The sequence below is a fragment of the Mesoplodon mirus genome (genome assembly GCF_964341445.2).
Source record: "Mesoplodon mirus genome assembly, chromosome: 2".
Classification (NCBI taxonomy): domain Eukaryota; kingdom Metazoa; phylum Chordata; class Mammalia; order Artiodactyla; family Ziphiidae; genus Mesoplodon; species Mesoplodon mirus.
This window is the reverse complement of record NC_138977.1, coordinates 64,145,793-65,299,225: the sequence shown is the minus strand read 5'-3', so window position 1 is coordinate 65,299,225 and position 1,153,433 is coordinate 64,145,793. Positions and strand designations below refer to the sequence as shown.

At 45.7% G+C, this 1,153,433-nt stretch overlaps 5 protein-coding genes across 22 annotated transcripts in view; 4 read left to right on the top strand and 1 right to left on the bottom strand.

Moving 5' to 3' along the window:
• RPS24 (ribosomal protein S24) overlaps window positions 1–13,522 on the bottom strand; it is a gene marked incomplete at its 3' end in the record, with an annotated part of 502,092 nt that extends 488,570 nt beyond the window's left edge. For 4 of the 11 annotated variants that reach the window (XM_082611014.1, XM_082611023.1, XM_082611020.1 and 1 more), the window contains exons 1-4: window positions 13,432–13,520; window positions 11,587–11,652; window positions 11,288–11,497; window positions 9,859–9,969 (exon numbers count right to left, since the gene is read on the bottom strand). In XM_082611014.1, coding sequence (XP_082467140.1) covers window positions 9,859–9,969; window positions 11,288–11,497; window positions 11,587–11,652; window positions 13,432–13,434 — 390 coding nt within the window. In that variant the 5' untranslated portion in view covers window positions 13,435–13,520. Of the gene's footprint in view, window positions 1–6,980; window positions 7,068–7,422; window positions 7,445–9,194; window positions 9,213–9,320; window positions 9,484–9,675; window positions 9,733–9,852; window positions 9,970–11,287; window positions 11,498–11,586; window positions 11,653–13,431 lie in introns of those variants that run through there. The other 7 variants (XM_082611016.1, XM_082611019.1, XM_082611022.1 and 4 more) reach the window with 7 other exon arrangements.
• On the top strand, window positions 2,953–4,122 carry LOC309797241 (survival motor neuron protein-like; the record flags this gene model as incomplete). Its single annotated transcript, XM_082610800.1, has 2 exons — window positions 2,953–3,759; window positions 3,802–4,122. The coding sequence occupies one exon, from the start codon at window positions 2,953–2,955 to the stop codon at window positions 3,754–3,756; it is 804 nt and encodes a 267-aa protein (XP_082466926.1). The 3' UTR covers window positions 3,757–3,759; window positions 3,802–4,122.
• Window positions 13,523–15,537: 2,015 nt separating the features above from the next.
• Window positions 15,538–68,829, top strand: POLR3A (RNA polymerase III subunit A). The gene is made up of 31 exons (XM_082629384.1): window positions 15,538–15,724; window positions 18,640–18,775; window positions 19,043–19,180; window positions 21,121–21,292; window positions 21,427–21,581; window positions 26,246–26,485; window positions 26,580–26,742; window positions 26,919–27,055; window positions 28,387–28,490; window positions 29,309–29,450; window positions 31,919–32,059; window positions 32,897–32,966; window positions 33,366–33,493; window positions 33,705–33,843; window positions 35,885–36,049; window positions 38,769–38,941; window positions 46,671–46,782; window positions 47,776–47,894; window positions 49,438–49,575; window positions 51,381–51,551; window positions 52,681–52,794; window positions 57,401–57,487; window positions 57,575–57,657; window positions 58,616–58,786; window positions 59,893–59,986; window positions 60,181–60,273; window positions 60,922–61,086; window positions 61,592–61,756; window positions 61,933–62,064; window positions 63,724–63,856; window positions 65,731–68,829. Exons 1-31 carry the CDS (start codon window positions 15,681–15,683, stop codon window positions 65,877–65,879), a joined length of 4,173 nt encoding a protein of 1,390 aa, XP_082485510.1. The 5' UTR covers window positions 15,538–15,680; the 3' UTR covers window positions 65,880–68,829.
• Window positions 68,830–102,107: 33,278 nt separating this feature from the next.
• Window positions 102,108–224,303, top strand: DLG5 (discs large MAGUK scaffold protein 5). Of its 3 annotated transcripts, XM_082634676.1 has the most exons (32): window positions 102,108–102,550; window positions 149,943–150,011; window positions 162,227–162,389; window positions 164,198–164,341; window positions 164,982–165,165; window positions 182,512–182,771; window positions 183,992–184,304; window positions 188,258–188,442; window positions 190,127–190,252; window positions 192,625–192,757; window positions 193,209–193,336; window positions 194,323–194,498; window positions 194,849–194,952; window positions 196,599–196,691; window positions 198,069–199,088; window positions 200,365–200,488; window positions 200,818–200,962; window positions 202,280–202,392; window positions 203,044–203,133; window positions 203,375–203,525; window positions 206,415–206,577; window positions 206,691–206,824; window positions 207,519–207,665; window positions 209,053–209,236; window positions 209,815–209,963; window positions 210,836–211,006; window positions 211,922–212,118; window positions 218,322–218,465; window positions 218,728–218,855; window positions 220,159–220,268; window positions 220,982–221,091; window positions 222,569–224,303. In XM_082634676.1, the coding sequence occupies exons 1-32, from the start codon at window positions 102,247–102,249 to the stop codon at window positions 222,670–222,672; spliced, it is 5,766 nt and encodes a 1,921-aa protein (XP_082490802.1). In that variant the 5' UTR covers window positions 102,108–102,246; the 3' UTR covers window positions 222,673–224,303. The 3 variants fall into 3 exon arrangements, with proteins under 3 accessions (XP_082490802.1, XP_082490803.1, XP_082490804.1); XM_082634677.1 differs by lacking the exon at window positions 207,519–207,665; XM_082634678.1 differs by lacking the exons at window positions 102,108–102,550; window positions 149,943–150,011 and adding an exon at window positions 161,158–161,260.
• A 109,195-nt stretch (window positions 224,304–333,498) lies between these two features.
• KCNMA1 (potassium calcium-activated channel subfamily M alpha 1) lies at window positions 333,499–1,096,636 on the top strand. Of its 6 annotated transcripts, XM_082611010.1 has the most exons (30): window positions 333,499–334,052; window positions 560,104–560,265; window positions 715,107–715,168; window positions 781,458–781,551; window positions 782,401–782,512; window positions 855,423–855,498; window positions 863,286–863,361; window positions 865,376–865,546; window positions 867,143–867,234; window positions 886,036–886,146; window positions 888,681–888,786; window positions 890,517–890,599; window positions 894,533–894,602; window positions 901,303–901,458; window positions 931,574–931,683; window positions 943,761–943,829; window positions 953,010–953,096; window positions 959,644–959,720; window positions 970,091–970,264; window positions 1,000,656–1,000,749; window positions 1,020,991–1,021,114; window positions 1,025,138–1,025,362; window positions 1,028,908–1,029,100; window positions 1,059,565–1,059,678; window positions 1,064,846–1,064,976; window positions 1,081,794–1,081,988; window positions 1,084,330–1,084,448; window positions 1,086,377–1,086,601; window positions 1,088,869–1,088,897; window positions 1,095,919–1,096,636. In XM_082611010.1, exons 1-30 carry the CDS (start codon window positions 333,681–333,683, stop codon window positions 1,096,071–1,096,073), a joined length of 3,864 nt encoding a protein of 1,287 aa, XP_082467136.1. In that variant the 5' UTR covers window positions 333,499–333,680; the 3' UTR covers window positions 1,096,074–1,096,636. The 6 variants fall into 6 exon arrangements, with proteins under 6 accessions (XP_082467136.1, XP_082467135.1, XP_082467134.1 ...); XM_082611009.1 differs by lacking the exon at window positions 970,091–970,264; XM_082611008.1 differs by lacking the exons at window positions 970,091–970,264; window positions 1,088,869–1,088,897 and having other exon boundaries at window positions 1,095,922–1,096,038.
• Window positions 1,096,637–1,153,433: the final 56,797 nt, after the last annotated feature.

Here is a 1,153,433-nt window from a genome sequence, read left to right as displayed (position 1 = left end):
CAGCCTCTTCAATAAGTGGTGCTGGGAAAACTGGACAGCTACATCTAAAAGAATGAAATTAGAACACTCCCTAACACCATACACAAAAATAAACTCAAAATGGATTAAAGGCCTAAATATAAGGCCAGACACTATAAAACTCTTAGAGGAAAACACAGGCAGAACACTCTATGACATAAATCACAGCAAGATCCTTTTTGACCCACCTCCTACAGAAATAGAAATAAAAATAAACAAATGGGAACTAATGAAACTTAAAAGCTTTTACACAGCAAAAGAAACCATAAACAAGACGAAAAGACAGCCCTCAGAATGGGAAAAAATATTTCCAAACAAAGCAACAAACAAAGGATTAATCTCCAAAATATATAAACAGTTCATGCAGCTCAGTATCAAAACCAACCAAATCCAAAAATGGGCAGAAGACCTAAACATACATTTCTCCAAAGAAGATATACAGATTGCCAACAAACACATGAAAAGGATGCTCAACATCACTAATCATTAGAGAAATGCAAATCAAACCAACAATGAGGGGCTTCCCTGGTGGTGCAGTGGTTAAGAATCCACCTGCCAATGCAGGTGACATGGGTTCAAGCCCTGGTCCGGGAAGATCCCACATGCCGCAGAGCAGCTAAGCCTGAGCGCTACAACTACTGAGCCTGTGCTCTAGAGCCCGCAAGCCACAACTACTGAGCCCATGTGCCACAACTACCGAAGCCCACGCACCTAGAGCCTGTGCTCCATAACGAGAAGCCACGCAATGGGAAGACCGTGCACCGCAACAGAGTAGCCCCCCACTCACTGCAACTAGAGAAAGCCTGCATGCAGCAATGAAAATCCAATGCAGCCAAAAATAAATAAATTTATTAAAAAAAAAAAACTACAATGAGGATCACCTCACACCGGTTGGAATCAATGATATGATTAATACTTTTTCTTATAATCTTTAGGAAAATTTGAAACAATTTAGTCCTCAGAGTTACAGATTATCCCTCATTCTTTCTGTGTCCTGTTACAAAGAAGTACAGTTCTATATTTCAGTAAGAATTCTGAGATCCCAAGTAATATTATTTCAAAAAAAAATCTACAAACAATAAGTGCTGGAGAGGGTGTGGAGAAAAGGGAACCCTCTTGTCCTGTTGGTGGGAATGTAAATTGATACAGCCACTATGGAGAACAGTACGGAGGTTTGTTATAAAACTGAAAATAGAACTACCATATGACCCAGCAATCCCACTACTGGGTATACACCCTGAGAAAACCGTAATTCAAAAAGAGTCATAGGGGCTTCCCTGGTGGTGCGGTGGTTGAGGGTCCACCTGCGGATGCAGGGGACACGGGTTCGTGCCCCGGTCCGGGAAGATCCTACATCCTGCGGAGCGGCTAGGCCCGTGAGCCATTGCCGCTGAGCCTGCGCATCCGGAGCCTGTGCTCCGCAACGGGAGAGGCCACAACAGTGAGAGGCCCGCATACCGCCAAAAAAAAAAAAAGTCATGTACCACAATGTTCACTGCAGCTCTATTTACAATAGCCAGGACATGGAAGCAACCTAAGTGTCCATCGACAGATGAATGGATAAAGATGTGGCACATATATACAATATTACTCAGCCATAAAAAGAAACAAAATTGAGTTATTTGTAGTGAGGTGGATGGACCTAGAGTCTGTCATACAGAGTGCAGTCAGTCAGAAAGAGAAAAACAAATACCGTATGCTAACACATGTATACGGAATCTTAAAGAAAAGAAATAAAGGTTCTGAAGAACCTAGGGGCAGGAAAGGAATAAAGACACAGACATAGAGAATGGACTTTAGGACACGGGGAGGGGGAAGGGTAAGCTGGGACAAAGTGAGAGAGTGGCATGGACATATATACACTACCAAATGTAAAATCGATAGCTAGTGAGAAGCAGCTGTATCGCACAGGGAGAACAGCTCGCACAGGGAGAACAGCTCGGTGCTTTGTGACCACCTAGAGGGGTGGGATAGGGAGGGTGGGAGGGAGACGCGAAAGGGAGGGGATATGGGGACGTATGTATACATATAGCTGATTCACTTTGTTATACAGCAGAAACTAACACACCATTGCAAAGCAATTATACTCCAATAAAGATGTGAAAAAATCAATCAATCAATCGTCACACCTCTGTGCTCTTGCAGCCAACCTGAAACCTATTTTTGAAATAGAATTTCTCTTACCAGAAATGCTTTGGGCAACACTCTGCTAGAAGCCACCAGTCACCACAGCGCCTTGCACCTCACTGAGGATGACAAAGCCTACCTGCACTCTGCTCCCGCACTCTCCCACCTCATCCCCACTCTTCCCCTGCAGGATAACTGGTGCATCTCCATGTGATCTTTCTCTACTTTCATAGCCCCAGTGAGACACCTGCTCCCGTGTGCCCAGATCAGATCACATTTTACCCGTTAGTGTTACTCTTGGAAGACTTTCTCACCTCTGGATTTCCACCACCTAACTTAACATAATTACAGTCTGCTGCTTCATGGTAAGGAGCAGAAACCAGGCCATGAGACCCCGGACAAGGTGCTTAAGCCCCTCTGAGCACTGGGGGCAGGGACAGCTTCTTCACCCATCTCCCCAGCTACCAGATCAGGGACTAGCGCACACAGCAGGTTCAGTAAATGGGGAATTCAGATGGTCATCTATGACTTGTTCAGTAACACTACTTACAAGTAGTTAGACAAATACAGATCGTAGTAGGTATAGTCTTGCACGCCATTATACACCCTGTGGAAGCAAGCTGCTCAATTAACATTTGTTTAACAATGGGTAAATGCACAAAGACTGCAGTCAAACAACTGCATTCTAATCCCACCCCACTTAGTTAAGTTGCTTAACTGCTCTAAACCCTCTCCAACATGGGTCCAATGAGACCTGCCTCTCAGGATTATTGTACAGATTAAAGGAAGTAACTGTTGAGATTAGCCATGGCGATGGGTGGCGGCGGCGGCGGCAGCAGCAGCGGCGGCGTCCCAGAGCCGGCAGACTCGGTGCTGTTCCGGCGCGGCACAGGCCAGCACGCTCTAAAGAACGGTGACAGTTCCGAAGTTTCAGAAAAACCAAAAGGCACACCTAAAAGGAAACCTGCTAAGAAGAATAAAAGCCAAAGAAAGAATACCACAACTCCCTTGAAGCAGTGGAAAGTTGGTGACAGATGTGCTGCCGTTTGGTCAGAAGATGGCTGTGTTTACCCAGCTACCATTGCTTCGATTGACTTTAAGAGAGAAACCTGTGTTGTCATTTACACTGGATATGGAAACAGAGAGGAGCAAAATCTGTCTGATCTACTTTCCACAACCTCTGAAGTAGCTAATAATATAGAACAGGATGCTCAGGAGAATGAAAATGAAAGTCAAATTTCAACAGATGAAAGTGAGAACTCCTCCAGGTCTCCTGTAAATAAACCAAATAACATCAAGTCAAAAGCTGCTCCATGGAACTCTTTTCTCCCTCCACCACCCCATATGCCAGGATCAGGTCTGGGACCAGGAAAGCCAGGTCTAAAATTCAGTGGCCCACCACCGCCACCCTTCCCGTCATGCTGGCTGCCTCCATTTCCTTCTGGACCACCAATAATTCCGCCACCACCTCCTATATGTCCAGATTCTCTGGATGATGCTGATGCTTTGGGAAGTATGTTAATCTCTTGGTACATGAGTGGTTATCATACTGGTTACTATATGGGTTTCAAACAAAGTCAAAAAGAAAGAACGTGCTCACATTTCAATTAAGGAGTAATTCGTATAGTGTTTTATAATAGACTTTTTATCTTTCAGATTCAGGTGCAGCTCTCTCCCAAGGAGGATGGTATATTGATGTGCCCTGGTCGATGTGAACAGAAGTTTCATCATTTTCTTCATGAACACTTGGATGGGTGCATGTCATCTTCATTTCCCCTTGTTGCATGTGACTCATGCTTAAATAACCAGTTAGCTATTTTGAGGGAGTAATCAGTTTGAATAACTGAACAATGGAAATATGAGTGATTAAAAGAAATTCAAGGTCACACACAGTGCAGAAAGTCAATCTGTCAAAATCACAGCTGAACCCATTTGTATATTGTAACTTTTTTAGTAAGTATGTTAAGATTTTTATCAATGCCTTTAAAAATAAATAACTTTTTTTTTTTAAAAAAAAAAAAAAAAAAAAAAAAAAAAAGGAAGTAACTGTTTATACAGTAACTGCCTCGGCTACAAGAGTATGGTGTATTTGTCAAGATGCTACCTTTAAGGAGAGCCCAGAATAATCAACTTGCCATTCAACCTCTTCTTTGGAGGGAAGAGAGCAGAGCAGTTCAACGCTGGCTGACTACCTGGGCACGTGCAGCTCCAAGTGGAACCAAGGGGTGCAGTTCTAAACTTCTCGCCAGACTCGTCCTTGCTATCCTCATGAAGCAACAGCCTCCACAAGTGCCAAGCTGAGGGAAGGGATGTGCCCTCCCTGACTGTTGATGAGTAAAGTCAACTTTGCATTTTCACAGAGGCTCTTTCAAAGCCTGTTGACAGCAGTATGGTCTGGTTAATGTCAGGGCCGACAAAGTGCTGAATCTCCAATCCTAGAGTTCCACAGCACAACTGTGCACAACTGAACGCTAGTCCTTGCTAGTCCTTGTCACACAGTTGCTCAGCACTTCAGGTTCCAAACTATTCTCACAGATGCTTTATCCTCTGAGGCTCAAAATAGCCTTGTGAGTCACGTCAGCAGAGAAGGTACCCTTGGGGGCCCCAATTTAAAGAGAAGTTAACCCAATCAGGGTACCAAGCAACTTGCCCAGACACCCAGCTGGACTAGTAGTTAGTTAAGCAGCATGCAAGGGGACACAAGACCAGAGAGCAGGTGGACAAGGGTGCAGGATAGCTTGCAGGAGCAGAGGCCGCGGGGGATGACAGAACACCTACCCTGAGGCACACAGCCCACCCTCTAACCTTGCCAACTGTTACCATGCAGGAAGGTGGGCCTGCTGTTGATTCTTCTGATAACTCAAGAGGCTAGGAATCTGGATCTCCATGTACGGTTTGTGCTATTTTGAAATGCTTTGCCTGTCCAACAAAGCTTACTGACAAGACTGCCAGTTCGTGAAGTTTGTAATATCCTAGCCCAGGCAGTTCCCCTAGAAAAACAGGCTCAACCAGAGTTAATCCCGATTCCATTCAGAGAGACTACTGGCTGAATGATTGCAAACTTTGCCCTCCCCGAGCATATCCCAATGGAAAGGCCTACGCACCTTGTGACTAGGTTGCCAAACTTCACCTCATCAGGCTCCCTGCAGCTATGCCCTGTCTTCACACCAACCCCTAGTACCTCACTCTGAAAACCACCTCCTACCCTTTGGTTCTTGCTCCATTGCTTCTTCTAGCCCTGCTCCTGAACTCTGTGACCACAGGCCCCTGGGGTCACCCCCCACCCCCACCCACCATTGCTCGGCTTCATCTCCTGCCCTGTCCAGAGCCATCCCAAATATAACCTCTCCCAGCATCTTCTGCTTCTTGCCCCTACATGCTGCTCACCAGCCCATCTCTGCGCCTACACCCTAGATCAGTCCTGGGGAACTGCATCTCCACCAGGCATGGATGATCTCTGGCCTCCACGCACTGCGCATTTAAAAATGCCACTCACCTCAAATCCCTCAGGGATTCCACACCACCCATTAGCCATTTTGGTGAAAACAGAAGTGTGCAGACCTAAATCCCCCACTCCTCCAAACTCTTCCTATACAAGGAGACCATCTGATCTTATTTCCTGGTCCTATTAAGGGAGCACAAAGCAGATTCCCTAGCAAGGGAACCCACAAGGCCATGGTTACCACAAACCCAAGTATGCAGCCTCAGCAGAGCCACAAATGGAACTACACCCACCCCGCCGCCCTCTGCACCCTGGGCCAGCAGGTTCTGGCCCCTCACTTACCTGGTCACATCCCTGCCCTCCCAGGCTATAGCTCCTTCTTCAAGTCAAGGCCTCTCACCATGCTCTCTCCAAAATATTCAACCACTCCTTCCTGCAACCCTCACATACCTTCTGCTATCATGATTCTTGCTTTTTCCTGGTTCCCCTTTCAACCCAACCAGCCAAGCAGTCCTCTACTGCTTCCTGAGTTTTCTCTGAAGCTTTTCATCCACTGACATAGTTCTTAATAGCATTTATAAGCTTGACTCCTACATGGACCCACTTAAGGTAGAAACCAATCACACACCCACCTCAGGGAAGAATGACATCCAAAACCCATGAACCATTAATGCCTCTTCTGTCCCCTCCCAAACACCCAAGGTCTCCTACTCATGTTTCCTATCCTCTTAAATGGCACCCCAACCCCCCAGCAACCTTAAACAACTCCCTCCTCAAATCCCCCAACCCCACACAACTGACCAATAACCCACATTTCAGGTTCTCAACCTTGACGCCTAAAAAAGCCAGTGTGAGAATAAGCATCTGGCAAAGAAAAAGTAGCACTAGATAACCCTCAATGCTTCATAAAACCCATGCACAATCAGATTTACCAAGCAATTACACATTACACACCAATATTCACCCCGCAATAGACAAATAACAATTTTGACAGATCCTGTTTACTTCAGGATAAATGATGAGAATGCAATCTAGTAACTTAATTTCTATCAAGGCCAGCAAATTTTTTTCCGTAACAAAGACTAAGTGGGGTTCTAGTAAGACCAAAAAGGAATTCAGGTTTCAAGAGTCTCTTTCAGAGACTGACCAACTATAATACCAAGTATTAACATGAGCACACCAGACTGGCCCTACATGCTCTCACGTTGCCAATACTCTACACCCTGACATCTTTGTGCCATTAAAGGGAAGGACAAACACCACCCCAACACAGCATGTTTTCACTGAATGCTTAATGGAACATGTGAACTTGGGCAGCACTCTAAATCTGTTAAACAGCAAACCAATTTTACAGCCCTCCCAGTAAACTTCAAATATATTCCAAACAACCAGATATGTAAAAAGTCTTAGTTTATTAACTCTCTCATGAAAAATCTGCACAATCACCACAGATACAGTCACTGCAGAGTCTTTATTCCTTCTGTGAATTAAAGAAAAAGAAAAATTTAGTTAGCAACTGCCTTTAAAAATTAAAGTTCAAAGTCTTCAACAAACCCCAAAATTAATGACACTCATGCAGAACGAACATTAGTAACCTAGACCATATTAAGTTTGTGTGATCTTAAAACAATGTAAGCATCAAGATATAAAACTCACAAACATTCAAGTTAGGGATGAGACAAAAAACAAGTTTTGACAACAAAACCATGTCACTGCTAGTTTTTAAGAGGCACAACTCTTGAGAGCATTTGTAAATATACTTCTAAATCATTTCACATGCTCTATTTTTAATGACCAAGGAGGCTAGCGATCTAAACGAAAAGCTTGAATTATACCTGTTGTCCAATCTCCAGCTCACTGAATCAGTGGCAGGGAAGGGGGAAAGGAGGGAAGAGGGAAAAGAAACATTTCATTAATAGTCCCTTTTCAAACTCCTAAATAATCTGCATGCAATCAGATACCTGAATGACTATTTTGTTCTTTGCAACTGTATAAAGAGCACTCCCTAGACACACTCACTGATTTTATTCCACCCAATTTTGAGAACAGCCTGCCTGATCACTATGGTTCGTAGGCTGCCACTGCCTACTTACAAATGAAGGCGCCTCTGCTTTGCTCAGCAACACCGTGCTGGGCCCACTAGCACCATCAACAGACCTGAGAATCATCACAGACTGAAGCCTAATTTAACCACAAGGCGAGAGCTCTGAATGATCAAGCAAGTCTTTTAAAACCTGTCTCAGTTCAGTACTTTAAAAGCCACCATCCACAATCAACACAAGTAGTGTGAATTAGTATTTAAGAAGGCAGAACTCAGCTGATGTAAAAAAAAAAAAACATTCAATTGCTCTTCAAACAGGAGACTATTCCTTAATTTAAAACAACTCTATTATACCCGAAAGGTGCAACTCCAATGTCTGAACTCCAACATCTAAGTTCAAAGGACATTACTATGCCTTTTTTTATTTGAGCCAAAGAATACACATGCTCATTTATGCATTCCTTTTCCAGCCGCTTTTCAGAGCAGAGCTAGTGAAATGCACTAGTGCAACCTGAAGCAGGAAGTGATAGCTCAGGTCCCCACAGGGCTAAACTCTGCACATCACCGCTGAGCACTAACACACGGGACTCAAAGGCTGAATGAAGAAAACAATGTGTAAAAAAGTTCCTCAGACCTAGATCAGAACACAAATATTGACTGTTTTCCAACTTCTGGAACTCCTGTCAACAAGTATACTAAGCCTCACAAACAGGGAGCGGTGCTTCTAACTAAGCAGTAAGCAGTTCCTCTGGCAGAGTCCATTACAACTCCGTGGCACCCGGAAGTCAATGTGATTACAGCCCGGAGCAGGCACACCACGTTACTGCCTGGTCTGGCGGGGAGTCACGGTGAGAGGAAGCATGTCCAGCGGTGACCACCACTAGTCCCTTACTAGTCCCAACCCACTCTCAGCCCACTTTACATGTTACTGGTTTAGGCTGCTCAGATGTACAAAAGTATTTAAGTACCTGTGGGAAAAGCATATTTATCAAAGGCTTTGATGTGAATATTCAATTATCTTGGAAAATTTCCAATTAAAAAAAAAGGGCATCAAGTGGAAAGCTGGAGATCAACTAATAAAAAGCAATGGGACAGTAAAGGAGACAGTAAAAGGCAGCTTTCGGTGTGTGCTCCCCGGACAGAGGCTTTGCCAGATTTTCTGGACCAGTTTATCACCAAAGCTGCCAGAGAATCAACCAATCTCCAGAGTCCCCAAGGGAAAGACTGCTCATGACTGGATGAGAGAACCCTTCCCAAGCCCTGTGTTAAGTAAAGCCATTTCCTGGGTATGTGGCGCTCTGGAACACAGCATTTCCCAAGTGCCAGTTAAAAGCGGCTACCTTCCTCCACTGGGGCACTTCACAACTTAACATGCATTTTTGAGTTTCCAAAATAAACGTCATTTAAAGTTTTTCTCCTTTGCCCATAATATACTATTTTAAACCATAGCAGTGGTGTTATAATAGACTATACTACAAAACTCTCTTCCAAAAGCCAACATGCAAAGCATCAAAGCAATCTTAGTGAAGGTGATGCATCCCCACACCGTGCTCACAATCTCAGTACCTGCTAGACACTTCATTTCTGATGAACAAGAATTCCAAGAAAGTAGAGGGAAAAGGCAAAAAAAAAAAAAAAAAAGTTCACAGAACACTTGATTATTTGTTAATTTAACAACCCAACACCTTAATTCCATTCAACTATTTACAATTAGCTAGCAAAGCTGGTAAAAAGCTCATCATTAAAATCACTTAAGTCCTGACTAACTGGAGAGGAAAGCAATGGAGAACTGTGCTACCTCTCCAGCATGCCAGGAAAACACGGGCCACATTGATTCAGCTGCTTCTTCAATCAGCTGTCAATTTTAAGAAAACAAGTCTTGGGAAACTAGATCTGCTCCCCCTTTAACAATCTTTGTAATTAGCAGTAAAATGAAAACTTTCCTGATAGGACTTGCAAGGCACCCACCAGGATCACTCTACCGACCACTGAACCGATGTGGCCCCATGCTGTGCTAATCTGTGAGCTGACAAGGGGTGGGCAAAGCTACTCTACTGAGCTGTTAAGATACTACGTTACGTGGCTTCTCAAAACAGGTTACCTTCTGTAATCCAGAAGAAGTGGGAAAAGAAGAAACATTAAGAAAGGTTATTAAGAAAACAAAACCCCACCTTTCTACAAACTAAAAACCTGGAATTGACATTTCTGTATTTCCCTTGATAAACTATACCTTTTTGCCAGCACCAACATTGGCCTTTGCAGTCCCCCTGACTTTCTTCATTCTGTTCTTGCGTTCCTTTCGCTGTTTTCTCGAGGTCTTTTTCTTCTCATATAGGCCATGCTGAAAAAGAAATATATATACATATAAATGTAAGTGACTTGCAAACATCAACTTATTGTTACATACTAATCCAGGAGGGAAAGTGACCAGGCTGGAGCTCAAGAAATACAGCTTCAGAAGTCAAAACTCTTCAAGTACATTTAACAATACTTGTTTGTGTTAGAACAGAAACAGTCATCTAATTGAGAGATAGCACGAATAGAAAACAGCACAGGAAAAGTGTGCACTCAACGCTCCGTGCATGCTGTTATGATTCTGAGCCTACAGTTCGCTAGGTCTCCACATTTTCAGGGTCTCTTCCATTTCAACTCCCTGTTTACTACTCATAGCTGACAGAGGAATCTTTCCCAAGAACTCTACACCCCCCAACGGAGACCGCATCCAGCTACCTATCTTCACTCTGCCCACTTCTGCATTTGCTCTTCCTGCTGCCTACGGGAATGCTCCCCAATCTTTACAAGGATCTCGGCTTCACTTCACCTCAGCCAGGTCTCCCAGACCACCCAATTAAAAGAGTGCAGCATCTATCTACCACATACCTATTCAATGGAAAGATTTCACCTAACAGCAAGGAGGAAAAAAAGTTAAAAGGGGGCAGGCACAAGAACTATTTCAAAGTAACAATCCATTTGCTCATTCACAATTTAGTATGTAAGCTAGGGAGTTTGCCCGGTCTACTGCTGTACAGTTGTGTCCTGAACAACTGCACAAATATGGGTGCCAACCCTCAACACAGTTGAATATCTGAGTATACCTTATAGCTGGCCCTCCACATCCACACTTCCCTTCGCATCTGTGTAGTCAACCAACCTCGGATCGCTGTAATACAGATTTTACTACTGAAAAAAATCTGCGCTAAGTGGACCTTCATAATTCTAACCCGTGTTGTTCAACGGTCAACTGTAGGTCACTGTGTAGTGCTTGGTACTCAGGCAGTGATCCAAAAGCTTTCATGGTTCCTGGCAACCTATGAAGTTAAGCCCAAACTCGGATGTTTGGCAATAAAGATTTCACTTAATTTGATGCCAACCTACCTTTCTAAACTCATCCCCCTACCTACTTCCAGTTCCTACCTCCAGGAGCATTGCTTTACCTGCTCTTCTAGACACAGATCAAATGTCACCTCCTCAAATCCTGCAGACCCCATTCTGAACTGTACTCTGTGTATTTATCAAAGAATCTTTTCTCTCAACCCCTTAAGAGTTCTTTAGTATGTTGTCCCCCTGCAGACTGCTTGCTTTTGCTCATTCCACTGCACCCACAACACAATGTTACTGAAAAATGTCTTTAGCAGCTGTTGAACAGAGAGGACACCTACTCTTGCAAGCCTGTGTTTGGGCTCATTCTTCTTTGCGTAATCCAAGGAATCGTAAATCATGCCAAAGCCAGTTGTCTTGCCACCACCAAAATGGGTTCGGAATCCGAACACAAAGATGACATCTGGTGTGGTCTTGTACATTTTGGCTAGTTTTTCCCGAATTTCTGTCTTAGGTACTGTTGCCTTCCCAGGATGAAGGACATCGATGACCTAAAAAGATTACCAAGTTTAGTGTTTATTATAATGAAATACATCTTCAAAACTGAATAACAACCAACCTTTGACGTACCCTTCCTTACCATTTGTTTCCGCTGAAGTAGTCGGTTGGTCATGAACTTCCTTGTCCGGATAGTTACCGTGTCGTTCTGAAAACATAACAACACTCATTAGTAAAACTAGTCAACCTTTTCTTGACCCGCTGTGATTTTCCAAGAGCTAGAATTGCAATGTCCAAATCAGTAGACCCTGTGGCTCTCCATCTGTGGATAATTAATTAAAAATAAACAACATTTAAAACGCAATTCCTCAGCTGCAGGAACCACATTCAATACTCAGGAGTCACATGGATTAGTGGCAAGAAAGCTTCAATAAAAGAAAAAAAGAGGGCTTCCCTGGTGGCGCAGTGGTTGAGAGTCCGCCTGCCGATGCAGGGGACACGGGTTCGTGCCCCGATCCCGGAAGATCCCACATGCCGCGGAGCGGCTGGGCCCGCGAGCCATGGCCGCGGAGCCTGTGTGTCCGGAGCCTGTGCTCCGCAACGGGAGAGGCCACAGCAGTGAGAGGCCCGCGTACAGCAAAAAAAAAAAAAATAAATAAATAAAAAAAAAAGAAAAAAAGAAAAAAATGCACAAATTCCCATCTCCTCCTAACCCACTTAGCACAGTGCCTAACTCACAGGTCACCCCATCACAAAAACAGCATCAAGAAAACACGCTCAACAGCCACATTCTGAATCTGTCAAGATTTTAAATCTGGAAACGCCTTACTTCACTTCATTACAGAAATCACTCTGCAGCAAGGTTTCTCAAACCTCTGATATTTTGGTCCAGCTACTTCTGTGCTGTGGGGACTGTCCAGTGCATTTTAGACTGTTTAGCAGCATCTTTGACCTCTAACCACTTGATGCCGGTAGCACCCGCGCTTCCCAGTTGTAACCAAGAATGTATCCAGGTTTTGTCAACTGTCCCCTCAGAAGCAAAAATCACCCCCAGTTAAAGCCTACCTCTCTGGAGTAAAGCTGTGATTCTATAAATGTTATTGTCACGGCACCCTGTTTATTGCATCCTGCACAGATGTGACAAGCATTGCACCACCTCCTTGTAAACTATCCTTTTTGAATGACCAACGCTACACCCCACAAAAAAACTGTACCCTTCTGAATGGCGCCGTTGCTCTTTTACACTGAGTGACTACCATGGAATGTAGGCATTCAGCGTGCTTACACTGACTAAAAATTTCACCAAAGGAAAAGAAGAGCTCTCATAGTAGACTGATTGCTAATTTTCGACTGCAGTCTGAAAAACCATACCACACTAAGTTCACTTCAACAATATTCAATTTTTGAAAGTAAGGGTGAAGGGAAAAACAGCTCGCAGATAAAGTGGGGTTAAAAACAGGTGAACCTTCTAATGAACTAATCATGACAGGGCAAACCTCAAAGTGGCTCCTCTTCCCGGGGCCTGTTTCCCCCCTGTGAAACAAGACGATCCATTCGGCTGACAATATTCTAGCTTACACGTGGGAACGGTTTCAGTCGTCGCAACACGCCCGGGCGCTGCCGACACCCTCTTCTCCTCCTGGGCTGCCTTCACCGGCGAACCGCCTACCCCAAATTAAGCGTTCAAGTGCGATGTGTCTCTCCTCACCCTACCCCACCCCACCCACTAGACTCCACGAAGCCGACAAACACAGCAGCCGCTCCCGCAGTCCCCATTCCGTGGACTCCGAAGCCCGGCATGTCTGGGTCGACAGCGCAGCCCGGACTCCCCGCCGGCGGCTCCCCGGCCCTCGGCAACCGGCCTCCGTCAGACACGGCCAAGGAAGAGCAATCGGGCTTCGGGCGGCCGTAGTGCTAACGGCGGGACCAGGGGACGGAGGATGGCTCAGATATACAACGGATGATCCCTGGATCCGCGGAGACTCACCATAATGGCGGCTAATCTTCAAGCAGCCAGGAAGGAAAAGAGAACTATTTTCCGCCGGCCAATCATATCAACGCTCACGGAAGGACCCCGGGAGACGCCGGCGTGGGGGCGTGGCCAGACCGCGAGGCCGACCGCGCTAATGCCTGATTGAAAGTGTTTAAGACCTGGTCTCTTCGCTCTTTCGCCACACCCCCGGAACGTGAACGGCCAATCCGGAGGGGGAACAGTTTGGGCCGACCAGGTTTACGCAAGCACGTGTTCCACTTCAATTCATTATCTTGAACTGTCACTACTTAAAATTCCGGTAAACCGGATTAAAGTTAAATCCCCTCCACCCGCGTTAGAGGTTGGTAAAGCTCGAAGGCATCCTTGGAGGTCCTCTCGACCAGCCTCCTCATTTTACTGATAGGGAAACTGCAGAAACCCGGACTCAAACTTTTATTTCAAGTACGCAAAACTGTCCGTTTTAATTTATTGCTATTTAATTTATTTATTTTTTCTGAGCTTAGAGAATCTGATTTTCTAATTAAAAATTAAAAATTCTTTTATTTGTCTTCTTCTGAAAAATCTTAATCCCTACAAAAGTGAGCTTTTTTTTTTTTTTCTGTACGCGGGTCTCTCACTGTTGTGGCCTCTCCCGTTGCGGAGCACAGGCTCCGGACGCGCAGGCCCAGCGGCCGTGGCTCACGGGCCCAGCTGCTCCGCGGCATGTGGGATCCTCCCGGACTGGGGTACGAGCCCACGTCCCCTGCATCGGCAGGCGGAGTCTCAACCACCGCGCCACCAGGGAAGCCCCAAAAGTGATCTTTTAATAAGTATCTGCTTGATACAGAAATTTGTTAGTTTACAGTGAGACATACGTGTAACAATAAAGAACATAAGCATACAGGTTCAGAGACCGACAAATCAGGTTGCAGGCTTTTGAGAGCAGCTTTGCTATATTCTTCAGAATAATAAGAATAGTTAATATTCATTGAATGACTGCTATGTGTCTGTTACTTTCTGATTACTTTTACCTTTATTTTGCCATTTAACCTTCCCACCAACTCTAAGAATTAGGGTACATATTACTTATCCCTTTTATAGATGGGGAAACTATGACAGCACGAGGTTAAGGAACTTTCCCAAGGTCGCTCAACTTTTAAGCAGTAGTGCCTAAACACCCATGCATACTGTGGTTCCAGAACCTTTGTTTTTAACTTCTAGATAATGAAAATCACTCACCAAATCTTCAAAGACATATTGATTAACTGCTGAAATAGGAAAATCTGGTTTGCTTTGCTTTCTGTCTGTGACATATGTGTTTTACTAGTGGGGATCCATAAAGTCTGAAGACAGCATCCCTTAAAATTCAAAAGTGTTGAACCACTTTATTGGGTTCTGTTTAGAGTTCCTCACAAATAGTAAAGAAGTAAGTTTCAGGTTCTCTAGCACTGAGTCCTATGGTGGAATGGTTTTCTCTCTAGTATCATGCGCTAAGATGTCACACTAGGATCACCTCCCACAGGGTGTGAGGTGTGAGATAAGAAATTTATTTCCTCAGTACATGAATAATCACTTCCTATTCTCCCTTCATCTTGTTTCCCTAGCTCAGCATGGCTCACTTTTCACACTAAACTCACAGATTTTCATCTTCTGTTTTTGTAATCAATAAGTTTAATTCTTCTTCTTTTTCAAAATAACTTTGTGAACTGGAGTTGCATGCATGGCCGTGTTTTCTGCCCTGTTTACTTCCTTTGTTGATAATCTAGATGAAGTCCTCTGTTCCTTGGGCAAGTTCATTTTAGCCTCTACCTTTCCTTAAATAATTAGAGGCTCTTAATTAAGATGGTATTGATGTTGGTAAGATGATTTTCCATTGTATGCAATTTTTGGCTCTCTGGTTTTCTAAAAGTTTTGAGGCAGGGGGTTGTAGTTTCTTTGCAGGTGTTAGGTGACAAGAAGAAATGGACCGGAAACTGGACTTTGAAAATACCATGCAGGTTTCGGTACAGTTTCAAGGAGGTGCCGCCAGATGGCAGTGTAGAGAGAAGGCGAAAAGCGGCGTGTTCGAAGCCTCTCTTAACAGACAGAAGCGCCGGCGAGTAGCGGAAGTGGAGGCGGGCACGTGGGGCGAGCTACGGTGGCCGAAAAAGTGCCGGGGATGTGTTAGCAACCAGTCAAGAATTAGTCCCGGGGGCGTGCGGTGAGCGTCGTATTTCTAATCTAGCTCAGCGAGTCTCGAGGAGGGAGCCCCGGCAGCCGTCACCATGGTGAAGGAGCAGTTCCGGGAGACGGATGTGGCCAAGAAAATGTAAGATGGAGCAAAACTCCCCAAAGGGCAGAGAAATTAGGAGCAGAGGGGTCCGAGGTCAGGGAAGGGTCAGAGGTGAGGTCGGTTGGAAGGGAAGGGCCAGGAATCAGTGGGAGGTGTGGGCACAGCTCAGGAGTATCGGGTTAGATTAATGGATATTGATCGGGCAGAGGGCTTTCAGGACCTGGGGAACCCAGGCCAGGGGTGGTTCCTTGGGCGGAGAAGGGGGGATGTGGTGGGAACCTGAGGGATGTGGTGGGAACTTTGGCGATCCGTGCACCATGGGCCGAAGCTCGAATTCTCCTGAGGTGAGACGGTGACCACTTTCAGCGAATCTTTGGTCATTGCAATGAATGGGAGCAACCTGGGGCGGGGACTCATTTTGCTGCAGAGCACATGACACGGAGGTAGTATTTGCTGACCAAAAGAATGGAGTTGCCAGCTGGAGAGCTGTACCACAGGCAGATGGATAGCAGTCTCAGAAATGAGGCTGTTATTCTGGACCTTCTTTAGAGCTAATTTAGTAGGCCACAGCCTCTCCTTAGACCTTCCAGTAGAGAAACAAATCTGGCCCCGATGATAGACATGATGATACGACATGAGTAAGACTTTACTGCCTAGTCTAGCTGGAGAAGGTAGACAAGTCAACGTTGGATAGGACAAGTGCGAGGACAAGGGTAGGCATAGGGGGTTCTGACAGCACAGGTGGGCAAGGGGTTCAGGCAGAACAGCCTTCTTCCAGGAGCTTACAGGAGGGAGAAAGTATAGTGATGAGAAGGAAGCAGATTTGAAGCTTTGTTTCAGAGCCATCTTGCAGGCAGTGAGGAATCTTTTTTTTTTTCTTTAATTGAAGTATAGTTGATTTACAATGTTGTGTTAGTTTCGGGTGTACAGCACAGTGATTCAATTATATATATATATTCTGTTTTAGATTCTTTTCCCTTATTGGCTATTACAAAATGTTGAGTATAGTTCCCTGTGCTATACAGTAGGTTCTTGTTGGTTATCTATTTTATATATAGTATGTGTATACTTTAATCTCAAACTCCTAATTTATCCCTCCCCTGCTTTCCCTTTGGGAACCATAAGTTTGTTTTCCATGTCTGTGGGTCTATTTCTGTTTTGTTTTTCTGTTTTTTTTGTTTTGTTTTTTTGTTTTAATTTATTTTTGGCTGCATTGGGTCTTTGTTGCTGCACGCGGGCTTTCTCTAGTTGCGTCCAGCAGGGGCTACTCTTTGTTGCGGTGCGCAGGCTTCTCATTGCTGTGGCTTCTCTTGTTGCGGAGCATGGGCTCGAGGCGCACAAGCTTCAGTAGTTGCAGCACGCGGGCTCAGTAGTTGTGGCTCATGAGCTCTAGAGCACAGGCTCAGTTGTTGTGGCTCACGGACTCTAGGCGCAAGGGCTTCTGTAGTTGTGTCTCGCGGGCTCTGGAGCACAGGGTCAGTAGTTGTGGCTCACGGGCTTAGTTGCTCCACGGCATGTGGGATCTTCCCAGACCAGGGCTCGAACCTGTGTCCCCTGAATTGGCAGGCGGATTCTTAACCAATGCCCCACCAGGGGAGTCCTATTTCTATTTGGTAAATAAGTTTATTTGTATCTTTTTTTTCCCCCACATATGAGCAATATCATGTGATATTTGTCTTTCTCTGGCTTACTTCACTTAGGATAATCTCTAGATCCATCCATGTTGCTGCAAATGGCATTCTTTCTTTCTTTTTTATGGCTAATATTTCACTGTGTGGGTGTGTTTGTATATATATATATATATATATATATATATATGCATATATTTATATATATCTACAGCACATCTTCATCCATTCATCTGTTGATGGACATTTAGGTTGCTTCTATGTCTTGGCTATTGTAAATAGTGCTGCAATGAACATTGGGGTGCATGTATCCTTTTGAATTATGGATTTCTCCAGATATATGCCCAGGAGTGGGATGGCAGGAACATATGTAGCTCTATTTTTAGTTTTTTAAGGAACCTCCATACTGTTCTCTATAGTGGCTGTACCAATTTACATTCCCACCAACAGTGTAGGAGGGTTCCTTTTTCTCCACACCCTCTCGGGCATTTATTATTTGTAGACTTTTTGATGATGGCCATTCTCTCAGTTTGAGGGGTGTGAAATTGACAGGATTGCTAGGGATAGGTAAGGGAGAAATGAGATTGACACACAGAATTTCTTGCTTGGGCAGTCTTACAGCTGGGGCTCCCTCTTATTCAGAATTCAGTGGAAATGTCAATTTTCCAGACTTTCTGACCACACGACATAGTATCCTCAGACTCTCCTCTACCGCTTCACGTCATTTTCCTTCCCTGCATCTATTCACTTTTGTGTATCTATTTGTTTATTCTCTGTCTTACCCTCCCTGAAATTGAGCCCCATGTTGGCAGGGAATTCCCTGTCTTATCTAATCTGTATCCTCAGCCCCTCAGGATGGTGCCTGGCACATCATACGTAAACCCCCAGTTTTTTTTGGAAAATGAACAAGGAACAGATTTGGGAGAGAAAGTTCTGGGTTTTGTTTTAGATGTGCTGAGTTTGAGGTGCCTGTTAACTGTCCAGAAGGAGTATCTGTATGGTCTCCAGCTGAGCAGAGGTAGCTGGCCTGCAGATAGAGATTAGACAGACACCACTCAGAAAGAATGTGTAGAATGAAAAAAGTTTGAGGGTTGTAACCCTAGGTAGGGAGAGATGCCAATATTTAAGAGAAGGCGGTAGAAGAGACCACAGAAGAAACTTAAGAGGGAACGAGTCAGCAGGATGAAGTGATATTTAATAATGAGAGAGCAGAGCCTATAGGGAGTTGGAAGGATAAGGTTGCTTATGGTGGGTCATATGCATAAATGCTATTTTTGGTAAGTGGTTTTGATGTAACTGTTCCCCTATCTCTTTCCATTCCAGAAGCCACATCTGTTTTGGAATGAAGTCAGCTGAGGAGATGCGCCAGCAGGCTCACATCCAGGTTGTGAGTAAGAACCTGTATAGCCAGGACAACAACCATGCCCCACTGCTATATGGGGTGCTTGACCACAGGATGGTAAGACCCCTGCCCTTCCTGGTTCCATGTGTTTTGACTTGCTGATGAAACTGGTGACTTACCAAAGAGGAAGAAGCAAGGGCTTCCTTCCACCTCCCCCATTCCCCTGCGCCTCTCAGGGACTCCAGCCTCCTTTGGTCAGGCGGATGTGAATACCCTGCAGTTTCCCAGGTGATTCTGACTCTGAGTCCCCTGGTCACCTGTGAGGACTGGTCCCACTTTCCTGTCCACTGGTCTCCATTGATTATGGTGTGCTTTTATCCACAGGGTACGAGTGAGAAGGACCGTCCTTGTGAAACCTGTGGGAAGAACTTGGCTGACTGTCTGGGCCACTACGGGTACATTGACTTGGAATTGCCATGTTTTCATGTGGGGTACTTCCGAGCAGTCATAGGCATCTTACAGGTAAGCATGTATGTGTTCATCTCCAAAGTATAAACCTGGGAGTTACTGATCTAGGGACATTAGAGTGAGCTTGGGAATGATGAGTGGTGGGAGATACATGTAGAGAACATTTTTATACTAAACACAATATTTCATCTTACAGTAAGTTAAATTGCTTAAAGATTCTTTTTCCTTGGTTTTCCTTGAGTAGGTGGTAGATATGCATTGTAAAAAATATTAGTAATTCAAGCAGTACAGAACAGCATGAAAAAGAAAAAATAGTTAACAAAAACGCCACGAGCTGGCTATGACTATGGCCAGCATTCTGGTGAACATGGGCTGCCTTTGCGTGTCTTCATGTAGATCTGTACATTGTAGTTAAGTGTCCTGGGCAAGGGGTGGTGGTGACTTTTTTAAAAAAGAAGAGACTTAGAAAAAAATCTATTACTGGCCAAAGCTCAGGAGATCATATCAAAAAAGTTTGTTTTAAAGGAATTGAAAGTTCCCAGGCTCCAAAAGTTGTAAGATGTTCTACTCATGGTCCCCCAGGACCAGAAGGCAACCATATTTCAGATGTACCACTTCTAGATAGTCCCAGTCCCTGGCCATGTTCTTCATTGCCTGCTCCTTCCATGGTAGCCCCAGTCACTTTTGCATCTATTGTAGAAGAAGAGCTACAGCAGGAAGCAGCTCTTATCAGAAGTCGAAAAAAACCTTGGCTTTGATTCAGATTGAGGAGCGGAGCGTGCAGTACAAGATTTATTAGCTTTCTATGAAGCATTTGGCAACCCTGATGAGTTTGTCATTGTTGAAAGGACACTGCAGGGACCACTGGCAGTACCTATGTGGGATAAGCATGGGTGCTAGTTCAGCATAGAGTTGAGATACAATTTTCATAAGTTGTGATTGTTATAAATAAATGCTATGGGAAAAGAGTTCTTACAAATTTGGTAACAGATCATTCTAGATAGAATAAGAAAGGATTTAATTTCTTTACTGAATTTTAAGCATATACTGTTTGTACGATTAAAAAGAAATTCCTCAGAATTGTGATTTTAGTAACCTTTTATGTAAAAATGTGTGAGAGGAAAAACTTACTAGGTTAAGTTTAAATAAAACTATTTCTTCTGAATAGTCGTAAAAGGAAAACATGAGTGATTGAAGTGTAAAATTTAAGAGTGATGCATTAAAAATAACTTTCCATTTGAGAATTTGGGATAAATAATTTAGAAGATTTTTGCCAAATATCTCTTTTTTTTTAGTATGACATTCATGAACTTAAGGTAGGAGCATCAGCCATTACTTTTGATCCATTAATGGCCAAAATTTTGTGTTTGCTCTAGTAGTTATGCCTCCATCTTGTGTCTTTTTTCATCAGGCTTTGAATGTTCTGGCCTGATTTTTAAAGCTTGAGCTGCTTGAATGCCATATTATTTCGGTTTGAAAGCACATTCTCCATTTTGCATTGAACTGTGGAGTATGGTGGAAAGGAAATAAGAATACTATTCTGAGCAGCTTAGTCTAGGATAATAGTTCCTTATAAGATTTGGAGTCATTGTGGGGATTGTTTTTGGATGGGGAGAGGAGACCTTATAAAAGCCTTACTGTGAGAGAATCCATTTCTGAAAGTGTTAAAATTTTCTAAGATAAATGCTTAATTATAAAAAAAATAATAGGGGCTTCCCTGGTGGCGCAGTGGTTGAGAGTCCGCCTGCCGATGCAGGGGACACAGGTTCGTGCCCCGGTCCGGGAAGATCCCACATGCCGCGGAGCGGCTAGGCCCGTGAGCCATGGCTGCTGAGCCTGCGCATCTGGAGCCTGTGCTCAACAGCGGCGGGAGAGGCCACAGCGGTGAGAGGCCCGCGTACTGAAAAAAAAAAAAAGAATAATAATAATAATAAAAAGAAAAGACTTTGTCATCCTCTCTTATCCTTTTACCTGTTTTGTTTAATTTTTAAAAGATGATCTGTAAAACCTGCTGCCACATCATGCTGTCCCAGGAGGAGAAGAAGCAGTTTCTGGATTATCTCAAGAGGCCCGGCCTGACTTACCTCCAGAAGCGAGGGCTGAAGAAGAAAATCTCTGATAAATGCCGGAAGAAGAACACGTGCCATCATTGTGGCGCCTTTAATGGTGAGTGGAATGCACCTCTCATCTTTCATTGTGGTGGCAGTTTCTGTAACTGCATTTCCTAGACCGCAACCTCAGGCCAGCCTAACCAAGAGCCTGATTTTTCCAACCATGGTAAAATAAATTAACTCTTACAGGTACTGTAAAGAAATGCGGGTTACTGAAGATAATCCATGAGAAATACAAGACCAACAAGAAAGTGGTGGATCCTATCGTGTCAAATTTCCTTCAGTCCTTCGAAACCGCCATCGAGCATAACAAAGAAGTAGAGCCTCTACTGGGGAGGGCACAGGTGAGCCTGGAATGCAAGCCTGCCTCCCTCTGCATTGAATGTCCTCTCTCTCCCCCTCTGGGTACACAGCTTCCTCCAGAATGAGAGGTCCCCTGGAGCTAGATCTCCGGGAGTACTCCACATGACAGGCATTCATCTGGCACTAAGTTCAATGTGCACCAGCCTCGTAACTAACACGTTTTTAATTGTACAGGTAACACGTGTTACATTTTCATTGTAGAAGACTAAAATTATAGCTGTGTAGGGCATACACTGAGCGATCCTGTTTCTCACATGCATAATGACATAGAAGAATTTGTAGGTACTTTACCTGGCACAAATTTAATTAGTAGAATTTTATGAAGTGTCTTGTTCTGAATTTGATTAGCACTTAAGTCACTTGGTACCTTCTAGAATTGTTAGTATACCAAACTAAGAAATTAGTTGAGTGGCTGCTGAGTACCAAACTGTCAGACCTGCGGGGGAGCATCAGGAACTGCAAGGCAGTGGGTCTGTGCTCACGGATCCCACGGTTTAGATGTGTCGTAGGTCACTAATCTGTGAAAACATAGCTAATACCATGGGGCACAGTGCCAACTGTCACAGGAATGGCAAGGACAGTGAGTTCAGTGGGAAATCTGGAGGAATATGTCACTTCGGACTTGGTTAGGGAGGACTGTGAAGAAAGGTGTGGTTTGTTCTGGTCCTTAAACTTGAGTAGGGTTTAGAGAGTCAAGGGCAACGAGCTCAGCACGTGCAGGTGGCAGCGCTCAGGCTTGTTCTGAAGCTGAGGTTCTGTTTGAAAGTCCTGACGGCGCTAATAAAAGCACCTTGCATGTAGTGACTGCTTTTGCCTTCCAACACTGTTCGAAGTTCTGTGGATTGCCTTGTATTTAATCCTCACAGCAGCCATGCAGCAGAGTCGCCCAAGATAACAGTAAGCGGTGGGGGGAGAGTCCTAGCCAAGGCCATTGGCGCATAGCCTGTGCTGTAGGAAGGACGAACAGCTGAGTCTGCTTTCCAGAGAGCATCCCACTCTGGGGAATGTGGAGCCACTGAGGTTTTGAGCAGGGAAGGGACATGAATAAATAACGAAATTTTAGAAGAGCCTGATTGCTCATTAGAAGACACCATTACAAAAATGAAAAAGCAGGTCACAGAGTGCGAGCAAATAGTCACACTTCATTTGTCTGATAAAGGACTCTCATGTCCAGAATATAGGACACAGTTCTTATAAATCAGTAAGGGGGGGAACCCGAATTTTTTTTTTTAATTTTATTTATTTATTTTTGGCTGCACCACACGGCATACAGGATCTTAGTTCCCTGACCAGGGATCGAACCCATTCCTCCTGCAGTGGAAGGGCAGAGTCTTAACCACTGGACCGCCAGGGAAGTCCCAGAAAACCCCGATTTTTGAAAGCAGAAGCAAGACTTGAATTGGCACTTCACAAGAGGTTATATTCAAATGGCCAATCAATAGATGAAAAGTTCAATGTTATCAATCATCAAGGAAATACTAATTAAAACTACACACACACATACCCTCTCAGAAAAATTAAAATGTAAAACAACTAAAAACCGAGTGCTGGCAAGGATCTGAAGCAGCTGGCCCTCCTACATTGATGGTGGCCGTGTGAAACGTTTCCACCACTCCAAACAACAGTTTGACAATTCCTTATAAAATAAGACCCACACTCACCCTGTGATCCAGCAGCTTTACTCTTAGGTGTAATACCAAGAGAGATGGGTGCATATGTCCACAGAAATATTTGTACAAGTATGTTCATTACAGCTTTATTAATAAAAGCCGGAATTAGAAACAGCCCAGATGCCTGTCAACAGGAGAATGTAGAAATTGTCACAGATCTACACAATGGGATAGTATCTCGAAATGAAAGAAATGAGCTGACACACACAGCCTGGCTGAATCTCAGGATCCTGCTGAGAGGAGGCAGCTTTATACAAGAGAGTACAAAGCGTATGATTCCATTTAGACCAAGTCCAAGAACAGGCAAGACTGATCTGGGGTGAGGGCTTAGTACTGACTGGGAAAGGGGGTATCGGTATTTTCTGGAGAGAGGGACATATTCTTTATTTGATTTGAATGGTGGTATATGTGTACCAGTGTATACATGTAAAAATTTATCAATCTCTTTAAGATTTGTGCAATTTTCTGTATTTAAATTATGCCTTGATTTGGGGGATGGGGATGCAAAAAGAAAACAGATCCTGATCCTGGGTAGGTAGTGATAGTGGAGCCAGGGGCAGAGTCATCGTATGCAGTCAGAATGGACAGGAATTGATGACCAGCCACTGTAGCGCTGGGAGTGAGAGGGTGGTCAGAGGCAAGCGGGTGCCCATGCACAAGCATCTGGAAACACGGTAGTTCTCCTGGAAATGGGGGAGGGCATCAGCAGTGCATTCCAGTGAAGATGTCTTCAAGGCAGTTAGAACTAGGCTCCTGCAGAGGAAGTGAAGGTGCATGCAGGCTGAGAAAGTGGATCTTGTCCTTCTACTGTCATGAGTGTAGAAGAATTCTACCTTCCAGGCTGATGGCGGTGTAGAAAACAGTCAGAAGCCTGGCTGGCAGCCTTGTCAGTGAGCCTGAGGGGTGCCCCAGCTCTCTGGGGTGTGGCCTTACTTGCATCCTCCCCTGCTGCTCCGAGATCAACCTGCCTGACATCCACTACCACTTTCCCCTGCCAGCTCTCTGCCTGGAGCCCTGCGGCCACTGTCCTTACTTGCTGGGAACCGCTTCTCTGCTCAACACACTCTGCAATAGAATTATCTTCTGGGGCCTGGGAGGCATCTTGTTTGGAAAAGTCTCCAAGTGACTAGGCCTAAATGGCTGGACCCAGGAGGTGACCCCCTCGCACTTAGCAGTCACTTGTCTTGCACATCTAGCTTGCCTCTCAGGGTGTCCCCCACTGCCACCATCTCCCTGTCCACCCCAGCCCACCTGACCCAGGCGACACCCTAGACGTGGTTTAGGGTGGTGGTTAAGAGCTTTGGCTTTGGGGTCAGACAGACCTGAGATTAGAGCCCAGCTCTGCCGCTTATTTATTCTGTGACCTTAGACATGCGACCCAACCTGGACTTGACAAAAACTCCGGACTCTATCCCCAGAAGACTAACATATATCCATTCCCAATTTTAATACAAATCCAGGGGGTGGTGGACCTGCAGATAAGAGTCTCTCCATAGATGGCATCGTCCCTGCAGACTGAGCGTTGGCTGCCCTGGCTGATGTCCTTCTGGCTGTGTCACCTCACCAGCACCCGAGGCAGCCACGCTGCATTGCTAGAGAACTCAAGCTGTTAGGGTATTCCGCCATGTACACAGCTGAGCCCTGCTCTCCTGTCCATCAGTCCCTGACTTCTGTTTCCTGGCACGTAACAATAAGTCAGCAGCCTCTTCCACGTGCCTCTTGGGATGCAGTTGTTCTATCACTCTTGAGTAACTGCTCTTGCTGAGAACTGGTTTCCAGGCTCCTGCCAGTCCTCCTGCCTTCCTTGCCCTCCTGGATGGCCTCCAGCTCCAAGATGTTCTCATCTAGGACTGACTGTGGTACTGCGGGTGACATCTGGCCTTCATGCCGTTCTAGAATTCTATTCGTTTTAGACTTCCTCCCTGATTGCTTCTGGTAGCAGCGAGGTGCCCATCACTGGGAGACAGGGATGCTGAGGAGGACATTCTTCTCTGGACAGGGACCCAGACCAGAAAACCTCTGGAGGGATTCCTAGAAGAACCCAGCTGCACTGCCATCTCCTCCAGGGCGGGACCACAGAAACTTTTCATTGGCAGCGTTCTAAGAGCAGTAGCCGGCTGTTCAAATGTTTCTTTCTTAACTTTGTTCCCCTTCTCATTAAGTTATTGCATAGCAAATGCTGCTTATAACATATAGTCTCAGTCACAATCTTTGATCCCAAGAAAATTTAATAACCAGCAACAACACAATCTGACCATTCTTAGCTGTGATGTTTGAGTATCTATGATAATTTACATAGTTCTTATGAGTAAGTTGTTAGAGCCTAGCACTTCTATTAAGTGAAGTTAATACAAAGACAATATAAGTTCACTACAGAAAGTTTAAATGTAAAAAAAGAAGCAAAAAGATGATAATTCCACTCATCTAAAGACAGCCCTGTTCACACCTTGGTAAACTCTTCCATTTCCTCTTTTCTGTATAGATGTATGTTTTCCCCCAAATTAGATCACATCATAAACATACTTATCTCATTTACCAGTATTTTGTGAACACCTTTCATGGCAGTAGCCACATTTCCGTAGCTTCTTTTTTGTTTGTTTTTAATAGCTTCATAGTTTTCCAGGTATGGATGTACCATGATTTTATTGACTCAGTCACCTGTCAGGCTGTTTCCAGCTTTTCACCATTAAGAACAGCTTTAGTGAACATCCTTGTAGCTGAATCTTTGTGTTAATTTCTAAAATCATGCCCTTTGGAATAATTACGAGGAGTGGAATTGTTGGCTTAAATTATTGGAATAAAAGGCATGAACATTTTTAGGGCCCTTGCAACGTAGCATGTTATCAGAAGTCTCTGTCATCACTTGTGTGTATTATCATTTAAGTGGCAGATAGGTTAGAGGACATGCAGAAGTAAACCTTTGCCTAAGCTGTGGAAAACCAACATGTATCTCCTTCCTTCCCTCCTTTCCACAGGAAAACTTGAATCCCTTAATAGTTCTGAATTTATTTAAACGAATCCCAGCTGAAGATGTCCCTCTACTTCTGATGAATCCAGAAGCTGGAAAGCCCTCTGATTTGATTCTCACACGACTTTTAGTGCCCCCTCTGTGTATTAGACCCTCTGTCGTGAGTGATTTGAAGTCTGGCACCAATGAAGATGATCTGACGATGAAATTGACAGAAATCATTTTCCTAAATGATGTCATTAAAAAGGTCAGTGCTTCCCATTAGCATGAAAACGGAAGTGTCTGATGGAGAAAGTCAAATGGACCAGGCTTATTTCTGTTTACCCTCTGCTTATTCTTAGCATCGGATATCAGGAGCTAAGACCCAGATGATCATGGAAGACTGGGATTTCCTGCAGCTGCAGTGCGCCCTCTACATTAACAGTGAGCTCTCAGGCATCCCCCTCAACATGGCGCCCAAGAAGTGGACCAGAGGGTTCGTCCAGCGCCTGAAGGGAAAACAGGGTACGTGTCCAAAGATGTGTGCAGGAGACGGGCTACTGCCTTTGTTTCATTTTGGGGAACGTATGTCCAGCTTATCTAGTTGGAGGTCACAGGCTGTCCTTGGGCTTTCTGGTCACATTGCCCCCAGCAGCACACGTTGTACCTTGGAGGCCTGTGATATATTTTTATTTATTTAGGTCGATTTAGAGGCAATCTCTCAGGAAAAAGAGTGGATTTTTCTGGCAGAACAGTCATCTCACCTGACCCCAACCTCCGAATTGATGAGGTAGCTGTGCCAGTTCATGTGGCCAAAATTCTAACTTTTCCCGAGAAGGTAAGTACATTGAGTTGCTCAATATTTTGTGTGAATCCAGGCTTTTGTGTCACGTTCTGAGATTCCAAACAACAGACAGTGGAAAATCCCCAGTAACCCACCCGACCCACAGTTTGGCATGTGTGTTTATCTTTCCAGTTTGCTTCATACATATGTCACCATGTGTAATATCTACAACATGTACAGCCGCAGTTGTGTCTGCCTTTATGTATATATACTCAGATATACATTGAACAGACAAGTCTGCAAACGTTTTTTTTCCAAATAATACCATCTTTGACATCTGTCTTAGTTCATACCTCACGTGTTAAAGTAACTTATGATAAACACAACACCAGTTAATTTTCTTGGGATAGTTATTATTTTTAAAACATTAGAATCAGTGAATCAAAGACTTTGAATATTTTAAGGCTATTCATGCATAACCAGAAAGGCTGTACTGCTTTACACTCAATTCATATTTGTCATGAGTGTAAACTGGTATTTACAGTATTTTTTGTGTGTGTGTGTGGTACGCAGGCCTCTCACTGTTGTGGCCTCTCCCGTTGCGGAGCCCAGGCTCCGGATGCGCAGGCTCAGCGGCCATGGCTCACGGGCCCAGCCGCTCCGCGGCATGTGGGATCCTCCCGGACCGGGGCATGAACCCGCGTCCCCTGCATCGGCAGGCGGACTCTGAACCACTGCGCCACCAGGGAAGCCCTACAGTATTTTTTTTTTTAACCGAGGTGTAGTTAATCGAAACGCCTGATAACAGGAGGATATTGATTGGCCTTGGCTTTGCCCTTGAGAGTCATAATTAGCCCAAAGCACAGAGGCTTCTGGTTAAGCTTGTGTAGAAAGTGTCCTCGGTTGAGTTCATAATGATCCAGAGTTTCCTTCTCTGAAGTGGTGTCCCATGAGACTGTTGTCCAAGAGGTTACAGGACGTGGCAGTACAGACCAGGGCCTATGGTGCTGGTGTCACGACTTTTAAACCTTAGAAGCCCATGGAAAATCATCGCAGATGAAGTTGCCACCTGTTTTTAGGATTACAGAGTGCTGGAAGGTCCCTATAGATCATTCCCGTCCACTTGTTGAACCACTAGGGAAACCAAAGGCCAGTAAAGGCCTTGGCCCTGTCACCCAACAAGTGAGTGACCAAGTTCAGACTTGAACCTGGTGCCATCCCGTTGTTGTCCTTACACTCAAGACCCTGGCAGCAGGGTGCCTGCAGGTGCCTCTCTGTCTCCTAGGACAAGGTAAGGAAAGTAAAGCCTGAGATCCAGTTCAGTATAGTGTGCTAGCTTATAGAATTAACAGTGTCTCCTTCTGCTTTATGTTGTGATCCTCCAGGTGAACAAGGCAAACATCAACTTTTTGAGGAAGCTGGTTCGAAATGGCCCTGAAGTTCACCCAGGAGCCAATTTCATTCAGCAGAGACACACGCAGATGAAAAGGTAATGCATTCCCGATCTGGTTGGATGTAACTGTCTTCTCATGACCAAGTTTACTGTCACCATACTTAGCAAAGAATGCACTCCAAAGTACAATTGTTGGGTTATTGTAGCACGTGGAAAATATCTATTTAAATTGAAGTGAGCCTAGGTACATTGCTCGTTTGCTCTGCTTGGCTTGTTGAGTGTACGTACAATGTTCATTTATTCCATAGCATTTAATGTTATTGGATCTAGAAAGACAGAATGCATTGGGATATGAAAGCAGATCATTTTCTATGTCACCTGGGCGCTCTGGGGTTACCTCAGTGCGCTCCTGACCCAGGAGACATGCATTTTGCCAGTTCTGGCTTTTTACAGCGAGATGAGCTGATCACCAGTGCCTTTTTATCTCATGAGATTCAAACATATCACCAGGGCCGTGTGGGAGAAGCTGGTTTATTACTCTATTTCTGTGATTCCAAGACATGCTTTTATCGTATCTTGACATTTCTAAAATTAAGATAGGTCTCACAAGCAGTTTGTTGTAGTTTAGGGAATTCCCCGCGGGTCCAGTGGTTAGGGCTTGGTGCTTTCACTACTGGGGGCCAGGGTTTGATCCCTGGTCAGGGAACTAAGATCCCACAAGCCATGCGGCTCAGCCAAAAAATCAAATAAACTAAAATGTGGTTGTTGTTGTTGTCGTTTAATTAATGGCGTATGGAGGCACCTTAAATACAATGAAACGGGATCATTTTAGAGACTGAATCCTGATATGAAGAGGGAGAAACTTGCTGAGGAAACTTTGTTCTCACAGATTATGTCTATTATTGTATGTTAAGGTTTTTGAAATACGGAAACAGAGAAAAGATGGCTCAGGAGCTCAAGTATGGGGACATTGTGGAGAGACACCTCATAGATGGAGACGTGGTTCTGTTCAATCGGCAGCCTTCGCTGCACAAATTGAGCATTATGGCACATCTGGTGAGCGTGAGACTGGTTTTTATTTCTGTTGGGTGGAACTTTGCTGTGTGTGCCACGCTAAATTCCAGACTTCTAAAATTTAAATTGCCAGTAATCTCAGATTTTCATAACTTTCGGTTTTCCTCTTCTCTCATTTTTTAGTTTGAGTGAAACTCTTAAATTTCAAACTTCCCTTCAATGTTTTTAATATTTGTAACGTACTATTCATACAACAGTAAAACAGGAACTAATTGAAAATTAGTGTGAAACTGACTACCATGATTTCACTTGCAAACAACATATATACATATATGTGTGTGCACAACGTTATGTAAAATAGATATGGCAGAAAATTGACTTGATTTAAAATAGCATATTAACTAAGGAACTAAAATGCTTACAGGATTTCTCTTTGCAGTACTCCAACTAAGACCTTGAACCATATTTTTTGGGGTGGTTTACTTTTTGCAACAGCAGCAGTTCCTTTTTTGGAGATTTAAAATGGAAACAAGATGCAACTTTAATTTGTTAAATATTCATAAATTCTCCTGTCTGCAAAGCCATTAAATCCCTGAGCATTTGCAAACAGTGTTTAAACAGGCTCCTAAGGTAGTGTTTTTCTAGATTCCTTTTTTTAGTAGTTTGTGAAAACATTACATCCATCTTTTTGCTCAGTGGTGGAAATACCAAAGATGCAGTTTATGATTATGGAATTATGATTATGGAGATCTAGGAGGCAAACAGAAGCCTTCCTTTTCTGGAAACTTTTGCTTGACTTTGGGGCATTTTAACATAGAAATATTTTTGTTTGAAAATTTTCAAATATATACAAAAATAGAAAGAGTACTATGATGAACTCACAGTCCCATCCTCTATAGTCAGTAATTTTCAGGATTTCGCCACACTAGTTTTCTCTCTCTTTTTTCTTTGTGAACCCAGATGCCATGTGTTTTTTCCATGTGTATTCAGTTTACTTCTGCAAGACACACGTAATTATAGTGCCAGCGTCACACCTCACAAAATGAAGTCATTCCTTGGTGTTGTCTAGTACCCTGTCCATAGTCAGATTTCCCCAAGTGTCTCAAAATCTTTTTGCAATTTTGCAATTTTCAATTAGTTTGTTCAAATCAAGATGCAAAGTCTACACATTATGTTTAGTTGATACATGTCTGAAGCCTCTATTGATCTGGTAATGTCCCACCTCCTTCTTTTAATTTCAGTGTCATTGTTGAAAAAAACCAGGTCATTTGTCCTGAAGAATGTCGCATGTTCTCTGTTTGTCTGCCTGTGTGTGGTGTAAGGGTTCCTTCGTGCTTCATTTTATTCCTGTAAACTGGAAATTAGCTCTCAAAGGATGATCAGATTCAGGTTCAACTTTTTGGCCAAAATAACTCATAGGTGGTGCTGGCTACTTCCTCTTGCCATATTTCAGGAGGCACACGTCTGGCTGGCCCACTTTAGTTATGCTGAAAAGGTTAGGGATTCAGATGCTTCAGCCTGGTGCCTCTCTTGAAATGTCCCTTATTAGCCTTTTCTCTAATGATCTCTTCCATTTATGATCATTATTTCATTGGGTCACAAAATGGTGATTTTCTAATTTAACATTCCTTTCACATTTAATACCTACCACTCTTGTAATTAATAATTTTCCCTTGTTAATTAGGGCTATTTACTTACCCCAAAAATAGAATTCATAAAAGAAAGGCAGAATAAGCATCTAATTCTTTTTCCTTTTTTGTCAGTTTAGGGCATAAAACTTCGGTGCTCAGTTTCTTCCCACTTGGTTGTTTTGGGGTTTTTGTTTGTTTGGGCTTTCCTTTTTTTCACTGTCATCATGAGTTTTTATTTAGTCAGTGTGTTTTGTTCAATTTCTGCCATTAACCTTTTAACAGCAAAGTGTGACATCATTGGCCAGTGGGAACCCCTTTCTCATGGCTTCTGTGTTGATGTTTGCCTCATAGTATTAAAGCAAATTCATTGTGTTTTGATCTAATAAAGCTACTTGAATGAGACCACAAGTGACATGTTACTTGCCAGAACATACTAGAAATTTACTTCCTTAAAGTAAAGTGTCCAGTTCTCCAGGAAGCCATTTTTTTATGTTGAAACTAAGAAGCTTTTATTTTTATTTTTTTATTTTATTTGAATTTTATTTTATTTATTTTTTATACAGCAGGTTCTTATTAATTATCCATTTTATACATATTAGTGTATACATGTCAATCCCAATATCCCAATTCATCACACCACCACCACCCACCCCCACCGCTTTCTCCCCTTGGTGTCCATACAGTGTCCATAAGTCAGAAAGAGAAAAACAAATATCGTATATTAACACATATATGTGGAACCTACAAAAATGGTACAGATGAACCGGTTTGCAGGGCAGAAATAGAGACACAGCTGTAGAGAACAAACGTATGGGCACCAAGAAGGTTTTAGTTAAATTACTTAAGTCCTTCTCCTGGTTTGTTTTTTGTATTCCACAGGCCAGGGTCAAACCCCACCGCACCTTCAGATTTAATGAGTGTGTCTGTACACCCTACAACGCGGATTTTGATGGTGATGAAATGAACCTTCATCTTCCTCAAACAGAAGAAGCTAAAGCAGAAGCCCTTGTTCTCATGGGGGTATGTAGGGTGGTGCAGCCCAGCTTCTGAGGAAAAGCGCCTTAAAAGGAGGGAAAGGGGAGCCTGTCCTGTTTGCAAACACCCTGCAGTATATAAGAGAGTTAGTTTCTCTGATAGGTGGGGAGTTGAGTGGAGTGGGTGTCTTCTGACCTGTAATGTGGGTTCCTAGGAGAGTAGATATACATGAGCACCAGTTGTGAAAGGGTAAGACAAGGGTATAGCAGAAACTTGACTATTGGCTATCATGGTCAGTTACACCTCAGTTAAAAGATTTGAGCAAATGCACTTTGATGCACAGAACCTTCTTTAAATTGGTTAATAATGCACTGAACAAGTAGCACCCATTTTTGCCACTGTGGGCACTCATTACATTTTAATTAAAATCCTGTTGTTCAAACTTAATGTCTGACGCAAGAGAAATTTGACAATTCTGCCATCATTGTAGAGTATGGAATTGACCGACTTCAGACATAACACAGCACTACTCATCATTCATTCACAGAAGTAAATTTTCTTTGGAGGAGAGCATTTGTTAATTACAATAACATCTTATGCCCAAAGTGTTCCTTATAGAAACTCAAAACTACTTCATGCAGTATTTGAGTGCAGGAACCTCTGAGGTCAGTCTCGCTGGTAATTTTTCTCTCCCCTTGACAGATTAAGGGATGGAAGTTAGTGACAAAGCTGCAGTTAAGGACCCTAGCTTGCAGTGCTCAGCCTCATCTTCCTGCTACTCTTCATTTATTCATAACAATTCAGAGTCTTTGTGGTGCAGGTCTTTGGGGCTGCATCATGCATCCAAGGATGGCTAACTTACTGTGTTCCTTTTTCCTTCAGACTAAAGCAAATCTTGTAACCCCAAGGAATGGAGAACCACTAATTGCTGCTATTCAGGATTTTCTGACAGGTGGGTTTGTGGAATTCACTTGAAAGGAGACTTTGGAACACGAGGATTCTCATTCACTGTGTTCATGTGTCCACTTGAAAAGCTGTTTAATTGCCTGTGTTTAACTCTGTTGTTTGTTTACTAAGTGTGATTGTGAACCTACTTGAGATATTTTGCATTGGTTGGTTATTCAGTGAACTCCTGCCATACACAAGACATTTTTATCTTCTAAGTGCTGGGGCCATGGCGGCGAGTAAAACAAAGTTGCTTTCCCTGTGGAGGTTGTATTCTAGTTGGAGGAGAAAGCCAAGAAGCAGCTGGGTTTTACTTTAACCTCACTCTGTTAGTAATGGTCCACGTTTATTTTAAAATTGAAACCTTATGATTTTTCTCACAATTTCATTGCTTTTCTTTCCTCAGGTGCCTATCTCCTCACTCTTAAGGACACTTTCTTTGACCGAGCCAAGGCTTGCCAGATCATTGCTTCAATATTGGTGGGCAAGGATGAGAAAATTAAAGTTCGGCTCCCACCCCCTACAATATTAAAGGTTTGTGCAGGAGCTGTGTGTGTACGCACACAGGTGTGTGTGTGTGTGTGTGTGTGTGTGTGTGTGTGTGACTGGACGCACCAGTGGCCTTAGTGTACGCACGCTGCTGCCCGGTTGGTGTGTGACCACTGTACCATCTTGCCTCATTTGCATGAAGGGTGGTTGAGACCAGGCTCAGCCCTCCGATGGTCTGGCTTCTTTCCTCCTTCAGCCTGTCACCCTGTGGACGGGAAAGCAGATCTTCAGCGTCATCCTCAGACCCAGCGATGACAATCCAGTGAGGGCCAACCTCCGAACCAAGGGCAAGCAGTACTGTGGCAAAGGAGAAGACCTCTGTGTCAATGATTCCTGTGAGTTAAAGCAATGGGGTGGGGCTGGGGGTCAGGAAAGCAAGTGGCCAACAGTTACCTTCGCTTAGCCAGCAAATCCCAAGTTTCTCTATAGCCTTAGGCAGGAAGTTTGTTCTTCAGGGAAATGCAGGCGGTGTTTCTCTAAAAGGTAGAGATCGTGTAGACACATGACCAACCCAATGATTAGAATGTTCTTCTTGTATTTTGTCTCGGTTGAGACTCTTTTCTACCAATTAATGCAAATTCTTTTTTCTTCCTTTTTTTTTTTTTTTTGGCCGTACAAAGGTCTCGTTATTTAAGGCATTTAATTTACTATTTTATATCCAAAAACATGTTTATTGTCTAAAAGTGTGACTAAAAAGTATAACTGAAGAGGCTAATTTTTTTTTTTTTTTTTTTTTTTTTTGTGGTACGCAGGCCTCTCACTGTTGTGGCCTCTCCTGTTGCGGAGCACAGGCTCCGGACGCGCAGGCCCAGCGGCCATGGCTCACGGGCCCAGCCGCTCCGTGGCATGTGGGATCCTCCCGGACCGGGGCACAAACCCGCGTCCCCTGCATTGGCAGGCGGACTCTCAACCACTGCACCACCAGGGAAGCCCCCGAGGCTCATTTTTTTTTTTTTTTTTTTTTTTTTTTTTTTTTTTTTTTTTTTTTTCCGTACGCGGGCCTCTCACTGTTGTGGCCTCTCCCGTTGCGGAGCACAGGCTCCGGATGCGCAGGCTCAGCGGCCATGGCTCACGGGCCCAGCCGCTCCGCGGCATATGGGATCCTCCCAGACCGGGGCACGAACCCGTATCCCCTGCATCGGCAGGCGGACTCTCAACCACTGCGCCACCAGGGAGGCCCGAGGCTCATTTTTTTAACCTGCCTCACCTGGTCAATGGATGTTTTGATAACGTGAAGATCAGATGTAACAGTGAGAGGATTTATTTATTTATTTACTTATTTATTTTTTAATATCTTTATTGGAGTATAATTGCTTTACAATGTGTTAGTTTCTACTGTACAACAAAGTGAATCAGCTGAATGTATACATATATCCCCATATCCCCTCCCTCTTGAGCCTCCCTCCCATCCTCCCTACCCCACCCCTCTAGGTGGTCACAAAGCACCGAGCTGATCTCCCTGTGCTATGCGGCTGCTTCCCACTAGCTATCCATTTCACATTTGGTAGTGTATATATGTCAGTGCTACTCTCACAGTGAGAGGATTTAAATGCGAGCCATCTGAGTCCCCTAGACTGATTCAGCCCAAAGTGTGGTCCACACACCAATGCCGTTCAGGCAGCATTTACTTTCTGGGTCCCAGGCTGCTAACAGGCAGTTCCCCAGCAGGCTGCATTGAGTAGCACTGATTTAGAATGGGTTTTGCTAGCAAGGCCTAGTGACGAGAAGTGGATCTGCAGAGCTCTGTACTAAAGAACTGAACCGCAAAGCCTCTCTGAAGGTCAAGGGTTTTCTGCTGTCTCATGATGAAGAATAAATGTTTTGAAGAGCACTGATTTTTTTCCCCCAGGTTTATAACCATTCTTTTGAAAATATCCTCTCTGGTCTTTAACGTATTTTGGCTTCTTGTTTTAGATTGTGTTTTGTTTGTTTCTAGATACAAATTTCATTTTGTTGTTTAGGCTTTTCATGCTGGTGCCACTGTTAGTCTTCAGTGTCTTAGGTAAATAACAAAGTGCTTTATAAACAACACTTCCTTGTACATGATTGAATTGATGCTCAGAACATCCCCACGACATCAAGACGGCAAGAGCTTGATCCTGTCATCCACAGTTCACGGATAAAGACAATGAGTGTCAACTAGTACCTTTCAGAGTTAGGACTATAGGGTAACTAACTAGACCTTTCATGCTTTTCAGAAGTTCCTAGATTTCTCTTTTTTTCCCCCTCAAAACAAAGTTTTTTTAAGAGCATATCTATTTGTTCTGCTTTAACTTTTAATACGAGAACAAATTTTCTCAACTGCCTCAAATTCATTTTGGAATGAGGCAACGTAATAATTGTCTGTGTAAGTCCATAATCATTGTTTCCTTCCAGACGTCACTATCCAGAACAGCGAGCTGATGACTGGCAGCATGGACAAAGGAACGCTGGGATCAGGATCCAAGAACAATATTTTTTACATTTTGCTGCGAGACTGGGGGCAGAATGAAGCTGCCGATGCGATGTCACGGCTCGCCAGGCTGGCCCCCGTCTACCTGTGTGAGTATCTCAGCATCCTCGTTTTATTGCTAGAAGTTATTGGTGTTTCAGGGGTTTCTTTTATTGTCTCATCCCCCTGCCCCCACACACATAAACACACACAAAGAGAAGGATACTTACTCCAGGCTAAACTGTTTATGCTTTTCTTAATGAAATTAACTTGATACCGACTAGTTTGGCTACAGATTTGAATTTGCTTTTCAGTTCTCTTCTCAAAAGCTACGGTAGCTCCCTAATGCCCATCAGATAGGATTGTTACCTAAATGGCCCTTCACGGGCTGCTTCCAAGGTACCTGTGCAAGACTATCACCCTCTGGGTCTTCCACGGTTCGGCCCTACAGGGTTACTCAGTATTTCTCTACCATCCTTGCACTATTCTATTACCTCTGCTTGCTGATGCTTTGAACATACCACAGGCCAGGAGATTTTTTGTATGCCCAAAAACATCTTTAGTCTACTCGTATACTTGACTCTTTGGCTGGGTTTAGAATCCTAGACTGAAGATTATTTTCCCTGAGAATTTTGACGGGATTGCTCTACTCTGTTCTAGCTTGAAGGGTTGCTGTAAAGTGTACTTCCGTTCTTATTCCCCAATTTTTGTATGCGAATTGTGGTTGTTTTTTTTAATTGAAGCAATAGTGGATTTACAACGTTGTGCCAGTTTCTGCTGTACAACACAGTGACTCAGTTCTACACATACATCTATTTTGTTAACATTCTTTTTCATTATGATTTATCACAGGATATTAAATATAGTTCCCTGTGCTAGACACATTAGGACCTTGTTGTTTATCCTGAATTGTCTTTTTATTCTGGAAGCTTTGAGACTCCTCTTTGTTTCTGGCATTGTGAAAGTTCACAATGACACAACCTTGCGATGGGTCTGTTATCACTCATTGCACTGAGCACTGTATAAGCTCTCTTAATCTGCAACTTGTGTCCTTCAGTTCTGGATATTTTCTTGTACTTTTTCTGATCATTTTCTCCCTTTTACTTTCTCTGTTCTTTCTTTTTTGAATTTCTGTTCATTGTCTAGTAGAGTTCTTGGACTGATTCTCTGATTTTCCCTGTTGTCCATTTCTTTGTTTCTGGATTCAATTTTATTGTAACAACTGTTGATTTTTAAAAGTTTTTTCACTATCATATATTTAATTTCCAACCCAACCATTGTTCTTATTTGCCAGTAGTTCTTTGGGGTTTTTTTGTTTTTTGGTTTTTTTTTTGGCTGCATTGGGTCTTCATTGCTGCACATGGACTTTCTCTAGTTGTGGCGAGCAGGGGCTCCTCTTCGTTGCGGTGAACGGGCTTCTCATTGCAGTGGCTTCTCTTGTAGTGGAGCACGGGCTCTAGGCTCATGGGCTTCAGTAGTTGTGGCACGGGGGCTCAGTAGTTGTGGCTCACAGGCTCCAGAGCACAGGCTCAGTAGTTTTGGCACACAGGCTTAGTTGCTCTGCAGCACGTGGGATCTTCCGGACCAGGGCTTGGACCTGTGTCCCCTGCATTGGCAGACAGATTCTTAACCACTGCGCCACCAGGGAAGTCCCTTGCTGGTAGTTCTTTTCTTTTTCTTTCCTTCTTTTAATTTTTTTTTTTTTAAGGCTTCCTATTCTCGATCCCCAAGTACACCTTCTCTATCACTCTGTCTCCCACAGGCGTAAGGATCTGGGGCCTATTTCTTGTAGGCAGACCTCAGAAACATTGCAGGTTCAGTTCGAGACCACCACGATAAAGCATATATACCACAATGAAGCAAGTCACATGAACTGTTTGGTTTCCCAGTAGTTACAAAAGTTGTTTACACTATACTATAGTCTGTTAAGTGTGCAATAGTACTGTGTCTTAAAAAACAATGTACATACCTTAATTACAGATACTTTATTGCTAAAAAATGCTAATCATTTGAGCCTTCAATGAGTCATAGTAGTCACAGTACAGATCACCGTAAAAAATATAATAATGAAAAAGTTTGAAATATTATGAGCATTACCGAAATTTGACACAGAGACACAAAGTAAGCAGATGCTGTTGGAAAAATTGTGCTTTTAGACTTGTTCAACACAAGGTTGCCACAAACCTTCAATTTTTTAAAAACCACAATATCTGTGAAGCACAATAAAACAAGATATGCCTGTACAAACTTTCCACTGGGTTTCCCTGTTTCCAGCACCTATATTACCTCCCACAGAACCTGAGGATTTTCTTTCTGAGACTTTCCAGACTTGTGGCCCTCGTTTCTGCAGCCACTTTCACACATCCCCTTCCCCACCCTACTAAGCCAGTAGCCTCTCGTAGGCAGATATTAGGGTTAGGATTACTGTATAGTTCCATCAAAGGTGGAGTTTACATTTGTTTCTTAGTCTCTGTATTTCGGAATAATAATTTCTAATAAAGGGAGTCAGGGCAGAGAGGTCTCTGCAATGCTGAGAACCAGCAGTCAGATGGCCCACTTTCCGTAGCTGGCTTTCTCAGGCACTCTTTACTATTTAGTGGCTGTCTGCTTTATAGTGTAGTTAGTTGGGACATCACTGTAGGTTGTGAGGTCTCAGAGGAGTTAGTGAGTCTTAGTCGTTGTTGCATAACTACCTAGAGGCTGATACAGGAACATTTTGTTTAATTGGGTTGTAACAAGTTCTCTGAAGGTATAAACTTGTTTCTGTGCATCAGGTTGACTAACATCCATGGCTCTCTCTTCCTGCTCTCCCGGGCAACTATTCTGCAGCTAACCGTGGATTCTCAATTGGGATTGGTGACGTCACACCTGGCCAAGGACTGCTGAAGGCCAAGTATGAGTTGCTGAATGCTGGCTACAAAAAATGTGATGAGTACATTGAAGCCCTGAACACAGGCAAGCTGCAGCAGCAGCCTGGCTGCACTGCTGAGGAGACCCTGGAGGTGAGTCTGGCTGTTCGGGTCAGTTTAGCCACTTCATCACTGGGTGGCGCTGTAGGTCCTGAAGAGAAGGAGCAGAGGTGAGTGGGAAGGAAAGGCAGTGGCTTTAGCCCATCTCCGTGCTGCGCAGCTTGTGTGTGTTCTAAAGCGGGGAGGGCCTCCCGTTAGATCCATTACATCTCTTCCAGCTTTCATGTTCTAGGTGGTGAAAACACGGGCATCTGTTCATTTGGCCACATGGGGCTGCTCTTGTTCCAGCATCGCGCTTGGGCCCCTTCTGTACCCAGTACTTCAGTGCCTCTGCCCTTCCTATTTCCAGCATCCTGTGGCTAGAGACTGACACCACAGCTCTTTGAATGGGTGGTCTTTGAAAGAGACGTGGATAATTCCTGTCTGAGAGTCACATACCAGTCTGCTGCCCTCTCACATTTGGAGCTAGGTTAGCTGAGAACTGGAGCAGCACATGTCAGAGTCAGAGTTGCCTGAGAGTCCTGCATATTCTCTGAAGCAGCCTGACTCAGCAGTCTGCCTGCACCAGGGTTTTGCCTGGCTCTCTTCTGCCTCCCCAGTAGCCTGGGGCTCAGAGCTTTAACTCACCTAAGCAGAGAAGAAAGGTTTTTTGAACAGTAAGAAATTTTCTGATGAAATTAACTTTTTAAAGCAGACAGAAAGCAGTGTTGTGTGAGGTGTTCACAGTTAACTCATTCTTTTTGTTTTTTTTTTACATTTTTATTAGAGTATAGTTGATTTACAATGTTGTATCAGTTTCAGGTGTACAGCAAAGTGAATCAGTTATATATGTATATATATATCTCCACTCTTCTTTAGATTATTCTCCCATATAGGCCACTACAGAGTATTGAGTAGTTCCCTGTGCTATACAGTAGATCTTTATTAGTTATCTATTTTATACATACATTTAGCTCATTCTTTTTTTTCCTTTTAAATTTGTTTTATTAGTTAACTGTTTTATACAAATTAGTGTATACATGTCAATCCCAATCTCCCAATTCATCCCACCTCCACCGCTCCCCACACTGCTTTCCCCCCTTGGTGTCCATATGTTTGTTCTCTACATCTGTGTCTCTATTTCTGTCTTGCAAACTGGTTCATCTGTACCATCTTTCTAGATTCCACATATATGCATTAACATACGATATTTTTCTCTTTCTGACTTATTTCACACTGTATTACAGTCTCTAGCTCCATCCACGTCTCTACAAATGACCCAATTTCTTTCCTTTTTATGGCTGAATAATATTCCATTGTATATATATACCACATTTTTTTAACGTCTTTATTAGAGTATAATTGCTTTACAATGGGGTGTTAGTTTCTGCTTTATAACAAAGTGAATCAGCTATATGTATACATATATCCCCATATCCCCTCCCTCTGGCATCTCTCTCCTACCCTCCCTGTCCCACCCCTCTAGGTGGTCACAAAGCCCCAAGCTGATCTCCCTGTGCTATGTGGCTGCTTTCCACTAGCTATCGGTTTTACATTTCCTAGTGTATATATATATACATGCCACTCTCTCACTTTGTCCCAGCTTACCCTTCCCCCTCCCCGTGTCCTCAAGTCCATTCTCGAGTAGGTCTGCGTCTTTATTCCCGTCCTGCCCCTAGGTTCTTCATGACCATTTTTTTTTTTAGATTCCATATATATGTATTAGCATACGATATTTGTTTTTCTCTTTCTGACTTACTTCACTCTGTATGACAGTCTCTAGGTCCATCCACGTCTCTACAAATGACCAAATTTCTTTCCTTTTTATGGCTGAGTAATATTCCATTCTATATACGTACCATATCTTCTTTATCCATTCATCTGTCAGTGGACATTTGGGTTGCTTCCATGACCTGGCTAAGTAGTGCTGCAATGAACATTGGGGTGCATGTGTCTTTTTGAATTATGGTTTTCTCAGGGTATATGCCCAGTAGTGGGATTGCTGGGTCATATGGTAATTCTATTTTTAGTTTTTTGAGGAACCTCCATACTGTTCTCCATAGTGGCTGTATCAATTTACATTCCCACCAACAGTGCAAGAGGGTTCCCTTTTCTCCACACCCTCTCCAGCATTTGTTGTTTGTAGATTTTCTGATGATGCCCATTCTAACCTGTATGAGGTAATACCTCATTGTAGTTTTGATTTGCATTTCTCTAATAATTAGTGATGTTGAGCAGCTTTTCATGTGCCTCTTGGCCATCTGTATGTCTTCTTTGGAGAAATGTCTATTTAGGTCTTCTGCCCATTTTTTGATTGGGTTGTTTGTTTTTTTAATATTGAGCTGCATGAGCTGCTTATATATTTTGGAGATTAATTCTTTGTCAGCTGCTTTGTTTGCAAATATTTTCTCCCATTCTGAGGGTTGTCTTTTAGTCTTGTTTATGGTTTCCTTCTCTGTGCACAAGCTTTTAAGTTTCATTAGGTCCCATTTGTTTGTTTTTGTTTTTATTTCCATTACTCTAGGGGTGGGTCAAAAAAGATCTTGCTGTGATTTATGTCATAGAGTGTTCTTCCTATGTGTTCCTCTAAGAGTTTTATAGTGTCCGCTCTTACATTTAGGTCTTTAATCCATTCTGAGTTTATTTTTGTGTATGGTGTAGGGAGTGTTCCTTTATTTTTTTTTAATTTATATATTTTATTTATGTATTTTTGTCTGCATTGGGTCCTTGTTTCTGCGCGCACACTTTCTTGAGTTGCATCGAGCAGGGACTACTCTTCGTTGCGGTGCATGAGCTTCTTATTGCAGTGGCTTCTCTTGTTGTGGAGCATGGGCTCTAGGCACACGGGCTTCAGTAGTTGTGGCAAAGTAGTTGTGGCTCAGTAGTTGTGGCTCGCGGGCTCTAGAGCGCAGGCTCGGTAGTTGTGGCACATGGACTTAGTTGCTCCGCGGCATGTGGGATCTTCCTGGATCAGATATTAACCCCGTGTCCCCTGCATTGGCAGGCAGATTCTTAACCACTGTGCCACCAGAGAAGTCCTAGGGAGTGTTCTAATTTCATTCTTTTACATGTAGCTGTCCAGTTTTCCCAGCACCACTTATTGAAGAGACTGTCTTTTCTCCATTGTATATCCTTGCCTCCTTTGCCATAGATTAGTTGACCATAGGTGCGTGGGTTTATCTCTAGGCTTTCTATCCTGTTCCATTGATCTATATTTCTGTTTTTGTGCCAGTACCATATCGTCTTGATTACTGTAACTTTGTAGGATAGTCTGAAGCCAGAGAGTCGGATTCCTCCAGCTCTGTTTTTTTTCCCTCAAGATTGCCTTGGCTCTTCAGGATCTTTTGTATCTCCATGCAAATTTTAAGATTTTTTGTTCTAGTTCTGTAAAAAATGCCATTGGTAATTTGATAGGGATTGCATTGACTCTGTGGATTGCTTTGGGTAATATAGTCATTTTCACAATATTGATTCTTCCAATCCAGGAACATGGTATATTTCTCCATCTGTTTGTGTCATCTTTGATTTCTTTCATCAGTGTCTTATAGTTTTCTGAGTACAGGTCTTTTACCTCCTTAGATAGGTTTATTCCTAGGTATTTTATTCTTTTTGTTGCAATGGTGAATGGGATTGTTTTCCTTAATTTCTCTTTCTGATCTTTTGTTGTTAGTGTATAGGAATGCAAGAGATTTCTATGCATTAACTTTGTATCCTGCAACTTTACCAAATTCATTGATTAGCTCTTAGTAGTTTTCTGCTTGGCATCTTTAGGATTCTCTATGTATAGTATCATGTCATCTGCAAACAGTGACAGTTTTATTTTTTCTTTTCCAATTTGTATTCCTTTTATTTCTTTTTCTACTCTGATTGCTGTGGCTAGGACTTCCAAAACTATGTTGACTAATAGTGGCGAGAGTGGACATCCTTGTCTTGTTCCTGATCTTAGAGGAAATGCTGTCAGTTTTTCGCCATTGAGAATGATGTCTGCTGTGGGTTTGTCACACATGGCCTTTATTATGTTAAGGTAGGTTCCCTCTATGCCCTGGAGAGTTTTTATCATAAATGGGTGTTAAATTTTGTCAAAAGCTTTTTCTGCATCTATTGAGATGATTATATGGTTTTTATCCTTCAATTTGTTAATATGGTGTATCACATTGATTGATTTGCATATATTGAAGAATCCTTGTATCCCTGGGGTAAATCCCACTTGATCATGGTGTATGATCCTTTTAATGTGTTGTTGGATTCTGTTTGCTAGTATTTTGTTGAGGATTTTTGCATCTATATTTATCAGTGATATTAGTCTGTAATTTTCTTTTTTTGTACCATCTTTGTCTGGTTTTGGTATCAGGGTGATGGTGGCCTCATAGAATGAGTTTGGGAGTGTTCCTTCCTCTGCAATTTTTTGGAAGAGTTTGAGAAGGATGGGTGTTAGCTCTTCTCTAAATGTTTGATAGAATTCACCTGTGAAGCCATCTGGTCCTGGACTTTGTTTCTTGGAAAATTTTTAATCACAGTTTCAATTTCATTACTTGTGATTGGTCTGTTCATATTTTCTATTCTTCCCGGCTTGGTCTTGGAAGGTTATACCTTTCTTAGAATTTGTCCATTTCTTCCAGGTTGTCCATTTTATTGGCATAGAGTTGCTTGTAGTAGTCTCTTAGGATGCTTTGTATTTCTGCGGTGTCTGTTGTAACTTCTCCTTTTTCATTTCAAATGTTATTGATTTGAGTCCTCTCCCTCTTTTTCTTGATGAGTCTGGCTAAAGGTTTATCAATTTTATCTTCTCAAAGAACAAGCTTTTAGTTTTACTGATCTTTGCTATTGTTTTCTTTGTTTCTATTTCATTTATTTCTGCTCTGATCTTTATGATTCTTTTCCTTCTGCTAACTTTGGGTTTTGTTTGTTCTTCTTTCTCTATTTCCTTTAGGTGTAAAGTTAGATTGTTTGTTTGAGATTCTTGTTTCTTGAGGTAGGATTGTATTGCTATAAACTTCACTCTTAGAACTGCTTTTGCTGCATCCCATAGGTTTTGGGTTGTCGTGTTTTCCCTGTCATTTGTCTCTAGATGTTTTCTGAATTCCTCTTTGATTTTTTCAGTGATCTCTTGGTCATTTAGTAGCATATTGTTTAGCCTCCATGTGTTTGTGTTTTTTATGTTTTTTTCCCTGTAATTTATTTCTAATCTCATAGCATTGTGGTCGGAAAAGATGCTTGATATGATTTCAATTTTCTTAATCTTGCCGAGGCTTGATTTGTGACCCAAGATGTGATCTATCCTGGAGAATGTTCTTTGTGCACTTGAGAAGAAATTGTAATCTGCTGTTTTCAGATGGAATGTCCTATAAATATCAATTAAATCTGTCTGGTCTCTTGTATCATTTAAAGCTTGTGTTTCCTTATTAATTTTCTGTCCATTGGTGTGAGGTGTTAAAGTCCCCCACTATTATTGTGTTACTGTCAACTTCCTCTTTGATAGCTGTTAGCATTTGCCTTATGTGTTGAGGTGTTCCTCTGTTGGGTGTGTGTATGTTTATAATTGTTATATCTTCTTTTTGGATTGATCCCTTGATCATTATGTAGTGTCCTTCCTTGTCTCTTGTAACATTCTTTATTTTAAAGTCTATTTTATCTGATATGAGTATTGCTACTCCAGCTTTCTTTTGATTTCCATTTGCATGGAATATCTTTTTCCATCCCCTCACTTTCAGTGAGTTTTTGTGTCCATTCAGCGAGCCTGTGTCTTTTGGTTGGAGCATTTAATCCATTCACATTTAAGGTAATTATCAATATGTATGTTCCCATTACTGTTTTCTTAATTGTTTTGGGTTTGTTTTTGTAGGTCCTTTTCTTCTCTTGTGTTTCCCACTTAGAGAAGTTCCTTTAGCATTTGTTGTAGAACTGGTTGGTGGTGCTGAATTCTCTTAGCTTTTGCTTGTCTATAAAGCTTTTTTTTTTTTTTTTTTTTTTGTGGTACGCGGGCCTCTCACTGCTGTGGCCTCTCCCTCTGTGGAGCACAGGCTCCGGACACGCAGACTCAGTGGCCATGGCTCACGGGCCCAGCCACTCCACGGCATGTGGGATCTTCCCAGACCGGGGCACGAACCCGTGTCCTCTGCATCGGCAGGCGGACTCTCAACCACTGCGCCACCAGGGAAGCCCCTGTAAAGCTTTTGATTTCTCAGTTGAATCTGAATGAGATCCTTGCTGGGTAGAGTAATCTTGGTTGTAGGTTCTTCCTTTCATCACTTTAAGTATATCATGCCACTCCCTTCTGGCTTGTAGAGTTTCTGCTGAGAAACCAGCTGTTAACCTTATGGGAGTTCCCTTGTATATTTGTCATTTTTCCCTTGTTGCTTTCAATAATTTTTCTTTGTCTTTAATTTTTGTCAGTTTGATTCCTATGTGTCTCAGCGTGTTTCTCCTTGGGTTTATCCTGCCTGGGACTCTCTGTGCTTCCTGGACTTGGATGGCTATTTCCTTTCCCATGTTAGGGAATTTTTCAACTGTAATCTCTTCAAATATTTTCTCGGGTCCTTTCTTTCTCTCTTCTCCTTCTGGGACCCCTATAATGTGAATGTTGGTGCATTTAATGTTGTCCCAGAGGTCTCCTAGGCTGTCTTCATTTCTTTTCAATCTTTATTCTGCTCCTCGGCAATTATTTCCACCATTTTGTCTTTCAGTTCATTTATTCATTCTTCTGCCTCAGTTATTCTGCTATTGATTTCTTCTAGTGTATTTCTCATTTTGGTTATTGTATTGTTCACCTCTGTTTGTTTGCTCTTTAATTCTTCCAGGTGTTTGTTCTTTAATTCTTCTAGGTCTTTTTTAAACATTTGTTGCATCTTCTCGATCTTTGCCTCCATTCTTTTTCTGAGGTCCTGGATCATCTTCACTATCATTATTCTGAATTCTTTTTCTGATAGGTTGCCTATCTCCACTTCATTTAGTTGTTTTTCTGGGGTTTTATCTTGTTCCATCTGGTACATAGTCCTCTGCCTTTTCATTTTGTCTATCTTTCTGTGAATGTGCTTTTTGTTCCACAGGCTGCAGGATTCTAGTTCTTCTTGCTTCTGCTGTCTGCCCTCTGGTGGATGGCATTTAGCTCATTCTTAATCTCACTAACTCTTAAAGAAAAACAGAGAGAGAGAGAAATGAGTGTTTCTCACATAGAAAATTACTTGAGGCCTCAGCTGCACTCATTTTTAATGGAAACATGACTCCTAACTGCTTCAGCATTGTAAGTTGTGAGTTGAGAGATGACAATCTGGATGAGCTCATGGACTAGAATATTCCTATAGAGTCACCCCACAACATGCTTAACTGGTGGTAATTCAAATGTGTTCTTAGCAGAGAGACAAATTTTACAAATAGCACAAGCAACTCTCTTTTACTACATATTACATAATTTGTTATAAAGTATAAGATATTATACTTGTTTAGACACAGTATACACATGCATGAGTATGTACAGTAACATATATATGGATACATTGCCATATAGGGTACTGTACACAAAGCCAAGCAACCACATTGTACTTTATTGGCTGTTTAAAGAATTTCCCAAGGTTTTGTTACTGATCGTTTTTTCCTTACACACCAATTATGGCAGCCTGTGGAAGATGTCAGTCTGTAGAGACAGGGCATCTTGGTCTTCTAAGGCTCTGAAACCTTTTATCTGCTGGGGGTCTGACATCTTGCTGAAATTCTTCACATTTCCTTAAACGTCTTATTGAACTTCGGTAATCACAGAGCCACCACGCATCTCCCTTTCTCCTGTCAGGCTTTGATCCTGAAGGAGCTGTCTGTGATCCGTGACCATGCGGGCAGCGCCTGCCTCCGGGAGCTGGATAAGAGCAACAGCCCCCTCACCATGGCTCTGTGCGGCTCTAAAGGTGAGTGCCCCCCTCCGGCCGCTGCTGTCACTGCGCTGCATGTGGGCTGGCTGGTTGTGTTCTAGGAAATGCGAGTCAGAACTTCAGGCCTGGCAGTTCCCTGGGGGTCCAGTGGTTAGAACTCTAGTCTTTCACTGCCAGGGCCCGGGTTCAATCCCTGGTCAGGGAACTAAGATCCCACAAGCTGCGCTTCAAAAAAAACAAACTTCAGGTCTTTTGTTCATAAAGGCCTGAAGTTTTTTAAATAATACATAGAGAAAGAGACTTAATTATTTGCATTTTTAGAAGACTAACTCCTTTGGAGAAACATTGGTCATGTGTGTGGGTTTCTGAGTTTGAGGGTGCTTTGAGTAAACTTGATGTTCTTTTTTAAAGAAAAGAAAGAAAACCTGTGGATTTTTAAAATAATGTGTTGGATGATAATTAAAAACACTTAAATGTCATAGTTAGCCATAACCTAAAAGCATTAGGTTTCATGATACTGCACTCAAATTCAGAACCTCCTGCTTTTCCTGTTTCTGTAAATTTTTGACAGAATAAAGTCCAGTCTCTTTAATCTTGCTGCCTTTCACCCCATATTCTCCTACTCCCTGCTCCTGGTACATACCCCACACTCCTATCCTGTGTCTTTGCTTCCCACTCTCCCACCCACTTTGGAATTCCTCCCCCACGTCTTCTATGTCTAAGTCATAATGTCCTCCAGATGTCCAGCTGGTTGCCGCTGCCTTCTGGAAGACTCCCCTGGAAGTCTTTCCTACGACCCCAAAGTGCTCGTTCGCCCCTGAGCAGCTCTAGCCCTGCTCAGCTTTTCTTGTGTTACCGACAGCTCTACCCTGTGTTGCTCTAGTTCTGACTTTTACTGTCCCTAGACTGTGAACTTGTTGAGGATAGGGGGCTGTGCCACATATTCCTGTTTTATCCCACAGATCTGCTTGCGCTTCATTTAATGTCATTTTGGTAAATGAATGTTACATTCCTGACCTGCTTCCCCAGGTTCCTTCATTAACATATCACAGATGATTGCCTGTGTGGGACAGCAAGCCATCAGTGGCTCTCGAGTGCCAGATGGCTTTGAAAACAGGTCCTTGCCTCACTTTGAAAAACACTCAAAGGTAAGCAGTAGCGGATGAGGCAGAACTTTGAAGGACAACTTTCAGCAGTGCAGAAGAGAGTCACGGAAGCTCTGGGGCTGCCAACCAAGGGGCTCCTGGAGCTGGTGTGTAAGGGTGGCAGCCTCTCGGGGTTATTCCCTCTGCAACCCAAACTTGAGTCCTGTAGAAGGAGCCTTGTTAAACGCGAGCTGTATAACTTGAGTTTGGACCAAGAGGGTGGATTTCAGATTCCCATCCAACTTACCTTAAGTGTTCAAAATGTGTAGTTATCATACATGTGCATTCAATCTGTATGCTTACTTGGGGGGCACTTACATAAAAGTGTAAGGATTTTTAAACAGTGAACATATAAAACGACCAGGAAATTCCAAGTTTTCCTCTCTGGAATTCTTAAACTCTGCTTGTAAATGACTTCTGGTTTCCATTGGTCCTCGTGGTCTGGACACTAGTGTCAGCAGAGCACAACTTAGAGCAGATTTGGTCACTTAGTAAATTCTGGATGGAGTCAGCTGTTATTCGCACTGAAGCAGAGATGCCCCAGCTATACCTGCCCAGTGGAACTGTAGGATTTCTGTCCAGCCCCTCCTGGGGAGATAGGACTACTGTACTGAGAATGGACAGATATTCTCTGTATCAGGCAGCCTCAGGAACAACTCAGTTTCTCTGCCCAAGACCAGAAATCACTAGAGGTCAGGCAGCCAGCTGGTCACTGGAGTGGTACCTGACTATGCTTATCTGGCTCAGAGTCAAAGCCTGACCAATTTAGAAGAGATACCAGGGATATCCAGTGCTAGACTTCGGAGTAGATGGTGCCTGCCTAGAAATGCCAGCTGCCCCTTAAATGAAATAGGGAAGCCGGAGGTTAGCCTGTTCATCTGAGTTGTCCTCCAAGGAACACAGACCTATCCAGATCAAAGGCCATTTGGAATTTCATATGGTGTTTTATATATGTTTGTTTCTTTTACAGGTTTTTTTTTGAGATACATTTCATTTATCATAATATTCACCCATTTAAAGTGTAGAGTTCAGCAGCTTATTATGTTCACAGAGTTGTATGATCATCATCACAGTCTAATTTTAGAATATTTTCAACAGCCCAAAATTGAATCCCCATTAACATTAGCAGCACACGGTTATGTTTTGGAGGTGGACAGGTCTGGCCCACAGGAAGGGTGTCTTGGGAGGAGTCGTTTTCCAGGTGAGGGGCAAGCTGTCACAGTCAGCAGGGTGCCCTCTGAACCGAGGTTGGTAGCTGCCTCCCTGGTCTAGGGGTAGCAGCCCAAGCTTTGGTTTCTCTCTCACGAGCCACCTGGCTGCCAGTGGCACCAGCACCAACCCTGGCTGGGGCCTCACCATCCTTGTCTCTGGTAAGGATGGTCTAGGCTAAATTGTTTGTCCTTTAGGAAAGGGCATAAAACATGAGAGTGCATTGGGTGGGTATTTATAGTCTGAAGTTGAGGCATTTTCTGATTTGAATGGGCTTTGGAATTGTGGACCTTGAACTTTTTTATTAGATTTTTCTTTTTTTCCTACCTCTCTTTAGCTCCCAGCTGCCAAAGGCTTTGTGGCTAACAGCTTTTATTCAGGTTTGACACCAACTGAGTTTTTCTTCCACACGATGGCTGGCCGGGAAGGTCTGGTTGACACAGCTGTGAAGACAGCTGAAACAGGATACATGCAGGTAACCTGAAGAAATGTAGGCCATTAGCAATGAAGCAGGATAGGGTCTGCAGATCTTGACTGCTGAGTGTTTGCTTATTTTGTACCTGAGCTCTAATTTATCCAGTCTTGGTATTTAAAAGGAAAAATTGAGAGATGTAGGGTACCCTAGAAATAAACAACATACAAAGGTAGTATGTTCCAAATCACAAGTGTCCTTCGAATGATGAAGACCAGGCCAGAACCACATGTACCAAAGCATTGCTGGAGGAGAGCATGGACCCAAGTGCATCCCAGGGCACATCATCGAACCGCACTGAGCCTCTGATTCCTAATACACGGAGGCGGGGTGACAGTACCTACCTCATGATTACGAATTGAGAGGGCTCTGCTTCTCACTGTGCAACTATTCATATAACCCATTGTCAATATCACTCCAAGGGACTCCAAGAACCTATTCCAGTGCCCACAGGAGGGCTTGGACACACTTGGAGGGCTGGCTTTTTCTCCATTGTATGTACAGGTGTAAGATAGTAGTCTCCGGGGACAGGGCTGAGCTAGACACTCCTCTATGCCTGTGCTTCTCAGACTGCCGCAGAAGTACCCCTGATGGCAGAGGAGTGAAAACACATCCTACCTTGTTCTTCCATAAGACCACAAGGAAAGAATTTCTCGCCAGTGTCTAATCTCATTTCTACTCTGTACTCCATAATCTATGTTTGTTTGTTTTTAGTTTTTTGATGTATTTATCTACTTACAACACATGATGAAGTTAACAATCCAAGTTGCTAGGCCATGAACTGCTGTGGCTTTATGTCCCTTTTCTCCCCAACCGTGGATTGAGAAGCACGGCCCTTTGCATACTGGGAAACCAGGACTGATAAACCAGAGATGCGAATGAGTGAGCCAGAGCACACAAGGCTGATGAGGGCGAAGTGGACCCGAGTCAGTACACACCTATTTCCATAACCTTGTCTGGACCTCCTGTAGCATTGCTGATAACTGCTTCCCTTTTAATCATCTTTTGATGGGAAATTGCCCTTTAGCTTTGGAGTGTGCTGCTTTTGTCAGAAACCTAACAGCCTGTGAAATGCTTTTACCACTCTTGCCCAAATGTCTGTTGACTTTATTTTTTGTCTTTACCTTTTTTGAAGTGGAGAGTATGGCTTTCCCAGAGCAATGTGTTAGCCTAGAACAAATTAGTTGTGACATGAGGGATTTTTGTTTTGAAGTTGCCTGGAGGAAGATTTCTTTCTTTTTAACTCCCTGAGCCCCCATCACATTGCTGGCTGGAGTGTTCTGCTGGTGGGAGGTTCTCCATAAGCAGACTTGAGAAATCGCTGCTGCCTGGTTCAAAAGCAGTGCCATTCCTGTTCTCTCTTCCCCCTCTGTCCCAGAAGGTGGCCTGCACCTGATCCTCTGTAATTCATATTGAAGTCCACGGGGGTCCTGGATTAAGTTGTGTTTAGAAATGCAAAGCAATTGCATTAATTTATACCTTAGGGAGACAGGGAAGGCAAAGCAGCCTAGGAAAACAGTGTTTGCAGAGTCCTTCGGGGGTGATGGGGTTTAAATTGCATGTATTCTAAAACACTGAAGTCCTGGAGGCTGGAGCATATTCTAAATCCCACTGCACAGGCTAGTGAGGCCCTTGTGGGCCTGTTCTTGCAGTCGGGACTCTTTTTAAGGGATTTCTAATAAAATGTTTTTATGTGATTAAAGCGCTGGTAACCTTGAAACTCAGAGTTGCAAATCTCAACCTCTGTATGCGTGACTAGTCTTCTCAAAGCAGCTGAGCTTTTGTCTCCTCTCCTCCTTTTACTTTAGAGGAGGCTCGTAAAGTCCCTTGAAGATCTTTGCTCACAGTATGATTTGACAGTCCGAAGCTCTACCGGCGATATCATCCAGTTCATTTACGGGGGAGATGGCTTAGATCCTGCAGCCATGGAGGGAAAAGATGAACCCTTGGAGTTTAAAAGAGTTCTGGACAACATCAAAGTAAGATTTAGCATTATATCTGTCAGGGTTTTCAAGGCCAGTTCTTTAGAATGGAGGTGCCCTTTGGCATAGCACACAGTTAATGCTATCATATCTACCCAACCACTGAGTTAATATTTTTCTTTTTGTGTTCCTTTGCATAATTTCCCCCAAGTATTAAAGGAAAAATAGTTTCTCAATTTCAAAGTCTAATTATTGGTAGTAATCAAATGCCAATAGAAGAGGGCTTTGTCTTCTTGTCTGTATCTAGTAAAGTGTAATAGGGACGGTGTTAAAGCCATGGGTGTGGAGAAGCAGGCACGTTTCACACACTTTAACTGGGGGTATAATTTAGAACAATCTTTTTGAGCGATAGCTGGACAACACTGATCTGAATTTAAATGTGGGTGCCTTTGACCAACATTTAAATTCCACTTATAGGAATTTGCCCTACAAAAATGATCTAAATGTGCCAAGAATGTTCTTCCAGAATTGTTTATAGCAGACACAGACCATCAGTGGAGGACAGGTCAGATACAGACTGGTGCGTCCATGAGGGTGATGTGCAACCATTAAAACTTTAGGAGAAACCCCATGAGCTTGGAGGTGGGGGAATATTTTCACTCTTGAAATTTTGGGCTCTTTTTTTTTTTTTTTTTTTTTTCCGGTATGTGGGCCTCTCACTGTTGTGGCCTCTCCCGTTGCGGAGCACAGGCTCCGGAGGCGCAGGCTCAGCGGCCATGGCTCACGGGCCCAGCCGCCCCACGGCATGTGGGATCCTCCCGGACCGGGGCACGATCCCGTGTCCCCTGCATCAGCAGGTGTACTCAACCACTGCGCCACCAGGGAAGCCCTGGGCTCTTTTTAAAAAACAACAATTTGTGATTATAGTGCAAATCTGGGGTGGGGTGAAGGTTGGGGAGAAATGGCATGATACCCACTGAATAGCCCACAAGCCTTTGTGTAAGATGGAGTATCAGTTTATCCCGTTTTCACCTTCATATTAAAGGTAGAGTCTACAATTTGTTTCGAAAGAAAAAAACATCACAGGTTGCTAAAAGCTCACTCTGAGTGAGGTTGTTCTGTCTCTTGTAAATCCCTTCCTCCAGTACTGCCCCCCACATCACTCTGTTTCCTTCTGATACCCAAGGCCGTCTTCCCGTGCCAGAGCGAGCCTGCTCTCAGTAAGAATGAGCTGCTCCTGGCCGCTGAGTCCATCACGAAGAAGAATGAGTTTCTCTGCTGCCAGGACAGCTTCCTGCAGGTGAGCTCCGCGGGGGCCATGCACCCGGCTCTGCTGTCACCAAGGAATTGTTCACCAAGTGCCAGCAGTGCACTTTATAAGCTGGGGGGGTGTTTATGTAAGAGTGTTTCTTGTTGAAAAATTTAAGACTGGCCCAGGCAGAGTCTCAGCAGTCAACATAAAGAATTTATCTCATGTCTTTCTTAGTTTGTCTTTTGCGCAAGTGTTTCCCTGGTAGAAGGAAAATGCTTTAGTTAGAGAACTGACTTTTTTTTAACCCTGTCCCTGTCAACCCCCTACAACCCACTTTTTCATCCTGTGGGCCATCTCCTTCCTTGGTTGTTCTGAATCCCAATCATTTGTAATAGTAGTAGCATTGTTTTAATGCCATTTATTGTGTCTTATACAATAAATGATGTCATAGCATTTACTTAATACCATTATCATTTTAAATTGTTTTTTTTCTTACTGTAACATGGGTTAGAAATGCACAGAGTCAGCCTTCCATTTTCTTCCAGGGACCTGTTACCTTGACATCCTCATAAGGTTTTTTTGGTTCATTTTTATTTCACTGACCTGCTCCTTCCTGTTTATAATCATGGTTATGATCAAAAGCAGCGTGGCCAAAACAAAAAGCAAAAGGATACAGGAATCAGTACCTGGTTCCCTTTGTGTACTGATTGGTGATTCATACATAGCACAAATGTATCCCTTGAAGTATATCAAAAATAAAAATAGTAAAAAACATAAATAAGAATGTTTTAGTTAAAAGCGCTTCACTCTGTTCTTCCCCATGACAAGATGTGAAAGGTGAAAAAGAGACTCTTCCAGATCTTAAGATATTTAAAATTAAGAGTCTGGCTAGGCTGAGTGCCTTTGTTTTGGTTTTGTTTTTTCACCGCTTTTCTTTTTCTTTTTTTTTTTTTCTTAAGTAACAAATGAGAAGTGTGATTTGATCTTTCTTCGCGATTATATTTACTTTTTTATGTTTCTGTTTCTCCTTGAAGACCTTAACTGAGACAGGCTATGAGAAATATAACAAGGTAACGTGCTTACGCGCTGTGGCTGCCGAGCGTGGAGGAGTAGTTCTGCTGCACCCCAGCTGTCTGCCAGGCCCGGGGACCACAGATTTCTGTCCCGGTTCTGGCAAACAGGGCTTCCCTGTTCATCACTTTGGACTGGTGTTTTCTTGTCTTAGACGCGGTTTGACGGTAACCCCCTGACCAGCAGCATTTGTGGGTTCAGTGAGCACTTGTTCAGCCGTCCCCTCATGCTGTACGCCCCACAGATCACAGGGACACAGAGGTGACTGAACATGTCCTCGCCCTCCCGTGGCTCACAATCTGGGCTCAGATTTGCCAAGAGGGTCCGAAATCCACTGGCCAGAGCAGATTTTTCTGAGCTGCTGAAATGTTGTCCAGCCATGGCCCATGTCAGAGCCGAGGAGACAGAGGCAGCTCCTGGGTGGTGCTGAGCCCTGGCCCTGCCAGAGGCCGACAGCTGTGCTCACAGGCGCACTGTGGACTGAGTGTGAGAGTTAGCTGCTGGTCAGTTGTGTGATTAACTGCCTGCCAGCTGCCGTGTTCTGAGTTCCCTTAGTATGCATGGGTTGGTCCAGCTGAATTCTTAGTAGCTTATTTCAGTTTCCATTTCCAAAAAAGTGAGCTTTTTTCCTTTTAACCTAACTTCCAGAATATCTGCCCTAACTCTTGTGTAAGGGAAGTCATTCCTTTCAGCAAAGCCACCAGAAGCATGTCCACGTGGGTGGCAGCTGAAAACTGTCCTTTCCAGCACCTGAGCTGGGGAATGGTTTGAGGTGTGTGCTCTTGACTGCTCATGTGTGTGGAGTTTCTCAGATGAAAATGCCCTGGTCTGCTTGGCCTTGGGCTCTGGCAATCGAACAGCAACATCTGGTTAGCCTGTGCCTTGAACACCTGGCAATCGAATGGCAACATCTGGTTCAAGAAGGCTTTCGGAAGTTCGCCCTAAAGGACACAACCACAGCTAGACAAGTAGGCTCAGGGAGGATGTCACCCATGTAAAGGAGGCTCTTAAAACTGAATAATACAGGGGAAAAATTAAGTGGAAGTGGGTATTATCGCTTCTGAAGATTCACAGTTTTAGGCAGAGCCACACCAGGAGAGATTGTCCCACTGCCCTCTCCAGTTCTAATTTCCACCCGTGGTTTGTAATAACTAACTGTATCTGAAAACGTGGCCTCAAACCTGTAATTAATCAGTAAGCCTGGAGAGTTTCTCTTTAAAGAGTCTCTTGAGAATTTTCAAGTTCTTGTAAATTAGTAAAAGTCCTTTCTTAAATAAAAGTCTTTTCTGCCTAGAATGATGGCTGAGCGGCATGGTAACCCTCCACGTATTTCCACGCTTTGTCAGTGAAGAGAGTTGACCAACAAGGACAGTCATGGGAAACCTGTGTTCATGAGCAAGGGGCGGCCAAGGTGTGGTGGATTCCACCCACGTAGCCCCCTGATCACCTGGGCTCCTAGGAGACAGACTGAAATGCCCCATGGGCAAAGATGACATTGCAGAAAACCCCTGCCCTGAGAGCAGACTGTGGAGAAGGCATTTGACTTTGTAGAGGGGCCTCTTGTCTTGGCCAAGCCCCTGACCTTATTCAGCCCGAGTGGCCTCTGCTCTGGAGCAATGGGGCCAGTGCTCTGCCGCCCCACAGGGAGAGCTTGCCAGGCTGGGCAGCAGCCGACTAAGAAGAGCTTGTGGACATGGACCATGTGGGCCTCAGAAGTTTTAGTGGTTTGCTTTCAGAAAAGATGGTAACTAGAAATTGCTCGTTAGTCTAGGGGAGGCTAAAGAGATTTATTTTTGCAGTGTTAGGATAAAACCTGGCTAGTTAAGTGTTAAGCTGTCTGTAGGTGCCTTATGGCAGCAGTCCCCAACCTTTTCAGCACCAGGGAGCAGTTTCGTGGAAGACAGGTTTTCCGTGGACGGGGGTGGGGAGGTTCAGGCAGTAATGCGAGCGATGGGGAGCGGCAGATGAAGCTTCGCTCGCTCGCCTGCCCGCCCGCCGCTCACCTCCTGCTGTGCGGCCCGGTTCCTAACAGGCCGCGGACTGGCAGCGGTCCGTGGCCCAAGGGTCGGGGACCCCTGCATTAGAGGATTTTGTTTTTGCAAAAGTGGGCTTCTGTTCAGTCTGCTTTTTGAAACATTTGTTTCAGACAAAACTTGTGATGTTTTCAACTATGTGGTATAGATTGAGCAGACTCTGGGCAGCCATGCTGGTCTTCCTGGGAGACAAGGAAGGGTGGATAGACTGCACTTGCCCTCAGCCGGCCTCGGAATCAAGAATCAAGACCTCGTGAGGCTTTGCAGCCACTACAGCATGCGTCCAGTCCTCAGGCCCGCCCACTGGTCCGTCCGGGTGTGTGGATCTGCCCTCAGCCTACCGCGCGGAGCAGCTGGATGCCTGTAGTTGGCCAGAGTGCCCTCACAATTTGTCCAAAACCAACTGAGGGGAATTATATTCCCCTGAGGGCTGCTGAGGGGAAGTGCAGTCTATCCACCCTTTCCCATATTCTCACAAACTCCCCTGGATCGAACCAGGGCGGCTGGTGAGCAGCCTCTGAAGGACACTGCCGCTGCACGGGGTGTGCCATTAGCTCCCCTGAGAAGTGCCCTGAGAGTCAGTCCCACGCTGCTGACCCCCTGGCAGCGGGACGGATGGGTGTGGTTCATCAAAGCGTACCATAACCTCCATGAGAACTCCCCGAGAGGAGATGCTAGCTGATCCTGGTTCTAGGAGTGACCTTGAGGCTGGGTTCATTTCACAGACACACTATAAACTGTAAAGCAGATGGGTCTTCACCTTAGAGCAGTTTCCAGAAAACTTAGGCCTGTCATCTCTAGCCGTGCCCTATGGATCCTCCACGTGATGTACTTTTCACCTTTTTCTTGCTCCATTTTGTCATCGTCCGGGGGTGTAGAGTGCTGTTCTTAAATACAATGGGAACAGCAGATTTGCCGACGTTTCATTTCCAGCTTTGAGAGTGGTTTCCTGGAGACCTTACAAAGTTCTGACTGTGTCGGGGAAGGGAGCATGATGGGGGACCAATGCAGAGCTGGGGGTCAGAGACAAAGCTGGGACTTGGGAGTGTTTCCTTTGAAATGAAGGCAAGTGTTTGAAATGTACAGTGTCTACAAAACCATACTTTGTAGTATTTAAATTGACCAGAACAACTGCAGAAGAAACCTCAAAAAGTTATCAATCTAGAGACTAAAAGTACAAGTGGTTCAATTGTACTTACTCTGGGCTGCGCGAATGTGGGCAGCAGGGTGTGCCAGGGGAGAGAAGAGAAGGTGGCAAGTGGGAAAGGCTATCCTGCCTTCACTCTATACATATGAAGCATCATCAGAGTAAAAAGGCCTTAGAAACACTAAACCAATGAACGATGTGTCCGGGGTGTGGATGGTGTGTCGTGTTCCTTGGAAAAACATTTTGTAATAGAACCTGTATCCATTTCGTACCCTTTACAGTGTCATATTTAGCTGCCACTAAAATAGGACGGACTTGTCACGTTACTGAAGTTTACAAAACGAATCATGTCATCCAAATTGCTGAGAAATATGTATCTGATGTTTGTTGTGTAATCTTTCAGGAGATAAAAAAATTCGTTAAGGAGGTTTCTGAGAAGATCAAGAAAACCCGAGATAAATATGGCATCAACGATAACGGCACAACAGAGGTAACGGCCCTCCCAGATGTGTCAGGACATGGAGGTATTTTCCATTGCTGCCAGCCCCTGACTCATACTTGGCTTTTTTCCTTCCAGCCCCGGGTGCTGTACCAGTTGGACCGGATCACCCCCACCCAAATAGAAAAGTTTCTGGAGACGTGTAGGGACAAGTACATGAGGTAAGGATGCTAACTGTCTTAGACTGCCAGGCAGTCACGTGGGTCTCTTGTATGCTTCCTGTTTCCCCAGGAAACAAAATCCTGCACCCACACCGCTTACTGACTGCCAGCATTGAGCAGGTCCTGTCACCACTTCCCTAGGGACTCCAGTGGGTAGACAGGCTGGGTGCTCCAAGATGTGGAAAAATTGCAAAGAAATTTCCGACTGCCCTCTCCCCACAGAGAAACTACCGATATATTTGGCAATTGCCAGCTGCTCTGTCCACCTTCAGTACCAGTTGTTAGCAGAGCTCTCAGATCTTCTCCAGTCATCCCACGCTGACCACCGGTAGCCCCTCAGTATTCACTGTCATCATCGGACCCCTCTGAGCACCACGTCCCCTCATCTGCACCTGTAACTGATTTGTGCCAGGCTCTTCCTCTATCACAAGCCTAGCCTGGGTCCTTGCCAATTCCTTCCTGGCCCTGATGGCATCTGTATTTTTTCTGTTGAAAGGAGATAATCAGAAGCCTCCCCAGCAGTTTTTGGTTTTGTCTTTTTTGGCCCCCCTTTCTTTTTCCCCCTTGCATCGTGAGGCTTGCAGGATCTTACTTCCAGTTCCCCAACCAGGGATTGAACCTGGGCCCACCCGAGCCCTGGCAGTGAAAGTTTGGAGTCCTAACCACTGGACTGCCAGGGAATTCCCTGGTTTTTTCTTTTTTTTTTTTTTTTTTTTTTTGGTTTTTTCTTTTTAATTGAAGTATAGTTGATCTACAACACTGTGCAAGTTCCAGGTGCACAACATAGCGATTCGATATTTCTGTATATTGCAAAAGGATCACCACGATAAGCCTCGTTACCATCTGCCACCATACAAAGATATTACATCATTATTGTCTGTATTTCCCACGCTGTACATTTCATCCCCGTCTCCTTAGCAATTTTACTGGATTTTTCATCCCTACCTTGTCCTTTCAGGGCACAGATGGAGCCAGGTTCTGCCGTGGGCGCACTCTGTGCCCAGAGCATTGGCGAGCCGGGCACCCAGATGACCCTGAAGACTTTCCACTTCGCGGGTGTGGCCTCCATGAACATCACCCTGGGTGTGCCCCGCATCAAAGAGATCATCAACGCTTCCAAGGCCATCAGGTGCCCACCTCCGTGTCCCTCTTGTTCTCACACTCACCTGTCATGATCCTTGAGAAACAGTGTTTCTCTTGGGTGTGTGCGTGTGTGTGTGTGTGTGTGAGAGAGAGAGAGAGAGAGAGAGAGATGCTAGCAGGCAGTTTCTCAAACTCCGGAGTGATGCATGCTTGTGTTAATCATATCTTGCCTTTTACAAAACCCAAACTGGAAAAAAATAAGTCCAAACTGGATAGAGTCAAAATTGATGCAATGGTAATTTATGGCCACAAGTCACATGAAAGAGAGAAACCTAAAAAAAATGCCTGGAAAACTTGGAACCATGTGTCAGTGTAGATTTCATCCTTTTGATGTCATTATTCCCAGCCTCACTAGGCCTGACTAACGTGTCTACCACTTGAGCTATGGTCATATTCTGTGACACACTCCCAGTCCGCCCACACCCCCGCCCCGGTGATTTCATGATAGGATTTGTGGGTGATGTGAGACTAGGAAAGATAGAAATACCTTATAGTGCATTCAGTGACAAAATCATGTTTCACCTCTGATCCGAGTCTAACGAAATGACAGTATAACATTAAATGAAAGAAAGCTGTACTTGGTTCTAGAACAGCACCTGTAGACGTCCAGGGTGGCAGGAGTTCTGCCTGCCTCCTCTAGGTGGGTCAGATCTCCCAGGAATGTGCGTTCGGGGGATGCTGTCCAGGACAGCGAGGATGGACGCTCCTAGCTGGTGGTTGGAGGAGCTGGAGGTGTCCTGAAGAGGAGATTGTAGGGGTGGCACTGGAAGTGGAGGAAGCTGCAGTACACGAAGGGTCAGTTTACTCAGGGAACAGAGCCGAAATAACTACTCATTAGGCCCAAAGAGGAAAAGGTAGGTTCGCTTGGCCAGGAAGAATGTTCTGAAAGTCACTCAGTGACTGATCGAGTGGGCTGCCTCGTGAGCACGTGTATGTGAAGCCCTCAGTGGCGTGCCTGACTCCAGTAAATGCTCAGTACATTGCGGTTGCCGTTAACATTACAACTGCAAGTGGTACCCGGGCTTAACAAAGCGGTGTTCTTCAAACAGCCCCATTCCTTGTGCTGTCATCATTTGCCCTTACTTCCCATAGCACTCCAATCATCACAGCACAGCTGGACAAGGACGACGATGCAGATTACGCTCGCCTCGTGAAAGGGAGAATTGAGAAAACCCTCTTGGGAGAGGTAAGAAGAAATCCCTCTTAACAATAAGAAAACTAAACCAGCAGCGTTGCCAGTAAGCGTAAGAACCACTTGCAGTGGATTTACTAGTCAGTGTGTCCACACTGCTCTGTATCCTTAAAAAAATAGAGTGAGCCTTGGATGCTCTGAGGGAAGGGAAAGTGACTGATGAACATTCTGATCTTTTGACACCACAGATTTCAGAGTATATTGAAGAAGTGTTTCTTCCGGACGATTGCTTTATTCTCGTCAAGCTCTCCCTGGAACGGATCAGACTTCTGAGGCTGGAAGTGAGTCACGTAATTAAATGCGTGGCGGAAGTCATCCTCTTTTAGCCCCAAGATAGGCGCTGATAAACTAGGTCAAGAGCTATGCAAGGCACAGGAAACCCTGCAGAGGCTTTCACTCAGTGTCTGTTCCGTGAGTCTGTTGTACCTTCACATTTTCTCTCTACGCCTGACCCCAGCACAGAGATTGCCACTCAGGGACACACAGGAAATTAGTGGAGGTTTTGTGCAGGCCATAATACCCATTTGCTGTGATAACAGCATTACAGCATCTGGAAGGACCGTAGTGCCGGCTGTGTCTTACTCACCTGCGGGCCCCCAGCACAGTACCTGGCTGGCTCAGGAGATGTTTTTGGATGAGTGGATTGACCTGGCTTAATTATCATTGGTGTTTATGTGCAGGTAGCAATGGCAAAAAAAGGGTTGGGGGGGGGGGATCTACTCTTTAATGAATAAGGCAGAGGTATACATTACGGCACATAAATACACAGTATATCTCCGGTATTAAAATATCGTGGTGTGGAGAGAGATCGGGGGAAAAGTGACTGAAAAGGCTTCTTAGAGGGGCAACGATGCAAAAAGACCAAGAAACACTGGAACTGCAGCCTCCAAACTCTGCTAGTAATGTCCTGGGTGTGCGGCCCCTCACAGGTGAACGCTGAGACGGTGAGGTATTCCATCTGCATGTCCAAGCTCCGCGTGAAGCCTGGCGACGTGGCCGTGCATGGTGAGGCTGTGGTGTGTGTCACCCCCCGAGAGAACAGCAAGAGCTCCATGTACTACGTGCTGCAGTTTCTGAAAGAGGATCTCCCCAAGGTGAGACACAGGTCACCTCTCCAGGACCGCGTCTGGCCTAATACCTGGAGATGCATAAAGGGAGGGACCGCGCTTACCTCTAACCTGAAGAGTCGGGTGTCAGGAAGCCACAAGGGCGTTGTCACTGCTGAGACCGAGGGTGGCGCCCTGTTTCTTCGTTTCTTCGCTACACCCCTAAGGAGTCAGGCAGGTTCCGGTTTCCTTCTTAGCACTGCCTCACCAACTCTGCCTGTTCTGGGTTTCTCTTTGTTCTTTCATAAAACTGGTGGTGGAAGGGGGCATGGTCCCCTGAGCTTCTGCTTCCCCCCAACCACTAGAGCAGCACACAGGCACTCCCAAGTTTGGCATGTTGCTGACAATCACCTCTGAAAATGGGGTGATCAAGGTCACAAACCCAGGCCATGACGTTCCCAGTTCTCACAGCCACTGTGGTTTCCCAGGCTCCTGGGTGGGTGGGGGCCGCAGGCACTGCGGGGTCTGGAGCCTTATCTGTCTGTGAGTCCAGGTGGTGGTGCAGGGCATCCCGGAGGTGTCCCGAGCTGTCATCCACATCGACGAGCAGAGCGGAAAGGAGAAGTACAAGCTCCTGGTGGAGGGTGATAACCTGCGGGCAGTCATGGCCACCCACGGTGTGAAGGGCACCCGAACTACCTCTAACAACACGTATGAGGTACTGCTTACGGCCAGGGGCACCTTGCAGTCATCCCGTCTCCCTCCTGGCACGCTCCTCCGACCCTGCCGTTTGCTCTTGGTCTGCACTCCCATCTCTGGGGAAGGGCACAGGGTGCCAGGAGCTGCAGGGTAGAGGAGGACGTGGCTGCCTCTGCTCATCCTGGCCCTCCGCAGGTGGAGAAAACCCTGGGCATCGAAGCTGCCCGGACGACTATCATCAACGAAATCCAGTACACGATGGTCAACCACGGCATGAGCATCGACCGGCGGCATGTGATGCTGCTCTCTGACCTCATGACCTACAAGGTTCGTGGGGGCCTGGCAGCCAGGCGTCGCAAACCCAGTTTCGGGAGCACAAAGCTTGTAGGACACGTAGCGTGCCCAACTGTGATGACCACCGTTACCCCAAGACCGAGGTACAGTGGTCAGGATTGGGCATACTGTTAAAATTCCAGCGTGAAAATTTCAACCTCGTGGCAGGAGACAGAACATGGTTTTTGTCCTTTTTAGAAATTTTATCCTAAAAGAAAACTAGCCATTGCCAAAAGCCCAAGGATTCCATGGCAAACTGAGGTTTATTCCCTGTTAAACCCATTCATCACACTTCTTCTGTAGCCATTTCCAGGTTAAAGAACAAGTTACCATAACCTGAGGGGGGAACTGAGGTTGGTATTTCTGGCCGTGCTGGGTCTTCGTTGCTGCGCGCGTCTTTCTCTAGTTGCGGCGAGTGCGGGCTACTCTTCATTGTGGTACGCGAGCTTCTCATTGCGGTGGCTTCTCTTGTTGGGGAGCACGGGCTCTAGGCTTGCGGGCTTCAGTAGTTGTGGCACGCGGGCTCAGTAGTTGTGGCTCACGGGCTCTAGAGCACAGGCTCAGTAGTTGTGGCGCACGGGCGTAGTTGCTCCGCGGCATATGGGATCTTCCCGGACCAGGGCTTGAACCCATGTCCCCTGCATTGGCAAGCGGATTCTTAACCACTGCACCACCAGGGAGGTCCCGAGCATGTCATTTTTATTCTGACTTTTTTCTAACATTATAAATGTTTTCCATGTTGTTACATAGTTTTATAAATACACTTTTTTAATGATGGCACAACATACCTTTAGATGAAAGCACCTAAATTTACATAACTCTTTTTCTACCTTGAGGCTTTTAAATTATTTGAGTTTTGAGTTCTTTGAACCATAAGAAACATCTTCAGAAGCACCTAACTTTTCTTTTTTCTTTTTTCTTTTTTCTTTTGGCTATACGCGGGCCTCTCACTGTTGTGACCTCTCCCGTTGCGGAGCACAGGCTCCAGACGCACAGGCTCAGCGGCCATGGCTCACGGGCCCAGCCGCTCCGCGGCATACGGGATCTTCCCGGACTGGGGCATGAACCCGTGTCCCCTTCATCGGCAGGCGGACTCTCAACCACTGCGCCACCAGGGAAGCCCAGAAGTACTCTAACTTTTAAAAGTTAGATTCTTAATTCTACTTTTCAGGGATTTTTTTTTTTGACCATGCTGTGCAGCTTGCAGGATCTTAGTTCCCCAACCAGGGATTGAACCCAGACCCTCAGCAGTGAAAGCGCAGAGTCCTAACCACTGGACCTCCAGGGAATTCCCTACTTTTCAGTTCTTTTTTTAATTAATTTTTATTGGAGTATAGTTGATTTACAATGTTTGTTAGTTTCTGCTGTACAGCAAAGTGAGTCAGTTATACATATACATATATCCACTCTTTACTTCTCAGTTCTTAATTCTTTGTTCCAATGGCACCCGGCTGTGAGTGTAAGGATCTGTGTTGTCAGTGGCTGATGGCCTCAGAGGGACACAGGTGGGACAGATAGCTGTTAGGATTCTGTTTAAACCTGAGATTCTGACTTGCGGCTCTGCTGATTTTTGCTGCTTCTGTTGAGGGAAGGCGGGGCATGCGTTTTGTAAGTGGCATGAGTACCACTCTGGCTCTCTCTCCCGTGGCGCAGGGTGAAGTCCTGGGCATTACTAGGTTTGGCCTGGCCAAGATGAAGGAGAGCGTGCTGATGCTGGCCTCCTTTGAGAAGACAGCCGACCACCTCTTTGACGCCGCCTACTTCGGGCAGAAGGACTCCGTGTGTGGTAGGTTTGGTGTTCGTAGCAGCCTCCCCAGAGGCCTTTGTTGATGCAGCTTAGACCATGGCCGGGGCTTCTCAGGAGGTGGAGAAACTGAGCAGGCAGAGCTTTTACTTAAGAATAAAGTCACAGATCATGGAATTGGAACTGACCTATCTTTTATCTCCAAAGCCTGACTGTGGCAGCCTGCATCCCACACATTTGTAGAAGGCTTCTCTGTCAGTACAGAGAAAAGATCGCCGCTGGGCATGTAGGGATTTTCTAGTCCTCAGAATTACAGTCGGCCACTCCGATCCTGCGCCAGGCACCCACTGTCCTGACTTCCTGAGCAAGGCAGCCAGCACGCCTGTGCTGGGCACCTCGTATGGTGTCTCAGCACATCAGTGAGGCGCAGGTATCGAACCCTTTCTCGGTGAGAAGACCGAGGGAACTGACTCGCCTGTGGTGAGTGTCTTGCCCTGCGCTAGCCTCCTCTCCCACCACACAGCGCCTCTCTGACGGGCCTGGGGGAGAGGGAGCCCAAGGGGCGGCTGTCACAGCACATCCCTGCCCACCCGGAGTGCCCACTTTGCTCTAGCCTTTCTCGTGCCGCAGCAAGACCCTGTGTCCTGAGGTGGGAGTTTGTGAGGGCCTGGGGCTCCAGCAGCGACGCCAGGCCTGGCCTTCGTCCCCGCCACCAGAGCTCTGCTTCCTAGTGGCCATTTCCCCCTCTCACCTCCTTGTGTGGATTGGCCACCCAAGACGACGGTCAGGTGGGGCCCCAGTCAGTATATGCCTATTTTTTGCTCCTGAGATTAACTCTTTCTTTCCCAAGGGGCACAGGTTGCAAATAGAGGGAAAGAGAAATTACATAATTCTTTAAGATAATGAAAGGTAAAAGGAAAGAAAAGGGAGCAGAGATTGGGGCAGGAGAAGGGCAAGGCCAAGGCAAAAATAAGAGCGAGTCTGCTTGACAGCAGGGCTGAGACCCAGCTCCCCAGCTCTACCACCAGGATGCTGAGCCTGGTCTTTGCTGCTGGCCTGCTGTGGCCCCGCCCACCGCCCCTTCTCCACCACTGACCCCTCTGGGCACCTAGTGTGGTCACCCTACCCCAGCTTTGAAATCTCCTGGTCCTTTAAATGTTGTAACTCAGTGTCAGCCCTTACTACGTGTTGGTTTTTAGTTTGGTTGTTTGCCTCTCTGGTGCCCTGATAGCACAAAGCCCAGAACATAGCAGGTACACACTTGCTTGTTGTAAAACCAGAAGCCTGACGCAGAGCCCAACACTTAGATCTTAAAAATCTGAAAAGGAGCTTGGAGAATCTGCACTGTCGCCTTACTCCTGTCACTCTACGAGGGCCCTGCCTTCCGAGTGTCTCTTTTTCAGTCTGTGGACTCCGAGATTGGGGTTCTGTTAAGCCGCCCTGACCCCTGGGCGCAGGGAACAAGTCTCTGCTGCTGTCTCCAGGGGGATTGGCATCTGCTTACTATGATCCCATTTGCTTGTCTCCTGGGCCCTAAGTTAAGGAAGTGCTGGGTGGCAAACTTGGGGTTTCCCGAGTGTCATTCAGTATATCCCTGCTGTCTGAGTATAGTGCTCATGAAGGTGAGGCCCACACGGTGCCTTTGGCTCAGATGGAGAGACCTCTGAGCCAGCAGCGGTGCTGTGAGCGGGCACTGCCCTTCGCTGGACTTCCCCCAACCCGTCCAGGAGCGCCATGCCGTGCCTTCGGCATCTATAGATGAGGCGTGAAGCGAGCAGCCCGGATTCAATCCATCGATGTGTAGTGGGGCTGGGACTCCAAGCCCAGTTTCTGACTCCCAAGTCAGTAGTCTCTCTGTCCTGAAAACCTACCCGTGTGTCGAGAAGCCCTCTAACATCCTTTCTGGTTGGTTTCAGGGGTGTCTGAATGCATCATCATGGGGATCCCCATGAACATTGGAACCGGGCTCTTCAAGCTGCTCCACAAGGCTGACAGGGACCCAAGCCCTCCCAGGAGGCCCCTGATCTTCGACACAAACGAATTCCACATCCCCCTTGTCACATAGTCCAGGGAAGAGGGGACCGTTCCTGACCTCGGCTCCTTGTCGTCTGGAAAGGGGCTGGAGGCCAGCAGCTGACTCGTGAGCTTTGTGCTCCCCAGGACCGAGGCCCTGCCATCCCCACTATGCTGGCAGTCAGAGAAGGCCCCCGGCATCCTCGGAGCAACTCAGCCAGTGACCCAGACCCCAGCCCAGTGCTTGCTGGGGAGAACCGGGATTTGTCTGTTTGTTTGAAACCTAATTAATCTAGGGACAGCTCAGCACCTCCTGCCCACTCCACCTCCCTGGACTTGAGGAGCCCCCAGCCCAGAATCTTTGCTCGTTCCCACCTCACCTGTCCCTCTGTCCACTCAGAGAGGTGTCCCACCCTGACCGGGAGCCAGGTCTAAGCCCCAGGACCAGGGCACATTCTCAGTTCTTCCGTTCCCCAGTCATGCTGCAATCTCCAAGTGTGACATACTAATGTAAATATTGTTACTATTATTTATTTGTCCACTTTGAAGAATTTGGAGTTTTTATTATTTTGGTTTTCCTTTTGAAACCAAGAAGCTATAGAAACCAAGAAAGCCAGCTTTGAAGTGTCACTGGAAAAACTGGTTAAGCAAATGGGACCGTGTAGGATTTGTAACTGAGCTGGAACTGTCGTGAGGCCACGCTGCTCTGAAACGTCTTTTGCAGACCTCCCAGCTACCCTCTTTTTGTCGACTTCCGACCCCCATAGTTGGGGCTCAACCTCATGACAAGATGCAAACCCATCCTTCATGGCCTGGAGACGCCTCGCTGGAGCGTGGGGCCTGCTGAGGTGGGGACTGTCGTGTACGCAGAGATGAGGAGTGAGGCTGGTCCAGGCCCACACACCACCTGGGCGGCATCCACACCCTCCTGCGGAATCTGCATGTGTGCCCTGCCACCTGCGGCCGAAGAGCACGCGGGGCAATTGCAGAGCTGGGGGCCTAGAAAGTGTCCCAGGGGAGTGGCGGGAGAGGGTCCCAGAGGGTGCAAGCAGACACCAGCTCTCGGGGCTGAAGTGGTCACCCAGACAGGAAGGGCGAAGGCCTGCACAGGGGTGGGTGCCAGCTAGGGTTGGGAATGCGCCCCAGGTGGCACATCAGGCTCCTCAAAGAGGACATCTGTGACAATAGAAAGCACACGTCGGGCTATGAGGAGAGAACCAACAGGGCATCCTGGGAAAACCTATGTTTAACTGCCTGCTTGGGCTTCTGCCAGTGACTGCACCATCACTGGTGGGTTTTTCAAGGCTTATGAGGGGGTTTTGTGCAACATAGGAAAGAAATGTGTGTAACTTGTCTTCAGAGAGCACAGGGGTTTGCTTCTGGAGACGGTGGTTCTTTGTGCTGAATTTGCTCCTGGGGATTGGCCCAGGGCCACAGAGAAGGAACTGCGGCAGCTGCAGATCTACTCCCTCTGGAGAACGTTCCATGGATCCTGTCCTCCTTCTTTCCCTGCCCAGAGCCAAGTTTATTCGCTCTGGCTCTTCCTTCCCTCCCATGAGGCCTTGGAAAACCAAGGCTGCTTGGTTGGAAGTGAGACGATAGTGAAAAGTGGGGCTTTGACCCTGCTTTCTGGCTCTGTGCACTTGAGAAGGAAGGTCTACTTCTGAAATGACAGCCTGTTCATCTCAGTGTATCAAGCCACTGGAAGAAACAACAGCACAAACCAAAGAGATGGGCATCTGTTGAGCAAGAAAATGGATGATTAAAGAGATGGATGTGGTAAAAGAAAAAGTAGGGGAGAGTCAAAGAATTCAAGCAATATAATGTACCTACCTTCTTTGGTCATTCCCTAGTTGACTCCCCAGGTTCTGAGTTAATGCCACTAAGGCAGTTAGCGTAACCCTTGGTTCTTGGGTCTGTGTTTGGGATGAGTGCTTTCCCTCCCATAGTGACGTGATTTTGAGTTAGGAATTCCTGACCTGAGTGACTTCAGCAATGCTCAGGCTTAAATTCTGTTAAAATTTGTTTGATCCCCACGCCCATGAGGTTAACCTACAGACTTCTCTTAGGGTGCCAGTGATGTGAAAAAAAGGCCATTTTTCACCTTCAGCCCCACACACACACCTCTGAACTAAGGTGGCCTGGTTGAAAACGAAGTGTTGAGTCCATTAACACACTTACTCAGGGTTGCCCCATGAAGCCTCACCACGGACTCTGCTCTCACCCTACCTGCCAAGAGCCACAGAGCCACACGGCTGGCTTCCTGAAAACTCACCTGGGAAGTAAGCTGCAGGCCTGATCAGATCCAGGACTGCTGGAATCCACGCAAGGGCCAGGGAGGGTGGAATTGGGTGGCGGGAGGGAACACCGACGCCCACCTTGCTCTGTTTGACACATACGTGAAGTGGTGGGGGGAGGGACCGTGGCATCCATGTGCTGCTGTGAGTAATAAAGGCGGCACTGGGACTTCCCTGGCCGTCCAGTGGTTAGGACTGCGCTTTCCCTTGCAGGGGGCACGGGTTCCATCCCTGGTCAGGCAACTAAGATCCCACATGCCACCCGTTGTGGGTGGCCAAAAAAAATTTTTTTTAAATAAAGGCAGCACCGCCAGGAGCCTCCTGCCTCCGCGAGCACTCCCTGACTCCCTGCATGAGACCTGTAATTGCAGTGGCTGCAGGCCCGGGGTCGGGTTCAGGCCAGCACAGGTTCCGGGAAGGGGCACACCCCCAGTGAGGAGTGAGATATCCTCGTGGTGCTGCCAGCCCTGCTGGGCCCATAGGGAGCGCTGGCCAGTAAACCCTACCCCAGGCTCTCCACCGTGCGTCCCAGGGGTGGGAGTTAAAATTGTCCCTAATGTGACCATCTGCCCTGCCCTGGCCTCGGGCTTTGTGCAAGCGCCGAACTCAAACACCAGATAGCAGTGTGTTCTCAGGAGTGAGCTCAGTAGAAGGTTAGGATTTTATTCTGGCCTGTTTGGAAGAAATAAGAAAAACACATTTAAATTCCGTCTCATCCATTAACAGACACATGTTTCTGACTGGTGATCTGTCCAGTTCTTGACCGTTTTTCCATCCTACGTACCAGGGGATCGAAATAGCGATTGACTCAGTTACAGTCCCCACCCCCTATCCCCCCATTCTCCCCACTTTGTTCAAGACTTTGGGGGCAGAAGAGACATTCCGGAGTCTTTCAAAGAGTCTGTGTCAGAGTTAAATAACTTACAGTGCTGTGTTTCTATTTCAGGGTTTATCCATTTGTATTCACATTGATTCACGTCTGATTGAATCTGACACTATGGAATGATTATTTTTCTTGAATTTTTGTTGTCTCTTGGCAGAACTCTCTTTTTCTACCAAAACTCAAAAGAAGAAAACTTGTTATACAAAAAAGTGTAGCAGTTCATCCCTGTGGGTTGTGAAACAGGGTGATTGGGATACATGGGAGCTGTAACTCCCAAGATAATGTTCCCGCCACAAGCCAGCCTCTAGAGGTAAGCAGTGAGCACCCAGCGCCCCCCGCCCCCAGTGTAGCTAATTCAAACCCAGTGGGACGCAGCAAAGTGTCCTCCACACCCGTGCCCTGAAGATGCCACCTGGCCAGGATCAGGTGTCTAGCTTAACGGTTCTTTCATTCATTTGACTAGTAAAGGCCTGCTATGTCCAGAGTCTTGTCATAGGTACAGCAGTAGACAAAACAGGTAAATCTGATACTAACGCATCTAAAAAGAATTCTTCAGCAGAAGGGGGTGGAGCAAACTTGATAAAAATGTGTCCAGCACAGGGTAGGGTTAAAGCTGCAAAATTCCATATGACCTAGCAACTCCACTACTGGGCATATATCTAGGGAAAACCATAGTTCAAAATGATATATGCTCCCCAATGTCCATTGCAGCACTATTTACAATAGCCAGGACATGGAAGCAACCTAAATGTCCATCAACAGATGAATGGATAAAGAAAATGGGGTGCCTATACACAATGGAATATTACTCAGCCATAAAAATGAACGGAATTGTGCAATTTGCAGAGACGTGGATGGACCTAGAGACTGTCATACAGAGTGAAGTAAGAGAAAAATATCGTGTATTAATGCATATATGCGGAATCTGGAAAAATGGTAAAGATCTTATTTGCAAAGCAGAAACAGATGTAGAGAAGGGGGTGTGGGATGAATTGGGAGATTGGGATTGACATATATATACTATTGATACTACGTATAAAATAGATAACTAATGAGAATCTACTGTATAACACAGGGAACTCTACTCAGTGCTCTGTGGTGACCTAAATGGGAAGGAAATCCAAAAAAGAGGAGATATATATATATATATATATATATATATATATATATATATATATATATATATATTGCTGATTCACTGCTATACAGCAGAAACTGACATAGCAGTGTAAAGCAACTATACTCCAATTTAAAAAATAATTTTTAAAAAAATGCAGAATTGAGGGCCTGGCTCCTTTGGGCGGGCTCAGTACATCAGGCCTCACCAGGGCAGAGAATGGTCCCTCTGAACCAGCACAGCCCTCAGGTTCCAACCCTTTCATATAGGCCCTCCATGCCCCATTTGGCCTTCCCTTGGGCCTGGATTTTGGAGGGTGTGCCCTGAGCAGAGGACGTGAGACTGTAGTTACTGGGAAAGGATGCAGCTATCCTTATCCCACCACCAATGTAGAGTTAATAAGTGGATATTACGCTTTTGTTCTGTGCCAGGTGGTGTCCTGAGCCCTCAGAGAAAGTCCCTGCATGCATGGGGTTTATCATCTGATCAGGTTGTCAGGGTTGTCTTGTGGTTAAGAGCCTGGGTTCAGACTCTTGGAATTCAAATCAAAATTTCCCCTTTTTTTCTGGTGGCCTTGAGCTAATGACTTAACCTCTTTGCCTCACTCATTTATAAGATAGGAATGCCATTTATTGGTACCTAACTCATAGGGCCATTGTGAGTTTCAACATGATTATGCATATAAGGTCTTAGTACAGTGCCTGGCACAGAGTACATGCTCATTAAGTATGTTTGCAATTATGGTGACTATCACTATGTTTACCGAAAAATACGATTTGCGAATTCACAAGTAAAACCCAGTCCTCTGACCCTTTTTAATTCACTCAGATGGAGCTGTCTTTTGTGGCCTTGGAAATAGGGTCTCCCTAGACATAACCCCTGCCTCACTCTCTGCTCAGTCAGATCCCGGGAAGTATTTCACACTAGGGACAAAGAAGGCTAGGGAAGGGAACAGACATTTGGCAGTCATGTGGCTGAGGGCTTGAACATTTGCATTTAGGCCATGAAGTAAATGTGATCTCATTTGAAGGGTTGTGGGTAGCAAGACCAAAATAACTCAGACTTTTTATACAGAGATGTGGATATTGACATATTTATTTACATAGGTGTATTGTATAACAGGGTGTCCCTCTCTTTAAAAGAGAGGTTGCCATTGAAAAACCATCAGCAAAGAATATATTAAGAAATTGATAATAATGGCCGCCTCTGGGGATAGAAACTGGAAGACTGAAGGGTAGAGGCATGAGGGACTTACTTTCCACTCCTTTCTAATGTTGTACTTAGGTACTTAAGTACTTAGGTATTGCCTTTTTTTTTTTTATCAATATCTAATGGTAAAGGAATCAAGTCATCTCGGAGCAGATTTTGTTCTGGAAAGTGATGAGTGTCCTGTCCTGAAAATAGCTGAGTGATCCCTTCCAGTTATATAAACATAAATCAAGTAGGCACCAGATATTCAGGGAGGAGGACATCATTATCAGGATAAGTTGACAAAAAACCTAAGTTAACACAGCCTTGGGACTTCTCTGGTGGTCTGGTGGTTAAGACTCTGCATTTCCACTGCAGGGGGTGCGGGTTCCATCCCTGGTCAGGGAACTGAGATCCCACATGCCGTGAGGCGCGGCCAAAAAAAAAAAAAAAAGTTAACACTGCCTTAAATACCTAGGTTTTTCTTTTCTGACATAAAAAGACCAGAGAGGGCATTCCAGGATTGATATAGCAGTTTCACAAAGCTGTGGGGAACCCAGGCCCCTCCCAACCTCCCCTTCCACCAGCCCTAGGATACGGCCCAGCCCTCATTCCTCATGGTCCAAGGTGGCTGCTTGAGCACCAGGCATTAGAGCCAGAAGAAAAGGGGAAAGAAGCGTAGCACTTCCCTTGAAGGAAAGTTCCCAGAAGTTAACTTGGCATTTCTGTTTACATCCCCTCAGCTGGAACTAGCCAAACCGAGTTCCCAAGGAGGCTGGAAGATGGTCTTTGGGTTCTGGGTGGCTATGTAGGGGCTTCTGTTAGCAAAAAGCATGGAGAGGAGCAGAAGTGGGCAACAATTGTGTCTGCCTGTGGAGTATCAGGACTTTTGGGTTTTTTTTTTTTTTTTTTTTTGCTTGACAAAAGTTGGGAAATTTCCCTAAACCCCTCAGAACTGGAATGTTGCTAGGGGGTGCAACCATGGAAACTCTTCCTCTTCAAAAGGGACTGAGACACCCCCCGCCCCCCATGCTGGCCCTTCACTCTCCCCTTTCTTTTCCCTTTCTTGCAAATTTTATGCCTGAGTTTTTGTTGTTTAATAATCTGACATTTAAGGGACTTCCCTGGTGGTGCAGTAGCTAAGACTCTGCACTTCCAATGCAGGGGGCCTAGGTTTGATCCTTGGTCAGGGAACTAATCCCACATGCCGCAGCTAAGAGTTCACATGCCGCAACTAAAGATCCTGCACGCGGCAGCAAAGATCCCGTGTGCTGCAACTAAGAACCGGGGCAACCAAATAAATAAATATTAAAAAAAAAAAATCTGACATTTAAATTAGATCACATTCCTTAGCAGACTGTTCAAAATGTCTCTAGAATGATGGAAAATGTAACGGTCAAGCGTTCATTCAATAACTAACACTGTTTATTGCTCACCTACTATGTCCTGGCCCCAGTACCCAGTGCAGGGTATTGAGTGGTGAACCCTTCCATGGCTCCTTTCCTTACGGAATTAATGTAGTCACATCACTATCCAGCAGAAATATAATAGAAGCCACATGTGTAAGTTAAAATTTTCTAGTATCCACATTTTTTAAATTGTGAACTTAATAATCTACATAATTCAACATATCCACAATATTTCAACATGCAATCGATATAAAAAATTATGAATGAGGTATTTTACACTCTTCACACTGAGTTTTCAAAATCCAGTGTATGTTTTACTCTTAACAGCACATCTCAAGTTTCAAGTTCTCAAAGCCCATATGTGGTTAAGGGATACTGTATTCAGATTGAAAAGCAGTCTGGACGAGACAGTAAACAAATGGACAATTACAAACCGCACTAAGAATCGAGGAGACGGCTGCAGTGATGGAGAAGGAAGAGGAGGCCTCTGTGAGCAGTGACAAAGCGGATTCCTGAAGGATGAGCAGAGCAAGGGTATGAGCGTTTCCAGGCAGAGGGGCCAGTGCGCGGGAAGGCCTGTGGAAGGAGGGAGCCTGGCCCCCCAAGGGCCGCCAGTGGGAGACCAGCCACATCATCTCCAGGAGCTCAGACCTGGGGTCTGAGCCAAGGCCAAGCCCCAGAGAGTGCCCACAGCCTCCTGTCCCTCCTGAAGCTTCCCACTCAGCTCCTCTACCCACTGACCGAGGAACTTCCAGTGAATACCTCTTGAGGCTTAAACTGGCCTGAAATCATCTTCTGTTGCCTCTGAACCTGGCCCCAAACCCAAGGCCTTTTTTTTTTTTCCGCACCACACAGCTTATGGGATCTTAGTTCCCTGACCAGGAATTGAACCCGTGCCCTCAGCAGTGAAAGCACAGAGTCCTAATGACTGGACCGCCAGGGAATTGTTCCCAAGGCCTATTTAAAGGTAGATAATCTACACTCAGAGAAGTCAGAGAGAGGCTAGTGTAGAAGGCCTCGTCTCACCGCCTCCTTAGGAAGCTTGTTGGCACAGAGTAACACTTGGTATGCACTCTGTACACTGTGTGCCTTGGACCTGTGCTTCCAAACTTCTCCATTTCCTTGAGGAGGGGAAGCCAGGAGTGAGAAGAATCACACCACTGCGCCTTTCCGTCTGCACCACCGCTGAAGAACGAGCCATCACATACCACTTGAGGTTGACATTAGAAATAAAATAAACCGGACTCCCCAGATAGACTCCACCAGTCTCCCAGGTGCTCAAGACAAGTGGTTTTTTCAGCTTTCTGTAAAACAGTACTCAGGGTAGGTACGAATTTGCAGGTTTGCCGATAAATCCATTGGTCCAGCAGAAATACTCCTGGACTATCCAAGACTCAAGCTGTAGTCCTCACTCTGCCTGCCATTAGCAGCACTGCCTTAGGCACGCTGCTTCCTCCTTTTGGTCTCAGTTTCCCAGTCTGTAAAATGGACATTAAACCCTCAGCCATGCCTGTCTGCTTTAATGCATCTTCTGAGGCATCCAGGAAACTGGAAGACTAAACTGTTAGCTGTGCTGCCAGAACACATGGAAGGAGCCGGTCACAACTGATGGAGCCTCCAGTCTTCACCAGTTCTTCTCACACCTCATTCTTAGTCCCTTGGGGGAATTGTCCCAAGAGCTGGGCCCCAGGAGCCCCAGCCCTTGTGGCAGTGCATGCCACTGCTTATCCTGGCACTCCCTAGCCCCTTTCCCTAACCCTGCGCTTAAACCACCGTTTAGCCTACAGAGTTAATTATTTTGCTAACTATATCTCCCCCAGTAGAATGTAAGCTCCAGAAGGACAGGTATTTTTGTTTGTTTTATTCACTGCTGTAACCTCAATGCTTAGCACAGTAACTGGCGTGTAGTAGGTGCTTTAAAAATATTGTGGTTTTTTGTTGTTTTTTCCATGCCTCTCAGCATGTGGGATCTTAGTTCCCCAACCAGGACTAGAACCTGTGCCCCCAGTAGTGGAACTGCAGGGTGCTAACCACTGGACCACCAGGGAATTCCCTAAAAATATTCTTTGAATAAGTGGGGTGGATTCAATCTGAAGTTCCCTCTCAGTAGAGTCAGGGAGTGAGGGCCTTGGAGCCCAGCAGGCATGGACTTGAATCCTTGCTCCGTCACTTTCCAGCTTCCTCACAGCTGCCCCTCGTCCTGAGCCCCCAGTCCCGTTAAGCATCTCCTGCATTCTGCAGGATCTATTCAGGGACTGCAGGAGCCTGACTGCTGCTTGTCCTTGCACCACTTCCCAAAGGCTCAAGTCCACCTTTGCTGAGGGAGGCCCCCTTGTAGCGCTAGAACCAAGGGCGAGGGGCCCGGACCACCGCCTCCTCCCCTCCTCCCATTTCTGCCTGCAGGCCTGGGCCCCAAGCCTGGCCCCAAACATAAGAGCCGGAGCCAAATGCTTCTAGCATATACCACCGTGGGTGATTTATTTAAGGGTCTCCAAATAATCACTTAAGTGTCACCATGGCAACCTGAAGAGTTGCCATGGAGATTGGAGCAGGAAACGTCCCCATGGAGACCCCTGGGAGACTCTCTAGGAAATCATTACCAGGTGGATGGGGCTTGGGAAAGGGGAGCTGGACAAATAAGGGAGCCCCACAGTTCTGTGTGCTGGCAGGAGAAGGGGGGGGTGAAGGGCCAGGGTGGGAAAGACCAGCTTAAAAAGGCAGCAAGTTAATGATCTCTACCGACTCTAAGGGACCCGTGTGGTAAATAACTTCTATTGTATGCACAGAATATATCTGAAAGAAAAGACAGGAAACTAGTAAAAGTGGTGGCTCCCAAGAAGGTGGTGGAGGAGAGAGATTTTTCACTGTATGCTCTTTTGTGTATTATTTGAATTTCTTTTATTATAGGTATGTAGATATTAAATATTCCAAAATTAGGGACTTCCCTGGTGGCACACTGATTAAGAATCTGCCTGCCAATGCAGGGGACATGGGTTCAACCCCTCGTCCTGGAAGATCCCACATGCTGCAGAGCAATTAAGCCCGTGCGCCACAACTACTGAGCCTGCACTCTAGAGCCCACGAGCCACAATTACTGAGCCTGTGCGCCTAGAGCCCATGCTCCACAACAAAAAGAAGCCACCGCAGTGAGAAGCCCATGCTCTGCAATGAAGAGTAGCCCCCGCTTGCTGCAACTAGAGAGAAAGCCTGCGCACAGCAACAAAGACCCAACACAGCCAAAAATAAATTAATTAATTAACAAAAAATCATGATAACAGTTTGGTAATAATGTATAATAAATTAATCTCAAAAAAATAAAAGTTCTCATCACAAGAAAAAAAATTGTAATGATGTAAGGTGATGGATGTTAACGAAACTTACTTTAAAAAAAATTCCAAAATTAAATAAGTTATTTACAGAGCATTTACTATGTTAAATATTTTATATCCTCAAAACAATTCCATAAAGTAGGTATTATCCCCATTACACAGATGGGTAAACTGTGGTTCAGAAAGTGGCCCACAGTCACGCAGACCAGTGGGAATCAAACCCAGGGCTCTCCAGCACCCCTAAGCAAGTCTGGATTCTCTGATCTGCCACTGACATGCTGAGCACCTTTAGGTAACTGTCACCCCTCTGGACCTCACTTTCCTCACCTATAAAATAGCCTGGCACTTTGGACTGGATGAAGGCAAACGGGCTGCTACCTCTGGTATCCTGTGACCATGGCTATTTAGAAGGATTTCTACGCGCTCTTATCACAGCCTGTCTCTTCCTTTTCCTCTGCCTCACCCCACTCTCTAATCCCACCCACAGCAGTGGATCTTCAGGGTTCTAAAGGAAACACATAAAGAACTCAGAATGTCAAGCCAGAAGGACTTGGGTTTTTTTAATTTTTTTAAATTTATTTACTTTTTTTGGCTGTGCTGCACAGCATGGGGGATCTTAGTTCCCCGACCAGGGACTGAACCCACACCCGCTACAGTGGAAGCGCAGTGTCTTAACCACGGGACCGCCAGGGAAATCCCCAGAAGGACTTTTGAAGAACCTCTAGATCCTGTCTTAGCAAAGGAGGAGGGTGTGGCTCAAGAGAGGGAAGGTGAGCCACCAGGGAAATGCAAAGCCAAACTGTGAGATCCCTCCGCACACCCATTAAGATGACTACAGTCAAAAAGACGAAGGGTAACAAGCGTTTGTGAAGCTGAGAAATTGGAACCTTCATACACTGCTGGTGGGGAAATTGGAAACTTCATACACAGCTGTGTCTTAGCTTGAGCTGCTACAACAGAAACCCACAGGCTGTATGGCTTAGGCAACAGACATTCATTTCTCACAGTTCTGGACACTGGGAAGTCCTAGATCAAGGTGCTAGCATACTCAGTTCCTCATAAGGGTTTTCATGCTGATTTGCAGACAACCACTTTCTTGCTGAGTCCTCACATGGTGGAGAGAGGAAGCTCTGGTATCTATTCCTCTTCTTAAAAGGACACTAATCCCATCATGGGGGCACCACCCTCATGACCTCATCTAAACCTAATTATGTCCCAAAGGCCCCACCTTCTAATATGTTAAGCCTTCGACATATGAATTGTGGGGGGCAGGCAAACATTCAGTCCATAACAAGCCACTTGGGAAAACAAGTCTGGTAGTTGCTCAAAAGTTTAAACATAGGTTTACCACATGACCCAGCAATTCCACACCTAGGTATATCCCCAAGAGAATTCAAAAATATTTTAACACAAAAACTTGTACATGAATGTTCATGGCAGCATTATCCATAATAGACAAAAAGTGGAAAGAACCCAGATGTCCATCAGTGGATGAACAGATAAACAAAATGTGACATACTCATAGTGGAGTATTATTCTGCCACAAAAAGGAATGAAGTACTGACACATGGTACAATGTGGATGATCCTCAAAAACATTACACTACGTGAAAGAAGCCTCTCACAAAGGATCACACATGACCACATATTAAATGATTCTATTTATATGAAATGTCCAGAATAGGGAAATCTATAAAGACAGAAAGTAAATCAGTGGTTGCCTAGGGCTGGGGGGATAGGAAGGTTGGATGGTGACTGCTAATGGGTATGAGGTTTCTTTCTGGGGTGATGAAAATGTTCTAAAATCGATTGCAGTGACAGATGCACAAGTCTAAGTATTCTAAAAACCACTTAATTGTATACTTTAAATGGGTAAATTGTAAGGTGTGTGAATGATATCTCAATAAAGCTGTTTTAAAGAAGAGAGTGAGATGGACTTCACCGGCAGTCCAGTGATTAGGACTCGGCGCTTTCACTGCCATGGCCCCGGGTTCAATCCCTGGTCGGGGAACTAAGATCTGGCAAGCTGCGTGGCACAGCAAACAAACAAACAAACAAACAAATAAATAAATGTGAGTGAGTAAGTAAGTAAGTGAGAGGGAAATTACCACCCCAAGGTCACACAGCCTTAGTGGCCACTCTAGGATCTGCCTCCTGGCCAGCCTCCTCTCACCCCTCTGCTCTGTATAAGAAGGGTCAGCAGGGCCTCTAAGGCTGCTTCCGAAATGAGCAGGTGCAAACTACTGGGGGCTTCATACTGTGCCCTCCTACCCCTGCCCACCAGCCACAGCAGCATTCTTTTTTTTTATTGAAATATAATTGACTTACAATGTATTCATTTCAGGTGTACAACCTAATGATTCGATATTTTTATACATTATGAAATGATCACAATAAGTCTAATTACCATCTGTCGGCATCAGAGTAGCAGTCTTTAATAAATTGGACAGCCTCAAGATTTCATTTGGAGAAAGGGTTCCACAGCCAAAAGGAAAAAAATGTAAAATTTCAAAACCATCAATGAGAGAAGGTATTAAGGAGGGAAGGCAAAGTGATTAAGAACCTGGGCATCAGCCTTGTAGGAAGCATCTCTTCTTATTCTGATGCTTTGACATCTTGGGGCCTATGCTGACCCTGAAGAGACTGTGCTTCTCAGGAGCAGCCAATTGCGACAGATAGTAAAGGGCTCTCCAGTGAGTACACCTTCTATGTGCAAACTAGTCAATTCAGAGCCCATACACCAACCATCCTCTTTATCAAGACCTTACAAACTCTCACACTCTAGGTGACTATTTCCCTGTCCTAATCATCCCAGAGCCAGGTATCAGACAACTAGGGGCAGTCCTATGCCCCAGAGCCCACGGAAATTATTCAAACTAGTCAGTCCTATGCCTGTATACTTGTCTCACCTGTGTTTCCTGCAGAAACCACAATAAAGGCTCTTGCGCATGTTCCCTCTCCCCTCCTGCCTCCTGACTGACTGACCCTGGTGCTTCCTGGCGTGACCCTGCATGGTGTGGCCCCTCCTCTTGGGAACTGTGAGTAACATACTATCTTTTCTTTCTTTTTTTTTAATTGAGGTTTAACTGACATATAACATTATATTAGTTTCAGGTGTACAACATAATGATTCAATACTTGTATACAGTCTGCCCTCTGTATCCAAGGGTTCAGCAACCATGGATTCAACCAACCATGGATCAAAAATATTCACACACAAAAAAATTCCAGAAAGGTCCAAAGAGCAGGACTTGAATTTGCTGCACCAGCAATTATTTACATTGCATTTACATTGTATTTATGACTATTTACATGACATTTACATTGTATTAGGTATTATAAGTAATCTACAGATGATTTAAAGGGGCTTCCCTGGTGGCCCAGTGGTTAAGAATCCTCCTGCCAATGCAGGGGACACAGGTTCGAGCCCCGGTCCCGGAAGATCCCACAAGCCGAGGAGCAACTAAGCCCGTGCACCACAACTCCTGAGCCTGCGCTCTAGAGCCCGTGAGCCACAACTACTGAGCCACATGCCACAACTGCTGAAGCCTGCCCGCCTAGAGCCCACACTCGGCAACAAGAGAAGCCACTGCAATGAGAAGTCTGTGCACGGCAACGAAGAGTAGCCCCCGCCCACCACAGCTAGAGAAAGCCCGCGCACAGCAACGAAAACGCAACGCAGCCAAAAAAAATAAATAAATAAAAATTTTAAATAAACAAATAAATAATAAAGTATACGGGAGGATATGTGTAGGTTATATGCAAATGCTACGCCATTTTATACAAGGGACTTGAGTATCCGTGGATTTAGGTATCCTCAGGGGTTCTGGAACCAATCCCCAGGAAATACTGAGGGATGACTGTGTATACAAAATCATCACCACAATAAGTCTGGTTAACATCTGTCACCATACATAGTTACCAAAAAAAATTTTTTTTCTTGTGATGAGGACTCTTAAGGTCTACTCCCTTAGCAACTTTTTTTTTTTTTTTTTTTTGGCCACGCCGCACAGCTTGTGAGATCTTAATTCCCTGGCCAGGGATCAAACCCGAACCCCCGGCAATGGAATTGTGGAGTCCTAACCACTGGACCACCAGGGAATTCCCTCTTAGCAACTTTTAAGTATGCAATGCAGTATTATGAAGAATAGTCACCATGCGGTACATGTACTATCTTTTCAATGACAATCGTCTCCTGACCTGCTGGCCTCATCATACCTAAATAAGGTCTGCATTTTAAAGCAGGCCTAGGGCTTCCCTGGTGGTGCGGTGGTTGAGAGTCCGCCTGCCGATGCAGGGGACACGAGTTCGTGCCCTGGTCCGGGAGAATCCCACATGCCACAGAGTGGCTAGGTCCATGAGCCATGGCCGCCAAGCCTACGCGTCTGGAGCCTGTGCTCCGCAACGGGAGAGGCCACAACAGTGAGAGACCCGCGTACTGCAAAAACAAACAAACAAACAAACAAATAAAGCAGGCCTCATTCTGCTCTAAGTTTGCCTTGGCTCCCTATGACCTCAGGCAAACTCCTTCACCTCCATGCTTCACTTTCCTCATCCATAAACCCGGGTTACCCAGTTACCCACTGTACCTGCCTCAGGGCCCTCATATGTAATCGTGTTGTATATATAATTGGCTGTGGTTCGCACCAGGGGGCCATGCCGAAGACCCAAGTGGACACTTCCATCTAGACCCTGCTCTGCTTGCCGAGCTATGGATCTGCCAGGAAGAATGAGCATCTAGACCTAATTTGTAAAAAGGCCCAAATGGGTCAGCCGTGGTCCTTGTCCACCTCGTGGGGCTGCCGTCAGTACTAAAAGAGGTAAGAGCTGTGAAGCACCTAGCACCTAGTACAGCACCTAGCACTCCAAAAATAGCGTCACTGTGGTCCCTGGAAGGCAGGAGGGGGCTCCTGGGTACTGTGACAACATCAAGGAAGGCGTCCATCCTTTTTTCTTTTAGGGGTGGAGGGCTGTAGGTGTACCTCAAGTTGATTTTATTTAAGTCTCAAAGGAAGATGACCTGAGTTGACACCCAAGCTATGAATTAACAGATATTTGTATGATCACATTCATAGCAGCTTTATTCACAATAGCCAAAAGGTGGAAGGAACCCAAGTGCCCACTGATGGATGAATGGATAGAGATGTGGTGTATCTATACAATGGAATACTGCTCATCCATAAAAAGAATGAAATCTTGCCATTTGCGACAACATAGATGGACCCAGAGGGTATTATGCTAAGTGAAATAATTCAAAGAAAGACAAATACTGTATGATTTCACTTACATGTGGAATCTAAAAACAGGGACTTCCTTGGTGGTCCAGTGGTTAAGACTCAGTGCTCCCAACGCAGGGGGCCCAAGTTTAATCCCTGGTCAGGGAACTAGTTCCCGAATGCAGCAACTAAAGATCCGGCATGCTGCAACGAAGATCCCACGTGCTGCAACTAAGACCAGGTGCAGCGAAATAAATAAATAAATATTAAAAAAATAAAACCAGAAACAAATGAACAAATGTAACAAAACAGAAATGCAGTCATAGATACAGAAAACAAATAGGTGGTTGCCAGAGGAGAGGGGGGTTGGGGGAGGAGAGAAAAAGGTGAGGGAAATGAAGAGGTACAAATTTCCAGTTACAAAATAAATGAGTCATGAGTATGAAGTGTACAGTGTAGGGAATACAGTCGATAACAATGTTATAACTTTGTATAGTGACAGAGGACAACTAGACATTATGGTGATGATTTTGAAATGCACGGAAATGTGGAATCACTATGTTGTATACCAAGAACTAACATAGTGTTGTAGGTCAATTATGCTTCAACAACAAACAGACAAACTAATAGAGAAAGAGATTAGACTTGTGGTTATTAGAGGCAAAGGGTAGGGGGAAAGAGAATTGGATGAAGGTGGTCAAAAGTTACAAACTTCCAGTTATAAGATAAATAAGTACTAGGGATGTCATGTACAACATGATAAAGATAATTAACACTGCTGTATGTTATACATGAAAGTTGTTAAGAGTAAATCCTGAGTTCTCATCACAAGGAAAATAATTTCTATTTCTTTAATTTTGTGTCTATATGAGATGATGGACATTTACTAAACTTACAGAGGAAATCATTTCATCATGTGTGAATCATTTCATCAAGTCAAATCATTATTCTGTACACCTTAAACTTATACACTGTTGTGTGTCCATTAAGTCAATAAAACTGGAGAAAAAAAAAGAGAAAGGAAATTCTGACATATGCCTCAACAGGGATGAACATTGAGAACATCATGCTAAGTGAAATAAGCCAGTCGCAATAAGACAAATACTGTATGATTTCTGCTTATAGGATGTACCTAGAGCAGTCAAATTCATAGAGACAGAAGTACAATTACAGTAGTCAGGGCTTGAGGGGAGGGGGGAATGAGGAATTATTGTCTAATGGATGCAGAGTTTCAGTTTTGCAAGATGAAAGGGTTCTGGAGATCGGCTGCACAACAACATCAATGTACGGAATGCCACTGAACTGTACCCTTAAAGATGGTTAAAATGGTAAATTTATGTTATGTATATTTTATCACAATTTTTTTAAAGGCACAGCCAAGTCGTACTTCCCAACAAATCCATGCACATGGTAGTGATTATTGTTCCCCATCTTGTCCTATAGCAAAACTGCTCAAGGCAGTGGGAAGTGATCTTTAAAGTGTTTCTCCACTGGTGAGGTCACGACCCTTGTTTAGACTCCCTTGGGACTGGCGGGCTAGCACTGTCTGTGACGTGTGTGGGACACTTTGCTCCCCTGCCCACAGCCGCTATAACACTTTTATTTTTGTTTTTCTGTTTTGTTTTGTTTTGTTTTGTTTTTTTAAAGATTTAATTTTGTTTATTTTTGGCTGCATTGGGTCTTCGTTGCTGCGCGTGGGCTTTCTCTAGTTGCAGCGAGCAGGGGCTACTCCACATTGCAGTGCATGGGCTTCTCATTGCGGTGGCTTCTCTTGTCTTAGAGCACAGGCTCTAGGTGCGCGGGCTTCAGTAGTTGTGGTACACGGGCTTAGTTGCTCCGCGGCATGTGGGATCTTCCCAGACCAGGGATCGAACCCATGTCCCCTGCATTGGCAGGTGGATTCTTATCCACTGCACCACCAGGGAAGTCCCTATTACACTTTAATTACGCACACACACACACACATGCACGCACGCACGCACGCACGCACACACCCCTGTATGTAGGTGCATTTGCTAATAGGACAGGAGAAAATACCTATTTTAATTTGGAGTTCTTTGTCTTCTCCTGAGGCTCAACTTTTTGTTGACCGTTTGTTTTCACTTTTCACAAGTTGCCTGTTCTTAACACACGAGATTAACCAGGAGGGCAGGTGGGACCACTTTGTTTCCTAGTCCCATTGGTGTTTCAAACTTCATTGCCCTTGTTTTGATAACTTGCTTTGCCTTAAACCTGAATAAATCAGGTTTATTCATCAGAGTTCCTGGTAACAAGAAATAGAAACCAAATCCTGCTAATGACGTGGAAAAGTTTTGTGTTGCTTTGTTTTTGGAAACATATCAGGCAGCTCACAGAATCATCACGAAGGCTGGAAACCCACAATGAGAAAATGGGCAAAGCCCAAGGGTGAATGGCAGCAGAGAGCCAGTTGGGTCTGATTAGGATCCGAGGCATTGTGCCAGTGGGTCTGGTGCTGCCTTAGTGCCTGCTGCCAAATAAGGAGGGCATGCAGGAGCATGCAGTTGGTCATGACAGCCACCAGGGACCAGGGGACAGGGATAGTGAGGGTCTGTAAGTCCTGTCCTCAGGAATGGGAGGCAAGGAGAGGCCTTCACTCAATGGAGGAAGGGGGGATTTAGATGCTGGGCTGTCCAAAAGGTGATGCCCACCAAGTACTTAACAGGGTACAAAGCATCTTCATGTCCATAAAAGTAATGGTCAGTGGTCACCATTTTCTTGAGCTTTGCCATGTAGGGAGTGCCCTGCTGAACCTGTTAAATGCTATGTCTGTTAACTCTTACAATGGTCATCTGAGGTTGGTATCACTCTCGCGGTTTCATAAATGAAAAAACCAAGTTCTAGGAAAAAACAAAAACAGAAAACAGAGAAAATGGAGTGGAGGAAATGATCAAATAAATACTTGAAGAAACTTTTCCAAAACTGAGGGACATGCACTTCCAAATTAAAAGGGCCCATTGAGCACCTGACATAATGGATGAAAATAAACGACCCATATCAAGACAAATCATTATAATTCAGAACACAGAAGACAAAGAGATCTCACCAAAGGGAGAGGGATTAGGTCAGGAATTAAAATGGCTTGAATGTTTCAACAGAAGCAGCGGAAGTGAGAAGACATTTAAGCAATGCTTTCAAAATTCTGCAGGAATATTACTCACAACTTGGGACTTCCCTAGCGATCCATTGGTTGAAACTGTGCTTCTACTGCAGGGGGCACAGGTTTGATCCCTGGTCAGGGAACTAGGATCCCACATGCTGAGTGGCAAGGCCAAAAGAAAAAAAAGAGAAAGAAAATTACCCACAACTTAAAATTTTATATCCAACCAAACTATCAATCAAGTTTGAAAGTTAAAAAAAAAAGTTTATGTCACTTAAATGATCTTTGATCAAAAATTTTTTTTCATGTACTTTAGAGGCTACTGGAGGATGTGTTTCACCAAAATAAGTTTGTAAACCAAGCAAAAGGCTGACAATAGGAAAGAGGAATCTGACTCAGGAGAGTGGTGTAGAGAATCCCCCAGGATGTTGGTGAAGGGAGATTGCTAGATTAAAAATAGTACAACAGGCCTAGAGGGCACCCAGCCTAAATCCAATTAGGTCAGGAAGCTCCAGGAGAGATTGCTTCAAGAAAATGAAATTGGTAGAACATCATCTAAAGGTACTGAGGGGAGATTTCAACAACTGGAAGAGTTTGGCATTGAGTACAAAGAATACTAAGTGAATTGGGGTGAGGGGGGATGGTTATTAACTCCAGGGAAAATAAAAACGTATGCATGAAAAGAAGAAATCATAGTACATCCCATAGCTTATAGTGTAAACACATGGGAATAGTGTTTACCTGGAGGTAATAATGTAAACACTGCTGCTCTAACCAAATTATTATATGGTTATATTGGGAGGATGGGGGCCAGGAGGGTGAGTGGGTTGTTGGAGTGGGGAAGACGATAATAAATAGTCCCTGAAACTGAAAAATTGTGAAGTAGTAATAAAACAATATTATTTAGGAAGTTATGGCAGATGCCAAAAGAATGAGCCATAAAAATTGAACGGGGAGAGCTCTGATGAGGGAGAGAGCTTTTTCATAAATTTTGCACCACTATTTGACTCTTTGAGCTATGTGAATGAATAACTTTAATAAAAATTAAAACTGTGCCCTGGGGGCTTCCCTGGTGGCGCAGTGGTTGGGAGTCCGCCTGCCAATTCAGGGGACACGGGTTCGTGCCCCAGTCCGGGAAGATCCCACATGCCACGGAGCAGCTGGGCCCATGGGCCATGGCCGCTGAGCCTGCGCGTCCGGAGCCTGTGCTCCACAACAGGAGAGGCCACAACAGTGAGAGGCCCGCATACCTCAAAAAAAAAAAAAAAAAAAAAAAAAAAAAAAACCATAAAAAACAACTGTGCCCTGATTTCTATCTTAGGATGTACAAGCTGAGGCAGGCAGACACAGGAAGCAATGGTAAAGAGATACAGACGAAGAATCCGGAATCCAAAAGAAAACTTTAGCTGTAGACAAGGAAGGAAAGAGTACATACAGGTAAAAGGAACAGCTGTACTTCCAGAAACAAGCAGGCTCTGGCTAGTGTTGTGACCTCTGCAGACTCATCCAGGAAACTGGCACACAGAAGATGACCTTTGAACTTGACCTTCCAGGAGGCAGCCGTGTTCTCCAGGGCAGGTAGCACGGGATGGAGGTCCCTGGAACGCAAAGCAGCCATGTCCCCACCCTTTCCTCTGCTCCTCTTCATCCTCTCCTCCTTCCTCCACCAGCCCCTGCTCAGGCCCCTCAGGAATCCTGCCTGGAGGTGACAACTTTGTGCTCAGACTTGCAGAGATCAAACTGGCTGAAGGGATTAGGGGTGCTCCTCAGAGCCAGCAGACAAACCTGGCTTTGCTTATACGCCCCACTCCCGCCCCCCACATCCTCTGTCCCCAGTCATGGTCATGTTTGCAGTATCTAGGCAGACAGCTCAGCTGACCCACCTGTGCAGCTTCCCCAGACATTCCTCACCCAGACAGTGGTGCGGGGAGTGAACCTGCAGAGAAAGGGAAGGTATTAGGGGAGAATTAAGGTGAGGAAGTGACTCAGTCCAGCATAAGCCTGCAGGCATCCAGAGAGCTCTCACAAGGCAGTGTGGCCTCTTGCTTCAGCCTTCAACTAGGCTTGGGAGTGTTGCTGAAATGTGACTCTCCCTGCCCCACTGAGCACTGAGGGTGGGAGGGGAAAGTTGGCTGGGCTCCTGTTCCCTTCCTCCACCCCCAGAACGGAGGAGGGTTTGGGGTGGGGATGGGCTTGGGGGTCCTTGGATTTTGCATGCTGCATGCCCGCGAGTTTCTTTCTCCTGGATTTGTTTGCTTTATGCAGAGTGGAGCCAGGTTGGAGAGGTGACCCTACGGAGGGGCTGCATCTCTCCCACCCTCAAGGAGCTTCCCACCAAGGGGACCAAGGGTGGCCTTTGGGGCTTGGTAGGCAGGAACCATCTCCTTGGGGCTCAGAGGAGAGCCCCAGGGAGTGTTCTGTAGAGAGTGCACGTGTCTCGAAGTCAATTCAAATTCAGGTTCTTGACCTTCGTCAAGACACCGGTATACTGTAGACTATTTCTTCATCAAACAAACCCTGGTAGCCAAGACGACCCCATTAGTTTGTGGTGAAGTCACTCATTCATTCACTCCACAAACACTCTGATATGCCAGAGTCTGTGCTCATTTAGCAAGAATTTAAAAAATAAACCACCTCACATCCATTAGAATGGCTCCTGTTTAAAAGAAATGTCAATTGACCCTTGAACAACATGGGTTTGAACTGCGCAGGTCCACTTATATGCAAAAATTTTCAATGGTAAATACTACAGTTACTACACGGTCCATGGTTGGTTGAATCCGAGGATGCACAGGAACCTGGGGTATGGAGGGCTGACTATAGATTACACAAGGATTAACCCTGTGTTGTTCAAGAGTCATTCTACTTCAATTAAAAATTATAAAAAGAAAAACCCAGAAAATAGCACGTGTTGGCAAGGATGTGGAAATGTGGGAACCCTCGTTCACTGTTGGTGGGGATGGAAAATGATGCAGCCACTGTGGAAAACAGTATCAGTTTTCCTCAAAGTATTACACAGAGAATTACTCTATGATCCAGCAATTCTGCTTCTGGATATACGCCCAAAAGAATTGAAAGCAGGATCTCAAAGAGATATTTGTACCCCCATGTTCAAAGCAACATTATTCACAATAACCAAGAGATGGAAACAACCCAAGTGTCCATTGACAGATGACTGGATAAACAAAAGTGGTAAATGCATACAGCAGAATATTATCCAGCTGTATAAAGGAAGGCAATCCTGTCACATGCTACACCATGGATGAACCATGAGGACATTACACTAAGTGAAATAAGCCAATTACAAAGGGACAAATATGGTATGATTCCACTTATATGATGTAGTGTACCTGGAGTAGTCAAATTCACAGAGACAGAACGTAGAATGGTGGTTGCCAGGGGCTGAGGGAAGAGGGGATTGGGAAGCTGTTCTTTAATGGGTGCAGTTTCAGTTTTGCAAGATGAAAAGAGTTCTGGAGATTGATTGCACACCAATGTGAATATACTTAACACTACGGAACTGTATACTTAATAATGATTAAGATGATAATTTTTGTTATGAACGTTTTAAGCACAATTAAAATAATAGTAATTTTAATTTTTTCTTTTAGAAAAGAGACACAATTCCTCCACTAACATACCCAGATCTAGCTGGGTAGAGGGACAGGAGCACAGCCACACAACGTAACACCTGGCACGTAACAGGCGCCCAGAGACAATTTGTTGAATACGTGGTAGAAAGTGCTGTAAACAAGAATGAACGTATTATAGGGAAGCACACAGGAAGCAGCATTTCATTTTGCTTGGGGTGGGGAGGGGTGGGTTACGGAGGAAAGGACATTTGAGCTGCATTCTCAAATACTGGGTTTGACCAGACCAGAGAATTCTGGTTATCACATCAGTTTTAGGACTTTGGGGAAATTCCCTTTGAGCCTCAGTTTCCTCATGTGTAAAAAGGCAAAAATACCAACACTGTAAAGGTGCAGTGAGGGTTAAATGAGAGAATGTACGTCAATAGACTAATGGTAACTGGCACATAATGCACACTCATTTAATGGTAACCTCCAGTATCACTGTTTTTATTGTTATTATCATCATTATTGCCATTATTATATTTTGGCCCACGTTGGACAATGGTGGTAAGTTAACGCTAAAAAGGTAGGTCAGGGTCAGATTATGAAGCGTCTGGGAAGAGCCAAAAGTTCGGTCATATTTTTCTATCCATTAGAAGCCTTGGAAGACTTACGAGGCAGAGATTTTCTGGGATGTTAAAAATGGATTTGCTTGCAGTTAAGTTTACATATTTACCTTATTTACCTAGGCTGGATGTGTGGGCTTCTAGGCCATCCCATCTGGGTTTCAATGCACTGTTTACATATCAAGGGGCTTTAAGTACCAGTTAATTAGGAGACGTCCGGGAGAAAAGCTCTAGTCTTAAAAAATCAGGAGGAGAGGACCCAGAGAGGAGAATGGCAAAACTATAACTAGAGAAAAAAACTTACTTTGAAATTGACCATGTGGGCATTACAGTTTCCTAAGTGAACAGATAGTATAACTTACAATGTTTAAGAAAGTGGCCTTGTTAAATATGTATTTTACTCTCCAATATTTTGTGTTGGGGGTTATGTCCGTGTGTGAGTGTTTGCGTGGTGAGGGAATTAGGCAGATCTGCTTAGAAGTGCTCTTCTGAGGAAGGCCAATCTATGGCAGAGATTGTTCATTGTCCCACAAATCCATTCTCTCTTCGTCCTTAATGATGGAACCCACAGCTTTCAGCTGGGCATATGGGCACCAAGAATAAAGACTATAATTCGTAGTATCACTTGCTGTTAATTGTGTCCATGAGATTAAGTCTGGCCATTGGGAAATAAGAGGAAGTGGCTTGTGTGAATTTCTGAAAGTGTATTCAAAGAAAAGGGGTGAAACTTTCTTTTTTTTTTTTTTGCGGTACGCGGGCCTCTCACTGTTGTGGCCTCTCCCGTTGCAGAGCACAGGCTCCGGACGCGCAGGCTCAGTGGCCATGGCTCACGGGCCCAGCCGCTCCGCAGCATGTGGGATCTTCCCGGACCGGGGCACGAACCCGTGTCCCTTGCATTGGCAGGCGGACTCTCAACCACTGTGCCACCAGGGAAGCCCCTCTTTCCTCCTTTTTGTTGGCTAGAATCTAGATGTAATGGCTGGAACTAAAGCAGCCACCTGGGAGTTTAAGCAGCTCAAGCCCTGTGCAGAGGAGAGTGAAAGACAATGGAAGGAACCTACACCGTGGAGCACTACACCAGCCTGGATAGCTGACTAGGGGTCTTCATTTGTGTGAGAGAGGAATGTACTTCTATCCTGTTTAACCCACTGTTATTTTGGGGTTTCTGTCACTCACAGCAAAGAATAATCTTAAGTGTCATAGTAGCCAATAAACCTTGGGTTTATTCCCTTCAGTGGCCTCTGAACCATTTTTTTGCCTTCAGCTTCCCCCAAACTCTCAGCCTGATGAAGGCAGAGAAGTTCAACTGGTATTACAGATCTGTTTTAAAGAGACTACCCTGGCCCACTGAGTGGAATGAGCTCCAGATGGGAATGCCTAGACTTAGGTGCAACCATTTCAGAAAACAGGCATCACCTGGTAACGTTAAAAATCACATACCCCATGACTCAGCAATTCCTCTTAAATATATTAAAGAGATTTGCGCATGCATGCCATAGTACTGTAGGAGTTACATACAGCAGCACTCTTAATATCACCAGAGAGTGGACACAATCTTACTGACCACCAACACGAGAATAGCCAAGTAAATGGGGAGGGGGGGTGTTTATACAATAGAATAGACCACGTAGCAGTGAGGAGTAATGAACTACCACCGCAAGCATCAGCATAGGCAAAACTCCAAAAAATCATGTTGCACAAAAGGATCACGCCACAGAAGAAAATGTGCAGATGTAGAAAACTCAAAACCAGGTAACTCTAGACAATGTGTTGTCCAGTGGTATATGCATTCGCGGCTCAACTATAAAGAAAAGCAAGAAACTGGTTCACACCAGATTCAGGACAGAGGTTGGAGGAGGGGAAGAGGCGGTGCGGGGGGTGATGGCGGGGAATACAGGAGGCTCCTGAGGTTCTGGCAAGGTTCTATTTCATAATTACCCTGGGGAGCTGGAGAGTGGGTGACGATGCGGGTGTTTGCTTTGGAATGATTAAAACTGTACACAATGCGTGTTCTGCTGTCTTCTGAATGCGGGAGAGACAGGAAGGGAGGAAGAGTTAAGACTCTGTTTTGACAGTGCAGGGGAGAGAGGATGAATGCCTTTCCCCCTCTTCCTTCCCCGTCAGCAATAATGACTCATTCCACCACCATTTAGCACTTACTCCATTCTGCTTGAATTACTGTTAGCTGTTAACACGTCTGTCTCCCTCTGTCATTAATTTATTCATTCAGTTGACAATTACTGAAAGTCTCCAAAGTGTCAGCAGGAGGGAGGGGTGACAGGAGGGAGTTAACCAATAAAAATGAGCAAACCCGGCTTCTTTCCTCCCACAGCTTGGAGACTTTTCAGGGAGACAGACAAATCTCCAACAGCGTGGCCTCGTTTGGTCCTGTGCCTTCGGGGTCTGGGGTCTGGGTTCTGATAGAAGTGGCAGCACTGGAGCTGAGCGGGGTGACTATCCGAGGGCCAGAGGGGCCTGCCTGCAGCTCTGCAGGCTCTCTGCCCGCCCAGCACAGCAGCGAGGTGCTCAGGGGGTGTTGGCTGGGGCCGGCATGCTAGTCAGCGGGTAACACAAGTGGCATCGACTACCCCTAGGAAGGGACTTCAGAGAGTCCCGGGTCTGGGTTCACTGTTTCCCAGACTACAGATGAGATTCACCTGGGGTGGGGTTAAAAATTCAGCACCTCTGCCCTGGAGGGCCTGGCCTTGCAGGTTCTGCGTGGGGTCCCAGGAAACTGGATGTCAAACTCACTTCTCTGGTGTCACATGTATTGGCTAGTGAAATGTACATTGTTCTCTCTTTTGAATGTAAGATGTGTTTCCCCGTTTGGGAGGCCCTGAAGTGATGGGTGGGGTGATTAGCAGGGCAGCCTCGTCATTCCCAGAAAAGTGCTAGACCTGAGGTGGACAGGGTCTTCATTTCTGTCCTCCTGGTATTTCTCTTGGGTTAACAAATGTTTATGGAGCCAAAATTAATAAATGAGAGAGAACCCAGCATTTCTCTGAAATGTAAATGGATCTTGCTCCCAACTTTGGAACACCCCCAAAGATTCTTCTATTAGCATCTGTGTCCATCTGAAAACATTCAGAGGCAGTACAGCAAGGTGGTGCAGAGTTTACCTCCAGACCTGGGTCCTCATTGCTGTTCTCCTACTTGCTACCTGTGCGACCTTGGGCACATCATTTGACTGCTCCGTGACTCAGTTTCCCCATTTGTGGTACATATATCAGAGGGTTGTTCTGAGGATTAATACAGTCCATACATGGCATGGTGCCAAAAAGAATGGTACCTATTACTATTGTGTTTTTCTGGCTTTTGTCTTGCGGTGAGAAGGTGGGGCTGGCCTTGGGTGGAGCCAACCTCAGGAAAGAAGGAATTCATCTGGAGCCAGCTGGCCTCCAGCTCCGAGAGGCTGGGTGGGGCACCCTGAAACCTAGGAGGAAAAACTCCCTGCAGAGAGCAGAGCTCTGTGTACAGGCCACAACTGGCCTTCCCTAGTTGGGAAGCTTCTGTGGCTCCTGGTAACTCACTACTGGGTGGCTTTTTGCCCTCTTTAGCCAGCTTCAGTTTCACCATAGGTATAAGCTGACACCTGTGGGGTTGCTGAACGGGCTCATGTGCTTGCTGTTGGAGTCTGGAGGTCAGAGGGGAGAAACTGAAGACTGAGACTGGTTTCTCAGAGACCTCCAGAGGAGAGGGCTTTGGGTAAGCAGGCACTTTTCCCACCTGGGCTTCGGATTCTTCCCTTGAGAACAAGGAAGGAACTGGATGTGTCAATGCACACACATATGCACAGAACAAGAGGGGAGTGGGTTATGTGGCTGCTGAATTGAGATGAGAGGTGACCCAGGGAGTGGGGGCCTTATCAGGAGGCTTCCCCACTATCCAAGGCAGTTTCCTCCCAAAAGATTCATGCCCCAAATTAGTATCCTATTTTTACAAGTAAGAAAACTGAGTCACAAAGCAATTCAATAATTAGGAGTTGTGGAAAGACATGAAGATAACTCAAATGAGAATAAGTAAATGCTATCTACTCTGAGTTTGATGTAACAAGTGAGTCGGCCACCATTGTTTGCTTTTGGTGTGTAGAGAAGGGGTAAAATTTTATAGTGGAAAAAGGGGAAGACTTCAGGTATGCTCTGATTGGAGGCTGTTGGCATGGGGTGGATTAACTAGAAGTAGACATCCTACGTGATTGGTTAGGGGGGCATATCTGGCTTGCTCCAGTTGGTCCTAAGTTGTAACTAGATGCAGAATTAGGGAAGCTGTCAGTTATTAAGTCCTGGCTGTTTGAGGCCCATTGCTACAGGGGTTGTTGTTTAGTTTCTGCAGACAGATTGGCTGGTTTTCTAAACTGGTTGCTTCAGATTGTGGGTCAGAGTTCTATTTTTATATATGGTTTGGCCATTGTCCATTTGTATACTCAGTCTCTCAGAGGTCTCCATGGCCTCGCACTTAAGCAGCTACCCATGCCGTGACCTGTTGCCACCAGTGCAGGAATGCCTTGTGTGACTATGCCTTCCTAAACAAGGCCCCCTACAGAGGGGTTCCCACCAAGGAACAACTCTAGTAAAACTGCACAGAGCTGGTGGTTCCCAGCTGGAAACTGAAGGCTAGTGCTCCATCCCTTCTAACATGCTGTTTCTGGCATGGGTTCATTCTCACCACCTCCAAGAGTCTTACCGGGCCACGGGTCCATTTGCATCTGATTTACATGTGTCTGCAGACAGGACAGCTGTTGATTTCTAGCTTTTTCTGCAGCAGCTGGATTTCATTCCTCTGAAGGCAGGGTACTTTTTTAAAAATAATTTTATTGAAGTATAGTTGATTATGTTGTGTTTAATTTTCTCTGTACAGCAAAGTGATTCAGTTACATATATTCTTTTTCATGTTCTTTTCCATTATGGTTTATCACAGGATTTTTGTTTTGTTTTTTTTAATAAATTATTTTTGGCTGCGTTGGGTCTTTGTTGCTGTGCGCAGGCTTCCTCTAGTTGCGGCGAGCGGGGGCTACTCTTCATTGCAGTGAGCGGGCCTCTCATTGCGGTGGCTTCTCTTGTTGTGGAGCATGGGCTCTGGGTGCACTGGCTTCAGTAGTTGTGGCTCATGGGCTCTAGAGCACAGGCTCAGTAGTTGTGGTGCACAGGCTTAGTTGCTCTGCAGCATGTGGAATCTTCCTGGAGCAGGGTTCAAACCTGTGTCCCCTGCATTGGTAGGCGGATTCTTAACCACTGTGCCACCAGGGAAGTCCCTATCACAGGATATTGAATATAGTTCCCTGTTCTATGCAGTAGGACCTTGTTGTTTATCCATCCTATATATAATAGTTTGCATCTGCTAATCCCAAACTCCCAATCCTTCCCTCCCCTTGGCAACCACAAGTCTGTTCTCTATGTCTGTGAGTCTGTTTCTGTTTCGTAGATATGTTCATCTGTATTGTATTTTAGGTTCCATATATGAGTGATGGTATTTGTCTTTCTCTTTCTGACTTACTTCACTTAGTATGATAATCTCTAGGTCTACCCATGTTGCTGTAAATGGCATCATTTCATTCTTTTTTATGGCTGAGTAATATTCCATTGTATATATGTACCACATCTTCTTTATCCATTCATCTGTCAATGGACATTTAGGTTGTTTCCATGTCTTGGCTATTGTAAATAGTGCTGCTATGAATATAGGGGTGCATGTATCTTTTTGAATTATAGTTTTGTCTGAGTACATGCCCAGGAGTGGGATTGCTGGATCATACGGCAACTCTATTTTCAGTTTTTTGAGGACCCTCTATACTGTTTTTCATAGTGGCTATACCAATTTACATTCTGGCAGGGGTGGTTTTGATGCACTGTCAAAAGCTCTTCTGAGGCTTCTCAGCCACTCTCTGACCCTAGAGATTCTGTCTCCTGCAAGATGGCAGACACACACAGCTAGGAGGGCTAGGAGGGGCCTTAGGTCCCTCATCTGTAACACAGAGCTGATCGTAGTACTTGCTGCCCATAGGTGTAGTGGAGAGGAATTGGGGACTGCAGGAGAAGCCTTCAGTATAGTGCCTGGTGTGAACTTAGCACTCAGGAAAGGGGAACAGTCATAGTTTTCTTTGACTGGGGTTGTAGTAACCCCAGAGACACTGGGCCTCTCTAGTCACTAGAGTCTCTGGTCTAGACCAGAAAGATGGAGGTGCTCCGTTAGGGAGTTCCTGAGTGTGACGATGGGCACCAGGAGCAGATGGGATCCTTTCTAAGGTTCTTAAATGCTTTGAATCTCTGATCTCACTCAGAATTTCGCCCTCTCCTGGTACTCTGGGCAAGCTTTATCACTAAGTATGAGCCTCTCTCAGATTTCTTGTTTTAAAATCTTAGGGCATGGGACTTCCCTGGTGGCACAGTGGTTAAGAATCCGCCTGCCAATGCAGGGGACACGGGTTCGATCCCTGGTCCAGGAAGACCCCACATGCTGCGGAGCAACTAAGCCCATGCACCACAAATACTGAGCCTGTGCTCTAGAGCCCGCAAGCCACAACTACTGAGCCCATGTGCCACAACTACTGAGCCCGCGTGCCACAACTACTGAAGCCTGCACGCCTAGAGCCCGTGCTCCACAACAAGAGAAGCCACCGCAATGAGAATCCATGCACTGCAACGAAGAGTAGCCCCCATTCGCGGCAATTAGAGAAAGCCTGCATGCAGCAACGAAGACCCAACACAGCCAAAAATAAAAATAAATAAATAAATTTATTAAAAAAAAATCTTAAGGCACTTGCCTCTGAGCTATTCCTGAACTAAGAACAAAAACAGTCTGGATGAAAAATGTCTTCATTATTTGAAAAGCTACCAAGAGCCAAGCTTAAGCCGATTTTTTTCTAAACAGGTGTAGTTCATTTCATTGTCATAGTGTCCTAAAGAGTTGTGTGAAAAGTGGCGTTTTCATAAACATTTCCATTTTCAGCATCCTGGGGAAGTTCATTCTTTTAAGGAACTCTCTAAGGAAATCCTTTTAAATGTCACATCTCGGATGTTGGGCCACCTGCAATTTCCAGGGTGCAACAGCGAAAGGATCCTAGGAAGGCTTGCTTCTCCACTCACACACATCCAAGCGTTGGTACTAGCACAGTTTGTCCTCACAGACACCCACACTCATGCTGAAACAGCCCTACTCCTGCCCACAACACCCTCACCCTTGTTGTGCATGTGCGCACACGCAAGTTCTTATGTGCACACACTCACTCTTGAAGGCAATCTTGTTTGCCGCCAAAGGAGCCACACACGGGGAGCAGACACCAGCATCTGTTTCTTCTCCAGCGAGCAGCTGCTGCTTAAAGCCCAGGGTCAAGACATAAAGTCCAGGGTCAAGAGGCCCCTGGGGCCCCAGCTCACTCAGCCTGCAGAGGAGGCCCAGTTTCTAGGTATTTTCCTTTGAAAGCTTTCCCTCCAATTGCTGATGGAGAACTGGGTTCTGTTTTCCAAAGATACCATAAATAATTACTCCCAAATCAAGTCCTGGCGGAGGAGTAGGTTTCCATCGGTTCATACAACAGGGTTTTTTGGGTGCCTATCACGGGGCAGGCACTCTGGCAGGAACTGGGGGTTCAATAATGAACAGTTGATATTGTTTCTGTCCCTGAAGAGCTCATAGTCTTTGGGGATCATTAGTCTTCTACTGCTGCCATAATAACATTTCCACAAACTTAGAGCTTTAAAACAACCTGCATTTAAGATCTCACAGCTCTGTAGGTCCGAGGTCCAGATGGCTGGACTGGTTTTTCCCACTCAGGGTCTTGCCAGGGTAAAATCAAGGTGTCGGCCATCTGGGCTCTAATCGGGAGGCTGTGGAAGAATCCAGGCTCGTTCAGATTGTTGGCAGAATCCAGTTCCTTGCTGTTGCAGGACTGCGGTCCCTTTTACTTTGCTAGCTGTTGGCTGGGGACTGCCTTTTGCTCCTTAGACCTTCTCTCTGCCCCCTTTGCATGTGGACTCCTACATCTCAGCTGGCAATGGCATGTCAAATCCTTCTTGTGCTTGGAATCTCTCCGACTTCCCCTTCTATTGCCTCCAGACTGAGAAAATCCTCTGCTTTGAACGGTTTGTGTGATTAGATTGGGCCCACCTGGATAATCCAGGCTGCGATCCCCATTTCAAAGTCTGTAACGCTAATCACATCTGCACAGTCCCTTTAGCCGTGTAACATAACACATTTCATATTCAGAGCTTCTGGGGACTAGGGCATGGACATCTTTGCGAGGGTGCATTCTGTGTACCAAGGGGATAGAGAGAAGTAAACTGGCAATTTTAGGAATACACGTTGATACATGTTAATAAAGGGGAGGTAAAACGTTGCAGTGGCAGCTAGGAGCAGAGGTATCTAGCCCTTTTGCGAGGAGGTCAGGAAGGCATGTCTGGCTTCCTAAAGCAGGTAACATTTAAGTTGAAATGTGAAGAATGGGCTCTGAATCAAAGGGTTAAGGCTCCCGGCAGGATTGTGCTTGCAGAAACTGGGAGGGGGCCATGACCTCCCTCAAGGCTACACTAAGCTGGGGAATGTATTTCTGAGCAGAGGCATCTTTAGTTGGGTCTGGTGGGCCAAGCTTGTAGCAGGGCAGGGCAAGGCAGGAAAGGGTGGGGGTCCTGCTGCTTAGCCCCCCAGGGGTAGAGGCTTTGCCTGGAGCTCCCAGCCAGTCCCCCATGTGCAGGTGTGAACCTCTCTCATGTTGCTTCTGATGCTGTTCCTTTTTCAGATGCTCTCCTTCCCCATCTTTACATTTTTAGCAGATTTTTTTAAAAAATAAATTTATTTATTTATTTTTGGTTGCGTTGGGGTTTTTTTGTTGCTGTGCACGGGCTTTCTCTAGTTACGCTAGTGCGGCTACTCTTCCTTGCAGTGCGCAGGCCTCTCATTGCGGTGGCCTCTCTTGTTGCAGAGCACGGGCTGTAGGTGCACAGGCTTCAGTAGTTGTGGCTCGTGGGCTCTAGAGCGCAGGCTCAGCAGTTGTGGCTCACGGGCCCAGTTGCTCCGCGGCATGTGGGATCTTCCTGGGCCAGGGCTCGAACCTGTGTCCCCTGCATTGGCGGGCGGATTCTTAACCACTGCGCCACCAGGAAGTCCCTTTAGCAGATATTTTTGTGAAGCAGGGCTTCAGTGCAAAACTCTTTTGTTCATTCATTCATTCATTATGTTCGTTTATTAATTAAAAAGTATCTGTTGAGCACCTACCACATGCCAGGCGTTGTGGGAGGGGAATACAGCAGAGAACAACATAGAAGGGGCCCCTGCCCTTACCTGTCATCTGAATACAAGTGAAATAGAAGTCTTTCAGCTGGAGCCCACACCATTCTTTCAGGAGCCCAGAAACATCTGTCAAAAACCAGTTGCTACATGCTACGGGGAGTCTTTCCTCTCAGTTGGATGAGATAGTGGAAGCCAAAAGAACAGTGACAGCTGCCATTAATAGAGCACTAACTCCTTTGATATTATTCTTGATGATAGTATCCCTATTTTACAGACAAGGAAACAGGCACAGAAAGGTTTACCCAACATTACCCAGCTAATAAGGGGTAAACCTGTTATTTAAATCAGGCATTCTGACTGCAGCAGTTGCCTGCTCAAGCACTACATTATGGGCTTTATATGCCTGCCACATACTGGGCATTGAGCGAGGGTTTTGTCTAAATCCTATCCCTGAATTCTCCTAGTAACCCCACCAAAGGGTGATGTTTATTCCCAGTGTTGAGATGCAGAAATGGAGGCTCAGAAAAGTTAAGTAACTAGCCCAGGGATACCTAGGGAGTGAGTGTCAGCATTGGGATCTGAGCTCATGTCTGTCCTGCTTCAAAGTGATTACCCTTTAAAAGGGAGGGAGTGTGGGCGGAGAAGAGGGATGAAGAGCCAATGTGGAGAGGAAGGAGCCAGTGGGGGAGAGAGACGTTCTCAGGGTGGGGTGAAGCAGAGCAGGGTGGAAGACGCTGGAGGAGGTGTGAAGGAAAGGGCTGGGGCTGGCAACAGGAGGCTTAAGGGAGGGGGAAGCAGTTTTCTAGGGGGAGTTGTTTTCAAAGTCAGATTGCAAAGCACCAACGACAGGCTATGAGGTCCATGAACATCTGGAGGTTCTGGTGCCAGGCACTGGTTCTTTCCTGAGGACATGAGAGAGGGAAAGGGGGCCTTTGAGAATGGGGAGATGCAGGCCTGTTTTTTGGCAAAGGGGAGGGAGGCCTGAGCCATAGCACAGAGGGAGACCATGTGTGTGTGTGTGGGGGGGGGGCTGTGTGCATGGAGGGGGTGCAAAGATTCTATCCATAGGACGGAGGGCTGTTCTGAAGGTGGAGAGGTGCTCTTTCTCTAAGATCAGAAGGAGGAAAGGTATGTAAATCTACAGAGAAATTCTTAGGCAGTAGAAGAGCGAGGTGACAGGGTGATTCGTAAAATGGGGACACACATCTTTGTCCACTGTGATGAGACTGTATTAGTTTCCTGGGGCTGCCATAACAAATTACCACAAACTGGGGCAGCTTAAAATGACAGAAACCTACTAGCTCACAGTTCTGGAGGCTGGAGGTCAGAAATTAGGGTGTTGGCAGAATTGGTTCCTTCTGGGAGGCTCTGAGGGAGAGTCTGTTCCAGGCCTCTTTCCCCAGCTTCTGGAGGTTGCTGGCAGTCCTTGGCGTTTCTTGGCTTGTAGATGCATCATTCCAACTTCTGTGCCTGTCTTCACATGGTAGTCTCCCCTGTGTGTGTGTCTGTGTCCAAATTCCCCTCTTCTGTAAGAACATCAGATGTTGGATTAGGGCCCACCTAATCCAATATGACCTTGTTTTAATTTGATTGCATCTGCAAAGAGCTTATTTCCAAATTAGGTCACATTCACAGGTGCTGGGAGTCAGGGCTTGACCATATCTTTTGGCGGGGACACAATTCAACGTAGAACATGGCACAAAGGAGATAGTATGAGAAAAGGTGCCCTGAAGGATATAAAATGGTACAGAAACACAAGGTCATATCAAGGTCACTGGCTAAAGGGCACTTAAGGTCGAATATGTTTATAAAGTGAACAATTTCCTCCAGAATTTATGTTTTGCGTGAAACCCCAGAGTTTCCAATAAAGGGTTTGCTGAAAGTAGTCATCTATCAATCTGCAGCCCCTGAGAGAAAGCACTCTTAGCAAATGGACTTCCTCACTGCTTCCCAGGAAGGCTTCCCTGGGCAAAACATCCATGCTCCCCACCACTCTTTTATGGGTCACTGGGAGATGACGCGTTCCTCCTGCCCTCTCCTATCTCAGGCACCATTTGGACCTAAGAGTTAGTCACAATTTGTTCTAACTACAAACCAAATTAGTCTCCAACTTCTCTTCCGTTCCACCTTCCTCCCACCCCTAGATTTCTAGTTAATCCAGTTAAGAACAGAGGTCCAAGTGCGTACTGAAGAGTGGATGCTTTTGTAGATGATTTAGGATGTAGGGGAACAGGTGGCCAGAAGGGGGAACCATCTCTCAGGGGCAGGAGTGGGAGGGACAGCAAGGGAGCCTATCTAGACCCCTGGCACTGTGCAATAGCCAGCCTTCCCCTCCCCTAGAACCTCACTCAGCCATAGAAGCCCAGACTACCTAAGCAGGGAGGTCTCTGAAAAAAGTTGAGTTCCACCATTTTGGAGTCCATTTTGGGTCATGGAGGCCTTAAAGAATTTGATTAAAGCTATGGACTTCCATCCCAGAAAAATACATACATGTCTACAAAAAAGTGCAGATAATTTCAAAAGCTTCACTGACACCCTCGAGCTTATTCATAACCCCTGGTGGAATACACTCTCCCCACCCTGTTTTCCTGAGGAGAAAACTGAGAACAGTCAGGGTAATTGATTTGTTACCACATTGTGTAGCTATTTAAAGGGAAATCCAAACTGAAGTGCAAACTGCTACTTTTGTTCTAACCGCTATATATAGAGTTTGTTTCCACTAAATTAAAGACTCCTCCCCTTACAGAAGCAGACTCGAAGAAAACTGCTTTTGGGGGGAGGACTGGAAGTTGTGGGGTGGGAGTGACAGCAGAAAAAGCACCCATGGTCCCCAGTGTTTGTAAATGAGCATCATTCAATGGAACACAGACATTTGCAATAGCCTTGGGATTTCCACTCTACACTGGCGAGGTGGGGTTATTGGGAGTCATCAGCTGGGATTCCAGCTTTTAAGGACCTCCTCCTGCAGTCAGGAGGTAAGTGGTTATGTGACCACAAAGGGCTACAATGGAAGGCAGGAGGCGTTCTTGGACTTGGAGCCCAACTGTAGATCCTCATTGAGGGTATCAAGGGAGCAAGGTTTCTGCAGCCCATTGATTTACCTTCTCCTGAGACTAGAATCTGGGATGACATCTAGGGAGGAGAGCACTTCTCTTGCCAAAAAGATGAACTGGCTCCACTGCAGACCTCATCGCTCTCGCTCTCTTCCTCCTCCAGTAACACATCCCCTCCCCCTCTCCCCAACATTCAAGCCTCTTTAGACACTGGGGACCAACCCATCTAAAATGGGGGTGAGGGGAAAGATCCTGATAAATCGAGTCTCGGGATTATACTGGGACATTTTCTATATAATAGCTCCTTGGAGTGGGGAAATCTCACAGATTTGGGGGAGGTCTAAATTTGGAGATGGCCAAGTTTAGGGGACGTCCTCTCTATTGTCTCCAGGCCTGATTTTGGAGTTCTCAGATTAGAAGACCCTGGATGGGGGCGGGGCAGGGTTTTGTTTGAGAGGGTCTCCAATAGCTCGGGATCTGGCCGTGTGCCTGGCCGAGGGGGCTGGGGGTGCGGGCTGCTTCCCGCGAGGCCCCTGACTCCGAGTCCCCCACCGCCGGTCGCGCCTGGGCCTCGGAGACCCGGAGAACCAGCGCGCGCGATGTCCCCGCCTCCGAGGCGGGCCCGGGGCGGGGAGGTGGGGACCCCTCCCCTTCGCCCATCCCCTCGGGGCCGGCCGCCCGGGCGCTTGAAAGGCCGGCCGGGGGAAGGGAGGGGAGGGGAGAGAGAGGAGAGGAGAGGAGGGGAGGGCGGAGGGACAGACCGGCGGCGGCGGCGGCGACGCCGGGGCGCGGGCAAGGCGGAGCCGGCGGCAGCCGCGGGGCTCCAGTGAGCCGGGCCGGGGCGAGGCGGCTCCCGAGCCGTCGGGGGGCCTGGCGAAGACGGCCGGGCCACTTTCCTTTCCGAGTTGTGATCGTGTTCGGGGGGCGGCGCCGGGGCCGGCGTTTCGGGGAGAGTTTTCTCGCGGGGCGGGCGGGGGAGCGGCGCGCGCCGAGGGGGAGGGGAGGGGGAGCATGCCCGGCTGGAGCCGGGCCTCGGGGCGCGCCCCGGCCGCCGTCCCCACCTCCGCCTCCTCCTTCTCCTCCTCCGTCTCCTCCTCCTCCTCCTCTTCCAGTCCCGCCGCCGCCGCAGCCAACATGGCTGCGCTACTAAGCCCGGGAGGCGGCCGCTGCTGAGCGCCGCTCGCCGCCCGGGCCCCCAGCCCGCCCAGGCCCCGGCCAATGGCCCCCGCGGCCTCGCGGCCCCCGGCGCTCTAGGGCTGCCGCCACCGCTCGCCGCCCCGAGGCGCCCGGGGCCCGTCGCCACCCGCCTGTCTGCCCGCCCGCCCGCGCGCCCGCCGGCCTCCGGGAGTCCGGTTGCTGTCCGGCGGGGCGGGGCGGCGCGGCCGCCACCATGGAGCCCCAGCGCCGGGAGCTGCTCGCCCAGTGTCAGCAGAGCCTGGCCCAGGCCATGACAGAGGTGGAGGCGGTGCTCGGGCTGCTCGAGGCCGCAGGAGCGCTGAGCCCCGGCGAGCGGCGGCAGCTGGACGAGGAGGCGGGAGGCGCCAAGGCGGAGCTGCTGCTCAAGCTGCTCCTGGCCAAGGAGCGGGACCACTTCCAGGACCTGCGGGCGGCACTGGAGAAGACGCAGCCTCACCTGCTGCCTATTCTCTACCTGAACGGCGTCGTCGGGCCGCCGCAGCCCTCCGAGGGCGCCGGTGAGTGTGAGACCCCCGCCCGGCCTCTCGAACCCGCCTTCCACGACTTCTCTCTCCGGTTCTCCGAGGGGGAAGTCGCGAGGGCCATTCATCTACCTGGCGCCTGCCGCGGGGAGAACCTTCCCTCCTTCATTCTGCCTGGGGAGGGCCCGATGCGCGGACCCCCACTTCACACCTCCTCCCCCAATCCCACCCTTGCTGTGAACAATGCCCCGCACTGCAGGCCTTGATCCTCCAGGTACCGCGGCAGCAGGGTCCTCCCGAGACCACCAGGTCCAAACGCGGGGCGATCTCGGAGGGATGTCCGTCAGTCCCTTTTCTAAGGCTCTTCACCATCCACCAGTCCTTTGAGAGCCTTTGCTAGCCTTCAATCAGTGATAAGGTCTAGAAGAATAGAACCTGGGCCAGGGCCAGTACTTCTGAATTTTGGTCCCTGGCACCCCGTTTCAGGACCACTGGTGCCTTTTCACTTTTTGATTTTCTCAGCTCCCTCTGCCCAAAGCTCAGTCTGTTTGTTCGCCCAGGCTTGTGGTTGATTATGCACAATGCCTGCTAGGTTTCTTTGGAAACTGTGGGCCGGGAAAAGTTGGGGAAGTTGCATTGCACCATGGGAAAATCCTGGTAGTAGCTGCTGGGGCTCAGTTCCCTCCCTAAGGCTGCCGAGCTGCCTGAGGAGGGAAGGCTGGTGACTGGTTCCCTTGGGTGGTGGTGACGGATTTGTGAGTATTCGTGTGTGTGTGGGGGTGGGTGGGTACTGCTGGGAGTTTGTGGCAAGTGGTAGGCTTGGCGTGGCCTGGTTGGGGAGTGTGGAAAGCCAGGCTTTTAGACAAGGAAGCTGAGGAAGAAGGCATAGCATTGAGGAAGGAAGAGCCAGCATTTATTGGGCACCTACTGTTGTGGCAGGCACTCTGCTGTATCACGTTTGTTTACCACTCTCTGAGCTATTATTCCTACTTTGCCAGAGAGAAAACTCCAGCTTGGAGTGGTTAAATTGCTCAAAGTATTGGGCACCAGTTTTCAATTATGACCCATTGTTTTATTTAACCCATTTGGAACCAGGAAGCAACAAGTGCTGCTTTTCTATGTCTTGTCCGTGTTTTAAAAGTGAACAGAGAGGGCTGATGAGCTGCCTTTAACAACTTGTAGGCCACAGGCTGATGAAACGTGTTTATTTGGCTGTTAAAAGCCTCACTTATTAAGGAGATGCTTTTATAAGCTGTTCCTGGTAACAGCTCCACTGGATATTGGCCACCATTTTTTGGTAGTGAAGGCAACTGGCATACAGAGAGACTAAACTGCTGGCCACACAGCATATCATTTCACTGATGGCCCTTCTGTCTTCACTTTGGGTTTCTGACTCTTCAGCATTTCTGTTCCTCAAACCTACGCTGTCCCCCAGTTATGATCGTGTCTGAGGTGCTGGGCAGCCCAGTCCTCTCCTGGGATGATGCTAAGAAGAGCTGTCAGATGTGGCCTTGAGGATAAGGTCAGAGGGAAATCTCTTCGGGGTAACTTTTTTTTCTTCTTAGTTGCCTTTTTGTCTACCTAGCTCTCTGTGTTTGAAGGAGGAGGTTGATCAAGGAAGCGCAGAAGTTAAGAGTGCAGACAGACTTAAGTCTTCATTGGGATGTGTTTGAATCAGCACTAGCTTTAATCTCTGGAATAGATAGATGAATTGCCATTAATTAGGTCTCTCCCTTGGTAGAGAAGGTGGGGCCTCACAGAGCTGACATTCTGGAAGCTGGTCCTGACATCTAAGGAAAGGATGAAATAGGGTTTGGATTTTGTCCTCAAGGACAGGATTTCAAACCCTAGTTTCACCACAATGCAGAGCTGTGTAGCTTTTCAAGGGAAGTTAAGTTCATTTTAGTTAATACTTTAGGAAAAAATTACGATAGCATTTGGTCTGGCAAGATGCCATGTAGAGCTTCTGGGGATGAGGGGGTGACACGGTGTGCAAGGAAACTACAGAGCGTTGGGATCTTTTAAAGGATGAATTACTGTGCAGTGGTTGCCAGCTTTTTTTCTGTTAGCCAGGGAGCCCCTTTTATGGCACAAAGCTCAGTGACTAAAAGGACTGCTCAGGTTGAAGGAATGGAAGCACCCGTTTCATCCCTTGAGGAGCCGAAGTCAGGGAAACTCAGCCCTGTGTCCTGGTCTTTGCTCTCCCAGCAGGTTCCACTCTGCACACAGGTGCACACCTCTGCCCGTAAGACAGCCTTAGTGCAAGCATCTTGTGGGAGCCCCAGAGAGGAACCAGTTGGCTTCCTAAGGATCCGTAGTCTCAAGGGGAGGCCCCTTTGTCACTGTTTCTACATCGGAGGTGCTGCCATCACCCAGTTAGGGGCTCCTTTGATGGATTCCACATCCCATGTGGGCCCCTGGTCTAGAATGCCCGTCCCATGGCTGGCACTTGTGTGCTGTGGGAGTTTGTTGTGCTGCAGGCAGATGATGTCTGGCCGCTCCCCACACGGGGCCTGGAACTGGGAGGAAACTGGCCTACGTGGTACGGGGCAGGTAAGCAAACCAAACTCATCTGTTCTGCTCATGCTCAGTTAGAGCCCCAGACATTTATAACTCACCATGCTCAGGCCTGGGGTATGAATGTGAGTAAGAAGACACAGAGTTGTTTTATTTTGGGGACAGGGGGAGTTCTCTACCAGAATTGATGGGACATTGCTGTTGAGCATTTTCTATCTTATTGCATACTTTAATATCTCACTTAGTTCTGTGGCACCTAGTGCCTTTTCTGCGTGACACTGGGTTCCATTCCCCCCATCTGTGAGGTCTGAGGACAGGCCAGGATTTGCAGGGCAGAAAGGAGCTGGAGTCAGGCTAAGTGCAGTGCTCCTGATTCCATGTTGGGGGTGGTTTTTCCTGTTACCTGGTTAGGCCCTCCCATTAGAGTTTTAGGTCGTTTCCTGCATTGGGGAACTCTGGAATTTTGTAGCCTTTCCTTGTCCCAATACATGCATCTGTAGGGAAGGAGTGAGTCCCTTTGTCCCCACTGGTGGTAGAGAGAGGAGAGAACTGTTCTCCTCTGACTGGCTCAGGTCTCTCGAGTTTCTTCCATGGTAGTACCAGGATCTTGTTTGTTCACTCGGAACCCGCGAGATCCTTTGTTTTTTCTCTTTGATTCAGCTGCTAACACCTGGGTTTTCTTACTTGAAGCTCCTCAACCGCCTGCCCCTGGAGTGAGGGGCCCCTTCCTGGCGCTGAGCCTCAGCATCCTCATCTGTGAGATGGGGCTGGGGGTGCTGCATGGCCTGTCTCAGCCACTGGGAGGCAACATGAGATTGGGGAGGACTGAGGTGCCTGGTCCTGTTCTTGGTGCACGTGGGGCCGGGGTGCATAGGATGTAATTCCAGCCTGCAGCTTGCTGCCTAGTTGGGGGAATGGGACACTCAGGAGAGTGACATTATGAGACAGATCAATTGAGTGATACAAATACAAACAGGCATTTTCCTCCTTTTAAAACTCTACTACATGCTTTCTGCAAATACTCTCATCCACCCCAAGTGGCTCTAATTATCATCTAAGTGTGGAGGGCTCCCCAAACCATTTTCACAACAGGCCTCTCTCGTGGAGCAGAAGTGGCAGAACATGGTGACTGCTGGTGGCGCTCTCTACTGTGTGCTCAGAGCTGAATTTCTCCTCCTTGTCCCCTCCGTGCCTCCTCTTTAGTTTCCTGGAGAGCTGGCTGACTTGGCTTCGCTACGGTTAAGAGGATGGAGACAGTAGTGTTTGCTGGAGAAGCCAAGGAAGGCTTCGAGGAGGGACTGGGGCTTGAGCTGGGTGTTGAAGGGGTACTCTGAGTGTGCAGAGGAAAAGGAGGATGTTCTGGGTGGGAGATGCAAGAACAAACTCCTAGCTATGAGAGGAGCAGTGTGTTTTCAGGTTGCAGAAATTAGACCAGCCTGAGTGAGCAGGGCATTGGCTCTGGGTGGGTGGAGATGCAGAGGTAATCTGAAGGACCATGATGGCTAGGCGGAGCAAGGGGTCTATACACCACCTGGAATTTAGGCACTGTACACTTGTCAGAAGTTAAAGCTGGAGGAATTTTTAAAAAAGAATAACCCCAGGCGTTTCCAGTGGGATGAGTGCAGTTGGCTGCTGATTGTCAGGTGTGGATTATCTATTATTCATTAGAGGTTACCTGGGCGTTTTGTTCTCTCCCTACTCTCTTCAGGTACCAGCCACCTTTTCTTCATCCACTCTGTCCTTGATGGTCATAAAGCTCCAACCATTGTGATTTTTTTTTTTTTTTTTTTTTTTTTGCGGTATGTGGGCCTCTCACTGCTGCGGCCTCTCCCGTTGTGGAGCACAGGCTCCGGACACGCAGGCTCAGCGGCCATGGCTCATGGGCCCAGCCGCTCTGCGGCATGTGGGATCTTCCCGGACCAGGGCACGAACCCGTATCCCCTGCATCGGCAGGTGGACTCTCAACCACTGCGCCACCAGGGAAGCCCCACTGTGGTTTTTCTTTTGGTTCTGTTAATTGTGTTGAGAGGAAGTAGTGAGGAACTTGAAAGTGATGGTTGAAAAGAGGTTTCCAAGAGAAAGGCAGATTTTATTTATCCCTCTGTGTATTAGTTGAGGCACCCTTATAGCAGGTGACAGAAACTTAGCTCAAACTGTATTAGGCAGAAAAGAGAAATTTATTGCATAATATTCTAAAACCTTGGGATGAATTGGAGTAACTGGCCTTTGGATGATTGATCCTGAATGCCACGGGCTTTTCCCGTGGGCCTGGAACTTGACCTCAGGCCCCTCTTGGCTTCATCTTCGCAGCCCCTGACCAGAGAATAAAGGGAGCTGTATCCAGTAAACCAGGCAGAAAAATCTCATGGGAGGATTCTGATTGGCCTGACTAGGGTCACATGTCCATGTGAGACCCAGTCACTGTGGCTGGGCCTAAAGGACTAAGATTGGCCCAGCAGTGGACCCAACCAATAGGGTAGGGTGATTGGCAGCTCTTACCAGTACCATGTGGTTCTTTAGAATGAGGAGAAGCAGTACTCCAAAAAAAAGAAGAGCAGAAAGGATGTTGTGCAGGTAAAGCAGCAGGTGAATATCCAAGATGTGGTCTCATCTTTGTGTGATGATGCGATTAGCAGATGAGGTCATTGCTGGAGTGGGGTGGTTGGAGGTTGTCAGATTTCACTAGGTTTTAGACCTTGAGCAAGGCAGTTAACCTTTCTGAACTTACCTCCCTCTCTACAAAATAATTAAAACAGTAACTGCTTCACTCTGCTGTTTGACAATGCATGGTAGGAAAAAAGGAGCATTTATTAGTGTGGTGAGTAATGCAGCCTGGAACCAGCCTTAGGACCAGAAGCCTGGGATTCTCCTGATCTGAGGGTTATGTGAGAGCTCCTGGTAAACTGCTGAACAGATGTCAGGGTTGCTTTTACTGTGGCTGTGGGTCATCAAGAGTAAATGTAATCTCCATGAGCCAAATTCGCTGTTGTATTCCCGATGCCTAGAATAGAGCCTGGCCCAAGATGGGCGTTCAGTAAATTTCTGTTGGATGGATGACTAGTCAGCTGTGTGGCGAATGAGTAGTGTGTCCCTGCATAAGTCCAGATTCTCTTCAGAAATAAGTGCAGATTCTTAAGTGGTGACTTCACAGTGACAGAAGGCTGTGGGAGTGCAGGAAGGCTAGGGTGAGTTCCAGCGGCACACACGGATGTCCCCACCCACAGTATGTCTGTGATGGAAGCAGGTGGTGTGACATTGGTGTCTGAAGTCTCCAAGGTCACCCCTCAGGTACCAGCATTGTGGGACTGGCTGCCAGGAGCCATGCGGAGCGACCACACTGCCTGTGTAGGATTGGAGAGCCCTTCACTTTTTGCACTTAGAATTTGAAAGTCAGCTTGGTGTCCTCGAAAGAGTTTTGGATGGGGATCTGCTCCTAACTGTACAACATATTGACCTTGGATGAGCCTCTTAACTACCTGGGGCTTGTTTTTTTCCAAGTAGAAGCCTGGAAGAAGTAAAGCTGGAAGAAGTTCAGTGTTGACTGAGGACTTCCTCAGTCCTGTAGGGTTCTCAGTAATTGCAGGGTGGCCTTAGGTCCAAGGAAGCTTGGTGATGGGGTTGGAGTAGATTTCTAAGACCTTTCTTCCAGGTCTCTACCATGATTACTATTTTTTTAAATTAAAACTAATTTATTTTGGGCTGCGTTGGGTCTTCGTTGCTACGTGTGGGCTTTCTCTAGTTGCGGCGAGCGGGGGCTACTCTTCGTTGCGGTGCGTGGGCTTCTCATTGCGGTGGCTTCTCTTGTTGCGGAGCATGGGCTCTAGGCACGTGGGCTCAGTAGTTGTGGCTTGTGGGCTCTAGAGTGCAGGCTCAGTAGTTGTGGCGCACGGGTTTAGTTGCTCTGCGGCATGTGGGATCTTCCCAGAGCAGGGCTCAAACCTGTGTCCCCTGCATTGGTAGGCGGATTCTTAACCACTGCACCACCAGGAAAGTCATGATTACTATTTTTTGATTTAGTGTTAGTGTGGAGTGATTTTCGTACTCTGGCTTTCTATTTCCTGAAAAAGTAAGCAATGTAGGAGAGTTATTTTGTCTTAAGTTTTTTGTTCCACCTCATTCCAACCACCTATACATTCTGCAGGCCATTTTGAGGGGGTTCTTTATTAATTTCTTGTAACCTTGGGAAGATGTGAACCACAGAAATAGTGGGCATAAAGCAAGAGGGCTGAACTCCCTACAGGTCTGTGCAGTAGGGATGCCAAACACGTTCAGCAGAGAAGAATTTTAAATGGGATTGAGTTGGGGAGATACTGCATTTTTTTTCACCTTTTCCCTGGGGCAGATTGCATATCTCTGAATTGTGTGTGTCTGTTGATCTTTTTGAGACAGAGTTCCACGAAAGTGCTACAGAAATATTTTAAATTAAACAGATGTTTGGAGTGTTCCATGTTGGCCGTCCAATTCTAAACCCTTGGTGGGTAATTGTGAGGTGACTGTTGACCTTGATGTTCGTTTCACACTAAGGGTCATAACCCATTTGCTTTGTACGTTTTTTTTTTAATACTGTGGTAAAATATATATAGCATAACATTTACCATTTGAACCAATTTTTTCTATTTTTTAAATTGTGGTAAAATATGCATAACATTAAAATTACTGTTTTATTCATTTTTAAGTGTACAGTTCAGTGGTATTAAGTACATTCACATTGTTGTGCAACCATCCCTACTATCCATCTCTAGAACTTTTTCTTTTCTTTTTTTTTTTTTTGGCTACGCTGGGTCTTCGTTGCTGCACTTGGGCTTTCTCTAGTTGCGGTGAGCAGGGGCTACTCTTCGTTGCGGTGCGTGGGCTCCTCATTGCGGGGGCCTCTACTGTTGGGGAGCACAGACCCCAGAGCGCATGGGCTTCAGTAGTTGTGGCTCACAGGCTCTAGAGCTCAGGCTCAGTAGTTGTGGCGCACATGGGCTTAGTTGTTCTGTGGCATGTGGGATCTTCCCGGACCAGGGATCGAACCCGTGTCCCCTGCATTGGCAGGCGGATTCTTAACCACTGGACCACCAGGGAAGTCCCTCTAGAACTTTTTCATCTTTCGAACCTGAAACTCTACCAATTAAACAATAACTCTCCATTCTCCCCTCCCCCCAGCCCCTAGCAACCACCATTCTACTTTCTGTCTCTGTGAATTTGACTGCTCTAGGTATCGCATATAAAAACGGAGTCATATAGTATTTGTCATTTTGTGACTGGCTTGTCTTCACTCGGCATAATGTCTTTATGGTTCATCCATATTATAGCATGTGTCAAAATTTCCTTCCTTTATTTAAAAATTTTTAATTGTAGTAAAGAACACAAAATATAAAATTCACCATCTTAACCATTTTAAGTGTACAGTTCAGTAGTGCTAAGTATATTCACATTGTTGTGTAAGAGATCTCCAGAACTTTTTCATCTTGCAGAACCAAAACTCTGTCTCCATTAAACAATAACTCCTCATTCCTCCCTCCCCCACCCCTGGGAACCACCATTCTACTTTCTGTCTCTATGAATTTGTTTACTTTAGATATCCCATATAAGTTGAATCACACAGTAGTTGTCTTTTTGTGACTGGCTTATTTCACTTAGGGTAATGTCCTCAAAGTTTATCCATGTTGTAGCATGAGACAGGATTTCTTTCCTTTTTAAGGCTGAATAATATTCCAGTGTATGTATGTACCACATTTTGTTTATCCACTCATCCACCAGTGTACTTTTGGGTTCCTTTCATTTCTTGGCTATTGTGAATAAAACTGCTATGAACATTGGTGCAGAAATATCTCTTTGAGGCCCTACTTTCAGTTCATTTGATTATATATCCAGGAGTAGAATTACGGATCATGTGGTAATTCTGTGTTTATTTTTTGAGGAATTTCCATACTGTTTGCTTTGAGTTTTAATTAAGGAAATCCCTACTGTCCACAGCACCTTGACTCAGGGATGAGTGGCCTGGCTGGAGTCCTAGTTCAACATTTTATTGTTTTCTTCTAAAAATTGTGTATTTCCCCCCCACCCAGACTCATTTTGGAAAGCCTTAGCACAATTCCTTTGGACCAGAAATAAAGATTTTAGTTTCAGTAGTCATCTGTGACTCTTTTGAGGGCAGAAGTTGTTGACCATAGAATCCCAGCAGCATTCATATCTGGCAGCCAGGGGGTGTTCACACATCTTCTTCGTGTTTGCAGTAGTACTAATATCTCCATCCCCAAAGGCCTTGAAGTATGTTAGTTATTTCCGCTTTGTAGACACTTGCTCCTTACCCCATTCAGGGTTGGTTTGGTTACACAGACTTGAATCCAGGGTTAACTGGCTATCAGGATTTTCTTTAGAAAAACCTAGATCAGCATTTCCCAGGGAAATATCTTCTAAACAGTAGTTTGGTGGGATGTCAGTGGTGTTATTTGTAAAAGGGTTCTCTGGTCAAGTACATTTGAGCAGTGCTGGTTTGAGCAGGCCACGCAGGCTACTTTACTGGGAGCCTCTCAGGCACCAGTAAGCCAGTGTGCTTTGGGACTTCACTGGAGTGGTTTCACTATGCAGCATTTCCCAAACTGATTTGACCACAAAACCCTTTTTCACTGAGCATCTTGCAACATCAGTGTTCTGAGAGGTGCGCTCTTGGGAAACTTCAGCATTAGTGCAGGGAACTGGAACATCAACGTATACCATCGTTTTTCGAATTTTCCCCCAGCTCTTTCATTCAAGGAACCAAAACGTTAAACGTTCCCATTCTTTTGAATTCTGATACCAGCTGAAATGGGCATATGTGATTCTGGGGCTAGGAGATTTTTTTGGATATGTTGACAATTCAGACGTGTAGTGGATTCTGGGACCAGTAGATTTTTTCGGTGTGTGATCTTGCACAAGATGTTTGACCTCTCTGGGCCTCAGTTTCCCCAGTGTGGCTTAACAAGAATGAAGTCTTGTTCGTGATGGTTATTCTTTGAGATGGTTAAACCTCTTGCGGTCTTCTCTCGAGCTGGGCTTTGGTCCATAGTTGGGGTTTCCAGGGGCACCTTGGAAGGATGTATAGAGACCTGTTCAGGGGTTTGGTGACTGCGGGTCCAGGACAGGTTAGCTCTTGGGCAGATCTTTTCTGAGCCCTGGGGAGTTGTTGGGCTGGAGAGCTGGAAGATGGCCTGGAGAGTGATAAGTTATTTCTGGGAAGATAGGTGATACAGATAAATGACCCGGGTGGCCTGAGCATCATTGGTGTGTTTGGAGCCCAGGAGTAAGGACACAGAGAGAGAGCTGAGTGTCATGAACCCAGACTTGGGGACCCCCACAATAGTCTGTGTGACTTTAACAAGGCACTTAACCTCTCTGGGTTTTCTTTTTCATCATCTATAAAAGGGCTAATATTCTCCTCCTAGGGCTTTGGTGAGGATCGAGGTGATTTATGTGAGATGAGGGCGAGCTGTTGCTGTTGCTGCTGCTTCTGCTCTTGGGGGTAGCCTGCCCTTGAGTAGAGAGCCAATCTCCTTCTTGTCCTTGGAATCAGGAGGTGTCACAGGGTAGAGAGAGATGCTCAAGGGAGAGTCGAGAGTGTGCATGGACCAGGAAGCCCACATTCCTGGGGCTGCTCAGAACACACTTTCACAGTGTTCTGGTCCTGGATCCTGCCATTAAGGAGGGCACTGCCATGAACTATGAGGAGTTCAGCTCCAGAAGGACCTTCGGAAGAGTTATTTTAAAGGAAAGGAGACTTAGAGGGGCTTGGATGCTTGTTTTCAGATGGACATGGGCAGGTGATGAGACCTGATTCTTTCTGACCCCAGAGAGATGACTGGTAGAAGATACTGGGAGGTAGAATTGAGCTCAATATAAGGAAGAAGGCTTCCCTGGTGGCGCAGTGGTTAAGAATCCGCCTGCCACTGCAGGGGACACAGGTTCGAGCCCTAGTCCGGGAAATTCCCACCTGCCTCAGAGCAGCTAAGCCCGTGCAGCACCACTACTGAGCATGCACTTTAGAGCCCGCGTGCCACAACTACTGAGCCCACAAGCCACAACTACTGAGCCCGCGTGCCTAGAGCCCGTGCTCCGCAACAGGAGAGGCCACCGCAGTGAGAAGCCCACTCACCGCAACAAAGAGTAGCTCCTGCTCGCTGCAACTAGAGAAAGCCGCGCGCAGCAACAAAGACCCTACGCAGCCAAAAATAAATAATAAATAAATAAATGAAAAGGAAGAACCTTTCTCCCTTCCTCCCTGCCTTAATTTTATACTATATATTATAAAAAATTTAAACATATGCAGAGATGGAGAGGATAATATAATGAATACCCAGCTCTCCTAATAACTTCTGTTTTCTGTAATTTTTTAAAAAAATTATTTGTTTATTTTTGGCTGTGTTGGGTCTTCGTTGCTGCGCGAGCTTTTTCTAGTTGCGGCAAGCGGGACCTAGTCTTCATTGCAGCGCACGGGCTTCTCATTGTGGTGGCCTGTCTTGTTGCGGAGCACGGGCTCTAGGTGCACGGGCTTCAGTAGTTGTGGCACACAGGCTCAGGAGTTGTGGCTCGCGGGCTCTAGAGCGCAGGCTCGGTAGTTGTGGCGCACGGGCTTAGTTGCTCCGCGGCATGTGGGATCTTCCCGGACCACGGCTCAAACCCATGTCCCCTGTGTTAGCAGGCAGATTCTTAACCACTGCGCCACCAGGGAAGTCCCATTTTCTGTAATATTTTAAAACAAATCCCAGACAGCCTATCACTTCCTCCATAAATACTTGAGGAGGTATCTCTAAGAGATAAGGCCTTTAGAAGAAAGATATAGCCAGCAGACCATTTTTACACCCAACAATCTTTTTTTTTTTAACATCTTTATTGGAGTATAATTGCTTTACAATGTTGTGTTAGTTTCTGCTGTATAACAAAGTGAATCAGCTATACATATACATATATCCCCATATCCCCTCCCTCTTGCATCTCCCTCCCACCCTCCCTATCCCAACAACCAACAATATTAATAATTTCTTAATGTCATCTCAAATCCAAAAACTGATACTCAGTTTTCCTTGTTGCAGAAATGCCTCTTTAGAGATGGTTTGTTCAAATCAGGATTTTCATAAGGTCCACACGTTGCCTTTAGTTGATGCTGCTTTCTGAATCTCTTTTAGAATCCCCAGCAGCCCCCCTTCCCTGGGCCTTTTGTTTAAGGTAGAACTTGTTTTAATGGTCTCTGCCATCCAGCTATGGAGTGCACTGTTGCAGGTGGTGATGTCCCTTCCCCGAGAGTCCACGTAGATGGTGGGTGAGCATGGGGTGGTTACGTTAGAGAATGGGTTGTGGAGTCTGATCGTAAACCCCTTTAGCCTCAGTTTTCTCACTGGGCTGTTGGGAACGATTAAATGAAATAATATATGTGAAATGTAACTGTTCTTTATGAGTTAAATTTTTTTATTTTTGCCTTTTTTTTTTTTTTTAAGCTGTGGGATTCTTTTCATTAACTGGACTCTTACATGAAAGCCAGATATATAAGATAGACAGGTGCTGTGGTGAACAGGTCTGGAGGCGTGGAGCTTGCCCCTTTTCCCCGTGGACTCCCTGAGGTGCCTCTGCACAGTTCCCTCGGGTTCCCCAGAGTTCTGTGGAACAGGGTTTGAAAACCAGAGTGCTTGGATGCTTTTGTTTTAAGATGCTCTCCATGAAGAGGGAGGTGAAGAGCTACCCAAAGCCTCACCTTCCTTTGCCTGAGCTGAGGAAGGGTTGGTGAGTCACAGCTGGACCCGGAGGCTGCTGCCAGTGGCAGCTGTGCTTCCACCAGATACTCTTGTCTTTGTCTGCTTCCTCTGTTTACCTTTGTAGGTTTCCTTTCAGGATGAACCATGCTGTCAAAAATGACAAGTGACCACAGTGCAGCTAATAAAAAAAAAACCCACTCTCTGCTACGCAAGACAGTGATTGGGAAGGAGCAGAGTGAAATCCCATCAGGTGGGCTCAGGTGGGAAGTGGTTACCTTTTCTGAAAACTTCTATTTTTTTTTTTTTAATACTATCACTGACTGGCCCTACCCCTACATTGCATAAGAGAATTGTTAGTTGTTGCTGCATAAACAAGCCCCTTCCGATATGCAGCCTGCAGGTGGGATTTGTGGAGCTGCCTGTGTGGGAAGCCAGCAGAGATGATCGCTTGTGACTCTGAGCTGCAGCCTTGGTGGCCGTCTCAAGCCAGGGTGTGTTTTTTCTACCCACAGTGTTTTTCTAGGTATGGCCTGTCTCTCCCAGGTGGCTCTCAGACCTCTTTCTGAGTCAACTTCATGTTACTTGTCTGGATGGTAACCGTCAGACTCCTTAGGATGGCCTGGGACCCCCAAACGAATATTCTTGTATATCATTTTGACCACTGTAAATCTGCTGTCCAAATGTGGTGAAAAATCTGTCCAGCCAATAGTGAGTGATGGGATAACAAACACATGGGAAGAAACTTAATTGTATTTTTATATATCGATGTAAGAAGTCATACTTTAAAGAAGTATAATGACCTTTTCAATACTCACGATAACCTCTATTTGTCTTGCTCAGGGTAACCTCTCTTTCTTCTCATCTGGCCAGAATTTTCATTTCCTGTTTATGTTTCTTAAGCAGCTTAAGATTGTCGAGTATCGCGGCTGGAAGGGATCTTAGAGACCACTTTGCCCAAACTGCTGATTTTACAAACGAGAAATAGCAGTCCAAAGACACAAAGGGACTCCACCAGGCTCTCACAGCATGCCTCGATGCAGCTGGACACAGGATCCAGGTTTCTTCCCAGGCCGGGGCTCCTTCCAAGGCATCTCCGCCAGCCACAGGCTGGGCGGGGAGTCTCAGGAGCCTTGACTGGTTTTTCCTGATCCAGGCCTGGCTTTGCAGGCACCAGCCTTTCCAGCATGTAACAGGGCATCGCAGTTCATGGAGCTGTGCTGCAGCTCTCCTTCCTGACCATTGAGAAAAATCTTTTATCAGACCATGCAGTTGGTATTTATGTTCCACACATGGGCAGACTAGGCCAAGAGAGGTTTGTCACCTTGCTCAGGGCCTCCAGCTGCTGAGAGGCTGGGCAGGCTTTGGAGTCTTTGTCAGTTTCTTTATAGAATCTGCATTTGTTCTGTATTCTGGGCCATCCTGTGAAGGTCCCCAGTGATTTTTCTGTGTCCTGAGCCTTGGACACCCCTTCTCTTCTTCGTGACAGGGTTCATTCATTCAGCAGACATGTTCTGAGCACCTGTCACACAGGGGGTACTATTTGAATGCAAACATAGGACGTGACATTTAACTTTAGTGCTGAGTCACAGAATGGGTCTGATGTTGGCAGGAGGTACCTCCTTGTCTCATTCTTTTTATGACACAGCAAAAACTTCTAGGGCTGATTGATGTGGTTTCTTATTGCTTAGTCACGGGACAGAGTTCAAAAAGCACAATGACGCCACTGAGCCTCTTGCCCCAGAGGAAAAAACCTTTAATAAAGATAAGAGGGTAAAGGCCCTGTGGACACTGAGCCGGCCACCCCCATGGCCAACCTCATTGGGAACTGGATCCAGGAAAAAGCAAGAGAATAACAAAACGAAAATGTGCTGGCTCTGGGTCCTTCTCCTGGAAAAACTATAGCTAAACCTGAAGCAGCTTAGAATTTCGGGCCCATGTGTGAGAGTTTATTATATGTGACTGTCTCTTCCGTAAGATGTTAGGGAAAAGCCCGAACGAGCTTTTTGGCCAATCCAACATTAAGACTTCCCATGTGAAAATTCAGCAGAGGTGGTCACTGTCTTCTTGCATGAGATCACTCAGCCTTTAGGGTGGAGACCAGGCTGAGTCAGATCCAAGTTTTATCTGTCCAACTGCCTGTCCGTCTGCCCATCCATCATCCATCCAGCGTGAACCTGGTCAGTGCTCTGACCAGGCGCTGCTGAGTGCTGAGCATGCAGAGGTGAGAAAGACATTAGCCTTGCTCATGAACGACGCCACTGTCCCATACTGGATGCCCCGACTTGGATTTGCTCTTTCAGATGGAAGGTATATCCTATTCTTCCTCAGAGGTTTTCATTTTTGGTTGCACTGTCTATTCTGGAGCTTTTAGAAATGCTGGAAAGTAATCAGCTTAGCTTATTGACTTCCTACTCCTCACCTTCCATTTTGTGGTTTATAGCAGATGACAAGTGTATTTGCAAAAATCTGTAAGATTCTCAAAAGGGTGACAAAGAAGATGGTTCCTGCCCACCAGGAGTTTATTGTCTCATTGGAAAGCCCAAGCCCGAGGGAGCAGGTGTCCAGCAGAACAGGTCATGCAGCACAGAGGAGGCCACCTAAAGATCAGTGCACTATGAGCTGGGTGAGGGTGGGTGGCTGGCAGGCTGGGTGGGCGCTGGACAGGGACAAGGAGGAAGGCCAGCCTGATGAGACAGCGTGCAGAGCAGGAGCAGGAGGCTTGGGAGAAAATCCATTCTGTGAATAGTGGGTCTTCACAGGAATTTTGGGCTTCTGTTTAGGGCACGTACTCAGCAGGCCCTGGGAAAATAGGGTCAGGCTAGCCAGCCCCCAGAAGGCACAGGGCAAGCCTGGCTGTTGCGTCCAGTCATTCTCCCTGCATCGGTTCTCTGTGAGGCTGCTTGAGCCTGAGCCTGAGCCTGAGCCTGCCTAGAGGAATAGGCGGGGTTGGCATGGGCTAGAGGGTGGTCGGTAGAATGTGGGAGAGGGCACTGTGGCCAGAAGAGGGTGGGGTAAGGGGGTGTAGACTGACTAGCCTTCTCGGAATCCCCAGAGGTGCCTTGTTGGCTTTCTGTGAGCCCTTAGATGGATTGGAAGGCCTTCTTTTTTCTCCTAAGTTTCAAGTCTGAGAATTACAGCTGGGGTGTTTAGAAATCAGAGTCCCTGAGCCCTCCAGGGAACTTGAAACCCATTCCCATCTGCTGGCCTTCTCTTTGGGGAGGAGAAGGGAGCAGTTGAGGAGTGAGGTGGCTGAGGAGAAATAAGTGACCATTGCCCTCTAGCTGTGTCCCCGTGGCCCCCTCACATAGCCTCACCAAGCCTTATCCTTCTCTCTCTGATGGGACCTGTGACGCCACTGCCTTCCGAGCTGGTGTGAAAGTAGGTGGATGGTGCAGGGAAATGGTCCCATGCACATAGATCGTTGTGCACCGTGCAGATGGTAGGTGTTTTTATTGCACAGGATACTTTGTCTATTATTTTTGTATTTCCTCATTTGACCTCAGCAACCCTTTGGGGGTCCCTACTCGACCTTACAGTGAGGGAACAGGTGGGAGGGGTCAGGTCAGTCAGGAATCAGCTTAGTCCAGTGGTTAAGAGCCTGTGTCTGAGTCAAGAATTGGGTTCAGATCTTGGATCTGCTACTTACTGTGACTGTGGGCAAGTCACTCTCCCTCTCTGTGCCTTGGTTTCCTCATCTGTGAAATGAGAATGATAATAGGACCTTGTCTTGTAAGGATTAAAGGAGATACTATTTTTGAAGTGTTGGGAGCAGTCCCTGGCACCCAGTGAGCACTGTGTGAGCATCAGCTGTTACCTGTATTGTTACTGGTGCCCCAGTCCCAGGGCTTTTAAGTGCCACCTTACACTGTGACTTCCAGGGCAGGTGGGTTGGTTGGTTCCCCCCTCTGTCCCACACTCAGGGTGTGGTCTACAAACCAGTGCTGGTCTGCGAACTCTTGGCACAGAGATCAGAATCAGCGTTTAGCAAGCTTTAGAGCAATTTGACCTTGCTGGGACGCATTGAACAGGTAAAGACTGCTTCAGGTGCTGTCAGATCACATGGGGCGTCACATGTGGTATGAGCTGTGCATAATAGTCCTCGGTGGTGGCACTGTGTGATTGCACATAAAGAAGTGAAGTAGGCTGAGAGCCCATCACTGCCCATTCCTGAGCAGTCGGCTTCCTTGGGAGGCTCCTCCACTGACCACAGCAGGCGGGATCCCAGGGCATTTTGCAAGGCGGTGCGTGGTGTTTGTGCTCTAGCAGTCTGTGACAGCTCCAGGGAGTGAGGTTTCCCAGTGGAGATTTTTATTAATGAGCAATTGTTTCCATCAGCGCTACTGACGCTTACCGTGGCAAATGCCTTTCTTGCTGCTCTCCCAGGAGGCATGGTTCTGGCAGGTCTGGTAAGAATCCGCAGTGAACCCTCTCCTTTCCCACCTCCTAGGCTGGCAGAAACTAGAAAGCTAGATGATGTCCGTGGACAGCGGGGTGTGGGGATGTGGGAACTCACCCCTGCTGGTGCAGCCGTCCTGGAGCCCCTGGCAGGGCAGCTGCCAAGCCCTGACCCTGCAGCCCCTCTCCTGAGTGTGAATGCCCCAGGCTTCCTCACAAGTTCCTGGAGGGAAGTGAAGGTTCACTGCAGTGCTCCGTGGGTGGCATCCATCCCTGGGAGAGCTGACAGTGCAGTGGTTCCAGGTGACCGATGAGACACACGCATGGCAATGGGACGGAGCTTAAAGCATGGTGCTCCTTGAAAAAGGAAGAAGGAGAGCGAGATGGATGCTGCCGCGCTATTATGTAAATGAACAATACAAAACAATGCCCATTTTTCAAGAACACACAAAAAAAGATAGAACAATGGTCGCCTAAGTGCCTGGGGGAGTAGAATTGGAAGGGAAATGGGAATAAAAGGAAATAAATAAGAGGGGGAGGAAAGAAGCATCACTTTTCTGTGGGCTGCTGTCCTTGAGGGAAGGGGCTCTTGCCTGCTCCCGAATGGCTGCTCCTGATGGCCGGCTTCTGGCGGTGTGGCGTCTGTGTGTCTTGGCTGAGCTAGCAACCTCAGGCAGCTTGCTCACCTGCCAAAAGTGGTCTTGGTGAAGAGTTGCCTGTGCCATTGCAGGGCTGTCGTAGTCACCAGCGGGGGAGGGCCAGCTGTAGTGCGTGGAACAACTGACTCAGTAGGGACATGGATGTTTATAATACTCATCTAGGTGATTGTGGGGGGGGTGACCAGCACTCTATTTAAACATGGCGTTGGGAATATGCGTCAGCAGTGCTTGCAAAAACCCACATTTACATCTTGGCTGTAGTGGGAAGATACGGGTAGTCACCCTTTAAGTCAGTTGATTAGAAAAATAGCTCTGTTCTGTGTATTTATTGAACTTTTGATGTCATGTGTTGCAAGAGAGATGGGAATTTTGGCTTCAGGAAGGTAGAGTCCTACTCAGACTAAGGAGCAACTTTTTTTTTTTTTGCGGTACGCGGGCCTCTCACTGTTGTAGCCTCTCCCGTTGCGGAGCACAGGCTCCGGACGCGCAGGCTCAGCGGCCGTGGCTCACGGGCCCAGCCGCTCCGCGGCATTTGGGATCTTCCCGGACCGGGGCACGAACCCGTGTCCCCTGCATCGGCAGGCGGACTCTCAACCACTGCACCACCAGGGAAGCCCAGGAGCAACTTTTTAATTGCCAGCAACCACTGCTTTAGGAAAGGAAATGAGCTCCTGACTGCTGGAAGTATTCAAGCAGAACCTCGGGCGTGGCCAGGAAGGTGTTCCTTCTGTCACGTTCATGGTTGAACTAGATGCCGTCTGCAGTCCTTCCTCCTCCAGTTGAACTGGGCTTCATGCTTTAGGTCTGATGCTAGTAATTAAAACAAAATGATTGCTTGGTTTTAACATATAATTCACCATGCTTATGGTAGAGAATTTAAAAAATGCAGGCAATCAAAAGAATAAGTTGCAGGTGCTTTTACTAACGGGCGGTAACTACTATAAAGCTTTTTTTTTTTAAAGAGTGAACAAAGGAATCACTTTTTATGGGTGTACAGTATTGCCATATCAAGATGTATGTCACCAGTTCCCCTTGATTGGAGATTTAGAAATGTCCCACTTTTCAGTATAAGTCATGTCGCTGTGAGGATCTGTGTACTTCTTCATCTCCTCGGGATAAATACCTGGAAGTGGGGCTACTGGGTCAAAGGGTATGGACGATTTTAAGGCTGGTGTTACAAATTGGCAGGCAGATGGCTTTGATTCTGAGTCACTCCTAGGTCTCTCCAGGTGTAGTTTTTGGATCCTTGTCTTCAGAATCCCCTGGGAAGCGTCTGAAAAGTGAAGACTCCCCGGCCCCTCCCTAGGTCTTCTGAAACAACCTGGGTGTGGGCTGGTCTCATCTGCAGTTTTACCAGCAGCTGGAAGAGCCTTCTGCTCTGTGCCTGGTGCTTCCTCAGGGTCCGAGCGTGCCCAGGGAAGGGAAGCAGGGGAGCTTGTCTGTTCTGACTCACTTGAGGGAGAGCTGGGATGTACTTCCGGGTCAGGGGGGCAGCAGAGTGGGGAGAGCGCTGTTTAGGGACCTACCTCTAGGTGCCGTTTTCCTTGTCTGTGAAGTGGGAGTCTCAGTGGTTTTTTTTTTGTTTTTTGTGGTTTTTTTGGGCTGTGTTGGGTCTTTGTTGCTGCGCCTGGGCTTTCTCTAGTTGTGGCGAGCGGGATCTATGTTGTGGTGTGCGGGCCCCCCATTGTGGTGGCTTCCCCCGTTGCGGAGCACGGGCTTCTAGGCACTCAGGCTTCAGTAGTTGCAGCACGTGGGCTTCAGTAGTTGTGGCTCGCGGGCTCTAGAGCACAGCCTCAGTAGTTGTGGCGCACGGGCTTAGTTGCTCCGCGGCATGTGGGATCTTCCCGGACCAGGGATTGAACCTGTGTCCTCTGCATCGGCAGGTGGATTCTTAACCACTGCGCCACCAGGGAAGTCTCTTCTCAGTGGTTTTGATGAGCTGAAAGTCTTCTATGACTGCGTATGTGAGTGTTTCTGTCACTGACGTCACAAGGTGAGAAGGAACTCGCAGGGCCGGGCCGGGTCTGGGAAGGGAGCTCTGGGAAAAGTGGGTCAGGACGGAGAGCTCATCTTTCCTTCTCTTCCCCACGGCGACCCAGGGCTGATAAACTGTTGGAGCAGGGTGCTGTTGGCCGAGGCCCCCTCCAGGCCCAGGCGTCTTTCTGTCCAGGTCAGCAAGAGGCGCTGCTTCTGCCCCTGGATTGCTGCTTCCTGTGTGTAGGAGTGAGCCCTGTGTGGGGCTCCCTGCCAGTGTGGGGGTGTGGAGAAGGCCCAGATGTCCCTCCTCAGCACTGTGGCTCCCAGAAGTCACCAGTGCTGCCTTTTGCCACAGCTTCACCGTTTGGATGTGCTGCTTCCTAACGGTGGAGTTGGTGGTCCCGACGAGCTTCCTCGGGTGGGTAGCTCTTTGCCAGGTGTAACCTCCAGGAGGCTACTCTAGGTGGGCTGTTTACCAGTTGTCCCTGCAAAGGTCGAGGCTCTGACTATCCTCTGTTTCCTGGTCTGTAAGTCTAGAAGGGAGATCATTTATTCACGTATTCAAGCAAACACACTGAGCTATGGTGGCATCAAGATGAGTGATGTACGTTAGCGAGCAGACGGCAGCGCTGCTGGCTTGGGGGCTGGTAAGTCATGCTCTAATGCGGGTAGAGACAAAGTGCCTGGGAAGCACGTCCAAGGAAGGGATTGGTTTTGTCTCATGGAAGGGGAAGTTGGGCTGAGGGTTGGTCTCATGGAGGAGGAAACTTGAGGGCTTTGAGGGTTGAGTAGAAGTCATCAGGTGATGGGTAGGTAAGTTCCAGGCAGGGGGAGAGAAGCCAGAGGAAGAGCAGCGAGGCAGGAGCCAAGCGTGCTGGGTGACTGTGGGCCCTGTGGTGGCTGGAGGGTGGTCTGGTCAGGGAGGGCAGAAGAGCAGGAGAACCAAGCAGGAGCTGGGCCACGGACCTGGCCTCCAGGTCTGCTTTGGATGCTTCTGAGCCACGGGGCTTAGGCGAGGCTTAATGTTTTGGAACCTCGCCTTCCTCCCCTGTGAGATGCAGTAATAAGACTAGCCTTAGAGGGAGTTTTTAAGAGGTGTAATACATATAAAGTATGTAGCCGAGAACTTGGCACAGAATCGGGTACTCAACAAGCGATGAGTACCTGATTTCCTTCTTTTCAATGCTGGGGTGAGGCTTTTTGACTTTATCCTAATAGGCCAAAGGGAGCCATGGAAGGTTGTAGAGCATGGAATTGACAAGATTATATCTGTTTGCTCAGGTGTTTGTGTGTTTTTAAGGCAACTTTGGTGATCTGGTGGGGATACTTTTGGGGGTCTGTGGTGGTGAGGCTAGAGACTTGGGCCAAGACTAGGAGGGGTGAAAAGAATCCTCCCTGTCATGGTCTGTTTCCTGCTGCATTTCTTGTGTGCTAGCTCCACTGGGCTGCTAGGATGGCCTGCCTGAGCTCTGGGCAGAGGTTTTGGGGGAGGGGCTAGGGTTTGAAATGTGTCCCCAGAGACAGCTACCCCTAAGGGAGGCTGTAGAACTGGACATTTGCCAAGCGCAAGTCTGGTCTTGAGAAAGTGGGATGAGTGTCAGGAGAGGGACGGAGGCTGGGCCAGGACAGAGCTTGTGGAAACAGGCCTGGTACAGCGGTGTGGTAGATGGTAGGGATTGCAGCTGTTTTATTGGCCACTTATAGTGTGTGCCAGGGAGCTTACATGGATGTCTCATGGGTTGTCCCAGCAACCCGAAGGTGAGGGGTTTTTATTTTCCCCATTTTACAGATGAGGGGACTGAGGCCCAGAGAGGGCAAGCTACTTGCCCAGAGTCCCAGCTGATGAGTCAGGATTTCACTTCTGGTGGTTGGGATCCAGAGGGCACACCCACTGAGCTGTGGTGGGAAATGGGAGCAGCCTTCGGGGCTGCTAGATTTGTTTGGCGTTTTGGCTGCCAGTTCCTGGTGGCAGATTTCAGTTGCCCACAAGGAAGAGCACTGCGCACGGAGAGCCAGTCAGAGATGGGATGGCTGCCTTAGGAGGTGGTGCGCCCGAGGCTGGGAGGGCCTACAGGGCTACCTGCCAGGTGCTGCTGGAGCTGGAGGAGACTCGCTACGTGCCACCCGTCCCTGCCAGCCTCGAGACTTCTTGGCTGATGCCCAGCTCCCCACATCTTCCCTCACATCCCCGGGAGCTGCGGTTTTGAACTGGGGCTGGAGGTGTGGGTGGGATTTGGATGTTCGTAGAGGCAGGCGCCGAGACAGCCCCTGGCATGGAGGCAGGGACAAGCCCACTGCGTCTTAGAGAATGTTGCTTCTGGATCCTGGGTGACTGCAGGGGCCTCGGGAATCAGCCCTGGAGGTGGGCACATCACTGCAGGCTGGTCCACGCGTCGTCAGAGCGCGTGGAGTGGAGCAGGCTGGCGCTCACTTGCTCACTTGCCTCGCTCATCTGTCAGCGTGCTCTTGCCTGCTGTGCTTGCCCAGGGCCACAGAATTCCTCTCGCCCAGAATTCCAGGCAGCCTGCCACAGCCAGTGGAGCTGTTCCTGAGCTGCAACTCTCTTTGCCACATCTGGGTAGAAGGAAGATCCTAGGGTTGCTGCCTCTTCCCGGCATGATGCCAGCCTGCCTGGTGACTTGGGGCCAGGGACTTCCCTTCTCAGGTCTTTGCATTTGGTGATTCTGCCTGGCACGGCAGCTCTCTCCACTTCCTCAACTGCAGCCTCGCCCTCCTAGGCGTGCACTGGCCTGTCGGGAGCCAGGCCTCGGTGGGGCAGGGGCCTGCGCTTCCTGGGGATCACAGGGCAAGTCCCAGCCTGAAGGGACAGACCGGGGCCAGCCTCATGACTTGTGTGCCCTCAGAAGCTGCTCCTGTGCTGGTGCCAGATGGTGTCATCCGGGGGTTGGATTAAAAGGTAACTCTGTTGGCAGGAAGAGCGGCCCTTTCCTGGCTTTAGTAAGCAGGCCGGTGGTGGGCTCTGTGCAGGTCTCCTAGCCCCCGCTCCTGGGTGCCTCTGCCTCTCCTCTCGCTCCCCTCCGGTCCTCTTTCTCCCCATGCTGGGACAGCCCTCCTCAGATGCCCTCCTCAGATGCGCCTGCACCTCTGTCTCCCTCACTTTGTCGCCAGCCTTCCCTCTCTGGACGGGTTTCAGGATCTTAACGAGCAATTCAGCAGGGTTTGCTTTGCCTTTTCTTCCCCGTCTCTGACAACAGGTCAGTCCCCGGCATGGAAGTGTGGTGGGGCAGGGGGAGGTCAGGAGACCGAGCCCAGGCCTTTGGGGAGGTCAAGTGGATGTGGGGAGTGCAGGGCCACCTTGGCTGAAGCATGGGGGCTGGCTGTGAGCCGTGTGTCTTTTAGAACTGATGGAGGGGCCGTTCTAGTGCCTCGAGGAGACACGAGTCCCGGGAAGAAGGTGCTGCTTTGAAGCTGGTGGGGTCGTGGGTGTTTTGGGGGGTGGGGGGGGTGGTCCTACACTCCTGGACCTGCGTAGGCAATCACAGGACTTTCGAGGACCTCTGGGGAGCCCCAGAGGGCTGTACTATCTGTGGGTAGTGGAGATGGGGGGAGAGCCTTCCTGGAAGTTCTACCACCATCAGCTGACCCAGAGGCAATATATTGGTAGAATATATTGGTAGAATATTTTGGTAGAATATTTCTCAGACTTCATCCCCATGTCTCCCTATCTTTGGACAGGCCCTCGTTTTGGGAATCACATACTTTAAAAGAAAAAAGTTCCTTCTACTATTAAGAAATGGTACAGTAGACTTTCTTCTTTATTATTCTTTATTTGCCTAAAGTATTAGTTTATTAAAAGCAAAAAAATCCTCTTAGAGTATTTTCCCCCTTGGGTAGAATTACAGCATTATATATGCACACATACAGCATTACTCACCTATTTTTAAATCAGCAGCTAAATAGCAATAATTTAGAAAAATTATTTAGGCAGTGGGATTATGAGCCATTTTATTTTTCTTCAAGTTTTTCTGTTTTAAACAAATTTCAAATGGCACTATTTTTTTTCTGATATTCTGTTTTGTAAATGTTCAGGTATACAAAAAAGTTGAAAGATTAGTGCAGTAAACATTTGTGTAGTCTTCACCTAGTTTCACCACTGAGTAACAGCCTGGCATATTTGGTTTTTTTTCATTGTCACTCCATATTTATTCACAAAATTTTTTTCCTGATTTATTTGGAAAAAGTGGTGGATATTGGAATACTTCACCCCTCAACACTGAAGCGTGCATCACCTGTGAACCAGAACATGCCCCTACATAACTCACCACCATTATCACACCCAAGAATTCAGTGCTGATACAGTGACATTATCTAGGAGGCAGTGCATTTCAATCTCCCGGATTGTCCTACATATACTTTTTATAGATTTTAAAATTCTAATAAACATGTGTTTGGTTGTTATGCTGATGCTCTTAAAAAAAAACTTGGATTATAAGCTTGATTATCAGCGACTGTCAAACCTTTGTTAGAACACATTGTTATAATATAGACGTGTGTATGCACACTACTGATTGATATCCCTTAGGCAATCTTGAAGTTCTTTTATCTTGGGAGGGGCTTGGGAGATCTGCTCTTTTCTCTTTACAGAATCTGTGGTCTGAACAGTTGAGAGACCTTTCCAGTGTCCCAGTGTGGAGGTCTGCATATGTGTTCTGAAGTTCCTTGGTTTATGAAATCTGACACCTCCAAGTCTGGACATTTTAAACTGTCCTGCTAAATTCTCCTATGTACCCAGGGCTCAAATGTACCATTGCCTGGGGTGTTGTAGGTAATTCGACATAAAACAGAAAAACCAGAGGCATCTTGTACAGAGCTCAAAACCCCCTGTGGGGTCACTGGCATCCTTAGCTCTGGGCACCCTCAGAAGGGCTGACTGCTGCAGTGGGGCTGCTGAGGACCAAAGCCCAGCCAGCGGAGAGGAAGGAGGAGAGGTGTGAGCAGTGAGAGGCGAAGGGCAGGGGGAGGTGCCTCAGGGGCCAGTGCAGTTCTGCCCCGTGGAGCCAGGCCGCTCAGCTGGCCCTGGGGTCTGTTGGCTGAGGGCCTGCCTGTACCTCTGGTGGGAAGCAGCTCTGTATTGGGAATGAGCCCTGGAATGGAGCTGGTCAGACTGGCTTTCATCCAGCTGCAGGACTGGCTCATCACTTCCCGTCCCTGAACCCCTCGCCCACTCGTGGGGTTGGAGTGAGGAACCAAGAAGAGAAGTCTGGCAAGTGCTTTGAAATTGTAGAGCAAGCAGGTGGCCCAGCCCTCAAGGTCGTCCGTCTGGGGGGTTGGCAGGCTTCTCACCACTGAGACTGTCAGATTGGCACGAGGCAGGCTGGCTCTGGGGTGGGCAAGCTCCGGATGGGGAGGGCAAAAGGAAAGGTGATGTTCCCAAGGAGGAAGGTTGCAGTGTGGGCCCACAGGGAGGGCTTCTTGGATGAGGTCAGGCTTGAGTCCTACTGGATGGGCAGGGTGGAGAACAGGCACAGCACGGGTCAGGGAGCGGAAGAGTCTGGGGCCGCTCTGGGCAGTAGGGTCTCCCTGCCCCAAAGGGGATCTCCCATAACAGGCCGGCAGTGAGAGGGCTGCTTCAGTTCTGCGTGTTTGGAGGAAAGCGTGACTTAGGATACTGAGTTGTTCTTCCTACCCTATCTCAAAAAAACAAAAACAAAAACTTTATTCTTTGCTGATAGTAAAGCATGTACATTCATGTAGAAAATTCAGTTAATGAAGAAGAAAAAAGAAAAGTACACAAAAAATCCCAGAGGCAACCTTGTTAACATTGCGCTGGGGGAAGATGGAGCTTTTATTGTATGACAGGTATTGTGCCAAATGTTATCTCATTTCATCCTCACAAAAACCCTGGGAAGTGGGTACTTTTATTATCGTTCTTTTATGGGTGAGGCAAGCGAGGCACAGAGAGGTTAAGGAAGGTGCCCTGAGTCACACAGAACGTGCATGAGCTCGGATTCCCAGCAGGCAGGCGGGCTCCAGAGCTCATACGGGTAACGCCTCTGGGATACTGATCGCCCTTGCAGATATCTGACGCGTCTGTATACACACAGAGGCTAGGATTCAGCCTCTGAGTGGGTGATAGAGACCCCAGCCGCTGTGCAGTTGGTACGGATAGACATGGCGGTCCTGCACATCTTCTTCCCCACAGCTCCCTGTATGAAAGCCGTAGTCAGTGGCCTGGGGTTTAGAAACAGGTTTTGTCTACTTGCTCTGGTTACCTGAGGGATAGAGAGGTCAGCCCATCTGTGGGAGGTACCCAAGATAGCCATGTTGGGAAGAGGAGACAGTGGGGAGTGGAGGAGGGGATGTCCCAGCTCGGGTCCAGGGGGGCAGGTGGGGCCTGAAACTGCCCTCCCACTCCCTCCATCTGCCGTTAACCATGTTTCCTCCAGGGAGAATTGGAAAACTAGGTAATGGTGTCTGTAGTGACTTCTAGGCCATAGGCTATGGGTATTTTTTTGGTTATTTTTTACTTGGTCATCTGAGCTGCCTTGGACTCCTGTCCAAGGCATGGAACAGTCTACAGCTGATGCTTCCCTGTGGCGTTCAGGGACTGGCTATGGAGTTAGCAGGTCACAGCCAGGAGTTGCTGCCTAGATATGGGATTGGCGGGTGTTGCTGTCTGAGGGGCAGGCACTCCTGGAACCCTTTCTTGCCCCTGCCCTGGCCCGGGGCAGTTATCAGAGCCCTAGCGAGCACCTGGGTTTTCAGGGGGCACTGCAAGAGCTGGCATGGCCTCTCGGGACCTTGTTTTCCCATCTGTACAGCGGGGCTGATGGTGTCTGTTCTTGCTGGGGAGAATAAGTGTTAGGGTTAGGGGAGAATAGGTGGGCTGGTGGGTGAGGGAGATGTGGGTTATTGGGCATCTCTGTTCCACTCGTGTGTTGTATTCAGTCTCTCCTTGCTCAGATACTGGCAGGTAGGCAAGGTGAGGTTTCTTTATTCTCCAGCTGATAAGGGCAGAAACCGAGGTTCAGAGAGGGCAGCTCATGTGGTCACATGGCCTGCACGCCTGTGTCAGAGGCAGGGCTGAAAACAGGTCTGACCCCCAGGCCAGTATCCTAACCCGGCAGCATACAGCATATGGGTCTTGCCATTCTCGTGTTCCTTCACCCAGTTATGCAGCACCTACTGCATTCGCTCTGAGAAAAGAGCAGGAAGGTGGTGACACAGGAAGCTAGGGCTCCAGATTCAGCTTTGTTTGCCCTGACTGTGTGGCTTCAGGATGTCTCTGTGGGTCGTTTGTTTGTTCAACAGTTGTTTATTGAGTACGTACGGTTGCCAGGCCCTGTGAGAGATGCTGGAATTACAGAGGTGAAAGAGGTAACACCGTGGTCTCGGGGAACTCACAGTGGGGTGTGGGAGGTGGCTTGTAAACAGCTAGTGCTAATACAGTGCACAGGTGCAGTGTCCAAGTGGAGCATGGTGGGGCTCTACGAGCTCAGAGGTAGGCAGTCCTGACCCTGCTGGAGCCTCAGTTTCCTCATCTGTCAAATGGGTGTGTTGGATTACTTGATCTTTGGGCTTCCCTTGTGTCTTTTTTTTTTTTTTAATTGAAGTATAGTTGATTTACAGTGTTGTTAGTTTCTGGTGTACAATAGTGATTCGGTTATACATATATATTTTTTTCAGGTTCTTTTTCATTATAGGTTAATACAAGATACTAAATATAGTTCCCTGTGTTATATAGTAGCACCTTATTGTTTATCTGCCTTCTGTCTTTTACATTCTGTGATTCTTCATGAAAACAGTGTTATCTTGAGGGCTAAAACACACCTAGCGTCAACCGAAATTTTATGTTTAAAGTGGTCCCGGGTCAGACGGAGAGGGAGGAGTCTGTTGTGTTCTATATCTGTCTTTTCACAAATGATTATTCATTCTCTGATGTGTCAAATACGTTTGTATGGCCTGGGAGTGCTTTTCTCACAAGTTGGCTTGGCTTATGGCTGTGTGCCAGTGCCAGCAGGCTTCTTATGGGTCACGGGGTAGGGGGTGGATTGAGGGCACGTGTCAGATGTGCTCCTGCAAATCTGAGCCAGTACTGAGTGTGAGTCCATTAGCTTGGCGGGCGGTGGGGGTCCCTTCCCTGGGGAAGTGGCCGCCATCCCTGTTCCCTAAGGCCATGTCTGGCCTGCGGGTGTGTCTGGTGTCTTCCTGAGTCCGGTGCTTGTGGGCACCACAAATACGGACTGTGAGAGCTGGGTGAGGTGGTCACCATGGGCCCTAGCCACCCAGCCTGGCTGCAGAAAGGGGCGGGGCTGAAGCCAGGTCTGAAGAAGGGGCAGGGAGGGGGTGGGGAAGGCTGGAGAGGGCCTGTCCACAAGTCCCCCTTTCCGGGCCTCATGGGCAAGGTTGTACAGGCAGTGAGTGGCAGAGCCGGGATGACTCGTGAATCAGTGTCCTGCATCTTAAAGCTCTGCAGGGAGTGAGTTGTTCAGCAAACCAGTGTGTCATTAAGTGTGCTGCATTTTAAGGACTTTTTTCAGGGTGTCCTGTGGAGTGCTGTGTAGTGGGGATGGGAGGGGAGTGTGGGTGTCGGGCATGATCTGAGGTGGATTGCGGCTCCGTGCTCTGTCCTGTGTGTGAACGTGGTGGTGGGGAAGGAAGGTAGGGAGAAAGGCGAGCCCCTCACATACGGACGAATCGCCCGAGGTGGCAGACACCCCTAGACTCTCCTTTCCTCCTCCTGTGAGTCCCTGCTGTGTAACAGGTCCCACCGCGCACTGCTGCAGGGAATGCAGAGATAAATAAAAGCCTCTTCCTTGGGGAGTTCTCAGCAGGACTGGATACTTCATGTGCAGCCCAGTGCACAGTGAAAATGCAGGACCCCTGGCTCGTAAATCATTAACAGTTTTAAGACGACAACAGCAGAGCATGAAGCCACGCTCAGGGCCTCGTGACTGCGCAAGCCATGCACCTGTGATGGCTGGCCCTGGGCCCCAGTCTCACAGGTACAGCCAGGCCTGCTAGATGTTGGTTAGAACCATAAGGTGGTATAAGCAGGCTGATAGCAGAACAGGTAGTTTCCAGGTGGAGGGCTCTGGGAGGGCTCCTTGGAGAGGTCCCACTTCAAGCTGGGCCTGGAGAGATGGCTAGGGCCTTGGTAGAGGTGGTGGTGATGGTGGAAGTGGGACCAGGTGAGCATAGGCAGGGAGTGATGAGCACATGGCCCATTAGCCTGGCCGGAGGCCTGCATGGTGGGGAGAGCAATGGGAGGGGGGTGCAGACAGGCTGGGCCTAGCCCTTGAGGAAGACCCTTGAATACCAGCCTCAAGGCAGGCTTTCTTCTGTAGCCAGGGATTCCTGGGAGCTTGGAGATGGTGTAGAGCTGGGCCCTGGGAAACGCTCTCGGGAGGTGGCGCTCGCTGGTTTTCCAGTAGCTCGGAATGACTCTGATGTTAAGACACTTGACATTTGTTATTCACTTAATCCTCCCGAACCATTGTGGGTGAGGAAGCGAGGTACAGAGAGGTATTATGTACCTCCTCCATAGTGGCAGGTGGCAGAGCTGGGACCCTGGAGACTCGAGGTGAGTTGGGAGGTGGAAGAAGCAGTTGAGCTGGGAGAGGTGTCCCCAGGATGGTGGCAGTAGCAAGCAGTGACCGGTGAAGGGTTGTGGAGGTAGGTCAGGTGGACGTGGGCACCTGAGTGGGTCTCATAGTCAAGAGTGTCACCAGCTGAAGACATCTGTAGTCCTGGTGGGTGGCCATCCTGCTGCAGCTCAGTGTCAGCAGTGATGGGAGCACCCCACTCTAAGAAGCTGCTTGCCTTTTCTATGGGTGAATCCAACCACTTTTTACCTTTTGGTGTTTTGGCCTTAAACGGTCTCTGAGTTTTCCGTTTTTCTCATCATCACCATTTGGCCATGTAAAGATGGTAGTCTGTTCCTCCAGACCTTGTACTGTTTCCTTGCTGCAACTCTTGGTTCTTTCCCCCCTCCCACATTTGTTGTGGTTTTCTGCCGAATACGGTGGTTCAGGTATGGTTAGAACAGCCAAGATAGATGGAACCGACTTTCAGCGTGTCTAGTGGATGCTATTGGGTTTTGGATTTTCCTGCGCTTTTAAGATGTTCATTATCTTTGGCCCCCACCCACTGGCGGTCAGTGTGCCCCTCCCCATTGTATGTCCACTGAACCATGTTCCCAGATTTACAAACACCTCCTTGGAGGGCTGTCTTCCTATATCCTGTGCTCTAAGACCTCATGTGACAAGGTCTCATGTGACAAGTTCTAAATTCCTTGTGACCACCTTTCTTCTCCTGCCCCCCCCACCCCAGGGTCAGAGGAAACAATGCTTAGTTTCTGTCCCTCCATTTTTCTAGAGGGACAGAAACGGAGATGAATTAGCCTGCAGCTTGACCCTGCCTGACCCCCTCCTGGGTCTGCAAGCCGAATCCTACACAGTCTCCCAGCCTGGTAGGTGACCTGCCAGAACTTGGTAACTCAACACTACCTTGCTAATTGTCTGCTGAGGTCAGAGCAGCCCTTGTCATCACCCATCCACCAGAACCACAGTCCGCAACTGGGCCAACTGGTTGAGCCACTGTTCTGGGCACTCATGGGAAACAAGTGGCCTTTGTGGTGTGCCAGTGGACAGAGTGGCCATCAGCGTGGGGGAGGTGGCTGCACACGCAGGCTACCGGGCTGGGTGGGGCCCTGAGCTGGGAGGCCTACAACAGGCTCCAGTTTTCTTTTTTTTTTTTTGCAGTACGCAGGCCTCTCACTGTCGTAGCCTCTCCTGTTGCGGAGCACAGGCTCCGGAAGCGCAGGCTCAGTGGCCATGGCTCATGCACGGGCCTAGCCACTCCGCGGCATGTGGGATCTTCCCGAACCGGGGCACGAACCCGTGTCCCCTGCATCGGCAGGCGGACTCTCAACCACTGTGCCACCAGGGAGGCCCGGCTCCAGTTTTCTTGATGGTGCAGGGGACGGAGTTGCCGGGACTACTTCTCTCCCTTTTTGGTTGCTGTTAAAGGCAGTGTTTCCTGGTGTTTTTATCGTGCCTGTATCAAGAGGCTTCACTGATTCTTCTGCCTGGCCTAGGCCCAGACCCAGGAGGTTATGATCCTTGAGGGGTTGTGATCCTTCTTGGCTAGGTTTTCATCCTGTCTCCTTGAGATGCAAACACAGAGGGGAAACGAGACTTTGGAAGATTGACGTATTTCAGTTTTGGCAGTTCTTCCTCAGTTACCTTGAGGGAATCTCTTCATCACTCCCCACCAAACACAAACCCCAAACCCACATCTCAGAGGAACTTGGTCAGTATTAGGTGACTTGGTTTAATGAGGTTTAGTGCATCAAACTTGAGAGGAAGATGATTTAGTAACAGGGGCTGGAAAGGTCCTTACAGATGTCCTCGCCTCAGAATTTCATCTGCTTGAAGCACACCGATGGTGTAAAGGTGGATTTGGGCACAAGCCTGTCGTTTGAGAGTATTTAAAGAGGCTCCAGTGAATGATCTTAGAATGAAGAAGCTACTGGCCCTTTAAAGTCGTTCCAGAAGAATCAGTATTGTTAACTAAAACTGTGTCCAACAGCTTTGCCCATGAGTATTAGTAATACTTTTAACCCACTCATGTGATCCTATTCATATGGGAATATGAGAATAGTGCTTTCACTGTTGGCATAGGGGCTCTCCACTGCAAATTTTTATTTTCTTTTGCATATTCTGTCATGTCATTTCCCTCTCCACGACCTTGTAGATCATCTGGAGGGAAACTGCTAACACTGACTGGGGCATCCACGCAGGAGCTGCAGAAGGGGGGGGCTCTCTTCCTGCGTGGACCCAGCCCTGTCATTTGTCTGTGATTGACAGCCAGGGGCAGAGCAAAGAGGCTCTTGCTGCATCTCACCTCCTGGTAATTCAGTTGGCTCTTCCTGCACTTTGTATTTGCTCTGTTCTCTGGTGCCCCCGACAGCCCTCCCCACCCGCCTCTCATCTTTGATGTTGTTGCCATGGACAAAAAGCTTGGAAAATGAAAGAACAGGTTGTAGACTCAGAATGTTTGCCCCCAAGGAAAGCGCATGTTTGCACAAAATCCTGTCTGACAGTTTCCATTTAAACTAAGAAGTTGGGGGCCCAGCAGGCCCTTGGAAATATGAAAATTGGCACTTTGTTGGGCTGCATGCTGATGGTAGCTCTGTATCTGAGCTCCATCTGTCACTGGAGATTCGCATTTTTCTGATGAAAATCACTGGCTGGCCACAGGCGACCTCGCCGCTGCTGTAAGCGTGCGTGCTGCGTGTCGCTTCGGAGCCTGCTTGTCTGCCCCTCAAGGTCTCCTCTTTGTGTTTCTGAAATGTGATGAAACGGAACATGCTTTTAAAAATAGATATTTTCTGGAGATGGCCTGACTGGGATTATTGGCCATGGCGGTCTTATTTCTGCCCCATGAGTCCCTTATCTCATCTTGGCTGATGGGACACTGGCAAGGGCTGCTTGCATTTTTTTTTTCCTTTTTATTCTTAATTGTGTTTCCAAAGATATCCCTTTTGATCATTTATTTATTTGCGCACAGGCTGAAGATTCTATAGAATTCATTAACTGTTAACTTTTTAAGAATTTTTTTTCTGAGTATCAAAGCAGTAATCATTTAAAAAAGAAAAAGAAAGAAAAGATTCCAAAACTATTCATGGTAGAAAGTGGAGTTCCCTTAAGTATCTGCTGGAGGCCTGAGGGTGGGGAGGAAGGCAGTGGTCTCATACAGTGGTCCTCCGGAGGGGCAGGGCCACTCGGATCATACTGGGGCTGCTGAGTGGGTGGGGGACAGGCAGAGGGAACAGGGTTTGGCCTAGAGGCAGCTCAGGGGTAGTTAAAGTTCTCAGAGGGCTCAGAGGTCGGTACATCTGGTTCCAAGTCTAGCTGAATAATCTAGGGCTAGTTCCTTCATCTTTCTGAGCTTCAGGGTCCTTGTCTGTAAATTGAGACTGATAGCAGTACCTCTTTCCTGGAGTGCTGTGAATTTTAAGTAGGATAGCATATTCATTTGACGGTTTTCCACGGCTCTCACTGTGGATGATGTCTGTATTGGAAAGGGCTGTACAGAGCCTGGCACGGTAGCAACTGGATTAGTGTGGTAGGGCTGCCGTAACAAAGTACCACAGACTGGGGGGCTCAACTGACAGGCATCTATTGTCTCACAGTCCTGGAGGCTAGAAGTCCCTGATCAAGGTGTCGGCAGGGTTGGTTTCTCCTGAGACCTGTCTCTCTCCTTGGTTTGTAGATGGCTGTCTTCTCTCTGTGTCCTCACAGGGTCTCTGTGTGTGTGTGCCTGTCTGTGTCCAAATTTGCTCTTCTTGGAAGGATTAGGGCCCACCCTACTGACCTCGTATTAATTTATTAATTACCTCTTCGAAGACCCTTTCTCCAAATACAGTCACATGCTGAGATTCTGGGGGGTTAGGACTTCGACATGTGAATTTTGGAGAGGACACAGTTCAGGCCTTCACAGCAATTATCTCTATTATGCACGGTTCTGTAGTGATGAGGGGCCCTGAAGCTGGCCTTGGCACTGTCTTCAGCTTGCCACGTGACCTGGCTCGGCGTGTCTCCTCTGGACATCTGCAGAACATCAAGGCTGGGCGGTATAGGGGCCCCGTAAGCTCTGAGGATTCTGGAGTGTAACTGAAAACGGGGATCCAGTACTTACTCTTCAAGCTTTAACTAAGCATGGGCCTTGTGCACGGCAGGTACAGCGATGCCAGTGCCGGGGTTTCCTGTCGACGGGAGGACACTGGGCGTGTGCGCTGTCAGGGCTACCTGCAGATGGCCAGTGCTCCAGGAGCTGGTGCGCTTTGCTTTCGTTTGCTACACTCTGTAGTTAGGGATGTGGATTTTATTTTTTTATTTTTGCGGTACGCGGGCCTCTCACTGTTGTGGCCTCTCCCGTTGCGGAGCACAGGCTCCGGACGCGCAGGCTCAGCGGCCATGGCTCACGGACCCAGCCGCTCCGCGGCATGTGGGATCTTCCCGGACCAGGGCACGAACCCGTGTCCCCTGCATCGGCAGGCGGACTCTCAACCCCTGCGCCACGAGGGAAGCCCTGGATATTTTTTTTTCTCCTTGCACAAAATAGTGAAATATCTTCTCTTGTTATCAAGATCAACTTTCTCTCCTGAGGAATGCCTGTGTATGAAAGATAACCCACATATGTGCATCTGAAATACTTCTCTGATCGTCTCCCGCATTTCCCGGGGCTGACTGGGGACAATTTGAAGACAGTGTGTGACCAGATTTTGCCTGAGATGGGGTGTGAGGGGGAGCTCTTCTTTCTGCATTTGAGGAAAGAGTGGCCATGGGCCCGTTTTCTGAGCGGTGGAGTAGGTGACTGGTTATGCACTCAAGCTTAAGGTAAGTGTGAGCACTGGATTTGCTGAAAGAATAGGTGTGAAACTGGAACATGGTGGACGGCTTTGTTGTGGGGGGTTTAGTGAGAGGGATGCTGGCGATGTTTCATCTTTATTTGGTGGGGTAGGGTGGCTGGCAGAAGGAACACTCACTGCTTGAGTGTGTTGGTGCAGTGGGTCTGTTGCCCAAGGCCCTCCCCCCTGCTCTGGGTGTGACAGCATTTGATACCTGAGTGGATTTCTGCAGATGAGTGCGTGCAGCTGTCCTTTCTGTAAAATACTGTAAAAGGTGCCTGTGGTTTCAGGAATGGACTCTTTTTCACCGGTTTCCGAAGGTCACCTTTTCAAAATCCACAAAAGCATTGTGTAAATAAGGTTGAACCCTTCCGGTGATGTCACCTTATCCAAGAGGAAGGGTGCATAAAATTGTCCCAGGGCTCTTCTTGGTTGGGAAAATCATCTGCTTGGGGCTGGGCCTCTGAGAGCCTCCCTGAAGGGCCAAACTCTTCTTTACACTCTCTTTCTCAGGGCCTCAGAAAAAGAATAGATGGGAAGAGATCATTGTCCTTTTATTTTTCGTGAGGGCCCTTCCGGTCCTGCCTGTTTAAAGAATGTTAGAGAAACCGGTTGGGTTTTAGAGTTAGTTCTGATCAGTAATCAGTTACAGTAAGCTTGGCAAGGGCTGGGCGCTGTGAAATAGTGCTTCTGTCGGTGGGCTGGCCCTCAGGAGCCACCCAGACCAGGAGTGATGCATGCCTCCTTGTCTTGCCCTCGGCACACATCACTAGTCCATCCTGGGCTCCCTTCCTAGTGAGCACAGGTGTGGCCTCACACTCCTTAAACACAGCAGGCAGTTGTCAGTAGACATAGCAGTCCATTCATGTTGAACCTCTTTCCTTTCCTGGTCTAATCCAAGCCCTGCAATTCTGGTGGAGAAACCACAGCCAATCAGTGGCCTTACTTAATTAGCAGAGCATCACTGACCTTTGCCTTCTGTGTCCTGTTGCAGCATTTGGTGTGCAAATCAAATGTGTCTTTGCCTTCTGCGTCCTATTGCAGCATTTGGTGTGCAAATCAAATGTGTCTTTGCCTTCTGTGTCCTATTTCAGCATTTGGTGTGGCAGAACAGCCCCTCTAACCACTCTCTACCCCATTGCCTTCTAGAAGACTTAATTCTCTTATTCCTCCTGTCTCCCTGAGTGGGCTTTGCTTGTCTCTTCCTGAAATTCGTATTCCTTCTCCCGTCCTCACAGGTCGCACGTCCTAGGATTTTGTCCTGTATATGTTTAGAGCAATACTTACTGCGTGGGTGCTGTTCAGGAAGTCCTAGATCTGGCCCTCCCCTTCCCCTCACCTTTTTCTTACCCAAGGGCTTCACATTGCCAGTGAGCCGCTCTGGGCTTGTCACTCACATCCTCCAGGCTCTGTGGGGTGACTCCAAAGTGGACTGGGTTAGCCTGAACATTGCTCCCTAGCTCCAGACTCCAGTTTCTGACCGTCAGCAGGCCACCTGCCCAGAGATTTCCTTTAGCACCTTCAGCCTGGGCCTCAGCAGTGTCTCCTCATTTCTCTTCACCAGCCTTCTTCAGTTCTGCACCTCCTTAACTGCAGTACCTTCCTGCACACCCCGACCCAGCATCCTCCTCCCATCCTCCCCACCCCTGCTGTCTCTTGTGTCACCGCTCAGCTTGCACCCCTGATCACTGGTTCAGGGGAGCCCTTGTGGAAGCATCCCAACTGTTTTCTTTACTTCCAGGTCTTCCCTCTTTCCACCTTTCCTGTTCACATGCTGGAGACAGTTTCCTGAAGCTCATGCCTGCTCTCTTAACTCCTGTGCTCAAAAATCCCAGGCATTTTTGAGTCCCAGGGCTGAGGAGCTGGGGCTATACTTGATCAAAGTCGCTGTAGGATTGTGTGAAGCTCGGTGAGGTTTGGATCACTCTGAAGGCCCAAAGATTTTGGATTACTTTAATGGCGAGAGGGAGGGAGATAAAGCCCTTGCCTCTGCCCCTGCTGTTGGGTTTTTTTTTTCCCTCCCAATTTTTTTTTGTGGTAAAATAAACATAAAATTTACCATCTTCATCTTTTTTTTTTTGGTCCTGCCACATGGCTTGTGGGATCTTAGTTCCCCGACCAGGGATCGAACCCGGGACCTGGCAGTGAAAGAGCTGAGTCCTAACCACTGGACCGCCAGGGAAGCCCCCATCTTAACCATTTTGAGTATACAATTCAGTGGTTTTAAAAACATTCATAGTGTGCTACCATCACCACCATCCATCTCCAGAACTCTTTTCATCTTGCAAAACTGAAACTATACCCATTAAATGGTAACTCCCCATCTCCCCCTCCCCACCCCAGCTTCTGGCAACCACTCTTCTACTTTCTCTCTCTAGGATTTTGTCTGCTCTAAGTACTTCATGTAAATGGAATCAAACAGTTTTTGTGTCTCTGTGACTGGCTTATTTCACTTAACATAATGTCTTCAAAATTCATCCACATTATAGATACATGTCCAAATTTCCTATCTTTTTAAGGCTGAATAATATTTTATTGTATGTAGACATCACATTTTGCTTATCTTTTCATCTATCAATGGACAGCTGTGTTACTTATACATTTTAGATATTGTGAATGATGCTGCTAAGAACATGGGTATAGGATTATCTCTTTGAGACCCTCCTTTCAGTTTCTTGGGGTATATGACCAGAAGTGGATGTATTGGATCGTATAGTAATACTGTTTTTGATTTTTTTGAGAAAAAAAAATTTTTTTTTTGAAAAAATGTTTCCACAGTGGCTGTACCATTTTACCTTCCCACCAGTAGTGCCCAGGGGTTCCAATTTTTTTTTTTTTTTTTGCGGTACGTGGGCCTCTCACTGTTGTGTCCTCTCCCATTGCGGAGGCTCTGGACGCGCAGGCTCAGCGGCCATGGCTCACGGGCCCAGCTGCTCCGCGGCAGCTGGGATCCTTCCAGACCGGGGCATGAACCCGTGTCCCCTGCATCGGCAGGCGGACTCTCAACCACTGTGCCACCAGGGAAGCCCAAGGGTTCCAATTTTTCCACATCCTCACCAACACTTAACTATTTTCTGGCTTTTTGACAGTAGCCATCCTGAGTGGTATGAGGTAGCATCTTATTGTGTTTTTTTTTTAATTAATTTATTTTATTTTTGGCTTCATTGGGTCTTCACTGCTGTGCGTGGGCTTTCTCTAGTTGTGGAGAGCAGGGGGCTACTTTTTGTTGCGGTGCACGGGCTTCTCATTGCAGTGGCTTCTCTTGTTATGGAGCACGGGCTCAGTAGTTGTGGCTCACGGGCTCTAGAGCACAGGCTAAGTAGTTGTGGCACAAGGGCTTAGTTGCTCCGTGGTATGTGGGATCTTCCCTGACCAGGGCTCAAACCCATGTCCCCTGCATTGGCAGGCAGATTCTTAACCACTGTGCCACCAGGGAAGCCCCTTATTGTGGTTTTGATTTGTATTTGCCTAATGACTAGTGATACTGAGCATCTTTTCAGGTGCTTATTGGCCCTTTGTATATCTTCTCTGGAGAAGTCTCTCAAGTCATGCCTGTTTGTGAATTAGTTTTTTTTCGTTGTTGAGTTTTAGGAGTTCTCTATACTGATGTTAATTTCTTATCAGATATGCAATTTGCAAATATTTTCTCTGATTCTGTGGGTTGCCTTTTTACTTTGTTGACAGTGCCTTTCCATTCACAAATTTAACAATTTTCATGAAGTCCAATATGTCTGTTTTTTCTTTGGTTGCTGTGTCTCTGGTGTCATATCCAAGAAATCATTGCCAAATTCAGTGTTTTGAAGCTTTGCCATGTATTTTCTTCTAAGAGTTCTATAGTTTTATTTTTTAAATTAATTCATTCATTCATTTTGGGCTGCGTTGGGTCTTCGTTGCTGCGCTCCGGCTTTCTCTAGTTGCAGCACGTGGGGGCTACTCTTCATTGTGGTGCGCGGGCTTCTCATTACGGTGGCTTCTCTTGTTGCGGAGCACAGGCTCTAGGTGCGCAGGCTTCAGTAGTTGTGGCTCGCAGGCTCTAGAGAGCAGGCTCAGTAGCTGTGGCGCACGGGCTTAGTTGCTCCGCGGCATGTGGGATCTTCCCGGACCAGGGATCGAACCCGTGTCCCCTGCATTGGCAGGCGGATTCTTAACCACTGCGCCACCAGGGAAGTCCAGTTCTGTAGTTTTATCTTTTATCTTTAAGGCTTTGATTCCTTTTGAGTTAATTTTTGTATGTGGTGTTAGATAAGTATAAGAAATTCATCCTTTTTGCATGTGGATATCTGGATGTCCCAGCATAATTTCTTGAAAAGACTGTTCTTTCCTTATTGGATAGTCTTAGCACCTGTCAAAAATTATTTGGCCATTATGCAAAGGTTTGTTTCTGGGCTCTCTGTTCTGTTCCATTGGTCTGTATGTCTGCCTTTAAGCCAGTACCACACTATTTTGATTAGTGCAGCTTTGTCACCAATCAGGAAGTATGAGTCCTCCAGCTTTATTCTTCTTTTCCAAGATTGTTTTGGCTCTTTGGAGTTCCTTAGTATGTGGCCAGACGAGGGAGAGCCCAGGCCCATCCAGTTTCTGATCCCATGCCCTTTCACTGTACAGTCACTCTGTACCTCCCATCCCTTGGCAGGGGTCTTAGTAGGTTTAAACTCGGCACGGATATTGGGGCGGGAGAGGTAAGCGGTTCTCTGTGACCTCAGAGTCCTGGGGACACAGACTGAGTTTCCTTGGTGGTGAGTAATAGTCAAGACACCACACAGACCATGTAAGGGGGCAGTGCTGCTGCTGTTGAGGGAAGGGGGTGCAGAACAGCAGCTCACTGCTGATGAAGACAAGACCTCTCCTTTGCAGTGGCCCTCTTTGGCCTTTGTGGACTGAATGTCCCCGATCTGTCCAGCCTGGGGTGTCATGTCCTCGCCTACTTTCCGGTCTGACCCCGGGGCCTTTGCACTTGCTATTTTTCTACCTGGAACCGTCCTCCTCCAGCACTTTGCTTCCTCCAGACTCCTTCAGGTCTCTGTTCAGATGTGGCCTACCAGAGAGACCTCCCCTGGCCCTTGTAGCACAGTAGCCACCTCTCCACCCCGCCCCACTCACCCTGCATTTTACTCGGCTGTAGTGTTCTTCACAGCACTTACTACCTGATGCATTTTGCATTTGTGTATTGGTTTATTTCTCTCCCACCCGCACTCCTCTGAGCTCCATGAGGGCAGGGACTCTGTCTTGTTCTCTGCTGCATCCCTAGTTTGTTCACTAAGCATTTGGTGGCGGAATGGACTTTGTGTTCCCAGGGCAGACATGCCTACCAAGGGGTGGTGTCTTGTGCAGAGCGCTGTCACCTTCATGTTTCTTGAAGGGCTGACCCATGCCCATGTTATGTGCAGGTGGCGGTGAGGGTCATGAGAAGGTTGGGGCGTGGCCTGGTGTTATCCCAGCACACAGTGAGCACTCTGGCTTGTTCTGTTTGAATCAGAGAACAAGAGACCCGGAGGAGAGGTGGGCTGGCTTGGAATTGGCCGTGGCCAGGTGGAATGGTGGAAGGGGAGAGGAGGCCTCCTTATCCTGAGCGGAAGAAAACAAGGGCATAGCAAGGCTGGATTCAGATATTGGGCAGGAACACTCATGGTTGAGGGTCAGATAACAAGAACATTTATGGAGCGCTTGTCTGTGTGCCTGGTTCGGTCCTCATTCAGTTCTCATAGCCCATCATTCTTCCTATTTCATAAACCAGGAAAGGAGGCGCAGAAAGTGGAAGCAACTTGCTGAAGGTCACGCAGCTGTTGGTGGCAGGCCTGAGCCCAGGTGGTGTGGCCCAGAGCCTGCACTGGTACCAACACCTGTGATGGTGGAGGGCAGCACATGCTGCTTGGTCGCAGTCCGTGCAGGAGGAGGTAGCCTTTTCTCCCTTTACTGAGTCATGGAGAGGGAGTCCAGATGGAGAGCAGGAGGGAGCCAGTCTGTCGTGACTCCTGGTGCTGGTCAGAAGTTTATTCCAGGGCACATGCGCCCACCGGGGGATGTCTGGCTGCAGGATTAATGGAAGCTTGGCTGCCTGTGCTGCTCTGTTTCCTGTCCCATCTCGGTGTGTCCTCTTTGCTGCTATGCTAGCGTCATGAGCTCTCGTGAGGGTAGCAGGGCAGTGACACTGCGGCCGGTCCCTCCTGCACTGTCATCTGTTTTGGGGGTGCCTGTCAGGTGTGGACGTGTTCACTGATGATGAACACGCCCCCCTACATCATTGCATTTTAGTAGGAGACTCTTGAAGTCTGTCCCTGTCTCCTCCCCACCCTCTAGGGCATAAATGACGGCCTCCCTCCCGTGGAGCCCTACAGACCCTGCTTTGGGCTACCTCCTGGGCCTTCTAGGTCAGGTGACAACTGTCCCCCAGCCTGGCCAGGAGGCATCAGCCTCCCTGTGCATGTCAGGGGGAGGATGTTTTCCCCCCTTGAGGTGGGCGTGTCAGCTGCTTGAAGCAGGACTTTCTTGATTGATGCGGCAGGCTTCGTGGCTGCTCCATTCCAGAGCCACGGAATTTCACCCCCTGCTTCCTGAAGTATTGGGGGGCTTGTCAGCCTCCAACTGTGGGTCTCAGTGTCCACAGTCTGGGGCCATGTTGTTAAAGGGGAGGAAGCTGAGGCCCTAGGGAGGGGCATGGCTGCACTGAACCGTGATTCTGCAAGAGGGCTTCCCAGCAGCCAAAGGAGCCACCCTCCCAGCACCTCCCGAGATCCGCAGAAGCCGGGGCAATGAGCTCAGCACATAGCACTTTTCACCCTCTTGCCTCCTTCTCATGTCTGTGGCTCACGGAGTCGAGAGTCTCTGTACCCAGCACGGTCATGGGCGTTGGGGTGGGCAGGAAGTAGCAGCATGTGTCAGGGCCATAACGCCATGGCTCACCCCTCTTTCTTTCTTCCCACTTTTAGTCCCCAAGCCCCACTCAGCTCACAGTGTCTGTTGAGTGTCTCGGTGTGGGGAGGAGCACAGGGAGGGGAAAAGCCTACGCTGGGAGCTCCAGGTTGGGAGGCTCTGGGCAGGGGTGGCCCTGCTCTAATACTTCTCACTTGCACAAGTGGATGGGTTCTGCCTACATCTCCTCCAGGCTGATCTGGCTTCTTGGTGCTTGTCCAAGTCCACCGTCCTCCAGGACCAGCTCCAGGACCGTTCCTCCATGAAGTCCCCCCGGACTGCTAGACCTTTAGAGCCGGGCAGCAGTGTTGTGTATAGGGGTCAGGAGCACAGGCTTTGGGCCAGACTGCCTGGGTTTGTATCCTGTTCGCCCCCTTAGTGGCTCTACCATGACCTTAAGCAAGTTACTTAATTTTTCTAACCCTTAGTTTCCTCCTCTGCACAACCGGCATAATGACAACCTCAGGGTTGGTGTGGGAATTAACTGAGACAACATATGCAGAGTCTAGTACATCCTGGCACTTAGTAGGGCTCAGTGCCTATTAGCTGCTGCTATTATTATTTCTGGTATTGTTGTTGTTAGTGCCATACGGTCTAGCAGTTTGTCATCGTGGACTATGCAGCCTTGTCACTCTGGTGGACAGCTTTCTGAAAGACAGCTTTCAATTTGGGTAACCAAAGGATTGAGGACAGCAGGGTTGGAAGGTCTGGTTTGACTGTAGGAGCAGCAGCTAACACTTTGAGCACTGGCCGTGCCAGGTGCTGTGTCAAGCCCTTTTCGTATTAGCTCAGTTGACCCTCCGTGGGGTTAGTACTCCTATTGTCCCATTTTGCAGATAAGCACATGGAGGCAGGGAGAGGCTGAGTGACTTACCCGAGGGTACACAGCTGCTAAGTGGCAGAGTTGAGAGCTGAACCCAGGCAGGCTGGCAGCCTGTTAGTATTCTAGTCACTGCTGCCTCGATTTGCAGACGAGGGCCACGGGCTCAGAGAGGGCAAGGGACTTCCACAGAATCTCACAGCAGGTGAGTAGCCTCCTGAGCCCCTGGCTTGTCTTCTTTCTACGGTTCGCAGGGCTCAGCCACGTGCCAGGACCCCGATGGACACGTGTGGGTACTAGAGTGACTGGGCACCCTCAGCCGTCCGAGGGTGGTCAGCTCTGAGCTGGAGGATGGTTCTGGGGTGGGACAGGTGGCCTGGTGGTGACTGCCCCCCCGCCCCCACCATCCAGGCAGCACCTCCCCGCCCTGTCGCACAGCCCCCAGGGAAGAGCGGCTTGCTTCTCCCTCCTTCCCCGGTGCTCGCGGGAGGTGCATGTCCTCCCAGCGCCCAGAGCTGTCTCAGGGCAGTGCCACGGGCTGGAGCACAGAGAGGACTCTGCGTGCTGGCTGGAACAGGCCCCTTAAGCGTCGTGGTTTCATGGGGAGGAAGTGTGAGTCACTGGGGCCTTTACAAGCCCCAGGTGAATGGAGGGGTGTGTTAGGGGCCCCGCAGCCATGGGATGGGGCCTTGGAGGGCTGGGTGTTCTGTTATCGCTTGGTTGATTTTACTGGAAGTTCTTTGAAGTGGTCTCCATGACCCAGTGGGGCTGAGTCACCGAGTAAACACAATTAGCAGGGGGCGGCCTTTTGGGAACAACGCAGACAATGCTTGTGGCCCAGGCCAGTCCCAGAGAGTCTGCCAGCTCTCTCCCAGGGCTTCTGCCATGGCTTCCATGTACATGCCACCTGCTGGCTCGGGTCAGCCTTGGTACCTTGCTTTCAGTCCCCACTGTGGGCTTGTTGGAAATGCAGAGTCTAAGGCCCCGCCCTAATCTGCCCAGTCAGAACCTGCACCTTGACCGGGGCTTCAGGTTATTGCTATGGTAGAAAACCCCCTGTATCATCACTCTGCTTCACATGGCCATGAAAACCTGGGCTCCTGTCCTGCTCTCTTTTTTTTTTTTTTTTTTTTTTTTTGCATTACGCGGGCCTCTCACTGTTGTGGCTTCTCCCGTTGCAGAGCACAGGCTCTGGACGCGCAGGCCCAGCGGCCATGGCTCACGGGCCCAGCCGCTCCGCGGCATGTGGGATCCTCCCGGACAGGGGCACGAACCCGCGTCCCCTGCATCGGCAGGCGGACTCTCAACCACTGCGCCACCAGGGAAGCCCTGCTCTCTTTTTCTTTTTCTTTTTCTTTTTTTTTTTTTTTTTTAATTTATTTATTTTATTTATTTTATTTTTGGCTGTGTTGGGTCTTCATTGCTGCATGCGGGCTTTCTCTAGTTGCAGCGAGCGGGGGCTACTCTTTACTGTGGTGCGCAGGCTTCTCATTGCGGTGGCCTCTCCCGTTGTGGAGCATGGGGTCCAGGCACACAGGCTTCAGTAGTTGTGGCTCGCAGGCTCAGTAACCGTGGCTCGAGGGTTCTAGAGCGCAGGCTCAGTAGTTGTGGCTCACGGGCCTAGCTGCTCCGTGGCATGTGGGATCTTCCTGGACCAGGGCTCGAACCCGTGTCCCCTGCACTGGCAGGCGGATTCCCAACCACTGCGCCACCAGGGAAGCCCTCTTTTTCTTTTTTTTTTAAATATTTATTTATTTGGCTGCGCTGGGTCTTAGTTGCAGCGTGCGGGATCTTTTTGTTGAGGCATGCGGGACCTAGTTCCCTGACCAGGGATCGAACCCGGGCCCCCTGCATCAGGAGTGTGGAGTCTTAACCACTGGACCACCAGGGAAGTCCCTCTGCTCTCCTTTTCTGGAAACGTTTCCCAATCATATGACTTTCTCCGGGTCCTCTCTGGACCTCTGCACAGGCCTGTCTGAGTTTGTGGTGACGGTCCTGAGTGGCAGTGCCCTGCTGCCCTGTGGGGCTCGGGGGGAGGCAGTGGGAGCAGAGGAGGCCGGCCCTCGTTCACCCAGGCCTCTGTGTGTGTGATGTGCAGGGTGTGCATTAGGGCCCGGGTCGGGGTGCAGGTGCCTTCAAGGGAGCTCCCACATGGTCCAGGGTGAGGGGCTGTGCGGGGCAGGAGAGCGTGCGCAGTGAGATGGGACCTCTGCCAGGCTCCAGATTGGATTGTGAAATCCCAGGGGTAGATTGACGACCGTCCCACCTCTCAGAAGCCATCGCTTTGAAAGGATACTGCGTGACTTCTGAGGAAAGCGACTCTTTTTGCCTTTTCCCGACAGTCCTGACCACACAGGCTTTTTAAGACAACAATAGCTGCAGAGACAAAGCATAACCAAGACAGCGTCGTCTTCGGGCCTTTTTTTTTTCCCTGAAGGACGTCTAAGGCCCTGGGAACATCGTAGAAACTGGGCCTTGTCCAATTTTAACCGTTCCCTGGCACCGCACCGCCCCCCCCCACCCCGCCAGCTCCCAGGAGCCCTGCCAGCCGACTCAGGGGAAGTAATGCCCAGAGATGCCGATAGAGATGTCACACCGCCCCCGGGTCAGGCCCAGAGCCCTGTCAGGATGTGGGGGACAGGGAAGGGGACCAGCGCGTGTCGGTTGGCCAGTTGACTCCTCCCAGCCAGGGGGGAGGTGGGAGGAGAGAGAGAAGGGTGTCTGCCAAGTTTAATTAACAGTGGAAACTTGCCACGGGGGAGGAGAGAGATGACTTGAAGGGGAGGGGCGGTTTACTGGACGATGGGGCGTTGCTGATGCCAGTAGTGAGAAAGGCGAGGCGTTGTGCAGGGAGCATCCGCCAGGGTGCAGGCTGTGGTGTCGCGAGCAGGGCTGGTCTGAGCTCACATCTCAGAGGTGTGAGTGGGACGGCGTATTTGTGCCTGCTTTTCTGAGCAGGCGTCTTTCAAAAACAATCCACCAACACACCAGCCGGCTAGCCTTCCTTGCCCTCACGTAACAACAACGAAAAATTATTATTATTATTATTATTTTTGCGGTACGTGGGCCTCTCACTGTTGTGACCTCTCCCGTTGCGGAGCACAGGCTCCAGACGCACAGGCTCAGCGGCCATGGCTCATGGGCCCAGCCGCCCCACGGCATGTGGGATCTTCCCGGACTGGGGCACGAACCCATATCCCCTGCATCGGCAGGCGGACTCTCAACCACTGCGCCACCAAGGAAGCCCACGAAAAATTATTAAGAAAATGGCAGTTGAGTTTAGAACATAGGCATTGTGTTACATTCTTGTTTTTTGGAGATACCGATGGATTGGCTGAATTGCACCTGACTTTATTTCATGGATCTTTATGCAGTGTTTAATGTTCATGATATGGAAAGAGAGATGCTTTGAGAAGTTTGTGATGCTCATTGTTGAGACAAAAACGCAGAGATGTGGAAGGGGCAGCAAGATGAGTAGCATGGATTGAACTTAAATACAGGCAATATCTCACTGAACACTGCTTACTTATTTTTTAGTAGGATCAAGGACTTTCAGGGCTGCACGGGGTTTTCTGGTTCCGTCTCCTTTCCTATGATGTGCGGGTGCCACCTCTGATATCTCTGCCAGGTGTGCGTGGAGTGAATGCATGTGCTGTGGGAGCCCCCTGCCACCCAGGTCTTCTCAGACCAAGGCAGCCCTGACCGTTAGGCCCCCTTCCTGACCTGCACCCACCAGCTGTGTCAGGGCTGCTGCCGTAGGCCAGTCGAACAAGTTGCATCCCTTCGGACAGTCCTGCCCACTCCCCGAGCCTTTCTCTTCCATCCACGCCAGACACCCAGAGGTTCTTAAGAGGTTCTTGGAAAATGTGATAATGAGGCCACTGGCCATTCCTGGCCACTGTCCCACTTCTTGCCATTACCAAAGTCCCTTTTTCTGGTTTTCTTTCTTTTCCTCTCTCCTTTCATCTCTCTGCCTCTCTGGTGGGTACACCAGCCAGCTCCTCTGCATGCTGACTCTTATGCCAGGGCTGTCTGTTTCCCTGACCTCTATGCGGTCTTCATCTTTCCCCCCCGACACCTTCCTCTTCCCTTCGGGGTCTCCCTTGTCCCCTGGTGCACTGCTCCCTCCCCCCCGTCCATGAGTTTCCCTCCTCCTCTCCCTCTCCCCTGCTTACCCCATCTCTTTATCTCTTTTCTTTCTTTCTTTCCTTCCTTCCTTCCTTCCTTCCTTCCTTCCTTCCGAGGGTGTGCAGGTATAGGGCAGCTAGTCAAGAGTTGAGATCGGAGAGAACCCCTTAAATTTGACCCCGCATTTCTGGTCCTGGAGCCCAAGGTCTCATTAGTTCTCGGCTGCTTTCTGACACCAAAGCCCTAAGCCTCATTCAAAGGCTTTATTGCAAAAATCTCATCTCTGGCTCACTCACTCTGCCCAGTACACACACACCTTCATTGTACAGTTCTTTCGGTTCTAAGAGCAAAACATTGCCTTCTTCCCATTGTCTTGTTTTATTTGACCCACCATCTCTGCATGTTGTGCTTTTTTCGACTCCCATTCAGCCTCTGGGTTGGGGTTCGCCTGCCCTCTTAACTTTTGTGTCATCTGTAGTCTTTTTTTTTTTTTTTTTTTTTGCGGTATGCGGGCCTCTCGCTGTTGTGGCCTCTCCCGTTGTGGAGCACAGGCTCCCGACGCGCAGGCTCAGCGGTCATGGCTCACGGGCCCAGCCACTCTGCGGCATGTGGGATCTTCCTGGACTGGGGCACGAACCCGTGTCCCCTGCATCGGCAGGTGGACTCTCAACCACTGCGCCACCAGGGGAGCCCCATCTGTAGTCTTGATAAGCAAAGCACAGCTTTGTTTCCATTAATCATGGAAAATGTAATCTCTGAAATGGGACAGGGGAGGAAAGGACCTTGTGAGCCATCTGGTTGAACCCCTTCATGTTACAGACTGAGAAACAGAGATCCAGAAAACTGAGGCCACTGGCCAGCTACTTGCACGTGGACGAGAACTGCACTCAGAGCTGGGTTTCTTGACCCAGAGGTTTTTCCTGATGCCGGGCAGGTAACAGCCTGGCTTGGAAGATATTTGAATGCAAACCAAACCGTGGTGGTTGTGTGGCTGCCACCAGGAGTTATTAACAAGTGTCAACACCTCCCCTCCCAAAACAAAACAAAACATGGGGCTCCCTGGTGGCACAGTGGTTAATCCTCCTGCCAATGCAGGGAACACGGGTTCGATCCCTGGTCCGGGAAGATCCCGTATGCCACGGAGCAACAAAGCCCGTGTGCCACAACTACTGAAGCTCATGTGCCTAGAGCCCGAGCTCTGCAACAAAAGAAGCCACCGCAATGAGAAGCCCACACACCACAACGAAGAGTAGCCCCAACTCGCTGCATCTAGAGAAAGCCTGCGCACGGCAATGAAGACCCAATGCAGCCATAAATAAATAAATATTTAAAAACAGAAAACAAAAATCAGAAAACAAAACAAAAAACAAAACATGTTACTCCCTAGCTTTGGTGACAGTGTGATTGCTTATAATTCTATCAGTAATTTTTAAGAAGGGGGCAGCCACTGCCTAAATCATTAAGGACTGAGCTTGAATACAGTTAGAACCTAAGAGCAGAACAGCCAGGCACAGAGAACGAAGAGTTCACAGATGTTTAACTTAGGCTCTGTTACCCTCTATGCGGAAGCCAGAATCACGCTGATACAAATCTGTAGGAAATCCCCAGACCCCTTGTTGCCCTGGGGCATGTTGCTCCCTTGCTGAGGCCTTCCCCAGATGTCCCAATAAGAAGCCAGCTGGCTGACTCCAAGCTCCCCTCTGCCCGTGCGTAGATCAGTCGGAGGGTGGCCGAAGGTGAGGCAGAAGCACCAAAGACTAGGCCCTGCCGGCAGCACCTCCCCTGCCCAGCCTGTGGTTCCGATGTCTGGTACCCCACATGGTGCTGGTTCTCAGCCTGGCGCTGACTGAAGTCATTTGGTCGGACAGTGGTTTGGGGTATAAGATGAGAAATCCCTTTGGGGTTAGTAACAAATGGCCTCTCTTTCTGTCTCCAGGCTCCACCTACAGTGTCTTGTCCATCATGCCCTCAGACTCAGAGAGCAGCAGCTCCCTCAGCAGTGTGGGTGAGTACTACCTTCCTGGGCACCCCTCCTTCCTGGAGGACACCGGCCCGTCGGGGGTCTGGGTATGAGCTGGGGTGGCACTGGGTGCATGGGGTGGGAAAGTTGACCCGCACCTGTCAGATCATTCATGGAGTCATCTTCTGTTGGTTCCATTCACATTTCCTCTCATTAGCACGTCCTCTTAATGGAGGAGGGCAGGGCGCTGTTCCTGGCGTTAGGAGGGAGGTGCGCGCACAGGTGCATGACACAGAGGCACCTGTGTCACCATGTTTTCACTTTGTCAGGGCACAGTGCTTCTCAGAGCGCCCATTGCCTCTGACCCCCAGGCCTCGTAGTACACAGTGACCACTATTCCAAGAGACTGGCCCCTTTGGGGGCTGTCGTTTGGGAGCAGGAATGGCTCACTGGGAGTGTTGTCTTGGGGGCAGGAGTCGCCAGTCCATGCCGAATTCGGTGTGTCTCTGGACATGGGTCCCAGGAGCCCATAGAGGGAGGCCGGCCCTGCTGTCTTCTCTGAAGACGTCCCAGAGGAAGGTTGTCATAGTCTCCCAGTCTTCCCGCACCTCTGTGGCCCATCTTCTGTGTCACATGCCCTCTATTTAATGCCCTAGTGTAGCTCTGTGTCCTGGTTTGACCTTGATGGATGGGTACACCTTCAGTGGTGTGGTGAGTCCTGGAGTTTTTGAGTTGGAAGGGCTCACAGAGGTCATCTGGTCCAATTCCTTCCGTTTCCTCCAGTAGACAGATGGGGAAATGGACACTCAGAGAAGGAAGTCTTGTGCCTGAGCTTCTAGAACCTGCCAGGGGCAGGCCTCTTATGTGTTAATTTGACTCATACAGGCCACCTCCAGGGGGCCAGAAGTGGGCTTGCGATATAGTGGTGAATAGGCAGACCTGGTCCTTGTGCTCATGGGTCTTCGGGTCTACTGGGGAGACAGTCAGATGAGTAGATACAGTAAGTGAGATCAGAGTGGTGAGAAGGGTACCAGTAGGGAGCACTGTATTTGTTTCCTAGGGCTGCCCTAGCAGAGTGCCATAAACTGAGTGACTTACGCAATAGAGATTTATTCTCTCACAGTTCTGGAGGCCAGAGTCTAAGATCATTGTGCCCTGAAGGCAACCAGGAACGGGTCTTTTCCAGGCCTCTTCTCCTTCTGGTTGTGTGCCGGCAATCTCTGATGTTCCTTGGCTTGTAGATGCATCACCCCAGTCTCTGCCTTCATTTTCACATGGTGTTCTCTGTGTGTGTGTCTCCAAATTTCCTTTATTAAGCAGGACACCATTCACATTGGTTCAGGGGCCCGCCCTACTCCAGTATGACCTCATCTTAGCTTGATCATCTCTAAAGACCAAATTTCCAAATAAGGTCACATTCACATTTACTGGGGATTAGGACTTCATCATTTGTTTGTGGGACACAATTCAGCCCCTCACAGGTCCCCTCGTCCTGTCTAGGGTTCAGGGAGGACTCTGCTGGGACCACAGTTCACTTTGTCCTGCCTGCTTTGGGTTGGTGAGACACAGGGATTGTATGATGGGGCTGCTGGGATTTTGAACACGGGGCTGGCTTTCAGGAAGTGCATGGGCCGGACAGGCAGTCAGGATGTGTGGAACGGTAATGTGGGGTTTTGTAAAACTGAGCTTGTTGAGCTCTGCACCTGTCTTGGCCTCACCCTTTTCCGGCTCCATATTCCGCTTGGGAGCAAGGTACAATGATCTGATATCTGACAAACTCATTCACATTGACCCTTCAAGGCTTAAAGTGTTACCTTTCTAGGAGCATTTGCATTTTAAAAGGAGATTCTAGAGAAAGATATTGTTTAAACCATAGCAAGTATTGTTAATGGTGGAATTTCAGGCCTGAGTAAGAAGGTATTTTTTTGTGCAGCTGGACCTTCGTATACTTTGGAAGAAAATCGTGTCAGTGACCTACCCTTTGGCCCTTGGGATGGAGGGGTCACCAGTGTCCCTGGATACTTGTTGGCAGGCAGGCTGCAAGCAGAGCTCTACTGTAACTTCACTGTCTGGGCCCCTATCTTGGATGCTCAAAGACCTGGTTGCATCCCTTCAGGTCAAAACCTCTCCAGTTCACCGGTAGCCAAGTTTTCCATCTCTTGCTTTTCTGTGTAGAGTTGATGTTGACCTTGGGGTGAGTAGCCCCATTTTTCTGCAGGCTGACTTGAATGTCCCCGTGGCTGTATTGGCCAGAAGGCCTTTGGCTGCAGCAGTAGGGAATACCTACTCATACTGCCTTAGACAGCAGAGAAATGTGTGATCTCACATGGTAACTGTGCTGAGGGTGGGCTGAGTACATTGGGTGCGGCTTTGCCGGGCCTCTGTGTGGTGTCTTCCCTTGGGCTGATGGCAGGTGTCAGCCATCACATCTAGACCTGACAGTGTCCAGGGCTACAGTGTTCATGGTGGGAGCCTCTAGCCACACGTGGCTATTTAAATTCCAGTGAAATAAAATTGAAATCACTAGTTTCAGTAGTTACACTAGCCACATTTCAAGTGTTCTATAGCAAGGGTCCCTAACGCCCAGGCCACGGACCGGTACCAGTCCGCAGCCTGTTAGGAACCGGGCCGCACAACAGGAGGTGAGCGGTGGGCAAGTGAAGCTTCATCTGTATTTACAGCTATTCCCCATTGCTTGCATTACCGCCTGAGCTCCGCCTCCTGTCAGATCAGCGGCGGCGTTAGACTCTCATAGGAGCGCGAACCCTACTGTGAACTGCACATGCGAGGGATTTAGGTTACACGCTCCTCATGAGACTCTAAGGCCTGATGATCTGAGGTGGAGCTGAGGCGGTGATGCTAGTGCTGGGGAGCGACTGCAAATACAGATTATTGTTAGCAGAGAGGTTTGACTGTGCAGAGACCATAATAAATCAATGGCCTGCAGACTCATATCAAAACCCTAGGTCTTCCTTGGTGGTACAGTGGTTGAGAGTCCGCCTGCCGATGCAGGGGACACGGGTTCGTGCCCCAGCCCGGGAAGATCCCACATGCCGCGGAGCAGCTGGGCCCATGAGCCATGGCCGCTGAGCCTGCGCGTCCGGAGCCTGTGCTCCGCAATGGGAGAGGCCACAGCAGTGAGAGGCCCACGTATTGCAAACAAACAAACAAACAAACAAAACCCTGTCAGTGGGTCTTCCCTGGTGGCACAGTGGTTAAGAATCCGCCTGCCAGTGCAGGTGACAGGGGTTCGAGCCCTGGTCCGGGAAGATCCCACATGCCGCAGAGCAACTAAGCCCGTGTGCCACAACTGCCTAGTCTGTGCAACACAACTACTGAAGCCTGTGCGCCTAGAACCCGTGCTCCGCAACAAGAGAAGCCACTGCAGTGAGAAGCTCGCGCACCACAATGAAGAGTAGCCCCCGCTCACCGCAACTAGAGAAAGCCCGCGCACAGCAACAAACACCCAACACAGCCATAAATAAATAAAACAAAACAAAAAAACCCTCTCAGTGAGTGGCAAGTGAAAACAGGCTCAGGGCTCCCACTGATTCTGCATTATGGTGAGTTGTATAATTATTTCATTATATATTACAGTGTAATAATAATAGAAGTAAAGTGCACAATAAATGTAATGAACTTGAATCATCCCCGAAACCGTCTCCCGCCCCCCGCCACCACCAGTCCGTGGAAAAATTGTCCTCCACGAAGCCGGTCCCTGGTGCCAAAAAGGTTGGAGACCACGGTTCTGTAGCACCTGTGGCTAGTGGCTACCGTATTGGACAGATCATATAAAAGAACATCTCCATCATCACAAATGGTCCAGAGGATGAAGGAGGCCGTCTCCTCTCGTGTCTCCTGACAAGCAAAGAAGCCTTCCCCAGAAGGTCCTCAGCACAGTCCCCAGTCCCCTGTCACTTGTCTGTGCCCAAACCATGGCTCATGCAGTGTGGTCCCTGGACCAGCAGCACCCAGGTACTTGATAGAAATGTAGGTTTCCAGGCTCCAGAAGCTCTGAGGATGGGGCTCAGCATCCATTTTAACAGCCCTCCTGGTTGGAGATGAGTTGATCTAACCTAGTCCCTGGCAAAAGCACTGGAATGTCTGTGGCTGGCTTGGACCAGCCCCTTGGAGTGGAATGAATGGAGGGTCATCCGTGGCCCACTGCAGCACCTCCTGGAGGAATCCCTCCTGGCTCAGCCTCACCTAATGATGGGCAGAGCGCTTCTTTTCCTGCCATCTCAGGCGCACCCCCCGACCGAGGGGCTGATGAGTCAGATGGAGACTGGCTGTTTCTGTTTGTTAGGTCTTTCTCCATGAACCTAAGGAAAGGCAAGGTCTTACAATAAAAACATTGCCTCCACTTTCCCACTTACGCCTCCCTAACTAAGAACGTTTGGGCAAAGAACAGCAAGTTATATTTAGCATAAGAGAAAATTGGTAGGTGGAGCCTTGGGTATGGTATTTTCTCTGCAACAGCTGGTACCTGGTTGCGCCTTCCCTCTTCCCGGCTGGCATTAGGTCCTCAGGTGGCCCGCCCATTTCACCTCTTCAGCCTGACCCTCCTAACAACAGACCAACAGCCTTAAAGTTTGCTGTGTCTTTCCAGGCAGTTTTCATCAGCCAAGCACGCCTGGCTTCTTTGATGCTTCCCCCCACCCCGTGTGGCCTGTTATTTGAGTAACCTGCCTGTGGGTAGACCCCATGGATCTGCCCAGGGGATGCACACTCATTTCAGGCAATCGATGTTTTTTTCCTCCCCCGTTCATCCTGATCTAATTTCTCAGGTACCTTTTTTTCCCCTCAACTTGGATAACTGGGGAAGTTTTAAGAAGAGGAGACATTCTTGGGCGGCATTTATAAAATGAGCCTTAAATTTCATGCAGATTGAAGTAACAGGAGAGCTTTCTTATTAAGGAGAGAGATCTGGTTTTGTTAGCAGGAGGATCTGGAGGGCTTCCTTCCTACCCCAGCAAAGATTCCTTGAAAGTACAGCTTCTAGTTGATAGAGGATGGTGGGGTGAATGAGCATGGAGGCAAGGCTGCACCCTGACCCCTTGCCCTCTGACCCTTCCTTCTCTGATCCTTTTGGATCTGGGGCCTGTTTCCTCCGGGAGCACCTTGTCCTCTTGGAGCCCGTGCTCGGCACTCATAGGGATCACAGGGGGGCCTGGCTCCGGGCCTTACAGGCTAGCCAGGTGTCTTAGTCTGTCCAGGCTGCTATCACAGAACACCACAGACTTGTCAGTTCAGAAACAACACACATTTATTTCTCACAGTTCTGGAAGCTTGGAAGTCCAAGATCAAGGCAGAGTCGGTGTCTTGGGGGGCCCGCTTCCTGGTTCATAGATGGTGCCTTCCCGTAGTAACCTCACATGGAAGGAGGGGGAAGAGCTCTCTAGGGTCCCTGTTATAAGGCCACTGGCCCCATTCACGTGGGCTTCACCTTCATGACCTCATCACCTCCCAGAGGCCCCACCTCCTAATTCCACACGGGGTGGGGGGGTAGGACCTCAACGTAGGAATTTGGTGGGGTACACCAACATTCAGACCAGAGCACCAGAGAGAGAAGTGACTGGCCATTTTGCCTTGTGTAAAACAAGGAGACAGAGGGGAAGGAGCAGCTCTTTCTAACGAGGGGTGTCACAGGAAGCTTCAGGGAGGAGGTGGCCTTCTAGTGGGGTCTTCCAGGAATGGCGCTCTGGATGTAGGAGCAGCCTGGAAGCAACAGGCCATCGTCACCTGTCTTGGTTTGGGTTTCGGCAAACTGACCCTGAGTCAAGGATTTGAGAGCAAGTAGCTTATCTGGAAGGAGATCTGGGAGCTGGGCAAGGCTGCAGCTACTGTGCTGGAGTCTAACCTCCTTCACATCCAAGTCCAGGAGGAGCCCAGCTGCAGTCCTGTGCTGACGAAGGAGGGCATCCCCTGGGCATCAATGGGCGATGCTTTTAAACGTAGTGGGTATTGGACAGCCAAAAAAACAAGGGATTGATAAGCCACTCTGGCCAGACAGTGCGACTTTGGTCCAGACCAGAGGTTCTCAAACTTTACCAGGCATCAGACTCACCTGGAGGGGAGTGCCGGCTTCTCCCCCAGGGTTCCTGATTCGGTAGGTCTGGGTGGGGCCTGACCTGTGCATTTCTAATAAGGTCTCCAGTGAAGCTGAGGTGCTTTCGGAAGCACTGGTTCAGGACGTGGGATTGTGTCTCCCCCTGACGGCTCTGGCTCTCCTGGGCTGGAGGCGAGGATGGCTTGGTTTTGCTTGCTGCAGCCTGTGATGACCATGGTCTGCTGTTTTGCTTCTCTCCTGACAGCCAGGGCCTGGAGGAGGCCAGGAAGTTTACCTGGGCATCCCTGCTCCACCCACCTGACCACTTTGGGCCGGTGCCCATTTTCTCCTTGGCCTCTGGTACCCCAGGCCCACAGGGCTCTGAAGCAGAGCTGTGACCTCTCTAGCTGTAAATAAGACTTGGTGGGGAAGTGGCCTTCAGGGTCAGCTGGAGTGTGGTGTGACAAGGGGGCTAAGGACAAAGGGCCTTACAGCCAAGAAGACTACCCAGCTGCCAGGCTCTGGCTGAGCCTCAGTGGTCTACAGAGGAGGCTGCACTTGCATCGGCCAGGGTGTCCGGGAGGAGGAGCCAGGACTTGTGAGGGCGAAGGGGTTCTGCTCCCCTTGGCTGCCGTTTTCCTCTTACACCAAGGCCCAGAGGAGTGAGAGCTCTTTGTCCAAACTCCAGGGCCTGTGCCGGCTCTCCTGGCATCTTCCAGCACTCGTTTTGGGGCCATTTTAGTCCAGTCCAAATCCCTTAACCCCGGAATCCCATCCTGAACATAAAAATGAAAAAAAGAAAATCTTTCTTTTCTTAAGTTTTTCCTTTTTTTATTATTAATTAATTAATTAGTTTATTTATTTATTTATGGCTGTGCTGCATGGCTTGTGGGATTTCAGTTCCCCGACCAGGGATTGAACCCAGGCCACAGCAGTGAAAGTGCCGGATCCTAACCACTAGACCACCAGGGAACTCCCCTGCCTTCTTTTCACGTGGGTTCCAGATTTGGGAAGAGGAAGGAGTGAAGTGGGGGGAGAGTGGACAGTTTTGCATTTGAGTCCCAAAGAACAACTGCACAAAGATAGAATTTGAGGCTTCTGTGGACAACTCACTTGATGTTAGTTTTGATTTTGCTTGTTCTTGAAAAGGTTTACTATAAACACAGTGACTGGTCGGGGGTGACAAGCCACTCCTCTTCATTGGTCACACCTCTCCTGGGATGGTCACTTCAGTTTAGGGCACCACAGTGTTGTTGTTTTTTTTTTTTTTTTAACTTCAGATTTTTTTAAGTCATGTTCCGTGAGGTATGAATTACGTACAGTAAAATTTATCCTTTTTGGTGTATAGTTCGATGAGTTTTGATGAACACATTGGTTATTTAACCACTTCCACAATTAAGATTAGAACAAATCCTCCACCCTGAAGAATTCCCTTCTGTGACTTTGTAGTCAGCCTTTCTTCCCTCTACCCCCAGGCCCTGGCAACCATGGATCTCTCTTCTGCCTCTGTAGTTTTGCCTTTTCCCAAACGTCGTGTAAATGGAAACATATGGTGTGTGGCCTTTTGAGTCTGGTTTCTTCCACTCAGCATAGTGCATTCACGAGTCCCTGTTCCCCTTACCCTCGTGTGTACAGGAGTTTGTATGATAGTGCCTTTTTGTTGCTGAGAAGTATTCCGTTGTCTGAATATAACACTGTCGTTTATTCATTCAGCAGCTGCTATAAACAGTTGTGTGCTAGCTTTTGTGTGAACATAAATTTTCATTTCTTTTGTGTAAATATACAGGAGTGGGATTACTGGGTAGTATGGTAACTGCATGTTTAACTTTATAAAAGACTGTCAAAGTGTTTTCTGCAGTGGCTGTATGATTTCATATTCCCACCAGCAGTGTTTGAGAATTCCAGTTTCAGGCATTTGGTGTTGTCACTTTTTTAAATTTTAGCTCTTCTGGTAGTGATAAAGGGATTTGGCAGTTGTTTTCAAATACTTGCATGTCTGTTGTTTAGAAGAAGAATTACAGTTGTACCTTGTGGCCTTTGTTTTTTTTTTTTTTTGGCTGCGTCGGGTCTTCGTTGCTGCGCTCGGGCTTTCTCTAGTTGCAGCGAGCTGGGGCTACTCTTCGTTGCAGTGTGTGGGCTTCTCATTGTGGTGGCTTCTCATTGTGGAGCACGGGCTCTAGTTACGTGGGCTTCACTAGTTGCAGCACGCGGGCTCAGTAGTTGTGGCTCGCAGGCTCAGTAGTTGTGGTGTACAGGCTTAGTTGCTCTGCGGCCTGTGGGATGTTCTGGGACCAGGGACTGAACCTGTGTCCCCTGCCTCGACAGGCGGATTCTTAACCACTGCACCACCAGGGAAGTCCCTACCTCATGGCCTTGGGGGGGGTAGATAGATCTAGGGTCAGTGGGAGAAATACAGATTTTAACTCAGTACATAGAATAATTACCTGGGGAGAGATTAGATGGGCTTTGCTGTGAAGTAGTGAGCTCCCTCACTGTGCAGGAGTTCAAACAATCTTGGTAGCTATTTAGGGGATTCTGGCAACCATTTTCTTGAAAGGACTGCATCATCTTGAAAATGTTTTTCAACCCTGAGATGCAAGTAAAAGAGAAAAACTTTATTTTTAATTGAATGGATATGGAAAGGGTTTTCTGCAACACTTGCTGTTATTTTGGAACTTCCTGGCTTAGCACATGTTGGGATTTTTCTTGAGGCCCCCTGTGGCCCTCCTCTGCCCTCTGCCCTTCTTATTGTGAAAGGACAGGGGTATCCAGGCAGCAGTTTCCCTAAGTCAACCTGCTATTTGATGGATTCACAGGCCTGGATGGCCTCACTTTTTGTGTGTTTCGTGTATGCTCAAGCCTTTGGGGCAGGGGAAGGGAAGCAGGAGGCCAATCCTGTCGGGAGGCCGTGCAGGGTAGTGGACGAGGCCCTGGGTCTGGAGGTGAAGCCGGATTTGCGTGGGTATCCACCGGCTTCCCAGCTGTGCAGTTTTGCTAGATGTCAGTTTCTCACTCGGTGATCACAGCACGTATCTGGGAGGGTACCGTGGGTATTAATGAAGTGAGAACCCAGGTGCGTTTAACACAGAACCCAGCGCGTAGGCTGTGCTCAGCAAATGACAGCACTCACGTCCCTGTGTGTGTGATCGGCTGCCCCCAGGTCCTACCAGCTGCAGAGCCAGGGGCCTCATCCTGCTGGAGACAGGCAGGAGGCGGTGGCTCTGTGTGGTGACAGGTCTGATGACCCCTACTTCTGTCCTGCTGCTGCTTCTCTCTCCAGCCTCCGCAAAAGCCAAGGGCTACATTTTTCTGTTGCTTCATTTTTAAAATGGGGTGGAAATTCTTTATCTCCCTGGAGGCAGATTGCTGGGCCTGGTGGTGCTTTTCAGTTCTGAAATTGAGATCTGATGTTTCTCTGATACTTACTGAACTTGACCGCAGGTCAAGTCATTCTCAGAGCATGGTCTGGTGTCCCTGAGGTCCTTTCATGGAGCCAGTGAGGTCAGAACTGTTTTCATAATGATCCTGAGATGTTACTTGCTTTTTGCACTCTCGTCCTCACACAGACTCTACTGTAGAGAGGAGTTTTCTACAGGTTCCATCCACGGTGTGTGATGTTGCACAGATGTGACTCTGGCTGTCTTTATTAAGCCAGATGTCAAACTGCATTACGCAGATGCAAAGCCATGCCCTTCTTTTCTCTGTGTTTTTTGTTTTGTGGTAGAAAGTGTAGTTAATTTTTCATGAAAAATCTTAATGTGACTATATAACGGGTTTGGTTATTTTAAAATTAGTAAATATTTTAAAATACCTTTTTAGTTTTAATTTCTAATCTGGTAGATATTGTTAGATATAACCCCTATAAGCAAAAGCTCTTTGGAGTCCTCAGTCATTTTTAAGAGTGTAAAGAGGCCCTAAAATCAAACCATTTGAGAACTTTTAGGTTGAGGCCTCGGGCACTGGGGTCAGGCAGAAGGCACTCCATACACCATGCTGTCTTTTACTGGCTTGGTGACCTGGACCCATTATTTAAGGTTTTGTTTCCTGATCTGTAAAATGGGAATAACAACAGTATCTTCCTTAAGGGGATGGAATGGGATGATGTGTGAAAAGCATCTCATAAACTGCCAGGCATGGAGTGAGTGCTACTCATGGTTGTCTTTGGGAGGCCTCAAGGCACAGCAGCAGAGAGCATGTGCTCCGAATTGGGTGCCTGGGCTCTCATCCAGGGCACCACTTGCTGTCTGTGGAAGTTTAAGTTGATTCCTTAAGCTTGCTGGGCCTCAGTTTTCTCACCTGTAAAATGGAGATGATAATATTCTTACCACCTCTGGGATTGTTGGGAAGGTTAAATTAATGCCTGGGGCATCTGTGTTGTGTGCTGTTGTGTGGTTGGTTGTGACTGTTTACATTGAAATCCTTCTTTTCTGGGTGCTTGTTGGGTCTGTTCATCCCACTGTCTTGGGTTTGTCAGTCCTCCACAGATCATGTCCCTCCCCCCCACCCCCCCGGGGCTGGTTAGATGCAGAGTTTTAGTTGTAGGCCTCTCCAGAAGGGGGTGTCAGGCACGTGTCCAGAGGAAGCCCCACGTGTCAGACAGCCGGGTAAGTTAGTGCAAATCAGATGGCCATCATAGAACTAGAGCTCATGGAAGTGCCTTCATTTGCCAAAGAGGAAGACGTTACACAGCCGCACAGAGCTGTAACCAGCCTGTTTTCCAAAACTCCTGGGGGCGGGGGTAAGGATCCAGGATCTTTGGGGAAAGGCGAGGGAAGGCTTTTCAGGCTGTGGACTAGAACCCATGGAGGGAGGGAGATGCTTGTGGGAAATGGTGATCCTGGGCCCCACCTTAAAGAACATTTTGGCTGCAGAGGTCTGGCCTGAGCACAGGAATCCCGGTTGTCACGGAGGTGCTGGCTTTAAAATAACATGCGTTTCGAGGGGTACTAGATTCAGTGGTTGGTGTACCAACATTGGATAACACTGAGCTGGGAGCTCGAGTCTCCTGCCTCAGACCATGGTCTAGCTTGTCACCCACAGTGTCGAATTCTCCGTCCTCCCTGCCACTCCTGGAAGATGCGAGGCCACACCTGAGTGCCTGTCTTGGGGGACACTTGGTTTGCACAAGCAAATCAGCCAACAACGGTCTGCTGCGGGGCAGCAGGATGACACAGAGTCAGAAGATGTTCGTCTTGCCTTTTACACGTTACAGGGCTACTGGGGAGACAGATACTGTGTCCCTGGGGTGAGTCAGCCTCTGGATCACATCCATAAACTGGGATGACTTCTGTGGGTTACTCTGACCCCACTGAGGATCTCTGAGGGTTAGAGGGCTCAGGGGAACACATGGGCGGAGTTAACTATAAAAGCACCATGGATTTGTCTCTTTTTCTGGGACATTTGAGTGAGGTGCATACTTCCTAGAAGCAGATTGGGATCTCGTCAGAGGTGCTGGTGGTGGCCACTGTTCCTTGGTAATAGCATAAGGCATGCGATTCCCTTCAGGACATGTCTAGTCCTAGGGACAAGTGATGAGGGCCTGGTGTGGGCTGGTCAGTTAGAGGTCCTGGGACTTACCTGCACCCCATCCCACTTACCTTGGCCATAGGCGGCTCTCCCTGTAGCCCCTCCAAGCTGCACACCTGGGCTGGTTGAGCAGGTGCTTTAGGCAGTCGGGCAGCTTAGAAGAGGGAACTGTGTGGAGTGTCCAGCCCTGATCAGGGGAAGACAGGACACGGCCCTTGGGCCTGGCTTTGGAGCTGGCTGCCTCTGTCCTCTGCCAGCTTCTCTGGGAAGCTGTAACTGTGTCTTCCTCTTCAGGCCGTGCCTTCCACCGTGCTCAGGCTGGCCTCTCCGTGCCCAGGGGTGGGTGACAGCTGGTGTTAGCAGAGCAGGCAAGGATGCAAAGATCAGGGCCAAAACAGTTCCATCCTGGAGGTGCCAAAGCTAGGTTGGAGGGAGAGAGGGGGACCTCAGGGTCCTCAGCCAGGGCCAAGGTAGTGGGTGCTGGAGCCAGACTGCCTGGGCTCTGGTCCCAGCTGTGCCTCTTACACTCTGACTTGGTGGTGTCCTCTGGGAAAGGGGGATGTAACAGGACCCACCTGGTAGGGTGATCGTGAGGAGCGAATGCAAGCTGAGAGCCCAGAACAGCGCCTGGCTGCTGGTGGGGGCCATGTGAACACGAGTTCTCTTTGTCACCTTCCTCCTGCAGGCACCACCGGGAAGGCGCCGTCCCCACCGCCGCTGCTCACTGATCGGCAAGTGAATGAGAAGGTGGAGAACCTCTCCATTCAGCTGCGGCTGATGACCCGGGAGAGGAATGAGCTGCGGAAGCGCCTGGCCTTCGCCACCCACGGGACCACCTTCGACAAGAGGTGGCGACCGTGCCCCTCCCCCGCTGGCCCGATGGACAGGGTCACCACCCTGATGCCATGGCACCCCCTGCCCCGAGGCGTACCCTTAGCTCCTGAGAGCCCTGCTGCCTGCCCGAGTGTCCTTCCCGCCACCTGCCCGTGTAGACCTGGATGCGGGGAGCGGGGCGGAGGCTTGTTATGCTTCCTCCAGATCAAAATCGGAGTCTATGGCCTGAATCACACAACTTGGGGATTGAGCAGTGTGCGTGGGTGTGTCCATCCTACACTTGGCTCCTGGCACTTGCGTGCTCTTGCGTGCGTGTGCGTGTGTGTGTGTGGACCGGCCTCACCGCCTTTGTACTGGCCTTGCAGATGGTCATTTGGTGAGTGGTCTGGGCAGCAGCTGGAGGCTCCTGGTCCCACTTTGGTGCCTCCTCCCTGGTTGGTTGGATGGCCTTGGCCTTGTCACCAGCCCTTTCCCAGTCCTCTCTGCCTTCCAGCCCTGGAGACAATATGCTTCTCTCTCTGTCCCCTGTTTGCTGCTGTGTGCAGCCCCTGCCCTAATAGAGATAGTCAGTCACCCTGTTGCTGAGCCTTTGACTGGTCTGTCCGTGGACAAGGGCACCGCTGTCTCCTGGATACCCCGGCCTACTTCATTGTTGAGTGGATCTTTATGTGCTTTGTAAACACGTTAGTTGTTTCCTGCCACGTGTGTTTTAGAAAGGGTTGGTCCCACCTGGCTTTTTTGTTATTTTGAAGAAAACTTTTGACGACTTCTTTTGTTGGGATTGAGAGGTAGATACCAGGGAAGGGTTGGGGAGGTGCTGGCAGGGGTTCTGAGGGGAGCAGCAGCAGGGCTGGTTTAAGCGCTTTCCTTCAGGAGCATCAGGGGTATGTGCCTCATCCTGGGGAGGATTTTTCTGGGGTGACGTCGAGGCTCAAAGCCTGCTCCTAGAGGTCGCTTTTATGAGGATGTGTCTCTCAGACAGACAGCTCGAGGGCAGGGCAAGTGAAGACAGTGTGCGAGTGTGTGCCGTCCACATCTGCTTTCATGCCACCAAGGCAGAGTAGTGGCTGCACAGAGACTGGCCCTTTACAGGGAAAGGTTGCTGAAGCCTGCTCTAGGGCAGGGATTCCCAGGCTTGAGCTTGCACCAGGGTCACCTGCAGGGCTTGTTAGAGCACGGATGGCTGGCCATTCCTCCCTCCCTCCTGAGTGTCCAATTTTGGAGGTTGGGGGCTGGCCTGAGAATTTGCATTTCTAACAAGTTCCCAGGTGACTACAGTGCTGCAGGTCTGGGGACTCCTGGTCCTGGCCACTTTTCTCAATCTTGGCTGCACATTGGAATCCCTTGGGGAGCTGAAAAATCTCCATGTCTGAGTCCTACCCTCAGGGATGCTGACGTAATTGGTCTGGGCCTTGTCTATTCGTTATGTACCCAAGACTGAGAATCTCCGCTGTGAGGAGAGGAGGAGCTTCATCCCAGGGACTGCTGGGCCCACTGCGTGCAGGCCTGGCGTGTGGCCTCCCGGGGGCTCCCAGAGAACAGGAGCACCTTCCCAGCTCTCCAGGCCCACGCAGGGAGTTCAGCAATCAAGGCCCTCCATCCTGGGGATTCGGATTCTGTTGGTCTGGCTGCGGCCAGGACACCTGGGCTCAGCAGGCACTGGGGGTGGCGGAGGGGGCGTTGGTGGTGGTGGTATGCAGGAGACCAGTGTTCGGGAACTGCTGGGCTGGAGTGACCTAGGACGTGGCTTCCCAGGGAAAGACATTCTTGTGATTGTGATCCCGGGGCCAGTGTTCACTGGGCTGTTTGCCGTCTGGGCCAGGCCCTACCACAGGCTGAATCCGGACTACGAGAGGCTGAAGATCCAGTGTGTGCGGGCCATGTCAGACCTGCAGAGCCTGCAGAACCAGCACACCAACGCCCTGAAGAGGTGCGAGGAGGTGGCCAAGGAGACCGACTTCTACCAGTGAGTGGGGCCTGCCTGGCCAGGGTTCCCAGCGTGCAAGGAACCGCTGCTTCTTGCCGGTCTTCAGTTCTGGACCTGGAGCCTGGGGTTCTGGTCCCATCCTGCCTCTGCCACATAGCAAGCGGTGGGCCTTAAGCACGTGGGTTTGTGGCTTTGGGCCTCAGTTTTCCATACCATCCATTGCCAGCTTCAGAAGCACGGCTGGTAGGAAAGTGGTTGAATGTGCGAGACGGTAGGCCAGGCAGGTCACTGTGGACCTCTGGGTCCCTGCTGGGGCTCCACTGCCACAGGAGAGGCAGATGCGGCATGTTCCCCTTTGGTCTCCTGGTGCCCCCCTGAGGGCATTTGCCTGCCCACCTGCTGACATTTGCCCAGGCCTCAGCACTTGGAGGTGCCAGGTCCATGCCAGGTAGGGGCTTATCTCCTTTCCTTGGCCTTCGCATGTGTGCCATTGTGGTGTCAGGCTCTTAAAAAAATAGTTTGGGTCTTCCTGGCATGTGGCTGACAGCAGGCTGTGGCCTGCCTCTGCACGCTGCTGACCTGTCTGGTGTGTTGGGGGTCCGAGGACCTGGAGGGGGTGCTGGTGCCTCGGGTGGGAGTTGGAGGCTGGCCGGGCTTACTGTGCCACATGGGATTTCAGCACGCTCCACAGCCGGCTCCTGAGCGACCAGACCCAGCTGAAGGATGATGTGGACATGTTGAGGCGGGAGAACGGACAGCTGCTACGGGAACGTAACCTGCTCCAGCAGTCGTGGGAGGACATGAAGCGGCTCCACGAGGAGGACCAGAAGGAGATCGGTGACCTCCGGGCCCAGCAGCAGCAGGTAGAACCGGGCTGGGCGGCGGGGGGTGGACCAGACCCAGGTCAGGCATTCACCCACTCACCATCCATTTACCAACACCCCGCCCCCCGCAACACACACACCTACCATCTCATCTACCCACCCGCCCACCCACCCACCCTCCCACCTACCTACCTACTGTCTACCCGCCTACCGCCCACCATCCACACAGTCATCTACCCGCCTACCGCCCACCATCCACATAGTCATCTACCCGCCTACCACCCACCATCCATCCATGCATCTGTCCCCTTATCCACCTACTCATCTGCCACCCATCCGTTCCCCACCCACTGTCCGTCTACTTGCTGACCTACACACACCCATCTTATCCACCCACCCGTGTGTCCATGTGATTACTTAGCAAGTATTTTTGGTGTCAGCCTTCTGTGAGGCATCGGGCCATCTGTGAGCAAACACTCAACCCTTGTTTTCCTGGACTCTGCAATCCAAGGGGGGATACAGATGTTAATCAAATAACCATACATATTCTGTATCGTTATGAATATCGCAAGGGCTACCAAGGAGGAGGTTCTATGTGGTATGTGTGCTGTGTCACAGGAATTCGACTTAGTCTGGGAGCTTTGGGCATCTATACCTTCTTTCCTTTGTATGGATTGTGTGAGATTACAGATGGAAAGAAACTTGCAAATATTAAAATCCTGTGCAAATACAAGATGGTAACAGTTACCATCGTTATTTTGGGATGAGAGTATGTCCTGCTGCCCGTGCTGCTCTCTGCGTTCGAAGTTAGTTTCTTCACTTTGCTCAGCTCTTGTTTCACGTTGACAGCAGTGCATGAGGAGCAGGCCAGTCAGAACACCGCTTCCTGTGGATGATGTAGGCCAGGGCCTCTTCTCTCGTAGCTTATGGTCTGGAACTGCCTGGGCTGCCCAGGGACGTGGCAGGGACTGACGATGCTCTGTGTCCATAGATGGTTGGACGTTTGGTGTTGGAAGACAGGCCCAGGCAGAGGCAGGGTGTACTGCTAGCATTGTAGCATGGGTCCAATTAAGCAGAGCACCTTCCCCCTCAGAAACATTTATGGTTCCCCAGTTAAAGCAGGACCGTTGGGGCTTGATTGACACAAAGCCAGTATATAACAATCTGAACTCACCTGGTAATTTAGCATGATGTTGCCTTTGTTGCTTTTGTTTTCATTTACAGTTAAAATTTTTTAAATTGTGAGATTATTGCAAACTTACAGAAGAGTTTCAAATACAGTACAAAGAATTTTTCTCCTGTATCATTCAAGAATAAGTTGCCAACCTGATGCCCCGTCACCCCTGAACATGTAAATGTGTACTTCTTGCAAACAGGGATATTCTCCTGTATAACAGTGACAGTGACACATCAGGAATTAACGTTGATATGTACTACTGTCTAATCGTCAGACCCGGGTCAAGTTTTGCCAGTTTTCTCAATAATGTCTTTAATAGGAAAATGATCCCATTCAGAATAACTCACTGCATTTAGTTGTCCAGTCTCTTTGGTCTCCTTCAGTCTGGAACAGTTCCTCAGGCTGTGACCTGCATGACCTTGATGTTTTGGAAGATTACAGGCTAGTTATTTTCTAGGTTGTCCCTCAGCCTGGATTTGTTGGATCCCCATGGTTGGGTGAGTTTTTGCATCTTAGGCAGGAATGTCACAGAAGTGATGCTGCCTTTTTCTCATTGCATCCTGTTGATTGAGACTTGGCTGGATACGACTTACTACTAATGATGTTCACTTTGATCATTTGACTAAAGTGGTGTCTCTAGGCTTCTTCTCCACTGTAGCGATACTTGTTTTCCCTTTATACACCCCCATACATACACACACACTCATGGTTTCCTGTTTTACTCAGTGGGTTGTATACCACTGTGGCCACGGGGAGCCCCTTCAAGCTTGCTTGTCTGTCTTTTTGACATGACCCCTGATTCCTTGAGCACTTTCTTGATTTCTGGCAGAAGAAGATGTTCCAGGTTCATTTTCTAATTTCCCTGCCCTAGTCCTGGAAATCAAACACTTCTCCTAGGAGTCCTCATTCCTTTTAGTGGAAAATGGTATTTAGAAGCATGATCTGAGTGCTGGGTGTAGTTGATGTACTCATTGCTCCTGGGGTGTAATGGCTCCAGGCCCTCTTAGTGGACAGAATAAGGAATATCTGAGTACACTGCCACCGCCCCTCCCAGCCCCTCGCCACCACACCCACTCACTCATACCTATTTCCATGTGTCTCTCCCTCTTCCTAATATATTTATACCTTCAATATGTAATATGTATATTGAAAACCATGAGTTCACACTGACATTTCCAGTTCCAGTCCAGTACTACAATATAACAGGGTTCATTCTTGTTTTCTTCCTTTCCATTTTTGTAACTCCATTTCCTAGTAGTGAGAAACCTGATTCTGAATATTCTTAATCTCTTTACTTGGTCGGTCTCCCGGGAGTACCTGCCTGACTTCCCCACTGCCGCCTCCCTCCCACGCCATCCCCCCATTCTGACCTGTAGTGGGACCCCCCATGCACCTATGCAGGGCCCCTCCTCATCCCATGCAGGCTCCGATGGTCACTCTGGGGCACCCCTTGCCCAATGGAGCCTCCTGCCCTACTCTGCCTTACCAAATGGCTGTAAGTTTAAATAGTTCAAAAAGGGGAAGGGAGATGAACAATACAATAACTGAAATGAAAACTACACTAGAAGGAATCAATAGCAGAATAACTGAGGCAGAAGAACGCATAAGTGACCTGGAAGACAGAATGGTGGAATTCACTGCTGCAGAACAGAATAAAGAAAAAAGAATGAAGAGAAATGAAGACAGCCTAAGAGACCTCTGGGACAACATTAAATGCGCAATATTCTCATTATAGGGGTCCCAGCAGGAGAAGAGAGAGAGAAAGGACCCGAGAAAATATTTGAAGAGATTATGGTCGAAAACTTCCCTAACATGGGAAAGGAAATAGCCACCCAAGTCCAGGAAGCATAGAGAGTCCCATACAGGATAAACCCAAGGAGAAACACGCTGAGACACATAGTAATCAAATAGGCAAAAATTAAAGACAAAAATTATTGAAAGTAGCAAGGGAGAAATGGCAAATAACATACAAGGGAACTCCTATAAGGTTAACAGCTGATTTCTCAGCAGAAACTGTACAAGCCAGAAGGGAGTGGCATGATATACTTAAAGCGATGAAAGGGAAGAACCTACAACCAAGATTACTCTACCCGGCAAGGATCTCATTCAGATTCGATGGAGAAATGAAAAACTTGACAAGCAAAAGCTAAGAGAATTCAGCACCACCAGACCAGCTCTACAACAAATGCTAAAGGAACTTCTCTAAGTGGGAAACACAAGAGAAGAAAAGGACCTACAAAAACAAACCCAAAACAATTAAGAAAATGGTCATAGGAACATAACATGTCAATAATTACCTTAAACATGAATGGATTAAATGCTCCCACCAAAAGACACAGGCTCGCTGAATGGATACAAAAACAAGACCCATATGTATGCTGTCTACAAGAGACCCACTTCAGACCTAGGGACACATACAGACTGAAAGTGAGGGGATGGAAAAAGATATTCCGTGCAAATGGAAATCAGAAGAAAGCTGGAGTAGCAATACTCATATCAGATAAAATAGACTTTAAAATAAAGAATGTTACAAGAGACAAGGAAGGACACTACAATAATGATCAAGGGATCAATCCAAGAAGAAGATGTAACAATTATAAGTATATATGCACCCAACATAGGAGCACCTCAATACATAAGGCAAGAGCTAACAGCTATAAAAGAGGAAATCGACAGTAACACAATAATAGTGGGGGACTTTTAACACCTCACTTACACCAATGGACAGATCATCCAAACAGAAAATTAATAAGGAAACATAAGCTTTAAATGACACAATAGACCAGATAGATTTAATTGATATTTATAGGACATTCCATCCAAAACCAGCAGATTACACTTTCTTCTCAAGTGCACAGAGAACATTCTCCAGGATAGATCACATCTTGGGTCACAAATCAAGCCTGAGTAGATTGAAGAAAATTGAAATCATATCAAGCATCTTTTCTGACCACAATGCTACGAGATTAGAAATGAATTACAGGGAAAGAAACCATGAAGAAACACAAACACATGGAGGCGAAACAGTACATTACTAAATAACCAATAGATCACTGAAGAAATCAAAGAGGAGATCAAAAAATACTTAGAGACAAATGACAATGAAAACACGATGATCCAAAACCTACGGGATGCAGCAAAAGCAGTTCTAAGAGGGAAGTTTATAGCTATACAAGCCTACCTCAAGAAACAAGAAAAATCTCAAATAAATGATCTAACCTTACACCTAAAGGAACTAGAGAAAGAAGAACAAACAAAACCCAAAGTTAGCAGAAGGAAAGAAATCATAAAGATTAGAAATAAATGAAACAGAAACAAAGAAAACAGTAGCAAAGATCAATAAAACTAAAAGCTGGTTCTTTGAGAAGGTAAACAAAATTGATAAACCATTAGCCAGACTCATCAAGAAACAAAGGGAGAGGACTCAAATCAATAAAATTAGAAATGAAAAAGGAGAAGTTATAACAGACACTGCAGAAATACAAAGCATCCTAAGAGACTACTGTAAGCAACTCTGTGCCAATAAAATGGACAACCTGGAAGAAATGGACAAATTCTTAGGAAGGTATAACCTTCCATGACTGAACCAGGAAGAAATAGAAAATATGAACAGACCAATCACAAGTAATGAAATTGAAACTGTGATTAAAAATCTTCTAAGAAACAAAAGTCCAGGACCAGGTGGCTTCACAGGTGAATTCTATCAAACATTTAGAGAAGAGCTAACACCCATCCTTCTCAAACTCTTCCAAAAAATTGCAGAGGAAGGAACACTCCCAAACTCATTCTATGAGGCCACCATCACCCTAAAAGGAAAACCAGACAAAGATGGTACAAAAAAAGAAAATTACAGACCAATATCACTGATAAATATAGATGCAAAACTCCTCAACAAACTACTAGCAAACAGAATCCAACAACACATTAAAAGGATCATACACCATGATCAAGTGGGATTTATCCCAGGGATGCAAGGATTCTTCAGTATATGCAAATCAATCAATGTGATACACCATATTAACAAATTGAAAGATAGGAACCATATGATCATCTCAATAGATGCAGAAAAAGCTTTTGACAAAATTCAACACCCATTTTATGATAAAAACTCTCCAGAAAGTGGGCACAGAGGGAACCTACCTCAACATAATAAAGGCCATATATGACAAACCCACAGCCAACATTGTCCTCAGTGGTGAAAAACTGAAAGCATTTCCTCTAAGATCAGGAACAAGACAAGGATGTCCACTCTCGCCACTATTATTCAACATAGTTTTGGAAGTCCTAGCCACGGCACTCAGAGAAGAAGAAAAAGAAATAAAAGTAATACAAATGGGAAAAGAAGAAGTAAAACTGTCACTGTTTGCAGATGACATGATACTATACATAGAGAATCCTAAAGATGCCAAGCAGAAAACTACTAAGAGCTAATCAATGAATTTGGTAAAGTTGCAGGATACAAAATCAATGCACAGAAATCTCTTGAATTCCTGTATACTAAATGATGAAAAATCTGAAAGCAAAATTAAGGAAACACTCCCATTTACCATTGCAACAAAAAGAATAAAATACCTAGGAATAAACCTACTTAGGGAGGCAAAAGACCTTTATGCAGAAAACTGTGAGACACTGATGAAAGAAATTAAAGATGATACCAACAGATGGAGAGATACACTGTGTTCTTGGATTAGAAGAATCAATATTGTGAAAATGACTATCCTACCCAAAGCAATCTACAGATTCAATCCAATCCCTATCAAATTACCAATGGCATTTTTGACAGAACTAGAACAAAAAATCTTAAAATTTGTATGGAGACACAAAAGACCCCGAATAGCCAAAGCAGTCTTGAGGGAAAAAAGTGGAGCGTGAGGAATCAGACTCCCTGACTTCAGACTATACTACAAAGCTACAGTAATCAAGACAATATGGTACTGGCACAAAAACAGAAATATAGATCAGTGGAACAGGATAGAAAGCCCAGAGGTAAACCCACGCACCTATGGTCAACTAATCTATGACAAAGGAAGCAAGGATATACAGTGGAGAAAAGACAGCCTCTTCAGTAAGTGGTGCTGGGAAAACTGGACAGCTACATGTAAAAGAATGGAATTAGAACATTCCCTAACACCATACACAGAAATAAACTCAAAATGGATTAGAGACCTAAGTGTAAGACCGGACACTTAAAAAAAAACTCTTAGAGGAAAACATAGGAAGAACACTCTTTGACATAAATCACAGCAATATCTTTTCTGATCCACCTCCTAGAGTAATGGAAATAATAGCAAAAATAAACAAATGGGACCAAATGAAACTTAGCTTTTTTTGCACAGCAAAGGAAACCATAAACAAGACGAAAAGACACCCCTCAGAATGGGGGAAACTATTTGCAAACGAATCAACGGACAAGGGATTAATCTCCAAAATATATATAAACAGCTCTTGCAGCTCAATATTAAAAAAACAAACAACCCAATCCAAAAATGGACAGAAGACCTAAATAGACATTTCTCCAAAGAAGACATACACATGACCAAGAAGCACATGAAAAGCTGCTCAACATCACTAATTATTAGAGAAATGCAAATCAAAACTACAATGAGGTATCACCTCACACCAGTCAGAATGGCCATCATCAAAAAATCCACAAACAACAAATGCTGGAGAGGGTGTGGAGAAAAGGCAACCCTCTCGCACTGTTGGAGGGAATGTAAATTGATACAGCCACTATGGAGAACAGTATGGAGGTTCCTTAAAAAACTAAAAGTAGAATTTCCATATGACCCAGCGATCCCACTACTGGGCGTATACCCAGAGAAAACCATAATTCAAAAAGACACATGCCCCCCAATGTTCATGGCAGCACTGTTTACAATAGCCAGGTCATGGAAACAACCTAAATGCCCATCGAGAGACGAATGGATAAAGAAGATGTGGTACATATACACAATGGAATATTAGCCATAAAAAGGAACAAAAGTGGGTCATTTGTAGAGACGTGGATGGATCTAGAGACTGTCATACGGAGTGAAGCAAGTCAGAAAGAGAACAACAAATATCGTATATTAACGCATATATGTGGAACCTAGAAAAATGGTACAGATGAACCGGTTCATCACAGTGTTTGGCAGAAATTGAGACACAGATGTAGAGAACAAACGTATGGACACCAAGGGGGGAAAGCGGCAGCAGGTGGGGGTGGTGGTGGTGGTGTGATGAATTGGGCGATTGGGATCGACATGTATACACTGATGTGTATAAAATGGATGACTAATAAGAACGTGCTGTATAAAGAAATAAATAAAATTCAAAAATTAAAAATAATTATGCATTTTGTAACAATAAAAGAATCAAACAATACAGATATTTAAAAAATAAAAGAATTTTTCGTGTAGTCTCACTCCACGGAAATAACTAACCGTAGCTGTGTTACTTCGAAAAGTTTGAGATTTATATCTGTACTCATAGAACCCTTTATATCTTGTTAACGTATTTGAGAAAATGGAATTGCACCGTTCCTTTTGTTGCTAACGTTGTTTTTTTTGCTGAATATGTCACATGCATCTTTCTATTTCAATACAGATTCTCCTTCCTTGTTTTTAACTGCTGCAGAGTATTGAGTTACATAGGGGCATCATCATTGATTTAACCAGTCTCCTATTGACTGACCCTTGGACTAGTTTCAGTATTTTCCCATTATAAACTATGTTCTGTTGAAAAATTTGTTTCTGTGCCTTATTTTGTTTCTCTGATATTTGTTGAAGCCTTATGTGGAGTACACAGTCCAGGCTCCGTGCAGGCCGCTAAGCTGGATACACTTGGAGATCCCTGGCGTCTTGTCCGCGAGCCCTCTGATTAGGGGGCTTGGTTGTGTGGGGGAAGTCTGGTGGTGGGCGTGGGTAGGCCTGGCCCAGCGGTGGTAACGGGAAGGTTCCTGGAAGGGGAGGTGAGTGCAGGCCAGGGCAGCAGGAGTCCGGCTGGGGCAGAAAGCCCTGCAGCACAGCAGGGGCGTCCGCAGCCTACCTGCTGCACTGTCTCAGAGAAGCAACTCTCACTCTCCACCTTCCTCTCCTCCGCCCTTTAACCTTCCAGCCCTGGAGGGGGCGGCGCGGGGGCGGTGCTCTGGGAGCATTGCTTGAAGGATGAAGTGAGGCACCAAGGAGAAAGTGCTGGACCTGCATTTCTTCTGGGGGTGGTGGAAATGTTCTGCGGTTAGACAGTGGCAGTTGCTGCACAGCTTTGTGGATTCACGACCTTGTGAATATTCCAAAAACCATTGAATTGTGCACTTTAAAGGGTGAATTATATGGTATGTGATTTATATCTCAAAATAAAAGGCTCCAGTTACCACTTTGTCATAAAAAACCAAAAACCTGCCCTCTTGAGGCATGATGTTTTATTGCCTCCCATTCTCTGACTTCCCTCAGGACCCAAACAGCTTGTATGCGCGTCCAGGCCAAGATGATGGCCTGCTGGGCCCCGCTTCCCGTCCCCCCACAAGTGACCTGGGAAGGCTTTCTCCCCAGTGCTTCCATCTCCCTCCTCGTCTCCTTTTCCTATAGTGCTGACCCTTGGGGGGGTAGTTGATTACAGTGGTCAGTGACTTTCCCCGGTTCTCTTCAGCTGGACCAGTGCCCCTTAGCAAGTGGCCTGGGGGCCACCTCAGGCCCCCCCACCAAGGAGAGGAAGGCCCAGTGCCTCGGGTGGGGGTGAGGGGTGAGGGGTGTGTCTGAGCTGCCAGGCCACCTGCTCTCCCCAGCCAGGGCCTTAGCATTTTCACCAGGTCTGGGACGGGTGCTGGGCTGTGAAAAGCTCAGGTCTTGGGTAGGGCAACAGCCGAGAAAGCAGGGCACATGGGGGTGGCCACAGGTCTCCTCCCTGCAGGCCCTGGGGCCAAAGGTTGACCTCACTGGACAAGGCCGGTTTTGTTGCCTGGTTCCTCCCACGCCTTGTTAACTTGAAGAGGCCCTTGCGGGGGTAAATGGTGCTGTTTGACTTGCATGTTTGCTTGAGGGATTTGTGGGCTCCCAGCCTTCTACATGATTTATCTCGGAGGAAATGAGGCAGCTGTGTGGGAGGGCACCGTGGGCCTGGGGCCTGGGACCTCTCCCTCTCCAGAGCAGCAGACAGGTGGTTTTTCTCATGTGTTTGCATGTGTGCGAGCATGCGTGTGTGCGTGCGTGCGTGTGTGTGTGTGGCCGAGGGGAGCATGGTATGGCAGTTCCATCTCCGGGGGACCGCAGTCACAATGCACCATCTGGATGCCCAAGTGTTCCGGGGCGGAGATGGCCAAGCCTTGGTGGGGGAGCAACGTAGAGGGTAGTTTTGCATCTCCTTTCTTTACAATAATGCATATTCTTTGGTTAAAAAACAAAAAACTTCAACAACAGTGAAGTCACCCACCCCCACCTCAGCCCTGGTGTCACTCCCTGGAGGTGACTGACCTCTCTGAACCACTTGGGATATTTCCTTGTGGACATTTGCTATGTCATACTTAACACACAAAGTTTTGTTTTTATTTTCTGCCACCTGCCTTTTTTTTTTTTTTTAACTGTGCAGTATATCATGGGTCTCCTTGTATTTTCTGTAAATTTGGAGCATACAACAAGATATTTCATAGTTTAGTTGTCAGTAATTTATTAACCCCATCCTGTGTGTGTTGGGAATCTTGGTAGTCTGCACTTTTTCCCGTTACAAATTATTTTTTGATGGGCACCCTTACACATGTCCTTATGTTCCTTTGTGCATGTTTTTCTGAAGTTTGTTTCTTAAAAGGTACAGTTGCCAGGTTCAAAACAGTGCTTTTCTTTTTTTAAAAAAATAGTTTCTGCCAATTTATTTGGGAAACTTAAGGCTCCAGGAAAGTTCCCTCTCCTCCTTCTGGCCCTGTCACCTGTCTTTTTTTTGTGGTACGCGGGCCTCTCACCGCCGTGGCCTCTCCCGTTGCGGAGCACAGGCTCCGGACGCGCAGGCCCAGCCGCCACGGCCCACAGGCCCAGCCGCTCCGCGGCACGCGGGATCCTCCCGGACCGGGGCACGAACCCGTGCCCCCCGCATCAGCAGGCGGACTCCCAACCACTGAGCCACCAGGGAAGCCCCCTGTCACCTGTTTTTAAATATACGCTTTTCTTTGGTGATTCAGGAAAGTTAACTTCTTTTCTCAGATAACCCAAGAAAGGGGTTTCTTAATCTTCAAAGAGCTTGGCTCTCAGAGAAGCCCAGAGTGTTTCTGACCAGTGTGGAGCAGGATATAAGGACGGCTTTGTTCTTGGCTTCCCTGAGGGGAGCAGCTCAGGCTGTAGCTGTCTTGGTGTGTGGATGGGACCAGACCCTGGGTTTGCACCTCCCCTGGGTCACTTTCACCCCCTCCTCACAGGCCGGAGGAGAGTCCTCTCTACAGACTGCTGCCTGCATGAGCTGAGAAGTTTATCACCTTTTTCGTTGTAGAATGCTGAGCCAGATGTCCATATGCTGTCTCTCAGACCACTGTTAGCCTTAGCTGGGAAGCTAAACATTTGACTGTTAGTGTGCGTGCACCTAACTGTCTACCAAGAACACAATCTTGTAAGAGTAAGAAGGAAAATTGTAGACTGATAGGATAGTTTTTCAAATTCTCTGGAGCTAACTGTGACTGTGGTTTTCCCAAATTTCTTCAGAGGCTTTTGATTACATTAGCACAGGCATGATTCTCAGCCCTGCTTGTAGAGAAAAGTTGAGAAGTATTAGGGGCCCCATGAGCCTCTGAATATCCGGGTGCTGTCATATGGGAAAGAGACTGTTCTTGTGACTCCAGGGCTAGGACGAGAGGTTAGGAGTTGAGGAAAATGGATAGCTCATAATAAGCAAGGCCTTCTCATGCAGAGCTTTCACCTGTGGAATGGGCAGCTGAGACAGCACAGGGTATCAGTCTGATCTCCCCAGGGTCATCTCTCCTGATCCCGGATCCTGCTGTGTTAGCAGGGCTGGGTTGGGCATCAGAAAGGATCCCAACCTTTCTGATTTTGTTTCTGGGTTTGTTCTGGGATTTTCTCTGATTGACCCTGTCTCACTGGGAAATTGTGACCCATCCTGGCAGCAGATTCACTCTGCCCTCAGTTGCCTCTGGACTGTCATACAGACCCCATCCCAAGCACCTCACGGTTGGGGCATTTGGGGGCTATTTCCCAGGGAAAGAGGCCAAACCGCAGTGTTGACTCCAGATTCTGTTGTGGACCAGTGCAGGTGGGCTCTGCTGGGCCAGTGCCCAGAACAGGGTTTTTCTTTGCATTGTTTCAAGGCAGTCTTTAAAATTAGGTTTTATTTTATTAATATGTGGGGTGATATTTAATTTATATTTTATTAAGTTTTTTTAAAAAAATTGATGTATAACTGACATGTAACATTGTATTAGTTTCAGGTGTACTATATTACGATTTGATATTTGTATACATTGTGAAATGATCACCACAGTAAGTCCAGTTAACATACATCAACTTATATAGTTACACATTTTTTTTCTTGTGATGAGAGCTAATTTGTTTCTTCTTCTTCTTTTTAAAAATATTTATTTATTTATTTATTTGGCTGCTCCGGGCCGGGTCTTAGTTGCGGCATGCGGGATCAAACCGAGGCCCCCCTGAACTGGGAGCATGGAGTCTTAACCCGTGGACCACCAGGGAAGTCCCAGAGCTAGTTTGTTTCTTGAATGAAGCTTGGAAGGCTGGACAACTGTGGGAGTGCATTTGGCTGTCTACTCAGGCCTGCCACCTTGTGGGAAACTCTGGGAATGGCAGCAGTGCTTTTGTTCTGTAGTAAGCCACACGGGGCTCTTTTGGAGCCTTGGGCTTCTCACCTGGCTTGGAGATGTTTAGAGAATAAAACATTTGGAGTGATTTTTAATTGGAATGTTTGAGGTACTGCCCACAAGACAGGGCAGTCTGGCCTAGAAGCTGGTTCTTTTCCAGATGTGACCCTGAAGGCAGGAGAGCTCTCCACTGGCGTTGTGTGTCCTGGGCATGTGTGGGCACGTCCTTGTGGGATGCCCTTCTCACCTCTCAGTGGTGGGCACTGTGTCAGCTGATGTCCTTGCTGTCCTCCAACCCTCATTGTCTGCACCTGGACAAATTCAGGGGTCCTCAGTTTGTCCTGCACTTGGGGACCCAGTTCTCCTTTGTCTTGTAATTTATGGAAAAGAATAATGTTATATCTCTATCTTGCAACATATACAAAAATATATTCCAATAGTTTAAATGAATAGTTTAAAGATTTAAATGTGAAAAGTAAAACTAACACTTTTTAGAAAAACTAATGAGAGAGAGTATCCTCATGATCTCAAGGTAGGAAGGAAAGAATTTCTTAAGTAAAACAGCCAAACCACAAACCATAAAGGAAATGATTGATAGATTTTACCACATTAAAGCGTGAAATTTTAGTAACAAAGGGCACTCAAGAAAATTTTAAAACCACATATTGGGAAAAGATATTTTTAATGAATATAACTGGAAAAGGATCAGTACCTGGAATTTAAAAATAAGTCCTGCAGAAAGAAAGGAAGGGAGAGGAGGCGGGGGGAGGGAGGGGCAGGTGGGGAAGGAAGGAGGAAAGGAAAATAAAGGATATGGACAGGCAATTCATAGAAGAGAAAGTGTATAGTCAATAAACATAAGGAGAGTTGCTCTGTCTTTCTAGAAATCAGGAAAGCAAGTTTTTAAAAAAAGAGATCTTATTTTTTGTCCATGAGACTGGCAGTACTTAAAAAAGAAATCTGATTGTTTCACGATAGCCAAGAGGTGGAAGCATCCCAAGTATCCTTTGATGAATGAATGGATAAGCAAAATGCAGTACATATATACAATGGAATATTTTTCATCTTTAAGAAGGAAGGAAATTCTGTCACATACTGCAGCCTGGATGAACCGTGAGGACATTATGCTAAATGAAGTCAGTCAGTCACAAAAAGATAAATACTGTAGGATTCCATTTATATGATTCTATTTGTAAATACTGTATATACCTCTAGAGTAGTTGTATTCATAGAAAACAAAGTAGGAGGCTGGCTGCCAGGGGCTGGGGGTGGGGGAACAGCTAATTGTTTAGTGGGGACAGAGTTTCAGTTTTGCAAGATGAAAAAGTTCTAGAGGTTGGTTGCACAACAATGTGAATATACATAACGCTACAGAAATGTATACTTCAGAGGTTGAAGAAGGCTAAGACAGTTTTGTGTTATGTGTATTTTATCACAAGTAAAAACTAAAAGAAAAACCTGACCATATGAAACCTTGGTGAGGATGTGTTGACGACAGTAACTTTCAGAACTCCTGCCCACAGGTGGTGAGATATAAATTGGGATAGCCACCCTGGAGAGCAATTTGCTATCATCCAATCAGCGGGGAAAAGTCCGTATTCTGATCCTTAGCTCTACTTCAAGGTGTCCACCCTAGAGGGGAATCTCACTGGTGTGGGAGAGGAGACGTGTACAGGGTTCACAAGAGTATCATTTATAACAGCAAAAAAAATGGAGACGATGTAAATAAACATCCATCCACCAGAACGAGAATGTGTGATGCAGGCATAGAGAACAGACTTGTGGTTGCTAAGGGGGAGGGGTGTGTGGGAGGGGTGGATTGGGAGTTTGGAACTAGCAGAAGCAAACTAGTATAAATAGAATGGATAAACAACAAGGTCCTACTGTAGAGCACAGGGAACTATATTCAATATCCCGTGATAAACCATAAAGGAAAACAATATAAAAAAGAGTATATATATATATATAGAGCTGAATCACTGTTGTATAGCAGAAATTAACAGAATGTTGTAAATCAACTATACTTCCATTTAAAAAGATCTATCCACAGTACAAAATAGATAACCAACAAGGGTCTACTGTATAGCACAGGGAACTATACTCAATATCTTATGATAACCTATAATGGGAAAGAATCTAAAAAAGAATATATATATATATATATATATATATATATAACTGAATCACTTTGCTGTACACCTGAAAGTAACACAACACTGTAAGTCAACTATATTTCAGTAAACATTGAAAACAAATCTAGACACGAACACCGTGTGACGTACTCCTGCAGTGAAGCACTAGCTGCACGACTGACTAAGCCTCAGAAGCAGCGTGGACTAGAAGGAAGCACGCGTAACACCATTAGGAAGTTCCATGAGGACAGAAGCAGTATAAGTAAAATATCGTGCATGGTGATGGTTGACAGCACGTTTAGGGGAGCAATTCCGGAGGGGAGAGAGGGGCACTAGACAAGAGAAGGCTGTATTGGGGGCTTTGGCTAAGCACCTGTACTATTTTATATCTTTGGAAAGCACTTTAAGACATGCGACAAGGTAAAGTCGGCCCTCTGTATCCGTGGGTTCCACGTCTGAGGATTCAACCAACCAGGGATCGGGGGAAAAAAAAAATCCAGAAAGTCTGAAAGAGCAAACCTTGAATTTGCCTTGCTGACGGCTATTTACATAGCGTGTTTGTTGTATTGGGTATTATAAGTAATCTAGAGATGATTTAAAGTATAGGGAGGATGTGCATAGTTCGTATGTAAGTACTACACCATGTTATATGAGGGATGTGAGCATTCATGGATTTTGGTATCCGTGGGGAGTCCTGGAACCGGTCTTTAAGATGAGAGCTAAGTGGTGGGTACTTAAAATTCTGTTACCTTATTTGCTGTGCTTTGCTGTATGTTTGGAAGATATTGCATTGTGTCTTTAAGAAGACTTTAAATGATCGAGTGAGGCTAAGTCAGTGGTTTTCTGACTATTTCTCAGCATGCAGTCCTGATCTGCAACAGTGACGCATTTTTGTAAAAAGGTGAAGATTTTAACTGCCCGAGGCACCTGTGTACCACTTTTTTTTTTTTTTTTTTTTTTTGCGGTACGCGGGCCTCTCACTGTTGTGGCCTCTCCCGTTGCGGAGCACAGGCTCCGGACGCGCAGACTCAGCGGCCATGGCTCACGGGCCCAGCAGCTCCGTGGCATGTGGGATCTTCCTGGACTGGGGCATGAACCCGTGTCCCCTGCATCGGCAGGCGGACTCTCAACCACTGCACCACCAGGGAAGCCCATGTGTACCACTTCTTAAAGTGAGTTTTGTAGTTTGGTGTCCTCGTAAGATTTCCTTTGAAGGAAAGAGTTTTGCCTTAAAAAAAAAAAAAAGAAAAGAAAAGAAAAGGAAAAAGACTAAAAGCCCTGAATGAGCTGATTTCTGAGATTCCCTTTTTCCCCATTAATCTATAGTCCTAGGAGCTAATGTCTCAGGGGAATGAACTCACTTTCCTTGTCTCTAAAAGATTCTGACATTTGAATTAGCTCTTTCCTGTTAATCATATTTATTGAGGGCTCACCCTCCCTCCACAGGGAATATTCAGTAGTTCCAGGTTCTGGTTCTCTGGGCTGCAAAGATCTTCTGATAACTCAGGGTCCATGTTGGATGAGCCAGGTGATTCCTGGACTGTTGGACCTGGAACGGTTAAGCAAGCCTTTCTGGCTCAGTCGTGTCATGGTGGGGGGCGGTGCTCAGGAGATGTGAGCCCTCAGCCCAAGGGCTCAGATCCCCTGAGGTGCTTAGCAGAAGTCAGCAGGCCCTGACCACCTCTTAACACATCTTGTATTTTGTTCTGTAGAGCAGCATCCTGAGTGAGCATTAGTACCCCCTGTAATTCAGAGTAGAAAGCTCTCTTGCTTAAACCCTCCCATGGTTCCCATCTCACTCAGGATACAGTCTTTGCTGTGAGCCTTGAAATTGTGCCCAATTCTCTGGCCTTTTTTTTTTAAAATCTGCACTCTTAACCTTATACTTTAAAAAAATATATATATTTATTTAATAATTTGGTTGTGCCAGGTCTTAGTTGCGGCAGGCGGGCTCCTTAGTTGTGGCCGTGGGCTCCTTAGTTGCGGCATGCCTGTGAGATCTAATTCCCTGACCAGCGATCGAACCCGCGCCCCCTGCATTGGGAGCGCGCAGCCTTAACCACTGCTTTCTGGCCATTTTTTTGAATCCACTTCTCCTTGTTCACTGGGTTCCAGTCACTCCTCCCTGCCCTCCTGTTTGTGCCTAGAACATGGCTGGTGATTCCTGCCTCAAGGCTTTGCACTTGCTCACTCCTCTGCCTGATGTGCTCTTGGCTGCTGGTCTTCGTTTGCACCCAAGCTCAGAAGTCACCTTCTTAGAAAGGCCTCCTCAGGCTATGGACTCTCTCACAAGCTACTCTGCTGCCCAGAAGTCTCTCTCCAGCTCGTTATCCTGTTTAATTTTTTACTTCCTTGACAGCTCTTATTATGCTCTCAAGTTATTTTATTTGGTCAATTTCTCTATCTACCGATATCTGTCTCTGTGTGTTTGTATCGTCCCATCAGGATAAGAGGTCCGCAGGCCACAGTCATTGTGTCTGTCCAGCATCACCAGCATTTAGAACAGGGCTAGAATATATTAGGTACTTGTGTCGGGGATCCTCAGCATCACCCTCAGGTTTGGTGATTTTCTAGAAGGACTCACAGGACTTAGCATATAATCCTACTCACAGCTAAAATTTATTTCAGCAAAAGGAAACAAAGCAAAATCAGCAAAGGGAAGAGGTGCATGGTGTGAAGTCCAGAGGAAATCAGGTGCTAGGTTCCAAGAGTCCTCCCGCTGTGGAGTCTCACAGGACAGACTTAGTTCCCCCAGTACCAAATCGTGACAACACGTGTGAAATGTAGCCAGGGAAGCCCATGAGATACTCTCTGCCCAGGGTTTTTACTGGGAGCTGGCCACGTAGGAACCCCCTGCTTAGCATGCTCTGAAATTTCAGACTCCCATAAGAAAGCAGGTGCTGAGCCTAAAACACACTGTTCATCCAGTCCAGGCGTGGGGAGCCCTTCCTCTCACTCGGTAAAGTTTTATATCAGTCCAGGGAACTGCTTACTGTTCACGTTCCCAGACGCCAGCTAAGGGTCAACTTGCAAGCAGGCCTTTCTGAGGATGGAAGTCTCAGGCCTGCTATGGTGACTCTTTCCTGTACACTACTTAAGAAATGTTTGTGAACGAATGAATCAACTCAGTGCGACTGCAGGGCCTGTGGAATCAGACCTCAAGACTCCTGAAGGCCAGAGAGTGTGACCTCCCCTCCCTTGTCAACAATCCTTCCCCCGGACAGATGGAGGCGAATTTGTCCTTCCTCCTGCCCTCAGACCTTTGGTAATCGTGACTCTCTGGTCGCCAGGTGTTGAAGCACAACGGGTCATCAGAAATTCTCAACAAGCTGTACGACACAGCCATGGACAAGCTGGAGGTGGTTAAGAAGGACTATGACGCCCTGCGGAAGAGGTATAGTGAGAAAGTCGCCGTCCACAGCTCGGACCTGAGCCGCCTGGAGCAGCTAGAGGAGGAGAACCAGCGCCTTCTGAAGCAGACGGAGATGCTGACCCAGCAGAGGGACACGGCCATCCAGCTGCAGCACCAGTGTGCCCTCTCCCTGAGGAGGTAGGAACCTAGGCCATCAAGGAGCGGAGCGAGCTGGCCTGTCTCTTGCACTCAGAGAATGGTCAGAGGGCCAAAGCATCCTCTCTGCCAGGGGCCACTCTCCTTTATGGGCTTGTGTATGCAAGGCTCTCCGCCACTTTCTGGGGGTTAAAAAAAAAAAAGCATAAGCAATTGAACTTTTTCAATCAAAAATTACTTATGTCCGGGAAACATTTTCCTGACACTGTCTTGGCACTTGTGCTCCTTTCTTCCATCTGAGCGACTCGAGCGTGTTCTGACCATCCTGTTTCTCAGGTCACCCCACAAGCCTCTCCCCTCTATGTCAGTCACCCACCTGGCAGATAGGAAAGTTAATTGTCCTAGGCATTGTTCTTCTAAAGTTGCACTTTCTATTAAGGTAGATAATCTGTAGGGATGTGACCCCTGCCCTCCAACAGTGTTTCTTAAGGTACGTTCCTGCAGAATACCTGTTCTCTGGTGTGCTTATCAGTTTATGTGAAAAGTGTTCTCTGGCTTTAAAAGGGTTTGGGAATTGCCGGGTTGCACACAAACAGGTGTCTGCGCTGCAGGACTTCTCAGAACCTTTACTCCGATACTGTGCCCTAGAATCTCCCAAGAGGGGACAGAATGCAGTGTTTTTGCCAAACATCAGTCATCAGAGAGCACACTTTTTTTAAATGGAGCTCTGTGCAGGATTGGTTTCTAAGGAACCCACGCTCAGAAATGCTGCTCTAGAGCTGCAGGCTGTAATTTGCAGGACCGCCTGCATGGAAGGTACTTCCTGGCCTGGAAGGACCGAGCGGTGCTCTCACGCTAACCTGGAGGCGCTGGGCCAGTCACCTGTGTCTCGAGGCCTTATCCCCTGTATCTGTAAAATGAGGTGCTCAGACTCAACGATTGTTCAGGCCACTTTTTTCTTTCATAGGCTGTGATTCTAGCATTGTTTTGTTCTTATTTTTAAAGATAATGTAGCTTGACTGTGGAAGAAATAACACTGTTATTTTCAGTAGAGCAGAGGGCATGAAATTCTCAGTCCATCTTCCAGTATTTGTAAAAGACTGAGAAAAATTCCCAGTCCACGGGCACTGGTCCTTCATGGCTTTTCTCTCTTGGGGGTGTGGAGAATGACCGTGTTCGAAACTTCACGCTCGACTGTGCGGCACAGCAGAGCTGGCTGGGCAGGTCCCCACACCCTCGTCCTGGCTGCCTCTCTCCGCCAGGTTCGAGGCCATCCACCACGAGCTGAACAAGGCCACGGCCCAGAACAAGGACCTGCAGTGGGAGATGGAGCTGCTGCAGTCGGAGCTGACGGAGTTGAGGACCACACAGGCGAAAACCGCCAAGGAGTCAGAGAAGTACAAGGAGGAGCGGGATGCGGTGTACAGCGAGTACAAGCTCATCATGAGCGAGCGCGACCAGGTCATCTCCGAGCTGGACAAGCTGCAGACCGAGGTGGAGCTGGCCGAGTCCAAGCTCAAGAGCAGCACGTCGGAGAAGAGGGCGGCCAGCGAGGAGATGGAGGCGCTGCGACAGGTAGGAAGGTGGCGAGGGAAAAAGGGCCGTGATGCACAGGTGTCCAGAGTAGCAGGGAGCAGCCTTCAGCCTGCTGCTGCCTGGGTTATTGGGTGCCTCCTGGGTGACTGCTGAGCTCACACTCGGTGCCCAGCTCTATTCGGGCTGCAGGGGACACAGGTGAGGTTCAGCTGTGCTCCTGGATGTCCAGAGCTGACAGCGTAGGAAGAAGATTGGATGACACGCACAGACACTCACCCACTCCTGTCGTGATGTGATGGTAGATCAGTCTTGTGCTGGAAGTCAGCTCAAGGGCTTGCTCATTAAGAAGCAAGATCCCAGGGCCACATTCCCAAAGCCATAGGTACCTTTGGCCATGTGAGTCCAGAAGGGCACACTCAGTGTTCCTTCACCCCAACATCTGAGAAGTCTGCTCTTTAGAGGGGTGGTCTGGGCTCCTTCTGGGAAGCTGTTCTACTAGGTTGAGCCCAATACTCTTCTCAAGCCTTGCTCCCTGGGTGGGGGTGGGGGGGCGCATGCCTCCAGGGTCAGGGGAGTGGCGCTCAGCAACATCGGAATTGAGGCACTGAGCTTGACTCCCGAGTGACCAGTGGGGATTCTCTGCATCTTTCCTACCTGACCAGCCGGGCCTTATCACTGACACTGCTTACCCCCAAGACCAGGTGTGCCCTGCTGGGGCCTGCACAGGCCTGGGGACTCCTCCTCTTTGACACTGCCTTCCCATTCGGTTAGTGTGTGTAGGGCTCTGTTTAGAGCTGCTGAACTTGAGAGCAGACTTTCTTCCCGTTGGAATAGTTCTCTGTTCATACCTCTCCGTTCTACTTTGTGCAGGTCAGTTAGAATGAAGGCTTTAAAACTGGCCTGTGAGAAGTGAAAAGCAAGGTGTTAAAGGTCGGGCAGCTTAGTAAGGGACGGTGTGTGTGTGGATTGTTGAAGCCAGGGCCCTCTGGACCGAGCAGGAGGCAGGGCTGATGCCCGAGGGGCAGCCAGGGCCTCGTGGGCCTCTCTGCGGACGGTGATGCTGCCTGATGTCCAGGCGGTGCTGGGGACTGTGTTTGGAGAGTGGACCTCCTCAGCCACGTGACCTCTTACCTCTCCCAGCTCTCTGGGCCTCAGTCTCCTTACCTACAACATGGAAGTGACGACAGCATCTGCTTCACAGCGTGGTCATGACAATTAGATGGTTTAACATTGAAAACACATTCAGGGTAATATCTGCATAAAGTAGGAATGATTTGAGTCTTTATTATTAGGATTATTTTTATGCCCATCTGAACCTTGCTACCCGGTTAGGATTACGGTGTGCATCCTATAAAATTGTTTTCATAGGCGAAAATGGGCCAAATAGCAACAGTTTCATACAAAGGGAGTGAGACTTCTCCAGACCATCAAGGTGAAAGCCATTGTGAAAAGGAATATTTTCTTTGATGCAATTTTTAAAAGACTGGAATGAAGAAATTCTTTTTTTTTTTTTTTTTTTTGCGGTACGCGGGCCTCTCACTGTTGTGGTCTCTCCCGCCGTGGAGCACAGGCTCCGGACGCGCAGGCTCAGCGGCCATGGCTCACGGGCTCAGCTGCTCCGCGGCATGTGGGATCCTCCTGGACCGGGGCACGAACCCGTGTCCGCTGCATCGGTAGGCGGACGCTCAACCGCTGTGCCACCAGGGAAGTCCATGAAGAAATTCTTAATGAGCAAATATAATGCGTTAAGACTTGTTAATTGCCCTGGAGAAAATGTTACCTCACTTTCACATTCTGGTTTGAGAGCTTAATTGTTGGGTAAAATGTTGATACCAAATAAGGAAAACAAAATGATGAAGAATAAAACATTAAAAATGTCTGAGTCAGTCAGTAAGCTAAAAAGTCGAGGACAGTGTGTTAAACCCGTAGAAGGTGGTGAGCCTGTGATAGGCCAGCAGCCCCCTGGAGGGGGCTGAGATGATGGATGCCCCCCAGGGAGCAAGGGGGGCAAAGAGCAATCGTGCTCTTTGTAGGAATGTGGAAGCACAGAGGAGGAGGAAGACCCCTGACTGCCCCGTGGTGCTAGATCTGGTGGCCTGTGTCACCCCCCTCCCATTGCTCATGTGTGCCTCCAGCCTGGAGCCAAGTTCCCGGGCCTTGGCAGGGGGGCCCTGGCAGCGTGTGAAGTCTGCCTGTCAGCTGAGGCAGGAGTCTTCTCTGGGCACCCATCCCAGTCAGCAGGCAGGAGAGGACAGCCCCAGCCCCCAACCCCTGCAGCTTCCAGAACTTAAACCCTCGGCTCCTTCTTGAGTTTATCTGGCTTCTGGGACACGACCACTCCCCGCCTGGCCAGAGTAAGCCAGGTCTGTGACCTGGGCCATCCTTGCTCTGAGGTGTGGGCAGGAAGGTCTTATCTCCCCGTGGCCTGCGAGACCCCTGGGGATTGATCCCGCCCCTCTCCAGCAGCCACTTCTTGGTGGGGAGTGGGGGTTTGGCTGAGATGAGCCTTCAGCCAGGCTAGCTTCCTGGTCTCAGAACTGTCCTCTTCCGCTCAGCCGGGGCATGGTTCTTTTTCCCTCTGACACCTGATGGCTTCCTACACTCTCCTCCCTTCTCTCTGTACCTCGCTCTTTATTTACTCTCTTTTCTCTGCCACTGCCTTCCCTCTCTCTACTGTCTTCTCCAGAGTGGGTTGTGCAAAGAGAGGGCCGTCGGGGGGGCCTGTCAGGGTCTTTGCTTCACTCTGGACACCAGGTCAGCTCTGACCCCTCTCTCCCCTGCTTCCCACCTTTCCGAGTGGGCACATCTAGGGGCTTCCTTCACAAGGGCCGGTGTCCAGACTCTGACCATGGGCAGGCCAAGTCCACTGAAGGTTCGCCGGCTTCAGGAGGACGTGGTTACCGTCTGGGGCAGCTGGTCCCTGCCACAGGGAAGCTGTGGGGTGCTGCTGCGTGTCACAGAGGTCCTTCCAGATACTAGGTCGCTTCCCAAGACAGGCCCTCTGACAGAGCTGCTGTCCCCTAGAAAGCCCAGCTTGGTCACTTGGACTGGCCGGTCTTTCTGCTGCCCCTGAATGCACTTGCATCTTCTGTGTCCAGTCCTGCTTGGGGAACTGAATTTGCTAGAAAGTGGGGGAGTACTTTGCGAGGGAGGAAGTACTGTGAGAGGTGGAGGATGAGCAGAGGCGCATTCTCGTGTTGCGTGTATTTTGCTTCTTCAGAAAGCCTTTGAGCTGGACTAGGAGTTATTCTTGCAATAGATGCTCACTTTGTCATTTGTCACAGTCTTCATTTTTCTGAGGATTATAGAGGCACAGAGGGAGCTTTCTGTATGAGTGCTTCAAAGAGTTTGATTTGAAATTTTAATGGAACGTGTAATGCTTTAGGGAGGGGTCCAGATGCAAATCCTTTAGATCTCAGCTTTTTAAAGGAACTGAAACACATAGGACTTCACCAGCAAATATAGTGGTGTATTTTCAGATTTAGAAATAACTCCATATGCTAGAGTATAAAAACTGTATTGTAGACACAGCGGGTGGGGAGCATGATGACCAGTGCTGCACCCTTCACTGCAGTGGGGCCTCATGTCACGTTTGTCACGAGAGCTCTTTAGGGAGATGTAGTGGGCTCTCGGCAAAACGTATACCATGTAAGTGGCAGGGCAGGGTCTGGCAGGAGCCCTCCAGGGGGCATTCCACCTGGGCCCCTGAGACCGGGCCATAGAGGGCTGGGCTTCCGGTTCTGGCTCTGTGGTGCTGTGAGAGTTTGGGCGGACCCTAATATAGCATCGCTAGGGGTCTGAACGTGGCTGTGGAGCATGTAGTCATGGGGGGCGGGGGGCGGTGTCGGAACGGGCTCTGGCTGAGACCCCAGTGTTTCCCTCCGTCCAGCTCCCAAGAGTCCAGCCCCAGCTCCTATACCAGTCAGAGGGCACTTCTGGGCCAGAAGAAGGCCTGGTAACCTTCCCCTCTGCTTGCCCCTCACCTCCGCCAGATCAAAGACACGGTGACAATGGACGCGGGGAGAGCCAATAAGGAGGCTGAAATCCTTCGAAAGCAGTGCAAGGCTCTGTGCCAGGAGCTGAAGGAAGCCCTCCAGGAGGCGGATGTGGCCAAGTGCCGGCGGGACTGGGCCTTCCAGGAGCGGGACAAGATCGTGGCAGAGCGGGACAGCATCCGGTATGGGGCGCCCCGGGGCCGCATGGGCTCGGGTCTCCCCGTGGTGCCCTGGGTCTGTGGGAGGGTCGGAGTCATAACCACTTACTTCCAGGTAAGGTGGGCGTGACCTGGGTCGTCCCTCCTCACCCTAGGTGATGCCCCAGCCTTGCCTCATAGTGAGAATTTTAGCATTTTCCATCATGTCTCGACTTCCCATTTCCCTTCACCCTAGAGGTCCGAGCACCGAGCACATGCTGTGTCCACAGCATGGACCCCGTGAAGTGGTATAAGGCCAGGCTTTTTTCTTAGGGGGTTTCTGTTGCAACTGACATTTCAAAAATGCGTTCTTTCAGCCAGATACTCATTGGGCGCCTACTGTGTGCCAGGATCTTAGGTCCCTTGAGCAAGGACACCCTGGGAGAAAAACAGCCTTTGAGGCTCCTGGGCACGTGTGATGCCCGTGAGGGGCCGGCACCGCGGGGGCCACAGGCAGCTTCGTCGGACAGGGTGGTCGGGGGGAGGGAGGTGCGTGAACAGTGAATTCATGGGGGCATGCAGGTTACTGGGGGACGGGTAGGGAGGTCTCCCCAGAAAGCGTGGCGTTTGTGCTAGAACTAAAGCTCGAGTGGCATTTTTCCAGGTGGAGAAGGGGGGATGGGTGTTGCAGCCTGAGGGACCATCATGAACAAAGGTGTATGGTGAACTCAGGGCAGAGCTGGGACTGGTTGTGGCATGAGTGGGTGCGCACTTGGTGAGTCACAGGAGAAGCGGCTGGCAGGGCTCCTGAGGGCAGGTGGTGAGGGCCTGTGAAGGGGAGCCCAGGAGTGTAGACTTGGCCCTTGGCCTGGAATAAAGCCAGGAGAGGCCCTGGTGGTGGTGGCGGTGGTGGTGATAATGATGATGGCGATAAGTGAGGACTTGGTCATTGAGAGTTTCTGCAAGATCCCTTGTGGCCATTTGGAGAGACTGATGTCCACCTGGGCTGGTCAGGAGATGAAGGTTCCGGATTGGAGGAGATTTGGGGCCATGGAGAAGTGGGGACCAGCCCTCAGGGTCCATCGAGTGGCAGGATGCCGTTCTGGAGGTGGCACAGAGCACAGCACAGACTCTCCTGCTGCCTGGTCACCTGTCCCCACCACCTCTCTGAGTGACTGAGCTGATCCTGGGAGCCCAGAGGCCACACGTCCGTTCGTAGAGAGCTGTTAAGCCTGCACTTTCCACCTGCACAGGGCTCCGGGCTGCAGAGATGCATAAGACATGATTTCTGTCCAAGTGGGGGTCTCAGTCTAGTTGTGGGGTGGAGGGCATCTCTAGAAAAGCCTGCACGTGGGTAGTTGTGCAGTGTCTGGTCGGTGCTGGCGCACAGGGGCTTGCCAGGTAGGCTGCGGGTGAGAGCATGGTTGTTAACCCCAGGCACACTGAGGCTGAACCTGTGGGACGAACACTGGACGTTCAGAAGCGGATGCTCGTTGCCTGGTAACCGTGGGGGTGTCTCCTCCGCCAGGTCCTTAGTGTCCCCTCTGTCCCTGTGTGGGATTGGCCTGGGTGGCCTTGCCTCCAGACTCTCAAGCACTCCATCTATGCATCTGGGAGTGAGGCAAGCACCTGGGGTGTTCGGGAGTACGGGCTGCAGGCCTCACTGCAAGCCGTGAGTCCTCCGTCCCCTGCCCCTCACAGTGACCTTGCCCTCTGCCCCCTCTGCCAGGACGCTCTGTGACAACCTGAGGCGGGAGCGGGACCGGGCGGTGAGCGAGCTGGCTGAGGCCCTGCGCAGCCTGGATGACACCCGCAAACAGAAGAACGACGTCAGCCGGGAGCTGAAGGAGCTCAAGTACGCTGGGGTGGGCGCCTGCTGGGCTGCGCTGGAGCCCGGGAGCGCGGTGTCCGCTTCCATCAGGTCAAGGCAGCCCCATGAGCAGGCCTGGCAGTCAGTCCCTTCACTCTGCCTCACTCGGTCAGTCCGTAAAATGTGTCCGAGTGTTGCCTCTCTGTTGAGAGTTAATTAGAAATCCTTAGACCAGCACAGAGCGTGGCAGCGGCCCTTTGGTGAGCGAGTCGGGGTGGGCAGGCACTGTGTGCCAGGGCTCATCGGAAGGAAGGTCCCTGCCCCGGGCAGTCCACTGGGGGACAGGCAGGCATGTGTCGTCCATTCATTCCCTCCCTCCCTCCCTCATTCATTCGACAACTCAACAAGGATTTGCCAGGTGCCTGCTGTGTGGGGGCCAGGCCCCGGGGGAGGCACAAGCTGCCGGGTCCCTGCTCTGTGGGGCTCACAGTACACGGAGACAGACCAAAGGCAGGGCCATCCGAGAGACCAGCATGCAGTCGAAGAGAATGATGACAGATTCTGATGCAGCGTTTTTGAAGGCGGTTGTGACTACCGCTCAGCAGTCTGTGCTCTTTGGGGTGTCAGACAGCGTCCCCTCAGTTACAGCGCTGCTCCCAGGGGTGTTACTTCAGACTTGGTGGCCCCTAGCAGTGTGCTGAAAATACAGAGATCCAAGTTGAAGAAGAGAAATCGGCAGATGCCAATCGTCAGTGCAGTCCAGAGCCAGACCGGGTAGTTGAGAAGCAGTGGCTCTCCGCCTGCTCGTGAGGGTTCCTGAACCGATAGGGTGGTTGGAAGCTGGTGAGCGTGCAAGCCTCGCACACTCGAGGGGCGCCTTCCGGAAGTGGGTGACAGCTTCCCCTTCTTCCCTGTTCAACAGAACCTCCTAACGTAAGGCAAACAGCTTCATTTACTCAGTGAAAACCCAGAAGCCCTGGGGCTTGAACCCTCTAAGAAAATCCCGGAGGTTAAGCGGCAAAGGGACAGACTCTCCAGGGACCCAGTTAGGGTCTAGCAGGTGGTGGAATCAAATTAGGGCAAAGCCTGGAGCCTCGGGGGCTTGAGCACGGGAGGAGGTTTTGCACGTTAATTGAGCTGGAGTTGCCTGGAACTTCTAAGAAATGTCAAGTTGCGTTTGTTCATTCAGCACGTTTGTATTTGTACCTTCTCTGAGCTAAGTTCTCTAACCAGTGGGATGCAGGTGAGGGAGTCCTTGCCACTGCCCAGGAAGCCCCCCGTCTGCAGAAGCAACAGATGTATGTGCCTAGTGGGTGAGAGGTGAGCCGTGTGCAGTGAGCATGAAGTGCAGAGCTGCTTCTCTGTCGGGGAAGAAAGCTTGGAGAAGACTACCCGTGGGCTGAGTGGCCTCCTAGAGCCGGCCACACATTCTTGAGCACGGTTCAGGCAAAGGTGTGGACATGGGAGCGTGTCCAGTCGAGCAGGAAATGACAGTAGTGAGGGGTGTGCCAGGAACCCACTGGGCAGTGCTGAGGAATTGGAGAGGCCATCTGGGCCCAGGTTCTAGGAAGAAGGATGTTACTGGGGGATGTTAACAGGTTTCTGAGTCTTTTTTCGTCCTCCTCACTGGGTCTTTCTGAGAACTAAAGCTTTTTATTTTGATCGAATCCGATTTACTGATTTTTATTTTTTTACTTTTAATGGATTGTGTTATGTCTAAGAACCCTTAATCCAGTCCTAGATCTCAAAGATTTTTCTCCTATACGTGCCTTCTAGAAGTTTTTTAGTTTTATGCTTTATATTTAAATCTGTGATAGGTCTTGCGTTAATTTTTATATAAGGTATGGGGTTTAGGTTCAGAGTCTGTTGCCAGGATGTCTGCTTGCTCTCATATCATTCGTTGAAGGCCGTCCTTCCTCTACTGAACTACTTCTGCACCTTTTGTACTTTGTGGGGCTATTTCTGGGTCCTCTGTTCTGTTCCGTTGATCCATGTGTCTTCCTGGCAGTTCCACACGGTCCTGATTTCTGTAGCCGTATAATAAGTCTTGAAATCAAGTAGAGTGATTCCTCCCATTTCATTCTTCATTTTCAAAATGGGTTTAGCTGTTCTAATTCCTTTGCCTTTCTGTGTATATTTTAGAATAGTCTTGTCCCTATCTACAGAAAGTCTTGCTGGCATTTCTGTAAGAATTGCATTAAACCCCTAGATAAATTAGGGGCAATTTTCTGAGACTTAAAAAAACAAAAACAACAAAACTATGAAAACTCACTGATACCCAAGAAGCCTTGGGTTTATGAGGCAGCTGATGTGAAGTATGAGGGGGAAGGGAACGGTCCACCTCATTTCCGAGTGGACTTTGGTGGGATGCTTTGCCTCCCAGAGGGCCGTTGCCATGGCTCTCTCTTTGTTCACAGGGAACAGATGGAATCCCAGTTGGAAAAGGAGGCCCGGTTCCGGCAGCTGATGGCCCACAGCTCCCATGACTCGGCCATTGACACAGACTCCATGGAGTGGGAAACAGAAGTCGTGGAGTTTGAAAGGGAGACGGTAAACCGCCCTTGTGTCTTCTCTCCCCAGCTCTCCTCAACGTGATGGCTCTGGATGGGGGAGGGAGAGGATGGCCCTCTTGCAGGGCCCCCCAGTTTCATGGCTGCTAGTCGGGAGGTCAGCTTTTTCTCCGAGGGTGTGGATGCCTCCTTTCCCTGCACTTGTCCAAGCCCCATGCGGTAGCAGCTTGGTCTCCTGTGTCACCTGGCGGATGCTGGCAGTGCATGGAAAGCAGAGGCAAGAGCAGAGCGCCAGGGTGTGTGTGTGTGTGTGTGTTTCCCGTGGTGGAAAGGGGATCACAGCCACTCAGAGGTTTTATCCTGGGGACCAGGTGTCCCGTCGGTGTGAAGGGACAACACCCGCATCGGAGTGAGTGTCTTAGGGGGGTGTAAGAGCCAAATGTTTCTCATCACTGCTGTAAAGTGAGCTGTTACTGCTTTTCTTTTGCCAGGAGGAGATTGACTTGAAGGCACTTGGTTTCGATATGGCAGAGGGTGTGAATGAGCCTTGTTTGCCGGGGGACTGTGGCATATTTGTCACTAAAGTCGACAAAGGAAGCATTGCTGATGGCCGCTTACGGTGAGTGTAGAGGGCTCCAGGCTCTGGAGGGAAGGTGGCAGTTTCCCTCTGACCTAATGCAGAGGACCTGGAGGGCCAGGTGGCATTTAAATGAACGCATCCCAGGATCTGGGGGCCTCACAGAGGCTGTTGAGGCTTTCAGGCTTAACTGCTAACATTGTTCTTAAAGGATGCTCGGATTCTGAATCGCCTCTGAATCTGATCTTTCTCCCATCACCAGGTGCTGCCTTTTGCTTCTCTGTGTAGTAAGGGGCTCAGGTGAAGTGTGTGAGAGTCTGGAATGTGCACTGCCTGCTCATCCCATGAAATAGTGATGATAATAATTAGCACCTACATAGTGCTTGGTATTTGCTAAGTTTAAGTACTTTATATAATTCATTAATCTTTACAGTCCCATGAGGTAGGTGCTTCTATTGCCCCCATTTTACAAATGAGCAAGCACACTGAGGCCCAGAGGGACTACGTCATACCGCTAGTAAGTGGTAGAGCTAGGGTTTGAAACCAGGCTCCAACCCTTGCCAGCTTAACCACTCCACCTTCCTAGAAGGGGAAACCTTTCTCTTTTTTTAAAAAAAAAAATTTTATTTATTTATTTGTTTTTATTTTTGGCTGTGCTGCGTCTTCGTTGCTGCGCGCGGGCTTTCTCTAGTTGCCATGAGCGGGGGCTACTCTTTGTTGTGGAGCACGGGCTCTAGGCGCGCGGGCTTCAGTAGTTGTGGCACGTGGGCTCAGTAGTTGTGGCGCTCGGGCTTAGTTGCTCCGCGGCATGTGGGATCTCCCCGGACCAGGGCTCGAACCCGTGTCCCCTGCATTGGCAGGCGGATTCTTAACCACCGTGCCACCAGGGAAGCCCCGAGGAAACCTTTCTGAATGTGTTTGTGGGGTACCTGCTTTCTGGTGTTCTGCTCCCCGAATAGGAGCAACAGGGGCCGGCCCCCTGGTCCCAAGGCCTCCGCTGGCAGTGACCTGGCTGCCCCCCTCCTCAGGGTCAATGACTGGCTGCTGAGAATCAATGACGTGGACCTCATCAATAAGGACAAGAAGCAGGCAATGAAAGCGCTCCTCAATGGGGAGGGGGCCATCAACATGGTCGTGCGTCGGAGGAAGTCCCTGGGCGGGAAGGTGGTCACACCGCTGCACATCAACCTGAGCGGGCATAAAGGTAGGGGCTGGGGAGGTGGGCAGGGCACCCTTTTCTCATACAGAGAGATTGCATGTGTTTTTGGGCACCCCTCATTCCCAGAACAAGGCGTTGATGTGGTTTCAGTGCAGCCCATGTGCTTCCCACTAGGGGGCCGTCTGGCTCCTGGGTCTTGCTTGGCTCTGATTGTTTGATTCGCCAGACCAGACTTGACCGGGTCCTTGGGTGGTGTGACCTGGGCGGGATGCTGGGATGGACAGGTCGCAGTCTGCCAACATCCTTTTTTAAAGTTTATCTCTTAAAGACAAGATGAGACAACCAGAGGGCCATGCAACCCGGGCGGGGGTTAACCGGGGACCTCTGGTTTGCAGACAGCGGCATCAGCCTGGAGAATGGAGTGTATGCTGCCGCCGTGGTGCCCGGAAGCCCGGCTGCCAAAGAGGGGTCCCTTGCCGTGGGAGACAGGATTGTGGCTGTAAGTCTCAGGGAACCCTTCCTCTGGTTCTAGACTCCCCATCTCCCAGTTCCCATCCTGAGGGCAACTACTTTTAACAACTCCTTGTGTTTTCTCCACCAAACGTTCAAAACTTATATCTCTTTTTAAACTTAGAGGTGATCCTAATATACTGTGCTGCTGCTAACCTTGCTTTTTGTTTTTAACAGCGTGCCTTGAGGTTCTTCCAGATTCACATCTTTAGATCTGTCTGGGTCATTTCAGTAACTGCATGTTCCTTAGTGGCCTTTGAGCCGGTCTCCTGATGGACAGTCAGGACATTTTTGCCTTTGCAATAGTGCTTCATGGCCACTGCTGTGTCCCGCCACAGGACAGAGTCCCGGGTGGGGGAATTGCTGGATCAGAGGGCATGAGCATTTAACATGTGATGTGATTTCCCTCCTTGTGCTTCAAAGAAGTCCCACCTGCCGTGTTTGGGGGAGCTCATTACTTCACTTCTTTGCCAGGGTTTTTCAGATTTGGGGGCGAGCTGGAGTTTGAAAGCAATATGGCCATTACAAAAAAACTCTTAAGATGTGGGGAAGTTATAAAGAAAAACAAAACCAACCAAATTAATCTACCACCCCAAGATAATCACTCTGAATATATATTTTTTTAACTTTCAACTTTGAAATAATTATAGAAATAATTATAATTCAGTTATAATGTTAAACAATATTAAAAAATAAAGTGGCAAAGATAGTACAGAAAGGTCCTACATACCCATCATCCAGTTAACATCTAATGGTTACATCTTACGTAACTATGAAATCTGTTATCACATTTTAGGATAAAAAAAATCAAGATACAGAGCTGTCCACTACCACAAAGATCTCCCTCCTGTCACCCCTTTCTATTAACCCCCGCAGTCCTAAGCATGCCCCCTCCCCGCCATCATAAGCCCTGGCAACTAATCTGTTCTCCAGCTCTATAGTTCTGTCATTTGGAGGATATTGTATAAGTAGAATCTACAGTACTTGCCCGTTTGAGATGGTCTTTTCCACTTGGCTTCGTGCTGTGAGCTCCATCACATGGTTGGATGTGCTGATGCTGTGGTCCTTCTCGAAGCCGGGTAGGACTCCATGGTATGGGTGCACCCCAGTCTCACCGTTCACCTATTGCACATACACTTTTAAAAAGGACTGGAACGTGTCTGAGAGAGGTGCGGACAGAGACTGAGGCGTGAGGGGCTGTAGGAGTCTTTGCGATGGTACTTCGTGTCCCGTGGGTCCAGCCTCCCACATCATGATCTCGTTTTCAGTCTCCTCGCGCCCCTGGGGGGCGGTTGTGTTTGTTTTCCTTTTTGCTCTAGAAGGAATTCTGAGCCGTGGTCCAGCATCACGCAGCAGGAAGCGGCAGGCCCAGGATGTCCCTCTGGGACCCGTGGTGTTCTGGTCCCAGTCAGTCAAAGTCACTTCCCCAGAGTGCTTTTAAGGCTGTGTGTTTCATTTGCCTCAGAAGCCCCATAACTGGACTTTGAGGGCCTTAACTGGGGAGTGGCTTTCTCTCCTTTGCCAGCTCCAGACAGGGGCACCTTACAGAACAAGGCCCACTGTCCAGCATGGGTCAGCAGCTAGGCAGAACCCCTATCCTGGTGGTGGGCCTGACGGGCTCTCTGTTGGCCCTAGATCAATGGCATTGCACTGGACAACAAGTCTCTGAATGAGTGTGAATCTCTGCTGCGGAGCTGCCAGGACTCCCTGACCCTCTCCCTCCTGAAGGTAAGGGCCCCCGCCCTGCACTGGCTCTGCTCTCGCCCTCTTTGGGGCAGGCAGAACCCCAGCTCCTTGTACCCAAGCCACTTCTCCACATCACTGGGATCCTTGGAAAAAAGGTCTTGATTTATAAGTGCAAGGTATGCATGAACCCTGACTGGATCCTGGTTTAAAAACCAAAACCAAAACCAAAAACCCAGAAACAAAAAAACCTAGCTATGAAGAACATTTTGGAGATGGGGGATACATTTGGATCTGGACTGGATAATTAGATGATCTTAGGGAATTGTTACTTTTCCTGGGTATAATGATGGTATTGGGGTTATACAAGAGAATGGCCTTATTTGGGAGAAATGCATGATGCTAAAGCTGTTAGGGTGAAATGTCATAATATTTGTAACTTATTTTTGAATGTTCTGCAGTATAAATAGATATAGACAATTGGGCAAAATATTGTTGAATCTAAATGGGTTTAAGGGCGTTTATTGTACTTTTTATCAGCTTTTCTAAGAAGGTTGGGAAAAGGCTCATCTACTTCATTAAGAGAGATTTTTAAAAATTATTTTAAAATTAATAGACTTTTTGGGGAACAGATTTAGGTTTACAGAAAAGTTGAGTTAGTACAGTGAGTTCTCATATTTTCTGCCCTGTAATATTGATGAGCCAATATTAATACATTAGTATTAACTAAAGTCTGTAGTTAATGTGAGGATTCACTCCTGGGGTTGTACATTCTACGGGTTTAGACAAATGTATAATGACATGTATCCACCATTACAGTATCCTGCAGAGTAATTTCAGGGCCCTAAAGATCCTCTGGGCTTCACCTGTTCATGCCTTCCTCCCCCTCAACCCCTGGCAACCATTGATCTTTTGACTATCTCTGTAGTTTTGCCTTTTCCAGCATGTCATATAGCTGGACTCATATAGTATGTAGTCTTTTCAGATTGGCTTCTTTAACTTAGTACTATGCATTTAAGGTTCCTGCATGTCTTTTCATGGCTTGATAGGTTGTTTCTTTTTATCACTGAATAATATTCCATTGTCCAGGTGTATTGTAAGATGTCTTAATAATGAATTTTTTATATTTACATTTAATAATTTTAAAAAAATAGGCAGGACACAGTGCAGGTGATTTCAGAAAGTGCTCAAAGTCAAGGGAACTTTGTGTCTTTCCTGTGGGTTCCCAGTGGCCTGGCTCTGAGCAAGCCTCACCTGTTGGTGAGGTGTACATGCCTGCACGTCTGTCCATCTGTCCAACTTTGGGGTGTGTGTGGCCCATTCCTGACCATCGCTCTACCTCCAGGGATGATTTTCAGTGGCAGCTCCAGGTCGTGCGGTCTCACCGGCTCTCTTCCTCACTCCTCTGCAACCCCTACTCAGGTGTTCCCTCAGAGCGCCTCGTGGAGCGGCCAGAACATCTTTGAAAACATCAAGGACTCTGATAAGATGCTGAGCTTCCGAGCCCATGGCCCGGAGGTCCAGGCTCAGAATAAACGGAATTTGATGCAGCACAACAACTCCACGCAGACGGACATCTTCTACGCCGACAGGCTGGAGGACAGGAAGGAGTCGGGCCCCCCAGGAGGCAGCAGCTCCTTCCTGCACAAGCCGTTCCCCGGGGGGACCTTCCCCGTCTCCCCCCAGGCCTGTCCCAGCGCCTCCGAGCGTAGCCTGAGCCCCTTCCGCTCGGACGCCTCGGGGGAGCGTGGCTCTGGGCCGGTGGACGTGCGTAGCCGGCGGCCACTGCTGCCCTTCGAGACTGAGGTGGGCCCCTGTGGGGAGGCAGAGGCCCGCCTGGACAAGGCAGAGCCCGAGAATGCCAACAGCGGCGGGACCTGGCCCAAGGCTGTGCTCAGCTCCACAGCAGGACCCGAGAAGCTCTCCGTTTACAAGAAGCCAAAGCAAAGAAAGTCTATCTTTGACCCAAACACTTTCAAACGCCCCCAGACGCCCCCCAAAATAGACTACCTGCTCCCAGGCCCTGAGCCTGCTTACTCCCCTCTGCCCTCCAAGAGGGTGGGACCTCTGACGCCCCCAAAACCTCCCAGGAGGGGTGACTCCATTAAGTTCCAGCACAAACTGGAAACCAGTTCTGAGTCAGAGGCCACTCTAGTGGGCAGCTCCCCATCCACCAGCCCCCCGAGCGCCCTGCCCCCCGACATGGACCCCGGGGAGCCCATGCACGCCTCGCCCCCTCGCAAGGCCAGGGTCCGCATTGCTTCCAGCTACTACCCTGAAGGGGACGGGGACTCCTCCTACCTGCCGGCCAAGAAGTCCTGTGACGAGGACCTCACCTCCCAGAAGATGGACGAGCTGGGGCAGAAGCGCCGCCGGCCAAAGTCTGCTCCCAGCTTTCGGCCCAAGCTCGCTCCAGTAGTGATCTCTGCTCAGTTCCTGGAGGTAGAGAGCCCTGGAGTGGGTCAGGGTGAGGTGGAGGTGGGGCGGGCCACACAGGGGCCTGCACCCGCCCGCACTGGCATCCCCCAGCTCAGGCTTAGCCCTGGCTCCTTTGCCTCTGCTCTCAGCACCTGCCCGGGGGAAGGGGGGGTGGGAATGGCAGGTGAGTGCCAGCAGGAAGCAGTCTCCCTTTAGGAGATTAGAAAGTAGCCTGGGGTGTGCATGATAGCGGTAATATGACGCCAAGAGGGCAACGCTTTCTTGGGTGTGGGGTTTGATTTTCTTATTGAGCAAGAAGCTTTTGAATTTGTATTGCAATAAACCCAAGTGGCAAGGACCCACCTCAAAGGGTTTAGGGAGTCAAGATAGCACGCGTGAATCTGTTAGCCGGCAGCAGGACAAGCCGGCTTGTTTTTGTGGGTGCTGTGGTTATTTCCAGAAGGGAGAGGTTGCTGTGAGCAGGAGAACAAATCCATGCTACTCTCAGCAGACACGGAGCTTCACACGGCTGGGCAGGTGGTGTGGAGTTGCTACATATGTGTGCCCGATGCACCCCTGTGTTCCACCCTCTCTACACACAAAAGCTGTTTATTTGAAAGAACAGATTCTTTCTGTGTGGTTTTCTCCCAAAGTATTTTTTTTTTTTTTTTTTTTTTTTTTGCTGTACGCGGGCCTCTCACTGTTGTGGCCTCTCCCGTTGCAGAGCACAGGCTCCGGACGCACAGGCTCAGCGGCCATGGCTCACGGGCCCAGCCGCTCCGCGGCATATGGGATCCTCCCAGACCGGGGCACGAACCTGTATCCCCTGCATCGGCAGGCGGACTCTCAACCACTGCGCCACCAGGGAGGCCCTCTCCCAAAGTATTTTTTTTTTTTTTTTTTTTTTTTTTGCGGTATGCGGGCCTCTCACTGTTGTGGCCTCCCCCGTTGCGGAGCACAGGCTCCGGATGCGCAGGCCCAGCGGCCATGGCTCACGGGCCCAGCCGCTCCGCGGCATATGGGATCCTCCCAGACCGGGGCACGAACCCGTATCCCCTGCATCGGCAGGCGGACTCTCAACCACTGCGCCACCAGGGAGGCCCCCAAAGTATTTTTGAAGGAAGTTGTTCTCTTCCAGATGTGTAAGGCAACGTGAATGAATAAACGAGTTACGATCTCTCCCCAATGTCACGTCATGAGTCTGAGTGGGAGAAGCTAGGTCGTAAGGGACAGAAATCGCTTGCAAATGCCTGTGTGTTTCCCTGTTTCCAGCCACTGCCTCTTGCCTTTGGTTCTGCAGGAGCAGAAGAGTGTCCCAGCCAGTGGAGAGCTCTCCCCAGATCTCCAGGAGTGGTCCCCTTACTCGCCAGGGCATTCCAGCCGGCACAGCAACCCCCCCTTCTACTCCAGCAGGGCATCTGTGGGTGAGCTGGCAGGGCAGGGCCGGGGAGGAGGGTCGATGCGGGGCCGCCCAGTCCCAGGGAGAGTGGAGACTGTCATTTCAGGGAGCTGCTGTGTGTCCTCAGCCCGGTGGTCCAAAGATCTAGCCACTGCTGACCTATCTGGAGTGTTCAGTCTTCTATCAGTGACATTTTTTAGCTTTTCAGAGTGCTTTCTCCCCATAGCAGCCTGGGAAATGGGAAGCATTAAAGAGGGTTCTCTTGGCTTACAGGTGGAGCAGGGCCAGAAGCTTGCATAGATCTGGGGCTGGCTGGATGCTTTGGGGCCACTGTCTCACCCTGCCCATTTGCAGGCACTGTTCCCCGCAGTATGACCCCAAGCACCACTGTGAGCTCCGTCCTGAGGAACCCCATCTACACCGTGCGCAGCCACAGGGTCGGCCCTTGCAGCTCTCCGCCTGTCCCCAGAGAGGCTGGCCCCCAGGGTTTGCATCCCAGGTATGTGAAGCCACCTGTGCTTCCCTGTACCCCAGCCATCCAAGCCCACCCGGGCATAAAGCCACTGTGTATAGAGGGGTTCCCTTGCCTAGCTGGGAAGAGGCCAGGTAGAGCAGCACTGGGACCCCGAGGAAAGTAAACTTTAAGGTCGCTCTCTTTATTTACCAGCGTGGAGCTTGAAAAGGTATTTGTAGGATGATGGTAGAGATGGCAGCTGATACCTGAGCGCTCACATGCCAGGCACTGTCCTCAGACCTTTATAAGCATCATCTCACTTGGTCGCCAGAGCCACCCTACTATTACTGTCTCTGGTTGATAGATGAGGAACTGAGCCTTAAGAAAATGAATGGATTGGCTCAAGGTCACTCATTCATTCGATTACTTGACAGGTTTTAATAGAGCACAGACTACATGCCATGGACTGCTATAGTTCTAGAGGGCTACAGTGAAAAATTAAGTAGACAAACTTCCTCTCCTGTGGCATTTGTGTTCAAGTGGCCGGGGCGGGGTGGGGGTGGGACAGAAAAAGAGAACAGAGTGATGCCAGATGGTGCTGAATGGCCCTAAAGACCCTAAAGTGTTGACAAGCTAGGCTGTGACTTGGAAGAGGGTGGCAAGTTATATTGGGTGGTGGAGAGGGCCCCGTGCAGGGGGATGCTACCATGACTAGAAGGCTGAGAAGAGGCCAGTTGTACACGACTTGGGGAGGAGCCTCCAGGAAGGAGGGCTGTAGGTGCTACAGCCCGGGCGTCTGAGAATGGTGCAGTGGGCTCAAGGGACAGAGTAGGGGAGCTTGGCAAAGAGACGGTGAGTCAGGAGGAAGGCCCACGTCGTAGGGCACAAACCCAGAGTTTGGGTTTTATTTTGCTGAGTACAGTGAAGACCACTGAAAGGCTCTAAGCAGGCAAGAGATGTAGTGTCACAGCTAGAAGAGGTCATCACTGGGCCTGACTGCAGGCCAGCCTGACGTGGGCAATGCGGGCTCCCTGCCCTCAGCTCTCCCGTTTCCTGGGACGGACTCTCCTGAGGGAGGCGCAGGACTCTGCCAGGTCCTCGGTGCTGTCCTGCCCCTCCCTGCCCACCCAGGATGCAGAGCCTCTGTTCGTCCCTGCAGAAAGCGCTCTGTCCCAGTGAGCCTGGTCCTGGCCTGGCGCTTGCAGGGCCCTCTGAGCGTGGCTGCGGGCAGTCGCCATCCTCGGCTGACTGGGAGCCGCTTCTGGGCCTCCCTGAGCTGGCAGAGGGCCTCAGGGAGGCCAGCCACTTGTTATCCTGACCTGGTCCTCCTCCCGAGCCCTTCACCTGTCTGCTTTTCGACAGTGTCCAGCACCAGGGCCGCCTGAGCCTGGATCTGAGCCCCAGGGCCTGCAGCGACTGCTCTGAGATGAGAGCCTCCCACGGGTGCAACTCCCTGCCCTCCAGCGCCCGCCTCGGTAACTGAGCCACTGGCGCCTTCTCGCCAGAGCAGGCACCAGCCTTTCTTCGTCTCCACCCACATCCTCGTGCCCAGACCTCCTGGCGGCCCACACACAGCCCCTCTCCCGTCTGGGTGCCGAGGCCGGCTCCACGCTGCACCCAGAGCCCTTTCCTGTGGCCTTCCTGCAGCTTCCCGCAGTGGCCGTGTAGTTGTTCTGGTGACCCCTGGCCCAGGAGCCTTGCTGCCTGACCCTGAGGTCATTCTGGGGGATGTCATGTTGCCGATCACTTACGGAAAACGCAGCCCAGAGTCGAGGCTAGCAGTTATATCTCAAAGAGACCCTGGTGGAGCTGCTTCCAGTGTTGTGGACACAAGGCCAGCAGCCGCCCCTGTCACGTGGGGTACTGTCTCTGTTCGGGGCTGGAAGCGAGACTTGTGGAATGCTGTTCTGGAGCAGCCGAGCCCTGCACGGTTTATTCACACACTGGGGCTAGGCCTCTGCTTTCCCTGACTGTTCCACGTTGAGACCCCCTCGGGGATAAATGGCAGGGCCCACTTTCATTCTGTCGTAACCGTGTATGTTTCCTGACTACTAGGATGGTGGTGAGGGAGTGAGGGGCGCTGTTTAACCACAGGCCTAAAGTTTTGTCCCCTTGTGGCACCACAGGGTCTTCGAGCAACTTGCAGTTTAAGGCAGAACGCATTAAAATCCCATCAACGCCAAGATATCCGCGGTCTGTCATGGGCTCTGACAGAGGTGAGAACTTCTCAGTGCCCTCCTCCCCCTGCTGACCCCCTCTGTCCTCAGGGTGGGGTGTCTGGGCACCGCTCACAGTTCGCTCCCTGTCTCAGCCATCAGTCATGCTGGCGGGGCCGGGCCCCGGGCCTGGCGGGCGATGCAGGGGAGTGCGAGGCACGAGGCACCTGCACGCACGGCCGTGTGTCTGGGCTGCGGGAGCGGAGGTGCAGGCCCGGCCCTCACCCGTCCCTCTCGGCAGGCTCGCTGTCCCACTCGGAGTGCAGCACTCCCCCGCAGTCTCCTCTGAATGTCGAAGGCCTGTCCTCCTGTAGCCCATCCCAGACCTCAGCCGCCACATTGCCCAGGATTGCCGTCAACCCCGCGGCCCTCGGGGAGCGCAGAAAGGACAGGTGAGCGGGCACAGGGGAGGACGGCGCGCTGCTGCAGCGGGCCAGCGCTCAGCCGCGCCCTCGGCCCCGGGCGTGGTGCGGTTTGGGGAGTTCCGACAGAGTTGACCTCCGGCGAGGCCACCGGCTTTGGGGTCGCCTAGCATCCCCTGGTGTCTTGCTCCAGGACGTCACGAGGAAGTCCTGTGGACACGTGATGCAGGAGGAGGGGCGCACGTGGATGGCCAGTTGGAGGAGCAGGGTGAGCTCCTTCCACTGAGTGCCCACGGGAGGAGGGGGGCTCCAGCACGTGATGCTGGGGACGACCTGACAGTGACCGTGACGGAGTGATGCCATTCACTGCTTCCCAGGCCCTTGTTTAAGCATGTTCCACGTAATAAGTCGTGAAATCCTCACATAACCCCGTGATCAGCGGCATCTGTCTGTGGTCACATGGTTAGTGACTGGCCTACCCTAATTAGAATCAGGACTCTTTTTTTTTTTTTTAAACTTTTGGCTGCGCCGCGCGGCATGCGGGATCTTAGTTCCCCAACCAGGAATCAAACCCCTGCCCCCTGCAGTGGAAGAGCGGAGTCTTAACCGCTGGACCATCAGGGAAGTCCCAGGACTCATTCTTATCCTTTTCTTTTTGGCCCCAGAACACAGCTGTATCGCTTGCTCCCTTCCCCCCACCCCCAAGCTTTTTATTGTGAGATAAAATACACATAGGAAAAGAGTATGTGAATCATACGTGTACAGCTTAGCCATTTATTAGTTCATTTTGAAATGCAGGCCGATCTCAGCTGTCAGTCCAGACGTGCCTCCTCTCAGGGCTGTTCGCTCCCTGCACAAGCTCTGCACGTTCTTCATCCACCTCTGGTGTTTTTCAGAGTGGGATTTACCAGATCGTATCTATATATTTAAAGTGGTCTGTCTAGATCCTAGTGGGAGATTGGATTAAACTTGAACTTACCTTTATCTAATCACTTAGAAGGACTAGAGCTACTCTCCTCCACTTACATCCAGAAAGCTGAGGGCCCTTGTAGCTGCAAGCCATGCAAGAGATGCTGCTGGGTGGGCCCATCATTAAGAAACTCTCATTTACGATCTGAACCTGTAAGACAGCACACGTAGCAAGTGTAAACTGGAGAACAGAGTGTACCCATAACCGCCAAGGCGCCTGGGCCTCCAGGGGAGTCAGCGCAGTTCACGTGGGTGTGTTCATTATGGCCTCACCTGCGTTGTGCAGACAGGAGCACAGACTGGCCCTGAGGGTGTGGGTGGGGGGGGGGAGGTTTTACTGAACCCCCCAGCTCAGGTCACTGAGAGAACAAGACCTTCCCCCCACTGAAGGGGGCTCCTTAGAAGCAGAAGGGGCCTTATCGCACGCGGTTCAGACATCCCCTTAGCTTCCTCGGCGGTGCACAGAGAACCGGTGTGTGTGTGAGCGAGTGTGTGTGTCGGTGTCGGTGATTCCTGCCTTCACAGCGCTGAGGTGACATAAACTTGAACACGTGTGACCTGACTGAAGAATGGGTTACTTACTAAAAATAGTCCCTCTTTTCCTCAGTCTGAAGTTAACTATCATTATAGAAAATTGGGAAAACTAGAAAAGTAGAAAGAAAACAAGTCACATAATCTCATCAACCCGAGGTTCAGTTGCTGTTATTTCACCTTCTGAGGTGTGTGTGTATGTATATATACAACTTAAATAGCATGCTTTATGTATGTTGTTTTACATACATCAACACTTCCTCCTTAATGCTATGTTTTAGGCTGTCGGTAGTGTTAAGTATACTTTATGAACTTCTTTTACAAAGCAGCCTTATTGTTCTGACAAAACTCTTGTGCATATTATAAAAAATTTAAGTCATTCGGGAGATTAAAAAGTGAGGATTCCTTCCAAAAGGGCCCCCCTCTGCCTGCCTGCCCTTCAGCACGTGGACCAACCCCCAACCCCCCGACATGTGCTCTGGAGGAGGGAGCCCTCGGCGGTGGCGCTCTGCTTGTCCCCTCCCCTGGCCTTTGGCTGCAGTCTTGTCCTGAGGAGGAGCTCGGGCAGCATGCAGCGGCGGTCCTGGCGGCTCGGGGTCACTTAACTGTCTGTCTGTCTGTCTGTCTGTCAGTCACGTTCCAGGCGTCTGTGGTTGTCTTCCTCCTCCGATCACCCCACTCTGCTTTCTAACCTTTTGCACCTTCCAGATGCCTCCACCACCACAGATCCCTCCTGAGACTGCCTGTGGCTGCCAGGCCCAGGTCCTCCTCCCTGAGGAGTGTGAGGTTGGCCCAACAGGAGGTCCCCACCCCAGCCCCCTGTGCCCCTTATCCCCCGCGGTGCGGTGGGCGGCTCCCTGGGGCCAGTGGGTGCATGGTGCCGCCTTGCTCCCAGCCTCCCTGCTCCCTTTTTAGTGCCTCGGGTTTGCAGCAGCTTAATCTCATGATCATTTTGCATCCTCCTGTGTACCGGTAAATATAAAAACTGATATTTTATGTTGTCCCTTCTTGGGTGAATATCATCCCAGAAAGCAGTCCTTTTTCCCCAAGGGCGTCTTGAGACGCCATTGGAGGTTTGTACATTGCACATTGTGAGGCCACTCCTCTCCTGTTAGGGAAACCTGCGTGCCTTTTCCCTGCGTATATCAGTGTTTATAGTTCACACAGACCCTTCTTGGTGTCTTTGGTACTGGGTGCTTCTGTGTCCATCCATGGGTGGGGGGTTGTGTCTGTATTGCATGGGGTTGTGTATCGCCGTCGTACAAAGGTGGACTTCATCGTGTTCCCATCCAGCTGTGTCATCATAGGAGCGTCTGTGCCCCCGGCCCTTTCTGCATAGTGATTGCATGCCTGACCTCAGATCTTCCCCAGGCCTTTCCTTTGAGTCTGAGTCCCCAAAACTGTTGGCTCTCTTCCAAGGCCCTACGTGGAGGAGCCACGCCATGTGAAGCTGCAGAAGGGCTCGGAGCCGCTGGGCATCTCCATCGTGAGCGGGGAGAAGGGCGGTGTCTACGTCTCCAAGGTGACCGGGGGGAGCATTGCTCACCAGGCCGGCCTTGAGTACGGGGACCAGTTACTTGAGGTGAGCGGGAGCTGCCGTCCTCTCCCTCCTCTCCTCTCCTCCCTCCCTGAGTCCCCAGGACCTCCTCCACGCCCTCCTCTCCCATCACTGAGCCCGCTCTCGGTGTGTCCTAGTTCAATGGCATAAACCTGCGGAGCGCCACGGAGCAGCAGGCCCGGCTCATCATCGGGCAACAGTGCGACACCATCACCATCCTGGCCCAGTACAACCCACACATGCACCAGCTGAGCGGCCACTCCCGGTCCAGGTGAGGCCCTGGCCTCCTAGGGGGCATGGGGGCCGCAGGAAGAGAGACGGGTGCGGCAGGTCCGTGGCTCGCTAGGGGGAGACCTACGTGCCAGCTGCAAGTTCTGGGGATTCTGCTGCCATGAGAGAGGAGTTGACCAGCCCTGGGTTTTGGAGAAGGGACATATGGAGGGATGGTTTTCCCTCCTGAAATAGGGTGTGGAAACAGGTGGCTGGGTCCTCCGTGCAGCAGGAAGCCCCGGCATGGGTATGTGGAGCAGCCAGGAGCTGCGGCCCCGAGCGGGCGCTCCCACAGAGTGGTCTGGCCCCACTCCACGAGCAGACACTGGACACCTGCCCCCATCTACCTCTGTGCTGTGGGTGGCAGGACAGGTGAGGAAAGGGTGAGACATGCCCCTGTCATGCAGCGCCTGTGAAGGGAAGGGCTGAAATGCACATGCAGAGGAAAAGAGAACGGTGAATTCAGGGGTCCCCAGGTCGACCCCTTTGCAGAGGATCCCCGAGTTGAGGACAGGCAGATTCTGCAGCTGGGTGACCGAGTCCAGGCTCCTGAGGCACCTGCTCTCCTCAGGGTTCGGGTCACAGAGCTGCGTGACCTGGTCCTTGTTCACATCCCAGACCTGGTCACCACCAGAGAGGGGGTGGCTCTGGCCGGCTGCATGCCACTCCTTACTCTTCCTGTCCTCTGTCCCCAGCTCCCACCTGGACCCTGTCAGTCCCCACTCCACTCTCCAGGGCAGCGGTGCCACCACCCCGGAGCATCCCTCTGTCATTGACCCACTGATGGAGCAGGACGAGGGCCCTGGCACCCCCCCGGCCAAGCAGAGCGCCCCCAGCTCCAGGTCAGCAAATGTGTGCCATGAGCCTTCCATCCGTGCACCTTGGCTGAGTGGGGTGGGTCCGGGGGGGTCATTGTTGGGGCCCAAGCACATCCTCTGAGGGACGTGGGTCCCAGCGCTGCCCTGCGCTGCAGACGGCACACCGGCTTGTCAGGATTTGGGGTGGGGAGCACGCCAGTCCTTTTTTCCTCCCTCCGTCCTGCCCTCTCTCCCTTTTTTTCTCTCGTTTTCTCACTGACTCATTCTTAGCTCTGCCTTTTTTCTTTCTCTCCTCCTTTTCTCACTCACTTGTTTTCTGGTTCTGTCCTTAGACAGAATCCCACGGTCATCCCCCAGCCAGGCCCTGGGCTCTGGCCATCAACAGCAGTGTTGCCCCCAAGGAGCTCTAGGTTTGAGGGTGGCAGACCAGTGTCCAGGCATGTGCAGCACAGCCGGAGTGCTGGGAGGGGCACCAGGGGCCACGATGGAACAGTCATGAGGAGCACGGCAGGGCAGTGACAGCTAAGTCACAGCGTTCCAGATGAGCAGGGGTTAGCCGTGCCAAGGGCGGGCGTGAAGAGATGTCCAGTGGAGGGAACGGCATTAGTGTGGGCAGAAGCTGGTGGGGAGGTGGGGGAGAGGGTCACACAGGCTGGGTCCTGAGGCAGTCACTCTGCAGTCTTGGACAGAGCCCTTTCTCGGGTACGACTTTAATGGACTGTTCACAGAAGTTTGAGGCTGGAAGCTGGGACATCTTCAGGGCTTTCCTACTTGTGACCGTTCACTGTGCCCATTATGGCTACACTTACCTGCAGCAAAATTTTCGTCACTGGCTGGCTCCCCCACTGAGGTCCTGCTCATTCGGTCCCATTGCTGTCCTGTCTCCTTCACTCAGTTTGTTTGCCAGCCTTTCAGTGTCCCTGTGCTGTGAGTTCCTTGATGGCAAGGGGCCCTGCTTCTTGGTTTAGTGCCATCTGGGCCATAGAAGCTGCTCAGTAAACATTTGCTGGATGAGTTGTGCCCTGGATGGTGAGCCTGGCTCTGCAGTTCTCTGCAGGAGAATAGTTAGGAAAACAAGTGCAGTCCAGGTGGGCAAGACATAGCCCATGGTGTGTGATGGACAGCTGGGCTGGAAAGCAGGGGCGTTGATTTCCACTCTGTTCCCAAGTGGCTTTGTGATCCGGGGTCATGTGTTCACCTCTACCAAACCTCAGCATCCTGCCTACCAACCAGGTCACTAGAACTAGAGGCTGTGTCGGCCCGCCTCCCGGCTCCTGTGGTTCTGAGAGCTTGTGAGACCGTGGCGGGGGCAGCAGAACACGGTTAGGGCATCATCACCACTGTTTCATCTTTCTCATGTCTTCCTCCCTCCCTGTGCACAATTGAAGAGCTTCATTTTCCTCCCCATAAGGATGGTGGGAGATGCCACCAAGAAGACCCCAGAACCACGAGTTGTCTTCATCAAGAAGTCCCAGCTGGAGCTTGGCGTGCACTTATGTGGTGGGAACCTGCATGGGGTGTTCGTGGCCGAGGTGGAGGACGACAGTCCTGCCAAGGGCCCCGATGGCCTCGTGCCTGGGGACCTCGTCCTTGAGGTGAGTTCTGCGCCCTCTGAGCAGCAGCCGGGCTGCTTTCTGCCTGCACGTCGGGCCTCCCGCCGTCTCAGTTGGCACAGGAGGTGGAGGAGCACAGCCTCTGCTGGCGACCGCTGTGTGTGGGCATTGGATGCCGCCCAGACCCCTGCTGGGTAGATCATGGGGAAGCGGGCAAGGGGGCCTGGTTTGGGCACTGGTGTCTGGAGGGGAGATGCTCCACTGTTGTCAGTGGCAGGAGTCAGGACTGGTCTGATGGCAAGGGCCATCTCCCTCTCACTGCGTCTCCTGTTGGATGGGGGGAGGTGGGTCATAGGTACTGAAAGCTAGCAAGGAGCATAAGCAAGGTGAAGTGCTGTGTTTCCAATAGGCCTTACTTGCTGGGGGACTAGAACAGGGTTTCTCCTGGGAGTAGCTGTCGAGGGTAGAGCAGACACTCAACAGAGGACTCAGCCTTACCTGCGGAGGTGGGGCAGATGGATGCCCAGTGAAGGGGATGCTGAGTCTCACCCTTACCCTACACCCGGCCTCTCGCGGGTGCCCAAGATGCCCTCTGACCCCAGTTCTCCGTCTCTGGGTAGTACGGTGGTCTGGACATGCGCAACAAGACGGTGGAGGAGGTCTACGTGGAGATGCTGAAGCCCAAGGACAGCGTCCGCCTGAAGGTGCAGTACCGCCCTGAGGAGTTCACCAAAGTCAAGGGCCTGCCTGGTGACAGCTTCTATATCAGGTACCCGTGGCCAGCGTTGCCGGGGACTTGGGGCTAGGGGAGGGGCTTTTGGTGGAGGCTGTTCCCTGTGAATGTCCCCATGTTTCTTGCCCCCAAAGGGTGGGGCCGTGAGCATTATTACTTGGGCCCCAAATTGGAAGCTCACGACGAGATGCTTGTGACTTAGAAAAACCCTCGAAAGCTCCCAGGGCCAGGTGGGGAAGCTTGAGACCACAGAGCCTCGTTTTCCTGTGGGCTAGGCTCCTCTCCTGGTCTCCTCTGACCCAGGTCTGCAGATCCCTCTGCAGCGTGTGTGGGTGTCAAGGCATCCACGGTACCCCAAAGTACTATATGCAGTGTGTGTCTGAGGCAGGCATCGGGCGTCTTCCGGGAGGTGCTCAGCTTTCTTCGTGTCCCCTAAGATCTGAGGCCACACAAGAATGGAAAGCACTGATCGACCATGTACCGTGAGGTGTGGGGGGGTCCCTGTCTCTAGGGAACCCCTCCTCAGTTGAGGATGGCATGTTTCCCTTCTGGGAAGTTTCTAGTCTGTAGGAACCGTCAGCCTTGACTCAGGGGAGGGACGCAAATGGGAAAGGCCCATCTGGAATGGAGATAATGGCCTTGGTCCTTGGCAAAAAGTCTTTTATGTGATGGGCATGAGGCAGCCCTTGTCTCCAGGGAGCCCGGTCTCAGGGGAGGAAAGGGCAGTCTCTGCCCTGTCGTGCAGAGCCCGGGCTCCCCTCTTTGGGAACCACTGCTAGGTTGGGGAGAGGCTGGTCCTGATCAGCCTCTGGGGTCTGGGGAAAGTTCAGAGCAGGAGAGCGGCTCTAGGAGAATGGCTGCAAAGGGCAGCCAGCGGCCTGACCTGTCCTCTCCATTGCCCGGTCCAGGGCCCTCTATGAGCGGCTGGCAGAGGTGGAGCATGAGCTGAGCTTTAAGAAAGATGACATCCTCTACGTGGATGACACCTTGCCCCAGGGCTCATTTGGGTCCTGGATGGCCTGGCAGCTGGACGAGAATGCCCAGAAGATCCAGCGTGGGCAGATCCCCAGCAAATACGTGTGAGTGTTCTCGAGTCTGGGCCTGGGGCTGGGGCGGGCGGCACCTGTGGGGATGCCCCATGGGATGCGGGCTGGGGCTCATGGGGGTTGCTTCTGATGCTCGTATCAGCTTCTGGTCTGTACGTTTTGCCACAATTGCTTGTCCAAAAAGCAATTTTGGTCCTAGTGTAGGTCAGTGCTGTACTTAAGTCAGTGCTACACAGAAGCACAGGGGCAACTTAAGAGACAGCACTTTTTTGTTTTTAACAGATTTGTTGAGACATAATTCACGTACCATACAATTTACCCAAAGTGTACAGTTCACTGGCTTTTAGTATTTTCACAGATGTGCAACCATCACCGTAGTCAATTTGAGAACATTTTCGTCACCTCAGAAAGAAGCCCCATAACCCTTTAGCTACCCCGCCTTGTCTTTCTGTCTGCCCTGCCCCCTCCTGTCGACCCTGAGCGACCACTGATCTTTCTGTCTCTATAGACTTCCCTGTCTGGACTTTCACGTGAATGGAGTCATATAGCACGTGGTCTTTTGTGACTGGCTTCTTATACTTGGCATGATGTTCTTCAGGGTTCTTCTGTGTTATATTGTCTATCTGTGCTTCGTTCCTCTTGGTGGCAGGAAGCATAACTTGTAGTGTTCGCGAGTGAAGCCTGTCTTAGCAGCTCCTTCTGACCCTCGTCTGACTATAGGAGGAGGCCCTGGATTCTGAGAGCTTGCCCAGCACTGGTGTGTGTGTATCACCCTCACAGCAGTGGCACCATGGTGTCCTCAGTAGCGTGGGTGGTGAAGCGGCCAGGAAACCTGTAGAGAATGTGGGAGGAGCCTGGAGTCCCAGCTCTGGCTCTCCTCGCGGCTGGGCATGCGGGGAGGTGATGGTCCCTGGGCCCTTCGCACCACTGCTGTACTCTTGTCCACAGGATGGACCAGGAATTCTCCCGGAGGCTCAGCATGTCTGAAGTCAAGGATGACAGCAACACCGCAAAGACGCTCTCGGCGGCTGCACGCAGATCCTTCTTTCGAAGGAAACATAAGCATAAACGCAGCGGGTCCAAAGATGGGAAAGACCTCCTTGCCTTGGACACCTTTTCCAACGACTCCATTCCACTCTTTGAAGGCAAGTGGCTGGGCTGGCTTTCTCCAGCAGGCTCGCAGGATGAGGTGTGCTGTTGACCACAGAAGCCTCACCACAGTGACTTAAACAAGATAGAAGTTTGCTTTGCTTTCGCACATAACTGATCTAGGGATGTGTGTCTGGGTTGGGATGGTGGTGCTACTGTCTTCAGAGTGTTTACCACCTGTAGGGTGTGGCTTCCATCCTCAAGGTCTCCCCATGGTCATTGCAGCTTCTGCCATCACGTCCACGTTCAGGCAGTAGGGAGGAGGAAGGGGCACGGCAAAAGTGTGCCTCTTTAAACAGCTTACCTGGAAGCCCCACCCTTGGTCTCCCACTTATTCCTCATTGGCCGCTCAGCCTGCGAGGGACGCCGAGAAGGCAGGACTTTCACTGGTGACCTGCTGGCTTCAGTAACTAGCAGGTTCTGTTAGTAAGGAATAAAGGAAAGATGGGTATTGGGTGGGCAAAAAGCAGTCTCTGCCCAATGCATTGCTTCTAGTTTGTTTTTGGGTTATTACTGGCTGCTTGGTGGTGACCAAGGGCCACTGTGCAGATCTTTGGCCGTGTTTGGACTTACTCCTGTGTGTGTCCATTCTTTTTTTCTTATTTTTTTTTGGCCGTGTTGGGTCTTCGTTGCTGCGTGCGGGCTTTCTCTAGTTGCGGCGCTTGGGCTTCTCATTGCGGTGGCTTCTCTTGTTGCGGAGCACGGGCTCTAGGCGTGTGGGCTTCAGTAGTTGTGGCGCGTGGGCTCAGTAGTTGTGGCTTACGGGCTCTTGAGCACAGGCTCGGTAGTTGTGGCGCACGGGCTTAGTTGCTCCGCGGCATGTGGGATCTTCCCGGTCCAGGGATCCAACCCGTGTCCCCTGCATTGGCAGGCGGATACTTAACCACTGCGCCACCAGGGAAGTCCCCTCCTGTGTCCATTCTTCCAAGATCCTCCCAGGGCCAGGCGCCGACCCAGTCCTGGAGTTGCGTATTAGGCAGCATCAGACATCCTTTGGTAGATTGCCCCGTGGAAGGGTGCATTTGTCCTGTGAAGCAGGAGCCTCCTGTGAATGCTGCTCCGAGGACCCCCTTGTGTGTCCACTGTCCTAGAAGGTGTGCCCTCCCTGGTAGCAGGGTGTGGAGGTGGCAGTGGGCCTCAGAAGGTGAGACAGCTGGTTTCCTCCTCCTCAGCTTCCTTATTTATTGTTTCAGTTAGGGCCTTAGTCCCAGTGAGTTGAGTGAGTTCCACCTTTGTTCATGGCCCACGGGTCACTGTCAGTGAGGAGAGGGGTTGGCAAGCCATAGCCTATGGGCCAAGTCTGGCTGTTTTTATATGGCCTTCGAGCTAAGAATGGGTTTTTACATTTGTAAATGTAAAATAGACTATTCACCTTTTGGCAATAATAGTTGCTTGATTCTCCCTTCCCTTTTCTTCTGTAGACACTATCTCTGGTGTATTTGGTGTATGTCTAGTGGATGTCTTTGGAAAACAGCCATATGTCTAAGTCTTCCTTTCAGTTCTTCAGTGGGTTTTTTTTTTTTTCTTTCATTATGTATTTTGAAGTGGTCTTTAAATTGTTATTTCTAAATTGTTATATCTTACTGTTAAATTGACTCTTTTATCATTATGTCCTTCTTTATGTCTAGAAATGTTTCTGGCCTTAAAGTCTATTTTGTTTAAGTATTATTATCACACCAGTTTTCTTTTGGTTAAGTGTTTGCATAGTTTGTCTTTTTCCATCCTTTTATACTTTTCTGTAGCTTTATATTTACATGGCTCTGTAGGCAGCATGTAGGGTTTTTTCAACCCACTGTGATACTTCATCTTTTTTCATTTTATTGAGATGTAATATATGTATAGAAAAGCGCACATACATCTACAGAAAAGTGTACATCCTGAGGCGTTTTCACAATTTGAACACACCTGTGACAATCTTTATCGTTTAATCAGAGTATTTAATCACTGATGAAATCATGACTGATACATTTACACTGATACATTTACATGTTCCGGTTTGTTTTCTATTGTCCTGCCTGTTCTATGTTCCCTTCACTTCCTTTTCTTCCTTTTGGATTAATCAAGCATTTTTATTATTCTGTCCCCCCATCTGTTAGTTTTTAGTTAATCATTTTGTGTTACTCTTTGGTGGTGGGGGGGTGGATTACAGCAACCCTCATGATATATATCTCTGACTTACTGCCAACGTGAATCATTGCTTTGACCGCTTCTCTAATAATTCTAAAACATGAGAGCACTGTGACTTCTTTACCTCCCTCCCACCTTTTACATTATCATTTTCATTTTACATATATTTTAAATCCAACAGTGTTACTGATTTGCACGTCAGTTATTCACTTATATTTATCCTTTCCATTATTCTTCATTCCTTCCTGCAATTCTCTTTCCTTCTGATCTTTTCTTTCAGCTGAACACTCCCTTCAGCATTTCTTTTTTTCCCATCTTAACTGAGATATAACTGGCACATAATATTGTGTGAGTTTAAGGTGTATAGGATGATAATTTGATCGGTGTATATGTTGCAAAAGGTTTACCATAATAAGGTTAGTTTAACACATCCTTTACCTCATATAATTACCATTTTCTTGATGTTATTGTGACCTTCATCATTTCTTGCAATGCAGGTTTGTTGATGACAAATTCTCTCTTTTTTTTTTTTTTTTGGTCTATTTTCCCATCATTTTGGAGATTTTTCACTGGATATAGAATTTTAGATTGATAGGTGTTTTTTTTTTTTTTTTTTTTTTTTTTTTTGTGGTACGCGGGCCTCTCACTGTTGTGGCCTCTCCCGTTGCGGAGCACAGGCTCCGGACGCGCAGGCTCAGCAGCATGGCTCACGGGCCTGGCCGCTCCGTGGCATGTGGGATCTTCCCTGACTGGGGCACGAACCCGTGTCCCCTGCATCGGCAGGCGGACTCTCAACCACTGCGCCACCAGGGAAGCCCTAGATTGGTCGATATTTTACTTTTGCATTTTAAAGATATAATTCATTATCTTCTGGCTTTCATTGTTTATTCGTTTCCTGGGGCTGCTGTAACAAATGTCACAGACTTTGTGGTCAGCACAGCATACATTTATTCTCTCACAGTTCTGGAAGCCAGAAGTCCAAAATCAGTACCATTGGGCCAAGATCAAGGTGCTGACAGGTCCACACTCCCTTGGAGGCTCTAGGGGGGAATCTGTTAGGTCCATTGGTCTGTAGCGTTGTTCAAGTGCTGTTTCCTTATTGATCTTCTGTCTGGGTTGTACTATCCATAACTGAAAGTGGGGTATTGATGTCCCCTACTAATACTGTGTTGGTGTCTGTTTCTCCCTTCAGTCTCATCAGTGTGCACTTCACTTATTTGGGAATTCTAACGTTGGGTGCACATGTGGTTATGATTGTTTTCTCTGTCTGGAGAAATGACCCTTTTATCATGCTGTCATGTCCTTCTTTGTCTCTTGTGGCAGTTTTTGTCTTAAAATCTATTTTGTCTGATACAACTATGGTCACCCCTGCTCTCTTTAGGTGCCCGTTTGCATGAATTACTTTTTTCCTATCCTTTCACTTTTAGCCTATGAATGACCTTAGAGCTTAGGTGAGTCTCTTGTAGACAGCATATAGTTGGATCCTTTTTATTTATGTATTCAGCCAATCTACGTCATTTAATTGGGGCATTTAATCCATTTATATTTAAAGTAATTACTGATACGGAAGGACTTCCTATTGCCATTTTGTTAGTTGTTTTCTGTATGTCTTGTTGCTTTTTTGTCTATCTTTTCCTCCTTTGCTGCCGCCTTTTGTATTTCATTGACTTTTTTTTTATAGTGACATGTTTTGATTCCCTTCTCATTTTCCTTTGTGTATATTTTATAGATATTTCCTTTTTGGTTACCATTGCAGTTACATAAAACATCTTAAGGTTATAACAATTCGTTTTAAACTGATGGTAGCTTAATTTCAATCCTATATAAAAACTCTACTTTACATCTCTGGGATTCCACCCCCCACCTCCTTTATGTTATGGATGATACCAATTACATCCTTTTTACATTATGTGAACATTAGCGTAGATTTATTATTACCTTTATGCTCTTGGTTTTAGTATCTATACCAGTTTTAAAAGCAGTTTACATAACTACATTAGGTTACTTCCAGATTGTCTATTTGTCTGTATATTTACCCTTCCCAGGTAGATTTTTATTTTCTCTGGACCTCTGACCTTGTTGGATTTAGTGCTCGCGAGATGCTCTGTAGCCCCCCTATGATTCTGTAACTATGAGGACTTCCAACAAAGCAGATTATTCGGGGAGGAAAAGGAATCTTCTAAATTGGTGCCCCTCAGTGTGGAATGTTAATAATCATTCAGGGAGAAGATGATTCTGTTCAAGTTAAGTTGAAGACATAGTGACTTAGTGTCTGTACACAGGGCAATGGATAAATAGGTGCAGGGCGTCCATCCCGTAGGGTGTTCAAAAGGAGTTAGGGAGATCAATGTGCATCACCAGGGATGCGGTTCGGAAGCATAAGACTGAGTAGAAGAGGGAGTTGCGGAATGTCGCATGTGTCATGTATTTTTGCATGTATCATGATACAAAAATGTATCTTGTTATTTTTGTTGAGCACATGGAAATACATAACATATTTTCTAGGTATTTTGAGCCCGTAAAAGTCAACAAGTAAGAATGACATCTGGAAGAGGATGTACTTTATATCCTTATAACCAACTATGACGGTGGTTATGAGGAAACTGTTGAGGACCAGGACTGGAGAAGAGGTGTTGGAGAGGATGCCTGGCTTTATCTGTAATGTTCAAAGTTTTAAAAGAGGGGATGTTTTTATCTCTTCCTGGAGGAAGTTTTTTGCCCTGGCACTCCACAGAGCCTTCAGTCAGAAGTGTGCGGGGGTCTCGGACAGTCAGTGTGATCACCAAACCCTCCCCCTGCTTTGATAACGGATCATCTGGTCAGCAGGTTGAGAAATGCTGTTTAGGAAGCCATATAGATGTGCCTGGATAATCATCAGACCGAAAAAATGCCTGCGGTTCTGCCTGTGAGCTCGGCGTTTGTGGAGCTGAGGCTGCACCGAGCACCGCCCTGTGTGTTCACTTCTAAAGCTCTGCCTCTGGTCTGTCTTTCTTCGTCTCCTAGTCACGGGCCTTCCAGGCCGGACCTCTCATTGACCCTTCCTCACAAGCCCACCTCAGGCGACCCTCACCTCAGCTCTGCCCCTCCTCATCGCCACTCCCACCCCCCGAGGGTGAGGCTTCTTGTCCTGCTGCCTGGAGCTGGCAGGCAACTCTTGTATGGTTGTCTTGTTTCTTACCTGTTGCCGTCTGTGAGCCTGGTTAGAGCATGAGCTCTGCAGTGGCAGGGACTGTGCTTTCTACTCTTTTTAAAAGTGTTTCCGAGATGCCAACACAGTGATTGGTACAAGGGAGGTGCCAAGAAGATATTTGCATGCTGGTTTTTTAGGCGGTCACTTCCTGCAAGGATTTTTTTTATTCATTTGGTGGAAGGAGAGGTTTTTACTACATGTATCAACTAGGATATTGGTTTGACTGCTGTAACTGAGACCAGACGACAATGGCTGAAGCATGATAAGAAACTTATTTCCCTGCCACATAGAAGTCTGAGCTGGTGGGGGGAACCCCTGGGAGGCAGCTCTGTTCTGGGGATCATAAGGGAGCCAGGTCCCTTCTGTCCTGTGGCTCTGTCATTTCCTGAGGGTTGTTCTCATCTGCAGGATCAGAGCTGGCTCACTGCACCCGGTCCTGTCCATTTCAGCTCATGGGAAGGGGGAGAGTTTGCTCACCCCATGGGGCAGGCCTGGGTCACATGACCACACCTACCTCAGGGGAGATTACCTCTCTAGGGAGTAGAGAGTATATACTAGGGGTGAGGGGAGGGCGCCTTGGACACATGCGGAAGAATTTGAGCAGGATGAAGTACTGCAGTGTCTTGGGTGTCCGTGGAGCAGGGACACTGTGCTGGACTCCAGGAGCGGCCGTGCCCTGGTGTGCCCGGGGTGTGGGACTCTCAGTGCTACAACTGGGCAAGTCCCAGACAAACCAGGGTGAGCTGGGTAGCTGGCTCCGGATTTGTGGAGTGAAGGAGGTGGGCCTCCCTGGGGTAAGCAAGGTCAGGGGAGCAGTGGGTCCCCAGCCCCTCCGTCTGCTCCAGGTGGGTGTCCATGACACTGCTCCCCTCTCTCCTTCAGATTCGGTGAGCCTTGCCTATCAGCGGGTCCAGAAGGTGGACTGTACCTCCCTGAGACCCGTCTTGATCCTGGGGCCTTTACTGGATGTGGTGAAGGAAATGCTCGTGAACGAGGTGCCCGGCAAGTTCTGCAGATGCCCCCTTGGTAAGGGATGCCCTCGTGCCTGCTGGGCTGTGTCTGTTCCTGTGTTTGTGTTCATCCCCCTGTTCCCGGGGACGGATCCCAGGATGTTTCAGAGTCCCATGGACTTGGCTCAGATCAGTGTGCAGCCTCTGGTTCTTTGTCCAGGAGCGAAGACAGTAGGGCTGGGTTCCTAAAGTCTCTTCTGCACAGCGTTCCTCCTGGCACGTGCAGTGACGGCTCATGGTGCCAGGGCCTTCCTGATTCCTGTGTCTATGCTTTGCAGAGGTGATGAAGGCCTCCCAGCAGGCCATCGAGCGGGGCGTCAAAGACTGCCTGTTTGTCGACTATAAGCGGAGGAGCGGCCACTTTGATGTGACCACAGTGGCTTCCATAAAGGAGATCACAGAAAAGGTACCTGTTGCTTCAGACCAAGGGATGGGGGCGCCTCTCTGAGTCCGGGGTTTGGACCCCAGTGTGTGTGTCCGGGCTCTGTACCTTTGCACATCTGCCCTGCATGTCTCTCGGACCTTCATGAGCTCGCCTGTGTCCTGTTAGTCTGAGTTAACCTACTGGGGGCTGGCCCCCATTGCTTCTTGTGCTTCCGCTTTCGTGAGTAGGAAGCTAGTCCTGGGCAAAAGTCACCCTGTGCATGTGTCACCTGCCCCTCTCTGAGGGGCTCTGACGAGAGCTTTGAACTCTAGGAAAGGCCCCTCACAGGGGTTTCTACAACAGGGTCCCAGAATGCATCTGCTGAGCTTGTGTGCTGAGCTGATGTGCCTTATTCTAGGGACAGGGGCACAGCTTCCATCAGGGCCACGACCCTGAAAGGATAAGAGCCGTTGCCATGTGCCTTTAGGTTTGTGAACACGCTGGGGTCTGTTTGCCAGATAGTATGAGGGGAAGTGGGGAAATCTTTTGGAAAAGCATCCCTCACAAGTCTGAGGATGTGGGCGCTTTCTGGGCTCCATCCTTCCTGGGTGGTCAGTTTACCTCGCCAGGCTTTGGATCCTTCCTGTTACGTGAGGGAGTTGACCTCTTACACCTGTCAGTGAAGACTGCCCAGTTGAAGTGGACGAGCTCCAGTCAGAGGTGCCCCAGGATGTCAGAAAGCCTGCCAAAGGGTGGACCCCCTCAGTGGAGCTTTCAGGGGTCAGGGAGAACCACAGGCAGGGTGCCCGTGGCCTGCCTTTGGCTCATACTCTGCCCGGAGGCTCAGGGGATCCATGGGATGCATTTCAATCACAACCACGCAAAGACCCACACACTCCCCCCTCCCCTGCTTCAGCCCCCCGCCGAGTCTCCGTATCTTCTTTTGCCCAGACTGGCAGAAGTAAGGTTCCTGAGGCCAGGTGGGGTAGCGCTTCAGGAAGTTCCTATATCTGGGTAAAGGCAGGAAAGGGAGTTTGGAGTGGGGTCGTCCAGACCCCGCTTGGCCCTGGTTCCCAGCCTGGACCATCATCACAGCTGACGGCTTGTGGGGAGAGATCTTCCCAGATGCAGTTTCCCCTCCGTGTATCGTGTGTGGTCTTAACGAAAGACTGGTTTTGCTGCCTTGTTCGTTGGTAGAACCTTGTATGTTCACTTACAGGGCAAGGCAGGGCAGTGTCAGGGGAGGGGTGGGGCCCATCGGTGTCAGAGGAAGGCTGGTGTGTCCAGTGCTCCCGAGGCCCCGGCCCCGCACCCGCCCAGGTGTTCACTCTCTCCCTGCCCCCAGAACCGGCACTGTCTCCTGGACGTCGCCCCCCACGCCATTGAGCGGCTGCACCACATGCACATCTACCCCATCGTCATCTTCATCCACTACAAGAGCGCCAAACACATCAAGTAGGTGACAGGCTCCTCGGGGGCTTGGCTTGGGGCCTTGCTGGGGAGGCACTGCTGGCTCAAATCCGTGGGGCGAGGGGCCCCTTGGCCTTGAAATAGGCATCCCATGTAGGAGCGGCCTTCCGCCTCGAGCCCGCATCTCACACTGAGCCAGGCATGTGAACCCAGCACAGCCCTCCCTCCACACCACTCTCCGCGCTGTTTGGATGCTACCACCGCTCCCTGAGGAGGTCCAGCTTTGTCTGCGTAGCTCCCCTCCTGACCCCCAGCCCCTTTTCCCTTCTCCTGCCTCTCAGCTGGACATTCACAACAACACAGGAACTGGGTGGCCTGGCCTGGGTCCAGCTCTGCCAGGAGCTGGCTTGTGGTGTGGATGGGCCTTTGCTCCCACTGGGCTTGAGTTTCTGTGCGGGTTGGGCTAACGGCTTGCCAAGGCCCTCCTCCACTTTGCCTTTCTGTGCTTCCAGGCTTCTGATACCTGCACTCGGGGGCCAGCTGAGGTGTCTGGTCTCTGTGTGCACACACTCGGGTTCCCACCTTCCCCCTCTCTGCCCGGAGCTCCCCGTGGAGCCTGCAGGCTGTGCTTTACCAGGGGAGCACATGGGGGCCCTGTGGTGGTGGAGACCCCTGTTACTCTGGACAAAGAAGCAAAGAGGAGGGAGGGCCTGGGGGGAGGGGAGAAGCTCAGCCTGGTTCCCTGGATGTCCCAACAGGGAGCAGAGAGACCCCATCTACCTGAAGGACAAGGTGACTCAGAGGCATTCCAAAGAGCAGTTTGAGACGGCTCAGAAGATTGAACAGGAGTACAGCAGGTTCTTCACAGGTAGGTGTGCGTCAGGCCTGAGGAGGAGCAGGCAGCGGGGACGGTTACAGGCTTCCCAAGGACGTCCTTCTTAGAAGTGGTAACAGCCCGCACTTCCGGGGAGCCTGGTGGATGCCGTCACGTGAGCACTTTCATCACAGATGGTCTCATGGCAGGCACAGGGCAGCGTCAGGAAGTTGCAGGTCCAAAGGTAAAAGTTCACTAATTCTGGCCTTGGGTCACAACCTGGCCCTGTGTGGCGGCTGCACAGGCACCATGTAGCACAGCTCCAGCGTTCCCTGGGCAGGTAGCATGGCGGTGGTGGCTGTGACCATCTGTCCCCAGCACCTTCCAGGTCAGGCCAGTTTTGCAGTGAAGTTTGAAGATAAGCTTCACCTTTACTATCTCTGGTCTTTGAAACAAAGCAAACCAGAAGAAGCAGGTTTCCAGTTTACCAACTGCCATTTTACTTTGCGACTTTCAACTTCTTCCATAAAATCAGTCATTTGTAGGGGGCATAATAACACTGTGGCCACAGAGAGGTGGAGACAGTGATTTTAATGAACTTGTAGAGAGTGTTGTGATCTAGTTTGGCGCTTCTCATGCAACATTTGGCCTCAAAACCCAGCCTTGGTGCTTCTGTCTATGTATGTGTTATGTGTGTTTGTGTTTTAATTTCCAGTCCATTACAGACCAGTATTTCAGTCAGATACATGAACAATTACTAGAGAAAAGAACATTAAAAACTCCAAAACTTAACAAAATGCAAGCCTTGGCTTTTTGTTAGATTCAGCAGATGTAAAATTACTCTGTCACGTTTCCATAGCCGTTTCTAAACCCTCGCTGTCCATTTCTGTGGCAAGCAGCCAGCGCTCGGCGCTGTTCCGTGGAGCCCGCAGAGAGCCCTGGTCTAGTGTCTGCCGGGCTGTAGTCCTGAAAGCCTGCAGAGCAGGCCTGAGAGCTGGAGACATTCCATCATCTTTGCTGGGAATCTTCTCTGGGCCATGGGATGCCCAGCTTCCGAGACCCAACCTTGTCACCTGTAGAATCCTGCTGCCGATTGGACCATCACAACACAGCCCAGACTGCCTTCCAGTGTGCTGGGACTCCCCATTGCATGACTAGGCAAAGCAGCCCAGAGCATCCTTGCAGTGGGGCCTGGCAATTCATGGGTGTGGTCAGATCCTGTCATCCCTGTTACAGGGACCAGGGCAGCCTGGCAAAATGGGACACCAGCCTTCATTTGAGCGTAAAATTTTAACATCCTATGGAACAGTTGCCGAGAGGGATAGGTAAAAAGCCGAAGTGGTTTGCACTCAACTATTTTTTCTTTTCCAATTTCTCACTGATGGAAGAGAGTGAGGCGGGAGTGGGGCAGGAGGGCCAAGTAGCTCAAAACAGGCAGAACGCCAGGAAGAGTAAAAGATGTGTTTATTTGCCTTCACCCTGGAGTCTTCCTCTGGGCCAATGACGTGTGTGTTTGGGGGCTCTCTTGCAGGGGTCGTCCAGGGAGGAGCCCTGTCGAGCATTTGCGCTCAGATCTTGGCAATGGTCAATCAAGAGCAAAATAAAGTCCTGTGGATCCCAGCCAGCCCTCTCTAGAACTCGGTGCTGGGGACGGCTGCAGCTTGGCCGCCGGCGTGACTGCCTGGCTCAGCCCTTTTTAGCAACTAAAGATAGACGTCTCTGTATATAAACGTGAAGGGGAAGGATCCATGAAGCAGGATTCCAGAAGCACCTCCTTTGTAGACAAGAGGGCCGCTGACTCTATTCCTCTCCCTCGTGCGCTGTAAGACAGAAGACTCTGTAGAGGGGCTCGACACCAACCTTTCTCGTAGCCAGCTCGTCAGAGATGCTGCAAAGAGAACCTTTCAGATCACAAGTTTACAAGCCTTTTCTAAGTATTCGGTTGTTGATGTTTACTTGAACGGCTCCATGTTGTCGCTGCCCAGCCCCTGCCCTTTCCTCACTGTCGCTTTGGTGTTGGTTTTGTGCTGTTTTCAGCGAGACGACTCTGGAACCTCGCTGGGGGCCGCTTTGCTTTGGGAGGTTCTTGTCAGTGGGACCAGAGCTTTGACAAACTTCATGCTCCTTGGTGGCACCTCTCCTGGAAGGACCTGCGACTGCGGACGCTTCGACCATCGGCGGGCGCGGAACCAGTGCCTTTGTGGGGCAGACTCTCCAGCGGCAGTGTACTCCCCTCCTGCACGGAGGAGGGCGACTCGGGCCGTCCTGCGGACGCGTCCCTCAGACTTTGTCCCCTGCCCTCTGCGTCCTCTTCTCGTCCACCTGCGTTCATTATTCCAGCGTTCTCTCTGGTCCTCGGAGCTTCATGGGTTCACTGTGACACCGCCAGTTCCAGGCAGGGTGTTAGGCTGGGGCTGATGCATGCCACTGGGTCCTCTTTAGGTTCTGTGAATCGTGACAGCCTTTACCAGTGCAGATTTTGCAGGGTAATTCCTAAGCGCTCTAGAGTGGGGCGGGCACATCAGCTCTACTTGATATAAAAACATTTCAGACTTTGAGCAGAGAACTCTTAGGGAAGCTTAAGGATTAGTGCAGTCACTGTCAAAACTCAGAAGAAGAGAAACTGGGATCTGCCTAGTCTTGGCTCCAGCGCTTACAGCATGAGCAGTGCTCCACGAGGATGGCTTTGTTTGGGGTTTGTGTCTCTTTTTTTTTTTTTTTTTTTTTTTTAAACCGCTTCTGACGCTGGATGTTTCTGGCTGAAGGTTTGATCTGGTTCCTCCTTAAACTGTGCGTCCTCTTAATAATAGGTACTGTACGGGGCTCCGGGTAAGTGTCACTGGGGTAGGACCTCTATTTTAATACTGTTCCTAACATTTCATTTTACTAGCAAGAAATCGCCGATTCCATTTTATTCTTTGTAATTCTAGACACTAGATTATAGTTTAGCCATAGTGACATTTTTTAAAAAGGGATATATTTTCTTGCACAGTTGTTCGAAAATAGACACGTTTCAGCCCTCAGTGCTGCCCTTCGTTTCACAGGTACACGCGTTCTGGCTCAGACAACTAGGACCCCCTGCAGGCTGTCGAGGGGTCTCACTGGCGCCCTGCGGGGCTGCTGCTCTGGGCGGCGGGGGTGGGACGGTGATGGTACAGTGTGCACAGGTACTGTTCGGACAGACTGGGATTTTCTGTACTAAAACCTTCCTTTGTATCGAAAGTTAAATAGACTTTAGTACAATAAATAAAGGTCAATTTCTGTAACTTGTGGTGAAGAGGCCTGCATTCATTTCATTTCCACCTTTCCCTGCTTCCTGCCCTCTCTTTGTTCCTAAATTTGAGGCAGCCTTCCTCCCTGGCGGCAGGTGGCTGGAACTGGCCGCCACGTGAGGTTCTCGCCAGCTCTCCTGATGGTCAGGAGCCCCTCTTCCCTGTGGCCTCAGCCCCTCTGACTCTCTCCTTCCCTCTCATGTGTCCCTCTGTCCAGCAGAGCTGTGGGTAGTGCTTACAGCCAGGCAGCTGATTTGTGCAAGATTCAGATCCTAATCTGGGGGCTCCCGTTCAGATCTGCAGGTTTGGGCTGGGCCGAGAAAAGCAAAGGGGGTTTGAAGGACGCCAGTATCCCCTCATGTTCTCAGTCAGGTCCCTGTCTGCCAGGGGGTGAGGCCCAGACCGGGCCCCCGGGGTGAAGAAGGCAGAGCCTGGCCCAGGGGCTGTAGTGCAAGACCACCCACAGCTCTCCTGGGTAGCCACTTTGGGCCTGAAAGTCTGTTCCAGGGTGGCAAGAAGGCTGGGAGAAGTGGCCAGGAGGCCAGGGCTGCCTCACTAGCGCCCCGAGGCCCAGGTCAGATCAGAGCCCTCCTCCTCTGCTCTGTTTGCTTGGAGGAGCTTGAGGGCAGACTCTCATGGAAAAGCCTCACACTGCGCCAGAGGCTGGGCCAGCGGGGGCAGACTCGGCGCCAGTGCCTCCCTGGTCATGGCCCACGGGTGCAGCTCCACTGTGGACCCTGCAGTCTCACCTGCAGGTCCCTCTGGCCTTGCCTGCAGCCACAGGAGTCGCCGAGCTGCGTCGGACTGTGACCATGGAAAGGAGGGGAGGGCCTGTGCAGCTGGCCGGGTCCCAAGCCCGCCACTCCTCGGCCTGTGTGAAGCCAGCCACAGGGTCGCCTACATCTTCTTGACAAACTCAGCACTGACCTTGGGGGAGGGGATGCACCGTGGCCTGGATCCTGTGACCCCACCCAACAAACGCTTGTTTTAGGAAATGGTTTCTTTTAAAAGAGGTCCATGACGATGCCAAAGCCATAGCAGCTCACACTTGTTGCATTATGAGTGAGTTTTATTTTCTTCTTTAGACTTTTCTGTACTTTCCAAGTTTTCTACAGGAAACTTGGTTTTCTTTTACAATTGCAGGGTAAAACCGCTACACCTCTTTAAACGGAGGGCAGTTAGGTCGCTGAGCTCATAGACTGCTTGTTTCTGGATGCGCCGAGGCCTTGCAGGGCTGCCCCTGGGACACCGCTGAGTGGCACTGGGTTGGGGCGGGGATGTGCAGTTGTGTTTGTCTCTAAACCATGACAGGGGCTGGAGGTGCGCAGCCTTTGCCCCCAGTTGGTGTCTGTCTCACGCAGGCTCAGATCCTTCTGGAAAGGCAGAGCTGACTTTCAACTCCAGCCTTGAGGCCTTGGACAGATCTCGCCGGGGCCTCCAAAGACAGTGCAGACGAGATGACCTCTGAGGCCCCCTCCCATGCTGACATCTGCGTTATGGGTGGGGAGTGGGACTTCCCTCCTGGCCTTGCAGAGCCTGAGCAAAACCCCAGCTCTGGGAGCCTTGGCACACGTGACTTTCTGAGACTGGAGGAGTCCTTGATGCCTAATGCGCAGGAGCAGAAACCGAAGGGGTCTGGACCAGGAGCCAAGCACTGGCCCAAAGTCTTGGGCCTCTGGCCAGAACAAGGCTCTGAGGCTGACCAAAGTGGCTGGACAACTGGAGTTTGGGGCTGGGAAGCTGAGCTGCCGCCCCTCTCGGGGTTGACAGGGCAGAGGGCCACCCGGATCACGGATGCCAAGGACAGACGGAGAGAAATAACGAGGAATTGCCGGGTGGACTGCAGAGCAAGCATGATCTCACCGTTGGGAGTGTGGCTGGCATGGGGACGATCATCTTCTTGCAGGGGATGGGGCTCCGAGGCCCGAGCCTGGACAGCCGGGCCTTCTCCCTTGCTCCCTCCTGCTGCTCTTCTCCCTGTGGCTTTCCTGGACCTTATTTCAATCGTGCATACTCTTTCTTTCATGTGCTCGTACCTTCCAGAATGCAGTCTCTCTGGCTTCTTGATGGTTTCCCCTTCAGTTCTCCTTGCTATTATGAGTTTATATCTTTTTTTTCAACCGTGAAATGTGTCATACATACAGAAGAGCATATACAGTATAAATATACGGTCTAAAGAATAATGAAATGGACAGTGCGTCCACTGTTAAGGAACACTACCACTACCGTAGAGGCCATCTTAACACCCAACAGTAGCTGAATTCTCCACCTTTTCCCCCAAACCAAGCACTGTACTGACTTGTGGTTTAATGATTTCCTTGCTTTTTTTTTTCTATTTTCACCCCCAGTGGAGGTGTTTTGAAACAATGTCGTGTGTGGTTTTGAAAACACTGGGCCTCAAGCACACACTGAGCTGTGAGGGCACAGGGCAGCGCTGCCACTGTTCAATGACATTGGCCGGACAATATAATGGGCTCTCTGGAGCAGGGCGAGCCTCCGCTTCCCTGGGAACTTTGAAGAGCCCTTTCCCCTTGGGGAAGTCAGTGAGCAGGGACTTGAATGAGTCCTGGGGATCCCGGGGCTGCCACACTCGGGGTGTGTGGCCGTGCTGTGTCTGGCAGAAATATGGTCAGAGGGCGTGGACCGCTGACTGCAGTTTTCAGGCTCACCACAGCCGTCCTCTGGATTTCAGCAGTAAGCCAAAGCTGAGCACGTCTGTGGGAGGAAATGCTGGTTTCTCTTGCTGATCTGGAGAGCAGGAAGGTCTCCAGCTCATGTCGATAAAAACCTAGGAGAAATAAGACCCGGGGCTGGGATCACCTTAACGTTCTGTTCTTAGCTGAGCCCTATGAAACGAGCAGAGACTTTGGTGCTAACATCTGTGGGCATTTCTGTCTGGAGTCCCTGCTCCAGACCAGACTTCTTGTCCTCTTGGTCTGGTGCCAGCCCTCATCCTGGTACCTCCTCTACTTTCCTGAGAATTTCCTGGGAGTTTTCTTGATTTCTTTCTTTGAGTTTCCTCTCCTCTCTTTTGATGGATCTCCTGTTTCTTGTGCTGCTTGTGAGGAGAAAGGATTAACCCCTGATCCGAATTCTTTCTTCAGAGGAAGATGACTCCATTTACCTTCTCCTAGGATTGTTTTCTAGAAAAGTTCTGGATTAAGAAAAAGGCAAGGTCTGTATTCACCATGGTCTGCTGATTGGTGCATCTGGGTTGGGAGGCCTGAGGGTCAAAGTAAAATAACAAATAACTTGCTGTCAGGTTTCCTCCTCATCCTCCCTCCTTTCTGGAGCTTCCATTATTTATACGTTGCACACCCTGGACAGAGTCCCTCAATTTCTGATCTCCTATTGGCATCATTTTGTCATTTTGCTCCTTTTTTTGAGGGGATTCACTCAGCTTTATCTTTCGAGCCCTTCTGTTGAGTTTTTCAGCTTTGCTATCCGGTTTTTAATTTCCAAGAATTCTTTCTGAATGTCATTTTTTTATATCATTCTATGCTTGTTTCTTGGCTGTAATATCTTCTCACATCTGAAGATAGATATTTTTTCTTCTCACGTAATTCTAATTCCTCCAAGGTTTAGGTTTTTTTATTTGCTTGTGGCTTATTTATTTATTTTGTGGTCTGGGGGATACTGGGACTGGGGATACCTTGTCTTGTATATTAGCGCTTTAATCTCAGGTATCAGGTAATCCTTTTATGTCAGCTAATGATTAATCATGGGCATTTGATTTAATGGTCCAGAACAAATGGGGAGGTGTGTAGTCTGAGTTTCTCTGTAGAGTGGCCTGGTTGGGCTGCTCACTGGGGAATCTTAGTGATGATCTCCTTAGGTCTGTCTTCAGATTCCCCAAAGGAGTCCTTCCACTCCTGATAGGATGGATCGGCCTGGAAGCATCCCTGAGCCCACTGGGGAAGAAGGCAGGGAGACTCTTTGCATTCAGGATTCAGTACGGCAGCATCCAGTCCCTTAGTCCTTTTCTCTGCAGTATGGTACCAGTTCTCTGATCTGTGCCTGGTGTCCCTAGTCCAGGAATCCTCTCTTACATTCTCCAGGCAAAAAAACCTCCCGGCTTCTTTAGCGTTGAAGGCAATGCGGTAGCCCTGTAGCTTGGATTGAATCATGCCTGCCCAGATTATCCAGGGTGCTCCCTTACTCTTTTTTTTTTTAAATTAATTTATTTATCTTTGGCTGTGTTGGATCTTCGTTGCTGTGCACGCAGGCTTTCTCTAGTTGTGGCGAGCGGGGGCTACTCTTTGTTGTGGTGCGCAGGCTTCTCATTGCGGTGGCTTCTCTTGTTGCGGAGCACGGGCTCTAGGCGCACGGGCTTCAGTAGTTGTGACACGCGGGCTCAGTAGTTGTGGCTCGCGGGCTCTAGAGCACAGGCTCAGTAGTTGTGGCACACAGGCTTAGTTGCTCCACGGCATGTGGGATCTTCCCGGACCAGGGCTCGAACCCATGTCCCCTGCATTGCCAGGCAGATTCTTCATCACTGCGCCACGAGGGAAGCCCAGCCCTTACTCTTAATGTTGACTGATCGGGGCTTTAATCACATCTGCAAAATGCCTTCACAGTAACACCCAGCTGAGTGTTTAACTGAATAACAGGACTGTGGCCTAGTCAAACTGACACATCAAAAGAACTGTCACAGGGCTTCCCTGGTGGTGCAGTGGTTGAGAGTCCGCCTGCCGATGCAGGGGACACGGGTTCGTGCCCCGGTACAGGAGGATCCCACATGCCGCGGAGCGGCTGGGCCCGTGAGCCATGGCTGCTGAGCCTGCGCATCCAGAGCCTGTGCTCCGCAACGGGAGAGACCACAGCGGTGAGAGGCCCGCGTAACGCAAAAAAAAAAATAATAAAAGAACTGTCACAGTGGGTTTACCAATAACTTACCTAAGCAGTTCCCAATAAATGGGCATTCAGATTAAGTTTACTGTTGTTGTGTTTGTATATAGACTCACTTAACTTGATAGAAGCTTCTGTGTGGGGTTTATGGCTTACAGATAGGACATCAAGGCTTTGGGCAAGTTATAGGAGATTGCCCCAGCCCTTTCTTTTTGCTACGTTGCCTTTGGGATAAAAGCAGACTTGTGCTTAGTTTGGAGATGATCTTAGCTTCTCACAGATGCTACCTGCTCTGAGGAAGTTCACCATCTAAGAAGCTGCTTTATGCATACTTATGTCAAAGATGGACAGAGATGCCCTGAGGACTAAGTGACTGTGGGACTAAGAAGAGGGGCTTGTGGGGCCAGGCTGCCCCCGAGCACGTCATGGGTTGTGGCTGGCATCTGCCATGCATCTCAGGACACACAATGATAATGAACAGAATCAAGCAAAACCTGCTTTGAGCCCAGCAACGGTGTGTGCTGGTGTTGGTTCTCCATGGGAATAAAAATGATAAATATAAACTTGCAAGACATTTTGCTAGAAATGACAGTGGCTATTTTTGACCAACAGCTTATTTTTATTAAGATTATCTGCTAATAATTAGAGTGAAGATAATATATGTTTAATTTGTACATTTTACAAGTTTACATTTTCCTTGAAGTACAGTAAGTTGTTTTTACATTTTTGTGTTTGAAATATGTTAAATACTTCTGATAACATTTTATAATTTCTAAACAACTCCCTTGTTCCTAAAAACCAGTGTATTTTTTAAAGTTAGCTTTTGTGACATCCTGTGTCATCTCTTGTTTCTGTGTGTTGCAGGGTCTAGACTAAGCAGGTGATTCTCTAGGATGCTGCTGCTTGAGGTCATCTTCATTTATGGGAAGTACAATTGTTTGTTTAAAACCAAAAATCTCAGAGTTGAATCTGAAAGGCATGTGTCTGTACAAGAAGGTCCTTGTTTCAGGTTACAGCCCAGGTAATTGGCCCTCTAAAATGCAGAAGAACATGGGATGGAAGCCCATCAGAAGAGCTTCTCTGGGTCCCTCGCAGGCTGCACACTCGTTTCCCCAACAGTCCAAGGTTGAGGGCCCAGGGATTGGGGAACTCGAGACTGTTGGCCTCCATGCCAAAGCAGTGCTTCATCCTTCAGTCCTGTAAGAGCAGACTTGACCTCCTATGGGATATATGGGTTATATGACGCTCTTGACGCTGCTGGTATCCCCAAGAGGTCAGGCATTACTGCTTACCATCCGACGACCCAGTCAGCAAGAGTCAGAGCGACAGCCATTCCGCACAGGATGGGAGCTCAGGATGACAGGCAGTTGAAGTTGCATTGATATGTACATGTGTTTCTGATACATTCTTCGGCATTGTTGTCGGATCTGCAGAGAAGATCATTGCCAGTACTGATCACCTTCCAAGAGCATGAAGGCCTTTATGGTGTCTGTCCACAAGCAGGACTCTTGACCAAGTCAGCAATCTGATCACTTACAGCTCTGCCCCAAATATCGACTGGATCAGCGTGCAGCCCTGAGTCATCCTCGTAGTGGCCGCCATCATGAAGTCACGCCAGTCCCCGGGGAAGTTACTAGCTGGGCAAGTCAAGATGTGGCTGCATTGCCCAGACAACAGCAGCTAATGCAGTTAGGGGGTACCAAGACCACTGTAGGGATGGGGCAGTTGCAGCCCCCCATGCAGCAGAGATTCAACCACCCTTGGCTGCAGAAGAAGAGGTTAAGGCCCATAAGTAGGCACTATCAGCTACCCCTCAGGGATTAAACGCTCATCCAAAAGGTTTCCTGAACTCCCTACAGCAACCAACTGGTGAGACAAGAAGCACTCACCATCACGTGCTAGGTTCAAAGCCCTGGAAGGACACCAGGAGCTACAGTCACAGCACCCAGGCTCGTCACTGCCTCTGCTGGCAGGATTGAGCATGTGGGCTCTAATTAGGGGTGAAGACACCCCCAGGAGGCAGTCAGTGCCCTCAAGCCAGTTCAGATAGTTGGATATGAAGCTGAACCAGTCTTTGGGGGGAAAAAAATGCAGGGATGAGAAGAAGCCAGAAGCCCACAGTCGGGGAGTTGCATGTCCCCCTGTCCTGAGCACCCTCCAGCCAAGGATTCTTGGATTCTTTGTTGTGGTTTTGCCCCTGAAGGCCTCAGGTGACCCTGTAGGACCAGGTGGAGGCCTGTCTTCCCTGTGGCATGAAAGAACATGGCGTGAAACACATCAGTGATGGAGTGGGGGATGGGTGGATAAAGGGTTTCAGGATTCCAGTGGGTAGGACTGAAAGTGCCTCCTTGGCTTAGAAGACCCTGTCTGGAAGGATTTGGTGATCAGATCTTGGAGTTTTGTTTTTTTTTTTTTTTTTTCCTCTTTTTGCTTCAGAAGTAGAAAAGACAGAAAAATGTATACGCTGAGATGTCTAATTCCACCCATCCCAGAGAGATAACACATTTTTTATGTTTCTCTTTACTGCTTCTTGATGCAGCTACCAGCTAAATCAAACTCTCCCTTCTCACCCAGGAGGAGTGAGCACAGTGCTCCGTTGCTTAGTTTTCTTTACGTAACCCGAGATGCTAGTGTAGCCTTTTGCCCTGTATCGCAGTCACTACTGCAGTGGCAAATGGAGCTGTTATAGTTGAGACCAAAAATGCAAAGGACCGCCAGGCAGGCGAATAGCCTAGACGCAGGCAAATACAAGCCCAGGTCAGGTGAGCACAGGGATTCAGTCCCATCACGTGGAGCTTGTTTCTCTGACAGGAGGCGCTACTAAAATGCTACACAGCCCCTCAGAGAAGGTCGGAGATTGGGATAGGTGTTTGTCGGGGGGTAGAGGGGGCATCCCTGGGGCTCTGTGTGCTGCTATCATTTTCTGGTTTTCTTAGGCAGTTGAGAACGTGGAATGTAGCTTTTAAAAAAGGAAACAGGTTTTAAAGATGTTTTATGTCGGGCCAGACTGGAAGCCCTGCTTTGCGCCCACACTGTGGGGTAGGGCACAAGCCCTGCTTTGGGGTTTGTGGGTAGTCATTTCTGTGCATACCCTGGGGTTACAGGAAGTAGAGATTTTCTGCTGGCATTCAAGATGTAAGCGTGCCCACCTTGCCTGACATCTTTGATCCTCACATAACTTCCTGAGCCTTGTGTACTGGCTGAAACCTTGAGGCACGCAGGGAGGAGCTTGGAGAGAGGGACCCCAAGTGTTCTTCTTCAGGGGTCTTGGGACGTGAGTGGAAGAGTGTGTAATGGCCACCCACACATGAAAACGGCGATGCTGTTTCCTCGAAGCACTACGAGGGGTTGTTGGTCCTCTGGCAGTGATGCTGCGTGTGGGATGGCAGGGCTGGCCCTAAGGATGCACTGCGGGTCATGACTGAGCATAACCTGAAAGGAAAAGGGCTTCCCTTCAGGGGTCCTGCGCCGGGTGCACCACTGGGGGGATGGGCCCTGATATTTGCAGAACACCCTGTGTGCCATATGTCATACTAACCGACTTTCATATGCTCTATACTATACATCTTCCCAGGGTTAAAGTTCTTTATTATTATTTTTAATGGTTAGTGTTTGATTGTAGCATTCTTTTATTCAAATTAGATTAAGATTAAATTCATTCTCATGAGATCAGTTTAACTGACTACATGTTTAACGAAAAGAGGGCCAAACCCTGTCATTTTAAAACAACAAACCAGGGCTTCCCTGGTGGCACAGTGGTTGAGAGTCCGCCTGCCGATGCAGGGGACACGGGTTCGTGCCCCGGTCCGGGGGGATCCCACATGCCGCGGAGCGGCTGGGCCCATGAGCCATGGCTGCTGAGCCTGCGCGTCCGGAGCCTGTGCTCCGCAACGGGAGAGGCCACAACAGTGAGAGACCCGCGTACTGCAAAAAAAACCCCCCAAAACAAAAACCCATTATTTCGATACATTGAGCCAGAAGTGTAAAGGTTGACAAAAAATTGCATACTTTGGAAGCATTTACTTAAGATCAAAGTAAATTCTAGGTGCAAAATTAAACCATCTTTTTCTTGCAAATATTAATGAAGGCACATGGCAAAACAGGCAAATGTTATAGCAGGACATGAATTGAAAAATCAGATTCCATTCTCTCTGACAATATAAGAGATTATAAGGTGGCTATTACCACCTTAAGTGTGATCGCACTTAGCATCAGTAGTAATTGTGGAAAGAAATAGAGACCGCTCAAATTAGAACAAGCAAAGGCTATTTATTCCCAGCTTGCTATAGCAAAGGAGTCAGCCGCCATCACTTGCCTTTGGCAGACACTCAAAGGCAGGTGGTAGAGTGAGAAAGCTTTATAGTGGAAAAGGAAAGTCTTCAGGTATGCCCTGATCAGAGTCTGTTAGCCTGGGGAAGCTGTTAGGTGGGTTGACTAGCAATGGGGCATCCTATGTGTTTGGTTCGGAGTGCATATCTGGCTTTCTCTGGTTGGTCCTACTAAGCTGGAAGCTGGGGCAAAAATTAGGGAAGCCGGCAGGTATTGATCAAGTCGTGGCCGTTTGGGGCCAAGTGTTAGAAGGGTTGTTTGGCTTCCGGAATTAGCCATTAAATCCAGCTGCTGGCTTAGAAGAAGTTAGGGAATGAAGAAACATCAGGAATGTTCTTCGAGACAGTGACCCCAGTCCCTTGGATGCAAAGTATGAAGAAAAGGTGTTTGTTGGGATAGATGGGTGGAGGTCCTGTTTTAGATTAAAAGAATCTTAAGAGACTTTTATAGTCAAATACAAGAAAAAAAGTTGTAAGAGACATTTGGGAAACAACTGAGATTTGAATATGGATTCAGAGTTAAAAGACAGGGAATTGTATATGATGTTAGGGTGCCAATGGCCTTGTGTAGGGGTTATGTGTGGCAATGCAATCTTAACTCTTTGGAGGTGCAATGTCTGATTTCCCTTGAAATGGTTCAGGAAAATGTAGATGATGCAACATCGCGAAATGTTGTAGTTTTAGATCTAGATGGTGAGTACATGGGTTTTCATTGCAGAAAAGCAAACTAGTCTATGTTTGAACTTACAATAATGCTTAGAATGGAGTCTGTTTTGATCTAGCCTTATTAGTTCTACTTACTTCATGCAACCACCATTACAGTTTAGGCCTACACAAGCGAAAAATAGATTTGTGTTTCCTTTCATATTTTTACCTAGACAAAATCATAACTTAACTACTTGGGTTTTTCCCCCACCCAATGCCATGGGGTTTTTTCCATATCAGAGTATGTGGATCTGTTTTTCTTTTTATGACTACACACAATATTTATTTGGATGAGTAAACTTTTTTTTTTACACCATAGGTTTAATTTTAAAACTTAGTTTTTAGACTTAGTTTTTTTGTAGTTTTTCTGTTAAAAGCATTGTCTAATTCTACTGTCAAGGAAACTGTGAAGGAGGTGTTAATGGAAATAGGCTGGTTTCTTGAACAAAGATGCACAGCCAAGTAAGAGAGAACCAGGCTCTGAAGCCACGTTCGTGTTGTTTCCAGAGCTCTAGAAATGGGGCTCATAAAACTAGGGCTTTCTCTAGCAACCCCCTTTGGGGACTGATTTATCTTTGGCCTCTGAGAGACTGATCTGTCACCTGGTGTATAATTTTGGGGCACTTACTTGATCTAGAGTCGAAAAACCTCAACTACTATTTTGTATCTAACAATGGTTGAGTTACTTTAAACAATTACCTCTGACTTTCAGTTTCCTTTTCTGTGAATGGGGCTGCTACTTCCTTACAGCCAATAACATAATATCTTTGAATGATGAAGAACAAGCAGAGACCACTGCCACCAGTAGAGACTTCGTCCCACACAGTGCACTGCTCTCATTCTGATTCAGGTTTCTTGCAGGTGTGTCTGGCAGAGGCATCTGCCTGCCTCTAGCTGCAAGGGAGCCTGAGAAAACAAATTTGGATGTCTAGCTTGGAGAGGCAGGACCCACTAATGTGAGGACTTTCCCACATAGAGGAAAGATATTCACAAGTTGAGCAGCTTCAAGCATAACAAATCTATACCATGAATCTAAATGTCTTTAAATAAATAATGGTGCATTCATAACATGCAATATCATGCGGCCATTTTATAACATATTTTGAAGAACATTTAACAGCATGTGAAAATGCTCAAAATGTTTTATGAAAAGATATGCAAAACCATACGTTGAGGATGGTCTCAATTTTTAAAAGAATGCATAGGGGAAAAGCCTTGTGTCTATTTGAGTCCCCTGAGAAGCAGGTGCCAACATGGGATTAGACATACAAGAGGGGGATGTGAAGGATGAGGGGGAGGGAGTTGGGCATATGCAAAAAAGCCTTCAGACTGGAGGCAAGTCTGCCTCCCGTGAAAGAAAAGAGGAAGCAAGGGCTGAGTAGGAAAAGCCTCAAACCGCAGCACAGTTCAGAGAAAATCTCAGCCAGGCCAAAGGTCCTGAGCAGAAGCTGCTCTTTAGAAGAGTCCCGTGTTTGGCAGGAGTGGGCCAGCACTACGACTGACCTGTGCCTCGCCCTGTCACTGCCTGGGAGCAGCCCAGGGGAAGCGTGGCCTCAGGGTCACGGGGCTGTAGCTGGAAACTGTCAGTCTGGGGGACTGTGTGCCCATAGCAGGCTCTCTTGAAGGAGAGTGAGAGGCACACCTCCCTGGCCACCACAACACGCTGATAAAATGAGGGTGACTTTTGAGCTGTGCTTTGCACACAAGAAATACCATGTAGCAAACGACAGTTATTACAACTGCCTGAGTAACCCATTTGCTACTCTTTTGACCCCCTTATTGCTGGGAAATATCACGCGTGTGCACAGTGTACATAGATTACAGGTGTGTGGACAGCAATCACCCGGCAAGCATCCGTGTAACCAGCGTCGGGTGGAAAGCAGAACACTGCCAGCCCCGTCCCCGGAGCCCAAATGGTCCCCTTCTGTGGACACAGGGATGGCCCCGGGAGGTAGAGCAGTTGCTTCTGTGCTTCCTTAATAGCTTTACCACCTGCGTTTGCTCTCTTTCCCCATGTACCACTGTTTAAAATTCAGTTTGTAATTCGGTTTTTATGAAAATTTGCCTTAAAAGAGAGTGAGAAGGTTTCTGAAAACACTAAAGCTGTTTTCTACCGTTCTTTAGCTTTGAGCTATACGTCTTGGTGCTTTGGACAAGTGAGTGTCAGTCATCTGGAAAACTAGACCATTTGTATGGAGGACCTCATTTTGTGACTCTGATTTTAATTAACTCGGATTTCAAACTCTCATGTCTTCTGAGGGTTTCTTCTTCTGTCAGGCAGATCCCACCGTCCCTGAGTTTAGGTTCTGTGGATTATAAAGATCCAGAGGTAACTCGGGGACCCTTTAGAATAAGCCAGATCCTAAAATGTCAGTACTTAAAGGAAACTGGAGATTATCTGGTCCCAGCCTCACAAATTAGGAATAAGGAAGAAAGCTTCTGGAGAGAATTGTGGAGTTGCCTGAGGTCTCAGCCCTCGAAGGCTTCTGCTGCTTCCTAGGAGACGTGGTCTCCTGGCCTTCCTGACATCAGTGTGACCGCAGGGTTAGTGGGGTTGGCTGTGCTCCTTTTGAGGTCAGGTGCGGGCTCCCTATCCCTTGTCAGCTTCCACCCCGGGACAAAAAGAAGTGTAGGAGAGGTGAGATCCTTGGTAAGGGCAAGTGAGTCTCTCTGATCTCTGGGTATCCAGTCAGAAGCTCTCATAGTTGTACGGCACAGCCATGGGCAACTAGAGGGACGAAGAGCTAAGATGTCCTGAGGAATCAGTAATAATAGCAATGAAGGCAGTTATGTGGGCTGTATCATGTGCAAGGTACTTCCCTAAGTAGTTCATATGTATTCACTTCCAACCCTATTTTATAGGTACTATTATCCCCATTTACAGATGAGGAAACTGAGGCACACAGAAACCGAGAAACTTGCTTAAGGTCATACACTAATCAGTGGCAATGCCAGAGTCTGTGTTCTTAACTCCTCTTTTGGAACACCTGCCAGGCAGTTGAGAAGGTGGTCATTCCCAACCCAGACCTGGGTGCCTGGGCCAGGCCCGGGAGGAGGTCCCAAGATGTAGGTGGTTGTGCTAATCCAGCAAAGGACAAATCTTGGCCAAGGGAAGTGGGAGCTGGAGGAAAGGGCAACCAAGCAGGAGCAGGAGGCTATCCTCAAACTCAGCTGGTCCTGCTCCAAAGTCATGCTTAGCTGTGGGGCACGTGATCCCCTGCGGCAGTTCTCTGCTGGCTGGCTGATGCCATGGCTGGAGGCCTGAGATAGCCAGCCTTGCCAATGTCCACTTCCAACATGGAAGCAGGCTCGGCATGGGTCATTAGGGAAGGGCCAGAGAGGCTGTGACCCCATGCCCTGGTCATTGTGGCCCAATCTGCGGACAGAAGTATCTGTTCAGTTAGGACAGTGACACCAGTACTTAAAGTGTCATCTCACGAGAGGCCCTCAGCTTTTGAAACTTGCCAAGCTTGATGGCCTCTTCCCTCCCACTCCTCTGGCCCTCGCCCCCCGTGGACAATTAGGAAGTAGAGGTGATCCATTTCCAGAGTGGACACCATTGACTGTGAAAGAGGTAGGCTCCTTAAAAATCCTTTTAAAGAATTATTTTCAAGAACTTCTTTTTTTCAGAACTTAACTAGAAGGGACTGCTAGAAATATACCGTCGGTTGCCTAGTAGAATATATGTATTTTTCAAATGTTTTAACAAAGCTGCAATTTTCAGGTGTCTTGCTACTGCTATGTGTAGGTAAGAGCCCAAGTCAGGATCTTTGCTTGGGTTTCAACCTCCCAAGAAGCCCCTCTTAGCTGTATCCATGTGAGATCAGTAACAGCCTTGCCTCCGTGTGTGTAAAAGGTCTCGAACAAAACTTCCAAGCTTCCAGGGACCAGGTGGTTCAATGTGCATTCCTCTGGGGAGGCAAGTTACTTGGATTTGCCCTTAGCCTTAAGCCTCTGCAGCAGAAAGCCACTGTGAAGAAAGGCTCTCCAGGGAGATGATGTCATGGTGAGGGCTCTGGCTGGCCCCAAGGACAAGCTGAGGACACGACAGAGCCACTGAGGGTACATGGGATCTTGGTATCTGCTTGTGACCTCGGTGGGGATCTGAACCGTCAGGAACACCATCTTATTTGTGGGCAAGAGTGTGTCTTACTGTTCGGGGTCAGTGGTCAGAGGCAACATTGTATAGAAGCAGCAGAAGTCATGGAAGCTAAAAATGGCAGCTGATTCCTGATTCTCGCCGCCAGGAGGCTGGGGAAAACAGGCTGAGCAACCTCGAGATTCTTGGGCAACTTTAAGGTGATAGTTGGAAGAGATCCTGGGCAGGCCTACTAATCTGGAAAGCAAAAGGTCAGGTGTAGGTCTACATAAAAATGCTACAATAAAATGTACTGCCACCCTGATTTCATAGAGCAGGCCAAATGCTCACACAGAGGTAGGAGATAGACAGTCAGGTTCCCCGAGTCCCTGGGCTATCCTCTGAAGACTTTGCACAGTTCAGCCCTACAGCAAACCCTGATGATGAATCCTAAGACTTTTTAGGGAGACATGATGCTGAGCTTCAAACATCTGAAGGACCATTAGAACCGGGCCCAAGGAGAGAAGTTCCCAGAGGGAGAGGAGATTTCTGCTCAGTGTGGAGAAGAGCTTCCCGGCCACCACACCTGTTTCATGGTGCAGCGCAGTGCTGAGACCCCAGGCCGGGTGATGGCTGGCCCGTGAATCAGCTAGGCCATGTGTTCCCCATACTGCCCGCCTCACCCTGGGCCCATTCCTGGCTGGGTTTTCAGGTTGCCACTCCCAACCTATACACAAAACTAGTCTGGGGAATCACAACAGCTCCAGACCCCATTCCCCAGATGTTCCTCCATGGCTCCTTTCAGGTGGAAGGACCCCATGTCCAGGATGACATGGGACCCTTCTGTCTGCTCTCTGGGATCCCCAGTCCCCAGGGCAGGACTGCTTCCATCAAAGGGAACCCAAGATGAGACAGACTTCAAATTCTCTCCTGCATTGACTCTTGGGAATGCATGTTTGGGTCCCTGAAGATAAGCCCTGTTGGGAGAAGCTGAGAACATAGCCTAGGATGACCAATTAGTGCCTACTTCTTAAAAATGACTTCTTAATGAAGTCTGAATGACATTCCTTGGAACTAAGAGAAACAGCAGCAAAGAGGATTGTTGGTATGTTTCCACCCGAGGCTGCATTCTAGAGAGAGACTCAAAGAATGACTGATACCTGCTGTCCTGGCTTCCTTAATAAGCCTGACTAAACTAGAAATTAGTGGGAATTCTGACCTAGCTTAAGGTATGTATATTGAGTAAACCATTTGAATTTTCTCTTTTGTATGAAGCATTGAAATATTGCTGAAAACAGACATCCCTTCTAGATGCCAGAACTTATTCTTTCTTTCAAGCCAAGGGAGTTGGTGTTAAAAAGGGTTCTGCCTCTGAATCACTGTGACCTTGATAAAGTCACCCCAGTTCTTTGGGTCTCAGTTTTCCCATCTGTAAAAATAGGGTTTGGGGAAAGGGAACATGGAAGACTCCCCCTAGGTGAGCAGTCAGCCTCGTGAGGAGTCCTTGATGTGGAGTCTGGGGAGGAGCCCATCGCCAAACTGATGCTGATTGCCCACCGGCTCAGGGGCTGCTCGCCCTTCGGATAGGGTGGCTGGCAGTGATGGTAGTGATGCCTCTTGGCCTGGACTGGGATGGGTTGAGTTGGGGTCATGGGGAAAGTCGTTCGGGGTTGAGCTGGGTCTCAGAATAGGGTCTGCCTGTAGCAGCTGCACTCTGACTAGGGCTAGGCCTCCCTCCTGCATCCCCTGTGCTTGGCTCCAGAGCCTTAGAGCAGAGCTGGCACTCCACTCTCTCCCCTCCCAAGGCCTTATTGCAGTAGGGGCAAGTCTTCCACTTCACTGGCTAATTTCCTCCTAAGGTCCAGTGGGCTGAATGAGAGTCTGATTATGACTCCTACACTTTTTCACGACTTAAGACACAATTTTGTGAAAATAAAAGCACTTCCCTGCCCAAGTTATACTGACCAGCAAAAAATTATTTCTGATCCATGATACATTTTGAGTTAAACATACCCCTCTGAACTTATAACAATATGGCCTGAGTGAGCTTCAATTTCTGATTCTTTTTAAAATTGGATTTTTTTAAATCACAGAAATAACATATGCTTACTGTGGAGCATTCAAATAACACAAAAGAGTATAGTGTGAAGCAGTCTCCCTTTGTTTCCAGAACCTTCCAGGACGCTCCTTTCCCACTGTGACTGCTATAAGAGTTTGGTGGGTACCTGCCCAGATTGTCCCAGTGCTTTTACATGCATATGGTCTTTTTACACTTATGTGGGATCATACTTTACTGTATTACTTGCTCTTTTTTTTTAAATAAAGCAAACGAAATTTATGTGAACTCACTGCAGTAAGAGAGACCATCACTTTGACAATCTTAGCAGTGTCTCAGAAGGGGAAAGTCAGAAGTTGGGTAATTGTAAAGCTTTGGCTCTAGGCTCAAGTGGTTTAAGACAGACTGGAAACTCAGATTGGCACAGTTCATGGGACAATAGTTTAAGATTGGTAACAGTGAGGAGAGAGTCTTGAAATGAGTCTGGATAAGTAAATTGTAAAGTAATTTGCAACTGACTTGAATAAATTGACTTGCAGGAATTTTTCTTTCTTTTCACCATTTCCGGCACTTCTTGTTTCTTTGTGTAGATCCAAGTTTCCATCTGGTATCATACTCCTTCTGCCTGAAGAATTTCCTTTATAGGTCTGATGACAATGACTTTTCTTAATTTTTGGTGACATGTAAAAGTCTTTCATCTTCTTTAAAAAAAATTCAAGTGAATTTAATTGTCATATTTTCTTTGTGGTAATTTTAAAGCCAGTCAGTGTTTGTGAAGCTACTTCTGAGGGTATTTATCTATTAATGACATAGATATGTCTTTTCACAGTGTTCCATACTATAAAGCTTAAGTACCTGTACTTAGTTATTTCAAAGCGAGGAATTATTTTTTTGTCTCTGATTTTCTCTGTCTTTTAAAAAACTGAGGTGAAATTCACATAACATAAAACTTACCATTTTAGAGTTACAATTCAGTGACATTTACTATATTCACATTGTGTACAACCATCGCCTCTGTCTAGTTCCAAAACGTTTTCATCATCCCCAGGCAGTCACTCCCCATTCTCCCTCCAGCCCCCTGGCAACCACTAATCTGCTTTCTATCTCTATGGATTTACCTATTCTGGATATTTCATATAAATGGAATCATACAGCACACGGCATTTCTGATTTCTTTCATTTAGCGTAATGTTTTTGAGGTTCATCCACATTGTAGCATCTATCATACTTCATTCCTTTTATGGCTGAATAATATTCTATTGTATGGATATACCACAGTTTATTTATCCATTCATCCATTGATGGACATTTGGGTGGTTTCCACTTTTTGGCTATTATGAATAGTGCTGCCATGAACATTCTTTTACAGATATCTGTTTGAATACCTGTTTTCCATTCTTCTGGGTATGTATCTAAGAGTGAAGTTTCTGGTCATATGATAATTCTGTGTTTAACTTTTTGATAAACCTTTTTTTTTTAAAGAAAGAAATGCAAAATTTTATTTGAGTCAAATTGAGGATTATAACCCAGGAACAGCATCTCAGAAAGCTCTGAGAACTGTTCCGCCGTTAGAAGTCAAGGCACAGTCATATAAGTTTTTTGAGACAGAGGGCTGTACATTAAATGATGTATTATTGACAGTTTACACACCCCAGATTTAAGCGTCATCTTGGCCCCTTACAAGATCAAGAAGGAATGTTATCTTTTAAGGAATTGTTTTGTTGATGCTGGGAGAATGTTGCTCTTCATGGTTGAGTAGGTTCTCATCTTCCTTTTGTTTTTAATATTTGTTTATTTATTTGGCTGCATCGTGTCTTAGTTGTGGCTGGTGGGACCTTCATTGCCATGTGCGAGATCTTCGTTGCGGCACATGAGATCTTTGGTTGTGGCATGCCAACTCTTAGTTGTGGCATGTGGGATCTAGTTCCCTGACCAGGGATCGAACCCAGGCCCCCTGCATTGGGAACTTGGAGTCTTAGCCACTGAACTACCAGCAAAGTCCCTCATCTTCATTTTTGAAAGATGTTTTCATTGTCATAAAATTCTAGGTTGATAGTTTTGGGATTTTTTTCACTTTCTGCTTTAAAGATGCCATTCTGTTGTGTTCTGAGTTGTCTGGGTTTATTGGGTATATGATTTGTTGCCATTAATTTTAGAAAAATTTTGACCATTAGTTCAGATATTTTATATGTTCTTTTTCTTGTCAACTTCTATTATGCTAGACTGATGTTATTCCACAACTTTTGAATGTTCTCTTCTGGGTATTATTTTTTCCCATTCTCTTTTCTCTTTGTGTTTCAACTTAGACCATTTCTGTTGACCTGTTCTTTGAGTGCAATGATGCTTTCCTCAGCTGTATATAGTTTTCTATGAGCCTGTCAAAGCAATTCTTCATTTTTGACATTAGTTTCTTATATCTAACATTTCCATTTGACTATTTTACAGTTTCTTGTCTCTGCTGAAGTTCCCCATCTGCTCCTGCAGGTTTCCACCTTTTCCATTGGATCATTTAACATATTAATTGTAGTTATTTTAAATTCTCTGATAGTTCCAAGATCTGGGCAATTTCTGAGCACAGATCTGAGGATTACTTTACTCTTTTGATAACAAGTTACTTTATCTTCCTTTTAAAATGTGTCTTGACATTTTTAATTTAATGCTAAACATCATTTTAGAAGACTAGAAGAGACTAGATAAGCAGTATTTGTGCCCAAAAATGGGCATGCCTCTTCTGTCAGGTTATTAGTATGGTACGTGGAGTCAGTCTAATCATGAGATGGGCTAGGTTTTGATTTCTTTAGTGATGTTATTCCCCCGGTGTATCACAGACTTCAGATTCCTTTAGCAGTGGGCTGCTGTTAACTTCTGCTGAGAATGGTTTCTGGGGTGCCAGAAGGTTTTTCTCAGTGTTCCTGCTGTACCATCAGGTTTGAGAAGTCCCTGCATACGCATGACACAGAGAGGGGATTTCTCCATGCATTGCCTCTCCTTCAGTGGTAGACTGATGTTACTTATTACCTGGTGCCAGGTTCATGTTGGGAGTGGTAGGGGGATTTCTGTTTCCCTGGTCATCCTTAGTCTTAGACAGGCTCTGTGTGTGTGGATTGGGGACTGGGTTTTTTTTCCAGCATTCCCGCTTCTCTTCCTCAAGGCAGCCAAACTCTGCCTTGTATCTGCAGTTGGTCATGGGCGGAAAAGAGTTTCCTGCTGCTCTCCTGGTGGTAACAGATGTGTGCTTGATATAAGCCTAGGATCTGGAGTTCAGAAGGGTTTTCTTTTTCATTGCTGCCTAGTATTCTAATAGTTTGGGTGTGTCCTAATCTAGTTCATTATTCCCTTACTGATACAGACATTTTTGCCATAAAATGTTATAAAAATGGTGCAAGCTACTTTATCTACCGTGAATGTTTCCTTAGAATAGATGCCCAGAGTGGAATTTCTGGGTTGAATGGTATACAGTTTAAAGTTTTGATAGATAAAAACTGAATTCCTTGATTTTTTTTTTTACTTACTATATTTATCTTCCTTCAAATTAGTATATATAAAAAAAAGCTTTTGGGCTTCCCTGGTGGCGCAGTGGTTGAGAGTCTGCCTGCCGATGCAGGGGATGCGGGTTCGTGCCCCCGTCTGGGAGGATCCCACGTACCGCAGAGCGGCTGGGCCCGTGAGCCATGGCCGCTGAGCCTGCGCGTCTGGAGCCTGTGCTCCGCAACAGGAGAGGCCGCTATGGTGAGAGGCCCGCGTACCGCAAAAAAAAAAAAAAAAAAAAAAAAAGCTTTTATCAGAACGCCCATATAAAACTTATATGTGCCTCTGATATAGAAAAAAGGAGAAATTGTCATTTAATGGGGTTTTTGCGACATTGCCATTCCATGTCCTAAAGCGCTATGTGATGTTCTTACCATCCCTCTTGATGTCTCTTCTGTACACCCTGCTGGTTAAGTGCAGAGCCTCCAGGTCTCATTCTCTGATGGCCTGGACCCTGCTTGGAACACCTGTTTCCAGAGCACCTCACCCCTTATCTCCGTGATGGCTAGTGACAGTTCAGATCTGTTTGAATTTTTTTATACCATTACTTTAATTAAAAAAAAAAACTTAGGATCCCTAGTTTATATCATAGTTGAGAATATTTAACAACACCTCATTTGTATAAAGATTCTTTTACCTAGCAACCTCAGTTGTCTGAAACAGTCAAAAAAGGAAAAGGAAAAAAGCAGTGAAAACAGATGCCACAAAGCCCATGCACTAAACTTCATGACACTGCATTAAAAAATCCCAAACCCTTCCAGGCAGAAGTGTGTTTGAAATAGGCCCTGACCTATGCACATAGCATCTGGTAAGAGGATAGGAAATGAGAAGCAGTCTCTGGGGATAACTATCAGAAGCCCAGCTCTCTCTGTTCCATCTCTTGGACAGCCTGTCTTCACGCTGGGCTGGGTGGACCGGGTTGTTTTTTATCGCCTAAATCTGCATTGCCTCTTCCATCCAGAGACCCACTCAGTCCTGGTTGATGGTGCAGATTTGGATTAGAGAATCCTTCCTTGTCATGTCCCACCCTCCCTGGTTCCTAACTGGCCCTTCCAAGTGCCAGTCATTGCTCTTATTCATTGAACACCTGCATGTGCTGGGCACAGGGGAGCAAAGGTGAATAAGACATGGTCCCTGTCCCGAGGAGCTCACAGCCTTGTGGGGAGACAGGCCTGCCACACAGCTATGCATGGACGCCTGGGTGCCATGGTAGAGCTCTGTTGAGGATTGTTCCAATTCAGGGATTTTCCAGCTGTCCTGTTTATGCTGGACACGGGACAAGGGCCCTAGAGCCATGATGGCTCCTCCAGGCAGGATCCCTGAGTGCTTCTGGGCAGAGGTTCTGTCACAAGATGAGTGACAAGCAGGAGATGGGGTGGGCAGCTCCTGGAACCAAGGGCCTGTGAGGCACTGGGCAAGTGTTGTAGCCCATCTCTGCAGAGAGAGCCCCTCCTTGCCAGCATTATTTGAGGTGCTGGGGGCCATGGTAGTTGAAAGAATACAGAAATGGGGCAGGATGATGGATTGCTTGTCTGGGGAAAGGGATTCCTGTGAGTTGGGTGAGTTTTGGTCAAATATAATCAGCCATCCTTAACGTGAATCAACTTAAATGTGTATTCAATACAGCATCTTTTCTTTAAGAAAAGTAAGAACTCAAGAGACGAAGAGCCCAAGGGCCCATGGTTAACCCCAACAGACATTCTCTACAGAAAGATGAGATCAAATTTCTTGCTCAAAAATGTGCCCGTGCACTTTGGCAGAGATTGGCTGTGGGGTTTGGAACACATAGCCACATGCACACCACCCCTACAAAGCAGGAAGGTAGTTTAGATACCAGCATTTGGGGTTAACTCTTGGGTTTTTGTTTTTTGTTTTTTTGGTTGGCAAACAATATTCTTTTTTTTTTTTTTGGCTGCATTGGGTCTTTTGTTGCTGCGCGCGGGCTTTCTCTAGTTGTGGCGAGTGGGGGTTACTCTTCATTGCGGTGCGCGGGCTTCTCATTGAGGTGGCTTCTCTTGTTGCGGAGCACGGGCTCTAGGCGCACGGGCTCCAGTAGTTGTGGCGTGTGGGCTCAGCAGTGGTGGCTTGTGGGTTCTAGAGCACAGGCTCGGTAGTTGTGGAGCACAGGCTTAGTTGCTCCGCGGCACGTGGGATCTTCCTGGACCAGGGCTTGAACCTGTGTCCCCTGCATCGGCAGCTGGGTTCTCAACCACTGCGCCACCAGGGAAGGCTGGCAAACAATATTCTAAGGACAAAGAATTGGAATGGCTGTAAGGAAAGGTTTTCTAATAGAAATGTTTGAAAATGGTGCAGGATTCCTTGAGAGGTACTGAGCTTTCTATCCCTGTAGGGATTTAGGTGTAGTCAAACACTGGATGGGAAGAGTAGGGCAATTAATAAGTTTGAGCTTCCCCACCAAACTTAGATCTAAAATTAAAATCCTATATACAGGGCTTCCCTGGTGGCGCAGTGGTTGAGAATCTGCCTGCTAATGCAGGGGACACGGGTTCGAGCCCTGGTCTGGGAAGATTCCACATGCCGCGGAGCAACTAGGCCCGTGAGCCACAACTACTGAGCCTGCGTGTCTGGAGCCCGTGCTCCGCAACAAGAGAGGCCACGACAGTGAGAGGCCCGCACACCATGATGAAGAGTGACCCCCGCTTGCCACAACTTGCACAGAAATGAAGACCCAACACAGCCAAAAATAAAAATAAATAAATTAAAAGAAGGCTCACATTAAAAAAAAAAAATCCTATATACAGCCTTGAGAGGAGACTCTAATTTCCCTACTGTTAGAAAGGATTCCTTTTCAGGATTAAGCATGGGAAGCAAACACATTGTTGAGATAATAAAGGATTCTCTACCTGACCTGCAGGAGACTTCTTGTTCTAGGAGTTACTTCCTAAAATAACCAACCTGGAATATTTGTTCATCTAGTAAAGTATTATCCTTATCAAATAATATTTATAAATAAAAAGTGCTGTGCTTGCTGTTACGTAGAAAGGAATATCTGCCTTCTAGAAGCTTGTGTTTTAAAACAAACTTTTTTGAAGACTGGAAAAGTTTTCATTTTTTTTTCAAATTCAAATGTGTACCAGAAAGCTACTTTTGGACTTGGGCTTCTGAAAGATTGAGCATGTGGCTCAAACCCTGGTGAGGGTTCTCTCTTCTCCTTCTCCTACCTGCCTGCCTTGAATGTGGACTTGCAGAGCTAGGAAACTGAAGGTTATACTGGGCTGGGGGAGCGGGTGTCACTCCATTGCTTCTGGATGGACCTTTCTGTGTTGCCTGGGTAACGCATCATCCAGCTGACATTTTGATGGAGCACCGACTATGCCAGGATCTCTTCTGAGTACTCAGGAGGCAAGGGCCCTGGCTTTAAGATCCTGGCAGCTATCTGAGGCTGGTGATGCCAGAGGGTCCATCACCATACACAGAGTCATGGTGGACACTCAGCCAATCCATGGCATTTTTCTCTTGAGGTTGGGGAAGAGTATCTTCAGATAAAACTTCAGTTTAGGTTGCCCAATCAGGAGATTAGGAGGAATGTAGAAAACAACCAGGTGCGTAGTTGAATGCATCTGCTTTTCTCCTCTAGGTCTGAGACATGTATCAGGAGCTGAATAGGGCCTCAACCCAGATCCAAGTCTTGGGGCAGGATATGGAGCTACTGACATTTGTATAAAAGGACCTGAGATCCAATCTGGGCAAGACCCATCGAAGAGAAGGAGAATTTGTAAGGGAAAGGGAGTTGTCTTTTGAGAGTGGAGTTCAGATATCCCTGGCAATGCCCCTGCACCCTAAAGAGTGAGTGGAATAGCATCAGCCAGCAGAGGTCTGGGTACCATCGTGAACAGCAACGTCTGTGAGACTGAAATCCACGGAGAGAGGAAAGAGAATTTAAGATGGGTGGATGGGACATCTTTGGGCAGAGGGGGCTTTTAGCTTTCTTTTGCTTTGTACAAGAAAGTCACTTGAGGCACTCAATGAACCTTCACTGAGGGGAGTCGAGGCAACTGGCTTTGTGCTCGTGTGGAAGGAGCTAGGATACAAAGATGAACAAGGCGTAGTCTCTGCCTGAGCCCACTGGTGAGGCAGGCATTACAAAACATGTAAAAATGGCTACACTCGAGCCCTGTGAGAGAGAAACGTGCAGACAAAGCCTAGCAAAGCTTCACATTTAAGCTCAAACTTAAACACAGTCAAATTGGCCAGGCAGAGTGGGGATGGGCCAGTGGAACAGCTGGTACACAGATCTGTTCTCATGGAGAAGCAAGGTGCCTTGAAGAGCTATGTCTAGAGAGCTGGAACCAAGGGCCCAGGAGAGAGGGGTAGAGAGGGGTAGACACAGGGACAAGATTTGGAAGTACATTCCATAGGCTATCATTTGGAAAACTATTGCAGTTTTAAAATGAGCATGGCAGGATCAGATTTTTTTTGGGGGGGGTTGTCTTCCCAATGGATTGGAGATGAGTGACGCTGGGTCAGAGGAAGGAACCAGTTAGGAAGCTACTGGTAAGACAAGAATAAATTGAGTGTTCCTAATGATGACACCTCAGTGATGAATCTGTTTAGAAATGCAATATCTTATGGATTCGGGGTGGCTGGCAAACTTTTTCTTCCTTCCTTGTGGTTTCCTGGCAGTTCTTCCTTTCTGACCTTTTTTCTTCCCTTATTTTCTCTTAGTATTTCCTGATACATAAGCATTAAAAACAAAGAATTTTCCTCTGAGAAATCCTGCTTTCAACCCATTTAAATATATAGTGATTCTACTCTCAGAGTAGTTGCTCATTATAGTCTTGATTTTGTTTGCTGCTTGAGGAGAGACTTTTAGACTTCTGTTTTCTTGTCATTTATCTTGTTTTAGTGTTGTTGAGACTTCAGTTATTTATGACTAGGTCTGTAATTTTAGCCTCAAAAGATTGTTGCATTTTGGAATTTGCGGTTTTCTGTGGTCTGATATTTAGTTCTTGAGTCCTTTTTAACAGTATTGCGTGCATATGGTCAAAACCCAAACATTCTGAAGAACATGCAGTTCAGATATGCTTCCCTTGCTCACTCTTGGGACTCAGCCCCCGGTCCTGTCCCCTTCCCCAGAGGCCACCATGTCTCAATGAGAACTGCTTATGTTTCCAGGGAATTCTTCAAGAGAGAGTGCATGCAAATGGCAAAAAGCAGATGTGTGCCCGAATTCCTTGGTTACCTAACTGGTGTTTTTGTTTGTTTCGGTTCCTGATGTCTATCATGCCTTCACACCTGAGTGGGCCCTCTGGGCCCCGGGCTCCAGGAGGTCAGACAAAGGCAAAGTCCTTCTTGGGAGGTAGAAAGTGGTGGTTGGAAGGGGTCAGGTAGACTTCCCAGCTGAAGTGTGTTTGAAATAGGCCCTGACCTATGCACATAGCATCTGGTAAGAGGATAGGAAATGAGAAGCAGTCTCTGGGGATAACTATCAGAAGCCCAGCTCTCTCTGTTCCGTCTTTTGGACAGCCTGTCTTCACGCTGGGCTGGGTGGACCAGGTTGTTACTTATCGCCTAAATCCGCATTGCGTCTTCCATCCAGAGACCCACTCAGTCCTGGTTGATGGTGCAGATTTGGATTAGAGAATCCTTCCTTGTCATGTCCCACCCTCCCTGGTTCCTAACTGGCCCTTCCAAGTGCCAGTCATTGCTCTTATTCATTGAACACCTGCATGTGCTGGGCACAGGGGAACAAAGGTGAACAAGACATGGTCCCTGTCCCGAGGAACTCACAGCCTTGTGGGGAGACAGGCCTGCCACACAGCTATGCATGGACGCCTGGGTGCCGTGGTAGAGCTCTGTTGAGGATTGTTCCAATTCAGGGATTTTCCAGCTGTCCTGTTTATGCTGGACATGGGACAAGGGCGGGCCCTAGGATCACGATGGCTCCTACAGGCAGGATTCCTGAGTGCTTCTGGGCAGAGGTTCTGTCACAAGATGAGTGACAAGCAGGAGATAGGCAGTGGGCAAGTGTTGTAGCCCATCTCTGCAGAGTGAGCCCCTCCTTGCCAGCATCATTTGAGCTGGTGGGGGCCATGGTAGTTGAAAGAAGGTAGAAATGGGGCAAGGTGGTGGATTGCTTGTCTGGGGAAAGGGATTCCCGTGAGTTGAGTGAATTTTGGTCAGAGACACCCCTTCGAGACAGGTCATTCTGCTGTGATGCCCTAGTCGGGAGAGGGGGGTGTCTCCCAAGGGCTCACCAGCCTTCTTGGTTTGTGTCTTTTCTTCTCTTTTTTAAAGTCACTTTTGGGACCCCAAAGGACAAGGACCATCAAAAGGGGACACTGACCGTGATGACAGAAAATTACTTCCATCTGTCTGAGCCAGTTTTAGAAGTTTTCACAGGGAAGCTAAAACTTCCTGGATGACACATGAGACAAGTGAGAAGGGTTTGCTGCACCAACAGTGAGGCCGGGCGGGAGGGGTAGTGAGGGGAGGGCAGTGCAGGTAGAAAGGCCAGGAGGGCCAGGGCGTTGATGGGGTCAGGAAGGAGCCCAGCTTTAAGGATGGTGGGGCAAAAGCATGTACAAGGGAGAAAATGGGATAATTAACGGTGACAGACAGAAATGTGGCGTTTTCCCTAGGAGTCTAAGAATTTCACGGCGATGAGTGAGGGGACTTATACAATCACATTTGTGTTTCAGAAAAGCTCCTGCCAGGTTAGAGCTAATGTTTGTCTATTTCAGAGCTCAAAATGCTCCTTCCTGGAACTCCCTGCTTCCTCCCTTCTCTTCCTGGCCTCCATATCTGTAAACATTGTTTTGAAAGGCTACGCACAGTGTGCTGTTTGCGCTCAAGGGGCCAAGTCCAGTGGCAGGAGGAACATCACTTCAGAGAGACTCCACAGGAGACAAGGTATGATAATAACAGAAGAGACGGGCTCCGTGGTGCCCCTTCAAGGTTGGGGCGGCAGCCGGGGCAGGCACTCTGCCATTAGCATTTGGAGTGGGAAGAGGCCTTGAACCCAAGCTGATACCGCCTAGCTGCATTTCAGCTCCTGCAGGCTGTCACTTTCTAGAGGCCCTGTGCTCTGGGCTCAGCTCTCCAAGCACATAGCATCACGAGCTCAGTCATGGCAAAAACCTTCATGGAAACCACAGTGGATCAGGGTGGGAAAAAGCTGCACGAGAAGAGCAGTTGGTATCATAGGGTAACTTGTAGCTGACAAGTGTGGGGAGAAAACATAAGCCAAGGGGTGGGGACCTGTGAGCCCTGAGAAGGGGCAGTGCCATCAGTGCCATGCCCATTTCAGGGTCTCCACCTGGACTGCCAGCCCTGGTGGCTATGGGTAGAGGGTTCAGAGCCTGCCCCATCTCAGGGCTCTCTCTTCTCCTCCTGCCACATGGCTGCCTTGAACGTGGACTTGCAGAGTCGGGGATTTGTAGGTTATGCTGGGCCGGGGGAGCGGCTGTCACTCCATTGCCTCTGGACGGACCCTGCTGTGTTGTCGCCCAGGTCATGCATCCTCCCGTTGGCTTTCTGATGGAGCGCTGACAGTGTGCCAGGGTCTTTTCTAAGAGCTGAAGATACAAGGGCCCATGAATCAGACATGAGCTCTGCCCTTGAGTTGCAGACAGCTCCTTGATGATCCCGATGCTAGGAGGGTTCATCACCCTCACACAGAGAGTCATGGGGAAAGCTCAGCCTCTGTTGAGACCGGAATGTGCACTTCATTTAGAGATGAGCTCCCAGCAAAAACAGGCCTTTTACTGAGCATCACTGTCATCTTCTATAAGCTTGAGATTGCAAACAAATGTATAGTTATTTATGGAATCACTCAGTGTAGTTTAAAATGATGCATGGGAATTAGCAAGGATTTAGTGGTTACTCTCAGGGAGGGAGGGAATAGACTAGGGGAGGGGCACACAGTTCTTAGGGCCTAATTCTGCTGCATAACAGGAGCAGTTGGTATCCCACAGCAGGGGCATCTTGTAGCTGAAAAAAGTGGAGGAAGGTATAAGCCAAGGGGTAGATTGTTTCTTTCAGTGTATTACGGCCTGGACTATGAGCTCATCTTTAACAGGGCTTTATCTGTGGGATCCTTGTAAGGCCTAGCTTGTGGGTGGGTCCTGTACAGAGATACTTCATTCGCTTCTGCCCGGTAACCTAGGGACATCATCGGCTCTGTGTCAATTTTTTGAGTTCCCCAAATACGAGGGGAGTGTGTATTTCAACTCCAAAGCCTCTGAGTCCTAGACCTTGGTTAAGAATTCTCTGGGGACTGTCTTCCCGTGTGAACTTTTCTAATTTCCCCTTTATCTGAGAGTAAGTATTGCTTTTAGAGAGTCCCAATTTTCTGTGTCTGTGTGAGGAGGGTCTTGGTCCAACACCCCCTGGCAAGGCCAGAGGCTCTGTCTCCTCTCCCTGCATGGGCACTGAAGGTCAAGGTTCCTAAAACATAGCCCTTCCTACGACATTCTCCCACCTTAGGCAGCTACGTATGGCAGCTGCTTATGGTCAGTGCTCTAGACTTCCGTTCCCTTGGTGCTCCAGCCCCCCGGGGTGTTACCTTCTTGCAAGCTCAGCTATGCATTAAAATTAAGTTTTCTAAATTATACCCAACATTTTCTAGGTGTTTTGTTACAGAAAGCTCTTCTGGTTATCTTGTTTGCCCTCATGCCAGAATAGAAGCCTCATGGGCACCGGCATCTTACTTTAAAAAAAAAAAAAAAAAAGATCTGAACCATAAGAGTAAAATAGTTGGGTTTGCTAGAGTTAGGTAGGGGTGTGTGGGCATTCCTACTCAGTATTTTTCAGTTTGTTAAAACATTTCCTACTCAGTAAACAGAGGGATCCTACTGCATATCGAAGGCCCCTTTCTGTTTCCAATTAGGAAGAGCTTTAAGTCTGTGAGCAACTTTCCCCCTGCAGCAGGAAGGGTAGGATTCTTTGGTGTGAGCAATGTTTCAAGGCTCAGGACAAGAAGCTTGGCTTTGTGGATACAGGGCAGTAGAAGTTACAGGCAAAGTCCCTGGGACCTTAGCCCCTTATCTCTGGCTGAAGGAGTGGGAGTTGATTCAGCACGCATCACCGGGTATACATTCAACTGTCCAAGAAGTAACCAGCTCTTCTCGTCAGATGGGCCATCTCTCCATCAATATGGGGTGTGACCATTTGGGGAAATGACAGCAAACCCTCATCCTACTCGCAGCCTCAGCATCAGAGTGTACCCTGGTGGCCAGGTGGGAATAAGTGGCAAAATTAATTTGATTGCTACTTCCTTCCTTCTTCTGATCCCTCCTGTCTTCACTTTATTCAGGGCAGGTAAATAAAACTCCTAAAGAGACTAAAGGCATCCAAGGAGACACAGAGTCAGGACAGTTAGATGTGGCATCTCCAGGAATACTACCATCTCTCAGGTATGTTTGGGAGGTCTGCAGTGAATCAGTTTTTTTCTTAAAAGTGTGAGGACACACTGCTTGACTAGCAATTAAGAGGAAAATCAAGCCCTGTCGATTTCAGATTGCCCTCTAAAGTGGCTACTTTTAAATGTATGTGTTATACACATTCACATAAAAAGTTCAGGAAAGGGTATCATGAACCAAGGAAATTGAAACACATACTTCAGTGATAGAAGTTAAAAAAAAAAACCCATGCAGGAGATCATCTCTATTCATTTTAAATTACTGCAAAAACAGCTCTGGTGAGCTCGCTGCTAAGAAAACGTCTTCAGGGTTGAATTTGGGAGTTTCAATTCACTGAAATATCTTGGAATTGTTGCCCATTCCTCCCGGGACCTTGTTGCTCCTGCCTGCCCACCTCTGGTCCTCGTTTCCCCTTCTTCGTTTCCCATGTTTTCTTCTTGGTGAAGCCTTTCCAGACAGAGGGAGCAGCACGTGGAAATTCAGGAGAGCTTCCCCGTGGTCTCACGTCACCTTCCTAGGGGACGTCTTCTGTGTTTTAACACAGCTGCCATTGGGAAGACTGTTTCCTCCTCCTAGTAGCTGAGGTTTTGGGGTTGAAGACAATTTCCCAAATATCAGGTTGCTTTCTAGCAGATGGCAGTTGGCAGTTATCTCTTAGGGCCAGGTCTGCCCTCCCCCTCCTTCCATTCCACTGAAGCCAGCCCCTCAATCACTTAGGACTCAGATCCAGTCCCACCTTCTCCAGGGTCCAAGAGCGTTGCCCCAGCTGTGCCTCCTCTCATGGGGATTTCACCGTTCTGAGAAGTGGCATCGCTTTTATTGTCTGCACCACTCATTTTACTCAAGGGACCCTTGACCGGAGGACAGTTGTGGCCTCTGGGAACACTGTTCTCTTCAGACAAGTCTGCCATTTGGGGAGGAACGAGTGGAGTGGAGGAGAAGTAAGGGGATATCCACATGACAGCGAGTCACTTGAGCAGAATACTTTCTAGAGAACAACACAGTGACAAATGTCACAGCCAGTCCCCCACCCGCACCTCCAGGTTGCTCATTTGTAGACACAACAGACCTTGCCTTACTCAACTAGTTTCACCTCTGTCTCTTCTCTCTTGAGATCCTAAATTTAATTCTTCGGAGGGAGGGAACACTTTCATCTTTTACATTCCTTTGACACCTAACACAGGGTTGGGTGTGCCAGAGGTTACCAACAAATGCATCTTGAATGAATGACTCAATGAATGAATGAATGAGAGCTCTGAGTACCAATGAAGAACTCTGTTCCTCAATTCCCAGGCATCAGGTGACCATCTCAACATCCATAGTTTTTTTTATTTAATCACCTCAAATCCAGGATGTCTCAAATTCTCCTCTTCTGATTTTCTCCTTCGAATCTGCCCTCCTTCCTGACTTTCCGAGAAGAACCCTCAATAATTTTGGAATCCTTCCTCTCTTGGTACCTAAATCACCAAAGCGCATCGAGTTGGTTATTTTCTTTTGCTTCCATACAGCCACAGCCTAGGTTCAGGCTCTTATCACCCAAGCCTGGACTCTTGTAAAAAGGTTTCTGCTTCATTGCCTTGTACAATTCAACTGGGCTAATCTTCCTAAAACATTTCTTTATTCAAGTCACTCAACCACATTTAAAAAATAAAAACATTGACAGCTTCCGTTACCAGCGAAATACCATTCAGATGCCTTAGCCTGCACTCAAGGCCTCCCCAGTCTGACTAGCTGGTTCCTAGCCTCCCTCTCTGTACCTGTACTTTGCAAAGTTCCTGTCTGGCTGCACTGGTTTGCTCACTGGCTCCCCCAGCAGGTCTCTGGCATTCTTACACCTCTTTCTTACATCTCATCCTTCCACACCGCCCTTTTTGTTGGGTCTTTCCAAAGGCTGCCCGGTCAAGGGTCAGCAAGTTCAGGTCCCATCTCTTTAACCCCCTTAGCGCCAGCCACTTGCAAAGACCACAGGCTATTTACCCTTGAAGTTTTTGAAGCTTAACCTTCAGGACCCCACACTCCCAAGCTCTGGGCCTTATTTTATATTTGTAATCTTACATTATTTTTCTTAGAGAAGATCTCCCAATTTTATAAACTTCCAGCCTCCACCAAACCCACACCCATCTCTGCTCCTGACCATGGGAAACTCATTTGCTGTGTAACTGATCGCACAGTTACACAGCAAATGAGTAACTGTGGGGCTGAGTTTGCTTACAAGTGTCTTATTACAATAGGACTGGAACTTCTGGAAGCTCAGAGCTCACAGTCTCCTATTTCTTTTACTTCCGTTTGGATCAAAGCCCCAAGAGTGTGTTGACATGTATTTTGTGCAAAATTTCAGAGCTCCTGGATGGAGCAGAGATATGGACGATTTTGCCCTTGGCAACAAGGGACATATTGTTGGGAAGATTAAGTACACATGATTATGAAAGGAGGAGGGAAGGTAAGTACCATAAGAGGACTACACATAGTGCACTCCTGGGCCTGGTGTTGTACCCACAGTATCCCCACATCCCAGCAGGGCATCCTGAATATGCTGGGAGGGGGCAGATCAGCAGCCAGGCCTCAAGACTGACAGTAAGGTAGTCGGGGGAGACTGAGCTTCTTCCTGGTGCTGGGCCCACCACCCTCCAACCCTGGACCCCTCCACAGTAGCTCATGAGGCCCTGTGTCCCTGGCCTTGCCAGCCAGCTCCTTCCTGGCTTCCCCAGCAACTCATGGTCCGAGGTCAAAGTGTTTCCCAGGCTAGCTTGCCAATGTGCCGGGCTTTTAGGAGAGCACTTACTGCTTTTGCTTTTTTTTTTTTTTTTTTTAGTTTCTGCTTTATAACAAAGTGAATCAGTTATACATACACATCTGTTCCCATATCCCTTCCCTCTTGCGTCTCCCTCCCTATACTGCTCTTGCTTTTGTTTCTAAATCCCGTTCTGTGCCCATGCATCGATTTGAGTTTGTAAAATCAGTGAAAGCAAAACACCAAATTTCTACAGTTTTCGTTGGACAGACAGAAAAAGGAGAGAGAACTTGGGGAGAGGCCCTATGTGTGTGGGGTTTTGAAGTTAAGCTTCATTAGCTTCAAGGCTGTAGCCTCTAGTCCACCTCGTTCTTCCTCTTGAGCTAAACTGATCCTCATTTCCCTTGATTTGAAACCCCTCACTATCATCTCTTTGAAGAGTTCCCTTTGCTACCGATGCTGAATCCCCATTTCAAGTGGAAAGAAATATAAGGAGAAGCTGTGGCTTGCCGTCTTGCTTGGGAGTCAGGAAATCAATTTCCTTTCCTAAAAAATTGGTACTTATGCTGCCTTCTACTAGGGAAGTCGAAGAGTCTAATGTCACCCACCTGCTCCTTTCTCTGCTTTCACTGCCAAGAAGCTCAGAGCTGCATTTTGTGCGCAGTTAACTCCAGTCCCCTGAGGCTAACTCTTTGGCATTTTATTTCTCTACTCCCTCTCTACCACCTGGCTCCCCCCGCACTGCCCCCCATTTTGTGTTAACAAGCTTTGGTTCTGTTATATTTTAATAGATTTGTATAGGTCCATTTGAAGCTTTTGCTGAATCCTCATTTCACCATTCCCCATGCCTTTTCATGTACTCCCTTTATGAGAAACCTGGGCCCACCCCCATCTGGGGACCCATGGTGGCATAGCTTTCTTCCCTTCAGGACTGAGAGGGTTTTCTCCTCAGCAGTGGCTTCTCATGGCGACTCCTTCCATGCCTGACAGCAGCTCTGAGGCTTTCTTCCGACCCAGCTTCTGGAAAACAGCTTTAGGAGGCTTTTGCGTTTGTGGGACCCATGTTAGGCCCTGGCTCCCTAAACCCTTGAAAGGACTGCCTGTTTCCCTTTCTCCCCATCTCCCAGCGTCTTTTCTGCCTTGGGGGGGAGAACAGCACCGTGAGGGCTTCTTTGTAAGCTCTTCTTGCTTGCCTTCCTCTCTCTACTGGTGACTTGGGCCTGGGAGGTGGGGCCAGTCTCAGCAGGCCTGGTGGCCCTGGCAGCATGGGTGGGGCTAAGCCTACCAATGGATGAGAGTTGTTCAAAAACTTTCAGTTGGTCAGCACCACTTAGAAAGGTTGCCAGGGCAGCAACTCTAACTACATTTCACAGATCAGAGTCATTCAAGCTGGGATTAAAATGAAGAGAGTGTATCACACTATCTGCCATGGTAGCTCCAGTATCACCTCCTGCTGTAAATTGGAAATGCCAGGCCTGAGTAAATCTCAGAGATGCGCTTACCAGATGGCCAAACATGGTCTTATTCTGATCCAGGAGAAAAATCTAATGCCACAGTCCACTTAGGGCAAGTCTTCCAAAGTGTGGACTTGAGGTTGCCTGAGTCAGAATTACCTAGAATGCTTGTTTCAAATGTCAAATCCCAGGCCCCCTACCTACTCCTGGGGATGGGCCTGGGAAGATGAATTTTTAAACAAGCCTCCCAGGTGACTGCTGTTTTGAGGACCACAGATTTGGGGGATGATATATCTGCATATATAGATATGTAGGGATGAGCAGAAGATTATAATATTTACAGTTACTTTTTAAAGATCAACTTTATTGAGGTATAATTTACATACAATAAAATATGACTATTTAAAATGTACAGTTTGAAGGGCTTTGACAGATGTTTACGCTTTTGTAACCATCATCACAATCCAGATAAAGGACTTTTCCCTCATTCAGTCATTCCCCACCATTCACCCCCAGCCCTAGACCCACTGATCTGCTTTCCAGTCCAACAAATTAGCTTTACCCTTTCTAGAGCTTCATATAAATAGAATTATGCAGTGTGTCCTCTTTTGTGTCTGACTTCTTTGCTTAGCATGATGTTTTTGAGATTCATTCATGTTGTTGAATTTATCAATAGTTTGTTCCTTTTTATGGCTGAGTGATAGTCCATTGTTTGGATATACAAGACTCTGTTTATACATTCACTTGATTTGGTTTGGGTTGTTTCCAAATACTGGCTATTATGAATAAAGTTGTTATAACCATTCTGCAATCCATCCAAAGTTAATTTTTGTGTGTGGTGTGAGGAAAGGATTGAGTTTCCCTTTTTTTCCCCTCAGCTAGTAAAGGTGTATAGTTGTTCCTGCACCATTTATTGAAAAGACTCTCCTTTCCCCCATTGAAAGTCAATTGACCATATTTGAATGGAGTCCATTTCTGAACTTTATGTTCCGTCAATCACATGGCTTGCCCTTAAGCCAATCCCCCACATTGTTTTTTTTTTTTTTAATAATTTATTTGTTTTTGGCTGCGTTGGGTCTTGGTTGCTGCGTGCATGCTTTCTCTAGTTGCGGCAAGCGGGGGCTACTCTTTGTTGTGGTGCGCGGGCTTCTCATGGCAGTGGTTTCTCTTGTTGCGGAGCACAGGCTCTACGTGCGCGGGCTTAGTAGTTGTGGCACGTGGGCTCAGTTGCTCCGCAGCATGTGGGATCTTCCCGGACCGGGGCACGAACCCGTGTCCCCTGCATCGGCAGGCGGACTCCCAACCACTGTGCCACCAGGGAAGCCCTGTAAAGTGTTATTTTGCCCAGTGTTCTTCAATTGGCTTTGTCTGATATTTTCTCCTGACTAGGTTGAGGTTATGTAGTTTTGGCAAGAACACTGCAGAAGTCATGTTGTGCCTCTCAGTGCATTTTATCAGGAGGTACAAGGTGTCAGTATATGTTATTACTCGTGTTGTTAACTTTTAACATTTGCTTAAGGCGTTGTATACCTGGTTTGTCCACTGTAAAGTTGCCATTTCCCTTTTACAATTAATAAATATCTTCTGGGGACTTTTTTTTTTTTGGAATTTTTATTTTTTATTTTATTTTATTTTTTTTAACATCTTTATTGGAGTATAATTGCTTTACAATGGTGTGTTAGTTTCTCCTTTATAACAAAGTGAATTAGCTATACATATACATATATCCCCATATCTCCTCCCTCTTGTGTTTCCCTCCCTCCCACCCTCCCTATCCCACCCCTCTAGGTGGTCACAAAGCACCGAGCTGATCTCCCTGTGCTATGCGGCTGCTTCCCACTAGCTATCTATTTTACACTTGGTAGTATATATAAGTCCATGCCACTCTCTCACTTCGTCACAGCTTACCCTTCCCCCTCCCCATGTCCTCAAGTCCATTCTCTACGTCTGCGTCTTTATTCCTGTCCTGCCCCTAAGTTCTTCATATCCTTTTTTTTTTTTTTAGATTCCATATATATGTGTTAGCATATGGTATTTGTTTTTCTCTTTCTGACTTACTTCACTCTGTATGAGAGACTCTAGGTCCATCCACCTCACTATAAATAACTCAATTTTGTTTCTTTTTATGGCTGAGTAATATTCCATTGTATATATGTGCCACATCTTCTTTATCCATTCATCTGTTGATGGACACTTAGGTTGCTTCCATGGGGACATATTTTGAGACCAATGAAATATCTCCTTTTTTATCATACTTTTTAGCACCCATTGAAAGGTTTTGCCAGCAATAATTATTACCATGGTATTTCCCAAATGATTTTCTATTTTCATTTCTTCTACATGTATAAATTGGAATTTTACTGAAAGGAAGAGCTAGCCCTTCTCCTTCATTTATTCATTATAGCTATGTGGACTCAGGGATATTTATTTCATTCTATGCATTATAATCCATTACTACTATTATATTTTGTTATTTAAAATATCCCTGACCTGGCCTTTGGGTGCTCCTTTAATTTGGCTCCTGACAACTTGACGTGCTCCCATCATATATGTGATTTGGGTTTTTCTTTTCACTAACTGATTTTCCCCCTTATTATGGGTAGCACTTTCTTTCTTCTTCATACGCCTAATTTTTTTATTGCGTATGACATTTTAAATCTTGTGTTTAGTAGTGCTTTATTTTGTTGCATTACTTTAAAGAGTGTTTGGTTTTGTTGTAGCAGGCAGTTAAGATACTCATGGTTCGTATCAATCCTTTTCAAGCTTATCTTTAAGTTTTAAAGGGCAGGTCTAGATTTTCCTGTACTGTAGGGCTATTTTAGCCACGCTATTAGGACATGACACTTATGTGATTTCTACTCAATCCCCTATGTATTCAACAAAGTTCCTCCACCTATTGTAGGAGCTAAAATGATTCCCAGCCTTGTGTGAGGTCTGAGAATTGTTTGGCTTAGAGCTCCCTGGAAAATTGTCTTTCCTTGTTAGTTGTTTCCTACCAGCCTCATTGAGTTTTACCCTATGCATGCTCAGATTTATATTCAGCCAAAGATTTAGACGCCTCTGCAGATTTTTGGAGCTCTTTCTCTGCAAAGCTCTCTCCTCTCCAGGACTCTGCCGTGCAAATTCTAACTGCTTCAGCCTCTCCATGTCCTAAAAGCTCATTATGGTCTTAATTTGCATTTCTTTGATGGCTAATGATGTTCAACATCTTTTTATGTGCTTATTTGTCATCTTTATACGTTCTTTGCTGCAACTTTTCTTCATGTCTTTTGCCCATTTTCTAATGGGATTATTTGGCTTTTTTATTGTTGAACTTTGAGCATTCTTTATATACTTAGAGATGAGTCCTTTGACAGATATGTGATTTACAAAAATTTCTCCCAGTGTATAGCTTGTCTTTTCATCTCTTTAACAAAAGTTTTTCATTTTGATAAGTCCTGTTTATCAATTTTTTTCTTTTGTGAATTGTCATGTCTAAGGACTCTTTTTTGGTGTTATGTCTAAGAAGTCTTCACCAAGCTCCAAGTGCTGAAGATTTTCTTCTGTTTTCTTCTAGGAGTCTTATAGTCTTACATTTAAATCTATAACCCATTTTGAGTTACTTTGCACATAAGATGTGAGGTTTAGGTCAAGGTCCATTTTTTTTCCTACGGGTGTCTTAGTTGCTCCAGCACCATTTGTTGAAAAGACCATCCTTCCTGCATTGGATTGCTTTGACATTGAAAAAAGTCATTTGGCTGTACTTGTATGGGGTTATTTCTGGGAGCTCTATTCTGTTCCATTGATCTTTGTGTCTGTTACTCCAACAATATCACACAGTCTTGATTACTGAGCTATGTAATCAGTCTTGAAATTGGGCAGAGTTACTTCTCCCACTTTATTCATCATTTCCAAAACTGTTTTAGCCATTCTAATTCCTTGGCCTTTCCATACATTTTAGAATAAGTTGTCTATATCTGAAAAAAATCTTCCTGAGATCTGGATAGGAATTTCTTTCTTTCTATCTATCTATCTATCTATCTTAACACTGTGTTGAGTGTACTAATCCATGAACATGCTATGTCTATTTATTTAGAACATTCTTAATTTTTTTCATCAGCATTTTCTGTTTTATATTCAGTCCTGTATGTTTGTTATATTTACACTCAAGTATTTAAAATTTTTTAAGCAATTGTAAATAGTATGGTATTTTTTAATCTCAGCTTCCATAGCTATATAGTAATACAATTGATTTTTTTTTTCTTTTTTTTTTGTGCTACGTGGGCCTCTCACTGCTGTGGCCTCTCCCATTGCGGAGCACAGCCTCCGGACACACAGGCTCAGCAGCCATGGCTCACGGGCCCAGCCGCTCCGCGGCATGTGGAATCTTCCTGGACCGGGGCACAAACCCATGTCCCCTGCATCGGCAGACGGACTCTCAACCACTGCACCACCAGGGAAGCCCTACAATTGATTTTTATAAGTTGAACTTGTATCTTATAATCTTACTATTAGCTCTAGGAGATGGGTGTTGTTTTTTGTTTGTTTTGTTTTGGTATATTCCCTAGGTTTTCTATGTAGATTATTATGTCATCTGCAGATGGCACAGTCTTATGTTTTCCTTTCTGATCTTTATGCCTTTTATTTCCTTATCATATGTTAGTTAAGCACTGGCTAGAACTTTCAGCACCATGTTGACTAACAGTGATCAGAGCAGACATCCTTGTCTTGTTCCTGATCTTAGGGGCGAAACGTTTGATCTATCACCATTAAGTATGATGGTAGCTATAGGGTATTTTTTATAGATGTTATGTTTTTCAGCTTTATTAGGGTATAATCTCAAATTAAAATTGTATATATTTAAAGTGCATGATGTGATGATTTGACATACTTATACTTTGTGAAATGGTTACCACAATCAAGTCAACACAACCATTACCTCATATGGTTACCTTTGTTGCTGTTGTGAGAATGCTAAAAATTTACTCTCTTAGCAGATTTTAAGTACACAATGTAGTGTTGTTAACTGTGTTCACCATGCTGTACCACGCTCAGATCCCTAGAGTTTATTCATCGTATAATGGCAGGCTTGTATCCTTTGACCAGCATCTTTCCATCTGCCCCTGGTAACCACTATTCTACTCTGTTTTTATGAGTGCAACTTTTTTTTTTAAGTTTTTACGTATAAGAGAAATCATATGGTATTTGTCTTTCTCTGTCTTACTTATTTCACTTAGCATAATGCCATTGAGGTTCATCCATGTTGCCGCAAATGGCAATATTTCATTCTTTTTTATGGCTGAGTAAGTTTCCGTTGTATATGTTATACCACAATTTCTTTATTCACTTATCCATCGATGGACACTTAGGTTGTTTGCATGTCTTGGCTATTGTAAATAATGCTGCAAAGAACATGGGGCACGTATGTCTTTTCAAGTCAGTGTTTTTTTCTCTTTGGATAAATACCCAGAAGTGGAATTGCTGGATTATATGGTAGTAATTCTATTTTAAATTTTTTGAGGAAACTCCATACTGTGTTTCATAGTGGCTGCAGCAGTTTACCTTCCCACCAACAATGCTCAGGGTTCCCTTTTCTCCACATCCTCACCAACACTTATTCCATGTCTTTTTGATGATAACCATTCTGACAGGGGTGAGGTGATATCTCATTGTGGTTTTGATTTCCCTCATGATTAATGTTGTTGAGCATCTTTTCATGTATTTGTTGGCCATCTGTGTCTTTTTTGGAAGAAAGTCTATTCAGATCTTCTGCCCATTTTAAAATCAGATTGTTTATTTTTTACGAATGAATTGTATGAGTTCTTTATATATTTTAGATATTAGCCTCATATCAGGTATATGATTTGCAAATATTTTCTCCCATTCAGTAGGTTGCCTTTTCATTTTGTTGATGGTTTCCTTTGCTGTGAAGAAGCATTTTAGGTTGATGTAGTCCCACTTGTTTATTTTTGCTTTTATTGCTCATGCTTTTGGTTTGACATCCAAAATATCATTCCTAAGACCATTGTCAAGGAGCTTTGTTCTTATGTTTTCTTCTAGGAGTTTTGTGACTTCAGTATTATGTTTAAATCTTTAATCCATTTTGAATTAATTCTTGTGAGTAATGTAAGATAGGGGTCCAATTTTATTCTTCGGCACGTGGTTATCCAGTTTTCCCAATGTCATTTATTGAAGAGCTTCTCCTTTCCCCATTGAGTATTCTTGGCTCCCTTGTCAAATATTAGTTGACCATATATGTAAGGGTTTATTTCTGAGCTCTTGATTTTGTTCCATTTGTCTTTGTATCTATTGTCATGCTAGTGCCACACTGTTTTGATTACTATAGCTTTGTAATATAGTTTGAAATTAGAAAGTGTGTTGTTCTTTTTCCTCAAGATATTTTGGTTATTTGTGGTCTTTTGTGATTCCACACAAATTTTTGGATTTTTTTCCATTTCTGTGAAAAATGCCATTGAAATTTTGTTAGGGGTTACATAAATCTGTAGATGCCTTTAGGTAGTAGGGACATTTTAACAATATTAATTCTTCTGATTAATGAACATGGGATATCTTTCCATTTGTTTGTGTCTTCAATTTATTTCACCAAATTCTTGTTGTTTTCAGTGTACAGATCTTTTACCTCCTTGGTTGAATTTATTCCTATCTTATTGCTTTTGATATGACTATGAATGGGATTGCTTTCTTTATTTCTTTCTCAGATATTTCATTGTTAGTGTACAGAAATGAAACTGATTTCTGTATGTTGATTTTGTACCCTGCAACTTTACTGGATTTGTGTATTCTTTGTCTTTTTTGGTGGGGTCTTTAGGGTTTTTTATTAATAAGATCATATCACCTGCAAACAGAGACAATTTTACCTCCTCCTTTCTGATTTGGATACATTTTATTTCTTTTTCTTGCCTAATTGTTCTGAATAGGACTTCCAGTACTATGTTGAAGTGGTGATAGTGAGCATCCTTGTCTTGTTCCTGATCTTGGAGGAAAATCTTTCAACTTTTCACCATTGAGTGTGATGTTAGCTGTGGACTTGTGATATATGGCCTTGATTATGTTGAGGTATGTTCCTTCCATACCCAATTTGTTGAGGGTTTTTATAATGGAAGGATATTGAATATTGTCAAATGCTTTTTCTGCATCTATTGAGATGATCATATGATCTTACATATTTTATTAGTTGGTGTATCACATTTATCGATTTGCATGTGTTGAGCCATCCTTGCATCCCAGGGATAAATCCAGCTTGATCATGGTGTATGATCCTTTTAATGTGCAATTGAATTTGATTTGTCAATATTTTGTTGAGAACTTTTGTACCTATATTTATCAGGGATGTTGGTCTCTAGTTTTTTTTTTTTTTTTTTCCTTGTAGTATCCTTATATGGCTTGGTATCAGATTTCATTCTGGCTTCATAAAATGAGTTTGGGACTGTTCCCTTCTATTCAGTTTTCTTGGAAGAGTTTGAGAAGGATTGGCATTAATTTTTCTTCAAATGTTTGGTAGAATTTGCCAGTGAAACCATCTGGTCCTGGGCTTTTCTTTGTTGGGAGGTTTGTGATTACTGATTAGATCTTGTAACTCATTATTGGTCTGTTCATATATTCTGTTTCTTCATTATTTACCCTTAGAAGGTTGCATATTTCTGGAAAGTATTCCACCTTTCTAGGTTTTCCAATTCATTAGTATATAATTGTTCATAGTAGTCTTAGGATCACTAGTATTTCCATGGTACCAGTTGTAATGTCTCCTCTTTCATTTCTGATTTTATTTATGTGCATCTTTTCTCTCTTTTTTCTTAGTCTAGCTAAAGGTTTGTCAATTTTATCATTTCCAAAAAAAAAGCAGCACCCCAGTTCTTTATTAAGAAGTTCCCCTTGGACTTCCCTGGCACTCCAGTTTTTAAGACTCCCATGCAGGGGACACGGGTTCAATTCTTGGTCAGGGAACTAAGATCCTACATGCTGCGGGGCATGGCCAGAAAAAAAAGAAAGGGCTCAATAAATGTTAGCTGTTACTATTTTTTAAAAAAAGAAGTTCCGGGCTTCCCTGGTGGCGCAGTGGTTGAGAGTCCGCCTGCTGATGCAGGGGACGTGGGTTCGTGCCCCAGTCTGGGAAGATCCCACATGCCATGTAGCGTCTGGGCCCGTGAGCCATGGCCGCTGAGCCTGTGCTCCACAATGGGAGAGGCCACAGCAGTGAGAGGCCCCGCATACTGCAAAAAAAAAAAAAAAAAAAAGAAGTTCCCCTCTATTCTTAGTATTCTGAGAGTTTTTATCATGAATGAGTATTGAATTTTGTCAAATGCTTTTTCTGCATCAGTAGATCTGATCATATAGTTTTTCTTCTTTAGCCTGTCAATATGGTAGATTGCGTTGACTTTCAAATATTGAGCCAGCTTTGCATACCTGGAATAAACCCTACTTGGTCATGGTGTATAATTTTTTTAACATATTATTGAATTCCCTTTGTTCATATTTTGTTAAGGATTTTTGAAGGATATTGATCTTTTTTTTTGGCAATGTGTTTGTTTTGTTTTGGCATCAGAATAATACTAACTTTATAAAATGAAGTTGGATCTTGAAGAGCTATATGCACCTCTCTATTCATTGTAGTATTATTCACAATAGGCAAGATATGGAAACAAACTAAATGTCCATTGATGGGTGAATGGATTAAAAAATATATTTATATATACAATGGAATATTATTCAGCTATAAAAAAGAAAGAAATGCTGCCATTTGCAACAACGTGGATCAGCCTGGAGGATGTTATGCTAAGTGAAATCATCCAGACACAAAAAGACAAATATTGCATGATCTCATTTATATGTGGATTTTAAGAAAGTAGAACTAATAGAAGCAGAACGTAGAATGATAGTTGCCAGGGACTGGGGGCTGAAGGAAATGGGGAGATGTTGGTCAGAGGATACAAACTTTCAGTTATGAGATGAAATAAGTTCTGAGGATCTAATGTACAGCATGGTGACCGTAGTTAACAATACTCTATTGTATACTTGAAATATGCTAAAAGAGTAGATCTTAAGTGTTCTTACCACACACACACACAAAAGGTAACTATGTAAGGTGATAGGTGTGTTAATTAAATTGGTTGTGGTAATCATTTCACAGTGTATACATGTATCAAATTACCATGTTGTACACTTTGAATATATACAATTTTTATTTCTCAATTATACCTTAGTAAAGCTGGAAAAAATGAATTGGCAAGTTTCCTCATCTTCTCTTTTCTGGAAGAGATTGTGTAGAACTGGTGTTAATTCTTAAGTGTTTGGCGGAATTCAGTGGTGAAGCCATCTGTGCCTGGAAATTTGTTTTGGGGAATTTTAAAATTTTGAGTTCAATTTCCTTAATAGTTACAGGGCTATTCAAATTATCTGTACTGTATTGGGTGACTTGTGGTAGTCTGTGCTTTTCAAGGAATTGGTCCATTTCATCTAACTTATCAAATTCATGTGTGTAGAGTTGTTTGTAGTATTTCCTTTTTATTTTTTGATGTCTGCTGGGTCTGTAGTGATATCGTCTGTTTCATTCCTGATATGGATAATATATGTCTTCTCTCTTTTTTTCTTTGTCAGTATTGCTAGAAGTTTGTTGATTTTATTGAGCTTTTCAAAGAGCCAGTATTTGTGTCATTGATTTTCTATGTTTTTTGTTTTCAATTTCATTTATTTCTGCTATTATTATTATTTTCTTCCTTCTGCTTGCTTTTGGTTTAGTTTGCGCTTCTATTTTTAGTTTCTTATTATGGGACATTAAACTATTGATTTGAGGCTTTTACTAAATGTAAACATTTTATTTAGTGCTATAAATTTTTCTATCAGCACTCCTTTAGCTGCATCACACAAATTTGCGTTATATTGTATTTCCACTGTCATTCAGTCTAGTGTTCATCCTTTGGGCCAAGGGTCAGTAAACCTCAGTATAGGGACAGATAGTAAATACCTTAGGGTTTGTGGGACTATGATCTATGTCACTCCTACTTGTCTTTTTTTTTTTTTTCCTTATAACATTTAAAAAAAATAAACTTATTTTTTAGAGCAGTTTTAGGCTCACAGCAAAGTTGAGGGAAGGGTACAGAGATTTCCCATATACTTCCTGACCCCACATTATCAACATCCCTGACCAGAGTGGTACATTTGCTACAATTGGCGGACCTACATTGACACATCATATCATCCAGAGTTCATAGTTTACATGAGGGTTCAGTCTTGGTTTTGTATATTCTATGGGCTTGGACAAATGTATAATGACGTGTATTATAGTATTATACAGAGTAGTTTCACTGCCCTAAAAATCCTCTGTGCTCTACCTACTCTCCGCTCCCTCCCCTCAACCCTGGCAACCATGAATAGTTTTATTGTCTCCATAGCATTGCTTCTTCCAGAATGTCATATAGTTAGAATCATATAGTATGTAGCCTTTTCAGATTGGCTTCTTTCACTTGGTAATATATGTTTAAGATACGTCTTTGTCTTTTTGCAGCTTGATAGTCCATTTCTTTTTGGCTCTGAGTAACATTCAGTTTTCACATATACCATACAGTGTATTTGTCCAGGTACTCAGGGGTAACTTGGTTGCTTCCAGGTTTTAGCAATTATGAATAAAGTTTCTATAAACATCTGTGTGCAGGTTTTTGTGTGGACACAAGTATTCAGTTCCTTTCAGTAGGAACATAATTGCTGGATCATATGGTAAAAATATAATTAGTTTTGTAAGAGACTGCCAAACTGTCTTCCAAAGTGTCTGTGTCATCATTCTACATTCCCAACAGCAATGAATGAGAGTTCCTGTTGCTCCACATCCTCACCAATATTTGATGTTGTCAGTGTTCTTGATTTTGGCCATTCTAATAAGTGTATAACATTTTAAAACTGTAAAACCATTCTTAGCTTGCACACTATACAAAAACTGGCTTGTGGAGCTATAGTTTGCCAGCCTCTGCTTTAGACCCATTTCCCACCATTCACTTCCTGAGTATGTCTATAGCCTAGAATGGTACATGTCCTGGCTGTGCTTTTTTACTACTACTACTACACACACACACACACACACACACACACACACACACACACACACAGTTAATGCCTTACTTCTTCCAATTTCCCTACAACTTTCTCTTTTTCCAGGACTCATTTCAATTCTTACCACGACTTTCATGAAATTTGTTCTGTCTGATTCATTCTACACCTGACTGTCTTTCAGAAAACTTACTGCATATAATTTTGCTAACACTATTTTATGCTCAGTGAATACTGCCATGATTTACCACTTTACTGTTCCAGGTATCTTGATTTATTCCTGCAACTAGATTGTAGGTCCCTGGAGAGCTAAGATTTGTCTTAACAACTGCAATGATAACAATGCTTTGTTTTAAGACAACCCTTTCTGGTTTATAAAGTGTTCTCGTGGCCTTTTTCTTTTTAGTTCATCAGGAGAACCTTGTGAAGCAGTCTGGGCAAGGAATTTTATCTCTAGTTGACAAATGAAGAAACTAAGGCTCAGACAGTTGACATTATCCAAGGCTCATGACTGGTAAATGACAGATCTAGAGTCCAGTGTTGGCCATTTGCTGCGTCAGCACCCTGACACCCAGCAGTGGACGGGCACCCTGAATGCCCTTGGCCCAGCCTGTTGAATGAATGCCTGATGCTGAGAGTCTTTGTCCATTTCCCTGGCGGTGTCATCGAGTCCCCCACATCCATACCTCTACTTCCTCCGTGCTTCCCCGCTCTGTTTTCTGCTGCGTGCTACTATTATTTTAGGGTGAATTTGGGCTGTCACCCTCTAGGAAGAGATTCTCAAAGTAGGAACCTTGATCCTTTCATATCCGGAAAATTTTTCTCCAGAGAGAGAGGATTCAGCTTGAAGCATACTCATTACCTGGAACTGTTCTCGGCTAGAAAAAGGCCACATTCCAGGGGAAGCCTTATGCCCCAGGGATATTTTACAGCTGCCCCGAGGAGAGACCTTCCCCACTGTCACCATGTCCTCCATGGGAGCATACTGAGGGTGGGGGCTGGGCCTGTTGGGCTCTGGCACAGGAAACTGTCTCTTTCATAGTGTGGTCTCTGCATTAACAGAGGAGATGTTGGTGGAAAAACTAGGGATGGGGTTTTCACAGCCTCGGCAAGCAACTTGGCAAACACGGGAGTGAAGGCAGGCCTGATCACCTCTGCTCTGCAGCAAAGACACTGTACCTGTCCCCACAGTGAGCCCAGATGCCTTACACTTAGAAGAAGGTCTTCAGCCTGCGCCTGGGATTTCAGAATGACCATTTTCCCTCTGGACGCTCTAAGCCCCGGCCTGAACCAGCCTGGTGAGGGGCCAGCAGCCTTGCTCTTTCCATGCAGGTGTGGCTCCCATAGGCTTGCCCACCTCCACCCCAACCCCGGAGGCAGAGGACAGCCTGGGCAAGATAACCGGCCCTGCTGGCTGTAAGTCCAGCTCCCAAAGGTAGGACTTTAAAAGGAGAAGCTTGGGGAGTTCCCTGATGGTCCAGTGGTTAAGATTCGGCACTTTCACAGCCATGGCCCTGGATTCAGTCCCCGGTTGGGAAACTAAGATCCCACAAGCTGCATGGCGTGGCCAAAAAAAATAAAAGGAGAAGCTTGTCTGGACTCAGGCAAGGAGGCTCCCTGGAGCACATGACAGACATAGGTCCTAGGGGGCCCTTTCTTTGGGGTTCAGCAGTTTTATATATATATATATTTTTAAATTTAATTTAATTTATTTTTATTTTTGGCTGCATTTGGGTCTTCATTGCTGCATGCGGGCTTTCTCTAGTGGCGAGCAGGAGCTACTCTTCCTTGTGGTGCAAGGGCTCTCCTTGTGGTGGCTTCTCTTGCTGCAGAGCACGGGCTCTAGGTGCACGGGCTTCAGTAGTTGTGGCACGTGGGCTCAGTAGTTGTGGCTCACGGGCTCTAGAGCGCAGGCTCAGTAGTTGTGGTGCAGGGGCTTCGTTGCTCCGCGGCATGTGGGATCTTCCCAGACCAGGCCTCGAACCCGTGTCCCCTGTGTTGGCAGGCGGACTCCCAACCACTGCGCCACCAGGGAAGTCCTCAGAAGTTATATTAATTCAAAGAGAACACAGCGTCCTGCCTGGAGAAACTCATTTTCCTTTAAGGTCCCTTCCTTTGTTCAATCCTCTACAATCCATTGTTTTACTCATTGGAGTCTTCCTGACTACCTCCTCCTGGAAGTCTCTGAGGGCTGGAGACTTCGGGGGGAATAAATAATAAATGATGCTACTGAGTGCTGAGTGCAGGCGACACCGTTCTAGGTGCCTACCTCGCATTAACTCAGCCCTCACGACAACTTCCTGAGGCAGACACTCCACTTAATCTGGAATTTTTGGAGGAGTCCTGCCTGCCTACCAAAGCATGCAGTAGGGCAGGAGCCTGGAGTGGAGCTCAGGCCTGTGCTCTTGACCCCCACCTTCTACTGTGCCTCCAATTTGTATGTCAGTCGGGGAGATTAGGTGCAGATAGAGAAACCAAGCCTGGCTGGGATAATCATCAAATGGATTTCTGAAGGCTAAGGGGGGCTCGTGAAATCTCTGAGAGGGTGGACTCTGGCTGGATTCGATCCCATTTCTGCCCCTAAGCACTCGGGAAGACAATGTTTCTCAGCCTACCTTTCAGTTAGGCCAGTGGAACGTGGGAAATAATGTACAGCACTTCCAGGCCTGGCCCTAAAAGTTCTCGCCAGATCCTTGGCTTTCACTCCCCTGTGAGAGGGAGTCTGGGACAGGGGAGCCACACTGTAGAAGCAGCTGGGCCCTGAGTCACCGCTGGGAAGAGTGCTGCCCCACGAGCTGCCCAGCCCGCGTGGACCTGCGTGTGATTGGGAAATAAACTCATCGTGTGAGCTGCTGAGAGGTCAGGGTTTGTTTCCTGGAATGACTTAGCCTATTCTGACCAATGAAGCTAGAAGACTAGGCTTGGTGCCTTCATACTCAGGCACAATGCCCTAAATCATATTCCAAAGCTGCTGCCGTGGAGATATCAATGCTACCGCTGCCAGCGTGGATACACTGACTTACATGACCGTCACTGTGACACCAACCAGTGGACACTGTGGATGGAGCCTCTGCTGGGCCGTGTCTGGAGAGCGGGGGCTGCCCCCCACCTGCTCAAGTAGTGAAGTCTGCACAGCCTAGATGATTATGATGTGGTAGTCCTGCCCTCAAAGGGCTAACTGTCCAGTTGGAGGAGTGAGAACTCATAAAAGGCCACTGTAACAGCAAAGGAGGTGGTGAGTCTGTGAGAGAAGAGAGATGCTGGACTCTGATTCCTGCAAAGAGAGAAGCTTTTAGGTCAGGCTGAGTGATGTATGTGCTCTTGGGTTTCTGGGATATTGTCTAAATCTGTGTCAAATTAAGTCACTATCTTCTGTAATTTAAGAACCTAAGGAAAAATATTGAAGATAAAAATGGGCACAGAAATTATATTTATTAATAACAACAGGAAGTCCCTACAACCCCAAACTCAGTGTATGTATAGATATGGATGTACACACTTCACCCTGCTATCTAAGTTCATTGTTTTTTTTTTAATATAAATTTATTTATTTAATTTATTTATTTTTGGCTGGGTCTTCGTTGCTGCTCGCGGGCTTTCTCTAGTTATGGCGAGTGGGGTCTACTCTTTGCGTTGTGCGGGCCTCTCACTGCGGTGGCTTCTCTTGTTGCAGAGCACGGGCTCTAGGCATGCGGGCTTCAGTAACTGTAGCACTCGGGCTCAGTAGTTGCGGCTCACAGGCTCTAGAGCGCAGACTCAGTAATTGTGGCGCACAGGCCCAGTTGCTCCACGGCATGTGGGATCTTCCCGGACCAGGGCTCGAACCCACGTCCCCTGCTTTGGTAGGCGGGCTTTCAACCACTGTGCCACCAGGGAAGCCCTAAGTTCATTGTTAACCTCCTCCCCTTCCAGACAGCCTTATTTGGCAGAGTGAAGTGAAAGGCAACTTTATTTGTTGTTGTGACTCTAAGCCATTACATTTTTTCAGGTCTTTTATTAATGAACCCAAAGTACTACTCTTTTTCTGTCGGTACTTTCATTAATGACACAATAACAACAACATCATCAGTGGCTCTACTACTATTCTTTTTTTTTTTTTTTTTTGCGGTACGCGGGCCTCTCACTGTTGTGGCCTCTCCCGTTGCGGAGCACAGGCTCCGGACGCGCAGGCCCAGCGGCCGTGGCTCACGGGCCCAGCCGCTCCGCGGCACGTGGGATCCTCCCGGACCGGGGCACAAACCCGTGTCCCCTGTGTCGGCAGGCGGACTCTCAACCACTGCACCACCAGGGAAGCCCTCTACTACTATTCTTGATCGTTGCTTATTGCGTTCAGCGTCTGTTAGAGTTATGAAAAAAACAAAATTCCATTGTGTTAAAATGCTCTTTCAGACAGGTTTAATGGCTAAGACGGAGGGCTGTTAACATTGACTTCCCCACACACACTCTTGTTTCTTCGTACCCACTAATCATTCATTCTGAAGTCTGTTTCCCTGGTTAATAACATAAAAACATTGCATTCATTAGTAACCATTTAAAATATAATCCCTGACACAATTATCACCATATTAATTTCATACTTTTGTTGTATGCTTGTGTTCCCAAATCTTCCTGGGTCCCTTGAAGATTGCTATTCTGCAGATCTTAATAAAGCACAGCAAAAGGTTGGAAACCAATTTTATGGAGCCTAAATAAATTATGGTACATCTCCCAGTGGAATACTACATATTTGTAGAAAATAGTGAGGGGATGGTTCATGTTCTGATATGGAATGATATATTAAGAAAGAGACAAGCAGAAAACAGGGTATAGAGAATGCTCCCATTTTTGGTGTAAAGGAGATGTTAGAACAAGTGTTAGCTTGCAAAAGCATGAAGTACCTCTGGGTGGATGTATACAAGAATGAGGAAACATTTATTGCCTCTTGGGATGGGGGAAATTGTGTGGCTGAGAGGCTGGGTTGAGGGGGAGAATTTTCAATGTATCTGCTTTATTTTTACACCCTAAATACTTCAGTGTGTATTTGCTAAGTGTGAGACCTTCTCTTACGTAACAACCATGGAATGATAAAAATCTGGAAATTTTGCATTAATATACTATCATCCAATCCACAGTCCATATTTTGGTAATTTCAGCTGTCTCAATAATGACTTAATAGCCATTTTTTCCCGAGTCTAAGACTCAACTCAGGAGCATATGTTGCATTTAATTTCCTTTAATGTGTATTTTAGTTTCCTTTAATTTGGAATGCTTCCTATGCCATTCTTTTTTGTCCACAGCGGCAGTGATTAAGCCTCTTTAAGCAGCTTCTCAGGAATGCTGAGACATTGTCTAGATGTAGGCAAGTGGGAGCTAGAATAGCAGAGCCTGAGGGGTGGCTGTCAGCTTCGGCCTAGTTTGTGGCCTAATATGTGGAACCCTTTTGAGGACTCCTTGGAATAGTGCAGTTCTTCTGGAGAGGGTGAGAATATGCTCCTGGTGGACAGGGATGGGTGAGTGGGCTTACAGTCATCATAAATTGGGTCCAGGTGGAAATTTAACCTTATTTTGAGGGCACAGACTGGTGAGGCTAGGTGACATTCAGATTACATTCTTAGGTACATTTATAAGGGGAGGTTGTCTATAATTTTCATTAGAATATTTTTTAGGCTTTTTATTATGTGACATTTTAAACACATAAAAGCAGAGAAAACAGTTTAATGATCCCCCATGTACGTACTCATCACCTGGCTTCGACAATTATCCTTCTTCCATTGAGCTCTCCTTCTACTTTTTTCCCATGAAAAATTTTAAGTAAAATCCCCCATATGTCTTATCTTTTTACCTTCAAATACTTCAGAATATATTTCCAACAGATAAAGGATTTTTTAAAAACAGGACATGCTACCACTTCATTATCACATCTAGTGAATTAATAATTAATAAAATCTAGTATCAGTACACATTCCATTTACAATCTCTCATGAATGTCTTTTTGCAGTTGGTTTATTTGTACTGAGATCTGAATAAGAAGCCATTCTGATGTGGTCCTACAGGACAGCAGTGGAGGAAAACACTCCCACTGGGTAGAACTCACCCAGTGCAACTGGCTATTCATTTGCCTGAAATTAGAGGTGACCAGAGGTATGGATCTACTTTGATTCATGGGCAGTGGCTAATGGTTTAGCTGGCTGGTCAGGGACTTGGAAAGGACACAGTTAAATGATCACAATGGGGAGGTTCTGGGGAAAAGGTGTGTGAATAGATATCTTTTTTTTTTTTGCGGTATGCGGGCCTCTCACTGTTGTGGCCTCTCCCGTTGTGGAGCACAGGCTCCGGACGTGCAGGCTCAGCGGCCATGGCTCACGGGCCCAGCCGCTCCGCGGCATGTGGGACCCTCCCAGACCGGGGCACAAACCCGTGTCCCCTGAATCGGCAAGCGGACTCTCAACCACTGTGCCACCAGGGAAGCCCCCTGAATAGATATCTTTGAATGACCACAGAATGTGAAGATCTGTGTCCCAATAGTCACCTAAGAGTAATTATACAAGAGAAATATTTTGATAATCAGGTGGATAAAATCATCTGTTCTCTGGATGTTAGTTAGTTTCTTTCCCCAGCAACCTCTCTCCTTACAAAGGCCTCATGATCAAAGTGGCCAAGGCAGCAGTGATGGAGACTGTGCATAGGCTCCACAACATGGACTGTCCACCTCCTAAAGTCGCTACAGTCACTGCTGAGAGGCCAACCCGCCAACAGCAAAGACCAACACTGAGCCCCCAACATAGCACCATTCTTCGGGAGAATCAGTGAGCAACCTCCTCCATGTAAGGGGTGGTATTTTAATCTCACTGACACAGAAACCTACTTTTTTTTTTTTTTTTGCAGTACGCAGGCCTCTCACTGCCACAGCCTCTCCTGCCGTGGAGCACAGGCTCCGGACGCACAGGCCCAGCGGCCATGGCTCACGGGCCCAGCCGCTCCATGGCATGTGGGATCCTCCCGGACCGGGGCACGAACCCGCGTCCCCCACATCGGCAGGCAGACTCCCAACCACTGCACCACCAGGGAAGCCCCAGACACCTACTTTTGATATAGATTTGCTTTTCCTGCCTGCAATATTTTTTTCCCAAACTGGTATCCATGCACTGACAAAATACCTTATTCACCAAGATGTTATTCCACCTTGCATTACTTGTGACCGAGGAACTCATTTTACAGCCAATGAAGTACAGCATTGAGCTCGCGTTCATGGAAGTCACTGGTCTACCGCATCGTCTTGATTACCGTAGCTTTATAGGAAGACTTGAAAATCAGGTAGTGTAAGTCCTCCTACTTTGTTCTTCCCTTAAATAGTTTTCTGGCTATTCTAGATTCTTTGCATTTTCTTATAACTTTTAAAATAAGCTTGTCAATTTCTACCAAAAAAAACCCTGCTGGGATTTGAATGGGATTATGTTGAATCTGTAGGTGAATTTTGAGCGAACCGACATCTTAACAATACTGAATCTTCCAGCCCATGCACATGGCATAGCCCTCTATTTATTTGTCTTCTTTACTTTCTCTTAGCAATGTTTTGCAGTTTTTTGGTGTAGAGGTGTTGTGCACCCATTCTGTTAAATTCATTCCTAATTATTGTACGGTTTGTGATGCTACTGTGGCTTCGGGCTGGGCTTCCAGAAAGACTATGACTTCTACTTGGACTAATGCTGGGGCTGCTTTGACTCTGGCTCCTGGCCAGCTGCCGCCGTGTCCAGGCTCTTCTGCTTCCTCCATCACTTTATTTTTCGGTTCCTTAGACAAGTTTCCTCTTCTCTTAAAGATATGTTACTTTCGTTATCACCTTCGTTATAGTCTGGTTCAATAGCAGCTTCATCAGTTTCTCTAGTTAAGTCGGAGGAAGGTCAAGAGGAGTGGCTTAGCTGGGGTTTAGGCTGGATAGCATTCCTGCCAATTTGCCCATTAATCTGCACATTTTCAATCTGTGTCTGGTGGGTTAAGAATATATATTACGTAATGTATTGCTACTTGATTCGTTGTCGTTCCTTGCTTCTAAGATGTGCTTCTCATGATCCTTATAAGGATCTTTATCTACAGATTTTGTCTCTTCACTTGAGCATTTAGTGTCATAAGTAGCTTGTGATCATGAATTATTTTTGTCTCCTGTGGGAATAAAAATACTTTTTGGGGAAATGTTCTATTCTTTTTTAGGCAACTCTTTCTCCTCCCTCAGCTTATTTTTCTGTTGACATGCAGGAGCTATAGGGTTTTTTAAAAAAAAATAGATTGAGAAAGTTTCCTTCTATTCCAATATTTTGCTGAGAGTGGTTTTTTTTTTTTTAAATTTTATTTATTTATTTATTTATTTTTTGGCTGTGTTGGGTCTTCGTTTCTGTGTGTGGGCTTTCTCTAGTTGCAGCGAGCGGGGGCTAATCTTCATCGCCGTGTGCGGGCCTCTCACTGTCGCGGCCTCTCTTGTTGCGGAGCACAAACTCCAGATGCGCAGGCTCAGTAGTTGTGGCTCACGGGCCCAGTTGCTACACAGCATGTGGGATCTTCCCAGATCAGGGCTCGAACCCGTGTCCTCTGCATTGGCAGGCAGATTCTCAACCACTGTGCCACCAGGGAAACCCAAGAGTGTTGTTTTAAATCATAAACAGTTGTTTAATTTTGTTAAGTTTTTTTCGTGTCCCTGTTGGTAATCATGATTTTTCTCTTTTATTCTGTTAATTTCTCTTTTATTCTGTTAAATTCTGTTAATTTTTCTCTTTTATTCTGTTTTCTCCTTTATTCTCTTATTCTGTTTTATTCTGTTAATTACACTGATTTTTTTCAAATGTTAAGCCAACTCTGGATTCCTGGGATAAACCCCACTAAGTCACATGTAGTATCCTTGTTATATTTTGCTGGATTCAATTTGCTAATGTTTTGTTAAGGATTTATGGTCATGAGAGATATTAGCCTGGAGTTTACTTTTCTTATAATAACTTTTTTTCTTATCAGGATAATGTTGGCATCATAAAATGGATGTGGGAAGTGCTCCCTTCACCTCTTTTATGAAAGTGATAGTGTAAGATTGGTGTTATTTCCTTAAATGTTTGATAGATTTCACCAGGGAAGCCATCTGGGCTATTTTTTTCTTTTCCTTTTTCAAAAGAATTCAATTTTTTCGTAGACATAGTATCATTTAGATGATCTCTCTTAAGTCAGTTTTTATAATTTGCCTCTTTGAAGGAATAGGTAATTTCATTATGTTGATGAATTTTGGGGGCATAAATTTGTTTATATTATTCATTTTTATCATGCTAATGTTTGTAGGACCTGTAGTTCTGACTCCTCTTTAACTTCTGATTTTGGGTTTTTCCTTGGTAAGTCTAGAGGTTTATCAGTTTTATCACATTTTTTAAAGACAGCTTTTGGTTTAATTGGTTTATGCCACTGATTGTGAATTTTCTATTTCATTATTCTTATTCTTGCCTTCATTTTCTACTTTATTTATTTTGGGCTTAAGCTGCTCTTTTCTTTCTACTTTCTTACTATGGAAGCGTAGATGGTTGCTTTTAGACCTTCTTCCTTCTTAGCACTTCTTCACCTATTCTACAATTTCTTTTTCTTTTACAGTCCTACTTGTGTCTGTTCCTGGGAGGGCACTGAGGAATTTCAAAACCTGAGCAGGTGTAGCCCCCTCCATTGTGTCTCTTCATCAGATGTTAAAAAGGGTTTTGTGACCATAAAGTTTTGGACTATTTAAAACCAATTAAGTGTGGATTTTTAGGTAATTTCTTACTGAATCTACCAATTGTATCCTTCTACATAATAAGACCTAGAGCAGTTGACTGAGTGTTCTGGAGGAAGAAGGTTTGTGTTTCAGATTTTGTCTTCTCTCTCCTGCATCAGAAAAGTTGTTGCTAAAAAGCGCCTCTCATGTCAGCCTCCTTTTTTTCTTCTAGTTTTCTTCATGTGAAATAGCATAAACTCTAGCTGTGTGCAAGTTTTTTTGGTGTGCATTAAGGAAACTATCTCTTCATACTCATCAGTTTTGTTAGAGAAGTGGGCTTCTGGATTTGGTTCCAATTCAGCAGGATTAAGAAGTGGAAATATATTGAAATGAGGATAAAGGGCATTTTAAATGATATCAGAAATCCTATTTGGTGAAATAAGGGCAAACTAGTTTCTACTCCATTTCCCCCACATCCCATTTTAAAACAGGTGGCCTTTTAACGACAGATGTTTTTTTGGCAATGGGCCTTTGATACATTAGCCTTCCTGGACTTTCTCAGCAGGCATACAGACCTTGCCAAGTGACCTGGGGGTGTTTCCCCTGAGTCAATTTAGCAATTAAATATGGAGAGGAAATGGATAATCTTATAGTCTACAGATATCAGAGGCTTCCTTCTTACCCTTTCTCTCTGTATTTTCAGTTTATAAATCTTTTTGAAAAACGTTTGGACTTCCATTTCCAGGATTTAGAAATTTGCAAGAGATCATTACTCTCTTTGTGACAATGCAAGTAATCTGGATGAACTGCAAAATCTTAGTTGTTAAAAATCCACCAGAATTTAGGGGCTTCCCTGGTGGCACAGTGGTTGAGAGTCCGCCTGCCGATGCAGCGGACACGGGTTCATGCCCTGGTCTGGGAAGATCCCACATGCCGCGGAGCGGCTGGGCCCGTGAGCCATGGCCGCTGAGCCTGCGCGTCCGGAGCCTGTGCTCCTCAACGGGAGAGGCCACAGCAGGGAGAGGCCCGTGTACCTCAAAAAAAAAAAAAAAAATCCACCAGAATTTAAAATGAACTAAATTCCAGAGTGGAAAGAGCCCTTGCTAAGAGAGTGAGACATGAGGCTGCTTTCATCAAAGTGGTATGACGGATAGAAGAACAGACCCACCATAGACAGGGGATTTTTGAATGTGCATTGAGAAACTAGCTGAACAAGCTAAAATTTCCATGAGCTGGCACGATGTATTAAAATCCCACCCCCAAACTTAAATGCTATATGGCATCTATCTGCCAATTCTTATCTGTAGGGCTTCACTAACTCCATGACCGTGGCCTGGTGAAGGTGAAGGACAGGAAATGAGGGTGGACAGAGATTTCTTTTGGAGCACTCACCTATTGTTTCCTTCTAAGTCTTCACTGAGTACAAAACAACAGCAGGGACAGGAAGGAAGATAGGGGGAGAACCCCTCAAGGCACATATGCCCACCAATTCTTTACCAGTGAGCACACAGTCAAAGGTAGAAGACATGTGAAAAAGCAGGAAGATGTGACCCATAATCAAGAGGAAAAAATAGCCAATTGCAGCAGAACCAGGAATGACCCAGATGTTGGAATCAGCAGACAAAATCTGTAAGTATAACTGTGTTGAAGTATTTACTGGAAAAGATGGGCAAAATGAATGAAAAAATGGGAAGTTTCCACAGAGAATCTGAAGCCCTATAAAAGAATGAAATGGAAATTCTAGAACTGAAATGAAAATTTTAATTGAAGGTCTTACCAGCAGACTAGATACAGCAGAAGAAAAGATCAGAAACTTGAAGACAGGTTAATAAAATTTATCCAAACTAATGCATATGGAGAGAAAAAGCAAATTGAATTTAAATTAAATTTTAAGTTATAGCAGAGTTTCAGAGAACAGTAGGACAACATAAAGCACTATAGTATATACATATTTGGAGTCCTTCAAAGAGAGAAGAGAGAAAACAGGGCAGAGGGAATATCTGAAGGGATTGTGCTTGAGAATTTTTAAAAATTAATGAGAAATACTAATATATTAATTTGCAGATTTTAGAAGCCCATGAAAACCCACGTAGTATAAATATAAGGAGGGATTTCCCTGGTGGCTCAGTGGTTAAGAATCTGCCTGCCAATGCAGGGGACACAGGTTTGAGCCCTGGTTCAGGAAGATCCCACATGCTGCGGAGCAACTAAGCCTGTGCACCACAACTACTGAGCCTGCGCTCTAGAGCCCACGAGCCACAGCTACTGAGCCCTCACGCCACAACTACTAAGCCCACGCGCCCAGAGCCCGTGCTCCACAACAAGAGAAGCCACTGCAAGGAGAAGCCCGTGCATGGCAACGAAGAGTAGCCCCTGCTCAGCCGCAACTAGAGAAAACCTGCGCGCAGCAACGAAGACTCAACGCAGCCAAAAATAAAATTAATTAATTAATTAAAAAAATAATAAGTATAAGGAAAACCACACCAAGGCTCGTCATAGTCAAACTGCTGAAAACCAAAATTAAAGAGAATATCTTAAGCACAGTCAGAGAAAAAGGACACATACATTTAAGAATACAATAATAAGAATGATGGCTGACATCTAATAAAAAAAACAGTAGAATCCAGAAGACATTGGAATGACTTCTTTAAAATGCTGAAAGAAAAAAAATCATTCAAAATACATACTTCAAAAATGAAAAAACAGTTAAAGACATTTTCCCACATAAAAAAGCTGAGAGAGCTTGGCTCTAGTAAACATCTATTACAAGAAATCATGAAGTTCTCAGGCTAAAGGGAAGTGATTTTTACAGGAAGCACAATTTTTCCTCATTATTATAGTATGATTCGCATCTTTGCATATAGTTATTTGTCTGGACTGCTGAATATTTTCCTAGGATTTCTACTCTAAAGTGGAATTACTGAGGACAAAGAATATGATTAGAAATGTTACGTTACAACAACAGCAACTAGTAGTAAAGCTGATCTATCTTTTTGCCAATTTTTCCTCAGTACAGTCAGGGCTCATGTCAGTCTGAACTCACAGTGAGTTATAAGTTTAAGGAAGCTTATAATTGCAAATAAAGTGTATCAGTCTTATTTCTTTACCACTTCAGAAAAGTCGTCAACTGAGTAGGCAGGTACAGACAACACCTTAAGACAATGGTCCTCAACTCCCTTTGCACATTAGCATCGCCTATTTCAAAGGAATATTATTAATTCTTAATACATGAATGTTTTAATGTGAATTAATATGAGTTCAGTTTAATATGAATCCTCAGGGACAGTCATGGGCATCTATATATCTATATTTTTAAAAATTCTCAGCTGATTCCAATGTGTAGCCAGGCTTAAAGGACCACTGTTTTAAAATTTTTAAATGTTTGGTCAGTGTCTAGTAGCCAAATGAATCTTAACTGTTGACCTGTTAAGTACCTTTGATCTTTGCTTTCTTAGGGCTTGGATTTACTTCTGATCATGGTTATACTTGAAAACTAAGGTTGATGGATAAAATATAAGATGCTCAGTTCAATTTGAATTTCAGATAAACAGCCAATAATTTTTTAGAGAAAGTAAGTCCCATGTATTACAGGTGACATGCTTATCCTAAAAATTATTGGTTGTTTATCTGAAATTCAAATTTAACTGGATATTTTGTATTTTTATTTGCTAAATCTGGCTGTGCTTATCATAGTTATACTTCAGGATACAACCTGATTTTCTGTGGCATTCCCCTGCTCTTACTGAGGACTGGTGTTGGGACTGTCTGTTTTCTTAAGAGGTTTGTGTTTATAATAAGTTTCAGCTTCAGATTCTCTCTGCCCGGGACAGAAAACTACATTCATCAGCCTTCTGAAATCAGTCCACAAAGAAACTTTCAACACACTCCATGAGGTCTTGGTGGCCCCTTGGCTTGTCCTAATGTCTGTTGTGGGAAGCTTTTACTTGGTGTAGGAGAGGGTTCCTCATGGCCATAAGGTATGCAATCCCCTCTTTAGACATAGAGGAAGAATCTTCTAGCACTTCTGCCTGCCAGTGAACAGAACATGTGCTATGGAGTAGGCTTTTGTTCAGACAGCAGTCCCCGGAACCCATTAGCTATGAGTAGGTAAGGGGAGCTGATGCCCATTACCCCAGGAAAAGGGTACAACAGGGCATGTTGTTTGTTTTGCTTTGTTTTTGAGTGTGTGTGTGCGTGTTTAGAAAATGCTCCTTTTCCCTCTAGTAGTAAATCGCAGAGGGGGTAGACCAAATTGTACAAGCTGCCTCGGGGTAGGCGGGGGGTGGTGGGGCTCCTGTGTGTAGGGTATTTAGACCTTAAGTTCAGTGGCTCCCTGAAACTTGAAGTTAGGGGGACCTGGTGAGGTCAAATGACACGGCCCTGCCCACAGCATTCTGGTAGGGAAGAACCCCAAGGGATCCAAAAAGAGACCAGCCGAAAGGAAAGGGGAGTCTGGAAGCCCTGTTGAATTCAGAGGCCCCCACCCCCAGAGTGATTTGATGAATGATAGCTAAGTGCGTGGATGAGAACTACAGAAGAAGTGAAGTCTCAGAGCCAGTAAGAGCATCATGCCACGAGCAGACCACCTAACCAACCTTGTAGGATTGACTTTCAATAGCGACACCTTGTGGCGGCCTCTAGCAATGGCAGCAGAGAGCTGAGCTTTTTTCCTTATCCACCTAGTGCCAGCAAGCAGCACCCAAGGAGTAGGATTCTTAGTGCAGGGGAGGAGGGAGGGCTCCAGAGGGAGAGCCTGGAGTTCTGGTAGAGAAGGGTAGGCGGGTGCTTAGGCAGTTATGGCAAGTGGTATACTGGGTTCACATCCTAGTTCTGCCTCTGAGGAGTTGGCAAGTTACTGCATCTCTTTCTGCCAGTTTCTTTATCTGCAGAATGAGGATAATAATAGTACCTATCTCCTGAGGTTGTTGTGAGGGTTAAATGAGTTAATGCTTGCTAGAATAGTGCCTAGCACATAGTGAGTGCTCAGGAAATTGTGCAGGCTGATGACGTTGTTAGGAGAGATAAAAAGAGATGAGATGATACTGGTGCCCAAGTGAGCTGACGCCATAACAAGCTCAGAGGCAGAAGCCTTGATTCTCTCTTCGCAGATGATGCAGCTGGCTTTCAGAGAATGAAAGTGACTTGCTCAAGAGCATGTCGCATGATCTGATGGACATGATTTGAACTCTGGTCCTCTGATCTGACTTGTGTTTCCTGAAAGCTTGAAATTACCTAACCTAAAAACCAGGTCTCTGTGATTCTCCAGGCACGACTGGAGTCAGATCCAAAGGTTTTTTTTTTTTTTTTTTTTTTTTGCGGTATGCGGGCCTCTCACTGTTGTGGTCTCTCCCGTTGCGGAGCACAGGCTCTGGACGTGCAGGCTCAGCGGCCATGGCTCACGGGCCCAGCCGCTCCGCGGCAGTGTGGGATCTGCCCAGACTGGGACACGAACCCGCGTCCCCTGCATCGGCAGGCAGACTCTCAACCACTGCGCCACCAGGAAAGCCCCCAAAGCTATTTTAATGGCAAATGAACCTGAAGCTGAAGTGAACCACACAGAAGAAAAAAAGCCCCGTTTATATCACCTCTGATTTTTTCCCCTTGATCCATTGTTTCTTTTCCATCTTCAGTGCTTCTGCCTTAGTGTAACCCTCATCTCTCACCTGGATGCTATAGTCATCTCCTAACTGGTTTTCCTCCTCCTGGCCCTTCTCCCCTCCACACATCTAGAAGGGTGGTCTTTCTAAACTGTACCCCCTCTCGAGGCTTCCAGTGTCTGCTCACCTCCTCTGAGACTGTCCAGACTGTTGAACTGTGTGCAATCAAACCCCAGTCTCCTCAGCTTCTTTTCCTGCTACTCTCCCAAGAGCAGGTTCTCTTTCTTTCTGTAACCAAAGCATTTGGACCCTTCTACAGTACCACTCACTGTGTTATATTTTAACTGTTGTTTGCACTCAGTGGTTCCAGGAGACTGTGGATTCATTGATGGCAGAGATCATATCTGATCTGCTGGTGTCCCTCAGTGGCTGGCACGGCACCAGGTTAGGAAGTGTTGATGAATGGGACACATCATCCTTCGGCTCATTTAGGATACAGAGGTGGCCACTCCTTGAGTTTAGGGTCAGATGCAACTCTTCAGTGCATCGTGAGTAGTATGAAAGGGATGGGAAGAAAATAAATGACCCTTATATACTATATTGATGTGCCAATTCTATATCTTTTAAGAAACCTAAAACATTGCAGTTTGGTCTATATAAGAGCTCTCTAGTCAACAAGCAAAACAAACAAAAAATTTATGATTGCCAGAATTTATTGAGGTACTTTGTGGTGATATCAGCAACAGTTCAAGTTGGAAAGCTTAGGCAGGTCCCAAATGGCAGTGAGAAGCCAGAACCCTGGGGTACTCTGAGGGTTTCTCTGGGCATGCTGGGGTGCCCGCAGCAACCCAGCAAGTCTGCTAACCAGACTACCTGGCTTCAATCCAAGCTTAGTTGCACCGGCTGTGTGACTTTGGACAATGTCCTCAGCCTCTCTGCGACAATTTACTTAGCTATAAAATGGGGATAATAATAGCACCCCTCATAGTGTTATTGTGAAGTGTTAATATCTACAAGGTTCTCAGAACAATGTCTGGCAAGTAGTAAGCGCTACACACGTTAGCTCTTATTACTGCCAACCCAGGAAGCTCAGTGCTGTTTTTCTGAAAACTGGGTACCATAAGATCAGACCTGTCCCCTGAGTGGACTAGTTCGTGAGTAAATGTGCCCCCTTTTCTCTGTCTGTCCCTTGCCTCACCACCTTTGCTTCTCGTGGTGTAGTTGAGAGTGCTTTGGGTTTTAAGACAGGAGGGGACCTGAGCTCTGGATCCTGGTTGTCGCCTATCAACTGTGTGAACTTGAGCAGTTCTTTCATCTCTTGGGGCCCAGGGTCTTCTGTTAAATGAGATGGTTGGACTAAGGTGATTGCTAAGGATCTTCCAGCTTGGGATTCTTTGATGCTTCAGCTCTTCCCCCCACTGCTGCCTCAGAGCTGACCATTCATCAACCCCTTAAGGAGAGTGGCAGGGGGAGCCCCCATCTGCTGCGGCTGAGGGAGCCTCAAGAGCGCCAGGCTCCACATCACACCGTAGAGATGTGATGCCAGATGCTCAGCCTGTGGGTCCTGCCTCCCAATCTGGGTTCTGCTGATGCAGAGGATCCAAGGGTTCCTAATGGGTTAGGTGATGATCACTCCTTGGGTGTCCAGCGTGGGATTGGGGGATCTTGTCCAGTTGCCAGTTAAGCAACATTTCAGCAAGACTAATGTTGCTTAACTGACAACTGATGGCAGCGCATAAGGGACTGAGACTGGCCTCTTTCTTGACGTGCGCTCCTCAGATGTATAGCACAGGGCTGGATGCACTGTAAATGTTCACTAAATATTTTTGAATACTGGTAATAAGCCAGTGGTAGGATGTGGCTGCTGAGAAACCTAATGTCATCTCAGGCCACATGAATAGAAGCATGTTAAGTAGCATGAGGTAGGTGATAACCTCACTGTTGCATGCTGTAGAGAACTTATCTGTCGAGCTAAGTTTCATTTTGCCCACTAAGGCTCCATGAGAGCTGGTGCTTGCCTTTTTTGCTACTGTATTGCCAATAAGAACATTGCACCTGTCAGATACCAGGCTTGCAATAAATCTGTTGCCTGCCGGACAGGGGGAGATCTTATTCTCCTTCAAGATTGCATGGAGGGTTGTCAGCCTCATGAAGAGCAGCAGAAGTAATTCGTGGATATCTAACCCACCTACACAGCAAACCCTGAGAATTTTCCCCAAATATCCGAATAACGCACATCTGTGTTTTCTCCTGCCTGGCTAACATCCATTCCCCCTTTTAGTCACAGTATCCTGACTTTATTTTGGGAATCCCATTGAGGACAACCCTGTGGGACTAGTTGATTCCATTGAGTACAGCCTTGGTGGGACCATTTCTCAAGGAGCCCTGGGCTCCCCGTCTCAGAGTGACACACAACTCAGGCTAGGTTCTTCCAGAGCGGTGGCTCTCATAGCATGGATTCCGGACCAGCAGCACCAGCCCTGCTTAGGAGCTTATTAGACATGCAAAATCCTGGAGTCCTACCTCAGAATCAGACACTTGGGGTGTAGAGCCCGGCAATCTGTGTTTTAGCAAGCCTGCAGGGCGTTCTGATGTTAAAGTGGGTCTTATCGTTATCTGAGGGTTGACTCTTGATTCCACCCAAACGCTGAAATCAGTTGGCACCACGTTTTCCACTGGTGGAGAGTGGGGTGTAGGGGCTCGGGGGTGTGACCCTCAAGACACTGCCCAAAGGCAGAAATCGAGACCCAGATGTGGAGGACAAACGTATGGACACCAAGGGGGGAAAGCGGCGGGGGGTGGTGGTGGTGGGATGAACTGGGAGATAGAGATTGACATACATACACTGATGTGGATAAAATGGATGACTAATAAGAACCTGCTGTATAAAAGATAAATTTTTAAAAAGACACTGCCCAGGGGTTTTTGCTCCTAAGATATCTGGAATCTGTCCTGTCAGGGACCCAAGTCTTCAGGTTTTCTTCAATTCTATGAGCTTCCCCATCTCCAAATAAGCTCTTTAATTTCTTTCTTTTTTTAAAAAAATGTGCTTCTAGTTAGCTAGAGTCAATTTCTGTTTCTTAGAATCAAAGAGCCCACTGACACTGGATGGGAAAGATTTGGTCAGATGACTCATGGGTCCCTTCCAGCCTGGCACATGCTGAATGAATGAGTCAATAAATGACGGATTGATGGAATTGAACCAGATCTCCTCTAGCCTGAGCTCCAAGAGAAAGTAAAATTAGGGCAGGAGGAAAAAAAAAAAAAAAGAAGGTGAAGAGTGTGACTCGGTACAGATTCCAGCCAGAATCAGAAGCGTCTTGCCTAGACCAGGATTTTCGAACAACCACTGGGAAACCTGCCCCAGCGAGAGCTTCTTTGTTGACTGGCCGGTGACCTTAGGAAAGCCATGTTACCTCCCTAGGTCCCATTTTTCTCTCTCCAAAGGAGAGGATTATTCTGTGCTCTTTGCTCATCCCTCTTCTGTAGCTAAATTAAAATGCCTTTGTGACTAAGAGCAGCCTTGCGGAGGCCCACGTGGTTGCTGCCTGTTGGGCTGTGAGTGATTTGACGAAGCAGTCTCCCTCTTGGTAACTGGGGCCAGATGCTTCAGTGCAGACCCTGCTGACTCATCAACAGCCTTGCCTTCCCGAGGGCTGGGCTGGGGTCAGCTCTGAGCTAGTACCATCTGCCTTCCCAGAAGCGCCCTGCTGGGGTGGTGCGGTGGAGTGTGGGCAGGAAGAATAGATATTTAGGGAGAGCACACAGGGGTTCTGAAGGATGGGGAGTTTTTGTAGCTGGTGTGAAAATTTATTGGAAGTGAGACTTTTCTAAGGAGAAATTGGATAAATGAGTGTCTACACATGGAATTCAGAAGGGTTGTGAAACTCACATACATTTGGAACAGGAAGTGTTCAAAAGCGCCAGTTCATGATGTTTTCATGGCTGTTTGGGGGCCGTCTGGGGGCTGGAGAACCAACCAAAGTCAGGAACCTGACAGCACTGGGGTTTGGAAGGATGGGCTAACAGCTCTCCTATCTTTGTGCCCTTTGGTGCTCCGTCTGCCTCTCTCACCTCCTCTTTGCCTCTCTGTCATTCTTCCTGGTCTCCCAGTCTTCTGGTTTCAGCTTCTTGTTTCTGCATGCTGCCTTCTCTGCAAGAACCCGTTTTGGCTGCAGATGACTGACACCCAATCATAACAACTTGGGGACACAGAGAGGCTTTATTGGCTCTTGGAATCAAGTCCTAAATTTGAACAACCAAATCTTCCAAAGGGGAGGATGCAGCTAGACTTCAGGAATGGCTGGAACCAGGGCTTGAATCTGCTGGCAGTCTCATCTTTGCTTTTCTCTGTGTGATGGTTTTCACTGTCTCTCAACACTGACTAGCTTCTGCCACATTGTGCATGGGAGATATGGCTGCCAACAGGGCCCTTGGCTCATCTCTTGCAGTTCCCACTACTGGAGAGGGGCTGGCTTTTACTTTCTGGATCCCAAAGTTGAATTAAATAGGAAACTCAATTGACTCAAAATCATAGCTTAAAATCATGACTGTCCTAGCTCTGCCAGTGACTACTGTGTGACCTTGCAAAATTTACTTTGCCTCTCTGAAGAGCAGTTTTCTCATCTGAGAAATGGGGATGAACACAGTTCCCAGATCAGAGGCAGTTATCGCCTAGTAGTTGGGAGTAGAGAGGCTCTGGGGCCAGACTGCCCTGCTCTGATCCTAGTTTTCCTACTTAGAAGCAGTGTGACCTTGGGCTGGTCCTTCAAACTCTGGGTGCCCTAGCTTCCTCATCTCTAAATAGGGACAATAATAGCACTTACTCATGGGGATGTTTGAGGATTGAATGAGCTCATGCACCTAAAGAATGTAGAGTAATGCGTGCATCTCCCAAGCCATCAGTGCTGCCATCTGTTCCTTGCTGCCTCCCTCCCTAGCTCTTGATGACATTTTTGCAGGGTCTCCCCATGCCTGCTGCTTAAGTGGAATAGACGGTGGCTGGTGAGCCATCCTCTCCTCCGCTGGTTGCCAATCTACTCCTTTCTCTGCTACTCAAGAACATGAGTAAGAGCCAAGATGTTCTTACAGGAATAAATTTGAATCTCTTCTAATTTACATTTTTAAAGTAATCATTCTTGAGCCTTGGTTCCCTATTATTAATGGATTGCTTTTAAGGTTGGATTCTGAGCACTGTGTCAAGTGCTCCACATCCATTATTTAATTTAATTGTCACAACAACACAGCAAGGCAAGTGTTCTTAACCCTCTATTACAGATTCAGAAAACGCACCTCAGGGAAGAACAGTAACTTCCTAGAGGTCACACGTCTGGCTTTACGGAGAAGCTGAGATTCAAATCTCCTTGTCCAGCTCCAAAGCCCATGCGTATGCTCAACTCCTGTCTTAGAGGCACCTTCTGCTGGAGGCTGAGCCAGGCCCTCCCATCTGCCTGTCTCTCTCTACTCTGAGTCGCAGTCCTTGTTTGTATATAAGCTGATCCTCTGCTGGCTGGGGTTTCGTCTTGTTCACCTTTGCCCTCCTTTGGCCTGACAGCTTTCCCCAACTAGATATAGATTTTGCATGCCGTACGTTGTGCCTTCAATCTCCATCCCCCTCACATCCCTCCCAGAGGTCAGGGGGCATGGCAAGGGCTCTGAAAAAGCCCCCTGACTCTGGAGACTTGGGTGGAGGAGGCAGATGAAAAGGAGTGTGTCAGTCCCGTTCCTCTCCAGGCGATGGCGCCAGTCTGCAGGCCAGACCTGGTCCCAGAGCCGCTGTCCCTGGCTTGGAGGGGGCAGCACAGCCCCAAGCCTCCTCAGGGCCCCCATCTGAAGAAGCACCAGTTATTGGCATTATCTGTGGGGTGAGCGGCAAGGAGAGAGACCCAGGGGAGCAGCAAGACAGTAGCATGGAGTGCGACCATTCGTGAGCCCCGCCCTAAAGTGCAGTGAGGGCTCAGGGCTCCTGCTTTCTTGGGGACAGCCAGCATGGCTGTGCAGCCCCAGCCCTGCAGTACTCAGGGAGCTGGGCCACTCTGGCCTGGGCATCAGGACTTTTCTAAGCCTGAGATGCTCTGAGCACAGCCTGCACCCTGAATGCGGATAGTAAGAAATAATAACTGAGGCATATCCCAGCCCGGGGCTGGGGATGTGCAGGGGGTGGGATGGGGAGAGGACCCTTGGACCCAGGCCCCCAGTCACAAAGGGCCACAGATTAGGCTTGAGACATAATCTCCAAATCAGAACATGTGTACGATGAGGGAGCTCCCCTGACAGGGTACATGACAGGCCAAAAGAAGTCCAGTTGTTAAATATGAACACTTACGATGGACCATCATTTTTGTAAGGCAGTTATCACACGTCTTCATGTTTGTGCATGTCAGAGGCCTCAGAATGAAAGAGGCCTGGGCCTCCACCCGCCTCTCAGAGCCCAGGGCGCTCAGTGTCCCCTCCCCCGCCTTCGTTCTGCACAGGCAAACCCGAGGCCCTGGGCCCTTGCCCGATTGGTCTTCCCTCACATGGCAGGAGGGAACTATATAACTCCAAGGTCCCCTGTATCTCTATTTCCTTAAAAAATAAAATGCAGAACCCTTCTCAGAGATGTGGGGCTTCTGAGAGTCACCTAAGTTAGGACTACTATTCATCCATTCACACATTCATGAATGACTGGTCACTGCCATGTGTCAGGCCCCCTGTCAGGGGCTGAACCCGACAGATACTGCTTCAGTGGGATCTGAGGTTTAGTGGGGGAAACAGACAATTGAGAAGGCAATCGCCACACGGTATGAGAAGTGCTCCAATGGGAGAAGTACACATGGAATATCAAGGAGAGCTTCCTGGAGGAAGAGGCACCTAAGGTGAGGGGAAATTGAGAAGTGAGGGGTGGAGTTGGACACAGGACTTCAGAGCCTCCTTGTTTAGCTGGGGCAAGGCCTACCTCTTTCTCCTCCCTTCTTGGCCACTCTCATTGCAGGGACCCATGACCTGGGATGGCAGGAAGTCTGTTTCCATCTGTCCATGTCACTGCAGTGTCTTGTGCAGAAGGGTCAAGAATCTTATAAAAGCTGTCAGCCCTCTCCACAGGAAAAATATATCCGTATGAGTCCACCCCCAACTCGGCGCACACTGCAGGGTTCCACGGCGCACAGAGAAGCCTGGAGAGGATCCATGGATAGAGGCAGGAGAGGTGGTGCGTCGTGCTCCACTTGGGAAGCGCCTCCCATTCTGAGCCGCCCGCCTACCAGCTCCAGTGACTCTGACACCGAGGGTCCTTTCTGCTGCCTCCCTTGTATGGACAGGGTGGGGAGGGGGTGGAGGTGCCTGGCTTCTCTGCTTGCTGCCCTGGCACGGCTCTGCTGGGTGGGCCTCCTCCCCAGGGATTCACATGTTTTTGGTGAAGCCAGGCCCCCTTCTGGGCCCCCAGTAAGCGCCCACAGGATGCCTGGTGAAACACCATTTGCAAAAAGCAATGGGCCCCACCGGGGCTGGCACGACTGGGTGAGCTATGCCTGGCTGGGCCCCCTCCCTGCTTCTTCATCTGGGGACTCAGCAGGACAGGTTCCGTGCTCCCATCTCCGGGCCACTGTGGGCTGGGGCTTGCTCTCTTTTGTCCTGCTGTTTGTTCAAGGGCCCTGCAACAAGTCCTGGCAGAGTGCTGAGGATGACGACGGGTCTTAATAGCAGAGATTCACGGTCATCACACCAGGCCAGCATCTCATCCTCTGAGGCTCTGTGTCCCAGACCAGAGGGCAGAGAGAGGCAGCACCTCAGAGCAGAAGAAGTCTCAGGGCTCAGAGTGAGAAGGCCGTGGTGCTGGCCTTGCTGTGCTGTTACTATCTGCTGGGTTTGGAAAAAGTCCTTCAGGCGCTGTATGAACTGTAGTTTCCCCCTGTATAACAAAATGCTAATATTTACCGTGACTTGGGGACGCTATGAAGGTAGGAGATAATAATAGCTACCAGTAATAACGATAGCTACCACTTATCAATGCTTGCCATGCCAGCTTCCATGCTCAGGACTTTCCATACATGAACCATGCACGTGGGTTATATGTGTGAGCCTTTGTGAGCCATCTACATATGGAAGAGCACGTGGCTACTGAGGGGAGGGGACGAACGCTGTCATGGGCTCCCCAGACCTAGCTGAGCCCCAAAGCAACCTCAGGCCTCCTGTGCAAACCTGGACTGAGTTCATGTCCTCTCTGGTCCTCAGTGTTTGTCAGTGAGGAGGCTGGGCCAGACCACCCCTAAGGGTCCATCCAGCGAAACAGTCTGCAGAGATGCAGAGGGCAGAGAAATAAAGGAGGAGAGCAAGGTTAGTGGTGATGGGGGAAGGTGGGGACCTGGTCCAAGATCTGACTCCCTAAGAGACCCAAATCCCACTGATGCTCTTCGGCGATGATTCTCAGCCCCAAGGAGAGTGTGGTCCTTAGTGGCAGTGACTCAAAATCACTGAGGGCCTTTTGCAAACGAGCACACTCTCCGCCACTCAGTGGTGGGGATGCTCCTTCTTGGGGGGTCAGCTGCAGGTATCACAAACAATAAAGGTGGACTCTGGCCCCAGGCTCTGTGAAAGTCCTGGAAGGACCCTTAAATCTAATCGAAAACCTTACTGAACACCTTGCCTGCCCAAACCTAAGTCTGGTGACCATTGTTCACTGTTTGCAATGTTATTAATATTCACAAAATGCCCCGCAATCTTCCCCACCCACAATTTCATCTTCCTTCTCTTTGCAATATTTCCCATCTCCTGCCCTTCTCCCCGACCCAAGGCAAGTAAAACTAAGAGCCTTCATTTAACGAGCACCCACTGTGCGCCAGGCACTGTGTTAAGTGCGCATCGTCTCATTGAAGGGCTCTGTGAGGCTGTGTCATCATCATCACAGTAATCTGAGACACAGGAAGTTTAAGTAGCTGGTCTGAGGTCACACTTAAGGAGTGGCAGAGCCCAGATGCAAAGCCAGGGCTGTAAGACTCTATTGGAGAGACTTCTTTTTGGTTTTTACTGTCCCTTGTGTTGATCTGACATGGCCAGTGTTCTGCTTCTGACTTAAGGTTGGTGGTGATGTCTTCCCCAGGAGACTGGACGGTCCACATTTTGTTCCTCCTGCTCTTGCCCTTCTGCCTAATAAAGCTGGGGGAACCCAAATGTCCCCAAGAGAACCACAGGCAAGTCAACTGCTTGTAGCCTCCACCTTTGGCTCAGGGCCAGACCCTCCCAGGCACAGCAGGACTCAGACGTTGGGATGAAGGAGACTGAGAACGGTGGGTGGAAATGGATGTGTTTCTTCCTGTTGGCATCGTTCCCTGGGTGTGGGGAGGACTGAGGAGGAAAGGTAGGAGGGGAAGGAGTGGGTCCTCCGAGCATCAGACTAGCTCAGCGAGCTTGTCTGTGTCTTCTCCAGGCCCATAATGATGGCCCTGTGCCTGTCAGACAAGAGAGAGGCCCAGCGACACCCAGGGAGCAGGTGTTCCTGGTGCCGTGGAGTCGTTACCTTCCTTTTGGGGATCCTTCCTATCTTGCTCAAGACTCACTCTCCCTGTATTTTGGGAAAGGAGTGATAACCCATTCACAGTACAGAACAAATGTCAGTCAATGCCTAACAGCTCGCTGTTCCCCAGGGGTGGTGAGGGGCAAGGTGGGAGCTGCATTTCAACTCTAAAGTTAAGGGAATGGACTCCATGGGTGGAATATCAAGTGTCAGTGAGTGGCTTGGGGGAGGGTTATTCTGCGGCTGAATGCTGATGCTGCTGATATTCTCAAAATATGTTTATTTAGCTTTTAGGTTTAATTTACAAATGCCTACCTTCAGACCCATACTCAATGGATTCTCACCAGACTCTCCCAGTCTCCTTGATCACTGACTTCTGGTATCCCTGTGCTCTGGAAACCCCTCCCTGGCTCCTCCACGGGTGTCTCCATTAGCAAGTGAGACCCCCATCCTAATCTCCATTGTTGGGGGCTTGGTTCTGGGGGCCACCCAGTCTGAGATCCCAGGCCCAACGGGGACAGAGGGGTGTGGCTTGGGGAGACCACAACCACTGCCCTTTTCTGATGTCAGCCCCAAAGCCTTGGTTTCATTCCTAGTATGTTGTCTGTAGTATGGACCACACCTCCAGGTCATCAGAACACCTTCTGCTTGGCAATCCACACAGGCAGTGTGCTCCAGTGGAAAGAGCACTGAACTCAGAGTAAGGAAACCTGGGTTTGAGTACCATCCCTGTCCACCATCTTTCTATCATGTGATCTTGAGCAAGTTGTTTTACATTTGGGGCTCTCAATTTCTCCTCTTGACCCACTTTGAGAGAATCAAATGAGATAATAAAAGTAAAAGTACTTTCAAACTGAATAGGGCTTATGTTGGCTAGGATGCTTTCACTGACCAAGTAAAAGAAAACAAAATTCAAACTGGCTTACATAATAAAGGAGATATATTGGCTCCTATAATTGGGAAGTCCAAAGACTGGGCGGGTGTTGGCACCATGGCTTCTCTGTGCTTCTCTCAGCTCTGTCCTCCCCCTGGTGCTGCCTACATCCTGCGGCTCGGACGGAGGTGGCTGCAGGAAGCCTTGTTCTCACTACAGCCACAGAAAAAGAGATCCTTGAGGAGGGAAAAGTTTCCCCAAGTCATCCACCACCTGCCCTTGTAGATTCCAGGTCTGAATGGGGTCATGTGTCTGTAATGGTCTCTGGGGAGGCCCCCCAGCAAGTAGCACTCCTTATCTCCATCTGAGTCATTCAAATTTTGATATATAAAACAAAAGAGTGGGACTTCCCTGGTGGCTCAGTGGTTAAGAATCCGCCTGCCATTGCAGGGGACACGGGTTCGAGCCCTGGTCCAGGAAGATCCCACATGCCGCGGAGCAGCTAAGCCCGTGCGCCACAACTACTGAGCCTGCACTCTAGAGCCCGTGAGCCACAACTATTGAGCATATGTGCCACAACTACTGAAGGCCACACGCCTAGAGCCCTGCTCCGTAACGAGAAGCCACTGCAATGAGAAGCCTGAGCACTGCAACGAAGAGTAGCCCCTGCTCGACATAACTAGAGAAAGCCCACGCACAGCAATGAAGACCCAACACAGCCATAAATAAATAACTAAAACAAACAAATAAATAAATATCCTTCTTTAAAAAAAATTAAAGAACAAACAAACAAAAAAACCAAAAGAGTAAAATACTACCTTTAGTCCTGTATTCTTGGAGGCTATAACCTAGTGTAAGAACGTAGCAGACCTGCTTCCGGAAAGCTGCTGTGCCCTTTCCTGGGATTCCCAGGTCATGGCTGAAGCTCCAGTAGCTATATTGTGGCCTTGAGGGTAGAAGCCACCTTCCAAGGATGGCAGAACAGAAGGACTGAAGGAGGCTGAGCCTCTGATCATTTCAAGGAACTGCCACACCAGCTTGGGCTGTCTGTCTCTGACTTCTTTTATGTAGAAGAATAAACCATTTGTCTATTTAAGCCACTGGGCTTAAAAAACTACATACCCCTGTGTACATTTTTAAGTTGACATCCAAAATTTTTGATAAGTTTAAATAGTTGCAAAGGATGTAATTCTGACTTATTGAAACTGTTAACATTCTAAAACTGTCACATCACTTTAAAATGTATTTAAAGACATTAAATTTCATAGTAATCTGATATCATCTATTTAAAAATACATGAACAAACTATGTATCTTACAGAATATCTAACATATTTTTTATGCTTGAAAGTCTTTTATAGATTACATCTTGTGTCTCTGCAATAAAATTAAACACACTCACGAATTAAAATGTTTTTTTATTTCTTGTGATCATATATCTCCAAAGATTGAACATGTGTCCTGGATTGAGCCATATTATAATTTTTAAAATTAATTAATTAATTTATGGCTGTATTGGGTCTTCATTGCTGCGCGCGGGCTTTCTCTAGCTGCGGCGAGCAGGGGGCTACTCATCGTTGCGGTACGCGGGCTTCTCATTGCGGTGGCTTCTCTTGTTGTGGAGCTCTAGGCGCGCGGGTTTCAGTAGTTGTTACCACAATTTTAATGAATATACAATTGAGCAAAACAATTTTTTTTTTTTGGTGGCACGTGGGCCTCTCACTGTTGTAATCTCTCCCGTTGTGGAGCACAGGCTCCGGACGCGCAGGCTCAGCGGCCATGGCTCACAGGCCTAGCTGTTCCACGGCATGTGGGATCTTCCCAGACCGGGGCACGAACCCGTGTCCCCTGCATCGGCAGGCGGACTCTCAACCACTGGGCCACCAGGGAAGCCCTTCCCTATTAAGATTTGATCAAGATTACGTTAAATCTATGGATCAGTTTGGGAAGAATTATCTTTAAAATATAGGTCTCCCAATTCATGAACCTGGTATACAGCTTTGTTTATTTGCATCTTCTTATATTTATCTTCATAGTGTTTCATCATGTTCTGCAAGGTCTTTTAGTTTGTTAGATTAATTCCTAGATATTTGATTTCTTCCCCTCTTTGTTGCTAGTATATACAAATGCAGTTGATTCTTGTATATTGATCTTTTATTGAGCAACTTTGCTAAAAACGCATTATTAATTCTGACCATTTATTTGCACATTATTTTGGATTTTCTCTGTATACAATCAAATAATCTGTTCCTGTTTTTTTAATTTCGTCTCTTTTAATCATTACGCCTTTTATTTCTTCTTCTTGCCTTATTGCACTGGCTGCTTCCTATACAGTGTTGAATAGAAATGAACATATTTGTCTTGTTCCGAATCTCAAAAGGCCAACTTTCCACATTTTACTAGTAAATTACATTATGTTGTATACTTTTTGTTTACTTCCCCAGATTCATTCTCCACACTTTTCCCTCTGCATTGTGCCCTGGGAGGCAACTTACAGAGAATCAATGGTCTCCATTGCCCTTTCACTTTAGATTGGTTGTGGCCAATCTAAAGACACTGATGTGAGATAGGGTAGGGAGGGAGGAGAACTGAATTGTGGTATTTATACCCCATACTACCTCACTTCCATATCATGTAGATTAGGTGTGTCCTCCTACCAAAGGCCACAGCTTATGTCATGTAGGCTTCTCCTTACAGCCACTTTTTCCATTTTATAGTAATTGCTTTCTTCTCTTCCCTCTTCAGGTCCTTTCACCCATTTACTAGCCCAGGATGATACATTATCCATTGTTAGTTTCTTTAAATTCTGTGCCACCGGGCCTCCCTGGTGGCGCAGTGGTTGAGAGTCCGCCTGCCGATGCAGGGGATACGGGTTCGTGCCCCGGTCTGGGAGGATCCCATATGCCGCGGAGCGGCTGGGCCCATGAGCCATGGCCGCTGGGCCTGTGCATCCGGGGCCTGTGCTCCGCAACGGGAGAGGCCACAACAGTGAGAGGCCCGCATACCGCAAAAAGAAAAAAAAAAAAAAAAAATTCTGTGCCACCTATGTAAACAGTTACTGTATAACACTCTCTTCAGGACTTCCCTGGCGGTCCAGTGGTTAAGATTCTGTGCTTCTGCTGCAGGGTACACGGGTTCAGTCCCTGGTCAGGGAACTGAGATCCTGCATGCCTCGAGGTGTGGCCAAAAAAACAAAACAAAAGCCAACTCTTCAAGTCACCCCATCCGAGGGTGCCGTTTGCTTTCTGCTGGGTGTCCAGAGCAATTGAAGTTTACTGTACATTGTTATGTAGGTTGCCTTTATCAGATAAGGGAGTTTCCTTCTATTTCTTTTTGGCTGAGGTTTTTTTTTTTTAATGTGTGAATCGATGTTGGATCTTCTCAAATGCTTTTTATGAATCTATTGAGATGATAACATGATTTTTATCCTTTGTTTTCTTAATGTGGTATATGGCACAATATTAAATCATCTTCGTATTTTTGGAATAAACTCAATGTGGTCATGGCATATTATCCTTTTTATACATTGTTGAAATTAACTTGCTAATATTTTATTAGTGAATTTTGCATTAATATAATATTAAATCTCAAGAACAAGATTTGGCCTGTAGTTTTCCTTTCTCATACTGTTTTTTGGTCAGTTTTGGTATCAATATTTTATAGGCCTCATAATATGAGTTGGATTATGTTTCTTTTTTTCTAATATCTGGAAAAATTTGTAAAGATCAGTGTTATTTCTTTCCTTTTTAAAAATTTTATTTTGTTGTTGTTGATTATTTATTTATTTATTGGCCATGCCATGCAGCTTGTGGGATCTTAGTTTCCTGACCAGGGATGGAACCTGGGCCCTCGGCAGTGAAAGCACGGAGTCCTAACCACTGGACCACCAGGGAATTCCCCAGTGTTATTTCTTTTTAAATGGTTAGTTGAACTCTACGTGGAAGGCAAATGAACCAGAAAACTGAAGCAGTTCAAATTTATTTGCACTTAGTAACATAGCCTCAGATAAATAAGTTAAAAATTGACAAAAAGGGAAAAAATGACAGACATTACTCTATTTCTCTAATAGATATGGACTTTAAAAAAAAAGCATAGCTGTGAAATCATCATACCCAGCTATAGTAACACTAGTTCCTTATTGTCATCTACTACCTTGTCCAATTTAAGCTAATTGTGGTTTGTCTTGGCTGTATCATCATCTGCCTGAACTTTTCACTTGGTTGGTGAACTCAGTAAGAAAGGGCTGTAGTGGGTGCAAACGACCCCTAAGGCTCCATCTTAATATCAATTGCCTAAATTGGCTAAGGAGCCCCTTCACACGCTGGTCTCAGCCCCTTTTCTTGCCTCTGGACCGTTCACGTGAGTGACACTCCCCCGCAAATGACAACTCTGGTGAGACATAGTAATTCTCACCTGGGGAAGACAGGCACAGCCCAGCAGGGGTGGGGGAGGAGGAGGACCTGGGAGGATCAGCAGATCTCTCTGCTAGAGACGGGGGCCTCCCTCCACCCCCTCCCCACCCCTAGGAAATCACTGCTTGACCCAGCCTTTCCCAGAGTGTGGACTGAGTGACGCAGGTAGTACACAAGATGGTTCTAGATGGGACACAGGCATGGCTCTGATGATAGCGTCTCACAGCGCGAGATAGTTATTCCCCTTTCCACTCTCCTCAATACTTCTGAACACAGTAAGAAGAAAGTCTCGTTTGGTGTTTATAAGTTTTCAAAACTGCTCTAACCTTTGTTCATCTCTGTCTCTGACAAAGAGAAAACTGGGCTTCAGGCAGGCAGTGTCTGGTTAATAATATTTAATAAATTGTTTGCTTTTCTTTGTGTTTGTTTTTGCAGTTATCTCCTAAGTAGCAGCTAACACCAAGTTACAAACATTGTTGTGGATTTATCCTCACCAACAACCCTGTGAGAGAGGTTCTAGGCCCCCATTTTTCAGTTAGAGAAACTGCAGTTCAGAGAATTTTAGTAAATACCCAGAGAGTCACAGGGAGGAAAGGGCTGAGCTTGAATTCAGTCCAGAACCCATGTTCTTAGCAGCTACTCCATACCACCTCCTTTGGGACAGTGATGCTGTTTCCTTTAAAAATTCTTCAAATTAAAGTGAACCAATTTAAATATTAATTCTTAAGTAAAGAGTTAAAAAGTAGAGGTACTAGTTGAATAGGGCAAAAATTGAGACAGAAGTCCTGGGGAGATCCAAGTTTGGGAAACATCAGCTTAGCCCAGGCTCCACCATCCTGTCCCAAGGGCTGCAAGTCTCTGGCTCTGGTCTGGGTCACAGCTAGGACTCAGTGCAGAGCTGGCTGGGCTGCAGGGAGGAAGCAGGGGCCCATTCTGGTCCCCATTTAAAAGCTGTTGCAGGGTAGCCCATCCTGGATATGGGCTGACATATCCTTTTATCTCTTTTGTATTTTTCACCATGAAATTGAATAAGATGATGGGATATGATGTGACACTACGTGATAATATAATACAATAACATAAACCAGGGCTTTTCCTAGCAAACCTAGCCTAATGGTGATTGTGAGGATGAATGAGTTAATACATGTCAAGCATTTAGAACAGGGCCTGGCACTACATATGTGCACTTAGAAGGATGTTTGGCATGAGTATGGTTGAAGGAGGATAAGAATGGGCTGAGGGCTGGGGACTAGGGGCTCTCTGGGTCCCAGAGGAAGCAAATCCTTAATGAGCTCCTACCGGTGGCAGCTCCACAATTGATCTGTCTGATGTGTTTCAGGACTGGCTTGGTTTCAGGTGGTTGCACAGACCTGCAAGGGCCAGCTGGGGAAACGCCGAAACAGTCTGCCCTGGTGCCTGAAGAAGCAGCATCTGATGGGGCTGCCACACACCACCAGGGCAGGATTCCACCTCCAGAGGGGTGGAACATTAATGGGTTCCTGTATCAACATTCATCAGATACCTGTCCTGTGTTGAGAGCTGCACTAAGCTGGCTGCCGAATCAAGGAGTATGTATCGTTTCCGGAGATGGGTACCATCAGGCAGAAGCAGTCTCTTAAAGCTGGAAGAGGGACTTCCCTGGTGGCACAGTGGTTAAGAATCTGCCTGGCAATGCAGGGTTCAATCCCTGATCCGGGAAGATCCCCCATGCCGCAGAGCAAATAAGCCCGTGCGCCACAACTACTAAGCCCGGGCTCTAGAGCTACGAGCCACAACTATTGAGCCCATGAGCCACAACTACTGAGCCCGTGAGCTACAACTACTGAGCCCACATGCCACAACTACTGAAGCCCGTGAACCTAGAGCCTGTGCTCCGCAACAAGAGAAGCCACTGCAATGAAAAGCCCACACACCGCAACGAAGAGTAGCCCCCACTCGCCGCAACTAGAGAAAGCCCACGCGCAGCAATGAAGACCCAACACAACCAAAAATAAAAAGGAAATTAAAAAAAAAAAAAAAAGGCAGGAAGAGATGGATTCTTCTATACCTCTGAATGAGTCACCCTAAGACCAAGAGGACGGGATTAGGCAGGAGCCCAGGCTGCCCAGTAAGACCAGGTGCTGGGAGGTGGGATGTGTTTCCATTCACCTGCTGGGCCCTCATCTTCTGCAGAGCTCTGCAGGCTGCCCACAGACCTGCCAGTGGTTCAAGAGCGAGGCCTTGCATAGAATGAACATGGGCATGGCACTTACTAGTTATCTGACTCTGCACAAATCATTTATCCCTCTGGGCCTCAGCTTCCCCATCTGTAAAATGCAGTTTATTGTAGTACCTCCCTTCCAGGGTGGCTGTGTGAACCAAATTAGATAAGGCAGGAAGTGCCTGGCACTTAGCAGTTGATCAATCAGCAATAGAGTTATCTGTTATCAGATGACTGTTATCTGCAGTGTCATCTCTGCTGTACTGAGGGCAGGGCAGGGCTCTAGAGCTTATTTGACCGGTTACCCCAGGACACAGGCTGCTAAAGGACAGAGCCCTATTTTCAAGCCCCAGTGCCCCCTACACTAGGTGATACGTTCCAGTTATGAGGTGATGTCCAGCCTAGGGGTCCTCTGAACTGACCGCGAAATGAGACAATGAAGTTCAGGACCCAGAGGGTAGCCTGGGACCCCTGTATGCTCAGATAGACAAGGATTTGTTTTGTTTGTTTTATGTCACCCCTATGGACAAAAATGTGGCCAAAGCATTCATCTGGGTGTTGGCAGGGGATTAGAAACTAATGAAGAGGGACTTTGCACCTTCGTGGCTAAAGCTAATCATATAGGTTTTAAATGAGGTGTTCCTTGAATTTCCATATGTGTGTTAGATGCACAGAGGCTCAGGAAAAAGTCCTTTATAGGGTGAGACCTCCACTGACAGTTCAGCATGAGGCTCTGGAATCGCACTGCCTGGGTTCAAATCCTGGCTCCACCACCTACAAGCCAAGCTGGGTGGCTTTCTGGCAGGCATCAACCTGCTCATGTGTAAGATGGTGATGATAGTGGCGTCTGTTTCACAAGGCTCTTCAATTCAGACGAGGCTTAATTGAGGCTGTGCTGTATAATGCACTTAGCACAGGGTCTGGCAAACAGGAGCTGCTCCATAATGATAGCTATTACCATATTTAAGACACAGAATCTCACTTAAACTTATAAGGTATTATCTTTGCAGGCCAAATATCAACAAATTGTTCTCTCCGGTTGTGGACATGACTGATAGCTCAGTCTGGAGCCCTGGTGTCTAAGTTCCTAGATGCCTATTACCTTCTGGAACCCAGCCCCTGCCTCTGTGTGTCTTTATATCCCCCTGTCTCCACCCCCTCCCATCCCACCCCAGGCCCAGTGCTTAGCACAGTGGGGGTCTCCAGAATGCCTGCTCGCTAGGGCTGAGTATGCCATCCATCAACTGGGGGAGGTGTTCCAGAGGACCAGCACAGTGACAATGCCTGAGTCTGGGGCCAAGGAAAATGAAGCCAAGGAGGACCCTGTCAGACAGACACCTGGCTGTGACTTCAGCAATGCCCTTTTCTGATTAAAAGTGGTGCTTTCAGGGAACTTTCCAGGCATGTCCCATAATTGATGGGATGCTAATAGCACACAGCAAGACTTAATACAGCTGACATGGGTAGGTCATTTAGTCCCTTCTGACTCAATTCTCATCTCAAAAAAATAGGAATAAAAAATACCCGCCCCTTTAAGGTTTTGTAAAGACTCTCTCTGTCTCTGTCTCTCTCTGTTTCTCTCTCTCTCTGTCTCTCTCTGTCTCTGTCTCTCTCTGTCTCTGTCTCTGTTTCTCTCTGTCTCTCTGTCCCTCTCTGTTTCTCTCTCTCTGTCTGTCTCTGTCTCTGTCTGTCTCTGTCTCTGTCTCTCTCTCTCTTTCTCTCTCTCTGTCTCTCTCTCGCATGCACGCGTGTGCACACGGTTTACTAGCGCTGAATTTTCCATCTTCCATGCTGACAGGCTGGTGGGAAGATAGGAGGTCCCAGAAGTCCCTTTTCCCTATGTTAATTTGATCCTGTAAAGCTCCCCTCTTGACCGCAGCCTCCAGAAAGAAGGGGTCGGCATGCTGCTTGCTGGGCGAAAGGAGATGGCTCATTAAATATGGTGGTGATGATCCTAGTGATTCATCACCCCAGTAGGGTGATGTCAGGAACATGGGAGATTCATGAGCTAAAGGTAATCCCTCTCTAAGGGCAAACACCTCAGAGGCAAATGCAGAACGCAGCTCAGCTGCTTGCTGTGAGAAAGAAGGGCCTGCTCATGACTCCATCCTCCCACTCCTGTGGGGTCTGGACAGCTCCAGCTCAGCTCTGATTTGTCAGGACTCTGCTGTCCTCTGGACTTCTGGCCCTAGCCAAACTCCAGTTTCTAGCCTTGTCATTTACAGAGCCATGTCACAGGGACTTCCCTGGTGGCGCAGTGGATAAGACTCCGAGCTCTCAATGCAGGGGGCCCGCGTTCAATCCCTGGTCAGGGAACTAGATCCCACATACATGCCTCAACTAAGAGTTCGCATGCCACAACTAAGGAACCTGCGAGTTGCGAGGATGGAATGAAAGGCTCTCTGTGTGAAACCGCATTTACATGTTTAAAGTGTCAGAATGGACTAGAATATTGTCGTTGTTAGACCAGACTCTGTCCCCTTCAGAAAGAAGTTTGTCCTCTCTACGTTGGGCCTTCAGCATCTCTGGCATCTTGTGGAGACTCCTGGAGCTTTTCCATCTTCCAGATCTGGCCTTACCCCCAGCTCTAAGGCTTTTCTCTCCCTCTGGGATGTGAGGGAAGTGAGACTACACCTCAGAATGGGAGATTCAGAACTTTCTGCCCTTGGTCATCTCCCTTGGTCGGCTCGCTGCTCTGTGTGACCTTGGGTGAGTCCCTTACCCATTCTGTCCAAAACCACCTTCGTCTCTGATGTGAAGGTCGCCCTGCCCTGCCAGCCACAGGGCTGGGAGGATCTGGGAGAGCCTGTGTGTCACAGAACCTGATTCAGTCACCCAATGTCAGGAGCTCTGTAGCCACAGTGACTGACGACAGCACAGACGCAGAACGATTTCCTTCACTGAGAATGTTCTGTTGGACAGCGCTGCTTCCGAGTTTAATATCTGTTTACAGTTATTTTTCTTTTGAGTTAAAACTTGCATGCATTCAATCTTATCACTCCAGAGCGTCCCCTCATGTCCCATCCCAGTCATTCCACCCCCAACCCCAGAGGTAACTGCTGTTTTTTTGTTTGTTTGTTTGTTTTTTAAATTATTTTTGGCTGCGTTGGGTCTTCGTTGCTGTGCGTGGACTTTCTCTAGTTGTGGCGAGCAGGGGCTACTCTTTGTTGCGGTGCGCGGACTTCTCATTGCCGTGACTTCTCTTGTTGCGGAGCACAGGCTCTAGGTGCGCAGGCTTCAGTAGTTGTGGCTCGCGGGCTTAGTTGCTCTGCGGCATATGGGATCTTCCTGGATCAGGGCTCGAACCCGTGTCCCCTGCATTGGCAGGTGGATTCTTAACCACTGCGCCACCAGGGATGCCCTCAATTCTCTTTTTCTTTCTAAAGTTTTTCAGTTTAATTGGATATATAGTCATATCATCAGCAAATGATATTACATCTGCTTCCTCCTTTCTCGTATATGTGCCTCTTATTTTTCTCCTTGTCTAAGTGCACTGGCTTGTACTTCTGGGACGATGTTCAACAATGATGTTGGTGGCAAGCATCTGCCAACCAATAGGAGGGGGTCTTTCGTCCTCCCTTGGCTGCCATCAGACTCTCTCAGGGGAAGGGAGTTGGCAGTGGGAGGCTTCTGCGGACAGGCAGTCCTGCTGCAAAGGCCCTCCCTGACCACGCCCTACACACCAGTAACCCCACCCTCCTCAGCTCCCTAAGCCCCACCTGCTCCACCCCTCATAGCCCTGCTCCCATGGCACAGGACATATTCACTGTGTCTCTCCTCCATGAGAATGGAGGCTCTTCCAGGGCAGAAACAGGTCCTTTGTTTTCCTTCAGCCTAGTGCCCTGCCTGTCACATAGGAAGCACATAATCTGTACATGGAAGGCAGATAGCCTTAGGCTGTCTCCTGTAAAAAATGTCCTTCCAGGCTTCCCTGGTGGCGCAGTGGTTGAGAGTTCGCCTGCCGATGCAGGGGACACAGGTTCGTGCCCCGGTCCGGGAAGATCCCACATGCCGCGGAGCGGCTGGGCCCGTGAACCATGGCGCGCGTCAGGAGCCTGTGCTCCGCAACGGGAGAGGCCACAACAGTGGGAGCCCTGCGTACCGCAAAAAAAAAAAAAAAATGTCCTTCCAAACAACCACCCCTCCCATTTTTTACAGCCCTTTCTGGTAACAAAGCCCTTTCATATACGTTATCTTGCTTTATCCTCTCACTGAAAACCCTTCCAATTTTTCCTTCTTAATTCTCTTTTTTGCAGATATGGAAAAAGAGGCTCAGAGAAGTTAAGCAACTGGCTCAAGGTTGCTCAGCCCATAAATGGCAGAGCAGGATCCTGTCATAGCCTTCTGGTTCTTTCCATTGAGCTGTTCTGCTGCTTAGTTGACCGTCCCTTGGGAAGCAGCTCTGGAGATCTTCTGTCTTGATGATGAAACGTGACTTTTAAAAAAGCTGTCAGCACAGGGGGAAGAAGGGAGTGAGTGAGGGAAGTTGTGCCCCCCCAGAAGTCGCTGCTGATTTTTCCCCTGCCAGCAAAGGGTAGGTTTGTGTGGGTGTCTGGGAATGTGGGGTAGGGCTGGGGGTGGTGAGTCTGGTGGGTGAGAGGGGTGGCAGCCTGGGCAGTTCTCAACTCATTACCCAGATGTGCTGCCATGTCTTGGAGCCCAGAGAGCGATGCTACGTTGGCCCCTTGGGTTGGTGGTTCTATGGAGGGTAATACAGACCTCTGGGCGCTGGCCACCAGCCCACCCTACACACACAGTCCTGTTCTAGCCCCGTTGGGATGGCACAAAGGAGAGAGGAAGTGCACCCCGTCCTTACTCTCAGGGGCCCGTGTTCTGAAGAGAGAGAAATAATGTAGCGCCTACCATGTGCCCGGCCAGAGGCTGGCCACCTCACTTCCATCACATTTCACTTAGTCCTCGCTGCAAATCAGGAGTGAGCTGTAAGGATGTCCATGAACAGAGTCTCAGGGAGTGAGGATTACAAGATCCCCCCGCACACCAGTGTCAGAGCTGGAATCCCAGCCCTGGGTCTGCAGCGCCCGTGCTCTTTCGTGGCACCTTGCTGAGTTCGCTAATGCAGACAGAGAAATCCAGGGTGGCAGCGCTGGGTCCCACCAGGGGACGGAATCAGGGAGGTTTGTCTGGAAGGCGAACTGGAGGAGCATGCATGGCCCTGGGGAAAGGCAGAAAGGAAGCTGCAGCAGGCTCTGAGCAGGATGGGTAAACAGTTTGGTCTGGCAGGAAGGAGAGCTGAGAGGGATTAAGCCCAGGCTCTGTGTTAGAGGGTGATTTCTGAGTCAGCAATCCTGAAGGCCACGTTCCCTGAATGCCGACCTTGGCAAAATGGTAATTAGCTACTTTTTCATCCCCTTCCTGAGCCCAGACTGGCTTCTGATCCCATGAGGCCTTTGTCCTGCCCCGATGCTGACTTGGAGACAGCGCTGCTGGTGGCTTTTTCCTTCCCTGGCCTGGTACAAGGCCTCCTGGTGTCATTGACTCCCCTCTAACCAAGCAAAGTGGAGCAGCGATCCCGAGTGGTGGCCCGCCGTTGGGCGACTCGATTTCAGTATCAGGATGGAAAATCTTCAGGGGTTATTATTTTCCAAAAGGCCGGCCACCTCCCGCCCCCATCTCCATTAGTGGCTCCTTACACGCCATCCAATATCCTGGTGAAGATCGCTTTGAAACCAAATCTGGTGTCCCCCGCCTCGCCTTAATCCCTGTAAGCCTCCTGCCCATCGCTGAGAGCTGACCCAGCACTGGCCCCCTGCGGCTAGGTCCTAAAATGACTTGGCTTGGGAGGTGGGGCAGAATGAAAGTGGAGGCTCCCACTTAAGGGATGGACAAAGAGGGACGAAATCTGAGGCCACTGCCCTTAGGAATTTGGCTCTCCTTAAGCTGTAGGGAACAAGTGATCCCCAAATATGGACACCCTCAGCAAGCATGAAGAACGCCCCGTCAGGGATGAAACTGACACAGAAGAGTCCTGCCAAATTGGAAGATGGGGTTCTAAGCTATAAAACAAGATTGCAGGAGCCAGTTCCCCTTAAACTTTCCTGAGGGCAAGGGCCTCATTAGCTTCCTAAGCCCTGTCTGTTTTACCCCCAACTCTTTAATCTACCCCAGAGAACAAGGACATCAGATTAGCGCCATGGAGACCTGTCGCGTTGCTCATCAAGATTTCCACACGCGTCCTCTCTCTCTCTCTCATCCCTTCTCTTTCCCTCTGCTCACAGAAGACCATCCTCCCTGCTCCTACCTCCTGCCTGACCCATTCCTCTAGGCTAAACCCAATGTCTACTTCTCCCCTAGGTCTCCCCCGATGCACTCTTCCTTCTGTTCTCAGAATGCCAGGAACATTTGAAATATGATTTTACCCTCCTGCTCTCCTGCTGCTGGCACTCTTTTTGCTCCTTGTTCTGTGGGCACTGAGCACTTCTCTCTAACTCAATTACAAACTCCATGAGGACATGTGTTCTCCTTCTCTGTTATCCCCCTGTGCCTACGTCAGGCTTGGCACTTGATTGAGAATTTTGAACACTTGATTGAGAATACTTGATACACTGAATACTTGATTGAGAATTTTGGTTTCCTATCTCAAGAAATCATAGTTGCTTAAAAAAAAAAAAAAAAAAACCCAAGAAGGCGAAATAGAAGGAACGTAATCAGGAAGTGTTTGGATATTTTTCACAAGATGTTCTAAGAGTGCCTGCCTCTGTGTACGTGTGGGCGTGCTTGCCCTCAAAGATACACGTGTGGTACTCTGGATCCAAGGCAAAATTAGGCTCATTAAGAAGATGCTTGCTGACCACCTGCATTTGGATGCACCCTCAGAGTCCTGACACTGTCCTCATTTGAGATGCTTTTCTTTGCATGTGTAACAAGCTCACAGTAACGACAGGGGGCTGAGGCTGGAATGCCTGATGAGCTGAGGATTAAGAACTGATGTGATAACATCTTGCAGATTGTAATTAACACATGGCCTCTATTATGTCCTGTCAGAGCCTTCTTGCTGACAAGTAATTCCTCCAAATAATCACGTGTCTTTCAACATCGTGGTGCGAGGACTAATTGTGAAGAACTCTCGCCTAGAAAGGCTACTGGAGCAATTTAGGGACAATTACATGGGGCTCGTGGCTGCTGGGCACAATTACCTGGACTTGAATATGTGGTGAGTGAGACCAAGCAAGGGGAATGAGGCCTTGGCCAGGCATTAAGATGGCAGCTTCCCAAAGCTGCTGGCTTCCTAGTGGGTTTTCTTAGAATTAACGTGATGCCCTAGAGTAGAGGAATCAGGCTCTCATCAGGAGGATTTGAAAGGACTTGAATCATTTTTTTTCTTAGATGATAGTAGTCTGTAGAAAAATTAGAAAATATAGATAAACAACAAAACCACTACCAACATCTTGGTTAGGGTAGTCATCCTCATCACCAGTACCACCACCACCATCATCTTCATTGTCATCAAAGTTGTTACCATTTAAGAGCTTATACTCCATTCCACATACTTTGTGAGGCACCTTAAATATGTTATCTCTAGATCTAACAATAATCTTACAAGGGGGGTAGTTACATAGATGGGAAAACTGAGACCCACACCTGTCCCCGCTCACACACAGCAATAGCTATTAGAGGTGAAATTTCAGTTCGGGTCTCTGTCTAAGATTTGTGTTGCCATGCTTGTTTTTGTCCTCATCTTTAAGATGGGATAAGGACCGTTTCTCTTCTAAATAGTTGTGAGAGTTGAAAAAGATGCTGAATGTGGAAGCTTTGCAAACTGTAAAGTCTTGAATAGATTCAGGGCTTGTTAGGCAGTGCCTGGCATCCATCCAGGTACCATACCCAGCTGCCAAGTAAATAAGCAATATTCATTGAATGTGTTTAATTGGGTCTCATTGAGAAGCTGAGCATGGGAAGGTCTGTGTAGTGTTCTTCTGGGTAAGGGGAAGGAAGGGAGAGGAGAAAAGCTAAGTCCATGGCATGGACATCATGAGTTGAGAGGAAAGAGAATGACTCAACCAACTGGAGTGGCAATTGCTGGGCAATGGGAATACCCTGATCATGCCTCTCAGTCACCCCCAAGAAGTATTTATTCAACATCAAGATACTGTACTTAATAAGCCACTGTGGCCTCAAAACCAGTCCCTAGTTCCTCTTCCAATCAATTCTCAACTTCTTATATAAAAATTCTAGAGCCACCGTGGGTGCTGGGGAACAGGAGGGCTGTAAGTTTGAAGTATGGAGTGAGCACAGTCAAGGGTCTAAGTGTGAGAGATAGACCAGAGCCAAACTTGAAGTGATGTTCTCTCTGCTTCTGTGTCTGCCTTCCTCACTGCCTCTTTCGCCTTCGTTTCATTCTGCCTCTTGACTTAGGAAGTATGTGGAATTCAAAAGCTTTTTCCCTCTCGTGTGTATGAGTGTTGGAATCAGGAGTTGGTTCTAGTATTGAAAGGCAGAGGTAAAGAGGCCCCGATATCCTAAATGTCTGCCTAGTATGCCAGCCAGGTGACCCGCCAGGCTTGGACGCTGAGCTCTGTTCCCATGTTGGAGATCCTGATGGCAACTTGAGAAATTAATTGAAGTTCTGTTAGGCAACTCTCTGCCAGGGCACCTCTCCAGCCTCCTGTGGCTTCTGCATTTGTCTTGGAAGATCACCAAGCCAGGAGTGGAGTTTGACCAAAAGTAGGTGGAATTGACTCATAAGGGCTAACTCAGGCAGTCACTACCATCCAAAAAAGAAAAGAGAAGGTGGATGGGGAGAAAAATTAGGCAGAATCAATAAAGATGGTACATTGCTGGGAAGAACTTACGGCCACAGCCTGGGGAGGGCAAGGCTGGCTCTGTGCAGCAACACCTATCCTGCACCTGGGGCCACGGTACCTGAACTTGACCACCACATCCATACACTGTGTAGGAGAGTCCTCCAGGCCCCAATGCTGAGCCACCTGGATCTGTCCTGGCATGCACAAGTAACCCAGCTGGTGATGTCATGGGGACAGTTCCCACCGACCAGGTGTCTTGCAACTGGCTGCACGATGCTGTGGTTAGTGAACTGGGAGAAGCAGGGAGCCGATGATGGCTATTCTGCTCACAGGTGTTTGGTGCCACCCTTAGAGGAGACACCAGTGGCCATGAACCTTCTTGGTGCTGTGTTCTGTGTATCAAAGACCACTTCTGCCTTCATTCTTGAAATTGTTGCTGGGCTTAATAGAGAAGTGGGTGTTTGTGGGCATTTGCTCTAGGGAGGTTTTTAGAAGAGTGATGTGAGGAGGGAGGATAATGGATGGAGGAGATTTCCTCCATGGGAAGGAATGAATGAAAGTTTAGGACATTAATCTGCTGCGTTGCAGTAGTGAACACATACTTGGATAATTTGAGCTGCAAAATCACATGGGACCAAAAAAAATGTGTGTAGACGTATAATCTAATTGGGGTTCAGCACCAGGAATCTGCCAACCTACCAACCACTACTGATGAGTAGATCTTGATGCTGATACTGTCGCTCGCCCACAGGCAGTGGAGTCCGCAGGGGTTTCCAGGGGAAGAGAGGAAAGCTGTACTCAGTGTCTCCTCCCTGTTCTACGGCACTGTGTTCCTCTACTCTGTCCTGTCCTGCAAACAGGTTATCACAGGAAAGAGAGAGAGATCTCTTCCTGTCAAAGTGGGACTTGGCCCCTGGAAGGTGAAATTCACAGTTATCCTACCCCAGCTTCATTCTCTACCTAAAGATAGAGAGGGTGGCTTTGAGAGGGTGTCTCCTTAATATCCCACTTAGATGGGCTCACATGAGGTGAACCTCAGAAGGAGCACACTGAAATAACAGAATCTCCGGGGATTCGGCCATGGAACCCTATCAAGCCCTGGTTCAGGGCTGACCCAGCCAAGAGTCCAGTGTTGGTGCCCTCATGGGTCTCCACGCTGGAGGGAGACATCAGGAACCATTTCTTTGAGCCTCTGACCCAGGGAGTCCCTCACTTTTCATCCTGTTTCCTCAGCCTCTGTGTCCATCAAGTTCTACCTGTTCCTCAGCTGGGTCCATCTCTGTGTTTCACAGGACAGGAACCGTGCACTCCTTGCCTCCGTTGTTCCAATCTGTCAAAACACTTGATGAGGCTCTAGAAACCAAGTTTTATGAAGGATGTGTGAAGAATTATGGCACATTCCAACGGGAGAAGAGGAGATGCCAGGAAGAACCATCATCACTCTCTTCAACCCACTGGTAGGTGGTGTGTATACCTTTAAGAGTAGTCAGATTTTGTGTGGCTCCAGAGGTGGAACTAAGATCCATGGGTGGGAGCTGGAGGGGGACAGGGTCCAGGTCAGAATAAGGAAGTTAGCAGCTACAATAGATAGGAGCTGAGCCATGGTTCAAGCAGCTGAGACTGGAGGAAGCTTGTCCATGATTTACATTATCAGCGTCTTCATCATCTGTATCATCATCACCATTTACCGAGCACATACTGGGCGCCAGACCCTCTGCTAAGCACTTCACCTGCATGATCTCAGTTAGCGTCCCTTCTATGTAGTCACCTCCTTTTCTCTCCCTATCCCCTAACCCCTCCGACTTGTAGTTTTGGAGAGGTTTGGAGATTGGAACAAGGAATCTGGACAAGGCTGGAGAGTCTGGGGAGAGATTGGTCCTGGTAGGGAGGTGCTTATAGAACTGTAGGGCTTAGGAAACAAAGTATTTGCCTGTTGCAAAAATAGATTCACCCTTCTGTATCTGATAACCAGGCCTTGTCCTTAGTGGAGTGAGCAGATAAATGTGTCCTTTGGCTCAGCCTTCCCTTTTTGATCCTCTTAGCTGCACATGCCATGAGATATACCATCATCACTCCCCTTTCCAGCATCCTCCACCCCAACCTGCATGGAAAGCTGCACATAGAAATGAGTTATGCACCAGTTTATGTTCATTTTAAGATTATGGTTTCCTCTTCCAGGGCAATTTTTTTCTACCAAGCTGATTTCTCATAATATGATGAAAATCTCTGTTCCCCTATTACTGAAAGAATGTTATGGTTCTGAGAGCAAATGGGATTATTTCAGGGGGCTTGGTTCCCTTCAACCCATGCTACATGGATAAGTGCCAGGACAGGATAAGGATGGATAGAAGGAGGAACGGGGAGTTATTGTTTAATGGGTACAGAGCTTCAGTGTGTGATGATGAACAAATTCTGGAGGTGGACAGTAGTGTTGGTTGCACAACATTTTGAATGTACTTAATGCCGCTGAATTGTACATTTAAAATGGTTAAAATGGTAAAAGTAAAGAAACAGCAGCTAGTCATAATATTTGGAGACATGGGGTGGGTAGCTAGCAGAAGAAACAGTGAAAGTGTTCAAAGGGATTGTTTCTTTGTCAAAATCTTGTCCATTGCTGGAGGAGGTACAAAATGGTACAGTCCTGATGGGGAGCAATTGGCAACATTGATCAGAATCACAGATGCTCATGCCCTTTGATCTCACTGCTATTTATTCTATTTATTCTAAGAGCGTGCCTGCTCTTGTACAAAATGACAATGGACAAGGGTCTTCACTGTAGCAGTGTCGGGAGTAATGGAAGGCTGGCCTTGGGAACAGCCCACGTGTCCACCCAGAAGGGGCTGGTTAAAGAAACTCGGATAGAGCCACACCATGGAATACAATTTAGTTGTAGGATCTGTCCATAGTAAAGATTTATCGTAAGGTAAAAACATCAAAGAATAGAATAGTGTAAATAGAATGCTACCTTTGTGTAAGAGAAGGGGAAATATCTGAATACATGCGTATTGTGTGTGCATAAAGGAACACTGGAGGGAATTCCCCAGCGGTCTAGTGGTTAGGACTCTGCGCTTTCACTGCCGAAGGTCCGGGTTTAAAAGACAAAACAAAACAAAAAAAGGAACACTGGAGGATACATAAGAAGCTAAAGAAAGTGGTTGCCTGAAGGAGCAGCAGTGAGGAAGGGAATGGGCAGACAGACACAGGTGGGCACTAGACTCTCATTGTGTATTTGTATATTGTTTTGAATTTTTAATTGCATGAATAAATTACCTAGTTAGTTTTCCTAAAAAAAGAAAGGATGATTAGGAAGGCCCTTTGCAAACTCTAAAACACTCTACAGATATAAGAAGTTAATATGGGAAAATAATTATGATAATAATGCTTTAACAGCTACTATTTCTAGGTGCTATGCTAAATACTTTATGATCTTTGTTCCTTACGCAATGATCTTCATTTTTATAGATGGGAGACTGGCATTCAGAGGAGTTAATTAGATTGTCCAAGGCCACACTTCTAGAAAGGTGCAGAGCTGGGATTTGAACCCAGATCTGTCTGCTGCCACACGTGGCTCTTGACTGTGCCATACTTCCCATCATGCCATTGCCCCATGGTAGGTTCTCTTACACGAGAGCTTTCTTTATTTTCCACACTGCCAGTGTTTCTCCTGGCATTGACAGGGCCATTTTCCAAGAAAAGCTCAACCCTTAGTAGTCTTCTTCTATGTGCCATTCTTGGAAAAACCCAACACCTTGACATTGCCAGTCGGCCCCAGGCCATGTAGTCATTCTGTCTTCAGGAGGTATTTTTGGTCGCAATTTTCCTACGGTATCCGGACGGGTGCCATGATTAGGCACAACAGTTCTTCGCGGTTGCTCCTCAATTTCCTGAAATATCCAGCCAGGACCATGCTGGCTCCACCGCCTAGGATGGAGCCCAGAAGCAGGTTTTTATGGAACACGTCTTTAAAGCGGTTAATGATTTAGGAATGACTTAGCAATGAAGGCATTATGCACACAGACGCACAACAAAACCTTTTCCTGTGTTCAGGCAACCTCAGAGCCGTGCACTTAAACCTGCATATAGGGCTGAGTAATTACATAGTCTCAGAGGAGGCCGAACAGTCAAATGAAAATTTGGTTGTAAAAATAATTAGATCACAGGATATTTAAACATAGGGTCCAGCGGTAGAGCAGCAGGCTGCATCCTCAAATGACTTCACGGAAGGGACCCCAAGTTGAGAGTAAGTTGAGATGCAAAAGCCCTGGTGTTTGGCAGATGGAAATTCCAGGCTACATTTCCCAGGGCACATGTCTGCTGCTGGTGGGATTGCCAGAGGGAAGGAGAAACCTTTTCAAAAGATTCCATCGGGGAAGTTTGCAGCCTGCGAATCCCTGGCATGTTTCCGTAAATGGACCCCAAACCACCCTTTCCCCAGCACCATGCTTTATGACCTGTCTCTGCCACAACAGTTTATACATTTCTTAAGTTAATGGTGCTCTGTGCCCAGAGAGCGAGGCAACTGACGTGCAAGTGCTTCCCTGGAGGGGTGAGTTATGTGATGTCTTGTGGAAACTGAAGGACCAGTTTGTTTCAGGATAAATGGCCTTATTGTGTTCTCTTTTTCTTGTCTCAGCTGATTTCCCACAGCCAGACTAGCAGGTTTGGGCATAGCATTGGGGTAGGAAAAAGAAAAAGTAGTGTTTTCTTTTGTTTTGTTTTTGGCCACAACTGTCAGCCAAGGTATCTCAGAATATCATCTCCCCTCAGGCCATCTCGTCCACCCAGGCTCCAAGCACAGGGTAACAGTTCAAGTCTTCCTGGCTAAACCAGCGTTTCTAGACCTCTTCCTGGTAAAGTTTGTTGGTGGTAGCCTGGCTTTTCCTCTCAGTGATGGGTATGTTGAAAGCCCATGATACTTCCTACAAAGATGTCTAGGGTGGCCCGTGCTTGGATGGGGAGAGAGAACTCTGATAAACAACTCCCTGAAAGTAGATACTCTGTCTGACCATCTCGGTGGGGGGTTGCATCAGACACTTCGGAAGCACTGGCTTCTGTGTTGCTCTCGGGCACAGCTGTGGGCTGTTAGTGAGGCCCAGAGGTCTCCCCTGGTTGGTGACAGTTGGTAGTGGTCACTCCCATTGGCCTATGCTGGGAGGAGTTCCTCTTTCCTGCAGCAACTTTCAGTAAACACCTCAGTGAGATGCTGCTTCTGCAATTTTGTGGATCTTACATAGAATTCCCAGCCTGCTTCCTGGCAGCTCTTTTTTTAAATTGAAGTATAGTTGATTTACAATATTGTGCTCGTTCCAGGTATACAGCATAGTGATTGAGTTATTTTTTTTTTCAGATTATGTTCCATTATAGGGTATTACAAGATATTGAATACAGTTCCCTGTGCTATACAGTAAATCCTTGTTGCTTATCTATTTTATGTAGAGTAGTTTGAATCTGTTAATCCCATACTCCTAATTTACCCCTTCTCCTCTCCTTTTCCCCTTTGGTGACCATAAGTTTATTTTCCATGTCTGTGAGTCTGTTTCTGTTTTGTATATAGATTCATTTGTACTATTTTGTAGATTCCACATATAAGTGATATAGTATTTGCCTTTCTCTGTCTGACCTAACTAAGCATAATATTCTATAGGTCCATCCATGTTGCTGCAAATGGCAGTATTTCATTCTTTTTTATGGATAATGTTCCATATATATATATATATATATATATATATATATATATATATACCCCACATCTTCTTAAGCCAGTTGTCTGTTGATGGGCACTTAGGTTGCTTCCATGTCTTGGCTCTTGTAAGTTGTGCTGATATGAACATTGGGGTGCATGTATCTTTTTTTTTTTTTTTTTTCCTGTATGCAGGCCTCTCACTGTTGTGGCCTCTCCCGTTGCGGAGCACAGGCTCCGGATGCACAGGCTCAGCGGCCATGGCTCACGGGCCCAGCCGCTCCGCGGCATGTGGGATCTTCCCGGACCGGGGCACGAACCTGTGTCCCCGGCATCGGCAGGCGGACTCTCAACCACTGCGCCACCAGGGAAGCCCGTATGTATCTTTTTGAATTAGAGTTTTGGGGTTTTTTTTTCCAGATCTGTGCCCAGGAGTGGGATCGCTGCATCATCTGGTAATTCTTTTAGTTTTTTAAGGAACCTCCATACTGTTCTCCATAGTGGCTGCACCAATTTACATTCCCACTAACAGTGAACAAGGGTTCCCTTTTCTCCACATCCTCTCTAGCATTTATTATTTGTAGACTTTTTGATGGTGGCCATTCTGACCAGTGTGAGGTGATACCTCATTGTGGTTTTGATTTGCATTTCCTGACAGCTCTTTTAAGGAAAGTGTTCCCATATTCCTAGAGTTGGGAACTCACTGTAGAGACAGTTACACCTGGAGCTTCTTTCTCCCGAAGGAAATGTTCCCGGGTTTGCAGAGGGAATTCCACAGTCCTTGGTGATCATGTCTGATCCCAGATGGCCCTTGGGAATAGCTACAATTCTCCTTCTTGTGTCCCACTGTGGGCTAACCAGGAGAAGCAAATCCCATGGATAAACTGGGTGACCTGCTGCTCCCTGGGATGGGTGTACAAATCGTCTCCATCATGGCCCCCAGGTTACTTTCTGTTGGTACAGCAAGAGTCTTGTTCAACAAACACAACTGAGGTATGAGTGCAGACGTCAAACTGGCTCCAAGAATTTATTTATACTTTCACTCTCCAGAATAGACCTCTCCCACTCTTTTCTTCTGCTCATGTGGTGCAGGTCTTGTATCTCTGCTTTAGGGAAGGCAGGTCTGATGGCAGCAGCTCCCCAGATACAGGAATATTGGTTTCCCACAGGTGGCCGCTCTCCTATTCACACTCCATCCTCCAAGGCAGGCTTCTCAACACTATTGGCATTGTGGACCAGATAATTCTTTGTTGTTGGAGGCTGTTCTGTGCATTGAGGTATGTTTAGCGGCTGTCCTGGGTTCTACCAACGAGGTACCAGTAACAACACCCCTCCCCACTAGATGTGACAACCACAAATGTCTCCAGACTTTGCTAAATGTCCCTGGTGGGGGGTTGGGAGTGGGGTGGCGAAATCACCCTGGTTGAGAACCACAGCTCTAGTGATGCCTGCTCAGGGTTCCCAGCACAGGTCACTCCACCTGTATTTGGGTCTTTGCTCATGTTCCTACCATCAGGGATGCTTCTCTCCACCCCAGAGAAGAAGCCACCTGATCCTCTTTCCACTGAAACTTTCTCTTCCAGGGATCCTTCCCTTACCTCCCATTCATGCCAGCGTTCACACAGGACCTCTGCACGTTTCTATGGTAGCTTTGACCATGTTAGAGTGGCCATTGCTTACGCATCTGTCTGAGCTCCTAGGGATTCAGGACAGGGTCCCTAGTCTAGTTTGTAGCCCCCGTGGCCAGCGGAGTACTTGGCACATAGCAGGAGCTCAGCTGAGCAGGAGCCATGTAGCCGACCACAGACTTAGGGGTATATCCTCATTTGAGGGTTGGCACATCCTGGTCACTTAAGATGGTCACATATGAATTGGCCCCATGCTTTTGAAGTTGATTAAATAGCATGCAGTACTGTTTCTTGGGGGTAATAAAGTTCTCTTCTACTCTTGCTGAGGCAGTTCTTAACCCCCTTAATTCATGAAGTGCATTCTTCATGAATGCACTTCAGGGGGCCTGCAGAGCCACTGAAAGTTTTGTGTATAAGTGCAAACAGGCATTGATTTTTTTCCCCTCTGGGGGTGGGATCCCATAGTTTTCATCTATCTTCCAGATTTATCCATGAGTTAAAAACTGTTACAAAAGAAAACCTGTTACAAATAATTGCTTTAGCCAAAGAACCTAGAGCTAACAGTCTAAATACCTACTACTGGTTCAGCTGAGGGCTTTGGGAGACACAGGGATGCCCTAGAATCAGACTAGCTATGAAACAATGAGAGGTGATTTCAGGGCTGAACTGCACAGTGCAGATTATCAGTGCAAAGGGGTTCTAGACAGGAGGATCAATTATGATGCCAAGTTCACTGGTGTCTGTGGAGGACACTGGGAAGGCCCATATGCTGTAGGGTTGTTGGTTTTCAGGTTCTTTGTTCCAAAACTTTTAGTGACTAGGAAGAAAAGTGGTTAATTATCATTATTTGTGATCGCTTCTTTAACATCGATTCATATATATCTAGAGAACCTGCTGTATACAAAGTTCTGGGTCTATTACTTGGAGAAAAAGTACAGCTTTTTTAGAGGAAAAAAAGCTTGGTTTCCCATTGGCTCTGCCATGTGGGAGCTTGGGGCTTTGGACAAATACTTAGCCTCTGAGTCTCAGAATTTCATTTGTAAAATGATGCTAATAAACTCTAGTCTTGTGGAACCCATCCTTGTGTCAGTCCCCTTCTATCAGAGAAATGCCCCTTCCCTACATTGGTCATGAGGTTTTCATTGGGGGTCTTGATTGTAATACCCCACGTCCCAGGCTAGGCAGACACTTGACCAATGCTGTCACATCACAGTGGCCTGTCCTCCTGAGCTCACTCGTGGGCTGGGAGTGGGGCTGCGACTCAAACTTAGCCAGGCAGAGCCCTTCCATGGGTTTTTTTTTTTTTTTTTCCAGTGGGAGCTCCATTTCGATCCTTACTTTCCACTTAGACTGATTTAAATTGAGGTGGTTTTCTGTAACAAAGTACCTACATTGTGAGGTTTATCAAAGAAATAGAAATAATATATGTAGAATAGTTAACAAGGTGCCTGGCATCTAGATACTAAAAATATGCATTTAAAAAAATAACAAAAAATAATGTTACAATTAAGAAGGCTCTCTATTTACCCCATGTTTGAATTTGGGCTCCTGAAATGTGTTAGGTACACCCTTCTTTTGTGTCTTTGCTCACACAGTGTTCTCTGCTTGCAATGGCTGCCCCTCTTTACCCACCAAGACACTTATGTCAGTTCTACTTATTCTTATCTTAAAGTCTATTTTGCCTGATAGTAAAACAGCCAAACTGCTTTCTTTTGGTTAGAATTTGTCTGCTGCATCTTCCCCCAGTCCTTTACTTTCAGTTTTTCTGGATCTTCAAATTATAGATGTGTTTCTGGGAAATAGCACATTCCTAAATAATTTAAACCCACTCAGGTGATTGTTTCTTTTAATTGGTGGGTTGAATCTATTTACACTTACTGAAATTTCAGATCTGTTTGAATACATTCTATCATTTTCTTTTATTATTTCTGTTTATCCTACCTTATGCTGCTCTCCCCCACCCCCTTTTCTACTTTCTTTATTTGCCTTTCATCCCTCTTTGATTTGGGAGCAATCCATTCCATTTTTATTCTTTCAGTGGTTACTCCTAAAATTTTAACATGTTCGCTTGACTTAATCTCAACTTGATTCATACCTCTAACTCTCTTACAGACAAATCTAAGTATCTTGATATGGTCAACCCTGCTGCACACTCTCTAACGTGTTATTGGGTCTGGTATTTTGGTTCCATCTTGTTTGGTTCTGCCCAAATTGGTCACTAATATTGCTGTGGTTGTTTTAGAAATTAGTGCGTGCAGACTATTACTCATGAGGTAGTCAATATCTTTGCTCATCAGCGTTTCTTCTTAATTCCTCCCTTCTGTGTTCCATTTCTTGCCCCCTGAAGTTCATCCTTCAGAAATTCTTTCAGGGAGAATCTGTTGGTGACAGATGCTTTCGGTTTTCATTTGTCTAAAAACATTTTATTTCAGCCTCATGGTTGAGTCACAGTGTAGTTGTGCATAGAGTTCTAGGTTGACAGTTATTTTCATTCAGTCCTTTGAAGATGCTGTTCTGCTGTCCCTGGGTTCAGTTTTGCTGTTGAGAAGTCTGCTAATTGTCATTCCTCCATAGGTAATTTCTCTTTTCTCTCTTGTTGCTTTTCATATTTTACTCTTTGACGTTGGTGAATTATGGTTTCTCTACAAAGCATCTGTAGGGTTTGGTTTTTAATTTATCCTGACCAGAACTTGTGCTTCCTGAATTTATGAAGTCTTGTTTTTCATCAGTTCTCAGCCATTATCTCTTTGAATATTATCTCTCCTTATTCTCCATGATCGTTTTCTGGAACTCTCACTAGATACCATATGATAGACATTCTCCTTCTATCTGCTCTGCCTGCCAAGTCAGTGCTCTTATTTCTGTCTTTTTCTTTTTGTGTACTGCATTCTGGGTGTGTTTCTCAGGTCTATTTTTATTTGCCTAATTCTTATAGTCCAACCGAGTCTAATTTGCTATTTATCCTAATCACTGAGTTTCAAAATTTCAGTGGCTATAAAATATTTTTTCCATAAATTCTTTTTGGTTCTTTTCCAAATCTGCTTTTTTGTTCCATTGCATTTTTTCAGTTTTTCTATTTTGTTCTTTTATACCTTTAATAATTTTTAAAATTAATTTTTATTGGAGTATTGTTGCTTTACAATGTTGTGTTAGTTTCTGCTGTACAGCAAACTGAATCAGCTATACGTATACATATATCCTCTCATTTTTGGATTTCCTTCCCATTTAGGTCACCACAGAGCATAGAGTAGGTTTCCCTGTGCTATACAGTACATTCTCATTAGTTATCTATTTTATACATAGCAGTGTATATATGTCAATCCCAATCTCCCAATTCATTCCACCACCACTTCCTCCCTTGGTATCCATACATTTGTTCTCTACGTCTGTGTCTCTATTTCTGCTTTGCACATAAGTTCATCTGTACCATTTATACCTTTAATAATTTAAAATAACTAATTTTATATTCTCTCTTATTATTCATTTACCAGAAGTTCTTGACAGCCCTAGCTGATCTTGCTTTCCTTTTATCTATTGACATTTGCCCCTGATGTGATTGTTTTTTCATGGGTTTTGAGATTTTGGATTGTGAATTCCTATTCAATGAAGCTTTATCTTTGGGAATCCTTCTCATTTTGAGTTGAGGATGTGTATCTTCTTTTACAAATTTTTTTTATTCTGGTCAATTAGTAAGCTTTAACGTGTATACCAGATGTCCAACAAAGTCTTGTCTTTGTTGATGATATGGACAACTTACAAAAAGATAAATAAATCTCCTTATCGCCCCCCTCCTTTTACTGGGAGCGGACCTGTTTCTCTTCCACATTCCCTCTAAGCATTTTTGCTTATGAATCTGAGATTTTCACTGTTGTTGAGACATACATTCGTGGGACAAGAGAATGTGGCTGGCCTCAGGAGAAGAGAAATGAGCAAAAGTTCTGGAAAGGGGGAAAAGAGGATGGAACAATCCTTCAGTCGCAGGAAGAGAGAAAACATTGAGCAGGAAACAAAGAGGAGTAAACAAGACTACCGTAATCTCTGGGTTGAGAGAGGGAAGCAAAGACAAGGGTAGTATGCTAACACATATATATGGAATCTAAAAGAAAATGGTTCTGATGAACCTAGGGGCAGGACAGGAATAAAGACTCAGACGTAGAGAATGGACTTGAGGACATGGGAGAAAGGGGAAGCTGGGATGAAGTGAGAGAGTGGCATGGACATATATACACTACCAAATGTAAATTAGATAGCTAGTGGGAAGCAGCCGCATAGCACAGGGAGATCAGCTTGGTGCTTTGTGACCACCTAGAGGGGTGGGATAGGGAAGGTGGGAGAGAGACGCAAAAGGGAGGGGGTATGGGGATGTATGTATACATATAGCTGATTCACTTTGTTATACAGCAGAAACTAACACACCATTGTAAAGCAATTATACTCCAGTGAAGACGTTGAGAAAAAAAAAAAGACAAGGGTAACATGGCAAGGGACCAAAGAGGGGGGCAAGTATCTCATTGTGTGGAGGATAAGAACTTGGAGAAAGTGGGAAGAGCTATATACCCATGTTTCTGCTTTTATTAATGATAGCAGAGCACAGCAAAAAGCCAAGAGTTAACCATGTGCCAGGGACTGTGCTAAGAGCGTTATCTGGATTCTTTCCTTTGATCCTCATAGCAACTCATTGAGGAGGCACTTCTATTCTCCCTAATACACAGATGAGGACACTGAAATTCAAGAAGCTAAGAAGCGTAACCCACACCCCACAGCCAGAGAGAGGAGCAGAGATGAAATTTGAACCCAGCTCTGTCCAACTCCAGAGCAGGAACATGTAGGCACGTCAGGGCTGAGCTAGCACTTGCACTGGGTTATGATTCAAAATACTTTAATATAGGTGGTAGCTCCTCCAGGGAACCCACATGCGGTGGTAGGGAGAGCTGCTGAGGATGGGGAGACCCCGTTTATGGAAAGAAGAGCACAAAGCACATGGCACGTGGTGGGTGCTTAATAAATATTTGCCTAATAAACAACTAGGTTTTTTCCTTTGTAGAATTGGGGAGCTGAGTCCTGGGGCAGTGGAAAAAGATGTGTTAGGTTGAGATGCTTTCCTCCCCGGCTCCTCCCTTGGCTTTAAAGTCCTCCTCTTTTAAAGTCCCCTGGAGAGACCAGTGTCCTGGTCACTTTTCCTGGTGAGGAGGCTGGGCTGGATGAGATTTTTTTTTTTTTTTTTTTTTTTTTTTTGTGGTACGCGGGCCTCTCACTGCTGTGGCCTCTCCCGTTGCGGAGCACAGGCTCCGGATGCGCAGGCTCAGCGGCCATGGCTCACGGGCCCAGCCGCTCCGCGGCATGTGGGATCCTCCTGGACCGGGGCACGAACCCGTGTCCCCTGCATCGGCAGGCGGACTCTCAACCACTGCGCCACCAGGGAAGCCCTTGGATGGGATTTTTGAGAAGCGTGTCATACTGCAGCTGACACGGTGATGAGGAGCTGCTGCCTGGCCGTTTGGACCCTCTCTTGGCTGGGTGACAGTTTCTAGCTATCAATCGTGCTCAGTCCTATGATTATCAGTCTCCATCTTGGTGGCGAGAAGAGACCACATAATGAAGGGATTCCTCCCTTGTCCCCATCTCCTGCACACAGAGCCCAGGCTCAGCCCCAGCCAGTGCAGACCCCGAGTCTTTCGGGTTGGAATGTCCAAGCTGTAGGGTCTCCCCAGACCAGTGCTTTGCAGGTAGACCCAGCATCTCAAGTATTTATTCTCCTGGGAAAGGAGAAAACCCAGAGTGATGGGAGTTAGGAGGGTGGGGGATAGTGGGAAGGTGCACTGCCAGGAATTTGCCACCGGGATTCTGTGTCTTTCCTTTAGAAGGGAAACGATTTGTTTCTTACTGAAGAAGCTTCGGAGCCCCCTTATACTACAGCTGCAAGCTGTCTGCTTTGCCAGGGAAGTGGACCACCCAGAAGAGGCCACCAACTGGGCAACTGTGTGTCCCTTTGTCTTCCTTGTATCTCTGGTCTCCTTATTGTCCTTCCTTCCTTCCCCCCTCCCTCCCTCCCTCCCTCTTTGCGTCTTTCTCTCTCTCTGTTCCCATCTCTCTCCCTCTCCTTCTCTGCTCTCCCAGGCCCTCTCCCATGCCTCACACTTTGCTTTCTGTGAACTTTTCCATTGCTCCATCCACCTCCCGACACCTTCTTTCTCTCCAAAGGCACAGCACGGCGCCAAGTCCTCCCTCCTCTCTCGCCCCAGCATGCCCTGAGAAGGTCCTGGCTTGCCTGAAGCCCCAGGGCTCAGACCACAGAGGTCCTTCAAAGTTCCCTTCTGTTTTACATTTGGTAGTGTATATATGTCCATGCCACTCCCTCACTTTGTCACAGCTTACCCTTCCCCAGCCGCATAGCACAGGGAGATCAGCTCGGTGCTTTGTGACCACCTAGAGGGGTGGGATAGGGAGGGTGGGAGGGAGGGAGACGCAAGAGGGAAGAGATATGGGAACATATGTATATGTATAACTAATTCACTTTGTTATAAAGCAGAAAGTAACACACCATTGTAAAACAATTATACTCCAATAAAGATGTTAAAAAAAAAAGAAAGAAAGAAAGAAAAAAAAAGCTCCCTTCTGGGCTTCAGGCTTCATCCGGGCTCCAGGGAGAGGCCAAGGAGCTGGGCTGCCAGATGCACCTGCTGAGTTTAAAGTCCCCCACTGGGGAGCTTTTCCTGGGCTACCTTGGATGCCTGGCCCCTGCAGGGTGCCCAGAGGCCCCGATACTGTGGGGAAGAACTCCCTGGGTGCCTGCTATCAGCCCAGGGGACTTCCGAGGCCCTCTGTGCTGACCCACCGCGGGGGCTCCCTTGGCAGTGGGCTCCCAATGGAGCAAAGGGCCCCATGGGGCTCAGAGACCCAGATCAGCATTTTAAAGAAAGGTCAGCCAGAAGGGATTTCTGAGACCTGCTGGGAACAGAGGGGATGATGGCCAGGGAAGTTCACCAGCCCCAGGCCCCCAGCAGGCCCATCTGCTGCCCAGGTGGCATTTGAGAGGGCAGGAAAGGCACAGATAAGAACGGGGGAGAGTTGGACTGCAACTTCAGCTCAGTCACTGGTGAGCAAAGATTTGGGCAGGTTATATAATATTTCCAAACCTCACTTTCCTCCCTTTCAAAAGAAAAAGTCAGAGAAAATGATCTTTAGAGTCCTTCCAGCTCTAAAGTTAGGATGGTCCCAGGAGGGGCTGAGGGCTGGTTGACCATAAGGCTGACGTTGTCCACTGACCCCAGGAAGGCTTTGGAACAAATACCAGCTCTGTGTGTGACTCTGGATGAGGGGGGTACATAACCTATTTGAGCCTCAATTTCTACATCTGTATAGTGAGGGTAATACCTACTTGTGGGATCCTGTTAGAATTAAACCAAGAAGGAAAACACAGCATTTCTCGAAGGATGAGCTGTGCAGCCCCAGGTGGTATACAGGCTGACTTTAGCTCATCCTCCATCCTGGCACTCAATGACAAAGTCAGGCCCTCCTCAATCCTTTCTCAAACCCAGTTGTCACGGAGATAGTTGGAGTGACTGCAACACATCAATATCACTCGCCAGTTTCTCCGTTTAGCAAAGGGAGTCCAGGCCTCAGGGTGAGGGCTGGCTGTTGCCAACATCAAGTTCGGACTTGATAACATCGTTTTTATTTATTATGTCTGTTTTTACACTTTCCTTCTATTTATTATTTATTTCTATGTTTGTATTTTATCTTATTTATTTTAATTTTATTTCTTATTATTTATTTACCTTCTGTGCATAGCAATGCTGGTTTCCACGAAGGTAGTGTTATAGAATATCCTTTTGATATAAATTTGAGTAAGTAAAAGCAATCAATTGGAGACAAATATTAAGTAATAGTACAGGCAGCATGATGATATGGTAAAAGTTGTGAAGGCGATATAAAGAATTGGGGGAGGGGCTTCCCTGGTGGCGCAGTGGTTGAGAGTCTGCCTGCCGATGCAGGGGACACGGAATTGGGGGAAATGTTTGCATTAAATCTGGGGACATGTCAAGTGCTTCCTATGGTACCTGACCTCTTTAGTGGGTAATCATGACTATTCCTGCCCTTGAAGGAAGGGCATGTACTGCCACATGCCATTTCTCTGCCTGTCACCTCAGCTCCCAGGTGGTGCTGATGACACCGTCTCCCCAGAATGAGCCTTCTGGACATTGCAGTGTGGGGATAAATCCTGTTCAGTCTTTAGATTGGTTCTGATTCAAATGGTCTCTCCCACTGAGTTTAATGGGAAGTCATTTCAATAGGTCACCAGATTATGAACCATTGAATTTCTACACTAATGATAAAGGGGTTGGAATTCCCACTTGAGCCATTGTACTTTAACCAGAACATGTATTACCTTCTGAAGAAAATGCCACTCATGCATATCAGCCAGTATGTCTCAGTATAGTGTCACCAAGACAGATCTTGACAGAAGAGTCAGGAGCAAGTGAAATCAAAAGCTGTTAAGTCCATGACTATCCATCACCCAGGGAGTTCCTAGAATGGTTAGGACAACGTGTGCGTTACTTTGTTCAACTCACAGCTTTCAATTTTGTTACAAGGAGGGAAGAACAAAATGAGATTTACAGATAAGCAAAGGGATGTTTCTGTAAGCCTGCAATCCGGCACAGCGACTTGCAGGGAATGCATTTAGCACAGCATCCTGGGGGTCCCCCCGGGGCTTTCTGAATGCAAAGACTCAGCCATGTGCCCCGGGGGTATCTGCCTCTAACAGTCTGCTCTGTCCCAGCTGCATAGTGCAAGGGATGCATACTTTTTGCATAGTGCATACTTTCTAGAAGTATCTAAAGTGTCCAAAGTTTGTGCTCATATAAGCCTATGTCAGAGGCCACCAGGGAGGAGGAGCTGGTGGGGCACTCAGCGGATGCCGCCAAACAGCTTCAGCACCTGGAGGAACCAGAGGTCACTGCTCTCTGTGTTTGGACTTGTAGGCAGTGGCACAGCACTCTCTCTGGATTAGTAGGACAACTGTGCAGAATTCCCCTTGGTGGCAGACTCAAGGACTCAGCTTGAAACATGGCAAGCTCCTTCCATAAAGACTTGTAATGAATTTTCCTCTTGAACTCAGCCACCAGTTTTTGGAGCTGTGTTTCCTTAATGGCTTATTCTTCTGCGACTCCCAGGATATTGCTGGATTGGAATTTTGTCTTATTTTGTTTGTTTTTGCAAAAATATTGCAAAAGCAGAATTTCTTGGTTTCACACAGGTAGCCTTAACTCTCATTAAAATACCATGGTTTATAATTTGTTAAGCCATTAAATTATTATCTCATCTTTGGGAAGCAGGAAGCTTGGCAACTGTGGGATAGATACTAAAGTCAAAGAAGGGATGTGACTTCAAGGGGGGCCAATTGTCAGTGTGAAACAAAGTGACCCTGCTCTGGATAATGTTACGCCAAAAGCAGACACCAACAGTATAAGTCAAAATTAGAAGTCAGTGAAACCCACAGAGACGTCTGACTTTTGACTCATCTCTCCTTATTCTCCTTATTCTCAAGAGGGTTTGTAAGTGGCAAGGATGGCCTCAGCATTGTCCTTTTTTGCAAAAGTGGCAAGAGCTTCTAGGCAGAGGCAGGATTAAACCCCTTGATTCATCTGCACAGTCCATCCCGTTTATTTTTATATATTTTTTCTTTTCTTCTTTTTTTCTTTTGGCTGCACCGCACAGCATGCGGGATCTTAGTTCCCCAACCAGGGATCGAACCCGTGTCCCCTCCAGTGGAAGCACAGTCTTAACTACAGGCCCCCAGGGAAGTCCCTCCATCCCTTTTATAATGTAGTCAGTCGAGTACCTTGGAGCACGAGGGATGAGGAGTTGAGTTCTAGACTGCCCAGATCTTTTTTTTTTTTTTTTTTTTTTTTTTTTTTTTTGCAGTACACGGGCCTCTCACTGCTGTGGCCTCTCCCGCTGCGGAGCACAGGCTCCGGACGCTCAGGCCCAGCGGCCATGGCTCACAGGCCCAGCCGCTCCGCGGCATGTGGGATCCTCCCAGACCGGGGCACGAACCCGCGTCCCCTGCATCGGCAGGCGGACTCTCAACCACTGCGCCACCAGGGAAGCCCCTGCCCAGATCTTGAACCAGAGCTTTTGCAATGATCAAATCAGGGACCTTCTAAGAAAAGAATGAGAAAGTCTATTGGTCTGGGAGTCAGAAGAACAAGTGAGGAGTACCGAGGAGAACCTCTTTCCTTTGGTGCCTTCTTTTCCCACCGTGAAAATGGGTGGATGAATTTTTGCCCTGCCTACCTCCCAGAGGCAAGGTCCACAGTACTGATGTCCTGATGGGGTGACATTGCTCACAGAGATGAAAGGGAGGCGGGAATTTCCAGAAGTCTGATGGGATGGAAGTGGAAGATGAATTCTAAGCAGGGCATGGTACATGAGTTGGGCCTACTTTGACCCAGCCATGGATGTATCAATAGTTTAGGGAAATGAAGGCTACATTCTTTCAGTTTGTATCTTGGCTGGCATTGGGAACAATGACTGAGAAAGATATGGTGGGACCACAGACACTATTTTCCCCAGAACTGTTGGCTTTCATGTGTGAGAAAAGGGGAGAATTTTCTGTGGGTGCCATGTCCTGGCTCCCAAATTCTTCACTCAGAATTGGCTGATATGAGGTCCCTGATATAGGGCAAGGCTGGGAAGTAGCCCACAGGCAGGTTGGCTTGGACATGCACCCTCTCTAGAGGACAGGTGCTGGGGCTAGGAGTAAGAATGTCTGTGGAAATCTTCGGGGCATCTTTTTGAATAATATAAATCACTGACACAGGTTTGGGACTTATTTAATAAGTTTTGGAATAACCTAAGTGTCAGCAGTATGCCATCTAATAGAATATTATTCAATTATTTAAAAAAAAGTATCTGTGATATTTAATGACATGGAGGAAAATGCTTACAGTGTAATGTGAAGGGAAAGTAGAATAAAAATTAGATGTTCAGTCTAACCCTAATTTTGCAAAAATACACACTCAAGAAAACACACGAAAGAAATATATAAAAATATCAATAATGGTGGGAGTTCCCTGGTGGCTCAGTGGTCAAGAATCCACCTGCCAATGCAGGGGACACAGGTTCGATCCCTGGTCCAGGAAGATCCCACATGCCTGTGCGCCGCAACTACGGAGCCTGGGCTCTAAAGCCCGTGCTCTGCAACAGGAGAAGCCACCCTAATGAGAAGCCCTCACACCGCAATGAAGAGTAGCCCTTGCTCGCCGCAACTAGAGAAAGTCCATGAGCAGCAACAAAGACCCAATGCAGCCAAAAATAAATAAATAAATAAATTTATAAAAAATTATTAATAATGGTTATCTGTTAATGGTGAGATTCTAGGTGGCTTTTTTTTTTAAACAACTGAAAATAATAAGTTCCTTTATTAAGAAATATACTTTGGCTGCTGTTCCAAACCACAATATAACAGTGACAAAGTGAGAGTGTTTTCCCCTCTCACTTAATAGGGTGAGCTAAACAACCATGGGCTTATGTCCTAGCTCTTTGGTGTTTGGGGGACCAGACTCCTTCTATCTGTTGCGTGCTAAAGAGGCAGTTATTCAACCTCATGAACTAAGATCACTTCCATATTCCAGCCAGTGGGGAGAAGAGATGGGAAATAGGGGGAATGTCTCTTCTTTTTAACCGTACAACCTATAGAGTGCATGTAGTATCTGTTCAGATTCCACTGGCTAAAATGTAGTCACATGGTCCACTCCCACTGCAAGGGAAACTGAGAAATATAGGGTTTTTTTTCCCAAATTAAGGATGGGTTGATAGGGTATAAGGTCAACAGATAAAAGACAATTATATTTGTATATATCTAGGTGATTTTTTTTTTTTTTTTTTTTTGCGGTATGCGGGCCTCTCACTGTTTTGGCCTCTCCCGTTGCGGAGCACAGGCTCCGGACGTGCAGGTTCAGCGGCCATGGCTCACGGGCCCAGCCGCTCCGCGGCATGTGGGATCCTCCCGGACCGGGGCACGAACCCGTGTCCCCTGCATCGGCAGGCGGACCCCCAACCACTGCGCCACCAGGGAAGCCCTCTAGGTGATTTTTATACTCTTTTATGAAACTTTATGGGTCTGAATTATTCTTATAAGTAGAAAAATATATTTATAGTAAACAAACCCCTCAAAGCTTGCTCTCTGAGTCCCTCTCTCCATCCTGGGGACAAGTGCTCCCTTCTGGTACTCAAAGGCCCTTGAGCATGGTTTCAAGGGATGTGCTGCAGTGGTCTTCTTCTTTTGTTATAAATCACAAAGAGATAAATTTCTCCAAAGGTACAGTCTCTCGTGAAAACTCGACAGATCTAAGCCTCAGTTTCCTTGCCAGTAAATGGGAGAATAGCTACTGCCCTTTCTGACACTACAAAGAGATTATAAAGACTAGGGTAAGGAAAGTGAGAGTACTATTAGCCGTTCAGAAGATAACACAGTGGTAATTTAAGGAGTGTTAGGTTACCAATAGTAGTTATGGCTTAGAAGATCTGACATCAAATCATGGTAACAACGTGAACCCTGTTGGCGCCTTTATCACAACAGTGTATATGCTAGTAGGACTGACAACTGGATAATTAATATTATTGTGGTTGTAGGTTTTTACAGCAGAGTTTTCTCTTTGGAATTTTCGTATCTCAAATTTCTGTTTTAATAAGCCCCTTTTTTGAATTCACAAAGTAATGTCATGTGCCAAGAAGAACCACCAGAGGGCGCTAAATCACTTACAGAGTTCACCTGGCTTCTTTAGAGCGGAATCACCCAGATTTATGTCAAGAGTATGGGAAGTAGATCCAGGCCTGAAAAAAATGAAATCTATATACGTTAATTGTGATGTTGGGCCGACATTTAAGTAAATAAGCTTCTTTGTTCTCCTTGGCTATTACTTCAGTCTCTCTGCCTTTTTAGTTTGTGTGTTCATGCACTTTTATTTATTTCTTTTTAATCGGTTGGGATTGTTCAGAGTAGAATAATTTAGAAACGTGAAACCCCAGTTTTCTGTGATGGCTGTCATAGGCACATGTTGACATGATAAAGAGGCTTCCCTCCTCACTGAGAAGCTTATAAATGCGACTAGAAATAAATAAGTGGCTTGTATTGTTTTCAGAACGGGGGAGGTTGGAATTTGTACTTTCGTAAAGACTTTCAGTTCTTGTGCAATGGCTCTCAATTCCCAGCCTGCAGACACACCTACAAGATGTGAAATGCACTGGAGCAATTTGTAGGTGCTTCTCTGTAGCCTTCACATTCCCAAGGCCATCCCAGGGAGTGGGAAGGTGGGGAGTGGGCGTGCGTGTCAGGGTTCTGAGGGCCCACCGGCCTGGAGCTGCTTTGTAATGCCCTGGAGTCTGTTCGCACCCAGCTGTCTGTGGGTCCACATGGCCTGCTAAGTAACGGCTGCAGCAGAAGGCAGAGGCACTGGGCTTCAGTTCTCATCCCAACTGAGGGGCCCCATGGGGTGCAGGACAGCAGTGTGGGTCAGGGAGCGACAATCTTGCCTGTACCCATCTCCCCTGCTACACAAACACAGTGACTGGCTTGTGTGTGGGAGTGGTCAGAAGCTCTGATCTGTGTTTGGCTGTTTGTTTTTGGATCACAGTAATTACAAAGAAGATCTGTATGTTTTCTTTTTCAACCTTACAAACAATCCTTTGAGGTAGGCAGGGCAGTTGTTATTTTTATTCCAATTTACAAATGAGAAAGCACAATGAATGAAGTGGTACCTAAGGTTCCCTTTGAGGCCTAAATTGGTGAAGTCAGGTGCCAGGTTTTCTGAAGTCTGTGGTTGGTAAGGAAGTAGCAGGAGAGCTGGGCCATGGCCTGATGAGGTCTATTTCTGGTGGGTGGTGGTGAATGGTGGCTACTCTCTCATTTGGTGCCCACCAGTCAGGAGGTGGTGAGGACTGGGGATTGTAGGAATAGTAGTTTCTTGACTTTGATGGTGAGGGTCTCTGAGAATCCTGACTAAGCCTCATTTTTGTGTAACATGGAAGTTGCTACAAGCTTCAGTCAGCACAGGGACGAGTGATGAAGAGAGCAGTGGAGATGATGTCTCAGGGGCCTCCCAGAACCTCTGGAAGAATGATGAGATGATGAAGGTGATGATGGAGGAGAAACACAGCTGGGGACTCTGCAGTTGGGGCGATAGAAGTCACAGCAGTCAGTGGCCTCTTGCTACTAGCCCCCGGACTGGTGCCTGAAGGGAACCCAGGCTGTGTGGAAAGTCCAGGAAAGCCTGGAGGGCATTCATTGGTTTGTGGAAGCTCAATTATATGGGGGGAGTGAATCCATTCTGGGGGTTTCATATCCCACTGGGGAGACAGTCCTATCCTTTGCTGCTCTTTTCGTGTTATGGGTGTTTTGTTTTTAAATTTCAAATCTAAAATGTAAGGAAAGTCCTTAACTTTCCTGGCATATGCTGAGGCCCAAAGGCAGCAAAGTACAGCCATTTAGAAGGCTAATAAACCAAGGAACCACAGGGCCTCAGCCACCTTCTTGCACATCCCCCGAGCACTTCTGGGGCTGATCCCCCCCCCAACCCAGTGCTGGAAAGGACCCAGGGCCTGCATGGGGCTGTTGTGGCAGGGATGTGCTCAGAGTGGTTTCTGAACATGGAGGGAGGACCAGGCTGCAGGTACCATGTGGGTGAGAGACAATTTCACTTTCTGGAAAATATTGTCTGGAGCTCCCTTTTACATACTGCTTTTGAGGACCAAACACTTAAGCACTCTTACCTCATTCCATTTCCCCTTTGACTTTGTCCTTGACTGTACTAATGGATGTGTGTCCTGAGCCCAATGAATGTACTATGAATCAAGCAGGAGAAGGAAGCTTCAGACATCCCCTTGAGCCTCTCTGCCCAGCTTGGCCTCCCTTGCCCCATCCTCCCTTGCATCCTAGGGCCTCCAAGGGCAAGGGGAGGGGCTGAACTGTGGCTCAGGCAGAAACAGCACAGGCCTATACAGTGAAGGATGCTAACTTGGCCTTCACCACAGAAAGGCCTGAAAGCAACCCAAGAATTCCAATTAGGCTTAAACTAATGAGCTGGAAACTTTGGGGAGACCACTGTGGGCAATGAGGGGAGAATGTGATCATCTTCCTTTTAATTAGTGCTGGAAAAACTTGTGGTCCAGCTGGTAGCATAAGGAAGGGGAGTGTCCAGAGGGAGCAAAGGTTGAGAGTATCAGAAGGGGGATTTCCCCTGGTGGTTAGGGAGAGGCTGCTGAACAAACCCAGACACCTTCTTCACCTCTAAGTGGGGAGGACAGAAGACCCTAAATGGGGAAAGGTGGGCTTTAATGGAGCTTGGAGCTGCCCTTCTCACACGATGGAGTCTGAGGCTGAATAAAAGGGGAGTAACATTAGGGAACTCTGTTGTCTATAGGAGCTTTCACTGTCCCTGAGGTCAGGTCTGCCCTGCCCATCTTTGCCTACTCTCTTAGGCAGCCTCTGTCGCTTAATAAGGAAAAGGCAGGAAAACCACCTGCTGCTGTCAAAGGCCACAGACCACCTGCCAGGCCCCTGCATGGCCCTGCTTTCCAGAACACAGGGGGCACTGGGGCACCTAGGAAGGCGACAGGGAAGAGCGACAGGGGTTGGTAGGGGTCGAACGAGGGTGTGTATCCTGGAGAAGGGTCCTCCTCACTCCCGAAGCCCGAGGAGCTTGGGGCGTCCGGCCTGTGCAATCAACAGCTGGTCACTTCTCCCCTCCCCACTGGGGGCTCCCTTGGGGAAAATGGCCTGCCACGGGCGCCCGGCCATCCTCCTCGGGTCCCCCAGGGCGCTCGGCTGGGGTCGCAGCACCTTGGAGAGAGGTGTCGGGTCCCGCACCTGGATTTGGGGCTCTCTACCTTTCGCACTGCGGCTCAGGGGTGCGTGGTAGGCCGTCGCCAAGGGGTCTGCCGGCCCCCTGCCCAGCTCGGAGCCGAGGCGAGCCAGCGCGGCGAACCTCCTCCCCTCCCGTTCGGGCGGCCTGAGCCCGCGCCCGCTCCAGTTGCTGCAGCTGCTGTTGCTGGCGGTTGCGGGGAGCGCGGGGCGCGCGCAGGAGAGGCTCGGGCGGCGAGGACGGAGACGAGGAGGAGCCTGAGGAAGCGGGGAGGAAGATCGAGCGAAGGCCGAGGAGGCTCAGCGGCGTGGCGGCGCGGCTCGGGGATCCCGGGAACATGGGCTAGCGGCGGCGGCGGCGGCGGCGGGCAGGGCCGGGCGCGGTGAACCTGCCGGGGCCCGGCGCACACCGGGGCGGCGAGCGGGAGCCGAGCGCAGCCGGGAGAGGAGGGCTGGCGCGGGGGCGCCCGGGAGGGGGCTGATGAGACAATATTAACGAGTCGCCGCCGAATAAGCCCATAGCGGCGGGCTAGCGGCGCGGGCTGCGTGCGGGGAGGGGTCCCGGGCCGGAACGCGGCGCAAACGCGTGGCGCACCGCGGGCGGGCGGCGCGGCGCGACGCGGAGGGCAACCGGGCCGGCGCGCAGAGCCGGGGCGGGCCCGGGGGCGGCCCGTGGCTCCCCCTCGTTCTCGGCGCTCTGGGCCCGCGCAGCCCGGGGCTAGCGGGGCTTGGGCCGGGGAGGGGTGCTGCCCGCGCGCTCCGTCCCCCTCCCCCCTGGGCGGGCGGGCCGGCGGCCGGGGGGAGGGCGGGCGGCGGCGGCGGCCCGCTGTATATATCTCCGCGCACCCCGCCAGGTCGCGCACAGCTCCCCGAGCCCAGGCGCCTCCCCGCCCCCTCCCCGCGCTCCGCGGCGGCGGCGGCGGCAGCAGTAGCAGCAATATGGCTGTTGATGGGTGTTCGGGGTGGCGCTGGCGGCGGGAGGAGCTCCCCCGAGCCCCTGCGCCGGCTGCCCGTTGCTAGCTATGGCAAATGGTGGCGGCGGCGGCGGCAGCAGCGACGGCGGCGGCGGCGGCGGAGGCAGCACTCTTAGAATGAGTAGCAATATCCACGCGAACCTTCTCAGCCTAGACGCGTCCTCCTCCTCCTCCTCTTCCTCCTCCTCTTCTTCCTCCTCCTCCTCTTCCTCCTCGTCCTCGGTCCACGAGCCCAAGATGGATGCGCTCATCATCCCGGTGACCATGGAGGTGCCCTGCGACAGCCGGGGCCAGCGCATGTGGTGGGCTTTCCTGGCCTCCTCCATGGTGACTTTCTTCGGGGGCCTCTTCATCATCTTGCTCTGGCGGACGCTCAAGTACCTGTGGACCGTTTGCTGCCACTGCGGGGGCAAGACGAAGGTAACGCGCGCCCCGGCGCCTCCCCCCTGCGCCAGCCCCGCCGCTTCTCGGCGTCCCCTGCAGCCCACCTCCTCGCTTCTCACAGCGCAGTGCCTCCATCCCTGCCTGCCTTCCGCTCGCCGCCTTCCCTTCCCTCCGCTCTCCTGGCGGCCGCCTGTTGGGGCTTCGGGCGGCGCGCCGGGGGTGAGGAGTTGCCCCCAACCGGTGCGCTCCGGGACGCGGACGCCCAATCCCGTCCCCTTGTTTATTGTAGGGTTGTTTGTGGCTGCGGCTGGGGCCGGGGTGGGAGGTAGGGAGAGGCGACTCGGCGGGCACCGAGCAAGCTGGGGGCCGCTCGGTGCGCGTTCCGCGCGGTTCACCTGCCCGGGCTCGGCTCCTTGTGGTGGGCGAGGGGGAGCAGGTCAGCCCGCACTTTAGAAACCTGTTGGGGAGATGAGTTCGTAAAATCAGAAGGGCAGGAAAATCCTTTGAGAAAGGGAGGACATCTTTTGGACTAGGGAATCCCAGGAGAGGAACATGACCAGAGGACGTGCGGGGGACCTGGAGGGGCGAGAGAAAGTTGGGGAGATGCATCCCAGTTTTGGAGGCAACCCGCGGATGCTGCCACTTTAGGAATGTGGCGAGGTCTCAAAACTGATGTCCCCTCCCTCTCCGACTCTTGGAGCAGACCCCCACCCCCACCGCAAGTTCTTCGGCATCTGTATTCTCGCCCCACTGCCACCGCCTTCAGGTCCCCGGAAATGCCCCCGGCAGCGTGGAGCTAGAGCGGGAGGTCCGCCCGAGAGCCCGCCGAGGCCGAGGTTTTCACGCGAGCCTCCTCCCCGACGCTTTTGAGGTGGCTGGATGTCGGCTTTAAACTATTCCTGGCGCAGAGACGCCCACCAGCACCGAGGCTCACTACACCTTATGTATGGTTGCTAGGCTGACTGCCTGGTCTGTCGCCGTCGTGTCCCTAGAGATGTTCTCTCCCCCCCCGCCCCCCCCACACTGGCTGAAGGTGAGAGGTGGCGGGCAGTTTTTCATAGAAAACTGCAGGATAAAAAAGAAAGAACTGGAAAAAAGAGTGACCAAGTTGTTTTCTGTTTGACTAATTTTTAACCTAGGGGACTAACCAGCGCCAGCATTTTCAGAGGGAGGGAAGCTCAAAGAGAGATAGGGAACAGTGCAAGGCCGTGTCACATCTCGGTGGGAATGCTCACACCTTTTCTAATAAAGTTAATCCGAGGACACCTCAAACTTCCACGGGGCACAGCAACTTGTAGCAGCCTCAATTGCTATGGGGAGGGAGTAGGTAAGATGGGGGCTATGGGTGACACACAAGGGTGAAGGGAAGCTCTCTCTCTCTCTGTCTTCTGATCGTTAATTATACATTGTGTTGGGTGCTGGAGCTCAGCTGTGTTTTGTGGTAGCACATTTGTGTTTTGGAAAATACTGGTGTGTTGGAAATAAGGGAGAAAAATAAAAGCCATCATTCGCTTCCTCCTCCACCTACTTCTCCGGAGACCTCCAGATGTTAGTCAGTCAGTTTTCTCTGGAGTTACCTTCTTGGCCATAGCAGTTTCTCACTTGTCAAGGTGGAAAACCACCCACATTCCAGAGAAGCCATTAGGTTAAGCAAAGTCCTAACCCTGAGACCCCCTAGACCCAGCCCCTTGCCTAGCCCTCCTGACCAGTGCTTATTCATATAGCCTTCTTATTCACACATTCCCTCTCCTCTGCCTCCCCACCAGTCTTGAGTCTGGGAGTGTTTTTCCTTTACTGAGATTCCGTGCTACCCTTAGAGGCAGAACTTGTAGTTGCACGCATCTCAAACGTTTTCTAGACTGAGTGATTTTGGGGAACTTTTTAACAATCTCCTTATCCTTCAGGAACTGGGTAGGCTAGATCATAATGAAAACTTTTTTCAGTGAGTCAAAATAAGTTTCAGTGTTTTTGTGATCCTGGGGTTTTAAACACAGCTTCTAAAGTCTTTTTACTCTAGCGGGTACATCGGTGCTACTGCAATGCTTCTGATGAAATGCTGATTGGATCGTTCACATAAAGAGTCTCTTTCTTAAATGATGACCAAGCATAACCTCTGTAACTTTTCTCAAGAAAATACGTTTTTGGCAATGATCATTAGAAAAAAAGCAATCCCTAGATATTAGGCTATATCTTGTAGCTCCAAGACATGCCGAGTTGACTAAACTGGAACTTTCTACAAAGAATCATCTGGGACGAGAGATGCTTGCAGTGGGTTGGGAAGATGTGAGGCCAGTATAGAATGAGATCACGTCACTTTTGGTACCATTAGAGTCCCCTTCAAAACATGCCCAGAATCTCTTAATACTTGCCCCTTGATTTGCTCAATTAAACAGTCTGTGTAGCCATCTCATTTTGACCAGTAGTAGTTACTTAGGGCTTTTATAAGCTTTTCTTTCTACTCTTGAGGTCTGTATTTTTTTTACTGCAATCATTCTTTTTTTTTTTTTTGTCCTTCATTCTTTTTGCTTTCCAAGTAGTTGGTAGTCATCAAGACGCTGTTCACAAGAATGCATTTGGCTTCAGTTTGGAATAATTATTTTAGTGTTGGGTTTCTCAAGCAAACTAAGGCTGCTTTTCCTTAGTATTCTACCAGCCCGCAGATATGTTCACCCTGATCCTGGTTCAGCCCCAAGACGGTTTGACCCGGAGCTAGGGTCCAGAGGAAGGCTGGTCTTTTTAGCATCTGAAATTCTAGGGGAAGAAGTTTCAGCAGGAGCTCCAGAATCACAAGCATTTGGCCTCTGGGACTGCACCATCCTTTCTGATGAAAGGAACCTGAAACCGGACGTCCATCATGAGGCATCTCCTCCTTAGTTCCTCTGGCCTCCGAATCTCAAATCATGAATGCCTTTACTATTCTGAAAAGGATAGTTCTGTGGATTTCTTTAGGAAATAAAGAAGAAAGAGAATCCCATTTCCCCCCAGTTGGGAATTCAGGCACAGTCCTGCCAGTACTATATTCTGTGCTGTACTTTTTCACATCATTTTTCTTTCTCTGTTGGGTTTCATCAGAGCCCTCTCTTTACTTGGCCCTGACGTTTCAAGGTCTAAGCCAGTCGTAGACTGTAGTGAACAAGGAGCGGCTCTGGCAGCCTGAATAAGGTTGTGACCTTGAAGAAGTAGATTAACCTCTCTGGTCTCTTTCCTGGTGTGTAAAATGTGGGATTGAATTCCGTGAGTGCTAATGTCCCTTCCTGCTCTGGGACTCAGTGGAAGACAGTAGGAGGAGTTGGTGATCTATGGGTAAAGTTTCTAGCTCAGAACATGTTCTGTAACTCTCCAGCCTCAGAGTGCTTATGTGTCTTTATTCCCATCTTCTGCTCTTCCTCCAGCCCACAGTCTGCTTTTCTTTAAATGCCTGGGGAAACTGAGGCCAGCTTCCTATGGAGCTGTGCTTTGCTGTGGGTCATAGACTCATCCTGCTCTCAGGTGGAGCTGTCCTCCCTGTAGAAGTTTGGGCTTGATTAAGGTTGGTCTGCATGTGATGAATTATGGAGGTTTGTCTCCATGGCTGTGTCTGAGAAAACAACACGTTTTCTCTGTTAGACTCGTGACTAATATAAACATCAGATCCCATTACGGCTTGGTAGTTACCCAGGGTCTGGCCTGACGCATCATCCAATCAGGGCTGGAAACTTGAGTGCCTCAGAATTCTTGATTCCAGATTGGCCCCGGTGCCTCATCTCATCCTGGAGATAGTCTGCATCGGACGAACTTCAGATGTTCCTTCGGATCACTTAAGGGGGCCTTGGAGAGGTGCTCAGGTCCCAGACACAGGGGAGTTCCAGGTGACCTTCCCTTGTCCTGAGACCTTTTGCTTCTTGTTCCTGGCTCTCCCTGTGGAAATGCACACTTCTGTAGAGATGCTGCAGTCAGATAGACCTGAGTGCAAATCGTGGATTCCACACTTGTTAGCTGGGCATCTGTGGCTGGCAGCCCTGTTAAGCGTGGTTTCTTTACATGTAAGAAGAGCGTAATGATGCTTACTTTGTAGAATTCGTATAAGGAGTGACAGTGCTGGGTATACAGCACCCAGGAAATGCCTGGCACTTAGCAGGCCTGTAAATGGGAGCTATCATAGCTCCACAAAGTGGCAGGTTTAAAATTTTCTCCTTGATTCCTCGAACTTCTGGCCCTGGAAGGGCACAGACTACAACAAATAGAACTTTTGAACCAAAAGGGACCTCTAGACCCTGGAGTCAATTGTCCTTGGGTCAAACAACCAGTTAGGGTCAGATTGAGATTTGGGCTCATAGCTCTTGGCTGTTGCAAGGCTGGCAGGTCGGGGAGGGGCAGCCTAGGAAGGCTCCATGGCTGAGGGCTTGGCAGGATGGCTAGTGCTTTGATGGCGGGCAAGTCAGTGGATGAGCATTGTCATTGTGGGGCTCCAGGAGCTGCAGACCTAGCAGAAGTGGAAGGTTTTGTGGGCAGGTGTGGCTGTCTAATGTCCCTTGAGAAAGGATGAATTCCACCCCTGTTCTCCCCATTCCAGAGCCCACAGACCTGTTCCCCTGACGATGTAACAGTTTCCCCGCCAGGGTGCTCTCTACTCAGACCAGCTTTACCCTGATGGCCTCCAGAGTAGTATTTCCCCAAGTGTGTTCTGTGGAGCACTTGCCCTTGCAGTTACCTTGTGAAACAAAATTGTAAGTCAGGGCATATCTGCAACCCCCCCTTGGACAGTCACATCATGCTCTGGGAGAAGTCCCAAGGGAGAGGAATTGGTTAAACTGCTCTTGGCCGTGCTCACTTTGAGCAACAGGGCCTAGATGTCACGCTCACCATGTAGCACCCAGAAGTCAGCCTGTGACCTTGGGCAAGGACGTCACCGCTTTGTGCCTCAGTCTCCTCATCTGTAAACTGGGGGTCCTAGTAGAGCTCAGCCCTTTGGGGTAGGTACTCTCAGGGACCCCACTTTATAGCATTTCCTAGGAGGACACTGGTGACTGCAAGCCATGCACTGGCCCTATTTCCGGGTGCCCAGGGTCCTTGTCCAAACATGCATCAGGAGGAAAGCAAGAGCTGCCCTTGTGTTTGGCCTGGGGGAGAAAGGATTCCAAGGGCAAGGCTCACTGCTGTCTTCTTCCCTGGATGGGGACATTCACTGTGTGCCTGGTACAGAGTGCTTGCTTTGGGTATCTCTCTGACTAGGGCGAAAGGAGCCTGGTGCTGAAGCATTCAGGTTGGTATTAGATTCCAATGCCAGGGCCTCCTTCCCAATGTGGGCAGCAGCGGTGTCCCAGCTCACAGTGGCAGTGACCGTGCTAGCCTGCGAATCACAGCAGCCAGCTCCACCTTCCTGGGACTTCAGAGCTGTGGAGCCCCTGCAAGGACGTCTCTGTGGTTCCGGTGAAAAGGGCGGTGTTTGTGCCGTGATGCCGCAGCTCCTGGAGCCCTGGGGGAGCACTGGTCTCCATGAGATCTGCTTGGGGGGCAGGCAAGGTCAGTGTCCCACAGGACCTCTGAAATCACACAGCCTTTCTGTGCACAGCAGGGAGCAGATCAAGAGAGTGCCCTTTTTTGAGATGCTTCTGAGTGGGTGGAACCCTGGCCCTGGGCACATGGAGGAGGAAGCTCGGGGGCCCCAGCCTGAGAGGCAGGGGTTTCCCAGCACTCTGGGGAGAAGGCTCAAGGGATGTTCAGTTTGGGTATTAGATCTCTCCCTCCCATGGCCAGAGAGCATCCAGTCCGTCTACTTCTGGGGCCTCTCGCACCTTTACATGTACACGAATCACCTGGAGAGCCATTAAAATGCAGATTCTGATTCAGAAGGTCCAGGGTGGGGCCTGAGACTCTGCATTTCTGACAAGCCACAGGTGATGCCGATGCTGAGCAGACCATGGTTTGGGAAGTAAGGATCTGGTCACTGCTTTAGTCTCCAGGCAGTCCCTCTCTGAAGTCAGGGCTATTTTTAAATATGGAAATTCTCAGCTCTTCAGCAGTGGGAAGGGATGAGAAGAGGAAGGTTCCCTGTGCCAGGACAGCCAGGTGGAGAAAACTCGGCTCAGGCCTCCCCGCGTTGCTGCCGTTCAGTCTGGGTGCTCCCTGCTAAAGCTGGTTGTTCGGGTGTCTGCTCCCTAGGAACCCACAGTGCTGTTGGTTTGGGGCTGCATTGTGGTGACCAGAGCAGCATCCTGCAGATGGGGGTGTGGTCTGTGCGTCGCCCATCAGGCTGTGGGCTGTCCCTCGTGCCAGTGGGTCACGCTGCAAGGGGACTTTCCGCAGTCCCGGATGGCAACTCAGCCAAACCACCTTCTTGCAAAATTAGAGGCTCGTGGTGGAGCCAGGGCTGCACTGTGGCGATGCTCCGGGAGGCCAGCTGTTGGCCGCTCCCTCCGGACTGTTTGAAGTCAGCAGGCAGTAAAACTGCCAGCCTGATTTTCCATAGGGACCTCGGTGGGCTTTTCCAAACGGAGGGTGCAGTGTGAAAGGACTGGGCTCAAGACCCGATCACGGAGTGGGGAGAGACGTGCAGCACTGTGCTGTGCCACCCTCCAGTGGTGCTTTTCGAGAATTCCAGCAGATGAAGCTGGAAGTAGCTCCTTTTCTCAACATACTATCAGGGTTTTCACAGCTCATACTGTCAGGGGCTTTTTCTTGGAGATGTGCTTTTTGGGTTGTTCCATTGTCAAAGGGGAGAACCTGGAATAAACATTTATCATGAGCATCGTCAGCTTAAATGAAGGACTTAGCATGATGCCCGGCACACAGTAGGTCCTCACATACATCTTGTGGTTAATAGTGTTGTTGTTTTGGCTTTTATTACATAGGGAGTTCATCCTCTGTTCCAGGAACCAAGCTAGGTGCTAGGGATAAAAATAAGACCCAGTTTGTCTGATGGAAGGGATGGAAAAATTCAGTTATCTTCTCATGGGGTATGCACATGTCTGGTCTCCAAGTTGCCTGCAAACCCCCTGAGGGCAGGAACTGAGTCATATAAATACAAGCACAGATATATGTTGGGAGGGCCCTTCCACAGTGATCTGTGGGAGGCTGCATGGGAATGTTGTAGGTGCAAATACATTTTGCTGCTCTTTTGGGTAATTTGTTAGACGCTATGGAGAAACTCTGGGTGAAAGGGATGGGCTTGAGTCATCTCTGGATTTTAATTATTCATGCCACCCCGGCCTCCCCTGACCGGTGGGTAAGAAGAATTTGTTCACGATGAGCACTTGTTCATGAGGTGGATGAGTCAGGCAGGGGCCAGAAGGACAGCTTCAAAGGAATGGCTGCTTGAAGATGGAATTTGCTTTGTTTTTGGCATTATTTGGGGCATTATGTCTAATTGCCAATTTGGAAATGTAATTGGCACTCCAGGTCCAGAAGGGATATACTTCACCGTGTTAAGCCGAGCCTCTGAATCATCTCCCTATAAGATCTCATTACCTGTATGACTAATGCTTCTTTACATGGCCGAAAACGAAATTATTTAAAACATCTCATTTAGTTGGTATTCTTTATGCTGTTTCATTGGCCTCCCTACCAGGTTTTCCCGGGGACCAGATCCGGTTGACGCTGGGCATTTCAAAGGTAATTAACAGAAACGCTGTGTTCCTTCCTTCTGCTCTTCATCCTTTCCTTGATTTCCTTTCTTTCCTGGTGATTCCTGCCAAGTCCAGGAGCAGAGGGACTGAACTTTGCAGGTTAGTGGACAACAAATAGAGGCTTGATCTCACAAGCTGAGAAGCACGTGGAGTTGTGACATCATAGGGGCAGAAAGGTGCTTTGGGGTCGGGATCCCACCTCCTCCCCAGCGCCAGTGCTGGGAGCCCTCGGCCCCATCTCCAGAGGGGACAGGGGTGTTCATGGCCTTCTGAGGCCGCCATTCCATGGGGCACAAACCCACCTAAGCATGAATGGAAAGGTCTTTCTCCCTGCACTAACCCCTCTTTGCTTCTCGGCTGTTTCTAGGACACACAGAACATGTCTTGGTAGGTGATAGATTTCAAATTCTAAATCCGGCCCAAGAAGGCCCAGAGCTGGGTGGGGTTTAAGTGTCAGCAACGTTCTTGAGATGTAGAACGCCCTTAACTTTTGTTGCTACCGTGCAAGCCACCTTCTCTTTCTCTCTTGTGACTGCCCGATGTCCTTCTTCCCCAGAGGCGGTGAGGTTTCTCCGTGCCCTCTTCCCCAGGGTTTACACAGCAGCCCATCCTGGCTGTTGGTTCTGGTGGTTTGTCCTGTGCAATGTGTCAGGTCTTGTCAGAAGCTGTGGGTGAGGATTTGGCCATCCCTGAGCCATTGGGTCGCCTCATTGTCACTGGAATGTGCCCGGTGATTCCAAAGTTCAGCTTCTTTCAGAGGTTAGTGCTGGGCTTGGCCGAGAGCAGATGTGATTTGGGGGCAATACTAGGGATCCACATGTAGAGTGCAGATCCTTTGTTAAGAAGCCCGCGTTGGACTCTGCTTTCTAGGTGTTGGCTCTTCCCAAAGGAGAGAGAACAGACAGTGATCTTGAGCTTCTTTTTGGATCATTTAAATACAGCTGCTCCTAGAGTTGAAGATTATTCCTCTCCAACTGCTCATCTTATCTCATCTCCTCTGGGCTTCTATACGCTACTGCTGCCATTTCTCCTATTTTGCTGAGCAGAAAGAAACCAGAAAAGAAAGAGAACATACAAGAGGGGAGGGTAAGGGAGGGCAGTGGGGAGAGGGAGATGTTCACACAAAGAAAAGTAGAATTTCTCGTCTGGGAGCTGGAGGTTGGATAAATACATAATTGGATGGATTTTGTTTTTAGTCCCTTCCCCTTTGTCTTAATGAATAAATCATGACAAGTGACCTCATGCCCAAGGTGTGCAGCATTAGCATTATATAAAGACCAGTGGAAAGAGTGCTTTCCCTTTTGGAAGAGTTTAGCTTTTCAAGTGAGTTCCCTCTAGTGAACTGCTAGCGTGGGGCCTGTGTGGCCCTGTGGCCCAGACACCAGGGGTTATAAGGTTTCTGGGGACTCTTCCTCTTCGTGTACCTGTTTATGCAGGAGCAGAATTCTTCTCTTTGGGAGAAATTGCTGCATGAGTTTGTTTTCCCTTTACGTGACTTTGGAAAGTAGACTTTTTGTGGCTCTGGAAGGGGAAAAAGTAGATGGACAATGAGTAGCAAATGGAGAACTCAGAGATAAGGGCCCTTAAGGCTCGGAGGAAAGATTTGGAAGATGAAAGGGTTTACCTGAGGGCCGGGGATTTTCATGACCAACATTAGCTGGCCACCGCTTAATACATTGTTTTTCTTCTTTGTGCACCTGGGAGCACTTTCCTCCCAGTGCTTAGAGGAATTGCTTTAGCTACCCATAACTTACGGCCGTTTCCCTCATAGATTGTGGCAGCCAGAGCTGACCAGGTGGTAAGACTCTTGAAGAGTATAGGAATGGTGTCTCGAGCTGAACCCATAAGAGAAGTCAATAATTTGCCTGTCTTAAAAAAGAAACCCATTTCTTACGTTCATGTGCAACCCTATTTTCCCTGTAAGATTTCTTTTTCAATATGTTTTACACTTTTGTCCTTCGTCCTAAGTGTATATATATTCACTGTAGAAAATGTAGACAAGACAGAGAGGTGTTTAAAGGAAAAAAGGACACCTCACAACCACCAGGATTGCTACTACATCAAAACCCAGAAAGCAGCATGTGTTGATGAGGACGCGGAGGAATTGGAACCCTGCTGCACCGTGTGTGGGAATGCACCATGATGCAGCTACTGTGGGAAACATTATGGTGGTTTGTCAAAAAAATTGAAGGGCTTCCCTGGTGGCGCAGTGGTTGAGGGTCCACCTGCCGATGCAGGGGACATGGGTTCGTGCCCCGGTCCGGGAAGATCCCACATGCCGCGGGGCGGCTGGGCCCGTGGGCTGTGGCCGCTGAGCCTGCGCGTCCGGAGCCTGTGCTCCGCAACGGGAGAGGCCACAACAGTGAGAGGCCCGCGTACCTCAAAAAAAAAAAATTTGAAAATAGAACTACCATATGACCCAGCAATTCCACGGCTGGGTACATATCCAAAAGAAGATACTTGCACATCCCTGTTCATAGCAGCATTATTCGTAATAGCCAAAAGGTGGAAGCAACCCAAATGTCCATTGATGGATAAATGGATAAACAAATGTGGTATTTACGTGCAGTGGAATATTATTCATTTGGAAGAAGGAAGGAAATTCCAACGTGTGCTACAACATGGATGCACCTCGAGGACATTATGCTAGGTGAAATAAGCCAGTCACAAAAGGACAAATACTGTGTGACCCTACAATACTTACATGAGGCACCTAGTTGCACAGACACAGAAGTAGAATGGTGGTTACCAGGGGCTGGGGGAGACAGGGGGTCGTTGTTTAATGGATAGAGAATTTCAGTTTTGCAAGACGAAAAGGCTCTGCACAATAATATGAATATACTTAATACTACTGAACTGTACACTTAAAATGGTTAAGATGGTAAGTTTTATGGTATGTCTATTTTACCACAATTAAAATTTTTTAAAAAATGAAAAAAAGTCCCTCTAAACCCCACTTCCTGGAGATGACTATCATTATCTTCAGACACATTCTTCACCGTGGTGCTTGTGTTTGTTGGTGGGGAAGCTGATTTCTTTCCTCTGAGGATTGGTAAATGGCAGTCCCAGGAGAAGTGCCCCCGGCTGGCCTTGTTTGATTTAGATGGTACCCACAGTGAGAGCAGAAGAACAGACCGAACAACGTTTCTGCCCATCAAGTCTGGTTTGATGGTGTGTGAAGTTAAAGGACCACTGGATTTTTGATTTTGACATATGAGTAGTTACGGTATCTTAGGCAAGTGATTGTCTCTGGGCCCCAGTTTTCTCATATGTAACATGCTCTCTGATTCAGTGATTTCAATATACAGCCATTACTTCAACCAGATTTCAAAGGTATCATTTTTACCTGATAAAGAACCCAAGACTAACTTACTCAAGGCAATGGGCCCAGGGAGTAGTTCTGGTGCCTCTATGAATCCCAAGAGTGAAATTTGATTGACATGTCCCCAAAACTTCCATATTGACTTCGATGAGGTGGCATATTTAAGAATTACAGTCTGGGGACGTAGGCCCCATTGGAGATACAGTCAAACTTGTCATTAAGAAAAAAAATAACTCAAATAGTTTTCTGTGACTGTGCTACTACTACTTTAAAAAAAATTTATTTATTTATTTGGCTGTGTTTGGTCTTTGTTGCTGTGCACGGGCTTTCTGTAGTTGCGGTGAGCGGGGGCTACTCTTCGTTGCGGTGTGTGGGCTTCTCATTGTGGTAGCTTCTCTTGTTGTGGAGCATGGGCTCTAGGCACGCGGGCTTCAGTAGTTGTGGCACGTGGGCTCAGTAGTTGTGGCTCATGGGCTCTAGAGAGTAGGCTCAGTAGTTGTGGCGTCAGTAGTTGTGGTACACGGGCTTAGTTGCTCCATGGCACGTGGGATCTTCCCGGACCGGGGCTCGAACCCCTGTCCCCCTGCATTGGCAGGTGGATTCTTAACCACTGCGCCACCAGGAAGTCCCTGTGCTATTACTTCTAATGACATGGCCACACCACTATTGAGGTTTTAATTTTAATTTCTGGTTTGGGGGAGAGGTTGAAAGGTCTTGGATTATAGACTAGACTATAAACAGTACACTATGATAGGTTGGCTTTGTTGAGGTTGGGAATAAAAAGAAACATCTGATTAAAGAGGAGGTCATGCAAATCCACTTACTTTCATGCTGTTCCTTAACTCGCCCCAAAAGGCAACCCCAGAGCGAGAATGTTCATCACAGCCCTGTTCCACAAAGCACTCCAGCTGCCAAAATCAGCAATAAGATGACCACAGTTTCTGTGGCAAAGGAGAGGGTATCTGATGGGGTCAGTAACTTCTGAAATACCTGCCTCTCCCGCAAATCGTAAGCAGCTAGCACATCAGACCTGCTGAATAGTCTCTTAGGTTATATAACATTAATCAGATTATGCTACTGGGGCCATGTATTAAATTTCAACTTGTCACAGCTACATTACATTAACACTTCACAGATCCACAGAGTGCCAGGTAGTTTTTGGGTGTTATTGAACAAACTGGTGATGGTGGTAGGACTTGACGAGGCCCAGACAAAAAATACTTCCTTAGATTTTCTATATTGTAGTTTGATTCTTATTGGAGGATGCAGACATCCTGCAAGTATTCCTTACAAAATGAACTAAAATTTTAAGACCGTAGTTTTTGTATCTGCAGGACCAAACAGTTGATTTATGGCCATGAACCAATAGGACAGAAATTTTTGAAAACTCTGGGAAGCTTTTCATTTTCCAGCAACAGGCAATGCAAGCACTCTGTTCTTAATTGGTCCCTTCTTTAAGTCAGGAGCTGAAATGTCATCATGCAAATCTCTCCTGAGTTGCATGGAAACTAATAAAATCACGAAGGTTTCTATTTGTACTCTTTGAACACAGACTGTGATGAAACTGAAACAGCTATCTCCAGGGATGATGCTATTTAAAATGCTAGGCAAGGCTTGACAGCAATTTTAATGGTGAAAAGAGAAGCCAGCAAGTGAGCGCTTCCGTTCTTTCCTCCCTGCCCCACCAGTGACTTTTCATCCCTGCTTCACTTTGCTTCCTGACCTCTGAAAGAATTCGCTTAAAACAGACCTGTAGGGCTTCCCTGGTGGCGCGATGATTAAGAATCCGCCTGTCAATGCAGGGGACACAGGTTTGAGCCCTGGTCCGGGAAGATCCCACATGCCGCGGAGCAACTAAGCCCGCGCTCTAGAGCCCACAAGCCACAACTGCTGAGTCCGCGCACCACAACTACTGAAGCCTGCACACCTAGAGCCCGTGCTCCACAACAAGAGAAACCACTGCAATGAGAAGCCTGCGCACTGCAACAAAGAGTAGCCCCCGCTCGCCACAACTAGAGAAAGCCCGTGCGCAGCAGCGAAGACCCAACGCAGCCAAAAATAAATAAGTAAAATAAATAAATTTATATAAAAAAGAGAGCTGTAATTGCTAGTACAGCCTGTCTACCACCTGTTTTATTTTATTTTATTTTTAAAAAATATTTATTTATTTGGCTGCACTGGGTCTTAGTTGTGGCACGCAGGATCTTCTTTGCTGCGTGCGGGATCTTTAGTTGCAGCATGCGGAATCTAGTTCCCTGACCAGGGATCAAACCTGGGCCCCCTGCATTGGGAGCATGGAGTCTTAGCCACTGGACCACCAGGGGAGTCCCTACCACCTGTTTTAGAAAACAGCTCCTGATTCTCAAACATTCTCTCTTGGCCTTTTCTCTCCCTCTTCAGACATTGCATTGATCTCCACACTTACTGGCACTTTTGTTTTGCTAAGTCTTTCTATGTGAACTGGAGTAACTGGCTTTTTAGGGGAAAAAATTAATAAACTCTTGAAAGTAGTTACTATGCATGAAGCACTCTTTTAAAACTCCTTATGTTTATTATGGTGTTTAAACCTCAACACAGTCCTGTGGAGTGAACACCTTTATGATTCCCAGTTTATAGATTAGAATACCGAGGCATACATAATACTTTTTTTTTTGGATAAAAAATTTTGAGTGTTTACTATGGTTCTTGTAGTTTCTAAGCTCTTTATATTATTTAATCCTTACAACAACCCAGTGAAATAGGTGGTATCATCATCCTCCCTTTACAGGACAGAGGCATGGAGAAGTTGAGTGACTTGCCCAGGGTCGCACTCTAGTGAGGGAAGAGCCAGGTGTAAATCCAGGCAGGTGGGCAGTGGAGCTCACGTGTCTAACCCCTGCACTGTTCACCTACAGTCATACGTCATACCTCCTGTAGCGGTAGGTGGGCTCTGCTCAGCTCATCCCTGCCACGGAGTGAAGGAAACTGTGAAGACCTAGGACTGAGGAGAGGAGTCATTGTGTGGAGACTCAGGCATCCATCCCTAGGTGAGATGTGAGATCCCTTGGGCAAGTTCAGAGAGTTCTATACTATCCAGATAGAAACGAACCTTAAAGGTTGTCTAGTCCTTTTACTCTCTCTATGCCTTGGTTTCCCTTGCTGGAAAGTAGGTTAATTCACCTTTTCTCTACCTGGTAGGCAGGTGTGCCGTGTGCAGTTGTGCAGGTTGCTCACTGCACAACTATAGGGCTGCTATGAGATTCACATCAAATGATACGTGATTGCAGTTTATGAACCAGGGCACATATACCATATCCCTGTGCTGGGGAGTAGGTGGAGGCACAGAATACATATTGGGGCATTTTTCTGAGTATCAGTCTTCCTAGAAGTTTTGGATAAAAACATAGTTTTAATATTAACACATATATGGAAGATATTATGAGAGGAGGATGCAGGATTCACGCGTATTTTAGAAACCTTGAGAGGTATGTGTGGGGTTACGGGGACACTCATACGCAGAAGAGTGCAGAGTAGTGAAATAGTTTGACACACACCCGCAAAGGCTTATCAGTAAGCTCTGAACCAAGCACCCTAATGTGGAAACGATGCCTTATTATCCCCACAGGCTATTTGCTCATATCTCAAGCTCCAAAACTATGTTATTAAAAGAATGGAAATTCTATGAAAAGCAAATAAATATTTCTGAATTCCCTGGTCTGCTACAAATAAAGTGCATTTTGAATGTCGGTGGGACAGAGAATTTAATCTGCACACTGAGAAGGAGGTAGTGGTAGCTTATTCAGTGTTTATGAATCTTTCCCTTAGAAAGATCGATTGCTTGCCCCTCTCCACCTCCATGGCCTGAAAATACATTATTGTATCACATTATGGATTTCTTTCTAGACCATTGGGCAACGTGGCCTTGTGCCTGCCAAACCCCATGCACAGACTATTTAGTAGCAGAGACGAATGGGTCGGTCCACAAATCTTTATTACCGTGGCTATCCTTTTTCCATGGACACAGGGTTGTGTAAGACATCATTCCCTCCTTGGCAACACCAGGAGCCACACTGCGTTATTCCAGGGGCACCATTCACATCACAGCCATGAATGATGCCCCTGGAATTGTGCAGTATGCAGCTCGCACGTCCATACACGTGACTTTTCTAGGCATCTGGCTGGGTGGGTATAATACACTCTCACGAGAAATTAAAAATACAGTGCGAGGCCCGTAATTCTTAACGGCCAAACAAGTAAGAGAAACGTCAAGAACCTGAGATTCAGGAACGGTGGAGAGCACTGAGAATTGGTCCGAGTGGGGTGGCCAGAGAGAGCCCACTGTGGGTGGTGGGGGTGTGGAAGTGGACCCAGCCTGCCCATCCCTAGGCCCAGCCCCCAGGGCAGGCTGCTTCCATGACTTCTGAGCAGTGTGACATAGGAGGCCTCCCTGGCCCCTATGCTTGTTCTTAGCCTGAGCCTTTGAGAAAGGTGAAAGCTCGGGTGCCAGCCCATGAGTGTTCCTAAGGTCCGTGGACAAAGAAAACAAGACCCTGAGGATTTGGAGAAGTCCTCTGTTGCTAGCTGCGCTATTTTCAGCTCCTTCCCATGGCCCCTGCTGTCCCCAGGTGTTTGTCAGCAGAGCATTCTGTGCCTGCCCAGAGACTGGGAGTGGGAGCCCGGGCCGGCCTGCTAGGCTGCCGCAGTCCAGCCACCAGGCCTAGTGGCCGGGCTGGATCTCGGAGGCTGGCAGGCTGCTGCTGGTTCTGGGTGAGGAGGCTGAGCCCGAGTAACCAGGGCCACAGTTCACCGCTCCTCCCCGAAGCCTGGTGGGTTGGACAGACTCACGGGCCTGGTGATGGGCTGGCACGGGCGGGCGCTGTTCTGCTCTGGAGCTGCCTGACCATGGCTGCAGGGTGCCCAGGCCTGGGCGACATGCCTGGACTGGGAAATGTGGAGATGGTCTGGCCTGTTCCGCGGCTGGTCCAGACGTGGTAGAAGGCTGGTAGCGACCTCACGGGTGGCCCGCTGCTTCCCTCCCAACTCTGCGCCGTGCCTCCCACCTCCTTCAAGGCTGGCTCGTGTGCTGGGAAGGTTAGCTTCCTGGGAAGCCTTCCCTGCTCACCTGAGTCAGGGCTCACCCTCTCCTCTGATCCGCCCACCTTGTCCTCTCCATCGGTGTGAGCATCGTCCGTCAAATGCTCTCTGTGGACAGGGCTGGTGGTTTTCCTTTTTTGAGCTCCTGTGCCTCCTCCAGGTAGTCCTGAGGAGTGGGCAGTGGGTGTTGGCTGATCAATAACGGTGTGGCCTTCTCTTGTCTTCAGAGAAGGTCCCCAGTGAACCATGAGTCCTGGTATTCATGCTCTTGGGTAGTGTTCCCCTGTGAATCAGGGCTGGCTCCGTGACTTGCTCATAATCAATAGAACGTGGCGGTGGGCTTCCCTGGTGGCGCAGTGGTTGGGAGTCCGCCTGCCGATGCAGGGGACACGGGTTCGTGCCCCGGCCCAGGAAGATCCCACATGCCGCGGAGCGGCTGGGCCCGTGAGCCATGGCCGCTGAGCCTGCGCGTCTGGAGCCTGTGCTCCGCAACGGGAGAGGCCACAGCAGAGATGGCGGCAATGATCCTGCAACCAGCCGCCATATAAAGAAGTCTGACTACCCTGAGAGCATCATGTTGTGAGAAGTCCAGGTCACTTGGAGAGGCTTGGAGGATGTGCTGCCTTGTTGGGGGAGAGAGAGACTCCCCAAGGAGCACCAAGGTACCGGACATGGTGGGAAGAATCCATCTTGAAAGTGAATTGTCCAACCCCAGCTCACATGAATCAGAGCTGAGCCGGCCAGCGCATCCCTCCCTGAATTCCTAAAAAGCATTAACAAAATAAAATGATTGTTTTAAGCCACTGCATTTTGAGGTGATTTGTTATGCAGCGGTAGATGATTAGAACAAATAATTACTCTTAAAGGGTGGTCCTTCCACAAGATCTGGCTCTTGTCCTCTCTCTGGGTTCCTCTTAGACTTTCTTCCCAAGCTCCCTGCACCCAGCCATATAGGACTTTCTTCACTTCATTAAACTTTTTGTTTCTATACCTCTGGGCCTTCACACATGCCGTCCACTCTAGCTGGAATTCTCTTTCCTTATCCTCTGTCTCCTGTACCACTTAGCTGACTCCTGTTTATCCAGTGATGTGCTGGTAAGTGTTTAATCTGAGGAGGGAAGCCCCGATTTGTAGCATTCGTCAGTTCCTGTAGTGTAAATACTCTCACCGTGGCTGATTTTAAGATATCAGCCTGATGGCACAGAACGTGGAGGCGGGTATGTTATCCACGTTATGTAGAGGCTGAAGCTCACAGAGGTTTACTTTCTTCTGTAAATCATGGGCAGGTATGGATTCTGGTCTGCTTGGCCTCAAAGCCCATGCTCTTTCCACTCTCCTCCTTTGTTCTCATGAAGGACCTGGAGCCCACCACGGGCAAAGGTGACACCACTGCTGGGCTGTCCCGTTTCTTCTAGACTAGTGGCCCTTCCGTTGCTTCTCTTCAGTTGCTGCTGGCTCTTCCTCGTGCTTTCCACACTTAACCAGTCACAGATGCTCATTTCTCTACTGGACCATATTATGGTATCTAGATTCTTCTGTGGTGCATGCAGTAGTCACGGAAGCAGTGAGCTAAGAGGGGCCTGTGAGTCTACTTTGAGGCTTGATTAATTATGTGTATTAGGCTAGGCCAGCTGCTGTAATAAGAACCCCAACCTGTCAAGGACTTAATACAGAAGTTTATGTATTGCTCGTATAAAGTACCGTTGATAGTGTATGTGGAGGTTTGGGGGGATGGGGTAGGGACTTGCTCCAAGCAGTCATTCAGGGTTGGCTCCTTATACCTGTAGACCTGCCATTTCTAGGGGGCCCTGAAGGTCTCTGCTGAATCCCCTGCATCCATCTGACAGATGCGGAATGAGAAGTAAGGATCATGAGGTGTGGTTTTGTGAACGTAGTCCTGGAAGTCATTCACATCACTTCTGCCCACACAGTCCAGTGGTCAGAACTCTCACGCGGTTCCTTAACTGCAGGGCATCCTGGGGAATGTAGTGCACCCAGGAGGAGTAGGAAATGGATTTAGAGAACACCCAGATGGCAGAAGGGGCTCCAGAGTGCCACTAGGTGAGGGCTTTTGCCGTCCATAGCTGGCTCTGCCATAATTAACGATGACCAGATGACCATGGCCCAGTAGTAACTCTGGATGTTAATACTGAATAGTAATATTCAGTGTTAAAATGGAATATTCAGAATATAATACCGAATATTAACATGGGGTGCTATAAGGCGTCACACACGCTGTTGAGCACTCTACATGCTTTATCTCACGTAATCCTCTCAAAAAGCCTGTGTCGTAGATACTATTACCATCATCCTCATTTTATAGCTGAGCAAATGCTGTGGCTTGCAGTGGGAGAGCATGTGTCCAAGGGGTGTCACTTAGTGAGTGGCAGGACTCCATTAAACTCTTAATTTTCTGGCTTCAGAGTGTTAACGCTTAGCCACTTCCTTGCTGCTCTGGGGTTCCCTCAACTCTCCCCATTCTTGCCCCTGCCTTCAGCTTGTAAACTATTCTGCTTCCTGAACACCTTCAGAAACAAAGGGGCCAAGGGGCTTAAATGCCTCCTCCCTCCACATCCCAAGGAGAACAAAGAGAAAGCTGTCTTGGCTGTCACCAGGTGACATGGGCCCTTGTTCTCCACCAGTGCAAGGGGTGGTGTGAATTGACATCCTCTCTATGATGTGAAAGGATTGTCCTCCCCTCAGCTGTCTCCCGCTTTGAGTATTACCTTGAGGGGCTCTTTGCCTGGAACGTCAAAAGCAGAAGGGGGATGAACGTCAGAGGCTGGTTCCCAGGTCCCTTTGCCTTCCCCCACCATGGTGAAATGCTTCACCCTTGGAAATGTCACTTCCCTTTAGCCCATTCCATCCAGTTCAGATGTCATGTTTTAGCAGAGTGAGTTCAGGAGTTCACTGCTGAGACAATAGGGGATATCGAACGTGAGTAATAACGTGAGTGACGTGGCTGCTCTTTTAAAACCCAATGGAGGGAACCCTCTTGCACTCTTGGTGGGAATGTAAATTGATACAGCCACCATGGAGAACAGTATGGAGGTTCCTTAAAAAAACTAAAAATAGAACTACCATATGACTCAGCAATCCCACTACTGGGCATACACCCTGAGAAAACCGTAATTCAAAAAGAGTCATGTAGCACAATGTTCATTGCAGCTCTATTACAATAGCCAAGACATGGAAGCAACCTAAGTGTCCATTGAGAGATGGATGGATAAAGAAGATGTGGCACATATATACAATGGAATATTACTCAGCCATAAAAAGAAATGAAATTGAGTTATTTGTAGTGAGGGGGATGGACCTAGAGTCTGTCATACAGAGTGAAGTAAGTCAGAAAGAGAAAAACAAATACCGTATGCTAACACATATATATGGAATCTAAAAAAAAAAAAAAAAAGTCATGAAGAACCTAGGGGCAAGACAGGAATAAAGACGCAGACCTACTAGAGAATAGACTTGAGGATATGGGGAGGGGGCAGGGTAAGCTGTGACGAAGTGAGAGAGTGGCATGGACATATATACACTACCAAACGTAAAATAGTTAGTGGGAAGCAGCCGCATAGCACAGGGAGATCAACTTGGTGCTTTGTGACCACCTAGAGGAGTGGGATAGGGAGGGTGGGAGGGAGGGAGACACAAGAGGGAAGAGATATGGGGATATATGTATATGTATAACTGATTCACTTTGTTATAAAGCAGAAAGTAACACACCATTGTAAAGCAATTAAACTCCAATAAAGATGTTAAAAAAAAAAGACCCAATGGACCGGAACGTACGTGTCCAAATGGACAGCATCTCTCATTCCAGTTAGCTCGATGTAGTTAGCAAGAGCATGCCCTCTGGAGCCAGACTTTGTGGGCTCAAATCGTAGTTCGCTACTTGCTGACTTTTAGACCATTTATGAATTGCCTAAACTCTCAGAGCCTCAGTTTACTCACCTGGAAAGTGGGACTAGTATTAGTAATCACTTCATGGGGTTGTGGGGAGGATAATGTGTGTAAGTTACTTAGAGTAGCATCTGGTACATCACAAGTGCTAGATAAGTGTTAGTTATTATTGTGATTTCACTTTGGTCGCCTTTGGGAGACTGACTCTCCCTAACATGGACCGTGACAGTCACCTCCTAGGTGGTCACTCTGTTTTCCAGAGGGATGGCTGGCATGTCTGTCCCCCTGCTGGGATGTAGCCTTCTGAAGTCTGGGACTCTATGCTGTCCATCTTTGCATCTGTGGTGCTTGAGATTGGAGGTCCTATGCAAAAGTTGCCTGAAGTATTGTCCTCATGTTGAGGGCTCCAAGATGACAGGGACCTTTTTATGTTTATCTCTGTTTCATTAGCAACCTACAGCGGTATCCAGCATCACAATATTCTTCTCGAATATATGTAGGACTGAACGAACAAATGGTTTCATCCTTACTTGGAAAATGAAGGTCTCTCCTTGGGAACAGGTTGGTGATAGCATCGGTGCGTTCTTTTGAATGTTGCTGCGGTGACATCTCTCAGCATTTGAAAGTCAATTTGACTTTAGAAAACTGTCCAAGGGAGTTTGCAGGCAAGTATAATGATCAAGAGAGGAAGCCAGTGTGGGTAAGGTATTTCTGGTCTCTCAAATGTGTAATTATGATTGCACATAAGAATCTGAAAGTTCTGGGTGGTGTGTAAATTACCTCTGTAGGCGATTTCCAAAGAAAAGTTCTGGAAATGCTTTGAGTTTTGGCAGCATTGGAGCAAATGTGTCATTGCCCCTCCCCCCTCCCCACTGCATAGGGGCAGAACTTGTTTTGAATGTTAACCTTTGGCCTCTTTAAATTTAGGCTTGTGAACTTTATGAGCCTAACCTTGGAGTTGGACAAAGGTGGGCTTGAATCCCAGCTCCACCTTGCACTAGCTCGGTAGCTGTGGACAATTAACCTTGGCACGCTCACTCTATTCATCAGTAAAATGTGAGTATTGAAAATACCTGCCACGTAGGGTTTTTTGTGCAGGTTAAATGAGATGATCGCCTCGAGCACTTAGTGCCTCTTAGGGGCTTAATAGATGGCTCCTGTTATGATAAGATGGAATGTTATTTTGACCCCTCTCCTCGATCCGTAGCCATGGATGAAGATGCCACTGAGATGAGGAGGAAGAGACCATTTGAGTGTGCATGGTAGCCAGGGGCCAGCAGTGAGTACCAAATGAGGGTTGGATGAGACAGTTCCGAGGGTCCCTGGTGTTTTTGTAAGGATTTTGGTTTTGCCTCTATGTGTTCTGCCCTGCACCACCTCTTTCCTCAACCTCAGCAGATGGAGATAATAGCAGAGGGATAAAAGGGATGGAAAGTGTTGGAGGGCCCAGAAGGTGCTTCTACCAGAAGGCTGAGGGTCTGCGAAGAGGCTTTTGAGTCTGGAGGTCTCATCTGTCTTCTCTCCTGGGCAACCTTTCCATCCTGTGAATGCCCACCGGGGCCCAGTGAGCTGTGAATGGACCAGGGAACCTTTGGGGCTCTAAGGGCCAAGAAGAAGGCCCTTCTCCAGCCTCAGCCGGGGTTACTTGTTATTTGAGTTTCCCCCGCTGAGGAACACACGTTACTGCTGCACTGAGGCAGGCCAGGTGCCTGACTGAAGGTTTATATAACCTCTAGTATTTGTCCTCAGACTTTTTCCTCCATTGGGGATTATGTGTTCTGAGGCACCAAAAACATCTTTCTGTACACCGAGCTCCTCCAGGAAGACTTCCAGATCGTCTCTCTTTCCCCTCCCACGCCCTCTTGTCTCAAGTGTATCCTGCCACAGTCACTCAGATAAGCAAATAGTTTGTTTTTCGGCAACTTGTCCTACACTGGGGTAGGCTCTGAAGGGCATCACTCATGGTGGTGCTTCCTCGGGGGAGCCCACAGTTGATTTGGGGCTGAGCGGGGGACGGACATTGGTGTTCTTTCTTCCGCCTCTGCAGTGAGGTGGGAAGGGTGTGGGATTTGGGCGCCAGAACATGGGCTCAGCTCTTGCCTTCCCCACTGATGGGCTGTGTGGTCTTGGGCGAGTTGTCTGCTTTCCCCAAGCCTCAGCTTCCTTTGCTTGTAAGATGAAGACCACAGAGAAAGTTCTACCTAGCACATGAGAACTAGTCAATAGATAGTGGCCACCATGTTGATTATGGGTCCAGGTGTAATGATGTCATTTATCAGAAGCAAATGTATTCAAGCCACCATGAGTCACCTTATACAAAGCACTGTGTTAGGTGGGGGATGGAGACCAGCCCCAGAGAATGCCACATTGCTTCACTTGCCCAGCCCTCTGGCTAGATTTTAAGCTCCTAACTCTGGATCCTTTGGGGTTTGGCACACGCTGGCCTGTGGGCTTCATTTGCCTCTGTATCCCCAGAACCAAGCACACAGCCTGATACAAAGTGGGCACTTGGTGGAAACTGGAGAATGAATGAACAAATGGGCATTCAACAAACTCTTCCTGATGAGATGACTAATAGTGCGCACTGGTTACATTTATATTTTGGGCACTGAGTCTCTTTCTTGTCTGTGGCTTCTTGAGCACTGAGGGTATTTAATTCCCTCTTGAAGCTGAGGTTGAACCTTTCAGGACACCTCCACCAAGAGGAGACAGGCGTTTGTCCAGGCCTGGGTGGTGGCAGGGGGTGGGGCGCCTGGGGTGAGCCTTCAAAGGTAGCCTCTCCCCACCCCACTTGCCTGTGGCTTGGCCCCGGGGTCCTGAAGTGTCTCACGCCCGGCTTCCCCAGAAGAAAGGGTCTTTTGTGTGTTCCGTGTGTGTGTCAGACAGCAGCTTCCCTTCCACAGACAGCCTTTGCCTGTGTTTTGCTAAAATGACAAATTCGTTCTTTTCTCCCGTCCTCCACCATCTCCTTCTTTCATTCCCCGCGTGAAGGGGCCTCTGTCAGGCCAGCCACCAGCTCTGGTGAGGGGAGCCGAGCTCCTCATCACACTGGGCTGAGCAGAATTACCGCAAATGGGACGGAGAAGGCAATTTTAGCTTGAATGCAAACATCCTGTCAGAGAACAGAGCGATTATCATTTTTGTTTTGGGGGGGTGGGGATGACCGCACAGAGGAGAATCAAGGCATCTGTTTATACAAATTAACCCCTAGGTGGGCACTTTTGCTGCATGAGCCAAGCCAGCCTGCAGCCTGAGCCACCCCCCCAAGGAAGGCCCCTTGGAACCCAAACTCGGCCCAGATGCCTCCATGGGCTTCCTGATTTACTGTTACCCCCACTGGGTCTGATTTTAAGAGGTTTTTTCCTTTAATTATTTGGCTGCGTTGGGTGTTTGTTGCTGCACACAGGCTTTCTCTAGTTGTGGCGAGTGGGGGCTACTCTTCATTGCATTGCGCGGGCTTCTCATTGCAGTGGCTTCTCTTGTTGCCGAGTGCAGGCTCTAGGCGTGTGAGCTTCAGTAGTTGTGGCTTGAGGGCTCTAGAGCACAGGCTCAGTAGTTGTGGTGCACGGGCTTAGTTGCTCCGCGGCATGTGGGATCTTCCCGGACCAGGGCTCAAACCCGTGTCCCCTGCATTGGCAGGCGGATTCTTTTTCTTTTTTTTTTTCCGGTACGCGGGCCTCTCACCGCTGTGGCCTCTCCTGTTGCGGAGCACAGGCTCCGGATGCGCAGGCTCAGCAGCCATGGCTCACGGGCCCAGCCGCTCAGCGGCACGTGGGATCTTCCCAGACCGGGGCACGAACCCGTGTCCCCTGCATCGGCAGGCAGACCCTCAACCACTGTGCTACCAGGGAAGCCCCGGCAGGCGGATTCTTAACCACTGTGCCACCAGGGAAGTCCCGGGTCTGATTTTAGACAAAAGCATTGTTTCGGGCCTGATTGGCTTTGTGTTCTTTAAGGAGGCACAGTGTGTATCGAAGAGAGGCACAGAGCACCCGGGGTGGGGCCGCTCAGTTCCGGACAACCAGGGTTTATTGGGCTCCTGGGAAGTTTTAAACCCTGTACTGTGACTGGGGGAAGGTTAGGGCAGGGGAGTTGGCATTTCTTGAGAGCTTAAAATGTGTCATCTTCTGAGCTGGTTGCCTTGCAGCTTAGCTGGTAAAATTTTCATAGCAACACTGAAGGGCAGGTGCTGTTCGGGAGCTTAGACTCAGAGAGGTTAAGTCATCACTCCAGGGTCACACAGACGTCCCAGGAGGTGGAAGAGAGATCTTGAGAACTTCCAGCCCTATTGTGTGGGAAAGAGTTCCAGACCGTTTGTAGTTTATTCCCACAATTATCAGTTATTGTATGCTTCTGTCTGGTGCAGGGGATCCAGAAATGAATCAGCCCCAGCTTTGTCTTCCTGGGAGCAAACAGCCTCTAGAGGAATCTTCACTTTCATTGTTTCGTTTGGGGCCGGGAGCTGTGTCAGGGATGCGTGCGGGGCAAGGCGAGGCGGTAGAGACTCATTCTCAGTGGTGAGAGAGGAAGGCTCCTCCTTAGAATGTCACATCTGAAACATGCCTTGAAGCATGAGAAGGAATCTGCCAGTCTTTCGGCTTTCATTTTTAAAATTGAGGTCTAAATTCACACAGGGCATGCACAGATCTTAAGTATTGAGGTGAGTGAATTTTCAGGTACGTATGTACCTGTGTAACCTCCAGTTCTTGGAGGCGGGAACGCCGCATTGCGTTCTGTGTTCAGGCAGAATGATGAGATGCCCGACCGTGAATTCCTCTGAGGAATTCAGAGGAAATGGAGCTCGATGATCCTCTACAAATCTGGTTTCCATCGTAAGGGAAAGGAAGATGAATATTCATGGATCTTGATCTCTTTCTGTATCATTTACATTTTGCTTTCTCTGGATTTGAGGCTCCCCACCTGCCCCTCGGTTCTGAAGAATAATTGTTTCACGCATCACATCCTTCCTGCATTGGGAGGAAAAGGGGAGAAGAAAAGAAATTAGGGGAAGAGAAATTGACTGGACTCCTTGAATTTTAGTCAGCTTTGTGCACACGTCTAAGGATGTGCTGGTCTCTGGCCGCATACATGGAATGTGTACGTTGTCTTTGGGGTTTGTGGGAACGAGGCCTGGTACTGAGCCTGATGTGCTGTTTCCTCCATACGTTCTCAGAAGGAGTGTGTTTGGATCTGACCCATGAGTGGGACCAGAGGGAACCAACCAGGAGAAACCAGAAAGCCACCAGGACTCCCATCTCTTTCTTCCTTGAACCCTTTTAGCTTTCAACGTAGAATCAGTTAAATCATGTAAGGAGGCAACTATATGCTTGACTGTTTTGCAGACCTTGATCTCCTCTGTTGGGTTGAGATCACATGCCTTGTTCTTCTCTCATTCTCCTCCCCCTGCTCTCCGGGTACCGTCTGAGCACACAGTAAATCACCCCATGAGTGCTTGTTGTGTGCACTGATTTTAGTGTCTTTGGTGAAGTTGTCTGTGGTTTGCCATCACAGGGACATGGAATTGGATTATAAGGTGATAAGCTGATATCTAGTTACAAGCCAGTAGTATTCATCTCTAGACATCTGGCTGAACATTGACCCTGGTGAAAAGCATAGGACAGGTTTAGAAAAAAAAATTGCAAGAGCTCACACTTTTGAGAAATTGCTATGTACCAGGCCCAGAATAAAGGAGTTTATGTAGCTGAATCAGTTATGATGCTTTTGATTGCAAGTAGCAGAAATGATGACTTTAATTGGCTTAAACATTTAAAGGACTTCATTGGCTCATATAATTAAAATGGTGGGTGACTTCATGTGAAGCTTCATCCAGAGGTTCAATGATGTCTCCAAGGACCCAGTTTCTTTCTGTCTCTCCAATCTACTTTCCTTAAAGGTGGCCTCATCTTGAGGCTGCTTTGCCTCTGGGTTCCAATATGGCTGCCACAGCTCCGGAGGGTACGTGTTGTTATGTTCGTGCATGGCAGGAAATAAAGCACCTTTATTCCAGCATACCTTGCACAGGTCCTGAGGGTCACTCTAATCAGGTAGGCTGAGGCCAGGGGGTACGGTCAGAGTCTTCAGAACATTAAAGATCCCTGAATGGAAAATAGGGTCTGCAAGGAAAGGGGAAGATGGATGTTTGGAAAGCAGTCACCCAAAGTCCCCTACACATCAGGGTCGAATATAATCTTCATAGCACTCTCTCGAGGTGGGCACAGTTACTACTCCCGTTTACAGATAGGGAAACTGAGGTACAGTGAGGCCAAGTAATTTGTCTGAGTTCACACAGCTCGTGGCTTGAGCCAGGAGTTGAGCCTGCAATTCTGACCGCTTCTGACTCTGACTCTGACTTCTGACTCTGAGCCTGCAATTCTGACCGCTTCATGGCATTTTTCTTTTCTTTTCTTAACCGAGATAAAATTCAGCCTTCTAACGTGCACCATTTCAGTAGTTCTTAGTATATTTGCAAAGTTGTGCAACCGTCACCATCATCTAATTCCAGTTTCGTCACTCCAAAAGGGAGCCCTGTACCCATTAGGCCTGTCACTCCCCATTGCCCCTCCTCCCAGCCTCTGACTAATCTACTTTCTATCTCTGTGGATGGGCCTCATCTGGACTCTTCATGTAAATGGAATCACATAATATGTGGCCTTTTGTGTCTGACTCCTTTCACTTAGCCAGCAAGCTGTTTTTGACTGGAATCTGCTGTGCCTGACCTCAGGATTCTTCGTTCCCATCTTACCCATCGTGAAATGGACAGTGCTGCTGGTAGGCTGGGGAAGAAAGAGATTCTGTGCTAGAGAGAGAGGGAGAGAGGCTCCACAGATGGGCTCTCTGTTTATTTTTGGGGAGCCACCAGGCTGGGGCTCTGTGAGGGGGGTCTCTGTACCCCAGTATCTTCCAGAGGTCCACAATGAGCGATCATTCTGCTTTCTTGAGCACCCCCATACGCCAGGCACTGTTGGAAGCTCTGGGAGAACAGTAAGGAAAAGGGCTGGGGTGGGAGCAGGGGTGGGGTAGGGGTCACATAATCAACAATCCATCAATAAACGGATGAGATAATTTCCAGTGGCACAACAGAGAAAACTGGGGGATGGGATCAGGGTGCTTGAGGGGCTACCTTGGTGGGTGGCCAGGGAAGGCCTTTCTGAGGAGGTGTCATTGAGCTGAGACCGGCTTGAGGATGGAGGCGGCCAGGCGGAAATGGGGGGCGGCATATGCTCCAGGTTGAGGAGCGGCCGGTGTGGGCCCCGAGGGTGGGGACTGCGTGGAGGTGATGGTGACTCTGCTACCTTGTTTCCGCTTTTCCCAAGTGGTGCCTCCCTCACTGGGACCTTCTTTTACCTGCATCTTCTTTTCTGAAAGGGTTTGACCACTGCCTGAAGGTCATGGTGAGATTTCTCCTTGAAGGCTTTGGCTCTCTGTTTGGAGCTTTATCTCTATGTGTTTTGAGCCCAGACTTCCTCCTGTTTCTGACTCAGACCCGAGGGTGCCGAGCAGCTGTTTGTTTATTTATTTATTTATGTTTTAAAGAAAAATGTGATCATTCAAAGACTTTCATGCTCTTTCTCTTTAAATGTGTTGTCGTCCAAATTCCAGGGTCTGTCGGCCTAGTCTAGATGAACACCCGATGTCACGTGCCCCTGGGAGGGGGCTCTGTAGGCTAATGTCTTGAGTCCGCTCTGTTGGTAAGTGGAGACAGAGGGGAAGATGAGGTTCCTGCCTTTAGGAAGTCTGTATAGTCGGGAGGAAGGACCTGGCAAACGGCATAAAACCCATTCCCCAGCAGTCCTGGGATGGCTTGTTCCGGCAGAGATGGGAAATAAAGCAGTTCTGGGAAGGGGGCATTGGGAACGTGCCTACCACGGGTGGGAGTGGATTCAGGAGTGAACAAGACATCCACCATCCCTGGCTTCAGGGCCAAGTAATCCCGTTGTCAGGGCCTGATGGAACAGGTAAGCTCCCTCTGATACAGACATGTGCATGCGTTGGCTGGAAGCTGCAAGGATGGGGAGGACTTAGAGAGGCGGATGGCAGTGTATTCCAGGCCACAGGGACCCTAGGAGGGGAGATGGAGGAGGGGTGAGAAAAACCAGAAGCTCTAGGAGGGCAGGGATGGGTCTCTGTTGCTCATGGCTTAACCTCCAGTGGCTAGTATGGTGCTGAGCCTGGAGAAAGCGCCCTCCCTCCTCAGGTGGACTGAGTGTGTATATTAGTTTCCTATCACTGCGATGACAAATGACCATATGCTTAGTGGCTTTAGACACCACAAATTATTCTCCTCCAGTTCTGGAGATCAGAAGTCTGTAATCGGTTTCACTGGCTGAAGTCAAGGCATCTGCAGGGCTGCTTCCTCCTGGAGGCTCTGAGGGGAGCATCCTTTCTTTGCCTTTTGCAGCTTCCATCAGCCTCCTGTGTTCCTTACCCTGTGGCTTCTTCCTCCAGTTGCCAAGCGCATCACTGCGGTCTCTGTTTCCACCATCATATCTCCCACGTTCTCTTCTGTAGTCAAATCTTCCTCTGCCTCCCTCTTGTCAGGACCCTTGTGAGCACATTTAGGGATCATCCAGGCTACTCTCCCCATCTCAACAGCCTTCAGTTCATCACACCTGCAGAGCCCCCTTTGCCTTGTAAGAAGCCTTCTCACGTTCTGGGGATTAGGACATGGACATTGTAGCGGGGCATGCCGACCACAGCGTGTAAAGGAATGATGTTTTGAAGGGAAGGAGAGGGTAGGGGACTCCAGGAAACGCGTGCAGCAGGGGGATATTCCCCTCTCCAGGACCCCACCCAGCTACAGCCCAGGGACATGGGATTGCAAGGTCCTCCGAGGACTGAGCAGCACCTTGAAGACAGAGGTAAGGAGACCAGTCCTCCCCTTGGCTGCAGCACTGCCTTCCTCCTCCTGGGCTGCCCCGCCTCTCCCCCTTCTCACTGCTGAGTGAGACTAGATTGCTTCTTCGGTCTCAGAAGCATCCCACTCACACCCTGTTCTGACATTCAGCTCCTTCCCGACTCCACAGTTCTTCTTCCTGTCTTGTTTCCCTTTCTATTTGATAAATCCCTGTAAGTATTTGCAAAAGGTTGCCTAAAGATCTCGCCCTGGAGGTGTCCTAAGTACAGTGTCGCATGCCCTGTCGGGTCAGGTGAGTCAGACTCCAAGCTGGCCAGGGTGATTTATTGGAGACAAACAGTCACAGGGAGCGAGAACGGGGCAAGGCCACTGCCGTGGCCGGCTGCAGGTGAGAGCGAGGGTCCTTGGGAAGGTCAGCATCCCCAAAGTTCTCACAGGGTCTTCCCCTTGGTCAGTGTGCCCAAGGTGGCACCGGGACCACCAAGATGGCTCTTTGCAAGAGTTTGTTGGCTGAACATGGTAAATCACGGATGGCTCTGCCTGCTTTAGAAAGGGAGGGCTTCAGGTCACCAAGGGGGCCCAGTGACGGAGTGGTGCCGTCTGCTCATTTCCTCTCGACTTGGGGCCCCAGAAAAGACTTAGGAAGAAGGGAACTGCCAGAGCAGACATGTCTTTCTTGACTCTAAGGAGGGGGTGCCATGTCAAGGACCTTTGGGGTCTGCGCGTTTCTCTGGAGGAGGGGCTGGTACCTGACTGTCTCATCTTTTCTTTACTGACAGTGAGGGTGGGACACAGGGCAGGATGACCCTAAAGTTAGAGCCAGTCTGGCCTTTTAGCAGTTTTAGCTGCAAAGGGATGAGGGCAGGGGAGGCCAGGGGGTCTGGGGAAGGGTGGAGGGTGGAACCTGAGGAGGAGACCCAGGCCACAGCTGTTGCACTGTGGCTGGAAAATGATACAAGTGGACACATCTGTGGCTGTGTCCCCAGAGGTGTGGTGGTGTTGTGGGGAGCGTGGATTCAGCCCTGGCCCTGTCACTTGCAGCTGCACGACCTTGGACAAGCTGTGTATCTGTACATGTTGGTTTTCTGTAAGATGGGCCTCTCCCTCGTAGAGTGTGCGCCCACGTGGTGAGCTGATACCAGGAAAGCAGGTGGCATTTAGGAAGCACCCTAAGTATGAGCTGCTTCTGTTAACATTGTCATGTTTCTGCGGCCCCATGGCCTGCAGGCCTTTCTGGCCTCCAGAAAGGGGAGTGGGAGATGGTGCCCACCCCCTGCCCCAGCCATGGCAGAGTATGGGGAGGCTGCTCAGGCTCAGTCCCCTGAGACACTGCTGGGGACTATCCCAGCAGAAGCCAGATGTTGCCCCAGAAGCCCACCTGCCCTGTGTGTGTGGGGCACTTAGCAGAGGGCTGACAGGCTACCAAGCCCCATCACCCGGCCTCTTCAGGGGCCGTCAAGGAAGAGGGATGTGGGCAAAGCCCATGTTTGGAGACAGACCTGGCTTGGAGCCCAGTGCAGTCCCTTCCTAGTTCTGTAACTTCTCTAAGCCTCAGTTTCCCCATCTGTAAGGTGGGAATCATGCCCAACTTGCTGGGGTGCTTTTAGGCTTAGGAAAGATGAGGGTGCCATTCACGGAGTCCTTCCTGGCAGCAGGCAGGGTGCCAGCTCTTTCCTGCGTTATCTGCTTGCCCTCCTTGCAGGAGGGCCTCCCATGCAGCCCTTGGCAGCTAGTGAGCACCCAGTGAGGGACCTCTTCTCCCAGGTGGCCTCAGAGGACCTTGCAATCCCGTGTCCCTGGCAGCAGCTGGGTGGGGTCCTGGGGAGGGAACATCCCTCTGTGGCTTCCTTGCTCCACATGCTGGGGTGGCTGCTGTTAGAACTGCCCGTTTTTATGGCTGTTTCCTTGTGTTCAGCCTCCAGGCTGTTTTATGAGTCACTGTGTTCTTAGAGCCACACCTCAGGTGGGGCCAGTCCTCTGGGATGTCCCAGAGCCTCTACGGGCCAGTGGCATATGGTGGCCACCCCGAGCTGCCTGTGAAAGGAAGGGGCTGGGGGAGGACCAAGGCCATAAAGCCAGGACCTAGAGTTTCCAGTCACCCTGAGGCCCTCAGAGAAAAGCGTTGGATTTCCAGGCACCCACCTCTGATGAGAGCCATCTGCTAATCTTTAGGAAGGGCGTGACTGCGCGGTTTGTGTGCTCTGACATCAGGTAAACTCAAAGGACCTGAAGGGGAGAATTTGATAACTTTTAAAAACTAATAAATGCCATGCCTGCCAATTGTTTTTTTGAAGAGGCTTATTTTATTTTATTTTTTTCAATTCCTGTTTCTCTGTTCCTCACTGTCCTTGACAAGAAAGGCTTTTTTTGTGTGTCCACTGTGGTTTTACAGGGGGCAGTTTGGTGGAGGGTTAAAGGCATGGGTTTAGGGTCAGACAAATTGTGGTTTGGACCCTGTCCCCCCTGCTCAACAACGGCTTTGACCGTCACCCGGCCTAGAGGAGCATTTACATGGCTGTGAACAATTACTTCCTAGGGACCAGGAAGAGTCAATGTCCTGCCATGTGTGGGGTAGCCCTGGACAAACAAGAATTGCCCAGCCCCCAGTGCTGGCACCTTCCTTAGAGAGACACTGTTAACGGGTCCCCAGTAATGTCTGGCGTTTATTGCACACTTTTATGTGTCGGGCACTTTTCTAAGAGCTTCAGATTAACCCTGTGAAGTAGGAAGCGTTTTATCCTCCTTTTAGAGATGGAGAACTGAGGTTCAGTACCTCGTCCAAGGTCACCCTGCTAGGAAGGGGTGGAGCTGGGATTGGAAGCCAGGCAGTCCGATGCAAGGTTTGCACTCCTGTCGCCAGGCTGTATTGCTCTGAGGCTGTTCTCTCTCCAAGAGACTACAGTTCTGCATGAGTATCGGGCAGCCCTGGGAGTGGGGGTCTGCGGAAGGGGCAAGAGGTGGCCCTTCCTGCTGTGTAACGGGAGAGGGTGGGTGTGAGCTCAGGCCTACATATTGCCCCAGCTGTTCTCCACCCGCCCATTTTTGACTCCTTCCCCTAAGCAATGGCCAGGACCCCAGAGGGTAGGGGTGGGATGTCCAATCATTGAATGGATCTGCATCCCACCCCCCCAACCCCATCCCCACTAATATAGATGCTCGGTTGAGCATCTACATGTTTGATTCTCAAGCTCTGGACCACATCCTTGCAGTGGGGACATCTGCCCCAGCCTCCTGATCAGTGGAAACGTTTTTCTCAGTCCTGGACCCTGGCTGCCCTCCTGGTGCTGTGGAAATCTATGCTGAAGTGGTGGAGAAAGGGAGGCAAGCATGATCGAAGGAAGGCCAGAGGGAGGCTGGCCCTGCAGGGACTCCTGAGAACTCCGGCATCACAAATACCAGGGCCTGTTGCTTTATTTTTAGCAGTTTGAGGGGCCCTGAGGGTAACAGGGGGATGGGGGAATCCTATTTTTTGCTCTGTCTTGCTAATGGAACCTCCAGCAGTTTTTAATGCCTGGTTTGTTTTGCTCTGAAGTCTGTCCTGCCTCCAGCCCCACACTGTATTTTTCCTTCGACACAGCTTGAAGGAACACGAATGATGATGTCACCCTTCGGGCTTGAGGTCTCCCTTCCTACCAGCTCCCGCTTCTCCTAGGAGGAAGGTGGCCGTCTCTCTGATTTCACGCTCTCCCCCATCCTGGGCTCCAGCAAAAGCAGCCAGCTTTTCCACCAGATGAATGAATATTCCCAGAGGTGTTTCCTGGGACTGCTCTGAGAATGTTCCCATGCCTGCCTTGGTTGCTTAGAACCCTTGAGTCCGTGGCAGGGATGAGGGCTGTCGCTTGGCAGGAGGCGCCTGCTGAGGGCTGGACAAGTGAAGGACAGCGTGTGGGGTGCTGGTCCCACAGCTTTAGGACTGCTCGGAGTGCTCGGGAGATGGGGACCCAGTGCAATGGTAGGATGTGAAGCAGGGAAGCACTTCCTAACTTAGTACACTCATTTTTTCCCTCTCCACCATCAACATTAAGTAAAAAAACAAAACAGCTTTATTGAGTCATCACTTATATACCATAAATTTACCCATTTAAAATGGTTTCTAGTATATTCACAGAGATCTGCATCCATCACCACTATCTAATTCCAGACCATTTTTATCCCCCCTGCCAAAAGAAACCCCTTATCCCTGGGCAGTCACTCCCCATTCTCCCCCTTTTCCCAGCCTGGCAGCCGCTAGACTGCTTTTGGTCTCTATAATTTGCCAGTTCTGGCCATTTCATATAAATAGGATCATACAACGTGTGACCTCTCTGATCTCCGTGTCATGTTGCAAGAGTGAGCCTCATGTCCTTTTCTCTGAGCACTTCCGTCTACAGTAGACACGAGAGTCATCAGAACCTGAAAAGTTAGTATCACAAGGACATCTTTCTCTCCTACCCCAGGCTTTAGTGCCCTGGTGGAGATGGGAGATGCCTTCAGATTTTGCTGTCATGCATTGGTGAGTTTCATGTGCCTCGCAAGTTGGAATAAATTCAGAAGGCCATCAACCAACTGGAATGGTGAAACGTATAAAGGACGGTCCCATTCTCAATGCCCCTTAGTGTGGTATAGTTTTGGTGAGAAGCAAGGTTAGTTTCTTAGATTGCATGGATCGTCTTGCAAACATAGGAGCAAGGGCATGTAAACATTAGCCTGGTCTGTGCCATCTGCTTTGGCTCTTGGTCCAAATAACTGGCTACATCTCTTGACCAGCTTGACTTTGGCCATGTCCTCAAAGGCCAAGAAATTGCCTTGAGGTCCACATGGTTTCTGGTTGAGGCACTGGCCAATAAAGCGGCCTTGATGCTTACCAGGGCCTGTGTGGAGGGGAGGCACCATGGTGATGACCTCTGACAATAAACATACCTTTGGAACTAGACTCTGGCCTCCAAATGCAGGAGCTGCTTCATCCTGGGGCTGGTGGGAATGAGCTACCAATGGTTCCTAGATTATATAAGAGGTGTAAACGTGTACTCCAAGGGTTTAAAAGTCCGAGTCTAAGGTGATGGCATCATTTGTGCTTGATTGGCCAAACCACGGGCTGGCTGCTTCCTTATCCACGTCACCAAACAGTTACGGAGTGCCTGTCACCCACTCATCCATGCCACAAACTTGGCTTTGAACATAGGTTTAATTGTTGCTGCTTTTTGATGAAATGTTTGCGATTATCCTTTCTTTTCACCCACAAGGCCTTGGTGGGGCTGAAGATCAGGATGATCCCTGGTGTCCTGGGACGTGAATGTGTTGGTGCAGCCGTGGGAACTTGGGAAGACCCTTCATATGTGAGCCTCAGTGAGCCTCTCTGTCAAGAGCTGTGAAGCTCAGATGAGATCATGTTTCTGAATATATTTTGGAAAGGTGGAAAGGGTTGGCCGTAAAGCCACGTGGTCAGACCTCCTGTGCATGAAGGGCCAGGATGAAGTCTCTCCTTTGCTTGGCAGAGGAGAAAATTGTCTTTGCTCAGTGGGAGGGACCTTTGACCATCTCAGTCTGGGGAGAATCATTAAGTGCCCATTAGGTGGCTATCGCTGGGTTAGGCAGCTTAACAGGCGGTTTCATGCCCTGTAGCAGGAGGCAGAGTGGTGGCATGGAGGGGGCGTAAGGGCTGGAGCAGAGACTCTTGTGCATACCTGGCTCTGTCACCTTGAACACGGGTGTGTGTGTGTGTGTGTGTGTGTGTGTGTGTATGGTAGCAACTTCTCTATGTATCCTAATACCTAAAAGGGCTATTGTGAGGACTGAGGAAATGTGTATAAAGTGCTTGGAAAAGCTCAATAAATCCTGCTTCCGGCTCCTCCTTTTCCTTTTGATTGATCTGTTACCCTCATTTCACAGGTGGGAGACCCTGGGCCACTCTTCATTTTGTGTAACAATATCGTGGGGGGGGCATTCCCACCTCTGTTTAAATACCCCCAGGAGTGGGGAGCTTACTACCCACCGCGGCATTCTGTTCCAGTTGGGAACAGCTTCATGTGAATCTTGGATTATGCCAAGGTGGATGGTGAAGTATTTACGCTAAAATAATGGGCTGTTCATCTTGAGAAAATGATATGATTGGCCCCCTTCTCACAAGTGTGGGATGATTTTTCATGATGTAGAGATGGGTTGACAGTCAACTTTGTCTTGACTTGATGTCTCCTTCATAACAGGTGAAGGCCTGGGGCATTTTAGGGACTGGTGAGCATTTGGGATGGAGGTGGGAGAGGTTAGCTTAGGGAGTTGTAGGGTTGAAGAGAGAAGGCGGCCATCAGGAGAGCACTGGGGCCGAGGTAGGATGACATCATTATGACTAGGGTCACAGACTTGCCCTTGAGCATGAAAAATCAGTATTGGGTTGGGGTGTCCAGTGCTGTGCAGTCCTCTGTTCAAACACATTAAGGACTTATTGTATAGCACAGGGAACTATACTGAATATTTTGTAATAAGCTTTTTATAGGAAGAGAATGTGAAGAAGGATATCTATCTATTATCTACCTATCTACCTACCTATCTATCTATCTATCTATCTATCTAACTGAATCACTGTGCTGTACACCTGAAACTAACATGATATTGTAAATCAACTATACATCAGTTAAAGTAAAAAAACAAAAAAGCACATTAAGGGGGAGACAACCATGTGATGACCTCTTTTTTTTTTTATTAGTTTCTGCTTTATAACAAAGTGAATCAGTTATACATATACATCTGTTCCCATAGATGATCTCTTTAATTGCTGAAAAAGCATTCCAATATAATCCAGTTGACACTTCATGAGAAAACATGGCAAATTCAGCACAGAAGAGAACTTTCTTAATTTGGTGATGGATAGCTACTAGAATCTGTAGCCAATGTTATTCTTAATAGATAAAAGTGGGACAAATTTCCTTCAAGTTAAGAATAAGCCAGGAACGCCCGCTATTACCTCTGTTTGACGTTGGACTGTAGGTCTGAGCCAGTGCAGTAAGACAAGAGAAAGACAAGAGAGACACGAGCCATGGACAGGAGGTTATTTGCTGGTGATCTGATCATCTGGCTAGAGGAAATCCTAGACTCTGAATCTATAAATTATTAGAAGCAACAGAGCTCAGCCAGGTGGCCAAAGGTCAAATATGAAAACGCATGCCTTTCTCGTAGACCAACGGCAAGTAACTGGAAAACAGAGTAGAGGAAGCCAGGGCTCTGCATAGTGAGGGGTTTTGCCATTATCCACGTGGCATCCATGGTGGCGATTGTCTCCTTACTTGTCTGTGTACAGTGCGATAGAAGACAGATACCTTTATTTTGATTTTCACAGGGGAGGAACCTGTGGCTCTGAGAGGTTAAAGTGACCTTGCCCAAGGTCCCTCTGTGCATAGGAGGCGGTGCTGGGACCCGGCTTCGCAGGGAGATCAGCACTCCTTCCCCTCTGCTACTCTCCACCACCCTCTTGAGACCTCACCTTCTCTACCAGTTGGTCTCGTCCTCCGTTGCCCATCTCTAATAGAGGCAGAGCTGGGCGGGGGCGATGGCCCAGAAGCGTTTATACTCCGGTTAGAATGTACTCTGTGATTTCTTTTATGAGCAACAGCTTGTCCTTCCTAATGTGCTTATGGGTGAGATGCTGGGGGTGGGGTTGGCTTTGAGGGTGCCTGGCCTGAGATGGGAGGAGGGAGGAGAGAGGCCGGCAGTTGTTGGACGTGCTCTGGGTTCCGTCTCTCTCCATTTTGACTTGCCTGCTTTCCGCTGCTTCCTCTTAATCCGATTTACATCTTTGCTTTCTTATTTCCTTAAATGCCTCTTCAACAATTATAACAATAACATACGTTCACTGCAACTGGTGGAATAATAACACAGGAGAAAAGGTAGTCCTGTTTCTTCTTTGACAGCTCTCTGCTGCAGCTTCCCCCACTGGTGGTAAAAGCCTCATATACACTCTCCCAGTCATTTCTCCTGGTGCAAACAGGTTTTCCATTCCTTCAGTGGGAATTGACAGGCGCTGTGCTAGATGCTGGGGATACTATAGTGAGCAAGAGACAAAAATCCCTGCCCTCATGGAGTTTACCGTCTAGAAGTTGGAAATATCTAATAGTGAAATGTCTAAAGTGTCAGCCAATGGTAAGTTCTGTAGAGAAGAAGCTGAAACTACCCCCCCACCCCACCTTGTAATTTTGAATGAAGAGGTCAGGGTAGAATTTACTGAGAAGGCAAATTTTGTACAGAGACCTAAAGGACGTGTGGGAGACATGAAGATCTCTGGGGAGGCAGTGAGGCTGAGGGTAAGTGCAAAGGCCCTGGGACCGGACTGTGCCTGGTAACGCACCCTGTCAACTGGAGCAGAGTGTGTGACAGGAAAAGAGGTATGAAATGAAGTCACAAGGAGAGGGGGTAGGAATTGGAGGAGGGAAGACTGTGCAGGGCCTTGTGGGCAAAAAGGGCATCTTATTACGCTATTTTCCTTCACAACTTGCTTTTCTTATTTCATAATGCATCACAGACATCCCTCCAGGTCCACAGATAAAGATCTCATTTTTAGAAACAATTGCCAAATATTCATGTACCGTAATCGATTCAGCCATTCTCTTAAAAAATTTTTACTAATTTTTATTATTTTTATTTTATCTTATCTTTTTATTGAGGTATAGTTGATTTACAACATTATATTAGATTTAGGTATACAACATAGATTCAAAACTTTTATAACTGATACTCCATTTAAAGTTATTATAAAATATTGGCTATATTTCCTGTGTTGTACAATGTATCTTTGTAGCTTATTTATTTTATCCATAGTATTTTGTACCTCTTAATCCCCTACCCCTGTCTTGCACCTCCCCTCTTGCCTCTCCCCACTGTCAGCCGTTCTCTTTTAATGGGCTTTCAGGTTGTTTCTTTCCCCACTAAGGCAGTGCTGTAATAAATATCTTCGTACATGTTGCCTTCCATTCTGGTGCTTTTATTCTACATGTTGGAGTGTGGGATTTCTAGGTCAGGGGCACGTGTATATTTAATTCTAATAGATAGTGTTAGATTTCTCTCCAGAAAGGCTGTAACTGCTTTCTATGATAGAACTGTTCCTAAGTCTCAGATGGCTCGCTTTGTACACAAGTTGCTAAATAGCTACTCTGAAAAGAGGGGAAATCACACCTGCAAAAAAAAGGACAGCCCTGGAATCCTTCTTCTGGTGGGAAGGTGTGTGGCCTTTTGGAGTGTGCTGCTGGGAATAATATCATTTGCTCCTTTGGGGAGCTTGTATTTGATGGTTGTGACGTCAAGATAGCCGAGAAGATGAAAACACAGCTGTTGCTATGTTGTTTGCATTATGGCTAATTTTCCATATGCTGAAAATAGCGCAACAGCGAAGAACAGCATGGCCACAGATTCACACCTTGTCATGGGACACCGACTCCTGTTCCTGTAGCATCTTAAGGGTAAGGCTTCTTCCTAGTGTCCCATCTCATGCGCCTGTGAATGCTGGTAGAATGGCGGTGGGTGTGTGCTTGCCCCCTGCCCCCATGCCCCCCAGCATTCCCAGTGGGATCTCGTAAACTTTGAAGCTGACTTCTCATCCGCTTTATAGCTGTATGTACTTGGATGATTTGTACTGTTGGACATTCAGGCCGTTTCCTGTCTGTTGCAATTCAAACAATGAATAATCTTGTGCATGAGTCTTTTGGCACATGTATGAGGATATCTGTTGGGTAGATTTCTAGAAATAGAACTGCTGAATCAAAAGGGATTTGCCGCTTATGTGTTGATAGATATTACGAAATTGGCTTCCCTCTGGAGCGGGACCGGTGTCCCCATCCGAGAGTGCCGTCGGCCACACGGGGTCTTGTCACACGTTTTGATTTTGCCAATCTGATGTGTGAGATGTCGTGTCTCATTGCCGTTTCGTTTTGTATCTATTTCTCAGGAGTCAGGACAAACATTTCATCAGACGGTCAAGAGATATTTCTGTTTTATGTTTGTGAACCGTCTTTCAGATCCTTTGTCCTTCTTATTTTCCTGGTGGATTCTTAGTCCCTTATCTGGCCCCTTCCAGCACGGTCTGTCCACATTATGAGGACATGTAACCCTCTGATTAGATAACCTAATCGGTCTGACTAATTAGAGGTCGATCCACATCGTCTTTTCCATCAGGAGTGAAAACCTAGGTGTTGGAGAAGAGGAGGTACATCTCAACAACAAACTCAATCGTGGCCGCCCTTGGACAAGTGTACTGACTGTTCCTCAAATAGCTTAACCCAGACATAACAGAGAACTCTCTGACCCTGGGAACATCTTTATGTGGTCTCATTTTTATCCTATCACAGGGTTGAGGAACTCTGAGGAAACTTGGTTGTTTGTTACTATAACTTTTTTCTCCATTTGCTTGAATTTACAAGTAACTCCCTTGCTGGAGTTTTTGAAGCAGTGACTCCACTGGGTCACTATGCCAGTCCAGGTGGCTTACCTGCTATCGCCAACGACCCCCAACTTCAGTAACTTAACACAATAAAGGGCATCTTCCACCTCTATGATATTTATTATTAACACCATGTGAGTGTTCCTGATGGGGCAACCCACCAAGTGTCCGGTCAAGGATCCAGGCTCCTTCTGTCTGTGGCTCTGCCCTTTCTAGGTCCCCAGAGGCTGCCTCTGGGTCCCCAGCTGCCAGAGGGGACAAGAGAGAAGAGGATTGTGTGTGGGAAGGTTTCATGGGTCAGATGCTCTGCCCACAGGCCACTGGCCAGAACCCACTCTTGTGTCCTGATTAACCAGAGAGAAGCTGGGCAGTGGAGGCCAGCGTGTGCCCCAGGGGGTCAGTCCTGACCCGAGGTGCCTGCTGTGCCATGATCTCTGAGCGCCATGTGGGACTTGAAAGTTTCCAAAGTGTCTTCTCAAGTGTGATCTCACTCCATCCTTTGACAGTTCTGTAAGGGAGAGGTAAGATGGATGTTTTTAACCCCTATTCAGAGCCGAGGAGGCCACGGCCCAGGGAGGTTCATATCCTACACAAAGTGGGGCATTTAGGTATGGACACAGGTGCAGGGAGAGTGGGCTCAAGAACAAAGCTCTCACCTGGCTGGCCCTTTCTGACATGACACCAAGCAGTCACCTACTCTGGGCACGCCTGAGCCAACATTTGGGCGTGGGAGAACGGGGCCGTTTGTCAAGGGGACAGTGGAGGCTGGCCTGAGTGTATCCTCTACCCTGGTGTGTGGTGAGAGGGGAAGGTGTCTCTTACCCTTTGGACTTACCAGCCAAATGGCGAGGGGTGACAGCACTGCTGCCGGTAGGAAGGCTTGGCCGAGGTGGCCCACGTAGGACAGAACCGCAGTAAACCTGGCACCTGCAGGGGAGCTGTCCCTCACCTTGACGTTGTCCACCGTCCCTTTCTTATCATTTGCCTGGGACAGTAGCGTGGAAATTGGGGCTCTCCTCTTCTCGCTCCCATTTCCTTTTATTTAATTATTTTGCAACATCTGATGCTGCAGTGAGATCAGCGTGTGAGCTGTGATATCTCATCTGTTCTGTTTCGAGCAGCAGGGAAGCAAACGTGGGATGATGCCGTCACCTCCCCTTTGAGTAAGGACTGTGCCTCCAAGGGTCCTCTGGGTGGACTGAGCACACTTTGGATGCTTTCTTCTCCACGGTGGACGCCTGGGTTTCCTTGTAGGGTGAAGGACCTTGAACTAACCTGGTCAAAGCCTATAGGGACAGAATCATAGGTGGATGCATGGATCATCGAGGTAGCAAAGACAGCACCAAGCTCCAGACAGATGAGGTGTCAAGAGGCCACTGTGCAGGGCTTGGCACTGTCAGGCCTAGTTGAATGGGACTAGAAAACCACTGAACTTGGTTTTCTCATCTGTGCAAAAGAAATAGCATCTTTCCCATCATTCTCACTGGTTCTTATGAGGATCGCATGAGATAATGTGTATAAAAGTGCTTTGTAAATGGAAAAGCATGCTGCAATACAAGGTATCATATGAATAGTACTAACTGTCATTTACAATCGTGGTGATTCATTTGGGGTCAGAGCTCTCATCATTGTTACCATTAACTGCCCCACATTGTACTTCAACACTGCAATTACCATGTGCAATTTCGTTTGATACTTAACGATCATGGAATGTAAGTACTAGAAAGAATCTTGGGGATTAACTCGTCCGGCCTTATCACTTTGTATGTGGTGAAACATCTGTGGAGGGGAGGGACTTGTCTGAGGTCCCTGGAGCCCGAGACTCCGACTTTCAGTGCTACAGAGTGGGCTGTTTTGCTTTTTTGGGTCAACGATACCCTGTGCTTTCTGAAGAGGCTAGAAACCAGGAGCTTTGGGTGGGATATTTATCCTTAGTCATTAGGTGGAGTTGCTGCTCTGACTCATGTCTGCTTGCTCACACTGACCCCACTCGGAGCTCCACTGCTTGAGGTTCTGGGCGAATTTGGACAGTGCTCTGAGGAGAGGCTCAGATGCTGAGAGAGCTGGGCATAGGGTCCAAGAAAGAAGGGATAGGAAGTGAAGTGGTTTGCCAGCAAGGAAAGGAGAGACCAGGGCGATTCCAGAGCAAGGCAGGCAGAGGTGCCCCAGCTCCTGCCTGCGGTCCTTATCAGACCCCACCCTCCTCGTAACTCTCTGTCTGCCCTCCCTGGGGGGCACCAGCCACCAGGGCACTGGCAGGAGGTATAGCTGCAGGATGGGGAGGCCCCCTCTGGAGAGAAGACTGAGGGATGTTTTAAGTATTCAGAGGGCAGTCAGGCTTACTTTAGATAGAATAGGGACCAGTGGGAGGAGGTTCCGGCAAAGCTGACTCTGGCCTCGTATTCATTATTCATTCACCCCTTAGTTGAACCCTTTACTGATTCCAGGTCTTGCTCCCATGTCACCTTCTAGAGGCCTACAGAAACCCTGCTGTTCCAGCATGTGACTTGCACCCCCATGCTTTGACCTCTCTTTCTGAACTGGATTCACCATCCAAAATGTACTGAAAAATTGCAAGTTCGTACAGAGAGCTCCTGTCTACCCTTCACCCAGTTTCCCCTGGTGTTCGCATCTTAAAGACCACAGAGGGAGCAAGGCTGGAAACCATGCACTGAACGTTGGTATAATGCTACTCTCTGAACTACAGACCTTCTTCGAATGTCACCAGTTTGTCCACTCATGCCCTTTTTCCTTTGCAGGGTCCGATCCAGGACCCCACTTTGCCTCTCCCTGACACATCTCCTTAGTCTCCTCCAATCTGTGACGTGACTTCATCTTTCGTGACTTTGACATTTGTGAAGAGCCCTGGTTGGTTATTTTTGTAGACTGTCCTCCAATTTGGGCTTGTCTTGTGTCTTCTTGTGGTTAATACGTCCTGATTTTATTTACTCTTTCTGGGGTCTCTCCCTGAACTGGACTGTTGGCTCCCCCAGAACAAGCATCCTGGCCTGTTTGGTTCACTGATGTACCCCAGGCCCCGCCAGAGGGCCTGGCACACGTGCTGCATTGACATTGGCCAAGTGACGGATGAGGTGGTGAACTCCCCAGCTTTAGCCGAGCCCCTGACCTGGAGTGAGAGAAACCCAGAGCAGCTGGGTGCTGGCAGAGCCTTGGTAGGTGGCTGGGCTGGGTGGGCCCTGAGGCCTCTTCCAACATTCAGATTCTGTGATTTTATAATCAGATTCTGTGATAGATGAGCTCAAGTTCATAAAATTCCACAGGTGTTAGCTGAACAGGTGCTGGCTGTGGAACCCTGTGCTGGGCACCTAGGATCCAGGCTCTGAAGTGCATTTATATTCCCTGTGGGCCAAGAGCCCAGGGAAATGCATGAGAAGGACCAGTGGCCATGATGCAGACAGTTAATGGTCTAGAGTCTGGACTCTACATGAGTGGCTCCCAAATTCCAGCCTGGTTCAGAATCATCCAGCAGACTCTCTAACCAAGAAAACACAGATTGCTGGGTCTTACCTGCAGAGTTTCTAATTCGCTTGGTCTGGTGTGGGGCCTGAGAAGTTGCGTTCCCAACAAGTTTCCAGGTGATGCTGATCCTGTTGGTACAGGGACCCCACTTTGAGAACCACTGCTCTAGATGTTCAGAGGAGAAATAGGCCACTGCCAACGAGCAAGGACCAGGAAGGCTTCACGGAGGAGGAGGTGAGGCTGGAGTGGGGTGGGATTTACACTGGTGAGGGTGGGGCTTCAGTCACACACAGCTATCACATGCAAACCGTGGGTGCCTTTTGCCTGCCTTTGCCCTATTGGCCTCTGGCCTCACTGTGGCCTTGTCTTGCCTTCTCGGTACCATGAGCAGTCTTGGCCAGGGGATCTGAGTCCCCAGAAGAGGAGTCTGACTAAGCCTTTGACAAGAGTTGACCTTGGCTGGCTTGGATGGAGTCACTCTAAGGCCTGGATGCGCCCCATATTGCACAGGCTGTCTGGATGTGTTTATTTGCCTGGGCCTTGCCCGCTGCCTGCTGGCACCGTCAGAGGTGTTGCTGTTGGTCTCCGTGGCTCTATTTCTGTTTTCCTGTTTGGCACCAGCTCAGCGGGGGCAGATGAGGTGTGTGGCTACCCTTGCTTTCTTTCTGGCTCCATGTTCTTCTTGAGGCTGGCCCTTGGTCAGGTAGAACATTTCAGTCTCACTAGAGTATCTGCTGTGGAAGCAGATGGGTTCTTTTCGGGAGAGAGAAATTCTGAAGGAGGAAGAAAGCCTTCAGGGAGATAAATAATTAAATTATGTTTGGACTTAACACACAGTGATGATAGGAATGTTTACACGTGTGTGTGTGTGTGTGTGTGTGTGTGTGTGTGTGGCTTTAAACTTCCAGAATCATTTAGGACTTTTAATTCCTTTAAGTGACATTCAAAAATTGGTGTTAGAGGTAAGGGGAAGCATTAGCGAGCTTGGGGAGGCCATATTGCTTGTGCTGTTGGAACACCCTGGGCAGGAAGGCAGCATGTCATCCAAATCATAGAACCACAGTTGGGACAAGAGGGACGTCAGGGTGCTTCTGGTTCAACCCCATCATTTTAACCAAGATCTTGAAAGGCTAGCTCTGCTCAGATGTCACCTCCTCAACTATCCCTGGGCAGACCCAATGGCTCTCTCTTTCTTCTGTGGACCAAAGTTGCTTTATAACAGACTTCTCTTATATGTAGTTGTGTATGGGATCAGGGATCAGCAAATTACAGCCTGCCGGTCCAATCCAGCCCACTGCCTATTTTTGTAAATAAAGTTTTATTGAAACACAGCTGTGCCCATTTGTTTATGTATTGGCCACGGCTGCTTTTGCACTACAGTGGCAGAGGTGAGTAGTTGCTACAGAGACCCGATAGCCTGCATTTTGACTGTCTTGGCCCTTTACAGAGAAAGTTTGCCAGCTCCGGCACCAGAAAGTGAGCTCCTGGAGGGCAGGAATGGAGTTTCATTTACTTTTGCATCTTCTGTTCCTCACTCGTAGTAGGTGCTCCATAAATATATGTTGACTGGGCTTGAAAGGCAGTGGGCCACTTGGTCAGTGGTTGAGTGTGCAGGGCTGGAGCCACCCCCTGGCTTCCCCAGGCTTCATCCCACTGTTGGACCACTCTGCACCCCAGTTTTCTGTTTGGAGAAAGAGGATAATATTGTCTGCCTTGCTGAGTTCATCGATTTATGGTGAGGATAGAGCAGAATACTAGAAGACAATTCTAGTAAGAACTGCAGGCCTAGCTTCCCGTCTTCCTGATGATTCTAATGTAGCTCAGCACTGGATTTCTCTTTCCGAAACTCTCGCACCCCGGGCACCAACCTCTCAGTGGCTTCCTTTTGCCTACAGGTGAAAGTACACACTGAGCCTTTCGTTTATTACCCTTTTTTTTTTGCACTCTTAAAAAAAGTTTTATTTTATCTGAGTACAGTTGATTAGCAATGTTGTATTAGTTTCAGGTGTACAGCAAAGTGATTCAGTTATACATTTACATGTATCTATTCTCTTTCAAGTATTGTTCCCATTTAGGTTACTACAGAATATTGAGCAGAGTCCCCCGTGCTGTACAGTAGGCATTCATGACCCTTCTTAATTTGACCCTGACCTGCCTGTCTGTCTTGATCTGTCACTCCTCCAGTGCCACCTGCTGCATCCAGAATTTTCTGCATATTTATTTTTCCTTTACCTGGGACCCTCCCCCCTCTCCCCTTCCTCCTTGTCTGCTCTCTGGTCTTGCAGGTCCCCCTTTTCCTGACCCTGCTAGAGTCCTCTGACCTTGACCAGCATGAGTGACTCTCATTGCCACCCAGTGTAGTGTTTTTTTTTTTTTTTTTTTAATCCTTGTTGATGCTTGTTAAAAAAAACCCGAGAAGCCCAGACCCCAGACCCATGGACGTAAATGTCCAAGGGTGGGATCCAGGCTTCTTTTTTTTTTTAACAAGCTCCTAGTATGGTTATGATTGTGACTGAAGTTTGAGGAATGCTAAGTTAAAATAGAGTGCTTTGCAGTAGTAATCTTTTTATGGGACTCTTTGTTTTCTCTTCACATAAACTGGAAACATCTTGAAGGCAGAGCTGGGTCTTATTTTTTTTTCAGAGTAGCACATTTATATGGAGATTAGGGCTGGGAGGTGGTTTGTTGGTGAGATTACCTCCTGCATCAGGCCCTGCATCTGGGAGATGCTCTGTAAATGTTTGCTTCTTGATGGAGACAAGATAGGAAAGTGCTCGGGAAAGCAAATCAGGCTCTGCAAAGCAGGGGATTATCCTCAGGAGCAGGCCTGATGTATACCTTCTCCTCATTCAGTAGAAGATGGCCTCAGAGCCCTGGATGCTTGGCAGCCCAGACACAGAAACTCAGCCCCCCTGAGAATGCTCACCAAGCAGAATCCTGTGCGTCTCCCTAGCTTTGTTCTCTTTACTTTGATCTCCATAGGCTGATGCAAAAAGGCTCTTTTTTCCTCCCCCTTTGATTTATTCCAATAATGCAAAGCCATAGAAGTGCATGGTGCCGGGGAAAAGTTTGCTTGGACATTTAAGAATGTAGAAGAGGGTTTAGCTTGTATAATGAGTTTTGCTTTCCCATTTAAAATGCTCAGAGAGAAGTGCAAATGTTTCATCTCTGCTCAGCAAGTTCTACTGCCTGTTTACACAAACCTGCCCCCTGCAGCCTCAGAAAGGGCTTCTTGCCTTCTTCAGGGTATGACAGCACAACCTCGGTGCTGGGTCTCCAGGCAGACACAGTGTTCATGTCTTCTTTCCAGTTATGTGGCAGGAAGGTGATGCTTCAGCACAAATGATCAAACAGTGCTTTGTTTAGAATCATTGTGTGAGGTTATTTAGAACACGATGTTGCCTTCATACTGTGAGAAGACAGTGGTTTATAGACCACCCATCAGGGTTGTAAACCTGCATCCTGGTTAGGGCTCTAACTGGAGTAGACAATTCTTAGTCTGTAGTGGAAAGAGATAAAACAATAAAAACCAATTAAATAAGAACAGGACTAGGACTCAACAGTGAGGGCCGATTTAGGAGAATTCTCTATACTTCCTTAGACATTTACAACCATCTAAGCATATGTGGGAACCTTGACTTTGGCACGTAAGTTCTTCGATGGCATGTGGATAAAAACTTCTTTCTCCAGTTGTTTCATTATCAGCATGTTTTATGTGGGGGAAAAAATGTAGGTTCTAGAGCTGGCTCCCCTCCTCGCTCATGATTTTGCTCCATTAATAGTAGGATTAATCGTTCCAATTTATTATATTAGAGGCTTATTGCTTAATTTAAAAAAATTGAATGGATTATTAGCTTTTTAATAAACAATAACATTTACTGTCTACTGATGAGGGCGCAAATCATTTAATGTATTACTGCATCCCTGTTTGTTCAAGAAACGGAGCACAAACTATTACCTATCAGAAACTGGGCTTGTTGGCTGTGCTCCTATGAAAGTGGACAGCAGGGGAGGGGTGGTCTGTGTAGGATACAGGATTTGTTTCATGTGGAGCACAAGACGAGGCTGTCAAACCTGGGACACTACAGTCTGTGTCTAAATGCTAAAATCAGTTTTTCTCTGTCGTCACCAGAACCAAGAGCACGGGTGGGTATAGCTCAGTGGAGTGACCACGTGGTGTTTCATTGAAGACAGGTCTGGTATGGAATCTCTCCAATGATGGCTGTGAACTGACTAGTTTCAGAGTTGCAAGTGGAGAGTATTAACATGCCGATTTCAGAAAAATGTTGCATGAAAATTGGAGCCTTTTAGTATATAGAGGGGACAGAAAATGTGTGTTGATAAACACATTGTTTGATCTGGACATTCAATTTCATGGTGATAGAAAGTGTGCTTGGTCAAATTGGCTTCTATTTTTGACAAAAATGGGGTTCTGGAAGGCCAGTCTGGCTCATGCGCTGTGAGAAAGAGGTTTCAGAAGGGAGTTTTGGTGTGTTCCCCCCCAGAAACAGCACTGCTCTAATCATCTGATCACTGGGGGCTGGGTGCTGGAGAATGAAAGCATGAGTGAACTCAGTCTTTGTCCTCAAAGGGCGTGTAGTCTGATGGGACATACAGCACACCTGCAAAGAAGGGTGTAGCCAAAGGTGGTGGGGACCTGGGTTCTTGGATGCCTAAGACCTCTGAAGACAGGACAGGAAAGCCATTCATCCAGAGACTCACGAAGCATGTAAGCTGACTTACGGAGGTGGCATCTGAGCCCATCCTTGATGAATATACATTTTATAAACAAACAGAGATGGAAGAGGTAAAGGGAACAGAAAAAAGTGATCATGTGCACAGCTTGTTCAGGGCAGGTTAATGAGTAATTTTGGAGAGCCTGTTACGTGCAAAGAGCTCCATTCACGTGAAAAGAATGAGATAAGAGCTTGGTATAAAACCAAGCAATATCCTGTACTTATCTTCACTCCTTACAGAAATTATTGAGAATAATAAGCGTTGTCTTTAATTGCGTTAATTTATTTTATCATGACAGCAGCCCGTTGCCGTAAGAATCATAATTGTTCTCAAATTTTTGAAGAGGAAGACGAGATGCTTGCAGTTAAGTGACTTGCTTAGGTTCACGCAGCTGCTGTGTCATGAAGCCAGGACTCACGGGTGCTAGCCTGACCCTGGAGCTTGTGTGCTTGGCCACGGCCCCATGCACTGCCGCTTCTCACTCCAAGGTACAGCGATTCACTTGTCTACCAGACTGTGAGCCGCTTGCGAGCAGGGATGCGGTTCGCTCCTCTCGGTCCCCCTGTCATCCAGCAGACTGTTCTGCATGTGGCCTGAGCTTGGTAAATGCAGGCTGAGTGCAAACGGTGTCCTATGGAGATTTTAAGGAGCACACCTCTGGGTTTATTTAGAGGCGCAGCTCAGAGAAGGTTAGGGAGAGCACTTCTGGGTAAGAGAAGAACGCGAACAAAGGGCCAGAGTGGGTAAGTGACAGGGCAGTGCACAGAATGAAGGAGGCTGGTGTCCCCTGGGCAGGAGCATGGGGTACATATGGGGAGCTGGAGGGGTGGCTGGTGAGGTAGCTGGAGGCTGTGGTGGGCCCTAAGGACCAGGGAGTGCTGGCTTTTCTGGGACTTTCTCAGGGTCTGAAGGATGGGGTTAAATCTCCAACGTCTGAGGTGACAACAGATGGCCAAACCCTTCCTCAACTCACTTGTTGGTGTCTCCATCGGAGAGAGAGACTGGGACTGAATGACCCACAGCCTGGATTCCAGGGAGCATTTTCTTGGTTACAGACATTTATTGAACAACTTAAATGTACCACATTCTGTGGCTAGAGAGGCAAATGAGGATTGCTCACAGACTAATGCTCTTATCGTATATATATTGGTGCTTGTTGCTGAGGGAAGACTCGGTGGGTGGTGGGGACTAAGGCTGGCCCAAGGCATTCAGTGGGCTATAAAAGGACCAGCTCGTAGACTGACAGCAATTCTCTGATCTTGAGTTGCTGACTGGTATGGTACCAAAGATCTGCTCTCTGGGTTTTTGTAACTGAGCTAATCACCTGAAGAAATGAACCAGTTGTCACCAAGTCACGTCCTTGGTAAAGGTTGATGAAGCATGACAAACGAAAGAGGAAACAAGTTAATCATCCTATCCCATAAATCAAGCCCCTGCAATGTGTCATTTGTGAATGAGACCTACACCTCCTCAGTGTTTCTTACCTGGATGTGGTCATGACTGAGGGTTGGAGACCAGGCTTTTAGGAAGTGGGGTTGGATGTGTTGGCCTTTCCTGTTGAGCCAGTGCTGAGGCTGAACTTGGAAGGTGGGTGACAAGGATGGGCTGTCTCTGGGAGAGCCCCAAAGAGCAAAGAGGCAACACCCCTGTCTTCTTCCACAGAGCCAAGGAGGTTACCCCAAAACTCAGGACTCACCTTGACCCTGCTCTGCCTGTGTGGAAAGTTAAGTCACTGATCAGAGAATGGTGGACCAGTTTCTCTCAAAGATGGTTTCTTTGTCATGAGCCTGATTATTGTGTTACAGATTTCAGATCTTAGAAACTTATAGCAGCATGGGCTCCAAGGCCAAAACTTTTATTATCATTTCTTCTTGGGATTAGAACCTCCAGGTATTAGACCAGTCCCTGGAGATCCTGCCTTCTGCACTGGTGTCCCTGTGTGAGAAATGGTACCCACCCAGGCTCTGTTAAGCCTGAGTTTGCCAGGACCTGGATTCCAGTGCCCTCTGTATCCCCATCCATCTTTCTGTGAAACTTGGCCTGTGATGTACATTAACCTGATTTCTGATGCTCTCCAATTGCTCAGAATGGAGTCAGCTGTGGTCAGGCCACGATGGGGCTGAAAGGAAGAAACCCATCCCAGAGTCCAGGGAACAGAAGCAAAGGGTCAGGACCAAGGCAGAGTGCACAGAACCACAAGGGCCAGGCTCTGAGTGGTCAGAGGTCAGCCAGAACAGCCCTGCTCATGAGTTTGGCACGGAGATGCCCATTAACCATGACTGTCCTGGACCTGTGAGTGATATTTGTAGCCAAAGGAAGGTCGGAGGCCCACAGTGCTGCTGAATAAAGCAGGAGGGGATGGAGATGCTGGAATTCTGTCACCTCGCCAGAGTCAACTCTGCCTTGAAAATTGGCAGATGGGGCTGATGGCCAGGCATGGGTGCAGGCAAAGCACACAGGAAGTGGGGCCTCCCCTGCTGGCCACTTGCCCTATGCTTTGGGGCCATGCCCCTAGCTAAGCAGTCACATGTCTGTTAAATAAAGTTGGCGGAGAGTCTCATCTTAGCTAGATGGAACCAAACACCTGGGTGTCTGCCAAGACCTCAACCACTCAGGTCAAGAAGGCCCCCCAGAGGGGCATGGCTCTGAGAGCTGCCCTCGTGGGTGTCCTGGCAGGGGCAGGTGCTTCCTTGCAGTTGGTCAAGAGAGGGCAATACTGCTTGCTTGTCTTGGGGATTCCAGATGGGAGTGATGTAGGGTGTGGCAAAGCAGAGCCTGCTTCCTGGCACGTGTGCATTTCTTCCAGCTCCTAAATTGCAGCTTGAAGATAATGATATTAATACTAATCGCTAGCAATTGTTAGGCTCTTATTCCACGTATATTAACACGTTTACACCTCATAAGAACCCTGTGTGGTGGGCCTGGTTGTTTCTGTTTTACAGAGGAGGAAGCTGAGGAGCTAGGAGGCTCAGTGACTTGCCAAGGGCACTCGGCTAGTGGGTGTCAAGGCGGGGGGACAGTGGAGGGTAGGGTTGGATTCAACCCCAGGCCCACTAGCTCCAGAGCCGTGCACCAGGCTCAGTGTCAGTGTCGATGACCTTGAGGATGGGCTCTGCTTTGGCCCTGGTGGGGCTGGGTTGAGGCGCGTTTATTCTTGCTGGAGAAATTGCCCATCTTCTCAACCCTTGAAAAATGTGAGAAGTGGAACCTCAGCGCCATATCCCAAGGGCATGTCTCCAGGTTTGCTGAATTTTTAAAAAGAGGTTTTGCTTTCTCTTTCTTGCCTGGTTACAGGAGACGGATGAAGGCTTGTAGAACCGGTCTTTGTCCTGGCTCTCTCGCACCCCTCCTAAAACTCAGATGCTCTTTGAAGTTCTCCCTTCACCTGTCTAGAGGTGTGTGCACCTGTAGTCAGAGCCAGAGAGAAGGGCTGGACTGGACAGGGCAGGTGGTCCTTCCAAGGCCGTCCTCCATGTGACCCCTGTGAAGCATTCCCAGTCACCAGCCCAAGGTCGCTATGGAATAAATGGGGATGGCCACGTGAGGAGGGATGCCTGCTCCCCACGGAAGGAGAGAGTGGTGGAAGGAGGCAATTTGGGCTCAAGGCTGATTGGCCCAGGCCACTGAGCCCTTGTTCAGACTGGGATGTCAGATGGATCCTGGTGTCTGTGTTGGCTTTGCCTTCTAGAAGCCTGGAATCAAGTAGGTACTTCACAGATGTAATTTCTAACTATGCATGGTCGGGCAGGCAGGTGTTAGAGTCCAGTGCCTGGGGTCACTAGTGAGCCATGTGACCTGAACCACTTGCCTTTCAGCAGGACCAGCTACATAACTTACAAGGGCCAGTGCAAAGTGAAAATGAGAGCCCCTTGTTCAAAAACTATTAAGATGGTGACTTAAACCAAGCATGGGGCCTTTCTAGGTGCAGGGACGTGTGTGACTACACAGATTGTACTCAGTTTTCCTCCTTTGTAAAATGGGGGTAGTCGTATATCCTTCAAGGGCTTGTTGTGAGGTTTAAAAAAGATAATAGGGCTTCCCTGGTGGCGCAGTGGTTGAGAGTCCGCCTGCCGATGCAGGGGACACGGGTTTGTGCCCTGGTCCGGGAAGATCCCACATGCCGCGGAGCGGCTGGGCCGGTGAGCCATGGCCGCTGAGCCTGCGCATCTGGAGCCTGTGCTCCGCAATGGGAGAGGCCACAACAGTGAGAGGCCCGCGTACCACAAAAAAAAAAAAAAAAAAAAGATAATAGTGCACGCAGAGCATTAGGTCACAGGGTGAAAGCTGGGTGCGTGTCAGTACACTTTGATAAGTTCAGTGTCAGAAATGTACAGCCTCTTTTGGAGCAAAGGACTGTGGAAGGTTAAGGGAACCTCGGTAATGACACATGAAAATTATGAAAAATTCAAATTTCAACGTCCATAAATAAAGTTTTATTGGAACACAGCCATGCACATTCAGTTTTGTATCTTCTGTGGCAGAGTTGAGTAATTGCACAGGTGGTTACAGAAAAGTTTGCTGACCCGAGGTGTAGGATAAAATTAGGCTTCTCGGCACAGCACCTAAGGCCTCTGTCACTGCCGCCAGCCGCCAGCCTGTCTCCCCACCCCTACCTCACTTCTTTTGCCCTTTATGCTCTTAAGAACCCCCACCCCTTTCGAGGTCCCCTGCATGGGCCACTTTCACCTCTGTGCTCTGTGCCTTCTTTTCTTTCCATCTTTGCCCTTCCTTGGCTAGACGTCACTGACTCATCCCTGCAGAAATCACCTGCTCCAGGAGGCCTTCCTGACCTGCGTCTCTGGTTTAGTGACACCCTGCTCTGGGACTCACTGTTTGGAAAGGAAAATAGAGAGAAGCCCGAGAGCTTGCGGGTAGGGAGCTCAGCACAAGGGAAGCAGCACAGGGGGTGGAAATGACTCACCCAGTGAGCAGATGTGGATGGGGTGGGACACACCATGCCCTTGAGGGGTGGACACAGAGACTCACAGACTGTGGCTCTGTCCCCATGGGGCTTCCATTCCAGTGGGCGAGACAACGAACAGGAACATGAACACACGTGTGAGGAAGACTTTCCAGTCCTCATTCGTGCTCTGGAAGAGGGGTAGGATTGGTGGAGGGGCGGGTGGTCTAGATGAGGAAGCCAGGAAGGCCTCCAGGAGGTGCCGTCCACGTCCTGAATGAGGCAGAGCTCCAGGCAGACAGGAGCTCTGGAGGGGGGAAAGAGGAGGCCTTTTCTAATGCCATCCCTCCCCTTCTGCTCTTCAGCCTGCGGAGATGGTGAGAGGCGGGCAGTGCTTCTCTCCTCCCCAGGCCCAGAGCGTCAGCAGCCCGAGGAGTCACACCAGGCTCCCAGGTCAGAGCCCTCCCTTGGGGGTGGGCCGCTCCTTCCATTAGGCCCCTCCCCAGAGGCTCCTGGCATGAATCTGAACCCCAGGACTTAACCAGCAGCCCCTTTTTGAGATCTGGGGAACAACTCTAGGAACTTCAGCCGCAAAGTTGGCCGAGAAGTTGGGTCCCTTGGTCACTGGGCTGACCAGAAGCAGAGCCAGCACCAGTATCCTGGGCTCCTGACCCTCAGAAAAAAGAGATCACTCATCTTTTGATTTTACTGGGGGGAATACCAGGATAAATCAGTCCCCAGGGTTGAGATAGGCCAGTAGAGGCCATTGGAAAACCCTTCGGATCCACACACCATCCGAGAGAGAGGCCCACTGGCCAAGACAGGCTGCTTCCTTGAAGTGGATCCTCCCGCGTCTCACCGGTGCTCTTGGCTGGAGGTGGCCCGAGGCACTGTCCGAAGCTGTTGGCCTCTCATCCCACTGGTTTAATTTAGCTCCAGTCCTGTGGAAGGCTGTGCTAATTATAGCCCACTGGCCGTGCTGAGAGCTATAAATAGGGTGGGAAGCACCTGTTTGGTTATTAGTAGGCATTTATCAAGGTACCTACAAAGGCTTCAGGCTTTGGGCTGGGCCTGGCGTGGGCACAGAAAGCACCTAGAACCCTTGAACCTTGCTCTCAATATGTAGGGGAGTCAGAGGAAGCCAGTGTGAACAGTGCGGGAGGGGGCAGGTCTAGAGCACGCTCTGGGCACCAGACTGTGAGAGCTCAAATCTTGGCTCTTCACAGCTGTGAGACCTTGGAGAAGTTACTCAAACTCTCTGTCCTTCAGTTTTTTTCATCTATAAAATAAAGTCTTAATAATACGTACACAATAAGGATGCTGTACCACTAAATGAGTGTATGTGTAATATATTGTACATATAGATTTATATAAGTATTTACTCCTTATAATACATAATTATTCTATTATATAAACTAATTATATAGTTATATATAAATAATGTATGCATATATAGGAGTATATATTTAGAAAAGCCTGGCATCTTCGGTATAAGAAAATCATTTATTGTTTATTACTGTTTGAAATGGCATGCGGACAGTCATACACCACCTGCCCAGGAGTGACCATCTTGTGTGGAAACCTTGATCTTGGAAGAGTGCTGAGTCTAGGGCCCTCCCAGCTTTTTTTTTTTTTTTTTTTTGTGGTACGCGGGCCTCTCACTGTTGTGGCCTCTCCCGTTGCAGAGCACAGGCTCTGGACGCGCAGGCTCAGCGGCCATGGCTCACGGGCCCAGCTGCTCCGCGGCATGTGGGATCTTCCCGGACCGGGGCACGAACCCGTGTCCCCTGCATCGGCAGGCGGACTCTCAACCACTGCGCCACCAGGGAAGCCCCCTCCCAGCTTTTGATGACAGGGCGCTGTGTGACAGTTAAGAGTATAGGTTAAATTTCAGTTCTGTTACTTCGCATTAGGCATGTTACTTCCCATCTGTAAGTCTCCATTCTTCATCAGTAAAACGGGGCACCATGCTAATGAGCATTTCATGGAGCTTTGCCAGGATTAAAGGAGATGATACCTGCCGAGCACTTAGCACAATGCCTGGTATACAATGTCTGTTAAACAGTGTAATTCGTTATTCTTGATTCTTCTCTTATGACTTTGGCTATGACAGTATCTCCAGGCTAATGTATTTATGTCCCCTGGACAATGGGGCCAATGCCTTAGTGGGCAGAGGACAGCAGTCCTGAGATGCCCCAGCCTGAAGATGGGAGGCCGGGTCGTCTTCCTTTGCAGTGCTCTTATCCAGCTGTTAGTGCCTCTCCTGCTGGGCCCCAGGGCGCCCTCTCTTAACAATGCTGTTTGCTTCCGGTGTCTCTGTCCTTGTGCCCCAGCTGGGTTCTGAGTACCTAGCCCTGGACACAGCATGGGGTGGGAAGCATGTCCCAGCGGAGAGCTGTGTTTGTCGTGACAGAGGGAGAGTTCAAGGGACGGGGATTGTTTGCTTTGTATGGAGAGAGGCAAGGGGTGGAGGTAGGGACAAGATACCTGGGAGCTCTCCTGGGAGAGGGACCCTATTCGTTTCATCCTGTGCCTCAGAGCAAGGATATCAGGTGGAAGTGTCAAGGAGGCTGAGTTCCATTACAGAAAGGGCAAGTTGCTGGGCCCTGGGCCTGCATGAAGGAAGAGGCCTGAGTGGAGCTCCGACCCGGGATTTAGGCAAGCTACTCAAGGCATGCAGGATGGGTCCCACCCTACACCTACCGAGCCCCCATCTGATTTTTTTTTTTAATGTACAAAAGACATTATATATATATATATATATATATGTATATGTATAAACATATTTACTGGAGTATAATTGCTTTACAATGTTGTATTAGTTTCTGCTGTATAACAAAGTGAATCAGCTATATGTGTACACATATCCCCATATCCCCTCACTCTGGCGTCTCCCTCCTGCCCTCCCTATCCCATCCCTCTGGGTGGTCACAAAGCACCGAGATGATCTCCCTGTGCTATGTGGCTGCTTCCCACTAGCTATCTATTTTACATTTGGTAGTGTATATATGTCCATGCCACTCTCTCACTTCATCCCAGCTTACCCTTCCGCCTCCCCGTGTCCTCAAGTCCATTCTCTATGTCTGCGTCTTTATTCCTGTCCTGCCCCTAGGTTCTTCAGAACCATTTTTTTTTTTTTAGATTCCATATATATGTGTTAGCATATGGTATTTGTTTTTCTCTCTCTGACTTACTTCACTCTGTATGACAGACTCTAGGTCCATCCACCTCACCACAAATAACTCAATTTTGTTTCTTTTTATGGCTGAGTAATATTCCATTGTATATATGTGCCACATCTTCTTTATCCATTCATCTGTCGATGGACACTTAGGTTGCTTCCATGTCCTGGCTATTGTAAATAGTGCTGCAATGAACATTGTGGTCCATGACTCTTTGAATTATGGTTTTCTCAGGGTATATGCCCAGTAGTGGGATTGCTGGGTCATATGGTAGTTCTATTTTTAGTTTTTTAAGGAACCTCCATACTGTTCTCCATAGTAGCTGTATCAATTTACATTCCCACCAACAGTGCAGGAAGGTTCCCTTTTCTCCACACCCTCTCCAGCATTTATTGTTTGTAGATTTTTTGATGATGGCCATTCTGACCACTGTGAGGTGATACCTCATTGTAGTTTTGATTTGCCTTTCTCTAATGATTAGTGATGTTGAGCATCCTTCATGTGTTTGTTGGCAATCTGTATATCTTCTTTGGAGAAATGTCTATTTAGGTCTTCTGCCCATTTTTGGATTGGGTAGTTTGTTTTTTTGATATTGCGCTGCATCAGCCGCAGTTCTCTATATTTTGGAGATTAATCCTTTGTCAGTTGCTTCATTTGCAAATATTTTCTCCCATTCTGAGGGTTGTCTTTTCGTCTTGTTTATGGTTTCCTTTGCTGTGCAAAAGCTTTTCAGTGTCATTAGGTCCCACTTGTTTATTTTTCTTTTTATTTCCATTTCTCTAGGAGGTGGGTCAAAAAGGATCTTGCTGTGATGTATGTCATAGAGTGTTCTGCCTATGTTTTCCTCTAAGAGTTTTATAGTGTCTGGGCTTACGTTTAGGTCTTTAATCCATTTTGAGTTTATTTTTGTGTATGGTATTAGGGAGCATTCTAATTTCATTCTTTTACATGTAGCTGTCCAGTTTTCCCAGCATCACTTATTGAAGAGGCTGTCTCTTCTCCATTGTATATCCTTGCCTCCTTTATCAAAGATGAGGTGACCATATATGCATGGGTTTATCTCTGGGCTTTCTATCCTGTTTTATTGATCTATATTTCTGTTTTTGTGCCAGTACCATATTGTCTTGATCACTATAGCTTTATAGTATAGTCTGAAGTCAGGGAGCCTAATTCCTCCAGGTCTGTTTTTCTTTCTCAAGATTGCTTTGGCTGTTTGGGATCTTTTGTGTTTCCATATAAGTTGTGAAATTTTTTGTTCTAGTTCTGTGAAAAATGTTATTGGTAGTTTGATAGGGATTGCATTGAATCTGTAAATTGCTTTGGGTAGTATAGTCATTTTCACAATATTGCTTCTTCCAATCCAAGAACATGGTATATCTCTCCATCTGTTTGTATCATCTTTAATTTCTTTCATCAGTATCTTATAGTTTTCTTCATACAGGTCTTTTGTCTCCTTAGGTAGGTTTATTCCTAGGTATTTTATTCTTTTTGTTGCAGTGGTAAATGGGAGTGTTTCCTTAATTTCTCTTTCAGACTTTTCATCATTAGTGTTTAGGAATGCAAGAGATTTCTGTGCATTAATTTTGTATCCTGCTACTTTACCAAATTCATTGATTAGCTCTAGTAGTTTTCTGGTAGCATCTTTAGGATTCTCTATGTATAGTATCATGTCATCTGCAAACAGTGACAGCTTTACTTCTTCTTTTCTGAGTTGGATTCCTTTTATTTCTTTTTCATCTCTGATTGCTGTGGCTAAAACTTCCAAAACTATGTTGAATAATAGTGGTGAGAGTGGGCAACCTTGTCTTGTTCCTGATCTTAGTGGAAATGGTTTCGGTTTTTCACCATTGAGAACGATGTTGGCTGTGGGTTTGTCATATATGGCCTTTATTATGTTGAGGAAAGTTCCCTCTATGCCTACTTTCTGGAGGGTTTTTATCATAAGTTGGTATTGAATTTTGTTGAAAGCATTCTCTGCATCTACTGAGATTATCATATGGTTTTTATCCTTCAGCATGTTAATACGGTGTATCACATTGATTGATTTGCATATACTGAAGAATCCTTGCATTCTTGGGATAAACCCCACTTGATCATGGTGTATGATCCTTTTCATGTGCTGTTGGATTCTGTTTGCGAGTATTTTGTTGAGATTTTTGCATCTATGTTCATCAGTGATATTGGCCTGTAGTTTTCTTTTTTTGTAACATCTTTGTCTGGTTTGGGTATCAGGGTGATGGTGGCCTCGTAGGATAAGTTTGGGAATGTTCCTCCCTCTGCTGTATTTTGGAAGAGTTTGAGAAGGATAGGTGTTAGCTCTTCTCTAAATGTTTGATAGAATTCGCCTGTGAAGCCATCTGGTCCTGGGCTTTTGTTTGTTGGAAGATTTTAAATCACAGTTTCAGTTTCAGTGTTTGTGATTAATCTATTTATATTTTCTATTTCTTCCTGGTTCAGTCTCAGAAGGTTGTGCTTTTCTAAGAATGTGTCCATTTCTTCCAGGTTGTCCATGTTATTGGCATAGAGTTGCTTGTAGTAATCTCTCATGATCCTTTGTATTTCTGCAGTGTCAGTTGTTACTTCTCCTTTTTCATTTCTAATTCTGTTGATTTGAGTCTTTTCCCTTTTTTTCTTGATGAGTCTGGCTAATGGTTTATCAGTTTTGTTTATCTTCTCAAAGAACCAGCTTCTAGTTTTATTGATCTTTGCTATCGTTTCCTTCATTTCTTTTTCATTTATTTCTGATCTGATCTTTATGATTTCTTTCCTTCTGCTAACTTTGGGGTTTTTTTTGTTGTTCTTTCTCTAATTGCTTTAGGTGTAAGGTTAGGTTGTTTATTTGAGATGTTTCTTGTTTCTTGAGGTAGGATTGTATTGCTCTAAACTTCCCTCTTAGAACTGCTTTTGCTGCATCCCATAGGTTTTGGGTCATCATGTTTTCACTGTCATTTGTTTCTAGGTATTTTTTGATTTCCTCTTTGATTTCTTCAGTGATCTCTTGGTTATTGAGTAGTGTATTGTTTAGCCTCCATGTGTTTGTATTTTTTACAGTGTTTTTCCTGTAATTGATATCTAGTCTAATAGCCTTGTGGTCGGAAAAGATACTTGATACGATTTCAATTTTCTTAAATATATCAAGGCTTGATTTGTGACCCAAGATAGGATCTGTCCTGGAAAATGTTCCATGAGCACTTGAGAAGAAAGTGTATTCTCTTGTTTTTGGATGGAATGTCCTATAAATATCAATTAAGTCCATCTTGTTTAATGTGTCGTTTAAAGCTTGTGTGTCCTTATTTTTTTTCATTTCGGATGATCCGTCCATTGGTGAAAGTGAGGTGTTAAAGTCCCCTACTAATATTGTGTTACTGTCAATTTCCCCTTTTATGGCTGTTAACATTTGCCTTATGTATTGAGGTGCTCTTATGTTGGATGCATAAATATTTACAATTGTTATATCTTCTTCTTGGATTGATCCCTTGATAACTATGTAGTATCCTTCTTTGTCTCTTGTAATAGTGTTTATTTTAAAGTCTATTTTGTCTGATGTGAGAATTGCTAGTCCAGCTTTCTTTTGATTTCCATTTGCATGGAATATCTTTTTGCATCCCCTCACTTTCAGTCTGTATGTGTCCCTAGGTCTGAAGTGGGTCTCTTGTAGACAGCATATATACAGGTCTTGTTTTTGTATCCATTCAGCCAGTCTGTGTCTTTTGGTGGGAGCATTTAATCCATTTACTTTTAAGGTAATTATCAATATATATGTTCCTATTACCATTTTCTTAATTGTTGTGGGTTTGTTATTGTAGGTCTTTTCCCTGTCTTGTGTTTCCTGCCTAGAGAAGTTCCTTTAACATTTGTTGTAAAGCTGGTTTGGTGGTGCTGAATTCTCTTAGCTTTTGCTTGTCTGTAAACGTTTTAATTTCTCTGTCGGGCTTCCCTGGTGGCACAGTGGTTGAGCGTCTGCCTGCGGATGCAGGGGATACGGGTTCGTGCCCCGGTCCGGGAAGATCCCACATGCCGTGGAGCAGCTGGGCCCGTGAGCCATTGCTGCTGAGCCTGCGGGTCCGGAGCTTGTGCTCCGCAACGGGAGAGGCCACAACAGTGAGAGGCCTGCGTACCGCAAAAAAAAAAAAAAAAAAAAAAAATTTCTCCGTCAAATCTGAATGAGATCCTTGCTGGGTAGAGAAATCTTGGTTGTAGGTTTTTCCCTTTCATCACTTTAAATATGTCCTGCCACTCCCTTCTGGCTTGCAGAGTTTCTGCTGAAAGATCAGCTGTTAACCTTATGGGGATTCCCTTGTATGTTATTTGTTATTTTTCCCTTGCTGCTTTTAATGTTTTTTCTTTATATTTAATTTTTGATAGTTTGATTAATATGTGTCTTGGTGTATTTCTCCTTGGATTTAACCTGTATGGGACTCTATGTGCTTCCTGGACTTGATTGACTCTTTCCTTTCCCATATTAGGGAAGTTTTCAACTATAATGTCTTCAAATATTTTCTCAGTCCCTTTCTTTTTCTCTTCTTCTTCTGGGACCCCTATAATTCAAATGTTGGTGCGTATAATGTTGTCCCAGAGGTCTCTGAGACTGTCCTCAATTCTTTCTATTCTTTTTCCTTTTTCTTGTTTTTTTTTTTTTTTTTTTTTTTTTGTGGTACGCAGGCCTCTCACTGTTGTGGCCTCTCCTGTTGTGGAGCACAGGCTCCGGACGCACAGGCTCAGTGGCCATGGCTCACGGGCCCAGCTGCTCCGTGGCATGTGGGATCTTCTCGGACCGGGGCACAAACCCGTGTCCCCTGCATCGGCAGGCGAACTCTCAACCACTGTGCCACCAGGGAAGCCCTATTCTCTTTTCTTTATTCTGCTCTGTGGTAGTTATTTCCACTCTTTTGTCTTGCAGGTCACTTATCCATTCTTCTGCCTCAGTTATTCTGCTATTGATTCCTTCTAGAGAATTTAAAATTTCATTTATTGTGTTGTTCATCATTGTTTGTTTGCTCTTAGTTCTTCTAGGTCCTCGTTCAACATTTCTTGTATTTTCTCCAGTCTATTTCCAAGATTTTGGATCATCTTACTCTCATTACTCTGAATTCTTTTTCAGGTAGACTGCCTATTTCCTCTTCATTTGTTTGATCTGGTGGGTTTTTACCTTGCTCCTTCATCTGCTGTGTGTTTCTCTGTCTTCTTATTTTGCTTAACTTAGTGTGTTTGGGGTCTTCTTTTTGCAGGCTGCAGCTTCGTAGTTCCTGTTGATTTTGGTGTCTGTCCCCAGTGGCTAAGGTTAGTTCAGTGGGTTGTGTAGGCTTCCTGGTGGAGGGGACTGGTGCCTGTGTTCTGATGGATGAGGCTGGATCTTGTCTTTCTGGTGGGCAGGACCGCATCTGGTGGTGTGTTTTGGGGTGTCTGTGAAGTTATTATGATTTTAGGCAGCCTCTCTGCTAATGGGTGGTATTGTATTCCTGTCTTGCTAGTTGTTTGGCATAGGGTGTCCATCACTGTAGCTTGCTGGTCGTTGAGTAGAGCTGGGTCTTAGCGTTGAGGTGGAGATCTCTGGGACAGCCCTCGCCGATTGATATTACGTGCGGCTGGGAGGTCTCTGGTGGATCAATGTCCTGAACTCAGCTCTTCCACCTCAGAGGCTCAGGCCTGACACCCAGCCGGAGCACCAAGACCCTGTCAGCCACACGGCTTCTTTACAGTTAGTTCCGTTTTCACACTAGGCAGAGGGAAAAGACATATTTAGATGTAGCAGCAGTGAAATAGCTCTGTGAGGCTCCATTTCATAGATTTGTTTTGTGATTCATCTAGTTCCACTTGCTCATAGGATGTTTTGTGCAGAGGCCTCGCACCTGGCATTTCAGACCAGAATTCCTTGTGGGAAACTCCCCCATCTGATTTTTAACAAGGTGCTCAGCTGTGGGCATGGAAATTGGAGGAGCCCTGTTCTAGACCAGTGCTCCTTAAGCCAGGAGCCACTCTTCCCAATCTACTGCTGGGAAAACTCAGGCTATTATGGGCCTTGAGCCTGGTTCTCCAAGTTCTGCTTCTCTCCCTGGGTCCCCGGGAAGCACTGACTCTTTCCTGGACCAGCAGCGTCAGCCCTCACCTGTTAGAAATGGAAATCCTCAGGCTCCCCTCCAAAGCTGGGGAATGAGAACCCCTGGGGTGGGGCCAGGGTGGCACATTAACCATCCCTCTAGGTGGCTCTGAAGCACTTATGAGATTGATAACCTGGAGCACAGGCTGTCAGCCCCGGCTGCATGCTGGTATCACTTGGGAAGATAAAAAGAGGAAACACCTGAGTCAGGAAGAGCATCTCGGTGTGGCAGGGATGTTGGGAACGTTAGAAGCTCCCCAGGTGATTCTCATGTGTGCCCGGGATTAAGAACGAGTGCTTTAGGCCCATGGACTAGGCCTCAGTTTTCTCAGCTGTATGTTGGGTAGAATAACCCCCATTTCCCTACCGGTGCAGTGAAAGGGCCTGGGGGAGCCTTTCATGTAGCTGTCTGGGACTTGGAAAAGCACACAGGAGACAGGCTTCCATCTGTCAGGAAAGGTGCACCGAGATTCCTGTGCTGAGGGGAGGTGGGATGGGATGCCCACTACGGCCTTAGGGGTGGAATTGTAACATGGTGGCTGGCTGATCCAAGTACTAAGTGCTGTAAAGACGATCCCCTGCTTGTTGCAATAGCTCTGTTTCCAGGAAGGAGATTGCTGGTTCCTTGAGAGCCCAGTGTAAGCTGCCCTCGCTGCCCCCAATGCCTAATTCTGGCACTTGCTCTTAGTGGGGTCCTTTGCTCAGTGTTGGGGAGACGATGAAGCCTGCTGCATCCCGGTTCCCTTGGATTAGGATGGGTGGGGCCTGCTGCAGAGCTGGGCCCCCTGCCTCTGAGCACTGGTGGTGGCAACAGTGAGGTTTAGAGAAATATTTACCCAAAGTAATACCTCTGCTCTGCCACTGCCCGTCTCCCAGGAAGCTGGGTAATAAACACAGAGTTCTGGTTGTAATTTATGGTGGGGATGAGCTGAGCCTTCCAAGGGCTGGGACAAGGCAGGAAAAAGGGTGGTGGTTATGGCCCTGCAGTGGCCGGCATCTCAGGGCTCATGGAAAAAGCCGTTAGCTCCAACTACAAAGGGGCAAGCTGCATGTGCATTTTATGTTGGCTTCGAAACCAAATGTGGAATGTAATCATAATCTAATGTTAAAAGCAAGATTGCATGCTGCTTCCCACGCGCCTGGAGCTGCTGTTACCTCATGGGATCCTCAACCACCACCCCATGACCTATGTGCCATTATTTCTCCCATTTTACGTAAGCAGTTGCTCCTCAGGGGTCTGTGATGGTCAAACTCTGCATCTCTCAGATGGGAAAAGCAAGACCCAGAGGTTAGGTACGTGCCCAGGGGTCATAGTGAGTGAGCAGCAGAGACAAAATTAGAAATCGGGTCCTAACCGTCAAAGCATATCTTGAAAAACAGGGTTTAGCGAAACGTCTTCTTAATTTGCAGTCGGGAATGACTTAATACAGAATTCCTGGATTATGTAACACCAGAAAAAGAATTCAGAGGATATTGGTTCTGAAAAGATTTATAGGAGATCATCTAACACAGTGTATGATCAGGTCACCCAAGATGGCTGTTCTCTTGCTCTCTGTGTATCCCCTGCTTCACCTACATCCTACTCACCTGACCTTCCTACGTGCTTGCCCCCAGCCCCAGCTAGTGATTGTCCTAATCTTTAGGTCAGAACAGCTCCACCTGTAACTTATCAAAGGAGCACTGAGGGGCGTGCCCCTCTATTAGTTTCCCTGGTAACTGATGAGCCCCACCTGATATCAATTACCCCCTATAAGAGGGAGAGGTTTCCCTCCTCCTCCATGGGAGAGACGCCCGCCGCCATGTTCTGCCTGCTGTCTGCTGCGCACGGTGGAGGTGACGCTCCAGGACCTTGCTTGTAAGTTTCTGCCCTAGCCATTAGACCATTGACGTCTCTGTCACTAACTCCGGGCTCTTTCTTCGGTCTTGAACGGGCAAGCCCAGGCCTCGCAGGCCTGTGGGGCGCAGCCCAACAATTGGCGGCATCAGCCCAGAGACCGAGGAAACCCCCGTGAGCGCCGAGGTGTTGGGAAAGAAGGGCGGGGAGTGGAAGGTTGGGCCTGTCCACGACCATGTGGGGCCCAGAAGTTGCAGGGGTGAGCGCGGGGTGGCTGTTCACTGATGTTACCGAAAATGGGGTCCGGCGGCTCGCCGCCCAAAAGCCAGTAAGGAGGCAAGGTTGGTGGGAAGGAAAGTTTGCTTTATTTCGGAGGGCAGACTCCTGTCCGAAGACTGACTTCCCGCTGCTGACAACAGCTAGACAAGAGCTTTTATAGGCGGAGGGAGGGGGCTATATGTGGCAACAGCACGGTCAGCTCTGAGGGTCGTCTTGAAATCGGTTGTGCGGTGGTTTGACCAGCATCTTGATTGCTTTAAGTACAGTTAACCTTCCGTTCCAGGGTTGGTTTGTTCCCATTTCCTTGAGGCTAATTCTCAGAATTGTGGCAGCTTATGTCCTGACTGTGGTCTGGTCATCACGTAGTTAATTTTTCCACCTGGTGGGGGTTTCAGCATTTACGAGACAGCTCGCAGGATACGGCTCAGAATATTATCTATAGCCCTTGAAGAGGAACCGAAGGTCCTTGGCTGTGCTTACTGACTAAACTGTTTGAACGCTTGTCTTTGCTTTTGCGTTTTCTCACTTCTCTGATTAAACTTATTTGGCTAAAGTTTTTTTCCTTACAGACAAAAGGCAGGTGGAGGACATGGTGGGGAGGGACCATAGGGTCCTGCTTCGTTGCAGTAACTCATGGAGCCCAAAGGTTGCAGGGGAAATCCTGCGTTGGCTGTCCACTAGTATGGGGGGCCCTGTGGTGGCTGTCCTTGATGAATGGGGGCTGCCAGGAGTTCTGGAGAAGAGTGGCCCCTAATGGCTCTGCTGTTGTATCAAAGTGAGCCTTTTGTAATTGGTTAAGCTAGCTTTCTAGAAGGAGTTGGTATTTCTCTGCTTGTACCTTTAAGATGTAAATGATATACCTGGGCTCTCAGGAACTTTAATCCTACGTGATCTCTAAGAGTAAAGAAAAATGAGAAGTCTTTTAAAACTCTAGGAATAATTGTTTTGGGAATGTCTGTCTATAATAGTCTCTGTAGATACTGGTAACTTGAAACTAAGTTAAAAGAAGGGAATTCATTGACTAGCTGGGTTATTTCAAATAGGATAAACTATTGGAACATTAATTGCTGGGTGGGTCTAAGTTTACCTATCTTTGCCTTTGTAGGGGAGGAAGGCTAAAGCATAAGTTTTCCAAAGAGGAAATGCTGGTATGACAAACAGTTAACAATTACTTCTTAGTTTTTGCCAGAGATTAAGATTTTTAAGGGTTAAGATTATAATCCGTCATCTTTCTAGGTATTGTAACCAAGTCTCTTTATTGATTACATTGTAATCAGGTGTTTAACTGTGCCTTTTTAAGTCTTGTCATATATAGTTGTACTTTGATGCTTTTGCGAAGGTGCTTCATCTTCAAGAAGACTCATAAGGGCTTTTGACAAGTACAGGTCTGATAAATTTCAGATTATACTGCTGAACTGGGTAAGAAATTAAAGAATCCTAATGGAAAACCTAATGGCTTCATTAAAAGTTAACAAAAGGATTTGTTACTGAGTGAACTGTTACATATGGTTATAATTTTCATGGTTTTTGTCTGGAGTATTACTGATCTTGATCTGTTGTCCAGATATAGGGAAGCCCTTCTGCTCAAGTTAGTTATGACTTAACAGGAGTTGGGTAAACCACACCTGTGGGTAGAATTGAAACATTTTCCTTTTCTCTCTGCCTGGTTCCTCCAGAAATTAGAGACTCTTGGGTTCCCAGCAGCCTTATCAGGCAAATGGGAAAAACTGTTTCCTGGCATATGAGGAATCTCGATATTTTGAGAACCTCTAGAAGAGAGAAACCCACCCAGGTGGAGTCTGTTGGCTTTCCTGGCCTTGAGAGGCCTTTTGGGAATTCAGCCTGAGGCTCCATCTTAGGAGTTCCATGAGAGCCAGTTTGGAGGAGCCTATGTGGTCAATTGACCAGACTTAATTTACAAATTAGTCTTGATTTGGCTGTTTGGTGGAGATGAGGGTAATTTTAGAGAGAAAAATACTGTGTTTCAGTGGGTATTAAATTCTAGTTCTGCTAATCAGACTTTCAGTGCATTCAGACTTTAATGTGACTGCTGACACCTGGCTAGGCCAACAGAGTGTTTCTTTTAGACCCGGGGCCTTGCCTTCCACATGGGGGTGGCTCTGGGTTTGTGAAAACCAGGGGTGGCCTTACCTTCCTTATAACTGGACAGGGCACTTTTGCCATTGACTCCCTCTCCACTGACCCCGTAAGCACTTGGCTGCAGAATTTGCCCACATGCTGGCAAATGACTGTTCTGAGCATACTGGGTATACAAGGTGTACCCGGCATACTAGGTATCGTACTCTTGATCCTCTCTGGCTGCTGCTATCTGCATCGTGTGTGTGGTATCTGGTGGCAGTGCCCCCTACATACCTGACTCCAGGGATATGGCAGAAGAGGGGTGGACCAAGGATGTAAGGGTCATGCAGGTTATGTAGGGGGGAAATGTATAGCCTTCCAAGATGGCTGTTCTCTTGCTCTCTACATCCCCTGCTCCACAAGTGCTTGCTTCACGCTACTCACCTGACTGACCTTCCTACGTGCTTGCCCCTTCCCCAGCTGGTGATTGTTCTTATCAAAGGGGCGGTGAGGGGTGTGCCCTTCTGTGAGCTTTCCTAGTAACTGATGAGCCAACCTGATGTCAATTACCCTTATAACTGGTAACCTCCCCCTGCCCCCGGGAACGAAGGCTGCAGCCACGTCCTGCTCTGCCTTCTACCGCACATGGTGGGGTGTTGCTCCAAGACCTTGCTTCAGATGTGTAAGCTCCCCCAGCCATTAAACCACTGATGTCTGTCACTGACTCCAGGCTCTTTCTTCAGTCTTGAAGCTGGGCACGTACAGGTCTTGCAGGCCTGGGGGATGCAGCCCAACGCACAGTAAATTTGAAAGATTTTAGACCATGTCCCACAGTAAGAAACACATTGTACATTGTGTATATATGTGTAATGTGTATATTATATATATACATATATGTATATACTGTCTTGGATTATATTTGTCTGTGTATGTCCGTATAGCTATATAAAACATCGTTCTGTCTACCTATGTGTATATATGTAATCACAGAAACGAAAGTTAATGGAATAATGGCTGTTCTTACCACATGGACCAACTTGATGTTTGTTCTGTTCTGTTCCAAAAGATACTGCTCACAGCCCATTCAGTAGATTTCATGATCAACTAGTGGGCTACGTCCTGCCATTTGTGAATTAATGGTGTGGCCCAGCTCTCACAGTGCAGGAGAGGAAGCTGAAGCTTTGCCTCACATATGAGGCACAAATCTGAGGCTAGGGTCCAGCTTTACTGGTTGCCATACCCACCCTGTGCCGACCTTGCCCTACCTGAGACTTTGCCAAGAACCTTTTGGAGCCATTTGCTGACTTGTTCTGCAGTTTCGTGCCCACTCTTTCCTCCTCTCGTGGATGCACTGTGAACCCGAGGCTCCCAGGCCTGGCCAGGTGCTCTCTGGCCATCACCCATCCTAGTGCTTTGCACCTCTCCTGGTCGCTGTTCTTTTCTGCCCCTTCTGAGAACCAGAGTGGATTTTGAGATGCAGTCCCAAGATTTGGGGATGGTGGATTTCAGTGTAGGCATTTTGAGAGAACTCATTTATCTGGGTCCACAACCCCTTGTTCACAATTCCGAAATTCCCAAAGCTCTGAAAAGTGAGAGTTTTTACATATTGTGGAGGCAAACCTGCCCTGAGCTGATGTGGGGCTGATGATGGTCTTTGTTCACCCAGCTCAGTCCAAAGAGCCAGACGTGTCCCTGCAGAAATGGGAGTGCGTTTGGCTGGAGCGTGTGGCCCAAACCCCACAGGTACGCCTGATTTATTTTCTAAAATCTGAAATAGAATCCCGCCCTAGGGTAAGGGATTGTGGACCTGTAGATATATCTGACGTGTGTGTGAGAGTGTGTTATTGATTAATCAATGAATGTTTATTGAGAGGAAGGAGTGCTAGGTGGCAGAAAATTCAGAGGACCAGAAAAACTTATCAGAAAGTTGCCTGTTAACAGCTACAAAATGAAGCTCGGAGGGTTTTTTGGGGGTGAAGTGAGTGATGGCTATGAAAGCATTTGGGAAACTAGAGTGGTTCCTACCTGTGTAAGGTGTCTGGTGCAGTGTGGTTTCTTTAGAAAATTGAATTGTAGTCTCTAACAATGCACTTATTTCCAACTTAACGGCCCCCATCGTGTGTGTGTGTGTGTGTGTGTAGGCTGAAAATGTCACTTTATTTTGCTGAGCCACAGATGAGGAATAACAAAGCAAAATACAGTGAGACAGAGGAATGTCTCTGCATTCGTTGTAGATTCTTCTCACATCTACTCTGTTCTATTTCCTTCGTCTTTGTTCTTCCTTCTTTGTAATATTCAGATGCCCCTTCCTAGAAACTGCTGACTGCACATGGTCGTGCACTTTTCTTCCTTACTGTTAGTCTTGTAGGTCATTAAAACTTCGCTGCTGCTTTTTTTTCTTTCCCAGTAAAGTCAAAATTTCAGTTTTTAAACCTTCTACCTTCGAGGGCCCTGGGAACTCTGGGCTCCTGAGACTAGAGGAAGGTGTATCCAGTGTTCATTTAGCTACAGGAAATGGCACAGAGGTGGGCTCTGAGAAATACTCGCATATGTCTAAAAGAAATCAGGCTGAGTGTACGTCGGACTTTAAGCCAGGAATTAAAGTGTGGCTTTTACCAAGGCCCAGAAGACCAAACTTTAGGCCCTTGCCAGGCGGGAAGTTGGAAGTGAGAGTCCTAAATAAAAACTAGCCCCTCCAGGCGGTCTCCATCCTCAGAAAGCAGGTAGTCAGCAGACACCTGCCAGAGAGCCAAGGGAACACACCAGGGGACTTGCCTGTTTTTTGGTTTTTTTTTTTTTTTTTTTTTTGGTGGTACACGGGCCTCCCACTGTTGTGGCTTCTCCCGTTGCGGAGCACAGGCTCTGGACGCGCAGGCTCAGCACGCGCAGGCTCAGCAGCCATGGCTCACGGGCCCAGCTGCTCTGCGGCATGTGGGATCTTCCTGGACCGGGGTACGAACCCGTGTCCCCTGCATCAGCAGGCAGACTCCCAACCACTGCACCACCAGGGAAGCCCGACTTGCCTGTTTTGATTTTGGCTTGGTGGTGGAAGGATGAAGCAGTGTCTCCTGTGAGAATTTGTAATCGTAGATCTGTGTTCAGCTTCTTTTTTTCTTTTTTTTGCGGTACGCGGGCCTCTCACTGCTGTGGCCTCTCCTGTTGCGGAGCACAGGCTCCGGATGCGCAGGCCCAGCGGCCATGGCTCACGGGCCCAGCCACTCTGCGGCATGCGGGATCCTCCCAGACCGGGGCACGAACCCGGGCACCTGCATTGGCAGGTGGACTCTCAACCACTGTGCCACCAGGCAAACCCCAGTTCAGCTTTGAATTTGTACTACCTGTGTGGCCCAAGAAACCCCAAGCTGTGAAATTAGTCTGATATAATCTGGGATTGGTAGCACCCCGTCATGTCTGTCAGAAGCAAGTGAGAATCATCTCTGGAGGGCTGTACTCATAGCTCAAGCCCTGAAAGATTCCTATAGGTAAGACCCAGCCGTTCTGACACAAGTTTTTACCTTCAATAACAGAGCAGATGAGACAGCAAGTCCCCATGAATGAAAGTCAGCAGAAACAACAAACAGAAGAATCAGACCCCCAAGGGTTTCAGATAGAAGACCAATTGGATATATTGATATAGTGTCTTTAAAATGTTAATAAAGTAAAACAAGTTGTTGAAAAAGATGAGCAGGAAACACTATACTAATTTAAAATCTATACAAATTTGAATACAAACAAATAGAACATCCAGAAATGAAAAATATAATTGAAATTGAGCATACACTGCTCACCATTAGGTATGTGTTTTCACAGGTTCTTATTAGAAACATCAAGATAGCAATGCTGAGTAAGGATACATCAAAGAAAACATTAAATGTTAATTTGCACAGTTTTGTACGATTGAATGCATTATAATATATCAGAAAAAAACAGATGTGGAAGCCAGGCAGTCTTTCATTTCATGGCTGTGTGACCTTGGGTTACTTCTTAACCTTTCGGATTCTTGGTTTCCTCTTGTGTAATCTGACCCCACAGGTTTGCTCTGAGGGTTCAATTAGATAGTTTTTGCAAGGGTCTTGATTTCCCTTTTCCCTGTACTTCCTTTGATTCTGGAGACTACATCTCTCCCCCGACCTCCCTCTCCCTGGGGAAGGGTCCTGCAGTTTCCTATTAATTAAATTAGCTCCTCAAGTAAATGTGAGGGGACTGTGTCATAATCGCTGAGAGTTCCTCCGGGGACTTGTATGTGTTCAGGAGCTACACACATTCATCTGGAAGTTGGTGGGGGACTGTGGGTGCTCTATAAGGAGGGGGCTGGGATGGCTGAAAGGCAGGCCGCCAGCCAGAGGGGTCAGTTCTAGGTAGCAAGGCTCTGGCTCGGCCTCCCATTCCAGGGTGGTGATGGATGGCAGGGTTCTGACTTTGAGACAGGCCTGAGTGTGCTTAATACGCCCACAGATACGGATTTCGGTCAGATACAGCCTGCAAATCCTATCCCCAACTAACCTAATCCCGGCCCTTGGGAAATCTGAATTTTGCATTGAACTTGAACTCTACTTCAGGGCTCAGGCCCAATCTGTTAGAGTGCCCTGCAGGCATCCTGTGTCCTGTCCTCTTGGTCAGCTCTCCCAGAGAACAGGACCTGCCAGGACTGTCCCAGGGCCTGAGTGCCTTGGACCGTGGGGAGGAAGGGGGAGGAGGGCAGGAACCTGGTAGGGGTGTCCAGATCTTCTTCCCTCCCTTTCTCCCTCCTTGCTTCCCTCTTTGCCTCTCTCTCCTCTTTTCATTTTCTACCCACACATTCTTCTCTTTTTTCTTTCTCTCCTTTTTTTCTCTTTCCCCTTTTATCTCCCTTCTCTTCTCTCTCTCTCTGGCTGAGAAATGCAAGAGTGTATTTTTTTCATTCTGGGAAATGAGTACAGTGAGAATTTGGGGGGTAGGTCTCATCTGGGCATGGCCTGGACCCAGGACAGTGCTTGGCACAAGGTAAGATTTTAGAAGCTGTCCAATGGGGTTGTCCTGGACCTTGGAAAAGCTTCTGGATCTTTCCTGGTGTGAGTCCAAGTCATGACAATGGAATTCTACTCAGGAAGGGCAGTTGTGAACCTGAGCAGCACTGGCCTCAGGGAGGAAATGGCAGGTCCCCCCTCCCCAGTGACGTGGGCCCAGCCAAGCCTTGGAACTAAGTATGGCCAGGCCTGTGGATGATGTCATCTGCCTTCCGTGGGACAGCTGCAGCCAGCAGGACACTCAGAAAATGCCAGCAGTAACTGGAAACTTTATTTTCAAATGCTTCCCACAGCATTTGTGCATGGCGAGAAGTGTTTCTGCCATGAGACTTTTCAGGTGGCTGCCCTGGACACCAGGGGGGTGTGAAGCCCCCATCTTCCCTGAGGCAGGGCTCCTGGGGGTGGGATGCAGGGACATTCCCCAAAGGGCTGCAGCTTTATGTCAGTGGGATTCCATTTAAACAGGTCTTCAGAGCCCATGGGATCCCTTCCTAGGCAATACTTTTCAAGGCCTCTTTTTGCTATTCCACTAAAAAAGTATTTTCTTCTTATTTACCTATCTCTGCTGCCTAATCTTCTCTGTGCAGCAGGTGAACATAAGAGAAATGAAGCAAGAGAGAAGCACAGATTTAGAGAATAGACTATTCTGTGGACACGCAGCAGCTGCCTTGCCATATCTGAAGGTCTGTAATGGGGAAGAGGCATCAGCTCGTCCTGTGTGTCCCCTGATAAGAGAATTAGGGCTGTGGGGAGGCGTATTTCATCTTGGGATTCCAGTGGGGGTGGGAGCTCACATCGCTGCACCTGCTATGGAACAGCCGCAGTGCAGTGGACTTGCTCATAAGCCTCAGGTGTTAGAGACAGTTTATGCTTCAGCAGACAACCTCTAGCACAGTACCCTGATAGTTACTAGTTACTGGCCACTTATCAATCAGGCCCAGTGCTAAGTGCTGTACTGATCAACTCATTTCATTCTCACGACTCTTCCGTTGGGTGGGAATGATCATTAACATCACTTTACAGATGGGGATAATTGACTCACAGAGTCCAGTGGCCCAAGGTCACAGGCTGGTAAGTGTCAGGGGACTGAGTGGAATCAAGGTAGGCTGACGTTGGAGCTCCCCTCCCCCTAGCTCTTAAACCACCGGGATTTACTTCTCAGCATGGTTTTAATGTGGGTTGAACCCGCCAGCCTTTTCTTGCACACTTTTTTCTCTGCCCTCTTTTTATTGTAGTCTGAACTGTCACATTAACCTATTAGTTTCTTCTGTTGTTGAGAAGATACCACTTTGGGAAACTGTGCTCCGCCGAGAAAGCTTTGTCCCTGCCTCATCAGTGTTTATCTCCTTTAAGGGAGCGCTTACTCTGGGAGCTGTCATCTAAAAATGGACTGGCTCCGTGCTACAGGGATTCAGGAAGGGGAAGGTGACCACTTGCAGGAAGCCGGTGCCGGGTGTTGGGCGGGAGGACTAGAGGACATCTGAGGTCCAGCCAGCGAGGACAGTTACCGAGCATGGCCCTTGATGGGGCTCCCACTGTCGTAGAGATGGTGCTGCCAGAAGTGTGACTCGGCTGGGGGAGGAGGTGGCACCCCGGCCCTTCTCACCACCTGCCTGAGTTATTGCAGTTGCCGCCTGGCTGCTCTGCTGCGTTCACTTCACTCCCTTCTTCAGGCTGCCCTGAGTGCAGCTGCCACATTAATCTCCCAAGTGCTGATTTCATGATGTCACTCTGAACTCCCCTTCCTCCCCTCCTTCCTCCCCACTGTGCCCAGAAGCCTGAGCTCCTCTGCCCTCAGACCCCCCTTGCCTTTTCGATCTCCCCTCCCTCGTCTGCCCCCCACAAACCCCACTCCACCTGGCCTGGTCTACAGAGTGCCCTGAACAAGCCCTCCTGACACACTTGTCCTTATCTGGGGTTCCTTCCTCCGCTCCCAGGTGTCCAACGTCCTTGTTCGTTCGGGGCTCCATTCATTCTTTCATTCACTCAACACTCCTCTGTTATGAGGCAACACAGGGCCAGGAAAAGGCTGGGAAAACAGATATAACAAGACAGGTTGCCTGCCCTTGAAGAGCTCTCTGTCTAGGCTAGCGGCATCTATGGAAGCGCCTTTGATCAATGCGGTGAGAACTACTCCAGGCTGTGTACAAAGCTGCCTCTTCCAGGAAGCCCTCACAGATTGCTCCATCGCGGAACTCATCCTTTGCTGGAGTCCTATAGATCCCAGTCTCTGTTCTCTTTCAGTGCCTTGTTTTCTGCCCTGAAAAATTCACTTTCTTTTATTGGCAGTATCTCTTGGACTTTATCCTAAAGGAACATACCACACTGCTGCACCATGTGCCTATTAATAGGAATATGTGTTTATATTGGGGTCTGATTACAAAGTATGCTCATATTTATGTTTGCCCCTGATTCTCATAATAACAGTATGGGACAAGCAGGACAGACATGATCAGCCCTGGTTTGCAGAGTGGTAAGGCACACGGTTCACAACTGGCAGAGCCTAGACTAGGGCCTGCGGTCTTACCAGCCTCACAGAAGGATGAATGGATGCAGTCCCTTCACCGTGGACTCTCCCCTGGGCCTGCAGTGGGTGTCAGGTGTATGTTAGGGTAGGATGAGAGAGTGGAGAGGAGACTCTTGCAACTGAAATCCAAGGCATCCATTAAGGAGCAGGGAGGTACATGGGGTGACCTAGCCTTGTTAGATAAAGGGTGCTCCGTTCTCCTAATTCTTTTTTTTTTTTTTTTTTTTTTTGAGGTACGCGGGCCTCTCACTGTTGTGGCCTCTCCCGTTGCGGAGCATAGGCTCCGGACGCGCAGGCTCAGCGGCCATGGCTCACGGGCCCAGCCGCTCCACTTCTCTTCCTCCATGGAGACTGAGAATAGCTGATGGAGCTAGACGAGAAGGAATAGAGGGCTGGCAGGTGGGGCTAGACTTGGATAGGATGGATGAGCAGAGCAGGTGAGCAAGGCCTGGGGACAGAGGCAGTCAGGGGACCTGTCACCTCTCCCTGGAGTTGCATGAACCCTTGGGTTTCCTTAGCACCCAGAGAGGAGGAAAAGCTTCAGTCCCGACCACCCAGCTTAAAAGTTTTGAATTCCATGCGGTTCTTTAAAGTATTTACTGGAACTGAAGACAAGGTAAATAGAAAATGGAATCCCAGCTCCCTCTCGCCTTGGCTATTGATTGTTGGTTTTGCATGTACAGTGAAGGTGCTGCCTCTGAACACTAGCTGGTTGGAATGCTTTGGGCTTTTGAAGCTCAGCTGTTTGAGCTACCTACGTGTTTAAAAAAAAAAAAAAATCTTGCCTTTAACAAGAACAAAGTGTGTTTCTTTAGCCCAGGCATGAATCAAAAATAGTTGAACTTTTTTTTTTTTTTGCTCAAGTTTAAAAATAAAAAAGTCACCTTTGGGCTGAGATCAAGAATGGAAAATTTCAGGGCATAAGAGTAATTTTTTTCCATCTGTTCTGGCAAGGGACGTTAAGGCATTTTGATGGAAAGTTGTGTGTAAACGTCAGTTGTGAGTCCCACTGTTACTGCTTTGCAGTGTCTACTTGGTTAAGCTGTCCTCAGCAAAAGGCCCCCTCCCTCCTCCTGGCGCAACTGAGTATGCAGAGTGTAGGAGAGATGTGTGTAATTGAATATAAACAACTAATTGGAATAGGCAAAGGAGGTTATTAAAATTAATAGAAGCTTCAACTTCTACAAAGGTGGTTTTATCACATAAAGTACAGGTTCGCACCCCCAAAAGATTAATTACTAAAGCTGTAGATTGGGTAGTGACAAGTGTCTAGAGAACTGTCAGGTCTAGGGAATTGCATTGGCAAGTGAGAATAAGGATGGGGACACGTCTGAATTTTTATTAGAAAAATAATTCTGGATAGTCCTTGACTACTGTAGTTAATTTTGAAGTGTATTATGGTTAAAGCTTTGTTTCTTTGAGAGGCTCTAGTTTTGCATTTCATTATTATTAAGGTATAAGGAAACTGTTTTATGTATGTCAATTTTACTGTTTCTGACCGCATCTTCTGAGCAAGTAAACTTTGGTGCAACAGACTGCCTCGGATGTTAATTCTAAACTTAGAAGCTGCCTCCAGTGGATGCTGAAGTCAGTCACACAAAATTCAGGTGCTTGCTTAAAAAATCCCAATACTAGGGAGGCTGGCACAGTCTCTGGTGGAAATTTGGGCAGCTGAGCCTCCCTTAGGATCCCAGGATTATTAGGGTGTGGCATATTAGCTGTGGACCAGGCTCTAGATATACATATCAGCACGTAATTTTGCTGAATCAGCATGCACAGAGAAAAGACAAATCATGATGGACAAACCCTCAAAGCACCAATCCAGGCGCCTTGGGTTTTCATCTCAACGTTGTTACTTACTGGCTATGTGACCTGGGGCACGATGAGGCACATAGCAGCCTTGGTTTCCTCATCAGTAAAATGAGGGTATCTAATCATATATGCTGTACAGTCCTTTCCAGATCCCCAACCCTGTAATGAACAAGCCCAAGTTCAAAGATCCAAGTAAGAGCTTTAGCTCTTCCTTATCTGGGCTGTTTGTAGTGGTCAAAATTGATAACATATTAAACAATTTTTTTATTGGTATAGTTGATTTACAATGTTGTATTAGTTTCAGGTGTACAGCAAAGTGAATCTGTTGTACAGATACATATATCCACTCTTTTTTAGATTCTTTTCCCAGATAGGCCATTACAAAATATTGTGTAGAATTCCCTGTGCTATACAGGTCCTTATTAGTTACCTATTTTATATATAGTAGTGTGTTTGTGTCAATCCCAATCTTCCAATTTATCCCTCTCCCCCTTACCTCCCCCCAGTAACCACAAGTTTATTTTGGACATCTGTAACTCTGTTTTGTAGATAAGTTCATTTGTAGGCTCTTTAAAGATTCCACATATGAATGAAATAATATATTTGTCTTTCTCTTTCTCTGTCTGACTTACTTCACTAAGTATGACAATCTCGAGGTCCATCCATGTTGCTGCAAATGACATTATTTTGTCCTTTTTTTATGGCTGAGTAATTTTCCATTGTATCTATGTACCGCATCTTCTTTATCCATTCCTCTGTTGATGGACATTTAGGTTGCTTCCTGACAACATATTTTAAAAAATGCCCCTTCTGGTTAAAACAGCCATTGCCCTAAGCTCTGGGATTGCCTTCCTCACTCCGGCTCCTTCCTTGACAGTCTCTGGACCTCCCCTGAGGCAGCTTCTAAAGGCTCAAGGTCTGGCAGTGCAGGGGGTCTTCATCCTAGGCTTGCATCCATCCTGATGGTCGTGGCCCTGACTTACCATCGTTAAACATATTGACCATCCGTCCCCCTGGCTTAGGAGTACAGTTTCTGGGTGGACTCAGCACAATCAGTAGAACTTTTCTCGGTCTCTGTTTCTGCACCTGAACACAGAGCCATTCATAAGCAATAGAGTGGAGGGAATTGTGAAGGTGGGTTTTGAAGTGGGACCACCTGGGTTCATGTCTTGGCTCTGCCACCTGTCAGCCGTGTGATCCTGGACAAGTCACGTAGCCTTCCTTACCTCAATTCATTGCCTGCAACGTGGAGATTGTAGTAGCACCTACTTTATCGAGCTGATGGTGAGATTGAATAATATATGAACTACTTTAGAATAAACATAGTAGAAGGGATAGCTCTGTGTGTGTGTGTGTGCGCGTGCGTGCGTGTGTGGTCTCCATATACGCACCTGTATCACAGGGCTTTGCCGTGTTCTGTATCGAGTGAGATAATGTGATGAGAAGGAGCCTGTCACCTGTCTCAGGCTCTCCCAAAGGTCATGCTTTCCTCATTTTCCCAGTGGATGCAGGGTGGGCCGTTGGGGACGGGGAGGCTGGCTAAAGAGCTCTAGTTCCTTTGCTGAAGCCTCAGTTTGAGGGAGGGCCCAGGCTCCATGGCCCCCCGGTTTCCTGGTGTCTTTAGGGACTTTGGAGGTGCAGGTGAGGCTGCTCAAGGTGGAGGCTGGGCCCAAACCTCACCCCCCTCCCCCACCTGGCTGTGGGCCTGACAGCCCTGGAAGTATGTCTCTCTTAGAGTGTCCTGGTCAGAGTCAGGAGGTCCAGTGCTAAGGTTTAGTCTGTGGGCAAAAGTCATAATGGCACTAGAGACCGCTTGAGTGCAGCTCCTGGGGGCTGAAGAGCCAGCTACTTTAGTGTCCAGGAAACCCGACACCTGCCTCCAGAGCCACAGCCACTTAGAAGAGAAGTGCGGGCCGCAGACTGCGTGGACCGGAAGCCATCTCCATGCTCCTGGTATAGGTCACGCTGCTTCTCTGGTTCCGAGTTCGTCATCATCGATAGGGTGGAATTAGCTAGATCAGGGGCTTCCAAACTTTTTCCCTTGGGACCCACAACGAGAGATTCACATTCTTCTTCAACCCAACACGCCCATCCATGTACGTAGTGAAAGGTTTCGTGTAGCAGCACTTCCATCCATGTACGTAGTGAAAGGTTTCATGTAGCAGCACTTCCATCCATGTACGTAGTGAAAGGTTTCGTGTAGCAGCACTTCCATCCATGTGCGTAGTGAAAGGTTTCGTGTAGCAGCACTTCCATCCATGTGCGTAGTGAAAGGTTTCATGTAGCAGCACTTCCATCCATGTGCGTAGTGAAAGGTTTCATGTAGCAGCACTTCCATCCATGTGCGTAGTGAAAGGTTTCATGTAGCAGCACTTCCATCCATGTGCGTAGTGAAAGGTTTCATGTAGCAGCACTTCCATCCATGTGCGTAGTGAAAGGTTTCATGTAGCAGCACTTCCTATATGCAGTCCTTTCTATTTTCTATGCTGCTAGGTTGTTTTCTATTTCAGCTGAAAAATGCCAATTGTGGACTGTTAAACTGATTCTGTGACCTGCTCATGGGTCATAACCCGCAGTTGGAAAACATCAGGCTAATTGAGAGTTGAGGGCCCTTGAGTGCTGTGTGCTGTCTGGTTCTGTTGGGACAGCACTGGGGGAGCAGTGGCTTCTGGCTGTTGGGCCAGAGACTGTGTGAAATGTCTAGTGGATGATACCAACCAGATTTTTAATTCCAGAGGTGGAGCCAGGAGCTGCTGCTTCTGTTTTGGTCTTTTCCTCAAAAACAAGTGGGTATTTACGTGGAGTCCAAGGTTCCAATACATGTAGGGTTATCGTTCCTCCTCCGGTATTCCCAATCCCAGTGGGAATGAAGGGAGGATCCCAGGCTGAAAAGGAGAGCTGGGGGTGACCCCTTCTCACCCCGTGGAGAACAATAGATAGTGTGGTCCCAACTACTCAGTGAAGCTGGAGCCTCCAGTCTTTCCATCGCGGTGGGGATGAGCCCAGCTGTAGCATCATGGACGGGGCACATGCAGGGAGGGGATTCGTGTCCTTTCTCAGCTGCACAGCCCGGGCACCAATTCGGTCCTGGAGAGGCATCCACCTACGCCACCAGGTGGTGACTGTTGAGTTGCTGGGAAGGTCTGGGGTCACAGGGGAGGGGTCAGGGTCATGGTGGTGGGCATGCAAGAGTTTGGAGCAGAAGCTACTTGCCGACATGTAAAAAGTATTTCAGTATTTTGACAGTGGTAGTGCTGAGCCAGTGCAGACATCTGAATTTCAGCCCTGGCACGTGCCCTGTTGCCTGAGGTTGTCTTGAAGAGACCACCATTATGAACCAGCTGAGGGTGGTCTGAATGCCTGCTGAGTGTTGACAGGGCATGGGCTGACCAAGGGCATGGAGAGTGACTGGTCTTCTGGGGCTGAAGCTCCCAGGCAAAAATAACCCATCCGGCCTTTTCAAGCGTGTGGCCAGAAGTCAGTCACCACATTTCCCGGTGTAGCATTGGAGCCTTAATATACACTGCTGTGTTATGATGAAGCTGTGTCAGCGGCTCTCCATCTAAGGCTTTTAGGTCGCAACTGCTCTAAAGGAAGAAAGACTCATTAGAGAGTGTATTGCTTGGGGAGGCCCTGAGGCCCAGCAGATGGGGACTGCCAGGAGTTCTATTAAGACGCCTGGCTTGATCCTTACGTCCAGGCCTCTGCCTCTTGAGTTTATTTTGTGTCTCTGCTCTCTTCCACCTGGATGGGCAGAGATCTTATTTGGAGTTCCAGGACTGCTGTTGAGATGTGGCAGTGTTCTCAATTGGTAGGGACAGGCCTAAGAACAAAAAGGTATACAGTTAATACCAGCTGTATTGTAGGAACCTGTGTTCTTGAAACTAGCCAGAAGCCTGGCTTCTCTCCCTTGGGACACCTGTCACCTAAGGCACTTTCCGGTACTGCATTGAAGCTGGTGAGCCACGGGTCGGAGGTCTCAGTTGCTCTCTTCCTGGGCTTTGATGGGTCCCTTCCCCCAGCATCATTATGATCAAATGGATCTGATGAAATAGCTGTCTACTTATGGCTGGGAGGGGAGTGGTCCTCAGCACACCCCTGTCTCTAGGAGTCTGTGTGCTGAAGGAGGTGCCGCCCGGGCATCACCTGACTCCTGGCACCTGTCCTTCCATTTGTGTTCTTGTTTTTGTAAGATCAGAATTACAAACATTCCAGGAGTTACCTGCCAGTTACCTGCCTGGAGACGTGAGAACCCTTTCTGAGCCTTTTCCTTATCCTGACCAGGGGGCTAAGAATACCCGCTTCAGAGCTTTGTTGTGAAGTTCCAGTGAGATAGAGAATTTAAAAAAGCTTTGCAGATTATTCAGCTCAAGGGGAAAGAAAAGAATTTATTATTAATTACTGTTGTGACTGTTTAGCATTTCTTATCATCTGAACACCCAGATGTCTCATTTGACTGGTGCAGTCTTTCTATAATTCCAGTCTGGGATGTTAGGTTGCTTGTTTAGAGAAAAAAATCATTTCCTGGGCAGGCTGAATTTCTTTCTTTTTTATTTATTTATTTATTTATTTTTATTTTTTTTTTGCTTTATAACAAATTTAATCAGTTATACATATACATATGTTTCCATATCCCCTCCCTTTTGCGTCTCCCTCCCATCCTCCCTATCCCACCCCTCCAGGCGGTCACAAAGCACCGAACTGATCTCCCTGTGCTATGCGGCTGCTTCCCACTAGCTATCTACCTTACGTTTGGTAGTGTATATATGTCCATGCCGCTCTTTCACTTTGTCACAGCTTACCCTTCCCCCTCCCCATATCCTCAAGTCCATTCTCTAGTAGGTCTGTGTCTTTATTCCTGTCTTACCCCTATGTTCTTCATGACATTTTTTTTCTTAAATTCCATGTATATGTGTTAGCATACAGTATTTGTCTTTCTCTTTCTGACTTACTTCACTCTGTATGACAGACTCTAGATCTATCCACCTCATTACAAATAGCTCAATTTCATTTCTTTTTATGGCTGAGTAATATTCCATTGTATATATGTGCCACATCTTCTTTATCCATTCATCCGATGATGGACACTTAGGTTGTTTCCATCTCCGGGCTATTGTAAATAGGGCTGCTATGAACATTTTGGTACATGTCTCTTTTTGAATTATGGTTTTCTCAGGGTATATGCCCAGTAGTGGGATTGCTGGGTCATATGGTAGTTCTATTTGTAGTTTTTTAAGGAACCTCCATACTGTTCTCCATAGTGGCTGTACCAATTCACATTCCCACCAGCAGTGCAAGAGTGTTCCCTTTTTTCCACACCCTCTCCAGCATTTATTGTTTCTAGATTTTTTGATGATGGCCATTCTGACTGGTGTGAGATGATATCTCATTGTAGTTTTGATTTGCATTTCTCTAATGAGTAAAGATGTTGAGCATCCTTTCATGTGTTTGTTGGCAGTCTGTATATCTTCTGTGGAGAAATGTCTATTTAGGTCTTCTGCCCATTTTTGGATTGGGTTGTTTGTTTTTTTGTTATTGAGCTGCATGAGCTGCTTATAAATTTTGGAGATTAATCCTTTGTCAGTTGCTTCATTTGCAAATATTTTCTCCCATTCTGAGGGTTGTCTTTTGGTCTTGTTTATGGTTTCCTTTGCTGTGCAAAAGCTTTTAAGTTTCATTATTAGGTCCCATGTGTTTATTTTTGTCTTTATTTCCATTTCTCTAGGAGGTGGGTCAAAAAGGATCTTGCTGTGATTTATGTCATAGAGTGTTCTGCCTATGTTTTCCTCTAAGAGTTTGATAGTGTCTGGCCTTACATTTAGGTCTTTAATCCATTTTGAGCTTATTTTTGTGTATGGTGTTAGGGAGTGATCTAATCTCATACTTTTACATGTCCCTATCCAGTTTTCCCAGCACCACTTATTGAAGAGACTGTCCTTTCTCCACTGTACATTCCTGCCTCCTTTATCAAAGATAAGGTGACCATATGTCCGTGCGTTTAACTCTGGGCTTTCTATCCTGTTCCATTGATCTATCTTTCTGTTTTTGTGCCAGTACCATACTGTCTTGATTACTGTAGCTTTGTAGTATAGTCTGAAGTCAGGGAGCCTGATTCCTCCAGCTCCATTTTTCGTTCTCAAGATTGCTTTGGCTATTCGGGGTCTTTTGTGTTTCCATACAAATTGTGAAATTTTTTGTTCTAGTTCTGTGAAAAATGCCAGTGGTAGTTTGATAGGGATTGCATTGAATCTGTAGATTGCTTTGGGTAGTAGAGTCATTTTCACAATGTTGATTCTTCCAATCCAAGAACATGGTACATCTCTCCATCTATTTGTATCATCTTTAATTTCTTTCATCAGTGTCTTATAATTTTCTGCATACAGGTCTTTTGTCTCCTTAGGTAGGTTTATTCCTAGATATTTTATTCTTTTTGTTGCAATGGTAAATGGGAGTGTTTCCTTGATTTCACTTTCAGATTTTATCATTAGTATATAGGAATGCCAGAGATTTCTGTGCATTAATTTTGCATCCTGCAACTTTACCAAATTCATTGATTAGCTCTAGTAGTTTTCTGGTAGCATCTTTAGGATTCTCTATGTATAGTATCATGTCATCTGCAAACAGTGACAGCTTTACTTCTTCTTTTCCAATTTGGATTCCTTTTATTTCCTTTTCTTCTCTGATTGCTGTGGCTAAAACTTCCAAAACTAGGTTGAATAAGAGTGGTGAGAGTGGGCAGCCTTGTCTTGTTCCTGATCTTAGTGGAAATGGTTTCAGTTTTTCACCACTGAGGACGATGCTGGCTGTGGGTTTGTCATATATGGCCTTTATTATGTTGAGGAAAGTTCCCTCTATGCCTACTTTCTGCAGGGTTTTTATCATAAATGGGTGTTGAATTTTGTCAAAAGCTTTCTCTGCATCTATTGAGATGATCATATGGTTTTTCCCCTTCCATTTGTTAATATGGTGTATCACGTTGATTGATTTGTATCTGTTGAAGAATCCTTGCATTCCTGGAATAAACCCCACTTGATCATGGTGTATGATCCTTTTAATGTGCTGTTGAATTCTGTTTGCTAGTATTTTGTTGAGGATTTTTGCATCTATGTTCATCAGTGATATTGGCCTGTAGTTTTCTTTCTTTGTGACATCCTTGTCTGGTTTTGGTATCAAGGTGATGGTGGCCTCGTAGAATGAGTTTGGGAGTGTTCCTCCCTCTGCTATATTTTGGAAGAGTTTGAGAAGGATAGGTGTTAGCTCTTCTCTAAATGCTTGATAGAATTCGCCTGTGAAGCCATCTGGTCCTGGGCTTTTGTTTGTTGGAAGATTTTTTATCACAGTTTCAATTTCAGTGCTTGTGATTGGTCTGTTCATATTTTCTATTTCTTCCTGGTTCAGTCTCGGCAGGTTGTGCATTTCTAAGAATTTGTCCATTTCTTCCAGGTTGTCCATTTTATTGGCATAGAGTTGCTTATAGTAATCTCTCATGATCTTTTGTATTTCTGCAGTGTCAGTTGTTACTTCTCCTTTTTCATTTCTAATTCTATTGATTTGAGTCTTCTCCCTTTTTTTCTTGATGAGTCTGGCTAATGGTTTATCAATTTTGTTTATCTTCTCAAAGAACCAGCTTTTAGTTTGGTTGATCTTTGCTATCGTTTCCTTCATTTCTTTTTCATTTATTTCTGATCTGATTTTTATGATTTCTTTCCTTCTGCTAACTTTGGGATGTTTTTGTTCTTCTTTCTCTAATTAGGCTGAATTTCTTAACCTGGCCAGATGCTGACTTTTCTTTTGAGAACATGGAGGAGGGGGATCCTGAATCTCCCAGCCCTTAACCTGGCCAGATGCTGACTTTTCTTTTGAGAACATGGACGAGGGGGATCCTGAATCTCCCAGCGCTTCTTCTGGTAGTACATTATTACTGTTTTTTTTCCCTACATTTTCTGTTCATCTCTGGAAACCCTAAGGAAGATGAGAATTACATTATCCATCACTGCCCAAGAGTCTCCCATGAACCACACAAACAGTATTGAACTGCACACTTGTTTCCTATAAACCCAGTCGGGCTAATGTTATAGACCTGTTTCTGTCACCTCTGGCTGTCTGGGTATTTGTATTTATCTACGCATTCTTCTTGCCCAGGGCACATGCCATATAGGAGAAGCTTGTGCCCTCCCAGCTGGTGGATGCCCATAACTCATGAACTCAACATTGAAGGGCCAGTTGTGGGCCTTGATTTATAGTACTTCTGAAAGCTTTGGGGCAGGATTAAACTGCTTTTGGCAGTGAGTGACAGCTGCCAAGATTGAAATAATGAGCCCGGAGGCCCTGATTCCCTGCAAACTGCTCTGGAGTTAATTTCCTTGCATAGCTGTCTTTCCCTTCCAAAAACCTGCCTCTTGTGCTGCTCTTTGCTTAGTATATGTCACAACCATCTCTGGCTCTTTTGCCAGACTTAACTCACTCAGAAAATTCTGGCAATTATTTATTTTAGTCTCCAACCAACTAACTATTGCTGCTAGAGGACCATCAAAGTGATCATATGCTTGATTGCCTCCGTGACTTTCAGTCTCCGTCCTGGCAGGGCCCATAAGAGATGGGTTGGAGGCACTGAGGTATGATTGTGCCTGTGGTCAGTGGGCTGGAGGCTGGAGCTGGGGCAGTGCTCCAGCATTTGTGTTTTCTTAGGATGTTTTTGGCTCACAGATGTGCATCCCAGCAGTGTGACCATTGGGTATTGATGGAAGATGGTTCCCTGGTGTTGGGCATGGGACACTATGGCTGGGTGTGTCCGTGCTCATCTTAATCCTCAGTTCTGGATGGATCTGGTCCATATCTCCAGTGTCCTGGGTTCCACTTGATGCAGCATGATCATGGCCTTGAGACGAGTGAGGAGTGGAGGCCCTGCCTCACTGTATCAGCATCTTCCTCATCAACAGCACAGCTACTTCCGTAGGAGCACCTTAGAGGTGACAGAAGTCTACCAGCTGAGTTATGATTTTTTAATTTTTCCTAATCACTTTGAAGGCTCTCATTCCATTTTTAAAGAGGAAGAAACAGGCTCAGTGAGGTTGGGTGATGGGCCTAAAGTTCCCCAGATGGTAGGTGGTAGAAAGTGGCTTGGAACCCTGATCTGAAACCCAGGCTCTTTCCCTGGCCACACCACGTATTCACTCTGGATTCTCGTCCAGGCCTCTTTGAGATGAGCTCAAAATGCTTTAGAAAACCTGCATTTTGCTATTGATTCTTTATGGAATATCAGAGTTTGCCTAAGTTAATTCTTGGGTAGTGATAATCAAGACTGTCATAGTTCACTGGGATTGACCTGGCTGATTCCAGCACAGAACCGGAGGCCCAAAACACAGCCCAGATTTCTGGCTTCTCTGGTACCACCTGCATCTCTGGGTGCCCCCCTCGTGGGGTGTATGTGTGTCCAAGGGGCACAGGGGAGCAAAGTTTGGATCTCTGTACTGTTCCCTTTTCATCTGTTTAACCTCCAAAGCGTTATACCATCTTCTCGGTGCCCAATGGAAAATGATGTCTTTGTATTGCTTTGCTGTATTGCTTCGTACATCATTCTTAACTCCAGCCTGGGGGTTGGGATCTTGGAACAATTCAAGATGCTCGGTACTGGGCTCTGCTTACAGCTACGAGAAGCTCTTGGATTTTTTTTGTCATTAAGTTGGCTGAACCAGCAGAACTTACGGTTTCACAATTGCTTTTTTTTTTACGTTCAGTTCAGAAAGACAAGCTTTAAAAAGCATGTGACACTGAAGTGTCATTTTAGTAAATGATTTTTTTTTTTCTGTTAAAAGAGAGGTTGACTCTTCCTTGATTCTGATTTTCAGGTTCTCTCTCCGAGGTCTACATTTCTGGTTTTTTTTCTCCTGACTTGTAGTGTTTTCAGTTCTGGATACTCATTTCTTATAAGAGTCAGAAATGACCTTGGATACATAGAGTTTTATTTGGGTTCAGGTCGAGGCCCAAGAAGCATTGAAGGCGTTGTGACTCTGCCATACAGTCGCCTGGCCTGTGAGGAAGTGTCCTGCTCATCCTCCCACTGAAGGACATCAGCCACATCTCACCCAACTCCCAGTTATGACCCAGACACCCAGCTCACTTCCCTGGAATGAGTGCCCTCCCCTTCCCGTCAGGGGAATGCCTGATAAACGCCTGTTTCTGTGGTGTACACCTGTGTGAGGCCTCAGGGAGGCCTCTGTCACTGGCATTTGACCTCCTCCTTGCCACTTCAGGCTTTTCAGTGGGGCTGGGCTGTGCAGCCATCTGTAAGCTGAAAACCATAGTGTCCCCTTTGTGGCAATCACCAGAGCCATCCCTGGAAGGAGAGGGTGACTTCTGAATACACATCTGCTGTCTGGTGATGGCTGGAGTAGGTGAGCTGGCTAGGTGGGACCGTAGGGTCCTGGTCTTCCCTCAGTGCTCCACACATGTCATCCTCGGAGGAAGGGGTCTTCCCTGAAGGATCAAGGCTGCAGTATCAGCTGAACCCTGGCTGGAATCTCAGCATCACTGTACTCATCAAAAGCATTTAATTCAGGCTGCCTCTCAGTAGTGTGCTGTTTCAGTCACTGGGCAGGATGAGTTAAATTGGAGACCGTTCCTGGCCCCTGTGTGTGGGGCTCCTAAATTTGGGTGGTACTTTCCTGGAAAGAGCATTGATTATGGGGCTCAGGGGCTTGGGATCCAGTTGGCTTCTACTCTTTGTTTTCTCTGGGTCTCAGTTTTCTCATCTGTAAAATGGGGCCATTAGAAACTGGGTGCACAACATGACCCTTAACGTTACACAATATTGTAGGTCAATATTACATCTCAAGAAAGCTGGAAAAAAAATTTGGTGTTTCTGAGAATTTTCTATTGAAGTCCTTAAAAGGGAGAGAAGGATGAAGGTAAATCAGCCCCACCTCCATCTCTTCCCTCAAATATAGCAGCAAAATCCAGTCATTCACACTGTGCAAAACATTTACTTAAACTTGTGCAGGGTTTTCTGTCCCTGTGTGATGTGCGTTTTATTCAGTATAAAAATTGTGTCCTCCCTACATCTTTTTTCCCCTTTTGTCTTACCCGGTTATGTGGGGATCTTTCTTGCAGCTTTGCTAGTATAAGAGATCTGTTGCCAACTTTCAGCAGGTATTCTGTGAATTGTTCCACATGTAGACGTACTTCTGATGTTTTTGTGGGGGATGTGAGCTCCATGTCCTTCTACGCCATCTTGGTCTCCTGCCCTCCATCTTTGAATCAGTTTTGTACTCCATCAGTTTGTCCCCTGAATGGCTGTGTTGGCCCCTGACATCAAAATCTTGGGGCCTTACCTCTGGAGGCAGAGCTTGGGGAGCAGGACGTGGGACATGCTTGGATTGGAGCGGGCAGCATGCAGTACCCCCCAGGGACTACTACCTCTGCTTATCTCAGGGTCTTATTCTCACACTGCTTTAGCATCTTTCCTTTCCAGACTTAACGATTATGTCAACAACTTATCTTAAAAATGCCGCACCTGGGAAAATATACTCAGAAGGAGCATACGCATCCCTTGACACTCCCCAGCCACCTCCTGCCTAGACACAGCCTGGGTCCCGGGGGAGAGGCATGCCCGAGTCTGTGATACTTGCTCGGGAATGTTTTCCAAGGCCTCTTCCAGCTCTTCTGTTCTGTGGGTCTACACGAGGTCACACTGCCAAGATAGGCATGCTGACAACTGTGTCGATGGCACAGCAGTACGTTCATCCAAGAGATACAAGAGAAAGCAAGGCAGGAGAGAACAGTGTGAAGTCCCAGAGGAGCCCGAGGCCCCAGGGGCTTCCCAGTGCTTCCAGCAGCAGAATGAAGACAGCTCCGGATGCCGTGGCACCCCTGGGGAGCAAACGTGCTCAAGTCTACACTGTAGGCGTTGAGAGAGACAGCTCCAGCCAGAACCAATATGGGAGCCTCTGGGGAGAGATCATCCAATACCGCCTGGGAGCAGGGCCAATCCTCCATCTTTTCCGACCCCCATCCTCCCCACCAGATGCACCCAGACTTCCCCCAGAGGCAGTTCGGTCTCTGCCTTCTTCTCCCTTTTTCTTTGCTCTACCCTGGCCCTGGCGGTGAGCAGCTCAGCCATGAGCATCCTTGCCCGGCTCGGGAGAGTCTCTTGGATGGAGAGGGTCAGGGCGCCTGCACGGCCCCTGAATCTTACATCTTTCTTCATCATTCTCTCTCCTCTTAGCATCCTCTTCTTTTGAAAGAGAAGCTGTTATCTCCCTGGATAAACGAGCACTTTCACCCTCCAGCATTGGCAATGGAGAAAAATACATTAAGTGGGCAAAAGGTAGCTGAATGTCAATGACTGTCCACTTTTACCTGTTTCCTGGGGAATTTCTCAGCTCTTTCTGCTACCACCAAGATACCAGTTTTAAGGGGGCACCATTTTCCTTGAACTATGGTGACCCAAGCTTGAGGCTATGGTTCTTCCACCTTTGCCTAATTCCTTATGCACGGTCACACCAGGCGTGTTGGTTTGGCCTCCCAAAGGTGGTGTACAGATTGTTGTTGTTTTTAAATTTTTAACTTAATTTTTGTTGTATTGGAGTATAGTTGATTTACAATGTTGTGTTAGTTTCAGGTGTATAGCAAAGTGATTCAGTTATACATATACGTATCCATTCTTTTTCAGATTCTTTTCCTATACAAGTTATTACAGAATATTGAGTAGAGTTCCCTGTGTCGTCCTTGTTGATTGTCTATTTTATATACAGTAGTGTGTATATGTCAATCCCAATCTCCCAATTTATGCCCCCCACCTTTCCCCTTTAGTAACTAAGTTTGTTCTTGAAGTCTGTGAGTCTGTTTTTGAAGTCTGTGAGTCTGTTTCTGTTTTCTAAATAAGTTCATTTGCATCATTTAAGATCCCACATATAGGTGATATCAAATAATATTTGTCTTTGTCTGACTTCACTGAGTATGATAATCTCTAGGTCCATCCATGTTGCTGCAAATGGCATTATTTCATTCTTTTTTTTATAGCTGAGTAATATTCCATTGTATATATGTACCACATCTTTATCCATTCATCTGTCGATGGACATTTAGGTTACTTCCATGTCTTAGCTATTGTAAATAGTGCTGCAGTGAACATTGGGGTGCATGTATGTTTTCAAGTTATGGTTTTCTCCAGATATATGCCCAGGAGTGGGATTGCTGGATCATATGATAGTTCTATTTTTAGTTTTTTAAAGAACCTCCATACTGTTTTCTATAGTGGCTGTACCAATTTACATTCCCACCAACAGCATAGGAGGGTTCCCTTTTCTCCACAGATTGTTGTCCTGTAAATAGGACATCTGTCACCTGAGGCACTGAGTACCAGGCACCTGGTCCCTTCTTTGGCTTCCTATGGGGCTGGAAGGACCCTCCAGGGACATTTTTTCCATTCTTCTTCCTCCATGCAATACTGTACCGATTATATTCTAGAGATATTGTTTGCTCTTAAATGGTCTCAAGAAATAGGCCCAACCACTTAAAGTTTTTCTAAATTGAGGGTTGCAAAAAAAAATTTTTTTTTTTCTGTGAAGGGCCAGATAGTAAATAATTTAGGCCTTGTGGGCCATGCTGTTGCAACTACTCAAACGTGCCTTTGTAGCATGGAATCAGCCGTAGACACTACATAACAGATGAGCATGGCTGTGTTCCAATAAAACTTTATTTACAAGAACACTGGGCCATATTTGGCCCATGGGCTGTTAGTTTGCTAACCCTTGTTCTAAATGATCATCTTTGGGGTCAGCCCATTTCCTTGGTCTTGCTGGACCTGGGTACTGACTGAGTCAGATCATCCAAGGGGAAGGCAATTCCATGTTGACTTCCCAGCCTCTGCTTCAAAACCCTTCTCCTAGAATACCTGCTCAGGAGAGGGCCTGGGAGGTTCTGGAAACATGTTCCTTCCATGCAGGCTTACCGTGTATGGAAAGGCTGGCTGTCACCCCAAATTCCAGTTGATCTGGAAAAGCCATGCAGAGGTGGGCCTGGGTGGGGGGCCCAGTCTTGGGTGAGGCTGAATTACTGTAAACGCTCAGACACTTGGGTTTTTGGCTCCATACCCCTTCCCTGCCTTCTTAAAGCCAAGAAAAATGAAAGGCAAGGCCTGTCCAAACTTGGGCATAATATTTAAGGTTTAGTGGGTAAAGTGAAATATAATTGACCAGTTCCGTTCCCTTAGCTGAGCCTGCATGATTCCTTAATAAATCATGGTGGGGATTGCAGGTCGGTGGGGAAGCAGGGGGGGCTCTTTAGTAAACTTGGGGTAGACATCCAGACTCCAGGAGGTAGTGGCTTCTAAGAGGCAGATTCAGCATGATGTTTTTCAGCTCATCTTTGCACAAGGAGATTTTTTTATGGAAATTTGAATGCTCCCACCTAAACACCCTTGCTGTTAGCCTCTTTCATTTTGACAGAGGAGTTTTCTTCCTCTACTCTGATGGATTATCCAGGCGGGGCTGGGTTCCTGTGTGGAGTTATGGGCACTCTTAAGGGGAAATGTTTGGTGTGGTAGGAAGATCATGGTTTCTGGGACTAGATTTATGTCTTGGATGTGGGACCTTTCTTGTAATGGCCTCAGGCAAGATCCTTAATCTCTCTGAGCTTCAGGCCTCACCTGCCCAAGAGAGTGATGACACCATCCTCACCATTGCTGGAGGACTGAATGGGAGTTGGCATGTGCACACAGTAGGTGCCCTATAGAGGAGAACAAAAATTCAGTTGTAAGAGGCAGGTCTGGTTCAACTGTCCGGGTCTGTTTCAACATCTTTGAGGCTGTCTGTGTGCTTTCCGGACAAGTAACCACCCAGCAGGAATATTTTGAACTGTGAAGGAGGCCTGAAAGGGCCGGCTACTGCATGGTGAAAGGCCATTTGAGAGTTGGCCTGTCCCTTTCTCTTTCCAGTGAAAACATTCAGGCAGTTTGGGAGCCAGGCAGCATCAGGGGGAAGGGGCATGTGTCTGAGAATCCTTTTTTTTTTTTTAATTTAACATCTTTATTGGAGTATAATTGCTTTACAATGGTGTGTTAGTTTCTGCTTTATAACAAAGTGAATCAGTTATACATATATCCCCATATCTCTTCCCTCTTGTGTCTCCCTCCCTCCCACCCTCCCGTATCCCACCCCTCTAGGTGGTCACAAAGCACCGAGCTGATCTCCCTGTGCTATGCAGCTGCTTCCCACTAGCTATCTATTTTACATTTGGTAGTGTATATATGTCCATGTCACTCTCTCACTTTGTCACAGCTTACCCTTCCCCCTCCCCATATCCTTAAGTCCATTCTCTAGTAGGTCTGCGTCTTTATTCCCATCTTGCCCCTAGGTTCTTCATGACCTTTTTTTTTTTTTTTTAGATTCCATATATATATGTTAGCATATGGTATTTGTTTTTCTCTTTCTGACTTACTTCACCCTCTGTGACAGACTCTAGGTCCATCCACCTCACTACAAATAACTCAATTTCGTTTCCTTTTATGGCTGAGTAATATTCCATTGTATATATGTGCCACATCATCTTTATCCATTCATCCGTCGATGGACGCTTAGGTTGCTTCCATGTCCTGGCTATTGTAAATAGAGCTGCAATGGACATTGTGCTACATGACTCTTTGAATTATGGTTTTCTCAGGGTATATGCCCAGTAGTGGGATTTCTGGGTCGTATGGTAGTTCTATTTTTAATTTTTTTAAGGAACCTCCATACTGTTCTCCATAGTGGCTGTATCAATTTACATTCCCACCAACAGTGCAAGAGGGTTCCCTTTTCTCCACACCCTCTCCATCATTTATTGTTTGTAGATTTTTTGATGATGGCCATTCTGACCGGTATGAGGTGATACCTCATAGTAGTTTTGCTTTGCATTTCTCTAATGATTAGTGATGTTGAGCATCCTTTCATGTGTTTGTTGGCCATCTGTATATCTTCTTTAGAGAAATGTCTATTTAGGTCTTCTGCCCATTTGGATTGGGTTGTTTGTTTTTTTTGTTATTGAACTGTATGAGCTGCTTGTATATTTTGGAGATTAATTCTTTGTCAGTTGCTTCATTTGCAAATATTTTCTCCCATTCTGAGGGTTGTCTTTTCATCTTGTTTATGGTTTCCTTTGTGTCTGAGAATCTTGAGACATAACCTTCTTGTGTGAACTTTTCCAGAAGAAAGGGGCAGGAGTGGTCTGGGACTCTGAATATTTTGGACTACTAGCTTTGCAGAGCTAGTTTTTTAAAAATATTTATTATTTTATTGATGTATAGTTGATATACAATATTATGTAAGTTACAGGTATACAATATAGTGATTCACAATTTTTAAAGGTTATACTCCATTTATAGTTATTACAAAATACTGGCTCTATTCCCCATGTTGTACAGTATTTCCTTTTATACATAATGGTACCTCTTTTTTTTTTTAATTTTTTTTTTTTTTTTTTAGATGTTGGGGGTAGGAGTTTATTAATTTACTTATTTATTTTTGCTGTGTTGGGTCTTTGTTTCTGTGCGAGGGCTTTCTCTAGTTGTGGCAAGTGGGGGCCACTCTTCATCGCGGTGCGTGGGCCTCTCACTATCGCAACCTCTCTTGTTGCAGAGCACAGGCTCCAGACCCACAGGCTCAGTAGTTGTGGCTCACGGGCCCAGTTGCTCCGCAGCATGTGGGATCCTCCCAGACCACGGCTCGAACCCGTGTCCCCTGCATTAGCAGGCAGATTCTCAACCACTGCGCCACTAGGGAAGCCCCGGTACCTCTTTTTTTTTTAATTGGAGTGTAGTTGCTTTATGATGTGTTAGTTTCTGCTGTACAGCAAAGTGAATCAGCCACATGTATATGTATGTCCCCTCTTCCATGGATTCCTTTCCATTTAGGTCACCATAGAGCCTTGAGTAGAGTTCCCTGTGCTATACAGTATTCTCATTAGTTATCTGTTTTATACACAGTAGTGTGTATATGTCAATCCCAATCTCCCAATCCATCCCACCTTCCCTTCCCCCTTGGTATCCATACGTTTGTTCTCTATGTCTGTCTCTATTTCTGCTTTGCAAGTAAGTTCATCTATACCATTTTTCAGTTTTGTTCCTCTCCTTGTACCGGTGTTTTTATAGACTCCTGGAGGCTGAAATGTTCCCTTATTCTTCTCCTGTGTGAGGTACCTTCTGTCCAAACACCGCCTACTTCCTCTGCTCCCTGTGCCCTGAGAATCTGTGCTGGGCGGGGGCTATGCTCACCCTTTCCTGGCCGGTGGACCAGGGCTTTCTGCAGGGTTTCCGGGGTGCCCCCGGCACACGGGGAGCCAGTGGGAGGCAGTGAGCTGGGAGTTCAGTGGAGGAGGGAGGCCTTGCAGGCCCAGAGAGGGGACAGGACGAGGAGGAGGGGTGGGGGAGGAGACGGCAGTCGGGATAAGCTCTCACTTCCACGGAGAGTGTGTGATCCCAGACAGCCTCACACAGACTTCCCTTGAAATGAGAAGGGAGTGAGAAAATGTAATTTTAGTGTCTGGCTTTTGACTGATTCCCTGCGGCGGTTCCTTCTGGGCTGTGACATTGAGTGTCTCCCCTCCCCTGCGAGGGACAGAGGGGATGGGATAAGTGAGTTCAGATGTCTCCTGGGGAAAAGCTGCCAGGAGGAAATGGAGAGTGATATGTGTGTGCCCGAGGGGCCTGGGATTTCAGTACACGGAGGTGACATGAAGGACACTGCGGGAGGGGATTTGGGGACAGGGTAGTGGGGTTGGCAGCCCAACTCAGTCTGGGCTGAGCTATATTGGGTCTCTGTTCCTCCACCGAGGCATCGGGCGATGTTTTCCAGGCCCTGTTCCATGGCCCTGCTGCCAACACAGGTGTGCATTTTGGTGGAGGCCTACTGGCCTCTGTGCAAAACTAAGGCAGTGGGATCTTTCCCTGGAATGGAACCCTGCTGGGAAGTGCGCAGTCCTGGGAGAATGTGTTCCGGGCAAGGTCTGGGGGGGCCCCTGTGCCCAGCTGCCTTGTGGCTCGTGGCACAGGAGATGCCAGGCCGTGTACACTGCCTGCTGGACGCCTGTTGCATCTGTATGTGAAAATCAGACTCAGATTATAAACCAAAGCGAGCCCCCTGATAGCCCAGAGAGCACTTGGTGATGGTGTAGGGAAAACCTACTCAACACTTTCATCCTACTTTCCGTCCCCTCACTGCCAGCCAGTGCATGTTAGGGGAGTAGAATTTAAATATGAGTCAGTGAAAAAAATGTTATTCGGAAGATAAATTGAAAAATGCATATAATACACGTCTGTGCCAGATATAAATTACTTTATCCACATCACTACACCCGTCCATTAACCCGGAGAGTTGTCTGTGGCATGAAACTCTCTTGGGAGATCTTGCCAGGGAACCCAAGTATTAGGAACTGTTGCAAGTGGAACTTAAACGGTAGCATATAGATAAGAGCATCTTGGAAACTTCGCGATTTTGTTTAAATTCATCATTCAACAAGTTCATCATGGATCAGGAAAAAATACCATCTTTTCCCTGTATCTTTTGCGTCTAGTGTGGGATGGCCTGGGGGAGGAAGGCTGGGTAGATGAGGGTCACGTGATTTTTGTTTTCCTATATTGGAAGGCAATGCTGTATGGAAAGGGGTTAGACTTTCTTGGTGTGTCCCCAGAGAGCAGAGTAAGGTGGATGTGGGATGAATACAAGGCATCACTTTCTAGCAAAGCATTTTGATTAAAAACATGGACTTCAGAGTCAACTGTAGTGTGGCTTGAAAGCCAGATCTAGCACCTACTAACTAGGGACCCTTGGGAAAATTCACTTCTGTGGGCCTCAGTCTCTTCAACAGAAAAATGGGGAGAAGTGTAATGAAACATTGTAACCTCATGCTGTGAAGATGAAAGGAGAATGTAGAAGAATATGATTAGCTCATAGTTAGGGCAATTCAGTAAAGAGTGGGCATTATTATTATTTTTTTCTCCTAGTTTATTTTTTTCTATTCTCTTACTTCCAACCTTGTCATATCTTTTTTAATGCTAATGTATCTCTTGTAAGCCCCATATTCATGAATTTCTATTAATCTAGTTGATCACTGTTACCTTTTTAAAAAATTTTATTATTTATTTGGCCATGCTGGGTCTCAGTTGGGGCTTGCCAGCTCCTTAGTTGTGGCATGCAACTCTCAGTTGCAGCGTGCATGTGGGATATAGTTCCCCGACCAGGGATTGAACCCAGGCCCCCTGCATTGGGAGTGTGGTGTCCCAACCACTGTGCCACCAGGGAAGTCCCCAAGAGTGGGCATTATTGCTGGAACATATGATAGTAAGGGTAGCGGCAGTAAGAAAATTAGCTGTACTATAAAATTAAAGTTGCCCTGCGGTGCTGCAGTGGGATGGGACAGTTGGCGGGTAGTGAGTGCATCATCATCCCTGGAGATTTTGGCAGCAGCTGGGAGGCTGGCTTCTCAGGAGTGCTGCCTGGAGATATATGGGCGAGATTTAGGAGTCACTGCTAAGTAGATTCACTGGTCCTCAAACTTGGCTGTGACCATCTCAACCACCTGGGAGGTTTTTTTTCCTCTAAAACAGTTGTTTTTGAAAATATGCACTACAAATAATTCAAGCAACACCAACATGCATAGAGGAATTTTAAAAATAATAATCTCACCATCTCAAAATAACCATCTTGAACAGTAGGAGAGAAATCACTAAAGAATCTTTCTATGGATATACACAGCTGGAAGGATTCATAGATCATAGATTGGCAGGAATAATTTTGGAGTAATAGGATCACACTCTACATCCTAATTTTAACGAAGAGTATTAACTTCTTTGGCTTAATTTTCTAATAGAACACATCTGAAGGAAGTGTTGAGCTCTGGGTAAATATTTCTTCATTGAAACAGATTTTCTAAAAGATCTCACTAAGATTATGAAAAATATTAAAAGGTTGGAGTCATTACTTTTTAAAAAAATTTTATTGAAGTGGTTGATTTAGTGTTGTGTTAATTTCTGCTGTACAGCAGAGTGATTCACTTCTGTTAACTGTTTTCAATTTTAGACTTTTGAGTCCATACTATAAATGATGAAGAAATTAGCATTCATATACTTCTACTTCCTGCCACTGCCTTATTTTAGCAATGGTATTGTTTTTCCATTGTTAAGGGTGATAATATTTAATAAGTCCCACAGTTGTTTAGTCTCAAGCCTTTCCCCTGTGTAGGAATTCAATTTTCACTTGTATTATTTCTGTCTCCAATTTATTCAGCAGTCTGAAATGGTGTTATTTTGGTCTTCAGTATGTTTTCTTTGATCTAACGGCTTTGTAATCTGACTTTTCTTCTTTTATTGAATATATATTCTGATGAATTTCTTCTATAGCACTAAGCACTAGTTGGAAATTTCCTCTGTTTCTTTGGTTTAATTCTTTCAAGACAGGGTTTTTCTTCTCCTGTATGTCATGTTCTATATTTTTTCCCCTGTAGTATGTGTATACGTACAAGTGCCGAGACATTTTTTAATTTGCTTACGCTGAACGTGGGTAGCTTTGTCTGGTCCTTCTCATTGTTCTGATACCGTGGGCAAATGCTTTATGACTCCTTTTGGAACTTATCTAAAACCCCTGCCTTGGTATCTGAGCTGCAGTTTGAGATGGTTTCTGATATCTGATGTGGGGAACATGGGCATCTGGGAGGGTCAGGGCTCAGAGCTGTGTGTTCTTTGGGTAGGATTACATTCTGCTCTCCTGAGATTTTGTTAAATGTCCTATTCCAAGGTTCATTCCACCCATGGGGGATCTACCATCTTCCATGAGGAGGTGCCCTTGACATTTAGATGATCCCGTCAGTTAAGCTTTGAGCCCTGGTGTCTATGCTTCTATGAGGGAGATACAGGAGGGATCCCTAACTCTTCACACCCTGTTTTATAGTCCTCTTCCTAGCAGTTTCCAATTTGTCCCCTCATCTCTTTCCCTGTCAGGTTAGAAAAGGAAAAAATAACAATGCAACCATAGCCTGCTTCTTTCCAAACATGAAGTAATTAGCGAAAAGTCTCATTATTTTGGCCTCACCAGTAATGCTCCTCGGGGTGGGGTGGGGACAGGAACCTCCAAGTCATGCCAAATCCTCTCCCCCCAACCTCACCCAGGTCTTCCCTTTTAGATGTTGGTCGCATTCCTTGTTTGATCACTGCTGGTTTTCCTCCCTCCTTTTTGTTTTCTTTTGCTTAATTGTAATTGTGTGTTGGGACAGGGATTAATTGTGATCTGGCTCCACTCTGCCATCCTTCTCCAAAAGACTGTCTGAGTATCTTTTGAAGAATATTGTTTCCCATGCTAAAAAAGATACACTGACTCAGATTCCCCTAGGGTTGGAGCACAGAAATCTATATTTTAACCAAATTTCCAAGGCAGTTTTAACAGTTAACCAAGTGTAGGATCCATTTTAAGTTTCCTATAAGAGTCTTTCCACCCCTAAGATGCTGTGATTCATTCTGTTCTCTTTGAGGAACGGGGGGGGGAGTTAGCAGAGGGATTCTGTCAGCTCTTTCCCCAGATATTCTCAGTCGTGGTCTCTCCTCCTCATGGAGGAAGGGGTCACATATCTCTTATTCTAATTATTTCTTTTTTGAACGGTAGGTAGGAGGGATGAGGTTGGTGGGTCATCTAATTTCTGCTTTCCACAGTGACCTAAAAGTGTATCCTCTGTCTTTTAGGAGACTTGCCCTTGAGTTTGTGTTACAGATAGTTGTTCTCAACTCTGCCTGTGCATTAGGATCACTTTAGAAGCTTTTAAAATACTGATGCCTGGGTCTTACCCTCAGAGATGCTGTGTTAGTTGGTCTGGGATGGGGCCCAAATCACTAGCCTTTTCTTAGAGCTCCCCTAGGTGTTCTAGCTAACTAACCTGCTTCCAGGATTGAGAACCAATGGATTGTTCTTATTTCTTTAGTGACTCATGACCCTTTCTCCATTTCCTTTACTTACCCTCCAAGCCTTGGTTGTGGAACATGTATTTTCCACCCACTAACTATTTCCCAACATAATGTTACTTATAACAGTAGAGTGTTCTGTTTGAAAGCGTGGGCTTTGGGGTAGTAGACACCTGCGTGTGGATCCTCTTTGTGTCCCTACTGCCTGAGTGACCTCGGGCAAGTAACCTAACATTTTCATTCCTCAGTCTCCTTGTGCAAAAAAGGGATTTCAGATCTACCTTGTGCCATTTTGAGGCTTGTTCTGGGGACCCAAATTAGTTTTGCATGACATTAACTACATGTTATACCAGTTTTCTTTTGTTTAGTGCTTGCCTGGTATATTCTTTTCTGTCTCCTTATTCTTAGCCTTTTAATAAAGTTTTGTTTTAGATTTGTCTCTTGTAATCATCTCAGTTGAATTTTGTTCAAGTTTTTAATCCAGTCTGATAATTTCTGTCTCTTAATAGGTAAATTTAATTTGTTTATGTTTATTATAATTGCTGATATTAATTTCTGAGCTTTTTTCTACTGTTTTATTATGGGTTTCTGTTGACTAGTTTTTTTCTTTGCTCTTCTTTTACCTTCCTGTCTTACGTGGACAGATGGTTCCACATCCATTCCTTTTTTCCTTTGCCGGTTCACAAGCTGTAGGTCACATTCTATTCTCTTAGTGGTTCCTCTTACATTCTTTTTTTTTTTTTTTTTTTGCGGTACGTAGGCCTCTCACTGCTGTGGCCTCACCCGTTGCGGAGCACAGGCTCCGGACGCGCAGGCTCAGCGGCCATGGCTCACGGGCCCAGCCGCTCCGCGGCGTGTGGGATCCTCCCAGACCGGGGCATGAACACAAGTCCCCTGCATCAGCAGGCGGACCCTCAACCACTGCGCCACCAGGGAAGCCCTCCTCTTACATTCTTAGCATACATACCTAACCAAAAATTTTTCTAGGAACATTGAAAGTGATACAGTATTATTAATAAAATACTGTATATAAAGGACGCGCAGTGCCTGACAGTCATTAAAATGCATATTAATTTCCAGTTACTAGTTTTGCTCTTACAACTGCCAACACTACAGTTAACATTAACATCATCATTTTACCCAAAGAGCTGCTGAGCATCATTTTTATCCATGAGTACATTATCAAGATGCTGAACATGATGAAAATTATTCAGAAGAATTTCTAGTCTGAATAGTGACGGTTTTTCCCAAAGGAGGGTCTGTTAGGTAGGAGCTCTGTGTCTCAGTGCCTTTTGTGTCTGGGCTCCTATGACAACATCTTTTGTCAGGAGTCTTCTTATTTACAAAATGTTCCACTGAGTGTTCAGTGAGAAATCTTTTCAAGTGCTTAGCACACAGTAGGTGTTCAATAATTGGTCACTGTTTTATGGATACCAAGCTGAACTTCCCTTATCTTACCTTGTTCACCTGAAAGCCAGTTCTGGGTGAGTGTCCCTCTGGCTCTGTTTGCCTCACCGAAAGCTCCTGTGGGCTGAGCATTGAGGTAACTGCTCAGCGCCACCTGGTTGGGACACAGCCGGGCAGGAGGCAACCCAGCACTGGGAAATCGATCATGATTCTGGGAGGAATTATTGGTGAATTAGCAGAATGCTGCGAGGGGCAGTCCAGATGGAGGTAGGTGTAAAGCAGAGCTTTGTTGGATGGAGTTGTTTCTGCACAACGTATTGATCTCCTTGTGGGAGAAAAAAGAAACAGTAGCTCCTCGCCACTCTCCGGAGTGGCAGGTGGGAGAGGACAGGTGGGAGTCTGTGGGCACCCTCAGCTGGCGTTTTTTAGATGTACCATCAGGTACTGCAGCTGTATCCCCCACTGCTCCCCAGTAATGCAAAGGGCAGATCACTAAGCAGGCCTGGGCTGGCAGCAAGCTTTGCTGTTTTCCCTCAGCGGCCGCAGTGTTCCCAGAGGTAGCTGGTGCAGGTACTCTGAGAGGGGGCGATGCCCATGTCCAGTGCCCACAGGCTGAGCTCAGAACAGAGAAACACGCCTAGGAATCCAGCCCGTGGCTCCCCAGTGCCTGGGTTGCCTGCCTCTGACAGACCCTGGAAATAGCAAGGGCCTGTCGTAGGGTGAACATGAATGTTGGGGATGAGGAACCTTGCCAGAGCCGGGTCTCATCCCTGAAGGTGTCTTCCAGATCGACCCATTAGAGGACAGAGTTCCAGTCCCCAAGCCTCAGTTCTGCTTTATGTCCACAATATATTGTCTGGGATGTCCTAGGCCACTCACTTATCCTGCCTGGGTGTCTGTCTGTTCCCTAACCTGTAAAAGTAGAATTACAGGTATTTTAGTGGATCAGGGGTCAGCAGTTGAGACCTGGGTTTTAATTCCAACTCCATCACTACGTGATCTCGGATAAGCCATCTGACATGGGTGCTCCACCATCGGCAAAGTGCAATGTAACAACACCTGCCCTAGCTACCTGGGCCAGGGAAGTTGGGAAGGGCAGGTGAGAGAGTGGCTTTCCAGGCTCTGGAGTTGGGAGAGAGTTAAAGAGGAGAGGGTTTCTTGGGGTCATCTCCTTCTTACCTAGGGTAAGGGGAGCTGAGATATGGATGGTGCAAGTCACAGTTCCCAGCCTCTTCTCAGGGGTCCTTCTGGACTAGCCAGCCTGTATTTGAATCTGTCCAGCCCCGCGAGTAGATGCAGGACCATGACTGGAGGCGTGAGGGAGACAGATCACTGCCCTGCAGGAAGAGGGACCCACTGGCCGAGCAACATAGTCTTGGAGGTAACTTCTGCTAAGCAGGGACTCGGTGCCAGGGCCTGTGATAACCCCTTCTCTTGCAGGATCCAGTATCCCACCGAATCAGCATCCTAGCATGGACCAGTCAGACTAGATGCTGCTTGTGGAACTAGAACAGGATCCTAGAGACCCCCTGTTGGGTCAGGCTCTAACCCTTTAGTCTTTAGGCTGTGGAAGAACCAGGGGGTCTGTGGAGGAGGGAGCAGGGTTGGTGCACTTGGGGGCTCATAGACCGGGAACTTATGATCTGGCTGGGCTGTTGAGAGCTGGCTTCATATTAGCCATGGAGTTTGGTACTGGCACGCTCCTAGATGCATATGAGGAAACTGAGGTTCAGAGAGGTCAAGTGACTTTGCCAAGGCCACACAGCTAGTAACCTGGGATTTGAGCTCAGGTCTGGCTAACGAAAGAGTAAGCCGGGGGTAATGATACCAACAAAGGCCCTAGGGTTGGAAGGGGACAGAGAAAAGGGCTTATGGGGTTGCTTCAGTGGCCGAAGAGCTTGGCAGGGAGTCCTGGCCCATAAGACCACAGTGGGAGTTCCTGGGTGCTGCAGGCCAAAGGGAGAGAGTCTGAGTATGTGTGAATGTGTGTGCAGAGTGTAGGGTATAGCATATGTATAGAGTGTGTGTGAGTGTACGTGAGTAGGCTGTAGAGTAGCTTATGTCTAGAGTGTGTGTGTAGGGTGGGGATTGTGTATGTGTAGAGTGGGTCTAGAGTTGTGTGTGTGTGTAGGGTGGGGATTATGTAGGGTGGGGATTATGTAGGGTGGGGATTGTGTATGTGTAGGGTGTAGAGTGGGTCTAGAGTTATGTGTGTGTGTGTGTAGGGTGGGGATTGTGTATGTGTAGGGTGTAGAGTGGGTCTACAGTTATGTGTATGTGTGAGTGTGTGTGTGTGTGTGTGTGTGTAGAGTGCCTCCCAACGGCCCTGCTCTGCCAGTAGCCTGCTCATCCATCATAACAGAAGCCCATTCCATTCCCTCTGAGCCCCGCCAAAAAATTAGAGTGAAGGAGAGCCATAAAGAACATTCGCACCTGCAGAGGATCAGGCAGCGTTTTACGGTCCTAGTGGCCCATTGTGATGATTTGGGTGACAGTGGGGCCAGCGTTGCCACCAAAACTCTTAATGGCTCCTTAGGAGCAGTTATGTTCTGAATAACAGATTGTTTCCAGTTTCTCAGTGCTAGGTAGATGTTTTAAAAAGTGTATATTCTTTTTAAAGCAGAATGGAAGGAGGAAGAGATGGGGGAATAAGAGAGACTGAGAGATCTCAGGTATCACAGAGTCAATTCTGAAGCTCTCAGAAGAAAAAGGGTTCTGAGTGATTTTTGTTTTTCTGCAGTCATGGGAGGATCCTAATATGGAAGACACTTTCTAAACAGGCTCACGTGCCTCTGTCTGTGGAAGAGACCTTCTCAGGCCCTTCTGGGCTTCGTCCATGGTTTGGGGAAGCTGGGCCAGGGGGGAGCTGGCGGGGATGGGCTTTCTCCTGTGGCATGGCTTGGGCACTGCAGGTTCATCTTGATTCTGCTGAAGAGTACACATCCCTTGAGTTGGCATGTGGTGAGGCATGGCAGAGGATGGATCAGAAGGAGGGCATTTCTTGTCACTGGAATTAAAAGTGAAGAGGGAGGGTGATACAAAAGAGAAGCTTGGTTCTGGAGAGAATTTGAAGATCTTAGGAGTGTCAGAGTTAGGTGACACATTTCCTGCCAGCTCTGGGGTTCTGTGTGTTCCCTTGTAGATTTTATCATCGTTGCTACCCAGTGTTTAGGGCTGTCTCTGGGAAATAAAAATGAACACAAAATAATGAGGAGCACAGGGACTTCGCTGGCAGTCCAGTGGTTAAGACTCCACGCTTCCACTTCAGGGGGCACTGGTTCAACCCCTGGTCGGGGAACCAAGATCCCGCGTGCCTCGCAGTGCAGCCAAAATAATAATAATAGTAATAACAATAATAATAATAATGAGCGCCTCAGAAGGAAATGAATGAGGGTCACTAAGCTTTTCCATTTCCTTCTCTGTGCTAATCATTATCCTTGGTTGTCCAAATGGCTCAGAAATGAATGAGACACAATTTGCCCCTGGGACCACACACTCAGCCCCTAGGACTCACAGGAAACTATGAGTTTGTTTTCTATTTCTTAGTCATTGGCTGCATTGAATTATGCATCCTCCCTGTATCCAACAGGAAGCATCGTCAAGATGGCTGTGGAGAGAATGGTGCAGAGTTCGGCTGTTAGGAGGAAACTAGCACTACTGACTATTTATGGAGGAACTACTGTGGTGTCTTAGGTAGTTGGTTTTTAAAGTCCAGATGATGACCTTGTCAGATGGGCATTTCCCCACCTCCAGTTGACAGTGTAATGGTAAAAGCATGGGGGACAGACTGCCTGGTTTCAGTACCCTCCCCCCTGCCCCCACCAACTAGCTGTAGGACCCTGAGCAAGTTACTTCACTCTCTCTCCCTCCACTTTCTCATTTCTACAATGGGAGTGATAGTAATGGCACCTACTGCCAGCCTCATAATACTGCTGCTGCAAAGAACAGATATGTCCTTAGATGTAAGGCCCTTAGCTTTAGTATCTAGCACATTCTAAGTGCTAAAAAATATCTATCTATATATATTGGTATTTCTGTTACCAATGAGGAGATGGAAGCTTGGTGAGGTGAGGAACTTGCCTGCAGGTCACTGACTGGTGCCTAAAGGAGCTGGAGTTCACATCCAGCTTCACAGGGAGGCAGAGGGTAGGGATCATGCCCCAGCCTTGGCCTCAGCTGCTTCTGCTCTTACCAGCCAGATAGGGGAGAAGAGGCAGGATCTTGACTTTTGAGGTGACATCTGATAGAGAGCAGAGAGGCCCTTTGTCTTAGGGGGCTCAGTCTAAGTGGCAGTGTCTTCAGCTGGTTTTGAAGAACACTGGGAAGAAAGGCCACGGCAGGATGTAAACCCTCTGTGAAAGCCACGCTCTCAGATTTTAACAAGAAAGGGTGCTGGCTTCCCTCTGGTCCTAGAAGCCAGCTCCCAGCCCTTACCTGAGGGAATAGTTCTAGACCATTATCCCTAGACAAAGAGTAGTTTTCAAACTGAATAATTACACACAATGCACCTGCATGGTGCGTTTTCCTTTTCTTTGTCTTTTTAAAGCTGAAGTAAAGCTTCCTCTATAGTTTCAAAAAGAAGGTGATAAACTTGTTGAACCAAACCCGGGAGGCCCTGAGAAGTGCTGGGTACATGAACAGGTACATGGTGGCCATTTGGACTTTTGAGCCCTGATAGGAATTTTCTGGTATGTTAGTGTTTCTTTCTGGAATCAAGGTTCACTTAGTGCACTGATACATTGTTGATACTGGAGTGTGTATGTGTGTGTAGATCTCAAGTGATTATAATGATTTCATGCCTCACCTTCATATAACATCTTCATGTTAAGATCGGTGCTTGGGAGAGTCCCACAACCCTAATAGCAACCCTGTAGGTTATAGGTTGTAGATTTAGGCTGTAAGTATGGGTGTAGGTTGTGGTTGTAGGTTATAGGTATGGGCATAGTTTGTAGTTAGATATAGGCTGTAGATTATAGCTTGTAGGCATAGGTTGTATATGTGCATTGTAGGTATATGTTATTGGTTGTAGATATAGGTTATAGGTGTAGGCTGTAGATTGTAGGTGTAGGTTGTAGGTGTAGGTTGTGGTTGTAGATGTAGGTTGTTACAGGTGTAGGTTGTAAGTATAGGTTATTGATTATAGATGTAGGTTGTAAGTTATAGGTGTAAGTTGTAGATGAATGTTATAGATTGTAGGTGTAGGTTGTAGGCTGTAAGTATAGGTTGTAGGTGAGAAATAGAACAAAGTGCTTTTCACTTCTCAGAGTCACATGCCTTTGGAAACAGACACACCTGAACCTAGAACCCAGATCTTTTTTTTTTTTTTTTTTTTTTTTTTTTTGCGGTACGTGGGCCTCTCACTGTTGTGGCCTCTCCCGTTGCGGAACACAGGCTCCGGACGCGCAGGCTCAGCGGCCATGGCTCACGGGCCCAGCCGCTCCGCGGCATGTGGGATCCTCCCGGACCGGGGCACGAACCCGCGTCCCCCGCACCGGCAGGCGGACCCTCAACCACTGCGCCACCAGGGAAGCCCACCCAGATCTTTTGATGTCACGATCCCTGATCTTTCTGGGATATGTTCCTCCTTGAGAAATGAGATACGTTTCAAAGGTAGTGTTTATTTTTTGCTGTTGTAAATACACAAACATAGATAGAGGAGGGACTTTGTCTCTGGTTGGTTACCTTTTGATGGATTTCCTTCCAGCCTCTTTACTTTGTACAGATTTTCAAATTATTTCAACTTCCTCAGCTATGACTGTACTGTTTATCCAATTTTATATGCTGCCTCCCCTCCCATTATTATAACAGACATTTTCTGTGCTGTTATAAGTCTGTAACATTTTTTGTGACTGCATGCTATTCAGTATGGCTGTACCACCATTGCTTAGCTTTTCTCTTGAGTGGGGTATTTAGGCTGTTTGTACTGAGTGGCTTTCTAACTAAGGAAACAACAATCATCTTAGAGCTGAGTTTTCTTGAAGATGGTATCTTTAGGTTTCCAGGGGTGGTGTGGAGCTGGGTGTTTGTCACGCCCAGGAGAGGCTGGGGAAAGCCTGGCCTGGGGTTACACGGCCGCCTGGCTCAAGCGTGCCCTTGGCAGGGGCTACCTGCCCCTAGGCCAGCACTGGGTAGTATAGTGGGCCAGCCTTGGGGCAGATGGAGAGAGAGAGGGGAGGGTTCTCCCTTCTTTAGGCAGGAATAGGATTTTCAGGCACAGAGCTAGGGAGAATGAATGCCTCTCGGGGATTTGGTTTTATAGAGGCAGTAGAGGTGGGCACAGGGTGGGAAGGGGCAGCCATACATTTATGACCTCCCCACATTCATCCCTCTGGTATTTCTGCCCTGAGTTGTCAACAAGTAACAGGCAATTCTCTTCCACAGCCAAAGCTTAAGCAGGCGACGATCTACCCTCCTGTGTCAGGGCTTGGGAAACCCTACTTTGTGCTCATCAGAGGGATCTAGAGGGCGGTGTTTCCAGGTTTCAATGAATAAAAAAAAGATCTGGGAAGAAATATACTGACCCCAGTTCCTTCCCACCCAGTGGGAGCATGCTTTGTATGGGGTGCGTCTCTCTTTTCATTTGCCGGTCAGTCCCTCATCTGCCAGCCTCTTGCCCTCCTCTCTTGGTCAGATGGTCCAGAGAGCCCCCTGCCCTGCAGGGGACAATATGCCCCTTTTGACACACCATGGGGAGACTCAAAAGCATCTCGATGGAGACAAATGATGTGTTAGCACATGCCTGCTTGGGGAATCCTTCTGCGGCTGACGTATTGTACGACACCTGGCAGGGTTTGTATCATGCTGAAATGCGTGGCAAGCCTCTTTTCTCTCTCAGCACCAATTCAGTGCATTTCCCCCCCAGTTGCTACTTTTTTAGGCGATTATTTCTGATGCATATTGACTTGTTACTGGAAAATGTTTGAGAGGGATAATGAGCTGGGTAGTTTTCCTCTTCAGTTTTCTTTGTTATTGTTGTTGAACTCATATGGGTAACTGGGTTCTCCACTTACACTTCATTGATTCCTGAATTTAGGGGATGGCTCTGTAATTGACGATTTCCTCCACCCACTGTGGCAGAGAGCAGGACTACACCTATGGATGCTGACTCTGCTGGAAGCTCTGCCACTCCAGGACCAAGGTTCTCGTCTGAGACAGGGGCACTTCTGCCCAGCCCTGGCTTGATACAGCCGAGTGCTTGTGGGCAAGTCCCTCACTGCCTCTTGCCGGGCTCTGGTTTTCCCTTGCTGCCCCAGCGGGTATCAAACCAGATGACACTGGGTCCTGACCCTCCCAGTTCTTACAATTTCCAGGCTGGGGTGGAAGCCCTTTTCTTTGGTGGCTTGGTGTGCGAAGAGCCGGGCATTCCTGCATTCACAGATAACACCGCCGACCCTGTGTGGTCTTGCCATTGTTTTCCCAGGAGGCCTGATAGGTGTGTGCTGAGTCACACATAGGCTCAGGCAGAGTCCCTTGTGACTAAGCTGTGCGTTTTGGAGAGGACTGGCAGGGCTGGTGGTGCAGCCTTGGGACTGGGCTAGCCTGAACCCAGTGTTGCCCAGATGGGGAATAAGCCGTGACCTTGCCCATGTGGGTGAGGGGCTGCACGTACTGGACTCACCTCCTCCCCATTCCAGTGCTCTTGGCTGTCAGCTTTGCTTATGCATAGCTGAATTACTCTTGTTTCACATTATCATGGAAAACCGTACTGTCAAGTTCTTAGGACAGGATGAAGTAGAATAGGTGATAAAGGTTGCCAGCATTATTTACAATCTCTTGACTTTTTATTCACCCCCATAGGCTGTAGACAAGCTGGATGCTTACAAGAGTGGCAAAAACTTGGCATTTGGAATCAGACACACCCGAGTTTGAAGCCCAGCGGTGATGCTTTGGGCTGTGTCACCTTAAACACGAGCCTCCCTGAGCCTCTGTTCACCTTCTGTAAATGGTAAAAAATAACATACCTAAGAGGTTTGCTGGTGAAGACAGAGCGAGCGAATGCTAGGGTTTGCAGCATCCCGACACCCGTGGGATGCTTTTAGGTGGGACCCAGATGAATTTCTTACTATAGTTGTGTATTTCAATACGCTTGGGAAAAAATAGAAACGGCACATCAGAGCTCGTGATTTCACAGATATTATTGCTTAGGACATGCTAATTTTACAAGAAGTGAGACAATTTAAAGTTGATTTAAAGAATAACGGGCAGTAAATTTTAGTGCAGGGCAGGCAGGCAGGAATCAGGAAGGTGGGCGAGTAGGACAGAATTTTGGGTACCGCCGAGCTCTGTTGTACTAAAAGTCTCCTATAGAATACATGGTAGGAGCAGGGTCGGTGTGTCTTTGCTTTCTTGTCTGCTCCTGGTTCAGGGAAGGTGAAGGGCGCTGGTCTAAGAAGCTCAGAGAGAAAAATGGCAGTAGCTCAGCTTTGTTGCATCAGCCTGACGGGATGCTATCCACTCCAAGCTCCGAGTCCTGCTAAATGAGGAAGGACAAGACAGCCACTTTTCCAGATCCTTCCAGGCAGGTGTTAGTCATTAAAGAATTCGAGCCCTAGAGCTAGAAGAGATCTTTCAGACAATCGACTCCATTTTGTAGAGTAGACTTTGGTGATTAAGAAATAGTTATTTTACCAAAAAAAAGGACCCAGAGAGGTATAGACTTACTCAAAGACACACAAGTAGTTAGTGGAATGGCTGGGACCAATCTTTAGGTATTTTTCACCTGAAGATCTTTCTTTCCTCTCCTGCTTCCCATCATGGGCAATAGCTTCATTGTTTGAAGTGTGTTCTCAGAAGAGAACCCACCTGGACTCAGGTGTGTGGGGATGAAAAGCGTTGCCTGCCGTGTCAGCAAACAAAGGATGCTCTGGCGATAAAGCCATCCGCTACTACCGCCTCCCCCCATGGCGAACCTGAGGGGACTCAGGATGGGAAAGAACAGGGTACTGGCCCTAGACAGCTAAGGTGCATATCAGAGGAATAATTTCAATGAGCCCAGACTCTTGCATCTACCCATACATAGAAAAGCGCTAAATTCATTAACTTGAGATACCTGGTTTTCTTTAACTGTGTTATCTTTTTTTATTTTTTTTTATTTTTTATTTTTTATTTTTTCCCGTACGCGGGCCTCTCACTGTTGTGGCCTCTCCCGTTGCGGAGCACAGGCTCCGGATGCGCAGGCTCAGCGGCCATGGCTCACGGGCCCAGCCGCTCCGCGGCATATGGGATCCTCCCAGACCGGGGCACGAACCCGTATCCCCTGCATCGGCAGGCGGACTCTCAACCACTGCGCCACCAGGGAGGCCCCAACTGTGTTATCTTTTGATGTTCCAACTACCTGGTCTTTGTTGCAGAAACCCCCATACGTCCCGGCTCCTTCCTTACCGCTTTGGAGCCGTCCCTCAGAGCTATCTGAGAGGCTGCCTCCCAGGCTTGAGTCCTCAGAAAGTCTGCCAAATAAAACATAGTTCTCAACTTTTAGGTTGTGCATTTTTTCAGTCGACATGTGTAAGTCCAGGACCATGAGGATCTACTCTTCAGCATTGCCTGTGTTTCTGTGTTTCTCCCGTTGGTGAGAGGATTGGAGATCCAATGGTTTAGACCCCTTGGGAAGGAGGGAGAGGAAATGAATTTTAAAATCATAAGGGTAGGCTTTTTGTGCCTGCAGTGTTGCAGACTAGCCATGTGACCTGGGGCTGCTGCCGACCTCCCAGAGCCTGAGTATCATCCTCTGGAAGATGGTTTGACCTCTGCAGGTTTGAATGACAAGATGGGGGAAAGCCTAGTGCCTGGCTCCCTCAGTCAATGTAGTGGAGACTGAGGTTGATCTGTCAACTGTAGACTGAGCTCACGACCTCCCGGCTCCCAAACCCACGACTTTCCTGACACAGGCTCATTCTGGTGCCTTGCACTGGCCTGGTCCCTGTCCGCTTGGGGACTCGTGGTCCTTTTGCCTGGGGAGGTTCTGGCATGGTGGGTGGGGTGGGTTAGGTTGTCTAGGAATTGAATCTCCCTTACTTACACTACTTATTTCCTTTCTCAAGATTTCTAGATAATAGTCTGTAATTTTAACTCAGTCATTCATGTGTGTAATTATTTTGGGCTAGATTCTAGGGATGCAAGGGTGAATTAGATATAACCGAGCAAACTGACAGGTCGGGAACAAACTGACAGGTCGGGAGTGCTGTCGGGAATGCACAGAACATCATGCTTCAATGAGGATACGTGTGGGGTGCCGAGGTGGGGGCCCAGAGGAGGAAGCCACCTAACCCAGCCTGGGAGAAGGCGGCAGGAGGGAAAGGCTTACAAATGAGGCAGGGCCTGAACTGGGTCCTGGGGTGTGAGGGATGTTGCATGCCGTTCTGATGGTGATGGGCATGCAAGCATAGTACTTGAAAGGCCAGGAGGGGGACAGGCTGCAGGGCATAGGTGAGAAACCCAGGCAGCGTGGTGCAGGGAATGAGGAGGGGCAGGCAGGAGCACAGGAATGGAACTCAGCATGTGACAGCTACCCCCCAGCCCCCCAACCCTGTCCCCCTGTCCTCCTAACCCCCCATCAGGTAGGAGGTCTCAGGGAAGAAGGGTCTGCATGCTGTGCCATTTCTGAGTTCTTATTTTTTTGTGTTGCAAAATATACATACCACAACATTTGCCATTTTAGCCATTTAAAAATACACGATCACGGTGTTGTACAACCACCACTGTCATCTAGTTTCAGAACTTTTTCATCACCCCAAATGGAAGCCCCATACCCATTAGCAGTCACTACCCATCTCCTCCTTCCTTTAGCCCCTGGAACCACAGATCGACTTTCTGCTTCTATGAATTGACTTATTTTGGATACTTCATATAAGTGGAATCATACAGTATATGGCCTTTTGTATCTGGCTTCTTTCACTTGGCATAATGTTTCCAAGGTTCATCCATGTAGTATGTGTCAGAATTCCCTTCCTTTCTATGGCTACATAACACTCCATTGTGTGGATATATCGTGTTTTGTTGGTCTGATCATCTGTTGGATGGACATTTGTGTTGTTTCCACCTTTGACTGCTGTGAATAGTGCTGCTCTAAATGTTTGTGTACACATTTTCATTTTAACACCTGTTTATTAATTAATTGAGTTTTGGCTGCGTTGGATCTTCGTTGCTGCACACGGGCCTTCTCTAGTTTCAGTGAGCGGGGGCTACTCTTCGTTGCGGTGCACGGGCTTCTCACTGCGGTGGCTTCTCGTTGCGGAGTGTGGGCTTCAGTAGTCGTGGCGCGTGGGCTCAGTAGTTGTAGCTCACGGGCTCTAGAGCGCAGGCTCAGTAGTTGTGGCTCACGGGCTTAGTTGCTCCGCGGCATGTGGGATCTTCCCAGGGCTTGAACCTATGTCCCCTGCATTAGCAGGCGGATTCTTAACCACTGCGCCACCAGGGATGTCCTTAACACCTGTTTTCAATGCTTCTGGGTATATGCTTAGGAGTGAAATTGCTGGGTTGCAGTGGTAATTCTGGGTTTAACATATTGAGGAAATTGCAGGATTCTTGAGGGTACATTTTGGCTCCACCCTCTGCTCAGAGTCACGCCCTGCTCACGTGTGCTGTTAGGTACCAGCTCTGAGAGATGGACTGAACAGTTACTGTGTGCCAGGCAGGGTTTTGCACCCTCACTAGTAACCCCAGGAGGTGGGTGCTGTTCCTGTTCCCAGTTTTCAGATGAGGAAACTGAGGCTCAGAGTGGTTGAGCATCATACCCAAAATCATGCTGCTGGTGAGTAGTGGATCTGGGTCTGGAACCCAGACAGCCTGTCTCCAGAGCCCGGTCTTGCCCTGACACACCCCATGATGCCTCAGAATGGCAGTGTCCACAGATGAGGTCACAGGCTGAGCCAGTTGGGGGGTCGGCGGGGTTCCTGTTGTACGGTGGGAGGCTGTGTGCAGCGTGGAGCTGCCAGGAGCCCCTGGATTTGAGGGCCACCTGGGGCACATTCAGCTGTACCCTCACCCTTGTGTCTTTTTTTACCGTGTGCCTCCACCCCCCACCTTGCTGCCAGCCTCACCACTGCTCTCCCTTTCAATAAATGAAAATGGTCTGTGGGCTCTCCTAGAAGTAATACCATAGGAAGCCCCTGCCTTCCCGTTCAGTAGGGCTGGGGGCAGGGGTGGGAGGGAGAGAGAAAGTGGTCCTCCAGCAGATCTGCGGAGAACCCAGGGGACCCCCAGGCCTGTTGCAGAGGTGACTCTGAGTCGGGCTTGGGCTGTGGTGTCTGAGCTCTCCCCAGCCCCTGTGACGGTCCACAGCACAGTCTGCTTCATCTGCTGTTCTATTAGCAGCAATTACAGAGGCTATTCCACGCCGGGTCTCTTAACTGCTTGTTGAAGAGCCCTTGCGTGTTCCCCTGGCTGAGGCTGAAGGTGGGGAACCCCGGGAAAGGGATGGCCTGGCCTGGGAGAGGGGGAAAGCCCTCCTGGGAAATGAAGGGGAAGCCCCAAACCAGTTTGTCGTGTGGGAGCTGGCCCAGATTATGGTTCACAATGCAAATCTGGGAGCATGCCAGGGGCCATATTAATATGGCATGAGGCAGTAAGGGGACCGCAAGGTTGAAACCGGAGCTCTGGCCTAGAATGGAACTGAACAGTGGGCCTTGTCTTTTTTTTGGGGGGGGGCTTGTCTTAAAGGGACATGACATGCTCCCAGAAGTATGTGCGACATTATTTCCCTCTAGTGCTGTTTACTGTATTTGCACACAATGCCCCCGAAGGGTTTAAAAAGGAAATGGCAGTGTAAGATGGGAGGTGTGTTGTGTTTTTTTTAACTGCACATGGTAGCAGTAACAACATTTAATGCTGTTTGACTTTAATTATTGTTTCTTTTTGTTACCTTGGTAAGAGGTTGAGGGGGGAGAGAGGGAGAGGAGGAAACCTATGTCCCTGTGTCTGTCCTCTCCCTGCTATTTTGCTGAAATCTGTCTCAGCCAGTAAGCAGATGGGTCCCAGATTTCTCAATTTACAGGTGAAACAAAACGAATAACACTTCGAAAGCTCAGAACCACTAATACAACATAGAATTCTTTGTTCAAAGGGCCAATTTGGACTCTTCTGCTCTTGTGATTGAGTTCATGGCTGCGCTCATTGTTTGCATGGACAAGGGCAAGTCAGTGCTGTTTCTTGTTGGAATATTTGGGCCACTCACATTTTTCTGGAAACCAAGCAACTACAGAGTGCAACTGTCTGGATGCTCTTGGCTTATGAAGAAAAGGAAGGAATGTCAGGGATTCACTTGAAAGTGTAACCTCCATCCAGATGGTGTCCTAGAGCATCTTCCTAGACACTACAGGAAGATTCAGCTGTGTATAGTATAGTTTTAGTGTTAAGTTTGTTTCAGAATACTTCCTTTCTTTTCAAATTGGTGGTCCACTATGGTCATTGGGATGCTTATGGCCGCACGTAATGGGAAATGCTGACTCAAATCAGCTTAACCAGTAAGGAAGTGTATCTCGCATAAGTAGAACAGAGGTGGCTGGGGTTGGGGTGAGGGCTCTCCAGTGCGGATGGCTCAGTGGCTGAGTGATGTCTGAGGCCCTGGCTCCTTCTGTGTCTTTGCTCTGCTGTCCTTAGGGACAGCTTCATCCTAAATCTGGTTCCTCTCGTGGCTGCAAAATGGCTGCAGCAGTTCCAGGTATCACATCTGGACATAGCAGTGTCCAGATGGAGGATGGGGACCATCCCTTCTGGTGAGGGCTTTATATAGAGAGGAAACCTTTCCTGGAAGCCCTCCAACAAGTTCTCCATCTGTCTCATGGACCAGAACTAGGCCAATTGTCCACCCCTAAGTCAATCAGTGGAAGTGGGATGGGAATGCCCACTGATATTGACTATGCAGGACCTAGCAGCTGGCGAGGGAGTGGGCTTAGCTTGCCTGAGGCCCAGGGCAGTAGAGAAAAGTGGTAGGAACCTGACAAAAGAGGGCCAGGCTAAAAAAGAGGAAGAGGGTGATGTGTAGCTGTCTCTTTTATCCGTAAGTAGCAAAAGGCAGCTCCCATTTACCTGAATGTACGGGGCATCATGGAATGCTAGAACTCAGAAGGGAAATAGAGACAATCTACCCCAATCCCTTCATTTTGCAGATAAAGAAACTGAGCCCCAAGAGTCGGGGCAGCTTGCCCAACGTCACCCAATTCACCGTGGAAACCAGGCTCCAACTGTGTGGGCATGGTGGGCCGGTAGGAGTGTTCTGGCTGATATTACACGGCTTGTGGAAGAGGACCAGAACCCAGGGTGGGAGAGTGTTGGCAGGCCTTTTGGAAACTATTTGTAGGGCCCGTCATTTTCATTCAGTGAATGTATCGAGCCACCATTGAGTCTCTAATCCTGCATTCTCTGGGTGCTACAAGGAAAAGTACAGAAGGAAGCCTCAAGGTGTGCACAAGAGAAGTCCAGCCCACGAGGGCATAGCCAAAGCTGAAATGTGTCCTCTTCTGGGGACAGTTCTCATTTTGTCCTCATTTTTCATATTCTCACTTCCTGATTCCAAGGGCTTGCAACAGATTCTAGAACACAACAGGCACTGCATAAGTGCATGTCGAATTGCATCAATTAAAGCTACACGAGGCCCAGAAAATGTTGATTTCATCTTATTTTAACCTGTACAAGGCGGCTATAAAATTAAGTCATGGTAGCAATTCTCTAGACAAGATTTTCCAAAGAAAAATATTAAACCAGCCACCTTCGGGAAAGTGAACCTGTTTGGTCTCATTTGGGGACTGTGGTCTTGATGGTTGGGTAGTGACCTTGCTAGGGAATCAGGCAGTGATGTGGGTGCAGCCCGCTGGTGCTGAGAAAGCCTGCAGCTCGTATCCCTGCAGGTCATCCATGACTGCCCTTGACCCCAGTGTCCAGAGGAAGCTTCTCCTCCTCTTGCCACCTGCGTAATCCTCAGGGCGCTCCTCAGAGCCTTCTCTAATTGTCGAGGTGGCTCTGGTTGTCTATTGCGGTCTGCTGTCAGTTGCAGAAAACATAGGTGGGGAGTAAGCTGGTGGACAATTAGACCCAGATCCTTGGTCCCTGGGTTCCACCCTAAATAAAGCAAAAAAGCAGCCCACAGCTGCCTTGGTGTGCCTGGCATTTTCGTTTTCTCCTCTAGAACCGAGGCACCACGGCTATAAATCATTCAGAACTCAGAACATCACACCTCCCCGCCACCCCGCCCCACCCACCATGTCAAGGTTTCTAAAATCAGGCTCTGGTTTCTGTGCGATCTTGAGAGTGTCATCAGAAGCTCCAAAATATTTGAAGGTTCCCAGAGGAGAAAGGAGTAGCCAGCCTTCTTATCCTGAGAGAGTGTAGTTTGCATATTCTTGGCTTCCTCAGCTTTTGGATTCTTGAGTCCGGCCAGTCTGTGGAGGGAGAGCGAATGCCATCAACGCTTCTTCTCTAGTCGTGCAGATGGAAAGTTCTCTGCATCTGTTTTATTACTCGTGCATTCCACGTTCTCTTCTGACGCCTCACATGGTCCTGCTGCTTGCCTTTGTGCGGTGGAGACCCGTCTTACTTTGTAGGTGGTAACAGCTGAGCTCTCTGTAGAGTGAATTTTTATAAAACAAATCCCGTTCTCACATCAACTTCAGTTGGACAGTGAAGGTATATTTCCATGGGGGAAATGTGGTTTAATCATTTATTTTTTACTCTTTAATTGAACTATAACAGGATACTGAGAAGTGACCATAAATACCATAAAGTCCAGGCATCTGTGCAAATGGACCGCACCCAAGTAACCTACACTGAGATCAAGAAACAGGACATCTTCAGAATGTATCTCTAGTTGTTTATGTTCTCTCTGGAGCATTTCTGCAGTCCAGTGTTCACTCCTCTGACACCCTCACACCTGTTCATCACCAGACTGTGGGAATTTCTCTCCCACGTGGGGTTACCTGGCTTGCATTTCCTATGTCCCAGCTTCTGTCTGTCTTTTTGTATGCGTATTCATATACCTCCATTTTAAGCAAACCCAGCATATGAAAAGCCATATTTACCAATGAGGTCAACTGCGGGCAGCCTTATTTAACACCAGTGTTGCTTTCCATTTTTTTTTTCTGTTCAAAGGGGTGAACTCCTCTCTAGCATTTATAAAATGATTCACCTTAGGAACCCATAACTATTTATCAAGCAACTACTATGGGCCAGGCATTTTGGCAGATACTGTGTGTTTATCTGCGATGTGAATGCAGTGGAGACAAGATCAAAGGTTGAGTAAGACATGGCTGCTCTTCTCAAGGATGTGCCAGTCTAGGGGGAGACAAAATGTGCTTGACCGTGAACTTGCTACATAAGCGAGATATCAGAAGAGTTATGAGAGAGAGAGAGGGGAGGGAAAAACCACCCCCACCTGAGGGTGGAGAGGGGGATTCAGGAGAGTTGGTGAAGGAGGGGACATGTTACACGACGTCACTCTGACCATGGATGGAACTTGAGCTTACATTTCTGACGTGAACAACAGGGAAAGGACTCTTACTGTGCTTTGAGGGTAGGTGCTGCTATTTAATGCATGAAGCTGACTCAAAGGGAAGATGGGGGGTTTATTACAGGAAATTAGAACTCTGTGTTAGCAGTTCTGTAAGTTCAAAATGGGATACAACGGGTTTACTTAAACAGTTGGCTGCCCCGAGACCCATTTCTCATGCAGTTGGCAGCTGGGCAGCCTTTGAACCTTTGGAGATTGCGTTCCGAGGGCAGATGCCAAAGCAGGACCTAAGCGAGGCCCCTTAAGCTCTGCGCCCTACAAATCCCACCCCCCTGCCGGCTTCCTCCAGCCCTGGGCAGCAGCAGCTGTGAGGTGTTGGTGAGGGGCTGTTGCTAAGAAAGCTGTTTCAGCTCGCCTTGTCTGACGTGTGTTTAAATTAGCATCTTTCAATGCAATTCCCAGCAGCTACTCGATTTTGAAACTACTGGGGACTTGGGGGCAGGTGGGGAGTGTTGAGGCGGAGAAGAGACGATTTGAAAAGGCAAAACATCTTGGGGGTGTTGTTTTAAAAAGTTAAAGGAAAGAATGTCAGCTGGGAGAAGTGCAAGTGTCAGGCATGGCTGTAGAACCCCTCTGTAGGATCACAGAATCCCCCCTCCTCTGCCCCAAGACGCTAGAGGAGGCCCCGAGGAGCCAGTTGGAAATGGCTTACGGGAACATATGGGAAGCCCTGAGTCCCCTTAGGGTCCCCAGAAGTCAGTGTATTGAGTGAGGATTTGGGATGGGCATATCTGACGGATAACCCACCTCCAAGGTAAGAGGGGTTGGGTGTTTGGGAATCTGGATGTGGTACCGGGGTGGGTGAGTGTCATTCATCTACCCAGTCATCACTCCCAACGGGCCAGGTGAAGAAGGGGAATCTAATAATAAAAACGATGATGCTTAAAACATGATGACAGTGCTCACATTTATTGGGTACCTCCTATGTGTCAGGAACTGAGCTAAGAGCTTCATATCTTTTAAGTTGTCTTATCCTTATAGCAGCTCTCAGAATTGGTTCTCTGGTACCCATGGTTTACAGACGAGGGGACTGAGGCACAGAGAGGTTAAGTTACCTGCCCCAAGTCAGCACAGCAGTAAGTGGCAGAGCTGGGGTTGAAATCTTGGATTCCCGGCATTAGGGTGCATGCCTCTAACTTTGCACTTTGCTGTCACCAGGAACTAGGCACCAGAATGGAAACTGAGGAAACCAGATGAGAGTAAGAATGTGGAAGGGGAAGACAGGAGATAGGGCTCAGAGAGATTTGCTGAGTTGAGGATGGTGTCTCCTGTGGCTTTTTAAAGGTTGCATCTGGATGAAAGTGACACAAAGGTGTCAGTCCTGGACATTATCTGCCCCTAGAATCCTGTTCACCCTGAACATTCCAAGCTATTGTATACCTCAGGGCCTTTGCATGTGCTGTTCTCTGTGGCTAGAATGATTGTTCTGCCTACTTTTTGTATGCTGGCTCCTTCTCATTGTCATGTCTTAGCTTAAAGCCACTGGGATAGAGAAGCCTTACTGACCATCCAACAATACTCATTCAACAAATATTTATTGTGTGCCCATGCACATTATTCTAGGTACATGGAATGTAGTAATGACACAAATCAGTAAAGACACAGATCAGTGCTCTTGAGCATAATCTATTGAGGGGAGACAGAAAATACATAATAAACACATCATATAAGAAAAATTTTTGCAGTGTGTGATTTTGTTATTCTCTATTTCAGCAGCCCGTTTGCTTCTTTCCAAGCCCTTAGCAAGATTTGTAATTATTTTCTTTGTTTACTTGATCCTTGTCTGCTAACCTCCCATGGTAAGTCCCATGAGGACAGGGACCTTGGCTGCCTTGGTCACCGCTGTATCCCAAGTGCCCAGCTCAGAGCCTGACACATAGAAGATGCTCAGTAAGTGTTTGCTGAGTAAGCAAATGAGAAATAAAGCTCTTGGACCTTTAGGGGAATAACTGTACTGAGAAGTTTGGAAGAATTTTCTGCAGCTGAGCCTTTTGGGGATTTGATGTCTTCCAGAGGCCAGGGTGGTTGGGGTAACTGATACCCATGCCAGCACGGGGACATCATCTGAGCCTTGGTTCATGCCTTTCCCTCAGGGCAGTCCTGGAGAGAGTCTCTTGGATGCCTCACAGGCTGCCTCTTTAAAATGGGGACGGCGATGCCTGCTCCTCTCGGTCAAGGACAGGAGAGAGGGCAAGGCGGCAGGCTTGGCGTGAGCTGGCTCCCGGGAGCAGAGGAGTGTATGGTGTGGGATGCCCAGTGGCGTCCCCTGGGGTGAGTGCTGCACTGGGGCCAGGCTGAGGGACAGCGGAGGACACGTCATCCGCGTCTCCATTCCTGGGTTGGCGTGGGGACCAAAGAGCTCCCATCATTGTGCTTGAGACGGTATTACACTCATATTAACTATTATGATAGAAGCTAATGTTTAGGGAGCGTTGCTACATGCTGGGTGCCATGCCAAGCCCTGTATGTGCGTCCTCTCGCTGAGTCCTCGCTGGCACCCATGTGATGTGGGAACCTGCCAGGTGTAGGGACTTGCCCAAGGTCACACAGCTGGTGGAGCTGGGAATCCCACCCCTGCCGGGCCCAGACCTCACACTATACACCCCCTCAAACATAGTCCCTTTTCTCGTTTTTAGTGTCACCAAGCAGAAGGCACTTATATTGTCAGAGACGCCTAGCTTGAACCTTAGAAAAAAATTTTGCATTCTGTGTTTCACCAAGGAAGGCCTTGACCTGTTGAGACAATAGAATTGCTTGGCTTTATAAGCACTCATGTTATTTATTGTTCTTGCTATTACTAATAAAAGCTATAATAACTCAGTCTTTAGGTTAGACAGGCAGCAGGAGGAGCTGGGTGACCTTGGTTCGATGTTAATACTCTTTTGCATTCTCCTCTCTATTATCCAGGCTAAGGGAATGAGAACCGGTGCCCACAAATAATCATGAAACAAAAACGATTATCTGCTCCCTGGGGTGTTGACTAACAAATAGGGACTAAGCCTTTTATGCGGCTGGCCTTCCAATGTGACTCCCTTCCTGGTGATCTTTAGCAAGTGCAAGGTGGGAGTTAATCCCTGCTTTGCTAGTCAGGGTTGGAGAAGCAGTTTTTGCTCTGACCTTTCATCTCAAGTACAGATGGTGTGTGGATCTTGTCTGCAGCCAAGGTGGAGCTAGTGCTGTTTTTCCCCTTTCTAAAGCATCTTGGGTGATGGAGCAAGTTGGTTTAATCCCCCCTGAGTGTTTTGCTGGCTGTGCGGCTGCATGGAAAATCTCAGTGGGCTGGTCCAGGCCAGCCCCACGCCAGCGTGTCTTCGAGCTCTTGCGGGGCTGACGTGGTGTGCAGCTTGAAGGGAATGGAAAGGTCATAAAGGCTGGGGACGAGGGAGTGGACGGAGCCAGTGGCACTGTCCGGTAACGTTATATGGAAGATGAAATCGTAGCGTGGAGTCGTGAGATGCCAGGCAGGGGAAAGAGACCTCAGCATTTTCCATGATTAACTTTCTAATAGTAACTGTGTGTGTACAGCCGGTGCTTAGCAACTGGGAGATGATCTCCCCGGAGTGTGCATTAATACAGGCGCACGTGGCTTCCCACCGTGGTTGGGTTTTCCCCATTTTGCTTCTATTGCCGTCCCACTGTGAGCCAGCGCAGAGGTCATACCACAAACCTGCTGTCCCTGATGGCAAAGTGGGCAGGCAGCTGAACTTGTCTCCTCTGTTAATTGATCTATTCCCTCTCCCTGAAATCCCCAAGCCTTAGGTGACCACAGAGCTCCCTCTCAGCAATAAGGCGGAAAGAAACATGCTGAGTGAGGTTACCCAGAAGTGGGCACAGAGCCCCCGGGTCTCCCTTCTGGTCCTGTGCTCTGGAAAGCAGCCCCTTGCATCTTCTCTCCTGTCTGCCGCCCCCTCCACGTACAGGTGATGGAGAGGCTGAGAACACCTCTTAGGCACTTGTGTCTTGTGTCATGGCCTGCTGGGAGGGCCCCGTGAGCCCCAGCTCAGGAGAAAGACCAGCAGGTCGTTGCCCCTCTGAGCCTGGCTGTTTCCGGAGGCTGCGATGTCTGTTAGATGTGTAGCTAGTAATGAAGCGCCCATACCCCGCACTAGTGCTTCTGTTGCTTCCTGGAATCTCCAGGGATCCAGATCTACGTGTTCGGCCTTGGTGCAAAATCACTAGAAGCCTGGGCTCCTTCCGAGGGACGCTAGTGACCCCATGCCCACGGAGCTCAAGACAGCCATGCTTGGCGTTGGCCTGTGTCTTCCAGGGGCTGATTTGATTGCCCGGTTGCAGCTGTGTAATTGCCTTCTGGTCCTTTAATAAAGGAGGGCTGGGTTCCGGTTACATTATCTCCTTCCGATACAGCGTGATATAGGTCTGGCGGCAGGAAAGGGAGGGAGAAATTCTTGCCCAGGACCCAGGGCAGAGCCCTTTTCATCCCCATCTTTGTGCCTCCAGCTGAAGTTTGCAGCAGGGGGAGAAAGCACCAGCACCTTCACCCACCAACACACCTTCCCTGCGTTCACACTCGTGTGCACACCCACACGTGCTTGCCTGCCTCTCTTCCCCCTCGCCTTTTTTTTTTTTTACCCACATCCCCATGTCCACAGACACCCTCCCCCGCCCCGCTCACGTGTGCCCACATACTTCCACTCCCCAATCTTGCACACTTGCTCACACACCAGCAGCTCCCCAACCACACCTCCGTGGTGGGCCCTGTCCCCCTTGGCCCACTACACATGGATGCTCACCCCACACCTGGTCCCCTCACATGGGCATCCCCGCTATATCCTCTTGCACTTACAGAGAAGGGGTTCCTGACCTGCTTTGCAGCACCTGAGCCACAGAAATGTGATGAGACATGAGAAATGGAAAGTTCTGCAGGTGTCCTGCTCACTGATAGCAAAGGAGGGGGCGGAAGAGGCAGGGGTCTCGACTGCTTCTCGGGAGTGTCAGGGGCTCAGAGGCTTTGGCTTCGTGCAGTGCTTCGGGGGGAGGATCTTGGGTTCATTTAGCCAATGTTTGTTGTGCCCCCACAGTATGTCAGGCAGTGTCCTAGGCACTGGGGACACTGCAGATAACAAAGCAGACGCAGGCCCTGTGCTCCTGGGTTTGCGTTCCAGCGGTGGAGACAGTCCGTAAACGGGATCTTTAAGTAAACAGGATAAGTCAGTTGGTGATAGGTGCAAACAGACAAATAAAGGTGGGAAAGGGAAAGGGAAGGAATAGTGATGCGGAGGATGCTGATTTACACAGGGCAGTGGGAAAAAGCTCTGTGGTAAGGTGAGTTTTAAGCAGAGAGATACCGGGCAAGAAGGAACAGCAAGTACGGATGTGTGGAGGGGGCCTGGGAGGGCTGGAGCTCTGAAAACCTTTGCTTCTTGATGCTTTGTCTGCCTCAGTTCTGTAAGGGGCTGCTTCTGTGTTCTGAGCTCTCCGTGTTGGCTGTGGGCATGACCAGATGGAAAGACCCAGCCCTTCCCTGGAGCAGCTTCTGGCTGGTAAAGTGGCCAGCAGGGTGCGTGAATGTTGTGCTTGCCCGAGAGGGATGTGCCTGGGCTGGTGGACCCAGGGGCTGGCAGGCGGGCACTGCATAGGGGGCAACTCTTTGGAGGAGTTGATACTTTACAGAATCTTCAGGAAGGAGAGGAAATAGGCTTGAATGAGAGGAAAGAAAAGACATTGCCGGCAGAGGGGTGACCCACAAGGATTTGGGCAATGCCACCCGCACGATGTGTGGTGCGGGAGTGCTGTTTACGCACCTACATTCCTGCCATGTTTGTGCCGGGCCAAGAAGAGGGAGCAAGACAGGCCTAAAATACTTCCCCTGGCAAGCGAGCCGACCCCGTCAAGGGGCAAGTCCTGAGGCTGCCTGTCCCCGTCTCCAGTGCCCAGCTGGGAATGCCTGACCCACGCTGCTCCCCATCCCTCCTGGTCATCATCCTGGTTCCTTCCTCAAAGTGGTGGGGGCCAAATTTCATGTCTCATCGGTTGGATCTCACCTTCTGGCCGGTGTTGCTGTTTGAGAGGCAGGCCAGAAAGGCCTTTCTGGGGAGAAGCAGAGAAGGATGGAGAGCTCTGTATCTGCTTCTCAGGATCCAGTCACCCCCCTCTCTTTTTCAGGGGGGGGACAGACTGGTGGTCTGCATAGCTTTATGGGTTATTTCTTTTTTGGCATTAATTGCCTATATATATATATATATATTTTTTTTTTTTTTTTTTTTTTTTTTTTGCGTTACGCAGGCCTCTCACTGTTGTGGCCTCTCCCGTTGTGGAGCACAGGCTCCGGATGCGCAGGCTCAGCAGCCATGGCTCACGGGCCCAGCCGCTCCGCGGCATGTGGGATCTTCCCAGACCGGGGCACAAACCCGTGTCCCCTGCATTGGCAGGCAGACTCTCAACCACTGCGCCACCAGGGAAGCCCCTAATTGCCTATATTAACAGTTTTTCAGGTAAAAACTGGGTTTCTAGCTTTCCTTGAAAAAAGATGGAAGATGGACACTTAGGGGCCTGTGTTCTCGTGGTGAGGATTGGTGAGGGAGAGCAGCTACGGCTTGTGCCACGCAAGCCCCTTTCTTGCCATAGCAGCCTGGTTCCGGGGGGCCACATGGGCAAGCTTGCACCCCATTTTTTGCATTAAGGAAACAAACCCAGGATTGTGCTTCTGCACGTCCTCAGGGATTGAGCCCTCAAACTCTTGCAGGTCATTCTCATTTCTCAACTAGAAGCCAGTGGGTGGGAGCCCCTCTCTGTTTTGACCTGCTGTGGGACAGGTGGATGTCATTGTCTATCAGGAATAATGGGGGAGAAGTAGGCGTGGGCAGGGCTCTAGACGGCGTTGTTGAAAGACACAGGCCACATCTCCCAGCATTTGTAAAAACGGTGTCTAGATGTGGGTCAAGATGTGAAGATCAGAGGTCCCTTCTCAAAGGCTGAGCAGAGAGAGCTTATGGGTGCAGAGGGTGGGGATGCCAGGGAGGCCTCCTCTGTTACTCCCCACTTGCCCTCTCATCCCAGTCCATTCACCAAGCTGGGTCCCCAGTGAGTCTTTCTAGGAAGGAAGAAGACATGACTGAAAAGGTCCGGGTCCAACCAGATGGTCATCCCTCCCCTGTGCCCCAGAGCACTGGGTTCCCTTTGGCTTCTGGGATTCACACATGGTCATTTTCAGTAAGTGGGCAGCCCAGGGGTGGGCTGGGAGGAGGCACTGCAGTGGGAACTTGCCTGTTGAGTCTTTACCGTCATGGGGAGTCTTGTTCTGTTCTGTGGTCCGTGCTCTGAGAAGGAGACTGAAGTCACAGCACCTGGGCAAGCTGCTTTGATGGGACCATGTGTGGATTAGGTGTCAGATGACCACCTGGGGAATGTGCCAGTTGGGCAGCCAGGACCCAGAGCAGTTTGCTTCCTCCTTGCCAGTGCTTTCCAAGGTCTGGTGTTGGCCTGCAGTTTTTGGTGAGACCTGGCCTAACTCTGAGGGCAGACCAGTGTGTCTTTGGGTACAGAAGTCTAGCAGGTGGCACTGCCAGGCCCTCTGGACTTTGAACAAGGCCTGATGAGCCAGGGTGGGTGGTGGGAGGAGAAGCCACACGCCGCCCACCGCTGATGTTAGTGGGGAGGCTCCAGGCCTGGATGCCAGGTGGGTAAATTGATTTTCCAGCCTGCGGAACTTCTAAAGATAGGCTCGGGTGGTGCTCTGCTGGCACCGGGAGTGACGGGCCATCTGTGAATCACAGGCCCGCCTGCTGTGGGAGTGCAGGCTCCGGGCAGGCAGCACTGCGGTGAGACGGACCCAGATGCAGGAAGGGAGGGCTAATGCAATGAGGGTGAGTCAGCCCTGCTTGCCAGGCCAGGGTCCCCTCCCAGGCCACCCCGAGGAGGGGTTCTGCTGCCCGGCTCCGGAAGGACTGTGGCTGCCTGTAATTTATGTGGGTCCTATGGCTGGGTGGAGCAGATAAAGCCCGACTGGAAGTAAATGAATCGTCAGTGTGGTTTGTGCTTCTCTGGCCCACAAGCCTCATATAGTTAAGAAAATGGATTGCTTGGTTTATTTTTTAAATCACCGTTTGAAGTCCCTCCCCGTTCACCCTGAATCATCCATTCTCCCCTTCCTTTTCCACGCTATTTTTCTTTGAATTACTTGGTTGGCTCTTTCGGGCGCTTGTGACACTCACATTTATGCAGCACTTTACAGTTTGCAAAGCACTTTCGGGCAGCACATACTTCCTGAGCTCCTTCTAGGCGCTTGACAGGTGCTGGGGAGGCAGCCCTGAACAGACAGACATGGTGCTTGCTCTCAGGAGGTGGGGATAAGCTATTGCTAGTAACAGCTAGGGAGACAACAGCGTGAAGTGATACCACATGTTTCTTTAGGATGGGTGGGAACGGCCTCTCTGAGGAGGAGGCATTTGACCAGAGAGGAAGCCAACCAGGTGGAAATTTGAGGGAAAAGCCTTTCAGGCAGTGGGAACAGTGAGTGCAAAGGCCCTGAGGTAGGAATAAGCTGGCTTGTTTTGGAAACAACAAAAAAGCCACTCTGAACAGAGTTTATTTAGAGCATGGGAGAGGGGAAAGTGCTCTGGAAGGAGGAGGAGGTTGCAGGGGCTGCTTCTTGTACGGCTTTGCAGGCAACGGTGCAGAGTCTGGAATTCCTGCTCAGTGTGATGGGGCGTTATTGGAAGGGTTTAAGTAGCCATGCATGTGATCCGATGAACATTTTTAAAAGCTTCCTTTTGCAGCAGTGAGGCCAGGAAGTGAGGGTGGGAGTGAAGCAGAAGGACGTATTAGGAGGCTACTGCACTTACCTTGGTGAGCTAATGGTGTGACCGTGGATTGGGCTCTAAGGCTTATTTCAGATAATCCATCTCCATCCTTACGGCAGCCCCTGTAGGGAGAGAAAGGAAAAAACAGAGGTTCAAAGAGTATCATTGACTTGTCCCATGGCCAGTAAGCAGCAGGGCTAAAAAATTGCCACCAGAGCCCCTGTATGAGGACTTCCACACTCTCCTCGCCTCAGCTGTGGTGTTTCAGGAGGCCTCCCGCCTCTCTCTTGCACAACGTGATGCTGGGTCATGAGCAGGAGTGGGGACGGTCCCTGTAGCCCCTGTATTAGTTTGCTACAGCTGCCATAACAAATACCACTGACTGGGTGGCTGTTAGTTTGCAAACCAGCCCCTGTACGTGGAGGGTAAGGAGAGAGAAGGAAGAGGCAGAGTGCTCCAGATTGGTAGGTGGCAGGTTACATAAGCAGAGGAACTTACAAACCAGGCTTGCCTTGGGCGGCCTCTGGATGAGTAGATCTCCCCACCTACCCACCAGAATCTTAAAGTTTCTGAGGAGGCCTTAACTGGGTTTAGTCACATACACCGTCCAGATGGTCTCAACACCTTGCTCTCTCAAGGCTGTGTCCTTGGAATAGCTCCCACTACAGGAACAGTGGGCAGAACGTACGTTCTAAGGACAGAGGAAGGAGTGAGGAGCCTCTGATTGTCCGGGTGCAGCTCACGGGTCAACCGGTGGTCACGTCCTCTCCATGACCTCCTCCAACCGTGGCTTAGACAACAGAAGTTGATTTTCTCATGATTCTGGAGGCTGGAAGTCTGAGATCAAGGTGTCGGCAGGGTGGGTTCCTTCTGAGGCCCTTCTCCTTGGCTTGCTGATGGCTGCCTTCTCCCTGTGTCCTCACATGAGCTTCCCTCTATGCTTGTCTGTGTCCTCATCTGCTCTTCTGAGGACACCAGTCATGTTGGATTAGGGCTCACTGTAATGAACTCATTTTAATTAATTACCTCTTTAAAGACCCTGTCTCCATATATAGTCATGTTCTGAGGTCCTGAGGGTTAGGACTTCAACATGTTGATTTTAGGGGGACAGACACAATTCAGCCCTGAACAGCCCCTGTCCTTATAGAGCCAGTTCGGCAGGCAGCATGCAGTTTACACGAGATGCTGCTCTCCCTGGAACACTCAGGACCCATACTCGGTTTGTCTCCAGGATGATGATTGGCCAGCATTAAGATATTTGCAAGTGTTCACGTGCGAGAGTCCAGTCCCAGTGCCGTAAGCATGGGAGGGCAGATGGTGTCCCCAAAGAGAGCAAGTGCCTTGTGTTTGTGCAAGGTGGTGAGTGGGAGCAAAAACAAACTACGGCATCTCTCATAGCCACCTCACAGCAACACAGATGATGAGCTGTTTCCCAGGTCAGGTGGTTAAAGAGCAAAGTTACCAAAAAGAATATCCAGGGCTTCCCTGGTGGCGCAGTGGTTGAGAGTCTGCCCGCCGATGCAGGGGACACGGGTTCGTGCCCCGGTCCGGGAAGATCCCACATGCCGCGGAGCAGCTGGACCCGTGAGCCATGGCCGCTGAGCCTGCACGTCCGGAGCCTGTGCTCCGCAACGGGAGAGGCCACAACAGTGAGAGGCCTGCGGACCACAAAAAAAAAATAAAATAAAATAAAAAATAAAAAAGAATATCCAGTATTTATTGAGCACCTACTAAGTGCAAGGCACTCTCCCAGTCATCCTGCATGCCTTATTTTAACTTCCCAGAAATTCTCTGAGCCAGATGTTATCATTATTATCATCCCCATTTTAGAGATGAGGGAACTGCACCGTGGTAAATTTTAATAACTTGTGTGTGCTCCTTTGGCTGGGTGGTGGTGGAGTGGGGATCGGCACATGCGCATCTTTTCTGATTCCAGAGTCTGTTTATCAGACTCCTGTGAAATGCTTCTTTTAAGAACTTGTCCCAGAAGAGAATGGATGTTTCAAGTTTTGAGTTAGACTTGATTTTTTTGGTGTTGCAGAAAGTAGACAGATTTCATCTATGTCAGGTGTTTTAACTTATATGCGAGGAGTTTTTACAGTCAGTGTTTCTCAAAGTGGGGTCCATGGAGCAGCAGATCAGCATCACCTGAGAATGTGTCAGAAATACAAATTCTCAGGCCCGACCCTGGGTCTACGAAGTCAGAATCTGAGGCTGAAATCTATCCTGCACGCTGTGGTTTAACAAACTCTCCAGGTTATTTTCATGCTTGCTCAATTTTGAGACCACTGGTCCACATCAACCCCAACATACTAGCAGGAGTTTGCATTTGGAAATCAAAGGCTGCGTATCTTCAAGGAGCCAGATTTCAAGCCTTCAGATAGGATGAGGACTTGCCCAAAGTCAGTTCTATGTGATGTTAGTAGGTGTTATGCCAGAAAGGTGTTTGTGGTCAATATGTTTGAGAACCATGGGTTTCTTGATTGCAGACCTTTAATTGTTGATTACTCTTTTGCTCTTTTTGGAGATACTGATGTTAGTGTTTCCCAAACTTTGGTTGACCATGAAATCCTTTTTTTTTTTTTTTTTTATGGGAGCAAATAACAGGACTAATGTTTGTGAAACGTTGCACTCCCTAGAGGCTTCTGGGGGAGATACAAGTGATTGAATTGGGATCTTCACGATGATGAGTTTCAATCAGTCAGTTAAGCAGTATTTACTCGTAGGTGTGCTGTGTTCCTTCCTGTGGCAGAAGCTACGAATGATTCCAGAAATGAATAGGGATCATTATTTATCAAACACCTCCTCTGTGGTGGGCAGAGCGCAAGGCCCTACAGCTTTAAGAGGTTGATACCATCAGTCTCAGTTACCAGATGGGGAAAATGAGGCACAGAAGGGTGAAATTGCTTGTCTTACAGCTGGTAGGTGGTGGAGCTGGGACTTTGTGAACCCCAAATCACATCCCTTTCTCTTCCGATATCACCACATGAAGCTTGGTGGGGGAGGGAGGCAGGAGCCACTCTTGGAGCAGAAAGCCAGACCCCGCAGGTGACAGCTGGGAGTTGATGCTGTGCAGGATGAGACACGAGGAGGCCTGAAGCCCTGCAGCATTGATAATAGATGAGGTGGGCAGCATTTGATGAGCCCTCAGCACAGTTTCAAAAAACAACAGTAATTATTTTTCTGACTTAAACGTAACACATGCTCCTGGTAGGAAACTCTAAAAATACAGAAAAGTATAAAAATGCATACCCATTAAGATGACTTTCATTAAAAACAAAAAACAAACAAAAAAAAACGGAAAATAATGAGTTGAGGATGTAGGGAAATTGGAACCTCTGTGCATTGCTGGTGGGAATGTAAAGTGGTACAGCTGCTAGGGCTGTTGCTTAGAAAATGAAGCATAGAATTACCATACGATCCCACAATTCCACTATTAGGTATATACCCCAAAGAAATGCCAACAAAGACTCAAAAAGATATTTGTATGCCTGTGTTCATAGGAGCATTCCTCACCGTAGCCAAGTGGTGGAAGCAACCCAAGTGTCTATTGACCGAAGAATGGATAAGCAAAATGTGATATATACACTGGGATATTAGACAGCTTTAAAAAAGGAAGGAGATTTTGACACATGCTACAACATGGGCGAACCTTGAAGATACTATGCCAAGCGAAATAAGCCAGTTACGAAAGTACAGATATTGTTTGATTCTGCTTATATGAGATACTTAGAGTAGTCACATTCCTAGAGACAGAAAGTAAAAAAGTGGTTGCCTGGAGTGAGGATGAGGTGTGGGGAGGGAGAGTTAATTGTTTAATGGGTACAGTGTGTCAGTGGGGGAAGATGCGTTCTTGAGATGGGTAGTGGTGATGTCTGCACAACAGTGTGAATATACTTAATGCCACAGGACTGTCCACTTAAAAATCTTAAAAATGGTAAATTTTATGGTATGTGTATTTGACCACTAAGTTTTAAAAAAGTATAAAAATGAAAGGAACTGTTATACCCCAGAGACGATTGCTGTTAATATTTTGATGTTTCATATCAATCTTTTCTCTGTGCATTTAGGTGCATATGGAGATCTTTTCCCATTTCATCAACACTTCTTTGAAAGTATGCTTTTTAGTGATGCATATTAGTTTTTCAAGTAGATGCACCGCAATCTACTTAAACAGATGGCTAACCTATGTAACCGTCTCCCTACTGTTGGTCCTCTAAGTTAGTTTTGGTTTTTCACTCTTTCAGGCTGTGTTTTAGCTAAGGTCTGTATATGTCCATTTTTATTCACATCACAGATTGTTTCCTTAGGATAGACTCCTAGAAGTGGAGAAGTGCATGTTTTTAAGAATCTCTGTACATGTTGCCAAGTTGCTTTCCAGAAGGGTTGTGCTGCTTTCACGTGGTCTCACCAAAGTGTGTGAGAAGGAGTGTCCTTTCCTATTTGCTTTTTCCCCCTTCCTGGGAGAGGGCGTGAGAGGGGGAGGGGGAGGGAGGGGGAAGGGGAGAGACAGCCTGGTCCCTGTAGACCTCAGAGCTGGGTCTTGGCCTGTGCATGTTTTCTCTTGGGCAGTGAGTGGGCACCTGGCTAGTGAGCCAGGCCAGGGCTGATTAGTGCTGTGAACGGCCAGGGGTTCTGAGCCTGCCTGTGGGAAAGAACAGCCGGTTCAGGGATAATCCCTTGATTTTGGCGCTGTGGTTCCAGTCTAGAGATTTTTATCAGGGCTGATTGCCAGGCCAGTTCTGGGCTGGAGCAGTGCCGGCAGTCTGCTGAGCCAGTCAGATGGGTTCACTGAGCCTCTTGATTTGGTCCTCTGATCTTATTTCGGGGTTGGGGCTGGGAACATTTGAAAGCCATCTCCATGTTGCTTTTCTCCAATTTACCCTGGTATTCCATTTTAAGGAGTGAGAAAACAGTGCCCACTTTCTCGGGGACATTTTTCTATTTAATAGGGAACTAAACTAAGTTGCAAGCATATATATCTTCCTATGATGTTCCATATAGTCATTTACCTTTTGAACGAAAGAAAAAGAGAGGCTGCAAAGTATTTTCTGTTTTTTAAATTTTAGAAGTTTTTTTGTGGATTGTAGAAAAAAATGTTTGCTTACCCCAGCCCATTGGGGAACCAGTGCACTGTTCTTTATTCTGAGCTGACAGGATAAACATGGGTCTGGAATGAATGGCCCGTTCCTCTGGAATTAAGCTCTGTGATGGGTGGTGGGAGGGGCTTAGAATTCTGAGCCTGGGAGATGGCTGGGAGCTAAAGGCTTTAGAGGAAGAAATCTATCTCCATCTTTCTTTTGCTGTCCTTCTCCCTTTTTCTCTCTCCGCACATTTAAAAGCCCCCCCGCCCCGATACTTGGGAACGTCAACCCTGTGTCCTTGGTTTCTCTCTGTATGTAGGAAGTCCCAACAAGGCCCCCTAAAACATCCTTTTGATTTTGGATTGTTCTTGAAAGGAGTGGGGCTCCCTTGAGCTGCACCCCTTGGATGTGGAGACGATGTAAGGAAATGGGATAAGTCATGGGCCTGACGATCAGGTCTGTCCAAGGAGGCTCACTGTTGGTCGTTTCAGAACCTTCAGAAGAAAGTCTAATTAGCTTTCAGCCCCACATGAGCCAGTGGGTTGAATTCACCAAAGAGGGCTGGGGAGCCATGCCACCATTTCCTAAGAGGAAATGAGAAAAAAGAGTATGTCTCTCTCAGGCAGCATGGTTTTCAGGACCAGCTTGCTCTGTGCCTTTTCTAGTCTGTTGCCAAATCCTAGTGATTCTCCCTCAGTCGTTCCCTGTGTACATTCCTCCTCTCCATTGACTAGTTCAGGCTTCCATTGCTGCTTGCTTGGACTATTGCAGTAGTCTTCCAGCTGGCCTCATAACTTTCTCATTTCTGATTAGTCAGACACCTGACTACCCAATTAAACTTTCTAAATGTTAGCTGATGATTTCACTTTCCTCATCACATACTCTTTCCTGGCTCCTTATTAGCCAAAGGGAAACAAAAAGCCCAAACATCTTTCCTTGGTGTTCAAAGATGTCCATAATTCCTCCCTGTCTCCCCTTCCCCTTTATGTCCCTGTCCATGCACTTCTGTTTCCTGCCTCCTGTGGTAGCATATTCTGTCCTTTCTGCTTCCTTGTCTGTTTACCCCTAAGTCCCACTGATTTTCATAGCCTGGGGCCAAAGCCAGCTCTTCCAGGATGCTTCTGTTTTTGGTGCTCAAGCCAAAAGTCATCTCACCTTCCTCTAACCACCACCCTCCTCCTCCACTCCCTCTCTTAAAGCTAAAAATTTTGGACCTTCTGTTAGAGTTTTCTGAATACTGGTCTTACGTCCTCGAGTTTTGTAAAGCTCTGATTCACCGTTGCAGGGTGCCTTGTGCATGGCAAATATGCCATAGTATTTGATGAATAAAGGTACAGATGACTGAGGGTGTCTGGTGGTGATCACCCTTTATTTTCACCCTGCTCTCACTTGGGCCAGTTCCTGCTGGTGACAACTTGCTGCCCAGGTACCACTTCACTTAAGCACACTTGTGTATTTCCGGGCATGTAGTAAGGGGCAAGCGGGTTAGCGATTCATGGGTAGGTAGAAGAGGTGATCGCCTTGAGAGCAGCTGACTCAGCCGCCTGCTGCTAACCTGGGGCACCTCTGGGCTCTGAATCAATGAGTGGATGGCATGAATGAAGAGTTGGTCATGGAATCTCAGGGGACCCAGATCTTCTGGATCCATATTTCCCAGCTTTAGAAGTACACAGCCCAGGGCCTCATGGGGAGTGCTAGAAGCCTCAGTATAAACATGGCACATTTTCCTGGAGAACCAGTTCTTCTTGAGGGTTTAGGGATACATATTCTTTAATATTCAATCACAGTTATCACTGGGAGGAATGCAAATATGCAGGTATTTTCAAAGAGAAAATGTAACACTTTAAAGAAGCTTCCTGCCTGCAGAAGGCTTGCTTCAGTTTGCAGCCTGGGATCTGAGGTAGGGAGGTCGGTGTTCATTCTTCTCACCTGCAGGGGCTGTGAGGGAAAAGTCTGTAATGATTTGGCTTGTTCAGCCACCCCTGCACCTGGTTGCTAGTTTCCCCATCACCACCTGCTTCCCCACTGCATGGCTAATCTTCAGCAGAGTGTAGACTGTGATGAAAAGTTAGACTTGGGGAGTGCACAGAGCTGGGTTTGAATCCCTCCAGCTGTACAGACTCTGGATCCAGAGGATGACGGGGGAAGGGACATTGGTGCTCCATCTTCCCAGAGGCGAGACATGAATGCTGGAATCATGGTAAGACTGTGAAAAGTACATGTGGAATAAGTTACATAGCTAGTAAGGTGTATGCCCATGGGGATCAGTATGAGAAAAACACTTCTTTCAGGCAGGAACATAACCAAAAAAAAGGGACAGTTGGAAGCACTTCAGCTGATGATGCCACTTATTGGTACCTGCTTCTGGAGAGACCCTCCAGGGGCAAATCCCAGCAACCTGTTCTCCTCCCCTCCTTGCACACCACCCATCTCTTAGGTGTGCTGAATGTTGCCTGGCCGTGTGACCTTGGGCAAGTCTCATGCCCTGGCCCTCAGTACCTGACTTGTAACATAAGTAAACACCTAAAGATGCTGTAGCAAAGTTTTTCGGTGCTAGATACCTTGTAACTAACCCTTCCTGCACTGGAGAATCCCACAGCACTGACGGCAATTCCAACACGGGGATGGACCGGTCATTTGCTCCCTGGGGTTTTCTGAGAAACTGTTTAAAGAATGCCAGCTTCCATGCAGGCAGGGACTTGCCTGATTCACCCCTGTAGCCTTACCTGCTGGAGCAGTGCCCCACACAGAGTAGGTGCTGGGCTGATATCTGATGGCCGGATGCAGGAAGTGGGTCCATTAACATAGGGGGGCAGCCAGGGCCCAGAGGATGTGCTCAGAACCTCTGAGAAAGTTACTTGCTAAAATGGTGTGAATTTAATGACCTCTTCAATTCGAAATAAAGCTACCAGGCTTTTCTGGATCCGTCTTTAGGAGCCTAAACTAAACTGGGTTTCGTGGAATGCTCCAGCTGGGTGGGTGGGTGGGAGTTCCCACATCTAGCCGTGTCTAGAGTGTATGTGAAGTGACCGTTCTCTCCAAGCCCCTGGTACTGTGGGGAGAGATGAGTGTGATCTCTCTTTAAGGTGTTGAACTAACTTTCTGAGCCTTGGAAGAAAGAAAGAAACTTCGATGCGTATTAAAGCAGAGTTTGATGTTAAAATTTGGCCAGTTCATTTTTTTCTTTATAAATCAACATCAGTCTGGCTATATCCACAGCGTTCATTTCATTGGCATAATGAAATCCTTCATTATTGTTTCATCGTGAGTTTTCAAGTATAAGAGCAAACTAAAATGCCTTTGCTTATTTTAAAATGCCCAGGTAGATTGGAATACTGTGAAGACATATTAGAAATTAATTTCATAATTAGAGAACAGAGTTAAAAACAAAACCAGCGTTTGAGGGGATGAACAAGTCAGTCTTTGGGAGGGCTGCCATGCTTCTTCATGTAGATTGCTTTTGTTGAGCCAGTAATTACTTTTAGTTATTGGCCATCAGCTATTTACTAGTGAATCACTGACGCTCTCAATTGTGTATTACCTTTGATGTATTTTCCTCAGATGAGTTTGGCCTCCTTCTCCAACAGACTTTTTTTTCTTAAATATAGTAGACTTACCATAGTATGTAGTATATTGATTTCAGGTGTACAGCATATGATTCAATATTTTTATAATTACACACCACACAAAGTTATTACAATGTTATAGACTATATTCCTCATGCTGTATTACATCCCTGTTACTTATTTACTTTGTAACTGGTAGTGTACCTCTTAATTTCCTTCACCTATTTCACCTGTCTCTCCACCCCCTCTCCTTTGGCAATCACTAGTTGGTTCTCTGTATCTGTGAGTCTGTTCCCGTTTTGTTATATTTGTTGGTTTTTTTAGATTCCACGTATAAGTGAAACATAGTATTTGTTGTATTTGTGTATCTAATTTCACTGAGTGTAATACACTCTAGGTCCATCCACGTTGTTGCAAATAGCAAGATTTCATTCTTTTTCATGGCTAAGTAACATTCCATTGTATATATATGTATACCACATCTTCTTTATCCATTCATTTGTTGATGGACACTTAGGTTGCTTCCATATCTTGGCTATTGTAATTAATGCTGTAGTGAACATAGGGGTGCATGTATCTTTTCAAATCAACATTCTCATTTTCTTTGGATAAATGACCAGAAGTGGAATTGCTAGATTATACAGTAGTTCTATTTTAAATTTTTTGAGGAACCTCCGTACTCTTTTCCATAGTGGCTACATCGATTTATATTCCCTCTAATAGTGCATGAGGTTTCCCTTTTTTCCACATCCTCACCAACATTTATTGCTTTTTGATGATAGCCATTCTGACAGATATGAGATGATATCAGCCCCAGGTGTGATGAGTCTTTTGTGCCTTTGTGTACCCTATGTATTCATTACTCAAAAAAAAAAAAAAAGACTTAACAATTCCTAAGGTGAAGAGGTGATAGTTTCCCGTTTGAAACTATCCTTTGTATACTTCCCTGAGATTCTTGAAGTGGCTAGGTTAGTTTTCGTTCAGAAGATGGATTTTATTATTACCTTTTAAACGAAGAAGACTGTTACTACCTTATCTCCTTCCTTAACCTAGAAGGTTTGGAGTTGATGTATCTGCAGCATTTTAGCCAGCAAGAGTCTTCACGTGTCTATGCTTCTTTGATACAGTTGCTAAGTGGTCTTGGCCAAACCAACCAAGTTGAAAGGTCTGTATTATACACTCATGATGTTTACCTTCATCATTGTCACTGCCTTTTTTATTATAGTGACTTCTATTCAGTATCTATGGGGGGGGGGTCCTTGGAGCTTTACCCATGTGATCTCATTTAATCCTCCCAACAGCTTGGCAGGCAGGTATTATTATTGCCACTTTCCAGGAGGGAAAAATGAGACCTAGAGAATTTTAAGTGGCCTGCCCAATTACACAGGGCGGTTAATGGTAAATGTGAAAATTGAACTTGGTGAGGTGGGAGTTTAGGCTTTGCCATCAGACAGACCTGTCCTTTTCTTGATGTCCATGGGGGTTCCAGAGTTGTAGGGGCCATGTTCTCTCCTTCCAGATCAGACACAGCTGGAAGTCTGAGGGTGAGCCAGATGGTGTGTGGTTAAATCTGAGCCCTGATTCCTCTGGGAGATCCTGGTGGAAAAGGGCAGGGTTAGACGAAGTTTGCAGAGAAGGCTTCCTGGAGGGAGAGGGCTCTTTAAGGGCCTAAAACATGGGAGCTTTTGGGCAGGTAGGATGAGGGACGGGCATTTTGAGTGGAGGAAATAACCCGAGAAAAAGGGTTCAGAGGCCGCTCACTCAAGCATTCTGGCCTCGGTCTTCCCATCTTCCTGGGTACGTTTAACTAGGAATCAAGCAGTAAGAGAAGCATTTCCTCCACGTGAGAAAAAGTGTGATGAAGAACAGGTGTTTCCAGTGTCAGGAGCATGATTATCAGTAGGAATGTCAGGTAGAAACTTCCTTTGTGACTTTTTCTCTTTCCAGGCACCACAGCTGTTGTGTTTCATGGCAACCTGATATAGCAGAAGGAAGTTTCTGGCGTCCTTAGATGTGTGTTTTGGTCCTCACTGGTAGATTTTTCTGCTCTGTGACTTTGGGGCTGCCCCAGAGCCTCTCTGTGTTTCTTGGGTCTCACTTTCCAGATGAGGGGTTAACATTGGTTATTTCCTTGGGCACTTGTAGCTCTAAAATGCTTGAGTGTATGATCTAATCGTGATGACACGCAGCAATAGTGAAATCCCTGCCATATCTGAAATTTGAATTACATCTTTATGAGTGGAAAAATTGTCTCCTGGGACATTTTTATTTAACTAGGACATACCTGACCCTGAACTTGCTCTGTGGTCTGAGGCCTCTGCCTGCTGCTGGTCCTTCCCCCCTGGGTAGCAGTGCCTGTTTGGTACTTGAAGGCTGTGTCCTGGGACATGCCTAGGGCTCCCCTGTGTGTTGGCTTACTTTCCTCTGCAGAGACCAGGGTCTGGGAGGCAGGGATGGAGGGCAATGTGGGCTGGGGAAGGAGGCCCTGAAATGACAGGCTCAGTGAGTCACTCAGCGTCTGGTCTAGCTGCAGAGAGTCAGGGAGTGGGTTATGGCACTGCCTCATGCAGCAGGCAAGGGACCAACCATGAGATGGCATTGGTTCACTGTCAGGGGGTGGCACATCCTTCCAGGCACAGGCTCGGAGGAGTGGGTGCAGAAGAAGATTCACTGAACTTGGAGGCAGGAGAGCAGCAGGGTTCAAGGGGTGGGGGCTCTGCTGTGTATCCCTGAATCAGAGGAGGGCGGTCAAAGTGAGATCACACTGCAGGCAACATGCATGCTTTACAGAAGTGATCTTATCCCATCCTCACAGCCATCCCAGGAGGGAAGCACTATTATTAGTCTGAGTTTGTGGATGATGAATCTGGGGCACAGAGAGGTTAAGCATCTTGTCAGAAGTCACCCAGCAATCATTAAAAGGGGCTGAATGCTCCTGGCCCTGGGAGCCTGTGGGCTTAATCACTGCGTCAGTCTTAAACTTGTATTAGAACCACCTGGAGGGCTGGGTCCCACCCCCTAGTTTCTGATTGAGTCTGAGATGAGCCTGAGAATGTGCATTTCTACTAAGTTCCCAGGCGATGCTGATGCTGTGGGCCAGGGACCACATTTTGGGAACCACTATTCTATACTAATCTTCCCCATCCCAGTCTCCTTGCCTGTGAAACGAGAGGGTTGGAGTCTCCTACCGTGAATGCCATCCTCTAATCATTCATAATTATGTTTAGTTTTGGCCAATTTAATTTATGACAGAGCAATAGCAGTTTGATAAACTTGCCTACTGCTACTGTGTTTCTGTCACGTCTCCTTTTATTTTTGACAATTTGCTGTTATATGTTTTGATGCTTTCTTAGTCAGTGCATAAAGTCCCTGACTTCTAGATGTTCACTTAGGATTATACTCTTTCTCAATATAAAACCTCTTGTATTTTCTAATATCTTTTTTTCTTTAAAATTTCTGTATTTGGATACCAATGCCTCCAACATGGCATCATTCCTTTTACTTGATTTTTGCTAACATATTTTGGTCCATTCTTTTAATTTTAACCTCATTTTATCACTTTGTTTAGGGTACATTTTTTATAAAAAATATATAATTTATGTACTCATTCACCACATTATACCATATGTTTTATAGTATATATATGTGTGTATGTGTGTATTCTAAAAGTGACTATGTCTTGGCTTTCTTTCTTTGTTTTTTAAATGTTTCTTTGTAGACTCCTTTGTCTTGCAAAAATGAACCATTTAAAATTTTGTTTTATACTTTTTTCAGTAAATTAGAATGTTAGCTCTACCTTTGCTTCTCAGATGCTTAAAATTATTCTGCAACCATGTTTTGCTAACGGTTAATGTCCAGAATGAAACAGCCTCTGTTGACTCCCTACCATGTGAGGCAAATAACTATAAGCTTTTCCATCTTTTCATCCCCCACCCCTGTAATGTTACATTCATGCTTTTACTGTGTAATCTGGTATTTTAAATCTCTCCTGTGTTATTACTATATTTTTTACCTTGTTATCTTCTCTTTAAAGGAGTTTTATTTTAATTTTCATTTGGTTAGTGATATCACCGTTATAACAGTTATTTAGACCTAATGGATTTGAGTGTTCATTGCCAGATCTTTATTCCCACGGGCATCCCCTACTATTGAATTCCTTATTTTGATTAATGTCTTGGTCATAAATATGAAAAGCTTAACACCTATGGAGCCTGCCTGAAAAATTTATTCTGATTCGTTGCGCTTTGTTTCTTCCAATATGAATGACAGCTTGGCCCTGTTGTTGAGTTTTGCAGAAGCCAGATACTTGCCTTGGTTTTCTTCCTTTCATAGGTAATCTGCCATCTTCTGTTTGGATGCTTTTATGTCTTCATCATGAAATAAATATATATACATAGTTGTCAGTGAGCCTTTTGACATTCAGACCTAGGTCTATCTTCACTGTTAGAAAGTTTTCTTGTATTTTCATTTCAATTCAGTTCATTCTGAATTGGCTGCCTGTCCTCTACATCTGCCATCTTTTTGTATAACCTGCTGTCTTAGATCTTACAGTATTTTTGCTTACACCTTTGTTCTTCTTCTTCATTTTGGGAGTGCGTTTTAGATTTGTCCTGTAAAACGCCTCTTGTTTTAGAAGTAAGTTCTCTTAACTTTTATTGCAGACAGAGAATAGATGGTTTCTCAATGCTCCAGGTACTGTAGGAGTTCTTGTGTACTGAGAACTATGTTCTAGGTACTGTGCTAAGCATTTGTATGCTTTACCCCATATAATCCTTAGAACAAGTCTGAGAGGCATGTGCTTTGAGTGTCCTTACTCACTGTATAGATTGGAGAAAACAGATGCTCAGAGAGGTTGAACCCTCCTCAGCCTCACCTGCTAGTGAGTGCTGGGGCCGGGATTCAGGGTCATCCAGTTTCACAGCAGAGGCTGTGCTCTCAGCCACGACGATAGGATGCCTTTCCAGCCAGTAATTCTTTTCCAAATGTCTTTTTCTTCATTTTGAGTGCTATGCTCTCTGCTTTTTGTGTTGAAGAATGCTTTCCTAGCTCTGGTGGAAGGTTTCTGTGTCTTTCATGAACGTGGACAGTGTTTGCCCATAAGTCAGGAGGGGCAGTTCTCCTGGGTCCCTTTTACTGTCCACCTCACTGCTGATACAGTGCTCTTCTCGGTTTTTCCATCAGAGCACAGGTTGATGACATGAGGTCTTCTAAGATCCAGCAGACTATAAGGCCAAGCGAATGAGCTTGAGCTATGAGTCGTTCCAGAAGAGAAACTTAATCAGTGTGATATTTCTTCCTTGAGTTTGGTAAGCCCATTGCATCACGAACCAACTGTTTACATCTGGCTCACTGTTTGACCTAGCCACTGTGCCAGGTACAAACTGTGCTTGGACTTGTGCTCCTTCCTGGAGCTGCCACCTGCCATGTCAGGGACAAGTCCCTGCCCCCAGCCAGTTCTCTTCTTGGTGTATCTGCCATGTGATTACTGGGGCTTCCCAGTGCTGTGCTGACACACGTCGCTGTGCTGAGGCTCCCTCGTGACAATAGAGGGACCTGGTCTGTGTGGCTTCTCTGTCCTGTGCCTGGCTCACCGTCCGGTTCTGTCCTCCAGTCTGGGCAGCTCTGCTGTGCGGGTCTCGATGGCCTCCACTCGTGGTTGCGCAGCCATTCTGCCACTTCTCACTCAGCACAGCTGCCCCAGGGGCCCACTGCTTTCTGTCTTTCCTCATCCCTTTTTTCCCCCAGAGATTCTTTTAGGTTTCTGGCACAGGACTGGCACCTATCCCAAGTTTCCTGAGCTGTGCAAGTTCCCCAGGCTTGCTGTACTCGTTTGGCTATGTCAATGGGAATCTGGACAGGAGGGCATCACAAGCGTGTGCCAAGTTGCCATGGTGGCTCATCAATGGACAGTTCCCTCTGAGGCTGGCTGAAGGGCTTTTCTCCCTCCACTGGCTGTGCTCCTGAGTGTGGGGATGGGGGCAGGTCACTGCTTCTGCCTGACTTCTCCTCTACTTACCTTCTACTTGAGTCTTCCACTTTCTCCCTTTCTCTCCACCTTAAATCTTAAGTCTTAGCAGGAGAAGATGACTAAGGCCGCTGGATTTGACACTGAGTTGGATAAAGCCATTGCAGCCTCAGCTGCTATGACTCTGTGACAGCACTGGTCCTGGTGATCGAAGTCAGGTAAAACTAAGCTCTCTTTTAGGAGATCAAGAGACTTTATAATAAGGAGTAGGTCCTTTGCCAGCTCTCCTTACACATCACAGGCTCTCAGGCTAGGAACTCAGGGTATAGAAGCCTGTCTGGGGGTTTCTGGAACCCAGAGGTGGATGTCCTCATGTGGCGTAGGTTCATTGTCAGGAGGTAAGAACAGTAGTGTCAGGAGTAGACTGTGTGTGAGCTCGCTCACTCTCACAGGGTGTGGACTTGGTGTACCATTTCCAAATCCATCTGGGTCAGGTGCTAGGCACGCTCACATCCTTGAGGTTTAGTTGATTGACAGTCACTTCTACCAAGGTACCTGACACTCCAGAAGGATCAATTGTGATATGCAAATAGCCTTCGCTCCCAGGCCAAGAAAGGATGATCTTTCCCCATTGGATGTTGATTCTTCATAAATGACAGTTGATAATAAAGCACTGTCTGCCTTCAGAAAATTCATTAAGCATGATGGTGACATTTTTCCAATGAAAGCTAGGACAGAAAACCAAGAGGGGGCACGGTCAGATCAGTGGTTAACTCCCAGGCGAGTCTGAGGTTTGCTCTCTGAGATGCTGCTTGCTGTCATGCATGGGCCTTTATGTAAAGACCTGGGTGGAGCGGGGCAGGGGGGGCGGGCCCTGGTCCCTTCGTGTGCTTTGCCAGCAGAGTAGATGGTGATGACCTTGTGAGGAGAAAGAATCCAGGGAGAGCAAGGTCAGTGGGCAGGGGTCTGGTGAGAAAGGGGCACAGGAAGCCCAAGGAGGGGAAGACAGTGAGTGGATCTTTGGAGAGGTTGAGTTTGAGGTACCCATGAGATACCAGGTACAGACAGCCAATAGGCAGCAGGAGTGGGGAAAATATGTCCACGGGGGTGCAGTGGGTGGCACCAGCCTCCTATTTAGCCCTCTTCTGGGAAACCCACTTTTCACATTTTGGGACGTCAGTTACCTTCCCTATAAAGTGGGAATGTTCAGAGCTCCCTTGCAGCGCTGTTGTGAAATCGAGTGAGCCAGGAAGTATGGTGTTGCTTTGAGTGCCCGCTGGTCTGGCAGGGTGCTCAACATCTCTTCCTCGAAGGGTGTTTTTTCTGGAATAGTCTCCGTAACAGTCACGAGGAGTTCTCTTCTTTGGAAGGCCTGTCCCCTGGTGAGGATTTTGATGAGAAGGGTAATAGGTAGATGGGATTTTGTTGTTGTTTGTTTTTGAGGTGGCAGGGAAAGGTCTGGAATCCAGGATGGAACTGAGGGCTGGCCAGGCCTTGTGGTCAGGTGGGTACAGCTGCATCGAGGACAGTTCAGGCACCCCGGGGCCAGGGAAGTGGAGGCGGGTGAGAGAGTCGTCAAAGCAATCTTACTGGAGACTACGTGCCATTTAAGACTGTCCACACCCAGTGAGCCTTCTTCCGAGGCCTCCAAGGAGGGCTCTGCTGCTTGATCAGACTGATGCTTGCTGAGAATCTCTGGCAGATGGTCTCAGCCAGCCTTGGTGGCAGAGAGCTTCCCAGGGAGGAAGACTTCCAGAGACTGGCAGCCTTCTGGGAGAAACCACGGGCAGCAAGGCAGAAACGGCTCAGCAGCCCTCTGCTTCCTCCTTGGAGAAACCAGATGTCTATCTCTGGCCTGAGGTTTCTTCCCACCCTCTGCTCAGCCCCTTGGGCTGGGGCCAGAGCATAGCTACTGTGTCCACCTGCACCAGCCTCTAGGGCAGCAACCTTGGCTTGGGCTTCCTCGTGGGTGTCTCAGGGGAACATTCCAGGGAGTTTGCTTTTTCTCCCTTTCACAGATGAGAAGACAGGGCCCTTGTCAGGTAATATTCTTGTTGGAGCACTCACCAGGGGTAACAGGCTGCGTTCTGTCCTCTGGGCAGTAGGCAGCCATTGGGGGCTGAAGAGCAGGACAGGTGGTATGACAAAGCTGGAACTTGATGGTATGACTCAAGGTTGGACAGCCTGATGCTGGAGGGCACAGAAGGGAGACAGACCAAAGTCAGGGCAACCAGCGAGGAGTCCGTCCAGTGATGTAGGCATAAGGCCACAAAGTCCTGGGCTGGGATGGAGCCGGGAAGTTTTTTCAGACGTCTAGCCTATTTCACGGGTCGCAGCCCCAGTATATTAGTAATGCTAGGAATTCCAACTTGGCTTTTTAAAAAACTTTTTTCTTTGGTGAACCCAAGTATTGTAGGTTGAATTATGTCCCCCTCCAAAAGATGTTGAAGTCCTAGCTCCTGGTACCTATAAATGTGACCTTATTTGGAAATATAGTCTTTGTTTTTTATTTTTTTTAATATTTTTAAATTGAAGTATAGTTGATCTACAATGTTGTGTTAATTTCTGCTGTACAGCAAAGTGATTCAATTATACATATATATACACACATTCTTTTTTTATATATTCTTTTCCATTATGGTTTATCATGGGATATTGAATATAATTCTCTGTGCTATACAGTAGGACCTTGTTTATCCATTCTATATATGAAAGCTTACATCTGCTAACCCCAACCTCCCATTCTATCTCTCCCCCAAGCCCTCCCCCTTGGCAACCACCAGTCTGTTCTCTATGTCTGTGATTCTGTTTCTGTTGCATAGATAGGTTCAGCTGTGTCATATTTTAGATGCCACATATAAGTGATATATATGGTATCTGTCTTTCTCTTTCTGACTTCACTTAGTATGATAATCTCTGGGTCCATCCATGTTGCTGCAAATAACATTATTTCATTCTTTTTTATGGCTGAGTAATATTCCATTATATATGTACCACATCTTTATCCATTCATCTGTCGACGGACATTTAGGTTGTTTCCATGTCTTTGCTATTGTGAATAGTGCTGCTGTGAACAGGGGTGCATGTATCTTTTTGTGTTAGAGTTTTGTCTGGATATATGCCCAGGAGTGGGATTGCTGGATCATATGGTAACTCTATTTTTAGTTTTCTGAAGAACCTCCATACTGTTTTCCATAGTGGCTGCACCAGTTTACATTCCCACCAACGGTGTAGGAGGGTTCCCTTTCCTCCACACCCTCTCCAACATTGGTTATTTGTAGACTTTTTAAATGATGGACATTCTGACTGGTGTGAGGTGATACCTCGTTGTAGTTCTGATTTGCATTTTTCTAATAATTAGCAATGTTGAGCATCTTTTCATTTGCCTATTGGCCATCTGCAGATGATCAAGTTAAGATGGGGTCATTAGGGTGGGCCCTAATCCAGTATGGTTGGCGTCCTTATAGAAAAGGGAAATTGGAACACAGGCACACAGGGAGAACACCACGTGAGGATGAAGGCAGAGATCAGGGTGTAATGCATCTACAAGCCAAGGGATGTCAAAGATGGCCAGCAAACCACCAAAAGCCAGGGGAGAGGCATGGAACAGATTCTCCCTCACAGCCCTCAGAAGGATCCAACCCTGCTGACAGCTTGATCTCAGACTTCTGGCCTCTAGAATGTGAGGCAATAAATTTCTGTTGTTTAAGCCGCTCAGTGCGTGATATTTTGTGACAGCAGGCCCTTGGCAAATGAATACACCAAGCTTTCCAGACCCCGTTTTTCCACGCCCTGGAAAACTGCTTCCACTGATGTCAAGGGATCATTGTGTGACCTCCTGACCTGATAAGCCCTTCCCAGCTGGTTGGCAGAAGCTACTCTCTGAGCCACAGGGAATCCAGGTAGCTCCTACGGTCAGAGGCTGCCAGTTCATAGCCTGCCCTTGGCCCTCAGCTCAAGAGGGGCTGGGAGGTGAAAGCTAGGGCCTTGTTGTTGGGGAGTTCACAGTCTGGTCAGCGAGACGCTCAGACTGAACAGAGGCCGCCTTTTAAAGTCAAGTGCTATGTGGTGAGTTTCTCTGGCATTCAAAGTCTTCTGCGTGGTTATCCCATTCATTCTACTGAGTGACACGGTCAGTTGTGTGTTTATCCCCCCAGCCCTGTATTGATTTTTCAATGTTCGATTCCATCCCCTCTATATTAGTTACAAGGTCCCCGAGGGCAAAAACCTCTCCCTGTCTTGTTCACTCGTGCACAGGGGAAGCCAACATTTGCCTGGGGCTTGCCTCCTTCAGCAGGCCTGTGTGGGGTGTTTTATCAGGATCATCCTCATTGTGCAGGGGAAGAAACCAAGAGACTCCAGGGTGGAGTGATTTCTTCACTGTTTCACAAGCAGAGCTAGACACAGGGGTCCCCTGGCACACAGTAGGTTCACAGGAAATGTGTGACTTGATTGGCACCATATCAGAGTTGCATGTTTAAGGCTGCCCTTAGTGTTCCATAGGTGCTAAGCTCGTGTCCTTGGCTAAGACCATGAACTGTCAAGGACAGGGATAACCTCTTAGCTGTAGCCCCCGGGCTCCCAGCCCTGCTTGGGCACACACTCCCCTCCTGTGCTGACTGACGGGCATGGTGTCAATGTGCGGCCTTTTGCAGGCAACGGTAGGAGGGTGATGAGCTTTATAGAATCTACCCGCTGCCTAAAATTGAACCACGCACATAATTCACTCTGCGTGCTTGCTCAGCTGGCCCTGCATTCTCTCTGCCATCCAGCCTCCAGCTCACGCTCGACGCCTTACAATTCTGGACTTCTTCAGCATACGGTGGCATGGCCAGATTGTCCCAAATTCCTGACCTTTGGGCCTTGGGTCCCCATGGGTAGCTTGATGTCATCTGAACATCAGGCTCTGGCCCAAGGTGAGGCTTCTCCAGTTTTCTGCAGCCTCTCCTCTGCTTTTGAAGCACCGTGCCTGCCTGGGGGCTGATGGAGAAGGGGATGAGAAGCTGGGCCCCCCGGGAAGGGGCAGGGCTCCTGGTCTGCAGTCACGGCCTCCCACTTAGCCTTGCTAGAAACCGACAGTTGTCATTGTTTCCGTTTAAAGGACCCGGCCCAGTGCCAGGAGCTGCGGGGATGTGAAAACACAATTGCTATTTCTAGAGAGACAAGACGAGCAGAAGATTCTAGTTAAAACTCAGACTTGTGTTCAAGTACCAGTTCAAATCCCTCTTTACTAGCTTTGATCTGAGGTGAATGATTTCATTTCTTTTAAGTTCATTGTAAACTTTTACGAGGTTTCTGTGAGCAGGTCGCATAGCACACGGCACATTGTAGGTACCCAGCAAATATTAGCTTAAGGTACTCTGGCCCCTCCAACTCCACTGCAGTGATTAGAGCTGACCCAGAGACAGTGCCTGCTGTGTGCCAGGCACCTTTAAAGGGGCTTTATAAGTGGTAACTCATTTCATCCACACAGGAGCTCAGGGAAAGACCGAGGCACAGACTGGTTAGAAGCAACTGTCTAAGGTTCCAAGGTGCGAAGCTAGGGTTTGATGCAGGCAACCTGGCCCCCTGATCTGTACCTTTAACCACTGCACTCCATGGCCTTGCAGAGACCGACCTATGGGATCTTGGACAACTTCCCGATACCTCAGTTTCCTCATCTTTAAAATTGGGATGACGCGGGTACCAATTGGGGACCCTTAGGAGAAAGTTTTGAGCTTTGTAGAGGGTTTGGAGGATACCTGGCATATCCTAGGCACTCAGTAAATGGCAGCAGTTCTTTCAATAAGAAACACATGTGCACAGGTGACCAGAAATGCAAGCTGTCACATGCAGAATGCCCACAGGATGATACAGCTCTTTTATTATAGGTGGTTAGAGTGTGGAACTCAGTGTGGCTGGGTTAGGAGAGATGGGGCAGGGATGTTCCAAATGAGGGGGTCAGCTTGGGCAGCGGAGGTGGGAAAGCAGAGAGCTGGGAGGCCAGGGTGCCAGGAGCACAGTCTATGTGGGAACGCTGGGTTTGGGAAGTTAGGCTGGGGACTTTGGCTGTGACTTTTGACCTGTGAGCCGTGGGGAGACTCGGAGGGTGTCATGCTTATGGCAGATCATTTCAGAGTCTGCTGGCCTGTTAGCAGTTGGCTGTCGTGGTTGGGAGGGACTCCTCATTCATTTAAATGGGCGCCCATCTCTGGTGAACAGAGCAGTATTCACAAAGGGAGGGGGAACAGCAGGGCACATGGGATGCTTGCCCAGCCCTGCCATCTGCTATCCCAAGGGGCTGGTCCCCAGATCCTGGACACATCCAAGGCTACGAGTTTACTGCCTCTCAGCTGCTGTTTGTGTCACAAATGCCTGTCCCACAAGGGGCATTAAAAATATCCCAGTGGCTAATAGCATTTCTCAAAATAACTGCTCGCAAAGTGCTTTGCTGGGGCGAGTGGCTACTGAAATTGGACTCCCTGGAGTGAGTGAGTGAGTGTGTGTGTGAGAGAGAATTTTAAATCCATTTCCCCCTAAGTGAGGCCCGCAGTTGGTGCCCTTTTGTTCTGTGATTCCTCCTGTTGTCACTGGGTGTCCCAGAGCCCTGTTTACCGGCTCACTCCTGCCACGCCCTCTTCCAGCCCCAGTCCTTTGCGAACTGGAGCGGCTGCTGCCCTACATTGCCTGGTTGTCCTGCTCCGAGGAGCAGAATTTTGAAGAATCTTGGTGGGGCGGGGTGGCCTTATTGTGGCAGCGGCCTCATTCCTTGGTGTGCCAGGTAATAATAGCATATGCGGTGGGGGGAATCTTGCTCAATGCGCAGTTCAGGGGGGAAACTGGGCCACAGAACAGCCAGGCAGCCCTCAAGGTGCCCTAGTAACGGAGGGCACAGAAACACAGCCCCTCATTCCAGGCCGAGGCTCTTTAGTGGTCTCCAGGCCCAGTCTTTGGGGCCACCAGGTGATCGGGTCACACAAGGCCAATCACTTCTCCTTTCACTCATAATACAGAAGGGAGTGAGGGTGTCCTTAGAGCAGTTACAAAAACAAAGTGAATAGACACTTGGGGGGAATTTGGTTGAAGGACAAAGGGAATTTGAGAACCAGGAGCCGGTTTTCCCTTAGGTTATAGCTGCATTGAATGAGGTGGGCCTCAGTGTCCCTATCTTTGAAATGGAACATTCAGTGACTCATTTAGCAAGCATCTTTTGAGTGCTTGTTGTGGGCCTGGCTCTGTAGTAGACACTGGAGTTACAAAGAGTGGTTTAAAGTAAAAGCCAGGTCAGGAAACATTTACAAGCCAAGTGTGCTGTGTGTGTGTGGCAGCTCCAGAGGGCCTGGGGTTCTGTGTGGTCCAAGGTGAGAAATGGCAGCTGCATTGCTGTGTCTGCTGGCCTTGTATGGTTCCTAGAGATTTGGGTCCTGGAGATGAGAGCCTTATGAGTGTTTTACCAGGAATGGAGGCCCAGGGAGGAGTGAATTTCCCGTTCCCCGTAGGAGCTGTATGTGATGGAATGTTTATATAGTAGAAGGAGCACAGGCTCTGGAGTCAGGTGGACTCCCTGACCTTAGGCTCATTGCTTAAGCTGAGGGAACTGACTCCTGGCAGGGGAAAGTGACTTGCCAAGGTCATGTCTGAGGTGGACCTGGGACCCAGAACTGAGTTGGTTGACCAGAGGCCAGGCCTTTTCCTGTTATACCTTGGTGCCTTCATCTCATTATATGAAGCAAATCATCAACTTTAATCATGCTACTGAGATCTTATTTTATACTTCATCACTTTCAAGTCACTTTCTCTTGTGATCTCCTAAGTTCTGCTTTGGGAAAGCCAGATTTCCATATTCTGGGCCTGCTGATAGAGAAGCATCGCTAGATTTAGCAAATAAAAATACAGGATGGGGCTTCCCTGGTGGCGCAGTGGTTGAGAGTCTGCCTGCCAATGCAGGGGACACGGGTTCATGCCCCGGTCCGGGAAGATCCCACATGCCGTGGAGCGGCTGGGCCCGTGGGCCATGGCTGCTGAGCCTGCGCGTCCACAGCCTGTGCTCCGCAACGGGAGAGGCCACAACAGTGAGAGGCCCGCGTACCGCAAAAAACAAAACAAAACAAAACAAAGGATGCCCAGTTACATTTGAATTTCAGATAAGCAAGATAGAATTTTTTGGTTTGAGTTATGTCCTCTACAATATTTGGGACATACTATTTTAATAAATTATTTCTTGTTTATCTGAAGTTAAAACATAAGAGGGTATCCTACTTTGATCTGGAAACCCTATGGTCTCTACCCACTGCCACGAGATCACACACAGGCTGGGGGACCTCTCTGCCCCTGCCTGAGGCTTCTGGTGTTACTCAGAGGCCCCTCTGCCTGGAGGGTGACCCTGAGCATGGATCAGGCATCCCCAGCTCCTGGCCCAGGTGTCAGGGAGGGACTGGCCATCCACACTGGGTTAAAGGGAAGTGGCCTGTAAGCTGAGAGGGTGGCCGAGATGTCCCTTTTTATAACTGGAGAATAGTTTAAGTGAAGTGTCAGCAAGTGGTCTGTGTCCCTGGAACACAAGGTCTGGGGAAGTCCTGGCAACTTTACTCCTGAATTAGGGGCAGGGTCCCCTTCATCCCACTGGCTTCCTGAGAACACTGCCACCTGGGCCTGAGGAGCACCCGGGCTGTGGGCACTGCCTGCTCAGCTGGGCCGTGGCACCTTCCAGGACTGAGGTGATATCCCTGTGTGGCCCTTGGGCTCTGGGTCTGTTCCCTGGGGTTGGAGCCGGGCAGCTGCAGTCAGCTCAGGGGAGGATAGGGCAGCAGGATACACCCACAGAGCTGCCTCTGAGCTGCTGAGCCCAGCTGCTGCCAGCTCCTAAAGCTCAGCCCCTTTGTTTAGAAGAGGCCTGAGGGGGGAGGCTGTTGACAGGCTAGGTGACAAAGGGATGCTGGCCTGGCTGCTCTGCCCTCTCAGCCTCACCCTGCCCTGCCCGCTCTATCGGTCCTGCATCTTTGTCTTTGGTAGCCCAGACCCTGGGCTCCAGAGCAATTAGAGGTCAGCTGCTACTCGGCCGCATCCCCTCCAGCTCCCCACCCAAGGTCCAGGCGTGCTGCTCCTGGGTGTCAGGATGCTGTCTCTCCCCAGAGCAGCTTCCTGCTGGGGGAGTTCATCCCCACAGCCGTTCCTGAAGGGTGAGCAGTTGGCCATAACCTTGATACGGTGGCTTTTCTTCATGTTGACTGGGGACAGCCTTTGAGGGTCTTCAGGGGGTAACCGATTTACCATATTGCCTGCCATCTTGTGGACATCCATGGGCCACCTGAGGACCAGTGGCCTTTGCTGTGTAGGTGCATAATAAGTGCATGGTGAACCAATACATGAGAGAGAAAAGCACGGTAACTCCATATGTAGGAAGTGTCTGATGGTAAAGGTTGAGGCCGCTGGTTCTCAAACTTGAGCGGGCATCAGCGTCACCTGGAGACCTTGTTAAAGCAGACCAGCCCCAACTCAGGATTCCTGGCTCCATAGTCCTGGGGTAGGGACCAAGACTTTGCACTTCTAACAAGTTCCCAGGTGACACTGCTGGTCCAGGGCCACACTTTGAGAATCACCAGCTAAAATGATTGCCCTTCTCAAATGCCTTGCATTTCAATTCTACTTTTATTAAAATATTCATTAAGTAACTAATTAAACAAATCTTCATTGTCCTACTGTATCCCATGCACCAAGTTTAGGCGATAAAAAGATAAAAATGGCCTCATGGAACCCAGTGTGCAACAAGGGAACTGCACATTAAGAACAATTGCCAACTAATCTAATTGCTTTTACTGGGGTATTGTGTGGGAAGTACAATTAGGAGTACAGGGGAAGGGGCAATTGGGAGGGACCTCTTCAAAGGCAAGTGTGATAGTGTTTCTTTCTCTCTGTGTATTGCACTTCTGTGTGGTTTGTCTCCCCGGTTGACCTGTGAGATCCATAAGGGAAGAGGCTGGGGTGAATCTTGATCTTCCTTTTTTAAGTGTGTTCTGGTTCTGGGGACACGGTAGGCAAACAACAACAACAACAAAAGTCTGCCCAAAAAAGAAGACATGTTAGTATCAAAGAAGTGAATGCCTAATGGTGGAATTTCAGACCCAGGTGTTTGTGGGGTTCTACAGATTTGGATTCTATTATATATGCCTACCTCTAGGGCTGACCTGATAGAGACCAGCTTAAGCAGGAGGGCACCCTCCCTGGTCCCCAACATCAACTCACTGCCTGAGTCCATGGGGGATGCTGCAGGATTCTTGAAACCTGCCATGTTCTTAGAAAGCTCATTTCCAAGAGCCTTAAGTGGTCCTGAGCTGATGCTCAACTGGGACTTGTCTTGGCCTGAGGGGAAACACTCTCAAAGCAGGGGGAAGAGGCCCAGGTAACTTTCTTTCTTCACAACCTTGGGGGCTGAGGAGGGACGAAAGCCCCTCCGTGGTGAGTGCTCAGAGCTATGAGCTCCAGTTGGAAGGTGTGCTGCTTGTTCTGAACACGGCCAGGAGAAACCCTTGGGCTTTGCCTGGGGCCAGAGCCACCTTCCCTGGGATTTTTCCTCCATACACCCTCACTGTGTTCTCTTTGGCTTCAGGAGTAGGAGACAGGAGCAGAACTAAGCCTGTCCTCCCCATCATTCATCACAAAAGTATTCATAATAGCTCTTACTGTGTTTAGAGCACTGTTCTTTAAAAACACCTTAGGTTCATAATAGATTGAAAAAGGTTAAGAGAGGTGAAGAACAGTCAGTGTTGATGGAGCACACGCCCTCAGACACAGTTCTGAAACACTCTGCCTGCGTTCCTTCCTTTAGTCTTTAAAACAACTCTCGAGGGGCTTCCCCGGTGGTGCAGTGGTTGAGAGTCCGCCTGCCGATGCAGGGGACACGGGCTCGTGCCCCGGTTTGGGAAGATTCCACATGCCGCGGAGCGGCTGGGCCCGTGAGCCATGGCTGCTGAGCCTGCGTGTCTGGAGCCTGTGCTCCGCAGTGGGAGAGGCCACAGCAGTGAGAGGCTTGTGTACCGCAAAACAAAACAAAACAAAACAAAAACACCTTGGAAGTGGGGGTGCAGTTGGCCCCATTTTAAAGAAAAGAATACTGAGGCTGTGGGAATTGGAGTACCTGTCCCAAGATCTCGCCAAAAATAAAAGGGTGGCGTCAGGTGTGGATTCCGTGAGACTCCAGAGCCTGGCTTAATTGCTCTGCTGTCCTGCTCCAGACGAGAGTGGGGAGGGGCAGGAGGAAGATGAGGGGAGAGAAGACTTTGATTTGTGCTCTCTCTGCTCCTCCTGGACCCTGGCTTCCTCCATGGAGTCTGTCCGGCTGCTGCAGCCTACATGAGCCCCTCTTTCCAACCTCTGTTTTGACCTGTTATGGACATTTAATTTGGTTTGGATGATGATGATTACTATTATTACTATACCTCTATCTTAGTACGATTGCAAAGCCCTCGAGAACAAGCACTGGCCTCAGGCTCCTCCCTCTTGCTCTCTCAGGACACCTTATAGCAGAGGTCAAGGTGGGGCTGATCAACAGTCTGGATCACCCAGAGCCGGTACTTGGTCCACACCTAGGGTGACCAATCATCTGGTTTGCTTGGGACTACTGTGGTCTTAGCACTGCAGGTCTGGCATCATGGGAAACCCCTGAGTCAGTTCTGGGCAAACCAGGACAGTTGGTCACCCTATACCTCATTTGACAGATGAGGACACTGGTGTCTGAGGCGGCGGGGCAGGGGGGCCGAAGCATGCCCCGAGCCTCACCGTGGTTCTTGGTGGAGGCTGGTTCCAGGGGCTGCTCCCTGATTCCTGATCCAGTAGTCTCTCCTCCTGCAGCCTCTAGAAGTGAGGCTCAGTCTCCTGCTCTGCACTTTTTTTTTTTTTTTTTTTTTTTTTTTGCGGTACACGGGCCTCACTGTTGTGGCCTCTCCCGTTGCGGAGCACAGGCTCCGGACGTGCAGGCTCAGCGGCCATGGTTTATGGGCCCAGCTGCTCCGCGGCATGCGGGATCTTCCCGGACCGGGGCACGAACCCGTGTCCCCTGCATCGGCAGGCGGACTCTCAACCACTGCTCCACCAGGGAGGCCCTCCTGCTCTGCACTTTTAAGACACAGCTTTTATAGGCAGCTGCTGTCTTCTCTCTGGATTCCTTGATGCTTCTCATCCTCTTTTGGAAAAACAACCCCCCAAATCAAGAAGCTTTGGCCGAAAGCTCCTGGTGGAACACTTGTGATGTGCTGGGGGTTTATTGGGGTAATTCTTCGAGGAGCAATATATGTGCTCTAGGGGCTTATATTTAGTGAAACGGAACTCGTTCTTCCTGAATCACAGACACAGTGATTGTTCAGCAGGGGCAGGGGCCAATTCACAGGTTCTCATGCTCAGATCCTGGAAAACCCTGAATTCCAGGCCAAAGCTCTCCGAAGTGTGGGATGTACAAAACTGTCCTTTGGAATATGGGAAGAAAATATTAAAGCATCGATTACTATTTTATGATCCTTTTAATGACTTCCTGTGTACACTTTATAGTGTATGTAATATTCACGTAGTATGGTGTGTGATGCACATACATATGCACGCATGGGCGTGTATGCTGGTGGGGGCTGCTCTTCCAGAATGCTCCCCATCCTTCTAAAGAAGAGCTGTCTTAATGATAATGAGATCTCTTGGCTGGAGGATAGATGTTAGAATCTGTTTCAGCAGGGGGAGGTCCAGATGAAGAGTGAGTATCAGTGTGAATTGGCTTAGAACATCCCTCTGTTGACGTTTAACTGATGCAGATGGTACTTAAGTGCCTCTACGGATGGTGTGTACCCTATTTGTTAACAAGTCTCAAGAGAGTGGTTCTGTGCACCACAGAGGTAGCTTCCTGCAGTCAGCTTCGTATACCTTGTGTCATCACATCTCTAACAGGATGAACGTGTTAGTTGATGAGTGATGGGAGGCAGTGGTTGATAAGCAGTGGTTCTCAAAGTGGGGTTTCCAGATGAGCAGCATAGAGAATCACCTGGGCAGTTGTTTGAAATGCAAATGCTTAGGCTTCACCCCAGACTCCTGGAATCAGAGACCTGGGGGTGGGGGCCCAGCACTCCTCCTTGCGGCCAACCCTTCAGGTGATTCTGATGCACAGGCAAAATTGAGAACCGCTGAGATACCCTGGCCGGAACATGGGGTTTGAGTCCTGGTTCTGCCCCTGCTGGCTCTATGGCCTTGGGCGAGTTATTAATGGCCTTCTTGGAGACTTGGTTTTCCCATATGACTAATGAAGGTTGTAACACCTCTCTCCTAACTTTAGTATGAGAATGGAAATAGGAGATAATCGGTGTAAAGTGCTGAGCACCATGCATAGCAAATAGGAGTGTTTGGTATCCGGCCTCAGTTATAGTTTTTCCCATTAATTGGATGGGGGTAATAGCAGCTTCTGTAAACAAAAACAAAAACAAAAAACCCAGAAACATCTGGTTCCCAAATTGCTTCCCTCACTAGCTCTGTGACCTTGAGCAAGTTGGTCTCCTTCTCCATAAAATGTGCCTAACCACACCTATCTATCAATAATAGGATCAAATGACATGAGTGCTTTGTAATTTGTAAAATATCAAATAGAAATTTCTAGAGAGTTATTTACTGGGGTGGCTTGTTCTTTGTCCTCTTGGAAAATATATCCCCTTTCCCCAAATAATAAAAGATAGTCAGAAACCCCACCATGCAGGACCTTCAGGCTGGGTCACAGAAGGCTTTTTTGCCCCCAGGACCACTTTATGTTTTTCCTCCGTGCCATTTCTGTTCCCTCCCATCCTGACCCTACCCACCAAATCCTGTCTTCAGCTTGCATTCCCTTGTGCTCAGATGTTGAGCCCCTATTAAAATGTCAATTGCAAGCCATGAACACTGCCTGGCTTCCTGGAGGAGGGGAGGGTGGTGGGGACTGTCCAGCATGTCCTTTTGTCATTACGATAATTGCTTGGGTGGGCCCTGCCAAGACATCAAATAAATTGCCTCCTTCCCTTAAGTGTCTCAGCGCTGTTTTTTGCAACGTGAATTGTCCCAGTGTGGAGATAAGCTTTGCTCATAATTTCACCAGATTCTTAAATGAGGAAAATGGGTAAACAGCTTTCCCTTCCCCACACACTCCCACTTTTTTTCCGTGATGGTGTCCAATGACAGCACATCCATCACCAGAGAGGCCTGGAGCCAGCCAGCACAGGCTGCTGGAAGGTTCCTGTCTCCTCCCGAGAGTGCTGAGGGACCCGAGGGGGTGTCTGCAGAGCAGAGATAGAGCCAGAGAGCTTGGGGAAGAGAGCCCTCCACCCTGGGATTTACCATGGGGAGGCAGTAGCTCTTCTTTCCGGGAGGAGAGGCATGCCGCTGTCCTCCTGGTCGCCTGCCTCAGTGAGCCGCACATTGATGAAGTGAGGGCTTATGTCACAACCTCATTAGGCTGCTGATGAATAAGGACAGCAGGGAAAATGAGTTGGGCTCTGCAGTGGCATTTCTTTACTTTCCCGGCAAAATGCCGGGATACCCTTCCCTTGGAAGAGAGGAGGGGAGAAGGGCCAGAGCGGAGAGAGTTCTCACAGGCTGTCAGTGGTGGAGCCAGTTAGAGAGAAATTACATCTCTGCCGGCTGCTGGAGTGCAGGCATCTCCTCTCCTGGCCCCTCTAAACCCTTGAACAAATCAATTGAATGGATGTTGGCTGGGGGGGAATCAGCTGAAGGCTTAGGTACCAGTTCTTTCTGTGGTGGGCAGAGAGGGAGGTGTGTGTGTGTGTGTCTCACAGCGGGTGTGGGGGTGAGTTGGGGGCAGTTCAGAAATGGAAAGGAGATTTGAGCATTTTGGGGTAGAGGAGACAAAATCTGCTGGAATTTCATCTTGAAGAGAATCAAAGGACTGGGAGGGAGACCCTCTCTAGCCCTGGAGAAAAGAGTTTTCAGGATGCGAAGCACTCATGCCTCCAAATTCTTCTTTTTCTCATCAGGGCTGAAATGAGCATAAGGAGGTCCTTTGTGACTCAAGAGTGTTGCTGGAAGGGGGAGGGAAAGGTCCAGAATGGTTGCATGGTGCTGTCAGTCAGCAGGGAGACGGACGGGATGACTTTGCTCTTTTGCCGTGTCGCACGTTTGTTCAGAAGCTTTCTCCCGTGTGTGGTCAGGTGACCTGGGAAAGAGGCTGAAGGACGAGGCTGCTTCCCCCTCCTGGGACCTGGACATTTTGGGTCACCTGGGTTCCTCCCTGATCTTGTCAGGTTCTCAGCCTGCCTTCCCCACAACCTCTCTTTGCTTCTCTAGATTCTCTCTTAAGAACTTAGACAACAGCAGCTGTGGCCCTTTGGCCCGGGGATCCAGAACGAGCATCTTATTGTGGTCAGGGTGGGTGAGCCGGCATGGAGCAGAGCCCTGCTGTGTCTGCTTCTGGCTGCTGCTCTGTCCCCGGGACAGTGGTGGCCTCCCTGGGAATGCTTCTCCCCACACACTGAGCCATAAAAAATTCAGCTGCAGGGTTATCAAATATTTATCTGCCTGATGAATGAATGCTTGCAGATTCTTATGAATTCTTTGCGCTGATTAAATAAAATTGAAGGATGGGAATTGTCTTCTCAGCACTTTAGCAAAAGGCAAGTCAGGGCGGTTACTTTCTGCCTGGGATTTGTCCCTGGGAACAGCTGGCGTCCTGTAGAACGCATCTCCTTCATGTGTCATCACTGCCTCTACACTCCAGAGTTCTGGACTTTGCCCAGGTTGTGGTCAAGAAGGGCAGCTCTAAGACCAGCATCCCTTTACAGCTGATAAAGCAGTGTCCCAACGGATCCCGACTCAAATGTCCTCAACCTTGGATAGCCCTCTGTCTTCATTTTTCTTACCTGTAAAATGGGAATAATAGTAATACCTTACTTAAAAGATGATTATGTGATATATACCAAATGCCTCACCTAGTAGGTTCTAAGAAGTTTTCACTATGATTATTACTTTATTTCTACAATACCGTGATTGAGTATCTCCTTGGATTTGGAAAGGCATGATTTTGGAGGCCTGCTTTGTAGGCTGCTGCCTGCAGTTCCTTGGAGTTATCGACTGATCGGTCCATTAGCATGCCCGCTTTTTGTTTAGTTATTCATTAATTCAAGGCTGTTGGGTCCATTCTTGAACAATTGGACCCCTGCTCTTAAGAAAAACATGCTTTCATTGGGGAAATCACGTTTACACTGTCTCCATATGTACGTGTGTGTATTTTAACACGTTCATCATGCAGGAAGAGAAAAGGTTCGTATCGGTTGGGGTCACTAGAGGTGGGGTTATTAGGAAGGCTTTACCGGGAGGGGAAACCTGCGTAGGGCAAGGCATGAGGCCAGCACTTAGAAGCCTGTAGCAGCCCCTGTGGTTTCAAAAGGATTTAGAGAGGGGACTCACAGCCTACTGTGCAGCAACTTTGAGGCAGGCTTAGGCTTAGAAGATACCATTGCAGATACAGTCTTCTGCCCCAGGCCTGCGTTTGCTGCATGTCCTGCCCCTGGAGAGGGGGACCAGTTCCTTATTTGCCTGGGGTGTTGAATAGTACAGCAAAAGTGAACACACCTGTGCCTGAGTGCCTTTGGCTCAGCTGGAAGAGCCCCTCTGCTGCAATTTAGGAGGGAGCATGGTGGGTGGGATGGGATCAGACCGGAGTTTTACGACTGGGATTTGCCTGCTGGAGCCCTGGGTCACCGTGCCGTACCCACCTGCATGTCAGAAACTGGAATTGGATCCCATGGCCAGATGGGGGGCAGCGCGGCCAGCCCTTTCACTGGCCTGAACCAGCCCAGGTGTGGTGGGAAGGAAGGGACACATCCTGATGTCTGAGTGCCCTGCGATTTCTTCGTTGGTGGCTCTGTCCCGCTGGTGGCAAATGCCAGCGTCACAGTTGATACCCCTTGGTGTCCTGGTTGGCGAGGCCAGCGGGTCCTGAGGGAGGTGCATTCGGCTTTTGTTTTGGTTGAAAGCCAGCGTGTCCCATGGGACCATTCTCCTCGTGAGCCTGTTCAATCCATCCATCGATGAGCAAGTAGTTCCTGAGACTCAAGGTGTTAAGTACTGAAAAAAGTCTCCCGGCCTGGCTCTGTAGGGGGCACAGGAATTATCAGGCCGGGATGGCCTCCTCTACCCAAGGAGCCTCCACTCCAGTCAGTCGAGGGAAGCGAGAGAGAGACACACAGGAAAGGTTCAACAGCAACTCGTACTGGCCTCACAGATGAGATGCGTGGGCAGCAATTCAGATGTCCTAAGGCAGCACCTACTCAGTCCAGAGCAGGAGTGACTGGCTGGCCATGGGGCAGGGGGTGGGGTGGGAGGTACCGGGGGAGCCTGCCTGTGTGCTCAGCATCTGTGTCTCTTCGTTTCATTAGCTGCTTAATGGGAGAAGAGAGAAATTGTGTCTTTCCAGATCCCAATGAGGATGCATAGTATCTGAGGACATCCTTTTCTATTTCCTAGTCCCCTCCTACTGCCTTCAGAAGTCTTATGGGCACAGTGCAAAATAGTTGCAGAGAACAGAAGAGGCAAAGAGGCAGAAATATCGCTCATAATCACACCAGAAACATCTACTACTCTCCCCATTTTGCTTCATTTTCTTCTAACAATGTTATCATGCATTTTTCTTTATAGTGCCGAGATCATAGACTACGTGCAATTTAGTGTTCTGCTTTTATCCTTAACATCATCAGATTATCAGTGTTTCCAGGTGTTACTGAGACTCTATAAACATATCTTTAAATGGCTTGTATGCCATGATTTGGATACTCACCCCTTTTTTTCATATTTCTCCTTTCATTTTTTTTGTCATCATAGAATTACACTGGATATCTTCCTACAGAATTATATACATTACTTCATTTGTTCATTTCTTTAAAAAACTTTGAGTATCTGTAGTGTGCAAGACGATGTGCTTTTTAGCCATGAGAAGAAGGGCTTTTAGACAGTTGGACATTGGGAATGCTACGGAAGGACTTAGGAGGAAACCATCTGCAATAGCTGGCACATAGATGCACTACGTAAGAACATGCAGTTTTGTGGTGCTGTTATCTGTAGTCACTATCCCTGGCTTGTCATAGGACCATGGGCAGGTTGATTGTTCTGGGCCTCAGTTTCCATGTCTGTAGTCACTAGATGGGTTTGAAGCTGCTTCCTGCCAGTCTGTGGTTCTAACTGGAAACGTAAGATCACCCAAGGGGGCCCTCTTTCCCCATATCTCACTGAGGCTGTGTTTGGAGCATTCCTGGTGCACAGATGCTGCTTATGGGCCTGGACATAGCCTGTCCTCTTCCCCGCGATCACAGTGTTCATTTGCTCAGGTCTCTTTTTGCATAAGTAGTTCAGGGCTTGACTGCAGCCCAGCTCTGTTTGGAATTAGCACAGACATAGGAGAGTTTTATAAAATCGTGAGCAGAGCAACCTAGGAAGGAAGACTCTTCATCAAATGCTGACATGCCAAGAGAGAGGTCCCCTTTAAAACTCGAGCAGGGTAAATCTTGGACATAGGGCAGGAATTCCTGTGGAATTCCTGAGCTTTCATCACAAGAGCAGCTCTGGCTGGGAGGCCGCCCCGGGCACATGCATCTGTGCAGCCAATGATGACATTATCTGTTCACTGGAGGCTTTCTTCCCCACAGAGAGGCTAGTCCTGAAGTCCTCATTTGCAGCCCTTGACAGCAGGAGCCACAAGCCTCTAACCAGCTCAGGATCTGGGGTGAGATCTGCTTGGGTCCCAAATAGAGGGACCTCTGCACAGAAGGACTTCCAGAAGAGTGGCAGCACCTCTGCTTCAAAGGGTGGAGGACGGGGGGAACAAGGACCCCCATGCTTGGCGCTGGGGCAGGGCATCAGGAAAGAGGCCCAATACCAGGAGTTGTGGAGGGGCAGGAGGTAGATTGGATTTAGGGCTGGAGGGAGGGGTAGGAGGGCCAAATAGCTTAGCTCCTCAATCCCTCTCTGGACCATCTTTGTTTTCAGAGTTATAATGTGTCCTTTTGGGGATGGTCTTTGGATATGTGCTAATTATAAATTGTCCTTCATTGTGTTCCGAGAGTTCTGATAATTAGAATTTCTAATTCCAGTCCTCTGAGCTGCTCCCAGCAGCCTTATCCTGTGAGAGGAGCACTTGACACATTTGCTGTCCTGCTGAAAGTCACTGCAGGAGGCCAGCAGCGTGCGGCCTGGAGGAAGGATCCAGATTTGGGGAGGAGGCATGGAAACCTTTCCCCAGAACCCAATACAAATGTCCCGGAAGCTCCTCTCTTTGTGGTCTGTTTTTAAAGAGGAATATTTTCAAGGCAAATGGACAGGGCAGGGTGGTCTAAGGAATAGACCCCTGGGCTCTGGTCCTAGCCTGGCCAGAGCCTGTGGGACTGTGGTCAGTGAATTCTTTGGACCTCTCAGTTTGCTCTCCTATAGACTGAGGGAATCAGATCTGTGATAGCCCAGGGCCTTACCAGTTCTGAGATGATTTGAATCCATGAAATGTGGAAATCATGAGTTCTTAGTTGGAGCCATCAGATCACATAGTGAGTCTGCCTGGGTCAGCCACATGACTTCATTTGCATGCAGTTTGATAAGAAGATATTAAATAACTTTGTTCAAGGTAAAGATAAGAGCCTAAGCCTTGTGTTTTTTCCCACCCTACCTCATTGTCTTGCTTAACCTCCCCCTAGCCTTGGTTTCTTTGTCTGTAAAATGGGAATGATAATACTCAGAAGATAGTTTCAGGAAACTGTAAAATGCAAAGCACTAGGCATGCATGAGGGCTCTTCATATGGTCACTGCAGCCTTGCACCCATCCTTTGGAAGAGGTGCATTATGGTTTCTTCACTGCCTCATCCCTCACAGGGCTGCTCTCCTAAAGCATCTTTAGGCCCTCATAGCAGTTTGGTGCCCAGGATTGTGGTGGGGAGAAGATGGGTGCTCCAGGTCCTACTCTAACCGAAGACTCACGCTGCCTTGCCAGGGAGTCACCTTGTGGGGACTCAGATGTGTATGTTAGTCCTGAGATACCCCTAGGAGTATGCCCTTCCTTCTTGCCCACTAGTAATGGTGAGCATGCTTGGAGAGGTAGGATGTTTTACTGGTACACAGCATATACACTCTTGTTACTTTATTTACAGATGGGGTAGAATATGGGGAAGGTACCCAAGGCCATGCAACCAGTAAACCAAGAAACAAGACAGGGGCAGGTCAGGAATGGAAGCTTCCACCTCCAGGAAACAGCCCAACAGCCCGATCGCAGCACCCTCCAACCTCTGTGTGCTTCTCTTTCTGTTGTCGCAACCTGCCCTCCAGGCTTGTCCCGTCAGGGCTCGTGCCCCAAAGCTGCCCTTGCTAGTTAGCATCCTCAAGCCTTAAACTTGCAAGGAGAGAGTGTTAGTGCTGGAGGACCCTTAGATGTTGTTTGGCTCATCCGTTTCAGTTAACTGATGCTGGAATGGGGGCTAAAGTGGTTGAGTGGCTCCATGACCACATAGCTTGTTGAAATAGCCTGGGATGACCAGCTCTCCTGATTCATGGACCCTTGAATCCCTTGCACGTTCTCCTATACCCTACTGCCTTTCTTTCCTTGAAATTCCATCAGGGGTCATACACTGGTGAAAGTGAGGTACAGGACTGTTTCGTTTGGCTGATCTGTAGGAGAAAGGAAAAAAAGAATTTAAAGTCTCCAGACAGGGCATGCAGCACGTTTCCCGTATTAATCAGCTCGAGCTGTGGTAACAAATACCCCAGATTGGGTGGCTAGAGGACAGACATTTGTTTTCTCACAGTGCTGGAGGCTGGAAGTCTGAGATCAAGGTCCTGGCAGAGCTGGTTTCTTCTGAGGCCTCTCTCCTTGGCTTGTAGATGACTGTCTTCGTCCTCTGTCTTCACAGCGTCTTCCTTTTGTGTGTCTGTGTCCTCATCTCCTCTTCTCATAAGGACACAAGTCAGGTTGGCTCAGGGCTCACACTAGTGACCTTGTTTTAACTACTCACCTCTTTAAAGACCCTGTCTCCAAATACAGTCATATTTTGAGGTATTGGGGGTTAGAACTTCAACATATGGATTTGAAGGGGACGAATCAGCCCCTAACAATCCTTCTCATATTACCTTGTGTCTGATTTACACCATTTGGGCATTTGTGTCCAGCCCTGTCTTTCTGGGGGTCTTGGTGAATGATCAGGAGAGATCCCAGAGTGGAATGAGCATCTCAGGGGCACTGGAAAGGGGAAGCAGAAGGGGCTGCCCATGACCATCCCCCCCTTACCCCATGGTGACTGCTCCATGGACCTGCTCAGTGAGGACAGGAGGATCCAGTCTACTCAGAACGCACGCATTTCGGGGCCGATGAGGGAGCTGGGAGTCCTTCTAGGGAGCGTAGCTGATTAAAATAATCATATTAATTGGCTCTTAAAGAGGCATATTTATAGCCATGGTGACACATCATTAAGGCTCTAATTTGGATCAGGACTCTGGGAATCTTATTTTTAGGCCCAGAGGAGAGCCCTGCAGGCAGGTGACCAGGAGGTCTCCCAGGGACTTTGTGTTTATACTGTCCCACTGGAGACTCTAAAGGTTGGAAGAAATTCACAAGGTCCTGTCAGTGCACCCTTCCACCTGATGCTTGAATCACTGCTCCGAGTGTCCCAACCGAGGGACCATCCAACCTCTTCTTAAATGTCTCCCATATTCCATCCAAGACGGCCATCCTGTCCTAGGTAAGTGAGAAGGAACTTTCTTCTTTTTTAAATCTTGCATCTGCTGGTCTGGGTCCACCCCTGGGGATGGAGAGAATATGTCCCCCTATTTGGCAGCTCTTCAGAGGCCTTGGAGACAGGGCTGAAGGTCTGCTGGCCGTTGCTGCTCGCCCCGCTTCATCCTTCAGCAGCAGCTCTTAGGATATAGCTCCACCTTGTTTTTTTAAATAATTAATTAATTAATTAATTAATTTTTGGCTGCTTTGGGTCTTTGTTGCTGTGCTCGGGCTTTCTCTAGTTGCGGCGAGTGGGGGCTACTCTTTCATGGTGGTGCGCAGGCTTCTCATTGCGGTGGTTTCTCTTGTTGCGGAGCACGGGCTGTAGGCACGCAGGCTTCAGTAGTTATGGCACACAGGCTTCAGTAGTTGTGGCTCATGGGCTATAGAGCGCAGGCTCAGTTGTGGCATGTGGCATCTTCCCAGACCAGGGCTTGAACCCGTGTCCCGTGCATTGGCAGGCAGATTCTTAACCACTGCACCACCAGGGAAGCCTTCCACCTTGGTTTTTTGAAGAATGTAAATGTTCAGTTCTGGGGTCCAGGACCTTCCCCAGGGCCTGCCTCATGGGACTGCTCCAATTCTGGGTCCAGATGAAACTGGGCCATTTGTAGTCAACTGGCCTTTGTTGAGGAATTTTGGGGAAAACAGGCTACTTCTAAAGAGAAATCACTCAGCAGGTGCCTGTGTTATTGGTTTGGTGAGGAGAAAGATGGAGGCTGAGGATTTCGATAGAGGGGGTCTGACCCAGGTGAGGGGCAGCACTGTGCCCCTATGGGGACCCCCTCAGGCCATAGCACTGAGGGGATTGGCCAGAGAACCCTGAGGTGTGGTCCTTCTGAGAAATGAGCACCTGGGCAGCTCTGATTTGCACATTCCTCTCTGCCCACCCTGAGAATGATGGAGCCTCTTTAGCCACACTCGTGGTGCTCCTAATGGGGGGAGCCTAGGGTGCATCTCGTGCAAGGCTGTGTCCCCTGGATCACAGTGGGCACCCGCAGCGTCACACAGTGAATTACATGCACTTGAGCCCCAGCTCTGCAGCTGACCCACCCTCCCTGAGACCTTGAGCGAACATCCTCACTTCCCTGATCTCCAGCTTCTCCCTGCTTCCTCTGTTGTTTTAAGGCTGAAACACGGTGATGCCTGTGAATACACACCAGCTCCAAAGTTCTCCACAAATGTCACCGATGAAAGATTGGGAAGCTGCCTCTGTGTGCACAGATACTTATATTTTAGTGCCTAACAACAACAACGGAACAGAAAGAAAGAAAATTAGTTTTCAGATGTGGGAAAATCAGACTTCAGACTTTTACATATTTTGTAAAAGCTGTCATAGTATAGGATTGGGCTGATGGTCCAAATACCACTTTTTCTCTGTTTCTTTTTAAAGCTCTATTTTCTATTAAAGGCAAGAAAACTGTGTGCGTGTGTTTGTGTGTGTGCACGTGTGTGTGGTGCGTATGTAGTGCATGCATGCATGTACATGTACTACATGCATGTGTGTGCACGCATGTGTGTGCGCATGTATGTGTGCATGTGTGTATTTATTCTTTGGACAACCCGGGAATGTTCCCTGTGAGCAGGAATGCCTCCTTGCCCACTCCCACTCCCCACCCCAGCTTCCTCCTCTCACCTCCTCAGCTGGCGTAGTTACATTGCCTAAAGGAACACAACAGAAGAGTCCAAGTTTCGGGACAAACAAATGGCTGGAAATTGCACTTCTCAGGGAGATGGCTTTTGGTGACTCTTCTAGAGAAATTCCTGTCATTTGAAATAAGATGAGAGTTTCCCAAGTTAGACACCAGCAAGATGGCAGATCCTGTGGACCGGCTTTTAAAAAGGATTAAATGACTCGTTCTGTACGGTTGGGATTCTCGTCAAGTGGCTTCTTTTTACTCTTCTGCTTGGCTTGCAGCTGAAAGTAAGATTCAGGAATTAGGTTTTTTTTGTCTGTCCTCACCATAGAGCCACCCCCGTGAGCTCTGGTGTTCCCAGCGAGAGTCCGGTCCAGAGGCTTCGGGTGGCACCTGAGCCTCTCAGCAGCTCTGGGTGCTCAGGATGAGGTGTGTGGCCTTTGGTTTACATTCCTGGGTGAAGCTCTTCTCTTGACTCACTCTTCCTCTATGCGGAGACGCCCTCTGGGTCCCCCCGACCCAGTCCTCCCTTTACAACGTTTAATGAGGGCCTTTTTTTTTTTTTTTTTTTTTTGCAGTACGCGGGCCTCTCACTGTTGTGGCCTCTCCCGTTGCGGAGCGCAGGCTCCGGACACGCAGGCTCAGCAGCCATGGCTCACGGGCCCAGCCTCTCCGCGGCATGTGGGATCTTCCCGGACCAGGGCATGAACCCATGTCTCTTGCATTGGCAGGTGGACTCTCAACCACTGCGCCACCAGGGAAGCCCTAATGAAGGCCTTTAATGATACGGTTCTGTGGCATCTCCTCCTTGGTTTACTCTGTCAGATTCATTGCTGGACCATCGAGTCAATGAGCTCAGGGACTGGGTCCATCTTAGTCCTTGCTGTAGTCCTGACATAGTGTAGGCTGTCCATAATCCTTTGTGGGATAAGTGAACATATTTCCATTTCTAACATCCTCCACAGAATGGGCACAGGGATGAGAGAATTCCACCTGCTTCTCTCTCCCGGTTCCCTGCAAACAGTCTGTGAATGGTGGAGAAACTGACCCCTGGGTTTCTGCCCCAGCCGCCACATCCTACATCCCTCCAATAGAGGCACAAGTAGGCACCTGCCCTTTGCACCCTCCTCCCCCTGACGGATGGGATTAAAAGAATATTGGCCGCATCATCAGGTGTTCATCTGCTATTAGCTGATGAAAATGGGGGGGGGAAATTCTGCATTCCCGGACAGCCTGTTCTTGATGCAGTTGAAGAAAGACTAAAGAGCTCTCTGTGACTTGCTGGCTTATGGGGCCCTATTTTTGCCTCAAACCCGCGGTGAATTGCTGTCTCTCCCCCATCAACCATCAGCTGGAAAATCCATTAACAAATTAAAATTCCCTTCAGAGTCTGATCAGCTTTAGTTTCTAAATGACCTTAATTTTCATCACCAGTGCCATACAGGTTTGGAAGCTTCAGCAGTCACCAAATCTCTTGCTACTTGCTGAAGCAGCAGAGAGCTGGGGTTTTACACTTGGGCCAAGCTTCCGGGCTCATGGTTGATCCCTCTGGAAGCCTTACTGGTTTCTGAGGGTCTTTGTGCCCCTTCCTTCACTGGCCGGTCCCAGGTGATTTCTCAGTCAGTTTTAGGTAAGTTCACACCCCAAGAGTTTTCCATCACTGCCAGTTAACTTTATTCTAGGCCCTCAGGAGTTCCTTCTGGTGACTGTTAGGTTTGGGGGCCTTCTGTAAGACAAACAGAACGAGAGACAGTTCTCAAACCGCCACCAACAGGCTGGGTTATCCTTGGCTGGCTGGAGGGCCGTCCAGAGCTGTGTCAGCCCTCCAGCTCATCCCAAAGTAGAGAAGCCCTCCCTCTCCAATAAACTGGAAGGCCAGGCCTCTGATTCTCATAATTTGGGGATTTGGATGTTGTGTAGCTGTTTTCCTATCACCTCTGTTTTCTGGAGCTGCATCCTGTGTTGTCTAACTTTGATAAGCTGGAGGAGAATCAGGCTTCCTGTTGGGACCTCCGTGGTGTTGGGTGGGGAGAGGGTAGGGATAGACAGGCAGGTCCTAAAACAGTGCTGAGCGGGGAGCGACTGCTAGCCAAGAGTGGGGAGCAAAAGGAAAGTCCTGTGAGTGCCGGTCTGGGGGTTCAAACCGCTTTGCCTTGAGGGACTTGGGGTGAAGGGGTCGTTCGGAGAGAGGGGGACTGCGAAGAACTTGGGCTTGCCTGCAGAATTTATCATTCTGCTTTCTGCTCACACAGAAGAGTGAGAGAAAACAGTTTGCCAAGACCAGGCTGGGTTAAGGCTCCGTGTTAGTAATAAGTGTAAGAAACATTTATCGGGCACCTACTAAGCGCCAGGAGCTGGGTACTCAGCACAGCTCTGTTGAGGAAGGCCCGAGTGTTATCTGCATCCTCCTGATGAGGAAAGTGAGTCTTCTAGGGCTGCTGTAACGAACACCACAGACTGGGTGGCTTAAACAACAGGAATTAAATTTCTTACGGTTCTGGGGGCTGGAAGTCCGAGATCTAGGTGTCGGCAGGATTGGTTCCTTCTTAGGGCCATGAGGCAGGGATCTATCCCAGGCCTCTCTCCTGGGCTTGTAGATGGGCCTCATTTCCCTGGGTCTTCACATTTGTCTTCCCTGTGTACATGTCTGTGTACAAATTTCTTCTTCTTAGAAGGACATCAGTCATATTGGACTGGAGTACCCCCTACATGGCCTCATTTTAGCTTAATCACCTCTTTAAAGATCTTATCTCCAAATACAGTCACATTCTGAGGTATGGGGGTTAGGACTCCCATGTGAATTTTTTTAGAGTGGGACACAGTTCAGCCCATTACAGGCACAGAGAGGCTAAGTCGCTTGCCTGAGGTCACACAGCTACAGGATTAGAGTTCAGACAGTCTGATGTTAGAAAGCCCTAGTTCCGTCCATATAGGAAAAAAAAAAAATGAAGACATGCCAAAGCAGGGTTATGCAAATTGTGGTCTCTTTTAAATGTTTACCTGAATTCAATAAAGGAGTGCTTTTTTTTTTTTTCTTTTTTTTGGCGATACGCGGGCCTCTCACTGTTGTGGCCTCTCCCGTTGCGGAGCACAGGCTCCGGACGCGCAGGCTCAGCGGCCATGGCTCACGGGCCCAGCCGCTCCGCGGCATGTGGGATCTTCCCAGACCGGGGCACAAACCCGCATCCCCTGCATCGGCAGGGGGACTCTCAACAACTGCACCACCAGGGAAGCCTAAAAAGGGTGCTTTTGAAAAGAAAAAGAAATCGAACACAATATGATCTTGATATTCAAAGGATAATTACTTAATATGTAAACTTAATCCCTAGAGTATTACAGGGGTACGATCTGGTAACAGGCTAAAGTCTGAACTTGATAGGCAATGGTACCTTTTCCCCAACCCATGAGTGCATCTCCTTGGATGCACATATAACCTCCTCAGGGATAGCTTTGAGGTCTACATTCGAGCCCCCCTGTGAACGGAGAGCTTGTCTCATGGCCTTCTGCACCTCCCTGCCTGCTTCGGGCAGCCATTCTGGAACTCGGTGACTCCCGAGTCTCTGGTCTCGAACCGCTGTGTTCTGCTCCTTCCCAAGTCTGGAAATGGGGGTTCTGGTCTCAACTCTGCCAGGACGCAGCAGTGAGTGACCTTGGGAAGGTCAAATGCCTCCAGCCTACCTTCCCTGTCTGCACATGGAGGTGTTGGAATAAGAGGTGACCTTTATGGGCTCCAGCAGCTCCAGACATCCCCACGACTCTGATGCTGTGACTAAGAGCTCTGTCATTCGATTCTATGGCTGCCTATGAAGCAAAACTGAATTGCAGTGTGTGGAACCCTTTTGGGTGCCCTCGATGGCACCCATAACCCCTGGGTCTTCTAGTCGCCTGGCGTGACCTCCACTGAACACTTCTCTGCCAACACCATTATGGATGACTGTGAGGGAGCCAGACCTTCCGTAGTGGAAAAAATGCAATCAGTCAAGAGGGCTTGGTTAAAGCAAATTTATTTGGTGTGGAGCCTGTCCTACCAACAGTGTAGCAATAGCCTCTATGATGTAAGATTTGTTTTAACAGATGGATGTGTAAGTCCAGGAGCCATGGGAGGTGAGTGTGCCTGTCAAGCAGAGGTGGCAATAGCTTTATCACATGGTGTCCTTCACAGTCTGGCCCAGGGGTCACCCTGAGATCTTGAGAGAGGCTCTGCATTCTTTCAGCTGGCTTTTCCCTGTGCAGGTCTCTATCTTTCTTTTTTCCTTTATTTACTTTTTCCCTCCTCTTCCTTTTCCTTTCTTTTTCTCTCCTTCATTCCTCTCTCCTTCCTTCTTCCTCTTTTTCTTGTGAATCCTGTTTATGTGATTTAGGCTTCACTTTGACCAGGCTTCCAAATTAGAGGTGATAACTCACCTCGCCGGTCGGCATCACCATTCCATGTGTCATAATGTGAACGCCCTCTGTGCTATGAAGGGGCATCACAGCATAGGGAACTCTCGCGTAGGTGGGTTTTTGCTCACATTCTCCCCTCTCTCTTACCTCTCTGGCCCCTTACTATCTTACCGGAGCCAGATTTACCCTGTCTCATGCACTACTCTTTCTATAACTGTTGATGCTGTGAATGGTTGATTATAAAGCATACTGACTCCTTTCTGGAAAGTTGTCACAATTGAACACATACATGATATTTATCTTTGTGTGCTTGGTTGATCTTTGTCTCTCTCTGGAGTGTAAGCCCTTTGAGGACAGGGACCCTGTCTGCCTTTCCCAGTCTTACACTCCTGGAGCTTTGCACAGTATGTGGCTTACACTAGGTTCTCAGTGCACGTTTGTTAAATGAGTGAGTGAGATCATCTGGGTTTTCTAACCACCCTAGGTGGTAGGTGGGTGGGTATGTCAGTCTTCTCTTGGAGCTGAAGGATGGTTCAGATAGCTGGGTGGCTTGCCCAAAGCATCGCCACTAGCCAGCAGGTGACACAGGCCTGGGCTTGTTCCATTCAAGGGGACCACAGTGACACTGGTCCCTCCCTGCCCGTGGGGAACTTCCTGTCAAGTTGGGGAGACCAGGTGAAGGAGGAGAAGGGTCATGTGAGGAGCCTGTTCTCTTTAGTGTGAGGGGTGAGGCACGGGCAGCCAGGCTTCAGAGAGGCAGGGAACTCTGAGCCAGGGGCGGCGGGTCAGCCCTGAGCCACGTGGCCCATTGTTGCCTCCCCCTTTGGCAGCTGTGGTCAGTTCCTGCTGCTCTGGCCAAGGGTGTGCCTTTGCTGGACTCCCCACCTCCTGCGAGCTGAGCCCCCACCAGAGCGCTTGCTGGGGTGGCCTCCTTCCCTACCAGGGCCGATTTCAGTCTGTCCTTTCCCTCCCAGCATCCCATGCACATCTCCGTAGGTGTGGACTGGCCAGTCCTGGGTGAGGGGCACCATGCGTTAAGACCACAAGACCACCCCTGCTGAGGAGTGGAACTGGAAATCTGGCAGGGGATGGCCACTCTCTTAATATAATATAGGCCCAGGAAAGGCCCATCCCTAAAAAGTTTTTGTTTTACATTGGAGGAAGGTACCAATGCTCATTAGACGCCTGCTGTTTGCTGGGTGCCAACAAGATGCTTTGTATACGGTATCTTATTTAATCCTCCCTACAGCCCTTTGAGGCTGGCACTGTTATTATCCCCATTTTAGAGATGAGAAAGCTGAGGCTCAATGTGTTTAAGTGACTCACCCAAGGTGGGCACAGCTCTTAAATAGCAGGGTTCGGATTCAAGCTCAGGCTCCTCTAACTCCACACACCCCCCCTCAGGTATTTCCATGATATCATGATGCCTCCTAAGACATGAGAAAAGCCAGGCAGCTCCAGAAACAGGGGTGCCATCCTGAAGCCAGAAGGGAGGGCCTGGCCAGGATGTCTTTCTTTCCATTTGCATTAAAATGTGCTTGTAGCTGTAGACTGCCTGGTGCCTTTGGGCCAGTGGCTGCCAGCTTTGCCCCTAGCTGAATCTCCAGCCTCAGAGCCCTTTCCGCAGTCCAGGAAGACCAAGCAGTTTGCTCCCAGCATTCTTGGAAACAAGCTATGGGCAAAGAACCCTGTTTCTGCTGAGTTCTCCCTGCTACTTCTAGCCTCACCAGAGACCGTTTTTGGGCTCCAGGTAAGGGCCCAGAAGGATCCGGGCCTGGCCTTCTCAGAGTTTAACTTCTGAGTTGCGTGTGTGTGTGTGTGTGTGTGTGTGTGTGTTCCATTTTGGGTATACTTATGTCTCTCGTCTGGTTTTGGTTTAGAATTTGTGCCATATCCCTTTGTTCCCTTCCCCTGTGGGTTTACACACAACCACAGGCCTGTGTATTGATGGAAGACAGGTGCTTGGCCAGCTCAGCCCCTGGAGCTAATGGAGGGAAGCAATGAATTTAATGAAACCAGATAAGCAATAATTTAGAGACTTTCTGTCTAAGCCCTCTGATGTAATTTCCTCCCATGGCAGATTTATCTTTTCAATTCTGTTCAACTCAGACCAGTATTAGAATGGCTTTCCCCTTACTGTTCGCATACCTGTCTGGGTTGGCTGCCAAGGACGTGGGTACCCTGAAGTCCCGAAGAGAGTTTGCATTAGAGGACAGGGAGCCTGGCTCCTTCTTTTGGCCCTGCCTCTCACTGGCTGTGTAACTTCGACTCACTCACTGAACCTCTCTGAGCCTAGGAAGCCTCATTTCTCAAATGGGTATTCAGTAGTGATACCTGAATTATGTGAAGGCAAAGGACAGTGCCAGACCTAGGATTTCTAGATGGAATGCTCTAGCTTACTTAGCATGCCTCAGATTTGTTGCTTTCCCATTATTAAGAGGCTATGTCTTTTTTTTTTTTTTTGAATTGAGAGCCATTAAGGTTTAAAATAAATTAGGAGGCTATCTTCCTGGCCTCCATGCGTCCTTCAAGTATCATCTCCTGACCTCCCTCTCTGTGCACTAATAACGTCCAGAAGGGGAAAGGGTATGATTCCTGGTAGGAATGGAATCATTACTTGTAAAAGCCCTCCCATGTCTCCAAGGGCTTGCAGGTGGAGGATCTGACATAAACCTCCTGGAACCCATGAGAGAGAAACAAAGCTCACTCGCCCCATAGCCCAGATGAGGAAACTCCAGTGCCCAGAGAGGTCAAGCAATTCCCAGAAAATCATACAGCAATCTGATGGCAACAGCTGGGCTAGAATCAGGGGTTTTGACTCCCGATCTGGTGCTTCTCAAACTTTAATGCATTCAAGAGTCTCCTGGGGATCTTGTGAAAATGCGGATCCAGGAGGTCTGTGGTGGGGCCTGAGATTGTGTATTTCTGACAAGGGCCCAGGCAATGCTGATGCTCTGGTCTGTGGACATGGCTTGGAGGAGCAAGGGACTCTGTAAAGCTAGGAGGCTGGGCTCTTTGCAGCCCAATCAAGTGGAGTGAGCTCTCCTGTGTAAAACTTCCGCCACCTCCTTACTGGTTTGTGTCCCCTTAACTCTTTCCCGAGTTTTCTTTCCCTTGTGCTGGGAAGGCCTGGGCTGTCGCCTCAGTGCTTCCTGGGCAATTTTCTCCAGTTTCATCTTGCTCAGGTCGCGTCTCAGTCGGTTTCTGGGGGGCCCCCTGGCTCACAAGCCTGCTGCTCTAAGCTCACAGTCACCAGTCCATGGAGAGTCGACGCCCGAATTAACTCCCTCTCTGAGCGATCTGCCACCCGGAGTGCTAACCCAGTTTGTATTTTTAGAGTGTGCTCCATCAGTTACTTAACTTGCAGAGCAGCTCCTCCGCTAAGTGGAGAGGTACCGGCGAGGTACCGGCAAGGAATGTTCTTCCTCGGGCTTTTGCAAGCTGCCCCCTCCTCCTTCCCATCTCTCCAGAGGTCAGAGTCCTTTTTCCTTGGGGGCGCTGCATCCTTATCATTTAGGATTGAGAGATTATCCACCCCATTTGGTAGATGTGGCGTAAACATTGAGGCCCAGAGCGGGTGTCAGTCAGGCTCCGGCTGTGCTGTGTGATGGTGCCAAGAAGTAGGACTCCTGAGCCCTTCACCTCCCCGCCGGTAGAGGTCATGGCCAAGGGGCACCTTCCCAGGCGGAGCAGAGCCAGGCTCTCTCCGAGCCACCGTTTTGCAGGGGCTCTGAAGGGAGGTCAGGTGGGGGCCGTGTCCCCCTCAGGTAGAGTGCGTGCCTGGCTCTGATTTTATTTATAAAGTTCAGCTGGAAAATCCACACGCTGGGAGACAGACGCCAGGGCCACTTTTTTTTTTAAAACATCTTTATTGGAGTGTAATTGCTTTACAGTGGTGTGTTAGTTTCTTCTTTATAACAAAGTGAGTCAGCTATACATATACATATATCCCCATATCCCCTCCCTCTTGTGTCTCCCTCCCACCCTCCCTATCCCACCCCTCTAGGTGGTCACAAAGCCCCGAGCTGATCTCCCTGTGCTATGCGCTGCTTCCCACTAGCTAGCTATTTTACGTTTGGTAGCGTATATAAGTCCTAGAAGCCAGGGCCACTTAAGCCTGTGGTTTCTGCCACACCCTCCCCACCCCAGGGGACCTTTGACTGCAGCTCCAGGCAAGTGGCTAGATGACTTGGTTTGAGTTTAATTAGGTCTCTACCACCCCCAGCAGAGGTGTTAATGAGCAGCACCCTGCCAGTCAGCTGGCAAGAGGCAGACTGGTGCCCAGGCTGGTGGGGCCGGGGAGGCCCCTCTGGGTTGGGGGCAGAGAGCTGCTTTGAAACTCAGGGGTGACACGGCCAACAGCTGGGCCTTCTTAACAAAGCTCTGCCCCTGGACCCAAGGCCCCTGGATGTGACAACGTCACGTGTTTTTCTTCCAATTAAACACAAACACCAGCCGTGTTCACAGCACCAGGCAGGATGCTAAGAGTGTTAAAGTCTTGGAGAGGAGAAGGGAGGGGAATGAACAGGGCACAGTCCCTTTCTGGGAAAATGCGCTGTTTATGTCTGTAAAGGTAAAACCTAAAAGCATCAGGCAGGGTGTGCATGTGTGTGGGTGCATGGGTGTGTGCGTGCGCCCATGCATAAAGGTGTGTATGGGTCTGTGTGAGGATGTAGGCATGTATAGGGACATGTGTGTATGTGTGTGTGTCTTTTCAAGTGTGCATATTTGTGTTTATGTGTGTAAATATGTTAGTGTGTATGTTTATGTGTTAGTGTGCATGTGCTTGTGTGTCTGTGTGCTTTTGTGTCAGTGTGTGTATGTATCTGTCAGTGTCTGTGTACTTATGCGCTCATGTGTTATGTGTCAGTGTCTGTGTGTATATGTGTATATATGTGTGCATGTCTATGTGAATATTTGAGCCTGTGTATGTTTATGCTAATGTGTGCCTGTGTCTGTATTTCTGTGTCTCTGTGTGCATGTGTGTATACAGGTGTGAGTACATGCCCGAGTGTGTGTGTGCAAGTACTTGTGTGTATGTGTCTGAATTTGTGTGTCTGTGAGCTCACTTTGGGTGCAACACTGGAAATGGGCAGTAGGTGGACGGTAGAGAAACCTGCACCCTGTCCCATCCAGTATTGTAGCCTCGCTAACCCTAAGACTCAGGACACTCCATGTCTGATCCTGACCCTCACTGTGTGACCTTGAGAAAACCACTTGGCCTCTCTGGGCCTTCCCTACCGATAAAAAGAAGACAGTGAATCATCTTCTCATCCTACAGGAACCATTAAATTCTGCAACTGAACAAGTTACTCCACAAATGGCAGTCTAGGACAAGTATTATGATAGAAGAGCAGGCACGGTGCTCTGGGTTTTGAGAAAAGAGGGAAGGTCTAGGAAGGCTTAGGCTTCTTGAGCTTGGTCTTGAAAGATGAGTGGAGGGGGGAGGCAGAGGAAACAACACAAGGAGAATCTGAGAGGGAAGAGGGCACAGCATACTTTATTCATTCATTTAACCAACATTAATATAGCGCTTACTATAGAGCAGGCATTGTTCTAATATAGAGGTTGGCATTTTCTAAGAAACAGCCTGCTGGCAATCTGGCCCACCCCCTGAGTTTATAAATAAAGTTTTATTGGAACATCCATGCCCATTTATTTACATATTGCCTATGGCTTGCGCTGGGCTCCAGGGGAGAGATGAGAAATTGCAACAGAGACCACATGGCTGGCAAGGCCTAACATACTGACTGTTTGGCTCTTTACAGAAGAAGTCTGCCACCCCATTCTAAGTCCTTTACAAATGTGGACTCATTTAATCCTCATAATTTGAGAAGATATTATTGTACCCATTTTACAGATGAGGAAACTCTAACTCAGAGATATCAAATAATGCACCTTAACTCCACACAGTTGGGAGGTAGATGGGATGTGAACCCAGGTGGTTGGGTTCCAGAGAGCCCAAGCTCTGGCCATCGTGTTGTGCTGAGAGCAGCCCCCAGAGAAGAAGAATAGGCTGAGAAGAAGTTGAGTGTTGGTCTTCAGAGCACTACCTTGACCTTGCCAGGCTTTGAACCAGGGCAGTGATATCTCAGAGCTCTGCTTTGGAAATTGCCATAACTTGAATATTCAGGGACTAGCCAGCCTCGTGGGGGTATCAGTCTCCAAACTGTATCTCTTAAGTTCTAGATAGTTCTTGGAGGCAACACCTGCCTGCCGTTGGCTGGGCACTGCTCACAAGGGTTTCTCCATAAGACTTGCTAATTTAGTTTACTGGTCAGTGTTTGTACAGTTGCCATGTGCTATGATCTGCGTCTTACTTGCCTGTCATAGATCTTAAATGCTTGGAAGGCCTGGGTTGTGTCTTTCTTGGTGTGTTGTCCAGGGGAGAATGGCTTCTCGTGAGGCCAGGGGATTCCAGGACCACAGTCCTATCAGGACTGTATCCAGAGGGCCTTCCCCAGGAGCAGAGAGTCAATGTGCAGGAGGGACCAGTGATGGTAGCAGATGCTGTCAGTGCCCTGCCCGTGTTCCCCAGCATTCTCCATTCCTATCCCGCCCAGCTGCTCCTAATGTCAGCACCTCCCATGCCTCTGCCCTTTCTTCCTGGAGCTAGAGTGAGCCAGGATGGCTGGAAGTGCCCAGGGGCAAAGCCCCCAGGAGCAGCCCCAATCATAGACTCCGATGGGAGTATAAATACCCCAGATTCTGGCCCTCAGGTGGCACAGCTCTGAGGCGTGTTCTACCCCAACACTGCCCACAGAACTTCTTGTGATGATGGAGATGTTCTATGTCTATGTTGTCCAATATGGCAGCCAGTGGCCCATGTGGCTGTTGAGCTCTTGAAATGTGGCTAATAAGACTGAGGAACTGAATTTTTAATTTTAAGTAATTTTTATGTAAGTAGCCAGTAAGCAGGCACCAACATGGTGCCTGCCATGTTGAGCAGGGCCACTCTACGGTGCCTCCCAGAGGTCCCCAGCAGGACTGAGCCCCTGGGAATGTCCATCTCCGCATCCTGACTGTCATCAGACTCTGCATTGAATCTCACATCCCCCCTCCCTAACTGGATCTTCCCTGGAATTGCTACCCAAATAAACTATAGATTTTCTTTGATCTTCTGTGATGGGGTTACATCCCAATAAACTCATTGTGAGTTGAAAATATCATAAGTCCAAAATGCATTTAATACACCTAACCAACTAGACGCCATAGCTTAGCTTAGCCTACCTTAAACGTGCTCAGAACACTTACAGTAAGCCTACTGTTGGGCAACATCATCTAACACAAAGCCTGTTTGATAAAGTGTTGAATATCTCATAATTTATTGAATATTGTACTGAAAGTAAAAAAAATAGTAGTTGTTTTGTTCAGTGTGGTAAGTGTATCAGTTGTTTACCCTTGTGATTGGGGGGCTGACTGGGAGCAGTAGTTTGCTGCCGCTGCCCAGCGTCATGAGAGTATCATTCCATACATGGCGAGCCCAGGAAAAGATCAAAATTCAAAATCTGAAGTATGGTTTCTACCAAGTGTCTATTGCTTTTGTACCATCGTAAATTCGAAAAATCATAAGTTGAACCATGTCAGGTCAGGGACCAACTGTATTCCCCCAAGCCATATGAAATTGCCCTTTTTTTTAGGTGAAAAAATGGTTGAATGTCAGTACTTTCATGATTCAGTTTGCACTGAAGTCCCCACTTCGGGTCTGTGTCTGGGGGAACCCAGCCTCACACATGGGGTGTCGAGGTTTATGTTGGTTCCTGTGTGGAAGCCGTGGGAGGGCGGTTGAAGTCATTCCCTGCTCTGGGTTCCAATTCTGGCTCTGCGTCAAAGTAGCTGTGTGGCCTTGGGCAAGCCACTGACCCTCTCTGTGCCTCGGTGAGGATAACCCTGCCTGCACATCTGCCCTACCTGCCTTGCTGAATGGCTGGAAGGAACAAGGGAGCTCATGGAAGGGGCTATTCACTAGAAGAAATGAGCACAGTGAGAATGTAAGGTACCCTCCTGTGTGGGGCTGCTCCAAGGTGCAGGGTCCCAGCTGTACTCTCTCTGGGTGGAAGGATGCCTGCTCATGGATGATGGAATTCAGACGGTATGTGTCTTCGATGCTACAGGACTGGCACCCCTGGCTCCCCCAGGCCTCCCGATGGGAGTGCCTGAACCTGCCTTTGTGCACTTGGGTGTCTTTGGCAGGGAGCACTCAGCAGCTAGCATGAACTCCTGAGCAGGAATGCTGGGAAAACTCACCCTGGCTGCTGTTAGCTCAGAGAAGGGCCACGACTGAATGGATGGCTGCTGAGAGCCTCACATTTGTTTCCCTTGTCCACAAAAAAAGTTGTAAAAAGTTTAGCTAGGTGGTGGTTGTGAGGCTTTTAATTTTTAGCTTTTTCCTGAAATGGCACTGGACAGGACAGGGGCATTGCGCTTGCTGGCATTGTGGGTTTTCCTAGCCCCCTCCGTCTTCTTGAGCTTCCTAGGGGTTGGTTCTTTCAACTCAGACTGACCTTTCTCAAAGCTTAGAGCCTTCCAGAATGCCCATGCTGGAGGGAGGCCGATCCATCAGGGACTTTCAGGAAACCTTTGCTTATGCCAATAAGTGCAGTAGAGGGAGTTTATATGGGGAGCTGAGTGTACAGGTGTTGGAAGACATCCAAAGTCAAGCAGGAAACAGAGGCAACCAGGAAACCACAATAGCGGGAAGCTGCGAGCATCCCTAGGGCTGGAGGGACAGTGGGGAGCTGGTTTCCTGGAGCCCAGGCTCCAGCAGCACTTGGAGACGCGAGCCCTTTGGACGGCCTGCTGGCTGGGACAGGGCCACAGAGGGAGGGGCTCCCTGGGGAGGGCGGGAGACCCAGAGGTGTTAGAGCCACTGTGGAGACACCACCCAGAGCAGCAAGAGGTGGGAGAAGCACCCTAGTTTCTCTTCTTCTTACAGGCGTAATAGTCTTCTACCTGGGTTCCTATTAGCCAGACCTACCAGAAGGCGGAGGAAGGGAGCCAGGGGAGTATAGAGGAGGGTCAGGACTGGGTCTGAGGGCAAGCAGGCAAACGACTAGCATGGGGGCCTGAGGAAGAGCCTTAGGATAAGATGTTCTCATCCTGGGGCCTATGGATGAGCTTCGAAGTCTGTGCACCTCTAGGAAATGTAGGCACTATTTTCCTATGTATGCTTGTGCATTTCGCTGGAGTCAGTATCTTTCTTCAGAGTCTCAGGTTGGTCTCAAACCACCAAAAGATTCGGCATAATCAGTAATCCAACCATCTTGTCTTACGCTTGGGAAATCCAGGGGCACAGATAGACACCCACAGGTTCCTGTTCTCTTGGTACCTATATGTATACATATATCTATTATATGTACTCTGCTAACTGGCTGTGGTCCTTCAATTGTCCCAGCTGAGCAAGCCTGTTAGGGAAAGTCCCCTCTCTGCTCTCTGCCCCTCCAGAACCAGCTATGTGTCTCATCAACCTTCCTGATCTCAAGCACACAGACATGCTCCTGCAGCCCGTGGCAGCCATGCATCGATCTGCATCCTGGTCTAGGTGCACCACACAGTGTGTGGGGCAGGCAGAGCTGGCACTGGAAATAGAACCCAGTTCTCCTTCATGCAGTCTCCCTCCTTCGATAAACATGTGCCTTACACCTACCATGTGCCAGGCATTTTGCTAACTAACTCATGGGGAGACAGTGCTGATCAGGAGAGATGATGTTCCTGCTGTTATGGAGGTAGACATAGAGTCAGAAAGTAAACAGAACAAAAACTCAAGATAATTCTTGATTGTGATAAAGGCCAAGAAGGTAACAGAGAAAGATGATGGGATAGAGTATTGAGAGTGGAGTACGGGAGCTAATTCGATGGAGGAGGCCTCTCCTAGGAGATGTGAAGGATAAGAGGGAGTCAGTTTTCCAAAATCTGGAGAGAGAGCATGTCTGATGGGGATAAGAGCCAGTGCAAAGGCCCTGGGGTGGGAATGAGGGAAAACAACAACAACAAAAATGGGCCAAATGAGAGCTCCTACCTTCCTACCTTAGAGTTTTTGACTTGCCTGACAGGCCCTGACCTGCCTCATGTAGAATCTTCTTTAATGGGTGAATGGGTGGCAAAGCACCCCTTCCTTAGCCAAGCCCCGTTCTCAGCAGGGTGTCTGGCAGGTGGCTGAAAGCTGGCATTCTGCCTCCTGAGACAGTGGCTGAATTTTTCTTTTCTCTTTGAGATGCCAGGAGGATGGAGGATTGTTTTTGTTCAGGCCATCAGTTGCACAAAAGCCCCGAGATCAAAGAGCACGGGCTTAATTTATTTTGTTTATTTTGCAGAGGAAATCATGCTTCCTTGGATTGAAAGCTCTGAAGACTAAAAGCTGAATGGAGAGAGGGGGAGTTTGGATTAAATGAATGGGCTGGCCGGCTCTGACCCCGTTTCCACATAGCACAGCCGTGATCGGGGGAGGGAATTGCATTTCGGCATTCTCTGTGTTGGCCACGGGGCCAGTCACTTCTCCAGCCTGCCCTTTCATGGGGGGCAGGCCTTCTGTGCTAGCCAGGCTTGTTGGAAGTGTCCTTGAAGGGAGGGCACGAGGAGGGGTGGAGGGTCCCAGCATGTAACGGCCTCATGCCCTGCCTGAGTTCATCTTGGTCCCTTTAGGCCTGCCTGATGTTACCCTATCCCCTTGGCAGTGAGGGCAGGTATAGATCTAGGTGAAGGTCACTTTAATTTTTTTATGAACCCACAAAGTGTGAATGAATTGGGAGGAAAAGCATTACTAATTCTCTGGCCTGCAAAGAAGCATCAAAACGGGGAATTCTGAGGAGGCCTGGAGTGGGGAGGGCAGGGGGCATTCTGACTCATCGCTGTGACCAGTTAGGGCTGTGATTGCAGTGAGTGGGCAAGATGTGTCCACAAGAGGCTTGGTTCCAGGAGTCCTGGGTTGGCTGCATGTTTCATTAGCTGGGTGACCTGGAGCAGGTTACTTGGTCTCTTTGAGAGGCCTCGGCTTCCTCACTACTAAAATGGGGATGGTGATACCTGTCTGTTCTCCTTCTCAGGATTGATGTGAGGCTCCAAAGGGATATAGGGCTTGAAAGTGCTGCCAGGCTCATAGTAGGTACTGTCTGTTTGCTTAAATGAAAGCATGCACAAATCACTGCAAGAGATCAAAGCTGGGGCTTCCCTGGTGGCACAGTGGTTAAGAATCCGCCTGCCAATGCAGGGCACATGAGTTCGAGCCCTGGTCCAGGAAGATCCCACATGCTGCGGAGCAACTAAGCCCGTGCGCCACAACTACGGAGCCCGCGTGCCACAACTACTGAAGCCCACGCGCCTAGAGCCCGTGCTCCACAACAAGAGAAGCCACTGCAATGAGAAGTCCATGCACCGCAAAGAAGAGTAGCCCTGCTCGCCGCAACTAGAGAAAGCCCGTGTGCAGCAACGAAGACCCAAAGCAGCCAAAAGTAAATAAATTAATTAAAAAAAAAAGATAAAAGCTGGTATATTATTCTAGAACTTTGACTATATGGAACCAGGGTTAATATGACAGTGACAGGGAGGAAGTTAAGGTGGATGGTTACAAGGTACCCATGGAGATCCCCCATCCCAGGGGCTTGGCCAACTCTTTCGGGCACCCTCGTTGCAAGATGATGTGTCTTGGGACAAATTGCAGATTGCCTTGCTCACATAGGATGGGTACCTATGAAGCACAACTGGGGTGCTGAACATCCATCCTGTTCATGGATGTCTTGCTCCTCTAGACTGCTTTAGAAAAGTGTTCAGAGGAGGACCATAAAAGAGAATAGAGCCAAGAGTGATGGAAGGCTCCAGATGTGGCATTTTGAGTCTGTTCCATGAATTAAGTAATTACATAATTAATCACCCAATGAAGAAGGAAAGGATGAAGGCATCAAGAGAGAGCACATTCATATGCAGTGATCGCCAGCAAACTCAGATTTTAACATACCCTTATGAACAAGGGATGAAGAATCATCTAAGTCAGGGCTGATTGAAAGAGGTTCAGCACAGCTTTAACACAGAATGAACCAAAACTGTTGAAAACAGCTAAAGATAGCCACAGACCTTCGTACAATAGTAGGCCCAGGGTTAGACGATGAAGAAGATGGGATAGTATCTCTGCTCGGGAAAGGTGACCGTGTTAGCAGAGAAACAAAATGGAAAGTGAGCATTTCTGTGCTTTCTCTCTGTTGTCACCTAGAATGACCCTCTTTAGAATGAAAAAGAGCAAGTCTGTTGCAGGGAACTGGAGAATCACTTTAAAATGCAGTTCTGGGTCCAGGTGGGTTCTGTGGCAGGGTCTTGAAATACAGTGCGGATGTGATGGTAGAGTTGCTGGGGAAGCGGGGGGAGTCTTTTGATTGATCTTTCTTTTTATTATGGGTTGTATTTCCCAGCTCCTTTGCTTCCCTGGTAATTTTCAATTGGATGCCAGACATAGTAAATTTTACCTTGGTGGGTGCTGGATATTTTAGTACTCCTATAAATATTCTTGAGCTTTGTTCTGGGATGTGGTTAAGTGACGTGGAAACAGTTTGCTCCATTTGGGTTTTGCTTTTAAGCTTTATTAGATGCCTTAATCTAGGACTAATTCTTTTCCCCACTACAGAGGCAATAACCAGTCTGAGTACCTGTATTAGTTTGCTAGGGCTGCCATAAAATATCACAGATTGGGAGGCTTAACAATGGAAATTTATTTTCTTACAGTTTTGGAGAGACTACAAGTACGAGGTCAGGGTGTTGGCAGGCTTGTTTCTCCTGAAGCCTCTCTCCTTGGCTTACAGATGGCTGTCTTCTTGCTGTGTCCTCATGTAGTCATCCCTCTTTCTGTGTTATCTGTATCCTAATCTTCTCTTAAAAGGACTTCAGCCGTATTGGATTAAGGTCTACCCTAATGACCACATTTTGAATAAATTATCCCATTAAAGACTGTCTCCAAATATAGCCATGTTCAGAGGCGCAGTGCGGGTGGGGCGGTGGGTGGGTTAGGACTTCAACATAGGAGTTTTGAGGGAACCCAGTTCAGCCCATAACAGTGTTTTTATTTTTCAGCTTTTCTGCTCTGGCTGGTGCGACATCACCTATTATTCCCAACCCCACGTGAGTTCTGGAAGATGTTCTCTGTGCTCCTTCAGGGTGTTTCTCTCCCCAATCTTGGGTACTGAGTCTCAGTACTTAGCTAAAGACGCAAGGGGGCCCCTCTGCTGGTCTCCGGAGTGTTGTCTGGACAGCTCTCTCCTCTCTGGTGCCCTGCCCTGTGAACTCTAGGTGCCTGGGCCTCCCTGGAATCCCAGCTCTGTCTTCTCAAGTCAACAAGACCCCTGGGCTCTGCCTGGGCCCCTTTCTCTGTGCTGTAGCCCAGACACTCCCCAGGCTGGAGGCTGCGGCAGTTGTGGGCCTATCTTGTTTCTTTTGCAGGGATCTCTGTCCTGCCCTATCTGGGCTCCAGTGTCTGCAAACCCTTGTTTCAAGTGTCACGACTGATTTTGTAGTTGTTCCAGGAGAGGGGGTAAATCTACTCCCTTCTACTTCCTTTGGGGAGTCTTTGAATTGTGGGGAGCACCTCTAGTGTTCCAGAACTTCTTGTTGTTTCTAGTATTTCTCAGTGGGTGTTAGAAGATGGATTCTGGAATTTCTATTCTAATGATGTTGTAGCTTTTCACTGGGAATAATGTTTGATTGGATTGTTAAGCTGAGTGCTTGTGAGCCCTTGGAGATGCAAGTGGTGGTCACAGGAGCCAGCCTGGTCTCCATACACACAGGTCAAGTTGGACCCGCCAGTTATTAAGGAACCAATGTCAACATGTAGGGCTTCATTCACCTTAAGTTACAGCTATGAGTTTTTACTACATACCAGGATTTCCTTTGTGCCAGGTTTTGTCTTTATAGCAACCCTGTCAGGCAGGTGCCAGCATCCCTGTTTTCCAGGTGAGGAAACTGCAGGGTGATGAAGGACATTTCCCAAATCTAAGGTTTGAACTCAGTTCTGCTGGCCCTTAAATGGGTTGCTATATTGCCCAACATCTTCATTAGCATCTTGATTAGGAGGATCCAAGAGCTGGAACTTCAACCCAAACCGGCAAAATTAAAACAACAGGTCAGATGCAAGATGAAGGCTCCTTCTTTGTCCCTGCATTGAGATAAGAAAACATCCCCAGAAGCAGATGGCGACTAAATACTTATTCCAGGAAAATACCTCATTTTAAGAAGGGAACTTAGAGATTATTCAGTCCCCAACTTATAGCTAGGGTTAGCAGTGGCCGGTGGCCAATAGCTTTTGCGGCGGTGTCACTCTCATGGTATGGTGGTGCCACACCAGCTTCCCTGGCAGGATTTCCTCTTGGTGGCCCCAGTCTTCATTGTGTGAAGGGGCTTTTCGTATAATGAGTGTGCATTTCCAAAGTGTATAATTATCCCAGTAGCTGGATGGATACAACCTTGTAGATTATAAATAAATCATCGCCTCCTCATCACCATCAAAATGTCTTTGACGCTCTGGGACTTCCCTGGTGGCACAGTGGTTGAGAATCCGCCTGCCAATGCAGGGGACACAGGTTCGAGCCCTGGTCCGGGAAGATCCCACATGCCGCAGAGCAACTAAGCCCGTGCGCCACAACTGCTGAGCCTGCACTCTAGATCCCATGAGCCACAACCACTGAGCCCACGCACCACAACTACTGAAGCCCGCATGCCCAGAGCCTGTGCACCGCAACGAAGAGTAGCCCCTGCTCGCCACAACTAGAGAAAGCCTGTGTGCAGCAACGAAGATCCAGTGCAACCAAAAATAAATTAATTAATAAAAAAAATCATTCACACTCAATTAAATTAACCCATTTACTTTATTCTCTAAGAAACTTTTCTAAAAGTTTACCCTCGTGACTCCATCTAGAGAAGAACCCTGGTTAGATGTCAACTGCTTTGCTCTCATAGGCGCCTGCCTCACTCTCTCCTTTGAGTGTGACTCCCTCCGTGTGATCCTGGCGCCTGATCGGGGGCCCCGTGTGTGGTCTGGGTGACCACACGAGACATGAGCAGCCTTACCCCATTGTGTGGGGGACCCAGACTGAACCAGGTGGGGGGCAGGCAGGGAGAAAATCAGAGTCTGGTAACTTCCTCCTTCCAGCGGCCAGGTAGGGAGTGGTAGGGGAGGGCAGAGTCTCGCTGAATTTTGTTAAAAGAGCACTGCTCTCTTGCAGTGCCAGCTCATGTCCAGAGCACCAAGAAAATGTAGGATCTGTGCTTTTATTTTCAGTACTATTAGCGAAGTTTTGGTGGGAAGGAGACATACATTAAGTGGGGTGTTTTGTCAGAGTCACGGGTGTTCCACCGAAAATACGTGTTAGGCCTAGTTGCCTGTGGTGAAAAGATTTGTGAATTTCAAAAAAAAAAAACATTTTGTGAAAGAATACAAACTTTTGTTGACTGCAGGTTTGTCATTGAGCTATATGCCTCGGGAAGAATAAAAGCACACAGGTCTCTGGAAATACAGGTGCCCCGACATGGCGATGGTTGGCAGCCTTGCCCATAAGCAGGAGGGGCAATCACTAAAATATGTGATCCATGTGCTTCAGAGACTGCCCACACCTGGGCAGGTGAGCGCCTGGCCTCTGTTTGAATACACCCAGGGTGTAACCCCGTTCATTCTCCATGTCTCCTGGAAGCCGTCTGTGTGCCCCAGGCTGGAAGTGAGCTTCCTTCCTCTGGACCGCAGTCGTCCTTCACCCATCTCTCTGCTGTGAGGGCTCTGGTCACTTTCTGCCTGGGTTTGAGTTACATACCTTCTTACCCCCTTATCTGGTCTGCACCCTCCTTTGAGGGCCGGGCCCAGGACTAGGTCATCTTTGTGACCCCTTCAGGGCTGTGCACGTAGCAGATGCCACCTCTCGCTAGTGGGACAGAGTGCCTTCAGGGTCCAGTGGTTCCTTTTTTTTTTTTTTTTCTTATCTGCCTAATGTCCAGCCAGTGTATTGCCCAGGGTGAAAAATAAGAGGGTGATTCTTCCCTGTTTGATTCTGGGGTGCCTCTGGGTCAGGCGGCCCTTGTATTTCAGGGGCCCAGGGCTGATGCAGAGTGGTGTCAGCTGGGATTTGGGCTAAGCCAATGAGGGTTTGGATCTGTTGTGTTAGCTGGCTTTTTGTCATGGGTCTCATGTGCCTCCTTCCTTCCCCAGGACTCAGGATAGTGTGACCCTTTGTGTGGATCTGAGGTAGGACATGACTGGTGAATCTCTGAAATTTCTAAGATCTATTAGAGGCAGTATATCCTCTTACTAATAGGATGTCTTAAAGTTGGAAAAAAAAAAAGAGAGAGGCTTTTTATAATAATAAAATTACATGTTTATGATATAAAACTCAGAAAATACAGAAATTTTAAAGAGAAAGCAATCTCATGTAGTTCTGCAATGCAGTGATCATATTGGGGTGTATTTTATTATTATAATGAAGTGTTCTGAAAACATGATCGGATCATACTATATGTAAAGCTTTAAAATATATTTATTATTTTAAATATAAGTAACATATATGGTAAAAATTCAAATGATTCATAAAGATATAAAATGAAAAGTAAAAGTTTTCTGCCCACCCATCCACCCTAATCCCTGAAATTTCTCTCCAGAGGTATCTACTTTTCAAAGATTATTTCGTATCCCTCCATGGGGTGGGGAGAGGGGATGTGGAAAAAGAAATGCACATACTAGCTTTTATAATCCCCAGTAGTTAAGGCTTATTTGTTACTTTTTAAACCTAGAAATACATAATGGACATTTCCTCCTGTTGCTACTGATATTTCAAAAATATTTTAAATGACACCACCACAGTCCATCATCAAGATGTCCCATCTCTATTCTCTGTGGGACATTTAATTTCTTTCCAGTTTATGTTATTAAAAGTAACGCTTTAAAATAAAAACATATTTGCATATAATTTTGCTTTCCCCCCAGCTTATTTTTTTAGGACGGAGTTCCAGAAATGGAATTATTACAGCAAAGGACAGAAACTTCTATGGCTGTTGATAGATACTGTCAAATTATGATACATTTTTTTCTATAGAAATAAGACCATTTTTCTCACCCATAAATTCTTTTTGATGTTTTGAAGATTAAAAAACTAAGACCTGAAGACCTGCTGTTTATAAAAAAATTCAAACAGCACAGAAGTATTTGCAGTGAAAAGTAAAAGGCACCCCTCCCTCCTCAACCTCCCGTATCTACTCAGAAATATAGGCCCTAATAGAGCCAAACTGGGAATTGGACAGACCTGAATTTGAATTTGGATGTTGCTGCTCATTAGCTGTGTGATGGTGGATTAATTATGCACTCTCTGGGCTGTGGTTTCCTCATCTGTAGAATGGGTGTGCCAACAATCGCCTTGTCGGATAGTGTGAGGAGGAAATGGGTGTGTGCAGAGGTAGCCACTGGCCAGGGGTAGCCACTATGATCATTATCGTCTGTGTTGAATGACTGCTAGTTTCTGTGTGACATATAATCCACAGACTCAGTCTGAAATTGTGCTGAAAAGCAATCCGCTCGTTCTGATGACTGCTGGCCCTTCTCCGCAAGAAAGCTTTTAAATCTGAGCTGATGGAATCACAATGCTGTGAGCTCCCCAAGTAGGAGACAGTGTTTCCAGCAGCTTGGGGAGCTGCAGCTGTTCCACTGAGCTTTAGTTTGTGTCATAGTGTGGTCCTCCAGGCCCTTTGAGTAGCAGGAAATCATCACCCCGTTATTAGGATGGACACCCTGGATTACTATTCCTGAGAAATCTGACATTAGGAAGAGAAGAGTCAGGCAAGAGAAGTCCCAGCTTTTAAGGGGCACTCACTGAGTGTCCCCTTGAAGTGTCAGCTTGCTCAAAATTGTAGGCCTGACACCATAAACCCTGCTATTTATATGGTACTAAACTCTGCACATATCTTTAGTAACACTAAGCCTTGGGTTGTTTTAACAGCATCTCTAATTATAACCTTTTTAACATTTACCACGCTGCCGCGCCATCCTGATTCAAGTGTCATGGTGAGCAAGGCAGTTTCACCCAGTGGCGGCACTGCGGATGAGAAGGTGCCACTAAAGCTGACCTTCCAGGAAAAGAAGGTTGAACCACTACTTAGAAGGCTGAGGACCCAATAGATCACTGTCCTGGATCCCAGGACCCAAAACATCCCATGTGGTCCTCAGGCTGCACTGTGAGATGAAAGAGCAAGGGTCCAGTGTGATTCTGTGGGAGCCAGAGGAAAGCATTTTCTTGTAACGGTGTTTCCATTTCATTGGCCTCAGCAATATTTTGTCAACCTGATCAACAACTACTCTGAGTGGGCCTGGAAGAGAGGGCTGTGTGGGCTCTGTGAGAGCTCTGTCAACAGGTGGGAACATGAAATTATTCCATCTGTTCGTTAGACATTTATTGAGCATCTTCTGTGGGAGAAACCAAGGTTGTAATATTAATGGCCAACCACGGAATACTAAGAGAGTGTGGGCACTGGTGATGGGTTCTCTGGAGATGGACCCGAGTTTGGGCACAGGATGTTTAATAGGGAGGGATCAACCCCTGTGAAAGGAGGGGCCGAGGCAGGAGTGGCCACAGGGACAAGAAGAGAGCCGGTACAGGCTCCAGCAAGCCTTGGCCAGCCCAGCAGCGTTCTCAGGGTGAATATTGCCCAATAGAGTTGGTCCCTTTGGACCAGAAGGGCTGGTCCTCTATCCCCCCCACCTCACCAGATGCTGACGATCCCAGGAAGGGTGTGATCTTGGGTGAAGCTGCTCCCTGCAGCTGAGGCTGACCCTGACGGAGCCGACAGCTGGAGGCTGTCTGCTGACCCCCCTCCCTGGAGCTGGGCAATGCATCCTTCCTCGGTGGGGTATGGGGCCAGGGCATCCCACAGGCAGGCACGGCTGAGGACAGAGCTGGAGCTCCACCTGTACCCTGAAGGACACTTTGGGCTTTGGCTATCATGGAGGGAACAGGGAGAGCTTCCGGGGAGGCAGAATGGTGTGGGCAAAGGCATGGAGGTAGGAAAACAGCACATCTCGAGCCAGAGTCAGTATGAAAATTATTGCAGCTTGGGCATCTAGGTAGAGACCTGTCATCATTGAGAAATGGCCCAGGGGGCCCCATCCTGTGTGTGACCTTCCCAGTTGTTTGCTCTCTAGTGAGCCTCTGAAGCCTGCTATTCCCATCACCTTTATGGGACGTGTCTTTCCAAGTGCCCCAGGATGGCCTTTGCTCTGTGTCCTCCAGCCTGTTCACTTGGGCGACTGGGGAGATTATCTGCTTCTTCCTGCGCAGAGCCTGGATTTTCAGGGCTCAGACTTGATGAAGGTGGAGGTTGACTGCTGGGGCAGTGGACCAGAGCCTTGAGCATCTCCTTGACCTGGCAGCTGATTTTGGTTTACTGCTCTTCTGAGGTAGGTGTGGGGGATCCTGATAGAGCACCCCACCTTCCAAGTGTGGAGGGGCTGCCCTCGCCCTCTGACCGGCATCTAGGAGAAGTCGCCAGCCAGGCGATTGTATTTGCTGGGCATCTCATAACCCCCGCAGATGAAGAAAGACTGGTCTTTGGCCTGATGGCTTGGTTGTTTTGATTCCTGAGACAGCTCTGGAGCTGAGGGTATTTTGGTAGGTGGTGACTCCTCACCAGCTTCACTGGTGGTCTGGGGATTTCCTTAGCCAGGCTCTTGAGGCATTAGGGGCTGTAAGGAAAGAGCATGGGGACAGAAGCATCATCCCTTGAGACAGCTTCCCTGGGCCCAGCCAGCTCCTTCCCGGCACCTGCCTTCCTGCTCAGCATCCTCTTCTTTCACTGTTCCTCTCCCAACCTCCCGCCTTCCCCTGGCTCTCTAGCCCATGCTGCCACTTGGCCAATGAGGTCCACACCTTGAGTCCTTGTTGCATGAAGTTGGATTTCCTCTCAAGTGTCCTCAGAGGCCCTGGCTTGGGTGCTGTCGTGGTATTTTGAGATTTGACAGAGGAGGAGAGATGGAGTGGCCTGGTGGCCCATTTGTGGTTAACTTCCCTCCTCCTTGGTAGATGACTGCAGTGACGTGTGGACAGCAAGCAGGTCCCCAGTGCAGCCCCGTGGGATTGAGTTTCCTGAGTTATTCCATATCGGCCGTCAGGAAGCCAGACCGCTGGCTGCTCAGTGTGCCAGCTTGTACCTGCATGGTGTTTAGGTTTCAGCCCCTCCCTCACTCCCTTCACTAAATGCTCAGTTCTCGTAGGAAATGTTGCATAGCTAAAATAACTACAAGTGTAGTGATAGAAGTGTGTCTGAAGGTAAAGTTAATTAGAAATTTTCATTGAAGGATCTTGTTGAAATTGGTCCTTCATTGATTTTGTTTTTCTGATCTACAAATGAACTATAGGGATCTTGATATATTTTAAATTTTCCATATGTACTTGCATCGTGTGTGAGTGTGTGTGTGTGTGTGTGTGTGTGTGAGAGAGAGAGAGAGAGAGAGAGAGAATTTTTCTATGGAAGATCCTGAATGGGTGTTTCCCTTTAAACTCCCAGCACAGCTCAGCTAACCCATAGGGCCTGCATCAGCTCAGCACACAAGATATTCTTGGAGCTTGCCTTGAATACTCGCCACATTTTTTTTTTCCTGTGGTTTTGTTCTGAATCTCAGCAAAGCTTGTTTTCTGTGTCTAAATACTGCTGGGTGGTTTTTGCTTTTAGGATTCTGCATTCTGGGCCTGTTTAAGGCAAGCCTTGGGCATCTCATAGGTGCTCCTGCAGCTGCAGTTGTGTTGCCATAGAAACCCAATCTCATGACTTGGCATGGGGCCCTTTTAGTCCTCCATGTGCTGCCCCTGACCTGGGAATAACGGTGATCGTGACCTCTTTGCTTCTGGCCTGAGTTGGGAATTCCCTGTGCCAACCAGCAAGGCTTTTCAAGGCGTCAAGCATGGTGACCACTGTGGGGACTCAGGAACTCTTGGGGGATGTTTCTCCCCTTGCTCAGAGGTAGACTTCACCTTCGGACAAGGCGCCCAGCTGCTCCGTCAGGCCCAGCAGCGCTCACGGGGGCAGGGAGCCCTTGTGCCTTTGGGGCTTCCTGGGAAGCCTGCAGGATAACCTCTGGGGTGATTGGGAACACGGGCTGATAACCACCCTAGGGGACAGCCTCCTCCTCGTAGCATGGAGACGACCAAGGCATATCACGTGGCATTTTATATCTCACGAATCAGCTGATAGGGTAGTGAATATAACTGCCCTGTGTCAAACTAAGGCGGCTCCAAGTCAGCTAACAGGTGCCGTTTCATTAGTAATTCCAATCAGAGGCGTTAGTTACTCTCTAAGGGTATAGTGGCTTGGCCACCTACACCACACTTCATCTGGCTGCCTGAAGCTTTTGAAGAAGAGAAAGGAAAGGTCTCTCTCTTCCCTGCAGCTCATCCTTGGAGAATTTACTTCGGTGAAACATTGGGTGATTCTCAGGACTGAGTCTTTGCCCAGAGCAGGAGGAGTCTGGACAAGTCACCATAGCAGTTCCTCAGGTGGGAAAGTCTCAGCCCTATTAAGCAAGCTGCTACTAGGTGCTTGTCACCTTTCTAAAGTATATCCTTGTATTCTCAAAACAGCCAACTGTGCTGGTCCCATTTCTCAGCTGAGGAAATTGAGGCTCAGAGAGGTTAAATGGATCACCAGCGTTCACCCAGCCAGGAAGTGGCACAGCTAAGATTTGAGTCTGGTCTCTCGTTCCAAACCCCGATCCCTTCAGTTCCACCTTGGAGCCAGTGCAGGGCCAGGCAGACCTGATTGCTTGTGAGCTGAGGTCTCCGTATTTCCCGAGGGCTGTCATGCTCTCTGATGGGCAGCTCTCTTACCCTGTCCTCTGGCTCCCAGGAAGCCCTGCCTAGATGAACTCCCCTACGAAGAATTTTCCAAGCCACAGCCACCACTCACAAGTGGCTCTGAAAATGCCCACCAGGGGTTTGTTTACTGATGGGTCTGAAGGAAGTAAGTGTCTTCGGTGGATTCTGTGGATGCAGGAGCTTCAAGACCAAGAGGAATAGAGCCCCTGCCAGCAGGAGCATCCCAGGAGCCTGCTGGGACCACTGAGAAGACCTTTCCCTTGGGAAAACGTGCGTTATGGAGGCAGTCTGGCCTCTCAGTGGGGAACTGGTGGCCCCCAGGGCTTTTTCTCTTGCCTGGTTGCCCTTCTCTCTGTGTGTATCCATCCACTCCTGGATCCTGGGTGACCCTGGGCTGTCACCATGGCATCTGTGTCGCTGGGCAAACACATCTGCTGAAAACCAAACAGGTTAGGAAGGAGTGTCCTTCCTACACTTTGGCCACCTGTGCAGAGTGAGCCCCCCTGCCCAGCCAGGATGGGAGGAGGGGACAATGACGGGGTAAACAGCAGGTGTCAGACACACAGGGAAATGGGTTCAGATTCACACTGGACAGGATCTGGAGCCCCAGGTACAGAGGTCGAATGTGCTGCTTCCCGTGGCCACCTGCCCTGCCTCTGGCTTGGGGAGAGGAGGGGAGGGGGGAGGGAACCAGCCACTCAGTGCTGAGTCAGCGCATGCGTGGGCAGGGGGTGGTGGTGGTGGATGAAGATAAAAACTGCCCGTGACACTCCTTATGGAGCATTGCCACGTGCCAGGCTCCAGGAGAAACCCTTTACGTGCTCTCTCTTGCTGGTCCTCATAAGTAGCCCTGGGAGGCCAGTGCCCATTGTACAGTTGAGGAAATGGACACGCCGAGCCATTAAGCCACTTGCCCAGGGTCTTATGGCTAGTAAAGTGGCAGATCCAGAAGGCCAGGCCAGGCTCATCTGACTTTAACCCTGGGTCCCCCTGGGTGGTCGGGGCTGGAAGGACCACTTAGGAGCCGGGGCAAGAGAGGGCTAACGTGTGGAGTGCAGACAGCCCGGCAGGGAGGGTGAAAGGACCAGTGGGGCAGCAGGTGGGGAGGTGGCACAGGTCCAGGTGGTGAGGGGAACGGAGGGGCCCTGGGACCGGGAACCCAGGCCAGGTGTTCCTGCCCTTGAATGTTTGCTTGGCTTACCTCCTGGTTCTGGGTCTGGGGAATTCGCTCCTTGGGGCGGCTGCTGTAGCCTGGGAGTGGGTGGGGCCCAGAGTGCAGGTTGAACGTGGGCACAGCGGGTGGCAAAAAGGAATGGCCTTGGGTGGCTGGAGCCATGTCTTGACCCCATGGGCAAGGAGGTAGCTCAGAGCAAATGGACCTTTCCAGTCTCCTGGGGGATCTCTTTCCTGACACGTCAGCCCCCTTTAAGAGCTGTGAGTGGCCAAGCCATCTCCACTGCTGGCTCCTCGAGCAGAGGGGGCTCCCCAGCAGAGCCCCCAGCTGTTCTGAAGCTGCCTTATGCTGTTGTGGCCTTGACGGAGTGACTGGGCCCCCGCGATCCTCACTCTGCCAGCTGGGGACCCTATCTTTGTATGCGAGACAAAAAGTCTCAACCTGGGCCTCCCTGGTGGCGCAAGTGGTTGAGAGTCCGCCTGCCGATGCAGGGGATACGGGTTCGTGCCCCGGTCTGGGAGGATCCCATATGCCGCGGAGCGGCTGGGCCCGTGAGCCATGGCCGCTGGGCCTGCGCATCCGGAGCCTGTGCTCCGCAACGGGGGAGGCCACAACAGTGAGAGGCCCGCATACCGCAAAAAGAAAAAAAAAAAAAAAAAAAAAAAAGTCTCAACCTATTGTCCAACCCTTCCATTTATAGCCGCCAAATAATTAAGCAGATCAACCTGTCCTGGATCATCAGAAGGGGCCACCTGGCTGGTGGGGTATGTGGTGAGTCTGTAGGGCCGCCACGTGGCTAATAGGTGGAGAGAGGAGAGTTTGGAAAGCCTCTTGTTGATGTTCATGCTTCATTTCTTCCCATTGTGTTTTTGGTCAACAGAAGGATTAAAAATAGCACTTAGAAAAAAATTCTGTTCACTGGATGTGACCCTGGGGGACTCTTTGTATCATATTTGCTTGCTTCCCAGCTGACACAGTGTGCTCAATTCTAAACAGCCCTAGGAAGAAGCGCAACAGAAGACTTAAGGTGTCCCCCTCCCTGGTTGGGTCTTACTTTCCTTTGTCAAGACCCAAGGGCTCCTTGGCCAAAGCCTGTGATAATTCATTGGGTTCCCCCCTTGGTACTCCCAGTGTATCCAGTGTATCACCTGAAGACATTCTGGTTATGATACTTCACTGCCCTCACTCCAACTCCTCCATGGTTCCCTATTACCTATAGGCTAAAATTCAGACTCTTGGCTTGGCATCTGAGACCTGGCCTCAGCCCACTTTTCCAGCTTCATAACCCTGCTCTCCTAAGCCACCTTCAGATCCAGGGCTCCCCACGTCTCTAGTTAGGGGGGCTGCCTCTCTGAATTTTGACTTCTGCTGGAATTCTCTTTCACGTCCTCTTTGCCTGTTCCGATCCTGCTCACCCTGCAAAAGCCAGTTCCCATTCAGTCTCCTGGGATTCCTCCAGTCTTGGAATGATCTCACATTTTTTTTTTTTTTCTGGACCTTTAGAGCAGTTCTGTCTAAACGCTTTCATTTGGCAATGAATCATGTTCTGCCCGGCAGTATCTTCCCCACTATTATCTCAAAGAGTCATTTAAATATTTCATCAGCATTTACATCTTCATATTTGTCCTGGCACCTCAACTGGGCTGAGTCTTGTCGGAGGGTGAAGAGAGGGTTGTCGGCTTCTCCAGCAGGCGGCCGGGTGTGGCAGTCGCCCCGCACAGATTCCACAGCCTCTTGTGTTTTATCCTTGCTCAGCCTCTTACTAACCATAGGACCTTAGGAAAGTTTTTAGCTTCTCTGTGCCTCAGTTTCCCCACCTATAGAATGTGGATAAAAATCACACCTACCTCAAAGAGTGTGTAAGGATTCAAAAAGGCAAAAAAAAGAGCTTAGAACAGGGCATGGTACTGTCTGCTGAGATCTTTTGTGTGCCCACTTCTCCTCCACGCAGCCCCAGCCCGCTGCCATGGACATAGTGGACAGGCCAGATTTGCTTATTTATTTTATTTGGTGTCTTGTCATTTATGCAGATGAGAACGCTCCAGCCCAGAGAGGGTAGGAGGGTTTCTTAAGGTCACACAGCAGGAAGGTGGTGGAGAGCCTAAGGTGGCAAGACTGAGACTCCAGTGCTTCCAGGGCCCCAAGGCCTTTCTTTGCATATGCTGCCCCATTGAGGGCCTTTACTTTACAAGGGGCACTGCGAAAAAGCTGTTATTTTATGCTTGAACACCCTTCCCCTGGAGCAGATGGACTGGGGTTGGCAGGGATACCACTGCCCTGCAGGACTCCAGGGGGAATCCTTCACATCATATTCTAGGGGAATGGCCTCCCCTTGAGGTGTACAAAGAGGCCCTGGGATGGGAAATTTCCAACAACCCTCTCATACTCCTAGGCATGGTGATGGAGCCTGAGGCCTCCTGCAGCTGGAATGATGCAAAAGCGTCAGAGCCTAGGGGTGCCATTCATCCCACTTGAACAGGTTAAATCCTCTGAAGGTAGGCATGGCTCCCCTTCCTATATACTGCCCATCCTTCTGTCCCCTGGCTGCTTTCTGAAAGACCCCTCAGGGCTTGGGGAGGCATTTCAAGGTGGTGAGCTATTCCCAAACACCTTCCCTGCTTTGTGCCAGGGGAGAGATCAGAGGCTGGCTGGGACATGTGGTGTGGTGAGGTGCACAAGTGTTCCAAGATCAATATTCCCCTTCCTGCTCCCCCAGCCTCACCCCTAGCCCAGGAGGGAATGAGGTGAGGGGGTTCAGTAATGGCAACATCTGAGCTAAGCCTTGAAAGTGTTTTCCAGGCTGCTTTTCAAATGGAGCCAAAGGTGCTAACTTTCAGATAGATTTGTGATAAAGCAATATAGTAAAATATAATGAGATTCATGATAGAATCTAGGTGGTGAGTATTCAGGTGTTCTCTGTAAAATTCTTTCAACCTTGTGTGTTTGAAATTTTTTTTTATAATAACACATTGTGGGGAGAAGGAGTGAGGACTTTGTAGCTGACTGTCCAAGTAGCCAGTCCCTGCTCTGCACTTTGCCAGCTCTGTGGCCTTGGGCAAGTTACTTAACCTCTCTGAGACTGTTTCCTCATTTGTAAAAATGAGGCTAACCAAAGAACATATTTTAGGGTGGTAAGATAGTGTATTTGAAGTACTTTTTAGGCAAAGACTTAGGACAGTGAGTGATGCACTTCAGGCATTATTATTATTATCGATTAGGCAGCTTTGTTTGGATGGGCTCTTAGAAGAGGACTTTGGATTAGGCAATTAGAAGGTTATTAGTAACCCAAAAGAATAATTCTAGGAACATGGTGGGGTGGGGAGGAGAAGCCAGAGAAGGGGTTTCAACAGAGAGGAAGGCGGTGGAGAAGTCAAGGCAATAAGTAGAGACCTCTCTTGCAGAAGGCTTGTTAGAAATTGGAGAGAGAGCTGGGGTGAGAGCTTGAGAGGAACAGGAATTTGGGGGACAGAGGAGACTTGCTTGTGGGCCACAGGAAGAGAGAAAAAGGAGGGAAGGAAAGTTATAGATGTGCTGCCCTCCTCCTGAAAGTGTAGTTCCGGGGACCAGCAGTAGCCGCATCACCTGTGAGGTTGTTAGAAAAGCAGAATGCTTGTGCTCGTTAGAGAAGCTCCGAGCTGGACCACACTGTCGAACTGTGAGACGGGAAGGGCGTGGCCAGGTTCAGGCAGGATGCTCAGATGCTCAGTCTCACAGCCTGAGTCAGGAGGCAGAATCAAATGGTCCAGCCAGGCATTTTGTCACCTTTCCCTGGGGTCAAGGAACCTCAGATGGGGCCACCCGGAAGTGTTCTGTTGCTCTTTCTCCTGTCAGTCTGCTCTGACAGAAGTGGTGTCTTGGAGGAGCTACGGGGCCAGTGCTCCTTGCACTGTGCAGTAGTAAAGCAGGGGACGTGTAGCCGGCGGACTTGACCCTCTACACTTCTAGGGAGTTTTGGAACATCTAATCCAGGGAACACTTCCAGGGTTTGTGCCATCTTCAGGGTGTCTGCATTTTAAAAATTAGATGCCAACAGGAAAATTGAATGTCCATATGAAGGTATAGATTTCTAGCTTCTCTTGAAAAAAATCAACTCATCTGGCCACATGGGACCTGACAGTGATGTGCATCTGAGTGGCAGCTGCCTCCTTGGCCTGGGCATATGCTCTCTATGTCACCATCATTTCTGCTGACCCTTTCAGTCCTATGTCTCCAGCCTAGCCCTTTAAAGCATTTGAGTTTGTCACCCCTGGTGTCATGCAGCCTCTTACTTTTAGGAAGTGGCCAGTGGCCAGCCAGGTTAAGGGACATGCCCAAGGTCACCCGTTTTGTCCACAGAGCACGGTCCTGGATCCCAGTGCAGGTCTCTTGCCTCTGTATCTTGTAGCCCCTCCCTCTGTGGGTTTCTAGGCCCTGCCACCAGAAGCCCCATTCAATCTTTTTTCTAAAATTTATTTTTATTAATTTATTTTTGGCTGCATTGGGTCTTTGTTGCTGCGTGCAGGCTTTCTCTAGTTGTGGCGAGCAGGGGCTACTCTTTGTTGCAGTGTGCGGGCTTCTCATTGCATTGGCTTCTCTTGTGGAGCACGGGCTCTAGGCGCGCGGGCTTCAGTAGTTGTGGCTCATGGGCCTAGAGCGCCGGCTCAGTAGTTGTGGTTCACGGGCTTAGTTGCTCCGCGGCATGTGGGATCTTCTCGGACCAGGGCTCGAACCCATGTCCCCTGCATTGGCAGGTGGATTCTTAACCACTGCACCACCAGGGAAGCCCCGCGCCCGCCCCCCCCGCCCCCCACCATTCAATCTTTATGAAATCGCACAAGCCTGCTCAGTGGCCGTTGGTTTGGGCTCTCAGGGGCCCAAACAGTTGCATTAGGTAGTATATGTACAACTGTTTTATGAAATTATCACGAACCAAGTTCCCCTTGGTGAGTTGCTCTGAATTTTCTATCCACAAATGTTCCTAGACCTTTTCACTCCAAAATTTTACCTGTTGAAAAACCTACTTAATAGGAACTTTAAAAGACAGTTAAAAAACCCACCATAATCCCACCAGCATAGCGTAGCAGCTGTCCGTGTCTTTCATTTAAAAAAATGCTTTCAGTTACTGAAAAATCTATTCTTATTTTTATTCTGTGCCACTGATGATATATATTTTAAGTCAACTTCCTGCCTTCCACCCTCCTTCCCGCCCCTCCCTCTTTTTCATTCCCTTTCATTCCATCCTTCCCCACCTGATAACCTCTGGGTAACACAATGCTTCCATCCTACATTCGGAGTTTATCTCCTGAGGGAGGATACAGTCGCCCGATCCCACTCAGAAAGCATCCCAGGCCCACCCTTGGTAATGGAGCTCTCTGTTCTGCCGTCTGGCTGACCAGGTAACTTCCGTATCCTCGGAGGCAGAGGAGGAGGAGCTAGGCCTCCGGTGAGCTGGAAACACCTCTTTAGCCCTTGCTTTTCCATCTCAAGTGTAACATTTTGGCGGAGGGAGGGAGGGAGGGAGTGTGTGTGTGTGTGTGTGTGTGTGTGTGTGTGGGTGTGTGTGGTATAGGACTGGAATGGTAGAGTTTTAGGCACCAGGAACCCCCTCCCTTTCTAGCCTGGTATATTGAGGTAATTTTCTTTTGATGCTTCTAACCCATAATAAGTTGTACACTTGATCCAGTCATCTTTACTATGTATGGTATTCTTAGCATGCATGTATGTTCATTTCAAACAGTCATTGAATTGTATGCCAGAAGGCATGTTTCCGTACATGGTCGTAGTAAAATGCGGACGGCACTTCCCTGGGAAGGCCATGCTGTGGGCTGCTAGGAACAGCCCATGTTTTTGGTGCTATAGTAGCTGTGTGACCTTGTGTGAGTTACTTTACTTCTCTGTGCTCAGGTTTCTTTTCCATAAAATGGAGCTGATCGTTCTTAACCCTGCTGGGCGGGTTACTGAAAGAAGATACAGTATGTAAAGCCCTAAGCAGAAAGCCAGGCAAACAAACAGAGCAGGGATTCCAGTTCCCTCCCCCTTCCTTTCCCTGCAAGTTTTCTTTAGAGCTTGAGAACCTGCCAAGGAGTTAATAATCTGTTAACAAACACTTAAGTGTTCCAGGGAAGCTCAGACTACAAAGGACTGCTTTTTGAGAGGGAAGAATCTTCTTGAAATGTAAATAGTCAACTCCAATTTAGGTTTTTAACTTCGGTAAGCCTCTAGTTTAACCTGTTAAGTTTTTTTTTTTTTTTTTTTTGCCCAGTTCTACCTGAGATTCTGGGAACTCTTCCCCAGTTGGGTCTTGATTGAGAAGTACGCGGCTTTTGAAGGTCAGCTTTGCTGGGGTCTTCCTGATTTTCTTAGGAATGGACTTTGGACTGGGCGGTTGTACAAGCCTCCTCCAGCAGCATTTAGGGGCTTCTGGGGATCCGGTTCTGGCTTCCCTTCCTGGTTCAGACACACTCTTCACCTGCCAAGACTGATTCACTGCCTCCATTTCTTGGGGGTCCTTTGGTGGAATTCCAATCATGGTCTACAATTGGGAATAAAATCATTTAAAAAGCCCTCTCCTTCTTCAGGATTCTGGGTCCCAAACAATCCAAGACTGAGGATTCTTCACTCTGTCACTGCCCACTGGCTGAGCTGGGCTCTTTTCTCTCCCCTCTCTGGTCGTTTTTGTCCCGGTTTGTTTGTAACCTGAAGCCTGTAGGATATATTTAACCTTGGGGAGCTGGAAAATTTGGAAACCTAAATCCGCCAGCAACCCAGTGTTGTTTGAGCATTGTCTGACATCCTTGTGGCTGATATCTTTGACGTTGAGTCATAAACTTGTGGTGTTACAGATTCTGGACATTGACGGAAATGTTAGTTCAGGCTTCAGGGTTTCTCCAAGTGCGGGAAGCGCACGATGGGTGGTGTCAGTACCTTCCAGTGATAACGTGGACAAGACCTTGGATCACCAGGCAGAAGAGAGTCCCTTTTCACTTTTTTTCCAGTCCTGATTATCTCAGGGAGAGTGTCTCATTTTGGTGTTTTGAATACCTCTCAACGTGCTATCATATTGCTTTTTTTTTTTTTTTTTGCCATGTCCTCTTTGAACAAAGGCATGGCCAACCTCAGGCCGTGAGCCTTTGCCGGCAATGGCATCTAGCTGGAATTTCCTGACCAGGTTTTGTTTTGCATTGTGGTTATTTTGAAAGTTATCTTCTATTTTTTCATAAGTAGCATCAGTTTTTCACATATGGCAGTGTTATAAGGTTTTATTAAAAAATATTTAATTAAAAAATATGAGTCTGCTTAAAGAAAAGGCTTAAGAAGTTAATGGTGCAGGTGGCATGCAGGTAGGGCAGAGGTTGTGATGGGTAGGTGTGAATAGTTTAGGAGGCACTGACTGAGTCCTTCTCCTGGATTAGCCCCCAAACTGCTGACCTTGACTCCATTTCTGACCTCACCATTGACAGATCCCATTGGGGCAGCTTCCCCCAGCCAAACAGTTCCTTGAAGGTGGAGGCACCATCTTTTTCATCCTTGTCATCCCGTGCTCCTCACAGGTACCATGACCTATTGTTACTCAGCTATTGAACACACATATTGAGGGGCTTGTGCTGGTCCTGGGGGTCCAGGAGTGAGAGCCAGCATGCCTCTGGCTCGCAGGGCTTGAGAACACTTGAGACGCTGTGTTGAATGTGGATGGTCTTCCTATGAAAGAGTTCCTGCTCCATTCGTAATGACCCAAAACACGCCTCACACAAACAGGTCGGCCTCTCCACAAGGAGAGGGTGGACCTGGCATCTCGATGTTGGCTGAGAGATGTGTGTGGGGACCAGGTTCTCAGTAACGGCTGCTTCTCCAGAACATGGTATCACTTGGTTCTGGTGGCCTCCAACTCTGTTCCACACTGTCCGGGACCAGGATCCTTGCCCAGGAGCTGGTCAAAGCGGCAGGAGGGTTACGTGTTCTGGTGGCCTCCAACTCTGTTCCACACTGTCCGGGACCAGGATCCTTGCCCAGGAGCTGGTCAAAGCGGCAGGAGGGTTACGTGTTCTGGCGGAGGTGATTTCTTAGCAGTCGCTTCTTCTGTGGGGGAAGTGGTCCAGAAGGTGAGAGACGGGCGTGCTGCAGATGTCAGAGGATGTACTTGAGCCCCCACCCTCCTCAGTGCTGCACACGGCTCCAAGGCTCACCTTGCTGTATTACTTCAACGAGGCAAGTACTGTGGTTGTGTGGCTGGGAAGCAGAAGAAAGCTCACACTAGCTGATGATGTGGGCATACAAGTCCTGTGTTGGGTGAGGGAGGGGTTCCTTTGAGGCGACGGCACATTGGTGCCAGCAAATGTTTAGTGGCGCTTCCCAAAGGGGAGGCATTCTCTGGCTGGCTGTGGCTCTGGTTGCATGGCAGTTTAACCTTTGTGGCCTGGGATCCAGGCTTGGGACAAGTAGAACATTGTGCTATACTCAGGCTTGATGTCACTGTGTAGGTTGGTGATGCCAGAATGATCTGTCAAAAAATAAAATCACTTTCTTTGAAAGATTAAAGCAGGCATTATGATCGTTGCCTGATTCTCGAGTCCCTGACCTTCCTCAGTTTTGAAATATGAAGTCATTGTTTCTTTCTTATTACGAAGAGACTTCGCTGACCTTTCTTCACCCCTCACCCTACTCTATCTCTGACCTTGACCCCTCCATGACCCTCACTCAGTCCCTTGCCCCACATCATTCTTCACACTATCCCTCTTCCACATCCCACCCCTGGCCCCTCTATAAATAGACTCTCTCACCCACGCATAGGATAACAAAGTCTGTTTTGCATCTTGCTTAATAATAAAAAGAACGTTGAAAGTTTAACACTTTATTTTTTAAGTTGTACTAGAATATCCCAGCTTTGAGATGACAGTGTGGGGAAAAGGCTGGATTGAAAGTGGGGGCCTTTGAGTTCCCTGCCTTCTGGGCCTGGCAGGGCCACTGCCTTGCCATGCTTAGTACCTGGGGCCTTTCATGTTCATGGGGCTCCATTTTCTCATTGGCCATCAAAGGGATTTCAGCCAGATGAATGAGTCTCTTTATTTCCGGAAGTCAGTCTGCTCCTTGGTGTGACAAGGGATGCCAAAGCTAATCTCCAGGGCCTCTTCCCATTTTAAAGTTCTGTGAGTCTGACCCTGGATGGTTGGGCTTGAGTTCCACAGGTGTGAAATGAGGAAGTAAAATCAGGACAACCACTTGTTGTGGATGAATTTCATGAGGAGGAGGTATCATAATAAAGCTCAGCAACTGAGCAGGGCCGTCTTTGTCTTGTTCACCACCAGAGGCCCAGCGCTGGGCCTATAACAGTGCCAATAAAAATAGGCTGATGGAGTGAAAGAACACAAGGTGATTGTCTGAGTTTTGTGCAAAAAAAGGTAAACGAGCCCAAAGGAGGCAAAGTCCTTTTGGCTTCTCCTTAAGCATGACCTCACCCTAGTGACTTGAAGGTGCCGGAATGGGGAAAGGAAAGAGAAAGCAGTAGTGAAGATGTGGCTCTGAGTATGGAATCCTACAAGTGGGAGGCGCTGGCTGTGTGCTCTTCCACTCCAGGGCCCCGGCCTCCCCGTCCTTCTCTGTTGCCTAACAGCACAGACTTTGGGGGGAAGCTGCAGATAGCCGGCAGTTGCTGCTGCATTCATGTTGCAGCTGTTGAGACACCCGTTGGCTGCAGCTGCCCTGGGGCTGAGCCCTCAGCTTCCGCTTAGTGGTCTGCAGTCACTGCTGGAGTCTTCAGACTGGCTGGAGCCGAGGTAAACCAGCAGAGGGGTCCCAGGCCTGCCCTCCAGCTTGGAACCCTCCCCATTCCCTGTCCTTATACCCGTTCTGCTTGGAAAGTCACGAAGGGCCGGGAGCAATCCCTGAGGTCGTCACGAAGGGCCGGGAGCAATCCCTGAGGTCCTCTTCTGCTTCCCGGGGCTGAAAGAGTATTCCTGGGATGCCAGAGGCCTAGAGAGAGAATTGTATTTCAGTCCTCGTGCAAAATTGTAGAATGTCACAACGCCAGCCGTTTCCCTCTCCATACTATTTTGATTGTCTTGCAGTCCGAGAATGAGAGCCATCTATGGTCCCTCCAATGCTTGGCCTGGGCAGCTGAGACCACCAAGAGAGTGAATATCAGCTGCATTTGGTTGGGCCCAGAGGGGCAGGAAGCTGGCGCCTTGATACACTGCCTCTAGGAGGGCCACCGGGACAGCTGATCTGGCCTGGAAATTGATCTCTTACCTCCTGGAACTGGTACAGGTGGGGGGATGGACAGTGGACAGTTCAGAGGAGGGGGCAGCTGCTACCCCTAAAAAGAGTAGTTCTCTGCAGCCTGGAAGGCCAGGGTGGAATGTGCCCCAAGAAAAGCGTGAAGAGGGCAGAGAGGAGTGGGGAGGCTTTATCATGATTCTTGGTGATCTGTGAATGGTAATCAAGGCATGTTGATGGTCAAGGCCTTGCCCTTTGTCAGTTAACATACTCCTTGCACCAAACTTACTTGAAGCCCACTCTGTGCCAGCCCTGATAGGAAGGTGCATTGTACTGAGACAAAGATGAGTTAGGTTGAGTGACTCTGGTGGGAATTGCACTTAGATAGGCTGGTGGGGCACACGTGGATGTGATGTTGAGTGGATGGCTCCTCCCTGCATTCTCCATGGTCAAGGTGATCCCCTTTGTGAGGTCCTCCTCGTCTCTGCCTCCAGAAAGTGCCTGTTTTGTTTGTTCTCCTGGGGAGTATCGTGCTGATACTGCACTACCTTTAACTTTCCAGGTGGATGTTCTCAGTGGTGTGGGTAGAACCCACTTGTGCCATGGTTGTGAGAAGATGGACTGTTATCTTATTGTGGATAACATCCAAATCATTTACGCTGGATGAGGTAGACTGGGAATCAGCATCCAGGCTTCTAGACATGGCTGTGCCATGCATCCGTTAATGGGACTTAGGAACGGGACTGGCTTATTGCTTCACTTCATCTAGTCAATGGGAGGAAGATTGCCTGGTGTATTTTGCCTGTACACACACATATGTAAAAATCTCACAGTATATTCTTTAAGCTCTGAAAAATGTAAATAGATAATAAAAGCATTTTGTTTGAGAAAGTTTGCAAAATACTAGGTTAAAGTTACTAAACAGTTTTCTTCTTACTGTGGAACTTTTCAGAGCCCTTAATATACTAATAGGGGAATCACTGTAGTGGGGTACGATATACAGTGATTCCCAAACTCAGCTGACCATGGAATACTTGGGTTATAGAGGAGCTTACTGAACTAATATTACTTGGAATCTACTTTGGGAACTGCTAGTCTAGATAAGTGCTTCTCAATCCATGGTGATTTTGTCTCCTAGGCGACTTCTGGCAATGTTTGGAGACATTTTAATTGTCACAACTAGGGAGGGAGGAAGAATGCTACTAGCATCCAGTAGATGGAGGCCGGAGATGCTACCAAACATTCTAAAACACACAGGACAGATGCCCACAAAAAGGGTTTATCCCGCCAAAATGTCATTAGTGTCGAGGTTGAGAAACCCTGGACAAGGTGGTCCCTAAAGCAGCCATCCCCTTCCTAGCTCTAACGCTTGGGGGAGTGCGTCATTTGGTGACACTCCCTGACTTGGTACACCTGTTTACCCAGAGGGATGTCTGGCCCTTGAATGCCATTGCTCTCTGGAAGGCAGGAGAGATGAGGTGGTTCTGCTCCATCCTTGTTGATACTTGGCGCACCTCGCTCATGAGCCATATACCCGTATACCCAAATATTTCAGTAACCGTGGTCTGCATTTCTGGCAGCTCAAGGGCTGGTGACCAGGTGAGCAGAACACAAAGTCTCCCTTTCCTGGGTTTTGTTTCCACTCTCAGTGGCCAAGCTGGGGGAGCTCACTTTGTTGCCTGAGAGACTTGGATTTCAAAGCCCACACTGCCTGCCAGGAGCCATTCCCACAGACAGAGCTGAGATTCCAAGAAGAATCTTTAGCTCACAGAGATTCATCGTCTTTATGAAGTTTTAAAATCACAGATGGGTTTTACAGATACTCAAGATATTCCCGCTTTTCATGCTTCTTCTTGACCACACCCCCTTCTCTAAATACACATTTTCCTCCAGTAACCAAAACACAATAGGTAATGGAAATTCCATCACAGGCTGACCCACAGAGACCCAAATGGGACCAGTGCAGTTTTATCTGAAGCACGGCGATGTTATGACTAATTAGCCCCTCACAGAAATGAATTCTCCTATGTACAACTTCAGGGAAGTCAGCCTGCCATGGCTCAAGGTAGACTCTTTGTGTAGCATCCCTTCCTTTTCTGGGCTTCAGAGGTACATGTTCTTTAAGGATTCTCTGCCACCGTTGGGCCACATGAACAGTCCAACCCAAGGTGGAAATACACTTCCTTCCTGCTTCCCAGCCCATCAGTCTTGTGCTTATTCTCATCACAGGGGGCCTCATTATCTTTAGGGATAAGAGCCATTTACGAAGAAGCTTGTTTTTCCCTGGGAAGGCAGTGTAGGCAAGGATCAGCAGGCTTAGTGAGGCCAGGTCTGTCACCAGCAGCAACTTAGGAAGGCCTTGGGGAAACCATGTTGGAATCTGTCATCTCTGTCTTTTCCATCCTAGAGGGGGGAGCGTTATCCTGTGTCCAGAGATGTCAAATGAGATCAAATGAGTGGAATTTATGCAACAAGCTTCACTGGCCCCTGGCCCTGGAGTGGGTTGTATGAAACACCTTTTCCAAAAAAAACACTCAGTGACGGGTGACTTGTTGGGCGAATAAGTCCCAGGCTCTTGCGTAATTGATTCAGACATTTATTGAGTGTTAACTGTGTGCTAGGGAAGTACCGCTCTTTCTTCTGAAGGTTGCAGAGTCTGCAGCTATGGAGACACAGGGGGACTGAAGAAGGCCTTTGTAAGGTTTCGGGTCAGACGGGGCAGCAAAGGTCTCCCACCGCTGCAGTCAGCACGATTTAGCATTACGGGTCCTGGCACTTTGCCGAGTGCTTTCTGTGTCTCAGCTAACCCACCCAGACCCCTTCCCAGTCACTCACCCAGCCATCCTCCCAGTCACCTACCCTCCCATCCACCCACCCATCTACCCTCCCAGTCACCCTTTCAGCCACCCTCTGCAGTAGACATTAACAACCTCCATTTCTGGGTGAGGAAACTGATGCTCGTGGGAGGTTAAGAACCCACCAAGTTGTAATTAGACTTTGAACCCATTTCCAGCAGACTTTAAAGCCATGCTCTTAATTCTATGCCTCCCATGAGTGCTGATTTGAATCCGGGTCCTTAGCTCCCAGGTTGTACCCAGTCTCTGCGGCCTCAGTGCTCCAGGCTCGGGGCTCTGGGGAGGGTCTGACTGCCTGCCTAGGCTGTGCCAGCACCATGGTGCTCACACGAAGTAGACAGGGCTTTCCAGTTTTGAGAAGGATTGCTGTATGCTCAGAAATTGCATGTGTACATGTTAGAACTGAACTACCCTAAGAAGAACTTCTCAGGCCATGGCCACAACCCGTAAGTGCATCATAAAATCAATTTATCGGGTCACAATCAATGCAAAAAAAAATATTGAAAGTATGTCCTATGTAATAGGTTAGATGTTTTTTCATGAGTCCTTTGTTGCTGTTACTTATGTACTAGATGTGTATGGGTCACAATGTAAAACATTTCTTGCTTTGGGTGAAAGTTACAAATTTGAAAGCACCGCCCTGGAGGGGAGTTGGGCATGCAGCCAACACTCTAAAGAGAGGCATGCTGTGTTTGCTCTTTGAATCTCTGCTGGGGGATGGGTTGAAGGGGAAAAAGGGTACAGCAGGTCTTGGCAGGTTGGTCAGCAAGGGTTAGCTGAGAGCTTACTCTGAGCTGGGTTCTACTGGTGCTTTGGGGGCTTCAGATGTCAGAGAGGAGGCCCCTGCTAGCCCTTGAGTTCTTCCTTTCCAGTCAGAGGGAGCAGCTCTACCCAAGAAGACAAGAGGATGTAACAGGCAATATCTACAAGAATAATAATGGAGCAGTGCAACGTAGCTGTGGTTAAGAGCATGAACCCCAGGACAGCCTGCCTGGGTTTAAATCCCAGCTTGACTCTACCTCTTACAACTCCATGGCCTTAGGTAGATCACCTAACCTCTCTGTGCCTCAGTTTTCTCATCTGTAAAGTGGGCATAAGAATGGTACACACTGCATAAAGTTGTTATGAAGATTGAGTTAGTATTCACAGAATGCTCAGACAATGCCTGGCATATATATGTATATAGGTATATGTGTACATCTATATGTATGTATATGTGTGTTTGTATATATATATATATATATGTATATATGTTATATAAAAATGAGCATACAAGCTTTATTTGAGTGCCTAACAAAGCTTTACCAAGGCAAGACTTCGAGAAGGCCTTGACAGTTACTTTTTATAAATTTATTTATTTATTTTTGGCTGTGTTGGGTCCTCGTTTCTATGTGAGAGCTTTCTCTAGTTGCGGCGAGCGGGGGCCACTCCCCATCGCGGTGCGCGGGCCTCTCACTATCTCGGCCTCTCGTTGCGGAGCACAGGCTCCAGACGCGCAGGCTCAGTAGTTGTGGCTACTGGGCCCAGTTGCTCCGCGGCATGTGGGATCCTCCCAGACCAGGGCTTGAACCCGTGTCCCCTGCATTGTCAGGCGGACTCTCAACCTCTGCGCCACCAGGGAAGCCCCGACAGTTACTTTTTAATATTCTTTTTCCCATTATGATCATCCGTAACCACTGTTTTCTTGTCATTAATATATTCTAGACACTGTGCAGGGTCTTCCATGTATGTTCTACAGTCCAGGGAAGTGGGACTCGTTATGCCCATTTTACAGATGGGGATGTGGAGTGTTTAAAGAGGGGCCAAGCCAGGGCCCAGACCCAGGTTGGTCTGGCTCTGAAGCCTGTGCTCTTGACCCAGAGGACACATTCTGTCCTTGGCCTGCCACCACTGCTTCCTTCGAAGGTGTGGCTGCTTTGGTCCTTTCCTGGCCCTGAGAAAGGATACTGTTCTCCCCAGCGGGCAGAGGGAGGGTTTTGAAGCACACTGGCTCTGTGGAGTGCCCAGGCCCACCCTGAGGGGTGACGCACACAGCCACGGGGAGACCTGGCTTCCTGACGGCTCTTGCAGCTGCTGTGCCTCCCACAGGGCTTTGTTGGGCTGTGCTGAGGTCTGAGATGTGTCAGCAGCCTGCTCTGCCCCATGCCTGGCTCATCCTCTCTCAGTCTCAGAAGCAAGGCCCTGCCTGGGCTGGGAGCCCGTGACAGACTCAGGCCCCTCTTTGAAGTGCTGTAGTGAAGAGACTTCCAGACAGGAAGTGTGGCCCAGCAGAGACCCATGCATTTTTAAACGCTCTCCTGCCTTTGGAGGAATGTCCTCGAGAACGGCCAGGATCATTAGGGTGCTTAGTCATCTGGCTCAGCTCCAGGGAACCCAGGATCTCGGCTCTGTTCTCAGCCGAAGTCCTGCCACCTGGGCAAAGCCAGAGGGCAGCCTACCTGACCCACCAGCGTGCTAGGCCTGCATCCTCTTGGTCCCAGAGTTGTTAATGAGCTTTGATTGCTTGTTGCACACCTACTGCATATTCGTTAGGCACAGTGCTAGATGTAGATATGTATTTATATTTATATCTATAGAATATATATTGTAGATAAATATAAATTCGTATCTATAATATAAAATATATACACATATAAGAATATACTTCTTGATTAATATGTATTCTTATTAATAAATATATGTTAATATATTCTTATTAATATATATTCTTATTAATTCTTACACCCTGGAAGGAGAGGCTATATTTTATTGTCTGAGAACCTTCTGTGAGCATTCCTTCTGTGAGCAGTGCAAAGGTAAATTGTTGAATGAATAAATAAATATAGGCCTTCATTTCTAACCCCAGAGACCCCTTATGGGGATATGGCAGATCCCTGTGATGAGAGCACACGCCCACTGCCAGCCTGCCTGAGCTCAGCTTGGCTGCTTTTTGGCTGTGTGACCATGGCAAGTGCCTTGACTTCTCTGTGCCTCTGGGTCCTCATCTGCAGAATGGGAGATGTTAGTCCTAGTTGTAAGGATGAAAAGGATGAGTGCATGTGCATGGCTTAGATTCATACCTGGCCATAGCAAGTGCTTTATGCATCAGTAGTAATGTACCAGACACATCCAACATCTCACAAAATCCTCACAAACTCCCTGCAAAACATCTCTTATAATTTTTATCTTACAGCTCAGAAACTTGAGGTTTTGAAGGGTTTAGTAATCTGCTACAGTTTACGTGGCAAATTTAGATTTTACTATAAAACAAAACAAGCAAAAAATGAGGCAGATTTGTCCTCTATGACAGCATGCCATTTCTCTGGCTAGATTAATTCTCAACTCTGAGTCAGAGGCAGAGATGTGGCTGTTCCAGAAGTCCACTCTCCTGGCCAGAGACTAACGTGTGCTGTTCGTGGGTCGACTGGACATTTGAAATTTGATGGTGTTGGAAGAGATGAGGGAGGGGACACTTAACTTCCAGGTTTGGGGAGGGGAGGGACTCTGCTCCGTCCGTCTCAAAGAATCAGACCCCTCTGTTATTTCTCAACGGCCTTAGAGGGAGAACAGCATCCTGAAAAATCTCATGATCTGCTGCAGCGGAAAATACGGCCGTGACCTACCTGTGAAATATCTGAAGGTTTCCAATTTCACACCAACTCTGTGTGAGCAGCCAGCCCTGGGTTGGCATAGATTGGAGAGGCAAAGAAGGTGTTTGGTTGTTTCTCTCTCTCTCTTTTTTTTTTTTTTTATTGCTGTGGCCTCTAAGCTTGAGAATACAGAGTCCCCATCCCCTGGTGTCCCCTTTCTCTCCATCAACAGTGACAAGCTATGTCCACATTCCCTTCCTGGTACCTTCTTAAGGTATTGGGCACATAACTGTGTCTGCCTCTTTCGAGAATAAAGATTATACCCCTTATTTTTCCAAAAGGAGAGGGGTATAATTTGTGACTAAAATCAAGGTGCTCAGACTGTGAAAATATCTACTGCTTGGACTTTTCCATATTGATTAGAGAAGGCATTTCTAGCTCAGACCCAGAGGAGAAAAAACTCTTCATTTGTCAGCGAGAAGCCCTTTATGAGTGTCTCCTAGTGAGAACTGGGGCCAGTAGAGCCAGGATGGGGGAAAGCCAAGTCTCCTTAATTTATTCATTGACTCTTTTTAGACTAGAAAATAATCACGTGCATTTGGCCAAAACCAGCCCTGGGGCAGGAATCCAGCAAAACATCATACTAATTAGATAATCTAATTTCCAAAGAGAGACCCTAACTCAAACTCCCTGCAGCTAGCAGTGATGCAGAGATGACAAAAGGATCAGAGAACAGAGGCCCATTGTTCCCTTGAGGTTCATATGGACACTGACCAAGGTTAGGGCTTGGCCAGAGCTTCATCTGGGTTCTGTGCCTGTGTGTGTGTGTCTCATATCTGTGATAGTGAGAAACACTGTATTTAGGGGAAAGGGTGCTACAAGCTGGGTGGCTTGAATAAACAGAAATTCATTCTTTCATAGTTTTAGAGATCAGAAGTCCAGAATCAAGGATTCGCAGGACTGTGCTCCCTCTGAAACCTGTAGGGGAGAATCCCTCCAGGCCTCTGTCTAGCTTCCGGGGTGGCCGTGCATCCTCGGTGCTCCTTGGCTTGCTGCTGCGTCACACCAGTCTCTGCCTCTGCCATCACATGGCCTTCTTCCTGTGTCTCTGTCTTCACATGGTGTCCTCCTTCCTGTTTTTCTCTCCTTCTTTCATGAGGACACAAGTGATACTGAATGAAGGGCTCACTTGATTGCATCTCTGAAGACCTTATTTCCAAAGAAAGCCATGTTTACAGCTATGGGGTTTAGGGCTTAAACAAATTTTGTGGGGACACAGTGCAACCCACTCCATGTGCTTTGCCTGACTGCTGGAGAGATGGGTCAGGGTTTCTTCTGCCAGTGTGAGGAGATGAAGAAGTTGGGGTTCTCCTGACGATCAGGAGTCTCTGGAAGGAGGAGGAAACCTCAGGTGGAGGACTTAAGCCTTGAAGGTCCTTTTTTTCAGATCTGTGTTTCCCTAAGTGGGGTCCCAAGACTCATAGCATCAGTTGAGAACTTGTGAGAAATGCCACATTCTTAGGCCCCACCCCAGACCTATTAAATTGGAAACTCTGGGGTGAAGCCCAGCCATCTCTGTTGTAACAAGTCTTCTAGGTGGTTCTGATGCTACAGTTTAAGAACTCTTCTTCTAAATTCTTACCTTTTGTCCTCACTGCAGTGCTTTCTAATGGGGTTGCCTGTGGATGCTGGTAGATGTTTTGGGTTAAAGTAGACAGTTCTTTGGTCAAATGAGTTTGTATTGGTCTAAGTCAAACAAGTTCCTTGACTAGTTCTGAGCTTTTGATATGCTTTATGGTCCAAACATTGAAAATTTCCAGGAAGGGAAGCAGTAGCATTTCCAACTTTCATTGATAAAAGAACTCTCCTTTTTGTACAGAGTATCCCATTGGACTGGTGTTCGGTAGAGTACACACTGGGAAACACTGCTCTCATCTGCATATGAAGGCATTCAACAAGTTTTTTAAGAATCACCTTCTAAGAACCAGGCCCTGTGGTGGGGGAATATACCAGTGAAGACATAGTTTCCCTCTCCCTGGAACTGAGAGCTTGTGCCAGGGCTGGCAAACTGCAGGCTGCAGGCCAAGTCTGCCTGGCCATCTGTTTTTTTATGGCCTGCTGGCTAAGAAGGGTTTTTACATTTTTTAAAGATATGAAAAAATTTTTTAATGAAGGATATTTTATGAAATGTGAAAATTATATGAAATTCAAATTTCAGTGTCCACAAATGTTATTGGAACACAACCACTCTCGTTTGTTTACATTTTATCTCTGACCACTTTTGTTCTATGGTGACAGAGTTGGACATTTGCCAAAGAGATTTTAGGCTCTGGTAGAGTCTAAAATATTCACTGTCTGACCCTTTACAGAAACAGTTTGCTGACTCCTGGTCTCCTGAAGCAAAGAGTCTGTGGACAAGTATTTGCAGGTGCCTTGAGTGTACTGGAGGGGAGGAGAGGAATACAGGGATCACATGACCGAAGAGCTTTCCTCACTGATGGTGGAGCTGGAGGGGCCGTTAGGGAAGGCTTTCTGGAGAGAGATCTTAAGGATGAGTGGGAAGTCTGGAATATGACTGGGTGGAGGAGGTTGTTAAAGGAAAGAGTACACGCAAATCCATGAGTCATAAAAGAGAACCACTCACGGAAGGGATGGAAGAAAGTCCAGTATGGCTGGAGAATAAGGAAGGTGAGGCCAAGAGTGGTTTCATACGCGATCAGATGCCAGGCAAGAGCCAAACATCCAAGAGCGCCCTTGAAGGCCGTGCTGAGGATTTTGAACTTTACCCTGAGAGCAGTGGGGAGTTGTAGAAGAGTTTAAGCACAGGAATGATATGAGTGATGGAAACTTTGTGAGATCTCTCTGGCTTAGTGTGGAGGAGGAATGGGGCACTGGAGCAAGAGTGGACACCTTATAAGTAATTATGAAGCTTAGCAGTCGATCAGGAGAGAGAAGGTGAAGGTGGAGAGAAGTGTGTGGATTTGAGCTGCAGAGGCTTTCTGTGAGGCTCACTCCCCTCCTGCTGGGCCCTGTGTGCTCCGTGATGGCCTGAAGAACCTTCTTTCCTACGTGCTGGGCCCGCATCCTCTTGGACCTGATTTATTAATAAGCATTGATTGCTTGCTGCACACCTACTGTATGTCCATGAGGCAACGGTGCTAGATGTAGAGATATGTTTATGTAGAATATAAATTTATATTCTGTAGGTGTAAGAATTAATAAGAATACATATATTCTTGTTATATATATTGATATTATATAGATGTAGATATAGATATTTATCTAGAATATATATTCTATAGATATAAGAATTAATAATATATATATTCTACTGAGCATATTCTATAGAATATATATGTATTCTGTAGATGTGAAAATTAATACGATATAACCAGGTATCTGACCTCAAGATTCTTAGTTGGGAGGAAAGATGGATACTTACAGGCTCAGCCCCTTGCTTCGAGCCAACAGAGCAAACTGTTGTATCAGCAAGTCCTCTGGGGGGCTGGGGGTTCCTAGCCCATTCATCCTATGGCTGGTCTGACTGTGCTTCATCTCTGCTTCGACTTTCTTCTTCTGGGGGGTGCCTGCCCCGGCTGTGCCTCAAGACCAGGACTTTCTCGTCCGTCCTCCCTCCTTCCCCCCATCCCTCCTTCCTTCCCTCCTTCCTTCCTCTCTCTCTCTCTCTCTCTCTCTCTCTCTCTCTCTCTCTCTCTCTGTCTCTCTCTTTCTCCCTCCCTCCCTTCCTTCTTTCTTTTTTCGAAACAAACAACTTTTTATTGAAGTATAGTTGATATACAATGTTGTATTAATTTCAGGTGTACAACAAAGTGATTTAGTTTTATATATATATATATAAAATTTTTCAGATTATTTTCCATTATAGTTTATTTCAAGAGATTGAACGTAGTTCCCTGTGCCATACAGGTCTTTGTTGCTAATCTATTTTATATATAGTGTGTATCTATTAATCTCAAACTCCTAGTTTAACCCCCCTTCTTTCCCCTTTGGTAACCATAAGTTTTTCTATGTCTGTGACTCTATTTCTGATTTCTGTTTTGTAAGTATGTTCATTTGTATCTTTTTTTAGATTCCACATATAAGTGATATCATATGATATTTATCTTTCTCTGTCCAACTTACTTCACTTAGTATGATAACCTATAGGTCCATCCATGTTTCTGCAAATGGCATTATTTCATTCTTTTTTACGGCTGCGTAATATTCCATTGTGTGTGTGTGTGTGTGTGTGTGTGTGTGTGTGTGTGTGTGTGTGTATGTATACATACCACATCTTCTTTATCCATTCCTCTGTCAATGGACATTTAGGTGGCTTCCATGTCTTAGCTATTGTAAATAGTGCTGCAGTGAACATTGGGGTGCATGTATATTTTTGAATTAGAGTTTTTGTCTTTTCCAGATATATGCCCAGGATTGGAATCGCTGGATCATATGGTAACTCTCTTCTCAGTTTTTAAAGGAACCTCCACACTGTTCTCCAAAGTGGCTGCACCAACTTATGTTCCCACTAACAGTGTAGGAGGGTTCCCTTTTCTCCACACCCTCTCTAGCATTTGTTACTTGTAGACTTTTTGATGATTCTGGCCATTCTGACTGGTGTGAGGTGGTACCTCATTGTGGTTTTGGTTTGCTTTTTTCTAGTTATTAGTGATGTTAAGCGTCTTTTCATGTGCCTTTTGGCCATCTGTATGTCTTCTTTGGAGAAATGTCTATTTAGGCTTCTCATTTTTTGCTTGGGTTTTTTTTTGCTTTTTTTGATATTGAGATGTATGAGCTGTTTGTATATTTTGGAAATTAATCACTTATCAGTCACATCGTTTGCAAATATTTTCTCAAATGATGCAGCTGACAAGGACTTTCAATGAAGTCCTTTCTGGTTCTTGGTCCTGTTGTTCAGGGCTGTGACACAGGGTTATTCGCAGTCTGAGTCTTCCATCCTGTGCCAGAAGATACTTAATAAATGTGGGTGATGATGACAGGTCCCTTAAGAACAGTTTGGCTGATTTATTTTTAAAAGACTTCTCAAGAATTGTGAAATACAACAAATATACAGAAAGGTGTATAAAACATGAAAGTAATAAAAATGAATAATCATGAGAAAATTCATGTAACCAGCTGGGTCAATAAATAGAGTATGCCGGTATCCCCAGAATCTTCTCCATGGGTCCCTTCTCCTTGTCTGGCTTCTCACCTTTGATGTATCAATGCTAAGAAATCCTAGTAACAACTCTCTGTCTAGCTTCTGGTCAGAAATTCAGCTGCAGAAGAAGAAAAACAGAGCCTTGGGATTCAGGCAACCATCTGACCTTTCTTCCAGAGCTGCCCACACAAAGGAGGTCCACTCTCCATGAGTTCTAGGGGCCCGGCTGACAGTTGTTATGGAAACGTGAGCTTGCAGGATGCTGGCTCAGGTGATGGCCACAGCACTCAGACAGGAGCTCCCATCCTGTAGGGCTCTTCTCTCCCTGCAGTTGTTATATCCTTATAGTAAGAGACTTCTGAGATTTAAAAGACGCTTCCTCTCTCGTGTTACCTTTCTCCCGGTGCCCACCTGGTGCAGCCACACCTCAGCATGGTAGCTGGAGCACTAGTGGAGGGAGAGAATGTTGCTTTTGGTCCAGGGGAGATTGTAGGTCCTCAAGTGAGAATATAGCAGAACTAAGAGTTCAGTAATAATTCACCAACAGACTTGACTTGCAACCTTCCGACATTGTTTGCCAACTGCTTTTTCTAACAATGGCCTTGGGCGCCTCTCTGATCAGAGTTTGTGTCTGTGGAAGGAGGCCCATCTGAATAGGCATGAGGGGAAAAACAATTTCCATCGGAAGAGAAGGCTGAAAGGCTTTGCCCTGTCTTCCAGGAGAAAGGTGTGTGCCTTTTGAGATTTCAATTCTTGAATCACTTTCCCCAGTAGCTCTTCAATATTTATACTGGGTGCATCGCAATTAGATTTGCAAATTCAGAAAACCGGGGGCATAAGGGGGGCTGCTGTGGGGAGGGAGGCCCTTGTGTTTGCAAGTATGTGGGTTGCACACACTTTCTTTTGGCTTCCTGTTGACTATTTCTGACTTCATCTTTGGGCTGGACCTGCTACTTTGTCAAGTGTGCCCTCATGACAGAGGTCCGGAGACAGGGAAAGGGTGTGGGTGCCCCGGGGGGTCACAAGCAGCCACGTCCAGACACTTGGTGTGCTCTGTCTGGGTGGAAAACCTCATCTGAAGCCAGACTGAATCACACCAGTTTGTAAGACATTCTTCAACCATGTTAGGCAAGAGAGTCCCCCGCTGACAAGCTGGGGTAGAAGGAAACCTGATATAATTTTGGAAAAACCGTCTTCGAGAAAGAAGTTTCTCACAGCTGCTGAGCCTCTCCCCAGTGTTCAGGGTTGGAGGGGGTCCCAGGCCACAGGGAGGAGATTGATGGGTCCAGGGGTGCCAAGGGAGAGCTGAGGCTTTGCAGTGCTGGGGTGCTCGCCACTCCTAACTCCTATTTGAAGGAGAAGGAGAAGCAGTTGTCGGAACCCGATAGAAATAGAAGTCCACTCCCCTCTCCCCCGGCTATTGAATTATTGTCATTATTTCACATTAACAGCCAGGCCAGACTCTATTGTATTTGGCTTCTGTGTTGGAAACCCAGATCCAGACTAGGGTTGTGGGAACCCAGAAGCAGGGGAGCCTGGGGTTTCAGAGCCCAGCCAGGCCTCCGAGGCGGGTACAAGCTCAGAGCACAGGGAGACAGGCCCCTGTGCAGAACTGGTGGTCTGAGCCTGGGTCCTCACGCTGGGCGGCTGGTAGCATTGCCGGGTCCTGAGTAAATCTGTATGCCTGGTCACCTGGCCATCTTCCTGCCTCCCAAGGTCTGTCTGATCTGCTAGGCCTTGGTTTCCTGAATGAGGGTCATGTCTCCCATTAGGAAAGGCCGTGGGGGATGACCTCACTGCAACAGCTCTTTTGACCTGAAGCCGAAACCACATCCAAGTTCAGCAAACGGAAGAGATAGAAAAATATTCAGTTGGTGAGGTCTGTAGGCACATATTGGATTAGGTCCTAAATCGTGGTAGAAATCTTCCTGGAATGGGACAAATCCTTTTGTAAACAAGAACATTCATCTTTTTTTGACTGACGTGCCTGGTGAGGCATGTGCTTCTCAGAAGCCCAATGACATCTATTCTTGTTCGGGATTTAGTGTTTGTATTTGAAAATGTAGCTGCTCTGAGGGGCAGCAGTGTGGGAGCCAGCACTCCTGTTCAAGCTTCAAGTCATGGAAACTGGCCTGGTTGAGCCAGGACATCAGTGGTGCCCGGGAAAGGGCTTGCTTTTCCAGTGCCTCCTGAGCAGACTTGTAATTTACTCAGTCAGTACATACCTGTTAGTCACTTGCTGTATGCCACGCACTCTGGATATTTAAAACAATGGACCTTGACTTCGAGGAGCTTTCAGGCTACTTGGGGCAATCTGACAAGCATGGATGAAAAGACAGCTAAGGCTGCCAGCCAGGGCCTGTGCAGTGGTGCGAGAGAGGAGTGTATTGTGGGCACTGGAATCGGGACGGGGGAGCAGCGGGCCATCTGTCGCCAGGAAGACGGCTTCACTGGGCCCCTGGGATTTGATGTAGCAGGATGAAGATGGCTGGAGAGAAATGCAGAGGGCATCCCAGGGGTGGGAACCGCTGGCCCAAAGCTGTGAAGGGCCAGGTCCTCTGAGAGAAGCCTGGTGGGTGAGGGGGCTTGGGAAGGAGCAGGCAGGCCTGAAGACCAGGCCGTGAGAGTCTGAGTTGTATGCTGTGGGCAGTGGGGACTGGGGAGAATTTTGAGATTCCAGAAAATGTGAACAGAGTGAAAACAAAGCAGAATAGAACAAAACCCAGAATTCTTTCAATCATTTTTTTTTTTTTTTTAACATGCTCTTAAATCTCCACTATGTGCTGGCCACTGTTCCAGGCTCTGAGAATATGGAATGAGCAAACCCGGCCAAGGCCTTGCCCTCCTGGAGCTTACCCTCTAGTGGAGATTGATGGGGAATAAGCACCCCCGGGTATAATGTTTAGGCAGTGGTAATGGTTATGAGGAAGAGTGCAGCAAGCTAAGGGGATGGTTTGGGACCATGGTAACAGTGGCACTGTTTCTGGGGAGATTGTTTAGGTGCTGTGCATTTCCTGCTACAGACGCGGTGAGGGCTTCAGAACTCTCGGTGAGGCTGGGAACTCAGGACCCTGTGGTATGACCCTGAGCAGTGAAAACTGATGCATTCCCTTCTCCCCTGCTCTCTGGGCCTGCGCTAGCTGATCTGTTGGAGCCCTGAGGGACCTCATCTCCGTCCCCTGGGTCCTACCTTTCCTGGCCCCAAGGCTGTCCCTGTTTGACCTGACAGACACACTCTGGGCTCCATGTAGGGGGGCCTGGCTACTATGAGCATGACCTCTCTGGGCCTTAATTTCCCCTCTGTAGCATGAGGACTAGGTGAGTGGTCCCTAGACTTTCCATGGGGCACTCAATTAAACTTTAGAAATCATAGAGAATATCACAGGGTTGCCAGTTGTTTATTTTGACAGGCAAGAAAGAAACTGTCAAATGCCAGCTCTACCATCATTGTCATTTCTTTCAAAGGGCATGTTAATATCCAACCAAGCAGTGATGACATAATGTCAAAGAAAAGGACAGTTCTTCCCTGGGGAGGAGTGTTGGCTGTCTTTCACTGACACACACACATTACATTGTGCTGCTGTTTTCCATTTCCACACTCTGTCCTGGAGCAGCACTGCTGTGGGGACCACGGGACCAGAGGGTCTGAGAGCCAACCTCCCAGGATGCTTTGCTGTGGGGAGCCATATCCTCTTCTTGATCCTCAGGTGGCGATGGGCTCCCTTCCTTCTTCTGCTTCTCCCCTCTTCACCCTTCCACTGTCTCTCTCTCAGTAACTCCTCTCCAGAAGTGGGGACACTCCAAACTGTCCTGGGCTTCTTTTCAGGAGGTGGGAGAGAGGAGGAGCCTGTGACCTCCCTGACCAGATGAACTGGTCCCTCAGACATTGAAACTCTGTGTCTTTGGGTAGGAATCAGTTGTTCCCCAGTCATGTTCACATCCTTGTTTTGATTCCATCTGCCTTTTCCCCACTAACTTGAGTCATATAAGTTAACTTGGCTGTGATTTGGAGGTTTCTGCCTTTTTTTTTTTTTTTTAATGAAAATGAGGATTTCCTGTGGGTCTTAGTTATCCATATCCAGTCTGTCTTGATTAGAAACAAAGCTGGCCACCACTTTGGTGAAGAGGAGAGAGATGGGGTTTGCTGTCTGGCAAATCTGAATTCCCATCCTGATGAGCTCTTTATTAGCTGTGGGATCTTGGGCAGGTCATTGTCCAAGGTCACATAAGTGCATACTCTGACACTTAGTGGATAATACTATTTACTGAGCTCTCACCACCTGCTTTGCCTTCATCATCATGGTTGCTCCTCACAGAGACTCTCTGAGGAAGGTATTTACAAGCCCGTCGTTTGGTTGAGGACCCTGAGGCTGGATGGGGTGGAGTGACTTGTGCCAGGTCGCATAGCGGGTACAAGGGGAAGCCAGGAGGCGGACTCCGGGAACAACACCTGTGCCTCCCACCATTCTTGCACCGTCTCTCAGCCATGTGTGGGCCTACCCAGTCTCTTATATGAACAAGCTGTGTTTCCTTGAAGAGGCCCCCAACACTTCTATGACCCTAGGCTTCTTATTGAAGGGAGGGAATCAGCCTACATAAGTTCTCAGGTCCCTCACAGCTCTGACCTCGACAGATCTATGACTGTGAGATGCATTTCATTAAAAAACAATCAAAACAACAACAACACATTTTTTGAAGGGGTTTGAGTGCTCTCCTTGAAACAAGAACTCACACTGGATTGCCTTCCCACACAATGCCAGATTCTTCCTACAAGGAAAAGGGATTTGTATTGAGCTTATGGGCCTGAGTGGGATTTATAAGGCTGCTCTGCTAACCGTAGACCTTCAGAGAGCCTTAGTGCCTCAGTTGCTCATCTTTAAAATGGGCATAATAGTGCCTAACTTGCAACCTTGTTAACAGGATTAACCAAGAGAATACAAGGCATTCAGAAAGTTACATCCATTATCACTCTTTCTGAATTTATGGTCCTGCCTCAGACTTGCCTGCTGTGGTTACAAGTGCTTCCCCAACTGGAAAACAAATGTGATTTTTGTCTTGTGACTGGGGCCCCTGTGATGGTTTTCTTGCGTCTGTGGCTCTTGAGCCATTCTCCCAGGGCAGGCTGCCCTGCAGAATGGCAGCTCAACCGCCATGTCTTTGCAGGTGAGCAGGCCTGCTTGGAACCGGCCCGATCACTCTGGCTGAGGGATCAGAGCTGAGGTCCCGGCTAATCCAGTTCCAAGTCTCTGAGGTCCAGATAGTGAATTCTGGACTGTCACTTATATGTTCCCGTTTTATTAAGCTAATTGATTGAGAAGGAGATGTTTATTTTGCAGACGTGGTGTATCGGCTGAGATGGATACATCAGTCCTGAAGTTTGAACTGATGGGTTGACTTACTAATTTTAAGCAGCACATGTGGCCATTTGAGAACACGTCTCACCCCGGGATATGGTGTCTAATGGGTCAGTTTATTCCCAAATTGGCACCCCTTCCCCTAGGCCATTTCTCCATCTCCCTCTCCATACAGGGTTGATTATACCCAGATGTCTGTACTACAAAATTTTGTTACTTAGAAGCCATAGGGTATAAGATGATTGTTTCAGTGCTAGTAATAAACAGCATTTTATAAGGAGATTCCATCTCTTTGCACGTTTTGCCTATCCTGAGGCAGCAAGGAACAGAAAAAAAGACATGGCCTTCGGTCTTAGAAGAGACTGGATTTAAATTTCAGCTCTGCCGCTTACAAGATGAGTGATCTTGGAAATTACCCAACCTCTCTGAGCCTTGTAACATTCCTACCTTGCAGGCTTGTTCTGAGGATTAAATAAGATGGTGTAAAACTGCCAAGGAGAGAACATGGCTTGTAGAGACAAGGAGTCAAGGATTTCCTGAGAGCCAGCTGCCTCCCCTTGGTCCCCAGGGCACTGGGGAGCAGCTTAGAATGGCCCTGAGAAGGGCCAGGAAGGACCCCCATCCTCTCCCAGCATCTTACGCCGCTGGGATGGGGGCAAGTGCAGGACTCACAGTCCAGATGTCAAGGTCAGGCAGTTTCAGAGCTAGACAGAATCTTGGGGAGCGTTTATACAGCCCCTTTGAGTTTGAAGCAAGGAAACCTGAGGCGCAAGATGGTCATCGACTTGTTAAAGGGCACCTGGCCTTTTTCGGCTGTCACCTTTTTCCTTCCGCGGTGACCTGTGTCTTCGCACACAGCACGGGGGACTCCTAGAAGTGAGCATCTGGACACTGCCCCTGGAAAGCCATAGCTAAAAACGCACGTGATGATGAGGTGTCTTACCAGGCAACACGATGGTTTTCTGACATCCCAGAGCAATTGGCTTTGTCCGAGCTTCTTTTTCAGCTCTGGCAGCCTGAATCTGTAGTCACCCTGCCCCTTCCCTGGATGTGTAGCCTGTAGTTAGCAGATGCAGTAGCTGCTGGATGGGTTCCTCTGGCACAAACGTGGTACCCCATGTGCATGTGGGGTCTCGGGGGCTGGATGAGGAAGCTGCAAGGTGCAGGGGAGGGCTCCGTCCTGACAGGGAGAGGTCGGATCATCGGAACTTCCCAAGGGCAGAAACTGATTCCACCACCCGCTGACGGCAGTTCCTGGTGGGGGCCTGAGTCTTCTGGTGCCTCGTTTCCCCATCCCTGAGTGCCAGAGTACCTATCTCCTCCCTTCTCTCCCTTTGCAGAACTCTCACTGTGAAAATCCCAGCTGCTGGTGCCCACATGCTGCTTTATTTGCTTGAGCTGCTTGAGGTAATCGGCCTAATCCCTCATAGACAGGATTATCGGTACCTGGGAGAATCCCAGGGCTGGGCCACCCTTCCAGGATATGAAAGGAGCCGTTGGGGGCAGGGGAGGACATTTTCCTCTTGGCCGATTTGGAAGGAGTCAGGGCGGCTGGAGGACCGTTTCCCAGCCTTTAGGCTGGGAAAGACCTGAGGCTGAGGGACAGGATGGTGGCCTTGCATGGAGGTCCTGGAAGCCCCATGGGTTTATAGGTGTTGATGGTCAGGCATGTCTGGGTCTTAGGGCACAGGATGCCATCATCATTGCCGTGAAATAGAGCCTCTTCTAAAAGCAAAAACAGGCCTATGGGTTTTTACTCAGTGGATTTCAAACGTTTTTTCCTCAGAAGACCCCTTTACTCAGGTGCAGTCTAGCACAGAACCTTAATAGGTGAAAACTGCTCAGCGGAGTGGTGCTTTGATTTTCATGGGGGCCAGGGGCCTTGCCGCCTCTGCCATCCCTTGCTAACCCCCTAAGGCACCTGACAGAACACAGTGCTGGCCTCTAAGGGACAGAAAACTATGGGTTTAACCCACTGTTTCCCCTCATTTCCCAGATGGGGACTCTGCTCACTCAGAGAGGTTAAGCGACTGGCCAGGGCCACAAAGCGTGTGCCTGGCAAAGCTGGGGCTAGAATGCAGGCCTCTTAACTTGCAGCCCAGAGCTCTTGGCCCTGCTACTATCCCTCTAATAGAAGACGAGGACTTCTGGACTCCTGCTTTGTGGTCAGTTGAGGGCAGCTGCACGCCAGGCTGCTGGGTCGGTTTTGCTGGGTGAGAGGGGGCAGGGAGAGGCGGGGAGCTGCTGCTGGGGATGGGGTGAGGATGGGGGTCTCAGGCAGACTGAAGCAGGATCCGTCAATGCAGGCTCAGGAGAAGCGGCTTTTTGATGTCGACCAGGGAGATTTGAGGACAAAGTGGGACTGTGAGACACAAGGGGAAGACAGATGGAGGTTTCCGGGTCCTTCCTTTCCCCACAGCCCTCTGGAAGTTGAGTGGCCAGGAAATGCCCCATAGCACCAAGGTCCTGGGCAGAGAGAGGTGCAGGCCTGGGGCTTCCAAGGACGGGAGATGCTCTGATCGCCGTCAGTGCCCCACCCCTCGGGTGCCCCAGGCCCTGCAGTCTTGGACCAGGATTCCCTGTTAAGGATGCAGATGGCATGAGGGAAGCCGGGAAGCCATCTCGTCCTTCAGCAGCATCTGTACAGACAGCCTCAGTGCTGAGCAGGGGGGCTCGCAGCCTGTCAGCTCGACCACGTTCATTTCCCCATCTGCTGCGCTGCTCCGTGAAGGGTGATTTTTGGTTCCAAGCCGGTTCTTGGTAGAGAAGAAGAACCGTGTTCCTCTGTCCTTGTCTTAACCACCCTCTTAAGGCACAGGGACCCTGAAGAAGGGTCTCTGCAGTACACGCAGCACCCAGAGCTGGGCTGAATTAAGTGTTTGTGACGGTAATAAATCTCTCCTGGGCACTTTGTGACAGCCCGTAATCCTTCTGCGCGCGTTATCCCTGGGAGGAAGTCAGCTCAGGTGCTTGTCTCTTTTTGGTGTCAGACAGCGGGGTTTAAATTCCCACTGTGTCTTCCTGGGCCAGCTGCTTAACCCCTCATCTGCAAATGAGCGCATTCAGACCCACCTCGCAGAGTTGCTGTAATGATGCTCGGAAACGGTGGCTGGTTATTGTGACCATCATTACTTATTAGTGATGTTACCTATGCTGGTTATCGTGCTTGCCAACAGTTGACTTCCCATCTGCTACAGCTCTCCTTCCCTCCCTCCCTCCCTCCCTCCCTCCCTCCTTCCCTCCCTTCCTCCTCCTCTCCTTTCCTCCTTCCCCCTTTCCCCCTTCCTTTCTCCCTTTTTTTAAAAAAAAATATTTATTTTATTTATTTATTTTGGGCTGCCTTTGGTCTTCGTTGCTGTGCACGGGCTTTCTCTAGTTGTAGCGAGCAGGGACTACTCTTCGTTGCTGGGCGCAGGCTTCTCATTGCAGTGGCTTCTCTTGTTGCGGAGCATGGGCTCTAGGCGCACAGGCTTCAGTAGTTGTGGCTCGCGGGCTCTAGAGTGTAGGCTCAGTAGTTGTGGCGCATGGGCTTAGTTGCTCCGCGACATGTGGGATCTTCCCAGACCAGGGCTCAAACCCGTGTCCCCTGCATTGGCAGGCAGATTCTTAACCACTGCGCCACCAGGGAAGCCCCCTTCCTACCTTTCACCAAGATGTATCAAGTGCTTACTTAGTCTGAGCTCATAATGTTTAATTGTTGAGGATACAGCAGTGAACAAAAGAGATGAAAATGCTTCCCCTCATGGAGCTTACAGACAGTCAGTGACGATTAAAGTCTTCAGGCTGCCAGATGGTGGGATAAATGCTCTGGAGAAGCGTGGAGCATAGATGAGTGATGGGATTGGGGAGGGCTGGAGAGCTGGGGTGTCATGTCCAACGGGGGTGGGCAGGGAAGTGCTCACCCATACGGTGAGGCTTTGAACAGAGTGTGAGGTGAGGGGGCAGCTGTGGCTGTCTGGGGCAGGGGGAGCAGCCAGTGCAGTCAGCCCCAGCTTGGAGAGGGCCTGGAACATTCTGGCAGCACAAGGAGGCCAGTGCAGCTGCAGCGAGCAAGGGAGTGAGTGGGAGGCTTGTAGGATGACGGCAGGAGTGGGCAGATTCGGGGGTTGCACTGTGTGAAGTCTATGGCTTTCCTTCGACTGAGATGAGAAACCCCAGGAGGGGGTCGGCATGGCAGTGACATGATCTGACTTACATTTTGAAGCGTGGTTCTCCTCCCAGGCAATCACTGCTTTAACAACTTCCCAGATCTAACTGAAATGTAACTAAACCCGAGGCAGACTTGGAGCTTTGCAGGGAGTGGGTGGCCTCAGCAGGGGTGATCAAGGTGACTCTGGAATCCTCCTCCCTACAGGTGTGGTGCCCAGGGTGGCCTTGGCACCTGGCCAAGGTGAATGCACCCAGCTGGGCAGCAGTGGCAGAGGCTCATAGGGAGGGTGTGGCCAGCACAGCAGGCCACCTGGAAGGACTTGGCAATGCCAACATTCTGTTCATGCCCAGGGAGATAACCAGGCCCTGCCCACCAAGGTGCAGGCAGGTGGGGATCTGAGAGTTGAGCCATGATGCCATCTTTGCCCACCCTTCATAAAGAAGTTGGTACTTTCAGAAAGTGCTGTGCTCCACCTTACCCCAGATTATATGGCGGGATGTATCCCTATTTACAGAAGAGCCTTTGAGAAATGAAATGACTTGTCCAAGGCCATCCAGAGAAGCTGGACTTGGGTATCTTTGGTCCTCAGAGCTCTTCCTACCACACCACAGACTTGAGGCTCCCAGTATACTGGGTTCAGTGAAGGAAGGGTGAGAGACAGAGAGATAGCCTGGATCTGAGGACCAGAAGTGGTGGGGTCCTGGGGTTAGCACAGGCCTGCTCTCCCACGCTGGGCCAGGGCAGCTCCCACTGCTGGGGAAAGCTGGGACGTTTGAAGATGAGACATGTTGCCCTGTGGGGCTCCCACACCCAACCCCCGATACCAGGCCAGGTGGAGGCTTCCGCTGGCCCTGGGAACACTCGGGCTCCAGGTTGCAGGCTGGCGAGGCAGGGATCTCCTTGGGAGTGATGGGTTCCCCTGGGCTAGATTTGGAGGAATCATCCTCTTGGGGAGGCAAAAAGAGGGAAGAGAGATAGAGCCAACTGGGGGTTTGTGTCTTGGCTTGGTGGTTCCCAGGTAGGCAGGGTGGCACTGGGCGTGTGACTTCCCTCCAGGCCCTCTGTATTCGGGGTTGGCATCTGAAGGCATGGCTGAGGTTCTTTCTCAGGCTTTGGTCTTTGACCTGTTGCTTTGGGGGAAATGCCCAAGCATCCAACAGGTATGTGCTCTGGACGGTGAGCACCTGGCAGGTGACTATGGTCCAGTCAGGCCTTTGGCTGCAGGGGACATAGTAAGGGCGAGGCCCTCCTTGGCCATGTCAGAAGTCACTGAGGGGGATGGGGAGAAGGCAAGAAGGGGTGAGGCCATGTACCCAAGCCTGGCCCATGAGAGGCTGCCCGTGTGGGCCTCCGATGGCAGGGGGCTGCCGGCCACCCTGCTCCCCAGTGTCCACGCAGCCTCCTGTATTTGCACGCTCACCCTACAGCCCTCCCCATCCTCCAGTCCAGGCACTGAGATTAGAGACTGTCAAGTGTTGTCCTCAGGAGGCAGCTGTGGCTTCTTTTGCACAAGACTCTGGTGGGAGAGAGGGCAAGACGGAGCCTCAGGAGGGTGTCTGTGACTGGACCTCTGCTTTCCAGGACATCCCCAGGCCCCACCCAGTCTCATCTTTTCCCTGCTCCTCCCTCCTTCTTATTCCTCTCTTCCCTCAAAGGCATCCTTTTCTCCGTTTCAGAAAATCTCTGATGGTCTGTCTGAGGCTAGGGTAGCAGGAGCCTGTAACTGGTGGGGTTCTCTCTTACACACACACGCTCTCTTTCTCTCTCTCTTTTTTCCCAGAGGATGAGCAGGAATCAGGGCCAGTTAACTCCTGACACCAGGGGGAGCCTCTCTGGCCCAACTCAGGAGTCCTCCCGGCAGAGTGGCAGGGTTCTTCTCTACAGTGGGAAGTGGAAGGTGTGGGGATGGATGGATGGATGGACGCCCACTTTGCAGGGCACAGGAGAGAAAGCAGTGTACTGGGACCCAGGGGGCAGCCTCCCTCTGGTCCTCAGTCACCTCATCACAACGGGAAGTTGATCTAACGGAGCTTAGAGTCCGAGGGATCTAAGAGGTCACGTGGTCCAGGGATGACTCTCTGTAGGAATCCCTGCCCCCACTGTCCTGGGGGAGTGCCACACAGCTCCTGCTGGAACCTGTCCAGAAGTTGGGCATCTTACCTCCTGGTGGCCCGTTACCTAGTTGAAGCCTCATAGCTGTTAGAATCGGCGCTCATTTATCCTCTGTTCTGTAATTATTTATTACGGTGTCCCTCCCAGAGCCCCCAGTCGACGGCGCGGTTTTAACTGAATATCCTTGGAGCCAACCCGTCCCACAGCAGCTGTAACTACCACGCCCCAAGCCCTGTGCTAAGCACTAGTGCATTGCTTATCTCACATAAGCTTCACCACCACCTTCCTGGGGTCTGCATGCCTGTCCCCATTTTACATGGAGGAGGCTCAGCTTGTGCGCTAACGTGTCCCAGGTAGCCAGCTTGTAAGTGGCAGAGCAGACCTAAGCCCAGATGGGCTTGCTGCTTCCAGCCCGAGCTCTCAGGCTCTGTGCACCTTCCCCTGAGAAATACCTGCTCTCAGTTGGCCTGTCTGTAAAATGGGGATAATTCCACCTGCCTGTCGTATTTATTACAAGGTCTAAGCAAGATAATGCAGAGAAGGCACTTAATTTTTACTTGCTGGCCCCTAGTTCTGGCTTGGCAAATGGTGGTCAATCGCTATTGTAATGGGGTCTGTTCCTTACCACTCCTCCCCCGAAACCCACCCCGTGTGTCCCCAGCAAGACCACTTAACCTCTCTGGGCCTCCGCCCCCTTTCTCTGGAGCAGGAGGTACACCTGCTCCCGATGAGGGATGCTTGGCCAGAGTGAGGTGAGTGGTGCAGAAGGGCTTTCCCTCCAGGCCGAGGAGCACTGACGTGGTGGCCTGGCATCAGGCTCCGTGATGTGCTCACCTCCCTGCTCCCCCAGCTCCCCACCCCCAGTCCTGCCTCCACAAGTAATTAATTACGCTCACAACATCTCGTGTAAGCAAATAATAATGAGAGCATTATCTCCCTTTAGTCTGTGTTTTTCCTTGCCTATCGTGAAGTAATTAAAATAATGAATGACTTGTAAAACAGTAGGTAAGAGGGCTGGCAAGAGAGTGTTATCTGCCGTATACCTCTTGTGCTCTGAATCACTGATGCATTGAAACCACTGTGACTGGAGAGGACTCCCTGACTCCCGGCCCTTTGCATGTTGATTCCCTCCTCCAGGGTCAGCCAGGTGGCTGGGGAGCCTGCACCCCCAGGATTGAGGAGCAGAGAGCTAGCTGGTCCTTCAGGCCCCCAGGCTGTGGCCCTGGACCAGCTGAGAAATGTCTCTGGAAGGCACTGCTCAAAAGGAGCCATAAGAGCCTCTGATTTGAGGGCCTTCTCTTTGCCCTGATCTCTTCCCTGTCTGGGCGCAGGGAGAGGCCAGGATTGAGCTGAAGGTTACGGTTCATGTTCCATTTCACATCAGGGCAGTGATGATCAAGTCAGGTCAGAATGATTACAAGCAGTGGTGCTCGAACTGGGGTTCCCAGAGCAGCAGCAGCAGCATTACCTGGGAACTTGATAGAAACGGGGGTTTGGAAGTGGGGCCCAGCACTCTGTGTTTTCACAAGTCCTCCAGGTGGTTCTGACGCTGCTGAAGTTTGAGAACCACCGCTAGAGTGTCTGCCCTTCCAGCAGAAGAGGGAGGTGGTGAGACTAATACATGAAACGTGTTCTGTGTGCCGTTGGACACTGTCTAACCCGGCCAACACCTATGGGGCAGGCAATACTGTCCCCATCTTACAAGGGAGGGGCAGGAAACCTGCATCTACACCTCCAGTTACTAAAGGGTGCCACGCATCAGGGTCTCTGTCTCTTCCAGGACACCCACCTGTGCAGTCTCCACGTGGCTGAGACTCGGGGCCCTAACAGGTCATTGGGACTGGCCTTAGGTGACTTGGGCAGCTGGCTCCACAGATGTCAGCAGGCGGCCCCCAAATATGCCCACCCTGTGCCCCTGCCCCAGGCCTCCTTTTGGACTATTCCAGTGCTGGGGGGCCCAATACACTTGGAAATTACACATGAGCGCCTGGTGTTACTGATGTTCCCTCTGTTTGCCCAGCGTCCCTGAGTCGGGGTGGGAGAGCCAGGCATCAGGAGCAGCTTCCTGCCTGCCTACAAGTCCCCAGGAGGATGACTCACTCAGTGCCTCCCAGCTCTCCTCTCCTCATTCTGGCCCACCCGCACTCACTGCAGATAAAGATTTTCACCTCTGCCTTTGGATTTTCCTCCTCACTCCAATTCACAATGATCCCCAGGGTCAGTTTGTTTTGTTAATTAATTCTAGCATTTTAAATGATGAACATAATTTTGCTGGCATCTTTTTAAACATCTGTGTCTGCAAAAATAATCTCAGTGGTTATTTGAGTAGGGGGCCCAGTTACATTTAAATTTTAGACAATGAATGTGTTTTTAGTATAAGTATGTCCCATGCAATATTTGGGGCATACTTATACTGAAAAATTATTTGTTGTTTATTTGAAATTCAAATTTTGCTGGGTTTCCTGTATTTTATTTGGCAATCCCTAAGCCCAGGCTCTATAGTGAGTGAGGGGCTGACATTCATAACCCTTTTTATTCCTTCTTTCATATTTATTGAGCCAACCATATACTAGGCTCTCTTTTAGGCACTCAGGATTCAGCAGTTGGGAGAGGCAGACTGTAAATGAAATAAGAGAATTATGGAGTGTGTTAGAAATTTTACGTGCTTTGGAGAAAAACAAAGCAGGAAGGCAGTGCTGTCAGAAGACAGTTGGAATTTTAAAAGGGTAGCCAGAGAAGAAGTATTGAAAAGGTGATATTTGAGCAAAGATTTGAGAGAGGTGAGGGAGTAAACCATGACCCTCCGTGGGAGAAGAGTATTCTAGGCAGAGGGCACAGTGCACGCAGAAGTGTACAGTTTAGGACCCCATGTGGGTGGGGCTCAGTTATCTGATGAAGTCAGCCTTGATCCTCAAGCACATTTTTAGCTACAAAGGGGAATTTATTTCCTCCTGTAACTAAAAAGGTCTGGTGTGGATTTCAGGCACAGCTGGATCCAGGTGTTCTAATGATGACATCAGTATTCTGCCACTTCTCCTAGTTTCTTCTGTGGTGGCTTCATTCTCAGGGAAGGATTACCTTTCTTATTCTTTCCAGCAAAAGTCCCAGGCTTGAGTCATACTGGGTTGGCATGGGATCACATAACCGTCCTTGGCCCAATTGCTATTGCCAGAGGGATGGACTGGTCTGATTGACCAGTCTCCATTCCTGGAGACAGGGTGGACCTTCAGTCCCTTTTGAACCACACAGACTGAGCTGAGGAGATGGGGAGTTTTTTTAGGAAAGTAGGGTGCATCTGTGAGAAGGGCATGAAGGCTGGGCAGGTGGAGATTACAGAATGCTGACCTCACTTCCTATCTGGCCACTCCGTGACCCTAGACAGGATGGTTTCCCTCCTGAGTTTTATGACTTTTTTCTTTAAAATAAGAAGAGAATAATTTTATTCTTCTTTCTTTCACAAAGATATTTTAAGAGGAAACAAAGGAAAGATCCTTTTTAAAAAGATTAAAAAAAACAATCAAAGCCATAATCCGTCCCTTCTTCCCAACCCCTGTACCTTCAAGCCAGTGCCCACCTCAGCGGGGGCCCGTCTAGCTTTGATTCTTTTGGGTAGGTTGTGTTTTTTAAATCCACTTGGTGGCTACGTCTCAACCCTTGTTCTCTCTATTGCCAGGAGGCCCAGAAGATTAACAATGGCTCAAGCCAGGCGGACGGCACTCTCAAGCCAGTGGACGAAAAAGAGGAGGCGGTGGCAGCCGAGGTCGGCTGGATGACCTCCGTGAAAGACTGGGCGGGGGTGATGATATCTGCCCAGACGCTGACCGGCAGAGTCCTGGTGAGTCCCCAGCTCCCTCCTCACACGAGGAGGTCTGCTATCTGGTCCGTGATCTCTCTGTTTATGGGGATGTGATGTTTCGCTGTGTCTTCTCCAGGCCATTGGCTATTGGAGGTGGGGGTGAAGGGCGAGCGCTTACATGTAGTCATATGGTCGTGGGGGGGTCTTTGTGCACAGCTGAGCCAGTGATGTTTGGGGCATTTGCAGAGTGGGCCACTGTTTGGGGCAGAGAAGTTCTGTTGGAGAGGATGTAGAGCATTTCCTCTGCTAGCAGAAGAGGTGTGCACATGCACACACACAGTGCACACACACACACACACACATGCACACAGCTTGACAGTCTTGGAGAAGAGAAAGGGTCAAAGAAACGTGTGCTCAGAATTCTGCAGAGGCTCCATAAATGCTGAATCCAGGGAGTTCTGAGTGTGTGTGTGTGTGTGTGTGTGTTTGGTGGCCTTCTGAGAATGTTACTGTTGTCCTCTGGCCTCCATAGTTTTCTAGTCTCCTGCCCTGTGTGATCAGGGTCCTGCTCCTGGTAGAAATCCTCAGTCATGCTGGTGGTGAAACTCGTGGGCAGCCCACCTGAGACTACTGGCCCCGTGCTTGGAGCGTTGCTTGTGTGACCTTACTTCTGAGGAGGCTGTCTCCTAGCCCCACCTGCAGCCCAGGCTCATCCTGCCCCTCCTCTGTGCATTTCCCGCATTCTCTCTGATCTGCTTGTGTGGAGCTTGGCTTCACTAACGGGCCTCCTGAGCTCCTGCTTCTTGGCAAGGATTGTGGGTGGTACAAACCTGTAGGGACCAACCATCCCTGTTTACCTGGGGGGCCTGGGACATGGTTCTTTTGGTGCAAAGACTGGGAAAGTTGGGGGCGAACAGGCATGAGTCGGTCACCCTGGTCAGGCCAGGCTCCTGCCGTGGGTGGGCTCCATCCCTGGGTAGCCCTGTCCACCAGCTTTCTTGAGTCTGATCAGAGTCAAGAGTTTCCCTGAGAAGGATGTTGCATTCCGCGTAACTTGTCGTGATTCGGGAAGCTGTTTTGTATGGGCTGCCCTTCCTGGACCTGATGCTGGGGCACGGTCATGAGTCATTGGGCTCGGAGGTAGAATGAATGGGGGTGTCCAGATGGTTGGGGGCATCAGAGATCAGGCAGGGAAGCTGGAAGATAGATGCCACTGCTCTTGAGGTTTCATGGCAAAAACTCAGTGGAAGGTGACCATAGATGTTGGGAGATGGTGAAATTTCACCCATCAGAAGCCTCCTTGGGGGGGAACTCCACATTATGTTTGGGATAAATATCTCACAAACCGCTTGAGGGAAGGAGTAAGTCACTGAATGTCATGCTTGAGTCACAAAGGTGGTGGCCAAAGAGCCTTCAAGGAAAACAGGGCTCTGTTAACTGAGGGACCAGTGGGAGCTGAGCCTTCTGAAGAATCTGGGTATGAAGCCCTGGCTGATGTTAATTGGTGGCAAAATAGAAAGTGGAGCAACTTAAAGCTGGGATTTTGGAAAGGAGGAGAGAGAAAGTGGTGAGGCCAGTTGCTGTGTGGAGGAAGACGGAGGGGGGCAGTCTGGGTCGGTGGGACCCACGAGAGACTGGGCAGTCCTGAGTGTCTCATGAGGAATTGAAGGTGGCTAGTCATGGGCTGTGCTGTGTGACCACCACCCTCATCTCCCCTCCAGAGCCTTCTGTAAAGTCCCTGTTGCTTTTTCACACTTGTGTGTGAGTGGATTCTGTGTGGAAAACTTAAGGAGGTTGAATTCTGGGTCTGGGCATTCACATGGGATGAAAGAGAGGCAGTGCGTTCTGTATGTACGGTGGTGATGGATGGGAAACAGCAGACAGTTTGGTTGTACACATGTGATGCCTGGTGCTTCCCTGTGGCCACCGAGGACCATTCTGATTATCTTCAACATCATCATCTAAGAGATACATCTAAGAGATACTGAACACCAACTCTGGGCCAGGTACTTTTTCATCCCCGTGAAAAACAAGGAATGATCCTGATTCCATTGCACCGTGGATGGAAGCTATTGAAGGAATGTCTGGAGGAGAAATGCTATGAGTACACACATTGCGTGTGAGTGTGTGGTGGGGAGGCTGAGTGTGGGGAAGAAGGGGGTCAAGAAAGCCTTCACAGGGCTTCATGGGGGGAAAGCCTTTGAGCTGAAACTTCCATGTCAAGATGAACCGAGCACATTTGATGATAGAGACAATATCAAAAATAAAAACATAGCCGAGCTTGAAATCAAGGGACTACTTAGTGGGCCAGAAGCTGAGAAGAACACCTAATAAAACAGAAGGCATTTGAGTTGAGCTTGGCAATGTGGGTTAGGATCCTGAAAGTCAAAGAAGAGGAAATGATTCCACAGTGGGGGAGCAGCAGGAAAAGAGCAGGTGCATGATATGCTGTGGGAATGAGGCCTGGGCTGCCAACACAGAGGCACCTGAGGGGCAGTGAGACTGGGAAAGTGGGCTGGAGACAGCTGGTCGGGTCTTTAAATGCCAAGCTAAAGACTTTGGACTGAATTTTGCAGGAAAAGGAGATTTTGAGGGGGGGGCATCATGATTGGTGATGGTGCCGAGAGAAGCACAAATGGGCAGGTAGAGACTAAATTGGTGAGGCGGGAGCTCAGGGATGCTAGGATGGTTGGGACAATGAGCTCCTGGGTCAGGATGCAACAGGAGAGAATTGCTGCAGTGGACCCAGTGAGGCAAGGCCTGAACTAGCACCACGCAGTGGAGGCAGGTAGGTGATGTGTATGATATTTGGAAGTAGAAGCCACAGGCCATGTGCTCCCGGCAGTCACCTGGATGCTACTGCTCACAACGACATTTATTAAGAGCATCTTGGGAGCCAGGCACTGTGTGAAGCCCTATACATTATAGTCAGGTTGAAGGGCAAGGACCATGTTGTATTCGTTGCATATCTCCCATTTTGCTGTTGTGTTGTAGGGGTTCATGACGAGGAAGCCACAAAGCCAGTCTTAGCAGTGAATTCATGTCCATTTTACAGTTGAGAAAACCGAGGCCTAGGAAGGGCAGTGAAGTGACAGAACCAGGCTAGTACCTGCTGGCCTCCGGACTCCCCGTCCAGTGCTCTTCCCGTGTCATTACTGCCCATTTGAAGATAATACCTTCTTTTTGAAGCCACTGTCAGCTCTTGCTTTGGCTATGACATTTTGACATTACTGTCTCTGAGCCAATTAGGTCCTGAGGCTGCTTGACCTGATTCTTTTAACATTTGTGTGGACAAGCATGGTGCACCCAGGCCTCCTTGTTTGGGACTGCCCATGAGGCTAGCTGCTCTCCAAAGGTCTCCTTGGAGAAAATGCTGCCTGGGCTTCTCTGGTGCACTCAGGATGGAGCAGTCCCACTGCCCAGAGAGCAGGCAGCTTCAGAGTTCAGGCGGTACCTTCAGAACAGGCCTCTCCTTTAGAGAAGGCAGGTCCTTGCTCTGAGCAAGGAACAGATTTCATATTGCAGGCTCCATGCACAAGGGAAAGTAGCTCTGCCTGTTCAGAACTCAAAGCTGTGTTTGTCCTGAACTGCCCCAGTGTTTATCCTTGCAACAGTGGGACTCAGGCGAGACTAGACACCAGCTGTGCAGTTTCCCTTTTCCATGTTTAATGTGTTTTCCTTGACGCACAGCTCAGGAGCTTGGGCCCTCCACATCTGGGCCCCTTTCTCACCTGTCTCATTGTCACAGGTGAGAGTTTCAGAGCCAGGGCATGGTGGGTAAGGCCCAGCTGGGGAAGGATTCACCAAGACAACCTCAGGTTATCAGTAGATTCACTGGTTGTCCAGGATCTCTCAGATGAGCACATCATTCATTCAGGAAGCACTTATTTCTCACCTGCACCAGGCACTATTCCAGGCGCTGGGCATAGGGCAGTGAGCACCAGAGATCCAGGGTGTGAATTATTTACGTTGATAAACTAGATAAAAAGTTGTAGAGCTCAGTGTAAACAATGACAAATGCGAGTCACCATTTGCAGGTGCTTTTAATAGCTAACACTTGGAGCTTCATCATCAAAGTGAGAAACACTCCTTGACCAGTTCGCAGAATAGCCTGTCTTTGTCTTGTCTCTCTCCTCGGCACTCAGGCTTTAGCTTTACAAAAACAGCAATACTGCATCGGGCCTTCTCTTGGAGAGATGGCTGAGGGATTCTGTATCAAAGCGCACCCCCAAACTGTCAAGGATTACTGCTTCCCTTATCTTTTTGTAAAAGTAAAAATATTTATTATTTTCTGATTATCAAGTTGGTGTGTAGTTAATTCAAAATTTGGGATACCAAATTTTGATCAGTTCGATCATTTGATATACCAAATGATGGTCAGTTCCACTTTGGGATTTGGAGTTGGTCCACAATGAGGGACATTTCAGTGTTGCAGTAAATGCCATTGAGATGCCTCCCAGCTGTTTGGGTGTTGCTGGGGACTTTGTTCACTACATCTCACGTTATCTACTTATGCACAGACGTGGGTAAGTTCTTCGTGCCAGGCTTGCTGTGGTCGTCCTGGTGAACCTCCAGCGAACAATCTAAATTGGGAAGGGGATCCTGGCCCTTTTTCTGTAGTGGCTGCTGGGAGCCAAGTTTGTGGCCCATTGAAAATACACAGCATCTCAGGGTTTGCCTTCTATGTATTCACAGCCTCCCGGCTTCGTCTTCAAGTGTATTCTCTCATTTCCCTTTTGCCTCCTATTTGAACTTTACACATGTGTGGTTATATGCTCCATAGAGTTTTGTGAGCTGAATGAAATCTTTCTAAGAGTAAGGCAGTACAGGCAGACCTCAGAGATATTGCAGGCTCGGTTCCAGACCACTGCAGTAAAGTGAGTATCGCAAAGCAAGTCATGTGAATTTCTTGGTTTCCTGGTGCACATAACAATTATGTTTACACTATACTGGAGTCTGTTAACTGTGCAGTAGCATTATGTTTTAAAAAAACACTGTACATACCTTAATTAAAAAATACTTTATTACTAAAAAATGCTAATCATCATCTGAGCCCTGAGCGAGTCATTTACTAACATCAAAAGATCATTGATCACAGGTCACCATAAGAAATGATGAAAAAGTTTGAAATATTGCGAGAATTACCAAAATGTGACACAGAGGCATGAAGTGAGCAAATGCTGTTGGAAAAATGACACCTACAGACTTGCTTGAGGCGGGGTTGCCACAAACCTTCAATTTATAAAAACAAACAAACAAACAAAAACAAAAAACACAATATCTGCGAAGTGCAGTAAAGCGAGTTATGCCTGGATATATAAATAAAAAGGGCAGGAAGCACACAGAGTGGGCGTTTGTATTGTTTGGTTGTACTTTATAGAATCATAGGCCAAAATTAATATTAGAGATAGTCTAGTTCAGGGTTAAGTTTTTCTGTAATGGGCCAGATAGTAAGTATTTTAGGCTTTGCAGGCCATAGAGACTCTGTCACAGCTATTTCACTCTGCCATTGTAGTTTGAAAGTAGCGCAGACAGTACATGGGTGTGAGTGTGTTCTAATAAAACTTTATTTATAAAAACAGGTGGTGGGCCAGATTTGTTTCATGGGCCATAGTTTACTGATTCTTGGTCTAGTTCAACTCCTTATTTTATAAACTAAGAAACTGAGAGACAGAAATTGGAAGAAAATTTTTAGGAAGTGATTTCCCAAGACAATATAGTATAAGAGTGACACTACCAGTGAACCCATTTATAATGGGGAAATTTATGGACATAGAGATGCATACAGATAAATATAGGCGCGCACACACTCATACCATGTCCACTAGCACCTTGTTTCTGAATATGCTTATTAATTTCCACATTAATCTCAGAGTGACTGTCTCCTTAAAAAAACTATGTATGTGGACAAGCATGGCCTCACCTCCAGGTATAAGCAAAGTCTATAAATGGCTGGGCTGTGTAGCTGCTCAGCCCCTGTACAGATTCAGTCTTTTGTGCTCACTTCAAAGACTGGTCTTGCCAATATAGCTGTCAGCTCCTTGAGCAAAGATAGAGCCTTTAGAATGACTCTTTTGCTTATTTTCCTAATATCCCCATGCTACTACATTTAAATATTGCTCCAGGAAACATACACATCTAATCCATGAACTGAAAATATATGCTACTTGCTTTACTGTCTGGGGGATGATTTGTTGAAATAAGGAGGAAGAAAAATGCCAGTCTTTCCCTTTATCTTCCTAAATATACTGCATGTGTGGCGTTTTATATTAACATAGTATGCATAGCTTGGACCATTCTATCCTTATCTCCTAGGGCCCCAAAGAAAATATGTAACAAGTACGCCTTTCAAAGAGAAATAATCCTATTCGTTTAATAGAGTTCAGCAGATACGTTCACTGCTGTGCTGTTTGCACCTGAAATTGGACAAGTTGAACAAAATGGAGGGCACGTGGGCACAGCTTAATCACATAGGTGACATCATTGACTTTGTTTCTCTCTTTAGGTGCCTCATGGTGCTGGTGACAGTTCTCATTAGCATCCTCTACTTTTTGTTTTCAGTGGTGCCTGGTTGCAAATTCACACGTACTTCACAGTTCCTCACAGTTCCGTCTCCCTCTCTCTTCCTCACCTCTGCCCCCTTCCCTTTCCCCCTCCCTTTTTTTTTTTTTTAACATTTTAGGCAAATCTACATAAAATGTCTATATTCCCTAAAGATGATGCCCTATGTAGCAGAAAGATCATAGGTTGCATAGGCCTGTATTTTTACTAAGAATGCCCCCATAGTGAACAGGTAGATCCTGCTTTATGTGCAGTTGGGAATAAATTGAGATCTTGTTTGAGTTTATTTTAACTCTCCTAAGTGAGGCTTCTTTTAAAGGAACCGAGTGGTAATCCACCCCCTCCCAGGACTTAATAATGGCTCTTTATTTTATCCTGTGCATAAATAGAGTTTATATTTGGGGTATGAATCAGTAAATCAAAGAAGGTATGCTTTATTTATATTATTAAACATGAAAGTTTGTCTTTGATGAAAGGTGCACTAGATTGCACTAGATTTGTTACCTGGGACCCAGCATCATGGGGTGAGAAAATGAGTCAGAGAAGTCACTTGAATTCAGCCGGAACCCATGGTAGGTAGTGAGCTGCCTGTCACTGGAGATGGTCAAAGAGAGGCAGGATCTCATTTGGTGGCGCCGTTGCTGACGGTTGGTCAGACTTCATCCTCATGGCTTTAGTTAGGTTATACAGAAAGCTAAGATGTCAGAGAGGCTCCGGAATAAAAATGCTTACCTGGAAGTTGAACAGACTTCGTTTCTCATCCCCATTTTGAGATTGTCCAATGTGTATCAGCATGTGAGGCTCGACGAATTCCTGCAGTAAGAAAGCAGAAAGACTTTGGCCCAGCATTTCCTACTCCTGTTTTACCACGGAACGCTTTCCCCATGAAACATCTGTGGGCATCACAAAGGACACACTTTGGGAAACATTTAACCAGCCCAGGGATTGTCAAACTGTAACCCATGGGCCAAATCTGGCTCACTGCCTGTATTATACAGCTCACAGGCTCAGGATGGTTTTTACATTTTTAAATGGTTTTTTAAAAAAATCTAAAGAAACATGTTCTCTGACATGTGAAAATTATGTGAAATCAAATTTCAGTGTTCACAAACAAAGTTTTATTGGGCCGCAGCCATGCTCTCATTTACATATTGTCTGTGGCTGCTTTTGCAATGCACTACAGCAGCAGAATTGAGTAGTATCCACAGAGTCCAAAATATGCCACCCAAAAATAGTCACTGTTTGGTCCTGAAACAGAATGCATTTGCCAACTCCCAATCCAGATCTTCAAGTTCCCCTTCCGCTCTGTGACTGGCCGCTGTAAGTGGCCAACAAGACTTGTTCCCATGATTCAAGGCAGTGGATAAAATGTACCATCTAGCCCCTTCTTATGGAGACCCTCTACATTTACTTCCACAAGCTCAACTAAATGATACGGTAGAAATGGGGACACAGAGGCCATAGCCAGGTGGCCCCCCAAATTCCACAGCTGGCTCAGCATAGGAATTTTCCCTTCCCAAGGTCAGTGGAATGTGTCTGGGAATTTTCTAGCAGGGTCACTTTCTGTCTCCCCCTCCACCTGCCTGCATCCCCTGCAGTCAGTGTCCCCCAGGCCCCGCCTGGCAGCCCAGCATCTAGTCCCTACCATGGAAGACACCCCTGATCCAGACCTGCAGGCCAGGTGCCTCAGCCATGCCAGCTGCCGGACTGTGCTTCCAGTCTGCAGGCCATGTGCTCTGTGTGCCAGCCTCTCTAGCATATTCTGTAAAGAGCAGCTGTTAATTTTACTAGCTGGTGGGTTGGCTCCTCTGGCCTCCCACCGAGAGAATGAAGGAGAGTTTCAGAAGTCAATCCTTGCAGAGTTCTGGAGAGAGGAAGAACCTCCTGGCACAGGAGCAGCTTGCTTCATCCCAGCTGTTCATCCCTGGCTCCCACGGCCTCTGGTGGCAAGTGTTGGGTTGTCCAGAAAGTTCGTTCGGGTTTTTCCATAACACCTTATGGAAAAACCCGAACGAACTTTTTGGTCAACCCCATACTTATGCTGCTGCTGCTGCTTCTCTCCTCTGGGGATTTTGCTGGGAGTGGGTGTCTGTTTTGTTCTTCTGTCTCATCCGTTTCTTTCCTTATCTATCTGTGGCCACTCATCCATCCATCCATCCATCCATCCAATCCACATAACTTCGTCGGTGTTCCCTGGCACACGCAACTGAATGTAGCACCCGGTCAGTGGGTGCCCGATAAATAAGGCAGGACACTCGGGGCTTTCCCTTGTCTCTGTTCACTCTGTTTCAGCTTCTCTGTCTGGGCTGGGAGATAAGAGTCCTGCCCAAGGCTGATCCAGCATCATCTGAATTGGGGCTTTTACTCCCTTTTGCTCTCCATCTGGCCTCGTGTCTCATTCGATTGGAACCAGCAAGAAGGATAGATGGAGCGCTTAGCGTCCCCGAATCGCCAGCTCCTGCTTTTCCTCTCTCCCTGGGACGTGCAGCCTTGGCCCGTGGAGGGCCGCTGTGTGTGGTACTGCAGGGCAGTTAGGAGCCCAGCTTCTACAGTCATTCTGCTGAACCCCAGCTCTACCACTCTGTAGGGCTTTTCCTCTGGGCTAGTTGCTTCATTTTGGTGCCTCAGTTTCCTCATCTGTTCAATGAGCATAATAATAGTCCCTCTCTCTTAATGGTGTTAGGAGGATTCGATTCATCAACATGTATAAAATGTTCAGAGTAGTGCCTATTACGGGGTTAGTGCTCAGTAAACATTTGCTACTATTATTTTTTTTATTCTCGAGTGAGCCTAATCACCATGTCATGGAGGAAACGTGCTGGTATGGAGACACACAGGAGTAGGGAGTGGAGGATAAGCCCTTTCCTGTGACAGGGATGGAGCAGCCCTTAGACCTCACCAGACCTCAGATGTCGTCTCAGAGTGCTGAGCTACCTCTGGGCGTGGCCATCTGAAAGAGGTCTGAGTATCCTAGGCAGGTATCAGTATCCCGGGATCCAGGTTTGGGTCCAGCCAGCTGATGATGTTTGGTCCATGTACACAATTCAGGCTCTGTTGTTTCTGAAGCTGGCTCGTACCAGCCTGACTCATCATTGTCCAGTCAGCGAGGAAATTCTCACTTCGTATAGCTGTCCTGAGCTGGCGGAGCCGGAGGACTGGCTGGGCTTTCCCTGGGAGCTGTACATTGTAGGCACGTGTGTCACAGGAAACACCCTGGCAGTATGACAGATGAATCTTGTGGAAAAGAGGGTCAAGTGTACTCACTGTGGTTCCCGTGTCCAGTCATCCCTGGATGTGAGACTGACAAACACAGGGCTGGTTTCAGAGGGCACGTCAGCACCCTCTGATGTGGGCAGATGTCTTTAATGTCCATTTTGGCAGGCAGCAACCACAAATCCGTTGGAAGGACGCAAGGAAGTGTGTTAAGTCACCAGAAGATAAGGACACAGGTTCTACTGTACATGCCAGGCATCTCCTCTGAGCCATTCATCTGTTTCTTCAGACATTCCTGGAGCACCTGTGAGGTGTCAGACGCTATTCAAGTCACTGGACACATATTGGTTCTTCTAGCGAAATCTGTAAAGTGAGATCATCCCAGGTGTTGAAAGTGGAAATGTTATGTTGCATTTTGCTACAGTGCTTCTGGGTGGCAAGGTTTTTGAAGTAGTTTGGTGATAAATCAGAGTCTGTGACCTCTCCATCCATCCTTGGACAGGCCTGGGGGCCCAGGTCTTCTAATCCTGATCATATGTCCTGTGTCTTCCTGCTACTGGACACAAGGGACCTAAGTTTAACATTATATGACTAATGTTAAACTAACGCCCTCCCTTCCTTCCTCCCTCCCTCCCTCCCCCCACTCCCAGCCAGTAAAAGCTGGCGCCCCCTGGAGGCTTTGTAGGAAACGGAACACGTGTATTTGGAGCCCACCCTCTTGGGCTGGGACACTTTTCTCACCTAGCTTTTCCCCCGGAGCCTTTGGGGAACGCTGATGGTTTAGCAGCCCCTATTTGTCAGAAAAATATCCTTGTGGACTGAGACTCTCCTTGGAGCCTCCACTTCATCTGTGAAGAATTTTGTTTAACAGGGAGACTCAAAAACAGAGATGATGATGATGACAAAGTTACCAGCCATTGTCGCTGCCTGGAAGCACGTGCTTGGAAAGTCACACTTGGGACCACAGGCGAGCTGATGCTTCCATGTTTATTCACTAGGCCATGTTTAGGAGGAGGCAGACTGACTCGTGCCTCCAGGCCCCAAACACCCTAAATTCGTACACTAAAAGCCTCATTTTTAGGTACAGTATGAGGCTTTTTCCAGAAAAACAACTACTTGAGAAGAGTGACAACAACAGAAATCCACCATTTGCCCTAAAGATTTAATTGCAGAAAATGTTCCCGTGTGTTTGAGTAGTGAGGGAACTAGGACAGGACATTTGCTTCTCTGTCTTTCTTTAGGAAATTAGGGCACTTGAAACCTCAATTAAATGCACCCAGGCCTCTTAAGCACCAGGGCTATCTTTCTGCTCGTCTAATTAATTGTAGTTCATAAAATTGGCCCCGTGCTGACATGGAAGGCACAACAAAGCTGAGCATCCAGGGGCCTGAGTGGAAAATTGGTTCCTGCTTCACAAGCCTCTGGGGACACAGATCTTTGCTGAGGACATCCGGGTTACCTGTAAACCGTACGTGCCTCCTTCCGGGGGAAGCAGACCTCTGGGCCTTCCTTGTTTGTTGGAGGTGGGTTAATCGGGACAGTAAATGGACTGGGCATACTGCTTGCTTGTACCTGTAGAGAAGCCAGGATCCAGAGAATTAATCTGAAGGGTTGAGAAACCATCACCTTCCCAGACTGCTTTAGTGAAGAGGCTGAATTTTGATCTTTTCCCCATTTTTCTCCTTTCAGCCTTTTTTTTCCCCTTCATTTCTTGGTGGCCGTTGAGGAAGCAGCCGTCCTAAGGGAAACAGGGAGCCGCTCATTGAGAAGGAGAGAGGAAGACAAGGCCCTGTTCCCACATCAGCCTCCCTCAACTTTTGGCTTTGCTTACATTAAAAATAGCTTGAAACGGAGGCCAAATGACGAAAAAGGGGCATTTCACAGGGCAGAGGCTGCCGGCTCCCTGGCGGCCACATGAGGCTGCTGGGTGTGTTAGCCTCTGGCCCCCAACTTGCGCAGGAAGGCGAGGGGTGTGGGATCCCATTGGGAGGGGCCAGATGAACATCTTCTGTGTCATGCGAGATCTATCTGGAGTTAATTCTACTAGCCGGGCACTCACAGAACCTTCTGCCTGGGCTTATGGCCCAGGGGTGCCAAATAACTTCCTGTGAAGGGGGAGCGGCTGATTTCAGGGGCTGCTTAATCTCACAGACCCCTGCGTGGGCTCCTGGGGAAGCTGCCATGAGGCGGGCGGTTTGGTTTCTTGGCCATCTCCGACCTCTGCAGGAAGAAAGCTTAGATCATCAGAAAGAAGGAAAACAGTTTACTCACCTAGCTTCACGCAGTGTGTCGATCTGGGCCTTGGGGATCGGTGATGGTGTTCGAGATCAATTTGGGATATGAGAGCAGAGGTGACCATCACTTCCTTTCATCTGAGGAACTGTGATCAGCAGAAAACTGTGTTCTTTTTTTTTATATAATTTTTTTTAATTAATTTTTTTAATTTTTATTTTTTGGCTGCATTGTGCCTTTGTTGCTGCGCGTGGGCTTTCTCTAGTTGCGGCGAGTGGGGGCTACTGTTCATTGCGGTGCTCAGGCTTTTCATTGTAGTGGCTTCTCCTGTTGTGGAGCATGGGCTCTAGGTGCACTGGCTTCAGTAGTTGTGGCACATGGGCTCAGTAGTTGTGGCTCATGGGCTCTAGAGCGTAGTCTCAGTAGTTGTGGCGCACGGGCTTAGCTGCTCCACAGCATGTGGGATCTTCCCGGATCAGGGATCGAACCCATGTCCCCTGCATTGGCAAGCGGATTCTTAACCACTGCTCCACCAGGGAAGTCCCAGAAAACTGCTTTCTTAATCTGGGCTTTGTCATGACATTTCTGGTGACCTTGGACAAGTCCATTCCCTTTTAAGGTTTTGATGTGTCTGTGGATAAAATGAGGGAGTAGCAATAGTCTGTTCCCTTGAGTCCAAAATGTTTCTATGTTTTCTCATTCCCTCTACTGTCCTTCAGTCAGCAAAGGCAGCAAGGGTCTATCTCAGACCTGTGGTGTACTTGGCAATGTGCTAGGCACTGGGAGAGCTGCAAAAGGAGAAAGAATAGTCCTTTCTCAGCTGCCAGAGCAACCGGAGAGATGCAGGAAATAGTCAAGGACCGATCCTGCCTGGCCCTCCCCTGGCTTTGTGTTTCATTTAAAATAAAAACATAAACTCTCCAATTTGATGAACGTGATTTAAGCAAAGACTGTCCATATCCTTGGGAGTTAGGACTGAGCCCTTCCTTGAATGCTAAATGACTAAACATCATTGTTTCTCTTATCTGTGCCTGATTTGCAAACAAGTAGACTTTTCTGGTGGTTTTTCCTAGAAAGTTTCAGTGCTGAAGCAGATTTTCATAGCTCCCTGGACCAGAGGGAGTTACTGTGCCGAGGGCTCAGGATTCTCTCCAACAGACCAACCTCATAGAGGCAGTTCAGCAAACCACCCTTCCAGCCTCGAAAGATCCGATTCTTCTTCCCCAGGTTACGATGGAGAGATCCAGATACAGAGAACAGAAATAAATAAGTAACCCGATTCTCTTTCAGTTAACTCTCTTTTAGACACAGCCTCTGGTGTTAATTATTTCTGCTGTAGATTTTGTCAGCCCTTGAATCCCAGTCCTTTTGCCAGAGGTGGTATATTTTAGAGATGAAAAATGACATGAAAAACAATCTGCTTTCTTGAAAGGTAATTTTGTGTACGTGAAACAGACACATTAAGCCACTTACAAGTGAGATGTTTGTTCTCGGGGATTTGGAGGAAATCTGAATTTCTAACTCTGGGCTCTTTAATAATTTTCAAAAGAACTGAGGGTAATAAATGTCTTTGAACTTTCCCAGGCTGTCTTTTCTTCAGTGATCTCGAAGCATTTGAAAAGGAACAGAATTCTCTACCTTGATGAAATCCTTAAGAGGATAGAGGGGAAATTGGACCCAGGAGGAGCTTTTTAGCAGAATGAGGGAACCTAAGGTAAAGAGGTCCAAGAAGAATGCACAAGGTCACTTTCGGAGCTTCAGACATGGGTTTAACGGAAGGGCCTTCCAGCCAGTTTTTTTCTTCATAGCCTTGGTTGCTAGGGCTTGGAAAAAAGACCAAGGAGAAAAGGAAAGAGACAGACCTTAGTTAAGGGTGTCTGTAATGAGAATACGTGTGACCTGCAGCATTTTATAGCTGTGGTGTTCAAGGATTAGAAGAGATCTAGTCCAGGGATGGTGACAGGTTCCATCTCTGGGGCCCATTGTGATTAATCAGTAGTGGTTACTGAGGATGCTTTGCTTGAAGATTCAAGGCTCAGCAACAGAGTAATTGGGGCTGCTGCTCTACAGAATGCTGTGATTGATTAGTGATGTCTGCCACGAGCAATGGCTTGGAGGGTGGCAGTACCAGTGTTATTTCTGCCTTATTCTGCCTTAGTTATCTGTTCTCGGTCATTTTCCCTAAAGTTTACTTTATGAGTGATTTAAGTGAGGCTTGTCCACGGTCATTCAGTCCCAAGCAGCAAATGGTCAAGAACCCATGTTTCCTGACTCTGTCTAGTATTTGATACCCTAGCTCCATGTCAGCTTCCTGGATGAGATTTCTTTTTCTTTTTCTTCATATTGCAGACTGACTTCAGATTTTTCCATCTGGAGACTTTCTTTAGTGTTTGGAGAAGTGGGAGGGGGTAGATTTCAGATCCACAATGATCCTACAGGCAGAGAAATGCAAGCACAATTTTCCCATTTATTAGGTCTACTCTCAAAACTCTTAACACAGAGCACAGGTTGCTTACAGTCCTCCCTCTGCAAAGCTTTCCCCTCGGCCCACTCCCGGGGTTCCATTCTCCCCATCTCTGACGATGCCTTTCTCCACATCCCACTCCCCCTGCACCGTAAAAAGCTTTTGGTGGGGGGTTGTTCTGTCATCATTTCCTCTCTTGCTTCAGAAGCCTCACCTTCTTTTTCTTCCTGTTTTCTCCCTTTATGTTTTATCTCTTCAGGTATTCATGCTCACATCTTAATGGCTATGCTTGCGAAGATAAATACATTTTGCCTCTGACCAAAAGCAATTTCTGCCCTGACTTGAATTGAGAAGTCTGTAAGCGTTGCTGGGTGGGAACAGTGGTAGAGTCCTCAGCTTCGTCCTGGGGGCCATAAAAGTTTGCTGAGCTTTTATTGCCTCCATCAAGATGAAAATGGGATTCCAAGCCTTCAAATATGATAGATAAATAATAAGGAAGACTCTAGCTTTTGTCAGAGCAAAGTTCTCTGTACCAGTTTTATGAGTCTACCTATTATGTCATTCTCTGGCATTTATTTCATTCTGATGTAAAAGAACCTTCTCCATGAATTCGTGCAACACTGTGGCTGGATAGAGGATTTCAGACAACTGGTAGATCTTGGGAGAAGGCTGACAAATCATGTTCTTGAGCCATAATTCACCCCCACACTCCTCACCCATTCCTCAATTCTTGCTCCTTCCCTTCTGGTGTGATGGGAGTTGGAACAGAAAGCTCCATTAGCTGTAAGGCCCAGGCTGGGTTTAGATTCTGGGGTGGTGATTGATAGGGCACTATAACAGACAGGACTGCAGTTTGAGGTACCAGGCTGTCTTTCACCTTTGAGGTGGCTGGAATTCTTTGTCACGATTGAATTTGCCATCTTGGCTTCAGTAACCAGCTGCATACAAATGGGAAGAGCTCAGCCTACATTTCCAGGCACTGCTTAGGAGAGCCCCATGTTTCACCTTCACAAGTTGCCCCTGTGCCACTCTGGATGGCTGGGGAAGTGTCCAGTGAGTGCTCCCTAGAACTTGTTTCTAATTTGAATGATTTGGTGGGAAACTGATATAGACATCTTACATCATAGCAGTAGCCACGTCCTGTGGATTTGCCCTCCATGCTTGTGCCTCCATGCTTTGTCCTGGTTTAGACCCTGTGACCCATTATAACAGCTGCTGTGTCACACTCCCCATTTGCTCCATCTCCTCCCTTTAGTCCACCTTGCATGCCAATGTCAGATGAACTTTCCCTGAAGCCAGCTTTGCTTAGGTTCCCCCATGGCTCAGAGACTTTCAGTGGCATCTCATGGCCTGAAGCCCAAACTCCTTATGCAGATGGTCAGAGCTGACCATCACCTGGCCCCCACTCTCTTTCCATACAGCCTTCCCTCTCTTCTCCAATGTTCTTGTGTGTTCAAATCCTACTACTCTTTAAGATGCAGTGCGGGGTCTTCCCCTCCTCTGTAACTCACCACTCTTATACACTAGTCACATACACTTGTGCAGGTGACCTATGTGCCCTATTAAAGGCATCACCCAAGTGGTTAAGAACACTGGTTTGTAGAGCCAAACTGGTCGAATTTGACTTTTGGTCTGCCATGTACTAATGTAACCTTGGGCCAGTGGCAGTTCTACAGACAGTGCCTATTTTGTAGGGTTATTATGAGGATTCAGTGAGCTAATATTTATAAGATGGTTAGAACAGTAGCTGGCACACACTAAATATTATGTAAATTGTTTGTTAAACAAATACAGTAAATGGTAAATACCTTGAGAATAGGATGCATGTATTTTAATATTATAATCCCCTTTGTCTTGCAGTAAATAATAAAATAGTAAAATAATAAAATAATAAAATAGTAAAATAATCCTGAACCAGATTGCTGTGAGAATGAAATTAAGAGAGGGAAAACACTGTCACTTCTTCGTTCAACTGATATTATTGAGTATCTGGAAGTACCTGGCACTCTGCTAGGTAGCTGTTAATGATCAAAATGGAATGAGATATTGTTTGAATATTCAGGGAGCTCACAGTCTAGGGAAAAAGAGTTGTAAGTCAGTATCTAAAGACATTGATTATGACCATATGGAAGACAAGTGACAAACATTATTCTGTTCTCATTCCCATGTTACAGATGAGAAAACCAAGGCACAAAGATTGTTTTAAAATTAATGCTTGAAGTATAGTTGATTTACAAGGATTTTAAAAAATAACTTAGGAAAGACCACACATCCAGTAAGCATCAGAACTGGAATTTAAACCTGGGTTCCTGTGACCTGATGGCCTAGACTCTTGCCACCGTACCATGGTGCTTCTCATTCGTGAATGAGTGAAGGAATGAATGAATGTGTGAAAGAATACATTGGACCATCCCAAAGACACATGGCTCTGGGAAGAGATCATTTCAGGGATTTGCCTTATAGGATGAGTTGTTCTCAGTCAGGTTGGAAAGATGGTAAACCCCTGAAGCCGTGACCATTTGTCTAGCCAAGCACTTCCTATGGTGGACAGTTGGAGTGGTTTATTGCTTCTGTTTTGGGGGCCACCTCACCCCTATTGTCTTACCTCGATGCCCTCCAGGCATTTATCTCTGAGGCAAGGATGGTTTTAGTTTCTGCTCCTTTGGGTAATACCCAGGACAAAAGGTGGATGTGACGATGGAGAGAACAGGTATGTAACCATTCACTCTTTAATGTTTCATCATAATGGGACCATTTAGAAGGTTTCCATAGGTACAGGGACAGCCTCTCCACTGGGCTTCATCAGCCACCGAATAATCAAGACGTCAAGGTAGAGTCTGGAGTGAGGCTGGCTGGTTTCCATGGCAACAACTGCTTGCCTCAAGCCTGCTCACAGACTTCCCGACTTCCACGCAGGCATGTGTTTGTTTATTATTGGCTTAACCTGGGAGTGCTCAAGTGGCTATGTAGGTGCCGTCTCCACCCTCATTGCTGAGGTCACCCTCTCAGTTTGGAGATGGACCCACAGATAGATTAGCCAGAGGCACAAGATTTGCTGCACCAGGGAACGCTCTCCTTTAGGGCCTAGATCTTGTGCTGACGTCATCATGATGATGGCGATCGGGGGTGGGGAAACTTGGAGATGCCCATCTAGAACCATTAGAGTCAGATGCCATGTAGAGTCTTGCAGTGAATCACAGACTGCCCTGGAGAGCTGATGGTGATGTGTGTACCTTTCATAAACGGATGGCTTGTTGTTCTTCCCTGGGGATGCCCATGGGCTGGCTGAGCATGCATGGGCTGGAGAAGCTCTGGACATGGCTGTCCAGCATAGGAGCCACTAACCCCAGGTGGGTATTGATCACTTGAAATATGGCCAGTCCAAATTGAGATATGCTGTAAGTGTACAATTTAGTACAATTTTTTTTTTTTTTTTTTTTTTTTTTTTTTTGTGGTACACGGGCCTCTCACTGTTGTGGCCTCTCTCGTTGCGGAGCACAGGCTCCGGACGCGCAGGCTCAGCAGCCATGGCTCACGGGCCCAGCCGCTCTGCGGCATGTGGGATCCTCCCGGACCGGGGCACGAACCCATGTCCCCTGCATCGGCAGGCAGACTCTCAACGACTGCGCCACCAGGGAAGCCCCAGTACAAAAATTTAGTATGAAGACTGCAAAATATTACTGATACTAATAATTTTTATATTGATTATATCTGGAAAGGATAGTATTTAGGATGATCTAACCAGAACCTAATCTAGGTTAAATAAACTTTTATTAAAATTCACCTGTTTCTTTTTACTTTTAAAAAACGTGTTCCTAGGTGGATAGGGGTGATGATTTTACAACAGTGTAAATGTACTTAATGCCACTTCACTGTTACTTAAAAATGGTTAACATGATAAATCTTACATTATATGTTTTACCACAATTAAAAGAAAGCAAAAAGGGGACTTCCCTGGTGGTGCAGTGGTTAAGAATCTGCCTGCCAACGCAGGGGACACAGGCTCAAGCCCTGGTCCAGGAAGACCCCATGTGCCGCGGAGCAGCTAAGCCCATGAGCTACAACTACTGAGCCTGCGCCCTAGAGCCCATGAGCCACAACTACTGAGCCCACGTGCCGCAACTACTGAAACCTGCACGCCTAGAGCCCTGCTCTGCAACAAGAGAAGCCACCTCAACGAGAAGCCCACGCATGACAACGAAGAGTAGCCCCCGCTCGCCGCAACTAAAGAAAGCCTGTGTACAGCAATGAAGACCCAATGCAGCCAAAAATAAATAAATAAATTTATATATACCAAAAAAAAAAGAAAAAAGAAAAAAGTGCCCAATGGGAAAGGAACCATCTCTTCCAGGCCTCTCTCTTAGAAGTCTGGACCATTTTTCCAAAAGCCCGCAGGACACCTCCCCATTTTATCTCGTGAGCCAGAATGGAGTCCCATGCTTGGTCCTAAACCAACTGCTGGCAAAAGAATGAGACCACCTGGCTGGCTCAGACTGACTAGGGCTACCGAAGAATGAGGCCAGGGTCTCTGTGATGCGTCACCCGCATCCCTGAAGCAGGGCTCTCTAAAGGAAGGTGGGTAGCCAACACTGCAGCCTTAAAGCACAATGTATAAGAAAATCAATGTATGTGAGCTTCGGGTAAAAGCGATTTAAAAACTTCCTTCTCCTACTTGGAATATTATTATTTGTCTTTAAATCTGGCTATAGTTGTAAATAAACCAATTTAGTGTCCAAAAAATGGGCATCCTAGAAAATTTAAAATTTACGTACGTGGCTTGTATGATATTTATTTTGACAGGGCTGCTCTGTAGCATTCGTGGTTAAACACGGGGTCTGGGATAGTCTCTCCTGTTTGTAAAGTTTGTGACCTTGGACAGGCTGCTTTACTGAGTCTCATTTGCTTCGTCTGTAAGGTGGGAATAACAGTAACATCTACATCCTAGGGTTGTGAGCTGAGCTGATACATGTAGAGCGCTCAGAACCAAGTCTGGCCCATAGGAAGAACCTGAGAAAGCTCAGCTCTCATCAGAAGCAGGGGAGGGCCAGTGGCTGTTCCAGAGCCTACTCATCACAGCTCCTGCAGCAGGTAGAGTGCTGACTCTGAGAAGCAGAGGAATCACCCCACAGGGAGCTTTTAATCAGAAGTGGCTGATGACTACCTGATGGACGGCTTTCCTTCTCTGGATGGTCCCCAAATGACTTTTCCTAGATGAAGGGTCTCCTCCTCCTCCTGAACATTATATCAGCTTTGAGGAAAACAGAGAGGAAAATAAAAGATCCAAAAGAGGAAACCCCTCGTTGGGTGCCATCTCATCAGGACAGGTCTGAATTAATTGAACTCAAGCCTACTGTGCTCCCTCACTTGGCTCCCAGATGAGCTGCTGCATGAAGCTGGGTTGCTCAGCATCCGTGCTCTCAGAGTCCATTTTTTTTTTTTTTTTTTTTTTTATTTTTTTGCGGTATGCGGGCCTCTCACTGTTGTGGCCTCTCCCGTTGCGGAGCACAGGCTCCGGACACGCGGGCCCAGCGGCCATGGCTCACGGGCCCAGCCGCTCCGCGGCACATGGGATCCTCCCAGACCGGGGCACGAACCCGTATCCCCTGCATCGGCAGGCGGACTCTCAACCACTGCGCCACCAGGGAGGCCCCAGAGTCCATTTTCTGACCCTTTTTAGGAGCCCTCCCTACCAGGAAGGTGTCTGAGGGGAGGCAGGACCTGCCTTTAAAGTTGTTTTTGAGTCAACAATTGAAGAAAATAAAATCACAGTTAATTTGTGTTTGCCCTCGCAATTGTTTGGGACCAAGAACACACGTGGCGGATTTGAAGGGACCTCCGGGGAACGTCCGGGTGTTCTTTGTCATTGAACCCTAGATCATAGTCATTAGGTCTCGACGAACTCTAGTCTCATTTCAAATTGCTACCTACTGCTTAGAGAAATAGAATTTCAGTGCTAGGAGGTACCATACAGAGTACTGCAGGGAAGGAAACTGAGGCTTGGAGGGAGTAGGCTATGTGCCCATGTTTACACGGCAAATTAGTGTCATTTTTCTGAAGGAGTTTCCCTTATATTTTCTGTAACTTTCAATCATTTTCAAATAAATTTCCTCTATTGTAAATTGCTCCCATTTCCCATTCTCTGCATCTTTCATTTTTCTTTACAAATTTACAATTCTCTAATATAGTATATACTTTGCTTATTTATTTTATTTATCATCTGTCTTCTCCCATTGCCACTAGAATTCCTACTAGCTCCATAAAAGCAAGGATTTTTGTCTGTTTGGGTCATTGCAGTATCATTAGCATCAGTTCCTGGAATATAGTAGGTGCTGAATGAATGAATCTGTTGAAGGAAGGGATGAGAGCTAATGGGTCTCAAAGATCTAGCTAGTTCAGAGTCCCTGGAGAGAAATAGGAAAATCACTTCCACCCCAAACGGCACTCTAAGGTCAGAAAGGCATAGAGTTGCCCAGGACTAAGTTACAATAAATAATCACTTTTGAAGAGATCCTTAAGTTTTGGAATTTTGTGCTCTTTTGCAGTAGAGAAGTCATTTCCCATCATCATGTTCACTATACTACTTGATGTACAGAGTACACAGGGTGGATGCTTGGGGCATCATTCCTTCAAAACAGAAGGCATCTTTCCTATGAAGTTCCAGTAGGGTTTCACTAGGTCAGGGGAAGAGGCACAGGTGTTCCAAATGAAGGGATGCTGGAATCAAAGCCGTGAACACAGAAGCCTGCTATGTGCTAGGCTCTGAGCTGACCTATGGCTTGCATATGAGTGCATTTGAGGGAATAAGTGTTCGTGAGTAGGAGAGGGAGAGAAGGATTAATGTTTTTTGGTGGGTTCCTAAAATGTGCTTTCATTCTTTGGAAAGGTAGGCTGAGCAAGAAAGTAATGCAAGAAGAGAGTCTTTCCAGAGGGCTCTAGATGAGAGGATTCCTTTGTGAGGGAAATGAAGGAAGGAAACAGCGGTGATTCTGTGGCTGAACCACGGGCTGAATGAAGACCTGAAATAAGAGAAGTGCTTGTCAAAATCAGAGTCCAGGCTGGCGTTCTTAAGAAGACTGGTGGGGAAGGGGCTGACCAAGCCGGAGGGCTGGGTGTGGAAGCCCAGGAGATGCAGGGTAGAAAATGCGGAGTGTTCTTCATGTGGGCTATGAGAAGAGGATGGCTCTGAGTATGATGCCTTCAACCTAATGCAGAATTTTCAGGTGATGCTATAAAATTTCTGAAATACTTTGAAAAAAAGCTACACACACACATTCCTTCTTTTTCTCCATCTGAGATGAACTGTAACCCCAGCTTATAACAGATGCTAATATATGTTAAAGATTTACTAAGTGCCACATAAGATGCCAGGTGTCTTCCCTATGTTACCTCTTTAATCCTCAGATCTCTACCATGAAGCGAGTACCATGTTCACCCCCATTCTATGGACCCTATAGGTGAGGACACTGTGGCATGGGGAAGCTGTCACTTGCCTTAGTAAGTGGCAGCCCTCATAAAAATGCTCACCCATGTAGACCTGCAATGTTTACATGAGAAACGGTAGAGCATGGCGTTCTGGGACGGGGATGAGGAGCTGCTAGCCCTTGAGCTGGATGTAGTCTTGCTATGATTTTATCTCATTAAGGAAGTAGTTACCAAGAGGTCACATACCCTTTAACTCCTGTAATTCTAAATCTGTAAGATAGCTTTAAAAGCTTTTAGTGTTAATCTTCCAAAATTAGAGGTTGCTTTATGAAAATTTCTCTTTATTTCTCATTTTACTGTTGTTCATTGGGTTATTTTCTGCTTACTTGTGTCTGATTTTCTCCTTCTGTCTGCATCCTAGAGGCCTTTCTCAATCATTTCCATCTCTTTCTTTTGTATCACTCTTGTTTACTCCTCTTAGGTATTTATCCAGCTGTTTTCTTTACTTTTCCCTTTTCTCTCTGTACCTATTAGTATCCCTTAAATGCCCATGAAAAAGAATTCAAGTGTGTTCTTATTGCTTATTGAGTAGAGAAGAGTTTTATGCTGTAATTTAAAAATTGTTGATGATTTACTACGTCTCTCTTTTAAATACAATAACATTAAATTGCTTTTTAACTTAATTAGTATCAGAAGAATATTGAGATTCCCTAGTGGACTGTGTCCTTGTTGGGGGTGGGGAGGAAGACTCACAGTTCTCTGTTAAACAGAGAATTTGGTCCATTATCTTTCTTGATTATTACACAATTTAACATAGAAATCGTTACACAATTTTTTTCTTCTTTATAATGTCAGGGGAAGGCCTTGTTATTCCCCAAACATCAAATAAAACAATGTTCGTGAACCAAGAACTTCTGAATAGAAACAAGACAATCACCCAGGGTTTCATCAGCATCTCATCTTGGTGACTGTAATTGAACAATGAAAACGAATGTACGCGTGAGGGCCATGGAATGAAGCTTTTAATTTGAATCAGAGGATGGGGTGAAGAGCTGTCATTTACAACATTACACAAATAATCTTACAATGAATAATAATGCTGTCTTGAAATTACTTCCTTACATCCTTCCTGCCAAGTGATCACCATAGATTAGTTGGTTTATAATGAAGATAAGAGTGCTTTATATTTGCATACAGTGGCGTTCACTTGTCAAGGTGTTCTCTCATACGCTGTCTTGTTTGGTATTTGAACGTTTCAAATGTCCTGGAAGTAATGAGATTGAAACCAAGATCTCTCTTTACAATGTGGAAGCTGAGGATCAGAGAGGTTATGTCACTTGCCTTATGACGTACAGCAAATCAACAGTGACAGTTGACCTAATCCAGGTCTCCAGACTCCAGAGCCAGGGCTTTTTCCTGAATGCATATAGCAGAGGTAGACCTCATCCTATCCATTGTGCTGAAAGTAGAAAACAGAGAACTTGGTGAGGTTAGCTTACCAGCTTTGTACCCCTCACCTTAGCAAGAGACAGATACTCCTTCCTTTCTCTGAAGAGTCAAGACAAGAGCAAATGTCTAAAACTCTTCCTAGCTGAGCTTTTGGCCCACCCCAGGCATTTGTGAGATGGGGATTGGGCGATGAGGAGGCGCAAACAGAGGAATCACAGAAAAGCGGCATCCTCACCACCTTGGCCGGGTCCCGATGAAGCCCTTCCTCCTGGAGGGGAGAGTCAGTGCATTTATTTTCATGCCTTGACTCCAGGGCACCCTGGGGCTGTGGTGACCAGCACTGCTTCTGGTGGATGAGGACAGAGTGCTCTCAGAGCTATGCCTTATTTTCTCAGATTTTAAGCAATTTAAATGCTGGGGACTTCTTTGAACTCCCTCTCTTCCTCACCTCACTGCCAGAAAAGAACTTGCTGGCATTTTAGATCTCAGTGTTCCAGGGCTTCATTTAAAAAATGAAGCATTTCATTTTTTAAAAAGTTAACTTAAGAAAAAGAAAACAAACGTATATAGAAGTCAATATTAACTATTTTGAAATTAGACATTTATTTTCTAGGGAAAAAGAGGTTTCTGGCTCTTCTGGTATTGGTTGACGCTTCCTCCTCCCTCAGGGTGACTTTCCAAATAATGCCCTGAGGTGACCATCCTTCATCATTTACATTTATCTGAGCCATTCAAGGTCCTCAGTGATGCCTGGGATTAAAAAGTGGGTGGTGTCCCATTGCAGGGCTCCCCCTTTTGTGTTCCATTGCTTCATTTATCTCTCCACCCAGTACTGACTCTCCCAGCTATATGGGGAAATTGAACCTGGTGGCTTTTGTGGTGGAGAAGGTCTACAGCACCCAACCTCTACCTGAAACTTCCCAGCCCCTGTTAGAATACAACTGGGTACCCCATTTCCCAGGATGGGGGGCTTCGCTTGTGTAGAAGTATGGCCCTCAGGGTGGTCAAAGCACCCCCCATGTGCCCTTTTGCTTGCCCTGCTGCCTTGGCCATGCCAGCAGCAAGAGTGCCCAGGACCTAGAAGGGCCAGGACAACATCCTGTCTGGGCACACGGGGTCTGGGTTACTTTGGATTTAGCAGGCAAGGAGGCTTGTTCCTGACATGTATTCAATCAACAAATTCAGGGTTTGTGGCAGGCTGTGTCCAGGGAAGCAGACTCTGAGGCAAGGTGAGTGTGCTTATCAGGGATATTTATCAGGGAGTGTCCATAGGACCAGTGCCCACAGGTGGAGGGGAACAAGGCAGGATTGCATGGAGGTTGGGCTGTGATGCAGGCCTGTTGCAGCCTCAGCCAACCCCATGGAGAAAGCTGGAATTAAGATGGTTTGCCAGCATTGCCATGGGATGAGCTGAAATGGGCTTCTGTTTCCTCGCCCCAATCGGTCATATATGAGTTGGGCAGTCCCCAGAGGGCGTGACCTTGGGCCAGGCAGCTCTTTGCAGCTGAGTAAACTCTGAAGAGGCTGCCCGCAGCCCTCCCAGCAGCTGGGCAGCAAAGTTTCACATGGTTCAGGCACTGTGTTGAGCCATTGTGGGTAGAGTTGAAAAGCTTGTCTCTGTCTCTAAAGTGCTTGATGTCTTGTGGCTGAGACTCCAGCGTGATGGATGCCAGCATGGAGGGATGTACCTAGTGCTGCTCAGTAACCCCACGCATGTACCTGATCCTCCACAGCCCCGGGACTCTCCTCAGCATACCTGTGAGGTATATGCTAGCACCCCATTTTGCTGATAAGGAAATTGAGGCTCTGAGATGTTGAGGAACTTGTGAAGGTCATACAGCCATTTGGGGAAGGCATCAGGATTCAAACTCAGGTCCAACTCTGAAGGCTCTGGGCTTCCCTATATTCAAAATTGCCTCTGAAATTAGAGCCAGCAGGATAGTTGCGATTGTGAGGGTTCAGTAGCCACCCCTTGGCCCTTGCCCAGTCTCACCGCTGTGCCTTTGCTCCAGCCGTTCCCCTGCCTGTGATGCCATTTCTCCATGCTTCCTCCAAGAAGCCTTCCCCACTTCTCCAGCCCATGTGGCTTCTACCTTTTCTTGTCTTTTGCTAGCTGGCCATAACTATGTTCTCTGTTCGCTGCACTTGATGTGTCCCACTAGTCCCAGGAGACTGCACACTTCCAAAGGGCAGAGCTGTTGTATGTGTGCTGATTTAGGCTTTGTGTGAGGCTCCCATGCTCATAACCTAGGACGTTTGGTGTGGGCAGCTTCCTTCCCCCAGTAGAGCTACATCTCTAACCCTCCCCTCTGGAAATAGGGGTGTTGTGAAATGCTAGTGCCCACTCTGCCTTAGGGGTCATGGGGGAGCCCACCGGCTTGCCCCCTAGAAGCCCACCTGGTAGAATGTCCTCATGTCTTCTTGAGGGGTCTGTATGTCTCCTACCTCATGTACCTGTGAAAGCAGATGTGGGGCAGACCAAGGCATCAGCAAGGCTGAAGGAGACCAGTGATCCCCATGTTTACTGAAGGAGGGAGGCCAGCATTAAAGGCTTTTGAAAGCAGGTCTGGATAAAACCCAAAGGTTCCAAGGCCTTGATGTCCAGCCTCTGTGACCTACCACGTAGTCAAATGACCAAGGACGTGTTAAGAGGGAGAAATGGGTCAGTGTTTAGAGAGCAGTGAGTTGTGAGCTATAAATGGCCCTGGCATGTTTATAAGAAATGAGCAGTCCAGAAAAGAAACCCCAATAGCTTTTTTTTCCCCTTGGATAGAATTAGGGAGTGTTCTGGTTGTGAAATATTTGGGCCTTGGGAGTCTTTTGATGTAGCGCCTTGTGACAGCTGCTTGCAGAGTGAGCTCAGGCTAGCTTCAGTTAGCTCGGGGCTACGTGTTCCGGAAGGGAGGCTAGAGGTTGGAGTAGATTCCCTTTGTGGCTGTTTGCAACTCTACCATCCAAGGGTTTAGAACTCTGGTCATTGGAGTGCCCGGCTTTGACACTGGAGAAGAGTTTGTCTCTACTGATTTTCCACTATGCGTGGTACTCCAGGTCTGGATGATTGTGGAGAAGATCCAATGAAGGACACTTAGGGTGATGCTCCATAAGACATTGACATATATCAGGACTAATCAATGTCTGTGTCCATCTCTGTCTGCTGTCATCTGTCCTTCCTGCAGCCTCCTCAGCAGCCTGCCACTGTGCTCCCTGGTCACTGTGCACGTCCCCCTCCTCCTGCCTCCGGTCCTTTCTGCCACCAGGGGTTCCTTCGGCCAAGGATGCTAGTGTGACCTCTTTCTAAATAGTCCTGCTCGAACCTTCAGGGGCAAACTCGAAATGGCACCTCTTCCACGAAGCCTTCCTGGACCCACTAGCTAGAAGCAATCGCTGCCTCTTCTAAATGCCGTTTCAGTCAGTCAGATTCAGTGTGAGAGTGGGAACCATCTTTGTTTTGTATCAGCTGGCTGGCTGGCTGCGTGAGTAGACAGGTGAAGAGATGAATAGAAGGAAACGTGGACGGAGGGATGAATGTAGTGCCTCCTGCTTTAAACAACACAAGGTTTCAGCTTTCTTGATCTCATCTGTCAGTGGGACTAGTAACAATAGCACCTACCTCGTTGTGTGAGAATTACATGGGGTAGCGCTTGATAACCTGGGGTTGGGTACGTGTTAGCTATTCTATCGTTGTTCTTATTTTTGGAAATAACTCCATAAGATGTGCAACCCGATGGGAAAATAATTCTTTTGAAAATTCTGTACTAAAATATACAATTTCTAGGGCTTGTATTTCCCCACCTAGACTCACTCCCTTATGTTACTGATGAAGAAACAGCCCAAAAGAGGGAAGGGAGAGACTTGCCCACACTCTCAGAGTTGGTGGCAGGCTTCGTGTTAAAATATAATTTTCAGAAGTTAAAAATGCGACTCTTACAAATATAGAATGTGCACACATCAAAAGTTTCATTTAGCTCCCTAATGAGGGAATCAACAGAATAACAAAACGGAGTTATAGGTGCTAGGGAAAGAACATTGGAATAGGATTGCTAGATTAGATATAAAGCTAGTGAATGTTTTACAGGGCCATAAAATCATAAACTTTGGGATTATCTTTTCCACTGAACAGAAATAATTTGCATTTCTACTGGGCAAAACTCCATCCTTGAACATGCAACTTCACAGATTCTGAGCCTTTAACCGAAAGTAAACAACAAATCAAACAAAGGCACTTTCCCCTATATAATTAAATATTCCTTGGGTGGCTGTCAAACAGTGCCCCAGATATGACATTGAAAGGATGTGCTGCCTTTCTTGTGCTTCAATCCTGATGATAGAGCCAAGTCTTCTCACCAAACCCACCCCTCCTCCCTCCTCCTTCTGCTTTCTACATGGAGTCTGGGTCCTCTTTACCATTTCCTCATTGGCAAAATGAGGAATGTAATACCTCCCTTGTGGGCTGGTTCTGCTCACATATGGCTTGGCATTGGGCAGGTACATGGAATAAGGTCACGTAGTCCCAGCACTGGAGGAACATGCCATCCACAGGAGAGGCAGACTTGTGCAGATAATTGCACCACCATTTGGCAATGGCTGGGACAGGCAAGAGCAGAGTGCTGCGGGAGCCTAGACAGAGGAGTTAGTTGGCAGAGGAAGAGAAGAGAAAGGACCAAGACAGGAAGGTTAGATACGGAATTTCCAAGACCCATAGATCAGGTGGTTGGTGAAGAGAAAAGAAAGGCATGCTTGACAAGGTGAATGGCATATGCAGAGATGTAGGGAATAAAAAGTAAGGTGCTTTTCATTGAATGGATCTGTGTTGAGCTTCTGTCATGTGCCAACTTCTGTGTTTGACCCTGGGCTATGTGAAGGGAGTGGAGGAGATGGGGCCACTTATTGGTGAAGTAGAAGACAAATCCTAGTCCTTCTGGAGTGTTATAGGACACCGGAGTCTTGGGTACATTTGGGAGAAGGGGAGAGGTGGGGTGGTGTGGAGACCAGTCAGGCTGGAGAGATGGGAGAGCCTGGCCTCTAGCTGAATGATGATACGGATGATAACCCTTGACCAAATAATTCATTTTTGGCTAGAACCTTCTCTATGCAGAGCCTACAGCTGCCCTCTAGGGAAGGTGAACACACGTAAGCAATGGTGAACTCCTCAAGAAGTTTACAATTTAGCTGGGGAAACAGGACACACTCACAGGAAAAGCCAACAGTGTGTGATGGTGGGTAAAGTGGCTGTTGGCTCAAGGCTCTGGGGGGAGGGGAGCTCTTTGTGGCTTGGGTGGTCAGGAAGAATTTCCAGAGAGGAGACCCTCTTGATTGGCTTGGGTAAACCAAAGAGCAGGGAGGCATTCTGGGTAGGCGAATGGCTCCCAGTAGAGGCCTGGAAGCAGGAAGCTTTTCCAGGATTCCTGGGAGAAGAGTTTGAACAGGTGCGATGGGCCAGGTGGTGAAGCACCATGAGTGTCCAGCAGAGGAACCGGGGTCCATATTGTATCTTGTTAAAAACTCAGATGCTGTTAGGGGCTAGGAAGGTCATGCAGTGAGGGAAGAGGGCCTGGTAGGTGCCTTGATCAGTGGAGTGAGAGTCTTCCCAGGGGGAGGGAGCAGCTGCCTCGGAGCTCTAGCCAATGTGGTCATGTGACCAGTTTGTGATTTTTCAAGGGAAGTCAGAAATCTGCATTTAAGTGAAAAAAAAATTGAAGTCATTCCATGGGTCAACAAATAGATGTGACCTGCGGGGCTCTATCCTGTCACTTTTCTGCAGGCAGTGTGGTCATCGAAGGTCCTTACAGCCTTGGGTGCCACAGGGCAGATGGTGGAGGGAAGAGGGGGTTGCTGACCTGGAGAACTGAGCAAAGAACAGACAGCTTCGGGGTCGGGACCATGTGCAATTGTGGCCAGGGGTCACAATACCGAGCAGGGCTCAGCCCGACCAGGAACCACAGCCCCAGAACAGAAGAAAGACTGAAGGAAAGGGAGTGAGGTGTCTGGTTCAGGGTTGGGTGAGCAGTGCGAATCCAGTTTCTTTTCTTGTTGTCTTTAAAGAAGCCTGGATGGTACTGGCCTGTACTTGGCTAGAACCTGTGAGGAGGGCAGGGGATCTAGCCCTTAACACATCTGGGCTCATTGGAATGGTTCAGGGTCTTCATCTGGTGGGATTGTGAGAAAAGTGGTAGACTGTGACTTGGGAGGTCAGGGTTGTAGAAGTTCCTGCCGTTTACTGAGTACCCACCATGTGTCAGCCACTTTGTGCACATTCTCACTACCTCTCCTAATTCTCCAAGCTGCCCGGCAAAGTAGAGAGTTCTGTGACTCGTTCAAGGTCAAGGTCACAGAGCTGATCAATGGCAAGGCTGGCACTGGAACCCAGGTCAGTTAATTCCATAGGCCAAGTCCTTTCCCATGGACACCACTACTGCTCTGGTGCATGCTACGTCCCTCCCTGTGCTCCATATCTCACCCATTGACCTTGGATAGGTCATTTCCACCTCCTCACAGAAGAGCAAGAGAGCAAACCTCAGGGTTTCCTGACATTGCTCCAACCTCAGGGTGCCATGGTTCTGCAATTGAAGTATTCATATGTTGGGATTTTATGATTCTAAAGGCCTTTGAACAGTTAGCTTCAAACAAAGAACTAGGAATCAGATGTGTCATCTTCAGATGGGCAGTGGCAGCAGTGTTGAGAATGAACTTGGCAGCCCTGCAGGAAAGAATGTGTGCTCATCATTCTTGGAAGGGCTTTTTGTAGGAAATAGGTACAAGGGTATCTAAAAAACAGATATTCCCGCTTGGCTGTCACCGAGGCCCCAACCTGGGGGCCTAGCATGCAGCTTCTGCTGTTTTCATCATTCTGCCCTTCTGTCTTCTGTGAATGTTCATAAACCCCCCAAAGGACCTGCAATTTCAAAGAGAAATATAATTGATGCGTTAAGTCTATTTTTGGCTGGCTGGGGTTGGTGCACATCCAAAATGAAAGCATTAAGTTTTACATCTATTTTATCTATATCAGCTCCTCTCTCCCCCAAATCCATTAAAAGATAACAGAAACAGAGCTGTCTTCAGAAAACATCCAGTTGGTTCATATTTGGGGGACCAATATGTCTTGTCCCACCTTGCTGTAGCTGAGACACACATTTAACCTTTACAAGGAGCCACAGAAAAAGGCACAGCAAAACTTCCTTTTGCCCTTAGAGATTAGAGGAGGATTTTTCTCTCAAATGTGAAACTGTTTTTCTGACTCAGCAGGGGAAGGAGGTGGATATGAAAGCAAAAGATGTTCCCTTGCCGTGAAGCAAGTATTTTGGGTCATGGATCTTATTGATCAGACTTATGCAATTGGACATTTCTCTTGTGCCCACACATGTTCTCTCTCTCCTCTATCTCCTGCTGCCTCAGTAACTTCCAGAGAGATTTGCGAAGATAGGAGGCAGCCAGAAGATGGGCTTCTGGAATCTTGCTGCACTTACTGGGTTGGGTGGAGAAAGGCAATCCTCAAGGAAGCACATTGGACCAACAGAGGGAGTTGGTAAATCCATCAATCAGAATTGTTCTTTGAAAATTCTCAGTGAGATAACTCCTGTCCTCAGGTGATTCTAATGTGCAATGGGGCCGAGAAGCAATGGACCAATGGCCTCAATCAGACTGACTTAATGTGCATTGGCCAGAGCCATGGGAGCCCAGATTCTCATAAGCCCTTGCCTCAGTCTAGAGTAGGGGTTCACACCTGTCTGCTGCTTGGAATCACCTGGAGAACTTTAAAAAATTCCAGTGTCTAAGCCCACCTTCAGAGATTCTTACTCAGTTGGTCTAGTTGGGACCCAGGAAGCCATGTTTTGTATATCTTCCCAGAGGACTCTGTTGTGATTTCCAGTCTAGAGCAGAGTGCTTCTCAAACTCTGATGTGCAGAGTTTACATGGGGATCTTGTTAAAATGAAGATTCTGAAGACCTGAATAAATGACAAGACATACCATGTTCATGGACTGGAAGACTCATCAGTAAAGATGTCAGTTCTCCCTCAATTTCTCTATAGCTTTAACACAATTCTAATCAAATTCTAAGCAGGACTTTTTGTAGATAAAAATAAGCTAATTTCTAAATCTATATGAAAAAGCAAAGTAGCTGGAATAGATAAAATAATTTTGAGAAAGTATATATTTGGAGGAATCACATTACCTGATTTCAAGATTCATTACAGACTACAGTAATCAAGACAATGTGGTACTGGCAAAGGAATAGACATGTAGGTCTGTTCCTACATGTCTATATAGAGTCCAGAAATGGACCCACAACAAATATGCCAATTGTTTTTTGACAGAGGTGCAAAGGCAATTTGATGAAGTAAGGATGTTTTCTACAAATGGAGTTGAAACAATTGGACACCTGAAAGAAAAAATAGATATACCTCGACCTAAACTTCACAGTTGTACAAAAATTTACTCAAAATACACCACATATATATAAATGTAAAGCTCTAAAACTTTTAGAAGAAAACGGGGGGATAGCTTTGTGGCCTGTAGTTAGGCAAAGAGTTCTTAGACATGACACCAAAAAGATAATCCATACAAGAAAAATGGATCAATTGGACTTGATCAGAATTAAAAACTTTTGCTCTGTGAAAGACTATTTTGAGAATGAAAAGACAAGTTACATAATGTGAGAAAATACTTAAAAATCACATATCTCACAAAGGACTTTGTATATAGCCAGGACGTATAAAAAACTCTTCAGATTTCTCTCTCTCTTTTTTTTTTTTTTTTTTTTTTTGGCCGTAATCTTAGTTCCCCAATCAGGGATCAAACCCACACCCCCTGCAGTGGAAGCATGGAGTCTCAACCAGTGGACAGCTAGGGAGAACAAATGTGTGGACACCAGCGGGGGAGAAAGGGTGGGGTGGGATGAATTGGGAGATTGGGATTGACATATATACGCCGCTGGGTATGAAATAGATAACTAGTGAGGACCTGTTGTGTAGCATGGGGAACTCTACTTAGTGCTCTGTGGTGACCTGGATGGGAGGGAAATCCAAAAGGGAGAGGATATGTTTATACATACGGCTGGTTCACTTCACTGTGTAGCAGGAGCTAGCACAACATTGTAAAGCAACTAATACCCCAATTAAAAAAAAAAAACTCTTAAAATTCACTAGCAAGAGGACAATTGAAAAATGACAAAAGACTTGAACAAACACTTCATCAGTTGTTAGTGACTAACAATTTGCAAAGCGCTTCCTTGGAACTAGCTCTAGACGAGGTTAAGAGGGTCCAAGGAAGACAAAATTGCATTATTCACCTCAGCACAGTCTGTCAGAGTTTTCTACTTTTCTCAAAGCTCTTATGTATTATTCTCTTTAGATACCCTACATTCTTGTGGAATCCTAGGCAGGGGTTCCTCTCCCTATCTTGCAGATAATAATCACGAGACCCTGGACAGTTAAGGTCATAGAACTTGTTAAGGAAAGAATAAGGAGGAAGCTGGTTTCTCACCCACCAGAGTGCCCGGGATCCCTGTGAGAGGCATGTCAAGTGGGCTGAATCTTCACAGAGCACGAAGCACAGGCAATAGGTTCTCAGGACTCTTCCGGGGAGTCGGCTGCAAGCTCACACACCAGCTCGAAGATGGCAATATCAAAGGCTGGATGGAGGTAGAGTAAAGAGCAAGGGGAGGGGGAAAGAAGAGAGGAAACCAAATGTGACTCAAGCGTAGGTTCTAGTACATGATGACTCTTTGTCAAGTGGCGAGTCTGCGGGAAGTCATACTCTCACCAACTCCTAATTATCATTCCTCTGCCCCCAATTAGAGGAGGTCCTTCATGAAAGTTCCAGTGTTGAATGAGAGGCTCTTTAGAGTCAGACCATCCAGGCTTCACTCCTCCGGCAGCTGATGGCTACCTTGTTGAGGGATCTTGAACAAGTCAATGAAAGCCTCGTCTCTAGAAGGTCCCTGGAAAGGGTATCTGGGTTGTTCAATGTTTGGGAGTGGAAGATGTCCATGAATTGCCATTGCCCTGCCCTAGAATGGCAGTGAGAGGAGCCAGGGACCTCCAGGACAAGGGGACCTATTTCCTAGGTTCAGGCTTTGGGGTGTGACATTTCACGCCTCTGTCATTTGCTCCAAATGTCATTGCCCTCAGTTGTGCTTTGGTTGATAACCTTCGTTGATTTTTCTATGCAGACAGCTCTTGCACCTCAATTTTCTTGACAATGACTACTCAACAGTAGCTTCCTTGCAGCATACAACCTCAATTAATCTTTAGTTAAAATACCACAGAGATGAAAGCCTTTTTTCCCTTGTTCCCTTTTCCCCCCAGAGCAGATTGGACTTTGTGCAGCTCCCTTGGAAGAGGAGTCAGCTTTGAAAGCAGGTTCAGATTCTAGCCCAGTTCCTATTTATTTATAGCCCAAGTTATTTCAGCAACTGCTGTCAAGTAAAAACCCTGGTGAAAGGGAGGTAAACATGCCAATTCCATTTCATTGTCCAAGCAGCCCTCTCTGCTATGGTGGAGGAACCATGCCGCGCTGGGACAGATCCTGGCTGCTGGAGGGTTGGAGACCAACACAGTTAAGACCTACTCCCCATTCAGTCCTAGGTATTCAAGTTATTGTTGCTTCTATTATAGGGTGGAAAAAGCAAGAAGTTATGAGCCAGAGCATCCAATTCTGGTTTGGCCACTTGCTGGTTCCATGACTTGTGAAAGCTACTTAGCTTCTTGGAGTCAGGATTTACCCATTTAAAAATGGCAGCGTTACTAACTACGAACACAGATGAGCTCACATAAGCCTCCAGGACAGTGCTCGGTAGACAGTGGTTTCTTAATTCCTGGTTCACTGAAGCTCTTTGAATGAATGAAGTCAGACTGTGGAGAATGGAATGAATAAATGAACACATGTGTTCATCAGAGATCATTGAGAATCTGCTAGGCGTCAGACATTATGGGAGCTGGTGGAGAAAATTAGTTATCATCCCTGATTTCCTAGAGCTTACATGGTAGGGAAGAAGAGGACAGTGAACCCAGAAATGTACAATCATACATATTGATCAGTCTCTTTTTAAAAGACCTGGAAGAGAGAAGAGGGTGGGGGTAACTTGTCCTGGCGAGTAGTTAAGGGAGTTGAGGCGGCAGCCTTTGAGCTGAGACCAGCAAGGGGGGTGGGAATTAACTGGCAAAAGAGGAGGGAGAACAAGTGTCCAGTCCTGAGCTGTGCATTTTTCAAGGAAGGAAAAATAAGGCCGGGAGACCCAAGTGTGGTGAGCAAGGAGAGGGGCCTGGCTGAAAGGAGGCTGGAGAGAAGGGTAAGAGCACACAGGCCTTGCATCTTACCCTGGGCACCACAGAAAGCCGTAGAAGGGTTTTAAACAAGGAAGTAATGTAATTCTGTTTATTAAGACCAGTTGAATTGAATAAAAGTTTATAAGAATACAATGCCTGTTTATGAGAAGAGCTCATGCACTCAGTGCTGAGGGCTGGCATAAGGCAAGGGTGGTGGCCGTTGATGATTGTCTTTGGTTCTCCCTGACTCTGGTCCTTTATGGAGCTAGGGACAGGCTCAGCCTCTGGGGTCTGTGGGGTTCTGCCCATCTGAAGCCATAGACTTTCCCATGTCTCGGGAATCCCCAGGAGTGGGAATCCAGAATATGTCAGCTGTGTGGCCTGAACTGGAATTCCAGCTTGATCATTTGATTCCACTCTTGCTTGGAAGAGGAACAGTGAAGCTGTGGCTTCAGCTGGAATAAGCTGGGTTGAGGAAGCTCACCATGTATTTTTCAGGGGGAAAAAAACGTCTTTAGAAAGTCGAAAGACTCTCAGTATTGTGAGTCACCTGACAGCATGGGGTTAGAATTGTCTGCCTCTTGGCCTAGTGATCTTGGTGCTTTTGTCCCTGCTGGGAGATCAGTCAAAGTAAGCCAGCTGTGCCTCTTTCCTCCCACTGACGGGAGGACCCCAAACACTCTGAAAGGGGACCTATGTCCCCTGTGCCCACTCCAGCCTGATCTGTGGAATGGCTTGGCCTAGAGAGAAACAGGGACTCTTTTCCCCGTGTTCTTCCTGCTTGTTTCAGCAAAGAGTCCAGGGAGAGATTCATCAAAGGTCCATTGGACAGATGCATCTCTTTATAAGCTAACCATCCAGGGGAGAATCCCCTCTAACTAAGAAGAGGGCATATGGCAGAGTGAGATAAGGGGAGCTCAGGCAGGCAGGCAGCGGCTCCTGGGTCCTGCAAGACTGCCGCTGCCCTGTGAGCTGGCGGCCAGGTCTGAGGCAGGACGTTGGCCACGATCCATGCAAAGAAGTTCTCAGATTTATTCAGAGTCTGCTGTCTTCTGGCCTTCCTCATGCCATCACATTTATCCTTCTCAGTGATGTACCACTTTTAGATGGAACAATTGAGGCTCACATAAAGTGCCCAAATTCACATGGGCAAGAAGGGGTTGATATCGACTAAATGTTTGTGTCCCTCCCACACCCCAAATTCATACGTTGAAATCTAATTCCCAGTGTGATGGTATTTGCAGGTGGGGCTTTTAGGAAATGATTAGGGCATAAGGACAGAGCCGTCATGGGATTAGTGCCCTTATAAAAGAGACCCCAGAGAGCTCCCTTACCCTTTCCACCATATGAGGACACAAAGAGAAGATGACCGTCTATGAACCAGGAGGCAGGCCCTCACCACATCCTGAATGTGCCGACACCTTTATCTTGCACTTCCCAGCCTCCAGAACTGTGAGAAATAAATGTGTGCTGTTTGAACCACCCAGCCTATGGTATTTTTGTTATAGCTGCCCGAACAGGCTAAGACCCAAGGTAGAACTGGATTTGGGTGCAGATCTTTCTGGCTCTTTCCACGTTGTCTCAGAGACCATTCCAACTTCCTATTTGTGTGTGCACGTGGAAGAAAGGGTCCGTGATGCGGTCCTCCCAAGCACGTCCTGATGCTAAAGCAGTGTCCTTGGGTGGGGGCGGGTGCAGTGAAGGGGCATTGGATGGGGAGGGTCTGAGTATTGCCTTTGGCCTGTCAGCAGGCCATCGTTTTCTCCCCGGTGAAGCAGGGTCAGCATACCCACCTTGCCGGCCTGCCCTAGCCAGCCCGCTGGGAGCCTGTATGAGATAATGGGTGTGAAAGATCTTTAGGGAGGAGAGAGCGCAGGAGAGGAGGCTGAGGTGCGAATGGACAGCCAGGACTGCCAGCAGCCTGCTGGGGGAGAGCCTGGTCCGGGCTCAGCTCCAGGGGGACTGAGGATTGGGCCATGCTTTGCCTGGGCTGCGTCAGAAACTGCGTTTCCTGAGCCCACGTCACCAGCTTCCATTTGCACGGTGGAGGGAGTGCCGGGGCGTGCTGCTCCCTGCCTGGCTGTGTACGTGTGGGCCCTCTCATCCCTGCTGCTTCGAGCCCAGAATTAGCCGGGGGCAGCTCTTGGCCCGCAAGATGGACCACACGGGCTGGCTTTGAGCAGTGGTCACCCTGTCCTGTCTGGCCATAGAAAGTCCCTTGAGCCACTCCCAGCTGGAGCCAGTGTTCCCGTTGATGACCTGGACCTCCGGCCCCTCCAGCTCACCGCCTCCCACTCTCACCTCCTCCTTGCAATTTCTCTGCAGCTGCAGTGGGAGGTGGTGGAACAATTAGATGGCAACACCCTTCCAATTGCCTCTAATCTTCAAGCTCTCAGAACTCATTAGTTCCTGTGCTTTCCTGCTCTGCCTTCCTGTTCTTTGCTGCAAGCATATCCAGGGGCCAGCCAGTTACCTTGTTGCTGGGGGAAAGATGGAACCCCGGGCATGTGGCACGGAGGACCTCCCGGGCAGATAGGTCTTGGGTTCGGGAGCACACACTGGGACTCCTCCAGGCCTGTCCCACTTCAGGCCCACCTTCTTTTTCTTGTCTGCCAGAGCAAAGGGCTCTGGATTCAGAATTAGGCAGCCTGGGGCCTGGTCTGAGATACGTCCAAACTTGATGATGCTGATGGTGGTGGTGATGGTAGTGATACCAGTAGCCGTTAAAATAGCTGTCATTTGCCACTTGCCTATCTTGTGCCAATGTAGACCCCATGTCGTTTCATTCTAACGACATCCCTGCAAGACAGGCATTAGAGCCACCTTACAGATGAGAAAGATAATGCTCAGAGAGTTTGAGTGCCTGCCCAGGTCAAACAGCTGGAAGGTTACTGAGCTGTGGTTTGTGCCCACATCTTGGTGACCCCAAGCCCAGCTCTGTCCGCCAGGGCGCGCTGACACGTGACTTCGTGGAGCCCCAGGGTCACTCACTCAGAAGCCCCCCCAGGGCTGGCAGGGCTCCAGATCATTCCAGTTCCCTCACCCTGGCAGCAAGGAGGCCCAGCCCCCTGACCACATCGGTGTCCTGGCTCCTTAGTTCCCCCCTCACCCTCCATGTGTCTGCACAAAGCCCCACTCTACGACTGTCTGAGCTGGGCTGTGGGCTTTGGAAAGTGCTGGACATGAAGGAAACTCAAAGCAGCTTGACCCAGCTTCTCCTGAGTTTCCCTTTGGAGGCCTGAGAAACACATCTGGGAAGTGGATAGGAAGGTGAGAAGAAGCGAGAAAAATGGGAAAAGGAAGACTAAAGACCCCAGAAGTGCAGAGGGCGCCCATCTCCCCAAGTGCTCAGGGAAGTATCCATCTTAGAGTGGCCTGAGCTGGGGGAGGGGCAGGGGTGAGGGGAAGGAGGGGGTGCCCTCCCTGGTACTGCAGAGGCCAAGGTGGTGTGAGATCCTGCTAGCCTTGACTGCCTACTTCCCTGAGGTCATTAGAGACCCAAACCAGGAAGGCTTCCTTAGCCTGGACAAAGCCTCATGCTCCACCAAGAGCTGGGCCTCCCCATACTTGGGAGGACTGGGAGGCCCAGCAGCTCTCCATCCCCTGGGCCCACAGAGGGGACAGTTCTTGGAAGCTGTTCTCTCAGTCTGCAGTGGCTATCCTGCTTCTCCCCCAGGCCCCCATCCTTCCTCCAAGGCCCACTCGCTGTCACCTCCTCTGGGAAGTCTTCTCTGCTTGCCCCAGAATTGTGGCTCCAGACCTTATTCTAGAACATCTGCTGCATTGCAGTCTACCTACCACTTTATATATGTTTTTTCCTTTTCTCTAATATAAGACTGTGAACTCTTTTAAGCCCAGGACAGTCTCTTCTTCTGTGCTTAGTCAGTCCCATGAAATACTTAAAAAACCACTGGCATAATTCAGCATACACAGTGAGTTTATACTCTTGTGTACTTAGATTATTTTCTCTTTCTTGGTAGTAGGTATTACTAATTATTCTTATTATCATTTTGCTGTTAGTTGTTTCTTTTTTACAGCTTTGCTTCCCACTGCTTTTCCCTCCTTGGCATTTATTTGTTTATTCAATAGACAGCCATTGAGCAACTACTACGTGTCAGGCACTGTTCTAGGTGCTGGACGTGCAGAAATGAACACTTTTTAAATTGTCGTATTCAACTGGAAAGCACAGAATTAGGGCTGGCTTAGGGTGAGGCTTAATTCATCAGCTTAATGATGTCACTGCTGGAGCTGAGATCCCCGTGGGAGCTCACCTGGGTGTTGAGTATTTGAGGGGCCTTTTCCTGGATACACCTCAGGTCCTTCTTGAATGAGTGATACATCTGGTAATGAATGAGGCCATCCAGGCTCACACACGCTTGTTCCTGCAGTTGGCGCCTCCTCCTAAGGTTTCACGAGAACACGCCTTTTTTAGGGGAGCAGGTGTGTGGTGGCTCCTGGATCCCTACACACTGTGTTCCGATGATTCTCCGAGAATTGCACCTCTCCAGTCTGGTTTGGCTGAGGCTGTTTTTGCCACCCCCACGGGGCTGTGGTGTTTGTTCCTGGAGCAGAGAGACATCTGTCATCCTCACTGAGCCTCGACAGATGCCACATTCAAATAAGCAGCACCCGTGTAAACACTCGCACAGCAGCAGCAGCTTTGTCACTGCCACCCTGGCTCAGACACTGCACCCTCATTTACCTGCCCTTCCTCCTGCTGGAGACACCTTGCTGCACCTCCCTGCCAGCCCATGTGCCCACACTGCAGGTACAGGACCAACGGTGCCTGTGACGCCCCGCAGACTTGAGCCAAGAGGATTTGAGCCTAGGAGATGCGAAGAAGGGTCTCTCCGCAGAATTGCAGGTTGTAAGCACCTGCTGGGCAGTGAGCACAGCTCCGCCTCTCTGGCTTGCAACGGGGCTTGGATGGTTGATCCTGAGCATAATGGGCAAAGCACACAGAACAACATCACCTCCTCTGGGATATGAACGAGTCTTCCTAGAAGAAGCGTCTCACTTGGCCCTTGTTACCTTCAGGAGTGAGAGCTTAGGGGAATGGTGCGGGCATACACTGAAAATGGGGCTTACGTTCAGTGTTAACGAGGAATTGAGGATGCTCTGCCCATATTATAATAGAGGGAAGGCTTGACTGAGGATGGCTTCTAAAGCAAGACTTGTATGAGGCAACTCTTAGAAGAAGAGAAGGATGAGGGTGGTGGGATGAGAAGAGAAGAAGAAGCAGGCATACCTTCTTGGACAGTTGTATGAAGGTCTTGCAAATATTTTACAATGATGTAGAACATTTCCTTTTTCTTTAGAAAATCATCCTAGTTTTTGCTACTTTATCACCCCCTCCCTGTGGGTGTAGCAGTAATAATCCTGAAAAGGTGTCTGTGGACTTGTTTTGGAGAAGGCTAGGTTGAATGTAGGGAGTATCCTCCTCCTAGGCCGGCTCCTGGAGGGAGAGGGCAGCCTGGCAAAAGATGCTGGAGGGCCAGGTCCCTGGGGCCTTTGAGAAGAAAAAGAAGAGGTGAGTCCAGGGACGGGGGGCAGGGCAATCATTTGCTAGGTCCTAGGCAGTATCCCGGTGCAGTGCCCTAGATGGGACAACGGTGGGGGAGATAACGGTTCATAGATAACATCCTGCTCTGGTGGTTGGGCGTGGGAAAGTGCGGAAGGAGGTGGCCTCTCCCGTTGCGGAGCACAGGCTCCGGACGCGCAGGCCCAGCGGCCATGGCTCACGGGCCCAGCCGCTCCGCGGCATGTGGGATCTTCCCGGACCGGGGCACGAACCCGCGTCCCCTGCATCGGCAGGCGGACTCTCAACCACTGCGCCACCAGGGAAGCCCTAGTGCTACTCTTTACCATGTAGACTTATGGAAGATCCTAGTGGAAGAAGACTGGTCTCATCATGAAAGCTTTGTGGAAGGAATTCTGATGAGTGTGGTTATATCTCAGCTAGAGTTGTGTAGCTCTGGGATGATGGAGACCAGTACGAGGAGCACCGGTTCCGTGGCTGTCGGCTGGGCTGCAGAGAGTCCTCGGGGCTGGCTCTAAGCTGATCCTCACTGCTCCTCCCTAGACCCCCCACCCCTTCTTGGAAAGAGCTCTTCTACTTACATATTTTTCTTATATTGTGCTTACGCTTAAATATTTTATTTGGAAAAGGGAATCAGGAACTAAAACATTTCTTTATATTCTGAATCAGATCATCCTCAAGCTCCCTCTGACTCTAAGCTGATTTTGTGACTTGCTGTTTCAGAGACCCCAGCCCGCTTTGCCTCATCTTGCTTTTTATCTTTAGGCTCCCCTTTCCTTCTTAAGCTGACATTTGAATTCCTAAGTGGTTCTTTCTGCAATTTCTCCAGATTATATTTGTGACTAATCCTTCTCATGTTGTTTTAAGTAATGGAGAGAATCTGACCCCAGCAGTAAACCTGAGGGCCTTCTTCATAACTATGGAAGTTTCTGGAATCTATAAAACATTCATTTGTGCCCAAGAAACTGAAGTTTAAGAAATACTAGCTTTTCCCTTAATTTAAATGACTGCATCCCATGGGGAATCTAATTTTTTTTTTAAAAATCGCATATTCCAATAAAGAAGAAAACTCTTGGATTGGATAAACAATGAAGCCGTTTACTTAAAAAATGATTCTTTATTCAGCTACAGAGAAACCTGGGGAACAAAGGAGGAGAAGAAGGACTGAATGGAATTTGCAAGACTAGATTTTTAAATCAAGGCTAAATTTGTCATCTCTCCTTTTCAGTGAACCCTACCTAAGCAGAGTCAATCAGACCCTCTTCTGGACCCTTCCAAAAGCCCAAGAGTGTCAGGGTGCAAAGCCTGGGGGCAAAGGGATGGAAAGTCTTACCAGCAGGAATGCGTGTACTGTCTGGGATTTTTTTTATATGCAAATGAGAGAAATCAGGTTCAAGCTGCTTAAGCACAAACAAAAATAAAAGGAAAGGGTAGGGAGGAATTTGATGACTTTGGTAACTGAAAAGCCCAGAGGTTAGGTTTGGCTTTTCTTTTAGCTGACTCCAGGCACTTGAAGGATGTCTCTTAGTCCCTTGTTCTCACTAGTTCACTCCATTTCTCCTTCCAGCTCACATTTCTGCCTCTGTGTTGGTTTTATACTTTCTCCACGTGGGATCCTGCAACAGAATCAAATGCATTTCATATTCACTTCTTACCCTTAACTCTCAGTGGAAAGACAACTTCTCTTTTACATACAGAAGTTCCCGCAAAAATCCCAGAACTGACTCTCACTGGAACAGGTTGGTTCACATGCTTGTTTTTGAACCAATTACCACGGCCAGGAAGACGGGTCTCCTGCTCTTCTTGGATAAACCTGGTGGACACCCACTCCTGGAGCTGGGATCCTTGCTGAACCACAAGGATTGAGAGCGAGGGATTGTTTTGTTACCAGAGGGGCAGTGGGTGCTAGGCAGGTAAAGACAATTAGCTATTCACTGTGATATGGTTTGGTTAGGTAGATTAGAGGAGCCAGCCCTGGGGTGATCCATGTTTGCCAGCCGATCCTGTTAGGCAGTGTCTTCCTGTTTGGTTACCTGCAGCGTATCTCACTGGTTTGCATGGTCTTCCTGCCGTCTTGCTCCTAGATACTGGAAATTAGGCAAGCAGAACCTAATTTACCACTTGGATCTGTTGTATATAAGACAAGGCAAGCTCCGTGCCCACACGTCTTCCCCAACTCTAGAGTTAACAAATCACTTCCACACGATATGATTAATATTAATTATTGGCCATCAGTTGAGAGCTGGTAACTATTGGAGATTTAAGAAATTATCCATCCAGTTTCACTCTTTGAGCTATTTAATTTTATTAATTGAACAAATTGTTATGAAATGCCTACACCTGCCTGTTATTAAGTACTTACTATGTCCCAGGCAGTTGTGTGAGTGCTGTGTAAACATTAAGTCAGGTCTTCCCAACAACCCTATGAGATAGATGCACACTTGGCCCTATTTTGCAGGAGAGGAAACAGGGTCAGAGTGTTCTGTGACCTGTCAAAGGCCACGCAGCCTGGAACGGGCAGCATGCTTATGCGCTTGTGCTGGGCTTGACACATATAGGAGGGATGCATAAGCCATGGTTCTCTGCCTTTGAGCAGTATGGAACTGCTGTGTGTTTATCGTTACATAAAAGAATGACTAATATGCTTCTTTGGGCATAAAAAATAAAACAGAAGGAAGTGATTAATTTTGCCTGAGTGTAGTCTCGGAGGCAGGAAGGGACATTTGAGCTAGGCCTTGATGAATGAGTAGGAGTTTCCCATGGGGGTACAGTACAGAGGGAATTTGTCCTTTAACTGAGTAATGCATGAGTTTTGTATGAGATGGAGCTGCCAGTTTTAGGAGATGTAATATCACCTTGGACTCTGCCTTCTCATTTTACCGCATGGCCAAAGTGATATACATTTGTGTAAGTTCAGATGCTTTCATTTGAAAAGAATAGAAACCCCAGTACAAGGTGGATTAAACAATAAAGGAGATTTAATGACTCATCTCATTGAAAATCACAGAATTCAGGCTGGTGTGGGGTGAGCCTTCATCTGCTGGTTGAACACTCTCACCAAGTGTCTGGTTTCTTCCCATCTCCCTGTTCTGTCTTATGAAATGGCATTTTCATCAAATACTGGCTCCTTTTAGAGCCCTACAAAGGCTGACAAATCTCCTGGGGCTGTGTGCTTCCTTCGTTATGCCCACCTGGAAGGAAAGGTGGTTTTGTCCCAGCATTCCCAGCCAAAGACCTGAGAGTCACTCTGATTGGACTGGCTTAGGTCACAGGCCCAGCCCTGAGCTGATCACTGTGACCAAGGGACAGAGCATGCTGATGGAGTCAATTTCTTTGGAACTACATGAATCCTCAGATGAGATTTTGGGGACTGATGGAAGGAAGAAGTGGACAGTGGATGCTGGGAAAGCTTTAAAGAATGTTCACTATGGCACTCAAGTTTGTATATTCTCTTTCTCTTGAGCAGTGAAGGTGGCGTATACCTATTGCACATAACCTTGGATGCTCAAGCTCTGGGCTTGACCTTGGGCAATCCGGTCATGAACTACCTTTCATCTCTCCATTGTCTCTCCCTAGTTTGTCTTCTGGACCAGCTTGCTTTGATTTGGTCTGAGGACGCCCACTCCCTCTTAGACTACAATGAACTTTGTGGACAGACCAGGGTTCTCTGGGCAGGATGGCATAAATACCACGCCAGATGGTCTAGAACTTCATAGCAGCTAATTTCTGAGGCCTTTTGCAGAACGTCTTTCTTAAAAAAGGGTAAAAAAATCGGACACAGCATTTTCTAAAACTCTTGCTGACCTCCAAGCCCACCACTCTCTCCTTCCTAGTGGGGTAGCTAAATTTATTCTTGGTCATAGAATGGCAAAAAAGGGGGCTTCCCAAGATGTCTTGCACTGATGAAGAAATATGCAAGGCGACTAGCCAGAGGTGGTGGGTCATGGATTAAACTGAGGCAGGGTGGCTCTAGAAAGGCTGAGTAGTTGGAGGAGAGCAGGCCCAGTCTCAAGCCGTGGTGCTGTCCCTTTTTAAGAGGCAGTGTGGGTGTGGCGTGGGGAATACCGACTGCAGCCAGACTGCCTGAGTCTGAGCTTGTCTCCAGGCTGTGCCTGGGTTCATGTCCCGGCACTGCCATTTACTAGGCCTGGATCAGGAATAGTCACCAGGTTCATTCTTCCTTTCAAGGGGGTGTTTTCTGATGTGTCCTCTTGCCATTTGGCTTCCAATCTACTTGGGAGGGTGATGTCTGTCCTTTTCTCTCTTTGGCCTCAATTGTTTCCTGTGTAAAATATGGATAAGAAAAATGTCCACATTATAGGGTTGTTGAGAGGATTAAATGAGTTAGTATGTGGAAAAAACTTGGAACAGCGGCTAGTAAGCACGGGCGGTGAGGATGTTTAGATATGTCTTGTACGTCTTGTAGGGCTGCTGTGAGCCTTACAGTCATTACATATATATTGTCTGGCCTATAGTAGAAACCTGATAAATGTTAGCCATTATTAATAATAATTATGTTGATTGAACTGCTTAATAATTATGTGAATCATTGCAATAGAAATTGATCATTTCTGGGGTGTTTGCTGCTAATATTGTCCCCTTGGACCTCACAACTACTCAAATGATGGGGCTCCTTCTTTTGTCCAGTGGATCTCAGGAGAGGGTTGAATGCCTTCCCAGGGTGTCCTGATGGGACTAGGACAGGACCTATGGAGAGAAGTTTCCCTGTCCTGACCTTGTCCCCTTCCCATCCCCACCTAGCCTGGAGGCTTCCCAGCCATTTTTCACAACCTCTTTTGAAATGCATGTGGTTCTCATCTGTAATACCCTGATTGTCCCATTAATCTCCTTTTAAGCTTCATGAAAAATACAAAGGGCTGGATCAGGAAATAGTCACCAAGTTCTAATTTTGCATTCAGGGGGTTGTTTTCCAGGGACGTGAAGAGACTGATGTTTCCCATTTGGCATTTGGTTTTCCAGCTAAGTCGGGGAGAGCTGTCACCTTCTGAATTATCTACCACTTTACAAGGTTGCATCTGTGTTTTGCCTCTCATGTGTCTGTGCCTTTTGCTGCTTCTCTATATGCATGTGCTCCTCTTCCTAATGAATGTCAAACTGTACTGCCCAGAGGGAGCACCAAGAAATTTCTTTTGATAAGACCTTAGAGCAGCAGGAAGACTAGAACTTCAGCTACCCACCTTATGCATATTCCTTAGACCCTGACCACAGAACAGTGCTCACTGCAGAAAGAGGAGTGTTTCTTTCTTTCTTAAAAAAAAAAAACAAAGGAAAAACAGGAGAAAATGTTTATCTCTATGCACACAGGAGCCAACCAAAAAAGTAGCTAACATGTTAAATGATGAAAGTTAAAGGCTTATAAATCTAACTTAATAGGGAAAAGGGAGAGGGGAGAATTGGCTTCTATGGGAAGAACAGATAGGTTTCTTTTTTTTTTTTTTGGCTGTGTCTCACGGCTTGTGGGATCTTAGTTCCCAAACAGGGATTGAACCCAGACCCTCAGCAGTGAAAGCGCAGAGTCCTGACCACTGGACCTCCAGGGAATTCCCACAGATAGGTTTCTTCCGGAAACATAAACGGGTTCTTTGGAAAACAATGGAATATAAGGATGTTTGTGGTAATATATGTCTGTACATGGATGAGTGGTCTTTGCATCTCCTTCAGGGTTGTAAAACACCCCACAGAAGGGATTTATGGTAGGTTTAGAGTAGTGTTTCTTGTACATACTCTCTCTCTCCCTCCAAGGTCCTGAATTCTAGATCAGTTCACTGTTTAATATGGTAGCCACTCGCTGACTGTGGCTATTTAAATTTAGATGAAATTACAAATTCAGCTACCCAGTCGCATTTGCCACATTTCAAGGGCTCAATAGCCACAGGTGGCTAGTGGCTACCGTCTTGCACAGCACAGAGAAAGAACATTTCCATTGATACAGGGAGTTGTGCTGGACAACATTTAGCATAAAGGAGAAAGGGAGAGGGAACTGGCATATGGGTGTTAGCGTTTAGCTACAAAGTACCACAGACCAACAAATATTAAATACTCCTCTTTTTTAACTCTCTGTATCTATTTCCCCTGCAATTTTCAAGCACCCATATACCAAGAGAAATGAGAGACTATTGTTCCCTGATCTTACATAAACATTCCATGAAAATGGGATTTATTTTCTCTTACAGAGAAATATAATTGCATATTTTGTTACCTAATACGAACAGTGAACTTAGACAGCGTATTACATGTGTTTCAATCCACTGCTGACTGGTATGCATGTGGCCAGAAAGGCAGTGTAGAACCTTGCTTATATTAGAGAGAGAAAGGGGTTCAGAAAAACTGCTAGATATTAAATATTTCTGTCCAATCAGGACTATAACATTTTTGTCTGTTGACTACTTGGTGGGCAGATCTACTTGGGACAACCCAATCTACTAATTCATCTTAAAAAGCATACACCAGAAATGAACAGACATGCTTTTGATGATGCTTCTTGCTGTTTTGTTGCTATTAGTAAATTACCATATCCTACCAGATCAAAGAGATAAACATCATTGCATGAATATTGCAAAAAGTCTGTGGATCTCTTGGGGACCCACCAGACCTAATTTTGAGAATGACTAATTTAATCAGTTTGCAGAGTTTAATACACATACAAGGGTTCTGGACAAGGGTTCTGAATCCTTCTGTCCTTGGGAGGGAGGAAAAGCAGAGCGTGGCACTGGCTGTCTGGGCTAACAAGAAAGTGCAGGAGGATCCAGGGCTGCCCCTGAGAGCTGAGATCCGACGGCCAGAGCCCAGCGCAGGGAAGGGCTGATATCCTGCCTGAGACAAGCTTATCTGGCAGTGCCTGGAGCCTCTGGTGAGTATGAGGGTCATTTGTGTTCCAAGTCGTCTGTGGTCAGCTTACCAAATAGGCTGGTGTCTGGTGGAGAATATCTGTAGAATTGTCCAGAGACCAGAAGTCTCAGGACAAGAGGATAATCTTCCCCATATGTCTTTGTAGTCGTGAGCTAATTATGGCATTTTGGGAATTTCAACCCCTGTGAAGGGTCATCTTTTTGGTGCCGTTTGACCTTTAGTCCCCTCAGAATTGACTGATGACATTGAGATGAGAATTTCTTGTCACTGATAAAGCTCTTAAAAGATTTACAATACTCTAAAAATATCACAGTAATAAGCATAATAATATCTCTAGATTTTTGCAGCCTTTGAATAAAGTCCCCCCCCCCACCGCCTCTGTGAAGCATTATTCTAGTAGTTTTCAAACTCTCTTGGTGTCGGTGTCCTTCAAAATCTTTGTTCAAATGAAACCATAGCTAGGACCCAATGTATAGTGCAGATAAAAGTGGAATGTGGTGGGCTTCCCTGGTGGCGCAGTGGTTGAGAGTCCGCCTGCCGATGCAGGGGACATGGGTTCGTGCCTCGGTCCGGGAAGATCCCACATGCCGTGGAGCGGCTAGGCCCATGAGCCATGGCCACTGAGCCTGCGCGTCCAGAGCCTGTGCTCCGCAACGGGAGAGGCCACAACAGTGAGAGGCCCATGTACCGCAAAAAAAGAAAAAAAAAAAAAAAAGTGGAGTGTGGCGCAGGGAGAGGAAGGGTAGAGCCCTGCTCACTGAACCTCTACCCCCCCACCCCCCGCCCAAACCCTCCCCAAGCCTTTGAGTCAGCCCATGTTTCCAACGAATGATCCAGAGCATTGCCCAGTAAGTGCTCGCAGTCAGCCGGGTGCGTGTTCTGTCCTCCTGTCATCGCAGTGATGTGGTGCCCCTGGAATTAGGGAGGCGGCTGATGAGGAGAGAGTGGCCCGCACAATGCTTGGCCCCCTTCAAGGAGGGTATGTCGTGACAGGAATGCAGTGGAAGGGACTCGTCCAAGGTCACTGTGGGGTAGGGTCTAGATTCTCCAGAGGCTGTTTTCTAGAGTAGAGCATGTGTTCATAGAACTTGGCTCCTTAGGCTCATAGAATTCTTAACTCGTAGGCAAGGTAGAATTTTTGAGCACTGGCCTCCATGTAGCCTGTCTTCAAAGTGGCTGTGTGCTTCACGCAGGGATTCTGCTGCGAAGACCCTCAGGAGATTTTCCAGCCTACCTTGAACTTCATCCAGACTGCTCCAGTTCCTCTTGCTTTGCAAACTCAGGCGTGGGCACCTGGAAGCCCCTGCTGTGGTCATCCGTTGTACTCGTTTGGCCTCTCACTCTGCCACCAGGAACAAAACAACTGCAGTCATAGTGTTAGCGGGTGCATTTGGCTCTTGCACAAGGATGAATGAACGTTGTCTTCCAAGGATTCTTTGTCTCTAACGTGTCATGTGCCAGTGCCTCAGTCTTCTTGCCTGTGAAATGGGTATATAAATAATTCTATGTAAGACTCACTGGAAGATTAAAGTCTTTAAAAATGTTGATTGTAGGTCCAGAGAGTTGGAATGGCTGGCCTCTATCTTAGAGCCAGTTAACTGCCATGCTCCATAAAATACCATTACTGCTCTTGTTCTGAACCTGAAAAAGAGAAACCAAAACTGTGACCTCTTGTCTAAACTTTGTTAATGATGTTCAGATTGACTCTGTATGCCAAAGAACTGCTGATCAGTTTCTTACAGGGGAAAGCTGATGATGGGGAGGAAAGGAACTGAGTTTATTTACTGAACTTGGTTTCCCTGCTGACTCACCCAGGGGTTGGGAACAACACCCTGAGTCTCCATATCCACCATAGAGATGAGAGGGGATGTTACCCTTTTGCCCAGCCAGTGGGGGATGGGGTAGAATTCCAACGATTGCATTAAGAAAGTGAGTTGCAGAGCAAAGGAACTCCTCCTCAAAGGCCAATTCAATCTTAGTAATCTTATGAAAAGCCTTCCCGGTTTAGAATCAGCTCCAAGAAATTTGGCACTGGATTTTAGATTTGCTCAGTGAGAGCAAGAAGGAAGGAGATACTGCTTTTGTCTGGAATTCCAGGACCTTCCTTTGCAAGGCCAGCAGTGCGGAGATATACCCTAAAGAACAGTGGCTGCCTATTCTTGGAATGGAAGCACTTAATTTGATCTAATTGTGGCAATTTCTAGGAGTCACTGGGAAATTCAGCAGCTAATGAACGTGCCCCTGTTCTATCAGATCTGTACTGGAATATTCAGTATTCTCTTTTTCATACTTACCAGCTAAGTGAATTACAGAAATACATTTCAGGAGCCTGCTGGGGGTAAGAGCAGGGATATAAAAACCTCCTCCTTTCCCACCAGACGAGTCCCAACAGTACAGGTGAATGTCACACTTGTGTTAAAAAAGGCCACTGATTCCCAGCAGGCTGTGAGCAGGGCCTCTGCTTCCCAGGACTGTGCCAGGCTGACCTCCTTTTCCTGGTACCACCCCTTGTTGGGGCCTCCATGGGTCTTCCATTCGGTGAGGGGCTTGTGGGTGTCCAGGTCTGCAGGCAGACACACTTCTACAGATCTGGATCAGAGGACAAAAGACAGAGGTTGAAGGACATTGGGCTGTTCATTTTCCCTTCTCTCTCTTTTTGCCTTATGCTTAGTGTTTCCAGCAGCTGATGGGGGACTGTTCTATCTAGAGTAAATGATCCAGATGTAGTATTTCTCACACCCTATTTCAGAGCATACTGGTGCCCCTCAGATGATGGGAAGGCTGCATATTCTGTCTCCCTCTTGGTGATTTTCATGCACATTTACCTTAAAGACCGTGCAAGTCCTGTAGTAAAGTGACCTGGACGAGCTTGCCTCTGTTTATCCCAGCAGTTCCCAGGGAGACCAGGATGCTGGGGTCTTGATGTTGCTGTCCTGGATTGCCTCATCCTTTGAATAAAGCTCAGATGCAGCCAGGTAAATAGCAGGCTTGGAAGTTTTCAGCATCTAGTTTTGTGCCTTTGAGCAAGTCACCTAACCATCACATGCCTCCGTTTCTTCATCTGTAAAAGAAGATGATGAAGAGTACCTACTTTATAACGTTGTCATGAGAATTAAGTGCTTTAGTTAGGCTCTTAGGACAATTCCTGAAATATAATATGACCTATATTCATTAGCTGTTATTATTCATCTCATAAATTATTATTTTCTAAAGGCTTTTAACACTGATGAGTATTGTTCCTGTCTTCATGTCACAGAGTGTGGCATAGTATAAGAATCCTACCTTGAGTGAAAAGATGGCAAGGCACCATTGTTTTATTTAAGCCTCACAACAGTCTTACAAGGAAATTGCCGTTGTCCTGTTTTATGGCAGAGGAAACAAAGCGTACCTGAGCAGTAGAGAGACTGGTCCTAAGTCACACAACACATGGAGGATTCAGAGTCAGGCCGGCTGGCTCCAAGTCCATGATCCCCAGCATCTCTGTAGAGCTGCCTATCAACCAGCCCTTGATGGGGCCCAGAGACAGGAGGCTGGTGTCAGCTCTGGTAGGAGGCACCCTCCCAGTGGGTCCTCCTCATATGGCAAGGGAGCCCTCAGTTCAGATTCAAATTCCACCCCTCCCTAGCTGTTTGCCCTTGTGCAGGTTGCTTGACTTCTCTGATCTTCAGTGTCCTCTGCTGTAAAATAGAGAAGGTAATATCCCCGTCTTATGTGCACAGTGAAGCCAATGTGCACATGCTGTGGAGGGTCAAGTACTGCAAGCCCAGCATGTCATTAGTGCTCAGTAAGTCTCCGCTCACAGTGATGCTCTGCATTGGCTTTGCCCCAGGCTGCTTTACATGCATGATCTCGTGTAATCCTTTTGACACCACTGGGAGATCTGTACTCTTCATTTTTCAGATGGGGAAACTGAGGCTCTGTGCGATTAAGTGACTTGCTCAAGGTCCTAAGGCCACAGATTATGAAGTTGAGGTTGAAACACCAGCATCCTTACTCTGTGGAAACCCCTTCTCCATTCGTCTTCTTCAGAGCCATGTGCTAGGATGCTTACAGGGCTGGTGTGTGGCCATGTTCCTTGGTCAGCAGTGCAGACTGGCAGTGGACACTTTAATCATGTCTGTGTAGGACAGTGCTGTCACTTGGGCTTGAAGACAATGTTCCTGGGCCAGGAGAATAAGGCGGAAGTCTAATGCTGTTTCCCTAGGAAGGATGTACCAACTCTGGTCTTGGGTCCAGCAGTTCCGTCAGAGATGGTGTCCCATTCATATGTGCATGCTTGGCTGGGTCGGAGTTCTGTGCCACAGTGCAGGACCCAGAAAAACCCCAATGAACCTGTTTACCTATTTAACAGTCCAGGTAACCAGAAGAGACACCTTCCTGCAAGATGAACTGAGGAAGTCCTTAGCCAGTCTTTTAGCTGATTGGGGAAGAGCCCAAGCATTGCAGCACAATGAGAGAGAGATTGCACAAGTTCCTAATCTGAATTCTCCAGATAAACTCTAGTTAATGATTTCAAAACCATGGATGCCCATCAACTTGAGGAACAAGAGCAAAACAAATGACCAGAGGTTCAGATGCAAGACAGGAGGAGGGACGGAATGCAAGGGAGAATCTGAGATTACTAGCATGGCTTTCCTACTCAACGGGCTCTCAGAGTCCAGGGAAAGAACCAAGGTGGGTTATTAAGGGAGTATTGACTTGGATGTGCTGAGCAGTTGGGATGTTTTTGTTCCCTACATGAAAACACACTTGGCTTTGCATGACTGGGCTTTAAATTGCTCAGTGAAGCATCACTTAATGTTGGCCTAAGTCTGTAAAGACCCACAATTTGGGAAGAACTGTTGCTGCAGTATTCTCATGTTTCAGGGACGGTTGTGGAGAATAGCAAGTTCATCACTCAATGAAGGCACATTTTCTCAGGATATCCCTACTCTGCCTTCTTTGGCTCAGGGTCCTGTAAGCATCCCTGTGGGGAATGGGAGTACATACCCAACGGTGGTCAGTACATGAATGTGCCCAAGATTTGGGTCCAGGGGAATGGAGCCAGGTGCAACTATGCAGCCATGGGGGTGAGGGTTGAAGGCAGAACCAAGGCTGGAAGGGAATGGGGCTGTCTCCCTCATTCGTTGATCCAGTCAGCATTGACTGAGCACCCACTATGTGCCAGGTGTTGTTCAAGGCATGGGCATAAAGCCGTGATGGATGAGAATGATGATTGGTGATGGATGTGTCCATCAGGACCACACTCAGCCACTCACAGAGTCAGCCATGGGGACAGCAAGAGGGAGGGGAGTGCGTGCTCCAGTGGGAGTTGAAGACCTGTACGATGATGATGCTTCCTTAATAACTCACTTTGGTTCTTCTCTACTCTCAGAGCCAATTTAGCAGGAAAAGCACTTTACTTCTTCCTTCCCTCCCTCCCATCCTAGCATCTAGCATTTGGTATTTATTTTGCCTTTGTCCGTCAGACTGAAGGGTGGACACAGGCATGAAACCCATAACTTCATCTTTTTGGATTCAGTTTCTGAATGGAGTGGCGGGGCAGGGGGAAGCATCTTCCTGACCCGCCGTCAGCCACGTGCTTCTCAGGTGAAGCACCTCCCCCTGAATCTTTGGTTTGGTTTGGTTTTTCTTTCTGAAGGAACTAAGTCCATGATTGCAGATCAGGGCAGCGTCACCTGGTAAAGTGGAGCCAGGAGACCTGAGCTGGAGAATGAGGCACAGTTCTAAGTGTCAGGGAGAGCAGGGCAGGGGTGAGGGTTCAACCGAATCATACATGTAGAGAAGTTAGAACCATGCCAGACATGTAGGGGGTTAAGGAAAAGTTGGAAACAAATAACACTGGGAAGGAAATCAGGAAACCCATGGCAGTCATTCATTTAATGTTCATACATTCAGTCAAGAATCATTTCTTAAAAACCTAAGTCAAAAGAGCATGGGGGAAAAAAAAAAAAGAGCATGGGTTCTGGAGCCAGACTGCCTGGATTCAAATCCTGGCTGTTTTATTTACAGCCTTGAGCTGTAACCTTGAGCAAGTTACTTAATTATTCTCTGTGCCTCAGTTTTTTCATTTGTAAAATGGGAATAATCAATAATAATAAATTGAGGTTGTAATAAGGACTAAAAGAGGTTAGGAGTTATGTATGTTTGTTAGTATCTTTTTGTTCATTTGTTCCATTGCTGTTCATTGGTCTGGTGGTGTGATCTAGCCAGTGGAGACAGGCAAGGTCCCTGCTTTTACCAGTCTTATATGCCAGTGGAAGAGCCAGATTATCAAAAAAGCCAATAAACTGATAAATAATACATTTTAAGATAGTGATAAGTGGTCTAAGGAAACAGAATCCTGGGAAGTGAATGATTAGGGGTGAGGATCAATAATACAGAGAGAGGGCGAAGGGAGAGGGCAAGACCCACACAAAGATCATTCTGTTGGAAAACATGAAATAAGCAAATTTTGGGAATTTATCACATACACACACACAAAAGAGGAAGGGAGAGGGTACTCCTTGAGCTTCCAAGAGAGGCAAGCAGGATGAGCAGCCCAAAATAAATACAGTTAAATAAAGATTGATACTGGGGCCAAACAAGCTTCAAGATAATTATTTCTCCTGGTAGTGAATCATTATGGCTCACAAATGAATTCATCTTTTATGTGTTCAGTTCCAAAGGTCCTTGACAGATGGATTAATCCTTTTCACCTGGCTTCCCTCACCTGATCCCCTCACCTCCTTGAATTGGAATGAAGGGCCATTCATTCGGAAAAATCTGTTATATCCCAGCTCCTAGACTCTGCACTCTGTCTGGCTTGGGTTCTGCCTCTTAGGGCTTGAGCCCTCACGCATCTCTGCTGTCTCCATTTGTGCCCCCTTTGGGTCTGTGGCTGAGGTAGGAAAGCTCACCAGATGTTCCAGTGGCTCCTGTACCTTTCCCAACTCCCACAGTTAGGAAGGACGTGGGGACCTAGGAGCTGGGCAAAGCATCACTTCCAGGCTGAGGCAGGGGATGCCCATGTGGTCCAGGGCAAGATGGCAGAGCTTCCGTCAGCCTGGACCCCATCCCTTTGTCTTCATGGGTGGGTGGAGCAGACCCGTATCCCCTTGTCTTCGTGGGTCACTAACTTCCTGGCTTCTCTGGGCCTGAAGGACTTGTTACTCCTTGTATTTTGTAGGCATTCAAAAACCTCTGCCAGTGGGTTGCTCAGCCTTGGATAGGCCTGCTTCTATTAAAGTTAACTTTTCCCCTCTGAAATCAACTTCCACACCTCTTCCTGCCTAATCGCTGTATCTGACTTCCCTGCTTCATTTTCTTTCTCATATTTGCCATTCATGTGATATTATCTTACTTAAGTGTTTATATATTTTCTGTGTCCTCTCACTAGACTATAATCTTTTGTCTGTTTATACATCACTGTCTTCTCGGTGCCTAGAACAGAGTCTGGTGCAAAGAAGATGCTCAATAAGAATGTGAATGAATAAAACAAAAAAGAAGCAGACTCAACATATAACAGAGAACAAACGAGTGGGTCCTGGGGGTGGGAGCAAGAAGGGGGCAGGGGCAAGACAAGGATAGTGGGAGAAAGGGTTATTATGTGATTATATGAAATCATGTGTGCAAAACTTTTGAAAATTGTAAAAGCACTATAACATTTAAGAATCTTTAATTTGATTTTTTTAAAAGTGGGAAAAAAAAAAAAAAGAATGTGAATGAATGAATGCCAATTGCCAGGGAGGCACCTCCCCTCCTACCTGCCACTTCTCCCGTCCCCTCTCCCCTTCTACAGGGCTCGGCTGTGTTGACTCATTAAGCAGTAGAATGTATGGTCAGGACGATGCACTTCAGAGCCAGGCTGCTGGGGCTTCAATACAACGTGCCAGCTTTATGACCTTGGCCAAGAAGATACGGCCACACTGAACCCTGGTCCTTAGACCCCATCCAACCTAGGGAAGTGGTCCCTGAGAAAAGTGATGACCTGGATGAGGGCAGAAGGTCCTTTTCTCAAGGTTAAAGCTCTCCACGGCACAGGGAGGCCCCATCCTCAAGGCGCTGTCCTTTTCCCTGTCCTTCAGCGATATTTCCATAATGTTATTAAAAAGTGAGCTATGCTGGCCAGATGAGTGACACTTTCCAGTGATGGGGCTTTCTCTGCTCCTCTGGGCACGGAGAACTTGTTCAATTATGTAGCACCCCGGCGATGGGCCCAGTCACAGGCACACACATTAGCTTCTGCTTATACCCTTGTTGAGTCTCTCTTGACAGAAAGGAAATGAATTTACCTCGTGTCACCTCTGTAGTTTGCAAGCAGCCTTGGCTTCTGTGATAATAGCACCTTTTGCATTTTGTGAGACCAAGCAGGAAATGTTGGTGACCAGCCCTTCGTGGTCTGTGTGTTCAAGCCTGGAGGTGGCTCGAGCTGATAATCAATGAGTTTGTGCACGAAAGGCATTTGGAACAAACTGCCAGCACAGAGTAAGTGCATAGGGAGGTTAGCTGTTGTTCGTTATTATGGGTGAGTTGCTTCCCTCACCAAAGGGGCAAGTTGGGGTACTGTGGAGGCCTAGAGAAGCAGGCAGGGAGAGCGGTCTCTGCGGGCTGGGCTACTTTATGTACCTAGGTTTTGCTTTCCTTTTGGGGCAGTAAGCTTCTTGAGAGAAGGAATTCTCCCTACCATACGGTTCTGAGTTCTGCTTAGGAATCCCCCAGCAGGCCAGAAAGGGAGATGGGAGTGAAGTCTGTGGATGCTGTGGTTCCTTCCAGAGCTCTCAGGCTGAGCTGATAAATCTAGCCTCGAAGGGAGTGTGATTCCTGGTGAAGGGGGCAGCAACGCTCCTCTCTCTCACCAGCCCACGCCCTCTCCACTAAAAGCCCTGACCCTTCAGCAACCTGTCCGGCAGGAAGCCACACCTCCTCTCCCACCCCCTCACAGCACTTAGGAACACAAGGGACTCTGGGGGACTTCCATCCAAAGAACTATGCCTGAGGGCCCGGGAAGGGCTTTCCCTTGACCTGGAAGAGGACAGGATTCCATCAGCATATCTTCTGGGAAATCAGCAAACCAACATTTCCCCACCCGTTTCCTTGGAGTTGTTTGCTGTTTGATTTTTAAAGTGGATACATTTCCTGTCCCCAGTGAATTCCTGGGGGCAGTGTCAGCTTGTCCCTGTGTGGATGGGGCCATGAGGTCCTGCAAAGCACTAGCAGTTTGGTCTGATCTAGGTTCAGAGGCTGAGCAGAGGCTGGGCACTACCTCTGAGCCCTTTCCTGCCCTTCGCGGCTGCCCTGGCTGGGCGTCCTGGGACACAAGGTACATCTGGAGGCTCCACTCTTGAGGGAGGGCACGATGGCCTCCTGGAGGTTTGGGGCCCAAGGTCCATGGGTTCTGCTCATCTCCCACCCCCAAGCCCACAGCCTCAGCCAAACCCAGTAGCTGTAACAAGAGACTGGGTCTGGCCTGTGTGGGGACCTGATGTTCTGCTTTCAAGGAATGAGATCTTCAGAAATTGGGAAAACCAGGCAAAGTGCCACGTCCTGTGAAAAACAAATGGGACTGGGGGACGAGGAAGGGGAAAAGTCAGAAACAGAGAAACCTGCAGAGAGATGGAGGAGGGGAGAACTAGAGAGAGAGTAGGCAACGAGAAAACTCTTGGAAAAAGAGTCAGACAGTGAGACAGACGGACTCACAGGAAGGAAGGTAGTAAATGGTCATGTTAACCATGAAGTACATACCGAATAGGTACCAGGCTCCGAGATGAGCTTTGCATAGTATATCTCGTTAATCTTCACAACAGTACTATTAGGGTATAAGTGCCATTCTCATTCTCTTATAGTAAAAAACAATGGACATTCAGAAAGGTCAGGTATCTTATCTAAGGTCACACAGCATTTGGTGGAGATTCAGGACTAGAACCTGGGCCACTTGACTACAAAACCCATATGCTTATCCCCCTGCAGAGATGCCATGACCTTGGGAGTGTGGCCAACGTGGCAGAGTACCTCTGAGCCCTGCTTCAGGCCCACACAGTGAGAGACATACAGCACTCTTGTTTGTAGTAGAGATGTACTTGTAAAGAGACTGCAGAGAAAGCAGGTGGGGGGAGAGTATTATGCCTCTCACCTTTGACCCCTGTGTTACTTAGAATGCTTTGGGGGACCAACAGAGAGAAGTGTTTCTCTGCACAAAAAGAAGTCTAGACGTAGGTAGCTGCTGCTGCCAGTTCAGCTGCTATATCATGTCAAGGCTGACCTCTCTAGGGTGTCAGGATTCTCTAGCTTTTCCCTCATGGTCACAAGATGAATGGGCGGCATCAGACTTTGTGTGTATTTTAGGAAGAAGAGCAGGAAGGGCAGTATCAGGTTAAGTCGTTCCCTCCTCCTTGTTATCTGCCTTCTTCCCATGCAGAGTGTATGACATGGCCATCCATAGCTGCAGAAGAGGTGATGAGACAGCCTTTAAGCCTCTAGGACAGGCAGGAATCCACCTTGGGTGAGCCCAACTACAGTGTCTGACATATTCCAACCAACCAATGAAGCCCACACCCACGGGTAAGCCTCCCCCGCACCTCTCTGCCCCGGGGAGCGGTGGGGGGGAGCGGGGGGGCTCCTTTAGCTCCCAGGGAAGTTGCAGGCGAGCCTGGACTGGTGGCTTCAGCTGGGTAGAGGCGAGGGGCAGGAGTGGGGGAGGCAGGGACACTCAGCTCCTTCCAGCCCTGCTGCTGTTGGAGGTGGGGATGAGCCCCACCCTGTCTGTCGTGTCTGGAAAACCAGGACTGGAGTCTCTCAGCTCTCCACTGCCTGCTTTCTCGGCAGCCAGCTGCGAGGCTCACGTCCCAGGAGAGGCAGCGGATTAGATCAGTGAAGGAGTGAAGAGGCTGGGAAGGGAGCGGAGGAGGAATGACTGTGGATTTGACAGAAATCTCGAAAATATCATATTATTGATTTGGAAGGGACACGGAGAGGAAATGTAAGAGACGGGTGGTGAGAGGCTCGCCTGAGCTGGGCGTGAGAGAGGCTGCCTGTTTTTTGCTTGGAGGTAGCATCCGACCAGCGTTTCTCAACCAGTTTTTCATTGCTGCCTGCCTAGGGAGTCTTGTTGTACATTTTTTCCCCCTAATCGTCACCCCCACCCTCCCCCGATGAAATTTTATTTATTAATTTATTTATTGTATTTATTTTTGGCTGCGTTGGGTCTTCGTTGCTGTGCGCGGGCTTTCTCTAGCTGCGGAGAGCAGGGACTACTCTTCATTGCGGTGCGCGGGCTTCTCATTATGGTGGCTTCTCCTGTTGTGGAGCACAGGCTCTAGGCACACGGGCTCAGTAGTTGTGGCACGCGGGCTCAGTAGTTGTGGCTCGCAGGCTCTAGAGCGCAGGCTCAGTAGTTGTGGTGTACGGGCTTAGTTGCTCCGCGGCATGTGGGATCTTCCCAGACCAGGGCTTGAACCTGTGTCCCCTGAATTGGCAGGCAGATTCCTAACCACTGCGCCACCAGGGAAGCCCCCAATGAAATTTTAACATCATAGACACGCAGTTTGTCTGTTTACATACTGTATGTGTATCTGAGCTTATACCCAAGAGGAGTGAGGTGTTTTTTGTTTTTACCCACACACACCCCCCGCCACCCCAATACCCGTTTTTGCCCCCTTGGAGGAGATATGCCCCATTGAGAATATGTGCACTAGACACATCTCTGGGGGGCACATATGGGCTTCCTTGGGGAGGGGAAGAGCTGGCCCCACCCTCTACACTCAGACCTCCTTGTGCAAAAGGGGAGTGGGGAGGAATCTCCCATTTCTTGAGCAGCTGTTATGTGCCAGGCATCAAGACAGGTACTTTAGAGACATGATCTCACCCGATGGGTCAGAGCTGTGACCCCGTTTCACAAATGAAGGCATCAGGTTCAGAGGTGCACCCCTCCTTTGAAGAGGCCAAACTTGCCCAGATGAGTGAGGTGACACTCTTCCTGTGACAGGGTATGGCTGAGTGTCAGATGGGTTCAGAGCTGGTGAGGTAAGGGAACAGAATGGGCTGGAGTCGGTGCTGGCACTTTCTGGAGGAGGTGGATGGGAACAGGCTTTGAAGACCCAGAACTGAGAAGGGGAGGCAGGCCAGGCAGTGGGGACAGCAGGGAGGTAGGAGGCTGAGGGCCTGGATGGGACCCTGGCCGAAGCTGAGGATTCTCACTAGGGAGCTGAGGGAGCCCAGGGTGGAGCCATCCCAGGCAACAAGAGGAAGCCCCGGGGAGGCCTGTTTATTCTACAGGGTCTGGTTGGAACGTGGTCTTGAGCCAGGAATCCAGACCTGATGCTGAGCGCGGTTGGCAGGAGGCACAAGGACATTTTCTTCTTGGGTTAGGGCAGGAGATGCAGACATAAAAGGCAGGAATCTGGAGTTCCTAACTTAGAAGATTTTGGAAGTTGGGTGGTTTTTTCAGCATGTCCCGGTAGGGGAAATCTCTGAAAGAAAGTAGCAGAGTCTGTGACTGAAAAAGACTAGAATCTTGTTTGCTTGTTTTCCAAAGACCCTCCGGCTCACTCACCTTTTCCCTTACAGGGTGATGTACCTCTACAGCAGACAGGTAGTTACATGGGCTCTTTTGGATGTGGTGATCAATGAAAATGGGCTCCTGTAGCAAACAATCCCCAAATCTCAGTAGGGCGGTGCCACAAAAGTGTGTTTCCCACTCGTGCTTTTGTTCTCCATGCTTTATACTGGACAGGCTTCTGGAGCCTATGTTGTCTTTCCCCAGAGCCTTATTTTCACATGTGCTTCCACTGGTACTGTGGTGGGGGAAGAGAGCACGGGAAGAATTGTGCACAGCTCTGGAAGTTTCTGCCAAGATGTGAGTCCTGCCACTTCTGTTGACATTTCACGGGCCCTCGTAGGTTTCCTGGCTTAGCCTAACTTCAAAGGGGGGCAGGGAAACGTAATCCTGCATGTGCCCGTATGTGAAGAGCAGGAGGTATTTGTGAACAGCACTAAGGATGACCACAGTGGTAATAATGAAGGATGAAGATATTAAACTAATTTTTCAGGATCTAGGAGAAATCCTTTTTCCCTGTTTTCTTTGTGTAGCGCTCTGAGTCCCTCTCCATTAATGCTCGTATGTGCTGTTTGGTAAATATTATTTGTTGCCCCAAGTAAAGTTAAAACACCTAAGAGCAAGGAATATGTTGAATGAGAGGTCTACAAGTACTTATTGAGGACCCCCACACCGTGTACCAGGCATAGTGCTGGTAGACAGAACAAAATCCCAGTTGCTCAGGGTGGTGCGTCTCGTGAAGGTGACAGATGAGTTGCCTCTGGCTTCCAGGATACCCTGGGCATGCCTGTGTCCTAGCACTAGTCCAACCGCTTGCTGACTGACTCTCTAAGTTAGAAATGGGAAGTGGGGTGGAGGAAGCTTCCAGAAGAAATGGCCCGTGAACCAGTGGCAAGCACAGCCCCACACGTGGCAGGTATGTGATGCATTCTTTCCCTTCATAGTACTTTTCCTTTTATGATGGCTCATGCATCCTCTTATTCTGCCTGTTCCTTTAGGTAAGGCAGATCCTATTTGTGCTAGTGAACAGGTGGCTAAGCAGTCTCAGAGTTGGCCCATCAGCCTGGTCGGCTTAGTTCCTTAAAGATGGGAGCTCATCTCTCTGGCTGTGTCAGCTGAGCTGTACCTGTCAAGTTCAGGCTTCCCATCACTCAGCTCCCAACGCCATCCATCAAATGTTCTCAAATTGGTGGAGCTTAAAAATGACAGCCATTTGAAATTGAGTAGAATTCAGTATTATTAAAATAGCATTCTAAATTTTAATCTTGTGCACTGACGCTTTAATAGCTTCTACTTGCGCTAAAAATTATGGGCCATGCTCACAGACATTCAATCTAAATACTGTCAGGCAAGACTGATTTCTCTTCCAGTATCACCAGATTCTTCCTTTCTCCCTCTCTCACTCTCCCTCCCCCATTTCTTCTTCCCTTTTTTTTTTTTTTTTTTTCTTTTAAAGTACTGAGTTAATTTTTCACTGCTTGGTGATTTGACAGGATAAGAACTATAAGAAAGAGAGCATATTTTTATTTACAGCCCCTTTATTCTTTATGTTCTGGTCGTTGGCCTTCCTTCCAGTCTCCCCTGTGGAAGCCAGATAATGATTATTTTCTTCTGGGGCTTCTTTTCTCATTGCCATGATACCAAACAAGTTTAGTGATCGGTACTGGTGCCCTCCCCACACATGCTCTTTCAATATTCAGTCTCTTTGTACTTGCAAAAGTCTCCCAGGAAACACTGGCCCTTTATGAAAGATGCCTCTCCCTTCCTGATGCATCCACTACTATTTTTCTTTCCCACCACCCCCTCTGCCCCGCCCCCAACGGCTTCCTGCCTGGTTATCTTTGTCCTCTCATTCCCATCCCAGTTTCTCACCTTGAACCAAGATTGGGGTGGGAGCCATGGGGGGTGGGATCAATAATGAGGGGCAGACAAGGGTGATGGTGATAGAGATGAAAATGATATAAAAAAGCTCAAATGTTATGTTGGGGCCATAATGCGAAGGTTTGAAAAACCATGCAAGAGGAAACAGTTACATTTCTTAGAATAATGCTCCTCAGGTACATCTAAATTGCTAGATTAATTTACACATACAAAGATCCAGGCTATATGGAGCAGAAATATCTTCAGTCATTTCTATTTAGAGATGGAGCCATTTTTAAAAAGTCTTAGGATTGAAGTTCTCCCAAAATGTTTCGTGAACTGTTGCTATGGGCCAGTACTAGGTAATGGGGCTATAGCGGTGAACGAAGGAGATAAAAATCCCTGATCTTTGGACCTTACACAGTGTGTGAAAATAAACACATTTCTAAGTATAATGTGTGTAGGTCAGGTGGCATAATAAGCAGCCCGGAGAAAAATAAAACCAGGCAAATGAGAGGAGGTGCAGTGGGGTCAGGTGGGTGACTTGCAAATCTTCCATGGGGCATCATCGAGTAAATAACAAGGGATCAATATCTGAAGAAGGTGAGCAAGTCTCATGGGGCTCACCTTATCTTCTTGTTTCAGTAATTCACCTAATATCATGTGTCTTTTATTCATGTATTCATTCAACAGATACATGTGTTGAAACCCTTTTATATGCTTCCGGCAGTTGTGAGCTGAGAAGTGGGTTCTACCTCTCAAGGAGCTCATAGCTTAGTCTCAGAAGCATGAAAAATGTGCCAGTTATACTTCACACTCACATCCTCTTTAAAGCAGATTCTCAATTAGGCAACACTTCAGCAGCTGCAGAGTGACTTTATAGTATTCTCAGGTAACACAGGTGCTTCTCCTCAGAAATATCCTGTAATGCAGGATGTACTGGAGCTGTTGCCTGGGGAGATTCCTCTCAAGAAGGCTAGAGTCTGTCATACAGAGTGAAGTAAGTCAGAAAGAGAAAAACAAATACCGTATGCTAACACATATATATGGAATCTAAAAAAAAAAAAAAAGAGGTCATGAAGAACCTAGGGGCAGGACAGTAATAAAGGCACAGACGTAGAGAATGGACTTGAGGATATGGGGAGGGGGAAGGGTAAGCTGTGACAAAGTGAGAGACTGGCACGGACATGTATACACTACCAAATGTAAAATAGATAGCTAGTGGGAAGCAGCCGCAGAGCACAGGGAGATCAGCTCGGTGCTTTGTGACCACCTAGAGGGGTCGGATAGGGAGGGTGGGAGGGAGGGAGATGCAAGAGGGAAGAGATATGGGAACAGATGTATATGTATAACTGATTCACTTTGTTATAAAGCAGAAACTAACACACCATTGTAAAGCAATTATACTCCAATAAAGATGTTAAAAAAAAAAAAAAGAAGAAGGCTGGGTCCTGCAAGCAAATGTTGTGAGGCTCTCATTATCATTTTGAGCCCAAAATGAGTTGAGGGCTAAAAATGGTGCGATTTCATTGCAGTGTGATAGTTGGAATTTATGCACAAAGTTTATTTTTGAACTGTAAGCATGGGACTGGTTTGAAGTGATGTGGTTTGAAAGATCTGTGGACCATTTGCCAGGCTATTCTTGGTACAAGTTGTGTCTTATCCATTTAGTCCATTAAGAGGGGCACCAGCAGACCCTCTGTCCAGGGCAGTCTAAGGTATTAAGATTCACATCCTCCTTATTACACCTGTGCCTTTACTATTTTACCTTCTGGAATTGGCTGGTAGAATCAAGACCCACCTTGACCATGTGAAGCCATCCTGGAGCTCCAGGCAGGAAACAGAATGAAAATAATGTGCTTATTTTACTCATAGCTGATGAGTCTGCATTCTCTTTGTAAGGGCACCACTTGGTCAAAGAGTGAAGAATCGTTTTTTTTTTTTTTTTTTTTGTTAACTTCATCTTCAAAACTAGAAAAGTTGTCTTTAACTAGGTTAAGGCAGAGACTCATCGCTAGATGAATCCAGTATCTCTCTGAGTTTGTCTGAAATTTGGAAGCTAAGACAAGGCTTAAATGACTCTCTTCTGAGAGCCACGTGCTTCTGTGGTTTCTCTTTCTCTCCTTTCAGTCTCTAACCTGTCTTTTCCAGCTTCCTCGCTGCCATCCCACAGACATGTTCCTAGTTCCCTGTTGCTTCCAGACTCTCCTAGCTCTGCCTGGTGACCCCACAAATCCCCAATGTTCCATATCTGGTGCTCTGGGGAGGGAAGCAGATGGCGGGGCTGTCCATTCTGCCACCCCGGGAGGCAGGTGGAGGGGCAGCTAGAGTTACAGCAGCAGGTGGGGAGGTGGAGTTTCAGGGCTGAGCCTGAAGGAGATACCAAATCATCCATGACCCTGGGGCAGAACAGCTCACCTGGAACCAGCCCTGCTGGAGGAAGGTGGCAGCGGCTGGGGGCTGCTTCAGCTCCTGAGCAAGCAAAGAACAACATTGGGTGGGTGACTGGGAGTTGCTGTGTTTATGGATTACCACTTGTTGCTCATCACCTCATGTCTTTACAGTGGCTGCACTGAAGTCCCCAAGCTCTCTGACAAAGGGGTTTTTGCCCACGTGTTTCTTTGATTCAGGGCAACTTCTCATTTCTCCCCTCCCCTGGCCAACTCCTGTGCCCCCTTTAGGTTTCAGCTTTGAGCTAAGTGCCCAGAATTCAAGCAAAGTGCCCCTTTCTCTGTGCTTCCACAGCTCCAAGCTCTTGGCCAATTAACACTACTTCTGAATTTGCCTCTGTAATCCTTTTCCCACACTGGGTGGTGACTTCCTTGGTGACTGGGACTGTGTCTTGTCCCTCTTTGTATTTCCAGGGCCTGGAAAAGTATACCTGGGGCTGAATATTTGTAGCCTTGAGTAAATCCCATCTATGTTCATGATACCATTTAATTAATTACAGACTTCTTTTGATTATCCACTAAATGAAAGGACATGGCAGCCTGGAAAAGCCAAAAGAGCAGATAATCCAAAATTTATTTCTTTAAGGCTTTAAGGCTTCCATAGGGCAATCTGGGGGGAGGCGACAGATCATCTATCTTCTTGATCATTGCCATATTTATTAAATAAAACTTAGAATATCTTTTTTTTGTATGCATATAAGTGGCTTTATATAATAAGTGTACAGCCATTAAAGTTATACAGGGGCAGTGCAATTTAAAACCCTCAGCTCCTGTTTACAGATTGCCAAATCTAATCCTTCTTATTTAATTTTTAAATAACCTTACGAACTGAGTACTATTTTATGATCACTTTTATAGATGAATGAAATGAGACATGAAGAGGTGAAAGAAATTGCCCCCAAGTGCCTCCTCTTAGGTGAGGAGTTAGCCTCACTCTTAATAAATATTCTCTGCCATCTCTTTGCAGTAGGTAAATTAGAGAATAGAAGAATTAACTCATTTCAGGATAGGAGATACATGTTGCTCAATTTCTTATTATCCAGGCCAGCAGAGGGGAGCCAATGATTCCCCAAGTAATTTATGTTAGCTCTGGTATGCATTGTGAGGCTCCTTTTGATGATAAGTTTGGAATTGGGAGCACAATAGGTGGGGAAGCCCAATTACTGAGCCAAAACCCATTTATTCTCAATAATTGCATTATTTGAACATAATCCCAAAGAGTCTCTCTCCCTTTCCGCCTTGGCAATCTCTTAGAAGTCATGACTTCCTACCAGCCTTTGTCCACTTGTCTCTTTCAGGACCATGGACAGGGGCCCGGGTGTTGGTGTGGGCAGACATTTTAGTTAAGCTATACCCATGTTCTTGGCTCCATTTCTTTTCCACGGGACGTTTTTCTAAGCCTTATAGGAAGTCACACTAGCATTTTCTGAGTACACACATGCTGACATCAGAGTGTACAATGCTTTAAACAGTTTCCAAGGATAATCTGCCGCGTGGATAATGGGCCTTTTTCTGCTTTTTCTGGCTTTACTGGGACTTGATGGGCTTGATCCTTTGCCTTACACTGCCGCCTGCCTGCCTGAGATTTTGGTCCTTCAGTGTGGTTGGTTCTAAAATCAAAGAAAGAAATAAGCAGGTACTCATTCTTCAGTATCATGGGTGATGATAATACACATTTATCGAGTGCTTGTTGTAAACGAGGCTATGCCTTGAGTACTCTGCATGTTTTATATTACATAATCCCCACAACCACGATAGTCCCAGGCGATGTGGGTATCTATTGCGGTCTTACAGATGAAGAAAACGAGACACAGAGAAACTAAATAATTTACTTGAGACGACGGCCCAGTTAGGTCGTAAATACTGGAGTAGGGTCCGTACCCTGATCCTTGGGGTCATCTTGTGTGCACTCCTCTGGGGTCCTCAGAATAGAAGGGCAGGGATAGCCTGTTCTGGGCAGAAATGTAGGAGGTGTGGTTGTATTTGATGAGAGGACTGATGCTCAGTCCCTTGTTCTGCTAATGATCCGAGCTTGTCCAGACAGGAGGGCAGAGATACTCTAGAAGCCAGGGATGGCAGGTGAAGTTGCCTTAGGAGTCATAAGGTGTGGGCCCAGAAGCAAAGATGGGTGCGCCGTGCAGAAGGGTTAATAAGCGCCACCAGTCGGGATCATTTTGCTGCAACATCTGTTGCTAACCCACTGCTGGGAGAGGGAATGTCAACCCTGATACTGCCTGGAGTAACTTTTAAAACTGAAAACATTCATATGTTGCAGTGAGGACTGGTGTCCTGTTGGTTGGCTGACATGAATCCCAATTTCTGCTGTTTACCCACTGGTGTGTTTGCATTTGTGTCAGGCATACTGGGAAAGGATGACCCTTATGGATGGAGGGCCAGCTCACTTTGGTGTCAGCTGATCTCATTAATAACCATAGAATTGCAATATCATTACTAGATGGAACCTCAGATCCCTCTAGAAAACTCATTTTTATACAGCAGAGGAAGCTGAGTCCCAGAGTGGGAAGGCAGGACTAAAAGTCAGTGTCTGACCCCCTAATCTGATGCTCTCTCCATGACTATGCTGTCAAACCTGCAAACATGCTTAATATCAATAAAATATTATCAGTGGTATTAACATTATCAATAAAGCTTCCACCTAGGGTTAAACATTGGTCTGTATGCTTTGAAGTTTGTCAAGACAAAGAAAGCAGTGGTCCTCCTGTCAAAGAGGGGATTGAAAATTTGGGGTTTGAGATACTGGGGAAAAAAAAAAAGAGATATCACTGTTATCATCACCACCATCACGATCCAAGAAACCTATTTTGAGCACTTATTATGTGCCAGGCACTATGCTGTGTGCTTTATTTATACTGTGTCTTAATTTAAAACTCATGGCAAACCTATTATTAACCATGGTTACAGATTGGGTTCAGAGGTGTTAAGTAACTATTACGAAACCTTCCATTATGAAGCTCCACATGGGAGATTCAGTTAATCAGGTACAATAGATGCTTAGAAAAAACAGAACAGTGAAGAGGCTTCACAGAGAAGGTGAGACTTGCAGGGGACTTGAGCTAAGCTGCAAAGATTGATTAAGATGGTAAAAATGAAGAGGATGGGCAATACCCTCTAGAGAGTGAGGAGTGCCTGAATGGTTTTTGGAGTGAAGAAGGTGGAAGGTAGACCGGGGAACAATGCATAGAATGGTCTGAGGAATTAATGAATGACCTTCCAGTTGCTACTGAGCACATTCCCTGTTCCAGGCCCCATGCAAGTGCAAGGTGGCCCTGGGCATACAGAGGTGAGAGACACAGACCCTGCACTAAAGAATGGGGGAGAAGACCCTGAAATAGACAACCATCATCCTGATGATCAGGGCTGGACAAGGGGCAAAGTGAAGGGATCATGTGAGTTCTGAGGAATGGCGTCAGCCTGAGTCCTCGATGACTTGCTAAGGGTTTGGGCTTTATATTAAAAGCCAGAGGTAGCCAGGGAAGGATTCTGAGTTAGGGAGTGACCTGGACAGGTCATCCATTTGGGGAGACAGTGCTGATCCTGTGGAGGATGGCCTGGAGACTGTGGGGCAGTGCAGGGAGCAGAGTCCCAACTGGTAACTGGCCTTGAAGGTCATCCTCTCTCCTTGTCTGCCTATTCCCTGCCTGTGAGCAGAACAGGGAAAACTTCCGTTAGTGCCAGTCCCTGGCATGGTCAGCTGCCAGAGCTGCAGCCTGAAGCCCAGAGCTCCCCACAGCCAGATCCAGAGGGCAACAGGGGATATTACTCCACACAAAGTCTGCTTCCCCTCTGTGGCTGAGCTGGGGGGTGTGCATTTAGTGTGCCAGCCATCGTGCCCTCCTCAAGTCCCAGTGCTGAGGCTGGGCGGCTGCCAAAGGGCGGGCTTCCGGGAGACCAGGCTCACTGTGGGGGGGAAGGAGGGGAGGGACGCAGCTGGTGCCAAGAGAAATATTAACTTGACATTTAGCAAAAGAGTGAATCCATTTACCGCGCTGCACCAGTGAGGTGTTTGCCTCCTGAGTCACCTTCTGTTTTCCTATTGTCTTTCCTTCTCAGTGGTCTGACCCAGCTAAGGTCTTGGCAGTTTAAATCAGCATGATAATGAAGGAAAGGCTTCTGATCGGTTCAAAGTTAATATCTCTCTCCTTGTCTCTCTGTCTCTGTCTCACTCACACACACACACACACACACACACACACACACACACACCACACACACACACACACAGGATCACCAGAGCTATAGTGATTTGTTCAGAAATCTGCCTCTCCCTGGCTCCTTTTTTTTTTTGTTTTTTTTGTGGTACGCGGGCCTCTCACTGTTATGGCCTCTCCCGTTGCGGAGCACAGGCTCCGGACGTGCAGGCTCAGCGGCCATGGCTCACGGGCCCAGACGCTCCGCGGCATGTGGGATCCTCCCGGACCGGGGCACGAACCCGTGTCCCCTGCATCGACAGGCGGACTCTCAACCACTGTGCCACCAGGGAAGCCCTCCATGGCTCCTTGTTTGATAATCCTAAATTTGTAGCTCCAGCCCAGACAACTTGGACACTTTGAAATGCTTCCACTTTGGCCTGGCTTTTCAGCTACTAATGAAACCCATTTCCAGACAAGATGGAGCATTGATTGAACTCTTGCTGTGTACCTTCAGGAAAGCTAAGAACATGACAAAAATCACCTACATAGCCACACAAGGATTTTAGTATTTACAGGGCTTTTGCCCTTTTATCATCTCCCAGTGGCTTGGTGAGATGGGCAGGATGGGTGCCATTCTCGCTGCAGAAACTAAGAACTGGATACTTACAGTGTGCCAGACTTGGTACTGGGTTCTTTTATTGCATTGCATCATTTAATTGTCACCAGGACCCAGTGGGGTGGGTCTAGTTGTCCTGTTTAATAGATGAGGAAACTGGAAGAGTTTGAGAATTTTCTCAGCTGGGAAGTCCAGAGCTAGGAAAGATGCCATATCTACCTGACTCTGAAGCTGCCATCCCACTCCTGCAGGGAGCATGGATCAGTCTGGAGAGTGGGCAGTGTCCTGGGTGCCATGCTCTCTGGTCCCATCCATTCTGGTAGCCTGTGGGTGGTGCGTGTTGAGTCCAGGTGTTAGGAGGAAGAAACATTCCTTTTGCTTCAGTGCCCACCCTGCCCCCAGAATCCCCAGAGAAGATATTGCTTCTTATCCTCTTGTCTTGCTGAAACTGGATCATGGCAAGTGTCTGAATATCTACCTCAGGACCAGTCAGAAGCTCATAGAATGTTCTCTCCAGAAATTGCCTCCACTTCTTACCCATGACAGCTGTAGGCCAGTGGGTGGTTCTGCTGCTTTGAGCCCAGTCTCAACTCGAACAGTCCTACCCCTGAATCCCCGTGCCCCTCACTCTACAGCATGAGTGAAATCCCACAGGCCTGACATGACACCTGACCTCTAAGGTTTACAGTGATATGTGTGGCAGAAGAGAGAAGTAGGAAAATATATCTATATATCTATATATATATATACATATATATATACTTACTACATTACACAACTTTTCTTCAGTCACTAAGTTATCACTCTTAGCTTTCCAGAGCTATCTACACATTCATATTACCCCTCTCACAGCTTAGTAGGTACATGATAAAACTCTTGCTGAAAAATTATGTTATTAAAAAGTGATGGCCCTGAGTGCAGTTAGGGAGGGTATAAGAAGCAAACCCACACATCCAGAGCAAAGTGCTGTTCTTTTGGACCCATCCTGGGCCTGTATGCAAATGGGTTCCCAAGTTGGTAGGGTCATGGAAAGGCCAGAGCTTACCATTGACAAAGGCTTTGTTCGTTCGAGTCTCTTCCCACCTCAGGCCCATTCTTCCAAGCTCATCAACATCCTGCCAGGGAGTTCCACTTGTCACTTAAGGGAAAATGAAACTCCTGGGAGCTTTGGTTTCCAAATGAGAGGACCAGTCACTTCGGTGAAGTGCCAGTCTGTTCTCAGTATGAACACCAGCCTCAGACCCTTTGCCCCCCCATCAGAGGTTGATGGGAGCCCAGTGGTCTGCTGATCTTAGTCTGGCTCAGCCAATTACTTGGTCCTGGCTATCATTTTAAGCTCAATAACAAAAAAACAAACAACCCAATCCAAAAATGGGCAGAAGACCTAAATAGACATTTCTCCACAGAAGATATACAGACTGCCAACAAACACATGAAAGGATGCTCAACATCTTTACTCATTAGAGAAATGCAAATCAAAACTACAATGAGATATCATCTCACACCAGTCAGAATGGCCATCATCAAGAAATCTAGAAACAATAAATGCTGGAGAGGGTGTGGAGAAAAGGGAACACTCTTGCACTGCTGGTGGGAATGTGAATTGGTTCAGCCACTATGGAGAACGGTATGGAGGTTCCTTAAAAAAACTACAAATAGAACTACCATATGACCCAGCAATCCCACTACTGGGCATATACCCTGAGAAAACCATAATTCAAAAAGAGACATGTACCAAAATGTTCATAGCAGCCCTATTTACAATAGCCCGGAGATGGAAACAACCTAAGTGTCCATCATCGGATGAATGGGTAAAGAAGATGTGGCACATATATACAATGGAATATTACTCAGCCATAAAAAGAAACGAAATTGAGCTATTTGTAATGAGGTGGATGGACCTAGAGCCTGTCATACAGAGTGAAGTAAGTCAGAAAGAGAAAGACAAATACTGTATGCTGACACATATATATGGAATTTAAGAAAAAAAAATGTCATGAAGAACATAGGGGTAAGACAGGAATAAAGACACAGACCTACTAGAGAATGGACTTGAGGATATGGGGAGGGGGAAGGGTAAGCTGTGACAAAGTGAAAGAGTGGCATGGACATATATACACTACCAAACGTAAGGTAGATAGCTAGTGGGAAGCAGCCGCATAGCACAGGGAGATCAGCTTGGTGCTTCGTGACCGCCTGGAGGGGTGGGATAGGGAGGGTGGGAGGGAGACGCAAAAGGGAGGGGATATGGGAACATATGTATATGTATAACTGATTAAATTTGTTATAAAGCAAAAAAAAAAAAAAGACTGAATAAATCAGTCCTACTGCTGGTGGAGAACTTGTATTTTCATCCAGTGCAATGGCTGCCAAATATGGTTGTTTATTAGGACTATCTAGGGGTGTTTATTACTATGCAGATTCCTGGGAACTGCTCTGCGTTGAGTAAATTAGAATTTCTAGAGTCTGTGTATATTTTTTTTTTTTTTTTTTTTTTTGCTGTACGCGGGCCTCTCACTGCTGTGGCCTCTCCCGTCGCGGAGCACAGGCTCCGGACACACAGGCTCCGCGGCCATGGCTCGCGGGCCCAGCCGCTCCGCGGCATGTGGGATCCTCCGGGATCGGGGCACGAACCCGCGTCCCCTGCATCGGCAGGCGGACTCCCAACCACTGCGCCACCAGGGAAGCCCTGTGTATATTTTTAACATCTCAGTCCTCCTTCCAGTGTTTGGGAACAATGATCTCATTTATCTGTTGGCTCCCAGGCAGAGGAAAATTTGCAGTGAGATATCCTCCCAGTGCTCACTCCCTCTGTCACCCTGACAACTTCTATTCTGCTTTTGAGGAGCAGGGCTCTCATCAAAAGCTCAAGATGACTCTCTTCTGGCCCATCTTCTCTTTCCAAAGCACAAGTGGTAGTTGCGTATGGCACTTGTGGGATACTCAGAGGACAAAGACAAGAAACCTTTGGATTCAAATAAACACACCTGTGCCACATCCCTGGTGAGCTGCATAGTGTTCTATATCCCCTTGTTACCTCTGGTGATGATTTCATGATGAACTTGGAGCACAAACTTGAAGGGCTGGAATTCAAGAGTTGCTAAGTAGATAACAACATACTCAAGTGTCCCAAGACTGTAAAGGGATAACCATTGTGGAGAGACATTTAATGACCACCAGATAACCATGGATTCTCCCATTCTTCCAAGGTCTCTTGCAGTTGGGTGGACTATGAAAAGAAATGACATGTGTCTCTTCCAGTCTGAGTCAGTGAAAAGCCCCCACCTGCTTCCCTGTGCTCACTCTTACCCTCTCATGGCGATCGCAGAAGTTGTGTGTTGAGATGGTAGAATCACATGATGAAACCAGCCTGGATTCCTAGTCATCTCTTTTTTTTTTTTTCTTTGTGGTACGTGGGCCTCTCACTGTTGCGGCCTCTCCCGTTGTGGAGCACGGGCTCCAGACGCGCAGGCTCAGTGGCCATGGCTCACGGGCCCAGCCGCTCCGCGGCATGTGGGATCTTCCCAGACCGGGGCACGAACCCGCGTCCCCTGAATTGGCAGGTGGACTCTCAACCACTGCGCCACCAGGGAAGCCCCCTAGTCATCTCTTTTAAAGAAGCTACCTTGGAGAGCCACCAGACCCAAAGTGACTTTGCATGAGTGAGAAATAAATGATGAAAAGTTAAGTTTTTGGAAGTTTAGAGTTTCTTTGTTACTGCAGCGTAACCTTACCTATCCTGATTAATGGGCTTCATATCATCTGCAAGCCGACTTCCCTCGTGCATGAAGCACTAGTTCTCAGTATTTGTAGGTTCCTTCTCCTCCTAAAGACTGAATGGAACCAGAACTTTCTAGGAACCCTTTCAAGCTGCAGTAGTGATTTACTGAAGCAGAAAGAAGATGGTTATTCTGAGCCACAGAAGGAAAAAACAAACTTAGGACTGTTATCTTCCTCCCAAAAAGGAATTAAAAAGACAGGCATATGGACAGGGGCAGAAAAAAACAACACTGCCTGATCTGGTGTGGACGTGTTCTTTGAAAGTATTAATTGTGCACTCATGATGCTTAAAAATATTAATTTGAATGCACACAGCTTATAAGTCTCTTCTTATTCTCTCTGCTGGATGACTTGGGACAAAGCTAGCTGAGAATTAATTAATGAGTAACTAGCTATGACATATGGGTGACAATATCCTCAGAACTTGGGCTTCTTTGAGGTGCTTTTCTACCTGTGGGAGAAGAGGTTTTCTATTCAGGGGAATTTTACCGTGTAGCAGAATTACCTAATCTGATCCTTTCTCTTCTGACAAGGGCAAAAGTCACTTATTTAGGAATGGGTACTCATGTGGTATTCTTGGAGCTGTGTGTAAGAGGCTTACTTGGCATATATGATAGAATGATGTTTAGTGTAAGGTACTCAAGAAGAGGTCTTTTGTGCATCATAACATCAGAATGGTCTTCTTTCCATTGTGATCCATTGCAAAGCAAAAATTTCCACTGTGAGTAATGCATCTCTTTATCTTAAAGATATATCATCCCTGGAAGTGATTTGATTAGATATAAATGCCTTCATAGGGAGAGCAAAGTAGTAAATCATTAACAGCATAAATATGAAATTTCTTTAGAAAAATCCCTAAGAGAATGGACACAGATCCATTTTTCTTTTCAAATATTTTCTCAGGCCGTTTCTCTCTCTTTTCTCCCTCTGGGACCCCTATAATGTAAATGTTAGTCCACTTGATGGTATTGCAGAGGTCTCTTAAACTGTCCTCATTTCTTGTCATTCTTTTTTCTGCTTAGCAGCAGTGATTTCCACTACTCTGTCTTCCAGCTCACTGATCCATTCTTCTGTATCATTTAGTCTACTGTTAATTCCTTCTAGTGTACTTTTCATTTCACTTATTGTATTCTTCATCTCCGTTTGGTTGTTCTTTATGTTTTCTAACTCTTTGTTGAAAACCTCTAACTTCTCGCTCTGTGCGTCCCTTCTCCTCTCGAGTTCTTTGATCATCTTTACAATCATTACTGTGAACTCTTTCTCAGGTAGATTGCCTGTCTCCACTTCACTTAGTTCTTTCTCTGGGGTTTCATCTTGTTCCTTCATCTGGAACATGTTCCTATGCCACCTCATTTTGTCTAAGTTGCTATTTGTATTTTCATCTGTGTGGTAGGTTAGTTACGTTTCTCGACTTTGGAGAAGTGTTTCTCCGTAGGAGGCGTCCTATGCATCATAGCCGTGCCCTCCCCTCTCATCACCCAAGCTGTGTGCTCTAGGGGTTCCTCCTAAGAGGGCTGCATGGGTCCTTCTCTTATGGCAAGCTATGTGGTTGGTCTTGTTGGCTTGGTTGGCCCCTAGTTTGGTTGGTCATCAGGTCCTGCCTTGTGCGGAGGCTGCTGGCTGCTGCAGTGGTGCCTGGTCACAAGGTGGCTGGTTTCTGGATCCTAGGGGGCCCCGGGGCTAGTGCTCGCTCACTGGTGGGCAGACTTAGGGTCCCGAAGACTCTGGGGCTGTTGCCCACCCACTGGCAGGTGAAACCAGATCCTGGGGTTAGTACCGGACTACTGGCAGGCAGAGCTGGTTCCTGGAGTCTGGCTGCAGGGCCCAGGAATCCCAGAGCTGGTGACAGATCACTGCCAGGTGTGGGGCGGGAGGGTTCATGTCACAGTTGGGTATGGGGCCTGGGGTGTCCTGAAGGTTGCCTTGGCCTGCTAGTGGGTAGGGCCAGGGCCCAGCTGGTCCCAGGGTACGGTCTGGCCTGTGTTGCGGGATTGTAGTTTTCTTGCTTCTGGAGTCTGCCCCCTGATGGGTGAGGTTGGTCTAGATGCTTGTGCAAGGTTCCTGGTAAGAGAGGCCTGTTCCTGTCCCCTGGTGGGTGGAGCTGGGCCATGTCTAGGGACGTGTCCAGAGGCAGGTGTGGGCTCTTTTGTCTTTAGGCAGCCTGTCTGCTGATAGGTGAGGCTGTGTCCTCACCCAATTAGTTGTTTGGCCTGAGGTGTCCCAGCACTGGTGACTACAGGTTGTTGGGCAGGGCCAGGTCTTGGAGCTAATGAGCTAATGGCATCACCAGCTTCTGAGGTAGAGGGAGCTCCCAAATATGGTCGTTGCCAGTGCCTGTGTCCCCAGGGTGACCTGCACAGCACCCCCCTCCCCACCCCCACCCCCGACTCTCCAAAGCCAGCAGGTAGGTCTGGCCCAGGCTTTTGCCCTGGGTCCCAGTGCCCATGAGGTTTTTGTGCGTACCCTTTAAGAGTGAAGTTTCTATTTCCTCCAGTCCTGCGGGGCTCCTGCTGACCTTCAAAGCCAGATACTCTGAGGGCTCATCTTCCCAGTGCCGGAACCCCGGGCTGGGGGGCCCAATGCGGGGCTCAGAACTCTCACTCCTGTGGGAAAATCTCTGCACTATAATTATTCTCCAGTTTGTGGGTCACTCACAGGGGAGTATGGGATTTGATTACATTGTGAGTTCGCCCCTCCTACCCATCTTGTCGTTCTTTCTTTAGGTCTTTAGTTGTGGAAGATCTTTTCTGGTAAGTTCCAGTCTTTTTCCTCGATGGTTGTTCTGCAAATAGTTGCGATTTTGCTGTGTTTGTGAGAGACTGTGAGCTCAGTCTAACTGGCCGCTCTCCCGTCAGGTCCGTTTTTATGGAGGATGTGAAATCATGAGGTGAGCTGCTTAAGGACAGCATGTGGCAGCGTGAGCCTGAGCAGGATGCTGCAGTGAAGGACCCAGGCAGCCTGAGAGCTCTGACCTTGGACAGTGAAGTGCATTTGGGCAATGAGAGGTCCAAATTTGTTCAGGGTAGGCCATGGGTGCCTGCCTTGGTTTGTCATAAAGGTCCTGTGGGGTCGTTTTTTTTTTTTTTTTACATTAAACACAGGCTTCCTAAATGTTTTAGAGCTGTGTTCAGGTTTTTTCCTGTAACTTTCAGGCTGGAGTCATGTCATATCATATATTGGTCAAATGATCTGTCTGCCATTCTCAGATGTAGTGGGGTTGACAGGTAAGAAGGAGAGAGAAGTGAGGCAGGGTCCAAATCAGAAAGTGCTTTTACCTTTGTGGATCCTGGCCTGGCGAGTGGCTGGGAGGAGGGCAGGAGTGGGTAGGCCTGCCAAGGCTCTGACATTTGTATGTCGAGAAGGGTTTGGCTCCGTGACACAGAGTGCCACCAGAAAGTCAGCAGAACTCCTTCTTCCTTCTGTTCCTTCAGGTTTGCCTGGGGTCCAGGCATCAGCTTTAGAGTTCAGAGCCACAGACAAATTCAATTCTTAGGGAACTGTTCCCTTCCTTTCTTACAGAAAAACCTTCATTAAGTTTGGGGGATATCACCTCCCTTTTGAAGGCATCTCATATCCAAATTAATCCCACTATTTTTTGTGCCCCCACTGTGTTGACATCCACTTTCCCATGGCACTTACCAGACTATATTTCTTTTGGGCCAGTTAGAAGCTCCTTCTCTGGAATTCCCCTTGGGGGTCTCTGCCATTTGGTTTAGAAAAAATGTGTTGACGAGTCTCTTGAGAACAAGGGGTGAGACCTCAAGGAGAACGTTCAGCTAACGAAAGATGCCATCAACTGCCTTTTGCAGAGTGTGGATTCTGTTACCTGGAGGATCTTTTTTTGTTTGGTGAGCACCAGAATTAGTTGAGTACGACACTTTGCCTGTAGATCAGGGCAGGGCTGAATTGTCCTGCATCAAAGAGGCTGTGTCAGTCAGGTTAGGCCATGCTACGCTACAGTAACAAACAGCCCTGGCAGTGGCATAACACAAGCAAGGTTTATTTCCTGCTTCTTACATGTATAATATCAATCACAGAGGAGAGGGGGGAGGAGAGGGGGAGGCTCTTCATTAAAGTCACTCAGTGAACCAAACTGAATGAAGCTCCATCTTGGCATTTATTTCCCATATCATCCCAGCCTAAGATAATGGTGCACCTCTAGATGGAAAGCTTCTATCCAGAAATGGCACACATCACTTTGCTTATGATTCATTGGTCAGAGCAAACCACTGGCCACACATAACTTCAAAGGAGACTGGAAGATATCCTACCAATTGCCCAGAAAGAGGAAAGAATTGCAATATTTGTAAATATCCCTAATGATGTCCATAGAAGCTCAATCTAGTGGGAAGGTGAGGGTCAAGGGGGTTTTGGAGGGAGATTGAGGGACTTAGGCTTCTCAGGACCATGTTTCTACCTTAGGGGCTGTGTGGGGAAGGGTCAGGGAAGGAATCCTTGGTTGAACCATGGCCTAGAAGGAACTGGGTAAACTCAACATCTCCTATTAGACCCACTTGTCATGAGGTACTGGATTTAAATCCCTTCTCCACCTTACCTGTGAAATCTTTGAATGTCTATGTTGTTCCCTAATGCCTGTGTCTGGGAACATGGGGTGGAGGGCAGGGCAGGAGGGAAGGTCTCAAACTAGTGCCACATCCAGGATGTAAGTCATTCAGGGCAAAACCAGAGGCTGTACACGTGGCACCAGGCACTGGATAAACCAGATGGCCGACATCTGAGTTAATGTACCTGTTACGTTTCCTCCTAGATCATAAATTCCTCAAGGTCAAGGACTGCTACTTATCTATATGCATGTCCGCTGCAGAGCACAGAACTACTCTGGATGCAGTAGGTGCTCAGTTGCTTGAGGCTGGTTTGTGGGTGAATGAGTAAACCAGTGAGTGTGTTTCTGCCTCTCTTCCCTGTGCTCTGAAGCCATGCTGTGGACCGGCAGCCAGGGGACGATATGGGGCAGACCAGAAAAGGTCTTCACTCAGGGAGCAGCTCTCCTCACTCCACATCCAGCCTTAACTTCTAACCCTGTTAAAGGAACGAAGGCTCCCACTGCTCTTGAAGTGGGATATAGAAAGCTTCCTTAACTATTCTCGCCTATGCCGATGGACATTTGGCTCCGGAGGGTGGCTCCACCTGTACGCTGAGAGGTGGATGGCAGTGTTGGGGTCCTGGACCAGGACATGGTTGGGGGATGGGAGGCAGTGGAGTGAGACACATGGGTGTTGAGGGTAATGGATAGGAGGCCATCATTGAAATACCTTTCTTCACTTACCCACTCATTAATTCATTACTCACCCCTTCATTCATTTATTTATGACGTCATTCGTCCCCTCTATCATCCGCAGTGATAACATAGGATAGTGCATACGGAGCTCCTGATTCAATGCCTGGCACATGATGAGTGCAGGTAAATGTATTTGCTCATTCAATTATCAGCAATATTTTTAGAGTATCTGTTTTGTACCAAGCATTCCACCAGACCCTGGGAATAGAGCAGAGGACAAACAGACCAGCAAAGGTCTCTTCTCTCATGGAGCTTGCATTCATGTGGATAAATGGGGTTATTATTATTTTGAAGTATTCATGATGTTCTGGGAATCCATAGAAATTGACAGTATGGTCTCACTTCTGAGGGAGATTAAAAACTAGTGGGAGGGACTTCCCTGGTGGCGCAGTGGTGAAGAATCTGCCTGCCAATTCAGGGGACACAGGTTTGATCCCTGGTCCGGGAAGATCCCACATGCTGCGGAGCAACAAAGCCCTGGTGCCACAGCTACTGAGCCTGCACTCTAGTGCCAGCGTGCCACTACTGCTGAGCCCACGTTCTGCAACTACTGAAGCTCGCACGCCTAGAGCCTGTGCTCCACAGCAATAAGCCCACGCACCACAACAAAGAGTAGTCCCTGCTCGCCACAACTAGAGAAAGCCCGTGTGCAGCAACGAAGACCCAACACAGCCAAAAATAAATTATTTTTAAAAAAGTACTTTCCTTAAAAAAAAGAAAAAACAACCGGGCTTCCCTGGTGGCGCAGTAGTTAAGAATCTGCCTGCCAGTGCAGGGGACACGGGTTCGATGCCTGGTCCGGGAAGATCCCACATGCCGCGGAGCAACCAAGCCCGTGGCTACAGCTACTGAGCCTGCGCTTTAGAGCCCGCGAGCCACAACTACTGAGCCCACGTGCCACAACTACTGAAGCCCGCGCGCCTACAGCCCGTGCTCTACAGCAAGAGAAGCCACCGCAATGAGAAGCCTGTGCGCCGCAACAAAGATCCAATGAAGCCAAAAATAAATAAATTTATTAATTAAAAAAAAAACCCAAACTAGTGGGTGACAAAACCACAGGCGCGTGAAATATAAAACACAATGAGGCAGCCTGTGAGGGGCCCCAAGAGCTGTGTGGGCAGGGCTGTCAGACTCTGGGTGAGGGAGAGGTCTCTGTGGGCTTCACTGCACACTCCGCAGGGCAGAGAGGCAGGGAGGGCTCTGCTGGGGGTGGGACGGGGGAGGGGTGAAGGGGGGTGGATCGTGACTGCAGACTGATCTACCCCTTCCCAGCTTTGTGACTGAGCTCCTTTTTCTCCTCTATAAAACCTCATAAGGCTGGTGTGAGTTAATTTGTGAAGCTTTTGGAGCACTGCCAGATACAGAAAACCACTTTATACAGGCTTTTTTTTTTTTTAATCAATACGTGAATAAAGGGGGGGGGAGTGGGGGATCCATGTTGGAAGGTGTGGCCGGCCATGTGGAAGAGAGCCCTGAGTAGCCCTGAAAGATGATGGCTAGACAAGAGCCCGCTCGGATGCCCTTCCCCAAGGAGTTATTTAGTTCCCTTCATTCATGCCTGTCCCTCTCCCTCCTCTGTCTTTTTCACACTTTCCTGGCTATGGTCAGTATCTGATTCACCTGTGGACCCCCAGTGCCTAGCACAGTGCTAGAAAGACAGGTGGTATGTCAAGACTGTTCAATGAACCAATGAATATCCTCTCATCAATGTCACTGGACTTTGCGTGGATTTATTCAGGAACCAACCTCTGTCTTCCAGGTCCCCAGACTCTCACATGGGGGCTTGAGGCTTGCAGCCTAGAAATCCTGGTATTTCTCCAACTTCCCCATCTACTGAATGTCATCCCATCACTGACCTTTGGCTGTTGGTCTTTCTCTGAGCCTCCCCCAGGGCACAGAGGGGAGGTAGGTCTCCCCTCAGCAGGATACCCCTCGATTCATGGCAGGTGATAGGTGGGAGGTGGGGCCGGACTTGTGGGAGAGGAGGGGCATCCCATCAGCTATTGCCACATTATCCTTGGATAGTTCGTTTTCCTTTCTGTCCTCCTGAGGCCAGTAGTAGTAATAGTAACCATCCTCATCATCACTGTGACAGCAAATAGGGTGGAGTGTTCCCTCGTAACCAAGCACTCTTCTAAGTACTTTACCTGCCTTGAAGCCGATGTTCCCAGTGTCCCACCCATTTTCCCATGGCCAGTCCCAGAGGTCTCTTGAGGGTGGATTCTGAAGGTGGACTTCATCTGCACAGGTGCCTCCCTGCATCTCCTGCCCGAGGATGCTCTGTCGCTGTGAGAGCCAGGCCTGAAGTGCCAGCAGTGACCCTCTAGCAATGATGGGTGGGTTAGTGGAACAGATAACCCAACTCTTACCCTCAGTGGGGCACCCCCCTTAGAGAGCCGGTGGAGGGACCGAGCCCCGGTTGCCCACCATGGGAATAATCGACTCATCAATGCACCCATCACTGGTTTCCTCCCTTGTCTGTTTCACCTCCCTACACCTTACATTGTTTCCCTGGATCATCTTCCAGATAAATTACTTGTACCAGGTGTTGGACTTCAGGGCTCCTTTTAGGAGGAATTCCGCTGAAGACTCTTATTATTATTCCCATTTTATATACGCAGTAAAAGAGGTAACTTGCCAAGGTGACACAGCTGGTAAGGGGTACAGCCAAGGACTGAACCCGGCCCAGGTCCAGAGTCGCTGTCTCTAATGACTGTGCAGCCCCTCCTCTCCCTCCGACTGTGACTTTTAAGTCAGGTGCTTCAGGCTGTTTGCTCCAAGTCTTGGGGCCCCCAAAGCAGACCAGAATTGCCCCTACATCCCTAGCCTGGTTTCCTTGAAAACAGTCCGAGTAGTAACTGCTCCATCTGGTCCAGACAGAAGCCCTGTTCCCTCCTTTTGGTGTCAAGGAGCTGCCAGCCCCTTCCCCCCTTAGTGTTTGCTGGCAAGACACAGTAAAAGCATTCCTCAATTAAAGGCACAGTGAAATGACACTTGAATTCTCTGGGGAACAATTCTGCTATCATGGATAAACATGTTAATTACTCAGAATTTAACCTCCAGCTGCTGCCTTTGCAGAGCTTTCTCCTCTCACCCTGAGCCTGAGGCCTGGTGGGGTGGACTCTCCGGAAGCTCTCTCTGGCCCCAGAAACCTCCCCATCCCTGCACACTGCTAACACCCAGTAGACAGTAAGTGGAGAGATCCAGAGTATGGGCTCTGCATGCTAGATGGCTTGGGTTCGAATCCCAGCTCTACCACTCATAACCCATGGATCCTTGAGCAAGTACTTCAACCTTGCTTTGCCTTACTTTTCCTATCTATAAAATGGGTTGCTGTGACGATGAACTACATTAACATTGGTAAAGGATTTAAGGACTTTGATGCTTACGTGCTGTGAAAGGAAGTGTTTGCTGTGCGGATAGCCGCTTCGGGGCCCAGCTCTCCTCCTGCAGGATTTGCTGGGTTCTTTTTTCTTTAACGTCCTCATTACCTTGCTCCAATCTTAGTGAACTTGAAATTCACTTTTCCCTGAGCCTAATTTCACCCCTCCCAAAGGAGAGTGGAGTGAGGCACATTTGCAGTCTTTTAGGATGTGAGTAGGCACTGACCATTTGTTCACTTGTATATTCAACATTTAAAGGGTGCCTACTAGGTGCCAGGCCCTACAGCAGAAGCTGGGGCTGCATCCTCCAGGCAGACATGGCCCGTGACTGCACACAGCTTTCCTACAGAAAGGCGGAAGCACAGGGAAACATGTGCTGCAGCCTGGAGTGGTGGGTGATATGACAGAGGCCAGAACATCCCGATCCCCGGTGGTATCCCCTGCAGCACCCCGGTGATGAGGGCAGCACATGGCAGTGTGGGTTTTGGAATCCAGTCATAGATTCCAATACCCACTAAGCATCTTTGCCACATGACCTCAAGCCACGCATTTAACCTCTCTACCCTTCAAGTTCCAGCTAAGAAATGGGGACAGTAATAGGGCTGAGCTGATAGGCTTGTGAAAATTCAGACAAAATCTCAAGTCCAGTCACTGAGAAAGCACTTCGTAAGTGTCAGCCAGTATGATGACGCTGATATTGCTAAGGGTAACCTCTCTAAGTGGGAGTGTCTAAGTGGGAGTGTCCTCACCTAAAAATAGCACCTCCCTCACTGAGCTTATGATAATTAAATGAGAAGATGGGTACAAAACATTTAGCACTTTCTGGGTGCAAAACACTGCCTGGTGACATTTACTCAGGGCTTTTTTTTGGCCAGTGCCCCTCCTCTCTCGGCTCCTACCTCACCTGGGGGCCTGGGGGAGCCCCACCTTCCCGTTGGAGCCCCAGTTGGGCTTCAGATTCCTCAAAGAGCAGGGCAAGGAGACTCCAGCCTTCAGGTTGCCTTGTGCAGAATCATAAACTTCCGGGCTCCCCAGGCTGGAAGTGGCTTGCTGCTGATGGGATCATTAAAAGTCCCAGCCAGATCTGATCTCCGCATTCGGAGGTTTATTAATATCACCTCGAATTTATCTTCCCTGATGGGGAAATTTTGTCAGCATCTGATAAAAGCGAAATAGCAGCCTTGTGCCAACAAGAGCCCTTTCTCTGTCATCAGCTGTTAGCAGAAAGCTAGTGCAGCAGCCTGCAATGGGGCTAATGAAAATGTAGGTGGGGAAGAGAAATGAGTTTTGTATTTTCAGTGCGGAACTTGGACTTCAAAGCTCCTCCAGGGGTCCCCTCCCCCAAACTGGGCTGTGAAAGTCAATTTCAGAGCTGCATTTCCCTCTGAGAACATATGCAATATGCCCTCCAATACCCATCTGGACACCACACTCCCGGTGAAACCATACTTGTCCCCTCTGAACACTTCCGTGCATCCTGCTTACCTTCCAGTCTAGGGTGCCACCATAAAAGAATATCAGTGAGTGGAGCTGGCTGCAGATGAAAGGAGAAAACAACATCTTGGAGGAGTGTAATAGGGCTTCAGCAAGAAGGACGCCGGGTTGAACTGCTGAGAAAGTGGGGCCCTTAGCTTGTGTTAGCTGAGTCAGATGGGATATATGTAAGCGGGAAGACCCTCTAGGGCAGAGGAATCAGGTCGTGATTCCAAGGCAGTCTTGAGTTCTCCTGCTGACGATCTGGCAATGGGAAGCCTGAGGTGGTAGGGAGTGTCTGGGGAGGCTGAACTGATGTGTGGTGCTGAATGGAGGAGCAAAGTGCTTTGGAAGCTTCTAGCTCAAAGGCATCCTTGGTCCATTATAAAATGTCCAATGCCCTCATTTTACTAATGAGGGCAGGAAGCCCAGAGAGGGCAAGCTGTGTGTCCAGGATCACACAGTAAGTCATCGGTGGCAGGGCTAGAACTAGAATAGGTATCTGGCTTCCCTGTTGAACAGTCTTTCCATCAGACTGTATTCATACCTTTCTTCCATATTTGGGTAAATTTAATTGAACCTTTCTACCTGCCAAGTACCTGTTAAGCAGGGGATGTTCTTCGTTGACCTTCACAACAACCTTGAGAAAAAGATGCTCTTGGTGCCTTCTTTTGACACTTGACATCATGGGGCTGGGAGAGTGTAAATGACTTGACTAAAGCCACAGGCTAGTAGTGGTGGATTCAGGGCTCCAACCTAGCCAACTGGCTCCAGAGCATTGCTTATAATCAGCAGTCCAAACCAGTGCTTCTCGAAGTGGGATGCCTAGAGGAGCAGTGTCAACCTGGGAACTTATCAGAGGTGCAAATTCCTGAATCAGAAACTCTGGGGGTGGGACTGGCCATCTGTAATTGAGTACGTTTGAGTTGGTCTAAACTAGTTAAGTCATAAATCTTCCCACTTTTAGAGTGAGTCTTCCTTCCCATGCTCTGTGTAAACCAAATTGCTGACTTCTCACATCTGAGGACATTTAAAAGGTAGCTGCTACTTCTCAGCAGCCCAGCTTCTGGTGGCCTCTTTTAACAGTGGAATTATTCCAGAATCTTGGGTTTGGCATAGGTTTTCCAGCACCCAGAGGGGTTAAGTGTGCCTCTGAGCTTGAAGACAGCAAAACTGTCATTGCTGAACCTTCTGTTGGCCAGAGGGGATTCTGAGAGTCCCGTCTGATTTCATGTGAACTTGGACAATCTGGTCTAGTCAAGTGGAAAATTAGCAAACTGGAAAGGAATAGGACACAATTTGAGACCAAATGTTCAATGCAACCAGGGTGCTGCCAGACTTCTGAGCATAGATCTTGTGAAGCCATTAGGAATCCCATACTGGAGATGTTTTCTTCTTGATTCAACAGACACTTACCTTACACCCACCAAATGCCAGGCCTTTTGCTTAGGACTGGGAATAGGAAGATGAAAGGATGTGGTCCCTGCCCACAGGGAACCCACAGTCTAGTGTGATTATCTAGTGGCGGGATGCTCTACTGGGGAAAGTACAGTGGCTTTTAGTTGATGCAGTTGATGATGTCTAGTTAATAGAGTGTCATAAAAGTAAATTCCCTGATTACCCCATTGGTGATCATTGATACTGCATACTGATGAAGGCAATGCTTTTTTGGTGGTGTGGGATAAAAACACTGCAGTCCAGTGAAGGAGAGTCTGATGAAGACTTCATTATTTAATGAACCGTGTCCTTGTAAACAGCTGTGGTATAAACTAGCCAGGACAATTATGCACATTGGATTATGTCTGCAGTAAATTGATTCTACTTTATTTGATTAGGTTGGTTCTCCAAAGACAAATTCTTCCACGTTGGGTCGGGGAAAAAAAATCGCCATTCAAACTTCGCTTCTAACCTTTAATCTTTGAAATGCTTTTGCTCTCCAATCTTAAGAGGAAACACCTGATGGCCACTCTGTTGTTATCAGCAAGAGAACCAAGAATAATTATATGTTTGCAATAGCTATTGGCGTGCTCTGTACAAGACTCACACAGTCTTCTCTGGTTGAGTGTGCCCACAGGGGCAGTAAGAGACAGGCCAGAGACTGACCCCTCCTTCTTGAGCCCCCAGAGCAGCCAGGCTTCAGCTCACCAGGCCGTTATCTTCCTCTACATATAGTCAAATATAGGCCTGCAGATGGACGTAATGAAAAGAAATGGGATCGACGTGAAATTCTTCCCCCAACCCCATTCTGCCATTTTCAGCGTATTAGGCACTATCTAGTCCATGATGCATTAGTAGCTTGTGAAATCAAGTTAATGGGTCATCACCAACATCAGTAAAAAATGAAAAAGAGTAAAATAAAATATTACAGTGCATCTTAATATATTACTCATAGTAAGAGTAAGTATTGCTTCATGAAACTGTATTTTGGTTTGTGTATATATGGACATGGGTGTGTCTATGTGATGTGATGTGTTCTGAACCGTGCTGGAATTCCCACAGCCAGAGTCTCTGTAAGTGGAACAGGTGACTTCTGGCTGAAATTAATTCCCTATAACAAGAGGAGCCCAGAAAGGCTAGAAAATCACTTGTCCCAGATGTGGTCTCTAAGGTAGTGAAACCAATGGATGAATATTGGAATCATTAGTGGTTTTGGACTTGTTAAGACAGGGTACACCCAGTACACTTAGCCTTACTACATGTGATGCATTCTGATCTATTCCATTCCCATTCCCATTTTATTTATAAAATGTTTGTCGAAACTCATTAGGTAGATCAATTTCATGACCCACCAATGGATTACAATTAAAAAACCCCCACCAGATTAGGTTACATTCAAATTCCCTTTCAACCCCAAATACTGTAAAACCAATATAAATCACCACTATATTAGGGTGTAAAATTCTGTGTGTAGCAGACTCTTAGATAAAGTTGTTTTTAACCTTCCTACTAGCTCTGTGTGGAATGTTTCCTACCTTTATTTTATGTTTGCCTTTACCGGGGAGCCTTTTCCTTTCATAATTATCTTGTTCTAGTTGTGGCCTTTTCTTTTTTGCCTAGTCTGGTTGGTTGCCGGGCCCTGCCTTGTGAGGATGTTGCTGGCTGCTGGATCCTAGGGGCCCCGGGGCTAGTGCTGGCTGGCTGGGCAGAGTCAGGATCCCGAAGACCCTGGGGCTGTTGCCCGCCCACTGGCAGGTGAAGCCAGATCCTGGGGTTAGTACCGGACTACTGGCAGGCAGAGCCAGTTCCTGGAGTCTGGCTGGAGGGCCCAGGGATCCTAGGGCTACTTTAAGATCATTCCGGGGGGGTGGGTGCCTGATATAGTTGGCTATGGGGTTCGGGGTGTCCAGAAGGTTACATTGACCTGCTAGTGGGTAGGGCCAGGGCCCAGCTGGTCCCAGGGTGGGGTCTGGCCTGCTTTGTGGGGTTGTAGTTTTCTTGCTTCTGGAGTCTGCCCCCTGATGGGTGAGGCTGGTCTAGAGATTTGTGCAGGCTTCCTGGTGGGTGGGGCCATGCCTGTGCCCTGGTGGGCTGGGCTGTCTAGGGGGCGTGTCCAGAGGCAGGTGTGAGCGCTTTAGTCTTTAGGCAGCCTGTCTGCTGATGGGTGGGGATGTGTCCTCACGCAGTAAGTTGTTTGGCCTGAGGTGCCCCAGCACTGGCGCCTACAGGCTGTTGGGTGGGGCAGGTCCCAGGTTTTGGCTAATGAGCTAATGGCGCTGCCAGCGTGGGCTTCTGTGCTAGAAGGAGCTCTCAAGTATGGCTGCCGCCAGTGTCCACTCCCCAGGGTGAGCCGCAGCTGCCACTGCCTCTCCAAGGAGACTCTCTCAGGCCAGCAGGTGGCCCAGGCTCCTAACAAAGAACTGCTTTTGCCCTGGGGCCCGGTGCACATGAAGGTTGTGTGCACCCTTTAAGAGTGATGTCTTTATTTCCCCTAGTTCTGTGGGGCTCCTCAGTTAAGCCCCGCTGACCTTCAAAGCCAAATGCTCTGGGGGTTTGTCTTCCCGATGCAGGACCCCCCCGGACTGGGGAACCCAGTGTGGGGCTCAGAGCTCCCGCTCCTGTGGTAGAACCTCTCCAGTTTGTGGGTTGGCCACCAGGGGGTATGGGATTTGATTACAAGGCTGCCCCTACCCATCTCGTTGTGGTCCTTTCTTTATGTCTTTAGTTGTAGAAGATCAACTGAAAACCATCTGTTATTAATCAGTCATTGGTTCACTTGCTTGCTCATTCATTCCACTTATTACTTACTATGCCCCAGGTACTGTGCTAGGCCATGGTGATATAAAGTTTGTAAAGCAAATAAAACATGGCTCCTGCCCTCAAAGAGTTTGTAGTTACAGGGACACTGAGTAGGTTTTCTGCTTGCCCTGAGTCCCCTAGGGGAGGAAGGACCCTTGGGCTTCATCTCCAGCACATTCTCCTCGATGTTCCTGGGTGAACTATTTGGCCCTAAAGTCTTAGTCCAATAGCAGAGCTTAAGATGCTGCTGTTAATAAAAACTAAACTCAAAATGAACACGTTTGAAAACAAAGGCTGGCTGCGGAGGCCCTGTCCCCTCTTGGTCCCTCTCGAATGTGTCAGGAACCCTAATTACTTGGGTATTGATTAATTTCCTACGTAGACCACTGATCCTGTGGACTGACTTGTAGGGACTAATAAAATAAGATGGCTCAGAGTTGGGAGCTAATCAGATTTCTTTTGTATAGACTCGCTTTATGCTAGGGTTTAAGGAAGGACTCTTGACTTGAGTCCTGGAAATGCTCTGTTTAAACATCTCCCAGACGGTTAGGGGCGAACTGGGCCCAGGAGGGTGGGGGGGGGCACTGGAGGTTCCTTAAGGCTCCCAGGTAGTGAGAATCCCATCCTCAGATGTCCCTGTCAATGCTGACCCTTGAGGGTTGCCACATGTCAGTTTAGAGTCATGTGCTAATTATTATTATTATTATTTTTTGCGCTATGCGGGCCTCTCACTGTTGTGGCCTCTCCCGTTGCGGAGCACAGGCTCTGGACGCGCAGGCTCAGCGACCATGGCTCACAGGCCCAGCCGCTCTGTGGCATGTGGGATCTTCCCGGACCGGGGCACGAACCCGTGTCCCCTGCATCGGCAGGCGGACTCTCAACCACTGCGCCACCAGGGAAGCCCCTATGCTAAATTTTTTATGATTATTTTATTGCCCTGCAAGACTATATGCTCCTGGACAGGAGCAGCTCGCTGACGAGGTTCCATCACTCCGTGACTCTGAGTTGCTCATCCTTCATACATAAAATGGGAGCAAGTCCGCCCCCCACACCCCCACTAGCAGGCTCAAGAGGAAGGCTAAGTGACCACCTGGCCCTCAGGAAGGGCCGTTACCCTCTCCCTCCAGCCCCTGCCACCCCTCAGAAAGCCAGCACTTGGCACATGGCTTGTACCCCCAACCTGAGAACTCCCTTTTCTCCCCTCAGTCCAGCCCTGGAAATACCACCGTGTCATTAGACCTCCTGACAGCCTTCATCCATATTTCTCTTTTTCCTCTTTACCCTCGTCACATGCTCTACCCCTCATTCCACTTTAGACCAATCAGCCAGAATTACAAATACTTCCCCAAACCTGAGGGGCTATTGGAGCTCACGGCTCCCTGCTTCTGCTTGTGGTTTACCCTTCGCCTGGGGGCTTCCCTCGCACTCCCCGTGATCGGCTCGCCCCAGCACTCTCCCCACTGAACAGAATGACCTCTTTTTGTGTTCTTCTCTCGTAAGTTTCTTCACTTGCTCAGTCACAACAGGGGCCAGCCCCTAGTGAGCTGTGCGCATCTGAATTTGAGGGCTGAACCTAATTATGTCGTCGAGGTGGGATGCGAGTGGCTGGGTGGGATGCCATTCCCGCTAAGTTGCCATACCATGGCTTGAGTGAGCCCCAGGAGACCCATGCACCCCAGGAATGTGTGAGATGGGCCCACTGAGATGATCACCTCCAGAGCAGGCCATAGTCAGGGAGGTAGCATGACTTGGGAATTGAATAAGGCTCAGGCCTCTGAATGAGGCAAACAGATTCCTGTCCCGTGGAATGCTGTGCTAGTTTATGTCTCTTACACTGAGGGCTACAAGACGAGGGAAGGCCATTCCCAGTGACTGGCCCGGTTAGGTAAGCCATTGGATTCTGTGACATGGAAGCTGGAAAGGTTTTGCTGGACCACCTCTAGTCCAGCCGTCTCCCTTTACAGATAACAGGCCAAGGTGCAGAGCTAGTGCGTGACTTGCCCAAGGTCGGTGAGAGCTGTCACTGCTAGCATGTGGGGTGGCAGCTGCCTGGGCCGAGAGGGAAGGAGGCCTGTTGCTACTTCTCCTCCCGCTAGTTGCCAGCGTCTTTCCCCGGAGCCAAAGAGACAGGGAAGAAGAAGCATCCATTGCCATGGAAACCAGCCCACAGCGTGAGCAGGCTGCTCTCCCCGCTAACTGTGTAGCTCCTTTAACAGGCGCTGATGCTGGTTCTGCTGCTGGGCCTTGCTAGGGGCGCTGGGACCAGTTACCGTATTTTCTAGGAGAGAAAGCTGGAGGAACACATCTAATATAAATGGGACAGTCTTAGCAAAGTGGGCCACAGTGCACTGTGCCATTCTTTTTGCTTTCTTACACCAGCTTCTCCTCTGTCAGAGACTCCAAACAGCATTTAAGGATCTTTTTAGAAAGAGATCAGCCTTGAGCCCGAGTTTGGCCTTCAGATGCCAGAACTAAACTTTTGAACTGCCAGCAGCTCTGCCTGGAAGGGTCTTTTTGTCACACCTGCCAGAAGAAAATCTAAAATGAAGAGTTGGAGTTGGGGGAAAGAGAAAAAAGAAAAAATTTATTTTGCTTTCAGACATAGTTAAGTCTCCTAAATGAACCAGGAGTTAAATTGGGGCTTTAAAAATCGATAGGCTTTCATGTTTGTGTGGGACTGAAGAGTTCAGGGGTTGGGAAGGGCCTTATTAGGTCATCTCATCCATCTCTCTGCCTCCAGGCCTATTCTAATCCCTCTTGTATATAAAACTCTGGAGAAGGTGACATCATGAGCTCCCACAATAATTTGTTCCACTGTCTAACAATTCTTGATCTTAAAACCGTCTTCCTTATAGCAGGGCCAAATTCCTCCTGCTGCCTCCAAAGCTGCTCTGTCTGTGGTCCAACACTGCTCAGAAGCAGCTGGGATTTTTATGAAATGAGTGTGGGCTTGGGCCTGTCGTCAATGTTCAAGCCTTGCCATTCCCACTCATAGGTAAAATGACCTTGGACAAGCCACTTAACTGTTCCAAGACTCAGTTTCTTAATTTAAAGAGGTCAGTGTGAAGGTTATAGGAATTAATACATGCAAATATGCCTAACGCGACACCTGACATTTAGTGACGCTCAACCAAGGGACCGTGTTTGTTGGCCTGGGGGTGCCATGGTACGGGCAACCTTTTGGATCAAGACCTCAGGTATTAACCTTTCGGTTGTTGGATCATAGGGTTGTTGGGGGGGGTGGGGAAGTGGAGCAGCAGGGGCAGCTGAGGGGACACTCTTTTTTTTTTTTTTTTTTGCGGTACATGGGCCTCTCACTGCTGTGGCCTCTCCCATTGCGGAGCACAGGCTCCGGACGCGCAGGCTCAGCGGCCATGGCTCATGGGCCCAGCCACTCCGCGGCATGTGGGATCCTCCCAGACCGGGGCACGAACCCGTGTCCCCTGCATCGGCAGGTGGACTCTCAACCACTGCGCCACCAGGGAAGCCCCGAGGGGACACTCTTGGGGCTTGGCCATTGACTGTTTGCCAGTCGGCACAAGAGGTTTCAGTATTTTAGAGGGCTGTTTGGTGGTACCAGTGCATCCTGTCTAAAGGATCAGCCCTGGTGGTGCCTTCAGAGATGCTAAGCAAATCCCTACCTCCACGTTTTTGTGCCACTGGTACCCCCCCCACCCCTGCCTTCACTGCCCTTTTGAATCACACCCAAAAGACCCAGCTCAAATTCAACCTCATATATGACTTCGATTCAGCTCTAAACCCATAAAACTCATGGCCTGCTTTCTTACTCCAGGAGGGAAGAAAGAGGAGGGAAGGTTGTTTGTGCGTGGCCAATTGGGCCATTGGCTGAGTCAGGGGATCACAGAGCATTCAGCCTGAGAATCATAGATGAAGAAACTGGGCCAGAGAGGGGCAGGGGCAGGGGCAGGGGCTTGCCCCAGGCCAACCCAGTCATCAAGAACAGGTCTAGAACCTTGGTCTCCAGACCCACTGCCTAAGCTTCTTGTCCAGTACCCCATGAGTGAGGCTGTTCTTTCAGCCTGGAATGAGAACAGAGTCAGCCCCCACCCTGTGTAGCACCCTCCTACCCTAGCACATGCTTGCTGAGTCACTCAGCGGGGAGGCGGATAAGGGGAAAACACAGCTCTTTTTGGAGATGGCATGCATCAGTTGGGAAAACTGAGGCCTGGCAGTATGAGTGGGTGAGGTCTCCCATCCAGCTCCCCTCCCCCGTACTCACACAAAGGTTGGAGTGCTGGGGAAATTAAAAGCATTGGTGTCATTCTTACCCACCTGGGCAAGGGGGCGAAGTTTTAGCCACATCCTGGATGGGTGAAGTTTTACTGTTGATTAGATACCTGCTTGGCTTAGCTTTTATAGAACCTGTTTCAAATGGAAATTCCTTAGACAGACTGGTTCTGCTGTCAGGGGAGTGCTGACCAGCCTCTGAAGCACCTGGATTACAGAAACATCTGGAGGGGGTTATTCAGGCTAAGAGGCTATGAGATAAATGTGTTTGTGTGTGCATGTGTGTCTACAGTCCCTTTTGCTGGCTGCAAATTCTGTCATTGCATCATGGAAAAAATGCTTCCGAAGGAAAGTAGCAGGTGCAAAGATGCTGATGTTGGAGCCATTGAGGAAACACAGTTTTGGTCACAAAAATGCTGTTTATGCACTGGGTTGGCACGTGATTGGCGCAGATGGGGAAAAGACTGTTGAGATGGCCAGGCTTCTTCGGGTGAGGGACACAGAGTGGCTCCTGGAACAGTAGGGGATGGAATAGGATAGGGAAGCGTGTCGCTTTGGAGCACACAGGGTTGGAGTTCAAATCCGGACTTTGCTGCCTTCCAACTGACTGGCCTTGGGCAATTCCACAACACTTGAGGCTGCTTTGTGGGTAGGGGCTCAGTGTAAGTAAGAACTTACACTGATCATGGGGCTTCCAAGGATAAACACAGCTGGGTACCTCAGGGGAAAATGACCCAGAGTTTTGAGCCTTTCCACCTCAGGCATCAGAGTCAACTCAGGAAGAAGTATGTATGGTGGTGGAGAGACCTGCACATAAAGTGACCCCTTGGGCTGCCATTTTGGCCACATCTCAGGGTTAGGCAACTGCCAGCTGGTCTGCTTCATTTGCTGAGCTCTGACAAGGCAGCAGCCGGAATCATCTTCTTTGCTGGTATCTGGAACAGCTGCTGGGATTTAATAGTGTACTTAGAGGAATTACCTGGAATCACAGCAGGCATTAAGAAATGGGAATGCATTTCTGTAAGCCCAGCTAATGTCTGAGTGAGAGAGAGAGCAAGGTCTTTCCTTCCATGGGGAGTGAGATGCGAAAAGGACTGCCCTGTGATTGTGCTCTAAGTATATATAAGCAGTGATTTCATCTGGGTGGTGCTTGGCATGGGACTCGGGCCAGATAGTGTGTGAAAAGGAATGACTGAATCTGGTTGGGGGACCTCCTTTTAGGTTAGTTGCTCAAGGAAGCCACCGTCTCTGGGCATCTAGGGAGTGACAACTGTCTTGGCCAGTACCTGAGGACAACTGTGGACAGCACAGTGCTCTGAGCCCATTTTCCTACTCACTCTTCCTGGTTTATGTGGCATCAGAATATCCCATTGGTGTCTTCTGTTTTAATTCCATTCCCCAATATTTAGTTGGCACTCCCATGGGACATCACCCTGCTGGGTGTACCGGGTGGTTTAAAGTCTTTTGGGGAAATGTGATTAATGAACATGCAAATATTAGACAACAATAAAAGACAGTATAAATTATGGTTATAAGTAGAATCTAAGCAGGATAGATATGGATAGGGCCGATGTAAATGTCCTTGGAGCTTAGAAGAGGGAGAAACTTCTGAAGTCTGGGAGAGACTGGCTTATAAAACCAGAGGCCTGCCCAGCTGATTGGAAAGTGCACCTATGGCAGGGGGCCATGCCCCTTCCACTGACTGGGAATTTGATGAACTTTGAGCCTGAGGCCGTAACAGAGCCTAGGTTTAACAGAAGGAAAGGGGTTCTGCCTCTTCCTTTTGCAAGCTGAGAGTTTCATCTGGCTTGGGGACTGCTTGGATTTGCCATACATGTGCCATGGTGGCCTGGAGAGGTGGTCACTTGACTCAGTACCAAAACTGGCTGCCGAGTGGTTTCCAGCTTTGACTCTGGCTAATGAGATTGGATTCAAAGTGTGTTGCAACTCATTGAATGTCAGTGAATGATGGCCATTTAGCTCTCGTGCACCTCCTCTGCCTTGCCCTGCGTTGTGCTGAGCAACAACAGATCCCAAGCCGAGGGTGACACCCAATCAGTCCAACCTCCTAGGTGTCTCTGTGGTCCATTTGCTCCTCACCTAGTTCAGGCCACCATCACTTCTTGTGTTGACAGCTACAATCATGGCCTAAAAATCTGCTGACATTCCCTCCTCGTTACCCCTCCCCATCCAATCCGTTCTTCTAACAGTGGCCAGGGGACCTTTCTAAAAATGGTTTTCTAATCATGTTAATTCCCTTTTAGAAACTCTTCATTTGTCCCCATTGTACTTAGAAGAAAATCCAGTCTCCTTATCACATGTTGTCTGCTCCTGAACTTTTCTCATTCTCCATGTGCTTCTCATAATGTAATTTCAAAACAAAAAACAACTGGCCTCTACCCATGTGGATCCCTCTACTGGGAATGTCTCCCCCCTCCTCTTCCATCCCCCACCTTTTGCCTGGCTCCCTCCTGTTCATCCTTCATGAGCTTCATCCCTTACCAGACCAAGATGCCTGCTCCCATCCCATCCCATACCTCACAGCTTGCTGAACTTTGCCTTTGAGGCATCTCATGAATTGCCATATGTTATCTGTGTTGTTTTTGTTTGTCTGCTTGTTTGACATTTAATATCTGTTTTTCCCCTCCTTTCCTCTTTCCGACCCCTCACAAGGTCCCTGAGGGCAGGGACCCCCATCTTGTTGGCTACTGCTCAGGACCTACCTCATAGCCTGCAATTCAGCAGGATTCGGCACATGCTTATAGAGGTGGTGGAGCCCTTGGATTTCTGGAGCTTCCTCGTAGGTTCCCACCATGTGTCCTGTGGACCAGAGAACCACTGGAATTGAAATGAGCTCCAGGCAACTCAGCCAGATGTTTCTGCCTTTAGATGAGCTTTATGCCCAGGCGCAGAGCAGAAGCTATGTTGACTCATAAACTGGGCAAATTTATAGTGGAAATAGGTGGGAGAGAATAAATATGAATCCCCATGATGTCAATTTATGGGCTGCTTTATAGATTGTAATCACCCATTTAGAGTTTACAGGCTATTAATTTTGTTTGCAGAGAGCCAGGACGCTTGGGGACAGAATTTATAGGGCTATGTGTGGTGTCAGATGTGTGGACCCAGGCCTTCAACCCCTGAAAGGTTTTGGAAAGAGAAGGGATAAGCAGGCTTTGAGTGGTTGAGACTCAGGGCCCTTACCTCTAGCTCTCCTCCTGGCCATAATTTTTTAAACATTTAAAAACAATTTTGTTTACTGTTTTTTTATTTTAATTTTACCTTAGTCTTCAGGGGCCCTCCTTCCTGCAAGCAAAGTGGCTGTGTGGAATTTCGCATTCAACCCTTTGTAGAGAGGGCTTCCCTTCTGAGAGCTTGAGGAGGTCTGAGGAGAAGCAGTGGTGGGTTGTACGGAACTGGGTAGAATCCAGTTCTACCCCTCAGCATGTGATCTTGAGCCAATTTTTGTTGTTAATTTTTTGAACTTCCTTTTCTTCCTCTGTAAATTGTGCCCACTGTCCCCAACCTCAAAGGGTGATTGTAAAGGTAAGGGGAGATGAAACGGGAAAAGTACTTGGTACTCAAAAAGAATTATAGGTAATAAAATGATAATGATGATTGCTGTTTTGAAGGAAGCCTGGTTCAGTGGGAACAAAGTATAAACTAAGTGTCAGGACAATTGGTCCCAACTCTGTCACTGACCTGCTGGGTGACCTTGGGCAAATTAGCCTCTCTGATCCCAGATTCTGCATTAGTGAAATGAAAGATTTGATCATGTAAGCGGTGCTGCTCAAAGTATGGTCTGTGGACCAGTATCACTTGGTGACTTGTTAGCAGTGGAGATTCTCAGGCTCCACCCCAGGCCCCCAACTCAGAATCCTGTGAGTAGGGCCCAACCATTTACATTTTAACAAGTTTTCCGCTGGTTGGTGGGTACAGTGAAGTCTGGGAAGCATTACTCTCTGGTAACTTCTGGCTCTAGCACGCCATGTCCACAGCCCTAACATTACATTTGATGTTGGCTCCCCATGAAGCAGTCAAGTCACCCCTGGGGCCTTCCTCCTTGGGGTCTTGGACCGAGGTGGCTTTTGGCAAGAGGAGAACAGAGTGGAGTGGGAGAATGAGCGCAGGATTCTAAATCAAGACTCAGTTGGGATTTGAGCCCAGGTTGCCTGATGCAGCATCTGTCTGTGGAGCCACTACTTTGTTGCCTCTCAGTAGTACGGCCCTTGCCTCCTCCTTGCCTAGTGACCTTGGCCAAGTTATTTGTACTCTCTGGGCCCCATTTTCCTCATCTGTAAATGGGGAGGACCGGGACCTATTTTATAGGGTTGTTGTGGGGATTACATGAGTTATGTGAGAAAAGTGCCTCTAGGGCCTGTCCCTCACCAGCACTGGGTATATTTGCTGCTGCTATTACCATTAGCATCCTCCACCTCCACCCCTTCCTCCTCCTCCTCTTCCTCATCACTGCTTCAAGAATGTAACTACTTGGGGCTTCCCTGGTGGCGCAGTGGTTGAGAGTCCACCTGCCAATGCAGGGGACACGGGTTCATGCCCCGGTCCGGGAAGATCCCACATGCCACGGAGCGGCTGGGCCCGTGAGCCATGGCCGCTGAGCCTGCACATCCGGAGCCTGTGCTCCGCAATGGGAGAGGCCACAGCAGTGAGAGGCCCGTGTACCGTAAAAAAAAAAAAAAAGAATGTAACTACATAGGTCTTCGAGTAAAATAGAAGGTATGAGTTTGGAACTCAAGTTTCCTAATTTGCTCTGTGACCTTGGGCAGGTCGTTTAAGCTTGGCCTCATCTCTAAAATGGGAATGTTTATTTTTTTCTGCTGGTATTTACTGTCTATCAAGTGCTGACACTGGGCCAGGCCTGGGCATTGCAGCATGGGGCAGGCAGATGTGGTCCCTGCCTTCTCTCTGCCACTTGCTCTGAGCCCAGGGATCATGGAAGGATTTGGTAAGATCATACGTGAGAAAGCCTATCATGGTTGTTAATCATCATCATTTTACCAGCACAGACGTAAAGCATGTCTCGGAGTTGAACAGTGTTGACCATTCTTGTGTTGATAGACCCATTAGAAAGGAGGAGGCCTTGCCTGGACAGCACTAGATATACTTGCTTCCCAGTAGCCTGACCAACTCCTGTGCCCTCCACCTAGAGGGCTTCCCCTCCGTGTTTTGGGCAGTCATTGGAGGTATTCTTCCTAAAGCTGATTCAGAGGTGAGCCAACATCTGCCTTTACCAGGTCTCCTTTGAAGTCTTTATTCTCTGCCTGCGCATGTTCTATCTTGGAGGTTTCTTTGGAGACCAAATTAGTTGCATGAGTGCATTAGGTGACTCTGGAGTCTTTGCATCAAACAGGAGGTTGGAGCTGCAGAGGGGCAAAGGATGCAAAGGTAGTTCCTTTAGGTGGTGTTGGTTGAATTTGCTTTTGAGAAGGTGCTTTAAACATTTATTGCGGGAATTGTACTTGGCCTTGCCCTCAGCCTGCCTATATGCAGATGAGGTCTGCCTGTTGTTTAACTCTGGGCAATTAGAGGAGGGAGGTAATGACATTTCCCCTAATGCCGCATTTGAGGTGCAGCAATCCTGCCAGTCTCTGGGGTCTGCAAGAGCCCAGCTTCTTTTGGGGGAAGGACCATACCTGTCAGGGCTGCCCTGCCCCAGCTCACCCTCCAAAGAGCACCTTTTGAGTTCAAGTTTGGGCTCTGTGCTTTGAGCAGGGATCTGTTCCTTCCGTTAGCCTAGGGCTTTAGTGAGCATATGCTTTGGGCCCAGCCCTCTGCTAGGCAGAGGAGGAGAAAAAATGATGTCATGGGCTCTGCCTTCCAGGAGTTTGCTCTTGCATTGGTGAGGTGAACCAAAGTCACAGAAATAATACCACCATTTACATGAGGTGGAATGTAATTTATGATTTGCGTGCCATAGGCAGAGGAAAGAACCTTGAGAGCTGGGGATATGGGAGGGCTTCATGGAAGACCTGGTGCTGTAGCTGGACCTGATGGATGGAAATACAAATGGGTGGGCTTTTCTGGGAGAGAATCAGGCAGACCCAGGCAGACCCTGGGTGATTGATTTATCCATAACCATAGCACTTGTAGTGGGTGCTTCACTTCACCAGTGTAGGTGGGCAAACAAAATCACTTCTAGTTTTTCATCTTCTAATTAACTGAAATCTGACTAAGTTTCATCTACATGTTTACTTGGGGGAGTTCCCCCTACTCTGGGTTGGGCAAAGCTGTTGGGTCTCAGAAAGCACCCAGTCCCAGGCTTCTGGACACTAACATGTGTGCACCTGGTCCTTGCTGAAATGCTTATTGTGACATCCGAGTCCTTTTGGCTTTGGGGCTCTGCTGCATCTGTGTTGCCCACGGAGCATGGGAGTTTGTGGGCAGACAGGAGACTTGTATCAGTGGTACATCTCCCCAGGGTACCGTGAAGTCACCCCCTCACTGCTGTCTCACTGCACCCGGAGGATGTGACTCTCTTGCTCACCTCCTACTTCTCGTTAGTCTTCTTCTGCCTCTCCCTCTGTTGTGTGGCGCTCCCAAAAGTCCTCTCCACCACCCATCTCTTTTATGAATCCCCATGAACCAGGAGAAGGGCCTTTGTCATCAAACCACCTGTATTTTCCCATCTGCAAAAATCTTCTTGTTAAAACCGCTTGCTAGATATGAGCAGCCTACAGGGAGCACGAACATAAATCGGTGTTTCTGGAACTTACCCCACCACACATTTCAGAGCCAGAAGAGCAGGAGTAACATCTTTAAGTAGCTGAGGTCGATCCTGCCCTTTGGGCAAATGTTGATTGCTCGGGCTGTTCTGGATTCAATTGCTGAGTTCTTCAGGGGCCAGGAAGGACCAAGATCAGGCAGCTGGCCACCATCACCTCTGGGTGACTTAAGACAAAGGCAAATATTTCTTTGACCCTTCACCCCAAAATGTCCTCCCTAAGTCATTTTACCATCACAGCACACATTGGCCTTGCCTGGAAGACCCATTCTCCAGAACCAAGCAAATAAGGAGAGAGTCCTTCTCCAGCTGGCTGTCAGCGTTGCCTGCTCCTGGCCTTAGGCACTGACTGAGGACATCTGAAGGACCAGGGCAGAGAGTGTGTGGAGACCCTGGTACTCGGGGTCCTTCTCTTGTGGAGGTGAAGACAGGAGGTATGACTCACAGTGAGAGGGGGACTTGAGTGGGATCATTTCCAGAGACCTTAGAGTCTCTAAGACATGCTGATTAGCTACTGCTAAGCCATAACAGATGGCAAGATAATATTATTTTTCCAATCACTTGCTAATCACATTCAGTTATTCTCAAATACCTCCCCTAGTTGAGGAAGATGCCTGCAGGGTAAAGATTGTGGCCTCATTCTCTCTCTTTCCTACTTTCTCTTCTGCCATTTTCCCTTCATATATTTCTGGATGATGAGACAGTCCTGCTCCGTGAGAGGGGAAAATCAGGCAGCTGAGTTGTGATTTGAAGGGCCCATTATGTTCCTGTGGTCCATCAACATGTCCCATTGATTCCTTAGCACTGGCCTGAAATGTCCAGGTTTGTTGCTCCTTTGGATCAAGGCATGAAGACATCTGTCAAACTGCCGGCCTTATCTCTGATATGGAAGATAAGAAAGGATGATAACCTAACTAATTTAATATGAAAAGCTAATAATGTGTTGAAGTCAATAGAGCTGAAAATGAGTACATTGAGTGAATATGATTCTCAATATTATTGCTGATAAAGAAACAGTATAGCTTCATGGTTAAGAGCACAGACCCCAAGTCCATGGGCTCATCATCTGAATTCACCAGATTGGACAAGTTATTTAGCCTCTTTGTTCCTTAGTTTTTTCATATATAAAATGTGGGTAATATTAGTACTTATATCATAGGGTTGTTAATAGATAATACTTTGGGGTTAACATATATTTAGAACAGTTTCTGGAATAGTAGGTACTACATAAGTATTTGCTAAAATGCTATTGCCCAAGGTTACACAGCTTGTCTTTGAAACCTGAAATTATAATTGCACTTTCTCAGGACCACATAGATTTTTAGGAGCCAGTCGTTTAAATATAAAGGAATGTGGCCAAGACATTTTGGTGGGGTGGTGTGAACCAAGGAGGGCTGGTGAGGAAGTTCTCTGTCAGAGCACATTAGGACACTCAGGGAGCTTTTGAAAACCCCAACTCCCTGTATCAGTTAAATCAGAATCTCTGTGAGTGAGGCCTGCTCCTTAGTGTCTTCAAAATCTCTCTCAGATGATTCTGATGTGCAGCCAGGGTGTCGAACTAGGGGTCTGCAGCTTCATAAGTCTTATAAAAGTTGCCTTGCCACTTTGTTGAAATAGCTTCTATTCCTCAGCCCCAGCTCTTCTGACTCCATAGGCTGGGCGCCAAGAATTGGCATTTCTAGCCAGCTCCCAGGGGGTGCTGGTGCCCCTGGTCTGGAGGCCACACTGAGTGGCAGGTTTAGAGCCTAGTATTGGAGGGCACGTGCCTTCTTTGGTCCACCCTGGAAAGTTGTGGAGGCCCAGTGGCAACATAAGATTTACACTGACATCTCTTTATGGATCCTTCTAGAATGGGGGTTACAGGTGGGGAAGTGGATAGCTGGGTTTAGTAGTAGAAGTTTGTCAGAAGTCCCTGCAGGGAATTCCCCGGCAGTCCAGTGGTTAGAACTCCGTGCTTCCACTGCAGGGCACACGGGTTTGATCCCTGGTCGGGGAACTAAGATCCCGCATGCCCTGCGTGGGGTGCAGCACCCCCCCCAAAAAATAAATAATAAATAAATAAATAAATAAATTGGCAAACTTGTTTAAAAAAAAAGAAGTTGTCCCTTCAGTTTAGGAAAGTGACCTCTTTAGATTTCAGAATCTAATATGAGACAGTGATTATTAAGCACCTACAGTGAGCTAGGCCCTGAGGGGATAAAAGAAAAACAGGATTTGCCCTGAAGGCGTTTACAAGACACACACCCTTGAAAAGGCAGACAGCTGTCTCACAGCTCAGTGAGAGACACAGACAGCTCTCTCATCCTATCAGTAATGGTGAGAAGGAACAGCCAATTCTTGTTCCCTCTTCTAACTAACATCATAAATGAACTCATTTAATGTTCGTAGCGTAGTGGGTATTATTATTTCATTTTTGAAGCTGAGGCCAGAAATTGACACCAGAGAGGTTAGATAACTTGCCCAAGGCTACACAGCTTCTAAGAATGGGGATTTGAACACAAGATTGATCACAGGACATCATTACTTAAGTGCTTAAGGAACAGTGTAGGCAGGCTACACAGCTTCTAAGAATGGGGATTTGAACACAAGATTGATCACAGGACATCATTACTTAAGTGCTTAAGGAACAGTGCAGGCAGGGAGCAATACAGAGGTGCAAAAACAATTCTCAACCAAGAGCTTCTGCAATTCATTGAAGCACCCTGTTCCCCAGGTCTGGATATGTGGGGTGGGGAGCAAGTTGCTCCACCTTTTGGTGGAAAAGAGGCTTGGAAGTCAGAGGGACCCGGGGCTGAATCCCAGGTCTGCGATGACCTGCCTCCTGGTGACAAGGAAGCTAAATGGGAAACTACTATATAAACGACCCAACCCAACTCCTGGCACACACTGTGCCTTCAATATTTGGTAGCTCTTTCCACTGGGCCCACTGCGACTCTGCCCCCAGGCCCTGGACTCTGGGATGAGAGGCCACCCTGCCTGGCTTTAATTGGTTTTGATTTGCCCCCGAGCTCCCCCGGCTCTCTGGGACCCTGCTTTCCCGATGGCTTGAAAACACTAAGCCGTTGTGAGATGTTTGCATTATTGTGATTTAAAAGCATCTTGGATGCCTCTTGTAGCTTTTGCATGTTTCTCAGAGAATTAAACATTTAGTGCCCCATCACAGTTTCTAATGCTGGATACACATGGAATTACATGCACACCCCCAGGGGGTCAATTAAAGTCCCGTGGAAGCCAGCTCACAGTAATTCTTCAGCACAGGGTGGTATATTTGTGGTTGGTGAAATGAGGAATGTTTCTAATTTGCTGGAGTGTATCTCTGAAAGGAGAAGATGGAGGGGAAACAAGGTCTGCAATAAAGGGAAAAGCTTGGCGTGGATGCAAGAGGGAAGACAAAATCCCTCAGAAGTGGATCTTGTTTACCTAGAAACAGATCTACTTAAAATGTTCGAAGAAATTTGCTTCTGACGATTATCCTTACCATTATCTCCATTTCTTACGGCATCCAGACAGCATAAAACTTGTCTTGCATTCTCAGCAAAGGTTGGTTTCAAGAATTAGATCATTTGTAAGTCAAAAGATTTCCATGAAATTCAAAATAGTTTAATATCCAGGTATCTCAGCTTAGCTGGCTAGGAAGAAGAAGGGTTCTTTTTCTCTCTTCTTTTTTTTAAAGTAGGTTTCCTCATTTCCCAGCTTAAATTTGCCTTCAAGGTCTTAACCTCATCTCAAAATGAAATATGCCCTGTATGAGGAAGAAGCTGTCTTTTTTTGGAGTGTTCTGTGACCTAAGTTAGTGAGGGCTGCCATTCTCCTGGAATTTGGGAGGAGGCTGCCAGCTATTGTTAACTGCCAGACTGGGTGGGGGGAATCAGACATCAGATGGTGATGAGATGGACTAGAGTCATAGTTCTTAATCCTGGCTGCATCCTGTTCCAATCCTCTGGGAGCTTTTGAAAATCCTGATGCCCAGACTCCACTCCCACTAATTAGAACCTCTGCGGTGGTCCAGCTACCGAGGATGCCAGGGAGCAGTCAGGGCTAAGAACCACTGGATGGCATGCTCCTCTTGCAAGGCTCCTAGAGGTTTGGGTTTGAGAGCACTGGAAGGGGTTTGGAGGAGCTGGGGAAGGAAGGAGAAAGATGCTGGCTGGGTGACACCTGTTCCTCCAGGGGAGCTGGACTAAGCTGCAAAATTCCCCAAGAAGAAGGAGGGAGTCTTGAGCATTGCATCTGTTGCTATGTGTGAAATGGTCATTAAAATATTCCCTTCCGGGAATTCCCTGGTGGTCCAGTGGTTAGGACCGGCGCTTTCACTGCCGGGACCCGGGTTCAACCCCAGGTCTGGGAACTAAGATTCCCCAAGCTGCAGCGTGGCCAAAATAATAATAATAATAATAATAATAATAATAATAGAATAAAATATTTCCTTCTTAAATTTCCTTGATTCTAAAATATAACACTTAGTAAGATGCACCACTGATTTAATAACTGCTTTTTTTGGACAAAAGGGATAGGAAAAAATGCCATATTAAATATGTATTAAAATATGCATTGATGGTAAGATAAATCTCTACTTCACAATCATTCTGTGTTGGAAAATGTGACCCTTGGAATTGATCTAATAACGTAATGAGACAGTGATTCAAATACATGTGCTCATTTAATCCTCACGACAATCCTTCTAAATAAGTGCTACCGTCTTCCTGTTTTATGGGGTAGGGAGTTAAGGAACAGAGAGGTTAAATAATCTGATCCAACTCACAGAATGGGTCAGTGATGGAACTGGGATTTGAATTGAATTTTGGTTTTCAGAAGTAGCACAGAAAATGTAGTGAGAGCCAAGGCTGCACTTTCTCAGGTTTCTCTCCTTCTTCAGAGGCCAGGGAGATGGCTTTCCCTTAATGAGGCAGGACTGTACTATACAGTTGCTCCTGTTGTGCGCTGCACAAGGGTACGTGGCTGAGGAAATGAGTGGGTGTGAAAATCTGGTTTGAGTCCCTCACCAGGCACTGGGCTCAAAGGGTTTGTTTCTTCTAATTCCACAGGGGCTCAGTGTGAGCTGGTGAAGACTTGCCCTAGGAGAGGAGCCTGTGGGAGTGAGCGGGGCCTGTGCCCCGCTTCCCGGTGGCTCTTTCACCTCTGTGCACAGCTTCGTGAAGAATCAGTGTAGTGGACCTGTTTGATGGAGGAGGATGAGGGAGAAGGAATTTGAGGTGCTTCTAGCTCTGGGGTGTTTGCTGCTGTGCTTTCAGGAGAAAGTCTGTGCTTTCCCTGGCAGTTTGCTCCAACAAGCGTGGTAGAAATGCGGGAGGGTGGCGGGCTGACTGGGAACCAACAGCTCTGAGTTCCCGACCCCAGGCCCTCTGGCGCAGGTTTCGCTTGACGGGAAGGCAGACAGCATCCTTGACGGGAAGGCAGACTGCATCTGTTAGGAGCTGCATTCCAGAGCAACCCGGGTAATGGAAAGTACAAAAACAACTTAAACTCGTTTTCGAAGCTTGATGGGTTCCACCGGCTTCTCAGGAAGCATCCATTTGGACCCAGAACGTGAAGTAACATTTTGCGGCTCACTGGAGGAGGGCCAGTGGGTTACACAGCTCCAGGCATGGGCTAGATGGGAAATCCAGACACTAGCCTGGTGAGGGAGGTCTTTTTGCTGCTCATTGGGCTGATAAAGCAGCAGCTCCTTAAGACCCTCGCTGGAAGCCTTAAAATGTTGCTCTGTGGGGAGAATTTCAGATTGGGGGGAATGTTTAAGCAACACATGCAGCTGGCATTACAGTGATGTTTACATGAGGGATGTGGGTGGCAGCAGAAAGTGGGGTGGGTAGGGGGTTGGAGGGTGTGGTCCCTATCACATTCCCCAAAGCACACAATCTAAATGATCACAGTCTGCAAATGAATGTTAAAAAAAAGCCCCCAAGATCCCCTGTGCAGTAAGCCTGCGTGACTGTAGAGCCAGCTGGAGAGCAGTTGTATGTGGGGAAAGAGCTACAACAACAACAAAATCGGTTATTCCAAAGACTGCCCCTTATTACTCCTTAAACAGGGAGGCCCATCTGATGCTCTGGGGTACAGATTCCTTGGGTGCCTGGAGGGTGGGTGTCGAGGGTCATCCCTGCCCAGCTGCCCACGGGGAAGATCTCCTACGGACTGTCCTCCCTGCCCCCCACACAGCGGGAGCCCGGAGTGGCTGTGGGTTTGGTGGCCATCACTCCAGTGGGCACTGGAAAGGGCATCCCTGGATGCTGAGGCCCCTTCCTCTCTAGACTTGCTGAACATCAGGCAGAGAGTGGCAGGGAGCCTTAAGTGAGGGGACCTTTGGTAGGTCATCTGATTCAGTAGGGCCTGAACTTAGCTGGCTGTTAGAATCAGCTGAGGATTTTTTTCAGTAGAGTTACACTCCTCTTCCTCGTTACAGGATGTTTTGTGGAGCCTAAACTTCCATTTTTAATACACTTCTTGGTTATTTTTTTATTATTATTTTTGTTTAGGCTTGCAGCATTTCTTCTTCTTTTTAAAAATATTTATTTATTTATTTATTTATTTATTTGGTTGCACTGGGTCTTAGTTGCGGCTCGCCTGCTCCTTAGTTGCGGCATGTGGACTCTTAGTTGTGGCATGTGAACTCTTAGTTGCAGCATGCATGTGGGATCTAGTTCCCTGACCAGAGACTGAACCCGGGCCCTCTGCATTGGGAGCTCAGAGTCTTATCCCCTGTGCCACCAGGGAAGTCCCGCTTCTTGGTTATTTCTGATGGTTCGGGTGGCCCCTCTGAGAACTCCTTCCTCCTGACTCAGACAGGCGTTTGAGGCCCCTTAGTTTTCCTTGTTGACAAGCTTTCTCTGGTTTGCAGAGCACACTAGTTTATAGTCATTGTTGAATTCTTCTGACACAATTCATGAAGCTGGTTTGGATGCACAAGTAGAGGTTGCTAGGTTTGTTTGTTTGTTTGTTTGTTTGTTTTGACAACTTCAAGGGCCTGCCTTGTGGGGAAATGGTAAGCTGAAGGCCTTTGGGATGGATGCCAGTTGCTGCCCTGAGGGTTAGTCAGCATCACGTGGTGTCGCTACTGGGACCACTGTGTGCATTCATTTGGGGGCCAATTAATGCATAGCTCTCTTCATTTGTGTTTCCCTTTTGGAGTCCAGGCAGGAGAAATTAACAAAGAGAGGAAGTTCATCTTCCTTTTTCCACACCTGTGATGTTCAGGTCCTGGCAATAAAGAGGCTGAGGAATGGGAGAGCATATATAACCTGGCTGAACAAGCAAGTGGGTTTTATTTTTTTTCTCCCCTTCCTCTCATAGGTAAAGGCTGTCTGGTTTTGTACCATCTGTCTTAGAGCACAGCCAAATTAATTATGTGTGTATTTAGAGCTTTACTAGTCTTGCCACCAGACACGTGCACAGTGCCTTACAGTTTACAAAGTGGGTTCACGTACTAATCTCCTTGGACTTGATGAGATGATGATTCAATGGGTTGTAAATCACCAGAGCAGCACCATGCACCGCACATGGCAACCATGGAGCTTGGGTGAAGCTGTCACTTGAATGAAAGAAAATGATAAAGGCTTGTGTTCCCCAAGCAGAAGAAAAAAAAATAGCTCTAACATTTCCATTGAGGTTCTTGCTATTATAATATATCTTTTAGCTCTTTAATAATCTCGTGTTTAAGATACCTAAGAATTTTGGCAACAGCATCCTGTAGATGAAATGAGGATTGAGACAAGTGATTGGGCTCCATGTTGCATTATGTTGGATATGGTAGAGCCACCTGTTTTGGCTCTATTCTTGGGACAAGAGACAGTGGGAGTCTGTGTTGGGTTTTGTGGTCCTCTGGAAGCCAGAAGGCTGTGATTATAAACTCTGCCTCCCACCGTCTCCTCTGTATCTCACCAAAGCCTTCATCGCAGAGACTAGGTCCTTAGTCGCATAGTCGGGGGTGGTCTTAACTTCTGGAACAACGAACAGGTCTACATCCTCTTTAGATGTCTTGCGTGCAGTCAGGTGAATGGTTCAAAGGCAGAGGGAAGTTCAGGTTCACAGTTGGCTTCTCCAGAACCCCTGAAAGAGCTCTGTTTCTCTCCAAATGAGCCCCCTAGACATTCCTCTTACGTTTTATAACCCCCATTAAGCAGGTTGGCATGTAGGACCTCTCATCTGTTTCCTTCCTATCTCCAAATCACCTGCTTGACAAATGGGATTGACACATGCTAGGGTAGAGGTGCCATCCTGTTAAGAGAGTAGCAGTTAGTCCTGGTGGATGCTGAGTTCACCTCAGTGGGGGGCTGGGGATGGCAGCTGTATCAGGCTGACTAAGGGAGATGTTTGTCATTCGTCGGACTTTATTGTAACTGAAAGTTATGGAAAAGTTGCCATGTCTCCAGCAGAAAGATCAGTCAGGGCTGACGAGCCGCCACTTGGGGTAAGCCTGTCTGACTGTCCCCCTTCTGACACATCAATTAGACTGTTTTAAAGGTATACTTCTGTATTAGTTTCCAATTGCTGCTATAACAAATTACCGCAAACTTAGTGTCTTAAAACAACACGAACTTATTATCTCACTGTGCTGGAAGTTTGAAGTCTAGAATCAGTCTCACTGGGTTAGAAGCAAGGTGCTGGCAGGGCTGGAGGCTCCGGAGAATACATTTCCTTGCCTTTTTCAGCTTCTGGAGGCCGCCAGCATTTCTTGACTCATGGCTTCTTCCTCACATCCCTCTGACCTCTGCTCCTGTTGTCACATCTCCTTCTCTGACTCTGAGCCTCCTGTTTCCCTTTTGTAAGAACCCTGTGATTATATTCAGTGCCCACCTGGATAATCCAGGATCATCTCCCCCATCTTAAGAGCCTTAACTTAATCACACCAGAAAAGTCCTTTTGGTCATGTAAGGTGACATTCACAGGTTCTGGGGATTAAGATGTGGACATCTTTGGGGGACTGCTATCCTGTCTACCCCAACTTCCAGTCAGTGATTTCTCTGTTTTATTCACCAAAGCCTCAGGGAACACTGCATTTGCTCTTTTAAAAACTTATTTTTAAGAGATAAAATGTACTTGCAGAAAAACCAAAAAAACCCAAAAACCTATTTTAAAGTATGTCTTCACTCCTGGTTTGTAGTGCTCCATTTCCCCATTTCTTCTTCCCAGAGGTGAAAACTGTGTTCATTATCATTTTCTAGTGTATCCTTCTGGTATGCACATATATGTATATACACATATATATATGTATAATTCCATTTTTAAAAAACAATGATAGCTTATTTTCATACTGCTATATTTCTTAATGATCTGTTCATAGCAGGATTTTGTACCTACCCTTTTTAACAGCTACATAGTTTTCCATTGCATTGATGTATCAGAATATATGCAACCAACCAGCCCCTTGTTCAGAGACCTTATGGTTGTTTCTAATCTTTTGCTGTAACAAACAATGTTACAGCAAGTGCCTTCTTACTTTTTTTTTTTTTTTCACGCATGTGCCAGTTTATCTATGGAGTAATCTCCTACAAGTGGCATCGTCGGATGCCAGGTTATGTGCATCTTAAACCTAGATAGTTATTGCCACACTGCCTTCCAAGAGGAATATATCAACATGTACTTGGAGACTGTGGCCCCTGGGTGTGGCCAAATGGCAAGCTCAGCAGGGCCCTGCTGTGTCTGTTCCTGATCACCCCTGGGACACCTCATTGTAGACTTAATTCTGACCATGTCCACCCTCACTCTGCAGGGGTTCAGTCCAGGATTTACAAGTCACCCCCCGCTGGGTCAACCACTGCAGACCTGGGCCCAGAGTTGCAACCAGGAGGAACATGGACGTTCAAAAGTATATTCATGAAGAATCCCGTTCCAAGATACTATGTCAAATGCTGGGGACATGACACTGTCTCCTTGAAAACCACCAGTTGCTTTTGTCTCTCCAGATTGCTAGAGCCAGACAGTGTTGAGGCTTGGACTTGAGGACCAGAGTGGTGGGCCCTTCTGGAAGGAACAGACCTGGAAGAGGCACTGCACATGCCAGAGATTGCAGCCCCGCTGGGGCCAGTGTGCTTAGATGCGACACAGCTATTATTTGTGAAAGAGATTTGATGCTTCATTAGAGAAAAACCGTGTACAGAAACCCGGCAGAGATTTCTTAATGGCATTGTGATTAAAGGAGCAAACAACCTAAATGCCAGATTAGTAGCATTCCGGGAAAGAAGGCGCGATGGGGACCGCGTTTCTCTTTCCTCCTTTCCCGCAGCCTTGTTTGGCAGCATACATTTGCCACTTTGAGGAAATGAGAAAGAGGCCGGCTGATGTAGCAGAGAAAGAACTGGGAAGCAGAACAAAGCACTGCTAGTCCAAGGGGGCAGGTGAGAGAGTCTGATTCCAAGAGTCTGGACAGTCTGGTGGACCACCTCAGCATGCAAGGGTATGCTGGTGTGCACCTGTCTTTCCACCAGGAACCTTCCAAAATGGTTGACGGGGTGGGGTGAGGGGCGGCCGTCAGGACCTTTGAGTGACAGGCTGTCGTGCACACAGGTGTTTACCTCTCCTCTCCTTTGACCTCAGAACACGCTGGAGCTGTTATCAAGGGGACCAAAACCCATTTCAGGAGCGGTGGTTGTCCCCTCTGTCCTCCTTTGTGCAAGTTGATTACGGCGATGGTTAGCTGTCTTTTGGAAGGGGTAATATATCTGGATAGGGAAGCAACTTGGGGGGAGGGGGATTTGAGAAGCTCTCAATGGGCAATAAGGGACATTCTCTAATACCTTGGCCAAAGCGATTGTGGCTCTTTGAACACACCAAGCTAGTGGTTGCCTCCCGACCTTTGTCATGCTGTCTCCTCTGCCTGAGTGCTCTTACCCTGGTCTTTCATAGATAGATTCCACCGTGTTGTCCAGATCTTGGGGAGATGTCCCCTTGCCATCTGATATAGCCTGTGCCCCTGACTCTTGCCACTTTGCTCTTGATTTCCTTCATAACCCTTAACACAGCCAGGAGCTACTATTTATTTGTCAATTTGATTGTTTTCTTGCCCTTTGGGTTTCTCCCCACTGGAATGTAAGTTCTAAGAGGGCAGGGATCTGGTTAGTCATCTTCAATGCCCGTAGGGGTCAGAGTCCAGTCAGGAAAACAGGGTGGATCGAGAGAGGGAATTTACTGTGGGGAACTAGGTACCTGGGTTTAGGAAGAGCAGAAAGGTCAACTAGGCCACCACAGGACCACCCAGAGGTTAGGAAGGGAAGAGAACCTAGGCCTGGAGGGACCAAGGATGGAGATGGTGATTCCACTTCACTGCTGGAGGCACCACCTGATGGAAAGGGAGAGGGAGCTTCTCCTTCCCTCGGCCCTCTGGCGCCCCTCGTGCTCCCATCGGCGGAAGCCAGTTGTGAACCAGTTGTCAAGGCTGCCACCACGGAAACATATAGTCTGTGGAGGTTACCGCTGTCACCAAAAACACGGCAGGGGAAAGATGGGGAATCGATCTGAGAACGCACATGACTGGCACCTTGCTCCATCCCCAGCATCTCTGGAGTCCTTGGCACTAATAGGTCCTCAGTAAGTTGCTGTTGAATGGATGAATGAATGGCATACACCCGTCCACACATATCACTACTGATGTCAGTTCTAATCAGGCGGATCCCTGTTAGAAAGCCAGACCTGAGAGGGAGCAGCTCTGAGGCCTCGGCCTGATGGGTTCTGATCCTGGTGTGTCTTCTCTCTCCGCTGCCCTAGTCCCGGGGTGGGGGAGGGAAAAGGATCCTTATTTCTGAAAATAACTTTCTTTCCTGAGTCCTTTAATCTGAGCCCGCTGATTCTTTTATATGTGCAGAGTTATGTTACTTGAGGAATTCCTTTGAAGACAGTTTTAAACTTTCATTCCTTCGTTCAGTTTTAAAATTCGTAACGTTTGGGACCCTTCCCAGAGTCCTGGATTTATACATGGCCTCAGGGTGTTAAGGGACCAGAGCTAAATCCCACATTCCCTATGATCTCTGTCTGGTGACCTTGGGGAATTGATTCAATGAGATGCATAGGAGCATCTATTTGTCTGTAGGGTGGAACGCCTTGGAGGGAACATGAAATAATGAAAGAAACACTCCAAGTAGAGTACTAGCACACATGAGGCTTGATAATGTTGGTTCCTTTCCCATTCCTGCCCCCCCCAAAAAAAACTGGGAGGTGGCCCAGGTGGCCCCTATTCCAGGTCCCACCCATGGCTCGTCCCAGCTTCTGTCTTGATTTTCAGTTTTCCTCCTGCTGACTATCCTCCATGGAAGAATTTGGTTGGTGCAAACGCAGTGGTTGGCCACTTATTAATATATCTCCTTGTCGTTGTGACACTTTGTCCTGCTAAAGGAGTGACTGTACGTTTTCCATGAATTTGTCTTTAAGGGTTTTCTGCCTTTAAAAAAAATTGTAGTCTGCCTGAACTGATTTATGTGGGTAATTTATGGAGTGCGTGTGTTTCCTTTTTCTTTGTTTCCTCTTTTGCTCTTTATTTTTGCTGAGGTGGTACCTTTTGCTGCCTTATCCTCAGAGTTTTGCTCAAGGATTAAATTTTGAGCTACAACAGTTTTTCCCATTTAAATGTTAGGGTTGACTGGTGCTCCCTCAGTACCTTTTATTATTGGAAATCTCTGCAGGTTCAAGTCCAGAGACTTTTAGTTAAGCCTCTAATACAACAATGATGCCCACCTGTAATGAAGACATTTCTGGAAGTTACTTCGATTGACTTGCAGACTGGAAGGTGACAGCCTGTGGGAGCTGGCACTAAATTCATGGGAAAGAAATGCACAGGAAGCTGTAGTTTGGGAGGAAAGTAGTGTAGGGCGTATGTGTTTAACTTCCCAAGATTTCTGTCTGAATCGCTAATACGACGGTAGGTGAAGGGCGTATTTTAAAAATGCTGTACGTCTGGTGAACATCCTGTGTGTCCACTCTCCTGATCATCGTGCCACAGCCAGTCCTAGTCAGCCTCATGAGACACTGCTGAAAAATACGCTGCAGCTTTCCAAACCTCTCCCCTATCAATTCACAGGACGGGGCTTAGTCAAGCTTGTGATGACACAGACTCTTACAGGCTTTGAAGAGTACTGGTTAAGTCTTTTTGTCCCCTGCTCTTCAGAAGCAGAGTCATTGTGTTTTTCTTTGTGAGAGGCACCATCAGGGCTGTCAGAAAGTGGAATTTCCCACAAGACTAGAATTTCATCAGGTTTCATTCATGACCTTAGTACTTTCAGTTTTAAGGGACAAACTTGACCTATTTTGAGTGTTAAAGGAAAACAGCTAACTCCCAATTACGGGTCTGTGCCCTTAAGTAATTGTGAAATAGCATTTAAGGTCACGAAGAAATAATTCTCCCTCAGGTGCCCCTTTCCACACATGAAGGAAGTGAAGTTCTAAGGGCAGCGGTCCTGGGCTGCAGGAGTTGGGGGCACCCAGGCCCTCAGACCCTCATCTAATGGGAGGTTGTAAAGCCTAATTTGACCTCTTTCTCCAAGCACTCTCTTTCCTATTACATCTTCCATGTCCTTTTTATTTTAAAAGCACTTTAATATGTTATTTCCTTTAATCTCTCCTGCAACTATATCTATTTAAAGTTATGATGAGATAATCAGTCATATTCTAAATAGGACTCAATTTAGAAAAAAAATATGAAGAAAAGTCATCTTCTGGGAAAAAACCTATTTATGGGCCTTTTACACATTTTTATTTTTTATATTAGAGTAAAATGGACCCCCCCCAACTCCTGTGTATAGTTCTACGAATTTTAACACATGCATAGCTGCATGTAATGACCGTCATAATCAGAATGCAGAACTGTTCCTTTATCCCATAAAGCTCCTGCCTTCCACTCATAGCCCCTGGCAAAACCACTGGTCTGTTTTCCATCACTGTAATTTTATCTTTTTGAGAATGTCACATGAGTAGAATCCTCAGTATGTGACCTTTTGAGGCTGCCTTGTCTTATGGGCCTCTTTTGATTGAAGTAGACACTCATCCTTTGGGGTCATCTGTATCATTATTTTACTCCTTTCGTCTGAGCTTGGAAGCATTTGAGGGGTTCCGTACAGGAGCACTTACTCAGGAATTGGTGGTAGAGATTGACGGGCAGCTCTGAGACCTTCACTTCTGTCCCAGACACTGACACCTAGTGGGCCCTTGGTAACTTCCGGCTGCTGTCCGTTCGTCTTATATAAGTCAGGTGTAGGCTATGTGCCTGGAGGGAGGCTGGCTGGAATTCCAGGTGCCTGCTGGTAATTAGAATATTATGCCCTCAGCCAAGTGTGCTGGAGGCATGGGGCTGCTCCAACACAGCCCACACGCTCATTGTGGTGGCAGCAGGAACCACATGAATGCCCTAGGGAGCCCCATGCCTCTGGGGCCGGGCTCTGCCAGGAGAGTCGGGCTGTCTGCATGGGGGGCAAGAGGCTGCTCGGTCCAAGGCAGAGAAGGCCCTGCTCCAGTGTGGATGCCTGCCAAGGAGGTGATTGGGAGACTTGGTTTGGTGATCTCGATCTGACAGCCAGCAGGAGACACCCCAGGAGCCGGAGGAGATAAGCCTGTTAAGATCCTCCCAGCTGTTTCAGGCCCAGGATTGTCACTGCGGAGAGGCAGGGCTTTGGTCCTTCCAGAAGGGAAGCGAGCACGTTTCAGCGTGCTTTCTCAGAGCCCCAAGGAATCATGTCTTTAGCCTGCATGGAACCAGCCGTGTTGTCTGGTCAGCAGATACCTGTCAATCTGTCTTCTAGTTTAGCCAACGGGTTGTGTTCACTTTTGTGACACAAGCCTCAGGTTGTGTTATGTGATCCCATCTCTTGGTCTCAAAACAAAACAAACAAAAAAAACACCCATGTTGAAATGGGGGCGAGAATAGCCTTTTAGTTTAAGCCTCAGATCTCCTGTAATCAACAATCTGTCAGTCAACTGGCTATAACTGATAGCTGCTATTAACCATTATTGAGAGGCATACAGTGGAGTCGTTAAGAGCAGGCCTCCGGAGCCAGACCACATGGGTTCCAAGTCCCACCTTGGCCTCTGGCTGGCTGGGTGACCCTCAGGCAAGTTGCCGACCTTTCTGAGCCATGGTTTCCCCATTTGTAAAATGGGGATGGTAATAGTGCCTCCTTCGCTAGTCAGTACATGTAAAGCAACTAACAAATACCAGCCTTTCATTAGAAGTTAATCTTGAGGACTCTGTATCTGGACTCTTCACCAGGGTGTTGCCATGTTCAGATTGAAAACGGCTCATGAGTCTAATAGTCTCACTCTTCAGAGAAGAAAGCTGAGGTCTACGAAGGCTGAGTGATGTGTCCAGGGGCAGAGCCAGGGCTAGAGACATCCCTTGGCTCTGAATCCCTTTCTTCACAATGCAAAACAGAAAGCTGATGATCTGTGTAAATTGGGCACTTCGTTAACTGGAACTCTCTATTAACTTGGCCTCTCATGCCTTGTTAAGACAAGAGTAATTAATTTTTAGATCGACAAACCCAAGTCACTGGAGAAAGCTGTCACTCCGGTCGAGTTTTCACATTAAGCATATTTTTACGGGGCTTATTCATCTGCATAAAGACCGCCATATATGGTATGTGGAGGAGTTCACGGTGAACGGGAATGTTTGCTAAGCAAGAACTTTTTGTTCGCTGACCAGGAGAGGTAACAGAGTTTATTGCCACTTGATCCCCTCGGCCAGCCCATCTGGGTGAACTTGTTTCTCCCTGTTTCCATCAAATTGTTCCAGTGACTAACAACCTGGTTTAGTGTTGACAAGTTTCTTAATAGAGGAGCTCAAGATAAGGCCGTGTAAGTCCCTTTGCCCTGAGAGTTTGCTGCCTGCCTGTTGAGTGATCAGGGACCTGTCAGCCTTCTGAGCTGACGTGTGAGGGCCTGGTAGTGGGGAAAAGTACTTGGTGTGCTTTCAGCTTGTACACGTGTCCCCGTGCTCAGCACTCAGCCTGCCACCCCCTTCCAGGGAACCTCTCTCTCTCCTTGCAGGCGATACTCACGCCCGCTTCCATCTAAAAAATAAATGCCTTTGACTTAGAAATACGTTTTCTTAGATGCACAGAAGGTGTTTAGAGTTTTGGGTTTTGCTCAGTCCACAAATCAGATCATTCCCATTGTCCATCTGAATGATCTATAGTCAAATTTAGAATCCCAGACTGGGATTTCCTGTCGCTGATGGAGTTTCCAGATGATGTGACATCATCTACCATTGCTAAAGCGAATGTGACAGACAGGAGAGGAGGAACTAACGTGGATTCAGAGCCTCTCCATGCACGTATAGAGTCTGTGCTTTCCCGGGGCAGGCTCCGTGAATGCAAGGATTGTTTGTCGGGTGCTTCTGAATTATCTGTGTAATACGTTCCAACAAAGCAGAAGTTGATTGTATGCACAGCAAAGGGACTCCCTCCACGTGTATGTCTTTTCTTTTTCATTCATCTTACTAGAGTGTTGCAAACCCTGAAGCGTGAATTAACTGGGTCTGTGGCTGAATGAGTTGAGATTTGCTGAGCAGGCCTATTCAGGAAACCGTCCTCTATTCCCTTGCTGTTTACGGTGTACAGACACCATTCCTAAGTGAATGTGACATTTGTATTGGATGAAAGCCATAGCTCAGGATGAAACGTGATTACATGTCTACTTTAATCCTCAACAGGCAATGCTTTCCACTTAGGGTGTTTTAAAGGACATATGTACTGGTGGACTCACACGATATTTGGGTCAAAGGCATTTGTAGACAGATGGAAAGTAGGAACCATCAGCTTAGAAATCTAACCTCAGGAGAGATGGGGGTCTGACTGAGGATGCATAAAATTTAAGTAGCCCACCCCTCATACATACATATGTGTGTGTGTGTGTATGTATATATATGTATATGCACACCATCTCTAGCCAAATTTACATAGACTTACTGATAATCTAATAACGTTGCTGTTTGCCAGGGGAATTCACAGGTCTATAAATTTCATGAATTCTAATGTCTCACTCTGCAATTTTAGAAATGAATGGGCTACAGTTAATTGGGAGCCTTCCTTCCAAGGGAGTATTGGAATCAGTCTTAGCTGCCATGCAACACTGCTTGTTTATCCATAAGACCCCCACAAGTTGCAACAGAAGTCACTCTAGATGACACTGTGAGAGATGAGTGTTACCAGGATTTTAGATGACGTGTCGTCCCAGCATCGGGTGTTATAGACTCAGTGGTGAGAGGGTTATGTTTCCTTTTACGTTCTGTTTACCACCAGCTTGGTTCTGTCATATTGTTAATGCCTCTCTCAATTGTAGTAATCAGCCTCAAGCTCTGAGTCTTTGCTGGGGTAGCAGTATCAAGGTAGAATCTGGATGATCTGGGTTTTCTTTTTTGCTGTATATTTACGGTTCCTTTCTAGTTATGGCAATCGAGACGAGCTTTCCATTCCTGATAGTAATATAAAGTTCCATTTGAGAAACAAATTTTGAAAGATGCAGTTTCTAGAGAAACATTGGGACTTCCCTGGTGGCACAGTGGTTAAGAATCGCCTGCCAGTACAGGGGACAAGAGTTCAAGCCCTGGTCCAGGCAGATCCCACGTGCTGCGGAGCAGCTAAGCCCACGCTCCACAACTACTGAGCCTGCACTCTAGAGCCCACGAGCCACAACTACTGAAGCCCATGCGTCTAGAGCGCATGCTCCTCAACAAGAGAAGCCACTGCAATGAGAAGTACACGCACCGCAAGGAAGAGTAGCCCCCACTCGCTGCAACTAGAGAAAGCCAACGTGCAGCAAGGAAGACCCAGTGCAGCCAAAGCTAAATAAATAAGTAAATAAATTTATTAAAAAAGAGAGAAACATTGCTAAGTAATTGTGCAGGTGGAACCCGGTTATAACATGTTGTCTGTTGGGATAGGATGTGAGTGATGGAGGTTAAGAGACTCTGCCATCGAAGATGATGAGTTCTCTGATTTTGGGGGGTGGGGAGGACAGTGGGGATGGGCTCCTCTCCCACCTTGTAAATACTGCCACCCTTTCCAGCAGAGAAACTCTGATTGCTAACCTTTAGAGGCTAAGCAAGTACCTTTCCTACATCTCATCTGATCATCCAAACAACCCCATGAGGTGTGTATTACTACGATCCCTTTGTTTCAGAGACGTGGAAGCTGGTGCTTACCGGTGGTGGCTGACTTTTCCAAAGACACTTGACTGGCAAGGAGCAGAGCTAGCATTCGAACACAGGCAATTGGATTCCACATCCTCGTGCTTCACCCTTATGCCACATCCCATCTCACACCTCATAGCACCCCAGGCAAATGACCAGGGAAACGGAATAAGAGAAAACTCTAGGCATTCCAGTTTACTACCTGTTGGCAAATTGAGTTTATAGTGAGGAAAACAGAAAACACATTTAAAAAAGAAGAGAGAGAGAGAAAATACCAACCTAAAATTAAGCAGTTGAAACCTGTATGTAATCCCCATGTGACATCTTAATTTTCACCTCCATTTCACTGTTCCTTCCCCGTTTCCCTCATGCTGATGACTGTTAAAGATCGATGGATGTTCTTGAAATTGCTGCTTTGCTCATTAACGGTTAGATTTGATTATTCTTTCTCTCAAGTCTGGACCACCAAAGCCTTTGGATTTGAAATGCTTGGCTTGGCTATCTGCTAGTATTTATACATTGACACGAAGGTTTTTTAAACTTTAAAGGAGGGATCCTTTTGCAACTTTGCTTGATTGAGAGTCTGTCAGCAGTATTCTTACATATTTAGAATGGCCATTATAGGATAATATATGCTGTCTATAAATATACAGGATGTTCAGCTCAGCTGAGTGCGTTTACTCTTTTTTTTAAATAAGTTTTGTGAGTAAATTTCAAGACCATCAGGATATTACTTAATGTTGGTAGATTTTATTAAACCTCCAAGAACATAATTAACTCATTTTACAAATTGTTAATGCTTATAGAAACGCACGATAAATGAGACCACTTAAAACCATTTCATAAGAAAACAGGAAAAGGCAGCTTGTTAATGCTGGTCCCATTCTCTGATATTGTGAGAAATGAATGTTTATCACTAGCTGCTGTAACCTTCATTTGAGAATTCTTTAAAAGGCAGTTACATACATTTACAGAGAAATAACACTGCAGTTTAGTTCAGCGTTTTTAGCTTAACAGTCTCCCCTGAAAGGATTACAAAACCATGCCTCATCAGTCAAAGATATGTTTGAGTTGGTTCTGCTCTATTTTTAACTTTTTAATATTCCTGTATCACAACGTTGCCCATTTTGAGAAATACAGAAAAGTATATCGATGGTCAATCTCAACTTCTTTTCAGTTGCATTTTACTCTGGTCTCCAAGAAGCCTGCAGGATTTTGGTCTGGGTACTTTGGTTCTAGTTGCTTACTATGGGGGTGTATTTGCAGCTAAGAGTTTTAAAGTGTACCCCTAGTCACCTCTCCCAAGCCATCAGGACGCGTCCTCCTCTTCCCAAACCCCGCCTTTCACCCCTCTCCTCAGCACTTGGGCTCTGTCGTGTTGGCTTCGTCCCATTCTCCAAGGTTTCATACTTCCTCGTCACTGGGCTTTCTTTGCACATGCTCTTCCCTCTGTTTAGAGGATTCTTTCTCCTCTCATCTCCCCCTTGAATGCACATCTTTCACCTGGAGAGCACCTACGTCTCCTGCAGATGTCAACTCACGTGCAGCTTTCTCAGGAAACTTCCCTTCACCCTGTTCCTTTGTTAGCGGCTCTCCTAGGATTGTGCACTTTCACGCTCTTATCTCCATTTGGGTTCACTCATTCCTTGAGGGTGACTGGGGGACGAGTGTCTACCTCCCTCAATAAATTACATTCCCTGAGGGCAGCTGCAGTCTAGCTTTTGCTACAGTTTTAACCCTTCTCAGCATCTAATTTTGTGCCCAACACATAATAAGCACTCAATTAAGTATTTGTGGAATACGTAAGTGGATAGGAGTGTTGGCCAACCTCTGCCCTCGGTGTCAGGGAATCCAGCTCTCCATCACCCTCCTTCCATTCTCACTGGCGTGGCCTCTGATTTTGATCTAACGTGGCAGGTATGTGAAGGGACCAGAGAATTCCTGGCATTTGCTGGAATTTATCAAGAACTCGACAGGGAGAGTGTCCGTCCCTGTCAGTCTGCACACCATGTGTCACTGTCCTGATCCTTGCTAGTTGGGGGACCACTCAGGTTTCTGCCAGGGCAGCAGGACCTCCAGGCCGCAGTGGACTGGCTGATCAGGAAATGAAACCCTGCCTCTTGTACCTTCTTCCTCAAGCCAGGCTGTGGTGGTTTTAAGTTCTGTCTAGATAGCTTGGAGATTGCCAGGAGAGGAAATAAAGTCTTATTGAAATTATTGATAAGGAACGAAGAAGATGCAACTGAAGAAAGGAAATGGACATTTATAAGCTACTCACTGCGTTGCAGGCGCCGTGCTGGTACACACACCCATTGTTTCCTTTCCTTCGTCCATCATCACGGATGAGGAAGCGGACAACCAACAAAGAGAGAAAGGGCTCTTTAAACCTAGGCCTGTGTGGCTCCAAAGCTTATGTATTTTCCACTCTACATGTTTCCAAACTTCTGTCCGCCCTGGTCTGATTCCAAAGGTAGGGAAGCTCATACCGCCAGAGGTGGGCATGTATTTGGCCCCAGGGCCACTTGTGTCTCTTATCAGTCTGTTATTGCAGACTGGAGGCTGGGAGGCAGCTGAGAAAGGCATAATGGGCAAAAATTATTCCACAGCAGGAGCCTGCCCTCCTCCAATTCCCTGGCCATCATCTAGTCAACAGTCTGAGGATGTGTGAGTTTAACTTAAGAGAATTCAAATACACCTGCCCTGCATGTGCAAGCACACGCACACACACACACACACACATACATACACAGACACACACGTGAGAAGTACTTCTCTGAGAGCCAGTGGGTTAAAGATCAAGAAAGGCTTCCTAGAGCAGCACTTGGCTTGAGAGCTGAAGGATGGATAAGGGATCTGATGAGAGAGGGGTAGGATGAAGGGGGTCAGGGAGAATGTTTCAGACAGAGCGAATCACATTTGCCCAGGCCTGGTGGAATGTGGAGGAAGGCAGACCTGAGTCACTGAGGAAAGGCCATTGTAGCTGGAGCTGTAGAGGGAAATGGAGCCTGACCTGGATGACAGGGCAATGACAGGGACTCAGTCTGCACAGATTTTGTTCTGCCATCTGTCAGGCAAAGAATAAAGGGGGTGAGGAATTGGATCTAGGAGATGGAAGGAAAGTGGGAAAAAGTTGAGGCGAAAGGCTGCAATAGGAATTGAAAATAGTGTTGCTAAGCGTATTTAAGGATAGCCAGTAATAAGGGTTGGGACAATGAAGCCTAACAATGAAGTTAGCTTTCCTGTTAACCTGCCCTGAAGTCTCCCTTCCCTGAATGCCCGGTCCCTTTATCATCATCAGTCACAACATCCAGGCACATCGCTTGGGATTTCTTAGGGAAACTCCTTCAATTTTCCTCACAACCCCCCAGCCCTAGGCAACTACAGATGTATTTTTTATTTCTATAGATTTGCTTATTCTGAACGTTTAATCGAAATTGAATCACACAGTATGCGATCTTTTGTGCCTGACTTCTTTTACTTAGCATAGTGATTTCAAATTTTATCATGTTGCAGCATGTAGTATCTACTTTATTCCTTTTTATTGCTGCTCAGCTACTTCTTGACTGCCTGAGGAAAGCATTCAGTCATGGGGCAGTTGTCAGTCAGTTCCCATGTGTGGTTGGAACAGGGTGCCACAGTGTCAGTGATTGTCTGCAATGCTTTTGGACCCCCATGGTCTAGATCAGGTCAGCCTGGACACACACCTCTCAGTTCCTCTCTTGCCCTGCTGAGCAGCAGCCATCTTCTAGCTGTACATTCCTGTTAATGGTTCTGGGTCTGGGGCTATGAGTATTCTTTCTGTCTGGGCCGCCATGTACAGTTTTGTAGGTTGAGCACTGCCCAAAAGTGCCCAGCTGAAGGCACAAGAAAGGGCTCAAATAAAATCTGCATCCCACATGCCAAGCCTTGAGCTCCAATATGGGGCTATGTTTCATCCAAAGGAGGAGGAAACCTTTTCCTAACCTCCACAAAACTTTGTCAGGGCTTCCAGCAGGGGTGCCCTGTCATTGGCATTTGTCAGAGCTGAGATCTTAGACCCAGTTAGCATGTCTTATATTGGAGTTAAGATTTAGATAGTGACAAGATAGAGGATGAAATTACAGGTATATTCTGATTTATGGATTTGTTCCCAAAGAAAAACATCCCCTGCTTTGTATTTGGAGATCTGCAGCTCTACTACGAGCAAGAGGAATTTTCAACCTCTCTATTTTCTCCATCAGTTCTCATCTGAGTTCTGACATCTCTCGCCGTTTCCATCTGTGTTTCTAACTTTGGGGTAGATCATTTCTGTAGTTGAACTGGTGTTCAGAAATAATTTTCACAACAAGGGTAAAATCATGACTGTCAAATATGAAAATGAATACGTGTTAAAGATTTTATTCTACTTCCTAATCAGTGAGGGAATCAGGCAGATGTTATAACCGGTTGAAAAGAACACATTTGTAGATCAGAAATATAAGAATGAACGTGCAAATGTGCAAAAACTGTTTTTTCCACAGGGGGAGGGAGTAGTCAGTTGAACCTCTCTTGGACAGAACAGAATTTACATGTCTACAGACAAGAATTATTTGCATTGCTATCATTTATCTACAATTTACAGAATTGCAAAGTAGCTTTCATACAGTCAGAATCAGATAACCCAAAGGGGTGTTCTCTAGGGTCTGACAATGTATCTTTTTCTATAGAACCACACGTTTTCCCCTCCACTGGTGATTCGTGGCATCTCTGGCACATTGGTGCATGTAGATAAGCTTTTATTGTTCCATTTGAGGTTTCAAGATGAGGACAATGTTTCCCTCAGGTCCCAAGTGGCCTTTGGTGTGTGGTGTCTTTTGTTGGAGGAATAAGAATCTGGACGTTTTCAAAGACACCGTGGTTGGCTGAAAGAGCAAGGGTGAGATGCACAGGGGAGTTTGAAGGGAGGAACCTGTTAGACCAGAGACTGGGGAATAAGTCCAGTTTTTTATTCTTAAAATAATTACACACTTCCTGTGTGACCTTTATCTCCCTGCCTCTTTGAGACAGGAAAATAAGTATTATTTGTGAAGTGCGTTGAGGTTCCCTGATGAAAGGTACCAGTTAGCTGGGAAGTGGTGTTATTAATTTGTTCAGCCTTGCCCTTTGTATTGCTGCTGGGTAGATTTGTCTTCCATCTCCTCTCTCTCCCCACCATTAATTTCCACTGTAGCAAGTGAGGCCCCCGTCATGGGATTAAGTATGTTCAATGGCTGCTTTGGGATTTTTCAATTTACCTTTGAAAAATCTGTTAGAAAAAAAGCCCAAAACATCTACTCCAGTTTCTTTCCTTTCCTTTAAAATGTTTAAGTAAATAGATGATGGAATAATTATTATAAATGTAGTAGAGTGTCACATTGTCTTAGAAAACTTGCTATAAATTCAAAATTAGTCTTGTCACAGCTTTATGGAATTCTTCAGCTCTGCCAGGCAGGGCTCTCCTGCCCCAGTGCTGCAGGTGGCGGAAAGGAAAATGTTGGAGCTTCCAAAAAAAAAAAAAAAAAGTAGGGACATTTCTGAGATCTATGAACCTAGAAATGACTCCATTACTATTAATCACAAGGGGGTCTTCAGGTGTATTTTTACTCCATGAGAAAAAGCCACTGATTTAGGAATGTCTATAACATTTTCAGTGTCATACACTGTGTGTCTACTCAGTCAGCTTCCATTCATGAAACTGACTAGCAGTGGGATGGCTAATAGTGGCTGGAAGACTTATTTTCCTTTTGGCTGTGCTGCTTTAATAACTTTGCTGTCCCTCAGCTTTCCCGCTGAGCTGAGGTCATATTCTTTTACAGATTGAGTCACGTGATTCTTAACTTCTACCACTTCAAATCCCTTGTACCTTGCTTCAGTTGCTAAGTTGCTTTGGGTGACCCGATAAGGCGGGGAAAATGATTTTTGTCTTCACTACCATGACAAGTTTCCATAATACTCTGAAGAGGCTGGATTTTGGAGACTGCTTTGTGATTTCCAGACAAATGCAGGAGTGAGGAGCAGCAGCAGCATTTCAGTCCAGTGCACTGAGTATTCTTTGCTTTATAGGACACAGTGCACTTAGGATTACATTTCCCACATTTATCTGCTCCCTCCCTCCCTCCTTCCTTCCTTATTTATTTAAATCTTTATTGGAGTATAATTGCTTTACAATGGTGTGTTAGTTTCTGCTGTATAACAAAGTGAATCAGATATACATATACATATATCCCCATATCCCCTCCCTCTTGTGTCTCCCTCCCACCCTCCCTATCCCACCCCTCTAGGTGGTCACAAAGCACCAAGCTGATCTCCCTGTGCTATGCGGCTGCTTCCCACTAGCTATCGATTTTACATTTGGTAGTGTATATATGTCCATGCCACTCTCTCACTTCGTCCCAGATTACCCTTCTCCCTCCCAGTGTCCTCAAGTCCATTCTCTACATCTGTGTTTTTATTCCTGTCCTGCCCCTAGGTTCTTCAGAATCTTTTTTTTTTTTTTTTAGATTCCATATATATATATATATATATATATATATATATATATATATATATGTTAGCATACGGTATTCGTTTTTCTCTTTCTGACTTACTTCATTCTGTATGACAGACTCTAGGTCCATCCACCTCACTACAAGTAACTCAATTTCATTTCCTTTTATGGCTGAGTATTACTCCATTGTATATATGTGCCACATCTTCTTTATCCATTCATCTGTCGATGGACACTTAGGTTGCTTCCATGTCCTGGCTATTGTAAATAGTGCTGCAATGAATATTGTGGTACATGACTCTTTTTGAATTATGGTTTTCTCAGGGTATATGCCTAATAGTGGGATTGCTGGGTCGTATGGTAGTTCTATTGTTAGTTAGGTTTCTTTTTTTTAATTTTTAATTTAATTTAATTTAATTTTTATACAGCAGGTTCTTATTAGTCATCAATTTTATATACATCAGTGTATACATGTCAATCCCAATCACCCAATTCATCACACCACCATCCCCGCCCCCCTGCAGCTTTCCCCCCTTGGTGTCCATACGTTTGTTCTCTCCATCTGTGTCTCAATTTCTGCCCTGCAAACCGGTTCATCTGTACCATTTTTCTAGGTTCCACATACATGCAGTAATATACAATATTTGTTTTTCTCTTTCTGACTTACTTCACGCTGTATGACAGTCTCTAGATCCATCCAAGTCTCAACAAATGACCCAATTTCGTTCCTTCTTATGGCTGAGTAATATTCCATTGTATATATGTACCACATCTTCTTTATCCATTCGTCTGTCGATGGGCATTTAGGTTGCTTCCATGACCTGGCTATTGTAAATAGTGGTACAATGAACATTGGGGTGCAAGTGTCTTTTTGAATTATGGTTTTCTCTGGGTATATGCCCAGTAGTGGGATTGCTGCATCATATGGTAATTCTATTTTTAGTTTTTTAGGGAACCTCCATACTGTTCTCCATAGTGGCTGTATCAATTTACATTCCCACCAACAGTGCAAGAGGGTTCCCTTTTCTCCACACCCTCTCCAGCATTTGTTGTTTGTAGATTTTCTGATAATGCCCATTCTAACTGGTGTGAGGTGATACCTCATTGTAGTTTTGATTTGCATTTCTCTAATAATTAGTGATACTGAGCAGCTTTTCATGTGCTTCTTGGCCATCTGTATGTCTTCTTCAGAGAAATGTCTGTTTAGGTCTTCTGCCCATTTTTGGATTGGGTTGTTTGTTTTTTTAATATTGAGCTACATGAGCTGTTTATGTATTTTGGAGATTAACCCTTTGTCCGTTGATTCGTTTGTAAATATTTTCTCCCATTCTGAGGGTTGTCTCTTCGTCTTTTTATGGTTTCCTTTGCTGTGCAAAAGCTTTGAAGTTTCATTAGGTTCCATGTGTTTATTTTTGTTTTTATTTCTGTTACTCTAGGAGGTGGATCAAAAAGGATCTTGCTGTGATTTATGTCAAAGAGTGTTCTTCCTATGTTTTCCTCTAAGTTTTATAGTGTCTGGTCTTACATTTAGGTCTCGAATCCATTTTGAGTTTATTTTTGTGTATGGTGTTAGGGAATGTTCTAATTTCATTCTTTTACATGTAGCTGTCCAGTTTTCCCAGCACCACTTACTGAAGAGACGGTCTTTTCTCCACTGTATATCCTTGCCTCCTTTGTTATAGATTAGTTGACCATATGTGCGTGGGTTTATCTCTGGGCTTTCTATCTTGTTCCATTGATCTATGTTTCTGTTTTTGTGCCAGTACCATATTGTCTTCATTACTGTAACTTTGTAGTATAGTCTGAAGTCAGGGAGCCTGATTCCTCCAGCTCCGTTTTTCTTTTTCAAGACTGCTTTGGCTATTTGGGGTCTTTTTTGTCTCCATACAAATTTTAAGATTTTTCGTTCTAGTTCCGTAAAAAATGCCATTGGTAATTTGATAGGGATTGCATTGAATCTGTAGATTGCTTTGGGTAGTATAGTCATTTTCACAATATTGATTCTTCCAATCCAAGAACATGGTATATCTCTCCATCTGTTGGTATCATCCTTAATTTCTTTCATCAGTCTCTTATAGTTTTATGCATACAGGTCTTTTGTCTCCCTAGGTAGGTTTATTCCTAGGTATTTTATTCTTTTTGTTGCAATGGTAAATGGGAGTGTTTCTTTAATTTCTCTTTCAGATTTTTCATCATTAGTGTATAGGAATGCAAGAGATTTCTGTCCATTAATTTTGTATCCTGCAACTTTACCAAAGTCATTGATTAGCTCTAGTGGTTTTCTGGTGGCATTTTTAGGATTCTCTATGTATAGTATCATGTCATCTGCAAACAGTGACAGTTTTACTTCTTCTTTTCCAGTTTGTATTCCTTTTATTTCTTTTTCTTCTCTGATTGCTGTGGCTAGGACTTCCAAAATTATGTTGAATACCTGTGGTGAGAGCGAGAGTGGACATCCTTGTCTTGTTCCTGATCTTAGAGGAAATGCTTTCAGTTTTTCACCATTGAGAATGATGTTTGCTGTGGGTTTGTCATATACGGCCTTTATTATGTTGAGGTAGGTTCCCTCTGTGCCCACTTTCTGTAGAGTTTTTATCATAAATGGGTGTTGAATTTTGTCAAAAGCTGTTTCTGCATCTATTGAGATGATCATATGTTTTTTATTCTTCAATTTGTTGATATGGTGTATCACATTGATTTGCATATATTTAAGAATCCTTGCATCCCTAGGATAAATCCCACTGATCATGATTTATGATCCTTTTAATGTGTTGTTGAATTCTGTTTGCTAGAATTTTGTTGAGGATTTTTGCATCTATATTCATCAGTGATATTGGTGTGTAATTTTCTTTTTTTGTTGTATCTTTGTCTGGTTTTGGTATCAGGGTGATGGTGGCCTCATAGAATGAGTTTTGGAGTGTTCCTTCCTCTGCAATTTTTTGGAAGAGTTTGAGAAGGATGGGTGTTAACTCTTCTCTAAATGTTTGATAGAATTCTCCTGTGAAGCCATCTGGTCCTGGACTTTTGTTTGTTAGAAGATTTTTAATCACAGTTTCAATTTCATTACTTGTGATTGGTCTGTTCATATTTTCTATTTCTTCCTGGTTCAGTCTTGGAGGGTTATACCTTTCTAAGAATTTGTCCATTTCTTCCAGGTTGTCCATTTTATTGGCATAGAGTTGCTTGTAGTAGTCTCTTAGGATGCTTTGTATTTCTGCGGTGTCCACTGTAACTTCTCCTTTTTCATTTCTACTTTTATGGATTTGAGTCTTTTCCCTCTTTTTCTTGATGAGTCTCGCTAATGGTTTATCAATTTTGTTTATCTTCTCAAAGAACCAGGTTTTAGTTTTATTTATCTTTGCTATTGTTTTCTTTTTTTCTATTTCATTTATTTCTGCTCTGATATTTATGATTTCTTTTCTTCTGCTAACTTTGGGTTTTGTTTGTTCTTTCTCTGGTTCCTTTAGGTGTAAGGTTAGGTTGTTTATTTGAGATTTCTCTTGTTTTTTGAGGTAGGCTTGTATAGCTATAAACTTCCCTCTTAGAACTGCTTTTGCTGCATCCCATAGGTTTTGGGTCATCGTATTTTCTTTGTCATTTGTCTCTAGGTATTTTTTGATCTCCTCTTTGATTTCTTCAGTGATCTCTTGGTTATTTAGTAACGTATTGTTTAGCCTCCACGTGTTTGTGTTTTTTTATGTTTTTTTCCCTGTAATTCATTTCTAATCTCATAGCGTTGTGGTCAGAAAAGATGCTTGATATGATTTCAATTTTCTTAAATTTACTGGGGCTTTATTTGTGACCCAAGATGTGATCGATCCTGGAGAATGTTCTGTGTGAACTTGAGAAGAAAGTGTAATCTGCTGTTTTTGGATGGAATGTCCTGTAAGTATCAATTAAATCTATCTGCTCTGTTGTGTCATTTAAAGCTTCTGTTTCCTTATTTATTTTCATTTTGGATGATCTGTCCATTGGTGTAAGTGAGGTGTTAGAGTCCCCCACTATTATTGTGTCACTGTCGATATCCTCTTTTATAGCTCTTAGCAGTTGCCTTATATATTGAGGTGCTCCTATTTTGGGTGCATATATATTTATAATTTTTATATCTTCTTCTTGGATTGATCCCTTAATCATTATGTAGTGTCCTTCCTTGTCTCTTGTAACCTTCTTTATTTTAAAGTCTATTTTATCTAATATGAGTATTGCTACTCCAGCTTTCTTTTGATTTCCATTTGCATGGAATATCTTTTTCCATCCCCTCACTTTCAGTCTGCATGTGTCTCTAGGTCTGAAGTGGGTCTGTTGTAGACAACATATATATGGGTCTTGTTTTTATACCCATACAGCAAGCCTGTGTCTTTTTTTTTTTTTTTTTTTTTTTTGTGGTACGCGGGCCCTTCGCTGTTGTGGCCTCTCCCATTGCGGAGCACAGGCTCTGGACACACAGGCTCAGTGGCCACAGCTCATGGGCGTAGCTGCTCCGTGGCATGTGGGATCTTCCCCAGCCAGGGCACGAACCCGTGTCCCCTGCATCGGCAGGCGGACTCTCAACCACTGCGCCACCAGGGATGCCCTAAGCCTGTGTCTTTTGGTTGGAGCATTTAATCCATTCAAGTTTAAGGTAATTATTGATATGTATGTTCCTATGAGCATTTTGTTAATTGTTTGGGTTTGTTTTTGTAGGTCCTTTTCTTTTCTTGTGTTTCCTACTTAGAGAAGTTCCTTTAGTATTTGTTGTAGAGCTGGTTTGGTGGTGCTGAATTCTCTTAGCTTTTGCTTATCTGTAAAGCTTTTGATTTCTCCATCGAATCTGAATGAGATCCTTGCTGGGTAGAGTAATCTTGGTTCTAGGTTCTTCCCTTTCATCACCTTAAGTATATCATGCCACTCCCTTTTGGCTTGTAGAGTTTCTGCTGAGAAATCACCTGTTAACCTTATGGGAGTTCCCTTGTATGTTATTTGTCATTTTTCCCTTGCTGCTTTCAATAATTTTTCTTTGTGTTTAATTTTTGCCAATTTGATTACCTTGTGTCTCGGCATGTTTCTCTTTGGGTTTATCCAGTATGGGACTCACTGCACTTCCTGGACTTGGGTGGCTATTTTCTTTCCCGTGTTAGGGAAGTTTTAGACTATAATCTCTTCAAATATTTTCTCTGGTCCTTTCTTTCTCTTTTATCCTTCTGGGACCCCTATAATGCAAATGTTGTTGCATTTAATGTCCCAAGGTCTCTTAGGCTGTCCTCATTTCTTTTCATTCTTTTTTCTTTATTCTGTTCCACAGCAGTGAATTCCACCATTCTGTCTTCCAGGTCACTTATCTGTTCTTCTGCCTCAGTTATTCTGCTATTGATTCCTCCTAATGTATTTTTCATTTCAGTTATTGTATTGTTCATCTCTGTTTGTTCTTTAATTCTTCTAGGTCTTTGTTAAACATTTCTTGCATGCTCTCCCTCTTTGCCTCCATTCTTTTTCCGAGGTCCTGGATCATCTTTACTATCATTATTCTGAATTCTTTTTCTGGAAGGTTGCCTATCTCCACTTCATTTAGTTGTTTTTCTGGGGTTTTATCTTGTTCCTTCATCTGGTACATAGCCCTCTGCCTTTTCATCTTGTCTGTCTTTCTGTGAATGTGGTTTTTGTTCCACAGGGTGCAGGATTGTAGTTCTTCTTGCTTCTCTATTGTTAGTTTTTTAAGGAACCTCCATACTGTTCTCCACAGTGGCTGTATCAATTTACATTCCCACCAACAGTGCAAGAGGGTTCCCTTTTCTCCACACCCTCTCCCCCATTACCTCCCTTACTTTTGATAGATTATTTCCCCAGCCATTCTAGGCACACTGATCATCTGCTTCTCAGTTCCTAAGGCTTTTATTATCTGTCCTACTGATAGTTCCATTTAACCATACACAATCTGATATGATTGTCAGGCTGTTTTTTGGGTATTCATTTTGTCAGTCCATGGGACATATATATTCATTAAAGGAGAGAATCATATTTTGTTTCTCCTGTGTCCTCTATATCACCTAGCAGGTAGCCCAAGTTACTATAGGTGCTGAGCGGATTCTTTCCAAGTTCTTAAGTGCAAATGGCATTGGCTAGACAGGCACCAAGTAGACTGTCACAAAGATCAGAGCACGCTGATTATATACATATAATCAGCAAGACTGACTTGAGAAATAAGCCATGCTTTATTTTTGAATGGGGGTGGGGTCCGTGTAATTGAGCTAGATGGCATTTATTAATGGAAGGCTATAACCCTTTAATTGTTTAGGTGGAAAGGAAACATCTCCAACATTCTTTTGTTCCTTGGATGAACTCTTAGAAACCAAAAGGACTCAACAGCCCATTTCCATGGGGATAACTATAGATTTCTCAGGCAGCTTTGAAAATCAGTACCTGCCCACTAACCCACGGTGCTTGGGGTCAAGTGTAGAAGCAGGGTGACCAGTTAGGAGAACAGTGAAAGAATCTGGTGCCTTGGAGTTTGTTTGGTGCAATGGGAGTGGGGAGAAGTGTGATTTGCTGAATCTGTTTAGAAGGTGTAGAACCAGTAATGTGGATAAGTGATCAGGGCCTTTGCAGTGATGCCAGAATCCAGAGAATGAGCCCCAGGAGGAATGTCACCCTCATTTTGGAGACACTCCCTGTCCCTGGAGGTGAGTTGTCAGGGGCAGATCTTGGGGGCTGGTGTCCGTGTTGTAGTCAGTCCCAGCTGCTCTGTCGGGTTGGCATGTGGACTGTGCAATCCTCTCAGCTACTTTCTCTGCCTGGGGAGAGAGCATCGATCATTCAGAAGTTTAAAAATGTATTGGCTAATATTAAAAATAGGAAAGAGTTGGGTAAAGTTCATTTTAATAACACATTTTATTTAACTCAATGTATATCCAAAATTCTACCATTTTAACATATAATCAGTCTAAGAATTATTAATGAAAAAAACGCATCGGCTAATCGACAATCCCTTTGTTCTGAGCCCAGCCACATCGTGGAAAAGCTAACAGGGTACACCTCTGCATTTCACATTAGTCAGCTTCTTTATTGTGTGGGGCTGGGAACCTGTGCCTCTGGCATAGAGGTCCAAGGGATGCTTCTTCCTGTTAAGATTTGGCCTGGAGCTCAGCCCTGCAAACATTGCCGGTGGATGGAATGGGCCAAGATAGCAGCTCCTCACGTCCTCCTCTCTTCCCCTGGGGGACAGAGGGCTTTTTCCAGGGGAAGACAAAGCTCTCTATTTGGCAAGGACAGCTTGCTGAGAACTTCTTAGCAGATCCCAGGGCAGAGACCACAAAGAGAAGGAATGAACCATGCAGCTGGCAGACATCTCAGGAAGGAGTGACGGGTGTAAGAATGTCACCTCTGTGCCACTGACTGCTGTGGGATGTTGAGCCAATGAGCCAACAGCCCTGGGCCTCAGTTTCCTAGCTTATAAAGTGGGTGTGATAGGAATGGTGCTGTCTTCTGAAATGGTTTGTAGCGATTAAGTGAGTTAATGTAAGTAAAATATTTAGAAGAGTTGCCTGGCACAAAATATGTACCATATACATATTGCCTGCTGTTAATATTATGTTATTAATTTATGTCATATGTTGTGTATTTATTATATTGAGTTATTATAGAGTTATTATGTTATTAGTGTACCCCCAAGCCAGGCCCAGTCACTAGCCTTTTGTTATGGATTTGGTTCAGGGTAGTTTCTGGATCAATCAGTCCTGCACAGATTTCACTCCTCATACAAACACCTCGAACTGAGCACCTCTTACACCTAGATCTGTGCCAGAAACTTCACATCCCTGAGCCACACACCTGCAGTGTCTGTGCCAGGGGTGAAGAAACAGAAGCCCAGAGGGTTAAGAATCTACCAGGGCCACACGCGCAGGGTTAAAACGAGGTCTCCAGACTCCAAGCCCAGCCCCCTCTCCATGGTCAGCACTGACAATGCCAGGTCGGCAAGGGTCTCCTCATGTCCTCTGCACGCCCACTGCAGTGGGAAGCACTCCGAGGCAATTATTCCTGACCTGGATCCAGATTCTGAGTTTGCAGGTCTGAGGTTAGGCCTCGGCATCTGCATGTTTGCTTCAGAGCATACTCCCGGCACACAGTGGGGGGTGTATAAAAAGGATGACCTCAGCTCCCGAGCAGTCCGGTCATGGAAGTGACCATCTAATTAAATTAAAGGGCATAGCAGGCACCGATTCTGTGCACATCTGCTGTGCCTGCTCTGAGAAGCAACCCAGTTAACTGGTGAGGTCGTGATACACGTTGTCCATGCTCAGAAAAGGATGATGTCATGGGAACAGGAGGGGCTAGAGGAAGGTTCATGAATGGAGCTCCACAGACTGGTACAATGTGTGAATGTGGAGGAGAGGGGCGAGGACAGTGCGCATGGGGACACCGTTTGAAGAAAGGTTCAGAGGTGAAAGGAATGTGGCATGTGACAGGGCTGGTGAGGACCCCTGCTGGCATTTCCCCCCTCTCTCTGGTGAACTGAAGACCTTCCCTGCAAGAGAAGGCTGTTTCACATTGCCTTCTTATGCCTTCACCAAGGGGACCCTAGGAGGAGAGATGGAAGGGAGCATAACCTCACCATTTACTACAACGAGAGGCAGAAAGGGGGTCTCATGAATGGGTTAGACCTCGGTGAGCGCTGGACCTCCCTTGCCATTTGCTCTTTCCTGGTGACAGTGTTACGTGTGCCTCTCTTCTCACTCTTGTCCTTCTGCTGAGCGATGATGATACCGGTGTAGCTTGCTGAGAAGTTCCTGCAGAAGGGAAGGATGTCCGTCTGTTTTGTGGGTTTTCTTGTGGTTTTATGTCTCTTGCTAGTGAGTAGCTTGGCCAGGTGTGCCCTCTCTGGGGCAGCAGCCACTGAGTTGAAGGCAGACCCTCTGGGCATTTCCCTTCCTTCTTTGTCATCCATCCTCCTAATTTTGCCTCTGTCTCCGACTCATGGAAGGACCCTGGACAAGTCAATTCCTCACTGGGTCCCAGTTTTCTCCCCTAAAATTCAGGCCCAGGACAAGATGATAAAAGTTAACAGTCAATGACTTTTTTGAATCCTTGGAACTATCCTTGGTGCTCAGTTTTCTTGGCTTTGAAACTTCCTTCGCTATTAGGTTCCTGAGCAAGGCCCAGATTTCCAGGGCTCATTCTCCTTGGAAACCTTCTGCTACACTGGTGCTGGTTAAGAAGTCTAGAAGTGAATCCTGATACCCGCGGCCATCCCTTCAGATCTTAGTTGATGAACTTTCGGTTGCTAAAGGCTCTCTGAGGTCTAAGTCTTCAAATAGGAAGAACCTGCATCTATGTGGTTGACCATCCCTGACCATCCAGTGATCATCCATGAAAGAGATTCTCAGATGCTAAGCCCTTCTATACGGAAGGTAATCATTGCCAAGGTTTTGCACTGAAGCAGAGATCTGAACAGGGACCCTGTGATTAGTCACTGTTGTCTTAACTGCAAAGGAAGCCACAAGCATCACTTTCATCTAGAGGGAGAATCTCCTGGAATGGCAGCCACCTTGGCAAGCCAAGTCCCACCCCCATCTTCATCTTTATCATTTCCCTTTTCAGCTTCTTTCCCGTCAAAGCTCACCACGAGGTCACCTGTGGTGGTGAGGTTTACTATACAGTAGAAGGGAAACCCAGTGGCACTTGGCTAACAGACCAAACATACTCCATTTCCTCTGATAATCGATAATTATTAGTCACCGGCATTCTCCCCAAAGCTGTACCCTTGCCTCCCTTTTGTGTCTCTGGGAGAGCAAATGGAGCCAGGATTCACCAGCCAGGGTTTGTGAGGCCCAGTGTGCTTTTGTTTATGCCTTTGGCTTATGGGCTGTCTTTGTTAGTTAGATGAAATAGTGGGCCTTCCACTAGGCATGGCTCAGCAACTCTGCTGGTGTCTGTGCTTTATTGAGCAATAAATTAATACAGAGCACTGCCAAGGAAACAGATCAATGGATAGGACAGCAGACACATTTTTTTTTAATTTATTTATTTATTTTTTAATTTTTTGCCTTATAACAAATTTAATCAGTTATACATATACATATGTTTCCATATCCCCTCCCTTTCAGCAGACACATTTTTAACAAGGAAAATGGCTTTGTTTCTTACTAGCATCATTTAAATGATTAGCTCGGTAATTGTGTGTTCCTTGATTGGGGGTGGAGGAGGGGATCCTGATTAAACACAGGAGCAAGTGTGTGGGCATCCTCCAGGGATTTAGGGAAGAGGAGATTTGTTTAGGATCCTAGGTCCTGGGAGAGGCTGGCATTTTCATCATGTGTGATACAAATCCTGCCTGGGTTTTTAAGCCTATAAATAGCATGTGGTTCACGGCTGGCTGTACCTACAGGCTCTGATCAGGATAGTCACACTTGAAGAAGTTAGGAGAAATCTTTTATGATTTGTCACGGTCATTAACTGCATCCCCCGATTCATAATGGCAAGAGGGAAGGAGAAAGGAAAAGATAGACTCCATGAGAGGAAGCTCCTTGTTTATAATGCAAATCTCACAAAGCCCAGAGAAATTTTAGATGTCATCATAAAGGTGAACCTTCAAAACTCAAGAGAAAGGCAACAGAAAAAAAAAAAAAAAAAGTCCTTCACTGTCCTGCATGTACATATAAACATCACATTGTGCATATTTTGTCATAACTAATTTCTAGAAAGGGTCCTCGCCCCAACAGAGTATCAGCTGCATAAGGGGCTCTGTCCTTTGTTCTCTGTGATGTCCCTCCTGCTGGGAATGTTGTCCATAAGATATAATAGGAGGTCAATACATATGGGTGGATAAATGAAATCATAAGTGGACTGTTTTGCACCCTCCACTTCTACCCATTATTCCTTAATAGCTTAACCAGACTTCTACAAGCTCCTTCCCCAACAGCTCCCACGTGAATGACCATGCTCCCCTCTGCTCACCTGATTAATTCTTTTCTTTTTTATTGGAAATTGAGTCCTTGCTGTGGACCATCTTTTCCATGGTCTCAACTTGACATTAAAATCTTAGAGTATTGATCTTCTTAAGATCCATTTCACAAACATTTTCAGGTTGCTGTACAATTTTTATCTGCGTTTCTCTAGGAATAGATGAGTTGCATAAATGTGAATTCAATTCATCTCGCAAGTATAATAGCTTATCATAATAGACCCTTCATGTAATAAGTACATCAGAACATAATTTAGCCTTTATGGGATTTTTCTTTTTTTTTTCCCCTGCTTCAAATGATTGGTCTGTATGCTTAATCGTTCAGGAATGCATGTGACCGACTGCCAGATTTTTGTTTTAGAAAGACAGAAAGAGAAGAAGAATGGGAGGGAGACAGGAGGACAGGGAATAAAAGAGAAAGAAAATAATGGATGTATATTGATATCCCTAAGTCTTTATTATAAGTTCTGAGGACTTACAGCTATCTTATAGAAAATGTTTACAAAAAGTAGGTGTCATAGGATTGGAAATTGAAGAGGGTAGACAAATTGCTGCTTCTGTTAAAACAGAGTGTATCCTGGTGATTTCTGATAAAGGAAGCTTTTCAAGTTTTCTCATCTCTGGTGCTTATAATGTTCCCATGTATCTCTTCTTGGTAGGGGGTTTAAAAGAAGTGACAGCTCTTTGCCAAGGATTTGCTTTGTTGGAACAAATCATTTGCAATAGAAATGCGTTTACTAAAATAAGTGCCATTTTAAATGTAGCATGCTGTACCCCTGGCAAAGAATCTTAAAGATGACTCAAAGCTTTTTTGAAACACTGCCATGTAATTAAAGAAAGCTGACTTAATGATCTAACATTTAACATTATTCTTTACAGTTTTACTCTTGGATTGGAAAATAGTTGCAAAAATAGCTTCATTTAATTAGAATGTGAAACATAACACACATATAGCTGTATGTATATATATTCATTCTACGAATTATTATTTGTAGAAATAGTCCACCTTGTGTGACCAAAAAAATTAATTTAGGGACTGTGTTTTATCCTTCCCATTCATTCATCCACAAGTATTCATTGAGGACATGCCTTATGCTGGGCGTTAAGAGGAATGTAACATTCAGAACACAGCCTCAAGGGGCTTGTACTCTAGTTGGGGAGACAAGACATATACACAAAAATAGTTAACCATCTATATCAAGTAGTATGGAATAGAGTGTCCTCAGAATGTGAAAAATGATACGTACTTTGGAACATCAAGCAAGAAGAAGCAGGAGAATCTATACATCAAAGGGAGAATTCATTCATTCATTCATTCAGCAATTCTATATAAAGCACCTACTATGTTCCAGCCACTGATCTGTGTGTCGGGGAATAAAGCAAGGACAAAACAGACCATATCTCTCGGGGTTAGATAAGCAATGAACAAGTAAAGAAGTAAAGAGACAAAGTAATTTCAGGGAATGATAAGCCAACAAAGGAAATGAACAGTGTGAGGGGACAGGCCAGTGCAGTGTGTACCTGTGTGTACGGGCTCTCTCACTAGCACACCCGTGACACAGCTTTAGGAAGGATTGTCAGGAAAGGCTTCTACGAGGAGCTGACCTGAGCTCAGACCTGAATAAGGAAGGGAGCCTGCAGGTGGGTGGCGTTCTATCCTTGCCTTGGAGGACCAGGAAGATATGGTTGGGAGGATGGGAAAGGGACAGACATTCTGAAACATCTCTGAGCCTGGGGTTGCAGTACTTTGTGTAATGTAAGAACTCAATAAATATTCCTTGAGTGAATCAATGAATGATATTATCATCTAGAAGGTTGGTAGCTGTTTATAGGTGAGATTTTTTTTTGCATCTTCCAGTAAGATCATTCTGGAATGTAATATTCAGTGTGCCCAATCGGCAGACATCGTGATAGAAATTTATTTATTTAACATTTATCGATAGTGCACTTACTACATGGCAGATGCTATCTTGAGTGCCTTACAAATATTAACTTATTTCATCCTTCTAACTCTTTGAGGTAGATGCTCTTCTTACTCCCCTCTGATGGATGTGGGAACTGAGGCATAACATGTGATCTGCTCAAGGTCACATGGTGGTGAGTGTCTGAGTGCACAGTTCTAGCCCTTAACCATCATGCTCCTTTCCACGAGAGGAGGGACCATCCATGTCACTCAGGACACTTCCAAGCATTGTCATCCTGGACTGGTAGAAAGAGAATGGGGACCTTTTCTAATTGTTTAAGGGTCTAGAGCTATGCTACCCCAAAGAATTTTCTGCAAGGATGAAAATGTTCTTCTGGGTGCTGTCCAATACAGTGGACACTAGCATGTGTCTATCAAGCTCCTGAAATGTGGCTAGTGCCACTGAGGGAACCGAGTTTTCCAATTTTATTTAACCTCAATTAATTTCAATATAAACCTCAAAGCTAAGGCAATATAAAATATTTTTCTGTTAAGCACAACTTTGTTGGTTTAGCAGGACTACTTTCCACTAAATGTAACAACTGTGGCATCACAAAAGACATCGTTGTCTTGCAGAGGGTGTGTTGGGCGCACAAGTTGTGTTTAGTGTCTCATTAATAAGTTTTGATAATAATTGCATGTTGAAGTAATGAATGAATGAATGAATGAATTCCCTCCTGGATGTACAGATTCCCTTGCTTCTCCTTGCTTGATGTTCCAAAGCACGTCATTTTTCACATTTTGAGGACACTCTATTCCACAATACTTGATATAGATATTTAACTATTTTTGTGTATATGTTTTATCTCCCCAACTAGACTACAAGCTCCTTGGGGCTGTGTTTTGAATGTTACATTCCTCTTAATGCCCTTAAGTGTTTTGGATATAATGGATTAAATAGAAAATATTGAAAATGTGAATATCACTTAAGTTTTAAAAAAATGTGTGTACTAGGAAACTAAAGATTACAAACGTGGCTTGAATTCTGTTTGTATTGCATGGCACTGACCTACGGTTCACCCTCATGCCACTGCATAGGGTGCTTGAATAGATAGGAACTAGCTATTGTGTTTTGGTGGACATTGAGCCATCATCCTGATGAGCAGTTCTCCAGGGACTTCTGGGTCCTTACTATCCTCATTCCTGTCCCCAGTTCCCAGAGACCAACATGTGCTGTTGTTAGTAAGGTTTTGCAGACGGAGTGCCACAAGAAGTTTGTGGAAACTCATACATTTACAGGACCCTCGTTTTGCTGAAAAAGATGTGGATTTGGTTGGAGCTGGGGGATCTCCAAACCAGATCCTACTTACACCTTCTGCTCTTGCCTGTTTCTCGGCAAGGACTGAGGCCTGCATTGCCACTGGCAGGAAGCAGCTGTCTACCCATCCGCATGCTTGAGGGCCAAACCCTGTACCTGGACCCAGAGGTGCCAAGGCGCAGGGGATGAGATGGCTGTGCTTGCTCAAGGGACCCTGCAGAGCCAGGAAACAGCCTGCCCAAACCTGCAATGGTCCAGTCAGTGCCAGGCTCTGGCTCCATCCTAGCCGTCACACTGTCATCTGTGTCCCCCACCACCCTTAGGTTCAGCATGCCACAGCCTCCCTGCTGGCCTCGGTTTCAAAGAGGAGTGTGGGTGTGTCGGGGGAGAGGCGGGCCTCCTCAATGACTGGGTTCACTGAGGACTGCTCTTCCAGGGTCACTCCAGTGGAGATGCTGGGGAATCAGGTAGTTCCCCATGCGTCAGCACAGAGCCCTGACTCTCCGTGTTGGCCTTCACAGACCCACACCCTCAATCGTCATTGCATGTTTCTGCCCTAGGATGCCTCCCAATCACTGCTCAGGTGACCACAGATTTCAGATACATGCTGTTAGTGACTCTCAGCCCACGCTGCACACTGGAATTACCTAAGGAGCTTTATTTTCTAATACATCAGAAAAGTACTGATGCCTGTTCCTTCCCCTCTGAGATGCTCATGTCATTGCTCTGGGGTGCAACTTGGTGATCTGGTTTTTAAAAACTTTTAAGTTCTTCTTGCCAGAGAGGAACTGATGCATTAAATAGACCTCTCTCAAAATGTGTCAGAATTACAGAGTATGGGGGCATGGTGTTGCTTGTTGAAAATGCAGATTTCAGAGCCCTTCCTCAAACCTTAAGAATCAGAGTATTTGGAAATGTATTTTTTTTTTTTTTGCGTTACGGGGGCCTCTCACTGTTGTGGCCTCTCCCGTTGCAGAGCACAGGCTCCGGATGCGCAGGCTCAGCGGCCATGGCTCACGGGCCCAGCCGCTCCGCGGCATGTGGGATCTTCCTGGATCGGGGCACGAACCCGTGTCCCCTGCATCGGCAGGCAGACTCTCAACCACTGCGCCACCAGGGAAGCCCTGGAAATGTATTTTTAACAAACAGCTTCAGTGGATCAAAGAGATACCTACATTTGCATGTTCATTACAGCATTATTCACAATAGCCAAGATATGGAAACAACCTAAGTCTCCACTGACGGTTGAATGGATAATGAAAATGTAATAAATGTCTATATTTATATATCTGTCTACAATGGAATATTATTCAGCCATAAAAAAGAAAGAAGTCCTGCCATTTTTAATAACATGGGTGAACCTGGAGGAAACTATGCTAAGTGAAATAAGCCAGACACATGAAGACAAATACTGCATGATCTCACTTATATATGGAATCTAAAAGTCAAACTCACAAAAGCAGAGAGAGTAGAATGATGGTTTCTAGGGGCTGGGTGATGGTGGGGTGGAGGGCTGGGGAGATGTTGGTCTAAGGGTACAAACTTTCAGTTATAAGATAAATAGCTTCTGGGGTCCAATGTACAGCATGGGGACTATAGTTAATTATGCTGTATTGCATATTTGAAATTTGCTGAGAAAGTAGACCTTAAGTGTTCTCACCACACACACAAGAATATGGTAACTATGTGAGGTGATGGATGTGATAATTAGTTTGATTGAGGTAATCATTTCACAGTGTACACATATATCAAATCATCACGTTGTAAACCTTAAATATACACAATTTTTATTTTGTCAGTTATGCCTCAATAAAGCTTAAAAAAGAAATAAACAAAATAGCATCTGTAAGTATTTGCTCCCACCACTCCCCTTTTTATTATTTTGTGCAGAGAGCATATGACAGTGACACAGGCCTGAACTCCCATGAGTTAGAGTTCACCGCGGGATCAGGGGCTGCGTTGCCCTTTTCACCAAGAACCAGTTTTGAGAGCATGCTGTGTTAGATGCTCCTCCAGCGTGCATATGCCACTTCCCATGGCCTCAGGAACTGGTTTTAATGGACTGCTCTTGACGACCTGAAATCTCGATATCCATTTTTTTTTCTTCTCAACATCCAGTGATTCAGTTGGAGTGGATTAGTCCCCATCATCTCCAGCAATGTATTAGTCATATTCTGCCAGCCAAGACCTTTTTCAAGAAAACTCATTCATTAAGGTAGCACAAGCGTCATAGTAAGGCTACCAGCTTCTGTCTTTCCTATGTCTTTTCTGTACTATGCAAATGGCATGAGTGTCATGTCATACAGTTTCCTGTATGTGTGCACACATGCACACGAGAGAGAGAGAGAGAGAGAGAGAATTTGTAAGACATAATGGAGGTTTTCGACGTCATCATTCACCTGTTGCTGGGTCAGGTATATCAGGTTATTAAATAGAGAACAAGAAATTTTTCTGATGTGGCTATAAGAATTCTAAACCATCTTTTTCCCATCTTCCGGATATTTAACAGCCAGTGTGTCAGGATGCATTAAGGCCTCTGCAAGCATCCAAGTGTCTTAAATTGGATGACCATATTCTTTGTCCTCTGCAAAGAACACTCCTGAGAACGAAAAGGAGTGTCCTTAATAATTATTCCAGGATACCAGGCAGACTGGGATGTGTAGTCAGCAGAGGCCTAGAGACCTAACACAATCTCTGCTGTAAAGATCTTCTAATCTTGGCTTATTAAAAATGGGATTAGAAGCTGATATAATAAGCAAATTCCTTCCATGGTATTCCTGGCCGGTGATCTCCTGCATCTACTTGAATATCTCCAGGGACAGAAAGCTCAGTATGACATATAGCAGCCTACTCCATTATTGGATGACCCTTACTGATTAGAATGTAATAAAAGAATTTTCCAATATGGGGTATAAAACTGGAAAATATGCTAATAATGTATAGTAAAGCAGTAAACATACACTGTCCATAGCGATGGGAGAGAGGGTTGCTTAGGGTTTGTGGGGCCAGTGGAGTCACTGACTACCTTTTGTGTCCTCATTTTGGGGGGGGGGGTCTCCCATCACAGCCCTCCAAGAGCACTTTTCAGCCTTGCTCCTTCTTCACTAAGGAACTCAGAAAAAGCTGATGAAACTTCAGAGTTCCACCAAGGAAGGCGTGACGGGGGGAGCGTTTCTGGGACCTTGGAGGCCTCATAATCCCAAATTCAGGAAGTAGCTTTGGCGTCTTGGGTTAAAAGAACAAAGGCAGGGAGCTGAACATGGATTTGAGGCCCAGGTCTGCCTATTTCATAAGATATTTAAGCTCCCCATGCCTCAGTTTCTCCACCTTCAGAATGGAGATACCTCTTCCTTCTTGAGGACAGTGGGTCTTCATTCAGCTCAGTGTGGTCAGTGTTTCCCCTGCCCTCACTCCATGCTGTCATGGTGATGGGTAGCACCATCTTGGTCCCTCTGTTCACTCAGCAGATACACATGGGATGGTGGTTCAGAAGCTTTGGACATGCTGTTTTCTGTGTGTGAAATGCTCATCTTATTCTAGTTAATTCTTTCTCATCCTTCTTCCTCAGGGACGTCTCCGTGGACCCCGCAGTCAACAAACCTTGCTTCTCCTCCTCGTTAGCGCCCTTCTCGCCATGTGCAGTTTTTACTCATGTGACCATTGGTTGACTGTCTTTCCTCTAGGCTGTGAGTTTCATGCAGGCAGGGCCCGCTTTTATTCTCTGCTATATATCCAGGCATTGTGCATAGCTTGCTATGCAGTAGCCCCTCAATAAACGTTTGTGGAATGACTAAGGGAATGGTGGGGACACAGACGTGAATGACATAGTGTCTACCCTCAAGGAGATCATATTTGAGAGAATGAGAAGAAAACTGGTGATTACAGTAGAGAATGGGGAAAATTCCTCAATTAGAGTCTCCCCAGACTCCTTTGGAGGCCCCCCTCAGTGAAGCAGCAGAGGAAGGGTACTTTTAGGAGAAAGACTAAGAATTGTCACCCCACATGCATCTGAGTGGCTTGATTTTTCTTTTCTTTTTTTTTTTAATTTTATTTATTTTTGGCTGCGTTGGGTCTTCATTGCTGCACGCGGGCTTTCTCTAGTTGCGGCGAGCAGAGACTTCTCTTGTTGCAGAGCACGGGCTCTAGGTGCGCGGGCTTCAGTACTTGTGGCGTGCGGGCTCAGTAGTTGTGGCGCACGGGCTTAGTTGCTCTGCGGCATGTGGGATCTTCCAGACCAGGGATTGAACCTGTGTCCCCTGCATGGGTAGGCAGATTCTTAGCTGCCGCGCCACCAGGGAAGCCCTTGATTTTTCAATAGAAAAGCAAACAAAAAAGAAAACGAAAAAGAAACAAGGCTTAAAAAAAATTTCAACCACCCTGTGTTGATAGCATTTACAACAAAATCTACAAAGGCAACTTAAGGTGATCAACGTCGTGACTGCTGTGGGAGAGATGGTGTCAAGCAGACCCACATTCTTATGAAGGTGGGGCAGACCAGCGACTGCCAGAAGGTTCTTGCATGGGTGGAGCCCAAACAGAGGGCACTGGTCTGTCCTCCCTCTGTCTTAGACATGTCTGGGGAGAATGGGCAGAGCCGTGGCCTTTGGTTCCTTTGTTTTTGGAAGCCATGTTGGCAGCTGTTCTTCTTTCACACTGTTTCTTTCCAGCAATAAAGGAAATCGTTTTTTGATGAGCTCCCATCTTCCCTTTGTGGGACTATTGATATCTTTGGAAACCAAGTCTCCTCAGCCTTTACAAATCTATAATCCTGGGTGGAACTAGGACTTCAGAAATCTAAGCCTACGTATTGGAAATGGGTATTTTTAAATAAATTTATTTTATTTTTATTTATTTTTGTCTGCGTTGGGTCTTTGTTGGTGCGTGTGGGCTTTTTTTAGTTGCGGCGAGCAGGGGCTACTCTTTGTTGCAGTGCGCGGGCTTCTCATTGTGGTGGCTTCTCTTGTTGCAGAGCACAGGCTCTAGGCGTGCGAGCTCAGTAGTTGTAGCTCGCGGGCTCTAGAGCACAGCCTCAGTAGTTGTGGCGCCCGGGCTTAGTTGCTCCGTGGCATGTGGGATCTTCCTAGACCAGGACTCGAACCCGTGTCCCCTGCATTGGCAGGCGGATTCTTAACCACTGCGCCACCAGGGAAGCCCCTGGAAATGGGGGTTTTAATCATTTTATTAGCAGTAGTGACATCATATACTAATGAGGTAGCTTTCTAGGGGGGAAGATATATCAACTTAATTAAAAAAAATCTTGCTGGCATTGACTAGCACATCAAACTAGAGTGTGAAAATGGTTTTGAAAAATGTTTCAAGATAAAGAGTTCTAGCCAATTTTTTTCTTCCTTCCAGAAGTCTTTGAGGTATGTCTTTATAGATATTTTAAGGGAAATTTGTCCAAATAGTGCATACCTAAAATAACCAACTTAAGATGTTTTTCCATCCATATTCAAAAAAGAAAGAATATCCTGAAAAGATAAACTTTTATTTATTTATTTATTATTTTATTATTTTATAAGGGTTTTAAAGCAGGGGTTTCTCAAAATATAGTTGTTGAACCGGCAGCCTCAGCATCACCCGGATCTTGTTAGAAATGGAAATTCTCGGGCTCCCACAGAACCAGAATCTCTGGGATGGGTTCAGCAATTTGTGTTTTAACAGGCCCTGCAGAGAACTGTGATGTGCACTCAAGGTTGAGAAGCACTCTTAGGCTGGGGCACAAACATCTCAAAAGGCTTTTGATGCTAGGAACCTCATCTTGGCATCTGTCATCCTGCCTTGCACAAGAATGAAAGCTGGCGTTCATGTTGTATAAAACAGGGGCCTTCTTCTCCAGCTTGGTATCCCCTTCCAGCTCAACCCCGAGTCCATAGTGGACACTCAGCAGATGGGTGCCATGAATGAGGGAATGGAGAACAGAACGGGGAGTTCAGAGGAGTGAACGGAGTGGATGGAGAGGGGAATCTGGTGATCAGGCTGGAACTGAAATGCACTGCTGGTGGACTTCCCTGGTAACGCAGTGGTTAAGAATCCACCTGCCAATGCAGGGGACATGGATTTGAGCTGTGGTTCATGAAGATACCACATGCCACGGGGTAACTAAGCCCGTGTGCCACAACTACTGAAGCCCGCGCACCTAGAGCCTGTGCTCTGCAAGAAGAGAAGCCACCGCAGTGAGAAGCCCACGCACCACAACAAAGAGTAGCCCCCGCTCGCCGCAATTAGAGAAAGCCTGCGCTCAGCAATGAAGACCCAACGCAGCCAAAAATAAATAAATTAATTAATTAATTTTTAAAAAAAAGAAATGTGCTGCTGGATTATGACAACAGAGCCCGCAAACCCCGAGAAGGTGCTGGTTCTCCCAACATGGAAACCGAAAACTTGAAAAACCCATACAAAAGCCTGAAGGATGTGCACCTCAGTTCTGCTTTCTCCTTGATCAGTATGTCGAAGCTCTTAAAATTAGGGAATAGATCATCCTTCCCACATTTTCTGGCCCCTGCCTTGCTGAAGGGCTGTGTACCTAGTCTGAAGTCTGAAGCAGCCCTGAACGTCAGACACACACTGTTCCTCATTTTAAATGGCCTTGAAAAGACACATGGCATTCCACAGCCCTCTTCTGTTCCCAGAGTAGTTGTGAGGCTGAGAGGCAGGCCAGCTTGTGTTACCTGGTGATGCTCACGTTCCCCCACCCCCTAGTGTGTGCCCTGTGAAAGTGGAGCTTGTGGTTTTCCAACTGTTGGTCTCTAGTCCGCCTGAGCTCCTGTTACCCTGTGCGGCGTTGTGAGCATCTGATCCTCATGGGGTGACCGGGAGACCCCTGCAGGGAGTGGGGCGGCAGCCAGGGCTGTGGTCCAGCCTTTCTGAATTAGTAGTGGTGCAGTGTTTGATGGGGCATCCAGTCATCACTCAGGGCAACCATAGTTATCCATGCTGAGGTTTATGCCTTGACTTGTGATTTTCCCGGCCGTGGGAGCGGAAATTAGTGAGCATGAGGAATGCTATCTCTTGAAACCTTCTACTTCCTTCAGAAAGGGTAGATTGTCTGTAAGAATTCAATGGTAAATATAGAAAATATTTTTTTTTCCCTCTGAGTAAGGGAAGGAGGGAGAGAGATCAGAAGCGGACAATCTAGTGCCTTCTCTTTGGAGACCTGGATTTCACCCGGCTGTAGACCTTAATAAAAGGTATTTGCTAGTTTCATTCTTAGCCCAGATAGTGTTTGCCAACGCCAACCCATTTGTTATGGTCAAGAGTCAGTTCTACAAAGGAGAAAATACAGTGTGATGCTTTCAGAACCAAGTCGTGCGTACCGGTGGCCACACCTAGCATGGGTGGGTAACGGGTTCTGAAGCCTGGTCAGTGTTGGTGTCAATGTCGTAATTTCAGTTCAGTGGCTGTTCATCGTCTTTAGCCAACTCCCTTGGTGTTGAGGGGCTTTGATGCACTACTTTCTAGGGTACATGCTAATCCTTTTAAAAAGCCACCCCTTTGGTGGCAAAATCATTACTGTAGAAGAAGGAAATTTTAGGTTGTTTCTAGGTGTGACTATAGGGTCCCACTAACACACTGAGGGCCTGTGACCAAGTCATTACTGCAGCTTGGCCTTGAGGTTTAGACTTGGAGAGCCAGTGCCCTGTGTCTAGTCCATTACCTTTTAGAGGAAATTGTTTGTTATGTGTTTTTAAAGTGGTTACAAGCCAAGGGCACACTCTTGTTATTTATTTTCTTTTTTTATTGTGGTCAAGGGCACATTTTAAAAAAACTCTCAATCATGTCTTGGACTTTAGCTACAGTTACCGGAAGACAAAGTAGGTTCTGGCTCCGGTCAGCTCCCTGATTCCTGAGAAAGTCATAGCCCACTTTGTGCATCAGTTAAAGATGAGGATGGGAGGGGTAGGGGAAGGTGGGGACTCATATAAGGTGTCTGTGGCTAAATGGGGAGAGATTCTGGAAACTAAAGGAGAAATTCAAATTAACTAAGGGGTAAGATCAAACATCCCAGAGAGGCAAGAATCACATGTATGTAATACAAGTTTCTTGGAGATAGCAACTGCTATTGAAAGGAGAGATATTTGTATCACTCTGAGAAGGTGATTGTATTTGAGATTTGAAATATATACTGCTGGATTCCACTTGCCGTTTCTCAGAATTTTTCTTCCATTTTTTTTCCTGTAGTAAATACACATAAAATAAGATTTTATCATTATAGCCATTTCTAAGTGTACAATTCTGTGGTTTAAGTACATTTGCTATGTTTACAACTATCATCACTTTCAATTTCTTTTTCATTAGCACAAACAAATTCTTTTTTTCCCTGGTTTTGTAAATAAAGTTTTATTGGTGCACAGCCATGCCCATGTATTTATGTGCTGTCTCCGCTGGTTTTTCACTATAGCAGGGGTCCCCAAGCCCTGGGCCCACCAGCAGCCTGTTAAGAACCGGGCCGCACAGCAGGAGGTGGGCAGTAGGTGGCAGGCGAGCGAGCGAAGCTTCATCTGGCTCCGCATTGCTCTCCATCGCTCACATTACCACCTGAACCGTCCTCCGCATCACTTGCATGACTGCCTGAACCAGACCTCCCCACCCCCAGTCCGTGGAAAAACTGTCTTCCATGAAACCCATCCCTGGTGCCAAAAAGGCTGGGGACCACTGCACTATAGTATCAGACTTGAGTAGTTGTAACAGAGACCCTGTGGCCTGCTGGCCTAAGATATTGACTATTCAGCTCTTTATAGAAAAACAAACAAATTCTATACACACTAAACAATATCTTTCCATCCCCACCTCCTCCAGGTCCTGGCAATCCCCCTTCTACTTCTGGCTCTATGAATCTGATTGTTCTAGGTGCCTCATATAAGTGGAATCATACAGTATTTGTCCTTTTGTGTTTGGCTTATTTCACTTAGCAAATGTCCTCAAGGTTCATCCGTATTGTAGTATGTGCCAGAATTTCCTTCCTTTTTAAGGCTGAATAATATTCCACTGTATGTACAGACCCCATTTCGTTTATCCATTCATCCGTCAGTGGACATTTGGGTGCTTCCACCTTTGTCTGCTGTGAACTTGAGTGTATAGGTGGCTGTTTGAGTCCCAGCTTTCAATTCCATTTTTCCCTTTAATATCCTCTAAGAACTGGCACAATTTGAAAAGTAGGGCAAAGATGGCCATAAATTTAGTCCTTGGTGACAGTAGGCGGCAACTGGTGACCTGACAGTGCCACAGAAGTTTTCTCATCCTATGAACCTAATTAAATTAACAGTCCAGTTGGCCAAACTCACATGCACTTAAACCAGACAATTTCTGAAAAAGCTCATTAGCTGCAGTCTTGGGAGCTCCACCAGCTGATGGAATGTTTTCCCCTGGGTTTTTCAATAATTAGACAGGAAAGGTCTTTCCAACTTTAGACCTCAAATGGAAGATTTTTGTCTTGTTTGCCAAGGCAGCGGTTTTCATGCCATTGGTTAAAATATGCAGAAATCAACCTTTAAAATTTTATGATGCAGTGGCCTAAGATTTCAGTGTCATTAAACCTCAACTCTCAGGAAGGACACAGGTTTTAGGGAAATTTTTCTGTCTTAATGTTACTATTGCTTTCCATCATTTCAGTTTCTTATTGTAGTTCTAAAAAATTTAGACCTTAGAGGAACACATTGAACTCTTCTGTATTTTTAAGTTGTGCAGAATGAGATGAGCATGGTCAATGAAATCCAGGATGTAAGACAGATGACCCTCCCGTGACAGCTGGGGACACTAACCTGCAGAAGTTCACACAACTCACACTCAACATGAATCCTCAGAGGGGAAGAGAGTAGGCAGCTGACTTATCACTTAGGTCCCAGATTCTTCTTTGAGGAGCATAGCAAACCAAGAAGAATCCAGACCCTCCGTATCTATTTGTATTAGTCAATTTCTCCTCCACCCTCTCCAGAAAGCCAACTGTTGTACTTAATTTGTCTGTATACCAGCAGACGCATGGTTTATAATAAACTTGTTCTTAGCTTACACTAAGGAGGAGCCTTATTATTTTCCAGGGCTTCTCTGTATCTGTAGTCATTTTGAAATTACTACCTAATTTGAAAATGGACAGAGACACATTGCTGGGAATGTAGTTGGTTAACAAATATTGACAGACGTCCAGCATTTGTGATTAATTAGCAGAGTATCCGTTTGTCTTTGTGTTCTTTGTTGTGTGTGTGTGTGTGTGTGTGTGTACGTGTACATACATACATATATATATATTCATGTCCCATTTATGCATTTATATTTATATTATTTTGTATCATGCCCCCTCAGGACTTGGGCTTCCCTTTGTTCCCTCCGATTCCTAGTCCTGACCCTAATCTAAATTCTCAACCTCTTCACATAACACTCCTGACATCTCCCATCTCAACTGAACCTGTTTTTCTTAGAGCTGTAATTTCCCTCACTTCTCTGTATGGAGGTGGCTTGTTTCTCCATAGCCCAGGGATCACTGGACACTCTGGCCCTCCATTGCCTCTTCCATCCTGTGCAAAACCTTTTCTCTTGAGGCCCCTGCCACCTGACTAAATCCCCATTCTGTCTACTCTCCCTGCTGGTGTCATCTACCGACCTCCAGGCCCCTCTGGCCATCAGCTTCCAGTCTGTGCACTTGAATGTGCTAGCTGGCCCCTGTGTGTCCCCCATCCTTGTCCTCCTGACTGCAGTGATGTTCAACCCCGCTCCACTTCAGCAGGGGTCCCTTGGATCCTGCCATCACAGGGAAGGATTTAAACTCCGAAGTCCCACTCAGTGAGGGTTCATATCCTTCCAGCTTTCTTTTTCTTTCACTGCACCCAGTCTCCAAACCCATTCTCCAGTCTTTTCTCCATATCCTTATTTATTTAACAAATGTTGATCGAGACACTTTGCTAGCTCCTGGGAATTTAATGATGAGTAAAAATGGATATGCACCCTGTGTTCACAGAATATGCAGGCCAGTAGAGGAGAGGGGAATTAATCAAACGATTACAAAAAGAAACGTAAAATTGATCCTGTGCTAAGTGCCACAAGGTACAGACTGTGCTCATGGGGGACTTTCTTATATTATGTGGGCAGGGAAGTGATGGTGGAGTTGAGATCTGAAGGATGGATAGTTTATGAGGGGAAGTAAGTCTTCCAGGAGGAAGGAAGTGCTTGTGCAAAGGCCCTGTGGTTGGGTGGTTGGGGGGTGTGCACACAGTAAATAAGAACTGAAATTTCCATTAATTGGTGTCTAGAGAGGGAGAAAGTGTGAGATAAAGCCAGAGAGGAGGAAAAAGGCCAGAGTTTCAGGGTCTTCTAAGCTGTGTCAGGGATGTTTTTCTTCGTACCAAAAGCCATGGAAATCATTTGCCGCAATTGAGGGGGGGGGGCCCTCACCATTTTATATCACGTGTCCTGAAAATCCAGTCCATTCTACACTGAGTATGGCTTTATAGTATTGCATTTTTGGAAACACCAGATTTGAATGCCCACAAAATCACAGGCATTTTTTTAGTAACTATATTCTTTTATTACTTTAAAAATTATAATGATTGAAAAACTCCAATCAGTATATTCATCCAATGAAATTCTTTTTTTTTTTAACATTATTGGAGTATAATTGCTCCACAGTGGTGTGTTAGCTTCTGCTCCACAACAAAGTGAATCAGCTATACATACACACACATTCTCACATTTTTACTAGGCTTCCTTACATTTGAATAAAGCACAGTTTTACTCTTATCTGGAAGTCCCATGTATTTTATTTTAATGCTATAATTCTAAATACCGACTGCTGAAAGCTCCTTTTTTCTCCTTCCTTTCTTTCATCCTGAATACATCTGCACTTCAACTATTGTTTGGAGTCTTGGTTTCCAGTGAATCCACTTATGGCATTTTTGTGTAAGCACTTAACGTAAGTCAAATGTAATGCACCAGAATGTTAGGTTGGAAACTTAGGGGACATTTGGCTGTTTAAATGGTGCTGTCAAAATATTGGTTTTATACTTTACAAATCTTTTGTTATTTAGGATAACAAAGATACCTTTTTTGGTAGCAAGATTATGTCTTCTCCTACTGAGAACAGCTAATAGTTCAGGGATGAGAAAAACATACTACTAATCTTGCCATATAGTGAAGAAAAAGAAATCCTTTCCCTTTTCCCTTGAGAAAAGATTGAGACTCATTGTGAGCTTCTCGGGGTAAAACTGGCAGAAACATGGGTTTTTTAGAGAATCACCGAGGTAGGAGGAGAGGGGCCTGTGTCAGATCACCACTCAGTGCCCTGTAGCGATGGCAGAGTTGAGGCACAGACTCAGGAGGCAGCAGCTGGTGGGTCTAGGTTTTTAGTTTTGTGAGATGAAAAGCTAAGGGGCAACTAACTGTGCTACTGGAAACGCAGACTCTGAATCCGAGTGTCCATGGAGTCCATGCTTGTGATTTTATGAAAGAAGCAAGCCTCTCTGACACAGATCAGTGACACACGCTATTGCTATCATGCTGAATTATAATATAATTATGCAGAAATGGCATACAGTTGGCATAAAAGAGCTCTGCCTTTTGAAGCCAAACATTTTTCATCTTTCACTGTCTACAGTAACCTGTCAAGGTCCCCACTGGATAAGCATTGTTCTAATCCCATTTCACAGATTGGGAGACTGAGTCCCAGAGACATTATGTGATGTGCTCAAGAGCATGCTGCTTATCGGGGCAGAGTTGAGATTCAAACCCAGGTGGGCCTCCCTACTGGAGTCCTGCATTCTCCCCACCACATGCCAGCCACCCCATGCACATGGTGTCTGCCCTTCCCTGGACCAGCCAGGTGGGCCTGGAGCATCAGGAATTCTCCCTTCCTCCTCCTTGGTTTTTCATTCTCCTCTTCCTCTTCCACTGTGGGAGTTTGCAATGGCGGTGGTGTTATTTCTAGGCCCCCTCCTTCTTTGGACTTCGCAGAAGTGTCTATTTATATGTGTAGCATTTATAAAATTCACAAGGACTCCTGAGTAATTTAAACTTCTGGATTCCATGCTAGTTGAGGGCAAAGATCAGGCCTGACTTAGCTATTTCAGTTTTCTATTTCCCTCTCTCCCGCTCTGGACCTCAAGCAGAGGAGTTCAATAAAGGTTGATTGTAGAGTTGTTAAATTTGCCAGACCAAACATTATAATTTGGATGCTGGAATGATGTTATCTCTCATAAACAAACCGTCCCCAGATTGTTTGGCCTTGGGAGTCCTCATGTCTTTTTTTTTTATATAGTGAATTTTATTGTGTATAAATTATACCTCAATAAAAGAAAGAAATGTGCCTTTGGGATCCTATATCAAAAATTGTTCATTTTCTGAGGGGTCGCTGCTGCCAGTAGCTGGCTAAGCCCTGATCAAACATGCAGAATCATTAACTAGGGTCATTTGTTCTGCGGTGAGCTGAGTAGAATGTGTAAAACCCGCTCAGGAGAGAATTAATTCTTCCTCCTCTCTGTATTTTTTAGAGTACTCCTAGCAGGATTCTCAAAGCGTGCAGGCCTCATACATATGTTCTAATGGGCTAATTGTTAAGGTGACATTTGTAAATTGATCTCTGACTTGAGCTAAGTGGTTTTCTCTAATGGGTCTAATTCAGTGACTCCCGTTCTTGGCCACACATCAGATTGACTGGAGGAGCTTGTTAAAAATAGAGGTATGCGGCCTCCCCCTCACCCCAGTTCTCAATTATCTGGTCCCCCGGTGAGGTGAGGGCTTTTAAGGAGAGCTCCTCAGGTGATAGGATTTGAGTGGCAGCAAACTTTGTGACCCTCTGTTCCAAATCCATGTCTGAAGGCCCATGTAGCCTTATGTGTGGGTTTGAAAGCATTTGGGCCTAAACCCGAAAGCTTGAAACCAGGTTCTAGAACAGGCAGTATCTCTGAAGAGCCAGCTTTCCAGATTCATTCACCTCCATATCGCATCAATGGATCTGTCTTTTCCCTGGGCAGCTTCAGTGACCTGAGGAAGGATATTCTGTGCTTCTCCATATACTGTTTTGCATTTTTCTGAACCTTCCAAGACATTTGGAAGGTTTTCAGGGTCTGCTCGAATTTCCATTGTGAAGATGGCTGTGTCTTTCTCCTCTCTGCTCACCATGTATCATCAGACTTTTGTTTTTATATAATTTTCCTGCTTTTTATAATTTTTATTATTTACTTATTTTTTTGGCCACCCAGCATGTGGGTCTTAGTTTCCCTGACCAGGGATGGAACCTGCACCCCCTGAATTGGAAGCATAGAGTCTTCCCACTGGACTGCTAGGGAAGTCCCATATCATCAGACTTCTTGTGTCAGGTGTTGGGGACAGGCATTCTTTTAGTATACTGTGTGTGTGTGTGTCTGTGTACCTAGCATTCTTCTGTACAAACACATGTCATGTTTGATCTTAGAGTTTTGAAAATAGATGACTCACGGGCACCATTGTTCCAATGACATTTATCAAACTGCTTTTGTTTTTAGGAATCTGGCACTCTATAAATATCACTCAGGACTCAGTACCACCACACAGCATACGGGTGTTTGCAGTAAACCTAAGAATATGGCAGTTAGCACTACACAAGTTAGCCAGGGTGACTTGGTGAACCCAGACTATGAAGAGTTAGGAAGGCTGGCCGGGCTCTCATGGCAGGCACAGGGTGTGCTAAGAGGGACTGCTCACCTCACCCCTTGTGTCAGACTGTGTCCACACACTCTCTTTTGCGACAGTACTTTGTAAAGTGCTTGGTCATTGTTAGGGGTGTTCTGCAACTCAGCTGCTAGATGGCAAGTGTTTCCCGGTCTCTTTTCTTGGGTCTCATCTTACCACGTCCCTTGGGCTGCATTGCCCCTGGTCCCTGGGACTGTAGTTGCTCACGGAAGGATTCCCAGTGGCCCTCCCCCTTAATGAAGGGTTATTAGAGTAGCCATAACACGTCGGAAGAAGGGACACTTTGAGAAGGAATTGGCTGTTGAGACAAGAACCTCTGTTGTTCCCGCCCTTCCCTAGCTCCTCCATTTATGTATGTCCCATCTAGTCCATATCTTACTATATAGTGACTCTACCTGTACCCTACAATTGAGCACTCATTGCATAATAGCATAGGACTCATCTATGTAAGGGTTACTGCAGAAAAAGAGCATATTTTATGACTCCAAGTGGATTTCTTCCTTTTGTTTTTCCTAGGGCCTTGTGCATAGCAAATGTGAAATACTTAGGTGATTATTTGGGGATGCTCTGTAATGTAACCATTACCACTTAGGCTAAAATCTAATCATTTTGTATAGTTGGACTGAAGTTTTTCATTTTTAGAGTAGGGTTCTCAGACAGTGGGGTGTTTGCCAGAGAGATAGAGATGAGAGATGCAAGATGAGAGAGAACTAGCCCTTTGCTAGGGCCCTGTAGAAGATTCATCTCTGTTGGATTCCTGTTTTCATGGCCAAATCCAAAGGATTGATTCATTATCTGCAGCATCTGGATCCGGGTTGACAATGTAATCAAGCCTGACATGATAAAGAGCCATTTAGCAAGTTTAAAAGTCGCTCGCATGGTGGCCTCAATACTGATACTGAGAAGCAGATCCTCCCCCACCCCATTGATCATTTTGCGCCTGGAGGCAGGTGGCTGGGGGATGAGGATGGGACAGTTCGGACACCCTTTACCTCATTGAGAGTCTTCCAGCTGAACGTGTGGACCCAGGAATAGGTCCACTCCTCAGAACCTTCAGCTCCTGGGAACTGTGGAGTCATCTTCCTCCTGGGTTTTTGTCCCTCCCTTATCCTGTCAGAGCGATGCTGATATTTGACTTTGCATCTGAAGAGAGCAAGAGGCCTCCCCTCCTGTCACTGGCTGATTCGCTTAAATGAGCTGCACATTACTCCCCATCACAGAGGCAGCTGGGACACATTAGTGTCAGCTACTTTGTCCCCTCCGATGCTGGGAAATCATCATCATTGCAGGAGAGCTTAGATTTTTGAGCCCATTTCAGAATGATGCAGATACGGTGTGCAAGAACTTTTTCCCTTTCTTTTCCCTTTCTCTCCTCCCCTTTCCCCCATCCTCTCCCCTCATCTTCTCTCTAGCTTTAATGACCTAGGCCTGCACAGCCCGCTCTGAGAGAAGCTCTGCACTCACGGATGCACATACACACACACACAGCCAGATTGACAGAGATTAGTCTTGCATCAGCTGTTTATGAATGAAGAAGAGGTCCTTCCCCTCTGATCTGGCCACACCCCTTCTCTTTGCAGCCTTTTGAGAATGAGGTCAGGGCCGGGATCTAACTGCTTATGTCTCAGAAATAGCAGCACAGATCAAAATTAATCTTAAGCTACTTGATTTGCTGCTTCATTCAGATAATAGAGGGAAAAGCAGAGGCTTCTTGATGTTTTTGTGTATAACTTTGCAAGAAATGAATGAATAAGTGAATGAATGAATGAGTGCATGTGTGAGGAGAGAGACTGAGGTGAGCCGCCATGGGGATTAGTCATGGGCCGAGGGTCATTACTGACAGACTGCAGGAGTTTCCTTAGATTCAGCTGGAGCCCGTTTCAGTTTTTAAAACAAAATGGAAGAATAAAATCAGCCCCGGGGGTGTATTGTTTTAATATTTCCTTTCATAAGGGGAATTCATCAGATGCTATGAAGCCACATATTCCTTTTATAATATCCAGTTGTTTCAACTGTCAGTTGTCTGCTTTGTAGCCCACCGTCCATGGAATGGATGTAGCTCCATGGCATTTTGTAATGTTTTAAGTGAATATGTATGCAGAGTTCATTTTCTATCAGCCAGTTTAGCTCATGTGCATGTGAACACACACATACACACACACACACGACTCCATCATGCCTAATCATCACATAAATCAGGATTCACCTCTATCCACCAGCCAATGCCACAGGGATGTCAATTTGAAGATATGCCGAAGAGGCTGACACTTCTCACACCCTTCACCCTGCAGTCCCTTTAGAATATTAGCACATCTACTAGATATTTATTGCCCCCTGGCATTATGTGTGATGGTGGTGTTTATTTTTTGTTCTCAAGCTTCATTGTTGGCTCTTGACGTCTTTTGTATTTTTTGTTTGTTTGTTTTTGCGGTACGCGGGCCTTTCACTGTTGTGGCCTCTCCCGTTGCGGAGCACAGGCTCCGGATGTGCAGGCCCAGCGGCCGTGGCTCACGGGCCCAGCCGCTCCGCGGCATGTGTGATCTTCCCGGACCGGGGCACGAACCCGTGTCCCCTGCATCGGCAGGCGGACTCTCAACCACTGCGCCACCAGGGAAGCCCATCTTTTATATTTTTGTACATCCTTTTAGTTGCACTCTTGGCCTCCTCTGTGAAGGACTAAATAAAGAAATTAGAGTGTGGAGTGAGGACAGAAGTGTCAGCATCAGCCTCATCTGCTGCATATTCATTTGGTGGACTTTACTGTGACAGGTATCCTTTGAAGGAGATGCCAAAACTGTCTTTTGTATCAGTGGTGATTAATTTTGAGTGAAGAGTGTAAAGAAGAACAACGTTGTCATATACCTGGCCAATCGTATTACCTAATTTGGCTTCCTGTGCCTAAACTGTCTCCAGAATACCCGAGAAGTAGTACAACCACATGCACGCACACACATTCATGCAATGAACATAAATATGCATACATGCGCATATATGGACATTTATACAGACACCAAATTTGTGCTTTTTGATTAATATTTCTTGTCTAGAAACTGAAAGTAAGTTAGTAAATTAGTGTTTGTTTAGGGTGGGTGGTAGGAACAGGTATTAACTGTTAATGGGCAGGAGGGATTTTTACGGCGTGATGAAAATGTCCTGAAAGTAGATGACACTGCCGGCTGCACAACTTGATAAATTTACTCAAAGTCATTGATTGAATTTTACACTTAAAATGGCTGAATTTAGGGTTTGTAAATGATACCTCAGCAAAGCTGTTAAAAATGGATGTCCCTATCTCTGAGTTCCTTTGGGGCCTAGGTTACATATAATATGAAAAATGGTATCACTGCAATTTTTTTACCTGCTTTTTTCCCACTGAAGTGTGTTGACTTCAGCTGCAGAGAAGCTGGACCCTGAGATAACAGGGCCAGATGAAACCCCAGTGCCCAGGGATACAAAAGTCTGCCCTGCGCCCTGTGGGCCAGCAGTGAGATTGCTGTCCACTGCGAGGTGAGGAGCTGTGCGCAGGTTCGTGTGTGGGCGCAGCAAGGGGGCGACAGTGCCAAGCAGGCCCCTGAAAACACCATGTTCTGAGCTGCAGCTGCATGTGTCCCAAAAATAAATAAATAAACTTCCCAGCATTCAGCTCTTAACTGATGGTGTTTTTCTCTTCTTTTGCAGGTGGTCTTAGTCTTTGCTCTCAGCATTGGTGCACTTGTAATATACTTCATAGATTCGTCAAAGTGAGTATTCAAATACGTTGTCTTGCCCTCTTTTCTAAAACCATCACGAGCCTTTACATTGATCAGTTGATTTACTTTAACACCAACCTCTGCAAGAGCCTCCTGAGTGTGGAAGACTTTTGGAGGAAGGCAGGGCTGTCTGTGCGGCTTTTCTGAATGGGAAAGCAAACTCTCACGAGGAAGGCTACTTTGATTATGCTGGCCTAGGAGGGCGGGAGAGGAATCTGAGGTCATCACACCTTTTCCCTGGGTATTACTGATTTTCACATAGCTGTTTCCTGGTGCGGTATTTGCATGGAAGATGTCAAGAGGTCAAGAGGGCTCTGATGTGAATTTGCAACCTCTGAGAGAGTCACGGTGTCCAGTCGGTGAGGGTCTGAGCCATTCTTGCCGTGGTGGTAGGATCCTTTCCTTGTGAGGGTTTCCAAAGCTTTACTCTTATTGGAGGTCAGCATAGAAAGCCTGATGCTATCCTTTGTGCCTGCCAACTGAATATTCAGCTGAAGCATCACTGGCTGGTGCTTCTTGACTTGTGAAGTTAAGGAGATGGGATGGAGGAGTTTGTGATGACTCCCAGAGGTGGAGGCCCATGGCCATCTGAGATTTCCTATAGTGGACACTTGTGCAGACCCCTGGGGTGCCAGCTGAGTGAACTGGTGCTCTGGGGTGAGCCTAGGGCGGGGTCTGTCTGAGCCATGGACAGAAAAGGCTTTGAAGGAGGCAGAAGGGGGCACTGAGCAGAGCTGCTAGGTGGCAGCCAGTTCTGCCCTGGTTCCTGCACGTGTCACCCCCTCGGTACATCATTTGTTCCAAACGTTCCGTCACAAGCTTGAAGTTGACAGCATTTGGGAAACTGGAGCTGAGCTGGTCTGACTCCTTTCTGTGGGGACATGCACCTGACACCTGGATGGTGGCCTTGAGCTCTTTGCCTACATCATCCACGGTAAGAGTGTTTTTGATTCCCTGAACTCTCACCCTGGTACACCTGGATGCTGGAGTTTAATCTGAGGAAACCTGCTTGGTATCCCTGTTGGCTCAGAGCCTGGTGTGCCTGAATTTTGAGCTTAGTGTTCTTTTTCTGTGGCTCTTTTTCTGTAGTAATTTCATGCATGCCTAAACTCTGAATTTCTCAGAGTTACTGGTCACCAGCCAAAGGATTTTGTGCATTTGGGTGTTGAGCCAAAATCATGCCAAGGAAAATAAAGAAAACATCATCATCTGTCTTTGGGAACCAGCCACATCTAGAATATCAGCGGTCCTTCAGCCCATCCCCATGCACAAGGCTGGGCTGTCCTTGCCCATCTCAGGTGGAGGGGCCTTTAAAAGTCCTCCAGGAGTTGAGATTCCACGCACTCTTCCATCAGCTCTTCCTGGCCGAGAAAGAGAAGAGTTTTTTTAAGTTTGGAAAACTCCAATTGGTATGTCATTGAAGGTAAGCCCCATTTAAATATCTCCTCTTAATAATTCTCGATCATATTTGAATTGAACCAAAGATCTTTTAAAGCTCCTGGTCTTACTTCTCCCTTTTGTCCCCAGGGGTGAGGAGTATTCTCACAAGTCATGGGGTGCGTACCCTGCCAACTTCTGTGCCGGGGCTCAGAAAGTAGTTTCCGGCATGTAGTCTGTGAGCCCCAGCAGGCAGACCCTTACGTGGAGGTGAGTGTGGTGATCAGCCAGAAGGACAGATGCCTTGGCGCCTTCTTTCCCTGTCTCTTCCTTTTTGCTCCTCTGTATTTCTCAGAAATAAAATGCTCTTGTAAGATGGATTTGAACTGTGTCCTTTTTACAGTCTCTACTATGGGGCGGTCTTTTGCTCTGTAGTTCTTGGTGTTCTCAGCTCCGCATGAAAGGAGGGAAAGGAATAGAATCTCCCAAGGCAAGACCCTCTTCCCTGGATGCCCTGCACCACTTCAGTGTCCTTTGGATTTAGTTATGATTCTGCTGAGCCTGGGAAAGCCAGTACTGGGAACCCTCTCTGGTTCTGGTTTCTTTTATGGACTTGCAAAGAGTCTATTCTAAGGATGGACCTTCGGTCCTGTGCTCAGCTTTTCCCAGCAAAAATGCCAAGAGTCTTAGAACCAAGACTATCCTCACTGTCCCTGGGGACTGTTTCAGCCTCATCCTAACCTCCATCTTTCTTCTCTGTCACTAAACTGAGTGGTTTGGCTTAGTGAGCCTTTTTTGTTTATAAGAAGATCTTATGTTTATTTGTGTAGCCCTTTCTACTTTTCATTGGAATTACTACATTGGGTTCTGAGGTCAAATCCCGGGAGTTTGTCCTGTGGGGGAACTCATCAGCATAGTCAGTACCAAGGGTCTACTATCTTCCTGGGGAAAGCCAGTAAGGATGCTTACTGTGTAAGTAAGGGGATGAATTAAAGTAGAATCTAAAAGTTACCTCCACGATAAGCCATAGATACATTCCCAGGAATGAAAAAAGAGCCCATCAGATAAAGTATAAGCAAGCATAGTAAACAAGAAAAGAAGTTCTATCCACATATAAGATGCAAATGAAAAGCGGGTAAGAAAGCAGAATGTAAATTCTTAAAATTCATCCCTCCCTTTCATTCAAAACTGTCACCGGTTTTACACACTCGTGGTTTGGCTGGCCATCTGGGCATCTTGGAAAGAGAGCTTCAAACGTCTCTTGGAAGTTACGCTAAATCGTCACCCTGGAAAAAAGTACCTAGTATTCTTCAGATGAATTTTAGTTAGTATTTATACTCTTCAGGTAAATAAATCAAAAGACAGTGCATAGGCTTTCCCTTGTGTGAACCTAATTGGGCAGACGTGGTCCGTGAAATGGCTTGTCTCGGAGAGTTTTAACCAAAATGGTGGGGAATGCCCCAGCAGCACAAGTTCAAGATGTGAGACTCTTTGACCTAGCCCTTTAAATAGTGCAAGGAATGCAAATTAATATAGAAAACAGGCTCTATTGGTCGGCTTTGCTAACTCACTGTCAGGGCAGGCCAATGCAGGTTGTATGAGTGGACAGGCAGTTCAGATAAATGTCATAATTGGTGGGTTTATGATTTTCTTAACCTTTCAAAGCTTATTTCACCATCAACAGGCAGCAGGTAAGTCATTTCCAAAGACTTCTTCTCCCAGACTTCTTTCCTTTTCCATTGTTGAGTCAGGATGGATCCCTGAGTAGGTCTTTTACATTCAAGGGTTTGGGAGGCCCTTCTTTGGGTGTAATTTTCTTAGAGTGGTCACCACAGAAGAATCACTTGTGCAGCCTCAAGTGATTACTATCTGGCCGAGACAGATTGTGCTCAGAGCTCCTAGATTGGAAAGCCAAAGAGAATTACATGAAAGTATGTTAACATTATGCTTCATCATCCCAGCAGTAGACTTTCTAGAAACACCCCAGCAGAAGGAGATGTTCCACCCAATCTTTGGATGGACACAGATGTCAGTTCCTTAACAGACACAGAGAAGCATTAAGCTCACCACACACAGCAGTTCCATCCCCCCAAAGACATTAAATGGCCACACGAGGCAGATACTATCCCAAAAAACTCCAGTTCTTTTTCCTCCTATTTTTCCTTCCAGTTTTATTGAGATATGATTGACATCAAGCACTGTATAAGTTAAGGTGTACAGCATGATGATTTGACTTACGTACATCATGAAATGATTACCCCAGTAGGTTTAGTGAACACCCAGCATCTCATATAGATACAAAATTAAAGAGAAAAAAAAATTTTTTCTCCTTGTGATGAGCACTCCTAGGATTTACTCTCTTAACTTTCATTCTTTTTAAAGGTGCCCAATTTAAGGCACTCCAACTTCTAATTTTGACATCTCTCGATACCTACACCCCCCCTTTACTCCCACATACTCTGATCTTGTGTGAAGCAAAGATTTTTTAAAAATTGTACAACGAAGTCAGAAGTGCCCTGCGGTGCCCTGCGGGTGATAATGTCACCGTTGCTGGTCCCATCCCTGTCTATTTCCTCCCTTTGACATAGGATCAGTAATTCTTCTCTAATAGATAAAGAAAAAAAAAGAAAAAAGACCCAAAGATGTCAGTGTGAGGGCAGGATTCATGGACTGCATAATGCATCAGTTCCTGCTGCTTCTAGAATTTCAAGGGAAGAACGTTGGAAGAGGTAGGGGTTCAGGGCCCTGGGTATTTGCATTTTTTCCAGAGGTATTCTTGGAAAGGATGACTCACCTGTGTGAAGATATTTATCCCTTTGATTCCTGTTTAAACTCCACTACTTCTTATGCTGCAGTTCAGTGGATTATGAATATTTAATGTTGCTCACACTGAAAATGAAGGTCAAGTCCTGCTCACTGGTGACTTCATTGCTGGCTTGTGTCTCTAAAAGGCATGCTACCTGCTGTGAGCAGAGTAAAGCTGAAAGGTTATACATTGTTAAATTTTTCCTTAATGGCTTTATCTGCTCCAGAATGGCTGGTACACAGTGGGGGCACCTGCTGACTTCACCGGTCTTTGCTCTCGGCTTCTGGTATCAGCAGTGCTGTTTTGGGGGGTATGGACATTAGGAAGGGGAAGGGAAAAGCAGCACAAAGTTTGGAGAGCATCCAAAATTTGGACCAGATTCCAGGCTGACAGTGGTGTTGGCGATGTGAAAGGGGCCTTCCCCCAGTCCTTAGAATTTTACATTTGTACTCAGTGATTCATTCATTTTATATCCATTCATTCATTCCTTCATTCATTCGAGACAGCTTCAGTGTGATCATGCTGAATATTTTCCACGCGGTCATATTGCTTGAGGTTGGCTATGGTTAAAGAAAACGGTCTTTAAGATTGCAGTAGAAATTGACCCGATTGTTTTCATAGTCTCTAAAAATAACATGGGCATCATTGATGTAACGGGATACCAAGAGCTTTAACAGAACTGGCTAGTTACCCCACCATTTTACCTGCCCAAATCTTTACACAGCCAGGCTCTAATCCCTTTGCCTAGAAATTCTCCTGAAAAGGGAAGGGAGGGCCGGGTGGTGGAGGGAAGAACATTCACTGATCCTGTGCTGTGTCAAGGTATAGCGCTAAGCACTTTAAAATGAATTCTATGTGCAGTCTCATTAAATTCTCCTAGCAACTTGATAGGGTGGGTACTATGACCTTTCCCACTTCACAGATGAAACTGCAACATTTGCCCAAAACCATGCAGCTAGTAAGTCGTGGAGCCAGGATTTGAATCCATGTGTCTGAAGGCACCTCTCTTCCAAGTCAGGAAGTAAAATTCCAGATGTGGAAGTGACTACATGGGTTCAGTGAGATGTTTTAAGAGAGGTCACCTAGCCTCATCCTGCCAATTCATCTGTCTTGTTTTCTCATTTGTTCTTCATCTCCCCATTTCGCACCTTTGGGGCCAAGTCTGCAAGGCAGCTGTGCTCACAAGGGTCCTGTGAGTCTTCTCACTGGGACGTGGGGCGTGTGGGCCATGTGCTGTCTCATGTCTGTTTGGGCCTTGATTCATTTCTCCCTAAACTGTGGCTCTAAAAATACTCTCTTCCGTTTCATCTCAGTGGGGTGGCAGCATTTTGTGATGGACTAAGGTCAAGTTAGCAAAGAACAGGGAAAGTTGATCATGTCTTAAGGACCCCTCCGACTTAAGGGATTCTTTCCCGGTGGAAAGTCCCTTTGCCCTCCCCATCCTTACCTAGGTGTCTGAGCCAGTTATTTGGCAGACTAGATAACCAGAGAGGCTCTGCTTCCCCATTAGTTTCTTTTGTCTCTTTAGAGAGTTGCAGGGTATAGTTAATTTGTTATAGTTTTGCATTGTGTGCTTACAGAGTTAAGTTAGTGCATTGTGTGCACATCAAACCCGTGGACTTTAGGAAAATTTGATCCCAAGGAGGTTTCTTTGGAGGTCTTTGAAACCATGTAAGACATCCAGCCTCCACCTCCAGTCTTGTTATTACCCACAGTGCACACAGGTGTTGACCTCGTAGTGGGCACCTGGCAGAGCTGTGAGGACGGTGTAGGTTACTTCCACGATAGTGCATTGTAACCTGTAAAGGACTGTGAATGCTACTTTCACTGTCACCGTTAGCACACTCCCTGCCCCATAGCAGGAACAGCTGGGCAGCCCGTGGCATCGAGAAGGAAGCTCACCATTTTATTCTGGACCCAGCTCCTTTATGGAACCTGATCTTTCTGGTAGTGTTCTGAGAAATCTGCTCCAGCTCTCCGCCTTTAGGCCCTTTTCGAGAACTCGTGGCATGCATTTCACCTTTGTTGAGGAAGTCAACACAAATCGCTGTGTGTGTAAAGCATCTCCGTATTCTTTCTTTTTCCTTTTTAAATACTCCCCCCAATTTTCTCCATCCCTCACTGACATTTTTACTGCCAGGCTTTGGTTTGGAAAATTATGGGTAGGGAAAGTTCAAGGGCAGGATGTTCAGAACAGCACTGCACATCTGTGAAGGGAGCACGACAGGAGAGCCAGCAGCTGTTGAAAGAAGGGCATGTCAGATGGTGGAGGAGGCGAGCCCACTGCAGGCTGGGGGAAGAGGAGACGCCTTCGGGGCAGAGAGGCTGTAAATAACTCCCAGTGGGAAGTCCTGTCCCCTTTCAGCATTTAACCTTGAATGGCAACCCTTGATTCTCAGGCATGGGAGCAACCCCAACTCAACCATCCTACCTTATCTGGTTTTGCAAATTGCCCTTCTTTCATCAGTGGGCTGTAAACCTGGTAGAGAAGACAGGTATGCCAAGGGGGTAAGCACTCTTGTTCCTTCCATCTTCCACGCTATGCAGTGGTCTCGGCTTCCTTGCTCACGTCTCACTTTGAGGGAGACACAGGGGCACCGCATACGACCGGGCTTAGAAGCATCAAGGGAACTGCTCGTCTTTGGCATTTCCTGCGGCAAAAATCAACGACTGTTAAGAGCGGCAAGGAAGATGGAGCTAGACCTTCCAGGCTTACTGCAAAAGACAACTTTAGAATAAAATGCTAGAACTTGAAGAGGCTTCAGAGTCCGCCTGGTAACACTGTTCCCTGCGCCTCAGCGTCCTCTCCTGCCGAGTGAGGGCTGAGTGACCTTCTCAAGGTCACTCAACCAGCCAGGGGCTGAACTAGAGCCAGAAGTCAGAGCTCTTCCTGCCCAGTCCAGTCCCTTCTCTACTTGATCTTTTGGTTTCTTTCTACTAAATAAAAAATGAATAAAGATGTGATAGTGAATATTATCCATTGACTAGCAATGCCAATAATGACCTTTTACGCAATTCTGGAGTTTCAGGCTGTTATCTTGGGGAAAACTTTAGGGACATGGAAAAGAACAAAGATAATCCCAGATGGAAAAGACCAAACCCAGCCAGGTGGGTGCTTGGGAGATTAGTTTATTTCATCCCCATTGGCAAGAGGCTTTGAATTTCTTGATTTTATGGTTCTGCTTTTCTTTCTTTCTTTCTTTCTTTTTCTTTTTCCTGTACTATTTCAGAGGGGAAGTAAGAGTTCAGCTCTGCTGTGGAAGGTTGACCAGGCTGAATGCATTGGTCTGGGCTGTTTGGAATTTGTTACACATAACTTTTTTTTCTTTTTTTTTTTGCGGTATGTGGGCCTCTCACTGTTGTGGCCTCTCCCATTGCGGAGCACGGGCTCCGGACGCGCAGGCTCAGCGGCCATGGCTCACGGGCCCAGCCGCTCCGCGGCATGTGGGATCTTCCCGGACCGGGGCACGAACCCATGTCCCCTGCATCGGCAGGTGGACTCTCAACCACTGCGCCACCAGGGAAGCCCTACACATAACTTTTGAGGACATTTTGCCCCACTGCTCATTTGTTTCTCCTATGAAAACACTATCTGACAACTATTTCTATAAATCCATATCTACTCTACCCTCCAAAATTAGAATGAATTATTTCTTCTCTTTTCACCACTCTCTAGAATTTAAAAAGAGACCCTTGGATTATCTGACACTCTCTCAGCCCTCTGGCTTTTTTTTTTTTTCTTTAAAAAGAATGATTGTTTCAGGGCAAATGGAGAAGATGCATTCCCTTTAAGACCCAGTTAGCTATCTATGTCTTCTGCAATTAACATGTGTTTATACCACCAGAGGGCTGGATCTTCTCCCCATTGCCCAGCTCTGGTCCTTTACCTAAAGCCACAGCCAGACATGCATTCAGAAACTGCCAAGAGATCAGTATGGAAGCCAGCTGGAGGGAAAGGTTAGAGCTCAGAATGGTTTAATCCAAACACAGGGACAGAACTCATGCTTAACACAGCCATGGTTATGCTAAGGTGTGGTGTTGACGGGTACAGCTTCATCACGGGGTTTATGGGCTGCACACAGACGTGACCTCTGCCTTTGCTTTTATTCCTCTTGTCCTTCTTCCTGACAGCCTGACAAATTAAAGCTTTGGGGAGACCCTGGTCAGTGATGAGTTATTTGTGTGGTAAAAATAGAATCCATTGCAGTAAGGATGCCCTTGGGACTTTTCGGATGCACATGTCACTGTTCCCAGAATTTGGGAGAAGGGCATGTGTATGTTTGTTTGTGTGTGCATGCATATGTGTACGTAGGGGACAATCCTGTCCCACCTATAAATGGATGGGGAAGCATAGCATGGGAGGATTGGCCACCAGTCTCATCATAATAACAGAGATGGGGCTGAGAGCCATGTACCTTAAAGGTATCAATAAAGTAATAGATGTATGTTAAGTACTGACTGTGTGTGAGGTATTTTTCTAGGTATTAGGGGATTTCAAATTCTATGTATAAGGCTAGATTTTTTTCCATTAAGATGTTTAAATTATATATATTTTCACAAGGTTCAGGGAGTCCAGCCATAAATATAGGAAAAATGAGGTAATAAAAAAAAGATAACAAGTGAGGTATCACTAGGCTATATATCATCAATTTCTAATATGAGCTTTGCTAACAATAAGTGCTGAAGGTTCAGAAGCTGAAAAGATAGCTGGATCTTATAGAGTGTTTTGGCCCTGGGGAGATTTTGAGTTGAGGAGACAGAAAACTCAGTCTCCCACCCAACCTCTAGGAATCCATAAGAGGGGCTCTGATTATGGCACACACTTTGGCCTCTTGGATTTTGTTTTCAGTATTTGCTGAGTCCAGCGAAGCCCTGCCTTGAAGTTGGCCACCAAGATTAAGGACTTAGAATGCTTTCAGAATGGCATAACAGAATCAGAAAAGCAAACTGTCTCTAGTGGTGATAATACCTATTCTCCAATTGCACATGATGAAAACCTTTGGACACTTTTCCAGAAGTGGCTGGCTGAAAGGCAGCTGCTCTGTCTTTTTGAAACTGAGGTCAGGGTGTAATGTGCCTTACAAGGGCCTCAGTTATGAATTTGCCACATGCAGAGCATCCAGGGGCATGGGGGGATGACAGTCCTGGCTAAGTGAGGTCATGCTATGGGCACACCCGCCACGGCTCAACCCGACATGCTGGCCTGGAGACCAGCATTGGCCTGGAGACCAGCATTTGCCTGGAGGGGCTTCACAGTGATTTTCGTGGGCTCTAGGTACTTTTGCCTTCTTGGGTCTCTTTCTCCAAAAAGAATACTAAAAGTTATGTTTTGGGCTTCCCTGGTGGTGCAGTGGTTGAGAGTCCACCTGCCAATGCAGGGGACGTGGGTTCGTGCCCCGGTCCGGGAAGATCCCACATGCCGCGGAGCGGCTGGGCCCGTGAGCCATGGCCGCTGAGCCTGCGCGTCCGGAGCCCGTGCTCCGCAACGGGAGAGGCCACAACAGTGAGAGGCCCACGTACCGCCAAAAAAAAAAAAAAAAAAAGTTATGTTTTACTGCTGTGTTCCTATAAAGATGAGTATAATCCAGGCAAGAGTCATTATGACCTATTCATTGTTATATTTATTTTTTTCTTCTGGTTTTAAAGAAATTGGAATTCATCCATTTTTGTGGTTGGCTAGAAGTGTGGTGGGCCCTTGGCCCTGAGTCTGCGGTGCCTGATGGAGAAGTTGGCTCTTTTTCCTCCCTTCCTGTCAGCCCCAACCGTCTGGAAATTTTCACAGATAAGAAAACATGCCCAGAGACAGACGCCTCTTACCACACCCCTCCCAGTGTCATCTAATTGTTTCAGATGAGAAAATAAAACTAAACATTCCATTTCAAACCACGTCTTATGATTTGGCTTTGGGAAATATTAACGTCAGCAACCCATCATTTAATCAAAAATGGCACCCGTGGATATGTCAATTTTTAAAAGAAAACCGCATAATCTTGCTTTCCTGTTGCGTTTTGGAGACACATGTGCTTTGTCCATTCTCATATCTGAAAATGAGTCTTGCCAGTGTAAGAGGTCTGTTCACTGAAAGTACCACAGTAAAAAAGAACATTTCCTGCACCGAGGTTTGCAAGCTCGAGTAGAAAGGGGTGGGCAGATGTTAGAAATGAGGCAGGCAGGTATGTGAGGACCAGGAGGCGCTGAGAGCCCGAGCCTTCCCTGAAATGACTTCCCAGCTCCGGCTGACTGTCCCCAAGCAAAAATGTAGACTCATACAGGCAGATCTTCCCCTGTTTCAGAGAGAAGAGAAGAAATTGGGCCTTCATGTTGAATCTTCAGTTTTAAAATATCGCCCATGACCCCACCCCTTTTAAAAGTACTCTATGGGCCAAACAAAACACCTCCGTAGGCTGTTTTCAATCTCTGTTCTAAACTGTCTCTCTTTCTGGTCTTGAATTAGCTCAGCTCCCTGAGTGCCAGAAAATATTCTTAACTCTTGGACCTCTGTCTCCCAAAAAGGGACCCTTCTCTCTCCATGGTGAGGAGTCCTTGGTCTCTACACGCCCCAGCTTGTTTCCCATTTAACACGTCTTCCAACGCTGCATAAGTGAATGTCCACCTTTCTCTAGGCAAATACTGTATGTCACAGCAATAAATCACCCACAACTTACTGTAAATCCCCAAAGCCACATATCACTAACTCTACATCATCCCTGAAAATAACGTCATTAGGACCTCATAAACATACACTCTGTTTATTTAAGAACTGCAAGAGTTTTTTAAACATGGTTGCTAAGTCACAAGAGTGTATTTTCCAGGACATAAATGGAAGTGAACATAACCCCCTTAAATTGTCAGATTCTTTATAAGAAAAGAGGCCCAAATCTGTCTGTTCTACTAATGTATTAACTTGACCAAAACAGAGTTGATTATACTAAGCGTGTCAGTGTTGATAATTGCTCGAGATTATTTTCTGACTTGCTTGGCTAAATGGGCACATTGCATGAACCTTGGTTTAATTTCTAACATATGTGGGTATAAAAGCATGGGATAACAGAGAGAAACCCTGGCTGTAGTTTCATCACCCTTAAAGTTCCCAATTTGCTGAGCGTTAGGGTCAACTGATGAAACTCTTATGTTATGGCCCCTTCAAAAACAAAACCGAAAGCATCTCTGGACCTTTCTTCCCAGATATGGTCTCAAGTCTGAGCTATATCGCTATCTCCTGACTTTTCACTTTTTACATGGAAACTTGGCAGTTAATTTTAGGATAGCATTAGGCTCTGCTTCAATATAGAACCCAGAGCTCAGATATTTTCAGAGCTGGAAAAGAGATGACCATTCCATTATGATAACCCTGATTCTAGTAGAGCTGCTTCATCAGTCTGATGTCCAAATGGAAAATACTCATACCACCTTTCACTGATCATGATTCTCTCAGGAGGAAACAATAGGTAGGGCTCCAGGGTCTACCTATTAGATGTTGGAATCTACAGTAAGGCATTTGCCCTTCTCAACGAAGATATTCTACCCATGTTCCTAGTCATGCAGACCTCCTATTCAGAGTCCCCGTTTCTTCCTTTGAGAGCTAGTGTTTTTACCTCGTCCTTCCAGCCCCCTCAGAAAATGCAGAAAATGAACCCACAGCCCAGTTTGAGATACATTTGATCTTGATGCCCCGGAGGGAACTGCAGAGTCCCTATGTAGAGAAAGGTGAAGAACATGAGGCTATTGAATGACTCCACCTGGCACATGCTTTTTCCTCTAGCAGCGGTAGCAAGTGGGCGAGGAGTGCATTAAGGATTTTGCCCTCTTCATAATAGCATGAACAGGAATAATAAGGCAAGGCCTGTAAAGAGTGGCATTAATAATTGAGATGTGGGCTTCCCTGGTGGCGCAGTGGTTGAGAATCCGCCTGCTAATGCGGGGGACACGGGTTCGAGCCCTGGGCTGGGAGGATCCCACATGCCACGGAGCAACTAGGCCCGTGAGCCACAACTACTGAGCCTGCGCGTCTGGAGCCTGTGCTCCGCAGCAAGAGAGGCTGCGATAGTGAGAGGCCTGGGCACCGCGATGCAGAGTGGCCCCGCTCGCCGCAACTAGAGAAAGCCCTCGCGCAGAAACGAAGACCTAACACAGCCAAAAATAAATAATTAATAAACTCGTACCCCAACATCTTAAAAATAATAATAATAATAATTGAGATGCGCTCTGGGCAGCCATGCAGCCTGGCTGTGCCTTCGAGCACAGTCTGTTATCAAGTACGTGGTAAGGCTGGGGGGTAGGCAAGGAGGGGGCACGTGGTGCCTGTGTGGCTCATGCATGCGTGTACATACGCTTGGAGGAGGACGACGGAGTAACAGTTGGCAGCTATGGCAAGTAAAATGAGAGAAAGCACTGTGTGTAGATTACTGTGTACGATGGTGGTGGTTCTTCTGTGCGTCAAGCACCTTTTTGGGGATTTGATGAGCGCTATAGGAATTTTTGCCTGCCAGGGACCCTCAAGTTGGTCCATGAACCCTAAGCTAAGGATCTCTGCTCTGTAGATGATCCTTGGCTCATCGGCTCACTCATTCCTGTTTCTTGTGCCATTAAGATCAGGGGGCAGACAGAGGGCAGTCTTCATAGCCAAAGATTAAGCAGAGATTGATTGGGAATCCTCCCCCTCCTGCCATACAGAACACGTCTCAGTGTGAGTTTCTCTGCAGTGGATATCTCTTCTTTTTTTTTTAACATCTTTATTGGAGTATAATTGCTTTACAATGGTGTGTTACTTTCTGCTTTATAACAAAGTGAATCAGTTATACATATACATATGTTCCCATATCTCTTCCCTCTTGCGTCTCCCTCCCTCCCACCCTCCCTATCCCACCCCTCTAGGTGGTCACAAAGCACCGAGCTGATCTCCCTGTGCTATGCGGCTACTTCTCACTAGCTATCTATTTTACGTTTGGTAGTGTCTTTTCTTGCATCATACCCTTTCCCCCCTGCTTTTGAAATCTTGAAAATGTAGGGGCAATGCTAATGAGACTAGGGAAGGGAGGCCCTAGACCCCCCAGCTATTCCTTTAATACCAGGCAACACAGAAAGCAGTATGTAAAGTGGGATAGGTCTATAGGGCAGAGCCTAAATACTCTTTGTTTTCTGCATCTCTTATACATTGTGGGTAAGCACCTGTTTTTAGGGGGAATTTTCCTCTTTGATCTGTGAGTCAGGGAGGCAAATAATCTCCAGCCAAAACCACTCCTTCTGAGACCCAGCTCTGGAGCACCAGGACCTGGGCATCGTTGGGGTACCCAAACAGATGCAGAAAGCAGCTGCCACCTCTCTGCAAGGTGGTGACTCTTCCCCACAACTGGAGAGTCGCTGGGGACCGTAGTGGACGCATCCGACCAATCTTCAGACCAGTTTGACAGAAAACAGAAGAGTGGCTTCTGAGAGAAGCCCCATCTCCCCTCAGTCCCCTGCCTCCTTTAGATTTCTTGCTGCCGTCACCTGTCTCCAAGCCGGTCGACTGTGACAGTTTAATTGGTGCAGGGAAGGCAGGATGGGGAGAAGCAGGCATGGGTGACTGGCATCCTGGAAGAAGGAGATTCCCCGGAGATGAATGAGGGGAACCCTGACAGACAGGCTTCAGAGGGCTGCGTGCAGGCAGAAGGTCACTGACCCTTGCTTGAAAAGGGCATTGAGTAAAGAGGAGACTTTTGCCAGCTCACTCCTCCCCGAGCTGACTGGGTGCCAGGATTGTACATTCATGTGTGTTGTCGATACCCCGTCCACGGAGGGGCAGGGAGGTCGGCTGGGGGGCTCTGGCTGGGAATGAGAATGGGTGGAAAAGAAAGGCAGTGCAGTCCAGGGGTTAGCAGCAGGCTCTGGAATCAGGCCTTCGTGGACTTAATCCTGCTGTACCACTTTAGTGCTGTGTGTCCTTGAGTAAGCTGGTTAACCTCTCCCAGCTTTGTGCAATAGGGTGAAAATGGTGGTGAGGGATGATGCTGATGCCTTCCTTGGAGCAGTGTGTGGTGAGAATTAGGTGATGCATGTAAAAGCTCTTAGTATACTGGCCAGCATGAAAGTGGCCAAAAAAGCATTAGATATGATTGTTATTGTCCTTTTGAGGTTTGTTTTGAAACTTTAAATCAGGTCTTTAAAGAGACACGATGTGAACACATCAAAGTTAAGGGGACAAAAAAACCCAAGATGTATTGCAAAGCAGCGACGTGATTAATTACCAAGGTAGTGGGCAAGACCTGAGTGTCTTAAAACTGCAAATCTCAACTCGTTACTGATTTGTAAAAACATTAGAGTGGGCCACAGCAATCATCTTTTAAAAAAGGAGATTGAACAGCCTTAGATAAAAATATTGCTCTGGAAGGTCAATGTGATTATGTGACGCTTTTCTTTCAGTAATATATACAGATCTCTATATACTGTGTAAACGTAAGTGTGTACTGGTTTGTGATGTAAGATATATTTCTTCCTGTGGGTTTTGCTAAAAAGCAGTTTGAGAAACACAAGCTTTGAGTCCAGAAGAGGGCATGCTTTCTGGGCTGCAGTAATTTAGGGCATCTTCAGGGAGGAAGGGAGACTGGGTCTGGGTCCCCAGGCATGGGTGGAACTTAGATAATACAGAAGAAGGGGAGAGAGAGAAGAGGGGAGTGGTCCACAAGACCACTCACTTCTGACACCAACTGCAGGTTCAGGGACTCCCCAAACCACCCCCAGCTTTGATAATTTGTTAGAAGGACTACAGAACTCACTGAAAGCTATTATGGTTACAGCCAGTTTACTACAAGGAAAGGATCAGCCAAGTATGTGTGTTAGCATACGGTATTTGTTTTTCTCTTTCTATATATGGAACCTTAAAAAAAATGGTTCTGATGAACATAGGGGCAGGACAGGAATAAAGACACAGATGTAGAGAATGGACTTGAGGACACGGGGAGGGGGAAGGGTAAGCTGGGACGAAGTGAGAGAGTGGCATGGACATATATACACTACCAAATGTAAAATCGATAGCTAGTGGGAAGCAGCCACATAGCACAGGGAGATCAGCTCGGTGCTTTGTGACCACCTAGAGGGGTGGGATAGGGAGGGTGGGAGGGAGGCCCAAGAGGGAGGGGATATGGGGATATATGTATACGTATAGCTGATTCACTTTGTTATACAGCAGAAACTAATACAACAAGGTAAAGCAATTATACTCCAGTAAAGATGTTTAAAAAAAAAAGTGAAAACAGAGAAATCAGCCAAGGGAAGAGACTCACAGGGCAGACACAGGGAAATACCAAGCACAGAGCTTCCACACTGTTCTCTCCCTTTGGAGTCATGACAGTGGCACTTTTCCAGCATTGATGTATAACACAGTATGAGGAATTTTGCAAACCTGGGGAGCTCACTGAACCTCAGAGTTTTTACTGGGACTCAATCACATAAACCTGGGTGACTGCTCACGTGGCTGACCTTACTCTTCAGCTAATTTGGAGCTTGACAGATTCCCTGTGACCCAAAGCCTCCATGTATATCACACTGTTGGACTTTCTTGTGTGGTTTACCACCCTCCCCCTGCTCCCAATCTTATTGTTACTACCTGGCTGACCCAAGACCCCCCGGCAAAGACTTTGTTCAGACGTGACCTCCCAAGGACTGAGAGAATGCCTCCCAGCAGCTGAGGGCCAAGGGCAGACTTCTCTTGGGCAAGGCTAACATCTTTACAGCAGAGTCAATGGGGGGACTGGGCTGGCTGGAGGGAGGGGTCTCTCTTGGAGAAGACTGGGAGTGGGTCTTTCGATCACACGCATGAATAGTAGAGGAGAGGGAAATACTACTTTAGAAAATGTGGTGTTTCCCGGGTCTGTTAATGTCAGCAAAATCACCATTTTGAACGTGAGTATCTGTCCCCTCGGTCCCCGTGTACACCCAAGCTGAATAACTTATCAGGTGAGCCTGCAGCTGGTAAAATGAAACTGGGCACAGGGGCCAGGAAGGGGGCTGCTGGATGCATGCTCCCCATGTGACCGAGCTGCCCGGGGCGCAGTGAGCCTCTGTTTTTACCCCATTTGCTGCCATCTCAAAGTGTCGAGGAGTCTTCCTGTGCCCTGTTCCTTTGCAGACCCAATGGATGGGTCTCCAGGTGCCCTTGGCAGCTTTGGTAAGGAGAACATCTGTCTCCTTGCTTCAGTTTAACTTCCCTACTGTAAGGCTTGATGAGGTCAAAACCAGAAAACACTGAGACCTCAAGCTGGGGATAAAATGCAGATCCGGTGTATCGTCAGGCCATGCTGCCTGCTTGCCACCTGACAAATGAGACAGTCTCCAGCCAGGGACAGTCTGTAATTGTGGAACCAAATTAACTCGGATTTCAGCTTGATGAAGTGCTTAATGTCCTGAATGAGGCTGAGCCCTAATATTTAGAGAAACAAACTGGACCCCAGGAAAGCAAAGAACAGACTTCAGTTAATGCCTATTAGTATTAATTGTGCTTGCAAAATAAACCTTTTCAAATATTCATCCTCTCATGTGAGGAAATCCAATAGTTTTGCTGTATTTTTTGCTAAGGGTTTTTTCTGCTATGGCTCATAAACAGGACAGTGGAAAGAACATTCTACTGGGAATGTCTGCTGAACTCTACATCCTAGGGCATATTTCTTAACTTCACAGGATTTCAGCTTTCTCAGTTGGACAATAAGAAAAATCCTCCTCTCTTTCTCTGAAATTCCCATTTTTTCCCCCTAGAAGTGTTTTGTTGTAGTAAAAAAAACTGATACTCTGGAGGCAGGTAGACCTGGTTACAAATCCTGACTCTGTCACTTACTAGCTGTGTGACCTTGGGGAAAAAATTAACCTCTCTGAGCCTTTGTTTCCACACCTCTAAATATGGATAATAATCATTCCTGCTCCTTAGTTCTGAGAACAGTAAATGAGATACTGAACATAAAGCACTTACTACAGGACACAGGACATACTGGCACTTATTAAATCTGATGATGATAATATAAATGTGAAATTATTTTCAGTATGAATTATACATCACTAACTTGGTATCAGTAATTTTTATTTTCATTAAGATGATGATTTCACTCTTGCTTAGAAAATGACTGATGATTCAGTAATTAACTCAATAAATATTTATTGAATGGGTATTATGTGCCAGGCATGACACTAAGCACTGGGCACTTACCGATTGTAGTGTCAGAGGGAAACGGGCAATAAACACGTTGACAAATAAATAAATAATTTGATGATCATTGCTGGGAAAAAATAAAACTGATAATGGGAAAATCAAGGTTTCTTAGCTTTTTTTGTGCTGAGGACTCCTTTGGTGGTCTTGTGAAGACTATGACCCCACCTTTCAGAATATTTATAAATGCATAATAAAAAAACATCGGATTACAAGAAAACCAGTTATATTGAAATACAGTTATCAGAATATAAAAAGCAAATTCATTATTGAGTATGTGTGCTTCTTGATTAGTGCATTATCAAGAGTAACAGTTCTAATACGCCCCTATAATTTTTAAGTAGGATTAATGTAAATGACATTTTGAGATATCTGCCTCTGTTATAATCGTATATGTAACTATCTGGGATTTTTTATTGATAACAAAGTTAGAAGTATCATTAATACTCTTCTAGTTTTTCATTCACTTATATATATATATATATATATATATATATATATATATATATATATATGGAAATGGCAAATTTGAGTTAGAGGTTCATAAAAGTAAAGATGTAATTTTTCTCATCCAAGTTCATGGACTTCCTAAATATTATCCAAGGACTTCTTGGGAATCTGTGGCCCCTGGGTAAGAACCTTTGCAATAGAGAGTGATTTGTGATGGGGGCTGAGCGGTTTTACCGAGAGATGAATCATGTGATTTCTGCTTTTAAGAAGCCATTCTGGACATATAGATTAACAGAATAGAATTGAGAGTTCAGAAATAAACCCATACATCTATAGTTGATTGATTTTTTGTAAGGGTGCCAAAATCACCCAATGGAGAAAGAGTATTTTTTTAAAAAAGGTGCTGTAACAACTGGATAGCCATTTGAAAAAGAATGAAGTTTGTTTGACCCTTACCTTACATCATATACAATATTAACTCAAAAGGGATCAAAGACCTAATGTAAGAGCAGAAACTATTAAACCTTTAGGAGAAGACATGGGGGTCAACACTTGTGGCAATAGATTTGGCAATTAATTCTTAGGTATGATACCAAAAGCATAAGCATCAAAAGAAAAATATAAGTTGAACCTGATCAAAATTTAAAACTTTGGGCTTCAAAAGACACTACCAAGAAGTGAAAAGACAACACATAGAATGGGAGAATACATTTGCATATCATATATCTGATGAGACTTGTATCTAGAACACATAATGAACTCTTACAACTCAGTAATAAAATACAACCCAATGGAAAATGAGCAAAGGATAGATATTCATTAACACGTTTGTCATCAGGGAATTGCAAATCAAAACCACAATGAAGTACCACTTCACACATACTAGTGTGGCTGTAATAAAAAAGATAGCTCATAACAGGTGTTGGCAAGGGCAAAGATGTGGACAAACGGCAACCTTTGAAAATTGCTGATGGGAATGTAAAATGATGCAGTAGCTTTGGAAGGCAGTCTGGCAGTTCTTCCAAAAGTTAAACATGGAGTTGCCATAAGACGTGGCTATTCCACTCCTAGGTATATACCCAAAAGAAATGAAAATATATGCTTATGTAAAACTTGTACCTGAATGTTCATAGCAGCATTATTCATAATAGCCAAAATGTGGGAACAACCTAAATGTCCATCAATGGACAATTGGATTAACATAATATGGTATATCCGTGCAATGGAATATTATTTGGCCATAAAAAGGAATGAAGTACTGATACATGCCACAACGTGGATGAACCCTGAAAATACTGTGCTAAGTGAAAGAAGCCAGTCACAAAAGACCACATATTATATGACTTCATTTATATGAAAGTCCAGAATAGGCAAATATATAGAGACAGAGGATAGGTTAATGTTTGCTGTAGGCCTTGCAGAGTGGGAAGATTGGGAATTGATAGCTAAGGGATGCAGGATTTCTTTTTTAATAAATTTCAGCTGTTTTATTTTATTTACTTTTTAATGTTTATTTTTAAATTTTTATTTATTTTATTTTTGGTTGCGTTGGGTCTTCTGCGTGCGGGCTTTCTCTAGTTGTGTCGAATGGGGGTTACTCTTCATTGTGGTGTGTGGGCTTCTCATTGCAGTGGCTTCTCTTGTTGTGGAGCATGGGCTCTAGACCGCAGGCTCAGTAGTTGTGGCACACGGGCTTAGTTGCTCCGTGGCATGTGGGATCTTCCCGGACCAGGGATGGAACCCGTGTCCCCTGCATTGGCAGGTGGATTCTTAACCCCTGTGCCAGTGGGGAAGTCCCTAGGCTTTCTTTTTTGAGGTGATGAAAATGTTCTAAAATTGATTGTGGTGCTGGGTGCACAACTCAGTGAATATACTAAAAAACATTGAATTGTACACTTTAAATGGGTGAATTGTGTGGTATATGAATTATAACTCAATAAAGCTGTTAGCAAAAATAGTCATTTTGATTGTGATGCAGAGAATAGAGTGTAAAGCACAAGGTTTTTTTGTTTGTTTGTTTTTGTTTTTGCGGTACATGGGCCTCTCACTGTTGTGGCCTCTCCCGTTGCGGAGCACAGGCTCCGGACGCACAGGCTCAGCGGCCATGGCTCACGGGCCTAGCCACTCCACGGCATGTGGGATCTTCCCAGACCGGGGCATGAACATGTGTCCCCTGCATCGGCAGGCGGACTCTCAACCGCTGCGCCACCAGGGAAGCCCAAGATTTTTATCTTGCAAAGAGAATATTTGGGAGGCTGTTTCATTAGTCCCAGATGAGAAGGTGATGTCTTGGGCTAGGAGTGAGGCAGTGGAGGTAGTGAGCACATACTGTGGGGTATCATGGAAAGAATGTGCTGTTTAGTTGAAAACAGAAGTCAGGAGTGACTTCTAGGTTGTGAACCTTAATAACTAGTATTTTCCTTATAGAAGACCAGAGTTTCAGTTCCAGTCTGTAGAAATATTGAGAGAATTATTGGTTAGACCTGAACACTACAAAATTTCAGAGAGCTGGGTGGCAAGGTATTATCATCATCTATTTCATTGTAACTTTTAACAGGGAAGAATATTCATTGTGTATATGCACACACACACATATTTACATGCATACTCATGCATTTAAAGTAACAACATAAAAACCACATACTTCAGAAAGCCAAGGCAGGGCAGAAAGAATGAACCACTAACCTCACTACTTCTCATGCCAATGCAAATTTGTTCAGCGGAAATAGATCAGCGTAAGTAGGAAAGGATCTCTATTCAAGAATTTATGTATCTTAAACATGTTCATCAAGCATAATGTGTCAGTACTGCATTCCTTTTTATGGCAGAATAATATTCCATTGTATGGATATAACACATTTTGTTTATCCATTTATCTGTTGATGGGCATTTGGGTTGTTTTCACCTTTTAGCTATTGTGACTAATGCTGCTATGAACATTTGTGTACAAGTGTTTGTTTGAATTCCTATTTTCAATTCTTACATACCTAGGAGTAGAATTGCTGGGTCATCTAACAATTTGAAATTTTTTGAGGAATCACTAAACTGTTTTCCACAGTAGCTGTACCATTTTACGTTCCCACCAACAATGTGTGAGGATTGCAATTTGTCTACATCCTTGTCAGTGCTTGGTTTTTTTCCTATTTTTTTTGTTTGCTTATAGCCACTATTCTTTGTCTTTGATTTCTGGAGTAAAAGCAGCTTACGCCCAGCATTTGATTTCCACCCTGGTTCATGTGAGGGGGTTTGCTCCATCTACCATGACAGTTTTAGGAGTGGGCCAGCAGGGCAATGTGGGAAGAGCAGGTCTAACCTCTTTCTAGGAGTGTAACCTTGGGCAAGTTATAATCTCTGTGAGTCTCAGTCATTTCGCCTGTACAGTGGCCATGATACTACCTACCTTAACACTAAGGTGAAGATATGAATAACTTCCTAGCCCATGCCTAGAAGATAGTAGGCTGAATAAATTATCTTCTTTCTCAACAATGAATTCCAGTAGAGGGAAAGAGATGGATTTTAAATAATCTGCTTTTAAATTCTTATTATTTTTGGTATTGAACTTTATCATTGAGTGTTTTCTTTGCAGTGGGTTTCCTGCCAAATCATGCTGGATTAAATTAATACTGAAATTTTAATATATTTATTCTCTATGTGTATACCTGTTGATGGGGGTGTGAGGGATGAATCTGCATGACAAAATCAGGAAGATAGGGCTTGCCTGGTGGCGCAGTGGTTGAGAGTCCGCCTGCCGATGCAGGGGACGCAGGTTCGTGCCCTGGTCCGGGAGGATCCCACATGCCGCGGAGCAGCTGGGCCTGTGAGCCATGGCCGCTGAGCCTGCGCGTCTGGAGCCTGTGCTCCGCGACGGGAGAGGCCACAACAGTGAGAGGCCCGCGTACCACAAAAAAAAAAAAAAAAAAAATCAGGAAGATAAACTGGGCTACCTCTTGATCTTGAGATTCTTCAGGTGGGTAACCCATCTTTGTTTACTTTCCACAGTGTCCATGGTCAGGATGGACTTGGAGTGGTTATTGATCAGAACATGGCCTTCTTATCACTCTAACAAAATGAAAAAGCTGTGGCCCACAAGCTGCTCCATTAACTTTGGAAAAGTCAGCAACTATTTATGTGACTCATGATGTAAACCTGCATCCCTACATAAAAATTTCAGCTACATCTTCTAAGTAACACCCACTGATAAGTCCCAGTGATACAGTTTTCATGGTGGATTTTTTTTTTCTTGGTCTCACGTGCTGTAGGTCCTCACCTGGCAAGTGCTGAGGGCCACTCCTCCCTTGGGGTTTGGCCCTGATGGAGGGAGGTGCCTCGTGACTACAGGTGGCTTGAGCTGGAATGTCTGATCACTGGTGGTGGTTAAATAATGGGAGAGAATGAGAAAAACAGGAAGAGTGTTTAGGCCTAATGTCCAAATAGCTCAGGGCATGGTAGACCAAGGAGACACCTGGACAGACTAATAATTTTGCATGCCTTCAAATTGATATTCTTTACATATTTATTAAATATTTATTTAGCAAAGAGACTAAGCTTCCTGTTGGGGAGGAGAAGGAGGGAGAGGAAGAAAACCGCTGCAGAGGTACCTCTGAGGCTCTGGCCAGCCACCTCCGCAGTTCAGAGAACCTCTGTTGGTCTTTGAATTTGTTCTTACAGAGTCTTACCTCTTCACAAGTGGGCTGTCCATGTCTTCTTCCTAATCATGTGTAGTCAGTACTCTTGCTGAAAATCCCATTTTTTGATCGTGTTACTTTTCCAGTGATCTCTCGGGCATCTTATACATTGACCCCCAGGACACTGACCGGTTGGCCCAGCCCCTGATTCACCTCTGGCCGAGAATTTTTCAAAAAGTTTTTAATGAAATGCTTACACTGTGGCAGGCATTGTGCTCAGCCCCATGTAAATGTCACCTTAATTCATCCTCACAGCAGCCTGTAAGGTGGACACTGGTATTACCCCCATTACAGGTGAGGAAACCAGGGCACAGAGAGGTTAAAGTGGCAGCTAGGATGTGACACAAGGAGGATTTGAATCCACATCTTTAACTTTAATCCCTACATTTGTCTTGGGCAAAATTGCATATTATTTCTTTCAAAATCGGGATTCTAGATCCTCTGATAATGATAACAAGTGAAAGCAGTTTGGGAACAAAATATCACATGTAGCAACCCTAGTGGTTTATTTCAGAGCGAAAGCGGTTATAATCACAAAGTATAAGTATACATATAATGTAATTCTTTCTGAGAACTGGCGGGAGCTACCCATCTATAAAGGTGGTTCTGTTTTAATTTGGTTCCTAGGAAGTTAGCATTGCATCATAATTCGCATTCAGCAGTACTCTCCCAGTCCCTGACTGGCCAGAGCTTTAGAATGATGGGACTCTGGGGCTTCCCTGGTGGTGCAGTGGTTGAGAGTCCGCCTGCCGATGCAGGGGACGCGGGTTCGTGCCCTGGTGCGGGAAGATCCCACGTGCCGTGGAGCGGCTGGGCCCGTGAGCCATGGCCACTGAGCCTGCATGTCCGGAGCCTGTGCTCCGCAATGGGAGAGGCCACAACGGTGAGAGGCCCGCGTACCGCAAAAAAAAAAAAAAAAAAAAAAGAATGATGGGACTCTGAAGTCCGCAGGCATCTTGGGGGGCCTGGTGAACCTCAGAACCAGAACCTGGGTTTAGTCAGATGCTCAGCAGAGAAAGTGATTGATTGCTTTTCCTATTGCAGCTAATTACCAAAAAAATGCCAAGAACTTAACAGGGAAAAATTTCCACCTTTGGCTTTTCTCCATGGACTTTAAATTGCTTGATATTCTGACTGTTTCCAGGGTGTTGACGTCAGTGTTAACGGCATGCACAGAATAATTATCTAAAATGCCATAAACTCCGTGCTATGGTCTGGCAAAGGAAATACTGCCCCAGGGAAAGGGGAAGTTGGATTATATAAAAAAGCAATAAGCTTTTCCTTAATTACTCCCTAAGAAGGAGAATTCTAGCTTTTAAGATAAACTAAAAGTACAAAAATAGCATATTTTGCAATGAGGGAGGTGCATCTCTCTCTTAGAATACTAAAATTGTTTTCTGGACATTGGCTCTTTGTAAAATGGAGACCATAAGAATCTCCAGTTATGCCCCCAGGAGTGTGTGGCTGTCCCAATATCCCCCCCTCTTTTATCTGAAGCCCCTCCTTATGGGGTGAACAGGTTTCCTCAGAGCCGATATGATTCATTCCTCTTCTCTCCTGAAAGCATCAAGTCCTGGGCTGAGCGAGGGAAGGATAAATGACTCCCAGTAGCCATGTTGTAAGTTACTTAGTGCTAGTTGTCAGTTCTTTTCTCCCTGGGAAGGGTTTGAAATGAGATTGTTTTCGACAGACTGTCCATGATAAATGATTTTCTGAGTAAGAAATTGCTTTCCGTGCTGACCCTCACCAAATCACCCTGACAAATGTTTGTGGCTGCGGGGGACCTTCTGTTGCCATCTCATGCTTGGCGGGGGGGAGTGGGAGGCTTGGATCTCCAGGCAGAATGGGTCCAATAGGCTGTCTCCTGGGTGAAGACAAAAGAGGGACAGGGATCTTTGTTTCTGGACTGTGCATTTCCTCAGCTCCTTTCTGCTGATGCTAACCTTTTAGCTGAAAATCCAGAATATTCGAGATCTGAGAGAAAAAGTGGATAGACTAAAGGAATGGATACATCTGTTAGTTCTGGGCTCTGCTGTTGTTTCCATGTTAGGAGTGAGGCCACTAATATCAGTTATAAATAGAACAGTGATATGTACACACAGCGGGGGCATGAACCTTCTAGGCGATGTTCTCAACCTCTTACTAGTCTGTGACACTTCCTGAAAAACTGTAAAAGGAGCATGCACTCCTTCAGTGTCCTTTAGCATTTCAAAAGATATTAAATACCATGTCTAAAATCACAAAGGGCTGGTAGAGCGTGCCTGTTCCAGCTGTTCAGAGCCCTCCTTCCTCCCCTAGATTCTGGGAGAACATGGGCCTCCTGCGTGATGGTTGCATGTCTCTTGGCAACAGGGGTCCCAGGGCATTGGTAGTATCTAGAGCTAGAATCTGGGGTCTGAACGGCAGCATCACGGGGTTGTTTAGTCAGGGCCCAGGTGAGACAGTGATCCTTCGGGAGGGGCCCATAGTGCTGTCTGCGCTGTGGACGCGACCTCAGCAGTTTCGGTTTCAGAGGAGGTTGTTCCCCTCCTCTACGTGGGCATGTGGCCACCATGGCTCCTTGGCTGCCTGCTGGGTCCTGGTCCTGAAGTCACAGGAGGAGGGCCACAAATGCCTCTCCAGTGATGGTTACACAGTGACCCACGGCCCAGGCCAGCACTGTGAGCTGCCTGTGGCCAACTGCAGGAGTGTCACAAGCCTCCTGCTGCCTGGGTTCAGAGAGGAGACACAGTGGGATGCTGTACCCTGAGGGCCTGTGCTAGGGAAAAACTGGCTCCCAGGTGGGTGGGGGCAACAGCACACCCCAGAAAATTACTTGGGATACCAGCTGGCTTCTGTTGTGACTTCAGAAGCCAGGCCTATTGAGAGCTTGCTGGTCATGGTGGTCTCCTGGGGCAGGTGGAGAACGATGGGCCATGCCCGCCCCTCGCACCTAGTTCTTCCTGAAATGATACCCCGTCTTCCTAATAACCTCTTTTTATACACACATATGGGTAAACTGAGGCCTGAGCGGAAATGTACATGCCAAGACCACCCGGTTGGTCAACTTCAATGCCAGCCTGTCTTGCGGCAACATCCATTCCCCTCTGTCTGTCCTCACCCAGCTCCGATCTTCTCTGCTTGGTGTGCCCAGTGACATTCTCCCCTCTCTCAGGATACTGCAGGGGAGGACTCAGTAAGGCAACGTGGCTAGTAAAGCTGAGAGTCAGTAGCCTAGCACCACCTACTGGATTGACATTTTTCACGCATCCGTCAAACATTTATTGAACCTTATTATGCACCAGGCTCTGTGCTGGGTGCTGGGGCCACAGAAGAGAATCTAAAAAGTTTCCTGCCCCTGAGGGGCTCATAGTCTCAAATGGAACCTGACAACTGATGGCAGTGGTAGTAACAACGGCAACCAAAGTATATGGAGTGCTTACTCTGTGCTCGTCCGCAGTCGAAGCATTGCCTTCTTATCAGCCCATCTAAGCCTCACCGCTATCACCGTCCTCACTTTATAGGTGAGGAGGCTGGGGTTCAGAGAAGGTAAGGAGCTCCCCAAGCGCCACATCAGTGGTGGGTGGCACCACCACCACCTGAATCCTGGGAGCTCCAGCTCCAGGGATGGATGCTCTAAATTGGCACTCCAGCTGAGGTGGGTCTGGGACAGGGTGGGTGTAAGGGGAGCGGTTAGCACCTTGGTGGGTGAGGAAAAGCCGCTCCAGGGAGGTGATGCTTGAGCTTGGGTCCTGAGTCTTCCCAAGGTGTCCTGGTCTTTGGCGTCATGCACTGGGCTCAGGTTCTAGGTGCTGGGATTGCCCCACAGCCCTTTCTAGTAGTGTGAGGACGCTGCAAAGGACATGAGTTTTCCCTCTAGATCCAAGGACTTGAGAGCTGTATGCAGAGAGGAGAATTTGCGTATCTATATGCTCAGCTCTGTTTTCAGGACAGACTTTCAAAGTCACTGGTAGTGTGGGATCAAAAGCCTTTTAGGAAACTTTCAGAAGTAACGTGGCTCCTCTCCCAAACTGGGGTTAAGAGTCATGGACCTTGGACCATGCCTTGTTGGTTAGAATAGAGATTGGAATAACTGACTCTCTGTTTTGGGAGCAGACACATCTAGGGCTTGTTAGATGAGCTGAACCCCAGGTGTGTCTAGGTCTGTGGAACTGTAACATCCCAGATGTATAGCAAATATGGCAAAAGGAGAGAGACAGATGCAGAGATCGAGGCAGACCAGCTCACGGGAAGCTCCCCTTTGTCTGTGCCCCAGCTTTAGCAGCAGGCTGATAGCAGAAGCGTGGCAGGGAAAGCTGTCCAGACCCTTCTGTGGCACCAGGTTCGTGCTGGGAGAGGCAGTTGGCTTGCTCAAGGACCACCCTGTCTGGAACTTGTCTGATGTCAGGTGGGTATACCAAGTAGTGACACTTCCCATATACTTACTGTCCCGAATCTCTGGCTCATTGGGCTGTTTGGTTCTGCAAGTGAGTCAGCATTACCAAGGTCCTCCTCTTCACTTTGCCCATGACCTCTGCCTAAGGTCACCCTCCTTGAAAATGTACCACCTAGGGAAGTGACCCTCGGTCAGGGGACAACCCCCCAGAACTGAGGAAGGAAAGGAGGCATGGCAGCCATCCACCCTGGCAGTGGCTCTTAGAACCTTTGGCCTGACCCCCCTGCCTTCTGGGTTTCCTTCCACCATGTCTCCGTGTCCAATCAGGAAGGTATCCTAAGAGATCACCACTGTCATGTGATTCTCATTCTTGGTTCATCCTGGGCACATTCTCTCTCTCCTGCCCTCTCTTTTAAACTTGTTTTGTTAAAGACAGTTTCTTTAACTGGAGAGTAAGGCTGATAAGTAGGACTTTAAAGATGACAGTACAGGTGGGCAGGAATCACCTGAGCAGTGCCAAGGTGAGCAAGTGGCTGGGTCAGTATCACCCCAAAAACCAACATAGTCTCTCACAACATGGTCTGATGAGAAAAACTATGACCACTATAAATGGCTTCCAAATTATAGTTCTTCATAGCCAAAGAGAAATGTCATAAGTATTTAAATGCAGTTCAACTCTGCAGTAGCACACACCAGATCCAATTCATAACGTAAAATCAGGTATCTAGAGAATGGCAATCAGCTCCAATCCCTGACCTAGTCTCAACTAATTACACTAAAGGTTTTTTTTTTCTTTTTTCTGGGGGTCAGGGCAACTTTGCCTTGGGAAGCAGAAATGGGGTCCTCTTGTCCCCAGTGTTTTCCTGGTCCTATTTCCCTGGAGTCTGGCCAATAAAACAGGAGCCAACTAATCAGGATGTTTCTGGAATTATTGCTGCTGTTCTGGAAGCCCCAGCAGCCAAAGGATCTAGAGTCATTCCGTTGGCATTCACCCCAGAGGGCCAGCTGGCTCAGGTAGAAGCAGGCTGTCTTTGGGATGGAGAAGATGTGATCTTGCAGCAGGACCCCTGGTGGCTGTCTATGCAGGCTCCCTCAGGTCACTTTAGTACCTTTACAGTGATGCAACTTCACATTTTACGTGACTGAAATATTCAGACCTCGCTTATCATATTATGTTGGGTGGGAGGGGGCAGTAGGTTAGAGTGGGTGGGGAAGTAGAAGGTTGGAGGTTTATTTGAATTCAGATTGGGCATTTCACTATGAGATCCATAAAAATGATTATAATCTAATATGATGCTCAGAAAAGAGGGCTCCTACTATCTGATTCTTGTGGATTTCCTAAGGACCGTCCCAACCTGATTGTCTTTGTAGAATAGTGACCTTTATCTGTAGCAAAGCCTGAGATGCACCTCCCAAAGACAGGAGAGCAAGTTCGCTGCTAATGAGCCTAGATTCACCTTTTTTTCTCCTGTAGAGAGGATTTTCATTTTGCTTCTTCTGTAGATGAATGCTATGTGCTTTCAGGTATTATTTTGTTTAATCAATTAATAATCCTGGAATGAAGATGTTATTATGACCATCATTTTACAGGTGAGGAAATGGAGGCTCAGGGAAGTTAGGACGCTGGTCTAAATTCATACAACCTGTAAGTGATAGAGCTGGGATTTGAGTCTGCCTGGCTCCAAAGTCTAGACTCTGCCACTCTGCATCCTAAATGTCCCTGTGATGCAGGGGTTAGGTAGGTATGGAGTAGTTCTTTAATGCTTAATGCTCTTTTTTTGGAAGATGGTGGTGGACATAGACCTCCTTAAAATTTTTATGAAAATTGTAGACCTGTGGGTGGGTGGAGAGTCAGGGTACACCTTGACCCCACAGTTTTGCACTCAATTTCCAGCAGCCTAGGGGACTGTGGACCCCATCTGAGGATTATGTAGGCCTAGGGGAATCCTGGGATCTCAGGTTAAGCTAATTAGGGTTTGGGGAGCTTCATTAAAAGTAAAAGATTCATGGAAATCCCCTGGCAGTCAGTGCTTGAGACTCAGAGCTTTCACAGCCAGGACCCAGGTTCATTCCCTGGTCGGGGAACTGGGATCCCCCGTGATGCATGGTGCGACCAAAAAAAGTAAAAGATCCATTGTTAATAAAAAAAATTGTTAATAACAATTTTTAAAGAAAACAATTGGGTGATTGGAAGGCCATTTCCAGAAATTTCCTTTTGGTTCTTCAGGAATAAAGAGCAGGGAAGGAGGAGGATGGAGGGGAGATGAGAGAAGGGAAGAGGAAGCAGCATGGATGGCATTAAGGAATTATCCAGCAAGCAGTAAAAGCAATTTTCACTGTGAATAATTAAGGTTGTTCAGCCCCTCCGGAGTTGGCTGAAGCACCATTCACAAGCACTTTCTTCTTTCAGGTTAAAATTAATTGGAGTGTTGGTTTATTTATCTTTTCCCTCAGTAAACCAAATGATTCATCCTGATTTATAAACTTTCCACCTATCCACTGTCTATTAAGGCCAGTGGGGGTGAGCGATTGATGATTTGATTGTACTCCCCAGGGCCAGTGTTTGTAGAACCCAGACGCAGGTGGCCGGGTCACTGACTGCTAGAGACTTCTCAGAGCCCGGAATCTCTAGGTTCTTTTTTTTTTCTTCTTTTGTGGTACGTGGGCCTCTCACTGTTGTGGCCTCTCCCGTTGCGGAGCACAGGCTCCGGACGCACAGGCTCAGCGGCCATGGCTCATGGGCCCAGCTGCTCCGCGGCATGTGGGATCTTCCCGGACCGGGGCACGAACCCGTGTCCCCTGCATTGGCAGGTGGACTCTCAACCACTGCGCCACCAGGGAAGCCCTCTAGTTTCTTTGAAAAGGGAAAACAGGTGGCCTCATGAATGTGGGTGTCTTATATGTCTTCAGGCACACTTTTCTGCAGAAACTGGAATATATGGCTAAAAAGGTAAGGAGGATTAGACCCAAGAGCTTGGGGATTTTTATATTTCAGTACTAGATAGAGTTTCTCAAACCCACCGGAAGGATACTTAATACAACTCTGCTTCTTGTATTTAGAGAAGACGCCTGGAGAAGGTCCCCCTAATATTAGAGTGGCCCATGTAAACATGCACCACAACGATGCAGAATTCTTTCATGTGGCTTATCTCCTCTGCTAAGAGTTTGCAGTCTCCTGAGATTTCAGGAATAAATAAGACCAGGAAACATCTTTCAGCTCTGAGGAGGTAGAACATCCATCCCAGAGCCTGTGGGTCAGTCTTCTGAGACACTCCAGAGGAGACCTGACTCTGCAGTGATCCTGAGAGGCCTCGGAGCACATGGCTGCTGCTGTGGCTCTGGATTCTGACCATGTGGGGTAGACTCTTTCCTCTAGCCCTGCCCAGTGGAATGACCTTGACAAGAAGGACTAGAGGTTAAAGCACAGCTTTGGCGGCCAGCTGCCTGAGTTCACATCCTTCCTGACCACTCACTGGCTTGATGAACTTGGTCTTAGCCTCCTCTCTGTGCCTCACTTTTCTCCTCTGTAACAGAAAGATAATAACATAAATTGTAACACAAATAAGGTTTTTATGAGGATTAATTGAATCAACATATGGAGGCACTTAGAACAGTGCCTGCCATGTTTAGAGGATTAGAACAGTGCTCTCAAGGAATTTTAGTTGTTGTTATTATTTAAAAATTTTTTTTAAAATTTATTTATTTTTGGCTGCGCCATGCAGTGTGTGGGATCTTAGTTCCCTGACCAGGGATTGAACCCACAACCTCCTGCATTGGAAGTGTGGATTCTTAACCACTGGACTGCCAGGGAAGTCCTCCTTTTAGATATTATTATTATCATCATTTCAACTCTAAGTTTCAAGTTCTCCACTTGTAGAAAGGTGCTGATGATACTGGGGTTGTCTTGAGGATGACGAAATAATGCAGCCAGTGTGCTGAGAACAGTGCTGGGCGGAGCATTCGTGCTCATCAGTGTTTGCAGCAGTGCTCATAACTCCAGTGACAAGAAACGCATCAGTGGGTCTTGGCAGTTCCCACATGGATTAAGACTTGAGGTTGCTGAGAAACCTTGTAGCAGGTCAGAGGCCTTAAAATGTTGATCTTGACCCCCCTGTCCTAGGCGGCTTCAGTCAGTGCCAAAGCTTACAAAGCGTGGGCAGCATGTCTCTTGGCACCCAAGATGCCAGGTCTGCCTGGGTATAGGATTTACACATCTATCCACCACCCCTCAGTTTGGGCACAGTGAGCCTGAGTACCTGTGTCCTTTGTGTGTTAAGTTTCTAGTAATAGGGCTGGTAAAGAAAAAAGCTCACTGGTAATAGTGCTGTTGAAAAAAGTTCACTGGTAATAGTGCTTTGAAGAAATGAATGTATTAGGGTTCTTCTTAGAAGAATGATTTTAAAATTATATTATGCTGATGGAAAGCAGAAAAAAAAATCAATGCTCCTCTCTAGGCCCTGTGCTCTAAAAGGGTAAAATTAATTTATGAAGCATATCTGTGAAGCAAAGGCTCCAGAGCCGTGGCTCCACTGCTAATTCTGGCAACAGCAGCGATGTAGGGGAACGATGGTCACTAGACGAAGAGACCCCGACAGGCGCTACAAGAGCAGAGGATGTGAAAAGACTTGGGGATGGGTCTAAAAAGCAAAAACGCATTTTTTAAAAAAGGAAAAGGTCTCGTAAGCATTGAAATCTGACCCACAGGAGAGCAAGGACCTTCTTGAGATCATGGGTATTTGTGGGCTGTCGGTGGGAGTGGGCAAAGCTGATTGCCTCTGTCTCGTTGATGTGGTTGAACCACAGGGTGGGGCTTAGCTCTGAAGGGCCTTCTTCCTTCTTGCCGGGTTAAGGAGAAAATGCCCATAGGAGTCAGGCTGGACGTAATACAATAAGAAGTGGTGGGGACTGGGGTCACCTGTCTACAGGGGACACCCACTCAACTGTAGTGAATTATTGCCCAGTAGGAACATGGAGCAAGTCTTTCAGATCTTCTTTTTTATTCAAGTGATTCTGGAAATACAGTTGTTGGGTTTTTTTTTTTAATGTAATACTTATGATTTAAAAAAAACCATATGGTTGACCACTTGGCAACCTTTGACTGTAGAAGAAGACCAGGGAGCTAGCTTTGTATGTGCAGGGCAGCCGTTGGTGACATCTGGGAACAGCGGGCTATACTCCTTCAACTTTGACCACCACCCCCTCAGCTGTCAAAAGAGAAGGACTCACAGCTTTTGGGGGACCTGGTGGAGAGAGTTTTATCCTCCAAGCTTCTCCATCCCATCACTGCCAGTGGTGGTCCTAGAATTCCATTCCAGGGCTTACACTTCCTCATCCTTCTCTGGAAAGCATCCCTGCAGCCCTTCCATTAAAACATAATGGAAATTTCTATTATAAATAGGGTAGACAGGTACACTTTTAAAGTCTTTTAAAAATCCTTTGGTCTCATGATATTCCTGTCCACCAAGGACCCAAGGGAGTTATGGGATGTTTATGTAGAGGTGAGCCCCACTTGGAAAGGAAAAAAAAAAAAAAACTGAACTCAGAATGGAGATTGGGAGTTGACTATTCTCAGCACAAAAGGATTTTTCTCATTATAAAAAGTTCCATCCCAAGGTTCCATCACAGCGTTCTTGTTAAATTTACAATAGGATTTAGTTTATAAGTCAATTTGACCTACACATAATTTTTAGCAAAACATCTGCAGCATAAATTGAGGTGCACCTGCACTTCATACCACTTTTTTCTCATTTTGTTTTTCATTTTCCACTTTGGTCTGTCTGTGTCATCTTTAAGTATCTCTGTGTTTTCATTCTTACAGTTTCTGGGGACTTCAAAGCAAACCCACATATTAAATGTAGGAAGCCAGAAACACTCTCCATAAATGGCTCATAAATGGATCATAATTCCTCTTTCTTTAACATGTACCAGTTGTTGGGAAGAGATGATCAAGGAAAAAGTGGAGGGATGAGGTGATGGAGATTGATCTGGCATCTATACCTCTATAGCCAATACTGAGAAAGTAGGGTTTATCAAAACAACTTCAACAACATAATGGAGGCCTCTGCTCTCAAGATTTTCACATTTGAACTTTTCATTTATGGTGTTGTGGTAGAGTGGAGGCTTAAAGACAGGGCTTAAAATCCTGGCTTTTCTAGGTACTAACAATGCAAACTTTCTGCGGCCCATTTTCTTGTCTGTAAAATGGGAGCATAATGCTTGAAGTGTAGCTGTTGAGGATTAGAAGAATGATGTGTTCAAATTCAAAGTCACCTACAAAGCCAGTGTCCAGTCTATAGCACTCATTTGATAAATGTTTGCTCTTTTTTTCTCATGAATGAGTTCATGGTGAATGAATTCCCTCTCAGGAAGTAATTCCTATTTAGAAGGCTTTTGGAGCTGATGCCTAGAACTGAAGAAAGCTACATATTTCATTAATTTTAAGGTACAGTTTTCTCCCATAGTTTAATAACATCTTTAAAATCAAGAAATGTCTTGGGCTTCCCTGGTGGCACAGTGGTTGAGAGTCCGCCTGCCGATGCAGGGGACACGGGTTCGTGCCCCGGTCCGGGAAGATCCCACATGCCGCGGAGCGGCTGGGCCCGTGAGCCATGGCCGCTAAGCCTGCGCATCCGGAGCCTGTGCTCCGCAACGGGAGAGGCCACAACAGTGAGAGGCCCGAGTACCGCAAAAAAAAAAAAATCAAAAAACGTCTTTATAATTGATGGCTTCTTAAGGCAATAATTGGCACATTTTTTCCTTCTTGGGGACACATAAAATAGTGGTCCATCTTCTTCTATTGATGACAACTTAGATTCACTGAAAATGAGTATTTATAGTTTCAAAGGTGAGGCTATAGTTATACTTTACATGTGTAATGTATAACTTCTTCTTCACCTCCTCCCCCTCCTCTTCCTTCTTCTTCCTCTTTTTCTTCTTAACAGTTTTATTGAGATATATCTCATATACTATAAAATTTAACCATTTGAAATTGTTCAGTGGTTTTTAGTATATTCACAGACTTGTGCAACCATCACCACAATCTACCTCTAGGATATTTTCAACACCCTCAGAAGAAACTCTCTATCCATTATCACCCATTCCCCAACCCCTGCCCCCAATCTTTCCAACTCTGGACAACCACTAATCTGCTTTCTGTCTCTATGGACTTGCCTATTCTGGACATGCCACATAAATAGAATCTTATAATACATGACCTTTTGTGACTGGCTTCTTTCACTTAGCATATTGTGTTCAAGGTTCATCCATGTTGTGGCATGTTCATCCATGTTGTGGCATATTCATCCATATTGTGGCATCCAAATAATATTCCACTGTGTTGCTATACCAAACTTTGTTTCACCATTTATCAGTTGGACATTTAGGATGATTCCACTTCTTGTCTATTATGAATAATGCTTCTATGAACATTGGTGTACAGGTTTTTGTGTGGATATATGTTTTTATTTCTCTTGAGTATATATCTATGAGTGGAATTATTGGTCATAAAATGTCTTAGCTTGGGCTGCCAAAACAAAATATCTTATACTGACTGCTTAAGCAAGAGAGAGATTATTGATTACAGTTCTGGGGGCTGAGAAATGTAAGATCAGGATGCCAGCATGGTGAGAGCCCTCTTCTTGGCTTGCAGACAGCCACCTTCTTCCTGTGTCCTCACACGGCAGGGGAAGAGAGAGAGAGGGAGAGAACAAACTCTCTGTATCTCTTCTTATAAGGACACCAATCCCATTTTGAGGGCCCCACCCGTGTGAACTCATTCAAACCTAATTATCTCCCCATCTCCAAATACTGTCACGTTGGAGTTTAGGGCTTCAATATATGAATTTCAGGGAGACACAATTCAGTCCATAGCATATGCATCTCTATGCTTAACTTTTGGAGACCCTTTGGCTTCTTTTATTATCAGCTCTGTTCGGGCTTCAGTTTTTATTTTTATTTTTTAATTTTTTATTAGTTTCTGCTTTATAACAAAGTGAATCAGTCATACATATACATCTGTTCCCACATCCCTTCCCTCATGCATCTCCCTCCCTCCCACCCTCCCCATCCCACCCCTCCAGGCGGTCACAAAGCACCGAGCTGATCTCCCTGTGCTCTGCGGCTGCTTCCCGCTATCTATCTACCTTACATTTGGTAGTGTATATATGTCCATGCCTCTCTCTCGCTTTGGGGCTCCAGTTTTTATAGTGACCCTTATGAGTTTACTATGAGTCACATACTCTGCAGCTCATAGGTGCTAACACCATGGTCATTCATTTATTTATTCAACAGAAACTTAATTACCTGATTTGTGCTGGATACTATAAATCAGCAAACCAGTAAACATGATCAGGGAACATTTATAAACTAGTGTGGGGGGGCAGGCAAAAAAAAAAAGCAAAAATAAAATATTTTAGAAAAATTTCTGCCTTCATGCTCTGAAAATAAAAGAGGAGACCAATCAAACAGAAGATCGCGGTGGCTTGACATAGCGGGGTGTTAACGTAAGGAGTTAAAGAGAAGAAAGACATTCTGGGCAAGACTCAGTAATGGACAGATGTGGAGCAAAGGAAGAGGAGGAACAAAGGGTCCTTCCAGATGTTTGGCTTGAATAACAGGCAGTGCTGTTTACTGAGAACGGGAGAGCTGCATTGGGAGTAAGCTGTTTGGGGAAAAAGCAGGGTTTTTGTCATGGATATGTTAAATTTGACAAATCTGTGAAACATGGAAGAAGGGATATCAAGTAGGAAGTCGGATACAAGAGTCTAGAACCTGGGAGACGCTCTGGGTTGGAGTTATACTTTCAGGAAATAAGAAGATGATTTTGAACTCATGCGAATGGGTGGGATCATGCAGGGGAAAGAGGAGAAAGTGGCCCAGGGTGGAGAGAGGAAGGTCTCCAACATTTAGAGACTGGGCAAAAGCAGGAGCAGCCTGGATGGGAAACTGAGAAAAGAACATGACCCACCAGGGTGGGATGATGGAAGTCAGGGGGAGAGAGTGTTTCAGGGAGGAGGAAGTGGTCCACTGCCAAATGCTGCTGAGACATCAGGGAGGACAAGGGTCCAGGGTCACCTGCAGAGTTTATAACACTGGTGTCGTTGGTGTCCTTGACAAGGGCAGACTCAGCAAGTGGTAGGGAGGGGGCCAGGGTGAGGTGGACGGAGGACCGAGCTCTGTTGGAAATTTGACCGTAAAGATATTGAGTCGAGAATCTGAGTGGGATGTGGGATCAAGGGAGGTTTTGTCTTATACAGTGGAAGATAGCTGAGCACGTGTATACTTTGATGCCAGTGTTCCAGTCGTGAGGGAGAGATGGCTAGAGCAGCACAGACGGAACAAAGCTGAAAGAGCATCCATGGAGGGTGTGGCCTTTTATAGGAGGAGGGGAACTTGCGCCACTGGATGAGGTGGCAAAGAGGAGGGTCTGGACGGCTGTGAGTGCTGGTGTGGAGCGCTGCTGGTAGGAAAGGGTGAAACTTGATCTGATTTCATGTATTATTTTTAATGACAATATGAAGTGAGGCCATCAGCTGAGCATGATGGTGCAGAAAAGTACATGAAATAATGGGAAATTAGAAAGCAAACCAATTCAAGAAAAATAGCAGCTTGCCGGTTAGTAATGAGTGTCAGTTCGCAGTGTAAAATCATGAGCTTAAAGTGAACCCAGTCACTTCAGTTGTGTGGTTTTTATCCAGGAAATTTCAGCTACCCAGGAGCCCAGGGGGAACAGAGGAAGAGTTAAGACCATCGTGGGGAAGGACTTTTGTTAGGGATGAAGGGTGGCTCCAAAGGGATGGTGATAAGGCTAGATTGTGGAAATTAGGCTGGATGAAGAGGGGTGGGAGGTGAGGCAGGAGCAAATGGCTGGCCAGGGGCTTGGGAGTTGGGAGGTTTCCCTGAGGTTGAAGAACGATGCCAGTGGGGACTCTTGAGCAGGTGAGCCCAAGAGGTAAGAGGTCATGGTTGAGGAATGGGTTGTTTGGGGTCATGGTATCAGATGTGCCACAGGCACTGTTGCTAGCCAGGTCCAGAGCATGTCCATGGAAGTGGGTGGGTGGCATGCAGTACAGGGAAAGGTCACAGATACAAGCACAACCAGGAACCGAGACGCCAGCCTTTCTGATGGTTCATCTATGTCACAGTTATCAAGACGATGAGAGGAGGTGGCGTGGATGGGGACGGACGTGAGCCAGGAGCTCGGTCCTTAGTCAATATACCCTTTAGACCCACTTGTAATTGTGTGTGTGGTCAGGATACATTTTGCCACCCTGTTTCTTGTGCCTTGAATACAGCTTCGAACTTAATGTACAGGAATCAAAGTTTCAGAAACTCAAGTCCATCCCTTGCAGCTCCTGCTTTATGTTTTAAGGGTGGTTGTTTGGGTGACCTGTCCTTGGAGATGTGGGTGCTTCTGCCCTCACAAGTGCCTTCTTCAAGCCTCCTCTACTGCTGCCTTTGATCTGCACAGAACATAAACATCAAGGATTCGATTAAGGAGAGAAAGAGGAAGAGAAAGTCTAAGCCCAGCTGCTGAAAGGTACCTTTCAGGTCTCCAACCTCAGCTACATTCCACGCATGTAGGACCAGAGCTGTTTCTGCTCTTTTGCAGTGTGCCCTGTGAATTAGACCACATTGTTATTTACATATCATAATTGTATCGTTGCACGTCCTAACAATGGGATTTCAACAGTTATTATTGTACATTCTAATTATGTGATTACTCAGGCTTTCACCAATCATGTAATTAGCGTTAATTACACCAACTGCATAAATAAATGTTAGTCAACTACAAATGACTTAAAATAAAATCCAGAATTGTGCCTACCTTGGCAGTTGCCCCCAAAACAAGGCAAGAAAACAAGTGAAGGAAGAAGGCTTATGAAACCAATCAGCAAGTAAAAGGAATGATGTGGTCTGGACAGATCTTTAAGGATCCTGGCAGGGAATCACCTTGTCTAGGAGTTTCCGAGTGTGGTGGTAAGAATTGAGGAGGTCAAAGGCAAGAATATTGATACGCCTTTGCCATGCCCCAGAGCAGATAGTTTTTATTTCTTTAATAAGGAAAGGGGGAAGGGGAGAGAGGAAGAGGGAGCAAAGAGGAAGAGATTGATGAGAGAGAGAGAGGGAAGATTAACAAATTTGGCATTTAGTAATTAAAAACAGTACAGTACGATTTAATGTGGAGCCCGGAATCAAATAAATTTGAACAATTCAAGTTTATTATTTGAAACTTTCTTTAGTCCTTACCTACCTCACTCTGGCATTTTTGACTTTTTCTTTCTTTCACCCTTGGTTTTGTTCCCCAGACTCCTTCTGAGGTTGTTATTTGAAATTAGAACTTTAGGGCCAGGAGCCTGGCATGGTCTTTTCAAGACTAAGTATGTGAGACCAAAAATGAATAGGAGAGACACCCATTATTTGAAATATGGAATACAGAATAAATGTAGCACTCATGATCATTTTTCATTTGCATTGTCTCTAGTTGTTGGATAGTTTTGGACTGGGGTGCTGAGATCAACTTGAAAACTGGGTGCTGAATCACAGGGGACTAGTTTGTTTTTGTTTTCTTTCCTGTGGAGGCCTCTCAGAGTAGTGGCCATGTCTGAAAGTAAGTTTTCTCTGGCTCAAGTCTCAGAGCCAGAATTGAGAATAGTGGTAAATGTCACAGTGTTCCCTGCTTCTCCTGTGCCCGAGAGAAGGGCTACCCTGGTGCTTCTAGAGAGGAGAGGCAGAGAGCTTTCTGTGGAGGTGGGAGCTGCACCCATCTGGGAGGATGGGCCCACCACCTTTGTGCTCCAACAAAGAGATATAATTGGTAGGTGCCATTTAAGCACATATATACTTAGGGAAAATTACCCTCTGGGCTTGGCCGAGTACTGCATAACCACTGAGCACCAGGCTTGCTCAGCATCTGCTCCAGGACCTTACAGCGGTTGACAGGATGAGGATTACTTCAAAAGTACCCATAATGGCTGGTGCGTGTACTTGACACCGCTATAAAAATAAGTCTCGGTGCTGTCGAGGGTCAGATTGGGGGATCAGTGTACTGGGTTAGCTCTCCCCTGTGCATTAAAAATGAACAAACTGCATAGCTACAATAGCACAAACGAGGGAAAAAAAAGTGCGTTTAAATCTAAAATGAAGGCATATTAATGCGTTCTCTTCTCCTGTGGGTTCTTCTATGGAAGCCCCCATATGGACAATGGAAACTAAGGGACCTTAATCTAGACATATTCATCTGTCCCTTGGTTTCTCCACAATCCCGGAATTGTGTTTCACTTTCTGTGTGGCTGTGATGGGCATTCATTCCCACATGGAGGTTAATGCCTGTTAAGTTCAACCCACAGCTATGGAAAGTGGCACCCAGGAAAGGGCTGTACATCTGTGTTGGAAAGTTCAACAAGTGTGGAACTGGAACCAAGAGGAGTTGGGCTGGAACTTTGGGGCCCAAATATCTCTTTCCCCATCTCTCCAAATCCACCCGATCCAATAAAGTGAAGCCGATGGTAATCAGCAGGTTTGCAACAGTGTGCCATTCCACTCTCCACTTCTCAGAAACTTAGTGTGAAATGGTGGATGTGCTGTTATTAGGCAGCCAAAGCTGTTTTCTAAATGAGAGTAGAAGAACCTAGGGGCAGGACAGAAATAAAGACGCAGATGTAGAGAATGGACTTGAGGATATGGGGAGGGGGAAGGGTAAGCGGGGATGAAGTGAGAGAGTGGCATGGATATATATACACTACCAAAGGTAAATAGATAGCTAGTGGGAAGCAGCCGCATAGCACAGGGAGATCAGCTCGGTGCTTTGTGACCACCTAGAGGGGTGGGATAGGGAGGGTGACGCAAGAGGTAAGAGATATGGGGATATATGTATATGTATAACTGATTCACTTTGTTACAAAGCAGAAACTAACACACCATTGTAGAGCAATTATACTCCAATAAAGATGTTAAAAAAAAAAAAAAGTAAGCAGTTTGTACAAGTCAACTTGCTGAGCCGTTATAATCTGCATCCCAGATTCTCAGCCATGCACTGGCCACTCCTGGTTTGTTCTTCTAAACAGAAATGCCATTGCAAAGATTCAAGTGTGCTGTACTGATGGGTAAAGGCATGAGCAGGAGCTAGCTTCAGAGTCTTACAGAGGCACTTCCCTAGTCTTACCTAGGCATCTATGGTATGCATGCAATTCTGGCGATAATACGCTCAAGGAAAGACATTCTACAAAACGCATCTCATAAGCGCAGGAAGCACCACACAAACTGAACAGGTATCAGCAAAGAAGGGAGGGGAGGGACCCCACATGGCCACATGGCCAGTCACCAGGAAGCAGCCATTTCTACAGCCAATATTTATCACATGGTCATGAGGTCAGGCGATGGCTTAGCTAGCTATCATTAAGGAATTCTGACTTTAGTTCCAATTTCCTCTCTCTAGGACTGTAAGCAGTTTCTGTATTTATTGAGAACTTACTATGTGCAACAATTACTATTTTACTCAGTAGCACCACTGTGATGTTCTCCATTTGATTGATGAAGAAAGGGAGCCTCACAAAGTTTAAATAACTTGCCTGAGGTCACATGGTTACTAATTGGGACCAGAATTTGAGCCCCTGGTCTGAACCAGAGTTCTTTTTCTTCACTCCAAAATGATACATCCTGTTATATGCCAGTATCTGTGGAACCCTGGATAATTCATCATTGTAAGCACATTTTAAGTGTGGGAGATTGGCATGGGTGGGTTCAAATTTATTTAGGGGCACTCGTTTATTAATGTACATAATAAGAAGAGCTTTGGATTAATAGGCTGTCAATTTCTTCTTCACATAACCTAGGAAGGCAATTGACAAGGAAATGTTCTGTTTTGCCTTCAAGTGAGATTGGAAGTATGTGATTAAGTGTAAATCAAAAATTAGATGTCAAACATCTTTCCAGGTGCATATATTATAGACTATTCAATTATCAAGGGACTCCTTATGTTGGAATAAGAGAGATGAAAATCCCTTGATGTGGGTACAAAAGTCATATATACATAGGAAGTGAGGTGGGAGCAATCTCATGCTAATATCGTGGTTTGACAAGGGAAGCACTATTGTTAACCAGAGACTTAATCTTATTGAGGTTGAGATAGGACTTCAGTCCTCTTTCCCTCCTTCTTCCCTACCTCTCGCTTCCCTCCTCTTTCCCTGTCTCCTCCCTCCTATTTCCCTCTCTCCTCTCTCCCTCTGTATTCCCTCCCCACCCCTCCCATTCCCTCCCTCCCTTCCTTCTTTCCCTTCCTTCCTTTGGACCTCCTTTTATTTTTTTATTCATTTGGCAAAGTTTATTGAGTCCTACCACGTACTATGTTCCAGGCACTAGTTTAGGCTCTGGTGAAGCAATGAATAAAACAAGTTTTCTGCTTTCATGGAGCTTGCATTCCAGTGGCAGTGGACAAAAATGTGGGGATTTGGAGGAACAGAAAAAAGATTATTATGGTTGGATCTTAGTGGGCAAGAGAGATAGTGATGTATGGAGAAGGAAACTTGCGGCAGAAACAGAAGAGTTCCACTGTGCAGCGAGACCTACCCAAGACAGATGGAAGCTTGGCTCCTGGCTTCACATTTAACATCATCAACAGGAAGTGAGCTAATGAGCCCTTACTAGGCGCCAGGGACTATCTAAGCGCCTGTTAGATTTTAACTCATTTAAACTTCACAACTCCACTCAGTGGATTTTAAAACATCTGTACCAAGTTGAAAAACAATGAATTCAATGTCAAGTGAATAATTCTAAAAAATCCTTTTATGGAATTAACAGTGAGTTAGGACACAATGACATTACGTTTTTTGTTTTTTGGGTTATTTTTTCAGTTTTTAACAGTGGTGATGCTGTTCTAATGTAATGGCCTTAGCACTCATACATACTTTTTAAAAAAATTAATCAATTAGTAATTAATTTTTGGCTGTGTTGGGTCTTTGTTGCTGTGTGTGGGCTTTCTCTAGTTGCGGTGAGCTGGGGCTACTCTTCATTGTGGTGTGTGGGCTTCTCATTGTTGTGGCTTCTCGTTGCAGAGCACGGGCTCTAGGCACGCGGGCTTCAGTAGTTGTGGCATGTGGGCTCAGTAGTTCTGGCTTGCGGGCTCTAGAGCTCAGGCTCAGTAGTTGTGGCACACGGGCTTAGTTGCTCCGCGGCATGTGGGATCCTCCCGGACCGGGGCACGAACACGCGTCCCCCGCATCAGCAGGCGGACTCTCAACCAGTGCGCCACCAGGGAAGCCGTATGCATACTTTTTTAAATGCAGAAAAGTATTTTATATTTAATGGGATTTTTTTAAGGTTTAAATTAAACTAAGGTTCTTCCTATTTATCATGAAACTGGCTTATTTGCAGATTGGTCCACTGAATGGATCCATTTGTTTTGTTTGCTCTGTTCACACTCTGATATCATGCTGTTCATAGTTTCATCTGAGCTAAAGTGGTGTTTTGATTCATAGAATTTTGTTGCTGCTCATAATAAATGAATATCATTACATCTTTGCTTCTCCGCTGTTAGCTCACACATAACTACAGATTGTCTTTAGAATTGCTTACACAGAGCACCGTGTTTCAGAAGCTAGTGACAACTTTAAATATTTTTACAATTTTAGAAAATAATCCTGATTTTTAAAAATCCATTTACTATTTAGGGAGAGAGATGTCTAGAAGGAGCTGTCCATCAAAATATATGTTGATTTGAGAGGACAAATTAAAGGGAAAGTCAAAGTTAAATGATTTAAATGCTTGGTTCTCTCTCTAAGAGAACCTTCACCACATGTGCAGTCTGGAGTGATAGCTTTGATAGGACTGATCTTCATCTGTCTAAGACTGCATTAAATGTTATTGTATTTTTCAGAGGTTAGAATGCATTATATTCAGCATTATTTGAATAGTAGAGCATGTTCCATATCCAGTAAGACTAGTCTGTTTGCAGGCACACCTTTTGGGTTCAAATCCTCATCTGAACTCGCCCCTGTGCTTTTATGGGGATCCTTAATTTGTCTCTTCTTACTTCAACACTTGATTCTTTGGATTGGGTTCCTGGAAAAGTGGTTAAGCAAGTGTGACCTGTGTTGATATCTCTGGATTTTCAGTTTATGCTGCTAATATGCTTAATGTCAAGTTTGGATCAACCATCCTGATCTAGAGCACAAAAAATAGATATCATCTGAAGAAAATAGAGAAGAATGAATTGAGACTCCAGTCATCTCTATGTATTATTTCCATCCTGGCCTCCCCGCGATAGAGGATAATCCTCATCTAAAGAGAAAAATACAGATCCATTCGTTTGAGAAAAATGAGGTTTAATTTAGTTTTAGGCATTTCATTTTGTTATACCTAGTGACACAGAGAAATCAAATGCCCCAGTGGAGAACCTGCTACTATAGGATTCAGAATCTCCTGTAACCCTCTCAGGGCTTTGGCTTTTCACAGCTAGTGGGTCAGTTGGCTTCAATGAGTGGTGAATCTTGCTATCTCCAAGACCATTCCCATTCTAAGGCTTAGAATCTTCTCCTTCCCACATCTTAGGGGAGATAAACTGTAACTCTCCTGGAACATAGGAGGAGTCCATAAATTAATCTTTTGAGGACACTGCATCTACTAGGCATTGTAGTAACATCATGGCTGATGTAGTAATTGTCATACTATTTAAGTTCTCAATCCATACAGGATCCTGAGGCCATTTAAAGTCAAGTGAGAAGTTGGGATTTCTCTAGTAGGCTTGGCATTCATCTTGGTGCTGTTGAATTGTGATCAGTTTTCTCCAGATCCTTCCATTTCCTCGTTCTATCCTTTTATGTTTCTCCTCTTCCTTAAACATTTGTTGAGAGTCTACTACTTGGGCACTGTGCTAGCAGGAACACAGACATGAAAAAATAACCCCTCAGCACCCCCCTTAGGGATCTCACAATCTATAGCAGAGAAGGGAGAGAGATGAGCAAACAAAAAAATGACCACTGAGTGAGTTATGAGTGCCACAGTGGAAGCACCCATGAAGAAAGGGAAAACCCAGAAAAGGGCTCAGTTACCTCCAGGCGAGGGGAGGATTAAGGAAGGCCTCCTGTAGGAGGTGACCAGTGCTGTGTTCCAAGGTGAATAAGTAAAAGTTTGCAAGTGAATAGCATGGGTGTGAAACAGAAGGGTCAGTTCAGCAGCCCATTCTTTCTTAGCTGGTGTTCATTCTTACAGATGCCGGATAGTTCTGTAAATCTTCTGTTTTCCACTGGTTAACAAATTCCTAAAAATATATATATTGCAGTTAGAATAGGACCCTTCTTCATAGTAGGAGCTTCTGGCTCCTCAGGGAATGGTTTGAATAACTCATTTGTTTCCAGTTTGAGCTGTTCTGGTTGTTTGTCCTTTAAACAACTAGGAAGATGGAAGTTCCAGACTCCTTATGAGCCCAAGCCACCTGCAGGTTATAACAGCGTGAGGTTAACAGCAAGGCCACACCTTCTATTTCAGGGAGGATTGAATTGGCTCTTCGTAGACATTCATTTGTGAGGCTTCAGTTCCAGGAGATTTTATTCCTTTCACATTTCTCCATTTTTCTTTTGTTTTAAGGGAAGCTTCTCAGAAAGATAAAACAGTTGAAATGTTTCTTGTAAAGTCATTGGCATTCTAAGGATCTATCTTTACTGCCATATTTGGGCCTTGACTTTACTTCCAATAGAATTGCCTAGGAGAGGCATCATTTTAGTAGTTAGAGTGGATAGCTACCCTTGGGTGATTTGGGGGATGCTGCAAAGACCTCTGTACTCCAAAATATCTCTCCTTCTAACTTGCAATTTACCTGAAATTCTACAATTATGAATTCATTCTTAAAGCCTTTTAGGTTGCTTTTTAAAATCTAAATACCTTTTCATATCATCTTGTACCTTAACTAAGCAGGTCTCGGTTATTGGCTGCTTAGTATGGGAAGCACTGAGCTCCAGGAAGGGAAAAGGAGAGGCTGAAAAAAACAAGCAAAAGGGTAGCTTAGTCCAGGACCAGCCTTAAGTGGGGGAGGTCATTATAACATCAGCAGCATTACTCAACATAACTCGTTACTTGACATCTGCTTACCTGAGGAGATTCCTGTGGGTTAATTCTAGGAGTTTCCTTATCACATTAATTGCCTATATTTTTTGACAGTTGATTCTGTCTTGAGAGATGGTCTGTGAATATTTGTATAGTAGATAAATGACATCTCTGCCTTAGCTGGTGCTCCTCTAAGAAAGGGAGGAGGATAGCTAATACTGATTGGCGTTGCTAGTCTCTCTTGTACCTCTTCTGTATCTTTTGGAATTAAACACATTACTACACAGATAGCAGAGGCCAAAGAAATGCTTTTTAAAGAAATCATTTTGTATATATTTTTTGAGCCTCCTATCACCACAAATCGAATACTAGCCTGACACCTGGCTAAGGTAAAATGAAGCAGGCAAATAACTGATTATTTTGTTATTATAACTTGATCTTGAAATAGTTTCAAGAAGTTGCAAAACAATACAGAGTTTCTGTGTACCTTTCCTTCAGTGAGAGTACTGTATATTACCTAGCTGTAGTATGTTGTTAAAACCAGAAAACTGACACAGGCACAATATTCTTAACTCACATACTGACCATTTTTGTGTTTCTGCCAGTTTTTAGAAGCACTTTTTTTTTTTCTGTATAGTTTGAGGACCTTTTATCGCATGTTTTTATATTTTTAACCTTCCCAGTAAGAATACAGAACTCTTCCATCAGCGTGAAGAAATTCCCTTGTGAGAAACTAAATTTTAAAAAAAGATCAATAAATTGAAAAATATACACCAACATTTTTATAAGGTCACATTAATGAATTTTAAAATTAGTACTAATTAAATTAGTACTAATGGTACTAATTTTAAAATGACAGATCGAGGTTTGAAAGCCACTAAAAACTATTGTAATTCAATTGACTACTTGTGATACAGTATATGTGGGTTTTTTTTAAAAATCACTTGTTCGACTCTCCAAATAAAAGCATCTTCGAACCTCAGTCACTCCTGTTGATCAAGATGGAAACTTGCTATCTACTGAAAAGTTTTTCTTACCGTGTCATGTTCATCTGAAACCACAGGTGGATGGGTACATATGGATGTACACACAGTTATCACTGCTTCTTGGCAGGAGCACAGGTTGCAAGGAGCAGGTGAAGCAGACCTACTTACTGAGTTTCTGGGGAAGACATTTCAGAACATGGGCAGGAGCTCTTAGCTCTTGCGATTTTCCAGTTGGTTTCCATCCGATAAGTACCAGGAAGGTAACCTGGGGAAGGTGATGAGGCCCTAATGCTCTACTTCGTATTGTGTAGAAGAGTTAGGGCTAACACTTTCTCTGCTCATTTTCCAAAGAACTTGGTTAGCAGTGCCACCAAACCCTCACACTCCACTGCCTCTTAAATGCCTGGCAAATCCTGTGTACACTGAGGCTGCTACGAGCATGACAAACTGTTTTTCCTTCACAGAGTCCTGTTTTTTATGGGTTTAGATAGCCTCAGATCCCAGAGGGTTGCCTAAGAATATGAATTCCGGGAGGCGTAGCTTTCTTTTGGTTTGAGTCAAGACAGCAAGAGGGAAAATACCACTTTCGATAGCATGCTTTCACTTTAAAAAAGGGAAAGCATACCAAGTATGTTTGATGCTCACTTAACTTTCAAGGAGAAGGGTCATGGGGACTCTGTACCCTCAGCTGATGAAGCAGAAACAGTAAAGTTTTGTTTATATGCTGTTGTGACCATGTGATCATGCTTGTCTGGTGGATTTTCATTTGTTCCAAATCCATTCTCATTTGGAGTTCACGTGAAGCTAGGACAAGCGTACAAGTGCTGACATGGGGGAAATGAACCCTCTGCCCTCAGACTTGTGAAGAAGAAAACATGATAAACTAAACTCATGGTAGGAACACAGACTTATCACACTCTCTTGAAATGAGGCCATGCCTTCCCAGTTGATCCTGACCATTTCCTTGAGTTTCTGCTAAACAACACAGTAAAAGTCACTTTAGAGAATATCAGTCTGTTTCCCTAAAACTAACAGAGTGCAGGTCACAGAAGAAGAAGCCCGGAGAAATTTGTTGAATGAATGTACGGACCGTTATCTTTTCGTTCAAAACTATAGAATGTTTTTGAAAACATTCAACTTAAACTTTCAGGTTTTTAATCAATAAAAGGGAATAAATTGTGGTCAAATGGAAAGAGCTGCATCTTGAGGCGTGAGAAAGGGGGTGCTGGGAGGAATCTACTGGTGTCCACCCACATATTCCAGGGATCCTGGCGGATGTCCAGCTCGCCCTGAGCACATAAGCTTGAGAGCACGCCCTGCTCATTCACATGGGGCCTGAATCCACTCTCATGGCTGTAATCACACGTGTAGGAAAAGTGAAGGCTGAGCTCCAGAACATTTTAAGAGGAGCAGGAAAAGTGAAGGCTGAGCTCCAGAACATTTTAAGAGGAATACTATCTCTGGTCAGCATCAGGAGGGAGAAATCCACCATCCTTTGAATTGTGTTCAATGTGTCAGGGATCACAAGAGGCAAAGGGGGAGGAAAAAAGAAAACAGATGTTATGTAGAGCAGGCCGTTCCCAGGAAAGCAGTCCTCAGGTATGGCCTGTGGCCTTGGTATCGGGGCGGGGGGGGCGTGATGGGCCCCTGCTGAATCAGTAGGATTTTTATTTCTTTAAAAAGAACTTTAAACTCCTATTATTATTTTTGCTGTTCAATCGATTTTGATAATAACGCTTTTGGGAAATCTCACCTGTAATTAAGTTTCCATGAGATGGTCAAGGTATACGGGGTGAACTCACTTCTGACCTGCCATGCATGCTGAGATGATGAAAAGATGGCTCCCCTTGGGAGTGGGTTTAAATTCAGAGTCATGGGTGGCTTTCGGGGTCATAGTAGCATAAAGTTACCTACCCTTGCATCACCCTGAGCTTTCATGACTGTTGGGATCCTTCAATGCCATATTATGCCTTGGGAGTCACCATGAGCTCTGTAACCAACGTGTTAAGGATGTTGGCGCTTAACTGTCTGTATTTATCTGACCAGCTCAGCTCTGCTTCTGTCACGAACCATAACCCAGGAGATCATGGTGTGTATCTTCATGTAACTGATGCATTGCTTCTCCTGAATTTTCAAAACATCCATGTTAAAGAGCCTAACGAGGTTATCTGTTGACACAACATACATTATAGCAAGACCTGCCTATGAAAGGATGGCCAGGGAAACTATCTGGTCAGAGTAACGACCAGTTCTATCCTCCCCTTCCCTCCTCTGCCTCTCCCCTCCTCATCCCCAAAGCTGCCTCTTCTCGTGCGTAATGCCAGTGCTGTGTACAGTGTTCTGTTTAGAGTGGTTTGAACATTTTTCTGCCCGTGTCCTTCATTGCTGAAGTAACTCCCCTCTCTCATGTCGACACTTACCCAGGAGCCGCACTGCAGACTCTCTGATGTAGGTCTTTTCTGCATGGCAGCTAAGGCCAAGCTGTGATTTTCATTGCATGATGCAACGTCACCCTTTCGGTTGTCGCCTCCAGGTTAACCAGATCCTTTCCCTGCACTGCCCATGCATGTTGCGTTCTTCCCCCAGGGCCCGGACCTGAATGTAGTGAGTGCCGGGCGCATGCATGCGGCGAGCGTTCTAATACAATGAAGTTCTGGGATTTAAGGTTCTCTTTGCGTATCCTTGAGGGCCCCCAGTTTGCTGTGATATCACAAAGGCCTCTCAGTCCCTTGAAAAATCTAGCCTAGAACCTTGGGAAAGAGGGAAATGAATCTTCTGTTTTTAGGGATGTGCTGAGCAAAGGCTAACAACAAGGAATTTAGAAGTGAGGGTCAGTTTTCCAAGTAACAACTTACCTACAGTTCTAGAGATGCCCAGCTCTGCATGGGTGGGCCCAAAGTGACCAGAGTTACAGTACCTTATCACATCTGTCTGAACATAATTACCTGTTTGCTTTTGCTTAGATCCAATAATTTAGATCTAATCTTTTGCTTAGATCTAAATGTATATACTTAAAAAACAAAATCTCTTAAGCTAACTGTCCTGGGGAATACAATCATGGACCTTTCTCTTAAATTATTGTGTAAACAGGAATGCCACTAATTCAACTTTAAAAGATGTGAAATGGTAGTACTAAAAAGGAGTATCATGTTCGTTGAAGCATGTTGGCATTGTATTTACATTATTAATTTATAATTGTGATCATTTTTTCTCTTTGAAATACATTTTTGCCTTAGGGCTTATGGCTTTCTTTAAAAGTGTTCTTTTTTTTTTTTTTAACATGTTTTTGTCTCCTCGTTTTTACTCTCCTTTATTCTCAGAATGAACTTTTATATAGCATACTTGTCAGGATCTGTTTTCTTACTGGCATTTTTTTGTTATTTCATATAAATAGAAACATTTTAGATGTACGTTGGCTGTAAATTGAGAAAGATGACAGGTCGGCATTAGCAAGCTCTGATAATCCTAGGGTATGAATGAGGGTTCCTAGAGATTCCTGGTGGTACTAGCTTTGCCAGTGCCCATTAGATTAAAACTATGCACTAAGCGTTGATAATGACACAAAATTGAAGGCTTTGTATCCTGTCTTTATTTTTCCCTCATGAATTGTGGCATATCTGGGGGGTTTAGCAGATTGAAGCACTTGCCACACCTTTTTCCCCTCTATTCTGTTAAACATGTCCTACTCGCTCTATAGAAATAGGCTTTACTTAGAATTTCATAACATGCCCTTTTGGTAGCCAACATAAACGTCCTTTGAATGGAAGCATTTCCCTTTCTGAAAGGAGCTTAGATGTAATTATTGTGCAGACCTGTGCAGAGCAGGTGATGCTGACCAGCATGGTGAAATGCTCTCACTTGCCCAAGCTTTCATCTGGGAGTTTGCTAAATGAAACAACTGATCCTTCTTGTGAGGTTCTTCAGCAGAGACCCATTCCTCTTTCTCTGAAAAACACAGTGCTTCTGGATAAAATGAAAGGATTTCTGAAACCCAACACAGAGTGAGGTAAGTGGATCCATTTATAGAGACAAAGGAGAAAATCATAAGGAATCAGATTTCTAGGGGCTTCCCAAATCCCTCCCAGAGATGGTTTTACAGTGATAAGGAAAACAACTCTGGAGAAAATCAAAGATATGGCAATAGAATTAAAAAGAGGACCTGCAGAAGGAAGGAAGGAAAAAGAAACTTCACCCATTGAACATGTAATTCATGATATTCCTTTCTAAATTTGGATCCAAAAGTCAAGTGGACACCATTGATATGGTAGAAAGAGCTCTTCTTGCCTGAGGCATGAGCGGAACTATTTTGAGAAATAAGTGATTTCCAATGTTACCTGGAAGCAAGCAGGAAAGAAAAAAATGAAGGAAAAGAAATGTTCCAAGAGATAAGAAGTTGTTTTCATGAAGTAGTTAAGAAGGGTATTAAAAAAGTGTATACTTGAAGATATGCTTGTGAAATCATAGGATTTAACAAGTTGTTACCACTTTCCTTGCTAGTGATGATGATTTGTTTCTAAGGTAACTTGATAGTCCAGGGTGACATTGGTCTCCATGGCCCAGGTCGCTTTATGACATTCCTAAGGAGCGACGTCTGCTTTGTACTCAGCAGACTCAGGACTTCTAATCGGCAATATCTCAGACTCTCCTTTTTGGCCGTGAGGCTGCTGGGCGCTCAACAAAACTCCTAAATAGGAATACTTGCAAAACTTTCATGCCTCAGCTGTCGGCCAAAGACAGAGCTAAGACACAGCTATTTTAATTCCTTGTGTAATAAAGGTATAGTTGTTTTCTATGCCAGATGTCAGAGAGACGTGTACCAGATCTTTCTCTGTGTCTTCTTAAAACAAACAAACGAAAAAAAAAAAAAAACCACAGGATGTCAGAAATAAAGCTATCATAATTATCCCTTTAGCATCACATATACATCCATGTGTAGCTTTTAACGAATGGCAGGGTCCTAGTGGTGAATATATATGTTATGTGACAGTGTTTTTTAGTCTTCAAAGTGAAGTGACAGGTAAATGGGACAACTGCTCTTTACATAGATAATTTTTTCCCATTATTTTTTTCCCAAAGGGTCTTGGGCCTCCTACAGTTGGTTCCTGGCAGGTCCTCAGTGTTGGCATTCTTTGTCACTGTAGCCCTTTGAATGAGACCACTGAGGGGACTGCTTGCCATTCTGCTTGGGTCCCGATGTGGCTGGGGGAATAGCAGGGTTGAAACTGTAGTAGATCTCTTAGGCGGCCAATGGAATATTGGATTTCATCAAAGAGAATAGGAAGGGGAGCTGTCTCATGCATCCTTATTACACCCATCTGGTTAGACTGCCAGACTGGGACCCAGTACAGGCTTCCCCACTCTTAAGTCCTGGCAGGTAGACCCACAGCAAGGAGCCATTGCCAAGGTCAGGCTGTCCAGGTGTACTGAGATTATGTTGGGGAGGAAGACAGAGATGGAAACATAGGTCATAAACTAAATGGGAGACTAATGAGTGCCCAGGAAATGCCCAGAAGAGTCCAAGACAAACATCTGGAGAAGAAGACGCAGAGAAGAATCTTGAAGTCTGCACCCAGTAACAGCCCAAAGAGGTCCACGATGATTTGAAAACCTGTTATGCTGTGGAAATCCCAACCCACCTGCCCAACCTTGCCCTTGATGGGCCAGCCTTTGTCAACAGAGGGATCATGCTTTTTCTGAGGAACCTCTCTGCAATCAGGAGAGCTTCTTCCGTGGGGAGCTTTGAGGCTGAAGCACCTTGAGGCTGTGCCCCAGGCTGTTCCTCAAGGTTGCTCTCTCCTTAAGAAACAGGCACACCAGACAATTGCTCCTCAATGTCTAGAACCTGATGATTGGTTATTACTAGTTAGAGATGGTTGTTTATGGGCCTCTTAAGGCAGGTATGATGATATTTAACATCCCGAAAAAAAAAAGGCATTGGAGGCAGAGGCAGTGGTGGGATGAATGCTCAATTCTTCCTTCCTCAAGTCTAAGCTTTCATAGGCATGAGAGGAGTAGGGCTCTAGGGGTCAGAGGTACTGCCCCACCTCCCCCATGCCAGGCACTATGTCTGGGTTCCTTCTTCTCCATTCAGACCTGGGACTTCTTTTTGCCCCCTTCTTCTCCCCATTTCTAATCACCTCACCCAGGCTGTCCAGTTTTGTGGATGGCCCCAGAGTGAGGTTGGAGTTAGATAGAGAGTAGACTTCTGTGCTTGAAGGCTATAGATATGCACACAAGTGTGTGCCCACCCATGGGTACCACCCCTCGCCTATGCATGGTTCACTGACCCTGCCCTTGAAGAACTCAGTCTGTTTTGTAATATTTGTGCATGAGTATATACGCACCAAGACTGTTTGAATTATCTACTCCATCATGTCCTTCCACTAGAAAAACAAGAGTTTACTATAGACTGGCTCGAGTCAGTGGAGGTAGGGAAACAGGGGAGTAAGAATCAGTTGGGACAAGCCTCTTAGATAGCCTCATCCACCAGAGGGCAGACAGCAGAAGCAAGAAGTACTACAATCCTGCAGCCTGTGGAACGAAAACCACATTCACAGAAAGATAGACAAAATGAAAAGGCAGAGGACTGTGTACCAGATGAAGGAACAAGATAAAACCCCAGGAAAACAACCAAATGAAGTGGAGGTAGGCAACTTTCCAGAAAAATAATTCAGAAAAATGATAGTGAAGATGATCCAGGACCTTGGAAAAAGAATGGAGGCAAAGATCGAGAAGATGCAAGAAATGTTTAACAAAGACCTAGAAGAATTAAAGAACAAACAGAGATGAACAATACAATAACTGAAATGAAAAATACACTAGAAGGAATCAATAGCAGAATAACTGAGGCAGAAGAACAAATAAGTGACCTGGAAGACAGAATGATGGAATTCACTGCTGTGGAACAGAATAAAGAAAAAAGAATGAAAAGGAAGACAGCCTAAGAGACCTCTGGGGCAACATTAAACACACCAACATTGGCATTATACGGGTCCCAGAAGGAGAAGAGAGAAAGAAAGGACCAGAGAAAATATTTGAAGAGATTATAGTCGAAAACTTCCCTAACATGGGACAGGAAATAGCCACCCAAGTCCAGGAAGTGCAGAGAGTCCCAGGCAGGATAAACCCAAGGAGAAACAGGCTGTGATACATAGTAATCAAATTGACAAAAATTAAAGACAAAGAAAAATTATTGAAAGCAACAAGGGAAAAATGACAAATAACATACAAGGGAACTCCCATAAGGTTAACAGCTGATTTCTCAGCAGGAACTCTACAACCCAGAAGGGAGTGGGACAATATATTTAAAGTGATGAAAGGGAAGAACTTACAACCAAGATTACTCTATTCGGCAAGCATCTCATTCAGATTCAATGGAGAAATCAAAAGCTTTACAGACAAGCAAAAGCTAAGAGAATTCAGCACCACCAAACCAACTCTACAACAAATGCTAAAGGAATTTCTCTAAGTGGGAAACACAAGACAAGAAAAGGATCTACAAAAACAAACCCAAGACAATTAAGAAAATGGTAATAGGAACATTCATATCGATAATTACCTTAAATATGAATGGATTAAATGCTCCAGCCAAAAGACACAGGCTTGCTGAATGGATACAAAAACAAGACCCATATATATGCTGTCAACAAGAGACCCATTTCAGACCTAGGGACACATACAGACTGAAAGTGAGGGGATGGAAAAAGATATTCCATGGAAATGGAAATCAAAAGAAAGCTGGAAGGCTTCCCTGGTGGCACAGTGGTTGAAAGTCTGCCTGCCAATGCAAGGGACACGGGTTCGTGCCCCGGTCCAGGAAGATCCCACATGCCGTGGAGCGGCTAGGCCCGTGAGCTATGGCCTCTGAGCCTGAGCGTCCGGAGCCTGTGCTCTGCAATGGGAGAGGCCACAACAGTGAGAGGCCCATATACTGCAAAAAAAAAAAAAAAAAAAAAAGAAAGCTGGAGTAGCAATACTCATATTAGACAAAATAGACTTCAAAATAAAGAATGTTACAAGGGACAAGGAAGGACACTACATAATGATCAAGGGATCAATCCAAGAAGAAGATATAACAATTATGAATATATATGCACCCAACATAGGAGCACCTCAGTACATAAGGCAAATGATAACAGCTATAAAAGAGTAAATCGACAGTAACACAATACTAGTGGGGGACGTTAACACCTCACTTACACCAATGGACAGATCATCCAGACAGAAAATTAATAATGAAACACAAGCTTTAAATGACACAATAGACCAGATAGATTTAATTGATATGTATAGGACATTCCATCCGAAAACAGCAGGTTACACTTTCTTCTCAGGTGCACACACAACATTCTCCAGGATAGAACACATCTTGGGTCACAAATCAAGCCTTGGTAAATGTAAGAAAATTGAAATCATATCAAGCATCTTTTCCGACCACAACGTTATGAGATTAGAAATCAGTTACAGGGAAAAAAAACCATAAAATACACAAACACATGGAGGCTAAACAATATGTTACTAAATAACCAAGAGATCACTGAAGAAATCAAAGAGGAGATCAAAAAATACCTAGAGACAAATGACAAGGAAAACATGACGATCCAAAACTTATGGGACACAGCAAAAGCAGTTCTAAGAGGGAGATTTATAGCAATACAATCCTACCTCAAGAAATAAGAAAAATCTCAAATAAACAATGTAACCTTCCACCTAAAGGAACTAGATAAAGAAGAACAAACAAAACCCAAAGTTAGTAGAAGGAAAGAAATCATAAAGATCAGAGCAGAAATAAATGAAATAGAAACAAAGAATACAATAGCAAAGATCAATAAAACTAAAACCTGGTTCTTTGAGAAGATAAACAAAATTGGTAAACCTTTAGCCAGACTCATCAAGAAAAAGAGGGAGAGGACTCAAATCAATAAAATTAGAAATGAAAAAGGAGAAGTTACAGTGGACACCACAGAAATACAAAGCATCCTAATAGACTACTACAAGCAACTCTATGCCAATAAGATGGACAACCTGGAAGAAATGGACAAATTCTTAGAAAGGTATACCCTTCCAAGACTGAACCAGGAAGAAATAGAAAATATGAACAGACCAATCACAAGTAATGAAATTGAAACTGTGATTAAAAATCTTCTAACAAACAAAGGTCCAGGATCAGATGGCTTCACAGGTGAATTCTATCAAACATTTAGAGAAGAGTTAACACCCACCCTTCTCAAACTCTCCCCAAAAATTGCAGAGGAAAGAACACTCCAAAACTCATTGTACAAGGCCACCATCACCCTGATATCAAAAGCAGTCAAAGATACTGCAAAAAAAGAAACTTACAGAACAATATAATTGATGAATATAGATGCAGAAATCCTCTACAAAATACTAGCAAACAGAATCCAACAACACATTAAAAGTATCATACACCATGATCAAGTGGGATTTATCCCAGGGATGCAGGGATTCTTCAATATATGCAAATCAATCAACGTGATACACCATATTAGCAAACTGAAGAATAAAAACCATATGATCATCTTAATAGATGCAGAAAAAGCTCTGACAAAATTCAACACCCATTTATTACAAAAACTCTCCAGAAAGCGGGCATAGAGGAAACCTTCCTCAACATAATAAAGGCCATATATGACAGACCCACAGCAAACATCATTCTCAATGGTGAAGAACTGAAAGCATTTCCTGTAAGATCAGGAACAAGACAAGGTTGTCCACTCTCGCCACTATTATTCCACATAGTTTTGGAAGTCCTAGCCATGGCAGTCAGAGAAGAAAAAGAAAAAGAAAAGGAATCCAAATTGGAAAAACTGGCACTGTTTGCAGATGACATGATACTATACATAGATAATCCTAAAGATGCCACCAGAAAACTGATAGAGCTAATCAATTAATTTGGTAATGTTGCAGGATGCAAAATTAATGCACAGAAATCTCTTGCATTTCTATACACTAACAACAAAAGATCAGAAAGAGAAATTAAGGAAACAATCTCCTTCACCATTGCAACAAAATGAGTAAAATACCTAGGAATAAACCTACCTAAGGAGGTAGAAAGACCTGTACTCAGAAAAGTATAAGACACTAATGAAAGAAATCAAAGATGACACAAACAGGTGGAGAGATATACCATGTTCTTGGATTGGAGGAATCAATATTGTGAAAATGACTATGCTACCCAAAGCAATCTACAGAGTCAGTGCAATCCCTATCAAATTACCAATGGCATTTTTCACAAAACTAGAAGAAAAAAATCTGAAAATTTGTATGGAGACACAAAAGAGCCCAAATAGCCAAAGCAATCAGGAGGGAAAAAACTGGAGCTGGAGGAATCAGACTCCCTGACTTCAGACTATACTACAGAACTACAGTAATCAAGAGAATATGGTACTGGCACAAAAACAGAAATAGAGATCAATGGAACAGGATAGCAAACCCAGAGATAAACCCACGCACCTATGGTCAACTAATCTATGACAAAGGAGGCAAGGGTATACAATGGAGAAAAGACAGTCTCTTCAATAAGTGGTGCTGGGAAAACTGGACAGCTACATATAAAAGAATGGAATTAGAACACTCCCTAACACCATACACAAAAATAAACTCAAAATGGATTAAAGACCTAAATGTAAGACCAGACACTATAAAACTCTTAGAGGAAAACATAGGAAGAACATAAATCATAGCAAGATCTTTTTTGACCCACCTCCTAGAGTAATGGAAATAAAAACAAAAACAAATGGGACCTAATGAAACTTAAAAGCTTTTGCACAGCAAAGGAAGCTATAAATAAGACAAAAAGACAACCCTCAGAATGGGAGAAAATATTTACAAATGAATCACCAGACAAAGGATTAATCTCCAAAATATGTAAACAGCTCATGCAGCTCAATATTAAAAAAACAATCCAATCCAAAAGTGGTCAGAAGACTTAAATAGACACTTCTCCAAAGAAGACATACAGATGGCCAAGAGGCACATGAAAAGCTGCTCAGTATCACTAATTATTAGAGAAATGCAAATCAAAACTACAATGAGGTATCACCTCACAACAGTTAGAATGGGCATCACCAGAAAATCCAGAAACAATGAATGCTGGAGAGGGTGTGGAGAAAAGGGAACCGTCTTGCACTGTTGGTGGGAATATAAATTGATATAGCCACTATGGAGAACAGTATGGAGGTTCCTTAAAAGACTAAAAATAGAATTACCATATGACCCAGCAATGCCATTCCTGGGCATATACCCAGAGAAAACCATAATTTAAAAAGACACATGCACCCCCATGTTCATTGCAGCACTATTTGCAATAGCCAGTCATGGAAGCAACCTAAATCCCCATCGACTGATGAATGGATAAAGCAGATGTGGTACATATATACAATGGAATATTACTCAGCCATAAAAAGGAACGAAATTGGGTCATTTGCAGAGACTTGGATGGACCTAGAGACTGTCATACAGAGTGAAGTTAGAGAAAAACAAATATCGTATATTAATGCACGTATGTGGAATCTAGAAGAAAAAAAAAAAAGAATCAGTTGGTCAGGACTCCTCAGACAGTTTGGTGAAAACTGAACCAGCACTCATTTGGCAAGACTCTGTTTTATGTAGTAGCTTAACTGATTTATTACATAAAAGTTTCCAGCAAATATTAACAGTAATTCCACTCTGGTAACAACTGTGATTGAAATAATTGTAGTCTGTAGATAAGCTGGAGAAAACAAGCATTAGTGGGTAGGTTGTCTTGGACATCATTCCAAGAGTCCAACAGTGAAGAAATACATAATCTGTGGACGTAGAATTGGAAGAGATATTTAGAAGACCTGTGACTGGTTCATCCCCCTGCCTCTCCTACATCCATGCTAAGCCAACCAGGCAAATGAAACTCTTTCCTCTGCTCAAGACCTGGTAAAAGGAGAATACACAATGTTCTGTGGCCCCTCATTAAAGTGACTCATGGCTTTCTCTGCCAGGAAATCTGGTTAATTATTTAGTATTTATGAGACTTGTATGGCTGCCTTCATGGAAATATCATTTTCCAGGTGTTTCTTTTTTTTAATATTACCCAAAGTTAATGATGTAATATATAGAATCACACCAGATGTCAGCTCACTGCAAATCCTGTTGGGCATTTGAATTATATTGCAATACCTGATAAGGAGGCAATAAAGCAGATACAAAAAAATAGTATGTGAAATAACTGATTCTGTCAGTTTTTGTTCATTTGGATGACTGCCTTTTTGGGCATTTTTCTACAAACAGTTCTTATTATCATTATTGTTATTACCTTGCTTTTTAAGATAACTATCACTTGTTCAGTAATTAGTCTTCACTCATTATCCAATTTCATTCTCACAGCAGCCTTTGAGGTTTGATCCTTATCTCCAGTTTTTTGTGAGAAAACCAAGGCTTGGAGAGGTCAGATTATGTGCCCACAATCGTACAGCTAGTAAGTGATAGAGCTGGGATCTCTTCCACTGAACTCCAAAACTACCTAAACCTGCTAACCACTCTTGAGGTCAACTCACATTTTGCTTTTGATTTACATACTTGGGTGCATTAGTGAATGAAAAGATTCGGGATGAAGATGAGAAGGAGAACCTAAGCTCAGATAGGTATATTGAAATATTTTGAGAAAATTTAGAAGAGCTCCATAAGAAGTGACAGAGATTTCATTAAAACAGATGGTCTGTGTGTTTCATTGAGAAATCCAGTGTGTAAGGAACTGACATCTTTTGTTCTCTCCAACAGCGATCTGTGTCACTTCCTTTGTCTCCTAGAAGAATGCTTAATTATTAGGACTCATCATTCAGGTATATACCCTGAGCCATAGAACTGCTTTGAAGTCTACTGCTGTCATTGTTCCAGGGTTCTCCAGATCACTCAAAGCTCAAGAAGACAGAGCACATAGGATTCCAAAGAGTAGTGAGGGTTTATATACTACCTCTCCATCTGTTCCAGTTCATTTCAACATGACCCTGATGAGGTATATGCTTGTGGCTTTTGGATTACATCTCATCAACTGAGCAGAGGCATAATTAGAGGCCTGCTGCTGTCAGAAAGATTAATAGGCCGATGGATACAAACCCATAACTGAAGATTTCCCAGCAAAGCCATTTAACCAGCTGGCTGGAGATCATGATACAGCAGTACTGCAAGTAACAAAAAGTGTTTTCTATTCACATTAGAACCATTGCAAGGTCTAAGAAAAGTGTTTTATGATAAAACAAAGGGCCCATTCGGATGTTATTATCATTAGAATTGATTAATGATTGAACAAAAACTTACCCATCAGCAATAACAGCATCTTAGAAGGTAACAACCTCAAGATGTTCTATGATAAAATCACAATAATGGTGAACAGAAGAGGCCAGCTTCTGTTTGGTAAAACTAATAAAAACTACACAACTTACTGAATACATGCCCCACCCAGTATAAATGCCAAAGCACCAAAATTGGAAAGATTAGCTCTTAAGTACACAGCTCTGTCAAGGGAATTAAAATGTAGGCACTGGGAAAAGCCACCAGATAGAAAGCTTTCAACTTGGATCCATTCAAGACCTGGGCAGTCCTGAGGTGCTGTCCAGTTTAGAAGACAATGTTCTAAGTAAAGATTCTTGCTTTCTCAATGACTAATTAGTATCACACCATTCACACAAAATCCACTGTTATTAGCTTGCAAGATATTTTTGTGATACCTAAAATTATATGAATAATAAAATTGATTTCTAATTTGGAGTACATTGTAAAGATTTGCCTCCCTTTTAAAATGTCTTGGTCTCAAATATTCTGATTAGCTAGGTGCTTTTATTTCTAGTTTGTGAGCAGGAAAACCAAAGCACTTTGCTTATCCGATATATCCTAATGTTATCAGGAAAATCTCAAATCACTTAGATTTACTACCTCTCCTTTGCAGGTAGGTTTCTTAATATCCCTGATTATATAATGTCATTTTCCTATATTTTGATTGAATGGAATGGGATACAAAGCTTATTTATTGTCTAATCCATGATTAGAAGTGTTAAAAGTATCTAAATATTATCTTCCATTACCATATATATATATATATATATATATTTTTTTTTTTTTTTTTTTTTTTTTTTCTTTTTGCGGTACATGGGCCTCTCACTGTTGTGGCCTCTCCCGTTGCGGAGCACAGGCTCCAGACGCGCAGGCTCAGCGGCCATGGCTCACAGGCCCAGCCGCTCCACGGCATGTGGGATCTTCTCGGACTGGGGCACGAACCCGCGTCCCCTGCATTGGCAGGCGGACTCTCAACCACTGCGCCACCAGGAAAGCCCTCCATTACCATATTCATTCTTTTTCTTCTAGATTAAGAGAGGCTGAGGCATCCATCTTTAGGCAGCTGGATAACTGGGAGTTATTTCTCTATAAGCAGAGGAACTTAGCCTCAGCAGATAAGGTCAAGCTCCGTGATACCACTACCATTCAGGGTCCCAGGAAGGACTTTTGGGGATTAGTAATGTCCCACATGACAGTCTTTACAGAAGAGGGTTAGATACAGGTTAGAGAGTTCAGCTTCCTCTGAATTTTCCCAGACCATTCGATAAACACATACATGTTTTTCTAGGGCAGTTATACCTCTTCCCTCAGTCAGTCATACCCCACTGTCAACCCCTGTTGCTTTTATGTAAGCTCCATGGCAGGCCCTGTGGATAGCAGATACAATGTCTTATGCTTCTTTATCCTCTCCAAGGATATGGCAATTTATCTGGAAAAGTAAGGTGGTATGGCAGAAAGGATACTGGGTCTGTGTCCCAACTCTACCACTTAGCTACATGATCTTGGGTAGGTTTATGAACCTCTGCTTCTCTGTCTGCAAAATGGGGATTAGAACAAAATGTCTGCTACTATATATTTTGCAAAGTTGTGAGGACCAAATGCAATAGTATGTGTAAACTCTGTACAATTGCCAGGTATTATTATATTGAATTGAATGAGGATCAACATTCCGAGACAGTTAAGAATTCCTTGTTCCTAGTGCTATAAGAATTCAGAGATGGGAGAGTTCAGTGAGGGCAGGAATAATTGGCCATGCCATGCCTTTTGGTTGGCCTTGAAAGCTGCCTGAGGTTTGAACACAAAGAGGGAGGAGCATTTGAAGAGGCCACAGCAGAAGCGTAGAGTTAAAATTAGGAATATGGGGGGTGTCACATGCATGAAATTATGAAGATACCAGCTTGCGGCAGCAAAGGGCTTTGACGTGGAGCACGGTTGAAAATGGGAGATATAGGGTGAGGCTAGGTTTTAGAGGTTTTTCTCAGCCAGACTGGGAATTGATGCATGAGGCATGAGAGAGCCATGATGGTGGATGAATGACACCTTTTAATTAAATTAATCCGGCAACATTGCAGAGGCGAGACTAGGAGAAGAGTCTGGAATCATGAAGCTTATTGTATTGATTCACATCTGTAGCGTGTGAGCCTGAACTCTGGTGGTCCATAATCCTGGTGGGAATTGAGAAGGCTCCATCCAATTTAAAAAGGGACTCACCACAGGAGTGAGGAGAATTTAAATGTTGGAAATTATTTCACAAAGTGCTGTTTTGTTCCTCAGCTAGTCCCTTCCCTCTCATGTGGTTATTTATTAAATTATCTCGGATATTTGCTGCTGCTGCTGCTGCTGTTCCTAAAATGCTTAACATTTCTTTCTCTCTCATAAATGACTGTCTCTATAACCTCTCCCAATCCAGCCCTCATCATTTTTCCTTTTAATCTTAAACTAAAAACATGCTCCTCAGGCACTCTCTGGTTGTTAATTGGAATGTCATTGGTGAAGCTTGCATGGTGGCATTGTAATTACTTCCCTGTACTGTCTTAATTCCCCACCGCCCCCATCGCCCTGTTCACATCTGAAAATGATAGTCTCTGTTCAACCCCTTGATCTCAGCACTTAGTTAAGTGGTAGGCAGGTGGCTGTCTGGGGATGGGCTCGAATGCTTAATCCTTTTTGTTCAGGTCTGAATAGGAATCACCTTGAGCAGCAACACCTGTAAGGAGTGTGTAGTTGCAGGAAAGTTCTTCAAGAGCTGTGGTTCTCAAAGTGGGGTCCCCGGCCGAGCAGCAGCATCTGGGAAATGCAAATGCTCAGGACCCCATACCAGACCAGCTGTATCAGGAGCTCTGGGGGTGGGGTCCACCAGTGTTTTAACAAGCCCTCCAGGCGCATGCTAAAGTTTGAGAAACACTGTTCTGGAGAAATATTTTCCAAGGGTTGGAAAGCCAGCCTCAGAGATTTAGGAAAACAGACTTCAGAAAATACCAGGGAAGTTTTAGAGGCTGAGAAGAGAGGCAGTTACTTCCTTCTTGGAGAAGATACAGGCATCACAACTGCTAGAAGTGAGATTTTTGTCCTTAGCCCCCTGCCCCTTAAAAGAAAACCTGGGTAGTCATTGCTTTCATTGCTTGCCTCATGCTTTGGAAAGATAAGTTCTGAAGTCAGTCTTCAAGAAGGACTGTTGGGTCTTCCTGCTCAAAGGTCTTCGTGGGATACTGTATTGTTAAATAGGTGAAAAAAGAGATATATTTCCCACTTGGGTGAGTCTCATTTTCCTCTGTAGAGACATCTAAATACTTAGGTTATGCTTACTTGATGGTCAAGAGGAAACAAGGGTTCGTATTCCAACCTCTGTTCTACGCTGAAAGTTTATCCCATCAGGAGCAGCTTTCTATTGAGGTTCTTTTGAAGGTGCCCCAATCATAGAGTCCTGATCAAAATGCTTAATTTGCCTAAGGTTTTAGTATCACAGTTGATCCATGGACTATGGGAGCCTAGTAATGAACAGACCATCAGCTTACCAAGTATCTTATCTCCTCTAATTAGTAAGTCATTAGGTAACCAAGAGCAATTTAGGGAAAGTCAGTTCTACTACCAGGTCTAGTGTTTTTATTTCAGTTCTTAAAACTCTCATTTATTTATTTTTTTTCTGTTGGCAACATATGTCCATAAAAAGCCTGTTCTGATGTGGGCATGCCTCATCAGAATGGCGATCCAAATTTAAGTGTGTAATTCAGAGTCACTTTCCTTTGTAGAAAAAAATAAAGTGATTTCTAGCTCTTAAAATTTCTAGACAAGGAACTCTTCTATTTTACACAAGAAGGCAGAGTTTGTATTTCATTCTCCATCCTACAATGAGCATTAATCATTAAGATAAAGTCTTTTGGGGAGGAAAATAAATCCTGGCTGATATGGCCAACCCTTTTGTTGTTGAATTCTGTATTTTCTTTTTATAAGATCAATGAACTTCTCCCTGGGTTGTTTCCATTTGGGGAATGAAATGATGGGGCTTTAGAATCTCTGCTCTGTGGTCTTGGATTGTGTGAGTCCATGGACTAAAGGCGCTCAGAGGATTTATCTTGGAGGGGATCCTGATAAACCGTTCTGATGCCACTCGAGAAAACTAGGCAGGACATTTCTCCTTGGGCTCTTATGGCAAGCAGGAAAGAGCTGAGAGAGATAGAAAACAGACTCCCTGATCACTCTGGTCCTCCTGGGTTCCTGGGGGCTGGCCCTCTTCTGTTCCAGAATTTCCTGCTTCTCTCCCCCTTCTTCATCTTAGTGAAGTGGCTCATGTTACTGGTGAGCTTCAGCCAGAGGGAAAGCCTCCAACACCAGCAGCATAATTTACTTCCTTTATTGTTTCAGCTCAAAGTCTAAGACTCAAGGAATGATATAAAAGGATGATTAAATCAGTTCTCTAAAGTTTTGAATAAAAGACTAGAGAAAAGGTCTATTATGGTTTCAACATTGTTCTCTGTAAGTCAGGAGTGCTGTTGAGGTATATTTTTCAACAGAGTGTCCTTTAGCATCAAGCCCTCTCATTGCTGCCTTTAGGGATGGGCAATATAGGAGGGAATAGCAGAAATGACAAGGAATTCAAGAAACAGTGCAAATCAGTTGCAACAGCCTAATTCCTTATACTCTTTCAAACATCTACTTCCATTTGTGTTGAACCGAAATATCCTCAGTGGCATTGAGCTAACATCTCTTCCCCCACTGTTCCATTCTCTTCCACAGCCTAGCAAATACTTTCCCTGCTCGATGTATTTCAGGGTTACTATGAAATTAACTACAGAAGCAATGAAATTAATAGAAGCTAGGGAACTCATAGGACCCTCAAATATACCACCAGTAACTATTGTGAGAGCAATAGTAAGGTTATTATGTGGCCTTGGTGAAGTGATACTGGGTTTTCCATAATAGACTTGAGAACCAAGACTTTCTCTCCATCCCCTAAATTGTGTATACATCAGTCCTGATGAAAACGAATTTATAAAGCACAGCTAAGTCACTGCTGGCACGAGGGAAGACATGAGTGCAATACAGTATTTACCAACAGAGCCCCCCCATCCTCAATCTCTCTCTCTCTCTCTGTGTCTCTGTCTGTCTGTCTCTCTCTCTCTCTCTCTCTCTCTCTCTCTCTGTCTCTCTGTCTCTCTCTCTCTCACACACACACACACACACACACACACACAAACACTGTTTACTCTTCACTAGTTCTGAAGCACGTCATACCAGTGGCTTACATAGCACAGAGGTGCATTGTCTCTTCATCCTTTGGGATCTGTAGTGGACTTCTGGTCAACCTAGTTCATGTGCTTCTTTTCCTTGCAGCTAGAGTAGCTAAGAACTCTGACACATGTGGACCTTGTGGGTCTTGTTCTTGAAACAAAACAAAATGCCAGCGTGGCTTGGGAATTGTAGAAGTGTCACTTGTTAACTCCAGGCCTGAATTCTCCTTTTTTCGTTGAATCAATACCTGAGTAGGAGACCAGGCAAAGAGCAGGGTGGGCTGTGGTGTTTAGTCTCTTTTGCTCCTGCCTCTTTTCAGCATTGGACTAAGCAAACTCCATGCTGTCTTTCCTCCCACTTGCCCTTAGTGAAAACCCAGCAGTTGCCTGTTTCCTTTATGCAAGAACTGTTTTTCAGTGTTTGTTTTTTGTTCAGTCCGCTTAGTTTGTAAATGCAAATGTAGATTCCTCTTCATGCTTGTCTGGAGGGTTTTCCACGTATTTGTGATTTGGGAGATGACAAAGGGCATGTTTGACTTGTAATACAGATGAAGAATGGATAAATCCGGTGCATGTAACATGATCGGAGAGTCCCACAGACTGACTCACCCTGCCTTTAAGTGGGCCCTGCATTCTCATACTGCACAGATTCCTGCCTGTTGAACAACCAAGCTCTGCTGTTGCAGAAGTACAACTATACTAACTGGTATTGTGTACAGCGATTTCCGAAGTGGTGATATTCGGAAATCCTCCATCCTGCACTTCTCAAGCTAGCCCTCTCCCGGCCCAGGGGTCCATGTTGCTTCCCATCTGGGGAAAGTATTTTACTTCTCTCCATCCTCCCTCCTCTCCCTCACCTCACCTTCTTGATGTTCCTGGCCTGAGTAGTACCATTTGCTTACTGATAACAGTATACTGTGACTTTTCATTCACAGCTTTGAAAGGCTTATGAGGCTTTCCTGCTTCCCACCCAGCCCAAACCTTGGGACTTTTCACACTCTGATCCTCTGATCAGTTTGATGCAGGAAAGCACATGGAAGCCATGTACCAGTTTGTATAGTCGTACACTTCTGAACTGCCTACTCTTGAACAAAGTAGAGTGTGCTGGGGATTCGCATTGGCTGCTTGACCACACGCAAAGGCAATTAACCTGCATGCCAAAAAAAAAAAAAAAAAAATTAACCCTTAGAGTACTGCTTCAATATATTGGTTTAATGGTCTTGAATTTTACCAGTTGGGCAATGCTTCTTTCCCCAGATCAGAGTGCTGCATTTAAGTCCATATTTAGCCAGAACATCAACCAGGATCCTCTCCTCCACAGCTTTCCTGAGATGCTCCTGGGTCCTTTCTTATTAATCACCTGATGGCTTTTAAAAGGTCTAAAACACAGCCATTGTGTTTAATTGAAAATGGGCTTCATTTCTAATGTGCTGGAGAGTAGGAGGGACTGCTTTTAGCTTACGTTTGTGTCCTCTAAAAGAAGTCAGTTCTTTAAGGGTTAATATGAAATTGAGGGATTTGGTGGTTTCTTCTGCTTGTCCTTCTTCCAAGGTGTCTGCATGATCCTCTTTAGATCCTTAGCTCAACTGTTGAATGATGATGAAAATAATATATGTATAAAATGATGAAAACAAATAAAAGAACAAAAGACTGTATGGTTGAATGGAAAGACCCCTTGGCAATGCTTGCTTGATGATCACAGGGGATAGAAAGACCAAATGTTTTATCTTATGAACGTTCATTTTGTCCTCTACCCCAAGCACCACCACTGCACAGCAACGTGGAAGACTTGACGATACTTTTCATTTACCTCTTGCTTTTTCTTCTTCCTGTCTAATAGCCCCATAGAATCCTGCCAGAATTTCTACAAAGATTTCACATTACAGATCGACATGGCTTTCAACGTGTTCTTCCTTCTCTACTTTGGCTTGCGGGTAAGTTTGAACAACACTGCTCAGTAGCACGATGAGGCATGCAAGTCTTATACCCAGGGACCATATTCCGCATCAGCCATCCGCTCCCGCAGGCAAGATGAAGCCCAGTGTTTCCAGGGGAGACGATAGATCCGCATTCTGATTTTCTGTGAGAGAGCCCTTTCCTTAGCTCAGCATTTCCTGAAGTACATGTTAATTTTGTTCCGAGCAGGAGAAAAAGACACTGAAATAACTGTTACACCTCTACTGGTCTACTGTTTTTCATCTCTCTAGTCACGCATGAATGCATGGTTACCTTAAATAGGAGGGAAAAAAACCCTTCTACTCTTAAAATTATTCTTATCAGTGCTCACTTAGCTGAATCCTGAGAGAACAGTGAGTTGTGAGGGTTGAATCAAGGGGCTAGATTGGCAGAATTTGCGGCTTGGGGGATTTATACTAGACCCTGTTTATGAAGGGAGCTGTACAGAATGTAGATTACAGAGCTTGTGTGTGTGAATGAATGCATACATATATGCTTTATTTATAGTTATATTAGAGACTTTAAGAAAGGTGAGATAATTCAAACTTCCCTATGATGCCGTTGAAAACCACAGAAAAATATACCACCTGATCTTTCTCCAAGGCTAACATAGCTTACAGTCACTCTCTAGAAAAGACTAGAGAGTGTATGCAAATTCGAAGACAAAAATAACATGTGATTGGTGTAGATATAAGAAGAACATAAACTCTCCCTCCAGGCCCCCGTGAAAAACCAAAACGTACCCTTTGGCAAAAGAGTATAGTTTGAATGCTGGCACCATGCTTCACATTTTTTTTTCTCTCTCTCTTCTTTTTTCTTTCCCCCAGTTTATTGCAGCCAATGATAAGCTGTGGTTCTGGCTGGAAGTGAACTCTGTAGTAGATTTCTTCACGGTCCCCCCCGTGTTTGTGTCTGTGTACTTAAACAGAAGTTGGCTTGGTAAGTCAATCTCTCTTCCTTCCTTCTTACTGGTTTCTGAGCCATGGCTGAAGTATAGAATTTGGTGCATCTGGGGTGCATCAGAGGACAGGGAATCCACAGAAGGAAAGTTTTGTGGATTCATATGAACAACTCCTGGAGTTCTAGAAGTTGATGGTGAGAGTCCTCTTGGAAGCAAGCACTAGCCCAGAAGGATGTGTACAGTGAGTGCTTCAGAGAATGTTTTATCATTGTTGAAGTCCAGTGGTCATCACTGTCACAGCCAGGACCTCTTCATTCGTAGTTCTGTCACTTTTCATTCAACTGGGAGTCAGGACTGGATGAAGAAGCCCATGGGCACAAGGCCAACTTTCTGAGTAGCTGATTCAGGTGCCCCAGAAGGCCTGCCTGCCAAAGTTAGCTCCTGTCTGCTTCTTAGTTTTGTGATGAGTGGGTCCTGCCTGGTTTATTTATAGTTGTGAGTTCCCTTGTGGGGTGGGAGATAAGGTAAGTGTCTAGGATCACCCCCACCTTGAGGGAGATCAAGCTCCTTTCCTGTGTTAAAGGAAGAGCTTTTGCTGGAGCTGTGTTCACACCTCACTTCCTGTGTCTGCTTGGCAGGTCACTTCCTGTATCAGGATTAGGACAATTTGGTGGGAAAAGTAACTAGCTCAGAGGATGGCCATGACAGCCAAAGGCTTAGAGAGACAGCTTCGGGGTTCTCTTTGCCACACTGAATAATTTCCTCAGAGTGTTCCTGCTGTCACGGGTCTACAGGGGAAGAGGGGAGACTGAAACAGGACTTGGAGGACTAGTTGTGGGTTCCTTCTGTCTTTATTTTCAGAAATTTTTGGTCTTAACCTATTTTTTCCAAAGTAATATATATATGTATACATGTATGTGTGTGTGTATATACATATATATGTATATATATAAAATAATATCAACATTCAAAGATGCATAATGAAAATATTAAGCGTCTCTTCTGCCCGCATCCATCACTGCCCTCTCCCTGGGATGCTCAGCGTTACAGACTTCCACCTCTTTCCTTCATGCTGATTTCACCACAAACAAACACGGATGTGCGCACATAATAGTGTTTTAGAGGTGGTGGTCTTTGTACAAAATCATTGTATCAGTCACATTGCACTGCAGTTTGGCTTTCTTACTAACTGATAAATGACAGCCATCCCTTCAGCTCTGTAATGATTCGTTTTATGACAGTTGCACAAAATCCCATACGTTGCTGTACCGCATTTATTCAGCCATGATCCAAATGATGCACCACATGATTGTTTTCTCTTCTGCTATAAACAGTGGCTTAGTCAACACTCTCATCCACATATCTGTGCAATTCTATCTCTAGATAGAATTCCTGGAAGAGGACTTGCTGGATCAAAGAGAACGTATATTTTCGTTTGTGAAGATATTAATGGAGAACTTTTCAAAAATGTTGTATCAAGATATGCTTCTGCTAGCAGTATGTTTTGACGTCCTTGCTAGCACTGTGAATTTATTATATACCTAGTATCAAGTATTTTAAAAATAAGTATCTTTTATATACAATGTATGCAGTAATCACATACATACATGTATGTATGTATCTCTGTGTGTGTATCTTATTTGGATTCTATTTTCTACTAGTTTTCTCATTAGCATTGTATTCAGTTGCTCAATGGAAATGTTTTCCTTCCTGATCTGAGGGGTGCTTGCTTAGATGGGGTTTTCTTGCCAGCACGATGAGACCATTAGAGCTGCACACCAATCTGAGAAACATCCTGAGTGTTTGTTTGTTAGTTTGCTCTGGTGCCTGGGGTCCCAGCCATTTCAGCTGAGCTCTTAACCAGCCTTGTGACCTGAGGAACTCACTCTTCTTCCCTCAGCCTGTTGTTTTTCATCTGTGAAATAAAGGTTGGGTTAGACAATCGGTAAGGTTCTTTCATTTCAGAAAATCTCTAAGCCTCTTGCATCATTCATGGAAATTTGAGAAAATTTGGGATCTTGGTTGTTGCAGAGGACTGGGAAGTTAGTGAATTAAATCACCAACGTACCTGGGTCAAGATTATGTATGGACTGATAACCGGGGCTCTTTCTAAACCATCCTGTTGTGAAGAGTTCACACAAACACACCCTCCAAACAAATAGACAAGGAATGAAGGAAGGGAGAGAAGGAAGAAGGGAGGAAGAGAGTGGGAGGGAGGAGAGAGAGAGAAAGAGAGAGAAGGGTGGAGGGGGGAAAGGAAGAAGGAAGGAGGAAGAAAAGGAATCTGCCTTCTCTTCCTGGCTGGGTTCTAATGCCTCCGTGCACTTGAACAACCACTCACTTTTCTGGACCCTCAGTTTTCCCATCAGAAAAATGGGAGGTTTAGACTAAATTACCTTCCAGCCCTGATACTTTCTGAATCTGAACTTTATGTCAGGCTTCCTTGTGGTCCTAGAAGATGGAGAGGACCCCTACCTGACTGTGGTGGAAACATCCCTTCTCTGCAGCTGGTAGGGTTCGCCCCAGGTCAGGGTGCGGAGCCGGGTCTCCTTGCTGTGAGTGAAACACTCCCTGGAATCTTAGTGTTGGGAGGACTTGGATGTTGTAAAAAACAACCCAGGCCTTTTTGTGGATGATGTCATCCTGATTTTTGGAGGTGTATTCTGATCTAGTGAAAATCAATCTGAGAGAACAGAAAAATGGAAGAGAGAGAAGAGAGGGTAGGGGAGGGATAAATTAGGAGTTTGGAATTAGCAGATACAAACTGCTGTGCATAAAATAGATAAACAACAAGGACCTACTGTATGGTACAGGGAACTATATTCAATATCCTGTAATAAACCATAATGGAAAAGAATATATATGTATATATATACATATATATACAACTGAATCACTTTGCTGTACACCACAAACTAATACAATATTATAAATCAACTGTAGTTCAGTTTTAAAAAAAAGAGAGGGAGAAAAGAGTAATGAGAGACACTTTGCTTCAGTTGTGGTTGCTCTTCAAAAAAATATGCTCTAGAATGTGCTTTAATTTGTTCGTGAATTGAACAATGTTTATAAAGCACCTACTATGTGCCAGGCACTTTTCCAGATGATTAGGAAACAACAGTGAATAAAATAGGCAGCACCCCACCCTCTGACATTGCAGTGGGGGAAGAACAGGAAACAACAAGCCTAATAAATAAGTAAATTACAGAGTATGTTAGGAAGCATAAGTGCTATTGAAATTGGAAACAAAGACCAGCAACCTTTGGGGCTATGAAATAATAATAACAACAACTAATAACCTTTCTCCTCTTGCAGGAGAAAACACCTTTAATGGAATACTTTTGGTTCTTTGGTAACTAAGCCCCTTGGGTAAAATCCAAAACTGGTCTGCCTGTTATGGAAGAGAATTCAGTATAATGATATTCAAGGAGGTTCCTGCATCTGATTTAATACATGGGTTATTACACCGTGAAACAATTATTGTACCAGTGAGCTTCCAGAGATAAAATGAACATTCCCATGAGGTATGGCTTATAAAGTAAAAGGAATAATCCCATCAAATAGGGCATTTCAGAAAGTGCTGCCCTCCTCTTAGAAAATGAAAAGTCCTGCCTTTACTGGCTGAGGTTTGGGACAAGATGCAGGAAACTGAAGTCTGTCCCGGATCTGCACACACTTCTTGAGCCTGGTCAAGAGCAGAGGGCTGTGCTATAGCTGGTACCGTGGATAAAAAGTGCAATGAACACCACGCCCCCCCTCCCCCCTGCCCTTACCTTTTCTGGAGCATAACTTGCATCACGTTTGATTTCCTATTCTTAATATGTGGTTGCATATTATATAGTACAATACTTATTTACTTTTTTGCATGCATCATCTTAGTGCATTGGACAGCATATTAATAAAAACAGCTAGTATTAATTCCAGCTGTGCTATGTGCTGGGCGCCCTGATAAGCCCTTGCAAACGTGAACTCAATCCTCATAGCAAACCTATGAGGTAGGAATTATTGTCCCCATTTTACAGATAAGGAGATGGAGGCTCAAAGAAGTTAACTTTCTTGTCCAGGGTCCTGTAGCCTGGGAGTAGGGAAAGGCGTGCTTTACCCAGGATCTGGTCTGACTTCACGTCCATTCTCTTAGGCTGCTCTTCTGCCTCTGTCCTTACCCTTGAGAGATTTGGGGTTTTGAGGACTGGGTTGGGAATGACTAAGCAGCTTTGGCGGCTTTATGTTGGCATCCCTCTATTTCATCCTATCTCATAGAAGCTTCACTTCAGGCAGGCAGGGAAGGGAAGAGATCTTGCTTAAAAACACACATAGCTCGTGTCTCCCTTTCTTCTCACTTTTCCTCGTCTACCTGCAGTTTCTAGAACTGCCATTAAGACCAGGGAAACAAATAGAGCTAGCATGCAGTCTCCTGAGTCCCAGGGTACCCTAGCAACTTGGGGATTGGACCTGCTCCACCTGAGAGGAAGAGAGGGAAACAGATACATAGGTGGATACTGGGGGCTCCTGCAGGTCCTAGGTCAGTAGAGCTAATTGAATCGGTATCCTGTTCTGGGCTCCACCACCTCAATTCACATCGTGCTCAGCCACTTGCCAATGGGTCGCTTTGAGCACAGTCGTTTTCCCTGTCTTAAACTCAAGTCTTCTCACCTGTCCAATGGGGACAATAGTAGCACTCACCTCTAGGAGTTGTAGTGGGGATTCAGTGAGGTAATGAGTGACCACGTACATAGGACGAGCTTCATGAACAGAAGCCATGATTATCCCCAGCCTCTCTTTCTAACCTCCCTATCATATTTTAAAGTCCCAGAGAAGAAAACAAACCGGAATGGAACCAAAAATAAGGCAGTGGGATGTGAGGACATCCATGTCGGCAGGCAGCAAGTCGCTGCTTATTTTAATTCCTGTTCCCACACACTAGCTTATTCACAAAATCCTCACTAAAATAAATGTACCTTGAAATGAGAGATGAATCTTATTTTGAGACTCGAATAACATGCTCTGGGGAGAACGCTTTTGTCTGTTTGTCTCATTCTTGTGGGAACTATGTCCCCAAGGTAGGTCAGTGGGCTGTGCCTCCTTTGTGTATTGATGTGTTTTTGTTGAGGGTCATCTTGTGGGGTTAAAGGAAGAGAGTGGAGGAAAAGATAAGAATACACGCACCAGCCAGTCATGTAACTGGCTGTTATTGAGCACCTACTGTGTGCTCAGCCCTGGGATAAGAGGAACACATGCTTGGCCACCTCCTTTCCTAGTTTTACTGCGATTTCCAACATTGCCCCCTCTTCTCTGATGAAATCAGGGTATGGTAAGGAGCCCCAGTCACTGAACTGTGGTCAACAACTAAATGTGCTTCTCTAGTCTGTGTTAGACCTGGCCTTAGACCTTAGACCCTTTAGCAAACTCTGCTGGAAAATAGAAAAAACTGCTAAAAAAATAGAAAAAATGAGTTAGTGCTCAGTCATAGGGAAATTAAAATGATGTAGAGTATCTGCTTATAAATACATGCCTGAGCAGTCCCTTTTTGTGTCAAAAGGTGATAAAAACAGGACTGTTAAAAAAAAAAAAGTACAGGTCCTTAAAAACAACAACGACGACAGGACGAAACATAGTTCCTGTTTGAGACCAAGGTTTCAATTTAGTTTTGGAACCAAAATAAACACTCATGCAACAACAGCGGGTAGCACTATCAGCTACATAATTACGTCCGAAATTGTGAGGTCCAGGCTGTAAGGGCTGTGGCAGTTCAGAGAAGAAAGAGCTCACGTGGGTGGAGGAAAGCGGGGAGGCGTCCAGGGGCTGGGGCTCGGCTGAGGCTTGTGATGATGGGTGAGACAGGCAGAGTGGGAAGCAGTGAGCATCCTGTGTCGGAGAGGAGCCTGCCCTGTCTGGAGAATGGCAGGGGCCCACGGATGGTAATGCCACCTGAGATAAGAAAGTGTTTTTACGGCGTGCCAGGTATCAGCCTCACAGCCCTGCCAGATGGATGTGTTTGTGTCCTATTGCTGCAGGAACAAATTGTCAACAGACGTCGCACCTTAATACAACACCCATCGATTATCTTACAGTTATGTAGGTTAGAAGTCCAACATAGGTCTCTCGGGGCTAACATAAAAGTGTCTTCAGGGCTGTGCTCCTTTCTGGAAGCTCTACGGAAGATTCCATTTCCTTGCTTTTTCCAGCTTCCAGAGGGAGCCCGCATTCCTTGGCCCATGGTCGCTTCTTCCATCTTCAGAGCCAGCCACAGTGGGCTGAGTTCTCACACTGCATCTCTGAGCTTTCTTTCTGTCCTCACCTCTCTCTGCCTCTCCTTTCTGCCTCCCTCTTCTACTTTTAAAGACCCTCGTGATTACATTGGATCCATCTGGATAATCCAGAATAACCTCCCCATCTCAAGGTCAGCTGATGGGCAACCTTAATTCCCCTGCTATCTTAGTTGCCTTTTGCCATGTGAGTTATCATATTCACATGTTCTGGATGGTAACGTGAACATCTGTGGGGGCATTATTCTGCCTACCGAAAGGGGTATTCCTATTATGCCTATGCTGCCAAAGAGGAAACTGAGGCTCATAGAGGGTAAGTGACTTGCCCAAAGTCATAGAGAGCCAGGAACTGTTGAGTTGGGACCCATGCCCCTGTTCAGAACTGTCCGTGGCTCTACATAGCGCTGTGGAGTCCAAAAGCTCTAGTAGGCGTTTAGGGCCCTCTGTGCCCTTGACTCTTTGCACTTTCCCAGCCTATCATGGGAGGAGACCCATGGGGAGATCTTGTTTGGAACCAGAAAATTTACCCCTCCCTGCATTTCTATCTAGGATTGAGTTTTTTTTTTTTTTTCTTCTTCTCTTGGGAACAGATGAATTACTAGATAGATGTGCCTGTTATCATTGTACTTAAGCAAGTTACAGAGGTCTGGGCACCCCTTCCTGTGAGGCTGTGGTAACCGAGAGGAACGTGTTTGGTCTGCATATCCTTTGCTTAAAAGCCCTCTTTCCTTAGAGCTCCTGCTTTCTTGCTTTTTTGGAATTAAGAGTAGAGAGAAATGGAATTGGAGAATGCCAGATGAGTGAATGAGTTGTGATGGTCTGTCACCATTTTCCCAAGGAAAGCGGTGTGCGGGGTCAGAGCCCCACTCTCCCCTGTAGTGATCAGTCTTTCAGGGGGGCTCGGCTGAAGGGCCGGGGGTCTTTGTGCTGTCCATCCGCTTTATAGGGCATCTCGCCCCAAGGTCCCTCCTTTGCTTGAGGAATCCCACAACAGGTGAGGTGAGGTTCATATCAGAACCTTCATTAACTAAACTCTGCATTGGGGGAGAGTAATCAAGAATGAAAGCCTTTGGCTGGTTTCACTTTCTGGACATCAGTAATTTTTAGGGTATTGATATTCAGAACAGAAACCCAAAAACCGAGTGTGATTTGGGCAGAGAGTGGAGGCCGGTGCCAGGCACTCAGCCCTGCCTCTCTTTCTCCTTAGACTTCCAGCTGCAGCCCCACCAGGCTGCGTCTGCCCTGCTCGCCTTCCTTCGTCCCTGCCTCAGGAGTGAGTTTGTTCCCTGCTGCTCTGAATATCATCTCTCTCCTCAGGAATGCACAGCTCTAACCCCACCTCCTGTGGGAAGCTTTCCCATCCTCCCAGCTGGAATGAATTCTTCCCTGACCTTTATTTCCTTTGCTCTTGCGATTAATGTTGTAAGAGCTGTATAATCAGTCTGTTTTCTACTCACAGTTCGAACTCAAGTTCTGTGGGTATTGTGGCAGAGACCTTGACCGTCTTGTGTTTGTGCTGTGTTCCCAGTGTCTGGAACAGTGCCTGACACACAGTTTGTGCTTGTTGAATGAATGGGTGTCTTCTTACGCTAATGATAATAATGAACTTGATAGCTTATTAAGAGCAGACACTGGGCTCAACAATTCATAGGCATTATCTCAGTTAGCATTTACAGCAACTCAATGAGTAAGTACTGTTAGTCCAGTTTTACAATTTAGGAAGCTGAGGTTTGGGGATTAGGTAACTTCCCCAGGTAGTAAGTGGTGGATCCAGGACTCAGCCCAGGTCAGTCTGATTCTGGAGTCGGTGCTTTAAAAATGACTAAGCCAGTGGTTCCCAAAGTGTGGTTGCCAGACCAGCATCATCAGCATCACCTGAAAACTGGTTAGAAATGCAGATTCTTAGAACCCAACCCAGACCCAGTGATTCAGAAACTCTGAGAGCTTGATCCAGCAATCTGTGTGTTTTACAAGCCCTCCTGGTCATCCTGATGTCCACCCAGTTTTGAGAACCACTGTCGTAGTCTGTGCTCGGGTGGTTTTCAGATTTGGTTGTCTCTTAGAATCCCTGAAGAGCTTTTAAAACTCACCATGTTCGGGCCAAACCTCCAACCAACTAAATGGGGAGGATCTGGGTTGGGAGTGGGGGAGTGTCCCAGGCTCAGCATTTTTTTTTAACACTCCCCAGTTGCATCTAAAGCACAGTCAGGATGAGAACCACTTGCATATATATGTATCTTCTAACTATGACTGTTGAATGAATTCCTCCCTAGAAGGGTGCTTCCTAAGCTTCAACGTGCACATGAGCCACCAGGAGATCTTATTCGAATGCAGTTTCTGATTCAGGAGGTGTGGGGTAGGATCAGAGACTCTACATTTCTACAGGCTCCAGAGGATGCTAATGGTTCTGGCCTGGGGACCAGCCTTTAAGTAGCAAGGCTTTCCAGCCTAGACTGTGCTATCCAATAGGGTAGCCACTAGCCACATCTGACTATCTAAACGTAGATTAAAATCAAAATTAAATAAAAACTCAATTTTTCAGTCATACTGGCCACATTTCAAGTACTTAAGAGATCCACATGACTAGTGGCTAAGGTATTGGACGGCACAGATAGAGAACGTTTCCACCGTCCTAGAAAATTCTCTTGGACACCGCTGCTCTGGGATGTGAGTCTTGTGTTGGAAAGTACCATGAACTTTTACTTTTTGTACCTCTGGGACACTCTTGCATGCAGTGGAAGCTTAACAAATATTTATTGAAGTTATTTTTAGTGGAAGGTCCAATGGTACCAAGTCTGTATTGAAAGGAAGTAATTAACTTTCTTGGACGGATGCTGGGGAATTCATTAGTATGGTGTCATTGAAACCCGTCACCACCCTACCCAAATGGAATTAAATGTACGCAAGGCCGGAGTAGGCAAAAAGGTATAATAGAGGCCCTGGCACCAGCCCCAGCTTCATCGCCAGGACTCTGTTACTGCAGCCAAAATGGCCTTTTGGGCTCTGAAAAGAAAGGACTTTGGTTCCCCCTACAGGACTGTCCTGGAGTTTGCTGGATTAGCATGAGATTAAGTCAGACGGAAGAGGAAAGGGCGCCAAGTGAACTCAAACTCAAAACGGGCAGTTTGTGGCTAGCAGGGGGGTGGGTAGGCTCACTTTGCCCTCGCATAAGGTACCTGGCATCTGATAACTTGACTCAACCACGATGACCAAGGGGGTTCCAGGTCACAGTGCCCAAGGTGTGGAAGGAAGGGCCTTTGAGAGTCCCCAGAAGTCACCTACTCCATGACTGAGGCGGCTGGACTTTCAGCTCCTACATCTAGATTCTCTAAAGCCCAAAGCCTTCTAAGTAAACCCTTCCCTATAGTCAGTGGTTTTGTTTAAAATAATAATAATAATAAAGCAAATTAAAAGTGTGACTTCTCTTTTTGGGGTCTGATGTCTTTGGGAGCAGAAGGAGGTTGAGAGAGAGAGAGAGAGAGCTTTAAAAGGGAAAGGTCTGTAACCAGAGTAGCAATAGATGTGCTCACATTATACATTTATATGTATGTATATGTATATGTGTATATGTGCATATACATATACAATATATCATTAGCTCAGGTAAGCTTACAAAGAATACTATGAAATAGGTGTCATTTCATAAATGGGGAAACGGAGGCGTAGAGAGTTTCAGTAACTTGCCTAGAGTCACAGAGTACGTATGTGGCAGGGCCAGGCTTCGGACCTGGGCAATCTACCTCCAAGGTCCATGTTTCTCAATAGTATATTATGCTTAAGCTATAAGCTTATCTAGCCATAATAGTTACACTTTAAAAAATTAGTCTAACAGTCTTGTCCAATCAGATGAAAGACTAAAGCTTCCTCCTTGCCCCAGTCCCCTGATAAATCCTACGAGAATTGAATTGGTCCTCCCAGGTGGGAAAGGAAATTGAGAGGAAAAGTAACTCATTCCATTCTTTGAAAGAATTGAGTTAATAAAATTCTATAACTTATCAGCTTTCAAACTATTTTATTTTTACCAGCCCCCTCTTCTGAGCTTCTTGGTTTATTCTATACTAGTAGTCAAATGAGTAAAAATCATCCATGTTACTACTGTTAGTCCATCTTGAATGGACCATAATGTTAGACAATATGGGCTCTACTCTTTGCCTGAGCTTTATTTTATTTTGGAGGGGGGCAGGAAGCCTCAGTGGCACATGCATCTTGGCAATGCACTGAGACTGAATTGCTGTAGTGGGACAAGACAAATGAATTCATTAAGTTCTGTCCCTGTGATTGGGCTCCGAAGAAGGCAGCCCCAGCAAAGTGGAATGCTAAAGGTTTTAGATGTTTGTCGGGAAGCTGATTGCTGTTCCAGTAGTTTCTGTAGCTGAAACTGCCTCTAGGGAAATTATTCCCCTGTAAGAGATTTCCAATTGTGTTCCCTTGATATTGCTTTGTCAGGGACATGCTTTAAATAAGATGCCCTCTGTAGGTAGCAGAGATTCTAAATCCTCTCTGACTTGTACAGCTCTGTGATATGCCAAATTGGAAATAACATTCTAAAATGAATGTCTTCAAGGAACAAATTCAGCAGTAGGGTTTTCATCGATGCCAAACCCTCTCCAGATGGCTGTACTTCATCTGGGGTATTATTGGAACAGTCTCCCCAAGCAACCTAAATCTCTAGGACTGGACAGATATTTACCTTCCCATCATCTTCAAAAAATAGATGCCTTGATTCTTCTCAATGAGATCAGGGCCGTGATGGATTGACTGGGCTAGCTGATCCAGTAGGGAGAAAATGAACACTGGGAAGCAGCTCCGAGACACTCATGCACTTATTCAACTGAACACCTACTGTGTGCAATTCACTGATTCCTAGGAGTGGCCCACAGATGGGGAAAACAGCTCTGCCTTAAAGATGTTGGTAATTTAATTGGGTGGGTACTTTATAAGGAAGAATGAACAATAAATGTCCAGGAGTTCAGAGGGAGGAAAGTTGGCCATCACAGCCCAAAGTGGATCCCAGATATCTAAAAAGTAAGCATATTCCTCTAGAGCAGTACTGGCCAGCACATTACCTGAGAGCTCGTTAGAAGTGAAACTTCTCGGGACCACATCCAAGCCTATAGATTCTTTGGAGAGTGGGGCTGAGGAATTTGGTTTAATAAATTATCCAGGTAATTGCCATATTGGGTTGGCCAAAAAATTTGTTTGGGTTTTTCTGTAACATTTTTTTTTTTTTTTTTTTTGCGGTATGTGGGCCTCTCATTGTTGTGGCCTCTCCCGTTGCGAAGCACGGGCTCCGGACGCGCAGGCTCAGCAGCCATGGCTCACGGGCCCAGCCGCTCCGCGGCATGTGGGATCTTCCCAGACCGGGGCACGAACCCGTGTCCCCTGCATCGGCAGGCGGACTCTCAACCACTGCGCCACCAGGGAAGCCCTCTGTAACATCTTATGGAAAGACCCAAACGAAGTTTTTTTGCCAACCCAATACATGCTGAACTGTGTATTAGGTACACTAGTATATTGGTGTATATTATAATATACTTGACAATACATTAGAATCGCTTGGGGAGCTTTGAGACTTCCCTCCCCACCTCCTCCCTCCACCCCCGCCCCCAGCCACACTGTACTTCAGACCAAGTACATCAGAATCACTAGGGTGGAACTCAGCCATCGTAATGCTTTAGAGTTCCCTGTGTAATTCCAATGTTCAGCTGAGTCTGAGAAGCCCTCCACAGGCGTAGTTCTTAAATCAAGAACATACCCGAATACCTGAAAAACTTAGGAAACAAGAACAAATACATGTGATACCCTTCCCAGATCTACTGAGTCAGTCTCTGGTCATCATTAAGGATAGTTGCTTTAGAACAAGGACACTACGTATTCTAGATAGATCAGTGGCTTTCAAACTTTGGTGTGCATCAGAATCACCTGGAGGGCTGGTTAAAACATAGATTGCTGGGCCCCATTCCCAGTCTCTGATTCAGTGTATCTGGGTTGGGGCCTGAGGATGTGCATTGCTAATGGGTTCCCGAGGAATGGCTGATGCTGTTAGTCTGGGGCCACACTTTGGGAACCAGTAGTCCAGCCTAGCATGAGGCTGACCATGATTTCTAGTAGTGGCTGCTATGCCAGTTTCCAGGATTCTCATATTCTAGTAAACCTTACTATTTTTACCTACCAAAATTTCAGTATCTTTATTGATGTAATCCCTTATTTCAGTATATTTTTGAAATTAAAATCTGAATCATTTACATCTTGAGATATACACAGTGTATTTATATTCCACAGTATAATTTCAACTTGAACAGAGGGGCCCTCTTTAGAAAGACCTCTGATCTTTCATATGTAACTCTATTCTAAGGTATTCCAAGTCCTGGGTTACTAGTGAGAAAAAGGACCTTTGTTTGTGTTTATTAGTCACTCATATTTCCTCCAGAGCCAGTTTGGGTGGATCTCTCTTCCTAAACTCCCTTGAATTGGGGTGGAGTTGGCTCATTAAGGAAAATAGGAAGAGGATGTGTTGGAGATTTGGAAAGAAGTGGGGAGAGGGGAGAAATCCCAGGCCCAACTCCCATCCCTTCCCTCAAGCGTGCCCTTCTCCCTCGTCTGAGATAGAGTCCCTCAAGCTCCCTTCTCCTGGAAAGGATTCTGTTAGGGCCTGACCCCTCTCCTCCCCCAGGATCATTTATTTTAACAAACCTTCTTTCCCAGTCATCCTACCTGGAGACGCTGAGATGCCCAGGCCTGGACCTGGGCCCGCTGGCCAAAGGAAGGGCAGATGATGGGTGATGAGCAGAACTCCGTTTTTAATGAAACACACTGTATTACTAGAAATAAGTACCAAATACCAGCACGACACCACTTTGCTTCCATATGACAATCACTATATTCAACTTCTCTTTTCCCAGATAAGAACTGAGCAACCCACCCCACAAAGGACACTGTTTACTTCAGTATTTCCTGGGTGGATTGAAAAACATCCTCCCAGCCCGACCAGGGGCACAGCAAACTCTTCCCTTTTGCAAAAACTCAGTCTCACAGTCTTTGACCTTTATATTCTCATCCAGCCTCCCTTGCCACCCCTGTTTGTCTGCCTCTTTTTGAGTGTCTCACCTCTTTTCTCCAGCCACCCTACTTACCAGCCACTCGGACCCCAATTGCAGATACATCCCATCTCCACAACTTTGGTAGTTGCCCTGTTTAGCTGTCCTCTCTAAATATTTACCTGAACTCAACCAGTTATGATCTGGACTCTTCTAAAACTATTATCATCTGTATCTCGAATGGCCGGTCTTCTGATGTTGGCTGTGTTTTTATAAGGAATACGTACAAGTCCTGGCTCAACTAGATCAGGAATTGGCCAAGTCTGGCTCACTGCCTATTTTTGTAGATAAAGTTTTCTTAAAACACAACCACCCATTCATTCACATATTGTCTTTGGCAATGAGACAGAGACTTAGGGCTCACAAAGCCTAAAAGGTTTACTATCTGGCTTTTTACAGAAAGTTTGTGATCTGACCCCTGCTCTCTAGATCAGCAGCTTTGTTACATATTCTTGTACATTCCTCTAAAGGTCTGCATGTAGTAGCTACTAATCATGAACTTCCCTCTGATATTGGTTAGAAAGGTACTAGTAATAAAACAAAATCTTACATTTGCTGTTTTATTGTTATTATGAGTAGAGTTACCATGTATTATGTAGCAGGTATTGCACCAAACTCTTTATACGCTTTCTCCTTTCATCCTCTTAACAGCCTTGTAAGACAGAAGAACCTGGAACTGGGGCAGGTGAACTATCTCCTTAGCTCTGACTTCTGAAAGTGATGCAGTAAGGATTTGAACTCAGGGCTTTGTGATCTTAGAGCCTGTGCTTTTTTTTTTTTTTTTTTTTTTTTGCGGTACGCGGGCCTCTCGCTGTTGTGGCCTCTCCCGTTGCGGAGCACAGGCTCCGGACGCGCAGGCTCAGCAGCCATGGCTCACGGGCCCAGCCGCTCCGCGGCATGTGAGATCTTCCTGGACCAGGGCACGAACCTGTGTCCCCTGCATCGGCAGGCGGACTCTCAACCACTGCGCCACCAGGGAAGCCCGAGCCTGCGCTTTTAATTACTACTAGGTACTCACTGTTCAGTACTCGCCCTTATATGTGAGGAGAGGTGGAAATCTTCAAAAACCCTATCAAGGAGATAAGGCATATAAACAACTGGCATATGGTAAAAAGGGAACTAGGAAGACGCAGTGGCCCTGAAAGCGAGCACCTCCTTAGATTTTGTTCCTTGGGCCCCTCACTCACCTTACCCTCATCTCAGCCCTAGTTTAAGGAACCCTATTACATTGTTATTATCTTTTTCACTTATTCTTTCACTCAACAAACCTTAAAACAACTGTAATATGTTAGTTGCTGTGCTGGGCTTGGACTTTAAACTGTGAGTAAGATATCTTTCCCCCATGATGGGAAAGACAAGTCTACAAACCCCCTAGGCTGTAAACCCAAATGTTTACAGGGACAGGAAGATGACAAATGAGTGAAGCCTGACAGGGAAGGCTGCCTGGCTGGGTAGTGAATAGTCCTCTTAAAAGCATAGCCGTTGATCACCTTTGGCTGATTCTTGCCATATTGACACCTGCTCAGTGTCCAGTGGCAACTTCTCCCCCTCCCCCTCCCGTCTGCCCTCTGCCCCTCCCCCCACTCTCTCCTGCATCTCCTCCCGCCCTCCTCCTCCCGCCCCTCCCCCCCTTCCCCCTCCTCCAGATCAATTATTTTTGGCTACAGTGACTTGCCTTTTAGAAACTGATATAGGCTATTTCTCTGCCAGGGACACAGGAAATTCTGGTGTCTTCTCTATAGAATATGGTCTTCTTAGACTGTTTTCCCTCTTACTACATCTATTGCCTGGTATCATCACAAAGCCTATGACTTGGCATCTGTTGACAACACTGAACTGGTTACAGCAGGTGAACAACTAAATATTATTAACGTGGTAGGTGAATATCTTAGGCAACTTAAGACACTGTAACCTGACTTTGCAAACCACGTCAGAAATCCTTTCCCAAACGTTATGGCCACTGGAGCAAAGTGCACATTGTCTGAGGCCCTCTTATTCTGATTTTTCGTTTTTTTAGTTTATTTTAGGCGATAAGCCTTTGCTTCCATCACGTTAGTCAAAGCACTTCTAGTCTGGTGGAGAGGAAGGGCCAGGCTCGATTGCAAGCACAAAGGGACCTATGAGAAACACAGATGCTACATGCTTTTGCCTGCATTTACCTGCTCCCCGGTGTCTGTCCTCTTCCAGTAACTCAGAGGCTCTCCCCAGCCGCTCACTTCAGCACCTTCAGCACCGTTGTTTTCCAGGCCACTGTTCTGCAAAGATTTGCTGTGTGGTGCTGCCACCTAGTGGGAGAAAGTAGGAATGGACACCATAAGAGCTGCTGTCCTCAGAATTTGCTCTTCTTGAATCCTGGTTAATTAACCTCAGCTGAAATTAGGTCTAAGCTGGTTTTTCTTTTTTAATAATTTATTTTATTTATTTATTTATTTAGTTTGGGCTGTGTTGGGTGTTTGTTGCTGCGCGCGGGCTTTCTCTAGTTGCGGCGAATGGGGGCTACTCTTCGTTGTGGTGCTCGGGCTCCTCATTGTGGTGGCTTCTCTTGTTGCAGAACACGGGCTCTAGGCACGCGGGCTTCAGTAGTTGTGGCTCATGGGCTCAGTAGTTGTGGCTCACGGGCTCTAGAGCGCAGGCTCAGTAGTTGTGGCGCACGGGCTCTAGAGCGCAGGCTCAGTAGCTGTGGCGCACGGGCTTAGTTGCTCCACGACACGTGGGATCTTCCCGGACTAGGGCTCGAACCCATGTCCCATGCATTGGCAGGCGGATTCTTAACCACTGTGCCACCAGGGAAGCCCAGGTCTAAGTTTTTGATGCTGAGAAGATAACCCATCCCTCAAAGGGTCCCCAGACTATGTATAGAAGCCTGAAAAAGATGACTGTCAGTCCGATAGCTAGGATTTTAAGGAGGCGGCATATGTATTCAGGCTAAACGTGTGCTGAAACCACTCCCCCAACAAAACCAAATCTCAGTGGGCATCCAACACAAGTCTAGGAGAGGAATTCTAGCCTGAATCCAGAGTGAAGATGTTACCTGTTTCATTAAAGTGAAGGAACATCTTCAATTGTTTACATAATCTTTTTAAGCCCAGGAGGATATTTTCCTCCCATCTTTTGACTGACGTGGTTTTGGATTTGAAAGAAATATTGAAGTGATCTGTCACTTTCCTTTTCACACATCAAGCTGTCAGCTAACAAAAATGAAATAATTCACAGATTCTGAATAGACATGTTTGTCAAACCTAAACAGAAATAGGAACTTTATTAATAAACTTGAGTGTAGTCATAATACATATACCTCAATATAGCAGCACCTATATATGAAACAGAACTGTGGGGTTGAAATGAGAGGCCTCTGTGTTAGTATTATTATTTTACTGTTTCCTCCTGGGAGGCAAGTTAGCAGAATATTACCATTGACTACCATTGGGTGGGTTTCAAAGGTCATTTCTGTAGAAGATGATAGAGCTTTTCATATAATATGCTTTCAGTTCTCTAGTAGATGCAGAATAATATGAAAAGAGGCCGAAAAAAGTTGTGAATATTTTTTATCCTGAATTGTATCAACTCATTTTAGGGAAGAGAAAGCCTGTTTATTTTTCCTGGTATGACATTTCTGTCATTTCCTTTGACTCTCTGGCTGGACTTCATCTCAGCAAAGTTGAAAAATATATATATTTTAGATGGAAAAAAAAAAAAAGAGGGAAGAGACCAGAAGAGGAGTGAGAGCTACAATAGAAGGAAAAACAGAATTCTGGATGCCCCCTTGCCATATGGAAAGTTTAGAGATTTCAAGGAGGAAACACATTCGAGCAGTTGGCTATGTTATTCCAGGGATAACAGGAATCCTGGAAGCATTTGTGGTTGGTGAAGGGACACTTCAGTTATCTGACTCTGGCTGCTAGAATGAGGCAGTTAACAGGGCAAGAGAAACAAATACCCATGGGTGCAGATCTCCTTTTGTCCAGATTGCTTCCATGGGGTGTAGGTAGTGAAGGAAAACAACTGCTTCCGGAGGGGAAAGAACTACTGAGTCATCCCGGAATTAGGTTTCCAGAGCCCTACAGGTTCTAGGATCTTCAAAAATGATCAGTAGCGTGTGTGTGTGCGTGTCCAGGAGGACAAGGGGGGTGGTTTGTGTGTATTTGTGTGTGTTTTAAAATAGCCAACCCATGTCGAAGTCGCAATCTGAAAATGTGTGTGGAGAGAAAATCTTCGTGATTCTTAGCTCTAATGGGCCAATTTATGAAGCCAGTGTTCTCTCTCTTCTCTGCTGGTGTGTGTGCATCCTGGCCACCCTTTATGCCAAAGACCTTGAGCAGACCTTGGCTGAAACCCCAAGGTATACTCCCTGTTCTCTGTCAGCAGCGATCTGTGGAACGGATTGGTGTGGGCTGCGTTGCCTTGGGCAGAGTTCATGTGTCATTCAGGAGACGATGCATCAGGCCGCAGAGGCAGAAGGAGGCTGCCTTATGTCCAAGGAAATGAGTGAATCAGAAAGCCAGATGGGGGCCACCTCTAAGGATATGAGGAATCGCAGAGAGCAAAACTGGAAGGACTTGGGAACAATGTGTCCTTTATTGTACTTACGAGAAAACGGAGGCCCAGGGATGCCAAGGAATTGGCCCACATTTCTTCTACTAATTAATTAATTCTTCCGTGTATTCCACACTGATGCCTGAGTGCCTCTCGTGCCAGGCTTTGTTCTCAGACCCGGGGTTATGAAGTGGGCAAGTGTCACACAGAGAGCAGAAGCTTGTCGCAAGTCAGTCTAAAAGCGAAACCTGATTGAGAGCCAAGAGTCTAGGGGCAGAAAAAGGGGGAAAGGAGAAAAAGAGATCTACCTCGATGCTGTACAGTTTGGGCACTGATTTGACAACCTTTAATAATGATAATAACTGTCAGTGTATAATGGGAAGTTAGCCCACGTAACATTTCTTAGCACCCACCAGACTTGTCATTGAAGTCGTACTTATAAGATTATTTTTTAGTCTCCTTTTCCTGCTCTGGACCCCGACTGTGAGTCCTACCATGCAGGTACCTTTCTTGGCTCTGTGTTTTATCCCCAGAACCTGCAGAACACTTGACATATGGTAAATATCCATTGAGTGAATGATAAAATGACAAGGGTGCCCAAGTTCCATTCTATAAGATAAGGCTCAGCAAACTTCTATAAAGAGCCAGATAGTAAATGTTTTAGGCTTTGCGGGGCCAGGTGGTCTCTGTCACAATTATTCAGCTCTGCCTTTGTAGCAGGAAAGTGGCCCTAGACAATACGTGAAAGAATGGGCGTGGCTATATCCCACCAAAACTTTGAGGACACTGAAATTTTAATTTCACCCAATTTCATGTCCATGAAATATTATTGTACTAATATTTTTGAACTATTTAAAAATGTAAAAAAAAATTCTTGGCTTGCAGGTTGTATGGCAAGAGGTGAAAGGTCAGATTTGTCCCACAGGCTACAGCTTACCATCTGCTGCTATAGGAGTAGCTTAATGGTTAGAGTAAAGTTTTTATGAGATTTTTAATTGATTGATTGACTCATCTATTCAAGCATTTATTGAGGACGTGCTCTGTGCCAGGCTCTGTACCAGGCAATGGACATACAGCAGAAATAGGACACGGTGTCTGTCTTCAGATGGTTTAATATCTAACTGAAGAAGATACATGTAAAAATAAAAGTGTAATAAACATATATAGTGAAGTGACCTAAGCTTGGCACAGGGAAGGAGTGGTCAGTTCTATTCCATTCACAGAGATGGTGTTGTTTGCACCACCAAGGCCTGAATGATGCCCGGGAATAGACAGGGAAGGAGCCATGTGAGGAAAGGTTCCGAAGCAGTTTCTCTTATGGGGCCTGAATCCCTCTCCTGCAGGTAGGTGTGATGACAAGGCCCTGGAAAGGCAGCCCTGGGAGGCAGGGGCCATATCGGCCAGGACTTGGAGTCACGTGTGAGCGAGTTTTCAGTGTGCATGTCTGATCTTGGAATTGTCTCTCTGAAAATCTTTTAGAATCCAGAAGTCTACAGGAAAGCGTGTGGAGAACACCCTGTGGGGAGAAATCAGGAGGGAAGTAGCTTGGAGATGGGGGACTACTTGAGACTACTCAGAATCTAAGGGAGAAGTCATAAGGGCCTGAATGTGTTCATTAATGCAGAAGCAGGAGTTATGGAGAGGTGGAGGGGATCAAGAGAAAGATTAAGGAGAAAGACCCTTATAGGCCTTGTGGCTGACGGATGTGTGGAGGGTGAGGGGAGTAGGAAAAATCTAGAATGATTTGTTTGGGTTTGGATGTCTCCCCATGAATGGTACCATCACCCTCACAGAAAATATTGAATGGGGGCATGTTTTAGGAGAGGGTAATTGGATCTCTTGAGCTTCCTTCTTTGGTGAATCTTTTTTTTTTTTTTTTTTTTTTTTGCGGTACGTGGGCCTCTCACTATTGTGGCCTCTCCCGTTGCGGAGCACAGGCTCTGGACGCACAGGCTCAGCGGCCATGGCTCATAGGCCCAGCTGCTCCGCGGCATGTGGGATCTTCCTGGACCGGGGCACGAACCCGTGTCCCCTGCATCGGCAGGCGGACTCTCAACCACTGAGCCACCAGGGAAGCCCCTTTGGTGAATTTTTAAAGAGTTCTCCTCATAAGGTTTAATTCCTGTATCTGTAAAACAGGAATAATTATTTCTGTACTTCTCTGGGGAAACAGAATTGGAATGACCGGCCTCTCTCGGCAGTCAGAATGGTGATTAGTCATCAGTATAAAGACAAGATCATTATCCTCAGCAGGTCAGATCTTTGAAGGAGGAGTCATGACAGTGTAGTAAATAAGAACCACACTGTCCATTTCATTAATGTATGTGAGGCACTCTAAAATTAATTGGGGGTTTCCAGCCTATACCTTTCAAATGTCACAGGCATCTTTCCAACATTCCCTATTTACAGATTGGAAAATCAGTGTAGATGGAGTGATTTTCCCACTGTCTCTAAGTCAGTTTGCCTGTCTAGTGCTCAAAAGCTTTCTGTGCGTTCTCTCTCTCTTTGCCCATTGGAGAGTGCCAGTGGATTTTTATTTTTACTTTCCATGTAAGTTCCACGAATGCCATGTTAAGAACCATTGTTTTAAAAGTTTCCGAATACTTCTCATCTAGGTAGAGACCAAAAAAATCACCTTTGCCGGTGACTTTTATTCTTTACTTTGTTTCGGTTTTCATTTTTTCTTACACTTCATTTTATTGTTTTTATTTGAAGTATAATTGATTTACAATGTTGTGTTAGTTTCAAGTGTACAGCAAAGTGATTCAGTTATACATATATATTCTTTCTCTGATTCTTTTCCCTTATAGGTTATTACGAGATATTGAATATAGTTCCCTGTCCTATAAGTAGGTCCTTGTTGGTTGTCTATTTTATATGTAGTAGTGTGTATATGTTAATCCCAAACTCCTAATTTATCCCTAGCCCCCCCCCTTTCTCCTTGGTAACCGTAAGTTTCTCTTCTATGTCTGCGTGTCTATTTCTGTTTTATAAATACATTCATTTGTATCTTTTTTTTTTAGATTCCACATATTAACGGTATCATTTGTCTTTCTCTGTGATTTTTAGATCATTTCCTTAGAGATTAAAAAAGATTTAAGAAGAAACATTCCTAGCTCCTCTCAGTTGGCTTGGGTCTTCCCAGTCTCCATCTTGATCAAAACTAGAGGCAAAGATATCATCTCTACATTGTAGTCAGAAAACAATAAAACTCTCTGTCTGTTTTATTTCCTGACAATGGAAAGTGGTCCAGGAAAACATTAATAACGATACAAGTAATACAAGGTTAGATTCTAAAAGGTTTTGCATAATACTTTTCTTGTTTGTCTGTTTCTGGCCAGTCTTAATTAAATAACCTGTTATACTCCAGCTAATGGTTTATTTCTCTATCACCAACAATTTTGCAATCTTTCAAAATACTTGTGGGGATTCCAGAGCAAATGGCCTTAAACACCAACTTAATTGTCTGAGAGATTTTATTTGCTTATTAGAACTGTTAGGGCCATAGCATTATCTGCGTGGGGGAGAAATTCCCCTGCTGCAGTCACTTTTACATTTCCTTGCTCATAGGATTATAGCTCTTTTTATATAAAAGGAAGCTTGGAATGGGGCCACTCAGAGTACCAATTTTGGGTGCTTTTAACTGGGCCCAAAGTAATAATAATTTGAGTAGACTCAGTGTACCTCTTGGAGCCTGGAAAAAGGCAGAGAGAGAAAAGAGCAGGATTTGGGGATGTAATTTGAGATTAATACGTGATTCAACAGATAATGTATTGATCATAGCTCTGCGCTTGCCTTGCATGGGATGCTGTGAAACATAAGACACAGTTTCAGCCTAGAGTAGCTTATTCCTGTTATGGATGTGGGAATTCAAAATACCCATCTACCACAGGAGCATAAAGTCTTTGATGAGTATGATACATATATAACAATATATATAACAGATTAATACATATTAAATATAGTTTAATACATAAATATATTTGTAAATATATTTATGTAAAATGTATATAAGTATAGCTTTATATTTACACATAAACATGTAAATGGATAAAATTGACATAAACATGTAAATATAAATAGGTAAATAGAACAGAGGAATGCATAAACATTTAAATAATAACACTGAAGAGTAACCATGAGAAGATGTGCATTGTACACACAGATGCACTTTTTACTTTGGATATAATTCACACGTTACCCATGTGTTGATTACATGAGACACACGCATATCTGTACACACACGTAACTGAGTTCAACTTAGGAGCAGAGTAATTGAATGATAGAATCTCATGTGCCTGACTTTCTCAGATCAGGTATCTTGTTGGCACAAGGCAGTAACTAATATTAAAACCAGTGGAATATACCCGTAGTTCCAAATGGAAAATCCTCCGTGTCCTGCTCACCTTGCCCTGAGTGAGTGAATACAGCATCAGCAAAACAGCTCTTATTTATTTCCCTACCCCACATCTGTCCTTGAAGGCTATCACATGCGCGAGGAATGGCAAACAGGCAGACAATGTTTCCATCATCAGGCGGTGCCAGCCAAGCCTGTGACTGACCTTATTGAGTGGATGAAAGAGCCTTGGAGAGACTGCGCCTCCTAGAAAAAATAGGCTTGTAAGTCAAGAGCAGGGTGTCAGCTCCCTGTGGAATTTCATGGCGAGAGTGAAAGCAGACCTAAATTTTGAGCTGTTGAGCCTCCTGCTTGAACATTCAATTCTTAGCTTGAAAGAAGTCTCAGTGCCAAAGGGGAGTATCCATAGGAGAGGAGTGGCCTCCATGACAAACAGGAACTGGGGTGTATCAGGATGGCTTGAGTTTACGTGTATTTGTAAGACACACAGCATTTCTACAGCTCTTCTACTGCATGAAAGCATTTTGTGAATGCTATTGTATCTAATTAACTCTGGGGGTAGGGCTTCTTTTTCTCCCCCATTTGGCAGACGTGGATAAAGATGTTCCAAGAGGCCTGTGATTGGTCCCATATCCCACACCTGGAAGGTGGCATGGCCGGGGCTAGAATTAAGGGTCTTTTTACCAGTCACATTACCACTCTGATAGGAGAGCTATAGCGAGGCTCTGCCTTCTCAGTGCTGACTAGTTTAGGTGTATGTTCAGATGAGGTGAATTATTATCTGGTTTGGGAACAACATGTATGCGAGAGTTGAAAGCAGAGAGATGTGCCTGTTCCATGGGACTTGCTGGGGAAATGGGACTTGATCTGAGCCTTAAAGCACAGGTGGGGTTTGACTCAATGGAGTGAAGAGGCGAGGTTGTTCCAGACAAGAGGAGAAGTTAAGTGGGAGGAGGAATTTGCATGCTGCTTTGGGGAGCCAGTAAGTAGACTAGTTTGGATGTATCTGAGTGTTTGTGTGTGTGGGTAGCTGATGGATCTGCATTGGTGGTGAACGTAACTCGAATGGATTCACTCCCTAAACGGCAGGCTGTTAGAAGCCCCCTTTGGGGAAGATCAGGGCACTGGAGGAGAGCCTTCCCTGTTACTCGGTTAAGCTCCTTCTCTTCGGCTCCCTCCTACAGATGCACAGTAGATGGAACTCATCCAGATACCCATCTACCCACTCCTTCATTTCATGTCATTTTGTTTCATTCAACACACATTTATTGTGTACCTGCTATGCTCCAGGCACCATGTTAAATCTTAGTGAAGTTACTAAAAGGAACCCTCAATATTTAGTGAATGAATACATGAATGAAAGAACAAAAGAAACGGGACAGTAATTTAAGAAGAAAGAGAAAAGGCAGTGATATAGTAGAAGAAAAGAAAGAAAGGAGGAGATGGTGATACTGTATTATTTTTTTCCTAATACAAAAGCATGAAATGCAGTGGCTTTTCATAACTGGCCTAGAATGCCATCTTGGGGGCTTAGGAAAAAATCAAAATGTATTAGAGCTCTCTTTAGACATTGGACAGCTTATGGCAGCATCTAAAATTGCTGGTAAAATTATGACCTTGTAATTCATAATATGTATTATATATTACATATTATGTAATATATATTATGTATTATTATGTAATACATATATTATGTAATATATTATGTAATAATATATTAGGTATTATTATGTATTACATAATATGTATAATATATTCCTTAGCATGCAGTGTGATTTATGTACCAAGTCAGTTGCTTTAAAAAGGAATGGGGAGAAAACTCACACAACAGGAAGTTTATAAAGTGTTGTTATTTTTATTTATTTATTTATTTATTTATTTTTTGTGGTACGCGGGCCTCTCACTGTTGTGACCTCTCCCATTGCGGAGCACAGGCTCCGGACGCGCAGGCTCAGCAGCCATGGCTCACGGGCCCAGCTGCTCCGCGGCGTGTGGGATCTTCCTGGACCGGGGCACGAACCCGTGTCCCCTGCATCGGCAGGCGGACTCTCAACCACCGCGCCACCAGGGAAGCCCAGTGTTGTTATTTTTAATGTATAATTCTTTCATCTAAACCCCCATTGATAGGAGGGGAGGTGTGCTGTGGGTCAAGGTTATCGGCACAGTCTTGCAGTGCTGGGTGGGAGTGTAAGGGTTACTTATTACACTTACACACTGGGGGCCAGGCTGCAATATCCAGAACATAGAATCCTACCCACTCTCTCCTAAAGAGAGCAATCACCTTGAACCCCTTCTTCTCCTGAAATTATACCTGAGCATCCACCAGAACTTGACCTTGACTTGCATTAAACCCAAGCAAGGAACCTAACTTCCTCTGGGAATCATCTCTTTCTGGAAGATGAAGGAGCTCTGTAGGACAGTTGTTAGGAGGCCATAAATGGGATTTTCACCACGTTTTTTAAGTCAGCATGGTTTTGATCCGTGTTATGGAGCTAGCAAGGGAAGGAGCCAGGAGCAGGCTAGGACTCATGGAGGAGGGACTGTGGGAAATATCAGATTCATACAAGTCTTCCTTCTGTGAGAAGGTGGAGGGAGAGGAGACCCTGCAGCCCAGTGATGAGGGGCGAAAAGCCCTGCACAGGAGTCCAGAGACCCAGTTATGGTCCAGACTGGGCCCCTGCCAGTCTCATTGACCTTGAACAACTCACCTGTGAAAAGGACATGAGCTCTTGCCTTTGCTCCCTAAGGGAGTTATTATGAAGATCAAAGGAAATCTTTCCTCTTTTAATCCTAAGCCGGCGGCTAGGGTCCTTATTTTTCTCTTGCTCTGCCTGTTTCATTTTCCTCTCGTTGCACACAGTCCTTTTACCTCAGTCAAGATTCTCAAGGATGATGACCTGACTGAGACTTCCTTCCGTCTCAGTGTATTTTCTTTTGTTCAGTCTCATTTCTGTCTTTCCACTTATTCCTGATTGTTTTCTCTGAGCCTGTTAGAAATCTAGTCACTTCCCTGTGTAGGACCTGTTCATACTCCTCCTTTGACGTGATCACAGGCTTCTCTAGATCAGACCCTTAAATTCTCCTGACTCATTTCCTGTCTGCCCCTAACCCACGGGGCACCAGAGGCAAGGAGAATGGAGGCAGCTCATTGCTGAGCAGAAGGGCCTTGCTGGGGCATTTGGGATGCAGGTGACCAGAGGCCGTTGCTCACTGCACTGGTCCTGGAGAGGGTGCCAGGATGCTGTCCCTATTAAAGGCAGGGGGGCTTGGAGGACACTGCAGTGTCCTGCTCAGAACCTCCCAGCCTTTGGCCATCCCTGAGGAACTTGGCCTAGGATGCCGGGCTTTGACTTTGGTTGGTTCGTTTCTTCTCCAAAACCTTAAACATGCTTCCAGTCCCTACAAGATCAGCTCTTATTTTATTCCAACACGAAGAAGATTTCATTTTATGGGATTGAGTAAAAGAAGTCTGGACATCTTAATTGTATGTTTTCAAAGTAATTCTTTTATAATTTTTATTAAATGACACATTGACACATTTTATTATATGACACATTGTCATATAAAAGAAATGGAAGTAACACAGAAAATGCAAAGAATACATCAAAGAAACTAAAACATCATAAAATTTTTGATAACAGTAGGTGAAGATCATTTCAGACGTCTTTCCACGCGTTAGATAAATGAATGTTAGATAAACAGAAATTCATATAAAATGAGTTCATACTACACATGCTGTTTTAAAAATAAAAATGTCAAATTTAAGTTTATTTGAACATAACAGGAAAAAAATTGAACTGAAGGAATCATTAAACATCGGTAACTTTTAGTTCCTAAGACATGTGGGTATGATTAGGAGAAACCAATTAGGAAAACTAATGGAGGTGGAGTCATGCTTTAACTTTTTTTGTTAATTTGATGTAATAATGATGAACTTTCTGCTGTGAAAGGAGAGAAAGTTACCACATTTACATTTCCTCCCACATGCTTTCCCCTCACAAATTATTTTTAATTTGTCAAGGTTTTATAACATTCTCTTCTGGAACTAGAGTTCCCATTTTCATTTGGTCTTAGTTAAGTATTTTAAAGTCTGAAGTACCCCAGGTCCTGTTTTTTCAGAGCTTCTTCTTACTGTTTTAGAGCAGATGGTAGTGGGGAAGGAAGATCCTTGGATTCAGGGTTATTCAGGATGAAATCTCTGGTGTGGGAGGTGTAGCTCAGGGGAGAGGAGGCCTGAGCAGTGACTGATCATGGACTTCAGGGATGTAGAACAGTGCAAGAGTGTTGTTGGCCTCTGGAGCTGGACTACCTAGCCTTGAACCCTGCTCCATCACCTAATTGCTGGGCGAGCTCGGGCAAGCTATTTAACCTCTCTGTGCCTCAATTGCTGCATCTGTATAATGGGGACAACTACTGCCCCCTCATTTAGGGTTTTGTGGGGATGAAATGATTTATTTAAAAATGCTCACAAAAGTATCCGACCCACTGGAAGTGTTTCTATTATTAGAAAATCATGCTTTTTGGAGACGAATATGTAGCAGGCGAGAAAGCATGTTCTCAGAACCTCATACTCCTCTCCCTTTGCTAATCATTTGCAGGGATCTTTTAAAATGTCAAATCCTTTTCAATCCAGTCATGTTGTTCACTTGCTTTAGACTCTTTTATGCCTTTCCTTTTTCTTTTTCTTTTAACATCTTTATTGGAGTGTAATTGCTTTACAGTGGTGTTACTTTCTGCTTTATAACAAAGTGAATCAGCTATACATATACATATATCCCCATATCTCCTCCCTCTTGCATCTTCCTCCCACCCTCCCTATCCCACCCCTCTAGGTGGACACAAAACACTGAGCTGATCTCCCTGTGCTATGCGGCTGCTTCCCACTAGCTATCTATTTTACATTTGGTAGTATATATAAGTCCATGCCACTCTCTCACTTTGTCCCAGCCTACCCTTTCCCCTCCCCATGTCCTCAAGTCCATTCTCTACGTCTGCGTCTTTATTCCTGTCCTGCCCCTAGGTTCTTCATAACCTTTTTTTTTTTTTAGATTCCATATATATGTGTTAGCACATGGTATTTGCTTTTCTCTTTCTGACTTACTTCACTCTGTATGACACACTCTAGGTCCATCCACCTCAGTACAAATAACTCAGTTTTGTTTCTTTTGATGGCTGAGTAATATTCCATTGTATATATGTGCCACATCTTCTTCATCCATTCATCTGTCGATGGACACTTAGGTTGCTTCCATGTCCTGGCTGTTGTAAATAGAGCTGCAATGAATATTGTGGTACATGACTCTTTTTGAATCATCATTTTCTCAGGGTATATGCCCAGTAGTGGGATTGCTGGGTCGTATGATAGTTCTATTTGTCATTTTTTAAGGAACCTCCATACTGTTCTCCATAGTGGCTGTATCAATTTACATTCCCACCAACAGTACACGCGGGTTCCCTTTTCTCCACACTCTTTCCAGCATTTATTGTTTGTAGATTTTTTGATGATGGCCATTCTGACCGGAGTGAGGTGATACCTCATTGTAGTTTTGATTTGCATTTCTCTAATGATTAGTGATATTGAGTATTCTTTCATGTGTTTGTTGGCAATCTGTATATCTTCTTTGGAGAAATGTCTATTTAGGTCTTCTGCCCATTTTTGGATTGGGTTGTTTGGTTTTTTTTTGATATTGAGCTGCATGAGCTGCTTGTAAGTTTTGGAGATTAATCCTTTGTCAGTTGCTTCATTTGCAAATATTTTCTCCCATTCTGAGGGTTGTCTTTTCATCTTGTTTCTGGTTTCCTTTGCTGTGCAAAAGCTTTTAAGTTTCATTAGGTCCCATTTGTTTGTTTTTGTTTTTATTTCCATTTCTCTAGGAGGTGGGTCAAAAAAGTTCTTGCTGTGATTTATTTCATAGAGTGTTCTGCCTATGTTTTCCTCTAAGAGTTTGATAGTGTCTGGCCTTACATTTAGGTCTTTAATCCATTTTGAGTTTATTTTTGTGTATGGTGTTAGGGAGTGTTCTAATTTCATTCTTTTACATGTACCTGTCCAGTTTTCCTAGCACCACTTATGGAAGCGGCTGTCTTTTCTCCACTGTATATTCTTGCCTCCTTTATCAAAAATAAGGTGACCATATGTGCGTGGGTTTATCTCTGTGGTTTCTATCCTGTTCCATTGGTCTATATTTCTGTTTCTGTGCCAGTACCATACTGTCTTGATTACTGTAGCTTTGTAGTATTGTCTGAAGTCTGGGAGCCTGATTCCTCCAGCTCCGTTTTTCTTTCTCAAGATTGCTTTGGCTATTCGGGGTCTTTTGTGTTTCCATACAAATTGTGAATTTTTTTGTTCTAGTTTTGTGAAAAATGCCATTGGTAGTTTGATAGGGATTGCATTGACTCTGTAGGTTGCTTCGGGTACTAGAGTCATTTTCACAATGTTGATTCTTCCAATCCAGGAACATGGTATATGTCTTCATCTGTTTGTATCATCTTTAATTTCCTTCATCAGTGTCTTATAGTTTTCTGCATACATGTCTTTTGTTTCCTTAGATAGGATTATTCCTAGGTATTTTATTCTTTTTGTTGCAATGGTAAATGGGAGTGTTTTCTTAATTTCTGTTTCAGATTCTTCATCATTAGTGTATAGAAAGGCAAGAGATTTCTGTGCATTAATTTTGTATCCTGCTACTTTACCAAATTCATCGATTAGCTCTAGTAGTTTTCTGGTGACATCTTTAGGATTCTCTGTGTAGTATCATGTCATCTGCAAACAGTGACAGCTTTACTTCTTCTTTTCCAATTTGGATTCCTTTTATTTCCTTTTCTTCTCTGATTTCTGTGGCTAAAGCTTCCAAAGCTATGTTGAATAAGTGTTGTGAGAGTGGGCAACCTTGTCTTGTTCCTGATCTTAGTGGAAATGGTTTCAGTTTTTCACCATTGAGAAGGGTGTTGGCTGTGGGTTTGTCATATATGGCCTTTATTATGTTGAGGTAAGTTTCCTCTATGCCTACTTTCTGGAGGGTTTTTCATAAATGGGTGTTGAATTTTGTCAGAAGCTTTTTCTGCATCACTTGAGATGATCATATGGTTTTTCCCCTTCCATTTGTTAATATGGTATATCACATTGATTGATTTGTATCTATTGAAGAATCCTTGCATTCCTGGGATAAACCCCACTTGATCATGGTGTATGATCCTTTTAATGTGCTGTTGGATTCTGTTTGCTAGTATTTTGTTGAGGATTTTTGCATCTATGTTCATCAGTGATATGGGCCTGTAGTTTTCTTTCTTTGTGACATCTTTGTCTGGTTTTAGTATCAGGGTGATGGTGGTCTCGTAGAATGAGTTTGGGAGTGTTCCTCCCTCTGCTATATTTTGGAAGGGTTTGAGAAGGATAGGTGTTAGCTCTTCTCTAAATGTTTGATAGAATTCGCCTGTGAAGCCATCTGGTCCTGGGCTTTTGTTTGTTGGAAGATTTTTAATCACAGTCTCAATTTCAGTGCTTGTGATTGTTCTGTTTATATTTTCTATTTCTTCCTGGTTCAGTCTCAGAAGGTTTTGCTTTTCTAAGAATTTGTCCATTTCTTCCAGGTTGTCCATGTTATTGGCATATAGTTCCTTGTAGTAATCTCTCATGATCTTTTGTATTTCTTCAGTGTCAGTTGTTGCTTCTCCTTTTTCATATCTAATTCTATTGATGAGTCTTCTCCCTTTTTTTCCTGATGAGTCTGGCTAATGGTTTATCAGTTTTGTTTATCTTCTCAAAGAACCAGATTTTAGCTTTATTGATCTTTGCTATTGTTTCCTTCATTCCTTTTTCATTTATTTCTGCTCTGATCTTTATGACTTCTTTCCTTCTGCTAACTTTGGGGGTTTTTTGTTCTTCTTTCTCTAATTGCTTTAGGCGTAAGGTTAGGTTGTTTATTTGAGATGTTTATTGTTTCTTGAGGTACGATTGTATGGCTATAAAATTCCCTCTAGAACTGCTTTTGCTGCATCCTATATGTTTTGGGTTGCTGTGTTTTCATTGTCATTTGTTTCTAGGTAATTTTTGATTTCCTCTTTGATTTCTTCAGTGATCTCTTGGTTATATAGTAGTATACTGTTTAGCTTCCCTGTGTTTGTATTTTTTACAGTTTTTTTTCCTGTAATTGATATCTAGTCTCATAGCATTGTAGTTGGAAAAGATACTTGATATGATTTCAATTTTCTTAAATTTTTCAAGGCTTGATTTGTGACCCAAGGTAGGATCTATCCTGGAGAATGTTCCATGAGCACTTGAGAAGAAAGTGTATTCTCTTGTTTTTGGATGGAATGTCCTATAAATATCAATTAAGTCCATCTTGTTTAATGTGTCATTTAAAGCTTGTGTTTCCTTATTTATTTTCATTTTGGATGATCTGTCCATTGGTGAAAGTGAGGTGTTAAAGTCCCCTACTATGTTTGTGTTACTGTCAATTTCCCCTTTTATGGCTGTTAGCATTTGCCTTATGTATTGAGATGCTCTTATGTTGGGTGCATAAATATACAATTGTTATATCTTCTTCTTGGATTGATCCCTTGATAATTATGTAGTATCCTTCTTTGTCTCTTGTAATAGTCTTTATTTTAAAGTCTATTTTGTCTGATATGAGAATTGCTACTCCAGCTTTCTTTCGATTTCTATCTGCATGGAATATCTTTTTCCATCCCCTCACTTTCAGTCTGTACATGTCCCTAGGTCTGAAGTGGGTCTCTTGTAGACAGCATATATATGGATCTTGTTTTTGTATCCATTCAGCCAGTCTATGTCTTTTGGTGGTAGCATTGAATCCATTTACATTTAAGGTAATGATCGATATATATGTTCCTATTACAATTTTCTTAATTGTTTTGCATTTGTTATTGTAGGTCTTTTCCTTCTCTTGTGTTTCCTGCCTAGAGAAGTTCCTTTAACATTTGTTGTAAAGCTGGTTTGGTGGTGCTGAATTCTCTTAGCTTTTGCTTGCCTGTAAAGGTTTTAATTTCTCCATCAAATCTGAATGAGATCCTTGCTGGTAGAGTAATCTTGGTTGTAGATTTTTCCCTTTCATCACTTTAAATATGTCCTGCCACTGCCTTCTGGCTTGCAGAGTTTCTGCTGAAAGATCAGCTGTTAACCTTACGGGGATTCCCTTGTATGTTATTTGTCATTTTTCCCTTGCTGTTTTTAATATTTTTTCTTTGTATTTAATTTTTGATAGTTTGATTAATATGTGTCTTGGTATGTTTCTCCTTGGATTTACCCTGTATCCTTGGATGTATCCTTGAATTTATCCTTGGATGCTTCCTTCGCTTCCTGGACTTGATTAACTATTTCCTTTCCCATATTAGGGACGTTTTCAACTATAATCTCTTCAAATATTTTCTCAGTCCCTTTCTTTCCTGCTCTTCTTCTGGAACCCCTATAATTCGAATGTTGGTGTGTTTAATGTTGTCCCAGAGGTCTCTGAGACTGCCCTCAATTCTTTTCATTAATTTTTCTTTATTCTGTTCTGCAGTAGTTATTTCCACTATTTTATCTTCCTGGTCACTTATCCGTTATTCTGCCTCAGTTATTCTGCTACTGATTCCTTCTAGAGAATTTTTAATTTCATTTATTGTGTTGTTCATCATTGTTTGTTTGCTCTTTAGTTCTTCTAGGTCCTTGTTAAACATTTCTTGTATTTTCTCCATTCTATTTCTAGGATTTTGGATCATCTTTACTATCATTACTCTGAATTCTTTTTCAGGTAGACTGCCTATTTCCTCTTCATTTGTTTGGTCTGGTGGGTTTTTACTTTGCTCCTTCATCTGCTGTGTGTTTCTCTGTCTACTCATTTTGCTTAACTTACTGTGTTTGGGGTCTCCTTTTCACAGGCTGCATGTTCGTAGTTCCTGTTGTTTTTGGTGTCTGCCCTCAGTGGGTAAGGTTCATTCAGTGGGTTGTGAAGGCTTCCTGCTGGAGGCGACTGGTGCCTGTGTTCTGGTGGGTGAGGCTGGATCTTGTCTTTCTGGTGGGCAGGACCGCATCTGGTGGTGTGTTTTGGAGTGTCTGTGAACTTACTATGATTTTAGGCAGCCTCTCTGCTAATGGATGGGGTTGTTTCCTGTCTTGGTAGTTGTTTGGCATGGGGTGTTCTGCACTGTAGCTTGCTGGTCGTTGAGTTGAGCTGGGTCTTAGCGTTGAGACGGAGATCTCTGGGAGAGCTTTCGCCGTTTGATATTATGTGGGGCCGGGAGGTCTCCGGTGGACCAGTGTCCTGAACTCACCTCTCCCACCTCAGAGGCACAGGCCTGACAGCCGTTCAGAGCACCAAGACCCTGTCAGCCACACAGCTCAGAAGAAAGGGAGAACAAAAGAAAGAAAGAAAAAATAAAATAAAGTTATTACAATAAAAAATAATTATTAAAAATAAAAAGATTGGGCCTCCCTGGTGGCGCAGTGGTTGAGAGTCCGCCTGCCGATGCAGGGGATACGGGTTCGTGCCCCGGTCTGGGAGGATCCCATATGCCGCGGAGCGGCTGGGCCCGTGAGCCATGGCCGCTGGGCCTGCGCATCCGGAGCCTGTGCTCCGCAACGGGAGAGGCCACAACAGTGAGAGGCCCGCATACAGCAAAAAAAAAAAAAAAAAAAGAAAAAAAAAAAAAAAAGATTAAAAAGTAATAAAAAAAAAAAAAAAAAAGAAGAGAGCAACCAAACCAAAAAACAAATCCACCAATGATAACAAGTGCTAAAAACTATACTTAAAAAAAAAAGGACAGACAGACCCCTAGGACAAATGGTAAAAGCAAAGCTATACAGACAGAATCACACACAGAAGCAGACACATACACACTCACAAAAAGAGAAAAAGGAGGGCTTCCCTGGTGGCGCAGTGGTTGAGAGTCCACCTGCCGATGCAGGGGACACAGGTTCGTGCCTTGGTCTGGGAAGATCCCACATGCCGCGCAGCGGCTGGGCCCGTGAGCCATGGCCTGAACCTGCGAGTCCGGAGCCTGTGCTCCACAATGGGAGAGGCCACAACAGTGAGAGGTCCGTGCACCGCAATGAAGAGTGGCCCCTGCTCGCCGCAACTAGAGAAAGCCCTCGCACAGAAACGAAGACCGAACACAGCCAAAAATAAATTAATTAATTAATTTTAAAAAAAAGAGAAAAAGGAAACAAATAAATATATCGTTGCTCCCAATTGTGCACCAACTGCCTCAATTTTGGGCTGATTCATTGTCTGTTCAGGTATTCCACAGATGCAGGGTACATCAACTTGGTGGTGGAGATTTAATCCGCTGCTCCTGAGGCTGCTGGGAGAGATTTCCCTTTCTCTTCTTTGTTAGCACAGCTCCCGGGGTTCAGTTTTGTATTTGGCCCCGCCTCTGCATGTAGGTCGCCTGAGGGCGTCTGTTCTTCGCTCAGACAGGATGGGGTTAAAGGAGCAGCTGACTGGGGGCTCTGGCTCGCTCAGCTGGGGGTGAGGGAGGGGTACGGATGCGGGGCGAGCCTGCGGCGGCAGAGGCCGGCGTGACGTTGCACCAGCCTGAGGCGCGCCGTGCGTTCTCCCGGGTAAGTTGTCCCTGGATTACGGGACCCTGGCAGTGGCGGGCTGCACAGGCTCCCGGGAGGGGAGGTGTGGATAGTGACCTGTGCTCGCACACAGGCTTCTTGGTGGCGGCAGCAGCAGCCTTAGCATCTCATTTCGGTCTCTGGGGTCCGCGCTGTCAGCCGCGGCTCGTGCTGGTCTCTGGAGCTCCTTTAGGCAGCGCTCTGAATCCCCTCTCCTCGCGCACCCCGAAACAATGGTCTCTTGCCTCTTCGGCAGGCGCAGACTTTTCCCCGGACTCCCTCCCGGCTAGCCGTGGCGCACTAGCCCCCTTCAGGCTGAGTTCTCGCCGCCAGCCCCAGTCCTCTCCCTGCGCTCTGACCGAAGCCCGAGCCTCAGCTCCCAGCCCCGCCCGACCCGGCGGGTGAGCAGACAAGCCTTTCGGGCTGGTGAGTGCCGGTCAGCACCGATCCTCTGTGCGGAAATCTCTCTGCTTTGCTCTCCACACCCCTGTTGCTGTGCTCTCCTCCGTGGCTCCGAAGCTTCTTCCCCCCTCCGCCACCCGCCACCCACAGTCTTCGCCCGCGAAGGGGCTCCTAGTATGTGGAAACCTTTCCTCCTTCACGGCTCCCTCCCAGAGGTGCAGGTCCCGCCCCTGTTCTTTTGTCTCTGTTTTTTCTTTTTTCTTTTGCCCTACCCAGGTTCGTGGGGAGTTTCTTGTCTTTAGGGAGGTCTGAGGTCTTCTGACAGCGTTTGTGGGTGTTCTGTAGGAGTTGTTCCACGTGTAGATGTATTTCTGATGTATCTGTGGGGAGGAAGGTGATCTCCGCATCTTACTCCTCTGCCATCTTGAAGGTCTCCCCTTTCCTTGTTCTTAGACTAAAACCCAGCGTCCTCCACAGAACCCACAAGGCCTGTCCTGGGGTCTCCTGCCCTCTCCCAGCCCCGCTGACTGCAGGCGGGGGGCGTCCTTGCCCTTTGTTGGCTCTGAGCGCTGCACCTGCCACTCCCCCTGCTGGATGCAGTGCTCCTGCGTCTCCCTTGGGTGGCCCTTTCTCACCCTCAGTTCTCACCCATCTCTCACCTCCTTAGAAAGGCCTGGTTTGTCTGACCACATTGTCTAATGTGCCCCCCATAGAAGTTTGTTTACTTTGTGACCACGTGTAGCAGTTTGTAATTATTTGTTTGGTTATTTATTCTTATAGTCTTTCTGCCCCTCTGGACTGTAATTCCTTGAGGGCTGGGATCATGTGTGTCTTATTCAGTGCTACACAGCAGAGAGTATAATGCCTGACACCAGCAGGGGCTCAATAAATAGTTAATGAACAAAATATTTATCTATCTATGTACCTATGGATAGGTAGCTGTACAGATATAGATCTATATATCTTTCTATCATCTACCTTTCTATATCTACCTATCAATCTACTTACCTACCTATATATACCTTACTTTTCATTTCACAGGCTTATGCTAGTGTTAGGATTTGGGTGGAAACACACACACACACACGCACTTTTTAGAGATCAGAAAGTAGCAGGCTGACTTTTTACACATACAGATAATAGATAATCACCAAGTGGCTTGAATTATTCAGGCAGCATTCCTACCTGCTCATCATCCCATTTTCTCTCCACATGACAGTTATCTGAGTCAGTACGAACTTGAATCAGGACCCTTGTGGGAGTGGTTAGAGCAGGAGACTTGAAAGGCAGGTGACATTCATTGAGTGTCAGCTGTGTGCTACATAGTGTTGGATGCTTTGTGCTGTATTTTACTCAATCTTTTTTTTTAGTAGGAAAGAGATTATTATTATTATTATTATTATTATTATTATTATTATTATTATTATTATTTTACATCTTTATTGGAGCACAATTGCCCCACAATGGTGTGTTAGCTTCTGCTCTACGACAAAGTGAATCAGCCATACATATACACATGCTCCCACATCTCCTCCCTCCTGCATCTCCCTCCCCCCGACCCTCCCTGTCCCACCCCTCTAGGTGGTCACAAAGCACGCTGCTGATCTCCCTGTGCTATGCGGCTGCTTCCCATCAGCTATCCATTTCACGTTTGGTAGTGCATATACGTCCATGCCACTCTCTCGCTTTGTCACAGCTTACCCTTCCCCCTCCCCATATCCTCAAGTCCATTCTCTAGTAGGTCTGTGTCTTCATTTCTGTCTTACCCCTAGGTTCTTCATGACATTTTTTTTTTCAGCAACCTACAAACTAGAGTCATTTTACCATTATACAAATGACACTGGGAAGATTATTTAATCTCTCAAAGGAAATAAGTGGCAGAATCAGGATTGGAGGCTCCTGCCCATTAGGTAATGCTGCAGATTGCAAGGAGCCCTTTCTTCGGAGATATGGTCTGAACATACAGGTGCCAGAAAGAGTAATTTCAAATTGCAAGCTAACACCAGCGTGAGCCCGAGAAATGAAAAGTAAGAGAATCATCAGTGTGGGTTTGAGTTCACCAAGAAAGGAGGTGAAATCAAGAGATTTGGGTGGAACTAAGGAAACTTATTTGTCAGCAGAATTGGGGGCAGTGGGTGGTGAGCTGAAAATTATGGAATGCTTTCCTAGGTAAAATTCATCAGTCTCAGGCTTTCTTTTCCTGAAATGTGCGTCATGGAATTTTGGATTACAGAGAAAGTTGCTAAGCATTATAGAAAAAGAGCACTATGGTAAATTAAGTTTGGGAATTCCTAGTTTAGAGGATTTCTTAACTGCAAGAATTCTCAGAGCCTTTAATATGCTGGTGCACATTGTCAATTTCCAAGGACAGGACGTGGCATCTCTCTGGACCTTTGGTGTCTTCAGATGCCCTTGGGGCAGTGTACTTCTGCCTGACATGGACCTTTGGTGTCTTCAGATGCCCTTGGGGCAGTGTACTTCTGCCTAACATGGCCTTCCAGGGGTGTTAGGGAAGAGCCTGACCATCTCCTTGTTCTCTCATAATAGCAATAGGCCCTCTGGAAATGGAGGCCCAGTGCAGAGAGCAGTGATAATGCCAGGTCATTTCTATATACTGTTTCATTTAAGCCACACAAAAACCCAAGAGGTAGGTTTTATTATTCCTTGGGCGACATGCCTTGTTGTTGCCCCTACCCATATCCTGTTGCCCTTACCTATCCTGCAGGTGGAGGTGGCTGGATTTTGAATTGTCAGCATCAGCATTTCCTTGTCTGAAATCTTTATCCAGTCACTGAAGCCTGCTTGTGGGCTGCCACCAGGTCATAAGCACTCGGGAATTAATGCTCCCCTCAACCAGTGGAAAGCTCTGCATGTACCTTCTACACAGGCTGATGAGTCCCCCCGCAGGATTCTGCCGCAAGGGGCCACAGTGATACTTGCTTGATAAACTCTTCATTGCTGCCTTCTTTCCCATCCCTTTCTCATGTCCCTACTCCCCTGCTGGTGTTTCCTGAGATCACCCCCCAAATAAACTATGTGCAGATTCTTTTCTCAGGTTCTGCTTTGGAGGCAGCCAAATTAAAATATCCCATTTTACAAAAAGCAAAAAAGCAAAACAAAAACATAATAAAAAAATCCAGAGTCTCCAAGACGTTGCAGAAGGTAGCTCAGCTCACAGCTTATAAATGATAATGCCAAGATTTAAATTTAATCAGTGCATTTATTGAGCACCTACCATATGCCTGGCAGTAGCCTAGATGCTGAGATGACAGGATGAAAAAGAACCCTCTGTCTTGAACAATAAACAGAAATAAATTAGTCCAGGCCTGTCTTCAAAGTCTCTGCCCTTAACCAGTGTACTCTACAAATTCTCTAAGCATAGACATTTGGCCCCTTCTAAGCTAGGAGACCCATGTCACTGTGTCAAACTCATGGTGACCCCTGTGTCAGAGCTGATATTCAGCTCCTACACTGCCCTCTAGGCCACCCCAAAATGTATCAGATAAAGTCTTTTGGTTCATGATAAATGCTGGAGAAAATTGCAAGATTCGCTGACTCAATGATTTTCCTGCTCAGTGTAACATCTTTCTTAATTAATGAGTTGCAGTTAGCATTTCTAAAAAGAAATCATTCTACAAGATGAGGCCACTGAGATGTAACATCTTGTTCCAAAGCTGTCCTCCTGGTGTGAGTGGGATCATTTGGAAATTAGGCATCTTAATAAGCCTAGTGCTCCAGCATCAAATGCATCTGGTCCAGCTGGGCGGCCAGGCTCTGAGACAGACACAGGGAAGTTTACAGGAGTGAGTCAGTGCTCCATAGACAGTAGCCTTTGTTCATGGTTATAAAGTAGCTACAGAAACTGTAGATTTATGAGAATGATTTTTAGTTTTCCTTTTCTGGCTATTTTAAAAATATTATTTCTTTGTTCATGAGTGACCTCTAGAAGCACAGAGACACATAATTATAGAAATTTGATGTGAAAGAGACATTAGAGATTATCTACAACTAATTCTTCAAGTTTCTTGCTTCCTTGCTTCCTCCTTCCTCCCTCCCTCCCCCATCCCCCTCCCTTCCCCCAACTTCCTCCCTCCCTCCCTCCCTCTCTCCCTTCCTTCCTTTCTTCCTTCCTCCCTTCCTTCCTTCCTTCCTTCTGGTGAGAAACCTAAATCATAAGGAGAGAAAATGACTGGTCTAAGGTGACAGGGTATGCTGGAGCATTCCTGAAACTAGAATCTACTTAGTTCAAACTGTCATACATATGTTCTTTCCATACCCACCAGAAGTCTTAAGTTTTTATGCTTTTTATTGTCTCCTTTGTCTCTCTCAGCGCTTCTGACATAAAAATCTAATGAAAGGAAGTCTAAATTGTCAACCAGCATAAGGTTGTTGCATTATCTGTGGGTTTCTGTCCTGTGGACCATGCTCTCAGCACCCTTAAGCTATTCGTAGTCTGTTCCAAAAAAATGATTATTCATTTGCTGTTTTTCATTTTTGCTTTTTTGTTATTGTTTGTGCTTCATTACACTAGGGACCATGTCTTACAGTGTTTCTAGCCCTAACAGCTCCTCAAAAAGGACCAAACATGTAATAGCAATGCAGTGAATTATTGCTGATTAATTCATTTCTTTTATCTATATTCTTCCCCTTTGTTTGCTGGGTTTGAAACTGGTGCCCACTGATTTCCTCCCTTGTCCCCTCATGCAGTCAGTGAAATGGCCACAAGGAAGGCATCTGATGGAAGAAGAGGAAAGGGCTGGCCTCTTTTACCCCCCTAATTGAATAATCAGTCCAGAATAATGGTGGGTTGATTTTATTTGCAAACCCACACCTCAGGCAGTGGATAAAGAAAAACAGCATAAGTAATAATGCAAGTGTGTTGTTCATTTACATCCCCAGTGCATGTGTGGCAGGAAGAATCCACTTATTGTTAATGATCAAGGAGTGACCCACCTCATTTATTTTCACATAAATCATGTTTCGGCAGGCGTTTTCATAGTCCCAGACCAGCTTGCTGCTGTTTGTCTTATCTCTGAGATTGTCCCTGCTGTGGATGAGCTATTTCGTAGAGATCAAGCATCACTGCTTAAGTGTGATCCATCTTCATCAGTGAAGTCATATACTGTAAGGACTTTCGAGATGTTATCTACTGCCACATGACCATTAAGCAGATGGTTTTGTGCCTCCTGCCCTCATTCTGTGAAAGGATGGCGATTTCAGTCCTCATCTCCTGTCACTCAGAGCCTGTAGGCCGAGATGTGTGAAGCTGATGGAACTGACGGGGGTCAGTGATGCCTGCCATTCAGACTCAGATCAGGGACCTCCTTGTGCTCAGGGACAAATCAGGGTTAAGGATGCAGGCTGAGACTGCAGATGGCTTATTTCACTAAGCCGTGCTAAATCTGGGTTTGAACTGGGCAGCCCCCACAGCACAAGGTCTTGCCTAACAGATACTGTAACTGCCTGAACCGGTTGGCAAAGGTTTTGAGTGTAACAAAGGGTTTACGAGCTAAGCCCAACTTATATTCATTTCCTCATTTCTTCAGCACATGTTTAATGAATGTTACCATGTGCTGGACACCGAGGATATGAACAGAAAGAGACAGAAGTTATATAGCTATTTATTTGTAGGAAAAAATGTGCTGATGAAAGCACACGAGCCAAGGACTTTGGAATCACAAAGCGGGACTTGCTAACTTGCTTTTGATCTGAACGAATTGTTTTATGCCTTTCACATAGCTGTATTCAGGACTTATTAAAAACATGATGCACATGGGGAGGGGCATGACAGTCCATCCTTTGGCAGAAACTCTTTCTCCTCTTAGGTTAAGAAGATTTCCAGATCCTCACAAATCCAAACCAGAGATGTGACTCACCTTTGTTCAGCAAGGGAAAATCATTTTAAGCAAGAGCAATGTGCCCGGCTGTGCATTACAGGTTATACACAAAGAAGAGAGACAGAGCCCCTGACCTTGAGGAGTTCATAGTCTGAAATTATGTATAAATGCCTGAATTAAGCCAGGAAAATAAAAAGAGCATGATATCAGGCGCTAAAATGAGTGTTACAGGGAGCCGAAGGAAATACCGAGAGTTACTAACTTGAAAAAGCACCTGTTGGCAAATTAACCATTCCTTCCTCCCATCAAAGTGTCGTTAAATCAGAGGTTGGCAAGCTATGGTGTGCAGGCTAAATCTGGTCCTCCACCTATCTTTGGAAATAAAGTTTTATTGGAAGGTAGTCAACCCCATTTTCTTACTTATTGTCTGTGGCTGGTTTTCACACTACAGTGGCCAAGTTGAGTAGTTTCAACAGAGATTGTGTGGCTCACAAAGCCTGAGATATTTATTATTGGTCCTTCATAGAAAAAAAGTTGACACCCCTGATTTTGATTGTCCAAGTTTATCCTGTTGTTAATTTAAAGCATCAGAACACAACGTAGCTGGTGGCAAATTAATTCCCCCAAAACCAAACACTTCGTTTTCATCCTCTCAGTTTACCTTAAATTAATTTTGAGCATCAGAATTAAACATAGGCAAATCCCGGGGAACCTGAGGCCCTTATGAAAATGTTTTTACTGACCTGAGATTCAGTGTTCTGCTTTCTGCCTTTATAGAGAGCTAAATCAAGAGCATCCGTTTGGAAGGAGTGCCTCTGTTCTTTGTAAACTGTAATTGAAGTTATAATTCACTGTGTTCCTCAGTCTTTATTCAAAGCCGCTGGCACAAAAATTCTGCTTGAATTTAATTTTAGGTTAACGTTGATCTCTGAATTGTCTTTATCGGTTTTCCCAGTTCACAGTCACAACCCTGGTATATGTTTCTCTCTTGCCATAGGTGACAGAAAATGCAGAGCCAATTAAAGAGAGGAACTTAGTAATGGACTCATTGCAGGTGCCAGGGCTGGGACTAGGGTGACGCAAGAGAGGGGCCTAGGGTGCAATATTTAAGGAGGCACTCACTCTTGAGGCGATGAAAGGCAGGGTTGGCCTTAAAAAGGGGTGCTGCCTTAAATTTTGTGCCCTGGTGCCTTTTAGGCCTCACTCTTGTCCTACTGGCAGATGCCTGGTAACATCCATCCCCTCTAATTCCAGAAAGCAGGAGCCCTGTCCTAGTTTATCCCTATATATGGGTTTTGATTTTTTTTTTCCATCATGTAAACTGATTCAGGTCCTCCTTGCAGTAGAAAGGGGTACTGATCTCAAAAAATCAAACCTGTGTGCACTTCAGTGACCAGGGACTGCCGTCTGTCCCCTGTGGGTTCAAATGTCAGGCAGGGGGGAAGTGCAGGGCTCTGTGTCAGCTTCCCAGTGGGGGCTCAGCCTGGGAAGTAGGGTTAGGGAGGGTTAGGCCAGTTCTCTTTGTTGAGCTCAGGTTTTCATCTTGGGGAAGAGGTGGGGATATTGGACAAGGCTGGATTCATTTGTCTCCAACGTCACACGTGGTATGCCAGGACACACAGAACCTGTGACTTTGGAAATGGAGGAAACTACAGGGACCAAGAAATTCAGTGCTACTGGGTGGTGAGGGGGAGGCTGGTGAAGGAAGAGGGGGCTGAATCACAGACTGCTCTGCCCACTTAGATGGTTAGTTCTCAGGAGGGAGAGAGAGAGGGAGGAAGGAAGGAGGGAGGGAGGAGGGAGGGAGGAAGGAGGGAGGGAGGGAGGAGGGAGGGAGGAGGGAGGGAGAAAGGAGGGAGGAAGGAAGGAGGGAGGGAAGGAGGAAGGAAGAAAAGGGAGGAAGGAAGGAAGGACGGGAGGGAGGAAGGAAGGAAAAGAGGGAGGGGAGGAAGGGGGGAAAAGGAGGGAGGAAGGAAGGGAGGGAGGGAGGGAGGGAGGAAGATGGCATACAGTGCAGGGAGGCAGATGAACTGGAGATGAGGCAAAATTTTCTTGAACAGCTGAACCAGGGACCAAAGCAAAGCATCATTTTCCCTTGTAATTTGAGGTCTGTGAAAATGCCACAAGCTTCTAGTTTCCAATTTTAAAAAGAGTAGACTGTGAGGAAATGACCTGGAGGCAGTTAATTCCAATGATCTGGGATTTGGGGAATAAACTGTAGTACAAGTAATATGTCCCTGGTCATAGGTTCACCCTTGACATTTGTCTTCCCTGTTTCAGATCACAGAGGTTGGATGGCTGTTTTGTCAGCTAAAAATAGGGCCATGGCTTGCCTGCAAGTGGAGTTGGTTTTAGTTCACAGTTTGCTTCCCAGTTTGCCCCTTTCTCCTCCATCCTCTGCACCTGCTCTCCTCCCCCAGGCCCAGGTGGAGCTCTAGTTTTTCTTTCACCCCTATAACCCCTTATTTTCTAACCGAGGGATCAATGACTCCTAGGCAGTTGTGCATTTTAATAGGATCAGACCATTAAAGCCAAGGAAGAGGGGTCAAGTACGGAGGCTTCAGAGGAGACCAGGAATGAGTACTTATGTAACACATTTTCTGGGTTAGGCGTTTAAAAACACATGTTAAATCAACTTATTTTCCCAACCCCTTAGAGGCATAATTATTATCTCTGTATTTTACATGCAGTAGTAGGCTTGCAGGTTTCATATAACTAGCCCAGGTTCTCAGAGTGTGTAAGGAAGGAAGCTAGGGTTCAAACCCATATCTATCTGATACATAGGTCTTTCTTACTATGTAATGCTGCTGCTGTAATGGTGAAATTTCAGGCACCAATGAACAAGTGAGGGGAGAGGTTAATCTGGAGGTTTATAGGTGGTCCTATCTAGCTAAATACAACTGTAGATCGTAAACTGCTCCACAAGAGTGTAAATTCCTTGGGGATGATTTATAGCTGATCTTACTTGCATCTGCAGTGTGTCTAGCTCAGTATCTGACTCATAGTAATAATAATAGCAAACACTCTCTGATACTTACTATGAACCAAGGACAGTTTTAACTGTTATAGATACATTGTTTTATGCCTGACAGTCACCTTATGAGGTAGGTTACTGTTACTATTCCCATTTTATACTTGAGGAAACTGAGATACCGTGAGTTTCTCAGAAGGAATTTGTAAATATTCATTCCCAAGTAATGGCAGAGCTGAAATTTGAATCCCATCGTTCTGGGTCCAGAATCCTGCCTCTCTTCTAAATAGGTGCTTAATTAAAATTTGTAGTTGAATAAATGTACTGTCGTATCAATTTGGATAGGATATAGGAAATTGGATATCTGTTGATTTCACCAAAGAGATCAATTGTGTCAGAGTTAATTGCTTGGTCAATACTTTTATTTTTATTTTATTTTATTTATCTTTTATACAGCAGGTTCTTATTAGTTATCTATTTTATATATATTACTGTATACATGTCAATCCCAATCTCCCAATTCATCCCACCACCACCCCACTTCTCCGCCGCTTTCCCCCCGTGGTGTCCATACGTTTGTTCTCTACATCTGTGTCTCTATTTCTGGCTTGGTCAGTATTTTTAAAAGAATGGATTAATATTCTTATGATTTTCTTTACTGACTCCCCCACTACCCCCTACCCTGTTCTGTAGATGAGGGACAGTGTTCCATGTTGGCAACACTGGGCCTTCAGGAACAAATAAAACCCTCACTGAATTCTTTAGGGCAGATGACGTAGGGTAACAACCTTGGGACACACTGGACCATTTTTCACAATACACATATGCCCAGAGAAATGAGCCCAAATTCATTTGAGTGTATGCATATGTTTGCAGAGAATTCTTTTTAAATTTTGAAAAATTATTATAGGAAACCCTTTTTTTATGGCAGACAGGTTTATTTTGAGAAGTTTCCCCCATTTTAAGGGTCAGGGACTTGAGGCAGGGTTTGAGTACATTTCCCAAGAGCATGTGTATCATAAATGGAGATGCCGGGACTCAAATCTCAGCAGTCCGGCTCCAAAGGCCACTCCAGTGGGGTCTTATGAAGAAGCTGGCAGACCTATTTCGTGGAGATAGGAAGGGATTTGGTTATTGATGCTGGGAGGCCAGGTGGCCCACTAATGATGGGGCATCTATGAGTGGGAGATAGACCAGTCTGACCAGGCCCTAGGACTTGGGTAGTTGATGGAGGAGAAGTTGCTGTGTACAACCTTGTGTCAGTCCCTGTGCGGGAACATTATTTAATCTAGACAGTCGTCTGTGAAGTAGATATTATAATAACATCTCTGTTTGAGAGATGAGGAAACTGAGGCTAGGGGGTCATGTAACTTGTTTAGCTACACAGCTGTCACAGCAGAGCCTGAATACGAGTCCTCTGCTTTCCATTAAACAGTTGTCTTTCTGAGTCATTGGGATTTCCCACCCATCCTGTCCACTCGGAGTTGGGAGGGAATTTATAGGGTTATAGCAGAGGACCTATAGGAGAGACATCAAGTTCAGTGGTCTGCAAGTTGGTACTAGCAGCCTCTATTTGAATACATCTGGTGACCTCTCACGAGGCAGCCCATCTCAATATTTTTAGTAAAGTATGTTAGACATAGATAAACTTCATGGATCTTGATGGTACAATGAGTTTTGACAGATGTGTGCACCAGTGTGAAATAGTCCATCACCCATATCAGATACAGAACATTTCCATGACTGAAAAGTTTCCTCATGCCCCTTTCTAGTCAGTAGCTGACCTCTTCCCTCAAGCATAGGTGATCATTGTCCTGATTTCCAACCCTATAGATTAGTCCTGGCTGCTTTTGAACTTCGTTTAGGTGGAATCAGACAGATATTCTCTTTCGTGTCTAGATCCTTTCACTCAAAGGTAAGGTTTTTGAGATTTATACGTGTTGTGTGTATCAGTAGATTATTCCTTTTTATTGTTAATACTATCCCATCATATGTATATGCCACAATTTGTTCATCCAGTCACATGGTGATGGACATTTAGGTTGTTTCTGACTTCTGGTTATTTTGAATAAAATGGTTAGTTAGGGACATTCTTGTATAAGGGATTTTGTGACATATGTTTTGATTTTTCTTAGAATTTCTGGGTCATAGGATAGATGTATGTTTAACTTTAAAAGAAACTGCCAAAGAGTTTTCCAAAGAGGTATACCATTTTACGGTTCCACCATTAATGTATGAGTGGCAGCTACTTTGTTTCTCTGTCAACAATTAGTATTGTCAACTTTTAAATTTTAGCCATTCTCATGGATTTGTAGTGAGATTTCCTTGAGGTTTCAATGTGCATTTCCTTAAGTTCTTTGTCAGATAAGCATATTTCAAATATTTTTTCCCAATCTGTGACTTATCTTTGAATGATCTTTAAATGTAAAATGAAGTTTTAACATTTTAATGATATTTAATTTATCACTTTTTTTTAACAGCACCTTTTGTTTCCTAAAAAAATCTTTACCTACCCCAGTGTCCTCAGGGTACTCTCCATTGTTTCTTTTTAGAAGCTTTATATTTAGCTTTTACATTAAGTCTGTGACCCATCTCAAACTAATTTTGTGTATAGTATTAGGAAAGAGTTGAGTTTCATTTCTTTCCCTTTATAGATATCCAGATTTTCCGTTGCTATTTATTGACAAGCTCCTTTTCTAATGGAATTACATTGGTACTTTTGTTGTAAATCAATTTACTGTATATATGTGGGTCTATATCTGAACTCCATTTTGTTTCATTAATCAGCTTGTCTTTGTTTAGGCCATAAAACATTGTCTTAACACACTTACCACATGTAGGCTTATAGTTTTTATCATAAAGCAATGTTGTATTTTGTCAGATTTTTTTCCTGACATCTATTAAAATGGTCATATGAATTTTCTCTTTGAATTTATTAATGTGGTGAATAACATTGCTGGTTTTCATTTGTTAAGCTAATCTTGTGTTCCTGGGATAAACTCCACTTGGTCATGATATATGATTCTTTTTATATACTTCTAGATTAATTTTACTAGTATATATTTAAGGATTGTTGTACCTATGTTGATGAGGTGTGTTAGTCTGTAATTTTTTTTTTTTTGGTAATGCCCTTGTAGGGTTTTGATGTCATATTTATGCTGACATCATAAAACACTTTGGGAATTGTTTCCTCTTCCTCTATTCTCTAAAAGAGTTTGTCTAATATCAGTATTATTTCCTTCTTAGATGCTGGTAGAATTCTCCAGTGAAAACCATCTAGACCTGAAATTTTCTTTGTGGAGATTTCCCCTCTTTTAAAATTTATTTTATTGAAGTATAGTTGATTTACAATGTTGTATTTTTTTTTTTATTTTTTTTTTTTCAATTTCACCATTATTCTTTTATTAATGCTCAAATTGTCCCAAATTCAATGGAAGCCACTTCAAGGTGACTTTTTTTTTTTTTTTTTTTTTTTTAATTTTTTATTAGTTTCTGCTTTATAACAAAGTGAATCAGTCATACACATACATCTGTTCCCACATCCCTTCCCTCATGCATCTCCCTCCCTCCCACCCTCCCCATCCCACCCCTCCAGGCGGTCACAAAGCACCGAGCTGATCTCCCCGTGCCATGCGGCCGCTTCCCACCATCTATCTACCCCACGTTTGGTAGTGTATATATGTCCATGCCTCTCTTTCGCTTTGTCACAGCTTACCCTTCCCCCTCCCCATATCCTCAAGTCCATTCTCAAGTAGGTCTGTGTCTTTATTCCCGTTTTACCCCTAGGTTCTTCATGCCATTTTTTTTTTAAATTCCGTATATGTGTGTTAGCATACGGTATTTGTCTTTCTCTTTCTGACTTACTTCACTCTGTATGACAGACTCTAGGTCTAGCCACCTCATTACAAATAGCTCAGTTTCGTTTCTTTTTATGGCTGAGTAATATTCCATTGTATATATGTGCCACATCTTCTTTATCCATTCATCCGATGATGGACACTTAGGTTGTTTCCAGCTCCGGGCTATTGTGAATAGAGCTGCAATGAACATTTTGGTACATGTCTCTTTTTGAATTATGGTTTTCTCAGGGTATATGCCTAGTAGTGGGATTGCTGGGTCATATGGTAGTTCTATTTGTAGTTTTTTAAGGAACCTCCATACTGTTCTCCATAGTGGCTGTACCAATTCACATTCCCACCAGCAGTGCAAGAGTGTTCCCTTTTCTCCACACCCTCTCCAGCATTTATTGTTTCTAGATTTCTTGATGATGGCCATTCTGACTGGTGTGAGATGATATCTCATTGTAGTTTTGATTTGCATTTCTCTGATGATTAATGATGTTGAGCATTCTTTCATGTGTTTGTTGGCAGTCTGTATATCTTCTTTGGAGAAATGCCTATTTAAGTCTTCTGCCCATTTTTGGATTGGGTTGTTTGTTTTTTTGCTATTGAGCTGCATGAGCTGTTTATAAATTTTGGAGATTAATCCTTTGTCAGTTGCTTCATTTGCAAATATTTTCTCCCATTCTGAGGGTTGTCTTTTGGTCTTGTTTATGGTTTCCTTTGCTGTGCAAAAGCTTTGAAGTTTCATTAGGTCCCATTTGTTTATCTTTGTTTTTATTTCCATTTCTCTAGGAGGTGGGTCCAAAAGGATCTTGCTGTGATTTATGTCATAGAGTGTTCTACCTATGTTTTCCTCTAAGAGTTTGATAGTTTCTGGCCTTACATTTAAGTCTTTAATCCATTTTGAGCTTATTTTTGTGTATGGTGTTAGGGAATGATCTAATCTCAGACTTTTACATGTCCTTGTCCAGTTTTCCCAGCACCACTTATTGAAGAGGCTGTCCTTTCTCCACTGTACATTCCTGCCTCCTTTATCAAAGATAAGTTGGCCATATGTGCATGGGTTTATCTCTGGGCTTTCTATCCTGATCCACTGATCTATCTTTCTGTTTTTATGCCAGTACCACACTGTCTTAATTACTGTAGCTTTGTAGTATAGTCTGAAGTCAGGGAGCCTGATTCCTCCAGCTCCGTTTTTCGTTCTCAAGATTGCTTTGGCTATTCGGGGTCTTTTGTTTTTCCAAACAAATTTTGAAATTTTTTGTTCTAGTTCTGTGAAAAATGCCAGTGGTAGTTTGATAGGGATTGCATTGAATCTGTAGATTGCTTTGGGTAGTACAGTCATTTTCACAATATTGATTCTTCCAATCCAGGAGCATGGTATATCTCTCCATCTATTTGTATCTTCTTTAATTTCTTTCATCAGTGTCTTATAATTTTCTGCATACAGGTCTTTTGTCTCCTTAGGTAGGTTTATTCCTAGATATTTTATTCTTTTTGTTGCAATGGTAAATGGGAGTGTTTTCTTGATTTCATTTTCAGATTTTTCATCATTAGTGTACAGGAATGCCAGAGATTTCTGTACATTAATTTTGTATCCTGCTACTTTACCAAATTCATTGATTAGCTCTAGTAGTTTTTCGGTAGCATCTTTAGGATTCTCTATGTACAGTATCATGTCATCTGCAAACAGTGAGAGCTTTACTTCTTCTTTTCCGATTTGGATTCCTTTTATTTCCTTTTCTTCTCTGATTGCTGTGGCTAAAACTTCCAAAACTATGTTGAATAAGAGTGGTGAGAGTGGGCAACCTTGTCTTGTTCCTGATCTTAGTGGAAATGGTTTCAGTTTTTCACCATTGAGGACAATGTTGGCTGTGGGTTTGTCATATATGGCCTTTATTATGTTGAGGAAAGATCCCTCTATGCCTACTTTCTGCAGGGTTTTTATCATAAATGGGTGTTGAATTTTGTCGAAAGCTTTCTCTGCATCTATTGAGATGATCATATGGTTTTTCTCCTTCAACTTGTTAATATGGTGTATCACATTGATTGATTTGCGTATATTGAAGAATCCTTGCATTCCTGGAATAAACCCCACTTGATCATGGTGTATGATCCTTTTAATATGCTGTTGGATTCTGTTTGCTAGTATTTTATTGAGGATTTTTGCATCTATGTTCATCAGTGATATTGGCCTGTAGTTTTCTTTCTTTGTGACATCCTTGCCTGGTTTTGGTATCAAGGTGATGGTGGCCTCGTAGAATGAGTTTGGGAGTGTTCCTTCCTCTGATATTGTTTGGAAGAGTTTCAGAAGGATAGGTGTTAGCTCTTCTCTAAATGTTTGATAGAATTCGCCTGTGAAGCCATCTGGTCCTGGGCTTTTGTTTGATGGAAGATTTTTAATCACAGTTTCAATTTCAGTGCTTGTGATTGGTCTATTCATATTTTCTATTTCTTCCTGAGTCAGTCTTGGCAGGTTGTGCATTTCTAAGAATTTGTCCATTTCTTCCAGGTTGTCCATTTTATTGGCATAGAGTTGCTTATAGTAATCTCTCATGATCTTTTGTATTTCTGCAGTGTCAGTTGTTACTTCTCCTTTTTCATTTCTAATTCTATTGATTTGAGTCTTCTCCCTTCTTTTCTTGATGAGTCTGGCTAATGGTTTGTCAATTTTGTTTATCTTCTCAAAGAACCAGCTTTTAGTTTGGTTGATCTTTGCTATCGTTTCCTTCTTTTTCATTTATTTCTGATCTGATCTTTATGATTTCTTTCCTTCTGCTAGCTTTGGGGGTTTTTTGTTCTTCTTTCTCTAATTGCTTTAGGTGCAGGGTCAGGTTGTTTACTCGAAATGTTTCCTGTTTCTTAAGGTGGGATTGTATTGCTATAAACTTCCCCCTTAGAACTGCTTTTGCTGCGTCCCATAGGTTTTGGGTCGTCGTGTCTCCATTGTCATTTGTTTCTAGGTATTTTTTAATTTCCTCTTTGATTTCTTCAGTGATCACTTCGTTATTGAGTAGTGTATTGTTTAGCCTCCATGTGTTTGTATTTTTTACAGATCTTTTCCTGTAATTGATGTCTAGTCTCATAGCATTGTGGTCGGAAAAGATACTTGATACAATTTCAATTTTCCTAAATTTACCAAGGCTTGATTTGTGACCCAAGATATGATCTATCCTGGAGAATGTTCCATGAGCACTTGAGAAAAATGTGTATTCTGTTGTTTTTGGATGGAATGTCCTCTAAATATCAACTAAGTCCATCTTGTTTAATGTATCATTTAAAGCTTGTGTTTCCTTATTTATTTTCATTTTGGATGATCTGTCCATTGGTGAAAGTGGGGTGTTAAAGTCCCCTACTATGATTGTGTTACTGTCGATTTCCCCTTTTATGGCTGTTAGTATTTGCCGTATGTATTGAGGTGCTCCTATGTTGGGTGCATAAATATTTACAATTGTTATATCTTCTTCTTGGATCGATCCCTTTATCGTTATGTAGTGTCCTTCTTTGTCTCTTCTAATAGTCTTTATTTTAAAGTCTATTTTGTCTGATATGAGAATTGCTACTCCAGCTTTCTTTTGATTTCCATTTGCATGGAATATCTTTTTCCATCCCCTTACTTTCAATCTGTATGTGTCTCGAGGTCTGAAGTGGGTCTCTTGTAGACAGCATATATATGGGTCTTGTTTTTGTATCCATTCAGCCAATCTGTGTCTTTTGGTGGGAGCATTTAGTCCATTTACATTTAAGGTAATTATTGATATGTATGTTCCTATTCCCATTTCCTTAATTGCTTTGGGTTGTTATTGTAGGTATATTCCTTCTGTTGTGCTTCTTGCCTAGAGAAGTTCCTTTAGCATTTGTTGTAGAGCTGGTTTGGTGGTGCTGAACTCTCTCAGCTTTTGCTTGTCTGTAAACGTTTTAATTTCTCCATCAAATCTGAATGAGATCCTTGCTGGGTAGAGTAATCTTGGTTGCAGGTTTCTCTCCTTCATCACTTTAATTATGTCCTGCCACTCCCTTCTGGCTTGTAGAGTTTCTGCTGAGAGATCAGCTGTTATCCTGATGGGGATTCCCTTGTGTGTTATTTGTTGTTTTTGCCTTGCTGCTTTTAATATGATTTCTTTGTGTTTAATTTTTGACAGTTTGATTAATATGTGTCTTGGTGTATTTCTCCTTGGATTTATTCTGTATGGGACTCTCTGTGCCTCCTGGACTTGATTAACTATTTCCTTTCCCATATTGGGGAAGTTTTCAACTATAATCTCTTCAAATATTTTCTCAGTCCCTTTCTTTTTCTCTTCTTCTTCTGGAACCCCTATAATTCGAATGTTGGTGCGTTTAATGTTGTCCCAGAGGTCTCTGAGACTGTCCTCTGTTCTTTTCATTCTTTTTTCTTTATTTTGCTCTGCATCAGTTATTTCCACTATTTTATCTTCCACCTCACTTATCCGTTCTTCTGCCTCAGTTATTTCCACTATTTTATCTTCCACCTCACTTATCCGTTCTTCTGCCTCAGTTATTCTGCTATTGATCCCATCTAGAGTATTTTTCATTTCATTTATTGTGTTTTTAATCGATGCTTGATTCATCTTTAGTTCTTCTAGGTCCTTGTTAACTGTTTCTTGCATTTTGTCTATTCTATTTCCAAGATTATGGATCTTGGAAATAGAATCTTGGATCAGCTTTACTATCATTATTCTGAATTCTTTTTCAGGTAGACTGCCTATTACCTCTTCATTTGTTAGGTCTGGGAGGTTTTTATCTTGCTCCTTCACCTGCTGTGTGTTTTTCTGTCTTCTCATTTTGCTTATGTTACTGTGTTTGGGGTCTCCTTTTTGCAGGCTGTAGATTCGTAGTTCCCGTTGTTTTTGGTGTCTGACCCCAGTGGCTAAGTTTGTTTCAGTAGGTTGTGTAGGCTTCCTGGTGGGGGGTACTAGAGCCTGTGTTCTGGTGGTTGAGGCTCGATCTTGTCTTTCTGGGGGACAGGTCCACGTCTGGTGGTGTGTTTTGGGGTGCCTATTGCCTTATTATGTTTTTAGGTAGCCTCTCTGCTAATGGGTGGGGTTGTGTTCCTGCCTTGCTAGTTGCTTTGCATAGGGTGACCAGCACTGTAGCTTGCTGGTCGTTGACTGAAGCTGGGTGCTGGTGTTGGGATGGAGATCTCTGGGAGATTTTCGCTGCTTGATATTATGTGGAGCTGGGAGGTCTCTTGTGGACCCGTGTCCTGAAGTTGGCTCTCCCACTTCAGAGGCACAGCACTGGCTCCTGGCTGCAGCACCAAGAGCCTTTCATCCACCCGGCTCAGAATAACAGGGAGAAAAGGTAGAGAGAAAGAATTAGTAGAAGAAAGAAAGAGAGAGGGAAAGAAAGGAAGAAGGGAAGAAAGGAAGGAAGGAAGGAAGAAAGAAAGGAGGGAGGGAGGAAGGATGGAAAGAAAGAAGGAAAGAAAGGAGGAAGGGAGGGAGGAATGAAAGCAAAAGGAAGAGTGAATGGAAGAAGGGAGGGAGGGAGGGAGGAAGGAAAGAAAGAAAGAAAGACAGGAGGGAGGGAGGGAGGAAGGAAAGAAAAAGAAAGTGGAAAGAAGAAGGGTGGGAGGGAGGGAGGGAGGAAAGAAGAAAGAAGGAAAGGAGGAGCGGAGGGAGGGAGGGAGGAAGGGAAGGTAGGAAAAAAAGAAAGAGCAGGTAAAGTAAATTAGAATAAAGTATGAAATATAGTAGCGTTATTAAAATTAGAAAGTAATTATTGAAAAAAAAAAAAAACGGACCGATAGAACCCTGGGACATATGGTGGAAGCAAAGCTATACAGAGAGAATCTTACACAGAAGATTACACATACACATTCACAAAAAGAGAGCAGGAGGGGGAAAAATCAAAAATCTTGCTCTCCAAGTCCACCTCCTCAATTTGGAATAATTCGTTGTAAAAAGAGGAAAAGGGGGGAAAGTCTTAAATCTTGTCCTCAAAGTCCACTTCCTCAATTTGGGATGATTCGCTGTCCATTCATGCACTCCACAGACGCAGGGCACATCAAATGGACCGTGGAGCTTTAATCCGCTGCCTCCGAGACTGCACAGAGAGATTCCCCTGTCTCTGCTCTCACAGCTCCCGGGTCTCAGCCTTGGACCCGGCCCCGCCTCTGTGCGTAGGTCGCCGGAGGGCGTCCGTTCTTCGCTCAGACAGGACGGGTTTAAAGGAGCCGCTGATTCGGGGGCTCTGGCTCACTCAGGCAGAGGGGAGGGAGGGGCGCGCAGTGTGGGGCGGGCCTGCGGCGGCAGAGGTCGGCATGACGTTGCAGCAGCCCGTGGCGCTCCGTGCGCTTTACCGGGAAAGCCGTCCCCGGGTCTCGGGACCCCGGCAGTGGCGGGGTGCACAGGCCCCCCGGAAGGCGGGGCGGACAGCGACCTGCGCCCGCACACAGGCCCCGCGGCGGCGGGCGGCGGCGTCGGCGGCGTCGTCGGCGGGCCGCAGCGGCGGCGTCGGCGGGCCGCGTCGGCAGCGGCGTCGGCGGCGGGCCGCGGCGGCGGCGGGCCGCAGCGTCGGCGGCGGCGGGCCGCGTCGGCAGCGGCGGCGGCGGCGGGCGTTGGCGGCGGGCCGCGGCGGCGGCGGCGGCGGCGGGCCGCGGCGTCGGCGGCGGCGGGCCGCGTCGGCAGCGGCGGCGGAGGCGGGCGGCGGCGGCGGGCCGCGGCGGCGTTGGCGGCGGCGGGCCGCGGCGGCGTCGGCGGCGGGCCGCGGCGTTGGCGGCGGCGGGCCGCGGCGGCGTCGGCGGCGTCGGCGGCGGGCCGCGGCGACGGCGGCGGCGGGCCGCGGGCGGCGGCGTCGGCAGCGGCGGCGGCCGCCTACGCCCGTCTCCGAGGTCCGCGCCTTACCCGCGGCTCGCGCCTGTCTCCGGCGCTTCCCTAAGCAGCCTTCTTAATGCCCTCTCCTCGCGCACCAGGAAACAAAAGGGAAAAAACTCTCTTGCCTCTTCGGCAGCTCCAGACCCTTTCCCCGGACTCCCTCCGGGCTAGCCGTGGTGCACTAACCCCTTCAGGCTCTCTTCCTGCCGCCAGCCCCAGTCCTCTCCCTGCGCTCTGACTGAAAGCCGATACCCGAGCCTCAGCTCCCAGCCCCCCCCCCCCCCCCCCCCCCGCCACGGCGGCCGAGCAGACAAGCCTCTCGGGCTGGTGAGTGCCTGAGGGCACCGATCCTCTGTGGCGGAATCTCTCCGCTTTGCCCTCCACACCCCTGTTGCTGTGCTCTCCTCCGCTACTCCGAAGCTTTCCCCCTCCGCCACCTGCAGTCTCCGCCCGCGAAGGGGCTTGTAGTGTGTAGAAACCTTCCCTCCTTCACGGCTCCCTCCCACTGGTGCAGGTCCCGTCCCTATCCTTTTGTCTCTGTTTATTCTTTTTTCTTTTGTCCTACCCAGGTATATGGGGGAGTTTCTTGCCTTTTGAGGGGTCTGAGGTCTTCTGTCAGCGTTCAGTAGGTGTTCTGTAGGAGTTGTTCCACGTGTAGATGAATTTCTGATGTATCTGTGGGGAGGAAGGTGATCTCCGCGTCTTACTCTTCCGCCATCTTCCTCCGGGGTCCCTACAATGTTGTATTAATTTCTACTGTACAGCAAAGTGATTCAGTTATACATATATATATTTTTCATATCCTTCTCCATTATTTTTTTTAAAGTTTTTATTGAATTTGTTACAATATTGCTTCTGTTTTATGTTTTGGTTTTTTGGCCACGAGGCATGTGGGATCTTAGCTCCCCAACCAGGGCTCAAACCCGCATCCCCTGCATTGGAAGGCTAAGTCTTAACCACTGGACCACCAGGAAAGTCCCTGCATTATGGTTTATCACAAGATACTGAATATAGTTCGCTGTGCTATACAGTAGGACCTTGTTGTTTATCCATTCTATATATAATTGTTTACATCTGCTAATCTCAAACTCCCAATCCATCCCTCCCCCACCCCCTCTCCTTTGGAAACCACAAGTCTGTTCTCTGTGTCTGTGAGTTTGTTTCTGTTTTGCAGATATGTTCATTTGTGTCGTATTTTAGATTCCACATATAAGTGATATCATAAGGTATTTGTCTTTCTCTTTCTGACTTACTTCACTTAGTATGATAATCTCTAGGTCCATCCAGGTTGCTGCAAATGGCATTATTTCATTCTTTTTTATGGCTTAGTAGTATTCCATTGTATATATGTGCCACATCTTCTTTATCCATTCCTTTGTTGATGGACATTTAGGTTGTTTCCATATCTTGGCTATTGTGAATAGTGCTGCTATGGACATAGGGGTGCATGTATCTTATTGAATTATACTTTTGTCTGGATATGTGCCCAAGAGTGGGATTGCTGGATCATGTGGCAGCTCTATTTTTGTTTTTTTGAAGAAACTCCATTCTGTTTTCCATAGTGGCTGCACCAATTTACATTCCCACCAACAGTGTAGGAGGGTCCCCTTTTCTCTTTGTAGAGATGTTTTTAACTGACGTTTTGATTTCTTTAACAGATATATGGTTGTCTAGATTTTCTGTTTCTTCTTGTCATTTTGAAAAGTTGTATTTTTTTAAAGTTGTCTATTTCATTTAATTTTTAGAATTATAGACATAATATTGTCCATAATAGCCCTTCATTATCTTCTTAATGTCTGTAGGATCTGTAGTTATGTCTGTCGTTTTCAGAAGACTCTGGGTGTTAAAAAGTTAATCTCCCATCAGTTGTTTCATTTTCCTCACATTCGATTCCTTTCAAATCAGGAGCAGATCATTTTCTTCGCTCTTTACGATATTTGTTACGCTTTTGCCGCAGACTAAAAAAATTCCCCTCACGACAACCTTTATCTCTTCTCACCTGTCCATCAGTTGCTCAACCCTTAGGATTCAGAATTAATGTGAACCCTCTTCTGATATACATGTCACAACATATTCCATGACCATTCACATCCAGATACACGTATATGTACCACACACATACATACTCACATAGATAGCTATTTAATGACTTTCCTTTGCAGCACTTTACCCAAATAACTAATTCATTAAAATTATGATAAAATCTTTATATTGCTTCTTTCTCCTACTAGACTGTAACGTCCACCAAGGCTGGACTTGTATTATTCATGTTGGAAGCTGAATACTCAGTACCCATCACAATGCTTGGCACATAATAGATGCTTGAAACATCATGGTTGGGTGAATGAACTAATCTATACTGAGGAGAAATAAGTTGTTCCCTTTGAAAATTCCATCTAATAATTTTAGTTTTGCTAGAAGGCAGTGTGAAGGCTGGAAAAATAGGTAGAGGCCAGATTATGGGGAGCCTTGACTAACAACCTACAGAATCTAGATATTTCTCTGTTTATATTTTTCATGTTTTCCCTCTGTCTGTCCCTGCTATATTTTTGTTTACACTCAGTGCCCTAGGGGATAGAGGGGCCTGGCCTTGGTAACGAGGGGAGATGCTGAGAACTACAAGATGGGAGTGTGGGGGGCGAGAGTCTTTAACAAGAAGAGTGTCTGCTCCTGTCTCCCTCTGTGAGGCCCAGAGTTCCTCCCCTGCCTCAATCCTACACGTAGGATTAGCAGAGGATTTGCATATTTGGGTTATGCCAGTGGTAGGATGGGAGGAGTGGAGCCGTTGGTTTTTCTCTCTAGTTGGGCATCATATTCTATAAAGGAGCCCTCCCTTTGGACCATCCATCCTCAGACAGGATCACTAAAATAAGAGAAATGGCCCAGCAGGCCCCAAACTGCAGCCTCTCCCACACTGTATTCTGTATCCCCTGATTTAAGGAATTACAGCCTTTTCTCCTGCCATTCCCCTAAACCATGTCCAAAGGAGCTTATGTGGTAATTTACAGACGAAGCTGATGGATCAGCTTGTAGGATCCATCCATGGATCAGAGCGCTCCCCTCTCCCCTCCCGACTGCCCTTCTGACGTGCTTCATGCCTCTGATGCCCAGAGCCTGCTGGGGTTCTTGGAAGTTGGCGGGTGGGTGAGGGAGGGGAGAGTGTTGATTTGCTCCACCAGGACGTAGATGCTGGTGAGCCACACTGTGCTGGACAGGAGGACCTGTCTGTAGCACAGGTCAGAGAAACACAGGTCCTTCCAGAGCATCAGCTTGTACAAGAAGTGAATTAAAGGGAACCTGGATCCCAGCCCAGCTCTCTGCCTCCACCATGATCTCCAGTAAGATTCTGGTCTACCATCACCCACCCAGCAGCTCCAGCACAGAGGTCTATGGACCCACCAGGCGCCGCAAAAAGTCCCTGGGAGATTTGTTCCATAATGGCTTCCGGGTGAGGTCTGGGCCCAGCGCTGATGAGAAGGAGGAACCACAGAGCTTCTGGCAGTCGGTGGTGTCTTGTTGCAGGGTTTGCACCTCTTGGGGTAAGGATCCCCCAAAGCATCCTGTATTCTGAGAGGCTGCCCAGGAAAGAAGTGCCCTCTCTGTGGGCTAGTGGACAAGTAATGGGCTTCTCCATTCCGCTGTGCTTGGCATACCCCCTGAGCGCAGATGAGCTGGGCCAGGCAGAAATCCTGTCCTTCCTTTTTAGATGAATATAACTGGTCTCTAGTGCTCCTGAATGTTTTTGAGCTATTAAAGAATATATTTCAGAAATGTTGGGGAAAGCTTGGTAAATGACGGGAACGGCTTCCTTTTCATTTATTAAGTGGTGATAATTTCCAGTGAGTCGGCATTTTTCAGGAGAGGTGTTTGAAGCTATTGACTCTTTTTTTTTTTTCAGGGACAACAATGCCGTTTTGGTTTGCTTTCTTCTGTCCTCATATTGGGCCGTGGCAATGTTTTCTTGCCTGTCTTGGATGGTACTTCATTATTCTCACCCAGCAGAGATCATAAGAGATATCCTCTGGACAGATTTTGTCTCAACTGCTTTCTAATAGGGATTTGGTTTTATTTGGGCATCCGTAATATATGGGAGTTTGAAATAAATGACTTAACTTTGCATTTCTGTATCTAACAATCCCAGTCATAGGAAGAGATATCTTTTATTTCCAGAAAGGTTAGTGTTACAAGTAGCTTCTTTAAAATGAAGTATAGTCCCTTTGACACCCAGCTTAAGATTCTGATATGGATAGGCCCAGCTTGAACTATCTCTGAATTATACAACTATGTAGAGCAAAATTCCAATTAGCAAGCAAGCGATAGGTGAGCGCTAGTCAATCCTTTTCATTAGAACTAGCATGAAAGGCCTCCTTGGGCTGTAACATCTGCATGGACTTCGTTCGGAATGTAAATATTCATGCCCCCATGTCTGTGACCCTAGATCTGCTGACCAGATTGTTCTATTGCCTCTCCCTTCACTTCAAGAAAGAACTGCTTTGTGCTTTATAACGTCCAGCATTGCCAAGGGCCGATATTAAGGCAGCTAGAGAGATGAGTGAAAATGATGAGATTATTAAGCTAAGAGAAAATAGACCATTTCCTGAGAAAGAGTTACGTGAGTGAAACCACAGCTTTAGCTTAGTATTCACTCTCCTTACTTTACCCTTGAAAGGGGTTCATTCATTCACTTTCAGTAGTGAGAGCTGACTATGTGCCCGTCATCACTGTTTGGGAGGATGATGGACAGAGTGGTGAACAGGTGTATGAGGTGCCACTGCAGTGGAGCTGACATCCTACAGAGGAAGGCAGGCAAATAAGCAAATAAACAAGCAAATATGAACATTGCAGATTGTGATAAATACTCTAGAGAAGAACAGAGTAATGGGGGGTGGGTCCAGATTGGGTGGCTAGAAAAGACCTCTCTGAGGCAGTGTCAGCTGAGCTAGCCTTGCAATGATCTAGGGGAAGAACATTCCAGAAAGGAATGGAAGGGAAAGCCCTGAGCTGAGAATGAACTGGGAGATACTCAAGGAGCAGAGATGCAGTGTGGCAGGTGTGAGGATGGGGAGAGTAGAAATGAAATGAATACGGACTAGATCATGGAAAGCCTTCAGAGCAAGGTAAGGAATCTGAACTTAAGCCATCTGAGGGCTTTTAGCTGGAAGCGATGTGATCTGATTGATGTCTGGAAAAGTCATGCCGGCTGCTTCTAGGAAATGAATGGTGGGGCATGGTGGGCTGAGGGAATAAAAGTGCAGACCAGCTTGGGGGCTGCTGGCCAAATTAGAGGTAACAGTGGCTTGGACCATGGTTCTGGCATTGGAAAGGGAAAAGATGAGTTATTTGTTATATGTATTTAAGAGGTGAAATCAACAAGATTTATTTGTTTACTTTTTAAAAAATTTGTTTCCTTTCTGGCACCCTTATTCAAATAGGAAACTGTCAAGCAGAAGCTTCACCACTTTGCTTTCAGGATCTAGGACAGTGAGTGACTGTTACAGAGAGACACTCACTGCACATGTATGGCATGAATTCATGAATGAAAGCATGAATGAATGGGTGAGAATCCCAGTTGGAATATCAACCGATGTTTAGCATCTATCAGATAGGAAGCAGGACCAGGATAAGGTGGGGCACAGAACAGCCTGAGCAATTATGGAGGGAAAATATTTGAAAAGGTCAGGCAAACAAGCACCATGTATAAAACACAAGTTCTAACTGGAGGAGCAAAAGCCCAGGGGCATTTGAGAGCAAGAAAGACAGTCCTCTCCCTCCAGCTAGGAAGAAGAGGCTCTGATTCTCTCTGTGTGGAGGGTGAGAGCACGTGGTCCGGGCAGTGATGTAGCTGGGGGATGGGAAGTGGGACCTGGGGATGGCAGCAGGGTGCAGGGACCACCCTGTAGAAGCCTCCCTGGGATTGTGTCTGTCCCTCTTTACCCTGATGACTCCTGTCATCGATTTGAGCTCTCGAGCTGCAAGGCCAGATGACCATGACCTTGTCAGACACTACAAAAATAATTGCTCTTCAGGATTTATGTGGGGGTGGAGGGATTGGAAATGACAGAGGTTTATTTGAACCTTTCAGCTTTTTGGATTTAAAGATTAAGGAGTTAAAGGGAATGGAAAACAGCAAATTGGAAAACCCTGGCCGGCTTTCCACCCTGGGCTGGGATGCGTTTGCTTTTGTGTTTTCTTAGTCTTGTGCTCCAGTGGGACCTTGCTTGCAGGAATCTCCTGAGTCCTTTCTGTCTTGGGATAATGGGGACCCTGAATGGTGAATGATTCATCATTTACCTGCATGTCCCTCAGTCTCTTGTCAGTGTAGCTATTCTGCTTCCATCTGAGAAAGAGGTCCTAAATCCCTTAACTTTTATGGTTGGCCAGCACTAAAATTACATGATAGTAGTTCTCAGGATGGCCTAACCTGGTTGTTCAGGTCCCAGGTGCCGAGTGTGACCCTCTGAAGGGACAGCAATGGCCAGGGGTCCTCCCTGCCTAGAGCCGCTGGCCTCGGGTTCCTGAATCTTTGACAAGGATGCGGGGCTCAGAGTCAGAAGACCTGTCCACAGTCCTGACTTGCCATTAACTTTATAGCAACAGCAACAAAACATTATGAATAAAAATAAGAATTTTTGGTCAGTATTACAGAAAATTTTAAAAACTCAAGAAAATTAATGAAATCCAGAAATCCTACCTCCATATCACAACCACTGTGATCATTTTTTGTGTTTCCTAGTTTTTATTTTTCATATACCTATAGTTTTCATAGTTGTATCAGAGAGAACACACACTTTATATTCCAGTTTTTAAAAATGTTTCCAGTTTGCTATTTTTTTATTATGGTAAAAAATATATAACATAAACTTTTCCATCTTAACCATGTTTTAGTGCACGGTTCAGTAGTTTTAAGTACTATATATTTGCATTGTTGTGAAACAGAACATTTTCATCTTGCAAATTTGAAACTTCATATGCATTAAACAACTACTCTTTCCCCCCCACTCCTCAGCCCTTGGTAACCACCATTCTACTATGTCCTACTTCTTTAACTTAACATTATATCATAAGCATTTTCTTTGTTGTTACATTATTTTTTGACTATAATATCCCATAGATGGACTATATTTAAGAAGACCTATTTTTAGATAGCAAGCTACTTTCTGTTTTTCTTATTTAATGAATAATTTTGCAAGGAACATCTTTGTTTCTGTAGCATCTTTCCATGTTTTGTTACATTATCTTAGGTTTCATTCCCAGAAATGTAGTTTGATTTGTAATGTGGAATTATTTTCTGAAAACGCTGTATCAGTTTACAATTCCACCATAAATTACAAGACTAACTCATTGTAGGGGCATCTCTAGAAGGTGAAATTCAAATACATTGCTAGTTAAGCAGAATAAACCAAAGTTACTATATTTTTAATTGACATATCTTTTATTTCAAGTGTAATAATTTCTAATGTTGTTTACTAGTTATATTTCCTATTTCATGACAAGCCTCCTTATGACTTTGTGCCTATTTATGGACTAGTGATGTTAGTACATGTTCTTGACCTCATGAAGACTTTATCCTTATTATATCATATTTGATTTAATTATTTTTCTAATAGATTATGATCTTCATTACTTTTTTTTGACATGTAGAATTTTGATATTTTTATGGTGCTGATTTAAAAATTTTTATGATTCCTTTCACATCTGAGGCTAGAAATTCTTCCTTTCTTCAGAGGGCTAATAAGTATGTAATTATATTTTCTTTGGTTTTTTATGGCTTATTATTTATATTTAATTTTAATTTTCATCTCAATTTAATTTCAATTAATGGTAGGAGGTGACAGTTTAAATTGATCTCATTGTAAACCAATTGTTCCATCATTATTTCATAATGCTTGTCTTGCCTTGAGTTGTGATGACTTCTTTATCATATATTAAATTCTTCTCTATATAATGCAATCTATTCTGCTTATCTTTTTAAAAATATTTATTTATTTTATTTTTTTTGTGTGTGCTGCATTGGGTCTTTGTTGCTGCACGGGCTTTCTCTAGTTGCAGCAAGCGGGGGCTACTCTTCATTGTGGTGCGTGGGCTTCTCATTGCAGTGGCTTCTCTGGTTGTGGAGCACGGGCTCTAGGTGCGTGGGCTTCAGTAGTTGTGGCATGAGGGCTCAGTAGTTGTGGCTTGTGGGCTCTAGAGCACAGGCTCAGTAGTTGTGGTGCACGGGCTTAGTTGTTCCTTGGCGTGTGGGATCTTCCTGGACCAGGGATCTAACCCGTGTCCCGTGCATTGGCAGGTGGATTCTTAACCACTGGGCCACCAGGGAAGTCCCTATTCTGCTTATCTTTTTGTGATTTTTCTTATTTTGTTGCTTTGTGGTAAATGTGGCCTATATGATCTCTGTACTTTGGAATTTGGTAAAATTTCTTTGTCGCCTAGTACATGGTCAGTTTCATGACTGTTCAAAGGTTGCTACTGAAGAGTGTGTTCTTTATTTACTGGGTATAATATATGTATGTATCTATCTGTCCATCCATTCAGATAGATATATACAAATATATCCCAAGGAACTAAATGTTATATGAACATTTCTTATTTGTGCTTATGTTTTGGCTAGTGTCTGAAAAGTGAACCTTAGAGTCTCCCACTGTGATGTGGCTTTGTCAGTTTTTGTTGTTTGATGCATTCTTGCCAGATTTTGTTGTATATGTACTTCAAAGATATAGTCTTAGGTGTGTAAACTTTTTTCACTGTTACATATTCTTGGTGGATTTCTCTTTTTATGAATATGAAGTATTACTCTTTCTTTTGTACATCTTCACAGTAGCTGCCACTTTATATGATATAATTATTGCTCTGTTTGCCTCTTTTTCTTTGGTCAGCATTTGTCTGGTACATATTTCTAACTTTCCTTGTTTTCACTGAATCTCTTACATGCATCTGGAATGGATTATTGCTGTTTTTATATTATCTGAGTGTCTTTGTCAATTAATAGATAAATTCAGCTCACCCAATTTTGTTGTGATTAGTAAAAAATAATTCTTTTTGCTGTTGCAGTAATATTTTATTAATACTAATTAATATGCTTTTTTCTTTTCTTTTTTCACAGTTCTTTTCCTTCAGTTGGATTGATCAAATTCTTTTGTTCTTTTTTCCTTCTGAGATTTGGAATTTATAATTCCAAATGTATTCTTAAGTTGTTGATACACATACTTAAACTTAAGATTTTCTATTAATATGTATAATTAATAATACTTTCTCCTGAAGCAAGACAAGAACTTTAGCACAACTTTCTGACCTTCACTGCCCTCTCTCCTCCATCTTCCATGTAGTATCATCTAGAGGTTTCACTTTTAAATTATTATTATTATTTATTAGTTTTTGTAATATTCAGTCAACACATAAACTAATCAGTTACTTTTACTCTTTTCTTGCATTGCTTCTTGTATCTCATTTGCTTTTGGATTTATTTTTCTTTCAGCTGGTTAAGTATATCTTTTTTAGCTCAAAATAATTTCTCCTGAAAATTGTGGCACTATCTTTCCTTTGTTTTCTTGAATCCAGTGCAGCCAGGAGAATTCTAACAATAATTTGATTCTCATTGCTTTGGGGAGTTTATATCTTTGCACTGGTATTCTGAAATGTCACTGTAATATGCCTCAATTTGAGTCCTTTAAAATTATCCTGCTGGACACTTAACAGACCTTTCCAATCTGAGGATGCAGGTCATCCCTTTGATCTGGGAAACTTTATTCTAATGTTTGAGAGTTTTCCTGCTTTCTTTTTTTTGCCGCACCAGGAGGCTTGTGGAATCTTAGTTCCTCGACCCGTGATTGAACCCAGGCTCCAACAGTGAGAGCTTGGAGTCCTAACCACTGGATTGCCAGGGAATTTCCAGTTTTCCTGCTTTCTATTGCCTGTATTTTTTCCTTCTGGAAACTCAATTACGTAAATGTTAAAAATTCTACACTTGTCTTCCATGTCTCTCAACTTCCCTTATGTACTTTTCACCCCATTTCCGCTCTGTATGAAGAGACCTCTGTTTGATAGTCTAGCCCTGTAGTTTGTATGTAGCTGTATCCATTCTTCTAATAGTTGGCTTTTTTAAGTTTTGATGTTTAAAATTTTAATTTCTAAAATATCTAGTTTATCTTTGCTGAGTTGACATATTTTCTTACAATTCTTTGTTTTTCAATCAAACTTTTTCTAAAGTTGTTGCTTTGTTAATGTTGTATCATTAAGTGTAAATTTTGCTGGACTATGTGCCTTTCTTCAAAGAAAGCTTGACTTTCCTCAAATATTTGGTGATTCTTGATTTTGTGCTCCTCTCTGGATTTGAGATTTTCTGTTAGCCTATATTAGAATGCCGTCTTTGCTTAATGCGCCTTGTCTGAGGAGTGATGGGGTGGGTATGTGGCAGTGTATTTTGGTCCAATAACTGGTCTTACAGCTTTCATCTGAGAGTCAACCAGTTCACGTGGGATATTGCTTTAACAACTACAATGCCCACGCTTGCTGCTTTATCCTGGCTGCTCCTATTTCGTACCCCAATCCATTAGTGAGTTGTCCCAGCCTCCCACTTCCCAGTGTTGGTCACCTCATTTCATCTTTTGAACTGTTGCTTTCTCCTTATCTATGATTTCCCCACCCAACCAGGCCCCACCAACCTGTCTTTGTGAAATTCCTTATCAAATTTATTGACCCCCAAAAAAATTATTGACCAAGAACATTGCTGATATTTTGTTTTTATTATGTTATATATATGTTTCTTACTATATATGTTATCAGGTTTCTCCGCTTTGCCAAGTTAATTTCCAACAGAATATCCACTTTTCATCTACCAGCGTTTTGTGGTTTTCTGTTAACATGCTGTAGTTTTTCTTCCCTTCTTCCTGCCCTTGTGGGATTTTGCTATTTTTTCCCCCCTTTAATATTATTTTAGTGAGGTTTTGAGAGGAGGCAGAGATAAATCATTCTGTTCAGTCTGTTAGGGTTAACCAGAATGCTCTGGATTCTTATTTTAATTCACAGATGAATTATATATGTTGGTATATTTTATGTAGAACTTTAGCATCACTAATTTTAGTGAGATTATTTTACTTTTGTGTTTTGAGAGGGAGTTTTTGGTACCAGGTTATGATTATTTTATAACAAGTTTAATAGCTTTGCCTCTTTTTGTGTATCATGGAATAGTTTAGAGTTTCATTAAAATGTAAATGTTTTAAAAAATTTAATAAATCACATGGGTGCAAACTCTCTGAGGGGAAGATATTAATAAAAATTTCAATTTATATCTCAATTATCGTCCTGTCATGGTTTTCTTTTTTGTGTGTGAACTTACAAAGTTTACATTTTTTGGAAAGTCATCCCTCTCAGTGTGGATTTCAAATTTTATTAGCCTGAAATTGTGCATGACTTTATTTTCTATTTGTTTCTTTATTGGATAAGCATGTGTTTTGTTTGTTTGTTTTATTGTTGTTGTTTGCCCCCATAAAATGATTTGAAAATTTTTATCACTTTTAATCTTTATTAGTTCTCTGATTATTCAAGTATAAACACTAAAGTAGAAATCATCTTTTCTTCTATGGCTGTTAAGACTACCTTTTTCCTAAGATCTTGAGCTGAATGCATTATTTTATAAGTAATCTATTATTATACTATGGATTTTTTCTAATTTATAGTTAGCCAGTATGTTCTTTAAAAGTAAAGAGACAGGGCTTCCCTGGTGGCGCAGTGGTTGAGAGTCTGCCTGCCGATGCAGGGGACACGGGTTCGTGCCCCAGTCCTGGAAGATCCCACGTGCCGTGGAGTGGCTAGGCCCGTGAGCCATGGCCGCTGAGCCTGCGCATCCGTAGCCTGTGCTCCGCAACGGGAGAGGCCACAACAGTGAGAGGCCCGTGTACCGCAAAAAAAAAGTAAAGAGACAGGGTGCTTAATGTATATAGTACTGGTTTTAGATTACTCAAGTGATTACTCAGGGAAAAGGCAATTTGCTAACTATTTGGGGAAAAAATAAAATTTGGTCCCTTTGGCACACTATTAACCAAAATAAATAAATACATCAAGATGGATTTACAAATTAAAGGTTAAAAGAAGAAAAGATACCCTAAATAGGTGGTTCCCACACTTGGCTGCACATTAGAATCATCTGGGAAGTTATAAAAAATTTCTGCACCCAGGCCAATTAAATCAGAATATCTGAGGGTGGGAGATAGGCACCAGTGTTGTTCCAGAATTTCCAGGTGATTGCAGTGGCAACAAAGTCTGGGAACCAGTGCCCTGCAGTTTTGTTTTCTCAGCTTGGTCTCTGACCAGAAGCATCGATGACATTGTAGAGTTGGTTAGAAATTCAGAGCATCAAGCCCCATCTCAGACCCATGGAACAGAGCCTGAATGTTAACAAATCCCAGGTGATTCATGTGCACATGGAATTTGAATAGCTGGTCTCTAAAGCAGGCTTAGCAAACTAGGCTCCATGGCCTATTTATTTGAATAAAATTTTACTGGGATACAGTCACGTGCATTCATTTACATGTCATTTACAGCAGAGTGGGTAGTTGGGATAGAACCTAAAATATTTACTTTCTGCTCATTTGTAGAAAAAGTTTTCAGTGCTTCTCAACCGTGATGGCTCATTAGGATCATCGAAGAGCTTTAAAATTCCCTCTGCCTGGCTGTACCTCAGACCCATTAAGTCAGAATTGGGGAAGAGGGAGTGAGACCAAGGTATCAATAATTCTTAAAGCTTCCCAGGTGATTTAAATGTGCAGCCAGGGTTCAGAACTCACACCCTAAAAGTACAAAGAGAAAATGTACATGCATTTTAAAAAATCTGTTTTTTACGATGGAGGTGGCCATTTTTAATATTAAAGCAAAGAAACAATGATGGAAGTCTGATATATTTGACCGTATAACAAACTTTGGAATTCAGGGAAAAAAAACAAAACAAAACACCTTAAGCAAAATTTAAGACAGGAAAGAAAAAAAACTTTGAGGAAAATTAAAAGAAGAATGATGAACTGTGGGATAAAATATATAACATATAATATTCTCATTATGAACAAGCTCGAATATAATAAAAGAATAAGATGAACCCACAGGTAATCTGGCAGAGACTATTATAAAGCACTTTAAATAAGAAAATAAAATGACTAATAATTATGTGAAAACACAGTTAACTTCATTTGTTAACCTAGAAAAGCAGAATAAAACAGGGATGGGAAAAAGAATTAACAGTGATAATATTTGGATGTAAGATTTTGGATGACACTTACATTCTTCCTTATATGTTCCTGAATCATTCAAGTTGAATGTACATAATCGCGCATTATATTCAGGAGAAAAAAACCCCCAACAAATATATATATATATATATATAGATATATATATATTAAAAAAACAAACAAACAGTGATGGGCTCTATTTGGGGTTGAGGCCTATCAAAGTGGGACTCCCACTTTCCCTCCCTCCCTCCCTCTTCACTCCCTCCCTTCCTTTCCCCTCCTTCTTCCTGTCTGTTCTTAATCAGAATACTCAGTCTGATGGGGGTGTGAATGCGAATTGTTAGGAGAGTTTGGCAAGGTGATCACGAGTGCTGGAAGTGCCTACCTGAGTGCTGATGTTTGCAGTCGGAACTGACTGACCAAAGGCTGTGCCAGGGCAGTGGTTACAAGCTTGGGTTTTGTGGCGTTACATAAATTTGGGTTAAAATTTGTGCGGTGCTGCTTACAAACTGTGTGCTGGACACATTCTCTAGTCTGTTTATCCTTAGCCATTTTCTTCGGTTGAATGGATTAAATAAGATAGAGCTAAAGGTTTAGGCATGTAGAAATAATTAAAAATAGCAGATGATCAATCATAATAGATTTACATCATTGTCAACATCATCATTTTACCCATAATTTAAAGTAATAATAACACTATTTACCCTGTGTGTGTGTGTGTGTATCTTTATGGGCTTTCTGTTCCGTCTTGTTGACTTTTCTGTGTAGTTGTGAACAATATGCTGTTTCAATTCCATAGCTTCATATGGTAAAATTACTGTTTGTTGAGTACTTCCAACATGCCTGCCACGCTTTAGCAGAATACTTAGTCTTCTGGCACACAATCTCCAGGGCAGGTTATAATACCCATCTCTGAGAGAAGAAGGGCACTAGGATGGGGTGGAGGGCTCAGCTGTGGTGCAGCTGTACCAAAGGCCTTGTCCATCCCACAGGCAGCTCTGCAGCTGGATGGCCCTTCAGCATTGTCCCAAATCCAGGCAAGGCAGCAGACCTTTGTCCCCACATCTACCAGCCATGGGGGCCACCCCTGGTAAGGGGTGTGACCGTGGGCAAGGCTGCTCTTCAGGAGCCAGTGATGAATAAAGATCCTTGGAAAAGGGATCTGGGCTGTGCTCCACAGCATCCCCTATAGCTCATGCATGTTATTTATTTAATATAGTCTCGTGACCGCCTAGAGGGGTGGGATAGGGAGGATGGGAGGGAGACGCAAGAGGGAGCAGATACAGGGATATATGTATGTGTATAACTGATTCACTTTGTTATACAGTAGAAACTAACACACCATTGTAAAGCAATTATACTCCAGTAAAGATGCTAAAAAAAAAAAAGAAATAGTTCAATACACACACACACACACACACACACACAATATAGTCTCGCATATGATTCACTAGTATTTTATGTAGGATTCTTGTGGTTAGTCAATAGTTATTAGTGTGGTGAGCTTGCCATTTTTTTTTTTAACTTATGTCCAGGTAATACCACTTTTCTAACCAATACAAAGTACAGAAAGAGAGAGAGAGGAGTCCATTTTTATTACTTGACTATATAATAGAGAGTATTGATATATAGAGAAGTTTACTGTTTTTTGATAGTTTAAAGGAACTTGCTCATGAAACTATCTAGACTTTTGGAGAGCATAATTAATGTTATTTTCTTCTTCACAACTCTGTTATAGCCATTTTCTATTTCCTAAAAAATAATTTTATTTCAGAGATTTTAAATTATATAGAATAAATAATAAGAATATAGTGTTATAAAGCAAAGGAGATGAATAATTTGTCACTTTGGCATTGCCCAACCCACTGCTTCCTTTTCTTGGCCTCTTTATGGAATCTGAGCTTCCTGTCTATCCTCTTTCAGGACCTCTCTGAGTGTAGCAGCGTGACCATTGGTCAAGGCTCTTTCCTGGTTAGTCTTCTTCGTATTTCCTAAGAGTGTCAGCCCTGGCCTCTGTCAGGTGAACTTTCAGAGTCATGGCTTTTCCCTTTAGTAAACAATGTGTAGCCTCAGAGTTCTGAATGCAGAGCCTCTAACCTTTAGCTCTCTGCCCTCTAATTCTCAGAAGTCTGATTCATTCAGTTCAGTTCAAGCAAGTAGTTACTGAGTATCCACCTTACGCAAGGCACTATTTTAGGTACATGGGATACAGCCATGAACACAATAGAGACATCAATCCCTCCCCTGCTAGAGCTGGTGCTATGGATAAGGAGACAGAAAGTAAACCACATAAATAAGTAAGATGCTAGCGCTTCATGCTGGGGAGAAAAATAAGGCAGGTAAGCGGAATAAAGAGTTTTGGAGGGGGGGCTGAGGGGAGAGTTGCACTTTTAGACAGAGTAGCCAGGGAAGATCTCCCTGAGAAAGTTATGTTGATTAAACATCTGAAGGAGGTGAGTGAGGGCACCATGTGGCCATTTGGGAAGGAGCATTCCAGGCAGAGAGAAGAGCATGTGCAAAGGCCCTGAGGCAGGAGCATCCGTACACAGTCAAGGATCACTGAGGAAGACGGCCAGATCAGAGGCAAAGTAGTATGAGTGGGGGGAAGAGGCCAGCAGGTCCAAAAAGAATGAGGGCTGGCCTTGCTTTAGGTTCTTGAAGGACTTTGACTTGTACTTTGTATGGAATGTGGGCATTGGAGGATTTTGAGCAGAGGAACAGCATGATCCATTTTACCTGGTAACAGGCTCACTCTGGCTACTGTGCTGAGAATAGACCACAAGTGGTCCAGGGGAGAAAGCAGTTCGGGAGCTGCTGTGAGCTGTGGCCTGAAGGATAGACACTTCAGACCAAGCATTTCTCCAAAGTGTCTGGCTTGATCTGAGGAGAACATGTAGACTGAATTTTTTTAACCCTATGTAGAACTTTGTTTCTCATTTGTATTAGTGAAACCCAGTGCCGTGACAATGACCAGCACAAAGCAGTCAAATAAACAAAGCCCACCATTGTTCAGCCCGTGAGAATGTTGCTCCTGCATCACCCCAGGCCCCTTTGGCAGGGAGACATTTCTTTTGAGTCCCCCTCCTGGGCTAACCTCTTCCCCTAAGAACCAGCTTATTTTCCTCCTTTGTTAATCTTAGAGTGCCTCCCTGCTTGCTTTCCTTGGGAAAGAGCTCAGACCTAGATCTACAGTTTATCTCTAGCGAGAGGATAGGACCTTGTGACTACTGCATTCTTTTTTTTTTCCTACCTTTATTTTCATACACCTCATTTAAAAGAAAAGTTTTTATTCTATCTTATTTTTGTGAGTCGCTTTAAAATATGACAAACAACAAACCAATAATGCAGGACGCAAAAGGCATTTCTTCACGATAAAAAGAAAGAAATCCCATTCAAAGCGTGGGCCATTTGTATTCAATTTTTGTTTCCATAAATGAAAGTACACACACACTCCCTCTCTCTCCCTCTCTCTCCCTCTCTCTCCCTCTCTCTCCCTCTCTCTCCCTCTCTCTCTCACACACACACACACTCAATTTTTCAGGATGAAACTATTAGCGGCTAATATGTTACTAAAGCATCCTTATATCCCTGACTGGTTTCAGTACTAACTGCCAGTCTTTTTCTACCTCAAGCTTCTAAATGTGTTATTTTACCTCCCAGCAATATGTGACAGTGATGCTGCAGTCAGATCAGCCATCCAGGTTGGGCTGGATGCTTCGGACCAACAGGAGAGTTTGCACCACCCCCCATTCTGATTAGTAAGACTTAACGAGCTTCTTTGCAAATGTTTTGTTCAAACAATATATTTTCTGAGAACTTGGATATTTGAAAGTATTTTTTGTTGCCCTTATACTGTTGAACAACTACTTGACAGGGCATAAAAATCTTGGGTCAGACTCTCCTTGTTTTAAAATTCTGTTGCCCAGTCATTGCTTAACACTTACTGTTACGTAATGAGATCTTAATTGCCTTCATGGTAACCCTCTCCCAACCCTGACACTTTTTGATTTTTATATCTTCATTTATTTTAATACTTGACATTTGAAGGGAAAAACAATAAGATACTTCTCGGTGTCAGTCTCTCAGAGCTAATCGTTCATTTTGCCTTTTAATCTCGAGTCATTTTTTTCATATCCAGAGTGTTCAATCCTGTGATGTCCTGGCCGCTACTTATGATCTGTGTGTTGTTTGCACTTCCCTTTGGAGCACATTTCATTCATAGGTTGGATCTCTGTGATCTCCACTCCATTTCTATTAAGTTCCGTCTTTTGTCTTCCCTTTTCTCTGCCTCGTGAGATGACCTCTCCATTCTGTCCTCCACATCCCGTTGTTAGCGGTGTGAAGTCAGCCTTTCATCAGCTCGGTTAGGACTGGGTTTTTGGCTCCTGAGACTTTTATTTCATCCACATCCCTTCTCACCTCTGCACTTTCTTGTTGAATAAAAGTAATATGAATATCATTCAGAATAGAAGGCGGATGTTTTCTGAAAAAATCTTCTGTCCATGAAGGTAAACCCTTTTAGATGAGAAATTTTCCTTTTGAGCCATATCCTTTTGTCCTTCTTGAGCAGTGGGGTTTTTCCTTCTGTGGGCTTTAAGTTAGTTTTTCCTCGTCACCTTATGCTTGAACAAGGAGTAATCTAACCGAGCCCAATATGGAGCTGTTTAGGGGAGAACTTCCGGTCTGTCTCCTTTCCTTGATTCACCCTGGGGTCTCGAGAGAATCACCACCGCTTCTTCCCACCACTCTGCGCGCCTCCCCGCTTTACTGCCTCACATACTGGGCCGAATAAACTCTCACCCGTGGACATCGAGCTGCCCGTCCACAGCTTAGCCCACTCTGTGCTCAGCTCCACACATGGCACATGCGGAAGCTTAATAAAATGCTTTGAATCCCCTTGGGAGTGGGTTTGATCTTGAAAGTGTCTCAAAGCTGTAATAAAGTATTTTGTAAACCGTTCTCTTGCACAACTGCCAAGATTCAAAGCCCATGAGTCATTCAGATTGTTTTTGACTCACAAATTTGATCTCAACAGAAATACATTTTACCCATGGCTATTAAAACACAACAATAATTTGTATTTTCTTGAATCCTCAACTGTGTCTTCCTTCCCCATTTCCCTCTCTCTCCTGCTGCATAGAAACACTGGCTCTTCTCCATTCAAGAGAGGTTGCTGATTTAAAATGGAGAAGCATGTATCTTGACACTCAGTAAGAGTAGAATTATATAAGTTGTGAATCCTGAAGTATATGGGGTGTGATATTTGAATGATTTGATTTTTTTTTGATTGGAAGAAAAATGTAGAACCTTGTAGGAAACAGATAACACAGTGGGCTATACTCTTCATTTTATCAGAACGGCAGATAAAGATTGAAAAAAAAAAAAAAGAAAATCCACCAAAGAGATGAGGTTATCTGACTTGTTCCTAATCTGCTCTTAGCACAAGGGTTACCCTGAGCTATTCCCAGTATTTTTCAGAGACAGAATCCTCTCAGACAACCATGTAACTTAGAAATAGTGCTTTAAATCAGAGATGGAGGGCTTCCCTGGTGGTGCAGTGGTTGAGAGTCCACCTGCCGATGCAGGGGACACGGGTTCGTGCCCCGGTCCGGGAGGATCCCACATGCTGCAGAGCAGTTGGGCCCGTGAGCCATGGCCGCTGAGCCTGCGCGTCCGGAGCTTGTGCTCCACAACGGGAGAGGCCACAACAGTGAGAGGCCCGCGTACCGCAAAAAAAAAAAAAAAAAAAAAAAAATCAGAGATGGACGCATGAGAAAGCTCAGTAAACTGGGCTCTGCCCACCAGAATATCGTCTGCTCCATACAGGGCCCCTTTAATGAAAAAGTCAGGTTACCAGCTGAGATTAAACCAGTCAAGGACCAGGAGGAAGAACTACATGCACGGTACGGGATGCTTCATTCTTCTGCAGGGATTTCATATCCCATTAATCTTGGCAGCTGTAAATCCAATGGCAGTGTGTGGACATTAAAACCACACATTGAAAATAATGCATCTCTATTTCATTTCTCTTTCCAGGTTTGAGATTTTTAAGAGCTCTCAGGCTGATCCAGTTTTCAGAAATTTTGCAGTTTCTGAATATCCTGAAAACAAGGTAAGATGTTCTTTCTCATATTTTTTTTTGTCCTTCTGGTCCCCAGTGCCACGTTGTAAATATCAGGTGTGTGTACTTTCATCACGATAAAGTTAGAGTTCTCCTATGCACAGAGAGAGTGATCTAACACAGAAACGCAGGGAAGGCCTAGAGGTAGGGTCTTCTGCAGGGCGGGGACTCTATGGTAAAGAGAAAGAAACAGCTGTGTATGGGGGGAAGTAGAGACACTTTTGAGGCACGTTGTGGGGTTCCTTGGACACCGTCCGCAGCACCATGGAGAGAGGTGCACAGTGGGTGAGGGATAGGTCTACTCATTGATTGGGAAGTCCTTGCTCCCAGGTTTTAAATCACCCCTTTATTACATCACTAAATAAGAAATTGAACCTGGCCATAAAAGCAATGGAAGCAATGCTCTTTGAGAGGCAATCACAAACCTCATATGGCAAACAGAAAATCATTTCATTTCCAAGTACATTCTAGATGTTCACTTTATAGCCCGTGTAGCCCCTGGGGCTTGCTCTGTGAATTGCCTTCTGGGGAATATCTAAAAACCTCCCGCCGAATGCACCATGACTACTTCTGTTAACTGTATTATGTTCTGGAAAACACTACTGGACCAGGAGAAAAAAATCCCCCAGAGACCCCTTTCCTGAGGACCTGCAGGTTCTCAGAGCTGGCCGGAAACCAGGGCTGCCTTGATGAATAAACTAATAAAAGAGGTTGGACGTCCTTTAATGGAGAATAAGTACAGGTCATAAATTTCTCTCATAGGAAATTACACTTTGAGAAGCTCACTGCTAATGTTCCATTTCCTCTTTGGTTGGCCTTAATGTGTTTGATAAATGATGAAAAACAGGACATCTCTATGTTTGTGATTTGTAATTAATACACCTGCATTTTGGGGGAGCTTGGATTCAGCATTGTTCTCCCAGTAACTGAGGCTGGGACTCAGCTTCCTGAATATGTCACATCTAACAAATGTGACAGGCTTTCCTCTTTGGGTCTTAGTGTGTTTTGTTTATTTTAGTTTGTTTTAATTTCAAGTTGGTTTCCCCTCTCTGACTATTCATCTACATGAATGGGGGAATAAATTCACTTCCTATTAGTCAAGTTAAAAAGAAAATAAGCGTTGAATGCCATGGAAATCTTCTACAGTGTGTCCCAACACCCTTTACTTTCATTATCCTGGGGTCAGAATTTGTTGGTGCTCCATTTAATAGCATATACTATTATTTATATAGAATGAATATTGTCATTCTTCGTATTTCTTCAGAGAGACAGTAACCTTCATTTCTACCTTTTTATGACTTTTCTATGCAAGGGACTCATATTCCTCTTGAAATTAAAATGGTCAACAAAGCTAGCAGTCCTCAAGTTTTGCCTGTATCATATTTGCTCCACTACACTGTATTTTTACAGGTAGACTTGGTGAGGACCCAGTGGCAATCACAGGAGCTGTATTTAAGAGATACTTGTGGGGACGGTGTTACGTGGAGTCATCCACACTGTCTAACATGGTATAGTGCCTCTCTCTCCCTGTTTCGAGTTTACTTGTTTAAGGGGCTTTTAATTCTCTGATGCCAGCATTTTCAGAAGGTGCCATTACTCTGAGGAATAACATGGAGAGAACTGTGTTCTTACCTTCCTCGTACTCCATGTGGATCTTTCCTGGACTTGGGAGAATGATAAGCCATCTGAGTAAACTATCTTTTTCTAGGCTTCTGCCAAGAGACCCGCCAACTTCCCATTCCTTGGAAAAGGCTCCTTTCCTCTGGACGCAGGAAATGGCACTAGCATCCCTGGGGAAACATTCCACCTGATGACTCTACAGTTATGGGGGTTCATTCTCCCAGTGCAGAGGGGGGAAATCTGAAGCAGCGAGTGAGGGAAAGAGGTGGCTCTCCATTGGGAGAGTCACGGGGTGGCAGGCTACTGGGATGTCTGCCATCCTAAGCCCCAAATAGCATTTCCCCAAGCACCCCACTTCCCACAGAATTAAACTCCTTGTGTTATGGGAGGGTGGTTTCCATCACAACCACACACTTGGATTGCCCCAGTTCCTGTCACAACCAGGGACAGCGTCAGGGTGAATTCAAGCCTGAATTGAGCACCCATTTGTGCAGCAGCGAGATGGGTGCCAGGATTGAGTCCTACTTGCAGAGAGCTCCCTGGGGGAGGACTGACCCATAGTGTGGTTGGTGCCGAGGGTACAGGTACACCCAGGGCTTGGGAGGCATGGAGGAGAGTGATTAAGTGGGGCTCGGCATGAGTGTGAGGCAGTCAAGGATCTTTTCAAGGCAAAGGGGGTGTCTTCGGTAAGCCTTGTAGAAAGCCAGGTGTCATTGTGGTGGTGCTGGAGATGAGGCATGTGAGAGGGAAGGGTGAGTGGGGTGACTTCCCATCAAGGAAGCTGCAGGAAAGCATGTAAGTGAGAGAACATGGCTTTGGGGGGAACGTTGAGTAATTCTGTTCTCTTGGAGGCTGGGGTTTCCATGGTAGGAAAAGAGAAAGATGGGATTACGAGGGCAGGGAGAGGCCAGATCACCAGGCACAGGCTGAACCTTCATCTGATTGTAAGAACTCGGGAGGTCTAGAATAGCTCTCTGAGCCCGTTCCCTCTCCAGCTGCCTGGCTGATCGCGGCCCCCTTCCTTCTGTGAGCCCCAGGCACAGATCCCGCATGCTCTGCCGCAGAGAAGCAGAAGCCTGGGTCCTTGTAGGGCTTCGGACCTTGAGGGATTTTCTGGTAACGCCTCTGTACTTTGCTGCTTTCACAGGGACCTTCTAGGAGGGTGGGTGGAGCCCTGTCATCATCTTTCCAGGGGTTTTGTATGACTTTCTCTAGCGGCCAGTCCCCAGCAACCTGGGGTATTGGGTAGCGGTGGAGACATTGAAATGTGATTTGAAATAATGATATGAAATTGTGGTTTCATGTTCCGTTCTTCGGCTGCCTCTCCTGGCCCAAAGTGGGAAGAAACAGGGCAGAGAAATATATGGGGGGGGGTGCGGAGAGAAAGAGAAAGAGGGGTGGGGAAAGAGGGAGACAGAAAGGCTGAAGAGGTCAGGAAAACAATGACAGAGTGAACAGGATGACAGAGAGAACAGAAAGTCACAGTAACGGGACGGCATCAGGGTCATTCCCCAAACTGCCAGCCAACAGAAGGGCCTCAAAGGCTCCATGTCCTATAAATGGCATATGGAAGGGGCCACTGGGAGACCTTGTGCCATCGTCTGAGCTTTTGGCAGTTCCTCAGTTGCCCAGCAAACTGGCAAGCAGACTCATACAGTCAGAGCAAAGGAAGCAGCTCTGTCTGAAGGCTGTCATTCCATACCTCATTTAATGCTGATGATGGAGATATAGATACTTAAGGTGGGGACATGGAGCACCTAGTGCTTTTTTTTTTTTTAAAGGTAGTTGCCTTACTGTTTCCTCTAATTATTAAAGTGTAGTGTAGACATGTCAACAATATAGAAAAGGATAAAGCCCAGTTTCCTCAGCACCATCATGGTTGAGATAACCTCACTAATATTCTACCATGTCACTTCCGTTTCCCAGATAGCATTCCACTCTATGTATGTACCATCATTTACCTAAACAACACATTTTTTTGTTTTGACATTTTGGAAACTGAAATCACTGTACTACATATGTACTACACTGTACTACAGAAACGGCTCCAAGGTTAAAGTTCTTGAAAAGAGTAATCGGTATAGAGACTGCAGGCAGAGGCCACATCGTGAGGGCTCTCAGATGTCATGGATTTGCCTCGGAGAGCAAGGAAGAGTTGTTGAGGGGTTTGGGCAGGAGAGGAACGTGGTCAGATTTACATTTTAGGAAGAGCCACTATTCCACCAGTTGTATAGAGGGTGGGTCTAAAACATCTAAGCCTTAGACCATGAGACGAGTCAGGAGGCAGTTGTCCAGGCAAGTGGCACTAGAGGCTGGCCTTCGGAGAAGAGGGAGAGGGATCGAGAGAGATTTAAGGGTTAGAATTGACAGAACGTGATTTTGCTTCACTCTGTGTCTTATAGTTCAGGCCATTCATCCCCGTGGGGTACAGTGCCGTTGACTTTGAGGGGATTGCACATCTGTCCAGCAAAGGTAACAGTAAAACAAAATAAGGGCATTGGCACCTGTCTCTATTCTCAGCCAGAAACAAACAGGAAAATACTGGTCAAGCAGAACAGAGATAAATTCGTATTGCTTTTGGAAAGAGATGATGTTTTCAGTCTCAACCCATACATGTCTTGTTAAATACACTGAGAGCAGAGGTGGTCCCCAGTGGTTCTGGGTTTTCAGCTATAATCTTGGAAAAAGACAGACATTCATTCTTCCAGTATCTACAGAGACAGACTCTCTCTCCCAATATCTACGGAGTCCTAAAAAAGGTCTCTGATCTATAAGAACAGAAAAGTCTCTGTGCCTGCCCATGGACGATGATTCACTGTATCCACTGATACAAAATTACTCTAATGGCTAGTGAGAACTCATGGGGCAGGGACCCAGAAATGATCATGGAAAACACGAAAATGAAGTTAGGTTCTCATGCGAACGTCACAGTCTATCCCTTATCATGAGGGGGCTCGAACCTGAATAGTTCCAGTCATTCTAACCATTGGGAACTTGCCCTTTGGTCCAGACCCCTGGGCTTGGCCCTGAAGTCTATGACTGTCTCCAGTGGCCTCTTGCCATGCAGAGAGCCCACAACCCTGTTCCGCAACCCCTTCCCTCTTTCCAAGGAGCCCTCTTCAGCTTGGTGAGGTTCAAATTTCAGAATATGGAGAAAGTCCAAGAGTTAATCTTGTGTCTCTTGCACAGAGCTTGTAGATGATTGCCTGCTCATAGAGTTTCATTTGAAAAGCAAATTCCTAACACTGGGCATCTGTAATGATGCAGATGCCATAAAAAATAATCAGATTTCAGTGCTTCATAGGGACTCGTTCAGCAACAGTGATTAAATCTTCTCTACACAACAGAGAGCTCCCTTAAGTACTATTAATACCACTGTGACAATCAGAGATTAATAATCACCATATAAGGTCATTTTCCCAAAGCACCATGAGGCTCGGAGACTCCAATAGCTGTAATCTCTCAAGAGGGCCCCACATGGTTATTGGTGGGACACAGCTTTGATCAGTCTCCAAGGATCCAGGACTGTGTAAGTGAACCACCTTGGCACTTAATTATCCTCCGAGAAGATGAACAACACAGGCTTCCCTGAGATCTCTCCCTTTGCCCCTGGCTACCTGTCCCTCATCAATCTCTCTCTCTCCAAGGTTAATGCACCTCAGAGGGCTTAAAAGGCAGAGACAGGGAGGTTTTGCTTTATTTTGGCTTCCTCTTGAGAAACTGGTTGGGGACGGGCTGTGGCGATAGCCTCTATCCTCCCTGGGGCAGTACCCTCTGGCCCTCTTCACATCCTCAACACGGGGTGTGGGGAAGGCACAGCTTCACTTTCACAACAAGGAAGACACTCTGGTGGATCCCAGGCTGTGAGTGTGTTCTACACTGTAGTGGCCAAGAGGGCAGACTCTGGAGCCAAACTGCCCGGGTTCAAGTTGCAACTCTGCTGCTTACTGCGTTGAACTTGGGTCAGTTTCTTAACCTTGGGACAGTCTCATAGAGTCATTATGAAGATTTGATGAGTTAATATACATGAAACACTTAAAATGGCGGTGCACATGGTAAGCCCTGTGAAAGAACTGTGTTAGCCATTCTTATCACTGTGACCTTAAACTCTTAGAATTTAAACCATTGGTTTCCCTTGAGAAAGAGGTGGGAGCGGCCGGAGATCAATCCATCCAGGATGATGGGCTGAACCACGCTGTGGGCAGTGTTAGGCCCCTCTGGGGAGATTGAAAGAGATAGAGTTCTTTTCTGCAAGGATGCAGGTGGGAACACAAGAGTCAAATAGAAATCTGAAACTATGCCTTAAGACAGCGGGATGGGTTACCAATGAATAGCTGGAGGTGAAGGAGACGTAGGTCACTTTGTATTGCCTGTGGGTATAGAACCACTTTAAGGAAGAGGTAGGGACTGAACCAGGCTTTGAAGAAAGGGAAATATTTGGATAGATGAGGAGGGCTTTCGAGCTGAGTAATAGCATAAACAAAGACTTGGTGAGTAAGTTTGGCTGTGATGGAAGTTGCAAGGTTTGTGTAGAAAGAATCATGGTAGGAGGACCTGAAACTTCAGAGGGTGTTGAAGGTGGGAGTTTGGACATAATATTTTACTCAACAGGAGCCTTTGGACAGGGCAGCGACCTGCTGACAACAGTGGTTGAGGAGCTGTGCACCCAGTAGGAGTGAACGGGGTGAAGGCAGATGGGACGAGTACAGAGGGGAGACCAGCTCACTCAGTGCAGATTCTTAGAGGCCCTGCTGTGCACCAGGGACTCACTGCTCCCAGGGTCCCTGCCGACAAGGCCCCTACTGTAAGGGAGCTAAATATCTCGTGAGTGGCAGTCGATCTTTCTCAAGGAACACTGGTGGATGCTGAAATGTTTAGGTATAAGGTTGTTGGGGAATAGGATATTCATATGGTCTCAGAGTCCCACTCCCCAGATGGCATATTAATTACAAAGGGAAATGGGCACCTCTCAGTGGCGCCATCTGGCGTTTCCACCTTCACCAGGTGCCTGGACCTGGTGCAGTTGAGTTGGAATTTCCTGATGTGATGCCATCCCAGGCGGGTATTCTCAAAAGACGTATTGAAACAGGATCTAATCAGGCGGGAACAGTCAGACAAATCCAGAATATGGGACATTCTGGATGACAGCTGGCCTGGGTGCACAGAAAATTAAATTGGCACTAAAAACAGATTTAAAAGGGCGTGTGTATTGGTTGGGGGTGGGTGTGTTACTTACACATTAAAGGAGAATAAAGTAGAGAATGGCAAACTGAGTAGCCATTACTACTTAGGCCAATCAGCCCACTGCCTGTCTTTGTGAATAAAGTTTTCCTGGAACACTGCCACACCTATTCCTTTACAGGTTTCCCAAGGTGCTTTTCTGCTCCAGCAGCAGAATTGAGTAGTTGCAACAGAGACTTTATGACCCAGCAAAGCCTGACTATTTACTATCTGTCCCTTTATTAGAAAAGTTTCCTGACCCCTAGATTAAAGCCACATAATCATCAAATGCAGCACATGAACCTTGATTGCTTCCTGAATCAGGGTGAAAACATGAAAGCATCAGTAAACCTAATTTCGGAGCAACTGGAGATATCTAGATTAAGAGTGCCTATTAGATGGTGATACTGAATCCGTGTCAGTTTCCTTAGGCAGGACAATTGTATCATGATTGTCTTGCACAGTGTCCTTCTTAGGTGTTCAGTGCTGAAGTATTCAGGGGGTTGTGTCATGATGTCTACGGTGTGCTTGTAAATGGCTCAGCCAGAAAAAGGAAAAAAAAAAGAAGAGAAAATGTATAGAGATAAAGCCAATGTGGCAAAATGTTAACTGGTTAATCGAGATGAAGGGCATCCAAGTGTTCATTATATTCTTCTTTCACTATTTCTGTAGATTTAAAGATTTTCAAAATAAAAATTAAGAAAAAATTTTAAGCCGTCAGAAGGCTTAATTTAGGGACCACTTTCAGTAACTCAGAAGTGATCTTCCTATAGGCTCTGGCCTGAGCTACTTATGCCACCTTTCAGATCCTTCCCTTATGGTGGCTCTGGGGGCTTGGGCGTGGGAGTGGGCACTAAAGAGGCTCTGTTCCTCTGGAAGGCAGCCCCAAGTGAGTCTTCTTCTGTAACTTGGGGATTTTGCTTGTGTCTTTTGCACAGTAATTCCATCAAGCTGGTGAATCTGCTCTCCATATTTATCAGCACATGGCTAACAGCAGCCGGGTTCATCCATTTGGTAAGTATCCTTGAAGATGCTTCAGTGCTGGCGTTTCGGGAGCAAGGCCCTCTCTGAGTCATTTTATTACCTGGGAGACAAACTTCAGCCCAGCTGTAGAATGCAAAAAAAAACGAGAAGCAACTGCACAGTTGTCTAAATTTCCAATCCTTTTACCCCAAACTAGTTCCAGATGGTGAGTCACGATCACACCCTTCACCTGCGTTTTTCAGCTCACCTGTATTGCTATGGGGGCTTTCGTTGCCCTTTTTTTTTTTCTTCTGTCTGCAATAACCCAAGCCAACCACAAGATGGCAGTGCTTCCTCAGCAATCACCAGAAAAGGTTGACGACCAGGTTGCAAGTCTAGCCCCCATCTCTTAGTAAACAGCAAATTCAGATTCCTCGATTTCCCTCCACTTCCCCCTTACAAAAAGCCCTCTTCGATTCTTTGGCCTGACTGCTTGTCAAGTTATTTCATGTCTCAAAAATGTTAATTCTTTTAAATTGACGACTCCAAAGCTTTATATTATTGCCAAGCTGTTCTCACCTTCTTCCCAGGGCAGATTTCTGCCTGCTTTCTAGGGAACATAGCTATTGTGGGAGGTGTGTTTCAAACAAACACAAACCTTTAAAGCTAGAAGGAGCCTCATCTAACTTGGAAGCTTTGGGTAAAGGTGCCTTTCTCTTGCTGGGCCTCTGTCTGCATAAGGGGTGGAAGGAAGCATTGTTACCCCTCCCTCCCATTGGGAATTTTGTAATTATCATCCAAAGGAAGACTGCCAGTCAATCACTCGGTCACTAGATCTGATGGTTTCCCACCCACTCCTTTATGCTGATGGTATTCTTGGCTGAAATCACCCTTAGATAATCACTCTAATTCTGCTAAGTGCCCAAAATCACAGATATGGAGGGTTCATTGGCTGTTTTCAATAAGCAGTGGCCTCACCTTACTATTGCGTGAAGTACCTTCTGCTTCACCAGGAAACCTCCATGAAAAGAGCACATTGAGGACAAGCATTGATGTGTGAAAGAGGCCAGGTCTTGGAAACTTACTTTCTGCAGAGGCAGAGTTGGAGGCCCTGGGGTGAGGGGCCCTGGGGCTGCCCATCCACAGGGACCACCCTGGCAGGTCACAGGCATTGGCCATCCAGTGGATTGTAGGGCTGGACCTCTCTCCTCTAAAGCGTCTCTCCTGCCTGCCTCACAGCTTTGTCGGCAGATCATAGATGATGGGAGGGTAGCAAGTGTTTGTGAGCCTAAAGCAGAGATGGGCCAACTGCACCCCTGGGGCAGAAGCTCTCCACACCTGTTGCCTCTGCCTGATTTCCTGCTGCCCCTGCAGAGATGAGTTGTCCCTGCAGAGAGCAGGGAACCCTGTGGTCCACAAAGCCAACAATATTGACCATCTGGCCCTTTACAGACTAAGCTTGCTGGCCCTAGGTCTGAAGGGTGTGCAAATGGAGATAGTTCTCATGAGCTCACTTTTTGTGCTTCCAAGGGAGATTTCTGCAGTTTGCAGGGCAGAGCCATCACTGATCTTCTGCAAAGCAAGGAAAGCCCAGTCAGACTGCAAGGGATGCTCTTTGGGGTTCGTTCATATGATCTGAAGGAGCAAGGTCCCTCGGGCAGCTTCTTGGTCCAAACAATGAAAGGAAGAGGTCCCCTGTGGGAAGGTCCAGAATTTCTTTGGGACTGAGCAGGAACTCAAGAGAAGGGCCAGGGTGGGCCTCACATGGCTAGAGGCAATGCCCTAAAATTCAGCTGGCCTCAGATCTTTATAACAATGAGAAGAAAATGGACTCTGGATAAGTTCCTCAGTTCCTTCCCCTCTCTGCCCCAATCAGCTGGGCAGGCGTGTCAGTGTGGCTTTCACTCCACTTTCTCCACTACCTGCTCAGAGGTTGTGAGCGTTACTTATAGAGCTCAGTTCAGGCCTCCCCGGGCTGAGGATGCTGTGCATCCAGGAGCAACCTAGATGCTGGAGCTTCTGTGTTTCTGGTTTATTATGCCTGTAATGTTCTTCCTTTCTCTAGGTGGAGAATTCAGGGGACCCATGGGAAAATTTCCAAAACAACCAGGCTCTTACCTACTGGGAATGTGTCTATTTGCTCATGGTGACCATGTCCACTGTTGGTTACGGTGATGTTTATGCAAAAACCACGCTCGGCCGTCTCTTCATGGTCTTCTTCATCCTCGGGGGACTGGTAAAAACTCTTTTCTTACAATGTTGATTTTTGTGGTCATTAATATTTTCTGTTATCCATTTTCTGAAAGCTGTGTATTTGAGACTGTGTTTCTGCACTAGAGGCAAGCGACTGCCTTAGTGTTACAATCTGGTAAAGTCAATGCAAACGCCATGATGACTTTTCTGCCTATTTCTTTGGTATGTTGAATTTGTTACCCTGAGACCCAGGCGTGGTGTCCTTGTGAGGGACAGCCATTTAGCCTGGAGCAAAGCTAATTGTCTTAAGGAAGTGATGCTCACTTATCAAGTGAGAGTGTCTGTGCCTTTGTAATGTAATTCAGCATCTGATATTCTGCAAGGACACTGCTATCACCTGACCGGGTAGACACTGTTGATACTCTGTAGACAGTTTGCGGTTTCAAGAGCTCCCTGCCCCCTTCCCCCTCCCTGAACTTCCAACAAACACTGTGGCTGGGGCCTTGCTCTAAAGAGGAGTGTCCCCACCCCGGAGGAAGGAGAGCCCACTGGTCTCCTCTGGATGGACATCACTACGTGAGCAGAGTATGGTTTTGTAAACAGCCAACCAACTCCCTTACACGGTATTTTCCCTCCCCCCCTGTAAGTCAGAAAGTTGCACTATTTGCTTTTCTGCTCTGTGCAGATCATCACGGTGGTTTATGATGTATTGTGCTTTTCAAGGGGGATTTCTGGCCACTCATCGGTGGTGGCTGCATTTTGTCTTTCAAAGTAGCTCATTTGACGTTTAGATTTTTGCTGTGTGTGAGGTCAGTGATTAAAACCCTAAATTCACACACAGCTTTCACATATGTACACCGCACATGCATTTATTTAATGCATCCACATCTCTGTTTTGTATGCATATGGCATATACATTTGAAAAATGTATATAAATGTACGTGTGGTGTGTACATTAGCACAGTGTTCTCACAGCACCCGTGAGGTCCCTGCAGATGAGACCCCTTTATCCCGCCACAAGCACAATGTTTGTTGGACAAAACATGGCAGATTTGTGTTTCTCCTTGCTATCCTTTCCTATGTGATTTCTTAAATTTACGTTTTGTGCTTTTTAGTGATTTTTTTTTTAGTGGAAAAGTTTATATATTTTTAAATCTTCTTTTGGTGTTTATTGTCTTTAATCATTCATAAAGGCATAGATTCTCATGTGAACTATAATTAGAAAGAAAGGCCTTCTCTTGAAATAATGTGTGTGTGTGTGTGTGTGTGTGTGAGAGAGAGAGAGAGAGAGATTTTTCCAGCATGCATTCCCTTATTTCTATTCAGGAAGAAGAACTAGATGTCAATTTATTTATTCCTGTCTCCTTTACATTTTTCTTGACTGTGTTTTTTTGTTTTTTTGGTTTTTTTTTAGTTGTCTAGGTTGGCTAATGTTTGTTTTGTCCTGTGTATTTTCAGGAGCTTGCCCTTTTTGTGTTTTTATTTATTTATTTTTTACAATCTAACATATTAATATGTACCTTTGCAGTTCTAGCCCTTTTGTGTTTTCAGATCTTAATACCCCCCACTTCTGAAAAGGTCACCCCCTTTCTTTGGCCTGTCTTTTTAGTCTCTCTTCTGTCTCCTATCTTTTCCTCAGGCCATGTTTGCCAGCTACGTCCCTGAAATCATAGAGTTAATAGGAAACCGCAAGAAATACGGGGGCTCCTATAGTGCGGTTAGTGGAAGAAAGTAAGTATGCCAAGAGGTTTTGTTGCTTCCACTGCGGTAGAATCCTCTCTGCATGCCATTTTTTTTTTTTTTTTTGGCTCTTGTTTCTTTGTTTCATGCATGTAGGCAATGTTTGCCCGCTACGTGCCCGAAATTGCTGCTCTCATCCTGAATCGGAATAAATTCGGCGGGACTTTTAACAAACATGGAGGCAGAAAGTAAGTCAGTTGCATTAAAAAAGATGTGGTTGAGTGACTTTCAGAGCCCCTGTGGCGGAGACGCCTGAATCCTGCCCCTCCTCACCACCACCCCCACCCCCGAAGGGCCACATTCCATGTGGGGTGTGATGTCAGAATTACCCCACGAAGTTATCACACGTGGACCAACTCCTGAGGCTTGTTCCCATTCACAGCTCTCTTCCCCACCCATCTTTCCAAGAGACATGATAGATGTATCCTGGAAGGGGTCCATGTGTAACTGGGGCCATATTTTCTGTTCTCATCCCTAACACGTAAACCCAGCTCACTCATTCTTTATATTAAGTAGGTGAGTGATTGCATTCCGGTCCCTCAGATGAAACTGATGCCATCCTATGGGGTTTTTGGGCAGCCATAACATGGGCTCCTACTCTCACAGGGAAGTCCTAAGGAGGGCAAGATCGAGGTCACCTTGGCACTGTGGCCACCGGGGAACCAGTTCTCTAGCTAGGAGGCACCGAGCTTGTCCTCAAAGGGACTGATTACTCAGTTGAAATTCCTTATTGGCAGGAAATACTATATTTATGATACGTCAGGGCATGGCACGCTCTTCCTGATGCACCTTTTGTTTGGCTTCCCATTCGTGAATGCTTTCTTACTGGGTACTGTTTCGGTTTGTGCTCGCATCATTTTGTCAGTATCAGTGTCAATGTGTGGGTCCGTTGTCAACCAGAAGTTTAACTCCTAAGTAGATGCAGGACCTTGACTGCTCTGTCCTCCCATCTGGAGAGGAGAAGGTTGGAGGCAGGCAGGGCGGAAGCAACCATTCTGTACTGTTTTCTTTGATTTTTCTTTCTTTCTTTTTTAAATAAATTTATTTATTTATTTATTTATTTTTGGCTGCGTTGGGTCTTCGTTGCTGCGCGTGGGCTTTCTCTAGTTGCGGCGAGCGGGGGCTACTCTTTGTTGCGGTGCGCGGGCTTCTCATTGTGGTGGCTTCCCTTGTTTTGAGAGCACGGGCTCTAGGCAGGCGGGCTTCAGTAGTTGTGGCATGTGGGCTCAGTAGTTGTGGCTCGCAGGCTCTAGAGTGCAAGCTCAGTAGTTGTGCACAGGCTTAGTTGCTCCACGGCATGTGGGAATCTTCCCGGACCAGGGCTCGAACCCGTGTCCCCTGCATTGGCAGGCAGATTCTTAACCACTGCGCCACCAGGGAAGTCCCTGTACTGTTTTCTTTTTAAAGCTTTTTCTTGGGCGCTCAGCTTTGTTTGCTTTTGAGTTTTTGCTTTCATTTTAACTTCCATACAGTAAGATATACACATCTTTAATGTACAGCTCAAGAATTTGTACCTATGTACAAACCCAGGAACTACATCCCAGATCAAGATGCAGGATTTTTTTTTAAACTTTTTATTTCATATTGGGGTACAGTTGATAAACAATGTTGTGTTAGTTTCCGGTGTACAACAGAGTGATTCAGTTATACATATACATGTATCTGTTCTTTTTCAACTTCTTTACAAAACAGAAACAGACTCACAGACTTAGAGAATGAACTTATGGTTAACAGAGGGGAAGGGTGTGATGGGAGGAAAGATAGTTAGGGCGTTTGGGATTGACAAATACACACTGCTGTATTTAGAATGGATAACCAACAAAGACCTACTGTATAGCACAGGGAACTCTGCTCAATATTCTGTAACAACCTAATTGGGAAAAGAATTTGAAAAAGATGCAGGATATTTTAATTATCATTCTCCTTCCCAATCACAGAAGTTCCTATCACAGAACTAGGATTTTGTTTTTGTTTTTTAAATTTCATACATTTTTAAATGAACTCCTGAATAGCCTATTTTGTTTTTTAAGAGAAACATAAAAGCGGTAGCATTGCATTTCCATCCATCGCCTGACGGTCACGTTGGAAGGAGCCAACAACCTCCTCTCCCATCGGTGATCTCACTGCATCCTGAGCTCAGGTGTCCAGTCCTCCATTCAGAAAATGAGGAGATGGAAAAAAGGACTCATTTTCTGGAACTACCCACAGGACACCCGTTTCCTTTCAAAGGCACAGAGGCCAGTGGGCAAGAGGAGGCCAGTGGGCATCTTTTCTGTGGAGGCAGCAAGTTTCCCCACCTTCCCTCTGATGGAGCCCTCCTCCTCCTATTATTATAACAGCCCTGGATGAGATGAGAACCAAGCTGTTCCGATTTGTGGGCCATTGGTTGGATCCAAAAGGCCAAATAAGTCCAGAGATTTCCATTGTTCATTTTTTCTGTGCCAAGAGGAAAACAGCTTCTCGGTTCGTTTTGCCTCGAAGGTGCGGACAGGTCTCCATAAAGCAGAAGGCATGCCGAGGGCTCAGGTTGCCTTTATGGCCTCCCCACCCCACTGTCTCAGCCAGCCTTCCCCTCTCACTCACTGCCCCTGAAGAAGTCAATAAAATCAATTGCCTTGACGTCAACGTTGAAAATATTTCCTGACTCTCACTCCACGTACATTTTGTTTTTTTCTCCAAAATAGCTGCCATAGTCCAGTGTGGGTGGGCCTGCTGGCTGGTGCCTTTTGTTGACGGGTGATCCAGAGGAGGCCCTGAGACCCACGGTCGCTCACCCGCTCCAGTCCCATCCGGTTGTCCCTTGGCCTTGGCAGCTCCACTCAAACCCCCCGCGTGCTGACGGCTTGAGATCACAGACTTCCCGCAGCTTTTGTTCTGGCTCCATCAGCATCTTTTATCACCGGTTTTAGCCTGGTTCTCTCTCTCTCTCTCTTTTTTCTTCTCCCTTTATGAAAATGCACACTTTGCTTTTAATGTTCACTCTGGGTCTCCGAGGTCCTCCGACCCTGCGGACAGAAAGTACGTTCTGTCATCAGCACCGGGACTGTTCACTTTACTTTACGCATTGTTTCCTGGTTCAAAAGCTAATTACTAAGTAGTTTAAAGAAGCCCTTTGGTCACTTAGATCTTTCATCAGAAAATATAAGCCTGGGAAAGGAACGGTAATAAAGGGCCATTAGCACCCTTTGTTTGATGTTGTTTTTCCAGTCAGTAGAACAAGATTGATGAAATGTTATGTTTGGCCAAAATTTGAGTTTTCATTTGGAATTCAGTGTTGAGAGAATGGGCTGTCAGAATCAATAAGTTTTCTTTCGCTTGGGATACGGGCATGTGGTAGTAATTAGCAATATAAGGTCTTTAGTTGAGCAACCAAGCATGGATTCTGGCAGCAAACATAATGAGAAACTACAGTTGTTCTATTTCTAATGTCAAAAAGTTTCCAGATAAAATTAAATGCATTTGCAAAAGGAAAGCAGCTAAACTTTTTTGAAAGATAGAGTTCAGACTCTTAAAATAGTGCACTTCGCCCCGTGTTTTTGTGTATGCATAAATATATGTGCTATACCCATGGACACACGTACGTGTATCTTTTCTCCCTAAGATTTCATCAGATGGATGCCCAGAAAGTAATTAAAACATATACATAGTTAAGGGATTTGTTTACGTGTGCACATTTTGCTCAGAAATAACCTCTCTAACAATGCATTAACTTGTCAGAGAATTCAAGGTAACATGTAACCCAAAGCTGAGGAGACACACGACTTGGAAATTCAAAGATTATTTAAAGTAAAGAAAAATTTAGGTAGAGAACCCCGGAGTTTTGTTCACGCTACACCCAATTTCAGGATATTGGAGAATATGAAGATTTCATTGGCACCTCATTTTCAGTTCTAATCTATGTGTTTGACATAACGTAAACACTTCACGTAGCATCCCCAGGGCATCCTCACCAGCAACACGGCATCCAGGGCCCACAGAGGCTCACGCCAATGTTCTCATCAACATTCCTCACCTGACCTCCCACAGGATACCCAGAGCCAACAGTAGATGTGAGGAGATGCGTGTGAGTCCTTCTCTAGTTTATCCATTATGAGGTAGGGGGGCTCCTAAGATAGGGACTTGGGTGTTGATAACCAAAGGTCCAATCAGTGTCCAGGCAGGCAGTCTCTCTGAGTCGGAGGTCTTGGGGACAGTGAGTCTCTTGGGCTGAGACCTCAGATCTTACTCAGAAGAGTAGCTCTCCTGCAGCCCAGCCTGCCTCTCGAGGCCACTGCCTCCGTCTCCTTCCCTTCCTGTAAGCTCCAAGCTGCTCAGAGGTGGGGGAGTTGGAGGGGTGAGGCTCCCATGGCCTTTGGGGTCCCAGCTCGCTCTTCTTCTTCCCACAGCCCCTGCTGTTTCCCCCAGAGGTTTCTTCTCTGCTTGTGACTCAGCCCACTTCTGGTTCATGTATGAGAACTGACAAGATCATGGTCCGAGGTCACGTGGCCAAGGGCCATGGAAAATAATCGGCCAGAGAGAGGAATCCATCTGCCCTAACCCCCCTTGTCAGAGGCAGCTGGGCTGGGGAGCCATCCAGACGTTGTACTTCGCATGACGGGCTCCTGGGGCCCGAAACTGAGGGAGTCCCAGGCCAGGTGTTTGGGAGAGGGGATTCCTGGTAGCCAAATGCTAGGAGGACACAGAGAGAGAGATGGACAGTTGAGAACAAGGAGTAGGGAAAAGGGGATGGGAAGCTGAATGTAACTTACTAGGAGGAAGATCCCCCAGCGGGATGAGGAGTCTGCACCCCTCTTCTGGTAGGGGAATAGTTGTCACAGACTAACCTGGCTCTAGCTCCAGTTCAAGGAAGCTGTCTTGAAAGCTGTGTGGCAAAGACAAAAACGACCTAAGATTCTGTTTTAGAGCCAAACAGTGCAACATAAATGCCGTGGCTTCTCTTAGATCTCCTCATTATATAGACAGAGGAGTGCCACATACTTATGGAAATGAGAACATGAATCGATATACCCCAAGCCCTGGGACTACCTTCTATGACAGTAATAATTACTACAAATTATATCTACAAACGCTTGCATCCTTCCCCATCCTCGTGGCAACCACGTGAGGAAGGTATTACCATCATCTCCATTTGCAGTGACTTGCCTGACATCGCACAGCAAGTAAAGCGTTGATCTGGGGTTTGAACCCGGGGGCAGTCTGCTCCACTGGGCCATGCTGCTTCTCTAAATCATCTCTTGAGACCCCTCTCTGCTCTAAACTCCATGATCCTATCATTGTATCCTTTCCAATGACCAGGAAGAGAAAGGCACCATGAGCATCACTTTGGGCCTATCTCCCCCTTCTGCTTACCTAGTGCCTCTAAGGAGCCTGGCCTCAGCGTCAAGGACAAAAAGGTGGAGATGGGACAAAACCATTTCCTCCTGACTTTTCTCATTTGGTTAGACTGGAAGTGTATCTACCTCTTGAACATGTCTAACAATGAGGGGCTCTCCAGGATGGACAGACAGATCATTGACCAAAATGAAATTTTGTGCCTTATTTGTGGGTTTCAACAAGTTCCTCCCCTTCCTGGGGAGGTCATTTCCTAGGGGACCAGCCCTGGTGGATTGTAGTGATCTACCAGGCTTGGGCTCCCTCCTGAGCAGAGCCTACCTGCTTATCATCTGGAGAAGAGCGTTCTCTGCCCAGGCAGACGTATCCACCTGGGTCCTTCAGTTCCCCAGCTGGTCTGCACAGCTCAGGGCATTTCTTTGATGGTGGTTTCTTAACGGTCAGTGAGAACTAGAGTAGCAGGTGTCCCTCCTGGAAAGTCTTGGGCGAGATACATACACTCCCTGGCTTTATTTCATAGCTTTGAGTGGGAACCTCAGCTTTTAACCCTCAGGAGGCTGAGTCCTTCAGCAGGGAGTTTGGGCGGTCTGTCTTCAACCTCAGGTGTGGCCTCAGGGTTGTACGATGCAGCCTTAAAGCTGTAGAGGTGGGCAGACTTTATCATGCTTTTCCATTTAAAAATGAACCAGAGTGCTTTATTATGTGCCTCAGTGTCAGTGCTCGTATTTTACAAAGCATTCAATAATTTAGAACAAAATTTAAAGAAAGAACAGAGAGCACAGTTACCTGCCGCACTATCCACTCCTGTTATCACCTTCGCTGGTTCACTCGTTGTGGCTGCAGACATTCAGCCAGTACCATGTGTTGGGAAGGTTGCTGGGTGGTGTTGGGTGCCAGGGATTCAGTGGTGAGCAAGTTACACACGGCACCTGTCACGTGGAGGTTACAGTCTCTGGGGGGGCAATGGCAATGACATTCACAGACAATGGCAAGGGTAGGACTAAAGAAAATGCCAAGTACAGATTTTAATGTGTGGCAAAAACGAAAAAGACCTAAGATGCTGTTATAGAGCAAAACGGATTATTTACAGGGATAAAGTGGTCCAGAGAGGTGACACCTCAGAGGAAGGGCTGTTACAACCTGTTCAACAGCTACCTACCCCAGCTTTTGTTGCCGCTTAGGCGAACGGGAGCTAAACCCTAGGTTTTAAAATTCGTATTATGGGAACCCCTCCTGAAACCATTGGTCTTTAGTTCTGCCTCCAAGAAACTAAGTCTTAAAACATCATTTCTGTCTCAGGCCTAGTTTGCCTGTAGTAGTGTTATCCGCTGACTTACCCAGGAGAGGACATCCTGCTTCCCTTCCCTGCTTCCTGATTATCAGGTCATTTAATTTTGTGTCTTTCCTCTGATCAGAAATAAGCCCTTCATCTCCCTCCGCATCCTTTGTTCTTTTTTGAGACCACATTCTATTCCCTCCTGCCTGGCTGTCTTGTATCAACAGGAAATTCCATTTTCTCCACCACTCAGGTTTTGCCCACCTGGTTCTAGACCATTGTTTAAAAAAAGAATTGGAATCTTAAACAGTCTGCTGCACCAGAACAGGGATTATTTCTTTACAAAGACTCCTTTAATCTACCCCCATAGTCCATTTCCTGCCCCCAAAGAGAACTAACGTGAGTCTTGCCTTCATCTTCATCTAGTCCACGTGTGTTTATTGAGTGCTTGCAACACGCCAGACACTGGGGATGAATGTATTTCTACACACCCATAAAAATCTCCAAATACACCACATCTGTCTTGAGCTATATGTTACATTATTTGGCCACCAAAGTGGTCGGGGAGTTCAAACTCAGAGCTTGTGTAAACCTCCCCACTTGGTTCCCAGAGGTCACAGTCTCCCTACAATAACACTTCTTTCTCTACTCTTTCTGAGAAGGCCTGACCCCAGTGCTTGGAAAGAGGACGTGGGGTTAATTCATGGGCTGAGCTCCATGTCCTTTCCTTTCCCATACACGTGTAGCTCTGGCCACACTCCCTCCCCCTCCCCCATGGCCTGTGCTCCTCCTGGGAGGCATGGTCCCTATAAGATGCCATTTATGATTTCTGCATCACCGACATCCCTCTGGTTGAAATGTCACTGAAGCTTTGCATTTTATACAAACTTCGATCCCTTGACAAGTAAGCCATTCAGCCTTCTCGCGGGGTCCACGTGATTCCCAGCCTGAACTCTCAGCTAGGTTTTCAGATTCCTAGATTTTAAAAGCCATAAATTAGCAAATCATCAACATATCACCAGGAAGGATCATCTGGTAGCCATTCTAGTCAGAAGGAAACACAGGCCCCAATAACTGATCTTCACAGAGATATGAAGAACTGTAGACAGACAGACAGAGTAAATAGGAAGACAAACAGATAATTCAAGTTGACAGGCCATCTTGGACTGATTAGGCATTCTGCTTTGATTAGCATTAAACTTTCGGGGGAAGAAGAAAAAGTGAGATTGCCCTAATACTTTGGAAAAATGACCCCTTGACTACTACTGAAATTCAGTACCAAGGGGCAGATACCAAAAGCAAGTGTTAGATGCTGTATTGTGTAATGTAAAGTGCCAGGTATCCCTTTCCAATGAGAGGGGTCTTGGTGGGTGTGGATGTGGGCGCTTCTCTCTTTGCCTCTGCTTTGGATTCTTGTAAGTCACATCTTCAGTCCTTTTTAAACTTGAAGCTCTATTTGGAGAGACTTGGGCGCATATTAAATCAATCTCCTGATAATACTAATGGAATGAAGGCTGTCTCCCTCCCCCTACCCCCCCCCCCGCACTTTTCTGCTGTCTGTCTTCCCTTCCACACGCCTATCAAAATGTTCCCGCTATTGTTCTGAAAACAAGAATAGAAAGGTAGGTGGGAGATGAACTGTGTACCTTAAAAAATAGTCATATTCAGACTTAGACTTTCATTCTCAAATATTCTTTCTTCATTAAAGAAAAAGAATTCTGAACATGACTTTTCTAATTATAATCCCTGAAGATTCTTTCTGCTTAATCTCACATTTGATTGGGTGAATGCTTCCTGGGTAGATTCTGAATGTAAAGAACAAACACAACCAGCCAAGACTAAGTTGCCCCGTGGTTTCTGTTTTCCGGCTGTGTCATCCATTCTCATAGAAGTCTTTCCAGAGTTGTGCACAGTGGTTCCCAGTAGATCTGGTGTTCATCCCACTGATGCTGCCATCATACACTGAAAACAAACCAGGAAGCTTTCTAACTGGCCAAGTCCGGTGGCTCTTTTTATTAAAAAACAATCTTTTGAGGCTCACGCAACGTGAAACCCATGGAAACTTGATTTTGTACCTCCACGTCTGTTACTGGTATTGGGAAACAATGACCTGCTCCCACCCCCAAAACCACAGGGGCTGCTCCAAATGTGGGTACCACTTGTCAGTAAAAACAATCTTATGTCCCCCACTATACCTTCTCAGTAAGGACACATGTTCAGAGATAGATGCAATGCCCATCTTGTGAGAGGTTTTATGGCCTTAGCCACTGACCTCAAAGGCAAATGCCAGCTAGTATATAGAACAGATTTAGGAAAGCTCCTATCCCAACATATTTGCTCAACTAACAATTATTGAGCCCTGTTATGGTCCAGGCACTCTGCTAGGTGCTGTGGTTAAAAGGATGAACAAGAAAATGTGATTCTTGCTCTCCTGGAGCTTATCTGAGACTTTGACCAATCAGAACCATCCAAGGAGCCAGTAGCCGATAAACAGAAGCTGGATGACAGAGGAGCATCGTCCCCATGAAATGCTCTTTTGGCAGGAACTTTGTTGAGTAAAATAATGAAGGTATAAAACAATCATGAAGGCTACAAGCATTTTAGAGGGAATGCTCCTAAAAGCACGTTGATAATTCACATTGTTAAATGTACCCATTAGAGTAGTTAGGGCAAAGGTAACAGTGGGGTGACTTGTGCATCTAAAAACCTATGGGTCTAACGATGGACCCAGTAAAAGAGGGGTGTGGAAAGATTTGGGAGGTAGGGGAACTGCTGCTACCACCCTGAGTTCCGTTCCTTTCCATATCTGACAAAGTCCTTCTGTGGCATCTTATGCCTTAGCAAGCTCTGGAACTGGTAGAATTCTCCCAGTACTTATGTGTGTAACAGATGGAGGCTTAATGTGTTGGGGTCTACTCAGAGTGGATGGCTAGCAACATATGCTAGCTGGGGCAACACCCTTGGGTGTGGCTGGAGAATGAGGCCAGGATGTGTCAACTTTTTTTTTTTTTTTTTTTTTTTTTGCGGTACGCGGGCCTCTCACTGTTGTGGCCTCTCCCGTTGCGGAGCACAGGCTCCGGACGCGCAGGCTCAGCGGCCACGGCTCACGGGCCCAGCCGTTCCGCAGCATGTGGGATCTTCCCGGACCGGGGCACGAGCCCGTGTCCCCTGCATCGGCAGGCGGACTATCAACCACTGCACCACCAGGGAAGCCCCTAGGATGTGTCAACTTGATGGTTGTTATGGGAGGGTCAATCCCAGCAGCATATGTTCTAGGGCCATGATGCCTTATTTACCAGGGGTGTTCAGGAAAGAGGTGCGACTCACTTTGCACATCAGAGCTAGAATACCTCCCCTCTACAAGGCAAAATTAAGAACCATTTCTTTGCCTGGATTCATTCTCCCTCTATTCCACCTTCATCCTCAAAGGGTATAGCTGACTTTTGCCTTCATCCTCTCTTCTCTTGGTGCCTCTGTTCAGAAGCATCATTACCAAGTGGAAACAGGCAAATCTGATCTGATCTGAACAGAGAAAAGTGCTGTTCAGTGCCTGGATTTCTCTGTAAGAGCAGAGAACCACCTAGGATAGGAAGAATCAGGTCAAAGAAAGATTGGCTTACTTAAAAGTGGCCAAAGGCCACCAAGCCCTGCAGTAGTGGATGGATAAAACGCAGAGGAGTGAGGGTGTTGGGGAGAGACACAAGGAAGAACCCGTGTAATTTGTGAGAAGTGGGCAGTTATGGAATTGCTTACTTAAGAAGCTGTATAAGTCCTCTTCCAGGAAGGAAGGAAGGAAGGAGGAGAAGAAAAACAAAATAGTGGTGATAAAACCTGCATACTGGGTTATTGTGAGAATTCAATGAGAAGCTAAAGTTAAAGTAAACAAATGCTACAGTTAGGATTCTTTGGGTATAGGCAACAGAAACTGATTCTTGCTGACTTCAGCAGAAAAGGAATTTTCTTTTTGGGAGGTTAGAGTATCTTATGGCATTCAGAGGAAAGCTGAAGATCCTGGAAAGGACAGAGATTAGCTAGAGGAGCAGCCCTAGGATCCAGCAGGCAGCAATTCAGTGAAAGTCCTTATAGGGTTTCACCATCAGGGTCAGTCAGTTCCCACCGTGAACTTAGTGTCCCTTCATTTAAGATTGAAAAGCTCTGGTTGGCCTAGTTTGGGCAGGGAACCATGGTTAAAGGTCCCAAGACTACATCAGATTGGGGACGGGTGGTTCCCCAAATTAAAAATGAGGTGCTATTCTTTAGGTTGGACAGAACCCATGCTCCAGATGAGGGGCGTCTTCTTAATTATGTGCACAAGCAGCAGAAGCAGCTTATCTGTATGTCCTCTTCTCATACCTCTCCCCCCATCCTTTCCCCAGGCCAAGGTTTAGGTTTTTGCTTACTCTTATCACGAACGCCATTGTGGACAACCAGAGCACTGGGCCCTCACCATGGTCCTTCCTGATCAATGCACTTTTCTTTGCAAGTACTTGGAAGACATTGTCAAAAAAAAAAAAAAAGTTGTGTGTTTGTGTGTGTGTCCAAAACATATCTAGCATCTAATTTTAAGAATCTGTACATTTAGGTAACTGCAGTGTCTTCCTATAGCCAAATCCAAGGAGGAAAGATCAAAAATTAATTAATTTATAAACCCTAAACTCTCTTTAATTTGACATCATTTTAATATTTAAATTTAAATATAAACTATTTTAATTTTTCCCAAAAAGATGAGGTGCCGTTGAAAGGAAGGTACATGCTGGACTGGTAAATACAGCCAACGTCTCCTGCTCTGAGGTTCTCAGTATTTATTTTTAAGACTTGGACTGAGGTTCCTTTTAGGCAACAAGCTACAAAAGGTGTGTGATCATTCCTCGTGCCTGGTGTGATTATGGAGGTCTAATGGTGACTTGGGGTGGTGGAGGTGCAGATACAGATCCCTCTGTGTGGTTTAGGTCCTGACTGTCTCTTCGTGCAGAAAGCTCTGGTCTTGTCAGGACGTCCCAGTGTTCTCTGTTGGGGCTATCAGTAGTCTGTCCTCTGACCTTGGGGCTCTGTTTTACAGAGGTGCCTTTGCTGCACTGTTGGGATCTGTTAGGGAAACAGCTCAACAGCTGTTTCTCCTCCAGCACAGCTCTATTGACAGCTGGATAAGATGATTACTTTATTCTCTTCCTCACTAGGAGGGAAAAGACATTTTCTTCCTTTGCAATTAGCAAGGTACTAGATGTGGGCCCTGGGTAGACAATTATCTCCGAACCTCCTTGGTTTTGTTTTTGTTGTCATTGTTGGCTTGCTTTTGTTTTTTCATCTGTTTTAACAGGAAATAGTTAAAACCAGGGTTGGGAATCCTGAGCTCCATACACGCTCACAATTGGTTTGTTTTCATTTTTGTCCTCTTTACATGGACTGGCCTCTCACAAACGAGACACGGTGGTAGATCGGAGGTGGCAGAATCAGCCAACGATCTGCAGGCTTGCAGTTAACTAACTAAAATTTCTTCTACATTTCCTATGACATAGGGTGTCCAAGCCAGGCACACTTCACCAACTGTTCCATTGGTCAATAGACAATTCTTGAAAGCCCAGCAAGTTTTGGGGGTCCTGAGCTAGGCCTCAGGGTGGCATGGAAGGATGGGGCCCACACAGCCTGGAGTTAGCTTTTGTTTGCTGACGATGATTGCCCCACGTGGAAGGCAGTTCCTTTGGGACGGGCTCTTGGTACCAGCAGCAGTGGGAAGGCAGGATTAGGATTAACCTTCTTCCTTTGGGCAGTGGGGTCATGAGCCTTAAGGGAAAACCTGGGTAACAGTTGCTCTAAAGGACATGCCCCAAATCAGGGGAAGCTGCCTGATGAAGCAGGTACAAAAAGCACTACCAGGTGAGACAGAATGTAAAGCCCAGAATCTTCCTTTGAGTCTCAGCTTGCATGAGAGACAGAGTCTTGGAGAGAGAGTTATGTAGACCCTGAATGGCTTCAGTTCAACCTAGGAGGGACAGCGTGAACTTTGAGTACGGACCACTGTGTGATTTGGGTCGTGGGGTCTTTTGTCACCGCTGCCCTGCTTTCTATGTGATAAAATGCTGTCGAATTCCGTTGACAGGTCCTTCTTAAAATGCATTCCCATCAGATACAATTTCCAATAGTGGGAGGCACTGGGAGTGAGAGGTAGGACGAGGAAAGCATGATTAGAAGGCTCAGCAGAGGGACAGACAAGATTCTAGCATATGTATTTGATATAAATATTATAGTTTTACAGAGGCATCTAGATCAATATATGCCACATTTCATCTACCTCTTTGACAAAGTGAGCGCAATGTATTCAGGGAAAGCTGTATAGGATTTTCAATTTACTCTGTATGATTTATTGTGACAGGATAGCTATGGGTTTTTTAAGTTCTTTATACTTGTTCCAGTAAAGATGGATATAGTATCTTTAAAAATAAACAGCCCAGAGCTGTGCATTTTACACTGTCTTCCTAGAGTGAGGCTCAGCTAAAGAGAGATCTGAGACCTCCCTGCCCTCATGGGACATGATGCAGTCAAATTTGCCTCAGTCCTCACTCTTTAGCTTTTTCTGGGGGCGGGGAGGGGAGTAAACAGGAGACTGAATTAGGAAGCTATTGCAGATGTCTAGAGAAGATAGGATGGCATGGATTAGGGTGGGAACAGAGAACTGGAACGCCGAGAGAGGATTCAGCAGCATCTGTGGGTGCAGCCCCGTCAGTCTGGGTCTTTTCATTTTCTAGTGACTGGCCCTGGGTCACACAGGACAACCCCCCACCCACCCCCCGCCCCAGTCTCCTGATTCCTAGCCCAGGCTCCTTTCAGGGGCACCAGCTGCTTCAGTTTAGAAGACATCAAACCGAGGGGGTAGGTCTGCCCATGCTCCGGCATTCACCTCGCACTGATCTCTGGACCTCTGTTTCCATATCAAAATAATGCGGGCACTAGACTAAACATACACCAGGGGCCGTCCTGAGACTAAGAAAAACGTGAGAACGTGGAAGGAAGCCTATCATTGTCACTTTTTCAAAGGCCAGTGGCTTTAAGAAACATTACCGGAGTCTTTTTTAAAGTGTGTAGATATTAGTTCTCATTGAGCTACACTCCACCTCAGTGGATCTCTGGATGCCTCATTTGCTGGAACCCGGGGAAGCTTTGTCTGGGAGACCCCACTCTGTCCTCTTATGCCTCCTGCTGTAAATCAGGTCCCCTAAGTGATCCATTCTGACAGATATCAGTGGAATTGAGTTCTGGAACTGAAGTTCCAACTCAACTGGGGCATTCTGGCATTCCTGACTCATCTCCAAGAAGGGTGTAGACAGATTGAGGATAATGTGCAGGATTTCCTTCTGGAAGTGGAGATGGTTAATGATGGGAGGGGCACACCAATGTGTATTTAGTGAAGACGTACCCATGAAATAAGCAACTGGCAGCTTTCTGGTGAAGCTGATAGAGTTTGTAATAGTCAAGCATTATTCTTCTTCTGATTAAGTCACACTCAAGCCCCTTGATGCCAAGCCTGCTCCATGGCACACTAGGGTTACCCACTCCTAATCCAATCCATCCCATGTTTCTGGCCCTTACCCAAACCAGGCATGCTTGCTTACATTGGATGAGTAACTCCTTCCCACAAAATGCCATCGGCTACTATTTTGGCATTTAAGATGGTTCCTCACGTATCTGAGTTGGATCTTTTAATCCAAGCCATTAAAATTAGTTTATCCCAAGAAAGAGTTGTTCACAGGACTTGAGAGAACTTTAAAAAACAGAAAGACCATCACATCAGAAATGGTTAATGATTTAGGTTTGTTGGCCATCCTCACAAACTGAGTGGCCAGGCCCTGTAGACATCCATCATTAAGATTGCTTGTAGTCTAAAAAAGTTCAAGTCCAGAGCCACAGATGGGAAGAATGTTAGAGCCCTTCATAGCTAACTTTCCTAAATATTCTCTGTTGTCAGTGAATCTTTTAGCTTTTTGTTATCTTCTGGACCCTTGGGCTGGACATGGCATAGAGTGTCTAAAATGGACATTTATATCACCTTGCAGCCCTTTGTCTTGCCAAATTGGGTGGCTTCAGTTAAAAAGTTGGTTTAGAGTTTGTTGTCACTCAGCCTTTGCTGTCTTGAGCTTGCTGGCCTGGCTGATTAGACGCAGCTAGAATCTAGTGATACCACAAAGTGGTGATGCTTTAAGTGAGGGCCTCTCTCCTGGCCCAGGGAGGACCCTCCGACGTCTCCTCCACCATGTGTCTGAGAGGACCTTTTGTTGGCCCAGCCCTGTCTCTCGTGAAGGAGCAGAAGCTGAAATACCCAAACCTCTGCTCTCTCCAGTTCATCACCTGTGTCTTTGTGAGAGTTAGAGGCTGAGACCTGGATCATATGCCGGGCAAGTCACTTAACCTGCCGTGGGACGTCAGGCACATGACTTAAGGAAATTGAGGTTCAGAGAGGTTATTTGAAAAGGTACAGATAGTAGCAACACAGGGTTGTTTGAGGATCAGGTGAGAGAGACTCCAGGAGCCATAGAGCACTTTATATCTGTTACATCCTGATGTACAGATATCACATGACTCCTACCATTTAATCATTCTTAAAATGGCCCAGGCTCTTTACTAGGCCCTTTCCATGTATTATCTGTTTAAATAAATCCTCAAGATAACCTCATGAATCAGGTACTAGCTCCAGCCCCTCAGAGACTCTGACATTATAGTTGTAAAATGCAGAATTTGTACCTTGCCCAAGACTATTTGGTTATTTAGTGTCTGAGCTGAGCTACCACAGGGCTATCAAAGTATGAATCTCACATGGTAGATCTGTAGGTGTCAAGGAACCCGACAGAGAGAATCTTAGATGCAGATCTTTTTGGCATTTCTCAAATCATGCACCGTGAACAACCATCACTCTGCTTCCAAGGAGAGCACACCCTACTCTCAGTCTTTGAGTATTTTCAATTATAGTTTCAATCACTGAAGATGTGAGAAATTCTGCTTCTCTTCTCCCAGCAATAAGAGCTTTCTTCAAACTATTGCCCACGGAATTTTCAAAAGTCCTGAAAGTATTTCTGGAAAATAACATTTCCCCTTTCACCATCCATCCCTTGCACTCCTGCAGGGCCCCTAGTGCTCCCTCAGATATGGGCTGGTGGGAGCAGATCTTCTCATGCAGATGCTGATTTAGAGAGGCAGCTTCTCTCCATCCATCTATTCTAACTGCATTCAAACATTTTCAATATGTGGGCTCCTTGATAGCTTCCACTGTATGGAAAACAAAATGGAGGGAAATGATTATTGGCACAAAAGGAGGAAGCCGTAAATCTTCAAATCAGATAGAGGACAGATTGGAACAATATGGGTTCTCCAAGGTTGCCATGATAGTGTACTTAATAACTCTTCTTGGGCAAAAAGGCAATCTGCTTTCAATCACTCTCGCTTTTTCTGAGCAAAAATACCAATTATGTTGAAGGAAGATTTTTTTTCTTCCTTTTTGATAAAGACTGCTCTCCACCTCAGAAATCATGCTGTAGCTTAAAGACATATATTTTCAATTGTCTGGAATGGTATTGGACAGCTAGCACCAAATTAGAAAAGTCAATCCTTTTTTTTCTCCCCTCTCCTGCCAACATTTGTCTACTTCTTAAGAGACGTGAAAGCTAATTAAAGGCTTAAGGGATAATATTGATGGCATTGGAATATATTTTATATGTACCCAGCACATTTTCAGCTAAGAGAACCCTGTCTCTTTCTAAGGCTGAATAAATCAGCTGGCTGAATCTTTGATTCAAGGGTAAGAGGGTGGACTCATCTCCTTCCCCTCTGCTTCCCACACATCTGTCTTGGAGATGAATGAGCTCAGAAGAGGAAAAGGGAATGCTGGCAGATGTTCATTCAGTTCTTTGCGTACAGGATAGGAAGGTTGAACGTTCTGGCATTTCCCTGGACCTATCATTGATTTGACTCTAGCTCTGAATGATCACCAGGCTTATGCTGGTATAGAACTTTGAGCTTTGCAATGCCTGGTGCAGGAGGCTGGATGGGTAGTATTAACCTCTCAGCTCCCTCTTCAATTGAATGGGGATAAGTAGCTTGCCCAGGACCACACACATCCTTGGTGGCAGAGCAGGGAATGCAATCTGGCTTTACTTTCGGGAAGAGTTCCAGTCACGTATCTGTCCTGCAGAGGTGCCCATACATTGGATTCATGCTGGCCTTGTTCTCAATGATGGAAGTTTGTAAGCAGAAAGCACTAGACTTGCCCCCAAACAGCCCCACTGTCATCTGTGCAGAGGTCAGATATCAGGAGGGAGATACTGTTTCTCAACCACTTTCTGAACATACTTGGCAAGTTCAAAATCAGAAGTCTTATTCAGAACATGCATATTCCCTGGCAGCCTGTTTTGTCCATATAAATGCACGTTCGCCACAAGAAACAGTTTAAGATATGACCTGATGAAAATGTTTATAGTCCAGTTGTTCAACTTACATCGTGTATTCTGACATACATACTGTGTGTCTCAGAAGGAAGTTAGTCATACGGGTTTGGGGGCATAAAATTTGAATCAGTGGCCAAGGGACCTCCCTTAACCTAGTAGGTACTGGCTTGAGAACAAAGTGATTATATTAAAACGTCTCTTCTGAGGGAGCCCATTGACATTCCACAATCCCCCCTCCAAGGGCCTCCACTTGCCCGCTTGCTAAGTGCAGCACCGTAACAATAACAGTCCATAATGGTGATATTATTAAGTGCATCATGCATATTATTGATTTACTCTTTGTTCTGCATCATTATCCTTTCACCAATGAGTTTACTGCATTATTCTCACATACTTAATCAAGCACCAAATTACACCGAAAAGGGCAGGCTCTTGTAATGGCATCTAATGGAACATCGCATAAGCAATCATCACTGCCTTCTCTTAGGAGCCGCCTCCAGCCAATGAGCTTTTCTGCCTTATTGGAATGTGCACAGAGCAATTATGAAGTGCAAGGGGCCTGGCCATTCTAAATTTCCCCACAAAATTACCGTGCTTCACGTTCACCACCTGCCCATGCCTCACAGCCCAGCCAGGGAGTCGGCCTCTGTCACTGTCAGCCTGAGGGGCACAGGGATCTGGGCTGAGCCTTTTGCTACAGTCTCTTTAGTAGAAGCCAGCAGGTTTTATCTCCACAGTCAGTCATGGGGATAACACTTGCACCAAAGAGCGTCCTCCTGACTAAGCATCGTACGTAATAAGTATAAGTGGCCATAGGATAGCCCAGTGTCAAAGTCAGATTGGTCCAGGAGCCCAAAGATGTTGGGGAGACTGTTCTTCCTTCCAGGAGCCCTGGAAGGTGGGCTCATCTCCTCAGGGGGAGTTACCATCTCCAGAAACAGAAGTGCAAACCACCCCGAAATAAAGGCAGACAATTCCGTCTTCATCATCCCTTCCTAGCTTTTCTCCCCATCCTGAGGTAAATTCCTTTGTTTCTCATAGAAATCCCAGGCACCCTAAGGAAGCAGCTGTCTGGGGATGCACAGCCTGCCTGCGGCACGATCTCAGATTCCATAGGTGTCCCATCCCCATTTAGTCCTGAGTAATGCTCACTTACTGTGAAGTGTTACCTGCCCCCGTTGTCAGAGGAGTTATGGCGGAAAAGTGCAAAATTTCCTTTTTACTGCTTACGGCCAGCAGAGCCCATAATGTGTCAAGCTGCACATTAGCCACCCTGATAAAAGTCCGCTTTCTTACACACAAAATCATCATTTCAACAAGATTTGTTATCTCATTACCTGATAAGCTCTATGTCATAAACCAAGACTCATTCGGTAAATCTCCCGGGAGGACGCTTTGTGGGCAGAAAGGGAGAGATATGAATCTGCAAAGGACTTGATAATGCAGCATTTAAGCTCAAGCATAATGTCACTTATTGTTAAATGCATAAAACCACTTGGCCGATCGGCTGGGCTTTTAATAGGATTTTGTGCAGCATCAGGTGAGAAGCCATATGCTTTTCTGTCAGAGGCTCTGAGCACCTTCCAGCCCCGCTGCTTTGCCTCACTGCCCTCTGGGGAGGGGAACTGGGCTTTACTGAGCCTCCTTGGGGGAGACGAATGCTTCCCTGCAGCTGCGCACTTCCTCTGTCTGGCCGCGGGTGGGTGCCGGGGAATCGCTGGGCTTTGCCTCATCTAACTGGCCTCTCCCATCCAGGCACATTGTGGTCTGTGGACACATCACCCTGGAGAGCGTTTCCAACTTCCTGAAGGACTTTCTGCACAAGGACCGGGATGATGTCAACGTGGAGATTGTCTTTCTTCACAAGTAAGAGGCCCCTGCTGTTTCTAGACCCTCCACCCAGCCAGGCACCTCTAGGGGGACTCCTCAAGTGTCTGTAGGAGGGGTGATGTGAGGGCGGCATTCGGGGGGCAGGGCAGAGTTGAATCAGCCACGATCCCTGCTGGGCTCATTGGAGAGGATGTTCTGGAACCGATGGAAAGGAAGCAATGCACTTGTTCAGTGAATAAGAGCAGTATCTGTCTCTGTGGAAGCAATTCTGACAAGTAACGGTGGGGTTCATTATGGGTCAAACACGTCATTACTGTCCCCTCAGCTGTCTGGATCTATGCGATCCAGGTGTGTCCACAGTGTCTGGTGTGGATGATTAGCTGTTTGGTGTAGATTCTTTATGAGTGGAGGACTGACATAGTGACCAAGCAAGACAGAGACATAAGAGGAAGCAGGGTACAGGGTAATAGAAACAGTGACAACAACAAGTGTCGTTCCTAGGAACCTGCAGTGTAGGACACGGTGCGGGTCACCACAGCCTCTCCTGAAATCAACAGAGGGAGTAAGAGTACCTGCTTGACTCAGAGTGCAATCTGAATCCTGACTCAACCAAGTACTGAACAAGTTCACCTCCCTGGGCCTCAGTTTCCACATCCATAAGATGGGGAGATCACAATGGTTTCTTGGGCTATTTTGAGAATGAAAAGAAGTAATCCATTCCAAGTATACAGAGCAGAATCAGGCACACAGTAAGTGCTCAATAAATGTTAGCTGTCGTCATGAGAGAGAAAGTACATTCGGCTGCCCAATGTACTTAGGAGGTAGGTCTTATCAAGTTTGTTTTACAGGTGAGGAAAGCAAGTTCTTTGCCTGATCCCCTTTTAGGTAAAAGGTAGTCCATAACAGGGATGGAGAGTTGGGGGATACAGGCATGTTGACATGGGTGGCACCCTCTTCTTTTATGGAGATGGGGCTATCATGGGGGCCAGTCTTAGCCCCATGTTGCCAAGGGACAAAGCTCCCATGTTGGTGTTGGCTCCATGTGGGGTTGACCACCCAGGACTCAGTCCTGCTCTGAGATCCCACCGAGGTTGACTTTCCTGTAGCTATCCAAGGCATCTCCTTCCTTTCAGCATTTGTGAATATGAAACTGACCATGTCTGAGCACCAGCATTTTTCTTCTTAGCACTGACTTATCCAAGTTCTGAAAACACCAGCCAGGCCATGGGCACAGGAGCAGAACCCACAGATCCAATTAACTGCTTAGCCACCGATGGCCAGCTGTGGGGCTCATCCTCTGCTGAGCATTTGGAAGGTTCAAGACAAGTATAGTGTATAGGTTCTGCCCTCATCTTGGTTTGGCATTTCAAGATGAGCACATGTGCAGCAATTGGAGCACAACATGGATCATCTAGTAACGGACTGATGTCAGTTTAATCAAGTGGCAGAATCACACGGGGCGTCTGTATCAGGGAGAGACCACCACTCCTTGTATTTCCAGGGCAGGCAGGCTTCCTGAAGGAGGACCGACTTGTCACGGATCTGGAAGACTGGTTGGATTTGTACAGGCAGCTGCTTTTCTCTCACCCACTGCTTTAGTCTGAGTCAACAAGCTGGCTGTTATCGCTTCAGTTGCTAGGATTCACCTTTGTGTCCCCAGCATCTATCAGTGTCAGCCTTGTCGTCCATGGCCCAGTTAATTAACCTCTCAAAGCTTTGGGTTAATAACATACCTTCCTGTAGAGTTGTTTTGAGGTTTAAATGAGTTAGTACTTGTCAAGTGCTTAGGATGGTGGCTGCCACATAGTAAATGCTCAGGAACATTAGCGGTTATTATCATGACTGAGTACTACATAAATGTCAGGCAAGGGTTGATTAACTCAGTCCTTGGCACCTAGTAGGTTCTTGGCACCTAGTAGGCACAGTACCTAACAGAGAGTAGGTATTTTTCATCTCTGCAGAAATAATAAATGAATGAACCAATGTTCAACCAATGTTTTAATCCTTGCCCTGCAATGGGAAAGATGGCTGTGTAGCTCAGCACCAAGAGTGATGAATAGTGTACATTGCTGAATCAAGAACGGTACTGAGAGTGGGTTAGCTCTGTGCATGGCTGCTCAGAAGTGACGTTTTTTTGATCCAGGCCCTGGGGAGTGAAAAGTCCATGAGGTGGAGAAGCAGGGAAAAGGGTTTTGATGGAAGGCACAGCAGGAGGCTCTGCCAGGAAGACTTTTGGCTAATCCCTGATGTCACAGCCTCAGTTTCTCCATGCATAAAATAGGGATTGCATTCATCATGAAGTTGAAGACATTTTGCCCCATAGGTCTCAGACTCTGTAAAGGTTATGAACCTCTTCATTTTAACTTCGTACTGGTTTTGGTTTTCAGTTGGGCTGGGGTTTTACTTCTCTTGAGTGTGAGCCTCTTATTTATGGCCAGAAAGGGGGCTGCTTTGAAGGTGAAAACCTTTTTCCCATGTCTCTCTCTGTGAAAATTGGAGGGAAGGGAGGTCATGGAGGCTGAATACCCGAGTCTGTTATATTAATGGCTGTTTTTTCTCTCCCTGCCCAGCATTTCCCCTAACCTGGAGCTTGAAGCTCTGTTCAAACGACATTTTACTCAGGTGGAATTTTACCAGGGTTCAGTCCTCAATCCACACGATCTTGCGAGAGTCAAGGTAAGAAGGAAGAAGTGACTTCTGCTTTTACTCCATCTGGGGTGTGTGACTCTGTGGTGAAGGGACATGTGTCCCAGGGTGGCCAAGAGTCACCTCCATACCCCTAATGAGATAAATCAGATACCACCAACCTTGGTGTCACCCTTGTACTGATCTCAGGACTTTGTTCTGCTGGCACATGGTGGACCACGTGTTAAGCATTCTACATGTAGACTTGTTGTACATAACATGCTAGACATCACTGGTTGCCTCAATATCAGCACTGCTAAAGGAAGTAGACCAGTTGTATGGACTCAATATATAACATAACAATCAAGTAATTTCCATTATGAGTACTTAAATTGGACTCAGTGTAACTCTGAAATCTGTTATTTACATCAGAAAGAAACATTAAGGATACACTATAAAATAAAGTTTACCCAAGCCGTAACACATTTTGAGCTTCCTTTTTTCCTCACCAAGGACTAAAGGTGCAAAACTAAACACTCGGGAATCTGATAGCACTTGGTAATGGGCTCATCTTTCTTTCTAGAACCTACTAAGTTAGAATCTTCTTATAAAGCACACCTAAGGCTTATAAGGGAAAGGGATACAGCAAAATGGCATATGCTACTTTACTCATTTCACATAGATTTTGTAAGCACGTTCAATCTGTGCACGCCAGTGGAGATAGATTAATATTTTGAATCCACTGACATCTAAATGCTTACTGTGGTCACCACATAATGCAGTAAATAATGTAATTGGCAAACGTGAACAAGCCAAAAGGATTTGGGTAAATTCTTTACTTTATGAAAGAAAGAAAACTAGAGACAATTTGTGACATACCATGGAGGAAACCATGGCCTCCCACCAAATGCAAGAATGGTCTTTTATAAGTATAACATCCCAAGTAGGACAGACCTGAGCCAGAATGGGAATTCTTATGCTTACAGAGTCCTGTTAATATTATCCAGACCTGATCCAAATTATGTCTAATGTGGAATCTTATGGGAACTTGGGGAAAACAGTTATTGTCCATGGACTTGATTTAGATGCAAGCAATTCTTTGCATAACTCCTCATCCCCTCAAAGGAATAAGTCTCTGTTGGCACATGTTTAGAAAAGTCAGTAGGTTGTATTTCGAGGTCATCTGTAACATCATTTCATACACGTAGATTTGTTGTCTTTTGAATATCTGAATGCTAATTGAATACTAAATAGTACTGAGCTGTTATCTGAGTTAGGGCTCTCATGTCCTCTTATGCCATGGTTAAGATGTGAAAAAAGGTTAGGTGAAGGACTTTGGAGTCTAAATTTCTGAATCCCCAGTGACTCAGTTAACTTGGTAGCCTGAGAGAAGAGGTTTAGCCCACCTAATGCCATTTCCTGACTGGAAAAGTTAGGATGATGGTGCAGATGGTGGGGAAAGGAGGTGGAGAGGGGACCGAAAGGCTTAATTATTATCTCAAGAAATCCAGAAAGCTTACGTGTAAAAGGCTATGCAGAATGAGAAGTGTAGTTACCAAGGTACACATTGTCCCCTCCAACAGCGACAAGATGAAATGTTTATATCATAACAAGAGCTTGCAACCTACACTTTTGACAAAAACTATAATCTCTCAGAATTACTGTTTTCTTCTTTCCTTGCAAAGCACCAGGTTCCCCCAGAGCCCTCAACAGAGAGAGACTGCAACCAAGCATGGCTATTTATATGTTTGTGTTCTGTGATTTTCCTTTTGGTGTCTTAGATAGAGTCAGCAGATGCGTGCCTAATCCTTGCCAATAAGTACTGCGCAGACCCCGATGCTGAAGATGCCTCCAACATCATGAGGTAACCTTGGGGAGGCGGGAAGGCTCTGGGCTGGGTGCTGTCTGGCCACTTGCTCTCCTGTTGGGTCCTCTGCAGAGCACTGTCTCTGTGGGACCTTCTTTCCTCATTAGCCACCCTACAACTAGCCATCCGCATAGGCCTAAGGCAGGGTGGGGAACTGAGGCTGTGGTGGGTACAGAGGGCAATGACACAAGGCCTCATTAACTGAAAGCTCATCCTTAAAAGATAGGAGCTTTGGGGCTCACAAGCAGTCTTGGGGTGGAGGACTAGCAAAGGAAAGATAGATTTCATTGGGAGTAGGCCTGAACTAAGGTACCATGTTCCCTGAGGGGGAGTGGGCCTGAGAAATCTGAACTGTAAACGATTTCGTTCCCGGGAGACAGTTTGGAATAGCTGGAGATGTTCTTGGTTGTCATAGTTAGGGGACAGTGCTGCTCATGTCTGGTGGGTAGAGGCTGGAGTTACTGCTCAACATCCTACAGTACACAGGACTGCCCCCCACAGCAGAGAATTAGCCGGCCCCAAATGTCAATAGTGCCATGGTTGAGGAGCCCCAGGTTAGAGCTTTCCGAGTGTGTCTCTAGCACACATAGATGAATATCTCCCACAAAGAGGGGTTTGTTAACCAATCAGCTTGTTTCAACCAGTTTCCCCAAATGAAATAGTTTTTTGTTTTTGTTTTTGTTTTAATTACTTTATTTATTTATTTTTGGCTGCATTGTGTCTTCGTTGCTGTGCGCAGGCTTTCTCTAGTTGCGGCGAGCAGGGGCTACTCTTTGTTGCGGCGCGCGGGCTTCTCATTGCGGTGGCTTCTCTTGTCGCGGAGCACGGGCTCTAGGTGCGTGGGCTTCAGTAGTTGTGGTGCGTGGGCTCAGTGGCTGTGGCACGTGGGCTCAGTTGCTCCGCAGCATGTGGGATCTTCCCAGACCAGGGTTCGAACCCGTGTCCCCTGCCTTGGCAGGCGGATTCCCAATCACTGTACCACCAGGGAAGTCCCCTGAAATAGTTTTCTTCCCTGAATGCCTCCTCAGTGCTTTGAATACTAATATGAATTTCTAAGATAATGTTCTAGAGAGACTTTCTCAAACCTGTTTGACTACAGGCCCCCTCCCCCTCCTTTTTTTTTTTTTTTTTTTTTTTTTTTTTAACAGAACATCTCCTGGCAGGGCTGGGGGAAGTGGGCGTCGCTCTTTGGAAAACACTGCCCAGAGCCTTTCTCGTAAACGCGCAGGGCCCACCTGAGACCGTTCTCTGGCCAACTCCTGCTCCTTATTCTGTTCTTATTTCAGGAGAAAATTGTTCCATTTTTGTTCTTTCCATAGACCCATATTCCAGACATCTTGGGACTATGAAATGACTACAAAGTTAAGATATTTTGCTCCACTTAGTGAAAACCCTTTTGGATTCTTCTCTCCTGCAGCATAAATTGCAGGAGGAGGGGGTAATAAAGAGAACCTTCTGGAGAAGACATGAACCAAGAGAAAACATTTCACTCCCACTAGATTCCCAGGAACTCTTGCCTAATTGCAAACAGCCATCCTTTGGGTCTAGACCAAGATTCCCCTCTCCCTATAGCTTGGTTTACTGTGTCCTGGGAATTTACCTGAGACAGAGGGTAGGGAAGTTGCCTTTGCACCATTACAATGCTCGCATCTCCTTCACTTTGCTTTCACTCAGTGGCCCCAGGTGGCATGAGCTTCCCCATCAGTGAGGGGTCAGAATTCCTCTGAAGCACATCCTCCACTCAGCATCTGGTCCTTGCGTCTGGCAAGCAACATCTGGCACAGTGTTCTCTTTCTACTCACTTTTCTTCAGCAGTATGCTTAGTGCAGTCATCTTAAGACAGTTGATGCATGGACTCCTGTAAGCACTGGGCTTGCCAGGCTGCAGGGAGATGGTGGAATGGGGGCCTGCTTCCACACCTGAGACTGTCCCCTAACTAGTCACAGCCCCAGCTTAGGGTGCATCAGTTGGCCCTTTCCTTGAACTAGGGTTTGTGTCCTTCACGTTTTTTTGTGTCATTTGAAGTGGCAAAAATGTAGGTTTTGGGGAACATTATTTTCAAAATTTCAAATGGAAAACCAAAAGAAGAGGAAGCTTAATGTTTTACCCCACAGAGAAATTTAGGACTGGCACTGCCTTTTTTTTTTTTAAGTGAATAATTGAAATGATAATAGCTTTGAGGTGGGCATTTCTCTTAATCACAATATTTTACTTAAGCCCTGACTACGGTAGGGTTAATATGAAGACATACAGGATACCTGGGTGATTGGCATGATGCCAAGGCGTAAAAATGACTGTAAAAGGTAGTAGCAGAAATGTGATTCAGCCATTCGTTAACGGAATCAGAACTAAGGCCCAGGGAGCAAAAGGAAATGGGAAGCTCAGGGTTAAAAGAAGGGCTCTGTCTTTCCCTTATTTGTATAATCCTCCTTTCCCCTTAGTTTAATGAGACCAATCTGCCTGTTTTGAAATTAAAATGTCAAAGATCCATTTGAAATGAGCTAATGCAGAAAACTGGCTGATGCTGTGAACTGAATTCCGAGGGCTGACAGAGGCTCAAAGTCCTTGAATTATGAGCATGGGCCAACACAACACTTTTTCAAAAATAAAATGAAATCCTTCAAGTGCGAAAGCCCAAAAGGGTGAATTTGTGCAGGGAGAGGCTTCTGCGTGATCCATTTCCTAAATTCCCAAGTGGTAGCTTTTCAGACAAAACTGCTCCCCGGCTGCCTCCTCTCCATCTTTGCACGAGAAGGGATGAAGCATAGGGCATTTCCTGGTGGGAAGTTGTGGGGTGGTCATGATCAATGCACTTGCATTTCCGATTAGGCTTAGGAGGTGGGCCTTGCTGTGGAATCCCAGTCTTTAGCCTTCCTGTCACAGAAGGAAATGTACAATGTCATCTCTGACAGAGTGGGTAATGACAGAAACCATAACTTGCATGTGGAGAGAGCTTTTAATGATTTCAAAGCATTTTCACATCTGGTTTTTCATGTGCTGCTCATACCAAGCCTGTGAAATACATAAAGCAGGTACCGTTGCCCCCAATGTCCAGATGAGGAAACAGTCACAGAGAGTCCAGGGATTTCCTGAAGGTCCCTCAGTTTGTTAGTGTAGCAGCTGGGGCTGGGATGCAGGTGTTTCTGTTCCTCTGCTCGCGGCCCCTCCCCTTGCAGCACAGTGATTGTTGTGGGGAACAGGAGGGAGGGTTAGAGTAGTAGGGGCTGGCAGTAGTTAATACTAAGTAGGGACTGAGAGCAGTTTGGGGGAATTTTCCACCAGCCTATGACCTCCCCGAGGCCTTGACACTTAACTATAACCAGCATCAAAGTCATTGTTTAGATGCTGTTAGCTATCACAGGCTGAGTCATGTGATACGATAGGCCCATCCTAAGAGCCCTGCTCAGAAATCATTTTTGTGACAGTGGCCATGTGTGCGTGACAATTAGAATCATTTGTCAGGCTGCTTGTATGATTTGTCACGTTGTCTCATGTTGTTAACTTGGAGAATTGGCCTCAGAGCAAATCGTTTCCGGGCTCCTCCCTAGGGTATGTGAGATGGCAAACCTCTGTTGGCCCCATGAGTTGAGCTTGTTTTATTTAGAGGCCCATGTGGGCAATAAGCCCGTGACCGCTGCTCCAGAACCCCCATGCCCGGTACACACATGCCATCACCGAGACACCACGGGACCTCTCTCTTCTTTTATGCCTAGGACATGGTCTGTGGCCTTTCTGTGCTTTCCTTTTCACACGAACACGGGGTATGGCAGTGGAAACACAGTGTAACTTGGCCCGGTGGCTGCAACCCCTCTGAAGGTCCAGGCTGCTGGCCCTACATTCACTCCATTTGGATGTAATCAAATTAATCTTCCCATCAGACTCCAAGGGTGAGGCACACCCTGGCTCAGCTTTTGTTCTTTTCTTTTTCAGAGTCATCTCCATAAAGAACTACCACCCGAAGATAAGAATAATCACTCAGATGCTGCAGTATCATAACAAGGTAGGGCAGTGAGAGCCTGTCACAGGCTCAGCGATGCACACGGGGCTCCAGGCTCTTCCCCCTCTCCAGACAGCCACACACGCATGTGCATGCATGCACGAGCACACACGCCAATGCAATCCAAAGGCCTGGGTAAAGAGGAGTGGTGGGTAAAAACCTCCCTGGGACGTTTCTTCAGTCCAAACACCTCGTTTGCAGTTGGTCACTGGAGGGAAACTCCTTCACCTATTGACTCATTCGTTCAGAAAGCATCTGTTGGTTCCCTAGGTTCCTAAATATTGATGTGTCTTTAGATCCCATTCCAACAACTTCGAATTCTTATGTGCCGCACTTATTTCTTCCATCGGTATTTACTGAATACTACTATGTGGTCAACACTAGGCCTCACCCACACCCCCCAGTCCCGGTGGAAATAGTGAAGCCCTGTTCTGTGCCCTCAGGGATTTTGCAGTCAAGGTGTAAGGTGTCCCAGGCAAGTGAGCACTTTTCTATCTGAGACCAGGTGAACTTGGCGGGACAGACCACGCACTGGGTGGAGAATGTGGAAAAGTGCATCCTCAAATTCAAGATGAGAATTTGCACCGTTGAATTTAGGAAAATAGTTGGCTATCCAGAGATTAAACATAAAGGAATTTTCCTAGTGTTACAGTTTACAGGGAGATCAGGAAGAAAACAAATGTTGGAGTCTATGCTGTTTCCCTTGTGATTATTTCTCCGTAAACCAGAGTCCTGTCTCTCATTCAAAGGCAATGCTCCTTTGCTCAGCCATCAGTAGACTCCCAGGAAAACAGCTTTGGGGGAGGGAAGGTGGCACCTTTCTGTGTTTGACATGAAACCAGTTATGAGAGACCGGAGGCTGCTCAGTACCTGCCACCAGGTGTCCTGTCTGGACAGAATCACTCCCTGCTGGGTTTTGAGTGAGCATGTGTCCCATCTTATGGGCCATATTCCCTACGAAATAGGCAGTCCCATGACCCAGAGAGGACTCCCTTCTGCCATATGCGCCAGTGCCATGCCATTATTTCTTAATTGCTGGCAAGTACTGCCCCATTTCGCTGTGTGGAAGCCCATCGGAGGCGTTGTTGACTGTGGAGCCTGCTGTCGGTGACTGGGCTGCCGCTCGGGCTGCTGCCCACCGCCCACTGCTGCCCAGCCTTCCCAGGTGGCTCCACTGCAGGCTGTGCTGTGCTCCAGCCAGTGGGTTGGGTGGTGGGCACCCAAGGTCACAGTGTCCTGTCTGTCTCTGGAAAACCCAGGACACTGAAGAGAGAAAGTGAGGGTATTGGTAACTCACCGGCATCAATCTGGAGAAGTTCTTTGACAGCAGCCCCCCACCCCCACCCCCGTAGGTGGAGGTGAATTTTATGAGCAAGGCTGTGGCCGGTGACAGCTCCCGAGGCAAGGAACTCTCCCTCTTTCCTTTGTGATTTGAAATTTCATTTAGTGTGGGAGTGCTTTAAGCTGTTGTTTAGATTTGGGGCTGAATTTAGATTGAATAGGAAAATTAATGTTGTATGTTTAGAAGGGGATGTCAGTTCCTTTTTTTCTCCTTCCAATGAGTGCTAATGCAGCATCTTCAAGGAATTAAGGAGGATTTCAGCTCTGTGATTCTTGTCAAACTCAGAAGTAGTTCCGTGGACCTAGGATCCAGATGGCACTGGTCAGTATTCACACAATCATAGCAAGCTTATCATAGCAAGCTGAACATCTTTCACAAACCTCTGCCTTATCATTATTCAAAAACAGTGATGAAGACATCAACTGACCCATGATTATTTGCTTAAAATGCATTTTGTTTAGAACCACCCCAATCTATTTGGGTTTCAGAGTTAGGAAAAGTCACTTATGAGACTTTGTCCTTATAAGATGTGTGAGAGTGAAAGGGCCATAGTGACTTTGTTACAGGGCTCTTTTTATCATTTCATTTTTCTCTTGCAGAGAAAGAACAGGAAGTCCACTGGTCATTATTTGTCATCTCATTCCTTGAGAACTGCAAATAGACGTTCTTCACCTTGCTTTACAATTTTGCTGTGTTTTTTATTATTTTTATTGGAGTATAATTGCTTTACAATGGTGTGTTACTTTCTGCTTTATAACAAAGTGAATCAGTTATACATATACATATGTCCCCATATCTCTTCCCTCTTGCATCTCCCTCCCTCCCACCCTCCCTATCCCACCCCTCTAGGTGGTCACAAAGCACCAAGCTGATCTCCCTGTGCTATGCAGCTGCTTCCCACTAGCTATCTATTTTACATTTGGTAGTGTATATATGTCCGTGCCACTCTCTCACTTCGTCCCAGCTTACCCTTCCCCCTCCCCGTGTCCTCAAGTCCATTCTCTAGTAGGTCTGCGTCTTTATTCCCATCTTGCCCCTAGGTTCTTCATGACCATTTTGTTTGTTTGTTTTTTTAGATTCCATATGTATATGTGTTAGCATATGGTATTTGTTTTTCTCTTTCTGACTTACTTCACTCTGTATGACAGACTCTAGGTCCATCCACCTCACTACAAATAACTCAATTTCGTTTCCTTTTATGGCTGAGTAATATTCCATTGTATATATGTGCCACATCTTCTTTATCCATTCAGCTGTCGATGGACACTTAGGCTGCTTCCATGTCCTGGCTATTGTAAATAGGGCTGCAATGAACATTTTGGTACATGACTCTTTGAATTATGGTTTTCTCTGGGTATATGCCCAGTAGTGGGATTGCTGGGTCATATGGTAATTCTATTTTTAGTTTTTTAAGGAACCTCCATACTGTTCTCCATAGTGGCTGTATCAATTTACGTTCCCACCAACAGTGCAAGAGGGTTCCCTTTTCTCCACACCCTCTCCAACATTTATTATTTGTAGATTTTTTGATGTTGGCCATTCTGACTGGTGTGAGATGATATCGCATTGTAGTTTTGATTTAATTTTGCTGTTTTTTAAGATCCTCCTATCTACCCTTACAATGTTATTTTTCTTCCTCTCTTGGCACTTTCTCTGTACCCATGACTAGATGCCCAGAGATCTCCATCCATTAAAACTTGCTTTCAGGAAAGAACCTGGTACATACATGTACACTTATATCACTGTCAGCATATTCCAAAGGACAGTTAATTCCATAATTGGATATCAGATTTAAAAGATAAAGAATTTCAATCCCCCGTGATCTAATGATGGTGCTATTCTAGGACCTAGAGGGATGTAGGGAAGCTGTCTTCTTTCTCTCCATATAAAACTCGTTCTGAGTTTGTCATCATAATAATCTCAGACATTTGTGTCATATTTTATGGTTTTAAAAGAGCTTTGACATCCATTATCCCATTTAGTCCTCATTTGACCATCTGTGCATTTTAGTATCCCAGTGTGACTGCAGGCCATGGGTCTAAGCTCTGTCTCAGAGCATCTCTGGTGGGTACAACTCATGGTCACTTGGCAGCCAGTGAGCTAAGAGACAGAACTACCAACTGCCACCCTCTCATTCAGTAGAGCCACAGGCTGTTGAGCCAAACTGTGGTTCCTCTGTAAGTCCTGTAGGACTTACAGAAGGATGGAGGTTCTCCAAAGTGGATCTGTTTACCCCCAGTAGAATTCAGGGAGAGAAACACTCAGCCCCACCATCTCCCAGCATGGAAAGGAGACGGCACAGGGGCATTGTCTGATTTGAGTGCAGATGGCTTAAAACTCTTGAAGGAAAGAATGCTTTGGGACATCTTGGAAAAGTTCACTCCTGATGACTTAGCTGTTAGTGGACTTTTAAAATGTTCCCAGCAGACTCTACAGAAAGAGGTCTTTGTCTCTGACCTGAAGCCAAGTCCCAGTGGCCGAATGGTGATGCAAGTTCTTTGAGCTTTCTCACTGTAAACCCTTACACTTGAGCAGAAGTGTTGAAGTGTTTTCTCTGAGACGACCTTCTTTCTTCCTCATGGCAGCTTCCCTAACGTTGCATGTGTAGTGAGAGATGGCACTGGGGCTGGAATTCATCTCTCCTTATTTCCAGGACAGCCTGTTTTCACGTACCTTTCACCTCAAACAGAGGGAAGCCCCAGTCCTGTTGGTCCTGCCTTAGCAGGGCTGGTTCTCCAGATGAGAGAGGATTTGCCTCTAGACTCCTATGCAGTAACACTGGCATCTTCCACTGGACACTGGACCCAAAGTTCCCTCAAATGAAAAAGGACAGAGTTGCCAGAAACGAACAAGTTGAGTTCCTGGGTCAGTCACCCTTCTTTGTTTGGTGCACACAGACCTTTCAGCCTTTGGCATGTCCCTTGTGGCTCCCTGCCCCACGATTGGGAGAGATACGGTGGCCAAAAGAGGAGGCTGAGAAATGAAACGAACTTGAATTTTCTGTGTAATAACATGTGAACTATGTCTAAGGAACTCAATACCAGATGGGTACATGAGGGACCTAAGACATAAAATCCTGGACTTCATACCCTGGATGGCATATGGGGATGTGAGAAACCATCGTAAAAAGATTTGTTTGTTTATTTGAAGTTGCCATGAAGGTTACATAGTGTCTGTCTGGGGCTTGGACCACCCAAATCTCCTTTCACACTTGATGATTTACTTGTTCATGACTTAGATTTAATTTCTCCTCATTCTTCTCAGATGACATTCATGCAAATGAGTATTTCTCCACTTAGCCTGATGTATTCCCTACGATGCCAGGGAAGTGAAGGGGAAAAGTGGCCTTCTTAAGCCAGTGAGGGGTAGGGAGAGAAATGGGATAAAGGGCAGGGCTAATTGCTGGAATTGAGTCTATGATGTGGGAAGGTCTCTTATACTCAGCTTGACAGAAATTCCCATTTGCTCCTGCCCACACATGGGACTATTTTAACAGCTCTCATCAGGGAGAATCTTCCAGGAGTAAACACTGCTGGGTTAGGATTCACAAGATTGTTACAGAACAGAATTTTGCAAGAGGGAATTTCACGAGAGTGGTATTTCTGAAAGCCAAGCACAGAGCCATTGGACTTGGTCTTCGCTCCACAGTGGAGTCTTCCATCTCCTCCTGGCAGCACACCTGTCGTATATTGTCCTGCATATATACCTCCTTCCTGCTCCTTGTGTTTGCTGATATGTGGAGAGAGAAAGTAATTTCAGGGTCATAGAGTCTTGGCATTAGCAGGAGCCTCGAAGGGCTCTGACTCAGCCTCCTGTGCAAAGCAACAGTCTATCTACTGAGACTTGGAGAAACACGCACTGAGTTTTAGGGAAAAAGACCTTGCATTTCTGGAGGCAGCTTTCTCCATTTTTTAGACAAATTACATCCTTAGAGATTTCCTTTATAAAACAAGCTTAAAAAGTGCTTTCTTGTAATATGCACCAGTCATTCCTAATTCTGGCACTTGGAACAAAGCAAGACAAGTCTAATCTCTGCTCATCATAGCAGCACCTGAGGTGTTCACAGACAACTATCCTGTCTCCCTGGAGGAGTGGCCCTCCTTCAGACCAAAAGCTGCTGGCTCTCTTAACTGTTCCTCCAAAGATGTTTTCTAAAACCCACATCTCGTCTTATGCTTGTCATTTTCCTCTGGGAGTTATTCAGTTATCAATTTCCCTTTTAAAATCTGACTGTCACAACTAGATCAAGTGCCAGGGAACTAGCCTGACCAGTTCTCAACAGAAGGAAACCTTTGTATTTCCCATGATCTGAAGACCATTTCTAACAAGCTAGCGCTGGCTTTTTCTGTAATCTGTCACGAGATTGACTTCTTTCGGGGAGTTTTAGTTACACACACACAAGGTTTTTTTGTTTTTTGGTTTTTGTTTTTCCTGTCCCCTCATGTCTGCCAAGTAAGGGCTTCACATTTTGGATTTAAACAATTGATTTTTTCTTTTAACCTAAATGCTGTATTTGATATTAAGTTCTTTTAAATCTTTTCTGGTTGATTTTTGCCCATTTTTCCAACTCTGGAGAACTTTCGAACCTCGATTCTTTCATCCACTGTATCATCGCTGACTCTCTGCTTCCTGCCACTTAAAAATAATTGGATGAACATGCCTCTGGGTCCTCGTCGCAGGGTCTGACCTCACTGTTGAATAGGATCAGTCCATCTGCAAGAGATTGTAACACATCTCCACTGTGATGTGCCGGATGATTTAGGGCAGTGCTTCTTGAAATGTGGTTGCTAGCTCAGCAGCTCAGCGTCACCTCGGAACTTGTGAGAAATGCAAATTCTCCAGCCTTACCCTCCCCGCAAAGAATCAGAATCTGTGCGGGAGGCCCGACAAGTCGCGTTAGTATAAACCCTTCAGGTGATTCTGATGCCCACTCAAGCTTGGGAGCCATGGAGCAGACGTTCTGGGAAGGCAGACAAAAAACGACATCTACAATACCCAGGCGTCTGGCAGTCTTAAGGTTTTTTGAGGAGCCAGTTTAGAGCAACCTAGCCAGACATCCTAGTAGCACGGGCTGACGTGTCTGTCACAAGAGGAAATTCCCTCTGGACTCTGTTTGGCTCAATGACAAACCCAAGGGGAGGACTTGGGCTTGGTAGGTACAGAAGCAATGTTCCAGAGAGACTGAAGTCTGATGAACAGAAGAGGTGAATAAAAGCAGGAAACTCCAGACCCAGGCAAGGGAAAGGAAGGCTGAGTCTGGGTGACCCTGAGCTGTTGGGCAATGCTGCATTTCCCAGAGGAGATTTTAACCAATTGAACGTTTAACGAAGAAAGGTCTCATACCTGTTTTTGTTTCCGCAGGCCCATCTGCTAAACATCCCAAGCTGGAATTGGAAAGAGGGGGATGATGCAATCTGCCTCGCAGAGCTGAAGCTGGGGTTCATCGCCCAGAGCTGCCTGGCTCAAGGCCTCTCCACCATGCTTGCCAACCTCTTCTCCATGAGGTCATTCATAAAGGTAACGTCTCGTCCTATTAGAGCACATTAGCCCCAGATTCAATTTGTCGTGGGGTTGAGTAGAGAGCACAGCTTAAACTCAAAACAGATCGGCGGGCTTTAACCACTTTGGTTAAGGAGAAGTTCCTTGTTACAGATTTGGGCACGAGGCCAGCTTCTTTCAAAATTATGTTTTTATTTTTATTTAGCACATCCACGGCCATTAAATGATTGTTCAAAGCACAATCCTCTCTTTTTTTTAGATAAACCACATGTTTATCTATCAACAAAGTCTCCACTGTTAAAACAAAACTATGATTTATATACATTCCATATGGCACCAGAGCGCCTAAAGAAAAGAATTATCCTTTTGCTCTTTTACATCAAGTGGCTGGTGGACCTCTCACTGTGCAGAGAAATGCAGACCATGTGTTTGTGCCGAAGCCCAAACCCTAACAACATAATTCATTTATTTATTTCTGCACAATCAAGGAGGCCAGCGGGGCTGACATGCCATGGTTGTTTGAATGGAGAGTCAGAGGAGGAACTAACTGAGTCGTGGGCAGCGGGGCCCTTTACACCGTGAGACAGGCAGTCTGGATATGCTCATCCCACGGTCAGCGATTCACCCCACAGGGCTGGCTGCTCAGCCCCTCCAAAGTGGCCCCTGCCCACTGGACCAACTCAGACAAAGAAAGACCCAACTCTGTCCTCATAGGCCAGGCCAGGAGTGTTTCCAGGACATCAGGTTGAGGGTCCAGGACCCTACTAAGAGGGCTTTTGGAGCTCTTAGTGATGACACCAGTCCTTATCCTTAGATTGCTCAGCCTAGACAGTCAAGGTAGCAAGCCGGTGCAGTAAATCCTGTCTCGTTTGGGCCTCCCTGATTTGGCGTTGGTGGCCATTAGCTCAGGATCTGGCTTTATATTCCCCTCCCTGTTATTCATTTATTTACATTCCCCTTCCTGAATTACTAGTGGTTGAGGTGGGAAATGAGTGTGTCACCGGGAGATCCTGCAGAGGGGCCAGAAACTCTGAAATCGAAGGTGTGAGATCTTCAGCCTTTTGCTGCATTGTTGCTGTGTCCACCACCGGCAGTAAGTTACTTGGTGAGGTTGAGGAAATGGCCCTGGATGCAGTGAGAGGGATGCGTGGGAAGGATGAAGATGCAGGTGATGAACTAGCTGCATGTCAGGGCTCACCCTTGGCATCCATAAACTGTGTGACTTAGCACAGGATTTCTTTCTAGGTCCTCACACTCTGTACCCACCTCATTATTTAGCCAATTTATGGTTAACATTACTCTACATAAAAGAACAAATTGTTTTGGAGTCCGTTCAATCACTTTAGCAATGGGTGCCTTGATTAAAAAATTCTTTACTTACTATATGCCCAAAGACCTTGACTCCGCAGAACCCCTGGCCCAGACCCAGCTCACAAATAAGGACATGGCTTTCCTTTGAATGGCTTCTTTAATCCATGCTGCCAGTCCCCTGCCTGGCTACAGCTGAATGTAGGCAAAAGGAGGTGGCAGGAAGGTCTCTGTGGCTGGACTTAGAGACAAGCCCGAAAGCCAGAGGCAGCCTGGTGTCTCCCAGGGCTCTTATATTCAACAAGGAGCCCAGACCAGGATAAAGGACTGTCACCAAGAGAGCTCCTCTGGCTCGTCCAGCCAAGCTCCGGGGGTTTCTTCCAGCAGGGGATTACCCACAGGACCAGCACATGTCTGAGGACTTGGGCTGTGCTTCCTGGTGTTGATGAACATGGCCTTGGCAGGGCCCCACCACACATGGGGCACTTGACATGCGTATGTTTTGATTTTGTGGTGCCTGCCTGGAAACTAGAGCTGCCTGTCAAGAAAATTAATAAAATGGATGTGATGCTGATTCTTCAGTGTTCTTACCAGCAGGGAGAAAGAACCTCTGTCCAACTTTCCTCAAGACCCTGAAGGGCCTCACCTCTGCAGCCAAAGACGTCCCCTCCAGCCCAGCTAATCCCACTGCCAAGTTCCTGTTTAGGAGGACCTGTGGGAGAGGCCCAACCAGGCCCTGGTGTAACTCAAAACACATTTCCCTCCCAGGGTTATGTTACCATGTTCTTTCTGTCCGGGACCAACTCCTCCATGTTTGGAGGTAGCTCTCTGAATATGGCCTTTTGACATTCAGGTGATCTTTGTGTTGGAATTTGCTAAGGCACATGACCAGGAAATAACAAGGCTTCCCTTCATATTTTTTTTTTTTTTGAGATAGAGACAATTGAAAGCACGTGCTCCCCATTCTGTAGTGTCCTCTTTGTGCTCTCCAAATCCCAGACCCTTGTCTCTTTTAGGTCATAATAAACACCATAATGATGCTCTCCTTGGCCTGTTTTATATATTAGCTCCCATTCCAGGGATCACAAAGCCTTTACTTATTTTTATCTAGGGTGTTGAATGGAAAAGGGAATCTATACATGGATAACTGTTTGCAGAAATGGCTTCCTTCCCCACTGTCCCCTACAGTGTGTCCTACAGCAATGTGTCCTACAGCAGGGAATTCATCAGCACTTCCATGGGGACAGGCAGGCCTGTTAGGATGGAAAGTGGTGGATTGAGGCTTTGGCAGCATCTGGTCCCTTGAGAATGCTTAGTGTTTCTGGAAGCCAAAGTTGGAGTGTGAGCTCTTCCTCTCCCTGGCCCTGGGCAGGTATGACATCTGTTCTTTACTCCGAGAGAATACATGGTACTCTGGCCCTGCTGAAAGAAGAAAGAACAAGACTGAAACAGGGATGATACATCACAGTGACTGTCCACTAGGCTTTTAGAATGCATGAGACCAAAAAGCCAAGACTGACAGTGAGGGTAGTAAGGTTCTATGAAGGAGAGAGGGACTACTGATACATGGAAGCTACCAAAGAGACCCAGCCCTGAGGTACCAGGAAATACGGGGGAGCACCTGTTTATCATTTCAGCATGGTCACTTTTGCCCCAGGGCGCCAAGTCATTGCCCCTGAAAGCCTAGCTCTGAATTGATCTAAACTTTCTGGGAATCTGTTTCTAATTTTAGCCCACATCTTTGGGGGTAATGATTTCCTTAAGTTTCCTTAAGAATTCCTAATTACTATTAAAGACTTGTTTCTGGCTATTTGTCCTTTGCTCCACTTAACCTTCAAGACATGACCTGTGCAGTTTCTGGTGCTCTGGGGTTTGTTTAACAAATCCATGCTAACCTTACAGACAATACCTTTATGAAAGAGGCTCAGGCTGGCCACTCAGGGGTCCTGTGGCCCAGCAGCTTGTTGCTCAGGAAACAGGTGAAGCATTTTGTCCAGCAGCACCCAGCTCTCGCCCTTGAATGCCTTGAAGGAGTGCAGGCAAATGCCCTGATTCCTGTGACTTGTCAACATCTACGTTATCAACCAGGCCCAGAACATCCTGTTCATTGACTGATATCTGATCTCCTACCACCCGCCTGTCAGGTTCAAGTGAGAATATTCCTAATGTCTTCTGGAAAGACCAAGACAAGGAACTTATGTAGCCTATCAGTCATTGCCTCATCCGTGAATAAGTGGCCGCATGTATCTCTCCTTGGCATCCTCACTTGGATGTAATTTAAGATCCACTGATTTAAAAAAAATTTTTTTTTGTTTTTGTTTTAGAGTTTTACCATGTAATACTTAACTTTGTCTTCAACGTATCTGGTTTCAAGCTGGGGCTTGACCCGCCGTCTTTGTGAATTGTGCTGTTATTTTTACCAGGATTAGCTGTCCTTGGACATGCTAAATTATGTGTGTGGGTATTATGTGTTTTAGAGGGTGATTAACTCTTAAAATTTCTTTTCAATCCACACTGAGTCTTCAAATTTAGCACATTTATTCAATAAATTGTTCTCAGGATCGCCAATGATTTTAACTCTGCTAATCTACCATTTTACACACACACACACACACACACACACACAGCCTAGAACATGGTATGTACTCCATAATTATTTCTTGTTTGAATAAATCAATTATGAAATTGGAGGAAGTACATGATACACTTCTTGTATTTTTTCCCTATTTTACAAGATTTATGGGTGAAATTTATGGGTGGAATTTATGGGTGAAATTTACTTAATATTGATCACAGCACAGTCCCCGCCATCACATTTTCTATTTCTGAATGGGGAAGCACTAGGGAAATCAGGCTCGTCTTATTCAGATTGTATCTTGGTTGAGGTGGACTTTGCTGGACCTGGAAACCATTTGTTCAGTATTGCTGTTACCATATTGCGATAAACTGTCAACAGTGCAGAGTCCTGGCACTAATTGTAGCCAAGGGAATTGTTTTTAGTCCCTTTATTTTGTTATGTTTATGTGCGTATGTGTGTTTGTATATATGCATGTATTAAAGCATTATGGTTTAGGAGCTGGAAATAGAAATCAAGAATCTTTAATAATAGCTAGAATATACTGGGTTCTAACTTAGTGCCAAGCCCTATGCTAAGTGCTGTATAGGCATCATATCATTTAATTCTCACAATGACCCCACCCAAACCTGGCATTATTATTATCACCTCTTTATAGTGGCAGGCACTGTGGGCTAAGGGAAGTTCAGCAACTTGTGTGAGGATATAAAGCTTGGAATTGACAAACTCACATGTTAAACTAGGTACACTGGTTCCAAGTATGTCCTTGAGTATACCTTCATAACTTTCTGTAGCTTATTTTACGGGAAATATTGATTCAGTAGAGATTCCCCAGGCACCTACCATATTGCAAGCAGTGTGCTAATCACACTGTCATCCTTATGGCTAGGAGGCGCTCATAAGTTTCAGGAAGCTTCTGTTCTGACTGGGATGTATGGGCACATGTTTGCACAGCCCCATCCTGTGGGTTTTGTTGGCCTTTCTCTCTGGCCAGCTCTATAACAGCAGAGGTCACTGCATCAAGACAGGTGAGGAATTAGCCTAGGCTGGGATGAGTTAAGGTGGGAAAATGAACTGGGCTGTCAAGAAGGAAATGACATTACACTCTGCTTTATTCAGGGGGTGAAGCTAATTGGCTTAAGTAGGTGCTTCTGGGGGATAACAAGCGATTCTTATTGGCTAATGAGTGTAAGCTCTGGAGACCAGAGACATTCATCTAGATGAGGGAAGCATGTTAGAAGCAGGGATCAACCCTGTGTGGAGTGGGAGAGTGGTGGGTGACAGAATCTCTGAAATGGGGTCAGGGCTCCACCTGATAAGGCTGGGATCTACGTGGCGTCTGCTCCAGGAGGAAACGCTGATGGTGCCAGAGTAGAGGGTTTGCCTGCAAAGTAAACCCACATGGTGTAACTTAGCTAGTGAGATGCAAACTGTTGCTTATTCCATACTGAAGGCCAATGTGATCACCCTGATCACCAATGGTATCGTGACAGTGGGCTTCTACAGACATCCTTTGTCAGTGGAGAGAGAGCAGCTCCCACTACAGGTATACTCACTTCCTCAGTAATCTCGTTTATTCTCGGGAGTCCTAGATATATAGATGACTCCCAGATTTATATATCTATCCAGAACCCGATCCTAGTATCATTTATTTAATTGCTACTCACCATCTTTATTTGAATGTTTCATCTCCTCTGAGACCTAACCTATCCAGAGTGGAATTCCTTTTCTTTTTCTGTAAACCTGGTCTTCTCCCATTGCACTATTGGCAAGGTCATCCTTCCCGTTGCTCAGACTAAAGCCTTTGGATTCCACCTTAGCTCCTTTCTTCCTCTCACGTACCATATTCAATTCAGCAGAAAATCCACTTGGTTCGACTTTGAAAATAAGCCCAGAATCTGAGCACTTCTCACTACCTTCACTTTACTATCAGATCCAGACCACCATCATCCATCTCCTAGAGTATTATACCAGCATCCTAATTGGCCTCCCTGCTCTGCCCTTATCCCTCCCCTATTCTGGTCTGTTCTCATTACAACATCCTTCTCAAGCATGAGTCAGATACCGTCACCCCTCTGCATAAATCTCTCCATGATGTCCCATCTCATCAGAATGAAGTTCTTACAAACATCTATAGGTCTCAAGCAGTAGGGTTCCTGTGACCTCACTGGCCACATCTCCTAAATACTCTCCTGCTTCTAAACGTCATCCACACTCCATTTAGCTAGTCTAGGAATTTTGCATTTGTTGTTCCCTCTGCCTGAAATGCTCTTCCCCTAGGTAGCTGCATGACTTCCCTCCAGCGAATCCCTCATGTCCTTGCTCAGTGTTAATTTCTCAGAGGCAACTTTTTCTAAACCATTAGAATTGCATTTTGAAAAAAGAGATTAAAAGCAAACTTTTAGTTGAAGTATAATATACAAACAAAAGTATGCATCTGATAAATGGATAGCTTATTAAGTATTTACAAACTCACACTCTCATGTAACCAGGACCCAGATTAAGAAACAGTATATTATTAGTAACCCAGCAGTCCCTGTTTTTAAAGCCAGATGGCAGTGTATGTGTGGGTCTGTTTTGGGGCTTTCTTGGGAGCATTGACATCTCTAAAATGTTGAGTTCTCCAGTCTATGAAGATGGTATACCTGTAATAAAGGGATGCTTTATGAATCAACAGTTTTCCTGGCAAATACAGGGCGATCAAGAAGAAAGTGACCAAACTCATAGATTTCTCTGGGGCTTCTGAGGGTCCCTACAGGGAGTAGGTGTCCCCCTTCACCAGATTCCCTAGGAAGAATCTAGATGTTCTCTTAGGCTTCATGGGGTGAATAAAATTTCCATGTGAAAAAACATCAAAATTGCATGTTAAAAATTTGCATCCCCCGTCCCGCCACACCCCATACGTGCACATCCTTGTTGATTCTCCTGGCTTTGTTTTTCTCCATGGTATTTGTTTATTGCCTCTTTTCCCGGAGACACTGTAAGCACTCTGAAGCCTAGAGCTGCTTGCTGTATTCCCAATGCCTAGAACAGCACCTGACTCATAAGGGGTCCTCAATACACACATGTCAAATGAATGAATGGAGCCTGGCGTGAGCAGCCTTTATCCCAGACAGCTGGGTGGGGCCAGGACCAGCAGGGACTTACAATTTGGGGTGATTTTGGTGCGGAAACCTTCTTCCTTTGCTACTGTACGTGGTTCCTTTGCCAAATTAAAGAGCTTTGACTCTATGTAGACACTTGAAATGCAAAGCTTTATAGTCCTTGGAGAGGATGCGTGGAGGCTGGTTAGATTTGGTTATAAACCATTTCGATTGCCAGAAAATCCAGTCAGTGTGTTGTTTAAATTCACAAATCAAAATAAACAGCCATGGATTGAAATGAATTTGCTAAACCTCAGTATCCCATTTGGGTCAACATCATTGTGCATCCCCTTTCCTTACTGCTTGAATCTCATGAGATCCGGGGCTCTGTCTGCCTCCCCCGACGCCTTTGACTCTGCCCAACATGACTAACGCCCACCTGAACGTAGAGCAACTTCCCTGAAAACGATTTCAAATGAAGAAAGAATTAATCCATGAACTATTAACAGGGATTCTGTTCTCCTCTGGCCCTGGTAATTTCTAGAACATTGAATTAAAGAGTTCTCAGACCTTTACAAATTCTCAAGGCAAACATTATTAGCAAAGAGAAGCCCATACAGCATGTTAGAAAATAGCCAGAAAATGTCAGTGGAATTTCTGAATAAAATAAAAAAGGTTGAAACTCCCCTTCCCCATCTTCTCCCCTTCTCCCTCCCTTCCTCCCCCTAACATGGTTAGAAAGTCATTTCATGTGTCTTATATGTTTGGTCAATCAAAGGCAAACATACGTGATTGATGGTGACAGGGAACACATTTAATTCATTATTCTTTACTTTGCAGCAAAATGATTTGTGTAAACTGTCTGCCTAGCATTAAAGGTAAAACAAACTTAGAAACCCCAAAATGTTATATTTTTGTCTAATATTTTCCTTTTGGTTTTATAGCTGTAATCACATATGGATTCTTTTATTTGGCTCTTGGCAAGGACTGAACAAAGGGGAAGCAACACAGAAAGATTACATAATATACAAAGCCCTGTGCCTGTTGAGGATGGAGCCACAGAAACTGCAGTGGCTAGGACTCAGCGTGAAACCCAGGAGAAGCTGCCACACTCCCTGGCCCTTATCAGCTGGCAGGATATTGTCACTAATGTGAAGGAAGGCCCTCTTGACCAAGCCTCTGGTCCAACATCAAAATGAGCTCTTTCCGAGATTATTGGCCTTTTATTAATTGAGTGCATTTCTGAGCACACCTGGGCATCCACCTGGCCTTTCCCCTGCCCCCTTACAACTTCTAACTTAGGTTTTATGGGTGCTACCCACCATCAGTGATTTTTCAAGCAAAAATCTCAAAACGCTATTAAACTCTGAGGGATAAAATCTCAGATTCCCTTATTAAAGCTCTTGGTTATCACTGCCCTAAAGTGATACCAAATATAAATCTATGCCCAGAATAATGATGAGGAACCTGGAACTCTGAGGTGGCCATTCTACATATCTAGGGGGTGCAAAGTGAGAAACCACCATTGGTTCGATAAGGGAGATATTTTGTCAAGATCTTTAAAGTTATCATAGCACTCTAAGTGTGCATAGCACTTTAGAATTTATAAGATATGCATTTAACTTAAATTATTTTCATTTGGTACACAAGTATCGAGTATCATTTGGGAAATGTGCCTAATGCAGAGTAGCTGGCATTTCTGACTCTTTCTCCCCTGTAGGGTAGGAAGAAATAGGAGAAGAGGAAATAGAAGATGATGCTGGATGGGATTTGATAGAGCAAGGACCATGATGATGCTAGATCGTTGGGTTCTTAGCTCAGTGCTTTCCCCACTGTTAACACGTTGCTTCCCCTGGAGAAATGTCTCAAATATGAACACAACTTGGTTTTGTCTTCAAATCAATAGCTTCTAAGGGCAGAATTCACTTTGCAATATTTGTAAAAGTAGTATCCTAGGTTTCTCCAACCATGCCAAACCACATGCTATAAAAAGTAAGACATTTTTCAAAGGTGGGAAATTCTTCCATCTGCACCCATTCCCTCCATGGTGCCTTAGTCTGGAAAAGACCCAGGAACTATTGTTTTCCCTAGACCATAATGCCTCGTCATGTGGGAGAATTGGTTGCTCGAGTCAAGTGCCGCAGTGGATCAGGGGAGGGAGATGATGACCTATTTGCTGAGGGGGAATGTAAGAAAGCTCAAAAGCATAGTCCCAACCCTCTGAAGGAGAGCGCAAGTGAGTCAGAATGCAGTATGGTAGATTTCCAATGGGGGCAGGGTGGGGGGTCGTATCAGTAAGAGGACATGCAATCCAGAGGGTTAAGCAATGCCAAGAAGAGGAAGAAAGGAAAATTTCTAACACTGTCTTTTCCAGATAAAGTTTTTAATTTTGAAAATGTGGGGGATTTCTCAAACTGTTAAATAGAGATTTTCCATATGACCCAACAGTTCTACTCCTCGATGTCTTCCCAAGAGAAATGAAACCATATGTATTAATGTCCTCTGGCAGCTATAATAAGTTACTACAAACTTAGTTGCTTACAACTGATGTTTCTCTTCTTTTTCTGGAAGCCGAAAGTCTGAATTCAGTTTCACTGGACTAAAGTCAGGGTGTTTGCAGGGCATCTAGTTTCCATAAAACTAGAAAACAAGTATTCTGCCTCTAAACTATAATAGTAGGATAGCCATAAGATAACAGTTACAGGCATTCCCATTCCAAAGGGGAGAAAATGGAAGGAAGAAAGGAGCTACCAGCCCCAAGTACCTTCAAAATCCAACCAGACAAACTCCATTGGGTTTTAAGATCCGGGAATAATCCTCTGTGGCTTAAAATTGGCATTAGGTAATATGATTCCTCCAAATGTGTTCTTTTTCAAAGTTGCTTTGGCTATTCTAGTGTTGTTGCCTTTTCATATACATTTTAGGATCAGCTTTTCTATACCTACAAAAAATCCTACTGCTCTTTTGATTGAAACGTGTTAAACCCATAGACCAACTTGGGGGAGCATTGGCATCCATGAACATGGATTCCAACCCATGAACTCGGTCTCTCCGTTTAATTAGATAATCTTTAACTTATTTCATCAGTGTTTTGTGGTTTTCAGCAAACGGATTCTGTACATTTTTGTTAGATTTATACATAAGTATTACATTTTGGGGGAGATATTGTAAGTGGCATTTTTTTTTTTTGAGAGAAGCAAGACTTTAATGAAGAATGCTACAAGTTATGGACAATAATTAGTTCTCATTTTTAAAAAATTACAGAAAACACTTTACTGAAATTCTTTTTTCCTAAAAAGATAGTCTTTAAGGATGTCTGAGAGACAGCAAGCACAACACAGTACAAAAGGAGAAGGGAATGTTGAATTCCAGTGCAAGACACTAACACAGCACAATTAGGGAATCAGGCGGAAGCAACCATTTCACAAAGAATGGAATTAGGCATTTATACTCAATCAGGATTTTTTTAAGCTTTAAAAGTCCAGCATAAAGAAGGGAATTGGGAAGAGAGGATGGGGAGAGCGGCTAAGCTTATCTACAATCACCATTTTACCAAAAAACACACTGGTTCAACCACGTGAGAAGTGGAGGTTAAACCTGCCTACATAGCCCAGCAAATAGAGCAAATGCCAAGGCAGTCACGTCTAGGAGTTGATGTCACAACTGGCTAAACAGTTTTTAAAGGGACTCTGATTCCACCAGGACTGGCCTCTCATCAACCTGGGCTCATGACAGATGAAGTTCCTTTGCATGTGCATCAGAAGGCCAAAGCTTTACCTGGAACAAGTTCGCTCCAAATAATGCTCATGTTGCTGGTTTTAACAGGTCATGGAGTCAAAAGTGACTCCTAACAGACTCCACCATTTCCTAGGAGAAGGTTCTACTGATTACCAGGGATTTAAATTCAAGCAAACCACTAAAGAAGGGAAATACTAATGGTATTCTGGCACTGTACAAGCTAAAATTCAGTTTCCAATTGTTCATTGGTGGTATGTAGAAACGCACATTATTTTTCTGTGTTGACCTTGAATCCTTAACTCTGTTACACTGGCTAGCACTTCTTCCAGGATATGGAATATGTGGAGTGAGAGTGGACATCTTTGATTTATTCCTACTCTTAGAGGGAAAATATTCATTGTTTCACCATGAAGTATAATGTTAGTTGTAGGTGTTCTGTAGATGTTCTTCTTCTGAGGTTGAGGAAGTTCTTTTCTATTAACAATTTGATGAGAGTTTTTATTGTGAATGGATTTTGAGTTTTGCCAAATGCTTTTTCTGCATCAATTCATATAATCATGTTGTTTTTGTTCTTTACACTGTTAATATGGTGGATTACACTGACTGATTTGAGAATATTGAACCAGCTACTGTGCATTCCAAGATAGACCCCACTTGGTCATAGTGTGATTTATTTATATCTATATCTATTTCTCTCTTTCTCTCTCTGTCTCTCTGTCTCTCTGTCTCTCTCTCTCTCTCTCTCTCTCTCTCTATATATATATATATATATATATATATTTATAGGTAGATATATAGATTTGATTTGCTAATATGTTTGTGAAGATTTTTTATGTCTGTGTTTGTGAGTAGATATTGTTCTATAGATTTCTTACACTGTCTTTGTCTGGCTTTAGTATCAGGGTAAAGTTGACTTCATAAAATGAGTTGGGAAGTCTTTCCCTTCTATTTTCTGGAAGTGATTGTGTAGAATTGGTTTTATTTTTTCCTTAAATGTTTAGTAGAATTCACTAGTGAAACGATCTGGGCCTCAATTTCTTTTCCCAAAGGTTTTTAAAGACTAATTTAATTTCTTTAATAGCTGTAAGTCTATTTAGGTTATTTATTTAATCCTGAGTGAGTTGCCGCAGTTTGAGGTTTTTAAAAAATTTAGGAATTAGTCTAATTTATTTGAGTTGTTCAATTGATGTATGAAAGTTGTTTGTAGTTTTCTATTATTGCCTATCTAATGTCTGCAGGGTCTGTAATGATAACCTCTCTCTCATCCTTGATTTTTTGATTTGTGTCTCCCTCCCTCTCTTCCTTTTTTTAAAAAATTTGTTGTCAGTCTTATACATGTAAATTTTGCTGATCTTTTCAAAGTCTTTTGGTTGCATTATTTTCTTTATTTTTCTGTTTTCTTTCTGCTTACTTTGGGTTTATTTTACTCTTCTAGCTTAAATGAAGCTTAGGTTATTGATTTGATACTTTTCTAATATAAGCATTTAATGCTATATATTTCCTTCTAAGCACTGCTTTAGGTGCATTCCACAATTTTTGAAATGTTGTATTTTCTTTTTCATTTAGTTAAAAATATTTTATAATTCCATTTGAGAATTCTTCTTTGACCCACGGGTTATTTAAATGTGTGTTGCTTAATTTCCAAGTATTTAGAGATATTCCTCTTATATTTCTATTATTTATTCGTGGTCTGAATCCATTATGGTAAGAGAACCTACTTTGTATGATTTCACTTCTTTTAAATTTGTTAGTGTGTTTTAATTTTATTTATTTTACTTTTGGATGCATTGGGTCTTTGTTGCTGCACATGGGCTTTTCTCTAGTTGCAGCGAGCGGGGGCTACTCTTCGTTGTGGTGTGTGGGCTTGTCGTTGCGGTGCGCAGGCTTTTCATTGTGGTGGCTTCTCTTGTTGCAGAGCATGGGCTCTAGAGTGCAGGCTCAGTAGTTGTGGCACACGGGTTTAGTTGCTCCGAAGCATGTGGGATCTTCCCGTACCAGGGCCTGAACCCATGTCCCCTGCATTGGCAGGAGGATTCTTAACCACTGCACCACCAGGGAAGCCCTGTTAGTGTGTTTTATACAGTCTATCTTGGTGAATGTTCCATGTGAGCTTAAAATATATAAAAAATATATATCCTGATATATTGTTGGATAGAGTGTTTTATAAATGTTCATTAGGGCCAGTTGGTGGATAGTGTTCAGTTCTATGCCCTTGCTGATTTTATGTCTACTAGTTCTACCCATTACAATGAGATGAGTGCTGAGTCTCCAGCTATAATTATGGATTTGTTTATTTTAGTTCTGTCAAATTTTGCTTTGTGAATTTTGAAACTCTGCTGAGGATATATATGTTTGGATTGTTGCATTTGCTTGATGAACTGAACTTTTTGTCATTATATATTGTCCCTAATATCCTTGGCAATTTTCTTTGTTCTGAAATCTGGAAGACTTCAGATCTGATTTAATAGACCCACTCAGTATTTCTTTTTGATTAGTGTTTTCGTGAAAAAATGTATCTGTTCTCATGATTTTTTTGTTTGAACCAAACTAAAAGTATATCTTTAAATTCTAAGTGATTTCCTTATAGCCAGCTTATAGTTGGGTCAATTAAAAAAATTATTCTCTGAATCTCCATTCGTTAAAAGGTGTACTAGACCATTTATATAAAATGTAATTATAGATATGTTTGGATTATATCTAATATTTTATTTGTTTTCTGTCAATTTTCTCTGTTTTAGTTCTCCTCTTTCCTCTTTATTTTCTTCTTTTGGGTTATTTTGAATATTTTTAGATTTCATTTCATTTATAGTGTTTCTTATTATATAACTTTATATAGTCTTTTAACTGATTGCCCTTGGGATTGTAATGTACCTACTTAACTTTACAAGTCTACTTAGATTCAGTGATTCACCAGCGTAATCGTATAGGTCTCTTTACCCTCCCCATTTTTTGTTGTACTTGTGTTGTTGAAAACACCATCAGACAATGCTATAACTTTTTCTTTTCCGTCATCAAACGTATTTTAAAGAACTCAAGAGAAGTATAGTCTTTTATATTTATTCTGGTATTTCCCATCTCTGTTGTTCTCTCTTCATTCCTGATGTTCCATCTTTCCCCTTGGAATCATTTCCATTCTGTCTGAACAACTTCCGTTAGCAATTCCTTTAGATCAGTCTGTTGGCAACAAATACAATTTTCCTTCATCTGAGAATGTCTTTATTTCATTTTCATTCCTGAAGGACATTTTTGGTGGGTACAGAATTCTGGGTTGACTAATCTTTTCTTTCACTACTTTAAGTATGTTGTTTCACTTCCTTCTTGCCTCCGTTGTTTCAGGTGAGAAATCTATAGTCATTTGAATTGTTAACCTATAAGTAATGAGTCATTTTTCTCTGGTTACTTTCAAGATTTTCTTTTTGACTTTAGTTTTCTCTCATCTGATTACACTGAGTTTAAGCATTATTTCTTTGGGTTTATTCTTTTGGGCCTGAGATTCTTGAATATCTAGGTTTGTCTTTGATAGAATTTGAGAAGTTTCCATTCATTATTTCCTCATATATATTTTCTGTACCATACTCTTTCTCCTCTCCTCCTGGAATTCCTATGACACAAATGTTGGACTTTTGAATATACCACAGGGCCCTGAGGCTCTATTCATTTTTTTTCAATATTTTTTCTTTGTTGTTCAAATTGTACAACTTATATTGATCTAGCTTCCGGTTTATTGATTCTTCCCTTTTTCATCTCCATCCTGTTATTGAGCCTATCCACTGAGTGTGCTAATTATTACATTTTTCAATTCTAGAATTTTCACATAATTATTTTTATCTTGTTTCTTTACTAAGGCTTTCTGTCTTTTAATTCTTTACAAAAGTGTTCTCTCTTAGTTACTGGAACCTTTTATAATAGCTACTTCAGGCTCTTGTTAGATAATTCTAATATTTGTGCCATGTAGGCATCGGATGCAAGTTGAGATTCTTTTTTTTTAGTTATTCATGTGCCAAGTACTTTTTTTATTGTATTCTCAACACTTTGTTTTGATATTATGAAATTCTGGGTCTTGTTTAAAACTTGCAGACACATTGGCGCTTTTACTGTGGCATGTAATGACCTGTTTTATTTTACACTGCAGTTCTGGCCAAGCTTCTACGGGTTGTAATTCCAACATGAGTTGAATGCTCAGGACACTGGCAGTGCTACTTGGATCTGTCCCACATCAATCTCGAACTGGGTGATAGTTCACATTATGCTTTAGCCCTCAAAATCCTTATATGCTGTGTAGGGTCACTTTCATCCTTGCACAGCTCAGGGTGAGCCCAGGAGTTCATAAGTAATTGTAAGGGACTCCTTTCTTAAGTCCTCTTTCTTTGTGATCTCCAGGGGGAATTTGAGCTTCCATGGGATTTTCCTTTTTATCCTCTCACCAGAAAGCTGGGGCTTTAGCTACCCTGGTTTATTTTACACTTTCTGCTACCGTGTCCTCACCTGGGCAAACCAGTGGGAGGACAAAGGGAGACAAAAAACAGTAGGGCTTTGCCTCACTATCTTTGGACCTCAGACCCTCTAGCCAGAAAAGTTTCTCCTGCCTCCTTTTATCTCCCATTGCCACTGCTGCTACTGCCAGCACTGGGTGCCTTAGGGGTGGAGGTGCAAGAAAAGAGAAGAAAAGCAAAAAGAACCCAAACCATGATTTCCCCATTCTCTCTGAGTGTTAGGAATTGCCTCTACCGGTCTTTGAGCCAGAATGAGAGCTTCTCTTGGGGCTTTGTCTTTCCACATTCTTGTCTTCCTTTACAGGTTCTGGGCTTCCTCAAAGTCAGGTTAGAGGATACCAGAGCAAAACCAGTGGTAAACTCACTGCTGATTTGGTGGTACTTCCAATTCTGGTCATTTTCCCTAATCTGTTTGCTACTGTTTGTCTCAGAGACTTCAAATAGCTGCTCCATGCATTTTGTCCAGGTTTAATAGATGCAATCAATGAAAGACACAGGGTGGAGTGTCCTTACTCTATTTTATCCAGAGCCTGAAAACCAGATATCACTTTAGAAACAATATTCTATGTTTGTCCTTTATAGCTGGACCAGGGAGAATATTGCCTCTAAGGCAGTGTCATCATCATCATGTCCTTTTAGCGTATTCAATAATCACTCTCTTTGGGGTGAGTTTGAAGTAATCCACCTTTTCATCAGAGACTATGAATAACATAACCTGACAAGCTGCATTACTGTGGGATCCTGTGCATCTCCTGGTTGAACAATGGGAGGTGGCTGTTTCCACTTCAGACTCATTTGGCTGATTTAGAGAAACTTTGGGACACCTGTAAAATGACACTGAGATCAATTTAAGCATCCATCTGCCATCTTGAAAAATGGCATGCAATAAAACCTTTCAACTGGGTATAATTTTTGTAGTTTTTATCAGCTGTCACATGTATCCCATGGTAGCAAGAGTGATGCAGGCCCACTGATTAGGGTTTCAAGTACTAAGAAATACAGGTGTCCTGCCTGCCTTGATGCTGTGCTCTGTGTACACTGGGGGATGGGAAGTAGGCTGGGAAGTGGATGGAATTAATTGACATTATGTAAGTGAGAGATATCACTTTCTCCCTTTCCCCCATACCGTGTCAGCAGGTAGAGTGTCTCTGCCCACCAAAACCTAACCTACAGCTCTATGCCCACTGACCTTGGGGTGCAGAAGCTCTTTGTTGAGGTCAGTCTGCAAAGAGAAGTCTATGTTTATGCCTAGCCTCCATATTTATGGTGTTGCTTTTTAGGACAATGGATTTAATTAGTTTCTCCTTTTTTTCCTAGACTGACAAAATAAATATCAATTCTTAAGGAGTTTCTATTGGTTTCCTGTTTCAGCTAAAGTTTGGCAGTGAGAAGGCCATTTATTTTAATGGTTAGGTATTTTTTCTTCTCCTTAAATTCTTTCCTCCTTAAAGTGAGGAAAGAATCAGTAAAAGAGGAATATTTGGTACCTCTTTCAGAATTTGGATTAGGTATTAGACTTGATCATCCAGAGATATTGGATGGTGTCCCCTTGTCCAGATGTATCCATGGAACAGTATGTTATTCAGATGTGCCAGCACAGCCTCACCCTTCCTGTTCTCCCTCACTCGTGAAGTGTGAGGGGAGTTGTGAAGCCGTGCAGTGGGCAGAAGGCTGGGGTTGGGGGTGTGTTGTAAGCCTCTGAATTAGGACATGATTTGTTGTAAGACCTCGCACTGCTTGCTCAAGCTTTCTGAGCTTCATATTCACCCACAGTAAAAAGTGGAAGAGCCTAGCAGATTGTTGGAAAGATTACCAGTACATGACGGTATGCCACCCCCTTCTTGTTCCTTAGGGGTTGGTGGTACTGTTTGGGTTTCTATTTGTGATGGGATCTGACACTGGATTAGGATTGGGTCACTGATGGGAGAACACACAGGGATGAACCTAATCTAAAGCCACTCTCTAGGGTGGTGTAAAGGCATCCCTCCCTATACTGCTTATAATTTCGTGTTGCCAAAATCTTTGTAAATGACTGATATTGGGGGAGGTCCCTGGAACTCTGTGGTGAGATACAGAATTAGTAGAATTTTCTGCCTGAGTACATTTTCTAGGGCAGCAGCATTGTTCATCAGCCTAAGTGACACTGGGTCCCTCAACCTTCCTGTCCCTTACCCCCACCGCTAGAAGATTTTACCTGCATGTACAGGTGAAACCTGGATGCACCTGTCTGGCTTTTCCCAGGACTCTCAGTGAATGGAGATTTGCTGGCTCTTCTTTTCCATACGTAATGAGTGTCCAGCTAGCAAGTGCAGCCCTGCCCAGGACAGAACCTTGCAGTGGCAGTGCCTGGAAGGAGAACAGCTGTGTGCTGGGCTGTGTTACCTGTGGAGAACTCAGAGAGTGTAATGACCTCCCGGGTCCTGCCTGGAGGATTGATATGTACTATGGACTTGAACTTGCTCATAGAACCAATGGGCACAGGAACAGAGAGACCTCTCCTTGACCAAGCAGGATTATCACATGTCTTCTCTTTCTTCTCATCTTATACCAACTGTAGGATACCATCCTGGCAGTTTTCTGGGAATACTGAACTATAACAAGGGCTAAAATCTTCCAAGAAATGCAACAAGAAGGAGGAAATGTGCCTTCCAGAACTCTTCTCAGGAGGCATACAGTTTGTGGTTGGAAGGAATACTTAGGTAAACTCTTAGGGATAGGAGGAATGAGTTCCCTTGAACATGTTACTCCACGTTCAAGTAACAACAGTTATTTTCTAATTTGCCTTCTAAAAAGTTGTATCCACTTAATTGCAAGGCTTTTCTTTTGCTGAGGGGAGTATGCAAAATTGGGGCCAGGATTGAATTGCTGAGGGCAATAGAGGCTGAGGGCTGTGACCTGTGATCATTCTTCTCTCTTTCATCCCCACCCAGCACTCAACCTCTACTCCAAATACAAGTTAAACAAGTACTTTTTTGTTTGTTTGTTTGTTTTGTGGTACGAGGGCCTCTCACTGTTGTGGCCTCTCCCATTGCGGAGCACAGGCTCCGGACGCGCAGGCTCAGTGGCCGTGGCTCATGGGCCCAGCCACTCCGCGGCATGTGGGACCTGGACCGGGGCACGAACCCGCCTCCCCTGCATCTGCAGGCGGACTCTCAACCACTGCACCACCGGGGAAGCCCTAAACAAGTACTTTAAAAAATAATGTTTGAACAAGCATCAGAGTATTAGCATGCCTTTCTGGTGGACCAAGGATGTGCCAGGTATCAGTTCAGAATCAGTCTGAACTGACACCTGGCAAACAAAGAGGAAAGCCATTTGCTAGGAGGGAGGATGAAAGATGAAAGTAGAATCTAGTGAGTCTCCACTGGAGGGATGTAGGCAAGAGTCAAGCCCAGAAATTGGAAGTAGCTAATCCAGTCTACCCATCAGGGTCATTTTGTCTCAGGGCTCCTTTCAGGAGACCAGGCTGGGTCTTTATATCCATGTATGACCTTTCTCCTATTTGGGGAGACAGGCAGTTCCTACAAATACCTAACTTCTCTCTTATCATCTTATCTATTCAGAGTGAACTTACTGGCCACTAGGGAAGGGGAGGGGAAGGGGGGACCTCCAGGGAACACTGCTGTCTTTTGGGGATAAACTCAACATTCTTAGTTTTTCTCCTCAGTCCAGAGGATCATTTGTTGATTAGTGATGTTCCAGATTTTTCCAGTAGCAGCTAAGCAATAGGAAGCCATGAATCACTGGCCCAACGTCTAACTGGCTATGTTCCCTTGTGCGCGTAGTAAAGATGTCTTCGTAATCAGCATCACCATCATCATCACCAGCACTCATTATTTATGATAGAGCATTTATAGAACATCTACAGGGTACACACTCAGTAAGTGCCATCTTTTAGTATGATTAAGCTGCCAAAGCACCTATCACATAGGAAGCCCTCAGAAAACATTAGCTATTTGCCAGGCACGATGTTAGGTGTTTTACATGGATCACCTCATTTCATCTGTCTTCCTAGGAAGTAGGTACTATTGTTGCTCTCATTTTGCAGATGAGGGGATTGAGGCTTGGAGAGGTTATACAACTGGCCCAGGGACGTTCAGTGAGGCTGGGATTTGAACCCAGAGGCTGCATGTGCTTTGGTACTTCCTACATTGCTGCTGCACTCAGGATCACGGCCCCTCTTAAACAGAAACTGCTAAGGCCAGCTAAATACCTTGGCAATTTATAAGCTGTCCCCTTTCAGTCTCTGAACCAAATGTCATTTTGACGAGGCCTCAAATCCACTCCAGGAAGCCGCAGAGGGGAATTTCAAGTCATTTCTAACTTCCTGTGAAAATATTCTCTAGCTGGCAAGAGATTTTTCCAGGTAACAGTGAATACACAATAAAGCAGGTGCCTCTACCTTGGGTACCTGGCTCACAACCCATTTGGCTTCCCAGTCACCCTGATACCTAAAACTAGCAGAATTTATGCTCGCGGCTTGAATGGCTCTGTTCAGCCAAAAAGCAAAAGTTTATGGCTGAAACCCTTTGCTCTGAAATGAAATCTAGTCCCTTTGGCTCGACTTTATTAGGCCGTATTGTACAGCGATATGAGACATAAGTATCCAGAACCTGCTGTCACTAAAACAGGACTGAGTTGGCAAACATTGTTGTCCTCACACTCAACACTGTGTCCTAAAATGGAAAAGTTAAATAGAAATTAGGGATACAAATAGGAGCCATTTTCTGAAACTTTAATTTTAATTGAATTAAATATAGCTGTGTCATTGTTCTCTCTTTACACAGCCCACGTTGAAGTGGAGACTAAGTTATTATTGGGGTCAATGGATCAATGGAGAGAGACTGGGTAGATAAATCTGGATCCCTGAAATATTGTTTAGACTAATTATCACAGCAACCCAAACACTGGGATACCCATTTGTGCTTAATTATCTACAGGCTTTCTCTGTAACTGGCTCCAATATTTAGTGATACTCGTAGAAAGCATCCTTTTTCATCTCTCATTCAAATCTTTTGGGCTATGATTGATTCTCTGGTCTTCAAAGGCATGGTCCTCAAAGAGAATACTTGTTCCATGTTCTTCACTCTCTTTGGGAATACCTTTGCTACTGTACGTGTGGTCCATGTTTGGGGAGTATTTCTGTTGCCTGGGAGCTTGTTAGAAATGCAGAATCTTAGACCCCACCCAGGACTACAGAAAGCACATTTTACTAACACCCTTGGGTGATTCACATGCTCTTCAGAGTTTGGGAAGCACTGGACTCACAGCCTTAGACATGCCCACTGGCGAGAAACTATCTTGTGTTAACTTCAATGGATGCAGTGGGACTCTCCCCAAACTGTCTTAAAATATTGAAGATTTTGCAAATGCATAGGTAATTCTCTAATGGTGTGTCTTATTAAAAGCAGCCTCATAATTCCTAGGCTGATTCAAATGCTTTTCTATCTAACTCCTTTCTTTTTCTCCCAGTTCTTAATTAGTTAATAGCAAACAGTTGTTTTGGGTCTCAATTTTAGAATTTAGGAGTAATGGAATTGTCAAATGCAGCCTTTGCTGGGCTCAGTCTATTTCCTGTTGAATTGTTGTTTGACCCTACATTGGAATTCAAAAGAGCGCAATCCAGAAGATAGAGGGCTAGGTCACGTGGGAAAGAGAGCATAGTCATGAGACGGAACAAAGGGGGCTCCTTTCTGCAGGGAGTGCGGAGGGAGTCCTAGCTAGTGAGAGGTAGGACTTATGTTAGATTGGCAAATACACCAGTTCCTGAGAGTCCCTTCTTTCAAATTCAAGCCTCCAAGGTATTGGATCTAGAATTTAGAAAACCATAAGGCACTTGCTAAGTAGCCCAAGATGTTCTGTGATGACAAAGTTTCCCAGAAATGTACTGCTCAGTAGAAAGTGTTCTGGGAAGTTTAAAAATCACCCGACTCTACACGTTCCCTATGAGATGCCAAGAATGCAGAATTTTTCAGCATTCGGGGGGCAGAAATTGGTTCCTTTCATGGTCAACACTAAATGCTATGAAGTTATCAGCACTGACTTGTGATTAGATGTCTGGAAAAATTGTGCTCGTTTCTTTGTGTCTCTTTCTCCAGTTTTGTCTTGCTCAGTTCAATTCAACAAATATTAATTAAGCACCTCTTATAAGCACCTTATAAGGTAGTATGCTGCTTGTTCTAGAAGATACAAAGGTGAATGCCTAAGGGAGGGTCTCGTGTTCCAGAATTCCACTTTATTATAGTTCTTGTCAGATGTTAGAAGACTCAGATGCTATGACGGTAGCTAATGACAACTAATGCATACTGAGTGCGTACTGCCAACCAGGGAATGTTCTAAGCATTCTTTATCCATTATCTCTTTTAGCCCTCCCAAGCTCACCAGAGGTGGGCGTGATTTGTGTTCCCATTAAGGCAGGGCAGAGCACATCAATTTGGGGAAATGAGGAAAGTCCTCACAGACGAGGTGGCATACGATGGGAACTTTATAGGTAGAGTTGAATCTTGACAGCTGAAAATGGCCACAGAGAGATTTCTGACAGTAGGATCAGGGGAACGAAGTGGTGGGGAGATCAGAGGGAGGAAGTTTTTAGAATAGCATTGCTGGTCTCCATGAGCTGCTCCTTGAAATAAAGGATTCTGTGACTTAGTACCATGTTTTCCCTTTGGAGAGTTACAATTCATAGTAACATGTGAAATACTCTGAGTTGCACTAAAAAACTCCCCAGTTTGGCTTTGTGAAATCCAGCACTTCCCAGATGTATTTCATCCATTCAGCAAATACTGAGCTACTGCTATGTTCCATGCACTGTTCCAAACTCTGGAGACTCAGGTGAATTTTTCTGCCTTCAAAAAACCTATGTTTTAATGGGGACACCATAGAACTCCCTCTTCACTCTCTTATGTTCAAGGTGACACCTGTTAGTAAGTTCTGTCGAGGCTACTTTGGGAAATCTTAGTTGGGAATAATCATACTTTACTGGAATTTGGGGGAAATTGTGAGAAATAAGGTTTGTAAGATAGAGTAGGACCAGCACAACTGCAAATGCAGTCCGTGGATGGGTGCCATGAACTGTTTGCTCATCCACGAAGTGGCAAGTACAGAAAATGAGAGGAATGCTTAGGAACTTTTAGAGCAATTTGACAGATTAATTTTATATTGGTTGAATCTAATGTAGAAATTCTGGACTTGTATTTTGCATGTTTTGTCTATTCTTTTTTTTGGAAATCTGTTAGATTTTGCAGAAGTTTGAGGCTGCAAAACGATGGATACTAGAAATAAAAACAAAACCCTGGGGGCTTCCAGGGTTTGAGAGTCCGCCTGCCGATGCAGGGGACACGGGTTCGTGCCCCGGTCTGGGAACATCCCACATGCTGCGGAGCGGCTGGGCCCGTGAGCCATGGCCGCTGAGCCTGTGCATCCGGAGCCTGTGCTCCACAACAGGAGAGGCCACAACAGTGAGAGGCCCGCATATCGCAAAAAAACCCCAAAAAACCAAAAAGCAAAACCCTGGTCTCTCACCCCAAATGGGTTGAGAAGCTCTGTTCTGGAAAATCCTGCCTGCCAGGGACTGAAATGTTCTCCTGAGGATTGCTTGGCAGGCGTCTGCTTGAGAACACGTACTTGCTGCTTGCCCTACCCAGATGAGAATTATTTTTAGTAGTATTTTAAGAACCTTATTATTTGAAGCACAAGTGAGGATGTTCTTAACTATTATCAAGATTGCAAAACCAAAGTCGTATTTGGACAGATAGTGAATAGGCCCATCTTTAAAAAGGCCTGGCAGCACTTAAGCATAAATACCTTTTCTACATTGGAGAGGAAAAAAAGAAAAGGGTAGAACAACCTACCTCCATATTAAAAAAATTACCAATTTCCTGCCACATAGGCCAGACTTTCTGAAATAATTTATAAATAATAATTATTTTTAAAAGTTCTCACATCACTTTCTGTTAACCCTTCCTTTAACTTCAGTTCCTCTGGCATTCTGTGTTTTCAGAAGTAATCTAAGTTGGGGTTACATAGCAGGGGGGAAAATACCCTGTCTGCTAACTCTTTTGCATGTGGTGTGGTCTGTTGATCTCGCTCTGAACACTTCATGTGGGCTGATGTTTTTTTTCATAATGCTTGATGGAAGAAATCTCATTTGATAGCCTGCAGCCCACTAGTCTGGGATTAAGAGATTCAGTGAAGTCCACCCCAGAATTAATCTCTGGAGTTGTTTATTTATTCGTTCAGTGCTGAAGCAACCAGTTGCGTTCCAGAAAATTCCAAATAATGTGTTTTAATTGACATTGTCCCAAAGCCTTTGGAAAAATCTGAGATCCTTTTGTTCTATTCTCACATTCTGGAAAATACAATCTGAAATAGGCCATAATTGTGGAATGCCGAATCGTTATGGGGTCCCTGAAATCCAGGGCTGCTCTCGGAAGGACAGCCGACCTGAGTCCACATCCAAGAAGGACAGCGTTGATATGCAATTTGGCACAGAGAAGAGATATATTCTTTTTTCTTTTTTTTTTTTTTTGAAGACATATATTCTGAAAAGGTGCAAATCACTGTTGGTTTCTCATCTCTTCTGTTTCTTTCCTTTGTTTTCAACTTTATCACCAGTTTCCTCCACCCCACCCCAGAAAGCTGTGCAGCGAGGCTTTCTCTGTTCTGGCACTCATGAGGAGCTAAGCTAGCAAGACTCAAACGTTTTGTTTTTTAATTCTATGGGTTTATGTTGAGGCGAGGAAGAGAGGGAGAAAGAGCCGCATGCCCCCTGGTAAAAACTGCGGCAAGGTTGTTAACCTTGGAACATAGAGGGAAATAAAGGAGGAGAGAGAGAATCCAGGAACTGGGTCAGTGATAAAGTCTTAACAATCAGTTGTCCTTAGCATTGTTCTTTCCAGCAAGAAATGATTAGATGCAACATTGAATCAGATTTTTCCCAGTGGCAGAGCATGCCGTTGAGGGATGGGGATAAAGGACCCCACTCATTTTAGTGACCAGCCCACACGCTCGTCACCCTAGAGCCCATCAATGCTGATTCCGTGTTTATTACTGTAATTAAGAGCTTGACACATTCTGTGGGTGATCTCTGTTTTTTGTGGGCGTAAATATGTCTTTGTGGAATCTCAGATACGTTGGCCAGTTCCTGTCAGTGCGCTCTGTTGTAGACTGTCACATTACAAAGGACAGTGACAATGTATTGTGTAATTTATATGTACAAATATTCATTCAGATGTAGCTAATTGATTCTAATTAAGGACTTTTATGATTTAAAACTGTATGTCCTTTAGAGCAAGAATATCGAGAATTTGGATAGATTTTTAAAAAATCATAAATGTAATAAATACCTGCTATTACAATAAATAGTCTTCTACTACCAGTTTTGGGCAATGCTGGTGTGTATGTTACAACTCACCTCTTCTTATTGCAGCTATTAACATAATGGTCATTGATTTTTATAATTTCTTCTTAGTTCATTATATTTGATGTGCACAACATAACATATATTTGGATTAAAACCATGTACTTGTTTTCAATTAAATAAGGATCGGTATATGATAATCTTTGGAATTATTTATACGACTCTGGAGGTAGGGATGGACTTCTGCAAAATTATTTGGCTGTAATCAACACAGTTATTCAGACTCTTTGCTGGAAACAGAAATCACAGTGATTATAACATAGCGCAGCTGGGATGGTTGATTTTTCACATTCCCTGGGCTGTTAGTGTTAGAGAAACACAGTGTCACCCTAATCAGAGAAAGCATAAAATATAAAAGGTGTCGTTACTGACCCACCGTTAGTAACACATGCAAAATCTGGGAGCAAGAAGGTGTTACTTCCCCCAGAGCCAAGGCTGATGTTTCCAGTTTGATGGTGCCTTTGGTGGTGGAGCCATCGGCCCCCAGGTTGGTGTACAACCGTTTACTTAAGGGATTGAACTAGACTGGTTGAAAAATTAGATAATGAAGGGCAGATAAATAAGACCATGAGAAGCTTGGACGAGCGAGCCCCACGGCTCAGATCTCTGTTCTCACTGAAGATCTGCAAGTGTTTGATGAATAAGGACCCAGAGCACATCACCTGCTCATCTTTGCTAGGTGCTCTTCTGAAGCAGCGGGAGTTTGATGTGACAGCCAGAGGAGAAGTTGCTGCCTCAGGAAATGCTTTGCCTTTGACTGTTGAATGGCTGGCAAGTTAATTTTGGCACCTTTCCCTAAGTAATTTTGGTCCCATTCTTTCACTTTTCTGCTGGGAAGCGTGTATTCACATTACAGTTAAAAATATTTCAACAACACAAATGTGGAGAACAACATGTACTATTTTAGGCAAGAAGTTGTAGGCCGGGATGGTTCCATTTTATAGAATAGAAATGATGCCGTCGTGCTCTGAGAGGAGGTCTGCACTCTCCTTTCAGCTCGACTTACAATCAATATTACTTCTCACTGACTTCTCACAAAGTCAGGGGCTCCAGGGTTTAAGATCTTGCGTTCTTGAGGAGATTTTCCTCTTAGGTACTTATATTCCGCAAACCCTCCAAGCCCCCCGAAATCCTAGCACCACTGCTTCTCTCTATATTTACCCTGTCAATCTCTAGCAAGAGATAATATGGTGGGTGGTTAACAGTATGAACTCTGAATCCTGTTTGTACCACTCATTGGCTTTGTAACCTTTAGTGGGTTACTTAACCTCTCTGTGCCTCTGTTAAAGGGGACTTTTAATGACAGTAACTCATTCTACCGTCTCTAGATCTCTTTGTTCACTGTCAGGTATTTTAAACTCAACATATTGTATTTTATACTAATTTTTCCTTCCCTAAGAATGTATTTGATTACGGCTAACAAAACTAAAAGGAATGCGCATTTTGCTTTTGCTTTTTTCAAAATAAGTGAAAGGTGCCATGCTTGAGACTTAGAAAGGTAAACTTTGATAAGAAGGGGTAATTGAAGCCCTTGCCTCGGGATGAAGATTGAGGTTCTGTTGTCTGAGTTCGTGACACATTACAGTGTCTTAAGGCTGGGTGCTCTATCCCTGACTCTCCTGATGCGATAACCTGTTCCTGTCATTGTTCTGCCACAACTTGTCATTCTTGCCCTTAAGGATTAAAGGGTGTAAGTGTAATTATAATTACTGATTCTCCTTATACGTATTGGTTTTTTTAAAAAAAATTTACTTGTGCTAAAATACATATAACAAAATTTACCATTTTACCACTTAAATCATTTTCAGTAAGTTTGTGTGTGTGTGTGTGTGGGAACATCTATCAGAACCTGAAAAATTTGTTAACTTATCAGTAGGGAAATTGTGTTAAAGATGTAGAAATCTTAAAGGGTTATAACAATGAATTTAAACTCCTCAGCTTTTAGACAGTCCATTCAGTACTTCTGCATCTCGCATTATACATACCATCTGAGCATCTGCATATGTCTGTGGAAGAGGCATTTTGCTTTCCAGAAAAGTTCTGTTCTTTTTTTCTTTTTTCCAGTTTTTTGACTTTTAGCCCTCAAGCATTTCATATCAGCCACAAACTTGCAGGAAAGGAAATGTGGAAAAAAAATCAGCAAAAGTCAGATATATATCGTCAGATATATCTTAGACAGGTATAGCTGATGCTTTTTCTGGCAAAGAGAAAAATATGGGAAAATAAATACCAGTTTAAATAAAATTCAGTCAGTAACTAGAATGGCTCATAAGACACAGAATATGCTAAAAATATTTGCTGAATTAATGAATCAATGAACAATTTATGCTAAGTTCAAAAGAAACATGAATATAATATTTGTGTCCTAAAAAGAATTTATTTCTACTTAGAAAGTTTAGTGATGAACCTACAATAAAATTTAGTCTCAAGAGTAGTTCCATTAGGACATAGAGGCATGAAAATAATGACCATAACTAAAAGAACCAAATTAAAATCATATTAATTGAGGAATAGCACCAACAATCAATAATAATTGAGATAAAGCTTCATATTTTCATTATTTTTGAAAGCCGAGTGGAATGTGTAAATTAGCAACATAAGCAACATATTATAAAAGGAATGTCCCTGCTAAAAGAATAGGCTGAATTCTTCTACTCAAGAAAACTGTTTGCCCATAAAACTCAACTATGAGGATTTATAATGGGCAATCCCTCAGATACTATCCTATTTACCAATAAAAAATTATGGTAACATAGTGCCCCAAATATTATATATTTCAAGCTATTTACTAATGCTGACTAAGCTTTCTTCAAATTAGTTGGAATTAATAACCTTTGCTTATGAAGTCAAGAATATCTTTTATTTGAAAAAATAAGTTGAAATCTTATGAGTCGGGGAAATTAAAAAGTTTGTGCTTAGCTCAACACATAGCAGTTAATTTTTAAAATCATAAAGTTTAGCAGTAGAAAAGGTTGAGTCCTTTTGTTTTGAAAGACCCCACTCTGGGGAAGACTAATTTGCAGATGAACAACCCATACCCAGCAGTATTGCATAGCACGTGTCTAATGTGTGGTAGTAGGTTAGAAGCAGCACAAACTAATGAGGTTAACCCACATAATCTAATAACCCAGCCAGAACACAAAGCAGACATAGCATAGCATAGAAGCAGGGAGCATTCAATTTATTTCTAAATTATTCCTAGCTTTTGTATTCCAGAGCATCACCAAGTAGACGGTAGGTGTGCATTTCCCACTGTTTCCAAGTCTCTTTCATTTCCCCCAGTTAACTGACTATTGGGTCATAAGCAAGATACCTTTTTGTTTTTGGCTGTGTCTGGTCTTAGTTGCGGCATGTGAGTTCTCTGTTGTGGCATGTGGGCTTTTCTCTAGTTGCAGCATGCGCTTTTTTTTCTCTCTCTCTCTCTAGTTGTGGCACACAGGCTTCTCTCTAGTTGTGGCATGCGGGTTTTCTCTCTAGTTGTGGCACTCAGGACCCAGAGTACGTTGGTTCTGTAGTTGTGGCATGAGGGCTCCAGAGTGCGTGGGCTCTATAGTTTACGAAACCCAAGTTCTCTAGTTGAGGCGTGGGCTCAGTAGTTGTGGTGCGTGGGCTTAGTTGCCCTGCAGCAGGTGGGATCTTAGTTCCCTGACCAGGGATCGAACTCGCATCCGCCTCACTGGTAGGTGGATTCTTTACCACAGGACAACCGGGGAAGTCCCAAGATGCCTTTTAATTCAATACCAGCACAGGACATTATTAAGAGCCACTTCCAGTTGGCTGGGAAGCTCCTTTTCACCCTCCCCCTTATCTAACCTCCAGTGGAAGTGAACTGGGGAGACAGCAGCTTACAGATACCCAAGGACCACACAGCCTGCCTCTCTTCCTGCCTTGGGAATCCATGACATCCCCAAGCTCCCAGAGGGGCTCAGCGTTCTTGTTGTTTTCACTTTATACTTTTAAATGGTCGATTCCAAGGTAAAACCTTTCCAGAAATACCTAGCGTGAAGAGGGCTGATGGGAAAACCAGTTGAACTTGATTAATTATGACCAAAAAAAAAAAAAAAAAAACAAGAACATTTTAATGACATATTGCTTAAGACCTTTCTGAAACTACATTTTACTTTTTTTTAAATTATTTTATTTTATTTATTTTTAAATTTATTTTTGGCTGCATTGGGTCTTTGTTGCTACGCATGGGCTTTCTCTAGTTGCGGCGAGCAGGGGCTACTCTTCGTTGCAGTACGTGGCCTTCTCGTTGCAGTGGCTTCTTGTTGCAGAGCACAGGCTCTAGGCACGCAGGCTTCAGTAGCTGTGGCACACAGGCTCAGTAGTTGTGGCTCGCGGCCTCTAGAGCGCAGGCTCAGTAGTTGTAGCGCATGGGCTTAGTTGCTCCGCGGCATGTGGGATCTTCCCAGACCAGGGCTCAAACCCGTGTCCCCTGCATTGGCAGGCGGATTCTTAACCATTGCGCCACCAGGGAAGTCCTACATTTTACTTTTTGTGATATTCAAGGTGGTGTTGGAAAAATCTACTTTTTCCCCAAAGTAGAAATAGATATGTTGTTTCATGTTATATATATATGCTCACTGCAAAAGCCTTCAGACAATACAGAAATCTATAGAGAAATAGTGTCATTCTACATCTCAAAGATAACAACTGTTACTGTTTTGGTATAAAGCTTTCTAGATTCTTCTACAGCTTTACGAACATTCAGATAATTATAGGGTATTTAAAAATAGGATCAAAGACTATACACACTATTTAGTAATGTGACTTTTAAGGTAATTTCTCTGTGAAAATATATACATTTTCATCATAATTTTTAATTGCTTCTTTGTATTCCATGGTATAAACCTACCATTTGTGGTTATTTCTAATTTCTTGTTCTAAGAACAAGAAGGATGTTCTTGTTCATTTGTATGTGTATACTTACCTACTTGTTTCTTTGCTATGAATACTTAAAATGGAATTGTGTAAAAGAGTATGCACTTTTGTACATTTTGATAGCAATTTAAAAATTACTCTCAAAAATTTTTATCAGTTGTGGATGAGTGTCCATGCCTCCTTGGAAATCATACAGGTTTAGGAAGAAGTGCTACTTAGAGGGGACATCCATCTAGTCTATGAGTTTAGGGGCATGGGAGGCTTCACGTGGTGATGGGGTGTGTTCCTGGTTGTTCAGGAAGGTCGCCATGACACAACCAGTGCATTCATTTGTTTGCCAGATGGGGTAACCCCACCTTCCTTTTACTATCCTATCTTTTTTTTTTTTTTTTTTTTTTGCGGTACGCGGGCCTCTCACTGTTGTGGCCTCTCCCGTTGCGGAGCACAGGCTCCGGACACACAGGCTCAGCGGCCATGGCTCACGGGCCCAGCCGCTCCGCGGCATGTGGGATCTTCCCGGACCGAGGCATGAACCCGTGTCCCCTGCATCGGCAGGCGGACTCTCAACCACTGCGCCACCAGGGAAGCCCTACTATCCTATCTTAAACCCTTCTCCTGTGTTCTTCTCCCTTAGATTGAGGAAGACACGTGGCAGAAATACTACTTGGAAGGAGTCTCAAATGAAATGTACACAGAATATCTCTCCAGTGCCTTCGTGGGTCTGTCCTTCCCTACTGTTTGTGAGTAAGTGACCACTAACCATATGCTCTTTGGCTTTCAGAAACATTGAACGTGTCTCTTGAAGGAAATGCACCCCACCTATGGCCGGCACAGTGGGGACACTCGACAATTACCAAGTGTCCTGTGCTCAGCCTTTTGTGATGAAGGGGAGGGTGGGTCATTATATGGCCCCTGCCTTGGGGATTTCTGCTGGCTCTCCTTTCCCTCCAGTCCTAAGAACCTCAGGCTTGGATTCATCATTTGACCTAAATTATGAACTGCAGTTTTCCTGCATATCTTGAATTATGCCCCTATGATGTAGACACATGTATGAAGGGTAGCATGAACCCATGCCTCTGATTTTACCAGGGCAAAACCAAATCTTGCTAGCACCTTGATGAAAGAAATTTTTTTAAAATAAATTTTATATTTATTTATTTATTTATTGGCCGTGTTGGGTCTTCGTTGCTGTGTGCGGGCTTCCTCTAGTTGTGGTGAGCGGGGGCTACTCTTTGTTGCGGTGCGCGGGCTTCTCATTGTCGTGGCTTCTCTTGCTGCGGAGCACGGGCTCTAGGCGCGTAGGCTTCAGTAGTTGTGGCACGTGGGCTCAGTAGTTGTGGCTTGCGGGCTCTAGAGCTCAGGCTCAGTAGTTGTGGCGCATGGGCTTAGTTGCTCTGCGGCATGTGGGATCTTCCCGGGCCAGGGCTTGAACCTGTGTCCCTTGCATTGGCAGGCAGATTCTTAACCATTGCGCCACCAGGGAAGCCCTGATGAAAGAAATTTTGATCTCTTTCAATTAAGTCAGATCATAAAGACATCAGAGAGCCACTGTTCAAAGTGCTTTCACTATTTCCTGAGGCAATGTGGAACCAAATGTACACAGAGAGGTCTTGAAATAGTCCTGAGTGGTTTAGCCCTGAGATGGACAACTGATATGTTATAACAATAAAAAGACTTAGCATCTCCTTATACTGGCTCAGCAAGATGGATTTGAGCAAGGGGTAGCCCCAGCCTGCATGACCCCTCGAGGTAGAACAGATGATCATTTAAGTGGTACGATGTCAGGAGCTCCAGGTGTCCCAGACCCCAAGAAACTTCCACCAGGACGATGCCTCAGATTCCCCACCTAGAAGCTCAGATGTTGGATGTAAGTCAAACAGGGGCTTTGTCCCTATGAGAACACAGACTCCCTGGGAATGCTGAAACATGAAGCCCTGTACTTTGACACTGTAGCAAAGAATTTGGTAAACTCAGTCTCACTGATAAAAACTGGGAAGAAACAGGGGAATCTGGGAACCCACTGGGCTGAGGAAGAAGAGCTCTTCCCTTGTGCTGTCTGCCTGCCTGCAAACCAAACCCACCTTCTGGAAAGGGTGGCCTGAAGAGGACAGTCCTGGGGGGCTCTTGGGTTCCTCTGTCTCATAGTTTGCTGTTCTGTGCACAGCAGAGAGGGGCCAGGGCACCTGATAGCTTGGTGTTTACCTGTCAGTGACTTCTGTCAGTGGGCACAGCAGGTGCACCCTGCCTGTCCCTGGGCCCAGACCCTAAGCAATCCAAAGTGGTTTGACTGTTTACTGAAATTTCTCACCCTGTCTCAAAGCGAAAGTTTAAACGCTAAATGGACTGGAAAAGGGCATAGGTAATTGATTCCGAAGGAGTTATTTTCCAAAAATGGATGCCCTGTTGTAACTCCCATGTGTTCCTTTCTTTGAGAGCTGTTTCTCATTCTGCCATAGAAAGGAGTTAACCATTCCCAGGCACTGGGTCCTGGACCACTGAGGCTGTCCCAGGGGATTTTCTCTATCTTGGAGAGTGGCCTGCCTAGGATAAGAAGTCCAGGAGGATTCAGGACTTATATTAGAAGCTGGTCCTATGAAAAGGCAATTGAGGCCTCTTAGGTCTGATGTAGATGTGGTCTGAGCCCACAGCAGAACTGCCAACACCTGGAGGAGTCCTGTGGCACCTCAGGCATTAGCAGTGGAGTATATGAAGTCCCCTTCCTTGTCTTTGAGTCTCCTGGGCTTGATTGGTGTCAACCTGAGTGCTGCCTTGCAAATCCCTTAGTCCATGTCCCTCCCCCCACCCCCTTCCTGCTTTCCTGCTGCTTCTCTTATTTTGCTTCTGGAAACTGAGTGAGTTTATTTTTTTTTTTTTTTTTTTTTTTTTTTTTTTTTTTCCTTTTTGCGGTATGCGGGCCTCTCACTGCTGTGGCCTCTCCCGCTGCGGAGCACAGGCTCCGGACGCGCAGGCCCAGCGGCCATGGCTCACGGGCCCAGCCGCTCCGCGGCATATGGGATCCCCCCAGACCGGGGCACGAACCCGTATCCCCTGCATCGGCAGGCGGACTCTCAACCACTGCGCCACCAGGGAGGCCCTGAGTGAGTTTATTTTAAGAGTGTTAACCTGGAAGGTTAGAACTGCTCCCTCTAGAAGCTCCAGCTGGGATACCTGTGGGGTCAGTTTGACTCACGTATTTGTCCTACACAGTGTTTCATTTCTTAAAAGTTAGTCACCCATGTTTCAAAAAGGTGGTTCTTCACATAAAAACTAGATTCCTGGCCTCTTTTGAAAGTCTGATGAACCAACAGGGGACTTGCATTTCTACTGAATGCTAAGGGACTCCAGTTTGCTGTAAGGAGGGGTTTAGTGAAGGACCTCCCCTCCCTGATGTCTTAAACTGGCCAAATTTGCATTTACATCAGGGCCTGGCCCCCTCGATGTGTGAGTTTGCCAACTCTGACCCGTTGGGTGTGTGAAACTTCTCTGCCCTTTGGAGCCGGCTCAAGAGCTGAACACTAGTCTGTAAATATTTCCCTTGACTGATTTGCATGTTGACAACATGTTCCGAGAATGAGAAGATCCCTCAGACATACCTTGTTGTCAGAGAGTTTGGTGTTTGTTTGGTACAGCTTCTGGAATACAGAAACAAAAAACGAAAAACAAAATATCATCATGAAAAACTTCTGATGTGAGTGAGAATGTGTTCAACTGACTGCTATTATTCGTTTAACACAATGATACAGCAGAGGTAGAAATAATCAATAAAGAAAGGACACTTAATGAGATTTAGGAACATCCCAAAACATTGAAGCTCTCCTCAAGCATTTGATTATCTGGAGGCTTAATTATCTGTGTTTTCTACTTTAAATTAAAGAAAAGCCATAACTCAGAGTTACCAGCAGTTTAATGATAACACTCTTCAATTCAGGTTAATTAAAGCACAGCCATAATTAGAGTGTAGGGTTGTATATCACCAGGCTGGCGCATAAGTATTTTCATTACAGTAAGAATTGGCTATTCAATTTCAAGATGACATGAAGGATGCCAAAATAGATTTTCAGCTGGCTCACTTAGAAGAAAAAGAGTTGGAGAATATTCTGGGTATAATAAAGCACTGATAAAATATACAGATTTTCAGAGCCGTCTCTGTAATTATGCACGGCATTAAAACAATATGCAGCCAATAACGTCTTGAAGCATGAAAAGAAATAAATTTGCTCTTCCCTTGGGCTGGCAGAGTGCCCCCTTGCAGGGTAGGATCACCACACCGAAAAGATTGGAGTTTTTTCAGAAGCTGGGAGAGTCATTCAGTGAAAAGCTAAGGGGGCAGGATTAACGGGTGCAATCTGAGGTCGTTTCCCAAGAGAACAGATGTGGGAGGAGGAGAGAGAGAAGGGGCAGGAGGCCCCCAAGTTGAGCTTTTTAAGAATTTTGAGCAGAGAGACGCCTTCTCCGGCTCAGGTGAGACTTGCACCAGCTTCTCTGCACCAGCCTTTGGCCTTCACGTGTGTATCACCAGAAGACGCAGCTTTGTTCCAAAGGCAATAACTAATTTAGACAAAACGCAGTATCATTTCTAAATATTTCACTTACATTTTCTCACTGAATCCTCACAACAATCCTGTGACGTTTATGTGAATGTTACCATCCCTGGTTTATAAAGGAGGACACTGAGACTCAGAGGACATGGGTGTCCCCTTCCAAAGCCACCTAGCAGAAAAGTTACAGTACCGGATTTCGATGCTGGGGCCTCATGCAGTTGGGAACAGCTTGGAGGATGTGGTAGATGAAGGCTGGCTAATTAAGAATCTCCTGGGGAGCTTATTAAACAGAGAGGATTCTAGGTTCCATCTCCAGATTTTAATATCTGGGGTAGATCCCCCAAATCTGCATTTTTTTTGTAGGTAAGTGGGGGTGATTCTAATTCAGTCTGATGACTGGGGACCCCCAGCAACCCCATTCTCCACACCACAGGCTGGAATAACTTCTTATTCCAACTTTGGGCTCAGTCACTGGAATGTTTCTGATTTTTGCCAAATCATAGAATTGTAGGTGGGCCACATCTTACGAGCTAATGTTAGGATTTGGGCCTTTGTGGGCACTTCCTCTCCATTGCTCCTTCTTCACAAAGGGTATTCTGCAATCTCCATGGATATAGGAATGAGTGTGCCCCCTACCATGCCAGGCAAACTGCTGACTGCTCTCCCCACCCCCCACGCCTAATCCAAATCAGAATAGGAAAAAGACTTGGGGTACTGAGCCCTTTAATGCTCTCAGTCAGGTTTCCACTGGGGATCATAAAAGCAATTTCAGGGTGGGGAGAACAGTTAAGCACCAAATGCAGAGAAGGACCATCTAGGGTGCAACAAGCCAGATGCCTCTTGGCCTTGATGGACGCCATAGTGGGTATGTCATGGACCTTCCTCAGGATGCTCTTAGGGTGTTCCTTTTAAGTGCCAGCAACTCCTGAGCATCTCCCTTTGGTTTTGCATAGCTGGCTTGCCCCTGGTCTGTGTGGCTGTAAGATCAAGGCAAAGGAGCTATGGGATCTGAAAGAGAGGGTGCCACCCATTGTTCTCTGGACACCAGGAAACCACCCGCTTCCTTTTCCCTCCCACTCCCCATCTTCCTCAGTAGCTGACTGTGGAAGGTGCAGATGGCCAGTGCCAGCCAAGCCTGCAGGAAGCCGGGGCTGGGGTATGAGGCTGTGTTTTCCACGAAGGGGTCCTGTTTTTGAGTGGTTCAAATAGTAGGATGCTGTGTGATGTCAGGTAGTGTGAGCTTTGGAGTCGCAAAGGTCTGGGGTCAAACCTACTTGCTGGATATGTGATTTGGGACAAGATAGTTGATTTCTGCCTACCTCCTTCTTTTTTTTGGTGGTACGTGGGCCTCTCACCGTTGTGGCCTCTCCCGTTGCGGAGCACAGGCTCCGGACGCGCAGGCTCAGCGGCCATGGCTCACAGGCCCAGCCGCTCCGCGGCATGTGGGATCTTCCCGGACCGGGGCACGAACCCGCGTCCCCTGCATCGGCAGGCAGACTCTCAACCACTGCGCCACCAGGGAAGCCCCTCCTTCTTTTGATAGTTACCAGCTGCCTGACCTTGGGCTTAGTGCTCACCCCAGTTTCCTCATCTCTAAAATCGGAATGATAGAACTTGTCTCTCAGTATCAGCTAATGTCCTTTTCCCTTCTCCTGCCTGTCCTCTTCCCACCACCCTTCTATTCTGCCCACTGAATATAATATAGACACCAAGAAAGAAAGAAATATATCATGATGTTTCCACGTTTTATTTACTCTTACCTTTTAGAAAATTCTGCCATTGGTCACCAGCCAGTTAATCAGCTAGCTATGTCATGAGCTTGGGGTATTTGTGCCAGTGTGCCAGGCATGGTGCAATTAGATGTGATCACATATATGCTCATTAAAAGATTAACAGCAATACTTTCAAATGCCAAGGAAAAGATTCTGTTTCCCTGCAGCTGCTGCCTTCTGAGAGTTTGCAGTCTGGTGAAAGAAAATAATACCCATCCTCAGGGAGAGATGAGCGCCCATAGATGAGTGTTTGATGGATGCACACAGCCGGGGGACAGATGCTGAGAGCTCCCTGCAGGCTGGGGTGGCCAGGAGGGGCTTCCTGGAAGAGGTGGTACTTGAGCTGTACCTTGTATGGAGGTTGGGTTCAGAGAAGGAATAAAGAGGGAAGAGGGAATTGTAAGTGATAGGAAACCAGGAGGCTGGGAGCCGCAGAGAACTCTCTCAACACCCAGGTCTCTGAGATTTTCCAGCGAGAACAAGTTGATTTCCCCTTTAGATGGGAGAAGGAGAAAAATCAGAGTTCTTTTGACATGTGATGTTTTCAGGGGGAAACGGCGATACTGTTTTTATTATGAGAATTAGCAAATGAGAGGTTGTACCCGCCCGCCTCCGGGTAGGGGAGTGAGGGCAGAGCAGGGAGGTGGGGAAGGAAGAGTGCAGGAAGCCACAGGGTCACAGGTTTGGCTGCTGCAAGAATGCCATGTGCCAGGTCCTGAATCTCATGGTGAGCAGGTCAGTCAATCAGTCAGTCATCACTTGCAAAATATAAACGCTTAATTGTATCAGGTTTTATAGCTCAGAGGGGATTAGGACAAAAGATGTATTTGAAATACTGCATGTCTCTGTGTCCCCCTGCAGCTGTTACAATTCAGATTTGATGTGGAGTATTTAATGCCTAGGTAGCTTGAGGAACTCTGACCAGATCTTCCCTACGCTAAAGGGCAGGAGTTCTGCCCTCCAGCCCAAATGCAACCCTGGATGCTTCTGTGCTGGTTGAGACAGTGCGGGGTCTGCAGGGCATGGTTCTCCTTCCCCTCATCCACCCGCATTCAGGGCCCTAACGTTGAGAAAATCACGCTCTCGTCCTGTGTTGTTTGCCATGGACAGATCTTTCCAGGGAAGCCATGTGAGGAAACTTAAATTTACAACTGCCTAGAGAAAGCTGGGTCTCCTGCCCAGTGAAAGCTACAGCTAGTTTAACTTGAGTTCTGTGAAATCAGTAGTTCTTAGAGAAAGGCACCCGAATTTGAACATGGAGCAGAAAGAAGTCAGCAGATTCTATTGTTATATGGTAGATTTATTTAGCCAGGCTGCAGAAATGAACATTGTATGAGAATTTATGGAGAGGCTTGAGTCTCATCTTTAAAACATATTTTTCCTCAAAGAACTGGCCCTATTCATCCAATTATTTGGGGGTGTTATAATTGGGACTGAGCATATATGAACACAGATAGGAATACAGTGTTTATGATTACTTCTGTTACAGGGATTCAGAAGGTGACCGATAATCCTTCCACATGTGAATAAACCAGTGGCCATAAAATCTATTAAAACCCTTAATCGAAGGCTACAGAGGCAGTGGCAATTCTAGAATTCTCTACAGGAAGGGTCAGGGAGGCAGTCCAGTAGGCAATACTGGGGCTTGACTTGATGCTGGGTACACATAACAAACACACAGTTTACATTTTATATTTCTGATGAATAATAATAGCAAAGCTTTCTAAAAAATGCATTTACTGACATTGTAGGCAAATGTGAATTGTCCATATGAAAGAATGTAATTATATTTAAATTCAAGTGTCTTAGGTGTGCTAGTGGAGATATTATGAGAGTGGAGATATCACGAGTGTTCGAAGGTGAGGGTGTTCTGAAGCCTTCCCACTCCACCTCTATGAAAGCTGCTGGGAAATCTGAACAACATTTTCATGGGCATTTTAAATCACTTCCATTTTCCTGGTGCTGAGTCTTACAAATCCCGCTGGTTCAAATTTTCTTTAACTAGATGTTTCCATTTTGAGAGCCTATCATTTTAAATCAAAGCTCCTAAATGTGAATCTTTTTTTCGTTTTAGCCCCTAGATCCTAAAGGTCTGGTTCCCCAATGTGCAGTACTTACATCCTCATCTACTCTGGTTACATGTATCAGCCTGACATTCCCAGGGTCCCTCTGGACAACTGAAGAGGGGCTGGCGCTCTGGGGTGGAGCTAGGTTTGGGGGGCACAGTGAAAGCTACCTCTTCTATCCTTGCCCCTTCACTCCTAGATGAGTCACCCCCAAACCACACCTTTGCACACCCTTCCTGAACACATTAGAAGGTGCAAACTCTACGACAGGTTTCTATGCTTAATTCACACCAGCAAGCAATCTTTCTAGTCAAGGGGGCTGATTTAGTAGCAAGAACAATTGATTTCCCTCTGGGTAGGTAGAAACAGTTGGACTCTAATTCTTAAGAGCCTTTGTTCAGGAACATTTGGGTTGAAACTACTGTAGTTAACAGATGATGCTGGCAGTAAAGAAAAAGAGAAAAAGAAGGCTTTGTATAATGTTGTCAAATTTGGTAGACCTCTACTTAATAATTATCAAGAGAGCAATCTAACTTTTTTTTTTCCCTTGAAAAAAGAAGTCATTTCTATTCCCCTGTAATTATTTTTGCAACAAGTGGCAACTTCCGGCATTGGACATACTGGGACATTTTATTTTAGAAACCAGGAATTTAAATCTTGCTAACTTATGGCTGATTTCATCCTGTTGATCACATTGTGGAAGCTACCTTGTTTCTCTCTTATACTCTACCTCACGCTAAGCCTCCTTTCTCTTTCCCACCCCAGGTCTGTGTATGTTTAAGCCATAAGAATGACTTTAAGGATTGGATGAGCAAATCCCATTTTGCTTTACCAGAAAAATGGTGTAAATGATGCAAGTAAATATTTAATTTCAGGACATCAATTCTAAGTAGTCCAAAGGTACATCCTTTGTAACAGGATCTGCAGAGGGTTCCAAGGAGAAATCGCTGTCTTATCTTAGAATTGTACTTACCTCACGTCATAGCGGATTGAATGCAAACATTAGATTCCCAGAGCATATCACTGCTGTTATTCCCGTCTACGACCTTCTTTTCCTATCTGTCTGCTTCTATCCACCAAGTTAAAAAGCATCTCGTTTCACTATGCTAGCTCACTTCCAAGCTTTCTCTGCCTAAACTAGACTTTCCTCGTTTACCACTTTATCTGTTGTGGATAATTCTAGTAACTCATGAGAGTCTGCTCCCCATTCTTTCATACATTTACTTAATCAGCATTTACTGAAAGCTTACTCTTTGCATTTTGCAAACTACCAGCGAGACAAGCATACATCTTGCCCTGAAGAAGCTCAGTGTAGAGGGCAGAGAGGCAAGTAAACAAGTAATTACCAGACCCCACCGTGCCCGCTCCCTGTTTACTCAACTTGATCTGCCCTTCCCCCCAGAACCACAACAGAGGCTGTACCTGAGCTGCAGCCTTAAGCCCAGCACCCTGACCTTCGCCAATTCTCTGTGGCAGGAACTCACGAAAACCTGTGATTTTAAACAGGGAGAGACATAGTTCTGTTTCCGGTGTAAATTGTAAATTACTCAAGATTTGTACTTCGCAGACATCCAGAGGATACTCAACTAGAGTAGGGAGTAATAGCTTAGATGCCCATAGGGGGCAGGCAGTTAGCAACAAAGAATTAGAATGAGGAGGTCCGAGACAGTAGGGGGTGGTCGAGACTGTGGCACATTGGAGAGTACATGTCCCATCCAGAAGGGTAAGTGCTTTGAAAGTCCAGTCCCTTTTAGCCATATGGAATGTGGCTCCAGTATGGCCATATCTGATTTATCAAGGAAAGCTGAAAAGCTCACTTTTATATGAAATCACCTGTTGGTACCTAATTCTAGATTTTTTTTTTTCTTAAATGCTGTACTGACCAAACAGAACATGTCTGCATGTTGGGTTTCTGGCAACCACTTCATTTCCTTTGCTTTTATAAGAAGCATCTGTGTAGCATACTGCCTAGAGACTTGATTTCCACTTTTGACATTTCTACATGAAAATTGTTTAACCTTGAACAAGTTGTTTGATTTCCACTTTTGGCTTTTCTCCATAAAGGCCAATTTAACCTTGAACAAGTCTCTTTTCCTTCTTCGGACCTCAGTTTGTTATCTGTACGAGAAGGGCAGGACCAGCCAATCTTGAAGTGCCTGAGTCTGAAAATCTATGGTTGTGGCACTGTTTGCATGTACAGGCATACCTCTTTTCATTACACTTGGCTTTACTGCACTTTGCAGATACTACTTTTTTTTTTTTTTTTTTACAAATTGAAGGTTTGTGGCAACCCTGTTCAAGCAAGACTATCAGTGCCATTTTTCTAACAGTATTTGCTCACTTCATGTCTCTGTGTCACATTTTGGTAATTCTCACAATATTTCAAACTTTTTCATTATTACTATATTTGTTCTGGTGATCTGTGATCAGTGATCTTTGATGTTACTATTGTAATTGTTTTGGGTTTTTTTTAGCAATAGAGTATTTTTTAATTAAGGTGTGTTCATAGATTTTTTAGTCATAATGCTATTGCACACTAATAGACTATAGTGTAAACATAACTTTTATATACACTGGGAAACCAAAAACTTCACCTTACTTGCTTTATTGTGATAATTGCCTTATTGTGGTGGCCTGGACTGAACCCACAATATCTCCAAGGTCTGCCTGTGATCACTTTGTTTACATCACTCTGTCCCTCTCTTCTTAGTCCCTTTGGCCAGTGGACAAAGGCTTGTTTTAGGTCAGAGAATTCTTAAAAAGAGGCTTCTATAAGGCCATGTAGAAAAACTTTAGATATTGATTTGAAAGTTACAAAAGAGGACTCAGATCGGCTGGTCCGCCCTGTGCTAGGTAAGGAATATGCCCAAGGCCATGTAGATTTTATTGACTTTTCTGAGTTAGGAAGCGCCTTTCTTTTTATATCTAAGTGGTAGATGATATCGTAGTAGCTAGGAAGACATAATCCACCATTACTATGAACTGTTTCTTCCCTTCTCACCAATAGGGTCAGGTCATTAAAGCAATTAAGATCCTTGATCCCATGAACCACCAGAATCCCAAATCAGAGTGGCCATTGCTCATAGGATTTCAGCAAATCAGCATCTTCATGATCAGTGCGAAGTTAAGATCAGCCTTCTCCTTGAGTTTGGCACTTAGTTGTTATTTACATTAGAAAGTGGTTACTTAATCTGGTAATTTGTTTCAACAAATATTGCATAAGCCACCTGATATTTTAAACAATTTAAGCTCCAGAGGTAACAGCCCTGTAAAGGGTATGTGTTAGCGGTGCTCTATGGAACATAAATTAAGGAGAGCGTTTTTCCAGCTGTAGTTGGGTATGTGGGTTGGTGTTTCAGCAAACTGCATAATCAGCACAAAACCCAGGTCATTAGAGTCTGCTGGCAGGAATGAGAAAATCTGCAAATCACTGGGAGAGCCCAAATACGCCTGGATGGAAGTGGTCCTTTGAAATCTGACTGTCTGTTTACAGCAATACAGGGGATCATGACCTCCCAGGCAGGAATGAGCGACTGGTCTTATTCCCACTGCAGAGCCTGAGACCTTCACCAGCACCTTACCTGCAAGCAACACATACACGGGTCCAGCGCATCTGATTGTGTCACTTTTCTATTTAGAACCAACCCAGAGACTCCCATTCCACTTAGAATAAGCTGCAGATCCCTTGCTGTAGCCGGCAAAGTCTTCATGATCTTGTTCCCACGTAGTTCCCTGACCTAATCACTGTCACTCTCGACTTTGCACACTCAGCTGCAGCCTCTCTGGCCTTAATGCTGGTCCTCAAACACCCCGACTTCCTTCCTACCTAAGGGCCCTTGCACTTGCTGTTTCCACTCCCTAGAAAGCTCTTTGCCCAGATCCTCTCATTGCCGGGCAGATGCGGTGAGACAGCTTGGATGGAGCCAGGAGTAACAGTGCCGTCGTCATGTGCCGGGATTATTACCATCACGGAGGCTAAGGATTATTACCATCATTCCCAGCGCACAGGGGTCTGCTCAGAACAACAATATGAGCCATTTGTACAAAAGACCGAAATGGAATCCAGATAACAGGTCCAGCTGCTCCAAGTACCTCCCTCCCCCTGCAGTTAACATTTTACTACCCAACCAAGTAACTAATGAATCTGGCCCGGCATAAATCCCCAGGCACAAATCCCTGCTTCAGGTCTGTGTCTAGGCATCCAGACCTGAGTGCAATTTGCACTTTGAACATTCAGCACCTTATCACTTGTGAGAAATCAAGTTTAATGGGGAGGATGGGGAGGTGTGGCTCACATCCCCCTCCCTCTGGCACAGTGACTGTAGAATGGGGGTCCCTTGGGTAATGACCGCATCAGGAGATGGAAAGGTCGTAACAGTGTTTGTTCTGTGGCTCTGGTCGTTCTGAAGCACTGACTGCGAGGTTTCTCCGTCTCATTGCAGGCTGTGTTTTGTGAAGCTCAAGCTTCTAATGATAGCCATTGAGTACAAGTCCGCCAACCGAGAGAGCCGGTAAGTTTGCCGTGACACAGCGGCTGGCTGACGTTCATGATGGTAAGAGCGCAGCACGGGAACGTTCAGTCCACTTCTTTCTTACGCATTATTTATTTGGTTTGGAACCCTAATGCAACACCTCTCTGACTCGAAGGCACATTTCAAGGTGTGTTCAGGTAGACATTGCCGCTTCTATCCCAGACATGCCTGGCATCCCAAGCCCCACTGGGCACCCAAAGAGTATTTTTCCGAGGGAAAGGGATGAGGCATCCAGATCTCTAACCGATCATGCCAACTTACACTTTTCACCCTCTAAGTATAAAACCAGGGACAGACCCTGTCCTTAAACCCATTTTTACTGCTGTGATCAAAAAGCAGGTGGACTCTGGCCTCCTTCTAAGCAGGCATGGGGCAGAGTTGTGATGGGAGTTTCCAGCTCTCTTGATAGCCAAATTACAAGCAGCCTATTGTGTACCATATGTTTCTCTCCCGGTGCAACTGAAATCCATGTGGCATGAATATCAGCTTCATGTAGATTAGCCAGGAGAGCAGGGCTGGAGGCAGGAGCCCTCTTTATTTATTTATTTTGCGCTTAATTATGTGCAAATCAGATTGATGAGGGACTGGGTCTGGTCGAAATAGATAACACCCCAGTCAATATATGAGTTTGCGCTGAAAGAAGGAAGCGTTGCATTAACAAGGAATTTTGTTGCATTAACAAGGAATTTTGTTGACGTACTGTATGCGTTACAGATATAAGAGAGATGGTTTTTGCTCCCCAGTTCTTATCAATAGTTTTGGAAGAGAGCTCACTGAGAAATGCTCAGGCTTGTGTCCTCTGAAAGGACATCCATGCTTTTTTCCTAGCTATGCTAAAAAATCTTCCTTTAGGTGCCCAAGGGAAGGGTGCAGATACCCTCCAACATACGCCTTAATAACTGAGCAGAGTGCAGGGCAAGACTAGAAGGTTCCTGCTATCATCATTTAAGGAGTTTTCATTATCTGGGTGAATGACTCAGTAAAGCCCCAAATGTGCAGTCCGTGTCTCTATGATCAAAAAAAAACCCAAAACAAACACTGGATTGTAAGCCAGTCAATCCAATGTTCTCTGTTACCTTAACCACCAGATCAGATTGCTCACAAAGTCAATCTGATCACATGTTAAACTATTTTGAAAATCCAAATCAACCAAAAGGAAGACAAAATGGTAGATTTGGTGGCCACATGGTAGACCATGGTTGTAGCAGTTAACAACTATTTATGCAGATATACATTTTCCTCCTCTGTGGTGGCAAAGTAAAAAATATTATTTGCAAAAAACCCAAGAGTCCTTGGCTCTTTGCTGTTCAACAGATAAGGTGGATGTTTCTGGGATTGCAGCTTGCCCACATTGTTGCCAATACACACCTGTACCTGTGTAGGGGAAATGTGTATCCTGGGTTTCTGCAAATGATATTCTTCACATTGCCAAGTCAGTAAATCTTTGCGTAATTCAATGTTCTCTCTTTATCACTTCTGTGCATCTCTTAAAAAAAAAAGTCACGATGCAAGTGATCCTGAATAGCACCTCTCCACTATTCTGGAATAATTTCATGGCAGGAAACTGCACCCTGAACCTTGACCAGCCATCTTCCACCTGCCACCTTTTGGTCACAAGGAGGGAGAGAGAAAGGCTGTTAATGGTTCGGTGTGAATCCACTGTCACCATTCTAAGAAAAATAACTCAGAGCTTTCTCTGAAGACACAATCTTTTCTTTGATGGATGTTCCCATTAATTCACAAATCAGAGATGTTTTCAATGAAGCCAGATTTATACATACAGATAGTTTTTTAGAATTTCCTTTTTCAGAAAAGGGAGAAAAGAACTTGTTTGGCTTGGTTTTGGCTTTCTGTGTGCAGCTGCCAGCTTTAATCCTCAAACGTGGCTTGGTCTCAGTGTGGAAGCACATTGGTTCTTTTGGAAAAAGGTGTGCTGGAGGGAATGTGGATCATGCCTCCGAGAAAACACAGGACTTACACACAATATCCATGTTAAAAAGAACGGAGTTTCTGACCTTCCTGAGATAATAGTTTTGATTTTGTTTTTCATTTAAAAATGTCCCATTTCCCTTCCTCTCCCATTTCCTAAGTGATCGGGTGTGAAAATTCGGAGAACCCTGCTTCTCTTTTCCACGCCCACCCCGTGCCTCGGACCTGTGTGAACTGCCTCCTTTGTTGCTGTTATCCCACGATACTGTTTCCATGCTTTGTTGAAAAACCTTGTTTTCACACACATCCTTCAGATAATTTGAAACAAAGGTTTTATTCCTTCTATCCTTCTGGTGTCAGTCAATTTATTATCCAACTGTTTGATTTTCAATTCTTTTCTTGTCGTTTTGCAGAAGCCGAAAGCGGTATGCTCTCTTCGTTAACTTTCCTCCCAACTTCCACCCTCCGTCTTCACGTCTAACCACAGGACTAACCCTTTGCCAAGAATTCAGGAAGACAGAGATTATACATATATGTGTATATGTATATATAATCTCATTCCCTTGTCTAGTATATACATATATATGTATATATATATGTATTTTTATATACAAACCTCTCTCCAACCAGAGTCCATAAAAATTGAAAGTAGCATATTGCTTTTCTCATTTGATTTGTTGATTCTTTTGGATGACGCACTAACTTCTTTGCAGGAAACCTACACAAAAACAGAGGCCCAGTCCTGTTTTCAGTCATGGCACCACCGATGGGAACAAATGCTCTTAGAGTTGACAAAGGAGGACGCTCCTCTCCAGCCCTTGGTGTCTGTTTCTGTCCTGTCCTGATGTGTCTTGGTGCCATTTGTCTGCATACCACATCCACGTTCCCAGTGACCTCCTCTGCCCTGTGTCCGGTTTCCAGTTTGTAGAGCTGAATTTGTGTCCTTTTATCCACAAAACAGAGACCAAGCCCTTACACTTAACTCTTTTTCCGTATGCTAATTTTGATGATAACATTTGGCGTACTTTCTCTCTGGGCCAGTACTCAGTACAGACTTAGAACACTGCTACTAAATCTCCAGGTCATCACATTTGATTTACTGAATGAGTACTGTTTATTGAGATGAACTCATCATGGCTTTCTTTCTTCCCAGTGTGTTTGGGCATATTTCTTAATATGAAGTATCTTAACTTTCACCATGTGACCTCACCCTGTTTTGCTGCTGTTTTATGTTGCACGAAGCATGACCAAATCCTCATCGATAGATTTTTTTTCAACTTTTTGGGTTAATATTTCCAATGTTGTTTTCTCAAAGACAGTACTGTTGAAAACATACTATTGAGATGCCTACTCGTTCATCTTCTCTAGAGTTGTTTTGCTCTGTGATTGTAATCACTGTCATGTGTTTGTGTTTGTAATTGTGTGTGTGTGTGTGTATTTGTCTGTAACTCTTTCCGAAGTCAGATTCTTCTGTGATTTTATTGAGTAGAGGTGGCTTCCTGTCAGTTTGGTATTATTGATATGATCCAACTGCGAGAAGTTACTGCAACACTTTGCATCTTCAAAGGTCCACAGTGGTTGCACCTCTGCTGTTGGCTTTTGGTCTTTGAGTGCTTTTATCTTGTAGTGCAGGCATGTTGTGATGTAGGCATGACTTATCCTGAAGCGTATCAGAAAGTGACACAGCTTGCTCCCAGAACCAAATATCCAGCATGGTCCTTCCCAAATGAACTCTCTTCCCCATCCCATATGGCTACTCTTTTCCTTATGTGCAAAATAGATTTTAAAATGCCATTTCTAAACTTACGGAGATGGATTCAGGCTAAACAAGTCCTTGCCCCTGTCATTGGCAGACCACAGTGGCAGTCATTTGAGTGTGACCAACTGGGAGCAATCTTTATTATGCTGTCTCTGTGTCAGTGAATTGGGCTCAAATATATTGAAGCATAGACTACACACTGTGCTCTTACATATATTCTGTAAGAAAAGTGCGTGTGTCTAGTTGTCTGGGACTCCAGCAGAATATATTTTAAAGCATAGAAGTAATGAAAAGTGTCAGAAAGGCAATAAGATTTGAGATTTGGGGTTTCTGTAGGCTGTGCCCTAGCACAGCCCATAAACTGCAAGGCACCAATTGGGTCAAACAGAGTCCCACGCAATAGCAATCATCTATGACTTTGTGTGGTCAGAAAGGCCACTTCCCAGTGGCATGATTCATCTGGGCACAGCATGAGCTGAAGTTCTAGATGGTTCTTCTTGCTCTAGTTAATGAAGTCCCATTAGCTTGCTAGACACAGATATAATTACCATGTTATCAGGTACAAACTATCTTCTCATGTGAGTGATATTTTTGTAATTGCTCAGGGAATGGTACGCTACACCTATCAAAATTGGGGGTGGGGAGGAGAGAAATATGCACCTGTCATAGTTATCCATAATGGATAAAAGTTTCCTTTAAAAAAAATATCTGTTTCCATAGAATTACTGATCCTTGGTTGTCTCCAAAAGAAGCAAATTGAAGAAGGGATAGCTAGATGTTTCCCAGTTGTTATGCATAAGTGGTGGAGAAAGGGAATAAATCATTTTGCCCCATCAAGCCCCAAATCTCCAACCTGACCAATGTTCAGCAAGAGATACACCATGAAATGAGTTGCAGCTTGCGAGCTGGAGCTCCCTTCCCGGAGGGACCCGACAGGATGTTTCCCTGTTAGACTGAGCCCTGCTAGCAGTTTCATGTGAATGTATTTCATGTTTAGGAACTGGTATTTCAGTTTCTAAGTGAGTGGTGTTTTCAATATTGAAATCAATTGTTCCAACTCCCCAAGTGATATGCCATTTATATCTCTATATATTTACATATTTATACTTAATGCACCTGGGAGATTCTTAGCTCATTGGCCAACCCCCTAGAAGAGGTGTGGTCACTCCTTTGATAGGCCCGATTGGTAAGAATTGCAGCTTGCTCTTTGAAAGAACAGCTGTGACTACCTTTCTGTTTATTAGAGAGGGAAAGAAGACACTTTTGGAACTGAGACCACTGCTTATGGTTTTCATTCGTTCAACAGATAGTTGAAATGTGCCTGTTGCATTCAGGGCTCTAAACTGGCTACTATGAGAAACTTGTTTACAAAAGTAAATAAAATAGGATTATGTTTTTCACTCTTTTACTTAACTATGGGTTCCCTACAGAAAATACATCTTTGCTTCATAGAGTGGATAAGGGGCCAAAGAATAAGTCTAGGTACAAAACTAGTTTGAGAGCAAAGGAAAAAAAGAGAGAGAGACAGCAAGAATCCTTGGGGAAGGGACCACACCAGCCCTTTGCCTCTAGCTGTTCCTGAATGGTTTCAGTTGAAATTAACAAGGTCATAAAAGAAAGAGGATAATTTTTAGTTCCTTGAACTGAGAGAAAGTCCACCCCTGCCAAGAAGATGTCCCCATTGGAATTCTGCTAATTGATATATGGACTTTTTTCTTAGAGATTTTCTTGATTCTTCACATGACACATCTTGAAGTTTATCTCTGATAAGCTAGTGAATTAGACAAAATTGGAGCAAAAGCCTGATTTAAAGTGAGGCACAAGGAGGGAGACTTTTGGCCGCCGTTGGAGCCAAACAAACTTAACATTGGATGGTCTTTTGAGATCAAAGATCTTTGGCAAGATTTACATATTCCCATTAGAAGGTCAATAACATATTCTAAGGGTAGCAGGCATTTGGCAGGGAAAAAAGTTACTTCTGTCTAGGATCCTTATCTTTTTATATTTTGAAAGAGAGGAGGATTTACTCGATTTAAACTTTCTAGATTTGGAATGTGGATAGAAGACTCAATGTCTAAAATATCAAAAAGAGTAACATATTTCCTCAGAGAGACTTTGAAACTTAGTACCCTTACACAGGAAGTATTATATGCAAAGGTCCCCTGAAATCAGGGGCACCTGCTTCTTTACCAAACCCTTAAATCTGTGAGTGGAATCCAGCACAACCTCCTTATGTATCTAGATGTCTTTCCTTCATTGTTCTCGAGAGCTGACCTCAGTCTTTCAGTTCCTGCCCAGAAGGCTGCCTTAGCCTGATCGGTATACTACAAATGTGCAAACGATTCAGCCTCACATCATTACATAGAGATGATGTAAAGCCTCTCCCCCATGTCCAGGAGAGAACTAGAGGGCATCCTGAAATCCCACGGTCACTGATGTCCTTGGAGGTGCTTTCAGTACCTTAACAATCAGCCATAACGTTTAAAGAACAGAGAGATACTCCACTGTGTAACCAATAGGCAGTCCAAATGAGCCCATCTCCAGATGTGGCATGGAGATAAAATGTTTCAGATACTGCGGTCGATACAGAGGTCTTTCAATGCCACTGGGATGCCTCCTAGGTAGTTTATTAGCACCAAAGACAAAATGAGAGCTGTGATGCTGTGAGAGATTATCTACCACTTGTTTAGTTGTTGTAATTACCTGGCTACTAGTAACAGTGACCATGTATTAAGAACCTACTATGTGGCCCTCACTCTGCACATAGTATGTACTTTAATTCTCTTAGTGACACTTTAAGCTAGTGATTATTCACCCCATTTTACAGATGAGGAGAGTGAGGTTTATCAGCAGGTACATGCCCAAGGCCAGGACCTGAGCTTGGCTGCCCGACACAGGCACCTTCTCCCTTAACGGCAGCGAAACTGAGATTTGAACACAAATGTGCTCTACATCAGTGCCCAAAGTCTTTCCCCTCCACCACACTAACTTGACTAAAGCAAGGCTTGAAGGCTGTAATAAATTATCTCAACCTGCCGTCTCCAGAATGACAGTCCCGAATTCTCACTGTGTGCCAATTCTTATTCACTGTTGCTAAAGAACAAAGGAAATGAAAAGAAACTTTCCATTGATGGGAACCATGACACAATGGGCTTGATCACTGGAGTGCAATTAATGAAGCGTATGATGTAAAAAAGGGAAACAGGGTTCTGTGCAAGGCTTGTTTTGCGCATATATGTCACCAAGACATTGATGAGTGTCAAATTTCCTCTTTTGAATTGTATTGTTAAAATCATGATAGGATTTTTTTTCACTCAGAAGCTTTTTTTTACACGCTTATATGAATACACATCAAAATGTAGGCTTATCCAACTTTAAGGAATTAGTTCCTTTAAACTTCAGAAGAACCCAGAACTTTTCATGTATGTCACTGTATATTATTCTGGAGTGTATAGTTCTTCACGCTGTAACTTTTTATCTCATTACAGACAGGGTGTTTTGATAAGAAGTCCTGTGTTCCATTCCATGGGGCCAGCTAAAGTGATAATTTTGGCATTTGGGGGGCATTTTTTTGCAATAATAAATAATAAAAATAATCACTAATATGCATTGAGCTTTCTGTGCATCATCTCCCTTAATCCTCTGAAAAAAGACTGTGCTTATCTTCATCTCCATCTCATAGGTGAGGCAATTGAGTTCTAGGAAGATTTAGTACCTTGCCCAAAGTCAGACAGCTACTGAATGGCAGGGCTGGAATTTGGACATAATTTCTGATGGCAGAACCAGGGCACAGAAGAACTGCCATGCAGGCAAGGGGGCAGGAAAGTGCAAAATCCAGCATCCTGCCTTTCTACAACATTCCACTTACTTGGATTTGAAAAAGGGATCCATCTAAACTGTGAAGAAACTCTGACCCTTTTCCTCCCATGATCCTGAAAAGTCAGAGGGCTCTTAAACCAAGGTGAAGAGGTGTTGTAGGAGTGATTGGGAGGTGCCTGTACGGAGCTTCTGCCCATCGCAAGCTGTGCTGTTAGCATGGCCTGCTGCTTCCTGACTGGCGAGGAATCTCGCTGTTGTCTGTGGTTCTAGGGCAGAACACTCAAATCTTCATGGACTTTTGCTATTATTTAGTGTTAATCGCAACAACATCACAGGATTGGTTTCCCCCTGTCAGGTCTTGTTATGGGTAGTGATGGAACTTCTTGTGACCACAGACATTTTGCAGTAATGATCTGCTGTGAGTTCTCCAAACAGAACAAAGGTTCATCTGCGTCCTTCCTGTCTTGCTACAGACACATCATTTTGTTGGCCGCGGCACTTTTTGGTAATGATTTTACCAGCAGTAAAAGATTACACGTTAAATACCATTCTCTGTTTTGATTGTTTTAGACAGTTGAGGACTTCCTTTAGCCTGATTCCAAACATCTATTACCTTAAATACCAGCTTTTCAGATCAAAGAATACCTCTGCCGTATCTGGTGCTGCATTTACAATGCCTCAATTCCGTGTCCATTAAGCCCAAAGCCTCATCTCAGTCTCTGTGTAAGATAGCCCTGTATTCTGCTTTTGGTCTGAAGACAATTAAACTTGTTTGTTTCTTCCATTTATTAGATTAGGATACATTTATCTCTTCTGTCAGTCCAAACACGACTTGGTCAGCTAATCTATTTATACCACTTTGAAACAGGACAGGGTATATTTAGGTTCATACTTCCCCGCAGGGGAAGTTGTTTTAGGGATAATTTGCATTCATTTTCTAATTACAGTTGGCCCCAGTGAGGATATACTAGACACATACCTTAATCAAACACTCCCATACATCTTTGTAAACAGCAGACTAGAATCATTAAGTATTTCCAACTGCTGACATTTTTCTTTCTCATTGTTAGGGTAGGTCCAATTCTTTCTACCTAGGCTGCACATGGAATCCACTTCCATGGCCTTATCAATGTCATGCAGATGTTCTGTTTGCTTCTGCATTGGTTACAGGTGTCCCGTACCATTCCCTGCAGTAGTATGTGGTGTGCATAAATGTATGTTTCTGTATGCATATAGGGGTCCCATTAATGCTCTGTCATCTAATGGAAAATTAGTGTAGCCGTAGCTCTATTAGACCAATAACACTCATCATTGACTGTCAACAGCAATTTCCAAAAGGATATGTTATTAGGAACTTTGCTTCAAATCAGAAGCCCATGGCAATCCCATGTACAAACCTGGCCCTAAAACCTGGATTTGCTTTGATATCTGCAACTGGGAGTATGCCAACCTGGGAACTGGGCAGCAGACCTTTATGATGGCGTTATCCAATTAAATGTGTGGGACAGTGGATGTCAGGCTGTAGACAAAATCTTTGGGGAAAGCATTAGACTAGTGGGCCCCCTATAAAGTTAACAGCACGGTGTAGCCTTCAAGGTTTTCTTCAGAACACGACCTCATAACTATGTCTTCTTTGTTTGTTCACTGAGCAGTATATTAATTAATCCTGGAAACCACCTTAAGATCCAAGAAGGTACTTTAGGATTTTTCATCGCAAGCGATGCCAAAGAAGTTAAAAGGTAAGAGTTTATTTTCACTTGCCTTCCTTTTTGGCTCAGACCTATGTATCTACATCCACTGAGATATGCTTTCAGTGTGTACCGGACCCTAACCCCAAAGCTTCTTAACATGTCTGTGGGCATCAAATGGTGCTGAATCTTAGGAAAAAGAGACTGTGCTTTCAAATGCTTCCATGGATTCCTCTTCACACAATCAATTCCACACCTTTGAATTAGAATAATAACATTTTAGACCTAGGAGGCCCTAGATACCTGCCTGCTCTTTCATTTTCCATGGGAGGAAAGTGCATCCCAGGGAGCCTAAGTGATTGTTCAAGATCATCCTGATTCTTGATGACCCAGAACAACACAACATAGGATAACCGGCCCCTTCTCTAGTGCCCTTTACTTAATATTATCCAGGCAGATTTACTCGAGAATTAACCGTTTTCTACTTTAAGTGCCACATGGAATCTCAAAAGGTTTGGATTAATTTCAGATGAAATACTAAACCGGCTGTATTTTTATTGGTGGCCTTCTAGGTAAGTGGCTGAAGTTGTCAGGTTCACTTCTTAAGCCTCTGTAGGTACGGCCCAGGATTTCATTGGCCTCAGCGTTTCATGACACTCTTATTGGTATCCTCAAACTTGTTTAAGCAGCCCAGGAAATCATAGGGTTTTTTGCAGAACACCATGGAATTATTGTTATATTTGATTCTAGCCTGTGAACTAGGAAAAACTTACTAGTAGAAAATGTGACTCAGATGGTCAGACAGGTCACTCAGCTCAACAACAGTGTTGCATAAAATATTTTACATAAATGATGAATTGTCAAGATCTATCATTTTTATATAAGCCTATTGTCTTCATTCAGGGAGCTCCTCCTCAAAGCCAGGTCTGTGCTAGGTGATGTGTGTTCTTTAATGCTACTCCACAAAATAACCTGGTGAGGTAGGTCTTCTAAAGCTCTTCAGGCTTTGGTTTCCTCATCTGTGAAATTGAGACAAATGATTTGTTCAAGGCCATGCAGCACATAAGCAAGTGGCAGAGCCCAATTAGAACTGGTCTTTCCTTTTCTAAAAGCCACATTTTCGACCACACTTAATAATGCTAGCAAATTCTTATGCAGAGTTCAGTGTGCGCCTGCACTGTTCTAGGAACCAGGTACCAGGTGTTGATGAACTCATTTAATCCTCTTGACAAACTCAGACAGGTACCATTACTATTCCCATTTACATGCGAGGAAACTGAGGCACAGGTTGGTTAACTAACTAGCCCAAAGCCACACTGCTAGTGTAAAGTCAGGATTTAAAACCAGGAAGTCCCGTTCCAGAAGTTATGTTCTTAATTATTTATTTGCCAAGAGGTGAGCCTGCCACGCTGAGTACAGACGTATGAGATTTGATAACTGACACTTATTTTCTTCTTCTTCACCCACTCTTACAAACTAGCCATACTAGTTATAAAAGCTTTTAGGAAAAAATGGGGTGGAGAAGCAAAAAAAATATCCTTGAGATTGAGGAATCTAATGATTTAAATTTACTTCTGGAAATTGGGAAAGGATTGCCATTATTCAGGTGTGGAAGAGGAAAACCTCCTCATCTAGTTCCTGGATCCTCACCTTTTCCAGGAGTACCCCTGAAACTGGGCTCACCTGAGAGAGGAAAGTGAGGGTAAATGGGACTGAAGCCCCTCCAAGTCTTCTGGGAGAGAAGGTTGTGCCCCCGTCCAAACTGCGAGGCACAAAAGCTGGAAACAGCATCTCAGCACCATGCATGGGGGCTGGGAGCACAGCGGCACCATCGATCACATGTACCTCCCAGATAGCAAATATAATATGAAGCTCCCATTTGTGTAATTCTATTTCCTATTGCATCTCTCACTAATGAATGTCACGAATACCAGGCAGTCCAAAAAACAAATTTCCTCCTATATTAGGGAGTGCAATATGTCTCATTTCAGTGCTTTATGGTATTCACAAATACATGCTGACACAATCAGCCTCAACACCAGCCTGTAATTTTCCATGGTGTGTGATGTGTCAAGAGCAAATGCTGTCAGTTAGGGGATTTCGAATAGATGAAGACTGCAGAAAACCACAGAAAGGACATCGGAGGTTTGAAGGAAACTAAACAAGTTTTGTAAAAATGGAAAAGTAGATTATGATGATCTAGTATTGAGTTTGCACCCTCTGCTGCAAAAAGGCAGCGGAAGAAGTTAATGGATTGTAGCTCAGAGAAACTTTCAGATGCAGTGTTTTAGGAAAAGAGGAGTGAAAGCCTCCAAGTGTTTTCATACTCCTTCATTTATCAAATGTGTGTAGGTCACTCACTTCTGAGACCACTCTGTACTAGGTGCCAGGGAAGCAGTGGTGAACAGTGGGGAGAAGATGCTGCCCTCATGGGCTCACATTCTGGGGGTGAGAGAACTGCAGTTTTGTTTATTCGTGGTACAAAGAATTAATGCAACTGCCACTGATTTAGATTGGAGGTAAGTGACGGCTGCTCTGAGGGAGAAAGATTTGAGCAGAGATGGAGGTGATGGGAAAGAATCCATCATATAGGGATCAGAAGGGAAGAGGAGACACGGTGGGAACAATTTTGTCATGTTCAGGGAACCTAGGGGAAGAAAGTGGGCTAGATGAGGTTAGAGGGAAAGGCAGGAGCTCGTTTCCATAGGACTTTCTACAGAGGTTGTGTTAGTATAAAATGGAGTCATGGGTGGTTTTAAGCTGGGGGTGATGTAATCTGATTTGTGTTATTAAGAGATGTTTCCATCTGTGTGGTAGAGGATAGGATGTAGTAGGGTGGGAGAGGAGGCCAACAGACTCACGGACTAGTTCAGGTGGGACATGATAACTTGTGCTAGATTGGTGAGTGGAGGTGGAGAGAAGTAAGAGCAATTCAGGATATATTTTAGATAGTCTGTAGGACCCACTGATGAACTGGATGTAAGAAGTGAGGGGAAGAAGAGAAATCAAAAATGGAGCCTAGATTTGGAGCTTATGCAGTTGGGGGCATGGTGGCTCCATCTTACTGAGATGGGGAAAACGGGGGAAAGAGCAAGTTTGAGGTGGTAGGAAATCAAGAATTCTATTTGGACGAGGATAAGCAGGCAGGACATACTAAACATGCACATGGAGATGTCATAAAGCCAGCGGGACCTGAGATTCTGGCATTCTGGGAAAAGGTGAGGGCTGGAGATGTAAATTTGGGTGCTGTATCAGTGAGGGTCCTGGTGAGAAACAGATGACACACTTAAATGGGAAAAGGGAGGAGAGTTTTATGAAGGAACCATATAAAGCTGTGGGCAGAGAGTTAAGGGAAACTAACAAGGGGTGGCAAAGCACCCCAGAGCTAGCAACGGAGGGGAGCCACTCTCAGCCCTGGATCTGCAGACTCAAGGGGAAGGAGGGCTGTCAGAACCCGGAGAGAGGGATTGTAGTGTAGGAAAGGCTGCCTGGCAGGAGCCGTGTCCTTCAGTAGAGAAATGTCACTACTACCATTTCATGACCACCCTCCAGTCTCCTGCTGTCCCCTTCCATTGGCCAAACAACAGGAGAACCTGAGGACAAGGAGATCCTGAAGGCCAGCCTTGCAGGATGCAGATATGGTCTTGATGATGCATGGGGCCAGGTCACCAGCTGTTTGGAGAAGGGGTGGGAGAAGAGGGAGTGGTGAGGAGGGCAGAGAGGATTGACATGGGAGGAGAAGGTACGGGGGTGGGGGGAATCCCGAAGAGGGTGAAAAGGCCCCCGGAATCCACAGCCATGGATTTCAGGTGAGGTCAGTCGGCACAGAGTTGTGTCCTTTCCCCAGCAATGCTCAGCTGCTTGGGTGCAGGTGTGCAGTAGGGCGGGGCTTTGCCAGGTGAGCATGAGAGGCAGAGATGCGTGGGGAAGAGAATGGTGCCTGCAGAGAAGTGCCACTTGGCAAAAATCAGCTGGAGCTTAGGTACTCTGCTTCCTTCAGTTGGTGGGGGGTGGTGTCTCCAGGTCACCACTCATTAACTTTACCTGTCTGGCCCTTCGAATATTTCACTTTCAGAATCCAGCTTTAATTCATGAAGTAATCATACTTTGTCTTTTCAATAGTCTCTTCAGACTCATCATCCTCTCACCATCTCTTTAGTAGAGATGTGTTAAGACCTTGGGCTCTGGCACTAGACTGTGTGGATTTGAATCCTGGCTCTGCCACTCTTAGCTGTGTGACCTTGGGCAGGCCACTTAACCTCTCTGTGCTTCAGTTTCCTTATCTGTAAAACAGAGATAATAATATCTCCTTCAAAGGATTGTTCGAGGATCAAATATGTTAATGCTTATAAAATGCTTAGAACAGCTCCTGGCCTATAATCTGTGCTCTATAAATGCTGGCTGTTATTTTTGTTACAATTATTATTATGTGTAGCATCAAATGGGGGAGAAAATGGCCAAAGGAAGTGGAAACAAAATCACTTCCTCCTTTCCTGGCCTTCCCCTTTCAGGGCAGGTCATCACTGATTGGGTTCTTAGCCACATTGTCACTCAGACGAGTTGTCAGCGACCTTTCCTTTTTTGCAAGATGGATGAGAACTGGCATTTAAATAGTGGATGAGCTGATAGGGTGGAAAGAACTTTGGGCTTGGATTTAGAAGTCCTGGAGTCGGCCAAGGTCCAGACAGAATAGAATGGCTTTGGGCAGGTCACAACAACCTCCTCAATTTACAAATGAGGACATTGGGTCCCAGGGACTTTGACTGCAAGATCTGCAAGACCTCTCCCAGATCCCAGAGTCTTAATGTTGGTTTCCAACCAGTGCCAGCCATAAATGAAGTCCTGTGGAAAAACAAAAAGGGACCAAGAACAAAATGGTCAAGAATTATGTTTATTTCTTTATAGCCCGGGTCAAGGAAAGACTATGTTTATCCCTGGCATTCAGTTGCGTGTTGGGAATGGTGAAGGTGATGAACCAAGGATTTTGTTAATGCCCTTATCCAGAGGGCTGTTCCAATGAATTTTATCACAGCATCCCCCAGTTTTGAAAGGACACAGGCCCCCAGTGCGATTCTTCTAGGCCCTGTGCATTTTATTTTGTTTCATTTATTCCTGTGCATTTTATTTTTTTTTAATTAATTAATTAATGTATTTATTTATGGCTGCATTGGGTCTTTGTTGCTGGGCGCGGGCTTTCTCTAGTTGCAGAGAGTGGGGTCTACTCTTCATTGTGGTGCGTGGGCTTCTCATTGCGGTGGCTTCTCTTGTTGCAGAGCGTGGGCTCTAGAGCACAGGCTCAGTAGTTGTGGCACACGGGCTTAGTTGTTCCACGGCATGAGGGATCTTCCTGGACCAGGGATCGAACCCGTGTCCCCTGCATTGGCAGGCAGATTCTTAACCACTGTGCCACCAGGGAAGTCCCTACTCTTGTGCATTTTAAATAGTGCTCCGGGGCTTCCCTGGTGGCACAGTGGTTGAGAATCTGCCTGCCAATGCAGGGGACACGGGTTCGAGCCCTGGTCCGGGAAGGTCCCACATGCCGTGGAGCAACTAGGCCCGTGCACCACAACTACTGAGCCTGCGCGTCTGGAGCCTGTGCTCCGCAAAAAGAGAGGCTGAGACACTGAGAGGCCCGTGCACCGCGATGAAGAGTGGCCCCTGCTTGCCACAACTAGAAAAAACCCTCGCACAGAAACGAAGACTCAACACAGCCAAAAATAAATAAATAAATAAATAAATAATAAATAGTTCTCCAATGATCTTGTTTTGTCTCATCCAGAATATCTCCGACACAGCCAATGAACCTTGTAATCATATATTAACATTTGAGTCACAGGAGAGGATTTTCTTGTTGGCTGCTTCCTCTGGGTCTCCTTCTATCCAGCCCAATCCTATAGTACCCTCTGTCTACCCCATCCAAGGGGTCCCATGAGCTGCGTTCCTTAGTAAGAAGAAAACCTTCAGTGATGATGTGTACTCAGGCCTGGATGGTATGGGAGTGAGTCCAGCCAGTTTGGGAGTAAATATGGGCTATGATACCCCAAAGGGAATTTGACAGAGGGCCCCTTTGACTTTCCCTTTCCACCTTCCTCCTCAACCTCTCTCGCTCTGGCTGACAAGAGAAGGTGCTTTCCAAGTGAGTAGGCTAATATTTTTATCTGACTGAGGAATGTCACCCTTGTGCCCCTTTAATACCTATTTGACCAGACCGTGAGGATGTTGGAGATGTATTTAACTTCCTGCCGAGGGCCCAGAGCTGGTTGCCCATGTGTTCTGAGGAGCAGCATTTAGAGCTGTGCTCCAAAATGAAAGAGGAACGAGCAGATGTGGTGTGTCACGTCAGCAGTCTCTCTCCCAGCTCCTTTTCAAATAAAAGTTTATGAAGAGAAGCACTAACTCAAATCGCAGAATCCTATGTTTGAAATAAATGGTCTCGCAACAAACATTTCCGTCTGTAAACGTCTAAACCTTTCAGAAGATTAAAGGAAATTAGTGCTGGCGTGTTTCATTAATTTGGCACCATGGTGGAGGAAATGTGGTCCTCATTTCACTTGGGTGGATTATGAATCGTGTCAGTTTTTCCATTCTTTTCCTCCAGGGCATTTTTTTACTGCAAGGCCTGTCATGATGACATCACAGATCCCAAAAGAATAAAAAAATGCGGCTGCAAACGGCGTAAGTAGTGTTTCTTTCCCCCTTCCCTCCCTCTTTCCTTCCTTTTTTCCCCAAATTCATTTCCCTTCTCCTTTTCCTTTTAAAGAAACACTAAACATCAAGAGGATTCTTGAATATGTTTATGTTTCACCCTGCAGTTTAAAGAGACATGAAATTAATACCTGTCCTCACTTGATCAGAGCAGAGGATGGAAAATCACCACCATCAACACCTCGGCGTGAGCCTCATGCCTAATCCCCACTTCTTGACTCTGAAGGGATGCCTAGGTAGATGTGTCCAGTCAAACAGAGCAAATGCAGTGTATGAGAAGGAGGGCAGCCAAGGCCCTGGAGGAGGGAGTGGTTTTGCATAGTGATTTCCGGTGGATGGGAGGCTGTCAAGTGTAAAGATGGCCGTGCTAGGGCTGATGGGAAACTGGGTCTGAGGGTTTGGTCTCCCAAACAGGAGCTGGCTGTCTTTGCATTTGGGATTCCTGCCAGTTTGGGTACCAAAGACCAGAGTTTTCAATGTGATACCCTCAGACTGACCCAAGGAAGGAGCTTGGTCATCACCAATGGGCTTTATTTGCCATTGCCCCGGTGACCAACCTCAAACACCATTGCTCTTTGGGATAGACTAGATTGGGCTTGATAGCTCCTGACATATCGTCTCAGACTCCTTACAAAGCAGCTTGCCACTGGAACTTCTTGAGAAGGATATGGTAAATCAGGAATGGTGGATGGTGAGCTCTCGAAAAACTAGGGCTTAAAGTGAGGTTTGCAGTCATTATGTTGCATTGCCTAATAGAATTTGTTCACAACCCTGGAGAAAACAACAATAGTGATGCCTTCCTTCCCATGGTGATTTAATGTTTCCAAAGCTCTCTATGATCATTATTTTTGTGGTTCCTCACCATAACCCTGCGTATCTGGCAGATGGTGTTATTAATCCCATTTTACAAAAAGAGGAAACTGAGGCTCCAAGTTTCATTGGGAGGATGAGATTGCTGAGAGTCACATAGATCCAACAGACAGGGGTTCAGGCTCACCCGAAGGTTTCTCTTGGTGCTGTGCCCTAGTCTTTTTTCTAAGAGAGAAGGGCAAGGTGGGTGAAATTGGGTCTGATGAGTAAGAACCCAACTATAAAGGATCACCCCATAAAATACTTTTTCACAAGCACACACCAGACAGAAGAGCACCATTCCTGAGGTACGCTGACCGGAGCAAGAGCTTCTTTCACAGAAGCCGTAAAGGGGAGCACAGGAAGTACAAAATCAGTGAGACATAAACACCACTCTGCTGGAGCATGGAGGAGGCACTCAGCCTCATGGGCAAATACCATAGAAACACTCTTGGTCTAGAGCAGTTTCTGTAGAAATCTTCTTGGGCTGCTTCCCAAGCTTGGGGCAGCTTAGGTCCACTGTTCTGCTCCCCCTTCTCCACTGACTTAACACACACGGCCCCTTCCACCCAGCTCTGACACCTCACCACAATGAGTACCCATACGTCAGGACAGGAAGCTCTAACTTCTTGGGGCCTGAGAACTATCCAGTTCTGACAACCTACCAGGAAGAGCATCCAAGGGCCTATAATGGCACAGAACAGACTCACTCCCCAACCAATCCCCCAAACTCCGTAACTCAAAAGACCCTCCTCACCAGGCAGTGCTCCCGGCCCAGCTCAGTTATCTGTAAACACAGAAACACAGCTCAGCTGACCAGGCATCACCCAGCTCACTTCCATCAGAAGGAACACAACATCCCAAGGCAGAAGTACGTGAGAGAGAGTAACAAATACAAGAGGATGAACCCATGTCAGAAAACACTTGTAGTGGAGAGGGTTGGGGAATGTAGGAGAGTATCGAGGCCCATAACCCTTGACCAGATATTTGCCGGAGAACCTGGCCCCACGGGGGTATCAGTGAAATGATGAGGCTGCTTTCACGTGTTGATCAGTCATTCACATATATTCGAGTGCCTTCTTTGTGCAAGGCGCTATTCTGGGTGCTAGGGATGGAGCAGTGAATGAGATAGTCCCTGCCCTCCTGAAGCCTTCCCTCTAGTGAATGGGGGCAAGCAATGATCACAGAAATAATTAAATGCCTTCAGACAGAGACAAGTGCTCTGAAGAGAGAGGAGACTGCCTGAGGGTGTGAGGGACCTGGTAGGGATGCTGCTTTAGCTAGAAAGGTCTGGAAGACCTCCTTTGAGAGGTGACACTGAAGCTGGGACTCAGTCCAGGTAGACAGAAGAGCAAGGGCGAAGGTAGGGATACGTTAGTGGTGTTTGAGGTAAGGCAGGAAGGTCACTGGTGCTGGTGGGATTGGGGAGAGGGTGGTAGGAGACGAGGTCAAAAAGGCAGGCAGGGGCCTGGGAAGAAACGGGGTTTTAGTGCTGTGATAAATACGGCCATTGGAAGAGTTTAAACAAGTTAATGACATCATCAGTTCTTCTTTTAAAGGATCTCCCTGGTGACTGGACAGAGAACAGGCTCTAGGGAGGCACGAGTGGAAATGGCAGGAGGAAGAGGGAGCGTCTCTGACTCCTGCTCTGATGCTGGAATGTTCCTCACAGGGCACTATCTATAGTAGAACCCAGCAGACTGATTTTTAAGTCCCTAGAAATGAGGATTTGGCCTCTAGGATATTTTTCCATCTTGGTTCCAGGCAAGCAAAGGGCAGCTGACTTTAACTTCATCCTGGAGAGAGAGGCACATAATTGTTTGAAATAATTCTGCTCTCCTCATTACCTTTAACGTTGGTTCAGCTAGTGAATCGAATGATCTCCCATCCTGCGCGGCACAGACTGCTACAAAAGGACTGTCTCTGCAAAGCCAAGCCGGTGTGACAGGGCCTTGATGTCTCTCTCTGCACCCCTCTCCCCTCCTTGGGCTCCTTGTCTCATAGAGGCCCTCAGCTGTGAGGTTAATGTTTGATAGCAATCAGAATTGTCCAAATATCATTCTTCCTCATTAAAAGGTCATAGCCTATGTTACAGAGGGCGGGTTGTGGATGTGTATGTGTAAATTGTGGTCCGAATAAAACGAATGATTAAACATGAACGTCCTAGGGCATACCAGGCAGGTTAGGAAATTGGCGAAGATAGATTTTGGTTGCAAAGAAACTTTTGTTAGAAGTAGAGCTAGAATTATTAATAATGCAGGGCGGGGGGGTTCCTGCCTTTGAATGCACATTGCCTGGTGCCCTAAGTTGGAGAGGGCAGCTGACCCATAGTCAACTGCCCAAACCTGTTAGGCCAGGTATTAATAATTCACCCTGGAATGATAAGTTTCTGGGAGGGCAGAGCTGATGACATCAGTGGTCTTTATCTACAGTTTTCTAACCCTCCCCTCCCAACCTGGCTTTTCCCTTTCCAAATAACCCTCCACCCAGCCCCCAACCTCCCCATTCACCTTCATTCAACAGCCTTAAACATCTCGCGTCATACTATCTGGAGAAATATCAAGTGTTCACACTCCATTTTTGGAAATTCTCTGGTAGTATAGTTTAACTTTTGCATTTTTTCCCATTTCTTCATAGTTCTCCATCAAGGAAGAGAGTCAAACTCAGCTGTCTGGCCAAGGAGCAAGTTCTCAGAATCTACTATTTACCTATTTTCTTTTTCTGTATAACAAACCCAGTCTAATGATTTACATTTTCTCCCCCAGCCTCTAAATATTTGCCAAAAGGTGGACTCCTAGGGGACAAGTCATGTCTAAATTGCTGTGTTTGAAGGAATTTTCTTTAACTTCTAATCATTGACGTATTTTTGATTTATTTTCTTTCTCTTTGCTGCCTTGGAATACTGCCCCTACTCTATTTTAACTGCACACTGGTAGTGATATATTGTGAGTAAAACGGGTTCCCAGCAGCCCGGAGTCCAGTTCCCCCTGTCTTTCTCTAGAAGAGATACTTCTTTTATTTTCTGTACAGTTGCAGTTTCTTTTTTCTTTTGGTATTTATGTTGCATGTAGCAGTGACATCATGCCCCAACTCCGTCTGCAGAGTAGCCTGGAGCTGGAGAACCCTGCGAGCAGGCAACCCCTTTCTGTTCATCCACCTGCCCCCCCCACCCAACCCCCGCCAGCCTCTTGCCAGCTTCTGGCGCTGTCTTATTTTTCCACTTGAAAATAAGACCTTAACAACAGTGTTTCTCTTGAAGGCCTTGTCTCAGGACCTTTAGGGGACACTGAGTCAGCTGAGGTAATTACCACTAGCTCTAGATGCTTTGTCAATTGGGGTTCATTGTCACGCTTGCCTTTGATAAATTATACTTGGTCTCCTCTGCTATTAAGCTTGAATCCCTATCCTGAAGGAAACACATATGCTACATATATATTCCTGTGTTGTGATATATATGATATGTACCAGTACTTTATATGTAAAAATGTACGTTTTTATATATAAGCGTAGAGATATTTTATAGAGAGAGTGATGTATTTATTACACCATATGTGCCTCTCTATACGAGAAAGTGCTTGAGAGAGAATTAATTGGACACCCAGCTTTGGGACTGTAAGTATCTAAATTGCCTTACTGGAGACAAGTATTTCTACAGTGGTAATTATTTCCTATAGTCTATGAAGCACCTTGCTTTAAAATAAAATTTCTCCCTCAGTAATACCTACTAGGACATACCTAGTTCCTCTCTGGGTGTTAGGCATCTTGCAAGATCCATTTACTTGTTTAAGGAAGAAAAACATGGCTTGAAGAGAACATTCCATTTCATTAATGAGCTATGTAGAAGCCAGAATGAGTAAATATAAGTCTCTGAGCCCCTGAATTACTCCCGGAAGAGAACCGTCTCTCCCTGCAAGCTGTGGCAATTGACGAGGAGCTTGTAGGCCAGTATTTCTGTGTGTGACTTAGAGCAGTGCTGCTTTCAGCGGCACCAGCGATGAGCATCCGTCTTTACTCACCTACAAGAGACCCAACCTGCAGACCAGTCCAGCGGCCCTGGAATTTGCAGGAGATGTCTCCGCACCTGGTCCTCTCCTGCTCCTTTGCAGAAGAAGAGGCAAGTTGGTCATCTGGTTTGGGCTTAGTCTTCACAGTTTGAGGGTACGGAATGCTCAATGTACCAACAAAACAAAACAATGACCTTCTTCAGTTCAGAGCAAAATTCTGCCCAAATTGACTCCATGGCTCCCTGTATCTGCAGAACACCTTGAAAAATGACTTCAGGGCATGAACCACGTTCCTACCTGCAGAGCTGCCTACTGTATCGAATGATCTTTCAGAACTGGAGGGAAACCGTGATGTCAATCAACAAACAACTCTCGTGCCAAATTCCTCTGTCTTCTCCAGCCACAATATGGTGTTGAGGGAGGGTCAGCTAGTTTGGTGTGCTCTCTGCTGCTGACATTAACCAGCTTTTTCTTTCCCTTCTTTCCGTTCTTGGAAAACCACCTGAAAGGTTTTTCTCCTTCCTCCAGAAGCTAATCAGAGGAATTTTGCTAAGTGAAGACATCGTTCCTCATTTATAGGACCTGAAAGAATGCTCTTGGATTCCCACTGTCCCATCAAACAAATGCCTTCACCATTCACCTCGGTGGACATTTTCTTCCATGGATATTTTAACTTAAAATTGTATTGCTGCCGAGCATATGAAGAGCAGCTCCAGAGTTAAGGCTTGGAAATAATCCTTCCTTCATTGGGTTGATTTTAAACAGGAAGTTGCAATCTGACAAGTGTCTGTGAATTGAATGGCAGGTTTTTTTTTTATTCTGCCCCAGTCTTGCCTTGAATTGCTCCATTTGAAACCTAAAATATTTTTTCCCCAGCAGTTGGGAAAATGTCACCTGAGCTTTTCAGTTCAGCACTGCTTTCCTTGCCCCTTCCAACCCACCCTGGAAATTAAGATTCTACAGTTAGAAATTGGCTGACACTTTGGTTGCTGGTGCAGGAGGCAGATGGAGCTGAGAGCAGGATGGGGTCCAGCTCCCCCTTCCATTCCAGGCTTGGCTCCGAAGGGCTAACCAGCAGAGAACCTGAACTTGACAACCGATTGTCCGTTTGACACAAGGAAAGAGCAGTAACTAAGCTACATCTACAGCAGCCCCTTCTCTACAGGTTTTCTTTCTCATGATTGAGACCTTTAAATATATAAGAAAAGTTGTCCAAAAGTACGCAGGGGAAATCTTCCAGTTCTCAATCTTCCAGTAAATGGCTTTGATGAAGTCCATGAGGGAAATGCTTTTATTTTGTCTCTACAAATAGCACTAGGAAGTCATAATGGAAACATTGGATGAATATCCACTTCATCGTGGGGAAGGCAAGCACATAAAAGCTTTTTCTCAAACTGTAAAACTTCTAGGACAGAGTTCCTCGAGGAGAAAGGTGAGACCCAGGGTCTTGGCAACTGCATAACCTCTTTGCATCTGTGGCGCCAGTCCAAGAACAAGAACCTGATGATGTGGGCCAAGGAGAAAACTGAGTCTGCAGAGGCTCGTTTCTGCTTTCTCCGAGTTAAGTCAGCCAATGAGGGCAATTAATTGAGCATAAAGTTCCAAGAGTACTAAGATGGAATGACAAGTAGCTGCAGCATTAACACCTCTGAGAGACACACTCTTGTCTGTTCCCTGTCTCAGGAAGCTACAGCAGGGCTTTAAGGAGACCCACCCAGCTGGTGCTGAAGTGGTCCTGCTCTGCAGACTGGCTGCAGAGCCGATGTGCTTGCAAGTTGCCACTTTTGACCACTCTAGGACCATGTCCTAGAACCTCTCTCGCCTTCATCTCCGCTCTTTTTTAAACATCTGCTGTGGATTGGGAGAAGCCATTGAATTGAAATGACGCTGCACGTTTCAATTCTTAAGAGGTACACAGCATCCTCTCCCAGCTAGTTCAGGTGGTCTGTTAACTAGCTGCACTTCCACATAGATCCACTAGATGTCCTCACAGATCTACTTAGTATTACCATTGAGATCCTGGGGAAAACTCCCTTTTCTGAGGATTGAGATTGAGGAAGAGAGCATTGGGTGACTGGATAAAAAAGAAAATCAGCAAACACCAGAGGAGAGAGGGCACTTTATGTGGCCAGGGAGTAGATAGGAAACTTACTTCTGTTTTAAATAAATACTGAGACTTTCAAAATTGCTCCTTGAAACCTAACCTTGGGAGTTTTAAGTGGCACTCTGATATCTGAAATTAACCTTCTAACCTACATCAGCTCTAGAAAAGGAAACAATCATGGAGACATGGAAATAAAATACCGGTGGTTCTGGATATCCACAATTCACTGAAACAAAACTGTAGGATTAGGAAGCAGAGAGTGTCAAGGGGGATGAGGGATGGTATTTTCCGAAGTCGGAGGTCCACGACTTAATTTTGATACAATTTTATTTTACAACTTGAGAGTATAGTTTTACACACAGAGTATCCACTTCTCCTGGAACAGCTACCACCAGAGTCAAATCCTCATCCATTTTTAGTTAAAGAGCTTATTCGTGACTCACAAAATGGCCCAGAGGAAGGCTCTTCCTGGCTGGGACACACATCCTTCAAGCCTGATGGATCACAACCACCAGATGGGAGGTCAGAATGGGCCTTACCTTTTAAGAAAGTGGACCCAGAAGTATGTAGGTGAAGACACCCGATAGGGGGTCAGTGAAAATGGACTATTCCCTAAGTAAAGCAAAAGAGCCAACCTCGCAGTTGGTGGCACCTTGGTCTAGACATTGTAATAATTCACAAAGGTTTGTCAATGTGTGGGGCTCAATCATTTTTAACTGTTTCTGTCCTGTCTTTGAGCCTCTCATCCATCATTCTTGCTGATTTTTTTTTTTTCCTTTTTGTGGTGGTGCTTGTTTGTCTTCTGAGATTTCTATTTTGGATTTGGTGTGACTGTAAAACTGATGACTGGGAAGGAATGAAGAGAAATAGCATGTTTTCTTTTTTATGCATTTACTGCTTTGGAATGTGAGTGCTTACAATTAACATTTAATCTTCTTATAGCAAATGGTTTTTTTGCTGCTTTGATTACCAATTTCAGCTTGTTCCTGCATGCTAACACTATGAAATTTTAGAACAATGCATGGTCTCCAGAAGAGCCAACAATAACAATTGCAAACAGTCCCTGAGAGGCACTGGTTTGAAGTTGTGTTTCCTCCTGAACCCTTATCAAGTAGGAGGTTTCAATCACCCATTATGATGGGCTTACCTCTGACAAAATCATTTTGAAAGTTATTCCACCCCCATCCTCCCTCCCCTTGTCCTTAAAGACGGTATATATATAAGAACTTTCTTTCCCTATAAATGTGTCAGAGTCTATTATTGTATATGAACCCAAAATGGCAGTATGGAAACGAAAACCAGGCACTGTTGCTAATGAGAAGCATAGCATTTCAGAGTTTAATGGGCTTCTCTTCTGCTACAGCATTTGATTAAATTTTTTTCAAAACAATTTATCTACAGCAAAACAAAAAATCATCTTCGTTTCCCTCTGTATAAATAACAAGTCAATATTTCCAGTAAAAGAACTAAGAAGGAAAAAACAAGCAAGTGGTCTGCGAGTTGTACACCAGATCTGGATGCATTTAAAATAACTTTATTTTCATGTCTTCAACTGAAGACTGTTTTGCCTTTCTCGACTTCGACAACTGCTGTTTGGGGTGTCTGGGCAATCCCGCCGTGCCTTCTAAATTCTTCTGATTCAAATGCTATAGTGGAACTTTTTCTTTTTTCTTTTTTTTTCATAAAAGCTAAGCTCAGGAATGATGTCCCACGCATTGAACAGGGCTGGGGCTGCATGATGATGATCTGAACAACTGACTAGCTAGGATGCCAAAAGAACATGTCGCTAAAAGTGTGAGCCAGGATTACAGGAATGGAGTTGCTGCTGAAGGGATCTCTCATTCATCTGCCCCAGTGCCTGTTCCTCACAGTCATAATGTTACCCCTGCTTGACAAATAGACTGTATGGCACGTCATAAAGGTCTTAGAACAGGACTTGACCCATTGGAGAGATTTAAACCCCTCTTCCTGGTGACTGTAACATTCAAAACCACTAGCCATATTTTAAAGTAAGAGTGCAACCATTTCTCCACTAAGAAAAAAAATGATGGGGGAAAAATGATTTTCACAGTGGAAGGTGTGGGCACAGGGAATAACACCTCTCCAGTTCAGCTGGCTGTGATGCTTGGAATAAACATGAATTCTTCTCCCATGTTATGAAAGGAGCAGGCAGGTTCATGCTAAGGATAAACCAAGATGTTTGCCTGCTGTAGCGTCAAAATGAGGTACAAAAAGCTTCTCTTGTACTGAAATATAAATTGGCTTGAAGGGTGAGGGTGCAGGGCCTTGAGAACTAGTACAGTGATGTCCAATGACTTCTGTACGTTAGCACTCAAGTTGGATTCCCAGGCAGCGCAGAACCTATGATATTAGCTTGAGAGGAGCTATCAGTGCCTTGCGCAAATCTTAGTAAGATATTTTACGTGGGATCTATTCTCTCGTTTCATGTTTTGTAATTTTTCATCTATTTTTGGCCGATATTTTCTATATAAGAAAAAAATATGGTTAACCAATAGCCCGATAACTTTCTGAATTTTTTTTTGCGGGGGAGAGAAGAGCAGATGTGATTTTCAGATTCTCTCAGCTTCAAGCAGAAAATACACCCATGAGTAGCTAAATGCATTGCAGTAGACCAACATCTCATATGCTTTGGGTGATTTCTTATTTGTGAACTGCCTTTAATGTCAAATAGGCAGCGTTAGCCTTGAGGAGCTGCATTTCTTATATGGACAGATTTGGGTATTTGCTCTGTCAAGAGTAAATTTAAATTCCTGTAGGCATCATGTAAACTCACTCTGGGGAAGTTCAGCAGAGGCATCCTCAGATTCTATATTAACACATAATCGTTTCATATCTAATTGGATGAAAGCTTGTCCCAGCCTCTGCCTAATGCCCAGAAATGGATGGAAATTAGAAAGCCTACATACTAGATATTTTTGCATCTTGCAAAAACCATTTATTGTATGCAATAAGCAATTAATTGATTGGCTGTGTGTATTTTTTGTCCTCTTGTATTAATTGTGCCAGGGGAAAAAATGTTGGTTACATTTTTGCTGTCTCTAATGTGTGCTGCTTCTCATCCAACAACCCGATTGTCATCAGCCATGTCCTTTCCCGTGGTCACCTGCTTTACCCAGGGTAGAAAAATAATATGCAACAGCCTTGGGGGACTCTACAGGCAATTGATATTTTCTCTGCTTTTTCCAATGTACAACCAAAGTGTTACCAACAGTTCTCTCTGCATTTTTTTTCTGGGTCAAGACTGTTAACGTGAACTAAGACCTGTGTTCAATCCCTTCAGCTCCCTTCCAGCTGCCTTGCTGTGTGTGACCTTGCCATTAACTACCGCTCTTCCTCTCGTCCCATCCAACCCATGGTTATAGCCAAGATGTCCATCTACAAGAGAATGAGACGGGCATGTTGTTTTGATTGCGGACGTTCTGAGCGTGACTGCTCGTGCATGTCAGGCCGTGTGCGTGGTAACGTGGACACCCTTGAGAGAGCCTTCCCACTTTCTTCTGTCTCTGTTAATGATTGCTCCACCACTTTCCGTGCCTGTAAGTTTAACCCCAACACATACAGTTCCATGTCTGTGCTGTCTGTGGCATCACCCCCGTCTCGTGTCGTGCCCTGTGGTGCTGTGAGTCAGTCGGGCTGATGTTTTCCTCTCAGTGTATGTGGTGATGTGTTGCCCTCGCTGCCTGTGTCACTGTGTACGTGCTGGGGAGGCCTCCCTCCCTATTCTGTGAACTTGTTGTGTTTCTTGTAAGAGCGTGCAGGCTGTGATATTATAATCCAGTGATATTATTCCTCTTTCCTTTAAGTAAATATGCTTGGAAATAAATGTGGAAGCACAGCAAACACTATATTGATACAGAGATGCATGGAAATGTATATCTTACTATTTGGGGAAGGGTTAGACATCGGATTGGGTTGAAAGGAGGAAGGAAAACGGTTTAGAGAGAACAAGCCAACTCTGGCATGAAATTGCTTTTAGTGAGCTTGGATACTTTCCAAAATATAACAGGGTTTCAATGCAGATGGGGTTGTTTTTTTTTTACTGTGTCCCCCTAACCTGTATCTCATTCCTCCAGTGCCAGATTGCCTACTATGCTCTGAAAAAGAATCTGCCAACCTATACAGACCGCTGGTTTCTAGAGCTTCCCCTCAAAAAGATGACTCATTCAAAGGATCAGTCCATTAATATCTTTCATTTTTTTCTGGAAATATAGCCCCCTGTTTAAGGTATCTTGTAGCAATTGTGATTCCAAATAACAACAAAAATCATAAGCCGAGAAGCTCCGTGGTTTCCTTGAGTCCATCGTGCAGCCTTGGGGTCAGTCTTTGCCCCCCGCAAGTTCAGAGGTGTTCAGGAGTCTCTCAGGGTCTTGCAGTGGCAGCTGGCGAGGCTGAGCTACACCAGATTCCCGAGCACCTTTCCCTGCCCCCACACTATCCTTGTCTTCAGCATGGACTTTGCTTGTGTTTTACTGACATGGTACATGGGTGATGCTACTGAAAGCTCCAGCTTGTTCACTGAGGGGCCTCATCTAAGGGCAGAAGAGGTTGTGCTTTGCTTGAGGATTTGGTTACCTTAAAATATGGCTGTCACCTTATTTTCACATTTTTGGTAGCATGGGCGGTAGAAGACAATCCTTCTGTGTTCATTCCTTCCTCTTGAAAGCACCCACCATGTTTGCTGGTAACCATATTATCCGTTCTCTTTTCTTCCAAGTGCCCAGAGCTGGTTGAGCTAAATTTTCACCAGCAGCAGTTAATTTATACTGGCAACAAGGAGGGAAAAGAGCATGCGGTCCCAGCATGGTGTGCTTGTGTGGCAGTGATCTACGGGACGTCCAGGGCTGAGGGAGCCCTCACATCACTGTATGTAGTGGAGTGTGCCATGCCCCGTGCTGATGTTTGAAACCACAGTTCAGGTCTGAGACATTATTGTGCTTGGAGCGGTCTTAGAGGCATTTGGAAAAGTTCGATCTAGGACCAGTGAATCATCATCGTCTCTGATTTATGATTCACTGCTCCATCAGAACAGTGCCAAGGGACAGGATTCATTTTTTTAAAGTGATCCTGAATAGACGTGGTGTTGAGAGGGATTTTGGACTGTCCCATCGTATTGGCCTAAAATCCTAGGAAGGAAATTTCCTTTAAATCTTTCTTGCGCATGCCGTCGTACATGCCCTTACTCCTTTATTCTCATCACAGTTCTGTCTGGTTCCTATGACACCACCAAGGTGAACTCGGTCACGACCATGCAAAGAATTTGTTAGTTTACGATGTATGGCGAGACACCAGGTTCAAAGACAGGAGCTGGGGAGGAGGAGTGGAGGGGTGAGCTGTGGTGGCCCAGTTTGGCCACATCTCTTTGATTGATGGTGGTGAATGTAAGCACCAGCCCCCTCGGTTACCCATCTAAGGCACAACTTCTACTTTCACATAACCGCTAGGCTCTAAAACCTTGGCCAGGGATCCAGTGGAGAAAAGGAAGGAGCCACTCAGGCTCTAAACTAAGGCCTGTGGTCATGTCTTGGCACTGGCCACCCATACCAATCACAGCAAATCTGTGTCCCCTACGTGAGGCCCATGATACCCAGTGTGTGCAATTTCCATCTTATCCAGGAGAAACCATAATTGAAGGGATTTCTCAGCTCTGCAATTTAATCCAAGTGTTGATGGAGGCCAGGAGGAGAAAAACTTGGGGTGGGATGGTCCCGTCTTCTCAGAAACATCCTGGGCATGAGACTGCTGTCTTTCTACCCCTCCAGCATCAGCTCCACCGTGGAAAATGTGGAGCTTTGGGCTGTGTGTGGAAGGCGTAACTGGTACTGACAGCTTGGGGTGGGGGGTGGGGTTTGCCTCCTCTGTTTTCATCAGTCTCCCTGCCGTCATCACTCCGTCAAACAAAAGCAGATTTCATCCATCCCTGTGTGAGTCCACTCACCTTTGACCATTAATAATAAGTTAGAAAAATCCATTCCAATTTGATCCCCTTCGTGGGCCCACATAAGCCCTTCTTCTCCAATTAAAGAATGTCTACGTCTACGCAGAATTCCTCTGGCAGAGCTCCAATAGCAATCCCCGGGCTTCCCTCGCTGGTGGTGGGGTTGGGTGGTGCCCATTGGACAGAGCTGGTTGCCTCAAAGAGCGGTGGTGAGAGTGGGCTTTTCATTAAATATGAGCAGATGTGAAACGTAGAGGGTTTGACAATTAGAAATGGCAGGAGAAGGGCCCTTGAATCAAAGTGAGGTCAGATGGGCGGATCAGATTACTTCTCTTACATTCTTTAGTTGTTCTGAAAATCATTTTGAATTAGTGTCAGCGGAGCCGTGATGCGTTTTGCCCTTTGTCTTTTATGCTGGGGCTGTATTGTTTCCCAAGACACTCATTAAAGGTCATTATATTATTACAGAGCTTGCTTTGGTCACAGTTTCCCAGTTGAGCCAGTGTGCTCTGGGGACTGTCCGATTCCTTCTCTCTTGCCTTTCGTCTACCTCTTTACTATTTTTTTTTTTCTTTTAAGGGGAAAGATTTCCGTTTTCAAGGGACGGTAAATTGAAACACAAAGTCCCATTATGTGTTTTCTGAAGTGGGAAGAGAAGTAGCCAGTTCCCAGAGGAATGGCAATATATTAAAAGTGTTCACACAGTCTTAGAACTCTGCTTCCTAACAGCAAGCCCTGCCTGCATGTACCTCTCCTTGGAGGTGTGGCCCGTTACACGTTCCCCTTGTTGCTAAGTCACATACTTTTCTAACGGTGGTCCCCTTCTGTTGAGCTCACGGGATGTCAGGCCACACTGTGCTGACAAAAAGGGTTGCAGAGAAGGAGGACTCCTTTACAGAAGACTTAAAAAGCAGTAAGAGAAGTAACGCAAAGAGTGACCAGTAAGGGCTCATCACAAGACTATTCTATTTTTGGCAAGACTGAATCATTCAATATGGTGGGCTAGAATTGGTGTGCAGAGCATCATTTTTGGATTGTTCCAATTTTGTTTCTACTTTGGATGATCCTGGGCAAAAGTACCAGCTCTCTTAAAAGACGCTAATAGGGTACGGGCCCCAGACTTTCAACAAGTAGCTATGTTCTAGTACTGTCAAACATAAAAAATATATGGCTAGCAACATCCACACACCCATCAATATAGATTGAGGTTCTAATCTATTCCACTTCCCCTCCATATAATTTTGTAAAATAGTACCTTTTCTCTGTTCAGAATTTATTCGTGTTATTTCAGTCTTGCTCGATATCTGATTGCTAAGTCTAATAGAAAGGGGACAATTAAAATTATGATGCAGTGACAACATAAGACCCTATTGATTCAGACCTGCTGAGGACTGCCTGACATGATGCTGGTCACAAACCATCAGTAACCCTGACATGAACAAATTAATCATGTGCTCGAAGAGAAACGGATCTTTAAATTTGTGCTTGGAGATAGTTTTAGCCAAAGGACATGTGTAATCACTCACACCAACCTTTCAATTTACTAATAGTTTAAACCTGCACAATTACATACACCCACTTGCAAACTACTGTAGCTAATTTTAAGTGGTGCACGACTTTTCTTTCAGGTGTAAATATAATACAAGGAGGCATTCAGCTCCAATGGTTCAGTCGAGAGGAGAAGTCCAATACGATTAGGTTGAAGGGAGACATACCAAAATCAGTTTAGTGTAATCTTGAGTCTTGTCAGATAATAAACAAAAATCAGCTTATCCCGAGTAGCCTTTGGTTTGTACAGGCAGAGAATTAACATTGTCAATAGAACTAAAGTCACTCTACTAAACTAATGGCATCTCGAAGTACATAAAATCAGATACTGGGGCAGGGAGTGCAAATAGCTCTAGGAAGGTGTCTATAATAGGACACACCCTGTGCTGACAGTCTCCAGTGCCTGTTGCAGGGAGATTTAATTTAATAAGCTGTCTTTAAAAATCAACAGCCCATAATTATCTCAGTCCTTTCTGTAGGTATAGTTTTGGGCGACTTTCTCAAGCTCCCCAGTCCTAAATTGTATTTGTTTATTTTACTCTGGACCTTGAAAACAAAGACTCTCTCTTCTCACTACCACCATCAGTGATAGAAAGTAAGAAAACGGATAGGCAAAGCACTAATCAGTTTAATCACTGTTCTCCCTGTATTTTTTAAAGCCTGTTCATTCTGGGTCTTCAGTTTCTCCCATTTTCTCATGCTTACTGGTGCGGTGCCTCTCCCTCTCTCCCTCTCTCCCTCTCTCCCTCTCTCCCTCTCTCCCTCTCTCCCTCCCTCCCTCCCTCTCTCTCCCTCTCCCTCCCTCCTCCCTCCCTCTCCCCCGTCTCTGTCTCTCTCTGTCTCTCTCTCTCTGTCTCTGTCTCTCTCTCTCTCTCCCCCCGCCCCCGCAACAATATCCATTTACTGCTGCTAACACTAAAGCACGCTTTGGATTCTGCCCTAGCTCTTTAGCTACCCTTGCCCCATGCCCCATTTGGCCATTTGCGCTTCATTGCAGGAAGTGAAAACAGGAAGGCAACTTGGCCTAGGTAGCCATTTGATCATTCCATGAGTAATGGACCTGGGAGGGCATCTTAGGGCACTTCTGTTGTTAGAAGGCAAGGCTACAGAAGCCAATGCCTCTCCTTTGATTTTCTGGTAGCCACATTCAGCAGCGGGGTGACACGAAGCACGATGCCTTCCTACTTGCTTATATGGTGGTCAGCTCATTGTAAGGCAGCCATCATGCTTGGACAAGGTTTCCTTTGAAAAGAATCCTTTTAATTGCCCATCTCTAAAGAGCTCCAAACAAACCATGTTTTTATTCATAATAAATAACTGGGTTTTTTTCAGTGTAGTGTCAGGTGAAGTAATTGACTTGCATTTTGAGACCCTGTTGTACTCTCCTCCTCCTCCAAAATAGTTGAATTCTTTAAGATAAATATGCTGTGAAGAGGTACCACATGTAGATGGAAGAGAAAGGGAAAAGTAGACAAACAACAGCCAACTTTTCACAAGAAATCCTTTGAAGCAGAGCTGGGAGATAACAAGTAGAAAGGTCAGAAAGAGGAAAGGGTGCTCTGTGTTTACCCCCATCACTTGGACACCTCCCTCCCCAGGGATATGATGCTTTAATAAGTGACTGGGCTCCTCAAGGACGAACCAGAAAAGATGTTGGCATGCCACAAGTAAGCTAGGCAGAAGTCCTTATGCAAGGTGACATGGAAATTATGTTTGCATTTTTATTTCAGGACAGTGGCCAGTTGTCACCATACTCACCCTGACAGCTCCTACCACCAGGCAGTGGACTCTGCCTCTTACCTCCATGGAGGAGGGGAGAAGTGGCCAGTTAGCTCTCCATCCCCCCCACCCCCTGCTATCTCAGGCGACAGATGCCAGGGCCAGCCCGCCTTTCACTTGAGCTTTCTTGTCAAGGCTGTGCCTTGAGCCCAAATCCTGACCTTTACTGTATGAAATAAAGTACTGATGAACAAGCAGAGGTTTAGAATTAGAGCAGGCTTGGAGCAAATGTCAAGTCCATCTCTGCTTCCCTCCTCCACCTGCACCAGGAGCCTGGATTAGACCCAGGCTGGAGTTTGCAGCGCCTTAGGCTTTATGGGTCTGGGGAGACATAACTTATTAACAAAGAGTTATTAAATTTTTATCAATTTTACAACACAATGTAAATGCCTCCCATGAATCTACATTGTATTCATTATCATTTAAAACGTTAATTAAGTCAAAGTTGCATTTAATTTCTCTCTAAATGGGCCTTTGGGAAGAGGCTCTTAGAAACATCTGTGGGAGCGTGCAGCTCGTGGAGACAGGGAATCCCCCAGCCCGCATTCAGGACAGCGCCCTGAGTTGATTGCTATCACGTGTCTGTGGCTAATTTGTTGTGATGCGCTGGGGCATTGTCTTGAATTAGCATCAGACCAAGGATGGTGTAAAGCCATCGGAGAGAGGCTTGCAGGGCGGCGGCCCAGGCTGCACCGCATCCTGCTTCCAAATCCCATCCAGACAGAAATGAGCAGTTGATGGGCATCGTTCTGGTCTCAGTCAAACCTGGGGATCCTCCCTTCTCATACGGCGACCATCATTTCAGTTGGATGCGCCTTGATCTGAGATGGACATTTGTCATCTGGCCCAACAAATTTAGGACATTTGCCAGTGTGCTTACAGGCAAGTTCTCAGCGCTTGGGATCTTTGATTCGCATTTAAGCCTAGAAACGATGGAGCACAGAACAATGGAATGGGAACCGTTTTCTGAAGAGAGTGGATGTAGAGATTACAAACATGTCATACTCATGGGTGAGGAGGAAAGAAGAGTGAAGCCTACTGAGATTTGCTGAAAAATTGCTTTCGTCTTCTGAAGCGAGGCTGACACCTCTGCTATTAGTGTGTGTCTATTCCTAGGAACCAAGGCTTATGTGGTGGTGCTGGGAAACGGCCAACTGCTTAGCTTGGATTCACGCTAAGACTAGACTTCGTGTCTACTCTTACTGTATGCAGGGGACTCTGCCAGCCCTGCAAGGAGGTGTGTGTATGTGGATACGTGTACATTAGTTACTGTTGTTATTGTCAAATTGAACCCACACGTAGCATTTGCTGCATTGCAGGCACTGCTCTGTGCCCTGTACAGATATTATTTCATCCTTACCATGGGGTAGGTAGTAACTGTTATTTGCCACTGAGGCCACTGTAAACTGAGGCATCTGTGCATTGACAGATGAGGCAACTGAGGCACAGAGAGGCTAAGTGACTTGCCAAGGGTCACATAGTGAGTCAGTGGTGGGGCTGGCATTTGAGGATAGGCTGGACGGTTGGTGCTTCAGTCTAGGGAGCAAACTGAGTTACTCATTTCCTTACTCAGTTGAAGAAGATGGGTATATCAGTCTGTCTCCAAGGAAGGAGAAGAAAGATGAGGATTCCAGTCCTGAGAGATGGAGACAGTGTGGGAGGCGTTGTGAGAGAGGGGGGCAAACTGCTTGGCAGTGCAAAGGCCCAGAGGTCACCTCCTGTTGGTCAGCCGAGGAAAGGTCCCACAGGAGAGGACAGTTCAGATGTGCATTGGAGGATGGGAGGCAAAGGGTGTCCTGCCTGACAGCATGAGAGAAGGCATGGCAGTGGAGGGGGGTGCCGAGGGCTGGAGCCTCCTGTCTAACAGCTGGTCACCCAGTTTGGCTGGAGCTTAAGCCCTGTGCCTGGGAGCAAGGGGAGAGGAGCCTTGAAAGGTGAGTAGGGACCTGTTATGGCACTGTATTCACACGTAATACAATAGAAAGCATTCAAGGTATTTGATCAGGGGAATGAACCACAGAGGCTTTGTTTTGGTAGGATTTCAATGGCGGCTCTGGGAAGAGGGGCTGGAGCTGAGGGCCTTGGGAGCCATCCTGTGAGGGTGGAGAAGACCAGCGGGGGCCGGGGGAGGGGGCTGAGGGGGGATGTGCTAGGAGGAGGCAGGAGTGAGCTGCTCCAAGAAGCCTGAGGAAGGAAGATGATCTAACGGCCTCTAGGACTCCCAGCTGAAGCACATTATCCAAATACAATTCCAAGAAGTTAAAATCATTTTAAAGAAATTTTAATTGATGGCGCTGAAGCGGTTGAATTCCATTAGTTAAATTTCTTGAGCTTAATTCTCCCCAGCTGACTCAGCAGTCATTGTGCTTCCCATTTGGGCTCTGTGGAGTGGTTGTCTTACTGGAGAATTTCCTGAGATCTTGGCTGGGCCTGGAGACCTACTGGACTGTCTCCACTGCCCCTGGTTTGGGGATCCACTCCATCTATTTTTTTTTTTTTTAACCAGTATTTCTTCTTCTTCCCTTACCAGCCTCCGCATTTCCAACAAGACCCACATCTTGAGTGTGTTGATGGGGGCAGAGCCAGGCAGCTCTGAATCACTGGCATGAATGGCCCTGAACCAGGCTGGGCGGCAGAAACAAAGCAATGAGGGCCACCAGCTGGGACATGTGGCCAGCCCTGAGGGTCGTGGCTCGAGCTGCCTGTGGTGGCTTCAGTTAGAGCTCCTGGGAATTCTTTTTTAAATCCCTGTGTATGGCAAGGTGACTTTCTCCTCCCATCTTTCTCAGGGAGACAGCACGTCTCCTTCCATCTATGGAGGGAAAAAAATAATAAAGTGCTTCACATCCCATTCACTGAAAATCCGCTGTTGTTTCCAACCACCATCGGACGCTGGTGGAAATACAAAACACATTCCCTGTGAAGTACGGCCACACAAAATCTGAGGAAGTCGTGTGGCATTTCTAAGTACCGTGGAGCAATTTTCTTTTCCTTTTTATTTCTCTGTGCACAATAATTTGATCTGCGTTCATTGTGTCTGTATGTCAGCACCCATGACTGGAGATTTATGCACACCTTTGACCCCAGAGGGTCATTGAAACAGCACAGAAAAGCACGTGAGTCCTGAGCTCCCTCGAAGTGGTGGAGCGTGAGTGCTGAGAATGCCAACTCCTGGCATTCTCTCCGAGGTTTTCTCCTGAACCGACATTCTTTTCTCTTTTTTTTTGGGCCATGCCGCACAGCTTGTGGCATCTTAGTTCCCTGACCAGGGATCAAACCCGCGCCCCCTACAGTGGGAGCACAGAGTTCCTAACCACTGGACTACCAGGGAAGTCCATCATGTTGAATTACCTAGGGAATCAAGGAATCCTCCATCCTTACATTTGCTTACCAGAGTTTTGCTTCCCTAGCCAAACACCTTTCCAAGGGGAATCTAACCAGACAGAAACAAGTTCAGCATTGTCAGACCCACACAGTTGAAATTTCAGAGAGCATCAAAAAGACCTTTTTGTAAATAGTCAGTGCCTGGTTTGCAGAGAGCTTCTAGACAAGCCCGTAGTTTTTTTTGTTTGTTTTTTTGTTTTGTTTTGTTTTTTTACTGAGGAGACATTCTTCTGATCCCCAGCTCAGATGAGCTGGGGAAAAGGTCTGAAGATTCCAAGGTGGCCTTCCTTCTCTGACCATTTCATGTGCTCATCCGCGGGAGATGTCCTCCCACAACCAAGGGAAATAGCAAAAGAAAAATGCTTCTGGCCTCTTGGAGTAAAGCTGAAAGCCCTGCTTTTATCCTGTTCAACGCGGCAGGGTGAGTACCACCAAATACTCCAAAAGCTACAGAGAAAACCCTGTGCGAACTCAAAGTGGGAGCTTTTTTTTTTTTTTTTGTGGTACGCAGGCCTCTCACCGTTGTGGCCTCTCCCGTTGTAGAGCATAGGCTCCGGACGCGCAGGCCCAGCGGCCCTGGCTCACGGGCCCAGCCGCTCCGCGGCAGCGACACGTGGGATGTTCCCGGACCTGGGTACGAACCCGTGTCCCCTGCATTGGCAGGCGGACTCTCAACCACTGCGCCACCAGGGAAGCCCAAAGCGGGAGCTTTTGAGACAGGTCCGCGTCAGGGATGATCAGCTGCCCTGAACGACTTTGAAATGAAATGAGAAAGACTGCTCCTCAGAGCTGGAGCCACACAAGGTGGTACCTGCAGGGGCATCTGTAGACCACAGAGCAAGGGCCGTCTTCTGGGAGTGGGGCTGACTGCTTGCCTTAATGTGATCTTCCTTTGGGCCCTTGCCAGCTTTCTGGGCTGGAGCCAGTTGGATTGCACTCAGTCAAGGAAAGACCTGGGGGCTGCCTGCCTTTCCCTCCAAGGCCAGAAATGTACTGTGCTAGAATCCTTGGCTGGGCTTTGTATGTTGGCAAGAATACCTGAGTAGGAAGTGGCCTGAAGGATTCCAGTTCAGTAAATATTTGATGAGTGAAAGAACGGATAAATGAAGGGATTCTCAGCCATTAGTTAAAGGGATAGATGGTCAGCCAGAAGCAGGATGGCCCCGGATCTGTGAAGTTTCCTAAAACTTTCTAAGCCGCTTACAATATAGTGTGTGTGTAGATACAGGTAGAAATATAAAGATATACATATAGATACAGATATATAGTGTGTGTCTGTGTATGTAGATATAAAGATATAGATACAGATATATAGATATATATGTGTGTGCATATATAAATATAGATATATATATAGTATGGGTATATACAGGTATAAAGATAGATACAGATATATAGATATATATATAGTGTGTGTATATATATAGATATATAGATATATATAGGGTGTGTATTTATAGATATATAGATAAAGATATAGATACAGATATATAGATATATATAGTGTGTGTGTGAGTCCAATCTTCTTGGATCCCAGTTGGAGATATCCCATAATTAGGATACAAGAAGATTCACAGGGGATAATGTAGCAAGAAAAAGGAAAACTAGGATGTAACTGAAGGATCTTGAAAATTATCAGCTAGGAGGTACAATCCATATTCTTTGTGAAGGTTAAACATTGAGAAAGAAGATCTAGAAACAAAGACTGAAAAAAAAATCACGGTAGGCAAAAACCCACCAATGTTTCAAGTGAGGAGAGACAGGGATAGCACCACACAAAGTGTCCCTGTGTATGTAGAGCGTGTATCCTACCAAATCAAGGACATGTGACATTTGCATTTGGTTTTACTAATTTTGATGAACCTGATCACTTTCATGTGAGTCAGGGTGGCACAAAAATAATAATGCATCAGGTGGGACCAATATGAGAAAAGGGGCCCATTTGTAGAGAGCCGTAGCCATTTGCAGATGACCAAGTCAGCCTGCCAAACTGTGGAGACACATTTGAGGCCACGCTTGACTATTAAGATCATTGACTCTGACTTGAGGTGGGCAGATCCAATCGTATGGCACCCACGTGACAGTTCCTCCCACCCTGAGGTGTCTGAAGGCTGTGTGTTTCATGGATATTTTCTGTCGTGTCATTTTTCTGTGTATTCTGCTCGAGACAAGGAGTGGGCAGGGAGCTTTCTTGATTGCTCACAGACCTCTCTCAGGCTGTACCAAGCATTCCCTTACCTTTGAGTGGCTTTGAATTGCTCTCTGCACTTTCTCAAGGTTGATCTGGCCATTTCTTCAGTGCAGATGAGTAAATGTCCACATATGGCTTGTAACATAACCAACTGAGAGAATGTGTCCATCAGGGATGCTTCCAAGCCAAAGCCCTAAACAGGTGTTACTGAAAAGGGAGGTACAATGACCTGCAGAGAAAAGGGACGTGCAGTGAAAATGACAGAATGAAACTTGCTAAGAGTGCAGACAGGGATGAGGTACAGACTCAGGTCATGTGGCCTGGAGGTTCTGGCACGCAGATGTGAAAGATGCAAGGTGCTAGTTGCTGGAAGGGCCACTCCTTCACAGATTTCTTCCATGAAGACGAAGATGGGTTCTGATAGGCAGACATCTCCTGTCTTTTCTCTGAATCATAGTAGGGGATTCCCAAGCCATTCTCCTCACTGTGGGGTGAACTAAGTGATCTCCTTGGAAATTAAAGCCTGAAATTCTAGGAAAGCTTAGGGCAGGGAAAAGGAGAGAAGGGGTGAGAGTTGTGTGTTTTCTGGGAACTTTGAAATCAGTCCTGGTGCAGTCACGTTTTGATATGTTCACGAAATGGATGCTCAGTGGATGCTGACTACTATAAGAGTAATGCCTTGCACATGTATGAGTCCTCATACTTCTCAAGGCACCTGCATCCTCTTATTTTATCTAGGCAATCCCAGAATAGACGTCTTCCCTTACTGTTGTGGGGCTTTGGGCCAGCTCCAGAACCTCTCTATTCCTTAGTTTCCTCATCTGTAAAATGGAGGTAATAATAGGACCTATCTCATGGACCAACTGTGACTCTGTGTCTCATCATTCCTCATCTTACTGAAACTACCTTAGGACTTTTCCATCTCTAAAATGGACATAGAGTTAGTGACATGGAGTTAGTTCAGTGTGTTTTCGGAAGATGAAGGTTGGAGAGCAAACGAGGGGAACAGATGTTGGGGAGAGAGAACATTTCTTTGAAATTCTATCCAAATTTCTTTTCTTGATGGTGTCCTTGATCTCAACCCATCTTTGAGGTCTGGATGGTGTTAAGGCTTCACATCATCACCTTTTCTAAATTTCTTTATGAGCAGTTGGGCTCTGCTGCTTATTGATTTTCCCAGTAGTAAGATTAGTGCAAAGATCAGGGTCAAGACGGTGCCCAAATCTTTCACCCACGCCCTGCCTTGGCCTCTTTCTTTGAGCAGACCTGATGTGAGGACAGGTCTAGAGATGGATAGTTGCAATGGAGAGCACAAGGTTCATGAAACCCCAAATAGTTACTACCTGACCTTTGCAGAAAGACACTTGCTGACTCCTGCTTTAAACACACAGTTCAAATGGAGCCATCTCTGTGATGACTTCTTGACTGCCCACCCCCCCGAACTCAGATGGATCTCTCTTCGGTAATTCTGTAACAACTCCTATAAGCCTCATTTAGAGCAGTTTTCATCTTGGGCCTTTTAGAAGTAAGCAACAAGCCACAGACAACTCTCAGTGGTCTTCGGATTCCTCTCAACGTATTGCATACAGCAGCCAAGGCGCACAGTAGGAATTCAACTCCTCTTTGCTGAATAACATGCACACTGTGTCAGGATTATGTTTCCATAGCTTCTTAGGCACGTATCTCGAGAGAAAAGAGGATCTTGAGCCTAGAGGTCTCGCTTCTTGTTCTCTCGTGCCATCTTGACCAAAACACTTGTTTCTGAACAGCTGCTTCCTTTGACTGCTGGAGCACTCTTGAAGAGCTGGGTCTAGAATTAACCACTGCTTCTTTTGAAGAGAGCACATTTCTTTCACTGCTCCTGCTGGGCATCGTGTTTGAGGCCCGTGGTGTTCTGTGGCAGATGTGGGGGTGTTGACGCATTCCCTTCCAGAAGTCATCGGGTCTTTGCGTCTGGGTGGGTAGAGGTGCAAGTTAGGAACGCGCGGCAAACCCATTGTTTCGCTCCTTCCAGAGCGACCTCATTCTGCCCTTCAGGTCCGCAATACGTTCCTAACTCAGACAAGCTCCTTTCATCCAACTCTGACTCCCCATTAATTGAATTTATCCCAACTGCTCTGCAGGCCGGGCTTACATCTTTCATCACTCAGACCCCAGTCAGCTGTGGGGACCTTCTCTTGCTATGCTAGTACACTGGCTGACCCACTGGGAGTTACGTTGAGGCAGGGCAAGCCCCCAGCTCAAATCTCGACAGCCCTAAGCTCCCAGAGTCCCCCACACCCTCTGCATCTGCCTGAACTTGCTCCTGGTAACCCTGTCTGTCCACACAAGTCGGAACCAGCTGAGGTGGGAGATGAGATGCTCTCTGCCCATGCTTGAGTCCCTACTCTTCAAGTCCCATGTGATAAGTAACTGGAGATGCTTTGAGTTTACAGGAGGCACTCTGACATTTGATTCTCTTAACACATATGCCTTAGCCAATTTAGGTGGAAGAACGGAATGTAAAGGGATTCCACAGTTTCCATCAGAAATAACAAAATTGAGTGTGTGTGTGTGTGTGTGTGTGTGTGTGTGTGTGTGTTTTAAGGGATGCCCCTTTGGTTGCTGCATGAGCAATCTTTTTCATTGTAGTTGTTAGAGATTAAATCTCAATAACTTCTTGAAATTAGAGTGGGCTTCCCATCAGCTGAATGGGCAGTGGCACTCACCCGCTTCCAATAACAATCCAAGAACGGCCCAACCTTCTTCTTAAGCTCTTATCAGCGTGGTCGTTTTGCTTGAGATCAAATCAGGGCCACATAGGAACTGTCATTTTTCACTTACCGAGCCCTTTGATCCCATTTGGGATTTATTCGTTTCAAATGAAAAATCCGATTCCTATTGTATACATCTATCCTATAGAATGCTTTTTAATTTTTTTTCTGTTAGAGATCAAATCAGAGTTGTCAGTAGTATGGTTATTAGTTATCACCACCAGATTTCGCAGCCGACCCGTTGTTTCTGTTCTTACAAAATCACCAGCCTTCTCTGTTGCATAACGATCACTTGCAGTGAAGCTACAGTATGCCTTTCCTGGGTGCTTGGGTGTTAATTTATTTCACAGTTTCCTTTGCAGATATAATCAGAGTCACCTATCACACGGCTGTTCTTCCTTTTATTGTGTTCCTTTGCTATCACATTTGTGTGATCTTTTTCTGAAAAAATGACAGCTACTGTTTCTTTGCTCACTCTATCAGTGACTTATATGCTCCATGGCTCCTCTATTGCCATTTAAAAAATATAACATTTTATAGATGTAATCATAGTTATTTATAACTCAGGTTTTTTTTGTTTTTTTTTTTTTAATATGTATTTATTTATTTATTTATTTTTGGCTGTGTTGGGTCTTCGTTTCTGTGCGAGGGCTTTCTCTAGTTGTGGCAAGCGGGGGCCACTCTTCATCACAGTGCGCGGGCCTCTCACTATCGCGGCCTCTCCCGTTGCGGAGCACAGGCTCCAGACGCGCAGGCTCAGGGGCTGTAGCTCACGGGCCCAGTTGCTCCGCGGCATGCGGGATCCTCCCAGACCAGGGCTCGAACCCGTGTCCCATGCATTGGCAGGCAGATTCCCAACCACTGTGCCACCAGGGAAGCCCTCAGGTTTTGTTATATGAGAAAATTCCCTAAATGACACCTTGGTTCAAGTACAGTTTTTAAAGATGGGGGAAATATTCTCTGCAAAAACACTTTCCTCTAAATTGTAAATGAAGGGAAAGCTCTCAGTTGGTAAGATCATAATACACGTTTCCTGAGTTCTTAGTACATCGAAATGTATGAACATTATTTTTATGTAAGCGATCAAGTTGTGGTGTTTAATAACATGTTGTTGGAGGAAAAAGAGCTATCCCTTTTGATTTATTTGGATATTTACTGGGTGACTTACAGTGCTTTACGTATTAGAATCGGTTTATCAACAGTTAACATTCTAGGTTTTTATATAACCATACTTCAGGTAATAGAGCATTATTAAACTGCAACCAGTGTGTTAGAAATCTGCCGACTGGTAATAAAATTCTTATGTATAACAGCAGCTGAGAAATACTGCTGTATATTTATGCAAAGATTGCAAGATAGATGATGGCCAGCAAACTGCAGAGGGCCTCGAAATGAGAATCTACCAGCAGGTGGCGCTGCTCTTCTATAAATGAAACCGTCTACCTGGATTACTCTAGGTCCTACCCCCCACCTCTACTCTCTGCTTTTTCTTTTCCAGATTCTCTCTCCTTTAGTTCTCTACAATGAATGTCTAAAACTATGTTCATTTGTTTGTTTGTTGAGGAGATAGTTCTCCAATAAGACAACACCTTTTAATTGCTAAGATTTCCTTAAATTCAACTTGCTTGATTTAATGCTCATTTGGAACAAGTCCTAGTTAAATAAATGTTACTGTTTTAAAAAGGTAACTACACAATACCAGATTCTCACCCCTAAGACTGGATTACCTCCGCCATCTGATCATTGTTATGTGGCAAGTCGCATTTTTAACTACTGTTTATTTACACAAATTAATTCCCTAGGCTTCGTTCCATACCAGTATAACGAGGGACATTTTTATAAAGGGGGCTTTTGTACTGGATTAGTGTACTATATAAAAATAATTTTAATGTAATGCTCTTTCATCAAGCATTACTTTAGAATCAAAGTTAACCAAAGAAGGTTGCTTTTCTCCTTAGGCCAGAACTAAATTTCTGACAAACAGGATCAGAGGTTTTTTATTGTTTTTTTTTTGGTTTTTTTTTTGTTTTTTTCGATAAGGTTGTCCACACAAAGACTGATCAACTTGTCATTTTGGGCAACAATGAGTGAAAAAAAACAAATATACAAGCAAAACTTACTTTTATTTATTTATTTTTTCATCCACGCACAGGTTATTCTTCAATCTTTTAAATTTCTTTAAAGACACAACTACATCTTTTTACTAAGTTTTTTTTTTTTTTTTTCCTTTAACCTACAGTACTGCTTTTATACAGCGTGTTTGGTTATACACATGGCCTGTTTAGGAGACAATGGATTTACTGAGGTTATGAAAGGGGAGAATTAAAATACATTCTAAGATGACTCCTATATTTGTTTACTTTCTTAATTGTTAAATGCTACCTATACAGAAATTTGGATGCAAATATTTTACTCTTTTTGTAAGTTAAAATTCCAAACCATTAATTTTGGGTATCCAATAGGAATTTTCTCTTTTGAGTTTTTTTTGTTTTTTTTTTTTAATTTTTCTAGGCATACTGGGCTAAGGGGTGTAGGTTAAGGAACCAGATGACATCATGTATGTTCTTATTTCATTCATTTATATGCTTTTGACAGAGAAAATCCTGAAGTGTTATTGGTTAGATGAAATCAAGGAGTAGAGGGTTGGTGGGGGGGAACATTCCTTCTTGGTGAATCCACTTGGAAGCACTGGTTTTGTTGAAAGTGTTTTTTGAAGTATTGACTGCAGTCAGTTTTCTTGTTAAAGCCAAACACTGACAGCTTCCCTTCCAGTTCTCTTTATAGGGAGTGAGATCAACGTGAGTAGTTGAAGACAGGAAATAACCATCCCAGTGTAAAGGTTGGATTTACCTGGCTGGGCTATGAAGAAGCAGCCTTGTGAGTTTCACAGACCCCTTTCCCAGGCATTAAATAACTTTATTTTCCTGCCAAATATACTCTCTAGAATAAAATCGAGACCTCCAATGGAACTGGACCCTTGCCAGCATCCTCCTGCTTATTAGTACCATGCACATATGTGTGCATCTTATCTTGGACCCTTATAACTTTGAAGTGGCTGGAAAGGAAGTGGGCTGAGTTAGGGGGATTTCTGATAGACTTTTCCAAGATGCAAACCACCCACTATCCTCTCTGAATCTGAGTACTGAAATCGAAGGAAAAATAACTTTCAGAGGATTCAGATTATTACCAAGAATTATCCAAATTCTGCCATCTGGAATTTAAAGCTTTATGGTATCTGCCCCCTATATCCCCCAACTATGCCCTCAAATAAACCTTCCTGCTCCAGCCAAACTGCCTTTCTTACAGTTCCTGAGCTTAGTGCCTCCCCACCTCCTTGCCTTTGCTCCAGCTGCCCCCTCCACCTAGCATGCCCTTCCCACCCTTTGCTGCCCACCCCTAGTTTATTCAGCATCATGGCTTAAGGGCTCCAGCACGCCAGGCCCTATGTTTGGTTCTGGGGATACGCAGGTGAATAAGGCTGACATCTCTCTCCATCCAACTCTTGTTTCCAGTCTTATTTTCCCTAACCACCCAGGCCTACTAGCACTTATTATGTACAACATTTCATTTAGCCCTCACCTGCCATGATCATGCAACGCTTATCATACTGTTATTTCATATAACTTGTGAATTTTATAGAGATACACATGCGTCTTTAATGCAGTTGTCTCATTTCTCCAGCTGGACTTGTGGTTCTCTTCTATTGTGCATCTTTAAAAAGATTTTTGAAAAAAAAGAAAAAGCAATGCCCAGCCCCTAGCTCCTCAGGATTTGTGTTGAATTGGTCTGGTGTTCTGTAGAGTTCTCCAGTCCATTTTATAGAAAGGCAGAGTTGAGAACCACTGACCTGGACCACACTTTCCTTGGACCAGGAATCCTGCTTTTCCTATTCAGTAGTGCTTTGGGGTTGAGTGTGGTAGGAAGTTCTAGGTAATTATTTGTGGCTGTAGGGTTATGAGGCCTTCAGTCCGTGGCTGGTTCCTATGATATCTGTCAAGTAACAGAAGAGAGCATTAAGCCCAGAACCATTACAGAGCAGAGCTGAAAACCTCCTATGCTTAATTAACGCCAATCCTCCAGAGGGGAAGAGTCTTGCCAAGGCCACACATTTGATCTAAGCCGGGACTAGACCCTAGAGCTCCTCACTACTAGGCTGTGCTTTTTCCCTCTGCAATGCCACCTCTGGCAGCTAGGAACTATTTCTTAGGAACTTTACTAAGGGCTCGGCACTATTGAGAGATGCAGAGGTGGGGAGACCACGTAAAGGAATTTATAAGTCTAGTTGGGGAGGACGCGTGGAAATGGAAAACACATTATAATGCAAAAAAACTGAGACGTCAGAGGGGTGTGAGATGAGAAGTGCCAAGGCACTTTAAAGAAAGGAGGGATTCCACCTTGTTACCGTCATCTGGGAAGGCTTCCCGGAGGAAGCAGGCTAACTTGTCTCTTGATGGGTGGATAGAGTAGGGAGGAAAAAGGAAGATCTGGTGGGAAGGAATGGAGGAGTTGCTACCCCTCTACCTCATCATCCCCCTGCCCCTCCCATCACCTCCCAAGTACGTGCCCCAACCCTATGACCTCCCACCAGAAACTGGAGGGGAAAAGCCCCTCACAAGCAGGCAGCATGAATTTCCTGTAATTTAGAGGAAACAGTGGGGTTTCTCCACATTTCCGTCTGACTTTCATTTGTTATTGCTCTGAACAGTCCCAGCCTTCTTCATTTGAGCCCCATTTAAACATTTTCTGGCTTTTCTTGTTTTTATGACACTTGGCATAGCCTAATTATTTTGACCCAAGCAGTTCCTTGGGACCATATGCAATATGGGACAAAGGTGACCATCAAACAGGATGCAGAGAATGGGGATGGGGGTGGTGAATCTCACCCCATTCTAGCGCCTGGATACCGGGTCAGTTGCTTGGGGCAGAGGAGAGATTGTGCACCCGTTTGAGTAGAACAAAGTCAAAAGAAAGCAGGTTGGCACTGTGGAGAAGGATCCGATGACAGAGAGCTCTAATTGCTTTGATTTCTCAAAGCCAAGATAATGATGGGTAACATTTATCAAGAGCCTGCCAGGAACTCTTCTAAGCACTTTTCAATCTATTCTCTTTTTTGTCACTTTTTTCAACTCTATCCTCACAATAACCCTCTGGGGAAAGTACTCTGATTAAGTTCATTAAAATGAACTTAGGCAATTTACCAAATACCCAGGTTCAGACTTAACAGCCCACAGGTTTCAAGGCCTGGGTGCTTAACCGCTACCCTCACCGCAGCTCAATATGAGTTGATGTATGTAGAGGGATCTTCCAGCCTTACAATCCTTATCTCAGGGGTAGCAAACTTGAGTGCCATTGGAGTCAGAGCCAGAGATGCTACCATGGGGTACCTGCCATATGACTGGGGGGTCCAGGAGGCAGCCTGGGGATATTTGAGCAGCTGGTGAGCTCATGTCCCCTGAGACAGTTCCCTTCCTGCAATGCGAGCCTAGTCTTCTGCAAGATTTTAAGACAGAAGTGAGAAACCCAGATTTTTATGGATAATCTTCAGACTCAAAGATTGTCCTGCATATAAGATCCAATGGAGCAGTGGCAGGGTGGCATCAAGCACAGCACACCAAGACAGTATTTGTCCTCAGACTGTCAGCATGTGGCTGCTGGTTATCTCATTTATCCCACAGCGTCTCCAAATCTTGGTGTCCTCCTCTGTCCAGCAGGGATCTTGTGACATTAGGGTGTTGAGTAACTTGACTGAGATCAGAGCTCTAATGAGGGTTGGAGCTAGGACTTGGACGGTTGCCCTGACTCTAGAAGCCCCTATCTAGAAGCCCCTATCTTCATGCTATCCTCACAGGCAGAATTCTGACAGCAAATGATCTGGATTAGAAGTCAGCAGACCTGGGTGCTTCTGGGTCTGCATATTAGTAGAGCCTTGAGCCCAAAGAGGGTGAGGTCTGCTCACCCCTAAACCTTGTCCAGCCCTGCTTCTGCATTCCATACCATGTTCTCTAACTGTGTTGACCAGCAAGGGCCCACCGTGCACTAGCATTTTAAAATGTTGCAGAGACTATGTCCGAAGATAAATTATAGTAGAATACAGATAATGATTTTATAGTTTGAGAACATCTTTAGAAGGTGACTGTGCCCTTAAGAAATATACTAAATGCTGTGTTTAGTGTAAAATCATAATCCAGACTGGTCCTTACCTCCCAAGGTTAAAAGCATACAGTATTTCTAAAGTGTTCTGACAGGACATTCTTCATCGGGCCATGCAGTGCACCTGGGTTGCACTAAAAACCCATGCATTTTACCTTTATCTGAGTTTCAGAGAAAGTATCAGTGCAACCATCTGGAATACATATTAGAATGCTAGGGGGCTCTTGACAAAACTGGCTCAATGGCAGATAGGGTGTTTATGGAAGAGCCGATAATAATAATGATATTAATAATAATAATGGTCCTTATCTGTATAGTGTCTTACGGTTTAGAAAACAATTTCACATACACACAATTAGATTCTAGGCTGATCTTCAAATAGAATCATTGGGGCAAGCATTAATTCTAAAAATGTAAACAGCAAAGTGAAAATGGAAATGAAAATATGATTGACATTTTCTGCCAGTCATGTTTATTTGAAGCTGTTTAGGGGGAGGAAAAACAAAAAGAGAAGGAAGGTAACAATTCAGTCAACACATATAAGCAAATAAAAACTTTTACCCCAAAGTGGAAATGTAAATCAATATTGTGTTCAGCAGGGGAATTTGATGTGAGCTGTGAAATTAAGTCCAGGAGAGACCTGACCCTTTCTCTCTCTTCTGTTTCTCACCCTGGGCTGGTGGCATATCTCAGATTCCTGAGGCAGCATGATCTTTTCTCCACTCCTTCGGGTGTCTGACAATTTGTAAATCCACCAGGAAGCCTTTCATGCAAGGATTTTCCTGAAAAATCTCATGCACACAGCATGAAGTGATCAAAAGAATAATTCATGTTTTATATTTGCCTTGTCCGGTTTGGAGCAAGGGAGCATATAGACACACATGCAGAGACAAACTAAGGTAACTTCTCTGTAATGACAGGCAGGGTGGCAGAACCAGCACCTAGAACACCCTTGAGAGATGGACAGGGCAGGGCTGGGACCAGAGTGGGAAGAAAGAGGCACTTGCTTTGGGCACCACATTTAAGGGGCACCAAAAACCTCCGTCATCAAGAATATTCATAGTTCAATGCAGTCGTTTTTTTAAAAAATCAAAATGCAAAAAATATCCGTGATGCATGTAATGTCAGAATTTAAAATAAAGACAGGATAAATAGCGATTTTAATGCTGGCATTTAAGCACGGAATTTCGCAAGTCAGTAGGGGTTAGAATAACAAATGGCACCTCTGCCATCTCTGTGAGCACTTGATGTGTACCAGGAACAGTGTTCGGTACCTTACAGGCATTTTTCTCTTGATACATTTCAGAGGGACCCAATTTGTCCTACAGTAAATCCAAATCTATTTGATAATAAACTATATTAGAGAGTTCCTTTACAGGCTCCATAAATTCCATTACAGTCCATTTTGTCTTTGTTAAACATACGAGTTGAAAATTACAATCCCTTTATTCACAATGGTCATTTTAGGCGCACAGCTCAAAAAGATCAGCATTAACTTTAAAAAATATATCAGCATGCTTGTATCTATTAAGAACCATTGCTTTGTAGGCTCTAGCTGATGGTTTTTATTAAGTATACTGCGGGAGGGGGAGAAATCAAGGATAATTATAAATTCATAAATACGCCATTCATTGGCATAAAGTGATTTCCATGGGATGGATGCAGAATTATCTATTTCCTCAAGAAAATCTCAGAGATGTTCTGATTAAGCCCATAATCTAGTCTATGTGAAATTCTAGCCAAACTGATGGGGCACATTTTCTTTTCTGAAACTACCTTTGATAAGAAATGCATTACAAACTCATCAGTTTGGCTTCCTGTTAACAAAAAGACAGCAGCCGTCTGGATCATTCTGGATTCACAGTGAAACTGCCACACCATGTATCCTCCAAGTAAAGCTGTGCAAGTTTGACAAGGGGCAGATGAATCCAGGAGTTATTGTACAGGGCTTTAAATCTATGCGGCAGCTGACGGTTGAAATAATCATCTGTATATCGCTCTGAGCTAACTGGGGAAAGGTTGACACTGTATATTTCCAACAGATCTAGTCTAATGTTTAATCTTTTGTCTTGGATGGGCTCTTGCTGGGTGGACTTGGAGCACACACTGACAGCTCCAAGGAATTGCTCATGGTGGAAGTGGTTTGCCTTCATTATCGAAGTGCACAGTGGATGAATCTAACTTAGCTTGCATTGGAAAATGGGAAACTCAACCTGACTGGTCTCCCCCAGTACAAGGGGTTCTTTCTGCAGGACAAATAGCAGGTTGGGTGGGAAGGACGTTCAAGTCTCTGAACTACCTCCATCCCTCCCGAATTCCCCACAGCTGTGCACTTGAAGTGAGTTCCGTGTGCGTTGCTTTTATTGTCTGGCTGTCTCGGCACACTGGGGGGAGCGTTGTCCTTTTTGAAAACTGGAAAGCTAGGACAACGTGAGATGATACATGAGATAACCAAGGTTTGCTGATATCTACATCAGCAAGCCTTGGCTATCGAGGACCAGCTAGTAAATAAGTTACGCTTTGTGGGCTTCACAGTCGCAATCGCAATCTTTTGACTCTGCGTTGTAGAGTGGAAGCAGCCATAGATGCCAGGTAAACAAATGACTGTGGCCATGTTATGAGAAACTTTCTTTAGAGCCACTGCAATTTGAATTTCATATCATTTCAATGTGTTATGAAATATTATTCATCTTAGATTTTCCCCCCTAACCATTTAAAATTGTAAAAACTATTTTTAGCTCATAAGCTTTAGAGAGATATGTTCCAGAGTATAGTTTGCTGATCCCGGAACTTGAGAAATATAAAAAGAAAGAAGGCAGCTGTTGGTGCCAGGAACTTGGCAGATTTCATCCCTATTCTGCAACTCAGCCCCACAAACATGTACTGCATGTGTCAGGGCTACGAGAAGGAGTCAGGTACGCTTTTGGCCTCAAAGTCTTTACCATCTTGTTGGTGTTGGAAGTAGGGCAGAAGGAGAGAAGGAAAGGAAAGTTGAGAAGAGGCTGTTTGGGTTGAACTCTTGTACAATTTTTTTCTGTTTGATTCAGAGTAAAAGTTTTCTTCTACTACCTTCCCAATCTCCAAACTCCATAGCGATAATTCAAAGAAATTCTTGCATTTCTCATTTCCATTGTGTATTCGCTTTTAGATTTCCCTTGTTCTTTTCTGCGTCTCATCTCTGAGAAGCTAATACCGAGTGATCTTTGCTTGAGACTCTTCTTTGCCCTTGAGGTGATGGAGACAGTCTATTCTAAGAAAAGAAGAAAGAAAAGAACCAAAGGCAACCAGATCTTCAAAAGGACTTTTCTACCAAATACTGAGCAGGGCAAGAGCATTGGGCAGGTTATAATGATAGCTCAAGTTTTTAGTAAAGATATTTTAGCTAAGATTCCAGATGCAGGGGATTTTGATGAATGTTGGACTCTAACCAGGATACATATAGAACATGAGGCTATGGTTTGGGATGGGGTGTGAGAGTACAGCAGGTACATCTAATCCACCAAAGTTGATTCTCGAAGATCTGTTAGGCCACAGTATTTCTGTAGAGAACATTGCAATCCAGGTCATGTGGATTCTGTTAATATATTTGTAGAGTATTTCTTCTCTCTCCCATGTAGGAGCTGAATTCTCTCATTGCTCTGTGTTGATGGACTCAAACGTACACAATTCAGGTTTCCTAGGCAGTGAATAGAGCCAGAAATATACCCTGTGATTAACTTCTACATAACCTATTGTTCCTTAAAGTCTCCCCCCTCCATTCTCCTGTTAGCTCCACAAAAGCCAGAAATGAAAAGCCTCCAACAAGCCTCCCCTTCCCTGCCCCCTCAGCCTACCGTGGGGTGCTGCTCCCTGTGCCTGGGCTCTGGCAGCTTGGAGATTCTTTCCATCCTCATTTTACATAATAACAGGTCGTTGTTGTTTCCTGCCTACATCCTCTAGGTTTTCCAAATAAATGCATTTGCTGTTTCTCACCTAGAAGTTGTGAAATTACCCTGCCTGATAATGTATATGGTAAAGTGATGGTTCAATTATAGAGAGTTATATATATTGTGTTGGTTACATTATTGTTGGCATTGCTTTTGATAGGAAGCATCCTTCATTTTTTAATTATCTGTGTATTAATATTCACCATGATCTTTCAAAACAAGTAAGCTTTTTTGGGGGGGGATTGATTTTATCAATAAGACCTCAAAGTCTTCACCAGACTTCTTGGTGATATATGTTGTCCCAAGGTTGTCAGATCTGAAACTCTAATTCAGAGGATATACCTACTTTAACTTCCCCGTGTTCTGATCTCGAGCTGCCCACTGACCCTGTAGGCGTAGAATTTGGCTGCGATGCCTGTCTTACCCTTATCTTAGCTGCACAACCTCACTGATGGGCCCATGGCATTCCCCACTGGGAGATTCATGCTAAAACAATAGTCAAGTGCTCCTTTACAGCAGTTATAGGACCAAACTCACGGTATGGGTTATTTATCTGGCATCTTTTATTCTTGTTACTGTTGTTTTGCCTTTATTGCTTATGGAAATATTCATGCCCTCTCACCCGTCTGGTTTGAGTGACAGACAGCCAGTATTCTGGTAGTCTATGATTGTAAGACAGGAGACATCCCTCTGTAAAAAGGGTGCCATTCTGTGCTGCAACCCAGGGATTGCTCTTTCCTGGCCACATTGTAAGACCTCGGAGTTAACTAGCCCAGATTTCCTGGTGAAAGTCTTAAGCAGTTGTACCAGAGAGAGGTTGGCTCAGCTTGGAAGTTTTGTCCATTGTGAATTACTTTATTGCAAAACGACTGTACTACTATGATTTACATGATTTTCCTTGGGGGGATGAGAAGTTTGATAAACCCACAGGAAACAGGAAGCACACTGTTCAATCTCTAGTCCAACGATTTCATAAATGGCCATTTTCAGTAAAACAACATTCACATCCTGCAAGGCTGAAAACACACACCCAGTTTTCACTGATGTCACTCATGATACAAGGAGATGCTACACATCTCCCTTTCCTAGGAGTGGCAAACCCCTGGCATTTAATGCAAGTTAGGCGGGCGATATCACAGCCAAGGGTGCTGACCAAGCCAGCGGTTTGAGATGAAAGCGAGAGTTTCACATTGAGGGTTGATGAGTTGGACTATAATGATTATTCAGTAGGATGCATTTTTAGCAGGTTTCAGGAGAATAAGGGGTCTGGTCTTCCTGCAAAACTTGAGTTTTCTGTGTCTGTTTATGTCATAGGGCAGAAGGGAACTCTGTATGTTTGAGGAAATGATAACACACACAAGATTGTCTGTGACGTATTATCCCATCTGATGTTGATGACATAACACAGCAAAAAGAGTTTCAAGAAGTCATCAGGGGAAAAGAAAAGAAAAACCCTGCAATTCAGCTGTGAGGGAGGAAACTTCCATTTTAATTTAAGACTGTAGTTCTAGTCAATGTTAAAACTGGTTGGGAACTTTTCTAATGAAAAATTTCACCAAGGATTAATTTCGGTTTCCTTTTCTTGTTATTGTTTGGCAGTCAAGGTTGGAGCTAGATCACGCTATCCCAAACACCCATTTGAGTTCAAGAACACAACTCACAATTCTCGGCTTGTGACCGAGCCAGGTGAAGGAGTTTTGGAATCCATCCCAATTTTTAATAACTGCACCCCTCCATGTTCTACTTTAACATGCTGAGCTCAGTGGGAGAAGAAAGATGGACTACTGTGGATTTCAGCATGCATTTAGCTTGTTGGGCAGCAAAATACCAAAGAGAAAACCCATAGAAAACGATAAATAATCATTAAAACTACCCTAACCCCAAACTAGCAGCTTGCACGAGACTTCAGTCGGAAGCCCTGTTAGCTAGATGCATTTGCGTTCAAGCCACTTTGCATGCCTCTTACTCTGATTCCAGTGTGAATATGATGTTACTAATGAGCTGCTAAGTGTGTACAGATGTGGGTTTCTCCAGATGTGGTGATTAATAACGTAATGGAGATAGCCAGTTGACTCATGTTTGTGGGTTGTTTGCCTTTTATTACGTTTCCGAGTTAGTTTATTCGCTTTGAACTATTTTTTAACCGCAGCCAACAAACTCATCTTTAAGTCTCAAAGGGCATCATTCCCCTAAACCCTGTTGAGGAAACAGGGAAAGAGGAATGTGCCCCCAGGCTGGAGCTGAGCATTGGGTCCATCATGGGTTAGCACTGGACTACTTAGGAAAGTTGGAATTGTTGCCCCATTTTACTCGAAGTAGCCACAAAGAGGCATTGGTGAACCTTGACACAGTGTTTGCAAGCTAGCTAGGCCAATAAAGAGAGGGATTTCTCTTTTTAAAAAAATCCAGTAAAGTATATGATCATCTTGAAGTGAGCCCAGAGTTCTGGCCAGTGTTTCTAGAAGATGTTGCCTCGCTTTTGCTTAAAAACAGAATGCTGATTAAAAGTTGAGTAAAATGTTGTTACAGATGTTCAACTCTTCATTAAGGCTATTGGAATTACCACCACATCTTAAATCAATTCCCAGAACATTGTCTGGAGGTTATGTCATTGAAATAATGAATCCTCTTTAGTCAAGTATAAGCAAACATGTTAAAACATCATTGTAACTTTAAATTAAATTCCAGCGTAAACCAAGGGATCTGAAAGCTCATTAGACTTGCCTGACATTTTTCTAGCACTGAGTCTTCCCAAACTGTAGAACTGTTAGATTCGGTGCCTATTAGACAAGTGAGCACTGGGAAGTTACAACAGCACATTAAGTGTTATACTTAGGGATGTGCAAAAACAAGCCCTTGAATTTTATTAGTATTCTGAGATTGGATGGAGTTCAGCTCCTATAAAAATTCCACATTGGATTCCTGAACTTGTTTGTGTTTTAAGGAAGCTGGTAAGTCAGGTTCCTTTAAAAGATCTAATCTTCCTACGGCTACCACAGCAGGACGACTCTAGTGGACATGCTGGAGACAGGGGTGTAGTGTAATTAGCCAGAAACCAGGCTAACTATGAACCTGGAAACGTGTGTTGGCGTGAGGTAGCGGCCCATTCCTTCAATACTTGTCTTTCACGAAAGTAAATTTAAGTCTCCCTTTTAATTCCATTTTTATTCCTCTCATGTAGTCACAGAAGCCATGAAACGAAAATTATATTTTATAGCTTAACTAAAAGTTTTCCTCGATCTGCTTTCTTTAAATATGCAGAAATTGATAGAATCCATATAAAAGGATAATAATTAAATATGGTTTATATCCTACTTAGGAGACAGAAGTTATCACTGCTCCTCTTGTGGAATCTAAGCCGCATGTAATGGTCTCCATTACACAACGTTCGTATATTTAAGCTGGAGACATTTCCCCCCATCTCTTCAGGGAGAAGATCTGCATTTCCAGGCCATGAGTGCAGGAGGAAACCTTTGAACATGCGTTTCATTTAAGAGAACAAATCCCAGTTTAAATGCAGTATGATTATGATGGATGATCTTTCTGAGTTGCGATGAAAATAAATCATTTCCTTGCATAGAAGGAGACCTGACTTTTAAGCACCAGAACAAGGTGTTTCCCTGGAGCTGGTGAACAGGTATTAACTTGCAAGTCTTCCATCTGAAGATCACTGCAGGTAAACAGACAGTGACAAGGTGCAAGGTTAATGGGCACTTAACCAGAGAGGGTTATGTATCGTTGGCCCAGTGCAAATGAGAAAAGAAAAGTTAAGAAAAAGAATCTAGCAGAAATGCCAGTGAGTGTGACTTCTTAATGACTGTAGACTCGTTGTATAATTAGACAAAACCATGGCAACATCTGGTGGCCTTGAATAAAGCTAGCCACATAGACTAGGTTAGCTAAAAGACCTTTTTGGATATCACACAAGAAGGCTCGTGTGATAGAGAAGAAAAGAATTTCCACCTCCTACTAGATCAATTCACATGCACACGTTATTTAGTACATCATGCTGCTCAACTAATCTAGGTCATCCTGAACACAGTGCAGCCATTGCAAGGGGTCCATATTAAAAGATGACCTTGTATTATGGGGGTAGTCAATGCAAGACTTCTACCCCATCCTAAGGGGGGGAAAGTGCAAAAGTACACTTACACACACACCCACACACACACACACACACACACACGTTCTCTCTCTCTCTCTCTCTCCTCTCTCCTCTCTCCTCTCTCCTCTCTCCTCTCTCTCTGCTCTCTCCTCTCTCTCCTCTCTCTCCTCTCTCTCCTCTCTCTCTCTATCTCAGTCTCTCTGCCTTTTTACCCCGTTATTGCCTGGGATGCCTGGCCCCCTATCCTATGAAAGGAAGATGAATGCAGGTCAAGCTCAGAGTGCCTGTTTGCTTGCTGAGAGATGCATATCACCTCTAAGTGATTTTTTTCAATACCATTTATGTGGCTTGTATTTATTTCCTTTAATCTTTTAAGTGCTATTTAGTCTCTATGTGATTTGCTGTGGATACTCGTTTCTGATAAGATGCGATATCCTCCCGGCCACATAGTTCCTGCCTGGAGCCCTAAGTGACTGATATGGTTGCAGCCTGAGCCTGGCCCTCTGGGGGGACAGGACAGGGGGGAGCAGGTGGTAGCGAGTAAGGGCTGTGGGCATTTGCAGGTGCTTTTTTGCCTTCATTTCTTCTGGTCATGCTCTTATCTCCAACCACATTCTTGTTCCATCTCCCTGTGTCAGCCAGAAGTTAGACAACCCCAGACTGACAGTAGAATAAAGGAGTGTACCAAGAGTGATACCTTGAAACAGATTTGGAGGGTAGTTAGATTATTATTATCTCTTTGGGACCATGTATCATAACACACTAAATGTATTTAGGGTTTTCAGGGAAGTACCATATCATGCATGTTCTGATATGGGTCTTCCTGGATAATATCAAGTAGCTGAGATGGCATTTCCTCCCCCCACCTGAGCCTTGTACACCTTTAACATATATCAAGCTTCTTTTGATGTTGTCGCTGCTAATATTTCTCTTCTTAGCTTTAAGGTAACTGCATGTTATTTCGAGTTTCAGGGGTGCTTCCTCCCAGTCTGTGTTGCAGTCAACAGTAAGAATCCGAGGATCCTATTTTTCCTTCTTGACATTACAGCTTTAGCCTGTGTTGTGGGGCGTGGGGAGAGGAAGACTAGGATTTTGCTGCTGGTGCCCTTGGGTGACAGGCTGGGTATGCAATCTGCTAATTATCAAGCAGCTCTCTTAAAAAGAAACGTGATACAGGCTAATACATCTCCAAAGCTTATTCGTGGGTGTCTTTGGGCAAAAGCAGTAGAGTGTGCTGTGTTGTTTGTGAGCAGAACTTTGGATCGCTTAGTGATCTCTGTGGTGTAGACCTTCGGGACAACAGCCTGTGGTTTCCAGTCCCCTCTGCTGCCCTCCTTCCCCGCCCCTCCTCAGAGATAGCATTCAGTGGCAACCTCCTCCTCCCTTTGGGCACTCTTCTCCGGCCTGGTTCTGCAGCCTTGCAGCCCCTTCCTCCCATCTTAATGAATTAAGAAAGGATCCCATGCACACAGGCCCTCCCTCTTGGGGGGTGGAGGGACGAGAGCTGAGTTGGGCTGGGATTCTTGAACCAGAACATACCAATGTTCCCAGTCCTGACAGACTGAAACATTGGCTCTTAAGGCCTCAAATCCCTGCCTCCTTCCAAGGCTTTTTCCTCTCTCTGGCATGTAGGAATTAGGACCTGGTTACATTGGTCCGTTTGCAGAAGCAGCCGGCTGGCAGCTCTTATGCTACTGCTTCAAATACAGCTTTATTTCTGATTTTGGTTACAAGAAAACCTATCTGGTTACCCAGCAAAACAAAGTAACCAAAAAGAAATTCTAAGCAGAATGATGGAGTGTTCCTATATATATATATATATATATACGTATATATACATATATATATATACACACACATACATGTATTGGTGTACAGATAGATTATAATTTCTTTTCTCTCTAATGGCAGGGTGTTTTCACGCTGTTATAGTCTGTTTAAATTGCATGTTCAAACGCTGGAGTGTCTAGAGGTGATGCTCTCACCTTTTCTAAGCCGGCCTCTTTGACTAACGCTTTGGTCTTTGGGTCCTAAGAGGTGGCCGTGAATTCCTAGTGAGTGACTGAGCCGTGAGTGTGTGTCCTTTGATATCTTGCCTGTATTGCACAGTCTGCCCTCAAGCTGTTCATAATCTCATGAGCTGCCTGTATTTCCAGTTGAAGATGAGCAGCCGTCAACACTGTCACCCAAAAAAAAGCAGCGCAACGGAGGCATGCGGAACTCACCCAGCTCCTCGCCCAAGCTGATGAGGTAAGGATAGGGGCCCGGGCCACGCGGTGGGTCCACCGGTGGGTCCCCCTCTCGCTCCATCTCCTGTCCTTGCCCCCTCCCCACCTTGCCAGGCCCAGAGGCTCCCCTCCCCAGCAGGCTCACGGCGGAGGAGGGGACGAGATCGTTAGATGGCTTCTTAAAGGCTGAAGTATTTATTCTGTCAGCTTGTCAGCAGTTAATGATAGAGCTGAAAAAATTCTGTCATGAAAAACAGTTTGAAAAGCTGTTTGAAAAATACATAGGCTTTAAAGTCTGAGCTGTCACCAAGTCCTGTCTATGTGTAGTTCCTAAACAGCAGTGGCACTAATGACAGCGGCAACCAATCAGAGGAACCCGTGTGGTTAGTTTGCCTCCAGCAAGTCTCTTTCTGCTGGAGTCCCTCCGAGAGGACTGTTTTCTGTACTTAAGGCCATATGTGAGATGTATCATCACAATCAAAAATGAACCTGAAGATTACCTTCTCTTTATCCTGTCGATTGAAATCAAATTTCTGTTAATTGATTTTGACTGATAAAAAAGTCTAATAATCTGTGGACTTGCCAAAGCAAAGTTCAAAAGTAATCCAGTTCTGCTCAGGCTAAAAGCAATATTAATTATGAAATAGAGCTTGTGTGCACTCTTTTTCTCTCTCTCTCTCTTTCTCTCCTCCCTCCCTCTCTCTCTCCCTTCCTTCCTTCCTTCCTTCCTTCCCTCTCTTCTTTCTGTCTTGACTGCAGCTTCCTCTAGGAAATGGCAAGTGAAGTCAATTTTCAGTAGAATTCTGTTGGATCCTCTCCTTGGACTCTTCATCTTTCATCTTCCTTTTTCTGTCTTCGATTCATCTGCCAATCCCAGTGCTTCTTTCCCCCCATCATCCTAGCTCTCCAGCACCTCAATGAAACAGGAGTGATTTCAGATTTGCACTGCTTTCCCTAAATGGTTCCTGCCACGGAAACACCTGCCATCTTGACGATAATTTCTTCTTTTCATTGACATTGGCTGCTCTCTTCCCTTTGATTATTGATAAAAAAAAAAAATCACAGCGATTTCCTCCTCCTCCTCCCCTTTTCCAAGCATTTGCATCTTCCTGGCTCCCCATGACCACCTTTCTAGGATGGAGAGAGGGCAGTCCGTCTTCATATGGTTGAGGACGCAGGTCCCAGGAGAAGACTTACCCAGCCCCGTGTCCTTTTCCATCACCATCCCCTCTTCCTGTTCAATGTTTCCTTAACAGTTCTCTGCCTTCCCTTCACTCAGTCTTGCTTGGGTGTTGCTGATTTACATGCTTGTTTACGGTTTATGAGGAGGAATAAAATGTGCCAACTGCCAAGCCTCTCCCTTTTCTGATGCTGGTTGTCGTGCTCACCTCCGCTCTGCATTTACTCACCTTTAGGTAATCGCCTCATCTCATGCTAATAGTTTTATCCATTGCAAGTAAAGCCCAGGCGCTTTCTTTTGCCTAAATTTAGAGAAGCAAATAAATAAAGAGAAGTCTGAAAAATCTGAAACCTTTGGAGCCAAATTCCCTGTCCCTGTTTGCTATGTAAAGTATGGCTCATTTCTCTGATCTTGAGTAATAATAATTCTGAGGAGTTACACTGTTTTCATATGCTTCAAAGCTGTGTCAAAGTTTTGCTGCTTAAGGGTACTTCTTTCTTCTGTTGGCTCTTGGGTACCAAGATGACAGGTCTTCTGTATGAGGTGGAAGCTTCTTTAAGTCGTAGCCTTCAGCAAAACATCAAATTACCAAATCCAGGGCAACACACTTCTACACAAATGCCTTTCCTGTATATATATTATACCCTATATATTAAATACTTTAGTGTTACACGCTACATTTTATGTGCGATAGAAAGTGATGGTTTGAGGTAGCCTTGGGGGGACTTTTTTTCCACAAGCAGAAAAAGCTAGTATGTACTGTAACAAGTATGGTTTTTACAGGACTTTGTGCCCGAAGGCCTTTGTAAATAAGTAATGATCAACAGATTGGCTGTGGGCTTTTGAAAAGCATGCCTGTGTCAGTTTGCATGATGGGGGAGAATTTTCAAAGTGGGTCTTGCTTTCATTGCCTGTCGGAGAGGGGCTGAGGAAGGCAGTCCTCCCAGGCTGGAGCTGTCTGCTCCGCGGTACATCAGAATTGCTAAACGGGGGCCAGGCGGTGAGCTGAAACTTGCCAAGCTACAGAACTCGGGTTTCTGGTGTTGGTGCCTTTGGGCTGCTGCTATGGCCGTGACTACTGTCGCCAGGGCACTTTACCCCACCAGCCCACGACGACCTCGATGGCTGCTCAGCTGGAACGGGCTGCCCCATGACAAGTCAGAAAGTCTCAGGCACTCCTCCTTCACCTTGACTTTCTGTGTTGCAGGTACTCTACAGACTCTGTCTGGTGTGGGAGCCAAGACAGGGTGTTGAGCCCTCCCTGTGTTGCCCTTCATTTCCTGGGTAGGAACGAAGAGCCCATGGGCGGTTTGGTTGGGTTTGGTTTGAATCCCTGGCCCTGGCCGTGAGGTTGCCGGGGCTTAGTTTTTCTAGCTCCCTCTTGCTAATTGACAGAAAACAGAGGGGTTCCTGTACCACCTTGAGGTTTCTCTAGGTCCTCCCCTGCAACATCTTCCAACACTCCCTTTCTACTCTACAAAAGATAGGGCTCCCAGGTCCTATTCCCTGTGACCTGAAACATCCATAAAGGAGGCTAATGACTCATTTGAGGTGGGTGTTTCGACATGAGTTTGTGGCTTGCTGCTTGAGCAGAATCAATCATTCTGAATGCGGGCAGGTTTTAGTGGCCTACGGGCAGTGATAGGGACAGTTCCAAGAGAAACCGGAGAGCCCAGAATGGGCTGGGCTGGGCTTTAATTTACCACTGTGGCCTCTGCAAATAAAACAGGCTCCTGCGTGAGGGGTCCTTGCAAGCCATCTGCCAGCAGGAAATGCTACAGGGACTCTGCACTAATGGTCTTTGTCTCCCCTTTGTTCTGGTAGCAGGGTCTACCGTGGTTTTTAAGTGTTGCTTAACTCTCTGCGCAATCATTAGATGAACTGCCTCACTTTGTGTGTCTGGATCCTGAGGCCGTATGTTTTGTAGTTACCCTGACACAGAAAACAACCCTCACAGCCAGACTGAGCAAATGGTGAGCGTCTGTGCTCCAAGTCAGGGGTCTTTGTGTCATGATAGAGACCTTTGGCTTCAAATCCTACAGAGGAGCAGGCTGAGGAGTTAACCGGGGCCCTGTATTCATCTCCCTGTGGGTCTCTTAACAGGGAATTATTTAAGGAGCCTCTCTCCTAGTTTTCCTCTAAAATCGCCAAGCACCTATTGCCCCGTTCTCCCTACTCAGTGGGTTTGTGCCCTGTCAGGAAAGCTCTGTCTTCCTTCATTTGTGAGGCTCTAGAGGGCAGGAACTTTGTCTCTGAATAATTAAGTCAAGGGTTCTTAATTTGGTGGCCTCCCAGACCCCACTGACTCTCTAGTGAAATCTGTCTAGAAAATCTCTCTAGGAAAAAGAAAGTTCACTGGACACCATTTTGACTCCAGTTGAAGGAGATTCTTGGATTCCTAAATCCCGGCCCTAGTTACTATCACATTTGGTTCTTCTCACAACCACCTTCGAGTAGTTACCTTCACAGATGCTTTTTGGCTGCTGAGAATATGTCTTCAGTGGGTAGATGGTAATGGGGGAGATGCCCAGGCTCCCACACTGTGTCCTCAAATGCAACCCGAAAGGTTATGCGTTTTAGCTGCCTGCTTCTATTTCTTTTCTCAGGTTAATTCTTATCTGGGAAATGTTTAGAGAGAGCCTGCTGTACTCAAGATGTTGTGGAAGGTCTTTGAGGGGTGTAAAGTAAGATGGATTACACTCTTCAAGTTACATGGGTTACGTGTCTTCAAAATGCTCACGGTTTGATGTGGGAGACAGACAAGCATATACAGCAAAATGGAATAAGGACAGAGTAGAGACCTACCAGCGTGGGCTGTGGGAGCAGAGGGTGCCCTCATTACCTCTGGTCTGGGAGGCTGAGCCTGGGTTGTGAAAGATGAGGAGAATTCTCGACTAATAGCACTAGCCACCCTTGTCCATTGTTTACTAGGTGCCAGGCATCATTCCAAGAGCATTAGTCCTGTTAATTCCTGGAATCCTAACTACAGCTCCAGAAGGAGGGATTGCTCTCTCGTCCATTTTACAGATAAGGAAATTGAGTCACAGAGATGTAAAGAGTAGTAAATCTAGTAAGTCTTACCTAATTGGGAAGATTTGAACCCAGATGGTTTGGTTTCCAAACCCATATTGTTTACTGCTTCATTCTTCTGCCCGATGAGGGGAATAGGAAAGTGCTCAGGCCATTGCAAGTGGCTTGATGTGGCTGGAGAAAGGCATTCTTAGAGTTGCATAACTGGAGTTGAAAATATGAGCATATTCTGGCACCCAGTCATGAAGGCCTTTCCTGTCATAGGCCAAAACCTTGCTGGTTTTTGAGGAGGCAGTGCCCTAACTTGTGTTTTGGGAGGATCACTGATGAAAGTATAAGGACGGGTTTAGAACCCTCCATCAGGGCCTTCTGGAGAGCCGTGGTACCTCTGGGTACCAAACCATTCAGGGTCTGCTTTAGAATAGTGGACCAGACGTGGGCTAAACAGTCTTCCCAAGAAGGACACACAGCATTCCTGACATAATGACAGTAATGCCTCTTCCCTCAGGTGCTACAGGGGACTTGGTGTAAGATACCATGGCTATGAGGATTTACCCAGGATGTGTCGGGTGGACGCTTTACACAAAGAGGTAGCCCCCAGCCAGGCTAGCGAGGATAACTGACAGCACTAAAAACAGATACTGAATGCTGTGAAAGGAGCTTCATGTCATAAGACCCAGGAAACATTAGATATTTGTTTTCTGAATCAGAGTGGAAATATGATTGGAGTAAAACAGATTATCCTCTTGGGCCCTAACTGATTGTTAAATGAAATAAACTCATCTGCTTGTTAAGTCCCAGCCTCTCCCTTTTGACGCATACCTCTCACGGGGTTTTTTTTATTAGGACTGCCAGCTTGAAAGGTTGTAGTAATAGAAAATGGCAGAGTGGCCTGAGCCCACTCAGAGTTGGGGACAGAATGCCACTCTCCCGATCTCTTTCGCTGGGCAGAATGAAGAAGGAAGGCCAGGACAACTTAGCTAAGTAAATCCACCTCTTAATGCACAAACACATAGCAAATGACAGGCCCTCACGGGACTGCAGAAGAAAGAAATGGTGGGTCTCATCATCCCAAGGCGGTGGATTTGACACAGGTCCCTGGACACATTGCATACACAGTAGAGGCTCATTATCCTGTCCCCTCATTTCAGAAGCATGTTGTCCACTCTCCTCCAGGACTGAAGAACATGTCAGCTCTCCCGGCTTGTCTCCCAGATATCAATAAAGGCAGTAATTTCCTTCTTGCTCTGAGGATGTTGGCTGTCTAGCAAGAGATGACATACTAGGGAGCCACAGTTCTTGATTGTTTACTTGTTGGGCAGAAAAAAAAAATGCAAGTAGAGAGATACAGAAAGTTTGGCCAGAGTGGCCTGAAGGTTTTCTCAAGGTGGCTCCAAGGTTGGCCATCTCGGGGAGATGGGGGTGGAGGGTAGGGGGCAGCCGTGTCTCAGGAGAAACGAGCATTACATAGGACAGTGGAGGCAGCTTTGAAGGGTGAGTTAGGGCAGAATCCCGAAGTCAGGATCCTTGCGACCTAGCAGGAAATAGAATTCACCCAGAAATAAAATTCACCCAAGAAAGAAGCAGATCCATTGAGTCAGAACCATTTATGGTGCTGAAAACCTAAGTATGGGCCCTTTTGAGGAGACCACCTGAGACCCCCTCTGGTCTCCTGTGGCTGCTGCAGCCAGAAACCCATGCATGTGACCTGCGGCTCCTGAACGTTGCCCTGAAGGACTTGGCTACTGCCTGCGACGTTGTCTTCTGTGGAGTGGAAGAAGCGATGGGAAGCAAGGAGGGTGGAAAACTGAATTATAAGCGTTGCACTTGATAAGAAAGAATATTTCATTTGCTTTTCTTTGCTGATTTATTTGCTGATTAGCTCTTGGAGGTAGACGTCAGCAAGAGAGTCATTTGCGTGGCTTCCAGGTTAGGAATTTCTATCAAGTGTTGACACAACCCCTCAAGTTCCAGAGAGTCACAGAGCGAGAGTCAGAGCAGGTGACCTGGGTGCACTTTTGTCACCAGAGCTGCATTCTCCATTTGAATAGCAGGGCCAGGACTACAGTGGGGCGTGTGAGGTGCCTCCTTCCGTTTTGCACCGAGGTCCCTCGATGGCCTCACCCTGATCCCGGCCTCGTTGAATAGAACCATAGCCTTCCAGTCCGTATGTTGCAACTAGTTGCTAACTTTGGTAGGATTGCCTCAAACCACAAAGCCTCTCCATTTGGGCAAAACTTTACAGCAGTGATCCGCAAATTTCAGCATGTGTCAGAATCATCTGGAGCACCTTGTTGAAAGAGCTTGATTCAGTAGGTCTGGGCTGGGCTGGAGAACTGCGTTTCTCTCAAGTTCCCAGGTGATGCTGAGGCAGCTGGTGTGGGGTCATGCTTCGAGAACCACCACTTACAGGAATCAGAGCAGTGGGAGGAGCTTCATGTGATGGGGACCCTTCTCACAGAAATGTTCAGCCCTGGCACTGGAGCACTAAACATTTGTTAAGAACAGCTGTGTTGACCACCTTGTACATCAGACATGAGTCCTGTCTGCTGATCAGTTACAGCAGCTGGCTTCAGGCACATTCCAGGCAGCCTGACTGGTTAGAGACATACTACAGAGTCTCCCTTCCTTCTGATCACGATGCCCTAATTTCAAGTACTGTGCCTGTAAAGCGGAAAAACAGCGCAAGAGCCTGGATTGTTCCTCAAACAAATTGTTACAAGATGTCAAAGGCAAAGGGGCTCTCACTGGACACTTTTTCTGGTCTGCATAGAGGGTCTGGGGAGTTTCTGTTGAATGATTTGAGATATTCAGAGATCAGAGATCATTCATCAGCTTCTCTTGGTAGTTGGTTGTTTACTGGGTCCTCTGCTGGGTTCTGGAAATGTGTGGAAGAGTAAAATAGGACTTCCCTGCCCTGAAGAAGATCACCAACTGATGGATAAGACAGTTGTGCAAATTATTATCTCTGAAAGAGCATCTTACTTCTGTTAAGAGCTCCCGGGAGGGGAAAGCCACGTCTGTCTCTGAGGTTATGGAGGAGGACAGCACAGGAGGAATATTTGAAGCAAACCGGGAGGCTTCAGAAGTGTTCTGGTACCCTTACTATGGTGCCTGACATAACAGATACTCAGTAAAATCAGTCATTGCCACTGGGGTTAAAAGCCTGCAGAGGCATGAGAAATTGCCCAATTTTATCAAGCCTCCCGTTTCCCAGGGAGACTTCTGCAGAGTTGGCCTCAATCTAGATGGGACGCTTGTAATAATAGGAAAGGCCTTATCATGTGATGAGAAATGAGGTCCTGAAAATCAAGCAAGGGAAAGGATGCAATTTTAAAACCATTTGGTAACTTTCCTCTTTCATACCTTTTGTTTGTCGGTTTGGTTTGGTTTGGTTACTTGTACTTTAATGTAAATTTCTGAAGTCCAGCATTGAACCCATTGCCACACAAAAAAATTCGAATTTTCCTCCAAGGGGAACTGTGCTCTTTAAAATATAATGCTACCTTCTTCACAGCAGGTTTGCTAGAAAAGAGAATTGTGGTTTTGCTTTAGGCTGTTGTCTTCAAGGCAAGCTTTTTGTGTGTCTGCTGTAGCTGGGCATTTAGTTCACTTCCTGAGATTAATTGAGGGCAAGCAGCATTCCTTGCTCTGCAAACCCTCAAAACAATGATCTTTTATTCTTTTTTTGAAGCGAGGTATGCTTAATATCTAGCTGCGGACTTTGGAGGTATGAGCTGAGATTCAAGAAGCATAGCTATGAAAAATTTAACTCACTGGAGCTCCTCGGTTGTTATAAAAATGTGGGTAATTCCTAAATGGAGTCTTCAGATATTGGGACAAGACAAAAACTCACCCAGCCTTAGTTGATTATTGAGGCTCTCCTTAGCACATTGTCCTGACAGGGGCTCATGGGGAAATTTTCTACTGATAATTCACACCAGCTGTGCATTTCATAAATGCCCGCCATGCTGCTTTTCTTTTTTGCAACGTAGAGGGCACTGTGGCTTGGGGCGCTGCAGTGGGGAATGAGCACGATCCAGCTGCCTCCTGCAAGTGGGAGGGGGTGAGATGGGGGCCACGCTGCACTGGCTTCCAGTTAAGAAGACCTCTCTGGGCAAAGCAGTTCTGTTCCCACTGTCTTCTCCACATGACTTATCCACTCTGTTTCCCATCTGTACCAGTGGGTGATAATAACAGAAATTACCTGTAAGTGTCATTGTGATGAGTAAATCACGAAATGTAGGTAGAGGTTTTAGCACAGCAACATTTATAAGAGCTCAACCCATGATGGCTAGTCACCTTAGTAGCAACAGTGGTAGTAGTAGCCTAGTAGTCACAGTAATAGTAGGAGAACCCACACCTTTATCATTGAACCACTTTCTGCTTCCTGTCTCCTTTCACCATCGCAACAGCTACAAATATATAAGTGAGTTCTAAGCAAAGTATAAAGAATGATAATAATACCAGTAGTTAACCGTTATTGAGGGCATGCTGTGTGTCAAGTTCTGTGCTAAGTGCATGCCATGTCTTTACTCAGGCAACCCTCAAATTGAATCCATTAACTAATGATGATGTTTAACATTCCCATTTTACAGATAAAGAAACTGAGGCAAGGCACAACGTAGCAAGTAGCAAATGAACCAAAACCTGATGAAAGACATTTTGGCTCTGGAGCCAGTATACTTAATCACTAAAGAAATAGGTGGTTTTCTGCCCTCAGTGGTATCCACTTCCAAACACTCCCTTGGCGGGGGGGTGGGGGGTGGGGTGGGTCAACTCTCTTGGTTCCACTGAACAAATTAACTGGCTAGTGTCCGGGTTTCTTGTTTTCTTTGGTTGGACTGTCATAAGTATTGATCCTCAAATGCAAGTTAAAGACTGGGGAGAAGTTTCCTTCCAGATAGAGCAGATCCAATTGTGTATGTATGTGACCCAAACTCTTTCATGAAGATACTGTGTCTTTCTGGTATGTTTCCACGTATTCCTAAACTGATGGCAGGATGCTTTTCTCCTTTAAATGAACAGCTGAGCCCTAAGGTGCAAGAAAGACAGCCAGGGTCATCAGTGCAGTGACATCTGGTACACTGTGCCCATTTTTCTTTAAGGTGCACTATTGTATTAATTTGCTCAGGCTGCCATAACAAAGTACTACAGACTGAATGTCTTAAACAACAGAAATTTATTTTCTCACGGTTCTGGAGGTTGGAATTCCAAGATCAAGTTGTTGGCAGGGTTGGTTCCTTCTGAGGCCTCGAAGGAAGGATCTGTTTCAGGCCTCTTTCCTTGGCTGGTAGATGGCCATCTTCTGCCCATGACGTCACATCATCTTCCCTCTGTACATGTTTGTGCCCAAATTTCCCCTTCTCGGGGCTTCCCTGCTGGTGCAGTGGTTGAGAGTCTGCCTGCCAATGCCGGGGACACGGGTTTGTGCCCCAGTCCGGGAGGATCCCACATGACGCGGCGCGGCTGGGCCCGTGAGCCATGGCCGCTGAGCCTGCGTGTCCAGAGCCTGTGCTCCGCAACGGGAGAGGCCGCAACAGTAAGAGGCCCGCGTACCGCAAAAAAAAAAAAAAAAAATTTCCTCTTCTTATAAAGACGACAGTCATATTGGATTAGGGCCTACCCTAGTGACCTCATTTTAACTGAATTACCTCTTTAAAAACCATATCTCAAAATACAGTTACAGTCTGAGATACTAGGAGTTAGGACTACAGCATACAAATTTTATGGGGGCGGGGATACGATTCAGGCCATAACAACTACACAGCAGATACACTTCACCTCATAGTTTTACCCTAAAATAAGGCTTGTACGTTGGCTAAGTGGTAAGTGACAAATGAGCCTTGAATCAATTATGGTCCATTTTGGGGGAGGTGGGATTACTTTCTGAGTTGAGGAAATATATAAAATAGTTAAGACGTGAAAGGCAATATCTAGTATTGGGCCTCGGTTCCAGGTAAATCTTTAAGGAGTTGTCCGAGAGCCCATGAAAGTGATTCTCTTTGTCGTTTTGTAAACTGATAATGTTGGGATGCTTTGTTCAGGGAGGTTTCTGATGGTCCTCCTTTCCTCCCCCAACCAAAGCACTATTGGTTGTTGTGCTCAGTGGCAAATGCTTGGGCTTTCTCCTATTAATATAAAGTCCAAGTTAGAAGGAGAATTTCCTGTAGACGAGTAGCCTAAGCCAGCCTTTGGCACTTACGTTGCTACAGGAACAGACACATGGCAAAGAAATGTATCCTGTCTGGCCCAAAGTAGCTAGTGACTCTCATGTTGCTGAAATCAATCACATTCCAAGCTTCCTCCCAGACGTCTAGTGAATCTAGTTAATGAGGATCAGTTCTAGTAATCAGTCTTCAATGCTTCTTATCTCCCATCTTTGCTCCCAAAACAACTTTTCTATGCTTACTCCATGTCCTCCAGCCTTTTGATACCCAACAGTGGTTCAGTATTTCCAAAATCCTTTCAGTCAGCGCTCATTCACTGAGAGAAGAGTGCTTAAAGGTCATCTAGGCTCACCCAACATTTATAATGAAATTTATAATGAAATCCCCCTCTATATTCGCAGCTCCTCAGGAATGTCTCAAATGATGAGAAATCCACTGCCTTGGGAAACAACCCATGTCATTTTTAAAATACCTTCCATTTGTATAACATTCTTCCTTTCTGGAAACTTGAGTTTGGCTCTATCTAAATCCCTAGTCTGAGCTCCATTGGTCATACTCAATCAGTCGAATCCATCTCTTCCACTTGACTGCCATCGCACATCTGAGGGCAGCTCAGGTCTTCTGTACCTCAGCTCAGGCAATACGACATCTCCAACCATGGTTTTGGGTGCCTTTCTTTGGCTCTTTTCTTTTGGGTCTCAATCCTCTGAATGACTCCTAGTGGATCATGCCTATAATATGCTGAGATTTCTCCTTACCTTTCAGGGCTCAGATTAAAAGTTATCTTCTTTGCAAAGCCTTTCTTGATGTTACTCAAATACCAGGCAATTGACAGCTTTCCTGGTGTTCTCAGACCACCTTGTACATTCACTTTGCTATAGCACTTAGCACAGTGTATCACAACCGTTGATGGACATTTTCTCTCTCGCTCGCTGTATTATAACTCTCTCTTTGACTAGGGACTGTACCTTCAACATTGCGGTATCCTCCATTCCCGGCACAGAAGAGGGGATTCCTGTTTATTGATTGCTTTGCTGATTCAAGAAACCAAAGTTCAAATTTCAGGTACTATGGCTGATCAGAAATGGAAATATCTTTGTTCAGGGAGGTTTTTGACGGTCTTCGGATCAGCCCCTTTTAGTAACATCCTGGATGACTTATATTTAAATGATCCGGGGTAGGCTGAGAGGCTTGCAGGAAGTACAGAGTGCAGCGTGGCTTACCACTGAGACTTCCCTGATGCTTCTAGATGTTCCAGTGCAAATCCTGGCTTACAGCCCTAGTGTCAAATGATACCTGGTGTACCCAAATCTCTACCCTAGTTAATGAGGCTTGACATTAAAAAGCTGTCTTTTTTTCTTTTCTCTGAGGGACAATTGATCATCAGGCTCGTTTATTTACTTTCTTTTTTCAGTAGGAAACATTTTTTTAATAGATCTTTATTGGAGTATAATTGCTTCACAATACTGTGTTGGTTTCTGTTGTACACCAAAGTGAATCAGCCATACGCATACATATGTCCCCATATCCCCTCCCTCTTGAGCCTCCTTCCCACCCTCCCTATTCCTCCCCTCTAGGTCATCACAAAGCACCGAGCTGATCTCTCTGTGCTATGCTGCTGCTTCCCACTAGCTATCTATTTTACATTCTGTAGTGTATATATGTCGATGCTACTCTCACTTCGCCCCAGCTTCCCCCTCCCACCCTGTGTCCTCAAGTCCATTCTCTATGTCTACATCTTTATTCCTGCCCTGCAACTAGGTTCATCAGCACCATTTTTTTTTTTTAGATTCCATATATATATGTTAGCATACAGTATTTGTTTTTCTCTTTTTGACTTACTTCGCTCTGTATGACAGATTCTAGGTCCATCCACCTCACTACAAATAACTCAATTTCATTTCTTTTTATGGCTGAGTAATATTCCATTGTATATATGTGCCACATCTTCTTTATCCATTCATCCGATGATGGACACTTAGGTTGGTTCCATGTCCTGGCTATTGTAAATAGTGCTGCAGTGAACATTGGGGTGCATGTCTCTTTTTGAATTATGGTTTTCTCAGGGTATATGCCCAGTAGTGGGATTGCTGGGTCATATGGTAGTTCTGTTTTTAGTTTTTTAAGGAACCTCCATAATGTTTTCCATAGTGGTTGTGTCAATTTACATTCCCACCAACAGTGCAGGAGGGTTCCCTTTTCACCACACCCTTTCCAGCATTTATTGTTTCTAGACTGTTTGATAATGGCCATTCTGACCGGCATGAAGTGATACCTCATTATAGTTTTGATTTGCATTTCTCTAATAATTAGTGTTGTTGAGCATCTTTTCATGTGCCTCTTGGCCATCTGTATGTCTTCCTTGGTGAAATGTCTATTTAGGTCTTCTGCCCACTTTTTAATTGGATTGTTTGTTTTTTTGATGTTGAGCTCCATGAACTGTTTGTATATTTTGGAGATTAATCCTTTGTTGTTTCATTTGCAAAATTTTCTTACATTCTGAGGGTTGTCTTTTTGTCTTCTTTATGGTTTCCTTTGCTGTGCAAAAGCTTTTAAGTTTCATTAGGTCCCAGTTGTTTATTTTTGTTTTTATTTCCATTTCTCTAGGAGGTGGGTCAAAAAGGATCTTGCTGTGATTTATGTCATAGAGTGTTCTGCCTGTGCTTTCCTCTGAGTGTTTTATAGTGTCTGGCATTACATTTAGGTCTTTAATCCATTTTGAGTTTATTTTTGTGTATGGTGTTAGGGAGTGTTCTAATTTCATTCTTTTACATGTACCTGTCCAGTTTTCCCAACACCACTTATTGAAGAGGCTGTCTTTTCTCCATTTATGTTCTTGCCTCCTTTGTTGTAAATTAGGTGACCATATGTGCATGGATTTATCTCTGGGCATTCTACTCTGTACCACTGATCTATATTTCTGTTTTTGTGCCAGTACCATACTGTCTTGATTACTGTAGCTTTGTGGTATAGTTCAAACTTGAGGAGCCTGATTCCTCCAACTCCGTTTTTCTTTCCCAAGATTGCTTTGCCTGCTCGAGGTCTTTTGGTTTCCATACAAATTGTACAATTTTTTGTTCTAATTCTGTGAAGAGTGCCATTGGTAGTTTGATAGGGATTGCATTGAATCTGTAGATTGCTTTGAATCTGTAGATTGCTTTGGGTAGTATAGTCATTTTCACAATATTGATTCTTCCAGTCCAAGAACATGGTATGGTATATTTCTCCATCTGTTTATGTCATCTTTGATTTCTTTCATCAGTGTTTTATAGTTTTCTGAGTACAAGTCTTTCGCCTACTTAGGCAGGTTTATTCCTAGGTATTTTATTCTTTTTGTTGCGATGGTAAATGGGAGTGTTTCCTTAATTTCTCTTTCTGATTTTTTGTTGTTGGTATATAGGAATACCAGCGATTTCTGTGCATTAATTTTGTATTCTGCAACCTTACCAAATTCATTGATTAGTTCTAGTAGTTTTCTGGTGGCATCTTTAGGATTTTCTATGTATAGTATCATGTCATCTGCAAACAGTGACAGTTTTACTTCTTCTTTTCCAATTTGTATTCCTTTTATTTCTTTGTCTTCTCTGATTGCCATGGCTAGGACTTCCAAAACTATGTTGAATAAGAGTGGCGAGAGTGGGCATCCTTTTCTTGTTCCTGATCTTAGTGGAGATGCTTTCAGTTTTTCACCATTGAGTATGATGCTTGCTGTGGGTTGGTCATATATGGCCTTTATTATGTTGAGGTAGGTTCCCTCTGTGCCCATTTTCTGGAGAGTTTTGATCATAAATGGGTGTTGAATTTTGTCAGAAGCTTTTTCTGCATCTATTGAGATGATCATATGGTTTTTATTCCTTAATTTGTTAATGTGGTGTATCACACTGATTGATTTGCGTATATTGAAGAATCCTTTCATCCCTGGGATAAATCCCACTTGATCATGGTGTATTATCCTTTTTTGTTGGATTCTGTTTGCTAGTATTTTGTTCAGGATTTTTGCATCTATGTTCATCAGTGATATTGGTGTATAATTTTCTTTTTTTGTGATATCTTTTTCTGGTTTGTGTATCAGGGTGATGATGGCTTTGTAGAAATTATTTGGGAGTGTTTCTCCCTCTGCAATTTTTTGGAAGAGTTTGAGAAGGATAGGTGTTAGCTCTTCTCTAAATGTTTGATAGAATTTGCCTGTGAAGCTACCTGGTCCTGGACTTTTGTTTGTTGGAAGATTTTTAATTACAGTTTCAATTTCATTACTTGTGATAGGTCTGTTTATATTTTCTAATTCTTCCTGGTTCAGTCTTGGAAAATTGTACCTTTCCAAGAATTTGTCCATTTCTTTGTGGTTGTCCATTTCATTGGTGTGTAGATGTTTGTAGGAGTCTCTTATAATCCTTTGTATTTCTGCAGTGTCAGTTGTGATTTCTCCTTTTTCATTTCTAATTCTGTTGATTTGCATCCTCTCCCTTTTTTTCTTGATGAGTCTGGCTAATGGTTTATCGATTTTGTTTATCTTCTCAAAGAACCACCTTTTAGTTTTATTGATCTTTGCTATTGTTTTCTTCATTTCTATTTCATGTATTTCTTCTCTGATCTTTATGATTTTTTTCCTTTTACTGGCTTTGGGTTTTCTTGTTCTTCTTTCTCTAGTTGTTTTAAGTGTAGGGTTAGATTGTTTATTTGCGATTTTTCCTATTTCTTGAGGTGAGATTGAATTGCTATAAACTTCCCTCTTAGAACTGCTTTTGCTGTGTACCATAGGTTTTGGGTTGTTGTGTTTTCATTGCCATTTGTTTCTATGTATTTTTTTATTTCTTCTTTGATTTTTCCAGTGATCTCTTGGTTATTTAGTAGCACACCATTTAGCCTCCATGTATTTGTGTTTTTTACATTTTTTTTTCCTGTAACTGATTTCCAGTCTCATAGTGTCATGGTCAGAAAAGATGCTTGATATGATTTCAATCTTCTTAAATTTTCTGAGGCTTGATTTGTGACCCAAGATGTGATCTATCCTGGAGAATGTTCCATGTGCACTTGAGAAGAATGTGTGTTCTGCCAGTTTTGGGTGGAATGTTCTGTAAATATCAATGAAATCTATCTGGTCTATTGTGTCATTTAAAGCTTGTGTTTCCTTATTTATTTTCTGTTTGGATGATCTGCCCATTGGTGTAGGTGGGGTGTTAAAGTCCCTACTATTATTGTGTTACTGTCAATTTCTCCTTTCATGGTTGTTAGCATTTGCCATATGTATTGAGGTTCTCCTAACATTTATAATTGTTATATCTTCTTGGATTGATCCTTTGATCATTATGTAATGTCCCTCCTTATCTCTTGTAACAGTCTTTTGTGTGTGTGTGTGTGTGTGTGTGTGTGTGTGTGTGCTACGTGGGCCTCTCACTGTTGTGGCCTCTCCCGTTGCGGAGCACAGGCTCTGGACGCGCAGGCTCAGCGGCCACGGCTCACGGGCTTAGCCGCCCTGTGGCATGTGGGATCTTCCTGGGGGCACAAACCCGTGTCCCCTGCATTGGCAGGTGGACTCTCAAGCACTGCACCACCAGGGAAGCCCTAACAGTCTTTGTTTTAAAGTCTATTTTATCTGATAAGAGTACTGCTACTGCAGGTTTCTTTTCATATCCATTTGCATGGAATATCTTTTTCCATCCCTTCACTTTCAGTCTGTATGTGTCCCTAGGTCTGAAGTGGGTTCCTTGTAGACAGCATATATATGGGTCTTGTTTTTGTATTCATTCAGCCAGTCTGTGTCTTTCTGTTGGGGCATTTAATCCATTTACATTCAAGGTGATTATCAATATGTATGTTCCTATTACCACTTTCTTAATTGTTTTGGGTTTGTTTTTGTGGGTCTTTTTCTTCTCTTGTGTTTCTCGCCTAGAGAAGTTTCTTTAGCATTTATTGTAAAGCTGGTTTGTTGGTGCTGAATTCTCTTAGTTTTTGCTTGCCTGAAAAGCCTTTGATTTCTCCATTGAATCTGAATGAGATCCTTGCTGGGTAGAGTAATCTTGGTTGTAGGTTTTTCTCTCTCATCACTTTATGTATATCCTGCCACTCCCTTCTGGCCTGCAGAGTTTCTGCTGAAAAATCAGCTGATAACCTTATGGGGATTCCTTTGTATGTTATTTTTTGTTTTTCCCCTTGCTGCTTTTAATATTTTTCTTTGAATTTAATTTGTGTTACTTTGATTAATATGTGTCTTGGTGTGTTTTTCCTAGGGTATATCCTGTATAGGACTCTCTGTGCTTCCTGGACTTGGGTGACTACTTCCTTTCCCAAGTTAGGGAAGTTTTCAACTATAATCTCTTCAAATATTTTCTCAGACCCTTTCTTTTTCTCTTCTTTTTCTGAGAGCCCTATAATTCAAATGTTGGTGTGTTCAGTGTTGTCCCAGAGGTCTCTGAGATTGTCTTCAATCCTTTTCAATCTTTTTTCTTTATTTTCCTCCTCAGCAGTTATTTCCACCATTTTGTCTTCCAGCTCACTTATTCGTTCTTCTGCCTCAGTTATTCTGTTATTGATTCCTTCTAGTGTATTTTCCATTTCAGTTATTGTGTTGTTCATCTCTGTTTGTTTGTACTTTAGTTCTTCTAGATCTTTGTGAAACATTTTTGTGTTTTCTAAACCTGTGCCTCCATTCTATTTCCTAGATTCTGGATCATCTTTACTATCATTACTCTGAATTCTTTTTCAGGTAGATTGCCTATTTCCTCTTCATTTATTTGGTCTTGTAGGTTTTTACCTTGCTCCTTCATCTGTGACATATTTTTTTGCCATCTCACTTTTTTTTTTTTTTTTTTTAATGAGTGGGGTTGTGTTCCTGTCTTACTGGTTGTTTGGCTTGAGGCTTCCAACACTGGAGTTTGTAGGCTGTTGGGTAGATCTGGGTTTTGGTGCTGAGATGAGGACCTCCGTGAGACCTCACTCCAGTGAATATTCCATGGGGTCTGAGGTTCTCTGTTAGTCCAGTGGTTTGGACTTGGAGCTCCCACTGCAGGAGCTTCAGCCCGACCCCCAGCTCATGAACCAAGATCCCGCAAGCCGTGTGGGGTGGTTAAAAAAAACAAAAGAAGAAACAGTAAAAAATAAAATTAGACTAGGCAACTAATAGATATGTTAGAAAGAATATAAAAATAAAAATATAGATGAATCAACAACTGGAAGGTACAACAGTACCACAATAGTAAAAAAGAGGAGGAGGGAAAGGAAAATAAAAAATAGGGTAAAAGGCCTTGGCTGTGGAGAGCGGGGCCTAAGCAAGGGTGAGGTTTGGGCGGTGGGTGGAGCCAATGCTTGGGTGGTGGGTGGAGCCAATGCTCAGGACCCACTGGGCTGGAAAAGGCCCTGGGGGCTGTGGGGGGTGGGGCTTAGGCTCAACGGAACAGCAGGGGCCCAGGCGTGCCCCCCACCCCTGGTCTCAGAGGGCGGGGGACCTCACCTGGGGGCCCAGCAGGCTCCCTGGCCGGAGTGAGCGGGGCAGTCGCCCTCTGCTCCTCTCCCACTCCTCTGGAGGGCCCCTCCTGCCTGCCTCTCCTGATCTCCCCGGCCTCAGGGGCACCAATCTTGTCCGGCCTCCACTTCTCCTCCCCTCTCAGTCCCCCCACGTCCTACCAGTTCACTTGGGGGTTCCTCCCGTCTGCTTGGGTGTCAGGCTCCTCCACCAGCGGCCGGCAGGTGCCCTAGTTGTGGGGAGATGCTAACTCGGCATCTTCCCACCTTATTTACTTTCCTAGGATGAGGGTTGGAAGCCAGAGTAACCAAGGGATGATTCCTTCCCCAAAAGACAGAGAATCAAAATGTATCTCCTCTCCCTCAAGGCACATATTTTCTGAAAGGAATTTTGGCCAGCTTACTACAGCATTTGCTTGCTTGCTAATATTATATGAATATAAATCCTGAATACACTGGGGGCAGGTCTCAGACCTCCCTGAGATAATACCTCCTCTCCAACCAATAAACAACCTGGCTCTGTATCCTCAGGGCAAATTGATTAAGGTCCTCTTCCAACTGAAATACATTCTTCTAGGACTGGGAAGAAAGAGTCCATTCTGTTCATTTTCTCAGACCTCTTCTTTATGGTGGGTAGTGGATATCTATAGAACTCTTAAAGAGTCTTCAAGGACAAAAATATTCAAATTTGATCTTGCCCTGATCTGTGACCCATTCTTATCAGCAAGTGCCTTTTTATTTTAGCATTTTTGACTGAGCTCAGTATTTGAAAGGTGACCTGCTGATTTACAACACCTCTCACATTCCAACAACCCATCCACTGAGATGTTGTTCCGAGCTAACTGTTCTTCTCCTTTTAAGATCAGATATGACAGTTCCTATAGTAATGTAGTGTGTTCATTGAAGATAACTTTGCAGGATGGCTTCACATGATATTTATCATTTGGTGTAGCCTAAAAGAAAATTCTCAGGAATAAATAAATGCAGTGAGAGTCTTCCCATCTTAAGTGGGATTGGAAGGCCTATTAGGAGGGCCATGGTAGTGATCCTGAAGACTTAATAATAGGTCTCTGGACCATGTAGGAGGGATTGCTATCCCACTGTCTTTGTTCTGAACATACAAATGAGAAATATCAGAGAAATTTCAGAGGAAGAAATACTAAGAACTAAATAAAGTTCACTCTTTAATGCTTGAAATAGATGGTTTAAAAGGTAAAATCACTTTACAGTAAATTTTGGAATTTCAACTCATTTTTATTTTCTATCTTGAATTGACAAGATTATTCAGGGAAAATGGCTCCACTGCACAGATAGCCAACTATACCTGGGACATTGTCCTAATTTTATGCAGTCATTCTTGTAGAAACCCAAATGCCTCCCTGAAAACAGAGGTGCAGAATCTCTATCAGAGATAGAATCTAGACAATGGATATGGGCCAAGATGCAGGATTATATTTCTTATGCTGCAAGCTTGTTAGAGCTGCCTGATTCTATTGTAATTCTTGAGGTTATTGGTAAGGCTCTGCCCATCCACTGGAGGGGAGGCCTCTGTAGAGGCATCTTTCTCTTCCACCAGTAAACAAGGCAAGAGAGGGTGACTGTAGCTCTGAGAATTCAAGACAAGTTTATTAAGATGCCTCTGAGCTTGAGGCTCTCATCTAAGGAGTGTGGCAGTTGGGAGGTGAAGGTAGGGGTAGGGGAGAGCATCATTGGACAGTTAGTGCAAATACAGTTGTCAAGGCAAGGAGAGAGGGTGTTGTTTAGTATTGAAATCATGTATTCCAGATGTGGGCATTTGGTAGTCAGTCTGCTCTGAAGTGACATGCTGCTGAATCTTTAAAGGGCTTCAGCCAGGGAGAGCAAAATCTGATTGGGCAAATTGCTAAAATATTTAAAGTGCAGCCTGTTAAAGCTTTTACTGCGAAGAGCATCACGTCAGAAGTTGTAGTCAGAAAGAGCGAGTAATTGGCTTTCCATCCTCATGCTAGTCAGTCAGCATGAGGCTCTATTCCTGTTCCTTCCTCTTCATTGCCAGTGCTAATAACAACACTTCAGGGTGTGTGCATTTGTGTGTGTCTCATGGAGAGATTGGATAGCTGGTAAAATGAGAATAGAAGGAGTGAGACGTCCATAGGAAGGGAGACTAAATCCACAAAATGATGTGAAGTCCATTTTAGAAAAAGGGGAACGGGAGAGAAAGGCAGAATTACTACCTGGCAAAGGTCACCTGCATGTCCAGGAGGTGGTAGTGGTGGTTTGAGGTAGTTATCTTTCAAAGGATGGGTTCTGCAAGCAAAAGAGTGGCCTTCAGTGACAACCACTTCCTCTGCATCTTTCATCTCCTCTGAGATGTAACGCAGGGGGCACTTTCCATTTATAATTTATCACATTTTCCACTTCGGTTTTCCTGTCCTTTTCTCCCCAGACATGACCCCTTGTTAATTCCCGGCAATGATCAGATTGACAACATGGACTCCAACGTGAAGAAGTACGACTCTACTGGGATGTTTCACTGGTGTGCACCCAAGGAGATAGAGAAAGTCATCCTGGTGAGTGACAGATTGCAGAATTGATGCCATCCGCTTCTGTCCCAAATTATGTTTACTAGGAATGAGATTTTCCTAACTGGATGGTGGGGTGATAGTCCCTGCGCCTGATTATTTTTGATACTTAATATTCAGGACATATATTGAAATAGGTAGAGCTCTCACCAGAACATGACCTGAGAGTGGAATTTTCAATCACTGAATATGTATTGGCTCATTACCATAGGGTATGAAATGCATCATGGGAGGCAGTATGTACCATAAGTCCTGTGGACATGGCTCTGGGGCCAGAGCCTGCCTGTGCCATTAGCTGTGTGGCCTTGGACGAGTCACTTGAGCTCTTTACACTATATCTCTTATGTGTAAGAAGATGGAATGAGAATGACCTTAACTCATAGGATTGTAGTGAAGATTAAAACCCATACATTTTAATAAGTTTATAGGACTCCATAAACTTACCTATTATTATTATTATTATATATTAAATGCCATGGAGAAATCTGAATGCTACCTGTATTGTCGTTTGTTTATAACAGTGTCTTGTATCCTTCTAGATAATTGATTTATGTATTTGTGATCCTTCTTAGCACACGATGTAGGCAGGCAAATCACATTTGCTGATGATGACAAGGATGACCATGGTCCACCTCGGGAAGGCTGGGGATCAGAGCCCCGTTTCCTGGTTGACTCCTCTCAATAGCAGCAGTGGGCTTCTTCTGGTCTGTCCCAAGAATGTCAGCATAGTTAACAATCCATTCTACTCTTTAGACTTGTCCGATTAACAGCTTTAGGCTTTAATGCCTTCATCTCCTACCGTTTATTGTCTTGCTAATCCATGAAAAATGGATTAATAATCAGGAAGTTCAGATGGAAAGGTTCTTTCTCCCTTGTGCTTTCTAATCCCCAGATTGCTGTGGCCTGCTCCTTTATGTCAACCAGGAAAATCCTATCATTTCTGATGTCATGGCCACCCTTCCTAAGAAAGGACTGTTCCAGTTCCTCAGAATGGCTTTGTGCTCTAATCCATTAGATTTTTCCCTGTGTTTTATCTGAATGTGTGTGTGATTTCTCAATTTAATTATAATCGAGCATTAAGAACCAATACAGCTCTGTGCTGGAGGCTGTCTGGGAGGTGTGAAAGTTACAGACAAAAGCGCAGAAAGTCAGAATTCTTAGGAAACAGCCCCTGTCCAAGGAGTGCAAATGGTTTTCATCACAAAGCTGCTCCATGTATTTACATTCTGATGTTGTATCTGCCCCACTTTTGCTCTAGGGATATAAACTCATCCTGGTGTTACCCACCTCGGGACAGGTCAAAGGCTTGGTTGGCATTGCGGGATCCAAGGTTTTAATGGCTTGCCTAGATAATCCTGAGGAGTGCATGGCTGACTGACGTTCAAAGCCCCCTGCCAGCACCAAAGGGTTTAGTGAGGCCAGTTACTACTCCCCTCACCTGAAAAATAATATCATTTAACAAAACCTTTATAACAAACCTGTTACATGTTGGGCCCTGTTCTTGTTGCTGGGGGTACAACTCCTGACTGGTCTCATAGAGCTTCTGTTCTAGTGGGGGCAAAGACCAGATCTCCAGGTAGGCAATGAATATGTAATAACATTTGAGATATTGATAAAGTGCTATGAAGAAAATAAAGTGAGGTCATAGGCTAGAAAGGGACTGGGTGGTGCTGTTTAGACAGTGTGGCCCAAAAAGCCCTCTCTAAAGTAACCCTGCACAGAGATGAGAACGCTTGGAAGAGCCAGCAACATGAGGATGCTTTCTGGGCACAGGATACTATCTGCTTTGGGGGTTAGAAAATGTGAGATGGCCGTAATTTTGAGGAAATGACCATCTAATTAAAAGCTATAAATGTACCATGAAACAGTATATTCAAAGCTAAGCGTTACAAGGCACAAAGTGCTGTTTGAACCTAGTATGTGTTTAAGTGGCTGGGGAAGTCTTACTGGATACAAACAGTTGATCTTGGAAGGGGTTTATGGCTATTAAGGCCCCATTTGGACTAGGCCTTGAAGAATGTGTAGGAAACTCAAGATACACACATAAGTAGTTTCTCTGTTGTGTCTTAAACCTGGCAGAATCAGTCTCCCCAAGGCTGAGTCCCAGGAATTGAGATCTTTACCAGGTTCTCCAGGTGATATTGCTGTGGCTGGTCTAAGGATTGGTGTTTTGGTCCCCAGATCTAATTTCCTGTGGTCAGCACCTGTGCCTTGACCACTCTGCTAATTGATGCCTTCCCTACCTTCCTATTCTAGATTGCCAGCCCCTATTCTGGACCCGCTTGGTATTTTTCAGGCTTGCTGAAGGGAGCTAGCCTCCCAGATGACCAGTCAATTAAAATTAATCAGGGGTCCCATCACAGCACATTACAAACTGGTTGACCCTCTGCTGGTGGTACCTAGGCACACACACTTCTATGCAGCCAAGATAACTAACTCCAGGCATCATCCATGAAGCAGTGATGTGGGGTGTGACTCCCTAGTGGGTCCTCCTTGGTCACCATTTATAAGACATTTTCTATGGCCTCCGTCTGAGATGTCCCTGTACTGTTGCGGAGAGAAACCAATAATGGTGACAGCCCCTGCTTTAGTCTAACGATCAGGGAGTGAACGCTTGCTTCTTCCTCTCCTTGGGGGTTACTGTAATAACCCTGACATTATCGTGAATTGCAATATTGGCATTTAAACAATCAATACACTGGTCAATTCTAGGGATTAAATCGAGCAGAGTTTGATATGTGCAGGGGACATTAATATGCCTCCCCAAAAGCATCGTAAGCCACATGGGGCCATCCAGACATGCAGTGGGTGGACAGGGAGGAAGAAAGCCAAGATGGGAGGCACCAGACCAGAAAGAGGCAGAGAAAGGCCCACAACTGGCCTCCTGTGTTACTTTCTGCATGAACACAGTGAGCAGAGGGGCCAGCAGTAGCTAATCATGTGCATTTCCTGGGAAGCTCTAACTGGGGTGATTTATTCTTTCATTTGTCTCCTTTGTAAATACAGGCCTAAAGTTGGGGGAAGACATGGGCTTGTTGCCCTTGCTGTTCTGATCCTTTTAGTGGCTGTTTGGGAGTCTTCCTCTGATGACTTAACACAGGTGGCCACTCCAGTCATGTCCCTGGAAACCCCAAGGCAGCGGTAGACATTGGTCAGCAAACTCTCTCTGGAAAGGGTCATATAATAAATAATTTAGGCTTTGCTGGCCATACGGTCTCTGTCACAACTAATCACCTCTGCTTTTGTAATGTAAAAGCAGCCACAGACAATACCTAATTGAGTAAGATTGGCCGTGTTGCAATAAAATTTGGTGGAATTTGAACTTAATATAAGTTTCACATATTATGAAATATGCTTCTTTTGATTTTTTTCCAACCCATTTTCAAACATAAAAACCAATCAATCTAAGCTCACTGGCTATGAAAAAGCAGGCGGTGGACCAGATTTGGCCCATGGGCCAGAGTTTGCCAGCCCCGGGCTCAGGATATCGTGTTCTACCTACTGATGCAGTGATGTCCTATGAGATCCCATTGATGAGTCTAGAATTTGGAACTCATTTCTCAAGCCGAGGCCAGCATGGGTCTGACTGTCTTATCATCATCTCAGCAACAGAAGCACACAAGACAGCTCATTTTATCAACAATTTCCTGGAAACTAAGACTTCCTTTTCCGAATGACATAAATATTGCTATTCCCTCTTATTTTCCCCCTGAAAGTTCAGCTCTTATGTATGGATGGCATATCTTCCTTAAATCTTTTCTCAGAGAAGGTAGTGATATGTGTGAATATATGTTTGCATATATTTATTCCACCAATGTAATTTATACACACATACTCTAATTATAAATATATATGGCATGTATATAGCATGAAAAAATTAAAAAAATAGTAGCACATAGTAAGCACTCAGCAATTGTTTACTTGGTATTTTACACAAGTGATTTTTTTCAGTCCTTTTCACAACCCCATGAGGTCTTCTCTCCAATGCCTGTGCCCTTCTCCCTCCGGCAGACTCGAAGTGAAGCCGCCATGACCGTCCTGAGTGGCCACGTGGTGGTCTGCATCTTTGGCGATGTCAGTTCAGCCCTGATTGGCCTCCGGAACCTGGTGATGCCACTCCGTGCCAGCAACTTTCACTACCACGAGCTCAAGCACATTGTGTTTGTGGGTTCCATTGAGTACCTCAAGCGGGAATGGGAGACTCTTCATAACTTCCCCAAAGTGTCCATATTGCCTGTAAGTCCAAGGTCACATTAGCAATGCTTTTTTCTTCTTTTCATTCACAAAAGAAAAATCCCCCCAGATGGATAGAGTGGTTGTAGCTTTGATCATGCCTCTGCTTCTTCATCTGGTTATGGGCCTGAGGACTCAGCCCTTCCCCTATGCTCTGTCTAGGAATATCCAAACCCTGGGGGACCTTATTAAAAGGAATTTGCAGCCAAATTCAGTCACTCACCAGGCATGGAGTTTAGCTGGTATCAAATGTATTAACTGTATCAGTGTCTATACAGTCTCTCTCTTGCCTACCCAAACCCAGCACTTTGCAATATTATAGTACTTACAGCAGAATTTACATAAGGAACTATTTATATCACTTTATTTATGACGTTATGAATGCTTGGAGAGATCTTATTTTACCATGTTCTGTTTTTAACTAAATGTATTTAACAGAGTTCTTTATTTCTGTTGTACAAAAGGCCAACCCCTTCTGCTGGCCAACCCCTCTCTCCCTCCCAGTCATTTAGAAGCCCAGTGATGTTTTCATGAGATTGCGTGTGTGTATACATGTGTGCACATGTGTGCATGTGATGTTCTTGATTACAAAACACTAGGACCCAAATCTAAAAGGAACAATTTGGGACCGCACAATTTAATGAGAGGGCATGGGATACGTGATCTGGGAGTCACATAACTAACTACTTCCCAATCGTTAATCAATATATTTTCCATTAACTTTCAAATAATTGTAGAGCATTGTACATTTCAACCTTTGATATAGTTCTCCAGGTCACAAATCCATGCAAATATCACTTATACTCCAAACATCTTTCTTGGAAGTTCCCATCCCTAAAACTGAGGAACACAGATTTTATTCTATATTTTGAGAAGTCTGGATTTTTTCCCATTTACAGAGCTGAAATTTGTTATTTCTATTATCAGCTTCTAGAACCTCGGAAATGGAAAAAGAAAAGTCAAGTAATATAATTCAATAAGGAAGACATAAGAATCAATCCACAAGTAATGCCCATTCGTAGCTATCAATACCATGTGTCCTAACGTATGCCTGGCGCAGTGGACACTCAATAAATATATAAAGAATTGAGAAAAATATAGACAGATATTTTTTGGCTGCTGAGCCCCAAATTCACTGACTTAGTGAACACATGTGGTTAAAAATAGTCACCTGCAGAAAAATAGTCATATACATAAAAGAGCATAAACAGATATATACCTAATTTCAGAAACATGATAGTTGTGATTACATCTTTCCATGATTATTTTCCTATATGTGCTCTTCCACATGGTCCTTGGAAACAAATGGACTAGGGTCTAAAAGTATTTTGTAAAGAGCTTATTAGTTTTCTGGGATACAGGAGTCTATGTATGTGTGTATGTGTATAGTGTTGGGTGTGTGGGTGTGGGTGTGATTTTTCTGTGTGTATTTGTTGTGTGTGTTTCCTTCTGTTTGCTCTTGTACACATCCACTCATCTGCCTGCACCTATATGAATGAGTTCTCCTATCTGCAGGGCCTTTTCAAACCCTCCAAAATATATCACACTTGAACACAACATGTTGGTACAAAATGGGCCTTCACCTATGTCTCCACATATTTCATTGTATACACAGGGCCCCAGATATAGGACCAGCCCAGAGAAACACAAGGTGTTTCTATGTATGTCATTTGTATTTCTTGAGTTTTGAAATCATGCATGTACAGCTGCACAGGGATTTTCTTATATCACAATTACTGGTGGATTCCCTACAAGAAAATTAAAAGAATATGGATGTAGGCAACTGAGGCTTATACACTGGTGAAATGATTCAGGAAGTTGGTCAGACTTATTTTGTACCAAAAGACCCCAGTAAAAAGGGGGAGACTTCTCCTTCTCTCAAAAGGTCCTGCTCTGGAGCTTGGAATTTGTAGCTTCCCAGCCCCGTAGCACTAAATGCCTCTTCCTCCATAATTCCACTTTGCAGTTACATTTTGGAGGCTGGGAATAGTATGACTGCCACCGAGTCATAAAAGAGGGCTGATGGCCTTGATCTCTGCAGCCAAGTCCAATCTTCTCAAAGCCCCATTTCCAGGAAGGAGAACGAGAGGAAGGCATCCAGAGACATAGGCAGTTGACAGACCCTCTCCCTACACGGTCAGTGAGCTGAAGACAGCTCAGGTCTCCATGAAGGCAAGTCAGAAGCTGGATTCAGGTTGGAGGATCAAGGAGGCTGGTGGCTGACGGTGAACTCCAAAATGATGCCCTTGGGACCCTATCACATGGGATGGCCTGATTAGTTCTTCTCTGGTTCCCCCCCTCCCGAGGACACAGAGCAGGTGGGGGTCATGCCCCTCTCCTCCAATCCTAACCCTTCTATTTTACCAGTGGCTGCATTCCTGGCCTCTGTCATTACCTCCTTGACCTGAGGATTTTTTTCCACTGTTTTCTGTTATGGGATTTTTAAAAAAATCTGTTTACTGACTTATTTATTTTTAATTACTCCAGTAATATACAAGTATGTTCTTGTTATAAAATATTCAAACAAAGCAGATGTATATAAAGTCAAAAGCAAACTTTTCCTTCACCCCAAATCTTATTTCCCTCCTCAAGGGTAATTACTGTTATTAGTTTAATGTGTACTTTTCCTGAACTTTCTCTCTGAGTGTACGTACATTTATAAATACATTCATACATATATAGTTCTATTCTGTGGGTTTCTTTTTACATAAATGAAATCATACTTTTTGAATTGTCTAGAACTTGTTTCTTTTGTTTATTTGTTTCACTTGTTCCTCTGTCTTGAGATGCTTCCAAGGCAATACCTACACGGAGAGGTCTTTCAATCCCTTTACCTGCCACATAGATTTCCATTGTATATATATCTGATAGTGTATTTAGCCATGCCTCTGTTCTTGGACAGTTAGGTGATTTCCTTGTTTTTCTCTTGCTGAAAATATACATTAAAATCATATACCTGAAGCTTCACCCCTTTCCATATCCCCTTTGCAAGATGCGCATTAATTCCACTTGCTCCCACATCCTCCAAATTCAGCCCCACTTCATCACACCGTGCTCCCTGGCTCTTTCTTCTTGGCTGCCTTGGGAATTCTAGTTGGAGCTGCTATCTTTTTGCCTGAGACAGAAGTGACCTGCTATTAAATAAACAGGCATTTGAAAGCCACCCCCTCATTACATTCTGAAAGCCAGAGGTTGCCACAGGACAGTTACTTAAATCAAGACAACTTCCAGGCAGGAAGAAGATATAGAACCATGGCATAATTCCTCTCCCTCGTTAGTTCGTAATAGCTTGATCGAGTATCGAGAGCAACCCTAAAATGCTGCCATCAGCACCGACTACCCTTTAGATTAACACACAGCTCCTAGTCCCTTGAACGTAGTTAGGCCAGCTTAATGTCAAGGCATAAAAAAGATACTTGTTAAATAATTTCCCAAAGCTCCAGCTCAATCTTTAATTTGTTTTTATTCTTTTCCCCCCTCTTTCCCTCTTGTCCCTCAGTCTCACTTTTGCTTCTCCTTTTTTTTTCTCTCTTTCCTCTATGCCAAAGGGTACGCCGTTAAGTCGGGCTGATTTAAGGGCCGTCAACATCAACCTCTGTGACATGTGCGTTATCCTGTCAGCCAATCAGAATAATATTGATGATACTTCGCTGCAGGACAAGGAATGCATCTTGGCGTCACTCAACATCAAATCTATGCAGTTTGATGACAGCATCGGGGTCTTGCAGGCTAATTCCCAAGGTAAGGGCAGCCTCTCTGCTGTGCCTACGGGGGACAGGGGCTGGCAAGAGGGATATCCTTCACTCCGTAATCCATAGAGGCCCACATCAGCCTGCCTGGTAGAGAAACACACCGTGGCTGCCGTGGCTTTCAAAGGGGCATCTGCTGCTTCTTCTCGCCGCCCGGGCAGTGGGCTTGAGACCCTAACATCCACACTCTCAGTAGGCTGTCTTCCCCAAAACTAATCCAGCCTTTAAATGCCACCCCCTCAGCCTTCGCAAACAGTGGCTTTAGGACCAGGGTCGCCAAATGAATGTCAGAGCACTGAGATGATGCTGGCTGAACAATTCCCAGTGTTTCTCCCCAGCATCTGTTTTTGCCATTGACCTGTGTTAAGCTTTGCTGTTGTTACAGCTGCATGGGGCGTGTTAAGCTTTGCGTTGTTATCGGCTGACCAAGGGACAGTGGTCTCTGGAGGGGGGGAGTATATGGACACTGAAAGTCATTTAGCAGAAGGTGACACTTGTCAGCCCATGCATTCTCTATAGGAGGCATGACAGTGTTAAATGCCACACATCTGCCACCTCTGCTCTGCCCTGATCTTCCCTGTCATTTGCTCTGGGACCCTGGGCAGAGGGTTCCAAGTAAAGATGTTGTCTAGGAATCTCAGAGAGGCGGCACTGCAGAAACCCTCCAACAAACACCTCACTCATCAGGGCCTTGGCAGGGTGGGATGTGAAGCATTTTCCACCAAGTAGCACGTCTGTGTGGGCTTGCCATGAACTGCAGGATCATTGTCATATGCGGTCTACTGGATAGGTGGCATCGGGTGCCTGATAGGGACCTGAATGCCATCATTCCAGGAGTAAAGATAGAGGGCGTACAGCCCACAAAAACTGCAGCCGCTGGGCTATGAAGCACCATCTTACTGATATGATAAAGCTCAGCTCCATCCTGCCGCCTAGACCTATGTGCTACATTATCTTTTGCCAACTCAGCATGACCACCACCTCCTCCTAAGGTCCCCCCGACGTTGCAGCGAAGCCAGAAACAATAGTTTCCAGAAGCCTCTTCTCTGCCTGGTTCTGGGCTGGAGTCTGCCAATGAGAGAGGGGCACTAGGGCGAGGTCTGGGAAGTGGAAGAGAAAAGCAGGTCTTGATCTTTGGAGGCAGCCGCAGGGTTCAAAGCAGCCTCAGGGGAAGCTTTGAGAACCACTGGCTTTGTTGCTAGAGATGGAGACTGGTGTGTGGGCTTCCCCGAGGGTCCTGAGGTTCACAGCACCTTCTGGTGAAGTTCAAGAGAACCTTCCCCTTGGTGCTGCAAGTGAAATGGCTAATGGTGGCCTCTTTGACTTTTGCTCCTCCAGCCCTGCCCATGGCTGTGTCAACTTCTAATTTTCGTCGTACCTGGAATAGAGTGGCTTCTATTCTTGACATAACCCTGGCTGATACAGCCTGAAGCTTGGTTTTGACATCTCCACTCCAGCCTCCTCTGCCTCTCCCCCACATCTAAATCTTGGTCTCCATTTGCTCAGCGGTGCCCGCAGGACAGAGCAATGCGCCGAGGCCCTAAGAAAGGAGCCTTAACTCTTTCCTGCCTCCTGCACGACCTGTTCAGGGAGCCGAGGTGACAAAGGATGGGAGGAGACAGTTAGCTGGCCTTCTTGGAGGGGGAAGAGGCAAGCTAGCTTTTGTTTCCTGCCCCCAAGTAGTTGATCTTCACTGTGTGTCTTCCCACCCACACCCCAGCATGGGCATCACCCAGGGACTGTTAGAAATGCAGATGCTCATGCCACACAGACCTACCGGGTCAGAATCTGCATCCTTACTGCGTCCCCAGGTGACTTGTGTGCACTGCTTTAAGGCACAATAGATCTTTACGCTAACAACACTGGGTCCAGTGAGCACACTGACCAACCCCATTAGATGCTCCTCATCTCCTGGCAGCAGCTAGCAGAGGGAATGGAAAGAAGTAGAAGCAGGGGAAGTGCTCCCTCCAGGTGGAGATGGAACCGAATAGGGGGTGGAGGGGCAGGAAAAGACTCCCTTTCCCCAGCATGCCTGTTTCCTCGCAATTCAAGAATCGTGATTTTCAAGGTCCTAGATTAGAATCTCAACATATAATATAGTCACATATGCATCCGACATAGGTGTTCCTTCCAGCTCTTAAACCTTATCCCCGCCTGTCAGATCCTTTTGATGGCCAAACTGGTAAAAAAAAATGCTTCCCCTCCCCTCTTCAAACACTTACTCGATCCTCAAAAGCCTTCTTTACTGTTTTTATCACAGGAATAAGCAAGAATAGTAGGTCTTGGAGGGAGAGAAGGAAGAAAGGAAAAGAGGACTCATTTCTTCCTGCAAAAAAAAAGGGCTCTTACTTTTTTTATTTTATTTTTTTTTGGCGGTACCTGGGCCTCTCACTGTTGTGGCCTCTCCCGTTGCGGAGCACAGGCTCTGGACGCGCAGGCTCAGCGGCCATGGCTCACAGGCCCAGCCGCCCCACGGCACGTGGGATCCTCCCAGACCGGGGCACGAACCCATGTCCCCTGCATCGGCAGGCGGACTCTCAACCGCTGCGCCACCAGGGAAGCCCAAGGGCTCTTATTTTGTACACACACACACACGCACATGCACATGCACACCAGAAGGGACAGAGGATGTGCCCTGTGGCCGGTGGTGGTTTTCAGAGACTCCTGGTTGGCATTGGAGTGGAGTGTTTGGCTCTCAATGAGAGATTGTCGAAGCTGTAGCCCCACTGAGTCCATATTTCCCATCGTTTTCTTACTCTGTCTGCTCTTCTCTTGTCCTTGGTTTCTAATAGTCCCCTTTGGTGACACTCTGACCTTCCAAAAAGCAGTGGTCCAGTGGTGGCCATCAACACGGGAGGTTGCTTCCTCCCCGATGGGTGAGCGTTGTAAGTTCACCTCCGGCTGCTCACTGTACAGCCCACGCCTCAGCTTCATCCCAGTCTATGGGGTCAGATGGACGAGTTGAGATTCCCGGCTGCTCCCCCTCCTTGAGACCCTTGTGACCCACTGGAATGCCCACTGTGTTTAAATACTTCTGTTACCCTTCATCTGGGCATTTGGCATGACCAAACTCCAAGTGGATTGGAATTACAGAATACAAAATGGATTTCGTCTTACTCTTTTCATTTCGGGGAACAAATCTAACTTCCCCATGAGAGGGAACTACAGAGATTTCTGGCCACTGACACCCCACCTTTCATCACTCTTTATTCTGTAGTGCTTATGAAGCCCATTCCTTTGTTTTGTCTCGAGAGCTATGTTACCATCTCTCCAGAACACAGTGGGACAGAACTGTGGACCCAGGACAGATGTGTGTACTCTTGGGCCAGAGTATTCATGCACCCTTATGGCGAGTTGTTCTAACATGAAATGAAACAAGATGTGTCTTAACATTGAGGACGTAGAGCCTTCACTGGGGTTTGTGTTCAGACACTTGCCACTGTGTGTTATTTGCTCTCCTAGACTCACAAAACCTCTTTTCCCTCTTCTCTTTTCACATTCCCTTTTAGTGTCACTGTTCTAGCCCACATGGTGTCAGGACTGGCCCAGCCTAGGGATTCTGGACCAGATACTCTCTGAAAAGATCTGAAATGTGATGGCTGATTGTCAAAAACAATTACAGAGAAAGGTGGCATACCCCATGCTGGACGGTATATCTGATGTGACGGTTGGGTCTATGAGATGCAGTTTTAGTATACAGCAGGCAAGACTGCAGTGACAATTATATAAAGCAGGTGAAGCCACTTCTTGCTGGTCAGCAAACATCAGCTCAGAACCACTTTACAACTCTTTACCAGCAACTAAGTGCCTTTATTTACAGAGCGCCTGTCACTTCCCTTTGGCTGGAGAGCTGGTGTATTATTTAGCACGCATTTATCTGGGGAAAACATTTCAATTTAAATCAGCTGGTACAACGGTGGCTTTTGCCAGACTCTCTCCCTGTGGTTCTAAAAGACAAGAACTGAGTCTGATCTTGGAAAGGAGGGTGAACAGAGGGAGGAAGGGTCTATTCTCAGAGAGCCACTTGAATCAGAACCTGAAAGGAAGGATCATGTGATTGAGTTTCCCATTATGCTTTTTTTGTTGTTGAAGTATGATGGTTGATTTACAATGTTATAGTAGTTTCAGGTGGATAACATAGTGATTCAATATTTTTATAGATTACGCACCATTTAAAGTTATTATAAAATATTGGCTATATTCCCTGTGCTGTACAGTGTATCCCTTGTAGCTTATTTATTTTATACATAGTATCAAAAGCTTGTATCTCTTAATCCCCTACCCCTATCTTGTCCTTTTCCCTTCCCTCTCCTGACTCGTAACCACCAGTTTGTTCTCTATATCTGTGAGTCCGTTTCTGTTTTGTTACATACATTCACTTGTTTTATTTTTTACATTCCACATATAAGTGATAACATACAGTATTTGCCTTTGTCTGACTTATTTCACTAAGCATAATACCTTCTAGGCCCAACCATGTTGTTGCAAATAGCAGAATTTCATTATTTTTTATGGCTGATATTTGTGTGTGTGTGTGTGTGTGTGTGTGTATGCCACATCTTCTCTACCTACTCATCTATTGATAAACATGTAGGTTGCTTTCATATCTTGACTATTGTAAATAATGCTGCTATGAACACTGGGGTGCATGTATCTTTTTGAATTAGTGTTTTCAATTTCTTCAGATATATAACCAGGAGTGGAATTACTGGATCATGTGGTAGTTCTATTTTTAGTTTTTGCCATTATGCTTTTATATTGAGTTATGAAATGAGCATTTATAGTTTCTTCCTGCTTAACCTTTCAGGAAGGGTGAGTCTTAAGGGAAAGAGAGAGGAATAAGTGAGTGACCACTATGTGTCAGGCACTATAGCACACAGGACACAAATGGCTACCATATTGGACAGTGCAGGTCTAGAGTACAGGCTTACTGCCTGGCTAAGGGTTTGGATTTATAGGAAGATGATGATTAAGTCCATCTTTTAGAAAGATAGCAGGCAAAAATATGAGCATGGTTTAGAGGTGGAAAAAGATGGTGGCATGAGCTATATGAGAAGACTACTGCAATGGACTAGAAGGGATGAGATGAGGGCTGACAGGACAACTTAGTGATGCTAACATCACTAAGGACAAAACAGAAATTGAGATAGATTTGAAACAGAGAGAGTAGCTGTCGAAGACTAGTTGGTGGGAAGGAGGTATGGATGAGCAAGGATGAGGAATTGGGAATGCGTTTCGAGGTTGGCCACGCGGTGGATGTAAAAATGATTAAGTTCGCAAAGGACCCAGGAGGAGAAACAAGCTTGGGGCAGAAGGTAAAACAATTAGGTCCTGGTTCATTTGAGTTGAAATTTTCTGGAGAATATCCAGTGAGAAATAAGAACATACGGTTACAGGGTTAAAGTTAGGTTTGAAGCTATAGACTCGGAGGTCGTTGGTGATGGACAGTGTATGGGCCTTGAGAGTGGATATTTCCAAGGGAGATAAGGCAGGGCAACTAAGAGAAAAGGGGCCATTGTGGAACCTTGGGAAACATCAACCTTGAAGGGACAAACAGAGGAAGAGAATCCAGTGAGAGGGGCTGAGGACACAGATTTTGGGGGGTAGGAGTGGGTGGTATGAAGGTAAAGGAGAAGAGGATTGAATAAACTCCAGAGTCGCAATCTAGAATGTATCCTAATTATTTCTTGCTGTGTGTGTTTTCTTGAGCAGACTCTGAGCTCTTTGAGAGGCAAAGACTCTTCCTCATCTTGCTAATCTTCGTGTCTCCAGTCCCTCTAGCACAGGACCTGACACAGAGTTGTCATGCCAGCAGAATTTGCTGGGCTGAACTGATTTGAAAGGAAACAGTGATTTGCACTGTCAGATACTGCAGAAAAGTCAAGTAGATGAGGGCTTAAAAATGGCAACAGTGCATTTGACCCTCAGGAAGTTCCCAGTGATCTTAGCAAGAGCAGCTGAGTAGCTTGTTGCCAGTAGAAGCGAGCATTCAGGGGACTCAAACCTTAATGGGAGGTGAGAATTGGAGACCCTATATTACTCTTTCAAGTGCAGATAGGGAGAGAAAGAGGATATTTCAGAGGAGCTCATCAAAGAAAGGATTTCTTTTTTGTTTTTAGAAGAGGGAGAAATACACCATATTTCTTGGCTATGGTAGGCTAGGGTGAAGCCCCATAGAGGGGCAAAGTTTGAAGCTACAGGAGAGTTGTTAAACGATAAAGAAGGAACCAGAGAGAAGCAGGAGAGATGATGTGTCCTTTAAAAAAGGAAGGAATGGGGCTTCCCTGGTGGCGCAGTGGTTGAGAGCCCGCCTGCCGATGCAGGGGGCGCGGGTTCGTGCCCCGGTCCGGGAAGATCCCACATGCCACGGAGCGGCTGGGCCTGTGAGCCATGGCCGCTAAGCCTGCGCGTCCGGAGCCTGTGCTCCGCAACGGGAGAGGCCACAACAGTGAGAGGCCTGCGTACCGAAAAAATAAAAATAAAAAGAAAAAAGAAGGAATGATCCTTGTTCCTCCGAGTCAGAGGGCTGGATGGGGAAGATGAAGCTGGAGGAAACTTCAGTCTGATGGCCCCTCCTTTCTTCATGAAGCAACCAACTTGGCTTTCCTTGAGGAGTTAAGTGGGCCAATTGGGACAGGGAACTGATGTGGTAAAAGTTCAGAGCAGACACCATGGGAACCACGTAAGGAAAGGACTGGATTTAGGTGAAAGCACCATGAGCATTGGTGAGGACCAGCTGGGGTTGGAACCATGATAAAACCAGTCAGCACTGCCCTGCAGTTTTCTCTGCAGTGTTTTGCAAAAAAAGCACAGAAACTAGAAATTGGCTTTAGCTTGGGATGGAGATTCGGAGGAGGCAAAGGATTCCGTGGTGCTGTTGAGAGAATATTAAAATGAGTGTCCCAGGGTCTAAGACGGTAGGTGGAGAAGTTAAACCAGAGATGGGGCTTCTAGGCAGAGAGGCCAAAAACGAAGCAAGAAATAAATCTCTGCGAGGTCAAAGAACAGGCATGTAGAGCAGAAGAGTGCCAAAGGGTGGGAGGTTTGATTAGAGAAAGGATGTGATGACCTCAGAGAATGACATATTCCTTGCCAAGCCAGAACAGATCTTGGTCATGTTCACGCTAAAACAGGTCTTCTCCACAAGGACTCTGAGCCCAAAGCAGAGCCCATCTGTTCACCACCGTCACCCTCACCACCACCACTACCATGACCAGCACGACCACCAGCAACCATAATAATAATGCTTATGCTTCATGAATGGTTCCTGCTGTTATGTGGTAGATATTTTGTCAACCAAGACAACAGGCATTTCTTACATCACCAGTTTTCACCCTTGGCTGCACATTGTAATCAGGTGAGAAATGTTAAACAATATCAACGCCTGGGTTGCCCCTTAGCAGTTGTGACTTAGCTGGTAGGGGGTACAACCCGGGCATCAGGAGTTTTTGAAGTTCCCTGATGATTCCCAGGTGCAGCCAGGGTTGAGAACCACTGCCCAAGGTGGTCCTCAGAGGAAGTGTATGAAGTAAGAGGGTTACTATTGTGATTGTAAACAGGAAGAAACTGAGGGTTTGAGAAGCTAAGTAATCATTTTAACCTGAGTCTCCTGGCTTTCTGGGAATCCTAACCTTTAAATCATTTTGCTTCTTTATAACAATTCTGTTATTTAAACCTGTTGGTCTACCTTCTTCCTTTCATATTTTTGTGGATGATCATTAGCTTTCCCAATACTGAAAATCCTTAAGTGGAGAAAGGGGGTAGGGGAAGGCAGTGGGAAACCAGGCTCTGGCTTTTGCCCAACTGGCTACATTTGTCATCTTGTTTCTGTCATATGTCTCAAGGCGATAAATAAAGGATATTAGTCGCCCTGTGGACAGGCCTTCTTCTTGACCACAGCCTTTGAAAGGTGGCAGGGCTGAGATCCAGCACCACACAGCTATTAAACAGCAACGCTGCCCACCTTCAAAGCCAGCAGGGTGCCCCTCCCAGTCCCTGGGTCTCTTCAAGAAGATGGAGCTGGTGTATATCAATGCCTGGGCTAAATTTGGATGCTGGTGTTAGGGTTCCTCTCTTGTTCTTTTTCCTGTTATATCTGCATTCATCTGATTCATGCTACCTGTCCTGAAGGTGTCAGTCCAATTCCATGAACATTTACTAAGCACCTGTCCTGTGCCCAGACTGTGCACGGCAGGCACTGCTGGGGAGTCAGGGGTCATAAAGCACATTCCCGGTCTTTGCAACCTCCTAGGCAAATAAATAACTCTGCTTCAGAATGCTGGTTGATTCCCATGGGAGAATTACCATCTGTGGAGGCTAACACTAGGGACAGGAAGAGAAAGAGAGTGGGTTTGAGAGACACTCTGGGGAAAAAGCAGAGGATTTCAGCAGTTGGAAACAAATAGATCTGGCTGCAGTCAGAGAGCAGAACAGAGGAAGAGGGGCAGAGGTACATGGGGACATGTTTGAGGGACAGCAGTGAGTACAGTTGGGCAGGAACACAGTGTGTGTATCGGACAGCAGTGGGACAGGAGGCTGAAGTGTGGGTTGGGCATTGAGAAACTTTTTCTTTTTTTTTTTTAGTTAGGAAGCTGTAAATAATTTTTTATGAGTCTGTGAGTTAGGAAGCTCTAAGTAATTCAGTAGGCACCGGGGAGCTACGGAAGGTTTCAAAGCAAGAGAGTGATGGGATTGGACCTGAACTTTAGGAAGACTGACCTGGCAGCCCAGTGAAGCATTGTTTGGAGTGGGAAAAAAGAGGATGCAGGGAAACTGGGTAGGAACAGTGGTTACCCGGGAGGAGACCAGGAGCCTGGAACTGGAAAAAGAAGAGGAGGATCTAGTGTGAGATGAGTAGGTATAAACCAGACTGTGTGAATGTGAGCTTCCTTCCTGGTCATGGAGGACAGTGGCTGCTCCTGGGAAGAAGCCTGCAGAGAGGAGGGACTGGCTGCAGAGCGACGTAGTGTTGGTTGTGTTGGGTTTCAGTTGTGATTCATCTCCGCGTGGACTTGGTGGGAAAATCCAGCTGAACCTGAAAAACAGATGGGTGGAAATGAAGTCCTGAATCCAGGAGAGGGTCACAGTTAGAGATCCGCCCCATGGCCCATGCTCTAGGGGCCGAGAAGAGCCTCCGGGGACAGGAAAAGGAAAGGGAGTTGAACGGCAGAAGTCTGAGGACCATCTTAGAAAGGACAGAGGGAACCATGGGTACAAGCCACGGAGCCACAGCTGAGCCAAGTTCCCGGTGCTCCTGGGGAGGGAGGAGTGTGTGTCTCAAACTTTGGGACAAATGTCTGCTGCCTGCTTTCTCTTGCCTCCTCTAAATTAATTTGTCTATATTTTATGCCTCTTTACAACCACAAGTTTAAAAAAATTATAGTGGACTTACATAAACACGCTGACAGGCACACAAGCACAAGACACACGTACACACACACCTTAGTTCCTACAGCCCTCTGTGACCCTCAGGCATGGTTACACTAAGTGATGTCCACATATAAGCAGACGCTCTCCTTTGTCTGAATTTCAACAAAGGTTAAGAGCCTCAAGTAGGGAATGACATTTTTCTTTGGAAGTATGGCTATAGTCCTTGGAGAGGCAACATTAATTGGGGGCAAAGGGTACATCCTGAAGTCTGAGATCGCTCTTACTGTTTCAGGGAAGAAAATGTGACTTCTGTTTTATATATGGGGGAGATCATGTGAATTAAGATCTCTAAATTATATTGGATCACAGGAGTCAGGATTCAAAAGGACCTTCCTAAACTGGAACTTTGGGACAAAATCCATGGGATGGAATGGAATGAAGACTGCTGAGCATTAAGTTTCAAATAATTACTCAAGACAAGCTGGATAAACCTTGCTGATAGAGGTGTAATTTATTTGGAGCAGTGATTGTTTCATCCTGGCCAGTCCGAGAGAGAGTGTGTCAAGAGCTATGAAGATTTGAAGGAAGACATTGACAGACAGGCAGTGCTGCCAAGGGGGCGACCAGAATGGGGAAATGCTTGGACTACGTGTCACTTGCCCAGCGGTTAAGAGAACGGGGCTAGGGGACCAAAAGGGCCATCTTCTGCTCCATTGAACAAAACCAGGATCGATGGCTAATGACTAGGGAGAACCAGATTTTAATCCCACGTAAGAAAGGCAGCCTAAACATGCAGTGAGCGTCCTATCACCGCATGACTGTTTGCCAAATGGAAGTTCCTGGCGTGATCTTTGTGATGGTGGAGAAAGTAGACGAGAGGAGTTCTGTGGTCCTTTATAACTGAGGGTCTCTGGTATTTTCTTGATTCTGATGACATAGAGCTCTGTGTTTTAGAAGATCTACCTTCTTACTCCAGAGGGAGAGCTATGCTGTTTGGCGAAATTGGGGTCATAATGGGTCTTTTAGTGGAAACTTGCACATCTTTCCAGAATGGCACTGTCTTTGTGTCTAAGATGGGGAGTGGCCTGCACTGGGGTGAGCAGCTGCACATCTGGCTTTTCCATTAAGTTGACAGACCACCCCCATCTTCAACTCTCATGTCACCCCTCAACACCTGCCCTTCCCAGTTTTCTCCCTTCCTCCCCTCCCCCAAGCCTCACCCCCTGCACACCCGGGCTGCTCTCACTTGCAAGCACACCTATACACATATCCTACACACATTGTCCCTCCCTGAAATCAGAGAAGCCTTTTTTCAGCTGTTCCCCTATAACATTTCATTACCACAATATTCTCTCTCAATTCTGAGCTGGCGGTGGGGGGAGAAGCCATTCCTCTTTATACCCACCCAACGAACAAAGCTCAGCGCTAAAATAATTTTCTTCAGTTGTAACCGAAAGGGCTGTTGGCTTCCAGCCCAAAAACCAGAAAGACAATTATACTTAACTGTTTAGAGATTTATAAATACCACACTGGAGTAGCCTCTAGGTAGTAACTTTAGATACCCAGCCCAATAACTTTCTTTTATTGGTTTGTGATTTAGACCTTATTTTCAGTCTTCTATAATAAGAGGAGTACATTTCATTAAAAGAGCTTACTAAACAATAAAGAAAATCTGGCTTAGGGCTCCGAGTGGGTCTCAGGTGCAGAAAGGGGTCTGCCCTGTTCCATTTCTTCTGCAGACATCATGAGACGGATCTGAGCACAGTGGGGTAGCTGTATTTCAGCAAAGCAGCCATTGCAGCCGTTTTCTAAATGACTTCAACTTGGGAGATTTTTTCCTACACAGCATATTTCACCACATGGGAGATGCTCTGAAGACTGCCTTCTACTAGTCAGGCAGTAGATTCCCAGTGAAGGAAACAAGGAAAAGCAACCACCGTCACGACAATAGCTGTAACAAGAGACTGAGGAGTGAGGACTACTTTCTGAACCCATGGAGGTTTTTAGGCCCTCCGTAAAAGGTCTAACCAGGGGAGTGGATTAGGGAAGAGAAAGTAAAAACGGACGATATCGCCGATTCCTTCCAATGGCCTGCTTAGCAGAATTCACTTCTGCTGTGCCCAGCTTGGGACAACTGCAGTGAGAGGAAATCTGAGCTTCAGAGACAGAAAACAGATGTGGGGTGGAGTTGGGGTGAGACTGAGCTCATTGTCCCAGCGTCAGGCTTTCATGAGCTGCTCTGCTACTCCAAGCTCATGTGCCTAGTTAAGGCTCCTTTTAAAAAATTATAATTCCCCCTTTTTCTTCAGGTGAGTCATGCACCAGGCACATTCATAGACAATATTTCATTTAATCTCCCTGATAAGTTACTCAGGCAGAGGTGATTTATCTCCATTCTACAGATGAGAAAACTGAGGCTCAGAAAAATTCAGCAACTTGTCCAAAGTCTCTTAGCTCAGATCCCCAAACTGTCTGATTCCAAAGCCTTGTGCTTTTCTCACTACATCAGTCTGCCACATAAAAGAGAACAAGTGTTATTCTGATGAAAACGGGCCTGAATCTATACATCTGCTTTTCAGGGTCATGGAAGCATCCCTGGGGACAAACATTCAGTGAAAGGAAAGCTCTCAAGGCATGCCAGGCTCCCAAACTGCTTCTTGCTGTCAAGGGCTGACTTTGTTTTGAATATTCTTGTCTCTGGGCATCCCTGTTTTGTGGGTCCCTTACCCTCCTCACCCCAGCAGTCAGAGACACTAGGATCCTCTTGGTCCCTGACTTCATTGCTACGACAACCATACAAACAACAGCAGAGCTGGGAGAAGAGTTTTGCTTAGCTGCCTCTGTGAACAGTATAATTGCTTGAGCTTTTTTTCCCCCTGTTAATATAGACTTGATTTTGGAGCTGCCAAAAAGAGGGTGGAAAGTTTGAGACCCAGATATTGCTTTCTTTTGTTCAGAAACGTATACAATATTTCCAGGTTTTACCTTCTCATCCCACTTTCCAGGTGGAAGTTTCCATGGAAGACAGAGAATGAACAGACCACTCTAGCCCTCAAAGCCTAGGAGTTCAGGCTGTATGTTATGCTCAGAAAAATGGTCCAGATAAATTGTCCTGTGGGAGGAAGGTGCGGTTGTGTAAGCAGAGGAAGGTGAAAGAAATCTTGTCATCCCACAGGCTCTCTGAGGCCCCTGATGAGATTCCAGATAAGGATCCAACAGTTCCTTTCCTGAGCGTCAGTTTAGGAAAGTTGCCTGAGGTTAGTCCCTGCTCTTTCCATGGTCCATGCCATCATGACACTAAGGACATCTATAGACAGAAGTGACACAGATGTGTAAAATAAGTTGTATGGCACAAGTTGAATATTTAACGCATATTTAACGATATGGGATCTGGAACATTCCAGAGTACCTTGCAAAATGCATGGTGTGAGTCATTTGTAATTTGCTGAGGCATGAATGTGATCCATATGCTATGAAGATAGCACGCGCGCCTCAAGCCAGCAAATGAGCCTACAACCCATCCAGTGTATTTTTGTCTTTACCCTTCCTTTTATAGGTGAAAACTCATGTGAAGTCCTAAAACCTTTATTTCCCTTTTTAAAAAAATGGCCCTGCAAAGAAGCCAACTGATTTTATAAATGACTATAGTTCTGGATTGATAGAATATTTAAGGGTATGAGTGGTTATACCTCATGGAATTCTGGAGGAAAGTATTCCCCCGGTTCTGGAAAAGCAGGATAGTAGTCCTGGAGTGTCTTATCACATATCTCCTGTAAAGAATTTCTACTGGATATTCTACATGCCCCATGGATGTCACCACACAGTGTGTTATAAGAAGGCAGAATTTGCTTTGAGCTGCAGTGGTCCAGAAGTGGGGGTAGCTCCAGAGTAAGTGGAGTTGAATTTGAAAATAGGTATGATTATTGTAAGTAAAGGGGCTACAGGCAGATGGAAAGGGCTGGAGCAGAGTGAGGAAGGCCACCCAAGCAGGAAAGGCCAAGTTTATTCATGACAGGCACTTGGCTACATGTGTACTAATGACATTGCTGAGGGACTTAAGGATCTCAGGGTGTCAAAGGAAATGATTGTAGGTGAGGTCACTGTTAACTTGGATAGACCCTCCAAGAATGGCCTTTTCTGTCATCTTACTGACCTTCCCACTCCCACCAACTGTCAGAAATATACTTAAGTGCTTAGCATAGCACCTCACAGCTGGTAGATGCCTAGTAGAGGTGAGTGGAGTGAGCAAATAAATGATTTAATCCCCATATCTCTTGTTTGCAGTCTGCTCTGTCATAGTGTGCCCTCCAATGAGATAAAGCAGTTCGATTCCTTTATTAAATACCACATCCTTTCCTGCCAGCCTTCAGTCACTCTCCATTCATTTGATAGCTGGGTACTGGGCAAGGGTCCCAAAGATCGAAGGCGCTGAAGTTGTCAGTAGGAGCCATGGCCAGACTTGCCCAAGAGTTCTCTAGTGCAGATCATCCCATTCCCTTAACCTTTGCTAATAGCCCCCGATCCTCAATCTTTTACTGGCCTCGTCACAGGTATATTGCACAGTACCAGCCCAAGGCCTGAGGAGGCTATAGCATTGAGACCTTCAAAGTTCAATAATGTACAGAAACCATCTCTACTTTCTGCTCTAGGGGGCTTGGAATGGTTCCTCAGCACTTCCCTGGCCACGTGGAGATGGACGCTCACTCCTCTCAGCCATGGGCTGGCGAATTGTGCTCTATCACCTGGGCGGGGGCAGTTAATCAGATGGGTTTTGTTGTTCTGCTTAATGATGGTGAATCACAAGTGGGGCTGTCAGAGGGATGACACAGTCGTGTAGGGTCAAGGGACAAAGTTTTAAATCATACTTAACGTTAGTCATGTGGTATTTGACTTTGGATAAACACTCTGATTTCATTTCTTCATCCCTGAAATGGGGTTTGTTAGAGTAGCCCCACCTAAATATCCTGAAGGATTGTGTGTGAATCCAAGGAGATGATGACTACAGATTGGTTTTATAAAACATGGAGGGCTTTAGAAATCGCATTTTGCAGTCAGGTTAATCATGGTGTATGAGGGCTCTAGAACTGAAAACTTGGGTTTGAATGCAGCTCTGCTACCTACTAGGCCTGGGCAAATTATTTAACCTCTCTGTGCCTCCGTTTTCTCACTGAGAATACTAATTGTACCTGTGAGATATAAATGAGATATAGGGCCTTCTCTAGTCTGTATGGTACCTTTACGTGAGCCAGAAAAAGCCACTCCTTCCTTTGAGATACTTTACTTCCATCTGTTGAAAAATTCTCATAATATACTGATTATGTTTGAACAGTATGCTTTTCTACCATCTGCTAGTAAAAAACATTATAATAGTACGCAAACATATCATTCCATGGTATGAGTGATGCCCACTTTGATGAGCTGTTGTTCAGTGTCTGACCTTCGTAACCATACATGGCAGCCCTGAGTGGATGGATGTAAAGCACTTACTACCTAGGGTGTAGTTAGAGATCAAGCAACATTAGCTTTTTTGTTCTTAATATTGGATAGTTTTACCATTTTCTTTCATTTGGTCCCCCAAAATAACAGTTAACAAGTTAGGGTTAGCCATCTGTACCCAGCAGCCAGAATTCCTGTTGATTCCACTTGTCACTGGGCAAGTAGATGATGGTGGAAACCAAGACACCTTTGGGAGGTGAGCAATCCAGGTGAGAGAGACTTACAAAAGCCTACAGAGTGTTGAGGAAGGATGGGGGCAGATTGACAGTGACCACTGGGATTTTCCCTCTGTAGACAGGCCAGTGTGGTACCACTCAGTGGAGCTTTTTAGGAAGCAGAAAGGCGAGGCCTCGGCTCAGTGACAGAAGACCTCACGCATATCTGCTCTGTGGCAGTTGGTTATGGCAGGAGTCCTGACATTTGGGTGAAATGACATCAATCCAGAGTTGCTACTGGCTGAGTGGGGCTTATGCTGCTCCAGCTAGATGGTAGGTGGCACCTAGCCTCCCTCCTTTACCTCTTTTTCCCTCAAAAAATGTAATTTTGGCCCTCAGCCTGAGGCCCTGGGAATGATTTGTTCTTCATTGGGAAGGGGGTTTTGGCTCCTTTTAAATACCTAGTAAAATGATGCATCTTCTGTCTGTCCCTCCCCTACCTCCCCGTAGGTGTATGCAGAAATATTTGCATACACATCCAAGAAGTTTACCTAGACCAGTGGCTTTCCACCTTAGTTGCACATTATAATCAACTGGGGAACTTTTAAACCCTGCCATGCCCAGGCTGCATCCCAGAGCAAATAAATCAGACTCTGGGCATAGGGTGCAGGCATCAGGGATTCCAAGGTGCAATCGAAGTTGAGAAGCACAGGCCTAGGCTCTTCTTTACCAAAGGTAACCATCTGTGAGCCTCATATCAGGGCTGTGGACTCACTAAGCTTAAATCTCCATAGACTGGCGGCCTCCTAAGGATGATTTCTAGGAATTTTGTGTGGTATATAATGGATATTATGAAAATGCTGTATATATGAGAAATGACCTTTGACTCAAGAACGTCTACATGTTCCCCAGACTTACACCGTCTTGATCCAGAAAGAGCAGAGGAAATAAACCAGGGGAGTGTGCATGGGAGAGATCAAGAGAGGTGGGGGCAGGGAGGTCTCAGAAGGCCTAATTGGCATAGGAAATGGAAAAATTTTGAAAATCAATCAAACCCTGGTTCTAATGACAAGGAAGGACAGTAAATAATGAGAATGTCAGGGTTGAAGTTTCACACTTAATCTATAAACCTACTCTTAATAAGTCCTCAGGTGATTATAAATTCACAGTGGCTTTCTTTTTATTGGGTTATATGAGGCTGTTCCACAGTTCTAAAGGAAGCCCAGGTGCGTCTCTTAGTTACTTACTTACTTACTTACTTACTTACTTATTTATATTTAGGATACTGAAGAATTTTTTTAAACCCTCCTTTTTATGAACATTAATTATATACCATGCAAGGAAGCAATTGCCTCTATGTTATGAAATATTAAATCAAAATGCTTACCATTCCCAAATGTCCCAGAGATAAATACAGCAGTACTTTGAAGCCCCTCTTAGAGCTGTTTTGCCTGCAAATTTATCATTTTGTCTCCATTTTCAGAAAGCCCTGTTTTCTGTGAAGTATGGCACTCTAGGTAGTTTTTAAGGCTCAAACTCCTCTGGAGTTGCCTGTGTCGGCAACAACTCTTATGTAGATGGCACACGAGGGATGGCGTGTTGATCGGCTCCTTTAAGATGATGAATGGGCAGAGAGTGTTATTGTCTTTGATTGCATGCCTTACATCATCTGTATGTAGGAATAAGAGGGCCATACTTTATCTTTAGCCATTTTATAAATATTTAAGTCCTTATAGTTGCCTAAAGATATTAAAGCATATTTTACGGTAGTCAGAATATAAATATTATATATAGCTCAAGATACCAAAGTAGTTTAATGAATTCATAATTTTATGTTCACATTTATTGGAATGTGTTTTATGTTCCAAAAGTTCCATTTAAGGAATAAGATACCATTCTGCTTCCTGACAACACACCAAGTGTTGGCTGGCGTTTCGGGTGGGAGTCTCAGTTCCAATATCTATAGAGGCTTTCATTAGGAAGCAAGGAGGCAGGAAGTCAGGGCCCTGGGATATGTTTCCTCCATCTCTACATTTAAAACTATATATAAATAACTTTCTGAATAAACAATTCTGGTGCTTATTTAAATCATTAAAGCGTTCCAGAGAGAAAACTTTTTATAGCTCCTTTCCTCTATTTCAAGGAGATTAATTCAGAGAACTTAAGTAAGAACAATAAAGATGTAGTTTGCAATTTTCCCTTCCTCCCCACCCCCTTTCAGAAACAGGGACACAGACCCTGCTGGCCAGTATACAGCCCAATTCAGGGTATTATTGGTTTGGATAGTGCCTTCCCAATGCATTCTGAACATTTCTCCCTAAGTTAAAGAGTCCCAGCTTGCTCCTTCCTTTTCCTAAGTGCAAATAAGTGACAGGGAGACTATTACTGCACCTCTTTTCAGTTTTCCAGTGAAATATAAAGACTTTCCTCTTTAATATTTCACAAAGTTTCTCCAGCTCCCAGCGGGAGTCCATGCTGGGTAATGTTTGCTAATTATGAACAACAAAACTAGACATACAACTCTGGTAAATTACCTGACCCTTTCCATTTTAATGAGACAACAAGGATTTCTCGAAATGATGTTGTTTCACTGGTTAATGGTGTCAGCAATGTTGTAATTGTGGGTTGAGACACATTAGCTGAACAACCACATGTGGAAAGGGCTTTCTCTCCACAAGCCCTTTGGAGACTAGAACCATATTATCATTAAGCCTCTGTCATTTGCATGCTGCAAATCACTTACTTTATTATCCCACATATCCATTGTCTTTCTTTAATTGCTCTTTAAATTAAAATTAAAAATAGTTCTAAAGCCCACAATGGCTGGGATAGCATCTTGATTATGAAGATAACTTCAAGAAAATGGAACAACTGATAACATATTGCCAAGATTATAAGCGAGTCCCACTGTTACGTACCGTGCCTGCAGGCCCCAGGGGCCTAATTGTGGCAGTTTCTCTTCCTTCAGCCTATACTGTTTGTTTAATAAATGGTTATTTATGGCCTTTTTGGCCATTATAGCAACTTTGGAGAAAGTACATCCTTCTCATTGGTTTGGGCGCTGAAATTTCATTCTCCAGGCAAAGGTATAAAACAGAATTGAAAGGTAGGATCTGCACTACAGCTTGTGAGTGCCTCTGAAAAGAGGCCCTCTTGATTCTCCTTGCTAGTTTATTCTGTATGAGTTTATTATTAAAATTTAGGGTTGTGAAAGAGACATAAACTTTCGAGCTGAAAGGAACTTTAGAGTCATCCCCGTTTTACAGGTGAAGAAACTGAGGACAAGAGCAGTTGCCATGACTATGATCACATGGCAGGAGATGAAACTGGATCGTCTATTAGCCGGTGGATTGGATGGAGGGCTCCTGGAGGGATGATTATAGCTTATGGACTACTCCTGAGACAGGGTGTTGTCTCATGCTCAGAGTTGTAATGTGCACGCTGCATGGTTGTCATGCTGCAGTGCATTTAGTGCGTGTCTCTTTTTTTTTTTTTTTTTTTTTTTGCGATATGCGGGCCTCTCACTGTTGTGGCCTCTCCCGTTGCGGAGCACAGGCTCCAGACGCGCAGGCTCAGTGGCCATGGCTCATGGGCCCAGCCGCTCCGCGACACGTGGGATCCTCCCGGACCGGGGCACAAACCCGTGTCCCCTGCATTGGCAGGCGGACTCTCAACCACTGCGCCACCAGGGAAGCCCTAGTGTGTGTCTCTTGTATGCCTATACTGGTGTGTTTTTTGATGTGAACTATGTGCTGTGATACTGGAAGGGAGGGCTCCTGCCTTTCACTTCTTAAAAAGATGACCCCAGGAATGACTGTGGGCATTCCTGAATATTGAGTGATCAAACCCAGAGTTACTATGATTCCAGTATTATATACAGTGCCCCAGAATTAGGATGACACGTTTTTGGGAGCCAGAAGTCATTGGGACATTGCCTTATGTGCCTCAGTTTTACAGATGGGCAAACCAAGTTTGGGTAAGACATTGAATCTAAATTGTCGCAGGGAGTTAGGGGATGACCTGGAGCTAAAACCCGTGTCTTTTGATTCTCTGTTTTTCTGTCAGCATTACCAGTCTATCATTGACATCAGCATCATCAAAAATAAGTTAATACTTATAAAGTGCTTACTCTGTGCCAGGCACTGTTTATCTGTATTATTTAACTCATTTAATCTTCATGACATATTACTCTTCCATTTTATAGGTGAGGAGACTAAGACACAGAATTTAAGTACATTGCCCCAGATCATAAAACTGGGAACCGAAGGAGGCAGCCCTCAACTCAGGCAGTCTAGCTGCAGAATTCCTGTTCTTAATCACCATGTTATGGCGCATTTCAGGATGTGGTCAAAGGATATTGATCATGGTGTAAACAGAGATGTTCAAAATCAAACTAGCACCAATCGGCCTCTTCTTTAGTGAAGTTCTATGTGTGTGGGGAATGCCTGACTCTCAAAATCCAAGATTCCAGTTACATATTCATCTGCCAGCATCATATATGCAGGAAAGCCTTTCAAACTTCAAAGAAAACATTTACAGTGCTTTCTTTTAAAAGACCATCAAATGTTTGGAACGTCAGCCACTATCTCTGTCCAGGCGTCCTGTCTCTAGAACCTGTCAGAGACAGCTGGCTGAGACTTGTCAGTGATGGGATTCTTCTCTTCCTGAATTGCAGGGCAATGCCTTGGACCACTTGGCAAATCCATCTTTTACAGCTACTTAATTTTCTGTGCACTTAAGATACGGGTGTTTTAGTTTGCTTGTGATTTCCTAGCTCTGGTTTTTGCTACGCTGGCCATTGGTTTGTACTAAACCAAACAACTGGGGCCCATTTGGCATTTGGTGTTTTAAATGTAAAAGGACATTTGAAGTACATGACAAATGCTGAAAAACAAAGCCCATAACACTGAGAACATAAAGAAACTGTTTATAATGTAAAGGTGGTTACATTTTCAGTCTATCTATCACTTTAATGAGCTCTTTGCATTTCTTTGATTAATGCTCACAAAAGGGGGAGAAAAAATTGATGTAATGGAAACAAAATGGTATATAGTCTTGGCAGCATTAGGGTTTCTGTGTGTTTTATTAGGATCCACTTCGTATTGCTGTCTTGCAATGTGTACTTCTACCTTTTCCCTGGCATAGTATGCCTCTAGTTTACTGGAACTGTGATCCAGCATGAAGAAGTTTCTATATTAGTGGCAAAACAGCCTTTGTACTCTCTGGTGGCAGCAAAGAGGGAGGGTCCAGGACAGGAATTCAGAAGTGGTAATAGTAGTAAAGGAAAGGCTGATGTAGTTCATGCCGTATTGAAATGAAGAATCCAATAGGTATGAAGAAAAGAGAACATTAAAGATGCTTTAGGGCTTCCCTGGTGGTGCAGTGGTTGAGAGTCCGCCTGCCGATACAGGGGACATGGGTTCGTGCCCCGGTCTGGGAAGATCCCACATGCCGTGGAGTGGCTGGGCCCGTGAGCCATGGCCGCTGAGCCTGCGCATCCGGAGCCTGTGCTCTGCAGCGGGAGAGGCCACAACAGTGAGAGGCCCGCATACCGCAAAAAAAAAAAAAAAAAAAAAGAAAGATGCTTTAGAAACATTTAAACATTAGGTAGTAATTGGTACATAATCAGTAGTAATTCTTACAGTTTAAAATAGTGAATAAAGGGGAAGGGAAAAGTGCAGCAAAGATATCTTTGTGAAGTAACTACATGGGGGGGAGAAAAGTTAGTCAAGGCGGGCTTCCTGGAGGTGGTGAAGGAGGGGCAGGAACCGAGTTGGGGGAGAAGGGAGGGGACAGCATATCTGAAGTGGGTAAGACTTGGTGAGAGTAGGGATGGGAATCAGCACATGCCACTCTTCTGTGCTGGAAACTAGCTCTGACTGCTCCTCCCCTCAGCTGTATGCACAGAGCATTGTGGGTTTCTATGGGCTCTTTGGACCCATGTAAGCTCTCAGCATCTTTTGCTCTGAGATTGAGTGGCTCTTACAACATTGTAGGAAGTTGAAATGGTAGAGAACTGGGAACCCTGAAAACTCTGTTTTGCTCTGTTCTTCTAAAGCCCCTTAATCTGTAACTTTTGGTCACTTCTATCCCAGAGCATTAGTTTCCCCAAATTCATGTAGGTCAAAATGACCTTTAGGGTTGTTACAGCTCATCAGCATGAGCCCTCCACCGTGTCAACCAGCTGTTCTCAACCCATGAAGATGACGTGAAGTTGTGAGGTTTCAGGCTCTTTTCTTTTATTCATTTATAATTTTGGTAAATTTTCTTTTCCTTGCACAAATGAAATATATGTCTTTTAGAAAATTTGGCAACTATGTATAAGCAAAAAGAAGATAAATATGAATTCCTTACCTTATAATCTTAGCATTCGGACATAAGAAAGTTAACGTTAGTCTTGTTCCTGCAGATATAAATATTTTACCCCTCAAAAATGGATCATACATAATAGTATGTACCTGTTTTTTCCACAAAACTGTCTCATGACCATTTTTGCCATGTCATGAAATGTTTTTCTGCATTATTTTTAGTGGATGCATACTTAACACAATCAGTTTCCTAAAACTGGACATTCAGGTTGTTTTCATTTTAATACTGTTACTTAATAACTACAAATGAAGACCATTGTAACCAAATCTTTAATATAAAGAAATGTTGGCTGTGCATGTATTTTTAGAAGTGAAATTGCTTAGGTCAAAGGGTATGTCAAATTTTAAATCATTTGATCTGTGTCGCCAAATTACGTCCTATTTTTAAGTTGTAAGATGAATCAGGGGGTAAAAGGCAATTGAGAAGTTGTGGAAAATTCATCATGACACCATGAGCTTTTGCACAAATGAAGAAGTTAGACCAGGTGAATATTAGGTTTCTTTCCAAATCTGTGGCCTTAACTGTGTTTGAGTTGTAACTAGTCTCCTCCCCTTCCCCCCTCCCTTCCTTATTCCCTCCCTCTTTCCCTCCCTCTCTCCCTCCCTCCCCCCTTTCCTTCCTTACACCAACCCCTCTGAGAGACAGGTTCTTACTTAGGGACAGTAAGCTCTTTAAGTTTACTTTAAGGAAAGAGACTGTCTGCTTGGAGAGACAACTCTTGCAAACATATTTGTTTCATGTGTGTGTGACTTGTCTAAGTGCTGACTATATCTTTTGAAACTTAATGGACAAATAGCTATAGAGAACTTTGGTTAATTGATTGGTTGTTAGTTGGTTGGTTTAGTTTGCTTTGGTTTAATTTAGACCCAGAACAGAAACTCTAAAAAAGATGAAGTACCTTATGCAGCTTCCCAATGCTTTCATTAAATACAGTCTCTAGAAAAGAGTACTGTTAAAAATATCAATGTTACTTATTGTAAATAAAGAAATTGACCCAGGTCTTGTCCCTGGTCACTGGAAGTGAACAACAAACCTTGAATGAAGATATAGTCACTTGTTTCAATAGAAACTCAGACATGCCTGAGCCATTTTACCAAGAAAAGAACAGAGATTTTTCTCAGTTACTATACTATTTGGGCATTTTGGTTGCAGGTGATAGAAATCCAACCCCAAAGCCTTAAATAAAGAGGAAGTCATACAACTGGGGTGTCTCTGGCGTTAGGCACATTTGAGACCAGGAGCCTGAGTGATGTCAGAGCTCTGTTTCATTCTCTTTACTTCTTGATTCATTTGCCCTGTTTTCATTTGTCCCCTGGTGAGCTACATGCTCACCAGCAGCCCCGTACTTACATCCTTTGTGGTTTTGAAAGCATCTTTAGCATCGATTTCATCAGGTCTTGGGGAGAACACAGATTGGCCCCAGCTTGGAGGACAAGTGGATCTCTAAACCAGCCATGTGTCCAGGGTGATGGGGATCCATATTGTTGGCCCTGTAGAGTCAGGGTTGCCCCCCTCCCCTACCCCCCACCAAACACTGGGAATAGGTTCCTCATGTAGAGAAGAGGTTGAAGGGGAGCACATAACAACAGAATCAACTATCCCGGCTCTGCCACCAACTGATCCGCAACCTTAGACACAGTAACTTCGCTGCTCTGAGCCTCAGTTTCTTCATCTGTAAAAGGGAGGTAATTATTAGAAGATTTCCAAAGTTCTTGCATCCCTAACAGAGTGATTGGCAAAGAGGCAAAGAGAGACCCAAATGGTATAGTTTAGGTTTCTCAGAACTCTCTATTAATGTAATTTCTAAGCTCTGTCTTTAGGCTCTGGGTAGAGGACAATGATCAGCTCCAAGCTCATGAGTTACCTGGAATAAAGCAGAAAACACAGTTGAAATTGGCAAGGGTGTTCCCTGCCCCACCTTTCCCAGCATTGACCTCCAGCAACCTGTCGGGAGCTGGCACCACTTCCAGCTCCTAAGTGGAAAGTGCTCAGTTAGAGTAGCTTTTGGGCAGTGTCAGGAGAAGTTTCTGCCTTGATAAATAATCATTTTTTATTGAGTCAACACTGGTCGGCTCCTGGCTCTCATGACTCAGGACTCCAACTTTGGGGAAAGCCACTGAAAACTACTATGAAAAACTATTACAAGGTTCAACTGAGGTTTTCCCTTGGCCAGATTTCTCTTGCAGACTTTTCTTAAAAATCTATTTCCCAAATCAAGCCTGGGCACGTGGATTTTTCCCCCTACAAGTTAGAAAGCAATCATGCTTCTGTACCTGGAATTTTCTTTACTTCAGCTGCTGAAGAATTTGTTGGAATACATACTGCAAAAAATGACTGCTGTGGCTATTACTGTACTTGCTCAGGGGAGCTATTCAGATGCCTCATTTATTGGAGCTTAATAGATTAAAAGTCCAAATTGAGTCTCATGATATAAGCCTAATCAAGTTCTAATCTGCATAATTTTCCCATAAGCAGCAATGGGAAATTTGGATAATTTATGTTTCAGCAGTTGCCAATCATGTGTTAAGTAGCATTGTTGCATTTACTTATCAAAATATTTTTATTGATCTTCACTTCATCTGACATTTGGCTTTGGGTTTTTTTTTTTTCCTGGCATTAACAGGAAATTTAATTCATATCCTAGATGATGTAATATGAGATGTGTCTCTTGATTTTAACATGCCTTTATAGATCATTTTTAACGGTGATCTTTCCCTTTTACAACTTCATATTGAATACCTGTCTCAGCAAACCTAGATGACTCTGCCTAATTTATTTCTCTCGTTTAACGTAGCATATGGATTTCTAACCATCATTTATATGCACACAATAAAAGATAATTTGCCCCACCATTTGAACCAATTCCTTTATGTTAAATCTATGGGGGTGGGGAGGCACTTACCTTCATTTCTCCATCTATTTTAGGGGAGGTGATTTATAAGAATTTCCATCTCCCTCTCTCCCTGGAAAAGCTTGGGGATTTAACTAGGGAAGATTTAGAAAGTACTTTGTTTTCCCCTATGGAAAAATACTGTAATAAAGCATTTATCATATGTACTGAGTCGTGCATGCTACCATACCAAAGCAAGTTAAGCATAACTACAGTGGGTCCCAGCTGTTATCTGCTATTGTTTAAAAGTGAAAACAATAAAAGAGTGAGACTGGCTCAGGCCTCAAACTTGCCTGCCAAGCTCAGCACATGAGAAAAGAGAGACCATCACACACAGAGGCAAGGCAGCATGGAGCACGGTAATCCTTGGGTTCTGAAGTCAGACTGTCTGGCTGTAGCCCCCAGATCTGCCACTTACCAGCTGGGGTGTTGGAGGAAGTTATTTGACTGCTCTGAATCTTATTTTCTTCATCTACAAAATAGTAATATTAGCAGTTCCTGTACTTACAGGGTTGTTATGAGGAATAAATGAGGTGGCCAGTGAAAAAACCCTTAGCACAGCTTTGGCACGTAATAAGGAGGAATATGCCATGGAGACTTAGAGGAGGCTCTGGAGCCAATTTACCTGGGCTGAGATCTCGATCTGCTCATTCCTAAATGTATGCGCTGGGTCAAGTTGCTTAACTCTGCTGTGCTTCAACTTCCTCATCTGTAACATAGCAGTATCTACATAGGATGGCTGTATGAACTAGAGTTAAAACATGCGCAGATTTTAGTACATGCTGAGCACTCGGTAAATGTTGGATTTTACTATTTTTTCCTTAAGGTTCTACTTAAGCCTGACTTCTTCATTCTCAGAATTACCTTAGTCAATCTAGATCCAGAACATTCTTGCCCTTGCTTTGAGTTCCACAAAGACCATGACATTGAGTCTTTCTCATCTTCAAATGCACTCACAACTACATTACCCTGGACCCCTTTTCTAACCATGCCCTCTGGTAGATCTTATCTGAGTCACAGCCTCTCTTTGCCTGTAACCACAGGTGCTCCTTGGATGCTACGTCTGTATGCATGCATGCAGCAGGTACCCAAAACAATTACTTTAAAAAATGAAACCTTAGTGATCTTGTTATTCCCAAGCCTCTTCTCCTTGAACTTCTTAGGAATAGGTCAAGTGCTTTTGTTAAATTCTTTCATGTGAAGCCATCCAAACTGAAATGCCCTTGTCGAATTTAACTATAGGTCACTTAACCTTCCAATAACTTCCCTGACACAGGCCAAGTGCTGCCTGGCATTGAATAACCAATCATAAAAGAGAAAATCAGATGCTACAGCTTTTGTTCAGCTGAACCCAACAGTGGTGATGGTTGAGAACGCACATTCTGGGAAAGAATATAGAGAGCAGTGAAAACCGTTTCAAAAGCCCAAGAAACAAAAGAAGAAAGATTATGTCCTTAAATAATTAAAGGAAGTGGGAAATTAGGTCTAGAAAACAGAAGACTCCAGAGAGTCTGCAGTTGCTATAAGGCATTAAGAACCTTTCTTTCATGAAGACTGGACACCAGCTTTTCAACATACCTAAAGAAAATCCTAGCCATCCAATATCCAAAACACTCCATCCTTAAATATTTTAGGCTGTATTTTTATCACTGGATTGACCTGATTATTTCTACCAAAATATATCCACACTGCTATTGCCTTCCCATTAACTTTCCAGGATTTTTCTCTATGTGAAAGTTCTTTTAAAAAACTCTACCAAAAGCTACCTCAGGTCTTTATCCATAGGGAAGGGGGAGGCAGTGGATGCTGTTCCTGGCCAGAATATTTATTGTGTACTGAGTAAAACATTAACGTTGGTAGTCAACATTTTCAAGTATTTTTCTTCATACCACACATTGTACTAAATGCTTTAAATATACTATTTCATTTTATTCTCACAACTGCCCTGTATAGTGGGTAATTCTAGCTTACAGACAAAGAAACAGAGGTTTGGAGAGTCTGTGCTATGCTCATGGTTATGTGGTTTATAAATAGATGAGCCAGAATTTAAACCTAAGACATCTGACTCCAAAGCACATGCTCTTTGCTCTTCCGCTCCGTTTCTTCTCTGTGGTCCAGGCATTTTGTAGACAACCTGGGATGTTTAAAGAAATAGAAAACCCAGTCTTTGACCTAAAGTTCTCCTTCAGCATACAGAGTGAGCATGCTTGGCAGGGGGCAATGTTGGGCCCATTTCTGCCTGATGCCAAAGGAATAGAACAAATAAAGTAAGCCCATCCTATCTGCCCCTGAAGATTGAAATGGGGAGGAGTTTTCAGTGTAAGGGGTTCAGGTAGTCTTTAAAGTTATCTTTAGCCCAAAACTTGCCTCCCATGTCCATGCTCAACAGAGAGGAAAGAGAATCCATCTAAAGAAACAGGAGGCCATCTTGGTAAGAGCTTGGGTTGTAGTTAATTAAACTTGAATCTTTTCCTGATTGAGAACTTCTGATTCCATCTCTCCAATGCCAACATTCTTCATCATCTCTTCTGGCAAAATAAGTGGTTGTTTCTAAAATTAACTTCCCGAGTGTTAGTTCAACTAACAGGAGGAGCGTTTCCCAGTTGCGCTCTCCTCTAGCTGTAGATCAGGGTCCCTGGAGGATATTCCATGTGCCAGCACTTGCACATGCAGAACTGAAGCACTGCTTTATGTAGAGGGACTTAAAATTCAACCAAAGATGCACCCACAGCAGCTAACAAAGGGATGGGGAGCAAGACCATCAGGGACCTGGATACCATTTAGACCTGCCCCTTTATTAACAGCTGCTATGGTGAATGGGGTAGATGCCATCAAATGGCACCAAAGGCCAGACTGCCTCTTCTCTTTGGAAGGAAGGTGCCTGATTTTCTGTTCTTTCCAAGGCCACTTCGGGAATCTGGGTCTGCTCTGCCGTTTCAAGCCACAAGTTTCCCATTATAGGATCTCTAAAAATGAAACAATGCTAATAAATTCTGTTCCTCTTTAACACAACTCTTCAGGAAGGGCCAAAAAAAGATAAAATCTATTTCTGTTATCTTTGCCTTTGCTTATAAAAATGTGTGGCTATAAAAGTAGCAAAATAAAAAGTGACATTATCATTGCTGAAGTTTTCTTTCCAACAAAATCACCCCATTCTTGGGATCCTGTGTAGGAGAGAGAAAGACATTTAATGGAGAGATGTCTTTGGACATCCACCATAGTTTGTCAGTTGCAGATGCTAATGGAACCAGGCTTGGCGACTGAAGGGGAAAATGGAATTTGAAAGCAAAATGAAAGAGGCCTATGAGGCAAGCATGTCATTTCTAAATGAAGGTTTCATGCAAAGGAATTGAGTCTTTTCACAGCTGAAAACGGAATCTTTAAATAAGATAAAATAAAAGGATGCTTTGGTTTGTTGCCGGTTCTATAATGAGATACAGTTTTCCTAATACCGTGTGACCTGCATTTTTACCTGTTTTATGGGTGCTAGTCCTTGACATACAAACCCATATTTTCTCAAGTCAGCATTTGATGATGGATGTCAAAATACAGGTCATGTATTATGCATATAGCATTACCGATTTAAGGTGTTTACTTGTCAAGTTGAAGAAATTCAAAAACGTCACATCCACTGAATCTGCACAGCTGTCACTTGCAGTTTTTCATGATTTTGAATGAAACTTCTGATGAAAACAGTTTAGTTTTCCCCCTTCACTATTCTAGGGGAAGAAAACAGCAAGCATTTCAATTGCGTGTTCTTGGTTACATGGTTGGCTGAAAAACACACATTCCAAAATTTAGAAAGATGGACACTATACTGTCATTCAGAGTTACTTACCCTGTGCACAGGGTATCAGTATAAAGAATAAAATTAAGTGCAATCAGGGAGTGAATGGTAAATAAAACTTTTTTTTTCTTTCTGAAAATATGACACTCTGATGAAATTTATACACAGGAGAGCAGAAAACAGGAAAACTCGTTTATATTTTTCTGGCATTTCATGCATGATGTACTTCCAAAGCAACAGGCAATTATGAACACCTGTCATTTCATTCCTGGTAGATAAAGATTCACACATACCTTCATGCCAGAAACAACCCAGTCTTGTCGCATTACCAGAGAGAGTCACTAATCTATCTGGTCACACAATCTTTGGAAATTTGTTCTTGGAAACTTGGCAAGTGACTGTATCTGTAATTCCCTAATCCATTGATAAGCCCAGGTAGCCATCCACTACGGGCAAAGAAGAGAAAACAAAGAGAACGTGAACTTCTGTCTGCCTCTTCTATAAGGTGGGGAAGGCAATTGGGCATGGCGGCCAGTGTGGAGCTGGCGGTGCCACTTGCTAAGTGGCAAAATTTAATTTTCACCAAAAGAATGTATGAAGAAAATAAATGTATTGTGTTTATACAGCTATGTACCTCCTTAAAGAGGCAGCCATTTGGCCTAGCTGGGATGCTTTCTCACCCTCCCTAAACTTGAAAATATGGTTGGGCCAAGCTCATTCTAATATGTATTGAGATTTGGGTCTGAGACCCAAAGAAGCCCAAACTGCAAAAGTCAGAACAAGTAGGCTACTCTCCAGTTTACTGTGCCCACATCTACCTTATGGAGTCTGTGTCAAGCACACTGGGAAGTTCAAGGGTCCACTGTAAGCAGGTGGCATATGCAGCAGTCAGGATGATTTCAGCTGCAAGTAAAAAAAAACTCCCCAGTTTGGCTTAAGCAAAAGGGAGGAAAATAAATACACACACACACACACACATACACACATATATAAAAATATATAGTTGGGGCTCCCCTGGTGGCGCAGTGGTTGAGAGTCCGCCTGCCGATGCAGGGGACACGGGTTCGTGCCCCGGTCCGGGAGGATCCCACATGCCGCGGAGCGGCTGGGCCCGTGAGTCATGGCCGCTGAGCCTGCGCATCTGGAGCCTGTGCTCCGCAACGGGAGAGGCCACAGCAGTGAGAGGCCTGCGTACCGCAAAAAAAAAAAAAAAAAAATATATATATATATAGTTGTACATATATTGTGTGTATATACATAAATATTTAATACATAATACAAAATACATAAATGTATATAAACAGACATTATATATAATCTAATTATTATGTGTATAATATATATAAAAGCTCATTACTACATTTTATATTATAATCTCACTTATAAATGTATAAAATCTCATGTAGTAAGAAACCCTGAGATCAATTGGTTTTGATTCTAGGGCTGGTTAATTCAGGAGCTAAGGACAGTTCCTCCTATCATTCAGTCTTTTTATCATTCACTTCAGCCAATTCATTAAGTTGGCTTTGTCCTCAGCGGGCGCCCATCCTAGTTACAAGATGACTGCTACAGTTCCAGGTACTACAGACACAAAAGCAATGTCCAGTGAATCAAAAGAGAATCTCTTCCCATGTGATATTTTTTAAGAACAAGGAAACATCTCCTCAAGCGCCCAGGCCCATGTCCTCCCACTTCCCCTTGGCCAGAACCCTGTCAAAGGCCCAGGTTTAAGTCCCTCACTGGCAAGAGAATAAGTAATCGATTGGTTTAAGATAACAGTCAGGATAGGTTAGGCTCTGCTGTGGTAACAACAACGACAAAAACAACAGTAAAACAAGTCCCAGTGGCTTAAAGCGACAGAGATTGATTTGTGTGTCAGAATGCTTTGTGTGTCTGGGCTACTGTCCAGGGCTGCTGCCCAGCCTTCACCTCCACAGTAGCCTGTGTTCCCACTGTTGCCACAGCCTGGGAAGAGAGGTGGCAAGTCAGATACTTGTACCAGAAGTGATGATATGCGTTGTTCTGTTTGCTTTTCATGGGCCAGGGCATTTCCTATGTCACGTGGTCATATCTAACTTCAAGGAGGCACAGAGGTACGATCCTCATGTGTACCTGAAGGAAGAAGGGAACAAAAGTCTGTGAGCAAGATCAATAATTGGTGTAAAGACTGGTTTTTAGGGAACTGTCAAAGTGGGTTAGAATTTTTTATAATGGTCTCCTACTTCCTTCTTCTGAAAACAGCTCATCAGAGTTTATCCTGGGAGTGCTAATCTTTGACTTGTAAATAATGCATATGGTACTTTTTTATGGTGTACATACACTATACTTTCATCATTTCCAAATTTTCCACATTTCTGATTTTTCTTCTTCCTCTCTTTCCTTCCCACTAGGGTTCACACCTCCAGGAATGGACAGATCCTCTCCGGATAACAGCCCGGTACATGGGATGTTACGCCAGCCCTCCATCACAACTGGGGTCAACATCCCCATCATCACTGAACTAGGTAGGAGTGAATGTCAGCTTTGGGTGGATGTTTTTGGTCCTCTTTTCCAACCATGCAGGATATAAGGAGGTTGGCCTGAGTCTTAGCTCTTTCAGTGTGGTAGGCTCTAATGGGGTTTGTCTGGGGGGAGATTGGAGAAGGGTATGGGTATATGACAGATGACCCAAGGGAAAACTGATCTATCTTTCCTCTGAGGTGAATAGATAGTTTCCTTCCGCTGGTCACTGTTTTCAAAGGAGCATGAGATGAAGGGTTTGAGATTGGGGCATACATTAGGGAAGCGGGAGGAAGGGAGGAAAGGTATGGTCCAAGGATTTTTTCCAGTGATTCTCATTGGAGGCATCTGTGGAAGGTCCCTCCCTGGAGGTACAAAGCCTCGGGTCTAAGCCAACCCCATTTTGAGAACTGCGTAGAAACATTGGGCTAATATGTGATAATTTTACATTTCATCTATTCTAGTTGAGCTTTTCAGCTAAAGGCCATTTTCAGTGACTGCCACTCTGGTCCAAAAAATGATGGGGTTTTGAGGGCCATGATCATTGGCCAGTGGGATCCAGCTTTTAACCTGGCCATGGCACTCCCTGCTACTATTTGTGAATTTGCAAAACTGCTATGTGGTCTCTTCCCCCGAAGATAAACACTAACTACCTGTGGTCCTGGGTCCCTTTACTTTAGAATGTCTCCTCTGTTATTCCCTCACTCTTTTCTTTTTCTGTACTTTCCTCCACTCCCTTTCCCCAACCCTTAACTGCTGTATCCCATTAGCTAAACCTGGCAAGTTGCCTTTGGTATCAGTCAATCAGGAAAAAAACAGTGGGACGCACATTCTAATGATAACTGAACTGGGTAAGAAGCACTGTTTTCTTTCACATCAGTATCTCCTTTTGTTTTGTGGTTCGTGTTTCCAACCATCATCAGCTTGTTTTTTATTTCACCGGCTGTAACGGAAAGGCTACCCCATGGCACTGCTTTGAATGTGTTTTATTTGTGGCTCTGGTTGGAATCGACTGTCTTGTTCTAGCCTTCCTTAATGATTTTTTCCCCACACAGCATCAGTAAACCTTTGATCACACCCATCTGACCTGGCAGTTGTTTCCAAAGCATCTTTGCTCTAGTTCATTTTCTTTGGCTTGGGCCTTTTTTTTTTTTTTTCTTCCGTGTGTCCCCCTGCTCCCCTCCCACCTCCTTCCTCTATTCCTCTTTCCAGCACACTGTCAGTTTGACTGACATGTCTTCACAGCTCTCAGAGGAAGTCAAGGGAGAAATATAAAAATTTTAAAATAAGAAACCTAAGACGGTGCCTTCCCTCCAGCTGTTTATTTTCCTTTATTCTGACTTTATTTGCCTTTTTTTCCTACTCAGCCCTTTCTCAGAAGCTCTGGTTCTGAAGCCATAAAAGCAGCCAGCTCGTAGGGGACCCTTTCTTACTAAAGCCAGGTCTTAAGAAAGGATGCAAAGGATGAGCTTAGCAGCCACCAAGGCCCAGCCCTGCACTCTGACCCCCACTCCGCTGGCCCAGAGCCCTCTCTGGGAGATTCGGAGCAGACTCATCTAGAAGATGAAGCCCTGTGGTCGTGACGGCATTTGTCAGGCTCTTCCACAATTCCCCATGACTTGGTTAATAACTCTATGAAAAGCACCCATCAGCAGCAGGTCTCAGAACTGGGGACTGATCTTCTAAATAGAGAAAGCAAGTGCTGCTCGATGGAGGGTAGATCGAGAGGTAGGAATCATCTGCCTTCAAATAGCTCACAAATGAAACTAACATGCCATTTTCTTGGCCCCAAAATATATTTCAAAATAATAGAGCAGGCTTTTAACACAGTAATCTTGCTTGCCAGGTGTCTGGAAACAAAGGAATACATTGTCCACCATTCAGCACAGCATTATTGTCGATGTAGCTATCTATCAGGACAAATTCACTCAGGTCAAGGAGTGCCACACTATTGTCTGTTTCCAACAGTAGGACAGGTGTCTTTTTCATGTTTAGAGAAGTTGGCTAAAAGCGTAGGCTTCTGGATTGCTCTTCTCAGAACCTTAGGGTGGTAAGGGACCCAGGGAGCTTGTGTGGCCCAGACTTCTGGTGGGAAAATTCATCCAAACATCTCTGTCCCAGAAAACTTCAGCAGCATTTCAGTATCACCACTGCCAGGAATTTCTTTGTCTATTTGGAATTCATGCGCTGCCAGCTAACTGGGATATCTTTATTTGTGACTAGTAGAAGAGAAAAAGCGTGGTGCCCCCAATCTGAGGCAACAATTCAAGTGTTCAGTTAGCATAACTGAGTCTCCTGAAGCCTCTGTCCCCCACCAGATTTCTTTTATGAGCTCAGGGAACCTTCCGTGTGTTCACATCACCCTCACCTTCTGCCTGAAGCCCAATTTTCCTACTCGTCATACTGTCTTTAGCACTCAGACCATCATCCTCTGACCACCTCACCTCCCCCATCCCCACAAATATTTACTGTTTACCTACCTGTTCTGAGATGTCTTCTGCATTACACTAGGCCAGTAAAATGCCTTTTAAAAAACACAGGTGGCTCAAGGTCAAACAAGTTTTTTAAACTGTATAGTATATTCCAGTCTTCACGCACTTGGGGAGTCCCAATTGATATTAGTGGGTCCAGGCTTCCTAGAAGTTCCACAAGAAAGAAATCTGTTTGAAGCTATTTAACCTGTTTCCCAGTTGTATTTGATCACAAACATTTTGGGGTGACTGTTTTCATCACCTCTTAGCAACCACATAATTACTGTCCCGTGAAATAGGTTTCGGGTAACACCGGCTGCTCTCCCTTTGAGACTAGGTAACCCAGAACTCTGGCTCCTGCCTTGGAGTTCTTTCCCAAAGACTCGAATCCCTAGCTGGCTGACATTCTCCAGTCATCTGTCAAGTCTACCAAACCCTCCCCGTCGTCATGAGAAGAGGTAACCGACACTTGCTTTAGGCAGTACGCCCTCCTCAGCTCTTACAGGTAGTTAAAACCAGGTGCCTCTGCATCTTGTCCCAGGTTCACATTTTCCCATTCACAAAGCAGGAAGACTAAACTGTGGCCCACAGCATGCTTCTGGGTAAATGAAGGGAGGAGAGGAAAAGCTACCGCATGACCCTGGCAGGATCCCTGAGCAAGGCCTTATTTACATGCTTCTGAGAGGGGCAGAGGGAAGCTGGGAATTTTCATAGTGTAAACAGAACATGGACAGAACGTGAAATCACGAGAGCAGCTACCGTTTATCAAGGTGCCGGGTCAGGTTCACTGAGCAGAATCTCATAGGAGCCTCCTGACAGCCTCAGGAGAGCCACTAATGTTTCCCCCATTTTACAGAGAGAAACTAAGGTGTAGAATGATAAAATGCTTTGCTCAGGGGAGTTAGTGACAGGGCCTGGATTCAAAGCCCAGTTGTCACATCCTGGGTTTTGCATTTTTACTAGCCTGTAGCTCAAGCACTGCGAGGACAGTGGGGACCCAAACATGATAAACGTTGGAAGAACAGAGAGCAAAGATTTTCCCCCATTAGGATCTTTCTCTAGGGAAACAAGATGGTGTCATTTAAAAATAATTCCATGGGCTTCCCTGGTGGCGCAGTGGTTGAGAGTCCGCCTGCCAATGCAGGGGACAAGGGTTCGTGCCCCGGTCCGGGAAGATCCCACATGCTGTGGAGCAGCTGGGCCCATGAGCCATGGCCACTGAGCCTGCGCGTCTGGAGCCTGTGCTCCGCAACGGGAGAGGCCACAACAGTGAGAGGCCCGCGTACCGCAAAAAACAAAACAAAAAAACAAAATAATTCCATACCCAGCCTTTTGTCCTATTATTTATTCTGCCTCATACAATAAACAAACAAAAGTTAAAAAAAATAACAGGGCTTCCCTGGTGGCACAGTGGTTGAGAGTCCACCTGCTGATACAGGGGACACGGGTTCGTGCCCCGGTCCGGGAGGATCCCACATGCCGCGGAGCGGCTGGGCCCATGAGCCATGGCCGCTGAGCCTGCGCGTCCGGAGCCTGTGCTCCACGGCGGGAGAGGCCACAACAGTGAGAGGCCTGCGTACCGCAAAACAAAAACAAAAACAACAACAAAAGAAGTTATCCCAAAAGTTCCTTACGGAAAAAAAAATTAATAACTCTAGGAAAGAGAATTAGCTGCTGATACCTTTAGAAAGGAATCAGAAAAAGGAAACCTCACCTATTCTTTTCCTAAAAGCACCATAATTATTCCAGAAATCACAAGCGCTCATCTCCTCCCCCACCAACTTTCCCCGCCTTACTTGCTCTGCAAAACTGATAATTTCTGATGCCAAGATGGGAATGGAAATTAATTTGTCATTTAATTTTTAATAAGTTAAAGACATCTCGGTGACACAACCAATCAGGCTGCACGTGCGTGCCAGAGGAGTCCTTGAGGAATCCTCAGATGGAAATGAAATACAACATCAAATGCTGCGTCTGCTTGAGCTGAAGCACATAAAAGATTGAGCTGTTTAGGAGGGGAAAGGGAGAACGTGGGCATCCCCAAGCACCTCGGAATGCAGAGCAAATCTTTGTCAGCAAGCAGCCGGAGACAGCCAGGGGTTCCTCCTTTGTATTGAACAGGACTTGTTGGGTTTGGGCCTGGATTAAGGGCCAGACACCAGGCACTACCCAGACCCATCCCCCCACCCCGGGCAGCTGTGGATGGTGCCGGAGGGTGGATTCCTTGCTATTTGCCTTTGCTATGCTCCCAGTCTGTTGCTCTTCACTCTCAATAAATTGCTTTCTTTCCCTTGTGGCTAAACTTCCCATCCCAGCATGGCTACTCATGGCTCCTCATCCTTAAAATATGTCCATCTCTCAAAGGACTTAGCTACCAAAAAAATGCTTCAGAGTGTTTTTCGTCACGATCTAAAACTATACCAAAGAATTGACCAGCACTGTCCACCAGCTCCACCAGCCTGCCGTGGAGCACGTCTGCTTGACGTCACTGCTCTCCAGGCCTGGGAACCTTGAACAAGCACCTCGGAGCAGTCCGTTGAGTCCCACCGACCCCCACCCTGAGCTCCATCAACAGCTTCTCCCATGCTTTTCTTTCCTTTCCAGTGACTTCAGTGTTTCTAAACCAGTAGCCTGCTCTTTCTCTGACTCTGCTGCCCGCATGTGGCCTTTTGATCTAATTCTTCCTTTACGCTTTTCCTAGTGAACGATACAAATGTTCAGTTTTTGGACCAAGACGATGACGATGACCCCGACACAGAGCTGTACCTCACGCAGCCGTTTGCATGCGGGACAGCGTTTGCCGTCAGCGTCCTGGATTCACTCATGAGCGCGGTGAGTAGGTGGGGGACACGGGGACCCAGGGACAGAGCGCCTCCAGCCTCCAGTGCATGAGGGGCATGGGCTGGAGCTTGAACTACCCTGGAGAGCCGAACCACACCAAGCTCGCCGTCTGGAAGGGGATACTGATGTTATTTAAATTAGCACACAGATAACCGTCTGATTATAAATTCTTGAAAGTGCAAGGAAGGCTATGAGTAAACAGAGGGAAGCACTTGATGTGGTCTCGGGATCAGAGAAAGATTTCTCCAAAGAAAGAATATATATTTTATATTGCTCAAGATCTGAGCAATAAAGATGGGAGATTTTATGGGGAAGAGAATCCCCCAAAGAAGGACAGCAAAGGTAAAGGCCTGGTGGGGAGAAGGGTACCTGACAGGCTCAAAGAAGGCAAAGAAAGCCTGGGTTGCTGGACCTCAGTGAGAGAGGGGAAGGGGAGGACAAGGCAGAGTTGGACCCACAGGACCTCGAAACCCATTTTCACGTTTTTGGTCTTTCTCTTAAGAGCAGTGAGGAGGCGTTGAAGGGTTTTAAGTTGGCAAGGATGTGATCAGGTTTACGTTTTGAGGGGATTGCCTGCGCAGCTTTGTGGAGGATGGCTCAGGAGGCAAGAAGGCAGCGGGAAGTCTGAGTAAGGGGCTCTCGTAGCGTGGAGTAGGGTAGAGCCCTTGGGGCTGGAGGAAGGTGGATGGGTTTGAGTGGTGTTTGTCGGTAAAATCGAGAGGACTTGGGAATAGATTGCATATGAGCAAAGGCGGAAGAGGACAGAGTGTCAAAGGTGTCTCCTAGGTCACTGCCAGTCACTGAGATTCAGTCCTGGGAGAGGCGTGGGTGTGAGGCAAGGCCTGGCCTGTTCTCTGCCCCAGTGAAGGCGCAGAATGGTGGCAGAGAGAGGAGGGTGGGCTGGCCCAGGGATCCAAAGCATCTTCAGTTTCTTTTATAACTTGATATGCATCAAACAATCAAGGCATTTGTGTTTTCACTTGTGAGACCAAAATCAAATGACAATTAAAAAGTAGGTCCCGTCTTAAAGAAGCCATCGTGAGCTACAAAAGGCAAAGCAGACTAGAATGGAGATTATGAAGTGTTCCCACTGAGTGGCTTTATTTATTGTATTAGAAAAGTCTTTTTATTTGGGAATTCTCAACTTCGCTCTTTTTATAAATACAGACATAGGCTGGATAAAAACTGACCTTTGAAGAACCCACAAAAAAAGAGTTTTACTGAATCCATTAAAACCATAAACGTAGCCCAGAGAGTTTGTATACACGTATATTTCTTCAAATGCTTAAGAAGGCTATTCTCAAAAAAAAAAAAAAAAAAAAAAAGAAAAAGCAGGCTATTCTCCTGCATGTGTTAAACAACTGATATGCTAATTATGCATTATTCTCATCTGTTCATTAAAGCTAATCCCAGAAGGACCTCTATTTGAGGAAAGAAAAAGCATAAAGCTTTTTAAGACTAATTTAGGTTATTCTATATTCCTGAATGTGGTCCAACTACAAGCATATCTTAGTGAAAAATCAGAATTATAGATTTAAAAATAAATATGAAACAACATTCATCTGAATTAAGGTTGACTGGGCTTCATGCCATCCCACTGCTTGCCAAGCCAAGAAGGAGAGAAAGCAGTCCTTACTGAAGGCCGTCTTGCTTTGCCAGGGCTCGTGACCTTTCTGATGGTCTGAGGATACTGAGCCTCACCTTTCTACCTGCCAGTGATGTTGGGCTTAGTTTGGGCAAACTCCCTAAGCAGGCCAGAGGGCATGATGGAAGCAACAGGATGTGCTTATTACAATGCTGTATTCTCTGTAATAGTCCTCGCAGTCTCCAAGTCCACTTTCAAACAGATTTCTGTAAGTCATCTCCTCAGAAGTTTCATTTTATTTCTGATCCTAATCAGACAGATTTCAGAAGACTGTTCTCACTAAAGGACGATGAAACAGTTTATAGTCGATTTTTTTTTCAACACTGTAAAATACTCGAACCAAATTTTTAAAAATCCAAACTTACAAAATTGTTTCCACAGATCAGACATGCCGTATATTCCAGGTGGGACCAGCTACATAATTTGAAAGCCTACTTTTTCATAAGTTACTAAGAATTTCAAAAGGATGACAGCAGAGCATTGAACCAAATGAGGGCCTCTTCTGAGCATGGGCCCTGGGTGACAACACAGGCCACACACCCATGAAGCCAGCCCTGGTTCCAAGGAATAAAACTGTTTTTAAGCACCAAAGCACTTCACCTCTACACAGTCAAGGGGGCACACTGTGGCCATAGGGTGGGAGTGAGTGACACATCGAGATCTGAGTTGCACCATTCTCTCTACAGCATCACTGTAGAGAGAAACTCAGCTGAGAAATCAAAGTAGATTGGTTTGACATTTTAAACAAAATCTGTCTCTAATCTCCTTTGAAATGCAAACGAAAATGTTTGGGAGAAGGTGGCTAAGGCGTGTATGAATACAGTAGTCTGCTAGCAAAGCAGCACTTCTCAATTCCAGCCTGGGAAAAAGCGGTATCGGGAATCTAGTAACCGTCATTGTCATGATCATCAGCAGCAATAATTTATTGAGGGTCCAGAACTGTACAAAGTGCTTCATTATTATTATTGCAGACAGTATTATTTTGGACAATAATGTGAATAAACCTGCTTCAAGTGTTGAAGCAAGACCTATTTAACGGATCCACTGTTGTGACTTCTCAAATCATTACTCAAAATGCCTATCCACTTATTCCAGGCTTTGTCTTCATTGTCTAGGATAAGCAAGTCCCACAGTGAGGTCTCAAATTGGATCTGGTTCAACAGACCCAATTGGATCTAGACCTTCTGATTACTTGTGATTTCTTGGCATTCCACCCCAACCCTAATTTATGAAAAAAATAGGAGATTATCTCGTACCAAGGCAGTAAGTAGAAGGAACTAAAAGCGTTGGCAGGAATATAAATTGAGAAAGTGAGACTCCAAACAGCGGGAGCTGGAGGTAAGCTTCCATCTCAGGCATTCGCTTACAAGCAGTATCACTACATCCACACGCACATCTCTTTAGATGTCTGTGGTCTCCTTTTTCTAGCACTCCTTCCCAAATTGCCATTTAATCATGTGTCTAAACACTCTCTGAATATTGTCCTTCATAATTCAACTCCTGCTGCTCACTGCTTCATTTGTGAAGAAGAATAATGTTTTGATTCATCACATGCATTCCTAGAACAGCTAGGGATGTTACAGACATGGCCTCCTGGCTTTTTCCTTCAAATCAACAGCAGAAACACATGATGAGAGGGAATAATTATGCTTATGGGTATATGCCTCTAAAAAGAAGAACACAAGAAATGTATTGTTCAGAATGATCCAGCTTGATGCTCATACACACATGAAAAAGATGAAAGGAAGCCTCTTGGTAAAACTGGCTCATGAGTATTTAGATTTCTTTCCCACACAGCACCCACTTTCCCCTACCCTCACCCCAGTTTGAGTTCTCCCTGGACCCTCCCTAGAAAGAAAGAATTATTAGTCAGGGACTCAAGAGCCAGACTGCTTGCATGTGGATCCCAGCACTGCCACTTACTGGTTGTATAACCTTAACCTCTTTGTGCCTTAGTTTTCTCATCTTTAAAATGGGAATAATAGTAGTACCTACCTCATAGGACTGTTGAGATGATTGAAAGAGTAATGAGTGCAGCGCTTAGCACATGGCCAGCTCTATATGCATTTACTGTTATTGATCAACACATTATTGGGCACTTAGTAAATGCCAGGCACTATTATGCATGCTGGGCATCCAGCAGTGAAGAAGAAAGATAAAGCCCTCGTGTGGTTTGAACTGTCATTCTAGTGGGCAGTCACTAGGTAAGTGACAGTAACTATGTCAGTGGGTTCCTGAATAATATCAGATAAGGGTAACTAATTTGAAGACCATAACATAGTTTGAATGGGTGTGGAGACCTATTTTAGCCACAGTGGTCAGAGTAAAGCTGTCTTAGAAGGTAACTTGGAAGCTGACACTGAAAATCAGAAGAGAGCAGCTGGGGGTGAGGGTAACTAGCTTTCCAAGGCAGAGAGCTGGGCTCTCTTCCAGAAGTAACTGAACTTATGTTGGTAAGACTGGAGAATAGGACCATCTGGAAGATGAACCACATGATTTACTCTCTTAACTGTACTTGCATGAAGGGCTGAACCCTTGAGGTGCGTTACCGAGAGGGCTGAGTTCTCAGGCAGCCCAGTGCCATGTGACATCAGTTACATAAACAAATTCTTCTTCTGTGGCTCTACTGCTTACACTCCACTCAAGAGCCACCATTTAGGCAGTCTAGCCCACAAGGAGACAGACAGTCCATGGTCCACCATGCAACAGATGAGCTAGCACCGCTGTCAGCCTGGCAAATGGACCCAGAATATGCCACCTGCTGTCACGTCAGGCCAGGCAGGCCCAGGATGGAAAAGAAAATCAAATAGTTCTCATCCCTCATGAAAGAAAAATACTAAACATAAAAACCTACACCATGAAAACTAGCAAATATAAAAAACGGCAGCTATGACATGGAAAATGACAATTTTAGAGCAATTATAAACGAAAGGCAAAGTGCCATTAAAGTTAAGGCAATGTTATTAAAAGATGTGTTAATTTTCAGTTAAATTTTCTATAAAAGACCAATTCGTTTAAAAGGCTTGACAGCATTAACTGTGAAACATAAGCTCTGGTAATTATACTTCAAAAAAATAAAAAGAGGAAGATGCTCCAGCGTGTTGGAGACCCAGGCGCAGAGGGGCCTCCGTGGAGCAGGCTAGATGGCGCTGCGGGCTCAGATTTCCCTGGTGTAATCTGCTGGTCCTTTCCCCAGCATTTCTGGGTTTCCTCAATGTCTGATATTCTGTCTACTTACAGAATCTGAGAATCCCCGAAGTTTGGAGGCTAAGGGGTCACACCTGTGATCTGGGCCAGCTCTCTGATATTAGAGCTGAGAATGCAGAGGCACAGGGAGAAAGGGATTTTCTAAATTGGTTGCACTGTTAGCTGGTTGTTCTTTTTATAAACAATCCTTTATTGAGTATTTGTTGTGCATTAGAATTCCACGAACTATCTCATTTAACACTATCCTGTAATCTGGGTTTTGTTTTGTTTTGTTTTGTTTTAATCCCTGTTATATGGATGAGGAGTCCGAGACCTAGAAAAGTTGGGCAACTTTCCTATTGTCATAGCTATTGAAAGGCAAAGCAGGGATTTTAGACTACAGCAGCTGAATTCTGAAGTCTATACATAGATCCCGGGGTGCCATGTTGCCATACTTAGATGATAGGCTGCCCTGACCAGATGTGGAACACTGACCTTAGCACTGGGAAGAGGTACTCCCATATTCCTTAGACTACACAGGTCTCTGGATCCCAGGCACTGAGCAGGACCCTGGAGAACTCCGTTGCCCAACAAACATGTGACACAGGAACGGCCATTGCAAAGGCCTCTAGCCAAAGCATCCCTGAAGGCTAGTCCTGCCAGGGTTGGAGGTTCTATGTGAGACTCCCTCACAATGCTTCTAGCACAGGCATAGTGAACATGGGCTATGGTAGGGCACAGAAAAGACTAGCAGTATAAAAGCATAGGAGGCAAAGGATCACACCTACGTATTACAGAATTCTGTGTTTCTTCAATCTAGTGTTTCCATTAACCCAGAAAAGAATTGTGCCTTCTGGGTCAGGTGAGTTGTAGAGAGGTTTATTCTAGCTGCTACATCCTGCACAGGAATAGTCTTTGATGATTGACATTTGAAGTCCTAGCACCTGGTTTGCCCCCATGATGCTGAAACAGTCACTTCCTAGGCAGAAAGCGCTAGATGTGATATTTAATTGCAGACTGCTCTGTACTCTGTGAGTGGTACCCTGGCCCCATAATGAAATGTGTGCCCTCCAAAGTGGCTGACTGGACATCCTTTTTCAGGAGAAGCATTGTCTTTCCACTGAGTTACTCAGATCACAAAGAGACCTTGAAACATGCTCAGGGCATACCCATATGCAGTGCTCAAAGTACTTCCCTGCAGCTGAATATTGGGGCATCAAAATGGGAGCAAGAGTGCTCTGCTAACAGACATCATTATTCTCTGCCACAGCAGGTACTGCGGCCCAAAGCACTGCTCCTTGACGCCTGCATGAAAAAAGAGAAAGGAGAGAGATCTGGGATATAGTCCCAGCTCAAGGGGCAGAGAATTGTGTTCAGTGTCATGAGTGGTTCCAGAATTTTTCAGGGACCTGTAAAATGCTCTGACCCACCCTGAAATTATACCCCTTGATGGGCAATTTTGAAAGTGACCCACTCTTGGAGTAGCGTACAATTTCAGCCCAAACCAAGATCCAGGGATTAGTAGGTGCTCAATAAATGTCAGTGACTGATTGATCAAAAAGATTATGCTGTTTCAGTGTAACTGATTTCAACACAGAAGGGGAAACATGTTAAGGTCAAATCCTAAAGATTTGACAAAACAATAGCCTTTCATGATGACCTTCCTGACTTACCGTTGCAGAGCAGAACTTAGAGTGTTCTTTGTTTAAGAACCATTGACTGTGTTTTCCTTAGACAATGTATTCATGTTCAGTTGGAAATTTTTGAAAGCTCAGATATATATAAAGAAGAAAATTTAAACAAACCATATTCCCAACACCCAAAGATCAGCATGGTTAGTATTTTGGTATATTTCCTTCCAGATGGGTAGATAAATATGGAATCACCCAGTTTTATATCTTGGTTTTTTTTCTTTTCAAAGTTATTATTTTTCTGAGTGTTTAATTATGTCATATTCTTGGGTATCACTGCAAGACCTCCATAGGACTTCCTGAGACTCAGACATATGGTTGTTCCAGAATCTATTTAAACATAATCTATTGTGGGGCATTTCAGGTTTTAATTTTTTTATTATAACAATAATTAACCCTGTGATAAGTATTACTGTACGTAAATCTTTGAGCAAGAAGCAACTTATTATCTTGAGATAAACTTACCGGGCTTTTAATAAATGTGAACATATTTAAAGCTCTTGGTAGACATTGCCAGATTATCCCCCAGAAACAATTGTACCAGTTACACTACCATCACTGGTGTGTAAATGCCATCTCTTGCACTTTAGCGGGCACTGATTATCATTTTCCTTAGGGGGCCCTTTAATTGTGTTTATGGTAGTTCTGAAGTACACATAATTTTAATTTGTGTGTATAACCATGTAAATGCATATTTTCTTTTGTGAATTCTTCTATAGTTTTTATACCTAAAAAGTGCTTGCTGAACAAGAGAACTCATCAGGTATCCTGAGATTGGTTAAATATTCAGCTATATTTTCATCAGGTTGTTTGTGGCTGTATTTTTTGCCTTTAACTATTTTATAGCCCTTACCTCCTTCTCCTCTCCCAACTTTATTGAGATATAATTGATTTATAACCGTATGTAAGTTTAAGGTGTGCAATGTTATATGCATATATTGTGAAATGATTACAACAGTAAGGTTCATTAATCCATCACCTCATCAGCAATTTTTTGTTGTCATTGTTGCTGAGAACTTTAAAAGTCTACTCTCTTAAGCAGTTTTCAAATATTCAATATGGTATTGTTAAGTGCGGGCACTATGTTGTAGTACGTTATGTCCCCAGAATTTATTAATTATATAACTGCAGTTTATATCCTATGACCACCTTCACTTATTTCCCCAACCTGTACCTCCTGCCCCTGGCAACAACCAATCTATTCTCTGTTTCTGTAAGATCCATTTTATTTAGATTTCACATATAAGTGAGAGTATACAATATTTGTATTTCTGCAACTTGTTTCACTTAGCTCAGTGCTCTCAGGATTCATCTGTGTTGTTGCATATGGAAAGATTTCCTTCTTTTTATGGCTAAATATTATTCCATTGTATATATACCACATTTTCTTTATCCATTCATCTCTCACTGGATACTAGGTTGTTTCCACATCTTGGCTATTGTAAATAATGCCACAGTGAACATGGGGTACAAAAGATATCTACCACTTTGAGATAGGTACTTCATGTCCTTTGGATAAATACCCAGAAGTGGAATTGCTGGATCATATGGTAGCTATCTATGTTTGTAATTTTTCGAGGCGCCACCATACTGTTTTCCATAGTGGCTATATCAGTTTACATTCCCATTAGCAGCATACAAAGGTTTCCTTTTCTCCACATCCTCACCAACACTTGTTATTTCTTGTCTTTTTGACAATAGTCATTCTAACAGGTGTGAGATGATATCTCACTGTGGTTTTGATTTGCATTTCCCTGATGATTAGTGATGTTGAGCATCTTTTAAGGCAGTGGTCCCCAACCTTTTTGGCACCAGAGACCGGTTTCGTGGAGGACAGTTTTTCCACAGATGGGGGCGGTGGGTGGGGTAGAGGGGATGGTTCGGGCGGTAATGTGAGCGATGGGGAGCGGCAGATGAAGCTTCGCTCGCTCGCCCGCCACTCACCTCCTGCTGTGCGACTTGGTTCCTAACAGGCTGCAGAGGGGTACTGGTCCATGGCCCCTGTTTTAAGGTACCTGTTGGCCATTTGAATATCTTCTTGGAAAAATGTCTATTCAGTTCCTTTGCCCATTTTTTAATCAAATTTTGGGGGTTTTTTTGCTACTGAGTTTTATAAATTCCATTTACTGCCTTTTTTAGAAATTTAGAATAAATATATTTTCATAGTAGAAAATATATAAAATAAATAAAATTATAGGAAAAGATGAAAATCAGTCAGAATTCTATTACCAGGAATTAATCGCCATGTAAAATTTGGGGGTACCAAATACATAATATTTTTATATAACTATAACATAATACTACATAATACTAAGTATTTATATAATACTAAATAGTTTTACATAACTATAACTATATCTGTGGGGATCTGCACTTTTAACCTGAGTTTTAGATCATAGTGTTTTTTGGATCCTGCTTTTTGAATATTTTAATGTTATGTCATGTAACATAACATGCTCTGAAAGCATAATATTAATATCTGTACAATTTAAGTCACATAAGTGTATCATTATTTATTTAATCATTACCATATTGTTGAAAAAATTTTTTTTCCAGATAACCAATTTCCCCTAAATCATTTGTTGAGTAAACATCCCTTCTCCATGGTGCATTATGCTTTCCTTATCATATTAAGAAATGAAACAGCAAACTTTTTTGTAAAGGGCCAGATGGTGAATATTTTAGGCTTTTGAGAGCCGTACAGACTCTGTTGAAACTACTCAATTCTGCCATTTTAGCATAAAAGCTGAAAGCATTTTAGTAAACAAATGGGCATGTCTGGGTCTCAATAAAACTTTCTTTAAAAAAAAAAACAGGTGGCAGTCAGGATTTGGCCCAAGGCCCTGATTTTCAATTCACTCTGGTTGATCTTCTAATTTTTAATATTGCCTACAATGTTTAGTTATAAACTCTTTAATATTTATTATAATATCTCAGAGGACACTTTTATAAACTGTTTCCAGAGGAAATTTAGCATAATTTTATCAAGTTTAAAAACATATCAACTCACTAAACTCACTAAATATCCTCTTGCTATTTCATTAATTGTTGCTTTATTATTTCATCCTTCTGTTTTTCTAAGATAAAAAAGAACAACAAAAAATTCTTTTAATACTTAGAATTATTTGCTGAAATTCTTTCATATTTAATAATAAAAGCATTTAAGGCTCTGAATTTGTCTCTGTAGCTTTGGCCTCAATCCATGACATTTTTATATGTCATTTTCAAACAATCTTTAATTTTTAGTACTTTGTATTCTGAGTTTGATTTCCATCTTGACCCACAGTTATTTAGGATACTTTTTTAAAAAAAACTTGGAAGTGTTGGGATATTTACTTTTGTACCTACTACTCTATTTATTTTTTAAATATAGACCATACAGCTTATACTTTATTATATATATTGAGATTTTATACTTTAGGCCATCGATCATACTTTGTAATTATTGTTTGGATGCTATCTAAAATGTTATGAAGTTTAGCACAAATCTACTAAATACCCTTATTACATCCTTCATTTCCTTATATTTTGGTCTCTTTGAGCTGTGAAAACAAGAATCACAATGATATTTCATATATCAATTTTACATATGACTCTCAGTCCATGTTTAATTTACTATAATGGCTAATTCGTTTTGCTGTCTATATTTCAGTTATAATATTTTCTCCATAAATATGTTATATATTTATTATAAATTTTAATTATGAAAATAGAGTTAAGTCGCTTAATGTAATATTTAAAATTTTTCCCTTTAAATATACTTTTCTTTGCCTGTTTTGTTTTGTTTTTTCCTCTTTATCTCTGAGACACCAGAGTTTGATTTTGGTTTTTGAACAAGTTTGAGAATCTTTGCCCTTTTATCAAATCATTTAGCTCATTTATGTTTAGTTATATAACCTACAATGCTAAAATTTTGCATTATGCTTTATGATTCTATAATTGTGTCTTTAATTATCTGTCTTTGGGTACATGGTCTGTATGCTTCTTTTCTCTAGTGATGTGAAAATTATACATTCTATTTTTAACTCTAGTTAGTGGTTACCAGACACTCTATAAATATACTTGAAACTATATTTTCTTAGTATTATTATCTAGAAAAATGTAGTAGCTCTTGATTCCTCCCTCTATAAGATCAGGGAATTTACATGTCTTAACTTTCATCCTCTTTCTCCTACCTCATTTTTCTGACTTTTAAAAATAATTTAATATTACTGTATTAATAGATAATTTTATGTCATATTTTTTCTTTCAAGAATTACTTTTGACATTTGCCTTCAGTTTTGTAGTAACATATCCTTTATTAAATTCCATGTTTTAATATATTTCACCAGCATTTTTTTTTTTTTTTTTTTTTTTGCCATACGCGGGCCTCTCACTGTTGTGGCCTCTCCCGTTGCGGAGCACAGGCTTCGGATGCACAGGCTCTGGACGCACAGTCTCAGCGGCCATGGCTCACGGGCCCAGTTGCTCCGCAGCATGTGGGATCTTCCCGGACCAGGGCACGAACCCGTGTCCCCTGCATCAGCAGGCAGACTCTCAACCACTGCGCCACCAGGGAAGCCCCTTCACCAGTATTTTTAAACAAAATTTGCTCATTTTTTAATTTTTAAAAGTTTAAAAAGATCTTGAAGGAAGATGATTTTGTTTCTGAGTATTTTTTAAATGAAGTAAATCCATAAATGCTTAGATACCTAGAGAAAAAATATTTCTATTGATTTCACAGATGATCAACAGTTTAGCTATGTGTAGAACTCTTGGAATAAATGTGTCCTTTCAAAACTCAGTTGATATAGCTCTTTCCTAGATAAGTCTCTGGCTAACCTGATCTTGTACATTTTTTCTTCCTAACAGCATTGTGTTAGGTCACTTTTTTCCTTTACTATTTTAAATTCAAATGTTCATCTAGTACAGGTCTAGGTGTTGGCTGCATTCACTCGGTGAACCATCTTCATCCTCATCCTCAGTTCATTCCTCAGCTCAGGACAGGTTGTATTCATTTGTTTCCTTGCTTGCTTGCTCATTTTTACCTGTTTGAATTTTGTTTACAACTTTCATTTGTGAACACTTGCTATTTATCAATTTGACCTCTGTTGTCTTTCCTCAACCAGCATTCTCATTAAAAAAAGAAAGAAAGAAAGAAAGAAAGAAAGGGAAAGGAAGGAAGGAAATCTCTACACATTTCTCTATGTAGTTGTTCAGGTGATTTTCTTAGTTTTAATTCCACATTTTTTGTGTGTGTGTATGTGTGATTTTCAGTTCTACAGCTTATTGCTTTTTTTATTGTGATAGGAACACTTAATATGAGATCTACCCATTTAACACATTTTTCAGTGTACAATACAGTATTTTTAATTACTGCTTCTTAACAGATAAAAATCTGGCCATTACAAGTTTAGTTACCTTTTAACTCTTTTTTAAAAACACCTTTATTGAGCTATTGTGAACATCATGCAATTCACCCGTTTAAAGTGTACAAGTCAGTGTTTTCTACTATAATCGCAGATATGTACAGCCATCACCACAGTAGATTTTAGAACATTTTCATTGGCTCAAAAAGAAACTCCATATCCTTTAGCTATCCCCACTACCCCTCTGTCTCCTTCCCCCCAGCCCTAAGCAACATTAGTCTACTGACTATCTTTATAGATTTGCCTCTTCTGGACATTTTAGATAAGTGGAATCATATAATATGTAGTCTTTTGTGACTGGCTTCTTTTACTTAGCATAATGTTTGGAAGGTTCATCCATGTTGGAGCATGTATTAGTACTCCATACCTTTTTATGGCCTAATGATCATGCATGGATATAACACATTTTGTTTGTGCATTCATTAGGTGATGGACATTTGGATTATTTCTACATTTTAGCTATTATGAATAATGCTGCTATAAACATCCATGTACAAGTTTTCATATGGACATATTTTTTCATTTCTCTTGGGTCTATACATAGGAGCAGAATTACTGGGTTATATGGTAACTTGTTTAACCATATGAGGAACTGCCAAACTGTTTCCCTAAGTGGCTGCATCATTTTATATTCCCACCAGCATTGTGTTAGGGTTCTAATTTCTCCACATCCTCACCAACTCTTGTTATGATCTTTCTTTTTTATTTTAGCCATCCTAGTGGGTGTGAAGAGGTATCTTATTGAGGCTTTGATTTGCATTTCCCTGATGACTAGTGATGTTAAGCATCTTTTCATTTGTTTGTTTAACATTTGTATGTCTTTTCAAGAGAAATGTTTATTCAAGCATTTTGTCCATTTTTAAATTTGAGTCACTTTTCTTTATGTTCTTGTGTTGCAAGATTTTTTAATATATATTTGGATACTAGACCCTTATGGGATATATGGTTTGCAAATATTTTCTCTCACTCTGTAGGGTTTCTTTTCACTTTCTGGATAGTGTACTTTGTGCACAAACAATCCTCAATTTTGATGAAGTTTAATTTACATATATTTTTTCTTTTGTTGCCTATGCTTTGGGTGTCATATTTAAGAATCAGTTTTCAAATCAAAGTTCATAATGATTTACCTTTATGTTTTCTTCTAAGTGTTTTATAGTTTAACCTTTTATATTTAGGTCTTTGATCCATTTTGAATTAATTTTTGCATATGGTGTGAGGTAGGGGTCCAAATTTATTCTTCTAAATGTGGATACCCAGTTGTGGTAGCAACATTTGTTTAAGAGACTATATTCTTTCTCTGTGGAATGGTCTTGGCACCTTTGTTGAAAATCAATTGATACACAGTGTATGAGTTTATTTCTGGACTCTCAATTTGATTCCAATAGTCCATGTCTATCCTTATGGCAATAACATACTCTCTTGATTATAGTAGCTTTGTGGTATATTTTAAAATCAGGAAGTGTGAGTCCTCCAACTTTGTTTTTTCTTTTCAGGATGGTTTGGTTATTTGGGGGGTGCTTGCAATTTCACATGAATTTTAAAATCAGTTTTTCCATTTCAATAAAAATGGTCTTTGGGGTTTTTATAGCCATTGCATTGAATCTGTAGATTGTTTGGGGGAGTATTGCCATCTTAAGAATGCTAAGTCTTCCAGTCCATGAAGTTGAGATGTCTTTCCATTTATTTAGATTTTCTTTAATTTATTTCAACAATATTTTGTAGTTTCCAAGTGTACCAATCTTGAAGCTCCTAAATTTATTCCTAAGTATTCTATTCTTTGTGAAACTATTATAATGAGAATTGTTTTAATTTAATTGTCTTAATTTCATTCTTATATTGTTCATTGCAAGTACATAGACACACAAATGATTTTTGTGTATTGTTTTTTGTATCCTGCAAACTTGCTGAACTCATTTATTACCTATAATATCATTTTAGTGTTTTTTTTTTTTTTTTTTTTTTTTTTTTTTGCGGTACGCGGGCCTCTCACTGTTGTGGCCTCTCCCGTTGCGGAGCACAGGCTCCGGATGCGCAGGCCCAGCGGCCATGGCTCATGGGCCCAGCCACTCCGCGGCATATGGGATCCTCCCAGACCGGGGCACGAACCCGTATCCCCTGCATCGGCAGGCGGACTCTCAACCACTGCGCCACCAGGGAGGCCCTTAGTGTATTCTTTAGGATTTTCTATTTACAGGATCATGTCTTCTGTGGATAGAGATAGTTTTACATCTTCCTTTTTGATATGGATAACTTTATTTCTTTCTAGCCCTGGCTAAGACCTCTAGTACTATGTTGAATAGAAGCAGTGAGAGTTGGCTTCCTGGTCTTGTTCCTGATCTAAAAAGAAAGCATCCAGCCTTTCACCAATAAGTCTGATGTTAGCTGTGGGTTTTTAATATATGCCCTTTATCAGGTTGAGGAAATTCCCTTTCACTACTAGTTTGTTGAGTGTGTTTGTCATGAAAAAACATTGGATTCTTTTTAACCATTTTTTTATTACGTTCATTTTAATTTCAATATCTTACATTTAAAAATAATTGAATAAGTTGTATGAAGGCAGCTTTCTTACCATCTGATCTTTTACTTGTTATAGATACTCTATATTTTTTTCAAATTGATTTTGATTCTAAAACAAATGCTTCCTAAATTTTTTTTACGTCTTCCAGTAACTATTTAACCAATCAAAAGAATGCTTTTCCTTTATATCTTAAATGCTGTTGCTCCCTTTTTAAAAATATTTATATTGGCTCTTTCTTTCTCTCTGTACATCGGAGCAAGGAGAGGTCTGTTTTTCAGTGTACGAGGTCGTGAATGTTCTGCCGTCCACATTTCATGCCAGTGGACTCCTCCCTGGGTGTTGATCTAGAAGGGTAATTATAGCACAAAGGCCTTTGTCACAGTTCTGTGTCCAGCACTCCTTCATTTAATGTGCTGCAGAGCTGGGGTCGGGGGGTGGTCTTCTGCTTCTGATGATGGGCTGTTGGACTATAGGGAAGGGGATTTACCTCCGAAGACTTTGGGAAATGTTTTTACATGTGCCCTGAACCAGCCTCCACCAGAGTTCACCTGTGGTGGCCAGTCCTGTGGAGGCTGTCACAGTCCAGGATGCAGTCCCCCTTGACCCTCACTGGGCCTTTGCTCAGTCTAAATGGGGTCTTGTCATGGAGGCAGCCTGAGAAGTGCAGATTCAAGGGTAAAATGAATGGCCTTGGTTTGCACCACCCCCCTCTCCCTGCCACCACCAACCCACCCAAAAAAGCCAGAAAAGATTTTTTAAAAGGGAAGATTGGGAATGGGTTGACCTCTCCTCAACAAAGGCCTGAGTCTCTGATATCAGGCCAGAAAGTATTTCTCAGTGCTTCCTGTGCACGAAGCACTTTTCTAAGTGCCTCGCACATATTGGCTATATAGTCCTTATAACCACTCTATTATATTTTACAGATCATGACACTGAGGCACAAAAATGAGAAATAACTTTCCAAAGTCACGCAGCTACTAAGTGGTGAGGTCAGCGTTAAACCTCCAGCCTGCCTCTCACCCCTTAACCGCGCCAGCAACATTTCCTCCCTTACTTGTTCTTCTTTTGCTTCTCTGCCCCAGGGCATATCTGAGCTCTGGTAGATGATACATTCTCCTTAGGGTCTGACTGGTTCTGACTCACACTCCTAGTTTCCTTTGCTATTGAAATTTTGTATCACTTTGGGTATTTTTGTGAGTAGTTCAGTGAGGAAAGTGATTCCGGCCTGGCTAGCAGCTATCATCTTAACTCAGAAGTCCTCATGGAATTCTTTGCATATAAACTTGATCTTAATGACAGTGCTTATTTTACGGATGAGAAAATCAAAGCCCAGAATGATTAGGCAACCTCCCCTAAGACCTAGGCCTAGTGATGGCCAAGCAGGAGAGAACTCATCCTTACCCCACTAGATTTTTGCCAGGTGAACTGTCCAAAAAACTGCTGAAGTTAAAATGCAGCTGTCTTGCCTAACCTGCTCCCAAAGGTCCATCCATCCTCAAAAGCCACAGGCAAACTTTGGCTTGATATTATTTAGCCTGTTTGATTTCTTCTTACACTGGAAAATGGAAAACAGACCCTTAACTGACATTTTTCTCAAATTACGCTGTGTGACAAATGTCTTTTTGAGCTCTTTTATTTGACATCCTATTAAATTTTTAAAGCTCCCATTGTCTTGTTCCTGACAGACCTGTTATGTTTCAGATGTGAGACAAATGTACATGTGTAGAGGGAAACTTCTTTAATAAGCTATATTCACCTCAGACCACTGAGGTTACGTAAAAGCAAAAACACCAGGGGATCCACCTTGTCATAAATTGATCTGGCATATTTAATTGACAGAGACTTCTGGTTTAGCCTGTTATCAAAGCATGTGATAAAATTGTTGAACGTGTGGCCTTCATGATGCTCTTGGCATCTCGTTCCAACCGAGAGAGAAGTTCTGCCATTGTTGGAAGAGGCAGCTTCCTGGCACATGGGTTACAGGAGCTCAGAGGCCGTCCTGCCTGGGTCGGGCTGCATTTTCTTACACACACCCAAGGTCCCTGAGCAAGCAGGAGAGGAAGCCATATTTACATCCCAATTAGCACGGATTATGATAAACACCAACCATTTTGACGTTAGCCCTTAAATGAAAATCCCCTGAATCAGTTTTTAAAAGTCAGGCTCTCGTGGCAGAACCAAGTAGGAGAGAAAAGAATTGAATAATTGGAGGCTGCTGTCTTTTCACTTCCCACATAAAATTATTTGAAGAGACAGGCCAGAACTTTAAACAGGAGATATCAAGGAAAGTTGTAATTTGAATGTCGGTTGTCATGACTTTAGGATGTTTGCTTAAAGGAACCCCCCCGTTCTCTTCCCAGACATACTTCAATGACAACATCCTCACCCTGATACGGACCCTGGTGACCGGAGGAGCCACGCCGGAGCTGGAGGCTCTGATTGCCGAGGAGAATGCGCTGCGCGGGGGCTACAGCACCCCCCAGACGCTGGCCAATAGGGACCGCTGCCGCGTGGCCCAGTTAGCACTGCTGGACGGGCCCTTTGCGGACCTGGGGGTGAGTTCAGGGGGCAGAGGGCACCTGAGCTGGCTGTTTGGGAATGAAGGGATCCAAATGTGTCAGACAGTTGACAAGCTAGGTCTCCGCCTTTGCTACTTTCTACAGGAAAAGAACTGTAAGAGGTGATGCTTATGGCTTACTGTGAAGCAGGCACTGGGCTTTACATGTATTCATTCATTTTAGTCCCCATGGTGACCCTTTGACATAGGTTCCCTTATCAGACGCTTTAAGGAAAGGGGCTCAGAGAGACTGAGGACTGGCCCTATAAGGAATTTGCACTAGGGATCCTGGCTTCAGAGCCTGTGGGCTTACTGACTCCCCTCAGGTACCTTCTGCCACAGATGGGAGGCATGGGGTGGGGGTGGGGGGCGGGTTCCAAATGCAGCCAAGGCTGGGAGCCTTTTCTACAGGTCTTAGCATGACTCAGGGCTACTTAACCCCAACTGCACATTAATAGGCCTGCCAGAGTGCCTAAACCAGGCTGGTGTGTGCAACCCAGAGGGAGACATCAGTCACCTCTGCAGCAGCGGGGGCATGGGGGAGAGTGAATGGGTCCAGCCTCAGAATTAGGTGACCTCGGTCTGGAATTAGAGACATTAAAGAATCCACATGAGATGCTGTTGGTTTGGCCAGCGGGTCTATGTGCACATAATAAGCTACGGTGTTCTGAAAACCACCAGTTCTGGGGTCATGCCCAGAATCCTGGGGGCTGAGTACAACCATCAGTGGTTTTTAAAAGCTCCTCGTGGGCTATTAATTCTGAGGCTGGGCCCAGTCACCCTCCCCCATGCCCCTGCTGCTGCAGAGGGACCCATGCCTCCCTTTGGGTTCCACGCACCAGCCTGGCTCAAGCACTCTGGCACAAGTATGCAGTCTTGACCCTTATTCCCAGCCCAACTCCATGGATGGATGCATTCAAGCGCTGGAGCCACCAGTCTTGGGAGCCAGTAAACCCATTGTACAAAAAATAGTGCCACCCAGAAAGTCCAAATAGTAGAAAAGGAGCCAAGGAAAGGGTCACTTTCTCCATTTCTTCTGAAACCCTGATGCCAACTTGCACTATATTTTAGTTTGGTTATGGGCAGGGATCTGTGCTAGACTGGGCTTTTTAAATATTTATTTATTTATTTATTTATGGCTGTGTTGGGTCTTCGTTTCTGTGCGAGGGCTTTCTCTAGTTGTGGCAAGCGGGGGCCGCTCTTCATCGCGGTGCGTGGGCCTCTGACTATCGCGGCCTCTCTTGTTGCGGAGCACAGGCTCCAGACGCGCAGGCTCAGTAGTTGTGGCTCACGGGCCTAGTTGCTCTGTGGCATGTGGGATCTTCCCAGACCAGGGCTCGAACCCGTGTCCCCTGCATTAGCAGGCAGATTCTCAACCACTGCGCCACCAGGGAAGCCCCTAGACTGGGCTTTTTTAAAAGGCCACCTCCATAGCTAGTGGCTCTTTTCATCATCATTTACTCATTGATACACTTTAAAAGAAAAAAGACTTTAAATAATGATAAGATCTGGCTCCTTTTGTGTTCTCTAACGTGATGCCCATCTGAAAATTTCGGTAACAGGAAGGACAGATGCAGTCACTTTATTCCCAGTGAAGTCAGCCTTTGGTGCCCTTCCTATAATAATATCTACCTGAAGCCAACTGGCTGCAGGAAGCCAGCATTTCTGAGTGAATGAGTTTGCTTTCACATTCCGCATCAGGCCCCAGACCCTTGGAAGGTGACTGTGAACTGATTAGAACTGTGAATCCCAGTTATTCAGCCTGCAGACCTTCAGCTCCTGGGGAAACACATTCCCTTCCACCCTTGCCATCTCTGAGGTCTGTAAATTGTGCTTTTCACACAGTCCTTCTCTGAAAGAGTCTGTCACCATAGTACCTGGTAGGGTCTTTTCTCCTGGCAGTGATTTTCATTATCACTCGAGCAGTTTTGACAACACGGTCAGATCACAGTGATTACAGCTGAGCTGGGGCTAAACATCATCACCATTTTGCAGAGCTGGTTTCTTCTCCTCAGCTGAACAGACATCTGAGACCTTCAAGCTTATACCATCACTTAAAATAAGGAGAGGCCCCATCTCCTTGGAGCTCTCATCGCTGCAGATGGAAAACTAGAGAGAACCAGAGGAAAACCCATTATTATCTGATCCCCAAAAATCACCGGTATTGAGGTGTAAGCTGTAAACCACACTAACTTCTTCAGCTACGGTTCCTTGGTACAGACCCTCCGACTCAGGAGACACTGAAATGAGCTTTCATTAAAAAGCCCTTTTCTCCCCGGGACCTCTCCTTTCAGGCAAATAAAAATGCTTTTTCTCTCTGTTCTTTTGTTGACTCCCAGGATGGTGGTTGTTATGGTGATCTGTTCTGCAAAGCTCTGAAAACATATAATATGCTTTGTTTTGGAATTTATCGGCTGAGAGATGCTCACCTCAGCACCCCCAGCCAATGCACGAAGAGGTGAGTATGTTTCCACTCCCACCCGCAAGGCAGAGACATAAATGCCCTCTCCTGTCCCCCACAACGAGGGCAAAGGTCTACATACACACTCTCAACGTGCAAATTACTCTGCCCACATTAAATCCGTCACTGAGTTTGTTGGTTGTGGGAAGCTTTTTTCTTTAGTTACTAATAGATATAAAGACATTGTAGGAAAAATTCAAGTTTTATGGGATAGTTCCATCCATCACCTAATTGCAGAAGTCTGAAGGCAAGCATGTCCTCCAAACTCCTGCTACTGGGATAATTCTGTTGGTACCTAATATAGAAATATTTCATATTGCTACTGTTTAAGGTAACTGGTTCCTTCGCCGTGTCTTAGACACCTATATATATATAATTTTTTTACTGAAGTATAGTTGATTTGCAATGTTGTGTTAACTTCAGGTGTACAGCAAAGTGATTCAGTAATGTGTGTGTGTGTGTGTGTGTGTGTGTGTGTGTATATATATGTTCTTTTTCATAGATACCTATCTTTTTACTTAATGTATTTTTCAATTGACTTACTTTTATATATGTATTTTAAAGAAAACTATATATTATTACCTGAAGCAGAAAAAAATAACATTTCATAAATGCTAGCTATATTTTTCTAATATACATTAAAGTACATTCATAGCAGCCTAAAATTAAAAGTACATCCTAGAATTGCCAAAATCAGTGTGTTCATGTAATATACCCCAGGAAACAATGCCATAGAGATGAGTGTCTCTCAGACCTGCTTGCATAGTAGAATCACTGCAGGTACTTTTAAAAAGTAGTCTGATGACTCTGACTTAACTGGTATGGAATGAAAATATGTAGTTTTAATGCCCAGAGATTACAGTTGAGCTGGAGTTGAGCATAATTGCTGTACACCAGTGGGTTCTCAAAGTTAGGTGAACATGAGAATCATCTGTAAAGCTTGTTAAAACACAAATTGCTGGATCCCACGCTCAGAGTGTCTGACTCAGTAGGTCTTGGGTGGGGTTGCTTAAGAATTTGCATTTTAACAGCAAGGACCTACTGTATAGCACAGGGAACTATATTCAGTACCTTGTAATAACCTGTAATGGAAAAGAATCTGAAAAAGAACATATATATGTATATATATATATAATATATATATATATATATAGAGAGAGAGAGAGAGAGAGAGAGAGAGAGAGCTGAATCACTTTGCTGTACACCTGAAACTAACACAACATTGTAAGTCAACTATACTTCAATAAAAGAAAGAGAATTTGCATTTTTAGGAAGTTCCCAGATGGTGCTGATATGTCTGGCCTGAGGACCACAATTTTGAAATCCCCTGCTAGAAATGAAACAAAGTGATTTTTAGTTATGTCTAGTGTTAACCAGGGAAAAACATGATCAAATTGAGGAGAACAGCTAAAGCCTGAGGGACACATAGGCAGGGAAGTGTTTTATATTCTTCCATTAAGTGAAATCCTCTACCAAGGTTGATTTTTAAACGATAAAGAGGGAGGGAGGATTAAGATTTTGCTAGATCATGGTAAACAAAGATCCTGTGACATATGTCTGAGATTGTGAGAACATTCTAGAATGAGAGATGCAGTGCAATCCTGGAAACCTCCTGCATGCCCTCAGGCCACTCAGGATCAGAAGGGAATTTGATATTGTATTGAAAGGGGTACGTAGACCACAGGAAGTACCATTTGGTTCTCCCGTGACTGGAGCTAATTCAGCATCTCTGCCAGGGCTCATGGCTGACTTCCTCTGTTGAGCTAAACAGAGGAAGAGTTTGTTCCACTTGGAAGATACTGTTTAAGGCCTTGGACCAGCTGGAAGTCCATCTCCCAGATCCTCGGGTAGACCTGGTTTGGTTCAGAGGTGAAACCTCCACCGAGTTATCCTCATTCTATGACCTCTTTGCTCTCCGCGTCCAGGTATGTCATCACCAACCCCCCGTACGAGTTTGAGCTCGTGCCGACGGACCTGATCTTCTGCTTAATGCAGTTTGACCACAACGCCGGCCAGTCCCGGGCCAGCCTCTCCCATTCCTCCCACTCGTCCCAGTCCTCCAGCAAGAAGAGCTCCTCCGTTCACTCCATCCCATCCACAGCAAACCGACAGAACCGGCCCAAGTCCCGGGAGTCCCGAGACAAACAGAAGTACGTGCAGGAAGAGCGGCTCTGATATGTGTATCCACTGCCTCCGTGTGTGAAACTGTATCTGCCACTCATTTTCCCAGTGGGTGTTTCCAACAGTAACTTTCCCCATTTTCCCCTGTAGTCCCCCCCTTTTCTTTACACATATTTGCATATGTATGATAGCGTGCATGTGGTTGTCATTTTTATTCCACCACCATAAAACCCTTGAGCACAACAGCAAATAAGCAGACGGACCAAAAGTTATTTATGATTCTAGGGGAAAAATAACCCTAAGGCATGCTCCAGACATAAATAGCTCACTGCAGGAATGAGTTCACAGATAAGAAGGGAGCGCTTGTGATCCACATCCGTTATGCAAAGCAAGTTTAGTTAATGTAGAAGAAAAGTTTATTCTGATGTTTAAGGATTATCAGGGTGCTTTGGGTTTTCTTTTTGTTGTTGTTTTTCTTTCTCTTGTTTTTCTTTTTTTTATATATACACACAATAATATATACACACGTTTATTTGAAACAAGCAACCAAAACATTGGTTTTTTCCACTCTCTGGGCCGAAATATCGCGAAGCATTTGAAAGGCTTTTGCCATTTGTGTAGATGATGAAGCACCTGCTTGTTAGAACATTGGAGATTTTTTTAGTTACTCACCAAGGCCTTTTGTCCCAGAGCTAGCTTCCTTTGGGAGTTCATATGAACATTTCTTCCCTTACTGTGGAGGAAGGAATAGTTCCCTTCGTGGAAGTATCAAATGCTAGTCATTTTATTTAAGTGAAAAGAGGTTTGATTGCATATTAAATTGTTATTCTGTCTCCTTATGCTGCCATATGAATAGCTGTTTTTTCCTCTCACTTTTGACATTTGGGATAAAAAGCCATATGTATCATAAATATCAGATGTAAGTCATTAAAAACTGCCTTCCTGGGACTTTTACATCTTTTAAAAGGTGAATTACTTACCTTATGTACAGAATAAATAATGCTCAGGAAAGAGCAAGTATTTTTCCACGCATTCTCAGGGGACCTTTTTACTCCCCTTTGTTTGATTAGTTAGGGCCCCAATGCTAGTGAGGAGCAAGGGCTGGGGCTGCGGTAGAGAGAGGAAGATAAACCCAGCGGCAGATCATGTTTTTCTAGGAGCCGACACGCTAAATAAATCAGAATGTAGGAGGATCAAGCCACAGTTGACTCAACAAAGACAAAAGCCAGCTACTACCTTCAGCTGTTGGCACAGCTGCATGATGCTGGCTGTCCCAAAGCAGAAAGCTGGTGGGAAAAATTCCTCATCATCAATTTCTTTAACGTAGCCAATCCACTTAGGCAGGTGAATGACAGTAATAGAGAATGACCCCCTTGTCATTACCAGATGGGAGAGAAGAAAAAGAGTGCAACAGTGAGCCAGACACATTTTGGTATAATTATTTTTTCTTTCATTTTCTTTCTTTCTTTTTTTAAAGTTAGCATGAGGGAAAAGGTAGAAAAATAACCCTTTTTTCAATATACAGTTGTCAGATATTCTATGCATGCAAATCATGCTTTAGGCAGTACAGTAGTTCTTAAAAATCGGCCAACTCCACCATGACCAAATTCTTGTATGGATGGACTAGCCCTGGGCTGCTATATACCTATTTGAAATGTTTACTTGAAAACAAATTCCATCAAACAGCATAGGGTGGAGGGGAGGAGAAAAATGTCACAGCTGTAACCATCTCTAAAAAGGTGTTTTTATGGTGAATGTTTTGGGTTTAGATTTTGGATTCCCTGTCCCCCCAAGCATGATAGTTTTGGAGATTTGCTTGCTGTGTGAATTGACAAGCACTTTTACTGACAAAATGGTGAGGCTCCGTCAGAACATCCGTCCCCACACCCAAGACAGAGCAGTGCAGTGTTGCAATCGGTATTGGGGTGGGGAATCATTGTATACATGTATATTAAAAAACCCTATGAGTGGAAGACTTTTTTCAAATTATTTTTGTCCCTATATATATTGATTTATATATTACGTATAACTATCTTTTTATATATAACTATATATATACACATATATACAGATATATGTGTGTGTGTATATATATACACACACACGCATACACACACACATATCCCCTAGTTTTGGATCATGAAGAGCTCTTCATGCGTTCTTTGCAAAGGAGGTTATAAAGTTATACCCTCAGAACATTTATAACTATAAGAATGTGCCAGTTAAAGTGCTCAACAGGAAATATGACAGTTTAAAAGCATTGTAAAACTCACATAGCTTACTTCTCTCTCTAAAGTGCAACAAGGATGAATAGAATGGGCCAAGGTATGACAATTACTGGTTCTGCATGACCTAGCCACTGCTGGGGGTTTTCTTCTATAACGTTGTCCTTGTGAAAACTTTTGTGAAATTAAAAAAAAAAAAGGAGTTACAAATTTTATTCTGTTATTGGTTTGTTTATTTTTATTTCTATTGTTCTGTTTGTGGTTTTATTTATTTATTTTGCTTTTTTTTTTTTCCTCCCCATCTCCCCATCTCTTCCCTTCCTCCTTCTCCACCTTCCTCCACTTTCTAAATTGCTCAGTGCAATGAGGCTGTCCTGCTGCTACCGCTAGACCCCTTAGAGTTTGTTTTGGTGTTCCTGGGTTTGGGGTTGGGTGATCTGGGGGAAACTTCTCTCCATCTGGCTTGCCTTTCAATCTGCACGTGGCCTCCCTGCCCACCTTGGTACCTTGCTCCAAGTCCAAAAGCATTTTCCCATCAAGAAACCCAGCTTCCTCCACTTCCCCCCATTATCACCACTCCAACCCAGTCCCCCATCAGTCTGTCCACATTTCTGTGTTTATCTTGGCAAGACCGACTAAATCAAGTGATGATGCCAGGTGATAAGCTTTTCTGGAAAACGTTTGCAGCTTTTCCACTTGGCAAACTTGCTTCTTGGTCAATAGTTCACCCTCCTTTCAATTTAAACCAGGAGGGTTATTAATGGTAAAGAGCATTGGTCTCCTTGCAGTTGGATCAGTGTGACCCCCAAATTAAAGCTGTTCAGCTGGATATGTCAACTCAATAGCCCACACCCAGTCATCTGGGGCTTGATGATTCAGTCTCTATATTACCTGGATCTCTTCTCCCACCTGCCTTTCAGACACTTGTGAAATCCCAACCAGAGACTGGGCAGATAGAGAGAAGTAAATCCAAAATATGTTTTTTATACAATCTGTTAGCAGCTCTGATGAGAGGACCTTGTGACGGGAATGGAGTGGGAACAGACTGTGACTTGTGATGAAATTTTGGGATTTTCCCTGGACTTCAGGCGTACAGTTGAGAGTTGATTGTACTTGGCTAATGATATATTCAGTGATGAAAAAGGTATCATTATTACTTCTATTTTTTATGAGCCCAAACTACTATATTGTTTTTTCCTCAGTTGAATGAAGAATCTCTTCCATGGGTTTTCATGTGACCCCAAACTTCTCATCCTTCTTTCAGGTTCTCTTAGGAAGCAGGCTTACAAGGTTTTCATATGACGTCTCTCCTCTTCCCCCTTTCCACCCCAAAAATAAACAAGTAGGTCAGGGTGGAAAGCGAAAGAGTTTTTGAAGAGAAAGGATGTGCACTTAAAGAGAACAATAGCTAGAAACTCAATTATCTGTGCCATTCTAAAAGAGAAGCAGTTCGTAAGCCATTCAGTTCAGTTTGTTTTAGGCTTTGAAAGGGGTGAACCTTAAGTAAGTGGATAGACCAGGAGGCACAGTGAAACCCTCTCAGCCTCAACACTCAGGTGATCATGAAATCAACATGCCTAATATCTGCTACCCAGGGTCCTCCCTGAAGCCAGTTCAAATGGATAAAGAGAAACTTGGACCCTTATAGTTAGATTTCTACCATTATTGGGAGAGGTTTCAAATTCTATTATGAATATTACAGGTTATGACCCAGAACCTTACTCTCAATAGGTGCTCAATAAATATTTTTTAAATGAATTGACCTTAAAAATTCTTATACCTTTAATCATTTGACAAGTTATCTTCACCTCCTTGGCCTATCTTAGCCAATTTCAAGGAATGCCTGTAGATGGTTCACAATGCTGTCATGTTGTTGGCACTTTCTCAAGCTGAATACACAGCTTCTGAGAAAGGGGAACACCCCCGTAAGTTCAGTGAGTGGAGAGACTGACTCTGCCCCCCGCCAGCATCCTCAGGATCCCAGATGACCAGAGGAACCTTTTGACGGCTCTTCTTCCGCATGGGAAAAGCCGAAAGGTGTCTGCATCCCAATAGAGACAATTAAATCAACCTGCCAGGTTCCTATAGCAACAGGCTCCTGAAGGAGAAAGAAGAGAGCGCAGAAACTTCAGGGCCTGCGGAAATCAAGACAGGGTAAAAAATCAATGTCTCAATCAGCTTCTTTCAGCCCACCCCTGCTTTGTCATAAGGTGATGAAGTAGCTGTGGGCACCTGTCACTAACTTGGTAGACTATCTCCCACCAGGAGATTGTACATCCATCACATAGGGAGGTGAGAGGGATCATCCCCTACCGCCTGAAAGGGAGGAGTGAAAAGTCCACCCTTGGGGTGTCAGCTGGATCAAGCCACAGAAGAGGGCCAGTTGTTCTGCCTAGGGAATGGCAGTATCAGCCTTACAGTTCGAAGGGGCAAAGAGAGTCATACTGGACAGTTGCAAAGGAGCGAGACAGTTTTCATAAGTAAAAACTGCTCTGGTTCTGGTGCAATTTTCATTTCTGTGAAGTAACCATACTTTGCCCATGGAGAGGAAAGGCGGCAGTATGTGTGAGTGGGGTCCTCTGGCACCTTGGGGTCTGCTAGGCAGGGGGCGGGGGAAGGCCAGACTAGCTCTCCGAAGTGTGAGATGTGAAACCACACAGCGTTACCTTTGAAGGTTTGGGCTCCTTGTTAGCTCTTACGGTTCTCAACTGTTATCTCTATCCAAATGGAATCTTTCCCTTTCAAGCCCTTTCTCTCTGAACTTCAGCTTGTGGTACAGCGAGAAAAGGCCCAATTATTCCAAGTACCTTTGCTGTATCATCATCTCCCCTTTCATGCTCTCTTCTCTGGAGAGTAGTTAAGTGAAAAGGCCAAATCCCACAGCACTGACAACCCACAGAGCCAGCAAAGAGACTCTGTTGTCACAGTGCGGCCTGTTGCTCTGCTTCTGGGTCCCCAGGCAGTTATGTCAGCCCAAGTCTCAAGCCCTTCCCTGCCATAGCCTACTCCCGTGGGATTCCTCATGGCTGGACGAAGTCCTAACCTTTATTCTAGACCCTTGAATGTCAGTGATGAGAGTAGCAATGGAAGACGGAGATGGCTTGCAGGTGGGGTAGGGCCCCTGTCAAGTTGAAAGCCAATATTTCAGACACAAGGACCACTGAAGGGTGTCACTCCTGCCTTTCCTCCCCTTCCCAAGGAAGGCTACCCAACCGAACCCTTCTCCATCATCTCTGCTGCCCAAATCCCCTTTCTTCTGGCCAGCACCCAAGTTTATACACCTCAGTTCTCCACCCTAGTTTATCTGCAATCACACCAAAGGCATCACCTATCCTTATGCCGTCCTTTAGCGCGGAGAGTACTCATATCCATGCTGACCTTATACTAAAAACTAACAAACGCCAAGTGCTTACCCTGGGCTAGACACTCTTCCAAGCACTTTATGTATATTAACTCATTCAATTCTCGAGATAACCTCAGATGTAGTATTTCCATGTGAAAGATACAGAATCCAAGGGACAGGTTTGTTCAAAGTCACCCAGCCAGGAAGTGCCAGAGAGGTATTTAAATCTAAAGTCCATGAACTTTATGCTATAATGCCCCGTAATATTACTAATAATACTGGTAGTCTTAACAGTTCACATTGACTTACCATGTATGTGGATAAGTGCTTCATGGACACTAGCCCCTTTCATCCAAACAACACCATTAGGAAGGTCCATTAGCCCCATTTTACAGATGAGAAACTGAAGTTAAGATACATTATGTAACAACCCGGAGCCACACAACTAGTACGTGAGAGAACCAGATCTCCCCTTGACCTTAACCTACTGCTCTATACCATCTCCTTGGTTGCAGTGGATGGCTCATGGCATGGCTGGCCTTGATAGGTGACACCTCCCAATGGCAGTGTCACATCTCTCTGCAGTTATTTTCTGGGTTTGATCTTGTTCTACCAGATCACTTGCCACAGACTGTTAAATGCCACTCCTTCCCTGACTTCAGGCACGTGCCACAGTCTATGCACAGTGATGACGTCATGCATCACATCTTCAAGAAGCTTATTAACAAATGGATTTCTTTTCCTTTGGCAGGGAGGAGGCCCTCAAAACCAGATCCATTGCCCTTCTCATCCTAGGGATGAAAATAAAGCCCCCAGAAGTCTTTTTGGCTCGTGGGATGAGGCAGGGAGAGAGGAGACCAGCTCAGGGATTTGGATCGACCCTGGACCACTTCAGCACTCACGTGAATTCCTTCCCTGAGTACTCTTCCTTGAGGCCAATATTGTAGGCACCCAGTGGTGCGGCTCCTTTGGAAGGCACAATTCGATAAACCAAAGTGTCATTTTCATAGCAAAGCTCTCTCCATTGGAGCAGAATGACTGGCAATCGTTAAAGTGTGGTTCCTCTCAAGCCCTTTGGGAGAAACACCTTTGCCCCCAGACATTTTAGTGAAATGCTCAGAGCATTCATCTATTTCCATTTCTTCAACATCATATCTAACCAAGTCTCCAACAAAACAGCTGTTTACAACTTACAAGGCACCCGAATTAAAAAGCCTGTTTCTCAGGCATAACGAAAACCTCAGCTTGTCACCAGGGTACACTTTAACGCAACTCCTTTTTGTGTTGAAGCTGAATGGCCAAAACACAGGGAGAACTCTGCTTAGATTATATTTATGGCAAGAAATGTAAAAGGAAAGAGAGAAAGAAGCTTAAATGGGGAAATAATGCTCTCTTTCTTACAGACAGCAGGAGGAAATGGATATTCTCTCTGCCGTGAAAGGTCAAGATGCCAACTTTGAATTGAACTGTAAAGACTAAATTCTGAACAATTATCCTCTGCAGCAGTTGTAAAAATTTCAGCAAATTGCAGCTGTCTTAGGTCTTTCACCCAGAAGGCCTACTCATTTCCATCAGTAGAGTTCACTCTCCCTTCCAACCTGGCATGTCCAACCTAGCACTAAATCCCTTTGCAAAATCTGTCCACAGAAGGGCGTGGCCAAAATCAAGGGCAGCTCAGGCAAACAGCACAGACACTGGGTTCAGCTCTTCTGAAAATCATCTTTATACATACACCATTGGAAAAAGTCATAGTTTGAAATTGTTTCAGCGGCCTGGCAATGCTTTTAAAACATGATAACCATCATACTTTACTCCTCTCTGAAAGGTTAGTTTAATCGTAGATCACAAAAAAATTGGTTTCCGCAAATGTGTAATGGTTCATCTGTGTCACACTTGAACTAAATGCTTTTTTAAATGGAGCTGAAATTATTTTGATGTGTACACAGTCCCGGATTTCTATACAACCTTTTTTAACCAGCCCATCAGGAACCTTGCCTCTACAGCCTCATTAATAATTCAGATGTGCTGATGACTTTAAAAGATCTATGGAATTGAAGCTTAGGAAAAAAAAAAAAAAGCTCTGCTTGACAAAAAGATAAATGAATGTAGAAAGAAGCTGTAGGAGTCTGGCAAGCTGTAGATCATCTCAGAACAGATTGTAACTTTATCATTCTGTCAGGGGGAATAATTTAAAGCACTTAATCAGTTAGCTTCACTGTGAGGATGTAGCATTATGAATTCGTATCGTCCAATCTGTTCAAATCAAAGTGAACTTAATTATAATAGGTGAGAGAGCCAGTGCAGGAAGGAGAGAGAGGGATGGAGAATGATCCAAGAGGCAGGAAGTTTCCTGGGGTGTGTAAACCAAGCTGCTGAACAAAGGTTAGTGAGTGAGCTTTCACCAAGGCTCGTCCTGCCTCCAGCTCGGTGTCTACAATGGGGGCTCAGGGCACTGGACACAGCAAGAGGAAGCATGGTCCAAAGAGAGACAAGCAGAGTGGTTGTGAGCTGACCATACATACCAGATCTATAAATCATTAGCCATGCAGGGAGACACACACACACACACACACACACACACACACACACACACGGTCCTCTATCATGATCAAGCCAGGTGAGCAATTTTGTTAACGTATTCATCCAGGACCACTGACAAGGCAGTTATGAATTGCTCTGATAGGCAGAAAAGAAGGCCGGAGAGGCCATTGTCTCTATAGCAGTGGGTGTGCTTGAAAGCTTTTTCCCTTTTTCTTTACTTTCCCTAAGCTACTAAAATGAGGCATATGATTCTCAAGTTAGAATGCACTATTTGCCCCAGTCCCTTTGTATCTGTACACATGGCTGATTTCCCAGAAAATTCCAATTGTAGAAAGAGGCGGGGATGAGGGCTGAGTCTTATGAAATAGCACTGAACTGCCAGGAGGATGCTAGGCCATTTTCATCCTCACCCCAGCCTCTGAATGCCCTGACTCAGCATTCTCTTTCAGCCATCTCTGGATTTAGGGTGGAAATGAAATGCCAAGACTTCGTCAAGCTCCCTTGTTGACAGCTTGGGTGATTATAGTCGGTTAAGATAGTGCCACTAGGAATTCTTTTCATAACTTTATAGCAACATAGAGTTTTCTTTCTTGAAATTAAAGCCATCTCAAAAGCCTCTGAAAACATTGGTTGCTATTCTGATTTTTCACCCTCATTGACCAGCAAAAATCTGTGGGCTTACTTTAAGATCCCCAAAACTGGCTGCAGAAGAAACAAAAGAGTGGTATGATTGAGATATACCTTTAAGTATGCTTGTACAAGCAAAGAAGGAGGTCCTGCATAAGATTCTAGATCACTCAGTCTGTGGAAGGGACAATGTCCCTCAGTTTCCACTCAAATCAATGGATGCACAAATCTTTCTTTAGGTGCAATGCCCATACCTAATATTTGTTATATTCGCCATCTCCTCGCCACTAAAGCTTTTTAGGCCAAGAAATGAACCCCAGAGAACACTGCCAGAGTTAGTCTTCCAACCCCTCTTTATTCTCTGAAGTCCACCCCTGGTGCCTCCAAGTCCCAATAGCCCATTGGTTCATCACTTGCTACGGGCAGCTGAGGTATGTTTCAGGTTCCTGGGTTCTCCCTACACTGCACTGTCTCTCTTACCAATTACTCACTGTCAGCTTCTCTCAATTACCTTTTTTGCATTTTTCAATGAACTTTCCAAAGTCTTTGCCCTAGGACTAATTAAACTTCTCATTTCTCCTTCTTGTTCTCTATCCGTTTTGCCCTTTAGCAGAAAAGAAATGGTTTACAGATGAACCGGATAATGCATATCCCAGAAACATTCAAATCAAGCCCATGAGTACCCACATGGCTAACCAGATCAACCAATATAAATCCACAAGCAGCTTGATTCCACCAATCAGAGAAGTTGAAGATGAATGTTGACTCCCAGGAGACCAGAACTATTTTTTTAAAGCCTGACAAACTTCATAAATGGTGACGTGACTTTTCTTCCTCTTACATGCTGAATCACTGGTGGAAACGTTAGGATAAGCAAGAATTGCAAGAAAAATAAAGTAGACAGATCTTTCTCTTTGCCTTGAATATTGCTTCCATGTATTTTGGAAAAGAAAATGATTTCATTTATATATGAACATACTAAAATAGTCATGTATAGCCTCTAGCATTTTAAATTATTTTTATTTATTAGAAGGAAAATATATTTTTTCTTTTTTTTCCATTGTCATATATATATTCCCTATATCTAACAATGCAAACTCAAAAGGAATGTGGCCAGACTCCTTATGCATACTTCTCCTCTTTCTCTCTTTTTCTTTGAGGAGAATGATGGTCACCACCACAGTTAATTATAATTAAGGGAAATGGATTATTAAGACAACTTTAAAATGGTCCAATAATGTAAACATGTATTTTAGTAAATTTTAAAAAGAAGACAAAAGAGGGCAGGTGAATTTCCTAGATGGGTATGCATTTTGGCTGTACTGATACCAGCTCTTAATAAATGGAAAGTTACTTATTTTCGTAAGTCATATTTTTGTAGTTTTAGTTTTCATCCTGTATTTCTCACCTTTTGTTCATATATTTAAAGGGAAGACCTTCTTGCAGCTTTTCTACAAATGCCAGATCGGGTTTACCCTGCCAACTAACAATACCAGGAGGGTTGTGAGCATGCCTGGGACATGGAAGTTGAGGACCAGATGCACAGAAGACATTTCTCTGTTTGTTGTTCTAATGGTGGGGACTCCTTCCTACATGCTGTTATGCTTCTCGTTTCATATCTCCAAACCAACCAAGCAGTAATTGCAACTTTGGAAAGGTCTGGTGGACTCTCTCCCCATTCCCCAAGTCCAGGGCTTTTAGCCTGAAAGTTTGTAAACACCAATGAATAGTTTTACTTAACGATAGGATATGATAACACATTCATGCTATTCGAGTTTTTGTGTAAAAGCCAGAAAAGTTCCATGATCAAGGAGATGACTTTTGCCCAGATATAAATTTTGCAGGCTTTCCTTTAGTTGCTGGGACAAAACACACAAACTTGTTACAGCAACCTAAAAAATAATAACAACAAAAGGACAGCAATGAATGCACTTAATATAGACTGTTAGAAAAAGCCTTTGAAAATTACCAGCAATGAAATCTAATGTATCAGCCACTTCAAACTGTGGTCAAAAAGATTTTTCTAACCATCAGACACAATTCCGATGTCTCCGAGCTCTGCTGTTGCTTGCATGCTCAGTGAAATGGTGTCCCAGCAATTGTTCCATTCCAAATGATTTTCAACTTCAAAATGATCAATCTTTGATAGAAACATCAGGATCTCTGGAGCAGCATGGATGTGATAGTGATTTTTATTTTCTTAAAAATGTAAACTGTGGACACTTGAAGAAACCAAACTAACCAGAATATCGCCCAAAGTCCCATGCTATCTATTCCATTAGGCCATGACCCCGTGGTACATAGTATGTTACAGCAAATCAGATCAGAGCCAAGCAATGAAATCATCATGAAAACATAGGTCCACTAAGAACTCCAATTACCAACGTAGGCAAAATGAGCTTCCACCACTGTCCTGTCCCTGCAGAGCCAATGTAGTTGTGTTTCCACCTTGTAGGCGTCGTCCTAAAGTGACTTGTCAGACTATGGTTACCCTGTCGTCACATTTTTGTAGAATTAGTTCTATAAAAGTATCGTGAATATAATGTATGTCCAACTGGATTGTTTAAAAATTACTTATAATCAATCACTAGTCTTCTCAGCAGACTAAAATGACGTCAGCATTCTCTTCAGGCTTATAAACATTTCTTGGTTTCCAACAGAAGTAAAATGGATTTGTGGGGCGAAACCCTTGCTGAGAGTTGACAACTTTCCGGAAAGCTAGGCCTTCTTCTACATAACAATTTTGTATTGGGTTCACCTTAGTACATTCTTAGTACATCAATCCATGCTCTTCTTTCCTTCATGAACCCTAATGGGTTCCTGATAACTTGATAACCATTTCTGAATTTGTCTTAACTATTTGGTCTCCTCTGGCAGCCACTGGTGGCCACCACCTAAATGCTCTTCCATTAGAGGAAGTTAGGCCACGGTGTCCCATGCCTGCTGCCCTCTCTTCCCCATCTCTCCAAACCAATGCACATTGGAAACAGAAGTACAAACTCCATGCCCTTTATGGCTAGAGATTTGAATCTAAGCTTTTTTTTTTTCTTAAACCAAAATGGCTAAGATAGTTTCCTGGAGCAAGGGCTGCCCTCCAAAAACCAGTTGGCCAGAATCCATTTTCTTCTAAGGTAGAGCAAGGTTGTGCTGTTTTGCCTTTGTAATAATGAATTGTTTGGGGCCAGAAAATGAAATAAGGCATTTTTTAAAGGGAGTATACAAAACGACTGGCTGGTGGCTCCTTTGGCAAAAACTGGTACCCAGTAGACGGAAAGTGAAATGGAAACAGAAAGGAGATCGTAAGATCATTGAAGGGCTTGAAGGAATGCCAGAGCTTCCTGATTTGTTTCTATTTGTTGAGCCCTCTGGCCCTGAGGGAATCCTCACCTCACCACGCTCTGACAGACCTATCTTCCTGGCTACGTTCAGCACAGACCAACGATGGCCATCATTGGTATAGTCCATGTTATAAGGCTCTGATGTCCCACCCCAGTTTAGGATTCCAGAGAAGCTATTTTCTCAAATTAGTAACTCAGGTGCTTTGGGAATCAAACTCACCAACAGGCTATTTTAAAAGCAGAAAGCACCTGCTGATAAAAGCATCGTCACCATCATCATCTTTCTCATTTAGAAAACTTTTGCTTTCATCTGAGCAATTTTATATTTTAAAATAGCCCCTTGAACCAACATAAAACACCTTCAATAAAAGTGGTTGTGACTAAGGCATGTTGGAGAACTCCCAGAAGCTCTTTCCTTCCAAAGCTTGGGGCATCTTATAATGTACTTTGTATAAAATTTAATTGAGGACTTTAAATAAACAGGGAATTCGAACTGTTTGGTTAGGATTAGAAAGGGAGAAAGTGAGAAGGCATAAGAACATTGGGGATATTTTCATGTTGAAAAGCGAAGAGTTCAAGTTTCCTACTTATGGTTTAATACAAGGGTTCACAAGCTACATCTGCAAATAACTAGCTATCCACTTCAAAAAGGTTCTTTTAACTCTCTGAGTCTCAGTGACCTCATTTGTAAATGAAAGTGACTCATCTAGATGACTCTAAGCTCCCTTTCAGATCTGAGAGGATGTGTTATGAGTTAAAAGGGGGGGAGCATGGGAACAAGCCAAGCCTCTGGAGACAGTCTTGTCCTGTACTAGAATAATGGTCCTTCTTGCTGCACCACCCAAGCAGTCCTCCTGAGGGTAGTGGCTTTTCTGCTCTGGTCACATAGCAGTTATGTTCATTCCTCTGCTTTACATTTGGGAGTCTCCTTAGGTTCAAAATGCAAATTTCAAAATTCACACTCACCTGAATCATGTTGATCTGATTTTTCTGTGTGTCCCTAGGGTTTTCTTCTCAATCTCATCCTGGCCTGCCTTTTTTATTGGCTCAAGGCTCAATTTCCATCAATCCCTTCATTTCTAACCCATATCTCCAATCTCCAATATGTAGTTAGAGGCTCACAACCCCCAGATTTCTGCAGTTTTCCTCATTTTTATTTCTGCATGTGGGTCTGGGCACTAGGAAGGTACCAGTCTTACTTCTCACTTCATTTCCCGTCCTCTGTTTATTTGATTTTTTTTCCTTTCATTAGTACAACTATTTCTTTGCTACTTACATTCATAAGTCTAATTTTCATCTACCATTTTTCTTTGTCAAAGAGAATCTCAGTTTAGAAAAAAGGAAGGGAGGTAGAAAGAGAGAAAAAAATCAAACCAATTGTGACATGAGTCACCTTACTTATAGACGACTAGACACATCATTCAAATTGGACATGGAATTCCAGTGCAGAATCCGTCCATTTACTATGGGAAGCAGAGGGAAAGTAAGATGAGACTTCAGAGAAGAGACTGGAAAGTAAATTGTCTTAAGGGCCAAGCTAAGAGGTTGAGGCTTGCTCTGGAAACTCATGGAAAGCCACTAAATGTTTTAAACAAAGTACAAACACCAATATCTGTGCATTTTTTAGGTTGTATATTTTGCGAAGTCAGTTCTTCCTGGAAGTCATCGAGAGCAGATATGCAGAGCTGAACATTTTCTCAGCAGCATGGAGTTCTCAAGGGTGCAAACTCCAAGTCCACAACTCAGCACATGAAGTCCTACCTTCCTCAAATAAATGCTATAGATCCTACTACTTGTAGAAGGTCAAATGGCAGGGTAGGGGCTGGTGTGGAGGCTGCTTTAAGGGCTGGCTGTTGGGGTCATTGGCTGTAGTTCTGGAAAAGGTTCTTTGTGAAAGGAACGCTTAATTGGGACCTCAATAGAGGAAACCTGTGGAGGAATAGGAAAGAATGCACGCAACTGAGAACTGTTGTGTTAATTAGTTCAAAGTGGAAGAAGCTGAGCACGATCTATAAAGGCAGGCTTTTCAGGCAAAAGGCATGGGGAAAGTGGAGCTGAGACGAGGGCTACGGAAGGTCCTGTGGATTTGGACGTCAGAACCACAGAGGTATGTACACAGTGGGGTGTATGGCTGGGTTCTCCAAAGGAGGAAGGGTAGGTGTGGAAGATTTTTTGAAGGCAGAAAAACATGGGAGCTACAACCATATTTTTTTAAGGGCTAAAAAGAGCAGAATAAGTAGGTACTCCTGGAAAAGGAGACCTAGGGTACTCCAGAATCAGAAAAACGGGAAACCAGAGATGGAAACTTTAAGAAAGAGAGAGCAGGTCATGCATGAGGTTGGAAATGAAGGTGTTGGAGATGGTGACTCAGAAGTAAAAGGACTCACTTGAAGAGGGCAGGGACTTTGCTTGTTTGTTTTATCTCCAGAGCTTGTCACGAGGCCTGGCTCTGGGTGGGCAGTCAGTTGGTCGCTCTGTGTTACTTTGGATGCCGTAGGCAATGGAGGTTGGATAAGACTTCTAGGTCACTGGAACTCTTCCTGGAGAAGGATCAGAAGAGAGGGATCTTGAGGTGTGCTTTTTCTTTTGCCTCCCTGTTCATGTCATTCCATTGTTCCTCATCTCCACGCACTGGCAGCTTTGGTTTCAGCATTCCTAAAACAAATGCAACAATCCCTTTGCTTTAGTGGCTTTTCTGGACAGGCAGCATGAGGATAGAGGGGTTTTGGCTTTGGTGAAAATCAATCTTAATTTCTAGGTAGATTTCAAATTTAAAAAGCTTTCCTTTGGTCTGTTTTTCCCCTCGAGGACTTCTGTGTTTCTTCTCCTCCACCTTGCTATTCAGCAGAACAGGGACAAAAGTGACACCAAAGTGCTCCAGTGTGCCTGCCTTAGGAAGCTTTCCTGGGCCCGCTGTTCAGAATCTTAGATGGAAATGTCCACACGGCACCGTCATACGCCCGCCAGAGCAAACTAGAGCGTCCGTCACATGGGACTGAGGGTCAGTGTGAGAAAGGCAGCCAGCAGGTAGGGGAGCCCTGCCAACAAGGTTGACGGAGCCCCACTTCCACACTAAACCAAAGCCCCCTGCCCCAGAGCAGCCTGCTCCCCTCCCTTCCTTCCGCTGAGCACAGCCTGAGACACATTTGACCAGAACTGCAACATTTCAAACATAAACCAAGGTCTGCCTGGAAATCCTAATTAAAAATGTTCCATTCCCAGGTGACACAATCACATCCTGCCTAAAACTTCTGGCCCACATCCCACCACCCACATGCTGAAAAGAAACCTTCCCCCACTTAACACCAAAACCTGCACTCAATGTTTCTTCAGGGGACAAAGGAAAAAAAAAAAAGTATGCTTATATAGAGGTCAGCCTACGGGTTCATTAAGGAAAAAGAGCATGGCTTATTCATCTGTCTTTCAGACGTTTGATTGTTGGCATTATGGTGGTGGTGGTGATGATAATGATGATGATGGTAATGATGAACTTCTATGACCTAACCGGATTGGAAAAGAGACTAAATGCTGGTGCTCTGAAATGATCTACTCAACTCTGTCATCTGTAACAACCAGTGATAACTCTCTTGTCTTGTAAAAAGGGTTTGTACATAACTTGTACATGGTTTCATTTTGTATTTTTCGCAGATTAAAAATTTATGTATTTGTGTTCTAAAATGGCGAGCGTACCTTGTGTCTCTGTAGCACCCACACACCTGTGGGGGTGGGGTGGGGGAGTGGAGTCTCTGAGTTTCCATCAGGTTGCTGTAGCTCTCCCTGAAGGCAAAGTTGTGGACTGATAGGAGGCATGGGAATGGCCTTCCATTGCCTTTCCAGCTTCGAGTGTGAATAGAGCCCTGCACCTCCAAGGAGACTGTCAGTGGGTACCAGCCCAAGACAGCAATGGATGGCGGGGGGTGTGGGGTGGGGGGAGGAAGAGCTGCTGTCATTAGATGTGGTGCCTGGGAATCAGTCCCTCCAGGGTCACACCATGGCCAGAGGGCCCACAAACTCCTGCAGAAACCTCCAGCATGCAGGTTGCTAAAGAAATAGGCAGCCTTCAGGTAGGCCCCTGGAAAGCTAGAATGTGTCTGTCCTCAGCCACCTGCAACCAAGCTAGTTACCCTTTCCTGATATCTGCATAGCGAAACAGTGTTCTTTTTCCTTGCATTTAGCTTATCAAGACAGCCTTTAGAAGTTTTGATTCATCCTGCCCCATACTCACCCCCACAGAGAAATCAATGAAAATTTATTGCAAGGCAAAAGAAGAAAGACAATGACAACAACAAAAAACCTCTTAAAAATGGGTGCTGTGGTCTCAGGGCCATCATTTAAATCATATTCAGAATCCTAAGTTTGAACTCTTTTAGGGAGGCCAGACTCCCAGAGTTAAGGCTGGTCTAGCCTGGAGGAAAGGAAGGAGCTAGAGAATGGAGAAAAGCCACCTACGTTGTATGTATGTAATGTGTATAATGATTGGCATTGAATGTATTCTAGAGATTGTCTCATTTGTTCCTCAGCCACATATTTACTGAATAGCTATTATGTTCACATTCCTCTCTACTGGGAGCTGGGGATACAACAGTGAGCAGCATCACAACCCCACTCCAGTCTGGGAGGGGATAAACAGCTAGTAGTCATGTATTAAAAATTAACCTATAGGGGTTAGTACAGTATGGCATTGGGAAGGCATAAGAGAAGTACTTAGCCATTTCAAGAACAATCTACCAACTGACTGATACTTTGAGAAACAAATTCCTATTCTACATAATCCAATACCAGCCCAAACCAGAACTCATTCCCAGGGGTCATCAAGGCAGGTTCACCTGTCAGAATGTGCCAATTCCTGACTGTCTTTGGACCCTGGTTTCTCAACTTGCCTTCTCCAATATTTGCTAACAAATCTGAACGTTGTTGGGGAATGTAATTGCAGAGCATATGGTACCCATTAGTTAGGCAAACTGCACTGCCAAATTTGGCTCCAAGGAAGGAGTCTGCACAAAGGATGAAGTATTAGGAAGAGATCGACAGTGACAGAGAAAGCAAATGAAAGAGATGAGACAGTGAGTTACAAAATAGCAGGCTCGACATACCCAGCGCGATGAATGTGGAACATATTTTTCTATTTGTTGAGAAAACAATATATGTGAATTTGTGCTAAAATCTCCCTGTAGCAAAAATCAAAGTAGACCATTCACCAGAATCAATGTTAACGGCTTTGCAACGTCAGATAGGATAGATTCTGCCTGGGAGAAAAACTGGGGGGAACAGAATAGACAGGGTGCAAAGGAAATAAAGCATGAATGACATCAAAATGTAAATATGGGCTCAGGACTATTTTAAATGTTAATGGACCAGGGCTTTCAGAGAAGAAACAGAATCTCATGCTTACTAACCTTTCACATTCCGAGAGTCTGACAATGTAGGCTAAGAATCAGAGATAAGAGGTCTCCCGAGACCTGGAAAGAATGATTGGACAAGGGGGGCCATGGGGTATCATCAGGCAGAAAGCAGTTCCCCTGCCCAGTCCAGCTTCTGAAAACTTCAGAGGAAGCAGGGCTGTGCCTGCACCCAGGTACATCCTGGCTCCTTGGCCTGGTGTTTCCAAAGAGCTAAAGTAGGGGTCCTCTCTTTCGCTGCCCACCTCATGCACCTTGGTTTTCAGTCTTTTGTAGTTATCTCACCCATACCTAATTTGACAGATTTTTTTTTTGCTAAGTCATTATTTCTTTTTTTTTAATTGAAATATAATTGATTTACAATGTTTCAGGTGTTTAGCAAAGTGATTCAGTGATATATACATACATACATCTATGTATCAAAGTGATATATACATATATATGTCTATGTATCTATATCTATCTATTCCTTTTCAGATTCTTTCCATTATAGGTTATTACAAGATATTGAATATAGTTCCCTGTGCTATACAGTAGGTCCTTGTTATGTATCTATTTTTTATAGAGTAGTGTGTATCTTTTAATCCCAAATTCCTAATTTATCCCTCCTCACCCCCCTTTCCCCTTTGGTAACCATAAGTTTGTCTTCTATGTCAGTGAGTCTAATTCTAATTTGACAGATGTTTTAAAAGCAAGTTACCTTAATCAGGTCTTTCTGAAAATCACCAACTTTGTTTTAGTAGAATCAATAAGCTCTTTCTTATCCTTCTGTTTCTTTGGTTAGCACACTATTTAATTCAATTGCATACTACAGTAACAAGCACAAATGTTTCAGTTGGCTTGGGACTGCTGGGAGGCTCAGCTGGTGAAAGCATAAGGAGCATCCCACAGGCATGAGATGTCAGTGTACGGCGGACAGCGGTGAGCATGTTCACAGGCGGATAGTGAGGGAGCGGCAGCTGACCCAGCTAGTTGATAAGCAGTGCTCAGTTAAGAGGGCTTCTAATAGAAACAATCGTAGGTCTCTATCAATGAGAGATGAGTTAAATGAATTTATTCATACATTCAGTGGAGTACTAGACACTCAGTACAAAGGATGAAGTAGATTTATGTATATCAGGGGTTGGCAAATTATGTCTTATAGGCCAAATGTGGCCTGATGCCTGTTTGTAAATCAAGTTGTATTGGAACATAGCAATGCCTTTTCATTATGTATCATCTCGAACTGATTTCCTGCTGTAACAGTAGAGATGAATAATTACATCAGAGACTGTATGACATCTGTAAAGTATTTACTATCTTACTTTATACAGAAAAAATTTAGACTCCTGACCCATATTGCATACAGGGAGAAAATAAAACATATAGTCAGATCCCATTACTGTTAACTTATTAGGTATATTTATATATTCATTAAAATTTGGAAGAAAATAAGGTCGAGCCATAAACAATGATTGTGAAGTTAAGGCAGAGGCAGAGGGGGAAAATTAAGAGACCTACGAGGGACTTTTGCTTTTCACTTTATACATTTCTGTTTTGTTTAGATGTAGGTAGATTAAACATGCATAACTATCATCAGGAAAAGTGCTTAAGACACTTCTTTTTAGGAAAAATGACTGTATATGGGCCTAAGACCACAAACAATGTAAGTAGCTTTATTGGGATGGGAATGAAGTTCCGTTCACTGCACAGACCTTTCTAGGGCTCTGCATTTCCTAGTTCCTTATTTCTAAGTGTCCTATATACAGCAGGCAAGTATGAGACACGGTGACATTTTCTCCTCCCTTCAGAGCTTGCTGTAATTGTTGGGCTCTGGACCTGCCAGGCTAACAAGCATGTGTCTTATTCTACCACAAACTCTTCCTCCTGTAATTGTATACCCAGCACCAACACAGCACCCTGGACTGAGCTGCTGAAATCCAAGCTCCAAGGCTACCTTTCTCCATAGGCTTCAACTTGGCAACACTGGCCTTGATCGTGGCCTTATTCTGTTTTGCAGTTTTTTTTGTTTTTTTTTTTAACAAGGCATCTTCCCAAGAAATGACATGCCTTTCTAGGATCTTTTATCCATTAATTAATTAAAACAAAAACTATTAGTTAATCATAATAGAGCATACATATTAGTTGCACACATGTTAAATGTATAAAATTAAGTAAACAGTGAAAGTAGGTCTCCCTCCTATTTCTCAGTCACCCAGCTCCCCTCCTTATGGACAGTCATGGTTAATAGTTTCTTCTTCATCCTTCTAGAAATAGTTTATGCATATATAAGCATAATCCAAGCATAACATGCTATATACTTTATATACATTCTATATAGCTTTTTTAAAAAATATAATGTATAGATTATTTTTTAATCCATCCATCAATCTGTCTAAGGGCTACATGGTATTCCATGTAAAAAGTAATTTATTTAGCCTTTCTCCTACTGACAAATATTTAGGTTGTTTTCAGTCTTCTTCTATTTCACCTAAGCTTCAATGAACATCCTGTGCATATATCTTGGTGCATGAATGTGAGCTTAATAGTAGGGGAAATTCCCAGAACTGGAATTGCTCTGTCATTTAAAAAAACATTTAGTTGTATTAATATTGCCAAATTATTCCCCAAAGGAGGTGTCTTAAATCATAATTCTACCGTTTATCACTGAGACCCAGGTTTCCCACACCCTCTTCAATGTGGGATATTAACCAGAATGATTCTGACTACAAATAACAGAATACCTGGCTAAAGTGGCTGACACATTCCATGTTTATCCTCTGATAACATGGAAATCCAGAGGTGAGTTGGCCACAGGGCTGGTTGATGACAGGAATGAGCCATCTTTACCAAGAGTCTCGGTGTTCTCCATTTTTGTGCCCTGCTGCCTTCAGCAGGTTGGCAGTATCTGTGCTCATGGTCAACAATGGTGGCAGTTATTTTAGCAGCCATGTACAGACACAGCAATGTCCTGTGAAGAAGAGGACATTTTCTCTTGTGGGACTCTTCAACATAGAGGAAATATTTTCTAGAGAAAGCCAGTACACTTCCCTTCAGGTCCTATTGGCCACGATGGGGTTCCAGGCCCACACCCAAAATAGTAACCAGAAACAGATCTGATAATTATGCGTTTGACTTAGACTTTGGGCGATTATGGTTTATCCATGTTAGACTGGCAGGTGAGGTCACCTGCACCGTACATGGGGACAGGTGTAAGAGGAGAGGATTGACTGGCATGCAATATGAGAGAAATCTGGGAGTGATCGAAATTTCTGTGTCTCAGTTTTAGTGATGGTTGTGTGCTTGTATAAACTTGTCACAATTAATGGAACGCACAGTGAAAATCAGTGCATTTTATGGCATAAAATGAGATTGAGATATGGCATATCTCAATAAAATTGATTAAAAAACAAAAGACAGGGCTTCCCTGGTGGCGCAGTGGTTGAGAGTCTGCCTGCCAATGCAGGGGACACGGGTTCATGCCCCGCTCTGGGAAGATCCCACATGCCGCGGAGCGGCTGGGCCCGTGAGCCATGGCTGCTGAGCCTGTGCGTCTGGATTCTGTGCTCCGCAACAGGAGAGGCCACAACAGTGAGAGGCCTGCGTACTGCAAAAAAAAAAAAAAACAAAAACAAACAAAAAAAACCACAAGAAAACAAAAGACATTATAAAATGACAACAATCAAAACTGTAGTGCTGATGCATGACTTGAAAGACAGAGTAAAGAAATAAAGAGGCCAGAAATTTCTCCCAAATATCTGGTAATTTAGAACAGGATAAATTAGTGGAGAAGAGGTGGTAATTCAAATGATATTGAGTTACTTGAGTAGTCATGGGGGTAAAATAAAACTTCATGCCTGTTGAGAATTAAATTGTTGGAGTCCTAACCCCCCCAAAAGACTTGTTGGAGTCCTAACCCCTATAACCTCAGATTGTTACGTTACTAGGAAATAATGTCATTACAGATGTAATTAGTTGAAATGAAGTCACATTTGAGTAGGGTGGGCCCCTAATCTAATATGACTGATGTCCTTAGAGGAAGAGACAGAAACACAGATGGAAGATGGCCATGGGAGGATGGAGGCAGAGAGTGGAATGATCAGTCTGCAAGCCAAGGAAAACTAAGGATTATTGGCCACCACCAGAAGCTAGAAAGAGGCAAGGAAGGAGTCTACCCAGAGTCTCAGATGGGCCTGGTTCTCCTGATACCTAGATTTAGGACATCTAGACTTCAGCACTGAGGGAGAATAAATTTTTGTTGTTTTAAGTCACCCAGTTAGTGTTACTTCATTATCATCCTAGGAAACTAATACAAGACTTATCTAACTCTTTATGCAAAAAGTAAATTACTTGCAAGATGAATAAGGTCTGGATCTGCTGTGCAACATTGTACTCATAGCTAACAATATTATATACTTAAAAGTCTAAGAAGGCAGATCTCATGTTAAGTGTTCTTACTGCAGTCAAATAAAAACAACTAACCAGATAAATAACTGAAGAATTAAAAAGCAATAGAAGAAAATATGCCAGGCATAAAAAATAAATCTCAGATTGAAAGGCATTTTAACTATGACACAATATTCAAAGGCATAAATTAAAGCTGTAAATAACTAAATTACTTTAAAAATATTCATATCAAAAATAATAAAATATTGTATATAGTAGCATAAACCCACTTGTCAAAAGACAAAGATTATGTTTTTATTTCTGATAATCACAAACTGGTAAATTGTTCCAAATGTTCCAATGAGAACAGCTAGGAAAGCTATCTACCTATCTTTTTCAAAGAGAAAATGTTTGCTGAGGGCACTGGTGAGCTACAACGACAGTGACAAAAGTCAAGATTTATCACTACGTATTTAATGCTTTTTCATGTAACTTTAAATGGATTCATTTTTAAATTTTCATATTGTTTATGTTTGTTTTTCACATATAGAGATCCATATACATTATGGTATATTGACCATATACCCAGTGACTTCCCCAAATTTACTTATCAATTCTAATAATTTGGCTTTATTACTTTGTGTGTCCTACATACACAATTATATCTGCCAACATGGGAGTATTATTTCTTTATTTTCAGTTATTATACTTCTATTACTTTTTTCTTTTTTTTTTTTTGGTCTTATTGCTTTAGTGAACACCTCCTGTATGGTGTTTAATAGAAAAGGTATAATGAACATACCTGTGTTGTTCCCAATACCTGGGAGTATATATCAATATATCACGTTTTCTTTACCCATTCATCTGTTGATGGACACTTAGGTTGCTTCCATACCGTGGCAATTGTAAATAATGCTGCTATAAACATTGGGGTGATTGCTGTGCTGGCTTTTTTTGACTTCCATTTGCACAGAATACCTTTTTCCACCCCCTCACTTTCAGTCTGTGTGTGTCTCTAGATCTGAAGTGATTCTCTTGTAGGCAGCATATACATGGGTCTTGTTTCTGTATCCATTCAGGTACTCTATATCTTTTGGTTGGAGCATTTAGTCCATTTACATTTAAGGGAATTATTGTTATGAATGTTCTCACTGCCATTTTGTTAATTATTTTGGACCTGTTTTTGTAGGTCTTTTTGTCCCCCCCTTTCTTTTTTCCTTCTTCTTTGGTTCTCTTCTCTTATGATTTGATGACTATCTTTAGTGTTATGTTTGGATTCATTTTTCTTTTATGTGTATCTATTACAGATTTTTGGTTTGTGGTTGCCATGAGGTTTTTGTATAGCAGCCTATATATGTACATGATAGTTTTAAGTTGCGCTCTCTTAATTTCAAATGCCCCTGGCTGGGTTGGTTTATGGGCCCTGCCTTGTGTGAATGCTGCTGGCTACTGGTTAGTGGGGCCTGGTCACAAGGCAGCAGACTGTAGAACCTCAGGGGGCCGTGGGGCTAGTGCTGGCTCACTGGTGGACAGAGTCAGGGTCCAGAAGACTCTGGGGCTGTTGCCTCCTCCACTGGTGGGTGAAGCCAGGTCCTGGGATTAGTGCCAGACTACTGGCAGGCAGAGCTGGGTCCTGGCGTCTGGCTACAGGGCCCAGGGGTCCCAGAGCTGGTGTCAGATCACTATTGGGGGTTGGGGGGCCTGGTTCCTGACACAGTTGAGTATGGCATCCAGGGTGTCCCGAAGGTTGTGTTGGCCTGTTAGTGGGCAGGGCCAGGGCCCAGCTGGTCCCAGGATAGGGTCTGGCCTGCTGGGGGATGGTGGTTTTCTTGCATCTGGAGTCTGCCCCCTGGTGGGTGAGGCTGGTCTAGGCTAGAGCAGGCTTCCTGGAGGGCAGGGCTGGTGCTGGCCAACTGGTGGGCGGAGCTGAGTCCTGGCCCTCTGGTGGGCAGGGCTGTGTCTAGGAGCATGTCTAGAAGCAACCGTGGCCTATCTGCTGATGCATGGGCCGCATCCCCGCCCAGTTAGTTGTGAGGCATCCCAGCACGGGCACCTACAGGCTGTTGGCGGGGCTAGGTCTCAGCGCTAATGAACAAGAGGGAGGAGCCCAAGAGAGTGCCCTGGCACAAACTTCCACGCATAGAAGGAGCTCCCAAATATAGCTACTGCCAGTGTCTGTGTCCCCAGCATGAGGTGCAGCCCCTTTGCCCCCACCATCCCACCCCTCCAGGAGACTCTCCAAGACTAGAAGGTAGGTCTGGCCCAGGCTTTTGCCCTGGGTCCCAGGGCCTGTGAGATTTTGTGCGTACCCTTTAAGAGTGAAGTCTCTATTTCTTCCAGTCCTGCAGGGCTCCTGCAATTAAGCCCTGCTGATTTTCAAAGCCAAATGCTCTTGGGACTTGTATTCCTGGTGCAGGATCCCTGGGCCAGGGAGCCCGATGTGGGTCTCAGAACTCTCACACCTGCGGGAGAACCTCTGCACTAAAATTATCCTCCAGTTTGTGGTCACTCACCCCGGGGTTGTGGGAATTGATTATATCATGAGCCTGCCCCTCCTACAACAAGATGTTGACTGTTGAAACTGGGTGATGGATACATAAGGTCTATTATACTCTTCTGTTTATTTTTTATATGTTTGAAATTCTCCATAAAGAAAACTTAAATTTTTTGACAACACCAAGTTTTAGTAAGGTTTTGGAGTAACTAGTACTCATAGATACTGGTAAGTAGGGAGATTGGTACACTTTTGGGTAGAAATATAGCAATCTCAAGTATATTTGAAGGTGAGCATAATGTACCACCAACCAGTTTTTCTTCTGCATATATGCTATAGAGATACCCTCACAGATATATACAAGGAGGCAGGCAAAATACTTTCAAAGCAGCACATTTTTTGCATGCACAAAAAGTTGGAAGCAATGTAGATGTCCATCAACAGGAAAATAGATGGATTGTGGTATATTCATCAAATGCATTTCAATAGAGCAGTAAAAGTCAATGAACTGTAACTATGTAAATTAACCTCGATGATGCACAGACACAATCTTGAGGTGGAAAAAAAAAGAAAATGGAAAAAAGCAAATTTTAGAAGGATCCATTTATTTTATATAAAGCTTTAAACATATTTAACAATGTTATGCTCACATATATAAGACTAATTGCAGATGGTATAAAATTATAATGAAATGCAAAAGAATGGCTGGCACTGAATTTTGGATAGTAGCTACTTGTAGAGGAGGGAGGAAACGTGTTTTGGGAAATATACAAAATGGGCTTCAAATATATTGGAATTGCATTAACTGTTATGCTCGGTTTTACACGTTACACAAGTGTTTATTTATTTATTTATTTATTTTTATTTTTTGCGGTACGCAGGCCTCTCACTGTTGTGGCCTCTCCCGTTGCGGAGCACAGGCTCTGGACGCGCAGGCTCAGCGGCCATGGCTCACGGGCCCAGCCGCTCCGCGGCATGTGGGATCTTCCTGGACCGGGGCACGAACCCGTGTCCCCTGCATCGGCAGGCGGACTCTCAACCACTGCACCACCAGGGAAGCCCACAAGTGTTTATTTTAATATTTTATATCATTTTTTTATGTCTGAACTTTCACAATTTAAAAATGTCAAAATATGTGAAGGAATAAAATAAAGGTTATAAGCTTGGTGGAGTATGAGCACAAAAGAGGAACCATAGACCCAGCCAAGGCACTCATAGGAAGCTCCCTGGTAAGGAGATGTTTGTCTTGAAGGATGAAAATGAAAAGAATGCTTTCTTCTATGAGACAGGAACAGAAAAAATGTTCAGAGTAAGTTGTGTCATTGTTTTCTTGGGCCAGCAGGCTAAACTGAGGCAGCTGGTTTTTTCTTTTTTTTTAAACAGCCGAGGAGCTAAGAATGTGTGTTGTTTTTTGTTTTTGTTTTTTTTTACATTTTTAATGGTTACATTTTAAATGACTATATAAGTATTTACATAATGTCCTCAGTTTTGCCTCTTAGTCCATAAAGCCTAAAATATTTACTATCTGGTACTTTAAGAGAAAGTTTGTTAATCCTTGGAACTTTTTTAAAAAATGAAGTATTGTTGATTTATAATATTATATGAGTTTCAGGTGTACAACATAGTGATTCAGTAGTTTTGCAGATTATACTCCGTTATAGGTTATTACAAGATAATGGCTCTAATTCCCTGTGCTATACAGTATATCCTGTTGCTTATCAACCCCTGGAACTTTAAATGCTTCTTTCCTAGTAATTCCGGGTGTATCTTCCTGATCATGGGACAGAAACAAAAAAACACTTTTAGCGTAAAACTTCTTATGGTCTCAAGGGAGTAAATGCAGGTTTATATTAGTTGCAAAGCACAGAAATATAACTTAAACTACCTTAAGCAAAAAGAGTGAACTGTTTGATTATGAGTCTGGAAGTTCAGGGTAATGGCTTCAGGTGCAGCATGATTCACATGCTCAAATGATATCATAAGAATTTTGTCTCTGGGTCCCTAGACTCCGCTTTCCTCTGAGTTGACTCTATTATCAGGTAGGCTCTCCCACTGTGATGGAAAAGACAGCCAACAGGAGCCCCAGGCTTATAATTGAGCAGCTGTGCAAATTGTCATTCATGATTGTTCCAGGAAAAGTCTGAGGATACATATTCCTTATCCTGGATCAACTGTCCACCTCTGGATCTGGGGACGAGGGTGTCTCTTTGGTTAACAGGGCCCAAAAGTGTAGGAAAATTACAAGACTTTTACACAAGAAGAAAGAATGGGTTCAGGTGTCCCCTAAGCACTAGATGGCAGACACTATTTTTGTTTACCCCACAGCTATTCCACCTTTACTACCCATCCCACTTCAAGATCCCAAGGCTGATGATAAACTGACTTTCCTGCTCTTTGGGTGTAATACATTATTCATATACTTCCTATTCAAGTCTGCTCACTTTTTGGTGCATCAGATATTTGGATTAACTCTGTTTTGTTTTCACTACGTAGTTTTGACTCCACATTTGCCATCTCCTTGTAACTCAATGACTTTCTTGCTTAGATTTCTTAGTAACACTTTTGAAAATTCAGCTCTTTAGATTGCTCCTATTCCATCCATATTAGAGATTAGTGGGAATTGTGATACAGGCATAAAACCTACAATGGGGCTTCCCTGGTGGTGCAGTGGTTGAGAGTCCGCCTGCCGATGCAGGGGACACGGGTTCGTGCCCCGGTCCGGGAGGATCCCACGTGCCGCGGAGCGGCTGGGCCCGTGAGCCATGGCCGCTGAGCCTGCGCGTCCAGAGCCTGTGCTCCGCAACGGGAGAGGCCGCAACAGTAAGAGGCCCGCGTACCGCAAAAAAAAAAAAAAAAAAAAAAACAACCTACAATGAACTGATATTTGGAATACCTACAAGATGAATAAACCTCTGCCTTGCCATATTTTCAACATAATTTTAAAATTTCAGATGATAATCCACTTCTTTAGCCAGTTTTACCAAAGTCCAATTCCCAGTTAGCAGTAGGACTAGGGAAATAAAAGAAGGAGGTGAGGAGGTAGAAATATTCTGCCACATTTACAGTGAAATCTGGCTAAAGATTGCTGACCTAAAACAAATAGACTGCCAGTTATTTCTCCAGCAAAAATGAGTTTATTTGGGATCAGCAAAGGATTGTAATTCAGGGTCTGCAATCATGACGAGTCAAGTACAAGTCCCCAGTGAAAATAAAAAGAACGCTTTTTAAAAAGGGGAAGAGGGGGAGTTCTGTGGTGGTCCAGGGGTTAGGACTCTGCACTTCCAAAGCAGGGGGCCCAGGGTTCAATCCCTGGTCGGGGAATTAGGATCCCCCAAGCCGCATGGAGTGGCCAAAAAATTAAATAAAAAGGGAGGAGGAAGTTGAGAGGGCTATAGTAAACAAAGAGCCCATTGGAGGAATTGAGAGTTCAAAGTATAGTGACTTTTCATTGGTTGAGTTGTGACAGTCTCTCATTGGCTGAGCTCTTGCCAGGCAAGAAGAAGCGTTTCTTTTTTCTCTTGGGCTCTCCTATCATCATAGGACATGAGAGTTTCCCCTTCTGGCCTCCTGACGATTTTTTTTTTTTTTTTTTTTTTTTGTGGTACGCAGGCCTCTCACTGTTGTGGCCTCTCCCGTTGCGGAGCACAGGCTCCAGACGCGCAGGCTCAGAGGCCATGGCTCACGGGCCCAGCCGCTCCGCGGCATGTGGGATCTTCCCAGACCGGGGCACGAACCTGTGTCCCCTGCATCGGCAGGCGGACTCTCAACCACTGCGCCACCAGGGAAGCCCCCTTCTGACGATTTTAATTGAGGTTTCTGTTTATTAATGTTTATAAGGCACGCTTCCTCAATTCTACATAACAGAGTAAGAGTGTTCAGCCTTCATTATTGTCATTAATATGCCATCTGATTAGACCATATAGTCTTTGACATGCCAGGGAATTGGCATGGGCAAAATTCTCAGGTCCTGGTACTCTCGCTTAAAGCAGGAATTCTATCTAACTAATAAGTTTTGTAGAAAAAAAAAAAAAGAAAGAAAATACACACAAGTATGGACTACCTCAGGCGTCAGATTTGGGAAAGAGATGTAGAGATTTCAGAAAACTTTCCCATTTGGACTGAGCCAGACTAGTCGTGGCTATGGAACCAACCATTAGGCAGCCAGCTCCAACGAATACCTGCCAGCAACTCTCTTCCCAGCACCTGATACAACCACCCCCAGCCTCAGGTCATATTCCCTCGCTCCTGAGTGTTTCTCAGTTACATAGGCTCATGGCATGTGGGTAGTCACTCCATCTCTGGCATTGGAACTACCTCCCCGTCAATGGGTGCATCTGATCTTTCCCCTGTACAATTTTCTAATCAGGAGCTAGTTGTCCTAGTCCCAGCTGTAGTGGCCCAAACACAGTGGGTCCTCTGTGATTGGAAGTCGCTATTCAAGCAGTTGGAGTCCTGGTGTCAGCCATTTAAAGCAACTATTCTTCCAAAACAAGCACTGAAGGACGAATCTCAGTGCAAATCTCAGAAAGCCCAAATCCACCCCCTCTAACTCATCACTATGTACTCTAGATCCCCCCTTCCCCATATTGACGCCAGGTCACATTGTCCACAGAGCATAGCACAGCCAGGAAGGCAGCTGGGTCATCTGTAACCAAACTGCCTGGATTTGAATCCTACTTTGCTGTTCATGAGCTGTTGGCCTCTGTTGCACATCTGTTCCTCAGTTTCCCTGTCTGAAAAAATGTGGATAATAATTACCTTCAGCCATTATTATGGAGATTGTGTGAGTTAATATTGGTAGCCTTGCTTAAGACAATGCCATGCACATAGTGCTATATATGATGATAAAAAAAAACAGCCCATCAAATGCTAAGTCTTCTTTAGACATAGCTGTTAGTTTCTAAGCCATCACATCTGCATTTCCACAACCAGAAAAGGAAAGCTGTCAAGGATAATGACAGGCAGAGGAGGACCTGAGTAAAAAGGAAACCTGGAAAGGACCAATCAAAAGGCCACTACATATCCCATTCCAGGAAATAGCCTTGAATCTGTTCTGGCTGCCATGAAGCCAGGATCTAAAACCTCGACCCCCACCCAGAGAAATGGAGACTTAACAAGAGAGAATTCACAAGCTCTGCCCATTAAAAAAAAAAAAAAAAAAAAAAAAAAAACAAAAACAAAAACAACCACAGAAGTCCCTAGCTGTAGCTACTGAGACACTTCCCGGAGGAAGGTAGCTGACTTTTTATCAGATGTGTCACTCGGTGCAATAATTGCTGGTACTGATGGTGCAATAGCAGTCTGCTCAGAGTACTGTTTACCCATGTCTGTTCTGTCTTTCAACTTCAAAGTGCCCATTGCCTCATAGAGCACGTCAAAATGACACCACTGTTGTTACGGACAGTGGCCTAACGCAAGACACAGAAGTCAAGTGATTTCTCTAGACAAGCAAAAGAAAAGATAATCTTTCATGGAGAAACAAGGCCTGTGTGTGTGTGTGTGCATATCCTGAAGCTCCATCTTAATTCACGGGTTGGGGAGACAGAATTGGATTGCAGATTTATTCACCTTCAGGAAACACTAGAATCTGAGGAAGGCGAGGAGTGATGAGACATGGATGAATAAAACCAAGAAAGAGGTTACAGAAAGGGAATGGCTTTTTCTGGTTTTACCAGTAATTTGTCCCCATATTGCTGGTGACCAGACCTCCTTGTTAAATCAGGAAAAGTATGGAATCGATTGTGACTAAGAGGACACGGTCTTTTACCTCTACTCCACTTCAGCAAACTACGTGTACCTCCATACATTTATCTGACCATCTCCCTCCACCTCTCCTGCCATTCATTGCAAGAAAGTGGCAGTGAGACATCACAGCATCCTTAAATTCCTTAACTTTGGATAAGACTTCCCATTAATCATCTCCATTCTGGGATTACTTCTACCCTCCCTGCGTTGTTAATGTCGGTCAATCACATCAGCTGCACTCTCTTAGACTCCTTAGTTTTATCTTCTTTACCTTTTGCCCACTATCCTGCAAATTTCACATATTCTGGATCAACATAGCCTTTTCTCTTTGATTCTACCTCCAATCTCATGTCGAGAATATGATAACCATGATCATGGACTACTTTACATGCTTAAGATTTCCAAGCTCACCTGGGTCCATATTTCTCCATAATCCATTTCCTCATCTCTGATCAGTTGCTTTTCATATTTCTATAGCAGCCCTTGATGAAGTTCAGTGTACATAATAATACCCAGTTGAGAGGCCTATTAAAATACACATTTCTGGGCCCTCTTCCAAGAGATTCTGATTCAATAGATCTGGGATGGAGGCTAAGCACTCATAGTTCTGACAAGCTTCCAGGTGATATTAATGATATTTGTCCACGGGCTGCACTTTTGAGTAGCACTAATATACAGCCCCTGGCATACTGTAAACCTTCATTATATAATTGCTTTAAAGACCTCAACCCGTTCCTTTCCCCACTTCAGCTGACCTCTTCTACTTGGCAAAACTAAGAAAAATTACTGTAAAATACAAATGCTTTTAACTTACTTTCTTGCCCTCCTAAACTTATGTTGTTTTTACCCAACTCTAACCTTTCCCTTCATGTGTCAAAGGAAGAAGTAATGACTTTGTTGCTAGCTTCTTGAAGTAGAAGGGACAATGTGAGGTTTACAGGCAAAGACCTGGGTCTGGTCTTTAGCTGACTTACTCTACGATTTGCCCTCAGCACCACAGGGAAATAAAAGCAGGAAAGGTTAGGGACTTTTTCCTGGCCAGACTGAGTCTAGAAAATGGGAATGTGCGTTGCAAATGGAATAGTAGCAAGAACAAGGATTCTGGGGCCAGGTGGACCTACAGTTATATACAAGCTTCATCATTGCCCACCTGCGTGGCCTTTGAAAAATCATCTTAACCTCTTCTCCTAAATGCTGTTTTACTGATTATTGTGGATACAAATCTTTGACCACAACTTTAGCAGCACAAGAAATATAACTTTATTTTTCTCCAATGTTTAAAGCCCCCACTTGGCTAGGGGACAAATACTCGATATAAGCCATTTCAAGGATTTCCCTTTTCTTTTCCCAAGGTTTTTCCTTTGTTCTTGGGGACTCATATAGTTTTAAGGTTTGGGAGGATTTCTCATCCTGGATTAGTCAATATCTATCCACACTGACATCTGCTGAGATGCCCATTTCCATCCAATCTTTTGTTGTCAGTTCATGCAGGTTGCCCCTGAGTCAGGTCTCACGTGTGAACCCGAGGCCTCATCAGACCCACCCCTATCTGAGCTAGTTTCACGCCCGTTGTGGGTATCCAGGAGCCAGTCTGCTTCTCCCTGGCTTTCTTTGGCTATCAGAAATTTGGTGGGGCTCTTTAAGACCCTTCCCCACTTCCATGCCACTCTCATCTTGAATCCTTCTACTGTCCTTGCATCTTGTTGAGACACCAGGAACTCTGTGAGGCTGCCTGTAGCCAATCAGCTTGGGCACACCAGGGTGTCATTTCTACCCAGGCCTTCCTGCTCCCCAGGGCTCTAAATGAGAATCAGAGACACAACTCTCTTGGTTTTCAGATTCTTTATATCTATTTATTTTTGAAAATTAAAGGCATAGCCTCTTTAAAACCAAAAGCCTTTTTCCCCTACTTCTGTAACATTTATTCTATGAATCAATGAATGCCACAAGGGAAAAGGCTAGTGGGTACAAAGATATTGTAGGAAAAATGTCAATTAGTGTTTCAAAACATCTCAGCCACATGTATAAAGTGGGATATGATTATTTTTAGGCTTACTATGAGAATTCAATGCCATAACACAGGTTAAGTACATAGCAGTGTCTGATTTAAAACAGAAACTAGATAAATATTATTTCCCTTCCCTTAGTTCTTCCCACCTTTCTGACCATTTGTCTTTACCTCAGTGGCTTTTCTTCCCCTACACTTTCCCTGCCTTTTATTTAAAATCTAGTGGTTCCTTAATTGTTATGTATTCATCTCCCCAAACCTTCTACTTTTTGTAATTCTCCTGAACACCCACAGACACCTCACACTCATCTGGCCCAGAACTGCACTTGATGTTATTCCCCCAGATTGCTCCTTCATCTTGGATTTCCTTTGTCAGTCATAGCACAACATTCATAACTCTGCTTAAGAGAGAAACCTAAGCATCGATCTTGATATCTTCATTCTGCTCCAACACCTCCCACATCTAATCAGTTCACACACAGTTAATGAATATTTCTCCATCCTGACCCCTCCTATCTATTCTCACAGCCACTGGCATAGCTAGGTCCTCAACAATTCATATATCTTTTCCTCCTAACTGGTCCCCTTCCTACCTTCCTGTTTCTGGCCACCCTCTAGCCATCCACTGACAATATTCTATTTCTAACATTTAGATGTGATTTTGTGATCCTCTCAGAGCAACTATTTACACAGTGGTGCTTCATCCCCTACAAGTAATGATATTTAAAGGCCTTGGCTATCTACTGTCAATTTTCATGTCCATTTTTAATCCTCTCTTCCTCCCTTTCTCCTCTGTTCTTCACCCACATACCAAATCAGTGCTCAACATTGGTGTTCTAAAAATAAACTTGAGGGGACGACCAAGTGTACTGTGACACAAGAACTTTAGTACTACTAAAAAATTAGAGGTTCGGAAATGTATATAATGTATTAATATATCTTTATTGTAAGTATACAATATATATAAAATTGCTTTTAAAAAACCTCAATTATTTCCTTTTCTCACTTCAGCACACCTCTTCTACTTGGCAACAGCAACACAAGTTACTATAAAATGCAAACTCTTTTAACTTTCTTATGTTACTTTCTTATATACATAAGAGTATATATTATATAATATATAGTATATACATAATATATGGTAGTGAGTTCCTATAATAACATCACATTGATAATGGAAAAGAAAAAAGAAAAAGGGATAAAGAAAAAGCTAAGCAGCAGTACCCTATCTACACTGTTGACCTAAAACAAGTAGACTTCCAGATACTTCTCCAGCAAAGATGGGTTTATTCGAGATCAGCAGAGAGTTGTAATTTAGAGTCTGCAACCATGGCAAGCCATGTGCTAGTCCTTGCTTGGCAAGGAAAAGCGGAACGAACAGTTTTATAGAGGGGAAAAGGAAGTTGGGAGGGCTATAGTAAACAAAAGCGTCCATGGCTTTTCATTGGCTGAGTTCTTGCCAGGCATCTTCTTCCTTCCTATTGGGCTCTGCTATCCTCGCAGGGAGTGAGAGTGTGGTCTCTTGACTCTATTTAATTGAGGTTTCTGTTTATTATTATTTTTTTACACTTCTCCCTTTCGATCAAGATCTTCCTCTAAAAACATCACTAATCAGGAGTCAGGTTTCCCAGTTTCTGTGGCTTTTTGTCCCTCAGTGCCAGGAAGGACCTTGCCTGAGTGTAGTGTTTCACATGGGAGGGAAAATGTACAGACTGGAAACCTATTGAGTTAACATTTGAGTAATGAGGAGGGGTAGGAGGGAGAACTTTCGAGCACTTTTTTATCACAGACGTTGGAGATCTTGAAGTGTTATATATCATCATCAAAGATTTGGTGGCCAACTTCCAAGGGGCCTGGTCGGGATATCTTGGGAAATCTGTCTCATCAGATGTTATGTGCTTCAGTTCTGGGAAATCTGTACTTTCAGATCACCAGATGGTGTGCAGGCCAGTCAGGGTTTGGTGTTTTCTTTAAGTGTGTCATGTGAATCCAAGAGTATATTCCTTGGAGTTTGGTGGCATAAGGGTTGGTTAGCAGTACTTGATAGAGGCCTCTCCAGCAAGGTTGAGGCGAGTTCTTCTGGAGGTATCTTTTCCAATAGACAAAATCTCCAGGAGGTAAGGTGTGATGCTTAAGGTCTTTGTCTCTAGGGAGTGCACTGTGAAAAGATTGCTTTACCAAAGCATGGTTATTTATTTATTTATTTAAGCATCAATTTTATTTATTTTTGGTTGCGTTGGGTCTTTGTTGCTGTGCGCAGACTTTCTCTAGTTGTGGCGAGCGGGGGCTACTCTTCATTGCGGTGCGTGGGCTTCTTGTTGCAGTGGCTTCTCTTGTTGCAGAGCACGGACTCTAGGTACACGGGCTTCAGTAGTTGTGGCTCGTGGGCTCTAGAGCACAGGCTCAGTAGTTGTGGTGCACAGGCTTAGTGGCTCCACAGCATGTGGGATCTTCCCGGACCAGGGATCGAACCCATGTCCCCTGCACTGGCAGGCAGATGCTTAACCACTGTGCCACAAGGGAAGTCCCAAAGCATGGTTATTTTTAATAGAAGCAATTAGACTTTTATAATGTTGTAGGATCTCTCCTTCTATAAGTTGTGAGTCAAAAGAAGAAGGAGCCAAGTGTATTGGGCATCCTATGACCATCTCAAAGGGTGAGATTTTATGAGCTCCAAAAGGGGTAAATCTGAGATTTAGAAGGACCAATGGCAATGCTTTTGGCCAAGGTATTTGAAGGACTTCTACAATTTTTACCAATAGTCTTAATAATGTCTTTAGTGCAGTAGAATAATCCAGAGGATTGAGGGCGATAAGCACAGTAGAAGTGCTATAAAACTGGGCAAATAGAACAGGCTTTTCCAAGTACCTGCCCAGTAAAATGGGTTCCTTCATCACTGTGAAGTTCAAGAGGACTTCCATAGGTAAAGATAATTTTTTCCATAAGGACTTTATCCACAGAAGAGACAGTAGCCTGTCTGCAAGGGATGTCTTCAGTGTAGTGTGAAAACAGACTGTGACCAAAACATGTTTATATCCATGAGACAGAGGAAGTTGTATGAAATCCATTTGCCAGACCTCCAATTGTCCATTAGGCAGTTTAAAACATCTGGGAGCAGTACCAACAAGCTTCCCTGAGTTGTATTTTACACAAGTGGGACAAGTGAGGAAGGTACCTTTTGTGGCCTTGTTAATGTTTCCCCACCAATGTTGATTCATGGATGCTATACTTTTGCCAGTAGACCAATGGTTTAATGCATGCACGTTGCTGAGAAGTGGGAATTTTAGTCTCCAGTAGGACAGGGTTGTTATTTGGTCCAAACCAGAGCTTTCTCTTTTTATCAAACCAACAACTGTTGAATTTCCACTCTTGTTTTTCCTTTTCTGGGTCCAAGTGTTTGGCTTCTCTAGCCAGTTTTCTAAAGCTATCATTTGAGGAAATATCCCTTTGGACCATGACAGAGGTTTGGCTGCTGTTAGTTCCTTTTATTTCCTTGAGGAAATATCACCAAGGTGATTTCCTTTACTTCCCAGAGAGTCAAAGTTTAGAATGCTCTGGAATCTTAATAGCTAAAGTGGCAGGTAAAGTATTGCATCCAATGATTCCTGAACATACGGGTCACATTAAATTTTATTTCTGCTGAAAGTAAGGACGTCACATTGCTTCTACAGTATTCCAAAATCATAAGCTACTTCAAAAGCATATCTACTATCTGTATAAATATTGGCAGTTTTGCCCTTGGCTACAAGCCCTTGTAAGAGTGTATAATTCAGCCTGTTGGGCAGAGGTAGCCATAGGTAAAGATGCTGCCTCAACAACATCAAAAGGAGTTGCAGTAGCACACCTGGCGCAATATTTGCCATTGTCACCTTTTAAATAAGAACCATCAGGGAAGCAGGAGAAGTCAGTTTACTCAGAGGAGCTTCCTGTAAATCATCACAAGGAGTCAGGAGGTGATCAGTTAGCGTTAAGCAGTCATGAGGAATTTTGTTAATGATGGAGAGGAGAAAAGTAATTAGGTTAAGGTTACTACAACATAAAAGGATTATGTGAGGAGTAGTTAACCAAAGGATTAATAGGAAGTGAGGCGGCTGACTGAGAAATGTTGAGTGTGAGGAGAATTCAGAAGGGCTTCTACTACATGAGATATAAAAACAGTTAAAGGGGATCCCACCACAATTTTCTAGGTGGTATTAATCAAAAAGGCAATGGTCATAGTTGGTCTATGGCAAGGGTGGTATCCTCACGCCACAGGGTCCAGTTACTGGTTGTGACACCCAATGGGTTGATGGTGGTCCCTGTGTTTTGGGGTGAGTACCCCAAGAGCATTCTCTTCCCTTTCATATACAAAAGGAAAAAGAATCTCATGATTGGGATGCCCAAGGGCATGTGGGTTCATCAAACTCTCCTTTAAGGCCTTGAGAGCTATGCTGTCCAGTTTTCCCCATAAAACTGGGTCAGGGTTGTTATAGTTTAGTAAAATATAGTGAGGTTTGGCTGTTAAGAGAGGAATTTGGAATCCAAGTTTGGCAATAACCATATAGCCCAAGAAAACTTCACAGTTGGCACTCAGTTTTGGGTTTGGGGAAACTTAAGACATCATGAAGTCTATCTGGGTTATGCCTAATTCTTTTTTTTTTTTTTTTTTTTTTTTGTGGTACGCGGGTCTCTCACTGCTGTGGCCTCTCCCATTGCAGAGCACAGGCTCCAGACGCGCGGGCTCAGCAGCCATGGCTCACGGGCCCAGCCGCTCTGCGGCATGTGGGATCTTCCTGGACCGGGGCACGAACCCGTATCCCCTGCATCGGCAGGCGGACTCTCAACCACTGTGCCATGAGGGAAGCCCTGGGTTATCCTTAATTCTGATAGCAGATGCCCTAAATATCAAACCTGGGTTATAGAAAACTGAAAAATATTTTCGGTGACCTTATGTCCCTTTAAGGTTAAAGGCTTTAGCAAGTGGATACTCTTCCTGTGAGAAGGCTTGAGAAGGAGAGCAAAGAAGCAAATCATCCATATATTGCAACAAAATAGAACCTCTAGGGAACTTTTTATTATCCAGATCAGCCTTCAGGATTTGTGAGAAATACAAAGGACTCTCCGTGAAACCTTCAGGCATTACTGTCCAGGTGAATTTTTTATTTTCTCAAACGAAAGCAAAAGGTATTGGCTAGCTTCATCAACTGAAATATTAAAGAATATTATCTACGAACTGCATAGATCAGTTATAGTAAAGAATTTACATCCAATGGGAATGGATGCTAGTGAGGCAGGAGTGTTAGAAGCAACAGGGTGTCCAGGGATGACAGTGTGGCTTAGTGCTCAGAGATCCTCAACAAATCTCCACCCTTGGCCATAGGTTTTCTCACCAGTAAAATAGGGGTGTTACAGGGACTAGTGCAAGGGACAATGAGGCCTAGAGACTTGTAATCTTCTATTATGGACTTTATGCCTTGAAGTCTTCTTTACTCATTGGGTATTGATTAATTCTGGGAAGAAGTTTTGAGGGATCTATTTGAATCTTGACGGGAGGTGCACTGTGAATTTTGCCAATACCGGTTGGAGATTTTGCCCATAAGGAAGGTGGTAGCTGATTCAATAGGGACAGATGGTGACTGTTTTCAGAATCAGCTCTAATACCATCAAAGATGGAACAAATAAAACATGTGAAAGGGTCATTTAATTCACCTAGTTGGCTGATTGGATGACTACTGCCAAATTCTAGAATTGCTTCCCCTTTTGAGAGAAAGAAATTCTGGCATGATACTTCTCTAAGAAGTCTCAGCTTAATAAATGCATAGGGGCTGAGGAACTAAAGTGAAAAAACTGTGTATCTCTTAAAGGGTCTAAGAAAAATGGAATAGGCTCAGGGACAGAAACCTCTTGAGGTATATTAGAGATCCTCACTATTTGAACTGTTTTTGAACTCCAAGGCAGGGGCTGCTTTATAATAGTGGGGTTGAGCAGCCAGCGTGTGGCTCTGGTGTCAGTTAGGACTGGAGTAGATTCGTCCCCACTCTGGAGAAATGTCTCTCCAAGCTAATTAAGACGGAAGATTGGGAAGAGCCCCTGTACTTCCTCAGAGCCCGTCATTAGAATTGGGAGGGCATTAGAAAGGCTGGTTAGAAGGTTGAAAGTGCCTAAGGCACTTAGATTTGTAACAGTCCCTTTTCCAATGTCCTGGTTCTTTGCAATAATAGCAGAAACTAGAAGGATTTTGGTTCTGTTTAGGAACCTTCATCTGCTGGCGTTGACGATTAAGAATTTTGATGGTCTTCCATTTTGGTGACTTATCTAGAGTGTGGGAGAGCTGGTTCACCAGATTCACTGAATCTGGAGTGGACACAGTTTGCCATTCCATCCTGGTCCTTTTTAATGAAGAGAAAAGTCCCGGTTCAGCCCATTAATAAGCATATGTAGGTAGCTATGTTAAAAGCTATGTAGGTAGAATCAACACCTGAAGGAGCACGAGAATTTTCTTTAAAAATAATCTGCAGTTGATTGTAATCATCATGAACAGGTTCACAAGACTTTTGTGTGCAAGCCTGAATTTTGTTCCGAACAACAAGCTTTCAAAAAGCTCTAGGAATTGCTTGAAGAAGTTGCCTAGTGATTGCCTGGGCCTGGTCATGGAAGTTAGCGAGCTCCCCGGTCGTAATTCTAGAGATCTTCCAGGATTTTCCCAGTTAGTGTTTTTCATCCAATGCTGATCCTGGCCTTCACCAATAAGCATATGAACCAGCCAGCATAAGTCAGAGAGACTTGGCTGCTAAGTTTGAATGATTATATTAAGTGCCTCAAAAAATCGATGAAGATATTCAGTTACTTTGGGGAAATCTTTGACTATGGCTCCCAGTTCAGCTTCGGTCCAGGGAATATAAGAAATAAAGGGTTTAGCTTCTGGAGCCTCAGGAGGCTTATGTTTAAAGGGATAGGGTCTGACAAGTTCAGAGGAATAAGTAGTAGGAACAATTTCCGAGAAAAGGGGAAGTTCTGGTGAGAAACTTAATACAGGGGAATTTAGGGTATAGAGGAGGCATCATAGGCAGTGAAGAGGAAGATAGCTCCAGCGGCAGAGCCTGGCCATGGAGCCAAGGGAGAGACACAAGATTGTGCTGGAGGGAGAACCTGAAGCAAAGAAGCCAAGGAAAAGAGTCTGGGGTTTCAGGAAGCATCTTATCTTTCTTTGTTGGTTTGCCTCAGTTAATCTTAAACTCTTATTCTTCAGAGAGGCAATTTCAGGCACCTGATAAAGTTTGGAAGCCTCAAACTATCAATCAAAATAGGCATACCACTCCGTTCTGGAAATGTTGAAGTTATTGTAATCCAGTTTGGTTTTAAGGAAATTAAGTTTGGGGATTTCAAACGTTCCCCATAATGTCCATTGATATTCTGAATTGCCTATGGTCAGGGTGGTCCATTTAGTTGGAAATGCACATGAGGAAAGACTGCAGTTTTTAAATGTAAAATCGGCCAGAGTCCCTGTAGGAGGGGTGCCCTCAAAATATTGAGATAACTGAAATTCCATTTCTCAGAAATTTTTCTCCAGAGTAAAAGAACAATTTTCAAACAGCCTAAACAGCTTACACCACAAACAGCTCAATTCAAACAGCTTGCAACTCAGCCTGCAAACTAATACCAGCCAGTTCTAAGGAAATAGCTTGGTCCTGGAGAAGCCAGGTCAAAGCCTTTTTCAGCCAGTTTCCAGAGAACAGCCTCTATTCCGAAGGAGTGGGCTGATGGCTTCTCAGTCAACTTCAGCTGAAATAGTTTGATCTGAGAATCACACTGAAGTGCCAAATGCATACTTGCATACAGAACAAGACCTTAACCAGAAAGAGAAAAGGTTAAAATAGATCCTAAAAAAAAGTCTGGAGAGCTTCAAATGCAAACAGGGAATTAGCTTGGATCCAGGAGAAAGACATAGGTTTGAGCTCTAGGGTTGGCAGTGAGAGAAGCAGTGAGTAACAATGGGCTCAGCTGTGGATATTGTACCTGTTTGCTCACCAGCCTGGAGCCTTTGGGGGTCTTCCCTGTCCTTGTATGAGCCACCAAAATTTTGACCTAAAACAGATAGGCTGCCAGATATTTCTCCAATAAAGATGAGTATATTAAGGATCAGCAAATAATTACAATTTGGAATCTGCACCCATGGTGAGCCACGTGCAAGTACTTGCAGGGCAAGGGCAAGAGAACTCTTTTATAGAGGGAAGGAGGAAGTTGGGAGGGCTGTAGTAAACAAAGAGTTCATGGCTTTTCATTGACTGAGTCCCTGCCAGGAAAGAAGATGAGTCTTTCTTTATCCTGTTGGGCTCCCTCCCTCTCTGTTCTCCTGACTCTATTTAATCGAGGTTTCCATTAATTTTTTTTTTTACAACATCATCATAGTGTTTATTGCATAGTCCAGTGCTTGAAACATAGTAGATTCTCAACTAGCAGTTCCTGAGGAAATGAATGTGCCCTTGGAGGCTTCGCTGCTGCTCTCCTCTCTGCCTTGCTGGGACATCCCAATGGGTGAAGATCACATGATGCCACCACCTTAGGCATGCTGCTGGGAATTTCCCACTTTCCCATTTGTTTTCTACCTGGCACAATCATACTCATTTTTCAGGCTCAGCTTAAATATCAATTTCTCTATTAAGCCTTTCTTGGATTTGTAGATCATTTCTCTCTTCCTGAGAAATTAATCCTTTCCTTCTGTGTACTTCCACACCCCTTGGTGAATGTATTTTCCAGGTGCTTTAGCACTAAGGATTCATTATTTGGTTTATGTATTATATCTTACTCTTTCATTACAAAGTGAGCTCCTTGAAAAGCCTTTTTTCATTTGATTATAGCATCAGCATGCATAGGAGACACTGTGAATTTTTATTCAGTTTAGCTGGGTAGAGAACTTGAAGGCAAGAAGATTAAGAACTGTTAACTCAATTGCACACATTGAACAGGTACGCCTGGATTTAAGTTTTAAGCAAAATGTATGGTTTGCCTTTCCAGGATGATACAATCATCTTTTTTTAATATAAATTTATTTATTTTATTTATTTTTATTTTTGGCTGCATTGGGTCTTTGTTGCTGTGCACAGTTTTTCTCTAGTTGTGGCACACAGGCTTCTCATTGCAGTGGCTTCTCTTATGGAGCAGAGGCTCTAGGCGCACAGGCTTCAGTAATTGCAGCACACGGGCTCAGTAGTTGTGGCTCGTGGGCTCTAGCGCACAGGCTCAGTAATTGTGGCACACAGGATTAGTTGCTCTGCAGCATGTGAAATCTTCCCGGACCAGGGTTCGAACCCATGACCCCTGAATTGACAGGCGGATTCTTAACCACTGTGCCACCAGGGAAGCCCTGTTAGAATCATCTTTACTTCGTATTACTTCCTTCCTCTTATTGGCTTATCTGTCCCAAACATAAGGAAAATCCAGGTCCTTTTTCCCCAGGAGTTTTTGAGGGGACTGCAGACTTCAGATCCAGGATTTCTTGCCTCCAAAACTTCCAACATTCCAGTTAACAAACATGCATTTGAAGACCCTTTGTCCAAATCAAAGCAGTGATATAGATCAAGTTGCAGGAGAATAGGAGACTAGTTGTGGAAGGTCAAGGGAATGTTGTCCTCCTGGCACACAGAGCTTTAGAACACAGTGGGATGCTAGTTCTGCAACCCTGCCCAAATATACCCATTTGGTTACAGTATATTGTAGTTGCTGAGACACTACATCTGCTCACTTTAACAATGAATGGTTGAAATACGTGGTCCAGTATTTGAAGGTAAACACATTTCCCCACCTGTTTGCACAGGGTTTCTACAAAGACAAAGGCTAACTCTTCTTACTGGCACATTTCCTACCCCTAGCTCGAGTTCATCCTGTTGCTTTATTGTAATTTATGTTCCTCCAGGAAAATAAAAAAGACACTCCAGAAATTTTGGAAACCAATTTCTCAAGTTGCTTGCACCGAGAGACTCAACTGAAAAACTGTCCCACCATCCCTGACATACCCTAACTCCTAAAAGAACACTATCTATAGCCCAGCTGGTCTCAACCCTCAAATGTGGAAGCTAATTATTGAAGTCACATCCTCCTTGATTTAAGATCTTTTAATGGACAGCTAGAAGCTTGGCCATCACTTCACACCTGCCATAGTGTCAATCAGTTGGAGGAAAAAAAACATTTTTATGTCAATCAAGAAATCCTTGGGGATGTTGTAACCTGTTATGATGCATTACCCTTTGACCATTGTGACTTAAAGGCTCTGGCATTAAAGAGCATGTGCCAGAAATAATTAGAAGCTAATCTTAATTGTATTCACATATAAATGAAGCATTCAGCACGGGAGTGTTTATACTGTCTGCATGAGAAGGCTGAGGAGCCCACCTTCCTTGGTGCCACCATCAGCATCCCTATTAATCAAATGTAGTGAGTTGAGATTCAAAGTTATTGCCCTAACACTGCAAATATTTAACACCAGTGTGATTACTATTATCTTGTATTAATGTCCTGCCACAGGTGTTAACAAGGCCAGCATAGCAAACTGACTAATTCTCAATGCCCCAGCACCCTGTGGTGAAAGAGATGGATTCTCCAGGAAACAGCCATTGTGGAAAACAGCAATATATAGGGCTGAGGCTGGCCTTACACATCTTAGTGGTTACAAAAATGTCTCCCCAACCCCTTGTGAGTTATAGCTCACTAAGGTATGACACTGAATCACCTTATCTCTCCCAGTAACTGCTCTGTTGTGCCTGGGCTCAGGGGCATTCATCTGAATGACACCAACCTCAAAATCGGAATTTGGGCTTTAAATCTTGAGCGTGTGATGTTTTTCTTTATGCGCCAGATTTCAGAGAGCCCAAAAGAAGAGAGAGAATCACCAACACACACCTGGCTTGCACTTGTTCACAGCTCATCTTGGCCATTGCAACATCCTGTCCTTAGAATGACCTTACAGAAAAAAGAGAGCTAAAGGGAACAGCTACAAAAATGAGAATGGCTGAGGAGTAAATAAAACAACAGGAAGGCAGCCAGGGTCTGCAGTGCCCAGACTGAACTAGAATAAAACAAATTCATTATACTGTAAATTACTCGCACTATATGGGAGTCTATTATGAGGAGTTTGTGAGAACTGGGAAAGGGGGGTGGTGGATTCCAACTATATTCAGAGCCCGTGGACCACTCTAACATCTCCAGAGCCAGAGAAATCTAACTCCTGATGGATTGTTCACGATTGTAAAGGGTGAGGAGAGTACGTAAATTAAACCCTCAGGTAGCCCCATCTGTGGTGTGAAGTATAGTACAGGTCTGTTTTTTGCATTTGGGCTGAGAATGCCTGAGGATAATTTGCCATCCTCAGGGCCCAAAACAGGGCCAGCCAGAGTGTCTAGTGCTCAGTATATTTCTGTTGACTTCCAGAAGATTGTCCTGAAGTGTTAAAGCACTTAGAACATAGTAAATGCTCAATAAATATCAGTGATTCAGTAGCTGACCATCCACTTCCTGCACGGAAGCTTCCCCCCTCCACCATGGATGTATAATCCACATGACAAGATATATGAGCCTTCTCATTCTCACATAAGTGCTTCATTCATTAATTCTCACTCCATGCATTTAACAAATATTCGTAGAGCAGTTCCTATGTGCCAGGCACCATCAATCACATGTTCTGGAGTCCATAAAAAGCTTTGGCATCAGATGGACCTGGGTCAAATCCCAGCTCTGTGATACTGAGCTTCAGTTTCCTCATCTGCCAAATCAGCATAATAATAATGCCTCCCTTGAGATACTGTGAGGATTAAAAGAACTTCTGTAGTGAGATATTTGGTGCAGAGCTTAACACATGGTAAACTTTATAAATGCTTAAATAAAGCCTAGTAGTTTCAAAGCTTCACCTAAATGCAGGCATCACTGTGACCCTTACCCTGCTTTACACAGCCCTTGTTAATTCTGCTTTCCTCTGAACTCAATTAGTACTTACTGTCTGTTCTATCAAGTTTAGGTCTTGGCTTTTTGATTCACTTGGTAGCCTTTCTTCCTTGGCCTATGATTCCATGCATCTCTAACTTTGACTTTGCCCATGGAGAAATATAATTGCAGAGGAGCCCAGATGATGAGCAGGTTAGGAGCTGGGGACTGAGTATAGATGAAGATCAATGCAGGAAAAAGCTCATCTTCACAAAAGTAGAGTGAGGCTTGATGAAAGGTAAATAGAATCCTTGCAGGATGAAGCCCAGAAAGGAGAGGAACAGATGTGTACCTGATGGCTATCCCAAAGGGAGTTGGCATATTCTATAGTGTGAGGAGTCCCCTAGAGCATGGGGACTCTCTGGGGGGAAGTTGTGTGAGGACAGAGGTTCACAACACCTGGATGGGGAAAGAGAGTTCCCATGTGAATTATGGGGCACTCAGCATACTTGGGGGCCATCCACAGTCATGTTTACCCAATTTCTTCATCCCTAATCTTTAACTCTTGTTGGATATAAGCAACTTTAGTTTCACTGGTAGGAAGACAAGGTCCCACAGTGACTCTACCTCTGCACTTCCTGAGACCCTTGGCACATCTGGATGTCCAGTCATAGGCTGGGATCCAAGAATATAATTCTAAAGAACAGACTGATAAAAGTAGAGAAACAGCAGCAAAAAAGTAACAGAAGGAAATTAGAAAGAGGCAGTTATGGCCCCTGAATTTCACTGTTGTTTTCATTTTTAATTTTTTAAAATAAATTTATTTTATTTTTATTCTTGGCTGCGTTGGGTCTTTGTTGGTGCATTCGGGCTTTCTCTAGTTGTGGTTAGCGGGGGCTACTCTTTGTTGCAATGTGCAGGCTTCTCACTGTGGTGGCTTCTCGTTGCAGAGCACGGGCTCCAGGTGTGCAGGCTTCAGTAGTTGTGACTCGTGGGCTCTGGAGCGCAGGCTCAGTAGTTGTGGTGCACAGGCTTAGTTGCTCCGCGGCATGTGGGATCTTCCCAGACGAGGGCTTGAACCCATGTCCCCTGCCTTGGCAGGCGGATTCTTAACCAAGGTGCAAACCAGGGAAGCCCAAGCCCCTCACTGTTGTTTTAAAAGTGGGATTCTTAACCCTCTGAAATTGTGAGCAGTTTTATGTGGGCATTTTTTTCTCTAAGAAGAGGGTTAGTAGATTTCATCAGATTCTCAGAGGACTGTGAGTTACCCTTGCCTTGCTTTGCTCAGAGGAATGATGTGGGATGGTCTATGATCCCTTCACATCCACTGAACATTCTCAAGGGCTGCCACTGGGGGCAGGAAGGGAAGGACGGAGAATATAGGGCCAGTTTCACCCCCACCCCACCCTACCCCCAACTTCAGTAAGAGCAATTTTTTTTTTTTTTTTTTTTTTTTTTTTTTTGCGGTACGCGAGCCTCTCACTGCTGTGGCCTCTCCCATTGCGGAGCACAGGCTCCGGATGTGCAGGCTCAGTGGCCATGGCTCACAGGCCCAGCTGCTCCACGGCATGTGGGATCTTCCCAGACCGGGGCACGAACCCGTGTCCCCTGCATCGGCAGGCGGACTCTCAACCACTGCACCACCAGGGAAGCCCCAGTAAGAGCAATTTTTAAAACTTATTTTTTCATATAGAAATAGTTTTACACTATACAGAAGTTGGAAAAAATAGCTAGAAAAAATGAAGAGTAAGATTATCTAGCTGAAGAGGGACCTCTTGTATCCACTTCCACCTTGTAGGCAGGCATCCTGTAACAGAGGGCCTAGTGTGACTCAGTGTCCTTGGCTTCATCCTGGATTGCAACCACACAACATACTTTATGCTTCATTGATTTCCCAACTGATGACTCCATTTCTCATTACCTGTTTTCATTCTTGCTATGTGGACAATGTGATACTTATTGAAGACTACTGAGTGACATATGAAAAATATTTGATTAAATCCTAAATGAAAAAAGTAAAACCCAATTATACAAAAGCTTCCTGAGAAGTAATGAATAAAAGGCAAATTATTTGAGATGTTGCACATCTTTATGATTCTCCTGGTTATTTCTGGTGGCTACAAAATGGCTGCTGCTGCTCTAGCCATCATATCTACATTCCAGCAGGAACAAAGTAGGAGGAATAAGGAGAAAAGCATATTGCCTAAATCGAGCAGCAAAATCTTTCCCGGAAATCCCACAGCATGATTCTACACATGTCCCATTGGCCAGCACTTTGACACATGACCAGACCTGGCTGGAAAATAGATAAAGAAAAGGAGGTTAGGAATGGGGTTGGGGCCAGCCAATCAATAAGTGCTCCAGGTGGTAACTGAAAAGTCACCCTAACTTTTGGTCTTGAAATAGTCTATCACAGTAACCACTGAATTAAGTCAGGCCAGACTATAAAGAGAAATTTTCTTCCTTCCTCCCTCCTTTCCCCTCTTCCCTTTTTCTCTCTTCTGTATTGTAAAATCTAAAATTTCAAGTGCTGCCTTGACAACTTTGAGCCTCTTTCGGCCCCAAATGCCGAGCTGTGAGTTTCCCTGTCCTTGCCCCACCTCCCCAGCCCAGCAGGAAAGCCTCCCTCCCTGACAATTTCCCTGATCAGCAGAATCAGCTGCGCCTTAGCTGGTCTTCAGCCTAATGGGTTTCACCTCCCCATCAAATCGTGAAATTATTCAAACAAGCCAATCACATCCCTCCACGTGAACGAAGGGTTACCTCACTCTCTTCACCACAAAGCCTGAATCCCACAGTCCCTGCTGGTTTTCTCTACTCCCAAGTGCAATCCTTGTGTGGTCCTGCTTGGCCTGAGGTGTCCTCCCCTTCTCTGTGAGTATTTATGGCTAATAATCTGTCTGGTGCTGGGTGCTCAGCCACCTACTATTTAGGGTGGAGGATTCGTCCCACGTCAATGGGGTGCATAGGAGTTGCTCAGAATACCCGTACTGGCATCACAACAGTGAACAGATATACTCAGGCCTTGCCCTCAGGTGGCTTACCATCTTGTGGGAAAGATATTTACTTGTAGTTTGTATTTGCTGCTCCAAATACTGGTGTAGAGTACTATGGGAGCCTGTGGTGGGACAAACAAATCTAGAGCGGAGTGTATGTGTGTATGTGTGTGTGTGTGTCTGTCTGTCTGGAGCAGAGAAGTCTGGGGTGAGAGTGGGTTGCCCAGGCAGAGGGATTAGTATAGTGAGAAGGGGGGATTTTTAAGTTCAGTGTGGCTGAAGCTGAGTTTGAAGAGCTGAGAATAGAGAAGGGAAAGTTCAAAAGCATTGCTTGAAACAGAAGCTGGAGAGGGACCCAGAGGCCAGGTCAAGGCAAGCCTTCTCAGCAGAGTGAAGATGTTCAGGATTTCATGAGCAAGCCCTGGTTTGCTCCCTTCAGCAGGAATACATGGATGGACATTTGCTTTTGGAAAGACCTCTATGGCTTCAGTGTGGAGGACGGGAGAGCACCAGGATAGGGAACTGAAGAAAATCAGGGAGGCTGTGGCAGTGGTCTAAGCAGAGGGGCAGAACTTTACTGGAGGGGCTGTCTGTGAGGTCATGGACCGCAGAGGCAGAGAAATCCGTGGCCTCTTAGTGTGACTTTACATTCAAGGGTTTTTGTTTTTACCTTATAAGGGGCAGGGAAAGGAAAGTTACCTGCTCACATAAGACAAGGGTTTAATTGCTCATGGTACGAGCTTTATATTTGAACTCTCTGCATCTGCAAGTAAAAGAAAAATACAATTCCAGTGGCTTACACAACCTGGACCTGTGTTTTCTTCCAGAGAAAGGTGGTTGGTTCAAAGAAATCAGAGCAGATACTGCTTTTGGAGTTGCCCTCATTGTCCCAAAGTGGCTACAGCTGCATCCATTCTGCATTCAAGGCAGGAGAAAGGGTAAGCGGAAAAGGCTGTGCCAGCTTTATGTGACTTTATGTATCCTCATAGCAGGAAAGAAAAATATTTTACAAATGACCTTTCTCAAAAGACTTTTGCTTATTCCTCACGGACGCTGGCTGCCCCTAGCTGCATGGGAAGCTGGGATGGCAAGTATCAGTTTTCAGGATTCTCTAGAAGGAGGCAGAAAGCGAGAAGGGTGCTGGGAATGGCGATTCAGCAGCCAATCAATGGTGTTTGCCACAAGTGCATTACAAGCCCGGGTTATATTGGAGGGGAAAAGGGAAGCTGTGGAGACCAGCACGTAGCAGAGGTCAGTCACAGTCATGAATTTTATGAAAGGTTTGCTGGGAAACTACATTTAAGAAAATATATATGGTGACTACGATTCCCCTGACAGCACGACCAAGTGATTTGCAATGTACTTGCATTTCATGGCCCTGGGTCCAAGTACTGTCACTCACTTTCATGTCAGACACTTGAGTTGTTTCAAAATCACCAGGCTGGCCCACTATAAAATTACATACACGTGCACACGCAGACCCTTTAGGAGCCCCCAGCGTATGGTGAGAAGCGTGCTTGTTCTTCTGATGGCTGTGGCATCAGCACTATGGATTTGTTTGGGCAAATGTGCTTCTTTGTAAGACTGGAACTCCAGGAAGATTAAGACTACCCTTTGCCCCAGGTCTCTTGCCGTAAGCCTGGAGTCTAAATTCCTTGAAAGCAGTTTTATGCCCATGGTATCATGATTCTCATGGCAATCCTGCAAAGCAGGCTTTTAGACCCAAAGAAATGAAATGATTTGCTTGTGACCATCTAGTAGTGTGTAGGGGTCAGCAGCCTGCTCCAAAGGAAGACTTCCGGGGTACAAATCCAAGCTCTTTCTTTCTTTTTTTTTGCGGTACGCGGGCCTCTCACTGTTGTGGCCTCCCGTTGCGGAGCACAGGCTCCGGACACACAGGCTCAGTGGCCATGGCCCACGGGCCCAGCCGCTCCACGGCATGTGGGATCTTCCCGGACCGGGGCACGAACCCGTGTCCCCTGCATCGGCAGGCGGACTCTTAACCACTGTGCCACCAGGGAAGCCCCAAGCTCTTTCTAATTCTGGGTGATTCAAAAGACTTTCAAGGTAGCAGCAAAGCAAGGTCGCTGAGAAATGAAGGAAGACCAGCAATGGTGAACTTAATTATAATTCTAGTTTAGGAAAATCTGGAAAAAAAGCTGTTCTGTCTGTGTATGTGCTAACAAAGCACCCTGAAACGTAGTCACATAAACCACCAATTATCAATATTTTATTACGTTCATGTATTCTGTGGTTCAAGAACTCAGATCACAGTGGGGATGGTCTGTCTGCTCTATGATGTCTGGGGCCTCAGCTGGGAAGAGTTAATGTCTGTGGGTTACTCCATAACTGGGGACTGAAGACTTTCAACTTACGTGTCTGGCTCCTGGGCAGGGGTGACTCCAAGGCTGGGCTCAGATGAGACTATTGACTTAAGCAGCTCTGTACAGCCTCTCCAGGTGGCTTGGGCTTCCTTTTTTTTTTTTAATTTACTTTTTATTGTATATTAGAGTACAGTTGATTTACAATGTTGTGTTAGTTTCAGGTGTACGGCAAAGTGATTGTTATACATATATGTATATCCATTCTTTTTCATATTCTTTTCCCATATAGGTTATTACAGATTATTGAGTAGAGTTCCCTATGCTATACAGTAGGGGTCCTTGTTGATTATCTATTTTATATAGTGTAGTATATATATGTTAATCCCAAACTCCTAATTTATCCTTCCCTCCACCTTTCCCTTTTGTAACCATAAGTTTGTTTTTGAAGTCTGTGACTCTGTTTCTGTTTTGTAAATAAGTTCATTTGTCTCATTTTTTTAGATTCCACATGTAAGTGATATCATATGATTTGTCTTTCTCTGAATTACTTCACTTAGCATGATCATCTCTAGGTCCATTCATGTTGTCGCAAATGGCATTATTTCATTCTTTTTTATGGCTGAGTAATATTCCACTGCATATATGTACCACATCTTCTTTATCGGTTCCTCTGTCGATGGACATTTAGGTTGCTTCCATGTCTTGGTTACTGTAAATAGTGCTGCAGTGAACACTGGGGTGCATGTATCTTTTCAAAGTATGGTTTTCTCCAGATATGTGCCCAGGAGTGGGATTGCTGGATCATATGGTAGTTCTATCAATATTTTTAGTTTTTTAAGGAACCTCCATAACGTTTGTACCAGGTTACACTCCCACCAACAGTGTAGGTTCCCTTTTCTTCACACCCTCTCCAGCATTTACTGTTTGTAGACTTCTTGATAATGGCCATTCTGACTGGTGTGAGGTGATACCTCATTATAGTTTTGATTTGCATTTCTCTAAGAATTAGCAATGTTGAGCATCTTTTCATGTGCTTTTTGGCCACCTTTATGTCTTCTTTGGAGAAATATCTATTTAGAGCTTCTGCCCATTTTTTGATTGGGTTGTTTGTTTTTTTGATATTGAGCTGCATGAGCTGTTTGTGTATTTTGGAGATTAATCCCTTGTCAGTTGCTTCATTTGCAAATATTTTCTCCCATTCTGTGGGTTGCATTTTTGTTTCGTTTATGATTTCCTTTGTTTTGCCAAAGCTTTTAAGTTTCATTAGGTCCCATTTGTTTATTTTTGTTTTTATTTTTATCACTCTAGGAGGTGGATCCAAAAAGATATTGCTGCAATTTATGTCAAAGAGAGTTCTTCCTACATTTTCCTCTAGGAGTTTTTATGGTATCTGGTCTTACGTTTAGGTCTTTAATCCATTTGGAGTTTATTGTTGTGTTAGGTGTTAGAGAATGTTCTAGTTTCATTCTTTTACATGTAGCTGTCCAGTTTTACCAGCACCACTTATTGAAGAGACTGTTTTTTCTCCATTGTATATTCTTGCCTAGTTTGTCATAGATTAATTGACCAAAGGTGCATGAGTTTATTTCTGGGCTTTCTATCTGGTTCCATTGATCTATATTTCTGTTTTTGTGCCAGTACCTTACTGGTTTGATTACTGTAGCTTTATAATATAGTCTGAAGTCAGGGAACCTGATTCCTCCAGCTCCATTTTTCTTTCTCAGGATTGCTTTGGCTATTCGGGGTCTTTCGTGTTTCCATACAAATTAAAAATTTTTTTGTTCTAGTTCCATGAAAAATGCCATTGGTAATTTAATGGGGATTGCACTAAATCTGCAGATTACCTTGTGTAGAATAGTCATTTTCACAATATTGATTCTTCCAATCCAAGAACACAGTATATCTTTCCATCTGTTTGTGTCATCTTAAATTTCTTTCATCAGTGTCTTATAGTTTTTAGAGTACAGGTCTTTTGCCTCCTTATGTAGGTTTATTCCTAGGTATTTTATTCTTTTTGATGCAATGGTAAATGGGAGTGTTTCCTTAATTTCTCTTTATGATCTCTTGTTGTTAGCGTATAGAAATGCAAAAGATTTCTGTGTGTTAATTTTGTATCCTGCAACCTTACCAAATTCACTGATTAGCTCTAGTAGTTTCCCGGTAACATCTTTAGGTTTTTCTATGTATAGTATTGTGTCATCTGCAAACAGTGACAGTTTTACTTCTTTTCCAATTAGTATACACTTTATTTCTTTTTCTTCTCTGATAGCGGCGGCTAGAACTTCCAAAACTGTTGAATAAAAGTGGACATCCCTGTCTTGTTCCTTATCTTAGAGGAAAGGCTTTCAGCTTTTCACTGTTGAGTCTGATGTTAGCTGTGGCTTTGCCATATATGGCTGTTATTATATTGAGGTAGGTTACCTCTATGCCCACTTTCTGGAGAGTTTTTTTTTTTTATCATAAGTGGGTGTTGAATTTTGTCAAAACCTGTTTCTGTCTCTACTGAGATGATCATATGGTTTTTATTCTTCAATTTGTTAATGTGGTGTATCACACTGATTGATTTGAAGATACTGAAAAATCCTTGCATTGCTGGGATGAATCCCACTTGATCATGGTGTATGATCGTTTTAATGTACTATTGGATTTGGTTTGCTAGTATTTTGTTGAGGATTTTTGCAACTAAGTTCATCAGCAATATTGGCCTATAATTTTCTTTTTTTGTGGTAATGTTGTCCTGTTTTGGTATCAGGGTGATGGTGGCCACATAGAATGAGTTTGGGAGTGTTCCTTCCTCTGCAGTTTTTTGGAATAGTTTCAGAAGGATAGGTGTTAACTCGTCTCTAAATATTTAATAGAATTCACCTGTGAAGCCATCTGGTCCTGGACTTTTGTTTGTTGAGAGTTATTCAATCACAGTTTCAATTTCAGTACTTGTGATTGGTCTGTTCATATTTTCAATTTCTTCCTGGTTCAGTCTTGAAAGATTTTACCTTTCTAAGAATTTGTCCATTTCTTCTAGGTTGTCCATTTTATTGGCATGTAGTTGCTTGTAGTAAACTCTTTTTTTTTTTTTTTTTTGCGGTACGCAGGCCTCTCACTGTTGTGGCCTCTCCCATTGTGGAGCACTGGCTCCGGATGCACAGGCTCAGCGGCCATGGCTCAGGGGCCCAGCTGCTCCACGGCACATGGGATCTTCCCAGACCGGGGCACGAACCCGTGTCCCCTGCATCAGCAGGCAGACTCTCAACCACTGAGCCACCAGGGAAGCCCTGTAGTAAACTCTTTTGATCCTTTGTATTTCTGTGGTTTCAGTTGTAATGTCTCCTTTTTCATTTCTAATTTTATTGATTTGATCCATTCCCTTTTTTTCCTGTTGAGGCTAGCTAATGGTTTATCAATTTTGTTTATCTTTTTAGAAAACCAGCTTTTAGTTTCATTGATCCTTTTTATTGTTTTCTTCATCTCTGTTTCCTTTATTTCTGCTCTGATCTTTATGATTTCTTTTCTTCTATTCACTTCGGGGTTTTTTTGCTCTTCTTTCTCTAGTTGCTTTAGGTGTAAGGTTAGGTTGTTTATTGGGGATTTTTCTTGTTTCCTGACGTAAGATTTTATTGCTAAAAACTTCCCTCTTAGAACTGCTTTTGCCATGTCCCATAGGTTTTTGTATCATCATGTTCTCATTTTCATTTGTCTCTAGGTATTTTTTTATTTTCTCAGTGATCCATTGGTTGCTTAGAACATATTGTTTAGCCTCCATGTGTTTGTGTTTTTTAGTTTTTTTCTTATAGTTGATTTCTAATCTTAGCATTGTGGTCAGAGAGGATGCTTGATATGATTTCAGTTTTCTTAAATTTACTGAGTCTTGCTTTGTGGCCCAGCATGTGATCTATCCTGGAGAATGTTCCATGTGAACTTGAAAAGAATGTGTATTTTGCTGCTTTTGGATGGAATGCTCTATAAATATCAGTTAAGTACATCTCGTCTAATGTGCCATTATAGGTCTGTGTTTCCTTATTGATTTTCTTCCTGGATGATCTGTCCATTGATGAAAGTGGAGTGTTAAGGTCCCCCACTATTAATGTGTTACTGTCAGTTTCTCCTTTTATGGATGTTAGTATTTGCCTTATGTATTGAGGTGCTCCTATGTGGGGTGCATATATATTTACAATTGCTATATCTTCTTGGATTTATCCCTTGTTCATTATGTAGTGTCCTTCCTTGTCTCTTGTAACAGTCTTTGTTTTAAAGTCTCTTTTGTCTGATATGAGTATTGCTACGCCAGCTTTTTTAAAATTTCCATTTGCATGGAATACCTTTTTCCATCCCCTCATTTTCAGTATGTATGTGTCCCTAGATCTGAAGTAGGTCTCTTGTAGACAGCATATATATGGGTCTTGTTTTTGTATCCATTCAGCCAGTCTATGTCTTTCGGTTGGGGCATTTAATCCATTTACATTTAAGGTATTTATTGATGTGTATGTTCTTACTGCCAACTTTTTAATTGATTTGGATTTGTTTTTGTAGGTCTTTTTTCTTCCCTTAGTCTTTTGTTCTCTTCTGACTTGATGACTATCTTTATTGTTGTGTTTTGGGTTGCTTTTTCTTTTGTGTGTGTGTAGCTAGTATAGATTTTTGTTTTGTGGTTACCAGGAGGTTTTGGTATATATATGTACAAGATTGTTTTAAGTTGCTGGTCTCTTAATTTCAAATGCATTTCCAGTATCCTGCATTTGTACTCCCCTCTTCTCATGATTGCTGGTTTTGATATCATATTTGTGTGTGGATGATTTCCTACCTTTATGTTTGCCTTTCCTGTTGAGCTTTCCCATTTGCAATTTTCTTGTTTTTAGTTGTGGCCTTTTCTTTTCTGTCTTGAGAAGTTCCTTTTGCATTTGTTGTAAAGCTGGTTTGGTGGTGCTGAATTCTCTTAGCCTTTGCTTGTCTGTAAAGCTTTTGATTTTTCTGTCAGATCTGAATAAGAGCCTTGCTGGGTAGCATATTCTTGGTTGCAGATTTTTCCCTTCCATCCTTTAAATATATCATGCCACTCCCTTCTGGCCTACAGAGTTTCTGCTGAAAAGTCAGCTGCTAACCTTATGGGGATTCCCTTGTATGTTATTTGTTGCTTTTCCCTTGTTACTTTCTATATTTTCTCTTTGTCTCTAATTGTCTTTTTGATTAATATGTGTCTCAGTGTGTTCCTCCTTGGATTTATACTGTATGGGACTCTTTGCACTTCCAGGACTTGAGTTAGTGTTTCCTCTCCCACGATAGGGAAGTTTGGCTATTATCTCTTCAAATATTTTCTCAAGCCCCTTCTCTTCTCCTTCTGAAACCCCTATAATGCGAATGTTGGTGCATTTGATGTCATCTCAGAGGTCTCTTAGGCTGTCCTCACTTCTTTTCATTCTTCTTTCTTTATTCCATTCCACAGCAGTGAATTCCACCATTCTGTCTTCCAGCTCACTTATTTGTTCTGCTGCCTCATTTATTCTGCTATTGATTACTTCTAGTATATTTTTCATTTCAGTTATTTTATTGTCCATCTGTTTTTTTTGTTCTTTAAAGCTTATAGTTCTTTATTAAACATTTCTTGTATCTTCTTCAACTGTGCCTCCATTCTTTTTCTGAGATCCTGGATCATCTTTACTATCATTACTCTGAAATTTCCCCCCCAACAGATTGCTTATGTTCATTTCTCTTAGTTGCTCTTCTGGGGTTTTATCTTGTTTCTTTGTCTGGAACTTATTTCTCTGCTGTCTCATTTTGTCTCACTTTCTGTTTTTGTGATCTCCATTCCTCAGGCTGCAGGATTGTAACTCTTGGTTCTGGTGTCTATGCCCTGGTGGGCAAGGATGGTCCAGGTGCTAGTTCAGGCTTTCTGGTGGGAGGGACTGGTGGCCACCCACTGTTGTTTGGAGCTAGGTCCTGTCCCTCTGGTGGGCAAGGTCACGTCAAGGCGTGTGTTTATAGGTGGCTCTTGGCTCAGGATGACTTTAGGCAGCCTGTCTGCTGATGGGTGGGGTTGTGTTCCTACCCCGTTGGTTGTTTGGCCTGGGGCATCCCGACACTGGAGCCTGCAGTCTATTGGGTGGGGCCCAGTGTCCATGCCAAAATGGCAACTTTCGGGAGAGCTCATGCTGAAGAGTTTTCCCTGGGGCATCCATTGCCAGTGTCCTTGCCCCCACAGTGAGCCACAGCTGACCCCCACCTCCCCAGGAGACCCTCCGAGACCTGCAGGTAGGTCTGGCCTAGGCTCTCATGGAGTCACTGCTTTGCCTTGGGTCCAAGTGCATATGAAAACTCGTGTGCCCCCTGCAAGAGTAGAGTCTCTGTTTCTTCCATTCCCATGGAGCTCCTGCACTCAAGCCCTCCTGGCCTTCAAAGCCGAATGCTCTGGGGGCCCATCCTCCCAATGCCAGACCCCGAGGCTGGAAAGCCTGATGTGGGGCTCAGAATTCTCCCTCCTGTGGGAGAACCTCTGCAATATAATTATTTTTCAGTTTGTGGGTCACCCACCAGGTAGGTATGGGATTTGATTATATCGTGAAGGTGCCCTCCTACCATGTTGTTGTGGCTGCTTCTTTGTCTTTGGGTGTAGAATATCTTTGCTGGTAGGTTTGAGTCTTTATTGTTGATGGTTGTTCAGCAGTTAGTTGTGATTTTGGTGTTTTTGTGAGAGGAGGTGAGCTCAAGTCCTTCTCCTCTGCCATCTTGTCTCTTGTTCCTGGGTTCAGTCATGTATTCAGTCCAGATGGTCTCAACAACACCTTGCTCTCTCAAGGCTGTGTCCTTGGGACAGCTCCCACTGAGGGAACAGTGGGCAGAAGGACATTCTAAGTCAGGGGAGCGTGTGAGGTACTTCTGAGTGTGCGGGACCTGCCTGCAGATCAACTGGCAGTCACGTCCTCTCCATGACCTCTTACGAGTTTCCAGGCTGCAGCCCCAAGTACTCCATGGCAAGAGCCTGGCTTGGGCTTCCTTGCAACATGGGCCTTAGGGTAATTGGACTTTTTACATAGTGGCTTAGAGTTCTACATGATTGTGTTCCAGTGAACAAGACAAAATCCGAGTGGCCCTTTGGAAGTCACATAGTGTCACTTTCACTGTACTATATCAGTTGAAGTAGTCTCAAATCCATCTAGATTCAAGAGGAGGGGATTCCTCCTGATGAGAATTGTATCAGAGTATTTGCAGCTGTGTTTTAAAGCCAGTGCAGAAGCCAGTCTATACTAGTTACTTTTATTTTGAATTGATATTGAGGATGAGAAATGCATTATACTTTTCAGAGCTTTTTATTTCTAAATGTATTTATCTGGCCCTAATACTATCACTTACTAACTGTGTGACCATGGAATCCTACCTAATGTCTCTGAATCCCATTATCCATATCTTTAAAATGGAGATAATACTTATACCTACCTCACTGGGCTTCTGTGAGAAGGAAATGTGACAATGTCTGCAAAGGGCTTAGCAAGAACATATTCCACATTTATTCAACACATACATTTAGCATTTATGTGCCAAGCTCTGTTCTAAGTGTTTCACAAAGATTACCTCATTTAATCCTCATTTACCTCTACAACATAGACAGTGTTTTTATCCCTATTTCAAGGATGAGGAAATGGAATGCTCACAAAGCACGTATGTGAAGACCAGGACTTAAACAGAGCAACCTGGCTCTGGGGTCCATCCTCTCAACCCCTCTGATGTGCTGCCTTTCAGTAGATAGTACAGATGTGAATTTAGGCATGCATATATCATTTCTTGAGCACCCACAAGTAATAGTATGAGCCCAGGATTTTGGTTTGTACAAAGAATCTGTTCATCTAGAACAGGGGTCTGCAAATGATGACCGTGGTCCAAATCTGGACAGTCTTATTCAATGTGTATTACTCAAGGCTGCTTTCATGCTATCACAGCAGAATGGAAGAGTTGTGACAGAGACTGTATGGCCTGCAAAACTGAAAATATTTATTATCTGCCCCTTTGTTTGTTTGTTTGTTTTTTTGCGGTACACGGGCCTCTCACTGTTGTGGCCTCTCCAGTTGCGGAGCACAGGCTCCAGACACGCAGGCTCAGTGGCCATGGCTCACGGGCCCAGCCGCTCCGCGGCATGTGGGATCTTCCCAGACCGGGGCGTGAACCCGTGTCCCCTGCATCGGCAGGCGGACTCTCAACCACTGCGCCACCAGGGAAGCCCGATCTGCCCCTTTGTTGAACAAAGTTTGCCAAGCCTTATTCTAGACCTTTTACCTGAAACAATGCTTTATCCCGAATTTCTTGGAATTTCAAACATGTTGAACCTTGTCCTCATCCTTGTTAATTCCTTACTTAAGAAGTAGCTATAATAATATATGGCAGCCATTGTTCTAGACCCTGGAGCTATTTGGTGAATGAGAGAGGCATGGTCCTTGCCCTCAGGGAGTTTGTGTTCTGCTGGAGGGAAATTAAAAAAAAAAACACCAAAAATCAGTCAAGCAAAACCAAATGATTGTAGATTATAATGACTGCAATGAAAGAAAGAAATAGGATAACAGGTAACTGAGGTTAGAGAGAGGATTTCTTATAAATAGAAGCCATGGTGGGTGGGAACTCTATTACTGCAGCTAAGAGCATCCCAATAAGGAGGTATGTGGAGAGGACAAAGTATGAAATTGTCATCTCTGAGAGTGGAACAGAAAGTTTATTAGGAAGTGTGGGAGGATGGATGCTCAGTGTGGAGTGCCCACCTCAGGATGTGAATTGAAAGTGAATGGTCAGCCTGACTGAATGATTTTTCCCTTCTGCAATCTGAAGCAACTTGGATGCAGACGTGGAGAAAGCAGGAATTAGTTCAACAAAAGTTGAGGTTTTGGAGGATAGCAATAAGTGGAAATGATGGGAGAGATGAATGGGCATATTTAGCCTGGAGACAGATTTTGTTTGGCTAGCCCCCTTTATTAAAACTAAACATTCGAATGACTTTCAATGGAACACAATTTGGTTCACCATGTCCCTACACATTCTTGCTATGTTCTGTCTTGCCTGTTTCACTTGTTTATGTTTTCTGCCTGACCCCGTAAACTTCTGAGATTGCAAACACTGAATTATAGTAATAGATGACAGGCTCTTACCTGCATGAGGAGAGAATGGTAGGACAGAAAACTAAAGGATTATGAGAGAATGGTAGGATTAATGAATTGGAGACTGAACTTTTTTTTTTTTTTTTTTTTTGCTGTACGCGGGCCTCTCACTGCTGTGGCCTCTCCCGTTGCGGAGCACAGGCTCCGGACACACAGGCTCCGCGGCCATGGCTCGCGGGCCCAGCCGCTCCGCGGCACGTGGGATCCTCCGGGATCGGGGCACGAACCCGCGTCCCCTGCATCGGCAGGCGGACTCCCAACCACTGCGCCACCAGGGAAGCCCGGAGACTGAACTTTTGATGAGGTCAGATGAGAGCTAAGGAGTTATTAAAGTGAGGACTGAAAATATAGCACAGTCTCAAGAATGGAATATTAAAAATCAAGATTCTGAAGGTAGTAGACTGATTTTTACAAGGTAAAGACTGTGACACTGGGAGAGAGTAGCTGAGGTAGGGAGAACCAAAATGTTACATGCATATACAAACATATACATGAAACACGTGCATAGAATGTTCATATATACACATCCATAAATTCATACACACAGGCTGGAAATGCTTTTAAGAGGCTACCTGGCATTCAAATTTAAGAAAATATCTCCACATAATGAGGATGTACTCTTTTATGGGTTTTCTAGACACATGATGAAAAGAGTCATTAGGAAACAGCCCAAATGCAATCAGCCAAAGGCAAGCTTAGGCTAGAACACGAGAAATCCATTTTCTGACAAAACAACTTTTCTTTCTTCTACAGAAAAAACAGGGTAAATGAATTATTAAAAACATACCTTGGGCTTCCAGAGACCCCAAAACAATGACTGCTGCCTAGGCTGGTGTCTCCCCATATATCTATATACAGGTTTCCCCCACTAACTGAAAGAAGAGCCATGTTATGAAACTTTTCATAAGCCAAAATGGTATAAAGCAAAATAGCAATTACCTTAGGACACCTCTTGCTAACTGACACACCAAATAAATGGAGATGAAGCACAGATGCTCACACACACAGTTCAGAGCTATGGGGGATTGACACTGAGATGTGGAGTGTTGTTCCCGGAAGAGCTTGGCGGTGCCACTCTCACTACTTGGGGTGAGGGATGCCTCTATAAGGGCCCGCTGCAAAACAAATGCTGAAGCTCTTTGTGGTTTTCACCTTTTCCATAAAAGCAAAAATCTTCAGATTTCTTTCAGTTTGAAATTGGTACTAATGTAGGTCTTTCCTAAATGTAAAGTGATGTAAAGCAAACTTTTGAAAAGTGGGGGATACCTCTATATCTCAGCACTGGTGTCTCCAGGCTATTGGGTGGAGCCAGGTCTTAGTGCCAATGAGCTAGAGGGAGGATTCCAAGATGTCGCCCAAGTGCTGGCTTCCTCCAGATGGTAGAACCAACTTCCAATTATGGCTGATGCCGGTGTCTATGCCCCCAGGGTAAGCTGCAGCGGCCACCCCCACGCCCCCCACCTCTCAGGGAGACTCCACGTTCAGCAGGTAGGTCTGGTCTAGGCTCCTATAGAATCACTGCTTTTACCCTGGGTCCTGGTGCCTGTGAGATTTTGTGGGTGCCCTTTAAGAGTGAAGTCTCTCTTTCCCCCAGGCATGTGGGACTCCTGAAATTAATCCCTGCTGGACTTCAAAGCCAAATGCTCTAAGGGCTCATCTTCCTGTGCAGGACCCCCACGCTGGGGGAGACCAACATGGGGCTCAGAACTCTCACTCCTAAGTACAGGGAGAACCTCTGCACTGTAATTATTTGTTGTGTGTTGCCCACCTGGAGGTATGGGACTTGATTTGATTATATCGCGAGTCCCCCCGTCCATCTCATTGCGGTTCCTTCTTTATGTCTTTAGTTGTAGAAGATCTTTTCTGGTAGGTTTCAGTCTTTTTCATCAATGGTTGTTCTGCAGATAGTTGTGGTTTTGGTGTGCCCATGAGAGGAGATGAGCTCAGGGTCTTCCTACGCCATCTTGGTTCTGCACTTCAGCAAACTTCCTTTTATTGTGTAAAGTAACATATTTTTTAAATTCTGGGGACCAGAATTTTGTAAACATATTTGTGGGGACATTATTCAGCTTACCACAATAACACAGATATAAAATTTTAAAGTAAGTTGACACTTTTAAACTTTAAAGTAAATTTTCAAGTTAAGTAACTGAGCTGACTTCATGATTCTTGAAACCCTTAACCACTTGCTGGGCATAAAACTGTCAGGAGTGTATTATGAGGATTTAATTGATGAAAGCTGGGCTATGGGTCCTAAGTAGGAAAAGAGAGGAAGTGTCTGCTCCATTACTTAATATCTTACGGGAAACCACCCGGGGAGTAGATGTATGTCCCCCTGGAGTTTGACCACTGTTAGATCCATGTCTGAGGAATCTCAAAGAAAGGACTGTGGCTGCTGACCTAAGCATCAGGGTTAAGGGAAAGTAAAGGTCTGCATTTGAAAATAACCCTGCACCCAGCAATGCATGGCATCGTGTGTTTCCTATGGGCCCACGGAAGGCCATCAGAGGAAAGAGTGCGAACCTGGGGCCATTTAAGAATTCTACCATTGAGTATCACCTAGGGTGGTGATAGGATTCCAACAGAGAGGAGCCTGGGAAGAGGAGTTCTCCAACAAAATAAGGCTGGACAAAGGTCTGGAGGAACAGGTATATTCTCACCTCACAGGATTTCAGTCAGAGGAACAGAAAACACCTATAAGAGAAATCATCACTTTAAACTCCATTCTACCTGCCCTGTGAAGGGAAAGGAATCCTTCTTTAGAAGAAGTTACTACAAGCTTGCCTCTCTACATTTTTGTTATATATTTATAAAATAAATAAATTGATGGAATTGGACATGAACATGTAAAAAGGTGCTCGATATCATTATTCATCAGAGGGATGCAAAATAAAACCACTATATACTATATATATACTACTATATACCCTTGAGAATGGCTAAAATTAAAACAACTGATAATATCAGGTGTTGGCAAGGATGTAGAACAAGTAGGATATCTTATGTCTGGGAATTCCTTGAAGGTCTATGACTGAGAATTGGGCTGTACTTGCACAAGACAAGATTATTTGTAAGTTCCCAAAGAGCACGTTCTACAGTGATGAGAATAAAATATTTGGTAAATTATTTGGAAATATTTTCTAAAGTAAAGGATCCATATACACTATAACCCAATAACTTTACTCTCTGATATGAAGCCAATAGAAATGAGAGCTTATATATGTCAAAAGTAATGCACAAGAATAATCATAGAAACTACAATTAAACACCCCCATCTGGAAGCAACTGTTGTGTCCATCAAGAATGGAATAGTAAATAACATGTGGTAAATTCAGACAATGGAATAATACACACATTGGGGGAAAAAACACAAACTACTAATACACAGGCCAATATGGATGAATCTAAAGACATCATAAAGTGAATAATACTAGATACAAAAGAGTACCTAAAATGTTATTTCACTTATATCAAGATTTAAAACTGATCTGTAGAGATAGAAAATCAGAATAATTGTTACCTCTAGGGGACTAGTGACTGGGAGGAAGCATAAACAAGTCTTCTAGGACCTAGAAATAGTCTATTATCTTGATTTAAATGGTTGTTACATAGTCATTACACATATGTATTAATTCGTTTAATTGTAAACTTAAGATTTTTGAATTTTTTATGTTATACATCAGTTCAAAAGAATACTAGTTAAACAAAAATACAGGACTATCTAACCAAAAACTGAGAGAAAATAATACATAAAATAGAAACAGACCCATGTGACAAAGGCCTTAAAATCAATGTGATTAGTTTATTCAAGACAATAGAGATAAAGATGGCCAAAATAAAAGATGGAAAATGTCACTAGAGTAGCAGAATCTATTAAAAAGATCAAATAAAATTTCTAGAATAAAAAAATACTATATGTGGATCTAGCTTTTAGCTATGATAGAGAAACTGGTACTGAACTAGCCTTCCCACTATTAATTAAAAAAAAAAACCCACAAAAGTTTATAAAGCATTGGACAACAGGAAGCACAGGACTGATCCCTGAAGAAGAGAAACCGAAGAAGTAGGCCACACTTAAGAGTGATTGTCTTAGATCTCTGCCTGAGGGCAATTTTTAAATCATGGTGCAGTAAGCTAAGGTCCAAACCGAGTTCAGTCATCTTGCTGAACTGAGGAGGTGGAGATAAGAGTTTGGGGCAGCTGAAGAGACTGGAGTCTGTGAGTAGGACATGAGACAGGACGAAGCTGTGCAGAGATGAGACCCCAGAAGTAGGCATGGCAATTCCCTAGAAGTCTGTGAGTAGGACATGAGACAGGACGAAGCTGTGCAGAGATGAGACCCCAGAAGTAGGCATGGCAATTCCCTAGAAGTCTGTGACTAAGTGTTGGGCTATATTTGCACAGAACAAGATAAGCCGAGGATTTCCAAAAAGGAAGTTCATCAGAGATGAGAGTAGAACAGAGAAACTGGAGGTCACACAATGCTAGGGAACATGGCAAGTTCAGCTGTTCTCATTAACTCCTTGTTGATATCTCAGGCATCAGACTGAGATACCAAAAAGGCCAAACCTTAAGAATAGGACCTACCCTAGAAAGCCTACTCTAGAGATCCTCCCTAATAAAGTCTAAAGCCAAGACCTGACAAAATCTATGGAGAGGGCAGAGTTTGGAAGATGAGTCCTTCCAAGTAAAAACATTTTTAATTAAGAAAGAGTTCAGGATTTTCATAGGTCTACCCTAAGAAAGTACAAAACCAAGCCTATACAAATTCAAATTGATTAACCCATAAGTTAACTGTATACTTGAATAAACAGCAACTTTCTGCAGAGGAATGTAATACAATCTAGAATCTTTCCAATGTATCATCAACAATACAGTTGTGAAACAACTGTTACAAATATATTTAAAGAACTAAAACAATATATATTCAAGGAGTTAAAGGGAAATATAGTTTTCTTAAAGGAAAATCTATTCAGAGAACTGGAAACTATAGAAACAAACAAATGGAAATTCTAGATCTAAAATGCTGAAATGGAAAAAAATAAAGGATGTGCTTAATAGACAGTTTCAGATGACAGAAGAAAGAGGCAAAGCAGATAGATGAATAAAAATTATCCAAACTTAAAACAGGGAAAAAAGAGTTGAGGAAAAGTGAACAATGCATCAGGGACCTGTGGGACAATATCACACAGCCTAAAATATGTGCAATAGGGGTCTCAGAAGGAAGAAAGAAGATGAGACAGAAAAATATTTTATTTTATTTTTTTTGCGATACGTGGGCCTCTCACTGTTGTGGCCTCTCCCGTTGCAGAGCACAGGCTCCGGATGCGCAGGCTCAGCGGCCATGGCTCACGGGCCCAGCCGCTCCATGGCATGTGGGATTTTCCCGGACTGGGGCATGAACCCGTGTCCCCTGCATCGGCAGGCGGACTCTCAACCACTGCGCCACCAGGGAAGCCCGACAGAAAAATATTTTGAAAAAATAATAGCCAACTTTTCCCAAGTTTGATTAAAAAATTACTTTTCTGAGATTCAGGAAACTCAGAAAACCCCAAGTAGGATACACACACACACCATAGCAGAAGACAGTAAAATTACTGAGTAAAATTTCAAGATAAATTTTGAAAGCGTAAAGAGAAAAAGACACTTTACACTTTTACATGCAGGGAAATAATAACATGAATTAACAATGACTTCTTAGAAACAAGTCCAGAAAAACAATAGAATGTCATCTTTAAAATGCTGAAATTAAGAAATATATATTGAGCTATGTGTAATGAGGTGGATAGACCTAGAGTCTGTCATACAGAGTGAAGTAAGTCAGAAAGAGAAAGACAAATACCATATGCTAACACATATATATGGAATTTAAGAAAAAAAGTGTCATGAAGAACCTAGGGGTAAAACAGGAATAAAGACACAGACCTACTTGAGAATGGACTTGAGGACATGGGGAGGGGGAAAAAAAAAAAAGAAATATATATCCAGTGAAAGGATCCTTCAAAAATGAAGGTAAAATTGTTTGACAAACAAAACCTGAAAGAATTTGTCAACAGCAGACCTGCCCTGTAAGAAATGCTTAAGGATGTTCAGCCTGAAGGAAGATAATACCACATAGAACTTCAAATCTACAGGAATCTATAGCAAAATAGTGTGAAGTGCATATTTATTACAGTGTTCTTTGCAAAAGCAAAAAATTGGAAACATACTAAATGTCCAACAAAAAGAAGTCATTCAATTTCATTTTGTATCTATTCAAGAAAAACTACAAAGGCATTAAAAAAGAAATTAAAGACCTAAAGAACATGAGAAAATGTACATTATATCTTAAAAATCTTTTGGTCTTCTTTATCTGATAATTTCTGAGAAAATTGTGTGAAATATTTCACTGTAATTGTGTGTGTGTGTTGTCATTGGATACATATGAGTTCATGGTTTTTATATAGTCTTGATAAATTGCTGTTTCTGTCTGTAGTCTTTATATTTCCAATCATACTTTTTATATTAAATTATGTTGTTGATATTGACAAAGCCATACTAGTTTTCTTCTGGTAATATTTTCCAGATTTTTTTTCAAATTGTTGTATTGAACTTTTCTGCATCATTTTTATGGCATTTGCTTGTAATTGAATGTTTTTTTTTCCATTCAGTCAGATAGTCACTTAAAATTTAGAATTATTATTATGTGATTACCTTTTCTAACCACAGTAAAATAAAGTTAGAAATACAAAATTAAAGATAATGAACATAAATTTGGAAATGAGCATTCCTGTCTTTAACACTTGAATTGGAGAAGAAATCACAAGGAAATTTTGACACATTTAGAATCCTAATAGGAATATTGCATGTAAAACTTGTGAGATGAGCTAAAGTATTATTCAGAGGTAAGTTTATGTCAATATATAAAGGTTTTTTAAAAAAAACATTTATTTGGCTGTGCCAGGTGTTAGTTGCGGCACGTGGGATCTTTGTTGCAGTGTGTGGGATCTTTAGCTGAGGCATGCGAGCTCTTAGTTGTGGCATGTGGGATCTAGTTCCTTGACCAGGGATTGAACCCAGAACCCCTGCATTGGGAGCACAGAGTCTTAGCCACTGGACCACCAGGGAAGTCCCTGTAAAGGTATTTTAAAATAAAAAGTTACTGAAAATAAGAGGTAATCCTGCAACTGTGTAAGACAAGACAAAACAAAACAAATTATGAGTGTATATCAGAGTAAGTGAAGAACAAAATAAAGTTAGAAGCAGAAAATAAAATAGAGAATAAATAGGTGAAAGTAAGCACAATAAACTTAAAAGCTTTTTATTAAAAAAATCAATAGCATAGACAAATCCCAGGTCACATAGATGGGGATGACAAAGGAAATAAATGATATTAGTAAAGGAAAAGAAGGCTGAAGTCTAGATAACTCTGGAAAGAAAAAATTCATTTAAAACTATGCTGAGTAATGACAATAAATTTGAAACATGTAGATGAAATGGAAATAGACAAGGAAATTACAAATTGCTACACTTAAGAAAACTTGAAGACCTGAATAAATTAATAACTATCAAAAACTGAATCAACTTTTAAAACCCCTTCTTCCTTCAACAACAGCAAAATACTTTTATAGGAAATGTGCTACCCTTCAAGAAACATATGTCTTGTAAATTGTTTCAGATTATAAAACAGGAAAATGTCCTGCTCACTCTCTTAGGTTAGTATAATTTAGATAATATAATCAGATGAGAATAGATCAAGACAATAAAATTGCACATTAGTTTTATCTATCAACATAGATGCAAGAATCCTATATATAATATTACTAATTGTATTATATACAGAAGTCAAACATTTATATTAAATACAGTAGAATGAATATATATTTATATATAAGATTAATATATGTGATGTATATAGTTTAGCTGCTTATTTATGAGAGCTATGCAAGAATAAGTGGTGCTGGGAAAACTGGACAGGTACATGTAAAAGTATGAGATTAGATCATTCCCAAACACCATACACAAAAATAAGCTCAAAATAGATTAAAGACCTACATGTAAGGCCAGAAACTATCAAACTCTTAGAGGAAAACATAGGCAGAACACTCTATGACATAAATCACAGCAAGATCCTTTTTGACCCACCTCCTAGAGAAATGGAAATAAAAACAAAAATAAACAAATGGGACCTAATGAAACTTCAAAGCTTTTGCACAGCAAAGGAAACCAGAAACAAGACCAAAAGACAACCCTCAGAATGGGAGAAAATATTTGCAAATGAAGCAACTGACAAAGGATTAATCTCCAAAATTTATAAGCAGCTCATGCAGCTCAATAACAAAAAACCAAAAACCCAATCCAAAAATGGGCAGAAGACCTAAATAGACATTTCTCCAAAGAAGATATACAGACTGCCAACAAACACATGAAAGAATGCTCAACATCATTAATCATTAG

Excerpts from the sequence above, each read along its gene's own strand:
- DLG5 (XM_082634676.1), top strand. The coding sequence starts at position 102,247 with ATGGAGCCCCAGCGCCGGGAGCTGCTCGCCCAGTGTCAGCAGAGCCTG. Across the intron at positions 102,551-149,942 it reads GCAGCCCTCCGAGGGCGCCG|GCTCCACCTACAGTGTCTTG; the intron begins GTGAGTGTGAGA and ends TTCTGTCTCCAG. Across the intron at positions 218,466-218,727 it reads GTTCTGCAGATGCCCCCTTG|AGGTGATGAAGGCCTCCCAG; the intron begins GTAAGGGATGCC and ends TATGCTTTGCAG.
- KCNMA1 (XM_082611010.1), top strand. The coding sequence starts at position 333,681 with ATGGCAAATGGTGGCGGCGGCGGCGGCAGCAGCGACGGCGGCGGCGGC. Across the intron at positions 886,147-888,680 it reads GAGATTGTCTTTCTTCACAA|CATTTCCCCTAACCTGGAGC; the intron begins GTAAGAGGCCCC and ends CTCCCTGCCCAG. Across the intron at positions 1,059,679-1,064,845 it reads CCCCATCATCACTGAACTAG|TGAACGATACAAATGTTCAG; the intron begins GTAGGAGTGAAT and ends CGCTTTTCCTAG.
- POLR3A (XM_082629384.1), top strand. The coding sequence starts at position 15,681 with ATGGTGAAGGAGCAGTTCCGGGAGACGGATGTGGCCAAGAAAAT. Across the intron at positions 36,050-38,768 it reads GCTGGCCCCCGTCTACCTGT|CTAACCGTGGATTCTCAATT; the intron begins GTGAGTATCTCA and ends ACTATTCTGCAG. Across the intron at positions 57,488-57,574 it reads ACGATAACGGCACAACAGAG|CCCCGGGTGCTGTACCAGTT; the intron begins GTAACGGCCCTC and ends TTTTCCTTCCAG.